Raw genomic sequence first — 985,233 nt, forward strand, 5'->3', positions numbered from 1 at the left:
TCAGTAACCCTTTACATCTTTTACTTATAAAATAATACAGATAAAGAATAGGAGAGGAGAAAAAAGGTTACATTTTAAAAGAAAGTATAAATCTTAAAATGAAAAAGTTATCGGAGGTAACAATGCAAATGACATCAGAAAAGAACAAATCTAGGACTGGCGAGTCACATTACAGACACGCCTCCGCGTCCCGAGCCCACGCAGCGACTCTGAGAAGACTCCACCTTCAGGAACAATTTCATTGGAGCTCACCTGCCCGCTCGACCCCACCCCGTTTCCTCTGCCGCATGCGCACTACAGGCAAACGCCTGTGGCCTCCTCTCGTCACCTTCCCCACCCCCGAATTCCGAACTCGGATTGGCCTATTTCATGGGTCCGCCCCTTAGACCCAACCAATGTAGAAGTCGCCTCGGTGCTCCGCCCTCCCTGCCGGCAGTGTGCGGCCGCGTAGCTCGCAACCCTGGGCTGCAAGTGGGGATGGCGGCGTTTGCGGCGACTGCGGGGAGGCTGTTGGGGCTGCGTGCGGCTGGGACAGAGGGACGGTTGCTTCGGCTACGAGGCGCGGGGCTGCAGTGGGCCTTGTTGCAGCCCGCCTCGGCCACTGGAGATGCGGCACAGAGGCGGCAGGTGGCTCACTTCACTTTCCAGCCCGACCCGGAGCCTCAGGAGTATGGTGAGCTAGGGGCTGCCCTGTCTGCTCCTGGTGCAACCCCAGACTCCCAGGCCTGTGGGCGCCTCGCCAGGAGTGCCATCCTGCTCGTGTCGGCGGCGGCCGGCAGGCTGATCTCCTTGCATCTTGGTGTAATTCCTTCCCTGCTTTCTGGAGCCTCCCTACTATAGGGTTTGATTGTAGTTTCCACCTCGCTCTATTTTTGCGACTGAGCAACCCACGAGAGGCAGCCCCTCAGAACCCTCGAGTTGGGTGAGAGGGCATGCCGCGGTGTGGAGAGGTCGAGGGTGGAGGGATGGTGCCCAGGGATCCCCTCCTTTTCTCGTTTCTCCATCCTCGCTTTCTCAGCCGTGGCCCTAGGTGTTGTCTGTCCGGAGCTGGGCCATTAACTACAGGCAGCGGTATTTAAAAGAGAATTTTTTTTTCTTATTTTTAAAATGTTCTTTTATTACTTTTTTTTTTTTTTTTTTTGCTTTGGCAGAGAAGAGGAAACGGAAGGATTAAGTAATTGAATTGATTTTTCCCAAGGTCTTAAAACAGGTTGTTCTTAGACATGGGAAAGAACCCAGGTTTTCCATTTGAGCCTAGCAATGAGCCTGTGCTGGACTAGGCTGCCGTTTAGCCAAGGAGCAGTTAATTGGTGAAGGTGACTGGAAGAGGAGGCCACTAGCACTCTCATTGGTAGGAAGGGCGCTAGCAAACTCTTCACAGTATGACAATTGCATGACTTTTACCATTTCTTCTGCAAGTTTTATGTGATCTCTGAAAGATCTAGTGTTTATTATCAGAACATTGGGAACATTTACCTTTTCTTTGTCTGATAACCTCTCACATGCTAGAGTGATATTTTTGGAAGGGTGTCTGTACTTGTGAATAATAAGTGTGAACATATATTGAGTGCTTACTGTAGGCAGGTACCATGCTGAAAAATTTACATTTGTTATTTCATTTGATGCTTAGCACAACTTTTAAAAGTGAGTAATGTTAACTGAGGTCTTGACATAGTTTGTCCAAGGTTACACAGATAAGTTAGCGATAGCTTCTGCTTTGGATTTTAATTATTCAGATTCTAGAGCTTCCATTCTAAACAATGGGCTATAATGCATGTAGAAATAATTTACTAAGAGGTGTCACACTTTTGTGAAACAGTAGATACCGTGGTGAGTAGCAAGTTTTTCTCACCAACAAGATGAACCTTGAATTCTGTCTTCAAAGCAAAGAAACTTTAGCCCAATACTTAAGGAATAGAATACAGTTCTTCTTCATCCTCCACCCCCTTCCACAACTGTGAAATTACTAAAGTCCAGGTAGAATGATAATCATGTTTATATGTTTGTTCTTATTATAAAAATAATAAACACATGTTACATTAATTTGGACAATAGAAAAAAGTAAGAAAAAGTAATTTCACCACCCACTACTATTTGTAAATACTGCTAACATTTTGGTGTGTATCCTTCCAGGTATTTCCTTTCAGTTTAGTAGAATTAAATTTTCCTGTAATTGTAGTTGTTTTTTTTTTCAATATATGAAGTTTATTGTCAAATTGGTTTCCATACAACACCCAGTGCTCATCCCAAAATGTGCCCTCCTCAATACCCATCACCCACCCTCCCCTCCCTCCCACCCCCCATCAACCCTCAGTTTGTTCTCAGTTTTTAAGAGTCTCTTATGCTTTGGCTCTCTTCCACTCTAACCTCTTTTTGTAATTGTAGTTTTAATACAGATACAATCTGCATTCTTGAATCAGAGGTATTTTCGTGTATTATTGCATAATTTTCATAACCTTCTTTAGAAGACAGTGTGTTCCGTGGGGTAGAAACACTGTAGTCCAGTGGTTGAAATCTTGGCCCTAGAATCAGATTGTCCTAGGATTGGTTTTGGCCCTGCTACCTATGCCTTTGGACTACTCACTTACCCTCTATAAGCCTCAGTTTCTTTGTAAGTAAGGAGTTACTAATAATACCTACTTCACAGGTTGCTATGAGGAGTAAAGACGATTTTGCGCAATGTACACAAACCCAGTTTTGTCTGCTAAGAAACACTCATTAAGTGGAAACTTTTAATAATTACCATTATGCTTTTGTTTTACACTTTTGCAGTGTTATAAACAATGCGGATAGAAACGTTTGTGGATAGAAAAGTTTCATGTATCTTTTGTGTATCTGAGATTATTTCTTTAGGATAAATTCTAGGGATGAAATTTCTGACTCAAAGATATGAACAGTTTAATGGATTTTTAATGCATAGTTCAAATTATCAGTTTATATTTCCATCTGTGTGTATAGGAGGGTGAATATTGGGTGTCATGATAAAATCATGATTGTGCTGTGATACTGTGATTTATAATAAGAAATACATATTGGTCTTTGTCCCCTTTTCCTGGCACAGAGCTCCTGAAACCTTTGAAATTTCTTTTGATGAGAGTAATAAAGATGTCTTATTATGCTGATGGTAACTTTTTTGGAAGCTCCTTGTTCATCTAAGGGTGGGAGCTGGTCACTAGAGGAGTCAGTTGTGAGATTAGAGGGTTGGGACTTTCAGTTCTGGAGGTTCTGGAGGTTGAATGCATTTGATCAATCATGCCTACGTAATGAGGCATCCTGTGGAAACCAAAAAGGATGGGATTTAGAGAGCTTTTGGGTTGGTGAATAGGTATTGGGTGAATAGAGGATTGGGGATAGTGGCATGCTCAGAGAACGTGGGAGCTCCATACCTTGCCCTATGCATCTCTTACACCAGGCTGTTCCTGAGTTACATCCTTTTATATTAAGCCAGTAATCTAGTAAGTAAAATATTTCTCTGAGTTCTGTGAGCCATTCTAGCAAATTAATTGAACCCAAAGAGAGGGCTGTTGGGACCTCCAGTCAGAAGCACAGGTGACGACCTGGATTTGCAGCTGGCCTCTGAAGTGGGAGGTAGGCACAGTCTTACAAGGACCGAGCCCTTAATGTGTGGGATCCGATGGTAGCTCCAGGTCAATAGTGTCAGAATTGAGGTGAGTTGTAGGAGACTCAGCTGGTGTTGCAGAATTGCTTGGCTGTGTGTTAAAACACACACACACACACACACACACACACACACACACACACACACACAGGAATTGGTATCAGAATTGTGTGTGTGCACACATGCTTGGATATTATGTGCTCACAGCATTTTGTTCTAATATATATTTGTTTTATTTCTATTAAGGAATAGCTACCAGATATTTGTTTGCTATATTTCTTTTTTCTTATGAATTGGATGTTCCTTGTTTTGGCACATTGAAAAATTTGTATGCGTAATAATCTTTTTCTATCAATACTGATCCTATGTACTATTATTGAACAACTGCTATATTCCACATGTGTGGTGGACATCAGTCTATAACCCTCACAGTAACCTTGTGACCTAGAGAGTATTATGCTCATTTTGTAGATGGGAAAATTGAAGCTCAGAGATGTTAGTGGCCTGCCCAAGTCTGAGTAGTGGCAGGGCCAGAATTTGAACCCAAATATGTCTACCTTTAAAGTCTCCCACACTACTTTTGTGTTAATGTTTTGTATATTAAAGATATTAATGAAGATAATAACTCTGTCTTTCGTGGATGTTGCAAATAGATTTATTTTTAAAATTTTGGTTACTTTGACACATGATAAAGACTGCTTAAATAGAGTGATGGGCAAGGTTGACTCTGAGGAGGTGACATTTAAACTTCACTGTGAGGAATGACAAAGGAACTACCTCCACAAAGACCAAGGTAGAACAGTCTTTTCCTGAAAGAAATAAGGACAAAGAATGATGAAATCCCTGAGGTGAGGTAAGCTTGTTCACTGGTGACCAGGGAAAGCCATCACCGTTGGGGAGATAGGCAGCTCTCAGAAAGATAGGCAGTTGTTCAAGGGTAATGAAGAGTCCTCTTTGTGAGAATGAAGGTCTTCTTTCCAGTATTAGAATTTGTAGAGAAGGGAACAACACAAGTAAAGAGAGGCTAGAAAGCCTAGGGTTTTATGAGGAATGAGAAGTAGTGATTTTATCTAGAGGAAAAAGGGGAGGGGTAGAAATAAGTTTGGAAAGCCAGAAAAAAGGTTGGGGGGGGGGGGACGTGGAGAAAAGATTGAACGTGGCTAATGTAGCTGACACTGTGCCGAGTGCATTACACGCAGGTTCAGATTTTATTCTGTGGGCTGTGGAGGGCCGTTGATTGTTTATAGGCAAGAGAGTGACTTGACGTGTGCTTGAATGAGATTCTTGGGAGAGTTTATAGAATTGATTAGGAAAGTAAGGAGGCAGAGATCAGTTAGAGGGATGTTGTACTGTCCATGAGAGAGGATGTAATTGTTTAAACTTGGGGAGTGCCAATGGGAATAGTTGTGTTTTCGAAGGAATTGGCTGCATTTGGTGCTGTTTTGCCCGTGGGGGCTAAGAGAAAGGGGCATCAGAGATGACTTTGCCATTTCTAGCCCGGGAGGCTGAAAGGATGGTAGAGTAGTGGTATCGCTCAAACAAATGAGGGATACTGGGGGAGAGGAGAGTGGTTTTGAAGAGAGGATGACTTAGGTTTGGATATGTTGATGGGATGTCTTAGTCCTTTTGGGCTGCTGTAACAAAATACCATAGGCTGGTGGCTTGTAAACAACAGTAATTTATTTTTCACAGTTCTAGAGGCTGGGAAGTCCAAGGTCAAGGCATTGACAGATTCTATGTCTGGTGAGGCCCCGCTTTCTGGTTCTCAGTCAGCTGTCTCATCACTGTGACATTGTGTATAATGGAAAGAGTGAGGGAGCTCTGTGGGGTCTCTTTCTAAGGGCACAAATCCCTTTCAGCAGGGCTCCACCTTCATGACCTATTCATTACCCAAAGCCCCCCCCCCGCCCCCCCAGTACCATTATATTGGGGATGAGGTTTCAACATATGAATTTGGGAGGGGAACACAAACATTTATTCTATAGCATTGGCAGCGTTGGCAGAATATAGCATCCTGAGGTCGGCTAGTCTGAGTGCTAGTCTGGCACCAAAACAACCATGTCAAAAGTTGGGACCTTTGAGACTAGATAATTCTCTTCATATCTCTTTTCCCAGTCTTACCAGAATTGCCCCCAACTGTGTCCTTCCTTTTTTCTCTTCCTACTGTGTTTCCTTATTCTTTATCATTGCTCATCCAGACTTCTTCATGGCACCCCACCAAATGATAATAATGATGACAGAAGACACTTTTATAAGAGGTCACCTGGTACCAAGCACTATTCTGAGTGCCTTTCATGTAGCAATTCGTTTAATCCTCATATAACAGTGCTGTGGCATATATCCTATTATCAACCATATTTTACAATGAAGAAACTTAGATACAAAGAGGTTAAATTTCTACTTCTTGACACTTGGGTGATGGGTATTAAGAAGGGCACTGGTTGTGATGAGCACTGGGTGTTTTATGGGAGTGATAAATCACGTGAAGCGAATATGACACTGTATGTTAACTCACTGGAATTTATTTAAAAAAAATTTTTTTTTAACATTTATTTATTTTTGAGACAGAGAGAGACAGAGAATGAACGGGGGAGGGGCAGAGAGAGAGGGAGACACAGAATCGGAAGTAGGCTCCAGGCTCTGAACCATCAGCCCAGAGCCCGACCCAGGGCTCGAACTCACAGACCGCGAGATCGTGACCTGAGCCGAAGTTGGATGCTCAACCGACTGAGCCACCCAGGCGCCCCAACTCACTGGAATTTAAATATAAACTTGGAAAAAAAAAACCCAAACTTCCCCAAGTGACACTATCTGTACGAGGTGAAGCCAGGCTTCATTTTTAAGTAGTGTGCTCAGTTTGCTCTAAGAGGCCATTCCCCTGAGCACTCAACCTCACTGTCTTTTGCATTATTCGTACAATTTCTTCACACCACACTTTGCCCGCTCTTAACCCTACCTCAAACCTGGCTTTCCCCAAATTTGTTGCATCTTTTGTGTCTCATTTGAACAGAGACTCCTGTCCTCCTTTATGACTGTTATTTACCCACCTTCAAGTTTCTTTACTTATGGTCCAGGAACTTGCTTATTAGTTTCTCACCTCATCCCCGCACCTTTTTTTCATTTCCAGTGTCCAACACATTGATTCAGTAATTCTATACACTACTCAGTGTTCACCCAGATAAGTAAAGTCACAATCTGTCAGCATACACCATTATTACAGTATTATTGACTGTATTTCCTCTGCTCTATTTTTCATCCCATTCGTACTCCATTTTTGCTATCATTTGGGAAATTGCAACTTTCTGGAGGCACTATTGCACGGAAGCTGAGAGCTGGGGTTCTTGAGTCAAACGTGCCTAAATTTGAGCCCCACTTTACAACTTAGCATTGTAAGATTGGCCGGGTTTATTAGTCTTCGTAAGCTTTCTTTTCTTCATCTGTTCTGCCTCAGAGCATTGCTGGGGGGACCCAGCGAGGTAAGTCATGTAATTATTGGTGCCTGGTACTGGTTGTGCTAGATTCGGTCTCCCGATTCTAGAGTAGATGCTCTTAAATATTTGACCTTTGAAAGTAATCATCTCGCTGAATTCCCACACTGGCCCTAGACATTAGATATTATTCCTGTTTTATGGAGTAGGCAATGGAGTGTCAGTGGTTAAGTAACTTTCCCAGTGGCCTCACAGATTCCAGGCCAGGCCTGCATGATTATGCCAGTGTGTGTGCTGCCTTCATTGCTCTGTGTTGCTCCCCAAGAACACATCTGGGGCTCTCCCTGCCCCTGATTTTAGACATTGTGTGTATGCGTGTAGGTTTCTTTATTCATTATGCATTTTAGTTTTCTTCTGGCTGCCAAACTTTGTGCTAGATGCTTAGCAGAAAACACAAATGTGGATATGGACCTGTCCTCATGGAATTTAAGTCTAGTGGGGGAGATGGAGGAAGAATAGCAAGTAAATGCATACTTAAATCAATCCCAATTGCAATAAATGCCCTGTAAGACATGTTTAGGTGCTGGGAAAGAGAATAATAGAGACCTAACAAGGCCCCTAAGAAGAGGTTAGTATTTGACTAGCCTCTAAGCGATCAGGAAAGAGTATCCAAGGAGGTGTGAAGGAGGTGCCAGGCAGAGGACCCAACATGCGTGAAGGTTCTGACGTAGCAGGGAGCTTGCTGTGGTGGAGCTGAGAGAAGACTCAGGTGGTGAGCCTTGGGGACAGTGGTGCAAAATAGGGCTTTTGAAGTGAACAAGGATGAGATCAAGCAGGGCTTTGTGGATGTGATGAGGAGTAGGGCTTTATTCCAGGTGCAGTCAGAGAACTTGGAAGAATTTTGAGCAGAGGAGTAACATATGACATGCATTGCTTTTTAGGACTTCTTATAGCAGCTCTTTGATGAATGAGGGATGAAGGAGTAGAAGTGAGGAGGTGGTACTCTGGTCTGAATATATCATTTCCCCATTACTATGTTGAAGCCCTAATTCCCAGTGTGATTGTATTTGGAGATGGGGTCCTTGGGAAGTAATTAGGTCATGAGGGTGGAGGCTTCGTTAATGGGATTAGAACCCTTATAAGAAAAGACACAAGAGAGATTATCTCTCTACCTTGTGAGGATACAGCAAGAAGATGGCCTTCTGCAAACTAGAAAGAGGGTTTTCATCAGGAACTCACCTTGATTTTGGATTTGGCAACCCCCCAAACAGTGAGAGATAAGTTTCTGTCGTTTAAGCCACTCAATCTGTGTGGTATTTTGTTACAGAGGCCAGCGCTGACTAAGGCCGTTAGGAGATGTTTTTCAGAAACAGGAAAGACATGGTGAGTTCTGGAATTAGGACATGGTTGGTAGTACTAGACTTTAAGCTATATGTTGGAAGTAGTATATTTGGAAGCTGGATTGGATGGATTGAATATAAGGAATGAATAAAAGGAAGACATTCAAGGATACTTCCTCAATTTCTGGCCTGGATGCTTGGGTGGAGGATAGTGCTGTTTGCTGAGATGCAGAAGACTGGTTTTGGGAGCAGACATCAAGCCTTCGGTTGTGTGCTTACTGAGTTAGAAAAGCCTGACACCCGAGTGGGGAATTGGTGATGGTTGGATATAAATCAGCAATCCAGAGGAGGAGTCTGGATTAGAGATACTCATTTGGGAGTGACCAGCATACAGAAGAGTTTAAAAAGCATTTAGAGACTGAGGAGAGAAGTGTCCAGCTAAAGGGAGGGAAACAACTGTAGTTTGTTATACCATGACATGAGTTACCAGGTGCCCTGAGATGAGGACCCAGGGCTCCTAGCCATAGTTTCTTCAACTTTAAGGCTTTCTTAGGTCCTCCCAATGTTGGCCTTCGGTGGCAGCCCCCTCCCCCTTTACTAGCATCTTAAAAAGGCATTTGTGTTTATAGATCCTTCATTTATATTTTAATATAAAAGGTCCTGTCTCTCATATTTGAATGTTCCATGAAACTTACTTTATGGGTTAGAGTTTGGGAAACCCCATAGTAGGGATTAGAGTGGGTTAGAGGTACATTTCTGGCACATAGAAAGGGATTCCTGAAGAACAGGCATCTGGAGGGGTGGAGGTTCTGTTGGATGAAAATAGGTAGTTTCTTAGGCATCTTTCCATTTTACAGTGTGGTTAATGCCAGATTATGCCACTAAAATCATCCATCATGCTTCAACAAGCGTATACTGATGGTCGTGTTTGTGTTAGGCACTAAATGCTGAGGTTTCTAAGGAATATGACATGAAAATGCTGTAATACACATCAAGGACTAGGCAGCTCCGAGGAGGGCCAGTGCTGAATGTGCTGGCAGAAACTTTGGTTTCTGAAAGTAGACCCTAACTTTCCATATCATAGCTGTGTATTTTTTAAAAATGTTTATTCTGAGAGAGAGAGAGAGAGAGAGAGAGAGAGAGAGAGAGAGAGAGAGAACATGAGTCGGGGGGGGGGAGGGACAGAGAGAGAGAGGGAGAGAGAATCCCAAGCAGGCTCTGTGCTTACAGTGCAGAGCCCAACGGGGGCTCAGTCCCACCAACCACGATGACCTGAGCTGAAATCAAGAGTCAGATGCTTAACCGACTGAGCCACCCAGGTGCCCCCATAGCTGTGTATTTTTATTTGTTCAGGATCTAACTACAAACATACTTACTGTTAAACATGCCCTGCTGTTGACCTGATTTATTTCTAGAGACTGCTCCTCGGGCACTCATTTGCCATTTTTGTCTTACATGCTCTAGCTGTGTGGAAGGCTTCTGTCTTCAATGCTACTGCATACTGAGTAGTTACTCAGAATAACTGAAGATGCCATAGCAGTATCACTTCTGCCTCATTCCCCTGCTCCTGCAGTCTGACTTTGAATTGTAACACTGGTAGATGTTTTATCCTACTGTATTTCTTTCTCTTTAAGCAGTCCATTAGCAATATGCTTTGTAGATTTTATCTTTATTGAACCAGCCTCAGATGTTCATTTGTGTGGTCGTTCCACAAATATTTATTGAGCACCTGCTACATGTCAGACATTGTTATGAGCACTAAGCATATACCTCTGATCAAAAACAGATAGGAATCCCTGACCTCTTACAGCTCATGTTCTATTGTGTTCCTATTGTATTCTGACCCTGCATTACCTGCCACTTTATCTTTGCAGCAGTGGTGGTAACCTATTTTTTCACATACTCTACTTAGGATAATTTCGAGTGAGTAGCTCACTTCTAGCCATAAAGCTGTGTCTTACCAATGGGTGCCCGTTAGCTTGTATCCTTGACTAGGGAAGTTGAACTGCTATGTATATTTTTGTTTTGTTATAACTTTTTATCTGGGAAAGAAGAGATGTCAGTCTGGTTTAGCAGCTTTTTATTAATATTGGTAATTGCATGATTGGGCAGCAGTGTTGAATAATTTTTAAGTGCTCATAGTTACATGTGCTACAGGCACATACTTTGTCATGAGGAACCATAGGCATGTCTTACCATGGTCATTAATGTAACCTGTAGGAGAATAAGTAATTCTAAGGGAAATAAATATTTAAAATGATGTTACCTGTGAATAATTTGTGATTTCTTCCTGACCCATTCACAGACCATACTGCCACTTTAAAAATAATTGGGAGTAGATGTTACTATATTAAAATTATTTAAATCTTTTAAAAGCATCTGGTAGAATAGCAGTTAATCCAACCCCCTAAAATTTTGAATCTATTTGAAAAATATTCAGAAGTAGACGTTTTTGTGCTTACATGGAAATAAAACCTTTAAATACTCTTATACATTGTTTTCATACAAGATGAGTCAATTCTTGGTGGTAATTAAGCAATACTTTCCAGATTTACTTGGTATGTTTTTTTATTGTTAAAGTCTTTGCTTTCTTTGTAACTAAAACTTGTTGAATAGCGATGAAATAAGATGTCTCGGAGGCATTCAGGATTAATTCAGATGGTCAGCATACTTGAAATAAATATCACCTTAGGTGTTTAGGCATTTTTATCCTCCTTAGCTCCTTAGCTATGAAAATCATAATAGACAAAAAAAAATTGCCTTTAGGAAATGTATGAAATGGGAGAAGGAATGGGAATATCATGGCAGTCAGAAAAAAAGTTTGCCCTAAACCATTATCATCTGATGCTGGGTACCAATAAACACTATTAAAGAGTTTTTATAGAATGGAGAAGGATTTAAGGCAAGCATCTATTTAAATGATATAGCCTTAGCCTGAAGAAAAATAAAGTTTGAAGTTATCACAGACATGTGGTTTGCTTATGTATCCTTTGGTGTAGATGGCATAACAATACTGTACTTTCTTGAATGAATTCCCATTATCCCCACCAAAAATAAGAGTAGAAACAGGACTTTATTCTTGGCACAGATGGCAGCAGGGCATTTTTGAGTGGATATTGCCAAGACTTGAAGCCTGGGCATTCAGCAGTGCAGAAGGGGTCAGAGCAGTTAAGAGAAGGTTGAATGTCAGTGGATATTGGGAGATGGAAGATGTCATAGATCAGAGCCTGCTGTGGATCCAGGCTGGGCTTGGGACAAAGATGAGTCTTCAAGAAAAGGGTGAGTGACCAGCATGTGTCATGGCCAGAGCGTTGATGGCAACAGCACTAGCTGTTGTGACTCACATTGTGAATTAGATCTTGGCTTTTGGGACACAGCAAGTTACCAAGGAGTACAGAGGTTAGATGGGACAGTAGTCAGGGTAATTAGTGGTATTCAAGGGATTTGCTAGCAGCATGGCTAGCTATGGGTTAACGTGAAGATGGCCTGTGGATCAGAGAAGATTCAGGCAGAAGCCTCTCTCCATCCTGAAGAGTACTTTTGGAGAGGAGCTGACCTAAAGTTCTGGGATGTCTGTAGGTCCTGGGCAGCACCAAGACTTAAAGCTCTAAAGTATGATGTTTCTGAGTTCCAACATTTGGAACTTTATTAAAGTTTTCTACCATTCAGAATAATGCCAAAGTCAAGATGAAGGGCATGGAAAAAGTCCAGATTCTAGTAATAAATAATTCATATTTGCTCAGCACTTACTGTGTTTGGGCACTGTTCTAACTTTACATGTATTGTTACATTTAACCATCCTATCTGTCTATTTAGGGAACTAGAAGTTGGCTTGCAGAGAGTCTACTTGAGCAGTGAGACAGTAGGAAGGACCAAGTCTGGTGTGTTGAGGCATGGGATTATAGTATTCTCTAAACACCAGCCTTCCTCATTGTTTTATGGCCCATGACCATTTGCTGTTACTGGCATATTTAACACGTGCCTTGAGTCACGTGTATTTGTCAGGGATTTATACACACACACACACACACACACACACACACACACACACACACACTTATGTAATCTTTATATACTTTTGAGAGAGAGAGAGAGAGAGAGAGAGAGAGAGTGTGTGTGTGTGAGTTGGGGAGAGGCAGAGAGAGAAGGAGACACAGAACCCGAAGCAGGCTCCAGGCTTTGAGTGGTCAGCACAGAGCTCAGTGCAGGGTTTGAACCCACAAACCTTGAGATCATGGCCTGAGCTAAAGTCAGACGCTCAACTGACTGAGCTGCCTAGGTACCCCTAGGTTTTATCTTCTTAACACCTGTCCAGAATATAATCTCAGACCACTTTCACTCTGGCTGGTTATCTTTTCTGGCTTTTATTTATGGTCTACACACACTTGGTGACTGGATTATATTCATTTTTCCTTTTTTATACTTGTTTTTTAATTGTTTAATATGTGTCACTTTTGCTTCGTCGTCAAGCTCCGAAGCCTGTATTACTTTTGTAATTTCTACAGAACCAGAATCATTGTGAATAATCCAATAAATTCACATAGTATATTCTATACTTTCTTTTCTACGTTGATTTTAATCATGTTGTAATCAACTGTTAAGAAACTGGTTATTTTTAATATACTTTACAATGTAGGAAATGTTACTTAATTTTTTTTTTTTTTTTTTTTTTTTAATTTTCACAGGGCAAACTCAGAAAATGAATCTTTTCCAGGCGATAACAAGTGCCTTGGATAACTCGTTGGCTAAAGATCCTACTGCAGGTAAAATTCCTTTCTGCTTGACTACGGTAGCTGTGTTAATTCAGAATCAAAAATTTGCTGGAAGTGTTGAGTCCGGAGCTCAGTAGTTAACATTACATTTACCTGATATTTTTTAAAAGATCTGATCAAATGATTAAGGTTATCAGATCATGCTATTAACACATTTTTTAAATTAATTCATGGTGAATTAGTTCTGATGTATATCTAACATCTTCAAGTCAACTTTTTTCCCATAGTATGTGTGCTTTTGATATTATATTAATACTTTCTGGATTAATACCTACTGGGTACTTCTGTTTCTCCAGCATATAAAAAAATGGGAAGTACCACTTCATTCAGATTTATGAATCTGTTTATGAAATGAAGATTTGATTCCATGCTTTCCTTTGAAATACATTGTCATTCAACTTAAGATATTTTGGAAATAACTGTAATAAATAAGTAGCTTATCAAATTTAATCATCGATATAAAAACAGTTGTCCTGCTGTATGTTTTCTAAATTTGATTGGCTTTACTTATATGTATTAGTATGTATAAATATATGTATATTTGGTATACCTTGGGCTTCCACTTGAAAATCCCTAGTTTTTATTATTAAGTTTTTTAAATGTTGTATCATTTGTTTTTGAGAGAAAGACAGAGTATGAGCAGGGGAGGGGCAGAGAGAGAGGGAGACACAGAATCTGAAGCAGGCTCCAGCTCCGAGCTGTCAGCACAGAGCCTGATGTGGGGCTCAAACTCACAAGCTGTGAGATCATGACCTAAGCCAGAGTCAGACACTTAACTGACTGAGCCACCCCGGTGCCCCTGAAAATCCCTAGTTTTAAGGTCAAGTGAAGAACGGGTTATTTTGTTAGGAGGAAGTAAGAACTATAATAGCGGATGATTAGATTTTGCTTTGTTTGAATGCTATCTGAGAATGATCTTGAGTAAATAAGGGTGAATTGTTTCCTTGAGGTTCACAGAGCTGGTCAGGTGCATATATAGGAATAGAATTCACCTCTGTGAACACCCATTTTTATTTTCTTTGCCTTGCTCACTATGTCCCACCATACTTGCCTCCTTTTACTTGATTTAAGTCCTTTTCCTATTTGTAACTGTTCTCTCAGCTTGGGATATTTTTCCTTCAGCCCTTCAGAGTGTTGACTTTTATTATATACCATATACGAAAGAAAACAACCATTGGCCAGACACTCAGGAGGCTGGAGTGTGAGTCATATTTCTGCCTCTTGCTTTCTTTCTGACTTGTCAAGTTACTTTACTACTTCTCTGGCCTCATTTTCTTCATGGGTAAAACAAAATGACATCCTAGATTGGTGGTTCTTAATCAGTTGGGATGATTTTAATCCCCCTTCCTCCTCTCATGTTTAACAAAGTCTCCAGACACTCTTGGCTGTCAGGACTGTGTGTGTGTGGGGGGCAACTGTCATCCATGGGATAGAGGGCAGGGATACTGCTGTATATCTACAATGTATAGAATAGGCTGTTACAAGAAAAGAATTATCCAGGGGAAGGAAAAAGGCATTGAAATCCAAGAGGCACAGAGAACTCCCTTCAGACGTAACTTGAATCGATCTTCTGCACGACATATCATAGTGAAACTGGCAAAATACAAGGATAAAGAGAAAATTCTGAAAGCAGCAAGGAGTAAACGTGCCCTCACATATAAAGGGAGACCTATAAGACTCCTGACTGATCTCTCTTTTGAAACTTGGCAGGCCAGAAAGAATTGGCACGAGATTTTCAGGGTGCTAGACAGAAAAAATATGCAGCCGAGAATCCTTTATCCAGCAAGTCTGTCATTTAGAATAGAAGGAGAGATAAAAGTCTTCCCAAACAAACAAAAACTGAAGGAATTTGTCACCACTAAACCAGCCCTACAAGAGATCCTAAGGGGGACCCTGTGAGACAAAGTCCCAGAGACATCACTACAAGCATAAAACATACAGACATCACAATGACTCTAAACCCATGTCTTTCTATAATAACACTGAATGTAAATGGATTAAATGTGCCAACCAAAAGACATAGGGTATCAGAATGGATAAAAAAACAAGACCCATCTATTTGCTGTCTACAAGAGACTCATTTTAGACCTGAGGACACCTTTAGATTGAGAGTGAGGGGATGGAGAACTATTTATCATGCGACTGGAAGCCAAAAGAAAGCTGGAGTAGCCATACTTATATCAGACAAACTAGACTTTAAATTAAAGGCTGTAACAAGAGATGAAGAAGGACATTATATAATAGTTACAGGGTCTATCCATCAGGAAGAGCTAACAATTATAAATGTCTATGCGCCGATACCGGAGCCCCCAAATATATAAAACAATTACTCATAAACATAAGCAACCTTATTGATAAGAATGTGGTAATTGCAGGGGACTTTAACACCCCACTTACAGAAATGGACAGATCATCTAGACACACGGTCAATAAAGAAACAAGGGCCCTGAATGAGACATTGGATCAGATGGACTTGACAGATATATTTAGAACTCTGCATCCCAAAGCAACAGAATATACTTTCTTCTCGAGTGCACATGGAACATTCTCCAAGATAGATCATATACTGGGTCACAAAACAGCCCTTCATAAGTTTACCAGAATTGAAATTATACCATGCATACTTTCAGACCACAATGCTATGAAGCTTGAAATCAACCACAGAAAAAAGTCTGGAAAACCTCCAAAGGGGCTTGGAGGTTAAAGAACACCCTACTAACGAATGAGTGGGTCAACCAGGCAATTAGAGAAGAAATTAAAAAATATATGGAAACAAACGAAAATGAAAATACAACAATCCAAACGCTTTGGGACGCAGCGAAGGCAGTCCTGAGAGGAAAATACATTGCAATCCAGGCCTATCTCAAGAAACAAGAAAAATCCCAAATACAAAATCTAACAGCACACCTAAAGGAACTAGAAGCAGAACAGCAAAGGCAGCCTAAACCCAGCAGAAGAAGAGAAATAATAAAGATCAGAGCAGAAATAAACAATATAGGATCTAAAAAAACTGTAGAGCAGATCAACGAAACCAAGAGTTGGTTTTTTGAAAAAATAAACAAAATTGACAAACCTCTAGCCAGGCTTCTCAAAAAGAAAAGGGAAATGACCCAAGTAGATAAAATCAGGAATGAAAATGGAATTATTACAACCAATCCCTCAGAGATACAAACAATTATCAGGGAATACTATGAAAAATTATATGCCAACAAATTGGACAACCTGGAAGAAATGGACAAATTCCTGAACACCCACACTCTTCCAAAACTCAATCAGGAGGAAATAGAAAGCTTGAACAGACCCATAACCAGCGAAGAAATTGAATCGGTTATCCAAAATCTCCCAACAAATAAGAGTCCAGGACCAGATGGCTTCCCAGGGGAGTTCTACCAGACGTTTAAAGCAGAGATAATACCTATCCTTCTCAAGCTATTCCAAGAAATAGAAAGGGAAGGAAAACTTCCAGACTCATTCTATGAAGCCAGTATTACTTTGATTCCTAAACCAGACAGAGACCCAGTAAAAAAAGAGAACTACAGGCCAATATCCCTGATGAATATGGATGCAAAAATTCTCAATAAGATACTAGCAAATCGAATTCAACGGCATATAAAAAGAATTATTCACCATGATCAAGTGGGATTCATTCCTGGGATGCAGGGCTGGTTCAACATTCGCAAATCAATCAACGTGATACATCACATTAACAACAAAAAAGAGAAGAACCATATGATCCTGTCAATCGATGCAGAAAAGGCCTTTGACAAAATCTAGCACCCTTTCTTAATAAAAACCCTTGAGAAAGTCGGGATAGAAGGAACATACTTAAAGATCATAAAAGCCATTTATGAAAAGCCCACAGCTAACATCATCCTCAACGGGGAAAAACTGAGAGCTTTTTCCCTGAGATCAGGAACACGACAAGGATGCCCACTCTCACCGCTGCTGTTTAACATAGTGCTGGAAGTTCTAGCATCAGCAATCAGACAACAAAAGGAAATCAAAGGCATCCAAATTGGCAAAGATGAAGTCAAGCTTTCTCTTTTTGCAGATGACATGATATTATACATGGAAAATCCAATAGACTCCACCAAAAGTCTGCTAGAACTGATACAGGAATTCAGCAAAGTTGCAGGATACAAAATCAATGTACAGAAATCAGTTGCATTCTTATACACTAACAATGAAGCAACAGAAAGACAAATAAAGAAACTGATCCCATTCACAATTGCACCAAGAAGCATAAAATACCTAGGAATAAATCTAACCAAAGATGTAAAGGATCTGTATGCTGAAAACTATAGAAAGCTTATGAAGGAAATTGAAGAAGATTTAAAGAAATGGAAAGACAATCCCTACTCATGGATTGGAAAAATAAATATTGTCAAAATGTCAATACTACCCAAAGCTATCTACACATTCAATGCAATCCCAATCAAAATTGCACCAGCATTCTTCTCAAAACTAGAACAAGCAATCCTAAAATTCATATGGAACCACAAAAGGCCCCGAATAGCCAAAGGAATTTTGAAGAAGAAGACCAAAGTGGGAGGCATCACAATCCCAGACTTTAGCCTCTACTACAAAGCTGTCATCATCAAGACAGCATGGTATTGGCACAAAAACAGACACATAGACCAATGGAACAGAATAGAAACCCCAGAACTAGACCCACAAACGTATGGCCAACTCATCTTTGACAAAGCAGGAAAGAACATCCAATGGAAAAAAGACAGCCTCTTTAACAAATGGTGCTGGGAGAACTGGACAGCAACATGCAGAAGGTTGAAACTAGACCACTTTCTCACACCATTCACAAAAATAAACTCAAAATGGATAAAGGACCTAAATGTGAGACAGGAAACCATCAAAACCTTAGAGGAGAAAGCAGGAAAAGACCTCTCTGACCTCAGCCGTAGCAATCTCTTACTCGACACATCCCCAAAGGCAAGGGAATTAAAAGCAAAAGTGAATTACTGGGACCTTATGAAGATAAAAAGCTTCTGCACAGCAAAGGAAACAACCAACAAAACTAAAAGGCAACCAACGGAATGGGAAAAGATCTTCGCAAATGACATATCGGACAAAGGGCTAGTATCCAAAATCTATAAAGAGCTCACCAAACTCCACACCTGAAAAACAAATAACCCAGTGAAGAAATGGGCAGAAAACATGAATAGACACTTCTCTAAAGAAGACATCCGGATGGGCAACAGGCACATGAAAAGTGTTCAGCGTCGCTCCTTATCAGGGAAAAAGAAATCAAAACCACACTCAGGTATCACCTCACGCCAGTCAGAGTGGCCAAAATGAACAAATCAGGAGACTATAGATGCTGGCGAGGATGTGGAGAAACGGGAACCCTCTTGCACTGTTGGTGGGAATGCAAATTGGTGCAGCCGCTCTGGAAAGCAGTGTGGAGGTTCCTCAGAAAATTAAAAATAGACCTACCCTATGACCCAGCAATAGCACTGCTAGGAATTTATCCAAGGGATACAGGAGTACTGATGCATAGGGCCACTTGTACCCCAATGTTCATAGCAGCCCTCTCAACAATAGCCAAATTATGGAAAGAGCCTAAATGTCCATCAACTGGTGAATGGATAAAGAAATTGTGGTTTAGGGGCGCCTGGGTGGCGCAGTCGGTTAAGCGTCCGACTTCAGCCAGGTCACGATCTCGCGGTACGTGAGTTCGAGCCCCGCGTCAGGCTCTGGGCTGATGGCTCAGAGCCCGGAGCCTGTTTCCGATTCTGTGTCTCCCTCTCTCTCTGCCCCTCCCCCGTTCATGCTCTGTCTCTCTCTGTCCCAAAAATAAATAAACGTTGAAAAAAAAATTTAAAAAAAAAAAAAAAAAAAAAAAAAAAAAAAAAAAAAAAAAAAAAAGAAATTGTGGTTTATATACACAATGGAATATTACGTGGCAATGAGAAAAAATGAAATATGGCCTTTTGTAGCAACGTGGATGGAACTGGAGAGTGTGATGCTAAGTGAAATAAGCCATACAGAGAAAGACAGATACCATATGGTTTCACTCTTATGTGGATCCTGAGAAACTTAACAGAAACCCATGGGGGAGGGGAAGGAAAAAAAAAAAAGAGGTTAGAGTGGGAGAGAGCCAAAGCATAAGAGACTGTTAAAAACTGAGAACAAACTGAGGGTTGATGGGGGGTGGGAGGGAGGAGAGGGTGGGTGATGGGTATTGAGGAGGGCACCTTTTGGGATGAGCACTGGGTGTTGTATGGAAACCAATTTGTCAATAAATTTCATATATAAAAAAAAAAAAAAAGAAAAGAATTATCCAGTCCAGAACGTCAGTAATGTTGAAGTTTAGAAACCTTATTTTAAACCTTTGATCTATTTCTGTTTTCTGCTTTAAAATGTAAACATTGAAATTACTTATTTTTCATTGTTAGTATGATTTAGGGATTATCAAATAAAATATGTTCTTTAAACATTGTTTTTCAGTAATATTTGGTGAAGATGTTGCCTTTGGTGGAGTCTTTAGATGTACTGTTGGCTTGCGAGACAAATATGGTAAGTTAACATCTTTATATATGAATAGTATTCCTGTATAACTTTTGTTTAAGTATCTTGAAAATAGAGAATATTCCTGTTGAATTGTTCGCCATATCTTTATTGTATAAATAGTTGTCGATTTTGTTTTTGCATTTGTTTTTTTCCATCCATAGAATCCTTTGGTCTAGAATTCTTCCAATGTGTTCTAACTGTAGCATCCCTGACCTGGTTCATATTACACATATTATGGATGCCAAAATAATCGTAGTTAAATGTATTGTTTATTATGTCATTCAAATCCAGGTAGCTTTCATCTCTTACTACTGCCTACCTTAGCCATTTTCACTTCCATTGCCTCTAGTTCAAGATTGTGCCTGATTGGTCTCTGTTAATAGATTTCATCTTTTATTACCTGTACTAATCACGGTTCTCCAGAGAATTAGAAGCATTAGGATATATCTGCATAACTATATCTATATATGTGTGTGTATATAGGTATTATATATGCATCTATATCTATTTGTATGTATATGTACCTCTGTATATTTATAATCTACGTCTATACCTCTATCTATATGCCTTTACCTATATCTATATTGAGAGAGAGAAATTTATTTTTTAAGGAATTGACTCACACAGTGAGGGGGCTGGCAAGTCTGAAATCTGTAGGGTAAGCCAGCAAGCTGGAAACCCAGGCAGCGTTTCTGTGTTGCAGTCTTCAGTCTGAATTTCTTCTTGTTTGGGAGACCTGCCTCTTCTCCCAAGGCCTTCAAATAATTGGGTGAGGCCCATCCGTATTATGAAGACTCATTCGCTTCACTGAAAGTCTACTGATTTAAATGTTAATCACATCTAAAAAATACTCTCATAGTAATATCTACGCTGGTGTTCGACCAAATAACTGGGCACCATCACTTAGCCAAGTTGACCCATAAATTAACGGTCCCATTATCCTTCCAGATATTTTACCTCGGCTGATCAATGCCTTTTGCTTGGCATGTGATTGATTTCTGTCTATTGCTTTCACTTACTTCATTTGACTCAGACTTCAAACTGTTAGAGTACATTTTGGCCCATCCCAGCACCCCCCACTCCTGCCCTGCCCTGACTTGCTGTGTAAGGAATGTATTTCAACTCCTTATTGTTAGGGGTGACTTTGAGGTGATTTGACTTCATTCATTTCTTCTCTGAGTCTTAACTGATCTGGAAGTCAGCAAAGCGCTTATGTTTAGGGGGAGGAGTTGACTCCTACCTTTCTTCTTACCTTTGCCACTGCCCTCTGAAGCTCATGGGTGCATGCAAGTAAGGAGGGAGGGTCTTTCCGATATTTTTTTCCTAATTGTTGTTCCTTCTTGTTCTACTCTTCTCTGAGGTTATATTATATTTGGATCCAAGATACCATGGCATGGCCCATCTTGTTTACCAGGAAGTCCTTTTCTCTTTATAGCAGGTTGATTTTCTGAGTCCTGTCCCTCTGTTGTCTCCTGTTTCTAACAGCTGTTTAGATTTTGAGATGGTTGGGCCAATCTCAACTACCACACACTATCTCAATTAGTTCCAGCGAATTCAGACTCCGACAAACTTTAGCTCTTAAAAAAAAATTAAAAACCTTTAAACATTTGATTTCAAAAGCAATGCATATGCATTGTAGAAAATATGGAAAATATAGAAAAGCATAAAGGAGAACATAAAAATTGCCCATACTTCTAAAGTATGAAAAAAAACAATGGTACCCATCTTGATGCACACACTTCTAGACCATATTTGAATATATCTGAGTATATTTGCATATAGTAACTAATGTTTAAAACATAGAATTATACTTTTGTTTTCTTCTTAGGATTTTCAGCTCTATTTACATTGCCCATCAGTCTTTACATGCTGTTTACTTTATGCACTGGAGCCCTTAGCGCATTAATTATGGTTGTTCTAAATTCCTGGTCTGGTAATTCCAATCCCTGCCATGTCTGGTTCTGATGCTTACTCTGTCTCTTCGAATTGTGATTTTTGGTTTTTGGTTTGCCTTGTAATTTTCTCTTGATAGCTAGACATGATGCACTGGGTAAAAGGAATTGCTGTACATAGGCCTTTAGGGATGCGGGAGTGAGGTGTATGGGGATGGGAAGCATTATATAGCCTTGTGATAGGTCTAAGTCCTTTATTGAGCCGATGCCTGTAGACTGTGAACTTCACAAGTGTTTTTTCTTCCCTGTCAGGTGGGACAGGATGGATGGAGCTGAGTAGAGTTGGCCATTTTCCTTTTCCCATGTCAATTACACTAATTATACATACCCAGCAGATTAGGCTCTAGTCAACTGGTTTCACTTGAGGTCAGGCCTTTTTAAGAAGGAGGTGCTGTGGGGCACGTGGGTGGCTCAGTAGGTTGAGTGTCCAACTTTGGTTCAGGTCATAAACTTGCAGTTTGTGAGTTCAAGCCCTGCATTGGGCTTGCTACTGTCAGCTCAGAGCCCACTTCGAATCCTCTGTGCCCTCACTCTCTGCCCCTCCCCCGCTCATGCTCATGCTCTCTCTCAAAAATAAGTAAACATTAAAAAAAAAAAAAAAAAGGGAGTGCTGTGGCAAGTTTCAAAATGGCTCCTTGTCCACTTCCCCAGCTGGAAGCAACAGGGGATTTTTCTCCGATGTTTATCAGAGCTCCTGGAGGAGAGCCTCATAGAACTGTGGAGGCCTCTCTGTGACTGGATTCCTTGGAATTTTTAACTCTCAGACTTGTACACACTGAACCTCCATCAATTCCTCAAGTACAGTTCAAGTTTTCCTATCCTGGCACTGGCTCTTGCAGTGGTTTTTGCTCGTCAGTCTCTGCTCTGGTAAGTCAAGATTCCCTATATTCATCTGTCTGTCTCTTTAGTCTTGAGGACAACAGTTTGCTCTGTGTCGTCCCTTGCCTTGTGGGCAAGAGTTGTTGATTTTTTAGTCTGTTCAGCTTTTCGCTTGCTGTTAGGACAGAGTGGCTACTTCCAAGCTCTTTGCATGTGGAACTGGAAACCAGAGGTCAAATTATACTTTTGTTTACTTAGTCTTGTCTACATCTGGTGTAGCTGTGCTTCTGAGAAGATTCTAGCCCTCACTAGTCTGTCTTGCCTTAGCCAATGTGGTAACATGCCGAGCGCTTGTTTAAGCTGGCGAGTCTTCTGTTGGTTGTCTGCCAGGTTCTCTCTCATCCATGGTGCTCTTCTCACTGTACCCATTCTGTCTGGGGCATTTCATCCACGTCCCCCGCTACTCACACACAAGTGACTTCAGATTTTCTAAATCCAGTCTAGACCTCTGGCTTGGGCTTCAGATCTGTGTATTCATTGTTCCACGGTACACCTTCACCTCAGTGTTCCAGCCACTTCAAACTCAGCATTTCCAAACTCCGGTTTTCAAACTCCACCCAGCAAATCCACGGCTCCCACTGCATTTCCTGTCTCAGTGAACATACCACTATCCATTCAGTTACCTGAGCCAGAAACTGGGGGAATTCTAGTCTCTTCCTCCTTTCTCATTCTTCACCCCCAGTCACGTCCTACAAATTCATCTTCACAGCTTGTCTCTGATATGGTCTCTGTATTCTTGCTTCCCTGGTCTGCTTTCAGATCCTTAATCCTCCCTGCTTGGACATTTTTACCCCTTTTCTTAGCAATCACCCTCCCTCCAGTCCCTACTTTGCTGTGATAATTCTAAAAGGCACATTTCTTGGTGGGATGTACAAAAGACTGAGCTCTGCCCTCTACCTACCTACCTAACCTCATTCATTGTATTCTTTTTTTTTTAATTCATTTTGTTCTTTAAAAAAATTATATTTTATGTTTATTCATTTTTGAAAGACAGAGAGAGACAGAGCACAAGCAGGGGTGGGGCAGAGAGAGAGGGGGACACAATCTGAAGCAGGCTTCAGGCTCTGCGCTGTCAGCACAGAGCCCGACGCGGGGCTCGAACTCACAAACGGTGAGATCATGACCTGAGTCGAAGTCGGACGCTCAACCGACTGAGCCACCCAGGCACCCCTAATTCATTTTATTCTTTACCCGTATTGAATTGCTAGATGTTTTCTCTGAGCCTCTGCCTTTTGTTCCATCTCTCTTCCTTTGCACACACCATTTGGATCTTTCTCTCCCATCTGATTACTTGGTAAGCTCCAATTTTGCCTTCAGAAGCTTCCTCTCTGGAGTTCTTCCTGACCCTCTCAAGCAAACCCAAGTGCTAGTTTTCACTGTTCAGATTTCATGTTTTTCACATATTGCAGGTTGCATTGCAGTTGCGTCCCTACCAGATCTCTGCAGCGGACAACTTCAGGAAGGCAACAGATATTTAAGTCATCTGTGCATCCCTAGCTCCTAATATTGTGTCTGGCAGTACTTATTAAGTGAATGTGGTTCACCCTCTCACCAAGACAGTGGCCTATTGCCTGGGAGAGGGGATTTCCTTATCTCCCTTTAATGATGTTGGTTAGTCTGATTATTTTTCTTTTAAAAAGGTTAAAACAAGGCGAAACTCTCACTTGAAAAAGTCCTCTACTCCTAGAGGGCACCTGCAGATTTATGTTTCTACGACAGGGGGTTGAGCTAATTAAGGGCTAGCTTTTAGCTTTATTGCCAGCAGCTGCTGTGAGTTTTTCTAAGTACTCTAGGACTATGACTTGAAGTTTTGAATAATTCCAGGTTGATCAGTGTGAACAATTAAATCACCAGCTCTGTGTAATGAGAAGGAGTGAGCTTCAATTTTTAAGAGTAAAGAATAAAGGGAATGGTGGAGAGAAATATATTAAAATAGAACTTTTTCTGTATTAAAAAAATGGCATGTATCTTTTAAAAATAATTCTCTGCCCTTTTGAGTACAGGCCAGGGTGTTTAGCTATACAGAGGCATGTTTGTATTTTTTGAAGTTAAAAGCATTTGTATTTAAAAGATTATATTGATATAGTTGAATGCATTGCTTTAAATGGCATAGCAAAGAACATCTTGCAAGGAATTGTTTAGCTTTCTGGGGAGGAGCTGAGTGTTGAGAGAATGGATCACAGTCGGTAGGTGGCAGCCTACACTTTGAAATGACACTGTCCTTGTTGGCCTGGTACCAATACCCTGGAACTGCCGAGGAGCCTTTTAAATTCCATCAGAAGGGAGAATTTGAAGAATTGCAGGTTACTGACTTACTACTGTGATGCTGAATGCTACTTAATATTAAAGAGAAGGAGCTGTGTAATTAGGGACCATGCTGTTAAAAAAAGAGAGAGAGAGAGAGCGAGAGAGCTCTTTTGTACTCCAGACAATCCAGATGGGTGAGTTCACACCACTCAACCATTTTTCTCCTTCCTTATCCTTTGATGGAACAAAATAATAGGGGTGGTTTGAAAACTGAAAATAGATAGTTTGACCTCTTTGACACATGGCACACCAAATGCCAGCTTTAGCCTCTTTAAGCAAGGGATCCCTTGCTTGGGAGAACAGTTAGAACTAGGTGTGTTCTAGGGAAACAGTGGGTAGGAGAGGGCAATTCAAAAAGTAGTTGATTTTTTAGGGTATGTATGATTTTATGTTGAATGTCACACATCCTTTCATTTATGTAAGATTCCACGTGTCATACAAAATCTGTCCTCATTATTGTCCTTCTCTATATTGTCTGTGTTTTATTCACGTAACCCTTTGGTATGTCAGGTTTAGTGTACGTTTTTATTTAATACTATTCTATATGAATGTGAACATTGCTGGGCTGTGGTTCGTAAGGCTCTGTTTTGGTTCACTTATTGGGGGAAACTTAGGTGAGAAAAGGAATAGCAGAGGACTTGCCGAAGTAGTCTGTTGGCCCAAACATCTGCCTTTTCATGGGATTTGATGGTTTTCCATTACGATATTCATTCCTGTACACCACAACTGTGGCCTGTCCTAGCAGCTTGGGAAAACGAATATAACCACTTGTTTGTTTTCCTATGTAAATATCATAGAAATTGTATAACCAGACACTTCAATACACTGGATTCAGGAAGGAAAACTAGGGCAGGCATGTGGAGAAGATATGTTCTCCTCTATAATATGCCAGTATTTAGGAGTTGATTTTCAGCCTCTGTGGCCTCATCAGTAAAGGAAAGAGCTAGATGTTCCTTATGAGCTCATATTTTGGTATTCTTTGTGATTGTGTGTCTCTTTCAAAAGAGGAGTACATTTGCTTTATGTTTCAATTTCCTTTATATTTAAGGGTTTTAGGAGTATAGCAATTGTTCTGTCCTTTGAGAATCATGAGCACGTTAGGCCCTTAATTTTCTCATAAGTCTTTTTCCAGTATAAGTTTTAAATTTGGGGGATGAAAGGAAAAATCTTTTGACAAGTCTCTAATACTTTTATGTGAATTATGAAATTAACCTCTTCAACAGCAAAAGTGACCTTCTGCAGAGAAAGGGTTACTTGGGTGATAATCATCCTCGCGGACATAATGTCAGGAATATCAATCTGTGAAAGAACGCTTGGCTTCTAGGCAGTTGAAACTAATTTTACTGAAGCAAAAACTTGGTAAAATAATGGCAATTTCTAGGGAAATGCAGTACGTGATTTATTTTCCCTATGAAGTGTATACATTTATGACTTCATAGCAGATTGAACACCAGACGTAGGTTGTAAGATATTTAAATGTTCCATGAATTTAGAGTAAAACCAGGTATTGAGATGGTGTAAACTTTTTTCCTAATATGCTTATTAAAAAATATTTTAAAAGAATTGTTAGCTTTAAATGTCTTTCTTCCCAAAAGTCAAGCACTTTATATTGCTCTTGGTATTACAAGGCCCTTTGTTTTCTATATAAAAAAAAAAATTTTTTTTTAACGTTCATTCATTTTTGAGAGAGACAGAGTGTGAGCAGGGGAGGGACAGAGAGGGAGAGAGACACAGAATCTGAAGCAGGCTCCAGGCTCTGAGCTGTCAGCACAGAGCCCGATGTGGGGCTCAAACTTACAAACTGTGAGATCATGACCTGAGCTGAAGTTGGACGCTTAACTGACTGAGCCACCCAGGCACCTCACATGGATGAGAGCCTCTAAAAGTACACATTGGATAGACTAGATTAAAAATAAAATAATATAAAATAAAAGGATTTTAAATGTGTCCTTTATCTCTTTTTTCCAGTTGAAGGAGTTACCCTAGAAAATGGGATGAAAATATTATTGAGATATACTTCATTTACATTTGTTTTCCTTATAAATTGTTTTGATGTTCTTTTGTGAATTTTCATCCCCAGAAGACTTTAGAATCTACTAAAATTAGAATTGGTACAAGTTGTTATTGTATTTTAATTTATCTAAAAATCAAAATCATGTCTCACAATTGGCATGTTGACCAGTGTCTTAACAAATAACATTTAAGGGGCGCCTGGGTGGCGCAGTCGGTTAAGTGTTCGACTTCAGCCAGGTCACGATCTCGCGGTCCGTGAGTTCCAGCCCCGCGTCGGGCTCTGGGCTGATGGCTCAGAGTCTGGAGCCTGTTTCCGATTCTGTGTCTCCCTCTCTCTCTGCCCCTCCCCCATTCATGCTCTGTCTCTCTCTGTCCCAAAAATAAATAAACGTTGAAAAAAAAAATTAAAAAAAAAAAACCAAATAACGTTTAAGAAAATAAGATTGAAGGGACACCTGAGTGGCTCAGTTGGTTAGGCAGCCTTCACCTCAGGTCATGATCTCTCGGTCTGTGAGTTTGAGACCCTGGTTGGGCTCTGTGCTGATAGCTGGGAGCCTGGAACCTGCTTCTGATTCTGTGTCTCCCTCTCTCTCTGCCCCCCCCCTGCTTGCTCCTCTGTCTGTCTCTCAAAAATAATAAACATTTAAAAAAAAAAAAAAGAAAATAAGATTGAATATATTTTGTAGACTATCAGAGCTGGAATCAGTCCGGTGATTCTCAACTGGGGGTGATTTTGCACAACTGGAGACAGGAGTCTAGAGACATGTTTGTCACAACAGGGGGTTGCTACTGGCATGTAGTAGGTAGAGGTCAGAGATACAGAGGTGTTACAGTGCACAGGGCAGCCCCTCCGTCCCATAATGTCAATAAAGCTGAGGTTGAGAAACCTGGATCTAGTCCTCCACATAATCTAGAAACTGAAGTTCTGAGAAGTTAGATAGTACCAAACTGTTGAGTGGTGAGTGAGTGAGCCAGATCCCAAGCTCAAGCTTCCCAGAACCCGGTTCTGAGCTTTTTGCATTATGTTGTTTTTCTTTCTACTTGTAAATGAGCGACTCTTATAAAACATGAAGAATGGAAGGAATATATAAGGAATTTTAATGAACAATGCTTAAGGGCTTTGATTTGAGTAGGAATAACCCATCAGTAGCCATCAATAACCCCTATGAAAAAGTTCTTAAAAATTCTTTTTGTGATTCTTTTGTGAACACGTTTTCTGATGAGTGCATTAAGTTGTTCTGGGATGGCAGCTGCTGCTTCAACTAGTTCTTCTGTTTTTCCATAGCTGATCAAACAGTAAATGTTAGAGCTGCCAACAGGTGTTCTCTTTGACATTTTGAACATCCGAGTGTAATGCCCTTAAGCCAGTTTTCCTCAACCTTATTTGACAATGGCAGGCTTTTAAAATTATCAAATATGAGCACCAACAGGGCTTAGGAGATAGGCTTGAATTGAAGGAGACCAGAAAAAATGGGATTATAGGTCATTATTGTCAGAACCTATAAAAATAAGTCATATTTTTGTAAACATCACAAGAATTAGAAAAATGAAACTATATTGAAAACACGTTAAGGAGAGTGAAAGATCCTTGGTTTTACACTTTCACTGTCCAGTATGCCATATATCATATGTCCTTAATATTAAGGATGATGCTGTGAAATTAGCTTCCGATTTAAATCTGGTGTCAAGTCTTATGAATCTCCTCTTCCAGACTGGTACCTTTTTTTTTTTTTTTCTTTTTTTAAGATTTTATTTTTAAGTAATCTCCACACCCAATGTGGGGCTCGAACTCATAACCCCAAGATCAAGAGTCTCATGCTCTACTGACTGAGCCAGCTGGGCGCCCCAGACTGGTACTTTTGACAATGGGAAGTACACACACTTTTCTTCAGTATTTAGTATTTCTTGAATGTGGAGGCAGTAGATATTATTAATTGTTTTATTTTGGACAGCTCACTTTCTAACTTTTACATATTGCAGCCGGTGATTTTTTTTTTTTTAACCTTTCATATATTCAGAATTGCTGCTTATTTGATTCAAATATACTTTTGGAATTATAAGGTTTTTCTTTTTAGATCTCAGAAAGTATCAGGGATGAAAGGGGGTCAGCAGGATAACAATTCTCATATACATTTCAGATTGTAGATCTGGGAGTCCCTCGCCCCCCCAATTCTGTGCTGTTCAGCTCGAGGAAGCCAATCACAAGCCCATTAAATTACAATTGAGAATGCTTTTCCCTCTAGAAGTAGCTTGCCTGATGGGCATGTTAACCCTGTGTTGACACTGCTCTCAGATATTGAGCTGTTATTGTCACTTACCTGAGGTCACATACCTGTCTCAAGAGGTTTGAATCTAAGTGCGTAGGTTGTTACATAGGTCTACAGTCTGTGCTTCATTTCTAACTTGTAATTCCACTGTCTAGTGACTTCAGTGCAATTAGAAATTCATGTAATAATTAAATTCACCAGGAAAAATGATTTTCCAGTCCAATTGGAAGTAGCCAGTACAAACAGCCCCGCATGGAAGATAGCCTTAATGTCATTTGACAGGTATTTGTTGAACGACCGTATGTAAAGTCCTAGAGGATTGGAGCGAGTGCTTTGTTTTCTGTTCCCGTTTAGTGTAGATGAAATTTCTTGGTTGCTTTGATTGGCAGAGTGGATAAGGGATCAGTTAGGTAAAGGTTGGCAAATGTCATGTGCTAAGGAATCACTTGGGAAGCTTGTTGGACAAAAAGTTTTCAGTTTCCTAGTGAGCAGCTACACCCAAAGGCAGCTTTAGCAATGAAGTGCTTGACCTTCTCTGGTGGCGTCCTGCCATCCCTCTCCCCCCGAGGTCCTCTGGCCACCAGCCAGAAATGGTGGCATCTGGCCAACCTTAAATTAGCCAAAAGATTCTTTTTCTGCAGTTTTGGCTCCGGGACACTCAAGCATCATTGGTAATAAGGGATTTCTCCCACTCTCAATTTCTGGGCACGCTGCTCATTTAACCCTCATGTTTTCCTCTTCTGGTCTCTGCCAACGGGGAGTCCAGCAGAAACAAAGACACTAGTTTCTAAGCCAGAAACACAAACATGGTATTACATTCTTAATTAATCAAGACCCTGTAGCTGCTAAATTTGAGCGTTTTGTTCTGGAAGACGTGGGGGCTCCTTAAAATTCGAAAGGAAACTTTTAAATCACTTTGGAAACATGTTAATTCTTAACAGGGAGAAAGGAACATTTAAATGGCATACACCATTTTATATCTATTCAGATCTAAATTGAATACTGATAGGTAGACATTAAAGAGAGAAGTTCTGTAGCATTCTCAACCAACAGTTTCCTAAGTCTGATAGGGCAAATCAGTCATTTGTCTGAAGAAGTCACCTTTTTTTTTTGTCAAAGCTTCTGGAGGTTCCTCCCAAGGACCATGTAGCCGTTGAGCTTTTCATTGTTCTGTTTTTAATTCTATAATATTAATTCTGTAATTAATATTTTAATTATATAAAATAATTACTTTTCTACTTTCAATATTGAAGGTTGCAACTCTGCTCACAGTGTGTTTTAACTCTGTATATAAAAAGAGAAAAGTTAGGGGCACCTGGCTGGCTCAGTCAGAGGAGCTTGCAACTCTCGATCTCGGGTCGATGGTTCATGTCCCACGTTGGGTGTCGAGATTACAAGACAAAGACAGAAAAGGAAAAAAAAAGGAAAGTTAGATACTGTGGCTACAATGACTGCACTTCTGTTCAGAAATGGTGAAGAGCTGTAGGTCCACTCTTCTCACTGCAAGACATGGAGCTAACGTGTCAGGATTTCCTTGTTCAGTTTTGTTTTTTTTAGGTCCCCTTCTGGTATTATTTGTATCTATTTGTGGTTTCTAGCAGAGGCTTTGTTCAATAGCAACAGCCTCTCCTCCCTAATTCTGCTAAAGGATTCGGCCCAGTGGGTAGCATTGGATATATTTTCTCCCTTCCAGATCACACGGCATCTGTCCCCCCCGCCGCCTTCTCGTGGGTCTCCTTTTGGAGGCTTTAGTGGTTTGTCACAGTTTGGCCTTGCCTGTCCTTTTCTTGCCATCACTATGTGTGCAGCCCTAAGTGGCCTGATGTCCAGCCTCTGGAGGACAGCAAAAAAGGCAATGAACAGGCCTCGGTTGATGGTGCAGGATCTGTGGTTCCTGATTTTGCTAATGTTGAGGTCTCAGGGGTGCTTGAGGTGACTTTAATCTTCACAGTTTCCCCAAACCACCTCATGCATACATAAAATCTAAGTTAAAACAGCAGGGTAGCTAGGAAAATGTAAGATTAGGACAAGCTGTCTGGCTCTATTCTCCAACCACAATGCTTCTCCTAAGCCTCTCCTATATAGATATTCTGGAGTCTCTGCTGCCTGGCAACTCCACCAGTTTTCTTTGTTTGGGTCAGTTTTATAGTTTCTGCAGAACTGGAAGGTTGCCACTCAAAACAGCCCTGCGTCCCTTCAAGCATGTGATCTGGATTGCGAGGCCAAGTGCTCACAAGTAACGAAGGGATAATGAAGGCAGCGGTGGGCGGGAGCGTGCTCAGCAGAGAAAGGCCCCCATTGACGCTTACCATTGCTACATTGAGCGGTGGGCGCAGGAAGTAAGTGCTTACTGTTAAAGTGTCCTCCAAACGTTGTCTTGGGCTAAGGCACTTCTTTACTATGTCCTGGGATTACTCAGATTATTTTCCTATGACCAGTTTACGGTGCCTTAAGAGTTTGTCAGAGATGCCATTCCAGGAAGGTAGATGCCTTTCAGTTGTATGTGTACAACACGTGGGATAAGTATTTGAAGTGGGTCTCCAGACAGCAGCAGCACTGTTCACAGGTGCTTCTCTGCCTGGCCCTGTGTTGCAGGACACCCCAGAGATTCGGGTCTCACCCCAGAGATTCTGGGTTACTGCTCTGGGTGCGGCCAGGGTGTTGGAGTTTTAAAAGGTCCCCAGGTGATTCAAATGTGCAGCCAAGTTTGAGAACTACTGCTCTAGAAGGTACTAAAACTTTTAAGATGTGGTCTTTGCCTTTAAGGAAATCCCAGTACACTTACTGGGCCAAAGCATAATTACATGGTGAGTAAAATAACAGTGTAAGAATGAAATAACAATATAAAACTATGTAAGAAGGTGCCTAGTAACTTTGTTTCTTTTATTTAGGCCAGAATTTAAATGCCAGGGGGTGAACTAAGTGGTGCACTGGGAGAGTTTTTATAGAAAATGGCACCTGAAAGTTCTGGAAAAAGAGAGAATTGAACATAAGCATCTATTTTTGTTCCTTCCCTAAACCCCACTAAAATGTTAGGGGATCCTCTTTTGTAGACGCCTAAATCTACAAGGATGGGGAGAGTGGGATTGGAGACCACGTGAACAAAGTGTTGGAATCTGGAAGGTAAAGGGCTTAATAGGCTTGGAAAAACAGAACCTGGAAGGGGCAGTGGAGTGGCCAAGAACCAGCCCAATTTATGTTGCACAATTACCCAAAGGCTCAGGAATTGGCAACACCAAGTTCCTCTGGGAATAGGGATGAAGGGAATGATGCTCTTGAATAAGGAAAATTGGTCGAAAGTGTTTTTCAGAAGCTCTTAGATCTCCACCACCAGGCAGCATCCTAGAGGTTATTCTCCATGGGGAGGGTAGGTATAAATGCACCTAGAGGTAAGGGAGGCTGGGAAATGTAGTCTTTATTCTGTGTGGGCGTGTGCTCAGCTAAAACCATGGGGTTCTGTCACTGTAGAAAGTAGAAAAAAGGGAGAATGTATATTGGGGGTACCTAGCGGTCAGTACCATGCTTACATGTACAGGTATTAGCTACATTAGTATAACATTAGTAATAGTGATGATTAATAGCAGCAAATTCTTTTTTTATTTGTATTTTATTTTTTAACAATTCTTTTTTTTTTTAATGTTTGTTTTTGAGAGAGAGAGAGAGAGAGAGAGAGAGAGACAGAGCACGAGCAGGGGAGGGGCAGAGAGAGAGGGAGACACTGAATCTGAAGCAGGCTCTAGACTCTGAGCTGTCAGCACAGAGCCTGACGCGGGGCTTGAACTCTCAAACTGTGAGATCATGACCTGAGCCAAAATCAAGAGTCAGAGGCTTAACCAACCGAGCCACCCAGGTGCACCAGCAACAAACTCTTAAGATGCTTTCTGTGTGGCCAATGCTGTCCTGGGAACTTTATGTATCTTAACTCATCTAATTCTCACAATCCTATGAAATTCTATTATCCCATTTTGCAGATGTGGAAACTGAGGCACAGAGAGGATAAGTAACTTCCTCAAGGTTTCACAGTTATGACCAGGCCTACCACTTCATCTTTCTGTGATTAAACCTGACATTGTGATTAAGTTTCAGAAAAACCTGATTGCCAGTTAATATTGTTTAATATTCTGGTTTTGTGTTCTCTTTGGAAAAAAAAATGATTATACTGACATATGCTTGATAAATATAAGGAATTAATGCTAGTTTTATAAGACTATATTATGTGTGCACAAATTCAAATAACATTAAAATACAAATTTAATTTAACATTTGAAGTCTTAGTTTTTCCTGTTTAAAATGGGTTCATACAGTTTGAATACTATTGTAGAAAGTGGCGAATGACATAATTAAACTGGTAATTTAGAAGGTGACTCTGGCCACAGCATGGGGAGCTAGCTGTGAGACTAAAGGCAGGGAGCCCAGGTGTTCTTAAACTTGAGCATGCATCAGAATTACCTGGAAGGCTTGCCCAAGCACAGATTACTGGGCCCTACCCCAGAGTTTCTGGCTCAGTAGGTCTCAAGTGGGGCCCAAGAATTTTTACTTCTTTTGTTTTTAAATTTTTTTAACATTTATTTAATTTTGAGAGAGAAAGAGAGTATAAGCAGGGGAAGGGAAGAGAGTTAGGGAGACAGAGGATCCAAAGCAGGGCCTGCACTGACAGCAGAGTCTGATGCAGGGCTTGAACTCATGAACCATGAGATCGTGACCTGAGCTGAAGTGGACGCTTAACCAATTGAGCCACCCAGGTGCTCGCCAAGAAGTTTTACGTGTAACAGGTTTCCAGATGGTGCTGCTACTGCTGGTCTGAAGACCACAGTTTGAGAACTGTGGTATCTGAGTGGTAATGAGAATGTAATGTATGGCAGTGGGGGGAAGATGAAGTCAGGAAGGGGGGCAGTGAAGTCAGGGAAGAACTGATGAGACTTGCCATTCTTTGGAAGCTGGGACAAATGGAAAGGAAAGAACCTAGGGCTGTTGGCAGGGGTTAAACATTGAATGAAAGATAGACTGAGAAGTGTTGATTGGGTATGCAATGAAGAGCCCATTGGTGACTTGCTGACCTAAAGAAAATTTTCGTGGCAAAGGGGGGTCCGAAATAGACTACTGAGGCTTTGAGGAGCTAATGATTATCCTGTTCCAGCATATAGAATTTAGAGTTCTTTAATTTTGGAGCCCTGGACTATGCTGTGTATCATGGCTTATTTTAGCTGGACATCTGGTTTGGACCAAACTAAAGGCTTCCATCATGTTATGCATCATGATACTGTCTGGCTTTCCTCCTGACCTTTTGTTTAGAAATAGATCTGACACTAAAAAGTGTCCAGTTTATTTGAAGTGAAACTCCCCCTTTTGCATATGTGCGTATTAGTTTTAGATCAATGTGGAAACCGTTTTCCTTGCATTTTATTATGTATAGTGACTTTCAAGCTCTATCTGCTTCTTGCATCCTGCTTCTGGATCTTCAAAAGAACTCAGATTTAAGGGGCACCTGGGTGGCTCAGTTGATTAAGCAGCCAACTTTGGCTCAGGTCATGGTCTCACGGCTTGTGGGTTCGAGCCCCATGTTGGGTTCTGTGCTGGCAGCTCAGAGCCTGGAGCCTGCTTCAGATTCTGTGTCTCCCTCTCTCTCTCTGTCCTTCCCCCACTCACTCTTCTCTCTCTCAAAAATAAATAAACATTAAAAAAAAAAAAGAACTCAGATTTAAAACTAGATATTGTCAAGTTCTGTTGGCTTTACCCTGGGTTTTCTCTCACTACTGTCCCTAGCATAGTTCATACGTACTTAGTACCTTTGATCTGAATGATTATAATATTTGTCATAAGAGCCTTTGTTCTCACTCTCCTCCCCACTCTAGTTCATATTGTGTACATCTGTGAGTTTTCCCAGAATGCAGTTCTGATCACACTATATCCTTCCTTGAAACCTTCCCCATGTTTGGTACTAAAGTCCAGTATTCTTAGCTTAGCATTTAAGATCTTAAGTGATTTGGCTTTGACTTTTCTTTCCAACATTAGTTTCCCTCCCCCATATTCTTGGCTGCATCGCCAGTTGTACCCATGGGGAAGTCTTCCCTGGGCTTCAAATCTGATTTATGCTACCAGACCTAGCACATCTTCCTCACAGCCTTCGCGACCTAGAAGTCATTTCTCTTAGTTATTCTCATCGGTTTCCATCTAGTGCTGCATCCATAACTCATCATGTTTATTTTGACCCCTGTTTTACTTGTACATAAAATTCATTTTCATATCTCTTGTGATGCTCGTAATAGTGACACAGAAGTTGTTTGAATGAATGGAAAAAAGGGAAGCCAGTTGTCATGATCTAGTGCGAATAAAGTGGTGATTCGTTTAACTGACACAGTAAGAGTGTTGCATACCAGCAAATGCCTTTTACTGGAATTTTCTAATGCTGCTGCGAGTGAGGCTCTAAGGGGACTTTGTAATGTTTTTTGGTCAGAAGTCTTTTATTTAACTGACTAGTTTTTGGTTGTTCTAGATAGTTTAGTGAGCTGAGTAGCATCCTTATTGTAAGATGTCCCTTTTCCATTATCCTGTTTATGGCAAGCTTGGTAAGCATTACCCAGAAGACACATGCATGTATAAGTACACATGTACATACATAAATTCACACATTTTTACCTGAGATAAATATGCTGACGAACCATGTTTTTCCACACAGTAGATACTAGTTAGACGGACTAATGGATTCACTAGCCTGATTAATGATCTGGACCAGTTATTTTTTGCCTTTTGATAAATTCCATTGTTTTCTGATTCTGCTTTCATTTACTCATTGGAGTGTGAACTAGAAAAGTGCTTTCCATAAGTGAATAGATTATAGAAGTGATGCAGGGTTTGTTGGGTATGATTGATTTTAGAGGAAGAAACATCTAGAACTAGCATAAGAAATTGTAATGCTGTAAATTATAAAAATCATAAAACATTTCATATTTAGAATAGAATGACATAATTGAATTTTCAAAAATAACTGGCTTTAATTTTGACTGAATATCAATCATTTGGGGCTTTTAAATTGTGTTACTTTGGGGACCATATTAAGGATCATAATTACGGTATCTCTGTGTATCTCTGCCTGTGTACGTATATTGAATTAGTTTCTATAGCAGTGAGACTCACAGATATTTTTAAAAGAGCTGATAGTGAATGTTTATTTTCTGGTTAAAACCGGTTCTCGATTCTCTTGAGCTTTATTTTATTAATAGCTCTTCAATTTGGACTTAGAATTGGTTTAATGTCAACTTTCTCCTGTTTACAAAGGGGAAAGCTCATTTATTTTTCATGCTTCTTTGTCATGTTGTTCCCTTTGCTTCTGAGAAAAGGGCACCAACCTATTTAGATAGGGAAGTTTAGGCTATTTATAAAGCTAGGCAGGTTAATTGAAGTTGACAGCTTGGTAATGTCCTCCTTGGTGAATGACGCACATGGGTTTTAGACGATGTTGGCATGCTGTTTTCACTTATAGTCAGGAATCAGCTGCCGGAATTTGTGTGCTTTGAGCTTTAGTGTTGACGTAGGTACTGGGTACAGATATGTTTTAGGAAACATCTCATTTCCATATAAATGAATGAAGACTAAAAAAAAAAAAAAAAAAATTAGATGGCTTGCCCTTAAATTCCAGCTGGTATCACAAGGATGACGAAGATATTTCTTTTGACTTTCTGGAAAAACAGCTTTGGTTGTATTCAAGCAAAGTGAAGTTATTACAGCTTTATTCAGAAATACTTCTTATATTCATTTTTTGGGAGTCATTTTCAACATCAGCTATGTGTACATATATTTGAAAAATTATATTTTTGTGTACATTTCCCTGAACTCCAGCTTTCATCTCTTAAGTTTTAGATAGCTTCACTTAAGAAATTTATAGTCACATCAATAACCATGTCAATTTAATTTTAATAAAAGTTAGAGGAGCCACCGTATTCATCTTTCTTACATGATAAAACTGGGGGTTTTGGTTGTTGTTTTTTAAGACTGTAAATATCAATTTGACTGAAATGGGTTTTTGTGGTTTTTCTTTCCAAGTGTCACTTAAATTTTTTTTTTTTTAATGTTTATTTATTTTTGAGAGAGACAGAGACAGAATGCGAGTGGGTTAGGGGCAGAGAGAGAGGGAGACACAGAAGCAGAAGCAGGCTCCAGGCTCTGAGCTGTCAGCACAAGAGCCCAATGCCGGGCTCGAGCTCACAAGCTGTGAGATCATGACCTGAGCCGAAGTCAGACGCTCAACCGACTAAGCCACCCAGGCACCCCCAACCCCTCCCCCCGCCAACTGTCACTTAAAGGAGAGTTGAACATACTCTTAAATAGTGTGATAGTACATATTTCCTAGAACCCAAACATTCAGATTACATTTATTTAAATTCAATTTCATTTAAGATAAGGTGATTTCATAAGTGAGAATTTTATCTCTTTAAATCACATTGATCATGCTCAGAAACAAAATTTTAGTTTCTGTTCAGGTGTCAAAATGCTAGTGGTTGATTTATTACTGGTTATGATACGTCTTTCCTGGGTCCATAGTCCTCATCAAAGCCAGAGCTGGGCAGTTCCTGAGGATGTGCAGGGCTCTGAGAATGCTAAGTTGGTTCCATGATGCTGTAAGGGTCATACTCAAATGTATAGTGAAAGCACACAACACACCTTTTAGGGACCAGACGTTGCTTTGCTCAGGTACCCTTGAGGGGAGTAATATAGATGCCATTGCTTCCAAGAGGATGGCGTTTATTTACTTTGAGAGAGAGAGACTGTGCATGCACATGAGGGAGGGGTAGATAGTGAGGAAGACAGAGAATACCAAGCAGGCTCCACGATGTCAGCACAGAGCCTGATGCAGGGCTCAGACTCACGAACTGTGAGATCATGACCTGAGCTGAAACCGAGAGTTGGATGCTTAACTGACTGAGCCAGTCAGGCGCCCCTGGGTGCTTATTTAAATAGAACTGTGGTCTATTGGGATCAACGGGGCCCTCATTTCCAAGCAGCACACTGGAATACGTTAGGCTCCCTTGGATCCAGTCCTTGACCTGTGTGGTCTCCAGGCCTCTGCAGATACATGGCAGCAGCAGCATTCATTCATTTCTCAACTCAGGAGTTGCTTTGATCACCAACTCTATATTCTCACCCCTGGGTTATTTCTTGCAGGTTAGCAGAAGCCAGGCCTCCTGTTCACAACCCCCTTCTGCTCAGTGGTAATCCTTGGGATCTTTGGATAAAGATGCATGCATATAGACCTCCTGCTGTACCTGTTTGTGGTCTTGCTAATGGAACAAGATTTGGTTCCTAGTTTAGAATTGCCAGTCACCAAAGCTGACCTTCCTTCCCTAACCCACTCTTCACCCCAGATAAACAGAGAACTGACTGTGGAGGGTCAAAGTGCACTCACCTCTTCGAGCTGTGATGGATTGGGGTTGGACGTTTGCAGGATGCAATGCTGAGTGGGTTCTTCCACCTGATGGTCTGGGGATCTTGAAGACCTCATATGGTCCCAGTACCTCTCAGTGCCAACCCTTAGCCTCCCAACTAACAACCATTAAATCCCAATGATTGTGTGGTGTTCTCAAACCCTTTTTATTTACTATTATCCTGATAATAATACTTTACATTTTTATAATGCTTTCTGATTTGCAAAGAATTTGTACATGGCTTCTCTTATTACACCTCACATCAACCCCAGTTCTAGGCAGGTTCATTATTTTTATTGTCATTTGAGGATATGAATGAACAAACTGAAGCACAGTCTAAACTGACACAACCAGAAAGTGGAGTCCCATCTAAACCCACCCCTTTAACCACTGCTGACTTGCATACACACAGCAAACCTTTCCACCTTCATCTCCCACTAATGCCTCTAATCCCTTTATGCTTCAGCTTCCTTGGTTCATTTCCCAAACTCTGAGCTTTATGCCCTACCTCTGTGCCTTCAGTCACTATCCCCTCTTCCTCAAAAGGGGCCCATTTTTGAGTGGCCAATGGCATGCCTTCTCTTTCATGAAATGTTGCATGATCCCTCTGTTCCCATCTCTCCGAAAGAATTTCACTTCCCCCTCTCTTGTAATAGTATTTTATTTTTATATTATTTCCTGTGTCATAGTTATTTCCAGTTGACTTCTGTCCTTGTTACATAAGTTTTTCAAGTGTTTAAACGTTTGTAGTTGTTTAAATGATATCTTGCTTATCTCAATCATTTGTAGTATCCAACTACAGTGCCTTGTAGATGGTCAGGTACGTATTTTATGTAAATATTGCATTGGATACAACAAATCCTATCAAGTTATGTTTTACTGGGTCAGAATTAAAGCCTCTGATGATGTCAAGAGGATTCAGGAGGCCTTGATATTGTCCCTTCCCACACTTCTCCAACAGGCTTGTTTAGGAGGGTATTCTTGAGATATCTTATTCTTATTCTATCCTCAGTTTGGTCCACCTCTTAAAATCTTTAATGAATCAGTTGTATCCCATCTAAATGATGATGCTGAGCACTTTGTTCATCTTAAAATAATTTCATTCCAATATTCCATATTTATACTCATCTCTCATCTGGTAATTGCTAATTGAATTTCTTGGCAAACAAAAGAAGATCCAATTTCCAAGTATCAAAATCATTTTTATTTTACCCTTTAAGATTTCTTTATTATTCATTAAAAAGTAAAAATCTGTTTAAAGTTGATGCATAACTTTGGGAACATAGCAAGCTGGAAATGTTGAATGCAATGAAAGATTTTTAGAACTAACTCTTATCATAATTAATATCATTTGAACTATGAAACTGATACAGTCAGTTGGGCATGCAGGTGACTCTGAACTGATGTGAGGACTTTCTCTAAAATTTCCTTGGTGTCTATGTAGTTGCTCCCTTTTTCCTGAGAGTGGATGGTGTAAAAACCACTTGATTCTTTACTCAAAATCTTATTTTTATGCACAGTTTTGAGATTTTATACTACTGTTTATAGACAGAAACATGTATACATTTATACCAAGTAACATTGCCATCTCACTCTGCAATTATTGACTCAAAGTTTAAAGCAGCCCTTTTAAAAGTTCTTAAGTTCTCAGTTGTTTTCATGATAATTTTTAAAGTTTACATATTTATTTTGAGAGAGACAGAGAGAGTGGGGGAGGGACAGAGAGAGGGAGACAGAGAAACCTGAAGCAGGCTCCGCACTGTCAGTGCAGAGCCCCATGTGGGGCTCGAATCCACGAACCATGAGATCATGACCTGAGCTGAAATCAAGAGTCAGACACTTAACCGACTAAGCCACCCAGGCACCCCCTTGATAATTTTTAATTACTGTTTTCTTTTAAAGGTGTTTTTTTTCTTTCACTTCACTGTTAGAAACTAAGTCATGTAATTTGAAGGCTTAATCCAGCTGTCTTATTTGCTTAAACTTTTTGGGAAAACATTTGAGGGAATTTTAGCCTGTAAAGACTTAGTACATATACATTAAATGTTCAAAACTATTTTGCATCTGTGGCTGTAGTGCCAGATAATTAAGGTCTACTTTGGTACATTTTTGCATTTGAGTATAGAACCAATTTAGGAAAGAAGTTTCTCTAGCAGAATGGCTCAGGCTTTAATTAGAACACCAAGGCTGCCCATTACTGGCTGTTGTCCTTGGGCAAGTCACATAAAGCTACTAAGTTTCCTCATTTGAAGAATGAGGGGCTGGTGGGCAGGTACTCAGTGGTGCTAGGGTTTTGTGATTCTGTAATTTGTTATTTTGCTTGTTCTTATTCTACCCAACTTTTACATAATCATTACATTTTTCTCATGGATTCTCTACCTAGTTTTTCTTTTTTTATTTAAAAAATATAGTTTTACCCCTTGTGAAATTTCTTATAGGTATAACTTTGAATTTTCCCCTAATAGATACAATATAGTTGTGTCCCTATATTTTCTTTAATTTAGGAATCTTTGTTTAAATTTTTTTTAATGTTTTAGTTTTTGAGAGACAGAGAGAGACAGCACAAGCAAGGGAGGGGCAGAGAGGGAGGCACAGAGTCCAAAGCTGTCAGCTGAGCTGTTAGCAGAGCCTGATGTGGGGCTTGAACCCTGACCTGAGATTATGATCTGAGCTGAAGTCAGATGCTCAAATGACTGAGCCACCCAGGCGCCCCTAGGAATCTTTGTTTAAATGAAAAGTGAACTTACCTCATGTGACTTATTTTTTCCAGTTAACCATGCAAAGGTAAAAAAAAAAAAGCAAAACAACTTTTGGTTATTAATACTACTGTTTTTAAACAGTTGCTACACTCTCCATGTGTAATTTATTTAAAAAATACTTTTTTCAGTTTTATTTCCAAGCAGAATTTTTTTTTCTAAAGTTGAACAGTAAAGTTGATTATTTGCTATTATTCTTTTCCTGGGATACTGTTTCTCTAACTGCTGCTAGCTAACTCTGTAAGTCCATGGATATTCTGGGAGTTTTCATATTGTCAGTGAGATTTTAAAATTTTGGGGGGTTTTAATATCCGTGATAATAGTTAAAAAAACAACAACAACAAAAAACCACATTCTGGGTCATCCAGACACCTGCCATATACTTGGTTAAGTATTACCACATGATAAAATTGGGGTTTGTGTTTATTGCTGTGTTTGTGCCATGTGAAGTCGAACCACTTCACAGTGTCTGAAGTGTATGAAGCTCTCACTGAGCTTCAAATAACACGCAGTGATAGGAGCATTCCTGTATGCCACACCCAAAGGATGTGGATTATCCTGCGTTATCGCAGGAGCATAGTGATAACGTATTCAAGTTAGAGTCAGATGAGTTTCACAGATTCCATTTTTTAATACATACCTTTCAGTAGTTCACTAGCAGTAAGTTTATCAGTAATTATACACTGAAGAACTTTCTTCACCTGATTCCAGCAATAATTGAATAGCTACACATTTAATGCTGATTTTGATATGACTGTGATAACAACTTTCTCCTGAAGCAGCTTTCTTAAAATTATCATTCAAGGAATGCTTGCGGGTGGTTTTATTTAGTAAGTCTGATTATCTTAACCTAGTAAAGAAAGCCATGAGGTCACACATACCATTTTGTAGGGTAACTTTAAGTGAAAGGGCATTGTTTCCCCATTAGAATGATTACAGTAAAAAAAAAAAAAAAGAAAGATCTAAAAGTACATTGGTACTGTGATTTTATCAGGAAACCATGGTCTGTTACACTCTGTCTTTTCTGTTAATCTGAATTTTATTGGTTATGTAGTTGTTTTTGTATTTATAAATTTGTTTTGTCTTTGTTTTATCAGAGCAATAAATACTAAGTTTAATTTTGTATGTATTAAAATAACATAATAAAACTGATTGAACTTGACATTAGGAGTGCAAGCGAATGTTTCTTTTAACCAAGTTGTCCATCTAGTACTGGTTTGAGAAAGCTTGGTCTATGATGTTGACCGTTATTTTATCATAATCATAATGGCTAACCTTCAGCCAGATGTTACCCTGTGAGTCTCGACGAGTTGCTTAAAATTAACTCTTTTGCTTTTCTGTCAATTTCCAAAACTTATTTCTCTAAGATGTGGCCACTAAAATATGGCGATGAAGTAAATAAGCCATTAATTTTGTGTGTGGATAATTGGATTTTCAAGATATTATGATCTAGTCTGATTTTATAATTTCCCCTGACTTGGGCTATCATTTTTATTTTAATATTATTTTGATCACTTTTTCATTCACTCACCTACTTAAATATTTTTTAGTTGTTGCCATGTTTAAGAACTGGTACTTGATAGAGATAATTGAGTGTAATTCTTGTCTTTATGCTTGAGTGGTCCCTCCTTGTGGTCTCATTTTCCTACTCTATATTAAAAGAAAAAATTTCATGTATATGTTACTTAGTACATGTCTATTTCAACGAGATTTCTTTTTGCCTTGATGTCATATCTACGTGTCTTCAGTAATTGGTGGGACATTACTACATTCTGATTGCCACAGACTTAAATGCCTTTTCAACCCAAGCATGATGGGTCTTTTAAGCCTGTTCATTCAAGTAATAATATTCAATGACTAGTAAATTCAAGACATTGTACTAGATACTATTGAATGTCCAAAGATGAAGGAAGCAGTCTGTGTTCTCAGGAAAGGACCTTACAACTTTTAATCTAGTCATTGAATCCTTGGAACTGATTGTCGAATCTGTGGGTATTTTTGGATCTGCTCCCAGAATTGTAGACTTCTCGATGACAAAGGGACTTTTGCATTTCATCCCTCCATCTGTTCACTCAGTAAACATTTACTAAGCATATGTAATTGCTCCTGATTGACTTTCATCTTTTAATTTTCCTCTCACCCATTATAATGACTCAGATCTCTTTGCCAAGAGTATTCTGAGAAAGAGGTAGAATCTATAGGATAAGGCTCACAAACAGCCCTTTCTACCCATTGTTGCCTGAGGCATTTGGAAAACATTGTAAGATCGTTGTAAATACAGGTGAACTTCCTAAATCTGGAAACCTTAGAACCTGGAGTCATCTGGAACCGTAAATATAGTGTTACTTTCAAGTCAAAGCAGGATGAGGCAGAGGGAGATGTCCGGAAGTGATAGAGGTCCTAGGACCACCTTGGCAAACCCTGTGGGATCTCTAGAGTCATAATGACCCTTTCAATTTTTTCTAATTGTGCTGAAATGACCAGGCCTTTATACTGTCACACTTATTAATCATTGGATGGTGGCCACCGAGCATGACCTCGAGCTAGAAAGTTTATTACAGTTGATACAGCCCCTGTAAGGGCTGACCACTGATGTCTGTTTGCCCACAGCATTCTCAGCAAGCAGGGCAACAAGTTCTCCATGCCTGGGGAGCTGGGCTGCAGGCATCACGGTGCTGCCCTGGACAGTAAACTGTGACCACTACCTTGGTGGTAGAATGGCTTATTCAATTCAGTTTTTAATTTTCCAGCTCTGAATCATGAATTTCCTAATTTAGGATGCTAATACATGGTAGATTACTTATGGCTAAGGTGAGCACTTGGCTTTATATTTTCCTTATTTTTATAGGGATGATAATATTACTTAACTCTAAGAATAGTGACTATAAGTCTTGGTTTATTCAGAACAGCTCTGTTTTTCCTGAGACTACTCAGTTTAGGCCTGTTGAGATCAATTAACATCTGATAATTATTTTTAGTATCCATAACACTTCTAGACATTACAGTTTGGACCATGAATTGTATAGTCATTCTACTTAGTATTTCTTTTTTAAAAATTTGTTTGCATGTTTATTCTCTAAATGTTTTTCTGGTGAATGGAATACTCTATTTACTTTTCTACTTATTTTAAGAGGTAGCAGTGATCTTCTAGATTAACTTTTTTATTTTTCTTGACCCTGAAGTAAATGCTTTTCATCTTTATCAAAGTCTTTATCAGCAAACTTTAAAATGTAACATCACAACATACTCCAAAAAGTCTGTGACTGAAATTATTGCGATATGTTATCTACCCTATTTGCCCCCTGCCACCCCCGTCCAAAGTTGTATCTATAATGGCTTTTCCTCTGGTTTATTTTGTAGTTCGTCACGAATGTTTCATGTCCTCATTTACCCTTTTGCTCAGGAAATCTGGGACTCATGTTTCCCTTATGGAGTTGATCTCTTTTCTGGAAGAATACTCTCACCTATTCAGATTTGTGTCCTAAGGAAATCATGTTGCTCAGAGATGGGCAGTTTTAAAGCTGCCTTTTCAGAAGTTTTATGGGAATAAAAATTTTAATTCTACACAAGGTAGATTGAATAACTTGCAGGACCACTATGTTCACAAGGAAAGCTCATTTGAAACTAGTTCTGGGTTCCAAAAAATGGGCACTAAACAGATGGAGGTACTCAGTGACTTCTGTAACCTCCCAGGAGGTCATTGGTTGTCGCCTTAACCCATGGTTGGTGCTGCTTTTTTCTAATCGTTGTTTCTTTGCACTCTTCTCACTGTTTCTGCGCTAGTTGTGGCCTCAATGTTGTGGTAGGGAGCAGGGTTCACTGGTGGACTCAGTTCTGTCTACTTGTGTTTCTTTGGCTAGAAAAGCCATCTGCTGGTTTTCTTTTGATATTCGACATTACGTGGTGGACAGTATCTTTAATGTCTTGGTGTGCTGCCAGTGATGTGAAACTTCTTAATCATGTTCCCTTTACAAAAGAAGAAAACTATTATAAAGTGGTGCTACAACTTTATGCCCTGATTTTTGTCAACATATGAGATATTGATGTGCCAGTTATTTAAATGATCAAACGTCTGGGAATCTACTAGACCCATGTTTGTGTGGACTCGAGGTCATGGAATTATACAAAGAGAGAACCTAAAATTTAAGCATAGGTAGCAAAACTTAAGAAGAAGATGGCATGTTGTATGAATGTCCTTTCTTCTAAGTATCTGTAGTATCTGTAGCTGTAAGTTTATCTGAAATGTTAATTGAACTTTACTCTGTTATTTAAGGTTTAGAAAGAAGTAATTCAGATAGTATTTCCTTTTTTTCTGACCTAGTCAAAGCTTGTTGGGCACTGAAGTAGGGATAGTTATTTCCTTCTTATGAAATCAAAGCCACTGGCTACCTACCAGAACATTTATTCAGCTTGATTGACAGCACTTTGATGAAGCCTCCTCCCTGCAGCTCTGCTTAAGCTTAGAAACTATGGTGTCATTAGATGCAAGCTGCCTTTGAGGGTTAGGAATTGCAACCGGTCTTAGATTTTATTTATCATCTGGATAAAGATTTCAAATTTTCATGTGTTTCAGGGCTATCCATTCTATGTACGACCTGACCTGCAGTAACTGAGGTCCCTCCAAGATCTCAATTTAAAGCATCTCCAACTCAGACTTCCACCTTGACCTCCCCAGCTCACTGCTTCTAGTACCTGTAATTCAATAACCCTTTGACCTTATTTATTCTTAAAAGCCCTGCATTCTACCACCTTGTCACTTTATCTCACTTTCCTGATGACCTTTCTTCCCTTTATACCTAGTTTAAATTCCATGTCATTATTTGCTTGACAAAATCCAATTGTAGCTAACTCCTCAATTATCTATCAGTGTGATATTGGGTTCAGGGGTAGAATTCAGTGATTCATCACTTACATACAACACTCAGTGCTTATCCCATCAAGTGCCTCCTTAATACCCATCATACATCTAGCCCCTCCCCCATCCACCTCCCTCCAACAAGCCATAGTTTGTTCTCTAATTGTTAAGAGTCTCCTGTGGTTTGTTTCCCTCTCTTCTCTTCCCCTCACCTTCCCATATGTTCATCTGCTTTGTTTTTAAATCCCACATATGAGTGAAATCATGTGATATCTGTCTTTCTCTGATTGACTTATTTTCCTTAACATAATACATTCTAGCTCCTTCCATATCATGGCAAATAGCAAGATTTCATTCTATTTGGTGGCTGAGTAATATTCCATTGAATGTATATACCACATTTTTATCCATTCATCAGTTGATGGACACTTGGGCTCTCTCCATAGTTTGGCTGTTGTTGATAATGCTGCTGAAACATTGGGGTGTATGTATCCCTTCAAATCTGTATTTTTGTATCCTTGGGGTAAATACCTTAAAGTGCAATTGCTGGATTTTAGGGTAGCTCTATTTTTTGAGGAACCTCCACACTGTTCTTCAGAGTGGCTGTACCAGTTTGCATTCCCACCAGCAGTGCAAGAGGGTTCCCCTTTGTCCACGTCCTTGCCAACACCTGTTGTTTCTTGTGTTGTTAATTTTAGCCATTCTGACAGGTGTGAGGTGGTATCTCATTGTGGTTGATTTGTCTGTTCCTAATGATGAGTGATGTTGAGCATCTTTTCATGTGTCTGTTAACCATCTGGATGTCTTCTTTGGAAAAGTGTCAGTTCATGTCTTCTGCCCATTTCTTAACTGGGTTGTTTGTTTTTTGGGTGTTGAATTTGATAAGTTCTTTATAGATTTTGGATACTGCAAAGTTACAGGATATAAAATCAATGTGGAGAAATCTGTTGCATCTTTATCCACCAATAATGAAGTGGAAGAAAAAGAATCAAGGAATTGATCCCACTTGCAATAACACCAAAAACCGTAAGATACCTAGGAATAAACCTAACTGAAGAGGTTAAAGGTCTGTATTCTGAAAACTATAGAACACTTATGAAAGAAAATTGAAGAGAATAAAAAGAAATTAAAGAGCATGGATTGGAAGAACAAACATTGTTAAAATATCTATGCTACCCAAAGCAATCTACATATGCAATCTACATAGCAATCCCTATCAAAATACCACTAGGATTTTTCACAGAGCTAGAACAAATAGTCCTAAAATTTGTATGGAACCACAAAGGACCCCAAATAGCTGAAGTAATCCTGAGAAAGAAAAACAAAACTGAAGGCATTACGATTCTAGATTTTAAGCTATATTACAAAGCTGTAGTCATCAAGACAGTGGAATGAAATAGAAAACCCAGAAAAGGACCCACAATTATATGGCCAACTAATCTTTGACAAAGCAGATAAGAATATCCAATGGAAAAAAGACAGTCTCTTCAAACGGTGTTGGGAAAACTGGATGGCAACATGCAGAAGAATGAAACTGGACCACTTTCTTAGACCATACACAAAAATAAATCCAAAATGGATGAAAGACCTGAATATGAGAAAGGAAACCATCAAAATCCTGGAGGAGAACACAGGCAGCAGCTTCTTTGACGTAGGCAAAGCAAGTTCTTACTAAAGATGTCTCCAGAGGCAAGGGAAACAAAAGCAAAAGGAACTATTGGGACCTCATCAAGATAAAAAACTTCTGCACAGGGAAGGAAACAATCAACAAAACTAAAAGGCAACCAACAGAATGGGAGAGAATATTTGCAAATTACATGTCTGATAAAGGGTTAGTATTCCAAAATCTATAAACCCTCAATCTTAAGCAGAAGGTTGCTGGGGGAAAAAGTCCTCTTGTAGCTGATGTCACTTTTAGTTACAGACTAGTACTCTCCAGGGGATACTTACACTACCTCCCATTGTGCTGCATGTTCTTGGTCCATTCATTCCTCCGTTTTCCCAGATGACTATTTCCTACCTTTCTCTCCTCAACACTGCCTCCCCGTCCTTACTCTTTACTAATAATATAGTTTCATATTTTGCCAAGAAGGTAGATGCAATAAAGAGAGAACTTTGACAAGCTCTTACCCCAACACATGTTCATGTACCTATGTCAGTGCCCATATACTTTCCTCTTGCACCCTGACTGAATGCAGGGGTTCCTGTTAACTTCTCTATACTAGACCCCTTCCTTCCCATCAGAGACATAGTTCCAGTTGTTCTTCTGTGTCTCCATTTCATTAATTTTCTCAACTATTTCTTCCTTTCTTATTGATCATTTTTATCTGCCTGCAAATATACTTTTATTTTTTTGTCCTACAAAAAATTCCCTTTATTGATACCATATTTTTGTGCCGCTAGTTATGACTCCTTTTTTTTTCTTTACAGCAAAATTTCTCCAAATAATGATCATTGCTCATTGTCTCCAATCTCTCTTCTCCTGCTCCCTCTGGATGTAGGTTTTTATTTTCTCTGTCCCTCCTACTTTGCACATACTGCTAATGTCAATATCATACAATTCTCAGCCCTCGTTTCACATTGAATTGGTAACAAACAGCACAAGTTGATTACTCTCGCTTCTTAGGAGAGGCTTCTAGCCAGCATATTCTCTTAGTTTTCCTCTACACTGTGGCTATTTTTTCTTTTCAATTTTGATTATATTAGTTCCCACCTCTTGTCTTTTTAACATTGGATCTTTCCTCTATGTACTCATTTAAATTTGCTTGGCAGTCTCATCCAGTCCTGTGTTTTTAGTGCTATCTTTATGCTGAAGACTTTCAACTCCTGTATCCAACAGTCTATTTGATAGCTTTGCCTTAACGTCTAAGGGCATCTTAAATTTAACATCCCCAGAACTGAACTCCTGATATCTCATCCCAACATACTTCATAGTTTGCCCTTTCTTAGTTAAGGGCAACTCTCTCCTTCAGGTTGCTTGACCTGGGCCAAAAGCCTTTAAATCATCCTTGGCATTTTTCTCTGACTCATACTCTACATCCATTTCATCAGCAAATCCTTTTGATTCTATCTTTAGACTATATACAGTCTCATACCTTTTCTGCAATTATGTGTCATCATCTCCCAACTGGAATTATTGCAGTATCCTGTAATCAGACTTGCTGTGTCCCTCTTGCCTTGTTAGAAGCTATTCACCAAATACCAGCTAAAGAGATGGAATGCAGTTGAGAGAATGGCATGATTTTGCTCAGTGGCTTCCTGTCTCCCTCATCTACTTGTTGATTCACTCACTGTCCTAGTAAAAGAGGGCTTACAGTGATCAACAAGGCCCTGTCTGCCCTGTGCCACCTCCCATCCCACCCTCTCTACTCTTCAGCTTCATCTCTTACCAGTATTTCTCTTACTCCAGATCAGGAACTCTGGACTTCTTACCTTTCTGCTGATGTAATAAAAATGTTCATACCCCAGGACCTTTGCATTTGCTAATCTCTCTGCCCAGAACATTTTATTCCCTCAGGTATATGCACAGTACACTTTCTCAATTCCTTCAGCTCTTCCTGTATATGTCACCTCTCAGTGGGGCCTCCCTGATCCTCCTATTTAAAATCACAGTAGTCCTGCCTCCTACTTCTAATTACCTATTCCCTGCTTTACTGTTCTCATCTAATACACTATATATTTTACTCATTTATTTTGTTTTTGTCTGTTTCCTCTGACTAGAATGTAAGTTACACAAGGATAGGGTTGTTCTATTTTGTTTGTTTATTCTCTGCATCTAGAATAGAGTCCCTACAATATTCAATACTTATAAATGTTTCAATAAGTATGTTAATTATTTTAATCTTTTTAGTATCATGATTCTTCCATTACAGAGAAGAAATTGGACCACAGAGAGTTTAGTAATTGGTGGAGATAGAACTGAAAACCAGATCTGTCTTGGCTCATGGTGCAATACCTGTATGTATTAATTTACCCATTGGGATACTGTGTGTATGAACCTTTTATCAGGTTAATTGCATTATCCCATAGAGGAAGTCATCAGTATTGTGCATTTTACGTGTGTTCTGTGCTCTTACCCTCAATCATTACCTTTCTGGGAGAAAATAGGAACAGATTTTAGTTCACGTCATTGTGGCTGTTGTTAAATTAAGCTGTTTCCTCAGACCAAGCATGTTTTTGAGTAATGGTTCTGAGAAACTCAACTTTGCTACCTTCTAGCAGAAAAAAAAAAAAGGCTATATTTGCTGAGATGAAAAATACCTGAATCCAGGGAACTTGAAGCAGCAGGGAATAAATAAGAACACTGCATCTGGTTAAGGTGGCTCAGTTATTCCAGGGATGTGGATTCCACTGGAGGCACCTGGAATCTTTGTTCATTTTCTACTAATGAATTGTTCTTAGTTCAGTGGAATTACAGATTTTCAGAAATGATCAAGCTTTTCTCAGTCAAATAGGGAACTGATGAGCGATAGAGGTCACAATTTCAGAAGATAGTCACAGATTGTGATGAGTATGAATCATGCTTTGAAGTCTCTGCAGCTGCTTTCAGAGTGCAAACTACAGGATGTGTCTGCCTGGCGTTTTCCAACACCTGCCCTCTTCATGGTTCATATTCAGAAGGCATGATTGAGCTGAGAGTGAATTCTGTGCACCAGGAAGAACTGGTATCCCTCGATTACAGAACTGAAATATGAATCCCTCATCTGTCCACAAACTTTGGGTTACCTGGCCAGACTCGTCATTACTTGTGTCCATCCAGCTCCCTGAAATGAGGATTTTTCATGAAATGCTGATATTGGCCAAGAGGTAGTGAAATTTCAAAGGAGAATTGAACACTAGCAACATGTACCTTGTGGTTTCAATGGAAAGCCTGAAGTGTTTATCAGGCTTTTTAATTTGAAGAGTCTCAAACTCCAAACTCTGTGTTCTCCTTAGTGGGTAGAGCAAATCTCTGCTCACCTCTTTGCACTTCCAGCTGTTATCTGCTGGACTCTTGGAGTCTTCTGCAGCCATAGAGGTCAGCCAAAGATTTGAGTGGAGTTTATGTGCAGACTTTGGGGTGCTCCTATGTAGTGTTCTTCTTGTAGGGGCTTAGTCCCTCAATGTTCTACCAGTGGTGGCCCTGGACCCAGTTCTCGGATATCTCGAGATAATAAAGACTGAGTCTGTCTTGTCTGAATCCTGGTAGTCCCCTGTCACAGAGAATGGGGAATCTCCTCAGGGGACAAGCCTTATAAATGTTGTTTGTCCACTGCTCTTCCTTTCTTTCAAAGGTTAAGCCCTCTTTGGTGTAGGCCTGCTTTTTGGCTCTCCAATGCCTTTAAGTAGTTATTTGTTATATGTTGTCCAGAGTTTATAATGTATGTGGGAGGATTAGTCTGAAAAAAGCTACTCTAGGGGCGCCTGGGTGGCTCAGTTGGTTAAGTGTCTGACTCTTGGTTTCAGCTCAGGTCATGATCTCACGGTTCATGGGTTCAAGCCCTGCATTGGGCTCGGCAGTGTGGAACCTGCTCAGGATTCTCTCTTTCCCTGTCTCTCTGTCCCTCCCCCACTTGAGTGCATTTTCTCTCTCTCTCTCTCTCTCTCTCTCTCTCTCTCTCTCTCTCAAAATAAATAAATAAACTTAAAAAAGCTACTCTACCATTATTGAATTCAGAACCTCGATGAGTTGATACATAGTTTTTATCATTCATTTCAAAATACTTTATAATTTCCTTATAATTTCTTCTTTGAGCCACAAATACTTACACATATTTAAACTTTTTTTCTAACATAGGATTTTCTATTTCTTTCTGTTATTGACTTCCAGCTTAATGTCATCATGCTCAGGGAACACACCCTGTATGATTTTCTTCCTTCAAAATTTCTTGAGGCTGGATTTATAGCCCAGTTTATGGTCAATGAATGTCAGTGTTCTGCTCACTCAGAAAGGGTTTGTATTCTTGGCTGTCAGGTGCAGTGTCCTGTTCATGTCAGGTCGTATTTGCTAATTGTATTCAAATCTTACCTAGTCCTGCCTTATATTTTGGTAAGCTTTTTCTGTCCGTTACTGAGATGGATACAGTACTATCTCCAGCCATAGTGGGAATTTATCTATTTTTCCTTTTCATTCTGTTAGTTTTCCCAATTTATTTGGAGCCCATGTTGTTTCATGAGTATAACTTTAGAATTACGTCCTCCTTGTGACTTGACCCCTTTAATAGTATGAATTTTCTGGCTTTATCTCTGGTAATGCCTTTTCCCTTTAAGACTACTTTGTCTGTGATTCCTGTGGTGACACCAACTTGTTTGGTTAGGATATTCATTGTTTGTTTTCTTTCTTCCTTTTTACTTAGGACTTTACTGTTACCTTTATTGTTTCAGTGTTTTCTTTTAAGTACTTGGGTTTTGCTTTCTTTTGTCCCAGAGTGACAACCTTTCTTTCAAGTGAAACACTAAGATTACTTATGGTTAATATAATTATGTTTTCATTTAAACTAGCTATCATGCTAGTTCTTTTCTCTCTTTTTTCTTTTCTTTCTAACTTTTTTTAACATTTATTTATTTTTGAGGGAGACAAAGCATGAGCAGTGGAGGGGCAGAGAGAGACAGAGACATAGAATCTGAAGCAGGCTCCACGCTCCAAACTGTCAGCGCAGGGCCCGATGTGGGGCTTAAACCCACAGACCGCGAGATCATGACCTGAGCCAAAGTCGGATGCTTAACTGACTGATCCACCCAGGCATCTCTCTCCTTCCTTCCTTCCTTCCTTCCTTCCTTCCTTCCTTCCTTCCTTCCTTCCTTCCTTCCTTCCTTCCTCCTTCCCTCCCTCCCTTCCTCCCTCTTTCTTTCTTTCTTTCTTTCTTTCTTTCTTTCTTTCTTTCTTTCTTTCTTTCTTTCTTTCTTTCTTTCTTTCTTAGAAGGTGCAAGTGAGCAAGGGGCAGACAGAGAGAGAGAGAAAAAGAGAGAGAGGGAGAGAGAAGTGGGGTGCACCTGATACAGTGTGGCTAGTGTTTTTACCCTAGGTGGGGCTTGGGCTCATGCAATGGGAGGCTTGAGCTCACAAAGTGTGAGATCATGACCTGAGCCAAAGTCAGAAAGTCAGATGCCTAACGACAGAGTCATCCAGGCACCTGGTAGTTATTTTCTACTTCCTTCACCTATTCTATGCTTTTTTCTCCATCACCATTTACTCCCTGAATTTTCACTTGTATTGTGTATTACATTACTCTCATTTGTCATACTCTTTTTATTAGGAAAAGATAGAGTTTTCAACACCCCATTGTGTGAACAAGGAATCGTTGGATTTGGAATTGGGATTGCAGTCACTGGGGCTACCGCCATTGCGGAAATTCAGTTTGCAGATTACATTTTCCCTGCTTTTGATCAGGTGGGAGGATTTCATTTTACTATAATTGAACATTTCCTAGACAGAGTTCGGGGAAGTATTGAAGTTTTGCCTCCACTTTCCCACCTCTGATCTTGGGAATTTTGTTGTTGTTGTTGTCTTAGAGCTAATGTGTTACAAGTTATTTTGTTATGGGCATATATTTAAAGATCTGATAAAATGGTTAAGGATATGGATGGGAATAAAGGACTCCTCATGACCCATCCTTCCTCTCTTCCCCCCTCAGATTGTTAATGAAGCTGCCAAGTACCGCTATCGCTCTGGAGATCTTTTTAATTGTGGAAGCCTCACCATCCGGGCCCCTTGGGGCTGCGTCGGCCATGGGGCTCTTTATCATTCTCAGAGTCCTGAAGCCTTTTTTGCTCACTGCCCAGGAATCAAGGTATCCTCATTTGTGTGCTACATTTGATCTCTGTTGGATAGTTCCATTTTGGTTCATTCCGTTAACTAATGTGCTTATCTAGAGGAAAGCAAACAGGATTTATGGAATTTATGTGAATTTTTGTTTTATTTTTAGAAAGAGAGTATTTATTTTAGATCAGCTATCCAATTCCCAGGTTTATGGAATATTCTTATTGAAGTAGCACTGGCTTAACCCTGACATTAATTTCACAGACTTCAAAGAATGAGACCATGAACATAGTTGGTGTATCCTCCCCCTCTTTCAAAGCTCTGTTTCTTTCTAATGGGCCTTTCTCACTTAAGTGATTCTGGGTTAATTTTAATAAATCTGTTTAGTGCATGCATATTTGCCTGAAAGTCAGAGGGATAGGACTTTTGCTTCATTCTAAGACAAAACCTTTATTATCCAGATGTGTTTTCCAGTCCAGGTAAAGTAATACTTGATCAAACAAGGTTGAAGCATCTCTCTCTTCTTTTCTTTAAGTTTATTTTTATTTATTTTGAGAGAGATAGAAAGAGCAAGTGGGGGAGGGGCAGAGAGAAAGGGAGATAGAATACCGAGCAGGCTTTATGCGCTGACAGCCCAGAGCCCAATGTGGGGGTCCAACTCACAAATCGTGAATACATGACCTGAGCCACCCAGGTGCCCCAGTATGTCGTAATTTTTTCCATGATCTTTTCGATTTCTGTTTGCAAGAGCTTTCCAGGGAATCAGGATAGAAACTCCTATGTCTGCCTAGGGCTGTGTGTGAGTTTGATAACATGAATTGGTTGTAAACATGTGTCTGTTTTATTTTTATTTTTTCTACCAGAGCAAAGTCATAAAGGTTTTTTTTTTTGTTTTTGTTTTTTCAATTGAGTAGAGGTTGCATAATTTTTCAATGTAAGCTAGAAGTGGTAGGTTGGGACAGAAGCCACATTTGAAGTATTTGAGGTATTTTTGTGCTCGAGCTGAACATTCATTCACATTTATAGTTTAAATGGTTACCCAGCATTTTTTAGAATAGATTTTTGTTTCTCGATCCCTACTTTCTTTGCTTCCCTCTTTTCTCTTTTCTTTTTAATACCAAATGAAAACAGTACAAAATGCTAAAAACACATGAAGAAAGCAGACGAAGAGAAACTAAAGTAGGAACATAAAGACATTGTGTATTATGGTAAGCAATGTGTTCTGTTTTACAGAAAATAGTGAGATTTGTGCTATCTTTTAAAATGTTTATTTATATTTTTGAGAGAGAGAGAGGGAGAGAGACAGAATCCCAAGCAGGCTCCACACTGTCAGCGCAGAGCCCGACATGGGGCTTCATCTCACAAACTGTGAGATCATTGAGCCACCCAGGTGCCCCTGTGCTAGTTTTTCAAATCAGAATCCTTCTATTGAAAATAGTGTGAAATTGATTCTGAAAGCCAAATGTAGTTTGTTTCAAGGAATCTTAATTGAGTCTTTGAGATAAACTCAGATTTCTTTTAATAACTCTTCCTCTGTAACACTGGCATTTATGCAGTTATTGAACAGTCATTAAAAACTAGACTTAAGTTTGTGACTGGGGACAAAGTGGTGTAGTAAGACCTCAGGCTCTGGTTTCAAAACTGTGGGAGGATCCCTGGGGTAGCAAAGAGTGTAACTTTGGGCAGATTATTTGGTCTTTCTTTTAATCCTTTGTCTCTCTCTTTCTAAATTGAGGAAAATAATAGCAGCCTCCTCATGGGTTGCTATGAACAGTAGTATCCACATGGAGTGCTTGGCCCATTTAACACATGTGCCACCTGCTGGTATCATCTTCTTCCTTGTCAAAGTCCTTCTCAAGAAGATCCTGGAGGGGCGCCCGGGTGGCTCAGTCGGTTGAGCGTCCGACTTCAGCTCAGGTCACGATCTCGCGGTCCGTGAGTTCGAGCCCCACGTCGGGCTCTGGGCTGATGGCTCAGAGCCTGAGCCTGTTTCCGATTCTGTGTCTCCCTCTCTCTCTGCCCCTCCCCCGTTCATGCTCTGTCTCTCTCTGTCTCAAAAATAAATAAACGTCAAAAAAAAAAAAAAAAAGATCCTGGAGCCCTTTCCTCTCGACTGGAAGTGGGCAGTATCCACACTTTTCTTTCAGCTTTGCAATGTAACTGGACATTCTATTGCCCAGATCATAAAGTTCAGTGGATTATTTTCCACTTAGGAAATGAAGACCCTATTATTCATGGGAAAGGAGGAGATTTTCATATATTAAAATTAGAGAAGAGTTACACTTGAAAGTATCAGCAGAGTATTAGAAGATACTGACTACTTTGCTTTTGCAGATTCCTTTTATTATGTGTCTGCAAGTTTAGCTTTTTAAAAAAAATTTTTTTTAGTATTTATTTTTGAGAGAGAGAGAGAGAGACAGAGAGAGAGAGAGACAGAGCCTGAGCCAGGGAGGGGCAGAGAGAGAGGGAGATTCAGAATCCAAAGCAGGCTTCAGGCTCTGAGCTGTCAGCACAGAGCCCAGCACGGGGCTCCAGCTCATGAACTGTGAGATCATGACCTGAGCCCAAATTCAGATGCTTAACGGATTGAGCCACCCAGGTGCCCTGCAAGTTTAGATTTTTAAGAGAAGAACAATATCTTAGTTACCAGAATATGGTGAACATCTGATAAATACCTGTTTAACAGGTGGATTTTTTTTGGGGTGGGACAACATGTAAAATTTATAGTAAGTGGGAATTAGGCTAAAAATACAAGATTTCTATAATTAGTAACAATTAGTTGCCGAAATATCAACCCTTTATAAGTGAGTTTACTGGGCTACATTTTGTACTGAAATTGTCTTTAAAAAATCTGTTTTTGCAGGTGGTTGTACCCAGAAGCCCTTTCCAGGCCAAGGGACTTCTTTTGTCATGCATAGAGGATAAAAATCCTTGTATTTTTTTTGAACCTAAAATACTTTACAGGGCAGCAGGTAAAGCTTTCCTTTATTTGATAGTTGTGAATATCTTTATGTATTTTGTTTTACATAGCTTAAAAAAATTATAACTTTTTTATAAGCTTGATTTATATTTTCTTATTTATAGAAGGTTCTGATTGCTCTCTTCTATACTTAGTTTGTCTTTCACTGTATATTTTATTTTAACTTTAGGGAAAATCCATCTAGCTGTTTTATGTTTTGATTGTGGAAACAAAGAAGCAATGTGAAATGTTGGTGAGAATATAAGGACTTATTTAGCTACATAGTAGATGCCTAGTAAACGTAGGTTGAATGGAAAAGTGAATGAGCGCATTGTGCCAAATAATATCTAATGTCTTTCCAGCTAAAGTGTCTTTATAGGTCTTTATCTAAATCAGAATACATTTGGTAGTGAAAGGGGCACTGTTAATGCTGTGACATCAGGTCAACACTGGAATGACTGTCTAAGGCAAACTGAGATGTTCAGTTACATTTCCTTAAGTTCAAAATCATAATCCTGTAACCACTCATCTGTCAGCTATAATGGAAATTACTTATCAGCTATAATGGAAATTTTAAATATCAAACTATTCTGTCTAAAGTATATATTTTAAACCTAACTGTAAGCAAATGACAAAGACCCAGTTACCAGCTTTACTTTTTTAAACCTGATCTTAAGCAAATGACAAAGAGGTATATTTTATTTTGAATTCAAAGGACATTGCTTTGGCAAATATTTCTTTTTCTTGAATAGTTAGGCCTAACATTTTTTATCGTGATATGATTTGCATACAATAAAGTACGCAGATATTAAGTGTTCAGTTTGGTAGATTTTTTGACATTCTTAGAAATCCAGGTAAAGACTGTGAAAACAAAATCTAGAACAGTTTCATTACTCTAGGAAGCTCCTTCTGCCTCTTCCTTGCCAATCTATTCTCCTTGCACCAAACTTAGCCAGTTGCTGATTCTGTCCCCAGGGATAAGTTACACGTTTTGAGGGCTCATGTAAATGAGTCATACTATATATATATATGGTATATATATATATATATATATATATATATATATATATATATATATATATACTATTTTGTTTTTGCCTTCTTTGCTCAACCTAATGTTTTGAGGTTCATTCATGTTATTGCTTGTATCATCAGTTTATGTCTTTTTCCTTGCTGAGTAGCATTTCTGTTGTATATATTTATGAATGTAATCACGATTTATCTATTCTCCTGTTGATGAACAAATGTCCATCACTGTTTTTAGTTTTTGCCTATTTTGTACAAAGCTGCTAGGGACATTCTTACACAGGTGCTTTATGAACATATTGTTTCCTTTCTTTTGGGTAATACACCAGGAATGAAATTGGTGTGTCACAAGGTAGATGTAGATTTAACTTTGTAAGAATCTACTGAAGAGTTTTTCAAAGTGGTCATGTCATTTTATACTTTCACTGGAAATGTTTCAGAGTTCCAGTGCTCTTAAGGTAAACATATTTTAAATGGAATCTTTTCATTTTTTAGGAACTCTGTTGTGATCTATATCTCATTATGGAATTAAAAATAGCATAAGAATTTAAAGTCTTGAGGTGGATAGGAAAACACTGATGGCATCACACTGAATAACTCTTTGATTGCTGATTACTGTAGATACTCTATGGGTATTATACTTGTAAGGCCAACCAACTGTTCAAGCCAATCAACGAATGCAGAATTTTTCAGTACATATTTAATGAATGGAGTGAATAAGAAACTTGGAAAAGTAATATTCATTTTGCTGCAAATTTTGAAACCAAGATTCATAAGGGAAATGTTTAATGTGACAGGATTCCAGCTAAGAGAAAGAGCTTGAGAAATTTTTTTATAGCCTGGGCCCTAGGAGAGATTATGAAAGACCCTGATGAGGAATAGGGTTCAAAAGTTTTTCAGAAGTTTCCCAGTGATTGATTATGTGCCATTTCAAGGGCTTGAACTCTGAATCTTTTCTTGACCTCTAGGGGCTCAGTAAACAGAAAAACACAAGTTCTTTCACAGCTACAGAACTTCTCTGCAGAAGAGAGTAGGCGAGGAAAAAAGCTAGCCATCAAAATCTTTATATGGATGTTCTCTAGAGTTGATCCTTGGGTCAGCAGCATAAGCATCCTGGGAGCTTATTAGAAATGCAAGTTATAAAATTAATGTCTCTGTAAAAATTTCAAGCATCAACAGAAAGTGAAAGTTTCTTTTCCCTACCCCTAACACCTTTTCTCAGACATTTTTGTGTGCATTTTTATTTGCATGCATATATGAATTTATAGAACACATTTACATATAAACAGTTATATAAGATCATACTATAGACATTGTTCTGTAACTTACTTTTTGAGTCTTTTTCCATGTGTTTACATTTATACAAATCTGTGAATGTATAGAGCATATATAAACATATAATAAAAATAACATTATAACTATTCTGTAATTTGCTTTACTTACCAATATGGTAATTTATTTTGGATATATTTCAATGTATACAATTTCAATGATTTAGCTAATTTTTTTTTTTTTTAATTTTTTTTTCCAATGTTTTTTATTTATTTTTGGGACAGAGAGAGACAGAGCATGAACGGGGGAGGGGCAGAGAGAGAGGGAGACACAGAATCCGAAACACAGAAACAGGCTCCAGGCTCCAGGCTCCGAGCCATCAGCCCAGAGCCTGACGCGGGGCTCGAACTCACGGACGGCGAGATCGTGACCTGGCTGAAGTCGGACGCTCAACCGACTGCGCCACCCAGGCACCCCTGATTTAGCTAATTTTTAGTTCGTAAATTATGGCACACTCAGAGGAATTTTATTCTTTCTCCTATTATGGAACTTTGAGTTATTTGTAAATTGTGCTTATTCTAAACAATGTTGAAGTAAACATCTTTGTTTTATTTATATGCATATATGTTTTATACACACACACACACGTGCACATGCATGGAAGGAAGAAATTACAAGCCTATGTTCTTTATTGTTTAAATTATAAAACCTATGTTTCTTAATTCCATTCTTGTTTTTGAAAAGTCTCATATATTCATTGATTAAGCCCTGAGTAATAAATGATTAAAGCCAGACACTGCACGTCTCTAAATGCAGTGGAAAAACTAGAAGAATAAGGTATATTGACACAGGTCCTGTGGGGAGACAAACAGTTTACCTGTTTATGGCCTGAAAGCTAAGAATGAAAGCTGGAAATGTTTGCTAGGACATTTAACTTGAGAATACTAAGAATAAAAGTCTTGCATTTTTATTCTCTTGTATATCAGAATTTTGCTTGTTCTTGTATTTTTTTAAGACATCTTTTTCTGTATTCTGTCAACATGAAAAATGTTAGTCTTCTTTGTTAGAAGTTCATCTTGAAATAACCGATCTCAACAGTTTGTTACCCTCTTGGAAATGTCATCATAGTATCTGTGCCCACAGACCAGATGTCATTGAGAGCAGCGTTTAACCTGTTATTTCTAAATTGTAGTTTTAGTTTTTAGTCTTTTAATTATATTTTTAGTTTTAAAGTCTTTGTTTAAGTAAGCAGAAAACATTAAAACATTCTATTTCTGCTTTTTGCATCTTCAGTGTAATGATTCTTCTTTTCCAAGAGTATGTTATCTCTATTTATTCTAACTTTTGTGTCCCCTGATAAATTGTGTAGATATTTTAATTAGGTTTGACACCTTTGTTGTTAGAGTTATTTTGAGATGCTTAGGGTCTTTTTTGCCTGTATGGTTGGGATATTTTTTTCCATTACATATTTCCAATAGGTTTTTATTACTGGTATATAGAAAAGGTATTGATTTTGTAGGTTAGTACTCCTTTTGGAGACCATTGCCAATTCCCTGGTAATATTTTAGTTAAGTATCTTAGACTTTTTAGGTGGAAAACCTTATCTTCTATAGCTAATGATAGTTATAACTCTTTTTTTTTTTTAATGAGACATGTATTTTTGTTGTTGTTGTCATTGTTATCATTACTATTATTATAAAGATGTCTTTTCCCTTTTTAACAGGGGCCCTGGTCAGTACTCCCTATCAAGTTAAGGAAATATCTCTTTGTTTTTAACTTAAAGTTCCCTTCTTCCCACGTCTCCCAAGGTGTTGAATTTTTTTTAAGGTTATTTATTTATTTTGAGAGAGAGAGAAAGAAAGTGAGTGGGGGAGGGGCAGAGAGGGAGAGAGAGAATCCCAAGCAGGCTCCATGCTGACAGTGCAGAGACCTACATGGGACTCAATCTCCCGAACCCTGAGCGAAAATCAAGAATTGGACGTTCTACCGACAGGGCCATCTAGGTGCCCCTCCAAGGTGTTGAATTTTACCAAATTCTTTCTAGATATCTGATGAGATGATTATCTGGTTTCTTTGATCTCTTGATGAGGGTATATTTCATTAACCTATTTTCTGATGTTTCAATTCTTGTATTCCTGGGATAAATTCTACTTTATCAATGCATTGCTCTTTCAGCATATTGCTGGATTCAATTGAAGATTTTTTAAAAAGAGCTTTATGTTCATATGTAAAATTGGGCCATAGTTTTCTCTATTTACATGTATGAATATAAGCATATATTTATGTGTCAAATTGGTCTATAGTTCATCATTCATTCAGAATCAGAAGTTACCCAAGTCTGGTTTCAGAATCAAAGTTGTTCCAGTCTTACAGGATGAACTGACATGCTTGCTTTTTCTGTGCTCCAGACTGGACTGAATAACTAGGAATGATCTGTTCTATAAGGTTTAATATAATTTGCTTGTAAAACTATCTGGTTCTTGCGAGTTTGGAGATACATCTTTGACTTTCTTTTGAGTATCTTTTATGGTTGTTGGACTACTACTTATTCTTGAGTAAATGTTGGTCATTTATATCTTTGTATAATGTATTTCTTCCTTGGATTTTTAAACTTAGTAGTATAAAACTTTTCTTTCCTAGTATCATTTGATTAAATATATTAATGCATGTAAATTATTTATCATGCTTATCTGATAATTAATACTTGATAAATGTCGTGTACTAAAAGATGTTTCTGTATTATTTAAAAATCTCCAATGATTTATTTTAATATTAACGATCTTAAGCATAAACTTTATGCAGACTGTTGAGCCATGAGCACAACTCAGAGTATTTGAATTCAGGAGAGAGAGAAAGGTAAAGATTTCAGAGAGCTTTAGCAGGAGAGGCCAGCCAACGTTCAGCCAGTTTCAGGAATAGCTGGTCCAAAATGGTTTTGTGAAGAGGGAGAGATTGATCTTGTGGTTTAGGATGTGTTGGTTGGGCAATTCAGTTTTCGCAAGAAGGTGGGGAAGAATAATTTCTGGGTCGGCGGTCATATCATGGCCACTCTAGGACATTTTTAATCCTTCAGGGACTCTTACAGATTATTTAGGATTATTTACGACATATGCTAGCTAGTTGGATGTGCATTGTATCATGTTAAATCAAACCAGTCTTCTACTTTTGATTATAGGCAGTTCTTAATATGTTTCTCAAAATGTGTGCAAAGGCAGATGTCTAAAAGTAAAATATGGACTTATGTGTGACAAACAGTGTTCTTTATGAAGAAAGTTAAAATATAAAATTTCCAGTTAAACCTCACCATGTGCACATAGTTGTCAATGACATAGCATACAGACAGTAATATTAACAAGCCAAAACTGAACTGTTGATTAGCAGATGGGGTGTTTTTAGTTGATATTTTCATAGCTGATCTAAAGAATTTCAAATTAGGAATACAAGGCACACAAAAAGCTCTTTAGGAGTTTTCATGTTTAATGTATGTGAGTGTGCATTGAACAAAAAGTTAAAGATGTATAAATTACTTATACTTACAAGTTAGATAGTAAGCACTAAATTTTTAAGACCACTAGGGTTATATTTAGTAATTTTCACATACTTTTCACAAATAGAAATAAAGTGGTCAGGCTTATAAAAATTGCAGCTGGAAAAAGTTTTTTAATAACTTGAAATATTTATCAATTTTATCTATTTTTTAGCATCCGTCAGTGTTGTATTTGAATTTATGGATTCTACCTAATTTACCTTTTTTATCTCTAGCATTGAATATAACTCGGGATTATGAAGTGACTATTAAGTAAATGATATTTGACTTAAGCCACTAGACTACAAATCATAGTTTCTGGCTGTGTAAGTATGCCTGGAGTCCTTCATAATTAGGTAGTTTTAATCCATAATTTGATATGAGGGGATTTATATGAAAGAAAAAGAAAGATATGAAGGAGTGACACACAGCACAACATGCAGAGACCAACACAGGGTGATATGTATGTGGAGAGTTTAAAGAATATTTGCTTTATTGAATATAAGGCCCATTTAATGTCTAAAAATTTAATTTGAGAAAATGAGGGTGAATTGCTAGAGGTCAATGAGAAATCTAGATTTAAATCTTGATTGGTTTCAGGGAAAATAACATTTATTTATTTATTTATTTATTTATTTATTTATTTATTTAAAGTGTTTATTTATTTATTTTGAGAAAGAGAGCAAGCACGAGTTGGGGAGGGGCAGAGAGAGGAAGAGAGAGAATCCTAAGCAGGTTCTGCCCTGGCAGTGCAGAGCCCAACATGGGGCTCAGACTCACAAACCACGAGATCATGACCTGAGCCAAAATCCAGCGGGATGCTTAAACATCTGAGCCACCCAGGCGCCCCAGCAATAATTTATTAAGATTATGTTTTCAGGGTGCCTGGGCGGCTCAGTTGGTTGAGTGTATGACTCTTGGTTTTGGCTCAGGTCATGATCTCACCATTGTAGGATTGAGCCCCAGAATCTAAAGCAGGCTCTGCACTGTCAGTGCAGCTCTAAACTCACTCGCAGCGCAGATCTAACTATTTGTGACATCACGTGACCTGAGTCAAAGTCAGGTGCTTAAGGGACTGAGCCACCCAGGCATCTCCAGAGTCTCCACTTATTGTTGTCTCCTTAGTCTCCTTTGTTTTGGGATAGACCATTCCTTTGTCTTTTTTGTCAGTTATGACCTTCACATTTGGTAGAATGTCCTTCAATCAGTTTGTCTGATGTTTCTTCATGATTAAGTTCAGGTTATGTAGATATTTGGGCAAGGATACCCCTGAAGTGATGCTGTGCCCTTCTCAGAGCATCACGTTGTGATAACACATGATGGTGTTCTCAGCTTGCTTGTTTTGACTTTTCTGTTATTTGTATATACTACCCTACTGCTTAGAATGCCAACCTTTTGCTTTTGTGCATCTGATTATATTCATTCTTCAGGATCTATCTTTTTTTGTGGTTTTGTCTATTTGCTCTAGTTCATCTGCTTTCTCACTTTTCTGCAATCCTTTTACTCTAGTTCTCCGTAAGACCTTGACATGCTTATGGTGTGAAGACCTATGTTATCATGTGGCTGTGATCTTCAATCACTGTCCCTTCTAAGAGACTTCTCTGGCTTACTCCCTTGATATTGAGACTTACTGTATCAGTCTATGCTGTCCACACATGCTCCCAATAATCACCGCTGGTTAAAATAGTATGAAAAGTCTAGTACTTAATTATTCTTTATTAAAAGTTAATTTTGTCTTTTAATTAGATAGTGATATTATGACAACTATTATAAGGACAGCTCATATTGACAAATAATATTGGTAACAGCATATTGATTTGGTCTTACTCATATAGACTGTTAATCTTTAGATTTTCAGTATTTTGAGGTGAAGAGATGATGGGAAAATTGGGGAATAATTTAAAAGTAATTACTACAATTACTATAATTACTATAGTAATTACTATAATTACAATTATACCAAAAAAATTCACTAAGTTTTCTTGTTCATATATTTTCTTATCTTTAACATCAGTGTTAGGAGGAGTTGTTGGTATGGAAGTGAAAACTGTTAGAAGTGTGATCATAATTAGTAGCCTCACCTGAAAGATTATTTGGAAAAATAATAATTATAATACAGAGATACTGGTTGATGGTTAAATATCAGTTTTATACAGCAAATGATAATAGTAGTAAGAATAACCGTTCTTAGAATGAAAAGTTTATAGTTTTAATGACTACAACAATGACATTGAATTATTTCAAATGTAAAACTGTCTTCTTCCTAAGAACTGAAAGGATGACCACAGTGATTAACTTAATATGTCCTCATTCTGTCCTTATGACACGGTCGACAGACAAATGCTGCTTTCCACAGTTTACAGATGGGATACTGGGGCATGAAAGTACCACAATGCTTTGTAAGAGATCACCAATTTAGTTAGATGCACAGACAGGGTTGGGAATTGGGTTCTTGGTTGGGTGAATTTTCCCACCCTCTCCCATTAGACTGTAAATTCTGACAAATTCGGTAGACTTTCTCAGGTATGAAGATTTCCAATATGTTGTTAGTAATCAGGCAGCATTGAAGTAACATTTTAGAAACATACTCTATTTCTTTTTAAGAAGAACATTTATGTTTTATCACTGCATCATGTATAATGCAACATGAATAAAGCCCTACTGACTTTCACATTTGTGAGGAAACTAGCATTACTGCAGATTAGTGCCAGGGCAGAGAAATGACCCTATTATCTCTGTAATGGTAATATTGTGCCTCACAGGGAAACTTGCATCATTAAGAGTGAGTTATTATTTCTTGCAGACACTTTCTGCATGTGTTATTAATATATGAAGCCAGAAGGAATTGAAAAGGTTTTCCTGGGGACTTTGGTATATAATTTAAAGCTTTCCCCTTTACCTGAAACAGCACATAAATGTGTGTTGACTGGTGTTTGTAGATGCACACACACACACACACACACACACACACACACACACAACTTCACGCCTCCATTTCTTTGTACACATCTTTGCTTTCTACATAGAATTCCCTCTGTATTTTCCCATCATCTCCAAGACCCCTGTCAATTGTGCCCTCCATGGTGCCCTCCGCTTCCTTGATCCTTACAACCAGGTTGTTGCTTCCCTCTGTATTCCTAGAACAATTTATCCCTACCACTGTCTCATGTTTTTGTTTGCTGATTGTGTCTTCCCATCTTTATACCTCCCAGTTGACTATGTGCTTGTCAAAGACAGGGACTGCCTCTTTTAATTTCATATTCCAATATGCTGTGTGATACCTGTATATATTGGCTATACAATAACTATTAAATGAATAAAGATATATAATACATAGTATATACATTTATATACAGCCTTATTTTAAAAATGTGTTTAAGATGACAAAACAAATTACAAGAAAATTAGAAGGAAAAAAGTAGGAGGATGAGGAAAAAAAATTGGGGTGGGCATGAGCTAATTCATGCCATGAGTCTGTAAGTATATATGTAATGTGACTGTAAGTGCATTTGCAATTACAAAGGAAACATATATGGAATTTACAATGTATGTTTTAAAAATCTGATATTTGAGCAAAAAACTGCATTTTTTAATTTTGGTTTTAGAGTTCTTATTTTTCTGGGTCACACATTTTTGTTAATATACATCGGATATTGAAGGGTTTGTCTGGAATATTCATTAGTGCTACGATTTGGATGTAATCAGCATTTGGTGAAATGGAATTGTCTCATTTGGTCCCACTGCTATGAAAACAGGATTCTGTAATATGACTGTTTAGGGGCTCTTCAGTTCTTGAAGTTTTCTGCTGTAACTCCTCTTACCTGTTCTCTTTCAAAAATCACATAGTCTTTGGGTAGGAATGCAAGAATGCTTATTTGTAATAATAGCCTTCTCTTGGAGTAAGTATCTTTTACATTGGGGTAGCTAAGGTACTTGTGAGTTACGGCTTACCCTCTAAGTGACCTGTGTGCCACGTTTAAATAAACAAACATATTAAAATTGTATTCTTATTCTCCTGCTCTCAGGATTAAATTTATGTGACTCTAGTAGATTTTTTGGTTGTTATTAATATGAGACTCTTCTTGAATATAATTCCCTGCACGATTTTGTTGATGGAGAGCAATGCCTTGTTTGCCATCTCATTCTTTAATTAAGTGTTAAAGTAATGAGGTCTTATTATGCTGGGTAATTTATTTAATACAATGAAGCAGTTAGTCACTCACTGGCAATTTCTCAGAGGAAGTGGGCCAAGATGCTAACCCACTTCTTTTAGTGTGCCAGCCATTAGAATTGTGCGTTCCAGGGATTTGCTAATCAGCTGGCAACTGATATAAAAGGCGGGAAAGACGGGACTCTTGATTGACAGCCACTGACTCACTGAAAAGACAGTATGTGTACTGGCTTCAAGCCTTGTCTATTGATGCAGATCTTGCTGCCCTAGGAAAGACTACTTGATGATGACAAAGAGCCTATGGTGCTACCTTTCACAAGTTTGCTAGACTACACACAAAGTTTGCAAACTACCATCACTTTGGTTTAGCAACTGAGAACTGCTGAGTAGAATATACTACTCCAGTTGAATGTTTGTCTTCCTTCTGTGTGTTCCTTTATCCAGCCATATATCTGTTGGTTCATCTGTCCATCAAATACTGGATTTAAGCTGTCAATAAATGGGCTGGAATTAACCTCTGAAAGCACTGTTTAGAATTGAGGTTGGCAAACTTTTTCTATAAAGGAAGAGGTAGTAAGAATTTTAGCCAATAGGCCATGCTATCTTTTGTAACTACTCAATTCTGCTGTTGTAGGTTAAAAACAGCCATAGATAATATATAAATGAATGGATGTAGCTGTATTCCAGTAAAATATTGTTTATAAAAATTGACTTGCCTACTCCTGGTGTGGATGGAAGTATCTGGCTCAACATAATTTCTGTGCTACACAAGAACTTTTAAAGAAATGCTTTTAATTCTTATGAGTTTAAAAAAAAATTTTAACGTTTATTTATTTTTCAAAGAGATGGACAGAGCATGAGCAGGGGAGAGGCAGAGAGAGGGGTAGACACAGAATCTGAAGCAGGCTCCAGGCTCTGAGCTGTCAGCACAGAGCCCCATGCAGGGGCTTGAACTCACGAACTGTGAGCCAAAGTTAGATGCTTAACCAACTGAGCCATCCAGGCGTCCCTGCTTATGAGTTTTCTAACACAGCTTGTGTCTCATGTTTGTTAGTTAGCTTAATTGTCATCTGCTTTGAGTAGTTTTGTGGATTTTAGTGTATAGTTTAAATGTATTGGTGATTTTAAAAATATTCATTTCTTTCTCTGGCATTGATTATAGAAATGTTATTGGATTGGAAATATAAAAAAAAGAAAAGAAAAAACTTTCCACATCACTGAGAATAGTACCATTAAATTTGATAGTATTTATTTATTTATTTATTTATTTATTTATTTATTTATTTATTTTTACATTTATTTATTTTTGATAGACAGCAAGAGACAGAGCACAAGTGGGGGAGGGGCAGAGACAGGAGGAGACACAGAATCTGAAGCAGGATCCAGGCCCTGAGCTGTCAGCACAGAGCCCCTAAATTTGGTAGTTTTTTAAAAATCATTTATAAGTAAAATCTATATTTTTGACATGAAAACATGGCCAAGATATGTTGCCATGTGAGAAAATAGTGAGATGATAGAAGACTTCTGAACAGGGTGTACAATGTGATTCTATATGTGGAAAAAAAGATTCACATGTGTTGATAAATGTGCATACTTGACTATTATAAATATCTGAAAAGACACTGAATCAGTCGTGGTTCTTAACTTTCAAGCCGAGATCAACTCTGGCCAATATAAAAGCAGAAAAGATTTATTGAAGGATAATGGATAGCTGAGATATCTTTGCAGTGCCTAAGAGCCAGGCTTAGAGGCCATATGTCTAAAGCAATACCCAAAATTCCACCACATAACTGGTTTTGCAAAGATGCCCCAGCACCTATTGGTGGATGTGGAACTGCAGTCTTGAATATTGATACCACTGAATCTGAATGCTGGATCTGCCTCCACTGTGACCCGTACTCTAGGATGAGTTCTGGGTACTTGCTGCTCTTCTGTGTCATCAGCTTCCATTTCAGAGTCTGCCTTTGATTGGCAGAGCCCACATGTTGTGCCCTAGCTGCATGGGAAGCTGGGAAAGTGCATATGTGGACCTTACTTCTGTAGTGGATAAAGTGCCTTGCCTCATCAGATGGGGCATTTCCCCAATTTAGGAAGAGGATTAAGAAGCGTGGATGACAGAAAGAATGAAAGCTGTCCCCGCAGACACCCAGGAAGTTGTTGGTGTTGATTACTTCTGGGCCGTGGAGTTGGAAGAACTAACTGGGGCTCAGAGGGAACCTTTTTTTTTTTTTACTCTTCTTTGCTCTTTGAATTTAAAAAAAAAAAAGATTAAAACAACAATGATAAAAGATTATGGGGAAAGTCAACAAAAGGGAACTATTTTTTTTTTTCAACATTTATTTATTTTTGGGACAGAGAGAGACAGAGCATGAACGGGGGAGGGGCAGAGAGAGAGGGAGACACAGAATCGGAAACAGGCTCCAGGCTCCAAGCCGTCAGCCCAGAGCCTGACGCGGGACTCGAACTCCCGGACTGCGAGATCGTGACCTGGCTGAAGTCGGAGGCTTAACCGACTGCGCCACCCAGACGCCCCAAAAGGGAACTATTTTTCCCCACCACTTCTGCTGTTTCACTGCTCTCACATGGAATTCAAGACGGCTTCCTAGCCTAACGGGGCAATTCCATCAACTTCCTACTCAATTTCATTTAAAAATTCACCTCATGATTTCCTCTTGAATTCAGTCAACTCTATATTGCTTGTGTTTGGTTGGGCAGAAATAATCATGAAATAGTTTTCTCTGGGATACCAGTGGCTTATGCTTCCTTTAGCCCGGTAGAGCTGCTTTAGCATATCTCTTCGAGATCTACAGGATTCAGCTCTGAAAATTAGGGTGTTGTCGGCTGCCATAATGGATGAAGTGTTCATAGATGTAAGGCGCAAAAATAAAATATGCTTAAATATTTGGCCCTACTATGTATGTTTCATTTTTCAAACCCCCATAAATTTGCTTCTTGATAGAAAACTTGTCTGAGAACTTATTTCAGTCTGATCAAGTTTTAGCAGACATGTTAACATTTTTTTTAGAGTGGTTTTAGATTTACAGAAAAGGTGTGGAGATAGTACAGGAGAGTTCCCATATACGCCACATGTAGTTTTCTGTATTATTAACGTCTCCTATTAGTATGGCATATTTATTACAGTTGACACATATATTGACACATTGTTGACCAAAGCCCTAACTTTAAGTAAGATTTGATTAGTTTTTATCCAAAGTCCTTCTTCTGTTACAGGATAGCTGATATATTTTATACATTTACATTGTACTTTTTCATATGTGTAGTGATGTCATGGAGCCATATAATAAATGCTATTTCTGTTTTAAATAACTTAGGGAATTTGGGGGAAGAGTAAAATAAAGCTTTGCCACAATGAAATTCTTATATTCTCTTATGCACAAGTGCCCCATGAAAAAAAAATAACTTTTTATTTTTTTCCCCCGTTACATATTCAGTTGAACAGGTTCCTGTAGAACCATACCACATCCCCCTGTCCCAGGCTGAAGTCATACAGGAAGGGAGTGATGTTACTCTAGTTGCCTGGGGCACTCAGGTCAGTAACATTTATAAGAACCAATAATGTCCATATTGTGCTTGGAAGCTCTCATTTTTAATCCTGATACTATAAAAATTTAAAGTGTTTTTCTTCTGTCTCAAATTTTAGTCTTGCTTGTGCTACATCTGTATTTGGTATTGATTTCTGGTTGAAAGTGAGGTGCCTATTCAGTTATATTAAAATATATATGAATGTGGTAAAACCATTAAAATCTGTTGAGTTTATGCAAATGGATTCATTCAAAACTGTTTCTTTTGAGGCACATATTATACATCACTCACTCTGGCTTCTGCACTTGACCTGGTGTCTTTTTCATCACATCTGCTGCCATCTCATGTGATTATGTAGCTGGCCACGTGGGACATCTAGTGATCCAGCGTCCGAGTTCTATACCTTCCTCTGTTCCAGCGAGCCTCAATTCTGATCTGTCTCCATTTTCCCAGTGCTTGTCATGCTGCCCTGCTTCCAGACTTTGAAACTCGGGACTCTTTGCTCCTCTGGCCATAGACTTCTATCTTTGACTTTTCTCTCTCCTTCTTTTAAAGAAATGGTCCATTTTTCTTTCTTCTGTGTAAAGGAAATACTTTTAGAAAATTTGGTGCAACGTTAAATAACGAAAATAATAGAAATCATTTGTAATACCACAACCTCCTACTCTCCTCTCCACTCGATGTTTGGCTTGGAGAGCCGGTCCTCCTGGTTTCTTACCTCCAGTGGGAAAATCTTGTATCTGTATCCCTTTCACGCAGCATGCATCCTTGCCTCTCTTTGTAATAGGGAAGTTAGTGTATTGGATACTATGTCCTATAACTTGCTTTTTCCTCATACCTTCCATGTCTGCTGCCACTCCTTTCTTCTTTCTCTTTGTACTCAAAAGAAGAGGTGTCTGGTTTTTATACCTACCTCTACAAATCTTTCAGATTATATTCTCTTTTACCTTCTCCAGGTCTGTAACTTACCAGCTAGTCCCTTCTCTCTTTTGCATCTTCAGTTTCTTCTTCCCACGTCCCTTTTATTAACAAGGTGTATATTTCTTAGGGGTGCCTGGGTGGCTCAGTCGGTTAAGCGTCCAACTTCGGCTCAGGTCATGATCTCACAGTTCATGAGTTCAAGCCCCTGCATCGGGCTCTGTGCTGACAGCTCGGAGCCTGGAGCCTGCATCGGATTCTGTGTCTCCCTCTCTTTCTGCCCTTCCCCTGCTTGTGCTGTCTCTCTCTGTCTCAAAAATAAGTAAACATTGCAAAAAATTTAAAAAGGTGTATATTTCTTCTCTATCTAAAAAATACCTTTTCTCTACCCTGCTTTTCCCTTAAATACCAGTACATCTCCTCCTTTCTTTTATCACTAAACTTGAACAACCATTTTCTACTACCTATATTTAATCCCTTAACTTCCTTATGTTCTTGTACCTATGAGTTCTGTTCCCACTAATTTACTACAATTATTTCTGCTAACATTCCTAATTTTCTAATGATTAAATCCAACCCTTATCCCATATTGCTATGGTGTATGATACTGGCTGCTGTTTTTATGAAACACTTTCTTCTTTAGTTTCTGGGAGATATTGTCTCCTGAGTTTTCTTCGTGTTTGTTGTTGTTGTTGTTGTTGTTTTTCTTTCTTTCTTTCTTTCTTTCTTTCTTTCTTTCTTTCTTTCTTTCTTTCTTTCTTTCTTTCAAGTGAGCTCCTCCTTCTCCATTTTCCCCTTAAATGTTGGTCACCTACAGGGTTCCACAATCTTCCCTTTGCTTCTCCTTCCTCATGCCCTCTCTAGAAACTCAACCTACTCCTGTGACTTTACCTTCTGTATGCTGGTATCTTTAGAATCAATGTCTCTATCAATGACTGCTCTCCTTTTCTTTGAGAACATCTTTCCAACCGTTTTCTAGATATCTGTGTTTGATTATTTTGGTAGAATATGGGGTTCAACATGTCTAAGACATTTAATTCTTCATGAAAATCAGTTTCTCTGACTTTAAACACTGTTTCTATTAATGATATCAGAATTCAGTTAGTTTTTCAGGTCTCAATGTCTGTAGTTATTCTCTGCTGTTTTTATTTCAGGTTCATGTCATGCGAGAGGTGGCTTCCATGGCTCAAGAAAAGCTTGGAGTGTCTTGTGAAGTCATTGATCTGAAGACCATACTACCTTGGGACATGGATACAGTTTGCAAGGTATGAGTATAGTTTGATAGAGTGTCATTTCCTTAAACTCTTGGGGAATATTTACTGGCAGTTTGCAAAGAATTGTTTTGAAATTTTGAGCTTCATGAGCACTTTCACCCGATTGAAAACTTTAAAAATTTACACCGTGACAGAAGCATGTGGTGTATAATCAGTTTAATGCTCAAGGAAACCAATCACTTGACAGTTTTTCCCTTCCATAGTTCTCTGTTTAAAATATTGCAAAACTGGAGTAGTGCAAATAGGAGCATTTCAGGTATGTTGGAAGTCACCTGTGTTTTTAACTATTTATCACTTGAACTACTTAGGATTTGATAAGCATAGTTTAATATAGTCTGCTAAATGGTTTGGCTAAATTTTCATTGTCTCCTCTCCAAAAGAGATGGAGATGGATTATGTTCAAAACAAAACCAAACCAAAAAAACCCCTCTTTGCACGGTCTTAATACTGTGAATCACAGTTTAAATGTTATGTTGTGGGATTCTGGCTGCTCTTAGTTTTCTGTCTAAGCAACTGCTTGGTAGTCCCTTCTCAAGAATACAGTTCGGTTCCCGTTTACTTGGCTATAACTGATATCTTTCATATTAACGTACAGATAAACATTCCCACTGTGGTATGTAAGGAAAATTAAGCCCTTTTTTTATGTGATGGTAGTATCTACTAAAGTTTAGGTAATGTTGCATATATTACTTTTCCTTGATTTACTGTTATAACAAGTGAGTCATAAGACTGAGGGTATTTTACATTTATTTTTTTAAGGAATATTAAAATTTTTTATTATTAGAAGTATTCTTAGAATATATGTATAAGACAAAGAAGGAGGGAAATGACAATAAAGTATTAAAAGTTAAGCCAGAAATTTAATTCTGCGGAGGCTGGTTTACGTATCTTGATTTTTTTTTTACCAATTTATTTCACAGCATTTATTGAGTACCTACATTAGCGAGTGTTCTAATAGACATATAAAATTAAGTAAGACAAGTTCCTAGAAGATTATTTTCTAGGAAACAAAAAACACTTTTTTTTAATTTTATTTTTTATTTTTTAAAATTTATATTCAAATTAGTTAGCATATAGTGAAACAATGATTTCAGGAGTAGATTCCTTAATGCCCCTTACCTATTTAGCCCATCCCCCCCCACAACCCCTCCAGCAACGCTCAGTTTGTTCTCCATATTTATGTGTCTCTTCTGTTTTGTCTGCCTCCCTCTTTTTACATTATTTTTACTTCCCTTCCCTTAGTTCATCTGTTTTGTATCTTAAAGTCATCATATGAGTGAAGTCATATGATATTTGTCTTTTTCTGACTGACTAATTTCACTTAGCATAATACCCTCCAGTTCCATCCACGTAGTTGCAAATGGCAAGATTTCATTCTTTTTGATTGCCGACTAATACTCCATTGTGTGTGGTGTGTGTGTGTGTGTGTGTGTGTGTGTATATATATATATATATATATATATATATATATATATATATACCACATCTTTATCCATTCATCCATCAATGGACATTCGGGCTCTTTCCATACTTTGGCTATTGTTGATAGTGCTGCTATAAACATGGGTTGCATGGGTCCCTTTGAAACAGCACACCTGTATCCTGTGGATAAATGCCTAGTAGTACAATTGCTGGGTTGTAGGGTAGTTCTATTTTTAGTTTTTTGAGTAACCTCCATACTGTTTTCCAGCGTGGCTGCACCAGTTTGCATTCCCAAACATTTATTATTTTTAAAGAAGTTTAGCCTTCTCCTAGCTTTTATAGGCTGTTTCTTAGGTTAGTCACGTGAAAAAAAATCTGCAACTACTACTGATGTAAAAGTACAGCATAGGTTATATTTAGGTAAAGATTGTTTTATAATTTAATGAAAGATTTAAGATTTGTTATAGTAAATGTTCCGTGGACTCACTTGACATCATCTAAACACTGGACATGGTTACAGATGGTTTCAACAATATTCTAAGTCTTTATATTTGTAGCTTCCATCATTAAGGGCAGTATTTTAGGTTGAATTATTCGTAACTGCATGAAAGTAATGCTTCTTTAGGCTTTTTCAAATCGAGTCAGATGCTGGGTTTTCTTTTAAGTAGCCAGCTGTTCCAAATCATGGAAAGCTGGAACTGATAGCCTTTGCCCCAGAATGGGCTTCTTTTTTTGCAACTGTACCCCACTTATTCTTGGAGTTTATATTTATAAAGTGAAAGGTGCTTTTGTATGGGAATATAATGTTTTGTTATGGTACAGTGGGGGTACTGATATATGGGTAGGACAAGTACTTTTAAACTTTATTTACATTTTTATATGTCCAAACAGAGTTTGTAGCAGCTTATGGTAAAACACAAATGTAACAACACTCCAAGCTGATAATTGGGAAGGTAATGAAGAGAGAGGAAAAAGAAGGGGGAGATTATTTGTTTATATTTCTCTCTACATCATTTGCTTGTGTGGAACTCCCCCTCCTCCTTTTATTAAATCTACTGGTTGCACCTTTGTATGGTCCTGGAATGTAGGTCCTATTTCCTTAGGGCTCTTTACTGTTGGAAAAGATGAAAGAGGAGACTAGAGACCGCTGCTGCAATGAGAAGGTGATGCATCAAACCTCTGAGTCGCCAGCATCCTCACTGTAGTCTTGTGTTCGGGTGCTTTCATCTTGCCATTGTCTGGTTGATGACCCTCCAGTTATGACAGTGAAAGCCAGCTTGTCATATCTTGATTACTTTGGGTTCTTTGACTCTCTTCCCTGCTGGTCATGGTGATCTTGTTTTTTCCTTTCATGTATCAAAGGAAAGTTTTGATACTTGGCATCTTTCTAGGATTTGGAGATAACTTTAACAAGAGGGCCCTGTAGCTAAACCTCATTAAAAGTGAGGCTTTCGTTGTTGTTGTTTAACTAGAGTTAAGTTTTTCTTTATGAATTCCATAGTAATCAAAATTTATGTTTATTATCTCTTTCAGTTAGTGCTGTGTTTTATCTTTTATTTTTTTTTTTTGTCTTATGATAAAATCAGATCCCTCAACTCTGTTCATGACATGTTAAGCTCAGCACCAAAATGCATCTTTTTGGAAAACCTAATCAAGAAAAGCCTATTAAAGGTAAAAAAAAATCCTTATTGAAAATACACATTAGCACACTAAGCATAGTAAATGACTCTGGGACAGTTGAGGAATTGGTTAATGAAGTCTGAATTTAACTGCATTTTTAAAAACATAGTCCTACTTTTTGCTTAAGCCTTGAAGCATTGTTTGGAAGTTATAATTTTGAAAAATTGCTTGGGGACAGAAAGCAGCAGAGTTTTTGAATGTTGCTCAGGGGAGCTACAAAATTGGAGACCTGAGTAGATCTAAGAACCGTAGTTCATTTATTTAATTCTGAACCTGATATTAAAGGGCTAAGCTGGAAACCTCTAAAAAGAAGAATAAAAATTCCTGAGTTTTGAGTTGCCTAGGAGACCAAGACCTACCCCGAGGATTTGGGGTATGAGTGGGGTGGGGGAGAACATCAGTGAGGAGAGTTGAAGGGCCTGAAGTGACAAATGGACTCTTTTTACTTGGGGGCACCTGCCAAGTAAGTTTCAACTAGAAATTGAGAATCCAGGTGTATAGACTCCATATTTGATTGGGTTGCAATGACAGAATGGGAAACTTGGTGGGATTGTGTGTGTATGTGTTAAATACACAGTTAGTCTTCCATTAAAGATATTTGCCAAATTTTAAACCTGTGTATGGTGGGCGCTAAGCAGAAAATAAATACCTAAAAGGCCAAGCCATCACTGGAAACTAAAGTGTCAAAGACCAATCATACTCTCAGTTGAAAGCTGTGGAGTCAGGTCTTAGGATATGAATCAAACCAGAAGTAGATCACAGCTTCCCCAGTCTGCAGCAGTCTCACCCCCTCTCAGTTCCTTTCCTGGATTAATGTAACTTACCTTATGCTCTGTCTGCCCAGCAGAATGAGGAAACAGTCCTCCCATCATCTGGAACCTCTATGAATCTGCATTCAATAAAAAATTACTAAGTATATGAAGAGACAGGACCATTTGATTCAAAACCAAGAAAAAACACAAACAATAGAAAGCAGAAACACAGGTGATCCAGATACTGGAGTTAGCAGACAAGGACTTATTTATGTTTAGGAACATAGAGGAAGAAAAGGAACAAAAGAGGTAAGAGTGTGGAGAATAATCCTAGAGGGTTGGTTGTGTGTGTGTGTGTGTGTGTGTGTGTGTGTGTGTGTGTGACAGAGAGAGAGAGAGAGGGAGAGAGAGAGAGAGAGAGAGAGAGAGAGAGATAGAACATTTTAGAACCAAAGAAATATTTGTCAATAAGAACTCAGTGGATGCGTTTATAAAGTTATTGGACTTAGAACATGATAGTATTAATGAACTAGAAGGCAAGTATATAGAAAATGTTTAAACTCAAGCACAGTTTGATTGATTGGGGGAAAATAAAATAGACTAAAACAGAAGGGAGCATAAAACACATTGGGGATCTGGTCAAAGGATCTGTCCCATATATGATTTGAATTCCAGAAGGAAAAGAGAGAATGAATTGGTCAGAAACAATATAAGAAGTATTTCTCATGAAACTTTCAGGACATCACTATAGTCAAGAGGATGTGTGAACCTCTAATGATGTATTAAAAAAAAAAAAAAAACCCACACTCACGTACACAATGGGATGACATCTTAACTTGCTGAGGATGCCAACCTAACATTCTATACCCAGTGAAAATATACTCTTAAAATTAAAATGAAGTAAAAAATACTTTAGACAAATATAAATTGAGAGAATTAATCACCAGCACATTTTCACTAGAAGAAATACTACAAGGGAGTTCTTTAGGCAGAAGGAAAATGATCCTCGAAGACAGTGAGAATGGGGCTTACATGAAGTTAAAATATTCCATTGTTCTAGGATTATTAAATGTAAAATTTTTATCAGATTACATTAAGTTAGGGATGCATGTTGTAACCTCCGGATTAACAACTGAAATAATATTGAAAGTGTATTTCCAGCAAATTAAAAAGGGAACTATAGATTAATAGAAATATTTGGTTAAACTAAAAGAAAGGAAAATATATATTAAAAAAAACCCCAAAAACCTAAAAAGCAAAAGAGGTGTGTCCATAGAAAACAGAGGATAGATATAAACCCAAGTATGTAAGTAAGTAAACACAAATGGATTAAATCTAATAAAAGCCTTCATTAAAAACCTCATTAAAAAATAACACCAATATAGGGCACCTAGGTGGCTCAGTCAGTTGAACGTCCAACTCTTGATTTTGGTTTGGGTCATGATCCTAGGTTGGTGGGATCAAGTTCCGTGTCAGGCTCTGTGCTGAGCATGGAGCCTGCTTGACATTCTCTCTTTCCCTCTGCCCTTCTCCCCCACTCATTCTCTCTTTAAAAAAAATCAATCAATCAATCAATAACACCAATGTGTAGCTTAAGAGAGATACTTTAAATATAAGGACACAGAAAGTTTGAAAGGGATGGGAAAAAGACCACTGGTATAGCCATACAAATTTCAGATAAAGCTTTTAAGGCAAGATGTGTTACTAGAAATAAAGAACATTTCATAACACTAAAGGAATCAATCTACCTTGAAGATGTCACAATCTTAAATCTATTATGTCCTCAACAGCATAGTTTCAAAATACATAAAGCAAAAGAAAACACAACACTAAAAGGAGATGTAGACATATCCACAATCGTAGTGGGAGACTTTGACACCCTTCTTAAAAAACTGATCAAACAAGCAGATAATATCAGTAAGTATATAGAAGATCTGAAGAGTTAAACTTGTCCTAATTGTGTACTCAACTATATAAGGAATAATTCTTTTTTCTTTTTTTCCACTGAAGAATAATTGACATATAGTATTAGTTTCTGGTGTACAACATAGTGATTCAATATTCATATACCTTACGAAATGATCACCACAATATGCCTAGTTCGATTGAATATGTAACATTTATCAAAACCAACCAAATGCTAGGACATAAACATACAATACTAAACCTCTGAAGTTTGAAGTCATTTAGAGTATGTTTGAACAGTGGAATTCAGTTAGAAATTGAAATAAAAAATACCAGAAAATCCTCAACTTTTTACAAATTAAATAATTTACGTTTAAATCATGGGTTGTAAACTGCAATAGAAATTAGAAAAATACTGAACTGAAGTGTTATGAAGTTATTACATATCAAAAATTTCAAGATTCAGCTAAAGCCATGCTCAGACAGAACAGTATGACTGTGCAAATACATATATTTAGAAAACAGGAATAAGAACAAAAAAATTAATGATATGAATTTCCATTCCAGAAAGAAAATCAAACCTAGAGAAAATGGAATAAGTGTAGTGATAAAAAGTAGAAATCAGTAAAACAGAAAATGTACAATAGAGAAGCTTAATAAAGTAAAATTTAGATCTTTGAATAGATTAATGTACTTGATAAACCTTTAGGAAGACTAATGAAAAAAATAGGACAAAAACAAATGACAAATATCACGTATGAAGAAGCAGAGAATACAGACAATAGAAAGATATTGAGAGGATATCATGAATAATTTTACAAATAAGTTTGGGTGAAATGGACAGACTCCTGCAAAAATATAATGTTTTCAAAATAATAATTAGGTAATCTCAATAGTCATATATCAAAGAAATTTAATCCATTTTTATTAATGCTTATATAAGGAAAACCCTAGACTCATAGGGTTTTACTAGTGAATTCTTTAAAACACAATTCTTATACAAATTCTTACAGAAAATAGAACAAGAAGAAAAACTTCCACATTCTTTTTATAAGGCTGGCTTAATATTCATATCAAACCTGTTTCTGACAGTATATAAAGCAAAATAATAGACAATTTTTTCTTAAGAGTGTAGATGTAAAAATCTGAAACAAAATATTGGAAAGTCAAATCCAGCCATATATCAAGAGACAAAGCTGAGGGTTTATTTCAAGTATTCAAAGGGTGTTTGACATTCATAAACATTCACACAGTGGTTGATGCAATTTCCCACATGAACAGAAAATGGGAAAAACAATCCTGATGATCTTCATAATACAGAAAAACATTTGTTAAAAGTCAATATCCGTTCATAATGAAAATTTCTTAGTAGCCTAGAAATAGAATGGAATTCTATTAATATGATAAAGGATAACTTTATCTTGTAGCTATGAAGAGCTATAAAAAGCCTGCAGCGAAAAGTATATTTCCTAGTGAAATTTTGACCACTTTCCCATTGAGATCCAGGAATGCAACAAGGATGCCCATACATAAATGCAAGAGATACAAAGATCATATGGATTGGGAAGAACAAGTAAAACTTAGTATTCATAGATAATGTGATTTGTATGTAGGAAGATCTACAAGAATTGGTAGGCAAATTATTAAAATTAAGTGTACCAACACCCCTGGAAACAAGGTCAATATACAATAATTGTATTTTTATGTACCAGCAACAAATAGAAAATAAATTGAAAACATTTTGCAAAAATATCAAAGAATCAAACATCTAGGGGGAAATTGAGTGATGCATATGTAACAGCTTTACACAGAAAATCACAAAATATTATTCAGAGAAATTAGAGAAGATGCAAGCAACCGACGCACATACCGTAAGTCAAGATATGTTACAAGGTTATAGTAGTTACCGCATTGTACTGGAGTGAAGATGGACTGCTGTGCTGCCATTGGTTAGCTTTTTATAGACTTAGAGCTTTGGTGTGCTCTGACCAGGAGGAGTTTTTTCCGTTATTCAGCCAGAAACCCATACCCCTAAGTAGAGCTGTTGTTCCCAAGCTCCCCAGGTATAAGAACCATGATTAAGTGTTGAGGGCTTGAGTGGACTTTCCTGCTGAGATACAGACCACATTCAAAGTGAGTTAAAAAGTGAGCTACAAGTTAAAACAAACAAACAAACAATGGCCAGGCATAGAGTTAGGTGTGAGGTGCTGTCCAGCTTGAAATGAAGTTTTTTGTTGTTGTTGTTGTTGCTGTTGTTTTTAATGTGTAGAAATTCAGAGACGCTGCCTATGGATAATAAGCACTTGATGACAGTCTTTGAAAGAAACTCAGGATTCAAGAATAATATTGTCGGGGCGCCTGGGTGGCGCAGTCGGTTAAGCGTCCGACTTCAGCCAGGTCACGATCTCGCTGTCCGGGAGTTCGAGCCCCGCGTCGGGCTCTGGGCTGATGGCTCAGAGCCTGGAGCCTGTTTCCGATTCTGTGTCTCCCTCTCTCTCTGCCCCTCCCCCGTTCATGCTCTGTCTCTCTCTGTCCGAAAAATAAATAAACGTTGAAAAAAAAAAAATTTAAAGAATAATATTGTCATTCAACATAGAATCAACTACATAACAGTGCAAAAAAGAAAAGAAAAACGACAATTCATAAGGTGTGGGTGATTTCCATATGTTTATGGAGAAGAGAAGAGAGCTCTGACACAGAGCTTTGACATGCATTACTTTAGTTGAAGATTAAATTCTGCTAATTATTTAAATAAATAAGGGTTTGCCTTTACTCCTTGGAGCCTTTTTTTTTTATTCCTCTCCCTTTCATGTTTTGCCTGCCTACATTCAATTCCAAAGCAGATCCTGCTGCCTTGTCTACATCATATGTCCAGAAATCTGACCATCACCTCTGATGCTGTTACCCTTGATCCTGGTCCACACTGTGAGCATTTCTCACCTGGGTTTTGGCCATAGCCTCAAACTAGTCATGCTTCTGCACTTTACTTGCCCAAGACAGAACTGATGCTTTCAAATGTGAGTCACATCATTTCCCTTCTAGTCTCAAATGGCCTCAGTAGTTTCCCATTAAACTTAGTGGAAAGGTCAAGTTTCTTAGCAAAGTCTACAGGGTTTTACTTCGTCTCACCACATTCCACACCCCATCATCCATCCCCCCTTCAGGAAATGCTCTTCATGGACTCTCAGCCAAGCCAATGTGTTAGGTCACCACTCAAATACCATTTTCTCATTCAAGCCTTCTTTGACCTGCTTACTTAATATTAGATCCCGTCTCTTTTACCAAGACTCCCTTTTACCCCTTCTTCCTTTTTTTTTTTCCTAGAGAGATTAAATGATCTAACCTATTATGTAATTTTATTATTTATACTATTTTCTTCCCCCATTAGCAGGTAAGTTCTGTGAGGGTAGGGGCTTTTGTCTGCTGGGTCACTGTTGAATTCTCAGTACCTGAAAAAATGCCTGGCATAGGTTTGGTGTTCAGTAGATATTTGCTGTGGAATTAATACGAATATCAGCAAAAGAAAGTTTGATAATATGCTATGAAAACTGTTTACTATTGAAATGTTTTGATTTTGGTACTTTTTCTTATTTTTGTTGCTTATATAAATGCGTAAAAAGTAACTCTAAAATATTGCTTTATGAATAAATCTATGTCAGGGCGCTTCAGTGGCTCAGTCGGTTAAGTGACTGACTCTTGATTTAGGCTCAGGTCATGATCTCACAGTTGGTGAGTTCAAAGCCTGTGTCGGGCTCTGGGCTGACCTGTGCTGAGCCTGCTTGGGATTTTCTTCCTCTCTCTCTGCCCCTCCCCAGCTCATGAGCATGTGCACACTATCTCTCAAAATAAATACATAAACTTAAAAATTTTTATTTTAAGCTGAAGCGTTTATTTTTAAGTTTTAGTTTGACCTTAGTTTTAATTTGTTTTATTTTTCTTGACCGTTGTCCATTTTTCATAATGGTATATACAAATTATCATTTGAATTCTCATTCCAATAGGACCAATTTATTCTAAAATTCAAAGTGAAATTGAGTATACTTAACCTCAGTTATCTGTAATTTCTGAGAAATGTGTTCTTATAATTTTCTGCATAGATGAGAGTCACTATTTCTGTGTAGCAGCTTTCAAAACTACTTAACCTTTTGCATGTCAATATTTTCAAAACCTTTTCGCTTATACTTTCTCAAGGAAAACACAATGTATATAATTTCATCTTTTGAAAATAATTTAGTCCAAACAAACATGAGTTGTTACACTGTGTTAAGTCATTTGCATTCATTAAGGTATATGGTTGTTTACTTCATGGATATATTTCTGTGCTTAATTTCATGGTTTTAAGCCTTTTTAAATTTAAGTGTTCTTTTATCTTTTGCTGTCATATCATCACCAGCTGTGCATGGGATCCAGATGACCAGACTTTATAACTGAGACTTGTACATTGGCCGGGGAAGGCCTGTAATGATTTCTCATGAATCAAGAACACATGCTTTACTCTTCAAACCTTATGATACTAATTTGGGCTTTTCAGAACCTTTCTCCTCTTATTTCCTTGCCTGCTTTGCAGGTGGGTCATTGTTATGGAATTTAGAGCTGGAAGAGTTCAGCCTGGGCCTGTTCCCTTTGGCCTTTCTACTGGTCTCAGGAGTGATCTGTGACTTTTAACATCTGTCACAGCTATTATGCACTGCTTCCTATGAGGGGTTTTGTCGATTCAAACAGACTGGTACAACACACTGTCTCAAAGCCTCACCGCTTTCCCCTCTCCCCCAAAGTAATCTACTTTTTCAGAGGTACTCAGGGGATGGGTCATTACATTTTTAAATTTTGGAAATGGTGTGGACAGGAACTTCCTCCCTACCTGTTTGCTCTTCTCTCTACCTCTCTTGCTTTCCTGCTCTTTTCCCTTTCCACCCCGAAAGATGGTGATGTGCCCATCGATGCAAATGGTTGTTCTTTGGCTTCATGTTGAGGTACCTGTAGTCTTAGTGTTTTGGGGGCATCTTAGGAGCAGGGCAAGGCCTCTGTGATACTATAATGTGGGATAGCAGCTGGAAGTAATTGCACTGTAGCCTGAGGAAGTGACTATAGTCAGGAGGGAGGATTTAACATCCTCTTCTCCTGTCCTTGCACTCCAGCTCTTTCCATTCTTGCTTTAAAAGACCTCCCTGGTGAGGTGCCTGGGTGGCTCAGTTGGTTAAACATCTGACCCTTGATCTCAGCTCAGGTCATGATCTCAGCGTTCGTAAGTTCGAGCCCCATGTGGGACTCTGTGCTGACAGCTCAGGGCCTGCTTGGGATTCTCTCTCCCTCTCTCTCTGCCCCTCCATCACTCCTGCTCTCTCTCTCTCTCTCTCTCTCTCTCTCTCAAATAAATAAATGTTAAAAAAAAAAAAAAAAGAACAAATTGGGACCATGGATAAAGGTAAGGCAGGTTCTGAGATTGGCAGCTGGGGTCACGGCAGGAGGTTCTGGGAGCTGAGTCCTTCAATAAGAAAGGAAAGGTTTATTACAGGAGCAGAACTGGGAAGAAGTTAAACCTTGGTCATTTGGGTGTGTCTAATCATTTATACATAAAGAACCAAGTTTGCTTGCTCTCTATATCTGTACCTGGTGTTAGTGTATTTGTGAATAGTGCAAAACAGTTTCAGCAGACTCATATTACCATTGAAGATCAAGATAAACTCATAAGGGTTATATTTTATGACTTTAATTGTAATTTTGTAGCCTTTGAGTTTATTTTTATTTTCATAAGGTTGATTTTAGATTACCTTAGATTTAATTTTTATTAAGATTGCCAACACTAGCAAGATAATATTTAGGGTGTATACTTTGTACTGAATGGCTCTAAATTGGTTTTATGGGGCAGTTGGAGAATTTGTCTTTAGAGAATCTACAATGGTTTAGTACTACCTGTTATATACATTGTTCTTACTTGATTTCTTGGACTTGATTGAATAATTCACTGATTGAATACTAGCTCTTTGGCTTGAGGATTTTAGTTTGTGAGGTATAGGGGACAGAGGGAATCTGAGAATGAATGAGAACTAGAGCAATACTAGAGTGTGGAGGCTGGGGTGGGAAGAAAAGCTAATGATTACCTATATCCACTAGAGGCCTCTCTTAAGCCAAGTTTCATGGAAACCAGGCTTCCATAGTGGGGCCTGGCTCTGTCATTGTAAATTAAGCATATTTTATGTTGTAGTTCTGAATAAATAGTATGAGAGCATTTTTTTCCCTAGAACACATATTATAATCTAACCCAAATGTTTTCTTTAATGTGTTTATCAGAACTGATGATCTGTTAGGCTGAAAACAAATTAGGAACCTCCCTCTGCTCTTCTTTTTCACTCTCTACATAAGCTTTTTGTAAACACATGTAATCAAAGAATATGTCCAGATGATATGTCTGTTTGACACGGCAAGGATATTTAGGTTTAAAAGTGTTACTGATTTACCATGTTGTGTTTAATTATTGAGAGTGGTATATATTTTTCTGATGTAGACTATAAATAATTTTAACATTTTGTATATTTCTTTCATGACTATAATAAGTTTCTAATATCAAAAATCTATTTAAGAAATGATTCAAAAATCTTTTTTTAGACTTAATATTGTCTGGGGTAAAAATTAAATGCTTTCCTTTAGGAGTAATGAAATTATCATTTTTAGTTTGGAATTATTCTGGATGTGGGTTGACCTTGCCAAGAATGCAGACAGGGAGGGCAAGGTCACCCTGTCTGATAAGAACAGTTGTTCTGTTCCAAAATAGGAAGGCTGACCATTTGGAACTTGGGTCCCCCTTTGCCAGCTCCTCGTTCCTATAGGATTTTCTTTGTCATGACCACAACTAGTTAGTTGTGCTAACTGGAGAGAGTTCTAGGTTCTTGGATGCTATATTTGGGATGTGACTTCTACATCTACTGTCCTGCATGGTGGCTCTTGGAAGATTCCTCTGAGTTCCATGAGGGCAGGGGAATTTTGTGAATTTTATTACTGTATCCTTCAGAATTTTGAAGAGTGTACAGCGTAGAGAAGATACTCAGTAAATATTTGTTGAATGATCTTATTAAATTTCAAAAATAGCACAAAATGTAATAATAATGTAATAATAATTCAGTTTTTCAGTGAAAGAAATTAAAGGAGAAAGTGGTAATTTCTGTAGGAAAAAATACCCTGAAAGTATCACCCCTGCTACGTGGTCTATTTTTGGTAAGACTTATGTTTTAGATATGTTTTGAGAAAGATTAAGATAATAACTGGGGTCTGATCTAACTTTGTATAATATACGTAATAGAACAAGTTTTAACATAGTGCCTGGCGAATGGATGGTAAATAAGAGTTTAAAACAACATATTTTGTGCATACCTCCTTTAGTATTCACAACAGTTCTGCTAATTAGACACCAGTGTCATTATTTATAGGTGAAAAAACTAGGTTTGGAGAAGGTAGAGTAACTTGCTCCATCTGGGTCACAAAGCTGATGAGATCACTGGGCTCTTAGCCTTTGCCTTTGAGAAGCATGCATCTTCTCAAGCAGAGTTTGAGCAGAATTTGTAAATATTTTTCAGATGTGATGAAACAACTGTGATTGATGCTATAATTTGTATGTAACTTGCAAGTATAGACGATATTGGCAATAGAAATGTATTTATGGGGAGGGGTAGTTTCTGTTTATTTTATGCTGGGCTTTCTGTCAGAACTGTTGTGTTCTGATGTAGTCATTTCCATTCTCTAGGCTAAGAATTTCTATTCGCATTTTAGAAATGAGGAAACTGTGTCTCAGAAAGCATAGAAACCTCCGGAAGTCACTTGGCTAATAAGTAGCAGAACTGCAGTTCAATCTTAGTTCTTCAATCCTGGCATGCTGACATTTTCATAGTATAACCATGTCTCATGTTAGGATAGTTATTTTACAATTATCTAACTTCATGCTTTAGAAAGTATCATTTGAGTTTTGCTGATGAAAAGCTTCTAAACTTGAGCTTGCAAATATTTTATAACATTTCAAGAATTTTCTTTCACATTTGCCCACCTGTGTAACATTTTTTAAAGAATATAACATTCCTGAATACTGTATATACCTCGTAAATCACATTACCATATTTCATTTCATTTGGCATTATTATTTTCCTTTCTACATGAACTGGAGAGAGCAAGATTAAATTTTATAATTACATTTTTCCATTTCTAATCCTATTTGATGTGTCCCCTTATACACTTAAATTATTTGAGTTTCACTCAAGATTTTATTTTGTTGAAACTATTTGCTTTCGCTGTTAAGAATAGCAGTGAAAAGAAAGAAATCCATTACCTCATTTCATAGTGAAAAAAGCTCATAGGTACTTTGTGTTCTTAGTTGAACATTTTCGGTGTAATGTAAGAAATCTACATTCGTTGGCTTTTTCTTCTTCTTCTTTTTTTTTTTTTTGGATGGCCATTAACCTGGTACTTACACTTAGGAAATTGTAGCATTTATACTATAATTGGTAAGTTTGCCTTGCCTTTTCTATTATAACACTCTAGTTTTGCAGTGTCTAGCTGTTATCATTTAACTTAAAACTCTATTGAAACTGTGATCTACAAAGTTTCTTAAAAAATAAAATTGGGGAATAATACCATTTGCCTCTATAATTTATCTACTCCAAAATTGAAACTGCTCTTATCTGTCATAGATAGTCAGCCCTTCCAAATACATACATTCTCTGTCACACACTTTTGTTGCTTTTCTTACAGGAATTTGGTTTTCTCTCTGTTTATGTTTTCTTTTAATTTTTTTTTAATGTTTATTTCTTTTTGAGAGACAGAGACAGAGTGTGAGCAGGGGAGGGGCAGAGGGAGAGGAGACACAGAATCTGATGCAGGCTCTAGGCTCTGAGCTGTCAGCACAGAGCCCAGTGTGGGACTCGAACCTACAAGCAGCAAGACCATGACCTGAGCTGAAGTTGGACGCTTAACCGTCTGAGCCACCCCGGCACCCCCTGTTTGTTTTCTTTCCTTCTTTCTTCCTTCCTTCCTAACTTCCTTCTTTCTTTCTTTCTTTCTTTCTTTCTTTCTTTCTTTCTTTCTTTCTTTCTTTCTTTCTTTCTTTCTTTCTTTCTTTCTTTCTTTCTTTCTTTCTTTCTTTCTTTCTTTCATGTTTATTTATTAGAGAGAGAGAGACAGACAGACAGAGCATGAGTGGGGGAAGGACAGAAAGAGAAAGGGAGACACAGAATCTGAAGCAGGCTCCAGGCTCTGAGTGGTCAGCACAGAGCCCCATTCAAGGCTCAAGCCTATGGTTTGGGAGATCATGACCTGAGCCGAAGTATAATGCTTAACCGACTGAGCCACCACTGAGCCACCCAGGCACCCTGCCTGTTTTCTTTTTTTTTTTTTTAATTTTTTTTCAACGTTTTTAATTTATTTTTGGGACAGAGAGAGACAGAGCATGAACGGGGGAGGGGCAGAGAGAGAGGAAGACACAGAATCGGAAACAGGCTCCAGGCTCCGAGCCATCAGCCCAGAGCCTGACGCGGGGCTCGAACTCACGGACCGCGAGATCGTGACCTGGCTGAAGTCGGACGCTTAACCAACTGCGCCACCCAGGCGCCCCATCCTGCCTGTTTTCTTTTATATCTTTAAGTTACATGTTTTTTTATGTAGTTGTTACACATTTTAAGTTTCTTTTTCAGTATTTTTTGCATTTCTGTTGATATTGTGAATAACATCATTGTTATTAGTTTTTCCTGTTTCCCCCCTTTTTCTGTGTGTAATAGAAGAGATTAAAAAAAATTAAAGTCATACATTAACATGTCAATAACACATACAGTTTAACGGAGCATATAATGCAAAGCAACATTTTCCATCCTTGTTTCTAGGTCCACCCCAAACCAGCCACTTTTAACCACTTCTCTATTTTGTTCTGATGGCTACTTCCATATCTCTAAGAAACTGCACTGTACAAGTATTTTGGCTATAATACTTTATTCATTTCTGAAAAGGCCTGAATTGTAAACAAGTATCAAAAATAACAGGGTCTGTGGAAAAAAGAAGGTTAGGCAGATCTCTTAAAACATACACAGCTTTGTTACTAGAGCAAGGAAGGGTTTGTAACTAGAGTCAGGAAGAAGTGAACCTGCTGAGTTATGGAGTTAAGGGCAAAATTCATAAAAGTTGGGAGAACCATGTAATAAACACTTCTAAAACAGAGCAGATGGGCTGGCCTGAGTCAAGAGGCATAGTGTATGGAACTGTTTTTCACTGAGGCTCTCAGCTTTATGGTTATGCTTTGCCTCTTACTGTGTTTCTTAGCAGCATAAAACATTAATGGGCTAGGGCGAATTGCATATATGCCAACATGAGTAGGCCAGCTGCTGGTGTCTTTAACCTAAAAATAGGCTTCGTACCTTTTGCCAGAAAATTGGACTCCCCTTGCCCAGTCCCTCATGTAATTCACTGGTGAATTGGGTTTGCTTGACAGCACCTAGGTTACATCTTTATGTTAGCTGTGATGGAGACCGGACAATAGTTTTTTGCATTCTACCTTGAGAAAGTGGGATTAATAATTAAGGAAACTTTTAGAATGTGGAGAGTATGTTCAAAAGTTTTGGGTTATCCCACAATGAAAGGTCTAATACGTACATATTCACATATGTATATACACATCTATAAGTGTATGTATCAATGTGTGTATACCTTCATTTATCAATTTTAAACATTATTCTTCATTCTGACATACATGTATTTGCATTATCTATTAGCTTCACCTTAACATTTCCCCAGTTTTTAGCTTTTTAATCTCTTCCACTGATTGTCTTTTGATTTTCATTAGTTTTAAATCTCTTGTTCTATTAATTTTTTCTGAGTATCCCTCCACATTTCACTGTATAAGATGACATTAATGCCCTCTACCCCTGTTTTCACCTCTCTCCTCTCTCCCCTCTCCCAAGTACTGTCTTATAGCAACTATTTATTTTTACACATAAAAATAAACTGACAACATTGAATTCTGAGACTGACAACATTGAATTCTGTTCTGTAACCATAATTAAATCTTCCAAACTTTTGATTGTAAAAGTTAAAAACCAGTAAACACTCTTGATGTTATTATGATAACATAAATATTTTTATTTTATGTTGACCGAGGGGTAAGATTTTATTGTCTCTGACCCTGGGTGCCCAAAAGGAGATATTCTTGGCTTCTAGAACAAATGGTTTGGCTTTTTCTTTTATAGTTCATTAATTCCACAAAATCTTGTCACATTTTAGATGCTTTATTTTTGGCCATAGCATTCTTCTGAATCATTCTAGAGTTTTTAGAATTTTGAATTACCTCTTCTTTTTTCCTTGAAAAAGCATAATCAGCCTTTAACATATCTTGAAGATCAATACCATCACTTGGAGTCCACATTCCCTCCAGGAGTCCTCTGACCTCCTCTACCAGCCTTGACTACCATTTTCTAAATCTGCTGCAAATTCATCTTCAGGGATAATTCTCCATTGCACTCTTGAAGACATTGTTTTCTGGGTCCTGTGACTTTCTCTTTCATGGTTTTCTCTGTCATCTTGCTGAGAAACATAAATAATTCATCAAGCAGAAGTTGTGTGGAGGGGGGAGGCTTTCAACACCTGCATTTGGAAAAAATGTGTTTATTTTGCATTCACGCTGAATTGATACTTGGCTGGCTATAGAATTCTAGGTTTATAGTAACTTTCACTTACAAGTTTGAAGATAATACTTTTTTTTATACTTGTGTTGGGATAAAAAATGTGATGCCAGTGTGATTCTCATCCTGCTGTAAGTGATTGTTCTGTGTGTTTGTTTTTCTAGAAACTTTTATGATTTTTTTTTTTTATTTTGTTCCTTTTATACTGAAATGCCATAGGTGTGAGGCTCAATGAGAGTCTCTTTCATTCATCTTGTTTTGCCTCTCATGCATTTCCTCTGGGAACTTATTACTTATTTAAAAATAATTATATCCTTTTTCTTTTCTAGATTTTCTTTTCAAAAACTTATCAATGGGATAATAGACCTTCTGGATTGATGCTCTCTCATCTTTTGTGTCTCAGTTTTTGTCCCATTGTGTTCTTGTAGTGTTTTAAGCATTTTCTCTCTTTTTTCTTTTAATTCTTGTATTGAATATTTTAATTTCAACAATCAGTTTTTTTCTTATGCTCCGTTCTTTTTGTACTTTGTTGTTGTTTTGTTTTATGCCATGTCTACAGTTCTCCTGGGTATATCCATATAATATGCAAGTTACTTATATTACGAAATAATAGGCTTTTAAAACTTCTCTTCTGTAAATTATCTGTTTATTCAATAGTTTGTTTCTTTTGTAATATAAATTTTTTCTTCTTGTTGATTATTTTGGAGTTCTGACTGGCTGTTTTCCTGTAGGTCTCTTTCCTCAGTAGGCATCTCTGTGGGAAGAGCTGAGCAGATCTGTGCACCCGGGTGAGACTTTGCTTTAGGGTGAGTGAATGGGAAGTCTGTCCATAGGCATGAGGGGAGTGGGTGACTCCAGATAAACAAATAGCTAGGCTTGCCTTTTGGCAACCCTCTCAACCCTCTCAACCCTCCCAGAATAGGCCTAGCTTTGTAGGCAGTTTGAACGGTTTTATCACAGACTGTCTTCTTTGCCTGGCTTGTCTCTGGGGTCAGGGTTGGAAAGATGTGTTTTATTTGGGGGAAGTGGGGCAATTGGTACAGCTGCTTTATTTAATTCCCCTGTTTTCACTCCCAATTCTTACACCCACCTTCCACACCTGCTGGTGAGCCCATCTGGGGTCTCAGGGGAGATTGGCTTCCTCTTCCCTCGTACTCCCTCCCTCTCCCATGGGTCTGGGCTTTGGCTTCTCTTCGTCTGTACCTTCATCACATGTCCACAAGACACTTGTTTTAGTCTCTCTTGTGTAGTAATCACTACTCCTCCCTAACGTTGTTTTGACTATTACAGGTTTTTCCCTTTTGTATTCATTTCCTGTCTTGGGAGAGAAAGGCTACAAAAGCATATATTCAGTCTATCAGCTTGAGCTGGAAATCTTCTCTGTTACGTTTTTCATTTTTTCTTTTTTAATAAGAAGCATGGTGATTTCTACAGTTCAGTCTGTGTACTGTCTTTTCACCAAAATCTTATTCATTTCAGTAGTTTCTTAGTTGATTTTCTAGGTTGGTCATCTTATTCTGCAAGTAAGACCAATTCTGTTTCTTGTACTCTCTATATATTTTCTCATTTGACTAAAACCACTGAAAAATATTGAACGATAATGATGATAGCTGACATTGAATGTGATATTTCTAAAGCCTAATATTCAACTGATTGAATTGTGAAGTAGAGAATAGAAAGTATTGACTTCATTATATAGAGTCCTGGCTCACTGAGCAAAACATCAGAAATTTCCTACACAAGTTGTATTTTTGAGTGAATGAATTTAGCACTTTCAGCCTGAGTACCTCTTGTATTTCTTTTACCAGTAACCACAAGTCAGAATTGGAGATGAGAAAGAAAGGAACGTAAGCTTTTTAAAATAATAAATTCTTCCAGTAGAGTTTACCAAACTTCCGATGACAAAGATGCTTTCATTGTTGGGGAGCAAAATTAATATGATTTCTTGCCAGTAAATCAAGGAAAATGAGTTATGTAACTGGCAGCTATAATGGATCTTCTACCCTAACGTCAGTAAAGACTTAGAGAAACAACCATAACTGGACAAATACTGCATGTGATAAATACAGCCTACATGACTGACAACTAAATGACAAGGACAAAAATACCTGGTTATTGATTATCAATAAATCAATTATCAGAAGAAATCAACTGCTTGTTTTATTTTTATGTTTTAAAGGTGCTTTAAGAATTGCTTTGATTCATGCTGTGAAACTCTAGGGCATAGTATTTGGAAATCCTTCGTGGAAGTTGCAGGGAAGTGATTATCTGTCAAAGTAAAAAAGACTGTGTATCAGTTTTATCCTTAAAGGGACTTTAAATTAGTTGGGACTATCAAAAAATGAAATGAACTGCCTTTTTTGGATGTGAGAATCTCATTAATGGGAGAGACTTGATCATCTGGCAGAGATGTCAAGAGAAGGAAGGGGGAGGATGGCGTAACCAGTCTCATCTACGTCAGAGATTGTGTGGAATAAAGGAAAACTATCCTTTAGCATTTGGGAATGTAGTAGGTTTTCTATCTCACTATTAAATGATGTGATAAAATAATACAGATATCAGAAGAAGTTATTCATGATCTTTTACACAGGAAATTCCTTTTTAATATTTCTAGTAAAATACCTGTATTCCTAGACTTTTCTTTTGCCAGCTTTATCTTCTTTTTACCATAATCAAATAGTATGCTATTTCTCCAGTTTTGTAAGTAGAACAGACATCCACTAGCTGAGTTTTATAGTAACTTTTTGTGACCTCTCTGGTGTTTACCTTTTTTACTTTCCATAGCTGCTACTCTCTTTTCTCTCCCTCTGTTTCCCCCACCCTCCACACCCCCGTTTAAACCCACTTTGCTGTAGGCTGGGCCACCTGCTGTACCTCTCGAACCATTTGTTATTTTCCACTCTCATTGCCTTATTCAGACTAGCATCATTTCTCCCCAGGACACAGTGTCCTCTTGCTCCTTTGAAGTCCTTCCTTCTTGCCAGGGTAATTTTTCAATCTGAAAAACTTCTTGGTCTTACCACTCATAGTTCAATTCTGTCAGTGCTTTCGGATTGCTCCTGAGACAAAATGTAAAATCTTATTATGACATATTTGGTCCCCCATTATCAGATCCTGGTGTGCTGTCTCATCATTTTCTGCCATTTTCTCCACACAGACAGGATAGCCCAGCTATACCAAATTGATTGTGGTTCCCAGAAAACCTCCTGTTCTTTGTTACTGCAGTGCCTTGGCGTATGGGGTTTCCTCTGCGCCTCCTTCCCCTGGATGGATCTGAGCTCTGACTAGTCTTCAACACTCAGTTTACAAGTTTTCTCTTCCAGGAAACTTTTCCTGACCTGTTTTGCTGTCGTCTTTTATTTATTTATTTATTTATTTATTTGTTTGTTTGTTTGTTTATTTAATGTTTGTTTATTTTGGGGAGACAGAGCGCAAGCAGGGGAGGGACAGAGAGAGAGGGAGACACAGAATCTGAAGCAGGCTCCAGGCTCCGATCTGTCAGCACAGATCCTGACACGGGGCTTGAATCCATGAAGCATGGGATCATGACCTGGGCCGAGGTTGGACGCTTAGCTGACTGAGCCACCCAGGCGCCCCTCCTGTCATCTTTTAAGTCTGTCTTGTCACCTTCTCAGTGTTCACAGGGCACTACATCCAGTTTTCAGAGCTGCTTTCTTGGGTTGTAGTTTTTAATGTCCTCGCCTATGTCTCTCACCACGCTGCCTTTTATATCTGTTTTCACAACCACAGCAGCATATAGAAGGTGTGAAGTAAAAATGTATTTCTTGTCCCATAATATATGAATGAACTTTCCATATATTCAGAGATTAGGTTCTGTAGAATCTCCGTTTTCCATCATGTGGCTGAGAATCTTGAAGTAGGTAGAAAAAGACTTTTAAGTAGCTTGAAGGAACAGCCATAAACCCAGTGCCTAAAAGCAGACACACACTAATCCTGTAGGAGAGACTATGAGGCCCTTGATCATGTGCCTTTACCTTTTACCCAGAATTTTTACAAATGTGTTTACTTGCTGTCACAGCTCACATTAGATGTGGGGGTGGGCAAAGTTAGGATGTCAGAGGTAGAGATGTTGGCAAGACGAAAGCTGATACAATCATAGCCTGAGAACAAGGCACTCTATGGGAAAAGAAAAACAATAAAAAGCATATAAGAATATTTAAAAATCACAGCAGTTTGTAGTCAGTTAATGTAGAGACAAAATAGATATCTGCCTTGTTCGCATGGTATTACAATTGATATTCCGCATTCTATCCATCATCATGAGGAGATTAATTTCTGTTCTATGCACTGTGTTTGAAATGCAATATTATTGCTTAAAGGTAAGAGCTGGGTGACCTTTCAAATATGTTGAGTGACCCAGCCTCCTACAGTGCTAGATAAATGAGTTCTTGCTGAGTTTCTTTCTGAAAGCTGCAGGGTACTGGTGCTCTGCTTCTGATCATTAATTTCCCTTTGGTTATATTCATATTGCTAACAATGTTATGTAGTGATCTTCTGTTAGGGCATTTTTCTATTAATTTCTGATTTCTCATGTCACATTTGGAAACTAATAAAATGACCCCTTTCTCTTGGCTCTTATTGTTCTTCAGTTCTTATAATTATGGAACTGCTTATGAGTTTTCAGTGGTGGAAACCTCAGTATATCATTAATTCTGATGCTACTTTGTATTAAATCCATTTGACATTTTCCAAACTTTTCTTTCATTTTATTAAATGTTTATTTATTTGAGAGAGAGAGAGAGTGAGAGAGAGTGAGAGAGAGAGAGAGAACGAGCAGAGGAGGGGCAGAGAGAGAGGGAGACACAGAAACTGAAGCAGGCTCCAGGCTCCAAGCTGTCAGCACACAACCCAATGTGGGGTTCAAACTCACAAGCCATGAGATCATGGTCTCAGCTGAAGTCGGACGCGTAACTGATTGAGCCACCCAGGTGCCCTCAGACTTTTCTTTAACTGAATTGGTGAGAAGGAAAAAATATGGGGAGTAGGCTTCCATCTTTGAAGATGGAGATATTGAGGTGTGACAGTTACCATATATAGTAATAGTACTACAAGTCTCTGTGCTGGGGTTTGGAACCATTCGTCTTGGTGTGAATCACTTGAGGCGTGTTTCTTTTGTCTCTCAGTGGGGTTAGACTCCAAGGGAGGTGGGCTGGTGGTGCCAGCGGGTGGAGGGTGGGTTGACTAATCTGTTAAGTAGCCTTTTATCTGAGAGTCTAGTTTCTCATTAGTATTTCTGACCAAAAGCATAGATGGTTAGAAATGGAGATTTTTGTTTTTAATTAGTCTCTCTAGGGATGAGAGGCTTATTTTTGAAGAATGGAATTTTAAGGAAGCCTGACAACCTCCGTTTTCATGTGACTGAAATATTTTGGCAGCTTAAAAAGCTTTCACAACTATGAGTTAGAGCCAGACTTTCCAGTGGCTAAGCTGCTCTTTGGGAGTTAGACTCTCATCTCGTGGGTAACCTGTACCTCTGCTCTCAGATCATAGTGGTGCCTTTTAGGGTGCTCATGGCACTTTCATGTATTTTGCTTCCTGATGGTTCCAAAGGCTTTCGTGGGGTTTATCCTTCCATCATGCGTCTTATAAAGATCTTCACTCTTCCATCCCATATTTATGCATTTTAATCAGGTTAATTTTAAGACACCTACCACAGGCATAGGGCAGTATAATGCTTCATTATCTCTGCAAGACAGATCTTTTCCTCCTCTCTTATACTACCACAAAATTATAATGCTACTGTTTTACCACAGTTTTAAAAGTTGAGAGGTAAATGGATTGTTTTGCCCCAGATCCTGTAAGCACAGAAGTAGGCAAATGTGAGCAGACTTGGGAAGCCACCCACTTCGGTTCCCTGTGCACTGCGTTGTAACAACCTGACAGAGATGGTCAGCGGTTCCTGCCAGACTCTTTCTGTCCAATGAGGCGACCAGTGCTCTTGTATAGTTCTGGCTGTTAGTAAGTTCAGGTGAAATTTGGTTTTCTCTAACCTCTACCTATTGAATCCTGTCCGCTCTTGTAAGATCTTGTTTATACCTACTTTTACTTGACATGTCTTCAAATATTTGGACACCTTTCAAGTTTCCTTGTAGACTTCTCATCTCTGGTCTAAATATTGTATCCATCCCTCTCACCTATCACTTAAATCCTCTGGTTTTCAGATTTCAGATGGCAATTCTTTGGACATACTCTCAAAAGGGTCCAATGACCCTTTAAACTTCAAATGACTTCAAAATGATTCTTGAGATAATGTCTGTCAGCCACATGCCCACTCGGACTTGTTTTCTCCTAAGGTCTGACCTCTGTCATGACCTAGAAGGAGAACAATGCTTTCTATGTTTCTGTGTTGAAATACTTGAAAAGGTAGTGTGTTCCATGTCATTGGATATGTTAAGGAGATACACAGAGTGTCAAGGATGTTAATAGATAAACAGCAAATTAGGAGTGTAGGATCATTACGAAAGTAAATTAAAATGGCTATTTAAAAAGTACTTTTATGAAATACTAACTATAAAATACAGGACGAATTAGAGTACGTAATACTGGGAATAATGCTTGCGTGAATATTCTTCTCTCTGAAGGGCACTTAACATGCTTTTGTCCTTTGACCAATCCCTGAATAAACTTGCAGGGTTATTTTGCATCCGTGAAAGATTGCATCTTTTGTCAAACACTTTTAGCTCACAGAAGTCTCATCAACATTTTCCCTTCATGTCAACATACAGTGCTTTAATCTTCTCTACATTTGCCCACATTGTTTACTCCTTCTTTACAGAGCCAACATTTGGGGCAATACAGTTAGGTTGTAGGTTCTTAGAAAACCCTTAATCAGTATTGTTGTTAGCATTATTTTGACCAGTACCAACTACTCACCCATTTCCCTTAGGATAATGTTCGCTATGCTTTCTTAGGTAATCTGAGCCATTTATCAGTGACATTTTTGTAAATGGAGTATTGTTTACTCTTCATCCTAAAATTAAGTTATTGAAAAATATATTGACCTTGCTATAAATTGGGGGCTGTGTAGGTGATTGATTTTGCCAAATTATGGCAATGAGAACTTTACGGTGTCTATTTTAAGATAAGTGATTCTTTAATGACGTTAACATCATTCCCCTGTATAGAGTCTTACTGTCTTTTTTTCCATGAGGTAATTTTAAAAATGTGTGGCTGTTGTGAGACATTTAGTTCAATAATATATTGCACGTAAAGACACTCAATGAAAGCGTTCTGGTGTTATAAGGAAAGGATGTTAAAAACCCAAAATCTCTCAAGTAAATTGTGGTTTGTAATAGTTTCACTCTCAGGGAAGGGAGGCACGTTGAAACTTCCATGACTATTAATCTTGAGAAAAAGCATGCATGGTCTTGTTGGACTGAAGCCTCTAGCCATTTTATCAAGCCAGGGATACAAACGTAGGCTCAATTTGCATCCCTTTTTGGCCCATTAATAAAAATGAAGATGGTAGGAGTATATGGATGTTAGGTTGAGTCCTTCAGCTAGTGTGGGATATGAGTCGTGAATATTTCCTGTTTGATTTTACTAATTGTCTCCCCTAAGTCACTCACCGGAAATATACGGTAAGAAGTTGAATTCATTTGGCTCACTTAGCTTGTTTTGGAGAATGGGGTAGAAAGCCTTCCAACTGAAGCTGTCAGTTTTTTTCTACAGCAGGCGCCTGCCTTTAGCTTTTTGCGAGAGTAGCCCAATGTTTTTCCTTCTTTTGCTACCATGAAGCATACCATCTCGACTTTTGTAGGCTTCCAGACTGTAAAGCTGACTGCATAGTGTGGTTAGTACACAGAGTTCTAGGGCATGGACAGGGATCTCAAGGCCTGGTTTTCTGCTGGTTGCTGGATGACCTTGGGCAAGTGACTCAACCTCTTCTCTGCTTTCCTTTCTACTTTGTAAAATGGAGACTTTTTTCCCTTGTTTAGTCTTAAAAAAGTTTATAACAATTAAATAAATTGAACGGGTTAACACCTCTCTGAATACTTCAGTTAATACAGATAGGTTGACTCTTCAGATTATAAGAATAAATTAAATGAAATGGCCCAAATGGGTTCAAATATGTTTTCCAGATTGTCTATGTTAAATAAAAGATGTAAGTCTGGTCTAACTTGTATAAATTATTTTGATCTCTTTTGAGGAAAAGCAATGTGGTTGTTTATGTTGCCCATGTAAATGGTATTATAGCATTAAATATGTTCAGGCAACACTGAAGGATTGTTTAGTCACTGAAACCCTTAAAATCCCTCAGTTGGTGTAGTTGATTCTTATGGACCTTTTAAAATCATCTAGTGAATCAAATTTTTTAATTGTATCAGGATTATTTCATCTCTTTAAGGCTCTCACTTTTAAATTTTGCTGGTTTTTTTTTAAGTGGATGAATTCTCATTTTTAAGTGGATGAATTCTCATTCATTAAAATGAATTCATTTTAAGTGGATGAATAGAACCCAAGTATTTGGGTTCTAGTTTGTAAAATTTAATTCCGGTTTTTGTAACCCAGTTTACATAAAATTGACTTCAGTTTTTGTATCCCAGAAATCGATTAGGCCTTTAAAACCTTATTAGCTCATTTACCCTCCATTTCTCATATTTGGGTACGCTATAAATTTGTAGACTTTAAAAACCTGAGTTGTAGTCTTAGGCTAATAGTGCAATCTGATTTTAGGTGTATAACCATAAAATACCTTTAAGGGAGCCCTCTGTTTATGGATCTGAAATATGGGACTTGAGCTCACAGTGAGGCCAAAGTCTGATACGAGCTTTTGAAAAGTATAAAGCACGCTAGTAATGGTTGAACTGTTATCTAATCAGAGTAAGTCTGTGACTCATTGTAGTTCCCTTGCCTTTTATTCCCATGAGCTGTAGAAAGAACCCACTGTAGGGGGTTGGGAATATTCTTTCTTAGGATTGTGGGATGACGGAGTGGATGCTTTTTTCCAACCACCATATGTGGTGATTAGGCTCTTCGGAATGACATTGGGGTACTCTTTGAACAAACAGCAACAGCCTTCCAAATAACTTATAATAAATAAAGTATGTAAGACATTTTCTTCATCCAGATGTAATGTTCAATATTAAAGGAATAAATTTAAAGTGACCTCTTACAGAAAAGTTTGGGAAATGTGTGGATGGATTAAGAAAGCAGTCATGTTATTAGAAATTAACTCCTTTCCAGTTTTTAGGTGAGACTATATGATGGTTTACTTGAACTTCATTTCATGATTTCTTGGAAAATGCATTGATTGGTAAAACCTAAAACCTCCAGTGAACTAGTACTTTATTTGAACTATTATAGTCTTTGTTTTCCATACTCAAAAGCATTTAAGCAGATAGCACGCTCGGGTGTGTGGTTCTTTTTCCTGAATGTCTAATAATGATCTAATTTTGTAAATTAAATTGTATTGTACATGTAGTAGAGTAAAATCCAATTCCTGGTAAACTTTGGAAAAGGTGGTATCTTAAACCTGTGTCTCTGAACTCCCTCTCACCCACCTAAAACAGCAGTTTCAGAATTTCTAAGAGAAGGAAGTTGGGGGATTGAGTGGGGATCAGCTAGAGAACTTGTCTTAAAATGGTGTTTTCTTTACACATGGAGTGCTTTTATCTGGGTTTTGTGTTTATTCCGATGGGCTTGGGGTAGAGAGCTTTATATCTGTCAGAGCCAAGCTTTGGTGTCTCCACTGCTGTTCAAATCAGACCCAAGCCAAAGCAAGCACATGTACAGAGATGAGAGATGTCTTCCTGACTCAGACAGTGACCAGCCTGGGCTCTCCAAAGGCTTCAGAACTTTGTTTACTCTGCAGGATGGGTGGGGGAAAAAAGTAGCAGTGGAGAGACTCATGTGAGGACCTAGATGTTAAAGCTGCCTGGGAGCCTGGGAACTCCTCAGGGACGCCTGGTACCTACCCAGTAGTCCTATGGCAAGGAATCTTCCCTAAAATACTACAGAAGACACTCTGGCAAACTAGGATATGCTAAAGGCTTTCACATTAAAATTATCCTTTCAGCTTATTCCTTGGACAGCTCGTCATGGAGCAACTGCTAGCACTTTCTAGGTGGCCTAGAAATGGAGGACATAGCAAACTGAATACTTGTTTTTTTTTTTTTTTTTTCTCCCCTCTTGGAGTTTAGATTCTATTAGGGGAGACAACCAATAAACAAATATATATATGTTTAAGTCAGGTCATGATAAGTTTTATGGAGAATGATAAAGCTTAAAGGAATAGTGACATGAAAGGGCACAGTTGGTCAGGGATAACCACTTTCAGGTGAGGTCTTCTGAGCAGATACATGATTTAAGGGGGAAGCTACATAAATATTTGGGGAGGAACAATAGGCAGCATTAATAGCACGTGCAAAGGACCGAAGGCAGGAATATGCTTTGCCTGTTAGTGTAACAGCAACTAGGCTGGTGTGGTTGTAGGAGATAAGATTGTAGAAGTAACCAGCAGGCAGATCAAGAACAAAATAGGGATGCCTACTCTCATTATTATTAATCAGCACTATTCTGGAGGATCTAAGTAATGATAGAGACTAGAACATTAAATTGTAACAAATATAGAAAAGCGAAAACTACCTGAACTTGACATGTTTGTACACTTGTGAAGTCTGGGAGACTTTAAACAATTAAGAATAAAAGAATTGAGAAAAGAAGCTTGATCTACAATAAATGTTTTAAAAATACAATAGTTTTTCCCTATTCGATTGATAAATAGCCAGAAATTGAAAATGTCCAAAAGATCCTATATAGAATAAAAACAAACCATAAATTCTTAAGAATACATTTTAAAAAGTTTTTTTTGTAAATGTTTACTTATTTTTGAGAGAGAGACAGAGACAGAGAGAGACAGAGGTGAGCGGGAGAGGGGCAGAGAGAGAGGGAGACACAGAATCTGAAGCAAGCTCCAGGACCTGAGCTGTGAGCACAGAGCCCAAAGCAGGGCTCAAACTCACGAACCGTGAGATCTTGATCTGAGCTGAAGTTGGACGCTTAACTTTCTGAGCCACCCAGGCACCCCAAGAATACATTTTACAAGAGGGACACCTGAGTGGCTCAGTCGGTTAAGCATCCGACTCTTGATTTCAGCTCAGGTCATGATCTCATGGTTCATTAATTTGAGCCCTACATCGGGCTCTGTGCTGACAATGTAGAGTCTGCTTGAAATTCTCTCTCTCTCCCCAACCCCCTCTTTACCCCTTTCCAGCTTGCACGCACATGTAATCTCAAACATAAAAGTAAACATTAAGAAAAAAGAATACATTTTATAAGAAAGATGGTAGATGTATACAGAAAATAATAAAATCTTATGGTAGACCTTAAAACAAGGCTCAAATAGACTGTGTTCTTGGATGGTACAGCAATATCACATAAATTATTTAATGCAACCCCAATTTCAGTCCTAATGGAGTTTTTAGTCTTTTTTTTAACTGCCTAAATATATTTGAAACTCTACATAGAAGAACAAATGCCCCCAAATAGCACCCGCCCCCGAAAAAAAAAGAGAATGAAGGTTTTCTATTAGCTGAAGTTAAATTTACTGTAAAGCCATGTTAACAATCTGTGGCTAGCAATTAACATATAGATTAGGGATTAGCAAACTTTTACTGTAAAATGCCAGATAGTAAATATTTTCAGCTTTGGGGACCAAACTGTCTCTCCCTAGACTACTTAACTCCTTTAACTTTTAGGGTGAAAGCAGCTATGTGGGTGTGATTGGATTTATTTTTCAAACTGCAGTTTGCTAATTCATGATATATCTTAGAACAAAATAGTGCTCAGAAACTGATAGCACAATATGCAACAAAAGTGATATTTCAAGTCACTTGCAAAAGATGGTTTATTTTAAATGGTGCTGACAAAATTTATATTAATCTGGAAAAATGACATTAAATTCCAACTTAACACATAAAAATAAAATTCTTGATACATATTTAAGTATGAAAACTGAACAACAAAATCTAGGACTGGAAGATGTACTTTTTTTTTTTTTTTTTTTTTTAGTGTTTGTTTATTTTTGAGACAGAGAGAGAGTGTGAACGGGGGTGGGGCAGAGAGGGAGGGAGACATAGAATCTGAAGTAGGCTCCTGGCTCTGAGCTGTCAGCACAGAGCCTGACGTGGGGCTTGAACTCACCAACCGTGAGATCATGACCTGGGCTGAAGTTGCACACCTAACCAACTGAGCCACCCAGGTGCCCCTGGAAGATGTACTTTTAAACAAGACAGAAAATACAGAATCTATAAAGAAAAGAGGAAAGGAGTGACTTCTTTCTCTTGGTATTAAGCATTTACAGTTATTCTATGAGTTTTCATAGCTTGATAGCCCATTTCTTAAAAGTGTCAAATAATATTCCATTATCTGGATATACCACCATTTATTTATCCATTGACCTACTGCAGGATATCTTGGTTGCTTACATGTTTTATCAGTTATGAATCAAGTTCTAAACAGCTGTATGCAGAAAGTTTTTATGTGGACATATGCTTTCAGCTCTTTTAGTAAATTCTAAGGAGCATAAATGCTGAATCGCGTGTTAAGAATGTGGGTTTAGTTTTATAAGGAACTGCCCACCTGTCTTCTAAAGTTGTTGTACCATTTTGTTTTCCCACCGGAAATGAATGAGAGTTCCTGTTACTCCATGCCCTCACCAGCTTTTGGTATCATTAGTATTCTGGATGTTGGCTATTTTAACAGGTGTGTAAGTGGTATCTCATTGTTTTAATTTGCATATCCCTGATGACACATGATGTGGAGCATTTTTTCATATGCTTATTTTCCATTTGTGTATCTTCTTTTGAAGTGTCTGTTAATCTCTTTGATACATTTTTAAATTGGATTTTTTGTTTTCTTACTGTTTTAAGAGTTCTTTGTATATTTTGGATAACAGTTTTCTAACAGGCCATTTCTTTTGCAAATATTTTCTCCCAGTCTGTGGCTTGTCTTCTCATTCTCTTGATATACCAGCTTTTGCAGAGCAGAAGTTTTTAATTTCAATGAAGTCCCGCTTATCAATTATTTCTTTCAGGGACAATGCCTTTGGTGTTGAAGCAAAATTGCCACCAATGCCTCCCACCCCACCCCACCCCCAACCCCAAGCAGCCGATTTAGTACTCGTACAGACCAGGAGAGTCCCACAGTTTAATTACAATGAAGAATCCTGAGTGTCTGCACCCTGTACTAACACCATGTGATTTCTCTTCAGTGCTCTGAATGCCAAAGTGCAAAATTCAATGAAGTGTGGGTAAATGCATTTTGTTCCGGTCTTTTTCTTCTCTTTTGCTGTCAGGCTGTCACTTGTCACTTCCCTCTGCTGTGAGTTCTTACTATATTTTTCTTTCTCCCTCGTTTTTAATCTCTGCTTCTAAGTAGTAAAGAGTGAGCTGGTGTTGCTATTGTGTACAAACTGAGATTCCATAGGCCTGGAGGGAGAGGACTTTTGTAAGAACAATGTGAATGAGCTTGGAGAATATGGACATTACAGGGCCACCTGGGTGGCTCAGTTGAGTGTCTGACTCTTAATTTTGGCTCAAGTCATGATCCCAGGGTCATAGTGGGATAGAACCCTGCGCTGTGAAACCTATTCATCTTAATTAGGCTTTCTTAGTTCAAAGGGATTATTTAGAATTTCTTTAGGTAAATGTCATATCTGTTTGTAGTTCTTAATTTCTTCCTTTTATCTACTTTGCTGGTCAAATGCCCAATGAAATGAAATACTACTGCTGGGTCTTAATTTGTTAGGCTACCTCCTCTTTTATGATACTCTAAACGTACAACAGGTTTTATTCAGAAGCCTCTAAAGGAGTTCTGTCTTTCACTTCCTGAAATTCTAAACTTCAAGAAGTCAAACGGAATGGAAATAACAACAGTTGTATAGACGACATAGTGTCTAGTCACATTAATCTTGTGTCTTTTTCTTATTCCATGAAGAAATGAAGAAAACAGTTTAAAAAAAAAACACATCGTGGCTATTTAGGTGGATACTGATAGTTGGGAACTTAACTTTTTGTTGGCTATGATCAGAGATAGAATACTGTGCCTCAGGTGGAGAAGTAGGCATTTATATCTGTAAATTCAGAGCTGGGATAAAGGTTTTGAGTAGGTTAGTAACTTGACAGTAAATGATATATTAAATTTACACTTTTAAAGTTTTCAGAGCAGATTCGAGCAACAGCAATAGTTGATACATCTAGTGTCAGGCATTGACCAAGCACATTACACTTGTTCCTCTTTTAATGCTGACAACTTAAGGAATAGTTGCTGTTATCATTTCCAAACTTGTACAAGTTGAATTAACCTGTGGTTAATCACTGAAAATAAAAAGCCAATTCCTAGAATATATCTTCAGTAAAGTAGAAGAGATTAATTTTGAATTGGCATTAGAGCTGGGATTTAAACCTAGGTTAATCCGATACCAAAGCCTGGGTTCTTGATTTTTAAAGTGTATTTGTTCTCATTTGATTGCCACGTTAATTCTGTCTGAAGGCCAGTGGCAGTTAGTAGGTTCCTTGGAAAGAATTATATGGAATAAAGTTAGGTCCTACCAATTCTCCTTGCAGTTGCTGGTAGAGTAGTGGACAGCATAACTCATATCCTTCTTCTTGGACAGTCTCACTGTGTCATCTTTGAGCTTTTTACAGCATAAGATGGCAACAAGATAATAGTCTGAAACTGTTGAGAATTGAGCTTCTGTGGCACTGGTTAGTCATGGCATGCAGATGGAAATGGCTCTATTTAGCTGCGGAACCTGGGGATTAATGGCCAGTTTGCCAGTAAGATCAGGCTATGCTGTTCAGCCAGGCATTAACTCATGCTGCATGTGAGAGGGCTGGTTCTGCAGCCCTTTGAGTTTGGAGTGAAGTGTAAAACTGATTTTTTAAGACTAGTTTATGCAAAATATTATTCACAACAGTTGTTCTCTAGCTATTTAGATGTTCTGTTGTTTTTTTAAATAAAACAGTAGGCTATGAGTTATTGCCTCAAATCTTTAATGTGGTGTTCCTGTCTTCCCAAAGCACTTTACCCATACAGTGAACGCACTACCCGTGTTATGGTAATTTTTTACATGCATATTCCCAGCTTAGCCAAGGACTGTTTGAAAGAAGGGCTGTCTTACACAATTTTGTGTTCCAATAGGTGACAGACTTTTAGGTGATCAGTTGGTATTGAACTGATTTGAACTCTAAAATTACAGTGCAACATTTCTCTTTTCAGAATGTATATATGACACTTAAATTTAACTCAAACTATAGGTCTCAGTTTAGCTGGAAAAATGAAACTTTCATCTATGAATATAGATGTAATTTTGGGTCTTGTGGTCTTACATATTTCCATATATATAGCCCGAGGCTTTCTATTATTTATGTGGGAAAAGAGCAGAAGCCCTCACCGTATGGCTCTTTCAAGCATTTTACCTGTTTTAACTGATTTATTCCGTACCACATCAGCATGAGGTAGCTGGAGCGAAAATAACGAGGTACGGAGAGGTTAAATAATTGGTCCCAAGTTGCCCACCAATAAAGGCTGAGCCAGGCAGCCCCGCTCCAGAATCTGTACACTTAACCCATCTATGCTGCCTCGTTTATCTGTACATAGCACATGCATGTATATCAGTCTATGTCAAGGGAGAAATTGCAAGTAATGTTCTTTGTATGAAATTTTATAATGGGCCTCATTATCACTTCTTGAAAAATATATAACTTTTTTTCAGAAAAATCTATGTTTTTCTAACATCAGCTTTTTACATGAAGTAAAACAATTACTTTTTTTTTTTCATACAGATATACTTTATGTAGAATTTAGATGAATTGGAATGCGTTTGGAAGAGAGCCACCAGGAGAGAAAGGGAATTTAAGTCATGTTATTTAAGAGAATGTGGATACTTCATTTTGAGAACATTTTATCATGAATTGAAAATGTTTTTCATATACTTGAAGGGAGAAATTAGTGGAGAATTTGGCTTTGTTCTTTATAGCTTGGGCAGATAAATTTAGGACCACTTGGTTGTAGATGCTTTGGAACAACAGGTTTTTGCTCCATGTAACGAGGAGATTTCTTCATGGATGGGCTGCCTTGGAAAATGATGAGCTTTTTCTTAGCAGAATGCTCAAAATAGGCTGGAAGCAAAGCATGTCACTGAGGATAATCAAGCCCTTGGCTGATCGAATAACTGAACGAGGTGACCGGATATAAAGTTCCTTGTAATTCAGTGATTCTAATAACTTGGCACACAAGCAGGTTTGCTTTATTACTTTCCTCTTATTACACACCTCACCACCTAGAAAAGTTATAGGTCAGTGATTTTTAGTGAAATTTCTGCTCATTAATCACAGTGGTTGCAGAAAATAGCATCACAGACTTATTCATGATATCAAGCTCATGGAAATCATTCATAAAACTTGGTAATAATTGTTGCTAACGTTTCCTTCCTGTTTAATATGTGTTAGGCATTTGAGTAAGCACCTTATATTTGTTACCTTACTTACTCTTCACAGTAACCGTGTAGGGTAGGTACTATTACTGTCTTTTCCTATTTTACAGGTGAGACATTAAGGTTAACTTGCCCATGTTTACATTAACCAGTAAGTTGGCATGGCCAGAACTTGAATTCAAGAATTTCAGACTCCAAAACCCATGCACTCAACTGCTGCACAAACTTACAGCTTCCTAATCGAGGTCAGAAATTGAAAGTCAAGATAACCATTAAGTGATGGTTCTCACGATATGTGGCCTTTTGTTGTTTACATCAGGAGAAAAGTGTGAGTCCCCTCCATCAATTGGAGCAGACTGCTATTAAAAAAGCAAGGAATGAAATAGTAGAAAGAATGGGGGAAGAGAAAAGGAGTGAGGAAATTGTTGTGTGTAAACCATTTCCTATCTAGTTGAAATATGTTACAGCACTTGAATGTATTTTTTAAAGTTCTATTTTGGCTGGCATGATTTCATAAAACCAAACTCTTTTCTTTTCCTCTTCCTCCCTCCCTCCTTGCCTCTGTCTTTCCCTCCTTCCGTCCCTCCCTCTTTCCCTTCTTCTTTCATTCATTCGTTCGTTCCTTCGCTTGTTCGTTCGTTCGTTCCTTTCTTCCTTGACATGGCTATTGAGGAGATTATGTTTATTTATTTACTTTTGAGAGGGAGCGAGAGTGTGCATGCACATTCAGGGGAATAGCAGAGGGAGAGAGAGAATCTTAAGCAGGCTCCGTGCCCAGTGCTGAGCTTGATGCAGGGTTCAGTCTCAAAACCGCGAGTATTAACTATAGCCATTGTGCTGTACAATAGATCCCCACAACTTATTCATTTTGTAGTTGAAAGTTTATACCCTTTGGCAATGTTTCCCCATTTCCCCAACATCTTAGTCCCTGGAAAACATCATTCTGTTCTCTGTTTCTGTGAGTTTGACTTTTTAGATTCCACATATAAGTGAGATCATCCAGAATTTGTTTTTCTCTGTCTGACTCATTTCACTTAGTATAATGCCCTCAAGTCTCATCCGTTTTGCTGCAAATGGCAGGATTTCCTTCTTTCTCATGAATGAATACTATTCCTGTGTGTGTGTGTGTGTGTGTGTGTGTGTGTGTGTGTGTGTGTTTCTTTATTTATCTGTTGATGGACACTTAGGTTGTCTTTATGTCTATTGTAAATAATGCTGCAATGAACATGGGACTGCAGATAATGCTTCAAGATAGTGATTTTATTTCCTTTGGATGTGTGATTGCTGGATTATGTAGTAGTTCTGTTTTTAATTTTTTTGAGGAATCTCTATGCTGTTTTTTGTTGTGTTTTTGTTCGTTTGTCTGTTTTTTTAATCAGGATTTTAGCACTACACTGGAGGAGAATGCATTTCCAACACACTGACTTTTTCTTTTCTTTTTCTTTTTCCTTTCCTTTCCTTTCCTTTCCTTTCCTTTCCTTTCCTTTCCTTTCCTTTTCTTTTTTTTAAAGTTTATTTCTTTGAGAGCTAGAGCAAGGTGGGGAGGGGCAGAGAGCAAGGGAGAGAGAGAGAATCCCAAGCAGGTTCTGCACTGTCAGCCTGGAGCCTGATGCAGGGCTTGAACTCATGAACTGTGAGATCATGAGCTGAGCTGAAACCAAGAGTCAGATGCTTAACTGACTGAGCCACCCAGGCATCCCTCTACACTGTTTTTTATAGTGGCTGCACCACTTTGTATTCACACCAACAATGCACAAAGGTTTCCTATGATGTTAGCCATTCTTAACAAGTGCATTTTCCTGATTATTAATGATGTCGACCATCTTTTCATGTACTTGTTGGCCAGTTGTGTCATCTTTGGACAAATGTCTATTCAGTTTTTCTGACAATTTTTTAAATTGAGTTTTTTTTCTGTTGAATTGTGTGAGTTTCTTATGTACTTTTGATGTTAACTGCTTATCATATAGATGATTTATAAATATTTTCTTTCACTCTATTGGTAGCCTTTTCATTTTGTTGATGGTTTCCTTTGCTGTTCAGAAGCTTTTTAGTTTGATATAGTCCCACTTATTTATTTTTGCTTTTATTACCTGTGCTTTTGGAATCGCGTCCAAAAAGTCTTTGCCAACACCAATGTCAAGGAGCTTCTCCTCTATGTTTTCTTCTAGGAGTTTAATCATTTCAGGTCTTATGTTGAAGTCTTTAATTCATTTTGAGTTCATCTTTGTGACTGGTGTAACACAGGTGGCTAATTTTATTTTTCTGCATGTGATTATTCAGTTTTCTCAGCATCATTTATTGAAGAGACTATCCTTTCCCTCCTGAGTATTCTTGGCTACCTTGTCAAATACTAGTTGACTGTATGCATGAGGGTTATTTTCTGGGCTCTTAACCCTGTTCTATTGGTCTCTGTGTCTGTTATGGTAGTACCATACTGTTTTGATTACTATAGTTTTGTATTATAGTTTGAAATCAGGAAGTGTGATGCCTCCAGCTTTGTTGTTCTTTTTAAAAATTGATTTGGCTATTTGGAGTCTTTTGTGGTTCCATGCAAATTTTAGCATTGTTTTTTCTATTTCTGTGTAAAATGCCTTTCAGATTTTGATAGGAATTGCATTGAATCTGTAGGTTGCTTTGGGTAATATGGGCATTTTAGCAATATTCTTCTGATCCATGAACATGGGATATCTTAACATTTATTTGTGTTTTCTGCATTTTTTTTCCTCAATGTCTTTAAGTTTTCAGTGTAGAGTTTTACCTTCTTGGTTAAATTTATTCTTAAGTATTTTATTCTTTTTGATGCTATCATAAATAGAATTGTTTTTTCTTTTTTTTTTTTTCAAATATTCATTGTTAGTGTACTAGATTTCTGTATGTTGCTTTCATGTCCTGCAGCTTTACTGACTTCTTTAACAGTTTTTTGGTGGAGTCTTTAGTAGGATTTTCTCTATATAAGATCATATCAACAAATGGAGACACCTTTACTTATTCCTTCTGATGTGGATGCCTTTTATTTCTTTTTCTTGCCTAATTGCTCCAGCTAGGATTTTCAGTATTATGCTGAATAGGAGTGGTGAGAATGAGCACCCTTGTCTTAATCCTGATCTTAGAGGAAAAGCTTTTAACTTTTCTTCACTGATTATATTAGCTATGAGGTTGTCATATATGGCCTCTATTATGTTGAGTTCATTTCTTCTAGACCCAGTTTGTTGAGAATTTTTATCATGGGAAGATGTTGTATTTTGTCAGATGTTTTTCTGCATCTATTGAGATGACCACAATTTTATCTTTCATATTTTTATATAGTTTTACAGCATATGTATGCATAGCATTGCTTTAGATGTTTTATATTTTAAAATTTTTTACTGTACATGTTTTTCTACAATATGTGGTATTTTTTTACTCTCCATTATATTTTTAAAATTTTTTTTTCCAACGTTTTTATTTATTTTTGGGACAGAGAGAGACAGAGCATGAACGGGGGAGAGGCAGAGAGAGAGGGAGACACAGAATCGGAAACAGGCTCCAGGCTCCAAGCCATCAGCCCAGAGCCTGACGCGGGGCTCGAACTCACGGGCCGCGAGATCGTGACCTGGCTGAAGTCGGACGCTTAACCGACTGCGCCACCCAGGCGCCCCTCCATTATATTTTTTAGAATTTTTCATTCAACAAATATTTATGGGGACTGCTCTGTGCTTGACATTGTTTTAGGTGTTTTGAATACATTAAGCAAATGAAAGAAAGATCATTTTTCTCTTGGCATTGATATTCTAGCTAGAGGAGACCTATAATAGACAATAGACATTCCTAAAAAGTAACTAGGAGAAAACTTAGCTAGAAGGAGACACTATAGGGAAAAGGAAAGTCATCTGGGGTAAGGAGATTAGAAATATTAGGGAGGTAGGGGATGGATGGTTGCAATTTTAAATAAGTTGATAAGGGTTGGCTTCATTGAGCAGTCCATTGACCAGATTTTGAAGTGAGGGGATTACCCCTTCAGTTTTCTGTGGAAGAAGAGTGTTCTAGGCAGAGAGGAAGTCATTGTAGGGGCCATAAGGCAGAATTGTGGTCTCATATACTTAGAAAACACCAAGGAAGTTTGTGTGGCTGAAGCATTGATATTGACAGCAAGTCTCGTCATAGAGGAGGTGGGAGAAGTTAGAGAATGGAGTATTAGTACTTTGGCTTCTACCCTGAGTGAAATGCATGCTATTGTAGAGTGAAATGGTGTATTATATTGCAAAAGGCTTAATCAGGTTTCTGTGTTGGAATACACTGATTAGAGTCAGTGAGACCAATTAGGAGACTATTGTAGAAATTTGGAAGAGAAATGGTGGTGGCTTGGACCAAAGTGGACAATAGTGGAGGTGGTGAGAGAAGTGGTCAGATTCTGTGTGCATGTGTGTTTTAAAGGCAGAGACAATGGGATTTACTGAGCAACTGGGTGTAGAGGGTGGGAAAGAGAAGCAAGGATGACTCATATTGACCAGTGCTGTTGGAAGGGTGGAGTTGCTATTGAACAAAATGGTATGACTGTAAGGATACACTTTATGGAGGGAAGATTGGGAACAGAGTTTTGACTGTGTTGTTTTATACACCTCAGTCTGAAGTTTGGGAAAGAGGTCTGAGCTGGGAATATGCATTTCAAAGTCATCCTGTGTATAGAGGCATAATCCACGAGACTGGATAAGATCACCAAAGAAATGAGTCTAGACAGAGAATAGATCTAGCAAGGCAAACTTGGGACACTCCAGCCTTTAGAGATTAGGGAGGAAGGAAGGCACCAGCGGAGGGGACTGGGGAGTGATCAGTGAGGTAGGATACACAAGGTAGTATGAAATCCTAGGGTTGAGAAAGAAGGGTGGTCACTTGTGCTATATGATACTGATAGGATCTCTGAGATGAGTACTGAGAGCTGAACAGTTGGTTTATCATCACAGAGGTCATTGGTGAACTTAATGATACAAATTCTAGTGAATTTTTAGGGGAAAAGCCTGACTGGGGGATGTTTAAGAGAAATAAAGGAAAGGGGATTGAAAATTGCTAATGGAGAAAATTGTCAAGGAGTTACTGGCGAAGTGGAAGCAGGAGAGATGGTATAGGGTGGTAGAAGTAGGCTCAAGAATGTTGTTTTCTGTATTTTAAAGAGATGGGATTAATATAAATATCCATTTATAAACATTTTTGTTTATATGTAGATATATTATGTACCATTTTGTTCATGTTTCCTTGTGCATTTATTATGTACATTTTTGTTCATGTTTTCTTGTGCAGACATGCACCATTTCTCTCTTGTAAATGTCTGGAAAGAAAATGTCTTGGTTTTTATCTGTATTGCCAACTTTAATCAATATTTTCAAATTGTTCTACAAACAATCTTGCACATACTCACCAACAGTATGTGAGATGTTTTGTGATGGATTGTGTGAAATGTTATCCTGTTGGGTTCAAATTTATATTTCTACAATTACTAATGAGATTGAACATCTTTACATAAGTGTGTAGACAATTCTGGTTTCTCATCTCTAACTTTCCCATTTTTCTGTCAGGGAAAAATAATAATTTCTTACTGATCTGTAGACTTCTTTCCAAATAATTTTTTTTTTTTATTTTTTAAAAAAAAGCTTTATGAGCTACATATATTGCCAATATTTTTCCTCAGTCAGTTGCTTGGCTTTTCAGTTTTTAAATTGTAACTTTTGATACACAACAGTTTTAAATCCTGCTATGGTCAGATTTATTTATCTTTTTATTCATAGTTTGTGATTCTCCTGTCTCACTGAAATCATTCCTTATCACAAGATTATAAAGACATTCTTTTGTATTTCCTTGAATAGTTTTAAAGTTTTATCTTTCAGCCTTAGGTCTTTAATCATATTTGATATTTTTAGTGGGGCTTAAGATAAGAAGCATATTTTATTTTTCACTCTGTACCATTTTGTAAATACTCTGTCCTTTTCCATGGATTTGTGACACATCTTCTGTCAGTATCTGATTTTCATATATGTGTGGGTTTGTTTAGGGCCTCCTGAGTGTTTCTTTGTATCTAAAGACCCTTCTGCTAATACCTCACTATTTTAACAATATAGCTGTAGGATAAACTTAGATAACAGTAGGACACATTTTCCCAACTTGCTCTTGTTCACACTTCTTCTTGGCTATTTTTGGTCCTTGTATTTTCTATAGGAATTTGAAGATTAGCTTGCCAGATCACACACACATACACACACACACACACACACACACACACACACCTCTGTTGGAATTTTGATAGGAATTACATTTGATTTATAGATAATTTGGGGAATGTGACATCTTGACTATTGATTCTTCCTTTCTATGAATATGTTCATATGTTCATATTTTCTATCCCTCCATTTCTTCAGACCTTCCTGTGTTCTTTATTAATCATTTGTAGATTTCCCCATGAACTTCTTGCTTATGTTTGGTTAGATTTATTCCTAGATACCTTACAGATTTAATTGCTGTGATGAATAGGATCTTTCTATTGTTTTTCCTATTACATTTTCTTTTCCTATTACTGGTCCAGAATACTCTTACTGAATACTGAGCTGTATGGAGGTTGAGTGGATTAGTCATGGAAAGGGCAGTTTGGATGCAGAGTCTCCTAAAATGGAGAGACCATAACGAGGGACTGACCCAAATTAGCATCAGTGATATACTATGGAGAAGAAAGCCTGGTTTCAAAGCTGTCTGAGGCAGCCCCCAAAACTTGATGACTAAGGAAAGTGAAGAGGTGAGTGAGGAAAGAGACTTGGGAACATGATAATCAAATTATGATCCTATTAAATGAGATTGGATGCATAAGAGGAAGTATTGAAGAGGGATAGTTGAAGATTCACAGGAGGACTGCATTTTAGTTAACTAACTTTGACTGTAAGAACTAGAATTTATGACCACTAGCTCAGTAGAAATCTGGATAGCATTGTGTGGACTGAAGGGAAATCTAGGGAAGTCCAGTTACAGGAACTGGGAGTCCAGTTATGTCTCCGGGCTCTTTATCAGGTGGGTTTTGATTAACCAGCTCCTTGGTCATCCTGACTTCTTCAGCTCTCATCCAGCCTTTCAACTGTAGTACCTGCAACCAGCTGGCAATATTCCTGTCAATACTATTTTAAATTTCAAACTGTGATATTGGCCCAACCATCTTGTTAAGATGGCCCAACCATCTTGTCACAGGTTCTTGGCCAGCCCACAAATTGGCTGTTTTTGGCTTTTGTTTGTTTTGGTCAAGTGTTCACCATTGGTTCAGTCCTTCATAGGATGACTCCACATCCCAGTTTGCCCAACCCAATTGTTGTCCCAGAACAATTATGTTAATTGTTATATAATATATATTATATAACATATATATAATATATATTAATAATATCCCTTTTTCACTTTGGACAGTACAGTATTGGTTATATTCCTCATCACCAGAGGCTACAGAACATGGCTTCTTATTCGAAAGGAGGGATTATGGGAGAGCAGTATGATTGGTAACTAGGCTAAGGGGTACTGAGTAACATCTCCTGTACTCCTAGTGTATAGTGATGGTACACTTGAAGAATCTGAGAGTCCACTGGTAATGGGATCTTATGATAAGTGGAAAAGAATAGATAGAGTGTACCATTTGTGTAAATTTCCAAATACCCAAGTCAAGCAGAGGTAAAGGTATATCTGAGTATTCAGATTGCGGTCAGAGTAGAGAATGTTTTGGCAGGTGGTAGAGATTGGCATGTCTTCATCAGGAAAAGGGTTCCTTCCGTTGGGGTTAAGGAGAAAGGGTTCAGGCATGGAACATCAGAGCTCTAGGGACACATCCCAGTCGACTAACTAGACAAGATATAGTCACTAAAAGGTTGGACAGCAGAGTACAATTAAGCTAAAAAGAGACAAAAGGGCGCATGACCTCGCACTGAGACCCAACTGGAAATACAGGGATATTAAAATAATACTAAGCCCGCTCATTTCCAGACATACCGTCATGTTTTACTCTTTAGCACTAGCATAATGGCTGAAATGTCAGTGGGCATAATCCCAAAGGTAAGAATTTCCCCATCAGGGGAAGGGTAAGGAGTGGGGAGCCTTGTGGGTCATTACAAACTTTGGTCCATGGTGAGGTGATAATAGCTGAATCAGTACATTTCTGATGTAAGAAGATTGAGGGTAGATAGAACAAACTCAGGTCAGGATAAAACCAGGTTCAGTTAATCATTGTTTGACAGCAGCTAAAAATGAGGATGTAAAATTTTCTAATATCTATATTTTTAAAAATCTTACTTTAAATGGGTCTCAGTGTAAGGGCAGGGACGTAGAATTATGAAGGATATATTTATATTTGCCTATTTTAATAAGTTTACCTAAGGATGAAGAACTTTTTCAGTAAACTACGACAGTGAGAAGTTACATGTTCTAAATGTATTCAAAATGTGTATGAAAAAGTACAGTATTTCATGATGACTGGTTCTATAAATCTGAGCTTATAAAATAACAGAAGCTCCTGGGTTTTTATGTTGAGGAAACTGTAACTGGGAAACACATGTTAAGTATTGATATTTGAGGAAGGCTGAGGTGTTTGACGACAGACCGAAGTGAAGGCTGGAGAGGCGTGGAGAGGGCAGGGCAGAGTTTTGAGATTATTGTGTGTGTAGGTATATGTCTTGAACCATAAAACAGTGTAACTAAAGGCATGTGTTATAGTAGAAGTAATAGCTAGGCAATGAGTGGTTTCAGAAACATGTTAGGAAATTAAGCTTCCTTTTGAGGTATTACCCCATAGAGATTCTAAAATGGGTTGCTCATAAATCAAATCCTGAAGGACTCCCAACATAATTATACAAAAAAAAATAATAACAGTTAAAATTACCATTAAAAGAAATAGTCATAAATCTTTTTTATTTTGTTGTTGTTATCTAAATAGAGAATAAAATTGCCTTTGTTCTGAGGGAAAAATGGATAACAGGCGTTTGTTTGTGTGGTTTGTACTTTATGTATGTGTGTGTCTACTATAATAGTAACAGATAATGTCTTTTAACAGCTCATGGAAAGAATTAGTTTTTTCCCTCCCAAAAAGCTAGGCTTGTGGAAGCTGACAAAAGTCATTATATTATTATGATTTTTGGCTCAAGAAAATAATGATATCTTGGAAAAAGTGAAGGAGTATGGCTGTGGAAGAAAGACATCTGTAATACAACAGACAAATTATTTAAACAAAAGATGCAGTGTTTCTTTAATTGGATTCTCATGGACTATTGGTTTAAAATGTGCTGACCAAAGGCAGTATCTAGAAGGAAGGAACTTCGGATTTCTGAATCCTAGGTTTTCCTGCTTGGGTTCAATTTAACAAACTTTTATTGAACATCTACTCTGGAGCGTGTAGCCTGAGTTTGATCCTCAGTTCTGTTATTCTGCCTCTCTGTGCATCTGTTTCCTCATCTCTGAAGGGGAAATGATAATAGTTGTCCTTATCTTCTGTTATTATTTTGAGGATGAACTGAATTATGTAAATTGTACTTTACAATTTAAAATGTATGTAAAGTACTTAGAACTGTGCCCACCACTTTGGCACAGAAAGTCAACTGAATTAGAGACTGGGGATTTAAAGATGTTTACATTGTCTTCTTGGGAGAGACAGGTAAGCCACCCAACAATTTGGTATTTCCTGATAATGCCAAGAAAATATTATCAGAAGGTTGCTATGGGTACACAGACCTGGAAAAAATAACAACCTTAGGGGGATAGTTTTTTGCAGTAGATTTCAAGAAAGGTTTTCTGTAGGAAAGGGGAAAAAAATTCCCCCACAAGGCCAGGAAACAAAAAGTAGATGAAGCCAGAGGCTGGGACACATTCATTTGTAGCTTTTGGAGCTTCTTTCCTTATTAGGTTCACCTTCTTTCCTTATTAGGTACGATGATGGAGATCATTTTAAGTTTCAGTATGTCTTTCCTTTGTACTATTGGTGACAGAGTCAAGCTGAGTCTAGGAGCCTTGGAATAATTGGAATAGCAAAAGATTATTCCCAAGTGCATTTCTCTGTAGTATTAGACCGAGTATTGACTTCAGGGCTGAGTTAGAAGGAGGCCACAGAGAATGAGCAGCACCCACGTGGCAGCGCCCTTTCCACTCTTTCAGTTCTAACGATTTAGAAGAGAAATAAGTATTATCTTGTTAAAAGAGAAAAAGGAAGACATTTTAAGATCAACATGTGGGAATCATACTTTAAGATAATCTTGCTCTAATAATTTGTGATGCTCTAACCTGTGAAAACTTCGAACTGTTCAGCAATGCCAAATTTATACATTTGTGGGTGTGCAGAAATGTGACTATATTTCTCTGTAACTGAACTCAGCTTAGCTCTGGAAACTCCTTTTCTGCTGGTATGAGCACACATGTAATATTGCTCCTTTAAGTTAATCTCTCCTTAGCACTTGGGAGTAAAAACCTAGTCAAGTGCAAGATGTAATGCAAAACTCATAGTCATTCTTAGAGCTGTTCCCATTCTGTGGTTCTTCCTCCACTCCCACTCCCACCACTCCCCAGCACACTCTAGATAGTCTCAATGTAGGGAAAGCCTTGGAAGAAGGAAGGTGTCCATCTAAATCATTTGTCCCCTGGGCCTACCTGGCCTTTCTCATGTGTCTCATCCTGATAGGGCTTTGCCTTTGTCTTCAGGTTTCCGCATCTATGGTTGTTTTTATTTATTTATTTTTTTAGGTGAGCTAAAGCCATGATGACTGCTTGCTGGATTCATTGGCTGACCCCATAGTTCTCCATGCTCAGTATCCCCACCCTGTCTGCCATTGCTGCAGCAAAAGCTCTGCCAGACCTCCCTTGAAGGGGCCATGGGAATGTTTTTGGATTTCTTTGACATCCAAAGAAATTCTGGCTCCCGGGGACGATAGGGAAACGCAGAGCTCTTAATCCCGTTTTGCCACCACTGCTGCTCTGTAGTATCTACCCAACACTGACTTGGAGGACCCATCAAAATGGTTCTCCCAGAGGTGTTTAGATAGGAAGCTGGGCACAAGCCCCTAATGTTTATGGATACCCTTCTCAGTCTATCTGAAATTTTTTTTTTTTTTTTTTTTTTTACCATCTTACCACTCCCATCTCCTGTTTATCCCCCTACAGGCATTCACTTGCATATACACACCTTCAAGGACCTAGACATTGTCTAAACTCTAGTTAGACACCTTGGTCCTTACCTCTTTCTACCAGCCAATCAGACTTTTGTCTGTTTTCCTAGAGCCAGGAAAACTGCTCTAATACTATGTTGTGCTGTTGTCATACTCTGTGAGTAACTTTTACATGAACTTTCAATCGTAGGTGTTGCAAGTCAAATGCTTTTGGGACATTTCTCTCCCAAGTTCTTGCAATACAGAGTATGGGTTTTAGGACAGTTGCTTCTGCTGATCTTGTTTTAAAAATTCTATTTGGAAAGTTAGAGCTGAACAACAAAGTCTTTGTTTTTGGCTATATCTGCCTGTCCCCCAAAGCTGAAGGTGACTCATCCTTACTGGGTACAGCAACAAAATCAGGAAGAATGAAAAACAAATTAGGTCATATTTCAAAAATACTATCCTGTTAAATCTTATTGCCTAGACCTGAGTTGTTACGTCACGGGAGAGGAGTCCTCAATCATTTATAGCCCTAACTTTGTGATGAGTCAGGCTGATGATACCCATGAATATTTATAAACAGAATTATTAGTTTGTCAAAGATGTGTTATAGGTGAGCTAATGTTAGATGTTGAGGGGAAACTGTTGGTCAGAATTTAAGTTCTGATTCCTCTCTGATTCACATGGATGTCTTTACAATTTATTTAAAGCTTCCAGAATCTTATCTCTCAAACAGACAGAATGACTCACTTATGACAATAAAGCATATTGTCTGTACTTTTGGAAACTCAATGAAGGATGTCAGCAGCCAACCGAATTCTATTATTAGAGATGTAAAATGAATAGAAATGATTCTTGAAGTGACCCTGTTCAGTTCCTGAAATAGCAGCTCCTTGGATGATCACGACTGTGAATTGCTGCTCATGGCTGTTAGTGGAAGTCTGTGTGATGATGAGAACCACTTGACCCTGGCTGTGTCAGGTTGCTGTTGATATTTTCTGCTACTTAACATTCAGAATGATTGAGGGCCTGCTTGTTCAGAGTCTTTCAAAGAATAAAATGAGATAATATATGTGAACATTGCAAGCATCAACTCTATACAAGTGTTAGGTTGTTATTTAAAAAAATTAAAAAAAAAATTTTTTTTTTCAACGTTTATTTATTTTTGGGACAGAGAGAGACAGAGCATGAACGGGGGAGGGGCAGAGAGAGAGGGAGACACAGAATCAGAAACAGGCTCCAGGCTCTGAGCCATCAGCCCAGAGCCCGATGCGGGGCTCGAACTCACGGACCGCGAGATCGTGACCTGGCTGAAGTCGGACGCTTAACCGACTGCGCCACCCAGGCGCCCCTATTTTTAAATTTTGATTAGCTCTCCTGCTGTACTCTCTTTCTCTTTCATATACTTTTCTCTTGTTTCATTGGTTTGAGGTATTCATGCCTGGAAAGCTTGATTTTTTTTTAGAGGAAGTAAGCTTAAAATCAGCACCCTGGATGGTCAGTTTCATTTGTTATCTCAGCATCTTTTCCACTCTTTAAACCATGTCCTGGGACTTCTTTGGTTCTCTTTGGGTCTGTGACTCTTCCTGTTGTTTGAACATGGAAAATGTTTCCAAGTGTGAACTACATTCTCTGCTGCATAGTTTTAATTTTTTTCTCCAGTCTTCTAGAGCTTATCAGTTACACATTGGTTTGAAAAAAGATTGGTTCGAATTCAACATTCAGGTCAAGTGCCAGTTATGTGCAAAGTGTAGTGATGGTACCGGGGAGGGGGATGAGCCCCGGGTGTCCAGGCTTCCTTCCTACTTGAGTTGCGGTCAGTAGTGGTGCCATTCACCAAGGCTGGGAACACAGAGGTGGAGTGGAGGAGGAGGGTGGGCAGAGTCAGGGAGTAGTGAGAGATTGCTCTGAGTTTGGGATACGGGGAAAGCTTGACTAGGAGATGCTTGGACTCCAAGTGGCAGATTGAAGCCAAGGGAGTGAACAAAAGAAAAGGGAGATGAATTCCATGTTGGGCAACTACCAGGCTTGCTGTGGTTATTCTTCTGTAAACAGATATCCTGGTGGGGGGAGACCCCTCAAAATAGCTATCATGATGTTGAGGTATCTATGTGCTGAGTGTCATTGATGGACTTTCTGGAAATTACAGTTTTGACAATCAATGACAGACTTGGACTAGAGCTTCCCCACCTTGCACCACTTGCATTTTGTTTCATATAATTCTTTGCTGTGGGGGACTGTCACGTGCATTGTAGGATGGTTAGCAGCATCCCTAGTCTCTACCCACTAGATGGTAATAGCATTTCATTCCTTGCCCTTCCTGCTTTCAGCTGTGACAACCCAGACTGTCTGCAGACATTGCTAAATGTCCTATGGGCTAGATAAAGCCATCTGAGCAAGTTCTTCTCTTGAGTTTATGTAAAGCATGTTTGGAGGAGCTACATTAGCTTTTCTCTTCCCAAACAACTGAAAAGTACATTTGTTTCTGCAATTATCCTGATCCCCATTTAGGAAGCAGGTTACTTACCTTGGAAGATCTATTAAGTAATTTTATAGTTTGTTTGTTTGTTTGTTTGTTTTTTAATTATGTCCTGCACATAAAAGCACAAATAGCTGCTAGGTTCAAATCAAATCTTGTTTTTCTCTGTGTGAATCATATATAAACGAAGGGGATGCTGCACTCCAGAGAATGATCTCGCTCGTGGTTATGACATAGCCATTTCACAGGAATTGCTGCTAGTTCCTTATGTGCCAAGTGTTTTAAGGCAGACCATACAAAAGAGTTATCTGAGAATACTCTTGGGGTTAGAGGTAGGAGAGTGGTGTTCAAGTGAGGCAAATATGAGCTTGCTATAATAATTTGAATGTAAAAATATTAAAACATGAGAGCTAGTGCTTAATAATTTTTAATGCATACTCTCTTATAGTTCATAAAGAAAAAGGATGTAAGAAAGTAACTTGATAAGTTACCTGCTCTAGTGGCTGAATAAACTTGTAACTTGAAACAGTCCTCTTTGAATTAGTACCCCAGTTAATAGACTATTTATAAGATATGTCAATGGCAAGCACTGGCCTGTATATATGTTGCTCTGAAAGAATGCTATTAATTATTCTATTGGAGTGCAAATTCTGTGAGGACAGGGATTTTGTTCCCTTTGCTCACTTTCTTTTCTTTACCTCCCACACTTCCTCCCTCTTCTAGTTCACAGTGGCCTGGGGAGCAGCCTGTGAGAGTATTTAGCATCTTTTTTGGTTGGCTCTATTTCTTCCCTGACCTCTGGCGCCCTTCCTCACAGCCTAGTGTCCCTGACCTGCAGCTGGGGAGAGCTAAGGCTGGTAGTATCACCTCTTCTCATGGATCTTCCAGCATGTCTTCCTGTCCGTGGCTACTGCACATTCTCTGTGCCTCATAGTACTGTGGCTATTATGACTTCCAACCCCAATCTTAATCTCATTCTCCCAAATGGAGGAAGAAAGATGGATTCAAGCCTTTGTCACATGTATTCAGCCCACACTCAGAGGCATCCATACCTATGTTCTCAAAATCTGATCACAGCCTTGATTAACAGAAATGGGAGGGCTTGCAGAGGAAGGAGAGAATACCAGAGCTTGGAGGTCTTTGTACTGCTTTTCCTCCTGGGGACAAGAAGAGTGGTATCTGGACAGCTGAGGGAGGCGAGGGCCTTTTCTGTGTACTTCTGTCATTTGGTTGGAATGAATAGGCCACTTTGGAACCAGCAACTGTATTTTATCATTTGCGATAGAACTAGATTTGGACTAATTTGGTGTTATACAGTACAGGAAACGTGGAGTAAGTATAGTATGGTAACTATGAGTCTCCTCTCATGAGAGTCTCCATGGTACAGTGGATAGAGTGTTTATCCAAGCTTGCTTACTGGCCCCCTTTGTCTGGGTCAAGTTAATTAACCTCTCCAGTCCTGACTCCTCATCTTTAAGGCCAACTCAAGGTTGTCAGGATTTAATGTGATTGTTGTGTAAAAGTGCATAGTGATTTTTATGGTTTAAATGCTATAGATTGTTTATTTGCTCAGGAATTGTGTGATAACGGCTTCAGAATTGTTGCTAAGTTGTTGAAGATTAGGATTCTTGTTTTGGCTTTACTAAAGAGGTAGAATCCTTGGCTAAGCCATTTAACTTTGTGCACCCTGGATTCCTTATATCCAAAACAATACACAGAAATGATTGATCTTTTCATTTTCTAAGCTCTGAAATTCAATTTTATTTTACTATTTAAAAATCTCAGTCCTCTTGTTAGAAATGTATCTTGTGACTCATTTGAGCTTGACTCATCTCAGTTTGAATAGCCACTGCAATTGTGAAGTACCTCACAAACAGTCCTATCGTTTTTAGGTAAGTATGCACAAGTAGAGCATGTTGCTGAATTGATATTTTACAACTGAATTATGTCTTAAGGAGTCCTGTGCCAGGTGAGAGGACAGTATAAACTTTTTTAAAATGCCTCCAGAACACTCAGTGTGTCACAGGGACCCACGACAAAGGCAAAATTCTCTGAAGACGATATTTGTAACCAAATGCTCCTAGTTTCCCAGCACTCTTGCTCTAGGGGGTGCAAATCATGCATCCTTTCTGTGTTTAGATTTTTCTCCTTCGGCCGTATGTTTATCGTGTGAACCAAGGAGATTATGTACAATTTAGAGAAAACAGCTTTCACCCCTGTCCTCAGACTTCAAGTGTCACTCATACTCTGTATTCTCTTGGAAAACTACGCTTCGTGTCTTAAAGACCATCTTCTTCTTTTACGTATTTCTGTTTGTTTTCGTAGTGTTGGTAGCAACCAACATCAACAGATGGTTGATTCCTGCATATATTATTTTTAACGTAATAACAGGGAGTTAAATTATTAAAACTCCAATCAAACTCACAAAAATACTTTCGTCATAAGCTGTGTACAGGTTTTTGACTGAGCTGTTAATTTAGGGGGTTGTGCTGCTGCTGCATAAAAGTCAGTAGGGACTTTATCATATAAATATTTAAAAACTACTGTAAGTAAAGAGAATAAGAACTGACACAGAACAGAAAGTCACTTTTATGCCCTAACAACAGCTAACAGAATGCTTACTGTGGTGCCAGGCATTATGGTAAGCCCTTTCTGTACATTATTTCATTTAAACATCCCAACGGTGCTCCTAGGTCGACACTAGATAGGCACTCCTGCTCCATCCATTTTATAGATGAAGAAACTGAGGCTTAGGTCGAGACACTTGCCCATGTTCACACAATGCGTGAGCTGCAGGGCTGGGGGTTGATCCAAGCTGCCCAAGTCTAAAGCCGGTGCTGACATTGCATTTTACAGTAAAATTTCCAAAATTTCCTTCAGACAACACTGGGATTTGTTTTTGTGTATATTAAGTGAAGTGACAAATTGAGTGGTTTCTAGAGAAATTCAAATCCAAACAATGTTACTGCTGAGATCATTCAGATTATTTTGTCATTAGCATTTGATGAATAAGACTGTGTCCTGAACTGAACATGGTTATAGAATTAGGAAAGTACCTTAATTCTCCACTCTGTTTTCTGAACAGAAACTGAGGAAAAATTATAAGTTGTTTTCAAAAGCATCAAATAGAGCTTATCTACTTTGCACAAAACTAGGGTGATATATGGCTACCATCACAGATAGCTACTTCTCTCTGAAAATATGTTTAATATTTGCAACAATTTAAATTTAAATTATTCTCAACATTGCAAGTTTTGCAAATGTTAATTTTATTTAACTCTAAGAGATACTAAAAGTAAGACACTACAAGTAACAGATGAATATTAATCATTAAAAATATAGTTGAACGATTAAAATCTGCCATCACACAGTTAAAGCAAAGCCATTTAGACATGCCTCATTGTAAAGTTTCTTACAGTGTAGATTTTCCTTTTCTTTCTTCTTTTTCTTTCCTCACTTCTTCCTCCTATCAGCATCCTGTTCATGATCATCATCACTATCCTCTCCATCAATTTCTTCCAGACTCTACATCAGTGTTTTAATTGCAAGCTAGAGAAACTTACTCAGGCTTAGTTAAGCAAAGGAGTGATCTAGGATAACTTGCAGTTTGCAGTTTGAGTACAGTCAGAAGAATCAAGCCTCTTCGAGCAGTGCCAAAGCACACTGATGTGCTTATAGTGGGTTATAGATATTGATCTATTGGGAATAAATATTGATCCCTTAGTCTAAGGTCAGCTGGGTGGTTCCTGGGGCCATTTCTTCTAGCCTGTTAGCAGTCTAGCCCTCTAAACCTAGTGTGCCATGCAGATGTTAAATTTTAACGAATGCTAAGACTTAAGATGGCTGAGAAGTATCTTAGAAGAACAGGATATGCAGCAGATCTGGAGATGAAAGAAAGTTGCAGCAAGTAGTGGATGGTCTTTTCAGTTGTCACTTTGGCCGGGCCGGGGGGGTGTCAAGGAGATTTTGACCTTTGTGCAAACATGCTATTTATTCATATGTCAGCTTTCAGGAGAGGTTATTAGCCTTACCTTTGGGCTCTGTGTTCATTCCTTGCTCAAGAGAATGTCAGGTGCTTTGGTTGATGGCGCCTTCGATATATCACCTTACAGAAAGGGGATGAAATTCCAAAAGAAAAATCACCTCCAGGAGAGTGCGCATGGGTGGTAGGGAAAATTGTAACGTGTCATGTTATTCCATGTCACTTTATCATGCATCAAAATAATAGATCTTTTTAAATATACTAATAACAGGGGATCTTTGGTCCAAAACTCATGGCTGTATATATAATGTTTTTCTGAATATCATGTAGTTTTCATAATGAACATTGGTGAAAAAAAAATTTTTTTTTGACTGAGAGGGTGCAAGTGAGCAAGGGGTGGGGGGGGGTGGGGAGGGGGTGGAATCCCAGGAAGGACAGAGGGAGAGAGAGAGAGAGAGAGAGAGAGAGAGAGAGAGAGAGAGAGAGAAAGAAGTGGGGCTCACCCAAAGCGGAGCTCATGCTCATCCAGAGCTGGGCTTGTGTTCACCCACAGTGGGGTTCGACCTCACCTGATAAGGGACTCAAACTCACGAACTGTGAAATCATGACCAGAGCCAAAGTCAGATGTTTAACAACGTGAGCCACCCAGGCGCCCAGTGAAAGAAGATTGTAAGCCATAACTTGTTTTTAACCCTAAAGGAGAAGACAGTAAATTTTAGCTTTTATAGATCATTAATTCCTATCAAGGTTTCTAAAATTTAAATATTGTTGAAATAGAAATATGCTTTTAAAATATCTTCAGAAATTGAATTAAGTTATCTTTAGGCAACATTTCATAAGTAGTCATTTCTCTGTTGAAATAATCATGATCCTTCCTTTATTATAAAATAACTAAGGTGTATCAATGTTCATGTTTGTTTGACTTAGGCTTTTATGCAGTGTGCATATAGGATCATAAAGGGTGGGCCACAGAACCTTTTCCCTGTTTATAATTAAATCTAAGAAACTAAAAATTTCTCCTCTGATTTCTTAGTATCTTAATATATTATTGTTACTTTATACCCATAGCTATTTTATCCTAATCCTATCCCTCTGTCTTTTAGTGAACCTATTTTTTTGTTGTTGTTGTTTTTACATGTCATGGTTTTTAATCAGATTCTTTTTGAGAATTTATTTTTTTTCCAAATTCTGTATTATTAGGTCTGATTGTAAACTAATGTGAGTGATCTTTTTAATTGTCCATAAACAAATTTTAAAGTTAATTACAAAACAATTCCAAAGGTGCATTAAGCATTTATGACTAGAAGAGCATATTGGTATATTTAAAATTTTTTTATTTTTTTTAATATAATTTATTGTCAAATTGGCTAACGTACAGTGTGGACAGTGTGCTCTTGGTTTTGGTATTTTGGAGCACTGTGTTCATTATTTGTTTAAAAATGAATCTGTATTGACACTACAGGTTGTATATGTTTTATCTATATATTTTATTATTATTATTATTATTATTATTATTATTTTAATGTTTATTTACTTCTGGGAGAGAGAGAGAGAGAGAGAGAGAGAGAGAGAGAGAGAGAGAGGCATGGTGGGGGAGAGGGCAGAGAGAGAGAGAGAGAGAGACAGAATCCAAGGCAGGATCCAGGCTCGGAGCTGTCAGCACAGAGCCCAACATTGGGCTTGAACTCACAAACCGTGAGATCATGACCTGAGCAGAAGTCAGATGCTTAACCAACTGAACCAGCCAGGTGCCCCTCTATATACTTTAAAATATACCTTCAATGATTTTCTAGATTTTAAGTTCCTTAAGGCAAGCCCAAGTGTTATTTTTATTGATTTTGTACCTTATTAGCTTTCCTGAGTGTACATTGCACCTACATAAACTGAAGTATGGAAAAGAGATGTGTCCTATATAATTCTTTATGAGAATTATAACATCATTACTAATATTTTTTCTCAAAATCTGTTAAAAGTAGCCATCCTTCTAGAGTTTGCCAAAAATGAGTCTTCCATGAAGGGTTTTTCACATTCAATTCTTTCTTTCCATTCATAGTGGCCTCTCTTCTTCTGTTCTTAAAAACTGTTTTGGGGGGGCGCTTGGGTGGCGCAGTCGGTTAAGCGTCCGACTTCAGCCAGGTCACGATCTCGCGGTCCGTGAGTTCGAGCCCCGTGTCAGGCTCTGGGCTGATGGCTCAGAGCCTGGAGCCTGTTTCCGATTCTGTGTCTCCCTCTCTCTCTGCCCCTCCCCCGTTCATGCTCTGTCTCTCTCTGTCCCAAAAATAAATGAAAAAAAAAAATTAAAAAAAAAAAAACTTTTGGTATTAATTTCTCAAATACTTTGATTTACAAAAAATGAAAGGACAAAATTCAGATCACCACAGATAGTTCATCACTAAAGAGCCTGACATTACAGTGTGCAGTAGGGAAAAAACTAAATATGGAGTAAGCAGTAGTTTTCCGTGTTACAGGATGATAAGGTTTTAGATCTCTGTGCAAAGAACTGGGGGCAGAAACCAAATGTATTTTCTATTATCTTACACCCCTAAAGGTTGGAAGTTGTCTTTGAGAAACCATTAATTTCCCTTTGGGTCTTCAGATTGGCAGCTGAATAGTAAGCTTAAGTCAATAAAATTCAAAGTTGGCAAAAATGTTTACATTATTTAATTTCTTTAATGTTGCATTTATATATATGTGTGTGCATGTATATGTAATTAGGTCTATATACCTATATGTATGCATGTGTATATGTATATATGTAAAGTTGTTTACATAAACCTCTATTTAAATTCACAAAATTGCCAATTTTTGTAATGCTTTTTATAGTTTAGCTTTTTATTTAGAAACAAAACAGTCTCATGGTAGTTCTTCCTAGGTTCAACTAAATAGCACTTTTCTCTGTGCTGGAGAAATCAGGTAGCTCTTTTAGACTTAAGTCATACTTTTAAAATTAAAAAACCAATTGACATCTGTTAGCGTTTCAGGCAGGAGATATAATTGTTAATATTGTTTAGCCATGATAAATGCACTGTCTCATAGTATACTTTTTTTTGGCAACAATATTGTTCAAAACAGATTTCTAATTATACAATTATTGGGTAACAGGAGAGGATGTTTTCAAATTTGCATATTATGGTGGGTGATTTTACTTTAAAATCTAGTGGTTTCTTGCACAATTTTATGGTTTCTCCAGTTGCTTAAATGTGAATACCTACATTATTAAAATAAACTTCACACACAGAGAGACAAATACTATATAACCTCACTTGTATGCAGAATCTGAAAAAAACCTCAAACTCATAGAAACAGAGACCAGATTGGTGGTAGCCAGGAGCAGGGTGTAGGAGGTGGGAAAAAAGAGTAAAGGTAGTCAAAGGGTACAAACTTCAAGTTGTAAGATTGGTAAGTTCTGGGGATGTTGTGAGAAGCACAATGATTATAGTTAACAATACTGTATTGTATACTTGAAAGTTTCTTTTTTTTTAATTTTTTTTCAACGTTTATTTATTTTTGGGACAGAGAGAGACAGAGCATGAACGGGGGAGCGGCAGAGAGAGAGGGAGACACAGAATTGGAAACAGGCTCCAGGCTCTGAGCCATCAGCCCAGAGCCTGACACGGGGCTCGAACTCACGGACCGCGAGATCGTGACCTGGCTGAAGTCGGACGCTTAACCGACTGCGCCACCCAGGCGCCCCGTATACTTGAAAGTTTCTAAGAGAGTAGACCTTTAAAACGTTTTCACCACACACACACACACACACACACACACACACACACACACACACTATACCCACGTGAAGTGATGAATGTGTTAGCTAACCTTATTGTGGTAGTCATTTTGGAACATATACGTCACACACCTTAAACTTACATCGTATTATGTCAGTTATACCTCAATGAAGCTGGGGAATAAATAGGAAATTTGGAAAAATAAATTTTCCCGTTAGAGTTGCAGTTTCTTTGTTATATATGAGACTACTTTTAAAAAGGAAAAAAAAAAATGCTTAGCCCTTTGACAACTGAGGCACAAAGGCCCAGTCATAAAAAAAAAAAAAAAAAGAAAGAAAGAAAAGAAAAGAAAAAGTCTGGTGCATCTGGGTGGCTCAGTTGTTGGGGTGTCTGACTTTGGCTCAGGTTATGATTTCATGGCTTGTGAGTTGAGCCCCGTATTGGGCTCTGTGCTGACAGCTCAGAGCCTGAAGCCTGCTTCGGATTCTGTCTTCCTCTCTCTGTGCCCCTCCCTCACTTATGCTCTTTCTCTCTCTCTCAAAAATAAATAAACATAAAAAAAAAAAAAAGCAGAAAAAGCCCTTTCTGTATGAGGCTTATATTCTTACATTTGGCTGATTGACTACTTAAAAAAAAAATTCCTACTTCCTCTTTAATGTCTCTGTCTGCACACCTCCACATACCTTACCCCCAAAATACATATATACATATGCACACACATACATACAATACTATCTACATATATGTATGTATATAAGATATATAAATCCCTTGTGTCAGGCAACTCATACATATTTTTTTTCTTTTTTTATGATATAACTTGTAAATCAGGGAATTATGTTTAACAGTAATGCACATTCTAAGGATTTCAAATCTGTCTTAAATTTTTTTTCAATGTTTATTTATTTTTGAGAGACAGAGAGAGACAGAGCGTGAGTAGGGAAGGGGCAGAGAGAGTGGGAGACACAGAATTCAAAGCAGGCTCCAGGCTCTGAGCAGTCAGCACAGAGCCCGACGCAGGGCTCAAACCCACGAACCATGAGATCATGACCTGGGCCGAAGTTGGATGCCCAACCGACTGAGCCACCCAGGTGCCCCTCAATTCTGCCTTTAAATATTCCCTATTAGGTGTACTAAATTTTCCACTTACTGTTCTGTCTCTATAATACGTCCTCTGCATTAATTTGTTCACAGACTTTTTCCTTTTCTTTGCTTGACTGAAACAAAATTAAATGAAGAGACGAATGAGGCACCATTTCTGCCTGAAAGTTCAAAAGCAGTCAGAGATCAGTGGCAGGTTGTTTTCACTAGCTCCTGGTCAGCTTTTCGTAGTGGAGGTATCTGAGAGAGAAGGTCACCAAACTGAGCAAAGGATTCATATTTTCAGGGGCTTTTGGAGCTTGAAGGGACTTAGGCAGTTGTTCATCTAACTCGTAGAAAACCAGTAGAACACTGATTACAAATAAGGGGCATAGTAATGGATTAAGACACTTCCTTCTTTGTTTAGAAGGATATCAGAGAAAATCTTCAACAAAACTTTCTTTCCTTAAAAAGAGTCAAACTTGGGGTGCCTGGGTGGCTCAGTCTGTTGAGTGTCTGACTTTGGCTCAGGTTGTGCTCCCAGGGTTCATGAGTTTGAGCCCCATATCAGGCTGTCTGCTGTCAGCACAGAGCCTGCTTCAGTCTTCTGTCCTCCCTCTCCCTCCCCCTCCCCCACTTGTGCGCATGTTCTCTCCCTCCCTCCTTCTCTCTCTCTCTCTCTCTTTCTCTCTCTCAAAAATAAACTTAAGAAAAGACTTGTAAACATTTTGTCATCACTAGCCTGTAGTTCTGTGTGGAATAAAAAAATTGTGAAGCAGCAAACAGTGATTACTGACCCTCTCTTTCCCACCTTTCTTGCATGTTGACACTGTTCTACTTTGATCTTCTGATGGGTTGGATGCCTTGGGGGTAGAGATGGCTCTGAGCCACACCCAAGCACCAGGAGCGTGAGGATCTGCCTTTTCTCTGCCCAAGATTCCTGGTTAACTCCTATGCAGTGATCCTGTGAGAACAGGCATTATAGGGGTGGTATCAACATTTATTCCATGACGACAGGGCAACAGTTGAGCAGCACTAGTATATTCTATCCCTGAAACTCAAATTAACACATGAAAGTATAAACCATATTCTTCAACTTCATGTTATAACTCTTTGGTTGTAATTCTCTCTCAAACTCCTCCCTAGAACTTTCTCCCAGGCTGGAGTTAGAGTGGATGTCACTGTGCTTCTAACTATGGTTTGCTTCATTTGATGTCCCCCCTCCCCCTAACATAAGGCTATTGCTATAAGATGTCCTAAGGAATGGCATCCTATGGTCAGGACACTAGGAATGGAGAATACCCCGTGTTAATGGATCATTCTTTAACTTCTCTCAGGTCAGATCCTGTCCTTGTTCTGGGAACCTTTCTCTCTTGACCTCTTGAACATAAAGACTATACTTAATACACTGTGTACATGAAAACAAAGTAGGTAAAGCAATATCAATAATTCTGTCATAACCTCCTCATTTTGACTTTTCTTCAGGGACTGAGATTCAGGAGGTGCTATTAAGTTAATATTATTGGTATACATTTCATTGCTTTTTTTTTTATATGTTCTTCAAAATTTCTTTGGTGTATGGTTGTATAAGAGCTATATACATAAGGAATTTTATTTTATGCACATTTAAGTGTCAGAATAAGTTCATAAATTAGTTTTCAAAATTTTTCTCTTAAACGGTGTTTATCTGAACATTATTCAAGCTGAGACACATGGGACAAGGACCTCTGTACGTGCAGTTTGCAGCGTACTGGCTTAGATCGTGGGTCCTGGGAAAGCACACACTCTGTCTCTCTGAGGTCTACCTCCTGTGTCCCCTCAGGCCCACCACTGTTGTTCATTGCTGACAGTGGATGGTGATTTGGAGCCTGTAGTTATAAACTCTCCACTCAGCGAGGGCTTGCAATCTATTGGAGCCCAGATGCTACCTTAGGTATCACATAATTCAAATGAGGTTCAATTTTGTTTAGGGACCACAATCTACTTAACCCCCCAAATTGGTATTCGTCACATTTGCTAGGGTCATCCATCCTTTTAGGACCAGTTTCCCAGCCTTTAAGTTCATATAGTTCGGTGTTGATGATGATGATGATGATAAAGGCAAGCAGCTATTATCATTCATTTAAGTGAGTACTTTCTAGTGCCAGGCATGTCATGTATGGAATTAGTGGTTCTCACAGCAACCTTGAAAGTAGGCAATACGATCCCCATTTTATGGATGAAAACCTGGGCTCAGAGAAGTTATCTTACTTACCTTAAGCCACATAGCTGGTAATGAGAATCTAGGTTTCATTTTAATCTGAGTCTTTCTACACCCCCCTCACCCCACGTATGTGCATTGCACCGGTTATGTTGTCTCTATTTCAAAACTGAATATGTGTTTTAGAAAAGATGGGAATGTATGCTAGGGACACCTGTTGGCGAATTTGACTTCTCTTTAGAGTTCTTTACATAAAGATGATTATTTGAAGATAGATGCCAGCTCCGTGACCTTGTCTTCTTGTTGAAGACTTAACTCATGATTTAAAAAAGTCACCCAAACAGTTCAGTATTGAAGGCAGATATGTTTATTAGTATTACTGATACCACCACTTAATTTTATTCAAAGAACTGGTCTTTGACATTTCTCAGATTGGTTACTGGCTCTAAGTGGCTGTAGCTTATTGAGAATCTGCAGATTTATGTCTCAAATGGTGTTCCCCAGCAACCCTTCCCTCCCCACTGCCTTGTTCAGTGAGCAGGGTAACTTGCTGGCTCAGGCCAGCTACAATATTATGGTTTCAGTGTCGGTCATGCAGAACCAGCCCTGTTCTGATTTCAGAATTATGGTTGGCTGTCCTGGTGTAAAGTGACTCCCTCCTTTGAAGGAGGGTGGGACTGGGGAGCAATAACATTAAAGGTTATGCTAATATTCCATGCTCATGAAGGTTTCCTGGTTTCATTTGAAGCTGTCGTTTAAAATATATGAACTTCTAATAGTATCGATAAAAAAGTGTGAAAAAAAGGTGTGCATAGAAGCAAGCACACGTATTTTCCAGGTCATGCATTTTTTAAATAATAGATGTGAAAAAAATGGTTATTTTTCTTTAAGACAGAGATTTATGAGTGATTTCTTATAAGTTTTTTTTTTTTTTTAGAACTCAAAAGAATAACAAAACCCTAGTATGTTTCCCTTAATTCACTGGAAATAATTATAACATTAATCACCATTAGAACTAAAGGGGAAATGTATTATAGATTCAATAACATCCATTTTTATGCCTAACAGAAATGAATTTATGATTAGTGAAGGACAAAACCCTTTATTTTTGAGCATTTTGAACCTAAAATGTACCAGATAGGGGGGTTGGTAACTTTTGGGAGGATGGTAGCAGTGGTGGTCAGGTGGTAATTACCCATCGTCCTGAGGCCACATCGTGACCGTTAGGAGAACCTTATGGTCCTATCCTCGTTGGATCTTTGGATTTTCCAGCCCCTTTTCTGTGTGGGTCCTGAAATAAACCTGATTATTTTCATGGAACCACCTTCATTCTCTTCCTCTGCTTGAAAATGTCGGTCATGGCATCTATGCCTCCTTGTTATTACCTGTTCCTTGTAGCTAAGGCAGACACACCAACTTTGGACATTACTCTCGCTGCTGTTGGCTTGGCCCAGGTCCAATATTGATGGCCAAAATTAGCAATTTACACTTGCAAAAACTGGTGGTGGTGGTGGATGGGAGTAATAAAGAGTTTTATAGATTCCCTTTTACGTAAAGAAAATTTTCTAGAAAATTATGTTTTTGATAGGAGAAAAAAGTTATAATCTATGAAGGACTAACAATAATTGACACACTGATTTTCAGCCCTTCCCTAGGGTACAAACACACTGGAGTTCTCGTGGTCAAGCCATGTAGGACACAGTTACTGAGCGCATTGCAGGGAAGAGTTTCAGAGCTGTAGGCTATTTGTTTTTTCCTGCACTCGTAAAATTTCAAGTGCTGTAATTGTCCACTTATGATGTCATTTTGTAGCATACAGCAGGACTACCGAAAACTTAGTTTACACGTTATCTTGGATAGCTTATTGTTTTTCTGGGTTTTAGAAACACGTGGTGAAGAAATGGCTCAAATGTTTTTCTTCTGAAACACTGGGTCTGCTCTGCTAAATGTAACGTTCAACAGAATGGATGTTTATCCTGCTAAATATCCGCAAAATGTTTGGTAAGGCCAGGGTGGAAGGCTGCCTAACTCAGTGTATAATTTTGTGGTAAAGATAACATGGCAGAAAGTGCATCCTGACATTTGGGAAAAAAAAAAAAAAAAAAGAAGTGTTATTTTGCCAGAAAGATGTTTCCTTAAAGTATAGGTTGCAACTCTTAGGCAGATCCGGACTGGAGGCATATTTTGCTTGGCTTTCACAGTATTAAAAACAAAAAGTCTGACCACCTAGGTTGGAGACTCTGTTTGCTGGTTGTCCACACTCCCACCACTTGCTTTTGCCTCGGTTGCTCACATTACTCCCCAGGGTTCTGAGACGTTTCTTTTGTGTCTCTTCCTAAAAGAAAGCTGTTTGTAGGCAATGTCTGATTGCCATGCCCTGAAGTTGCCATTGGACTGTTAGAAGAACCTCCTTCTTGCTCCTGCTCCTTGCTCCTCTTGGCTTCAGCTCAGGTTGGGCAATAGCAGGCCCCTGGTGGACTTTGGGAAAAGGAAAATGGAAGGAGAAGGGGAAGAAGTCCTGTCTGTGCTTCCCCAGCACTGGTCCCCCAATGTCCAAGGAGGTGGAGGGCAGCCAGGGAAAGGCTGCTCAATGCCATGCTCTAGCCAGGGAAGGAAGAGAAAACACCCCTCTCCTTATTCATCTTGTCTTCCTGTGTGCTTGTTTCTTGCCCCTGTTATTTTTTGACACATGGGTGGGGTCCAATGAATCTATTCTCATTTATGCAGCATACAGTTTTGAAGTCCACAGAACGTGGGTCACTGTGCCGGGGTCGTGGAGGGCAGTAGGGGAAGATACCCAGATCTGTCACTGCTGTGAATTTTAGTTCTATTATTGTGGTTTTAGTTCCCACGTGAGAATTTCGAGTGTCAACTATATCCTTCACCAACCATACAATATCCTTAGAATTTTTATTTCTGTCTCTTAGAGACTAGAACTTGTATTCTCTTGACAGTGCACAATAGTTGCTTAACACTTTCTTCTGGCTCTTGAGTAGATCATTTTCAGAGACAGGGTACTTTCCAGCATTTTTTTTTTTTTTAGTAGGCTCTATGGTTTATTCTTTGTTTTGCTTCCTTTACTCATCTTTGAACAGGGCGATATCATTTTGTCCGCACTCATTTGCCAATAGCCAGAGTGTGGGCTTCACTTTGATTCTGCCCTGTTTGTTTGCTGGGGGAATCCCTTTCTTGAATTTCCAGGCCAAAGGGTAGGCCATGCAGCTCCCAGCCTGAACGTCAGGATAGGAGCTCTGCTTCCAGGTAAGAGCTGCTCCTGCCCTGCCAGCTTTTTCTACCTGCTTCTCTGCCACTCTGAACCAGGGGCTGTAAACTCAGGGGCCTGAAGAAGTTAGGCAGATGAAACAAAATTATTATGGAAGCCATTGGTCTTAGACAGTATGCAATGTATGGTGGCTGTGGAAAGCATTTAAGTGCAATATTTCTAAAGTGCTTTGCCCTTTTTTTTAAATGTTTAATTATTTATTTTGAGAGAGAGAGAGGGAGGGGCAGAGAGAGAGAGAGACAGAGACAGAATCCCAAACAGGCTCAGCACAGAGCCCCATGCGGGGCTGGGCTCAATCCCACGAACAGTGATGTCATGAACCATTACATCATGACCTGAGCCAAAATCAAGAGTCAGATGCTTAGCCAACAGAGCCTGTGCTTTACCCTTTAATTTTTTTATTAAAATAATTTTTTTAATGTTTATTCATTTTTGAGAGAGAGAGAAAGTGCGAGTTAGGGAGAAACAGAGAGAGATAGAGACAGGATCTGAAGCAGGCTCCAGGCTCTGAGCTGTCAGCAGAGTCTGACATGGGGCCTGAACCCACGTGTTACGAGATCATGACCTGAGCTGAAGTCTGACGCTTAACTGACTGAGCCACCCAGGTGCCCCTCTGCTTTGCCCTTTAAACAGTTTGCCCATGAGCCAAATATGGTATTGGAGTCTTTTGTGTGAGACCGTGTTTCTAAAACAGTGTTTCTTAAACTTTTTTTGATTTTTTTTTTGACCAAGTATATGCACATGATTTTTTAAATTTATTTATTTATTTATTTATTTATTTATTTATTTATTTAAAGTTTATTTATTTATTTTGAGAGACAGAGACAGCATGAGTGGGAGAGAGGAAGGCAGGGAGGGAGAGATAGACTGCCAAGCAAGCCCTACACTCAGTGCAGAGCCCAATGTAGGGCTTAAATTCATGAACCACGAGGTCATGGCCTGAGCTGAAATCAAGAGTTGAATGTTTAACTGGCTAAGCCACCCAGGTGCCTCTGCACATGATTATTTTTAAAACAGAAGTCCAATATTTTATATTTTGGGGATTCTTTTCTGAGAGTAAATCTCAGAACTGAGATTCCATGCCACTATTTCCATGAGCATGAGTTACTTTTCCCCAGATTACTCTGGTTTTATTTGGTTTGCCACCAGGAGTCACTGTGTTGTTCTTTGCTTTGTACACATAAGCACATCTCTTGCCTAGATAGAATTCAGTTTCATCTCGAGCATAAACACCTTCAATTTTAAGAAGAGCTGTGTGCTCCCTCTGGTTCCGGAGACCCCACTTACACCAGCAAAAATGGCTTTGGACCCCAGCCTTCCAGACATATTTGTCATTTCAGGAGTCCTGTTCTCAGCAGGCCTCCATGGGTTCCAAGATGGCAGAAAGAGACTAAACATTAGTAGCTTTTGATAAATAGATTCCCAAAATGTTTCTCAAAAGATTTATGCTGGTTTACATTGCCTAGGCAATGTGTTTTTACTGTAACCAGAATTCAAATTTAAATTCTTTTGTGATTTTTAATGGATGAGGTATTATTTCATTCTTTTTTAATTTATATTTTAAAATTTATTAGAATAGTGGAACATTTCATTGGTTAGTAATGATATCTTCTCTTATAATAATAATATTAATAAAAGATATAATAAAATGAGCAACTTATGATAAAGTAAATCAACAAGCACAAAATCTTTTTAGATCACCCCTCAAAAAATGACGTTATCATTTATCTGCAATAGGTATGTCTCACTTTTTGTGGTATAATGGCCACAGTTATCTTACTCTATTTTATTAGTCCTTGTCAATAAAAATGTTGCAGAACAGAGAACTGTGCATCAAACAAGAGTGGACTGTTAATATTTTTGTGGTTTATAAGGAAAGAAAATTTCAGGGTGTTTTCCCTGGGGAAAAAAAAAGTTTAAATCTAGATATAATTGATTTTTCAATATTGAGTTTTATTTCTGGAAAACTGTTATACCACATATAACTTCTCACTAGTATTTCATTAGCAATGAATTTTGATACTGTAATTCTTACCTTGAGATATGTGTACCTCTGAGCCCTTTACCTTCTCCATCAAATCAATGAGTGTTTTGCAGACAAATATTACTATTCCTGCTAGATGGATTCTTTTCCTGACTTTACCTGTGATATAAATAGCTTCTCCCCATCATCTTGGTTTTAATGAAAGTACTTTTATTTTTCTGTATGCCATCTTAGTAATATATACTCAAAACTACATGTATAACTTTTGCTGAAATATCTTTTGAGTTTTACTATACTACTCTTTTGAGGCATAAAAAAGACCCAAAAGATTTTAAGCCTTGCCCATGTATTATGAACTACACATGATTTTTGTTTTGTAATGGACTAAAAACCCATTTACTTCAACAGAATTGGACCAGGTTTTAGAAAATAAAAGCATTTATCCATGGTGATGCAGAATTGTAGCAGTGTTTATACTTTTGATCATTCCTTAGAGAAGTATTACCTTGGTAGACAACCAGCTGGCTTCAGGGAAAATTGTACCCTTGATACATACTTAAAACAGCAGTGTAAAACGTAACTGGCTGACCGTGCTGGTTTTGGTTAGGGTCACTTTCTTATTATTCATGGTATGCTGGGAGCACAGGGGATGATATCAGTTTCTACCCTGTAGAACTCTTATGATGGCCAGACATAGTATTTCCCTCTGTTGTCAACACTTGAGAAATATTTGCCAAGTGGAGACTTATGAATAGAAAAGGAGAGAATATTAGTAATTGTGGTTTGTTTTCAGAAGAGAAAAATGCAGTTTTTCAATGTTATTTTAGAAAAGATCTTAGGAGTTAAAGTTTAAAATTCTAAAAAACTTTTGTTTTTAACAAATATGGCATGATTTTTAATCCCAGTATTCTTTAATTTCTTTCCTAAGTATGTTTTGTCCTAGGACATTGTGGCAACCCATATTACAATCCTTTGGGACCTGGGTTAACTCATCTTTGTTTCCCTAGTATTGGCACATGTGAACAGTTCAATAAATTGTTTTTGACATGAACCAGTGACCTTGGAATTTTTACAACATTAAAAATTAATTGAGAAATTAAATGGGAAACATAATAAGATGATGGTGATTTTTCTGGTTGGTACCAATGTTCCAGACTTTCTTAGTTGGCGTTGTTTTATCTCCTAATTACTGGCAGAGTAGGGAGCAAAGACAGGAAGCTCAGAAGGTTCTCTATTATGTAACTAGACCCCATTGTTTTTTTGGGCAGTGGACTACAGATGCTGTTACTACCTGTAAAGTTATCTTCATGATTCTAATTGGCTGATTTACCTTTGAAGTTTTTTCGGGAGAGGAAAGCCATTTCAGACAATCAAGCTGGGAAAGGATCTATGTGGCATTAGTGATCTTAAGAAAAAAATGTCTTTGTGTCTGTTTCAGAACAGAGGATAGTGAGGAAACAGATGCATGGTTTTCCAAGAAAGAGGGCATGCTGAACAATTAAGTTTGATTATATATTTTTATATTTGGGATGTTATATTATGAAGAGATTTTATTTCCAGATCCCAAAGGGACCGATTTGCATCAACAACAAAAATCAAACAGCCTGATTTTAAAAAAAAAAGAAAAAGGGGCGCCTGGGTGGCGCAGTCGGTTAAGCGTCCGACTTCAGCCAGGTCACGATCTCGCGGTCCAGTGAGTTCGAGCCCCGCGTCAGGCTCTGGGCTGATGGCTCAGAGCCTGGAGCCTGTTTCCGATTCCGTGTCTCCCTCTCTCTCTGCCCCTCCCCCATTCATCCCTCTGTCTCTCTCTGTCCCAAAAAATAAATAAACGTTGAAAAAAAAATTTAAATAAAAAAAAGAAAAAGGTTAAAGAATTATTAGTGATGAAACTTCACTAATCATCAGGGAAATAGAAATGAAAACCACAATGAGATACCACCATATACCTATTAGGATGACTGCTATAAACGCACACACACACACACACACACACACACACACACAAATGACAAATGTTTTGAGGATATACATAAATTGGAACCCCTATGCATTGGTGGTGGGAATGTAAAAAAGTGCAAATGCCTTGGAAACTGGTATGATTAGGCCTCAAAAAGTTAAACATAGTATTACCATGTGATCAGCAATTCCACTTCTGGGTATATACCTAAAAGAAGTGAAGGCAGTGACTTGAATAGATATTTCTACACCCATGTTCATAGCAGCATTTTCACAATGGCCAAAGTATGGAAGTAACTCACATGTCTGAGAGATGAATGGTTATAGAAAATGTGGTACCTGCATGCAATGGAATACTATTCAGCCTCAAGGGGGGAAATTCTGACACATGCTACAACATGGATGAACCTTGGAGACATTATGCTAAGTGAAAGAAGCCAATCACAAAAGGACAAATATTGTATGATTCCACTTATATGAGGCTCCTACAACAGTCAAATTTATAGAGTCAGAAAGTAGATGCTGGTTGCCAGGGTTTGGAAGAGGGGACGAATGAGGAGTTGTTGTTTAATGGGCAGAGTTTCCGTTGGGGAAGATGAGAAAGTTCTAAAGATGGATGGTGCTGATAATTGTGCAGCAGTATGAATGTGCTTTATGCCATAGAAGTGTTCAGTTAAATGGTTAAACACTTGGGGGCAGTTAAACAGAATGGTTAAAATGGTGGCACCTGGGTGGCACAGTTTAAGCGTCCGACTTTGGCTCAGGTCATGATCTCACAGTTCGTGGGTTCGAGTCCTGAGTTGGGCTCTGTGCTGTCAGCATAGGGCCTGGAGCCTGCTTCAGACTCTGTCTCCCTCTCTCTCTGCCCTTCCCGCACTCACACTCTGTCTCTCTCTGTCCCTCAAAAATAAATAAACCTTAAATTTTTTTTTTTAAAAAAGAATGATTAAAATAGTGGAACAAACAAAACTATCTGTATGGACTTTTCAGTCAGCCCATAATCATAACCTAGATACTAAACGAGTCATCTGTGAATTATCAACCCCTTCTCCCACACAATATGTCTATATTACCATGGTAACAAAATAATACTACTTCAGTGAAGGTAAACTACTTGAATTAATACATGTAGTGGAATGGTACCACCATTGGTCTTCACTGTTGGATCAGGTTCTAGATTTGCCAAGAAGTGTATAGGAGCTATTGTACTCCAGCTTCTTCACTTATTATGAGAATATAATCATACTGACAGCAGAATTTTAGTTGTGGTATTTCTGAATGCTTCTGTTGCTGTAAACTCCAAAGAAAAAGTCTCCTAGAGCTCAACATGGTTCTAAGGCTAGAAGATGCAGAAGATACAACTCCCTGTGTTTCCAAAAGTACAGCTCGGCTTTGCACTAGTTCTTGTTAACAGTTTTCTCAAATAGTACAACATGGAAGTCAATAATGTCCATATCCAAATGACGTTATAGCTTTTCTTCATGAAAAAAATGCATAGGAGTTGCAGGGCAGATGGGTTATGAGTTTATGGAAATATTCTAAATCCTGCTGAAAAACGATAGGGCCATGATAAAATGGACACAGTAAAAAAGCTTGAGAAGTGGCTGCTTTAGTCATTGAAAAATTGTTTAGGCACAAAAACGTTGATGTTTATGGATGGTTGTGTTTTGCATGATGCTTAAGCTAACGGAGAAAATGAAAAAAGATCTTTTAAGACACATTTATTTATATATTTACTCATGGCTTAACTGCATATTTGATAAATGTCCACCAGTCCAGTATAATGCCTTTATCATCATGGTGACATGACCTTTTATAAATAGAGAAACGAAATTTATGTTCAGTACCAGGGAAAGGAAATGTTCTGTTCATGTTTTTGTTACAAGTATGCATTTAAAAGGACTTCTTTTTTAATGTATTTTATAGCTCTGTGCAGTCTCTCTTAAAAGCTTAAGGGCATCACAGTATTGGATGTTTAATGATTCATTTAAATCACTGTGTTTGTATGCTTCTTCCTTTTTTTTAAGTGAACCTTAAAACATTTCTTGAGTCCTCATCCACAACCATACATTAGGTATTGTAGTTAGGTACATAATACATGATACCTTCTGAATTTTGTGCTTTTGAATGAGTTAGAATCTGCTGGGAGAGAGAGTACAGATACCCCCACCTACCTCTCTAAGAAAAAGAATACCCTTAAAAAAAAGAAATAAAAAGATGCTTAAGTATGTTTTCAAGCTGTTTGTTTTAATAATATATACGTTTGTCTCCAAATAATAACATGAGCATAATTTGCTCAATTTAATGCATATTTGTCATATGGTATGTTCTGCAATAGACATAAGCAGTTTCTGCCTTCAAATTTGTGATTTTGAGTGTGGTTGGAAGGGCTAATATGACAGATGTACGCAGGGTAAATTACTAGTATTCCTAAGAGAGAGAGAGCAATGAGTGTTGCCTTGACCCTAGTACTTGATCCTTGACCTTGTACCCCGGTTTTATATTTCATAGAATATCCTTGCATTGTCGGCTACTTCAAATTCTGTTAGGAAATGGTTGCTAGAATGTATATAATATGAAAAAGGGGACCAACGAGGAGGTATTGTGTGAGATGGGTCTTGAGGGAGGGATAGAATGCCTGCCAATATGGGGAAGGAAGTCAGAGGTGGGAAAGTATGGGTCAGATTCACAGAGTAGTGAATGGTCTTACGTGACCTAAGCCTAGAGGGACTCTAAGGAAACAAGCCAGAAAGGTAAGGTTGATTGGTAGAAACATGTTTATCTGACATGGTTTGAAATTACTCCTGAAAGATGGCCACTTTTAATTTTTGCAAGAGTAGTTTGTCCTTGACTCTTCAATATTTGAGCTCTGATTGTACAAATAATTCAGACAAGAATGAACCAGTGAAGATGTCTGTAATTTTCCCAGACATTTCATGCCTTTTTAGTAGTATTCGTTCATTCTTTTCCTGTTGATTTTCCTCAGTTCTCTGTGCTCTGCTTGCTCCCTTACCTACTTTTTTCCACATGGGTGATAAAGCCCCGAGGATTTAGTTTTTCTCCATTTACTCCACTTTCCTACAACAGCAAAATATTTGTAACCCCACCACTAATATCCTTGCCAAAATGGACTTTTCCGGACTTTCTCTGGAGTTCGTGACTGTTCTTTCTCTTTCAGCATTGGTATTTCTCCAGTGGAATATCAGTACATGGTCTGCGCATGAAGATCATGCAGATTAATAATTGTTATTGGGCATATTACACATTTGCTAGCCTGTGATTAATTGTGATTTTTTTCTGGCTAACATTTCAAATGCATTTGGCTACTAAACAAGAAAACATTAAAAAAAAATTCATTCGCAATGATATTTGAAGCTAGTTTAAATCATGTTCTTAATGATCCTGGATTATTTAAATACTGATGAATACATTCTTGATTAATGAAACACAGGTGTGTGATTTTACTATTACTTCTGCTTATATGTATTTATAAACATTTGATTTCAAAAGGAAATGGTAAGGGCCCGCTATGGTGTTTCTTTTGCTTTTCATTAGCTTTATAGTCAGATAAAAACAATGTATAAAAGGGCTGTAAATTACCTACCCAAAGTATTACTTTCTTACTTTATCTTATGAGCAGTCAGAATAGGCTACTGAACTTTGTGTTGGGTGGGTTGAAATGCTCTGTAGGAGAAAGTCTTGCTATGGAGTTTGAGAAAGAAATATATATATATTTTTTGCTTTTTGAATATCAGTGTTACACATTCAGGCGTATGCAAGCTTAATGCTTCGCTTGTCTGTATCATTTTCTCCTGGAATGACAGCTTAACAGTTTTCCTGGTTGGATTGTGTTAAAATCTTTAAAGGCTACATTCACTAAAACATATGTCCAATGTTTGGGCAGCCAAAATCTGTGCAGTCATTTTAACAGAGTATAACTTAGCAATCCTGCTATTACCACAGATATCTTATTGTCATTTCTACATTAAAATATCCTCAGTTTGGAGTCTACTATTTCATAGTTAAATTGTGGGATGTGCTGAAGTATACTTTTGCCTATCTTAAAAATGGAGCTAGCTGAGAAAGCAATAGCTTCAGTAAATCACCGGAGGACATACTTAATATAATGAAATTATTTTATAATAGGTTTTTATCTAATTAACTTTTCTGGAGCATCTGCCATATTCTGAGTATCGTACTAGGTATCCTGTGTAGAGAACTTGAAGTGATAGCCATTTGTAATGATGTCTGGGTAGAAGAAGTACAACAGGAACACATCATGGAACAGTCAGACCAGGAACAAGGCATCGACAGGGTTCCATCAGAACAGAGGTGTCTTGATCTGTCTGCTGTAGGCAACCTTGCTGAGTGTTCGGTATGGAAATTCTGATAATTCCTCTTATGATAGGCTGCCGCTGGTGCCCTGGGGGAGAGGATGGCTAACTGAAATAGTGAGAAAGTGAGACTCCATGAGAGAAATCCAGGGCCAACCAGTACTAACAGACTTAGCAGCCACAGGCTATTTTACTCCTCCTAGCCTTTCAGAATTGCTTTTAAAGTTTTCTTGACAAATCTTCTGGAGCCATAGGGAACAAAGCCCTTTTGTTGAGAGGTAGGGGATACGGAGAACAGTTATTCACAGCCCTGGTCTTTAATTGGCTTAGCTTTCCCTGGTGCCATTTGTTGCCTCTAACTCACTGGTGCTCCATCTGCCTGAGGCCAGAATCCTGGAGCAGGTCTTAGTGGCAGAAAGTTGAAGAAGCAGATACTGGAAAATCCAGCCTTACGTGATCTTTCCTGGCTCTGATAGGTTTAGCTTTTCATATTGAAAAGTTGTTTAAACTCTCTTAAATTTTTTTCAAGTGGTGAAATAGGTTTATCTCAGAAGAAAACTTGAAACTTTAAACATTTCTTCTAAAGAAAATGAATTTTAAAGTATTATTAGTATTTATATTTATGGTTATTTTAAAAAGGTTAACAGCTGTCCCTGTTGAAAGGCACCATATTATGTTTACTAAATATATCAAAATACTAAATTTGGCTAGCAGTATTACTTGGCAGTTGTGTACCATTGTGCTTAAATGTATGAAAATTAAATGCCTGTTAAAGTTGACAAAAAATATGCAATTTAATCAGAATATCTAATTGAATCACAAAGAATAGCGTAACACTGTCCAATTTTCTAGATTTGTAATGATCTCATCAGAGTATTAGCAAAGTGTTAATAATTTCCAAAAGTATAGAAAAAACCAATCATCATAAATTCTAGTAAATTAAAGCTGCAAATGATAAAAAAGAACATACCAAGTTGAATTCATTTATATCTTACAAAATTATTGAAATGCATTTATAGACTAATCTTGAATAATATATGCTAATTCTTTGATGATAAGACTTTGACAATATCAATGTGACTTCTAAATTTTGGCAATTTTCAGAATTTTGATGTAATTTTATTTTACACATTTTCATGCTTTTCAGATGTCAGAGTTGATTTTAGGAAGCAAAAATGAAACTTAGGTGCTTTCCAAATTAAATTAAGTAGTCAATCTAAAATGGTCAGCTCACAGCCTAGCACACAGCAACTTGCAGGACAACCAGTTGTTTATGATTACCATTATTTCTGTCTCTTCTCTTCCAGCCACACTGTCTCCCTCTGGTTTGTATACCATAATAATTTCCATAAACTCACAGTGTTATTACTTTTTGTTGTGTCTACCCTTTAGCTCTTGGTGTTTTAGAAATTTCTAGAATTTCTTCTGTAACTGTCAGCATAACTCCTGATCTAAGAACATGCATGTACATAACACACATACGGAGGTGCTGAAGAATTCTGTTTCCTCCTATACTAATAGCTGATTTACCGTGCTGTCTAGGATCCAACAGTTTGAGGGTCAGGAGGTGAGCTGGATATAATCCTGACGTGGAGCATATCACACAGAGACTGACAAGGGAAGGCTGAATCCCTGTGTTTTTAGTGTGCCTATTTGCTGCTGGAGTTTGGGACCTTCGGGTTTCCTTGTATGTGAAGCTACTCCAAAGTGCCATTAAAAAAACCCCAAAACACATTTTTACGTTTTTTGAGGAGATTATGACTACAACATAGCAAGTACTTGTTGCCTTCACCATTAATTCAAGGGCTTTACCTTTATTTATGACTTATTGAGAATACTTTCAATAATATAAAAATACTTTTTACATAAAGTGAAATACAAAAGCCTTTTCCCAACAATTCCTTCACTGTCGCTGTTTAGGAGGAACAAGTTTTGGTAGTTCGGAATGAATCCCTCCAGACTGTTTACACAAGTTGACTCAGTACATACAGCTAGTTTTATTGGTGTCCCACTGCTGTGGTAATTGGGTTTTTTTGTTTATTTGTTTTTTTGTCTTTTGTAAAAATGAAATTATATTGCTCTGCAGTTTGCTGATTTTACCAATTAATTTACCATAGGCCTCTTTCCATGTCCTCAGTCTTTTTCATGACTGTATAATACCCAACTGTATTGCTATAGCTTGGTTTATCTAGACTTTCTCCTGCTGAAGGACACTCAGATGGTCTCTGGACTTGGAGATTTTTGTTCTGGCTACATCTGTGCTTAGTTTCCCACTACATTCTGCAGGCTTTAGGAAGCCAGGCTGTCTGCCCTGGTTGGTTATCAGCCTCCAGGGATCATTCTGAAGGCTGTCATTGATCTTGCATGGGACTCAGCTCAAATAAAAAACACCAAATCTGTTGTGTGGAGGTCTAAGGTAACAGTAGCATTTTTATAGAAGTGTCTCATTTCTACCTCCTGGAGATTTGAGATGCATCCTCTAGCTGGGATGGATTTTAACGAGGTCATCTCTGGACACTTAGGCATTGGCAGATTTCTGAGTTTCAGAGCAATGAGAAAGGTTTAATTATCAAATCTGCTTCTTCTCATTGGTAGATCAGCACTCCTTTTAAAGAGTACTTTGAGAACACATTTGTTTTTTCATGATTGTGGACTGTTTTTGTCTCTGTATATTCCTAACCAGGTGCGTTGAAATTTGTGACTTTCATAAATGGCATAATTAATCACGGTCATAAAATCCAAGTAGCAGTATCCCAAGGTTAGCATTTCACTGGGGGTGGGGATGGTATTCATTAAGGTATCCATAAAGTTTTATGTTCTTAAGTCACTATTTACTCAGTATATACAATAACTTATTTTTATCATGGCTACTGGCCATATCTTAGGGTTTAACATCTGCTGACTGAAATGGCTGCATACTTTTAAGACTTTAAACTCTAATTGCTTAGAATGAAGGAAATCTTTTAGTTTATGTACATATTTTTGCTTGGAAAATCTTATTTCATATTCGCAAAATATTAATGTAGAATTTAAGAAAGTTGTTATCAAATTATTAGACGTGTAGAGGAAAATTACCCCTTTGGTAACATGTAATTATTCAACGTATTTTAAGCAGTAACTTGCTGTTGATTTTAATATTTTTTACCTTCCAACACAGCTGGCATCCTGCTATGATATCATAGCTATTCTTTTTGATTTATTATTGTACAGAGTATATCATGCTGTGTGAACAACCACAGTGAGCCGGTATTGAGAATATATCTTTATTGTTTGTGACATTTCCTATGTTAAAATAGAGTTGTGGTCGTTAACCAGGTTTTAATGCACAGGGACAGAAACGGTTATGACGCTTTTACTTCTGCAGGGATTTCTTCCTGCTCAGTTTCCTTAAATATCTAGGAGCTTGAGTTTTTCCTGCAGTGCAGCTTTTACATGCTATTTTTGTGTTTTCCTTTTCCACAAAATAACATTTTCAAAGGCTATTTATTTATATTGCAAATACACCCCAAAATGAACCAAAAAAAAAATCACTTTGATTCCTAAAGCAATATGAAGAAAAAATGATTTTGAGATGACAGTGTGAAATACAGTAATTATGTTTGTAACACAAAAGTATTTTATAATGGAATGCATTTTTGATGACAAGATTACAAATCTCATTTTTCTTTGGTAGTAGGATTAGAAACTATATTGAAAAATTTTATAACAATGCAAGTACCAAATGACTGTCCAGTGTGAGAGAGTTTTAACTTCCTTGGCATAAAATTGTATTATTAATTTTAAATTATTTATTGGACTGAAATCAGTTGTTTTTATTCCTTAATCAAAACTGCCATCGTATACTTGAAAACATGTATTCTCTTCAACATCAGATTTCCCCTTTCTTTTCCAGTCTGTGATCAAAACAGGGCGACTGCTAATCAGTCACGAGGCTCCCTTGACAGGCGGCTTTGCGTCGGAGATCAGCTCTACGGTTCAGGTAGAGTCACTTCTTGGCACTGATTTTAACATTCGTGCAATGGTACTTGCCAATTCCAAGAAAAAAGTTACTTATCACGATATATGCACTTTTTGGAAATGCATGTTTTCCATTTGACTCCACTGTCCTTTAGTTAGTTAGTGGTCTAATTACATCTTCTGGAAAAGAAATCTTGAAGTAATAAAAACTGAAATTTTTATAGGAAGAAGAAAGTTTGAAGTGAGTTTACAAAACAAATGTAAGTTCTGTCTGCTAGGATAACAGGAAATGAAAACTTTTAAATCCGAATGTGGTATTTCTCTTTTGATAAAACTTAAGCTTTTTATGCAATATGTTGATTTTCACAGCATTCACCTTAAAAAAGATGAATCTGTCAAAAGGTAATAATATAAATTCAATAAATAATTTCAAAAATCAATAATTAATTTAATTAGTTTAATTAATAATCATATTATGTTATGCTATTAGCCACGCTTTAGAAATGGTTTAAAGCCTTCTTTTTTAAAAAAAATTCAGTTAAACTGCAGCAAATTTTCCCATATACCGCTTTATGGAGGAGTTTTCTTTAAAATATTTGTTTGCATTTATCTCACAGATAGGAAATTAAGATGATTTAAATAAGTTTCATTTTTCCGAGTTTTTTAAATTAAAAATTGAATAACGATTTTAAATATAAAGTATATGCTTTTTAAATTCAGAATATCTTTACAGTTTGCAAACATTTTACTTCTCTTTACTGGTGTTCAGATGATTCTGTTGTTAAGATACATGTAAGTTGAGAATTCCTTTAAGTGTATGTGGTTTAAAATTTTGATATAAAGTTATGATATATGAATAATGATAAGTTGCTATAGGTTAAGCTTTTAACCAGTAAACAATGATTTCTACCAATAAATTATGTTTAAGTGCAAATTGCCGACATTGTAAGCACTTTAAAATTAAATGAAGCAAATTTAAACAAATGTTTATAAAACTAGATTGACATAATCTGTAATTTATAGTAAAAAATTATACTGCTATTTTTATATGTTATATATTGTCACTAACGGAATTAAGGAAAGCAAATATTTGAGTTTGCAGATTTGTTTTTTTATTTATTATATAAGTTAAAATTTGAGCCATACTGTTGCTTATCATTATATAACATGAATGCCTGGTATTGTACATTTTATTCATTGAGTAACATAATGTACTAACTTTGTAAACAAAATGGGGGTGCAAGAACAAATCACCCTAATACCAATATGCTATTTCAAGTCAGAGGCAAAACTGGAAAAAGAAACTGGAATTTTCAGACTCCTAGTCAATATGTAGTCCACTAAATCATTTGAAATGCTTGTGACTTGCTAATAGAATCTTGATCTCATAGCCTTATTCATTTTGCTCACTGAATTCCATAGTGTTATCTCAAAAATTTCATTTTTAAATATAAAAAGAAAACAAGTACAACGCAGAATTAGAAATTATAACTTCTCTTGTGAAGTTCACTTTCTCTAAGTGTGCTTAAGCTTGATCTCCATAAATTATTAGTAAGCTGCAGTAAGTGTAACATATTTTTCAGACTGGAAAGGAATTAGAAAGATCACCTAATTTAGTGTCTGTCGGTCTTGAATAATGTGTGGACTTGTGTTCCCAGAAAAATGTCAGGTCTCAAGAATACATTTGTGAATTTCAGTTTGAGGACCATCGTATCACGAGTTAAACAAAGTCATTGCAAAAAGCTAACACGAACAAGATCATAACCGCTGTGTTAAGACCAGATCCTGAAATTACTTGATAATAATTGGTGGTAAAAGTTGTGAATGAGATTATCCAAAATATAATTATATTTGTATCATAACATGAAGACAACAAGACACCTTGTAACCCTCTCAGACTCCCAAGAATATGCCCATAGGTGTCTGCAGTCTACAGTCTGAGAAATCATGACCTCATCTGACCCTATCCCTTTCACACACTCGTGTTTGTCATCCAGAGTGCATTTCACTTACCCAGTTTAAAAAGAGAGTGGAAGGTCTGGAGCTAGGACAGGAGTCTGGAGCAAATGTTGAGTGTGTGCATATGCACTGTTTATTCAAGGTTTCCCCGAATCCCAGGAGGAAGATAGAAGTTTTAAATTTATTATAAAATGTTCTGTTTTCCATGTTAAAATCATTCAACCAACCAACCACAAAATGAATTAAGGCAATGATGTAGAGGGGTCTGCATTTGATGTTTTGGGGAATTAGTATTTAGATTTATTAGTATGAGGATGAATTTGAAAATACAGGTGTTTTTGCTTATTCACATTTTATTTGCACAAATGGAAAGTATGGAAAATGAATTTTAATAAAATATATCAACATAGTATCCCCAAATGTTTGCCGATTGTGGCTTTTATGAATTGATAAGAGAGGGGGAATAAAGACACCTTGAGAGGTTTTGTTGTTGGTAATAAGATTTGCATATAATTTGCATGTCTGAATGATAAAATCTACTTTTCCGTAATTGTTTCACGCACATATGCAGCTAAATGCAGTGAACTATATTGAGCATCTTTTTTTATGGGAGGCCTCGTTCCCTGTTACAAGTGAAACCTACATCCTGTTACCAGGGCCTTGGATGATTTAAACTGAAATTACTTAAGTGTGACATGCACTTACTTTCACCACTTGGAATGATTCATATTTCCATATTTCTTTTTGTCGTATAAACTACAATGTAAGGTTAAAAAAAAGACAAAGCAGGGTTAAGATATTGAAAGCCAATTTTCTGGGACAGCAGGGAAAAGGTACACAGAGAACTTTTCATTGTTGTCTTGGAAAACAAGTCTGAAACTATGGATGAGAATGATCTATAAATTTTGAGCACTATTGATTAAAATACTGAGTTATTCTCATTGTTTTATCAACGAATGTAAATTTTATGTAAAAGTGAGCACACACACACACACACACACACACACACACATCTGCTCCACAAGCACTAGTTTGTGGAAGATCTCCGGTACTTCAAAAGGTCATGGTTAATCTTATACAAAATTGCTCTTAATATTATAGTATTTTCAGAGAATGAGGATTAACAATAAAACTACTGTTTTTAAATATGTTCAAATCTGAGAGCACCATTTTGTTTCCCTTAAATTTTGGATTATTACCCATATTAAAAATAAAAAAAATATTGAAGGCAGTACAGCACTTTAGAATATTCTTTTAAGTGTATGGTTGGTATTTTTAGATAGAAAAATTAGATCATACTATATAAAATTGAATATCAACAGAACATTTTTTTCTGCTAGGTATAGGAAGTATATTGCTGGCATTACTATTAAAGGTTTTTTGTTGTTCTACAGATAAAATATGAAAAGAATGAATATGAAATATATTCATACTTTATTTACATAACTTTTCAATTTACGGCAGATGCTCTTCCATCATACAAGGAATTCATTGTCCACATCTTAAGTTTGTTCGTGCCTGTTGCCTCTTTTTCATAAAGAAAATTTTATTTTATTAAAAAAGTATTCATTGTTAACAGCCTTAGTATGAAGTAATGTTAAACTCACAGAAGTGACTAAACATAACATTTTTAGAACATGTTTGTCAATAGCTTCTTCGTGAAATTTATATGAACGCTTACGGAAATCAAAACCAATGCATCGAATCTAAGAACTGCTTTGCATTCCTATTGGATTTAATTTGGATGTTAACTAAGAGGCAGAACAAACTGAGGTCTGGTGTATTTGGCTTCCCCGCTGGGGAAGATTTCTTGGTCCATCATCCAAAGCTTCCCTGTCTCTTCCCATCTAATTTTACATTCCCATCTGTTCTCACTTTGAGGGTGAGGGAACTTTTTCCTTCTTTCATTTGACACATACTGAAACTTGGAGATGTGCTACTTTTAGGGAGGTATGCATTCCATTGTGCACCCTGATTTGTAGAAAAGCACAAAGACAACAGTTTAGGTGGTTCATTGACCTCACAGTGTAGTTTGAGCAAAGATTTCATTGTTTCAGAGAATTATATAAATTAATTATGTGTGATGTTTGTATTCCTCAGCTTCATGTAACCTCAGGTTAAAAAAAAAAATCATTCCTTTGCAAAAAGAAATGTGTTAACCTTATCCACTTTAATATTCCTCTAATTAATTTATATTATATGCTCTAGAATGCAATGTTCAAAATAGGCATTATTTATTTAAATATTAAGGCCAAGTAATTTATGGTATTTGAGTAGCTTTAAATAGTATAATTTCTTTAGCCTTGTAGAAACCAACCTTTATTATTAATTTCTAACACATTCCCATCATGATGAAATAAATCTTGACTCTGATAGGCTTGTGATAATTTTTTTTTCTTCTGGATTCAATGCTTAATATGGGCGCCAAAAATTTTAGGGATTGGGGTTGGCTTAAAGGTTTGAATTTTTTTTTTTTTAACACATGGAAGCAATAAGTCTGCAATAAAGAGTCCAATTGGAGAGGATGGTAAGTTTCCATACCATTGTTCCATCCTTTCTGTGCGGTCTCTTTTCCTAGAATAAGAACTCAGAAATCGTGCATACTGACATATATTTTTAAGGTAATCATATTCTAATAGTTTGAGAGGATTTTTATAGGGTTTACACAAATCACTGTGTAAACGGAAACTTTCATGATTTCAAATAAAGGAATTTTTCTTTTCTTACTGTTTCATGCTAGAAAGGATTATACAGAAGGATTTTTTAAAATAAACTTGTTATTACTACCAAATTTATGAACACTCTGTTTAAAAACATCAATCTGAAGAGGGAAAAACTCCTAAATGGTCTTGAGTTTTTATCATTGTGGAAAATGTTATATTAAAATTATGATGTTACAAAGTAAGAGTTATCAGAGAAAGCTGTCAGAGTAGTAATTTGATGAATAGTTTATTGCAATTTTATAATCCTAATTTTTTAATTTATATTTTTAACCAATGATGCATTTGCCAACAACAACGGATATAACATCCAGGAGAAATGTACTTCTGCATTAAAATCTATTTAGATGGAGCCAGAGCATCAGAAAAGCAGCTTAACATAGAGTATTCAGATATAGGATGGCCTTCTTTAACATGGAACTTTGCCTGGAAGCCTGTTCAGTGTTCAGCAAACAGTTTCTATGGCCATAGATATGAACCAAAGACTAAATCTTTCCAGGGATACATCACGGCCGGGGCCACTGCTTCACTATTTGTAGTTATGTGGTGGTCCTCCTCCTTCACCTGATCATGCCAGTGTCTGTTTCTCCTTTGCTCAGTAGTATAAATGTGGCCAAGGCTCCATCTTTAGCCCTCCGCTCCCTATTCTTTCTTGGGCAGTCCCAACCTTTGGGTGGCTATTCTTGAAATTTTCAAAAATGAAATCCTTCAGGACTTATTCTGCCTTTTGAGTGTTAGACTAAAAATTTCAACTTCATGCTAGTTTTGCTAGTGATAAGAAATTTGTATGATAAAATGGTGTATGTGTAAGGATTTTTAACATGAGACTGACAAAAGGTGGGCATTAGCACATAAATATCCTCCAGTTTCTAGAAATCAGCTTATCTCAAAATGAACTCTTATTTTTCCTCAACTCTTTCGGGACCTTTTAAATTGTCTTGTTATTTATCTCCGTCCCTCAGCCTCTCACATCTTATCAGATTACTATTTACTGTTTCCTTAAAACACATCAAATTTTGTGCATCCTCTGTTTGAACACCTCCAATGGGTCTTCTTGGGCTATAGAAGTAAGATCTTTATGTTGACACTGAAGATCTTCATCTGCCCAAACCAATGTTTTCAGTAATATCTCTCACATCTTTATGTGACTCCAATGTACTGTCCTACTGGCCACTTCCTGAATGATAATTCTTGCAACCACACTTTATTGAGTGCTTTGGGCACAGCCTTAATTTGGCCATTTCATTCAAGAAATGGAGTTCTTGTTTTGTGACACAAATTTAGTAGCAAAAATAGATGCTAAACAGATAGTTATTCAAAGGTACATGATTAGATAGAGAAATATTCTGAGGACTATGGGATTATAAAAAATTTACTCACCCAACCCATATTCAAGCTGAGTCAACTCTTGGAGGATGAGTATGACCCTGTGAGTGAAGGTCAGTGGTGGTTCTAGGCAGAAGGAATACGGAGGCAGGAAAACTATTTGATTTTCTAGCAATTTCAGTGGTTTGGTTATGGTTGAAGAGTAGTATATGAGGCTATAGCACCAGGTAAGGATCAAGAAGTTGGTATGGTTTAGACCCTAAAGAATCTTATATGTAATACTAAGGAATTTGTTTTTGCATGGAGGAAAAAGATGACAGAGTAGAGCCAGCTCCCATAGATAATAAATTTCAGTTCTCCTATATAATTTTTTTAAAACACACCTCACAGGGGCGCCTGGGTGGCTCAGTCGGTTAAGCGGCCGACTTCAGCTCAGGTCACGATCTCGCGGTCAGTGAGTTCGAGCCCCGCGTCGGGCTCTGGGCTGATGGCTCAGAGCCTGGAGCCTGCTTCCGATTCTGTGTCTCCCTCTCTCTCTGCCCCTCGCCCGTTCATGCTCTGTCTCTCTCTGTCTCAAAAATAAATAAATAAATAAAACACACCTCACAAATTTCCTGGCAAGTAGGAAATACAGCTCTTCCTTAACTTTATGGGGTTATGTCCCAATAAACGCACTGTAAGCTGAAAATATTGTAACTGAAAAATGCATTTAATATACCTAACCTGCCGAACATCATAGCTTAGCCTAGCCTAATTTAAATATGCTCAGAACACTTATATTAGTCTGCAGCTGGGCATGATCATCACACACACACACAAGTTGATTTTGTAACAAAGTATTCAATATCTCATATAACTAACTTATTGAGTACTGTGCTGAAAGTGCAAACTAGAATGTTTCTAAGTGTATGGGTTGTTCCCCTTCGTGATTCCTGGCCAACTGGGAGCTGCAGCTCGCAGCCCTGCCCAGCATCAGGAGGAATATTGTACCACTAGCCCAGAAAAATATCACAATCCAAAATTCGAAGTATAGTTTCTATTGAAGGTGTATCACTTTCACACCATTCATAAAGTTGAAAAAGTGCAAATTCAACCATGGTAAGTTGGGGACCATCTGTAGTAGTAAAATGGTGGTCACAATTACTTTCATTATTTAATGTAAAAGGGCATAATAGGATTTTAAGCAGGAATTAACTTAGAAGGATTTGCAATTTATTTTTTTTTTAAATTTTTTTTCAACGTTTATTTATTTTTCGGACAGAGAGAGACAGAGCATGAACGGGCGAGGGGCAGAGAGAGAGGGAGACACAGAATCGGAAACAGGCTCCAGGCTCTGAGCCATCAGCCCAGAGCCCGACGCGGGGCTCAAACTCACGGACCGTGAGATCGTGACCTGGCTGAAGTCGGACGCTTAACCGACTGCGCCACCCAGGCGCCCCAGGATTTGCAATTTAGAAAGGAAAGACTCTTTGGCACTTGTGTTGAGGACGTATGGTGAGGGCTGAGACAGGAAGTCACAGAGATTAACAAAGGAACTATTTGAGTAATTTGAATGAAAGATTTGAGGGTCTTCTAATCAAGGGCATGAGAGTGGTGTTGTAGAGAAAGGTGAATTTTAAAACGGGGAATTTGAAAGAGACTTGTTGACTGATGAGACATGAGCAGTGAAGGAACTGAGGTGAGTGACAGAGGCAGGCAGGAGTTAAGAATAAGGCTTAGCTTGGTTTCTAGGTTGGATCATTTTTGAATGGAGGTGCAGTTTCATTGCAAAACAGGTGTAAGCATATCTTTTGTGGAAGATGATGAATTCATTTTGGACTTGTAGAATCTGAGATGAGGATGAAAAAGTGTGTCTTCAGCCCAGAAGAGAATCTAAGGTGTAGGAAAAGATTAATGATTTATCATCTTATGGTGATGGCTGAGGTCATGGGTATGGTTATGATCACAGGGGAAGTTTCTAAAGAAGTCCCCAGGTACATCAACATTTAAGAGGAAGAGAGGAAAAAGCTGTCAAGGAGTATGAGATGGAGTGGTCAGAGAGAAAGAAGTAGAAAAAAGCCATTACAGAAAACAAGTATGGAGAATTTCACCGTAGTGTATGTAGTCAACATTATTAAATTGGCTAAAGACTGATGGTTGTAACTGGAAGACACTGGTAACTGAAGACCTTGGTGATGTTGATGAATGTAGGGTGGTAGCCAGCATGGTGGCTGTGTTATATTTGGGCTGGTGAGTGAATGAGTGGGGAAGACTTGAAACAAGGAAACGTGACTTTAAGAAACATGACTTTTAATAAATAAAAGGGAGAAGCATAAAGTAGAAATCAATCTCTAAATGCTATTCACTCAACATAGAAAGCCATTTTTCTCCCTTTGAACCCCGCTCCCTCACTGCCTCTTCATCCTCGTCTTCTCCCTTACCTCTCCATCCCATGTAGCGTTGAGTTTTAAACATCTCTCAAACATGCCCTTTGCTTTCTACTTTTCTAATAAACCCTAAATGGACTTAGAAAGTGCGGCACCTAGGTGGCTCGGTTGGATAAACATTCGACTCTTGATTTTGGCTCAGGTCATGAGCTCATGGTTTGTGGAACTGAGCCCTGCATCAGGCTCTGCACTGACAGTGCAGCTCTTTCTCTCTCCCTCTCTCTGCCCCTCTCCCACTCGTGCTTTCTCTCTGTCTCTCAAAATACATAAAATTTAAAAAAATAGAAAAAAAAGAGAAAAACCCCACACAATCTAAAAGGAAAATGTAGGAAATAACTGATATTAAGATGGGTAAGAAGATTTTGAGCAGAAATTTAAGAAGCAACAATTACCCACCATGTTGTCATAGATTAATTTATTTGCATAAAGTAAAGAAAACAAGCACAATTTAAAAAAGAATGACAACTAGGTCAGTGTTGAGGCACATAAAAAATTAATATTATATTAAACATTCTTAAATATCAATAAGGAAGCTAATAGTACCTTCATTTCAAAGGTCAGAGACAGATTTTTTTTTTTTTAGAACTATTAGTGGCCGGCAAAGATGAAAATATATGCCACTTGGGGCGCAGGGGTGGCTCAGTTGGTTAAGCGTCTGACTTCGGCTCTGACAATGATCTCAGAGTCCATGGATTCAAGCCTCGTGTTTGGCTCTGTGATGACAGCTCAGAGCCTAGAGCCTGCTTTGGATTCTGTGTCTCCCTCTCTCTCTGTCCTTCCCTGCTCGCACTCTGTCTCCCTCTCAAAAATAAAATAAAAACATAAAAAAAAGAAAAAAGAAAATATATGCCACTTATGACTAAAAATGTAAATTTCAAAAATGAGATAACTGTCATTTGTTACTAATAAGAATGGTGCTGATTAAAAATAAATTGTATTTAGTGTTGAGATGGTGCAGCACAAGTGTAAAAATGGATTGCTCTTTTAGGAAAGCAGTTTGGGAATTGTCTATTGAGACTCTTCAAAGTGTGCATGTTCTCTGACTGAGTAATTCCAGAAACCCTCACTTTGGAGTTCCATACCAAAGAGTGTAAGGACATTTTTCTCAGTGCCAGCCATATGATAAGAAAATACTGAGAATAATATTAATGAAACAGGAATATAGTTGAACAAGCTATGGTTTATCCATGGGATGAATGTTACAGATTTATTAAAATTATTAAAAGAATAGTTGACAGCATTTCTATGGATAGAACATTAAATGAAAAACTCATTATGCAAGCCTACAGGTGTTTTTACTTGCCCAGCTTTGTGGAAAGAAAAAAAATCAACAACATGTATATCTAGGTATAAGGGAAAAAATGTATAAAATGTGACTTTTTGATTTATATAATTCCTAATAATTTCCTCATTTCCTATGTACAGATATCATTTATAGTAATTAAAAGCTTTATTGTAGTTAGATGTATCTAATACACGTCATAGTAAATCTTCCAATTCTTGCTAAATTGTTTTAAGTAAGAAAGCCCATGTTTGCTCATAAATTTGATTTTTTAAAATATCATAGTACTTTACTTTGACTTGGTTCCTTAATCATGTACATTTGTGTTTGGGGAGCTGCTGTCCTTAGTGATCGTGGCTACCTACTCAGATTTGTAAACTGAGATAGTTTTAAAACCAGGAAACCCTACTTACATAGATTAGGTTATTCTGCAGATTAGTTCCGTCCCTCACATGTATGGCCTGTATGATTTATTGCTCTCATCATAAAAGTGAAAGCAGCATTATATTGAGATATTCAGATTATTTAATCTTCCTATGTTAATTGGTTAGTGATACTGAGACTAACATTGGAAATCCTGCTTATTTTCTCTCCCTCCTTTTGGTATTAGCTTTACAAAAGATTGCTGTCATTCTTTTTGAAATCTTTTTGGATGTGAGCCAGTCAGAAGAAAGATCATCCACATTCCATCTTTCTGGGTAATGATAAAGTACTCCAGTTTTTCTCACACAATCCTTAATATTTTCCCTGACAGAAGTAGTCCCCTTTGAATTCAAAGGCACATTCATTACGTACCTCCCTCCTTTCTCCCTTTCTTTGTAACCTCTGGTTAGCATTTTGTTGTGTCCTTTTGGTGATGTCCCAAGACCACTCCTGTCCATCCTGCTTAAGACAGACTGATCTGCCAGTTGGATGGGAAAAAGTAACTGCTGGAATGTTTGAAAAGAAATGTGAAAAGTGAAGGGTTATGTTATAAATGTGTAGTCCTTAATCATGAGATAGACGTTATTTAAAGGAGTATGTGGATTCCCCAATAGCCTCAATTTTGAACTAGCATCTCCTCAGAAAGGCTCTCCCAGATGTCCCCTCTATAGTGGCTGTCCACCCCAGAGATTTCCCCCATCACATTACTCTGTTTTACTGTCCTCATTGCCCTTGAACTGTCTGTAGGTTGCTTGTTAATTTGTTTTAGTGCCCTTCTTGCCCAGGAGAAGGCAAGCTTCATGAGCTTAAGGACCATGTCTGGCTTGTTCACATCTGCCAGCCTGGTGGCTAGAACCATGCCTGATGCTAAGCAGGCACTCAGATGATTAAATGAATTTTTTGCCCCCCAGCATCACTGCTGTTGGCAATTTCTTCGAAGAAGAATGATATCTTGCTGGTTTGTGTTGTATATAGAAATCGCCAGTCATGAAAACTGCTAGATTGGACTGTTGCCTTTTGTATACCTATACCCCAATTTGTTGACTGCCCCTGCACCCCCAAAAGATTTGTTCTGTTTATGAGTTAACTTCCAAAATGACCACTGATATCATGTACTGGTGTTCTTCACATTTCTACTTTGTGTTCTCATTTCTTTTGAATAATCTGGTGATACTTTTTTTTTTTTAATCCTCATAATTCTCTAGTGAGGCTAAAAAAGACATTTTCTTTTATATAGTTACCGGTGAAGTTTCCTAGAATGAATAGACTCCTTAATGAGTAATATAAATTCTTTATAGAAAAGCATTACTTTCTTTTGAAAGTTACAGTGACTTCCTATAAGTTGAATTGTGCTCCCTTAAAAAATAAAACTAAAAAAAAAAAAAAAGTTAGAGTGATTTCTTTGATTTGGTACCTTTAAGTTATATTTTAACACCTAAAGAGTTGTAGTTTACTTTCAGAGCAATTCTTGAAGATCTGGTTGTAGCCTCAAAGAAAATTATAATTGATTGAAAATATTTCATTTCCTTATTTGGTGTGAAATAGTTTTTCTTTTAAAATATGTATAATCTTAAGATTTTTCAAACTAAAATAAAATTATTTAAAATTTTGTAAGTGAGAGACAGCAGAGAATCTATTCATGACCTGGCCAACTCTCTCGGCCACCTTGTAACATCAGAGGCAAATGTGGAGAAGCATATTAAATTTGTCAAGAAATTTTAGGTATGTTTTGTCAGCATTGTATTCACAAACAATAAGGGGCTGGGTTGGCTCTTGGAGACAGAACAAAATTTCTCAGCTAGTTCGTCATGCTTCTTGGTGGGCAGTAAAGTTGCTGTTGTTGAAAGCTCATTTTATTTCGGTAATTTAGTGTAATTAAATTTACAGCTCAAATTAGTTTATGCTTTGTTACAAGGGCCATCATCTCTCTTCATAAATGAGTTCACAGCTCACCAAAACATGCTTGAGTTTAAAATAGACATTAAAATGAAGATTAACTACTGCTAATGAATTTTCTGCTCAGCTTGAATCCAAACACTTGTGAAAATTAAGACGAGTTAAAATCAACACTTACCTCAAAAACAAGCAGTTGAAAATGAAAGTTATAGGCAGAAATCATCTAGTTTATAATTGTTTTGATTTTTAAATCTATCAAAATTAATGAAAGTGTTAGAGATGTTTTAATTTGCAGAATGTCTGAAAATTTGCATTTGGGGAAATGTTGAATATTTGATTATTTTCTTTCAAGTGACATTAAAGAAGGTACTTTATTTTTTATTCTTGATCTACTTGAAGAGACACACTTTTCTGTTTTAATCCTTTAAAGGACCATATAATGATATTTACTATTTAAGGTAGTTAAAGGTAGTTAAGGTAGTTTTATATTACACGAATTTTCTTTATCAAAATTATTAGGTGAGAAGTAGAATTCATAACTATTCTCGTAAGAAGGTCTAAATATTTATGTTTTAAGAAGTGCCTTGAGATGACTAACATTTCAAAATCCATATCCTTATTTATATCATCCACAATTATAGTTGTATCATTGTTTAAAACAAGTCCTGATTATTTCCTTTCTTTTGGTAGGATTATTTTACCCTCTTAATAATTACATTTCTGCATTTCTTCACTGCACCAATTTTATATTCCTAGCTTAGAATACAGATGTTATAAAATACTCTCCATGCCTGTTTTTTTTTTTTAATTAAGATTTTCTTTTTAAGTAATCTCTACACCCAATGTGGGGCTCGAAATCAACCCTGAGATCAAGAGTTGCATGTTTGACCAACTAAACCAGCCAGGTGCTCCCTACCCCACCCCATGCCTGTGTTTTGAGTACTTTCTGGATCAGAAAGACATAACCTTGGTTTTCCCTGAGATGGCTTATATTTGTAAGTTTTCTAGCACCATTTTTCTTCTTTATTCCTTTAAAAATACCAATGGTTAGCTCTATATGAGCAGTTAAAGAAACTGAAACTTAGCCTTACCTTTACAACTCATTACTGAAGAGTCTCCTTCCTCTGCACCCCAACAATAAATTTATGCTTTATTTTTCTAACCGTGAAATTTCTGGGCATCGATTTCTACCTACGAGTGCATAGCACACAAAATTGAATGTATTTTGTGAATAATATTCCAGCATCACACAGTCCTGTGTTATTAAAACCAGCTTTCCTATGGCAGTTCCAAAAACATAGTTCAGGTACATTAAAATAATGAAGTATTATACAAATACTGATAAAATAGTCTTTTAATGTGAGGGAATGTTTTATTATGTATGCAGCTATCAATTTACCTAATAAATTAAATACAGTATCCATTTTAATAAAACCCATGTATTTTACAAAACTAGGACCTTGACTAACCTATATTTAGAGTCACAAGAGCCACCGTAGTGTGGTTGAAGCTAAAGGTTCCTATTAGTGAGCAGGCCAGATTCCTTTTGTTAGCCCACCAGAGACCAAGAGTATCTTTTTTTTCCCTCCTTTCTTGCCATCTTGCCTCCCTCCCTTTCTTTTCCCCTTGCCTTTCCTGACAGTTTTCTTTATGCTAGCCTCAGCAAACATATGGATCTTTGCAGCAAAACTATAATTCTCTTCTCACCTTGGACAGTCTAGCATTATTCAGGGTAGTTTGTGCTTATGAAAGCCTTCTCCCTCCTAGTAGGCAAAAATTGGAAGTATCCCGTAATATTGGTTGAAGGTAGAGGGATAAGGTAGATGTAGGCAAAGCTTTTCTTTTTCACATGGTTGATCAAAGGTGATCTTTTTAAAATGTATGGAATTAATACCATTTGTGACACATTTTTAAAGGGAATCATTTATCAGTACGAAGTATGTGCGTGTATATTTTTTACTGGTGATTTTTTTAATGGAATAAGGGAATGGGGCGTTATGTGGGATGCTTCTGTCTACGCTGTTAATTTCCTCCAACAGTAGTTTTAATGATGCTGTTAGAGGATAATTTACTGAAGTTGAAACTAGAGGGATCATTAGGGCACATAATTACGAAAGACATTCCTTTCCAAATCTGAAATAAATAAAAGAACAAGCAGAAGTCCCTAAAACGTTTTTTTTTTTTATTTTGCCTAAGAGAAGACCCAATTTTCAATTTTTTTCCTTCACAACAAACATCCTCAAAAAAAAAAAAATTCTCATGTTCATTTAGTGGTTATCCTATTTGAAGAAATTTGCTAAGCCCTTGAAAAGTTCATTTTGAATGACTTTTCTTACTACTTGCCTTGTCACTCAAAATTGGGACAGAATATTATTTGTTCATTCATGAAGATGCATTTAGTTTAATAATAGAAAGCAGAGTTGTCTCTAACATCATTATTGTGTTACCTCTATTAAAAAAATTCTTTTAGAACCAAGGCTTAGTTCACTTGCTTCCAGCTAATGAGTTTGCTTTCCTCAGGGACAAACAATCTTTAAATAATGTTTTCTGAGAGGATAGGATTCCATGTTATACAAATAGAGATGCTTCCCTTGAGTTACAGGGAAGGATGGGTGGGCTTATCAAGTGGATACTAGTTTGTCTGTTGAAAGTCTTTGGCCTCACAACTGCAAAGCCAACAGTCTCTCTACTGTCTAGAACATTTTAAAATTGATAACTATTTCATAGATGAAATCTAAAGTCCTTTGTTTTTAGTGACTTATTTTATTCTTTAGTGTCGTAGAGTTAAAGTATGATCACCTGTAATATTTATCTTTTCATATTCTTTGCAAGTCAAGCATTTTTAAGGTGATTTCCTCTTTGCTTTGGTTTTCATGAAGACTTTGGTCATCTGTATGTCAAATAGAACTGACATCTATATTAGGATACATTTATCTCAAGAATAAACGTTCACAAATTTTATAGTAACTGACCGTAGTCTCAGCTTCCATCTCAGGCTAAAGAGAGGTAAACTGGTAGAAAGTAAAGAAATTGGTTCAGCTATTTAAAAAGTTATTTCCTTTCCCACCTATTCTTATGTCCAGTTGCCTGAATAGGAAGCCTGTCATAGGGACAGTGAGAACTTGACCTAGTAGTGTAACAAAGGTGATCGTATATTTTATCTTCCAAATTTGGACAGTAGGCATAAATTGGGGTCATTCCATGACAACCATGTGTAATTACTGACTTGGGCTACTTTAGGGAATATGTCAACTACCATGTTACGCAATTAATCTTAAAGAGTAGTAACAGTGGAATTAGAACCATGGAGGAAAGATTCTTACTAAATCAAATTTAGATTTCTTAAATGTCCAAGAACTAAAAGAACAAACATGAAATAACTCAAGAGCATAAGTGCCATTTCTTCTTTCAGTTATGTCTTTTAAATGTAAAAGAAGAATTTAAGATGGGTTGTTTTTGCCTAGTGGCTTGCCGCTGCCTGTTCTCATGTGTAATTTATTTTTAGTTATTGGCAAACTACCTGGGAATCATTGAATGACTTGTTTGTTGTGCTGGACCTTAATCCTTAATAGTTTTAAAATGTCAACAAGTTCTAAATGTATTTAAAATAACTTTAAAATCTCCCCTAAAGTGAATGTTTGGTTGTTTGTACTATGTACAAAATGAAGATGAAAATATAATTATATGACAATATGACGCAATATGGCTTTTACTTCTTAGCTGCTCTACCATTCTGTGAATGACAAAGTGACCCTTTTTATTAGTGACAGCTTTTAATTTTTAGAAATTTGACTTTTTGAAATAACTGCTGAAGGGGGAAATTTTATTGTTCCTGAATGGTAAATTAAGAATCTGGGGAGATTCATTAACCGTTTCAGTGACTTTAGTCTTTCAGTAAACTTTATTTTCATTGCATTGAATCAAATTATTGGGACGCCTGAAATGATTCTATAACGATTATTTAATTGTTTGCTGACTTTGGGGTGTATGTTTCTGAAAAATGCCTTGATGAGAAAAACCCACTTGGCAAGATCAAGATCTCATAGATAATAGGGATGTAGGAGCGAATGTGACATTAAAAATACTTTAAATATGTACTTAAAGTAAGGTAAATCAGGATACTATTTCCAAAAGAAAGTGGAAAATGGACTTGCCTCTTGCATAGGCACCCCTTCTCCTGAGTGATCTTTATTTCGCACAATGGTGCAGAACCACATGCACCATCAGGTATATTCTCTCACAGCTTTTGTGTTATACAGACTATACTTCATCTTTTAAACATTAGCTTTTAAACTTCATCTTCTTTTAAGATGTTAAAACTTTTTTTTTTGCATTACAAGCTATTTGTGTGTGTGTGTGTGTGTGTGTGTGTGTGTGTGTGTGTGTGTGTGTGTGTGGTTTTCCTTAAATCTGGGCAAAATACATATGAAACTGCCCAGCCTTTTCACACATTGTCCTGGGGCTTATGGCTGTGGTTTTCGTTGCCTGGTCTTGGTTCCTGTATGCAGTGTCTAATAGGCAGTGTTTAGAAGCCGGAGGTGTAGAAAGCAGGAGTGGTTAAGCGTCCTTTTGTTTAAGGGGACAGAATGTAACTGTGCACATATATAAATAGCTGTCACATTTTAAAACTCTGGTGGACAAACGTGAAGCTGTTTTCAGCAAAAGCGATTGGTAAAACGCTCATTGCTAGATGGTTACTGAAGGGCCAATCTGTGTATTTCTAGAACTTTTAAATATCTTATTTTTGTGTGTGGGAGAAGAGGGGTTTCTTTGAATTATTTTTTTTTTATGTTGCTAGTAAGGTATTTTAGATAATATGGTTGCATTTAAAATTTTACTGCAGAGTGCAAAATTCAAGCGAAATATAGCCACCTTTTTATTGATTCCATAGCTCTTTAAGGGTTGTACACAGTACAAAGTTGGATTTCTCCCTTTGAAAAGGTAGGATTGTCAATTATATAAGGTGGTGAAGTAATTATCAAATTGGACTGATTAACTGCAAAAATATCAAGGAATGAACAAAATGCAATGATAAAAATAAATGTTAAAATAGTGGTCATTTGTAATCTTAAGTGATAAATAACTAACAGATCATTTGTCACTTGGTATAGTTGGCCAGTTCCCATAGCATCTTGATTTGCTGTACTAGAAAATTTAGTTAAATATATTTAGGGTCGAAAGATACTATTCTCACATGCTAGTACTTCTATTTAATAAAGAGTTCTTTTTAGAGTTTTCAGAGAAACCTTTGGATGCTAAAAAGATATGATCAAAGGGGACTTCTGCTTTAAATTATAGTTATATTTCTTTTTTGAGATATTTATATATAGTCACTTTTGGGTAAAATCATTTAGAGAAGGTTACCTTTCAAGTTTATTTAGAAAGATTCAAGAGAATTATTCTAAAACTTTAGTAGATGTTTGTTTTTTCTAGGGAGAGGAATTGCATGTATGAGTGATTTTTAATTCTTTATCGAAGGCCTTGTTGATTCCAAAATTTCCAACTGCTTGCTTCATATCTCCATTTGGCTCTCTGAAAGCTCTTTAGGAAAAAAAAAATGTCCAAACCCACTGTTATTTTCTCAGTGTTCCCTATCTCAGGCCAAAAGCTTGGGAGGCCTCATGAATGCCTGTTTTCCCTGTGTGCTGTGTTCAGTCCACCAGGAGGTGCACTGCTCTAGAAATAGATCTCTAATCTGACCACTTAGCACCTCTACTACCTAAGTCAAAGCCAGCATCTTTCTTCCCTGAACTATCAACTTCTCACAAGTTTTTCCTGCAACGTAGCTGGAATATCCTTTAAAATGTACAAATTAGATCCTGTATTTCCTTGTCCCAGTTCAGTCCCCCACTCTCACCATGAAACCCTAACTCCTTACTATAGCCTGAGCAGCTCTACTTCTTAATCTTATTTTCAAATTCTCTCTGCCCTCTTCACTCTTTTCTAGCCTCAGGGACCTTTTTGCTCCTTCAATGAATGTATTTGTGGTCAAAAAAAAAAAAAAAATTAAACATAAGGCAAGAAGCAGATACTTCTGATGATAGCTTCAGAATATCTTAGTAATTAGACAAAACTAGAAAATTTGATCCAGATAATGCAAAAATGCCCTAGACAAGTAACTTAAGTTTCTTAGGGTGTGGTGTTATTTTTCATCTTTCTCATAATGCCATATTTTGAATAACACAAGTTGCAACATATAGTTAATGCCGATTTAGGTAATTATGAAAGTAGCTCTGAAAAATTCTTTTAGTTTCCTAGATAAATGTTACATTTGGTTGTATGTAGTTCAAAATTTTATGTAATTTTAATCACTAACTCAGTTAACAAAAATTCAATGTAGGACTTTCTTTTTTTAAAAAAAATTGTTCCACATAGACTTTTTATTTATCTCCTTGTAACTTAACTAAATGATGATGAGAATTGTTCTCCATTACACTGTTAATAATGTTATAAAAGTAATTATGTAATTGAAGTTTCAGAAGGGAAGGAGACGGATAGGAAATTCAAAGACATAGATAGAATTTATAGACAGACAGTAGCCAGAGGAAAAAAAGAGGAAAATTACATACATATAGGGAACAGCACTCAAAGTTGTCTTATTTCTCATTAGGAATAATGGAAGTCAGGAGACAATGGAGTGACATCTTTCTAGGGCTGGAAGTAAAAAATATTCCAACCCAGAAATCTACATTCAGTCAAACTAGCCTTCAAAAATGGAGGGAAAAATAAAAAATTTTTCAGATGAGCAAAAATGAGAGAATTCACTGCCATTAGACCTGTGCTACAGGAAATACTAAAGGAAATTCTTCATGCTGAGAGGAAACAACACCAGATGGTAACTTAGATCTATAACTAAAAACTGCAGAACACACATTCTTTTCAAGTGCACAGAGAATGTTGGCCAAGATAGACCATATGTTGTTATACCATAAACAAGTTTTAATAAGATTCAAACGTTTGAAATCTTACATAATGTGTTGTCTAACCACAATGGAATTAAATGAGGTATCAATAAGATACCTAAAAAATATTCAAGTGTTTGGAAATTAAAAGGAAAATTCTAAATAATAATAGGTCAAAGAAGAAATAACATGGAATTTATAAAATCTTATATTTAATTTTTTTAATGTTTAATTATTTTTGAGAGACAGAGACAGCATGAGCAGGAGAGGGAAGAGAGAGAGAGAGAGAGAGCGAGAGAGAGAGAGAGAGAGAGAGAGAGAGAAAGACCCAGAATATGAAGCAGACTCCAGGCTCTGAGCTGTCAGCACAGAGCCGACGCGGGGCTCGAACTCATGAACTGTGAGATCATGACCTGAGCCAAAGTCAGGTGCTCAACCGACTGAGCCACCCAGGCGCCCCTGGAATTTATAAAATCATATGAATTGAATATTAATGACCATGCAGAATAAAATATATGCAGAGAAGCTAAAACAGTATTTAGAGGAATATGCATAACTGTATTTGCTCATTTTAGAAAGAAAAAAAAAAAACCTTAAAACAATGTTTAAAGTTTCCACCTTAAGTAGGGAAAGAAAAATATACTGGTAGTATACCGATAGTATATATACCAAATATACCGATAGTAAGTAGAAGGAAGGAAATAATAAATATGATAATAGAAACAATAAAAAAAAAAAAGAGAGACCCAAGAAAGATCAAAATGATGTTAAGGAATACTATGAATAACTTTATGTGTTAGGCATTCCTTGGTCCCCATTCTCCAGTAATGGTTGAAGGGCAAGGACAGGACGTGGGAGGGGAGCGGAAGGCGGGGCAGCTCTCAAGCACCTACTGTGTGCCGAGTGCTCTGTTGGGAACTTGACACACCTTTTATTTCATCCCTTGCCATCTTAATGAAGTGTCTGTTATATTAATTTTTGTAGATTAGGCAATTGAGGCTCAGGGAAGGTAGTTAATTTGCGTGTCGCTAGATTGCAGGCAAGTACAGGAACCGGAAACTGCCCCACATCTGCCTCCAGGTTCCATATGCTCCCTTGACTCTTTATGTATTTTGAACATTGCAGTAATTAATCCAAGCAAACCAAGGAGAAAACTAACTGAGCATGTGAAACTGGATCGCCTAGGTGGGGTGTTACTCAGAGGTGTCTGATGACCATGTTGTTTCCTCTGTTTCAATTCAAAATGTAATTATTTTTTTAAGTTTCATATTCGCAAAACCCATTTTTTCTATTTGTAAATGAAATCCATTTTTTTTTAAGTTTATTTATTTTGAGAGAGAGGGAGTGCATGTGTGTGCAGGAGGGGCAGAGAGAGAGGGAGAGAGAGAGGGGGAGAGAGAGAGGGGGAGAGAGAGGATCCCAGGCAGGCTCCGCGCTGTCAGTGCAGAACCAACGAACGGTGGGTGAGATCATGACCAAGCAGAAATCAAGAGTCAGACGCTTAACTAAGTCACCCAGGCACCCCTGAAATCCATTGAAATTAAGCAGAAGAGTGTTATAAAATACTTTGAATATTAAGAAAACGTTTTTCCCATGAAGTTGAAAGTACCTTCCACACCAGCATGGATGTTAATAGCATTTCAGTAATTAAATATTCATTCTTATGAAGGAGGAGTGATAACACTCAGAAAAATAGATTTTATTTTGTTTTCTTTCAGGGTACACACACACACACACACACACGTATATGTACATATGCATGCATGTACATACATGCGCATGTATGTACATACATGTGCATGTATGTATATATACACATATATGTATATGTGTATATATACACACATTAGGAAAAGGTTTTTTTTAATTTAATGGTTATTTCCTTATTATATCTGGCAAGTAGAATGTGTCAAGAAAAGATTGTTTCTGTTTGTAGAATGCAAAATATTTTCAAACATATTTAAAAATAATGAAAGATACAATTGAATACACTTTTGTAGGTATTCCTTTGCATTCTGATTCAGCTTTTATAATACTTAAATATTTACATTAGGAGATGAATTCATGCTGGCTCAGTGATTCATCTCAGAAATATGTATGTAAAGCTTATGTTAAAATTCTAGGAAAGAAGTATCTTTGCAGGTACTGAAATATATTTCATATTAAATATATAATTAAAACTGTTATACTAAATTGTTTTTGAGAACAGAGCCTAGATTTTTCCTTTCTTTCATTCTTCTTCCTTTCTTTCTTTCTTTCTTTCTTTCTTTCTTTCTTTCTTTCTTTCTTTCTTCTTTGTTTTTTTTTTTTGATCCTAGATTTTTTCCTACGAGTTTTGTGCTCTCTTGTGAGTGCCAAAAGCTTAAATACATCTTTTTATTTTGCAGAATTTTGAGTTGTATAATCATGATATAATCAACATGAACAGTGTTGGAGGACTGGTTGTTTGAAATGCTGACTTGTCTGGCAAAGCCATATGTTGTCAAGTAGGTGATAGAAGCATTTCTAATACAGCTAGCACAGTATTTGTCATAGGTCATTGTAAACCAAAGGCATTTGCATTTTCTGACTGGTCAGACCTTGACAACAATGAGTTTTATCATTAATTGAGGTTTTATTTTTGTTTAGCTCTAAACTATACTTTAGATTTGTGGTTTTCTTCAGTTACACTGTGAAAGGGAAAATACTCTATGAAGTTGTGCTGAAACAAAATTCTGGGGAAAAAATGAAATATGAGCTATTCTGTAAAACATGGCAATGTGTACATACGGAACAAAGCAGTATTTATTAGAAAACTTCATCTATGAGGTGGCAGCACTACTCTGGTTTGAGATTCACAAACATCAGTGGGAGCTTAAATGGGATGATGGTGCTCTAAAAAAAAAAGACAATTTCCAGTGTTCATGGCAAGAAATACTGATAGGACCTTATTTTATTAAAACTAGGGAAAAAACATACAAGGAAAAGTCTTCACATGATATATTACCTGAACTCAAAGAATAACTCTGTTGTATCTTCTGGCCTTAGTCAGCGGCATTTATATAACCCTGTGTCAGGATCCTCTGGTGCTGATGTGGTGTAAATGTAGCAGACTAGATGGAGAAAAGTAAGTATTTTCAAAACTAGCGACATGTACTTAGGAGTCGTAACTGCATGAGTCTGGCAAAAATAGATGACAGACAAAGAAAACTAAACATTAGGGCAGAACATAGGAAATCCTAAGGAAAAAAAGAATCTTAGAGAATGTCCAACCCAACTTCCCACTTCCTGTGCTCCCTGGGAATGTTTTTGCATGCTCATGAGTGTGCCCACACAAACCCACCCATGGGACAAACACAGGCATCTGCATAAGAACCAGTAAGGGTTTGTAGGCCTAGAGCAAGTTAAGAAAAGACTAGAGTCTACTCTGCTTGTGCCAAAATCTCTTTTTTAAAAAAATTAGTCCACAATAAAATGAGAACAATAAGAGTGTTGTTTCCTTCCCTTATTTAATGGAAATAGAAACTCTTCAAACTTCCACATTCCTCCTTGGGAAGGACAGTTTTTTATTCTGCGATTTTGTCTATCTTCCTTTTACATATGTTTTTCTCTTATCAATGGATTGTGTTAATTGGCTTTTGTGTTAATGTCTTTGCCAACAAGTCAGCCTGGTGTTAATCATCCATTTCTTTCTTTTTTTGTGTGTAGGCGATTGTACCAATTCATAAAATGGTGCTATATATTATACAGCTGAAGGTTCCACTTAGATGGGTCTCCAAGAAAATATTAATAGGAACAGCCTGTACTAAAAGGAGTGTTCCAAGACTGTTCAGCTTTTTCAGTAATTTTTAAAAAAATTTTATGTGGGGGCACCTGGATGGCTCTGTCGGTTGAGCATCTGACTTCAGCTCATGTCATGATCTCGTGGTTCGTGAGTTCAAGCTCCAAGTTGGGCTCTGTGCTGACAGCTTGGAGCCTGGAGTCTGCTTCAGATTCTGTGTCTCCCTCTCTCTCTGCCCCTCCTCCACTTGTGTTCTGTGTCTCTCTCAAAAATAAATAAACATTTAAAAAAACTTTTTTAAGGGGCACCTGGGTGGCTCAGTCAGTTAAGTGTCTGACTTCTACTCAGGTCATAATCTCCCAGTTCGTGGGTTCAAGCCCTACATCGGGCTCTGTACTGACAGCTCAGCTCAGACAGTCTCCCTCTTTCTCTCTGCCCCTCCCCAACTTGTGCTCTGTCTCTTTCTCTCAAAGATAAATAAACATTAAAAAAATTAAATTAAAAAAAATTTTTAATTAAAAACACCTTATACATTTCAAGGTTTTAAATATGTTGGAGCTAAGTAATTAAGGAATTCAATTACAGGTACTATTGGGCCATTGAAGTACAAACTAGGTAATTAATTTCAAAGAGATACATTTTTAAAGTTTTTTTTCCCTCCACTTTAATTCATTTTTTTTACCATTTGCTATGGGTTTTCTGCTACTCTGTGTAAGGAAAATAGGGAATGTGAAAAGTGAAAATAAAGTAAAGGATGTATAGCCAGCATTTATTATGCTAGACACCATTTTAAACTTTTTACCTGGGTTATTTCATTTATAATACTGTTAATACAAAACTGTAACCAAAAAAAAAAAATGATACTATCAAATAGAACCCCCTCTGGGTGCATTTTACAGATGAAAGAACTGAGACACAGAGAAGCTTAGCAACGTGATCAAGATCACACAGCTAGCAGGTAGCCTATTTAAACCTTGGTCATTTGATGATAGACTGTTTAATTTCCCTAAAATTTGTCTGACAGAAAAACAAATAGTATATCTCTAGTAAAAGTTAAAAAATACTTCCATTAAATATTTGTAAGCACACTTATGAAGAATTTGAACCACTGGAATTAGTTTTAGGATGACTTTTCCATCTGTTTTAATACACTTTTATTGATAGAAAAACAAATGCTGCATATAATCCCTAGTTGAACAATCCTTTGTATTTTTAAACAGCAAAATAACGTTGTAAGCATTTTAAATTATGAAATTATGCCACAGTTGATATCACCATAGATTTTGGCCAGGTTGTTTTTTTGTTTTTGTTTTTGTTTTTACATAAGTAGCTATTATTTGTAACATCATCTTTGTGATAATGTTATTTGGGTTTTTTTTTTTCTTCAAGAACTATAAGGTTTCATTCTATACAATTTAAAAGTTTGTAGATAATCCAAGTTTTAAAATATCAATTAATTTCCACATTAATGATAAGAGAAATTTGGCAAGCAAACTTTCTGACTCACTTTACAATTGTTCAAAGACAATAGAAATAAGTAAATTGTTAGATGGTATGTCTGTGTGTTGTGGGTTCTTAGTATGAAGTATTTGATCTTTAATTAGATGTTCAACTTGTAATGTTATTTCCCAGCATTGGTTAATAAGCTTATTCTGTAAGACGACCAGACTCTTGCCTAAGAAATAGAAATTCAAGGAAACTTTTCCATATTTTAATATCCTTTAAAACTTTTATTTTTACTATGCTCTAGAATTTAAAATCAATATTAAATATAAAAGAGGTGAAATATATAATGAGTTAATTGTATACATCTTTTAAAAAATTACATTATCAACAAACATGAACATAAGCTGTAAGTGGGCATGAATCATTGTAATGATATAGATAGTTGGAGAAGGAATATAGGTTTTAGATTTTCATTACCTAGTTGACTCAGTTAAAAAATACTCTTAAAAATAACAATATCAAGAAAGCACAGCTGTTATTCAGCACTTGGTTGTTTTTAGTCACTACCTGATTTCTGTGGACTCGTGTGCCTGGATTTTAGTTTTACTAGTGAATATCTTATTTGAATGAATTGTGAATAGAGTTGAGGTACTCATAAAACCTTTGGGGAAATTGTATCTCATTTTTGGGGGGCACTGGAGCATTTTGGGGTTGGTAATTTGCAGGTCTAGGGACTGGATATTGTTTGCTGGTCTTACAGCTCCAGTCCTCACTCAGGAGAGGAGCTATTCTATGCTTAAGCTGGAAGCTTCCCTCTAGGCACGGGAGAAGGTAGTAAACTTACTTAATATCTTTTTTCCCCTCAGCTTTGTTTTTAACTTCCTATTTCCCTAACTTTGTTATTGTGCCATCGTTATATTTCCTATTAATTGTGCTTATTTCCATGGGGAGAAGAAAGCGGAGAAATAATGGTTCTTAGGTCGTTTGCTCACACTGATATTTCAGGGAAATCAACTAACCCTGTTTTCAACCTACACCGTTATGATGGAGGTTGCAGGAACCTCTAAAATGTCAGAGTGAGAAAATTGTTCATGACCTCTTAACAGCTCAAAAAAAATTGGATGCAGTTTAACACCATCTGTGAATTCTTTTGAGACTCTGTCACATCTTCTTTCTTTACTATTCTTCCTTGCTCCTCCCAGTTAAAGACCCCCCTTTTTTTAAAAAAACAATAATACTTTCCTCTTTTTTTTTTTTTTTTTTAAATAATGCTTTCCTCACTTAGGGCCTCCTAACCATTTGCTGTTTCTTCCATATATCTTTAAAAACTAATGATTTTATGAGCCATTTAAGTATCATCCTGGGGACTTGTTAGTTGACTTTGAAATTCCCTTTAGTTGTGGAGTTTATTATTGAGTTGCTTGGTAGAAGCTTGGGAGCACAGTGTGACTACTGATTAAATTTTTCTTGGTCTTAAAGATGAACAGATGCTACTTCTTTCAAAGACAGCTATTGTCTGAAAATGTTAACTTGAGTACTTTTATAAAAGGCTTTTAGAAAATACAAGTTTTATATTTCAGATCACTTACGGTGTTTTAGAAATCACAGCAAACACTAATTTTTTTCTTCCAAGATTCTAAATGACTCTTTAAGGTAACAGACAGGTTCTCTGCTGTGAAGCTTTAGATGGAGATGCCATGTAAATTTTTAACTCCTGAATTCCTTAGGTCTATTTGCTCTATCCCAGCTCTTTTTACAGAAATTTGAAGGAAGAAATGACATATTGCTGAAGCAGCTCATGCACAAGGTTCTAGGGATTTGTAATCTTATTTCTGATTGATAGATGAAAGCCTAATGCTCAATATCAGTTAAGAGTGAAGTATGACTGAGTGTCATAGTTTTGTCATAGAAGAGTGTCAACATCTTCTTGAAGTTGGGATGCTAATTTCATGGGGGGAAAAAGTAAAAAAATGGAACCAAACTAAAGATTGTTTTATATGAACACAAAGGAATGTTGGAAAGAAATAAAGTTTAGAAAATAGTTTATAATTTGCTGGAGATAAGGAAGGCTATGGTAACAATAACTGATTAATTCAAAAGCAGTTACCATTCTGATGAGATTAAATGCTCTGAATTACACTTGTAAAAATGTCATAAGAGTATAAGAAAGTAGACATGTTAGCAATGCTATGGTATTTTCATTGGTTCTTATTATAAGGGGCTTTTGGCAAATCTGGATTGTCATTGTTATCTTTAGTGGGGTAGACATCTGTTGATATCTTTTACCATTGCTGCATTTTGGATTTTGGATTTCTGGATCTGATTTAGTGGGCTTGCTATAAATTTTTACTTGTTTTCTAATGACCCCTCCAAACTTCTGAATTTAATTTTGTGGATGTCAGTTTAGTGCATAGTTCTGACTTTCCTAGAAAAATAAAAATGAACCAAAATTGACCCAAGAAGAAAAAGAACTCAGATCTTCCTGTAGTTTGGAAGAAATTCAGCCAATAGCTTATCTTCTCTTAAAGACAGCAGGCACATTTGATTGTATAGGTAAGTTCTACCAGAGTTCAATGTTTTATATGCTTATAGACTAGAAATTCGTCTAGAGAATAGAAGAAAGATCCTGGCCCATCTCATTTGATGAAGTTGCTATAACTTGAAAACCAGAAAAGGACAATACAAGAAGAGAAAACTGGAGACCAATCTCACCCATAAACTTAGATGCAAAGTTCTTATAGCAGATTCAATCCAGAAATATTGAAGACCAAGTTGAAGTTATTCCAGGAATGGCAAATTGGGTTAACTCTGGACAGTCCATTAATATAATTCATTATGTTAGCTGACTAAAAGAAGAAAAACTACACAGTCATCTCAGTGAATGTACAAAGAATAGTCAGTAATTTTTAGAACTTGCTTATAACTAAAAGTAGGAAAAAAATTCTTAGCAAATTAGTAATTTCCTTTACTTGATCAAGGCCATCCACCAAAAATATATAGCACACCTTATATTTAATGGTAAATGTTGGAAGCATTACTTTTTAAATCAGAAGCCAGGGTACCTACTGTAACTAATTATTGCTATACTAGATGTCCTAGCCAGCACTGTAAGCCAAGAAAAAGAATTGAAAATTCGTAAGAATAGGAGAAAAGAAGAAAGAAAATTGTCATTTATTGATGGCAAATATGATTTTCTACAAAGAAAACCCACCTTAATTCCCATATTGCTTATTAGAATTAATTGGAGAGTTTAACAATATTTCTATAGATAAACCTGAAATACAAACTGAAAATAAATTAAAAAAAAAACACTTTAGTATCTCCAGCAGGAATTATAGTTGTGTGACAGTAATCTTTAAAAAATTACTGAGACCTAGATGGGAAAATTATAAAATTTACAAAATCATTTAAAAAAACAACTTTTAAATGATTTTTTAAAGACTATGTTTCTAGATAGGGACGTTGATTACAAGAGTAAGTCGTTGTTTAATCTATAGATTCAGTCCAACCTCAAACAAAATCCAGACTTTTTTCTTGAAACTGACAAATTGATGCTAAAATGTTATATAGGAAGAATGAGATGAGGCATAATCTCTTCTTCAAACTAACCCAGAAGGAGAAGTGCATGTGCAGATAATGTTAGCATCGCTTACACAGCGCTGAGAACTGTCTGCCCTGCCACTCACCTGCAGAGCCATGGGACCAGATCAGTGGATTCAACTTGATTTATGCTCCTAGTATGTTCATTCCTCCTGTCTCATGGAACTGCTTTCGAGGATTAAATGAAAAGGAATGTATAAATCACTAATACAGGGAAGGTTTTGACTGACAGTGGTTCAGAGCAGTGACCGCAGAGCTACACGGCTTAGATTGAAATACAAGCTCCAGCCCGTATTTGATGTATGAGCTGATGGGCATTTGATCTTCTTCTGCTTCAGCTTCATTCTGGAAAATGAGGGAAATAACTGTTTGTCTGGGGTGTTTTTGTTTTGTGTTTTTGTTTGTTTTTTGTTTTTTGTTTTTTTTTTGCAAAGTGTTATTGTGAGGAGTAAATGAATGAATTACTTCATGTAAAACTAGCACAACATTATCTGGTACACAGTACTCGGGAAGTATTAGCTGTTACTGGTTTTATTTCTTTACATTGTTATTCTTTTTCTCAAAATACTTTAATCAATGTGCCAGCTTTTGAAAATACCTTGTTTTAGGTTTAATTCAGTGTTAAAATGCTGGTGTTCAAACAGTATATATCTGAAGCGATAAGAACAACAGATAGAATACCAGGTTTATTTAACAAATGAATACTGAGCACCTACTGTAGGCTGGGTTTAAAGAGGAGCTAGCAGGCCAAAGATACAGGTTTAGTGAAGACAGACATTTGTGGGCGAATGTTGTCATTTTCGAGATGCCAGTACAATGGCAATACATACACAATACAATCTGAACATCGAGAAAATTATGCCTGAACGAACCTAAGAAAAGCAGTCAGGAGACTCCTAAAGAATGTAGGATTTTCTCGGAGACTTGAAGAATGAGTAAAGGTATCCTAGACAGTAAGCAGCTAAGCCAGGGCTGATATGACTGGAGTTCCATTCATAGGAAGGAAGTATTTAATAACCTTGTGGCAACAGGATGTGTGTTGGTGGAAAGACACTATCAGACACAGATGAAGAATTTAGTTTCACTAAGAGAAAATGATACAGAAACTTATGAAACAAATACGGTGAGGACACAGCATGCTGTCACATGGAGGTATAGCTTTGCGTTTTCCAGTGCAGTCAGGCAGCTGTGGATTGATACCAGGCCCAAACACTTCCCTTTGCCTTTGTCCTGACCCCAGCTTCCTCCTGGAGATTCTCCTTCTGGAGACTGGCTCCAAGCCCATCTGCTAATCAAGAGCGACTGGCTGGTACAAATAAACCACAGCACATTTCTGAATGGTATTTGCTGTGAGACTGAGGACGTGAAGGTCAGTTTCCAGAAGCATTGCTCATTAGGCCAAGCGCCAGCCCATCTGAGACCTGTTCATGAAATTTCTTCACCCTTGAAGCAGAACTTGGGTTCTCAAGCCTCTCCTGTCATTTATGTTACATAACCAGCAGCTTATTCTGAGATTTGCTCCTCAGTCCTTCAACGGGTCTTCACCACCAACTTTTCTTTTCCAAGGGGAGAAAAAGGCTTTAATTAAATAGCCTGGGCTTAGAATCTGTTACACGATAGCTGTGTTTTCTTGGGAAAGTAATTTTCTTTTATACATCTTAAGTTCCTTATCTGAAAAATGGAGACGATCAATCTAACATGCACTGATCATATGCAATAATGTATGCAAAGTGACTAGTACATTGCCAAATGCATAACAGAAATGCAGTAAGTTATTTGTATTATTTTTTCCACCATCTAAAATTGGACCATATCCAATATTAAATGTCTCTGCTCCCTCCCTGTCAGTGTTCTGTGCTTCACAGCGCTAATGATTTTCTGTTACCTTTTTTTCAGACACATCCCCCATGAAAGAGCATGTTTCTCTTAAAATTTCGGTTGAGTACAATGAAACTTAAAAAGTCTCCAGATGTGTCCATTACTGTCTACAAAAATAACTTCTAGTGAAAAATGTCAGTATCATACAGAAAGGGTAACAAAACTACAAAATACATAGATATTTTAAAAAATTTATAATTTATTTGTGTTCACTTTTAGGCATATTCTGTTTTAATATGGGACATGGTCTAAATGTCCAAGTTGCCATTTGTTCTCTACAATTTTAATATTTTGTTACACTAGTTCCTCATTATAAACCTATTGGATATTTTCTGGTTTACTATTAAAAATATAGACTATTGGCTGTGAATTTGAGGAACAAGAATGCATTTACCTAGGGGCACCTGGGTTGGACCTGGGTAAGTGTCCAACTTCATGCTCAGGTCATGATCTCACGGTTCATGGGTTCAAGCCCCGCGTCAGGCTCACAGCTGACAGCTCAGAGCCTGGAGCCAGCTTCAGATTCTGTGTCTCCCTCTCTCTGCCCCTCCCCCACTCACACTCTGTCTCTCAAAAATAAACATTAAAAAAATTTAAAAAAAAAGAATGCATTTACCTACTATTTTTGTCTCACACTTTCTATAGCCACTTCAATTTTATTAAAATACTTTTCTCTGAAATAGTTACCTGTTGTATAATAGTGAATTTTAGTTCTTTTAGAGAGGAAGTAGTTCTATCAGGTATTTTAGCCTGTTGTTTATTTCATCTATAAAATGTAGCTCATAGTATTTCACTGGGATGATGTGAAAAGGAGTTCTTTGAATATTTATATAGCGCCTACTGCAATATCGGACACGTAGTAGGCACAGAATAAATGACCATTTCCTTCTCTGTCTTCTTTGTTGGCAACATTGAGTTGGGGGCACAAACTGGTCTGCAGGAGAGAATAGAAGGAAAAATGCTTTATCAATTGGAGCCTTTTAAAAAGTAAAAATATCTGTCAGGGATATCATCCCACCAGGCAAGTTGTTGGACTAGAGTGACCTCTCAGGTTTCATTCAGATTCTGTAATTTCAAGTTTCTGAAGCAGTGAAAACAACTGGTAGGCTTCGTTAGGTAGTACAGTCTCAAATTTAGGATAATTTAGTTTGACAGTTAAATCCTAAAACAGATGTTAAAACATTTACAAACCTCAGTGAGCTATTTTTTAATTGAGCGTCCAATCATCTTAAGAACTAAAGTTATACTTGATTATCTTAGATTTTCCTTGAATCATAATGATTTAATTTGTAAATGAAAAGTAATTCTAGTTCTGTATCATTATACGACATAATATTCAGCGAATCTCAAACACAAACAGGCTATTTTTTATTTCACTTTGCATCCGTGTTTTTTTCCATATTACATGGTCATTATTTTAATTCTTTACAAGGATAAAAATATGCTTCTTTCCATCAGAACTTCCCAGCAACTACCAGGTTCGTATTATATGATTATATGATGGGTAACAGCATAAGCAAATGTGTTTATGATGTCCATTCTTCGTTCACTTTATCCTCACTCTTAATTAATGGAGAGAATTATGAAATCAAGATACTTCCCACAGGAGTTCTTAAAATAAAATGCCTCAGACCACTAACATTTGCCTTGTGATTTTTGCTTTCTTTGCCTAGAAGTACTGGCAAAAATGAGAGGAAAGGGATCTTACTTGTTTTGATCTCTCAGTGGTAACAAGCTATTGTTTCCCTGCTTCTTGGGCATGGGGTTTGTTCCAGAAAGCTTTGTGGACTGGCTCCTCGTCTCATGCACAGACTGCTCTGACCTTGGATTGCAATGGAGGGCAGAGACCGTTTAGGAGCACTGAACAGTGTGACTCTTATTCTGTTTGTTTTTAGACATTCTGAGTTGGCTCAAATCAGCCTTCCCAGAAGAGAATCTTGGGGTGGGGTTTAGAATCAGAGCAGCATTCCTCCAAGGATGAAAAAGATTTATGCTATCAGCCTTTTATATTAGGTACTCTCTCTGGGCTTGCTCTGATTCTCGAAAAGGTTTTCCTTCCAATTCCTCTCAGGCTTCATTGAGCCGTCAGGGTCAGATGTGGCCTTCCTCTCTTCCTGGGCTTCTAACACAAACTTGGAGCCTCTGCAATGATTCCCCCAAGGGGCAGACTTGACTGAGAATTTGAAGACCCCTGTATTAGTTTTCTATTGCTGCCACAACAAATCATCACGAATGTAGTGGCTTAAAACAACATAAGTTTATTATTTTACAGTTCTGTACATCTGGATTCAACACATGTCTCACTGGGCTAAAGTGAAGACGTTGGCAGGGCTGCGTTCCTTTCTGGAGGATCCTCTAGGGGATCATCCTTGCCTTTTCCAGCCTCTACAGGCTGGTTACATTCCTTGGCTCATGGCTCCATCTTCCTCCATCTTCAAAGCCAGCACTGTTGTATCTTTCTGTCTTCTTCTGTTGTCTTAGCACCCTCTCTCTGACCACAGCTGGGAAAGTTCTCCAAATTTAAGGATTCATGCAATTAGACTGGCCCTACCTGAATAATCCAGGTATTGGTTTCATCTCAACATCCTCGATCTTAATTAACTTCTGAAAAATGCTTTTTGCTGCGTACGGTAATATTTCCGCAGCGTCTGGGGATTAGGACAGGGGCATTTTTCAGGGCAATCACCCTTCCTGCCACAATCTGCTTCCCTTTGTGTCAGCGGGTCACACTAGTCTGGGGACCTGAGGGAGACCAGCATCCCTATTCTTCCTCATTAGCAGGCCCAGGATATAGTTATTTTAAAAGCACAAAACCCAGTGCATAGATAAAGGCTTCTCAGCCTGTTGCCCTTCTGTTTAACAGACTGGAATTCTGTCTCTCCCTCTAATTCCCTCCAGCAGCTCTACGTCTTGCTTTGACATGTTTTCTCCCCCTGAGTTCTCAAAATTCCAGTTTTCTCTTCTTCCTGTGACTTTCCTCAACTCCTTGCATCAGGACGTACACTGTGCTGCCCAGAAACGGCAGCGAAATCCCAACAACGGTGGGTGTTTGGGCAATAATTCAGAACCCTATTGTCTCCTACTTATTCCCACTGAAGCTTTTCTCTATCAAAGCAGGTTGAGGCTTCTAAAACCAGATGAGAAATTTAATCACTTAATCACTCAAGTGTGCAAAGTATAAGGATAATCAGATAAAAAGTTTAGGGCCCCTCTCCTCAGGAAGCTAACAATCTAATAGGAAGATATGCAGTGTGATCATTGCCATTACAAGATGGATGGATGGATATGTGTGTACATTTATATATGTGCACGTGTGTGTATTATCATGGGAGCTCAGGGAAGGTAAGCCCTCAAGTCTCCCTGGGGGATTCAGACACAGTTGTCCAGAGGCAGCTGGGGTTGGGCAGATGATGGTATGACCAGGCTAACCAGAGAAGTCTTCTGCTTTTACCCTATCTTTGTGGAAAGAGTTATGCTTGTGGAATTTTTGATGTCGAAAAGAATTCTGTGGCACAACTTGCATTTTTTTTTTTGCTTTCTCACCCCTTGCTTTTAAAGAAAACCAATAGGAATCCAAATACTGGCTGACACCTTACTGAGAGTGTAGTCTTGCACAAATTTCTTAACCTATCTTTAGTTTTTCCATTGGGGGCACCCATCTTGCTGAATTGTTGTGAGGTTTGAATGAGTTAATAACGTTAAGCGTTTAGAATGGCATGCAGCGTACAAAAAACATTCAATAATTGTTGTAATATATTACTGTCACCATTTATCATCATGATATCTCTTGAATTACTCATCACTTTTCTGCCATCATAATATGGAACAAATGTCTTGATTCAGACCAGCTTTTCTCTCTTATTTATGGTTTAGGAGTTGCCTCTGGATGCATAAGGAACCTAGATGTCCTCTGATTGTATTCCATAAGTGAAGTCATGTGAATACAACCTACAGACACGGAAATGTAATATAGGAATTGTCAGTTTCCGCAAGATAATTTATAATGCTTAACTTATATTAGGAAGATAGCTCACATTTTTCTTTAAGCATTGTATGTTTATAAATTTGGTGAGATAATATGGAGAATGATAATTTAAAAGAAACTAATTTTTGCTATGCTTAAGCTATATGATTAGTCTTTTTTTTTTAATTTATTTTTTGAGAGAGGGAGAGAGAGAGAGACAGAGCATGAGCAGGGGAGGAGCAGAGAGATAGGGAGACACAGATCTGAAGCAGCCTCCAGGCTCTGCGCTGTCAGCACAGAGCTCAACGCAGGGCTTGAACCCACAGACCGTGAGATGACCTGGGCTGAAGTCGTATGCTTAACCAACTGAGCTACCCAGGCACCCCATAAGCTATATGATTAGTCTTAAATGTGACCTTCAAAGTAGCTTCTTTAAAATATTAATAGGATTGTAGAATCAATTGTTTTTTTGGAGTTGGATTATCAGCCGTATGTTATATTTGCTTATGAATGTTTAATAAAATAGGAAACATTGTATAAGTGTTGCTAAATGAATATATTGCTAAATTTTAAATGTAGCAAATATAAGCACTTTCTCCTTAGTCTCAAATGAGCGAAATGAAATCTGACTCATACCAAAGTGAACATGTGTTTGTTTTTTTAATAGAGAAAGCATGAATTCAACTTTCATGAAAGCATTATAAATAAGACTAACTCCTTTTTTCTACCAAATTTGATAGAGTATGTTTATATTTTAAATTTGCTTTAATTACAGTATCATATTGTAAGTAGTAACCAATATATCCATACATTATTTTCTTTTAGCTTCTTGCTTTATAATATATGTAAATAAATATTTTCTTACATTTATACATTTACAACAACCATACTTTTGAAATGTAAAGGCTTCTCAGAGATTATTTTGGCCACTGAATAAATTAAACCTTTGATAATCTCACAAAAATGAGATGTTTCTGCACTATACCTGTGACATGCTCTCCCCAAAAAGTATGAGATTAATAAAAATCCAATAAAAATACCCAGAGACAGTATACCCCAGGATAGAGTCTATTATGATCTAAGCAAGCTCACATTATAAAAGTTGTGACATCTTACCAGAAAAAGAATTAGACAGTGTAGTTTATCTAAGCTGATATCAGCTACCTAAAGCTGATAGCTTTCATTTCCCATGCCACTCCTGTCATTTTGGGTAGGAGCTACCTCCAGTGTGTGTTGAGAAGGCTTCTGCATTCAGAGAAACATGCCGCCATCTGGTCTGCCACAGGCGGGGAATGACAGCAGTGGGTGAGGAGTGGCACACATTTTCCATCCTTAAATGTCTGGGTGGAAGGGACATAGAGAACAGTAGACCCCTCATCTTCCAACTCATAACTTGGGATCTTTCCCCAATTTTGTTGAATCACCTTTCCTGGAAAACCCTGTTTCTGTAGTCCTGTCCTTTGTCAGGGAGGATTACCTAAGCAGGACACCTGAGGAATGGTCATAGTAATTTTTTTTTTTCCTTTTCACCTTGATAAGTGCAGTCATCATCTGTCACCATACAGTGTTATTAAAATATTATTGGCCATTTTCCCTGTGCTGTACTTTGCATCTCCCTAATTTGTTTTGTAACTGGAAGTTTGTACCTCTTAATGCCCGTCAGCTATTTCATCCATACCCCCACTCAGCTCCCTTCTGGCAAACACCAGTTTGTTCTCTGTGCTTAAGAGTCTGTTTTTTTGGTTTGTTCATTTGTTTTGTTTTTTAGATTTCACATGTAAGTGAAATCACATGGTATTTTTCTTTCTCTGTATCTGACGTATTTCACTTAGCATAATACCCTCCAGGTCCATCGATCTTCTCACAAATGGCAAGATCTCATTCTTTTTTTTATTAAGTAATATTCCATTGTATGTATAATATATAGCCCACATTTTCTTTATCCATTCATCTGTTGATGGACACTTGGGTTGCTTCCATATCTTGGATATTGTAAATAATGCTGCAATTAATATAGAGGTGCATATAATCCTTTTGACTAGTGTTTTTATATTTTTGGTATGGGGTAAATACCCACTACTGGAATTTCTGGATCATATGATATTTCTGTTTTTAATTTTTTGAGGAACTCCATACTGGTTTACAAATTGGCTGCACCAAAAACAGTGCATGAAGTTTTCTTTTTCTACACATCCTTGGCAACACTTGTTGTTTCTTGTGTTTTTTTTTTTTTTTTTATCTTAGCCATTCTGAAAGGTGTGAGGTGATATCTCACTCTAGTTTTGATTTGCATTTCCCTGATGATGAGTGATGTTGAGCATCTTTTCATGTGTCTATTGGCCATCTGCATGTCTTCTTTAGAGAAATGTCTGTTCATGTCTTCTGCCCACATTTTAATCAGATTGCTTGCTTTTTGATATAGAGTTGTATGAGCTCATAGTATATTTTGGATACTAACCCCTTCAATACATAGTATATTTTGGATACTGCCCATTCAATACGTTGCTTTTTTATTTTGTTGATGGCTTCCTTCACTGTGCAAGAGCTTTTTATTTTTGCTTCTGTTTCCACTGCCTGGGGAGACATATTTATAAATATGTTGCTAAGGCTGATGTCTAGGATTATGGCCTATATTTTCTTGTGGCAGTTTTATGGTTTCAAGTTTCACATTCAGGTCTTTAATCCATTTTGAAATTATTTTTATGTATGGTATAAGAAGGTGTTCCAGCTTCACTCTTTTGCATGTAGCTGTCTGATTTTCCCACACCATTTATTGAAAAGATTGTCTTTTCCCCATTGTATATTCTTACCTCCTTTGTCATAGATTAATTCACCATATAAGTGTAGGTTTATTTCTGGGCTCTCTATCCTGTTCCGTTGATCGATGTGTCTGTTTTTGTGCCAGAACCATACTGTTCTGATTACTATAGCTTTGCAGATTGCTTTAGCTATTTGAGGTCTTTTGTGGTTTCATATAAATTTTAGGATTATTTGCTCTAGTTCTGTGACAAATGCTATTGGTATATTAATAGGGATTGCATTGAATCTGTAGATTGGTTTGACTAGTATGGACATTTTAGCAATATTAATTCCTAATCCGTGAGCATGGTATATCCATATGTTTGTGTTGTCCTATAGTTTTGTGTTGTGTTTCTTAATAGTTTTCAGAGTATAGATATTTCATTTCTTTGGTTTATTCCTAGGTATTTTATTCTTTTTGCTGCAGTTGTAAAAGGGAATTGTTTTCTTAATTTCTCTTTCTGCTACTTCATTATTAGTTTATAGAAAATGCAACAGATTTCTATGTATTAACTTTGTATGCTGCAACTTTACTGAATTCATTTATTCTAATACTGTTTTGGTGGAGTCTGTAGAGTTTTTGATATTTAGTATCATGTCATCTGAAAATACTGACAGTTTTACTTCTTCCTTACTAATTTGGATGCCTTTTATTTCTTGTGTGATTGCTACAGTTAGATCTTCTAGTACTAGACTGAATGGTCATGGTAGTTAACTCACATGGACATAGATGAATTGCCATCCATGTGGTCATGAAGATTATGTTGGATTCCTAACGTGGGAGCTTGATAAGTTAGGTCCTTTTGAAACCTAAAAATGTATATTTTTCATTAACATAACTGCAACTTATTGAATCCTCAGAAACTTTCAGAGAACCCAAACTTGCCTAAATTTTAAAAAAGGGATGCTTAAATGCTGGATAATTCTTCACACATCATCATCTTTAATGTATTTCAATTAATATGAAACAGGAAAATAATGTCTCATATTCTTGAGAGCTATAAAATATTCAGGAGTTATCAAAACATAAAATGTTCCTTTACTGATCTTCTGTTTCTATGTACTCCCAGTTACAGTTTGTAAAGTTAAACAACTACATGTGAGATATTCCATAGAAAAATATGATCGGAAATAAAATGTGTTTCCTCATCTAATATGTGTATTGTAGTATTTTGCTGAATATCAAATGTTAAATGAGCTCAGCGGATATTTATATGGAGTCTACCACATGTGTTGGGCAGTAGAGAAACAGTGATGAGTAGAATATGGTACTTGCCTTCAAGGAGCATTCACTTAAGAGGAGAGATGCTCTAATTTGTATCATCACTATATAGAGCATATAATGTGTATATTTTTTAGCAGCTAAAAGGTGAGTACTTTTTCAGAATACTGCCATCATTTCTCCTTTATTTACTATGAAGCTTCATTTTCAAGACCATGGAAGCCAGCTGGTAGTGTCTGTATTCTGAACAGAAATGAATTCATTAGGAACTGGGAGCTGGTTAGCCACCTTTAGTTGGAGACTTTGCCAAAGTGACTTGTGGTTGTGTGGAAATGGAAAGCAGAGCCATTGGGAAATATATTCACAACGGGAAGACTTTAAAGTTGCAGAAATAACATGAATCAAGAATAGTATAAAATTATAATTTGTCCATCACCAATAAACATTCATGGAAAACCCCGAGTGACTGGCTCTGGATTTTACGTTTTAGGTTAAACTTGCTTTTGCCTTTGGTTTTTGCTGTCCTGTAATTGCCCAACACGTTCTCTGTCAATTTGCCTAATGATTTTTTTTTAAAATATAGTCTGGTGTGTCTGGGGGTTAAAAAAATTAATTTTTTAACTCATTTTGGTGGATTCATAACAGTGTATAAAAGAGCATATCAGTTAAAGACTCAGGCTCTGGAAATGGACAGAGGTGGTTTCAAATACTGTTTCTGGCACATGCAAACAGGACTAGTGACCTACCTCTATGCCTCAGTTTCCTCGTCTCTAAAATGAGCATAATGAAGTTTCTTTCCTCTCACAGGGTTCATGAGGATTAATGACATAATGCAAGTCACACTTAATACTGGCACCCTGGTAGATGAAGCTATCTATTTGTGATAGTATTATTAGTGTTATTTCATTTACCAAAAGACACCTTTCTAATTTTTTTCTGCTTTCGAAGTATTATCTCTTGAAGTATTGTGTTACTTGTGAATGCATAACACATATGGCCTTTTTTTAATGATCATTTTTGTCTCTGAAAACACACAGAAAAGAAATTCTGGTATCTCACTTTCTTTTAACACACACACCACCTCCCACCACAAAGAAATGTTAAGGCACTATAACACCTTAAAGGAGTTTTTCTGAATCAGTTTAATAAGTGGGTTTACACATTATAGAGACCCATTTCCAATTGTTCTGTAGCAGAGAGGAATTTGATGACCAATTTGTGTGCACTGATTTCTCCTCTTTTCCCTTTAGTATACTTTCTTAACATATACTTTCTCAAGCAGTATTGTTTCCCTTAAAATTCTGGCACTTTAGCTATCATAAGTTACATATTCCTAGAGCTCTTTTCTGCACATTGATTTTGTTCTTCTCTTTTTCCAACTTCAGGGGACATTTGGTGAAAAAAAGTATTATTTCTCCTCTTTGCTATTTTCTACCAGTCCAGCTTAAGGGAGAAACAGCTGAGAAAAATTCATTGACTCCAGTGATTCAGAGGTCATTTGTAGCAGCTTGCACAGTGGTATAGTGGTTCTCGATCCTACTTGTACAGTAGAGTCTCCTAAGGTTTTTAAAACTCCTAGTGACCTGACTATACCTCAGACAATGAAATCAGAGCCTTTGGGGTTTGGAACTGAGACATCAGTTTTGAAGCCCTTCAAATGATTTGTTTTAATGTTTATTTATTTTTGAGACAGAGAGAGACAGAGCATGAACGGGGGAGGGTCAGAGAGAGAGGGAGACACAGAATCAGAAGCAGGCCCCAGGCTCTGAGCTGTTTGCACAGAGCACAACGCGGGGCTCAAACTCACGGACCATGAGATCATGACCTGAGCCGAAGTCGGACGCTTAACCGACTGAGCCACCCAGGCGCCCCCTTCAAATGATTTTAATATTAGCCCTACACTGGGAGAGTGTTATGTAAGACACAGATTAGAATAATTGCAAGAATGAGTGGCAGGGGAAGAAACCAAGATAGGAAATGTGGACTATCATTTTGTTAAGTTTTCATGGTTCAAGGAAGAAGAGAGATAGGATTGTACCTCAAGGAACCATAGCTTGTACATATCAGTAACAATTTAGTAGCATATTTGGATCAGCATACATAGCAGGGAGGCTCAGCCAGTCCCTTAGGGTGGTGAGTTGACAATTTAGGGGTCAGGGATGAACCTGAAGTTCGTAAAACCTCTAGGTAATTTTGATACACCTCTCCTTTCCCCAGTAACCTCTCTGCTGTCCCCATCCTTCTTTCTTTCAGTTGGTTGAGCGTCTGGTTCTTGATTTCGGTTCAGGTCATGATCTCAGGGTTGTGGGATCAAGCCCCGCATCAGGCTCTGTGCTGAGCATAGAGCCTGCTTGGGAAACTCTCTCTTACTCCCTTTGTCCCTCTTACCTGCTCACCCTCTCTCTCTCTCTCTTTTCAAATAAAAATTAAAAAATAAAAATAAGGGCACCTGGGTGGCTCAGTTGGTTAAACATCCAACTCTGGGTTTTGGCTCAGGTTATGATCTCACTGTTTGTGAGTTTGAGTCCCGGGTCGGACTCTGCACTGACAGTGTGGAGCTTTCTCTCTTCTTCTCTCTCTGCCGCTCCTGCATTCTCTCTCTCTCTTTCTTTCTCTCTCTCCACAAAAATAAGTAAACAGACTTCAACAAAGTAAAAATGAAAAAATAAAATAAATATTTAAAGTCATATTTCCTGAACCAGAGACTAATGTCAGGAGAATGGAATATGCCAATTTGCTAAATCAGTAGAGGCCCACGCTTGAACTGGGGAAAGTATCAGCTTTCCCCCAAATACATGGGGATATCATCATATTTCTGGAGATTATCAAGCAAACAGATTGCTATCCTTTTTTTGGTTGCTATTTTATAGAAAAAATGTGGTTCCTGGGTATATCATTTGAAGATTCTACAAACTCTGCCTAGAGAATGGAACAAATGCTAATGAGAGCTTTTTAAAAAATGTATTTTTAAATTTATTTATTTTGACAGAGAGAGCAGGGGGGTGGGGAAGAGAGAGAGGGAGAGAGAGAATCCCAAGCAGGCCCCATGCTGTAAGCACAGAGCCTGACATGGAGCTCATAGTCAGGAACCATGAGATCATGACCTGAGCCAGGAAATCAAGAGTCAAATGCTCAACCAACTGAGCCACCCAGGAACCCCGCAATGAGAGCTTGGTAAAGGACTGTCAAAGCCTCCTACACAGTTGAAATAAAAGAAGGTTGTTAGAGGTCTGAAGACTGTTTAGGATAAAGCTCATAACCATCAGTCTTAGAACTGTTTTGTGTTTAGTTGTAATTGGCAAATGTTAGGTTGATCTGTTTAATGGTGACAATAATGTTCTTAAGAAATGTTTAGTATCCCAAAGCAGTTTCCTAACAAGAGAATAAACAAAACCACTTGCTAGTTTCTGGAAATTTAAATTGTCCAACTTAATCACTTCTCTTCAATTTGGGATTAAAGTTTGGGACTAAAATTACTTGAGAAAAAAACCCTGTGACTTCACTCCAACCATGAGAAAATCATCAGACAAAGCCCAGTTGAGAGACATACTACAGAATACCCGACCAGTATGCCTTAAAACTGTCAAGGTCATCAAACACAAGGAAGGTCTGAGAAATGTCACAGCCAAGGAGATGCTAATGTAACAAGAAGACAAAATAGGATGTAGGACTCTGGAGTGGAAAAAGGACATCAGCAGGAAACTGAGGAAATAGGAATAATGAGTAGACTTTAGTTAATAATAATGTATCGACATTGTTTTGTTAATTGTGACAAATGTACCATTACTAATGTGAGATGTTAGTAATAGTGGAAGCTGAGCATGCGGTATGTGAGAACTCTGTACTATCTTCACAATTTTTTCTGTAAGTGTAAAGCTATTTTAAAGTTATTTTTTAATTTTGGGGAACATATTTTGCAGAAAAGACTTTCTACCACAAGGTAACGGCAGCCGAGCCTCAAGCTACTGCTTGACTAAGGCCAGAAGTCCTGTGTTCTTTGGAGTCCTCTGTGCTGTCATTGAGGCTGAGGTAGCCCTGAGATTTCACATTTGGACTTCTTCCGGGCCTATGACCTTCTTTCTGTCTGGCTGTCTGTTTCACTATAATGTAGTATAGGTTAAGAAACCAGGAAACTTACATCCACTGTGTGGCAAGCACGTACTGGACTTCACTAAAATTAACACATCCAATTTTTAGAAATAGACCTACTATTTCCACAAATGAGAAAAACTGAGATTCAGAAGACTAATTTTCCCAGAGTCCGATGCTTCATGTTAGACTCCACCCAAGAGCCTGGTTATTACTTCAATTCTAGGCCTTTATACCTCCTTATATGTGTGCCTTCATTGTGTTTTGTTTTTGTTTTTGTTTTTTTAAGTTTATTTATTTATTTTGAGAGAGAGTGAGTATGAGCTGAGGAGGGGCAGAGGGAAGTGGGAGAGAGAATCCTAAGCAGGCTCCACACTGTTAGGACAGAGCCAGATGCAGGGCTTGATCCCACAACGAGATCATGACCTGAGCTGAAATCAACAGTCAGATGCTTAACCCGACTGAGCCACCCAGGTGCCCCAATGCCTTCTTTGTTATGGAGAGATGCACATCAGCAAGATATTCTTTTTAACCTATACCTTTAAAAAATATTTTAAATAAGTGTTTGAATGATTAGAAGCACTCAGGAAGTTGCAAAAAAATAGTACTCACAGCCCTTTGTACCCTTCACCAAGTGTCCCTCCATGGTGACATCTTATATAACTCTAGTATGATATGAAAACCAGGAAACTGACATTGGTACAATGCTATTAACTAGACTACAAAACTTTTCACCATTTATTCAACCTATATTTGTGTGTGTGTACACGCGGTTCTATGTAGTTGTGTCCCCTGTATAGACTTGAATAGACACCACCACAATCAAGATACAGAATTGTTCCATCACGATACCTTTTTATATTTGCACCCTCCCCCATCTCCAGTCCACTGTCAACCACTAATATTTTCTGCATCTCTATAGTTTTGTCATTTCAAGAATGTTTATATGAATGGAATTTTTTGAAATTTGACATTGTTCACTAAGCATAGTGCCTTTGAACTCCATCCAGGTTGTTGTGTATATGAATAGTTAGTTCCTATTTATTACTTATTAGTTTTTCATGGTATGTCTGAACATACCACAATTTTTTAACCATTTCCCCCATTGAAAGACAGTTGAATTGTTTTCAGTTTTTGCTATTACGAAGAAGTTGTTGTGAAATTTGTATGTTTTTGTGTAGATATGTTTTCACTTCTGTGAGATAAATGCCCAAGAGTGCAATTGCTGGGACATATGGTATGAGTGGATGCTTAGTTTTATAAGAAATTGCCACTCTGTTTTCCAAAGTGTCTATACCATTTTACGTTCCTCCTACCCATGTATGGGAGATCTCCACATTCTCACCAGCATTTGGTGTTGTCACTATCTTTATTTTTGGTTCAATAGGTGCGTAGTGATATCTCATTGTGGTTTTAATTTTCATTTCCCCAGTAGCTAATGTGTCGAATATTTTTCTATGTACTTATTTGGCATCTATCTCCTCTTTGATGAAATGTCTGTTCCTGTGTTTTGCCCACTTTCTAATTGGATCATTTCTTTGTACTGATGAGTTTGGAGAGTTGTTTACATATCCTGTGATATAAGACCTCTGCCAGATAAGTGATTTGCAGGTATTTGATTCCAGTCTTTCCTGTGCCTACATTTGCTAAATCAAACATTTTACCATATCTTAGAGGTTCTGATTTTCCCTTGAGGGATGCTACTACCTTTTAACCTCAGGAATTTATGCTTTCGCATTTCATCATCAAAGAAGTTTTTGTCAGACTTCTGGGTTTTTCTTACAAATGAAAGAGTGTTTTCCCTACCCCCTCTGCCCTCCTTATTCACGAGATTCTGACACTTCTCTTTGATGATGTCTTCCCCACCCATTTTATTAATAAGATATTTTTCACCAATATGGCCAACTCTTAAGTACTTTTGATCTCCTTACTATGGAGTTAGACCCTTTCAGTGTTTATTCTTTTTTTAAAATGTTTTATTTTATTTATTTTGAGAGAGAGAGAGCGAGCACACACGAGCAAGCACTTGCATGTGTGAGTGGGGGAGGGGCAGAGAGGAAGGGAAAGAGAAAATCCCAAGTAGGCAGGTTCCATGCTGCCAGCCGCAGAGCCCAACCCTGGGCTTGACCCCAGGAACCACGAGATCATGACCTGAGCCCCAGTGTTTATTCTGAAACAAAAGCATTTTGTGATTTCTTAAGGTCCTTGGGGCTTCTTTTGTTTTCTTCCTTTTATTTTTGTTTGTTTTGTTTTGGCTCTGTGGCCATCTATATTATCATTTTTTTTACCATTTGAGTGTCAAAATGGTCATCTGACAAGTTTGAGTCTAAGCTTTGTCAAGAAATCAGGGCTGAAATTCTTTTTGTTCAGTATCTATTGGCTTCTGTTTTCAGTATTGAAGGGCAAATGACTCTCAAGCCCTTGCCCTTTTCCTTGTCTGAAAAATGTGAAGATAAGTGAAAACTGGAGTTTTCCAAGTAAACCTCTACTGAGTGAGTGCCTGCTGTGTGCCAGACATTGTATGCTAGGATGACTTCTAGTAAAGGGATTCAGGAAGGACATTTACTCTTTCAGTGACTGGAGTTCGATTTCCCTTATTATCATGCTGATCAATGTACCCTGGCAGGCAGTGTGAATGATTAAGAGAAGCTAGAGCCACACTGTCTTGTCACTTACCTAGCTGATAACAGATTCAGGGCAAGGACCCGAGTCTTTTACTTTCTGGTACAGTAATTAGTCCGAGAACCAAAGAAGTTGAGATGTTTTGTCATTCTTTTTCACAAAAAGAACATTTTTCCACAAAACAAAAAGACAGCTAATTGGAATCAAACTTTCTAGGAGATTTCAACTAATAATTCCAAATAACAGAACTTTCAAATAATCAGAATCTTTATAAATCAGAATTAAAATAAATGCTAAGCAAAAACAAATAAACCCTTCTCAACGTTGTATAATTGAGTGCATGGGAAACTTCCTAATTATATTTTTCCTTCATTTTTATATTACCTCACAATCACCCCAGCTTGCTAGGTAGCAACATTATTATGGGACTAGCTCAGAATATGCTATACTGTAATCAGCTTTGATGACAGAAAACCCAGCAGGGATGGGCTCCTGAGTGGCTCAGTCAGTTAAGTATCTGGCTCTTGATTTCAGCTCAGGACATGATCTCACGGTTTGTGAGATCGAGCCCAGCATTGGGCTCTGTGCTGACAGCTGGAGTCTGCCCCTCTCCTGCATGTACACACATGTGCTCTCTTTCTCTCTCCAAATAAATAAATAAATAAACAAAACACAGCAAAACAAAACAAAACCCCAGGAAGCACATGAATGAGAGGAAAGGTTTTTCTCTACTGCCCCTAGATGGAGCATATGAAAATATGTTTCTATCTGCAATGGATTCCTAATCCTTGCCAAAGGAACAATAAATAACACTTACAAAAATATAATCTTCATGCACGTTGCTAGGTTTTTCCGTTTTGAGCCTTTTTCTTTATAATACATAACCATAAAAAAACCACTGAGAGAGATGTGGAGATAAGAAATAGGGAGAGGAAGTCAGTAGTGTAAATGGGAAATTGATATTATCGTTAAGGAATTAGATATGGTAGTAGATCTACTGAATTACTAGAAGAGAAAAGGTATTTGAATATTCACCAGGAAGGGATTCCAGTTAGCCACAAAGTATACTAAAGTACTTCCAATTCTAAAATCCCCTATTTTTATTTTCCTCAGAAGTGGGCATTTCAGTGTTGATCCTCAGGAAGTTTTCTACTGAATGAAGTGATCATTTCCCAAAAATTTATTTGGAGAATAAATTTCCCCCCAAATAGTCTGTTTATGTTGTGTGCTTTGACTTACTACCCTCGTCCCTGTGTTCTTTGGTGTCTCATTATCAGCAAGTCCAGTATCCATCTCTGATGATATTTCTGATTTCCTGAAAATGAACCCTGGGTCTACCTGGAGAATCTTGTAAATCTCTGTAGGTACCCTTGTATGTACTCAGTAAAATATAGATATGTGAAGTGTCAAAAACATATGTTACTGTTTTCCTGCCAGGGCTGGTCTGGTGGCCACCTGGCCATCTGGTTGTCCCGCCCCGTTGTTCCTCCTCCCTTGCAAGCTCTCCCCTCCTCCTGTGCTACAGGCCCACCAGCTTTCTCTCCCTCTCTGGATCACTCCAGGCTCTTTTCTGTCCCTGGGCCTTTGTATTTGTATGACCTGGCAGGAATGCTCCTACCTGTTTCTGGGCAGAGTTAGTTGCTCATGGTTTTCAAATACCACCTCCTCAGAAAGCTCCTTCCTGAGCTCTCGGTATCTCTTGGAGCTCTAGCTCCCTGTTATGATCTGTCACAGACCCCTGCATACTTCCTTTCCAGCACGTCCTCATACTTATTTCCCCCACTAGAATATAAAACTCTATGCAGGTAGGGACATAATAGGCTCTGAAGCATTTGACGAATGATTGAATACATGAATTTTAAAAATCAACATCAAGGTCGTGAGGCTTCCTGGAAAAGGGCATTTGAGCTAATTTTGCAATGTGGACTGTGTGAAGCTAGCAAAGGATAGCAAAAGCAGGGAATTGGTGAAGAGAGGTTTGTGTAAAGGCAGTGTTATAAAATGGTAAGCTTCGGAATGGAGGTGGGCCTGTGCATGTCTGCACGGGGCTGTGAGAGAAATCGGGGTAAATAAAGAATAAGCTTTGGGGAACCAAGGAAAGCTTTTAACTAGCAGAGGGCATGATGACAATAAACAGTGTGGCGTCTGGTAGATGAGTAAGGCAGCACTCAGTAATCGCTAAGGAGCAAAAATGTCCACACCCCAGTTCCTGTCTTGTTGACTTTTTTGCCTCATCAGTGACTAAGCTCATTAATGCCCCAGAGTGAAACAATATAAGGAGAAACTAGATCTGTTCGGTTAGGAGATTCTACTGGGGCCCACTCTGTGTCAGGCATGTACCTCTAAGATGATGGGCTGTGGAGAGCAGTGTGCATGAGACTATGTAGTGTTGGTTTTGCACACCTCGAGTGAGGCACAGCTGGAGAGATGGATACTTGAATCGGTGAAGACAAAGCTGGCAAACGCTCGTCTCCTTAAGTAGGAGGGAGATGTTATTTAATTTAATAAATGTACTCAGCTTATTTACTACCCTGCACAGTAATAATTACGTATCTGGAAATAACTACAGATAAGAAATGCAGCTCTTCAAATGCGTGCTTCTTTTAAGAGACTCCAAGAGCTGGGTGGAAGCATATGTTGTTTTCTTGGAAGTTTTGCTTCCGATATGTCATTTGTTCTCGGGAGACCAGTTTTATTCTTCTGCCTGGACCTCCACACATCACACATTCCAGCTGTGACATCCTTAGATTACTTACGTCACAACTTTTACCTTGTTTTGAAACTGAACTGGGGTACAGTGGCTGATTTCACTAGTTTTACATTTATTTCTAAAGACGAATTCTAGTGAATTCAGTCAGCAAATGTGTTGTTTGTTTTGCACGAAAAGTGGGATATTTCAGTCTGGAAACTAGTTCATATCGTTATGGCCACAGAAAAGGAAATCATTTTTTTTTAAGAATATCAGTGTTCGGAGCTGTTGCTTATTGATAGGGAAAGGGTAGTTGCCATAGCGATCTAACAGCCTCTGGAGGGAATGCAGTCATGGCCTGAAGCATCCGGCAACCCACCCAGTTTGCAGAGCCCCTCTGAAAAGAATTTCCTTCCATGGAGATTATTTGAGTTACTGAAATAAAAATAGTTTAATTTCTGTAAATTCAGATTTGTCCATAGATTTGTTTTGCACACTTACTGACTATAACTAAAAGAAAAGCATTTACAATAAACACAGCATATGTGATTTTCTTCAGGAATGAGGTTAACTATACTGCACGTTAATTATTCCACAAATATGTTCTCAAACACAACAAAGCAACTTTGACTTTTCTTGCGTGAGGAATAGAGCTTGAAAACCAGTTCAACAAGATGTTGATCGAATGCATTTATCACTGTTTGGGGTTTTCAGAGTTTCCGTGAGTATCCGTAGGTGGAAGAAACTCTCATGACATATAGAAATCTGTTCAAGCTGTGCTGGGTGAAAATACCCGTATATAATACTTATTTAACAGTAACATAAACCTGTAATCGGTAGTTCTGAATCCAAAATTGCTCACAGGGCAGATTGATGTGTGAACACTGTATTTACAGGACCAAGACCGCACATTTGCTCTGCAGCTGTGTTTAATGGTTATCAGTTTGGCACGCAGCATGATTGTCTTGGAGGGAGAATAGACACTTCAGATCCCCTTCGGCAATTCTGAAGTAACTGAAGTACCTACTGCTGAAGTGAATCATACACACTTAATTAGATTTGCTACATAATTAGCATTTGAGGAAACCTAAGGAAAATCCTCGTGGGTTGGTGATTTGTTTTGTCAGACATATAAGCATGCTCATTCAGGGGACTGAGAATTGAAAATGATGAAATTTTAATGCATCCTAACTCAGATATATTATATACATATATGATTTTTTAATTGAGCTTTTAAATGTGAGATTTTCTTCGGGATGTCTGGAGTTCTTGTCCCAGACAACTGAGACCTATCTGTTTTCACGCACGGGGATGGACCCGTCCACACACAGATCATGTCCACTTGGTGGCACTTATGTGTGTGCAACTAGCGTTACACCTATAATGAGAGCCCACAGCTATTTAATAAACACCCCAGTGCCAGCTGTGGAGCCTGTGCCACTAACCACTAATTGAAGCCAGTGAGTACAGTCTGAGACAAGGAGACCCCATACTGCACTTAAATTTACACTTTAATTTCAGATTAATTTAATTGCAATGTCTTATTTGTTGATTGTTGTTTTAATTGCAAAAAAAAAAAAAAAGAATTTAATCTTATTCTCAAAAGACATTTCTTTACTCCAGGAATTTTCTTCAGTACTGTTAGAGCTCTACTAAGTGAGTTAACCGTGGAGAATAGCTATAAAATATTTACTGCAAGGAGAGGATTAAATTTCATATTCCAATTTAAGTTAAAGGCTAGGGTAAAACTTGTAAACCTGTGTGTATTTAAACTATTTTTCCAATCTATCAAAAAGCTGTCACATTCTTATCAAATCACTTAGCTACTTAAGTTAAATCTTGATTTTCCCATAGATAAGGAAATGAAAGGAAGCGAGTTTCATTTCCTGATGAAGCACTTAAATTATTGTCTTTACTCTTACAGTAAAAGAAACTTTAAGCTCCCAGCCTAACCACTGGTGGAACATTCAGGTTTTTTCCTCAGAATTCAAAGTCAGTTTCAGAACTCACAGTGGCAGTTTGTGCCCTGCACTCAATCAAACCAATAGTAGAAACAAGATCTATTCATGTCCTCCCTTCCCCTCATTTTCCCGTCTTCTCCCCAAGTATCTAAAAGAAGCCAAACAAATAAATCTGAGCTTAATCTGCTGTACCTCTAGAGACCCATCTCTTCCTAATGACCACCGTGACCCAAGACTCTACACTGCTAATAAGCTTTTTATTAGACTTAATATATATACATACATATATATATGTATGTATGTATATATATATATATATATATATATATATATATATATATATATAGGACTTGGCATAAACCAGTAGACAATTCCACCAGTTTCTCTTTCACAGGTATAATGAGAGCACTAAATACAAATTTTGCCCTATATCCAAGCAGTATTCTCTTGCCTACTCATAAATCTAAAGCCCTGTGCAGGATACCTAAGAGTAAGCAGCAGAGCTGGTTTGAATACCAACAGAACTGTGGGCACCTGCGTGATGTTGGCCACCGCACTTAACCTTTGCCAGTGGCAAGGTTCGCTTTTGACACTCCATAGGGTTGTTGAAAGAATTGAGACTACATAAATAATTGTACTTGTTTATTATTAAACAAGAACATCTCTTTGGTACCTTTGGCATTTTTAATATTATATTTTTGCACTTAACTATGAAATTATCCAGAACCAGGTCCCAGTTACTAACCACCTTTCACTAGTGTGTCTGTTGTTTTATCAGGCTTATTAGAAGTTTGTCCACAGTCAGCATGCAATATGGTCTTTGTGAGAATTGGGTTCATCTTACCTGCATACAATTTACCCAGTTATAGGAGTAAAAAAAGGAAGTATGTGGATTTTCCCCCTCATTCTGAAATATCTCTTATTCTTGAAATTCTGAAAAGGTGTGTATGCAAAAACATAGACATTTAATTTGAAAAGCTTCTTTGTAAGAAATATGAACCAACTTTAAAGGTAGAAATATAGATCTGTAAATACAGTAAAGAGGAAAATATATTTTGGATTCTGCATTTTATTTTAATTGAATGCAGACAACAATTACAAGTGCTAGATTTGTTTTAATGAAAAGGTTAAACTCATCCTATTAGCAAAAGTCATCTGCATGTAAATAATGAGAGCCCTAACAAGCCTCTTCTTACTTAGGTCAGAGACTCCTGCCAAAAACTTGTTTGCTTTGTTAATTTGTTCAGTTATTAAACTTTGGGAGGGCTGCTACTGCAGGGATCCAATTAACACATTTTTGCCTACATCTCCCTAATAATTGATGATAGCCTTAGAACATTCATTTCTGTTGTGCTTTTCTTAGTAAAATTGTAGTTATCTGGTGACCAGAATTAAAGTGCTGAAAAATAACCTGGTCTAATTTATTCATTCAGCAAAACCCAGCTTAAAGGCTATGTCGCTATGACACCCAAGATTAACTTAAAAAAAAAAAAAAAGTGTGTTTAATTTCAGTAAAAACATTGACACATCTCTTTGGGCATTCTGTAGATAAAATAAAATTGATTTTTCCCTTTTCCTTGCCTTTTCTACATTTAGCAAGTTGCTTTAGCATGTTTTAAACATAAACTAAAACATAAACTAGAAATTCGACATATTTAAAGAAAATGAAAAAGCAGTACACACACACACACACACACACACACACACACACATGAAACTTTATATTGTAACAAGAAATCATTCATAGAATAGCCAATATTTTAGCCATCATTTCTTTATCCAGCTTCTCAAGCTTTTTAGAAAGATGGTGCTAAATAGGGGCTAGTAGTTTCGTTTTGTGATCAGCCTCAAAACTTAAAAACAGGTTGCAGAATTGGGACAGTGACAGATCCTAATAGAAGTTTTCCTAGTGCAGGTTCAGTTTCCCAAATTCTAAAAGAATCTACTTTTTGTGTCACGAGACAAAGGAATCATTAAGCTGCTCTTGCCAAGGATTGATTTCTGCCTTCCGAGGACCATTTGGTAGCAGTAGAATTCTATAGGAATAATTTTATGGTAAAGACAATCAGAAAAACGGAATGCTTTATAAAATCATCAAAAGTTGCTTCACAGGAGTATTTGAAGTTTCCTGTTGTCAAACAAAAGCAAGAATCCTACCTGACAGAGAGTGGTTTGTTCGTGAGACGACCCAGTACTGCACGCCGCTTATGTTTATCGTTATGCACCCACATTCTCAGGAAATTCCACTTTCAAACTTTGCTGCTGCCGATGCTTTCTTCTATAGGGAAGAATTGTGAACTATAAAATTTGAGAAGCTTCAGCGTCTGTGGAAATTTGAGAGCATTGCCTTTTTTCCCCCTCTCTATTGAATACGAATTGTTTTAACAAAAGCATTGTTGCCGCGGTACGTTTTGAATGTCTGCACATTTATATATCTGCACATAGGATATCTGAAAAGAATCTTAACTTTAAATTTTGAACTTTTAAAGCCTCAGAACAGAGCAGACTGACTGTTGCAAAGAAGCACGATGCTTCTTTGCAGGAAGACTTAATGAAGAAATGACCTTTTTAGCTGCTGTTTCTCACCGTGCTGGTCAGGTGAAGGTGATGCGGCAGCTCAAGACAGTATCTGGGGCAAAGTTGGGAAGCAGAACCAAACTTTTACTGGTTTTACCTGGAAAACCAAAGTGGTTTGGATGGGGTGCTAGTTTTACCTCTGTGGTTGCTAATTTAGTTTTTATGAACAACAAAATGAGTTAGTGTTTGTAAAGTAGTTAGTTCAGTCCCTGGGCCATAATGAACACTATGTACTTAATTAAAAAGTGGTTTTAGAAAACATCAGAAATTGTAGACATGAGTTATCACTTACTTTCACTTATTTTCTGATTTTAAAACAGTGAAATTTATAAAAGCCATCTTCTGAGAAACAAAAGCAATCCCTTGTATATAACAAATTGTTTTAATGTTATAGTTTGATTTTAAAATGTGTTCTACTTTAGTTTCCACAGTTAATATGTTGAGATTCATAGATAATTTTATAGTAACATGTTTATATCTTAACGACTATAGAATTTGAGGCATGAATCGTTTCTATGCAGATTTTAATATCATACTCCAACTTTGTTTTAGGTAGCTAGACTATATCCAGGGAAACACATTTAGTTCAGAAATAATATTTCTAAGTTCAGAAAATAAGCTTCCATTTTAAAAATGGAATTTGAATTTAAATGAAAATCCTAATTTAGAATTCAGCTCCATTCTTTAGCTAAAGAAATCGTAGAAAACAAAAATTGTACCAGATTGCCAGTAATTTGCATTCAAGAGGAAGAAATGGTTTTTTTTTTAAAGTCCTCAGATACTGAAGACATTTCAGCGAAGTTAAATAATAGAAATCTCAGCTTTTAATTTAGTCAAGATTATGATTCTACAGAGAAGCCTTGCTGAAATACATGTTTTTGGGACAGACTATACATGTTTTTAGGTATTATAGAAAGCTAGATAAAATTATATTACTAATATACTGTTTCAGTTAGTTGCACTGGTTCAGCTGTGTTTTAAACGTGAGAAGCTTCAAATCAACAAGTGTTTGTTGAACGCATCTTGTGTGCATATGGTATTAGAAACATAAAATAAACGTAACTCTAATGTTTGAGGGCAAATTAGGGACTGTGCTATCTGAAGATTTAATTTCATAGGTCTGTGTTATGTGGAAAATTGGTACAGCCTAATATGTCTTCTAAGCTATATTTTAAAAACATGATACATACTACTTAAACCACTATTTAAATGAAAAATAATATGTTACATTAGTAAAAGTTGTATTTATTTAATTCAGTAATGAAATTAATTTGGAGTTGCTGGCATAGTGCCTTCACAGGTTTCTGTGACTCATTTGCTAAGGAAGTGTGATTCAAGACACCAGAATCATTTTTTTCTCATCTGCTAAAGCTCATGTTTTGGCTATGGGCAAGTTTTGATGGCAGATTTAAATCAAATTTAAAACAAATATTCTCTGATAGTATTGGGAGGCTGGGTGATGTCTAGCCTTACATAGATAAGACTAATCAACTTAAGTCTCTAAGTTCATTGACTTTATGGCTATCAAGTTTACATCATCTGGTATATTCAGGTCTTTTTCATATTTTTTAGAGTTTTACTCTTGCACTGTCATTATGACCTCTAGACAACTAATTGAACTTAGAAGCAAAATCTCTTGTTTTATTGTTAATTTAACAGTTTAACTAAATTAGGACTAAATGGTATTGGAATTCAGGTTGGAAAGTAAGCACATCCAAAATCATTTAAAGCTGTGTGTTATTTTTTTTCTCCTAGAGAAGAAATGATAACTCTGTGATCTATGTCTGGCTTGGTGCTTATTACATTTATAGCTTAATTTACTCCCATCCTATCCCCCTCTTGGAAACAAAATATATTCTCATAGTTTAAATGGGTTATTGGTAGCATAATAATGATTATGTGATATATTTGGGACCTTTTTGTTTGCAAAGTAATTTAAAAATCAATTTTCTGAGCTATAACTTTGAAATTAAGTAATGAACTGATGTTTCTCATTATTCCAAGGAGGAACATAAAATCTTGATTTATCAGGTAATCCTATAGGCAATGTATGCCTATTCTGACTTGTGATGCATTTCTCATTACAGTGTCCTGCCTTTCTGACCTTCCATTAAATGTTTAGAAAAATTAGTTTCTCAGGAAAATTTAAGTAATGTAAACAGCCTATATCAGCTATAAGAAATTAGGTACATACATAAAAAACCCTGAAGTTTTCTTATCTCACTTTTAACTTTTTTTCATAACTTTCCAACTCAAGAAGGTATGTGGTCTTACACAATAGGCTGTATCCAACTTTCTGTCGTTAGAAGAACTGAATAAAAATTATCCAGAATTTTTCCTAGAAAGAAATCCAAGCCTAGGGTTGCCTTGAAATAAAAAGCAAAACCAAATGATTACTTTAAAACTAAATTAAATGATACTGCATGGTCTTTATTCTTTACTGTTTTTCAAAGTATATATGCCCTGATTACATTCAATTAGGTTGGGCTCTTTTACTTGTAACCATCCAGTAGCTAACTGACAGCCTACTTTTCTATAGTGGCCCTGCTGGGAAATTATGTTCTTCTGGGGGAGAGGGGGTAGATTTTTTTTAACCATTTCCAGAGCTCTTGACTTTCTTATCTAGCCACACAATCTGTCATTCCAGCCCCAGCAACTGGCAATTTGTGTCCACATTCCCTGACTCCCACCAGGGGGCAGCACCGGACCCTTTCTTTCCTTGAGGCCTGAATGTAGCCTGTTTCTCTCATAACCTCAGTGATTTCCACCCTCCTTCCTCATACAGCACTTAGTTATTTTTGGTATTTTCTTACATTTTTTAAGGCTTAGTAAGTCTCCAGTAACAGGTAGCTGTTCAGGCACAGTGCTATAAGGGATATTACTTCTCGGTGTTGACCGTTCTGTGTACCAGAATCTTCTCTTCATTGATGATTTGATCTATCATTTCAAATACTTTGTGTTTATTATAACTTAGAAAATCTTAAGAGAAAACAAAAACCTAGCAATTACTGAGCACTATGATGTGTCAAGCTTGAAACCTGGTACTCTTCATATGCTACTGCACAATCTGGAGACGCAAATAGGCAAAGTAACAATAGAGTTATGAAACAATAGGATAATATAATATTTTTCAATACCTCTAATTTGCTATTGAGTAAAAAGGGGCTTGGAGAAATGAAATCATAGGAAAACAAAGATTCCCTTTAAATAGACTTCCAAATTCCATGCTGTATCAATTATATTATACAGCTTTGCCATAAAAACAGTGAAAAGATTTGTGGAGAGAGTGATTGAAGCCACAATGTGGAATGCCTGAGACTGATTTCAGTGCCATAACTCCTGTGACATTGTGACAGGAGAATTTATGGTTGATATACTTAAAATTTTAATGGGGAGATGAGGTTACATGTTGAGAGATTTTGTGAGATCCCATGAAAGCCCTAATATATTCATATTTGCATGCACATACTATACAATCTATATTACAGTCACTAAAACACAGGACTGAATATAGTACACTTAATTTTTAGAAATGTATTGCTAATTTTATTTTTCTTAAAACAATAATGGATCCAATTTAATTAATTTTTACTTGTTCTCTCTTACCTGCTAAAAAATATGCAGGATCTCTGTCCTCTGCTATCTTAACAAGGTACTTAAAACTTTGTTTTGTTTTGTTACAAATAGGCAAATAAGGAATATATTTCATTCACATCTATAGTTTTTATGATTTGGAATTGTTATTTCAGATTGTCTGCTTCCTTTTCTGGTTATAATATGCATAGCAACCCAGATGGCTAATATGTAAACAATTTGAGTTATGTTGATTTAAATCACTTAGGATAACTCAGGAGGTTGCTGATACCCGGGACCATCTGTTTATTGCTCTATGTGTGACTTTTAGGCTTACATGTGTGCTTTTCAAGTTCTTTACATGTCTTAGCCTCTGCCTTCCTTATGTATAAGACTGCATTTAACCCATTATGCCTCTTGAGACTCTGTTCTAAAACCTCCATCCCAGCCTGCTTTCTATTTTACCGTTCTTCTTTATTCCTATTTTTATCTATCTATCTATCTATCTATCTATCTATCTATCATCTTTCTTGTTATTACTATCCTCAATAGTCATTTTGCAGAAGAGTGTCTAGGAACACGGGCTTTGCAGTCCAGTTGGAATCTTAATTGGCTATGTATGTAGCTATTTGACCTTGGACAAATTCTTTCACCTTGATTTCCTCATCTGCGAAATGGAATATAATACCTGCCTCATAGATTTGTTAGAGATAAAATATAAAGTATAATTCATTAAGTACCATTCCTGTTACATCGTTAGTACTGGTTACTATTATTAACATTTTATTTTAAAGGTTTTTTTTCTTTGTTTGCTTTTTTGAAAGAGGGAGAGCAGGAGCAGGGGCAGGGCAGGGAGAGAGGGAGAGATAGAATCCCAAGCAGGCTCATGCTCTGTGTGGAGCCTCATGCGGGGCTTGAACTCATGAACCACAAGATCATGACCGGAGCCAAAACCAAGAGTCAGATGCTTAACTGACTGAACCACCCACGCGCCCTATTGTTAACATATTTTAGAAAAAAAAATTCTCATAATGACAGATATTCAGAAGTAAATTTTGAATACCATATACTAGAATGTCACACAATGGTCTTTTGGAAGGAATTTCTGTTTCCTTTTAAGCACCTGATTGATTACTTATGTGAAAGCACACACCACAACAAAATGTATGTAAGTGTAACTAGGCGATTGCTTCAGGGTTCATGTTCACTCCTTCTCACTGGATCCATGGTGATACTTAGGACCATGAATAGCTGGAGAAAAGTTTCTCTTGGCACCTGTCTGGTTCTCTTCTGATGTCCCTGGTTACATATTACACTGTAATCTGCTTTGGAACCTCACAGTTACATCTGTAATTGTCCCATGTGGACTGAGCTGCTCCACATACAGGCTCTCCAAGGAGAGGAGCAGAAACCGATGTTTCCCATGTTAGCCCCTGTGCTGGACATGACCTGTAGTTCTCACAACTCTGTGGGTTAGGTGATTATTTCTTCTTTAATTTTATGTGGGTTACTATTTTTGAATGAAAAATCATCAGAGTTTTTATTTGTTTATTTTTGAGAGAGAGAGAGCATGTGTGTATAAGCAGGAGAGGGCCTGGGGGGATGGTGGTGGGGAGAGAAAGAGAGAGAGAGAGAGAGAGAGAGAGAGAGAGAGAAGAGAAGAGAAGAGAAGAGAAGAGAAGAGAAGAGAAGAGAAGAGAAGAGAAGAGAGAGAAGAGAGAGAATCTTAAGTAGGCTCCACACCCAGCACAGAGAATCTTAAGTAGGCTCCACACCCAGCATGGAGCCCGACGAGGGGCTCCATCCCATGAACTATGAGATCATGATTTGAGCTGAAATCAAGAGGTGGCCACTTAACTAACTGAGCCATCCAGGAACTCCAAAAAAACATCAGTTTTTAAAATGAGTGTACTTATTCAGTCAATGGAAAAGAAAAATACAGTTAATCTGGCCTGTCTTGGAAATTCAGGTACATGGTTACTATAATTATGGTGTCATAATGTGGTATATAATAGAGATATGATTTCTGGAGGATTAATCTGGTACATTGATCTACAAATCTGCTGATGAAATTCAAATATCTTTTTGTAAATGTCTGTGTGAGTATAGTTTCTGTATGAAAAAAACAGGGTGAACAAGGTTGCCCTGTTTTGATGGTTGCAGAAAGAAACATATAGCCACACATAAATCATTTGTGTATGAACCAGTTCAGTAGGAAGTCACTGTGTGTAGCTGCTTGACCCAAACATCTTGTTTCCAATCTCTTTACAAGAAGTTTTAACACAAGTCCGTGGAAGGAATAACTTAAATCTCTAATATTACTTCAGTTAGCAAAGCATTAAAATTTCAAACTGTTTCAGTTGGTTAGGGCCTATCCTTACAAAAATTGAGCCATAGTCCTCTGTTATCTATCCTTATATTATCCTCCATGATTTAAAAAATATACTTTATATATTTACATATAGTACTTTATAATCCTTTAATTCCATTTAATGTACAGTAATTATTTCCAAATTAAGGAAATGCTACATAAGAAGTTACAAAAATAACATAAAATAGTAATTTTTATTCACATAAAGAAGGTGATCCTTTACTCTTTTATGTCAGTGTCATTTAATTACGAAAGTAATACTGTTTCATAAAAACTCAAACAATACATTTAAAGTGTGAAGTAGAGTCCTTTCTTGAAAACCTCTTTGCCTCAGAGGGTGACCACTGCTTATAGTTTAAGTGTGACATTTCAGACCTTTTTCTGTGCCCATGCAAACACACAGAAGTATCTTGTTTTTGTTTTTAAATTTAATTTATTTTTTTAAATTTACATCCAAGTTAGTTAACATACAGTGCAACAATGATTTCAGGAGTAGGTTCCTTAATGCCTCTTACCCACTTAGCCCATCCCCCCTTCCACAATCCCTCCGGTAACTCTCTATTTTGTTCTCCATGTTTAAGAGTCTCTTATGTTTTGTCCCCCTACCTGTTTTTTTTTTTCATTACCTTTGCTTCCCTTATGTTCATCTGTTTTGTACACACAGATGTATCTTGTAAAGAGTGACTTTAACATTCTTGAGGAATTAGGAGCATTGCTATTTAAAAAAAAAGTTTGATGATGTTAGTCATTATGTTAAAAGGAGTCATTTTCACAAATACTGGCAGATCGTTCTGTTGTATCCCAGCTTTCCAACTTTGAAAGAGCAGTATTTTATAGCAGGTGTAAAGTCAAGGGCATTTAGTAAAATGTTTTACCTTTGATTTTCTGTACTTGCAGTTATGAAGAGTAAAATAATCAGGGAAGATGAGGAAAAGCCCATATCAATTAAAGTAATAAAACTGAGTTAATCCCACATCAATAATTTAAATCCCTTTAAAATTACTTGTTGCAGTCAAGAAACAATCCACCTGTCTTTTTTTTTTTTTTTTTTTTTAGCATATTAGTAGTGGAATTTCTTAGGTTACTCTTTAAGCCTTATGTATAGTGTTCTCAAGTTGTTAATGAAGATTTCCTGTTGTGAGGAAAAACTAGCACTTACTTGGTGTTTGATAATATAAACCACAGTGGTTATGGGGGCAGAGTGAGGTCTGTTAATGGCCGCTTGTATCTTGATGCTAATTTGTTCTGTTCCCAGGCTCTTTCTGCCCTAATATGCTTGTCACTTGAAGAAATATCCACAGAGGATAGGTATTGAACATGAGTTGTCATGTTTCCTTCATGTAAAACTTTCTGCTCAAATGAAAATGTCAAAATAATACAATAGCCAACTATGGAAACAGCCCAAATGTCCATTGACTGATGAATGGTTAAAGATGTGGTGTATGTATATGGTGGCATGCATATATATACACACACATATTATAAATATGTAAAATATATTTTTAAATCATATATACACACACACGCACACACACACACACACACACACACACACACACAATGGAATATTGCTCAGCCATAAAAAGGAATGAAATCTTATCATTTGCGACGATGTGGATGGAGCTAGAGAGTATTATGCTAAGTGAAATAAGTTAGAGAAAGACAAATTCCATATGATTTCGGTCATATGTGAAAATTAAGAAACAAAGGAGAGAGGCAAATCAAGAAACAGATTCTTAACTATAGAGGACAAACTGATGGTTACCAGAGGGGTCAGTGGGTGGGGAGGAGGGGTGAAATAGGTGATGGGGATTAAAGAGTGCACTTGTGATGAGCACCGGCTATTGTACAGAAGTGTTGAGTCACTGTATTGTACACCTGAAACTAATATTATACTGTATGTTAACTGGAATTTAAATGAAAACTTTAAAAAAATAAAACATTTGTGTTAAGCAAAAAAAAAATAAAGTGCAGTTAAGTAAAATACGTAAGCAAAAGTGAACCTCAAATCCTTTGTAAAGCAAGGTAATGTAGAATGCAGGTGCATAAAAAAACCTAAGGGTTCTGTTGTTGTTGCTGTTGTTTTGTTTTGTTTTAGTGTAGCAGACACACGGTGCTACATTTGTTTCAGGCATGCAACTTAGTAATTTGACACGTTTATACATCATGCTATGTTCTCCACAAGTGTGGCTGCCTCCCATTACATGGCTATTACAGTATCATTGACTGTGTTCCTTACGCTCTGCTTTTTATTCCCGTGACTTACCTCATTCTCTAACTGGAGGCCTGTACCTCCCTCCCTCTCACTTTGCTCAACACCTCCACTCCCCTTCTTTTTGGCAACATTCGGAAAACACCTAAGATTTAATTTGAGGTTAATAGCTGTGAATGGTAACATTAATATCATTTTCATAGGAATAGTTTAATCATATATCTCTCTTCAGATTTTTTTAACCTCCTAAAAATTTTAAGTATGAATTTGCCACCTGAATAACTTTTTTTTTTCCCCCTGAAGATAATTTCCTACAGGATTCTTCTGTGGTTGGGATTTTACATTTTTGAACCAGAGCTCTAGCTTCATGGAGTTCACTGTCTCTCAGGAGAGACAGATAATTAGGCAACTTGCTGATCTTTCTGAGTTCAGTTCTGCGAGAGCTCAGGGCAGAAGCCCCTCTCTTATCAGTGGTGTAGGGTTGGGGAAGTGCCACCAAGGAAGGCTTCCCAGCAGAGGTGACTCCTAACATGATATCTGAGAGATGTGCACACATCAGTCAGGCAGAGAGTGATGGGCTTGGGCAGTGACTTGGGCAGGGGACCATCAGCATCTACAGAAGCCTAGCCATGAGAGAATGTAGGCACAGCTAAGTAACTGGTAGATGTTCAGTGTGGCTGTGTAGAATAATTACAAACATAGATTATGAACATAATGCATGTCCATTGCATACACAACTTGAAAAACACAGGAAACAAGAAAAAACATATACCATCACTAATTTCAAGCCGCAGAGTTTCCTGTGAACATTTCATTATGATTTTGTCATGACTTACACTTGTATTTGTAGGACAGCATGTTTGGTATAATTCCAATTAGACTTAAGCAGTAGAGGTATGTGTAGGCATAAATTCAAATGCCTGTAGATGAAAACATTTGAAGTAAAATTGGGATTGAGCCCAACATGCTGTTTGTTACTTTATTTTTTAACTTTTTTTTTACATTAAAATATACTTAATTATTTTAATGCCCTTGGATAAAACCGTATTCTAAATGAAAATATTTCATCTCTGTGAATAAAAGAGAATATTCTTGAAGTTAACTATCTGTGTTCTTCTCTGCAGGAAGAATGTTTCCTGAACCTAGAGGCTCCTATATCAAGAGTATGCGGGTATGACACACCATTTCCTCACATTTTTGAGCCATTCTACATCCCAGACAAATGGAAGTGCTATGATGCCCTCCGAAAAATGATCAACTATTAACCATATTGGTAAGTCTGCCCTGCATTTTGAGAAAGCTAGCATGCCACTCTCATGAATGTACCATTTTTACGAAATTTTTTTAAAGTTTATTTATTTTTTGAGAGAAAGAGACAGAACACGAATGGGGGAGGGGCAGAGAGAGAGGGAGATACAGAATCCGAAGCAGGCTCCAGGCTCCGAGCTGTCAGCACAGAGCCCGACACGGGGCTCGAACCCACGAACCCTGAGATCATGACCTGAGCCAAAGTCAGACGCTTAACCACCTGAGCCACCCAAGCGCCCCACCCATGAATGTACTATTAACCAATGGCAATGGTCATCAATGTGTTGGCAATTTCTAAAACAAAATGTGGACTTAAGAAAAAAGTTCACATTCATAGTGGTATATTTACATTGAATAGAAACACATCGATTATTATCTGATGTATTATCGGATATCTATAAAACAGATGTGTACACATATTAACATTGAGGAATCAATAAAGAGGAAGGTGTGTGTGCTCTGTGCCATGGTTGGATTGCAAATATACCTTACTCCACGGTTCCAGTTTTATCCTCATTTCTGTATATTTTTACCAGCTATTTAAACTGTTCATGCAGAGGGTTAATTTCTGTTATTTAAAAATGGGCCTTCAAGCACCATTAATGTGGACTCCAGTGAATTAAACTATATGATGATCCATAACATACAATTTGTATTATCTAAAAACAGGTTTGTTGAGCAGGAAACTTATTTATTGTGTATAGGGAAGTTTTACTTAAAAGAATCCAGAACCACTGCCATTTCCAGATTCCTTTCTGGCATGTGAATGTTTTGGCTTTTTTAAAGTTTATTTATTTATTTTGAGAGAAGGGGGAGGGGTAGAGAGAGAGGGAAAGAGAGAAAATCCCAAGCAGGCTCTGCACTGTCAGCACAGAGCCCAACATAGTGCTGCAACCCACAAACTGTGAGATCAGGACCTGAGCTGAAATCAAGAGTCTGACACTTAACCGACTGAGCCACCCAGGCTCCCCCAAGTGAATGTTTTTATTTCTTTTTTCTTTTAAAGTGAATGTTTTTAAATTGTGGATAATAAACTGATATTTATTCATTATGATTTTTCATGTCATGCTTACCCCTTTGGCAGTATTGTTCTAGCAAAAATGAATACCATTAAAAACCGTTTCGTTTTCAGGGCTTTAATATAGAAGTTACTATCACTGACACACTGCTTTATTTTATCTTGACATTTTTGAAATACATAGATAGGATTAAATTTTAGATTTAACGTTTGAATATTAACATGTGATATTTACATTTTAATATCTAAAAATAGTAATAACAATACATTTTGAAGAACCACCATCTTGCTAAGAAAAAAGGAGAATAGACTCTGTGTAGTAATGTAAGCACATACTTCTTCAAGATAAGAAATTCTGTAATTCTTGAATTCTGTGTTTGAGGAGTAAACCTAGCACACCTAAAAGCAGAGAGATACCTTTAAATTTGTACAGAGAGAGAAAAAAATCCCCCCCATCTGCCACTGTGATCCCCAATTTTTTGCAGTTCTATTTTGACAATGTTGCAGATGTAAATTTGGGGCCCTTAGTCCCAAACACCAGGAACATATCCCTGGTGTTCTTTCAGACAATAGTAGATCTGGTGTCCTCTGAATGTCTATGAAAGCCACTGGCTTCTACAGTAAGTCACACTTATGACTAGTCAGAGGAACGCCATCTTTGTTGTCCATCCTATACCTTCCATGGACTATCTCTAATGGACAGTCAAGGTAATAACAATGTGTGGCCATAGTATGTAGGTGCTGATTTAAATTTGGATACATATTTCTTTTTAAACATAAAAAAATGTGTAAGCCTATCATGAAAACATGACAAAAGTAGAAATAGTTTTCTGTGCTTAAAGCAAAATATGGCATTGAGGAAAATAGTCATGCAGTTAAGAAATCTGTTCGTTCGTGGTGGACAGAATGTCTATAATTGTTATCGAATTTCTTTTACAGAAAAACTGGAAGATTGTGACTAGATACGGAAATATTTTTCTGAACATTTTTCTTTTTATTTCCTCAGACTTCTCTCTTCTTGAAAAGAGTTTTTATGAACTGAACCACCTTGGATATTGGCTGAAAATTTTAAATTAGTTATGGTATTAACACATATGAATCGATGATTTCCAGTAAGAGTGTCTCAGATTAACTTTTTTAAATGTTCCACTTGGTAGTCTTATAAATTCCATTTAATTACATCTGTAAATATTGGATTGGGATAATATTCAATAAAGCAAAATCAGATTGTCCTCAGGTCATGTGTCCTTTTTTTTTTTTCATTAGTTAAAAGAATTTTAGTCAGAGTAGTAGATTATCTTGTCAATTAAATCTGAATGAAAGTGAAATGTTTAGAAATGCTGATTTTCAACTTCATTATATTTATTATAGTTCTTTGTGGTTAAGATGGTTGTATGTATGAAACTTGTGGAATATTTTTCCTCGTCCTTCTCTCTTGTCTCAACAAGATCCACTGATGAACATACTCACTTTTTCTCCAGAAGCTGGCAGGCGTGGCAGGATTATCCTTGCTGCCTCGCTTCCCAATTGTGGGAGCTGGACAGTATGAGCCTTTTTTTGGTTATAAAATTGCCAAGCTTTTGATACAGTTGGAATTTTTTTTTTTTTTTTTGCCATGATGTTGCAAAGCAAATATCTTTTTCCATGCCCTTTCTATTATTATGTAGATGAAAGCAGAACAAGATGAGCAACAACAAATGCTCTGGCAGAGGAAACCTCTGGGCTGGGGACATCGCCAGGGCCCCTCATCTCTCACCCTGCCCTTCATCATAGTTTGAGACAGGCCTGAACAGCCTCAGGAATCCCTTCGCCGAACACCTCATCTCTGCGGGCCCGGCCCTCACAGATGGTGCCATGAGGTCTGTCACCCCTTCCGTAGATTCCAGAAAAGTTTGTTCTCACCAGTTCCAGCAGAAAGATCCACCTCCCTACAAATCAGAGAAATCGGGTCATATAGCATTTTCCTTTCTCTATGAAGATAATGGATATTTTCTTATGATGACAAATGTTTATTTTACTTTAAAACTTTTTAAATTTTTAAAATTTAAAAAGTTGTGTTCTGTTCATTTTTATCAGATATATTTGGAGGATACAGAAATCTACAGTGATATTTGTAGATAGCAAGAAACTTGGAGGTAAACTAAAGGCACTTTATCACAGATTCTATATAGCAATGGGCTGAAATAAAGAACCAGAACACTTGTTAGGGTAAAAATAAAGCCCTGTGCTTGGTTTAAAAATAGAAACACCTGTATATTATAGAATGGGAAAAGATGTATTTGTCAGCAACAAGTTTGGAAGACATTTAGTGAATCCAGTTGGCTTATGATACAAGACATTCTGAGTTTAAGATGCCAAAACTCAACATGGACCTTGACTTTGTTCTCACTGTCCTCCAAAGTCATGAGGCATCCTTGCAGGAAACTCTTAACTCACATGGTCAGCCTAGGAAAACCAGGAAATATGCAGTAGTCAACCATATCTTGGCCTATAATGGGTTCTATTCAAACATATTTGTTTTAGCTGCACGAGGTTTTTTAGTTGATATAATTTATAATTTTAGTTAAAGCTACTTATTTTAAGTTAATTGCCATTGATATCTTTTAAATACTATTTCTTCTATTCATCTGGTCTTGTAAGAATTTTCCCTTAAGCCATTTTAATTTTATTTTCTGTTACTCTGTTTTGAAATAGCAAGCATGAAGACAACTGTGCGGATAATCTACACACTAGGAGCCTGAGTTTCAAGGCATTTCCCCTTCCAGCTAGCCCTTCAGTCCCCACCACTAAACACCCTTTTCCCTCCCAAAATAAATGGCTTACAGTTAATATTAAACTCAGTTTGTAGCAGAGGATATATACATCTAAATAATTGTGATAAGTACATTTTCTTTACATGACACAAATGCTTCACACTATAAAAATGAGAACGGTGGGATGAGACGCCTAGGAGGTGTTACATGAACACTAAATTCCAAGTCCCCAGGACTCTCAGCTCAGCACAGGAAGGCCACACTCTCTGGGACAACATGGATATATAAGTGAAGGTAATCTTCTACACTTCATACTTCCCAATTCCTTTAGGAAAAAAACATGATTAACGTCCACATTCTACACAACGGATAGGTATTACCCAAGTTACATGTACAGACCTGTATCCATTGGAAAAAACACAAGATCAAGATCACAAGCACAAGATCAAGAAAATGACCTCAGTTCAACCCTTTAGGTTTAAGTCACATAATCTAGAAACTCTGAGTAAGAATACTGAGAAGATACCCCATAGAGGGTCCACATTTGGTTGAGTGAAATCCCTTTCCCATCAGCTTGCCTGTGGTGGACATGTGTGGTTTCCAGCTGCCAGGCATCCCTACCCCCCACCTTCTAGTAACAGCACTGATGTTTGTTTGAGAACATTTGTTGGGAACTCCCGCCCCACTGCATGTGGCTCTGGAGGGGCTGCCAACCCCAGTGCCATTCAGCACTAGCCACAGAGATGGCCCTGGCCCAGCCCCATCCGATGCCTCAGAATGGAAAGTCGGGTTACCCGTGCAGAAACAAAACTTGGCCTCAGCCTTGTCAATGATGCTAAATTCTGAAAGACTGGTTCTCACACTTGTACCTATTTCAAGTATACCTGAGGATATATCTGATGGGTGTTAACCAGCTAGGCACACAGTGTTGCCTTTAGCAGAAATGCTTGGCTGAGGAGTGAGAAGCGTGACCCCAAAGCCATCCTGTCAGAATTTCCAGAGAGACGTGAGGTTTGGAGACTCTGATACACTCCCCGAGGCCATCTAGTTTGGAAAGAAATAGAAAATGTTCATACATGGGCAAAGATTTAGAAACCCTGATACCTGATACCTCCCCAAACATCATAATTAAAGATATTTGCCAGAAAAAGGAGAAAATAAGAACAAGAATGAGGAAATCATAGCTGGAAAAGACTGGAAGTAAGAATGAAAACAAGTTAAATAAAAAGATCTATATCTAAAACAATTGTCTTAACTACCCTTTTTATGCAAAACAAATGTTCCCTATTGTAAAAATAAGAAAATGGTCATGATAATAAATGTGACTTAAATTGACAAAGATTAGAGTAGTAGGTTTGCCAAGAGGAATTCAGAAGTGCCAAATTCTTCAGTTTCAGTAAAGAGGAGTAGAACTTTATTATTCTCTTGTTAGTCTTGAAAGTTTAAGATTGGTTTCTAAATGCTCCGAAAATTAGTCACTAATAGGGTTAAAAGCAGCATGCGTATCTTTCATAGCATTGTACAAACCATCTATGCTATACTTACTAATTAATTCCACAAATGTTGTAGTGGATACTTGTCATAGGCCAGGTACTGAGCTAGATTCTAAGATGCAGACTTAATTAAGAAACATCCCTAGCAAAGAAAATGGGGGAAAAAAATTGTTTAAAGAACAAGGAAAGAAAAGTAGGGAAAAGCGAGGCCAAATGTAACAATTATGACTATAAATATAACCGGGTAAATTCCCTAGTTAAAAAAGAAAGAATGTAGAGTGGCTTAACAAACAAAATCCAGTTAAATGATATATACTAAGGAAGGATCTTGAAATAAGTTGACCTAGAGAGGTTAAAGTTTAAAAATGAACAAGTCAAAGTTAGGCAAAAAATAAATATGAAGGACACAAACGTGGCAGAATTCATATCAGACAAAGTAAAAGACAAGGGGAGAGAAGTATGCAGTCAATAGTAACAAAAAATATACTACAAGGAAGATACAACAGTTAAGTTATTCTTTTTTTAATGTTTATTTTTGAGCGACAGAGTGAGCACACAAGCATGAGCAAGGGAGGGGCCGAAAGAGAGGGGGACAGAGGATCTGAAGTTGGGACTGCACTGACAGCACAGAGCCCAATGTGGGGCTCAAACTCATGAACCTTGAGATCATGACCTGAGTCAACGTTGGACCCTTAAATGACTGAGCCACCCAGGTGCCCCAGATTATTTGTTCTAAGGGTGCAATATAAAAATGTAAGCAAAACTTATAAAAAGGAAAATATGGACAGAATAGTTGTAGAAGACAACTTTGTGACCCCACTGTAAATTTGTTAGATGAAGTAGATAGGAATAAATAATAGAATGGAGTCAACAGAAATATATGTTAAACTTTGTCCCTGTAAACAGAGACTGTATCACCTTTTAAAGCGCACATAGTTAAAAAAATTGATCAAATACTAAGGTACACAGAAAAATATTAAAAAGCAAAAAAAAAAAAGTATTAAAAAGCACCATGTTTTTCCTCCATATTCCAAATTAATAACAAACATTTGTAACTACTTAGAATAAAAACATATCCAGCTAAGTAACATGGAACCAAGGAGGAAATGTAAAACAATACAAAATATTGACAACTTAATATCACTGATATGCTTCAGCCAAGATTTTACTCAGAGGTCAAATCGTAGACTTTAAATCTTTTCAAGAGAAAAGTAGAAATCCATGATTGCAAGAATAAAAGAGGAAGAAGCTCAAGAATAATAATTTTAAAAAACAAGAAAATAGAATAAAAGAAAATAAAAAGCAAATAAAAGCAGAAAGTTCCAAATGGGAAAAATAAATTGTAAGATAAAAATTATTTTTTCATCAAAATGGAAGTTTTCTTTCATTTTTTAATGTCTGTACCATGTGAAAGAATATTACATATGTTTTTATGTAATTATGATATAGTTGCAGGATTTTTTTACCTCAATGTCCAGGGTTCTCTCTCTCACCCCTTGGAAGAATGAAGAAGTAGACACAGAATAAAATGAGAAGCAGGCAAAAGTTTATCAGAGTATAAGATTAGAGAGTAAGAATAGTAGGAACGCCTTGGTGGCTCAGTTGGTTAAGCATCTGACTTCAGCTCAGGTCATGATTTCACAGTTAGTGAGTTCAAGCCCCACTTTGGGTTCTGTGCTGACAGCTCAGAGCCTGGAGCCTGCTTCGGATTCTATGTCTCCCGGTCTCTCTGCCCCTCACCTGCTCATGCTCTGTCTCTCTCAAAAATGAAAATAAACATTAAAAAAAAAGTAAGACTTGTACAAAAGCTCTCTACAGAGAAGGAGTATTTGAAAGTGGATGCCCGAAACTATAGGCAAGGGGCCTTGTTTTATAGGATTTTGCTTGGCCCATTTCCTTTCCCCTTCTTTCTTCTCAGGTCCTACCTTATTGGCTAGGTAACTCTAAACGCCTAATCATTTTCGATTGGCTCATTTCCATTGTATGAGAGGTGGTCTATGGCCATACCATTCCTTGTGGGTACGTATTAGGGTCTACTACTTATTTTTAATTAGGTCAAATTCCTGAAGGAAACCTGAGGGGGAGTAAGTGGTGTCTGCTACATTCTGAAGAGGAACCTTACGCCTCAGGGAGTTGGCTTGCGGTCAGAGGCTCCCAGCAGTGTCCCAAAATGTGTGTTTTTCCCCACCCAAGGACCTTCAAGTCCTAGCCTCTCCCTTTCTGCCTACTGAATCTTATCTTTTCCTATCATAATATCAGCAAATAAAGGCCACATAATGGCTGGTCCTACAATGGCTAATCCTGTCAGGTCCTTTGATGGGAGGAAATTATTTAGTATAACCTAATTGTTCACCAATAGTATTGATAAGTAAATGTCTTTGTTTTTAGGATATTTTAGTCCATCACTTTAAGAAAATAATTACTAAGGTCTTGTTTTGCTTAAAGTCCTTCAGTTTCTTGCTGAAGCCTAGTTGGCTACCATAAATATTTTATTATACTATAAAATTTTCAGAAGATACAGTGACTAAAGAGTTAGAATAATTATTTTTGAAATGTTTTCTTGGTCATTTAAAACATCTACCTATGTTTTTTCCTGCTTTCTCCTTGAGGATTTTGATGGCTTCCTGTCTTACATTGAGGTCTTTCATCCATTTTGAGTTTATTTTTGTGTATGGTGTAAGAAAGTGGTCCAGGTTCATTCTTCTGCATGTTGCTATCCAGTTTTTCCAGAAGCACTTACTGAAGAGACTGTCTTTATTCCATTGGATATTCTTTCCTGCTTTGTCTAAGATTAGTTGGCCATTCGTTTGTGGGTCCATTTCTGGGTTCTCTATTCCGTTCGATTGATCTGAGTGTCTGTTCTTGTGCCAGTTCCATACTGTCTTGATGATTACAGCTTTGTAGTATAGCTGGAAGTCTGGGATTGTGATGCCTCCTGCTTTGGTTTTCTAGTTCAAGACTGCTTTGGCTATTCAGGGTCTTTTCTGGTTCCATACAAATTTTAGGATTATTTGTTCTAGCTCTGTGAAGAATGCTGGTGTTACTTTGATAGGAATTGCATTGAATATGCAGATTGGTTTGGATAGTATCAACATTTTAACAATATTTGTTCTTCCTATCCAGGAGCATAGAATATTTTTCCATTTTTTTTGTGTGTCTTCTTCAATTTCTTTCATAAGCTTTCTATAATTTTCAGTGTATAGATTTTTAACTTCTTTGGTTAGATTTATTCCTAGGTATCTTATGGTTTTTTGTGCAACTGTAAATGGGATCAATTCCTTGATTTCTCTTTCTGTCACTTCATTGTTGGTGTATAGGAATGCAACCGATTTCTGTGAGTTGATTTTATATCCTGCAACTTTGCTGAATTCATGAACCAATTCTAGCAGTTTTTTGATGGAATCTTGTGGGTTTTCCATATAGAGTATCATGTCATCTGCGAAGAGTGAAAGTTTGACCTCCTCCTGGCCGATTTGGATATCTTTTATTTCTTTGTGTGGTCTGATTGTAGAGGCTAAGGCTTCCAATACTATGTTGAATAACAGTGGCAAGAGTGGACATCCCTGTCTTGTTCCTGACCTTAGGGGGAAGGCTCTCAGGTTTTCCCCGTTGAGGATAATATTAGCATTGGGTGGTTCATGTATGGCTTTATGATCTTGAGGTATGCTCCTTCTATCCCTACTTTCTTGAGGGTTTTTATCAAGAAAGGATGCTGTATTCTGTCAAATGCTTTCTCTGCATCAGTTGAGAGGATCATATGGTTCTTGTCCTTTCTTTTATTGATATGATGAATCACATTAATTGTTTTGTGGCTATTGAACCAGCCCTGCATGCCAGGTATAAATCCCTTGGTCATAGTGAATAATTTTTTTAATGTATGTTGGAGCTGGTTGGCTAATAATCTTGTTGAGGATTTTTGCATCCATGTTCATCAGGGAAATTGGTCTATAGTTCTCCTTTTTAGTGGGATCTCTGTCTGGTTTTGGAATCAAGGTAATGCTGGCTTCTTAGAAAGAGTTTGGAAGTTTTCCTTCTATTTCTATTTTTTAGAACAGTTTCAAAAGAATAGGTGTTAACTCTTCCTTAAATGTTTGGTAGAATTCCCCTGGAAAGCCATCTGGCCCTGGACTCTTGTTTTTTGGCAGATTTTTGATTACTAATTTGATTTCCTTCCTCCTTATGGGTCTGTTCAAATTTTCTATTTCTTCCTGTTTCAGTTTTGGTAGTGTATGTTTCTAGGAATTTGTCCATTTCTTCCAGATTGCCCATTTTTATTGGTATATAATTGCTTATAATATTCTCTTATTATTGTTTGTATTTCTGCTGTATTGGTTGTGATCTCTCCTCTTTCATTCTTGATTTTATTTATTTGGGTCCTTTCCTTTTTCTTCTTGATCATACTGGCTGGTGGTTTATCAATTTTGTTAATCCTTTCAAAGAACCAGCTTCTGGTTTCATTGATCTGTTCTACTGGTTTTGTTATGTTTGTTTGTTTGTTTGTTTGTTTGGCTCCGATAGTATTAATTTCTGCTCTAATCTATATTATTTCCTGTCTTCTGCTGTTTTGGGGTTTTATTTGCTGTTCTTTTTCCAGCTCCTTAAGGCAGAAGGTTAGGTTGTGTATCTGAGATCTTTCTTCCTTCTTTAGGAAGGCCTGGATTGCTACATACTTTCCTCTTATGACCGCCTTTGCTGCATCCCAGAGGTTTGGGGTTGTGGTGTTATCATTTTCATTGGCTTCCATATACTTTTAAATTTCCTCTTTGGTTGGCCCATTCACTCTTTAGTAGGATGTTCTTCAGTCTCCAAGTATTTGTTACCTTTCCAAATTTTTTCTTGTGGTTGATTTCGAGTTTCATAGCGTTGTGGTCTGAAAATATGCACGGTATGATCTCGATCTTTTTGTACTTAGTTAGGGCTGATTTGTGTCCCAGTATATGGTCTATTCTGGAGAACGTTCCATGTGCACTGGAGGAGAATGTATATTCTGCTGCTTTAGGATGAAATGTTCTGAATATATCTGATAAGTCCATCTTGTCCAGTGTGTCATTCAAAGCCATTGTTTCCTTGTTGATTTTTTGATTAGATGATCTGTCCATTGCTGTGAGTGGGGTGTTGAAGTCTCCTACTATTATGGTATTACTATCGATGAATTTCTTTATGTTTGTGATTAATTGATTGCTATATTTGGGTTCTTCCACATTGGGTGCATAAATGTTTACAATTGTTAGGTCTTCTTGGTGGATAGACCCCTTGATTATGATATAATGCCATTCTGCATCTCTTGATACAGTCTTTATTTTAAAGTCTAGATCGTCTGATATAAGTATGGCTACTCTGGCTTTCTTTTATTGACCATTAGCATGATAGATGGTTCTCCATCCCCTTATTTTAAATCTGAAGTTGTTTTTAAGTCTAAAGTAGGTCTCTTGTAAACAGCATATAGATGGGTGTTGTTTTCTTATCCATTTTGTTACCCTATGTCTTTTGATTGGAGCATTGAGTCCATTGACATTTAGAGTCAGTACTGAAAGATATGAATTTATTGCCATTATGATGCTTGTAGAGTTGGAGTTTCTGGTGGTTTTCTCTGGTCTTTTCTAATCTTTGTTGCTTTTGAGATACATATATATATATATAATTTTTTTTCATCTTTTCTCCACTCAGAGAGTCCCCCTTAAAATTTCTTGCAGGGCTGGTTTAATGATCACCAACTCATTTAATTTTTGTTTGTCTGGGAAACTTTTTATCTCTCCTTCTGTTTTGAATGACGGCCTTGCTGGATAAAGAATTCTTGCCTGCATATTTTTCTGATTCAGCACACTGAATATATCGCGCCACTCCTTTCTGGTCTGCCAAGTTTCTGTGGATAGGTCTGCTGCAAACCTGATCTGTCTTCCCTTGTAGGTTAGGGACTTTTTTTCCCTTGCTGCTTTCAACATTCTCTCCTTGCCTGAGTAATTTGTGAATTTGACTATGATATGCCTTGTTGATGGTCGGTTTTTGTTGAATCTAATGGGGGTCCTCTGTGATTCCTGGATTTTGATGTCTGTGTCTTTCCCCAGGTTAGGAAAATTTTCCATTATGATTTGCTCACATAACCCTTCTACCCCTATTTCTCTCTCTTCCTCTTCTGGGACCCCTATGATTCTGATGCTGTTCCTTTTTAATGAGTCACTGATTTCTCTAATTCTTAAATCATGCTCTTTTGCCTCAATCTCCCTCTTTTTTTCTGCTTCATTATTCTGTATAAGTTTGTCCTCTATATCGTTGATTCTCTGTTCTGCCTCACCCATCCTTGTCGCTGTGGCATCCATCTATGATTGCAGCTCAGTTATAGCATTTTTTATTTCATTCTGAGTATATTTTATTTCTTTTATCCCTGCAAAAAAGGGATTCTAATCTATTTTCGATTCCAACTAGTATTCTTATTATCGTGATTCTAAATTCTGGTTCAGACATCTTGCTTGTATCTGTGTTGGTTAAATCCCTGGCTGTCGTTTCTTTGTGCTCTTTATTTCGGGGTGAATTCCTTAATTTTGTCATTTTTAAGGGAGAAAAGGAATTAATGAAGTATAAAAATTAAAATTAAAAAAATTAAAATTAAAAAAATATTAAAATTAAAAAATTAGCCCCCCCCCCATACACACAAAAATTGAATAAATGATGCTAGATCCTAGGTGTGTTTTGGTCTGGGTGTTGAAAGTGGTTTAACAGATTAGAGAAAAAAAAGGGGGGGAGAGGGAATAGTTTGAGAATTTGAAAAATGAATGCACTGAAGTAGACTAAAATGAAATGATGGGAGTAAAATAGAATTTGAAAAACTTTACACAAAAGTAAAGAATATAGTAGAAATAAATTAAAGAAAAATATTTTTAATAAAAATTAAAAATAAAAATGATTTTTTCTCTTTCTGTATTCAAGAAAAAGAAAGGAAACAAAAAAGAGAAAAAAGATTTAAAAAAAGGAAATCACTTGAAAATTTGAAAAAGTGAATACACTCTAGTAGACTAAAATAAAATGATGGAAGTAAAATAGAATTTGAAAAAATTTACATAAAAGCAAAAAAATAGTAAAATTAAGGAAAAATATTTTTAATAGAAATTGAAATAAAAATGAAGGTTTTCTCTTTCCGCATTCAAGAAAAAGAAAAGAAATGAAAAAGAAAAGGGAAAGAAAAAAAGGAAATCGTTTGCAAATTTGAAAAAGTGAATACACTGAAGTAGACTAAAAAAAATGATGGAAGGAAAATAGAATGTGAAAAAATTTACACAAAAGTAAAAAATATAGTAAAGAAATTAAAGAAAAATATTTTTAATAAGTGAAAATAAAAATGATTTTTTCTCTTTCTGTATTCAAGAAAAAGAAGTTAAAAAGAAAAAAAGAAGAAGGGAAAGGAAATTGAATAGATGGACCTGCTGACAGACTGAAATAGGACAGAAATTACTTCGTTTTTCCCTATAAGTCAGACTATGAAGCGCTTTATAGTCCATAAACTAAGTAGGCAGTGAAACTTGTGTTCTTGAAGAGTGAGGTTGGCCCAGTTGGGCGGGACTCAGTGTAACTGCTCCGCTCTCCACTACATGGCGCTGCTAGCCTACTGGGGTGTAGTGTTGTGGTGCTGTAGGTGTGTATGCACATGTGCAGGAGCGGCGAAAATGGCTCCACCCAGGTACCCAGTCTGTTCTCCGGGATCAGCAATCGCGCACCCGACCTCTGTCTTCAGCTTTCATCCACTCCCGCTTTTCCACTCTCTGTGACCAGGCCCCAGGCAGTACCTCTCTCCCGAGTTTTGTCTCACATACGGCTGTTTTCCCCAGCCCCTTACTTCTGAAGGATTGCAGCTTTCACCTGTTCAGCCCCTCTGTGGGAGGGTCTCACTGAGCAATGGCCGAATGCCGGCTGCACCCAGGAATGCCTGCTGGACCCTGCTGCTGCCGGTGCCCCGAGACTGTGGCTGGGTGCCAGCCTGCCCTGGAAAAAACTCGCGAGATAGTGTAGCAGCAGCGTTTCAGGGATTATGGAAAATCACAACTCACATCTGGGACCAGGCTTCACCCTTAACAACCTTGTTCCAGCATCAGCAAATGTGGCCGTTTTATGGGGTCTGCTGGGATCAGGTGGCTTCAACAGTCTCTACCAAATGTCCTTCCAGCAGTGGAACCGCTTTTCCCCGTGTGGCCTGAGAACCTCCCGGACCCCACCCTGTTCCTGGGGATTCACCTTTCCCACCAGAGCACCGCCAGGTATGGAGCTGTGGAGTTGCAGCCTTTGCTCTCCCCTTGTTTACAGTCTTAATGGAATTTAAACCCTCTCCTTTCTCCTTTCTCCCTTTTTAGTTTAGTCCCTGCGGCTCTTTCCAATTTTCTACTTTCTCTCCAACTGCTTTTGGGGAGGGGTGCTTTTCCTGTATTGTCCCCCCCATCCCCCACCCCCTGTCTCCATCCTCTCTCCACCTGCAAAAGCGGCTCCCTGCCCGCTGCATCTTCTCACTCCCCAAATTCACTTTCCGCACCATGTACCTGCTGAATTCTATGGCTCAGGTTGTGCAGATTGTTGTGTTAATCCTCCAATCAGTTTTCTAGGTGTGCAGGATGGTTTAGTGTTGTTCTGGCTGTATTTCATGGACACAAGATACACAAAAAACTTCCATGCTGTTTCGCCGTCTTGGCTCCTCCCTCTATTTTCTTAATTTCTGTTCTTAGCGTCACAAATGAAAGGTCATCCTGGCTCAGGGTTATCCTCCCAGTGGCCCTATCTGTGCTATAATCCCCTTCTTTGTGGTGAGTAGAGTCTGTAGACTTGAGGCTGCAAGGTAGACTTGAGGTGTGCAATGGTAGGACACCATTTCACAATGGCTAGTTGCAGGATAGAAGGTGACCAAAATTGGGCCAATCAGAGCTCTTCTTCAGGAGTTTTCAAACAAATGGATCTGGAAAGATGTTATTCTGGAGGGACCCATGGCTACCATCTTTATCTGAAAAAGAACAGAATCCTTGTACCGAGGAAGGCTGCAGCACAGGATGGAGTCTGTCCTGGCCAGATTTCAGTCTCTGGAATCAGTCACCCCCAAGGCCAGCTCCTCTTCTGCTGTGTACAGCCTCATGGTTCCATATTTCCTTTCATGAAGAATTACCCCAGGATCTTAACAATAAACTATTTCTTTGTTCTAAGCTGAATTTCGGTTGCTTGCAACCAAACACATTCTAATTCAATCATTCTAAATGCTTTGAAATGCATTCAGTTTGACAAGAGAATGCCCATGTGTTTTTAACAAAATATACTTGAATAAAACTCTCCACCTTTGGGACTCCTATATGTATTGTGCTTGATATTTTTTCTTATCTACAACATGCAAATTAGCTGCAAATACTGGTGTATTAATGTCAAGTGTCTTAGCCATAAAATAAATGAATTCAGACTTTCAGTCTACAAAAGTTGAATGCCTGCAACCTTCCCTTAGGCCAGGAAAATGAGCAGTTCCACAGCATCTGTCTTTTAGAAGATGTACTCTTTGGGGCTTATTCATATAAAATTCTTTACTGCTGTCATGAGACCTTAGAACCGTTGTTAAACTTACCCATATGGCTGAAAAACAGCCCTTGGGAATTTTCTTTTTCAGAGAAATTTAAAATGCCTATTGTCAGTCCAATAGCAATTTTTTTTGAGAACACTTTGTGCAAATTCCTTATATTTACCTTCTGTTAAATCATGTTTGCTTTCATCCTTCATCTTTTATGTGAAATACTTCAGAAGTTAAAGAACAATGTAGTGAATGTCCGCGTACCTTCCATCTAACATAAAAATTGTAAAGTACAATTCACCTTTCCTAGACTACCTTAACCCAGAGGAAATCTTAAAGCCCTACTAATAGTAACAAGAAGTGTTGTTTAAAACAATTTTGTCCCAACTGCTAGACAGCCTCGCAGAGGTTTCTTTATTTAGGGGATTTGCTGGAGGGTTGCTTTACAACAGTCATTTGAACAACCAAGTGGAGTCCATGCTTCTTTGGTTCTGGCTCCAGTTCCCTGCAGAAATATCTGCTGCTAGCTGTTATGGGAGTCTCCTTGGGGTTGCTACTATCTCAGGGGTCACCTGCAGCTGGCACTCACTGCCCTGAATTTCCCTTCAGAGCCTCCCACATAGCATTTGCTATTAATGCTATTCATTGGGTTCCTGGAGTGCTGAGAGTGCTGTGTTCTCCCTGGAAGCAGGAAAGTCTCTCATCTCCCATTGAGATACATGGATCCCAAGATAGTGTGGCCATGTGCCCCCAGTCTCTCATGGATATTTGGTGAAAGAGATCAATTGTCCTTAGAACCTCTGTCCCTTCCTGGGGCTCAAGCCCTGCCATTGGTCTATGTCTGGTTCCCTAGCTCCCTCTTCTCTGAGAATAGGCTTCTGCACAAAGCTGCTCTGTTTCTCAGTACACAGAGACCAGCAGCCAACTTGCCTGCCAGTCTTGCAGACAATTCTAGATCCTGGAGAAAGCATACTTCAGTCCTAAGTTGGTTTACTCTTGTGAGGAAAGACCTCATGTCTCTCAGATTTATTTGATGTTCTGTGCATGGTAACAATTTTCATATAGATTATGGGAAAGTTGCCTAGGAAAAAAAAAGGAGCTATAGTGGTTTGTGATTTATGATACATCTGTATGATTAGATACAATGTAGAATTTGCAAGTAATGATTATGAAAATTATGTAGCAACATGGAAACATGCTCATTATATACTTTTAAGTGGAAAAATCAAGATGCAAAATTTTATGTGTATTATAATTACAACTATTGTTACTTCTGATTTTTTTTTTTACACAGGAATAGAGAACATAACAGCGGTGTTAAAGTGAGGACTGTGAATTATATCATGTTAAAAGGGAATTTCTTTTTTAGCATGCTTACTGCAAAGTAATAAAATACTGAATATATACTTTACTAAGCTTAGCCAAGTATTAAGCATTGCATAACTGTCCTGTTCTTTAAAACATGGTCCCTAAGCATCAGTTTTAAAGAGTCTTTTTGTTCATCTGATTACTGCCAGAACCAGAAATAAAACACATTTTTTTATCATCCCTTTCTCCCTCCCTCTCTCTTTCTCTCTCTCTCTCACACACACATCCACAAATGATTTGTTAGGTAAACTCTGAAGGGAAAGTTAAAAAAGAAATCATCTTCTACAGTACTATACTAATGCCTTTGTAAAGATTTATTTTTTATTTTTTATTTTTTTAGTTTATTTATTCATTTTGAGAGAGAAGAGAGCATGTTCAGAGGAGGGCAGAGACAGAGGGAGAGAGAGAATCCCAAGCAGATTCCACACTACCAGTGCTGAGCCCAAGGTGGGGCTCGAATTCAAAAACTGTGAGATTTTTGACCTGAGCTGAAATCAAGAGTTGGATGCTTAACAGACTGAGCCACCCAGGTGTCCTGCCTTTGTAAAGTTTTGAACTTTGTATTAAGATGTATAAGAGTTTGTTAGGGTCACAGCAGAAAAAAAGATGTCACATTCATAGGTTTTACCTGAATAGAGTTTTATATTAAAGGGACTATTCACAAAGGTCTGAGCAGATGTCAGGAACTGGGAAGGGAGAGTGAAGCATCTAGGAATTGAAAACTCTGAGAAGTCATTACTAAGGGGGAAGGTATGTCCAGGGTCCTGGTGAGAGCTATAGCCATGGAGGAGGGACTCCCTGACTAAAGACAAGAGTTGTGGCCACAGAGAAATGGAATGGCTGCTCACAAAACAGCATGGGGAGAGAGGAGAATACATATCCTGGTCTTTCCTACCTCCTGATGGCCTACCAGTGCTTCCCATCAGCCAAACCCAATTGCAGGCCAATAGGGCAAGGTAGCCTGGCGATGCACTCACTGGAAGCCAGCCTTTCTGGAAACAGAGCAGGACAAAAAAGGATGGAGAATGGATTTAGAGAGGCAAATGGAGAAAACTGGCACAAGGAGCCCACAGCTATGCCACGTCATAGACAGCTGGGTAGATTACCTGTTTAACTACAAGCTTATTTTTTGTTTGTTTGTTTTAAATAATTAATTGTCAAGTTAGCTATCTTGGCTTCAGGAGTAGATTTCCGTGATTTATTACTTACATACAACACCCAGTGCTCATCCCAACAAGTGCCCTCCTTAGTACCATCACCCATCTCCCACCCCGCCCCCCCCCCATTGTCTCCATCAACCCTCAGTTGTTCTCTGTATTTAAGAATCTTTTATGGTTTGCCTCCCTCTCTCTTTGTAACTTATTTTTCCTTCTATTCCCCTATGGTCTTCTGTTAAGTTTTTCGAATTCCACATATGAGTGAAAACATATGATATCTGTATTTCTCTGACTGACGTACTGCACTTAGCATAATACCCTCCAGATTTATCCACATTGTTGCAAATGGCAAGATTTCATTCTTTTTCACAGCAAAGTAGTATTCCATTATATATATAAACCACATCTTCTTTATCCAATTATCAGTTGATGGATATTTGGGCTCTTTCTATAATTTGGCTATTGTTGAGAGTGCTGCTATAAACATTGGGGTACACGTGCCCCTACCAATCAGCACTCCTGTATCCTTTGGATAAATTCCTAGTAGTGCTATTGCTGGGTTGTAGGGTAATTCTACTTTTAATTTTTTGAGGAACCTCCACACTGTTTTCCAGAGCGGCTGCACCAGTTTGCATTCCCACCAACAGGGCAAGAGTGTTCCCATTTCTCCACATCCTTGCCAACATCTGTTGTTTCTTGAGTTCTTAATTATAGCCAATCTGACCAGTTGAGGTATATCTCAATGTGGTTTTGATTTGTATTTCCCTGATGATGAGCAATGTTGAGCATCTTTTCATGGGTCTGTTCGCCATCTGGATGTCTTCTTTGGAAAAGTGTCTGTTCATGTCTAATGCCCATTTCTTCACCGGATTATTTGTTTTTTGGGTATTGGGTTTGGTAAGTTCTTTATAGATTTTTGATACTAACCCTTTATCTGATATGTCTTTTGCAAATATCTTCTCCCATTCTGTTGGTTGCCTTTTAGTTTTGTCGATTGTTTCCTTTGCAGTACAGAAACTTTTTATCTTGATGAGATTCCAATAGTTCAGGTTTGCTTTTGTTTCCTTTGCCTCTGGAGACATGTCTAGTAAGAAGTTGCTGTGGCTGAGGTAAAGACGTTTTTGCCTGTTTTTTCCTCTAGGGTTTGATGGTTTCCTGTCTCACATTTAGGCCTTTCATCCATTTTGGGTTTCTTTTTGTGTATTGTGTAAGAAAGTAGTCCAGTTTCATTCTTCTGCATGTTGCTATCCAGTTCTCCCAGCACCATTTGCTAAAGAGACTGTCTTTTTTCCATTGGATATTCTTTCCTGCTTTATCAAAGATTAGTTGGCCATACAATTATGGGTCCAATTCTGGGTTCTGTATTTCATTCCATTGGTCTATGTGTCCTGTTTTTTGCCAGTACCATACTGTCTTGATGATTACAGCTTTGTAGTAGAGGTTAAAGTCTGGATTGTGATGCCTCCAGCTTTGGTTTTCTTTTTCAACATTACTTTGGCTATTTGGGATCTTTTGTGGTTCCATACAAATACTAGGATTATTTGTTCTAGCTCTGAGAAGAATGCTGGTGTTATTTTGATTGGGATTGCATTGAATGTGTAGATTGCTTTGGGTAGTATCGACATTTTAACAATATTTGTTCTTCCGATCCATGAGCATGGAATGTTTTTCCATTTTTTTGTGTCTTCTTCAATTTCCTTCACAAGTTTTCTATAGTCTTTAGTGTATAGATCTTTTACCTCTTTGATTAGGTTTATTCCTTGGTATTTTATGGTGCTGGGCGCAATTATAAGTGGGATCTATTCCTTCATATCTCTCTGCTGCTTCATTATTGGTGCATAGAAATGCAACTGATTTCTGTATATTGACTTTATATCCTGTGACTTTGTGGAATTCATGTATCAGTTCTAGCAGATTTTTGGTGGAGTCTTTCAGGTTTTCCATGTAGAATATCAGGTCATCTGTGAAAAGTGAAAGTTTGGCTTCTTCTTTGCCAATTTGGATGCCTTTTATTTCATTTTGTTGTCTGATTGCTGAGGCTAAGACTTCCTACACTATGTTAAACAACAGTGGTGAGAGTGGACATCTCTGTCATGTTCCTGATCCCTGTCGTGTTCCTGATATCTGGGGGAAAGCTCTCAGTTTTTCCCCATTGAGGATGATATTAGCTCATATCATGAGCCTTTCATATATGGCTTTATGATGTTAAGGTATGTTCCTTTTATCCCAACTTTCTTAAGAGTTTTTATTAAGAATGGTGCTGTATTTTGTCAAATACTTTTTCTGCATCTATTGATGGGATCATATGGTTCTCATCCCTTCTTCTATTAATGTGATGTATCATGTTGATTGATTTACAGGTATTGAACAGCTGAGGAATGAATCCCACTTGATCATGGTGAATAATTCTTTTAATATACTGTTGAATATCTTGTTGAGAATTTTTGCATCCATGTTCATCAGGGATATTGGACTGTAATTCTTTTTAGTGGGATCTTTATCTGGTTTGGGAATCAAGGTACTGCTGGCTTCATAGAATGAGTCTGGAAGCTTTCCTTCTGTTGCTGTTTCTTGGAACAGCTCAAGAAGAATAGGTATTAACTCTGCTTTAAATGTCTGGTAGAATTTCCCTGGGAAGCCATCTGGCCCAGGACTCTTATTTGTTGGGAGATCTTTGATAACCGATTAAATTTCTTTGCTGGTTATGGGTCTCTTCAAATTTTCTATTTCTTCCCATTTGAGTTTTGGTAGTGTGTGGGTGTTTAGGAATTTGTCCATTTCTTCCAGGTTGTCCAGTTTGTTGGTATATAATTTTTTATAGTATTCTCTAATAACTGTTTGTATTTCTGTGGTGTTGGTTGTGATCTCTCCTCTTTAATTCCTGATTTTTTTTTAAATTTTTTTTTCAACGTTTATTTATTTTTGGGACACAGAGACAGAGCATCAACGGGGGAGGGGCAGAGAGAGAGGGAGACACAGAATTGGAAACAGGCTCCAGGCTCTGAGCCATCAGCCCAGAGCCTGACGCGGGGCTCGAACTCACGGACCGCGAGATCGTGACCTGGCTGAAGTCGGACGCTTAACCGACTGCGCCACCCAGGCGCCCCTTTAATTCCTGATTTTATCTGTTTGGTTTCTTTCTCTTTTCTTTTTGAGAAGTCTGGCTAGGGGCTTATCAATTTTGTTTATTCTTTCAAAAAACCAGCTCTTAAATTCATTTATCTGTTCTACTGTTGTTTTTTTTTATTCTATATTACTTATTTCTGCTCTAATCTTTATTATTTCTCTTCTTCTGCTAGCTTTGGGGTTTCTTTGCCACTCTGCTTCTAGTTCCTGTAGGTGTGAGGTTAGGTTTTATATTTGGGATTTTTCTGGCATCTTGAGATAGGCCTGGATTGCAATATGTTTTCCTCTTAGTACTGCCTTTGTTGCATCCCAAAGAGTTTGGACTATTGTGTTTTCATTTTCATTTGCTTCCATATATTTTTTAATTTCTTCTTCAATTTCATGGTTGACCCATTCATTCTTTAGTAGGGTGTTCTTTAACCTCCATGCATTTGGAGGCTTTCCAAATTTTTTCTTGTGGTTTATTTCCAGTTTCATAGTCTTGTGATCTGAAAATAAGCATGGTATGATTTCAATCCTTTTATATTTGTTGAGGGATGTTTTATAACCCAGTATGTGATCTATTTTGGAGAATGTTCCATGTGCACTCAAGAAGAATGTGTATTCTGCTGCTTTTGGATAAAAACTTCTGAATATATCCATCAAGTCCATCTGGTCCAGTATATCTATCATCTAAGGCCATTGTTTCTTTATTGGTTTTCTGCCTAAATGATCTATCCATTTCCATAAGTGGAGTATTAAAGTCACTTATAATTACAGCATTATTATCAGTAAGTTTGCTTATGCTTGTTGTTATGCTCCAAGTCGGGGGCATAAACATTTACAATTGTTAGCTTTTCTTGATGGATAGACCCCTTAATTATGATATACTGTCCTTCTTCATCTCTTGTTATAGTCTTTGTTTTGAAATCTACTTTGTCTGATATAAATATGGCTACTCTGGCTTTCTTTTGACTTCTAGTAGCATGATAGATGGTTCTCCATCCCATTACTTTCAGTTGGCAGGTGTCCTCAGGTCTAGGCAGCACATAGATGGATCTTGGTTGTTTTTGTTTTTTTGTTTTTTTGTTCTGTTTTGTTTTGTTTTTTTTATCCATTCTCATACCCTATGTCTTTTGATTGGGGCATTTAGTCCATTTACATTCAGAGTGATTATTTAAAGATAAAGATTTAGTGTCATTGTGTTATCTGTAGGTTTCCTGCTTGTGATGTCTCTGGTCCTTTGTAGTCTTTGCTGCTTTTCACTCACAGAGTCCCCCTTAGGGTCTCCTGCAGGACTGGTTTAGTGGCCTTGAACTCCTTTAGTTTTTTGACTTGGGAAAACCTTTATCTCTCCTATTCTGAATGACAGCCTTGCTGGATAAAGTATTCTTGGCTGCATATTTTTCCTATTCAGCACATTGAATATTTCCTGCCACTGCCTTCTGGCCTGCCAAGTTTCAGTGGACAGGTCTGCTTCTACCCTTATGTATCTACCCTTTTAGGTGAAGCCCCATTTGTCCCTAGCTGCTTTCGGAATTCTCTTTATCTTTGTATTTTGCCAGTTTCACTATGATATGTCATGGTGTTGACCTGTTTTTGTTTATTTTGAAGGGAGTTCTCTGTGTCTCCTGGACTTGGATGTCTGTTTCCTTCCCCAGATTAGGAAAGTTCTCAGCTATAATTCATTCAAATAAACCTTCTGCCCCTTTCTCTCTCTTCATCTTCTGGAATTCCTATGATACAGATATTATTTCATTTCGTTGAATCACTTAGGTCTCTAACTTTGCCTTTGTGATCTAGTAATTTCTTTTCCCTCTTGTTTCAGCTTCATGATTTACCATAACTTTATTTTCTGTTTCATCTATTTTCTGCTCTGCTTCTCATCCTTGCTGTCACTGCATCTAGTTTATTTTGCATCTCATTTACAACATTTCTTAATTCATCATGACTATTTCTTAGGTCCTTGATCTCTGCAGCAATAAATTCTCTGCTGTCTTCTCTGCTTTTTTCAAGACTACCTATTAGTTTTATGACTATTATTCTAAATTCTTGTGCAGATATATTGTTTATATCTCTTTTGACCAATTCCCTGGCTGTCATTTTTTTCTGGAATTTCTTTTGAGAAGAATTCTTCCATTTCGTCATTTTGGCTAGGTTTCTTTATAGCTTGTTATATGTCCTGAACTTGCCAGTACTATTATATTTAAAAGGGGTCAGACCCTGTCCAGGGCCTCGTACTCCAGGAAGTGTTTTTGGAGTGTGTTGTGTGCACTCTGTTGTGTCTTTGGCTGCTCTATCCCACTGCTCGTAGTGGTGGAAATTTTGGACCTTCCACCAGGTGTGCTTTGATTTGTTCACTGAAGTAACCCTGGAAAAAGGAAAAGTGTGGGGGATACCTTATCCCATATAAGAGAGAAATAAAATGAAACAGTCGGGTAAAAAGAAAAAAAGAAACAGGCAGAGACTCAAAGAAACTGTAAGGCTTAATCCAGAGAAAGAGAGAAAAACAAAGAAGAAGATAAAGAAAAGATATAAAAAGAATAGAGTAAAAATCCCTGATTAAACAAACAACCAGAAGAGAGAAAGAAAGAAAGAAAGAAAGAAAGAAAGAAAGAAAGAAAGAAAGAAAAAAGAAAGAAAAAAATAAAAAGAGAAAGAAAGAAAAAAGATATATATAAAGGAATTGACCAAAAGTCGAATGAGAAACTGAGTCTGATTCCAAAGGAAAGGAAAAAAAAAAAAAAAAAGAGGAGGGTAAAAAGAAAAAGGGAGAAGAGAACAAAAGGAAAGAAAAGAGAAAAAACTGATAATAAGAAACAAAACAAAACAAAAAATACATATTAACATACAAAACTGCAGGACAGTTGTCTGTTGGTGCCTGGGACCAGTGGCTGTGCTGGTCTGGAGAAGAGGCCATCTGGTTCTGTCAGTGTCAGTCTCAGTCTGGTAGATGAGCAGGTATGCAGTTACCAGGCACAGAGGGGAGAGGTTTGGTGTAAGGGGTCCCGCCCCCACTGGGGGCATCTGTCCTGTTCCAGGAAGCCCCACAGTGTTGATGTTGGGGAGAAAAATGGCAACACCCCAATCTCTCCTCCTGAAACTGGGTGTCTCAAACCAGGTTGTTAGGCAGCCCTCACAGAGTAGCCCAGGCAGGCACCCTGCCCTGCTCCACAGTCTCCCTCATCTCCTAGGTGCTCGGCTGGGATTCAAAACCCAAAGAAACTATAACAGCTTAATCCAGAGAGTAAGAAAATAAAGAAGGAGGTGTAGAACATGTCTCAAGAGAATGGATTAAATATGTTCGCTTAAACAAACCAACAACCAGCGTAACCAGACTAGAGGAGGGAAGAGATAAGAAGAAAAAAAGGAAGGAAGAATATATCTATATAATAAACATTGTCCGAATTAAACCAGGCAATACAACCGTGCTGGTCTGGAGGAGGGGGCTGTCTGGTTCATCAGCATTAATCCTGCTCCAGTAGATACACAGTTACCAGGCACGGAGGGGCGTGGCTTAGTTTAGGGTGGGTCTGCCTCCACTGTAAGCCGAGTTCCCTTCGCTGAAGTCCCACTTATGGCCCGTGGGGTTGTCGCATTGGATCTCTGGAAGCAACTCTGTCTCTTTTCCTCCCGGACTCTTGGGGTTCAAAATCTTTTGGCCTCAACACAGCTTTGTTTGAGAGATGAGGGAACTTCAGATCCCCCTGCTTCTCCGCCATGTTGGCCCCTCCCTCCAGCCACTCATTTCTGAAGTACTTTGACCTGCTCAGATCCTCTGGGGGAGGGTCTTGCTGAGCAATGGCGGGGTGTGGGCCCGCCCCAGGAACATTCACGAGACTGTGCTGCTGCAGGGGCCCGGAGACTGCGGCTGGGTGCTATGCTGCCCCAGAAAACTTTCACATGATCTTGTAGCAGCAACGTTTCAAGGTTTATGGAAAATCACAACATACATCTAGCGCCCGGCTTCCCCCTTAACGTCCTTGTTCCAACACCTCGCTCTCCACTCCTGGGGATTCGTCCTTCCCACCAGAGCATCACCAGGTATCGAGCTGCGGAGTTTCAGATTCTGCACTCTGTTTATAGAGTCTTAATGGAATTTTAACCCTCTCCTTTCTTCTTTCTCCTTTTTTTGTTCAGTCTCTGTGGCTGTTTCCACTTTTCCACTTTCTTTCCAGCTGCTTTTGGGGGGATGCTCTTCCTATACTCTCCCCGTGTCTCTGTCCTCTCTCCACAAGCAAAAACATCTCCCTGCCCTCCCGCGGCTTCTCGCTCCTCCGCGCCGTGTACCTGCTGAATTCTATGGTTCAGGTTGTGCAGATTGTTGTGTTAATCTTCAGATCAGTTTTCTAGGTGTGCAGGATGGTTTAGTGTTGATCTGGCTATATTTCATGGACACAAGATGCAAAAAACTTCCATGCTGTTCTGCCATCTTGGCCCCTCCTGGTATTCAAAACCCAACGTCTTAAAGGATCCTGCTCCGCCTGGAGTTAGCACCACTCCCCCCAGCTGATGAAAGTGGTTAGCACCACTCCTCCCGGCTGACGAAAGACCTCTGGCTGGCACCTGCAGGGTCTTTTGTCCTTGGGGAATCAATAAACCCTCTTCCCACAGTACTTGAGGGAGGGGACTGTTATCTCCCAGTGTGGCCCCAAGATTGCTATCACACCCTGGGCTGGCTCCCTTCCCCACCAGGCATGAACACACAGTAGTGGCTCTGGTCTGGAGAAAGTTGAACACCCCTGAAAACTCCAATCTTTAGCTCCTAAAGCAGTTTGCAAAGTAGAAACTGGTTCTCTCCGTGTTTTGTTTTGTTTTTTTCCCAGTCCGTGGTCCAGGGAGGTTTTCCTCTTGCTCAAATACCACACTTCCACAGCCTCTCTTTGTGTTCCTTTTGTCTCTCCAAAGAAGGGGTCCCCTCTCCTCCATACCTATGCTGCTTGCCACTTTTATCTCTCCCAATTCATAAACGTGCATCTCTGTCCTGCCAAGCTGTTTCTGTACACCTGTAGAGATTTTTCTGTCACTCTACAGCCTGTATTCCTGGGTATTCCAAGTGTTCTGACCTTAAGCTGTGTTTGAGGGATGAGGGAAATTCTGGTCCCCCTAGTTCTCTGCCGTTTTAACTCCTCCTACAAGCTTATTGTTTTTGAAGCTGGTGAAAATGTAGATTCTTTTTAGCCATACCGACTTTTCCTGGGGTGGGGGCTAGGTTTTGATGGCTATGTATTCTGCTGGTGGAAATGTATGGCATTTATATCTATATAGTGTGTTTGTGATGATTTTCTGCAAGTCTTCAGTCTTCCTGCAAAAATCTGGACTGAGCGCAAAGCTGCCACACTGGAGGTGTTCTGTGCTTACATCTGTTTTGGGGGTCCACGATTTTTCTTTTTTCTTTCATTTTGTTGGAGCATATCAGTAGATTCCTTTTTTTTAATCTCAATTTTCTGAGACTTTTCATGTCAGAAAATGGCCTTGCTCTAACCCTTGACTGATAATTTGACCGAGTGTAGAATTTTAGGCCCAGAAATATTTTTGTCTCAGAATAGTTAAGGCATTGCATAATCACCTCACACTTTTCCAAGTCTCTTATTATTTTTCTCAAAGTTTGTGTCTTTGTCAGGCTTCTTGGGATATTTCCTTAACCTTTCCTAACCTTCTTTATGTTATTTTTCTTTTGGCCAATTTTTTTTAAACCTGTGTTCATCTCTCACGGCACCCTCTTATTTTAAGGCTGCCTTTTATGTATTTATGTGCATATATGTGTGTATACACATAAATATACATATACATACACGTGTGTGTGTGTGTGTGTGTGTGTGTGTGTGTGTGTGTGTGTGTGTTGTTTTAATCTCTTGGGATATATATTAGAGCTATGGCTTTTTTGAAAGTTTTATTGTGTTTCCTGAACTATATTGTTTTTCCAGTTCCACTTTTCTGTTTATTCTCTCTCTTGTCTTATGTATGGTGATTTCTAGTCATTTTTATTCAAGACTGAGGCATCAACAGCTGATTTGGATTGTAGTATATACATGCCAAGGAATATTATTCAATCCTAAAAATGAATGAAGTTCTGATATATGCTGCAACATGGACAAATCTCTAGAACATCATGCTAAATGAGAAAAACTAGAATGAAAAGTTACACATGGTACGATTCCATTTAGTGAACTATCCAGACCAGATCAATCCATGGGGATGGGATGCCCATTGGTGGCTTCCAGGGGCTGGAAGAAGGGGATAATGGGGCAAAGAGTGCTTAATGGGTAAGGGGTTTTACTTTAGAGTGATGGAAATGTTTTGGAACCCGATAGAGGTGGTTGCACAACATTGCACATGCACTAAACGCCACTGAATTGTTCATTATAAGATGGTTAATTTTGTGTTCTGTGAATATCACCTCAACAATTTTTTTTTTAAGTTTATTTATTTTGCGAGACAGAGAAAGAGAAAGAGAGCCAGCAGGGGAGAGGCAGAGAGGGAGAGAGAGAGAATCCCAAGCAGGCTCCACACTGTCAACACAGACGGATGTGGGGCTTGAACTCATGAACTGTGAGATCATGACCTGAGCTGAAGTCAAGAGTTGGACGCTTAACCAAATGAGCCGCCCACGAGCCCCAGTAAATTGTGTTTCTGAAGTTGATGTGGGTGTGTGGCAGGACAAGCAGTGGCCTTCATTTCTGGATGATTAGTCAGAGAGCCTACCCTGTTGAAAGGGCTCAACACTGTTGGTATATGAAAAAATTTTCTCTGAGGCTTTTTCTCAAGAAAAATGTTCTAATCTGCCGCCTATAGGGTAGCAGCCCAGTTCATTAAGTGCTGGTTCTGGGGTCCAGATGTAACCTCAAATTCCATGTTTTTCACCTTGTGCATTTTCTATTCTTGCTCTGAAGCAGATTTTCCTGGTCCTAAAGGCTCTCCCTCTCAGTTTTGCCAATGGGCCTCCAATGGGCAGGTAGACATGTTGTTCTCATGGGGTGAGGAAAGGGAACCCCACAGTTTTCTTACTCTTGCTTCAGTCTTGTGGCGTGCCACAGCCTGCCCCTTCCAGGGTCTTGGCACAACGGGTCAGCCTCCTTCCTTGGATGGGCCTGGCCCCCACTGTTCCCTTCCTCCTCTGTCACAGCTCCTCTCACAGATTTTATTCTTCTGACCATGTGCTCATGTCCCCTATCCTGTTTTCTTTGTCATTGGTGTTTATACTTAAAACTTTTTTTTTCTTCATTATCATTTTTTTTTTAATTGTTTTTTTCAACGTTTATTTATTTTTGGGACAGAGAGAGACAGAGCATGAACGGGGGAGGGGCAGAGAGAGAGGGAGACACAGAATCGGAAACAGGCTCCAGGCTCTGAGCCATCAGCCCAGAGCCTGACGCGGGGCTCGAACTCACGGACCGCGAGACCGTGACCTGGCTGAAGTGGGGCGCTTACCGACTGCGCCACCCAGGCGCCCCTTCATTATCATTTTATTTTTATTTTTTTTTCAACGTTTTTTATATTTATTTTGGGACAGAGAGAGACAGAGCATGAACGGGGGAGGGGCAGAGAGAGAGGGAGACACAGAATCGGAAACAGGCTCCAGGCTCTGAGCCATCAGCCCAGAGCCTGACGCGGGGCTCGAACTCACGGACCGCGAGATCATGACCTGGCTGAAGTCAGACGCTTAACCGACTGCGCCACCCAGGCGCCCCTTCATTATCATTTTAATGCCATCCCTGGAAGGAGAGGAGATAAACCTGTTGTTCAACAGTCTAGTTTAACTGGAAGCCTGCATGTTTGTTTATTTTCAACCTGTCAGGGGAAATTTTATCACAGAATGAAAAAAAAAATGCTGCCCAATTGTTAGCTTTAAAGTAAGCTGTGTTTCTGGGGAAGTTGGTACATTGCCTAGTCTTTTCGTGTGCCTGATTTTTAACTGTCAAAATGGTTATTGGAGGTGCTTAGGCGTGGCATGACATGGGGGGGGGGACTACATTTATCGAATGCTGGTTATGTGCCAAGAGAACACTTTGCCTCAGGTTTCAAGTGCAAATTGCTAAAATTGAAATGATGTTTCCCTCTCTGGTGTGACTGTTTTCGCAAAGTATCAATTCTCATAACTATCTTTGAAGGAGGCAAAAATTCAATAAGGTAATGTTTCTGGAGCCTTAGAACAGCAACCTGGACCTCTACTGCAGACTTTTCACATGCTGTTGTCATTGTTTGTTTACACCTTTGACCCTCACTCCACCCCCCACCACGAAGAAATCCTGCCTTATTCATCACCATGCACAAAGTAGCTCAATGAATGATTCTACGATATATGGAGATCCTGATACAGGAATAATAATTTAAATGGAAGAAAATAAGCTGGAAAATGTAAGGTGAGCTTAGAATTCAATATCAGGGATGACTGAAACAGCGAGCCTTATGTTCACAGATCACTACTTAGCAGTCATATTTTTCATTCTAAGAAATCCACTGGTATGTACATTGTCATTACAGAGACCAGAGATTGACTCGTAATAGTTTACCCAAGGTGGAATTTATTCTTATGAATCTAATTTCAGGAAGGATGTAGGACTTATAAGAACTAGAAAGTTATAAAGTTTCTTTTTTTTAATCCCACCTCCTTTTTCTCCATCTCTCCCCTGAGGCCTCTTGGTATCTCTCCTTTCCTGCGTGCCAGTTTTTTTCTTTTCTCTTTGCTGACCTTCTCAACGTGTTTTTTTTTTTTTTTTTTTTTTTTTTTTTTTTGGGACAGAGAGAGACAGAGCATGAACGGGGGAGGGGCAGAGAGAGAGGGAGACACAGAATCGGAAACAGGCTCCTGGCTCCGAGCCATCAGCCCAGAGCCTGATGCGGGGCTCGAACTCATGGACCGCGAGATCGTGACCTGGCTGAAGTCGGACGCTTAACCGACTGCGCCACCCAGGCGCCCCTTTGCTGACCTTCTCAATTCATTCATCACGTTGTGCCTGGCTGCCTTAAAAAGGTAGTCCGTACCTGGCTTTCTAGCTTGGCTTCACATAATTAACAAAGTCAGTATCTGTTAAGTCTAATTCCAGGTTCCCAGGAATAGGCATAATTGGCCCAGCATGGGTCAGGTGTCCTCTCTTCATCCGCAGTTGGGACAGGGCGTTCAGGGGCATATGGAGAGCTGGGGAAAGATTGCATCTCTGCTAGAATACACTCGACAGGTCCCCCTCTCTGAAACAATTGATTATTACTGTTGTTATTGTTATTATTTCCCCATAAATAAGGTATTTTATCCAGAACGTAGCGGATGAACGTCAGATGAAGTGTGAATGAACATGTTGTCCTTGAGAAGACTTTGCGAAGCCAAGGAGCAGATGCACGTGGGGGCAGGGGGCCTTTCAGGCAGTCCTGTCTGGTGCTGCTCTTACTGGGATCAACAGGAGCACTAGCCTCCAAGACATGGTGCATTTTCTCTGCTTCCGCCAAATTTCTTAAGTCATTTAGATGCTGACAGCTTATAAAGGAATTGACAAATAGACTTTGAGAAAATGCACCAGGCTTGGGAACCACACATGGATGGAGGGACTGGCAAGTTTATGTCTCCGTGATTCTCTAAATGCCGTCTTTGCACACCCAGGTCACACATGGCAGACTGAAAAGGAACTAGAGGAGGAGGCAGATTCTGAGAGAAAGTCAGAAAACTGGCATGGCAGAGAGCCAGGAGGCTGCTCCAAGGAGCAAGGGCCACATTTTGTCCTGAGAGTTGCATAAAGTGATCTTTACTTATTGTATCATTTTTTCACATGTATCACCTATGTGCTAGGCTATCTGTAAGAAATGATGATTAATTGCAACAACAGGAATGGATGGGAATTGGAGGCCTGTGTGGGCTCTGAAGCAGCACTAAGAAATCAACTTCCCATTTCTTCTCTCTGATGGCCAGCTCATTCCTGCTTTCATGCTCTCTTTGGTTATTTCCTTCTTAGCTTCAATCCCCCACATCGAGGGAATCTGATCTCATTTTGACTCAGAGTGAACTCTTGAGCTCACAATCCTGGTTCAGTCAGTTTACTAGAGCCAGGCTAGAACTGGTTTTGTAGGAGGTACACTGATGCTTTCCTCTGAAAGGGGCCAAAGAGTCAGGGGGGATAATGGGCATGATGATGCTTAATGACTTCCCACTGTAATTAGAGGTTGATACCCTTGTTTTTTTTTTCAGCTCCTGGCCAGCCAGCAAGACACCCAGAGTGTCTCTGCTTATTCTAGAATAGTGCTGGTTTACTATTGCAGCTTCTCTAGAGTGACCCAGGGAAAAGGGCAAGCAAGGGCTGTCATAGGACCTGCCAAACCTTGTATAGAAGTACATCATCTCTTGGAATGCTCCCTAAGAAGAGAAAGTTTTGAGTAGAATCTGGAACAGAAAATGGGTATTTATACTGTGGAAGAGAGCAGAGAAACCTTTACAGGTGGGGGCACATGTAAGGTTTTATGGGAGAAAAGGAGATCAACTTGGCCTCACAGTTTTAAATAACACTCTTCTTAAACATATGGCCCTAAACCTTTGAAAAATGACAAGCTGCTTGAATTTTAAACTTAATAAATGTTGTTCTGTCAGCTCCCTGACTTGAAATGCAAGTTGCATTAACCAAAGACGTGCCTTTAGATGTAAGTTTAAATAAAGCACCTCTAAAGAAGACTCAAATTCTATGTAATTTTACATAATTAAATGTAGCTATTTTGTCATACTACAATTTTCCGCTTTGCTCCTTGTGTCTACAATTTTGATGTTCGTCATGGATTTGGATGGTTTATTTCGGTGCAAGCTTACCCACATTTGTAGGGTGCAGATGGTAATTACTCTCTACCCAAAACCAGACAAGATGCCCCAAGTTCTCAGTTTGATGACACTTGGAAAATTTTTAGCAAGGAAAATAGTGAACCCTCTTCAATCTGAGCACAAACAGTAAAGGCAAAAGTAGTTTTGTAAGGTCACTTTTATTTCTGCTTCTGTTCTGCCTTTTCTACTTCTCTATCCTTTTCACTGGTGAGAAATGATTGAGCTGATGGACCTGAGCATTTCTAAAAAGCCCGAATCTATCAAAAAATTCCAAGGACTAATAGGCTTTTGATTACAAGAGACTCTTTTTCAAGAGCCTATCTTTAGGAAACATTTTTCTTGTCTCATCAAATAAGAGATCATGCAGAATGTCAAAGTCCTCAGACTACGAGTCTGGTATACAATTTTTCTCCTTCCCTTTCTATCAGACGTAAAAATGAATATTTTGAACTTTCTAACACTTTTTTGTGTAGAAAATTATTCATATACTAAGCTCCTTGAAGTTAGAAAAGTTGACCTCATTCTAGGAGCATGATTGTACGAATTGTTATTATAAGCATAGCACAAGGCTGTGGGCCAAGGAGATTACAAAAGAAATGTAGGATCAAGTCCATGCTCCCAGAACATATGATGCACTTAAGCAGAAAGAGTACAGCTGTATTTTAAAGTTTTCTTTTAAAATAGTTAAACTTGACTCTGAAAATCTAAGGAGATCTACAGAAAATACTAAGAGTACAAAGAATATGTTAATGTGGCAAAAATTGTGTAGGTGGCTTGTAAGTGACTAACATTTGGGCTGTCCTGTGTTTTCTTCTAGTCTTACAGCTTCACAGTGAGCACTGGGCTCCTTCAAAGGACAACAGAATCACTGTTATGTATGCCATTGATGTGCAGACATTTGCGGCAGTGAGGTAGAAGTTTCAGACAATTCACAAGTACTTCCAGCCAACACACTACACCCTTTCTTCCTTACAAAGTTTGGAATGACTCATCATAGTCCTACGGTGATCCTCTGTAGCTTCTTTCTTTTGAAATCCATGTGTGTGTATGAGTCATGTGCGCTAGGATTTAGAGAATGTTTATCACTTACATATTTGTATTTTTACTTGAACTCAAACATGCAATTACCCAAACCTGAAATGAATAGGACCAACTGAGGAAAGAAAGAACAGCTCACTAGCATCCTCAAGCCACACCACAAACGACCAGGGCTCTGACATGAACTGGCAGCTACAAGGCCTGCAGAGATGCACAGATAATTGAATTAGGCGTTGCTGTGGTGTCTGAAAAGGATATTTGATGGATGGGGGAGGGAGGAGATCTGGATCTATTTCTGTCTCCATGTGGGGGGGGGGGTGGCGAGCCATGAAATGGTGGTAAGAGGATGGCCCTGCTCTGCTTTTCCAAAGTGATTTTCAGACAAGTATTATTCTGCAAGTAAAATGTATTCATCAGTCTATTTCAGAGGTAAATAGAGCCTGTTTGCCCTCAGTTTTTTTCTTCAAACACCTTTGTTTATGGCCACTTACACCAAAATGAGGGGACCCAGTCTTTTTGTCAGGAGTCTCAAACTCTGTGGTTCTCAGCTGAGATTAAAACCCAAACTTGTTCACACTGTAAAAACAGACTCATGATAACAGGAAAAAGTGTTGGCAATTCACAGAAAGTTAGATTTGCTCCTACTTTGGCTTTCCCTGTACGATCAGTGAACCTGTTGAAAGCAAAGTTGGGGCCAGGAATTCATTCTGAGCAGGAGGCTATAGTATGACACTGTTGGAAATATTTGAAAAGCACACGATCTCAATACAACTGGTATTAGTCTCTCAGGTACAATCACTCAAAGATGCTGTATGGTGTATGCAGTTTGTGTTTTTATTAGTATGGAGTGTGTTTCATTTCTCTGCAAGCCAGTTTCAGCCTCTAGACCAATGCCATAACCTTGAACCTGGAGTAATCAAAGTAGGAATTTCCCTGTTTGGCATTGAGCTCTACTCATTAGCTGTTAATGAGGCAGATGTTGCAGAGCCAAGCCCCGTGTGGGCCATTTGGCTTCATATTGAGAGAAATACCTTTCAAAGACACAGATTGAATTCCCATCTCTGGGCAACATCAGGCAGATGCCTATCATGGGACACATTTGATCTTGAGGTAAGAGTATGGATAGTTAGTGTACTGCTGCCCATACCAATAACTGGAAAAAAAAAAAACACACCAAATATGTCCCACTGTCTGCAAAAACCTTAGCATCCTGTTCATAAACATAGTCAGCAATATTTCCCTTTAATGGTGAGAGAAAAATCTAAAAAGAAAAAAAAAAGGAAAAAATAAAATTACCTATGTATGAAAGTCCAATTTTGATTTATTATCCAAGTGTCCTGTTGACCTAAAAGTGACATTTTGTTCTGCAGGACATGTTTTACACATTATTTTCAGTGTTGTTCTTGGTTTTCATGTCTTAGTATAAAAATCTCCAGTTGGCCCATTTCATAATACAGTGTCTAACCTCTAAAGAGTAGAAGACAAGGTTGAAAACAAACTACCCCCCAATATTGCTTTCTCAGAGGTTACAAAATTAGCTTCTATTTCATAATGTCTATTCTCAGTCCCCAGCCTGGGTTCAGTAGGGAAGAAGCACAGACTTCAGAGGTGAGCCATCTCCCTGAGCCGTGGCCCCATGCCAGTCAGAGGGTAGGCATGCAGCTGTCTGCCTTCCCCATGCCCAGCAAGAGAACTGTTCCAGATTTGTTATTTGAGCAAATAACCAAAAGTTCTCTTTCCCAAACACTTCTCTTTTGACTTCCATAACTCTGATTATCCTGGTTCCCTTAAACCTAATAATCCTCCCAAAAGATCGGCACCACAATTTGTGGGGTCCAGTGCAAAATGAAAATATGGGCTCCCGTGTTCCAAAAGTAGGAAAAGGCACCACGAGAGATACTCAAATACAAACCTTTTTCCCTTCCCTTGCAGTTTCTGCCATCACTTGTGATGGTGTCTTTTTATTTGCTAATTGATGTCATTCTAGGTAAAGAAGGATTAAAATTTTAAATTACTAGTATGAATTTTGCCATTAAGTTTTATACTGTAACAACATCAATCTAAATGCCAATTTAAGAGCATTTAGCTTATGTGCAGAATCACTGAAATTACACAATTAGTATTTTGTAATACATATACACATGTATTTCATTCTTACCAGAACAGTGGAGTCAACACTGCACAAAACAAACCACTGGTTTTCAATTTCATTTCTTGATATGCACAGATTCTACCAACACACTGTACCATTGGCTCACTGATGAGTAAGGAAGGACTGAAAAGAAAAGGAATTGTGGGTTGCCTTATCTCTCCTTTTCCTTCTATGTCATCATTTTTGGTATATGTGGCTGGCTGATATAGGAAAGTAACACAAAATAAGGGATAAGAGGGTTTCATGATTATTCATGTTTCCAAAATACTATTGATTTCCTTCAAACCAGCAGTTCTGGCTGGAACTCAAATCGTGGCCTCTCGGGGCTTTCAGCCTTCCTCCTACCCCAACTTACTTGGTCGAAGACTACCTGATACTCACTGTGAGTCTTGCGGAGCTTCTACACATTGTGGGTACTGGAATTCTGTGCTCAGGAGACAAGGAATGGTGGGCATGCATGTTGCACACATTTCTGCTCCTTACATCCTCCACTGTCCCATCCAACTTTAGTTACAAAACATAAGTTCAGAGATAACAATTATTAAGAATTTCAAAACTGTAGTCATGGAACATTTCACTATGCTGGAGCCCTGCTGGGGACGGAGCTTTGTGAGACTGAACAGATCACACACCTGTGAAGCTGTTCCTGGGCTCTCTCTGGCTTTCTATTTCATCCAGGCCACCTAATAAGTGTCATGTGTAATTTTGTCATCATCTTCTTCTCTTTCTAGTTTTCATTCACCATTATAGATTCAATTTACACCTCTCTGTCTCTAGCTTCCAGCTTTTCCCCAGACTGAATATCCAAGTGCCTGCTGAACACATCTCAACACATAACAAGTCTAAAGTAAAACCCATCATTTTTCTCCGAAAGCTGACTGAGTTACTGGAACCAAAACTCAGTCATTTGGTCTGCAGTCTGCACAGAGCTGATAACATGGCAGTTGCTCAATATACACTGGTTTATTGCTCATACTGAAAACCTGCTTCCAGTTACACATTTATAATATTCAATTTCTATCATTTAGAAGTTGGTTGTTCTGGTTGTAGATGACCCTTACCCTTATTTTGTTTCTACTTTTAAAATTATTCTTCTATCTTTAAGACATTATACAGAAGCAAGGAATTAATGTAAAGTTTAACCAGGGGTGCCTGGATGGCTTAGTCGGTTGGGTGACAGACTTTGGCTCAGGTCATGATCTCACAGCTCAGAGCCTGGAGCCTGCCTGCTTCAGATTCTGTCTCCCTCTGTCTCTGCCCATTCCCTGCTCATGCTCTGTCTCTCTCTTCTCTAAAAAAAATAAATAAACATTTAAAAATATGTATAAAGTTAAACCATCCATTTCTACTTAACACTAACCAAAACCTTTTAATAGGAAAGGCATTGATATTAACAGTTAAAATGAATGCTGGGATTTGGAGTAGATTTCACTAACATATGCTCACAACTTTGCCTTTCAATCATTTCAAAATAAGTTTCATTTGTTCTTTTCTATTTGTCTCTCTCTCTTTCCTTATAAAAAGACTCTGCCAATGGACCTCAGACTTAGTTCCTTCAAAGCCACATTGGCTACTGTCTTGTTATTTGTGTTCTTTGTTGCAAGAATTGCAATTGAATGGACTTTAATTACAGTGTCTTGATATTTCTAGTGCTTCCCACTTCTGGTTAGGCCATAAATACAATGGCAGTATTTTGTGTTGTTTTCCTGGCACTTTCAGTGCAGACTAGAACCCAGGAAAGGTTCAAGTGTATTAAAAACAGCACCACCAACAAAAAGAAGACAAACAGAACTAAGAAAGAGAGATGGGGGTTTGGATTATTTCAAACCTCATTATGGTATTTGGTTTATATTTAAGTGAAGTTCAAGTTAGTTCTTGTTTTTATGGGACCCTCCAAGCCAATTTCTAGCCATCTTTGCTTTAGGTTTGGCGCGTGGAAAGACTAAACTGCCTTCTTCCTTGACTGGGGCTCATCCAGTCATTAACTGCCTGAAGCACCGAGGTAGAAGTTTTACTTATTTCAGATGGCCCAGGCACTGGAAATAATGTGCTACTTGTGTAATAAATCCAGAGAAATGCCAAAATAACATGTGGCTTCCAAAAGTGGCCCACAGAACTGTTAGGCACAAGAAATAGGAAGCCAACTTAGAATTCAGTATCAACTTCTCTATCCAAATCTGCATTCTGGCAGAAAGTAAAGTGCTCATTATTTGTAAAATTTAAAAGTAAGATTTTAAATAACATTTACTTCTGGGCTCTTCAAAGATATATTTCATTTAAGGTACATTATAGTAATTATCTATTTTGGAGGTACCCAACAGTATTTTAACTATTGCTTTAAACAGTCTTAAAGGTTCTGTGACATTTCATTATGCAACTTCAAAGCCAATAAAGATATCAATCAAAAAAACATTGATTGAACTTCTAATGCATCTGGCAGTGTTATAAAATAGTAAAATGAGCTACTTCCACCCTCAGAAAATAAGTCTTTTTGAGGTAACGATAACATATGCATATGAATAGAGAACGATACAATATAGTATATAGTTTTGTTAAAGAGCTCAGAAGAGGAAGAAACCAGATCCCTATGGAGAAGAGAAAGTGAGGCTTAAACTGCCTTTCTCCCTGGAAATTGATGAGGAACAAAGATGTTAGCCTCATAGGCCTCATGGAAAACAAAATACCTAAAGGGTTTTAGACATTGATAGATACTGTATGGTATTCTTGCATTTCTTTACCTGTAAAAGGACAGGACATGTTGAAAGACTGAGCAGTGTGGCATAGGGAAGAGTTGAGATGTGACCTGGATTATGGAAGAATGTACGAATTTGAAAGAGTAATTTGTCTTGACAGAGTAAGAAATTATTTCTTAATGGGAGCAGGGTGGCAGAGGAAGATGAAAAAGGTCTATTCAGGTCTTTCATCTATTTTCAAGGGGGTTATCTTTTTAATACCGAGTTGAAGGGGTTCTTTATATAGTCTAGATACAAGTCCTTTATTAGCTAAATGATTTGCAAATCATATTTCTCCCATTCTGTGGACTATCTTTTCAGTCTTCACAGTGTACTTTGTAGCACGAAAGTTTTTAATTTTGAAGTCCAATTTATCTATTTTTTTCCTTTGTTGCTTGTGCTTTTGGTGTCATATCTAATAATCATTTGCCAAACCAAGGTCATGAAGATCTCCTCCTATGTTTTCTACTAAGAGTTTGACAATTGTAGTTCTTACAGTTAAGTCTTTGATCCATTTTGAGTTAATTTTTGTGTACTGTGTGAAATAAGAGTCCAATTTCAGTCTTTTGTATATGTTTCTCCATTTGTCCCAGGGCCATTAGTTGAGCAGATTACTGCTTCGCCACTGGATTGTCTTGACACCCTTGTCAAAAACCAGTTGATCATGGGCATACGGTCTTATTTCTGGACACTCAGTTCTATTCCATTGCTCTATGTCTATCTTTATGCCAGTACCACACTGTTACGATTACTTATGCTTTGTAGTAAGTTTTAAAATGGAGAAGTATGATTCCTCCTTTGTTCTTCTTTTTCAGGATTGTTTCGGCTATTCTGAGTCATTTGCAATACATGCTAATTCTAGAATCAGTGTGTCCATTTCTACAAAGAAATCAGCTGGGATCTGATAGGGATTATTAGGTCAGTTTGGGGAGTATTGCCATCAGACCAGCAGAAAGTTTTTAGATCCACAAACATGGAATATTTTCCATTTATTTAGATCTTTAATTTTTTTGACAATATTTTATTTATAGTTTTCAGAGTACACATTTTGCATTTCTTTTGATAAATTTATTGCTAAGTATTTTATTCTTTTTGATGATGTTATTGTGAATAGAATTGTTTCCTTAAATTTCATTTTTGGGGGGAGCCTGGGTGGCTCAGTCAGTTGAGTGTCCAACCTTGGCTCAAGTCATGATCTCACAGTTCATGAGTTTGAACCCCGTGCCAGTCTCTGAGCTGACAGCTTGGAGCCTGGAGCCTGCTTCGGATTCTGTGAGTGTGTGTGTGTGTGTGTGTATGTGTGTGTGTGTGTCCCTCCCCTGTTGTGTTCTCTCTCTCTCTCTCAAAAATAAATAAACATTGAAAAAATTTTTTTCATTTTTGGATTATTCATTGTATAGAAAAATGATTTTTGTAGATTGGTCTTATATCCTCTAACCTTGCAGAATGCATGGTTTAGTTCTAGTAGTTTTTTAGTGGGTTCCTTAAGATTTTCTATACACATGATCATGTCATCTGCTAATAGAGAGGGTTTTACCTCTTCCTTCCCTACCTATATCAGGGGAATATTATTTCTACCTTAGGTTTGGAGGCTAGTTATATAGTCTAGGCATACAAAGTTATCAGATTTTTTTTTCCATCGCTCATAAATGCTTTGTAATCTCCTTTCACTGTATTTGTATGGGCTATTATAGAAATACTTGTGTTCATGACATTCACTGTTATTCTTACATCCCTTTTGAATAAGGTAAAACCTCCTATACCAGATAAGCCCCATCTAATCAAGGTCAATGACACCTCTGAGAATGGAACTATCAAATGCTAATGAATATCTGTAACTGTGAAGCCAGAGTGAGGATCATGCCAAGTGTTCAATGTATTAGGTCCCTTCTTCCTTATGTTTAAATTAAATATATTTTACCTTTCACTTACAATCTATTTAGCCACCAAAGGAAGAGAGTTTTACGCCTGATGTTTTTTCTCACCACCTATTACTTAACAGTTACACAGTGTTTGTTCATCTTTCTCCCAGTTCATCACATTTTAAAAATTAATTCCACTTGATGAGGTCAGCAGGTTTTTGAACAAAAACACTTTCCTTTATCTTCACTGAGATGTGTCTCATGTTTAATTTTTATCAGTTTTTATGTCTAAACACATTTCACTGAAGTATGCATCTATGGTTATTTCTGGTAATTAAAATTTTAAATAAATTATGCATCACTTCTTTGTTAAGGTCATTCCTAACCCCCAGCAGTAAGGTTTATTCTTTATTTCACAAAGAAGCAAAATGGTGATCCCTGTAACTCCCATGGCATCTATTTTATTAACAACTCTGAAAACCAATGGCTCTGTTCTTTAAAAATATGTTTCATATTTTACATATTCAGTGTGATTCTCTGAGCCTTGGAGAAATTCCCAACACCTGATTAAATAAAATAAACATGTTATATGAAGGTTTTCTACATATTTGTTGTTTCTATTAAATGAAATATAACTTGGGGTTAATTGGAACCGATGCAGAAAAGAGCTTATTTAATGGCCAATAGATGTGATGTCAGTGAGGACATATTCCAAGAAGAAGAAACAATTGTTGAAAATGTTTACCATCATCCTCGATGCATTTTTGACAGTCATGGACTCCAGACTAAAAAGTACCTAGTTTTTTATTTCTTTCAACCCTCAAATATATTTAAAAATATTTGGAGGACATAATATTTGTTTATAATACTCTGGGTTCTGGAAACATCAAAACAGAAATTGTGGCTTATTAATTTATGTTGTGACAAAGTTGTAGAAGAAAGAAAATTGTAAGAAAGTTATCAAAATAGCATTGAGATAATAAGTGGCATTTCAAATCACCTTCTCATCCAGAAAGTTCATGATTCTTTCTGCATGGAGCTGGGGGTTATCTTCATTAGATTTGGGACATACTTTCTTTTTATTATCAAAATCTACTCTATGCACACATTTCACTGAAAACCTCTATGTAGATAGGGATGCTACTTTCAAGTAGCCTCAGTGAGCTGTTCATGCCTTGAATGTGCATAGAATCTCTGTAGATGCTCCAGGTCAGAGTGACCTGCGGCCTTGCCCTGTACCTCCTATATCCCCCCAAATGAGAGTGCCCATTTCATAACATTCCTTTATAATCTACACCATCTTTATAATCTACACCACCTGATAGGCAGATCTTTAAAATGTGATTCACTATTCCCCATTAGTTCCTGTTCATTTTTTCTTTAGTGAATTATGTTTTCTTGTCCTTCTCTTCTCCAAGTCTCCTTCACCCAGATGTCCACTCCCCAGGAGATTATATCCTCCCTGATTCTCTCTTCTCTCCACTACTACCTTGGAAGTCTTCCTTGCCTTGAAAACTATTAACACACACATGCACATTTCAATTTGAGATAGCTATTTAAAAATAAGCAAAACACCAAAGGATTGATGTGCCAATCAGTGAAATATAATTAAAAGTTTCTTACTAATCATATTGAATTATTATTACATCTTCTTTGTTTATAAATTTATATTACATAGTTTCCTCTTAGAGCAGTTAACACATTCTTATCTTTACTATTGCAGTTCATTTCAGTCATTTATTATTTTTTGCATTTATGGTCACTATATCAGTCAGCTTTTGCTAAGTAATTCTGTGGATATATACAAGCATTGGAATGGCAGTGGCCTATAATACCAACTTTTATTTCTCTTTCATATGCATGTTTGCAGAGTCAGCTTTGTTCTTTCTATCTATATCTTCTCCATTTGGGGATCAAGCTGAAGGAATAGCTTCTATCTTGGGCTGGTAGTTGGAATGGGGTGAGGAGCAACACAAAAACATGTGTTGGCTCCTACAACTTTCATTGAGAAGGAACATGCACCACTTCAACTCATGTTTTATTGACTAAAGCTGTTCATATGGCCAAACCTGAGCCAAGAGGATGGAGAAGTATAGTCCTGTCCTGTTGTTGTTAAAACTTTGTCAAGATGTACCTCTTTTTAACATTTATTTGTTTTTAAGAGACAGAGAGAGACAGAGTATGAGCAGGGGAGGGGCAGAGAGAGAGGGAGACACAGAATCCAAAGCAGACTCCAGGCTCCAAGTTGCCAGCACAGAGCCTGACGTGGGATTCAAACTCACGAATCATGAGATCATGACCTAGGCCGAAGTTGGACACTCAACCGACTGAGCCACCCAGGTGCTGCAAGATGTGCCTCTTTTTACTGATAATTTCTAAAGTGGAGTGAGCCTTTTAATATATGTACAGAGTTGTTTTCTTCGGCTCAAAATATTTTGTTCTATTAGGGCTCTGTGTTAGTCTATTTAGGCTGCTATAACAAAATACCATGGACTGAGTAGCTTATAAACAACAGGAATTTATTTCTCACAGTTCTGGAGGCTGAGAAGTCCAAGGTTAAGGTGATGGCAGATTTAGTGTCTAATGGGGAAGATTCATACGTAGCCATGTTTCTGGTTCAAAGACAGAACCATAGATGTCTTTCTGGTTCTACACTTTCCGGTTCATAGCCAGCCATCTTTTCAGTGTAACCTCATGTAGTAGAAGGAAGGCAGCTATGCTCACCACCATGCCACCATTGCTACCTCATGTAATAGAAGGGGCCAGAGAGTCCTGAGACTCTTATATAACAGCACAAATCCCATTTATTAGGACTCTGCCCTCATGTCCTAATTACCTTTCAAAGGCCCTCCACCTCCAAATACCATCGCATTGAGGGTTCACTTTCACTATATGAATTTGGGAGGGGAACACAACATGTCACTCCATTGCAGACTCTGATTATCATTTTTATTTTATTTATTTTGAGCTTGCCTTTATCAGCACTTGTGTCTTCTCTAGTAGACCTCTTCTGTAACCTCAATTTTCATGAATCTTTTTCCTTCATCATTTTCATCTCGTCCTTTTTCTTTGTCTTCTTGGATGGCTGCTTAAGTATGTCCTCAATAATATTGTTTTTATTTTCTGCAAAAGTTTTTATATTCTTTACAGTTTCCAATGTCAATTTTTATTCTACTATGTTATTAGCTCTGTTTCAGTCCATCTAACTTTGTGTTGTCTTTTCTAATTTGTTTTTTTTATTTCCTTGTGATTTTGGCTTCGTGTTTATAGAGGTTTTATCCTCTTCACTGAGGATTCTGAGCATTTTCTTGAAAAGTTCTTTTGGATCTTGTACTAGATCATTTTCTTCCTCTATATCACCCAAAGAATATTTTCTCATACACTTACATCCTTTTCTTATTAACATATATTTAATATTCTAGTTAAAATGAGAGATAGCTTATGACAAGCCTACTACAAAGAAAAGCAGTTCTCTGCCTCGTCTTGGGTTAAACTTGACATTTTAATTCCCATTGTCCAATGATAACCCTTGAACTCTTTTGCTTGGTGTCTTCTGGTAACTATCTTCTTGGTCTAAATAACATGCTTATATTGCCATCTCTTGATTTTATTGGTTTGAATTTTTTGTCATACTATGGAATATGAGGATTATCTGTCTCATATTATCTTTTTAAATGTAAACATTAAATATTGATTGATAGAAAAATTATGAAAATATTCTCAAAAGAATTATTCTTTTTAAGTTTACTTATTTTGAGAGACAGAGTGTGTGTGCATACAGAGGAGGGGAAAAGAGAGAGGGAGAGAAAAAATACCAAGAAGGCTCCACATGGTCAGCACAGAGCCCAATGCAGGGCTTGAAGTCATGAACACTCAGATTGTGACCTGAGCCGAAACCAAGACTCCTTGGCGGCCCTTAATGTTTACAAAATTACAATAGGTGTATTTCCCTTATCAGGCATATAATGTAGCATAGATGCAACTGTTTTACTTTCCCTAAATAATTGCCTATTTATTATTTGATTAATTTTGACATATTCATCATTAATTCATTCCTAAACTTTCCCATAGAAGGTTAATCCCTTCTCAATTTACCAGTTTTACTTTTCTCTTGGAGACATCCTTTCTGGAGTTCTTTAAGAGACATCCTTTTATTGGAACCCAGAGCACAGCTCTCATCTTGGAAATTTGCTTCACAACAGCAAACGTGAGAGGGGAAGGGGCAGAGAGTGAGAGAGAATCCCAAGTAAACGCAGGGGGGCTCAACCCCACAAACTGTGAGATCATGGTTTGAGCAAAACTCAGGGGTCAGACACCGAACCCACTGAGTCACCCAGGCACCCCTCTTTCCTTGTTTCAGTACAGCTTATATTCCAGGAGCTTCTTGAGGAAGAGAGTGAAGTAAAATTTTGAGAATTTACATGTTTAAAATTTTTTTTTAATTTTACCCTCATACATTTTTGCTACAAATTTTGCAAAATTTTACAATTCTGCTACAAAATTGTAGCTTATAAATATTTTTCCTTTGTAATTTGCTGTCCCCACTCTTTTTACTTGCACAGTTTAGTGTTACTTTTGAAAACTCCTGTGTGTACTTTGTTTGTACACTGATTTTGTTCCCCCAGTTGGGAGCTTTTAGGATTTTTATTTTTGAGGTTCTTAAATATCACTACTATGTAACTTGAGAAGTGTTTATTCATTTATTGAGTTGTGTGAAATAGACCTTCAATCTGGAACATCATGCTGTCTGGTTCTAGAAATTTACATTTTAATATGATATTTTCTCTCTTACATTTTCTCTAATATTTCTTATCCTGTTATTTGGATATTGGCCACCCTAGTTTGTATCTCTAATATTCTTATGTTTTCTCCACTATTTTCCATCTTTTATCTTTTTTGTTCTACCGACAAATTTTCTTAGCTTTCTTTTGACCTTTTAATTGGATTTTGAATCCTTAGTAGCCAAAGGCATCTTTGTGTTCCCTGAACATATCTTTTTAAAATAGAATCCTGTTTCTTTTTATATTTAGTATTTCTCTCATCTTTTTTGAGGATATTATTTTTTTTTTCATTTCTTTCTTTTTATTAATTTTTTTAATTAAAAAAATTTTGTAATATTTATTTTTGAGACAGAGGGAGACAGAGTGCAAGTGGGGGGAGGGGTAGAGGAGAGGGAGACACAGAATTTGAAACAGGCTCCAGGCTCTGAGCTGTCAGCACAGAGCCCTACTTGGGGCTGGAACTCACGGACTGCGAGATCATGACCTGAGACAAAGTCGGACGCTCAACCGACTGAACCACCCAGGCGCCCCTCCATTTCTTTCTTTTTAAATTTATTTCTGCTCCCTGTGCTGTCTCTCCTGAGTTCCTTTGCTTCTTTTTGTGTGTTTTGGTCTCTTTTGTGTTTGGGATTCTCCTCAACTTCTGATGACCTGAGGCCCCTTAAAGATCATTTGTAAGCTCTGTGTGGTGTGGGAGAGGCTTATCAAGTAGTAGCTTCCCTAAAGTTTGAGTGGACGGAGGCCCCTACATTTTTCTGCCAATACCTGTCAGTCTTGCCTCTTGGGCAGGTGAGTTTGCCTAGTGAGGAGTACTCCAGTCCTTGTCAATAGGGAATAACTGTGGCTTCCTATGCTTTAGAGCCGAGTGGGAGGAAAGGGACCTGAGTGTCACAATCATATGTTGGATCTCTTGGTTTGATCTTCCTATTCTTACAGAAATTATAGAATTCAAACCCGACTCTCAGCTATGCCCAGAATTCCTGATTCCAGCATCTCTTTTGTTCAGCTTGTCCAAAAAGTTTACCTTAGCCATATAGGGGTGAGTCATTGCCAGGATTCACAGAGTTTGGGAGGAGATCTAGGGGTCTATCTCCTCCTTTATATACTTTTAAGTGATACCTCCACTCTTAATTCTAACTTACAAAAGGTACCTGGAGGCCTTCCTGGTGTCTGTAGTGCCAGGTGGCTTGTATACTGTCCCCAACGACCATTACCTTTGTAGGGTCAGGTACTTTTCTTCTATCTGCTTTTTGGTTTTCAAATTTTGTTCATATCTCTTATCTACTCTTAATCTTCTCTTGTTCTCTTTGTCTTGTTAAGTTAATGCTGTGTGTGTGTGCATGTACGTGTGTGTGTGTGTGTGTGTGTGTGTGTGTGTGTGTGTATTTCAAATTCTTTTAAATCCTTTGACTGGACTGCCAAGAGAAAACAGAGGCAAATATGTTTTTTGGGGGGACACCTTGAAGTCCCAAACATTTCTTTACACTTTTTCTTCTGCAATATTTTTTCCTAGGCTCTTTGTTGTTGCTTTCTACTTATTCCTCCTCTTTCCATCTGTGTGACTTGGTGGAAGAAATTGGGTTACACAGCCATCTCACATCTCTTCCCTTTTCTTTCCTTTTCTTCCCTTCTCTTCCCTTCTCCCCTTCTCATCTCTTCTCCAACTTTATATCATGTTCATCTCCACAGCTCCTGAATTTGTCACCAGCTTCCATATTGCTTACTTTGATGGAGTATATCTTGGCTCTGTTCTAAGTTGATTTTCTTTTCTTTCTGGTTTTCTTTTTCCCCTGCCCATAAATTAGTTCATTGTTCATTTGAAGTGAAAAGAGTGTCTGAAAAATTGGTTTTTGGGCATGCACTGCAACCTATTCTTTCTTACCTAAGTACTTTGTCAGAATACTTGCCTCAGAAGATGCATTGAACCCAGAAATTTCCTTTTACTTTGTGCCTGATTGTTTTCCAGTTTGTAGTATCTGGAATTAGGCAATGGATACTTGACAGAGCATCTGTCAATGGATACAGATGGATATTTGCAGTGTCCTAGTTGTTATAGGTCCTGGGATAGATGGTGGCTGAGGCATGAAACCCACTGTTAGGAATTTTGTTCCATGAAATGAAGTGAGAGTGTGTTAGAAACCACAGCTCCACCAACTGTCTTTCAGCTAGTACTAATCCCTCCTAGATTCTGAATGTCTTTCAGTCTTTGTGTTCAGTGTTATTGGGAATTTTCATCTATTTTTGCTTTCAACAGCTATGTAGTGACAAGTTGAAAGAAGGTTGAATGGGAATTGTTACCCAGATTCCCTTTGAGCCAGAGTTCTTATCCTATTTGAAATTATGGTTGTGGTTAACTTTAAAGTTTAGAAGCATCCTTTAAAATAAAATAAAATAAAATAAAATAAAATAAAATAAAATAAAATAAAATAAAAAAACATCATTTTAATCTATTGTTCTCTAACATTCTTTCTGCTCCCCCCAACATTCTTTCTAATGTCAAGACTGAAAATTACATTTAAAAAATATTGCATATTTTTATTCTTGCCCAACCCACCTCTCTTCCCTATAATCACTTCCTAGTTTCTGATAATATGAACCATATTAGCATAACTCCATATCTTATATTATATATTTACTTTTAATAATTATTTTGAGGATGCCTGGGTGGCTCAGGGGGTTGAGCGTCTGACTTCCGCTCAGGTCATTATCTCTTGGTCTGTGGGTTCGGGCCCCGCGTCAGGCTCTGTGCTGACAACTTGCACAGAGCCTGGAGCCTGCTTCATATTCTGTGTCTCCTTCTCTCTATGTCCCTCCCCTGCTCACACTCTGTCTCTCTTGGTCCCTCAAAAATAAACAAATGTTAAAAAAATTTTTTTTTAAATAATTATTTTGGACATTTGTATTTAATTTTATAAACACATGTTTTAAAAAATTTAACCTTTCCGATTCTGTGTCTCCCTCTCTCTCTGCCCCTCCCCCGTTCATGCTCTGTCTCTCTCTGTCCCAAAAATAAATAAACGTTGAAAAAAAAATTAAAAAAAAATTTAACCTATGCTTCATGCATTTTTTTCCTTAAGTTTATTTATTTTTTTGGTAATCTACACTCAACCTGGGGCTCAAAATCAGGATTCCAAGATCAAGAGTTGGATAGTCCTCTGACTGAGCCAGCCAGGGGCCCCTGTTTTGTGAGTATTAATGTTATTGCAATAGTATTTTTTACCCATAAGATTCCCATTCTTGAGGCGTTTAATTTTATTTATTCCCATCTAGAGTATGCTATTCAGTAAAAAAAAAAATTGGTTTATTCTCTATTTCTTTACTTTTTAAAGGATTACTTGAGACAAATATTTCAAAAAATTTTTTTTGATGTTTATTTATTTTTGAGAGAGAGAGAGAGAGACAGAGTGTGAGCAGGAGAAGGACTGAGAGAGAGAGAGAGAGAGAGAGAATCCAAAGCAGGCTCCAAGCTCTGATCTGTCAGCACAGAGCCTGATGCAGGGCTCAAACTCATGAACTGCAAGTTCATGACCTGAGCTAAAGTCAGAGGCTTAACTGACTAATCTACCCTGGTGCCCAGAGTCAAATATTTTTGAATTCTTGCATATTTGAGAATTTCATTCTGTTGTCTTACTATCTGAGTAATACATTGACTCTTCCTGTAAAATTCTTTCATCAAACCTCCTTCCCTCAGAATCAAAAGATGTTGCAACATTATCTCCTGGAATGTCAAGTTGCAGAGGAAAATATTTGGCAATCTGTTTTTGTTGCTTAGCTTATAACCTATTGTTGATTTATTTGCTTGCATGTATGCTTATAGGATATCTTTTTTCTTATCCTTCTAATTCCAAAATTCTTCCACAGTATATTTGGTATGGATATCTTTTCACTGCATTTACCTGGACCATGGTTGTCCATTCATATCTGCATATGTGGGACTCTCTTTTGAAGAAATCTTCTTCAGTTATATCTTTATTCCTATCTATTCTGTGTTCTGGTTTCTTCTTTTGGAGCATCTGTAAGTCTGAGATTAAAATCTATGTTCTCACTTCTCAGCTCTCCATATCTATCATTTGTTTTTTGTAATTTCAGATGTTTTTCCTTTTCTGAGTCCTGAGTAGGCTCCATAAGTTTTTTCATTTCAGTTCTGCTCTTTGCTTCCTGAATGGGATTAATTTCTGTTATTGCTCTTCTATTTCCATATTACCTCCCCCAATCTTCTCTATTCTTCCCAGGTTATTATATGCACATTTCATTCTGTAGGCCTTTTTTAGCCAGGGTACAAGAGACCGACTAGCTGTTCATCTAATCTGATTCACCTTTCTCCTGCACACTCACTGGGCAACAATTTCTCAGCCCCTCTTGCAGTTAGGTATATCCATGCGATCAAATTCTACTGATAGAATATATGAAGGGTTTCTCCAAACCACATCCACATCTGGCCCATAAAAATCTCCCACATTCAATCCTCCATGCTATTTCCCATTCCATGGCAAACTTAAAAGCCATGTGTCAAAGATGGTGGAGCCACATGGTAGGAAGAGTGTGGTTTTGTAAATGACAATTGGTGGAGAGCCACCTGCAAAGCAGAAACATTTTGTATTGTATTATATTATATTATATTATATTATATTATATTATATTATATCATATCATATATCACATTATTTAAATCCAAGTTAGTTAACATAGTATACAATAATGATTTCAGGAACAGAATTTAGTCATTCATCACTTGCATATCACACCCAGTGCTCATCCCAACAAGTGCCCTCCTTAATGCCCATCACCCATTTCGCCCATCTTCCCACCCAACACCCTCCAGCAATCCTCAATTTTTTCTCTGTATTTAAGAGTCTCTTATCATTTGCCTCACTCTCTGTTTTTATCTTCTCGTTCCCTTCTGCTGTGTTCATCCATTGTGTTTCTTAAATTCTACATATGAGTGAAATCATGTGATATTTATCTTTATATGACTTACCTATTTCACTTAGCATAATATACTCTAGTTCCATCCATGTTTTTGCAAATGGCTAGATTTTATTCTTTTTCATCACCAAGTAATATGCCATTGTATGTATATATATATAGATAGATAGATAGATAGATAGATATAGATATAGATATAGATATAGATATACCACAACTTCTTTATCTATTCATTAGTCCATTTGGCAGTGCTGCTATAAACATTGGGGTGCATGTCTCTTTGAATCAGCATTTTTGTATCCTTTGGATAAATTCCCAGTAGTGCAATTGCTGGGTCATAAGGTAACTCTATTTTTAATTTTTTAAGGAACCTCCATGCTGTTCTCTAGAGTGGCTGCACCAGTTTGCATTCCCACCAGCAGTGCAAAAGTCTTCTCCTTCATCCATATCCTTGCCAACATCTTTTGTTTCCTGAGTTGTTAATTTTAGCCATTCTGACAGGTGTGAGGTGGTATCTCATTGTGGTTTTGATTTGTATTTCCCCGATGATAAGTGATGTTGAGCATCTTCTCATGTGTCTGATAGCCATCTGGATGTGTTCTTTGGAAGTGTCTGTTCATGAATTTTGCCCATTTCTTCACTGGATTATTTATGTTTTGGGTGTTGAGTTTGATAAGTTCTTTATAGATTTTGGATGCTAACCCTTTATCAAATATGTCATTGCTAATGTTTTCTCCCATTCTGTCAGTTGCCTTTTAGCTTTGTTGATTGTTTCCTTTCCTGTACAGAAGCTTGTTACCTTGATGGGGTCCCAATAGTTCATATTTGCTTTTGTTTCCCTTGCCTCTGGAGACATGTCTAGTAAGAAGCTGCTGCAGCCAAGGCAAAGAGGTTTTTGCCTGCTTTCTCCTCTAAGATTTTGATGGTTTCCTGCCTTTCATTTAGATCTTTCATAATCTTTCACCCATTTTGAGTTTATTTATTTATTTATTTATTTTTTGTATGGTGTAAGAAAGTGGTCCAGGCTCATTCTTCTGCATGTCATTGTCCAGTTTTCCCAACACCATTTGCTGAAGAGATTGTCTTTTTTTCCACTGGATATTCCTTCCTGCTTTGTCAAAGATTAGTTGGCCATATATTTGTGGGTCCAATTCTGGTTTCTCTATTCTGTTCCATTAATCTATGTGTCTGTTTTTGTGCTAGTATCATACTGTGTTGATGATTACAGTTTTATAATACAGGTTGAACTCGTGAATTGTGCTGCCTCCAGCTTTGGTTTTCGTTTCCAACATTACTTTCACTATTCAGGGTCTTTCTGGTTCCATACAAATTTTAGAATTATTTGTTTAGCTCTGTGAAGAATGCTGGTGTTATTTAGATAGGAATTTCATTGAATGTGTAGATTGCTTTGGGTAGTATTGACATTTTAACAATATTGTTTCCTCCCATCCAAAAGTATAGAATGCTTTTCATTTCTTTGTGTCCTCTTCAATTTCTTTCATAAGCTTTCTACAGTTTTTAGTGTACAGATCTTTTACATCTTTGATTAGGTTTATTCCTAGATATCTTATGGTTTTTGGTTCAATTTTAAATGGGACTGATTCCTTGATTTGCCTTTCTGTTGCTTCATTATTGGTATATAGAAATGCAACAGATTTCTGTACATTGATTTTATATCCTGCGACTTTGCTGAATTTATGTATAAGTTCTAGCAGTTTTTGGTGGGATCTTTCAAGTTTTCCATGTAAAGTATCATATTGTCTGCAAAGAGTAAAAGTTTGACTTCCTCCTTGCCAATTTGGATGACTTTATTTCTTTTTGCAGTCTGATACTGAGGCTAGAACCTCCAGTATTATGTTGAGCAACAGTGGTGAGAGTGGACATCTCTGTCATGTTCCTGACCTTAGGTGGAAAGCTCTCAGTTTTTCCCCAATGAGGATGATAGTAGTTATGGGTTTTTCATATATGTCCTTTATGATGTTGAGGTATGTTCCTTCTATCCCTACTTTGAGTTTTTTTTTTTTTTATCAAGAAAGGTTGCTGTATTTTGTCAAATGCCTTATCTACATCTAGTGAGAAGATCATGTGTTTCTTATCCTTTCTTTTATTAATATTATGTATGAGATTGATTGATTTGCAGATATTGAAACCCCCTGCCCCACACCACAGAAACAAATCCCACTTGATTGTGATGAATAATTCTTTTAATGTACTGTTGGGTTCGATTTGCTAGTATCTTGTTGAGAATTTTTGCATCCATGTTCATCAGGGAAATTGGTCTATAATTCTTTTTAGTGGGGTCTTTGTCTGGTTTTGAAATCAAGGTAATTTTGGTCTCATAGAATGAGTTTGGATGTTTCCCTTCCATTTCTATTTTTTGGAGCAGCTTCAAGAGAATAAGTATTAACTCTTCTTTATATGTTTGGTGGAATTTCCCTAGGAAGCCATCCAGCCCTGGACTCCTGTTTGTTGGGAGATTTTTGATTGCTGATTGAATTTCTTTACTGGTTATGGGTCTGTTCATATTTTCTATTTCTTCCTGTTTTATTTTGGTAGTTTATATGTTTCTAGGAATTTGTCCATTTCTTCCAGATTGCCCAATTTGTTGGCATATAATTGCTCCTAATATTCTCTTATTATTGTTTTTATTTCTGTTGTGTTGGTTGTGATCTCTCCTCTTTCATTCGTGATTTTATTTATTTGGGTCCTTTCCTTGTTCTTTTTGATCCATTCTGGCTAGGGGTTCATCAGTTTTGTTGATTCTTTCAAGGAATCTGTTCCTGGCTTTGTTGAACCGTTCATTTTTTTCTTTCTTTCTTTTTCTTTCTTTCTTTCTTTCTTTCTTTCTTTCTTTCTTTCTTTCTTTCTTTCTTCCTTCTTCTTCTTCTTCTTCTTTTTCTTCTTCTTCTTCGATGTCATTGATATCTGTTCTAATCTTTATTTTCCTTCTGCTGCTGAAGCCTTTATTTGCTGTTCTTTTTCCAGCTACTTTAGGTGTAAGGTTAGGTTGTGTATTTCAGATATTTCTTCCTTCTTTAGGAAGGCCTGGATTGCTATATACTTCCCTCTTATGATTGCCCTCACTGCATCCCAAAGGTTTTGGACTGTCATGTTTTCATTTTCATTGGTTTACATATACTCTTTAATTTCCTTTTAAATTTTTTGGTTAACCCATTCATTCTTTAGTAGGATGTTCTTTAATCTGCAAGTATTTATGGTCTTTCCAAAATATTTCTTGTGGTTGATGTCAAGTTTTGTAGCATTGTGGTTTGCAGATATTCATGATATGATATCAATCATTTTTCTACTTGTTGAGGGCTGATTTGTGACCAAGTATATATCTATTCTGGAGAATGTTCATGTACCCTCAAGAAGAATGTATATTCTGCTGCATTAGGATGAAATGTTTTGAATATATCTGTTAAGTACATCTGGTCCAGTGTGTTATTCAAAGCCATTGTTTCCTTGTTGATTTTCTGCTTAGAAGTCCATTGTTGTAAGTGGGGTGTTAAAGTCCCTTATTACTGTTGCATTATTATCAATGAACTTCTTTATGTCTGTGATTAATTGATTTATCTATTTGGGTGCTTTCAAGTTTGGGGAATAAATATTTACAATTGTTAGATGTTCTTAGTGGATAGACCCTTTAATTCTGATATAATGCCCTTCTTCGTCTCTTGTTATAGTCTTCATTTTCAAATCTAATTTGTCTGATATAAGTATGGCTACTCTGGCTTTCTTTTGACATCTATTAACATGACAGATGTCATGTCAAGATCCCCCTACTTTCTTTTTTATTCCCATCTCCTTACTTTCAGTCCGCAGGTGTCTTTAGGTCTGAAATGAGTATCTTCTAGGCAGAACATAGGTGGGTCTTGGTTTGTTTGTTTGTTTTTTATCAGCATTTAGTCCACGTTTTTTTTTTTTTAATTTTTTTTTTCAACGTTTATTTATTTTTGGGACAGAGAGAGATAGAGCATGAACGGGGGAGGGGCAGAGAGAGAGGGAGACACAGAATCGGAAACAGGCTCCAGGCTCTGAGCCATCAGCCCAGAACCTGACGCGGGGCTCAAACTCACGGACCGTGAGATCGTGACCTGGCTGAAGTCGGACGCTTAACTGACTGCGCCACCCAGGCGTCCCTAGTCCACGTTTTTGTTTTGTTTTGTTTTGTTTTTTAAATGCTCCAATCAAATGATTGACTGTGATTGGTGATGATCAGGTTTTTTTAATCTAATGGGAGTTCTTTGTGCTTCTTGGATTTGGATGTCTGTGTCTTTCTGTAGATTAGGAGCGTTTTCAGTTCTATTGTGCTCACATAAACCTTTTGCTCCTTTTTGTTTATCTTCATATTCTGTGACTCCTGTGAGACAAATGTTATTCTCTTTAATAAGTCGCTCAGTTCTCTAAGTCTTGTATCATAATCTTTTGCCTTTGTTTCCCTCTTCATTTTTTTGCCTCATTATTTTCCATGATTTTATCTTCTATATCACTGATTTGCTGCTCTGCTTCATCCATCCTTGCCATCAGGGCATCCATTTTAGATTGCATCTCAGTTATAGCCTTTTTAATTTCGACCTGTCTAGATTATAGTTCTTTTATCTCTGTGGAAAGGAATTATCTGTGTCTTCTATTCTTTTTTCTTTTTAAAAAAAAATTTTTTTTTTAACGTTTATTTATTTTTTTATTTATTTTTTTTTTTTTAATTTTTTTTTTTCAACGTTTTATTTATTTTTGGGACAGAGAGAGACAGAGCATGAACGGGGGAGGGGCAGAGAGAGAGGGAGACACAGAATCGGAAACAGGCTCCAGGCTCTGAGCCATCAGCCCAGAGCCCGACGCGGGGCTCGAACTCACAGACCGCAAGATTGTGACCTGAGCTGAAGTCGGACGCTCAACCGACTGCGCCACCCAGGCGCCCCTCTATTCTTTTTTCAACCCCCGATATTATTCTTATAATTGTGGTTTTAAATTCTAGTTCAGACATCTTACTTAAATCTGTGTTGATTAAATCCCTGTCCATCATTTCTTTCTGTTCTTTCTTTTGGGGTGAATTCCTCCGTTTTGTCATTTTGCAGGAAGAAAAAAATTAATAAAAGAAAAATTAAAAAATTAAAAACAAAACAAAACAAATCAAATAAAGGAAGCTAGATCCCAGCAGTATTTTGGTCTGCTTGTTGAGAGAAACTTGGTAGAAAAGAGAAAAAAGAGAAAGGGAAAAAAGTTTAAAATTTTTTTTAAATTAAAAATACTGTTCTAATAATAAAATAAATAAATAAATAAATAAATAAATAAATAAATAAATAAATTTTCTCTTTTTGTATCCAAGAAAGAGAAATAAAAGAAAGAAAAAAGAAAACAATGTAAGCAAAAACAGAAGGATGGAAAACAAACAAACAAGCAAACAGAATGAAACCTGAATGAAGTTACATCTAGTTTCTCCTATAACTGAAACTTTGTAGCAGACTATATTCTATAGAGTAATAGGCAGGTGGAAGAGGTTTGTGCTGGTCTTCTAGGGGATGTGCCTAGAAGGTGCAGATGGGTGGGGTTTAGTGTAAAGTCTCCGTTCTCTATTTGGTGGCACTGCTTACCTCACTGAGGTTGATCTGTATATGTGCATGCAGACACTAGAGGTGAAAATGGCTTCACCTTGCTCTCTAGTCTCTGGTGCAGAAATTTCATGCATTCACAGACATGCAATCAAGCACCCTTCCTTTGTCTCAGGCTTCTGTCCACTCCCCACCTTTACCCTGTCTTGTGTCCAAGCTTTCTGCTTGCTAGGTGTTTTATCCAGAGTTTTATCTCAAATGGAACTGTGTTCCAAAACCCCACACTTCAGAGACCCCCACTGCTTTGACCCATGCTGATTCTCTGGGGGAGGGTCTCCTTGAGCAATGGCCAGGTGCTGGCTTGCCCCAGAAAATGTTCCTGTGATTGTGCAGTGGCAGAGGCTCAGAGTTCATAGTAAATCACAACACACAGCCAGTACCAGGTTTTGCTCTACTCTGGCATCTTTTTTCCAATATCAGTAAATGTGGCAGCTCTCCAGGGTCCACTGGGGTTTTTGCCCAAGGGGAGGCTATATGGCCTCTACCAAATGCTCTCCAAGCAGGGGAACTGCTTCTCCCTGTGTGGCACTCAGACCCCTCAGCCCCCACTGTCTGCTCCTGGGGATTCACCCTACTTCCTCACCAGAGCACTGCCAGGCACTGAGCTCTAGAACTTCAGACTCTGTGCTCCACTAAGTTTAATAGATTCCACAGTGTGGAGGTTCCTCAAAAAATTAAAAATAGATCTACCCTAGCAGCACTCCTAGGAATTTGCCCAAACAAATAGCACTAGCAATAGCACTCCTAGGAATTTGCCCAAGGGATACAGAAGTGCTGATGCATAGGGGCACTTGCACCCCAATGTTTATAGCAACACTTTCAACAATAGCCAAATTATGGAAAGAGCTTAAATGTCCATTGACTGACAAATGGATAAAAAACATGTAGTTTATATATACAATGGAATACTACTTGGCAATGAGAAAGAATGAAATCTGGCCATTTGTAGCAACGTGGATGGAACTGGAGAGTATTATGCTAAGTGAAATAAGTCAGGCAGAGAAAGACAGATACCATATGTTTTCACTCTTATGTGGATCCTGAGAAACTTAATAGAAGAGCAGGGGGGAGGGGAAGGGGGGAAAAAAGTTACAGAGAGGAAAGGAGGCAAACCATAAGAGACTCTTAAATACTGAGAACAAACTGAGGGTTGATGGGGGGTGGGGGAGAGGGGAAAGTGGGTGGTGGGCATTGAAGAGGGCACCTGTTAGGATGAGCACTGAGTGTTGTATGGAAACCAATTCTACAATAAATTATAGATAGATAGATAGATACACACACATATACACTAAAAAAAATTGAATAGCAAAAAATTGCTATTGAAATTCTCTCCTTTCTCCCTGTCAATGGTTTTGGGGAAGAGATTGCTTGTCCAGTCCCCTGAGAGTGTTTTCACTCTTTCCCTCTCTCTCCAGCTACTTTTGGGGGAGTGCTTTATGATCCCGATGCGCTGCACTCTCCATCTCTCTCTGCAAAAACAGGTCTCTACCCTTCACGGCTCCATGGCTTTTCTCTCACCTCATTCATCTCTCTGCATTGTGCACCTGCCAAGTTCTATGTCTCAAGCTATGCAGATTGTTTCGTTAATCCTCAGATCAATTTCCTAGGTGTGCAAAATGTTTTGATGCTGATCTAGCGGCATTTCAGGGACAAGACAAGCTCAGGGTCCCCATACTGCTCAGCCATGTTAACTCAACTGCCACATTTTGGATTTTACGCACCAGAAAAATAAACTTTTGTTTTCTTAATCTACTAAAATGTGTGTATGTGGATGGAGGGGGGGAGGAATTTGTCATAGCAGTAAGTATTATCTTAACTAATATTCTTAGTCTGTTCATTATGCTTATTTGCTTGTTTTTTGTAAAACGTGTTTATCCCTGACATAATTTTGAGAATAGCCAGCTTTCTCTAATTTTCTCTGAATATCATCTGAGCCTTGGTATAATGTCCTTTTTCCCTTGTGTTGTCATGTTTATAAGTTTCACGTTAATTTTTATCTCTTTACTCATTCTTTAAAATATAATGATTTTTGCAAAATGGAGATTGTCAACAAGGAAGGCTTTGTGATTTTTATTTGACTGTGTTAACTCTATACTTATTTTTATGGACGAATCTCCTTCTATGCTCCTTACATATTAGAAGGTTTTAAATATCTGATCAGTGTCCACATAGAGCTGCTTTGATGCATCCAGGGTGCAATTCTATCCTACGCCCACAATTTGGTCCCTTAGTACTATGAACCAAAAACAGTGCAGTAAGAACTTCAGTCTCCCAACATGCACTGCTTCTGGGAGTTTCATGTTTCTGCTTCAGCCACAATGCTTTACCCTGAGGCAGGACTAGGCACCCACCAGTTCCCTCCACACATATGTATTTCTTCCTGACTTATTTCACGTTTCAATTTTAACTACAACTGGTCAAGACTATATTGGATGTGGTATAGAGACTGATGCTCAGGTCATCCCACAAGCAATACATTTTTAGGAAGGGGAGAGCTGCACAACTACTTTTTGATAAGAATGTGGGGCTTCAGTCTTATTAAAATACAGATTTATAGGTTTCATATGGAAATTCTGATTTAGTAATTCTAAAGTTATGCCCAAGAATCTGTACTTCTAAAAACTTTCTACATGATTTTGACTTGTAGCTAAATACTCGATTGGGAAGGAAATTTGCACGATAGCAGATAGTTAAAAAATAAATTTCCTATTAACCCATTTCCATTGGCAGATGAATGGATAAACAAGAGGTGGTATTTATAGAAAATGGAATATCATTGAGCCTTAAAAAGGAAGAGATTTCTGAGATATGCTACAACATGGATGACCCTTGAAGATATTATGCTAAGTAAAATAAACCAGTCAAAAAAAAAAAAAAAACAAATACTGTGTGGTTTCACTTACATGAGATATCTGGAGTAGTCACATTCATAGAGACAGAAAGTATAAAGGTGGTTGCATGGGGCTGGGGCCAGGGTGAAATGGAAAATGACCATTTAATGAGTACAGAGTTTTAGTTTTGGAAGATGAAAGAAGTTCTACAGATGGATGTTGGTGATGATTGCACAACAGTGTAGATTTATTTAATATCATTGAAATGTACATTTAAAATGATTAATTTGGCACTTTGTGTATATTTTACCACAATTAAAAAATAAAATGCATAAAAATAAATAAAAGTTCTCCTTACTCTACCACTTAATTTTCATATCACTAGAATCATAAACTTTGAAAGCCAGAAAGATCTCAGAGATGTAAGGCCCTGAGAGATGGAAAGATTTACATAAGGCCAGCAAGTAAGTGAACAGAGGCAGAACTATAAGCTAGAAGTCTTAGTTGTCTTTACCACAATGCCATATTTTATGTAGTGAACGTCTCTTTTTTCCTGGTAGCTGGTATGAAAGGTTTCTTCTGGAAACTACATTTTGATTCTCATTAGTTTCCTTTTTGGGACAGGGAGGTACTTTTGGTTGGAAGTGGTTTGACTAACATTTTTCTTATAAGTCCAATAAAAGTCTTGGGCTGTTGCAAGCACTTAGAGTTTTTATTTTTGTTTTTGTTTTTTTTGTTTTTTTGTTTTTGTTTTGAGGAAGAGAGAGCATGAGCAGGGGACAGAGGCAGAGGGACAAGGAGAGAGAGAGAATCTTAAGCAGGCTCCTCGCTCAGCACAGAGCAAGACATAGGGCTCGATCTCATGAGACTGTGAGGTCATGACCTGAGCCCAAATCACGCCAGATGCTTAACCAACTTCCAGGTGCCCTGGCAATTAGGATTTTTAAGAATGGCTATATTTTGGGGCATGTCTCAGGTTGACAGTAAGGATCAGGAGTCAATGTCATGGTTGGGTCCCTAGTATGGAGCCATGGACTTTGGAGTGGAGAGTAGAAAGAAGTTCAAGGAAAGCTTGTCATCATATTTCTGGCTTTGAAACTTGTGAGTCTTCATGGACCCTCTGTGGTATTTTATGACAAATTAAATTGTACATATGCAAAGAGGAGGAATGGCTAAAATTACAGATGACTGTCTGGAAAAGACTTTTCCCAGACTAAAGAAGTGGAACAACTCACTGATAGAGAATTTAATGAGTTACAGCTTGGAAGAAGCCAAACAAAGATGAGTTTACATTAATTTGCCACACACAAAACACTCTCCAAATATACAGGGGATAATGACTAAGCGCTGTGTAAGGGACTTAACCCATTTGTATGTACACCGCAGAGTTGGAAAAAGAGACTGCTAGCATTCCTCAGGCCACACTGGCATTCAAGACCAAAATACTTAACTCCTGGTTGAATATAAATTGTGCAACCACTGAGCTTCCAGAGTTTCTCCTGGTTATGACTTGTTACAGATGCAACTGCCACATGTCACTGAGAAATCGTAATAGTTTGGTCATGTCATCTGAGGAAATATGGATTCAAAGAATTTGCTCTTGACAGCATTTTTCAGAGTAAACCATGTGTGGTCAGTGAAGGGATTACATCTGGAGTGTCTGAAAATAAAAGTCATTTCAAAAGCAGTATTCAATGGAAGTGCTTAAAATAACATGTGTGGGGATAGGTTACATTATTCTTAAGAAGGTAGGACAGTTTTGGACACTTAGGGTCTTACAACTTACTATCTCAGATGTTCACATACCAGTGAATTTTTCTTTTCTTAATATTCACAATATTGTGCATTGTAAGTGGAAAAAGGGGTAGTGTTGCAACTTGAAACCACTGTCTCTCTGTTTGAAAAACCCAATGAGACAGTAATATCCACTTTGTTTTCAAAGCAAGAGGATTTCTTTTCATACTTAGAGGCTAAGGGGAATGTTTTTTTCAACTTTGTATCTAAGAAAGACAAAGCCTACTTTTTCGTTTCATTTCAGATCTTCCTGGCAAAGACTTACTGCTGACATAGGTCTGGTTCAGACTCATATTTTCCTCTTGGGTTATGCTTTAGTAGAGTAGTATTCTAAGTATTACTCCCACATGCATAATCATCCGACTTTGCAACCAGGCAAAGTAAAGATAGGCTACTTATATCTGTGCCAGATTTTCTGGAAAACAGGAAGAAAAATGTTTTCTAGTAACAAGGAAAAACAGTAAGAATGCTGTCTGCCTGGAAGTAAGGATGTCTCTGTAACTAGTGATAATGTTTATACCAAGATGATTTGGTATTACACCCTTTAATATGTTGAATTCATTTTGCCTCCTTGACTTGGCACAGTCATTTCTAAAAACTAGAGTTTAGCATCTTTTATTTTCTCTATTATATTTCTATTTCCTTCTGACATTACCTTTATTATTGCTTCCTTCTGTTTATTTTTTTTAGCGTTTATTTATTTTTGAGACAGAGAGAGACAGAGCATGAACGGGGGCGGGTCAGAGAGAGGGAGACACAGAATCTGAAACAGGCTCCAGGCTCTGAGCTGTCAGCACAGAGCCCGACGCGGGGCTCGAACTCACAGACCACGAGATCATGACCTGAGCCGAAGTCGGCCGCTTAACCCACTGAGCCACCCAGGTACCCCATGCTTCCTTCTGTTTAATTTGGGTTTGGTTTGCTCTTCTTCTAGTTTAAGGCAAAAGCTTAGTTCATTGATTTGAGAATTTTTCTAATATAGTCATATAATGCTATAAATTTCCCTCTAAGCCCTGCTTTAGCTACCCCCACAGATTTTAATATGTTGTGTGTTGATTTTTAAGTACAAAATATCTTTTAATTTTTTTAATTTATTTAAAATAAAGGCAGTCTGACACATGCAGCATCTCATTTGGATGTGTCTGGAGTCTTGACAGCTTTACTACCCAATGTTCTCCTACAAATAGACTTTGAGAGTTTGTTTGGAGATTCTAGCAGGGGAGCACAGCTAGGGTATACTCTTGACTGAGCAGTCCTCCTCTATCAGAGAAGGTTGTCCTCTACAGTGGGGTGTGCATCTTTGGGAGGGGCGCACATAGAGCTGTGAGGGAGGAAGGGGACAACCAGATCAGCCAAATCAACCCTGGTGATCAACGGGGTGACAGATGTCACAGCCATGTTGCCCTTACATCCAGTATCTTTTAATTTTCCATGTGATGTCATCTTTGACCCTTTGGTTATTTAGAAACAGGTGTTGACCAAGGAAAGAGACAGACTAAAATAAAAAACAAAATACTTATTTGGGGTTATCAGAATTGCAATTCAGGGAACACAGATTTGGGCCCCAACCTAAATAGGGTCCTTCCAGGGAACAAAAGTCAAAGGTTTCGAGAGATAAAAGGGACTGCTTATATGTTATTTACAAATAATTTTGATTGGTGTTGGTGGCAAAAACTAATCTTGACTGAATGTAATTGGTTGTGAAAGCTATTGCTAAACTATTACTAAAGCAAATTGCAGGTGTTATGGCTGAGTCCTTGGAATATTTGTGGTTTGGCCCAGTTCAAATGTTCATGGTTCCACCATAAGGATGTGCAAAGGCACATCTCCTTAATGGCCTTCCAGCTCCCTTTTAAACCTCCTTCCCATAAGTGACCCCATTTTACCTTTCATTTTATCTTTCATTTTACCTTTTCATTTTACCTTTCACATTTTTTTTTAAATTTCCAGAGTTGGGAATTTAAAGAATACCTTTCTGTTATTAACTTTTAGTTTAATTATCTTGTGACTAAAGAACATACTTTATAAGAATTTTATTTTTTTTAATTTATTGAGACGTGTTTTTATGCCTCAGAATATAGTTCATTTTGTAAATGTTCTATGTGCACCTAATTTTTTAAAAAATGTGTATTCTACTATTGTTGGGGAGAGTATTTTATAAATATCAATTAGGTCAATCTGGTTCATGTGTGTTCATGTTCTCTATATGTGGATTTTTATTTTGTCTAGTTGTTCTGTTACTGAGAGAAAATTATTGAAATTTTCAGCAATAATTTCAAATTATCTATTTCTCTTTTCAGTTTAATCAGTACTTGCTTCATGTATATTAAAGTTCAAAATATATTGGTGTATTTATTAGGTGCATTAACATTTAGAATTGTATGTTCCCTAGATAAATTGATTCCTCTGTGATTATGAGATGTCCTTCTTTATTCCTGGTAACATTCTTTTTTCTAAAACCTACTTCCTGTGAAATTAATATAGTCATTCTAGTTATGTTATGCTTAGTGTCTGCAAAGTATATTTTATCCCATTCTATTATTTTTAATTTATTTATGTTTTCATATATATATAAATATTTATATGTATTTAATGTTTATTTATCCCCAAGAGGCAGAGAGAGACAGAGCATGAGTGGGGGAGGGACAGAGAGAGACAAGGAATCTGAAGTGGTGTCAGCACGGAGCCCGACACAGGGCTTGAACCCATGAACCATGAGATCATGACCTGAGCTGAAGCTGGACACTTAACCATCTGATACACCCACGTACCCTTATGTCTTCCTATTTAAAGTGGCTTTCTTGTAGACAGCATAAAGATGGGTTGTTCTTTTAATTCAGCCTGACAGTCTCTGACTTTAAAATTGAGCATTTGGTTATTGACAGAGTTTCAATAAAGCTACCATCTTGTTACTTGTTTTCTATTTGAAACTTCCTTGATATTTTATTCCTATTTTTTGCCTTCATTTAAAGTCAGTACTTTTATGATTTCATTTCATCTTCTTTATGAGCTTCTTTTTTTTTTTTTTTCAACATTTATTTTTGGGACAGAGAGAGACAGAGCATGAACGGGGGAGGGGTAGAGAGAGAGGGAGACACAGAATCAGAAACAGGCTCCAGCCTCTGAGCCATCAGCTCAGAGCCTGACGCGGGGCTCAAACTCACGGACTGCGAGATCGTGACCTGGCTGAAGTCGGACGCTTAACCGACTGCGCCACCCAGGCGCCCCTTTATGAGCTTCTTAAGTCTACCTCTTTGCTTTATTTTTCTTAGTGGTTGCTTTCGGGTTTACAGTACACATCTTCCACTTAGCATAGTCTACTTTCAAATAATAATGTTATACAGCGTCACATATAGTATAAGAATCTTACAGCCGCTTTCATGTTCCATTTCCCAACCTTCTTGCTAACACAGTCTTCCATTTTACTTCTACATCTTATAAACTCCAAAATACATTATTATTTTTGCTTTAAATAATTATCATTTAAAGAGATTTATAAGTGACAAAAACAATATAAAAAGGATTTTGCTTTACCCACATGTTTACTATTTCCAACGCTCTTTATTCTTTTCTGTAGATTTTAGTTTCCATCTGTTATCATTTTCCTTCTGCCTGATCACTTCCTTTAAAATATTTGTTTCTGTGCATGTCGAATGGCAATGAATTCTCTCGGCTTTTTATCTCTTTTCTTTTCGTCTGAAAAACTTTTTAATTATGCCTTTATTTTTGTAAGATTTTTTTGCTAACTATAGAATCCTAGGTTTATAATTTTCTTCCCATTCTTTAAAGATGTTATTATGCTTTTGTGCTTTGGTTTGTGTACTCCTTGACAAAAAGCCTGCTATCATTCATATCTTTGTTCTTTTGTACATAATGTGTCCCCACCCCCATCCCCCAGCCACCATCCCCATGGCTGATTTTAAGATTTTTTTTTTCTTTATCACTGGTTTTCAGTAATTATGTTTGATGCACAGTTTTGTGTGGACTTTTTCCTTTCTTTTGCTTGGATTACTTAAACTTCTTGGATATCTGGGTTGGGTTTTATCAAATGTGACAAAATTTCAGTCTTATTTCTTTAAATATTCTCTCCCTTTCTTCCACCTTTCCATTTCTCAGATTTTAACTGAACGTATACTAGACTACTTGATACTGTTTCTTAGATTATTGATGCTCTTTTGGCGGGGAGGGAGGAGATGATCTTTTTTTGTTTAAGTCTTTTTTTACCTTTCTGTGCTTCATTTTAAGAAGTTTATGTTCTTGGTTTTGGGTTCACTGATCTTTTCTACTAACTCATATAATCTGTTTTTAATTATATCCAATGTATTTTTCAATTTCAAATATTGCTTTTTTTCACCTCATGAACTTCCTTTTGTGTCTTTTTTACACCATTTCTCTCTTCATTTTAATGTTTTTCTCTACTTCTTGAATTCATTCAACATGTGTATAATATTTATAATGACTGTTTTAAAGACTATGATTTCATCACTTCTGTCACATATGAGTTTATTTCTGTTGATTGGTTTTTCTGTTGATTATGGAACAAATATTTTCTGGATCATTGCATGCTGATAAGTTTTCATTGGTTGTTAGATATAGTGATTCTTTTCATTGTTGGATCCTGGGTTTGTTTGTTTTCTTAAACTTTACTTAAAAAGTGTTGGACTTTGTTCTGACATATGGTTAAGGTACTTGAAACCAATTTAAACTTTTGAGGCTTTCTCAGCTCCAGATAAGCCTTTATCTCAAGCTAATTCAGCCCACTACTAAGGCAATGTCCTTCTGGGGACTTTACCCAATTTCCTGTATATTATTAAATCTCTCTACTCTGATCTCTGGGGAGTATGAACTGTTTCCAGCCCTATTTGAGCTCTACAACCTGTTCAGCCTACCACTTTTCAGTAATTCTTTTCCTGGTTTGGGTAATTTCTTCAGCATTCACAGATCTGTATTTAGCCAGAGACTCACAGATATTTTTCTGTAAATCTCTGGTGCTTTCTCTCTGTGCAGTTCTCTCCTCTCCAGTACTTATTTCTATGAATTCTAGTGATCATGGCCCTTTGGAACTCTAATTCCAAACTTAGGAAGACTGCTAGGTTCTACCTGGGCTCCCCCCCTCTGCATTGCAGCCTGGGAACTACTTCTAGGCAGCAAGTCAGAGCGCTTGTATACTTTTCTTCATGTGTTTCTCTTCTCTCAGGGATCACAGTCCTGTGCTGCCTGTTATGCAATGTTTTGCAACTGTTGCTTCATATATAGCTCTCTCGTAGCCAGCAATGGGAGTCTCCAGCTGGGCACAGTCTGACTCTACTAAAATTTGTCATGACATTTCTCAAATTTTATTCCTCATTTGACTTTTTTATATTCAGGAGCCAATGTAGAGTAATGAGGAAGAAAAATGATGTGGAGACAGACAATCCAGGCCTGAATCATAGCTCTATTTAAATATGCATTAATTTAGTTATTCAGTTTATTCAGGAATTCGCTCTTTTACTTTTATAATGTTCATTGAGGGGCGCCTGGGTGGCGCACTCGGTTAAGCGTCCGACTTCAGCCAGGTCACGATCTCGCGGTCCCTGAGTTCGAGTCCCGCGTCAGGCTCTGGGCTGATGGCTCAGAGCCTGGAGCCTGTTTCCGATTCTGTGTCTCCCTCTCTCTCTGCCCCTCCCCCATTCATGCTCTGTCCCTCTCTGTCCCAAATATAAATAAACGTTGAAAAAAAAATTATAATGTTCATTGAATGTCTATTTTGTGTTAGGCACTGGACTATATTCCAGCTTTAGTTTGTCACTGTAAAATAAAAAGAAATGACACCTACTTCACTGTGGTGGATGGCAAGAATGATCACAAATTCTTCCCCCTTTTTTTTCATGATCTTGCAATGTGATCTTACTGCCTCTCCTATGAAGAGTTGAGACTTTTCATTTATCCATTAAATCTGGGCTGGCCTTATGACTCGTTTTGGTCTATATACTGTTGTAGAAATGATGTGTGTGAGTTCTGAGACTGGAACTTCAGACACTGCAGATTTCTATTCTCTTTCTTAAAAACTTGTGCCTACTGGGATGCCTGGGTAGCTCAGTCAGTTAAGTGTCTGACTTTAGCTCAGGTCATGATCTTACGGCTTGTGAGTTCGAGCCCTGCGTCGGGCTCTGTGCTTTGACAGCTCAGAGCCTGAAGCCTGCTTCCAATTCTGTGTCTCTTCTCTCTGACCCTCCCCTGCTCATACTTTGTCTCTCTCTCTCTCTCTCTCAAAATAAACAAACATTAAAAGGAGAAAAAAAGAAAAGAAAGAAACAACAACTTGTATCTACCATATGAATAGGCCTGAGCTGGCATGCCAAAGAATGAGAGACTAAGTGGAAGGAAGCATTGATTCTCCCAGCCTTGCTGTCAAGGTCATTGTAAACTAATCAGCCTCAACCTACCTATCAGTCTATTAATGTATCAGGCTTACTGCGCTATGTTCTAGCCTCAGTTTATTGGTTTAAATGAGCCTAGCTAAGCTTTAGAGCCAGGCTTAGAGCAGAAGAAATGCCTACCTAAGCCCAACTTAAACTGTCAGCATGCAGAATTGAGAGTTAATTAATATCTGTTGTTTTAAGTCACTATGCCACCCCACCGTTTTAGGTTAGTGTGTTATGGAGAAAAAGCCTGATATGGAGAAGCTACTCAAAAAGTGTTTAGAAATGCTATTTTTAACACCACAGTCAATATCAGATATTAGCATGTCAGACTGCTGGATAGAAATTACTTGAGAGCCCTGAATGCTTTTCTAACTCTGAATTCTTTACATGTTTAGCTTCAACTCTAAGAAAGATACACACACGCATGCACACACACACAATCATACACACATACACGTATAAACTCATATCTACATACATATATTAACAACTCTGAAATAAACAAAAAATCTGGTATAATTTAATATACTGTTATACCACCTAGCTAAGAAATAGGGTGGTCTATGGGGTGCCTGTGTGGCTCAATCAGTTGAGCGTCTGACTCTTGATTTCAGCTCAGGACATGATCTCATGGTTGTGGGAATGAGCCCTGTGTTGGGCTCTGTGCTGAGCGTGGAATCTGTTTGAGATTTTCTCTTTCCGCCGTCTGTCCCTCCCACACACACATGCATTCTCTCTAAAAAATAAATTCATAAACATTTAAAAAAAGAAATAGGGTGGTCTAGTAATAATGTAAATATATCGTCCACGTGAATACTTTTTTTTTCAAACATAAAATACACTAAGCATTAAAACTATAGTAGTCAAGTGTTAATCAGTTTTGATGATCCGGGAGGCAGCTCTTTTCTCATCCATAACTATTACTATAAGTATTGAGCATCATTGCATGGTATCTATGAATATACTGGTTAGTTGAGATGTTATTTCTGTTTTTTTGCTGTTGGTTTGTTTTTGTTTTTGTGTTTTTTATAGTTGAGATGTTATTTGATTGACTAAATGAAAGCTAAGTAAGCTGCATAGTCGTGTATAGATACTTTTGAGTAGAGAAGTAGAGTTTTAAATTTCAGCTTAGAAATAATTTTCTTAAGGAAATTTTGCCGAAATTGAAATCTCCAATTATATGCTTTTACTGCATACTATAATTTTTTATCATTAGTCATAGCTATAATCAAGTAATCATTTCTGCAACTGTTTAGTATCAAACTCCCCTATTCTACGATATACTCCACTTCAACCTTTATGCTCACACTTAACGCAGTACCTGGCACTTAGTCGATAGTTGGTAAATATTGTTTGGATGAATAAGAAGTAAAGTAGGTTAAGAAGTGAAAAAATGTCACTTGGATTTAATAACAAAGAAGTCATTAACACACATGTTGACAGCAGTTTCAATGGATTGATGGGAAAAGACAAGACCACAGGTGAGTCAATATGGCAGAAAGCGCTAAGAAAACAGAAAAGAAACTAAAGTCCAAGTTACTGACTTTATTTCAAAATGACAAATTCCTTTTATGCTTGATTATTTTTTTTTAATTTAAAAATTTTAAATCCAAAGTGTCAGGTGAAAAAATTACAAAATTATTTTTATTAATTTGACCATTAACATGTCTCTGAGAATCAGCACACAGAGGACCTTTATTAGTGGCAGGTTCTTTTGTGATATTAACCTCTTTCAGTTTTACTTGCATACTTGTTTTGAGTTCTCCAGAGTTTGACAGTCAAGAGGACATATACATAATAGAATAAGGCAATATGTTCAGTTTGGTTACTATGGACGAATTAAAGAGGCTTCACAGAACCTGTCATTTGGATATTTGAATAAAACTCTCATTAAAATTGGGTAAGATAAGATTTATCTTTCGCAACCCTGTATGTATATTTCCTTTACCTCTCTCATGGTGGAAAGGACACATCTTTGTATATTTACCCTCTGCCTTTGAAAGTGATTTCATTATTTTTAATGTCAGTTTTAATCATCATGCGAAGTTAAAGACAAGAATTGAATGACCTTTAGTTTCAGTGCCATAAATATTTCAAAGGAAACAGACCTTTCGAGTTCAGGAAAGGGTGTGTCAGTGAACAGGTGTCACTGCAGGTTAATGTGTTGCCTTTCACCATCAACCATTTGGACTGTAATTTGGCTTGGATCACACATGTGCATGAGATTGGCCTTCGCAATTCTGACTCTTGGAACTGTCTCCCTGTTAGAAAGCCATCAAACAAATAATCCACTTGGAACCCTATCATCAATCTCCTAAAGGCAGATTGGGGTTGAGATGGCAAGAAAATTAAAGCCAATGGCAGGCAGGTGGCCTGGGCAGAGTTTTCTTTCTATAAACTGCTTCCCATTAAGCACTTGGGCATGGGTGAGTGACATTCAACAGGAAGGAGAAAATTACCCACTAATGAAGGGAAGTCCTAGATTTACATTTTTGGAAAGGGACATATACTAAGCTAAAAACAGGAGTAAATTTTATCTTTAGGTAACAAACATGGGCATGTAGGATATTTATGCACATGGAAGAGATCAATCAGTATAATTTCAGAGGTGCATAAGATTGAGGTGTGAACTCCAGAAAATGAGCAGTTTCTTTAAAACATTAGGGTCTTATAAAATGAACATGCTAAAGAAGCTGTCTGTTCATTCTCTTCCTTTGATTCTTTTTGTATGACTTTCACTCATTATTTATGACTGTGCTTAAAGAAGCCATCTGGTAAAGTTAATGGTAAACTACCTACTCCTCTGTTTTATGTCGAGTACTTAGTTATTGTATCACCTTTTATACAGTCCTTGGCTCATGCATACATTACACAGAATACCTTGATTATGAGGTCAGAATGAAGTAGGTTTCAGACTGAAGTCCTGAATTTACCTTTATTGGTACTTACTGCGGACTCCCTTCTCTAACACTAGCTGCCAGGCTCAGGAGAGTGACAGCACATCAGAAGCTATGGTAACATTTCCAGCAGTAAATCTTGATCACATTTATGCATCTTATATTGCTGTCATTACTATATTTTCAAAGTGCCCTTTTCACATGGCCATTTTATTGCTCCCTTAGAGTTGCCAAAATTCTCTGACTCCATGTCTCACTGCCAAAAAAGGCATTAAACTATTCAGCTGGTCTTATCATCTTCCAGAAAACAATAAAGGCCCTTTTGTATGCCTGTAGTTAAATGTGTTCATTGTGCCAGCAAGACAGGAGTTAGGCATGTCTTCCAGTGCAGGCATAAGTCCAGCTAGAGGGGATTATGGCTTCCTCTATTCTCTATCCCAGGCCCAGCGTTGGAATTGACTTCTTGCTGTAGAGCATACATCTGATGAATTTTATTCCTAGCCACTAAATTCTTTTTAGGCTTATTTGTATGTACTTGCAAAATGTTAAGTAGTTACAAATTTATTTTTGTTTAGACTTTTAAAGAGTGGCCTAGAATTGAACAGTCATGGGATGAAAATGCCACAAATTGAAGAAAAAAGTGTGACAAGTGGGGTGTCCTAGGAACTTTGTTCTAAGCCATTGCAATATATTTGTAGGAAATTTTGGCAGATAAGGAGAAATGGCTAGTTACTTTAGGTGGTCCAAGATGGACCAAACAGTACTAAACACTTTTTAAAAATTGAAGTATAATTAAAGTATGGTGTTATATTAGTTTCATGTGTACAATATAATGATTCATCAATTCTATACATTATTCAGTGCTAATCAAGGTAAGTGTACTTTTAATTCTCTTTATCTCTTTCACCCACCCCCTACTCCCTCCCCTTGGGAAACTATCAGTTTTTATATTTGAGAATCTGTTGTTCTGTTTGTCTCTTTTTTTCTTAGTTCATTTGTTTTGTTTCTTAAATTCCACATATGAGTGAAATAATATGGTATTTTTCTTTCTCTGACTTATTTCACTTAGTATTATATCCACTAGATTCATCCATTTTGTTTCAAAACACAAGATCTCATTCTTTTTTTTTTTTTATGGCTGAGTAAAATTCCATTGTGTAGGTATACCTCACCTTCTTTATCCATTCATCTGTCTATAGACACTTGGGTTGCTTCCATACCTTGGCTATTGTAAATAATGCTGTAACATACATAGCGGTGCATATATCTTTTCAAACCAGTGTTTTTGTTTTCTTTGGTTAAATATCCAGTAGTAGAATTACTAGACTATATGATATTTCTATTTTCAATTTCTTGAGAGATCTCCATACAGTTTTTCACAATGGCTGCACCAATTTGTATTCCCACCTACAGTACCCAAGAGTTCCTTTTTCTCTACATCCTTGCCAATACTTTATATTTCTTGTGTTTTTTATTTTAACTATTCTGACAGGTATAAGCTGATGTCTCATTGTGATTTTGATCTCCATTTTTCTGATGATTAGTGATATTGAGCATCGTTTCATCTGTTGGTCATCTGTATGTTTTCTTTGGAAAAATGTCTGTTCAGGTCCTTTACCCATTTTTAATCAGATTATTTGTTTTTTAGGTGTCAAGTTGTATGAGTTCTTTGTATATTTTGAATATTAACTCCTTATTAAATATATAATTTTCAAATATCTTTTCTTATTCAGTAAATCACCTCCACGGTGAAAGACTAAAAGGTTTTCCTGTAAGATCAGGAACAAGACAATGCTGTCCACTCTTACCACTTTTATTCAAGATAGTATTGGAAGTCTTAGCCATAGCAATCAGATAAGAAAAGGAAATGCATTCAAATTGGTAAGGAAGAAGTAAAACTTTCACCACTTACAGATGACATGATACTGTATACAGAAAACCCAAGAGTCCACTAAAAAAAACTACTAGAACTATAAATGAATTCAGTGAAGTCATCAGATGTAAAATTAACATATAGAAATCTGTTGCATTTCTATACACTAATAATGAAGTAGCAAGAAAGAGAAATTAAGAAAACAATCCCATTTACAGTTGCACCAATAATAAAATAATAAACCATCTATCTAGGAATAAACTTAACCGAGGAGGTGAAATTAATAAGCACTTAAAAATATTATTGGAAGAAAAATTTCTATGCAATTTAAAACACATGTACATAAAAACATAATTTTGAACATAGCAATTCTATCTTCTCCTGGATTTGACCTTAGGAAATGCTATCTCCCTAATTTAGTTCATTTACTTAAGTATTACTATGATATTTGGGGGTTTAGTGAATGTGACACTTTCAAGTTGTCAGATAATTTCACCAAATTCATTCCCCCTTCTTCCATGAAAATAGAGCTGTGGTTGAATCTAACTTCTTAACTAGACCGCATTTCCTAGCCTCCTTTGTGGTTGGATGCCCAAGTTCTTGTTAACAGAAGTGAGCAGAAGTGATGTGTTTGGGTCTAGAAATTAAAATATTGGGCAAAACTCCTCCAGACTTTTCTGGATATGAAAGGATCTAGATTCTTTTGTGTCCCAGGAGCTCTGTGTTAGAGGAGCTCATTCTTTAATATAACTAACTCAATTGTAACTCCATTTAACTGGGAAATGATGTGTTCTGGACTGGTTATGTTAAAATTGATGTGTGGTTTTAAAGTTTAAGAAACAAATAGACTTTGAATGTGATTCTTCTCAGATTGGAGATACAAACAACAATGTACATTTTTTCATAAATTTATTTTTCATACATATATAATATAAAGATTTCTCTTTTATTATCTAGTATTGATGAGAATGTGAGGAATATTGGATTTTTATACAGTGTGGAATGTAATTGTTATGATCTTCTTGTAGTTATTTGGTGATATCTATCAAAAACAAAAATATGTATCACCTTTGGGTTCCATTTCTTAAAATCTGTCTTCAGAAAGATGTGCAAATCATGCATGCGCAAACATGCATGCAAAAAGACAGGCATTTCGAGGATTTTTTTTTGTAATAGGAAAAACTGTAAACAACTTAAGCATTTATGAATATAAGAATGATTACATAAATTATGGAAAAATCCATTCTCTAAGATCCTCATTAAGAAAGATGAAGAATGATCATATATTCTTCTGACATGGAAAGATGACCAGGAAGTAGTAACAAAAAAAATATATCACAGAACAATGTGCATGTTATGACACCACTTAATTAAAAATCCATGTTTGTGTGTATGTGTGTGTGTGCATGTGTGTTTCTTAGTGTGTATGTGATCAGAGGAAGAAATCGAGGCTGAGATAAGAGTGCAATTTGTCTTTGAGCTCCTTCATTTTCTACAGTATCCAACATATAATGGAAGCCAGATGTTGACCCAGAGTTTCATCCTTCCTATCATCCAAAGTGTAAAAAGCTGCATCCACATGAATAAATACATTTGTGAGTTGCACAGGAAAAGCATAGGAAGACAATGCATCAAGGTTACTTCTGGCAAGGCAGAAGGGATTTACAGCATATATTGGAGTGCAATGGGGGACTATCACTTTTCCATTCTATAGACTTCTCTATTCTTTGATTTTTTAAATATGTCCCATGACTCCTTGACTCAAATATAGCATAACATTAAGGACCACAAAGTATTTAAAGTGTTTAGTGAAAATTTATTCACCATAAGAGCTTTTTAAGAGTATCAGATGCTAATACTGTGGTGGGATTTAATATCTCAAAACCAAGGGCTTCGAAGAAATTAGTCTTGATCGAAAAGGAAGGCTCTGGGTCAGAAAGATATTAAAATAAAAATGGAAAATATGACTTATACTGGAACACTTCAAGCAACTTTTGGCGTTTTCTGTGAGAACACTGAAGCTTCCCTGTTGGTAAATTTGGGAATACTGGAGAAAGCCTCGCAGGCAGTGGGCTTCTAGGCTGGATGTATAACTGCAGCTGGGAGACTGTTGTTCCAAAGAAAGTTGAAGACAACACCAGATTAACAAACCGGCAAAATCTATACATGTGGTTTTAAAAAGTAAGACCCTTTGCAAAAAGGAAGCTGGTTACACATCCAATTTAGGATTTCAAAGAATAGATAAATGAGTATTCTTTAAGATGAACAATAATGTTTTGAAGCTTCTTTTACGGAAACAAAATTGAAGTGTAGCAACACCTTGGACCATTGTTTTAACTGCTTAGGGATTCCGCCCCACCAAACTTTGTGGTGGTTTTAAACATTTTATCCAGGGCCAGCTATAATGAGAACACTTGGATAGGTCTCAATCTCCGAGACAGTAGGATTCAGAAGTTTAGAAATTCAAACTTGATTACATCAAATCAAATATTATTTTAAATACTCTTAACCACTAAGTAAAATAAAACAATGCCCAAATCTTCCTTTTTTCATCAAGGAGTATGTTAAAATAATTTAAATCAACTAAAATGAAGCTTACATCCAAAGGTTATTCCACAGACTACTATGGAAAATACCATGGCTTGGCCTGAGTGGTTCTAGACTGTTCTGCCAAAGCATTCAGTAGAGCAGTGACAATCAAACTGCAGTTTGGATTGTCTCGGTACTTAAAAGTAAAATATATTCTTAGGAAAAGCAATCATGGTATCAGGCAGTCATTCAACACATATTTGTGGATCCCTACCTGGATTTAGGAAAAGAAAGTTAAATTAGCTGTAGATTTCCCTCAAAGGGAAAAAGAGTATTAATCATATACATATAATGTGAATGAATTATAAATTATACATCAAAACTCTTTGGATCCCAAATAAGGGCAGAAAACTCCCTTCTAAGTTGTTAATGGTTTTATAGTGGAGGTGACATTTAAGAGTCTTTAAGGATGTCTAGGATTATCTCCAAATATGGAAAGGGACAAGTGAAGTAAAGACAACAGCCTGGGTGAATAGCATGTGTTAAATATACAGCTGTAAGTAAGAACATTAAATTCTAACGGTAGCATTTTGAAAAATGAGATCGTTCCAGAAAGAATCAAATATGTTCATATTCAGCTTTGGACACTCAGAATAAGATTTTGCCAACAGGAAATAGGTTTGAGAGAATAAATATTTTTTTATTCATTTATGTATTTTTTAAAGTTTATTTTGAGAGCGAGAGCGAGAGACAGAGAGAGGGAGAGAGACAGAATCCCAAGCAGGCTCTGTGCTGTAAGCGCAGAGCTTGATGTGGGGCTCCAACTCACACTGCCAGATGCTTAACTTCAAGACTGAGCCACCCAGGTGACCTTGAGAATAAAGACTTTTGAAATTCTTCTAATTCTCATTAACATCAACATTTGGGCCTAATGGATATTAGAGCTTTTTCTCTGTTTGTGAAATCACAATCTTCTTCTTCTAAGAAAGGACTTTGATCATTATTTAACCTTAGCCATGAGAATGGAATTTGGGAGATGAAGGATATAGTATGGAGGGAATAAAAAAGTATCTTCATTTTTTAATTATTTTCCTTTATTACTCGGGTAATAAGAGGAGAGAGAACAGAGGCAAAAGCTGGAAGATACTAGGGTCCTCTAACATACTTCCCAGTACATATGCGCAAGGCTGACCTGGTAGGAAAAGAATCTCCTTGAAATGCTGCAGAAGATATGGAACTTTAAGAACCAGGGAACTTTTGCTCAATTCCAGAAGGAGATAATTGCAGTTGCCTCTAGCTCAATTGAGGGAGATTTCCCTATTACAAATAAACATGATATCAGAATGTGATTGGACATGGAGGAGACTATGATATTCAGCTTTTTAGAACATTCTTGATTCTTGTGTGTTGAGGATAGAGGAAGCTGTTGCAGTAGGAATGAAAAACTCTACAGCAAATACATTGGGTTGTGCCATCTGGGCCAGTAACAAGTAAATAACATAGACCTTAGTGTATGGTTGGGGTTCAAAGACTGGTCAGAGCTAAGTTGAGCTTAAGTCATCCAAGAAAGGTTATGAAGTTAACAGTGGTCAGGTAGACAAGGGATATTACTGAGGACACCATATGAGTCTAAGGATCACTTCCCCCAACTCCTAAAAAACATGGAGAAAGGCACCTACATCCATTGCTAACCCGCTTCTCCCTTTCCATTAGTGAGGTTGCAAAAGCCAGATACTATGTTTTTATATGCCTCTTACAGACCAGAGTGAATATCTGATCAAGATTGGTCAATGAGATATAAGAGAACTTTTCTGCTGGAACTTTCATGTAGTGATTTTCTATCTTCATCAGATAGGGATGTGGTGGGGACCACCCTTGCCCTCTCTTCTTTCTTTATATGTGAACATATACGTGAGGCATCCTTCCTTTGTCCATGAAGCTAGAAATATGAAGACAAAAACCCAAAATGCTAATGATGTACACTAAAACCAGAAAGAGCTTCTTATTCATATTATCACTAGCAGATAAACTAATCATAACACCGGTTTGCCTTTGGATTTTTTAATGTAAAAACAATCTCCAATTTATTTAGGCCACAGTTATGTTTTCTATAATCTTCAGCCTTTATTCATCAAAATTTTTACTGTTTGTCTGTCTGAAAGTCATGTAAGTTTATTGAGAGTATGTCTAACAGATAATTGTGTAAGATCCTACTTAATCCCATATACTTAGATATCTTAAAGATGAATTTGTCTAACAGCGTTATCTCAGCCAAGTTCAATGATCTAAGGATTATGGAACCAACATGCAGATTGAAAACCTTTCCCTCCTACCTAAAGAAATACCATTTTTTACTATTCTTCAGATTGTGATTTGGGTAATTTGATGACCCCATCACAAAATGTTAGGAATTATGAGTGTTAGTGAGCTAGAAAAATAGGTGTTTTGGTGGGAGTGATTGGGATAGAGGAAAATAAGACAGAAAGGTTAAGTGGCAGCCAGATTGTAAAGGAACTTGTATATCATGATTTAAAAATGGATTTTGACTTGTAAGTCATTGGAACCATGGAAGAGTTTAAAATAGGAGATTAATATCAAGTTAGCATTTTAAGAAGGTTGTTCTGGTAACTATGTAGAAGAAAGAATGGAGGGGGAAGAGAATAGGGACAATGAAAATGATAAAGAAGCTAATGCAGTTACACTACTCTGTGCTTGGAATATGATTATTGATACTTGTTAAAAGAATTCAACCTTTAGTTCTGGATTTGCCTAAAATTGTCAACATAGTAAGTATTAGATACAGGTGACAAAAATTGAAGATTTAAGACTTTGTTTAAAATTATTTTAATGTAGTCAGTGTTTGCTAATAGCACTTATTTTTCATAACTAAATACAACCACACAACTGTTAGGTTTTAAAATTGCAATTCATGTGAAATTGCACTTATTGTCCTCTTCCTGGCAGGTATACAATAACTGGTTAATGATGGACAGGCTAAACTGAATTCAACGACTTTTTACTAACTGCCAACTGTACACATTGCATTCACAAATGACTTTTCCTATATCTTGCCTAGAGATATGGCCACCGTAACACCCAGGTTTTCAGAATCAGCTAGCTTCTGATTTTGTGTTCTGTTGCTCTTAGAAGTACGCTTATCCTTGCCAAATCATTTGTCTCAATTTTTGTCTCAGAAATGTTAGTCAGTTTTCTTATAATAACCTAAGAAATATGAAAAATTATCACATTGCTTCCATTTTCCTTTCCTTATTGCTATAGAATTTCTTACACAACATGACCTTAAATTCTCAATGTTATGGCTATATAGAGAAATGAACAGATTAATAGAATCTTCAGAGTCCTTTTAAACTGTAAGATTTTATTTTCAAGCAGTAACCACCTTCAGTGTGAGGCAAGCACTCTCTGGCCTCTTGTTGAGATCTACTTGCCAAGATTAAGCATTTAACTACCTGTAGTTCATCAAAAGTAAATCAAGCCATTGCCTAAACTAGATCTGTGTTTGTTGCTGCTGGTGTTTTTTTCTAAAGTAAAAGATAGGTGAGGAGTCATTCATAAAGATGGTAAGACTGTGGGTGAGTGGAATGAGGCTCATGTGAATGAACAGGGGAGAAAGGCAGGGTCAGAGGAAGCAGCCACAGCTGTAAACATATCTGCATCTATAGTTATTTAAAGGATTTTTCAACACTCCACAGAATGAATGCATGAGCCTCTGTGGCTGATTTTAGGGAGACCACATCTGAAATATTATAAGACCACAGGGACTTGTAGCAGATGCATCTCAAGAACAGACACCTTAGAATCTGGGTCTATGGGTCCCACCCTGCTCTGCAACTTTTCCTTGTAGATGAAGTCCACAAAATGAAACACCTCAACTTTTCACTCTCTTTGACAAAAATATGCTCTTAAAATTCTACATGCATTTATTTTATTGCCTTCCTTGGAAAACCAGCCACATCAAAACTTTAGGTCCAAGGCGGGCATGTAAGTGAATAAAGAAATACCGTGGGGCATCTCTGTGCTGTATTATTCATGGGAGCAAAGGCTTAGAAAAGAGAATGCTCAGGAGAATGTTCAGGAAACAGTGAGTGGTTTCACATGACTGGAGTATAACATGCCTAGAGAGCCAAAGAATGAGACTTGTTTGGAAAGATGGATTATGGAGAATTTCAACGTGTGTGTGTGTGTGTGTGTGAGCGCTCAGTTCCACAGCCTGGCCGCAGGGCATTGTCTGATGTGGTGGGATAATTGGGCTGCTCCACCACAGCCCTTCCTGAGAAGGTAGAGAACACAATGACATGGTTTCCTGTGTTTGCAGAGCAGCTTATTGGCACAGGGACAACAGAGCTGCCCCCTTCAGAATTGTGGTGTGGTAGGCAGGACCCAGCTGGTACTGGAAATTGGGAGCATGACCTCCTTACTAAGAGGCAGCCCACAGTGTCAGCAGCCCCAGCACCTCCCAGCCTCAGAATGGGCGGGTCCGGAGTGGTGAGGAGAGGCGGGGGGCAGGGAGGGGGTGAAGCTTGCAAACTTTGGGAGATGATCTTTGCAGGTGTTCAAAAATAAAAGCCATGTTTTTCTAGGTGTAGTTGGCTGTGTAGTCCAGGTGAAAGTCCAGTCAAGAGTCCTCTCCCTGGCCCGTTTTCCTGTGCTTCAATGTTCTCATCTGCCAAATGGGGACAAGAGTTTCTGTTCCATAATATACTGTTAATGTAAGAATCAGATGCATGATGTATGTGAAAGAGATAGATACCATTTCTTGAACATCTACAGTGCACCAGGAACTAGGTCAACCCTCTTGTTAATTACCTCATTTAACTCTTACAAGAATTAACTCTGTTAATTACCTCATTTAACTCTTGCAAGAACTGTCTAAGGCAGTGCCTCTCCATGTTATGGATGTGGAAACAAGTTTGACAAAGTTAAAGTTACTTGTTTATTTGTGTGTTTAACACATTTATATTGAACACTTAACATGTGCCAAACATGGTCATAGAACCTGGGGGTAGTGTGGTTAATCAGATATATAAGGTCCCTGTACTATTGGAGCTTATATTACACAGGGCATGTGGACAGTAAAAATTAATTAATTAGTTAATTAATTAACACAGAAAAATAAGGGGAACCTGGGTGGCTAGTCAGTTAAGTGTCCGATTTTGGCTCAGATCATGATCTAGAGGCTCATGAGTTTGAGCCCCGTGTCTCACTCTGTGCTGACAGCTCAGAGCCTGGAGCCTGCTTCCAATTCTGTGTCCCCCTTCCTCTGCCCCTCCCCTGCTCATGCTCTCTCTCTCTCAAAGAATAAATAGAATAAATAAGCATTAAAAAAATTAAATAGTAAAAAAATACAGAAAATAAAACCAGGTTATGTCAAATGGAATCTACCTGTCCCCTATTCTCCATATTTTCTATAAACATCAAGTTACATCTAAAGGCTTAATTAGACTCAGGGTTATCTTTTCTGACAAAAATATATCAAGGTGTTATGTGAACTTGATATTACATCACATCGGGGCTCATCATGTCTGGTTGTCCCACTTTTAAAGATGATAATAACGACAGCCTGACCCTTCCAGGGTAAAGTGGTAGTTCCCCTTTATTACTAGAGATCAATCCATAGGGTAACCATTTGGCATCCTGCCAATATCCAGATCCCCATCAACCTTTCACCAAATGGTTTTAAAATCTATTAATAATCAATCTCTGAAATCATTAATTTATTAGGGGTTATGAAATTGTGATTGTATAATGTTATCATTTATTCAGTATTTATTACCTGGAATTTTTCTGTAAAGAGAACTTACCCTCATCAACCAGTATATTTGTTTTACTGAAAACTGCCCATATGGTTCATGTTGAAATATTTAAGCCTTTAACTTTTCCCATTAGTTTCCAATAAGGAGTTGGTGCCAAGGCTATCTCAATGATGACTAATGAGTTTATTTTTGGCTCTCCTTTTTTGAGCATTATATTGAACTCATGAATTTTAATATAAAAATGTATTTCAAACTATTGCAGTTGGTAGCTTTTGAGTCCAAGTTGGTCAACAGGATTCTGAGTGGGATGTGAGGGAAAAATCGCCTCTGATAGAAGGAGTGGCAGAGGAAAAAATGCCATTGGGAGGGTGTTTCATGTTTGCCGAGGTGAAGCAGTTGATAAAATGGCAGGTCCAAAGCCATTGTGCCTGCCATTACACCCAACTCTTTCTAGAGGGAAATGTAAAAGTATTTTAAAGTCAAGCATATAACTCTTTAGTAATATCCTGCTTAGGATGTATATTAATCAGCTTTTGCTATGATTACAAACAATCCTCAAATCTCAGTGGATTGAAACAACAAACATTTATTTCTTACTCACGATATGCATCTTTGCCTATGACTTGGCTATAGCTGCTGGACATCTGCCCAGCTCCACTCCATGTGTCTTCTCCCTGTGGAGCGCAGGCTGCAGGAGTAGTCTCTAAATTTGGTGCAGTCTGGTCGTGGAGCTGAAAGAGTGAGAGAGCTGAAGGAAAATGATGATGTCTCCTACATCTTCCAGTACTGGGTTATAGCACATCTGTTCACGTTCCATTGATGAAAGCATGTCCTATGGCCAAGCTTGGTTTCAACAGAGTAGGGAGAGTTTGCTTCTCCAGCACAAGACACTGCAAACCATACAGCAAAGGCAGGGAATTGACGTTTCCTCACATGGGGAGCACAAGACAAATGCTTTAGAAAAAGAATGCAATCCATCACAGATTGTCATTATCTGGTAACCTTCATAACAGGAATAGACATGGGTATGGGATAATGAAAACATATTTTCTAAACAGTCAAAAGTGATGCAGGGGATCATAAGAGTCAAAAGTGGTCACAAATGTAAAAGTGCCTAATATACCATAAAGGATTATGACATGTTTACTTTTGGATTTCAGAATGTCTAAGTGTGACATCTCAACTTCTTTACTCACAGAGTATCCTTCAGTCCCTCACTCAAAATCTAATTGTTCTTAATTTACTCACAATTCTAGGAAGCAGGTTAGAAGCAGAACGTTCTAGATTGTGGTGGGCACAGAGTACTCTGAAGGCAAACAGTGACAAAAGGAAAGGGGAATGATTGACAGCAAAGGAAGCTGTAAGAATAACTAAATCAAGTACAAATGAAATCTCAGGAACCAGAACTATTTGGGATGACTTAGACATAATTTCCTACAACCTAATACCCTTTAGCATATAACAAACTATTTCTTTTCCTGTCAGTGCCCTTATTTCGTCTCTAAGTGCATTCTCTTCCCCATAAGATGCATACACAGACACACCCAGAAACGTGTACCTATAATTTCTGATACATGAGAATCCCATGCAATTAGCTTCTATTTTCAGGAAAATCACTGTTAACGGTACATACATATATCAGTTTGGACAGACTAAGTTGTGACAAACTTAGTAACAAACAGTAACAAACAACTCCCAAATTTTGATGGATGAAAATATCAAAGGTTTATTTCTTTGTCATGCTTCATCTCCAACATGGTAAGTAAGGAGGGTGGTTTGCTCACCACAGTTACCTGGACTTCAGCTGAACACATGCTTTACTGTGATTGGAGGAGCAAAATGGAAAATGGTGAATCATGCACAAGCTCTTGAAGCATCTGTCTGGAAGTGCTATGTGTCACTTCTCTGCATCCCATGGCCAAAGTAAATCACAGAACCATTTTAAGGGAGGGGGGTAAGATGAGAAAAAAACACAGGACCCTTCAAGGGCATGGAAATGAAGTTGTACCATAAGCCCAAATGGAAGGACTAAAAATATTTTGTGAATGGTGTTAATGATCAACACAATGTACCCCTGGGCCTCTGGGAAATCCAGAACAATTCAATTGGACAGCCTGCCTGACTCTGAGAAAGATTCCAGGCTACGAGGAAATGTGCCCCTGAGTTGGTGAATTTTGATGGGACATGCCAGAAAAAAAAGGAGTTAGCATGGGGTGGTGCAACTGGGGAAGCCCGAGAACATCCTCAGCCTTGGAGAGGGGACAAATCCCCAAAGCGTTAAAGATTTTAGTGTATTAAAATATTTTCTAAATTTCTTCCCATTCTTCCTGCTTTACTTAGAGAGTTAGACACTCTACAAACTCCTCATAGTCTCCTTTCCCACCATTTTCATTTTCCTCTTTCAATACCGTCTGCATCAACTGGCCCCTCACCCTTTGCTCCATACCATTGCCCGTTTTTGTTTTTGTTTTTGTTTTTTCCCACAAGCAGAAGTTTGAGAAATGTTTTCCTTAACATTTCATTTTTCCTTTCTGTTGAGCTCTGTGATGTGAGAATCTGGGGTCCCAGTAGATGGACATGAGGTCACATGACACGGACCCCTAAAGGAATCTGCTCCACATAATGTACCTCACCAGCATCCCTTTAACTTTGGGAAGGGTGGCTTTGAAATCAGTACTGGGTGCAAGGGTATCCTAGAGGTCAATACTCTAATCATAGGAAGGGGAAGAAAGGGTTCTGCAAGCACAGATGAGGATTCAAGAAGCAGAGAGCAGAGCCCCTGGTAATAAGCCCATGATTTTCTTGAAACACAGCACAGTGAGGAGACTAGAAATATGCCCTGTCTCTTGAGAGCAAAACCTCACAATCACCTCTGGTCCTCCTGCACAAGGTGTTTCTGGATCATTGTTCTTTCCAAGTGCAACTAGTCACACTTTTTTTCCTTGGTGGACTGACGGAAAGAAGGATTGGCCACACACTACTGCACACTACTGCAGAGCTGGAAGGCACCACTCTGAACTTGCAGAGCTGGAAGGCACCACTGCTCACAGACACGACCTGCTCCACTCTAGAAGGTCTACACCTTCTGTTTAATGATGCAGTGAGATTGTGGGAATCTCAGCCATGGAACTTTGTGGAATAATGGGCTGAGTGTTGGTAACTCTCTTAAATAATAGAAGTCAGGACTGCAGACCTCATGACCTCTGATCTCACATAGAGACCTGGATGGAGATGAATATTGTTTGCAAGGCACTGGATGCATAAGTCTCTTTCCAGATGGGTCCTCAGGAGATTGAGGCCCAGAAGACCCTTGGAAGTGTGTTTACGGATTTGTCTGCAAGACCACACACAGCGTCAGCAGCCTTGCTCTGCACGTTTAGCCGATCCTGTTTAGCCAGGTCCTCCAAGATTGATGCAGACCTTTCCATGCTTTTCAGAGGCATTTGCAGTCCATTCTTCAGTCTGGTTCTGGTTTCTCTTTCCTCGTTTGTGTCTAAATTGTCCTCCTTAATGACCCTTGATTGGAGCTTGAGTTTTCCTGCCTTCCTTAGACATTATCTCCTAAATTTAAATTGACCATCCTGATCCTACTTGTTTTGGAGAATTGAGTTCAGACCTCACTTTGTCTACGAATCTTCCCTAATCCTTCCTATTGGAAGGGGTCTTGCTTCTTTTTCTGAGTTTTCACATAGACCAGTACTCTCCTTCCCCTTTCCCCTCATTTATCTCATGCACATAAAACCATCTTGCATTTGACACTGTAAAGGTACCTCGTACTCCCAAGAGTAATTTCCTTAAAGACTAGGGCTATAAGTATGGGAAGTAGGAGGGAAGGTGTAGAGATGCAAAGACAACTTACACAATTTTATGTATTTTGGTTGTCGGCTGAGGTTACTCTACATACTGAAACCTAAATAAAATTGCGTCCTATCCTCTGGGAAGTCCAGGGTCTCTCCTAAGATTTCTATAAATTCTGGGAGGTTTTAAGCCTCATTTCATAATGAATTACCCTCTTTTCCATTTTCTATTTGTCTGAATCTCACTCTTGTGACATTTAAAGACTGTACCTTACCAGCTCTGCAGTAACCTGCTCTTGGAAACTGCTCCTTTTCTTTAGTTTCCCTGATAATCTCGCTCATGGAAGGCATTAGTAGTAGTAGAGACTCTACTGACATCGTAGGAGTCTTTTGACTCCTTTGGCACCACATAGTAAAAGTGGTGCCAAGTTGCTTTTCTTCAGTGCCATTTCAGCACCCTTTGACAGGAATTTCTCAGCAGCTAACATTTCTCCCTAAAATCTGCCCTATGCAATGGGATGAGCCCTGCATTCCATTCTTCTCTGCCCATCTCCAGTGGCACAGAAATTCCCACCCATGAAATTATCCTTAATTTTTTATCAAACAAATTTAATTATCTTTTTTCTTACCAGCACATTTCCAACCACATGCTAGGTACCTCATCTGCCACAGCCAGAGCAAAGTAGCCAGTCAAGGTGGCAAGCTAAAAGGAAGGCCATCTACCCTGGACAGCAGGCATGCTGTGTACTCTTTCAGGGGCCAGACCAGCTCAAGTTGTTAGATTAAATAGCAAGTTTTCTATTCATTCTGGTATATTTATATTAAACTTTTGTTTTGTTTTGTTTTGGCATCCTTTTGGAGCACCATGCATGGGGCTTCCCACAGAGCAGAAATTCACATCCATATATTGTGAACAGCCAAAGCAACAATGAAACCCAAGGTACTTCTTGCTCAGGTGAAAGGCTGTGGCATGGGCAAGTTTTCTGGTCTCTCTCACCTGCCGAATCTATCCCCACTCCCTTTCCCAGCCTCCAGATTCCTGTCTGCAGCCTGCTAGCTGCTTGTCATTTTTATCTTTTAAGTTAAAAGATTAAAAGTTTTAATCTCTTGAAAAATTATCTTGTAGTCGCTTAAGACATGTCTGCCAGTCCCTTGTACTTCTCCTTTAGCCACCATAAAACAGAAAAGTCTTCAGGATCTAAAGCAAATCAACTAAGTACCTAAGTACAAGGATACTATTTGGATAGTGCCCCTTACACGCCACTTGCTTTGTGGTCCCATATGTTATCAGACAGCATTTTCCCAAGTGGATTCTCAGATGTGTATCCAAATCACTTTGTGTAACAAATCACTGTATTTGTTAAAAATACAGAATCTTTTTTAAATCTAATCTATGAACGCTCTTGTTGCTTTTTTAATAAGTTTCCTTAGGCTTTTTTTTTTTTTTTTGAGAGAGAGAGGGAGAGAGGGTGCAAGTGAGCAAGGGGCAGAGAGAGAGGGAGAGAGAGAATCCCAGGAGGGGCAGAGAGAGAGAGAGAGAGAGAGAGAGAGAGAGAGAGAGAGAAAAGCAGGGCTCATCCAAAGCAGGGCTCGTGCTCACCTGAAGTGGGGCTTCAGTATACTCACTGTGGGACTTCAACTCACAAACCGTAAGATCATGACCTGAGCTGAAGTCAGATGTTTAATGACTGAGCCACCCAGATGCCCCGTTCCCTGGGGCATTCTTGGGCTTGAAAGTGTGAAAGCTGTTGCACGTATGCATTCTTTTCTCAGCTGTGTGTTGGAGAGAAGAATTCTTCCCTTCTGAGGACAAGTGCATCTTCTATCTGACCCACCTGCATTTTCGTGGGGAGAAAGGATAGGTTCCTTATACTGTGTTGACAGCCATACACTTTCCTATTTCATTTCCACGTTGGCCACAATAAGCTTTTATTTTTCCTTGAGAATAATTCAATTAGACTTATCATAAACAGATCACTGGACATAAACTCTTGTGTTGTAAACTTATCCAACACACTCATATTTCAAATAAGTAGCTAGAGAGCAAACGTGAAGCATATGGATGAATTTGGTGGCATTTTAAACCACAGGTAGAAATGAACCAGGAAGAAGTAACCTCAGCTGGAATGTGTGGCTTGCAAACAGAAGTTTGGAATATGCTATACCTGGTGTGAGCTTGGGACATGTGGGCAGCTACCTCTGCTGGCCTTCAGGTTTATGCCTTCTTTGCAAGCAAGCCTCTGGCCCCTCAGAACCATAGTAAATCATTGCTGGCACCTGTGGGAAAAATCCTACCCTCCCAGTCACCTCTAGCCACTGTCTAACTTTTGAGAACTCACCCCCTATGCAAATGTGGACCCTGCTGAGTGTGTGAGCTCTGGCACAGCATCCAGGCTAAATTGGCACACACTCCCTCCTGTCTGTTCGAGTGACTCACTGAGTGTTCAGAGCACATTTTCCCTTCCCTGGCTGCCAGCTGTAGCTATTGGCTCACTCATTCTCTCTTTGGAAAGACTCAGCACTCCTGTGCTAACGCAGTCGCTTGAACTGATGTGCAATTGTGAAGAGTCCTGAAGGAAAGCCTAAAACTATTTACCATGAGGCTGAAGGCTGCGATCTGTCACATCTTTCAGAACATCAGACATGGGTCTGTCCCACTTTCTACCTGTTGCTACTTACTAATCCTATCTGTGGCCCTCTGATGGCTTCCCAGTGTGCAGAAACTTCACAAACTGCAAAGACACGAAAGTGCCAGTGTTCAGGAAATCAAAGGCAAATGTATCCCCTTTCATCTGTGTTTTAAGATGAAAAATGAAGGGCTTGTAAATCTGGAAATATGGGCAATTTTCCTTCCTTTTCTGCTGTTCTTGGCATTTATGTGTACTTTGGAGTGCATTATCTGAAACTTGTGTGTGGACATAGATCTCATGGAAGTTAATTATCTTCCCAGCTAAGCTCCTATCTTCATTAAGAACAGGGATTTGGTATCTGACTTCTTTTGTCACTTCCCCAGAACCCAGTTTCCTCTAGTTCAATGCAGCCTTAGAAACTAGGCTTGCTGAAAGAATGAATGGGGCAAACTCCCATGGAAAAGCCAAGTATGTTGAAGGAAGGGCTGTTTTGCCAGTCATATTAATTTTTTCCACACACTTTCTACACCATCAAAGGAAAGCTTCTCTTATCCTTGGATAGGAAAAATGCATAATAAATCAGTCTGCAGGAACCTCATGGGTCAAGCAAATGGCCAGAATGAAGTTTTGAAAAAAACACAACACAACACAACAAAACAAAACAAAAAACAAAACAAAGCAAAACAAATGTTTGTAGGCATCTAGGCACACAACAGAGGCTGGGTATTTTTTGTGAATTTGTACATATATATGAATATCTAAATTTTCCAGTTATTGTTTAGTGGATGGAAGAGGCAGCCAGACTTGGTAAATACTAGCAATGTCTATGGTGGTTAGGATCTTGGGCCCTGGAGTCAGAAAGTGAATCCTGGCTAGGCCAGATACCAGCTGAGTGAATATGTGTGGCATAAGTTACTCTCTTTAAACCTTGGGTTCTTCATTTATCAAATGTGTATAGTAGAAATCCCCTCACAGAGCTGTGGTAAGTGTGGCAAGTCCCTAGCCAGGTAACTGATATGGTCAATAAACACCCAATAAATGATAGCTATTATTATTAATGGTGTCTGAATAAATGCAGGCTTTGAGGGATGGAAGAGTTAAAGCTGATACCCATGTTTTGGTTTGTTCCTAATGTTACCCAGAATTCCTAAGTATTTCATTCTTAGAGAAAAGGGAAAAATTACCGCACTCTCCTGAAAGACAAAACTAAGCTAAAGTAAATGAAATAGAAGTGTTTGGTGCACTCTCATTGGCCCATCGTTAATGCTTTACCTCGTGGAAAGCTGGCAGCATGAGGACTTTGTGGAAGACAGAATTGTTCCATCAGTTTTACTCCCAAACATGTAACTAGTATTCTTACTGATTCTTTCAAAGGTTGAATTTCAAGCTTATGTAACTGCATGGAAATACTTGGTGATTTGAGTGATTCCAATTTACTGTGACAACTTGGACCCATAAGCCATTTCCCAAGCCATCCCAAATAGATAAAGATCATCTACTGTCAGTGGAGCTGGGATTTAAGTTAAAAAAAAAGTTGGTGCAGAAGGTGTCTTTTTCACGTGCTCTCACAGTTCTGTTCATTCTGAACTATCAGAGAGTATTGATTTTACCCTAATGGTTTCTGTATTAGAATAGACATGAGACATATACTTGCTGCTTCTACATTTTAAATCTTTAAAATTAGTGAAATGATCAAAGAGATATTTATAGCAAGAAGCTTTGAGTTTTGGGAGAAATTCACATTTTATTTTTCCAACTGAGATATCCAAATAATACTGAGTACATTTTATAAAACTTGAAATTTAAAAAGATAACATATTTTAAAGAATAATAAAATTGTACACAATATCCTTTTAAAGTAAATGTAGAGAGATGTTTTCTTCATTAAAAATGGGTATTTCTGGAACAAAACAAATGCTAATGTAGAAGTACTTGCTTAATTTATATTTCCCATGAACTCTGTTTAACCTTTGCTTCAAGGACACACAGCAGAAAAGCTGTCTGGAATACCCCACCCTAAACAGAGGATGAATTTATTACATCCCAGAGTAAAGGCTGCCCAAGGATTGGCTCACTACTTGATAGAAGAAGAAAAACAAAAATACTCCAAGCCCTTTTTGTTTAGGGAAAGTTCAGTTTTCAGGTTGATCCTCAGTATATTGAAACTGAAGGGACTTGGAGTCTGTGGCTTGGTGGTATATTTCAGCTGTGAATAATAAGAAATATGAAGAATTGGTTGCTATTGTAAAAAGCTGGAGAGCTCTAGGCCAGAGTAAATTGAAACTCTGCTGATACTATTTTTGGACCAACACTCATCTTCTTGGCTTGAAATTACAGAGTCACACGGATACTTTTCAGGCCCTATCTTACTTGACCGTTCTGTGATATTGGTTTGTTCTTTTGGACTCTCCTCCACGAAACACTATTTCTTGGCTTCTGTGATTCTCCCCTCTCAGGGAGATTCTCTGCACTCTACCCTGTGATGGTTCTTCTTTCTCAGCTGATCCCCTAATAGTTGGTCTTCCTGTGATATTTGTTGTGATCTTGTTACATCTTATACCACACACGCAGTGTCTGGTGATGTCATTCATTTATGGCATCACCTACCACACATAGGAATAGAGAATCAAAAAATCTATTGTTTCCTAGGATTGAAACCTATATTCCCACCTCCTTACTAGCATTTCTTTCACTTGAATGTTCTTCTGGTACCCCAAATTTAACATCTCCGAACTAAAATCATTATTTTTTGCCCTGCCCTGCTGCTTCCATTCTTCCTTTCTCAGTGAACGTTATCACCTAGTTGTCTAACTCAAAAACCTAGATGTCATCTTTGACTTCTCTGCCTCCAATATTCCCCACAATCAATCTCCAAGGCCTGCTGTATCTACATTCTATTCATCTCTCAGGTTTATCCGCTTCTGTCCACATTTACGCCAGTATTTCAGTTCAAGTTCCTAGCAGTGGTCCTTGATCACTGCCTCAGACTCCTAACAGTTTTCCCTGGTGCCTTTTTCCATGACATAGACTTCTGTCAAGTATTACAGAGTAGATGTTTGATCACTTCTCTCATCTGATTAAAGTACCTCGAAAATTTGCCATCATCCTTATGATAAAGTTTAAACTTGTAAACATTGGCATAAAATATCATGTATGCTCTGACTTGCTCTTTTTTTTTTTTAAACCTTTATGGTTTCAGCTGTAGGTATTTCTCCTCTGGTATTTACACTATAGCCATATTGAAGTACTCGAATGGGCCATTTTCTGTGTTTCCTCTAGGCTTTTGCATGTTTAACCCTCTGCTTGGAATGATCTCTCTTTGTTTGCCTGGCTTATACCCACTTGTCCCTTCAACTGAGAGGGTATATCACCTGGGAAACCGTCCTTGATCTCTTTGTAATTACAGATCTGAGTTAGATGCTCCTTGTTACCTCCATAACACCTGATACATTTACTTTTCATGGCACTTACAAAAAATATTGCCAATGCCTATTTATTTACCTGTCTCTTCCAAGAGTTATTTGAAGTCAGGAGCAATATAGCTTTTCAACATTGTATCCTTAATGCCTTCCTCAGTACTTGGTACACAGTAGGCACTCAATAGATATAGTTTAGAATTAACTACTTAGTTGTTGAATTGCCACCCAAGATAAAGGACATGATTCAAAAATCTTGCCTTCTTTTGAAATCACTAAGCATCAGATAAGGCTCTCTGGGCAGCTTTCCATAGCTGGTGTACCCTCCATTGACATTCTAGACATGAGAGCAATAGCGAGATAGTTGACAAATGAACTGAGGCTTTAGAAGCCACGAACCGAGTTCTGAGAGTCCATAACCAGAATTCCAGGAGTCTTTTCTGGGTTCCTCTGAGGCAGCAAAAGAGAGATCTTTCATTGTTCTTGAAGGCATTATGTGCCCTATGGTTTCTGAAACCAGGGAAAGATTTAACTCCACATTCATGGCTTTTGGGAACTCATGTGGAATCCAGAATGTTGGACCTGATGCTCCATGAGTTTGTGGGAATCAAATCAAGGTTGTCAGTGGCTAGAGACTGCCAAGAGAACTTGATATTTCCATAAAGTTTTCTTCTTCCAAATGAACCTTGGGGTTATTTGTCTAGAGTGCTGCCAGGGGCCTCTTCAGACAGTGATTCGCTGGGAACAAACCACCATGAACATGTTCTCAGGTCTCCATCTTGCTGCCATTGCATGAGAAATGGAACTTAACAAATATGTAACAGAGCCGGATTTTCTGAATTCTACAGGACTGCTCAGAGGGCTTGGAATGATACACACCCACAATTAAAACAGAAAAGAAGGATGAGTAAGTGAGGAACTGAGAATCACATATTTTCCTAAATTAGATTTATCTGTAAGATTTAAATATATGTGAACATACTTTGAATGATCTGGTATGAATTATGGTTTTCTTATTAAACAACCATTTCGCTTTGTCCTTATGTGTAAAGTAAAAAGAGACTTGCTTTGCTGCATTTCTCTCTTTGGTAAGTATTGAATTTTGAGGGGATACTAGTCTTTTTAGCCAAATAGAAAAATGGCTCTGAATTTAAAGGATACTCCATCTGAATTCAAGCTGTGTTTGGGTTTGGCAGCATATTTCTCTTTGGCAATGGAAAGTATGTTTGATTCTTATGACTTGGTAGACCTCAAATAGGCTCACACACAAGCTACAGTCCCTATGATGTAGATGGGGAAACCAACAGCTGAGAGCAAAGCTTGCCTCAATGTGAAACATACAAATCAAGATTTTAAAAGAGAGAAAGGAATTGTTTTTAATCAAAAGCTTTGAGATTTTGAATTTCTTATATTTTTTCAATATTTTTTTAAATTCTGAAGTTTACTGGATTTTCTCCGCCTTTGCTGTTTGTTTCAAGTTCCTTTCCACAAATAGTAGAAAGAAAGTGGTTTGGCTCTTTTTTTTTTTTTTAATGTTTATTTTTGAGAGAAAGCACCAGTGGGGGAGGGGCAGGAGGACCCAAGACAGGTTCTGCACTAACAACAGCATGCCCAATGTGGGGCTCAAACTCACTAACCAGGAGATCATGACCTGAGCCGAAGTCAGAGACTCCACCAACTGAGCCACCCAAGTGCCCCCGTTTGGCTATTTTTAAGGCTTAAAAGATATACCACTGTCTATAAGCACCTGTTAAAATGCCATAAAATTGAGCACATAGTGTCTTGTTTAATGTTCACACCTTCCCTACACAACAGTACCATTTCTCTCACTTGGCAGTCGGGAACAATGAGGCTTAGATAGATCAAGCGATGTGCCCACTCACATACATGGTTAGTAAGCTCAGGCCCTTTCCAGCTGATGTTCTCTCTGCCTGAAATGTTCTGCCCAGTACTCCTACAGATTCACTCCCTCTCCTAGCAATGTCCTACCTTCCCTACTTTATCTGGACAACTCCTATGTCTTTCAAAGCTCAGCTCTTTCAGGAACTTTCTCTGATTTGCGACCCAGCACCCTGGCCTTAGATAGGTGCCCTCCTGGGGTCTGCCAGTTTTTGAGCCTCCCTCCACAAACATTTGTCACAAGTATATTGAGCCTCTCTCCAGTTTGTCTCATTGTCTGGACTGTCAACCCCAGTTCACAGGTGGCATGATGCCACTTGAATATCTTAGGTGATTCACTTAGCCTTAATAAACAATTTATGTCTGTGGAATCTAAAAATAAATTAGTACATTAGTAACTTCCTTAGGATTTCTATAAATCATCACTCCATTGTCTTATCTTAAAAAATCAGTATCAAATAAGAATTCTTCTCTCAGCCCTGCCCAAGTAGGGGCCATTCACTGACAGAGTGGAAAAAGACTGCTTGTTCCTTGTTCTCCACACTGCTTTCCTACTCTTATAAAACAATCACTAAACTACACTTCAGAGGAAAGGCCACACTCTTTATCATGCTGCCTACCACATTTGCATTATGTCTGGGTTTCCTAGTCTAGGACAGAGAAAGATAGAGCCTCAGATAAGGATTTGGTGCTAGCACTTTAGTTGGAAGTTAAATCCTAGGACAGTGAGAGTCAGAGGAAAGGGAAGCCACACAGGGGAGAATGGGAAGCCAGGAAATGTGAAGCATTATCACTGCAGTTACTTCTTTACAGTGAGCTGAAAAGAGGCACTTCCCATTGCTTGACAGGTGCCCACACTTGGTCACACAGGACATCCTCGGCCAGGTTGGTTGCGGGGAGTAAGAGGGAAGAAATTAATCTGCCCAGTTTCCTCCTGCCTCCCTTTGGCTGGGATGGTGCTATGAGTCAACTTCCTTGCATGCCAAATTGTGTCAGATAAGTTCTTTGGCAGCCTCCTGGGAAGATACGTATACTCTCTAGGGTGGCATTTCCCCAAATGTAGAAGAGATGGGAGAAGACAGAGACTGCAGGGATGAAGTGGTTGCTTTTAAAAGACTGCCTGCCTGAGCCTGCATGCATACATGTGCTGCATTGGTGACAGAAGTGGGTAAACAGCCAAAGCTTCCAGAATGGGTAAGGCTAAGAGACTTAGAAGAACCTCATAAATCTTAGGCAGGTGCATTTCCACCTTGTACATCCAATTCATTTCTCTCGTTATGCTGTTTTTTTCACGAATCCTTCTGCCTTCCCAAATTATGGTGTATACGGTCCAGATGTCCAAATGTCAAGTCAAGCACAGCACATGTATAAAACCAAATTCATGTCATAATTTTCTGTCAAAACAGTTCCCTTTCTAGATCTTCTGCATTTCTCTTCATGGAAATGCTATTACTTATAGTCATTCAGGTTGAAACTCCAGAGTTATCTCTGATTCCATCCCTCCTTACTCATATAGGCAGGGTCCATGATATAAACATATCCGCAATTCCCCTGTGGTGACAACGACGCTCTCTGGCATAAATTACACACTCAGCAAGGCATGAACAGAATGCCTAGATGTCTTTACTTTTCAGTTTGCTGCTGTACTTGTTCAGGAAATGCTGTTTATTGGTGAGAAAGGAGAGGAAATAGAGAACTCAATAAATCAGGTATAGTTTTGCAGCAAACTAGTCACATGCAAACACAGTTATAAGATTTTGCTGGGAGATTGGGATGCTCCAGTCCTTTGGGTCTCTGTTGCTTCCTGCCACTATCATGCCATCACTATCATGCCAGCCACTGTGGTTGGAACTGTAGGCATGTAGGGATATGAACCAAGTGGCCTTCAAAAGAGAGTTCTTTAAAAAGTATACTAGATATATTAATTTGTCGTAATTGCCTGCTTTTGATGAAAGAATCTTGGAGGTACTTAAGTTGATGAACTCCGACCTTCTGTTTGGTGCTGAAGTCTTACAAAAGTTTGTAAGTTCTTGCTAGGTAATTTCTGCCTTCTCTGATAAAGCAGGAGACAAGTTCCAGGAGGAAGCCAAGTAGGTTTCTCACAAAGCTCACCTTCTGTTTCTTCTCTTCACATATGGTATGGATGAAGGCACTTTGGAAGATTATAGGAATAAGACATGTAGGTATTTGGAATTTTATGAAAACTCATGTCAGATTTGGGAATTTGGAAGTTTTAGACATGTCAAAAATGATGTCACATTCAACATAATAAAAAGGGCTCTTCAATCCAATTGTGAAAACCTACTGATAGAGGACCCAGTCTGAGATAGTTCCTTCACATCGCTATTGAATCTCCCCTGTATAGAAAAACTGCCATTAGTGAAAAAAAAATAGACTCCAGACATGATATTTTGCCAGTAACATCTTTAACGGCCTTTTCATCTCCCTGATGAACTCACTCTAGCTATGGAAATTCTAATTTCATATCTTGGGTCAGCTTAAGAAATGTGCTTACTTATGTGCTTCAAATGGACTTATCAACTAATGAATCAAGATACGATTTTAAGGAGACGGCTCTGTTTAAATATGTCTTGCTCAGATTTTAATAAGCAGGGCATTTTAGGGTGAGTTTTGCACCATAATTTTTCTATGTAACATATTTGCCTCCTGTTAAAATCTAATTTTCTTTACCAGGAAGGTGTTAGGCTTCTGATCTCTCATGGAAATTGTACTTTGCATGAGCATTACCTCATCCAAATGTATGTTCCCAGTGAACCTGTCATCAAGTGGACTTGATGCCTTAATTTTTTCCTTTTGTAGCAAGATGCCTAACTGGTTACTTATATGGGACTTATTAGTAAAATTAGGGGGAGTTGAGGGAATAAAAAAAGTGTGGCAATTACAAACATTAGAACTGAGCACAACTGTTACTGTACCATCAGATGTTGAGATTTTAGGGCAAGCCAAGTTGTTTCTTTAGAATAGAAATGAGAGTAATTGGACTCAAGTCATTTATTAGATACTTGGGACAAGTCCATGAACTCAACAGTTACAAAGATAACTGTGCCAATGTTTTGTTTTGTTCTAAAGGATGCTAAGACAGATCTATGGTTTGTCTGTTCATTCAACGAACACTCTGAGCATGTTTTGTCCACTGGAGATATAGTGGTGCATGGTACAAACCCTTGTAAGTGCTGATTATGGAACCTAGTATAAAGTAACGCATGTGGATTGGAATTAGGACTTCATGAAGGAGGCAGTATTTGCTGTGGGTTTTGAAGAATGGGCAGGATTGGAAATGTAGGGATGCTAGGGAATATTGTTCTCAATAGAGGGCATATCATAATGGAGCCCTGCTCAAACACTGATGTTCCATGTTTATATGATTCCAAACTCAGGTGATTTAGAATGGCTCCTCCCCTCAGAACTGTGGCAAGCTGAAGTCAATGATTCCACTGAGGAGTCAGAAGGACCTTAGAAAAGATCAACCCCTAGGAGAGTCAAAGCTATCATATGAATGTGTCATGTTAGACTATATTTTCTTAACAGAATTTTCACACACTCACTCGCTAAATACTCATGGACTTATATATTTTAGGTTCACAGGCTTGAGAAAAACTTTGGAAGCCTTTCACAGAGAACTGGGTAAAATAAAGCTACATTTTACAGCATATACGTTATGTAGAAAGCAAATTACTCTCCATTGTCAGAAGGTTCTGAGAATGAATCTGACACGTGACACCTTACTCAGCTGAAGACAACGATATTTTGGCTTACATTTTCCATGAGCCTTCAATTCTGTTTATTTCAGTTGTCCTAATTTACTATCTAGGTGCTTTAACCAACTAGGATACAAAGTGACCTACAATTGTCGTATTTTAGATGCATCACTCTGCAGAGCTAAATTTGCATCAACATTTCTTCCAGAACCAGAATGTCACCTCCTTAAGGCCAAATGATGTCATCTAATTTTTTTTTTCTTAGTAAAACCATACAGTCCCTATGTAGGTGGGGAGACCACAAATATTTGCTGATATTGAACAGAAGTAGCAGAGATCTGAAGCTTTTTCTCTAAGGGTTCAAATTTCATGTAGTAGGTTCAGAAAGTGAATGTTCCCCCAGGGCTCAGGCAAAAAGAGGAATATATCTCTATCTCTATCTCTATCATCTCTATCTCTATCTCTATCATCTCTATCTCTATCATCTATCTCTATCTATCTATCTATCTATCTATCTATCTATCTATCTATCTATCTAATTTCTCAGTTAGATTTAAAGAAATCTGCCAAGGGGAATTGACAAACTCTGCTTAGCCTTCTCTGAGGTCTTTTTTGAGGATCAGGATGAGTTTGTTTGCCTGAGACTACATGGATGTCAAGGATACATTAATCCTGCAGTGAATAGATACTTTTCCCCTTCTTATCCTTATTCCCCATAGGAAACTACCACCAACTTATTGACTTTTGTAATTTTATTGCTTTATTATTTCTTATTTTAAAGAAATATAAAAGGCATAACATTATACAATTGCAATCTTTATATGCCCTAAAAATATATCTTGGACATTTTCCATATCATTAAATAATCTCCTGCAGAACAATTTGAATAACCATAAGTATTCCATTATATGATCATATTATACATATTTACCCTTGATGTGAATGTATTATAATCATAAAAATGCTTGTAATATACAAATCAATATACTTGGCTTGCTTCACTTACTACCCTCTTGCTGCTGTCTGTAAAGTTAATCATTTTCCATGTTTTGAAGCTCACTGTTTTGGCATTCTAAGTATATTTATATCTGTATGCATTAACAAAGCTTATTCTATAAGAATATAAATGTTTAATGTTTGAATGGATGTAGTTAAGTAGAAAAATATATGTCTAAACTATATATAGGGTATACAAATAACAATATTATGGAAACCTGTGGACCCAACCATCCAGCTTCTGAAATACAACATTTCCGGGGATTTAGAAACCACCCTCTTGTCTTCCCCAACTGCACTCTTCTCCCCAACTCCCAATAGTTATGCTCTGAAAATTTTCTGTAAATCCTTCACAAGCTTAGCTTTATAATTTTAAGACATACATATCCAGCCCTAAAAACGTATTTTAAAGTTTAATATGGTTTCAAACATAGAGATGGAGACATGTTTTCTAAATGTGCTAGATTAGAGACTTGCCCTTCACAAAGCAGCAACACTTTCAGTGGCAAGAATGGCAGGAGTAGCCAGCATAAGCTCTTCCCACATTCTCCTTAGAATTATGATGTAGATGCCATCTTTTTTTCCTTTGGTAGATGTACTGTTCTATTGGGAAGTTGAGATTGATATCACCTGAATGGGTTCCGGCTGCAAAGATTGTGAGGACATTCTCCTTCATCTATAGGACATCAAGTACCTCAGACATTGTGAAACTTTCCCTTTCACTTATGACAGGAACCCAGGACAATGTGGCACGGACCCCTTTCTGGATAGATTGGAAAGGCTCTACTTTTTTGGTGTCTTTCCTTTTTTGCATTTTGGAAGAACCAACTTTTGACTTTGTTGAATCTTTATACTGTACATGTTTGTTAATTCATTAATTTGTCCACATATCTTTATTTTTTCCTTCATTATATTGGGGAGGGGAGTTCTATTTGTTTTCTACATTTTAGACTGAGTGGCTAGCTGAATAAGCATGAGAAAAATGGGCAGACGTAATATAAGGCATTTTTGTCTTGGCTCTTACAATGCCATGAAATTCCTTCTTCTTTCTCATTTCTTTTTGGCCATTAAATGCAGAGGACCCAGTAGACTCCATTGAATTCCAAGGGGCTGTGGAAGGTGAAAATGCCACAAAGCAGATGGACTCATAATCCCCGAATCCTTGGTGACTGTGATAAAAGGAAAAACAAACTTCTATTGTGTTAAATCACTGAGGCTTCAAGTTTTCCTTGATTTGGCACTGTAACTGAGCATGGCCTGATGAATGGTGTTATTCAAGTGCTCTATGTTTGCAATGACATTTTGTCTGTTTAATCAGGGAATTACTGACAAAATATATGAAAATATTCCACTCTGATGGTAGATATTGTAAATTTCTACTTGTATTTCTGTGATTTTCCTTTTTATGTATTATATTTCTATTATCTTTTTGTATTGTTGGTGCATATAAATTTAGAATGGCTTTATTTTCCTGATAAGTTTAGTCTTCTATCATTATAGAGTGACTTTTTATTTCCAATACTGCTCTTTGCCTTAGACTTTATTTTGTTTGATTTAAATATAATTATCGTCCGTTTTTGGTATTTTGGTTAGTATTTGACTATGATATCTTTTTCTATGCTTGAACTTCTTTCCCTCTATACTTGGTATCTTTTAGCTATGTCTCTTCAACATGGAGAGGCATTTAAAAAATCTACTCAACTATTTTTATCTAAATGGTATGTTTATTTATGTTTACTGTGGTTTTAGGTAAATTTTAATTTATTTATAATGCCTTAATATTTCTTTTTGAGTATTCTATTTTTCTGAGATTTAAAAAAATTCTTCACTGCCTTTAAAAATAGATTAAATGTTTCTTCTCACTCAATGTTTTTTTGATTTCTTTGAGTTTGGAAAGAATATTGTTCTTCTTCTACCAGTAATGCATCTTGTAGAATTTTCTTTAAGGAAGCTCTCTTAGAAGTAAATGCTCTTAGGTTTTGCTTGTTTGTTTATAATTCTCTTAATCTTATCATTGTTTTAAAAGTAAAGTTTTATTGGGTACACAATTCTAGACTGAAGCCCCTGCTTGTAAGAATTAGGGATTAGATTGTAACAGACCAGTTTACTCTCTAAGAATAACTAAAAAAGCTGGGTAGATGTGAAGCACTATTTAGAGGCACTGCAAGGGACTGAAGCAGCCATATATGTGCACAGTCAAGATCCTGAAGAGAAGGGAATTAAAAAAAGGTGAGCCAGACATCACTCACTGTTTTTCTTCCCAAAGCATTTGCTGATTCTTTTTTAAAAAAAAAAATTTTTTTTAACGTTTATTTATTTTTGAGACAGAGAGAGAGACAGAGCATGAACAGGGGAGGGTCAGAGAGAGAGGGAGATACAGAATCTGAAACAGGCTCCAGGCTCTGAGCGGTCAGCACAGAGCCTGACGCGGGGCTCGAACTCACGGACCGCGAGATCATGACCTGAGCCGAAGTCGGACGCTCAACCGACTGAGCCACCCAGGCGCCCTGCATTTGCTGATTCTTAATGCTGCATGGGTGAAATGATGAGCAGAACTTTTGATAATCTCTAGGGATACAAAAATTGTATACGTATTCATTAAAAGAATAGTAAATAAACGTGTCACTAAGAACCTACTAGAAGAAGGAAAGTGGAAAATATTTTACTAATCCAAAGAAGGCAAGAAAGAAGTAAATGAGGAATACAAAACAGGTGAAACAAATGAAAAAAAAATAGTAACATGATTGGTTTAAAATAAAATATATCAATGTTTACGTGAAACACTCCCATGATGAGATGGAAGAAATAACAATATTATACTGAAGTAAAAAACAAAACTCACCTCTTTGCTGTTTTATAAAGATATGCCTTCAATGTGAAAACAAAAAGGTTGAGAATGAAAGAGTGGAAAAAATATGTAAACGCCAATGATTTTTTTAAATTTTTAACTTTATTTTTTATTTTTTAAAATTTACATCCAAATTAGTTAGCATATAGTGAAGCAATGATTTCAGGAGTAGATTCCTTAGTGCCCCTTCCCCATTTAGCCCATCCCCCCTCCCATCACCCCTTCAGCAACCCTCAGTTTGTTCTCCATATTTATGAGTCTCTTCTGTTTTGTCCCCCTCCCTGTTTTTATATTATTTTTGTTTCCCTTCCCTTATGTTCATCTGTTTTGTCTCTTAAAGTCATAATATGAGTGAAGTCATATGATTTTTGTCTTTCTCTGACTAATTTCACTTAGCATAATACCCTCCAGTTCCATCCACGTAGTTGCAAATGGTAAGATTTCATTCTTTTTGATTGACGAGTAATACTCCATTGTATATAAATACCACATCTTCTTTATCCATTCATCCATCGATGGACATTTGGGGTCTTTCCATACTTTGGCTATTGTTGATAATGCTGCTATAAACATGGGGGTGCATGTGTCCCTTCGAAACAACACACCTGTATCCTTTGACTAAATGCCTAGTAGTTCAATTGCTGGGTCTAGGGTAGTTCTATTTTTAGTTTTTTGATGAACCTCCATACTGTTTTCCAGAGTGGCTGCACCAGCTTGCATTGCCACCAACAATGCAAAAGAGATCCTCTTTCTCTGCATCCTCACCAACATCTGTTGTTGCTTGAGTAAACACCAGTGATTCTAAGTTGACCTTTAGTTTCTGTCAGCACAATGAACTTACTATTTTTTTTCTCTTCCAACTTCCACTGTTGCTTAGTTGTCAATGTACTTGTCATTCATTTGAAGCTCATCTGTATTCTCTGGCTGAAGGTAAGATTTTGTCTTCGGTGCTACATGGTTTTGCTGTGGTGTGCCTAGATGTGGCTTTCACTTGATTTATCTTATTTGAGATTCATTAGCCTTTCCATAGCTATTAATTAATTATTAGTTGTGTCAATTTCTTACCCATTAACCTTTCAAATGTTTCTTTGGTTTAACTTTCTGCCTCCTTTGCCATCTATATTTAAATGGATATTGGTTGGATCTTCTTACTTATTTTCCATGTCTCTTAGCAACTTTGTCATATTTTCCATTTATCTATTTATATATGCTCCACTCTAGAAAATTTCAGGTAAACACTCCAGTTAATTAATTTCCTTTTTGGCTATGTTTAATGTATTGTACATTACACATTTTATATAAATTATAATAGTTTTTGTTTCTAAAGAAGATTTATGTTTTTATTTTTCAAGATAGGCTTTGCCATTTTAAATAATCTCTCATGCTCTAGTTATATGTTGAACACTACATTTTATTTCCTTGAGCATATTAAGCATATTTATGTTATATTTTTAAATCAATAATTTTAGTACCTAAGGTCTTTGTGGGTCCCTGTAACCTTGTATTAGGTTGAATTGTGCCTCCCTTCCTCCAACCCCCGCTTAAAAATGTGCTTCCTGGAAACTCAGGGTATGATCTTATTTGGAAACAAAGTCTTTGTATATGTAATTATGCAGATGAGGTCAAACTGGAGTAAGGTGGACCCTAAATATAATGTAACTGGTATCTTTATGAGAAGAGAAGAGACAGAGGCACACATGCGAAGAGAGACGTGAAGAGAGACACAGCGGGAGAAAGCCATGTGAAGACCGAGGCAGAGATTGGAGTGATGTATCTACAGACCAAGGAATGCCAAGGACTTCTGGTAACCACCAGAAGTTAGGAGAGAGTTATGGAACAGACCCTCCCCAACAGCCTTCGGAGAGACATGGCCCTGCTGACGCCTTGATTCAGAGTTTTCGCCTCTGGAACTGTCAAAGAACAAATTTCTGTTATTTCAAGCCACCAAATTTGTGGTCTTTGTTATAGCTGCCCTAGAAACTAATACAAATCTCATCCATAAAATACCCACTCAAAGATATAATGTGAGGATTGAATGAGATTATATATATAAAATACTTTGCTTTGTCTGGTCCAGGGTCCAGAATAAGTGCCCAATAAATGTTATCTTTTTGGATTTGATTTTCATCTCTGTGACGGTGTTGGATCATTTTCTTTCAAGTGCATATCTATCTATATCACACACTCAATATCTGTATATATATATATATATATATATATATATATATATATCATATATATCCACATAGAACTGACCCTAATTCTCTTCACTCAGACCTCATTCAGGTCTTTCTATATGAACCCAGCTAGTTTCCCATAGTTGTTAAAACAGAATATATCTAAGACTTTTTCAATTTCAAACCAGATTTCATGTAATGAACACTAAATTTTTCCCATCAGATAAGAGAAGGAACACTCTTTTCATACTAAGGATCCAGAAATAGTGAGTTGTGCCACCGGAAAAAAAAAAAAATTGCATCGATAGTTCGTGGTCTCTTGGTTCTTTTTCATTACTGAGAAAAATCCTGCACAAATCTTTTTTTCAGAATAAAAAAAAGAAGTAATGACAGCTCCAGTGGTTTGCATTGTGGTGCTGCTCACTTAAGACCAGCCCGAAAGCAAGAATCTCATTTCATGTCAGGAGTTTAACCCATAGTTTAGCTTGGCCAGCTGAGCCAAACCTTGAAGCAAAGGGTGGGGTACTATGAGAAAAGTTAAATTTAATCTCTGTAGTTCCAACATGTTAAAGTTTCTGTGAGTTAGAATTAAAGTGTGCTTTGGAATAAATTCTAACATGAATAAAGAGAATGAATGAACATTTGGACCAAATGATGTTATTTTTAGATAGTGGTTTTTTCTTCCTGTTGTCTCCTCGTGGATTTCAGTGGGTAAAGCAATGACAGAAACCTTGCATATTGTCGTGGTACATAATCACTTCTATGTGTCCCACTGCTTATAATATGTTTTGATACCCTGAGGATAATCCTTGATGTAGTGTATGAGTAAAGAGTAAAGTCCTGAGTTGGACAATATTATTTTAATTCAGAGATAGATTGTTTAACTCTATCTAGACTGACATCAAATTGGGAAAGAAATAGAACTGTCTTTTTAGTTATATATTCTATATCAAGAAGACATTTCCCCCCGCCCCGCCTTTCCTTTAAGGGCTCAGTTCATGATATGATCATATAGTATAGTTACGTACCACAGTTTAATTTATAAAAAGATATCACTTTATGTCATGAGGTTAATCAAGAAAGAAATTATTCAGTTATATACTTTAAAGAATCTGATCAACTAATATTCGTGAAGAATACTTTTAAAGACAATGGGATAAAGGAATCTGCTTGTAAGACTCATAAATCCATTCATTCAATCATCCATATGCTTATTCAGAAATATTTCATGCTGACAATGGACCTATACTAGGTGCAAGAATATAGGTTGAGAATAATGAGATTCTTCCGTCTCTAAAAGTAGTACATGTCACTGATTGAATCAGGAGAAGCAAATATGAATTTGAAGAGGAAGATGGAGAGTCAAAGAGCATGTTGCAATTTTTAAAAGGATCATCAGGGAAGGCCTGAGAAGGTGCCAGCTGAGCTAACATCTAGAGGACAGGAGGACATATTCAAGTGAAGTTATTGAAGAGAAATTAAGATTTGTAAATCTGAATTACAGGGGAAAGGCCTGACAGGAGATAGTTCACATAAATAGGTTTGGGGAAACTTACTAGAGTATCCTCTATTTTTAAGAATTTCGTTGTTTTTTTAAATTTTTTTAAAGGTTTATTTGTTTTTGAGAGACAGAAAGACAGAGCATGGGTAGGGGAGGGGCAGAGAGACAGGGAGACACAGAATCTGAAGCAATCTCCGGGCTATGGGGCCCTATGCAGGGCTCAAACTCACAAGCCGTGAGATCATGACCTGAGATGAAGTCAGACGCTTAAATGACTGAGCCTCCCAGACGCCTCTATTTTTTAAGAATTTCATATTTATTTACAGAAGATACTGGAACTCTAGACCAGCAATACAAAAGTTTTAGTTTATTCTGAAGCCCTTTCTTTCTCTACCGGTCTCTATTCATTCTAGAGCTTATTCTGGTAACTTAGCCAAGGGCTTTGATCACAGACCATTTAGATATATTGGGGTAAGTATGCCCTCAGCCAATAAGTGTATAATTGTGTTGTGACTTGAGGCATGGTCTACATTTTGCAGTCTTAGAAACACTGTGTTGTGCTCTGGCCCACTTAAAATGGCAGGAACCTTAAGCAAGGCACGTATTTAATCTGCTACTTCAGACTCTCCATATGCAAAATAAAAGGATTAGACTAAATGGCTTTTATTTATTTATTTATTTATTCATTTTTTTCTAAATGGCTTTTAAAAAGACACTTTGGTTCTCACATTCCATGATTATATGATAGTTACCTTGATTCCTACATGGAGCATTTTAAATTGTGAACATATTGCCCAATTGAACAGATTTTCCATACAGAATTTTCTTTGCCCTTGTTAGTAATTGTTCTTCTTCATGTTCTTTATTCACAGGTGTTCTCTCATTGAGAATAGTTATTTACAAATTTGACTCTGGACTGAGGGAAAAAAGAATGTCATATGAGATAACCTTAGAATAAAGGTTCTTATGGGATTTTCTGTTTTGTTCCCAATGACACTTAAAGCAGAGTTAGTGCAAATCTAACCTGCTTTTGGATCCTAGACAATCATGAAATTTAGAGAGGTTTTAGGCTTTTGAAGTCTTGAAAATAAGTATTGTCTTCTGACTTATTCTAGTTTTTATCATTTTTGATGCATCCATCATTTTGTCAACTCCCAAAAAGACCGTAATCTTTCTTCTCTATTTCCCTAATACCTCATCACGTTTCAAGTTGATTTCTCTGTCATTCAAAAGGAAGGGTTGGTACACTTGTTTAGCTTCAAAAGTGTAGTTTGTTTTATTAGTTCCTGGTTGTTGCTTTTCTTTGAAGTGTTGTCGTAATAAATCAGCTGAATAATGAGATTCTTCTGTCTCTAAAAGTAGTACATGTCACTGATTGAATCAGGAGAAGCAAAGCTTAGGGAAACATAACTGACTCAATTAGTATAATGGTGGCCCGCCACATGATTTAAAGCCACTCAGGAAGATTTACATTCCAGGAAGCGTTGAGAACAAAAACGAAATGCCTCTTAAAACATTATTGAAGGTAGGAAACTCATTTAACAGGTTGGCACATAGTGAGTGCTCAGTGAGGTACTAGTTGAATAAAATAAATAACACCATATATATATATATATATATATATATATATATATATATATATACACACACACACACACACACTTTTTTTTAGTCCACTCTCTGACAAATAATGCCAGGGAAAACTTTTAACAAATTATGTATATGGCTTGTGACTGTATTTTGATAGAAGGGTGTGATTATAATTTACTCCAAACTCTGTGTCTGCATAGCATTTGTGGTGGTGGCTACAGGAACATGTTTCCTCCAGAATAAACTCCTGAGATGTGGAACAAATCAGGTGAACTCTCAAAACCTGGCAGACTGAGATGGCGAGGTGGAGACACTTGAGATTTAAGGCTACGAATCAATCTGGAGTTTGCAACCCAAATAGACTTGAAACAAGAAGACTAAGAACAAGGAGGAGAACATTGCCAAATCACTGTGTTATGAGCAGGAACAGGAGAAAACCTTAAGGAGAGAAAACTCTGAGATGTGAAGGCACCAAGGATGATAATGGTGATAAAGATGACAAAAATGGCAGCTGAGGTGTGTTTTAGTATTTGCTAAAGTGCTTACGATGTACCAAGCACGAAGTGAAGCATTTCTGGTAGGTTATTTCATTTAATCCTCACAACAAATTTGTCAGGAAGGTAAATTCGTTATCCTCTTTTTCTCTCTTTGTTTTATTTTTAGGGAAGTGATTTCTCTGAGGTGGTACTGCCTGCTACCATAGCCTGGTCAGAACAGAGAATCAGGGAGTGGGGGAAGGGAAGGAAGGATAAACCTAGATATGTCTGTTTATCCTTTTTTTTTTCCCAATAAAATTTAGAAACATAAGAAAACTTTTCCTACAGTTACAGAGCAAAGAAGTGGTAGAACGGGGAGAAGAATACATGTAATGTGATTCTAGAACCTACATGCACATCTACAGTGAGGTTTGTGACAGAAGGAAGAGCAGAGCTCTGAGAAACTAAAAAACTAATAAATAACTAAATAAAACAACAAGAGTGGAATTCATTTTTATGAATTAACACTTGCATTGGAGACAATAAAAAATGAACTGATAATGTTAAAAGTTTGAATCAGTGATGTGGAGACCCCCTTGAAACTATCACCACAAAACAAAAAGATAAAATATTAAGGGGACCCAATGAGTACAGAAGGTGGAGATCCAGCCTGAAAATTATAGGTACTTCTGAATAAGAAATCACAAATGTGTCAGGAGACAATGAAAGGTATACTTGAAGCAGACTTTTTTTTTTAAGTGTGAAAACACTTAGAGATGCAAATCAAAAGGACTATGGAATTCCAGGAAAAACAATCAATAAAGACAGACCTCATCCCATTTTTTGCAACATTGTGAAGCCGCCAAGATTAAAAAATTGAAATACAAAGCTCCTACAAGCATCTCGGTACAAAACTCAGGCCGACAACAAAGTTTACCACTCCAGCAGTGCATATCGGAGAGCCGGGAACAATCTCCGTGAAGTCATTCATGTGGGAAGGCGACAGAGAAACACTGTCAGATACTCACAGGCTCAGAAAATATACTAACTGTACCCTCTTGAAAAATTCCTTGAAGATGTATGTTAGGAAACTAGACATCTGCAGATTGTCCAGAGTGAACATAGCCTTGAAACTTGTTCAATCACCCTGTAAAAGTGTAAGTACTATGGGTGTTCCACAGGCCACACGGGTCACATGCCTGAGGGATATGTGGAGCCAAGTTAGCTTTGGCTACTAAGCTTGGAAGAAAATATTCTTCTTTTGAAATATTTGCTATTCCCCCTTCTATGCTCCATTTTTTTTCTTCTTCTTCTAACTGAATTGGAACTTTCACCGTAGTTTCCTTCAACCTTGCAATTTCTTCAAACCATTTGGATGCTAACATCTCAAATAACAGTGAGATTCCCCATAGTTAGCTTCACAGTAACTTTCTCAAAGGTAATTTCTCCAAAGTCATTGGAATTGCTCCACTTTCAGCAGAAATCTTTCCTTTCAGTGATATTTACATAACATAAAAAATTTGCTGTTTTACGCAGAAATATTTTTCAAACGGGCCAGGTTTTATTCCTTTTCTTAAAATACTTATATAAAGAATGTATCATTTTAACAAAGTATGCCAGTGTATCTGCTTTTCCCAGAAGTGCTGAAAAGGATTTGTTAAAAATGATGCACTGTCATACCAATTCTCCTTTATATCCCCTAAGTCTGTAAAACATAATCACTGGGTGGAGGTCAGCAGCAGAGACAGCCAAACGTTTCTTAGACCTTTATGTAGATGTGTGGTGCCTTGAAGCTATATACGACTAAATAGCAAATTCTGGAATAAAAAGCAGCTGTATTTTCTGAATTTTCTTTCAATAGTATCTGTTTCTATTGTTTCTGTGAACTTTCTCGATATTTCTTCCCTCACACTATCTTTGTCATCAATAGCTTTTTCCTGCTTCTTATGTGTCTTGAAGGAAGTGTCTGGTTTTGTGCTTCACTGGTAAATGTTAAATTTCTCCTCTGTGGTATTTCTCTTGACCTCACACTTCTTTCCTTCTCTCCCCAAGTAAGATCCCAAGTACAAAAAGCTAACAGAAACACCACAATAGTTATTTGATGCTTTTAATAAGGCCACCCTCAAACAATCCCAAGGCAATTAATATATGATGCTATGCAATTTGTTTACCCATGTGCCAAAAAGCAAAACTGAAGTAATGTAGGAAGGTCTTTTGGAGAAACTAGAAGCATTTATTTTTAAATACTTGCTTTATTGTCCATCAAAGTAATAAATTGATGCCAGTTGTTTTAGGTTTTTTTTTTCCAGACGAAAACTGAAATATTATTACTAGCTGTAGAAGTCCTATGATTTGTATAGCCCTGGGACTTGAAATCGATATTGAGGTTATTCGCTTTTAAGAGGCAGAATAGTATAGGAGCAAAATTTATGAACTCGGGAGCCAAACCGCCTGGGTTTGAGTCAGTCTCTGCTGTGCCATTTTCTACTTATGTAGACTTTGGTCGATAATTTACTATCTGTGTTGGTTTTCTCAGGTATAAAATGGAGATAATAATAGTATCCATTTCATTGTTAGTGTAACACATTTAGAAGATGTGTTAAATATGTTCAATATTACTAATTTCTAAGTTATTATTTTTAAAACTCAGATTTCTCTCAAAGGCCCCTTCTCTTACATACAGATGTATGGAATGATTTACCTAGTGGATCTTTCTTTCATAAGAATGAAGTCAAAAATTAAACTTTCTACTCAGAACATGTATCTATTTAAGAATTTCTGCTCTATTGAAGTTTCTTTCTCCTTTTCTGATCACACTATCTGGAAACTTAGCAGATATGTGTTTTCTTACTAAAATCTGTTTTTAAATTCTTTTTTTTTTTTCAACGTTTATTTATTTTTGGGACAGAGAGAGACAGAGCACGAACGGGGGAGGGGCAGAGAGAGAGGGAGACACAGCATCAGAAACAGGCTCCAGGCTCCGAGCCATCAGCCCAGAGCCTGACGCAGGGCTCGAACTCCCGGACCGCGAGATTGTGACCTGGCTGAAGTCGGACGCTTAACCGACTGCGCCACCCAGGCGCCCCTCAACCAGTATGTTTTTAAAACACATGAATTATAAACACTGCTTCCTGTCCTCAAGGTATGTGTTGTTGAGTAACAACTCCTTGTGGTAGATGTTACTGTAACATCTAGCTCACTCTTATCAAAATAAGTCTTGCTAAAGACAGAATTAGAGATGGAATTCTGGTTTAGTCTATAGAGAGGAGTTCTTTAGATTGGTACTTTATGAAATCTACAACAGAAGTTGTTGAAAGTAATGAAACCAAAACTCTACATTAAGAATGAAAAATAACATAAAAACAGAGAGGGAGGCAAACCGTAAGACTCTTAAATACAGAGAACAAACGGAGGGTTACTGGAGGTGGGGGCGAGTGAGGGGGCAGGTTAAATGGGCAAAGTGTATTAAGGAGGGCACTTTTCGGGGTGAGCACTGGGTATCATACGTAAGAAATAAATGAGTTCTAATCCTGAAGCCAAGGCTACACTGTATGTTAACTAACTTGGAAAAAAAAAAAGAATAACATAAACTTTGGGGCTCCTGGGTGGCTCAATCGGTTAACTGTCCAATTCTTGATTTTGGCTTGGGTGATGATCTCATCACGGTTTGTGTGATAGAGCACCACATTGGGCTCTGGGCTGACAGCACAGAACCTGCTTGGGATTCTCTCTCTCCCTTTCTCTTTGCCTCTCCTACTGCTTGCACTCTCTCTCTCAAAATAAATTAATAAACATTAAAAAAATGACATAAACTTTAATAATGCCATCATAGTAGCTAATACTTTATCATAATAGCTAAATACTTGCTAAGTATTGTGTGCTAACAATAATCCTATACATTTACTTCATTTACGGATATTTAAATAGAAACTCAGAAAGGAGAAGGAGATTGTCTGGGATCTCTTGGTTGGTCAGGGCCCTCAGAGAGATCTACCTGACCATCATATGTAAAGCACATTCCAATCAGGCCCATTCCTCTATGACACTTTGCTTTGTTCTATATCCTTCAATTGAAAATTTTATTTATTTATTTATTTGCTTATTTACTTTTGCATCCTTACCACTATCCTGTATGTCACAAAAATGCAGTATGGTGCCTGGCCTAATAGGCTAAATTTTATTAAATGAATAAATGTTTAATACTACTTTATATAATCCTTAAAATAATCCTATATCATAACAATTATTTTAATATTATCTTCTTTTTACAAATAGGAAAATAGAAAAGGGGGGGGGGTGAAAGCAGAAGACACAAAGACATAGTAAAAATTTTGGATTCCAAGTTAGATTTATTTTTACCCAGAGCCCAAGCACTTTCCTATATCCACAACAATAAGTGTCTCCCCAAAACACTTTTGAAACTAAGCTGGTAAAATATAATACTAGCAAATAAGGAAGACAAAACCACAAGTTTAAGAATTAATTAAAACATGGAAAGGGCAGAAAGGAATGGATAATTTTTTTTTTCAACGTTTATTTATTTTTGGGACAGAGAGAGACAGAGCATGAACGGGGGAGGGGCAGAGAGAGAGGGAGACACAAAATCGGAAACAGGCTCCAGGCTCTGAGCCATCAGCCCAGAGCCCGACGCAGGGCTCGAACTCCCGGACCGCGAGATCGTGATCTGGCTGAAGTCGGACGCTTAACCGACTGCGCCACCCAGGCGCCCCAGGAATGGATAATTTTTAAAAAGTGTCGTGTTTTGGACATCAGATAACTCTTGTTCCTTTGGATGTGTAGTGATTGATACCATCTTGTGATTTATGCTCCTTGTCTGAAAATGGAGTGTATGGATAGTAAATCTGAGGTGTAGTAAGACCAACAGATTAGGAAACCAATTCCTATTGGAAAGATAGTTGTTTACTAACAGTTCCCAAGAGGGGGGTATGCCATTCCAATGGGGGCCACATGGGAAGTATTGATGTTGGTTGCAAGGCACAGAGTTGGGGAGAGCTGTGGGCAAGAATCTTTTTTTTTTTTTTTTTTTGGTTTCTGTGGGAAGAATGGTAAGGCAGAGTAAGCAGGTGTAGGATTGGACAGGGTAATTTGAGTAATTTTAACACACTCTGGAGTACAGGGCCTCTCTATGGTTGTCTGGTATGTGGCCCTGGTGATTAGGGAAAATGTACAGTGGCACGAGTGTAAGAGCCCAATAAGCAAGAGGGTTTAGCTGTGAGCTCCAGATTGATTTGCATTTGAAAAGTACATTCATGGGCAAGTTGTTTACTATGTCTAGGAATTAGAACCCTGGGAAGGACAGTTCCTCTAGGGTGAACAAGCCCCAGATGTTAAAGCATCAGAATATAGAAAATAAAGAGATGGAGCGCCTGGGTGGCTCAGTCGGTTAAGCATCCAAATCTTGATTTTGGCTCAGGTCATGATCTCACGGTTTGTGAGTTTGAGCCCCGCATTGGGCTCTGTGCTGACAGTGTGGAGCCTGCTTGGGATTCTCTCTCTCTCCTCTTTCTATTCCTCCCCCACTCTCACTCCCTCACTCTCTCCCTCCAAATAAATAAATAAATAAATAAATAAATAAATAAAACTTAGAAAAAAATGAAGTGATACGGTTAACACAATCCTCAACTCTGCTTCTGAGATACTGATTACAGAAAACCCTCTGAAATCACATTTCTCCTCTACCTGGGTTGTGACTTTTCCCTTTAAACAAATGATGGATTTATAGTCAACCAATTGCTCCTTATCCGTTTCATATAATTTGCATTATATCGAATAAAGACAAAAGTATGTAGTATATTTTGTTCTTTTTTAAACTTTTTTTAACTTCTTGATCTTTATCTTCTCGGAGAAGATATAACTTTTTAATATTACAAAATGATTCTCAACTGGGGGCAATTCTGTTCCCCCAGGGGACATTTGGCAATGTCTGGAGACATTTCTGGTTTTCACAACTGAGGACAATGCTAGTGGCATCTAGTGGGTGGAGACCAAGGGTACTGCTAACCATCCTACAATGTGCAGAATAACCCCAGGTACAAAGAATTATCTGGCTCAAAATGTCAGTAGTGCCGAGGCAGAGGAACCCTTTTATAACAGAGTGATTCTGAATTCACCTTCTATTTTCTCATCTTCTTAACTTGCACATGTAGAGATTTGGAATCTCTTTCCATTATACCATTAGAGAAAACAGCATAAACTTGAGAAATGAATACGGGTTCTGATTTCTCCCTTGTTCTTCACATCCTTCCTGCTGCTTGTCTGATTTTGGAGACAGAATTCAACTATATGTAAATTCTGTTCTTATATTACTATTAGTCAAGTCTGTTGTAACAGCTAGATTACATTAGAAAGAACCTTCATAATTGTTTATATACATGTTGAAAAAAATGAGAAAAAAATGGATGGAAAGTGTCATTATTTGGAAATAGTTACCTATTCAACACTTGATGAATAAATATTTGCTGAGTTGAGAACTTAGTCTGATAACCTTGTATCATCAAGAAGTATTTATTTTACTTGAAGCGTTCTTTTCTGTAATATTCGGGCTGAATTAAAAAGTGACATCATTAATGTAGTTGTCTAGTATATTTCTGTAGGACGCTCAAATAGAGGTTAAAAAGTAAAACAGTTGGGGGGGGGGGCGTTTGGGTGGCTCAGTCATTGAACATCTGACTCTTGATTTTGCCTCAGGTCATGATCTCTCAGTTCGGGAAATAGAGCCCCTCATCAGGCTCTGCGCTGACAGCACGGAGCCTGCTTGGGATTCACTCTCTCCCTCTCTCTCTGCTCCTCTCTGTCTCTCAAAATTAATAAGTAAACATTAAAAAAAATAAAAAGTAAAACACAGGGATCACTGAGAACAAGAAAAAAATCATATCTATTGAGGGAAAGTGGGACTCTTGAAAGAGAAAGGACTCTAGAATTCGGAAACTCCAGCAAAACAAACTGCCAACTGTATAGGTGTACATCTTCCAGACGACACCTGTGAGCTAGGGATCATAATGCCAAGCAGGCTATGACACTGAAAGTTTTTCAATCCAAAGCACTGAATAATTTTTTGTTTCTTATAGGCCTGAATCTCTAAATTTACAAAGCAAGCCAGTGAGAAAGTTATATGTGTGCATGTTTGTATGTGTGTGTATAATTTTATAATAGGATGTATTGTAAGAAGTTGTATAAACTTGTATAAAAAGTGTAAATCACTTGACTGTTTCAGTTCTAACATTTATAAAATAGTATAAATCCTCACATATTTTTACATTTTTATAAGTGAATTATGTGGATACATATGCAGATTTGTTCCACACACAGATTCACTGTGACGAAAATAACATGGATCATATTTATAACAAAAAGCAGTGATTTTTTTTACATTTTTTAATGTTTATTTTTGAGAGAGAGGAGCGTGAGAGGGGGAGGAGCAGAGAGAGAGGGAGACGCAGAATCTGAAGCAGGCTCCAGGCTCTGAGCTATCAGCACAGAGCCCGATTTGGGGCTTAAATCCATGAACCGTGAGGTCATGACCTGAGCCAAAATTGGATGCTTAACCCAGGTGCTCCCCAAAACAGTGATTTTATGCCTGGAGGGCTTTTTCAAACACAGGTGGTGGCCCCCACTCCCAGATTTTCTGATTCAATAGGTCGGAGTGGGACCTGAGAATTTGCATTTGTAACAAGGTGTTGCTGAAACTGCTGGTGCAAGACCGAACTTTGCAAACTACTGGTTGGCAAATTTAGTGATTTCCCCTCCATGAGAATATCTAATCTTCGCCACAACCCTGACCAATAGGTGTTATTATTCTCATTTTATACAATGGGCACTGAGGCTCAGGAGGATTATCTAGATTACCCAAGCTCACCTAAATGATGTGACAAGAAAGAACAAAAGGGAATTCTCTTCTGGTACTAGTTTTCTGGTATCCCTTCTTTGATATGTGGGATTATTCTAGTACTCTATTTGATGAGTACTATTCAAATTCAGAAATGAATTTCTGAAGGAGGAGTTTTGCTGTACATATTATTTCCTCCACTATTTACAGTAGATGCTATATTTATGTCTGACCTAGGCGTTTTCATTATTTCTTCATTCATGAATGAGACATTGTCTATAAATTGAATAAAACTCTTAGATATAATAATAGACTGAAGCCAAGTTTCAGAGAGGGCGTGGATGACATTTTTATTACTTATTTTAGGCACAGTGGTATTTGGTCTGGTGTCACATGTTCAATTATTATTTCACTCCCTTTATTACTAGCTAAGGGCTTGAATTTCAGAGGTTGAAGCGAAAGAAATCTGGAGATTAGAAGTGAATTGAGTTTTATTTTATGTTAATTAAGTAACCTAAGCCAGACACTTTATTAAGCTTATTATTTCACTTGCTTTTAATAAGGAGGACACAGAGAAATTAGGCAACTAGAGTAGGGTATGGATATGCAGGAAAGTTAAAGCATTCTTTATGAAGAATGACTACCTTAATAAACTAAGAAGAATTTTAGGATTTTTAGTATGTTAGTATATTATAATTCAAATTAAGTAACAATGGATCCATGGTTTTTGCAATATCACATTGTGAGGCAAAATCATGCCAGTTGACTCCCATTTTCAGAGTTTGGGAGCTCTACATTTTCCAATAATATTTCAATTACATTTTTCAATAAGTCTATCATTTTAAAGTTAAAAAATTACATATATATATTCATATTTATTAATATTTATTTCCAGGCACTCTGCCTACTTTTGTTCTGGTCTTTCCATTTTTTTTTCTTTTTCCCTCCTTCACTGCTCAAGTCCAACACAAACGGTTCCTTTTCAACACACAGTTCTGCTCATTATTTAAGATGGAAATAAGGCTAGAGAGGCATTTTCTCATGCTATTTCTAGGACACCTCAAACTCTGCTTTGCCTGTAGGCCAATTCCTATGGAAAACTCAACCAAAAGCTTCTGGAAAACCTAACCATTGTCTTCAGCAAAAGAAGTTTTAGATTCCATGGCCCATTTACCATCTTCTCCAGTGAATAACAAATTGGTTGGACTGTATTGCCATTACAAGACTATCATAGCAGTAAATTTTATGGAATAACTCAACCATAATTACAAAGAAAAACCAGCATAGCAATAAAGCAATTTTAAAGAGTATTTCTCATTTAGACCAAATTTTCTATTCTCGGAAAATGGTCATCCTAAACCCAAGAAGGGTCAGCATGCAAGAGGCAAACAACAGACTGCTGATGTGTTCCTTAAAAAGCACCTCTCTTCACATGAGAGCTTGAATTTTAGGCTGTAAAAATGCACCCTCAAATTTTATGAGAACAAAGGCTTTCTAGAGTAGTGAGGGTATAGCATGTGTTCTTACAAGAAGGATCTTCCTGGAGTATAAATGAATGATTGTTCTTTATATGCAAGGTCTCTGCTCGCCATACAAAGGCTTGTAGTTTGAATATAGATGCTGAGAGCCCAGGGCTCACCATTAAAGCTGAAAGTTAGTCTCCAAAGGGCTTAACTTGCCCTCCTTTCGATCTGGTGGAGCAGTGAGTGTGTTGGCCTCTTTTTCTTTCATCACTGGCACACCCAAAGTTCAAGACTAACCGTTTAAAAAAATCGCTTTTTAAATATCTTTAACTATTTTTCCTTTTTATTGTTCTGATAACATTTTATGAAACATTTCCTTTGTGTACAGTTCACATTGTAAAAATTTTTTCATCATACCACGGAAGCTTAAAGTTGAAATTTCTTTGCCTCCATTAATTTAAAATAAATTCGCATCGTCTTCTTGATGCAACAGTCACTGGTTGTTTTGACTTGGTACTTCATCATATATTTAAAATTTTTATATCCATTTAAAAAAAGTCTGTATTTTAATAAGTTCTTCCACAGAACTATGGTATGTAGAGGTGCGTACTTTGTCCTAGCAGGATGAAAAACTCAATTAGACTTGAGATTTTCCTATGTGCTCTTCTGGTGCTTTGTGATTATTACCTGGGCTTGGGCAAGGAAAAAGCAAAGGTCAATCGTTAGTGCTCTAGTGTTCAGACCTCTACTCTTTGTCCCCATCTCCAAACTTCTCCTGGCATTGAGGGCCCCAGGATATAAAAGCGGAACAAGCAATGGAGCTTGATGGGTAAGGGCATGGGTTAAAGTGCCAGACAGATAGTTGGCTGAAATCCAGGTTCTTTTACTCCTGTGCTATGTGACCCTTAGATTCTCACTTACCCTCAGTTGCTTTATTTTTAAATTTGGGATTATATAACTTCCTACTTAAAGTATACTTTAAATATTAAACAAGCAGATATGGGTAAAACATCAGACATAATGACTGGCATAGAGCAAGCACTCAATATAGAATAGCTCTCTGTCATGTGTAAGTTACCTGATTCAGTGGCAGTATTGTTTTAATTTATATTACTAACATCTGTTGTGGTCAGAATCATTCTAGAACTACTCTCCTTCTTCCTTTCTATATTTATTTCTCCAGGCTTCTGATGTATTTCTTCCATGACTCAATTTGACAAGTAACTAATTTGATGATGGCTAGGGAGAAAGGCAGTTTCTAAGTCCTCACAGAATACATGGCTCTTCTGCAGAATTGGTTCCTACTTTGTTTTAAAGAGATGCTAAAGGGAAAGCTGGGCTTTGACAACCAAGCATGAGAAGTTTAGGAGATGGATTAGCTTCAGTGCATGCATGTTAGTATGTAAATGACACTATTTATTCCCTTACTGCTTAGGATCCTTCTATACAGAAATCATTGAGCAGTCCTCCCAATTTGTTGAACTAGCTATTCTTTGAGCAGAAGCCTGCACTTCACTCAGTTAGGGGACCATTAGTTTGCGGGCCATAAGAAAATATTAAAGGAACTTTGCCATCCTGAGCCAATGTCCCATCAATTTCTGGACATTGCATGCCAATTCTGGACAAATTGGCAGACTAGTGATTGGAAAAATGGGGAGATGTTTTTCTGGTTCTCCTCAAACCTCTCTAACTCTTAGGGCCTGATCTTTATCAGCCCATTCTTCTCTTTGTGCTTTAAATGCTGTGGTTTACAGGGTTCCTTCTTCACACTAGTGCTCTTCTCACTATATACACTCTCGAGTGACCTCATCTATTCTTGGGGTCTCAAGTACAACTTGTATCTCCCTCTCAGACGTTACTCTGACACTCATATTCTTAGTTTTGACTGCTGGTTGGGTATTTTCTTCTATGAACTTTGTGGACTGCTCAGTTTTAGTGCATGTCTAAGTAAAACCTTGTGCAACCAGCTCAACCAGCTCTCCTCCTGGTCATTGGCAAATTCTCTGTCTTACTGTCCACCTAGTACCCAACTTAGAAATCTGGAACTCATGTGTGAGTCCTTCCTTCCCTTCAGCACCCATACCCAGTAGGATCTGACAGTATCTAAAAAGAGCATAGGTCACACCTCAGAGTTGTCTTGATTGGTGTGAGGGAGAAGGATAAGATACATTTCTCCATCTTTCAGTCATTGTTAAGGGTTCTCCTCCAGGAGAATGTAAATTCTCAAGTATTTTAAGCACGTTGTGTAAACAACCAAGCACGTGGTGGCTGTTGTGAGTAAAAACACACTTTGGGAGGATGTGCATAAAAATGGAAAATGGATCGAGGACTAGAAATGGTCCCACAATACAGTCCTATCCAAAAAATGAGGTTTGTTTGGTTGGTTTTTTGGTTTCTGTTTTCTGTTTTTGTTTGTTTGTTTGTTTTAGCTTGCTGCAGCAATGGGAATACACTGCAGAGGAACTTTGGTACGTCTCAGTAAGAAAAGGTGGGGAGGGCTTTTCACAGGGGTCAGACTTGTATGATTCTCAGGAGGGATCAGAGAAATGGCCATCAACTTTCCACTAATGCTATCGAAGGGTGGGGCAGTTCAGCAATTGGGTGTCTCAGTGATCTTTGTGCCAGTGGCGAGAAGAGTGAAGTAGGGCTGTGGATGTCATTAGAGGAAGCAGCAGTTGACTCAGAAGAAGGTGTTGGTCATTGTGTGGCTACAATATGGCCTTGGAGATGTCATTTTAGAAATATTGTTTTCTGTTGACCTTGTCCATGGGTAATTGGAAACACTGTTGATATTTGGTCAGGAAACATCACAGTTCAATTACTGACAGGGCTGATTTTCACTTTCCTACTAATCATCACCATCATGAGTTAGTCCATAAATCCTACCACATAGGGAAGATTGAACAAGTAGCATATTACTTACTTTCAGGGGTTTATGATTTAAAATACTTTCCCCTAAAACAGATACAGACAAGCTTACAATATATCACAGTTACTTTATTGGGTGTAGATAAAACAATCTGGTTTGTATTAGAGGTTATCATCAAGAGATTTTGCGCAGAGGTTGGGATTGACACTCTTGTTAATGCAACTGCCTGGTACTCACTTAATGGGTAGCTATGCTTTCTTGGAGCCTGGCGAGGGTGTGGGGGTGCAAACCAAATGCTTTTTTCTTTCAAGATGGGTCAGATTTCCAAAGTGACTCTTACTTCCTCAGTGAAACTCAATTATCAGTCAAGGCCCCTGCAAAAAATAGATGGCACACTCAAACTGGGTAATTTCAAGAGTGGGGGGGGGGGTCATTTAAAAAGATGTGGGGAGGGTACAGAGAAACAAACCATATGGGTAATCTAGGACAGAGCAGACTGAGTGGAAAGGGCAAGCTCACAGGAAAGTGGCCTTCATTCAAGGGATTCAGGAAGGTAGGTAGATCCTCCTCTGAAGGAGCCAGGAGAAATTGCCTAGACTTCATTCTCCACTACCTTCCTGGTGTTCCCACTAACCAACACAACAGGGAGCTCTTTGACAAACTCCATTAAAATCAGCCTCCTAGAACACAACAGGGTGGATCAAGGTGGAAAGTGAATCTGAAGGGGCGGATGGGAAGAATCTGGCACAACTCATCAAGAAGTCTGTGAATTTACTATCATATGAGTTGTCATAGTTATGTCAACATGGATGAATATGAACCAGATTAACTCAGGTAAAGGTTTGCAATAGATAGCAATGTTCTGGGACCTGCTGCATTTGATTATAAGCTATTCTTCTGAAGATCACTGGAGTGGTTTTTACCAGATTGCGCTGTCTCCAATTACAGGTAAAATAATAGACTTTGTAAAAAACAGAAACCTGGATTGCAGTCATCTGTGAAAATGATTACAAGTGTACCCAGACATTCCATCGAGTTATCTTAGAAACATTTGTACTTGGATCATTTTACAGTAGTTTATGAATCTGCCAAAAGATTGTTCCACAGGTGATTCACTTGTATCATGACATGTAGGCTTGTGTAAAGTTTTTAAACAAACCATATGGGCACCATGTATGGAATTTAGAGAATGCTCCCTAAATTTTGAATTGGGAGCTATCTGAATGGAAAATCAAATGAATAAGAAAGACTTAGCAGTTTTCTTATGGGAAAGTTCTACTACCAAGATCTCAGAAGCAGTTGAGAATAGAGAGATGTTTGTTGGGAGCAGAATTGAAAATTCTGAACTGCTTTACAGGAAAAGACTAGTGGTGGGTAAATGAGGTGAAAAAATGAGAAAGGACACATCTACCTAAAGTGAAGTCATCCATATTAATATCTACATTGTCTCCTTCTTTATAGAGCAAAAGGGCAAAGATTAGATGTGTTAAAATATGGTGGCATGATCAATATAAAATGGCTCAGGCAAAGGATCTTTCAGGGGAATGGAGGGAATATCTTTGAAGTTTGAGAACATGTATAGCTACTGAATTTTTATGAAATGGATAAGATTAAATTGGCACATGTAAAACAGCACCTTTGGAGAAAATATGTTAGACTGACTGTAGGTATAAAAAAAAGATTGGAATGTTTAGTCCAGAGATGCCAAGAATAAAGAGGAAAAATAAATGTGATCAATGTGAAAAAAAATATGGAAGCTGGTAAATAAACATTACTAAGAATTCAATGGTACACTTGGATCTTCTTTCTAGGAGTATGTGGCACATGAAATATATTTTGCAGGCATGAGCAAAGCATGGAAAACCTTTCAACAACAAGTACCCTCTCAGCCCCTGAATGTCTGTGTGACCCAGGGCAAGTCTCTGATCCCCATTCCCTCCTCTGTCAAAGACAAAGTTGAGGTAGTTTACCTTCAAAGATTTTTCTAATGCTAAATACACATTATACTTAAAAAAACCTGAAACCTATCACGGATGCCAACCCTTACTCATTTATTGAATGAGGTGTAATTCACAAGTAATAAGAGCTCAGTGAATTTTTATATGTGTCTGTAATCACCACCCAAATCAAGACAATTTCCAGCACCTGAGAGGGTTCCCTGAGTCCTTTCCCAGCCAATATACTTTGCCTAAAGGTGGTCATCTAATTTGATATCTACTTCAGTAGGTTAGATTTGCCTGTTTTTGAACTTCATAAACATGGAATCATATGGTATTTGATTTAATTTGATTTAAAAAATCATTATTTAACTTAGCTATTAGTGTTATTCAAAATAAATAACCTTAACTATAATTGAAGGTAATTGTCTCAGCATGGTGCTATACAACTTTATGTGTTCTTTGTGTTTTATGCAACTAAGGTGGTTCATGTGATTTTTTTTAGTGTGCCAAAGCTACTTGGGTAATTTTCTTCCAGGTGGAAATATCCTCCTATCTCAACTCTGACTGTCCAATTCTCATTCAATTTCAGGATCCAGGTCAAGTCCACTGTCTTCATGAAGCCTTTTCATAACTATTCCAGTCCACATTACTGCTCTGCTTTTTGGCATCTGTGTGGTTCTTAGTCTATAATACTTAGGATAGACATTAATCATACAACACTTCATATTATTTAACTGTTCCACATATTTGTAACGTCTGCTTTCTAAAAAACTACATGTGCCAATGAAAAGACAGTTTCATTTGTTATTTTTTTAAATCCCAGAATAATGTAAATACCATTGAATAAAAATGGTTGCCAGTAAGCATGTGTGTGTTGTTCTCTCTCTTATATAACCATATAAGAATGTGGGCTCTGGATTCAGACAGCCTGATCTGGACTGAGGCTACTATTTATAAGCAGTGGGCTCATGGGCAATTTGTATAACTTGCCCATGTAAGCTTTAATTTTACCATCTCTAGACGTCATGGCAGAATTTACGTACGCATACAAGGTGCTCAGAACTTTTCAATTTGCCTAGGATTTTCAATCTTATTATATACTCTATTGCAAAACCATTCTTCATGTGTGGTTTGGTCACATTTCACTAACATTGTTCTGGTCTTAGAACTGAGCTAGTGAATTGTGTTTGAATGCTTGTCCCTCAGAAAACCATTTCAGGGTGATCCATTTAGATGATCAATTAAAGAAATAGCTTTCTTTCCCACTTAAGCCCCTATCTATTGATTTTAATCTATGCTAATAGAAGGAAGTGCCACTACATTCTGATGTAGCATTTACCAGGCTCCTAATAGGAGCCAACGTTATGAGGGGTGCAGGTATGTGCGTGTGTGTGTGTGTGTGTGGTGTGTGTGTGTGTGTGTGCATGTACATGCAGAATTAGGTTTTTAATAGATGACCCAAGTACTGGGTCACAAGTTAATGGGGATGATATAAAATATCACTATCTGGTATCTACAGTAGTTTTTTCCTAAAAGTTTCTTTACAGTAAAATCTTTGAAACTAATAAAATTAGAAGTAAAATATTAGAAAAAATGTCAAACTGTATCTTTTTCCAAGTGACTTTTAGCTATGTGTGAACTCAAGGGAATGAGATATTTATTTGTATCCAAAACTTTAGTAATGAGTACATAATTTGGCTGAAAAGTTTCTAGCGGAAAATTAGGCCAATATATATTACACATTAATGAACAGTTATTCTTTTGAGGATTATGATGGAAATGAATGCTATTCTTGCCTACCTATATTCTAAAAGTATTAAGACCATTTTGAATTAAGCCTTGAAACACAGGGGTTGGAGGAAAGAAGGAGTACATCACCACACAATGATGTGGTCACAATGTGGAGTGCAAACCTGTTTCATGGATCTTTTCCTGAATCAGCCTTATGTTCAAGTGAGTGTATCATAAAAAGAAAAAAAATACCAGCAAGTAAAACATCAAAAACAACAACAAAAGAACTTTTCATGGACTCCCAGATGAATGTGGCTTTCCTTCCATTTTTGAATTAATTTGAATTCTGACATAATACTCCCTTCCTCTCGCTGTCCAATTCTTTGGTATTTATTCAGCAATTTTGGTCATATTTTGGTAATGATGTAGATTTATGGAGGATATGACAGATGATTCATACAAAATCTTTTTTTTTTTAATTTCTGGAATCCTCTTGGCATGACTTCCAAAACTCAGCCACTAATAGAACATAAATATAGAGTGGCTATGTTTCTATTTCTAGAGAAAAGAGTAGTAACTATAAGTACTGAAGACCTGGGGGTGGTTGGATTTTAGTACTTCAAAATCAGCAAAACATACTCATTTGCAACTTTTTAGGGTCATATTCATTCTGTGTTTATCATGGTGCTTTGTAATAACATGGCTGGCCTTTGGCAATTCTGTTTGTGTATACATTCTATATTTTTCTTTCAAATTTTCCTATTTATTTTTGGAGAGATTCATTTGAGTTCTAGGAACATTCTGGGAAACTTAGAAATGAACAGGTGTAGAGCAAATATGTAAAACTTCTAGATGTTGTTTTTGTTAAATGTGCTGACAAAATTTTAACACCTCTTTCTCCAAGACATTTAGTGCTTGCTGTCTGTATGTTCACTTTGCAACTGTACTTCATTTTGATATCTTCGCAATGGAAATCTTTAAGGGAAAGGAGAATCTGTCCTAGTCTGTGAAATAATACAGAAAAAAAAGGCTACATCAACCTGAATATATAAGTTCAAATTTGTAATTTAAAATTGTTTATTTTTGGGGTGCTTGGGTGGCTCGGTCGATTAAGCGTCCTATTTTGGCTCAGGTCATGATCTCTCGGTTTGTGAGTTTGAGCCCCATGTGGGGCTCTGTGCTGACAGCTTGGAGCCTGGAGCCTGCTTCGGATTCTGTGTATCCCTCTCTCTCTGCTCCTCCCCCACTTGTGCTCTTTCTCTCTATCAAAAATAACAAACATAAAACATTTTTTTATTTGTTTCTTTTCAATTGCTTATTTTTTTGTCTAAACTTTAAAACAGTCAATACCCAGCTTCCTTTGTGTTTGGAAAGAGAAATCAATTCACTTTTTTTTTTTAACTAAGATGTAAAATGCTTTCAACATTCACCAAATCATTACTGAGGGTCTGCTATGTGCCAGATCTTTGTTAAGGCCCAGGGATTCCATGGTGAGAGCTGATGCAGATCCTGCTTTGGCCTCCTGGAGCTTACAAAACAGAGTCACACATTTTCTTCATGTCTTCTCTATCTGGCAATGCTATTCATATTTTAATTACATAGGATGAGCTTTTCAATTTAATATGTGTATGTATATGTATATATATATATACACACACTTAAATTGATGCTTAGCTTCTTTTATTAAGGTAAATTGACATATAATGGTATATTAGTTTCAGGTATACAATGTAATGATTTGATAATTGTATATATTGCAAAATGATCACCACAATGTCTAGCTAACATTGATCACCACGTGTAGTTACAAAATTTTTTTTCTTGTTATGAGGACTTTTAGGATTTACTTTCAAATATGAAATACAGTATTATTAACTATAGTCACCATGCTGTACATTACATCACCATGACTTATTTAATTTATAACTGGAACTTTACACCTTTTGATACCACCATGCCCCATTTTGCTCTTCCCCTCCCACCTCTGCCACCCACCAGTCTGTTCTCTGTATCTATGAGTTTGTTTGTTTATTTGTTTCTGTATATGAGTGAGATCATACAGTATTTGTCTTTCCTTTCTCTGGCTGACTTATGTCACTTAGCGTAATGACCTCAAGATCCATCCATGTTGTTGCAAATGGCAAGATTACTTCCTTTTAACATCTGAATAATAATCCACTTTATATATCTCACATGTATATAATCTCACATCTTCATTCACCTATCAATGGACATTTATGTTGTTTCTATATTTTGGCTATTGAAAATAATGCTGCAATGAACATGGGGGTACATATATCTTTTCAAGTTAGCATTTTCATTTTCTTCAGGTAAATACCCAGAAGTGGAATTTCTGGATCATATGATAATTCTATTTTCAAGTTTTTCAGGAATCTCCACACTGTTTTCCATAGTGTGTTCCCACCGGCAGTGCACCAGGGGTCCCTTTTCTCTACATTCTAGATAATTCTTGTTAGTTCTTATCTTTTTGATAGTTGCTCATCTGACAGGTGTAGGTGGTATCTCATTGTGGTTTTGATTTGCACTTCCCTGATGATTAGTGATGTTGAGCACCTTTTCATGTACCTGTTGGCTATCTGTTTGTCTTCTCTGGAAAAATATCTATTCAGATCCGCTTCCCATTTTTTCTTTGGATTGTTTTATGTCTAGCTTTTATGAAATGCTTCTTTTATGGGAAAAAATCTGTATATTGACTCCTAGTGTTCTTGAATGTTTACATTTTATTTCAATCAAATGAAGATACAAATGATTATTAAATAATGCTGTCTATAAATATTCATAAATGAGACAGAATGTTTGTATGTACAAATTGTATTTTAAGCCCATACACTTGATTTATTTCATTTTTTAAGTACATACAACTTAATCAAAGTTAGGTTTTAAAATGATTACACAGGACACTTGTAGAAGGTACATTTATAAAGTTAAGCACATTTATAGCACATATGGATGCTGAATAATTAAAATAAGCTCTGCATGGGAGTTTACTTTAGAAATGGGCACAGGGAGATATTTTAATTTCCATATGCTTTGAGTAATTGTATTTTAATATCTTTTTCTTCTCAGAAGTGGTTATTTCATTTATTTTTAATGAGAATTCAATACATTTAAATTTGTTCTTTTCCCAGATCTATTAGGGAACTGGACCTTAATATACTGTGACCCTGGGCTGATGCTTTATTCCCAGAACAAAAATATTTAATCATTTTGTATAATATTGACTTGGCTTAGGTTAGGTGTTATATTCTCTAATTTCTGTGTCTTTTATTGAAAAGGTAATGAATGTTACATTTTGTGTATATATACTATGGCAGTCTAGCGCCCCCCAGATCTTTCTTCTGGACTGCAGAAATTATTCGCACTGGCAGTGCTGTCAGAAGAAGGGCATCAGCTATCAGCCTTCTTCGGCATCATGTCGAATCCCCTGCCCCGAGCAGCCCACATCCAATGGCTGATCAACATAGAGTACAAAGACCCAGTGGTCTCTGAAGGGCTTTCTAACCCCGTGGCTCCCTGTGGGACAGCTGAGGCTGCTGCTGGTGGTGTTGGGATTGGAGTGCAGCTCAGATTCTCTGCTACCTACTCTTTCTTCCACAGCGGTTGATTCCAAGAGCTTTCCCATGCAAACACTCCCAAATCAGAGGATGCTATCTGGGGAACCCAAGGTGTGAAACATGCCCACCGAATACTCAGAAGTCAAATGTCTTGACGACACTGCAAATTAATGGTCAATTCTGATAGCTATTACTACTCTGAAATGTATTCTAATCAATTAATTGTTGTAAATGTTAATGAAGATAGAGTATCTTGAGTTTACTAATATTTTCTGATTTTTTAAAACAACCAGCTTCTTAATTGCGGTTAGCTAGTAACGAATTACAAGCAGATGAACAGCATGGCAAATAATTGAACACACCAGAAAAAAAAATCCACAGTAATCACATTTTTCTTTTGTCAAAGTCTTAGTACTATTTTGACCTGCAGATTGAGCAGGCTGTGGTCTGATTTGAAACAAAGGAAAAGATGAAACAGACGCTTGTTAATCATCCTGGAACTTCTAAAACAGCTGTTGCTATGGGAGATACTGTCCCAGTATTTCTTTTGAATTTTACATGAGGACATTTACTCCCTCTTTGGCATTGCAAATTACAGGAGTGATTTAGGTAGTTCTAAAACACACAGCTCCTCTTCCCGATTCGAATGCACGGCTTTGCTTTTTGGCATCCATTTGAAGGTAATGCCTTTTCAGCAAAGCCAGGAAAACTCTGTGAACTATAATTGCTCACTGAAAACGTGTTTTATTATTAGTACAATTTCTCAAGAAAGCTGTAAAGAACAGAAACTGTACTTAGGGAGTTAATAAAACAATACCGCTGTTTCCCTAGCCAGTTTTTCCAGGTGCAACGCCTGCTCCTCTCAAAAAAATCTATAGTTTCAGAGTAGAATAACCCCTGCGCATGTATCAGTGGTCAAACCCAGAGAAGTGGGGGCTGATCCAAGAGAAACAAGATTAAAAATTCAACAAAAGACAGGAATCTGGACGTGCACCAAGCAACTTTTCATCAGCATGTCTGTCCGAGAGGAAACATTTTCCAGTGGCCTCCTTCCTTTTTCGTTAGGCATGAGCTCAACTGCAGTGTTCCCAGGCACTACAACGGACTGCTGCAGGCACCGAGACGCATTAATAAATGATGCCTTCCGTTAAAGGTAGTTTGGACGCCCTGCCCCCTCAGGTCAAAGTCAAACCCTAGCGAGAAGCCAATTCTAGCATATTTCTCTGCAGCCCACGTGGGGACTCCCTGTGACTCTCCGAATGGCACAGGATTTGGGTCAGGTGGGGAGGGCCAATGTGGCAGGGAGAAAGAACGATGCTACTTATGCTGACCTCTCCTAGAGCAATGGCAGAATTTCCGGAACTCATTAACTGCTGCCTCTCCTTCATTTATTTTCCACTTAGGCTCCCTCCAACTCCAGCTGTGGGTGCAGAAGCCCCGGAAGCAGGCGGAGCAGGCCAGGTGCCGGCAGAGGGCGCCTCTCCAGCCGGAAGCCAGAGAGGCTTCCACCTGGCCACGGGGAAATTCAGGACTGCGCCTCCGTGGCAAGGTTTTATCTCCCTCGGCTTCAGCTGATAAACAGCGCCTATCAGGCGCGTACATGTGGAAGTCAGAGACATTGAAAACACACAGGGTTCAAGTGTTTTGCACCACGCGGTGTTTACAGGAAAAGGAAAGCCTGGTGAGTCATCCTTCTGTTTTTAAATGGTAACTACTAAAAATTTATATGTGCACATTGCCACTCTGTGCATTTAAATTGACCAAACATTAATGTGTTCAGAGGATGACGTGTGAACAGAATGCTACTTACTAAGGAACTGTAATAGAGTGATTTCAAAAGGCCCATGAGAAGATGGAGAATTAGAAAGATATTTTGCTTTAGCCGTTTCGTTTTTATCCACCTGGAAGAAAGCAGGGATCACGCAGGTCACCATCATCAGTAATCAGGAATTACAGCAAACCCAATCCCAGTGACAGTTTGTCCATAGACCATGATGTGGGCTGTAGCCTAAAATAAGGGAGAGGAAGCAGGGCTTGAGGAGGACAGAAGACAGCCGTGATGCTGGTAGAGAATTTGAGCTGTAGCTTTTCCAGTGCTCTGCTACTCTCCTTCCAGTGGGGGTGCTACACAAATTACTTTAGAGTTGTGTCAAACCACACTTTTGCAGAGTTCCTCAACTTGGCGTCATCAGCAGACCACATGAGCCTGCCTTCTGTGAATTCCTTCAAGTGATGCAAATATTGAACAGAAGGGGACCTACTAGTCTGTGTCAAGGAATGTTCCTCCAGGGTGACACTGTTTCATTAATCAGTATTCTTCCACATAGTAAACAAAATGTGAGTCCTGCTAATTGCTACAGTACAACTCCCATTTCTTGTGTTGTTTATGAGACCCGGACTTGCCAACTGACTGGCTAAATACAGACACACTTGGCTATTTTTTTTTTTTTTCTGAGGTAGAAGGATGCAGCTCTGAGGTAGAGGCTTTCAAGTTAGCTTGCCTGGGTTTGAGTCCTGGCTCAACTATGTACTATTAGCTATATGTCTTTGAGCAAGTTACCTACCTTCTCTGTGCCTTGGTTTCCTCATCAGTAAAATGGGGATAACAACAGTGTGTGGGTTCCTGTGAGGATGGAACGAGTTAGTGACAAGTGTGCATGCCTAGAGCAGCGCTGAGGCCACAGTTGGTGCTGTCCCGGTGTTTGCGATGGCTGTCATTATCACCACTGGGCCCCTTTCCCCAGAGAAATGGTGCGCCTGTTTATTGTTGGTATTCAACCTGTGTTGACACGCAGTGATCACTGTTCACTTTGAAGTGCAGAGAAAAATAAAGATTTAAAAATCGGCTATAGAATTTCCCTGAAAATATCCCTGTTGAAGCATCCTTTCTTTATAGCACAGATTATATGGGCTAGAAAATGCTCAATGGATATAAAATATGTAGTGAATATTAGCTACCTAAACTGTGTTCTCCCAAATATAGCATGAATTCTGCTGAAAGCCTTTTTCTTTCCTACCAGTAGCTAAAGTTATCACCCGTGGGGAAGAACAAGTGGCTTTGCTATATCACTGTACATCCTTGAGTCAGTTATTTAACCTCTCTGAGCCGCAGGTTTTAATTCTTTTCTTACTAAGAAATTGGAATGAGAATGTAAATTTTATAAATTCATTTATTCAAAGGCAGTGTATTGAGTAACTGATAGGTATCTTGCATAATCTAGGTTTTAAAGGTTGAACTCAATATGAATAAAACAAAGTCTTTGCTGTGACAGTAAACAGATATTAAAAAAAATCTAATACATTAAGGGATAAACAAAGCTGTAAGAATACAAAGCAGAATAAAGGGCAAAAGGGTGATAGGGAGCAAGGGGCAGCACGTATGACAGCTTTTCTAAGAGTGGAAGTTCCCATATTTGAAAATTTTTGATGTTGTACATAACACTATGAAATTTTTTACTGGAACTGAAAGGTGAGGAAATCACCTTTTCTCTTAAAAGGCCTTTTCTCTTAAAACTGTCCATAGGCTCCTATGGTCTTCTTTTTGGAGCTCCCATAGCATGGCCTGCGATACGCTGAAGGCCAGGTCAGGGGTTGGGGGTTGGGGGTGTGTGGAGGCTTTTGGAGGATAGATGCTCATCCCCATGTGAGAAGCCCAGATGATCCTAAGGAGAAGGGCATTTGCCCATGTTTTCACTGTTTCAGTATCGCTTCATGGGCAAAGGAGATAATGGCATTTGTCGCTATTTCAGCAATGAATTGCTTGCTCTGAAACCCCTCGAGATAAACCTCACCCCAGATCTACCAGGTCTCCCCATTCTCACCTGGAACTTTCTTAGCTGAAGCATCAGCAAGCAATTCACTGGTTTTTCATTTTTTTACCCTTGACAACTTTCTCCAGAGAAGTCTGAACGCCCTCAGGCCTTTTCACCTCTTGCAGCTTAGAGGGAGGGCAGGGCTATTAGTGACTGTGGCAACTGAAAGTTATTTCTGGGCTATTTGAAATCCTTCATAAAAACTCCAGGAAACTCAGCAACTTCTGCACAGCATATGTGATCTTAATGTGGAAGCTGTTGTTCCTCTGGCAAGGACCCTGTGCAGCACAATTGGATTTGTTCCTCCAGAAGTGTCAGCGAGGCGCCGTAAGGATTCGTAGGCTGAGCTTTGGTCGGAACTTGTATGTTTTTTAGGTTCCCCGGGACTTCAAATTGCCCATGACTGGTACAGAAGACCCCTCGCTGACCGTTCCTCACAGCGTTTTTGTGGCTGTTCCATCTTTTTGCTGAGCCCTTACTCTTTTCCAATTGAAGTGCTCTCAAAGTGTAAATCAAAAGTGAAAGTTGGACAGGGGGATTGGACCTGAATGAAAGTCTGTTTTCTTTCTTTTCCTTCTCAAATGGAGTCGTCTGAATTTCAAATCATGTCAGTTTGCTTACTCTGGCTGAATTTCTTATTTCTCCTGTTGATTAATTCTTGATATGAGACCATAGTTTGTCCTAATATTGTTTTCAGTTATTTCCAAAGAGATCTTTGGAAATAATTTATTTTTTCAGGGAATATTCTGGGTTTCCCCTCCAAACCTATGAGCCTTGTCAGTACTGTCCAGAACTTGGATGTCTCAACAGGCCTCCCATGTCGTACGTTCTCCTGGATTTACCCTTTGAATGTGCTCTACGGAATAGATCCTGGGTTCTTAGATTCTAAGTAACACTAACTCTAAACCCCACCTCGACGTAATAGTTCTCATAAACATTTGAATTCTCAGGTGAATTATATAAATTAATTGTTGTAGACTTTATAAAGCTGAAAGCTCTCTTCTTTTAAAGGAAATGTGTTAAAATACTTTAAGGTTCTCCTTAAATTTGAGCAATATTTGAGTAAGTCATCACCACTGCCAGGCTACTACTTGGGTTTGGTGCCATTTTGTAAGTGCTTTCTATTTGGGCTTTCAGAACTGCTAGTGGGTTGAGGGAGAGTCCACAGTCATCATTTGTTCTTTTCCAGGATTGGATTACATGATAGTTGCTAAGGTGATGTTTTACACAGAATATGTACTTTCGTGTGTCAACACAGGTTTTAAAACCTCCCTAGATATACTCTGGGTCAGACAGGCTAAAAATTTGTGCCGTCGGTTTCTCACAAACAGATACTGGCAAGCTTGTGGGTGATGACAGGAATGTAAACAGTGAAGCAGAACTCCTATCGGTGGTAATCAGGAAAGAAAGGACTTAACTGATGCCTAGCACCCAAGGTACAAAAAGGCAAAGCTAAGTGGAAAATGTCTCAGCAGGCACATTATGTCTACTAGTACATATTGTGACACTGTTTGCTTCTCTCTAGTGAGTTTTCCATTAACTTCATCAAATATTTAAAACTCACCCTTTTCAGAACTGTCAGTTCATCCCCTTCAGTACTTAGTCATTGGGTGCTGAGTACCTGGTACTTGTGTTTGTGTTCTGAGAAAGGTGGAAAGCTCCGATTTCAGTCTCAGCACTGCCTCTCCTGGTAGGCCATTCCTACCTGAGTATTAGCAGTACTGAGAGAGAGAAAAATGGGAGGCAGAGTTCGCAGGCAATTTTTTTCCCTTCTTTTCTGGAGTGGCTATGATGAAGATAAGATAAACCAGCAACTTTTGTGCAAGGCATTGTTAGCTCCTCTCGTGGTAGAAAAGTGCTCTGGAAAGTCAGGGACAGAGAGAAATTGTATGCCTGCATCTGCTCCTGGTTACACTTCCCTAAATTTCTACTGGAGCAGCCTCTGTGCTCTGTCCCTCGTTTGCACTCAGAAAAAAGCTTCTTTCTTACAAATGTTTAACCTGTAAACTTCATAGGTCATGGAAAGTGCTACAGAGACCAACGCAAAGGGCCTCAACTCTGCCAGCACCCACCACCTTCAGCTTCAGGGGCTGCTTGTAGAGGGTTACTTTCAAAGTTCAAACAAATGGGTTGAGAAACAGCTTTTTGGAACCTACCCTCCTCTTAAAAAAGATCGTAACAAGATTATGAGTAAAATCCCCGAGAAGCTATCTTTAAATTACTTGAACCATATGTAATCTCCGAGAAATTTACAAGAGTTAATTCTCCATTTCTCTTTCTCTCCCACCCTTGCCTTCTCAAATTCCCTCACTTAATTTATTCTCATAATTGGAGAAATGAGCAATTTTCCTATTCTGTTAGAATGTCTGTGAGATGATAAAGAGAAAAAAAGTTAATCAAATGGAAGAATTTGCGGAGGGATATTAGGTTCAGAAATAAATTATTTCAACATGTGAGGTTTTTATTGGGCTGCCAAAGAAAATCCATGCAGTAGGTCACAAGAATAGAATCAGTAGCGGGTAGGCTTAAGTTTCTTGGTTTAGAAAAACTTAAGATGGGTGTTCAAATATTAACATTTTCTAAGAAGTTGGGTGGTTTGGAGTAGAGTATGTACTTACGAGTATAAATTCAGAGAACAGATCAAAATGGGTAGGAGGCTATGTACAGATCAAAATCTGAACTTGATTAGAACTGAATTTAACAATTATTAATCATGGTCATTAAGAATGACACACTATATTTGACTGTATTTTGTTTTAATATTTTAAATTATAAGTACTGGGCTAGAAGGAAAGAAATTGAGTCATAGTGCTGATTTTGTCACTAACGAGAAATGCAGTTTGGGGAAAATCATTTAAAATTTAAGGGTCTCAGTTTACCAAAGGTGAAAATTGTGATGCCTAATGAGATACTTTCCAGCCTTCCAGCTCAAAGATTCACTCCAGGCACAGCAGAGGTGTTTTCAGCTTCACTTCATATTTGTCTTCTGCTTTCTAATCAGATTTGGTTAGAAATGGTACTACATTTCTGGATGCTTTGTAGTTTTTATAAACCTGTGCTATCACACAAGTAAACTTTTGCGCCTTAAACACAAGTTTGGGGGCTGCAGGTACTAAAAAGATGCATGAACTAAAATTTGAGTGCTACAAGCTCAGTTGACTTCTTAAGGGTTTTCTGGAAAAAATTATGTTGGTTTCTTTTGTAGGCAATAAATGCTTTCTGTGTAGTTCTGAGTTAAGTGATATTTTTATTCTTGTTCTACATTTCTAAATATTTAACTCTGAAAATACAGTAGGCTTATACAACAATCGGTAAAACAAAATTAGGAAGCTTCATGAAGTTGGCCATGATAATCAAGAGGCAGAATCATAGACCTTAGAGAGTCTGAGGAAAGCTTTGGAAACCCTCTTACAAACTTGCACACCGACAGGCATTCACATGCATGTATGTTTGCATATGATCTCAAGAGGTTCAAAAGGCAAAATAATTACTTTCCCTAGAGGGTTTTCAGAGGCCCAATATGCAGTCTCTAAATTTCAGACTTGGCAGTAATCTTCATCATCTGCACTGCAGCCTTGGAGATAACTAGGGCAGATAGTGGCAACTCTTACCATCCACATAAGGGGAGAGTGTAGTGGTGTAGATAAAACAAAATTGGTAGATAATTCTCAAATCAGTTTTCTTTGATCGTGTAACACCTCTTTTAGTTTCTTTTGCTTTGTGTTAATGTTGAAATCTGTGCTTTTCGAGAGCGCACCAGTTGTTGGTTAGCCATATTTGTGGTAAATTGCTGGGACAAAGTCAGCTTGAATTTAAAATATGCTGCGGATGGCCTACAAAGTGTATGCAATATATATGGATGGTTATGAGCTGTCACAACGTTTCTGTGTATTAGCACCCATTTTACTCCAAAGAGAAATCTGAGCACATTAAAAAAAGTTGCAGTAATTTCCACACAGATAGATACATTTTACCACAGCATGTGAATAAGGGTGGCTTCAGAGGGTGGCTACAATTTCTCCTTCCAGATTTTTTGAATAATAATAATAATAATCTACTATATTTAGAGGTATATTCTGCTCTGAAATAGCATGAGAGAGAACAAAAGAAAATATTTGGCCTCTCTTTCCTCTCTCTTCCCCACCCACCTCTTCTTTTCTCACCATTTCTCTGTGGTCACTTTCTCTTCTCAAATTCCAAAGAGAATTTTAATGTGGACCTAACTCATTGTGTTGTTCCGGAGAATTCTTGGTGATACCCTAAAATGATGCTGAGTCTGATTCTTATTATAGGCAGAGCTGAGCAGAGCTTTTAAATAAATGAAACTGTTTGTGAGGGTTTGTTTTGCTAATGCTTATATCATTCATTTCACCATTAGAACAATATTCTCCAGTAGATATTAACAGTGGTATATATATATATATATTAGGACCATAAGGGGCTGAGTAAATTTTCCCAGGCCCTAAGTTGGTACGTGCCAAAGCCAGGCCCAATTAGCTGCACATCTACATTCCCTTCACATATCTTTAACTTCAACTTCAAGAACCGTTTAAGGATATAGTAGATGTTCAATTAATAGTCATGTTCTCTGAAGAATATGACTAACTTCAAAACTTCACTGGCTTCCTAATGTGGCATCTAGCCAAACATACTACTACTCATCACTTTTTCCCCTGGACTGGATATTGAGTTTCTGTGCTCTTTGAAGCAGGATGGTAGACTAGACACCCCCAGCTGGAAACTTCATGTTCCAGAACCTATGCAATTGAATGACACCCTCATTAATAAACATTCTTTGAAGTTTTATGAATTGAGACATCCACATAAGCCTGTTAGATAATAACATGTATTTTAGTCACATAATAGAAGATGAATGGACAAATACGCCAAAGAGTAGCTGAGTGAGTTTTATCCTGGTGTTACCTAACCCAAAGAATGTTTGATAGAAACATCTTGAAGAATTAGGAAATATTAAATGTTGACATTTTTTGAATACAGTGACTTTTTTCTCTCACGGATAATCTTTCAATCCTGGAAAACATTAAAGTAATTGCAATCAGCTTTTATGTATCAGAGAAAATTCAAAGCAATGTTCTTATGTCTGATATTTAGTTAAGCTTTATAATAGTATCTATCATAGGAAGTTCTAGAATGACTTTCTGTTATGTTTTGAAGGCAAAACACTTACAATACTGCTATAATTTTTTTTATTTCAATAAACTTATTTATAATTGGTCACTTAGCTCAGATCTTAAATCTCTTGAAGTTTTTAATGTTTGTGTAAATAATGGCATCTGCTGAGGAAGCTACCAGGCTTGGGGTTCTTGAACATACTGGATTCTTTATCACATTTTTCCCTGCCCTGGTTTTTGGTTATCTGCCTGGATTAAAAGAGCAAAACCAAACCAAAAACTGCAAGCGAGAGACTTATTCTACTCCTATTGCTGTTTAGCTATGTTTCTTTGTTTAGATCCCCGCTCCTTCATTACTAAATTGGGCAAAATCCTTGCCTGAATGAGGAAAGAAATAATGATAAAAAAATATAATAGAGAACAAAATGTCTGTCTATGGAAATCTGTGGTTGTGATTCATAGTAGTATTCTCCATATCATCACTTATCCCTTGGTTGGTCATTTTAGGAGGTAGAATTAGGGAATGAGTGTCAGAAGTTGAGCTTATTGGTTTCTAAACCAGGAGCTAGAGTGAGATCTGCCCTAAGTTTGCACCTACATCCTATCGTTGACTCTAAAGTTCTGAAAAAAGCCAGGAATCCATTTACATTTGCTTCAGACAGCAGGACACTGGCAGATGTTTATGGCCTCCTTTGCTTGCTCTGGTGCTTAGTTTCTCTAAATACAGTTTCCATCATGCAGAACCTCTCCAGACATTCCAGGCTTTTCTCAAATGCCACTGTTGTTAAGGTTTGTAAAACTTGGGGAGCAGGGAAAAGGGGGCAGCTGCAGGAGTAGCATATGGAAGAAGTGTGCTATGTTGCTCTGCCGTGTTTTGGGGAAAGAGAGACGAAGATGTGAGGACAGGTTGATTAAGGACACCTTCCTGTATATTACACATGGGACTTAGTAAACAACCGTGTTCTGTCATGATGTGCTCTGTTGTGGTATGCTTAAGAAAAACCTGTGCAAACACTGTAAGGAAAGGTGGCTCATAGGAAGGTGATCTGTTGATGTTGAGGGGAAGGCTGTGGGAAGAGTGGATGAACTCTCTCAGGGACAATGCCAAACGTGGAATTCACGTTTGGCCTCTCTCTAGGCCTCGCAGGCCATGTAAGCTCCTGGTGACACCTGGGTCTCAAAGAACCCTCACTTACTCAAGTTCTTTCCTTTTGAGCACTTTTGAGGATATTTGGAGACCTTGGTGATTTGATAATGGTCCTCAAGAGTATTATTCACTGCTTTTGTAAATTCACTTTTGCTTAAAGCTACCTCCCCTGAACAAAGACAGATGTAGGTTTTATGGAGGCCACTACTTACAATTTTTGGAGCCCTATTTTTTTTATTTATTTATTTTTTTTACAGCCACTTTATTTATTTTATTTATTTATTTTATTTTTTTTATTAATATATGAAATTTATTGTCAAATTGGTTTCCATACAACACCCAGTTGGAGCCCTCTTTAAAAAGAATACGAAATTCCAAATACAAAATTAGATACAGAAGTGTTTAGAAAGTGTTTAGAATGAGAAAAGGAAACACATTGAATCAGAAAATTAAAAAAGCTGACAATTGCCACAGACATAATAAAATTCAGAAAAATAATGCAAGGGGAACCTGGTGGCTCAGTCTGTTGAGCATCCGACTCTTGATTTCTGCTCAGGTCATAATCTCCCAGTTCATGAGTTGGAGCCCTGCGTCGGGCTGTGCGTCGTCAGTAGATTGGGGTTCTCTCTGTTCCTCCCCCTCTTGTGCTCTCTCTCAAAATAAATAAATAAACTTAAAAAAAGAAAAAAATAATAATGATATTAATAAACTGCCTGCTACATTTCTATAATGTCTTTTTTTAACCTTTATTATTTTTTAGCTGCATAGTCTCTGCCTTTTTTTTTTAAGCCTTAATTTTTTTTTTTTTGAGCACTTTTAGGTTTACAACAAAATGAAGAAAAAGGAACAGAGATATCTTAGGTAACCCCCTTAGCCTCCTCTATTACTGACTCACCAGAATGGTGCATTTTTTTTTCTTAAATTTTTTCAACATTTATTCATTTTTGAGAGACAGAGAGAGACAGAGTGCAAACAGGAGAGGGACAGAGAGAGAGGAAGACACAGAATATGAAGAAGGCTCCAGGCTCTGAGCTGTCAGCACAGAGCCTGACAGGGGGCTCAAACTAACGAACTGCGAGATCATGACCTGAGCTGAAGTTGGCGCTGAACCTACTGAGCCACCCAGGCGCCCTGCACTTCTTTTTTTTTTAACCAAGGATGAACCTACGTTAACACATCATTATCACCCACAGTCTGTAGTTTGCTTTAAGGTTCATTCTTGGTGTTGGACATTTCACAGGTTTAGACATTTCACAAGTGTAATAACATATATTCATCTATGCTCTGCCTATTCGTCTCTTCCCCCAGCTCCTGGCAACCACCGATCTATTCACTGTCTCTATAGTTTTGCCTTTTACAGAAAATCTTATATTGGAATCCTATGATATGTAGCCTTCTCATTTTGGCTTCTTTCACTTAGTAGTATGCATTTTAGGTTCCTCAATGGTTTTTCATGGCTTAATAGCTTATTTCTTTGTAGCATTGTCTGGATGTGCCACAGTTGATTTATCCATTCAACTACTGAAGAGCATCTAAGTTGTTTCTAGTATTTGGCAATTATGAGTAAAGTTGCTACAAACATTTGTGTGCTGGTTTTTATGTGTGTATAAATTTTCAATTCCTTTGGGAATATACTAAAGAGTACAATTACTGGCATATGGTAATAATATGTTTAGTTTTGTAAGATCTGATTGCCTTTTTACAGGACAACAATTTTCTAAGATCGTTTTCTATGGAGAAGGCAGACAGATAATTCAATCTTACCTCTAACATGGCTGGATGAAATTTGTGTCTTTGTCACTGAGAGTTGGGATGCATGAAACAGAATTTCACATGCAGATGTACTTCCTGTTTATAGTTCTGTTACAGGTTTGTGTGCTACAAACACAGAGTCTGATAAATTCTATTTCTCATGGTTGCTATAAAAAAAAAGTTCAGTGTGGTCAGAATTGTTTACTCTGCTTCATCAAGTTTGCTTCTGCCAGGGGGAAAAAAAAAACTTCTAATTGAGGCATACTAAGGTGCCAATTCATCTGTTTGCAGTGTTACAGGTCTGATGATCAGAAGAGTTTTCTGCAGACTGGCTTCTGAGTCTATACTTTTCAAGTCTTGTTCTCCTTAAATGATCCACATGTTCCCTGGGTTGTGAACTGTAGGCATGTTCATATCCTATAAGCTTGCACCTTCATGTCAGAAGAGAGAAAGAGTCGGCAAAGTATATTGCAGAGTATTTTTGGAAGCCAGTCCTATGCTGTGAAGGAGGGTAATAACTTAACAATATATACAGATGACTGTGAATCACATCAGTGTATTCCACTAAGCCCAACAAATGTACCCCAACTTAATTTCTCCGTAGCTGAACCACAAATACTCATGGCTACTTCCCTCTGTGGGAGGGAAAGTGGGCCAGTGGGGGAAAATGAGTAGAAAAAAACAGAAGCCCTACTAACTGAAGTTAAAATATCCTACTGTTGCAAATTTTGTAAAAAATTATATGACTATGTGAACACATTGGTACACCCCCTCCTAGGGCTTGACAGTGTCTGGTGTAAGTGAGGAGCCCTTAAGCTTAAGTTTCATTAGCTTCATGGTGAATTCATTTCTCTACCATTAGATTCTACTCTTTTCTCCACATGATTTATCACTCACACCTGTCTTACCTTCCTACACTGTCCTGCTTATAATATTTCAGTATGTGACTATACATATACACATTCAGATATGTTAATGAACTTTGTGTATTTACCTCTAATATGGATCTCAGAACTCTTTGAACTGTGAAATGGTTATCTTTGTTCCCTATGTAATATTAGCTTTGTGGATAAAATTTATCTTTGTGGATAAATATTAGCTTTGTGGATACACCTGAGCCGAAGTTGAACACTTAACCGACTGAGCCACCCAGGCGCCCCTACTGAAACATATTTTAATTCTTAAAAAATCACTGAAAGATTAAGAAAATGATGGCATGAGGGGTGCCTGGGTGGCTCAGTCGGTTAAGCGACCGACTTGGGCTCAGGTCATGATCTCATGGTTTGTGAGTTCGAGCCCCGCGACAGACTCTGTGCTGACAGCTCAGAGCCTGGAGCCTGCTTCGGATTCTGTGTCTCCCTCTCTTTCTGCCCCTCCCCTGCTCACACTCTGTCTTTCTCTGTCTCTCAATAACAAATAAACGTTAAAAAAATTAAAAAAAAAAAGAAAATGCGTGAGAACATTGAAATAATGGAATATCTTTCTAAAAATTACACATATATTTTTAGTATGCTTATGTTTATTCCCACCTCTCTTTCTTCCACCTGTTAGTTGTATATATAATATACATATGCTATATATATTTGTTTTACATTGCCAAGATTTATATATGTTACTTGGTAAGGATAATTACTAGAGTCATAGTTTTACTTCTGTATTTAAATTGATTCACTGCTCACCATTGGTCTCATCACAGTTTCTACATCATTTATTGCCCACTTTCTATCATTAAGTACAAGGAGGGTCCATAGTACTCCTATTCCATGAATTCTTTCCTATGGAAAGTTTTCAGTTGATTGTCTGCCTCCAAGATTAGACTGAGTGGGCATTGTTCTTAGGTCTTATTTTACCTCGTTTTTAGAGGTGACGAACTGGTTACCAACCAGCCAGGCCAGCTAACTTTGGCAGAGGTCATCGAGAGGACATGACCGCGGGTCCACCCTTAAGCTGGACGCGGGCAACCAGAGGCTCCTCCCTTGTCTTTGGAATGTACATTCTGCCCACCATTATCACACTGTTTCAAGGACGTACGCTTGAGAGAGTGTGTTGCTGTTGAGGCTATTTGGTCTGAATACGTGACTATAGCCGGTTAAGGCCTCTGTATAAACTTAAGATTCTGACAGCAGGTGCAGAGATGTACACGGCTTCTCTTGCAGTTACTGAAGACAAGTCTTGTAAGTTCCCCTGCTTTTTAAAAACTGCTGCCTACCAATCTGGAGCGGTTTGCCCCTTTCTTCGCTCTTTCCCTGCCCTCGATGTCCTAACCAACACTAACAGACGGACTTTATTTTCCTTAATTGGGAGAATTAAGACAGAAGTTTGGATTTCTGGATTTTCTTGAAAATAGCAAAGATCTGGTAATATGACTTCCTTTTAACTGTTTCTTACTCTATTAAGGCAAAGTTGACTGTAGCTCTCTTGTTTTGGTGATGTGTGTGCTCTTTAATTCAGTGAATCCAATCTGTTTTGACCCTTTATATATGTTCTGCTTCATCCTGTGGGACACCAGACTTAGAATTTTTTTTTTTGACATTTCTCTATTATTTTATGGCACTGAGCATTGAACTAGTCCTTTTACTATGATTTCCCCATTCACTTGTTGGTGGGCTTACTTTATTTGCATTTTTTTCCCTCAGAAAGGTCTTATGTATTGTATTTCCTAAGTTCTTTCATTTTTGGCCTGTCTGCTTGTTGCCCTTATTCCAAAACACATGTGTCTGGTTATAATCTATTTTGATATAGTATAATTTTTTTCGCTCAAGGTATTGTAGATATTGCTGTACTGTTTTCTGGTTTAGTATGTTGCTGTGGAGAAGTCTGCAACCAACCTGACTTCCATCCTTTTAACTGACTTGCTTTTTCTTTCTGGATGCCTGAAAACTTATTTCTTTGTCCTTGAAACTTAATGCCTTAATACTTAATACCTTGCGATGTTGATCTTTCTATATCTTTTCCTCAGTAGAGAAGCTCTGTTCTTTAATCTGAGCTTCTCTCTCATTTCAGGGACTGTTCTTTTTAATATTTCTGAATATTTCTTCTGTTTTATGTGTTGGATCACAATGACAGAGGCATAAAATATCCTTCTGTTGTACTAGCTTTGCCTTCTATCAGCTTCTTTCGAACTTGTTTTCTGATATCGGGACTATCTCAAGCCTTTCCTTTATCCCATTAATATGACTTTAGCTCCTTCTTGCTCTTTCTAATCTATCAACTAGAGGAGTAATGATTCTAATGGTGTCGTCGCAGTCCCAGTTGATCTCTGCAGACTGCCTTTATTACCTACTTCTGTTGTTTTAGGGGCTTTCATTTTTTCCCCCTTCATATTGCCACTAAGTCCTTGCACACAATGAGTCAATGTAAGACAGTCTCTTAAGCTCGTAGAATGTGTTTTCTTTCCAAGTAAGATTTTTCTGTCTCTCTTGTAGGTCATGTCACTTTTCTTCCCTGTATTTCTGTTGTGCTTCTATATAATTGCAATGCCATTTCTTTTCGTCTCGCTCGTGCTTAACATGCTTTGGTTGCTCTGGAAGTGTGTCTGTGAATTTTCCAGGATCCCCTCTCCATGAGACCTCTCCTTCTCATCTTTCTCTCTCAGAGCTGCACTCTGAGATCTGGGTGTTGCTAGCACTTAATTTTTCCCTAGCCTCAGGTCAAGAGAGTAGGGATGATGGAAACTCTGACTCTGCTTTTTCTTCTCTGATTTGGGCAAATTTCCTGTTTCACAGTCTACTCCATCTACCTGGAGTGTGTTCTCTTCCTGAGCCCTTCAGACCAGTCTTCTGGCTTGTGTGTGAGGCCTTGAAGCTTATGCTTCTAGTAGATGGGTTGTTTAAAATCTTCATTTTCCTTGTTTTACTTCCACATTTCTCCCAGTTGTGAGCATTCACCCTTCTTCCCCCTTCAGGATAACACTTACTGTGGGTGTAGCCCCGTTATCATGTCAACTGGGGGACAAAAGGGGTTTTACCTTCTGCTTCATCTCTCAAGTTTTGGCTCTTGTGAACAGTTTTTATATTTTTCTTATTTATCTGACCTTTTGTCTTCATTTCTGCAGTGTATTGCCAGAGGTCTTGAGCACCCTCTATTATTTCCTCTCCAGCTGGGAGGGGGAGAATGGTGGTCCCTGGAAGTTTTCTCTTCCTCTGTGGGTTCCTCTGGTGGAGATGTTTGCCAGAGTGCTCCCTTGACTTTCTCACCAGCAGTCTGCTCTCCCAGCTTCCTCTCTATTTTTAGAAATATTAGTCACATTTTGAGGACTTACTTGCATCATCTACTTTCCCTACCATTTCTTCTGAGAGATGCAGATAAGGTTAAAAGACTTCTTGGAGCAAATGAGCCTCTTTTATTTATTTGTTTGGCCACCTCTTTTCAAAGTTTATGTCATGTATTTTTGTTCCTTTCATCAAGTGTTGGAGTGGGCAGATTCTCTCATTGTCTACTACCCTAACTGGGAGGTCCAAACTATTTTGCCATTTTTTTTCATTCTTTTTCTCCTTTTAAAGAAGGTGGGCTGATAGATGTGTATTTTAAAAATTTCCTATCATGGACTTATGTTTCCCTGACTGTTTTAAAAGTTAAACATATTATGTTCAAACAGATTTTTATATCATTTATTTAAATTTGTTATAACTATGTTTGTGACACATTAGACCACAGTTTCTTTTTTGAGCTGCTTCCATCAGTTTTGATGTGAGAGTTATGCTGGTTTTATATCAGGACATGGGAAGATGAAATATTTTTATGCATTCTGAAAAATTTAAACAGCATGAGAAGTCTTTATTTCTTGAAGATTTTGTTGAATTTATGCATGTATCTATCTGGTCCTAGTCGCCATTTCAGGGGTACATTGTCATAACTATTTCATTGTTTATCATGGTTTTCAGCCTATTTTTGCCTCCTGAATTAATTTTGGCAACTTTCTAGAAAATTACACATTTTATCCAGATTTTTCTTGCTTGACATCTCAAATTTTTATAATTTTTCAATCTGTGTTTATAAAAAGCACTTCTCATTTCTTTCATATATATTTGTATTTCCTCTTTTGAATTATTACATGTTCCAGAATTCTTTTTTCTTACCTTTCCAAATAGCAAGAGCTTGGATTTCTTTAACAAGCTTAGTCTCCCTTTTTCTAATACATTAATTTTCTTCTTTATTTATTGATATGAATTTGTATATATTAGAATGCCTTTCCTCACATTTTAGCTGGAGAGATATTTTGTGGGATTATATATTTATATCCCAGAAAAATTTACAGGTTTTCACCATCATCTTTTAACTTTTGGTATTTTAGAGGGCAAAGCATTTTTGTGCTTTCGTATGTGACATGTATATTTTCTACCTAGATTCTTATTTCTAAAGTGAAAAAAGAGGGAGAAGGATGATGTGTCATTGTTGGTCTCATTCTGATGGTCTTTTTTTCAGTTCAGGGAAGTTTTATTTTGCAATATTTTTGGTTATTATTTTTGTTCATTTGCTTTACACTTGAGTAGCAATTATTTGAATGTTGGCTTCACAGTCTTCTTTCTTCCTTATCATTTCTCTCTTTTCCCCCTAATTTTCTACATACTGGAATTTTTTTTTTTAAGCCCAATTTGGAAATGGCTAACTTGTCCAAAATCACTGAAACGGTTATTCTAGGATTTAAGGCCAGTTTTATATGGTATCAAAATCTGAGTTCTTTTTTTTTTCTTAATGTTTGTTTATTTTTGAGAGAGAGAGAGAGAGAGAGAGAGAGAGAGAGAGAGAGAGAGAGAGCATGAGCAGGAGAGAAGCAGAAAGAAAGAGAAACACAGAATCTGAAGCAGGCTCCAGGCTCTGAGCTGTCAGCACAGACCTGACATGTGGCTTGAACTCAGGGACCATGAGATCTTGACCTGAGCTGAAGTCAGATGCTTAACCAACTGAGCCACTGGGGTACCCCTACTACTTCAAATTTCCAATATATAGTCTACTACTTACTGCTGCCAATGTGCTTTAAATTTTCCTATGGATTATTTGTAAATTTTTTGAAGTTCCACTTGCTTCTTTATTTTTTCTTGCATCCTGAAGTTTTTGCAACTTAGCTTTTGTACTTCTTATAGCTTTCTGTGTCAGAGAGCCCTCCTTCTTTGTATTTTCTAGAGAATTCCATCCAGAAAAACAATGACACCACCAAAACAACAGCAATAAAGTAAAAATTACAACATCTAAGAAAGAAAAAAGGCAAGATGAATTTGGTTTATTTTCTCAGGTATTTTTTTCTGCCTACAGTACATGATTGTCAGAGGTGAGCACTTCTTCCATGTTTTCAGACTCAAGATCCATTTTTTTGCCCCTATAGTATTGCTTTTAGGTCTACAAGAATGTTTTTTGGTCCTGGTGCTCATTCTAATCTCTAGATTGCAGGAATTTTTCACCTAGAGTAATCTGTGTCCTGTAGTTTGCATCTTCTCTTATCTATACAGTCTGATTATTTGCAAGAGCTCTATTTTGTAGGTTCACATTGCCATTAGGATAGCCTCTGCTCTGTGGTTTGCTTGGCTTGGCATGATGGTTCTCATCATTGCCCTCTTGTCTTCTGGAGGTGCTGTTTGAACAAATGTAGATGGATTAGTGGGAACTTGACTGTGGCTGGTGTAAGAAACAGCACACTCATGGCAGAAGATTGGTAGTCCAGCATCATGGCTGTGTGGCTGGCCAGAGAAAGAAGGGCATGAAAGGAACCTGCTAGGCTGAATCAGCTCCATTTAAGGGACCTTTCTGAAGTCTCACAAACACTTTCAATATATGTCATGGACAGAAGTTAGTCCCATCTTCTCTACCCCACCCCAGGTGTCAGGGTAGCTGGGAATGTAGTCTTCTGTTTTGAGTTGTAATATACTGAGTAGAAAAATCAGGGTTCTGAGAAGGATGGGTTGGGGACAGTGTGGGAGGACAGACATTTGTGTAGGTTACTGGCAGTCTTTTGTCACTGCGTGGGTCTTTCTGAGTCTGAGCTGACTGCAGAAGTGATTAAAAAGTGTTCCATTATTAACCGTAAACTGCAGAAAGGGCCAGCATGGTCACACTTATGATTTCTTCTCAGACTTGCTTATACCCCTTACATTGTGTTCAAACTTATTTCTTCCTCCATCTTCAATGATTTCATGGAACCTGCTTTGTGGGAAAGATGACAAAGTGCTAAGGTCTCACAGCGGGTGTCTCATCTTTCCACCCCCTCTCTTTTGCAGGCCAGGTTTATCCTCTTGAGGACAATGACGAGCAGATTAATCATACAGTGGTTAGTCAGGCTTGGTTCCCTGATCTCATGTCCCCCCTGCCCCACAACCACCACTTTTCTCAGAGTCCCGTAGCTCTGCCTTTGTCTTTCCTGCCGCTACCAGGATTAATCTCCCAAGCACATCTTTCTCTTTCTTCCCACTCTGTTTCTACTAATCACATTAATACCATCAACAGGGATGACTAACACTTTTATTGTGCTTTACTTCCTACAAAGTGCTTCCTCATACTTTTATTTCATTTGCACTTCAAAACCCTCCTACAGACTCTTTTCTTAAATCTTCCTCAAGACGCATGTTTTAGAGGTTAGTGATTAAACAAATCTATGTGGTTAGGTGGTAGAACCCTAACTCAACCCAGACCCCCTAACCCCAAATCACATGGTCTTTCTACCACATGGTGATACAAGTTGTAGCTCTTATGCATTGTTCTCAGCAGGGACAGTTCAAGTGATAAAATGTCCTGGATCAGCGGTACATGGAGAAGGTAGCCTGTAAGGTGCGCCTAACTGAAATAAAGATCCTGGGGTCCACATATGTAGAGATAATCTTTGCTACAAAGTAAGAATAAACAGGAACACCTGGGTGGCTCAGTCAGTTAAGCGTCAGACTCTTGATTTTGGCTCAGGTCATGATCTCACATTTTGTGGGATCGAGCCCCATGTTGAGCTCTGTGCTGACAGCATGGAACCTATTTGGGATTCTCTCCCCCTCTCTCTTTTCCTTCCCTGCTTGTGCACACGCGCATTCTCTCTCTCTCTCTCTCTCAAAATAAGTGAACGTTAAAACAAAATGAACAATAATAATTCCCAGATATCTATGCATAAGAACATATGGACTCTAAAACATGTTTTTTCTCTTACCAAATATTCCTCAAACTGGACAATACTAACAGGACAAACATTGCAGAGGTTAACAAATAATGAACAGCTGCAATAGCAAATCCTCTCTTCCTCTGGAGTGTTTTATCAGAGCTTGTATGCTCCTGGCTTAGTGCTAAATGCTTCACCAAGGGAAGCAATCCATGGGTGGAAGCAACCATGCAGATCAGACGATTACGTTTCTTTCCAGTGGATCAGGGTCTCATAGAATGGCCTCAGATAAAAGAGGAAGCTGCAGGCAGAAAACCATGAACTCTGGTGGCTGGCTGAAGCAGAAAGGCAAATAGATGGTAGCAATGTTGTGATAATGTTTCCCAAGGGAAAGTCAAGTTAGAGCGCTTTTTAGTCAATGTGAGAAGCACAGCACACACAAGTTCAGATCAAGTTTTTAACTTCTAAGCTTGGATTCCTCAAGTTATTTCTTGACTTTTAAAGAAAATCTCTGAAATCTATAATGCATCATATTATTCAAGTTTCTATTTCACTTTAGCCACCATGCTGGCCATATTTAGACATAAACATATTTGCCTAACTTAGCTTCAGTCCAATGCATTCAACAGTTCTTCAGGAATTTATGGTTTTACTACCAAGAGCAGGCAGTGGTAAGGTGGATGGTTGCAAAGAAGCGGTCTTGCCTCTCATGGAAATATATAACCTCAAAAGGGTCCCTTGTATTTGATCCCTGTGCTGTCTGCTCTTTTGTACGATGTGGCATTTGATCATTAGTGTGATTTGTACAGGCTAAAGATAATATGAGCTAGGTAACTTTTAAAATAATACAATACTTATTTCTGTTATGCATTAATTTATTTATTCATTCATTAAGTCATTCAAAAGATATTACTGAGGTCATTTACCATGTGCCAAGCACTGTTCTATGAGCTGGGGGTACAACAATGAACAAGACAGCCACAAATGTTGTCTTCAAGAAAATAGTGCCTGTGGGATGCACAGTGCCTCAGGAATAGCCAAGAGGAAAGAAGAAATAGACATCACATCTTTGTTTTCCATAAACTTGAACCAAGTTCAAGAAGTTCAAACAAGAAGCCTGCTATCCATTGGCCCAAATATATGTGTCATTGGCCTCTACAGTTAAAAAAATTTAATATTAATGTCTTTAATATTAATGCCTTTAATATTAATGTATTAATAAATTAAATTTAATTAATTTAATATTAATGTGCACTCCAGTGCACAACACTCTCCGTCACTATTTATCGTGTATACCTGACCTACTTTTTAAGTTTACTTTATTCTTGTGGCCCCTGAAAGTGCTGGAATCTCAGACAGTTGGACTTAAAAATCCTGAAAATTTAGAAAATTGTAAAGAAAGTAAAAAAGAGAAAAGGGTTCTTGGACCCCAGAGACATGTAGGTGGAGACATGGAGACTTCTGGGTTTTGTTGTCAACCACACACTGAAAAGAGATCACTCTCCAACCCAAGGGTGGAGAGAAGTGGGCAGTGGATCCCAGAGCAGTGGATAATTTTGCCTTCTGGGAGGGCGTTGCAAGCATGCAGAGAATTGCCCTGTAGGACTTTTGGTCAGACTGGTTTGTAGAAAGGTTACAGAGATCCTCATGGTAATGGTGTTACAAAGAAGCAGCAGATCCTGGATGTGGAACAAAATCCATGACATCCCAACTATGATCTATGTGGATTGAGGACCAATATTTGATGACCGGTACTAAACTCTGTGCCACGCCTGGGCCTAGGTATGGTCCTTGAACTTTCAGTATCACAACCTTTGGGTCAGGAGGACACCTCACACGTAACTGAGGTCACATTTTTCCCAGCTGGCATAGCTCTTGGATTTGGCAATAAAGTTGAGTACTGGATAGTCAGGAACATGGTAATTTTTGTACACTGCAGTCAGTGGACTGAGATTCATACCTGTTTTGCTTGAGTATATGAGGGAGCTTCCATCACTTCCCCTTAGAGGGGAGGAGAAGAGGACTGGAGGATGATCATATTTATGGTGCAGGATAATTTTCCTTGTAATCAGTCTTTGCTGCTGTCATTTATGAAAGGCTTGGTGTGTGAGCTCTCTTTTTCTCTTGTAAGTTAAAAATTTTTTTAAATTTATATTTTAGGTAATATACAGTACAATATTGATCTCAGAAGCAGAATTCAGTGATTCATCACTGGCATATAACACCCAGTGCTCATTACAAGTGCCCTCAATACTCATCACCAATCTAGCCCACCATCTCCCCACCTCCCTCCATCAACCCTCAGTTTGTTCTCTATTGTTGAGTCTCTTGTGGTTTGTTTTCCTTCTCTTTTCCCTCCCTTCCTATATGTTCATCTGTTTTGTTTCTTAAATTCCACATATGAGTTAAATCACATGATATTTATCTTTTTCTGACTTATTTTGCTTAGCATAATACATTCTAGCTCCATCTATGTTTTTGCAAATGGCAAGATTTTATTAAAAACAAATTTTTTTTGATGTTTATTTATTTTTGAAGGAGAGAGAGACAGAGCGTGAGGGGGGAGGGGCGGAGAGAGAGGGAGACACAGAATCAAAAGCAGGCTCCAGGCTCTGAGCTGTCAGCACAGGGCCTGATGCAGGGCTTGAACCCGTAAACCACGAGATTATGACCTGAGCCGAAGTTGGAGGCCCAACCGACTGAGCCACCCAGGCGCCCCAGATTTTATTTTTTATGGCTAATATTCCATTGTATATACTTATAGCACATCTTATTTATCCATTCATAAAGCGATGGACATTTGGGCTCTGTCCATAGTTTGGCTGTTGTTGATAATGCTGCTACAAACATTGGGGTGCACGTACCCCTTTAAATCTGTATTTTTGTATTCTTTGGGTAAATACCTAATAGTGTAATTGCTGGATCATAGGGTAGTGCTATTTTTACTTTTTGGGGGAACCTCCATACTGTCTTCCAGAGTGGCTACACCAGTTTGCATTCCCACCAAGATTGTAAGAGGGTTTCCCTTTCTCTGCATTCTCAGCAACATCTGTTTGTTCTGTGTTGTTAATTTTAACCATTCTGACAATTGTGAGGTAGTATCTCATTGTGGTTTTGATTTGTCTTTCCATAATAATGAGTGATGTTGAGCATCTTTTAATGTGCCTGTTAGCCATCTGGATGTCTTTGAAAAAGTGTCTATTCATGTCTTCTGCTCGTTTCTTAATTAGGTTGTTTGTTTTTGGGTGCTGAGTTTGGTAAGTTCTTTATAGATTTTGGATACTAACCTTTTATCAGATATGTCATTTACAAATGTCTTCTCCATTCCATAGGCTGCCTTTTAGTTTTGTTGATTGTTTCCTTTGCTGGGCAGAAGCTTCTTATCTTGATGAGGTCCCAACAATTTATTTTTGCTTTTGTTTCCCTTGGATGTTCTTTCCTGTTTTGTTGATGATTAGTTGACCATATAGTTGTGGGTCCATTTCTGGGGTTTCTGTTCTGTTACATTGATCTATGTGTCTGTTTTTGTGCCTATACCATACTGTCTTGATGACTACAGCTTTGTAGTATAGCTTGAAATCCAGAATTGTGATGCCTCCAGTTTTGTTCTGTTTTTCTTTTTCAGGATTGCTTTGGGGTCTTTTGTGGTTCCGTACAAATTTTAAGATTGTTTGTTCTAGATCTGTGAAGAATGTTGGTGGTATTTTGATAAGATTGGCATTAAATGTGGAGATTTCTTTGGGTAGTGTAGACATTTTAAGAATATTCTTCGAATCCATTAGTGTGGAATGTTTTTTTCAATTTCTTTGTGTAATCTTTAGTATCTTTCATAAGCCTTCTATAATTTTCAGAGTGGAGATCTTTTACTTCGTTAATTAAGTTTATGAAGTCAGTATTCCCTTGATTGCAAAACCAAACGAAGACCCCACTAAAAAGGGGAATTACAGGCAAATATCCATGATGAATCTGGATGCAAAAATTCTCAACAAGATTCTAGCAAATTGAATTCAACAGTACATTAAAAGGATCATTCACTATGATCAAATGAGCTTTATTCCTGGGCTGTAGGCCTGGTTCAATGTTCACAAATCAATCAACATGATACACCACATTAATAAAAGAAAGGATAAGAACCATATGATCCTGTCAATAGATGCAGAAATAGCATTTGACAAAACACAACATCCATTCTTGATAAAAACCCTCAACAAAGTAAGGATAGATGGAACACACCTCAACATCATAAAAGCTGTATGTGAAAGACCCACACCTAATATTATCCTCAAAGGGGAAAAACTGACACCCTTCCCCCTATGGTTAGAAACAAGACAAGGATATCCACTCTCACCGTTGATATTTAATATAATACTGGAAGTCTTAACCTCAGCAATCAGACAACAAAAAGAAAGAAAAGGCATATAAATCAGCAAGGAAGAAGTCAAACTTTCACTATTTGCAGACAACATGATACTCTGTAGAAAACCCAAAGGACTCCACCAAAAAAATTGCTAGAACTAGTACCTGAACAGCAAAGTCACAGGATATAAAATAAACATGCGGATATCTGTTGCATTTCTACACACCAGTGCTGAAGCAGCAGAAGAAGAAATCAAGGAATCAGTCCCATTTACAACTGCACCAAAATCAATAAGATAGCTAGGAATAAGCCTCACTAAAGAGGTAAAAGATCTGTACTCCCTTGTAAGTTTTTATTGCAGTTCTTTCCTTTTTCCGTTGTCTCCTTCATCCTCATATCCCTTGGTTCAGTGTGACCACATGGCGTATTTCTGAGACTGTAATTCTCCCTTGCAAAACGACTGCTGGGAAGCCCCTTCTTTCTCAGGCCTTGCAGTCTCAGCTCCGTTCCATGGCGCTCTCTCTGCCAGCTCCTTTACTCACTGCCTCCCCAGAGCTGTCCGGTGAGCTGCTCTAATGTGGGCAGCAACCAGCAGCCTCAGCTGCGCACGGAGACTTCTTAGAAATCCAAATCCTCAGGCTGGACCCCAGACTCAGTGAATCCGAAAGCAGTGGGTGGGCCCCGGAGTCTGCCTTTTAACAAGTCCTCTGGGGGGCTCACTCCAGAGCATACTCAAGTTTGAGAATCTGTCCTGGACAAGGAAGTACTTGAAGAATGTGGTGCCCTGTGGCAGGCAAGGGCAAGGGTGCCTGTGGGTGAGAATGCAGCTGTCCTTTATGAAAAACATACTACACACTCAAGCACATGATTAAATCTTCAAGCTCCGCTGTATCAATTACAGCTAATTTCCTCTGCACTGAAACCAATGTTTTGACCTGTGGGCAACTTTGGGGAGAATCATAAGGTCTAGAGATTTTGCTTTATTTTTAGTTCTCCTTGCCACATTATCTTTTTTTTTTTTTTTTAATCACATCCCAGGTGTTTTCACTGATACATGCTGGAGATTATTTGATCATGTTATTATTGGCCAAAATAGAGACAGAGGGAGGGAGATGGAGAGGGAGGGAAGTAGGAGAGAGAGAGAGAGAGAGAGAGAGAGAGAGAGAGAGAGAGAGACAGACAGAGAGAAATACAAAAAGAAAAAAAGATTTGACTTTGCAGAAAGCATGTGGAAAGTTAGATGGAAATTCTTGTGTGACGTGTTGTAAGAATACTATAGATTTTCTTCTGGTAATTATGCATGCTTTATATGAAACTCTTCATAAAAACAAGTGTAGAAAGATGAGATTTAAAAAACCTGAAAACTGGACAAATTTAATATTTCCAGCAAGCAAGTCAACAATCAGCAAGCCTGTTTTTTTTTTTTTTTTTAGCTTCTGTGTTTCCATTACATGCAAAGATTTGCTGCCTACTTGTTTGCATTTTCACTCAGCAGTCTAACATGAATGGAGTGCCTCACTTTTTCTCAGCCAGTCAAGTACTGATTTTGCATCACAAGGGGAAAATATAAATGTAGGTCTTTCTAAGATGATCTCAACCACAATGTTAGAAAATTGCTAAGTGTTAGAAATCTCAAGTACGGTATTGGCAGGAGCAAAGGTTCACGATTTGTGATGCATAGTGTAAAATCCCTAGATTCTGTTTTTAATAATCAAACCGAATAAAAATGGTGGGGCTGTTTAAATCTCTATTAAAAAAACCAGAACCATCAAACCTCCTGGGTAATAGATTTGAAAGAGTGTCAACTATCAATATAGATGATGAAGCAGGAATCCTGAACATTCCCCACATTTAAAGTAGAATTCCCAGTGGGTCAGTCACTAACTCTGAAAAAATATGCTTCCTGAATTCCCCAAGAATACTGAATCTTATTTAAAAATGCATTTAGGATAGGAGTATCTCTTTATGATTATGAAAACATTTCACTCCTATGTTACAGTTAGTTCATTTCTGAGTATGTACTTTTCCTTTGTGGCAGTAACCACCCACTCAGAGTCATTTCCATACTGACATGAATTGTATTTCACTGATGATGCTGTTATATATTATAGCATTCACTGGCTCTTGTCTTCTCCCTTCATTGCCTGGAGGGAAGGCAGTATTTAGGCATCAAATTATTGTTTTAACACAAAGGATGAGGTTGTTGGTCAGGGGAAGTGAGAAAATTTACTTGATTAGCAGAATTGGTTTGTTCTGAAGCTGTTTGTGCAAAAGAAAGCCAAGTAGAAATGTTCATGTTTCAATCAGGAAGAAAGTAAATGTTGTTTGTGTGTAAATAAAGATACTAAAGGGAAAATGAGGCATTTTAAAACGCAGAGCAGTTGCTTTTGGGTTTATCCTCATGATAGTTGCTGATATGAATAATTATGTATTGGATGTTAAATCAGATTGGATTTCCAATTTGACACTCTCTTCACTCTCCTCTTCCTCCTTCTCCTCCCTGCTATTACCCCTTCCCTCCTACCTCCCACCACTTTGTCATCTGGTATATTTATTTGGAGGATGTGTGCATCATTAAATTCAAAAAATATTTTTCACTTACCTACCCTAGGTGAATAACTGAGGCTGGTATAGAGATATGAAATGCAACAAGAATGGGCCTCTGTGGGGGTGCCTGGGTGGCTCAGATGGTTGGGCGTCCGACTTCGGTGCAGGTCATGATCTCATGGTCCGTGAGTTCGAGCCCCACATCGGGCTCTGTGCTGACAGCTCAGAGCCTGGAGCCTGCTTCAGATTCTGTGTCTCCTCTCTCTGCCCCTCCCCCACTCAAGCTCTGTGTCTCTCAAAAATAAACATTAAAAAAAAATTAAAAAAAAAGAAAAGAATGGGCCCCTGTGGATAAACATAAGTGCAGTGCTCGAGAAGTTAACAATTTAGTGGTGACGCAGACATGGACACAAAGAATTATAACATAAGGCAAAACTTGCTATATAAAGCTATAAACATAGTTTAATTTGTAGCCAGGTGCATCATTGCCCAGTACAAGAGAGAATTCATACTTGTTTTTATAGAAGAGATATATTTGAACTGGACCTCAAAGTATAGATAATATTTGAGAAGTGAAGCTGCTGGAAGTAAATGCTGTTCCACAGGAAGGTAACAGGTGGGAAACATGACTTGGGTGGGATGCATATGTCATGAATTATGGTTATGGAAGAATCATCAATATAAATTTAAAAACTCAGACTATAACAAAGACTTAAATAAAGGGGTGTAAAAAATACTAAGTGCTTATTAGCAGAATGCCTCAAATGTGGAAAGCTGGGACTTGAGATGGTCCGTTACATCCTTCCACCCATCTCCTCCTCCACCTTAATGACAGTGGGGCTACTCTAGTTGAGAAATATATTTTCTAACCTTGAAGCCAGAAAGCAGAGATGATATTGGGTAGTGGGTTCTAGGAGCAATGGGTTCTATGAATCTGTCTATAAATACTTTTTTTTTTTTTTTTTTTTTTTTCAACGTTTATTTATTTTTGGGACAGAGAGAGACAGAGCATGAACAGGGGAGGGGCAGAGAGAGGGAGACACAGATTCGGGAAACAGGCTCCAGGCTCTGAGCCATCAGCCCAGAGCCCGACGCGGGGCTCGAACTCACAGACCGCGAGATCGTGACCTGGCTGAAGTCGGACGCTTAACCGACTGCGCCACCCAGGCGCCCCTATGAATCTGTCTATAGAACACCAAAGTACCCCAAAGTTTCAGGCCAGTTAACCAAATGATTACTCACTGTATATGCTCCCATATATTATTTGTCCAAATTGATTTAGATCAGGTTTAACATTTTATAAGGAAAATGGATTACTGAGTCAAATTTTAGAATTAAATGTACTGGATATTTTGCAATCATGTAGACCCAACCTATATAAAAAGAATCCTGGCCAGTGAGTTGGCTGGAATTATTGTTAAACAAAAGCCATAACACTGTGTCATGAGGTTGAATTTAGTTTTCCTACCACATTTTTTTTTCAAGTGAGTCACTAGAACAACATCCTGACCCTACAATATGTTACCAACGAAAGCAAATCTTTATTTTTCTCTGGTTTCTCTTTGCAGCCAAGCAAGTCTTTGGCTGTATTATATTCATCAGCAAGAAATCCCCAAATACCAAGAAGCATACCAGCATCTGCATGGGCCATGGATTCAGGACAGATTTCAAATCCTGGAAGAGAGAATTAATCTCCTCCTCTTCTTGGGCATGCTCTAAAGCAAAAAATGATTTCACTGACCCATGTCAGACTTAACACTTTGTTTCTCAGGAACAGAAAGGGATCTTCAGCAGGTCTCATTTGTTGAGGATGGCTGCATACAGAGCATGAAACAGGAAATTGGCCTTTGCAGTGTGCAGAAATGAGTCTTTGGCCATGGTGTAGCCTTGTCTAAAACCCTTAAAGCTAGGATTCCTGCTGAGGCTTACCCTGAGTATTTACATGTCAAGATCAGATGAAACCTTTTCTCTTTTCCAAGTCAGCACTGCTATTCCAAGAGGTCAGCAAACAGTATTTACCTTTAGCAGGGGACATTGCAATGACCAAAACATTAGGTATGGATATGGGACAGGTGGAGACCCATTTATCATTAGCTAACAGTCTGTATCTCCCTACACATAGTCATTGGTAGGGAAGTAGGAATTTTCTTTGACTTAGATCCCCAATTGCAGCAACATGGTCTTCTCCACAGTGAGCTCCTGAGCAGCTGCTTAGGACAAGGACAAGACTGACAGGAATGCCAGATGTGTTTGAACTAGGATAGGGTGTGGCTTTGCATGCATATCTACAATCCCTGATGTAGCCAGGAGCTTGCACAAGAACAGATGTGGGCTTTTGTTATATTTGAAACAATAGTTTTGTTCACCTCTGAATATAAAATAAGAAATTCTCTGAGTCCTAACACTGAAGGAAGACATAAATAATGATCATGTTTTCCATACTTAATATCTCCTGAACTGAGAGCCTAATGCCCCAAAATAGCTTATGGTGGGAAAATGGTACACTATTTACATAGTATTTAAATATCTTTCACTACTGTTAAAGTCAGAGTACTATTAAAACTCAGCATCTGGAGACAACATCCAAGAATATCCTAGGGTGTTTGTTTGTTTGTTTCTGGCACTGTTACGTCACTATGTCTTTCAAACTTTCCTCACTGCATAAAGAGATCTGTGATGTTCCAGAGGAGATATTTTTTTGTCATTTTCCTACCTCTACAAAGGAGATATTCTTTTTTTTAAAGTTTTTTAAAATTTTATTTTGAGAGAGAGAGAGTGAGAAGGCAGGGGTGGTGCAGAGAGAGAGGGAGAGAGAGAGAATCCCAAGCAGGCTATGCACTGTCAGTGCAGAGCTAGCTGGGGAGCTCACACTCACAAACCATCAGATCATGACGTGAGCTGAAATCAAGTGTTGGGAGCCCTAATGGGCTGAGCCACCCAGGTGCCCCTAGAAAGAAGATATTTTTAAATTTTTTTTGTTTATTTTTATTTGTAAGAGAGAGACAGAGTATGAGCAGGGAGGGGCAGGGAGAGAGGGAGACAGAATCTGAAGCAGGCTCCAGGCCCCAAGCTGTCAGCACAGAACCCCACATGGGCTCATGAACCATGAGATCATGACCTGAGCCGAAGTTGGATGCTGAACTGACTGAGCCACCCAGGCGCCCCATAGAAAGGAGATATTTTTAACCAACGTTGACAGTTGTAGCTCCTTGGAAGTCTCTTTGGCTCATCCTCTTCTATAATGACTAGATCTAGATTCTCAAGTTCCACAAAAGTCAAGGTGTCCTTCATGTTTTACTTCCTGATACTTTAAGAGCTCTGCTGCTCCAATGAGATGGGCTTAGGTTCAGATCCTGGTTCTATCACTTACTGATTGTGTGAACATGGTCAACTTATTGCTGGCAGATAGTTCTCCATGGTTGTCTTGTGTGTCTTCACATCTTTCAAGCAGAGGCACTGACTGCCTTTGTTTTAGACTTTGTTTCAAGCATGTTTGTATAATGACTAACCTTTGAAGATAAAGATAGTGTTTCCTTCCAGAGCAAAGGGTAGGCATGCTTAGTGTCCATTACAAAAATTCTTATAATACAGACTGTAAAAATTCCTATAACATGTTATAACATTCCTCTAACTCAGTCTATGCATGTGCAAGTGTTGTTACCTGACCCTCTTTGTGTGTTGTGTGGGAATTAAGATTCAGGAAATTGGCAAAAGAAAATGTTAATACTCTGGCTACTGCTAGTGCTGTGAATAAGTCCTTTGTCTCTGACTCAGGGGTTTCATGTCTTCCACAAGCCTCAATGAGACAATTGAAGGATAGTTTGTTAGCTTCCAAGTATGGTAAAATTAATACTTACTTAATAGTATTAATACTCAGTACCTCACCTGTAAACTAGACTTCACAAATAGTACTGACATCCTTCTAGTAAGGACAATGAGCTCAGTACTAATCATATACTAGGCCAACAATCAGTATTTGATAATGTTATTATTTAAGTGATACTTTCACCTCCTACCTTAAATAAACCAATTCTTATGTGTAGACTTATTTTGAAAGAAAACTTCTGTTAAAAGCTTCTGTTAAGAAACATATAATTTCAATTATCCCTTCCTAGAGGTACTTCCTCTGGGAGTCATTTTCTTTTATCTGTGAGAATCACACTTTCTCTTCTCATTTTTTTTTGCAGTACAATTTTATATAAAATCTTGAATGAATCTAATGTATAAGCTTCCATTCAAAAACAAAAACAAAGTTTCCTTTATTTGTTCCCATGGAAAATACAAAGGAAAAGGAAACTTATAGAAAAACTTTCTTAGCTTAGTTTGACTTATGATTAAAAACTTAATTTCTAAAGTATCTTCTCTTTATTCCATAAGAGAACTATGTGAAAGCACAGTAGAAAAGCTGGTTTCAACTGAACATGTCAGCCTGACCATGTGAGAGCCTAAGCCTAATATGTAGGTTTATTGCTGCCCTTGATACATGAAGACAGAGGACATATAAGTTGTAGATATAATTATGTTACTTTTTTTTAGGTTTATTTATTATTTTGAGAAAGAAAGAGATGAAGCACAAGTCGGGGAGGGGCAGAGAGATAGGGAAAGGAGGAGAATCCTAAGCAGTGCAGAGCCTGATGTGGGTCTCAAACCCATGAACTATGAGATCATGACCTGAGCCAAAGTCAGACCCTTAACTAACTGAGCCACCTAGGTTCCCCTATGTTACTGTTTTTTAAAAACACATCTTCCTTAAATCCCTTTTACCTATAGGGAATAGTCATAATTGTTTGGCCTGGTTTTATAGGCCCTTCTGATCTGTCCAGCTTTACCTTCAGTACTTCTGCTTCAGTTCCTTTACTTCTTCATAGGTCCTAGAACACTGTATGCTGTTCCCCTTTTTGTAAATTTTAGACATATCTTTCCGTCTGGTATGTCTTTCCCTTCTTTCCACTTAACACACAATCCCATTCATCCTTTAAGTGTCAGCTCAAATTTTCCTTTTTCTGGGAGTCTTTCTGACTTTATCCAAATAGAATTGGCTTTATCCTTTCTTTTTCTGGCTCATGCTCTTAGTTAATATAACTATTATTTCCTTAAAGAATTGATCTCTCTGTTAATTGAGCTATGATCTGTTTCACCTAACTGATTGCTAGTGGCTTGAGGGTAGAGATCATCTTACTTTTTTTGTGTGTGTCGTCTTTGACATGCACATGGTAGATTCTTTTCTTTTCTTTTTTTAAAAGTTTTTATTTATTTATTTGAGAGAGAGAGAGAGAGCAAGCAAGAGAGCACAAGCGTGGGAGGAGCAGAGAGAGAAGGAAAGAGAGAATCTCAAGCAGGCCCTGCACTGTCAGCATGGAGCTCGATGTGGGGCTTAAACCCATGAACCATGAGATCATGGCCTGAGCTGAAAGCAAGAGTCAGATGCTTAACTGACTGAGACACCCAGGCACCCCTGGTAAATTCTGTTCTTATCAATGGGGCATAGAATGGAACTGGTCCACTTTTCTGAGATTTAAGCCATGGAATTTGTCTTATTGGCACTTGGTTAACCTCAATGGTTCTCAACATTGGTTGCTCAACGGAATCACAGGGAGAGCTTTGAAAAATACCAGTTGTGTGAGCTCAGGTACTCTGATGGTAGCATCCACACTCCATCAATTAAGTTATTTGGTTTTCAGTGGAGTCCAGGGCTTTTTAATAATAATAATAATAATAATAATAATAATAATAATAAGCACTTATATATCTCTTAGTGTATATTGTATTCTTTCAGGTACTGTTTTAAGTACTTTATTTATATAAATTTATAAGCATTTTTTTGAAAGTCAACATTGAGAACCACTACAGTCTGGCTAAATGGCAAGAAAATATGATCACTGAAGTTAAAGTAAGATAATGACACCTAATGACAGAACTAAGCTGGATTCTTTTAGCAGAGCCCATATTTTTTGTTTATTTGTTTGTATTTGTTTTAAATTAAATACAGGAATGAAGAACAAATTTCAGTGGGTACAGTGTGATGAGTTGTGGTTAGACCAGAAAACATTTTCAGTGACTGCAGGAAGAATTCCCATTGCTGAATAAGTTAAACATTAAGAGTCACTTTTCCAGTTTAAGGTCCAGGTCTCATGAGACACTTTATTAACCAATTTGCCATAAAAATTTGTCTTTGCTCACTGAAGCTTTTTGCTTTTAAAATGGTGAAGCTAATTTAATTTGACATCTTTGCCGTTATTTAAAAGAAATGTAACATCTGACTTGAAATCAAGCACAAGAAAAAATTTGGAAAGGTAACAAATACTTGGAGACTGAAGAACATCCTACTAAAGAATTAATGGGCCAACCAAGCAGTTAAAGAGGAAATTAAAAAGTATATGGAAGTCAATGAAAATGATAACACCACAACCCAAAACCTCTGGGATGCAGCAAAGGCGGTCATAAGAGGAAAGTATATAGCAATCCAGGCCTTCCTAAAGAAGGAAGAAAAATCTCAGATATATAACCTAACCTTACTCCTTAAGGAGCTGGGAAAAAACAGCAAATAAAACCCCAAACCAGCAGAAGACAGGAGATATTGAAGATTAGAGTGGAAATTAATGCTATCGAAACAAAAAACAAAAAAACAAAAACAAACAAACAGTAGAACAGATCAATGAGACCAGAAGCTGGTTCTTTGAAAGAATTAACAAAATTGATAAACCACCAGCCAGTTTGATCAAAAAGAAAAAGGAAAGGACCCAAATAAAGAAAATCAAGAATGAAAGAGGAGAGATCACAACCAACACAACAGAAATAAAAACAATAATAAGAGAATATTATGAGCAATTATATGCCAATAAAATGGGTAATCTGGAAGAAATGGACAAATTCCTGGAAACATATACACTACCAAAACTGAAACAGGGAAGAAATAGAAAATTTGAACAGACTCATAACCAGTAAGGAAATCGAATTAGTAATAAAAAATCTGTCAAAAAACAAGAGTCCAGAGCCAGATGGCTTTCCAGGGGAATTCTACCAACATTTAAGGAAGAGTTAACACCTATTCTCTTGAAACTGTTCCAAAAAATAGAAATGGAAGGAAAACTTCCAAACTCTTTCTATGAAGCCAGCATTACCCTGATTCCAAAACCAGACAGAGACCCCACTAAAAAGGAGAACTATAGACCAATTTCCCTGATGAACATGGATGCAAAAATCCTCAAGAAGATATTAGCCAACAGATCCAACAATACATTAAAAAAAATATTCACCATGACCAAGTGGGATTTATACCTGGGATGCAGGGCTGGTTCAATATCCACAAAACAATTAACATGATTTATCATATCAATAAAAGGAGGACAAGAACCATATGATCCTCTCAATAGATGCAGAGAAAGCATTTGACAGAATACAGCATCCTTTCTTGATAAAAACCCTCAGGAAAGTAGGGATAGAAGGAGCATACCTCAAGATCATAAAAGCCATATATGAACAACCCAACCCTAATATCATCCTCAATGGGGAAAAACTGAGAGCTTTCCCCCTAAGGTCAGGGGCAAGACAGGGATGTCCACTCTCGCCACTGTTATTCAACATAGTATTGGAAGTCTTAGCCTCTGCAATCAGACCACACAAAGAAATAAAAGGCATCCAAATCGACCAGGACGAGGTCAAACTTTCACTCTTTGCAGATGACGTGATACTCTATATGGAAAACCCAAAAGATTCCACCAAAAAAACTTCTAGAATTGATTCATGAATTCAGCAAAGTTGCAGGATATAAAATCAACGCACAGAAATCAGTTGCATTCCTATATACCAACAATGAAGTGACAGAAAGAGAAATCAAGGAATTGATCCCATTTACAGTTGCACCAAAAACCATAAAATACCTAGGAATAAATCTAACCAAACAGGTGAAAAATCTATACACTGAAAACTATAGAAAGCTTATGAAAGAAATTGAAGAAGACACAAACACACAAAAAAATGGAAAAAGATTCCATGCTCCTAGATATGAAGTACAAATATTGTTAAAATGTTGATACTACCCAAACCAATCTACATATCCAGTGCATTCCCTATCAAAGTAACACCAGCATTTTTCACAGAGCTAGAACAAATAATCCTAAAATTTGTATGGAACCAGAAAAGACCCTGAATAGCCAAAGCAATCTTGAAAAAGAAAACCAAAGCAGGAGGCATCACAATCCCAGACTTCAAACTATACTACAAAGCTATAATCATGAAGACAGTATGGTACTGGCACAAGAACAGACACTCAGATCAATGGAACAGAATAGAAAACCCAGAAATGGACCCACAAATGTATGGGCAACTAATCTTTGACAAAGCAGGAAAGAATATCCAATGGAATAAAGACAGTCTCTTTAGCAAGTGGTGCTAGGAAAACTGGACAGCAGCATGCAGAAGAATGAACCTGGACCACTTTCTTACACCATACACAAAAATAAATGCAAAATGGATGAAAGACCTCAATGTAAGATAGGAAGCCACCAAAATCCTCGAGGAGAAAGCAGGCAAAAACCTCTTTGATCTTGCCCGCAGCAACTTGTTACTCAACACGTCTCTGGAGGCAAGGGAAACAGAAGCAAAAATGAACTACTGGGACCTCATCAAAATAAAAAGCTTCTGCACAGTGAAGGAAACAATCAGCAAAACTAAAAGGCAACCTACATAATGGGAGAAGATATTTGCAAAAGACATATCAGATAAAGGGTTAGTATTCAAATTCTATAAAGAACTTATCAAAGTCAACACCCAAAAAACAAATAATCCAGTGAAGAAAGGGGCAAAAGACATGAATAGACACTTCTCCAAAGAAGACATCCAGATGGCCAACCGACACATGAGAAAATGCTCAACATCACTCATCACCAGGAAAATACAAATCAAAACCACAATGAGATACCATCTGACACTTGTCAGAATGACTAACATTAGCAACTCAGGCAACAACAGATGTTGGCGAGGATGCGGGGAAAGAGGATCTCTTTTGCATTGTTGGTGGCAATGCAAGCTGGTGCAGCCAGTCTGGAAAACAGTATGGAGGTTCCTCAAAAAACTAAAAATAGAATTGCCCTACCACCCAGCAATTGCACTAGTAGGCATTTATCCAAGGGATATATATTTCGAAGGGACACATGCACCTGCATGTTTATAGCAGCACTATCAACAAGAGCCAAAGTATGGAAAGAGCCCAAATGTCCATCGATGAATGAATGGATAAAGAAGATGTGGTATACACACACACACACACACACACACACACACACACACACACACACACTGGAGTGTTCCTTGGCAACCAAAAAGAATGAAATCTTGCCATTTGCAACTATGTGGATGGAACTGGAGGGTATTATACTAAGTGAAATTAGTCAGTCAGAGAAAGAAAAAAATCATATGACTTAACTCATATGAGGACTTTAAGAGACAAAACAGATGAACGTAAGGGAAGGGAAACAAAAATAATATAAAAACAGGGAGGGGGGACAAAACAGAACAGACTCATAAATATGGGGAACAAGCGGGTTGCTGGAGGGGTTGTGGGAGGGGGGATGGGCTAAATGGGTAAGGAGCACTAAGGAATCTACTCCTGAAATCATTGTTGCACTATATGCTAATTTGGATGTAAATTTAAAAAAATAAAAACAAGTAAGTATTGTTAATGGGGAACAAAAAGGGTAATTATTTCATAATTTTATCAATAAACATTTCTATAAATTAAAAAAAAAACATGAAAAAAACATGAAACAAAAAGGAGAGAGGTACTCAGAGACAGGTGATGAATTGTCAACCTGTGGGAAGGAGCTTTCACCAGAGAGACACGTTTGCTTTGTAAAGAGGCACAGTGTAAAGGAGAAATGGAGAAAATAATTAAAATGCTCTTCCTTCCCTCACCTCTGTTCACTGGAAACCAATATCTTAACATGAGGATAGGAAGCTCAGCTATTTTAACTCCTGAAGAAGGGTTCTCTTGAGCAGCAAGGATGATAGAATTCATCCTCCTGTGCCTAATACAATGGGCTAAAGGCCTGGTGGGGCAATTCATTTGGCAATTCATCAGCTACTATCCTGTGAAAAAGCATCTATAATCACAAAATGCTATTTCAATCTTTTAACAGCAGTTAACCTGATAGTTGCTCTTTTCTCAAGAGCTGGAATCCGAATCTTGAGAGTAAGGGACTGTCTAATGCATCTTTGTTTTCTTTCCCTTCAAAACTTAGCTCGATGTCTTTCCATTAGGACAATCTCAACTAGCTTATATCCTTGTGATTTGCTGGTGGTATCTAGAGTTTGAATAGTGGATTCATGGTGAGATTGAAGAATTTAAGCAGGAAAATTTAAAGGTGAGGATATATCCTCCCTTAAAAGCCTAAAAGCCACCCATCTGGTCTGCCCAATTTTGGGTCCTGAGGAGACAGACACAGCAAGAGGATGGCATGGGAATTGTGGAAGTGAACGTAGAAAGGCACCAACATCAACATCCTCTAGTTTCCCTGAGGTTTGGATTCCCCCTTATTCTGACAATATGTTGTTTCACTCTACTGAATCGGAATGAAATGTGGGTTTTTATCATTAAAAACATTAACGATACTCTTAATTAACTCTTCCCTGCAATAATTTGACCTACGGCATAGGCAGGGTATGTATGCACTTCTTGAATTCTGTCAATAAATCTATATTATCATTTTGAAAAAAAAAATAAAAGACATGTAACATCTGGAAAAAAAGACTGTGATGGTTTAAGTAAAGTGATACTATAACAAGTTTACAAAAAAAATGGTCTTAGGTTAAACTAGTAAGTTTTAGTAAGAATAGTAAGAACAGCAAAAGGGGGATTTTTATGTATCATATTTAATTGTAAAGGAATGTTTTCACACAAAACACATTATGAAAATTGTTTTGCAGTAAAACATTTTTCTAGCTATCATAAAGAACATTACTAATACGGTATTGCTCAGGACTTTCTTATTAGTATTATTGCTGCTTTTCTCTTTTCTCATCCATCCTTCCTGCCTGCCAGTTGTCTGTCATTGCAAACCGCAGGTGTGCATGGAGGGTTAACCTCAGTGAAACCAAACAGACTTGCCAGCAGATCTGGAATAAACCTTCCCAGTTGGGTAGTATATGGAGGAGAAGAGTCTCGTAAAACTCAATGTCTACAGAGCAAAGTAGTATGGAGCCACTTGATGGCTGCCATTGGGTATCAAAGAGAGCCAATCCAGAGTAACTCAGATGGCCCGGAAGCTAAAAGGGCATGACCACATGGAAGCTAGATAAAACAATACTGGAAGATGTACCCAGGCAATAGGTGAGAAGCATGTCTGCCACAGCAGGTTGGATTTGACTATCTGTGGTGGATGAGTGTTCTTTCAGAGATCAGTTTCCACCCCAATGTGTTCTGAGGCGTCAGTAGGGCTATAAATAAAGGAAGAAAATCAGGGATTAACTACTAGAATTGAAAATAAGGTGGACAGGATTTTAAAAATAAGACAACTGGTTATTAGCCCTAGAGCACCAACTAAGAAGCAGATAAGGCATAAAAATGAATTGATCTTAGGTCTCAGAATCAGACATGACTTCCTTAGGTGACCAGATTCCTCCTATAGGTGACAATGGACAGGTTGTTTAGATGTAAGTGGAAGGTGGATGCTATGTTTGAGATACAGAAAAAGCACATCTTAACATTTAACTCTGATCTTTCTGATCCATTTTACTCAATGGCTTCCTATTGATCATAGAATAAGCCAGTCTCATTAATCTGACATGCAAGGCCTTTTATTATCTGGCATCAACTATTTTTTATTCTTATTTATTCTTATCATATCTTTTTCCTCCAACTCCTACACCTACTTGCTTTGCATATAGCCTACAGTTCTATAATCCAGATTAATTAAGTATTCTTTGTCTTAATACACCCTATACTTTACTGGCTTGATACTGTTCTTAAATTTTTTCCTTCATATCTACCCATCATGTAGAAATCATTCCTTAATACCAAATGTTGGCAGTTTTTTTCCACTTTTTAAATTTTTTTTTCCTTTTTTCCCCGCCACCTTTACTATCGCCATGCCTTTTTAAGCAAAGGCTCATGTCGGCCTCATTCATCTTAATATTTTCCATCGAGCCCAATATAATGGGTCAGACAAAAACATAGGTTTTAAATGACCTGATTTATTGACATAATGTTTTAACATCACATATATTTTAAAAATTACATTAATTTATACATATTTTGAATGTGTAATAAGACTGTAAAAAGTATTTGTAGACTTTATTAGATTTGAAGGAAAAACCCATATTTTTTCTTGAATGAAATCCAAAGACATCAGTGATTTAGGAACAATTCAGAAAGATCAGATTTTTAAAGAATTTCAGTATTTAGTTGCATAGTACATGTTAATATGTATATTGTATATTCATTGCATTATGTAATACACAGACTTTTGTGTATGATTGGGTATTCGTGATACTTAGAAAAGCAAAACCATGATGACAATAATTTTTATGAGCTTAGAAGAAAAATGATTAACTTGGATTTAAACAATTCAATAATAGAACTAGACATTACCTTGAATCATTAGTATCAAGTTATAGCAATTACTGAATGATTGTATATAAACGAGAAGGGGTTGATCTGTATTCAAAACTTACTCTCAATATTATAAGACCAGTAGTTGTCAAACAGCCATGATTTTGATTTGTTCCTCATGGATATATAACAATATCTGGAAACATTTGGGTTTTCACAAATGGGGCTCTAGTGGATGGAGGCCAGAGGTAAAAATAATATAGTTCAATGAAAGTGTCAGCTGTAGAGATACATTCATTTCAAAAAGTATCTTAAAGTTGATCAAAGTAGAAATTACATAAAGCACAATTAAGATGTAGAATAATGACCCAGTGAAGAAGTGGGCAGAAAACATGAATAGACACTTCTCTAAAGAAGACATCCGGATGGCCAACAGGCACATGAAAAGATGTTCAGCGTCGCTCCTTATCAGGGAAATACAAATCAAAACCACACTCAGGTATCACCTCACGCCAGTCAGAGTGGCCAAAATGAACAAATCAGGAGACTATAGATGCTGGCGAGGATGTGGAGAAACGGGAACCCTCTTGCACTGTTGGTGGGAATGCAAATTGGTGCAGCCGCTCTGGAAAGCAGTGTGGAGGTTCCTCAGAAAATTAAAAATAGACCTACCCTATGACCCAGCAATAGCACTGCTAGGAATTTATCCAAGGGATACAGGAGTACTGATGCATAGGGCCACTTGTACCCCAATGTTCATAGCAGCACTCTCAACAATAGCCAAATTATGGAAAGAGCCTAAATGTCCATCAACTGATGAATGGATAAAGAAATTGTGGTTTATATACACAATGGAATATTACGTGGCAATGAGAAAAAATGAAATATGGCCTTTTGTAGCAACGTGGATGGAACTGGAGAGTGTGATGCTAAGTGAAATAAGCCATACAGAGAAAGACAGATACCATATGGTTTCACTCTTATGTGGACCCTGAGAAATTAACAGGAACCCATGGGGGAGGGGAAGGAAAAAAAAAAAACAGGTTAGAGTGGGAGAGAGCCAAAGCATAAGAGACTCTTAAAAACTGAGAACAAACTGAGGGTTGATGGGGGGTGGGAGGGAGGAGAGGGTGGGTGATGGGTATTGAGGAGGGCACCTTTTGGGATGAGCACTGGGTGTTGTATGGAAACCAATTTGTCAATAAATCTCATAAAAAAAAAAAAAGATGTAGAATAATGACCTTTCAGAGACTATGGATTCTTACTACACTGAAATATACTGTTTTGACTTCTGCTTGATAGGTGAATCTGATCTTCAGTCTAAGAAGTAATTTAATAATGCAGAGGCTTTTGTGGTGGTCATGTAAATTGTGATTGCTTTTGGTTTGGATTACATGTGGTTAAGCTACATGTTTCTACAGTTTCACTGAATTTCAAATTTTGCTTTAAGGAGTGATACTGGTAGATAGAACCATTGATATAAGATGGCTGGACTGGTATAACTTTGAAACTTTTCTTTCCTTTTAAAAGCTTTGCATCACTTGGGCCTTTATACTTTATATCAAACTGTTTACAACCCAAATGATTTAAATAACGACTCTGCAAGGTGAGGTCAGTGTGCACTTCAAGGCCAGGGCAAAAGACTCTGCCATTTGTTTTCACTGTTTTGTTTGGCCTTGTCCATTAAACCAGATGGATAAGCAGAACACATATGGTGTATGAACTGGCTGGGGCTCCCAGCAGGTCTGTGCTGTGAACTCTGTGGCCTGCTGCTGTGCTTTTATGTTTGAGTTCAAAATTCCCCTACTCATTTGTACAGGGGCAGAGGCCAGGCTCATCTAAACTCACCAGGAAGCAGCCACTCTGAAATCCAGAATGCTCATCTAGGAGGAAAAGGCTTTTAGTGACAAAGGCCTTCTCATCCATGGTCTGCTTCTCTCTTCCTTTGCACCACTCGGTTTCCTCTCTCAAGATTACAGAGTTCTGTGGGGACACAATTCCTGACCTAGGCGTGTGGGCAGTTCCCATTTTGAATCCAGTTCTGGCTCTGAGTTGCCTTTTCTTCTGGCTAGCCATGTGACCCTTCCAGAAAGAGAGAGAGAGAGAGAGAGAGAGAGAGAGAGAGAGAGAGAGAGAGAGAGAGAGAGAGAGACTGCTATGCAGATTTGTAAAGATCAGGAAAACAAAGGGCACCTCTAGTTTTGACATTAGTAGCTCTGGTCCAAATGAGGGGTTTAGCCTGGGACCATTGTCCTGGGGTTGGTGTTGTAGAAATAATGGCCCTTTCTAGGGGTGAACCATCTCAGTGAGATGGTGGGGATCAGGTCACTACTGTAACTTGCTTACTTTTGCTTCTGTTGGATTTGATGGTCCTGGTAACTTTCATTTCATTTTACACAGTGGTCCTGTATTTAGGAGGCTGTAGTGGTTTTAAGAGCATGTAAGTGGTTATGAGCATGGACTTTGGAATCAAAAAGATTAGGCTTGACTCACAGTCTCTATCGTGTGTTAGCAGAGAAAACTTGCAAGTTTTTTAAGCCTGTGAATCTAAATTTCTGAATTTAAAAATTGCTATAATAGTGCTTCTATAAGTAGATCAAATTAGACGTTGTATTGTATTGTGTGGTAAGAGTATGTACTCCATCCAGAGCCAGACTGCTTGTGATTGAATGCTGGCTCTGTCATTTGCTGGCTGGCTGACCTTGAATACAATGCTTTACCTTTCTGTGCTCTGTGGAGATAATAATAGGATCAGTTTAGAGGCTTGTTGTCAGGATTAAGAGACTATATGTGTAGAACACTTAGGACAATGTTAGGCATCTTGTAGTGCTTAATAACCATTAGCTAAATTATTACTGTGAGGGTGAATTTTCTCAGTAGCAGAGACATCCTGTCATAAGTATGTATTTGTTAAATACATGTGTAGCATCTCTAAATGCACAGGCACACTTCGGAGATAATGTGGGTTGGGTTCCAGACCACTGCAATAACACAAATATTGTAACAAAGTAAGTCAAATGGAGTTTCTGTCTCCCGGTGCATATAAAAGTTAGGTTTATACAATACTATAGTCTATGAATTATGCAATAATATTATATCTAAAAAAAACAACGTACATATCTTAGTTTAAAAGTATTTAATCGCTAAAAAATGCTAACCATCATCTGGCCTTTGTCAAGTCATAATCTTTTTGCTGGTGGAGGGTCTTGCCTTGATGTTGGTGGCTGCTGACTGATCAGAGAGGTGGCTGCTAAAGGTGGAGGTGGCTGTGGCAATTTCAGAAAATAAGACAACAGTGAGGTTTGCCACATCAATTGGCTCTTCCTTTCATGAGTGATTTCTCTGTAGCCTGGGATGCTGTTTGATAGCAATTATCCACAGTAGAACTTTCAAAATTGGAGCCAGTCCTCTCAAACCCTGGCACTGATTTATCATCTACATTTATGTAACACACTCTAAATTTTTTGTTGTCATTTCAACAATTTTCACAGCATCTTCACCAGGAGTAGATTTTATCTCAAGAAATCACTTTGTTTATTTATCCATCAGAACCAACTTCTCCTCTGTTCAAGTTTGATCCACTTTTTTTTATTGTTTATTTTTTGAGAGAGAGAGAGAGAGAGAGCGAGAACATGAGCAGGAGAGGGGCAGACACAGAATCCGAAGCAGGCTTCAGGCTCTGACTGAAGATCCCAATGTGGGGCTTGAACCCACGAACCACGAGATGATGACCTGGGCTGAAGTCAGATGCTTAACTGACTGAGCCACCCGGGCGCCCCTTCAAGCTCCACTTCTAATGCTAGTTCTCTTGCTGTTTCTACCACATCTGAGTTACTTCCTCCCCTGAAGTCTTGAACCTTCAATTTGCAAAAAAAAAAACACATCTGCAGAGCACAATAAAGCAAGGCACAGTAAAGAGAAGCATAATCAAATGAAGTATGCCTATCCTACATAAGAACAATTTTGAAAGCCCTAAAATATTGAAGTATTTGGGTAATTTCTCAGTTTTCCACTCAGATATGTAAATGGCCACTCAACCAAGGTGTCTGTTTTTCAAATTGAGTAAAGTTTAAGAAAAGTGCACACACATCCACGTGCACACACACGTGACAGACGTAGATGAGAGATGGGTCTGATGAAATGCAACAATTGAAGAGAGCCTGTCACAACTCAGGAGTGTTAGAAATCCTTGGCTCTAGATGCCCCTGGGAATTGAAGGTCTGTTTGCCACAGTGATTCCAAATCATCTGCTATACAATTGGCAAGTTGTATCTTCCCTTCATTGCCATTGTGCTTATCTACTCCAGGAGGGAAGCCTGTGCATCATCCCTCCCGAACCTCCATCTCCCCTAGAACCAGCTGTTCATTTTTAAGTCTTTTCTTCTGTACTACTCTGTCGGGGAAATCAAGCTCAATTGTACCGTGAATATTTTAAAAAGCATTAAAAGAAGACCTGTTCACTCTTATGCTATGCTCAATCCTGACAAATTTGGGTTTCCAGTCCACAGTAGGCACACTTTTTGGTTAATATTCTGATAGATTACATAAAAGGATCAGCTTGCTCACTTCTGTGCATGTATTTTATGAAATCTATTTGTTGGAAAAGAGGAAAGAAGACATGCAAAATGGATTATGAAAACCAATATATTTCATATCGTGGCTATGATAGCAAAGTTTCATTTTCAGATAAAAACAGCCACATGTGGTTTAATTGATAAAAAATAATTTACTGAGAGGTAGTGTATATATGATCGCTTAATATCTCTTCCTGAGTCTAATTGGGTTTTAGGTCTTAAAAAGATGCTAAAATGAACTATAAAATTTTCAAAGAATCTTTGCCTGAAAATAAGTTTTAGGATGTGTAAGTTAGAAGAATTTCATTTAAAGTTTAGTTGGCATATGTTGTTTGCACTAAGCTCTTCAGTTTATAATTCTTTAAATCAAAATTAATGTGAAAGATGTTTTACTTATTCTACAATACTGGATCAAAATGTTTTTGTTTCTAACTTTGTAGAAGTTTAGAAATTTTTCAAGTAACTTGGGGCATCACAATGAAATTCCAGGAGGGTCTGAGGAAGGGTCTTCAGAGCTTAAGACTTCCTTCAAACCAGAAAAGCATTTTTACATTGTTCGAGTTTTCCATTTCATTTGGCCTGGGCAGCTTCCTGCATGTCTTGTCATCACTACCATGTTAAATTTAGTCTTGTGTTTAGAAAATGGAGAGAAATGTTCACCACTGGCAGGTGAAAACAGGAAATAAAAATATTGACTCGGGATGTTCCCAGGACAATTAAACAGCTAATGAAAGGATTGTAGTTCCTAAGGCCACCATGAATAGGAAAGTGGGCATAGGTACCTCATTTGGCACCCGGTTGATTCCAATTCACGATGCCTATAATTTCTGGCTATGTAAGTAATGTGGCAAAATAGCTTGTATTGCAGTAAAATGAAAAAAAAAATGGTGCCTCCTAAAGCACTTATATTTTTAGGATCACAGCAGAATCATCCCTTCTCCATTTCCCCTTTTTTGGAAACACCAGGGTTTTTTTTTTTGGAAATACCTAGTCTTTCATTTTGATTCAAGTTTTTTTTTTAAAGTTTATTTATTTTGAGAGAGAGAGAGAGAGAGAGAGAGAGAGAGAGAGACAGAGAGACAGAGAGAGACGGGGGGGGGGGGAGGGAGAATGCACAAGCATGGGAGATGGGCAGAAAGAGAAGAGAGAAAATCCCCAACAGGCCCCATTCTATCAGCACAGAACCTAATACGGGGCTTGATTCCTCAAACTATGAGATCATGACCTGAGCTAAAATCAAGAGTCAGATGCTTAACAGATTGAGTCACCCAGACACCCCATTGATTCCAGTTCTAAACAAAATGAATATACATATATCTAATCACCAATAGCATTGTTTACCTGGAGGAGCAAGCTGTTTGGATCTAATATGACCCCAAACTAGAATAGTTATATGTAATGATGACATTGTCAAAAATTGATGTATCATTTGCTCAGGTTCTGAATAGAACACCATTATAAATTATTTGGAAAAAATTTCTTTAAGAGAAAGCTATTTATCTAAGAATCATGTATGGAGGAGTTATTGTATATGAGGCACTGTGTGTGATAAAGAGGAAAATAGCATTCACATTTTTATCCAGAAAGTTAAATTTGATGGAAGTTACTGAGAGGTGATGACTTTCCCTTTCAGATAAATATAAATGCAATTATTATTTTTTGTAGATTTTTAAGATTGATGGCAAAATGCATCAGGTACTTGCTCTGAATGCATTGTGATTCAGGTATAAATCATTCAGACTGTGTCTATTTTGTTTGCACGTATTGTTTGTTGAATCCCTTGCCTACAGATGACATCAGGAAAATAACTTTTATTACAGATCATATCTGATAGATGAGATGGGAGCTCTCATTGTCTGGGGAAGGAGGTGGGAGGAGGTGATTTCAAAGGAAGCGAGAGAGTAAGTCTTAGAAGTTCTTGGAGGCTGGGAATCACATAGGGAGAATAGAATTCTCTAGCACCCACCCCTTCCAGGATCCCACCAGATAAAGAGATATTTGAGAGCACGAGCCTGGAGGACTTCACCTGCCTCTTTCTTGGGGCCTGGGAAAATGACCTTGAATACTGTGCCTGATGATATTGTCAAGTCAAAATAATCACGATAGTAGAATATTTGGCCCTCAAAAGGGCAAGATTTGTTTGGAAGCCAGTGGTCCCTGACGAGTTTTCTTGGTTGTGGTGAGGGGATGCCAGGGAGGAAGTGGGTTGGGCTAGGTGGCTGTAGAGCAGGTGGCCACAGCAGACCCTCAGAAGATGCTGGAGTGGAGGAATGAACATCCAGGAGGCCATCCACCAACCTGACTCCAAGCATCTTTATCCCCTTCTCATGACTGGATACCCTGGGGGAAGAGAAAAAACAATTTAGAATTGACTGAATTTACCCCTCAGTTGACTAAGAAAAACTCTAAAGTGATTGAGAGAAAAACAATCTTGGAGTTGACTTAGTCAAGTAACAGTTATCCAGCAACTAAGCTCACTTATGGAGAGATGTGTTATTTTATACATCTAAATTTTGTCAATTAAAAATATTGTGCTTACAAAGACTGCTATGATTTCAATGAATGTGCCTTATGTGCATATATAAAATGATTTGGGGACATTTATTTGATATTAGGATCAGCTTCATAGGTAGGAGAATAAACTATTTTATAAAGTCCCTTTAATGGATCAATGAAGAGAAATGACCACTTGTCAATATGCTCAGAAATGTTATATAACTTATCAGTTGATTGGAAATATTTAAAGTGATTAATGTTTTGAGTAAGAAATCATCAGGATCAACAGTATCACAAACAACTTCAAGACTTTGCTTGTCAGTTTCTAGAAATGACCAGTCAAGAGGATAGGTTTTGTTCTATGGATGTATTTTACAGTGTTTGGAGTTTTATGATATCCTAATTTTCTTCATAGGTGTAAGATTAGTGAAGGAAATAAAAACTAAATTTTTCAAATTAAATGCTTTTTTTTGAATTTCTAACTTTTTAAAGCAATTAAAGTGAAAAACCAGTGTCCATATAACTTGTAAGAATTTTATTTAATGATACATTCTCTCACAGACTTGGTAATCATTTATCTCCCAGAGTGCTTTGGAGACATCAAAGTTCTGAATGTGTCTAAAACTTGGGTGGTTTTCCCCAACCACAGAATTACAATGATTACTGTAGTGAATATTGTAGATCTTAGAGGTTTATGTCTAGACAAGCTGTGTGCTCTAAGACCTCAGTGACTTAGAGTTCTGGTTTGAATTTATATAACCTGTAGTAACTAATGATTATGTTGTGGAATTTTGGCTGGGAATTTATAATGTGTCTGGTCTTTATCTTTCTAATGTTTGTCTCTTTTTTTATCTAAGTCAGTTTTCAGATAAATTGTTATATTATACCTATTGCTGAAATTCCCAAAGATTACTTCCTATCGTTTTTATATTATTATTAATAAAGTTGCATATAGTATCATAGGAAATCTAGGATAGATGGTGTTGTCAATAGCCTGTAACTGGAACCTGAAAGGATTGGTTATGTAACTTAAAAGAAAAAAACTTTATTTATGTAACTTTGACATATAACAAATACACATATTTCATAAAATTTGATATGTTCTGTACTATGTATACACCTGTGAAGTCATCGCTACCCTGAAGATAGTGAACATATTCATCATACCCCAAATTTTCCTGTGCCTTTTGGTTATACCTCCTTGATGGAATTCCCCATCCTGTCTCTTTATCTCCAGAGATTGCACTGAATCTATAGATCAAGTTGGGAAGAATATCTTACAATCTCTCTCCATTTATTTAGATTTTTAATTTCTTTCATCAGAGTTTTATAGTTGTCCACATATGGATCATGTACATATTTTGCTAGATTTATACCTAAGTGTTTAGCTTTTTTGGGGAGTTAATGTAAATGACATTGTGTTGTTTATTTTATTTTATTTTAAAAATTATTTTTAAATTTTAAATCAAAATCATTTAATATATAGTGTAGTAATAATTTCAGGAATAGAGTTTAGTGATTCACTTACATATAACACCCGGTGCTCATCCCACAAAGTGCCCTTAATGCTCATCACCCATTTAAACCATCCCCCTACCCAGCACCCTTCCAGCAACCCTCAGTTTGTTCTCTGTATTTAAGAGTCTATTCTGGTTTGCCTCCCTCTCTGTGTTGTTTCTTTTTTTTATGTTCACTTATTTTTGAGAGACAGAGAGCATGCAAGCAGGGGAGGGGCAGAGAGAGAGGGAGACAGAATCTGAAGTAGGCTCCAGGCTCTGAGCTGTCAGCACAGAGCCCAATGCAGGGATTGAACTCACAAACTGTGAGATTGTGACCTGAGCTGAGGTCCAATGCTTAACTGACTGAGCCACCCAGGTGCCCCTCCCTCTCTGTTTTTGTTTTATTTTTATTTCCCTTCCTGTATGTTCATCTGTTTTGTTTCTTAAATTCCACATGAGTGAAATCATATGATATTTGTCATTCTCTGACTTATTTTGCTTAGCATAATACATTCTAATTCCATCAACATTGTTGCAAATGGCAAGGTTTCATTCTTTTTGATTGCTGAGTAATAAAAAGAATTATTTATTACTTTTTATTATAAGTAAAAAATAATACACACACACATATATATATATATATATATATATATATATATATATATATATATACCACATCTTCTTTGTGCATTCATTTATCAATGGACATTTTGACTTTTTGCATAATTTGGCTATTATTGATTGTACTGCTATAAAAATTGGGGTGTATGTGCCCCTTTTTTTATTAAATTTTTTTGTTTATTCATTTTTGAGAAGGGGGAGATAGAGTGCAAGCAGAGGAGGGACAGAGAGAGGGAGACACAGAATCCGAAGCAGGCTCCAGGCCATGAGCTGTCAACACAGAGGCTGATATGGGGCTCGAGCCCATGAATTGCGAGATCATGACCTGAGCCAAAATTGGACCCTTAACCGACTGAACCACCCCAGTGCCCCTACATGTGCCCCTTTGAATCACCATTTTTGTATACCTAGTAGTACAATTGCTGGGCCGTAGGGTAGTTCTGGTTTTAATTTTTTGAGGAACCTCCATACTGTTTTCCAGAGTGGCTGCATCAGTTTGCATTCCCACCAGCAGTGCAAAAGGGTTCCCCTTACTCTGCATCCTTGACAAAATCTGTTGTTTCCTAAGTTGTTAATTTTAGCCACTCTGACCAGTGTGAGGTGTTATCTCAGTGTGGTTTTGACTGTATTTCCCTGAGGATGAGTGATATTGTGTATCTTTTCATGTGTCTCTTAGCCATCTGGATATCTTCTTTGGAAAAGTGTCTATTCATGTCTTTTGTCCATTTCTTCACTGGATTATTTGTTTTTTGGGTATTGAGTTTGATAAGTTCTTTATCAATTTGGGATACTAACCCTTTATCTGGTATGCCATATGCAAATATCTTCTCCCACTCCATTGGTTGCCTTTAATTTTGCTGATTGTTCCCTTCACTGTGCAGAAGCTTTTCATCTTGATGAAGTCCCAATACTTCATTTTTGCTTTTGTTTCCCTTGCCTCTGGAGACATGTCAAGTAAGAAGTTGCTGTAGCTGTGGTCACAGAGGTTGTTGCCTGTTTTCTTCTCTAGGATTTTGATGGTTTCCTGTCTTAGGTTGAGGTCTTTCATCTATTTTGAGTTTATTATTGTGTATGGTGTAAGATAGTGGTCCAGGCTCATTCTTCCACATGTTGCTGTCCAGTTTTCCCAACACCATTTGCTGAAGAGACTGTCTTTGAATATCTGCAAATCAATCAATGTGATATATCACATTAATAAAAGAAAGGATGAGGGGCACCTGGGTGGCTCAGTTGGTTAAGCATCCGACTTCAGCTCAGGTCATGATCTCACGGTTCGTGGGTTCAAGCCCCACATGAGATTCTGTGTCCCCCTCTCTCTCTGCCCCACCCCTGCTTGTTCTCTGTCTCTCTCTGTCTTTCAAAAAAAAAAGAATAAACATTAAAAAAATAACATTTAATAAAAGAAAGAATGAAAACCACATGATCTCAACAGATGCCAAAAAAGCTTTTGACAAAATACAGCATCCTTTCTTGGTAAAAACCCTCAAGAAAGTAGGGATAGAAGGACAATACCTCAAGATCATAAAGGCCATATGTGAAAGACCCACAGCTATTATCATCCTCAATGGTGAAAAAGTGAGAGCTTTGCCCCTAAGGTCAGGAGCAGACAGGGATGTCCATTTTCACCACTGTTATTCAATATAGTGTTGGAAGTCCTAGCCTCAGCAATCATACAATAAAAAGAAATAAAAGGCATCCAAATTGGCAAGGAGGAAGTCAAACTTTCACTCTTTGCAGATAACAAGGTGCTCTACGTGGAAAACCCAAAAGACTATCAAAAAACTGCTAGAACTGGTGCATCAATTCGGCAGAGTCGCAGGATATAAAATCAATGTACAGAAATCCGTTGCATTTATTTTTTTTATTAAAATTTTTTTTTACTTCGTTTTGAGAGAGAGAGAGAGAGAGAGAGAGAGAGAGTGGGGGAAGGGCAGAGGGAGAGGGAGACACAGAATCTAAAGTAGGCTCTAGGCTCTGAACTGTCAGCACAGAGCCCGACGTGGGGCTCAAACTCACAAATTGTGAGATCATGACCTGAGCTGAAGTCAGACGCTTAACTGACTGAGCCACCCAGGCACCCCCTGTTGCGTTTCTATACACCAGTAATGAAGCAGCAAAAAGAGAAATCAAGGAATTGATCCTATTTACAATTCCACTGAAAACCATAAAATACCTAGGAATATACCTAACCAATGATGTAAAAGCTATACATTGAAAACTATAGAAAGCTTATGAAAGAAATTGAAGATGACACAATGAAATGAAAAACATTCCATGCTCATAGACTGCAAGAACAAATATTGTTAAAATGTCAATACTACCCAAAGCAATCTACATATTCAATGCAATCCCTATCATCATAACACCAGCATTCTTCATAAATCTAGAACAAACAATTCTAAAATTTGTATGGAACCAGAAAAGACCCTGAATATCCAAAGTAATATTAAAAAAGAAAACCAAAGCTGGAGGCATCACAATTCTGGACTTCAAGCTGTGTCACAAAGCTGTAATCATTAAGACAGTATGGTACTGGCTCAAAAACAGACACGTTGATCAATGGAACAGAATAGAGAACCCAGAAATGGACCCACAAATGTATAGCCAACTAAACTTTGACAATGCAGGAAAGAATATCCAATGGAAAAAATGACATTATGTTTTTAATTTAAAATTCTATTTGTTCATTGCTGATATTTGACAGCACTTTTTATAGTCAGTCTTCTTCATTTTAGCGAGTCTGATAGCAATATCTCATTGTGGTTTTAATTTGCACTTCCTTAATGAATGATAACATTGAACATCTTTTCCTGTACTTACTTGTGATATGTATATCTTCTTTCATGAAGTGTTTACTAAACTCTTTTGCCTATTTAAAAAATTTTACATATATAACTCAGGGGTCCCAAGACCATCAACATGTTTGATGATTCACTAGAAATACAGGACTCAGAGTCAGCAGTTCTCATGATTATATTCTATTGCAGTGATCAGCAATGGAAAAAAGATGTATCAGACAGTGTGGAAGAATCCCAGTGCAGACTTCTAACATTTTCCCCTTTAAGGTCACAACTAACCTGCTCCTGCCTCTGTATATTTGCAGTGTTTTGGCCCAGAGAAGCTTGTTTGAGACTCAGAGTCCAGAGTTTCTATTTGGAGCTAGTCTTTTAAGTAGTCTCTACTGACATGGCTAGCCATAAGACCAAATTCCAGAAGGAAAGTAGGTATTCATCATTAATCACAGTTTTTGTACAACCAGTCTAGGCAAGCTGGGACAGCAGGGTATAGTACCCGATGTGGGCAAACAGCTTTATTAATGTAAGGGATATCCCAAAAGCCAAGTCCCCAGATGCCAGCCAGGGGCCAACCCTGCAAGCAGACCCTTCTAAACATAGCAACCTCAAAAAATACTATGTTAATTCCTCCCTGATACACACACACACACACACACTCACTCTCTCTCTCTTTTATTTTCACCACTCTGATTATTGTGGGACATCAAGGAAGAAGTAAGGATTTGGTAAACTAGGAAGAGGCATTGGATTGGGGGAAGTCACAAATATAAGATATAGGCAGTAAAACTTCTGGGAATTTGGTATTTGCCTTAGAGCCATAAACAGTGGAATTTGAGTCAGACATAAATTTTTATTATGGTAAGAAATCCAATTTTACCTAAAAGTAGAACCTGATTTAATTTTTTAATGTTTATTTATTTTGAGGGACAGACAGAGACAGAGTGTGAGCAGGGGAGGGTCAGAATGAGAGGGAGACACAGAATCTGAAGCAGGCTCCAGGCTCTGAGCTGTCAGCACAGAGCTTGACACGGGGCTTGAACCACGAACTGTGAGATCATGACCTGAGCTGAAGTTGATGCTTAACTGACTAAGCTACCCAGGTGCCCCTGAAGTAGAATCTGATTTAACTGATGAGAAAATGAGGCTGGGAAGAGGGTGGGATTTATAGAAAAATGTCTTCATGATAAAACTTTAGAATGGCTTGAAGCCCAGGGGACAAATTGGAGGCTAGGTAAAGAATGAATCCAATAGAAGGGGGTTACCAATCTGGTAGCACCTTAAGACCAGGGGAGAAATCTGGGATGGACATGCTTTTTTGCACCCAAGAAGGCTAGAGGTGTTGACTTTGGAGGCATGAATCTCTCTATATTGAGCAGTGATACCATCTTGAATTTACTTTGATTATGGTTTATTAAGCAGCTTGCCTCAAATTCTCTGCCCTGCCCCTCTCCCTATGAGGGTTTCTTGTCATGTAATAAACAATGACCTCTCCAACGTTCTAATGGTAAAAAATACTTCTTATAAAGTTGTTTCTTCAAATATCCCTCAATATGAGCCAGTGGGTTAGGAATGAGAATGGTGAATATGTACAAATTACATACAAATCTTAGTGGACAATGTATTATTGGTCTATCTTAATCCAAGGACAGATTTGGATCTGATGGAACTGACTCCTGACATCCTTCAGGAAACATTAATAAATATTGCTTATCTTTGTTTTTGATAGGTATTATAAGACACTATTCAAGATTTGGCTTTCTGAAAAGTAACTGGAGAGTTGATATCAGAGGCATTCATGTTAATATATGGAGGCACTGGCTTTGGATTTACATAATCACGTGAGAATGATGGCAGTTAAGAAAAATAGGTGCCCAAAGTTAGGGACACCTCTTCTTAGCAGAGAGGATGTGAGTTTGCCCATTGAAAATAAGAAGACTATTTTCAGAAGAATATTGGCTGATATGGTGAAATATACCTAACCTTGAGATTATAATCACCACTCAATATATAAAAGTAGTCGGTTAAAAATTGAAAAGGTATAATTCCATAAAATTATCTTTGATGAGGTAGTAGGTATTTAGATTGTGGGCCATTACCTTAGTTTGATTGAACTGATAAATTTTCCTAGGTCATATTATCAAATATGTACTGTCTAACTTGACCTTTATGAGAGATATGTACCTGTATCTTTTGTAGCTGTGTTAAAAATAAAACAATCAAACAAATTAATATTTTTATAAAATCTTTTAGCCCTGCTGCAAATCATTGGCTGACATGGCTTTATTTTTGGAATACTAACTCTCTTAAATATGCCAATTTCTATTGGTGCCATTACCATTGTGGAAGTAAACATGAGTTATTGATATTAAGTTTATTGTCCAAGGGTCATAAACTTAGCAAATTTTCTGTGGTTCTGGGCCCAGTTGCTTGAAGCCTTAAAACAAGTACTTTACATGTTATGGTCTAAATGACTATAAGAGCATATATAAAGGACATTATAGCTAATAATGGAAGCCCAAATATTAGGATATTTAGAAACTTTTGGATGTTCTATAACCCTAAATCATAGTCCTGAAGTATTTTAATATCACAGTCCAGAAAGGGAGAAAGTCATGCATCTACTCAGCATGCTGCCACTTAAGGTATTACTTCCCTCTTTTAATTGGAAATATATATGACTCATTGAATTCATTTAGTTTCATGACACAACTCAACACTTCTTGAAATCAATTATGATAAAAGAAGACACAGGAATGGCATTACCAGCGAGTAGCAACATCAGGACATCTACGTGGGCACTAAGTGAGGTGAGGATCTGGTAATCATATGATTAATTTTCTCAGAGTAAATAACCAGCCCGCATATTGATGATGAATATGGTGACGGTGGTGGTGTGATGGTGACAATGGCCATTTATTGAGTGCTTACCAGAATGAGGCATTGTTCTAAGCATTATTTTTGCATTAAGTCATTTGATCCTCAAGAACTCTAACAAGTATTATTTTTATCCCCATTTTTACACACAAACGAATTGAAGAACAGAGGAGTTAATAACTTGTTTGAGGTCACACGCTAGTAGCGGTAGAGGTGTGATCCAACCCCAGGCTATTTAGTCTAGATACTTTCCTCTAAACCAGTACTTCTTTTATGCAGACTCATCAAATCTGATATTCTTAGCTCTCCAACTAGCTCAAATGATTGTCTTCAGGGACAAGAAGTTAGGTAAATGGGAAACACTTTGAAAACTTGGACTAGAGTAAACAATATAAGGGTGGGCTATTTAACCAAAACCTTTTATTCAAAACTAAAATATATACATATTTACATACACACACACACACACACACACACACACACACACACATATATATGGTGTATATACGGTGTATATACAGCGTATATGGCAGATTTGCTTGGTTTTATCAGTTTGGTGTTTTTTTTTAATGTCTATTTATTTTCGAGAGAGGAGACAGAATGTGAGGCAGGGAGGGTCAGAGAGAGAGGTAAGACACAGTATCTGAAGCAGGCCCCAGGCTCTGAGCTGTCAGCACAGAGCCCAATATGGGGCTCGAATTCACAAACTGTGAGATCGTGACCTGAGCCAAAGTCGGACGCCCAACTGACTGAGCCACCCAGGTGCCCAACCAGTTTGGTTTTATACTGAGAGCTAATGATATTGCCGTCTGCTTTCTCAGGGAAGCCTAATGTGTGAGTCAAGAAGATCATAGCCTACAGAGAATGTGTAAAGGTGCTGAAAAATCTCTCTTGCTTCAAAAGTATCCCTAACACACCTCTCCTGGTGCTGGGAACTCCTTCATTAAGGCAATGTAGTACAGGAAGGACTAACACAGACAACATCAGCACCACTGTGGCTTGGTGTGGTATGGCAATGAAAAGGAGAAAGAGGAGAATGGACTTGGCTTCAGTTCTTTGTAAATAAAGGTCTTTCCCACATCTAAAAACACTTTAGGTGAATGTAATTCCTGTTAAATTGCATGACCTCTTAGGATTGATAATAAAATTAATTGGGAACATCTACTGAGAATTAGTTAGATTCTTCCCAGGTAAACATATTAGATAAGGGCATGTATTAGAATTAGTGGAATTCTAATTGGAATATGGCAAGGAGAACAGAGAACAGTCACTGGGAAGAAGTCCTGTGGTGGGGGAAAAGTGGCAAGTGGGTGCTGTGGGTCTTCAGATGGGTGCTCTAGATCCTCAACAGGGTGTTATAGATCTTCAACAAGAGTCCTATAGTGGAGAATAAGAAAGGAATGACGTGAGGAAGTTATGATAAGAATAGTAATTTCTTATTTCATATCACTGCTTTTGCCTGTCTTTATCATAGTTTCATTCCTGTCCCCCGTGTTGTACCCTGCAGTCTTTTGCTTATCTCAGAAAACTTCTAAGGATCCCCTGACGCCCTCTCCCCTTCATTAGTTCCCTTACCTCCTCATTTCATCATCCCCTGCCCAATCTTGTACTCTATTTCCCACAATTTGTGATCAAATACACAAGTTAATGGGGAGGAACTGAGTGGTAGAAAGAAAGGTATGTCAGAGACTATTGATCTTTTGCTTCATTATTTACTCCTTCCTCAGTGTAGAAGACTATCTTCTGGATCACTGTGTGAAAGTTCAGGAGATGTAGCTTTAGGTTTTGCATAGGGAGTCATGGATTCATATTTTTAGAGTGAAGTGTGACTGTAGTTCAGACCTTTTTCTAAAGGAAAAAGATAATGAAGACCCAAAGATTTGAGACTTTGCCAAGATGTGGCATGTCTTCTGGTTCCTGGTAATATGACATTTTCATTCCACTACATCAAAATATTAAGTGCCTCCCTGTTTCCATATCAACCCTCCCCCACTCCTCCCCCCCCCACCCCAGCATACCCACGTACACTTATGTGCCTGAGCTTTTGGTAATGAAAACAGCTTTCCTATTATTTTCCCTCACAGTGGAGTAGAAGAGATACTTTAATCAGGCCTATGATTTGTGATGGCTTAAAAAGGTGGTTACCATGTTGAATATATCTAGTTTGTCCATGTTTCTAAGCACTAGTCTAAAGAGATTTATTACTCTGCATGACGTCAAGATTCCTAAGTGGCACTACAGGAGATTTCAGACTGGGAAATGGTTACCCTGGTTATATTCCATTATGCACAGTGACAAAAGGAGAGAAGGATTTATGTTTGTATTTTATAAAAATTAGAATTAACATCTCCTTAAGGACAGGGATTTTATCTGTCTTCTTCACTGGTGTATGTTAGCACTGTGGGCTCTGAGTCAATAATTGTTGACTGAAAAACATGAGCCTCACCATATGTCTTGATCTTTGCAGTAGAATTAGGCACTGAAAATATTGTGCCCTGTTTCTATCTTTATGAACTGATTCCCTTCATCCTAATCTCCAGCATATTTTCTACCCTAACATTATTAGAATTCACCAGGGTATAATTAGGGCACTATTATTTCATTGCTTACTTAGTAAAATCTATATAGCTGCTTTTAATACCCAATAAGTTCTGGTGGAAAACAAAGTTAACATTGGCACTGACTGCTTTAAATGATATCTGGACTTGAATCAAAAATGTATATTTTACAGTATCTCTGATCAACATATTGACAGATGCTTTTTGTCAATTTATTTGGCAGATAGGGTGTTATTTCCCAGAAAGCTCTGCTTCTATTTTATAGTTTAGCTAACCAAAGGATAAAAAAGGTTTTCTCTTATTTTTGATTTCTTAAATTTTAGAAAAGGAGATGAATAGAGGAAGTTAGACCCATCTTTGTCCCTCAACGAAGATTATATAAAAAAAAAAAAATCAGACGGCTGGCTGTGAGTTTACAGTCAGAAAGTATGGTATATATTGCTGTCCCCAACAAGATTGGGAAATTGTTTGGAAATTAGAAATTGGCAAAATAATTGGATTTCCTTGGTGTTAAAAGGGAGATTGTTTTAGCTGCTCTTTTAGAGATAAAATAGACCAGTGATCCTATGTTAGATTCGATCAAATATTTCCTAATACATGTTTTCTTGTTTTGAACTAATTTAGACTTGAAGGGAGCAGACTTGTTTCAGTCTGATTTCATTTTAAAGGTTGGGAATATCCTGAAAAGTTGAAACAGCTATCAATTTATATCTTATTATATTTTGGATATCTGATTATTCAATGAGATTTTGACCCATATTGAGTCTGAGTATAAACTTTATAGTTTTTATTTTTGTTCATCGGTATTGTGTATTTATTGTAGGAAGAGAAAAAGCCAAAAGAGAGACAGGTTTCTTTTGTTGAGTCTTTTTTTTTTTTCTTTTTAAAAATAGTTTTATTGAGATATAATTCATATAGCATATAATTAATCTCTCTAAAGTGTATACTTTAAAGGATTTTAGTATATTTACAGAGTTGTCTATCACCATAATTTTAGAACAGTTTCATTACCCCCAAAAGAACCTTCATACCCCCACACTCGTAGTGGTCACCCTCTGTACCCCACAAACCCCTGGCCCTAGGTAACCACTAATCTATTTTCTGTCTTCATAGGCTTGTGTGTTCTGAATATTTCATATAAATGAAACTATACAATATATGGTCCTTTGCTACTGGTTTCTTTCTCTTAGCATTGATTCCAGGGTTCACCCATGTTTCACGTATCAGGACCTCATTTCTTTTTATTACTAAGTAATATTGCAACATGTGTTATGCCACATTTTATTTAGTCGTTTTTCCGTTGATGGGCATTTAAGTTGTTCCCACTTTTTGACTGTTAGGAATAATACTGCTATGAACATTCACATAATGTTTTTGTCTAGGTTTTCATTTCTCATGGTTATGTACCTAAGATTGGAATTGCTGGATCATATGGTAACTTTATGTTTAACCATTGGGAAATTGCCACACTGTTTTCAAAAGTGGCTGCACTGTTTTACATTCCCACTAGCAATGCATGAGGGTTCCAGTTTCTCCAATTTTTGGCAACACGTCATTCTCTTTTTTATTATAGCTATCCTAGTGAGTGCAGTGGTTTTGATGTGCATTTTCCTGATGGCTAATGAACGTTGAGCACTATTTTTCTTGCACATATGGTTATTTGTATATCTTATTTTGAGAAATGACTAAAATGTTCTAATTTTAGCTTTATGTTCATGTAGTGTTGGTGTCAATGTCTATTTTAAGAAATAACTTTGAGCTGATAATATAAGAATTAAGAAAAGAATTCAGTCACAAAGGACTATGTACTGCATAATTCCATTGATATGAGATGCTTAACATAGGCAATTTGATAGACACAGAAAATTGATTACTGGTCACCTAGGGCTGGAGAGAGGAGAAATGGGGGAATTGCTGCCCTGGGTAAGAGGCTTCCTTTTGGGTGATGAAAATGTTCTAAAATTATATTATGGTGATGGTTGCACAATTCTGTATATATACTGAAAACTGTTGAATTGTACATTTCAGACAGAAGAATTTTATCATATGTAAATTATAACTCAATACAGTTGTTAAAAAGAAAGCCAGAGCAAAAAGAAACAAAAACAGAAACAAGAATTAAGCAGATAGTTCTCTTGGGTATCTGTCCATTAAACTCAAAATAGGTTTTTCTCTTTGCAGTTTGTATAGCTCCTAAATCTCATTTAATTAGAATAGAGAACAAATAATATGGCACACACATTTATCATGCCCTTTACTCCAAAACCAGGCGTCCTTGACTTTGTAACAGAATATCTTCTTTTTTCTCACTTATGGGGAGGAATTTAGATAAAATTAACATTTCCAAGAAAAATTAAGGGGTTTTTATAATGCATTTATTTTTGGTGTATCTCATATTTAATAATAACAGAAACTTAAAAGGTAGTAAGTTTATGCTTTTCCAATTTAGCATTTTTTTTCAAATAACATTTATGAAGAATTGCCTTGTAATAAGAATTCTGTATTTGGCTAGATACTTTTACATGTTACCTTAAGATAATGTTAACTCCCACTTTACAGTTGAAAGACTGAAGGTGCCTGTGTTTCTTTTATTTAATAGCATAATTAGAACAGTATACTTTTAGCTGTGCTGTGCTTTGCTATGGAGAGAAATTCCTAATTGATATCATTTCCCTTGGGATATCCTAAGAATACAATAGTTAATAGACATTCTGGGTTGAAAGAGGAGAAGATGGAAGGAAATCAAAAAAACACCACTGGTTCTAAGTAATTTTGAAATCCATACAGGCAATTAGTTTCAAGACCTGGGAATAATCCTCTGTGTCTTGAAGCTCTGAGCTCTGGCCTCTTAGCTATGTCCTATGAGTCATCCTGCCTTTCCCATGACAGGTAGCATATGTTTGCAGCTGAGTGGGTTTATTAGCATATTTGTTGCCTGTAGAATTTTAGGAATCTGGCAGTCTTCTTTCATCTTGTCCTCTTCTGTATTCTTCGGTCCTAGCTGGTAGTGCTTCTGTTGGCATACAGTTCTCAAGAACTTTCTGCTCTCTGTGTCATGGGGATTCACTTCTTTAGACAGGAGGCTCCCCTACAGGTTTTTCCTAGATAATCCAATCTCTGTTTTTGCCTTCAGCTGAAATGGCTGAGGGGTCTGTGGGTCACATGCATAATCCTTTTAAAGAGCTCTTTATGTGACTGACTACTCTGAATTTTTTAATTTTCTGAAATATTAGCAAAAAGTTGCTTAGCCACATCCTTAGTTTTTTCCCCAGCATGCTTTCCTGACATCGAATCTCTTAATTTTTGCACTTTTTGCAATCTGTATAGGCTGAAGATTTGCCAGATCATCATATCCTGGTTCCATTTTGTTTAACGGCTCTTTTCTCAACTTATCTCTTTTCTCTCATGTTTTACTATAAGCAGGAGGAAGAAACCAGACTGTACTGGGGTGCCTGGGTGGCTCAGTCAGTTAAGCATCGGGCTTTTGATTTTGGCTGAGGTCGTGATTTCATGGTCGTGAGCTTGAGCCCTGCATCAGGCTCCGCACTGACAGCATGGAGCCTGCTTGGGATTCTCTCTCCCTCTCTCTCTGTCCCATGTGCTCGTTCTCTCTCAAAATAAATAAATAAACTTTAAAAAGAAAAAAAAAAAGAAAAAGAAACCAGAGTGTACCTCCAACACTTTGCTTGGTAATCTCAGCTAAATAAATTCTGCTTTTTACACAACACACATAGTTGTGTTGAGTTTTCTGCTACTGTATAATAAGTATCCTTATTCTTCGATTTTCCAATAACATGATCCCCACATCCTTCTAGGTCTAAACATCCATATTATATCAAGAGTCTATTTGAGGCACTCTAGGCTTTTAATATTATGGATCTAAAAATTCCTCCAGCCCCTGTCAGTGACCCAATTCCAAGGTCACTTCCATATCCTTGATGTTTGATACAGCAGCATCTTACTCCTAGGTACCATGATCGTATTAGTTTCTTTTGCTGATGTAACAAAGTATGATAGCTGAAAAGAACATGGATTTATTATCTTAGAGTTCTAGACATCACAAACCTGAAACAAAGGTCACAGGGCTAAAGTTAGGGTATTGGTAAGGCTGCATTCCCTTTTGGAGGCTCTGTGAAAGAGTCTTTACTTTCTTTTTTCAGTCTCTAGAAGCCACCTGCATTCTTTGGGTTAGTGTTCCCATTTCTCAGTCTTCAAAGCCAGCAACATTGAGCCATCTCTCTAGTTCTTTTTCTTCTGCCTTCTTCTACTTATAAGGATCCTTGTGATTACATTGAACATGCATAGATAATACAAGATGATTTTTCTATCTCAGAATCGCTTAATCAGCAACATTAATTCCATCTTCCATCTTAATTCCCCTTTGCCATGTAACCTAACATATTCACATGTTCTGGAAGATTAGGACTTCGACATATTTGGACGTTCTTTATTATTCCTACCACAGTACTCTCATGGGAAGTGAAAAGCATGTTTCTTCAGGAGTCTCTATGTATAAATAATTTAGATTCTTGGGGTTAAAAACAAGTTTTCATTAGGAAAAGATTCTGCCTTCACTTTGTCTAAGATTTTGGAAAAACTCATATGGATTCCTAAAGTGTTTGAATAGCAAAAAATATTTTGGAAGTAGGGAAGAAATTTGAAGTGAATTTTCAGTTTGAAAATTGACCAGAAAATTTTATCTAGAGTTTTTTGTTAGTAAAAGGATTTTCTCAGTAAAGTATCTTATTTTAATCCTCATGTATAATAAGCTAGATTTGTGGACTAGAATCTAATTCTTTAGATTTGCATATCCAAGGAAATCATATTTCAAAAAGGACAGAAAAAAATTTGTTTCAGCCAAAATAAAAGTGAAGACCTACACTAAAAGAATGAAGTTCTTCAGGCAGAAGAAAAACTAATATCAGATAAAATTCAGACCTACATGAAACAATAAAGAGTTCTGGAAATAGTAAATGTTGGTAAATGCAAGAGACATTTTTCCTTATTTAAAAAATCTGTAAAAGATAATTCACTATTATAAGTCAAAATAAAAGTGAATTGGGTTTATGATACATGTAGAAGTAAAATGCATGACAATAATAGCATAAAGGGTAGGAGGAAGAAATGCCGGTGTACTGCCATAGGCATTATTACAGTATGCATAATGATAAATTACTTGAGGTTAGCATGTGAGAAGTTAAAAAGGAATGTTGTAATCCCTGGGCAACCTTAAGAAAAATAAAACCGGGGTGGCTGGGTGGCTCAGTTGAATGCCCTACTCTTGGTTTCGGCTCAGGTCATGATCTTGTGGTTTGTGGGTTACAGCCTCACATTTGGCTCTGTACTGACAGTGTGGCGCCTGCTTGGGTTTCTCTCTGCCCCTCCCCCACCTCTCTCTTTCTCTCAAAAATAAGTAAACATTAAAAAAAAGATAAAACAAAGAGGTATGTCTAATAAGCTAATAGTAAAGATAAAATGAAATATAAAAAATACTTAATCCAAAAATAATCAGGAGAATAAGAACAAGGTGCAAAGAACAGATGGGACCTGGAACACTGTTAGAAAGATGGTAAATTTTAAACTAAATCATATTTATATTTATACTTTAATATATAAAAGTATGTATAATTATATCACATGTAGAAAGCAGATTGTCAGACTGAAAAGCAAGATCCAATTATAGACCCTGTTTGCAAAGGGTCCACTTTAAAGTTGCAGATGAGTTAAAATTAAAAGGATGGGAAATTATGCGAATACCAGTCAAAAGAAATCAGGGGACTTTATTTTAGTATCAGACAAAGTAGACTCCAGAACAAGAAATATTACCAGGGATAAAGAGAGAGATTGTATATTGGCAATGGAATTGATTTGCCAAAAAAATGTAATAATCTTAAGTAGTTCCATAAATATATGTGGAACTATATATATTTAGCTATATATATATATTTATATATATATATATATTTATTTTATTTATATATATCTATGTATTTATTGCACTAGCAACTCAGCTTCAAAATACAGCAACAACTGACAGAACTGAACACTTTTTTGTTGTAAGCTTTTAAGCTCCTCAACAGCAATTCTGTATTGGAATTAAAAAAATTTTTTTTTTAAACATTTTTTTTTTCAACGTTTATTTATTTTTCGGACAGAGAGAGACAGAGCATGAACGGGGGAGGGGCAGAGAGAGAGAGGGAGACACAGAATCGGAAACAGGCTCCAGGCTCCGAGCTATAGAGCCTGACGCGGGGCTCGAACTCCTGGACCGCGAGATCGTGACCTGGCTGAAGTCAGACGCTTAACCGACTGCGCCACCCAGGCGCCCCTAAAAAAAATTTTTTTTAATGTTTAATTATTTTTGAGAGAAAGAGAGAGAGAGAGAGAGAGAGCATGAGCATGAGCGGGGAGGGGCAGAGAGTGGGAGATACAGCATCTGAAGCAGGCTCCAGGCTCTGAGCTGGAGTATCTTTTTCTACTTCATTATTACTGTATAGAAATGGAACGGATTTCTGTATATTGATTATGTGTACTGCAACCTTACTGAATTCATTTTACAGTTCTAGTAGTTTTTCGGTGGAGTCTTCAGAATTTTCTATATATATAGTATCATCTTATCTGCCAATAGTGAAAGTTTTACATCTTCCTTACCAATTTGGATGCATTTATGTCTTTTTCTTGTCTGACTGCTGTGGCTAGGGCCTCTAACACTATGCTCAGTAAAAGTGGTGAGAGTGGACATCCTTGTCTTATCTTAGGGGAAAAGCTTATCTTAGGGGATCTTAGGGGAAAAGCTCTCAGTTTTTCATCATTAAGGATGATGTTAGCTATGGGTTTTTCATATATGGCCTTTCTTATGTTGAGGTATGTTCCTTCCAAACCTACTTTGTTGAGCGATTTTATCATGAATGGACATTTTATTTTGTCAGTTTTTTTCTGAAGTTATTGAAGTGATCATGTGGATTTTTTTCTTTCTCTTACTGATGTGATATATCACAATGATTGATTTAGGAATATTGAACCACCCTTGCATACCATTTGAGTAAATCCCACCTTATCATGGTGAATTACTTTGTTAATGTATTGTTGGATTTAGTTTGCTAATATTTTGTTGAGGAATTTTGCATCTATGTTCATCAGAGATATTGGTTGTAGTTGTCTTTTTTTTTTTTTTTTGGTTTCTTTATCTGGTCTTGTAATCAGGGTAATGCTGGCCTCATAGAATGAATGTGGAAGCTTTATATCCTCTTCTATTTTTTTTAAGTAATTTGTGAATAATTACACATGCCTGTACTTGTCTCCTGGATTAGTGGTGGAGAGAAGGAAGTGAGGGAGGGAATAGTTTAGCCAGAATGGTCAGATTTAGAAGATACCTCAGATTATAGCCATTGTTAGGTGTGTGCAATTTTATTTAACAGTGCTTTGTACATAGTGAACAACTAAGTCCTTATATGAAATATCTAGTCTTTCTAGATATTTAGAAATGCTTGATGTATTTATTTATTTTTTTTTCAACGTTTATTTATTTTTGGGACAGAGAGAGACAAAGCATGAACGGGGGAGGGTCAGAGAGAGGGAGACATAGAATCGGAAACAGGCTCCAGGCTCTGAGCCATCAGCCCAGAGCCCGACGCGGGGCTCGAACTCACGGACCGTGAGATCGTGACCTGGCTGAAGTCGGACGCTTAACCAACTGCGCCACCCAGGCGCCCCTGCTTGATGTATTTAAAAGTAGAAGTAGAGTAACGCTTCTTGTAAATAGCTTTTAAAAACTGGTGGGAAATACTATTTTTGGAAATGGAATTGCTAACTCACCTCTCTGAACAGCATGCTTACTTGTTCATTGGTTTGTGGGAGGTTGGAGGGAAGAAATTGCAAAAAATGTTTTGCTAGTGTGTGCTAGGAAATTTCAGCTTATCCATTTCCCTATATGTTATGTGCATTTAACTTGATTGTATATATTGTATATATATTGGACAAAGGGTCCTAATCTTATAATATCTAGTCTCTAGATATTAAAGAGGTTGCCAATGTATGACAAAAGTAGAGTTAGTAAACTAACACATTTTGTACACTTTCTGTTAAAATGCATTGAAAGGCTGTCTTCTGAAAAGAACTTTTAGAGATGACATTGTAGTCACATCTAAGTGACACATGTGCCTATCTGTACCCACCCAGTAGGTTGGTGGTGGAGAGGAGTTGTGAGAAATGAAGGGTTCTAGACTAGAATGTTCCTATGCAAAAGACACTTTCAGATATAACCCATTGTTACATGCGTGTAGTTTATTCAACACTACTGTGTATATAGTGGACAAACTTAAGTCCTTATTTGAAACATCTAGCCTTTCTAAATGTTTAGAAGTATGTTAGAAGCACAAAGTATGTTAAAAGTAGAGGTAGAAAAAAAACACATTTTGTAAATATCCTTATGTTAAAATTCATGTGAAATATTGTCTTTTTGAAAATGGAATGATCAAAATGATCAAACCACCTCTCAGAGCAGTATACATTATATAATAGTTGTGCTGGTCCAGGGAGGAAGAAGAAAGCGCAAAGAGCTTTATACCAGTATGTTTATAGTTAGGCAGGATTAACCATTGTTCCGTATGTCTGCATTCTGTTTTACTTAGCTATGTATATAGTGTATATAAAGGACAAATGAGTCCTAATTTACAACATCTAGTCTTCCTAGATGTTAAAAGAGGTTGCCAGTGTATGACAAAAGTAGTTAGTAAACAAATTCATTGTATACACTTTGTGTTTAAGTTCATAGGAAAAACTGTTCTGAAAACAACTAGAGGAAGTGAAATTGTTAAAATCCCCTCTAAGCATGACAGATGCTTATACTTTCCAGTGGGTTGATAAGAGGTGAAAAGAGGAAAGGTTCTAGGCCAGAACGTTCCTTCAGTGATACTATGTATGTAGTGGGCAAATTTTGAAACATCTAGCCTTCTAGATGTTTGAAAGTGAACGATATGTTAGAAGTAGAGGGTTAAAGTAACAACACCCTTTAAATTTTGTTAGTTTACAGGAATGGTTGTATTTGGGGAATAGAAGTGTTAAACTTGATGTCTTGGAGAGTGTTCACTGCGGGGAGTGGAGGGTGGGGGGAAATGAGAGAAGGGTTCTGTGCCCATGAGTTTTTAAGACAAATTCAGGTTGTCTAACCATTATTCTGTATGTGCATTTTAGTTAATATTGCTGTGTGTTAAAGGATAAAACAAGTCCTAATGCCCAAAGTATATTAAAAGTGGAAGTAGTAAAATAATTCCTTTATAAATGCCCTTTTGTTAGTTTTTAGGAAGGACTGTTCTGGGAGTGTCTGTTAATCTGCCTCTTGGAGCTAGATGTAGTCCTGTATTTAGTCATTGAAATGGTGGAGGGAGCAGAGGAGGGATGAAAGGAAGGGCTTTTTGCTAGTATCTCCACATCTAGAAGACAGTTTTACGTTATAAACATAAGTCTATGTGTACATTTTTATAAAGTACCTGTGTTTGTTGTGGACAAGTTCATTATTTGGTAACATCTAAGCCTTTTGGATGTCCTGAGATGACAGTGTATGATACAATGTACAGCTACTGAATTAGCCAGTTTCTAAGTTTTTGTTGTTATAATTGATAGGAAGGAAGCATTTTGGGCATGGAAGTGTTAGGCTGTCTCTGAGAAATGTATGTCAGGACTTACTCATAAGACTGGCCGCAGAGGGGCAGAAGGAAGTATACTGGGAGAGATGCGTGTGGATGTGTTCATATTTACATTCTAGTGATAACTGTTAATGTGTGTGCATCTCTTTGGCTGTACTATAAGAATACATTAAGTGATTCAGTGATTCATTCACTCCTTGCTAATATTTGAATAGTATAGATTGGATAATGACTTCTTTTAGAAGCATTATACTTTGTGTACTCTGTTACTTTATGTCTCATTTTTAATTAAACATTAAGGGAATGCAGTATTTTAATTGTGGCTCTGCCAATATCTTTATCTAGAGGCCTGTTCCCATTTTTGTCGCCAAGAAAGGCAGGATTACATTTTTTTCTTTCAGATGGTGTTGGTGTAGTGTATTCTTGGTTATCAAAATACTCATAGTTTTGGGACTTTGAAATGCTAAAATTCATGGTGTGTAAAAAAAAAAGCATGATACATAACTATGATCTTAATTACATTAAGATGCTTAGTTGTGTAGATACATGGGACCTAGAAGTCAAACTGTAAACTGCTTGTGATTATGGATGACTTTGTTCTTTGCTTCTTGTGTTATTCAGTTTCCTTTTATGCACATGTTAACTTTAAAAAAATAAAAAAATTTAAAACCTAAAAAAAAAAAAAAGGATAGGTATTAACTCTTTAAATGTTTGGTAGAATTCACTTGTGAAGCTGTCTGTTCTGGACTTCTGTTTGTTGGGAGTTTTTTGATTATTTATTTGATTTCATTGCTGGTAATAAGTCTATTTAAACTTTCTATTTCATCTTGGTTCAGTTTTGAGAGGTTATATGTTTCTAAGAATTTTTCTATTTCTTCTAGATTGTCCAATTTGTTGGCATATAATTTTTCATAATAGTCTCTTGCAATCCTTTGTATTTATGTAGTGTTGGTTGTTATTTATCCTCTTTGATTTCTGATTTTATTTGAGTCCTCCTTCTCTCTCTTTTATTTCTTTTTTGTCTTTTTGATGAATCTGGCTAAAGGTTCATCAATTTTGTTGGTCTTTTCAAAGAACAAGCTCCTGATTTCATTGATCTGTTCTATTGTTGTTTTGTTGTTGTTGTTGTTATTATTATTATTTTAGCTTCTGTTTTTTATTTCTGCCTTAATCTTTATTATTTCATCCTTTCTACTGTTTTTGGGGTTTGTTCTTTTTTTTTAAGCTTTTTTAGGTGTAAGGTAGGTTGTTTATTTGAAGTTTTGTTCTTGCTTCTTGAGGTAGACCTGTATTGCTATGAACTTCTCTCTTCCCTCTTAAATGAACAGCTTTTGTTGCATCCCATAGATTTTGGAGTGTTGTGTTTTTATTTTCATTTATCTTCATGTATTTTTTAAATTTTCTTTTTTATTTCTTGGTTAACCCATTCATTGTTTAGTACCATGTTATTTAGCCTCCATGTATTTGTGTTCTTTCCTTAGTGTCTTGTGGTTGACTTCTAGTTTCCTGGCATTGTGGTCATAAAAAATGGATGGTATGACTTCAATCTTTTTGAATTTGGTGAGACTTGTTTTGTGGCCTAATATGTGATCTATTCTGGAGAATGTTCCATGTGCACTTGAAAAGAATGTGTATTCTACTGTTTTAGGATGGAATTTTTTGAATGTATCTGTTAGATCCATCAGGTTCAATGTCATTCAAAGCCACTGTTTCTTTGTTAACTTTCTGTTTGGATGATCTATCCATTGATGTAAGTGAGGTATTAAAGTCCCCTACTATTATTTCATTATTATTGATTACTTCCTTTATGTTTCTTATTAGCTTCTTTATGAATTTGGGTGCTCCCAAATTAATAACTAATTATTTATTATTAATTGTAAATTATTAATTGTAAATTAATATTTACATTTATCTTCTTGTTGGATTGTTTATGATTATAGGTTTCCTACTTTGTGTCTTCTTAGTCTTTCTTTTAAAGTCTTTCTGTCCCATATGACTATTACTACTACTATTACTATTTTAATGTGCATGTATTTTAGGGGCCAAAATGAGTCTCTTATAGGTGGCATATAGATGGGTCTTGTTTTTTGTTTTTGTTTTTGTTTTTGTTTTTGTTTTTTTATCTATTCCATCACCCTATCTCTTTTGATTGGAATGTATAGTTCATTTACATTCAGTATAATTAATGATAGGTATGTACTTATTGCCATTTTATTACTTGTTTTATGGTTGCTTTTTTGGTTCTTCTCTTTTCCTTTCTATTCTTTTTGTCTTTCATGGTTTGCTGGCTTTCTTTAGTGTTATACTTGCATTCCTTTCTCTTTATTGTATACATATCTATTACCAGTTTTCGATTTGTGGCTACTATTAGGTTTATATATAACATTGTCTGCTTGCAGCAGTCTATATTAAGTTGATGATCGCTTAAGTTTGAACCCATTCTGGGGTGCCTGGGTGGCTCAGTTGGTTAAGTGTCCAACTTCAGCTCAGGGCATGATCTCACAGTTTGTGAGTTCAAGCCCCACATTGGGCTTTGTGCTGACAGCACAGAGCCTGGAGCCCATTTCGAGTTCTGTGTCTCTCCCTCTTTCTCTGCCCCTCCCCTGCCCATGCTCACACTGTCTCTCTCTCTCTCTCTCAAAAATAAATAAACTTAAAAAAAAAGTTTGAGCCCATTCTAAAAGCACTAAATTGTGACTCCTTTTATTTTGTGAATCCCTTGACTGTTCTTTGTAGATATACTTAATTTTATTGCTTTATGCTTCCTGTTTTTCTTACTTATACTTATGGTATTTCCTTTCCGCTCAAGGAGTCCCCTTTAACATTTCTTGTAGGGCTGGTTTAGTGGTGATGAATTCTTTTAACTTTTGTTTTTCTGGGAAACTCTATCTCTTCTTATATTCTGAATGATAGCCTTGCAGGATAGAGTATTCTTAGTTGCAAGTTTTTTTCTTTCAGCACTTTGTATATATCATGCCACTGCCTTCTGGCCTGTAAAGTTATTGCTGAAAAATCAGCTGATAGCCTTATGAGGTTTCCCTTATATGTAACTTTTTTTTGGTAGTATCTTGCTACTTTTAAAATTCCCTGTTTATCACTACTTTTTGACATTTCAATTATTATGTGTCTAGATGTGGATCTCCTTGGGTTGATTTTGTTGGGGCTCTGTGCCTCCTGGATTGGATTTCTGTTTCCTTCCCCAGATTCAGGAAGGTTTCAGCTGTTATTTCTTCAGATGAATTTTCTGACCCCCTTTTTCTCTCTTCTCCTTTTGGGATACCTATAATGTGAATGTTGTTATGCTTGATGGTGTTGCTGAGTTCCCTTAGTCTATTTTCATCTTTGTTATTATTTTTTTCTTTCTCCTGTTTACCTTGATTGCTTTCTGTTACTCTGTCCTCCAAGCTGCTGATCTGTTCTTTTGCTTCCTCTAGTCTAGTATTTATTCCATCTAGTGTATTTTTTTAATAATGCTTTTATTTATTATTGAGAGAGAGACAGAGCGCTAGTAGAGGAGAGGCAGAGAGAGAGAGGGAGACACAGAATCCGAAGCAGGTTCCAGGCTCTGAGCTGTCAGCACAGAGCCTGATGTGGGGCTTGAACCCACGAGCTGCAAGATCATGACCTGAGCTGAAGTCAGACACTTAACCGACTGAGCCACCCAGGTGCCCCACCTAGTGTATTTTTAATTTTTGTTATTGAGTCCTTCATATATGGTTGGTTCTTTTTTATGTTTTCTTTCTCTTTATTGAGGGTCTTACTGATGTCCTCCACTCTCTTTTCAAGTATAGTGACTATCTTTATAACCAATACATTACGCCCTCTATCATGCATATTACTTACTTCCATTTCATTTAGCATTCTTGGTCTCATTTTGTCCTTTTATTTGGGACATACTTTTCCATCTCCTTATTTTCTCTAGTCTCTAGCTCTCTGTTTCTGTGTGCTAGGAAAGTCGGCTACATTCTTGCTCTTGAAAGTAATGGCTTTATACCACTATAACCACAGGTTGTATAGTGCCCTACAGTGCAACGTCCCCTGTTTATCAGAATCTGGTACTTTAGAGGTGTCTCCTATGTGTATTGTGTTTGTCCTACTATTGTGGCTGAGTCACGTTTGCCTTCAGTCCAGTTGTCTGCAATGACTCTCTTTGCCTGTTCTGGGCAGGATTTGGTCCCGTGTTGCTAGTGGGCCAGTCTGGGTCCATCTTGGGCCTGCGTTGAGTCAGTCCAGGCATTTGCCAGAGGTGCAGTAGCGCCAAACAGTAGAACACTTTCCCTGTGTTGTCCCCTGAGAAGCTTTCATTGGTGGATATTACCCGCAGACAGACCCGATGTCTGCTCCCAGCCCACTGTTGGGGCTGCAGTAGGACTGATGTGTGTGTGTGTGGTTATCTTTCCCTCTCTCCAGGGAAGGAGTCACTTTGGAGTGGTTTTGGCTCCTGCCAAGACTTCTTGCACACTACCAGGCTTGTGGCACCACTTTGGATGGGTTCTGGCCAAGAGTATTGGAGGGCGCAGATCTGTAGGAGAATGCAGGAGTGGGGGTATTAGCAAGTTAGGTAATAAGTGTTGTCACTGTGTTGGCTCCTGCAAGTGTCTGTGTATTTGGCTGGGGACAAGGGTAGGAAACAATGCCCACTAGCTCCTCTGTTCCTAGAGAAGTTTCCCTATGATCCTGATTCCTCCAGGACATGCTCTGACTAGTAAACAAGGCTTCCTGTACACTCCAGGTGTATTTCAAATTATTGCTTCTATGCTGTATCTCCATGGGGCTGTTTGTTGTGCTGTCTTTATAAGGGTTTGGGGCTCAGTTTCCTATCATCCTCCCAGCTTTCCCAGCTTTTTAGAATTCAAGGTGGTAAGCCCCGTGATTGTTGATCCCCTCTCATTTTCAAAGTCATATGTTATGGGGATTCCTCTTCCCTGTGTGTGTCCCCCATGCCTGGGGTGCCTGGCTTGGGGAACTACTCTCCCTTCGCTGTACTCATGGCATCCCTCCCTCCCATGGACAGTCCTACTGGTCTGTCTGGCTCCTGACTGCATCTCCATCATTCCTACCCTCTTCAGTGTGGCCTCTTCTCTACATTTAGTTGTGGAGAGTCTGTTCCACTAGTCTTCAGTCGTTTTCTGGGTTATTTACATTGATGTGGGTGTTATCTAGTTGTATGCATGGGATAAGGTGAGCTTAGGTTCCTCCTACTCCACCATCTTTCCCGGAAGTCCGACCCCATTTATTTTTGGTGGGAACCTCATTCTAAAGGAACTATAAATACTAGCATGTCTAAAGATATATAAGAAACCATGGCAAATTTTTAATAATGCCTACTCTGTAATTTCAAAAATCTATATTCTACATTGCTATATTAATATTTTTTGAATAAATTAATGGATGCATAGTATTTCTGGAGTCAAGTGATAGTGCTATGAGATTTTAGTGTAACTAATTCACATGTTTAAAAAGCTTATTGACTAAATTAGTGGGATTTGTAGGAATTGTTGGTTTTTTTTTGAAATTGATTAAATCTTTCTATTGTAATATTTCCATGACCTCATTAATTTACCAAGTCTTAAACACTTGTTTTAGTAAAGTAAGTAGAAATTAATCAAAGAAATAAAGGAAGCACACTGGTTGAAAAAAATAAGGTTGAAATAAAAGAAGTATCTTCTGACTACAATAATTTGAAAACCATTTTGAGGATCATCAAAACATTGAAACCTATGACAGTCGTCTTCATATTCATATATCAGACATGTTCACTCCCTAAATCTTATGGAACAGTTTTGGCAGAATCAATGTGTTGCTAAGGAAACATATCAAACACGAACATAAAAAGCATAACAGATTCAAAGGGTTCTGGGGAATTACTATAAAGCCATAAAACCTGCCAAATAATTGCAACAATAAAAGTGGAAAATTAATTTCAAACAAGACTAAACATTTCAACTGACTGCTGAGAGACTTTTGAAGAATATATACATGCTAGGAAAAAGAGGTGAGGACTTTTAAAGATCCAAGTGGTTAATTAATGAAGACTGAAGCCAAATGTAAGCATTGGGAGTATAGCAGAAAAATTTGGTTTCTGGTTTCACAAAGGGGAATTTGCCTTAATCAAATTTATTAGTAAGAAAGAGGAGGGTGTAGAGAACAGGCTTCTTGAAGCAGTTGAAAAATGGACCCATACTCTAAGCTTTGAGATTTGATGTGTTTCTTAGTCCAAGTAAAATATAACCAGGGTGTTAAAGGAAGTAGAGACAGAAATAGGAGACCCTTTTTATGAATAGTTTTACAAGTGCACTTAGCTCTGGAGAGACCCCCTAGGATTAGCCAATATGATGAAATTATTTTTAAAGGGTCTGGGAATGTACCAAGTGGATTGCATACCAGTTGACATCACTCACAAGAAAAGTACTAAAAGGTGTTTTGAAGGTCAAATGAAGAAACACTTGGAAGCTTACTTGCTCAATGAAAGAATGCCAACTGATTTTTTCAGATAGGAAAGAGATGCTTCATTAACTTGTCAAACTTTCAGAAAGGTATTATTTCTGCAGAAGGAAAGAGGTGTTATAACACATCCTCAGCATTTCTATAGTGGGCAATTTATTGAAATGCTTTACTGAGGTTAAAATGATCCTTTCTCTTAAAAGTGGCATAATGGGAAAATTGGTAGATTGAACTGAGACTTGCTAAATTGTAAGAAACAGAAGTCATCTGGCAATTGAACCATTGCTAGTTCAGAAAATCACCATCTTTAGAGGACTTAATTTTGGCAGCCACAGTGAAAGCCTCCCCTTTTTAGTCAATATCTATACAAAACTCCTTCTTAGGCACTGTCTATACAAATTCATATATACATGATGTGTGACTGTAAGATTCAAAACTTATTTTTTTAATACAATTTCAAAACTAAGGGAAAGTTAGTGCCATCAAAGACATCACCTAGGCAGGCTCCATACTCATTTTAGGGATGCTGCCTTTGGACAAGTCATTCTTAGAATTTCTCTTGTGGAATTATCCCACAGGACCATAGCAAACTTTAAAAATTATATTTAATAGTGAAAAATTTCATACTTTGAGTCAAAATATTATATTTGAGAAAGGTCCAAAGAAATCAGAGTCTCATCTGGTAAAGAAAGTGAGTGATTAAATGCTTACTAATTTAAAAAAAAATGAGGTGTTACTATTAAGTAAAGAAAGTGATATTCTTTTGTGGCTTATTATCTGGTTTTCAAAGTAATTCCCAAAGCATTTTAAGCATATTTCAATCAGTGAGGTATGCTTGTAATAGGGCTAAAGATTCTCAAGCTGACTGCTTAGAAGAATAATTTTAGAATGAGTTCTGGTTTATTGGCTACAAAGCCAGTCTCATGCTGTTTATTGTTTTAACTTCTACAGAGAAAAAAAAATAGAGGGATATTGATGTCTAGTGAAAGCCCATTGATGATTTGAGGATATGGGAGCAATATATATTTACATTTTTATAGAAAAGGGAAGAGTCAAGTTTTTGTTGTGGTATGCTATAAAGAGTTACAGCACCTATCGGAAGGCCAGGGTTGAGGCTCTGTGAACTTGGATCGATTACTTTGACATTTTTTAGTATCTGCTTTTTATCTTAAAGATGAGGTTATGTTCACTTTTGGAAGATGAGCCAAAATATTACTGTGCCATGTGCAAAACATGCATATGTACACATCCTGGAGTGAATGTGAGATTCAGATAAGATACTGTGTGAGAAAGCACCTGAAAACTCTAATGCTCAACAAATATATTGTAATTCTAAAGAAAATACTTTATGAGGAAAAACTGAAAGCATTTATGTAGAATAAAGCATTCAGAATGAAGCATTTAGAAGAATAAAGACACTTGACTTCATCCTGCCCCTTGACTTTCTGGAAGTACATTAAACTGTTCTTTTTTGCATAAACAAAGCATAAACTTTTTCATAATTTTTCTATATGTAAATGAAATAGAAATAATACTGCCTTCCATTTATCACATGGAAATACAAATGGAAATAGTAGAAACGTCTGGAGAGAAAGGCCCCGTATAAAGTATAAACTTATCTTAATGTGAGGTGGCCTGGCAGGTGCCTGGCACACAGTCGATTTAAAATATGTGCTATTTATTATTGATGTGTTTAGCATTCACGTACAATGGTTTGTTATTCAGTCTAGTACTTCCAAATTTATATATTTAGAACTCAGTATTTGAGCATGTTTTCTAGTAAAAATACTGATATTTTATTTCCATAATACATTAATTGTAGTCTAAGAGATCCTAGAGAAGGGAAAAATAACCTGCCTTTATCAATAGAAAATCCATGAAGTAATGCAAATGTGACTTCAATACATGAATTACTTTGAACACAAAAGAGTTTGAACAAAAGGCCCTAGCCCTATTTTTAGATTTCTAAATTACATATTGAAGCTGAGGATATATAGATAGAAACATCATGCAAAATGCCCTGAACTTCAGGGGTACTTTGCATTTGGCATACAGAAATCTTCAGCCTCTGAAAGGCTGAAAATTTGTCATTACCCTTTCTTCTCTATTACTAGACTAGGCTGGTGTGTGTCGTAAATCAGCTCATTATGCTCAGGGAAAGATACTGAATAATCTCTATTCAGTTAGAAAAATGTCAGTAATATATCTTAGAAGAAGTCAGACCTTTTCTGGTTCTCTAATAGTCTTCAATGTGCATCCAGTGATTTTATGCACTGGACTTTGCCACGTGGAAATTCAAGCTCTGAGATGCAGTGGGAAGGACAGTGAGAGGACACTGGGGACACTGGCATACAGGCTGATGCCACATAAAAGCTAAACTCTTTCCTTTTACAAAATGCGGACTCTATTTTTATTGGGGTTTCAGCACATCAGAAGGCAGACATACTCACCACAGGCTAGATCATCACAAAGGAGATGCAGCCCAAGAATGGCTGGATAGAAGGGTTGGAGGAAGCCCACATGAGATATTAACCAGGGTAAGGCAAAACTTTTCTATAGATAAGGGGATTGTAGAATAAAACATGTTCATTGGGCAGTTTCTTTACAGATACTTTTTTGCTTAGCTTACATGGTTAGGGGTTTAGGTGGGATGAAGAAGAGCTTAATAATTTTAAAGGCAAAGTCCCATTTTATTATTCTGTTTAAAATTTGAGGAATGTAGGGAAATTCGTGAGGTTAACTATACATAATCTTGGCAACTGTTTTTGAGTTAATCGTGTAGGTTTTGTGCAATTTTTAAAGAAAGAACATAAAGGACAAATTTGTAATTTATAAGGATAAATGCCTATATTAATGTTGTAGGGTTGAATTTTAAGTTAAGGTTTTAAGTTTCATCTTGACTCTCTAGAATATTTTTATAAAAAAAGGCAACATAAGAACCATAACGGTGATTTTAGGGGTGCCTGGGTGGCTCAGTTGGTTAAGCGTCTGACTCTGGGTTTCTACTCAGGTCATGATCTCATGGTTTGTGAGTTCGAGCCCTGTGTCAGCTCTTTGCTGACCGTGCAAAACCTGCTTGGGATTATCTCTCTTCCTCTCTCTCTACACCACCCCCCCCATCACTTTCTCGTCTGTCTCAAAAATAAATAAACTTAAAAAATTAAAAAAAATTATAACAGTGACTTTAAAAAATGGGATCTAGTGTTTACTTTTGTCCCTAGAAAACTAATGAGAGGGGGTGAAAAGAAGATATTTACCTTCAAAATGCTTATTCAGATATTTATAAATACCTACTGTGGGTCAGATACTACTCAAGGGGATGAAGCCATAAGGAATAAAAAAAAAAAGAGATGGGCCTCATAGACCTTTTATTCTGGTAGGAGAAACAGATAATAAATAGCAAGTAAATTTGTATTTTGTCAGATGGTGTTTGGTGCTTGTGGAGAAAAATTGCTGTTCTGGGTGGGTGGTGGTGATTGTTGCCATTTTGTGTAAGGTGATCATGGAAGCCCTGAGAGGTTAGTGGCCTCACCAGATAAGGGTTCTGAGGGAGCTGAGAAGCTCTATGCACACCTCAGAGAGAAGACATTCCATACACCCCCACACACAGGGAAGTGAGTATGAAGACTTTTTAATAAATTTGGTACCATTTATATATTGTAATATGATTGTCATGGTAGCAATACTTAGCGGTTCTATCATGTTATATAATTAGCATTTCTTTTTAGTGCTAGGAATAATTAAGTTCTAGTCTCTTGGCAAGTTTGATGATTATAACATAATTTTGCTGTCTATCTTCACTGTACTGTGCACTAAATCTCTAGAACTTATTTACATACTTCTCATTTCAAGTTGTATCCTAAAAGAACATTCTATCTATATCCTACCCCTTATACCCAGGTAACCAGATTTTACTTCCCGTTTTTGCCAGTGTGGCTTTTTTAGATTCCACATATAGGTAATATCATAAAGTATTTGTCTTTCTCTGTTTGATTTATCCCGCTTAACATGATGTTAAAGTATGCCTGCCTACAGATCTGTTGTTAAACACTAATCCTTTATTTGGGCACCAGGGAAATGGGCTTTCTTACAGAAATTCTGTCCTAGTTCTGTCTAGGTCTTTTTCTCTATTCATGGAACCAATTCTTTATTAACCACTGGTTCTCTAATTGTAATAGTTACTTACCATTTTGAGGACTTACTATGTGCTGGATATAGTGCTAAACCTTACTTACATATATCTTACTTAATGTTGTTCTCCCTCTTCAAGACTAAGATTCATGAAAGTTAAGTTGTCCAATAACAAAGCCGGTGAGTAGCTGAAACAAAATCAGAACTTTGCTTCTCAAGTGGTGTCACACTCCAAAGTCATTCACTGAAGTTCAGGCTTAACTTGGAATTCTGGGTCTATAGTTGTTAAAAGTTTAGCCTTTAGATAAACTTCATTCATTTCTATAGGTATGTTCCCTAAATTATATTCTCTGGAGAACTATTCCAAAAAATTTTAAATAATTTTTATATTAAAAACTAGTCTCATGACCAAACAATTTTTAGAAACACTAGTTTATATAAAGACAAATAAACTATTTGAAAGCAGGCCTTCCCAGAGTCTTTGAAATGGTAATATGACTTGAACATCTCCATGAAGTGAAAATCTTTAAATTATTTGATCACAGAGCGCTGTTTGCAAAATACCTATTAATATCTCAATGAACTCATTTACATAGAACACAGTGTTCAAAATGATGCTTTAGCTATTTCAGTTGCTACTACCCAGGTCCATTCAATGAAGGGGATTTACTGTGCTTCCATTAGAATGCACTCTGGTTATTGCTTACAGCAAAATGCTTTTTTACCTATGCTGCCTCAATTTGGAGGGACTCCTATAATATGAATTTATTTTTTATTTAAAAAAAATTTTTAATATTTTATTTATTTTTGAGACAGAGAGAGAGAGACAGAGTACGAGTGGGGAAGGAATACAAAGAGAGGGAGACACAGAATCCAAAGCAGGCTCCAGGCTCTGAGCTGTCAGCACAGAGCCTGACATAGGTCTTGAACCCATGAGCCGTGAGATCATGACCTGAGCCAAAGTCAGATGCTTAACTGACTGAGCCACCGAGACACCCCCCTGTAATTTGAATTTAGGTAGTAAAATATAACATCCAGGATGAGTGACATCTAGAAGCTTTCCCTTCAAAATTTGGAAATCCTTTAGTGTTGGTGTGTAGGTTATACTCATAAATATCTATCTCTTTTATTCCTTCTTACTCATTTTTAGTAGCTGGGAATAAAGAAGAAATACCAATCTGTGTTCTTCTTCTTTATTGTTTGCTATTTCTTGTCTATTTTTGTGAAGTTTAGGTCTTCTCAACCTGATCTGATAGTCATTGACAAGCTTCAGGTAGGCTATTATGGTCCCACATGTATCCACACAGCTTACTTTGAGAACAAACACTGTTATATGTTTAGCTTGAAATTGAGCCTTCTGTTCATTGGTGTTACCTGGGGCTTTGGTGTCATTTAAGAATGGAAGAGAGGAAATACAGGAGAAATTTCCAAAATTTACTACATCTTTTTCTTAAGTTCTACTTTCTAGAGGTCCCATTTAGCTTGGGAAGTCTTAATTTCAGAACCATCTTTTCATTCTGCAGTTCCTCTAACCACAAGGTCAGCAGAACATAAGATGGTGCCCTGAATCACCATTCCATTTTGTTTCACATTTTCTGGAGTTAAGAGTGCCTTGAGACTATTATTGTTTGTTGGAGCAAGTTGGCTCATTGTTTCTGGGAAAACTTCTACTTTCCTTTCTCCAGGCTCTTCTTTGGGAAGTGTGACAGCTTCCACCCTTGGTTTTTCTCTTGTGCTACCATGGCATAGTTGTTCCACGGTCCTGCATTGTGAGCTGCCTGAAAAGAAACACCTGGGTGCAGCATACTGGGATCCAAAGTCCTGGGGAGATTGTCACAGATCCATCTGCTTTCCCTTGTACACATCATCTGGGTATAATACCGCAAAGGTTACTGGTAGGGAGCTTCTGTTCATTCCCCTCAAGAAATATATGCAAAAGCTTGCATTCTCTTTTCTCACTCAAATTTTTAGAGTGATTCATACTAAGATGGCAAGGTCTGGGCACCTCAGAATCATAAGGTAACCACAGGCGCACACCCATGTCTACAAATGGTAGCTGTTGGTGGGACCCTGGCACAGGTTCGAGGCAGCTTTTACTGGCTTTCTTCAGTCAGCATAGATGTGGCCCTGGACTTCGGCAGGTGGTCCTGTTGGCCAAAGCTCTCTTTGGCAGCAGTTTTCAGCAGGTCAGCTGATAGCTGAGCCCTCCCAGTGGGAGAGGGCTGCAGTGCTAAAGAACCCACAATTCTTTCAAAAAATTTCCCTCAAGTCCTCTGAAGTTGTATTGGCAAAGCTGATCCATGCCAAACACTACACTCCTGTCTTCCAGTCAATTCCCTTTCATTCATTAAAGCTGTTGAATTTTTGAGCTGGAAAAAAATGTCTCTAAGCTCAACTCCTTATTTTGTAGAGTGAAATATGGGCTTCAGAGAGGTGTTCTAATTGCTCAGTGTTACATAAAGAATCTGGGTTAAACCAAGACTAGTTTTTGTTTTGTTTTGTTTTGTTTTTTACCATCACAACCCTCAACACCTTCCCCACCCAAATCCAAGGCTACTTCTACAAGTTACCTTTGCCTCAAAATCCTCTGAATGTGAGTCCTGGCACATCAGTTCAGGTTCTTTGCTGTAAGCAAAGGAAAGTGATCTAAGCCAAGCAAGGAAAAGGTATATACAAGGGATATTAATGGATTGCTCAGAGAATTAAAAGAAGATTTGAAAAATCAGGATTTAGGAGAGACAAAACTTGGAGAGCTACAGGGACATCAGCCTCAGAACCTTGAGGCCCAAACCTCGGGGTGCTGCTTTCTGCCCCTGTGGGCGTGTCCTCTTTAGAGTTAAAATCTCTGCAGAGCATCTAATTAGCTGAGCTCAGCTCATGTGCCCACCTCTACATAAGTGTTTGTATGTGAGAGAAAGAAAAATCTCATTTTTATTTTGTGAGGGTGATTTACAGCCTCAGCAGAACCACGTGACACAAAGGATGACCAGTTTAGCCAGAAAAGGGATGGGGTGAGGTACTGGCCACTGATGCCTAAAGGTGGCGAAGGAATGCTGGGTACACCAAACCAAAAAATGTATCCTACTGACACTCCTACAGATGGAGCCAGAGGGATAACACTGACCACAAACCACGCACTCTGGCATTGGTGCTTTCTTCTGTTCCCTTCCTTTTCCTTTCTCCCCCATTTCCTTCTCCATTGGGGTCCTTCTCACTCCTCCTCATTCTCTGTTCATACAGAGAAAGGTGCACCTCCCCTTCTTCCATTACCAGCATAACTGCATCAGAGTAGAAGGTGGAGTGAAGAGAAGGGTCAGGAGTGTGTGCTGAGCAAATAGAGATTATTTTGTTTAAAAATAAAAAAACACAGTGATGGACCAGCCTTGTCGATTTCTGAGTAGGCAAGTGCTTGTGTCCCTCCATTATCTCCTGCTTCTCTCTCTGTCTTCTAGCTCTTGAGAAGAGCAGATGAAGAGTCAGAGGCAAGTAAGTACTCTTGTCACTCCGTTGCCACGAGTTGAGGAGCAATTTTGATTTGAAAAGATATAGCAAATACAGACAACATTACTTAGGAGATGGGGACACAATGTATGTCTGGTTTACCAGGGGATCACGTAGGCAGGTTATGCTGCAATATTTGGGATGTCTTGCCTTGTAACAGCCTGATGATCCTGAAGAAGCTGAAGAAATGCTATGGTTGTGCAGATAAAATGGCAACACTGGGTTTCTATTCATTTCGCAAAATGAATTGCTCTAACCATCTATGACTTTCAAAAACACAAACTAGGGTAATGTTTTGGCCATTGTTAATGAATTGTTAAATGATTATTATTATTGTTTCCCTGAAAGTTAAAACTCTTAGTAAAATACTATATCCATTAACCCTAAGATAATGTTTTAATGTTTTAATTCTTTGCCTTAGTAAGATTTAGAAAATCCAACAACAGTCTTTTTTTTTTTGAAAAAAATTTTAAGACAATTTAAAATTTAGGGGAAACAAAGTACTTGTCTAAAGAGGGGGAACTGGAGGGTCCTGCTTAGAAAATACTTAGCTACTCTGAGTTGCCTCCTTTGAAATATGTTGTATAGATGGCACAATAAATATTGACCACCTATATATATTAGTCCTATATATATGAAATTAGACCGTGAGCTTTACCTTTCATTCCTTTGTTTCTAAGACTACGTAGAACATTAGAGAAACAGTTTTCCCTCTGCCGAAAGGAATCTAAGTGGATGGTAGATTATTATCATGTAGATAAAATGTTCTGCATTAAAGTCTTCCACCCTTTAAATCTTTTATAGGGTGGAGTAAAGTAAAATGTATTATCTGGGAATTGAAACTTTATGAAGTATTCTGAAGGATTCTGCTGCTCAGATCAGAGAGTTGAACGTTAATTCCCTTTTTGAATGTATTTAATTATCTGTGGGAGCATTTAAACACAGTGGAGTTGGAAAATGATGGCATGGAGACACTGCACCATAAACTGATTTCTTCTCTTTTTGTTGAAACAAAATTCACACAACATAACATTCACCATTTTGACTATGATAAATTATACACTTCCATGGCTTTTAGTATATTCACAATAGTGTGCAACCATCATAACTAATTCTAGAATGTTTCTTGTCACTTGAAACGTAAGCCCTATACCCAATTCTTCTCTCCTTCATCCTCTGGCAACCATGAATTTATTTTTTGTTTGCATGGGTTTGCCTACTCTGGACCTTCTGTTAGTGGAATCATGCAATATATAGGAATTTTGTATCTGGCTTTTACTTAACAATATTATCAAAGTTTATCCATGTTGTAGCATGTGTCAGTAGTTCATTACTTACTATAGCTGAATAATATTCTGCTGTATGTTCCATATTTTGTCTGTTCATTCATCAACTGATGAACACTTGAATTGTTTACACTTCTTGCCATTATGAAAAGGTCCCTATGAACATTCATGTACAAGTTTTTGTGTGAGCATATGTTTTCAGCTTTCTTGGGCATGTACCTAGGAGTAGAATTTCTGGGTCATAAGGTAACTAATTTTTTGAGGAACTGTCAGATCTCACAGTTACCATACCATTCTTCATTCCCACCAGCAGTGTATGAGGATTCCAATTTTCTCCACAGTCTTCCCAGCACTTGTTCTTTCCCCTTTTCTTTAAAATATAGCCATCCTGGACAGTATTTCATTGTGGTTTTAATCTGTACTTATATAATAACTAGTGATGTTCAGTATATACTAATTTTTAACCTACACCTTTATGCTAAATGAAGCAACAAGTGTAATTGAACAGAAAACTCAAGCAGTATATATGTTAACATTATGATGAAAGCATCATGTCAACATGCTGCAATTTTAAATCTGTAACATATATGTGTATATTTCCTGTAGATCTCCAATTACATATATGCATAGGCACCTATGACAATAGTCTCATGGACGACTAAAGTGGGCCTTACTGTCTGGGATTCTCAGATGACTGTGACACACACCTGAGCTGTTTCTGAGAAGAAATGGATCTTTCAGGAATTGTTAGAAGCCATCTGAATACTAAATGCAAGAAATATCCTAGATGTAAAAAAATAAAATGGTTGATTCTTTCTCTAGTTTTCTTGTAAGTCAACTCTTTTTAAAGAATCTTATTGCTATTATCTATGTGTTAAAGTGAATGTAATCCAATGTGTTATAACCGCAACAAGAACACAAGAATCAGGATTAGCGAAATAGTCTAGTTTGCTACTTGAACTAAGTGGACTCCAACTCCCATGCTTGTATTCTTAGTGTTCTCTTTATGATTCTTCTCTCTTCTATTCCTGACTGACTGTCGACTGTCACCTGACTTTTATTTCTGTTCTGAGTGTAACTGTCCGCTTTCAAATATGGGCCCTGAAGTTCTATTCTAAAAATCTTTTGAAAGGTGTTTAAAATAATAGCAAATAGATGCTGAGTGGTTTATTTTACAAGATTATTTTATGGCTTTAGAAGATGGATTTTGTGATGACCATTTTGACTGTTTAGTCATTTTCCCCTTTCTGTTACTAGGTTATTTCTGGATACATGACACCTGGTATTTGACTGCAAATATTTCAGTGACCTCAGTTTTTAAAATCGTCCCACTAGTGTGAACTTTGATATGTCACACTTTTATGAATCAGACAATTTAGATAATAAGCCAGGAGAGTTTAGCTAAGGAAAATTTCAACCAAGGCTAAGATAGTCTGATGTCCCAGTGAAACATTTACTTGCTGCTACGTGGCTGATCTTATGTCTATTTTGAGTTCATGAGCCTGATGTTAATTACCTCTGTTAGCAGATGTCTGTTGACAGCTAATGTACTCTGCTACCTGGTATTTTCAAAAGCAATTATAGATCTTGGGTTGCACTCTTAAATTAATAGCACACTTGCCAGATCTAATACAAGAGCTTTTCTCACCTTTTAACACCTTCACCCCACAAGATGCATCTAAGTTGTGATAAATGTAACTTTGGGGCTTAGATTAATATGTTTTCCTATCTTTGCACTTACTGATAATTGTCATTGTAAAATAAAGTACGGATGCCTTTTATTCTTCCTTACTGAGATGTAAACCAGTCATTCCTATAAGTACTATGTTTATCTTGGTTGCATTGTTTCACTGCTTCTTTGCTATGTACAGTCAATGATGTCTGTGTAGTCAGATTTGGGAAGCTAATAATTGATTTAAGGAAACTATTTTAAATATTACTATTTATAGTAAAACTATTTGTTTTATCCTACATTAATACTGCCTGGTATTTCGTTCCTATTGTCCACCTTGTCATTCAGGAAACTACCAGATTTTACTTGATGGAAATAAATAATAATGATGATTTCACTCATTAGTTTGTCATCTAATGAACTCGGATAAAAATTATGAGTAGCCTAAATCATGTCTGAACAATTTAGAAACTGTTATCTCCAAGGAAAATAAAGTAAAATCCTTCGACAATAGTTTACAGGTTTAGTGGAGAAGTTGCTGTGAGTAACAGATTGGCACATGAAAACTTTATTTTCCCAAGGGTTATACCTTCTCACATATTTCTACACACGTGTTTCTTTCTCTCCACAAATTCATCTGATTGCATGTGCAGGTTTGAAAGTGTGTATGGTTACTAAGTCATGTTTAATGACTAAAAGTTGCATATTGCCAAGTACAGTGAGGCACTGATGAACGTCTGAAAGTTCGAAGGTCTAAACAAGGAGTGAGTATGACTTGGAGGAGGCTTAGGAAACTGTAAAGTCATGCAAAGAATAATGAGCTTGAAGTGAAAAATAGATAAAAAGGAGATGTGTCAGACTGGAGAAATATTGTTACCAGGCAGAGCGAGAGAGAGAGAGAGAGAGAGAAGTGCAAGGGGTGTAAGATGCTAAGGAATTAAAGTGCATGAGTGGATGTAGGTGAAAGAAAAGGAAAGAAAAAAGAGGTTTTCTTGCCTAAGTTGCAGGTCACTGACCTAAACTGGTCATTGGTGTCATTAACAGTGAAAGATGACTTCTTAAGGGACTTTTTTCCCCTGGATGTTTAGAGTCTGAAATATATATTTTTTCCGTTCTCTTTATTTCTCCTCCATTTGCATGTGAAATTTTATATTCTGGTTATGTTTTCTTCACAAAGCTCTGAAGGATTGGGAACAATATTTCCTTTTAAAAGTACAGATATTAAGAAAAATTAAATAATGAAGCAAACTGTTACTAAGTATTAGGAGGGTAGTTTTTTTTAAATACAAAAATGTAATCTAATATTGTAAAGGTGGTATAAATAGATGTACCAGATATCAGTTAGGATCTTTGCTTTTACTGAAGTGATATCATGTATAATATCATCGTCTAAATTTATACCATTGATTGTAACTGCCAGAGCTAAGGATATCTGTAAGGGTTCATTAAAGTTTTAGGAAGACAGTACATTATAGTGGAAAAAGCATATATTTTGGCATTGGTCAGGCTTCAGTTCAGATTCTGACTCAGTCACTCTTTATTTGTATAACTGTTGGCACATTACTTAATTCCTTTGAACCTTTACTTCCTACTCCATAAGTAAAAATATTTGTAAAGCATACACAGTTCCCTGTATACAGTTACTATTCATTAATGTGTTTATTAAAATGACTATTATCATCCTATTTTTCCTCCTCTGTTAAAAATAATTAGTAATTCTTTTCATCTTTTACTTTTCTCTACTGCTTCTTTTGACCTTCTTTCTTTTCATTCACATACAATTTTGCAGGGCTTTGGTTGAAAGAGATTCATCAATTCTAGAACCATGGGACTGAAAATACCTTAAGTGGCCACCACATTCATCCCTGTATCAAAACAATGAAATGGCTGGATGATTCAATACCAAAAGGGATTTTTCTCTTTGCATAATTTAAAAACAGAATAGTTATGACCTCTTTTGGTAATGTCCTATAAGATATTCTTTATCTATAGCCTACGTTTCTCTTTATTCGATCAATCCATTTAAAAGGAAAAGTGTACGCTTCTATCTATATAATAATGCCCGCCTAAGTTGTAAACCTTTTGCAGTTGACTCAGGCCTGGCTGAATGTCCTTTACATTTCTTACTGTTGGTTCTGCTTTCAGTTAAAATGTAGTGGGTCACAAAATATCACTGTTTATGACATAACAATGAGGAGAAAAATGAACTGGGTAAACTACAAAGAAATGTATTTTCCTTAAAGCCATCAAAAAGCTATGAATCCAATTGAACTTTGAATGATTCTGAGTGTGGGGTCATGGCAGATTGGAGTCCCATGGAGATACAAACACAGAGCTTATCCATCCCACCTTCAAATATTCTTCTATAGGATTTCGGCTGAATATACAGCTATATGGAAGCTTAAGAGCTAGGCTGGAAAACAAGAGATTTCATGGGGTACTTAGATCCCAAATCCCCGTGGAAGGACATACTTAATTCTATCAGTAAGACGCTTGAAACTAGAAGTGAACTAAAACAAGCTGCTGGAGAAAACCAGCCCCAACACTATTCAACTCCTTATTAGGTCAAAGAGATCAGCCTCGCTAGATGTCTGCCAAAGAAAAGGGGAGATTTTTCTGTGGAAAATATCACCTATTTCAGTCTTGACTATTGTTTCTTACACAATGAGTGATGAAAAATAAAAATTAAGAGACATGCAAAAAAGCAAGAAAATATGGTTCATAATAAAAATAAAAAACAAGCACACTCATAGAGATGTTGGAGTTAATAGAAAAATGAATTTGAAATATTTTAAGTATGCTTAAAATTTAGAAAAACGAAGTTGACCAAAATGGATGAAAAGATGAAGGATGTCAATAAAGAAAATGAAACTTAAAAAAAAAGAATCAAATATAGGTATTAGAACTGAAAACTACAGTATCTGAAATGAAAAAATATTCAATGGACTTAAGAGTAGATTGGACAGAACAAAGAATTAGTGAACTAGAAAATCTGTCAGTAAAAATTATTTAAACTCAAGTACAGAAAGAAAAAAGAATTTAGCAAATAACAGAAGAGAGTATCAGAACCCTGGGACAGAATGAAATGAACATTTATGAATTAGAGTTCCAGAAGAAGAGGAAGGAGTGTGACACATGGTTGATAAATAATGGCCAGGAATTTTCAAATTGACTAAAACTGTTACTTCTCGTATTCAAGAAGTTCAGTGAACCACAAACAGGGTAAATACAAAGAAGCTACACAGAGACACTTCATAGTGACCTTGCTGAAAACAAAAGATAAAGGGAAAAATTATAAAGTAACCAGAGTAAAAAAAATACAATACATTTAGATGAACAAGGTAAGAATAAAGATAACTTGTAATCAGAAACAACAGAAGCCAGAACATAATGGAATTACATCTTTAAAGTAGTAAAAAAGATAAAACCTACTGTAACTTAGAATTCTATTCCTAGCAGAAATAGTTTTCAAAAATGAGTTTTAATTTAAGCCTTTTTCAGACATACAAAAGCTGGGAGAAACTCCCACCAGAAGTTTATACTGTACATACAATTGATCCTTGGACAATGTGGGAGTTAAGGGCACTGACCCTTTGCATAGTAAAATATCTGTGTAAAAGATTTGATTCCCTTCAAACTTTAACTACTAATAGCCTACTTTGACTGTAAGCCTTACCAATAACAGTCTATCAAACCATATTTTGTATTTTATATACTGTATTCTTACAATAAAGTAAGCTAGAGAAAAGAAAATGTTATTACAAAAATCATAAGGGAAACAAAATGAATTTATAGTAGTGTACAATATCTGTACATAAGTGGACCTAAGCAGTTCAACCCTGTGTTGTTCAAGGGTCAACTGTAATACTAAAGGAAGTTCTTTAGGCTGAAAAAAAAAAAGGTCCCAGGTGGTAGTCAGATCTGTAATAAGGAAAAAAAATATACTGGAAAAGGTAAATATATGGTAAATAAAGATTATATATAATATTTCTTTAAAAGACTATTGATTATATAAAGCAAATATAGTTTCAAAGAACTGTAAATTTTATAATTTATATAGATGCAAAATGTATGAGAATAATTTCACATAGAATATCACATAGAAGAAGGCAAATGGAATCATACTGTTGTTAGGTTGTTACATTATTTATGAAGTGATATAATATTAATTCAGGTGTCCTATGACAAATTAAGGATGTATATTATAATCATCACAGAAACTATGTAAAGAATAATGCAAAGTGATATAGCTAAAAAGTTAATAGAAAATAGGAGGTGTAATGCAAAACAAAAATACTCAAAACATTTCACTCAAAGTTTGTCAGGAAACAATAAAGAAAATAACCCTGATAAGACAAATAGAAAACAAATAGAAAGATGGTAGATTTAAGCCCAGTTGTATTAGTACTTACATTAAATGTAAATGGACTAAATCCTATGATTAAAAGGCAGAGATGGGGCGCCTGGGTGGCGCAGTTGGTTAAGCGTCCGACTTCAGCCAGGTCACGATCTCGCGGCCCGTGAGTTTGAGCCCCGCGTCAGGCTCTGGGCTGATGGCTCAGAGCCTGGAGCCTGTTTCCGATTCTGTGTCTCCCTCTCTCTCTGCCCCTTCCCCGTTCATGCTCTGTCTCTCTCTGTCCCAAAAATAAATAAACGTTGAAAAAAAATTAAAAAAAAAAAGGCAGAGAAAGTCAGACTACGGAGATAATATATCAAAATAAGATCCAAATACATGTAACTTATAAGAGACACATCTTAAATATAAGGACACAGCTAAATTGAAAGTAAAGGATGGAAAAAAAATACACCATGTTAACATAACATAACATAACATAACATAACATAACATAACAAACATAACATAACTACACATGTTAACAGAAACCTGATGTGACTGTATTACCACCAAACAATATTTATTTCAAAGCAAATACATGAAGACAACTCATAGATAAAACTGAATGTTTTATAGTCATAAAACCATCAATTCATCATGAAGACATCACAAATTGTATCTTGAGTATGCAGCCAATAACAAACCTTCAATATTTCATGTAAGGTTTTACTGTCCCTCCCTTCATAGCCTCCTTCTTCTAGTAGTTCTATAATCTTAGTGGTAATTTAGCCATCACTGTAACCTGGACACATGCCTCTGTGGAGTAAAATACTTTTACTCAGCTAGGAAAAGGATTATATGATGTAACTGCTTATCTTTTGGTTTATTCCTTCATAGAAGGCATCTAGTGCAGTGACATGGAGTCTACAAGGAATTAGAGACCTGGCTTCAGGCCTTGGTACTGCTGGTAAAATCAGGCAAGTCACTCAAATCACTGTGAGCCTCATTTTCCTCATGGGGAAATGGGGATGGAAATGTTTGCTTTGCTTTATATTTAGACTTCTTACGAAGCTTAAAAGAGGAAATGTATGCAGTGCTGGATACATATGAGACATCGTTGTGAACACAATGGTGAGCTTGCTTTTTAGCACCTGTCTAATCCTGGCTCATGTGCAGCTGGTGGCCCCAAGGTGCGTTTTCCTTATTCATCAGTTTAGTCTATTTTCGTCCTGAGTCCTTTACAGACAGAGCCAAAGGAGACTGATAAACCTCTATGAGGAAACTCAGAGACCTCTGCCCTTAATTTTGTACCTCTTATATTCACCAAAGAGGGAAATTTGAAGATTCTAAACAGGATAATTAAACCAGGAGGCTAGTCCTATTCTGGGATCTGGTTAAAGATTTCACAAATAGATAATGGAAAGCATTTAATGTAAAGATTAAAATATTTGACCAAGTTTTTAAAACTGTATTATTATTATATATATATATATATTTTTTTTTTTTACCAAAAAGTGGTTTTCCATTTAGTTTTGTTTTTGGAGAGAAACTGATTTCCATGTGTAAAAGGAATAGAATTGTTTTTGTGTGGATTGTCTTTTATGGAGGTGTATTTTTTAGTGATAGAATTTTGCTGGAATGAGATGAGGTTACCAGAACAGTTTTCCTTGGCATATAAGAAAATTATAGGACTGTGTGAAATTATAGTTCTAAGATTTGGGAAGTTTGAAATTATTTAATGTATCTATATTTTCCATTAAGGGCTTGCTAATTAAGGTGGGCCTTTTAAAAATAATTAATCAATATAAATATTATTTGGAAGTTACTTAGTTATCTAAAACTTGAAAAAATATGACTAAATTATGTCTAAATTTTAATAATAATATTTCCAAATAACAGTAATAGTACTTTAAGACTAAGAAACAGATATTCTTCTCAAGAATAGCACTAGTTGTAATTATATTAATCCAAAACATTAATATTATGTTTCATGAAGTTTTGTACATGAACATATATATACAAGAGTTTTCTTTAGTATTTGAAGCAAAAGATTGCTTCCCCCATACCTGCATGAATCTCGATATGCTTTTATGTTCTGTTAAAAACAAACACAACTATGAAGAAAATTTCACTGTTTAAATCTTGACTGTGAAAAATGACTGTGCAATTGTTCATTTGTTATATTTCTTAATGTCGTATAGGCCAATTTGATGCTTACAAGATAACAGAATAGTTTCCTGTTGTGAATGTATTTCTTTTTTTAAAATTATTTTAATGTTTATTATTTATTTTTGAAAGAGAGAGAGAGAGAGACAGAGCATGAGCAGGGGAGGGGGCAGAGAGAGAGGGAGACAACAGAATCTTAAACAGGCTCCAGGCTCTGAGCTGTCAGCACAGAGCCCAGTGCAGGGCTCCAAGTCACGAACTGTGAGATCATGACCTGAGCTGAAAGTCGGATGCTTAACTGACTGAGCTATCCAGGTGCCCCAAACGTATTTCCTTTTTTATTTCTTCCTTTTTGTTTTTAGAGAGAAAGAGAGAGAAAGAGAGCACAAGTGAGTGCTAGTGAGTGAGGGGGAGGGACATAGGGAGAGAGAGAGAGAGAGAGAGAGAGAGAGAGAGAGAGTCTCAAGCAGGCTCCATGCTCATGCTCAGCACAAAGCTCAACATGGGACTCAATCCCATGACCTTGGGATCATGACCTGAGCTGAAATCAAGAGTTGGACGCTCAACCAACTGAGCCACCCAGGCACCCTGTGAATGGATTTCTTAATCAATAGTAACCTGAAAAAAAATGTAGGAAATGTTGTAGGAAGGTGATAAGGGAAAATAATAAAGGTATTGAAGAAAATGCTCCTGGTGCCAGGAGTCAGAGAGAATGACAGGGTCAGCTTGGGGTGTGGTCACGTAGGATTGGAGGGTTCTATATGTATGATTTCAGGAAGGTCCATCTAACTTGGACCCTTAGTTTCCTCATCTGTAAAACGGGGATAATAATATCTGCCTGTTATGATGGTGACATCAGATTATGTTTGTAAATAATTTGATGCAGTGCTAGGGATAGGTACATAGCAAACATACACTAGATTCAACTAATAAAGTGAAAATTTACCACTGAAATGGGGTTTAAGAATTTCTGTCATTTCCATCTTGATTTACTTAATTTCTCTCTATAAATAATTAGTTCTAGATCAGCAGATTACCTTTGGAAAACCTTTATAGAAAAAGTCATTTCTCTGTTACATCATCCATTAACAAGAGGTTGCAGCTCTGGTTTATTCAATGAGGCATTGTTATGTAAAAATGGAGATATTGATATTATTGACTATTAATGTTTATTCCATATTAGAACTTATTGTTTCCACAAAATATAATCTATTTTAAGAACTGAGGTGAACCACAAATTTTTCAAACAAGAAATGAATTTCTATATTCAATTTTTTAAACTAACCAGGCACTCAGCATATAGCTTTAATTAAGTTATTTGCCTAGAGGCCAATCAATAATTAATTTCCCCATTCAAAAGCTATGACTTGGATGTTTTTCTTAAAGCATGCCAATTAAAAATAGAAAAGCCAGACTATAAAAAATATATATGTTTACTGACAAGTTAGAAGATATTGCCAGGCTTTATATTGCCAGCAATAAGCTCTTTGCTTTATTTGAAAAGAAACTTTAATTATCTTTGATCATGGTGCTTAAATCTTAGCATTATATTCCTACTTTGTAATACTCGGCTCATGGTGATAATCCCTCATAGCTTGTGATGACTAGAGAGAGTCATAATAGACAATTGATAAACTTGTTACGAGTTGACTGTTGGAAAGAACAGCTTTGAATTTTGTTAATTTAACCCAGATATTTTAGAAAACTGGTGATAAGCTGGTTGCTATGAAGTATTTACTAATATAAAATAAGTCTTAGCACACTTTATTAACAAATCTGAAACTGAGTTTTGAGAGGGAGGAAACTGGGACTTGTACTCTCTTCTATTTCTGAAACTGAGTTTATCTAAAATATAATGTAACAATAGTTCTCCCACTTGCTCACTCTGTTCTGGCGTCGCTGGCATCCCTGCTGACCTTACATAAGCCTGAGGCTTTGCATTTGCTATGCCCTCTGCCTGGCATGCTCTTCCCTTGGATATTTGCATCACTTACTTCTTCACTTTACTCAGTGTCATTCTCTCAGAGTTGCTTAATCTGATCCCCACTAAAGTGCTCCCAACTTTCTTTAACCTGCTCTGTTTCTTTCTACTGTGCTAATCATCTTCCAATGCACTATATACTTTAACATATTTGTTTATTGTCTTCCCTCTTCCTATCAGATGTAGACTCCAGGAAGCCAAGAAGTTTTGTTTGCTCTATTCATGCTGTATTTCCAGTGCCTAAGATATTGTCAGACACTTAGTGAATACTGGATAAATATTTGTTGAATGTATGAATAGATGCGCCAATAAATGTAGAAGTAAATAGGTCGATTCAACGTACTAGCTTGAACACCTAGAAATGGTTCTGATTATTTGCCTCATTGCCTCAAATCTGGACTCATCAATGGAATGTGCCAAATGAAGTTAAAATCCCAGAGATTGTATCTCATAGAAAGATAAATCTGAAGAATTTAGGGAGATTTGGTATCTCCCACCTTTGTTCCTCAAGAGGATATAACACAGTAAAGGAAACAATCAGCTCAACTAAACGGCAACCAATGGAATGGGAAAAGATATTTGCAAATGACATATCAGATAAAGGGTTAGTATCTAAAATCTATAAAGAACTTATCAAAATCAACACTCAAAAAAAAATAATCCAGTGAAGAAATGGGGAAAAGACGTGAATAGACACTTTTCCGAAGAAGACATCCAGGTGGCTAAAAGACATATGAAAAGACGCTCAACATCACTCATCATCAGGGAAATACAAATCAAAACCACAATGACATGCCACCTCACACCTGTCAGAGTGGCTAAAATTGACAACTCTGACAACAACAGATGTTGGCGAGAATGTGGAAAAAGAGGAACCCTCTTGCACTGTTGGTGGGAATGCAAACTGGTGAAGCCACTCTGGAAAACAGTATGGAGGTTCTTCAAAAAATTAGAAATAGAACTAGTTATGACCCAGCAATTGCACTACTAGGTATCCATCCATGGGATACAAGAGTGCTGTTTTGAAGGGGCACATGCACCCCAATGTTTATAGTAGCACTATCAACAATAACCAAGGTATGAAAAGAGTCCAAGTGTCCATGAACAGAAGAATGGATAAAGAAGATGTATGTGTGTGTATGTATATATACATGCATACATACCATGGAATATTACTTGGTAATTGAAGAGAATGAAATCTTGGCATTTGCAACAGCGTGAATGGAGCTAGAATGCATTATGTTAAGCGAAGTGAGTCAGAGAAAGACAAATATATTATTTCACTCGTATGTGGAATTTAAGATGCAAAACAAATGAACATAAGGGAAGGGAAGCAAAATAATATAAAAACAGAGAGGGAGACAAACCATAAGAGAACAAACTGAGGGTTGCTGGAGAGGTGTTGGGTGGGGGGATGGGCTAAATGGGCAAGGGGCATTAAGGAGGACACTTGTTGGGATGAGTAAATTCTATTCCTGAAAACATTAATAATAATAATAATAATAATAATAATAATAATAATAATAAAGAAATACATTCTTCATTAGACATTAAGGAATTCACTAGGGAGGGGAGTGCAGCGTTCTTGAAAAAGACTGCAATGACTATCATCTGTATTCTGGGATGATACTACTATGTGCATTGGCATTCCATGTTGACTGAGGCCAAAGAGCAACACTCAACTGAAAGTAAGGTGGTGTGGTTCCCATGATAATCAGCGGGATGAGAGTGATACTGATAGTTTGACACACAGAAAACTTTGGAGGTAGCTCATTGATCCTGGGGATTCTAGAACTGCAATTGTTGATATCTCCCTAAGGTCCTACTTAAAAACCCTCTGGGTTTATCAGTGGCCTGGGTGGCCCACCACATTGGAAATACACAGTCCCTGTCACACTTGCCTAACCTGAATCAGATAATAGCATCAGAGCTCCTCAAGTGAAAGGAAAGATTTGTCTTGGTGAGAAAGGACCCTTCAATAGTCTTAAGTGTATCTTCTTTCTAGTCATTCTCTAGTATTTTTATAGAGAGTATATAATTGGGAATTAACTTTATTGTTTGATCCATTGGTAGCAGCATATCAAAACTGGCTTTGTGACTGAATGGAATAGAGAAAGACTGAATATCCCTCACAGATGGCTATGGTGACTGAATGATTATGGGTATTCACTTTTGAGGAAAGGATGCCTATGTTTTAATTTGGAATATAGATATTTTCTTAATGCCAGTAACGAGAGTGCTGTCGTTGCTATTGCTATTGTTTACAAAATAGTATGTATAGGAAGAAGGTTGTTCTTGGGTGGAAAAGTCAAAGATCATATTATTGATGATAGTACATCTTGCTCCCTCAACAACCACTCCTATCACTTTCTAGCTTGTGTTCTGTATCACTCATTTTTAAGTCTTCATGCAACTCCTATCTCCTATTTTTTGAAATGTTCCCCCTCTCTGAAGTCTACAACATGTAGTCAGTATTATAGAGTTTAGTTTTTAATTACAGTCTACCTTATTTTTAAGTAATTTTACATATGTGTTTTTACCCTCTTTGAGGTCATTTTATATTAATCTGAGGATGTCATATATTCCCTTTTGTACCATGCTTAATAACCTCTGGTCTGTTTAGCTAATGGAACTTCCATTTTCATGGTATCTTTATCTAATATTTCATATCCATTTATAATTTGGAAGATAAAAAACTCAACAACTCAGTCATAACAAACCAAATACACAAGTCTTGACACCCAAATTTTGAAAGTCTGATAAAATGAAAATGCATCAACATTTCTGGAAGGAGATCAAAGCACCCATTCCTCATTTTATGAAACCAACCAGCAGAGGGAGCAAAAGAGATATTTAAGTGTTCCTGTTTCTGCTTGCAACCCTTCTACTGTAGTTGCTGTCAAGAGCTAGGCTATATTTTTAATATATATCCCCCCTAGTCCCTAGGCAGAAATTCTGTTGTATAATCACCACATGCCTGTGAAGTCAGTTCTAAGACATTCTGTTTGCACAAATTCTTCAATCTTGAGTCCTGTGAAAACCTCAAAAGCTACTGGGTGAAAAACCAGGACTAAAATTTTAGGCCTTCAAAAAAGAAAAAAACAAACAAACCCAAAACTCTATCTAGGTAGCTCAGGAACAAAGACAAAGAGAGTTTGAATGAATAAAAAGTTAGATTTTAGCTGTTAGAGAAATGATATTAATGAATTTCTGCGGTGTTTTGTATTATCACAAACATTTCGAGAGATTTTGACACATACTCTAATGGTTTTATTAATTCAAAATAAAATTGTATTTTTTATATGATCAAGAAATAACAAAAAGAAAGTTCCTCTGAAAAGAATCTTTTATATTTTTTTATGTGTGTGTGTGTGTGTGTGTGTGTAGTGCATATATACTATGTATGATATATGCCTATATTCCCAAACAAAATATATTTTAAAACATTATAGATCAAAAGAGTTTCTCATTATCCTGGATGTTTCGGTTTAGATAATTCTGTCAAGTATAATCATGAAGAAGACCAAAGACTTGTGTGTGGTTTACAGTATTCATGACAAAGCTTTAAGAATGTCATTACTTGCATTGTTTGGATAAATTCAATATGAGGACTCTTTGAATGTATAAGATCTTATTTCCCAAATTGTCCCTTGAATTTAATGAAGTTATATTAAAGTACAGCCACAGGGGTGAAAAAGCAAAAAAGAAGAAAAATCTGTGATAATGCAAAGCTAATATGAGTTTAATATGAATCATTTTATTCACCTGTTGAAGAATATCAAAAGGAAAAGGAAGCATTACAGTACATTTCATTTTTTAAGAGAAGATAATTATAAATAATATCATTCATGTAGTTTCTTTTGTGTTGGGAATGTATAAACTCTTACACTAACAAAATGTAACACAAACTTTGGAAATTTCCAGATATAATGTCATGGTGAACATCTTTATCGTTCTTGTAATTCTTGACTGTTGACTGTAGGTAGAATTATATCAGATTGAGTTATTTGAATTGATCTCCAAAGACAAGTCATATGGAGCCCTTTTACCGGGGACCCAACAACATGGGCTGTGTTTGCATCAAAACCTTGAAGAAGGTGGCCCAGGTCATCACTGAGAAGTACTCCACTCTCCTGGGCAACAACTTCCATACCAACAAGCCTCTGTGTGGGTCTATCACCATTATTCCCGGCAAGAAGCTCCACAACCAGATAGCAGGCTGTGTTACAATCTGATGGAGCAGATTCAGAGAGGCCTGGTGAGAGATTATCTGCATCAAGCTGGAGGAGAAGGAGAGACAAAGGAGAGAGAATTATGCTCCTGAGGTCATAGGCCTGGATCAGGAGATCATTCCTGACACTAAGGAATTGTAGAAGCTCTTGGACTTTGACAGAGTCTGTCCAATCTGCAGGTCACTCAGCCTACAGTTGGGATGAATTTTAAAACACCACGTGGAATTGTTTGAATCTTTCTGCTGTGCTGCAATATCTTCAATAAACCTTGGGAAAGAAAAAGTCATGTGGAACTTCCCCTGACTGAGACTAATGAGATTATTTTTACGAGGGGTAGACTGGATATGTTTATGTGTATGTGCCTGTGTGTGTCTGTATTGACTGGTCAACAACAGAAATAACCTTTATGTTTGCCTCGTCAAGGGAGGAACAAACATTCTAACTATTGTGAAAGTCTTTTTTCCCCTTACTGTCTATTTCTATCCTTTGGTGAATTAATTTTTATTACAATGTGGTCATTCCTTGAGCTGGAGGCATAAACTGGCAGGCTAACTGGACCTCTATGGGGGATACCTTGTCTGTCTTCTGGCTGGGTAGTTGGGTTGTGCAACTCGTGGAAAGAACAGCATTACAGCTTGAGAAGAACACACCACTGAATGTTTTGTAAGAGCATTTGGAGAGAAACAAATAAACCGATGTTGGCATTCATTTTGTTAAAGACACTAATAAAGCAAAGTTTGAAAACTCAAAGAAAAACAGCATCTTTGACTTTAAAAGAATGTAAATCCCTAGGGAGATTTCACTGCCTAATGCTTCTTGGTAATACAGCTTAATGAAGCTCATTGTTTTAGATTGTTTTGGTCTAGTGGGTATGAATACATTCGAGCTTGTCGAATTGACTCAAAGATTGGGAGAAGGTGCTGGAGAGGAGGCGGTCTGGTATGGTTCAGTGAGTTGGCTTGGACTAGCAGTCCAGCGATGTTCGTTCTCAACCCAATTTTATCATTCAGTAATTGCTTGTCCTTGGCCAATTCAACAGATTTGTTTCCTTATCTGCCAAATATCTTACCTCTTCTTATAGGATAATGTGATCAAATGGAGGAACTTTGAAATGCTTAGCATGCTACAAAAATAGAGCTGTCTTTATAAAAAATATTTTTTGTTATTAAAAATATTCAAGTATATCCTGATGGCTATGATCATAATGCTTTTTTTTAATAACAGCCTAGAATATGTGGCTTGGAAATGACAAAACTTAACTAGGATGAAGCCAAAGTGTTCTGATCTTTGGGAGTAAGGTAAAAAAATGCAGTATTCATTAGGACATTTGTGGTGGTTAGGGAGATGACCTTAGTAGGTTATCAAATTCACAGCCTCTCACAATGGACCAAACTTAAGCCAATTCAATTAAAGGAGATTTTCCATTGTTTACAAAGACTACCACAGCCAGCCAGGACTCTTCCAATACAAGCAGTTTCAATATTATGCAATTCTTTCTTATGTAATTCTTAATTCTCAGGCTTCACCAGCATGGGGATAAAAATAGAATGTTATGATTGTTGCAAGTTGGTATTTCTCTGACCCAGCTCCAGTTTCACTGTGTGAGAACTCTAGACCACCCTTCCGTGTCTACTAGTTATAGCATTCTTAAACATGTGTGTCATCTACAATCAGTGAGTTTATTCTTTTAACTACCAAATAGCATCCTATGTTCTATTTTCTTTCTCTTCTACCCTGACTCCATATATTCTGTCTACTGCCTTCTGTTAAGAAAAGTAACAGCTTTTCTGCCTGTGCCACTCTGTGGAGATGATTCTAGAAGTAACGGTGTCTGATGCCCAAGCTGCCAGTGCCTGTTGCTGAGTGTGTTGAAGAATCTGTCATGGCATCAGCCATCAATATCTCCTACTGTGGAGGGTAAGACTAGCCCAAATTCTGCAGTTGCCTTGTGTACTCTGTATCTGTCCACGGTGTTCTTGTTTTTACCTGCCCTTTAGTGGATGCTCCCATGTTCTGGTGCTTAGCCCTTAGTCTGCGAGTTCTGAGGCCATGGGAATGAGTGACTGATATTGTGCTATACTTACAGTTTTATCTTCTCTTTGATTCTGGCGCATCATCCTTGAACCAAAGATGTGTGCCTCATTCCTTTCTTTCTTTTTTTTTTTTTTAAGTTTTACCCAAGAGGATTTCGGTCTCCTATGTAATGCTCCCAGTGATGCTCACCTCAGAGCCCTACCAGACACAGTTGAATATTGGATAGGCTTAAACTGATGCACTTACTTTCCCTGAATGTCTGAATATAATCTCCTTATTATACTAACTTTCAGCGTTTTCCTTTGGTTGGGAGGACTCTTTCATTTTTATAGTAGTACTTTGTACTCTTATGGATCGTGGACAATCCTCTCAACCATCAGTTCTGCAAAAAAAAAAAAAAAAATCAGTCTCAACTTCTTTTTAAAGTGAGAGTGTCGTTTTATCGACTTACTCATCTTTGTGGTTGTAGGCTTGAAGTCTTCAACTTATTCACAAAGTAGGACACCTTATTCTAAAATGTAACTTCTCTCTTCCACAAGGTTTCTTTGTTTGTCAAACCTAAGTGACGAGATGAAGCATTATTTATGGGGTCCTAACATAACCCCCGTTCTCAGTATGCCTAGTGTTATTGGAATCACACGAAGCGTACATGCCTTTTAAATGATGCATAAGAATGAAGTGTTATAGCAGGCTCCTGGTTTACCCTGGCTTGTAATTTCCCGAGAGATGCCAGAATTGGCCAAAGAACTTCTTTTTAAAAAGACGGAAAAAATTCCATGGAAGACAAACATAGATCACTTTAAAAATCATTTTTCTCCTATTTCTATTCAGCTCTTCAGTCCTTAAATATCAAAGCCCACTTTCTAAATGTACACATAGCGTATTTGTCCTGGAATATAATAGTAGGGATTTTGAGAATCATCTAGACATTTGACAAATGTCCATTTGAAACAAATGATTTTATTCCTAGCTTAAAAAAATCTCAAGTAGATATCAACTTTGGATGTGTCTCTTAAAGATCATATGTCAGTTTCATTAATGAATATCAGAAAACAGATTAACATGTTTTCTCAATATATTTTTTCCCTTATTTATCTTAGTGTCTTTTACAGTGATCTTATGAGATGTTCTGGGAGAGAAAGATTCCATGGTCAGTGAGTTTGGGAAAAACTTCATACCATATTCAGAGGTCCTGTAGAAAAAAAAAAAAATCTACTTAACTCATTTAACCCATCTAGTCCCAAACAAATTTGACCACAATAACCATTTCTCTTTCTCCCTTTTTAAAAGCAGGGACACATTTAACATCTTATGGAACACATTTTGGTAATTATTGGTCTGTTTTAACCTTTCCAACTAACTTTTTTGACTGCATGGGTCATTTATTTCAGTTTTCCTTCCAATAAATATTTCAGGTACTTTACTGGTTTGATTGAGTCAGCTAGGAGTTTTGATACAGCCTTACATAGCCTAATCTTACTTATATTTTCACATGTATTTTTCAGACACGCTTCTTTGGCAAAATAAGTGTTTGAGTTAGGTTTTCATCACAGGATAAGACAAATGCAGAAAGGAACTAAACTTGTATTCCTTAGGTGAGGCCTAGGCAGTTTCTTAGGACCAGACCGTTGTTGAGCCTGGCTGTCTCCTGCCTGGGAAAATACGAAATTCAGGACCTTGAATGAATGGACAGGCAGCTCAGTGAAACAATGAATTCAACAGCTGCAAGAGACTATAGACATCATCCAGTGTTTGACCCTCATTTTGTGCCAGTAATCAGAGGCCCAGATTACCAAAGCAACTGGGTTAGGTTAGGTCCCAGCTGTAGCTGAGCTGGATTTAGGCCTGGCTTTCTGAGTCTTAGTCCTCTAAAATTTCTCCTAAATTTGGAGCCTCTTAGACCTCTGGTGGAGTAGTTGGATTTGGTCTCAAATTCACCTCTGCTATTTTCACCAAGAACAAAAATTCATAACTGTTGTCCTTGGTTTTCAAAAGCACAGCTGTTGAGTTGACGATGAATACCATGTGATAAAAAGTTCTTTCAAATATTAAACTCCACAAAAATATTTGCAAACAAAAAAGTCTGTGTGTTGTGTTGTGTGTGGTATGTGTGTGTAGGTGGTGGTGGTGGTGGTGGTGGTGGTGGCAGCAACGGGGTAGGTAGGGAAGGGGAATGCACATTCTAATTGACTTAACTAGGCTAGAAATACTCTTGTTCTGGTTTCCAGGAACAAAATAAAACAAGAAAAATTGTCATCCTACTCAAACAATTGTTGAATATTTGTTCTTATTCAGTTTCTCTTTTGGAGAGCTATTAAGTAGGCTGTGAAATGGGTTGGTGGTGAAAGATGAGCCGGTAGCAATTATTTCTCCCTATCCTTACTGACTTGGATAACACTCACTTTTCTTTGCTATGGACAACCTAACTGAAAATGCAGATCCAATGACTAATGTCTTGGGTGTGTCAAAATGGCAGGCAGACAGTCTTTGCAACTCATCTCTCTATTTAGCATTTCCCTCTGTTTTTAGATTAATGTTATTTTTCTCCTAACCCATCAAGCTAAGTCTTTTCACAGGAAAATACAGATTCTATTGCAATTACCTGGAGGAATCTCCACTCGAGTACTTGTTGGAAGTCCTTTGGGTTGAGCAGAGGTTTTAACAGGGAAATAAGCACTGCAGAATTATGTCCAGCTGTGTACAAATATTTATGGGAACAGTCACGGTGCCTGAAATAATTGATGCAAAGAAAACCAATTACCAAACAAGTATGACATTGTTTGGATACAGCAGAATATTCCATGACTTCCCTCTCAATTCCTCTCCACTATGGTTGTATTTATTGAACCTCAAATAATCAGAACAAGTTATTGAAGTTGGAAAGTGGTTACCAAGAACTAGGTATGGATAATTACCATTATTTCTAAGAACAAAGACTATTCTTAAAAAATTTTTTTTCAACGTTTTTATTTATTTTTGGGACAGAGAGAGACAGAGCATGAACGGGGGAGGGGCAGAGAGAGAGGGAGACACAGAATCGGAAACAGGCTCCAGGCTCTGAGCCATCAGCCCAGAGCCCGACGCGGGGCTCGAACTCACGGACCGCGAGATCGTGACCTGGCTGAAGTCGGACGCTTAACCGACTGCGCCACCCAGGCGCCCCCAAAGACTATTCTTAAAGAAAATAAAAAGATAATTATATTTTGGTCCATTTACCAACACATGACATGGTATTTGACAATTAAAACAATGAAAAAAATGACAATAAGTTGCAAGTTACTTTTCAGAAATGTCTGCATGAGAAATTGTAATTTATTAATTGCTACAGCTTTGACACAAATGAGAAAAATAGCAGTAAAATATATGAGGGGAATATTTTATTATTAAATATTTTATTTTATTTAAATATTTTATTTAAAATGGTATTATTTTATTTAAATATTTTATTTAAAATGGTAGTTTGGAGTTCATATGGGTTTACATATCTCTTATGGTAAGTCTAGCTCCCAGGGATTCAGAGCCCAGAGGTTGGGAAAAGTGGATTTTAGCATAAAAACGATACTTCACACAACCTTCATATAATTTTGCTGGCTTTATAACCTCTCCTTCTGGAACTCTGTAGAATGACCTCTTGGTGAAAGCCACTTTAAACTGTCCTTTCTCAGTCACCCTTCCCTGCATTTCACTACCTCACTACTCCTCAACTGCTCACGACGTGTCAGAGAACTATCGATTCTGTCTCCTCAGCGTCTCACAAATCTGTTTGGGAGACCGGATTTGTAACACCCCTCTTGCTATTTCCCCTTCCTTCATTCTGGATTTATTTAATCTCTCTTTACAACAGCTACCAGAGCAATGAGTCTATAATAATAAAGTGCATTGAATGGTTGCTATATGCCAGGCACTTAACGTCCATTAGGCCATTTAATTCTCAGAGTAATATCATTACTCCATTCTGTTAGGTAAGGAAATTATGGCTGAGAAAAGCCTAGTTGCCCTCAGGTCACACAGCAGGGAGAGTCAGGGCCGGGAGTTGAACCCTCAAGGGTCTGAAATGCAGGTTGCCTTCGAACTATTAACACTATGTTGCTCTTTAAGCCAATCAGATCATGTTACCATTTGTGTTAATTCTGATGTTCCTGTCATTAATGAAATTGTCAGTTTTGGAAGGCAATAATTTTTTTAGCATACTCTTATTCTGCAGAGTGGAACAATAAGGAAAAAAACTATGTAATGCAATTTTTAATGGCTGTTTTATGGTATTGACTGTTAATTAAGCCCATCCCTAAATGAAAAAGTGTTTCAGGGGTGCAGGGAGACAATGAATGGATTGATTTGTAGGTTAGAGGTGTGTGAGTGTTAGAGAGGTTTGGGTCTTTAATTAACTGTAGTTGCTTAATTCAGTTGATTAAAAGCACCATATGAATGAAGTCACGTTTGTGGATTCAGTTCCTGTGTGGGCCAGTTTATTTAGTCATCCTCACACCCTTAACCTCAGCCCACCTCCTTGCTAATGTGGACCATTAGCTGAAAGCAAAGGACAGTGTGAGTGGAAAAGTGCAAATGTCTTCTCAGACTTGGAAAAAATTACCCAGCATGCATGTCCTATTGACATTGGCAGAGAAGCAGGGCACATTATTAATTCTCTGATTGTTTTCAGTTCTCCTGAAAAATTCATTATGTGACAAAATGCCATAAATCAAGAAACTATAGAGATATTTCCAGTTTTACAACTGGAAAAAAAAGTTATACATTTACTTATCTAGATAGGAATGGTTAATAGCTACTTGAGCATTTTCACTTGAGGTGTTCTCATGTCTCTTTCTTAAATTCCTTTCACCAAAGGTGAATGGTGGTGATTGATGTTATGATGTTTATTTTCATATACTTGAAGTAGGGCTGTCATAATTGGAGAAAAATAAAGGAAACACAGCTTAATATTTTCAGACCCTTTTTATTCCTTTCCAACTAAAGTAATAAATAGCCCATATAAACAGACCACCCCCACCTTTGAGGTGTGATAACTTAAAGTCTATTTAAGTTCCTTTTTTACAAATTGTATTATCATTCTGCTCAACTATCATGAAAGAACTATTCTTTTCTTTGTGATATTATCTGATAAGGGGGAATGAGGGTACTTCATTTATTTATTTATTTATTTTATTTTTGAATTTCTATAAAATAAGTATATATTTATTGGGCACTAGTGCCTGGAGATACAATTGTAAGCAAAAGGGGATATGGTCCTTTCTTCCTAGAGGCTTAGCATACAGTGGGGATGATGGACATAGGTAAAATCATAGCTTATTACATATATTTTGAGTATGTCTACCAGGTAATTTTGCAAGCACTGAGGATATACAGATAAAAAGACCTGCAAATATCCCTTGCCTCGGTGAGCTTATCTTATTATGAAGAAGTCTATAAACAAAAGTAAGTAAAAACAATTAAAGATGCTATATGATAATAAGTGCTATAGGGAAAGTCAAAGCAGGAGGGTTATATGAAGAGGGGTGGGGTGTATGAGTGCACTTTTAAATAAGGTGGTTGGTAAGGCTCCACTGAAAATGGTATTTGAACAAAGAACAGAAGGAGGTGAGGGCAAGAGTCCTATTTCTAGGATAAGAGAGAAGAACAAGGGCAAGGTCCTGAGGCACGAAGGTGCCTGGTGTGTTCTCCAAACTTCAAGAAGGCTAGAGAGGTTGAAGAAGAGGGATCAAGGCAACAACTAGCATCAGGTGAAGTCACAGATGTAACGGGAGGCCATAGCATGTGGGCCCTTAGTGGGACATGTAGGGAGGGAGACCAGGAACCACTGAGAGTTTTATGATTTGGTTTAGATTTTAATAAGATCATTCTGGCTGCCAGTTAAGGATAGATGACTGAGAGGCAAGAGGAGAAGGGAGGAACATCTGTGATCCAGATAAGAGGTGATGGTGAATTGGACCCAGAAGGACAGTGGTGAGGTGGTAAGAATTGGTTGGTTTCCATATATATATTTTGTTACTCCTAATAACTAGTACAATATTTACATTTTGGGGCAAAAATATATATCACACCAAATAATTTTCTAGCATATTTTTTATAATGTTTGAATGTTAGAAAAAAAAGAATCCATCACTTACCAGCAGACCATTCACATTATACTATCTTATTGAAAACCACCCGGTAGGTTCTCACTCTATTTATACTAAATTGGAAACCTTACAATGACTTAGAAGACCAACTTGATCTAGTGTACTATCCAATATGGTAGCTTCTAGCCACGTGTGACTTTGGAGCACTTGGATTAAGTCTAATCAAAAAGGAAATGTGTTATATATATGAAATCCACAAGAGATTTAAAATCTTAGGAAATAAGAATGTAAAATATGTTATTGATAATTTTCATACAGTGGTTATGGACTAAAAGTTAATGTATTGGAATTATAGTGGAAATATAGTACTAATATGAATTTTATCTGCTTCTTATTACTTTTTAAAAACGCCGATGTCTAAAGGGGCGCCACGGTGGCTCAGCATCCAACTTCGGCTCAGGTCGTGATCTCATGGTTTGTGTGCTTGAACCCCTTGTTGGACTCCACACTGACAGTCTCTCTCTCTGTCTTTATCACTCTCTCTCTCTCTCTCTCAAAAATAAAATACAAAAATGTGATGACTAGGACATTTAAAATTTCAAATGTGGCTGAAATTTTTTGGCTCACATTGTGTTTCTGTTGAACAGTGGTGGTTTAAATTTTCTTTTTCTGACTTTAGCTCAGACTATTTTCCTTGTTCACTATGTTCCAGTTACACTGGGCTTCTTTGAGATCCTTGAACTTGCCAGGCTCATTCCTGCCTCAGGGTCTCCTTATTTCCCTTTCCTGAAATGCAATTCCCTTAGGACTTCCCTTATTTCTCTGTATTATTCATGTTTTAGCTCAAATGTCACTTCTTAGACAAGTATTTGCTGACTATTCCCACTAAATATCTGTTAACTCAATCTCATTTCCTTTGTAATAGTCTATATTATTTATTCCTGGATGAAATTTGTTTTGTTATTTGTTGTCTATCATCCTCTGGAATGTGTGATATGTGGAAGATAAGTTCTTCATTATTTTGTTTACCACTATACCTCCAGAAGAATAGTGTTTGGCATATATTAGTTGCTTGTTAAATGAATGAAAGTTAATCTCTGTGCATAAAAGGAATTCAGTGCTACAAATTAATCGATGAACAGATAGTTGGCCCTTGACTGGGAAAGTCACAGAAGTTTTCCTAAGAAGTGGACATTGAAAGCTAGAGAATGAGTTAGGGATAACTAGGGGATGAAGAGAGGGAGGTGCAACCGCAGGTGGAAGGAATAGAAGGAGGGAAAAACTCAGTGATGGATAAGTGATTTGACAAAAAGTAAAGGGCAAGCATGGGACAAAAGTTAAAAAAAAAAGGTCACTGTGATTAGGGGAGATGAGTACATACATCTAGCAAGGGTAAGGCGAGAGATTCTAACCTTGGACTGTCTGACTGCAAAACTGTTAACTCTATAATATTTTATGTTGCCTCTAATACCCACAAACTTGATATTTATGAAAAAAATACTTGCTAAGTTTTGGAGTTTCGGGTCTTTGGCTTTTCAACAATTCGGGAATTTGGTTGACAGCAGTAAAAGCAGCAGTTTAAATAAGATGGAATTTTGTTGAAAGTAAATTGGGTAGCTCATGAAAGCAATAGGACACTGGAGCACTGGGCTTGGAAAATGGGCAGGCCCCAAGGGAGAACAGTAGGACTCAAGATAATTCCATAGCAATGTTCAGGACATCACCAGTTGTGCTGTTTCACTGAAGAGCAGCTTCCATGACTCAGCTCTGCTATTCCTGGATACTTGCTGCCCTGTGCATATACTTTCAACTCTGCCAAACTCATAATGAGTAATCTATGACATTTCTGAGGCTTCGGGTTATGACCTCCGTATTCCAAGTCCTAGCTGGAAGTAACTGATTGGCTGAGCCTATGTACTGGTTGTCTGGGATCTGAAAAAAGTCTTCCTGGCTTCCATATTGGGAGGTGATGCCTGATTCCCATCAGATAGAAAATCAGATAGATTTTCTACAACATCAGATCAACATCAGATAGAAAATGTGTTGCTCGCTGGGCTTCCAAGATGACAGGTATTCACCACAGCCCACTGCTTTGGCGGTCCCAGTCAAATTACAAATTTTATTTTATTTTTTAATTTTTTTGCTTACAACTTCTTGTACCCCATCCAAAGGCTTTTGCCTAACTTAATACAATTTGGGTTATGTGGTCATATATATCTCATGGCCAAGGCCAGTTAAAATGCATGAGCATTTTCTTAGAATAATATTTGCTGAGTAGTTCACAAAATTGATGGGAACCCTGAAGAACTAGACTTGGAAAGTGACCAGAAACAAAAGGGCACAAAACCCACCAAGAATATGGCCATAGGAGTAGCCTGTGATCCCAATACTGGTGCCACCAACAATGGCCACAGACTGCAACCACCTCTAGATCCTTCTCCCCAGGGAAACTCACCATTATGGCATAGGACTTTTAATTCAGCACCAGGCACTACAAATAATGCAGACTGTGTCATCGCTGTTAGTCACTTGTAGCAGAGTAAAGTCCCAAGTTTGAGTATCTGACTTATCAAGCTAAGGAGCTGAGAAAGGGAATATCTTAAACTTTGGCTTCTTTAGTCAGTTCGGGATTCCCTCAAATATGTGAATATCTGGGCAATCCAAAATGATAAATGTCCACAGTAGCATATTTTTCTGTGTATCAATATTTACAGAATTTTAAAAAGTTTAAATTATTATCTTTTCCTTATATTTTATGCCATTTTGTTGAAAATAAAATATTTCTGAATCTGAATCTATGAATTGAATGTGAATTTTTTATATTTAAATAATATTTGCACTAATATTTGCCTAGTTATTTTCTCAATAGTAAATACTTCTCAAAATAGTAAGTACTTTTCAAAACTTTATATAAAAAGATTGCTTTCAATATTTTGAGAAAAAATTCTTTTTAGAATTGCCATGTTCACTTTCTCCCAGCATTAGGTTAGAGATTTTAAGCTCAAGTACACTTTTCCTAAAACAAACAACTACCAATACATGGTTGCTTAATAATTACATCGATAACTTAAACCAGCTTTTATTTTAAGTGAGAGTAAGTGGCTTATCAAATTTTGGTGTGGCATCTGCATGTTCAAATATAATATAGGGTTGTAATTTAGTTCATAGTCTTGAAAAAGTAAGCAAAATAATAATCTGATCTTTAAAGAAAGCATATTTTACCATAGCTGACATACTTTTCACTCCTTATACCATCAGAAATTGTGGTGAACAAATAAAATATAATTGTTGAATGGTTTTATTGGAACATCTTACGTATTGGATCACTATAAGAATGAAACTGATATTTAATGTGAAAATATATTTAAAAGTTCCAAGTTCTATTTGTCCATTTGTGTTGTAACTGTAGTGCCATATAGTCATCAAAAGGATTTTTAAATGTTTTTATTTATTTTTCTGTTATAAATGTAGTATATATTAGTATAGAAGTTTAGAAAATGCAGGAAAGGAATGAGACAAATTTAAAAATCAGTTATGATCCTGCCTTTCAGAAATAACCACTGTCAACGTTTTGATTTATTACTTTTCAGTTTTTTTTTTCTGTGTCTACATTTACATATGTGTGCATGTATCTGTGTGTTTTATCATGTACGTTTCTTAACCTGCTTTTTTTCCCCACAGGATGTGTATAATGATATGGTTGTGAAGCAAGAAAGGGGCTTTGGATATATTCAAAAATTACATTATAAATGCTGACTTTTTAAATTTTAGAAGCAAATTTTTATGTGGCCTTGCCTGTTGTAAGGATATATGAGTGAAATTCATCACAGAGCCTTCTTGGCAAGACCTATCCCTGGGTCATTCAGAGGCTGTGCTCCTCAGTTACAGCTTGTCTGTTTCCTGGAAGTCCTCAGATCCTTGTCTGTGATACCAAAATATCTGCTTCTTGCAACACCATACCTCATCATTTGCCAACACAATCTGTTGTAATGAACTTGTATTTTTTTTTCCTTGTGTTCTTCACACTTTCTGCAACACCCCCTGCCTCCCCCCCCCCCCCCCCCCCGCCACCAACCCCGAATTAAAGGCATTTGATTTGGGCTTCAAGTTAATTTTCCATATACTTTATCCCAATGATTTCTGACTATATTCAGTGGTGAGAGCACTGGATTGTTTGATTCCATTCTTGATCACACTTTAGAAGGATAGCTCATTTAACTGTTTTGAGCCTCAGGTTCCTCATGATTAAAATGAGGATTTGGGTTATATACTCCTTAAGGTTTTTTTCCATAGCAAACATGGAATGCCTGTGCGTCTATAAAAGCAGTATGAAAGAGTGGAAAGAGCATGGGCTCTGCATCAAAGAAACGTTGGTGCAAATCTTGGAGCTCTGTGACTTTGGCTTTGCTGCTTAGTGTTTCCAAACTTGTGTTTTCTTTTTCATTTGTTTTTCCTTTGTTCCTTTGATTGAATGAATTACACTGCTCTATCTTCGAGTTTGCTGATCCTTTCTCTCCTTCATTTTGTCTGCTGTTGAATCCTTCTCTTGAATTTTTCAGTACAGTTATTCTTCACTGTGTATTTTTATTTGGTATTTTCTTATATTTTCTGTCTCTGTTGAAATTCTTACTTTGTTCATGTATTGTTCTCCTGATCCTGGTGCACATCTTTATGGCCATTATTTTGAAAACTTTATAAGGTAAATTGCTTATCTTCATTTCATTAAGGTCTGTTTCTGAGGTTTTATGTTGTTCTTTTGTTTGGAACGTATTCCTCTATTTATTAATTTTCCTTGACTCCCTGTATTGGTGTCTGAGCATTAGATAAAACAGCCACCCCTCTCAGACTTGATGGTATGGTTTCGTGTAAGAGATGAACTTTATCGTTCAGCTAGACCCTAGCTCTTGGTTGTCCCTCAAACCTTTGTGATTGTCCAAGCTTCCTTCCTTGTTCTTGTGGCTCTCAGTTGAGAGTGTCCTAAGATCTGTCAATGTCCCAAAGGGGAGAATCTCAGTTAGTACCTCTATGTAGGCTGATTGGAAACCAGACCTTTAGGCTGTAGCTTTAAAAGTATGCAAATAGACCTCTTTTAGGAAGGACTGGCAGCTGGATGTTTCTGCCTGTTCCCTCTGTGCTGAAACCCTGGGGGATAGTCACAATAAGTCCTCCAGAGTCTATTAAGAACTGTTTCTTTGTGGATCTTGTGGATACAAGCCCCGTTGGCTTTCAGATCTAGGTGTTTTGGGGACCTGTCCCTCAGGTGGAAGTCTTAAAGGGTAGCTGTACCCTTCACTCCTCGGGGAGAAGCTGGGCGTTTTAAGTTTCCTCCCAATTGCATGCTGCTGTTCTGGGGGTGAGGTTTATGGCAAGAGTGAGCCTCTGTCTTTCCTACCCATTTTAATGTGGATTTTTTTTCTTGTTCACTCATTGTGTAGCAAGTCACTCAGCTAGTTTCTGGATTTCTTTCAGAAGGAATTGTTCCATGTACAGCTGTGGATTCAGTATGTTTATTGGAGGAAGTGAGTTCAGGAGCCTCCTAGGTCATCATCTTGGACCAGAACTCCCCAGGATTGTATTTTCTTATATATCAAAAAAGGATATAGAAATGATTGTGTTGGCTACCTGTGACAGAACTCTGACTATAATGGCTTGAACAAGCAAGGGATTTACTTTCCTCATTTACGCTCCAAGTTGTTGTGTTTGCTCCTTCATCTTAACCATTATCCTGGGTTGCTTCTACTTTTCTGCTCCACTATCCTTAGTGTATGGTTTTCTTTATGAGTGCACCACCAGGCATAATATCCATATTCTAGACAAGAAGAAGCAGAGGATGGGGTTCAAAGGGACATGACAGATTCATTTTCATGAAGAAAACAATCTAACAGGTTTCCACTTCCACATATTTTCTTAGAGCTGTGACACAAAGTTATCCCCAACTACGAGGAACCTAGGACATTGTAGTTTTGCTGAATGTGTTGACATCCTGAATATAATTCAAATTTTTCTATTAAGTAAGAAGACGAGAAGAGATAATTGGTAGGCAACATCGGTGTCTGCAACTGGGAAAACTGAACTTTCTTTCATTGTTGGGAGGCCAAGTGAGATGATACATGTGAACATACAGGATACATATGCTTAAATAATGAATACTTCCTGTTTTGTGGTTATTACTATTTTATGCTGAAGCGACTATTTGCACTGATCATGAGAAAGGTGCTTGTGTAATTTAATTATTATTACACTTAAAAATATAGATGTATTAGAAGTGTCTATTTCTCAGCTCTTTTGCATAAATTCTGTTTTGTTATCCAGTGTAGCTTTAAAATTATTTTAACTGGAACTATTAGCTAATAAAAAATAAAAATAAATAAGTAAATCACAAAAATATGTGTTTAGCTCTTCTGAATGTGAAAAATATAAATGAACGGTAAAACCAGATTAACATGGGGAAATACTTAATACTTTTAGGAGTCTTACTATGGGAGAAAATCCCATCAGGTAGAAAAAGTGACCTCTTATGTAGTGTGGTTCAAAAGGAAATTGGAAAACAAAATTTTCTTTGCAAGTGCATCCTTGCCCCAGTGATTCCCCCTAGTCCTTTTATGAATCTGCCACATGCCTGAAATGCTTGTGGTCAGAATCACTATGAGACTATATTTCCACAAGGGTCTTTCTAAAATGTGTTATCTGGAAGGAAATTTTTGCTGAGACATTAGCAATCTATGAATATTTTAAATCTTACCAGCAATTGTAGCAGGTTGGGAAAAGGATGATTTGAAACTTAGGGGGAAGTCAGCAGTATGAGGAGATTAAGAGGGACCAAAGGAGGGCAGGTTAGGATTGGAAAGGTCAAACACCATAGAAGATGTAGGTCTGTCTCTTCTTTTAGTGCATCAACAGGCAATACTAACACTGAAGAAGTTCATCCCATCACTTAGGGTTCATAGAGTAGAAAGGATGCATGACTTCAGTTGAACTCAAGGACTCTGATATTTGACAGGAGCTGTGCACAACTCCATGAAATTCTCACAGCGACATTTCAGATATGACTAGTAATACCTCAGAACTTCTTAGAGCCTTAACCAATGCCCTCCCTCTACCCTTGTCATTGCAGTAAACACTGCAGAGATGGGAATGTCTCATGGTTCTGTGAATGTCTTTGTGATAATCAGAAGGTATCCTTTAGACTACCTGAATGTTCACACGAAGGAAATTTCTTCAGGTCGGTTGAGATAGAAAGAGGTAGCTTCTTTTAACTAGACTGTTCAATGTTTTACTTGCAATCCACTGTGTTGCAGTAGCATTACTTTGCATGGTCAGGGGAACGGAAGCAATATTGAGGGGGTCATATAATTTATTAGCTTAAATGACACTTTGTTTTATAAATCGTCTGGCTTGATTTAGTTAATCTGTAGTTAGATTATATCTTTCATCCATTTGTGTTTCTTAGTCTTTAAAAATTCTCTCTTGTGTTTATTTAGTATGCACCTATTTAGCAAACACTTATGTGTTATTTATAAAATGCCTTTGTAGCCATTTTATATATTGACAGATTTAACCCTTTTGTAACCCAGTGAGTTAGGTATTATTATACTCACCACTTAACAGCGGAGGAAACTGCCACAGAAAGGATGAGCAACTTCCCCAATATCATACAGCTCGCAAGTGGGAGGGCTGACATTCAGATCCATCAGTCTGGCTTTAGGGCCCAAGCCCTAACCCACATTCTAGGCCTTGAGGAACATGCAGCCAGACTGATTCCAGTCTTTCTTCTTAGTTATCTTTTGTCTTGAAATCCTGCGCATTCTGGAGTTTTAGCATAGACTATTTTGGTAGTACTTTATTTACAGCTCAGCTTTTTTTTTTTTGCGCATATAAATCCACAACTGTGATGTTAAATTGATCAAGTGTTAGTTTTGTTCACTGAAGTGGCAATATTTTCACTTCACTTTCAAAAGGTGAATAAAGGTGCAGAATCTCTACATAGTCCCAGAATTATATCATCTCCTCTTATAACTTCCATAAAAATAATCATCTCCAAACCCATTAAACATTTGGATACAAAAACAACAATATAAAAAAACTGGCAGTGGCAGGCAATAAGCTACTCCATATGGTCAGTGCATCAATGGTTTGTATCCCAGTGCAAGAGTCTTCTTGTGGAAAAAAAAATTTTTTTAACCTTCCTAATACCAGAGGACACCTCAATTTTTATATTCAGTGAGTTGACAATTTCTGTAACCTTTCAAATATTATTTCTAGGGCAAACTAGAGGGACCCAAGAGTGAGTCAGGAATGAGAATTTAAAGAAGTGGCAACTTGAAGAAATTGTATAAATATATAAATATGTGGCCTTCAGCCAAATAGAATTATACTTCAGTTTTTTGGAGACGAGCCCCTGTTTGTGTTCAGAGGGCTGCTGGTGTTGGAGCTGGTACTTACCAGCTCACAAGAGCACTGAATGTTTACATTCCCTCCACCCACCCTCTATATTCAATGACTCATGTTGTAGCTTGAAATTGGCCCTGGCTGAGTATTTACACCATGGAAATCAGGAAACAGTGGAAATCAGGGCCTTTTCTTTCTCCCCAGATACGGTTGCCAAACATTTACAAACATACCACTGGGTGCTTGGATACATAATGAATGCATGGTATTTAAAAATGTCCCTCTAATAAATTTAAAAGAAACAAACAGTTAGACAATAGAGAGAAATATAACCTCTTTGACTTAGCTTTACTTATTTTGTCATGCTATTTTTTTTTGTTATTGAAAGCCTGCCTATCTTAGGAGGAAGATAATCGGTCCTCAGAACACAAAATTCACCACTGAACCTTGTAACAAGACCTCACAAAACACAATCTCTGTCAGCCTTGGAAAGCTTTGTCAGGAACAGAGCCCTCTTTGGGTTTTCATTTCCATTTTTCAGCAGACATTTACAAAGAAAAATTACTTCCTACTGAGTATCCATTAGCCTCCAGCACTGATGCTAATGAGCAAACTGCAAGTGAGCTGGAGAGCAAATGGATGTGAGTCACCAAAGACACTTAGCCAGCGCTTCCTGCTCGACCTCCTGCATCACTGCAAAGACTCTTGTTCCTTACCAGCCTGGGGAAAAAGTCACAGGCTCACAGTTGTGCATCGCTGGGAGAGCTGCTGATCTGCAAGAGCTCCCTTAAAAGGACACACTGATTTGTACTCTTGAAATCATCTGTGCACGTACCTCCCCGTATATGGGGTCTGCATCCAGGTAGAAATGTTCTGAAATGAATATCATTAAGCTAAGAGCACAGAGCCTTCTAAAATGCATTGCTTTATCAAGAACAGAGAGTCAAATAGGATTGAGAGCAAGCCTGCTTTTTTCTGTACAAATATAAAGGCACGGCACTAAGAGGTAATACTCAGAGCTCACCGAGCAGCCACAAGTAGGAAACCAGTAAATGCTTCCCTTCAGGGACAGCTGGGGGGGAGTTTGTCTGTAAGTTTATTTTTGTTTTGTGCCTTGCTAATGGCTGATGAAATGGAAGAGAGGAAGAAGTCTGTGACTCTAGGGTTTCCCTCAGAATGCTTCACGTGTTGAATAGTCAACAAGCAGCAGATGGAAGGAAAAGATTTCTGATTAGCCTCTGGGAAGGCAGTGGCACGCTCTGTGTACAGGAGATACTGATGGGAACAAAGAGTAATTTCAAGTTTGTGTTACTTGAACAAACGACGCTGATGCCTTGATGACTGGCTAAGCGTTCACTGAGAGACATGTTTATTTTTAAGAATGATTTTTGTCATCCAGGAGGAGATGAGCATGATGAAACAAAACTTTGATTCAGTGGGAACTCGTGCAATGCTTGAAGCTAATTTATGTGTTTATATTCTCCTTGGTTTCAAAAAATTATTTAAGCCACTCTGAAAGAATACATGATACAACCAAGTAAGCAAAGTGAGCGAAAGAGAAAACTAAGGTGAAAAAATAGCAAATACGGGTGAGGTTAGTTCACAGTTTGCTTGACTGAGGCTTTCTTTGCTAGAGGTGGGCCAGAGATTTGGTTTAAGTTTTTAGGAAGTCAAGGTAGAGAAGACAATATGATGAGTTATTGATTGAGTGTCTACATGAGGTAAATGAACCAGTTGCTCAGGCAAAGCACTGCTAATCTACACTGACTAATAAGAAAAATTTGATTGGAGAGGTCAGTGAACATTCACCAGTTGGGAGGGGCACTGCATAGTAACTATTCGGGTCTGATAGACATTGCCTTTAATTAATTTCTTGAAGGACATTACATTTAAAATATAATGATTAACATTTTAGCATTGGAAGTACCCAAAATTATACTTAACAATGCCTTCCAAAAAAAGCCCCCAACCCCTAACACCCCTAAATGTTAGGACATCTAAATGAAAACCATTTTAAATAGTTAGCAAAATTAATGGAGAGGAACCTTCTACTTTTATGGTTGTAAAATGACATATCAGTCTAAGCTGAGTAGTAGTAAAAATACTCAATGCTGCAAAGATGGACAGGCTTTAGAGGCAGGTCTTTTATTATTACAGTACCTCCCTGGCAGTTGTAACTGTGGGTGCTCAGAAGAATCAAAGCAAAGCGACCCTGACCTGTAGCTGTTGTCACAGAGCACTTCTTTCTTACCCAACTTCACATTTTAAACTAAAAGCGGCTGCCTGTTTGTGAGGCAGTATTTATCTTTATCTCTGTCCTTTTTCTTTTTCTGTTTTAAGGACCACTGCAGACTGAAACTCATCCAGGGCTCAGCTGTGCATAAAAATGTGGATGTTTAAACATTAGCCTATTTTTCTCTTATTTTAGACTGCATTCAACTTTTATCTTGCCACTTCAGCCCATAATATAAAACAACCTAGAGGGCACCTGGATGGCTCAGATGGTTAAGCATCCGACTTCGATCAGGTCACAACCTCACAGTTGTGGGTTCGAGCCCTGCGTCAGGCTATGTGCTGACAGCACAGAGCCTGGAGCCTGCTTCAGATTCTGTGTCTCCCTCTCTCTCTGCCCCTCCCCTGCTCATGCTCTCTCTCTCTGTCTCAAAAATAAATAAAAACATTAAAAAAATTTTTTTAGGGGCGCCTGGGTGGCGCAGTCGGTTAAGCGTCCGACTTCAGCCAGGTCATGATCTCGCGGTCCGTGAGTTCGAGCCCAGCGTCGGGCTCTGGGCTGATGGCTCAGAGCCTGGAGCCTGTTTCCGATTCTGTGTCTCCCTCTCTCTCTGCCCCTCCCCCGTTCATGCTCTGTCTCTCTCTGTCCCAAAAATAAATAAACATTGAAAAAAATAAAATAAAATTAAAATTAAAAAAATTTTTTTTAAATAAATAAAACAACCTGAAAGATGGACTTAACTGTACCTTCAGCTCCAGAAAAATATGATCCAGTGGTTCTTTATGTCGACTAATAGTGTGGACTAGGAGAGGAGATGGGAGGTATTGATCAGGAACAGGTGGGGCTTAAGAATACCTTGGCAAAGAGTGGGGATATCTTTTCCTTTACACAGGAGAGATGGAAAAGCTTGCACAGACTTTGAGCAAATGGATGTTGCAGCCAGGAGGAAAAACAATCAAGAGATTCTGGCTACATTGTTTCCACATACTCACAAAACTCAGAGCCACTCTATTGATTCTCAGACATTGTGAGGCCAAGCGTACCTGAGAAGCTTGTTAATGTGCTGATTTCTGAACCTGGGAGTCAGAGATTCTGCACCAAAAAATTAGGGAGGGCAAGGACAGTGGTGAGGGGCAGGGAGAGACCTGCAGAAATATAATTTTGGGAGTCATTTCAAGTTGATACAATGCAGGTGATTTCACAGACTCTATTTTATCTTATATCCTTTTCCCTTTTATTTCAGTGCCCTTGTTCTTATTCTTTCACCTGTGTGTGACTACAGAAACTTTTTGCTTTTGATTCAAAACTCTGTACATTCCGAACGAACCTGTGCCATCTGCTCTTTTCAGTGCCCCAAGCACCAATAGTATCTGCTGTCTTCCATCTATTTACCCACATCTGTCTGTATCTCTTTTATTTCCAAAACAGGATACCTATATAATACACTAAACCATTGGTTTTTTTCCCCCCATTTACTAACAAATCTTGAAGTTCTTCCTGCAATAGCCTATACATATGCAGACCCTTGTTCTTAGGCTACATGCATTTACGTAACTGGATGCATAAAACATTTAATCATTGCTTTAGTGACATAAACTGAGCTTGTTTTTATTTTTTTCCTATGACAAGAAACTATACAATGAGCATGCTTGTACTGGGTCTGGATGAACATTGAGAATATCTCTATAGAGTAAAATCTTAGAAATATAACAGATTAAAGACTATGTGCATTTATTTTTTTATTTTTCTATTCTATTTTTAATTATCATTTCTCTTTAATCTGAAACAGTTCCCCAGCTACTTTTGTTATTCATGACATTGACATTTTGTTATTCATGACGGTTTTTAAGGTCCAGACCAGTTGTTTTCCAGAATGTTCTACAATTCAGATTTTTCAAATGTTTAGATTCAGTTTAAACACTCTGAGCACAAGTGCTATGCAGAAGAAATTGTGTCCTTAGTGTATCAACAATTAATGAGAGACTATGTGCATTTAAAAAGCTTTGATTATTGTTCAAAATTTTCCTCCAAAATGTTACTCTAAATCATATTCCCACCAAGTGTCATCAATATTGAATACAATCAAACTTCAACATTCTTGGCTAAAATGAAGAGCTCAGGAAACAACAGATGTTGGCAAGGGTGTGGAGAAAGGGGAACCCTCTTACACTGTTGGTGGGAATGCCAACCAGTGTAGCCATTCTGGAGAACAGTATGAGATTCCTCAAAAAAAATTAAAAATAGAGCTACCTAATGACCCAGAAATCACAGTACTAAGTATTTATACAAAGAATACAAAAATGCTGATTTGAGGGGGCACATGCACCCCAATGTGTAGAGCAGCATAATCAACAATAGCCGAAGTATGGAAAGAGCCCAAATGTCCATTGACTGATGAATGAATAAAGAAGATGTGGTTTATACATACAATGGAGTATTACTTGGTGATCAAAAAGAATGAAATCTTGCCATTTGCAGCAACATGGATGGGACTAGAATGTACTATGCTAAGTGAAATTAGTCAGAGAAAGCCAAATATCATATGATTTTACTCATATGTGAAATTTAAGAAACAAGGCAGATGAACATAGGGGAAGGGAAGGAAAAAAGATAAAAACAGAGAAGGAGGAAAACCATGAGAGATTCTTAAATACAAAGAGCAATCTGAGGGTTGCTGGAGGCTTGTTGGGTGGGGGGATGGGCTAAATGGGCGATGGGCATTAAGGAGGGCACTTGTTGGGATGAGCACTGGGTGTTATATGGAAGTGATGAATCACCAAATTCTATTCCTGAAACCATTTAAAAAATTAATCAATTAAAAACAAAACTTCAACATTCTTGCCAATCATAGAAATTAAAAAAACTCATTTTATTTGCATTTTAAAAATTATGAATAAGGCAGATCTTTTTATTGTTTATAAGCCAACTATATCTTTTTTAAAAGGTAAATCAGAGTTTTATTTTGCAGTCTTAAACTATTGAACACAGACCTATGCCATGTTTCTTTTACATTCCCTTCCTTTTCATTTTGACAGTTTAAACCTACAGAAAACTTTTAAGAGTACTACAGTGAACATCCCTGTATCTTTTACATAGATTTATTACATTTTAACATTTGCCATGTTCTTGTTCTTGGTCTCTTTCTCCATAGACACACACACACACACACACACACACACACACACACACACACTTTTTTTCCCTGAACTATTTGAAAGTAAAGTGAAATCATCATGCTACTTTAGCCATAGAGAACTTTATTTACAACTTAAAGGCAAAGACATTTTTAAAAATAAATATAATACCATTATTACAAAAAAATTAAAATGTTAATCATATCTTTGATCATTTTTCCATTGAGTTATGTAGTTTTTAGCATATTATCATGAAAATGCTTAGAAAGTTAATCAACTAATTCTTTTTTATCATCTATATTGAAAGATTTTTCAGATGCATTTTGGTTTTGCATTTATTTTTTTCCTAAAATATAGAAAAGTTTGTCAAGAAATGTGAAAAGTCTGCAATTTTACTTTGCTTTTTTTTTTTTTAATTTTACCCTGCTTTTAATCTAAGTTCCATAGTTTCATAATTGCTGGTAGAAGACATGCATATCCTGGGTCAGAGATGATAGACAGTATATTACTCACCACAAAAGCAGTAGCAAAAGTGTCAACACATTTGCATGATTACCCTGAGTCCCAATCTCACAAGTGACACAAAAATGGTCAGATGACCCCTGCACAAAGAGTAGGATGTATTTCAAGACAGGAACCTTGAACTCAGGGAACCTAAATATTTTATAATGGGCAGCAACATGTCTGCCCTTTGCTTTAAAGCATGGTTTCTTCATCTCAGCCCTATTGACATTTTGGGCCAGACTATTCTTTGTTGTGGGCACTGTCCTGTACATTGTAGGATATTTAGCAGCTCCCTGGCCTTTGCCCACTAGATGCCAGTAGCACCCTTAGTCATAGCAATCACAAATATCCTTAGACATTGCCAAATGTCTCTTGAGAGTCATAATCACCCTCAGTTGAGAACCATTGCTTTAAAAGGAAACATTGTTACTATCTTCCAAGATTGTTCACCATACAAACATTCTTGAAGTGATAGTTTGGAACAAAGGGTAGTAGTCATGCTTTTCTCATAAGATGTGTAGGTATGTGAGACCCATGGAGAACTCTCTCCAAACACACTCAAATATATGTATGTCATCTTCATATCAAAACCCTGCGTAAATTTCTCTGCATAATAAAAATTTTAGTATGATGGTCTTTAATATATTTTGAGTATATTTTTTAATGTGAAGCTGAGATGATAAGGGACACATCTACTCACAATCTTTCTCATAAAATATGCTCTATAACACAAAGGGTCTCTAATCTCCTTTACAGAATCTTCATTTAATCAATAACCTTGTGATAAGGGGACTGTTGTTTTGGAGAAGATGCAAAGAAGAAAACCAAGGTTTAGCTGATGTGTGTATTACCAGTTTTCAGAAAAGAGATGTACTGCTTTAATTAATAACAACATCTTTCCCTAGAATACTGTATATTATACAGATATTTTTAAAATATTGACTTGAGGAGATCAATTTATTAGGCTGTAAATTACAAGCAATTTACATTTACAATTTACAAATAAAAATACAAAGCAGTTAGAAGAAATTGGTTGATTTGAGTAGTCAGTAGAGAAATAAAGAAAGAAGGTAAAAATTAGGTCTTGGAGGTGTTACAACCAAGGCACAAAGATGTTTCTGCCAATTACAGTCCCATAGTTTATTCTAAACCTGTGTTTCACAGTATTTTTTAAGATCTCAGGAAAATTGTTACATTTAAGATATTTCCAAACTCTGAGGTGCCTGGGTGGCTCAGTTGGTTAAGCATCTGACTTCGGCTCAGGTCATGATCTCGCGGTCCGTGAGTTCGAGCCCCACGCCGGGCTCTGTGCTGAGAGCTCAGAGCCTGGAGCCTGCTTCAGATTCTGTGTCTCCCCCTCTCTCTGCCCCTCCCATGCTCATGCTCTGTCTCTCTCTGTCTCTCAATAATAAATAAGCATTTAAAAAAAGATATTTCCAAACTCTAAAGGGAATATATATTTTGACTAATCAATGTTTTTAAATGTTCATGTAAATATATTCCCATTTTATTTCTGTAAAATAACATATTCAAGCTTAGCTTTTTTTTCCCTGAGAATCTTTGTTAAGAATAGATGCAGGAGATGTTTACTTCTGGATGGCATGTATTAGTTGATGGCAGGCCAATGCCTCCATGAAAGCGAGTGAAGGCCAGAGAAATTGTGAAATCATTTTTTAAAGCCATCAGAGAATGGTGAAAACAACAAGGATTACATGAGCCAAAATGACTGTGGTGAAAGGATTTTCTCAGGTGACCTGATGATGTGCAGTGGATCTCTCCTAGGACTTGCTGGGGGAAAAGAGAAACCAGCAAAACTTTCACTGATTGTGCAGGGCTTGTGTGACAAACCGGAAACACGGGAGGCCGAGGAAGCACATATGCCTTTTCCCACTGGACATGATGTAAGGTCTAGTTCTGTGAGAGGGTTGCCTGAAACTATTACAAGGTAGAGTGAAATCTCTGAAATCTCTGCAGTGTCACAGTGCCTCGGAGGAAACAGGACTTACTGCAGGTGGCATCCAGAATTAGGACGTTGTTAATTTCCTTTTCAAGATGCTTACCAGATTTGGAAGGTAGTTGGAGATTGGAAGGTAGAGTCAAGCTGTGAAATCCTGAAGGGGAGATCTGGATCTTCCTAGAATCTCAGGGCTGAGGAGAAGGACACTCACTCAAAATCCCAGAAGGGTCACATCTTAGGAAATGAGAGAGCTAGATATAGATACAGATTTACTACAACTAAAACTGAACCGTGCCATAACTCAATCTCTGATTTGGATTGGGCTCATCTGTCCTTTATCCTATCTGCCTGAAAGGAATGGGGGAATTCTGCCTGGTAGTAGATAATATCATCCAGAGCCTATAGAGTTTTTATTTTTACGCTATGTCTTACATGTAATAAACAGATGTATGAAAAGATAAGAATTACTAGACGTGTGAAAAGATAAGAATATGTGACAATCAAGAAAAAATAGATGATAAAAACAGATTCAGGAATTATCCAAATATTGAATTTAGAGGAGAATCAAATGTCAGGAGGTGTACGATTCAGGAATGTAGAAAGCTAGAGAGAGTTTAGCTTTTACCTTTGTGATAAAAAAAAAAGACCCACAGATCAGAAGTTTACAACTTTTCTTGGACCCATTAGAGAACTTAAATAGACATTTTATGAAAGAGGGTATCTGGGGCACCTGGGTGGCTCAGTCGGTTAAACGTCTGACTTCGGCTCAGGTCGTGATCTCTCTTGTGAGTTTGAGCCCTGCATTGGGCTCTGTGCTGATAGCACAGGAGCCCAGGGTCTGTTTCGGATTCTGTGTCTCCCTCTCTCTCTCTGCCCGTCACCTGCTCATGTCCCCTCAATCTCTCTCTCTCTCTTTCAAAAAAGAGGATATCCAAATGGCCAATCAAGGGTTGGGTAAATAGATTCTGGCCACTTGTGAAAACTGAAAGTCACAGGTAAAAGTATACATATAGAGATGGGTAAGGAAAGGTGTTACTTATACAATCTACCAAAGTGCTCTTCTCTCTGTGGCCAATTTTCATCCTCTTCTGCTGGAGACTGGCTTCCTCCACAGGATAAACAGTCTCTAGCTCTTGAGCTTTATACCCTTTATGCTCTGCATCAGAATTGGACTGGCCACCATCTTTTTTTTTTTTTTTTTTTTTTTTTTCCTCTTAGGACAATCTCTGAAGGATGATTTAGACGGGACTGATTTGGCCAGCTGCCTATACCTCATCCTTACAACATTTTGGCCAGGGATTTGAGGTGATAGATTAAGTCATGGCTTCTAGCCACCCATGTCAGTGCTTTTGGAGCATTCTTAGTGCAAGGAAAATCATTATAACCAAATCACTCAGCTAATTTTTATTTAAAATATTCTGTGTTTAAAGAATCCAAAATATTTAGCACCTGTATTTGGAACAGTGTCTGACATTTAGGCATTCAACAAATCTTGTTTGATGAGTTTCACTTAACAAATATTTATTGAATGAGCCTTGTTTGCCAAGCACTATATTAGGTTGTGGGGATAAGGTAGAGAATTAAGGCAACAAACTCCTTTTTGTAGTTTATATATGTTGTGGGGGATAAATGGATGAGTATAATGGGTCTTTATAGAGAATGCTGGAAATTGTAAGAAAATTTGATTTGTGAATAATTTAGGTTACATGTTGTGACAGAGCATCCAAACACATAATTGGCCTTTTTCCTAGAGCACATAATGACTCTGATATTACTGAAAATGTAGATCTTCCAGGAGAGGCTTCTGTCATACTGTTTATTTATTCCACAGAGTGATTATTTAGGTGGGGCAAATCTTGTCATGCTAAAAGCATAGACCTCAAATCAGTTGAACTGAAATTGCTTTTCTTTCTGATATAAATATAACTTTTTAATTGAGTGTCCACAACTCAGAGGGAATATAAAATACATTTTTTTTCTCTAATCACTGCTTCCAACTATGCTTCAGTAAATTATTTGTTTCAATCCTGTGATAAAAAATAGATTTTATAATTTCTAATGCAAATTTAATACAAAATTATTGACTGTATTCCCTATGTTGTACTTCTCATCCCTGTTAATTATTTATTCTATAACTAGAATTTTGTGTGGCTTAACCCCTTCACCTGTTTCACCTATTTTTTCATTTATTTTTAAAATCACTTTTCAATCTTAGGAATCCACTCATTGCAATTCAAACACCAAATTCAAATCCCATCAAAGATTTTTCTCCTTTTTGCTATTGACTATATATATGCATAAAAACAGTCTATCAGAACACTCCACAGAGACAAAATGGACCCCAACCCAAAGTTTGTTTAGATATGCTGAGCTATGATGCCACACATGCACCAAGAGGGTACTAAAAGTTAATTACTCATGTGATAGGGCTTTACAGGGAGAGCAGAGAAGCTCCCTAGCATGTCCAAATAGAGTTCAGGAAGTCTAAGAGTCGGGAAAGGAGTTTGAAAGTGGGGAAAGGAGATTGGCTTGGTTTTTTATTGTGGTTAGGGAGTAGAGCTAGGATGAAGGTTCCCTTCAGGACAGAGGTTTAATTGGTTTGAACTTCCTGCTGGCATCAAAGAAAGAAGTACCCGACTTACCCTATCAGTTTGCTAATTGTGGGGCGGAAGGGAGGAGGAGTGGTGGGACTTGACAACCGTCAGTAGTCAAACATCAGAAATGGAGTCAGACTCTTTATTACACAATCTAAGAAAGGTCCTCCTCTCTCTTTTTGTTTCTGGTTCTCCATTTGGGAAGAAGAATAAAGAGAAAAATACTAAATAAAGTAATAGAATCTTTAAAATAATCTGAATTCATTCTGAACATATGGCAGACAATTATTTAAAACCTTTAACACAACTGAATAGCAAAAAAATCAAACAATGTGATTTGAAAAGTAGGCAGAAGACATAAAAAGACATTTCTCTAAAGAAGACATACAAATGACTAGCAGGTACATGAAAAGGTGCTCAACATCACTGATCATCAGGGAAATGCAAATCACAACCACACTGAGATGTCACCATGTACTGGTTAGAATGCCTATTATTAAAAAGATAAGAAATAATGGTGAAGGTGTGGAGAAAAGAGAGCCGTTATGCACTATTGGTAGGAATATAAATTGGTTCAGCCACTATGGAAAACAGTGTGGAGGTTCCTAAAAAAATTAAAAAGGGAACTACTGTATGATCCAGCAATTCCCCTTGTGGGTATGTATTCCAAGGGAATGAAAACAGGATACTAAAATGAACGTGAGACACCACATTGAGAAAAGCAAGAAAAGGGTAAGGACCATATGATCCTCTCAACAGATGCAGAAAAAACATTTGACAAAATACAACATCCTTTATTTAGATAAAAACCCTACAAAAGCATGGATAGAAGGGACTTACCTCAACATTATATGACATTATATGACATTATATGGCATATATGACAGACCTATGGCTAATATCCTCCTCAGTGGGGGAAAACTAAGAGCTTTTCCCCTAAGGTCAGGTACACGATCGAGGTGTCCATTCTCACCACTGCTATTCAACATAGCATTGGAAGTCCTAGCCTCAGCAATCAGACAATAAAAAGAAATAAAAGGGATCCAAATCAACAAGGAAGAAGTCAAACTTTGACTCTCCCTAGACAGCATGATACTCGCATGGAAAACCTGAAAGACTCCACCAAAAAACTGCTAGAACTGCTAACATGAATTCAGCAAAGTTGCAGGGTATAAAATCAATGTCCAGAAATATGTTACATTTCCATACACCAGTAATGAAGCAGCAGAAAGAGAATTCAAGGAATGTGTCCTATTTACAATTGGAGCCAAAATGATAAGATGCCCAGGAATAAACCTAACCAAAGAAGTAAAAGATCTGAACTCTGAAAACTATAGAATATTTATGAGAGAAATTGAAGAAGTCACAAAGAAATGTAAAAAACATTTCACGCTCATGGATTAGAAGAACAAATATTGTTAACATGTTGATACTCCCCAAAGCAATCTACACATTCAATGCAATCCTTATCAAAATAACACCAGCATTCTTCACAGAGCTAGAACAAACAATTCTAAAATTTGTATGAGTCCAGAAAAGACCCTGAATAGCCAAAGTCATGTTGAAAAAGAAAACCAAAGATGGAGACATCACAACCCCATACTTAAAGCTGTATTACAAAGCTGTAATCATCAAGAGAGTATGGCAGTGGCACAAAAATAGACACAAAGATCAATGGAGCAGAATAGAGAACCCAGAAATGGACCCACAGAGGTATAGCTGACTCATCTTCGACAAATCAGGGATGAATATCCAATGTAAAAAAGACAGTCTCTTCAACAAATGGTGTTGAGAAAACTGGACAGCAACATGCAGAAGAATGAAACGGCCACTTTTGTACACCATGCACAAAAATAAGTTCAAAATGGATGAAAGACTTAAATGTGAGACAGGAAGCCATCAAAAATCCTTGAAGAGAAGACAGACAGCAACCTCTCTGCCCTCAGCCATAGCAGCTTCTTACTAGATGTGTCTCTGGAGGCAAGGGAAACAAAAGCAAAAATGAACAATTGGGACTTCATCAAGATAAAAAGCTTCTGCATAGCTAGGGAAACAATGAATAGGCAACCGACAGAATGGGAGAAGATATTTGTAAATGACATATCAGATGAAGGCCTAGTATCCCAAATCAATAAGAACTTAACCAAATTCGACACCCCCAAAAAACAAATAATCCAGTTAGTAAATGGGCAGAAGACGTGAACAGACCATTCTCCGAAGAAGACATACAAATGGCTAACAGACACGTGAAAAAATGCTCCACATCACTCATCATCAGGGAAATACAAATCAAAACCACAACGAGATACCACCTCACACCTGTCAGAATGGCAAAAATGAACAACTCAGGCAACAGCAGGTGTTGGTGAGGATGCAGAGCAAGGGTGACTTTCTTGTCCTGTTGGTGGGAATGAAAACTGGTGCAGCCACTGTGGAAGACAGTATGGAGTTTCCCCAGAAAGTTAAAGAGAATTACCCTACAATCCAGCAACTGCATTACTAGGTATTTATCCAAAGGATACAATAATACTGATTCAAAGGAGCACCTGCACCTCAGTGTGTAGAGCAGCATAATCAACAATAGCCAAAATATGGAAAGAGCCCACATGTCCATTGACTGATGTGGTATATATGTACCATGGAATATTACTCAGTCATCAAAAAGAATGAAATCTTGCCATTTGCAGTGATGTGGATGGAACTACAGTGCATTTTGCAAAGCAAAATAAGTCAGTGAGAGGAAGACAAATACTGTATGATTTCACTAATATGTGGAATTTAAGAAACAGAACAGATGAACATAAGGGAAGGGAAGGATAAGTAAAATAAGAGAGTCAGGCAAACTGTAAGAGACTCATATGCAAACTGAGGGTTGCTGGAGGGGAAGTGGGTGGGGGGGATGGGCTAAATCGGCAATCGGCATTAAGGAGGGATGAGCACTGGGTGTTATATGTAAGTGATCAATCACTAAATTCTACTCCTGAAACCAATACTGCACTATATGTTAACTGTCTTGAATTTAAATACAACTTGGAAGAAAAAAAACCCAGGATATTAACAAGATACCTGCACTCTCATATTCATGAGGCATTATTTCACAATAGCCAAGATACGGAAACATACTTGATACATGGAAGAAGTGGTGGCAGGTGAGAATACTTTGTTGAGATGAGAAACCAGGAAACCAAAATATTATCCCTGCTATGCCCCTGACTAGCTGAGCCACTGCTCATCTTTGGCTCTTTGTTTCCTAGTCAATAAAATCAAGTGATCAGAGTGTATCTTCCATTTTGATAAAAAAAAGTTTTGATAAAAACACTCCACAAGAGTTTTTCCTATGGAGTTTCTTCTAACACCTATTTGGGTTTATCACACTGATCATTTAAACCGATTGACCTGGGGCACCTGAGTGGCTCAGTCAGCTAAAAGTGGGACTTCTGCTCAGGTCATGATCTCACAGTTCATGAGTTGGTGCCCTGTTTCCTGCTCTCTGCTGTCAGCTCAGAGTCCACTTTGGATCCTCTCTCTCTCTCTCTCTCTCAGCCTCTCCCCTGCTCATGTGTGCTATCATTCTTTCTCTCTCTCTCTGAAAAAAAAAATAAATAAAATAATTAAACTAATTGCCCAATCAGTTCGGGCCACTAATTAATTACCAGATAATTAGTATGTTTGTGTTGAGTATATTGACTAGCGTATGAACAGTCTAGTCAGAGGTGTAGGCAGATGGGTTATCTGTGGTAACATGTAGGAGATGTTTCTGAGATATATGACCTTAGTCGTAAATCCAGATTTCTATGGGAGGAATCATTCAAATTACCTGTTTTGCAATAACTTTGGAGTTCTTTGGTTATAGTCAACAAATTAATACCTAATCCAATTAACTGTCACCTTAGGAAATGGGCCCCCTCTTGATTCTCTCACTGAGCTTGGTAGCTACTGACCAACTTCTGAGAAGCCTCAACATTTTGAGCACAAAACACAGGCAGCTAGACGTCAACATTATTGATAGACTAGAAGTACCTACGTCAAGATGCATTTCATCCTTGAAATTGGAATTGCAGTTTTAATACTTAGAGAAGCCAACATTTTCAAGCAAGCCATCTTTCTTTTAAATAAGACAGTAATAGTTTTCACACCAGAGGATTATGCTAACAAATAGCACTAGCATCTCACTTATCAACGCTTACTGGTTTGATGTGTTGTTTAATATTTTATGACTGCTTTGCTGCTTTGTCCTGATCTTGTAGAATTCTTATTCTACACAATAGTGTTAAAATTAGCTAATGTTTATTGAGTGCTTACTACCATTACATGCTAGGCACACAGCTTAGTGCTCTGTGAACACTATCACACTTGATTTTCTCAACAACTCCTTGAGGTCATGCTCTTGTCTCTCACATTAAAGAGTGAAGAGGCTGAGACAGGGAGCAAAGGAGAAGGAGGTAACCGAAGGGGACACACAACTGGATACTGATTTGAACTAAAGAGTTGTAAGTCTGATCTCAGAACTCAGGTTCTTAACCAAGATATTTTACTGCTTTTACCAACATCACCTTATACTAATAACAGAGGCGATATTAAGTTGGAGGAAAAGAAGCATTTATAGCATTCTGCATATTTTGTTCCTGCTTTCTCTTGGGTCAGACATGGCTATTGGCAGAAATTTTCAAATCTCTTTCCAGGTTTTACTTCTCCTAACCAGAAATATGGAATAAGGAGAAATGAAAAATAACTCTTTAAAGTTGGCTAACTATTTCAAAATGGGAAAATGAGTTTATTATTGGTTGGAAGTTGTGGCAAAAGGAAAAAAAGTTTAATGCAAAGCACTTTGTGTTTTCATATAGTGAAGGAATGATGGAGCCTAAAGTGGTCTGATGTTTTATGAAGCTTGAACTGGGCCAGACTGTGCACTCGCTGGTCTGTCTTTCGCAGCATAGAGGATTCCCTTCATCCCACTGTGGACACTTGGCAGCCAAAAGCTGGAAGTAAAAAGGCAACTGGATTGCAATTGTAAAAAGCTACAATCATACAAACCTTGTTTCTAAAATTTCATAGCAATGATACATAAGCAATAACAGGCTGAGCTGTAGTGAAAACTTTTCTTGTCATGAAATTCAACCTTATTTATTTAAAAAAGTGTTTATTTTTTAGAGAGAGAGAGAATGAGAGAGTGAGAGAGTGAGAGAGTGAGAGGAGAGGGGCCGAGAGAGAGGGAGACAGAGAATCCCAAGCAGGCTCTGCATTGTCAGCACAGAGCCTGACATGGGGATCAATCCCACAAACTGTGCGATCATGACCTGAGCTGAAATCAAGGGTTGGACGCCCCTTGACTAAGGTGCCCCTTGAAATTCATACTTTAAAAAGAACAAAGACAAATTTAAACTTGTTCCTGTCCTATTCATTACTTTTTTTTTTCTCTTTGACAAGTAGTATCCTTGGAAACATAATTTGTGGGCCATTAAAATTGATTTTTGACTTCATTGATTTTAGACTCCTCTAATTTTTTTTGTAGTTTCAAGTTTTTATTTAAATTCTATTTAGTTAAGGGGCGCCTGGGTGGCTTAGTCGGTTAAGCATCTGACTTCGGCTCAGGTCATGATCTCACGGTTTGTGAGTTTGAGCCCCGCGTAGGTCTCTGTGCTGACAGCTCGGAGCCTGGCGCCTGCTTCAAAATCTGTGTCTCCCTGTCTCTCTGCCCCTCCCCCACTTGTGCTCTGTCTTTCTCTCTCTTCTCGAAAATAAATAAAATGTAAAAAAAATTTTTTTTAATTCTCTTTATTAGTTTTGATGTAGAATTTAGTTATTTATCACTTAGAACACCCAGTGCTCATCACAAGTGCCCTCTTTAAAACTCATCACCCATTTAACCCATCCCTCTGCCCACCTCCCCTCCAGCAACCCTCAGTTTGTACTTTATAGTTAAGAGTCTGTTTCTTGAGTTTTCTCTCCCTTTTCCCCCCTGTGTTCATGTATTTTGTTTCTTAAATTCCACATATGAGTGAAATCATACGGTATTTGTCTTTCTCTGACTTATTTCACTTAGCATTGTACTCTCTAGCTCCATCCATGCCATTGCAATTGGCATGATTTCATTCTTCTTGATGACTGAGTAATATTCCATTGTATATATATATACCACATCTTCTTTATCCATTCATCGGTCGATGGGCATTTGGGCTCTTTCCATACTTTGGCTATTGTTGATAGTGCTGCTATAAACATTGGGGTGCAGGTGCCCCACTGAACCAGCATTTTTCTGTCCTTTGGATAAATACCTAATAGTGCAATTTCTGGGTCGTAGAGTAGTTCTATTTTTAACTTTCTGGGGAGCCTCCATACTGTCTTCCACAGTGGCTACACCAGTTTTCATTCCCACCAACAGTATAAGAGAGTTCCCCTTTCTCTGCATCCTCACCAACATCTGTTGTTTCCTGTGTTCTTCATTTTAGCCATTCTGGCAGGTGTGAGATGATAACTTCATTGCATAACATGATGATTTGTATTTCCCTGATGATGAGTGATATTGAGCATCTTTTTGTGTGATTGTTAGCCATCTGTGTCTTCTTTGGAAAAATGTCTATTCATGTTTTCTGCCCATTTTTAACTGGATTATTTGGTTTTTTTGGATGTAAACATGACTGGAAAGAAAGAGCTATTTAAAAGTCTTCTTTTTTCCCCAATTGGGAAAAGTACTTTGTTCTTCTATTAATGCTAACCAATGCAAGTAGTAGATAGTATAGGAAAGATAGGCAAAACAGTTGTACTCAATATTAGATGTGTGTGTATCTTGAATTCCATGATAAATTCAACTTGATTTTGCCTGCTTTTGTACTCTTAGAAGTTAATTAAGAAACATTAGGAAAACTGAGCTGTGAGTCTGGGTTAGAGAAACGTGCTGAGATACTCATGGAAAAATAGACTCAAGGTTATGTTTTAGTTTTCACGTTGCCTTACGGAAATGTCGAGAGGAAGTCACTGATTTTCAATCCTTGAAGGAAACTGAGCTACTTCCATGAGATACCATTGAAAGGATTGGATTTAAATACAATCTTAGAAGGAAAGGCAAAAGGGTTACTAACATGAAAGAAGTATTAGTGGAGTGAAGGCATGGATTATTAGTTTTGCTTTCCATTATTCATCCTATCAACCATTTAACAAGCATTCCATGCCTACTATATACTAAACTGTGTTTTCTGTGTTGGAGAACTTTAAAAGTCACAAAAAAGAAAGTTTCTGCCCTCATGGAGCTTACATTCTAGGAGGAGACGGTAGTGAAATCTTTCCTAGTATTTACTATAGTACCTTCTGAAGTTTCAGCAGGTCAGTGGAATTGAATTGGATTAGGCCTAGGTAACTTCACAGTATCTCTACTCTACTATTCTCTATTTGGGGTATCTTTGTGTTTCCGTCAACACTAGAATGTAGTAGAAATATTCTGAGGGAGGTGTATTTTGACTGAGAATATTCATTGTTAGAATTTTTATCATTGTAAAGCCAGTCCATCTTGAGATATAAAACAACATGCAAAGCCAACATCAGTATAAAAGGTTTTTTTTTTTAATTTTTTTAAACGTTTATTTATTTTTTGAGACAGAGAGAGACAGAGCATGAACAGGGGAGGGCCGGAGAGAGAGGGAGACACAGAATCTGAAGCAGGCTCCAGGCTCTGAGCTGTCAGCACAGAGCCTGACACTGGGCTCGAACCCACAGACTGCGAGATCATGACCTGAGCCGAAGTCAGATGCTTAACCGACTGAGCCACCCAGGCGCCCCAGTATAAAAGGTTTAAAACCATGTCCCATGTTCTCCAGCCTTACTGTGCCAGGTATGGCCCGCGAACCAGCAGGATTAACACCACCTGAGAGCTTATTAGAAATGCATATTCTGAGGCCCAACCCCAGACCTACTAAACTGGGATCTGCATTTTTACCATGCTCTCCATAACAAAGCTGTTCTTTAGTCCTGACAGTAGTTGTACATGGAAAGACGTTTCCCGCATTCAGAAATAGCTGTTTGCTTAAGCTCAGCTTTAAAAAAAAACAACCTCTAAATTGGTTCTGAATTCAGAAAAACAACTGGGGTTTTACATTTTATCTCTACTTGCTGCCAAAACATATTTTGACTGAATTTTTTCACTTTTCAAATAATTGTTTTTGTGTCACATAAATGTGGCTAGTACATAACAAGGCATTAATATTTTCTCAGGTGAAAATATCATGTTACTCAAAGGTTTTCTTGTTTTCGTTTTTTGTTTTTTACTCTGTTCAGATACTTAAGACATGATTTTTAGCGAAACATATAAAACAGAGTGTGTGTGTGTGTGTGTGTGTGTGTGTGTGTGTGTGTTGGTTTAAGAGAGAAAGTACTCTGTCTTGATAAAGCAACAAAAGCAAATAGGATTAGATCCACATCTGATTTGAAAAAAGGACATGTTACCTTCTGTGGGGTCCAGGTACATATTTCCAGAGTGGGTTCTGGTTTTGGAGCTGTCCAGTGCTTGTCCATGTGTACGGGGGGGGGGGGGGGGGTTAGGCAACCTTCTAGAAGGCATGGAATCAAGAATTTTCTAAGTGTTTTACCCTCAAAATATTGTTCTAGCTGTTTAGTGTCTGTGTGAGTTGATAAAATGAAGCCAACCAAAAGCCACATTTTTGTTAAGCAAGATAGTATCAAACCCACTAGCTTCTATTTCATTCTTATATGATTTAATTGTTTTCCATCTGTAGTGCTTTCTCCATATATCACTAATTCTCATGCTTCAAAGTTCAGTTCTAGTCTCATCTCCTCCTGAAATCATTCCAATTTGCAGTCTCATCCTGATCTCTTACTTCTCTAAGTCCTTTTGCACCTGGGGCACAACTGACATTAACATTTTATTGTCCACTGTTTTTTCGTCAGTTACTCCCTATGTCTACCTTCTTCTCTAAACTAACTGTTAAAGTCATTTAGGGTAGATCTGAGGTCTTAACACTATTGCCATTCCTAGTGCTTCCTATGGGCTCAGAACATATTAACTGCTTAGGAACAAGATGTTGATTAAACCAGTTTACCCCACTGCTTACAGAATGAAACCCAGGAGAGTTAGCTTTTTCTTGGGCACATAGAAGGTTTATTAAAAGTAGGCAAAGGGTTATGGAAAATAGAAGTAAAAGACGATGATAGAAAAGAGTTGAGAGTGTTTGCAGTCAAGCTTCATGAGCTTCACAGACTTGCCTAAAGCTAACTCTTGGTGCCAACTTCGCTTACCCAAATGTGCCAAGGTGAAGGCCTGTGAAGGGTGGGTGAATGAGGTAACTGAAGATTAAACCAGGATCTGGAACCATTATCTTGGCTTATGTTTCTGGCAATAGCATACTCCCTGCTGTAGAGGTAATCACAGGACAATTATTAGAGACCATGGCAGATCCCTAGTTTCTAGACTAAAGGCTTAATTGATCTTCTGTTGGCCCGGGTACCTCCAAAAGACACCTAGATTAGTTCGCATTATCTGCTTTTGGATTATGAAGAAGAAAGTTGTTGCCAACCAGAAATATCACCACTTTCTTGAACATAGTCTTAATCCCTGAAATCCAGCTGTGTGGATTCATTACATTCAGTTGTTGTGCTATTGGGGTTGGATGAAGCTGTTTCATCTGTGTGTACGCTGGGGGCATTGGTGTAACCTGGAACACCATGGGAAGCCTGCTGAAATCCTGGTTTGTGAACTCAAGTGGTTCTACTTTTTCATGTCTCTTCTCATGTATTATAATACATTTGTTAGGTCCTGGCCCATGAGTATCCATTGGCACTAGGAATATTTGTTTTTTGTTGTTGTTTGTTGTTTGTTTTGTTTTTGCTAGTTATCATGCAGGAGGGATCATTTTTTCCACTTCCCTAATGTATAAAACTCACCCAGAAAAACTTATAGGCTTTAATTACTTCACTTATTTCCTTCATTAGAGACTAGAAAAATGACAAATGTCTGTTCTGAGGGATGGTATTTATAGTTCATTACGTGTCATGGTTCATTTGCTATATCCATGCTGACGTACGTGTGCTGATAGTTACTTTTGCATTCTTGCTATGTCTTGTGTAAAAGGGCACAGATGTCTCCTTACATTTTTAATTGCATTATAAGAAAACATGGATTTTTCCATTATGGTTCATATATAAAATGTCACTAAAATAACAAAAATTGAATGATTACTCTGTTTTTAAGGTTTTAATAGGCTTTGAAATCCATGGTGGCTTAATATGATCTGCAAATACACAAGTATCTTTCAGTTAGAGAATATTTGCTCAGGCAGGAGTCTCTTCCTTTATTGATTCTGTAAATGCCCAAATAATTTTGATTGCCAATACCATTAACCACATCACTTTGCTCGTCACAATCCTGCATTGCCTTCTCTTCCAGATCTCCATCTTTTTACTTTCGATTTCTGTATCCTAATGTAAGTCATCTTGGTCAGTGGAAAAAACATAATTACTCATTCTTAAAGTTAAACTAATCATTTGAAATAAAGGCGTATGTAGTATAGGCATCATGAATATAGGACCATATGGCATATTTTGTCAGTGAATGGCATTTACTTATTTTCAAACTCAGATATGAAGATTGGACATTTTCTGAACATCTTTTATGGGTCAGGTATTGTATTGGGGCCTTACATACATGACCTTGCTTAAAGTTCAACCCGAGGTAAGTGGTCTTATCATCATTCTACAAATGCAAGCAAAATAGGGTTTCAGAGAGAGAGAGAAAAGAGAGTCAATGCTTATTTCAGTTACCTGGCTGATAAGAGTTGAAGCTTGGATTTAACCCCAAATCTGTGTAACGTCATCTTGCCTTCCTAGTGAGAAACAGAAAAAATAGAAAAGTCACCCTCCAACATGACTATGACCCATTAATGCCTTCAGAAAATGGTTCGATGGGAAACTCACTAACCCAGGTCCTGCTTCCATGGTTTTTGTACTCAGATACCTGTGTTGGTGAAGGAGAGGCTGAAATAGCTCTGATCATTCTCCAGTTGAATTTCTGGCTATCACACAATTTAGAAAAGACAAATTGTTCACTCTGACTGCTGTGGTCCATAAATATCTACCATTTGGCTGTCACCTGACTTGAGCAAGTTTTTAATGGGCTAAGGGCTAAGAAAATAAATTTATTGGAAGTAGAACTCTAATAATAATCTGAGGAGACCACATTTAAAAGAGTCACTATGCTGATTGTGTCAATAGACATCGGGAATGAAAGGGTAGGATGTAGAAGTGGCAATGGTAGCCAGAGCTGTGCTAGAAAAAAGGGGGCCCACTAAAGAAGATCTTTGTCTACCACTTTGTGGAAATTAGTCATTTTCACTTACAGAGTGTAAAACACTTAAGATTGGAGGAAAACAGTGTTAGCATGATGGCTGAAGTCACTCAGTGAAAAGAGCAGAGACTTTTTAATCTGTGAAACTCACGTGTTAATTAGCCATTAACATTGGCCATTAACCATTTATAAGACTTTTGGAAAACTCTTCAGTTCCTTTGAAATGGGGACATCCATCTGTTAGGGTTGTGGATTTGTATTCAAATTTTGAGCACCTGTATAGTATGTGTTCAATAAATGTTTGTTCCATTTCCTTAACAGCACATTAGTATGATAACTCCTTGCTTTGTTTCCTAGAGTATGTATTTTTTTATGTTGCTTTTGAGTCACCAAGGTTTTGTGAAATGTCACAATTAAGTTCCAAATTTATTTTCTTCCCTTGGTTTTTATGTGAAATTTTCCTGATGTCCCACTGAGCAAGTCCCAGTGTGATATCTATATTCTTTTAGAAAATCAAGCTGTTTTGCTGCTATATGCATTCTCCTTGGAATTAGGTGTCTTCAGAACGAATTTAGAAGACTTTGCTGTGTACTACAGGCATAGGAAAACAGCTCTCTGATCCATAGGCAAGTCATTCAGTTATTTTGAACAGAATTTTTAAAATCAACATTAGTTACAGACATTAGCATATAGTAAAACATTATTACACATATTTAGGAGCTATTGAACTAGGTATATTTTATTGTAGATTTTTTTGAACAAGGTGTATTTTAAGTAAAGATACACATTTAGAATCAAAACTGATTCTATGGTCAGTAAGAATCTCCCCAGGGGTGCCTGGGTGACTCAGTCAATTAAGTGTTCAACTTTGGCTCAGGTGATGATCTCAGGGTTTGTGAGTTTGAGCCCCACATCAAGGTTCTCTGCTGTCAGCACAGAGCCCGTTTCAGATCCTGTCCCCATCTCTCTCTGTCCCCTCCCCACTCACATTCTCTCTCTTTCTCTTTCTCTTTCTCTTTCTCTGTCTCTCTCAAAAATACATAAACAATAAAAAAAAAGAATCTCTGTGAGTGGGTCATCTTCATCAAGGGAATCTACTATGACAAAGTAAAAGCAGCAGAGGGCTTTGGAAGAAAAAACTTGGGCTTGAGCGGCTTCTTATGAAATAGTTGAGTACCTCTAGTTTAGACACATACCTGCCTTTTTTTTTTAATGTAGATTCAAGTCAGTTAACATATAGTGCAGTATTGTTTTCTGGAGTGGAATTTAGTGATTCATCACTTACATAACACCCAGTGCTACCCTTCTATAAGCCTTGGTTCGTCATCTATAAAATGGTGATGATTAAAATTCCAACTGTGTTACCAACTGTGAGACAAAATAAATAATAAAATATTTACACAGAAAAGTTTAATATTAACATTTGTTATCATTATTACCACCCCCAAACCAAAGTATCATGAATCTTGATGAATCAAGGAAATGGTGACATCAAGGTAGGCTGAAAGGGAAAAGGGAAACGTAATCCAAAATGGATTTTAAAACACAATAAATCAATTCCAGCATTGTGGGTTATCTTATTTCATTCCTAGTGGGAGAACTTGCCTGGGTAATAAAGCTGATTAGCTGATTCACACTGATGGTGACAGGAACCAAGCCTTGGGACTGGGCTGATGGGGAGCTAGATTAAGAGCCTCTTCTCACCTCATCTGTCCCTCCCTTACATCCTTTTAACAAGGGCATCTGCAAGGATGGTTCAGAACCTTTCAGCTGTTAGGCAATGACATTTAGTGCTAACTAACCCCTACCTAATTACTAGGTCATAACTTGCAAGGTGAGTTCTCTTAAGTCCTTACCCTAGTTTGTTTGCTGTTATTCAGAAACTGGTTAGTAGGGTTAAGTGTTGACCCCCTCTTCCTAATGTAAAACAGACCACAGTTTTATGGAAACCCTGCTTGGATAAAAATATAATTCCAATAATGAATTCACTTTTACATACAACTCCTTAAGGTCACTTGGAAGTCTTAACTTCCTTTGCCCACAGAGAACGTGCACTAGGAGGATGAGTTTATAACTATAATGACACAGGAATGTGGTAGAAGGGCTGGCATTCAGAGGCTCAACAGACTTCATCTCATTGTCAGTGAAATTGCTGTACAAGGACAGCTATGAGGAAGATATTTGTCAAAGGTTTTGAAAGGGCAATCACAAATTGCCGATGAAAGTAGATGAAGCTATGAAAGAGATTTATGAAGACTGATTTAAAATTGAATAGTGTTATGAGACACTTTTGGAATTCCACAGCGTGGCTGGTGCCAGGAGAGAAGGGATGAGAGAGGGTAGAACGCTGAATCCTGTTTGCCAGCAGACACATTAGGCCCTGCAGCTCAGATCTCAGCTGTAAAATTCACTGCACTCTGGGCGTAGTGGTTGAGGGAAATGCCTGTGGTTTTCCCAGCCTGCCTCTCTCAGCGGGCTTTGAGTGCAAGTCACCTCAAAGGCTGTAAGAAACCAAAAGGAATGGGAGAAGGAAAAGCTAATAATTGAAACAAAATAGAAATAGCAATGAACTGTTAGTTGAAAAAAGTTTTTAGTATGCTGTGAATCATCTTACCCTGATACCTCCTAAGGAAGGTGGTATGATTTTTTAAAACATAAACGTGATTGGTTTATCTCCTCATAGGAGATTGAATACAAAGTTGTTGGAAGTACATATTTGGCGGCAATCCGTGAATGAATATTTACCATTTTATAAATCATGAGAAATATTTTAATAAGATTTAAGAATGAAGTTAGCAGGAGGAATTGCAACTGGGATATCAATCTCACAATGAGACATGACATTGTTCAACTTTCCATGAATCTGGTTTCTAGGCTATGACCTTTTGCTGGTTCCTTCATTAGTTCATCTCTAAGAATTAGAATGTGAACATCTCATTTTATACTTCCTGAGGCATGCTGTGCAGAATGTTAATGATCAAAACCAGAAACAGAGCAACCTTTAAAACTGATGTTTTCATTGCCACATTTAACATCTAGGGAAGTAGAAGTAAAACAATGGAAAAGAGATTTGGTTGTTGCCATTTCTTGGTGGTTGTAAAAAACAAAGGAAGGGAAATAAAGTCCATGACTTATGGTCATTTTTCTGTTAGGACTTAGGCAAACCAAACTGTGCTTATGTCATAGATTAGTATCGTTGCCTCCCATCCACTGTTGCTCCTGCCCATTTAGGCTTCGTTCTGACCCTTCTCTGTATACTTTTGAGCCTTTAAAGATCTTTCCTTATCTGTCCCGACCACTTCCACATATACTATCCATCTTCATGGAACAGAGTAGCTTAGCTGTTAGAGCCACTTTTGTTCTCTTAAGCACAAAGGAGATCACATTTCTGCTCTCCTATGTTGCTGCACCTATCACTTTGTGGTACCTAAGAGCAGAAGTGATATATCTGGGATACACCATTTTAAATTTCTTATTTATTTTTAAATGATTATTTATTATTTTGAGGGATTGGGGGGCAGAGGGGCAGAGAGAGAGGGAGAAAGAGAATCCTAAGCAGGGATGTTCGACGTGGGGCTCATGTTGGACCAGAGTGGGAATCAAGAGTTGGACGCTTAACCGACTGACCCATCCAGGCACCCCATAAACTCCTTTCTGTTGTTACTCAACTTTTCCATCTTTTATGTTTCCAAGAACAATATGCTCATTTGAATTAATTAAACTTAATAAATAATGTAATGAAGAAGTAAATTGCAACCTCATGATGACCATTTTTTATCTTATTTTTATTTATTTTGAGAGAGAGACAGCACAAGTGAGGGAAGGGCAGAGAGAGAGAGAGAGAGAGAGAGAGAGAGAGAGAGACAGAGAGAGAGAGAATCCCAGGCAGGTTCCGTGTGGTCAGCACAGAGCCTGACACGGGGCTTGAACTTAGGAAACCATGAGATCATGACCTGAGCTAAAACCAAGAGTCAGATGCTCAACCAACTGAGCCACCCAGGTGCCACTCATGATGACTATTTTTAAATTTATAGCTAGATTTTATAAATGTGCATTCATGCTTCAAGCAAATTGTAGTAGTCTTAATATAAATGGAGACAAAGGCTACCAAAAATTCAGAGTTTAAGGAATATTTAAAATTAATGTCCAGCCCCATACTGCTCTTTTTTGTACTAAAGTCATTTTTTAAAGTATAACTTTTTACTCTTGTATTTCTCTGACAGATACAGTTATATCTTCCTAAAAATTATCTAAATGATCTACTATTTTGGTGACCTCTTAAATACTGTGCTTTAAGAATAATGCATACACAAGGGAAAAATTCAAAGTGCAAAATGAAAACAACAAATAGTAAATCTTTCCTATCTCAGGCCACCAGTGCCACAGTCTCCCTCCCCAGATGAATCTAATATGACAAGTTTTTTTTTGTTTTTGTTTTTTTTTTAATTTTTTTTTTTCAACGTTTATTTATTTTTGGGACAGAGAGAGACAGAGCATGAACGGGGGAGGGGCAGAGAGAGAGGGAGACACAGACTCGGAAACAGGCTCCAGGCTCTGAGCCATCAGCCCAGAAGCCTGACGCGGGGCTCGAACTCCCGGACCGCGAGATCGTGACCTGGCTGAAGTCGGACGCTTAACTGACTGCGCCACCCAGGTGCCCCTAATATGACAAGTTTTTATGTATCTCTAGAAAGATACATGTCTACATATCTGTGATAGTCAGAATAATGCCACCCCAAAGATATTCACATTTAATCTCCAAAACCCAAATGGGTTACCTTAAATGGGAAAAGGGACTTAATGGATGTGATTAACTTAAGGATTATGAGGTGAGGATATTATTCTGGATCATACAGTTCTGTGTAATCACAAGGGTCCCTATTTTATAAGAGGGAGATAGGAGAGTCAGAGCAGAGACATATTTGAAGATGTTATGCTGCTGGATTTAAAGATGGGGAGATGGGCCATGAGCCAAGAAAGCAGCCTCTGGAAGCTGGAGAAAGTAAGGAAGGGAGGAAAGTACGGAACTCCCTCTTAAAACATGCAGAAGGATGTAACCCACCCAACACCTTGATTTTAGACTAGTGAAACCCATTTTGGTTTAGTGACCCTTAGAATAAATTCATGCTATTTTAAGCCACTACATTTGGGGCAATTTGTTACAGCAACATTAGAAAACTAGCAAATCTATTTCTCTATTGATATATTTATATATCAGCATTTCTCCCTTTTTCACAAATCAGAATATATTATACTCACTTATGATTTTATTATAGTCCTATCAGCTCAAATAGGTATACTCTTTCTTTTAAGAGTTGTGTACTATTTTGATAATATAAGGTTGTAACATATTTTTTAATAAAAGTTTATTTTGAGAGAGAACCAGAGAGTGAGCGCATGCATGCACAGGCATGAGTGGACGAGGGGCAGAGAGAGAGGGAGAGAAAGAATTCCAAGCAGGCTCCATGCTCTCAGCACAGATGTGGACAGAACCTTGAGCCCAAATTCACAAACTGTGAGAACATAACCTGTGAGCAGAAACCAAGAGCCAGATACTCAACTAGCTGAGCCACCCAGGTGTCCTGTAATATATTTTTTATAACCAGTTCTCTGTTCTGTTGATGGATATTTAGTTTGTCTCCATTCTTTTTCTTTTTTTTTTTTTAAATTTTTTTTTTCAACATTTATTTATTTTTTTGGGAGAGAGAGAGACAGAGCATGAACGGGGGAGGGGCAGAGAGAGAGGGAGACACAGAATCGGAAACAGGCTCCAGGCTCTGAGCCATCAGCCCAGAGCCTGACGCGGGGCTCGAACTCCCGGACCGCGAGATCGTGACCTGGCTGAAGTCGGACGCTTAACCGACTGCGCCACCCAGGCGCCCCTCCATTCTTTTTCTTAAACAAGTAGTGCTACATTTAATATCTACATAATATTTTAAAAATTGTTATATTACATTTTAGATTGAGAGAGTAGTGTAGCACATCACATATACTTATTGTCTCACTTCAACATTTATTAACCCATAGCCAATCTTGTTTCTTCTATAAACCACTCTAACCTTAACCACTGTTTCTGGAGTCCTTAGATGAAACTTTCAGACAGCATATCATTTCATTAGTACATATATTAGAATATAACTTTAAAGCATAAGGAATCTTGCTTATAAGATTTTGTATACTTTTGAGCATATACTTAGTATATATTTTAGATATAAAAATGAACTCTGGAAAGAATACTATTTTAAATTTTCAATTTCATAAATTATTTCAACATGGCATATGCTAAATAATGCCCTACTCACCTTACCCATTGTACCCCAATATACCAAACTTATTTTGATAGCTTTATCACATAATTAACCCTTGGGTTCCCAGAAAGTGAGTTAAAAGGTTTCAAAATAAGGGGCACGTGGGTGGCTTAATCCATTAAGCGTCCAACTTTTCAGGTCATTATCTCACAGTTGGTGAGTTGGAGCCCTGTGTTGGGCTCTGTGTGGACAGCTCAGAGCCTGGAGCCTGCTTTGGATTCTGTGTCTCCATCCCTGTGTGACCTCTGACCTCCCCCACGTGCACTGGGTCTGTCTGTCTCTCTCAAAAATAGATAAACATTAACAAAATTAAAAAAAAATTCAAAATAAATTTTATGATATACTTACCTTGGTATTTAAATCCATATAAAGTTTAGAAAACATTAACTGTTTATTAAGTTAATTATTAATTTTAGGACAGTTTTGTGGATGGGAGGCAAGGTCACTGCATATCTTTTCAATTTTTTTCTTATAAATGGAACTTGGCTTCTCCAAAGATGGTTTCCAATACCAGCAGGCTCAAAATCATTTGAAAATTCAAAAGTTGAGGGGCGCCTGGGTGGCTCAGTCGGGTAGGCAGCCGACTTCGGCTCAAGTCATGATCTCGCGGTCCATGAGTTCGAGCCCCGCGTCGGGCTCTGTGCTGACGGCTCAGAGCCTGGAGCCTGTTTCAGATTCTGTGTCTCCCTCTTTCTGACCCTCCCCCATTCATGCTTTGTCTCTCTCTGTCTCAAAAATAAATGTCAAAAAAAAAAAAAAGAAAAAAAAGAAAATTCAAAAGTTGAACAGCTTCAGTTCATTTGAAACTTGTCAGAATATTTTCCCCAGATTAGAATTGTGATTTTTAAAAAGTCTCATTTGCCTGAATAACAAAGGTTCTTATAAGGCATCTTTCTATGGGAAGGATTTTTCTATCCATCCACTTAAATGAGAATTGAAAGGTAAAGTCTGTAAATGACATTAGAGCCTCAGTGTATAATCTCCTTTCTCCATATCCTTTTTCTCTGTTTCCAGAATTCATGAGTTTCAGGATTTGTCTTTATTTTGCGTGATGGATAACTACATGTGATTGCTCTCAGATCTGAAACATGCTAGTAAAGTTCACTGGGGGGTTCTCCAGAATCTTATAGCATTTGTAGATGTAAGAAATAATTTCAAAGTAAATAATTTTATTAATAATCCTTTTAGCCAGAGAATTTCCGTATATTTCTGGCTTGGACTCAAGCAGAGGCATTAAAACCATTCAGTAATCTATAGGGACTGAGTTATTATTTTTGCTTTTGCATTGACTCCACCCACACATGAATTTTTGTGACACTTTCTGTAAAACACATCCATACAATTCACCTAGAGAAATGTCTCTGGAATATTTACAAACATATGTTCACATTTTACTTAACTCAAAATATGGATCACACTACATTTATTTAACATATAAATATATGTACATAGATGTCTTCTTGGCATGTCATAAACATTGTTTTTAGTCATCTACATGAGCCCAGCCAAGAGTTTGAAGTTTTACTTGCTCTTTAAATCACACATATGCTCACTGGGTATTTTTCCTTATTTCCACATATGTGTGCATTTGGGAAGAGTTGTGTGGTTAAAAATTGCTTTCTTCCATGAGTGTGTGTAGACAAAGGCCACAGTGACTCATATCAGAAACAACTCCTTTTTATTGCTCTCTTTGGTTGCCAGAGTCTGCAAGCTTTACAAATTAACCTGGCCCACAGTTGGGATCTTTTGTGATATGCATCCATGAAGGAGCTGATCAATTCCCAGAACCTTACACCATCCACCAAGCTATGTGGTTACATGGTTAAAAAAATTAATTATACTTATTTGAATTGCTTCGTTGACTAAATTTCTCAGGATGGGTCTAGGATAAATTTTACCCATAGTGGTTCCTGTCACGTATTGCATAGCACTGGAGAGAAGTCCTACACTACATTGAGGCTTCTAGTCACTTAAAACCCAAGCTCCCCTTTTTTCTTGAGAAAGTGGTGAATATTTTTGAAAACCAAATAGAAACAACTTCTGTTAATCCTAAAATAAAATCGTCAGAAATAGGAAAAAATGCTTTAGATGTTAAAAGGCAAACAAATTTGAATGTGTCTTGGCAATAATTAAAGGTGATTAAAGGAAGTGTTGTGTCACATTTACATTTATTGAAAATAAGTTTTAAAAAAAGCTAAAAGAAGAAAATAAGCTGTTTTCCCATGTAATACATGGTACCTCTATTAATTTGTATGGTTAATTAATCAGAATCCGTGTGTCCCTTAGAGATCTATAGCAGTAGGAATGTAAGGTAATTCACTTTGGGTCAAATTCTACGTATAAATCTATTTCTCAAAACGAATCATTTCCTCATTGGTGTATTGATTCAACTAGTATGTATTGAGTGACTGCTGGAGACAGACAACTTACCTCGAAAATATACATAAGTTATTTCTAACCCTCTGTCATTATCTCCATTTTAAAGATGAGGACTTTAAGCTCAGATAGATAAAGTGCTGAGTCAGGATCTCATAGCTAGGTGACAGTAGAACTGTGTGCAAGTGGAGGATTCCTGACTCTGTCCAGTGTGTTATTCACTATTGCCTTGAAACTTCTAATAATCCTGCAGAGTAAAATGAGTGCTATGCTAGAGTTACAGGTCAAGTGCTTTAGAAATGTGGGGAATTAATCATGTCTGAGGGAGTAGGAAAGGCCAGATAGATATTAGGCTGAAAATGTTTGACCCAGTCACTCATATATTTTGCTAAGGAGTTTGCATTTTGTTCATTAGGCTATGGGGAACCATTAACAGATTTTTAAAGAAGCATAAGGCATGATTCAAGAGTGTGTGAAGAGAATAACTTTAGCAGCAATGAGAATTAAAAACTAGAGCAATGTTTATTATCCCAGCTTTTTTGATTGCTCATGAACCCACTACATGTTTATTGTTCATTAATTATATTATTAAAGTATTATAGTACTGAGATTATGTGTCTTATAAAACTACATAAAGCAAAGAAAAATGAAGTAAGATTCCATTCTTTATTCTTTTAAATTTTATTATTAGCAGTAAAATAGTTTTGCTTCCTAATATAAAATTAAGATAGTGATAAAATATTACTACTGTGTATATAATTTATGTATGTTTTTATTGAGAACAATGTGATTGAATATATTTCTTAAAAACACCACAATAACCCTGTAGTCTACACTCTGATATAGAGCTGTCTGAAGTGCTGGCCTAAGTTCAGTTTGTTTTGATGTTTTAATTCCGCTGCTACCATAGTTGCTACAATATTTATTCAATTTTCATGATTTTATTCAACTTTCATAATATTTATTCACTTTTAAATCTTGCCCTCCAATTATTGCAAGTTTTGTATTAAAATTTGGCTGGGAAGTTTATATTTTCCCTGATATCAGGCAGAGTTTGCAGACTAATTGGAAGCTGTAGGATTTTCAATTAAAAACAAATTTTTAATGTTTATTTATTTTTGAGAGAGAGACAGAGTGCGAGTAGGGGAGGGGCAGAGAGAGAGGGAGACACAGAATCTGAAGCAGGCTCCAAGCACTGAGCTGTCAGCACAGAGCCCGATGCAGGGCTCGAACTCACAAACCGTGAGATCATGACCTGAGCTGAAGTCGGACGCCCAACCAACGAGCCACCCAGGCACCCCTAACATTCATTTTTGAGAGACAGAGAGACAGAGTGTGAGTGGGGGAGGGGCAGAGAGGAGACAGAATCAGAAGCAGGATCCAGGCTCTGACCTGTCAGCACAGAGCCCAACCCAGGGCTCAAACTCAAGAGCTGTGAGATCATGACCTGAGCTGAAGTCAGACGCTTGACTGACTGAGCCACCCAGGTGCCTGGATTGTCAATTTTTAATAAATCAACTCTATACCCACTGAAACTGTAAAAATTCTTAGTGAGTGCAAAATGTATTTTTGAGTTTTTAAATGTATGGATAAGAATTTTTATAGTCACCAGTATTACTATTGAGGGAACGTTACATAATCACATTAGATGTGATTAGTTCATCATGTTTCTACCTCAGAATGTGGCTGCTTCAGTGCATCAGTGCAGCAGTTTTCTTCTCGGTGCTTGGGTTTGAATTTGTAGTGTTATTTTCAATTTACTGTTTTATTTCACTTTATTTATTTTTGATGTGGAAATCTTTGTATCACTATTCAGGGATGACCAGTCTGATTAAAACGGAATATCATCAAAACCTGACTTTTACTGGCTTTTTGAGGCAGTATGTTGAAAGGATCATCACTGTCAACTCCCACACATGTAGAATGCCCTCTTCCCTCAGGATAATTGCCATATAAGAGGAAACAGCTGGCATCTTTCAGCAGTGTCTGCTAACACTGACTTACCTATGAGGAATTTTAACTGGTCGATACAGAACTTATTTTTTTCCAGGCACTGTTTTAGGTTAACCAATCCTCACGGCTTTTCTCTAGGAGAAAAGTACTAGTAGGATAAATAGAAAGAGTTAGGGATCTCTGGAAAAAAGAAAAAATGAGGCACAGTTTTCTTGACGTGAGAAGTCATTTTAGGTCTCTGATCACGGTGTGATCTCTACCAGACTGGCACTACTTTGCCCAGGGCACATTCTTGAGCTATCTCTGCAAGATTTCAACCCCTTGGAGCACTCAAATACCTGACTAGTTGGCTTGTGGCCCTGGTGACTTTGATCAACTAAGATCTGGAGTCCATCACCTTAGGATGACTTTGGCCCCAATCACATGCTGAATTCCCCATTGCACAAGCCCCTTCATGAATGTGTATGCATCCTTAGCTTAAAGCTTCCCCAGTTATTTTGTTCCAGGAGACACTACTTTGAGATTTATCCCCTGTGTTCTACTTTACTTGTTGCAGGTAAAATCCTTCCTTTTCTGATTCTTTGGCTTGGTTGTTGTCTTTCGGCTCGACACCCACCAAGAGGCGAACCCAGTTTCAGGTAATATATATTAACTTCCTATTTTACATGAAGAAATGTGTTCTTTCTTATTTTATGTGAATTAAATTTTAAGGATAAAAATAAGTATAAAAAGGAGATCTAATATTTCTTCCAATGCTCTAGGAGATCCACCTCTTAGCCCCAGGGGTGGGAGGGGAGGGGTGTGGGCCTCACTTTGAAGACTTCTAGATTAAAGATGTGAGAGAAGGTGGATCACAAGGTCGTGGCAATAGGCAAGTGCAAAGCAGTGCTTGTGAACAAAGATAAGGGAGGTGGAGTCATACAGAAGTAAGAGTTATAGAATTTATCACTCTTTGACATCAACTTCAGCTAATACAGAAGAAACTATGAGCAGCTTTAGCGCAAAGGCAGATCAACAACTCCAGAATTGGTGAAGTGTAACCTTTCCAGTTCCTTCTAAGCCATGCATGATTCTTTCATTCTTTCCCAGTTCAAGCGATTGGATGTTTCACTTTCCAATTTGTTGCTCAGTTGGTAACTGAATCAATACCTCTCTTGGCCACACCCAGTGGTAGCAGAGGATGGCTGAGAATGGCCACCACTTTGATTTTGGTGAAATGATTTATGTGATCTTTTGAGGCACAGCAGGATAACGAGGAATGTCAGCTGTTCTGATTGTTCTGTTTCATATATGGATCTAATGACATGGTCAGTGGTACTTGGACACATTCTGAACCTGCAGATCAGCTTGTGCCCACAAAATATCAGACAAATAATTTTCAAGTGAAAAACTGAGACACCTATCTAAATATTTATTTGAGTGATACTAAACAGCTGGATTACTTGCTTTAGTTTAATAACTAACTTTCTGACTTTCTTGGTTAAATCAAGAGGACGGGAATCCATGCTTCTCCAGCGTTTACTTTATTGGTGTTGTATTCAATAAGGTTCTCTAGGAAACCAGAACCAGTGTGTGTATATATATATACATATATATACATATATATGTATATATATGTATATATATGTATATATATGTAAGAGTATATACATATATATATGTGTGTATATATGTAAGAGTATATACATATGTATATACATATGTATACATATATGTATGTATATACATACATATGTATATATATATGTGTATATATATATATATACACACACTCTTACATATATATATATATGTAAGAGTAAATATATATGAATAGTCTTACATATATCTGTATATAGATAGGTATAGACTTATTATTAGGAATTGGCTCAAATAATTATGGAGGCTGAGAAGTCCCACAAACCGTGGTCTACAAGCTTGCAGACCCAGGAAAGTTGGTATTCTAGTGGTGTGATTTAGTCTCAGTCTGAAGGTCTGAAAACCAGGGAAGCCAGTGGTGTACATCCCAATCCAAGGTCCCAGCTCAATCAGTGAGGCAGAAAAAAAAAAAAAAAATTCCTCTTTTCTCCACCCTCTATTCTATTCAGACACTCAATGGATTGGATGAGGTCCCCTCACATTGAGGGAGGGCAATCTACTTTAATGAGTCCACTAATTCAAATGCCAGCCTCATCTGGAAACACCCTCACGTCCAGAAATAATGTTGAATCTGGGCATCTCACAGTCAGTCAAGTTTACACTTAAAATTAGCTATTGCAGGTGTCCTCACAATTTCTGTCTCTGGATTAGTTAGTATTTCTGCCTGATTCTAAATGGAAAATATTTTCAATGCAAAATATCTGAAAAACAAAGAATGAAATAAACTATTGATAATTTCATCATCCAGAGACTACCACAATTAACATTTTGTTATAGGTCTTTTCAGCTGTGTATCTATTTAAGGGATTTGTTTTTGACATGCTATTTTGTAACCTGGTTTTTACTCCTCAGTTAGCTTTTTGCCATTTTCCCATGTCAAAAATATGCTTCTACATCAGATTTTTTCCTCTATAGTATTGCCGTATTGTGATTTATAATAAGAAATATATATATTTGGTCTTTGTCCTTGTTTCTGGAACAGAGCTTGTAAAACTCTTGGACTTTTCTAAGTGATGAAAGTCATAAAGTTGTCTTCAGTTATGTTAATGAGATGACTTTGGGAGCACATCTGAGGGTGGGGCTAATTGACAGTGAAGTCAACCATCTGACTAGAGTATTTATTGTAACTTTCAGAACCAACCCCCCTGACCTCTGGGGAGGAGAGAAGCCCTGGAGGCTGAATCATTTTCTAATGGCTAATGATTTAATCAGTTATGCCTATGTAATGAAACCTCTGAAAACCCAAAAGGACAGGGTTCAGAGAGCTTTCAGGTTGGTGAATATGTGGTGATTTGGGGAGATTGGTGCACCTGGCGAGGGCATGGAAGCTCCTTGCTCTTTCCCCATACCTTGTCCCATACATTTCTTCCTGTTAGAAGATTGATAGCTGTTAGATAGATAACTGTTCCTGAGTTACATCCTTTTCTACTACACCAGTAATCTAGTAAGTAAAATATTCCTCTGACTTCTGTGAACTGCTCTAGCAAATTAATTGAATCTAAGGAGGGGTCTTTTGGAATCTCTGATCTACAACTGGTCAGCCAGAAGCACAGGTGATAACCTGGATTTGTGATTGATGTCTGAAGTGGGAGTAGAGGGCAGTCCCTTAACCTGTGGAATCTGAAGCTGTCTTCAGGTAAATAGTGTCAGAATTGAGTTGAATTGTAGGACACCCAGCTGGTGTCCCAGAGGATTATGAGAGTGAAATTTGGTGTTCAGAACCCCTTTTAAGTATATATGAGCCTGGATATGTTTGCCTCTTTTCAGTTTGTATTTTGTTTTATAAATGAGTTTTCAAGGGTTTTAATAAATATGTGTTATGTATACAATTGTCTTTGCCAAACTGAAATATGTACATGTACATCATCCTTGTTTAAATGTGTAGGATTTTGATTATTGATGGGGCAAGATTTTTTTACTTACCTAATGGTCATTTGTGGTTTTTTTTTCTTTTAAAATTACATTTGGCCATTTTTCTTTAAAGGTATTTCTGTTTTTCTAAGCACTTTGTATTTATCAAGAATATCAGCCTCCCCACTTCCAGCTATCTATTTTCTGAATCTTTTGTCCTTAGCTTGTCAGCTTCCTTTTAATGTTTTTATTGTGTTCTTTAAGCATAAAACTTTAAATTTTTATAAAGTGAATCAGCTGATCTTTTTATTTTTATTTTGTTTTTTAAAGTCTTTTCTCTTTCCTAATCATATACCTATTTACCTGTATTTTCTTTATTTTTTGAAACATAGTTTTAATTTTTAAAGTCAGCTTTTTAAACCATTACAGTTTTTTGGCAAGTAATATAGACACTATATTTTTTTCTATATTATAAGCCCTTACTCTAGCACCATTTATTAAAGAGTCTTCCTGATTCCTTAGGATATGTGCTTTTATATATAATTCTATTTTCAACATCTCTTTTATTTCATTGTGCATTTATTAACCATAGTAATTATTTTATTTTTATTTCATGCTATACTTTAAAATCTGAAAGTGCTAACAAACACTCTACTGCTCATTTACACCCCAACATTTCTTTATTTTGTTTATTTATTTTTCTAATAAACTTTAGAATCAACTCAATACATACCAAAAAATTCCATTTTGACATTTATTGGAATTATATTGGATAACCGTAGAAAATCAATATGTAGAGAATCAACATTTTTTACAATATTGAGTGTTACAAATAATGAACATAATTTGGTTCAACACTTATTCAAATATTTTGCACATCTTTCAGTAAAATTTTAGACTTTTACTTTTTTAAGCATTCCTTAAAATTAATATTTTTTTGTTCCCAGCATTTTATATTAATATTTTATATTTTCTTTATATTTAAATTAATGTTTTATTATTTTATTTTCTAAATAGCAATTGCTTACATATGAAAAAATTGTTTATTTTTGCTTATTTTCTGGTAGTCATCCACTTAATGGCTTTTTTTAGCAAGTCTAGTAATTTTTATGTTGATTGTTTGGAATTTTTTTGATAAATAATTCTGTCATATTAATAATATGATGCTTTTATTTCCTAATTTCCAATAGTCAATACTCATTGTACTTCAATGCAGAAATAGTAATGGTTAAATATTCTTGAATTATTTTTTCTCTAGTGACTGTATTATATGCCAAATCCACAATAGAAAATGAGATTAAGCCTTAATTCATAGAAAGGACTGTGTGTTTTAAAAGTGTGTATCCCAAACTAATTTCAGTTATAAATCTAATATCACCTTAAGTGTTATAGATGTACATAAAGCAAGGACTCAAATCCAATGTAATTGTTTTTTAATACTAGGGATAGTCTGGTCCTGCTTATTTTGAATGCACATACTTGAGCACCACTCGCAAATCCTTTTTACTAGTTTGATTTACTTTGGTTATAAAGGTTCTATGTTTCAGAAGATTTTGCTCTCTTATGACTCCTTTTTATGTGAAGGTCCACTAGGAGACCTGTAATGGGACTACTTTTTTTTCCCTTCAGATCATCAACGTAGTGACATAGCTTTAACCCCACACTGGCTATGTATATCAGCCTGTACTGTTAACCTCCTGGTACATACAGTTTTGAAAGTGCCTGTTTTGTAGTCTGAAGATAGAAGGATAAATAGATCTTGTTTTCTGGAATATGTGTGAGCCCCTCAGATGTGGTATTAAATATATTTCTCTAATATTATTCAAATTTCTCATCATTTCTTTGTAAAGTTAGAAATAATTTTCAACTGAAAATACCCATACTTTAGAATGCCATGGAGTTTAAACACACAACTAATGTGATTAAGTGTGAACTTATTGGAGCAAATCGGAAATTGGCTAATGGAGCCCTGGGAGGGAGCATTGTTTATTCTGGCCATGATGTCTGCTTGTATGTAACCCACAGGATTGGTAAACCTAGTCTAGCCTGTCTATGAGAAGTTTGCCCTTGTTTCTCTGAATGATCTGGCTTAGGAACTTAAGCAGGGGAGATTCATTCTGGTGACAACCAGGCAAAATCATGGGGAGCTGATGAAGAGGCCTTCTGGAGAGATGTCAGTCTATATCCTGCCTTGATAATAGCACGAAGATGGTATTAGGAGAAATTGGGGTGGAGGGGACCTATATTATTTCCCCAAATGACATGGGCTTCTTTGTTCTTTCTTCTGAGATGTCCATGATGCCACCACTTTATTCATTATCTTGAGCAATCTGCACTTGCCTCCAAAATGACAATTGTCATATTGCAGTGTAGTTATTTGTTAATGTGCTCTTTCCTCATGATGCCAGCTATTGTCAAAGATGATGTTGGAGTTACAGTAGGGCTGCATTTAGCAATTATTGCATTTAGCAATAACTCTATGATTTCTCAAATATACCCAATGATCAAAATCATCTGGAATGATTATTAAGTATACAGATTATCAGGTCTCTATCCTTGAAGTTTTAGTGAGAAAGCCAGTGTTGGTTGCCCAGAAATTTGTATTTTAAATAGGCATGCTTCTGGTGCCTGCTAATGTTTGAGAACCAATGATATAGGCTATAATAAAGAGAAAATGAATGTTTCTTTTCTTCTTTCAGTATCTATTCTTTGCTTCTTTTTTTGTATCAATAGAACCCACAGTGATAAAGATTGTATGTGTGACTAGATATGGCCAATGTGACATGTGTGGAATTGACATGTACAACTTCCAGTAGTGTCATAAGGAGACAAGCGGTGCTTCTCTTCCAGCCCTGCCTTCCTCTTGCTGCATGGGATAAGGACAGGGGGACATCCCATCACAGACTGCACAGATGAACACCACACTCTAGGCTTGGGGGCATGGCCAGATAGAGGGAGCCCAGGTCCCTGGATCTCGTGGAGCAAAGCCCTTTCGTATGAGATAGAACTATATTTCTGACCAGCTATTTCAGATCTCTGTTATATTAATCACACTTATATCTTAAATAATATAGCATATGATAAAATACTAAAAAAAGTAGCATGATAAAAATATAAGTTAATATAGGAAGAAAACATGAAATTACTTAATTTTAATTAAAAGTAAAAGTAGAAGCCAGAACCTTAAGTCATAAAGTTATTTACATAAACTGGTTATCTCTGAGACATCCGTTTGGTTTTCAGGTTTCTAGGAGGCAGGAGTTAAAAGGTATATATGATTAGGTATGCTTTCTCCAATATCGTGAAGTAAAGCTCTGCTTATCCCTTAACTCTGAAATAGTTTTTCAAGTGTTGCTATATACGGGGAGCACTGAGATACGTGCTGGAAAGAGAGCTTAGTGACTACTCACAGCAACTGTGTTAAAGGTTTCACAGTGTAGTTTCTTGGTGTTCTCCTTAATAACAATCATCAAAGTCATTAATATCTTGGAATCAATATAGTATAGTATAATAACAAAGATTTCTGATGCTCAGGATTGATTTAAATATAAAATGTAGCATTATTACAACACTAGTCTTTACATGTTTTTTTAAGCATCAGAATCCTTCCTTTGTTTTCCAATGAAATCTCTGGTAGAATCCCATTATATAAAACCAAACTCCCTTGGGGCACCTGGGTGGCTCAGTTGGTTAAGCGTCATATGTCGATGATCTCATGGTCCGTGAATTCGAGCTCCACGTCTGGCTCTGAGCTGTCAGCACAGAGCCTGGAGCCTGCTTCAGATTCTGTCTCCCTCTCACTCTGTGCCCCTCCCCCACTCTCACTCTGTGTGTCTTTCTCTATCAAAAATAAATAAACATTAAAAAAACATTTTAAACCATACTCCCTTAATATATGTGGGAGTAAGAGACTCTGAAATCTGCCACTTCAGTCTGTCCTTGTTCCCTTGTTCTTGAAACCCAAATGTAGAATTCTAAAACACAAGGTAGAAATCCTTGATTTACAGGAATGGGTGCCTGTGTATGCTTCTGACCATATGCTGTAAGTATCACTTTCCTTCAGATGGACTTTGATAAGATCTGGACAGCTGACCATCTGAGATTATATTCCTTGGCAAACCCCCTGCATTTATATAGATTATGAAGACTGGCAACAGAAAATTCCAAAAAAATATGAAATATTTAGAGAGCCTCTGGTGTATTTTTCTGATTTTTATAGGGATATGGACTCTGGTTTCTTGGTGATTTAATTTAAAGTGATAATTTGTTGGCCAGAATAGATTGGTTTAATCCTACCCTCTGAATTAACTTAAGAACTTGAATTTACTCATTAAAATTTTTAAACATCTGCCAGGCTGGAAAAAACAGAGGCATATATGAAAAGAAGTGCTGGAACAGTGAAAAGGAAAATGGAAAATTAATTCGGAGGATTTGGAATTGTTCTAAAGTAAAACTCATTTTTTAGATGGAAACACTTAATGAAGCTAACAAGATTTTTAAGGAGTGATTTCTTGATTGATCCCAGATTTTGGAGATCTTCATTCCAAATCTCTGTCTGAGGTAGTTTTTAAAACCATGGAAATAGAGTTGGTAGCTTAGTAACTAATACTGCTTTGGAGATTAACATTTTCAACCAGGGCACCTTTGTATTCAAAGGAATATAGAATCTACAAAAAAATGCAGCTTGAAATTCAAAGCAGACATTTGGCTTGCCATCTTGGGTTAATTAAGGATAACGGGGAATGAAGACATCATTAGAATTTTGTCACTTAAGAGTTTGTTTTGCTACAGTGAAGATAATATTGTTTCACAGGACCATGATAAAGGCTACATGTGCAGAATTTATTTTGAAGATTCCTGAATAATTATTTTGCATACAATCTTCACAGAGTCTAATCACTCAAATTTTGAGTCATAGAGAAGCAGAACTTGAAAACTGATGGCCCACACTTTATTCTAGTATATAGATTTGTGTGTGTGTGTGTGTGTGTGTGTGTGTGTGTGTGTGTGTGCATGTGTGTATATGTTTGTGTGTGTGTGTGTGTGTGTATGCATAGAGTAAGCACAAGTTTTTAAAAAATTGACTTTGGATCCCTTCTTGCGATAGCTTATACCATCTCTTTGGCTCATCACTGGGCGCCACTGTTTCTACTCTCTTTAACACTTACGCCCTGCGTTACAGTAATATTAATTTTCTTGGCTCTGAGGCAATTTTTATTTGCAAAGTTATAACCCCTCAGACTGATTACTGCCTCAGGCATTCGAAGGGAAGTTGAGTTGGCCTACACTTAGTCTTTTGACTCTTCCTAGATGTGAGTAGTCCCTTTATGTAGTGGGTTTGAGGCAGTTGTATGCCATAGCAATTCCTGAAGGCCCCTTATGCACATTTCTTCCCAAACTGTGATCAGTGACCCCTGGGTTGGTAGTTTGAAATCAGTCCTGGTGATATTTACACCATGAAAATCTGCAACTGTTACAAATGGTTGGGGATGAGGAGGTGAGCTAACTGATAAACTTTTACCAGGTTTGGTAAACATTTGATAAACATTTATCACTGGTTTGAGGGTATACCTGGGTGCCACCAAGTATGCTTTTCAAAAGTGGTAAGTGACCCTCTGCTTTCAGAGTAAGCATTTAGTTTGTGCATTTGACTTACCAGCTATAGAAGAATGGTTTTCTTCTGACGATAAATACGAATAGGACTGCACAGAATGCAAGAAATGTAAGGAAAGAAAGAGGATGAAGATGCTAACTGTGGAAATTAAGATTATAGGTTTTGGAGTAAGAGAGAGACTTCAAGGGCTCTGCCATTTTCTAAATGTATATCCATGGATGAGTTATTTAAACCCACTAAGCCTTAGTTTCCTTATAAGTAATGTGAGGATTAAAACAGAATGTTTCCACCTGATTGCCTTGAACACAATGGCTGGCACATAGGAAACCCTCGAATAAATCTTTGTAACTGTATAACCTACCAAATATTTTGCCTGCATTATCTTATTAAATTCTGAGAGAGCACCATGATATAGTAGAATAATTGTCATATTTCAGATGAGGAAACAAAGGCTCAGAGAGGTTAAATAGCATGTCCATAATTGTACAAATGTTATGTGTGTTTTGTTTATTATTATTACTTATTATTATTTTATTATTATTATTACTACTCCTGCCTCTGTTTGCCTAGATTCTACAACATGATACCTCTTCAGAAAGCTTAAAATTTTCTCTCTTCTCGGTTAAGGGGTAATTATCAGAGACAACAATGTAGGTCTAAGATTGGCTATAGTAATAGAGACAAGAAATTACCACTTGTATCAATCAATTGCTCCTGCAAAACAAACTGCCCCAAAACTCAGTGCCATGTAACAGTCAAGCGTTTCTTATCATGCCCACAGGTCAGGCAGAGTGATTCCAACTAATACTGAGGTCTGTGGGTTAGCAGGGGTGGTTCTGCCTCAACTGCACATTTGAAAGTAAGCTTCAAATCTATCTGTACTCATCTAAGAGGCTCTAGCAAAGATGAATTTTGCTGCTGTTGACAGTGACCTCTGTCTGCTTCCTAAACCACCTGCATCTTACTTCTTATCTCAGGCTTTGCTTTCAAGCCCAAACTGAGCCCTATAACTCAGTCTATTATCTCCTCTTTGCAGTGATTGAATAAAAGTGCTTTTCATAGTTTCTGAACCTAAACCATAAAGACAAATGTGTTTCTTTCAAAATAAATATCCATTAGTATCATTTGCAAAGTGGTTCTGAAACTTCAGCACCCATGAGACTCCACTGAAGGATTTGTTAAACCACAGATTGTGGGGCTACATTCCCAGACTTGTGATTCAGCAGGTCTGGTGTAGGGCCTAAGAGCACACATTGCTAACCACTTTCCAGGTGATGCTTATTCTGCTGGTCCCACTCTGGGAACCACTGCATTGGTGTGCTTTAGCTAAGGTTCAGGCAGTACCTTGAATGAGAATGAATGGTGACTTAGTCTTTCGGGGCTGTTATAACAAAATACCACAGGCTAGGTGGCTCATAAATAACATATTACTTACAGTTCTGGAAGCTGGAAGTCCAAGGTCACAGTGTCAGCTTGGTTGGATGAGGGCCCTCTTCTAGTTTGCAGACTTCTTCTTGTATCCTCATATGATAGAAGGAGCTGGACAACTCTGGGGGACCTATTTTATAAGAGTAGTAATACCATTCACAAGGGCTCTATCCACATGACCTAATCATTTCCCAAAGGCCCAGCATTGGGTGTTAGGATTTCAGCATGTGATTTTGGGGAAGACACACTATGCAGAATATCGCAAATTGGAATGAGATAGAATACAAACGACATAGATTGGGACATAGGTCCAGAGGCAACTCTTAGGAGAGAGTAATGTAAAGAGAAAAGGAAAAGGAGTATTGAACACTAAAGTCAGGATGGAGATCTAAAAATCAGAAAATCAGTGTAAGCCTAAGCAGGTGGGTCAATGACCAAATAAGAGTATCTGTGGAAGCACCCATGGAGCCAGACAGCCTCAAGAAGGTCCAGATACAAGGGTCATGTCTCCAAACACAGGAGTTAAGAGAGCTCAGAAGCCAGGATCAGGAAAGCCATTGACACACACACAGAACTAGATGTGCTCTTGTCTGTGTAATTGCTGTGACCCTAAAAGTCAATGAGAGTGATCTGAGGGATCTGGAGCAGTGCTACAATATTCAGATGTGGCTGCAGTTAAATTATGGTAAGGACTTCTCTTAGGTTCCTTCTCTTACTCCTCCTCTCCCTTTATTCCTTCTTTCAAGAACATGTCACATACTTCTTGCTACTTGAGCCTCCTATGGATACTCTGAGAATTAATTTGTCTGAAACCTAATGTGAGTACTTCCTCACTTAGCCCTATAGTTGGCATTCATCCCCTTTTTCATCCATACATGGATATTTGAGTGCCTCCTATGCAACTGCTCTTACTGAATGCTAAAAATTCATAATCCCAGAGTTGAGGTGAGATTGAGTCTCTTGGCGAATTGTGGTACTTTACCAGGTTATAGGGTGTGAAATACAAAAACTCTTCATCATGACAAGTCCTGATTTGTCAGGCATCTCCCAAGACCTCTCCGCCATATTGTTGTCTTATGCCATCTTTTTAAAGTAAAGATGCATTGCATTGAACTAGTCGCTTGTGCATGATTTCCTTTCCAAATTAAGAAATGAGAAGTGAGCCGATTAGTAAGTGTAAATGTATAGTTAAAGTATAAACTGTCCTCTCTGAGACGGTTGTGGTTTTAAACCCAGAGCCCGCCATTTATTATGACATGGGGATGGAAATGTGCCTCCCCGAGGCCCAAGAGGCCCAATTTCCTCTGGAAATGCAGACATCTCCTCACAGGATTGTGTTAATTGTAGAATGAACTGATGCATATAACGTTTCTAGCAGAGCACCTCATACACAGTACAGAACATTCAGATAAATGTCACTGAAACAATGGAGATTTACATTATCTTACTTCAGAAGTCCAGCAATGAGAGGCCTAGGCTTCTTCAGTCCTTGTTCTTTGCCAGGCTCTGTGTGTTGCCTTTCATCCTCGGCATGTTTTCTCAGTTACAAGATGACTGTCACTGCTTGAGGACAGAACCCACAGAAAGACAAAAAGGAAGAAGATGCTGGGTGAGAGAAATGTCCTTGTGGGTCTTGCTCTTTCAATCAGGGAATAAAAATGGTCACCCAAAGCCTCTCTGTGGAATCCCCTTATGTCTCCTCTACTGGAAAGTGAAGCTGGTAACTTGAATAGCTTGCCTCTTCAGATTATCATGAAGAGGTAAGGATGGCCACTAGAGCAAGAGGAGGGAAATGGCTTGTGCTAGGCAACCTTCAATATCTGCCACATATGCTGAAATAAAAATGGATTTTATCTTCCAGATTATCTGAGGAGTAATTTGTAAGCTGTTAAAAGTGCTTCTTTCTCTCTTCCTCATTTGTTTCAGTGCCCCTGCACATGCATTAGCTGACCAGTGGAAAATTCAACTGAGTAGGCTTATGTTGTATGTATGACATTGTAGGAAATTAAGTACAAACACCTTGCTCTCTGATAGAGATACTATTAACATCAAGTATCCTTTGAAAGTTTTGTTTTGCTCCTTTGATAATATTTTATAGTTTCCTTTTCATTAGTGCAAACTTTAGAATTCAAAAAACGTTCACTAAGCACTTATGTACCAAGTGTGGTAGTGGGTAACTTGGTGAGGACCCAAAGGAAAAAGAATCCATCATTATGCCCTCAAGAAGCTTACCATACGATGGAAATAAGGCAAAGAGGAGCAAAGTGGGAAAAGCCAGAGTGTCATGGGCAAAGAAGATGAGAAGTTTACAAGGGAAGGAAAGAAGTCAAGTAAACACTCAAGTCTTGGCTCAAGCATCTTCCTTATTCCTAGAATTCCATGATGGTCAAAGGTCGATAGTGGCATTGACTTATATACTGTTTCCTTGATTTCATTCTCTGCCCCCAACCCAACTCCTGGACAAACTGGGTCATGTTTGAATGGTCATGCCATTGAAACAATTTGTAGACTAAAAAATAGTTAAGTAAACTTTCAAGATCTTTTCCCATTGTGTTGTGTATAACTTGAAGGTGGAGAGGTGTTTTATTTACCTTCCTGTTTTGTTCTGACACATGATAGGTGCTATTATGTTACACGAGCAGTGAAAGAATGGATCCGATTCCATGGTTACTGAATCTGATCTTGTTCTAAAATATCATTCATATTATAAAGGTTACATTTCCAGGAGAACCTTGTAACAACTGGGATTGGAAAAAGAAAAACATGAGAAAAAGAAGACAGAGATGAGGAAGCTAGTAACTTTGGGTTAAAAACAACAGCAACAACAATTCTTGGAACTGAAAGATTCAAAATCATAAATATCATCTCTTGATTTTTTAAGATCTTCAATCCTCATGTCAATCTACCAGGCTTTCTGCATGTAAAATGGTGACTGCTATGCATAGTGCCTCCTTTCACAAACCATATTATTTAAAGCTGTGCAAGTTGTTGACTCATAGTTTGCAGCTGATATAAAGCAAAGTATAATAGAGTACGGGGGGCTGCCATGTGTGTCATGAGTGAATAAAATACCACTAACATGTTTACAATTTATTGGGGGTAGAGAGATGGGCAAAAGTATTTGGTGCCACAACATTTGATTGAATTAGCTTCTAAGAAAAAAAAAAAAAATTAAGATGGCTTCCAATGAAAGTTGAATCATCAATTTAATACACAGTTTTCATGAAAAAGAAATGTCCTTTTTTAAAGCTACTCAACATTTGTTTGCATTTATCCATAAAATTACGTACAACCTTTTCCCTACACTACAATTAAGGGGTAGATCTAAGTCTCTTGTGTTTAGAAGCTTGTGGCAATTAGCAGTTATGCATAGCTTCATGTCTTCAGGCTCTTTTTAATAAAGTGTGCCCATCGTTTTGAACTCTGGCACTTTTAGGATGAAAAGCATTCTTTCAAGGTCTATAGAAAAGACCAGATTTTCATCATCATTTTCTTTTGGCAAGACTCTCAGTTTGGTCCTATGGCATCACCAACACAGTGCCCGGTTCCCACAGTAGTCGAACACCAGTTTGTTTTCCTAAAATCTAGGTTATTTAGTCTTAAGTAAGACCATCTGTGGGACATTGGCTGTCTAGTTCACATGGGGCTACATCAAGCCCAGTCCAGTTCCTAATTAATCTTTTCTCAATCGAAAAAGAAATTTCATAGGGAACAAACTCAGCCAGGACTCCCTTGGTACACATGTGAAGTCCCTGGCATGGAGTGGGTGTTCGGGAAATGGCTGATCTGCTAAGGAAACGAGGCCAAAGGGGGATTAGAAGCCCAGTCCTTAGGATACGTTCAGAATTAGTGCTCCTTTTGATGGAAAAATTCATCTGAAAAATTTAATTGAGTACATTTTCTAGGCATTAACATGCTTTTATAAACAAATCCATCAGTAGGAACCTTCCAAATGAATCAAACCATTCTCATAAATAATCCTTGAAATTCATATGGGCTTAATAAATAATGGAAAAATTCACTTTAAGTTTTGCCAAATTCCAAATATTGGCAAAAAAAAGGTCACACAACTTTTGATCAACACAAAACAATCTAGATATATCCGCATATAACAAGCTAAAAACATGATATAAATGTTTAATGACTGTATTTAGAAATTATCATAATTATTTGTATGGAGTCTACTCATAGCTTTTATTTATGCATCACAGACATTTTTCTGAGAAATATGGTTCATATATTTTGAATTTCTTTTTCTCTCATGTACAGTAGGCATAAAAATATTTGCTTGTGGTATGTCTCATTCCCTTGTACTTTTTAAAACTGTTTTCAGATGTCAATCTGTGTAACGTGATAACTTACCATAAGGATTTCATGAAAAGTTTTTTGTTCTTTCAGAAGACAAATGCAGATTTATAAAATAAATATTTGTTGAAAATACTACCCTCTGTGAAGGGCTAAATGGCTGAGGGTGGGGGAGAGAGAGAGACAGAGAGAGAAATATAGAGCCTTAATCAATGTATTGTCCTTCCTGGATGTTGAAATTCAACAAAAGAATATAGTCCAGGCTTAAAAGTATTTTCAAAGTCAATATGGTCCAACTACTATCTACTATATAAATCTCACACAGTCTCTTGAAAGTAATTTTCTAGGCTTTATATGGATATTTCCAGAGACAAAAAGCAGAATACTTTATCCTATTTCAGACAACTATAATTTCATAAAGTTCTTTCTTCTAGTGTGAGTCAAAAACTGCCCCTGTGAATCTTTTTGCCATTGATCACTTTTCTGTTGTCTAAATTATGTAGAATAAGGTGGTTTTTTCCTTACATAACATTCCTTCAAATGACTTAATAAGCTTTATTTTTCAATGTTTTATCTATCTATCTATCTATCTATCTATCTATCTATCTATCTAGAGACATAGCGTGAGCAGGGGAGGGGCAGAGAAAGAGAGAGACACAGAATCGGAAGCAGGCTCCAGGCTCTGAATGGTCAGCACAGAGCCCAATACAGGGCTTGAAGTCACAAGCTGTGAGATCATGACCTGAGCCGAAGTCAGACACAACCAACAGAGCCACCCAGGTTCCCCTAAACTATTATATTTTTAATGGCTTCTCTTCTTAAATTTTTTTCATTTTTCTTTTTCTCTCTCTTCCTTCCTTCCTTCCTTCCTTCCTTCCTTCCTTCCTTCCTTCCTTCCTTCCTTCCTTCCTTCCTTTCATTTCTACCCTGTTTTCATGGTAGATGTGGGGATGTACTTGATCCTTCTCTCCCAAGGAATCACACTAAGTGCTTTAGAAGTAGTTAAATGGGCTGCAGTGAGAGCCCCTTAATTGAGAAGTTAGGTCAGGCTTTGCAGAGGGAATGCCACCAAGTTAGAGAATGAAGGGAAGGAAACACAGCTATGTGGGAGGTGTGATAGGTGATTGGTGTTCTCAGCAGAGACAACAACATAAACATGGCTCTATTCCTCAAAAGGCTTCATTTATGTTGTCCTTCCCATCCTGGTACTTTCTTTGTCTTTGTTCGAGTCTGGCTACATTTTATGACTTTCGATGCGTAGATTAAAAAATAAAAATAAAAAGGGATCCAGTGAGCACAGAAGTAGTTGAACATCATATCTATGCCTATTTGAGTGTAATAAAAACATTGTACTAGGTTGGATTTTAACAGGGTTGGTTGTTAGGAAGTGAGTTGGGACATTGGACATTAGGGAGGGAGAAAATGTAGTGAAGGGCAAGCAGAAGACGAAGACACTAAAAAGAAAGAGATGGGGTAACAATCATTAAAAAGATGAAAGGCATGGAAGAAGCTGAATAAGGTGCTTCTTATATGGGTGAACTTAAATGGTGTGATAATCATGGCTTTGAATTTTAAACTACAAAGAAAGAAATTCTGTGTTACTGTTGGGAGTTTTGTTATTTACAAGTTATTCTAAACAACTGCATCTATGTAAAGAAAAAGAGAATGCATTTTCCCCATGATTTTTCTTATATTAAAAGTCATTCACATTGGTACATTGCACATCTTCATGGCTTATGTCTTTTATGTTTTTCCTAATAGTCTGTGATTGCCTTACTTAATCTATTTGCCTAGAATGGAATGCATTCATGTGACTGTTTAGTGGAATCTCTACTTAACAACAACAAGCAATCAACCCATTCTTTCCTCTGACAATTTTTATTTTTATAAAACCCTGAATTGTACTGTTGTGAGGCAAAATTCAAAGCAAAAATATATTTCCTGTTAAACAAAAATTTTTCCTCTTTTTTGGAATAGTTTTCTTAAAAAATGTTCAAGTGTGTCCTGTAGTGATAAAAGTACATGAATGAGATACACATTGTATCTTCTTAGTTCTTGAGCACAGCTCTCATCTCACCCAGTTGTGAATGAGTGATGTAGCTCTTGGGCATATGGTTATGGTCCCAATTACTTCCAATGCCCATGATGCCTACAGTCTTCTCTCTGTGCATCCAACCTGCCCTTCAAGGTCCGTCCAGCCTTCGGGATCTTTTGTAAGAACTTTACCCTTCCCTTGCAACAGTTTTCTTTCTTATTTCCCTGGTTCTGATTGTATCTATCCAGATCTTGTTTGTTTTTACATTTGGTTAGTGTCTGTCACATTTAGGATATCCGCTTGCATACAAATGCCACTACATTTGTGTGACTTAGTAAAAGACACCGCTTCTCAGAAACCAGATTGAAATAGGCACCACCCACGGACAGGCAAATTAGGAGTAAGAAGCTCTTTGTCTTGGGGGAAGATTTCACCCCCCAGTTGTACTTTGGCTAGGTACCCACACGCACAACTGCACAGCTATGTATGACAACCCTCATAAAATCTAGCACTTACATAACTAGTAGTAATAGGCACTCAAGCAATAGTTGCATTTGTTTCAATCTTTGTTTGAATTTGCAAGATACTTTTTAATCATAAAGGGAAAAATGCTATTAAGATCTTTCTTTTTTGTCCCCTGCGCCCCAAAAGCACAAGAGCATCCTGATGGGATAGTGTCTGTATCTCTGGCCACTTAAAAGCAGGAAAATGCAGGTGAGAGGAGACAACAATTAGATACTTTAGGCTGTCACTGAACTTACGGTCACAATGGAACCGAATGGTTAGACTGTGTTTTTGGCCTGAGTAGGTTATGGAGTAAGAATTTAATTTTTTCAAAAGCTGTTCTCATGCTTGCACAAGCTTGTTTTTATACATCTCATTTAATTTCATATTGTTTTTGGCTGTGATGTCAAAGTTGTAACATTTCACACGATGGTGTGGTGCCAAGAAGCGATTCTACACATCGGTCATGTGGTGCATGCTGTTTGGAGCAGCTGCATGATCCTGTCACAGACACTGGAGAAAGACTACATCCTTTGGCTGGACTTCCTAAGCTCCTGGAATTTTAAATCTTAGCCAGTAGCCAGGGGCAAGCCATCCATGCTTATTATGTTACTTTTTAATATCTAGATTTTTGCAAACACTGCCTCATTTTTTTAAGTTGGATCAGTTCGCTCATTATGCTTTGTGCAGGTTAGCATCCACAAAAAGCATTGCAGGAAATCAGGTGCTGTTGCTATGCTTCTTTCCATCTGTTGTGTAGTTATTTTTAGTTCCCTCCTTCATTCATCACCGTGACTATGAAGGCAAAGAACATTCAAGTATTGCCCGACTGTGTTTACAGTACCCACTGCTTCTGAATCAGCCTTTCCTTTCCTCATTGGAGACATCACACTGGGTTATGCTGGGAAACTTATTTTAGTGGAGAAATTATTTAATAGATTGATGTTAGATGAACTACTTTATCATGACTCCGGGGAATAGGCATAGACTGATCAGTTTGAGTATAGCTCAAAGACATAAGAATAATTTAATTTACTTGGATTCCCTTCTTTCATTTGCCATTTCTGGGAACATGGCAATTCCCCAGCAATTACTCTCATTTTTGTAAAAATCAATTAGTAAAATAAATAGTATTAGAAAACATATGATAAGTAGTAACTGTGCTGAATAGATAAAAAAATATACAGGTATGTCCTGAGGAAAGAACACATCCTATTCAGAGTTCAAAAGAGTAAACTATTGTATTAACCCTTCATGAGACAAGATGCTTGAGAATTAGCAAGAAGAGGTGTCACTTTGTATGATCAGATCTGTGATGGTCAAATCTTCACAAAGATATAAGCTATGGCCCCATCTAACTTTAATGCCCACAACTGGACAACCGTAGACAGCAGCCTTACTCATAAAATCTAGCACTTATATAACCAGTAGTAAGCGCTCATGCTGTAGTTGCCCTGATTTTATTTTTGACTTGGCAAGATTTTTTTTCACCATAAAGAGAAAAAATGCAATCAACTACTCCCTCCACCCCTACCCCTGGCCAAAGTACAAGATCATCCTGAATTCTAATCTAATTACCTCCTAGTCCAAGAATATCCTTTGTATCCTTTCAATGTTATCGAGATTTGTTTTATGACATGTATTCTACCCTGGAGAATGTTTTATGTGCTCCTAAAAAAAACACACATTTTGCTATTCTTGGGGGGAGTGTGATATAAGCATCAATTATGTCAAGATGGTTGGATGATATCATTCAAGTCTTTTATTTCTGCCAAATTCTTTGTCATCATGTTCCTGGAAGCATAAGTATTGATGTTGCAAATTATATCTAATATTTCTATTCCCCCTTTCAGTTTTCTCAGTTCCTGTTTAATGTGCTTTGAAACCATCTTATTAGCAGTATTTATATTCAGAATTTTTATATCTTCTTATTAATTGATCTCTTATCATTATGAAAATTCATCTTTATCTATAAATCTGCTTTTATATTAATATAACCACACCAGCTTATACTTGATGAACATTTGCATAGTATGTCCTTTCTTATTCTCTTACTTTTATATCTGGGGTGTTTTTGTTGTAGATAGCATATAAGTGATTTTGCTTTTTTATTGTCTTAAAAACTTTTGTCTTTTAATTAGAGTGTTTAGATCACTAATATATTTATTCTCTTTAATACTGTTTTTAAAATGAGCATTTAGTAAATTTATTTATTATTTTTTGGTGTAAAGCTCTATAAATTTTAACACATTTACAATATATATAGTCAACATCAAAATCAGGATACAGAAAGTTCTTTCAATCCCCCTCAAAGCTTTCAAGCAATTCCTTTTGAGTCATAGCCTCCTTTCACCCCTAAATTCTGGCAACTACAAGTCAGTGCTTTGTTACTATAGATTTGTATTTTTGAGAATTCTATACAAATAAATGATGCAAATTTTTTTACAAATTTGTGAATTTGTAACATTTGAAACATTTCCTTGAGATTGATCCAAGTGGTTGAGTACATCAATACTTCAATATTTTTATTACTCAGTAGTAATGTATGGAATTGTGTTGACTTACCACAATTTGTTTATCCATTATCCCTTTGAAGAACATTTGTTTGTAGGTTTTGATGATTATAAGTAGAGTTGCTATAAACATTCATGTACAGGTTTTGGTGTGAATATAAATTTTTATTACTCCAGAGTAAATGTGTAGGAGTAGGATGAGTGGTCACTTGCTTTGTGTATATTAAAATTTTACACTTGATCTTAGCCAAAAGGCCGAGAAGCGATGTGTATATTAAAATTTTAGAAACTTCCAAACTCATTTCCAGAATGGCTGTGTCATTTTGCATCCCCTTGGCTCAGGGTTTGCATCAATTTTTTAGTGTGGAGGATTTGAAGGTTAAGTTTCTCTCTCTCTACTCAACACACAGAGATACATTTTAAATCCTTAATATGTTAAATACTTATTAATAAGTTAAATACTTAATGATACTATCTATTGTTAAGCATTAAGGATGTATCAGACACAATACTAGGCACAGAGCTTTACTTAGTGTATAGGAAAATCAAAAGTCCTGTTCCAATTCTACTCAAGAGTCCTTGGCTACAGTAAATATATATAAAATGAAACAAAGAAATTTTTATATTTCCCTACTTTATCCTCTCTATATTGATACTATGAGTCCAGTTATAATATTAATTATAGGACCTGATATCTAAGCTTTTCTTAATCCTCACAACAACATTAGGAGCATATTATTAGCTCCATTTTATAGATGAGGAAATTGGACATCAGAGCAGTTGAAGGATGTACTCAAGTACTTGTAGTTACATGAAGACAGAACTTGAATCTGTTTTATTCTAATTCTTTTGTATATATTCCCCCTTGATATTGTATAGTTTCATCCCTACTCAATTTTTTTCCATACAAAATATGTGGTCCATTTAGTATTTGGGGCATATTTATACTAAAACATTATTTGTTGTTTGTCTGAAACTCGACTGGGTGGTTTAAATTTTATCTGGCAACCATAATTGTTTTATTTGTTTTCTATATTTATAAGATAATTTTCTTGAAAGTCTATCTATTTAAGTTGTACTTTCAATTTTTAAGTGCCATGCAGTGAAAATCACACGAATCTGACATATTTTAGCAGTTTCCATTTACATTACTGTGAAGGGTCAATGATTACCAAATTAGGGCAAATTGTTCCATGTCCTAATCTATTTCTAAATGATTCAAAATATCTTTACCTTTGATTTTTTCCCCTTAAACATAGATATTATAAATCTTATATGAAAATTATTTGTGGTATTTTCAGGAGATTGAGCAGTGAAATATTTTGGTGAGAAATATTAGACTAAGACTTTTTCATGACTTATTGACTCCAAAGAGGAACATTGTCAAATTGACTTCATATATTTACTCTCAGAATTATTCATTTATATATAAGATGAAGTTTTACTGGAGTTGAACTATACTTGGTGAGCACTCCTGTGTAGTATCTGGAAATATTGATCAAGAGCATTTTGTGGATGACTTATTTTCACCTGGAAACAAAAATAGACTTAAATTTATACAAAGTAACTTAAAAAAATATTTGATGGGTTCTAGCAATTTGATCCAGACTAAAAAAATGATAGCAGCATCAGTGATGTTTCTAGAGAAGTAAAATAGTTCTGTCTGATACAAATGATTCTACAAATTAAATTTCATTTGTAAATGTGATAGTAGGGATAGAAAATTCATATTTTAAAAGTATGAATAATAGATATCACACAGAAGAGATATACCCATGGGTAAATCTTATTTAGCTTTGTCTCAACTGTCCTACACACAATGAACTTCAGTCAATAAAAAAAGTGACACACACACACAAAACATGAAAAACAACAACATTTCAATAGATAAACAATCAACTGAACTAGATACAGAGATAACCTAGATGTATAAACTCAGGGAATTAAAAAAACTGGATAACATGTAACATAATGTAGTAAAAAAGGTGAGAATTCATAAAGAGATGGATAATTTAAACAGAGAAATGGAAACTATATGAAGTCAAATACAAATGATAGAAATTTTTAAAAGACAGGATATCAGAGACGAACAACTCTACTGATAGATTTATTAGCAAACTCAATATAGCAGAAGAAAAAAATCAATGAACTTGAATATAGTCCAACAAATATTACTGAACTGGAAATACAAAGAGAAAACACATTAAAAAAGGAAACAAGACAGAGAGTATTTACAGGGTATGGGGCAATATCAAAAACTATGCTATGAGTCCAAGTCCAATATCAAAAACTATGAGTCCAAGAAAAGGAAAAGAGGAAAGATGAGGAAAAAGAAATATATAAAGACATCATAGCTGAGAAAATTTCCCCTGATATTAAAAGGCATTAAACCACACAGAGAAGGATCTCAGAGAACCCCAAACATGAGGAATAAAAGTTCAGTTTATATGCATCCTATTTTGACTGTTATTCATTGTTAGAATTTATAAAGACAGGCAGAAAGGGATAAAGATCTGAAAGGCAGAGAATGGTACTGATAGTCTCAGCTTGCGAAATAGTCACATGATACTGTTTTAAGTTGAAGAAATAAGAAATGAATTTATTTTATTATCTAAATATTATAAGAATGAGCCAGAGAGGAACTAAAATTTCATAACATCAGAATCATATTAAAAGCTGTGGGCCTACAGAGATCCTCATCAATCACAAGAAGTCCTTAGATAAATAAATCTGTCTTTAGATGTATAAATTTGATAGATTCAGATATAGCACTAGAAAGAATTTTTACATATTTGAGTAGTCATTGGAGGAAACAGTTAAATAATTAAGATTCGTTGTTTTAGAGTGTAATTTTCAAGAAGGTAAAATGATGATTCTCATTAAACTATAAAAAGAAAATGTGTCAAATATTTTTTTCAACTCATTAAAGAGGTTACTAATAAGATGCTGTAACCAGTTTATAGAGCATTTGAGCTACTAAATATTGTCAGACAATTTAAAAAAGAAATGTTACGGTAAGATCGTTGAATAAGATACAAAATTGCTTAATGTCCTATAAACAATAAGTTGTGTCCTTTAGGATTATCCTTTATACTGAATCAAAATTGGTTACATTCTCTATTAGACAAAATTATACAAGTTAACATGTAACTTCACTAATTCTTAGGCTTTTATCATTTGCTTAAAGAATTTCTTTTGGGGAGTTAGCCTAGATATAGGAAAAATGTTTTAAAAATATTTTTAGGAGCACCTGTTTGGCTCAGTCAGTTGAGCATCTGACTCTTGATTTCAGTTTAGGTCATGATCTCATGGTTTGTGAGATTGAACCCTGCATCTGGCACTGTGCTGACAGCGTGGAGCCAGCTTGGGATTCTCTCTCTCTCTCTCTCTCTCTCTCTCTCTCTCTGCCCCTCCCACTCTGCTTGTACTCTCTCTCTCTCTCAAAAATAAATAAATAAACTTAAATGTTGTTTTAGCCATGTGTGTTTATTGCTTTGATAAAAACAAAAATAAAAATATATTTGTCTGGCAATATCAACTAGCATTTATTTGATGCTTGCTATGTGCTAAGCAAAATATTTCCAAAATAATTTGTATGTGTTATGTGGTTTAGTTTTACCACAATCTTATGAGATGAATAATAATATTTTCTGCATGTTACATATGAGAAAACAGTTAGAGGGAAGTTAAGAAAAGAGGCCAAGTCGGGCACCTGGGTGGCTCAGTTGGTTAAGAGTCTGACTTTGGTGCAGTTCATGATCATGGTTCATGAGTTTAAGCCCTGCTTTGGGCTCTGTGCTGACATCTTAGAGCCTGGAGTCTGCTTCAGATTCTGTCTCTCTCTCTCTGTCCCTCCCCCACTCATGCTCTGTCTCTCCCTGTCTCTCATAAATACATAAATGTTAAAAAAAAATTTAAGAAACTAGGCCAAGGTTACATATACACCAAAAGTCATTTGCCTAGTCTGTGATTTGACTGTGTAGTAAGGTGATACAATTCAGAGAACAAGGAGAAGGGAGGTGTTTCAAAATGTGAATAGAACACATTAGGATATGAGAATTGTTCTGGATTTGAATAATTCATTGGGAAAATAAACAAAACTCCTTTCTGATTTAGTATTTGTGTTTAGGAACAGCCAGGAGCAAGAACCAAAGCAGGCAACACTTAAATGCTTCAGTACTCAAACAGTACAAGAGAGACCTTTTATTTGAATATCCTTATTTTTCTCTTGCACAATTTTAGCCTGGTAAGCTCATTTCAGCAGATTAGCTCTTTGAAAGTACATAATTATTAGCATCTTTAGTGAATGTTTTTGTTTATTTAACTATAGTTTTCTCTGCATGATTCCTCAGCTTACCAAACTATTTTGTTGTTTAGAATCCATTTTTCAATTATAATTTACATGATTGTCTTTCGAATATGTAATATCTACTTGTTGCCAGATAGTTTTGTTTCATTTTTTACTGCAATGGCTAGTGTCTTAATGTAGGTATGCTTGAGAATATTTTGTCTGTTTTAAAACAGAGCTATTTTATTTTGTTTTGCTACTTAGAACACTGTGCTAACAAGTGAATTCATGCTATTTTAGTGCTTTTGTGTTTCTTCAAAGTTTATGTTACTATGTTCTACTTAACGGTTCTTGCCTAGAGGACCCAAGTCACATCACTGCTGCATACAGAAAAGGAAACAGTAGGATAGTGCTAAAAGAGGAGGAAAATAGACCTGGTTCAATTTGTGTGTGTGTGTGTGTGTGTGTGTGTGTGTGTGTGTGTGTGTGTGTGTGTGTGAGTGTGTGACCAGCTGTATCACCTACTAACTTTAGCTGAAACCCACCCACCCAATCCCAGAGGACTCAGCTTTCCAGTTGCCTTCTTTGGCAGCTTATTTCTTTTCTTTCACATCTCACAGGACAGTGTCAGACGTGATATCTTTGTTTCCTTTTACTGCTGATCATAAATTTGGCACCTGTCCATCTGATGTCTTGGGACTAGAACATTTTCTCCCCCTCCTTGTTTGTGTTGACCTCTCTCCTGCTGTCCTTCTCCCTCACTCAGTGCAGACAATGCCCCTGGACCTGCTCTTCCTCCCTGATACCTCTATTCTTTCTGCTTCTTAATATCCCTGGGGATAAAAATTCTAACACCCCAAATTATTTATTCCTTGACCTTTCAGTGACAATAATCATTTTCTCCATATGATTTTTCATCCACTCCCATGGTCACATGCTAGATTTTGTTTTCAATGTCTCATGTTGTTTTTTTTTTGGGGGGGGCCTCAATTCCTCCATTGTTACTTTATTTTGTGTTTTACAGGTATTTTCTATTATATCTTTTTAATTTATTTGTCACATCCTTTACTATATTTTTTGATATTGCCATCCTGGTTTCTCTGGGGTTTCTCTAATTCATATTAATATCAAATGAATTTCAGTAGTATACAAAACTTTTGTTTCTATATACCTTGCCTTTTAAGGTTTATGTTGTTATTGCCACAAATTATATCTTATACATTGTATAATTGTATACATCAAATTCAATTTAAAATTGTTGGTTTATATTTTCTATTAAATCAGATAAAAAACCAAGTTAAAACAAAAGATAGGTTTAAACTGTATTTTATCTTTACCTATGTAGTTACATTTTCTAGCAGTTTTTATTCACGGGGAATTGAGTTTCTGTTTTGGTATCCTTTTATTTCAGCATGATAATGCTTGTGATGACTTCTCTTGTTTTTTTTTTTTTTTTTTCATTAAAAAATATAAACAATTTAGGGGTGCCTGGGTGGCTCAGTTGGTTAAGAGTCCAACTTCAGCTCAGGTCATGATCTCGCGGTTTGTGAGTTTGAGCCCCACGTCAGGCTCTGTGCTGACAGCTTGCTCAGAGCCTGGAGCCTGCTCCGGATTCTGTCTCCCTTTCTCTCTGCCCCCACCCCGCTTACACTGTCTCTGTCTCTCTCAAAAATAAATAAACATTAAAAAAATTTAAAAAATATAAACAATTTATTTTTACTCTTTCAGAGTAGCTGTAAAAATAAGCACATGATTTTATCATTTCTTAAATCAACACTTTTTTCCTATTACATTACTTTTAGGACATCATTTTCCAGAGAACAGTCTTTTTATTTTACATATTCTTTTTTTTTAAATAATTTATTGTCAAGTTAGCTAACATGCAGTGTATAAAGTATAGTCTTGGCTTCGGGAATAGATTCCTGTGATTCATCACTTATATAAAACACCCAGTGCTCATCCCAAGAAATGCCCTCCTCAATGCCCATCACCCATTCCCCCCTCAACCCCACCTCCCATAGAACCTCAGTTTGTTCTCTGTATTTAAGAGCTTCTTATGGTTTGCTTCTTTCTCTGTAACTTATTTTTCTTTCCCTTCCCCTATGGTTTTCTGTTAAGTTTCTCAAATTCCACATATGAGTGAAAACATATGATATCTGACTTACTTCACTTAGCATAATACCCTCCCGTTCTATCCATGTTGTTATAAATGGCAAGATTTCATTCTTTTTCATTGCTGATTACTATTCCAGCACACACACACACACACACACACACACACACACACACACACACTACATTTTCCTTATCCATTCATCAGTTGATGGACATTTGGGCTCTTTCCATAATTTGCCTATTGTCGATAGCACTGCTATATAATACCAGTTTTTGTTTATCTGGGAATGTCTTAACTCCTTTCCCATTATTGAAGGATACTTTTGCTTGATATAGAATCCATGTTTAACAAGTGTTTGTTTTCTTTCTTTTTTTTTTTTTCCTTTTAGCACTTTAAGTATGTAACCCCATTGCCTTTTGGTCTCCATGGTTCCTGATGAGAAATCAGATGTTACTCTTATTGGACATCCCCTATATGTGACAAGTTGCTATTTTCTTGTTGTTCTCAAGATTTTCAACAATTTGATTACAATGTGTTTGATGTGGATCTCTTTGAGTTTTTCCTACTTGGAATTTTTTGAGCTTCTTGTACATGTAAAAAAAAAATACTTTTCATCAAATTTTGGAAGTTTTTAGTCATTATTTTTCTAAAGCATTTCTTCTGCCTTTTTCTCTCTCTCCTCTCCTAGGATTCCCATGATATGTATGTTGTTGCACTAATGGTGTCCCACCGTCTTCTAGGCCCTGCTCATTTCTTTTTATTCTTTTTATTTTTTGTTCTTCAGACTGGCTAATCTCAACTGACTTATTATAAAGCTTATTAATACTTTCTTCTGTTGGCTCAAAATTCTGAATTTTTAAATTTCAGTTGTTGTATTTTCAGCCCCTCAATTTTCATTTAGTTTTTTTTTTATAATTTCCATATTTAAATTGCTGTTCTCTATTTGGTAAAACATTATTTTTATACTTTCTTTAGTTCTTTAGATGTAGTTCTCTGCAGCATGCTGAACATACTTAGAATAGCCATTTAAAAGTCTGTTTGGTAGTGTCTGGGTTTCCTCAGGCGCTTTCAGTTGGTGTGTGTGTGTATGTGTAGGGGCCATACTTTCTTGTTTCATTGCATGCTTTGTAACTTTTTGTTGAAAACCAGACATTTTGAGTATTCTAATGTGGCAATTGTGGAAATCAGATTCTCAACCCTCCCCAGATTTATTGTTGTTGCTGTTTGGTGACTTTTGTAAACTAATTTTGTAAATTCTATATTTTTTGTCATAGATGGCCCTGAAAGTCTCTTCTAAAGTCTGCATTCTGTTAGGTACTTGTTTTACAGAGAGTTCCTTAAATGGCTGTAGCCAAAAGCGAATAAATAAGCAAAAAAAATCTCCGTCTTTGCAATTTGAGTCTGTGTTGGGAAATTTCTTCTTACCTTCAGTGCTTAACCACAGTGTTTCAACTCTGCTAGGTCTCACCTCAAGGTCATCAGAAAGTGAGAGCTCAAGACCTTTTTGAAGTATGTCCACAGGTTTGAGCATGTGTGTGGACTTCTTTATTCTCAAGAGGATGCTGGAGCTTTTCAAAGCCCCTATGTACATTTTATTCCCTAGCCCTTCCCCTCAAGATTTTAGGCTGGTCCATGATAGTCCTTGACAGTCCCAAATGTCACTTACTGCCTTGGGCAGCAGTGTCCAGTATATCAACTTGCAAATGTTTTTTGTAATTTCCCCAGAAAGCAACTTTAGCACTGGGTCAGTTTCAAATTCAACAAGGTAAAGATACTTTTTTTCTTTCTCTCTCTCTCTTTTTTTTTTTTTTTTTTTTTTTTTTGAGCTGGTTCTCCAAGGAGTCACCAGAAAAGTTTAAATAATTACAATTCTTTATGCATTTATCTTTAGCATTAGGAATGCAGACTGTTATTTGCATTGCTATCACTGATCAGAGGAGAGGGAGATAAGAGTGGGGCAAGTTAAAATGCCACAAAGTTAACTACTTTTACTGAAAACTTACTTTCCTTGAATGAGTGCTATTAATGTTGCTATAGGTCTTTAGTTAATTTCCACTGTTCCAAATAAGTTGATTCTGTCAATGTTTGCCTTGTTTTCCCCACTGGTTTTATGGAATAGTAGAATTTAGAGCTTCTTACCCTGCCTTTTCACTGGCATCACTCGGTATACTAGGCTTTGACCACCAACTGCCCCATCTCTGAAAATTATGCTGTTGGAAGGGAAGCAGGTGAAATTACTGGAGCCTCAACATACCAATGAACAATTTGAGGAACTCACAAATTTGCCAACTTGTTCAAAATGTTTTTTCAAGAAATCATTTTATTGAAGATGATCAATAAGCTTTCTCAAGAATATATTTGATATACTCTTTCTTAGCATAATTTTAAATGATGTTAAATGTCATTTTGTGTTTTCATTAATATAAATTTTATGAATGTATTCATGGATGCTTATTCTTTAATTTTTTTCAATGACAATGGGATCAAAACATAGTCCATAAAGGAACTTTTTAATTTACATTAACTTCTTTTTAATTTCTTTTGAAGTAATTTTTGGTTTCAGTCATTTCAAAATTTGGAGGATTTGCTGAACATTTTCAGGTTGACCCAATTTGCCAAGTTTACAAATTCATAATTCACCAAAATCTGTTTTAATTGTTTCAAAAGTTTTATAGATACTTATATCAGATAGAATGGTTTTAACAGCTTTTTAATATATTAGCAAAACTTTAATCATTAAGTTTTCACTATGTGTTCAAAACAGCTTTTAAGTATTGTGTAATATGGCCATGTCTATATCCTTGCTCCCACTGCTTCTGAACCTATAGGAATATGCAACATATACAGGGGGTGTTTGCTGCAATAAGTATTTTAAGGGAAATAAGATAAAAGGGTTAGAGATAATATGGGTAAGTTTAATAGAGCAATCAGAGAAGACAGTCACAGGAGATACATGTTAATGGAAGCTTAGAAAATTAAGAAGAGGCAGTCATGCAAAGAGTTTGGGGAACTACCTTCTAGTAAGAAAGAATAGCATATTGTGTTTTCAAAGACCTAAAGCAGGAAAGATCCTGGTGTTTTTTATAAGCTGAGAAGACCAGTGACTGCTACATAATACTTTGCATATGCAAATACTTTGCATACTGCAGATACATCCAATTGCATGTGACTATACATGCAATTACAGTTGATTCTCATTATTTCAGGATCCTGTATTTGCAAATTTTCCTACTCACTGAAATATATTTGTTATGTCAAGTAATACTCATGGCATTTTCATGGTTAGTCACAGACATGCACAGAGTGTAAAAAATTGAGTTGCCTAAGGTGTACATTCCCAGTTGAGGTCAAACAAAGTGATACCCTTCCTTTTAATTTCATCTCTCCTATGGTAAATAAGTGCCCTTTGTGTGATCTATTTAGTGCTGCATTTTTTGATTTTTCATTTTTGTGCTTTTGTTGAGAGATTTTGCTGTTTAAAATGACCCCATCATGTATAGAGTTGAAGTACTGTATAGTGTTCCTAAGTAAAGAAGACTGTGATATATTCTGTGGAGAAAATATGTGTGTTAGATAACTTTCATTCAGGCATGAGGTATAGTACTATCAACTATGAATTCAATGTTAATGGATCAATACATAGTAAATGAGGTGTCTTTAAACAGAAACACACATAAAACAAGGTTATGTCTTGATTAGTTGATCAAAATGTGACCAGAGGCTTGCAGGAACCTAACCTTACATTTCCCCTTGGAGCAATGATTTAGTTTTTGCTAATTTAGTGTTCTTGGCAACTTTATAGAAAACGGCTACTACAGATACAAAGACTTGATTGTACCATATCACATGGTAATGCTTACACAACTGCTCAGGATTATGAGCTTTATTTGTCTGTCTGTTCCCAGTCTCTAACATTGTATCTGCCCCAGAGGTAGTGTCTGGCAAGTATTTATTTTAGTGTACAAAAGACTAAACCATCACTGCACATCATATTCAATCATCTGTGCTATATTTGCTTTGTACAATCCTAATCCAAATCAGTTTTTATCCTAGAACAGTACTTCAGCAAACTGACAACAAGGCATCTCGTTTAGCTTTGTTCCCTGATTGAAAATTACAGCATTTAAAATGAAGAGTAGGGGCACTTGGGTGGCTCAGTTGGTTAAGCATCTGCCATTGGCTCAGATCATGATCTTGTGGTTTGTGAGTTCGAGCCCTGGGTTTTTAAATGAAAACATTAAAAAGTATAAAAAATAAAATCAAGGCTATAACTAAAGTTTTGATGTCTACTGCATAATCCGACATGCTTTTGATTGTTACAAAAGTGATTTCTCTAAATAGAGCAATAGGTTTGAAACTTTACACTGGATACGGGTTGATATGAGGAAAGGGGAAGTGGCATTTCTGCAACTGGTATCATGAGGGACTAAATCATAATCTTGATGCTTTTTTAGCACGATATTTTCTCTCAAATGTTTATCGATCACTCGAAAGATTATGTAGACCTCAGAATATTTTACTGAATTGTAGCAGGAAAATACACCTATGTTTTAGACTAATGATGAGCGGAAGCTAATTAAATGGAGTAGTCAACTGAAATGACCCATTAGCGATTTTGGTTTTGTGGCTTTTGTTTTTGCGTTGGTGAAAATGTGTCATTGGTCATATATCATGAACTGATTTATCATTAACTAAATCTATATCTTTCACATTCTTATTTTTATCTATATCCCAGAGAGTTTTATGTGGAGCTTCCTTTTTCACGCCTGAAATCACAAAGATAGATGAACTTGGGTACAGGATAGTGAGAGGGGCGACAATTTCTCTCAATTACTTGATTACAGGGAAATTGTAAGGCAATTTCTCTATATTTAGGGGGCCTCTAATTTTCTTTTCAAGAAAGTGAGTTTGCCCGTCTCATCCAAATTTACAAGGAAAATGTAATTTTAACATTATCTTCTCACAAGTGATTTACCAATTTGGTCATATTTGAAGTGAAACAATTTGTAATGCTGGTCTCTAAAGTCTGAAGAAAATTTAGTACAAGAAAATCTCTGACCTCTTTTTGAAGAGTAAATTTTTTTTTCACAAAATATCTCAGATAGGCCAATATATATTAATTAGCTTTTCCCTGAGGTTCATGCAAATATTGATAAAACTTAGTATTCACAATGAGTGTAACTATGATTTAAATATTAAAGTTGAAACATGTGAATTGCTAATATTTGAGCATTTTTGATCTCTAAAATGGCAATTTCATAGGATTCAACTTAATATGATACCACTTTGTAAACAATCAGATATTATTGCTTTTGATCTATTTTGGGGGTCAACAACAAATTTGAATTCATCAGTGATATCTCTAGGAGATAGTGCCTATTAATTTGTGGCTTTTTAAAGTGTTGATTATCATTGAAATAATCACAATTGCTAACAAAGAGATTAATGCCTTCCTAAGCATTTTGAGTGCTTACTGTGTGGCAGGCATTATATTAAGTAATTTATAAGCATGATATAATTTATTTCCCACAGTAATTTGTGAGACTGGTATTATTTTTCAGGTAAGAAAACTGAGGCTTATTTAATCCAAGTAACTTTCCCAAAGCCACAGGGCAAACAAGTGGGCTTTAACTCCTCTTTCTTCAGATCTCTTCTTGGGAAACCTTCCCTAAAACTCCCTCATTAGGGGAAGGTCTTTCCCAGATACCCTGTGTTCCCATGGCATCATGCATCTCTACTTGCTTGAGCACTGCTTAATCACTAGATGATCCAGGAGGGATGGTCCTGCAACCTTAACATGATACTGGGCATGTAATAAATAAGTCCTTCTTTATTATTTGTGAAATACGTGAGAAATTGGGGAAGCCATTGTTTAATATCACAAAGTCTGTTTTGGTACTAGTGCTCTTTACCACGGTGTTATACCATGCTTATATTTGAGAATGACAATAAATTAAATGGTTATGTCTTGTTTATATTCATATGAATTATAAGCTTTATTTAGGTTGAATAATTGCTTATGGACTATCTCCTGCATCTTAAGAGAAACCAGACTAAAATTCACCTTCTCAAGTGATAGTCAAATGGGAAAGTCACTTCTCAGTACTCCAAAGTTCTAACAAGCTGAACTACTCATTTTTAAGATAATCTGCTACTTTAAATATCCCTATCATGTTTCTACCTGAGATAATTGTGTTTTCCCTATGTATGTTGTAAAAAATATATTGTAGACATACCTGGCTAAATATGTAGCAGGAGACTAAATTAGTAATGAAGGCTCCTAAAAAGAAAATGCAGAAATGATTTCACAATTTTTTTCTAATTAAATTGATTTGTAAGTTTGGACTTTGGAGTATAATGAACTTGGAGTCCAGCAGACTTCAAATTTAGCCAGTCTAGGAGTTATTGACTCTATTCCACTTTTAATGATAAAACATGGGTTTATTATATATTTTTAAAGACATTTTCTTTTTTTTAAGTTTTTATATTTATTTATTTTTGAGAGACAGAGCACAAGTCGGGGAGGGGCAGACAGAGAATGAGACACAGAATCCAAAGCAGGCTCCAGGCTCTGAGCTGTCAGCACAGAGTCTGACACGGGGCTCGAACCCACAAACAGTGAGATGATGACCTGAGCTGAAGCTGGATGCTCAACCGACTGAGCCACCCAAGCTCCCTTAAAGGCATTTTCAATGACTTGATTAAATTGGCTCATATTTTTATGCATTTACAAATCAAAATAGTTATAATTAACATAATTACCATCTGTTTTATATATAAATGTATTTCTAAATGTTATAAGATAACTGTATTTTATATTTTTGTATCCTACTGCTTTATATTGGAACATTTCATGTTCAAAGTATATTGTGTTATGCATAATAGGAAGTAAAACTACTTCTGTTCACTGATAGGACTTCCTCTGGAAAAGCACTAAAGAAACAGGTATTTTCAGAAAGCTTTCAAGGCATATATATTCATGGTTTGTGTTCAACAAATGGAAAATGATTTACAAATGATAATGTTACTTAATGCCTTGCGGAAGAAATCTTCAAACTCATAGAAAGAAACCATCTGATTTATTTAGCACCCACAGTTCTTTAGCTGCTAAAAAGCAAGACGAGCTATGGCTAAAATATATAATTTTCTATTTTTATCATAATTACTTTACTTTTTAAAATGTTTATTTAGAGAGAGAGAGCGAGAGAGCACATGTGTACAAATGGCAGGAAAGGCAGAGAGAGAGAGGAGAGAGAGAATCCCAAGCAGGCTCTGCGCTGTCAGCATTGAGCCTCATACAGGGTTCAGTCTTCTGCCCCGTGAGATCTTGACCTGAGTGGAAATCGAGAGTTGGACGTTTAACTGATGGAACCTAGCCACCCCTGTAACTATTCTCCTTTTACAAGTTTCTGTCTTCTAGTGTTTTCCGTTTCATCAATATTGTGATAACTAGCTCCTATGCGGAATTCAAGTCTCTAGCAACATCGTTTTCTGGAATCCCACTGAGCATCTAAACATTAACAAACAATACCTCAGGTAGCCCTGTTATCGGCCCTAAACTCCAAATTCGTGTACTTTGTGCAAGCGATATTTCAGGCCTGCACTCATACCTCATTTATGTACATTTTAGTCTCAGGTTTAAGAACTTGGTTATTTATTTTATAAGACAACACAACATTAGAAATAATCTTGGAAGCGGAATCTTATTGAGCCGCTGTGGCCAGACACCCTGAAAGCTGCGGTGGAGGATCCGAGAAATAGCGTAGGGAAATTCCGATCAAAGCGCAAACCATATTCCTCTCACAAACCAAACCAAACAATAGCGACAACAGCAAAAGGAACAATGACAACAAAAAGAACCCCAGGAATGGTATTTAGGATTATGTAGTTCCAGGGAGAACTTCTGGCCTTTAATCAGTTTCTGCAAGTATGACACTATAGTGACTGATGTTTATAATTATGATACAAGATGTTACACATGATTTAAATCCAGTTAAAATGAATTACTATATTCCAAATGTTTTGCCAATTTATTACTAGAGTAATACACCAGGAACTCTGGAATTCTTAATCAACCAGAACCTAATTTATGAGAACTTCCTGTAATCATGAAACCACCTTACAGTGCTCATTAATGTCGTACATGAAGGGTGCCAAAAATAGAAAAAGAACCATCACTTAATGAATGTCTACTCTGGGCCAGTACTCTGCTAGACTTAAATATATTACTTTATTTAATAAAAACATTTTTTCCGGGGCGCCTGGGTGGCTCAGTCGGCTGGGCGACTGACTTCAGCTTGGGTCATGATCTCATGGTTCGTGGGTTCGAGCCCCGCATCGGGCTCTGTGCTGACAGCTCAGAGCCTGGAGCCTGCTCCCGATTCTGTGTCTCCCTCTCTCTGCCCCTCCCCTGCTCGTGCTGTGTCTCTCTCTGACTCTCAAAAAATAAATAAATGTTAGTAAAAAAAAATTAAAAAAAACCCCACAAAAACATTTTTTCCCAATTTGTCCAGGAAATTAGCAAAAGAAAATTAGAAGGTAAGCTGGAGACCCATATCATGAAATATACACTCAAAGGGTCTTGAACAGTTGGACATTCTAGCAACTCTCACCAGGGAGGAGCAGCGAGATGATCATGTGAAGCTCACCAGAATGTCAAATCTGAGTACCATGGCAAGCTCATGTTGGGTCCCTCCTGGGATAGTGTGCCAGGAAAAGCTGTGAAACTGTGAAAGAAGGAACAGGTCTTCAATGTGCATTGTGTAGTTCGTTAACTAAACTGTCACTAAATGCCCAGCAAACTTACAGTCTCAAGTAAAGGGGAATCTTCCAATATAGTTCTGTTGAAGGTTAAGTGTAATGATGATAATAAGTCTTCCCCCCATAACTATATATACATTTTTTATTGTGAGTGTCCAAAATGGAGATGAAAAGGGAATATCAATCATAACTACTTTTGTTTGGCCCTTCCTATGTACCGAGCATTGTGCTAAACACTTTAAATTCATGACTTGATTTTTACCCATAAGGTGAGAGGTGAGATTTTAGTGCCGTTTTTACAAATAAAGAAGCAAAAGAATAGGGATGTTACACAGCTTTTCCAGAGTCATGGAGTCAGATTGGGTAGAATAGGCAGTCTGACCCTGGAGCCTATGCTCCTAAAATAATTCTAAGTTTATTTTATCAGTGGCCTTTTGTTTACATGAAAATCACTAACATTACTAAGAGTAAGTGTGTGTGGAAAGACATTTAAGAACTCTTGGACTATATTGTGAGCAAGTCCAGATGAGAAACTATGTCCTGCTCATCTTTGTGCTTCTAGTGCCTTAAGTAGTATTTACCACTAAATGGTTAACTAAAATCTAGTCAGAATCTGGCTATTAGGAATATGTCTTTTCAACATGCAACATAATGACAGTTGTTGCAAATACAAGATGATTCAGTTCTTGACATTGAACTAGGACTGCTGTTGGAGAAAAGGTACACAAATTTTTTTTAAATGATGAAAAATTGAAACGTTTCAAAGTGGTAATAAAGCTAATAAGAACATGTCCAAGATTTCCAGTGGTTACACATAAGACATGATATTTTTAAAATTTTGAAATATGATTTGTAAAAGCCAAGGGCAACAAGATTGATAAAATATATTGGCCTTGGGTGCCAATGTTCCAGTAGCTATTATCATGTCACTATTAGACTAGGCTAAGCCTATGTTGCAGTGTAAAAGTTTCCTTGGAACTCCAGTGGCTTCGGATCATAAAGATTTATTTCTTATTCTCAGTCCTGACCATTGTGGGGCAGTCAAGGCTCTGCCTCACCTAGCATGAAATTTAATAGAGGTTCTACCATCCTCTTCATTGCCTCATCTGGAACACACACCTTCCTGTCACTGCAGCAGAGAAGAGAGCCTGGATGCTCACACAAGGGCTTCTCATGGTCTCAGCTTAGAAGTGATAGGCATCAGTGTCACTTACATTTTATTGGCCAGAAAGTCACATGCTTCTATATAATTGCAGGAAGCCTGGGAAATGTACGAGAATAATTGGTGGGCATGTTTGGTTAGTGTTACACCTTCTGCTACAAGCATGTACCCATGTATTGATACATTTTTTTCACTCATCTAAAAGATAAATTGAGGTCATATGCTTGGTCATAATTTAGAACCATATCCAAATGTTGTTACAGAATATTAAGTAATAGTTTTTCAGAGCCAAATATAACCAGAGAGTAGATAAGGAATATGTGCCTATCCCAAGTTAAGACAGTCAGTCTTTGAGTATTTGAGCAGGAAATAGCCATCCATTTATCAACTAATGGAATTTTGAAAATACTCTTTAAAAAAATTTTTTTAACATTTATTTATTTTTGAGAGACAGAGAAAGACAGAGCATGAGTGGAGGAGGGGCAAAGAGAGAAGGAGACACAGAATCTGAAGCAGGCTCCAGGTTCTGAGCTGTCAGCACAGAGCCCGACATGGGGCTCGAACTCACGAACCATGAGATCACGACCTGAGTTGAAGTCGGATGCTTAACTGACTGAGCCATCCAGGCGCCCCTGAAAATGCTTTTTAGTAAGACATTGTTCTGTTATTCCTGGGTCCGTGTCTAGCTAATTATGCAAAAAATATCTGACATGTTTTGCTGCTGTCACACAGATATGAAACAGCTATTAACAGTAATTTCAAATTAGATGTTATTTAAATTTTTCTCAATTGTTATGGATTTTTCTGCCTGAGAACCAAAATCCATTAAGTGAATCACGGATGTCAAAATTTTGAGAAACAGTTCTAGAAACAGTGTGGTAAAGCTCCAGAGGGTCTCAAAGCATTTAAATTAATTATATGTGAGATCGTTGTGTGAATAGGCATGCTTTCTGGGAAGAGTCATGAATTTCTGAGAGAACTGAAGAACATCACTGACTTGAATCAATATTTATTTATTAAATTAATACATGAATGAATGCACACAGGTGTTACTTAATTAAGAATTCCATGAAATGTGAATTATACAAGACTGAACAATATTTTGGAGCTCTTCAGGTTGCTAAGGACCACCTAGAGTGTTTCAGTACAGCAGTGTACTTGCATAATATAAGAGGGCTTTTCAAATGAGTTTTTTGTCTTCTAAGACAAAGAAGAAAGCAGGATCCTACTGGATTAGAGAACTATAGAAAGAAAGGAAGCAGGAGAAATTGACAAGGAGCAACATGGTTAAGATATTTAAAAGTTTAAAATATTACAATGTCTCCAAGTGTGTTATTGTATTCAGTATATAAGGAAAAAGTACTAAACAGACATTTGAGACCATGAACAGCAAATTAATGAGAAAGAAAGAAGCCTGCTCTTCTTCCACTTACATTTAGCATGGAGCAGGTCTGGAAAGCATTTTGTTGGCAGTATATTAAAGGAATGATCAGAAGGCACTTAGTGATGAATGGAAAGTTTTAAAGACTTCAGCAAACCTTGGATAAAGGGATTAGCTGGAGCTAGGGAGTAGACCACAGCTTTCCTGTGGAATCATGCACCTGGGCTTAAACTTTGGGACTTGAGTTTGAGGTCTTTTTTGCCCCTTTCACCCCGATTCTCACAGGCTGAAGGAAATGGTCTGGGCTTTCAGGCACCTTATTATCCTGCACGAATTTGGGTCTAAGATTCAGGTTACGTGTTACTAGGTACAATGGTGATTTCAGAACAACAACTCACAAATTAGGCATGTTTACAATAAAAGAATCTTATTTATTATATTTGCATTGCATGCGCATATTGTCCAGGTGGGTCCTGTACATAGTTTAGATGGATTAGTTCATGGGTGCCAAAATACTTTCAAGATGAACTTTAAACTGCTTGCAGTGTTAGTCAATTATTTCTCTCAGTGTGTTGTTTTCCTTAGTAGAGGTTACATAAGAACAATCTTTAAAAAAAATTTTTTTTACATTTATTTATTTTTGAAAAACAGAGTGAGACAAAGCATGAGTGGGGGAGGGGCAGAGAGAGAAGGAGACACAGAATCCAAAGCAGACTCCAGGCTCTGAGCTGTCAGCACAGAGCTGGAGACAGGGCTCGAACTCACAAACTGTGAGATCATGACCTGAGCCGAAGTTGGATGCTCAACCAACTGAGCCACCCAGGCGCCCCAAGAACAATCTTTATAATAAATATTAAACTTGATAAATATTCATTCAATATTCAGTGGGAAGTATTTTAAATGCTATGGTAAAGCATATAGAGGTTTTAGAGAACATGGGGAAGGAAGTGACTTCAGAAAAAGAAAGGCAGAGAACATAAAAGATTTTATAAAGGAAAACTGTAGAGTTTTGAAGGATAAGCAAGAGTTGAAAGGTAAAGATAAATAATGAAAGCAAGGGCATTACAAATAGAATAGCAAAGTGTGAGGAACAAACAGGACATGTTCAATGAATGACAGAGATTTCAGTAGATATGTGTGCAGTGCATACATGGTAGAGAGACTGGAATGAAAACAGAGTCTCATCTACCAGTTTCATCTGGCAGAGCTGGATCATAGAGCCAGTGTCCCCTGAAGGGAATAAGATGATCATATTCAAGCACTAGAGCTATTTCGCTGGGCTAGATGTAAAGGGTGGAAGGGATAGGAGAAAAAGGAGGTAAGATGAAGGCTAAGGGTGGTCCCAGTGGTCCCAGTGGTCCAAGGGAGAAGCTGGTATAGTCCTGAGCAATGAGGGTGGAGAAGAGAGGAGGGGCTTAGAGACGGTAGGGAGGGAAGGGGGCAGGACTTCATGATCTATGTGAAATGGATGATGAGAGAGAGGCAAAAAAAATAGAATAACTTCCAGATTTGTGTCTTAGGTGATTGGGTTTCATTACATAAGAAAGGGAATATAATCTGGCAAAAAACATGTTTCAGAAGCACCTGACAAATTCTCTTTCATTATGAATACAATACAGCATATGCAGACTGTAAATTATACTTAACATATTCTGTAACATGGAAATACTGTTAAGCTTTTTCTGGGTAAAAATATAAAATCTATAACTAAGCATCCATGAACAAATTGTTTCAATATGGGAATCTTGACAGACCCATCCTCTTGAAAGGCTCTTATATAACAGGGCGCTGCTGTGTATTTTGTAAGAGGAATGAAAACCTCTGTTTAGTTAAGGAACTGACAGAAAACAATTTTGAATTTAAAAAAATCTCACTTCAGCTCTTGCTATTTGAGACGTATAGTGCAAAGTGTTTTTCTGCCCCTTCTATCGCTTAGAATTTTCTAGCTATTCTCTGTACCTACGGATCAATAGGAGTCACCACTGGTGAATATATTTTGTCCTGTTAAGGTCACACATTTTTCAAGAGACAATTTCAGTTTGACCTTCTTGCTAATTTGTTTGTTTTTTCATTGTTAGAGGTGGGATAGCTAAGTTTGCTGTTTGGGCCCCCAAGAGATTTTGGGGTGGTCCTTAGATAAAGTGATATGATGATAACGTTATCTCTGTGTTAAATTTTTAGCAAGAGAGTGATGCAGAGCCTGGCGGTGTTGTGGTGGATTCCGTAATGACCTGGCAGACAGTGCATCCTTTGCTGAGAATCTTGTTATGAGTTGATATATCCCTTGGGTCTTCCTCCTTGCTATACTTGGCATTTTCCAGAACTCTTCCTGAATGCCTGCTTCTGGTTCTGCTATAATTTCAAGAATTTGGCACTTGAAGTTAAATATATTAGTGTTGTGAAGTAGCACCAGGCAGTTAACACTAAACACCTAATTTTGTATTCCAACTCTGATTGTGAACCACTGGGATGTAAATTAAAATAGGATTGGGGGAAAAAACTCTACAGAAGTTTGTCTTGATTCTAGCTACCTTTTCTTAGAGAGTCTCTGTTTTTCTTTTATGTTTTTGTAGATATAAACAAGCTATTCAAATTGATAATTTATTCATTACTTAAAATTAGCAGTAGTCTAACATGGCATTTATTTTTCAAATAATTCACAAGTCAGATGAGGAACTAATGTGATAAATGACTATTACCAAGATTTCTTTTCCATTGATATAATTTCATCTGTAACTTTTTTCTTTCAATCTTTATTTATTATTGAGAGAGAGAGAGACAGAGAGAGAGAGAAAGAAAGCAGGGGAGGAACAGAGAGAGAGGGAGACACAGAATCTGAAGCAGGCTCCAGGCTCTGAGCTGTCAGCACAGAGCCCGATATGGGGCTCTAACTCATGAACCATGAGATCATGACCTTAGCTGAAGTTGGATGCTTAGCCGACTGAGCCACCCAGGCACCACTAGGATTTTCTTATTAAAGTAAACAATGGAATTATATGGCCATCGTTCATATTTTTTAATTTAAATTTCCTAAGTGTATAAGAATACAGTTCAATTAAACAGTAAATTTTTTGTTGCCTTTTAATCTTCTTTCTGTAATTTTTATTATGACTAATCCATGCAATTGTAAATTGTTAGAGTGTGCAGTATTTTGGAAATTTTTCAGAAATGTTCCAAGGTCAAGGTAAAGCAACAAAAAGGTTAAATCCAATCAGATCACACAGTGCCTTTACAAAATATTCATTTGCATTTTTACACTCTGTATCCTAATCTTTATTCTACCTATTGTAAACTCCATAGGCTCTTGTTTCTGTTTTGTTAGCTTACACCAAAATTCTATATTTGGAACTAAAGGAGATGATATCTCTATGCTATTGAGGAGGACTGTGGGTCCAAGGCATACCAAGTTAGTGTTTGCTGATAGACATGTATCCCTCATAGGCCATAGTTAGCTTGCAAGGCTTTTGAAGTAGGAATCAGGAGAGGAGTTCTACTCTCAGAACTTTAATTTACATTCTACGTCGCCAAAAAGATCACTTCAGTTCTCAAATATCAGCTGATAGTTAGATCTCATCAGCAACATCCATGACTGATTCTAGTGGCTGTGTACATTTCCTTACTGTGTAGTGAGATCATTGAACCTCTGCCTCTTCAGGCTGTTGATGACGCTTTCACACCTGATGCATCTCCCTGCTAACAAAGAGAGAAACACAGCAGGCTTGATGATCATAGATCTTCAGTGTGCCTCCTGGAGTGGTCTTAGCAAGGCATAGTGATGTCTTTTTTCTTCTTTTCCTCTCTCTTTTTCCTTATTTCTATAGTCCAGGAACCTAGCTATTTCCTTTGTCCTGCCTCCCATACCAGGATGCACCATGAATTTCCAGCTTCTTAGTACAATCTAATAAATGTCTTGTTTCCAGCCCTTTGAAGGCACTTCAATATGCATCATTTGGCAATAAGTCAATGATGGCTAGTGGGTTGGTGATCTACTGGTTCTGGGCAATGTATTTACATGTTGAGTTTTAGGAAATAGTAAATTCAAGGGAATGTTGAGAAAAGTTCTGATGTTTGTCCCTGACAGGTGAGTATTAGTAGTGTACATGACATCTGAAAAAAAGAATGTCCACTGAAAATAATTTAGATGGAGAAACACTGTAGGAGCCTTAAGGACTCTTTCCATTTACCTGACTTCATTTTTCACTGAAATTGTTATCGAGGTAAGTATAGATTCACATGTTACTGGCAAGAAATAATACAGAGAGGTAGGGTACCTGGGTGGCTCAGTCAGTTAAGTGTCTAACTCTTGGTTTCAGCTCCGGTCATGATCTCACAGTTCATGAGATTGAACCCTGTGTTGGGCTCTGAACTGTCATGGTGGAGCCTTCTTGGGATTCTCTCTCTCCCTCTCTCTCTACCCCTCCCCTGATCACAGGCACAGGCACATGCTTTTTCTCTCTCCTTAAAATAAATAAACTTAAAAAAATTGATTGTTAATTTCTTTGTTTTTGTATTAGTACATTGATTCCAACTTTTAGATCTTAAACTCACAGAGGCCTCCTTAGAAACATCCCTCTTAGGCCCTGCACAGTCACAAATGTCACTCTTGGAGAAGTAAAGTGCTGCTGTCTGTGAACCATGCAGGAATGCCTGGAATTTGGGGCTGGATAGGATTGGACTAGCCAATGGCTACAGGCATGAGCAAACTAAAAATAAGATTTGAGATCCTTGTAAGAGACAGAAGTGGCAGTTCAGCATTAGAAAATTTGTTCAAGGGTTCTTGGGTGGCTCAGTCAGTTGTCTCACTTTGGCTCAGGTCATGATCTCACAGCTTGTGAGTTCAAGCCCCATGTTGGGCCCTGTGCTGACAGCTCAGAGCCTGGAGCCTGCTTCAGATTCTGTGTCTCCCTCCCTCTCTGCCCCTCCCCCATTCATTCTCTCTCTCTCTCTCTCTCTCTCTCTCTCTCTCTCTCTCTCTCTTGCCGTCTCTCAAAAATAAATAAACATTAAAAAAAATTGTTCAAAACACTAATTCTAGACCAAGAATTAGATCCATAGTGGAGATTTACCATCAAGGTAAATGAGAAAAAAAATGAAGGAGATAAAATTTGGCCATGTAATACAAAAGAAAGAGAACTTTCTAGTGGAATCCATAGCAAGGAGATGGCTGGTAAAGGCACTGAGCATGGTCAGGGGCTTGCACATTAAGCAGAGACTTATTTTATTTTTACTTTGATTTTCCCATTAAATACAACTTGTGTATTATGAAAGAAATGGGAAATGCAGAAAATAGAAGGAAATTTTAAAATATGATATGAGACTAGAGGAAATAGGTATGAGTCTTGCTATGGGAATGTTAGCATTGACATATTCTAGGTCAGCCTCTGAGCCCACTGTGATTCTCGTGCAGCTGGGAGTTCCTCTAAATGGGAGAAGTCAAGAAAGGAAAAGAAAAATATAGGGTTGGAGAAGTTGCGGATGTGAGAATGGGCAACTACTCTTGTGTGCCTTTGTGTGTGAGCTTGTTATTTTAAAAAATACTGTTTGTGAGTAGAGAACAAGCAGAACTGTCCATTATAGAAGGAGGACTCATTGTCTACAACACTGAGGTTTTCAAAATTTTGAAGAAACAACCTGGGTTAATATGCCAGTCTGTCTCTTTCTATAAAGAATACAACACGCCCTCTTGCAGTTGTTTTTGGACCGAGGTCTACGGAAGCTAGAAGATTTCCATCAGTGCACCATGTGCTTTTTGGGAGAAGGGTGTAGACCAGAGGCCACTTCTGTCAGTTTTAGGTACAGTTTATACTGGGCTTCTTTTTATTTCCTACACAGAGCTTCAGTTCTTTTATAAAACTCCACCCTGGTCTTCCTCTAGCCACAGGACTCTGTTGACCCATTCATTTTTTTTTTTTATTCCCACGAAGTCCCAAATTACTCTTCTTCCATGAGCATTGCTGTAGTTTCCAGTGTCCTCAACATCACCTTTCACACAGACAGTTACAGATATTCAGAAATAGACATTATTTGCAAGTGTGAAATATTTAAAACAAAAATGTAGCAGAGAGAACAAGAAGAGAGAATTTTGGCCAGGAGTGCTGAAGTGTCATGACATTGGAGATATATATATATATATATATATATATATATATATATATATACCCCCTGTGGGTCTGATCACCATTTCCAAGGACAAATGGGACATCTTAGACATTCCATTATTGTGTCCAATGCACTGAAGACCTGCCTTAAGCCATGCTTTCTGTCATCCACCAATTTAATACCTCTGCTCAGTTCTAGAATGCAGTGATGCTCCTATCAGACACACAGTTAGTCCTTGTCCTCATAGGATCTGGTGGGAGTGGGCAATAAGATTTCACGAAATCCATCACACAAATATAAAATTCAAGCCATGCTGAATCATATGAGGAAAAAGTACAGTGAACTAGGATGAAGTTTGTGTTGATGTTGTAAAGCTCTTCCTTCATACATGACACCTAAATCAAGAAGTGAATCAGTTCCACTTATGTTGGCTGGATTTGATTTGAATCATCAAAAAAAAAACTATAGTAATTAATAAATGAAGATCATTGACTTGTGATCCTTCTATCTCTACTCTGTTACCTAACAACTTTATAACTTTCTTTTAGTTTCTATAAAAATCGCTGTCAGCAAAAATAGGTGGAATTTTTATTACTAATCATCTGATATTTACCTGGGTTCTATATACTCTCAATTTACTTGCCTTGGGGAAATCTCACACATCACCTGAAAAATATCATCTGGCATATAAATGAAGACCTTTTATGTTCAAAACCAGGAGACTGAATGTTCAGTCATAACCTCATAATCATGATAGGTACACAGTGTATTTGGTACATAGTAAAAGGAGTCATTGAACATTTCACTTTTGATAAATGTGTTTCTCAGTTCCTATGGTCTGGTCACGCTTGTGGTAGGAGAACCCTGCAGTGTGAGCCAAACCATGCCCTCAAATTACATACTGAAATTCTCTAAAATTCAACTGTAGCTATTTATATGTTGGCTGATCACTATTACTATAGCAAAATATCTTTTTCATTAATGGAGTTTTTTATAGGGCTGAGTTTGTCTGCAAGAAATATTATGTATATGTTATATAGTATATAATGTATCATTCATTATACATTATATGAAAAATTTATATGAAGAACACAAATATTCAAGAAAGCACATTTGGATTATTAATTTTTATTACTTCCTTTCCTGGCTGATATCTAATATATAATTACTAGCTTTTATTACTTATGTAATAGTTAAGTTTTACAGACAGAAAGAAAGCAAGAAGGGGCATTTAAAAGATAAAGAACACACTCAAGGTCATTTTCAGAACTAGAGAAAGTATGGTATTTTTCTGGGCAGCTTTTCTTTGTGTTTTTGTCAATTAATTTCATCTGTATTTCTACATGAGAGCATATATTTTTACTCCCTTGTTATTAGAAAACACCCCTATTTGGAATCTAATACAAATTTTAGTTTTATTGCCACTTTTGGTTTTAAACTGGGCTCTCTATGCTCTTAGAAGGATCTTATTCTCTCTGAAATTCAAACTTTTCATCTAAAAATGAGAATAATGTCTTTATTGAATACTTCAAATGGTTAACCTAAACATCAGATAAAATGATGTTTGTAAAATGACTTCCTGATCTATGCAATCCAAGGCAAATATATTGGTATGTATATTGTATATATATATTTTATTGCATTTTTATAGGATGTCAAGTGCATGCCAGTATATGCTAGGTTCTGTGCTAGGTCTGGGGGAGAATAGAAAGATTAGTCAAAATCATGGCACCTGACAGCCATTTGGACTTCTTATAGGCTACTGGGAAGGGAGAGATAATATACTGCAGTGGCTCAGAGAAAATAATGATTTTATATGAAACAAGGCTAAAGTTATTCAATAGTCATGTAAGTCAGCAAAACCCAAGCCCTTGAAATGTAAATGGTATCAGGAAATGGTACCAAAAATTTTGCTATTACTCTATTTTGCTTGATTTTGATTAAATTTCTGTTTTGTTCTAGGAAAGGTATTTGTGTTCTTTAAAAATAAAAGTGTTAATATACTCTTAATATAAAAGTTGGCAAGTACTGCGTTGCCTAAGAAGTCTCAGGGAGGCTGTTTTGTAAACTTAAAGAATAAACCAAGTTAAAAAAACAAGAGAAATCAAAGAGGATTGGGGATTTCTATGAGAAAAAGAAGAAAGGGCGGGCCAGGTATGTGTCTGATTTTGGCTCAGGGTCATGATCTCACTGTTCATGGGTTTGAGCCCTGCATCAGGCTCTGTCCTGCCAGGTCAGAGCCTGGAGCCTTCTTTGAATTCTGTGTCTCCTGCTCTCTCTGCTCCTCACCCACTTGTGCTCTGTCTCTTTTCTCTTTCTCTCTCTCAAAAATAAGTAAGCATTAAAAAAAGAAAAGAAGAAAGGAAGCTATAATTCAAACTATAATATGGAAGGTAAAGAGAGAGTGGAATAAATACAAGATTCTTGGTTCTGTTTTGAGCTCATATTCATATTCAGCCATTGTGGTAAAAACTTTATGCATACCTTGTTAATTCTCACAAGAATTATGTGATAGAAGAGCTCTTATCCTTAATTATGGATAAAGAACAAGGCACAGGGAAGTTAAGTATCTTGTCCCCAATCCCCTGGCTCTTTAGTGATAGGATGAGATTCTGACCCAGCCTCTAACTTTCAGGAGTTAGCCTTCTCCCAAGACCTGCTCTGCTTGTGTTTACCTTTTCTGACATTTCTGAAGAGAATACCTTAGAACAAAGCTGAGAGAGAAGGTGAGAGAGAGGGAATGAAAAAGTGAGAAAAACAAACCACAAGTGAGAGATGGAAAGAGATAGTCATGATTATACTAGGTTAAGTTGTGTCTGAAGACTAACCTCTTTTGAGTTAGAATGACATTAGAAGTTGTAAGTGAAGGTTAAGACACACGACAGAATCTAATCATAAGCATTAAAAAAAATTTTAAGAGTCATGCATCTCATTGATAAGAATAACATAAATTAATGAAAGATTTCTTCGAATTAAAGGAGTATTGAAGTCCCATGCAATAGCCTTAATATCTTTGTAGATGTCCATATAGGTTCACAATTTCAGGTCAGCTCACATTATGGTCTAGCATGTTCCCTGGAGTTGTGTGTAATGTGGCATCCAGTCTTAGAGCTACAATAAATGACACACAAATGTCTCCAGAGAGCTGAAGAATGCAAAATCAACAGATCGTGTGTACACACACACACACACACACACACACACACACACACAACTTGTTCACTCAGAGAAATAGCAGTTTATCTGAAAAACTTAAATTTCCTGGAATAACGTAGAAGAATTAGGAAATGATAGGATTTAACCCACAATGTAGACAGTGTGGACTTCTAAGCAAAATAAGCAAAATAATAAATTTAAGTGTAGCTCAGTTTTTAGAATCATGACAAAATAACCCTGGATATCAACAATTCCAGATTTCATACCCAAGTCAAAACCATAGTCTTCTAGCCAAATGATCTTTAAACCCATTTCTGCCTGGTAAGATGAGAAGGTGGTTGCCCTCTATGGGGTAAGTGTCTTTAACTCTAAGAAGAATTAAAATTCTAGCTTTGAGAATGGAGTATAAACTGATGAAGCAAACCAAATATACCATACTCTGTGTGTGTGTGTGTGTGTGTGTGTGTGTGTGTGTGTGTGTAGAGAAATGTAAATTGTTCAGATTTCAGTATTTTAAGCTTTTTAAAATCCTATGGGAGATTTTATCCAATTAGATCACAAATAAGATAACGAATGAGTAACTGAGTAACAAATTGACTAATTTCCTTAAACTTGTGATTTTTAGTTGAAATCTTATAGCATTGTAAAATTATATTAAAACATGGAGGAAATCTCAAGATTTAAATGTATAAGTATAGCTTTATGAGAGTTACTGAAATACATAGAAAGGTTTCTTTAATCAAATCTGGGTGCACTGCAACAAGAAATCAAATATATTACATTTGTAACTACAGTTTAAAAATATTTAAAGGAATGAACATAATTATATTATGAAACCTCTATTACAAATTATTATTAAAATAAGCTCAACTGTGAATAGAATAATACAATTTAGAAGTTGAACTAAAAGATTAAAGAATAAATGTTCTGAATTGGTAACTTTCAAAATGGAATATTAATATACTAGGGTTCCCAGTAAATAATTGTGTTGGCTCAAAAAGTCACCCTCTAGTGCATCCAAAAAACTCAACTTGACAATATAGCTATGCTTAAAATTCAAACTGGTCTTGGACATTTTAGTTATATAAACCGATATATTTTCTTTTCCTTTTTTTAAAGTGCAGATTACTGTGAGTTGGTTATCTAAGACTTAGTACTGAAAGTGTTTTGACTAATATGCTCAGATTTGAGAGGATTTGGGAGTGTAGGGGAAAAATAAATTCTTTGGGTGTTTGAGAGTATTTGGGAAAATAGGATTTTAAAGAAGTTATGCTGTATATTTGGATAAAATCCCAACTGAGACCACGCAATATTAAGAATCTGCTTTTTGAGAGTTGTAGAGAAATTTTGGAAAATCCTGACACATCTAAAATAATTCAACTATGATTCCACAGTGTGGAAATAACCAGCGTTTAATATTTTGTTGTCATTTCTTGTAGCCTTTTACTATTTGTATGTGTGTATATTTGTGTTTGTATAAAATATGTAAAAACAACACTATTTCTCACTGTATCTGTTCTATCTCTTTATGTATGTATGGTATATATTACATTAGATAGGCACATACAGTTTTGTATTGTACTCTTTCAGTGAACTTAATGTTATAAAATGTTTTTAAATCTATACATCAAAACTATTTTTGGGGGGCGAGCCTACCTTGGTTTTAAAAATAAAACTGGGGTGCCTGGGTGGCTTAGTCGGTTGAATATCTGATTCTTGATCTCAGTTCAAGTCTTGATCTCAGGATCATGAGTTCAAGCCCCATGTTGGGCTCCATGCCCAGCATGGACCCTACTTAAAAAAATTTTTAAAGAATAAATTAATTTTAAAAAATTGAATTCCTACTATTCCACATTATGCAGATAAAATGATCTAGATTCTTTTTAGGCTTTTGACCTTGGTTTCAAACATTTATCTATATTCTATAGAGTATAACTGCCTAGAGTTTTAGGTTCTATGAGATACTGGCACTTAGAATTCAGGCAGCTGTGAAAATGATCAGCTTGATTTGTGAAACAGGCCATGCGTTAGAGTTGATAAAAGAGACACAGGTAAGACACCTTGAATCCTTGACTCAGGTACTACCACCACTACCCCACTTTATGCCATCCACAACTAGGACCACCAGGTAAAATACAGGATACTCAGTTTAGGTTGAATTTCAGATAAACGATAGATTTTTTTTTAATATAAGTATGTCCCATGCAATATTTGATCTATGGTCAAAAAATTCGTTGTTATTTTTGTGAAATTTAAGCTAAACTGGGTGTCCTGTATTTTTATTTGCTCAATATGGCAACCCTACCCACAACTCGACTAATTGCATCAGGTTTAAGCAGAGATGGGTCTTAGAGTCCTGGTTAACATGCTCCTCTCTAGTCCATTTTGAAGACTTCTTTGTGGGTTGTCAATAATAGTTTAAAAGCCTGCGATTAAAGTGAAAGGCAATGAGCTCTTGACCTAAAGTGGTTGTAAGAGTCCTGGAAAAGAAGAAGCAGGAAAGAAGTGTTTTGAATGTGGAATTGAGAGTATGGATTCAAGGATAAGTGTTTGACTCTTGATTTCGTCTCAGGTCGTGATCTTGCAGTCATGAGATTGAGTCTCACAGTGGGCTCCACGCTGAGCGTGGAGCTGCTTGGGATTCTCTCTCTCCCTCTCTCTCTCTGTCCCCCCCACCAAAAATAAATAAACATTTGAAAAATAATTAAAAATTAAATTAAGAACATAATCAGAACATATACAGAGGTGTTTATATAAAGATGTTCACAGAATCAATGTTTAGGATAAATATTAGAAACATCTTCAGTGTTCATTAACAGCAGATTAGTTAAACACATTATATTTTTCCATATAATAGACTTTTGTCTATCCATTAACATATAGAATAGTAAATGAGTCAGGAAAATGTTCATAGTGAATTATTATGCTAAATAAGAAAGTTATAACATATTATGCCCATTGTATTTTACAATTTTCTTAAAAATAATGCATGCATATTTCCCTTCCTTTAATGATTTCTCAAAGGCTAAAGAGTGGGAGGGATTGTTAAAGGAAGGAAAATACTGAAAAGAGGCGCCAAGATATTGCCCTGCCAATGTTGAGATAAAAGGCCACAGTGGTAGAGAAATTAGTGAGTCTGAGAAGGTGTGATCAGAACAGGTCAGAAGAAAATGGCAATAGGCACTAAATGAAAGGTGTTTTATGAACGGGATGGTAACAAATACTTTTTCACTTCTTCATAATTTTTGAAAGACTAATAAAGGTATTATGAAAGATTTCAGAGAAGATCAAGTAAGATGATGAATAGGTAAGATGATTAACGATGTTTTCGGAAAGTACATTTTAAGTAGAGTGGTAGAGATATACACTTGGTTGAATAATAAACAAGGGAGTAGTTAAGGTTGAGTATCTATAAAATCAAAGAACCAAGTGATATTTAAATCTCTCTACTACACTGTTGTTTTATAATAGGGAGGACTTCAGAATTTAAGATATTTAAAGATATTTATTAAAATATAAGAGTTAAATTTAAAAGCATGCATAAATATTCATAGAAAAACTATGAGGATATTGAAATAAAATGTTAATAGTGATTGTCTGTGTGACAAGATTACAAGTGATTCTTATTTTCTTCCCCCGTGTATATTCTCCAGTTTACTACAAATACCATGTATTACCTTTAAAAAAAAAAAAAGGTGCTATTTAACAAACATGTATTTAAATAAAAGAATAGATTAGTACTACATGCCTTTAAATCTCAACTTTGGTGGTGGAGAGAAAATCCTATTAAAACCATTTGCTTATTGGGGTGCCTGGGTGGCTGGGTTGGTTAAGCGTAGGACTTTGGCTCAGGTCATGATCTCGCGGTCCGTGAGTTCGAGCCCTGCGTCGCGCTCTGTGCTGACTGCTCAGAGCCTGTTTCAGATTCTGTCTCCCTCTCTCTCTGACCCTCCGCCGTTCATGCTCTGTCTCTCTCTGTCTCAAAAATAAATAAACATTAAAAAAAATCATTTGCTTATGACTTAAAAAACTGAGAGTAGGCTAGCAGGAAAGAATTGGTTCTTTAAACACAGGAGCCCACCTAAAATTCTTGCATGTGGAGAGGTGATCTAAGTTTTAGTTCATATAATCTTGCCAAAAGATGATCTCCAGCTTTCAGAACAATATTTTTAACGTGTCTCTAACATGCGGAAAAGATTTTTTTTGGACATAAAAATTGCTCTTTAAATAACATTTGATGACTTATGTGTAAAGGAACTAGCAACATACTTCTGACTTTAAGGCAAAATGCTTTGCAAAATAACTTTTAGGTTATACTCTGACCATTTGAAAACTAACTTTAAAAAGTGAAGCTAACCTAAGACGAAAGTCGCTGTACCTTATAACTTGATGCAAAGTATCTAAAGAAAATTCAACCATTTTATACGATTGACATAGACCAAACAGATTCTCCATAAATCTACTCAGCCCCAAATCAAACGAAAAAAACTTTTAAACCAAACCATAATGATTCTTAAAATAGAAAGTTTCTTGAGGTTATGGGGAACCACAACCTTCCAGCCACCCAAAAAGCATTCTACAAGTAGGAATAAGAGTCTATTTTGGGTGAGATATTTTGAGTCCAATTCTCAGCAACAATGCTGAAGTTATTCCTTCAGGAATTTTAGGGGTGGTACTAGGAAGAACTAATATTGTGTGTGGTCTGCATTTTTGTAGTAATGACAAATGACTGAAAAGATCTCAGAAGACAGGAGGATAATGCACCCAAATCCCATTTGTGTTAGTGTTCTGTACACAATGGAATCTTCAAGGGTTGACACAACAGAATTACTTGGATTTTTGTTGTTAGTTTTAGTGGGTATCAATGTGATATCATGCCCCTGAAGTTTGTTAGAAGTACCAGTTATTCATTTTAGACAACTACTCATCATTTGGTTTGGAAACTTTTTCAAGATGACAGCATAGGGAGATCCTGAACTTACCTCCTCCTATGGACACACCAAATCGACAGATCATATAGATCATTTACCTCTGAAGAATATCTGAAAACTAGATGAACTGCTTCTCCACAACAAAAGATAAAAAGGCCACGTTGACATGGGGTAAGAGAGGCAGAGATATAGTCTCACCAAAACTCCCCCAGCACAGTGACACACAGTAAGGAGGGATCTCACCAGTCTGGTATTTTTGCCGAAAAAGCAAGGGGTTGGTGCTCCACATTTTGCACCCAGCCCCGAGAATCTGCACCAGAGAAATGAGCCTCTGAAACGCCTGGTTTAGAAAACAAACAGGCTGATGTCCAATGGACCCAATGTGCTATAGGAAACTGAGATTCCTTTTTTAAAGGGCTGTGTGCAGTCTCACTTGCTCAATATCCAGTGAAAAAACAGCAATTTGAAAAGCAGCTAGGCTACGTGTGAGAAAGATTCATTTGATAATCTAAAAGCTTCAGCTGAAGGAGCAGGAGACATTTGAAATTCTCCTTGGAGACGGAGACACTGGCAAATGCCACTTTGGCACTTTCAGCTATCATGCTATCACAGGTGGATGAGCTCAGACACAATACCCTCTCGTTGCTAAGACAGGTGGGGGTAAGTGGTCACTGCACTATCTCACTGCCTTGCTGGAACTGGAGAGTATAGGAAGTTGCAGCATTATACTGGTTCCTGGCTGTGGAAGATGAGCATGAATGGTCATGGCATTCTCCTGGTCTTTAGTAAAGTTGGCGAGTGTGGGCAGTTGTGACACTCTCCCGCTCACTGGCTGGGGCTGTTGAGTGTGAGTAGCAGAAACATTTTCTCACTCAAAGCTAGTGCTTGTGCACAAAGTACTCTTCTTCTGCCTTTCTGAAGCCAGTGAGAATGCTGTGTCCCCTACATTCTCCAGCTGCCTAGCTACAGCCAACGGGTGTACAAATTCCACACAGGAATGCCCATATATTGCCTGACCCTGGTGGGCAAGGGAGCTGGCTTTCCCTGGGCTCCATGGGAATGTAACAACTGAAAACCTAGATCTTGGCTGTCCACCACCACTATGGCACTGTATGGATAGTAGATTGAAATACAGTTCCTGTGAAAAAGACCTAATTATAGCTTGGAACTATAGCCTGTTGGACAGGTTTCAGTTTCCCATACATCTACAGGCTAAGGAGGCACTCTTAGGGAATATAAGCAGAGAGATACCGTCGTTGCACACCCTTTTAAGTTCAACTCAACTTCCAAGAAAGGAGCTTATAAACTTGCCTGGAGACTCAATTTTTATAACTGTCACCCAGGGTACACCTCCAGATCTAACCTGGAGGAGAGCAGAGATTATGATGCATTAGACCAGACGGACTTAATAGATATAAATAGAACATCCAGCCGAAAACAGCAGAATACATATTCTTCTCAACTGCACAGGGAACATTCTTCAGGATAGATCACATGTTAGGCCACAAAAAAAAAGCCTCAATAAATTCAAGAAGATTGAAAAAATAATCAAGCATCTCTTTGACCACAATTTTATGCAACTAGAAACCAGTTCCAAGGAGAAAACTGGAAAAACAAAAAGTTACTGAACAACTATGGGGCCATAGAAGAAATAAAGGAGGGGGGCACCTGGATGGCTCAGTCAGTTAAGCACCTGACCCTTTACTCTTGATCTTGGCTCAAGTAATGATCTCACGGGTTCAGGGTCATGAGATGAAGCCCTGCATCAGGTTCCTCACTGACAGCACGGAGCTTATTTGGGATTCTCTGTCTTCCTCTGTCTCTCTCTCTCTGCCCCTCCACCACTCATGCAGGCATGTACTCTCTAGAGTGCACCTAGAGACAAATGAAAAAAGAAATGTAACATACAAAAATCTCTTGGGGTACAACAAAAATGATTCTAAGAAGGAAATTCATAGCAATACAGGCCTACCTCAATAAACAAGAAAGCGCTCAAATAATTTAACTTTACACCCGAAGGAACTAGAAAAGGAAGAACAAATGAAGCCAAAGGTAGTGGAAGGAGAGAAATAATAAAGACCAGAGTGGGGAAAAAATGGAATGGAGGCTAAAGAGACAACAGAAATGATCAATGAAACTAAAAGCTAAAATTAACTAACCTATAGCTGGACTCATTAATAAAAAAGAGAGAAGTCTCAAATATAAAATTAGAAATGACAGGGAAGTCACAACTGATGCCACAGAAACATAAAGGATCATAAGAGACTGCTGTGAACAATTATACACCAACAAATTGGAAAGCCTAAAAAAAATGGATAAATTCCTAGAAACTTAAAATCTTCCTAAGACTAAACCATGAAGAAATAGAAAATCTGAATAGACTGAGTACCAGAAAAGAGATTGAATCACTAATCAAAAACTTCTCAGCAAACAAAAGTCCAGGAGCAGACAACTTCACTGGTGAATTCACCAAATATTCAAAGATGATTTAATACCTAGCCTTCCCAAATATTCCAACAAATAGAAGAAGGAATGCTTCCAAATCATTTTATTTTTATTTATTTATTTTTTAAGTTTATTTACTTATTTTGAGAGAGAGAGAGCAAGCAAGGAGGGGCAGAGAGAGGGAGAGACAATCTCAAGAAGGTTCCTCACCGCCAGCTCATAGCCTGATGTGGCACTTGAACTCACAAACCATGAGATCATGACCTGAGCAAAAATCAAGAATCTGACATTTAACCAACTCAACCACTCAGGCATCCCCCAAATCATTTTAGAAGTCCAGAATTACCCTGATACCAAGACAAGATAAGGACACCATAAAACAAGAAAATTATAAGCCAATATGCCCAATGAACTTTGATGCAAAAATTTTCAGCAAAATATTAGCAAACCAAATTCAACAATACTAAAAAAGTTTTTACACCATGATTGAGTGGGACTTATTCCAAGGATAAGGGATGGTTTAACCTCTGCAACATTATATTAACCAAATGAAAGATAAAATTCTGTGATCATCTCAATAGATTCAAAAAAAGCACTTGACAAAATTCAACATCCATTTATAATAAATTCTCTTGATAAAGTGGGCATAGAGGGAACATACCTCAGTATAATAAAGGCTGTATATGACAAACCCACACCAAATATCATACTCAATGGTGAAAAGCTTAAATATTTTCTTCTAAGATGAAAACTAAGGCAAGGATACCCACTCTCCTCATTTTTATTCAACATGGTCCTAAAAGTCCTGGCCACAGCAATTAGGCAAGAAAAAATAAATAAAAGGCATACAAATTGGAAAGGAAAAAGTAAAACTATCCCTATATTCATGTGACATAATATTATGTATAGAAAACCCTAAAGATGCCACCAAAAACCTGTAGAACTAATAAATAAATTCAGTAAAGTTGCAGGATATAAAATTAATATACAAAAATCTGTTGCATTTCTACACACTAATAAAAAATTATCAGAAAGAAAAATCAAGAAAACAATCCTTTTTACAATCATATTAATAAGAATAAAATACTTATGGATAAATTTAACCAAGGAAATGAAAGACCTATACACTAAAAACTAAAAGGCATTAATGAAAGAAATTGAAGAAGACACAAATAAATGGAAAGATATTCTATGCTCATGGATTGGAAGAATTAGAATTGTGAAAATGTCTGTAGTACCTAAATCAATCTACAGATTCAATGCAATTCCTTTCAAAATCTCAATGCCAGTTTTCATAGAACTAGAACAAATAATTCCAAAATTTATATGGAATCACAAATGACCTCTAATAGGCAAAATAATCTTGAGACAGAATACCAAAGTCAGAGATATCATGCTTCCTGATTTCAAACTATACAACAAAGATATAATAATCAAAACAATATGGTATTGATGTAAAAAGAGAGACGTAGATAAATAGAACAGAATAGAGACCTCAGAAACAGACCCATTCATATGTTTCTGTGGCAAGGAGGCAAGAATATACGGTGGGAAAAGAAAAGTCTCTTCAATAAATAGTGTTGGGAAAACTGGACAGCTACGTGCAAATGAATGAAACTGGATGACTATCTTACCCCACATACAAAAACTAACTCAAAATGTATTAAATACATGATTGGAAGACCTGAAACTACAAAACTAGTACAAAACATATGCAGTAAGCTCCTTGGTAATTGGCTTCAGCAATCTTTTTTTTGATCTGACTCCAAAGGCAAGGGAAACAAAAGCAAAAATAGACAAGTGGGAATGCATCAAAATAGAGCTTCCTCACAGTGAAGAAAACCATCAACAAAATGAAAAGGCAACACACTGAATGAAAGAAAATATTAGCAAATCATATATTTGACAAGGATTTAATATCCAAAATATATAAAGAATTCATATAATTCAGTAACAAAAGAAATCAATTTGTTAAAAAAAAAGTGCAGAGGATTTGCACAGACATTTCTCCAAAGACATACAGATGGCCAACAAGCACCTGAAAAGATGCTCAACGTCACTAATCCCCAGGGAAATGCAAATCAAAACCACAATGAGATATCATTTTACACCTGTCAAAATGGCTATTATCAAAAAGAGAAGAAATAAAAAGTGTTGGCAAGGAAATGGAAAAAGGGACCGCTTGTGCTCTGTTGATTGGAATGTAAATTGGTGCAACCATTATGCAGTATGGAGGTTTCTTGAACATTACAACCGGATATGATCTAACAATTCCACTACTGGGTATCTATCTAAAGAAAATACAATGCTAATTTAAAAAGATATTTGCACCTATATATTTATTGCAGCATAATTTACAAAAGCTAAGATATGGAAATAACCAAATGTCTATGGATAGATGAATGGATAAAGTATAAATGGATAAAGAAGATATGGTGTGTGTGTATGTGTGTCATGTATGTGTATGAGTGTGTGTGTGTGTGTGTGTGTGTGTGTGTGTGTGTGTACAATGGAATACCACTCAGCCTCAAGAATAATGAAATTTTGCCATTTGTGACAACATGAAGGGAACTTGAAGGTATATTAAGTGAAATAAGACAGAGAAAGACAAATGCTGCATAATTTCACTTATGTGTGGAATCTAAAACAAAACAAAAAATAAGCAAAACCCAGATTCATCAGAGAACAGATTGGTGGTTGCCACAGGGTGGGGATCAGGAAGCTGCAAAATGGGAAAAATGGATAAAGTTCAAATTTCCAGTTATAAAATAAATAATTTATGAGGATGTAATATTCAGCATGGAATATGGTTAATAATATTGTATTAATTTTCTATGATTACAGGTAGTAACTAGACTTACTGTGGTGATCATCTTGCAGAATATATGAATGTTGAGTCACCGAATTGTACACCTGAAACTAATGTATTGTATGGCAATTATACCTCAAAAAAATATATAAAAGCAAAACAACCCGAAAACCCAACTGCTTTCCTAAGTAGGTTATTCTTTTCTTTTTAATTATTAAATGTTTATTATTTATTTTTGAGAGAGAAAGAGACAGAGCATGAGCAGGGGTGGGACACAGAGAGAGGGAGACACAGAATCCAAAGTCGGACGCTTATCCCACTGAGCCATCCATGTGCCCCTAAGTAGGTTTTTCCTGAATTTAGTGCATTGATTACTATTTAACAGTGCCTAGTTTTATTATTACATGTGATACTGCTGATTTGGTGTTTCTGAGCTAGTCTTCCTGTTAACAGCAGGGCTTATGCTGGAGCTGTTTCTGGAGGAGATGACTTGACACATGGCTTCAATCTCCTTTCTCCAGCAGCTTGTGAGGCCAGCCAGTTGGCAGATTCCAGATCTATAGTGGAAATATAAGACTGCTACTCTTGCACTGAGCTGGGGTTCTGTTGTTAGAGCAGAAATGAGCTTCTCACAACAGGTGAAGTATTATCTTGTAAGAGAGGAAAGAAATAATGTAGGAGTGGTAGAGGTAGAGAGTTTCATGGAGGCACATATAGATGATGAAATATAGAAAAATAATGCAAAGATGACAACTTCATCACATATGGGTAGCTGTTGTGTAAGAATGAGGAGATCTCATTGTCTCAGTTGCTCATGAGTGTAGTGTCTATTCAGAATCTGGCATTGTTGCAGTAGTTGATTCTCTCAAGTTTTGATAATTTTTTTTCCAAGATAGAGATCATCAAAAAAAATATTCCATTTCCATGTTTCTTTGTATGGATGAAGTATTAATTGAACTAGAAAGAGTGAAAAAATCTGGAGTTCTAATCTAGTTTCACTGTCTGTTAATTATATGATATTAAGCAATTAATTTACTCTCATTGAGCTTCCGTTCTTCTTATCTGCATAATGAAACATTTGGAGTAGATGATCTGTATTGACTCTCAAAACTGAAACCCATCATTCGCAATTTTGGCTTATTCCACCTGGGACACAGTGGGTACTGTTACCTATCCCAATAACCTGAAAGATTGACTTGAAATGTTTGATCTTTTACGTAATTCCCCTTCTTGTAACTCAGGACCTTTATTCTCGGAGTTGTTGGGTTAAGTCTCTTATTTCAAGTATACCTGACATACATGAGTAGAGGCCGAGAATAAAAATGATTTTCATGTCATTAAAGAACCATTGGCTGAGAAATTACAATAGATAAATCACCAGCTGAAGTATTTTATTAAATAATTGAGTGATTCGGGCAAGAGTAATTTTTAAGAAGCAAGTTTGATTCATTGAAAGGGCATAGCATTCCCTACTTCCTCACAGAACTTGGAAATATTGAATGAGAGAATATTTGAGATATGATAATGCTTCAAAAACATATTAATTTTTATATATAAGGTGATGTTCTGTGTTTATTAAAGTAACAAAATAATGACAAATTTTTGAAAACCTTTCATCAAAGCTATTATTTCCTGAAATCAATAAGGTCAGAATTTACTAAAGAAAGAAATTTAGATATTCTGGCAGGATTTGTTTATTAGTTTAGTAAATATTTTTGAGTACCTGTTATGTAACAGGCAATATTCCCAGTGTTTGAATATATGAGTGAAAAAATATAGTGAACTCTGCTCATGGAGTTTATATCCTGTTAGTTTTAATAGCTGCTGAAGGAACACAAGTAATTTAAAAGATTTTGAGATAATTTTTTCAGAAGCAATAATTGATAAAGTGTAATTCTTAGCTACTTCTCCATTTTATTACTTAAAAAATATTATATGTCTTTTCCCAATGATTTGATAACTTGCTAAAGTCACATATGTTCTCAAATAGCCTATGAATGGGTTATATTAAATAATGCGAATGATAGTGGTGTTCTCTTCTGGTTGGATTTTCGGGGGTCTGAATGTCACAAGATGATTGTATTTGGACATTTGGAGGGTAGACCTATAAATATTTCTTTAATACCACAAAATGTCACAACAAAACAAAGATAAAGAAAGAGAATAAAAATATAGGTAAAAAGAAACTTTTTTGTGGAATATTAATTTGGTAATAGTTCTATCTTATCTAGATAGATAATATAAACACAGTGTTAAATTTGCCAATCCTTTGGATGGCATCAAACTATTAAGCACATTTCATGTTATGTTTATTTTATTTGACCAGTTATGATAATTAGGTCATATAAGTTGAGGTCAGTGACATATAATCACCTTAGTTTCACAACACTTTTTAAAATATTTTATTTAATTTTTTTAGCTGATAAAGAGCTAGTAATTCATTTTGCTGAATGTCATGGATAGATTTTTTTTTCCTTCTAAAATTCTGACACACTTTCTCATTTATCAACCTTTTTGCCAAAAGCTAAGCAGCTGTACATATTTGGAAAATAAAAAGTGGAGCAATTTCCTTTTAAAAATTTTTTGGAAGTTGAAATTTCCTTAGCAAGCTCTGTGGTTCGTATTGAAAATAAAATTTGATGGCTCTTTTAAACTCTCTTTTGCTTTGTTGGTGCTTTGGCAATGAGTTGTGTTTATGTATTCCATCCCTGTTTTCTCTAGGGATTATATAAAAACTAGGCAGCAATATTATTCTTGGTGCTAATTGCCTCAGAAGTTAATTTGTTGATGGGTATTTGTTTATGGATTGATGATCCAGAGTTAGCCCTGACATTCAGGATCTAGTACTTCATGAAATATTGTGGAAATATTTGTAAAATCTCAGGCATATTTTTTCTGCCTCAAAAAGATTCCATCATACAGTAACAAAAAGGATGGCTAAACTAGGCTGTGGGAAGGTATCATTTTCTTTCCCTAAAGTAAATTATAGATGAATCTTGCTTGATACATTGGTAATAATAATCTTAAAATTTTGGTTCCAGTGTTCTAATGTAGCTTTTATAAGAAAAAATAACGTAGAGCATGGTAGATTATGCCTTTGCTTTTCTATCAGTTATGAGGGGCAACGAATGTCCATTTATTTTTTCCCCTTTTATACTAAATTTTGATACAAATGATAAAGATACTATAATTTATGATTTTTGTTAGTACTGATTCCTCTTCCCATGGCAGTCATGGGGAGTCAGTCATCGTTGGCCAAATTCTTTTTATTTTATTTTATTTATTTTTTTAACTTGGATCATACAGTTGGAAAACACAAAAAGCCTCACACTGATAAAAGGCTCCATAAAATATTTGAGCATACGAATCCTGTGAACCTAGGAAGATCAATAAGGGTCTAATTTTTAAGATTTCTGTGATTAATTATTTTTCTTCTCTTTGAAAATTTTTATAAATTTGGGAACTATCACTTAGAAATTCTGATAATCAGCTCATTTTGCATTGTATTCCAGCATTTATTATGACATCTAAAGAGTGATATAACTAATTGGAAAAATATCCAACTGACCAATCATCAATCAATTTATTGTTTGTTTTTATATTAAATGCCTAAATGTGTGATTTGACAGATCATTACTTTGGCCCTTTTGCTGTTTGATTCACAAACTAAGACTGCATTTGCCTCTATTAGATATTTATTCTGAAAGGGCCTGTGTTTCTGGTTTTTCGTGATTTCTGTTGACTTTGCCTAAAGGATACATGTAGTTACAGCTGATGTTAACTTTATGGAAGATGAGAAATGCCAGTTCAAAATATATGGGAAAACTGTGATATTTATGTCATCTGTGAACCCAACCTGACCTTATGTTTACCATTTCTGGCCAGAGTCGTTGTTGAGTCCCTGGGCAGATAATGGTGGATGTCAGTAAGCTGTAGATAGCCAGGCTGGGCCTGTTATGGCAGAGCAGCCTTTGACGGGAAGGATTTTTTTAAGCAGTTTTCTGATAAATCTTGTAGGCTCTCTGCAGCTTTGTAAGTGTCACACCCAGAGGTGGAAGTCTTCTATAAGGAAAAGACCTAGGGACCGATTGGCTGATCACAGGTCTGGGATGTAGTGATGGCAGACTGAGGAGTGGCAAGGTTGATCCTTAGAGAAGAAAATCACAAGGAAAAAAAGATTCAGGCAGAGAACAAGGGGAGGAGTTGGAGAACCCATCAAGAGGAAGGAAGTTGGAGGAAAGCATTGGCTTTGAGGTGAGCTGACCAGACAGTGGAAGTACTAGAGTCCTTTGACCAATAGGGCTTAGAAGAAGCAGTTTTCATTTGAAAAGGAACCAGGGACTTGTCTTGAAGTTGCATTTCAAAGCAAATGCATTCAATTAGAGCAGTGTTTTTAAACTTGAGCATGCAGCAAAATCATTTGGAGGGATTCTTAAAACACGGATTGCTGACTGCTACTCCCCATCCCAGCATCTAATTCAGTAGATTCTGATGGAGAGCTGAGCATTTGCATTTCTAACAAGATCTTTAGTAAGGGTTCTCTTGCTGGACTGAGAACCACTAACATATACAGCATGTTCACGGGAGGGGGTTGGAGAGTTCCGTGGAGATTTTGAGGGTAGGGTACTAAATCCTGCCTGGCAAATGGCCACATTTCTCCATGATTCACTTCTCTCATTGACAGAGGGGGAGATGATATCTACCTTAACTCTCTGGAGTGAAGACTAGAGATGATGTCAGAATAGCTAGAATAACAAAAACAAGAAACAACAAATGGTTGGAGAATGTGGAGAAAAAGCAACCTTGTGCACTGTTGGTGGGAATGCACACTGGTACAGCTACTGTGGAAAACAGTATGGAGTTTCCTCCAAAAATTAAAAATAGAATTACTATATGGTCTAGTAATTCCATTACTAGGTATTTACCCAAAGAAAATGAAGACACTAATTCAAAAAATATATATGCACCCCTGTGTTTTTTGCAGTATTATTTACAGTAGCCAGATATGGAAACAACCCAAGTGCCCATTGATAGATGAGTGGATAAAGAAGATGTGATACACATACACACAATGGGATATCACTCAGTTATAAAAGAAAGTGGAGACACCCCTGTGGTTCAGTTGGTTAAGCATCCAACTCTTGATTTTGGCTCAGGTCATGATCTTAAGGTCTTGAGATTGAGCCCTGAGTCAGAGCCCTGCACCGGGTGGGCTCCATGCTAGGCATGGAGACTGCTTAAGATTCTCCCTCTCTCTCTCCCTCTGCCCCACTTGTACTCTCTCTTTCTCTCAAACAAACAAGCAAACAAACCAAACAACAAAAAAAGAAGTCTTGCCACTTGCAGCAACATAGATGGATCTAGAGGGTATAATACTAAGTGAAATAAATCAGAGAAAGACAAATACCATATGATTCCACTCATGTGAAATTTAAGAAACAAAACAAACAAAGAAAAAAGGAGATAAATGAAAAACCAGACTCTTAAATGCAGAGAACAAACTGGTGGTTGCCAGAGGGGAAGGGAGTCGGGGAATGGGTGAAATAGAGAGAATTAGGAGTACATTTATTGTAATGAGCAATAAATAATATATAGAATTATTGAATCATATTGTATACCTGAAACAAATATAACACTGTATGTTACAACTTAAAAAACAGAAAGAAAAAGATGATAGGGATGACAAATGTCAAGTGCCTGACATAGTACCAAGTTCATATTAGGAATTGAAAATATGGCAGCTACAATTATAATTCTAAATATGGTAGATACAATTAAAAGATGCAAACGAGAAGACCTAATTGCAACAGTGAAATTTTAAGCACCTCTGGGAGTTCTGAGGCTTCATCAAACAATATCTTGATGGTCTTTGTTGACTTCATTCCATTTCCAAGAAGCTTTATATTTGAACAAATTTATTTTGCTAAAATACATCTTGTGTAGACTATTTCTTGTGATGTGTAAATCCCCCCACTCCATATGCAGTTATTTAAAAGCAGAATCTAAAGGGAAGAAAATGAATGGCTATTTTTCCTGTGAAACCAGTGTGGAAAAAATGTGTTTTCAGGTAAAGTCAAGGTTAGTGGGAAAATACTAAGTTTTTAACTGTAGTGGTTTTCTTTGTTTTATTGTGAACTGATCTTTTATTAAGTCTATCACTTATGGTCCTAATATTGTGATTGCTACATAACATTCTATTCCAAAATATAAGCACGGAAGGATGATTGCTTTTAATCCAAACACATGTTTTACTTTTTCAAAAAATAAACTATTTATAAAGAATGATTTTTTCCTGCCTTCACACCCCTCCAAGTCTCAAACTTCACTTTCAGATTTTGAGCTTGTTATCAACAACTTGGTTCAAAGAGATTCTTTTCATTGTTGAGAATGACAACTGAAACAATTTAGAGGTTTTGTATGATTAAAGTACATGCGCCCTCCAGCAACAGTACTTACCAAATTAGTCTGTTTTACTTTAAAAAGTGCTTTCAAAGCCAGAGCTTTTGACCGAGTAACATTTTCTGAAATCATAGACCATGGTTGTGTGAAGTTCCAGATGTTTTCTGAGTTTGCTATAATCAGGAAGAAGAGTAAACACGAACACCTGAAAGACACTGGACTTTGAATGAGAGGTTGTGACTCTCAGCCCCAAACTAGAACTTTAAGTCCTAACGTGTTCAGACTTGTTCTTTAGACATCAAGCGTTTAAGTCACAGTTTATCGTGGATGATTTAAGGTACAAAAGCAGGGAGAGAAAGAAGTTATCTATGCATATTCTGTCCATTCACACACATTTACTGAACACTTTCAATAGTCTAGACACTGTTCTAGGGTTGGATTTCTACATTTTGTGGCTATAAAGACACTGATCAAAATGGTACATATATTCATTCATTTATCCCACAAGTATTCATGGACAATTTATCTTATACCAAGCATTCCTCTAGTTTCTGGATTAAAAAGATAAAATAAAGCAAGACACTTGCTTTCAAGGAGTTAATAGCATAACAGGGAGAGAAACCCAAGCAATTAATTAATTAGGCAAAGATTTAAGGAGCATTCATCATGGGTCAGACAGTGAGCTGGGACTCGACGGTATCCTATAACAACATCCATTCATACAAGAGTCTTCCCTCCCAAATCCCTCATGTTCTAGGGAAGATGACAAAGAGTGAACAAGTAAACAAATCAACACATAGTGCTTCCTATCTGTGGAAGAATGAGGTAACGTGATCTAGAGGAATTGAGGAGGGACTACTTTATGTAAGTGATAAGGCGTTCTTCTACAGGTGATATTAAGCAGAGACCTGAGGAATGACAAGGAGAATGCCACATGGGAGCTGGGAGAAGTTAGAAGAACAAGGGCAATTTGGAATGTTTGATGAGCAGAATGATTCTGATGTTGTTGGAGGATGATGAGGTGTTGAGTTTGGGGGTAGTGATCTGAGATAAGGCTGAACAGGCAGGAAGAGCCAGATCATACATGGTCTTCCAGGACATGGAGGGACTTTTGGTTTGATTTCTAAAGCAACAGGAACATATTAAAGGACTTAGGGCAGGGTATTGATCTAATCTGATAACTTTTATTTTATTTTATTTTAGTTTAGTTTAGTTTAGTTTTAAATGTTTATTTTTGAGAGAGAGAGTGAGAGAACATGAGCAGGGGAGGGGCAGAGAGAGAAGGGGACAGAAGATCTGAAGTGGGCTCCATGCTGACAGCAGAGAGCCAGATGTGGGGCTTGAACTCATGAATTGCGAGATCATGAACTGAGCTGAAGTTGGACGCTTAACAGACTGAGGCACCCAGGCACCCCATAATCTGATGATATTTTAAAAAGGTCACTCTGCATGGAGTGTGGGTTGGAAAGGAATGAAAGGTGTTAGGGTAGAAGGTGAGAAATAAATTAGGAGAGTATTGTAATCAACAAGAGCAGAAATTGATGTTGGCACAGATTGAGATGAATGGTAGTAGCAGAGATGAAGAGAAGTGTGGAATTTAAAATATGTTTTAGAAGTAGAACCAGTGGGGCTTTCTGATGGATGGAAGGCAACATGGTATATCCACTCAAGTGTTTATAGGTGTCATGCTAAGTGACCCAAATGAAAGAGTGACAAATCATTCTCAGAGTGTGTGGAGCACCAGGAAAGAATTGAACAAAGATGGTGAAGCTTGAGCTGAGTCCATAATATGGGTTTGTGATCACAAGCAGTCAGAGGATTTGCAGAGAAGGGTAATTCAGACAGATGCACTAGCATGAGTGAAGGCATAGAAAGGACGGGAGGGTGGTGAGTGAGAGCAGACATGGCAACAGCCTGGCAAGGTCAGGCATGCAGGTCACACTGAGGAAGTTAAGTGCCATCTGGTAGGATATGGGGAGACTCACTACCTGGAAGAAGATGGCATAATAATAGTGTGGAGAAAGAGTAGTAAATTTTCCTATCAGTAGGAAATCTTTTAAACTTCTTATTTAGTCCTAGCCCAGTGAGCTTTGAATAGCATTAATTTAAATATTCTTAAATTTTTATAATATGTAAATTTTAAGTTCTTTGAATGGCTAATGTTCTCTAAGCATACTGCCGTTTACTAGTAACATTTACTCTTCATTATTTGTGGCAAGAAAATCAACTTCATTATTTGTGGCAAGTAGTATAGTACAAGGACAGCATAGATCATTTATACATAAATAAAATATCTTTCTTTTACCACTTACTCTCAAATTTCATTATACCAAGCCAGATGCCAATTAAACATTAACATTGATTAACTCAGAATTTCTTTTGTTTTCTTTTCTTTTCTCTTTGTGCTCTTTAGGTGTGATTCTGATCATTGAAATGATCACAGTAGTATGAAATCTTCAAATCTTAGAACTAATATCTGATATCCTTAAGGCTTTTTTTTTTTGGTGGATGTGTTTTTTTCTTATTTTTAAAATACGTGTGAAAGGTAAACTGAAGTCTGTTTTTATTGTATGAAAGTTTCTCAATGGGGAATTTTGAAAGCAATTGTAAGTGAAAATGGGATTATATCATAAATTGTCTGAGACTATAATGAGGTAAAAGTGTTTTGTACCACAAAAGCTACAATCATATTCATTTCAGCATGACCAGTATGTCAGGCACTTTCAAGGTAATGAATGCATTCCAGAAGATTGTCTGTATTTTTTCCACACTTTAAATAGCATGAAGATGGTTGAAACAATTTGCTGTGGCATCAAAGACATCGTGACGGGCGTTGCCCTCACAATTCTGAGGCAGAATTTAGCTTTGGCAAAGAGTGGGTATTTTAATGAATACTAGGTTACATTTTTCTTGGCATTAGGTTTATATAGGGCCATATTTCTCCCCCTTTGGAAAAAGATACAAAAATGCAAAAAATGACTATAATGGTTAACCAAAATGAATGTCCATTGCTGCTAGGTATTTTAAAGAACATCAGGTAGCACTTTGTGAGAGATTTAGTAACTTTGTTACTACCATGTGGGTATTATTTAAGTGAGAAAAGCAATTTTGAAAATGTAAGTTTTTCTCAGGACTTTACTACATGCAACAAGGTAAATTTCAGAAGAATATTATATCTACAAAAGTTAATGGAAGTAGTCAGCAATTGGACTTGCTGGTATTCTGATCTACTACATTTGAGCAAAAAAGAGCTACTATTCCTTTAAATGGTAAATCTGTGAGTTTCCCAAAATTATATCCAGGGAAGCTTTATTAATTCCGTAATCCCACCTGGGATTATTTTTATATGATATATATGCAGTTTAAGGAAATGATTTTAATGTCAACACAAGTAAAGATTTGATCATAAACTTGAGACTTTAGGTTTTCTCTAATTTTAGCCTTATGAGAAAATAGAATCATATATTTTTATTTTTTCAGAGAAGGAAACGTCTCTCAACACATCCCATATGGGGATGAGGGAAAAAATTCTTTCCAAGATTATGTATTTAATTGTACAAAAATTTAACATTTTAGGGAATTCTTACTGCCTTTTGGTGAAGTATCCTACTTCATAGTCTTTGTATATTCAACCCTATTGTATGCTGACATTTGGCATTACTTTTCAAATAAATTTAAGCTGTAATTTTAAACATGGTTTTAGTTGTTCATAATGATTTACTTGAGAAACTTTGTGAACCCAAGTAACACAGGAAAGAAGTCCTAACATAGAACTGAGAATATATGGCTTGCAAGTTTTATATTATGTGGCTCAAAGATCTAAATTAGATGGAAACAGGGAGAAGAAAAAACTTTACGAGGGCTAAAATAATGGTATTTTAGTCTATATTGAGCCCATATAAAGGATGTAAGTATAATCTGGAGCATAAGCATTCACATTTTGTCAGAGTTGTAATGAGGTGCATAGTGTAGTATTATTATGATGTAGCACCTTCCCAGATAGGGTAAATAAACAAACAAGCAAATCAAATAAGCAAATGTTTTTTGGGTCCCTCCATGTGCCTAGATTGTACTCGGTGCTACTGGAGAGGGAATTACCATTAAGAATTCAGTTCCTCTCTCAAGGAGCTTCTAAAATACTGGAGTCATATTTTCTTATATTAACTAACAGTAACACAGGCAGATATGGTATATGGAATCAAAGTAAAAAAGTGCCAAGAGGTTTTAGAGAGGAAAATGATCACACAGATTGAGGGGAGCTAGCTGGGATGCCACTTTTTTTTATTTATTTTTTTTTAATTTTTTTTTTCAACGTTTATTTATTTTTGGGACAGAGAGAGACAGAGCATGAACGGGGGAGGGGCAGACAGAGAGAAGGAGACACAGAATCAGAAACAGGCTCCGGGCTCTGAGCCATCAGCCCAGAGCCCGACGCGGGGCTCGAACTCAGGGACCGCGAGATCGTGACCTGGCTAAAGTCGGACGCTTAACCAACTGCGCCACCCAGGCGCCCCTGGGATGCCACTTTAAGTAGGATTTGAAAGATTGAAAAGATTTTGATTATCAGGAAGAGTATCTTTCAGATAGATAAACAAAGATGGAAATGTCTGGGGCACACTATGAAAGAATGAGTAGATGGGTTTGGCTGAGACAAGTTCTGTAGAGGGTAGGATGAGACTGAGTAGGCGGCTGGGTTTCCTGTGAAAGGCTTTGATTAGGGGACAAATGGATCCTTAATTCTCTAATCAGTAGGGACACTAATGATTTTTGAGTAGGGTAGTGACATTATCAGGGTTTTTTTTTTAGACAGATGAAAATCTCCAATAGTATTCAGGAAAAATTTGCCAAGAAAAACATTGGAGGCCATGTAGGAGGTGTCTGCAACAATCTTGGTGAGTAGCAAGGATCAGATGGCATCAGGGAGATGGGACCCTGGGTATTGATCCAAGCAGTCCTAAGAATTTGACTACGGGAAGTTGGGATTCACAAATGCTGTAACCTCTTTTCCTTTTATGCCCAGAATTTGTCCTTTACTTTAATAAACATAGTTCTAGAAAAACTTCATGCCCAAGTGGAAATAAATACCTTGTGAAATAAACTGAATCCTCCTGTTAGTGCCTGAAACTTGAAAAGGAAAATAGTGAAAAGATGCTATTATTTATTGATTTAATCTGTTCTCATCAAAAAACAATAGAGATACCAGTAGCGTGGATAATTAAATCAATGCATTTATGTACTATTATCCCTATTGGTTTCAATGTAAGTTATGAAAATAATTTCGACTATTTTCTCAATAATTGTAATTTTTCTCATCAAGAAAATTTTGATCCATATGCTATTAATAAAGATTTCAAATATTGATAAGGGTGAGTAGCACATTCAATCTGTATTGAGCACTTGAAAAATTATTAAGAAGAGTAAATAAAGTCTTGTCTTTTTTATTATAGAAGCCTTCCCAACAGAGAAGAAAATCACTGACAAGGAAGTTCAGTTTTCTTTAACCTTTATGAATCAGTAAGATGTAAATGCCATCCATATTAAATCCAAGGTACACATTGTATTTCCGTATAATTTCTTCTGTGAGCCCTGTTTATATATTTTGGCTCACATATATATGCTAGTATTTGCTGTCTAAAATGGCAAGCCTTGATTATTAGCAAATAATATCATTTCTCAAATTACACCTTGACATTTACTCTGAAGTACTTGCCCCCGGTCAATCTATTTCATAATAGAAACTTAGCCAGTATAGCACAAATAGTTGTGAAGTTTTTGAAAAGTGCATTGCAATAAAAAAGATAAGAATTTGTTTTTCCAGCAGTTCTCAGATCTCACATAGACAATAAACTGTGTGTAAATCAGAATACCATTTTTTTTAATTTGCTGAAAGCATAGTAAACGCTCGAATGAATATGTACGATGCAGCTATAAAAGTAGATATTTAGAAAGATATTAACTATGTGGTACATTTTCCATTGCATCAGTTTGCTCTCACTTTAATTTTGGAAATCTCTTCCATGCAGGGGCATATTAGCAAGGTGTTAGCCCACAGGGCCTGTGATTTAGACTTCCTGCCCTGTGTGAATTAGGGGTAGAATTTACCTTTAGAACCAAGATGAGTTAGTTACATAGTATACACAACACCTCTGAAAGCAAGGCTTCTCCTACCACCTGTTTCAGTTGCCTTTCTGCATCTACAGGATCTGCTGCTGCCTTTCTTAGCTGATTTCCCTGAGCTTGCTACTTCATGTACTCAGTGACAGCTGAAAGGTCATTCATGTTTGTTTACCTGGACTCTCATTCTTCTGTTCCTGACAAGCTCCCACTGTTGCTCATATGTCTTGGATGTGACTGAGGAACTTTGTGGACTGAAGTGCAATTACCACATTGTCTATTTTTACAAAATCAATAAAAATAATAGGAAATTTCCTAGACCCCAAGATATTTTTGATTGTAAGATATCTTTACTGTAGGAGCTTTATATTAAATATATGCAACAATTTTATTATAAACCTGCACTAACATACATGTATTCATTCTCAAAAGCCTCTTTGCTAATGCCATAGTCCATGCCTTCTTTCATAATCCATGCCAGATTTCATTATTTCTGAGGATTAATAAATTATGTCGGGGGTATCAAAGTATACTCTTAGCTTAACATATGAAGCATTGATTTGTGGCAGACTACTATGTTGAGACATCTTTTTCAAATGTCTTTTTGATTTTTTAAAAATTTTTATTATTTTTGAAAGAGAGAGGGACAGAGTGTGAGCGGAGGAGGGGCAGAGAGAGAGGGAGACACAGAATCTGAAGCAGGCTCCAGGCTCTGATCTGTCAGCACAGAGCCCGACGCGGGGCTCGAACTCACGAACTGCAAGATCATGACCTGAGCCGAAGTCCAACACTTAACCAACTGAGCCACCCTGGTGCTTCCTATTTTGAGACATCTTACAGTATGTAAGCTTCTTCTGCAACATTTCTTCCCTCAACTCAGAATGGAGACATGAAGTTTTTCTCTGATGGGAGAATCATCTGGAATCTAAATCTGCTGGGTTCTTGACATCTGAGATTAAAAGCTGACTATATGGGTGATGGATGGAGATTTCAAATATTAAAATGAGGCAATCTAATAGGTTGGCTTCATCCCCTCTCTTGTGTGGTCAACAATTCCAGTTTGCCTAGGACCAGGATTTCAGTGTTAAAATTGGGAAAGTCCTGCGCAGACTGGGACAACTGGTCATCCATCCTGTCCCTACATTGCTTCCTGCATTTTGACAGAGGCTGAAGGGTCAGGGAAGGGTAGAGAGACTGAGGTGAAGACAATGAGGGTTTCTGCTACCCAAAGTAATTCAGGTACGGAAAAGAACAGGTAGAAATTCAATTGGGTTTCCTCTTAATTTTTTTATGGGGGAATTAGAAAGTATAGATGTGCCTGACACTCTTTTTTGCCTAGATTTCTAATATATGGAAGCCCAGCAGTTGAGCATCACCCCACGAGGGTTTGGAGAGGGCAACAGAAATACCAAGAATGGCCCAAAGAAAGGGCAGTGGAAGAGAAAGCAAGCAAGCATCCTGCCTTGCATGAAGATTAGAAATGTTGAGATATTTCATTCCTATAGACCTAAGTGGTAGAACACAAAGTATTTGAGGGGTATATTAATCAGGGTTCTCCAGAAAGATATAACAAACAGAAGATTATACACATGGAGACATTTATTTTAAGGAATTGACTCATGTGATTATGGGTTTGGCAAGTCTAAAATCTGCAGTGTAGGCCAGCAGGCTAGAAGTTCAGGTAAGGGTTGATGTAGGCTTAGTTCAAAATCTGCAGGCTGGAAACTCAGCCTAGGTATCTATCTAACTATCTAATTTATAGTCTTGAGGCAGAATTGCTTCTTCTTTGGGAAACCTCAGTCTTTTACTTTTAAGGTCTTCAACTGATTGGATGAGGCCCACCCACATTAACAAAGGTAACCTGCTTTACTCAAAGTCTGATTTAAACGTGAATCCCATCTAAAAAAATATTCACAGCAATATCTAGACTGGTGTTTGACCAAACAACTGTACACCATAACCTAGCCAAGTTGACACAGAAAATTAATCATCACAAGGAGCAAATTCACTGACTCAGTGATGGGAAGATTTACCCTTTGGGAAATCTAAGCTATGGACCCCCAGCTAGGTTCTCTCTGATGCAGAGTGCACTTGGGCTTCAGGAAATTACTCATACCAAGAAGCAGTGCAGAGGCCTGATGGACACCCACACAGTTCCCAGTGTGCCGCCCAATGGAGCCAGCATTACATACCAGTCCCACTGAGGAAACAGATCACAAAAGTTCCAGGAGCTACACCTGCAGTAGACCTGAACAAGCAGAACCACAATAACCCGTGATCTCCTCACAGTGGACACATGCTCACTTTTTAAAGAGGTTCTTCCCCATCCCTTCCTCTGGTTAAGAATGAACAGCAGGTCCAGGAATGGAGGAGGGAGAAAAAGATTATAAGAAGGTTGAGATAATAACCTGAGCTGGCTTTTCAGATCATTGGCTGGAACTGAATTTATCTGAAAGCATCTAGGCATCATCGAATACTTAATTTAGCATTTTTGCTACCAACAAAAACGGAGTCTGAGACTTAATTTCAGATACAGAAAATTTTGAAGGAAAAATGACAAATGTCTAGATTTCTGAGCTTCTCTGATTTTCAGTCATTATAACTGAAATAATCACACTTGTTACACTGAATACTTATTCCTGGACATTAAACAGTTTATCTTGAAATTCATCCACAAGCCTTACCAACCTCTTCTAACTTTCAAAATGATTCTGCCAATTATTTTTCAAACCAGGATGCATATTAGAATCCCTAGGGGGGACTTTTTAAAAGCTTCAAATGCTTAGTCACCTTCCACACTCTTCCACAAATCTGATATAATTGGTCAAAGGCAGAATCTGGAGCATTGGTACTTAAAAAAAAAAAAGTGAACTGATTCTAATATGCAGGAAAGCTTAAGACCACTGACAAAAATATGGTGATTTCTATTGGCTTTCATTGCGTTGGCTAGAAAGTGGCAGGCATCTTGTTACTTCAGTTGAAGGCTGAATCACATTGTGCTTTTTGAAGATCTATTGTACAACAGTTAGGGAATCTGAATTTAAATTAAAATTCAACTGTGTGGTACAGCTACTACAAGTAACTCAAATGTGGCATAAATTGAGTGGCCAGATAACTTTTAATATTCTCATTTAAAAACTTGTATCTTGGGGCGCCTGGGTGGCGCAGTCAGTTAAGCGTCCGACTTCAGCCAGGTCACGATCTCGCGGTCCCTGAGTTCGAGCCCCGCGTCGGGCTCTGGGCTGATGGCTCAGAGCCTGGAGCCTGTTTCCGATTCTGTGTCTCCCTCTCTCTCTGCCCCTCCCCCGTTCATGCTCTGTCTCTCTCTGTCCCAAAAATAAATAAACGTTGAAAAAAAAATTAAAAAAAAAACTTGTATCTTAAACTGTCTTGTTGAAACATTTGCAGAATGCTTTATCTTCTGACTTGTAAATTTGTAATTTTTATAAGGTATAGGTATTATCTCTAAAATATAAACAAAAGAAAAAAATACATAATGTGCCAAGAAACTTCAAAATCCATCTGTAAAATCAAAACTCACTTCTAACTTACTGTTTCCTTTCTTCCTTTTCTCCTTCCTTTTCTTTTCAATACTGAGGATATAAATGGTCCATTATATGAAAACTGCTACTCATGCAAATACTTTCGGTTATAGAACTATTCAGTTCAGAAATAAGCAATGAATAGGGGGATTTCTTGACTTAAATCGATTTTGAATATTTTCTTTTACAATACTTACATTAAATGTAGAAATAAAAGGCAGTACTACAGTGTAATTTCTAGGTATGTTTGGGCCAAGCAGCCTGATATAGCAAGAGTGAAAAATACATCATCTTCAAGACAGGAGCCAATTCTTGATCTGAGTCACTTTAGATGTGGCTGGCAGTATATAAAGTGTTCATATTTTTATTTTTAAGTATTTACCTCTGACCTCTGAGGATTTGATGGGATCAGAAACAGAAATACAGATGTCTCAGATGAAAGTCATTTTGGAAAGATGTTCTGCCTAGCTTTTCAAATTCAAGATGTTTGGACTTTATGTAAGCTAAAGAGAAGCATTTTAATGGAATTAATTCAAGCCTAAATGTCATGGCATAGATGTCTCATCCAACTGAAAAACGAGTATATATATATATATATATATATATATATATATATATATATATATAATTTGAAATGCAGTATACAAAGAGAAAGTGCAGAAGTTGTGAGTGTACGGCTTGGTGAAATGAACATTGATACATCATTAGCACAGAGATTAAGAAACAAAACATATCTGTACCCCATCGTATACACCCTTCTGGTCCTACCCCTGCCCATCCCCCCCACCCCCTGCCAAGGATGACCCCTGTTCTAACATGGTAGACTAGTTTTTCCTGTTTTTTTGGATGTTTTGTTAAAAGAATTATACATAATGTGTTCTTTTGTGCTTGACTTTTTAAATTAGTGGAGATGTTTTAATAGTAATTCTTTTGCTTTTAAATATATACTGCATAGGGTAATATAGTGAACATAAGTGTTTAGGTTGGGCAAACTGGAATACAGATCTTGAGTCTGTCATTTGCTAACTGTATTAGCTTTCAGAAAGGTACTTAATTAACCCAACTGGGCCTTAGTTTCTTCACCTGTAAAATGGAAATTTTAATGCTTTCTTAAATGACTGCTGAGAGGATTAAATGAAATACTGTATGTAAAGTACCTGGGAAATAGTAGAAGCTTAATAATTGCTGGTATCCTCACCACACATTCCTCTGCCCTCCCACCTTTTCTATTTAAATGTACGGGTGAAAAAAAAAACAAAGTTATTATTTCACTTGCAAGCTAAAAAAAGATTTTGTCATGGGAGATCCATACAAAAATCTTTGCTAGAGGTTTTAAAGAAGCACAGTATTTTTTCTCTTTCTTTAAATTCTGGCAAATTAGATATATTGCAGTTCTATGATATAATGTTGGAAAGACATCATGTTTTACCAAGTGTCAAAGGAAATGTCAGGTGACCTTATGAGCTATGCTAATTGCGGGAAGTTATGAAGTAAGGAGATGGAATGTAAAACCCCACCTCCCAGACGTGATTTTGCTTCCCTTGCCTTCTTGACTAGTGAGGGATTCTCAGATATTATTTTTATCTTAAATTTAGTGGAATAAGTGTTTCTCTCTGAGACGTCAGTGTATTAAAAATAGGATATAATTATATGTAATGTGAGCAGCTGTATTCATTATTGTATTCATACTAACAATGCTTGAAAATGATCAAATGAGGTAAACTTAGATAATTCAAAATAGCAATGCATTTATATATGTTCTGAAAAAATATTTCTTTTTTAAAAACAATGAGTTTAGTTATGGAGGGAAAACTGACATAGATAATTTTCAAAAAAACCTAAGAGTAAAATTTTTTTTACAAATTAAAATCATAAGTATCATGTAATTGCTAATAATATTATGGATACTATCATTACAGATAACCCTCAGGGCATCTTAGTGTTTTCGCTGTTTTAATTTAAGCTAGGGATAATTAGAGGTAGTTTTGTTTTCTCACAAAGTAGGAAGTGTATCAATTGGTGTTCTTCCTTACTTATTGTTATCGTGAGGCTCAAAAGATAATGGATGTTAAAGCTCTTTCCTATATAATATGGGATGAAAATATTTAGAAATATTTATATTTTTCTTTTTATGTGGGCATGACTTACTAGTATTTTAGGTAGAGCATGATTATCTATATCAACCTATATTACCTATATATCAACCTATATCAACCTATATTACCTGTATCAACCGATATCCAAAAATTCTATTCTTTACTCATAAAATGTTATTATGGTGTAAGTCCTTTCAATGATTTATCCTATCTGCCCAGTCCAAGTATCCATATCTCTAACCTAAACCACTGGCTTAGAAAATTGAAGTTAAAAAATCAGCCAGGGACTCTGCAGAAGCTTGATGGCGCAGAACCTGAGCAGTAGACTGTAGCTCTGTTTCCCTTGTCTATTACCAAAACAACCAGCTATTTGATTGTGAAAGATCAGTCACAGAGGAACATATGTTATTCTTCTCACACATAGATGGCGCTACTGACTCACTGTCATAGAGACCTTCACTCAGTTTCACTACTGGCTTTGGATTAACATCAATTCATCTATGTCTGGTCCCTAGATAGTTTCTATTTTTGGAGAGCTAACAACTGGGGTTAGGGGTGGCTGAGGTCTTTAACAAAGAGCTGTTATTATTATGTTTAACCAACCGTGTTAATATTTAGAAACAGCAACATATTGGTTGACTAAACTTTTCATGTTTCAACTGATTAATTGGTTGATATTGTGACTGAAAACAAAGGAGCCTGATTTGGACCCTTTTGCTTTAGTTAATTGTGAGATGCCAAGTACTTTATTGCATCTTCTTTGTATCTGCTTTCTCCTTTTGAATGGGAGGGAAGGAACCAACATTTATCCATCATCTAGTACATACTAGTCACTGGGACTACTTCTAAATAGTCTATTTACTCCCCTCATCCCTATGGGTGATTGCTTATCATCTCTATTATCCTTATTTCACACATAAAGACACAGGCTAGAGATACTATATGACCTGAGATCTCCTAACAAATAAGTAAGCATGGTATTGTGGTTCAAACCTAACTTTACATAAATTAAGATCTGACTTCAAATGTTCTTTTTATTTAAACCTGTTCTGGGAATAATAATACTAATCTAATAAAATAAGCTTAATACAAACCTTGTACAAACATTGGCTTACTGCTGCTATGGGAAAAGGTAAATAATAGCCCTTTGGAAGGATAAAATATATCAGAAGCTCTTTCAAAGAACTTCACTGAACTGAATCACCAGATTAACCAGTGTTTTCTTTTCTTCCTTGTAGAATATACTTACTCACTTGTGTAAGTGAAGATTTAGAAATATATAAAATATATGCCTCCATTGCTTTATCTTATCTAGGGCAAACGTCTCAGCTAGGAATGTGGCTTTTAAAATTTATGAATTGACATGCACAATTTATTAGGGATTCCAAGAAGCTGGACATTTCTAAGTTCATAAGAATTGTAATATATATATATACACACACATATATGACATATAATTATATAACATATATATATGTCATATATGTGTGTGTATATATATATAACAATTCTTATGAACTTAGAAATTATATAACATATATACACACACATATATGACATATAATTATATAACATATATATATATGTCATATATGTGTGTATATATGTTATATAATTATATGTCATATATGTGTGTGTATATAATACATATATAAATTCCATTTTTGGGTTAAGAGAAGGCACTGTATCAAAATAGGCTACTTTTAATGATTTGAGAAGATACTTTACCTTATAATTTATGATGACTGCTTCTAAAAATTATCAGCACCACTGTCTTCAGAGACAAGAGATATAATAGATTTGCTACCCATTATTTTGAAATTTGAAAATATCTAGAAATGCCTAACTAGGTTCTCTCTCATATACCCAGTCTAACATAATTATATCAGATATACTTACTTCTCATTTCTAAGACCACGTTAGTAGGATTTCATTAAACATAAAGCTTTTTCTTCCATGTAATTTTTGTGAATAAGAAAAGTTCATTTTGATTGCAGTTTTTAAAGTTTATTTATTTTTTTATTTTGAGAGATAGAAGGAGAGGGCAGGGGAGGGGCAGAGAGTGGGAGAGGGAGAGACTCACAAGCAGACACTCTATGCAGGGCTCAAACTCTTGAACTGTGAGGTCATGACCTGAACCAAAACCAAGAGCTGGCCGTTTAACCGACTGAGCCACCCAGGCGCCCCTTGATTGTATTCTGTAATTTGATTATATTGTTCCTAAATCTCTTATCATTTGCTTCTCAATTCTTTGCATTTAAGCTACTTGTCATAACCATTTAATAAAGAAATCCCAGGACAGAATCTATGGTGATCCTTAGGGAAGGATGCCTGACAAAAACATCAACACAGGAGTAGCATCAGAGGCCAGTGATTCTAAGCACGGAGACATGAAGAATTGGGGGCTAAGGAAAATTTAAAAGTGAGAAATTCTTTAAGAGGTAAACAACAAACAGGGAATGATCGCCAGGAGTCAAAAGTTCAAAGTGAATCAGAAATTTGATGTTCGTTTAAGCAGGTATAGGGCTAGTATTTGGTAGATGGCTCTAGACCAGGACTTTGTGATCTTGACAGCTAGAGAATGTAAAGATAGATAAAATGTAAAGCTTCTGACATGGAGATAGGGTGAGGCAGAAATAGAATGCCCAACTATTTGGGAGAACTAGGTCTTAGAAAACTTGACAATTGGGTAGAATATTGAAAAAGAGCCTCAGAACTTAGATAACATAGTAGGTTTTTTTTCTTTAACCTGGGAAAGAAAAGTTCCATGTACTATCTATTTTATATTATCCTTCTCTTCCAGATTCTACTACATTTCAATGTTTTCCTTAGTAAGTAAACAACAGAAACAACAAAAAACCCAACCTCTCAAGAGGCATTTACATTTACATTTCCAGCCTTAACTTCTCAACTCCTGATTCACTCCCCAGTGGTCTGGTTTCTAGCTCTGTTCCTCTCAAAAATTGTTATTTCATGGAATAGATACTGATGGTTTCCATGTTATCAAATCTAAAGGATACTTCTCTGTCTTCAATTTCTTGTACTTCTTAGTAGTAATCAACATGGGTGACCTGTATTGAGATGACCTCACTTAGTCTGTATTGAAACAAATTTGTTTGTTGGCTTCCAGGACACCATATTCTCTTGGTTATCCATGCAAAGAATAGTTTGACTTTGGAATAAGCAAAAGAGATTTCTGGATATTATTTTACTGCAATTCTGGAACCTCTGGGAATTGTCTAATTCTGTGGGACCTGAGAGCCTTGCCTTTGAGCAATTTTGCAACTGGGAATTACAGCAAGTTGAAAGCAATGGAAATAATTCCTGTCTATAGACATGAAAATAAATTCTATCTGGTGGGGGAAACACCCTTCTCCCTTTCTCCTGAAAAAGTCAGTTTGAGGTCCGTTTGTAAATTTATTTCCCTACCTAAGGTAACCTCTTCTTATTTTCTATTGTTATCTTTCAGTCTTTTCCCTTCACATTTACCACAAACTGCAGTATCTTTCTTCAGTTATTTAAATTTGATTGTATTTGTTTATGCCCAATTCTGCCTTCTCTCCTTAACCCCTTCCTCCACAGAATGTAGATATCTTGCCTGCCCTTTTCTTTCTCATAGTCTCAAAATTCAGGATACACCCCGGATCATAACATAGACCTGAATTTCCTTTTAAAAATGATCCATGGTATGTTAAGCTTATGCTTTTAGTGTAATAATTTGTCAATATCTACCTTGATCTCTGTGCTATAGAAGATGAAAGGTAACTTGTAATTTTTACTCATTATTATGTTCTCATGACTGGTATTATGCCTGGTCCGTAGTAGGCACTCAACAAATATTTTTAAAATAAATGAATAAATTAATAAAGTAATATAATCTCAAAGTTGGAACAGATTCCTAGCTGGTACTATATTGCTATAGGCCAGCTTATAGCTCCAGTATTTGAGGCCAAATGGGTGCCCAATTGTGGGCACTGAGTCTAGAGATGCAGGATGATTAGATGTGGGCCTCTTGGGCAGAGGAGTAGACAGGAAACAGACCATTGTACTACTTTTAGCCCATAGGTCATTTTTTTTAGCGTCTAGTTTTTGACTCAGATCCAATATATTATATGGGATCTCAAATTCTATCCACCTATGAAATTAGAGTTCTTTTATATTCTTCTCAATTAATAAATAGGCTTATCCATTTAGAATGGTATACATCCTAATTTATACAACCAGAAACTTTCCTGATTAGAGGGATAATTTTGTTGACTATCTGATAACCATATACATAAGTTTTATTTGGGTTTATTTTAGTAGTTACAACAGTTGAATTACACTGCCTAAATCATGGTAATTTTTTCTCAATTCCAAACACTGAAAAATACCCAATTAAAAATTCAATATAATCTTACATTTCTGCGAAAGCTTAAGAGAATCTACATTAAAAGTAACAGAGATTTCAAATGCATTTTAAATATTTTGTGGAAATTATGTATAAAATATGAATTATTAGTAGGAAAACTGGACAAGGTTCATTTTTATTGCATTAATGTTGCAAAAACTGAAATGTCCAAAAAAATCTCCAAATGGAGTGCGAATGAGAGGATGTGGCCCACAATTTCTTTGTTTAGAAGAGAAATCTTGAATAGGGAGCTTTTTTAGACAAGTAGAAAATTATTTTTAATGAAACCAACACAACATAAATTTATACAACTCTATTATATAAATAATGTCTATTTCACTTAATTCTGATTATGATATTTTAGGATCCGTCTGGCTGGGTAAAAAACTTTGAATTTGAATAATTTTTAAATATAAATATTGAGATCTTAAAAAGAGTCTATTTTACTTAAAGCAAAACATAATTCAGCTTCATTAGTGAAGGTTCACTACTGTGGAAGTAGAAGAATTATAAACTCAGACAAGACCTAATTCCTCAAAATTATCCATAATTTAGAAATAACCTCTTGGGAGAAATTGACCTAATATAAACATATAAAATAAAAAGATACAAATTAAGTAAGAATTTGAGAAGTTCAATGACTATCAGGTCCAACTAAGATATTTTTTAGGGGTAATTTGGGATAATGGAAAAGATCTTAGACCAAGAATGAGAACTCTGTATTCTAATTTTAGGATTCACCTTAATTTATTTTATTTTAGGACAGGTAGATTTATTCCAGTGAACTAGAAATCTTTATCTACAAAATAAGGGGTTAAGATATCTTAACTCTTTATGCTTATACTTGAAACTCAGGCCATCATTGAACAATAGTCATGATCAAGAGTTAGTGTATCCACTACTGTACTTAAAGCTTATATTCATATAGAGAAAAAAAAATCAAAGCTAGTGTCCAAAGGTCTTTTTACACATCATACTTCTTGAGAATTATCTAAATGATTAATTATGCTTTTCTCCACTTTTGATTTCCAAGTGGGTCTTATGGTTGTTATGTTTGATTTCCAAGTGGGTCTTATGGTTGTTATGGTCTTATCAGTTCTTGGATTCCATATTCTTAAGTATAATAAGGTCAAAGGAAAGAAGAGTTTTGATTTTATGAACTATTTTCACTCATGGTCTTTTTTGGAATTTTTTGTTTAATATACTATTTCATCTACTCTGCTACTTAGCTGGATTCTTTATAAAAATTTTCAATGAATTACATTTTTTCTTGTTTATAAAAATTTTAAAGAATATTGGACCATATTTGGCTATGAATATAGAAAATATAGCTAAATATAGCAAATAGTTATTGGAAATTTAGAAAAATTGTAACCTCATGCTAATATCATTTATTCTTTTTTTGAAAAAAAGCAATATAACTGATTCAATAATCTTGTGAAGCATATAATAAATGTCTTCTACTACCTGCACATATAAAAATAAAATAACAAAAAAGTAAATAATTTACCTAAGACACTTAAATGAGTCAATGGAAAACAGATTAAACTTTATAGGTGGAAGTAATATAAAAATACTAAAACAATGTATTAGATACAGCTAAGCTAGTTTTGAAGCTTGAATTTATTATGCATTGCACAGTATATAAATTGATTTCATAGATATAGATCAAGAAAATATATGTCCTATTATTTAAAATTAATCCAAACCATTAAAGTTGGTTAATAATGAATGTTGGAAAAGAGAAAGATAAATATTATGGTTCAGAGGAGACACATCTTACTGTTAAGTTTTTCTCTTAAGCAGAATGGACCTGAAACATAATGATCCAGTGTGCCTACAGTAAATTTATAATTTTAACGGAGGCATGTAGCTTTCTCTAAATTTCTGTCAGAGAAACCATGCCCACTGCACTGGGAATTTTTTTTCTTTCCAATTTCTTGCTCTATGAATGACAACTGTTGTGGATTGAATATTTGTGTTTCTTGAAAATTTATATTTTGAAAAATTCTAATCCCCAGTGTTATGGTATTAGGTGGTGGGGGCCTTTGAGAGGTAATTAGGGCTTGAGGGTGGAACTCTCATGAAGGGAGTTAGTGCTTTTATAAGAAGAGATAGGAGAGAGCTTTTTCTCTCCCTTCTCTCTCTCTCTCCCTCTCTCTCTGTCTTTCTCTTTCTTCCTACCATATGAGAAGCCAGTCATCTGCAAACTGGAAGAGTATTCTCATGAGACATTTTATCTAGCACCTTAATCTTGGACTTCCCAGCTTTCAGAACTGTGACAAATTAATGTTTGTTGTTTTTTTTTATAGATAATTTTTTTTCAACGTTTATTTATTTTTGGGACAGAGACAGAGCATGAACGGAGGAGGGGCAGAGAGAGAGGGAGACACAGAATCGGAAACAGGCTCCAGGCTCTGAGCCATCAGCCCAGAGCCCAACGCGGGGCTCGAACTCACGGACCACGAGATCGTGACCTGGCTGAAGTCGGACGCTTAACCGACTGCGCCACCCAGGGGCCCCTAATGTTTGTTGTTTAAGACACTCAGTCTTTGGTATTCTGTTATAGCAGCCTGAACTGACTAGGACAACTTATTGAAGTTATCCCATAACTACAGAACTTGCTGAGAAGCACCTACCTGTGCCAAAATCGATTATCTATGCTCAGTTACTAAGTTTTAGAAATGCAGCCCCTTATTTAATCTTGAAACTACTTAAACTCTGTAGTAGTCTTGAAATAGCTTGGTCCTCTCTCTCTCTCTTTCTCTCTCTTTCTCTCTCTTTTTAGAAAGAGGGAGGGAGAGCACGAGCAGAGGTGTTGCAGTGGAGGGAGAGATTGAGAGAGAGAGAGAGAGAGAGAGCTAGAGAGAGAGAGAATCTTAGGCTCCATGCCCAGTGGAGAACCCAATGTGGGGCTTGGAATCCCAACCATGAGATCATGACCTGAGTTGAAATCAAGAGTCAGATGTTTAACCGACTAAGCTACCCAGGCACCCCAATAGCTTTGTTCTCTTGATCGTTGGTCATGTATTCATTTTGACACAATCTGGAGTTTTTCCCAGCTAGTATTTGCATACCAGTTCCTATATCAACTACTTTATACGCCATTATTTTGCCTGTGAACCTGTTAAACTGAGCTTAAATTAAGAGTCGGACACTCAACTGACTGAGCCACCTAGATACCCCAACATGGTCAACTTTTAAAAAGGATAACAACTTTACATTAGGCTATTTTAATATTTCTTCTCTATCATTTGAGAAATGATGGTTTAGCCTAAAAACTAAGTAGACTGATGTGTGAATTTTTAAAACTGAGAATAGGGTTGTTGTATTCCTTACCTCATTAAAATTAGAGTGCTTATGTTTCAGAATTAATATTTGAGAAATTATAAATGTATAACAGAAGAAAGAGGCACATAACTAAATCTCTGTGTATAAAAACTGAAGCAAAAAGTAGGGCAATAGAAATCAAGCACAGTGAGGATAGATCTGTGATATGTTTGTGATAACAGAAAATCTTTGGGATTGGCTAACTGACAAATTTGTGAACATCATTACCATGTTGAAAACGTTCACTGATGCATAACCCTGAAATCTCACTCCACAGTATCCACAGTATGCACATATGTTTTCCAAAAGACAGGTACTGGCCTGTTGATAGCAACACTATACATAATAGCACCAATGTAAGACACTACTTGTTCACCAGTAGAAGTAATGAAAGAAATTATGATATATTTATACAGTGGAATACTGCACAGAAGTGATAATAAATGATTATGACTAAGAGCAACGTTGAGGAATCTCATAAATATAACACTAAGCAAAAGAAAACAGACACAAAAGAATATATATTATATGATACATTTCACATAAAGTTCAAAGACACACAAAACCTATCTATTATCAGGGGAGTGACTATTCTTTCAGAGTAACTAGAAGACAGAACTGAAGAGGCTTCTGGGATACTAGTAATATTCTATTCCTTGATCTGGACATGTTCAGTTTGTGAACATTCATTAAGTTGTACGCTTATAATGTATACATTTTCCTCAATGTATTTTAGACTCTAATAAAAAAAATTTCCAAAACTTTTACTTGAAATGAGTTTAGACATGACCAAAATATTTAAAAATATGCTTCAAATCAAGAATACTGTATAATATAGTTCTAAATACTTGAGATGAAAGAAGGTTTCGAATTTAATTTGTAAGAACTCAGTATCATATAGAAGAAAATGCCATGTACATTAGGTTATGTCCATATAGTCCTAAAGTAAAAGATTAATCCAATCAATTAATCAAAGCAATGAAAAGGAAAAATAAAACCAATTGGTTGACTGAGTTGAAAATATTTGTTCTAAAGATCTCATGTGATTCCATTTCTGCTTATTCATCACTAGTAACCAAGGATCCTCTGCCATAAGCTCAAAACTCCTCTATCCTCAAGCCAATGAGAATAACATTGAGAGAACCAGTTAATAAGTGAGATCTAGAATTAGCTGGAATCCCCACAACTGGATCACTAACCCTGAGCATTTGTTTCTGTTTCCCCACTTCTGTGCAAATTCTTTACATCTGGCCTTTAACCCACTTCTTAGTTTGTGTTCAAATATACTACTGATACTAGCACCCAGAACTCTAGCTCATTTGGCCAGTATTCTTAAAGCCTCCTGGCTGTAGCCAGCTCCTTCTTTGGGAGACGGGTCCTATCACAGTCCCGTTGGCTACTTGTTGAGGTCTTATATCAAACCTCTTGTGTTCTCCTTGCATCCAATTGAGTGCCACCAGCCTGATGATAAGTGTCTAGTTTGCTGCTAAGCACCCACCCACCAGGCAGGGCCTTTTAACAACAAACACCACCACAGATCTCCCGAGATTACATTATGCTCTAACTTTGCTTTCTGACGTCCCTAAGCCAGACCATTCTTCCAGAATGGTTTATTCCCCTTTTCCTGATATATTACCAATGTGTTCCAAGAGCCATAGGCAAAGCCCATGCAAAATATGATATTATGAGTAAAGCTCATGGTCACTGCCTTTTTGGCTACAGATTCAACCAAATAAAAATGTACCAGTTTACATTATTTTGATTTTTAGTAACTCAAAGGCATGGAAAATTCTCTAAATAAAAAGGCATTTAGGCCTGGCAAAACCTGAAAAAAGGCAGACAATGATTGCACTTCTACATTTCAATTCATTTTCCATAAACATGTATAATCATTACAAGGTTAACATTGAAGTTCACTTGTGCCTCAAACTATAGAAATCACTTTATATCAAATGTCAACCAAATCTGTAAGCTATTTTCATGTAGGGAAGAAAAACATACTTTGACATTTCACACCAAAAATATGCTTTCTGGGCGTGTTAAAATCAAAATAAAATTATTCACCTTAACAATTCAATGGAAAGTAAATTAAGATAGTTACATAACATAACTCATAAAGACTATAAAATTTTAATGCAAAAATTCAAAATAGCTAAATGCCTAAACTATTTATCAAAGAGAATACCTGGAACCACAATTACCTTTCAAATGATTCTATTACAATGAAGCCAAGCTTAAACAGTTCAACTAGACTATTTCCATAAAATAATAATTTTTTTCTACTGTTTTTTGACTACCCAATTATTCAGATCTTATACCATGGGTTCATTGGCTCCTATTGGCCTAAGGTCTCTACCCTGGTCTACTTGGCCTACCCACCAAAATGTGGAAGGTAAGCAAATCCACTTATTGTGAGGTGATAAAGGTCATTGCTTATAAGTAAGGCCCTTTTCCGCCCCATGATCTCATTCAGAACACCACATTACATTTAGTCATCATGTCTTCTTAGGCTTCTTTGGCTGTGATAGTTTCTCAGATTTTCCCTGTGTTTCATGCCTTTGAGAATTTTGAGGAGTACTGGTTGGGTGTTTTCCATTGGGATTTTCTGATGTTTTTCTCTTTTCTTAATTACAAAAGTTTTTAACTACTGAGAATAAACTGAGGGTTGATGGAAGGACAGTGAGTAGTGGATGGGCTAAATGGGTGATGGGCATTTGGGAGGCATTTGTTGGGATGAGCACTGGGCATTGCATGTAAATGATCAATCGCTGAATTCTACTCCTGAAACCAATATTACACTGTATGTTCACTAACTAGGATTTAAATAAAAATTTGAAACAAAAAAAATAAAATACTGAAAAACATTTAGATGTTTTAACTGTGCTAAAGAACAAGTAACATAAATATTATGTTAACCCTTTTTTCCCAATGTGAACAGATCCCTTATGTCATATACTTTTTTTTTTGATGATAAAATTTAAGATATACTCTCTTAGCAAGTTTTAAGTATATAATACAGTATTATGAACTATAATCACCATGATGTAATTAGATCCCCAAAACTTATTTATTTTATAACTGAAAGTTTGTGTCCATTTGACCAGCATTCCTATTTCCCCCATCTCCTGATGTCTGGAAGCCACTGTTCTACTCTTTGGTTCTATGAGTTTAACTTTTTTAGATTATATATACAAGTGAGATCATACAGTATTTGTCTTTCTATGTCTACCTTATCATAATACTCTCTAGTTTCATCTATGTTGTCACAAATGGCAAGGTTTCCTTCTTTTTTATGGCTGATTAATATTCTACTCTATACAAAAATTCAATACATATCCATATATATGGATATATACATTCCACTATATACATGTCACATTTTCTTTATCTCTTCACCCATCAACAGACATTTAGGTTATTTCCATGTCTTGGCTATTATGAACAATGCTGCATTGAATATGGGAGTGCAGATATCTTGTTGAGATAGTGATTTCATTTCCTTTGGATATATATTAAGAAGTGGAATTGCTGGATTGTATGGTAGTTTTTTATTTTTTGGCAGAGTCTCCACCTTCATACTGCTTCTATAGTGGCTTCATCAATTTACATTCTCACCAATAGTGCACAAGAGTTCCCTTTTCTCTATACTTTTGCTGAAAATTGTTATCTCTTGTCTTTTTGATACTAATTATCCTAACAGGTGCAAAATGGTATTCCACTGTGATTTTTATTTGTGTTTCTTTAATCATTAGTGACATTGAGCATCATTTCATGTACCTGTTGGCCATTTCTATGTCTTCTTTGAAAAAAAAAATGTCTGTTTAGGTTTTTTGCCCATTTTAGAACTGGATTATATGAGTATTTTGTATACTTTGGATTTAACCACTTATCAGATGTATCTATTTTTTTCCCATTTTGTAAGTTGCCTTTTAATTTCATTGATTGTCTCTTCTGCTGTACAGAAACTTTTTAGTTTGATTTACTTCCACTTGTTTACTGTTGCTTTTGTTACCTGTGCTTTTGGTGTCATCTACAAAAAGAAGATTGTCAAGACTAATGTTAAAGAGCTGTTTCCCTATGTTTTCTTCTGAGAGTTTTATGATTTCAGGTCTTACATTTAAGACTTTAATATATTTTGAGTAAATTTTTGTGTACAGCATGAGGTAAGTGTCCAATTTCATGCTTTTGCATAGTTGCTTTCCCAAAACCATTTATTGAAGGGACAATCCATTCCTCATTGTGTATTCTTGGTATTCTAGTCAAAGATTAAAAATATAAAAAGTTAAACATTTATGTTTGGGTTTATTTCTGGGTTATCTATTGTGTTCCATTGGTCTAAATACCTGTTTTATGCCAATGCAATACTGTTTTGATTACTATAGCTTTATAATATAGTTTGAAATCAGGAAGTGTGATACCTCTAGCTTTGTTCTTTCTCAAGATTGTTTTGGATATTCAGAACCTCTTGTGGTCCCATGCAAATTTGAGGATTTTTTTTCAATTCTATGAAAAATGCCATTTGAATTTTGATAGTTTAGGGGTGCCTAAGTGGCTCAGTCAGCTAAGCATCTGAGTCTTGGGTTTGGCTCAGGTCATGATCTCACAGTTGCGAGATCGAGCCTTGCATTGAGCTCTGTGCTGAAGATGTGGAGACTGCTTGGGATTCTCTCTTTCCCTCTCTCTCTCCTCTTCTCCCGATCGTGCTCTCTCTCTCTTAACATAAATAAATAAACATTAAAAAAAAAGAATTTTGATAGTCTGTATTAAATTTGTATATTGCTTTGGATAATATGAATATGTAATCATACTAATTTTTCCAACTCATGAACATAGGATACCTTTCCATTTATTTGTGTCTTCTTCAATGTCTTTCATCAATATTTTATAGTTTTCATTATTCAGATCTTTCACCTCTTTGGTTAAATTTATTCTTAAGAATTTTATTTTTTTGATGCCATTGTAAATGGGATTTTTTCTAGTTCTTTTTTGGATAATATGTGGTTGATGTATAGAAACATAACTGATCTTGTATTTTGGTTTTGCATCCTGCAACTTTCCTGAATTTATTAGTTCTAACAGTTTTCTAGTGGAGTTTTCAGGGTTTTATATACATAAGATTATGCCATGTACAACATAGAAACAGTGTTCTTCCTTTCCTTCTTGGATGTCTCTTATTTCTGCTTCCTACCTGATTGCCTGGTCAGGACTTATATTACTGTGTTGAATAGAAGTGGTGAGACCAGGGGCACCTGCATGGTTCAGTCAGGTTTAACATCAACACTTGGTTTCAGCTCAGGTCATGATCTCATAGTTCATGAGTTCAAGCTCCTCTCTTTTCCTTGCTTGCTCTCAAAATAAATAAATAATTTTTTTAAAAAAGTGGTGAGACTGAGCACCCTTGTTTTGTTCCTGATTTTGGAGGAAAAACTTTCAGCTATTCACTCTTTAGTATGCTATCAGCTGTGGACTTGTCACATACAGCATTCATTATATTGAGGTACATTCCTTCTATACCTCATTTGTTGAGCATTTTTTCATGAAAGGATATTCAATTCTGTCAAGTGCTTTTCCTGCATCTATTGAGATGATCCTATGGCTGTTAATCTCTCATTCTATTAATGTGGTGTATCATATTGATTGATTTGAATATTTTGAAACATCCTGGCACCCCAAGGATAAATCTAACTTGATCATGGTTCCTTTTAATGTGATATTGAATTTGGCTTGCTAGTATTTTATTTTGAGGATTGTTGCATGTGTGTTCAGCAAATATATTGGTCTGTAGTTTTCTTTTTCTTTTCTTTTTTTTTTTTTCTTTTTTGGTGTCCTTGTCAGGCTTCAGTGTGAGGATATTGCTGGCCTCATAAAGGCCATGAGTTTGGAAGTGTTTTCTCCTTTTCAAAATGGGAGAGTTTGAGAAGAGTTGACATTAATTATTCTTTAAATGTTTGATAAAATTCACCCATGAAGCCATCTTGTCTTGGCCTTTCCTTTGTTGGGAGTTTTTAAATTTTGTTTCAAATTTTTATTTAAATTCTAGTTAACATTGGTTTCAGATGTACAATTTAGTGATTCATCACTTACATATAACATCCAGTGCTCATCTCAACAAGTGCCCTCCTTAATACCCATCACCCATTTAGTCCATCCCCTGTCCACCTCCCCTCTAGCAGCCTTCGGTTTGTTCTCTATAGTTAAGTGTCTCATGGGTGGCCTGGATGGCTCAGTCAGTTAAGCAGTGAACTCTTGATGTTGGCTCAGGTCATGATCTCATGGTGGTTTGTGAGTTTGAGCCCTGCATTGGGCTCTGTGCTCACAGTGTGGAGCCTGCTTCAGATCCTCTGTCTCCTCTCTCTCTTCCCCTCTTCCATTCATTCTTTCTCTCTCTCTCAAAAAATAAATAAATGTAAAAAAAAAGAGTCTCTTATGGTTTGCCTCCCTTTCTCTTTTTTTTCCTTTCTTCTCCCATGTTCATCTGTTTTCTCTTTAATGGCCGAGTAATATACCATTGTGTGTGTGTGTGTGTGTGTGTGTGTGTGTGTATACACACACACACACACACACACACACACATATATAAAGAAGGTGTAGTGTATGTGTGTGTATATGTATGTATATATGCACCCCTATATTTATAGAAGACTTATCAACAATTATACACACACACACACACACACACACACACACACATACATATACACACACATACACTATACCTTCTTTATTCATTTATCAATTGATGGGTATTTGGGCTCTTTCCATACTTTGGAAATTTATTATTGTTGATAAGGCTTCTATAAATATAGGGGTGCATGTGCCCCTCCAAATCAGTATATTTGTATCCTTTGGTTAAATACCTATTAGTGCAATTGCTAGGTCATAGGGTAGTTCTATTTTTAACCTTTTGAGGAAACTCCATGTTCCCCAGAGTGGCTGCACCAGTTTGCATTCCCACCAACAGTGTAAGAGGGTTCCCCTTCCTCCACATCCTTACCAACATGCGTTGTTTCCTGTGTTGTTAATTTTAGCCATTTTGACAGGTGTGAGGTAGTATCTCATTGTGGTTTTGATTTGTCTTTCCCTGATGATGACTGATATTGAGTATCTTTTCATGTGTCTGTTAGCCATCTGAATGTCTTCTTTGGAGAAATATCTATTCATGTTTTCTGCCCATTTCTTAACGGGATTACTTGTTTTTTTGGTGTTGAATTTGATAAGTTCTTTATATGGATTTTGGATACTAACTCTTTATCAGATATGTCACTTGCAAATTTCTTCTCCCATTCTGTATTTGCCTTTTAGTTTTGGTGTTTTTTTTTTCCTTTGCTATGCTGTTTTTAATTTTTTATTACTGCTGAAATCTCTTATGATTAGTCTGTTCAGTTTTCTATTTGTTCATGACTTAGTCTTGATGGGTTGAATGTTTCTAGGAACTTACCATTTCTTCTAGGTTATCCACTTTATTGCATTTAATTGTTGATAGTAGTCTCTTATGATCCTTTGTATTTCTGTGGTGTCAGTTGTATGTCTTCTCTTTCATTTAAAATTTTATTTATTTGAATCTTCTCTTTTTTTTCTTGGTTCACGTAGCTAAGTTTTGTCAATTTTATCTTTTTAAAAAAAAAACCTCTCACTTTTGTTGATCTTTTCTGTTGTCTCTCTAGCTTCTATTTTATTTATTTCTACTCATGTCTTGATATATCATTTCCTCCTGCTTACTTTGGGCTTAGTTGTTATTTTTCCAATTCTATGAAGTATAGTTAGACAATTTATTTGGGAACTTTTTTTTCTTAATGTAGGCAATTATCACTATAAAATTTCTTCCTAGAACTGTTTTGGCTGCATCCCCTAAGTTTTGGTATTTTGTTTTCTATTTTTACCTGTTTCAAGATTTTTTTTTTAAATTTTACTTTTGCCTTTTTCTTTGATTCATTGGTTATTCAGTATGTGTTAATATCTTCATATTTGTGAGTTTTCCAATTTTACTTATGTTATTGATTTCTAGTTTCATATCATTGTGGTTATAAAAAGATACTTGATATGATTTCAGTCTTCTTAAATTATTCGGACTTGTGTTGTGGCCCATGATCTATGTGATCTATTCTGACTAATTTTCATGTGCACCTAAAAACAGTGTACATTCTGCTGCTATTGGGGGGAATTTTCTATATGTCTATTAGGTCCACTTAGTGTTATGAAAGTCTGCTGTTACCATATTGATTTTCTCTCTGAATGAACTGTCCATTCTTAAAAATAGGGTATTGAAGCCCCTATAACTGCATTGCTGTCTTTTTCTCCCTTCAGTTCTGTAAATATTTGCTTTAAATATTTAAGTGCTCCAATGTTGGGTGCATATATATTTAAAACAGTTATTTCCTCTTGATGAATTTATCTTTTTATCATTATATAGTAACCTTTCTCTGTGGCCAATTTTGACTAAACAATTATTTTGTCTGATGTAAGTATAGCCACCTCTGCTCTATTTTGTTTAGTATTTGCATGGAATATCTTTTTCTAACCTTTCACTTTCAGCCTATATAAGTCTTTAAATCTAAAGTGAGCCTCTTATAGGCAGCACACAGTTGAATCTTGTTTTTTACCCATTCAATTCACACTGTGTCTTTTGATTGGGGAATTTATTCCATTTTTATTTAAAGTAATTATTCATAGTGAAGGACTTACTTTTATAATTTCTTAGTGTTTTCTGTTTTGTAGTTCTTCTTTCCTTCTTCTCTTATTTTTTTTTTATTTGTGATTGTTTTTGTAGTGGTATGCTTTGATTTCTTACTCTCTTTTTTATCTGTTAGAGGTTTCTTCTTTGTGGTTCCCATGAGGTTTGCGTATAACATCTTGTAAGAATCTATTTTAAGCTGATTAAAAGTAATTTAGGTACCGCAGTTACAGAATTAGAATATTATGAATTTGGCTATATATTTACCATTAATAATGAGTTTTATACTTTCATGTTTTTATGTTATTTAGTGCCTTTCCATTTCAACATGAAGAACTCTCTCTAGCATTTTCATGTGTATCTACCAGTGATGAATTCCCTCTGCTTTCATTTATATTGAAATATCTTTATCTCTCCCTTATTTCTAGAGTATAATATTCTTGTTTTGCTTTTTCTGTTGTTTGAGCACTTTGAATATATTCCACTCCCTCTGGGCTTGCAAAGATTCTGCTGAGAAGTACACTGATAGTCTTTTGGAGGTTCCTTTGTGTGTGACAAATGTCTTCTCTTGCTATTTTTATAATTTCTTTTTGTCTTTCACTTTTGAGAATTTATCTATAGTATTTCTCAGGGTAATCCTTTGTATTGATCTTGTTTGAAGTCCTTTGAGATTCATGTATCTTGGTGTCCATATCTATCTCATGACTTGGGAAGTTTTGGGCCATTTTTATAAAAATAAGCTTTCTTCTCCTTTCTCTGTCACTTCTTCTTGGACTCCTATAATGCTTCATGGTGTCCTATAGGTCCCATATGATTCTTCACTCTTTTTCATTCATTTTTTTTAAATTTGCTATTCTAAATGGCTAATTTCAAATGACTGGTCTTCAAGTTAGCCGATGATTTCTTCTACATGATTGAGGCTGCTGTTGAACTCTATTAAATTTTTCAGTGCTGTTATTGTATTTTTTGCCTCCAGCATTCCTGTTTGGTCATTATTTATTGGTTTGTTTGTTTGTTTATTAGTTTCTATTTCTTTATTAACCTTCTCGTTTGTTAAATATTACTTTCTTGATTTCATTTTTTTTTTTTTTTGTCTATTTGTGTTCTCTTACGTCTCACTGATCTTCTTGAAGATTATTATTTTGCCTTCTTTGTTAGGCAATATGTAGATCTCCATTTCTTTGGGAACTTTATTGGTTTCTTTGGTGGTGTCATTTTTGTCTGATTCTTTGTGATCTGTGTAGTCTTGTATTGGTGTCTGTGCATTTGAAGGAGCAAACACCTCTTCTAGTCCTTACAGATTTGGTTTCAGTATGTAAACATCTATTGGGTCTCTAGGATGATGGTATTGTCTCCGGGATTACAATTAAATGGGTTAGAGCTATGTCACATGGCTGCTGCTAGGACCAGAGCCAACAAATCTGCTAAGTGGGTACAGGCCTACTTTCTCAAAATGGCCCTTGTTGGTCTTGGGCTCCACCAGTGTTTCAAAATCTCCTACCTGGATCCCAAAGCTCCCCCAAAGACAGTTTTTTTTCCATAGATAGCTGTCCAATTATTGTTGCTGATGGGGAATATGAGTAGGGAGCTCCCTATTCCAACATCTTGTTGATGGCACCTCCCATTTTAAACATTTTGAGTGTATAATTCAGTAGTGTTATCTGTATTCTCATTGTTTTGTAACAGATATCTAGAATTTTTTGATCTTGCAAAATGAAACTATACCCAATTTAACAACAACTCCTTTCCACCCCCATCTCAAGATTCTTTTAGTTACTAAGTTTCTCAAGAGACTTAGAATACAATTCTGATTTTATATGAGACAGGAAAGAGTATTTACTGAAAACTACTATGTGCCAGGCATTTTGTCAGCTACTTTTAAATATGTTTTCTTATTTAGTTCTTATAAAAGTAGAGTGAAGCTGTACTTACTGTCCTCATTTTTCATATTTGGAAACCATGGCTGTATTGAGTAACCTGCTAAAGTCTACATAACAGTTGATGAGGCAATATTGAACCCAAACTGGACCTGTAGAAATGCAAAGTCTGTATTTTATCTTGCATAATATTTTTCCTGTAGTTTCCTAAGATTTTGTTTATTACATAATATAGTGGGACAAATGGATGAATGTCAGCCTATAGAAAAGTACTTGATAAATGAAGTTATATACCTAAATGAGTATAGTGATTAACATCTTTGAGGAAATAAAGAGGGAATCTGATGATTTAATTATGTATTTTATTACTTCAGTGAAATATACAGAGGTTTGTACTTTAAACATTCGGCATTTTGGAGCTGGAAAACGCTCTGCTTCAGGGTCTGCTGCATCCTGGACCATTTCACATTCCATTCTCATGACTGACTGATGTGCATGACTATGACAAACCCTTGGCAGCCTCACTGGGCGGGGCCTGTGAGTGTGAGGACTCAGACTGTCATTAAACTAGGGCCTAGTGCCAAGGACTGAGTGCATGCTGAAGACACTGCTCCAAGCTCCACCACCCTATTGGCCAACGCACAAGTGCAAACTGTGCTTGTGAAATTATTGTAAATTATTTTTTTAATGGAACATTTTAAATCAGACAAAGAAAATGCTTTCCCTCTGGAATGGAATCCCACCCTAATGCAATCTGAGTTTGACTTGATAAATAATGGGGCAGGCTACTGAGGGAGATTACAAATTGTATCTCTCAAAGGCTTTTAAAAAGAGAATAACCATCTGTCCATGGTAAGTCCAAGGTAGAGTTGTGTCTATGAATCTGGAAAAACCACGGTGTTGTAAAAGGAGTATTTTACTGATAGGAACAAGACCTTGGCTTTCATTTTGAGCTTTCCAATAACTCTTCTTGTGACTTAAGTAAGAAGCTTAAATTCTGTCACCATATTTTGATATCTCCAGAGAGTGGGCCTTTATATTTATATGTTTCTGGCACCTAAATATCAAGAAATAACTTTAATTAACTTACAATGAGGGGCTTAACTAAAATGTGTTCTGTGAAAACTAGCCCCATGGAAGGTAAGTAACTACTCAATGATTAGAGGTGTTTTATGGTAAAGTGGGGGACAGTGAATAGAGCAAAATTAAGCTTTTTTAAAAAAATGATAAGGTTTCTCAGAGCCTTTAATGTGCTAAGTAGAGTGATTTTCCAAGAATTAACTGGCATTAAGTGTTTCCCAAATATACTTGACCATGAAACCTGTTTTGTGCAATATAGCATAGATTTAGTGTTCTATGAATCATTTTTAGATAATCACAGGTTTCAAATTCAATACTGTAACTTCCAGCTTTGAAAATATAGCATGTCCATGTTTTCTAAATATCTTTGCTTATTTTAATATCTATCAAGGAAATATAAAAATTTATTCATTAATTTAATCAATAAGGATTTATTAACACTAGTTATGTGCTAGGATAGTGCCAAGTGTTGAGAAAAGGTCAATGAATAAACAACAACATAATTTCTGTCTCATGAAGTCTATATTTTAATGTAGGCTAATGTAGACAATACATTAAACACATTTACATTTAATGTAGGTTTAATGTAGGCAATAAAGAATTAGGTAATAACATGTAAGTATGCTATGGAGAAAACTAAAAAGAATTCTGGGTGAATCTTAGTAACTTATTATAAATAAGTTTAATAATAGAATTTAGTACAAGTGAAACTGCATGATTTCTACAGGTAAGTCAGAAAAGGCCATTCTGCTTTCTTCGTTTCTCTTGGGATGGCCACTCTTGGATGCTTTCTCATAAGAAGATGTTGTTCCTGTGACCACATGGTCTGGAAATCCCAAGCCAAAGGGAGAGGTCACATGCAGGTGCTCTGGTCAACAGTCCCGGTTGCCCCTATTCTTTGAATCATTTTGACCCAAGTGCCCAACATCTCAGTGAAGATTCATCCTATAACTTCAGGGCTCAGGCATGGGATTTATTCTAACCATTTGAGTCTTCCCAACTGAGACTCTAGAAAAAGAAACAAATATTCCTACTGTGCCTTCCCAATTTCTGGCCTGCAGAATCCTTGATCATATGTTTGTTGTTATAGGCCATGAAGAATGGTTTGTAATTAAGCAGCAGTAGAATTTGTAACAAAGACCGTATATGTTTTCTTTAAGGTCACGTTTGATAGAATGGCCATGATTTGCTTCCACAGGCTCTTTTTTTTGTCATTTCTTATTTCACAGTTTAAGTGGTAATTATGAGGTCAAATAACAGCTAAGAAAAGTCTGATTATCTTATGCCTTCATGATGGTAACTGAAAAACTATGCCTTGTTTTTGTGTCAACTATCAATGGCTTGGGGAACCTAAAACTTGATTAAATTAGGGCCATGGATCTGTCTTTAAGGGACTCATCATAAGGAACATCATAAAGACTGATATATTAAGCAGGTTGCCTACTTATTAACTCATAGTGATTTATAACATAGTATGAACAAGATACTCATGTTGGCTGCTCTGCCTATCATCTCTGTTCAGAAATCTCTATTCTGGAAGTCATATTGTTCAGACACCATGAAATTGGAGCAAGAATTGTTTGATTGATTTAAATGGCTAATAAAATTAAGCTGTGATAAACTAATAATCCAATCCCATAAGAGGCATGAATTCACAGTACAAGAAATTGAATTTAATTGACTGGTTTCCTCCTCTACACAGTATTAGGTAAGCACTATAAACTTTGTTTCACTGTATATATTTTTTTCTGTTCTAGGCTGATCCCCAAATTTTGTGATACACAGACATTCTTTACAATACCCTAATATCATTAATTGTATTATCATAACATCTTTCTTTATATCTAAAAATCTTTCGATTTCTTTAAGGTAATTATAATATATATCAATCCCTGGTTTATACCATTGATTCAATATTCAAATTCTCAATACTCTGAATGCCAATTAACTTTACTTTCTTTATTGAGAAGCATGGAATATCTATAATCACATTGGATTTTAAGATAAAGGCACATTTCTTAAAAGTCCCATGAAGGTAACAAGTAGGATAAAGTTTTCCAAAGAAATCTATGAAATGTTATATTTATTTTTATATATTTTTTTGAAATGGGCATAAAAACAGAGGCAATTCATAGGACATAAATGTGTTCTATAATAGCATTAGTCTTTATAATATGACTGATTCTTTATTTTAATGAACACTTTGGAATTATTCTTCATGGCTTTGATGACAGCTTATGGCATATTTCTCTTTCTACTGACCCCTACAACCAGTATAATCAGCTTTTAAAAACTTAAGTTAAGAACTGAGAGGCACCTTGGTGTCTCAGTCATTTAAGCGTCTGACTTTGGTTCAGGTCATGATCTCACTATTTGTGAATTTGAGCCCCGTGTCAGGCTCTGTGCTGACAGCTCAGAGCCTGGGGTCTGCTTCTGATTCTGTGTCTCCCTTTCACTCTGTCCCACTCATGCTCTGTCTCTCTCTCTCAAAAATAAACATAATTTTTTTTTTTTAAAAAAAGAGCTTAAATTTCTCTTTTTCTAGGAATGGAAATTTTCATTCCACTAAAATGCAAATCAACATAGCTATGCAGTTATTTCATGTAAAAGGAAAATTCTTTAGCCTCTTGGTTCTAGTTCTGCCTAGTTGTCACAGTCATTAGTATATGGTCTCTGTAAGACTTCAGAATCAATCAGCCTGCGATTATGACTATGTATATATTTATTTGTGAGCAGAGTCTTCATCTTTGATAAATGAGCTATTGTCTCTTTTGCCTAATGTCCTACAAGAGGGAAAAAATAAATGATATGACAATTAAAGAGAAAAGGAAAACATTTATGCAGCCCATACAATCTCACGCAATCATAAAGGCTGTAAGGACACAAACTTAGCAGATCAACCTGCCCGTCATTCCAAATATATTTCATTATTCTGTATTCAGTGTGCTTAAATCATACAATAATTTTTCTCTTATTCCTTCATTTGGAGGCTCACTCCATAGGATAAGAAACTTTTTTATTAGGAAAAAATAGACGTCATTTTTCAATATGAATTTTATTGTTCTTAAAGTGTGGTATTTTGAATACGATGAAATCGATATAACTGTACAAAATCCAGTTAGCTTTTAGGAAGTACATAAAACCAGATTCTAAGAATTCCATTCTCATCAAACTTTTTTTGTTGCTTTTGTATTTGGTGAGGTTGGAATGATTATAAGTCCAGCTACCTGTATACTGCACCTCTTTTTCACACACATTTTCCAGAGTTTCATTGATTTCATGTGAAATGAGAGTCAGATAGTTAACTTGTATCTGGGTCCATAGTATTGAGGTCTTTTCCAAGGAAGACTGGTTATTTGGCATGTGTGTTCAGATTGGCTCAGAAAGGAATCATAGGAGTAAAAAGAAAATTATAGTCATAAAATAGATGCTGGAGCTCAGGAAGCATGATGGGCATCAGGTACATACTGAGGAAGGACAATCTTCTGGAAGATGATTATTGATGTCAGAAAACAGGACGATCTAGGGGCATATTTGGATTCTAAATTCTAAATAATTTACAGTCAGAGGTTAGGATGGAAACTATAAACATTTGGAGGGCACAAGTGGCTTGTTTTTATGCTATGCTGCCTGTGTGGTACTGGAGTAAAGTCTATAAACTTAGAGGACTTTGTAGGGTCAAACATCCTTAAGATAAAGCTGAAAAATACGTTGGTTCCCAAAGCATTTTATTGTGAAAATTGGCCCAGGTATTTATAGTATTATTCTATGCTTCAAAAATTCCCCAAAAGAATTTCTCATAGGTAGAAATTAAAGTAGGACCATTTTTTTTTTGGTTGTTCTTTGGCTCCAGTTTTTCCTAAGCTGGGAATATACTGTGCACATTTCCGCCTCTTTCAAATGGCTTTGGTGATGCAACCTGCTCTCTTTCCTGCATGGTCACTCTATTATTTCCTTACTTCATTTATTAATTTTCAGCACATGTGCATTGAAAACCTATTTTGGAACAGGTACTGGGGAAATAATGGTTAAAGACAGACATACCTTCTGCCCCTATGGAGTATAAAATTCTAGTAGAAGAGATAAGCATTATATCTGGGGGTTGATGTAACAAAATGTAACATATATGGTTATACATATGGGTACTTGTTGTATTATATTTTGACTATATGAATAATAAAAAGTTAACACTTATAAAGTACCTATTCTGTGCCAGGCATTGTGTAAAATTCTTTACTTGTGTTAACCAATTTAATCCTTACAACATCTTATGATCCTATGAGATAGGTAGCATTATTATGTCCATTTCCAGGTGAAGAAATTAAGACTTAGAGAAATTAAATGCATAACTTGCAATAGTAAAAGTCAAGACTTGAACTTAGAGTAGGTAGAATAACGTTTCTCTGTTCTTTCTACCTTTTTCTAAAGTTTATTATTATTTTTGTGCTCTCTACACCAAACGTGGGGCTCAAACTCACAACTTCGACATCAAGTTTCTCTTTCTATTCTTTTTATCACCTCTCTCTATTCTTTTTATCCCCCCTGCTTCCCAAGGACAAACTAATCAGAATTGGAACAAAATTTAAGCTGTGCCTGGTTAGTACCTTGGATAGCTCCCAGGGCACAGTTCCCAGATGAAGTTCAAGGCCTCATTGGGTCCTTTATTCTCAGCATCTCGGCTATCTGGTGGAGTTTGTCTTCCCCCTTTCCTCCTCTCAGTGGGTCTCTGGACATTAAAGAGGCTCAGCCAGTTTCATTAAATAACTCATTCATCAATGCTTTTTAAAAATTATTTGGAAATTGCTCTACTAGAAAGTTGGAGGGAGTATATATGGAGGCAAATATGCCAGTATATAGAGTCTGTGATGATGATGCTTTCTCTTTCTCCTCCAATATCCTTCTTCTCCCAACACACTCACCATCCATTAGAAAAGAAAGACAGAGCTTTTTAGCTAGGAAGGTATTCTACAGAGATTCAATGACCCCAGGAGCTCTGGCAGAGTTGTAATAACACATTGTGAACAGTTAATCATGATGAGTTTAACCAACAAGGATTAAAACGTAGAAATTTAAGTAATTTCACAACATGGGGTATAATTGGTTTCTTTTGTGCTTTGCTGTGTTCAGCCAAAGATATCATGCAATCATGCATTATCTCTAAAATACATTTTGCTTTTCTTCACAGAAGTGCAGTGAATAATCTAGCTATATATAAAATGCATATATCTTATATATGCATTATATATATATTTAATTTTCTATTTATAAACATACCTGCCTCTGTCCTTATGATTATTTATGGAAAAAAACCCCACCCTCCTTTCATTGCTTTACTCATGAGCAGGAATAATGAGGAAAAATATGCCTGGCCTATCTCCACCCTCTGCCCCCCGCCCAGAGGGAAAAAATGCTGCCACTTCTACTTTTTTCATGTGCACATAGTAGTTATTCTGCCTCAAAATTTCCTCTTAATTGTTTAGGTTTCTGTACTCTGTCCTTTCTAAACCCAGAAATAAGAAGAGTTACCAAAGAATATAACAAGGTAACAATGATGTATGGACTTCAGAAGTTCTATGCTTTAAGGCCACTGCTAAGCCAGATGTGTGCTGTCCATCAGAGGCTTTGCCCTGTTCTACAATACATTGGCAAACTTTTGTATCTGTTTTTTTATCATATTCTGGAAAGAATTCTATGAAGCAACTTTGAAATGGGGGGAAAATGGCAAAAACAGATCAAGAATTTAATGAAACTACATTTTAAGGAAAAAATAAAGTGAAAATCCCACATATTTTGAGTAGTCTAAAATATATTGATTTTAGTTTGGAATTTTTACTACAATTGAGCAACAGTTCTAATAAAACCAGTCTGCTCTACTTCATTTAACCCTTGCAAGAGAGCGAATTATTGACCTGAGGGATTAACTGATGCTCACAAAATACTAAGTGTTTTATGCAAAGCAGGTGAAGTATTCTGGCTTTCTAAGTTACTTCTACTTCACTAATTTGCTTTGTATATAATAAAACTAAATTATCTTTTTTAAACACGAAGTACAGTATTATGAGTTAAATAATGAGGCAAAACAATAACCAAATGAAAAATCAGTGCTAAATATTTGAGTGTCTGTGGTTGATTGAATTAAATGATTATTAAAAATGCTCAGAGTTTTGGGATGCCTGGGTGGCTCAGTTGGTTAAGCGTCTGACTTTGGTTCAGGTCATGATCTCAGTTTGTGGGTTCGAGCCCCACTTTGGGCTCTGTGCTGACAGCTCAGAGCCTGGAGCCTGCTTTGGATTCTGTGTCTCCCTCTCTCCCTGCCCCTCCCCTACTCTCACTCTGTCTCTCTCAAAAATAAATCAATATTAAAAAATTAAAATAAAAAATGCTCAGAGGCTCAAATAATGTGCCACCTACTATAAAGCTTATAAATTCAGGCTAAAGTGGATAGTTCTAAACTGTAGAAAAAAAAGAATAATACATTACATTTATATTAATGTGAGAAAAGTTAAAAGAGTATTATTAATTAAAGGATGATTTTCTATAGTAAATACTATGGATTTATAAATAAATACTAAATAAATACTGTGATTTCATAGTCAGTTGTTATTAAATATATGTACATTTCTAACATTCTTGAGTGCCAGATGTTCCTTTAAATAAGTTGAGTGTTTTATACCATGAATTTGTTTTAGCATACTTATCCATGTAAATAGTACAAAAGTATTTGTATCTGTGACCAAATTATAAAGAAAGCCTAAATTATGTTATAAAAGTCAGCAAAACACATCTACATGTTATTATAGTTTAAGATTTCTGCTGAAAATACTCATTACTACTGGTCAACAATTATTATGTATAAGAAAGGTGGCATTGGCTGTGTCTATTTTATTTCTTTATTTTATTTAAATTTATTTATTTATTCTGAGAAGGAGAGAAAGACAGTGCAAGTGGGGGAGGGGAAGAGAGAGAGCATGAGACAAAGAATCCCAAGCAGTCTCCTCACTGTCAGTTCAGACTCCAGTGTGGGACTTGAACTCAGAAACCATGAGATCATGACCTAAGCCAAAATCAGGAGTCCGATGCTTAACTAACTGAGCCACCCAAGCACTCCAGCCTTGTCTTTTTAAAATTAGCACAAAAGCCATTTTGCTCACTCAATTGGATTCAGCAAGAGCAGTGTTTTTTTGTTAGTCTGATGTAGGAGTTTTCTTCACGACAAAATAATGGTTTTAAAATTTATCTCCTGTCTAATTTCTTATCAGATATTATGAAATATTGTTTATGTTCTGTGATAACTTTGTCAAGCCTCAAAAATACTCATACACTTTAGAAGAATAATCACTTAAAAAAACAATATATTCTCATTTTGAAAGATGTAAGCAATTTATCAAAGTTCAGAAAGGGGAAATATACTCAGAATTTCAGATATAATATATAATCAATAGTACATCATACTACATATTTCTTTATGTGTATAAACTAATAGTTTTACATGGATAGATAGTGTATCAACTAACATTGCTTTCAACTACAAATTACTGAAAACTAAATCAATAGTGGTTTAGGTGAATAAAGGTTACTTTTTTCCCACATAACAAGAAATTAGAAATGATATAGAAACTCAGTGATGAAATAAAAACTCTATATATTTTAACTGTGTTATTATTAGTACTCCCCCCCCCCCCGTTTTATGGTCTCATCGTAGTAAAATGGCTACTTTACATCCATCCATATATATATATATATATATATATATATATATATTTTAAGTTTATTTATTTATTTTGAGAGAGACAGAGACAGCATGAGTGGGAGAGGAACAGAGAGAGAGAGAGAGCGGGAGGGAGAGAGAGAGAGAGAGAGAGAGAGAGAGAGAGAGGGAGAGAATCCCAAGCAGGCTTTGTGCTGCCAGAGCAGAGCCTGACACAGAGCTCAAACCCATGAAAGTGTGAAGTCATGGCCTGAGTTGGATGCATTACCTGAGGTCAAACCAAGAGTTGGATGCTTAATCAACTGAGCCACCCAGGCACCCTTCTAGGCATCTATATTTGAGACATGAACAAAAGGGAAGTACTAGTCAGAGATGTGCTTCTCCTACATTGCAAAGGAAACAAAAAAATTTTTCTAGGTAGTTCTCTCCTACAGTAGATTTCTGCTTATAGCTCATAGGCTATAACTATACTATAATTCCACTTTTCACTGGAAATGGGGCTGAAAAAAGTGAGGAATTAGCTTTTGCAGTCTGTATAAGAAAAAGTGGTAGATATGTATTTTTTTAATGCATAAAATGCAATCATATTTAATTTTTATATTCTAAAATAAAGTATTTTATATTAAAGTTTACAGAAGAAAAACCTGAAATAAAATTTAAGGAAATACTGAACTTCTCATAAATATTTTCCCACTAAAATATACTAATGCTTTAAAGATACTTGTAAGATCAGAAAAAGTCCATGAAAACTTCTAACAATTTTAAATTATGTTTTTAAAAACACCTTATTTATATTTTTACTGAACCAATTAACTCATGATATAAAAGAAAATTGGCATAAGTTTATGTCCTTTGTAGCTTGACTTTTACATTTTTATTGACAGTTTAACATTGTCAAGACACCAAACATTTGCATTCTCATGTAATTCCCGTAATTTTTTATATACATGTTCAAACTGATCAGTGATTTATCTAGTCATTGTGTGACAGCTTTTACCTCACATTTGTCTTTAACTTATAATTAACTTGATCATTTGATAGAAATTTTTTAAAAGATATGTTGTTAGATGATGAATTCTTCAGTTTTGAGAATATCTATTTGTTATGACGAATGGCCATAGTGACCAGTTATAATATCTTTAGTCTTTTGGGTTTATATGGTGTGATGGAGAACCTTAGGCTCACCTGTTTATTATACTTTTCCCTATTCACATGAACTGCTGTTTTTGCTTGGGTTCTTGGAATAAAGTAACTGCCTTTGACATATTAACAGAATATAAGATACAAATTATGTTATTTATATGGTATTTATTTTCAAATCACTTTAATTTCATTTAATATCCCCAACAAATCTGTAAAATAAATATTATCACCATCTTTTGCAAGATAAAACCAAAGTTCAGATAATGTAAGTGATTTTTCCAGGTCTTAGATACAATATTAAACTAAAATTTACCTTAAAAAAACTACCTCTAAATTCAGTGCTCTTTCCATTACATGGCTTTGTAAGATCATTATGAAAAAAATTATCTCCATTTGGCATCCCTTTTACCTTTCTGGTAGACGTAAAACCATTACAGGCACACCTCAGAAATATTGCAGATTTAATTCCAGACCACCGCAATATAGCAAATATCACAATAAAGTGAGTAAAATAATATTTTGGTTTCCCAGTGTATATAAAAGTATGTTTATACTATACTGTAGTTTATTACATGTGTGATAACATTATGTTTAAAAACACAATGCACATACTTTAATTAAAAAATATTTTATCGCTAGAAAATGCCAACCATTATTTGATTATTTGCATAAAAAGATTATTTGCATAATCTTTTGCTGGGGGAAGGTCTTGCCTCAATGATGGTGGTGCTGACTAATCAGGGTGGTAGTTGCTGAAGGTGGGGGTGACTGTGGCAATTTCTTAAGATGAGACAACAATGAAGTGTGCTGTATCAGTTGACTTTTCCTTTCCTTTGACTCTTTTCTATAGCATGTGATGCTGTTTAATAGCATTTTACCCACAGTAGTACTTCTTTCAAAATTGGAACTAGTCTTCTCAAACCCTGTTGCTGATTTATCAACTAAGTTTATATAATATTCTAAATCTTTTGTTATTTCAACATACTTCACAACGTCTTCATCAGGAGTAGATTTAATCTCAAGAAGCCATTGATCAGCATAACAGATATAGTAACAATGAAAAAGTTTGAAGTATTGTGAAAACTACCAAAATGTTAACACAGGGACATAAGTGAGAAAAGGCTGTTGGAGAAACGGTGGTGATAAACTTACTCAACACAGGACTACCAAAAATCTTCAATTTGTAAAAATACAGTCTTTGCAAAGTGCAATAAAGCAAAGCACAATAAAACAAGGTATGTCTGTATATGTTAAAAAATCATTCATCAAACTATATGTATTACACAGATTTATTTATTTAAAAATTTTTTTAATGTTTATTTATTTTTAAGAGAAACAGAGCATGAGAGGGGGAGGGGCAGAGACAAGGAGACACAGAATCCAAAGCAGGCTCCAGGCTCTGAGCTGTCAGCACAGAGCCCAATGTGGGGCTTGAACTCATGACCCACAAGATCATGACCTAAGCCAAAGTCAGACGCTTACCCTACTGAGCCACCCAGGTGCCCCAATATCACATAGATTTAATATGGATCTCCCATGACAAAACCTCTTTCAGACAAATAAAAAATAAAGATAAAATCTTATATTTTAATGTTACTTTGAACAAATGGATCACTCATGACAAATATTTTTCAGCTTGCAAGTAGAATAACTTTGTTTTTTCTTTCTCACTAGTACATTTAAGTAGGAAAAGTAGGAGGGTAAAGGAGGATATAGTTAAGAAACTAACAGTAATTGAGCTTAAAAAAACACCATTTTAATCTTTATAGGGACTGCATTGAATCGATAGGTGACTTTGAGTTGTATGGAGATTTTAATAATATTAATTCTTTCATTCCATGAACACAGGATATCTTTGCATGTATTTGTGTCTTCCTCAGTTTCTTTCATGAGTATCATAGTTTTCAGTGGTCAGATCTTTTACCTCCTTGGTTAAATTTATTCCTAAGTATATTATTGTTTTTGATACTATCGTAAATGGAATTCTATTCTATTCTTTTCTTTCCTCTTTTCTTTTCTTTCTTTTTCCTCTCCTCTCCTCTCCTCTCCTCTCCTCTCCTCTCCTCTCCTCTCCTCTCCTCTCCTCTCCTCTCCTCTCCCTTCCTCTCCCTTCCTCTCCCTTCCTCTCCCTTCCTCTCCCTTCCTCTCCCTTCCTCTCCCTTCCTTTCCCTTCCCTTCCCTTCCTTTCCCTTCCCTTCTCTTCCTTTCCCTTCCCTTCCCTTCCCTTCCCTTCCCTTCCCTTCCCTTCCCTTCCCTTCCCTTCCCTTCCCTTTCCTTCCCTTTCCTTCCTCTCTTTTCCTTTCTTTCTTTCTTTTTTTTTTAAGTAGGCTCCATACGCAACTTGGGACTTAAACTCATGACCCTTAGATCAAGAGTCACCTGCTCTACCAACTGAGTCAGCCAGGCACCCATAGGATTGGTTTCTTTATTTCTTCCTCAGATACTTCTTCATTAGTATGTAGAAAGACAACTGATATTTTTTGTATGATGATTTTGTATCCTGCAGTTTTACTGAATTCATGGATTAGTTCTGTTTTTTGGTACATGAAAAAAAAAAAAAACAGGAGATAGAAGAGAAAGACAGATGCACAAAGGGAAAAGACTTTATGCTGGCTCATTCTCTGTCACCGTACCTTTTCACTTCAGTCAAACAGATGGTGGCTACAGAAGTTGGTGTAACTTTTGAGTCTATCCTTGTATTACCTTTAGTGTTGCCCTGGCTAAATGTAGATCTTACCATTTTAAACCAAAAGAAAAGTTGGTGACTTAAGCTTGCTATTCTTGTATAATATAGTTATTATAACGGGGTGTCTCTACCTAGGAAGCCCTATTCATCTTCCAGATCTATGTCATATACTGGGTTAGGAGTGAAGACTGGTACAACCTTACTAGATGATAATTTTATGATATGATTCTAAAGATTGATATGAGTCTAGATATTTAGATTTTACTACTGGACCTACATACTAGAAAAATCACACTTGTAGATATTTAACATAGAGAAATGATACGCCTCATAACATTTTTAAAATTGATATGTAATTGACATATTATATTAGCTTGAGGTATACAACATAATCATTTGATGTATGTATATATTGCAAACTGTTCACTACAATAATTCTAGTTAATATCGATTACCACACGTAGTTACATTTTTTTTCTTATAAGGAGAACTTTTAAACTCTAGCAACTTTAAAATGTGCAATACAGTATTATTGACTATAGTTACCATGCTGTACAATGTATCCTGAGGACTTATTTATTTTATAACTAGAAGTTTATACTTTTTGACCACTTTCACTCATTTTACCACTTTCACCCCTTGCCTCAGTCACTGATAACCACCACTGTATCTATGAGTTTTTGTTTTGTTTAGATTTCCCCATATGAGATAATACAGTATTTGTCATCCTCTGACTTATTTCACTTAGCATACTGCCCCCAAGGTCCATTCATGTTGTTGCAAATATAACACTTTTTATATAGCAAAATTTAGAAAATAATATAAATATCTGTGAACAAAGGATTGAATATATGGAATATTATATGCTCAATAAATAATTATATAAAAGTCCAATGCACATAAGAGATAAAATTCAAAATAGATAAATTTATTTTAGTGAAAATTACAATGTAAATATGTGTTATAACAGCTCTGTCAAGCTTCAGTACTCTTCTTTCATGAAGCTTGTCTTGAAGCTAAATAACAAAGGAGGAAGATGAGGTAAACGTAGTTGGAATTAGAGCTCAGACAGATGAACATTTGATACTGAAGCCCAGTGCAGTTTGATTCACTGCTTTAAATTGATAGGCACTTGATAAACACAGATAAGTAAAGAAGATTCATTTTACCCATTCTCAGTTCTTCTGTAATACCTTTAATAGATAATATTAGTTTATATTATTTTGCAGCACGAGATAAAAATTAATATGACTTCTACGCCCACCCAATAAAGTAGGTCATATTCTCCCTCAGCGTCTACTTGTTGTTTCTGATTTATTAGGCCTGATAATTTATGGCACCAACGAAGGAACTGATCGATTTGGCGTTACTTTAGTCGTTCTCTGCTTTCCAGTTATTTGCTATCATTTTGTAGCCATGGAATCTGAAGCCGGCCAAGCAATCTGCCTCTTAACCTAGTCACTTTTGTTCCTGGGCTCAATCCAGTCCCACACATGGATGAAAACAAATCTCATTTGAATTATCAACCAGGGGGAAATGCCTTTTTGGTGTGATCCAGAAGAGATCTAAATAGCAAAACTGTGTTATGAGTAAGGTTTGCTAACATCCAAAGAGTTTGGCAGGATTTCACCTCTCGGTACCCCATGAGGGTGCTTGTGAGTGTAAAGTAGGATCTTATGCAAGACTCCAAGGTTTATTAGTCATATTTACTTACCTTACAAAACCAAAATTATATCTCTCAATTGTTTTGAAGACAGCTGCAGCTAACATATCTGTTCCTCTGGGTACTCTCAGACTTGAGTTATATTTTCTCAATTCTTTGGAATTGTTGAGACCCTGGCTACCACATTGCTATACTGTAGCAAACAAATTATTCACAGCATATTATTATTATGATTCACTACAGAAAGGGAGCTTCAGAATTAGGAAATTTCCAGTGTCATATGGAATGGAAAACCTTGAAACACTGGCATAAACATTTCTGATTTTACAGGGAAGGCAACTATTGAGAACGGAGAGTTGGATTTAAGTTACTGATTCATTTTTGACTCAAAAAGCTGATTCTTAGAGAACAGAACAGATGGGATCTAAGACTGTAAAAAGGGGGAGCCTACCCACATCTGGATTCAGAGACTCCAGTTTCCTCATACCCTAGGACTCAAATATCACTTTGATAGTTCATACATATGTCAGGGATGTCCTATACTTATAGTATAAAAATTGCAAATTGTAAAGTAACATGTCCCACTTCCTTTTATGTCATTGTGGTATTTATTTTTTTAAGATTGAATTTGTTAGTTTAGGCCACAGGTCTTCAAACTCTTTTTAGGCTTTATTCCTTTTAGGAGTAAATATTTTAGGCTTTTTGGGACACACGATCCGTGTTGCAACTATTCAACTTTGCTATGACAGCTTGAATGCAACTAAAGACAATATGTAAGATGAATCTTTCTAATTTAATTTTCCCAAATACTCTGAGTACATAGATTAGGATGAATAATCTAAACATAGGACTTGTTTTAGGAAGACTCAATATTGCTAGACTAATTCAGTCAACAATCGCCGAAACCATTTAAACAAGATCTGTTGAATTTCCTCCTAGTAAGAATATAGTATTATCTATATTTATATTTATTTAAATACTGTACTTAGAGTATTTATCACACTATGGGTCACATTTTTCTCTAGCGCTCATCTCCTATTCTTTATCTTATTTTCTTCTATTAATACATTGGAGATGTTTGATACACAGATAACTTGAATTCCTATAATGGAAATTGTGGTTTGTGGTCTGTCAAGTAAATATTATGCAAATTTAGTGAGCAAATTCCATCAAAAGAACATGTTCTCAATAACTTAAGGTTAAATTCTGAATTTATTACTAATTTGTAGTTGTTTTTAGTACTGCAAAAACATATGTCACACTTATAAATGGTGTTCATTACTATGACCAAAACTATGCAAAACTTCAGAAATTCTTGTTAGCATACTACCAAAATAGCTTCAAACTTTCTAGCTTCCTTCCTTCCTTCCTTCCTTCCTTCCTTCCTTCCTTCCTTCCTCCCTTCTCTTAAAGAGTCCATAACTATAGCCATGTGACAGTTGAAAGAGCTAGGGTTAATGTGCCAGTAACCTCTTATGAATTTCTGATGAGATCAGAGCCCTTCGTAAAATTGGCTGGACTGTCTTCCTGAGTTCAGCTTGTAATTCCCGGGTAAGGAGATGAGAGGACATCATTAAGAATAGAGAAATTTCCAGGCATTCTTCCTCCATTTCTGATCTTTGAGGAGTCTTAGCGTGTCTTCCACCCTCTTCCAAGATCAGCTGTTGATTATCTGACTTCTGCTATAAAGAACATGCTCCCCCAGATTTTTTATCTTGTTTTCTGATTTCCATAAGGATTCTTCTAAACTCTCATCTTCAGATTCAGACTACAGCTCAGTAACCTTATTCCTGACTGCACACTTTAATTACTTGATATTTTTCACTATAAACCCAGTATTCCAAATGGATTTTCTGTTTTGATGCTCGTTAAAGAGGGTATTTTCATATATAACACAAACCCATGGTTATATCTAGATTTTTGAAATAATGCCTCAATTTCCTTAAATCTTGTAAGTAGTAAAACAATTAGTACCACCGATCCTTCTTCTGGCATTGCCAGAAACTTTAAGAGAATGGGTAATGAAACTATTGTATAAGAGGTTAAATAGGGATAGATTTGAATTCTTGCTAATTTATTTTAAAATGAAATATAGCAAATTTTGACAACCCAGTTTACTGAGAGTTGGGGCGTATAAGCCAAAGACAAATATTCTAGGAGAGCTCTATATTCTCATAATATGTGGAATGAAGCAAGATCTGATTGAAGTTCTTCCCATGTAAGGTGAAATACTTCTGGCAATGTGCAAACCAGAGCCTTTAAGAAAAATGTAAAAAAGAGATGAGCTAACTATTCTTGTATCATCTGGGTATCATCAGAAAAAAGCAACTTACTCAAAGCAAATGGGGTAGGCAGGTCCCATATAATCACCTAAGGAGAAGGGTCACTTTTCTAGCATTGATCAACTTTGAAACATGGGCTAGATGAGACTAAACCAACTGGAAAGCCAGAAAAAAAAATGCAAAACATTTTGAAGAGGAACACTAAAAAGGAGAAAGTTAGGAAAGGTGTTCATAGTCCTTACCTGAAAGCAAAATTTAAAACCAAAATGCTAATACTTGTAACCATTTTATTTCCCTATTCCAATGGGTGAAAAGAACATGGAATTTTACCTTTTGAGATGTGGTTTTTAAATTCTCTTTGTGATTTCTCTTTATGAACTGTTTTCCCATTTCCCTCTTATTCTGAGTATAATTATTAAGACTATATTATGTTGATTTACTTTGCTGGATTCCAGTGATGATCAAAAAATGCCCAAGGCTTTGCTTTTGTCATTAAGTGATAAACAATAACTTTTAGAAATATCAGTGAACTATCTTCACCATCAGAGTTACAGTTGTCTTAAACTTAGTGTAAAATCTGGAATGAAATCAATACTCTACTATAAAAAGGGTCTTAAATTTTTTCTATATGAATAAATTTCAGAATTCAACCCATTTTTAAAATTCTCATATTATAACTGTAAATTATAACTACCTAAATGTTTTCTGAGCAACAGGGGCACCTGGGTGGCTCAGACAGTTGAGAATTCGACTTCAGCTCAGGTCATGATCTCATGGTTCATAGGTTTGAGCCCCACTGGCTTTGTGCTGATGGTGTGGAGCCTGCTTTGGATTCTGTCTCCCTCTCTCTCGGCCCCTCCCCTGCTTGTGCTCTCTCTCTCTCTCTCTCAAAAATAAATAAACATTAAAAAATTTTTTAATGGTTTCAGAGCAACAGATAGCTGCTAATATTGGCAACTGTATCTTATGAATATCTTCATTTCTATTCATTTATTTCTGTTTTTTAAATAACAGCATGGCTAATTAATGTGAATTTATTGACCAATATGTATTTAGTCCCAAAAAGCACATAAAACAAATATGATGGAAATCATCCCAAGTTTTCATTTTTGCATCTTTATGGGTGACAGATTAAGTTCACTATTTATTTATCTCTTTTATTTTGCTTTTTAATTTGTCTCTTACTAACACAAGTATTCTAAACAAAGTATTCCTAAGTATTTTGAAGAAGTATTCCAAACAAAACAAAACAGAAATGATGTTAGTCTGAATGTATTTGTCTTTATGAACATGTGCAGAATCCTGGTCATTTTTTATGTTAGAAAAAATTTTAGTAGTTTCAGCTTTACAGAAAAATTGAGCTCAAAGCAGAGATCCCTATATATCTCCTCCTGCTTGTCCCCTAATTTCCTCTATTATTAACATCTTGCAATAGTGTGGTACATTTATGAAAATTGGTGAGCTGATTGGCACATTATCATTAACTAAAGTCTATAGTTGACATTAGGATTAACTCTTTGTGTTGTATATTTTATGGGTTTTGATACATGTATAATGACATATATCCACTATTGAAGTGTCATACCGAGTAATTGTACTGCCCTAAAAAATCTCCTATTCATCTCTTCTTTCCTACCTCTGCTCATACCCCCAGTGAGCACTGATCTTTTTACTATCTCCATAGTTTTGCCTTTTCCAGAATATTGTATAATTGGAGTCATACAGCATGTAGGCTTTTTAGATTGGCTTTTTTTTCCTTTAAATATGCATTTAAGATCCCTCCATATTTTTTCATGGTTTGACAACTTATTTATTTTTATATTGAATAATGTTCCATTGCCTAGATGTCCCATAGTTTGTTCCTCCGTTCACTTACTGAAGGGCATCTTGGTTCCTTTCAAGTTTGGGCAATCATGAATAAAGCTGCTATAAAAATTCCTATGCAGATGTTTGTGTGGCAGTTTTCAATTCCTTTGGGTAGGTACCAAAAAACACAACTGATAGATTGCATGGTAAGAGTGCTTAGTTTTGGAAGAAACTGCCAAGCTGTCTTCCAAAGTAGCTGTACCATTTGCATTCCTACCAGCAATGATGGTAGTTCCTATTTTTTCCATAACCTCATCAGCATTTAATGTCATCATTGTGTGGATCTTAGGCATTCTAATAAGTGAGTAGTGGTGTTACATTGTTTTAATTTTCAGTTCCTTAATGTATATGATATTGAACATATTTTCATATACTTTTTTTTTTGCTATCTGTATACCTTTTTTAGTGAGGTGCCTGTACAGCTCTTTTATTCATTTTTAATTTTTTTATTATTGAGCCTTAAGAGCTTTTTGTGTGGTTTGCATACCAGTTACTCATTAGATATCTTTTACAAAGATTTCTCTCAGTCTGTGACTTGCCTTTTCATTCTCTTAACAGTGTTTTTCACACACAGTTTTTTAACTTTAACAAAGTCCAATTTATCAATTCTTTTTTTATAGATCATACTTCTAGTCTTCACTCTTTGAATGCTTCATATCTTTGATGACTTATTATTTTATTTTATTTTATTTTATTTTAATTTTGAGGAGGGTAGGGGTAGAGAGAGAGGGAAAGAGAAAATCCCAGGTAGGCTCCACGCCCAATACAAAGCCCAACATGGGATTCGATCCCATGAACTGTGAGATCATGACCTGAGCTGAAACCAAGCATCCTATGCTTAACCAACTGAGCCATCCCACACACCCCTTGGATGACTTATTTTAAACATTTACCAAGCATTTCAGGTGGTACTGCTTTTTTTTTTCCCCTTGCCTCTTCTGTTGCATGCTTCTGAAATTTCACTGTTTCTAAGAATTTCTTTTAAGTAGAAGGAAGGCAGAAAATTATTCTTTTATTATCTATTACTAAATTGATAAATGTAGGAGAATAAAGTTGAAGCTGGAAGAAGTTTTCTGATATTCTAGAGTGTCAGTTTAGTCTTGGCACTCACCCTTCAATAAAACAGATATGGATGGACTGATTGGATGGTAGATATATTTTATGATCCTATGCGATACAAATCTGATTCTTGATTCCAGGCATATACCCAGCACCTCTAGGTCACTGTTTCTTAATGTGTGTCTTTGAATTCTAGTTAATTCTTTACATGTAGCCATGGAATGTGTTGTCAGCCATGCTGCTGTTGATTCTGGCAGACCAAGTCCACAGGCTCCCTGGGCTACCAGCCTTGATGCTGTTTATCAGCACCTCAGCTCCTTGTGTTCCATCCCTGTGTGAGCCTGCTGCAGCTTTCTGTGGAACACATGAGTCACTTACTCAGGTTGTAAGGCAGTGTTATAAATGTTGTACTTAAAGACTTCTGAAATAGAGTAATGTATTGGCAAGCAAACGGGCTAAACTTCAGAAAAATCTCTTCAGATATTTTTCAGATAAAGGAGTTTTGAGTGGAGTAGAATGTTAATTACTCAACCATTGGAAAGGGTGACTCCAGTCTGGAAGAAAAAAAATCCACCGAGGATGAACTTTTCTGAACTGGCCCAGGGATAACCCAGAGGACCTGGAATATTATTTTATCTCCTTGAATATTGCTTAATTATTATTTTAGAGAAGAGATTTGCTTACTGTATGAATTTTTTATACTTTTCTGAGTGATTGTTAGTTTTGAAGAAATTAAATAATTCTTAAATAGTATGAAGTTAATGAAAAATGTCTGAGTTGTAGCCACTGAGTAAATTCTTAGAGACCCCCAGAGTAATTATAGAAACTGGGAAGTTTGCCTCTATAATTTTAATTCTGGGTTAAATTATCCATGGTACGCAAAGATCTGCTTTTAATAAACCATATTTAAACATGTGGCTTGATAATAATGAAATGAATAAGAGGATAAGTCTAGGACAATGTTGTGTGCACAGTTGTCATTCTTTAAATTATATTTGCTAAGTTTTCACAAATGTAATTGATGCAAAAAAGTAAGTTCACTAAGTATTATTAAGCAGTAGGAAGACATCCTATTGATTTTTCAATCCAACATATAGATTTCTTATTCCTTTCCAGAGATTTTAATGGTAGTGAGATGGTGATGGCATTAATATTCACTGATTATCATTATAAGGTTAAAATATTTCATGCTTTAAAAAGACTTCAAAATCGAATAAAATCTCTGTTTTCCTTAGAATTATTTAGAAAAAGTGTATGCTTTAATAATGTTTTGCAAAAAAGATATTGTACCCTTTCTATCACTTTTTATATGCGGCTCATGATCTTATATGTAGACTTGAAGAAAATATCACATAGGAAACATTTGTTTGTGGGGCTTGACAAAAATATTTTAATCCGCATCATGGAAGTTTCAGTGATTAAAATGCACAGTCCTTTTTTTGGAGTAGATAAAAATTACAGACAAAATTTTTAACTTACCTTCTAGTATAACTTCTCTTTTACAGATTCAGTAAAGGAGTCTCAAAGAGGCCAGGTGACTTGCTCAGCGTCTCATTGTGGCTTCCCTAGGCCAACAATCTGACCTCAGTTTCTTATTCACATCTCAGCATGCTTTAAACAAAGCCACATGCATCACATCTTTAATATAGCACTCACACTTGTTGATTTGGAGTAGGAACATGGGCATTGCCTCTTCTTAGTTTAGTATTTACACATAAACATGGAGTACCAATGGAAAAGAATATGAGTTAGAAAACATTCCTTATAAGCTCTTTTAGTGATTGATTATGATGTTTGGGTACAACAATGTTATAAATAAGGAAATGTTATAAATAACAAAAATGTATGATGAATGTGCTTCTGCTACGACTCCCATTCTCTCTTCTCCGAAGTTTTGGTTGCCACTTTGTAGCAGTGAAGAAACTGCACCCTAGAGTCAAATGACCTTTTCTATTCTTTGTGTTGACTTTGGGGAAATCATTTAACTGCTATGTAGATTATAGTAGTACCTCCTTTGTAAGGTAGTTAGTTGGAATAGTTCACGAAAGACGCCTGTAGGTTTGATTAATGCTGATGGTCATGTTGTTGATGCAGATAGTAATAACAATGACATACACTCTTCTGGTTTCCCACTCATCCCACTGACCACTTGTTTTCAGTTCCTTTCGCTGATATCTAATCAGCCTGATGTCTTAATCTTGTTGCTTCTCAGAGATCACATTCTTTTCCCTCATTCCCTTCTCTGGTGAGCTCATTTAATCCCATGGCTTTTTGTACTATCTTGGCCAAGGTTCTCCAGAGAACAGAACCAATATATTTGAGGAGATTACATATTATATGAAGAGGTTAATTACAGGAATTGGCTCATGCAGATATGGAGGCTGAGAAGTCACATAATCTGTTGTCTACAAACTAGAGAGCCAGGAAAGCTGATGGTGTGATTCAGTTCAAGTCCAAAGGCCTGAGAACCAGGGAAGCTGACAGTGTAACTCCTATTCCAAAGTTAAAGGCCTGAGACATGGAGTGGGGGGGGGGGGTACTGATGTAAATCTTGGAATGATTCTTTTCCCCTAGTTTTCTTTTAATCCCCACATGTAATCCATCAGCAAATCCTTTCAGAATTTATTCAAAATGTATTCAGAAGATGATTGCTTTCACCCCTTCTACTGCTACCACCATTTCTCCCCGGGATCATGGAGGCAGTCTTCTCACTGGCTTTCATTATTGTTTCCCTTCAGTCTTTTCTCCATATATCAGCTGGAGTGATCCTTTAAAAGTTTAACACAAAGGACACATCATGTAATGCCCCTGCTAAAAATTCTCCCCTATTGCCCTGATTCACTCAAAGTAAGCCCGGAATTTTCTCAAGGTCCAAAAGGCTACCTCCAGGTACCTTTTTGCTCTAATATTTGCTACCTCTGCCTCTGCTGACTCTGTTGTAGCCACACTCCTTGCCTTAGAGTTGTTCAAACTCTCCAGACAAACTCCAGTCCCACTGCTCTTGCCATGGTTTGTTTCTCTGCTTGGAGCCATCTCCCCCAAGTGACTCGACCATCTCACTTCTCTGAAGAATCACTTTTTCAGTGAAATTCTCTTTAACAAATGAATGAGTCAATGATGTTCACTTTCATGAGATAGTTACATCTATTAAAAGAGTGTAAAATCATTTTTTCTTGCAGTAGGCAGTCAGAAAGGTTCAGAGTAACTGATACCTCATCAAGCACTTAAAAATTTGCAAAGGTGGATGGGATCAATAGTGGTGATCAGATTGTTCTGCATTTATACCATCACCACATACGTTTTTATTTCTATCAGAAGTGCCATTACTTGAGAAATTAAAACAAAAGCAGATGCTCAACTGTCAATGATCAAACTCTAAGCAAATTAAGTTCTCTATCAGCTGCCTATAAAGCATTTGATTCCATGTTATCAATAGTATTTATTTTATGTTTCAGTTTGAAAGCAATATGCAGGAAGGGCTCTATCATTTTAACTCATGATTGTTATCTCATGTAAATAAAGTTAATAATTTAGGTAAAATACAAGCATCAAACTAAGCATGAGTCACCTAATAGCATTGAAGAGTCTATGTTCCAGGAGAACACATACTCCAAAATGTAGTGGATAAAATGCCCGTTGTTCATATATAATGTAAGTGGTCTCCACATGTTGTTTCACTGTATATAGAATTAAAAAAATAGTGCTATCACTTGGGAACATAGAAGACCTTCAGGATGTTTCACTGAATAAAATAGTAATAAATAATTTTGGTTTTATGTATAATTATATTTTGCATGCTTTCAAGATAAGTCTATTCATGAGGCATTTTCACTGTGAATGACAATATTGGATAAATCTTCAAACTGTCTTTTATAGAAAAGGTTGAAAGAAAAACTTGTAGCAATATTTAGCAGTGTTACTACATATTAATTGACAATTCAAATGTTATTTTTGTTTATATACCTCTAATGATGAACTTTTTGACCTTTATCTTTATAACTCAGCCACATGATTTTAGGAAAACTACAAAGGCAAGGATTATTTTGTCAAAATAAAAAGTATTTAAGAAGATAGTCCATTAGTTTAAAGAAAATAATGGTTTTTCTTTGTAGTCTATTTATTTTATTTTGGGTATAAAGCACCTTGGAGGCCATCATAATCCTAGGTGATGAGGGTAAGGAGTTCTATAAGAATAAAGAACAAGACAGAAGTTTACTTATTCAATAGGGCATGAAGAGATTAGTCCTTACTATAGAGTAGAACCCCAGTTATTCCATCAAGGTGACAGATGACAGGACCTTGGTGTTTGGGACTGGCTCTGTCCAATTAATACCAGGAGCATTTCTAAATTGATCCTAGAAAAATGTACCGGGAGAGGGATAACACTGAAGTCTGGTGAGGATGAGGAGAGTCTGGAGAATATGGTAAGCATCTCCCTCACAAAACAACTTAGAATCTGGAATTACTTAAAAGACACAAAAGGTCAAATTAAGCAATCAACTAATTTGTCTTCTTACCTATAAAATTTATGTATGATTAGCAAGTTTTTATTTTAATTTTTAATAGTCTCAATTATATAAGAATACTTTTTCACTATCAAAAAATTAGCAAATGAAGAGAAAGAAAATATAACTTTCCCTTTTCAATGTTACAATTTTTTGCATATAATCTCAGTTATTTTCTTTGCATGTATATTTATATCCCCAACCTTTTAACAGTAGAGTCCAAGTCTTAGTCTTTGGATCTTTTTTATTTTCTATCTTCAGTTGCTTCCTTGATAGCCTTACTCAATCACAAAAGCTTTCACCTTCCATATGCAAATAGCTTTCAAATGTATATCTTTATCTAGGTCTTTACTATAAACTCCAGGCATGTATATATATATCTATATATCTATAATCCATATTTATCTATGTATGTATGGGTGTATGTATGTATGTATTTATCTATGTATGTATGGGTGTATGTATGTATGTATGTATTTTGTATATCTCTACTGAGCTTCTGTTTCACAGTCTTCCTCATCAAACTTAATATAATTATATTCTTGAAATTTCTCTTCCCCTAAAGTTGGGAGCTATCCTTGACACCTCTTACTCTCTCACACTCTTCATCTAGTCCATCAGCACAACTTCTTGGCTCAAATTTTAAAATATGTCCATAATCTGTTAATTTCTCACTTCCTCCACTGGCACCATCTTGAGTCAACCACAGTCATTTCTCCCCTTGTTTATTATAATTGCCTCCTGACTCGACTGTCTGCTTCCACACTAGTTTCTTTTTCAGGGTGCACCTATATGACCCATGCATATAACTCTTGCCCTCATCATTTTTTACTGTCTTTTGGATTTATCTAATTTAGAAAATCTGTCTCTATTTCTAGATGTAAGGATCCTGAGGACAGGAACCCATGTCTTACTCAGCTGTGTCTCTCTAAAGCTGGCATATAGTAGGTGCTCAGTAAGTGCAAGTAGAATTAAACATAGACATGTGATCAAGAAGAATGAATGTAAAGTGTGGATTTGGACTTGAGAAAGTTGATGAGTTGGCGTTTACAATGATGGCAGAACTGGGGTGTGAAGATATAAATGGTATGAAAGGCTGTTCTGAATGCTGATGACATCAGGGGGTTTTATATGGTAGCTGTTAGATGTAGAATGAAAAGGTATTTATGCTTCAGAGGCTCAAAATATCAGAATTCCCATGAGCCAATTTAAGCTAGTGAGAATTACAAGGGAAGAAAGAAAAATATAAATTATCTTATGAACGTCTAACTCATAGGCATGAAGTTAAATATGTTTATCTCATTAAATCCACCAGTGAGTTTTAAGGTAGGTAAGGTTGAGGAAAATGAGACCCAGAAGGGTAAAATGCCTTGCCCAGTGTCCACAGATAATAAAAGGTAGAACTTAAATGAAAACATCTGTTTATCTGAATTCAAAACCCATGTTATTTCCACTCTGCTCTTACTATGCCCTTAGGGGAGAACTGAAGCAGATGATGAAATATTTTATCAAATGGGAGACTGAGCTAAAGGAAGATTTGGTTGAAAAATTGAGCCATTTAAGTAAAAAGAGCTAATTATGTTGCAGGAACAGAAAACTTAATTCAAACAACTTTAAAAATAATATTGCCTCTCCTAACTGAATAGCCCAGGGACTAACTTTAGAGACATCTTTTTTCAAGTCTTAAATAATGTGAGCAGGGTATGGTTTCTCTTGCTATTTCCTGATTCTGCTTCCTCCTGCATTCTACTGTCAGGGATGTTCTCCTGTTTTCATTACAAGATAGTCACTAGCAGCTCTTGAGGTTGTAGTCATTTTTCTGTAATCATGTGCATTGAAACAGAATGCCTTCTTTGAATAGTTTCTGCAAAAGAAAAGGGCATTCCCTCCCCTCAAAATGCTGCAAACTCTCACCAGCTCAGATTAGATTGCATGCATATCCCTGAAGCAGTTCCTGTGGCTAGAGGTAGAATACACATTGTTTTAACCCTTTCCTTGAAGGAACCGTGGATCATTTTCCACAAATTCACAAGACTGAACATGCGGGAGGGTTTAGTTCTCTGTTGGCATGAGGAGAGTTGCTGTGGGGTAGATGGTGGGGAATAGATGATGGAGAGTCAACCAGAAACAGATACTTCCTCTGGAGTAGATAATTCCTGCATTAATTTACTCATGCAGCAAACATGTATTGACCACAAAATGTGTTAGACACTGTCTTAGGGGTTGATTATATATGGCCCCAAACAGCACTTACCCTCGCAGAGCTCACAACCTACTATAGGAGATTGATGGACTAGCAGCTAAAATGCAGCATAATGGATGTTAGTGTAACAACCACCTGGGAGCAACAAGGAGTCATCTACAAGGAATGACCAGGGTAGAGAGCAGACAAGGAAAGATATCTGGGAAAGATGCTTCTGAGCTGAGAGTTTAAGGCCCAGTAGAATTTAAACAGGTGAATAAGGGTGTTGCAGTTAAAAAAAAGCAGCATGTACAAAGTCACACAGGCAAAATACTAGTGCATGAGCTAATTGCAAGTAGCAATTTTATAAAGAATCTGTTCAAGAGCTTTTTTGTAAAATGTTCTTATGAATGTGAGAGTAAAATTAGATGAGTCAGTAGCTGGTTGTTCAAGTAGTGAATTGTGGTTGGCAATGAATTACATTTTGAATAGTAATTTTTTTTACCCTTTACAGCTTGTGAGTGTGTGACTATTTTCTTAGGCATAGAGCCTAGTTACTTTGCAGGGAGAGTCGGATGGGGAAAAAAGGACAGAATGGGATGGGATCGCTTTTTCCTAATTTCAGTCCAGTTATTTTGGAAGTAAAAATTCCAAATGAACTTTTATGGAGAACAATCATGTTCAGATCCAAACAGGTAATGCTTAGGAAAACATATCCACTGTTGATTCTCATTTCCAGGGTGTTCCCTAATGAAATCATTTACTTTTCAACAAGAGAAACAAGTAGGTGTAAGGTCGTGTAAGAGCTTTTCAGAGAATTGAGGTACCCATTCAGCTCGAAACAATATTTTACTTTTGATTAAAAAACACACACAAAACACAAAAAAACAAGTCAATAGGTTTTCCACTGATAGTATCATACTTGGGCCAAATTACAAATAGGGATAAAAATAAAACTTTGGAAATCTCAAAATGAAAAACAATTTGATAATTCATAATAAAGAATATTTTGTGTTCAAAAATAATTACTTTTCTTCCTATGCTTGACATTGGGACTATTAGTTTAAGAAATCCTCTGGGATAATAGGCCTTGCCAAACCATTTCATGGACAAACACTCTCCTGGTTAAGAAAATAAAGAGAAAAGCAAGGCAAACAATATTTGCAGGGATGATCTCATCCTCATGGATCCTCTGGTAGACTTCTGGAGGAGGGAGTTCTCTTTGTCCATAAGATGCCACTTTGATGTGACTATCTGTCTAGCCATGGTCTGGCCTGATTCTGAGAAGCACAGCTGGGGACATTTGGAAAATGTTTAGGAGGAACCTGCTGAATTCTGCACTGGCAAATCCCTAAGAGTTCTGAAAATGATGATGATTGGGTATTTTTTACTGAATATTATTTTATCACTAAAAAAAGTTTCAGTTTATATTTTTCCTTAAATGGAATTGAAGATGTGAGGAAGGTAAATGACCATGTGGAATTCAGAGAGAAAAAGAAAAAGAAGAAGTCAGAATTTTATGCAGTAAAAGCATCAAGAATTATTATAAGTTTAGTTGAATGCTATTTTTATAATTGGTACTCTCTTGACATTTTTTTCATTTTGAATCCAATGTCAATAGAGGGAAACTGAATCATTCTTGAGGATGGGGAAATTGAGGTATAAAATAGTTAGGTTACTAGTCACATACTAAATTCAAACTTTCACAAAAACAAAATGATAGTTTGAAAGTTTGTAGTCAGATCTCATATCCATGCTCCATGAGTTTTTAACTGTGTGATATTAGGTAGGATTCCTAAACTTTGGATTGTATTTTCCTTATCTATAAAAGGAGAAAATAATAGCCACCTCCAAGAATAGTTAAGGGAATTTTAAAAAAATTGTAAATGTCAATGTATAATCAGTGTTAACCTGGAACTATAGGATTTGTTTTCTTAAAAATCAGATCCACGTATTAATTAAGAGCCCAGATGCAAAATATGTGCTGTTTTTCAGATGCAGATGTATCAATTTGCTTATTATGCTTATTGAAATGTAATATTAATTCCACACATTGGGAACCTAGTCAATCAGAACTGTTTTGTCTCAGAGGATGAGGCCATTAGCAAGCAACATTGACTTTGTATTCAGTTTATTAAGTTTAATTATTTATTTTGAGAGAGAGAGAGAGAGAGAGAGAGAGAGAGAGAGAGAAAAAACAAGTGGGGAAGGGGCAGAGAGAGGGAGGCACAGAGGATCCATAGCGGGCTCTGTGCTGACAGCCAAGAGCCCAATGCGGGGCTCAAACTCAAGAACCATGAGATCATGACCTGAGCCGAGGTTGGACGCTCAACCAACTGAGCCACCCAGGTGCCTCTTGAATTTTTTTTAAAGCTCCAGCTTTGTGAGGCACACTGAACCCCAAGGCACCATAGCCAAAGTCTCCTAACTGCTTTATTGTTATCTAACAAGGATTTCAATCTTTCCTATAGTCACTACTGTTTACCCCACGTGAACTCAGCCAGTTCAGTATTTGTTGTTGTTGTTATTCTGTCTCTTTTAATAAGATGAAAAACTTTCAATCATACTGCTTTCATATAGGTACAAATAAAAAAAAATAACACATCAGCTTTTGCCTCAGACTCTCCATTGTTAAGAACCTAGTAAAGGGCATATAGCTAATTCAAGCAGAAAAATAACTTATTGAAGATATTAGGTAGATCCCAGAATATCTTGCAGAGACAGATTCAGACTTGGATGCAACCCAGCTGGGAACAACACCCATATTATACTACAGGGCTGGCCCCTTAGAGTCTCCATGGCTGGCACCAGGCACACAGTGCAAAAGCATCCCACTGACCCTCTCCCCATCAGTGCTGCTTTGTCAGAAGACACTGGACCATGTGTCTGCTCCCACCATTGCTGGTGCAAAAATCCTGTGTGATGTCACCTTCTGCACTGCATCTGAATTGAAGATTTGCAAGGGTGATTTTGAATGTCAGAGCCAAGTCATATGCCTGTATCTGGCTACAAGGGAAACTGGAAAAATGAGTACCTTGCATGGACTCAGAATATAAGAAATTCTCCAAATGTGAGAAGAATTTTAAGAAGCACTTGAGACCCAAAGCATTAAAAATGTCCATAAAAAATGGTAAGTTTCCTCTTACCATTGAACCTTTAGAAGTGTGCAGTTCGGTAGTGTTAAGTATAATAACATTGTTGTGTAACTAATCTCCAGGACTTTTCATCTGGCAAAACTGGAACTCTTTGCCAACTAAGAAATAACTCACTATTTCCCCCTCTTTCAAGTCGTTAGCAATGACCATTCTACTTCCTGTTTCTTTGAATTTAACTACTTCAAACTAATTTAAATGCTTTGAATTTAATTTAAGAGAGGTGGAATCTTACAATATTTGCCTTTTTGTGACTGGATTATTTCATTTACCATAATGTCGTCAAGGTTCATCCACATTGTACCATGTGCCAGAATTTTTTTTTCCTTTTAAGACTGAATACCATTCTACTTACCACATTTTTAAAACTGTTCACCTGTCAATGGGCATTTAGGCTGCTTCCACCTCTTGGCTATTGCGAATACTGCTGCTATGAACGGGGGTAAACAAATAGCTGTTAATAAATCTGTTTTCAATTCTTTCTGATATACAACCAGGATTGCAATTGCTGGATCATATGGTACTTCCATTTTTAATTTTTTGAGGAACCAGCATACTGTTTTCCACAGGATCTGCACCATTTTATAGTCTCACCAGCAACGTACAAGGGCTCCAGTTTCTCCACATCCACACCAACGCTTTCTCTTTTCTTTTCTAGTAGTCATCCTAAGAGATATGAAGTGAGCAAGTTCATTATTTTTAAATTTATTTCTTTATTTTGAGAGAAAGAGGGAGAGAGAGAGAGAGAGAGAGAGAGAGAGAGAGAGAGAGAGAACGAACATGAGCAGGCAAGGGGCAGAAAGAGAGAGAGGGAGAGAGAATCAGCTGGGTCACAAGTTTACCCCTGTGTGAGGCAGACCCATGCTATGGACAGTCCTGTCATAATTGTTTTTATGTGGTGATTGGAGAGTTATTCCTAAAACAAAAGGCTGCCCTCAGATAGTCAAGACTAGCTCTGCAGCAGTCATCGCATGGGCTTCTTTCACATTCTTACTAAACTGATCCTCACTTCAGAATGGAGGAATATTTTCTCACAACTACATTTAATGTTAGCTTCCCAAGTTTTAATCGTTTTTCTAAGATTGACAACTGGCTGTGGAAACCCCAAGTCCCTTCAGGATGAAACGCTCACTTTTGCCAAGAAGGTTGTATTCTGACCTTTTAGTCAAGACATAATAATCACATCAGAGTCACATTTGAATGTATCCCTAAAGATTAAAGGCAGTTGGTGTTAATAAACACTAGTTTTCCTATTTTAACTTTAGTCTATTTCTTACGTAAAAACTCCTTTGAAAGTTTTTCATCATGGTAAATGTATACATTGGATTGACACTTCCAGTTAAAAATATACAAGAAAATTCAGTAGAATTAGAGGCTAAAAATAGAATAAAATAAGGGCAAAATAAGAACAATCTCACTAGGCAAATAAACATATGCATAGGAAATACACAACACAAAGTAGGAGGCAATGATAAAGCATCAAATAGAAATTCAAAATATGAAAAATAAAATGGTTGATTTAAATAAATCAAACAATGTAATAAAGGGATAAGTCAGCTGAGGAATAAGTTATTCACATAGAAATCAGATTGAGGTATCAAAAAATTAAAAAAGAAAAAGAAAAATCTCATGAAAGAATAAAGTGATAGAAAATAGAATTGTAAATAGAGATGAAAAAGTGAAAGTATCAAAAATCCATATAAAAGCAATTTCAGATGGAGATAAAAAACAAACTGAGGTTCCACATATAGGTAAGATTATATAGCATTTGTCTTTCTATGTTTGGCTTATTTCACTTCATATAATGTTTTTTCAGGTCTATTTATGTTGTTGCAAATGGCAGGGTATCCGTCTTTTATACAGTTGAATAACATTCCATTGTATGTGGCTGCCAGGGCTGGAGGCAAGGGGAAATGGGGAGGTGATGGTAAAAGGGTACAAAGTTCAGTTTTACAAGATAAATATTTTCTGGACATCAACAATATGGCGTAGTGCCTACAGCTAACATCTTTGTATTGTATACTTAAAATTTGCTAAGACGGTAGATCTTATGTTAAATTTCTGCTGCACACACACACGCACACACACATTAATAATAATAATAATAATAATAATAATAATAATAAATGTGTGGGAAGAAACTTTGGAATGTGATGGTATGTTTATGGCCTGCATGGTGGTGACAATTTCACAGGTGTATACTTATCCCCAACCTCACTGGGTTGTATAAATTAAATATGTACAACTTTTTACACATTAGTCATGCCTCAATAAAGTGTTTTAAAAATTAAACTCTAAAGAAATAGTTAAATAGGTAATAATTGAGAATTCCCAAGAATTAAAGAAATATGGGAAGCTTTGGCCTGGCAGTTCTTTGGGAAAGTCAATTCATCAGTTAGCCTTTTCTATGTAACAAACCACCCCGAAACTTAGTGCTTTAAAACAAAAAGATCATTTATTAGTTCAAAATTTGGAGAGCTGGGAATTTGAGTTTGGATCATCTGGGTGATTCCGTTGCTCATCTCTCCTGGGCTCGATCATCGGTCTGTGGCCACCTGTCGGATGGAATGGGTGTGACTTGGATGCCCTTACTCCCGTATTTGGCAGGTTATGAACCAGGAACCCTCAGTTGTCTTCCAAGTGGCCTCTCTCACAGGCCATCTCAGCCACATTCACATTTTCACACGGTGGTCTCAGAATTCTAAGAGCTACAGAAGAGGGAGAGCCCCAGTGTGCAAGTGCTACTCAAGTCTTTGCTTACATCATGCTGGCTAAATATTCTATTACCAAAATAAATCATAAGGCCAAGCCTAGATTTAGGGATGGAAAAGTAGACTGTTCTTTCTTAAAGGAGGAACATTAAAGGCATGTTGCAAAAATAGCAGACAAATGTGAAAACAGAAATTATTACTCATCTTTACAAACAACCTACTACACCAATTAAGTTAGAGATAAAAGAAAAAAAAAATACACCTGGATAGACTATAGTTGAATTCAATGACCAAGGAAGACAAAGAGGAAGGTGTAAAAGTTTCTAGAGGACTTACAAAAGAATAAGAATTGACTGCATATCACATTTCTCAACAGTTAGAGAGCTGTAACACTGAAATAAATGTGTGTGCAGCAAGGATATTCTGATGTCCTTTAAGGGCTTGGAAGTTTAACACACAAAGATCTCTTGAAGAATACTTTTGCATTAAAATGCCTTTCAATGAGAAGAAAATGAGAATCCATGCATATGGGGAATGAGACTGCAAATAATTAAGTAAAAATGTTTGTGGCTTTAGAAGGTAGATACTTCTTCCTATTATCTTCAAAAGAACCTATGGTATTAACAATACCAAGATCTGCTCCTGATTAGGAAGAATGGGTCAAAGAATTTTCCCATTTTTAATGTATTATTGCTTTCTTTCATTAAATCAAAAGGTAAAATGTTACATAAACTTCAATACATTTGTGTGTGTGTGTGTGTTTGTGTGTGTGTGTGCGCGCATGCGTGCATGTGTATATGTGTGTGTACACTTCTAAAAATGAAGTAGAGTTCCAGTCTCACCCCAGAACCACTTTATTGGTCTTTATTGAATGGCCATCATTAAAGCACCTCTATACTTTATCACATGGATTTTAGCTACTCTGTGAAGTTTACAACTGAAGGAACTCAGCACCGTAAAATGTTTTGGATAATAAGTGTTTGCTATCTTTGCCTTGTAAAAGCCAGCAACCCAATAGCTAGAATCCTGACATTAATTGTGCCCTGTGCTAGTTAGTGGTCCAGCTCCCACTAAGAAAACAAGGTACAACAACTCCTGTTTTTATTAAACTGGCCTCATAAATATTCAGACTTATTGAATGTCATATGTGATCCCCGTTTTTATTAATATGTACTTATGTTAATTTTTATATGTTTGACCAGTCCATTGCCAGGAAAAATATTTTTATGTAAGTATAACCATTTATGTTTGAAATCAGTGTATTTTCTTGCTTCATCATAAACTTTTCTCACAGCTGTTTGCTAACTAATATTTCTCCCCAGGCTGAGTTGCTGCAGCTACTAAAAGTGTTCCAAAAGGATCGTAAATTATAGAGCCTATGCAAACAATGTTAGATACACTTTGTATTTCATTCTAGATTCAAGTCAAATAAACTACATTTATTTTAGCAATAAATGTAGAGCTACAAAAAATAGAAAAATGCTATGTATAAGGGAATGTTTAGTTTTATGTGTAAATTTCATATTACATTATTGAATGCATTCATTTAATATTAATATATTAAATTTTAATTTAATATCCCATATTAACTTAATAAACATTAAACCACAAAATCTACTTCACTTTTATTTTTTTTACCTGGAAAGAGCAAATTAAATTTCTTGTTTTTAATTTGGCTGACCATTAACATCGTCATTGAATGTCATTGCAGAGGGATAATGGTGAAACTTAGCTATTGTAAAACATAATTGTCTTAAGCAGAGAAAAATTTAATTTGTAAAACTTCATGCCACTTTTTATAATATCCTGAAAAAACACTTCAACCATTTGTTATAAAAATTTAATGTAAACAAAGGATACTCCTTTGAATTGATAGGAATAGATTATAGACATCATGATGAATAGTGTTGTGTACATATTTGTAGCATCAATGTCATAGTTTGGGTAAGGTTAACCTTTAGTAGGAGCAAACTCTAGTGTTAAAGAGAAAGTGGTGACTAGGTAGTGAGTAGATAGCATTAGCTCTGTTACCTGCTTTCAAACATAATAAATGTTTAAACCCTAAAGCAGAAAGTTTTCCTGTTTTAATTTCCTCTGTTTGTCTCTGAAAAAAAAAAAAAATCTGTGGCCAAGAAGATTCAGTAGTGCACCTGTAATAGCAGTGCACATGTAATCAGGTTCTCTGTTGGAATTTAAAAGCCTAGAAAATTAGTCTCTATTTTAACCATCAGTCATGTTACCTTTTTAGATAACAGAGCTCTGCATGTGACATCTCCTATCATGCAGGACCTTTGATGCACAGGTAAGTACTTGTTTCATTGAATTGAAATCAATTAAACAGTCATTTATTGGGAGACTACTTTTTATCCAGATATATGTCTGATACAATGAGACTCTCATCTATTTACATAAATTGATGTCATATACTTTTATTTAAGATCTTTTTATTTTACAGTTTTAGATTTAGAGAGCCATTATAAATATAATAGATTTCTCATATACTCCACATCCACTTTCCTCTGTTATTAATATTAATATCAGTATAGTACATTTGTCACAACTAAGGAACCAATATCAACATTTTCTTATCAATAAAGTCCACACTTTACTAGATTTCCTTAGTCTTATCTAATTTTCTTTTTCTGTTCCTGGATGACATTCAGGATACCACATTACATTTAGTCATCTGGTCTCCATAGGCTCCTCTTGTCTATGACCGTTTCTTACACTTCCTTTGCTTTGATGACTTTGACAATTTTAAGGAGTCCTGGGTATATATTTTGTAGAATTTTCTTCTATTGGAATTAATCTGATGTTTTCCTCACAATTGCCCTGGATTATGAAATATTGGGAGGAAGAGGTAAAGTGTCATTTTCATCATATCATATCAAGGGTGCATACTATCAACATGAGTTATCACTATTGATGTTAGCCTTGATCACCTAAGGTAGTGTTTGTCAGATTTATCTCTACTTTAAAATGGTTATTTTTCTCTTTAATCATTCTACAATTATATATCATACTTCCCTGAAGGACATCACTATATGCCTCCCCCAGTGACTTAAAATGTGGGGAACAAAGCTTCAGCTCTTTGAGGTGAATTATCTACATAAATTATTTGGAGGATCTCATATATCTTTCAACAGTGTTTTCCAATTTCTCTCTCATCTGTAAAGAAAAAAAAAGAATAAAAAACTATGGATTCCATTTTCTTTTTTTTTCTTTTTTCAATTTTTTTAACATTTATTTTTGAGAGCGAGACAGAGTGTGTGTGTGTGTGTGTGTGTGTGTGTGTGTGTGTGTGTGTGTGTGAGTGGGGGAGGGACAGAGAGAGAGGGGGCCACAGAATCGGAGCTGGTTCCAGGCTCCAAGCTGTCAGCATAGAGCCCGATGGGGGGCTCAGATTCGTGAACCGCAAGATCATGACCTGAGCTGAAGTTGGACACTTAACTCACTGAGCCACCCAGGCACCCCGGATTCCATTTTCATTGAACAGATTTGAAACTAGAAATTGCTGTTATCCTTTGATAAAGGAAGCTGATGTTTAATTGTAGAGGTAAGAAAAAAAATGATAAGCTAGAAATAGCATCCCCAAATGAGATTATGATAAAATTTTTTAAAATTGTCTAAATAAGGGGCACCTGGGTGGTTCAGTCAGTTAAGCATACAACTTCAGGTCAGGTCAAGATTCCTAGTTTGTGAGTTTGAGCCCCACGGCAGCTCACTGCTGTCAGCACAGAGCCTGCTTCAGATCCTCTGTGTCCCTCTCTCTCTACCCTTACCCCCAACTCCTGCATGCTCTCTCTCTCTCTCTCAAAAATAAATAAACATTTGAAAATACAATACAATAAGATCAAATTGTCTAAATAAAATGTGAAATTAAAAAATCAGCTGAATGCTAACTACTAGGTATTGACTCAAGCTGTGTTAGGAAATGTGAGACCACAATAAAAATAAATAAACAATAAATAAAGTAAAAAAAAAAACCAGCACTTGAGGTTTAAAGATGAGAAGGAATAGTTTATGGAAATTTTGCTTTAAAATGGTGTTTATAAGTAACCCTGATGGTGTTTCTTTTAAGTCCGCAGTAAAATACTTTCAAAGAATCAAGACACATGACAGACATTTTATGAGCACAAAATAATAGTTAACTTATTTCCAGTGCCTGCATGTTGATCTTCCTACATGGATATGGATATAGATAGAACTGGCTTGTGAAAACTTTACTAGAGCATTGCTTCATGTGACAGAGGATGCCTGGAAAACTTCAGTAAACCCTTTATACCTTCTAGACATTGTTTAGACTCAGAAACTTAAGGTGTGAGCAGCTATCCTTCTACCCTGATCTTTCCTCATCTTAAGGCAGCTAGAACTTTGTGGCTCACGTTTCTTCTTCATCTTCTTTATGTATCCTTCACAGATAGTAATTTCCAAAAACCAATTGGATATTAAGCACTCCATGTGTGAGGAAGTCTCAGCCCTTGCATGTTGCTGTTTAGTAAGTAAACCATATTGGTGGGGTTTGTAACCTAGAAAAGTCTCTGAAGGAATGCTTAATGAAAATTATAGCTTCCACGGACTGCACTGATTTAGGATATCAGTAACCAGCTTTTGGGTCAGAAAAGCATGTTACTTCAATGGGGTAGAACTGCCAGGAAAAAGGGGAATTTGAGTAGGAGCTATGGACCTTCACTTACCTCCCAACTAACTAATCATATATCAGGGTAGGTAAAAATGTACAGGTACACATTTAGGAGTTATGCAAAAATCTCACAATGTCAGAACACACTCTATATAGTAACAAAGTAAATCTACAGTCAAAATAGTCTGAATTTACCATATTAGAACAGGTGAAAACATAAATACATGAAACCTGGTAGCTTAGTGGTGAAGGCATGGACAAGGATAAAGAATTAGTGAAGGAACATAGACTAAAAACTACATGTTAGGATAAAAAAAAGAAAGTTCAAGAAATTTTTGAAATCCTCAAAGAATTGTAAAGTATTAGGAACCAGGAACAGCTCCAAAAAGAGGGAAAACTTGGATGAAAATAAAAGATAAGGTGAGACACAACAGAGTGAGTTGGAAAGTCCTAGTAAAGGAAATGGACTAAGGGGCCACATAACATGGCCCTAGGAATAGATTGCCTGGGTTTGAAATCTGGCCCTTTGGCTTTTTTACGTTATCCATATTTTACATACCTTTTCTACAAAATGAGGATAACAATAATATTTAATTTACTTGGACTGTTTTAGAATTTGTGTAAGATAATTTACTTATAAATATCTAGTGCAGGGGCGCCTGGGTGGCTCAATCTGTGAAGCATCCAACTTCAGCTCAGGTCATGTTCTCACAGTCTGTGAGTTCCAGCCCTGTGTCGGACTCTCCACTGACAGCTCAGAGCCTAGAGCCTGATTCAGATTCTGTGTCTCCCTCTCTTTCTGCCCCTCCCCCCCCCACGCTCTGTCTCTCTCTGTCTCTAAAAAATGAGTAAACCTTAAAAAAATTTTTAAAAATGCCCAGCACATTAAAAATATTTGATAAAAACTAGGCCTAACAGTTGGAAAGGATTGCAAAAGATCTAAAAATGCAATATAAGGAACACAGGCAGAAAATTAAGTATTTTCTGTGAAAATAAAAGTAACCAAAAATGTGGAAGACAACCTTCATAACCTTGGAGCAGACAATGATTTCTTAAGAAGAAAAAAGTATTAGCTATAGAAGAACAATTTGATTACTCAGATTTCACAAAAACTAAAAATTTATACTCTTTAAAAGATTCTATTAAAGAAAATAAAAAGGCAAACCAAAGGCTGGGAGAAAGTCTGTGCAATCCATATATTTGACACAGAATTTGTGTCTAGAATTTATAAATAACTCTTAAAAGAATAAGGCCAAAACATCCCAATAAAAATGGGCAAAACATTTGAATAGACACTTCATAAAACAATATATGTGAATGGGCAGTAAACATATGAAAAGTTGCTCAATATAACTAATCACCAGGGAATTCAAGTTAAATCATAATGGATACCATGATCTACTTACTTACTAGAATGACTGAAATTTTATTTTTTATTTTATTTTATTTTATTTTATTTTTATTTTATTTTGTCTAAAACATTTTTAATGCTTATTTATTTTTGAGAGAGAGAGAGAGAGAGAGAGGAGGAGGAATAGAGAGAGAGGGATAGAGACAGCAGCTGAAGCAGCTGTGTCAGCACAGAGCCCAATGCAGGGCCGAAACTCACCAACCGCCAGATGATGACCTGAGCCAAAGTTGGACGTTTAACTGACTGAGCCACCCAGGCACCCCTGGAATGACTCAAATTTTAAAAAGTAACACAAAACAAACTATTGTACTGAACAAGTAGAATTCTTTCATGTTGCTGGCAGCAATGTAGGTGGTATGGCTCTTTTGGAAACATTTAGCCAGTTTCTTGTAAAGTCAAACATTCAGTTACCACATAACCAAGTAATTCCACTTTAATGTATTTATGCCAAAGAAATGAAAACGTACATCAACACAAAGGCTTGCACATGAATGTTTAATAGTTTTATTTATAATCACTTCAAAATGGAAACAACCCAAGTGCTTATCATCAAGTTAATTGTTAAACAAATTGTGGTGTGTTCATATAATGGAATGTTACGCGGCTGAAAATAGGAACGAACTTCTAATATATACAACTAGGTGAATCTCAGAAACATGCCGAATGAGAGAAGGCAGGAATAAAGGCATTCATACTACTATGTTATTCCATTTATATGAAATTTTGGAACAGGTGAAACTAATCCGTAGTGACCCAAAGCAGAGGAGTGGTTGACTGGGGCCAGAGGAGGGGCAGGGTTGACTGCAGATCTTTTGGAGTAATATCCTGATCGTGATGGTGGGAATGTTTTGATGGTTGTCAAAACTCATCTACTTAAGACTGGCGCTATTATTTTATATAAATGTTGCTTTCAGAAGAAAGGTTGAAAATGTTTTTAAAATGTCATTTGTGGACAGCACAGTATAAAGTTAAATATTTCATAAGGAGTTTCTCTAATATGCCAGGACTTAACATAAATATAGCACACATTTTATTTTCCTAAAAAATAAGAAGTTTTTGAGGAAAAACTCTTATTACTAAAAAAGAAAGCAAAATTGAAGTCTCGAGGGCTGTGCAAACAGGCATCTGATGAAGAAGCCCAGAAGTCACCGGAGGCTGTGGAAGTTAGCAACCCACACATAATCATTAAGCACGTCTGTTATGATCATAATGAAGAAGTGAGTCCTGATGGTTGTATTTCTGGTGTGAAACGCCCTGACACTCTTTAAAAAAAAAATAGAGATCTCTGACTGTCAAGAGCTGGGCTGTTACCTTTAGACACTCTATGGCCAGACATGTTGCACTTGACTTCTGTTACATACCGGTTAAGTCACTTCCATGTAAAATATCTCTGTACTTTACAAGGTGTTTGAGAGGCAAAAATAAAGTGAAAAACTAGATGAAATGTAGCCTATACCTGGTTTTGCTCGCTAACACCAATCACTTGTACAAAAGTACATACGAATGTCCAAAATGACAATGGCATATTATGTAAAACCAATAATTCAATAATTTATAATTAACCCACATATAATTATAGAGAAGACCAAAAAGTGGATGAGTGCATGGGTAGAAACTATGTGTAGAGTAAAGGTGGATTACATTTTCATCTTAAATAGAAAGGACACTAATTTATCAGATCATGCCTCTAATATGATCTTAGAGGCTTTATAATCTTTAAAACATAACTGGGTGTTAGGTTTTAAATCTGAAATCTAGTAGAATTAGAAATGGCACACATATAATCCAAAACTCTGTAGAAAATAAAAGCTTAAGCAACATAACCCAAATAGAAAAAGGCAGATTAAAAGGAAATACAGAAGCACATAGAACAAAAAGAGCAAAATAAGATGAAATTTTTAAGAACAAATATATTAGATGAAGCAGAAGTTAAATTCTCCAATCATATCTCCATGTAAATGTGTGCAATGTAACCAGACAAGTGCTTTGATTTGAGAAGTAGCTGATTTGTTTATCCTTTGCTATTCCATCTTAGAAAATGCAGATTAATTAAATAGATATTGTATCTGGAAATAAGAGTAAATGGCAAAGAGTGAGAGAGAAGAGAAAAGAAGGGATACAGTTTATCTACAAAGTCTGTAAGGATGTCTGTGATGAGTTGGGTCTAACTTTCTTGAGGAATAGCCCCATTGCTCTAGCAGCCTTCCTTCTGTGTGAGGAAAGATCCAAGTAGAGTGAGTATGCCTGTTCAGTCCTCTTCTTATCCTTCTGTTCATTACCAGAACTTCAGTGTACTTCTGTGTGTAACTTATTATGAGGGGGCATTTTTGTCTATCTGTGGAAGAAGAGGGTATAGCTTCTCCAAACCAAAAAGGGCCATCACTGATCCTGTAGCAGTTTCTAATTATAGGAAACACACCACAGACATCCTCCTATGCACTGAGGAAGGTAATGAAGAATGTATTGGGCATCACCCTGCCCTCTAACAGTTTACAAACTTGGTTGGTGAGATAGCAGTCCACATGTATAAAACAAACACGTGTATGGGGAAAAACATAAATTAATAAAATACTTATTAATACATGTTTGGAAAGGGAGAAATCAGTGTAGGCTGCCATCCTTAGAATTTCTTCATGGAAACAGAACGCTTTGAAAGTGATCATGGAGGATAAATGGACTCCAGGAAGTAGATGAGTGAGAAGCTCAGAGAGGCTGTGAAGGTGTGGCAGAGAAAAGACAGAGTTCAGGGAATGAAATGTGGACAAATCTACAAGAAATACTCTGTTGCAAACCCAGGGAAACCTTAGCATATCTTTACTGCAGTGCCACATGGTTCGTGGTGATGTGGGTAGACTGTATGTGTGAACATATGTAAAATGTAGATCTTGAGATTAGTAGTTTTTAATAAGTTGTATCCACTGGCAACACTATCTCTGTGACCATGGCTGTTAGCTAAGAAAAAGGAGGGTTAAGATTAATATACAATGTGTAACTTTGAGTAACTCTAATCGTTGTTTCACCAATACTAACCAACTTGCATTGCACAAAAAGAACAGAGTTTTGTGGACATAAGCGAAATTCCAAATAAAATGTGCATGCTGTAAGCTGATGATCTAGGAACTATGGAGACATTTTTATGAATTTAATAAATCATAAGTAGAGAGCTACATACAGGTTTGGATCACTCAGAAGTAGATTTTTTAAAATCTGTCTTAGTTGTAACAAGAATTTCTTAGATCTTAATTCCTCGTGTGTGAGTTTTGAAGTCTCCCAGAGGCTCTTTACAATTGGAGGACCCATAAAAATAAATGGATGGAAGCTCTCTCAGATCACAAGAATTCTGCCTTGAAATAAAATGCCATTCTTTCAACACACGTCTGAGGAACAAGTGAACCTGGCCACATTTTTAATGTTCCAATCATCTTAAATTAATTTTCTACTGTGCCAGGCTAAGAAAAATCCAATACATATTTCATATAACTTTGTATATTTTAAGAAAATTTTCATCCATGTGCTTTTAATTCATTTACATTTACATCATCAAATATTAGTTTTATGAGCTTTTTGATGTACCACCAACTTTACCTGCCTTCTCAGTAAGGTATGTTTCAGTACTTTTTCCTTTTATGAACAGGGAGACTTGTTTTGCCAAAGACAAATGAACTCAAGTATACAAAGGTTTAAATTTGATCTGTAACTTGAAGTTCATGTAATTTGCATATCTAGAATTACCCCCCTTCCCTATACCCACTCAACTGAAATAACCAGAATCTCAAGATATTCCTGCCAGATACTAAGCAACCAAAGGGTTTTGGCAATGACCACTGAATAAAAACTCCAGAAAAAAAAATGTGGAGCTTTTCAAAAATACTGACAAAAGCTTGACTGAAAATGGAATTTCCCTCCAGTATTTATAAGTTGTCTGAGTATGATGATGTCTAGGCAAATTATGGAAGCTAGCATCATCCTCTGAATTGTTAAAGAAATTTCATTAAGGAAATTTCATCAGCTAATTCTAGATTTCCTGAGTATATCAGAATGGGATCTTCCTGGGAAGTATCTGATGTATGTACTGATTTAGGGCCATCAGGCTCTATTTCTTTGAAGTGACTTACTTATTCCATTGATTGCCTGTTGAGTAAAGCAGAGTACTTTATTTTTTGAGGATAAAAAATTCATTCTATAGAATTCAAGAAAAAAAATTCCAAATCTGCTTGTGTCTCCTGGGATTTTATCAACAAATCTAAGTTTATCTTCTTCATTATGTTTGTGGTTTCATTCACTTTAATCTTAACCCTTTTGGTCTGTTTCTGTATAGCGAACAAATTCAGAAGTAATTGAGCATGTGAACATACGGAAAGGAAGAGAAACAACTGGGTGTTATTTCAATTTTGAAAAAAAAAAAAAGGATTTTGAACAAGTTTCTGTGCCAAAGTTTTTTGCCAAATGTTGTTTAAAGTGATGTATAAAGAGACTGGGGGAAATCTTTAGTGATGACTGGGGGAAATGTTTTAGTGATAAAAAAAAAAAGTAGAGGTAAAATGTAGCTTTTCTGATGGCAAGCTACATGATGCAATACCTCTATGGAAAGAATGTATTAAGTTCCTTGTTTTTAATCGGGGACAACAAGATCTTATGTTTGAAAAGACATGCATCCCTTCTGTGTAAACAAGAGCAGAGCAGAAGTTTGAGAAGCATATGTAAGTATAAGAGAATTTAGGAATAAATCATTGTGTATTAGTTATCCAGCACGTAATGATCTAGGAATCTATAAGTCATGTGTACTAGACTACTTTCTGAAGGTGCTGGCTATGTACTGAGGGAGCAGCGGATAACCAAAAAACATCAGAAACCAAAGAAAAAAATGTTAACCTTCCTCTCACTCCCTTTCTGCCTTACCCCCATACCAGCAAATTAATGATTTTAATATATATTGAGTGCCTACTATGAAAGGAAGTCTTCTAAGATTTTGTGGATGTCATTTGTTGCAAATTTTTGAGAAAACATGCTATTATTACTATTTCACAAGGAAACTGAGACACAGGGGTGTTAATTAACGTGTTCATGAGGACACAGCCAGTAACTGATAAAGGCAGGGTCTAAACTTGGACAGTCAGACTCTAGAACATGTCTTTTAGACACTTATCAGTATAGCCTCTGAATGGTCCATGCTCATAACAAGGGTTAATATGAGACATTTTCCTCAAAAATTACAGAGATATTAACATAGCTAGATGATGTTCTTGAGAAGAAACATCTGAGAGATAAAATATTTCAAATGGAAACAATTAGGTTCCTCCAAGAAGAATTCCAGAGAACAGAATAAAGTATAGAAGAAGCTAGAGAGGTCAGACTCTGTATTTATAAATTCGGTGGTTCCACCAGAATGTTACCTGTCTTACGAGGCTGGCACATGTTGGGTTGAGTCAAGCTGGGCCCAGGCCAATTCCAACTTGTTTATTTTGTAGGATAGCTACTAATGTATAGGAAGTGAGACATTTATGTGAATATTTGTTAGGGATATTCACTATTGTTTTACCAACTATAACAAGAAGTGTAAAGGATATAAGCAAAGGATAATCTAATCATATTTTTGGGGAATTAGCTCAGTAGTTAAATGAGTAATAAAATATTACTGTTGTGTATGCTTCACATTGTGAAGAAGATTCAGTGAAGGGATGTAAATGTCCCTTTAAAGTTAAATCAATCCATTGTTTGTTGTTTGTTTTTTGTGTCAGTATTCATTCATAACAGCTGGGATAGTTGATGCAGGGTCATTTTGAGACAAAATTTTCAGGTGCGCCTGGGTGGCTCAGTCAGTTAAGTGTCTGTTGATTTCGGCTCAGGTCATGATCTCATAGTTTGTGAAATCGAGCCCCGCATCAGGCTCTGTGCTGACAGTGCAGAGCCTGCTTGGGATTCTCCCTCTCTCTCTCTCTCTCTTTCTCTCTCTTTGCCCCTCCCCTGCTCTCTCTCTCTCTCTCAAAATAAATAAACTTAAACAAAAATTTTCAGGAGAAAACACGTCTTTTATTCTGACTAGTGTGGAGTTTCTAAGATTGTTATTCAGGAATTCTCTCCCCCTTCCCTTTCTCCTATGTATCTTCCAGAATACCCCAAAAGTAAAATTTATTTGACCCCTCACTTATTTTATTATGCCAAAATGTACAATAATCACACACACACACACTGATACCACTCTATTTTTTCATGTCTTTTTTAATCTTCTGAGAGTCCATATATTTTTCCATGAAAATAAAATTATTGTCGGGAAATTTATATATTAAAAATCTCAATTACCTTCTAGTGCTTTAGTAATTTAGAGTTAAGTACTGTTTCAATATCTATTATTAATGTTCTTATTGATACAAGATAATCCTATTTTATGTTGATTAACTGTGTTAAACTCTTAAGCATTATTAACACAGTTCTTATGACACTGTGGTGCCACTGTTTCACAGTATGGACACATGCAGACTCTTTCACATTGCATGTGGTTTTGTTATATATTAGTGACCTTCAGCAGAATGAATTGCTTTGCCCCCCTCCGCTCTACTCCCCATTTGGCTTTCAGTTCCCTTAATTCCCTTTATGGCACTGGGCTATTTTCCTGGTAATCCCCTCAAGAGATATTTAAAATGTCATTTAGCCTATTTTTCTTTCCTTTTTTTTTTTAAGGTTTATTTATTTATTTGGGGTGGGGGGGGCAGAGAGAGAGAGGTGGAGAGAAAGAGAATCCCAATCAAGTTCTGCACCGTGAGCACAGAGCCCTGTGCAGCAGGGCTCAAACCCACGAACAATGAGACCATGACCTGAGCCGAGAGCAAGATCCAGACACTCAACCAACTGAGCCACCCATTCACCCCATATTTGTCTTTTCCTACAGTGTTAAGTTTTTCTCTTTTATTAGAACAGCCAAATTGGGAGGGAGGGGAGGACAGAGTTGTCAAGGACTCTGAAGATGTATGTGTCTGTGTGTGCATTAAATAATATATACATACATGTATATATATTATGTATGTATTAGTATATATATGTATATACTAGTATATACATATATAGCATATATAGTATATACTATATATTAGTATGTGTATGTATATTATTACATATACGTACATATACATATATATATTTACACCCTGGTCGTTGGTACGTTGTTCAAAATGGTATAAATTGGGTTTTTTTTTTGCTTTTGTACACCAATTATATTGTCAGGAACAGCCAAATTAAGCTTCCACACTGAAAACAAGAACACTGAACAATATGCTCTATGTGTGAAATTGAATTGACACTGAGGCTTAAAGGGAATAGCTTAATTCTTCCTGTTTGCACTTCAGGAAACTATAACTAGAGGAGAGAAAGGAATTCCCACCTCCATCTCAAACAAAGCCCCACCTCTCAATGAAAAATAAAGTCCTAGGAGCAGGAGCAGGACCAGGACCAGGTAATGGTTCTATTCTTGTCTTGAGCTTGAGTCAGTTTCAGTTTAAAACATTTGGTGCTTCTGTTGCACTCTGGAGAAAAGCACACATATATTTTGGCTCCAGTCAAAGACCCATATGACCCCAAAAGAAGAAAACTAATATTTAATTGGTACATACCACATGTCAGGTACTGTACTTAGGCAATTTTGCAGCATACCACACCATCTCATGCTCAAGTCAGAGGAGATAGTTGCTTATTTTAGAGTTCTTTAACTAGCAGTGATCAAACGTTAGTTCTTTTAGGGAAGCCTGCGTGGTTCAGTCTGTTAAGCTTCCAACTCTTGCTCGGGTCATGATCCCATGGTTCCTGGGATTGAGCCCCAAGTCTGGCTCTGCACTGGATGTAGAGCAGGTGTGGAGCTTGCTTAAGATTTTCTCTCTCCTCTCCCTCTGCTCTCTCCTTCTCTCTAAAAAATAAAAACAAAACAAAAACAAAATTAAGAAAATGCAATATAAACATGTCATTTAGAAATGGCTAGGGGCACTTAGGTGGCTCAGTCAGCTAAGTGATTGACTCTTGATTTCAGCTCAGATCATGATCTCTAGGTTTGCAAAATTGAGCCCTGCATCAAGCCCTTGGGATTCTCTCATTCTCTCTCATTCTCTCTCTCATTCTCTCTCTCATTCTCTGACTCTCTCTCTCTCTTTCTCAGAATAAATAGTTTTTAAAAGTTAATTCTTTTAGTTTGGGTGCAGTCTTAGACATTTTATCCTAAATTTTGCCAAGTAGAATGCTTTAAGCCAGAATTTGAGAGACCCAAGATGTTCTATGACAAGGCAGAGGAGAGAATGTATTGGAAAACTGAGGTAGGGAGCTAGGTGCGATCAACTGTTAGATAAATGCCATCAATTTATTTAGGGTCTAGAAAGCTTAACAAAATTGTTTATCATGGACTTAAAATGGACCTTTGTGGTCAGATACTTGTCTAACAATTTTACGGGTAAGGAATGTTAGCCCAAAGATGTTAAATAACTTTCTAAACAGCTACATCATGGAAGACACAGGAACCGTTTCGAACTCCAATTTACTATCTCTCATTTCAAGTTTTATCTCTCTTTAGCCTTTTACAATGTGTTTGTGACCACAATGGAGAGGCTCTTTTCTTCACCCATGCTTCAGCCATCTGCCTGATCAGCTTATTTGGGTTATGTGACACAATGCTACCTTTCTTTCTTTCCTATGAATGAATTTTCAGGTTGAAGCTGAAGGACAAAAAGCACTGACTTACTGACTTCCTAAAACACTCAGGATTCAGGTGAAAACAGGTTGTAAAAGAGACTTAATAGTCTGATTGAAAATTATTAGGAAGAGTAGGTGAGCTCTTTTGCCCTGCACTTTGCGCTGCATCCTGAAAGTGAAGAAAGACCTAATGGAATTTCATATTTGAGTTTAGAATCTTAGAGTAGAGAAGACTATGCCTCGTCTTTTTCAAATTGGATTCTCATTATTGACAGGTCTGCAATGGTGGCGGGAGTGTTTGGGGTCAGCAAAAGTGTATCTTTTGAAAAAATTTTTTAAAGTTTTCCTGGAAAAATTCAACATTTTTTATGGATAGCAAAAAGTATTTAGAGCACATCTATGGTATATAAGATCATTAAGTTATGTCTCTACCCTCAAGGTATATAAAGATATCAAATAATAATAAACACATAATTCAGACAGTGCTATACTCAGCAGATGGAGGAGCTATGTCCCATGTATTTACTTCACCTCTCTCTTTCCTGTTACTTCCATGGCTTTGTTCATGATATTTGTCTTCTCCTTCATGCAAAAATTTCAGCTGTTCTAAGGTCAATGCATTAGACTATAACTATCTACTCATCTTGTCATTAAATTCTATAAACTTCCTGATTATTCTTCTAATTTTCAAAGTCTTTGACACCTATTCCCAACTCATTAACACTTCACATGTTAACATTGCCCCAAGCGAAACCAATATCCACAAGATTGATTGTTCCACTTTTCTGGAAACCTTCATCTCCGTATCTCCAGCAACCTTCTTCTCTGCTCCTTTTTTCCCCCCCCATAATCCACATAGTCACATCCTTAAACTTACCTCTGACATTATAATTCAGAGATCCATCTGAGTCCAGTTGAGCTGTGGATTCAATGATAACCCAAACATGTGTTCTATCACCACTTTGAGAGTTGAGAATTCTACCACTGAACCACCAATGCTTTGCTCTTTCACTACTTGGGGACTTTCATTCATCCTACTTCTGTCCACTACATTCCTCTCTACTGAGACTGGGCTGTCACTGACTAGTCTTTATATTCTAAACTCCTTTGCACATTCATAGAAGAATCCTGATAATTGTTTTTTCCTCTCCTGGAGAAAACTCACAAGTAGATATATTTTTATACAATCATGGTTATCAAACAAAGGAGATCTTAATGCTACTTAACAATGCCATACTCTGGTGCTTTTATTTTTAAGTCATATCTCATTAGTAATAATAACTGGTTTTAAAGGTCTGTAATTTTAAAGTTTTGACTCATTCTCTTTTTCTCGCTCTTTTTGGCAAAATATTTTCCCTTTCAGTGGAAAACACTCCCTTTTTAGCAGAGACCATCTTACGATGCAAAAAATTAGAAACCTTTGAAAGAAACTCTATTAGGTTCTGAACCAAAATCACACATTTGTTGGTCTCAACTGATCTTCTGTTTTTCTTCTGACAAAAAGCCAGTTTTACCACCTGTGTTTGAATCCCATTCTTTTCTACCTTAGAGTTAGTGTTTCAGTTATTCCCTCATTTTTCTCAATTTTCAATATTTCTCTCATTTTGTCCCTTCAGTATTTAAAACTTCTTTAATCTTCATGATCATAAAAAGATCTTGCACTCAATTCAATATTCTCATTCATCCACTTCTTACCTTTTTCTTTCCGTTTAATTTTGAGCCTCTAAACTGTGGCTGCTGCCATCTATTCTTTTTTTTTTAATTTTTAAATATTTTTATTTATTTTTGATACAGAAAGAGACAGAACACGAGTCAGGGAGGGACAGAGAAAGAGGGAGACACAGAATCCGAAGCAAACCCCAGATTCTGAGCTTTCAGCACAGAGCCCGATGCGGAGTTCACACTCATGAAAGTGAGTTCATGACCTGAAGCAAAGTCAGACGCTCAACAACTGAGCCACCCAGGCGCCCCTACTGCCATCCATTCTTTGTTGAAACTCCTCTCCATTGCTAAAACCAAAGGATATTGTCCCTGTCCTTACCTCACTTGACCTCTTGGTAGCATTGCACATGGTTGACCATTAAGTCATAAATTTCTGGAGGACAAGACTCAGATTTGAATTACCAGTACCTAGCACAATATCTGACACCAAGGAAGGTCTAGGACCAGATGATTTCATGGGTGAATTTTACAAAGCATTTAAAGAAGACCTAACATCAATACTTTTCAAACTCTTCAAAAATGTGAAAGAGGAGAGAACACTTCCAGACTCATTTTACAAGACCAGTGTTACCTTGATACCAAAACCAGAAGAAAACACCACAAGAAAAGAAGATGACAGGCCAATATATTTGATGAATGTAGATGCCATAATCCTCAATAAACTATTAGCAAACTGAGTTCAACAGTACATTAAAAGGATCATATAGTTTAACAATTTGTTTAAGAAACATGCTTTTTAAAAATATTTATTTATTTCTGGTAGAGTGCAAGAAGGAGAGGGGCAGAGAGAGGGAGACAGAGGGTCCCAAGTGGGTTCTGCATTGACAGGCTGACAGTAGCAAGCCCAACGTGGGCCTTGAACTCATGAACCGTGAGATCATGACCTGAGACAAAGTCAGATGCTCAAGTGACTGAACCACCCAGGTGCCCTTATGAATCATGCTTCTGATGTTGTATGTAAGAAATATTTGCTTAAACCAGTGTCTCAAAGGCTCTCTCCTATGTTTTCTTTGAGAAATTTTATAATTGTAAGTTTTACCTTTAGATCTAAGATCCATTTTGTGTTAGTTTTTGTTTTTGGTGCAAGGTATGGGTTGAAATTTTGTTGTTATTGTTGTTCACATATGGATAAAACAACTTTGTAAAAAGAGAACCAAGCTAGAAAATCACACTAAATGACTAAAAAGCTCCAATAAATAAGACTGTGGTATTTGCATGAAGGTAGAAATGTAGATCAAATGAATAAGATATAGAACCCAGAAATCTCAAAATTATAAATGATATTAAGAAGTATTTCAGGGTAGCAAGAACAGAATGAATATTTTGAAAAAGAGATGTCATTTAGTGTGGATTATTTCTATCTATCTATCTATCTATCTATCTATCTATCTATCTATCTATGCATCTATCATCTATCTATTTGGTGATTTGACAATTTTATATGTTATGCTGTGTTCACCACAAGTGTAAGTACAATCTGTCTTACATCACTATTAAAGTATCATTGACGCTATTCTTTAGGCTCTGCCTTTTATTGCTGTGACTTACTCATTCCATAACTGGAGGCCTGTATCCCCCAAGAGCCTTCACACATTTTTCCCAACCCTCCCTCCCCTTCCCTCTGGCAACCATCAATTTATTCTCTGTATTTATTTAAAAATTTTTTAATGTTTTTATTATTTTTTTATATATTTTTTAAATTTTCTTTTAATGTTTATTTTTGAAGGAGAGAGAGACAGAGTGTGAATGGAGGGGTGGGGCAGAGAGAGGGGGAGACACAGAATCTGAAGCAGGCTCCAGGCTCTGAGCTGTTAGCACAGAGCCCGACGCCAGGCTTGAACCCACAAACCACGAGATCATGACCTGAGCAGAAGTCGGACTCTTAACTGACTGAGCCACCCAGGCACCCCTATTTTCTGTTTTATAGATCTGAATCTGTTTTTTGTTTACTTATTTTTTTTAGATTCCACTTATGAGTGGAATTATATATTTATCTTTTTCAGTCTGACTTGTTTCACTTAGCATAACACCTGCTAGTCCATCCATGTTATCACAAATGGCACTATCTCATCCTTTTTTGTGGCTGAGTAATAATCTATTATACACATGCACACACACACCCCCCCTACACACACACGTTCCTTATCCATTCACCTACTCATGGACACTGAGGTTGCTTCCATGTGTTGGCTATTGTAAATAATGGTGTAATAAGCATAGGGGAGCATATATCTTTTCATATTAGCAAATATCTTTTCTTTGGGTAAATACCCAATATTAGAATTGTTGGGTCATATAATATTTCTATTTTTAAATTTTTTGAGGAACCTCCATGCCCTTCCACAGGGGCTGTACCAATTGACATTTTCACCAACAGTGCATGAGGGTTCCACATCCTCACCAACACTCGTTTCTTGTCTTTTTGATTTTAGTCATTCTAACAGGGATGAGATAGTATCTCATTGTGGTTTTGATTTTTATTTCCCTGATGATTAGAGATGTTGAGTATCTTTTCATGCTGTTGGCCATCTGTATCTTCTTCAGAAAAATGTCTATTCAAGTCCTCTGCCCATTTCTTAATCACATTGTTTTTTGGTGTTGAGTTGTGTAAATTCTTTATATATTTTGGATATTAACCCTTTAACAGATATATCATTTGAAAATATCTTCTCCCATGCAACAAGTTGTCTTTTTGTTTTGTTGGTGGTTTCCTTTGCCTTGCAAAAACTTTTTATTTTGACGTAGTCCCAATAGTTTATTTTTGCTTTTGTTTCCCTTGCCGTATGAGATATATCTAGAAATGGTATATCTAGATGTATCTAGGTATTACTACAGCTGATGTCAGAGAAATTACTCTCCTAGGATTTTTATGGTTTCAGGTCTCACATTTAAGTCATTAATCCATTTGAGTCGATTTTTGTGTATGGTGCTAGAAAGTAGCCCAGTTTCATTCTTTTACATGTAGCTGTCCTGTTATCCCAGCACCATTTATTGAAAAGGTTGTCTTTTTTCCACTGTATATTCTTGCCTCCTTTGTCATAGATTAATTGACCATATAATTGTGGGTTTATTTCCAAGGTCTCTATTTTGTTCCATTGATCTATTTTTCTGTAAGCACTATGCTGTTTTGATTACTATAGCTTTTTCATGTATCTTGAAATCTGGTACTGTGGTGCCTCCAGCTTTGTTCTTTCTCAGGATTGCTTTGGCTATTTGGGGTCTTCTGTGGTTCCATACAAATTTTAGGATTACTTGTTCTAGTTTTGTGAAAAGTGCCATTGGTGTTTTGATAGGAATTGTACTGAATCTGTACATTGCCTTGAGTAATATGAACATTTTAACAATATTAATTTTTCCAATGAGCATGGGTTATCTTTCCATTTATTTGCATCATCTTCAATTTCTCTCACAAGCGTTTTATAGTTTTCAGAGTACAGGTCTTGTATCTCTTTGGTTAAGTTTATTCCTAGGTATTTTTTTTCTTTTTGGTGTAATTGTAAATGGTGTTATTTTTTTAAATTTCTCTTTCTGTGACTTTGTTGTTAGTGTATAGAAATGCAACCAATTTCTCAGTATTCGTTTTGTATACTGCCACTTTACTGAATTTATTATTTCTAGGAGTTTTTTTGGTGTAGATAACTTCTCAAAGCTAACACAGAGCAAACCAGGAGCATTATTTTTATATTAGGCTAGAAAATAGCCATATACATGTTAAATTATCACTCTGTATTTATAAAAAGCCATAATATTAAAGATGAAAATTATTGTGTACTGGTTACTAAGTGCTGATCTCTGTGTTAAAAGTTTAAAATATATCAGTTAATTCTCAAAAGATCTATGTGAGATAGGCATTATTTTCCTGACATGAGGAAACTGACACTTAACAAGGCTTAGCTATTTGCCTTAATTTACACAGGTTATAGGTGATAGAGCCAGGATTCAAACCAAATCATCTGACTCCAGGACTATTTCTTAACCTTGTCTGCATGCAACCTGTTCTAAAGGGTAGAATTTGCTAATAAGATATAAAGTGTATATAATATAATCTAAATATTTGGGTAATGAATGAATAAATGTTTTGGCATTCTCATCTTTAAAGGGCTCACAGTCTCATGAGTGTCATAAGAAACTAAACCAAAAAAACTAATAATTTTGATCACTGCAGCACAGAGTGTTAACTGTAATCATGGGGTTTAGAGTCATAACAAAATTGGCACTCAATACTGGTAGAGGTGTGAGAGTGTTAGGGGTGGCTTCAGAGAAGTGGTGATTTTTATGTGATGATTTAAAGGAGAGGATGAGATATAAAGATCAGAGGATAAATCTGTGCCAAGGAAGAAACACATGATGCACTCAGGAGAGTATAAACATATCTTTATGGCTGGAAATATGGCTGGAAATATGAGAGGTGAGTGAGTAAAGGCATATAGTATCTCAAGATGATATGCCTCCTAGTATATGGTGAGAGGTTGAATTTGATCTTGAGAGTGACAAAGGGTCACTTAAGGATGTTACATTTAAAGGCGATACAGGTGTCCCCTGCTTTTTGAAAGTTTGCATTATGCCACCTTGCTTTTATGAAAGAATTGCATCAGTGCCTGTTTTTGCTAACCAAAAGAAGTCTGGAGAGGATTTTCACTTTTAGGAAAAGAAGTGACAAGCAAAAATAGCATTCAGCATTGGCCTTGCAGCAAGCCTGTATGGGAACAGAGGGTGGCCTGAGTAGCGAGAGTGGCACCACCAAGCTCGTTCTCTGGGAACTACACTCAGGGCGTCAGCATCAAGCCGCTTTGGACTGTGTCTGTGAGCATCTGTTCTTTATCTCGATTTATTTTGTGCATCTGTTAGCAAAAAAGATGTTCTAAGGTATCAGAAAGGCCTAAAAGGGTTATTTTGGAGGGATCTGGGAATACTTAAAAAATTTCCATATAACTTAATGATGATTGCTTCCTCATTTTATACCATCTCAGCTTATAAACGGTTTCATAGGGAGATTCTACTTATGAATAATGGGGAAACTGTTGTAATATTGTATTTTATGATAATTTTACAGACAGTATAGAAAACAAATTAGAAAGAAACAAAATGGAGGGTAGGAAGATGATTGAAGGATATTGGAAAATCACACAGGAAATCAGAGCCTCAACTAAGTCAATAGCAATGGATAATAGCTATATACCTATTGAATACTAAAAAAGATATATAAGTGGTAGGACATATGATTGAGACAGGTTAGGATAAAGAAACTTTAAAGAAAGTCTTGGAAGTTTCTGGCATGGATGGCTAGTTTCTTTTAAAAGTAGGGAATAGATTTGACATAAAGGCATGAGGAGGAGATAAAGAAAGAGGGGTTCTATTTATGAAATATTGGATTCCAGGTATCAGGGAGATTCCAAAATGGGGATTTGTAATAGGCAGCTAATTATTATAGGAGAAAAGTTACATAGGATTATCAGAATAGAAATCAGTGACCTATGGAAGGTTGTCAAGCAATAGGTCTAATAAAGATCATCCAAGGAATGTTACAAAGAAGGGGGAAAAATGGGGCAAGAGTATCTGAGAGTGGATCTGAGAAGGGGGGTGGTCCAGACAAAAAAGAAATTTCAAAATGAAAGGAATGGTCAATGTATCAAAGACGATTCATCAAATAAAGACTGAGTTGTATTTATTGCTTTGTCGAGTAGACTATCGCTGGTGACATTATAGGGAAATTTTTTCAAGTGGTGAACACAGAAGCCAAATTCCAGCAAGTACAGGTGTTAAAGTCTAGATAAACATCCAGATGTCATTAAGGATAAGATAATTTGACCTCATAAACACACCAAAAAAGTCAAAAAAGTACAATAAACAAAGTGAAAAAGCAAGTACATATGGCAAAAATATTAATGTATTTTTAAAAAACAGCCACTTGATAAGAAATTAAACAGTGAATTGCAAAATATACAAAGACCATGAATAGACAATTCTTTGTAGAGAAAGTGCAAATTGCCAGCAAGCACATGGAAAGGTTCTCACCCTAACTAGAGGTAAGGGGAATATAAATTAAATATTGATTAAAAGGCTTTTTAATGAAAACCCAACAGACTGAAAACAATAAAAAGAAGAATGTTGCCTACAGCTTAGAGATCATCAGAGTCCTCTGATATATTGCTGGCAGAAGAATAAATTGCAGTGACATTTTTGGAACAATAAATACACAATATCTCTTAACATTTAAAATGTATGTACTTTTTTTAGTTCAGCCATTCTATTTGGGATTCTACCAATAGAAATCCCAAGTACATACAGTATTATGATCAAGTATATTCAGCATCATTCATTTGGAATGGTATAAGATACAGTCTGCTAATTAATAGAGGGGTGATTGAATGAATTATTGTATGTTCGTATAATAGATTAGCTCTGATCAACAGAACTTTCTTCAATGATGGAAATGTTATATAACTGCACCATCCAATATGGCAGATACTAGATATATATTTGGGTATTTTGAACAACTGAAATGTAGCTAGTGGACTAAGAGACTCCATCTTAATTTTTTTGTGTTTATTTATTTTTGAGAGACAGAGCGTGAGCAGGGGAGGGGAAGAGAGAGAGGGAAACAGAATCTGATGCAGGCTCCAGGCTCTGAGCTGTCAGCACAGAGTCCGACGAGGGGGTCAAGCTGTGAGATCATGACATGACCCAAAGTTGGACACTGAACTGACTGAGTCACCCAGGCGCCCCCAAGAAAGTCCATTTTAAATTTTATTTAATTTTAATTAATAAAAATTTAAATTAATTAAAAATTTAAATAGCTACTTGTTGCTAGTAGTATTTGGGATAGCATAACTATAGAATATCAGTTGGCTTCAAAAAGTGAGTTACATCTACATATTTTTACCTGGAGAATTATCCAGCTTAAAAGTATAGCTCCTGGGGCACCTGGGTGGCTCACTTGGTTGTGTCTGACTCCTGATTTCAGCTCAGGTCATGATGTCACAGTTTGTGAGTCCAAGCCTCGCATCAGGCTCTGCACTGATAACACAGAACCTGCTCGGGTTTATTTTTTTCTTCCCCTCCCTCTGTCCCTCTCCTGCTCATGTGCGCTCGCTCTCTCTCTCTCTCTCTCTCTCTCTCTCTCTCTCTCTCTCTCAGAATAAACATTAAAAAAATAAAAAATAAAAATATAGTTCCTAAAATGTGGTAATTTGATCTCACTTTGTTGTTGTTGTAAAAATCAAATGAAAACTTCCAACTGATATTTGTGTGTATTTATGAGATCTAAGAAGAATGTAAAAAGATGAATTCAAACCTTTGATAAGTTTGGCCTATGAGTTTTGAGCAAAGGTGTCAAGTGTTACCTCTAGGCCACTGCATTTAATTACTAGTTTGAAACTTGCCAAACTGTCCTCTGTGGTGTCAACTCATAGGTTTCAAGATACTGACTTCTCTGTCAGTCTGGAACCCAAGTGAGAAAATGCATGAGGAATTATGATTTTTGTGAGTAATAAAACATTTATCTTAAGCCATTTGGACTGTACATTTGTTTGTTATGGCAGTTACTAAAACTGAGTAATACATGTTAAATTGTGGAGACTTACTATATATGCTCAGAATTGGTTAAAAAAGGCATAACAATTTAGAATTAACAAATGTATAAAAAGTGGCCAATAGAAGAATTAAAACTAACAGAACTTATACAGGAAAGTAGGTAAGACTATCATAAGCAAAGGTTCTCAATTTTCATAGCACAAAGACATATATGTATTTTAGAGCTGATAAATCAACAAATTAAGACAAAACTGAATTATCTGGAATTGGATACAGTAACCATGTCAAGATTTAACTTCAGAAGTTATTGAAAGAGGTTACCTGTTAGAAGTGGGACTGGGTAAGGGAAGGATGAAATCTTGCTTTTTATTTGTTCTTTTCTGAAGTGTGCATGTATTGTTTTCATAAATAAAAAGAATATAGGCATGGCCAGATCCATTTCTCCAGGCTCTCCTTCCTTCTCCAGTCCCTCACGGATTTGCCCACAAGGTTCTCCATCTGTACACTCAAATCCTGATCACTGTCTTACTAGCTAGTGGAGGCGATGAACACGTGACCCACTTAGACTTGTGAGGGATGGCCTGGCATTAAAGCTGCACCTCTGAACATGCTCCCCAGATCATCTTTCTCTAAAGACACCTGTATTTAAGTAATGGGGTGGGGGGAGACAATTCCAGGCTGCCTGGGTTGTCTTTCGCTACCAATAGGTATGTTTCCTGAATGACTGTGTGAGGTCCTAATCTGTGGGACTAAGGCATCACCCTTCTCCAGTTTTGCCTACTGGCGTTTACCGAACATACAGTTATCCTGCCATTCTTCTCGGGATCTCTGCTACTCTGCCCTGGTGTGGCTCTTCTTCCTCCTCTGACTTGAATCCCTATCCCACATCTCAGCCAAGGGCAGGGTATACAACTATGTAGAGATTCATGGGTGGCAGTCTTTCTGACCGTCCCCTAGGTTTTGACTGACACCTACAATTTCCACCATTGCACTCTTTAACTAAACGAGTGCCATCTCAACCTAGTGCTGACTGAATCTAGAATGAAGGTGAAGCTGGGGCATCCTTGGACTCTGTGCCAAGGCTCCTGGCTGGCTCCTAGAGTTTTGTCAACTTTTCCTGTTCCTGATGCATAGGTCTCTCTTGGCTCCAGGTTGCTGTGATGGGCGTGTATATATTCTTACTAAGTACTGAGTTATATATGCCATTATAATGTAAGAATTCTTTGCAAGTTTTTGTGTCAATTTTTAATCACACAAGTGCTATGAGAATGTCTTCTTAGAGTAAAGCAAAAAGGAAGAACAAAATTAACACACTGCATACGAGTCTAAAGTCTGCTGTGATTAAATCCCTTGCTTCTGTCTCTGTTTCACCTCTTAAAGTCAGCTACAGCAATGAGTTTAAAGTGTATGTCTCTAAATGATTTTTCTAGAAATCACTGTGATATTACTAAGTGTGCATGCATGAGTTTATAATGTGTTGATTTCTGTCCTCAGGAGCACTAATTATTCAATTTGTAATATTTGACTGCCTGATAGATGAAAAGGAATATTTTATTCCCATGTTGAGTTTTTTTCCATCTTTGAAAGTGAGGATGAATTTTATTTAGTTAATAACCAGTTTACATCTTTGTCATTTTTCTATTAGTATGTTTGTGCTTTTATTTACTTTTAAAACCTCTTTATTTTAAAATTTTGATTAACTTTTTCTTGTCATACATGGGTAGATAGTTTTTCCAGGACAAACTTCAACTTCTGCTTATATATAATCTTGGTAGTTGAAAATGCAGCCCAGTCAATCACCCTCTCTTTAATAATTTTCCTTCCCAATTTGGAAAGGCTTTTCTTAGTTTCACGAGTAGATACAGGACATTAATTTTGAAACATATTATAGGTAAGTTTATCACACTATTGTATAAAATAAAATAGGCACATGTTAAAGTTGAATTAGAATAAAATTCTCAAGTTCTCTGAAGTGGGATAATAAAGGAACATATTGATTAGAAAAGAAAAGAAAAGTAAAATTTTCTCATGCATTAAATTTTAATAATATATGTAGCTCAACTTTTCTTTCATGTTCAAATATACATTTATAAGGCAAAAAATCTCAAAAGAGTAGGAACAACACAGTTGTCTTTTTAATCTGAGGTCACCGTGCAGCAGGCTCTATAGAAGACCGAGTAAAATGTTATAGTTTCATGTTTTGAATTACTTTTTGGCCAGATGTAGACCTTTCTATTTCGCATAAAAGGACTCAATGATCTTATTACTCTCTCCTTCCTTGAACTGTTGGCTTGTAAAATCCCTGCATCATAGAATCGATACCAGTACTTTCACAGGGCAGGAGCAGAGAGGCCAGCCCCGTGTCTGCAGGCAGGAGCTAGTCACTTAGGGAAGAAGACTCGCCTTTCTTGCTGGGGATTGCCTGCAGTGGATTCTTCCAGAGGAAGTATGTTTTTAGGCAGAGGCGTAGAAGCAGTCTCTTAGAAAAGAAAGAGTGTGGGAGGTGTTACTTGAATTGATCATTCTGAACTCTAAGAAGGGATACAGGCCTGAGGGAATCCGATGAAATGCATTTGTTTACAAATTTTGAACAGCTCTCAAGCAGCTTTTTTCCCCCCGGTAAATATGATTTTAAGAAATATTCTCCCGGAAGTCTCAATTTTGAGAACATTTCCTCTGGGGATACAAACAAGAGAAAGGTATTGCCTCTCTATGTTGCTTCTTTTCTCCCTCCCCTCTTTCCTTCCTTTCTCTGCAGGGTAATGTTATTATGAAGTCTTACGTGTTAAATTCTTCGCTACCGCCACAATTAAGAGGAAAATAATTATGAAATAAAAGAACTCCCAGTTAGTTTAACAACAGTCATCTACTTTTGAGGGCTTACCCCAAATCACCTTTCAGTTTCTGGGGTTAAATGTTTACCAGGTGCTGTGAGGTGTGGCTTTTTAGCTGCATGTTTTTGTGGATTTGGAAAGCCTGCAATTTCTTGTGCTCACTTGACCTTGATAAGACACTGAGGGGATTTACCTTTTAGGGGCAATGGTGAATTCTTTTACTCTTTTACTTAGTTCTAACCACATTACTAGATTTAGGAGATTAGATACCTTGCTTTGTAAACCTAACCGCTGCTAATATTTGATTAGGAAAGGTTTTTTAAGCAATTTTGTTTATTTTGTAATACACATTACAATGTGTCTCTTATAATTTTCTCTCAAATTAAATCCTCTCCATGTTTCGAAGAACCATATTTTTATCTGGCATGTTCTTGGCCTAATGATAGAAGAAATAAGTTTATTGCTTACATAACCATGTGAATCAGACATGGAAAATACATATTAAATTATCTAATTCATCCTTCTGCCAATTCTGGATTATTCCCTGAAGTCCATTGGTCTATTTTTTAGACTCGTTACGTGATTCACTAATATAATTTATGCAACATTCCTTGTTTTCCTTATTTATTTGTGAATTCATACAGATACCTTTTTCTAGTGAGTGCAGCCTTTGTTAATAGTTGCTGACAATATAAAAAATATTAATATTGCCTTGCATTTTTCTAGTTATTCTCTGTGCGTCTACATAATTTTTAAAATCTGTACTATCAGACACATACTGTTATATCTATTATGAAATAAGAAAATTAGGTTCAGAGAAATTACATAACTTCTTCATAATGATGTAGCTAGTAACTTATTCAATGTGGAATACATTCCATGATTTTAAAACTCAAAATGATAAGCACTTGATAGAAAATGTAAATTGAGAAAAGAATGAAAAAGTAAAGGATATTAAACCCTACTCTGATTAGAAATCCATCCAACATACTTTAAGTTTGGAAGAATATAAAACTCCTATCATTTGTTTTCTGCTTATTTATCCTTTTTACTCTTTTTGAGTTTTGACAAATGCATAGAACTATATAACCACAACTACCAGCAAAATACAGAAAAGTTCCATCATTCTCCAAATGTTTCTCAGGCTGTGTCTTATCCCATTCTTAACTGCTGGAAACCACTGATCTGTCCTATGTCACTACACTTTTGTGTTTACTAGAATGTCGTATAAATGGAGCCATCACATATGTAGCCTTTTGAGTCTAGCTTCTTTAACTGGGAGTAATTAATGCATTTGAAATTCATGCTTCTGTGGAGTGTCTGACAGTGTGTTCCTTTTTATTGCCAAGTAGGATTCACTGTGTGGATGGACCACAGCAGGGTCATCCATTTCCCAACTGAAGGACATAGGAGTTGTTCCCAGTGTTTGGTAATTACAAATAAGACTGGTATAATATCCATGTGCGTGTTCTCGTGTGAATCCAGGTTTTTATTTCAATTATGTAACTACCTAAGAATGGGATTGCTGAGTTGGATGGTCAGTATATGTTTAGCTTCATAAAAAACTGCCAAACTGATTTCCAGTAGTGACTTTATTCTTCTGCATTCCCATTAGCAACATATGAAATTTCCAAGTCATTCTGAATCCTTCAGTTTCTTTCTTTCTTTCTTTCTTTCTTTCTTTGTTTCTTTCTTTCTTTCTGCCATATATATATATATATATATATATATATATATATATATATCATTGTGGTTTTAATTTGCATTTTTTTAATGGACAACGATGTTAAGCAACTTTTCATGTACTTATTTTCCATCAGTACAATTTCTTTGGGGATGTGTCTTCCAAATTTTTTGCACATTTCATTTTATTGAGTTATGGCAGTTTGTTTTCTTACTACTGAATTTGAGAGTTCTTTATGAATTCTAGATACAAAAACAAAAACTTGGTCAGATGTGTGATTTGCAAATAGTTTTTCCCAGCTTGTGAGTTGTTTTTTTTCTATTCTCTTAAGTAACTTTTGCAGAACAAAAGTTTTAATTTTTATGAAGTTGAATTTAAAACTTTTCAAAAATTTTGCTGATCATGTTTTTGGTGTCATGTGTAAAATCTCTGCTTAACTCAGGGTCACAAAAGATGTTCTCCTTTGTTTCCTTCTAAAAGTTTAAAAGTTGTATGCTTTACATTTAGGCCTAAGATCCATTTTGAGCATATTTTTCTATAACACATCAGGTATGAACTATTGGTTGAGTTTTTGTTTTTGCATATGGATGTCCAACATTTTCAACACAATTTCTTGAAAAGACTATCTTTTCTTCACTTAATTGCTTTTGCACATTTCTTAACAGCCAATATGTGATATATTGTGTGGTTTGGGGATAAGCATGTGGCAAAATTATAGCCAACATAAGGGAAAAGTTTACTGTGACTTTTCAACAAAAGGTATTCTTCAATGATAGAAAGAAACATATAATTGGAACCTTGTTATTACACGGATGTCTTTTTCTTCACCTGGGGTATCTGGAAACACACCAATCAGAATTTATTCTTATGTTCTTATGTGGCAAGCTAGATAACTTCCATCCATTCTGGAAATTTATATAATTTGCTAAAGGTCAAGTCTGTCTGATTTCTTGAAGCTCTTAAACATTATGCTAAATTGGAAATGAGTAGATTGTTTTCTTATTTTCCTATGCTTCACAATGTGTTGGAACAAAATCCTTGTTTATTTTTTTCATACATTATGCTAAAGATTGTTTCTTGAAGAAAGATCACTAGAAGTGGCAAAGTGAAAACATTTCAAGATTCTGGATACAAATTGCCATTTTTTTCCTAAATAAATTATAGCAATTTACACTGTTTTTAAGGTCTGGGATTTCTCATAACATTATCAAATATTATTGTTAATATAAATTAAATGATATAGTTTTGTAAAATATGATTATAATATTTTAAAATGCAGTCCTTAGATTATTAGTGAGTTTGAATTTTTATATGTATTCATTATTTTTTAGGAAAAAAAACTCATCTTTTCATTTGTCTATTAAACATTTAAAAATTGTTTTTAATCCTTATTTATTTTTGAGAGAGAGACAGAATGTGAGCAGGGGAGGGCAGAGAGAGAGAGGGAGGCACAGAATCTGAGGCAGGTTCCAGGCTGCGAGCTGTCAGCACAGAGTCCAACACGGGGCTCCAACTCTCAGACCCGCAAGATCATGACCTGAAATGAAGTTGGACGCTTAACTGACTGAGCCATCCAGGCACCCTATTAAACATTTTAAATACTAGGTTATATTTATTTACTTGCCCAAGATTTGCATCTATTAAAAACATGAACATTTGGTCTATCTTATATCTATAAATACTTTTCTTAGTTTTTCACTTTCTTTTTTAATTTGTAAATATTTCAAAGTTCATGTAGCCACATATATTAGTATTTCTCTTTCAGATATCTTATATGCTTTATAAGATTGTAGAATACCATCCAGATTTCATTAATGTTCATTTGTTTTTTGGCTTATCTATGGCATATCTATGACTTTTTTATTGATGGCTAACTTAATAGTCCATTTATGATCGGATGCCATGAAGAATCAAAATTATTTTTACAACTGATCAATAGTTTATGAATTACTAGGAAGAATGTAATAAATTTATGTATTTTTTTGTTTATCAAAAACTAGATATTCTATTACAACGTATTAACTAGAATTGACCATCTTGTAATTCTTCCTATGGAAATACTGATAAATTTATTTTTAATTATTTATTTAAATTTGAGTTAGTTAACATGCAGTGTAGTATTGATTTCAGGAGTAGAACCTAATGATTCATCACTTACATATAGCATCCAGTGTTCATCCCAACAAGTGCCCTCCTTAATGCACATCACCCAATATTTTGGTTTCTCTTCAGATCATATAAATCTTTCTCCTTTTACTTAACACCCATCACCCATTTAGTCCATCTTCCCACCTACCTCCCTTCCAGCAACCCTCAGTTTGTTCCTGTATTTAAGAGTCTCTTATGGTTTGCCTCTCTCTCTTTTTTTATCTTAATTTTCCTTCCCTTCCCATATGTTCATCTGTTGTGTTTCTTGAATTCCACATATGAGTGAAATCATATGATATTTATCTTTCTCTGCCTGACTTATTTTGCTTAGCATAATACACTTTAGTTCCATCTATTTTGTTGCAAATGGCAAGATTTCATTCTTTATGTTGATGAGTAGTATTCCATTGTATATATATATACCACATCTTCCTTATACTTTCATCAGTCGATGGACATTGGGCTCTTTCAATAATTTGGCTATTGATGATAACGCTGCTATAAACATTGGGGTGCGTGTGCCTCTGCAAATCAGCATTTTTGCATCCTTTGGATAAATACCTAGTAGTGCAATTGCTGAGTCATAGGATAGTTCTATTTTTAATTTTTTGAGGAACCTCCATATTGTTTTCCAAAGTGGCTGCACAGTTTGCATGCCCACCAACAGTGCAAAAGGGTTCCCCTTCTCTGCATCCTTGCCAACATCTGTTGTTTCCTGAGTTATTAATTTTAGCTACATTGATAAAATTTCAGTATATAAGCTCTATGAAGTCTGAGATTATGTCTTTACTGTTTTCTGATATCAAACATAGTTTTTGAATCAGAGTACTCAAGATCAGTATGTTTACAAATACATAAATCTATGTGTACATGTGTGTGATTACACACTTATATGTGTATACACTTCTATGTGGGCATCTATAAGTACATAGGTGTCTATATATGTATGTATACATACATGCATACATATATATGTGTATGTACACACACATACTCATAGTTTTTAGATTGATAAAAGGAGATAATGTAAAAAATGTGCAAAGTGTTTTTAAAGGATCTCTATGCAGCATATTTCTGAGGTTACAGTTTGATTCCATAATAAAAAAAGGAAAATGAATGAAAATACATTTAATGAGTTTTGCTACCTATCCTCTTCCTCCATCCTTCCTAAATGGAGAAGTCTATTCTACTTTTGTCCCTGCCTTACACATTACATCCTCTCCTATAACTCATCCACGTTGTTAGGAACTGAGGATGATAACCTAAAAACTGGCACTTGTTTCCTGTACATCAAGGGCAGATGCAGACATTCCCGATATATAGAGCCTCCAAGTATCAGGGTGACTTTGGCATGACCACACATCTCTTTGGCTCTTTGAGGACATTTAGAGTCCATTTTAGTTTCTGTTGTTACAGTGCGGTTCCCTTAATTTCTGAGATTCCCTATTGAACTGTTTTGAAAGACAGCTGCAACCCGGTCAGCCTCAGCCCAGGTACACCTCCCTAGATCTTTGCATACGTGTGAGATCATTCTTAAAACCCCCATGCTGGGGCGCCTGGGTGGCGCAGTCGGTTAAGCGTCCGACTTCAGCCAGGTCACGATCTCGCGGTCCGTGAGTTCGAGCCCCGCGTCAGGCTCTGGGCTGATGGCTCAGAGCCTGGAGCCTGTTTCCGATTCTGTGTCTCCCTCTCTCTCTGCCCCTCCCCCGTTCATGCTCTGTCTCTCTCTGTCCCAAAAATAAATAAACGTTGAAAAAAAAAAAAAACTCCCATGCTTTTGCAATGGTGTTCATTCATTTTGATTTTAGTTATATTATTCCCACTTCAGAAAAGGATTTGGGAAGTCTTATCATTGCCGTTACCTACTGAACATCAACGTAGGGCTGCATAAAGAGCTTTCTCGATTTTAATTTCAGAGAGACGTGGGGGGAAAGGACAGGCAGCATGAGAGAAGCAGCAGGTAGAAAAGATCAAGATTTGTGGCACTAACACTGGCCATTAATTGACACTGTGGGCTTAGGAGAATGATTTAGCCTCCCTATGTGACACACTTTTCTCATATGGGAATAGGAATAATGGCACTAAATAAAATTTCATATGGTCACCAGCACATGACCACTTTAGTTATCACAAAAGCTAAAGTTTTGCACAGCATTAATGGTTAACAAGGAGAGAATGATTTAAAATGTGGGCATCATGTTATTGTTGCTGCTAGCTCTGAAGTTTCAATTGCAAGTAGCTTGTCAGGAAGCTGCTCAAAATCATGCAGACCTGTGTCATGTTAGCGGGTACATTTATCAGTTCCTCTATCACTGTCTTCCACCCCTTAGCCAAATGATACAGTCTCTGTATAACCCAATTGTAGACACTCTCTTCCCTTCATTCCATGTGGATATCCATTCTATGGGAGGTAAAGTAGATGAGGCTGGCCTTAGAGCTCTAACTGTCAGGAAATCATAAACTGGTACATCATCATACTGAGTAAACCACGATGACAATGGGGACGGACCAGGCTCATTAGAAGGATTGCTCTCCCTCTCTCAAACTTCCTTTCTTGTTTGACTGAATTGAATGCATCCACGATTGTGTATGAATGAAAAATGAATTTTCCGTGTCTAACTTCTTTTTAATCGTGCATATTTATGGATAGAGGGAAAAAAAGGAGTGGGAGGAAGAATAATTTTAAATCCACTCATATCTTTAATGTACCTGAAAAAATATGTAGTCTACCCATGTAGAGAGGATCTAAAAAGCTTTGTCCAGATTATTGTCTGGAAGGAGAATATGTATTCATAAAGAAGGATTCTAGAGAAGAAAATCTAGGATTTGTACCTGAGGAAACTCTAAGACCTAGAAACATTCATCAAGCAATGATCTTTAAATAACCACTGAGCTCACTGAGATGCCATAGAGTTCTAGGGAGATTGTCAGCATACTTTTATCTCTTCAAGTACCTACATTCAAGTTGTCATAAATTACTGTCTTAATCATTTGCGAAGATGCATATACATTGATATAATGTAGATACATTATAAATATTATCAATCTAAATACTGTCATTGGATTCAACAAAGTAATGCCAGTGTTCTATGAAACCATGAGTATAGGACAGAGGAGTATAGGACTCCTTGTTAAAGAAGGAGTAACCAGCACACCTTGAGACACATATACTGAGGCTATCAATTCACATGACTTGTTGATCATAGCCACGGCCCTGTCCGAAGCCAGAAGCCAGACAGCAGTGGGCTAGAAAGCCTGTCTTAGATTTTAGTCGTATAAGTGTTTCCTCTATCAATGCAGTTTTGAAATTTATAAAGCTTGCTTTTTTTTCCTTTTCTTTTCTCCTCCCCTACCTAACTCCTAGTGCTAGGCTCTGACTGGTCAAAGTCCCACACTCTCTGATACCCCAGTATCTGTGCTATGCCAAAATTCTCCATGCCTTATTCCTCCTGTAGTAAAATTCTTATTTTCAATTATTTGAGGTCATTTGGTATTTATATTAACAAGCCAAATGTAGTGTGCAGTCATTAGGTGTTAGGCAATGAACTAAAAGCTTACATTTCTTATCCCATTTGATCGTCACAGCAACCCTCCAAGGAGGTCTGGCTTTATACCTGTAGATGGGGAAAAGGAGTATTAGAGAGACTGAGTACTTTGCCCAAGACAACAAAGGTAGAGGTAACACTGGCTGAATTCAAACTCAGGTCTGTATGAGTGCAAAGCTAATACTGTTAACCATTTTCTTTAAATATGATATTGTTATTAGACATTTATAGGAATAATATCAACATCTGAATAAGTAAATATGAGAAGATACCTAAAACAGTTACAAAGGTATATTAAAAATACCAATTTCAGCGGATAATCATGGAGGAGACATAGAACATAAGCATTAGGTAGAAAGCCTCTGACGTCAGACTTCTGGTCTCAGTCTTGTCTACACCTTTTTCTGGCTGCGTGATCTTGGAAACATTTACTTCTTTGCTCTCTAATTTCTCTGAAAAAAAAAAAAAGGAAATCTATCTATCTAACCATCCAATCTCCCAAGTGTATTCTGAAGATTGAATTATTTCACGGAAATGAAGCACTAATAGTTTTTGATCTAACCAAATGTATGTTTTCTTAAAAGCAAATCAAAAGTAAAAGGTACATTGGTGTAGATTCCAAAGTCAAGATTGTAAGCTCCATGAAAACAGTAACTTTTTGTGTCTTTTCATATGTAGCTCCTCTGAATTTAGAGCAATGCCTGACACAAAGTAGCACTGAGAAAACACTGGTAAAAAAATAATGAATGATTTTAAACCGAATGTGCAAAAAAAAAAAAAAAAATAGAGAACACAACTCTATACAAATGTAAAAACTAGTAAATCCAAAGTAGTGCTAGTGTAAGTTATAGTTTTAAAATGCAGTTTAGCAAAATATATTCAAAAGTTTTCCAAAAATTTATATTTTTTACACATTAAATAACAGATTTTTTTGTAAAGGAAAGAAACATAAAAAAGGAAAAACTGAATGAAACAGTGTGTTCATTTATGTATTATTTATAATAGAAACAAAATGGAAAGAAGTCAAATTTTCTGCAAAAACAGAATCATGGTATAATTTTCTAGAATTTTACTTGACCACCAGGCATACTACTTAACTGCAACTACTTAACAATGAACATGAAAGGATGTATATTTTTACAAATGTCTAATCTACTGACACATTGTAACTTCTAAAATTATAGGTCAGCTTGAAAATTTTGGTTTAATTTAGGTATGCCAAATGTACATTTTGAGATGTTGCATTTTTATGCATTTATATTCTAATTTCCATGTTGTCAAATCTTTTGAAAAAAATTTTTTTAATGTTTATTTATTTTTGAAAGAGAGAGACAGAGGGTAAGTGGGGGCGGGGCAGAGAGAGAGAGAGAGAGAGAGAGAGAGAGAGAGAGAGAGAGAGACAGATCTGAAGCAGGCTCCAGGCTCTGAGCTGTCAGCACAGAGCCTGATGCAGGGGTCGAACCCACAAACCATAAGATCATGACCTGAGCTGAAGTCAGACACTTAACCAACTGAGCTACCCAGGCAACCCATCTGTGTTGTCAAATCTTAATATTAAGCAGAATGTTAGATTCCATATTAAGTGATATTTTCCCTCAAATTAACAGTGGTTTTGCAACCAATGTTAGGCCAAAGCATAAAGGTTGGGGGTGGGGGGAGGACAAAGACTCTCCAGCAGATTTCAAACATTTTGAGGCATTTTATATCAATTTTAGAGATCCATTTAGCTTATAAAATATTACACTTTCTTCCATTCTTGGTTATATCATTTCTAGGAAATATTTAGTGTCCTGAAGAACAAAATCTTCCCTTAAAGTTTAGAGGGAGGATTGATAGTCTCACTTTTTAAAGCCATGTTCCTTGGTATAAGGTCAGAAATTCTATTGTTTAGCTAAAACCTTTAAGAGAACAAGAGCTAATAAATCACTGGAAATTGGATTTCACTGGGGTGAAATTGGATTTAATTTCCAATAGTCCATTTACATTTCTTCTTTGATTCCACAGAATATTTTTGCAACCAGCATTCATTTTTCAAATTGTGTGAGGACATAATAGGGGCAAGTGCAGAAAGATCACTCAGTTGTAGATACACTCCTGTTGTGGAAAGACTATTATTTATCAGGACCTTGGTAGACCAGATGATGTCTCAAAATGTTTAAAACACTGGCAAAAACATCTGATGGGCTGCCAGTTTCCGAAACCACCTTGTCATCATAATTTTAGTTTCTGATCATCAGCTCAGAGAATTTTAATGGGAAGAAATAAGAAATGGAACCAGTGAGGTTTTCTCTTCTACACTTGTTCTGGCTGTGCTGCTGGAACATGTGCAAACATTTTCTTTCTAATGAAGTGTTGGTGATTGAAGTGGGTATTACACACAGTTTCCTATTGTTCTAAGATTACACACAGGGTCGTTAAAACATGATCTGGGGATCAAATGGAAGCCACAGTGACTCCTGACATACTTCTCACAAGAATAGTTCTTATAATGAAATCAATAAAAACCATTACAATAACCTTGTAAAAATTAAAAAAAAAACACATGTGATTCTTTAAATGGGACTAAAAGAGGGATAACCTAACAAATTAATAACTTCAGTAGTTACAATTTTAGATGATAACTCTCAGATCTACGAACAAAAAAGAATAAAATATGAAATAAATTATATTAAATATACCAATAGTTATTATGAGGATAAACCAATAAATATTTTTCCTATAAATGTGAAGATGTCTCTTATCAATTTCTCAACTTTTTAAGTTTTTTCAAGTGTTTTTGTCAAGTTCAGGGGTCACCACACTATGGTCTATAAGCCACATCTGGCCTACCACTTATTTTGTGAAAGAAGTTTTATTAGAATGCAAATAAAATTCTAAAATGCTAATTCTTGTATATATCATCTATGGTTCTTTTCATGCTATAACATCAGAGTTGAGTAGTTGCAAGACCATAAGCCTGCAAAATTTTAAATATTTACTATCTGTCCCTTTACATAAAGTTTCCATTCCCTGATCTAGTTATTAAGAATACAAGTTTTACACACACATTTCAGTCTTGTCTGAAGTACCAGATTTTAGTACTTAACTACATTAACTTAAGAAAAGGATAAATTTATTCTTTTTGTGTTTACATAAAAACAGAAAAAATATGGTGGAAAATAACACCAGGGGAGGATAGATAAGTTAAAGCACTCTATGGCTGAAATAAAAATATGTGGCCAAAATGTCTTTCCTTGGGAAAGAAAATATCTATTTTTTTTTCCAGAATGAATATTCTCCTGCTTTCTTTTTTCTTTACTCTCCCTTTTATTTTGAAGTAATAGGAATACCTGTCTGTGGGCTGGAAAATTAGAAGGGAGGCTTTACCTCATGAATTGAAGAGAAGGAATCCATTCTCCTGCCTGAAAGTGTCTTAGGGATTCTCTGGAGTCTAAAAAGTTGTAAGTGGAAGAAAAGGTCTTTTAAATACTCAATTCAAGTGAAACAAATTCCAGTTGCATCCAAGAAGGCGTGTTAGATATCAAACTATTTCAAGGGGTAAAATCGATAAAGCCCAGAGGACTGATTTAATATTCCTTTTTTTCATACAGTTTATTTATTGAAATACAATTCATATACTGTAAAATTCACCCTTTTAAAGTACACAATTCAGTGGCTTTTAGTATATTCACTATGTTACATAACCTTCATTACTAATTCCAGAGCATCTTTAGTTCCCCCCAAAAATCTCATTTATCATAATGATCGCTTTCCATTCCTCCCTCCTCTAGCCCCTGCAATCACTAGGATAATTTCTGCTTCTATGGATTTCCCTATTCTGGACAGTTAATATAAGTGGAATCATACAATATATGACTTTTTGTGTCTGTCTTATTTTACATAGCAAAATGTTTATGAAGTTCCTCCCTATTGTAGCATGTATCAACAACATTTTATTCTTTTTAATTTCTAAATCATATTCCATATATATACCATATATATGCCCATATATTATATATAATCATATTTAATCATTATATATAATTATATATATAATCATATATATATATATCATTCCTAGTGTTCATACAGTTCTGAATTTTAAATTTTATTTGGTTGCTAATAATCATTTTAAACTTTTTCTTTTTGGCAAAATTTTGATTTTTTAATATAAAGGTAGTACATACATGTGATTTTTTTTTAACAGTTTAAACAATGCATAAAAGTTAAATATCTCTCAGAGAAAGATGTTTTCCCCATCTTCCCTCCTTGAGAGTCCCTTCAAAAGAAAATAGGGAATGAGAATAAAAATATGATTATATTTTACTGAAATGAAGATGTGTGTGTAATTTGAAAACATTTATATGAGTTAAAAAAGAGGATGGAATTTAATGTTGACTTAAACATTATTGGGAGGGGGCGCCTGGGTGGCGCAGTCGGTTAAGCGCCCGACTTCAGCCAGGTCACGATCTCGCGGTCCGTGAGTTCGAGCCCCGCGTCGGGCTCTGGGCTGATGGCTCAGAGCCTGGAGCCTGTTTCCGATTCTGTGTCTCCCTCTCTCTCTGCCCCTCCCCCGTTCATGCTCTGTCTCTCTCTGTCCCAAAAATAAATAAACGTTGAAAAAAAAAATTAAAAAAAAAAAACATTATTGGGAGGATAGAAAAGTAATATCTACAGACATTAAAACTAAGAAGTAAAAATGTATGTAAATGGAAAGAAATATATTTTATATCATTATTAAATAAACATAAGTATTTACTAATAGAATGTGAGTAGCTATTGGGCACTGACAACTCTCAAAACGTGGAATTAGATTGAACACCGACACCCTCATTTCCTAGGGCACACTGAGTTTCCCAAAATTCTTGATTTTTATCACAGCAGTCTTGTAAAACATGTCAAGGAGGGGCACCTGGTCAGTCCAGTTGGTTGAGCCTCCACCTTCAGCTCAGCTCATGATCTCATGGTTCGTGAATTCAAGCCCCACTTTGAACTCACTGCTGTCAGCATGGAGCCTGCTTCGGATCCTCTGTCCCCTCTCTCTCTACCCCTCCCCCACTCTCTCTCTCTCTCTTTCTGTCTCTCTCTCTCTCTCTCTCAAAAATAAATAAAACATTTAGAAAAAAAAGATGTCAATGAAAGGAATGTAGATATGACATCATCAGAAAAACTATGGCTCCATTTAATATTGAAACTATGATCTAACTTGAGGTAGTATTTTGCTTGGTGGCTGGAAGATGTTGAGTATTGCTGGTTTCCTCAACAGTGTAAAATATCTTGCAGCACCCTTGTGAGTTTGATGTAATACATCAAGATGCGTTGGCACAGTCTGTAAGATGTGAAGTTTGATGTAGTAGTTTAGGGCCATAGGTGTTTATGTAAACAAAGAAACCAACTAAGCAAGTTAAAAAAAAAAGCAATTTTTTATTCTAGGAAAATCAAAACAACACAACAACAAAGAATGTGAAATAATCATCTAACATCTATTTATTTTCCAGTATAAAATATGAAAAATGTACAATCCACACTAGCCTTCGATTCTCTCCTTACCCCCCCCCCAGTTATTGTTAATAATACCACTGTTTCACATGTTTTAAGTGGTTGCCTTTATAACTTTAAAGAATTTAATGCTTTTATTTACTCACCCTTCTGTTCCTATTTTTATTTGGGATGCTCTCTTCTATTCTGTGGTTGTCTAGTGAGCTACAGATCTGAGTTTCTGTTTCCTACCCTAACCCAGCTCACCCCTTAACTAGTTCCATTGTTTCTTGGATTCTATTTTCTACCTTCTTTGATTTATTTTTACTTTTCATTGGAGTATACCTAACTAAATGTAATTATTTCCTAGAAAGAATGTCTAAATTGTAGGCTTTTATTTTTATTTACATATTGGAAAAATGTATTTCCTCACATAATTTAGTATTGAAATGTACATGGATTTTAGATTTAATACATGACTTGCTCTCACAGCTTTGAATGCCTTACTCTATCATCACATCCAGTAATAATGTTAGTTTGATTATTGCTTCCTTTAGATAACCTCTTTCTCTTTGGAGCTTTTATCATTTTTCCTTACCATAGAAAAAAGCATTGAAAAATGTATGCAAGTGTGTTAGGTGCAGGCATGGATATTACTTACTTATCTTTTTCAGCATCCCAGCTAAACTATATTAATGAGAACTTTTAATATGAAAAGCTGTATCTTTCTGTGTCTCAGAAAAAATTTTTTAATTCAAGTTCATTAACATACAGTGTAGTCTTGGCTTCAGGAGTAGAACCCAGTGATTCATCTCTTACATATGTCACCCAGTTGCTCCCCCCAAAAAATGCCCTTCTTAATGCCTATCACCCATTTCCCCCCACTCTGTCTCCCCTTAAGCAACCCTCAGCTTGTTCTCTGTATTTAAGAGTCTCTTATGGTTTGCCTCCCTCTCTTTTTGCCTCCCTCTATGGTTTGCCTCCCTCCATTTGTCCTTTCCTTCCCCTATGTTCATCTGTTGTGTTTCTCAAATTCCACACATGAGTGAAATCATATCTGTCTTTCTCTGACTGACTTAGGAAAATTTTTATCATTTATTATTTTGAACATTTTATCTTCCCGTTTTCTTCTCTTTGATAAAACTCTAGAATCAGATGAAATTCAGACTTTCTGTATGTATCCTTTTTGCCTGTTAGCAATCAAGTAATTTTGCTCAAAATTTTGGGCTACTTCCACAACTCTATTTTGAAATAAGAATTTTGCATTTTAACCACTTCCATTCTGTTTTACAGTCCTCTCAATATTTAGTATGTCACTAGTATTTGTACTTTTTCAGAGCTCTTTGGTTTTTTTTTTTTTTTTACCAACTCTTATGTTTTCTCAAAAATTTGCAACAAATGACATCCATAAAATCTTAGAAGACTGCCTTGCACGTAGTAGGTTTTTTACTTTGTGCTTTTATTGCAGCTTGTTAATATATTATGGATTTGAATATCCTCCTATATATTCTTTAATGACACTGATTTAACTAATCTTTTGTTGGTTTTTTCTGCTTCCTTTTTTTCTCTGTTTATTTGGGGTGAAAATTCTGCTGGTCTTACTCCTTTCCTTTCATATTGTTGATTTTATTCAAATACCTGTGTTTCCTATGTGTGAATAAAAGCTGATCAATATAGTTAGCTGGGTTGGTCTTTTTTTTTTTTTTTTTCGGCAGGCTTCTCATCTTAAAAGGAAACTCACCACAGACCTGCTTAAGTTGGAGGGAGTCTGTAATGTAGGTTCCCCGGGTGAGAAAGAGGTAGATATGGGAAGAAATATGGGGGTGTTCCCTCTTGGGCATAGGTGCCTTTCCTCCCTTTGAACTGCAGACATCTTGATGTTGCTGGGTCTGTGTTGCTTCTCTTTTCCATTCCCATTTGGACCAGTTTCTTCAATAATATGGTTTATTATCAGTACATTTTTAGGATCCTTCCATCCTTCCCAGTTTCCTTGAAATGGTAGTTCATTGTTGGCAGCTGGGTTTTTCACCGTGTTGCTCTGTGCTCCTTTTTTTCTTTGAATTTTTGATACCATTTTCATTATATTTAGGGAGTCAATGGAGATAAATACGTATGCCCTATACAGGGCTGGCTCTTACAAGCTTGGAAGAACCAGTTATGAACATTTCAAGAATTTTTGTGTGCGGGTTGTTAAACATTTCCATTATTAAATAGTACATTATATAACTTGCAATTAAATTATATTGAAAACAAAAGTAATAAAGACTCAAAACTAATTGCTTCCTAATTATTTTACTGTCATCTATCATCTTGAGGTTATTTACACATATTGCATCTGTATGTTGTTAATACTATGTAATAGTGAGCTACTGCATGTATCTTCCTAACTCTACATCCTGTGACATGACATTAGTAGGTTGAAATTGGCCATTATGGGAATATTTACACCACAGAGATCAGCCAATGCTACAAAGCAATGTTTTTACCCCCCCAGATATTTGGTTGTTAAACATTTACAGCCGACACTGCTTTTGTCTCAATCACTGACCTTATGTGACACTGCAAATTTACTGAACATTTTGGAAGAAGATCTCACACACACACACACACACACACACACACACACACTGGATAAAGTCACTCACACTCTCCTTTTATATGTTTTATAAAATATGATGTATAATAACCCATATTAATTGCAATTATTGTGCTGTGTGTCTTAGCATCACACATCATTTTGGAAAGTGCCTGAATTTTATCATATATTATAATGCTGTTTTGATCTCCATTAAATCTTGCTTAAATAGGGTTTCTGGCTGGCTCAGTTGGAAAGGTATGTGACTCTTGATCTTGGGGTCGTGAGTTCAAGCCCCACATTGAGTGTAGAGATTGCTTTAAAAAAATCTTGCTTAAATAATTAAAACAGTTATAAGAGGTTATCTTATTGTGAGATGCTTCTTATATAGATCTAACAAAAAAACCAACTTGTGTCTCTGAGAATGATATCAAAAAGCATACATTATAATAACTATTATTTTATTTACCACAAAATAGAATAATTATATTCACGTATCCCACTGAAAATTGTTAAAATAGCTATTGTGGGTGAATGTTACAAGGTGGGATGTTTAGAGCAAAGTTTAGGAAGTGAGACTGTCATTGTCAGAACTGAGTGTTGTGAGTCTTGCTTACCCCTTTCCAGGTAAGTGGAATCTACATAACTGTGAGGAAAAGAGAATGAACTTTTGCAAGATCTAAAATCTTAGCCTTGTAAACACTTGCTTCATTGTGCTCTTACAAGGAAATGCCTTTTCTGTGTTGTAACAATAAACTTTCCCGAAGTACTCTCTTTTCAGTTTATTATTTATGGAGTCTTTTACTAGTAAGAATCAAAACGCACATTTTCCTAAACTGATCTCTAGGCCTAGCTCCACAAGTCAAGCCCAGGGGCACTTATTACTTCCTGCTTATTCATTTCTGACTAATTTAACAGTGAGTGCTAACTGGGGAAAATAAACTGTAAGAGGCAAATGGGTCACCTCTGTTAGATTGAAAAAATAGCCAGAGATAAATACTAAGCTCCCATGCCTTCTTTTCTAAACATTTTCTCTTCTTCCTCTTCCAATCTTTTCTCTCTCTTTAATGACATCCCAAAACTCTAATCTGAATGTGCTTCTCTCCAGTGTTCTAAAAAGTTGGCAGCAGGATATCAAGAATGAGCGTCTCTGTTCTTTCCTGGTTACCACTGCCAAGTGGAATAGGTGATCTTATGAACTGAGCTAGAAATGCCATATGCTCAGCCCTGTACAAATAAACTGACAGCATGGTACTCAAAAGAAGTCATAAAAGGCTTTCTAGCTGAGGGAGATAATGTTCTCATTGCAGAAGAGGTTAGAGTCACAATACATTGAGGGAGAAGCCAGGATATAGAGCAGCTACAAGAACTATAGCTGGTCCCACCTCCGTTTGTTAATGGAGCTAGATTTAATTAATGGCCAAGGTTGTACAATGACCCTCTTAAATGTCAACCATATCTATGTGAGAAAACCACATACTTTTTCATGCTGAAGTTTTAACCTACATGTATGCAACATCAGGTGATAATAGAATACTCTTATTAATGTATATGTATATGAAAATCGAGACATCTCTCTTGAATTATTTTGACTACTGCCACGTTAGAGATGGGGAGTTTGAGGAGAATGATTGTCTAAAGTAATATCAGTATCCTAAGCAATTGAACTATTTTCTCTAGCTGCCTGTTCACAAATAAAGATATTGACCCTAAACTAGTAAGTGTAAAAGTGAGTTGCATGTATGTCTAGCGTGGTAATGGTAGTAGATATCAGAATGGCAAGGAAGAGGGGATAGACATTTCAAACACATTCTTTTCTTTCTAGTTTCTTTTACTATTCTTTAGAATTTGCCATCAACAGGGGCACCTGGGTGGCTCAGTCGGTTGAGCGTCCGACGTCAGCTCAGGTCATGGTCTCGCAGTTCGTGGGTTCGAGCCCCGCGTCAGGCTCTGCTAACAATCAGTTCAGAGCCTGGAGCCTGCTTCGGATTCTGTGGGTGTATCTCTCTCCCCCTCCCCTGCTTATGCTCTGCCTCTTTCTGTCTATCAAAAATAAATAAATTAAAAAAAAAATTTAGGACTCGCCATCAACAAACTGTATTGGTAAACTAAAGAACGCCCGAATGCCTCCTAAATCCCTCAAAGGTGTTAGAGCAGCAGGAAAAAGGAGCATAAAGTTTCCACTGGAAACTTCTTAGAGCTTTTATTTAGGAAGATGGACCAATGACTCATAATTAGCCATGTATTTATTAAGTATTATACAATTTTGAGTCTTATTTTATTTTTTAAGTTTATTTATTTATTTTGAGAGAAAAAGAAAGAGAGGGAGGGGAAGAGAGAATCCCAAGCAGGATCTGTATTGTCAGTGCAGAGCTTTGACTTAGGACTCAATCCCATGAATCATGAGATCACAACCTGAGCTGAAATCGAGAGTCGACGCTTAACCAACTGAGCCACCCAGGCACCCCTAGTCTTTTTTTTTCTATTAATTTTATTTTTTATTTTTTTTCAATATATGAAATTTATTGTCAAATTGGTTTCCATACAACACCCAGTGCTCATCCCAAAAGGTGCCCTCCTCAATACCCATCAGCCACCCTCCCCACCCTCCCACCCCCCATCAACCCTCAGTTTGTTCTCAGTTTTTAAGAGTCTCTTATGCTTTGGCTCTCTCCCACTCTAACCTCTTTTTTTTTCCCTTCCCCTCCCCCATGGGTTTCTGTTATGTTTCTCAGGATCCACATAAGAGTGAAACCATATGGTATCTGTCTTTCTCTGTATGGCTTATTTCACTTAGCATCACACTCTCCAGTTCCATCCACGTTGCTACAAAGGGCCATATTTCATTTTTTCTCATTGCCATGTAGTACTCCATTGTGTATATAAGCCACAATTTCTTTATCCATTCATCAGTTGATGGACATTTAGGCTCTTTCCATAATTTGGCTATTGTTGAGAGTGCTGCTATGAACATTGGGGTACAAGTGCTCCTATGCATCAGTACTCCTGTATCCCTTGGGTCAATTCCTAGCAGTGCTATTGCTGGGTCATAGGTAGGTCTATTTTTAATTTTCTGAGGAACCTCCACACTGTTTTCCAGAGTGGCTGCACCAATTTGCATTACCACCAACAGTGCAAGAGGGTTCCCGTTTCTCCACATCCTCTCCAGCATCTATAGTCTCCTGATTTGTTCATTTTGGCCACTCTGACTGGCGTGAGGTGATATCTGAGTGTGGTTTTGATTTGTATTTCCCTGATGAGGAGCGATGTTGAGCATCTTTTCATCCAGGCACCCCTAATCTTGTTTTTGATAAGAAATTTAGTTTATGGTCAATCCCTTCATGTACAGTTTGAAATCAAGTGATACTGAGGTTCACCAGGAGTGGGATTTTAGAAGGCCTTATTCATATATGGTGTAGTTGAGTTCAGTTTAACAAACATTGAAGTCTTCCCCTGAACTGGAATGTATTAGTTTTTAATAATAAAAATGACTAATAGAATATAGCTCCATATAAGAGCCAAGTGCATGAATAATATGCAGGAGCAAAAACTTTTTTGTTATTAACAAAGTGCAAATTAACAAGTATTTATTGATTATCTTAAGTATTATCTTGAGGACCTATTAATCATAAAAATGTATTAACAATATAAACACACGGGTAGAAATAAGAGCTTTATGCTTTATTAATTGCTTACTAAGTGAAACACAGAAAACAGAATTACCCTGAAATCATAATACTAGCTGAAGGAATAAGGGCAAACACTACTGGTGTTTTGGCATCTGTATGGCCAGGTATGGCTGAAAATTCAGCCATAATATGACTTTCTATGGGCCTCTGCTGTTTGAGCAAATTTTTCCAGCATTACAGCTTTTCTTTTCTCAATTGGCCACTGCTATTCTAAGAGATGCATACCAGCTTTATGTGTCATTATGTGTAGGCCTTTATAGCAATATTGTAAAGAAACAAACTTTGAATGCACACATATCATATATACACAAAATTACAGAAGTTTTAGATAATGGGCTGTGGAGTCATTCTTTTATCAGATGTGTGAGCTCAGAAAGATTAAATATTATTATTTATCCTAAGTTTACTCATGTCTAAAATAGAAGCTATTATAATTTAGCCTATAGCTAATATAAAGTAGTTAGCATAATTAAATATTTTAAGTTTAAGAATGATTTCTCCTGATCTATTAAACTATTTTCTGGTCATTCTTTCCATTTATTTGATGCTTTAATATAATTTATATTTGTATATATTTTAAGGTATGTAATAACATGTTTTAGCAAATGCATTGGCTTCACAAGGAGAGTAATGAAAAACCTATTAAATATTACTATGTTTCTTTGTTTAATCTAGAAATTTTATTTTGTCCATGTCAGATTCGTATCATGATTTATACAGAGTGCACTTAAAATTAACTTGTTCCTTTTTAGTGTTGTTTCAAAACATATATATAAATGCAATATTAAAAATAAAAACTTTCAAATTCATTGTCAGAATGCAGCTGCTAAAAATATTCCATTTTTTAACTTTTTCTCCCTTAAGGCAACTTGCAATTTATACTCTATCATCAGGTGCAGAGTATAGGTTAATAAACAAAATATTTTATACATACTATCCTTTTTTAAAAAAAATTAAGTTTACTTATTGATTTTGAGAGAGAGAGAGAGCAGGGAAGTGGCAGAGAGAGAATCCCAAGCAGGCTCTGCACCATCAGCACAGAGCCTGATGTGGGGCTCGAACCCATGAACTGTGAGATCATGACCTGAGCCAAAACCAAGAGTTGGTCATTTAATCAGCTGAGACACCCAGGCGCCCCTACACTATTCTTTAATAACCTTTTTTTGTGTGAACACATTTTATTAATAATTTACTGTATAAGTTTAATGCTAAACTCAAGACTTTTTTCAGCTTTTTTTAGTAGTATTTGCCTCCTGGTTACTAGATTGCTTACTGTTATATTGTGTTGTATTGTAAATGGTTGTAATTTTGGCAAAATAATTAGCCAAAGGATAATTCAGCTTATTTCAGTCTGCTAAAAACTGCTCTCATTAGCTTCCTTGTGGAATCATCTTCTTGACCCCCCTATTGTATTCATGAAAGCACTATGTTTCTAAAAGCCTAAGCTTAAAGATTTATAGTCCTTTTGTGAGCCCTCCTACTTATTTTCTCATTCAGCGAGTTCCCATGTTCTTCAATTATTCCTCCGCAATGCCATTTGAATAATTTTTCTACTCCCATCTCCCACTGGTCATTACTTGTAATCAGAAAAACTCTCCCAGCTTTCATTTACTACCAGACTCTCAGTTTTGATCCAGTTTATACACTGCTGTTAGAGTAATTTTCCTACCAGTGGAATGAAACCAAACCAAAAGAAAATTAAGCTGAAAAACAAAGAAATAAACCAACAAAGCTTTTGATTTAAAAGTCTTCCAATTGGCAATCAAATTAAAAATCAACGTCTTAGATTGATGGTCAATATTTTCATTCTCCAGTTCAAATCGTTCCAGTTTTAGGTAATATGATTTCCATGTATGCCACATGCCAGAAATACCCATAATGGCATAGATTGTTGGTTACTTACTAAATAGACCTTGCTCCTTGCTGAAAGAACCTCGGTTTTCTTCAGGAATCACCTTGCACAGTTCCAGGGGATGAATTATAATCATGGTGGGTTCCTTTTCCTTTGGCCAGAGGTTAGTCTGAGGTGGTTATGTGACCAAGGTCTGGCCAATTAAATATAGAGGAATTAAGCTTGGAATATTTTGAGATAGATGTTTCTCTGGGTAAAAGAGGGACATATAGGCAATGGTTCCTCCACCCCCTTCCTTTTTGCTTTGTTGTGGAATGAGAACCTGGTGTCTGAAATTATACTAGCCATCTTGTGACCATGAGACAACAAAGGAAACAAATGTCTATAAGCTCAGGGAAATGGAATATGAAGGATGGGAAAATTGGATACTGAAAGATACTAGCACTGTTAAATCAACCGTGGAATCTTTTACCTGCATACTTTTTAATGTCTTAACAGATAAAATTGTTTCCTTAATGCACAACACTGTCTATTTTCATTCAATAATCCAGTTCCTGCAATGCACTATGTCTTTACATGTAAGGGTTCATTTACTTAGAACTTTGACCTTTCCCTCAGACCTTCATGAAACTAACCATCCTTCAATTTCAGCTTATGTTCTTTTTCCTTGATAAAGTCTACATTGATTACTTTGTTTTAGTGCTGACTGTATCTTCTTTAGAGCAAGATTACATTCTACTATTTCCTTCTTTCAACTTACTCTATGTTACTGAATCTCAGTAACTACACATAGAACTTATTTCCTGCTGCATAGCATCCTCAGAAAATACTTTTCATATAATAGACACTCATTAAATGCATTTTATGCTGACTCATCAGTAATGCTTCGTGAAATCTCATCAGTCTGTGAAAGGTCTGTTCTTCAATCACACTTCAGTTCTCAATCTAGCTACTAGGTAGACATGTGGCCAGAGCAGAGCTTAAGATTCTATTTGGTACAAATCTTTTAATTTCCCAAATATTAAATCTTTTAATCCTTGATACAAAGTCATACATTCCTTTAAGACAGCATTATTGCCTTTCCTTAGAGTAGGAGGAGAATAATTCACAAATTTCTTAAGATAACTGAACTTTACTATATGTACAGATGTACTTCTATAAATACCTCCTTCCATGGGTATGCATGTGCATGTGTGTTAAGTGCATACGTATATTTTATTGTGCCTATCTCAAAGTTATTTGTCTACAATATACTTTCCCCAATTGAAGTCATTTACTTTCAAAAGACATTCAATAACAGCTTAAACCTAGTGTGCCTTCCTTAAACTTGTGAGCATAGATATTCAAAGATACATGTGCTACTTAGACACTTGTTTATCTACATGGATTTCTTTTCTTTCTATAAATAAAACAAAACAACACCCAACTATGAGAAGTCCTGGAATGAATCAAAATAAACATGTGTAATAACAAGTATTATCGGCAGACTATTACATCGGCAGACTATTACATCGTTAGATTAATCAAATCTATGAAGTATACATCTGACCATAATTTTGAAATATTTTGTTTGGTTAAAAATACATCTTTAATAGTGCAGATGATATTCATGCTCAGAAATATTGGGGTAAGTGGTTGAATTTTCCAAAAGTGTGTGTTAGGATAACATAGTAGCTAAGTAGGTCTACATGACTGATGAGGCTGCATGCCATGGCTGAGTGTATCTGCTCCACCTGCCTGAATATATAAAATGGCTCATGATGCATGACTAATCGTCTATGAGCATGGGCTGTCTGATGAAACCATTCCACCTGCAAGGGCTCATTATGTAGTTTATAATTCCATTTTCAAAAGAAAAAGGAAGGAAGGAAGGAAGGAAGGAAGGAAGGAAGGAAGGAAGGAAGGAAGGAAGGAAGGAAGGAAAGTTCCTTATTCAAGTCAATAGAATCTCCATATTTCGGTTCCAGTCGATTTTCACTAATTGACTTTACAACCACGGGGAAGGAGTGAACAGATGGATTAACATGGAGAGTGCTGACACAGGAATCCGGCAGTAACCATATGAACAGCACTGCTCTAACTCACCATCACAGGTGGATGAAGAGTGTGCTTTCTGCCATAGAGGGCAAGTGTGAATTGCTGACTTGACAGCAGAGATTAAAGCATTCACCTTTGTTCAAGTTTTGACTGCGTTAGTATTTTTAGGAAAAGGGAGGGAAGAAAATGGTTTGAAATATTTTTTAGTGGTAATGGAATGTGACATCAACAAGAACAGACAAATAGGAGGGCAGGCTGGAATGGAGTGAGCTTCTGACAATGTTCTATGGTGAAGATGACTAGGCAAAGGATGGAATGCTTATATTTTCACACCAAGGTACAGAATCTGTTTCCTATCAGATTAAACATCTGTTAGGTCTCATTAACTCTATGAACAACAAAAATTGGCCAGACAATCTTCATTTGATGTGGAGGAAGCAATAATCTAGTCATTCTTTTTACTTTTGATTCTTTAATATAATTCTCCAAGGGCTTCCCACTTCAAGAAGGAAAATTCCTAAGGTAAACTCCATGACCTTATCTTGAAAAATATCACTTCTGAATCCTAATAAAATTACAGCTAGGATCTATCCTTAGTTGGAAACAGATTAATGAAACACCAGAAACAGCTTTAAAATTTATGAGTTTATAAGTTTGAAATAATACCAGAAACTTTTTGCAAAAAGGGGAGAATTTCAATTTTAATGTCAGTTAGTAATGATGTAACCTCTCATGTTTAATCAATAAATCATTGGTGAAGGATTGGGGAGTTTATATAGAGAGTTTATACTTACTTCTTTTATCCAGTTTTAATATAAGAATCTAAGGTGGGGCACCCGGTGGCTCAGTTGGTTAAGCATTCAACTTTGGCCTAGGTCATGATATTGCCGTTCCCAAGTTTGAGCCCCGAGCTGGGCTCTGTGCTGACAGCTCAGAGCCTGGAGCCTGTCTCCCTCTCTCTCTTTGCCCCTCCCCAACTCATGCTCGCTCTCGCTCTCTCTCTCTCTCAAAAATAAACATTAAAATTTTTAAAAATATATAAGAATCTAAGGCTTACTTGGAATTCAATGCTGAAAACTCGAGCCAGTATTTCAGATTAAAGGTATTGTCTTTGAAGGTAAAATGAATTAACCAAAATCGCTGGAGTGTTTTAGTGTTTCCATTCAATGTTTAACCCAGGAAAAAAAAGCCTACTGAGTTTATATTTTTCAAGAGGATGTTTATGTGTAGGTGTGTTTAACATGTGTATAAATAAGATTCCATGAATATATATAGATATTGTCATTACTTTATACAATGTTCAAACACAGACATAATATATTTCTTCCATTTCTCACAGTTTTAAGATCACTGCTTTATGAAGGATTTACTGTCATTTCAAATTGACCTCCATATAATCATCAGTTATAAAGGTTGTAAAAGGTTTTCTTTTGTGAAAAAATCATTACAAGATTATTGTTTTGTTTTGTCTTTTAGTTCAGAGATGTTTTGGGAGAATTTTTAGATTTTATAATTAAAAATATCATCTACATCAATTTCACTCAAATTGAATGAAAAGTGAAATATGGAAGAATATTAAATATTTAGAAAAGGAGAAGATTCAAAACAGCATGAAATGATTAACACTTAGTTGATTGCATTTATTAACATGCACTTTATAATAATAATGACATGTTATAGGATTTTTAGGTTGGCATTACTATAATATTTTTGTTTGCATAATTCAGTGACTAGCCTCTAATATCAAAATGTGTGAAGTTGTCATGATGATTTCTTTTGTTTTATTTTTAGAATCTCTTAATGTCCAACTTTCAATCACTCTCTTCTTTCCTCATCCACTCTATGGATGTATTGATTAAAATATCTCTCTATTAGGGATAGTAGGTAGTTGGGTATATGAATATGAAATTTGGGATAAAAGTTTCAACTGGAACTATATATATTTTAAAGTCATCCACAAAAAGATTCTTTTTGAAGCCATAAGGCTATATGAAATCACTAAGGCACTGAGTGATGAAGAAGGACCAAGACCTCGGCCTTGCAGCATTACAAAATTGGAGTTCTGGAATAAGAAGAGGAATGAACACAGGAGACTGAGAAGGAGTGAACAGTGAGAAAGGAAGTAAAGAATATGGTGTCCTGGAGGCTCAGATGTAGAGAACAATCCGCTTTGTCGAAAAATGCTGACAGATCAGAAATGTGCTATAGACTAAGAATTAATCATTTTGTGATAGAGAAATCATTTTTAATCTCGACGAAAAACAAATTTGGTGAAGAGTTGGAGCAAAATCAACAATGGAGTAAGCCTGAGGTAGAATTGGGCAGGGGGAATTAGAAAAGGAAGTATAGACAACATTTTTGAAGAGTTTTGCTGCCAAGTGGATGAAGGAAATGGGACAATAAATACTGGAAAACTGGTGCAGTCATCAAAAGGTATTTTAAATTGATAGACATATTAGCATAATGTTATATTGATGAGAGAGAAAGAGGGGAGGGAAAAGGGCAGAGGTGAGGGGGAGAGAGAGGGAAGGTGAGAGAAAGAGCGAGACAGAAAGAGACACACACACACAATGGTATATGGTATAATAGAGAAGAGTAAAAAACTGCCACAGGAAAGTAAGTAAAGGTAGGATCTGGAGAACAAATAGAACAAATAGGGGATGGAGTTTGGGGAGATGAAAGGATAGTTTATATCTGTGATGCCGGTAGGGAGGCAGATTATGTGAGTGCAGATAGATGGTAGGGGAGGTAGGTGAGTGTAGCTGGTGTTGGAGGTCTATGGAGGTTCTCTTCTGATGCTTAAATTTTGTCAAAGAAATGTGAAGGAGCATGATTGGCTCAGAGTGAATTTTGGGGTGAGACTGTTAGAGATTTAAGAACAGAATAAAAAAGGTATGATATAGTCATCTGGGGAGAGGAAGAGTAAATAGGCTAATGAAGTAGAAAGTGATCACATAGGTTGATTAAGGACATATTGTGAATGTGCAGCATTAAATGTGCACTTGAGATTCACAGTCATGAAATTAAAATGAGAAGAGTCAGCACAATTGAGAGATTTTCCTCTTAACTGTGGATGTAGGACCAGAATAAGTATAGAACTGAATTTAACAAGGGTTATGCTTTTGCCAAGAAAGTACAATAAAGTGTGAAGGGTGGGGGGATTCAAGGGTATAAGCAAGGTGCTGATTATGTTAAACCATGGAATTCAAGCTAAATAAAAAGGAGAGAGAAGGTATGAAGATATGGGGATGGTGAAAAGTTACAGAATCGATGGATTAGAGATCCCAGTGTGTTCTAAGTATTTTGGAATCTGTATTATTACAGGAAATGAGATAGAATGATAGAAAGTGGGGGTCAGTGAATGTGAATTATAAACTGAGATGACAAAGAAATTGATGTTATTGGCATTGACGAGAACTGGGGTGTGACCATGGCAGGTGGTAATTGTGGAAGTGTAGAAGACAAGATCGTTGTAAGAGAGGAATTGATGGAAATGAGAGACTAAGGTGGAAAAGAGGCAACAGCATAAACCTTGAACCCACAAGAATATACAAGGAGCAATGTTGGAGATTGATAATGAGCTACAAGCTAAGTCATGGAAAAATATAAGGGAGAGACATAAAAATGTGAGGGAAACACATGCAGCAAAAATGATAGATTGTGGATGATGTAAATGAATGCTATGAGATTTAAAGCAGGCTTTTTTTTAGGAAGTAGGGAGGAAGAATAGCCTGAGAGCAACAATGAACAGTGAAGATGTATACTTCACTTTTGTAGCAACAACAAACACCACTGGTGAAAGATGTAGGGGAGTTAGGAGCCTCAAGGAGGAATGAGGTCTTCTGGAGACAAGTGTGGAGAGAACATTCTGAAAAGAGGTGGAGGGTAACAGGGATTTCTCTAATGTGTTTCAGAGGGCCCAGTAGAAGGGATTTGGGGGTAGCCAAGGGGTGGGAGAAGTGGATGAAGAGGCTAGCATACAGTGAGTAAGACTTGTCCCCTGCATCTGGGACTTCTTGGGGGTGAATAAATGTATAAAAAGACCTAAAAATTTGAAGGGATTAGTGCTACGGCTGGCCAGGTTGCGATTTGGGTGGGGTTGGGCAGGAAGAAACCTTAAGTGATGCCCTAGTCCTGGTGATGCAGTTGAAGAGGTTGGGAAAGATGGATTTGGAGTTCTAGTGGGGGCAGACCCACTCCTGACTGCAGGCTCATAGTCATGAACATGCAGGTGTTGTAAATGGTATATCTAGAGAGGACTTCCCAGCTTCAATTTGGGCCTCCACTGGGTAGGGGACAAGTTTACTGACAGTGTTCCCCTTCCTACTCGAACCCCAGGGTGCAGTTGTGAAACTCTGGGGAAAATCCGTTGTTACTCAGAACATGTGGGCCTCTGAAAATGAGTCTGGAAAGCCAAGGAAGCTTGATCTTAGACCCATGTGCATGCATCTTCCCAGCCTGTTATCGTTGAATAAGTGAGCTATGGAATGACTTCCTTCCTTCCTTCCTTCCTTCCTTCCTTCCTTCCTTCCTTCCTTCCTTCCTCTTTCTCTTTTTCTTTCTCTCTTTTTCTCTTTCTCTCTTTCTTTCTTTTGAGAGACAGAGACAGAGGGTGCAAGTGAGCAAGGGGCAGAGAGAGATCATAACCTGAACTGAAGTCAGATGCTTAATGACTGAGCCACCCAGGCACCCTATGGAATGGCTTTTTTGAAATTTGTGGGGCACGTGGGTGGCTCAGTTGGTTAAGCTACTGACTTCAGCTCAGATCATGATCTCACGGCTCGTGAGTTCGAGCCCGTGTTGGGCTCTGTGCTGACAGCTCAGAGTCTGGAGCCTGCTTCAGATTCTGTCTCTCTCTCTCTGCCCCTCCCCTGCTCATGCTCACTCTCCCTCTCTCTCTTTCTCTTTCTCTCTCTCAAAAATAAATAAACATTAATTTTTTTTTAATTGTTAAGTCTCTTGGTATCCACAATTAAAAACAAACAAACAAACCCAAAATTACTATTGTATTTAAGATGCATGGAGAACGCCACTTTGGGGACCCTTGCCCCCTGGTGCTGCTTCTTTCTTCCTGGGCTAGGGCCATGTGGAGATCAGCAGCATCCATGCTCAGCAGCATGGGTATGCAGCCTGGAGATGCTCAGCAGCATGGATAAACTCAGCTCCATGTTCATGAACTTTTTTTGAAATGGAGGCAGGAGAGGTGGCATGTACATATTTTCCTGCGTATTGAAAGAGTGTTTCTCTGCTAAAAAGATGGGTAGTGAAATAGAAATGTGATTTCCTGGCTTCTTTCTCTACTTTAACAGTACCCAGCCTAACCAAAGAAAAACTCTTAGGAAGTTACATTTGCTCCTGCTCTGTGTTCCCAGCTCTATTCTGGTGTGTGTGTGTTTTAAACTCCTTTCCCAAATCACATATAGTTTATTTCAACTGTGTGTATTGTCTCAACCCCATCCTGTAACTATCGAAAATGCTGAACAATGCAGAGTTGTTTTTAATTGTTGATTTAATTGTTTCTTATAATGTATTTAATAAAGCTTTTATTCTGTGTGCATGTTACTACATCTGATATAAGCCATGCAAAATATTCCAGCTATCAGCTATAAAGTATTAACATTCTTTTTTTAAAAAAGTTATCTCTCCACCCAATGTTGGGCTCAAACTCACGACCCTGAGATCAAGAGTCGCATGCTTTACTGACTAAGCCAGCCAGGCGCCACTTACCATCCTTTTTATACTTGATATTTAAGCGTTTCTTGAAGCATATAGTAATTTTCCATAATATTTCTAAATACTGGTGTTTTGAGTCTGGCTTCACATATTATCAAATGCTAGATCTTAGTTATCTTGGGAATGGCTACAACATAATGATCAAATACATATTTTTGCACTTAGGTTTAAAAACACTTTTCTAATGATGTATATACACTATCCCTTTTGACTTTTGGAAAAAGTAATGTTGTGATAAAAGGACCTTTCATGGTTTTTCACATTTATTTCTCACATTCCTCTAAGTTGGGCTATGTTTTTCAACCTCAGCTGACATCGTTTCTCGGCCTTTTGGCCAAGATCAAGTGTAGTATCTGTTCTTATCAGCTGACAGAGGGAGAAACTGAAGAATTCAGCAATTAAATAATTCGCCCACGTTCACTCAATTATTTACCCAATGTTGAAGAAGTAGGAAAACAGATTTGAGCTCAAAAGACAAACCCAAAAGCCTCAGCGACTCACCGGTGCAACACGCCTGCTCATCCTCAAACTAATACAAGTAGTTTGTTATTTGCATTTTAATTTAATTCTGTTCATGTAATACTAATGAAAGGTGTTGTGTAATACTAATTAAAAGGCACGGTGTACACTTTATTTGTCAGGCCCTGCGGTATATGGATTATCATATGTAAGACTCCTTTAAGCCTCGCTGCACTATAATGTGGGGATAATTGCCATTGTATAAGAGCAAAAACAATTTATCTGTCCAAAGACACATTCTTGTTAAGTGGGATAGCTGGGCGTCAAATACAGTCAGACTCCAGATCCCGCAATATTAGTTGAGAGTTCAAATATTTCAGCGAAAATCCAGGTTGTAACAAATGTATTTTTTCCAGGTATAATGTCTGAAATTTTATAGTCTCTATGGACAGTTATATAACTTAGGCACAATAGCTTTAGAGCAATCCAGTCGGTCAACTGTCAGTTTCTTAAATTCAAAAGAAGTTTTTGGTGCTTTTGCGCAAAATTCTAAAGTTAAAATAAAATGCCTAATTTGCACAAAGGCACCAGAACATTCCCTGTTTTCTCCATTAGTTTTATCCCAGTGAACATTGTACTATTCCTAAATATTTGATGAAGGCGATGAAGTGAATTAGTCCTCCAGATTGTGAAGGCTTGTGGAGTTATGCCCTTTTGGAAGCATTTTTTTGTCCTAGGAATGTCAAAGCTGGCAACTTTTTGATGGCAGTTTGTTTCTCCATCTGTCCCATACATTTAGAACAGTTGTGAAGTGAAGAATGGATTTCATACCATGCAAGTAGGTATGAAATCCTTTTACATGTTGCCAATCTGATTTCTCTAGGGAGAAGTCACCTGCGTGTTGGGCTTCTCTGACTGCCCAGGTGGAATGGTTACATTTTTTTGACAAATCTTAAGAAAGCTTAAAAGTGACAGAGAAATAAATTCTAAATATTGGTGTTTGTGTTATTAGTTCGGGTAGATTAGACTATGCTCTGGTGACAAATATACTTAGTGGCTTGACATACAAAGTCTGTTGCAGGTGCCACAGCAGGACAACTTCCTTTCAGACTGCACCTTGCGCATCCAGAATGACAGAGCACAAAACTCCCAGGGCATGTGAGTGCCAGAGGGTTAAGCAGAAGCTATTATGCCTTACACCGGAAGTGATATAGGTCACCTCTCACAGTCCCCTGTGAGGTCACAAGTTCCCATCTAATATATGAAAGCAGGAAGCAGCAAGTAAGAGAGGATAACTGGATGTGGGTGAGCAATCTCACTATAGTAATCTCTACTATAGCTCACAGCCCTCTTTGTTCAAAACATTTACCTTTCAATATTCTAGCCTTTTTGATGATGCAGATTATACAATCTGATATATCATCCAGATAAGTAATGTAGCTTTGAGTTGTTTAATAATTTATTTTGAAAGAGAAATCAAATTTACCACTTTTGGGGAATTCATTTATCCAAATTTTTGCCTTTTATGTTTGAAAAGATTATTTATGTAATATGAAAAATTAATGTTGCATAATTTTCACAAGCAAGAGGTAACTAGAAGATGTATACATTCCTAGTTTTCTCTAAAATATTGTCATCTCTAACATGGGAAGCATTTTAGGAGTTTTTTTTTTTTTTTTTTTTTTTTTTTTTTTTTTTTAAATTTTTTTTTCAACGTTTATTTATTTTTGGGACAGAGAGAGACAGAGCATGAACGGGGGTGGGGCAGAGAGAGAGGGAGACACAGAATCGGAAGCAGGCTCCAGGCTCTGAGCCATTAGCCCAGAGCCTGACGCGGGGCTCGAACTCCCGGACCGCGAGATCGTGACCTGGCTGAAGTCGGACGCTTAACCGACTGTGCCACCCAGGCGCCCCAGCATTTTAGGAGTTTTAAGGGCCTCTGAACAAGCTATGTGTTTCTGGCTGAGTGACTTAACCTCCCAAAGACATATGTCCTTAAATGGATGCAGGGAAAGTGGCAATATCTATTAGAAAGTTGTAGTTATCGAGAAAATTTGTGTAAAACCCTAAATGTGAGACAGGAAAACCATCAAAATCCTAGGGGAGAATATAGACAGTAACCTCTGTGATATCAGCTGCAGCAACTTCTTACTAGACATGTCTCTGGAGGAAAGGGAAACAAAAGCAAAAATACACTGTTGGGACTTCAAGATAAAAAGCTTCTGCACAGCAAATGAAACAATCAACAAAACTAAACAGCAATATTTAGAAAGGGAGAAGATATTTTCAAATGACAGATCTATGATAAAGGGTTAGTATCCAAAATCCATAAGGAACTTATCAAACTCAACACCTAAAAACCCAAATAATCCAGTTAAGGAATGGGCAGAAGACATGAATGGACATTTTTCCAAAGAAGATATCCAGATGGCTACCAGAACATGGTAAAATAGAACAAAAATAGAACATGAAAATATGCTCAACATAACTCATCATCAGGGAAATACAAACCAAAACTACAATGAGCTATCACCTCATACCTGTCAGAGTGGCTAAAATTAACAACACAGGAAAAACCAAATATTGGCAAGGATGTGCAGAAAGTGGAACCCTCTTCCACTGTTGGTGGGAATGCAAACTGGTACAGCCACTCTGGAAAACAGTATGGGGTTTCTCAAAAAGTTAAAAATAAAACTACCCTGTGATCCAGCAATTGTACTACTAGGCATTTACTCAAAAGATACAAAAATACTGATTCAAAGGGATACATGCACCTTGATGTTTATAGCAGTATATCAACAATAGCCAAATTATGGATGAATAAATGGAAAAGGAAGGTGTGGATCAGCTGATGAATGAAGAAGGTATTATATATATATATGAATATATATATTTATAGGAATATTATATACAGAAATATTTATATTATTATAATATATATTATTATAATATACTAGTATATTATATTATACTATATTAATAGTACATTATAATATACTAGTATAATATTATCATCAGAAAGAATAAAATCTTGGGACGCCTGGGTGGCTCAGTCGGTTGAGCATCTGACTTCATCTCAGGTCATGATCTCGAGGATCGTGAGTTCGAACCCCACATTGGGCTCTGGGCTGACAGCTTGGAGCCTGGAGCCTGCTTCGGATTCTGTGTCTCCCTCTCTTCCTGCCTCTTCCCTGTTCATGCTGTCTTTCTGTCTCTCAAAAATAAACGTAATTTTTTTTTAAAAAAAAGAATAAAACTTTCCATTTGCAATGATGTGGACGGAGCTAGAGTGTGTTATGTTAAGCCAAATAAGTCAGAAAGACAAATACCACGTGATTTCACTCATATATGGAATTTAAGAAATGAAACAGATGAACATAAGGGGGGGGAAAGTGAGGCAAACCATAAAACAGACTCTTAACTATAGAGAACAGGGTTGCTGGAGGTGAGGTGAGCAGGGGGATGGGATAAAGGGGTGACGGGTATTAAGAAGGGCATTTGTGATGAGCACTGAGAGTTACATGTAAGTGATGAATCACCAAATTCTACTCCTGAAACTAATATTACACTATATGCTAACTAACTAACTGGAATCTAAATAAAACTTAAATGAAAGAAAGAAAAAGAAAGAAAGAAAGAAAGAAAGAAAGAAAGAAAGAAAGAAAGAAAGAAAGAAAGAAAGAAAGAAAGAAAAAGAAAGACAGAAAAGGCATAATACTTTTAAAAACTACAATAGCTTGTGGCATTTACTGAACCTCAGTGAAGTTAACTAGTACTATACAGAGCTGAAAAAGTGATAATTGTGTCTATCAATCTTGACCCAAAACCAGGTTTATACATCCATTTGTTATCTACAGATTTCCCAAATGCTAAAAATGCTACTAAAGATTTTCCATAAATAATTGTTAACATACTTTGGGAGCCAAAATGAAAACTTACTCTAGCACATCTTATTCTGATAGTTTGTTTTTAATGTCTTTGATGATTTCTCCTGCTCTTGTTCTCTGGTTTTTAACATTAAAGCTCTTTTTGTGTACTTAATTTCCACAGAGAAAGTATAAATCCAGGAATGTATAAATTAAGTATGATTGTTGTAGACCTATAAAATTAAAAAATAAATGTTATGTAGTTTTCAGAACTCTTTTTTTAATGTTTATTTATTTTGAGAGAGAGAGAGAGAGAGAGAGAGAGAGAGAGAGAGAGAGACGGCGCATGTGTGCAAGTGAGGGGAAGGGCAGAGAGAGGGAGAAAAGAATCCCAAGCAGGCTCCACTCTCAGCACAGAGCGCAACGCAGGGCTCCATCCCATGAACCATGAGATCATGACCTGAAAGGAAATCAAGAGTGAGACTCTTAACAGACTGAGCTACCCAGGCACCCCTTCAGTACTCTTAACTTCATGGTTAGGGTTGTATTATGGGTTGAGTTGTGCCCTTCTCAAAACTGATATTTGGAGTTTCTATCCCCAATACCTTAGAATGTGATTTTATTTGGAAATAGTCATTGCAGATGTAATTAGATGTGTTAGGAAGAGATCATACTAGAGTAGGGTGGGTTCCTAATACAATATGACTGATGTCCTTATAAAAAGAGGAAATTTTGACACAAGGACATGTACAGATTGGAGATGATGTAAAGACTCAGGAGAATACTATCTACACGCCAAGAGATGACTTATGTCACCACCCTCAGAAGGAACCGATCCTACCAACAGCTCAGTCTTAGACTTCTGGGCTCCAGAACTGTGAAAGAATAAATTTCTGTTATTTAAGCCATCCAATTTGTGGTACTTTGTTATGGTAGCCCTAGAAAACATACATAGGTTGTCATACATTTCAATCTTACATATATTTTAAACTCCATTAGAAATTTTTAATATTGATATACATTTCCAGGACCTTATGAGAAAATCTTGCAGTACCAGGTATAATCTGAGATATCCTTCCTCAGCTGCATAACTTGCCCAGATAATATTAAATTATAAAACTCTTTTTTTATTTTAGAGAGAGAGAGAGAGAGCACGAATGAGATAGAGGAGCAGTGGGAGAGAGAGAGAGAGAGAGAGAGGGACAGAAAGAGAGGGAGGGAGGGAGAGAAGGAAGGAGGGAAGGAGGGAGGGGGAGTCTTAAGCAGGCTCCATGCTGAATGTGGAGCCTGTTGCAAGGCTTGATCCCACCACCCTGGGATCATGCCCTGAGCCCAAATCAAGAGTAGTACATCCAACCGACTGAGCCACCCTCATGCCTCTAAATAAAACTCTTAAACTATATGACTGGCTTAGTAAAAATGTATTTTTTAATGTTTATTTATTTTTGGGAAAGAGAGAGACAGTGTGCAAGTCGGGGAGAAGAGGGAGACACAGAATCCGAAGCAGGCTCCAGGCTCTGAGCTGAGCTGGGCACAGAGCCCAATGCGAGGCTCAAACCCACAAACCATGAGATCATGACCTGAACCAAAGTCGGATGCTTAATCAACTGAGCCACCCAGGTGCCCCATAAATGTATTTTTTTTAATAGAGGGAGTTTCTTGTCTCCAGCTGTCCTAGGGCATTATGTTTTGCAAACTAATCTGTGCTCTTAAAGTTCACTTGTGTGGAAGATGTGTACATCTTTGCACTCTGCTGCATGGGTGGTCAGCAAAGAGTAATTGCTCATCCACAAACTAGCTGGAGATATAAATGTCTTTTGTTGGCGGTGGGAGGTTTTGTAATGTCAAAGGATCTTTCAATGGATTTAATTTATGTAAACTAAATTTAGATATATCTCTAGCTATGGACATCAGAGGGCAGAAGGACATGTGGTACAATAAATAGATGTCTCTTTTGGGCTATATAACAATATCTTAACTCTTTAGAATTTAGTGTCTATGTGCATTTTCTATAGCAACACTTCCTTGGGTCTTTATTGCAACGATTCCTGATTTTTTCAAATGATATTTTTCGTGTGCATGTAGACTGTTGAAGCTCGAGATAAATAATACATGAAGTCCTTCAGCCATGCCTTTAATGTGAGCACTGAAGATTTGTTTTCAGAGCTAAAACTGTTGATACTGTGGCTCTAAACCTGAACTTTAAACACAAATGAAATTTCTCTTTTTAGTTTGCTCCTGTCCTCCTCTCTTCCACTTTTCTCCCATTTATATTGTGGCAATGAACACTTGATGTCATAAAATATCCCCCTAGGAGCAATTGAATGTGTGTCTAACTGGGAAGAGAATGTGTAGACTCTAAATCAAGATTCTTTATTTTACCCAGGAGGAGCTACTGTAATGTTTGTGAGGCCAGAGTACACAAGGCAGAGATCAAACTTGGGAGCAAACCTCTCATCATTACCTTTGTGATTGCCAATTTGAATCTTTCCTCTTTTTTTTTTTTTTAATGTGTGACTTTAATCTTCTCAATTTTGTGTCCTCAGGTGGAATCCTACAAGTATAATTTTTTTTTATATAAAATGACCGGTTGAAAAAGAAAAATCGTAATGGTACTCATTGGTCCTGATGAGCAGAATTTGATAACCTCCTTCACCTGCCAACCCTAGCTTAATGTCACAAGTGCTATGTCATCAAATTGTTATATATTCACTTTGACCTTATACGTACCAACTGTGTCTTATTTATTTTGGATATTGTTTTTCATCTCCAAGAATGGAAATAATTCTATCATGCACTTGAATGTGCTTGTGTGTTGATGATAAAATTTCCATTGTTTGTGTTGAATAACATCATGTCTTCTCTTTGAGTTCAAACACTGTAAGGAGGAAGCACTTACACATGAACATTATTACTTATTTCTGGGCTAGCTGCTGTACTGGTCTATATAACATGATTTACCTGTGGTTCATTGTTTTCAAACTTTAAGACAAGATTCGTTTTTGAATTCCATTATGTAAAGTTACTCAATGTCATGATCATAAAAATTATATATATTATAGACACTTTCTATCATAATTATCTTATTTTTTATAAGAATAGATTGAAAATCAGAGAACTGTTCATGGTTGTCAGTTATAAGTAGTGGAGAGTGACCTTGAACTCTGATCTACCTTTCAATACACATTTTACACACATCACCCTATCACTCTGCTTAAAAACTCTACTGTTTCAATCCACTGTTTTCAATTCACCTAACAACTTGGATGAAATATCTGTTGACTATAGTAGTTGGGTTTTGAAATTTTTTCAATGGTAATGAAAAATTGGCTCTCCTAACTTGAGCCAATTTCCCCATTAGTATCCCTTATGAGTCATTTATAAGATGGTTCAGTTGCCCCTGGGGTTATTCTTGGAAGAAACATTCTCTAATTAATATTCAGTTCTCTAGTTCTGTCACACAAGGCCCAGCACATATATCAGCACATAATAGGCCCTCAGTAAATATTATTTTCTTCTCTGCTTTCTCTTCAGTAATTTAATTTGCCTTTGTCCCTTTGGTTTAAAACTTTGATTCCTAATATCGTGAAGACAAAGAATACAATTCCTATCCTCTCCATCTTCGTTTTGAAAGTCTATCTTCTTAGGTTTTTCTTAAATGTATATATATATATATATATCATGCTATGGCCATTTCTCTGGCCTTTTCTTCTCTGTATTCTTAGTATCCTTCTTATGTATAAAATATGTTAGTCCAAGCCTCTTATTGTTTCTTTCCATTATTCTTTGAAAACATCTTCTTTTGGTAAATGTCAAATCTATTAACCTGATCCTGGGCTCCAATTCTATATTTTTCTAACTCTTTGCTTGGCTAATTCTTGTTATCTTGAAATCACCTCAAATTCTCTATGTTAAGACACTTCTTTCCTAACTGTATTTACTTTCAGGTAACTGTCCTACTTCTATTTTTGATATATCTATTCTTTCAGGCCATCAGATCCAACATTTCCTTTGCAGACTCAGTCCCCATCAACTAGAGTTGACTATGATTTGTCTATTTTATTCATTTCTTCTTCTTTCTCACTGCTGCCATTATTTCAGTTTCCAAGCTTTAAATTGCCACTTGGACTATTTTCACCTTCAGTCTCCTTCCCTATTTGAATTCTTCTGATGTACCACTGGTATTTCTAACCCAAAACTTCCAATGAATACCTTCTTTAGTCAGATATACTTAGTGGTTTTCCATCGTCAAACTGTAAAATACAAATTCTTTAGACTTTCAATAAAGACTCTTGCAATCTGTCCTTAAAATCTATTTGAAACATCAACTTCTACTGTTTCTTTTTACAAATTCCTCAAGCTGATCAAGATCTTATGATCTGAGCGTTGAAAATTTGATTCTATGTGCATACGGAGAGTTAGAATAAATATATATCATACGTCTATTTACCATAGTAAGACATTCCCTAATATATATTCATTGAGATTTGATGTTGAGGAAATTCAAACTGCCTCAACTTATACTAATATAAGTGATAAATGGCAATAAATTTGGTTGTATTATATTTTCTCTTAATAAAGCTGAACTTATTTGCTAATGTACTGTCTGAAAACTTGTTCTATGCTTTTCTATGATCTTTGTGATCAAACTGGAATACCCCTTAGGTAATTATGGCAACATTAAAAATGTATGATTATTTTTAAGTTCTCAATGTAATAAGATGCTTGTCTTAATTGCTAAAAGTAATTGTTTTGAAGGTAGCTAAAAACCCTCATTAACCTCGTTAATAGGCTATAAAATCATAATCATGGTGATAAAGAAGCAGCCTTATATAGAGCATGCAAATTCTTACTGTAACTTATAGCACTGAATTCCATGTTTCCCTTGTAATAAAACACTAAGATAAATAGGACAGTTGAGAAAAACAAGTTTATGTTATTTGTTTGAAATTATATAAGTAATGTTAAAGTCAAGATCTGATTCTCTTGAATCAGCTTAAGACCTAGGTGTTTAAGCAATCTCAGCCCCAGACACACAATGCTTGAAAACATTCCATAGCAGGAACATATGGACTGTAGCATCAGATAATTGAGTTGGAAGCCCACACATGATATTTACTAGCTGTATGTCTTGGGACAAATTAGTCAATGTCTCCAAGCCTCAGCTTTTTCATCTCTAAATGAGAAATATAATAACTCTGTAACATTGATTTCAGGGGGGAGGATGAATGGAATAACAAAAATTAAGTATCTATTACCATGTCTAACTCATAGTAGGTACTCAACAAATAACCTATTATTAGGTAAGGATGGTAATAATAGTCAACAATAAAAATATTTTTGTTCACCCTCTTTTCTTACTTGGAGACAATTTTTTAAAAATCAAGTGACAAAGCAAGGAGAATACTTTATACCTAATTTGAGGTTTTTAAGACCACCTCTTTTTAATGCTTTAATCCTTCAGATTTCTGGAGTGGAAAGGAGAGAGTTTGGTCTGATATTCCCATGCACACAGGCATCATGAGACTATGAGTGTCTACAATCTTGGCTCAGAGGGGTACATTTGAAAAAAAAAACTTATGTAGGCCCCCAGAACTTCTTTTCCTTCTGCAACTTTTCATTTATTTCCAGATGGCCTCCCTCCCATCAATATAGCAACTCATATTTCAAATCTTCATCCAAGATGGAAGAAGGAGTAAACTTTATGTCCAACTTCCCCTCAGTGGGTTTATGACATCTTCTGTGAGGCATCAGAGACCAATGACACACAGGACATCTATAGACTTTGGAGAGTTTTAGATGGACCCAGCATATACACAGCAACTGGATACTAACAGAAACAGCAAGAATACATGTGAACGCATTTCAGATCCTGTGTTAATTACATTTCCTTTTAATCTATAGAACAATCTTATTAGGTGTACAATGATATATAATCCAAATGTTACAAAAGAGGAAACTGAAACACAGAGAGACAAAAGAACTTGCTCAGAGTCACAGAGCTGAAGTAGTAGTCAAATTGGGTATGTCTGACTATAAAGCTCTTTCATTAAAAGTCTGCTATTATTCTGCTAAGTAGGGCACAGCTTTGGTGTTTAGCTTGGGTTCTCCAATGTGTTTGGCTTTATTCAATCTTAAAAATAAATAATAAAAATACATAAATCTTGGGGTGCCTGGGTGGCTCAGTTAGTTAAACGTTGGACTCTTGATTTCAGCTCAGATCAAGTCCCACATCAGGCTCTGCACTGATAGCGTGGAGGGATCCTGCTCGGGATTTTCTCTCTCCCTCTCCTTCTGCCCCTCCCCCTCCTTGCCCCTGTGCATGTGTTTACTGTCTCCTCTCTCTCTTTCTCTCTCAAAATAAATAAACATACAAAAATAGATAAATCTTACATAAAGACTAAGAGAAAGGTGAAGCTAAACTATACTAAACAACAAAGATGTACAGTTTATCATCAGGTGACTCTATTTAACAGAAAAATATATGAGCTTTTACTGGGCAAGCATTGTTAGCAGTTTCTGATCCTGGATAATAAAAGGGAAGATGTATTAACATAGTTGTTCTCAGATCTCTATTGAGCAGAGTAAGTGAAAAAGTACAAGATTTCTTTTTAATTTTGGTTGAGGAACCCACTCAATGTGTTCATCGAGTCTTGTATTTTTAGGAAATTTATACCAGAATTATGAAATTAAACCAAGCACCCAATTAGCCTGACTCTTAAAAAAATAACCAGATTCTGTTCACACTTTTGAGCATATCTTTGTAAATAGGTGCTATAGAAGTAGTTTTAATTTTTTTAAATATTTATTTATTTTTGAGAGTGAGAGAGGAGAGTGCAAGCGGGGGAGGGGCAGAGTGAGAGGGAGACACAGATTCTGAAGTAGGCTCCAGGCTCTGAGCTGTCAGCACAGAGCCTTACACGGGACTGGAACCCATGAACCATGAGGTCATGACCTGAGACGAAGTAGGATGCTTAACGGACTGAGCCACGCAGGTGCCCCAGAAGTAGTTTTATCTAATACTTAATTCTAACAAAAATAATAATAGCAAGAAGATTTATATTCATGAAGAAATGATGGATGACACTTCCTCAAACAGTTTAAACTTCGTAAACTCTAAAGACAGTTTTAGCATCAAATGCCCTGGCTAAAAAAACCAGAAAAATAAAATTGCAATGTAATTTACACAGTAACTGCAATAGACATAAAGCTGTTTTTTTGAATATAAGTGGCAGAAAAATTTTGGTTACCTTTCTTGCAAAAAGTTCTTCAAGTCTTGGGGTGCCTGGGTGACTCAGTCGGTTAAGTGGCCTACTCTTGGTTTCAACTCGGGTCATGATCTCACGGTTCATGAGTTTGAGCCCTGCATCGGGCTCTGCACTGACAGTGGGATCCTGCTTGGGATTCTCTCTCTCTTCCTCTCTCTCTACCCGTCCTGTACTCTCTCTCTCTCTCTCTCTCTCAAAATAAATAAATAAAACTTAGGGAAAAAAGTCATTCACATCTCTACTTCTGTTGTTAATACACCTTCCAAACCATACTACAGTCAAAATAATTTTTACAATGACTCATTTGACCACATTTGGTTTGGGCTCTCTGTTGGTTCTCCAGTGCACATAGACAACTTAGTCTGGCATTCAAGATCCTACATAATATCTTAGTAATCCACTTACTCAGCTTTTCTCTTACCTAAGCAAACATCAGCCAGCATTGTTTTTTTTTTCTTTAAATATTACATATAGTCTAATTTCTGCATCTTCATTCATCTTTATTTCCTTCCAGATTTCTTTAACTGTTGTCTGTATATCTAAACCCTATTATTTACGCAAGGACCAGCCCACATCTCATCTTTTTAAAATTTCTTTTGTGCTCAACACAAATTTTTCTCTTCCTGCTCAGAATTAGCCAACTTTGTTTTTTATATTACTTAATGTTTATCAGTCTCATGCTATTTTGTAACTTATAATATATTCAATTCTTCTCTGTTTATATTGCCAGTTCAAGAGCATGGTGACTATGTATGGTTAATTATAACTAAAAAACAATAAATGATAGAATAATTTATTTTCAGTCTCTGAACAAGGCTTTTTGAGGGGTTTTTAATTTTGATGCAATCTGAATAACTAATTTTTTTAGTGAATTACATTTTTAGTGTCTTATCTAAAAAATTTGTACCTCACCAAAGCCACAAATATTTTGCCAATGTTTCTGAGAAGTTTGGCTTTTACTTTTATGTTTTATGATCTGTTTTAAGATAATTTTTGTATTAATATTGAAACCCATTTTTTTTCATGTGAATATCTAGTTGTTCTAATATAATTTGTTGATAAGATTATCCTTTCTTCACTAAACTGCTTTGCATCTTTTTCAAAATCAGTTGGAGAACTGACTTTTGGGTAAATCTGTTTTTGGACTTTATATTCTGTTTCATTACTCTATTTGTCCATCTTGTTGAATACCACACTACACACTAGCTAGGTTACAGTTGCTTAAATAACTATTGAAATCAGCTAGTTTTAATTGTTTAACTTTGTTCTTCCTTTTCAGGGTTGTTTTGATTCTTTCTTTGTGTTTCCAAATGGATTTTGAAAAATTTATCCATTTATATTAAAAAACTGACTGGGATTTTGATTGAGATTATATTAAATCTGTAGATGAATTTGGAAAGAATTGACATTTTAATAATACTGAGTCTTCTGAACCATGATCCTAGTACATTTCTCTATTTATGACCTGATTAATTTCTGTCAGCAATATTTTATAATTTTCACTGCATAAATTTTTCATGACTTCTGTCAAAATCATCCCTACTTTCAGGGGTGCCTGGGTGGCTCAGTACGTTAAGCGTCCAACTTCGGCACCAGTTATGATCTTGCAGTTCGCAAGTTTGAGCCCCGTGTCAGGCTCTGTGATGACAGCTCAGAGCCTGGAGCCTGCTTTGGATTCTCTGTCTCCCTCTCTCTATGCCCCTTCCCCACTCATTCTTTGTCTCCCTCTCTCTCTCTCTCTCTTTCTCAAAAATAAATAAAAAATGTAAAAAATCATCCCTGCTTTCATACTTTGGCTGCTACTGTAAATGGTATTAGTTATTAATTTTAATTTATGATTATTTATTGATATTATAGAAAGACAATTGACTTTTGCCTATAGATCTTGTGCCTCATTTAATAAAACTTTGTAAATTCACCTATTAGTTCCAGTAGCACTTTTGTAGATTGCTTTGGATGTTCTATATACACATTCAGGTCATGTATGAGTAGTAACAGTTGTACTTCCTTTCCAATCTGGCTGATAATTTTTCTTGCTTCCTTTCACTTGTTAGACACTTCAGTCCAACGTTAAATAGGAGAGACTGAAAAAATTAAATAAATAAATAAATAAATAAATAAATAAATAAATAAATAAATAAATAAGAGAGAATGGATATCCCTGTCTTGTTCCTGAACTTAGGAGCAAAGCATTTGTGTTTTACCATTAAGTATAATGAATCTATAAAATTTCCTCATAGTTGCCCTTTTTAAGTTAAAAAGTTTCTTCCTGTTTCTACTTTTATGAATTTTGTATCTGGAATAGATACTGGATTTTGCCAAATACTTTTTCTGTACTCATTGAGATGATTCTATTTCAGATTTATTTTAGTTTTGTTTTCTTGTCAATATGGTAAATTGTACTGACTGATTTCCAATCTTTTTTTTTTAATTTACATCCAAATTACTTAGCATATAGTGCAATAATGATTTCGGGAGTAGATTCCTTGGTGCCCCTTCCATGTTTAGCCCATCGCCCCTCCACAACCCTTCCCATAACCCTCAGTTTGTTCTCCATATTTATGAGTCTCTTCTGTTTTGTCCCCCTCCCTGTTTTTATATAATTTTTGTTTCCCTTCCCTTATGTTCATCTGTTTTGTCTCTTAAAGTCTTCATATGAGTGAAGTCATGTAATTTTTGTCTTTGACTAATTTCATAGCATAATACGCTCCAGTTCCATCCACGTAGTTGCAAATGGCAAGATTTCATTATTTTTGATTGCCGAGTACTACTCCATTGTGTATGTATGTGTGTGTGTGTGTGTGTATATATATATATATATATATATATACACACACACACACACATACACACCACATTTTCTTTATCCATTCATCCATCAATGGACATTCGGGCTCTTTCCATACTTTGGCTATTGTTGATAGTGCTGCTATAAACATAGGGGTGCATGTGCCCCTTCGAAACACACACCTGTATCCCTTGGATAAATGCCTAGTAGTGCAATTGCTGGGTTGTGGGCTAGTTCTATTTTTAGTTTTTTGAGAAACCTCCATACTGTTTTTCAGAGTGGCTGCACCAGCTTGCATTCCCACTAACAATGCAGCAGAGATCCTCTTTCTCTGCATCCTCGCCAACATCTGTTGTTGCCTGAGTTGTTAATGTTAGCCATTGTGACGGTGTAAGGTGGTATCTCATTGTGGTTTTGATTTGTATTTCCCTGATGATGAGTGATGAGCATTTTTTCATGTGTCATTTGACCATCTGGATGTCCTCTTTGGAGAAGTGTTTATTCAGGTCTTTTGCCCATTTCTTCACTGGATTATTTGTTTTTTGGGTGTTGAGTTTGATAAGCTCTTTATAGATTTTTGATACTAACCCTTTATCTGATATGTCGTTTGCAAATATCTTCTCCCATTCCATTGGTTGCCTTTTAGTTTTGCTGATTATTTCCTTCACTGTGCAGAAGCTTTTTATTTTGATGAGGTCCCAGTAGTTCATTTTTGCTTTTGTTACCCTTGCCTCTGGAGACGTGTTGAGTAAGAAGTTGCTGTGGGCAGGATCAAAGAGGTTTTTGCCTGTTTTCTCCTCGAGGATTTTGATGGCTTCCTGTCTTACATTGAGGTCTTTCATCCATTTTGAGTTTATTTTTGTGCATGGTATAAGAAAGTGGTCCAGGTTCATTCTTCTGCATGCCGCTGTCCAGTTTTCCCAGCACCACTTGCTGAAGAGACTGTCTTTATTCCATTGGATGTTCTTTTCTGCTTTGTCAAAGATTAGTTGCCCATTCGTTTGTGGGTCCATTTCTGGGTTCTCTATTCTATTCCATTGATCTGAGTGTCTGTTCTTGTGCTGGTACCATAGTGTCTGGATGATTACAGCTTTGTAGTATAGCCTGAAGTCTGGCATTGTGATGCCTTCTGCTTTGGTTTTCTTTTTCAAGATTGCTTTGGCTATTCAGGGTCTTTTCTGGTTCTATACACATTTTAGGATTATTTGTTCTAGCTCTGTGAAGAATGCTGGTGTTACTTTGATAGGGATTGCATTGAATATGTAGATTGCTTTGGGTAGTATCGACATTTTAACAATATTACTTCTTCCTATCCAGGAGCATAGAATCTTTTTCCATTTCTTCGTGTCTTCTTAAATTTCTTGCATCAGCTTTCTATAGTTTTCAGTGTACAGATTTTTCACCTGTTTGGTTAGACTTATTCCTAGGTATTTTATGGTTTTTGGTGCAACTGTAAGTGGGATCGATTCCTTGATTTCTCTTTCTGTCACTTCATTGTTGGTGTATACGAATGCAACTGATTTCTGTGTGTTGATTTTATATCCTGCAACTTTGCTGAATTCATGAATCAAGTCTAGCAGTGTTTTGGTGGAATCTTTTGGGTTTTCCATATAGAGTATCATGTCATCTGCGAAGAGTGAAAGTTTGACCTCCTCCTGGCCAATTTGGATGCCTTTTATTTCTTTGTGTTATCTGATTGCAGAGGCTAAGGCTTCCAATACTATGTTGAATAACAGTGGTGAGAGTGGACATCCCTGTCTTGTTCCTGACCTTAGGGGGAAATTTGTCAGTTTTTCCCCATTGAGGATGATATTAGCGTTGGGTGGTTCATATATGGCTTTTATGATCTTGAGGTATGCTCCTTCTATCCCTACTTTCTTGAGGGTTTTTATCAAGAAAGGATGCTGTATTCTGTTAAATGCTTTCTCTGCATCTATTGAGAGGATCATATGGTTCTTGTCCTTTCTTTTATTGATGTGATGAATCACGTTAATTGTTTTGCAGATATTGAACCAGCCCTGCATCCCAGGTATAAATCCCACTTGATCGTGGGGAATAATTTTTTTAATTTATTTTTTATTTTTATTATTTTTTTATTTTATTTATTTTTATTATTTTTTTCAACATATGAAATTTATTGTCAAATTGGCTTCCATACAACACCCAATGCTCATCCCAAAAGGTGCCCTCCTCAATACCCATCACCCACCCTCCCCTCCCTCCACCCCCCATCAACTCTCAGTTTGTTCTCAGTTTTTAAGAGTCTTTCATGCTTTGGCTCTCTCCCACTCTAACCTGTTTTTTTTTTCCTTCCCCTCCCCCATGGGTTTCTGTTAAGTTTCTCAGGATCCACATAAGAGTGAAACCATATGGTATCTTTTTTTCTCTGTATGGCTTATTTCACTTAGCATCACACTCTCCAGTTCCATCCACGTTGCTACCAAGGGCCATATTTCGTTCTTTCTCATTGCCCTGTAGTACTCCATTGTGTATATAAACCACAATTTCTTTATCCATTCATCAGTTGATGGACATTTAGGCTCTTTCCATAATTTGGCTATTGTTGAGAGTGCTGCTATAAACATTGGGGTACAAGTGCCCCTATGCATCAGTACTCCTGTATCCCTTGGGTAAATTCCTAGCAGTGCTATTGCTGGGTCATAGGGTAGGTCTATTTTTAATATTCTGAGGAACCTCCACACTGTTTTCCAGAGTGGCTGCACCAATTTGCATTCCCACCAACAGTTCAAGAGGGTTCCCGTTTCTCCACATCCTTTCCAGCATCTATAGTCTCCTGATTTGTTCATTTTGGCCACTCTGACTGGCGTGAGGTGATATCTGAGTGTCGTTTTGATTTGTATTTCCCTGATAAGGAGCGACGTTGAGCATCTTTTCATGTGCCTGTTGGCCATCTGGATGTCTTCTTTAGAGAAGTGTCTATTCATGTTTTCTGCCCATTTCTTCACTGGGTTATTTGTTTTTCGGGTGTGGAGTTTGGTGAGCTCTTTATAGATTTTGGATACTAGCCCTTTGTCCAATATGTCATTTGCAAATATCTTTTCCCATTCCGTTGGTTGCCTTTTAGTTTTGTTGGTTGTTTCCTTTGCTGTGCAGAAGGTTTTTATCTTCATAAGGTCCCAGTAATTCATTTTTGCTTTTAATTCTCTTGCCTTTGGGGATGTGTCGAGTAAGAGATTGCTACGGCTGAGGGCAGAGAGGTCTTTTCCTGCTTTCTCCTCTAAGGTTTTGATGGTTTCCTGTCTCACATTCAGGTCCTTTATTCATTTTGAGTTTATTTTTGTGAATGGTGTGAGAAAGTGGTCTAGTTTCAACCTTCTGCATGTTGCTGTCCAGTTCTCCCAGCACCATTTGTTAAAGAGACTGTCTTTTTTCCATTGGATTTTCTTTCCTGCTTTGTCAAAGATTAGTTGGCCATATGTTTGTGGGTCTAGTTCTGGGGTTTCTATTCTATTCCATTGGTCTATGTGTCTGCTTTTGTGCCAAATAATTTTTTTAATGTATTGTTGGTTCCGGTTGGCTAATATCTTGTTGAGGATCTTTGCATCCATGTTCATCAGGGAAATTGGTCTATAGTTCTCCTTTTTAGTGGGGTTTTTGTCTGGCTTTGGAATCAAGGTAATGCTGGCTTCATAGAAGGAGTTTGAAAGTTTTTCTTCCATTTCTATTTTTTGGAACACCTTCAAGAGAATAGGTTTTAACTCTTCCTTAATTGTTTGGTAGAATAACCCTGGAAAGCCATCTGACCCTGGAGTCTTGTTTTTTGACAGATGTATTTTTTTTTATTTTTTTTAAATGTTCATTTATTTTTGGCAGAGAGAGAGACAGAGCATGAGCAGGGTAGGGGGAGAGAGAGAGGGAGACACAGAATTTGAAGCAGGTTCCAGGCTCTGAGCTGTGAGCACAGAGCCCAATGCAGGGCTCAAACTCACAGACCGCGAGATCATGACCTGAGCTGAAGTCGGACGTTCAACTGCCCGAGCCACCCAGGCACCCCTCAGATTTTTGATTACTAATTTGATTTTCTTACTGGTTATGGGTCTGTTCAAATTTTCTATTTCTTCCTGTTTCAGTTTTGGTAGTATATATGTTTCTAGGAATTTGTCCATTTATTCCAAATTGCACATTTATTGTCATATAATTGCTCATAATATTCTCCTATTGTTGTTTTTATTTCTGCTGTGTTGGTTGTGATCTCTCCTCTTTCATTCTTGATTTTATTTATTTGGGTCCTTTCCTTTCTCTTTTGTGATCAAACTGGCTAGTGGTTTATCCATTTTGTTAATTCTTTCAAAAAACCAGCTTCTGGTTTCATTGATCTGTTCTACTGGTTTCTTTGGTTTCGATAGTGTTAATTTCTGCTCTTATCTTTATTATTTCCTGTCTTCTGCTGTTTTTGGGTTTTATTTGCTGTTCTTTTTCCAGCTCCTTAAGGTGTAAGGTTAGGTTGTGTATCTGAGATCCTTCTTCCTTCTTTAGGAAGGAAGATTGCTATATACTTTCCTCTTATGACCGCCTTTGCTGCACCCCAGAGGTTTTGGGTTGTGGTGTTATCATTTTCATTGACTTCCATATACTTTTTAATTTCTTCTTTAACTGCTTGGTTAGCCCATTCATTCTTTAGTAGGATGTTCTTCAGTCTCCAAGTATTTGTTACCTTTCTAAATTTTTTCTTGTGGTTGATTTCGAGTTTCATAGCATTGTGGTCTGAAAATATGCACGGTATGATCTTGATCTTTTTGTACTTACTTAGGGCTGATTTGTGTCCCAGTATATGGTCTATTGTGGAGAATGTTCCATGTGCACTGGAGAAGAATGTATATTCTGCTGCTTTAGGATGAAATGTTCTGAATATATCTGTTAAGTCCATCTGGTCCAGTGTGTCATTCAAAGCCATTGTTTCCTTGTTGATTTTTTGATTAGATGATCTGTCCATTTTTGTGAGTGGGGTGTTGAAGTCTGTCACTATTATGGTATTACTATCAATGAGTTTCTTTATGTCTGTGATTAATTGATTTATATATTTGGGTTCTTTCACATTTGGTGCATAAATGTTTACAATTGTTAGGTCTTCTTGGTGGATAGACCCCTTGATTATGATATAATGTCCTTCTGCCTCTCTTGATGCAGTCTTTATTTTAAAGTCTAGATTGTCTGATATAAGTATGGCTACTCCGGCTTTCTTTTGTTGACCATTAGCATGATAGATGGTTCTCCATCCCCTTATTTTCAATCTGAAGGTGTCTTCATGCTTAAAGTGGGTTTTCATCTCTAGAAGTATACTTTTTTTATGTCTTTCATATCCCTATTTAACTTTTGAATATATGTAATATATTCATAATACATACTTACTATTCCTATCTGCAGTTTAACATCTGTGTCAGTTCTGGCTTGGTTTTGATTAATTAGCCTTCATTCTGGGTCATATTTTACTGCTTTGTTGTTACCTGGTAATTCTTTATCGGATGCTAAACATTGTGAATCTTACTCAGTTTGGTAGTGAATATTTTTTATTACCACAAATGTTGTTGAGCTTTATTTTAGAATGAAGTTGTTACATGAAAAAAAGTTGATTTTTTGTTTTGCTTTTAATATTTATTAGGCAAGACTAGAACAGTTATTAGTCTATGGCTAACTATTCCCCACTATTGAGGCAAGACCATTTTGTGTATTCTACCTACTGACCCATGAATTTTGAGGTTTTCCAATTTGGTTAGTGAGAACAGATATGTTCCCTTCTCCTGTATGAGTGCTGAGGAATGTTATCTCTATCTTTTTTGGTAATTTTTCCTCTTGTCTTGGGTAGTTTCCTCACATGGCTTTGTTGATCACTACTCAACTGGATACTCAAGATAGACCCTCTTCAAAACTAGATCTCTCTCTGTGACTCTCTTTCCTCTCTGGTACCTCTTCCTGGGAACTCTGGCTGCCTTGTTCTCCCCATAATTTCAGCTCTTTTTTCTCATTTTACATAGTTTGCCAGTCTGTATCTGGATTCCTGTATTGTGACCTGAAAAGTCTCCTAAATAACATGCTGGGGCAATGGTAGGTCTCATTTGTTTGTTGTCCCTTTTTTCACAGATCAGTGTTTTTCACTGCCTGATGTGTAGTATCGTGTAAACCCTTTTTCATATGGCTTGTCCATTTTGGATTGTTTCAGGCAACAGAGTAAATTTAGACTCTTTTACTTCATCTTGTTCAGACGTGGAAGTCCAAGATAGCTTTTAGTCCAAATATCCCTTAAGAAAATGAAAATATACATTGTTATCATTTTGTGTGAAATTTATTCACACCTAAAAACTGCCAGGGTTCTTGCTTATTATAGTAATGATAGTAAACCATTTTTTTCTTAGAAACCTTGAAAGTAATTGCAGTCTCATACCCTTGGCCTAAAAGAAATAAGGGTGGAGCAAATGAGAATCAGGCAACAGGCTAATGATGAAATTCTCAATATATTTAGTCTGTCTTTTCTTTTTGTCTGGTTTTCATGCTAATCTGAATTTGTGCAAGATTCCAAATATACTTGGGATACAGAGATTCCTCTGTTCTTTTTAACTCTTTCTTTTTTAAAGTTTTATTTATTTAAGCAATCTCTACACCCCACCTGGGGCTAGAACCCACAACCCTGAGGTCAAGAGCTGCACAGTCCTCCAACTGAGCCAGCCAGGTGCCCCTGTTCCTTTTAACTCTTAATATGGATAGGTAGGGAAACATAGTAAAAATTAACTGAAATGATAAATGATATGGGTTAAATAGACTATTGGAGGCCATAATCAGTTTTTGAGAATTGTGAGCTTGCATTCAAATAATTTCATACTACAGAAAGTAGTAGTAAGAATAGCCTATCCCAGCCCTCTAGAAATGTCAATTCTTTCACTCTGTCTTGGTAGAAGTGCAAGTGGTATGGCTGACATTTGAGAGCCGAAGGCCATGAAAAGGCCAGTAGTGGTGCTACAGATAAGATGCACTGTGGATATGAGGAAAAACCCAAAATGGTAACACATTCTGAACCTCAGTTCATCTTTTTAAGTATGAACCCTTGTGCTGTGGCCATAAAATAAACGTGATTGAAGGTGTGGTGGAGTATTAATAGTAATATTTTATTTTGTAGAGTGTGTTTTGCCATCTAGTTTCTGTTCTGATAATCTATTCTTGTTCTGCTCTGAGACATTATCATTGTGGATAAATATTTACATTTTTCTTTGTCCAATTCATTACTTACATCTCATCTTTCCTGGTTACATTTACCTGTTCAAGTCACAAGGGTTGAACTTGGGATATGAAAATGTCAGCCTCCAATTTTGTCAGAACAATAGAAGAGTGTTGCCCTTTCAGGGATGAGGGGGAGGAAGGGGAATGAGTGCACTGAAATGTCAACCCAGGCTTTGGACTGTGTGAGGGTAGCCTGCCACATGTGCTGCTTTCCAAGTTTGTCCCTCCTACTGAATCTGTGTTTTGAATTATTTTTCCTCTAGATGTGTTAGTTCTTTTTTCCAACTTGAACCTTATTTTATTTTCCTTGCTAGGGCCCATTTTATTATTCCAACATTTCCCATTTTAGTATCGTCTGCAGAATTCATTTAGACCCTGTTTACTTACTTGCTGAGGTCTCTGAGACACAGAGTGGGACCAGCCCTGAGTCAGGCCATGCATTCCCTCTCTTCCATGCAGCCCTCATCACCCACGCTGGCCTGCATAAAGAAGGATTTAATCTCCTACAAGATTTCCCTATGGAAGGTGATTTTTTAAGCTTCCTTATAACATAAAACTGAAGTGGAAAGTGGGAAGAATAATAACAACAATATGCTTGACTTTGCTGCTTGGGAATAGAACAATAAACATTTATATTAACCATCATTCAAGGCATGTCCAGACCTTGGCTAAGTAGTATGGGTGATATAAAAGGAGGAAAACCTTTGACCCCTTCTTTGAAAAGGATGTAGTCTAACTTAGTGAAAAAAAGCATACACACATACAAATGATATGCATATACTTCTGGAACAATGAGAAGACACCACGTATGGATACCCTGACTTGAGAGATGCAAATGAATTGCCCAGAGGCTAGAAAGCATCCACAGGGATCATAAAGTTCAGGAAAGATTTGACAGAGGTTAAAGAGCTTATATGCCAAGTATTTATCCATAAATTCATACTGTCCTATTCCAGGTATTTATTGAGCATCTGCTGTGTGATTGGAATTCTCCTAGGGGAGAATAACAGACAGAGCCTATGCCATCACTAAGCTTTCAGCTGACAAGAAAAAATGTAGTGTGATCTGAGCTACCAAGACTTTTAATTCTGGGATGATTTTCCTGATACCAAAAGCCAAGAAGGCAAGATATGATCTGCATGGGTTGTCAGGTATATGGCTTTTTGACTCATTTATTCACTTAGTCACCTTGAGTGTTTACCCTGTGTAAAAAATTAGACAAGACGTTATATAAACATGAAGAAGAATTGGACTTCAACCCTCACTTCAAGATTTCAGTCTGATATAGACAAGTACACTGAAAATATATAGTGCAAAGTAGAAGACAATTGCTCTGTTTTTACTTGGCTTACATTTCAGTAGGCAACATAAGTCTAAGAGAACAATTCAAAAACATTTGTGTTATATGGGAAGGAGGTTTGAATCAAATGTGCTGGCAGGAGAAGTAGCCATACTGGGGACTTGGGTAGAAATCTGGCCTCACCCTGTGGGGAGGAATATGCAAAGAGCCACCAACCATGGCCATCTCTCCACTTGAAATTTTTGAATCGCACGGTTAGTAATCAGAGAAGTATGAGAGTAGCGGCAGTAGCTGGAGTAACAGTATATATTTCAGACATATTCTATGCTAAGCCCTTAGTTAATAATTTTAAATTGCAGGATCTCATTTAGTCTTCCCCACAATCCCATGAGATAGCTGATATTATTTTCTATAATTCACATAAAGTAATCTCAACATTAGAAACTAACAAGGCCCCTCCCAGCTAGTGGGTGCTGAGAATGAACTCAAACTTAGGCATTTCTACGTCTAAGATCAAAATTCAAGAAGTAGTCACTGTCATGGGACCAAAGAGGTCTGGCTTTGCACAGTGGCCAAAAACAATGATTCTTAACCTCAGATGCACATTAGAAACACCCAGAAAGCTTAAAAATACCATTGTTCTAATCCAATAGACTCAGATCTCTGGAGGTAGATTTCAGGCATCAGAATTTCTAAAAGCTTCCCCAGGTGATCCAATAGCAGCCAGGCTTGAGAACAAATGACTTTAGATTTTCTCCAGAGCAAAGGAGAAAAATCAATATCCTATATTAATATATGATATAATATAATATATTGTATATTGTATTGTGCTATATATTGTATTATATATTATTATATTGTATTGTATATATATTGCATTGTATTATATATTGTATTATATATTGTATTGTATTATATGTTATATATGTTATATATTATATTATATGTATTATATATTATATATTATATTATATGTATTATATATTATATATTATATTATATATTACATATTATATATTATATATAATACAATATAAATAAATGTATTGTATTAATTTTATTATATTATATATAATCTCCATAGTTGTGATAAGAATTCATATGTACATCCATAAGTAAATTCTGAGAGCTGAAACCTACCCTAGGAAATAGCAAATTCCCTGCTGCTATGAATTGTCCTACAATAGGCAAAACCTACACCATTTAAAGAGATTTTGACCTGGGGTGCCTCTGTGGCTCAGTCGGTACCAACTCTTGATTTCAACTCAGGTCAGGATCTTGCAGTTCAGTTCATTAGATCAAGCCCTGCGTTGGGCTTTGCACTGACAGCACGGAGCCTGCTTGGGATTCATACTCTCTCTTTCTCTCTCTCTCCTTCCCTCTCTATCTCTCTGCCCCTCCCCTGCTCAGTTTCTCTCAGAATGGATGAATAAACATTAAAAGAGAGAGATTATGACCTTCCACTAAGTGCTCCAAGAAATCAAAATGTCTATGTCTTCCTTACCCCAGTGGGTCTGACAGAATTTTTTACATCAGGACTCCGTGGTTTATTTATAAATTATTGAAAATACTTTTTATTAAGTAGAAGGAATGACCACTTCATTCAGAATATAAGGATTTTGGAAGACCTAACATCAGGTGAGGGTCCTTTAAATGAATACTGAGCTCATTACCACAACCATCCTATGGTTTTCCCTTGCCTTTCCTTGGCACATACCTCAAGGACACATATTATAGAAGCTTAAGAGAAATGTTCAAACACATATATAAGAGATCATGTATGAAAAAAATCTGTCCTGGACATTACTAATGATCCATAGAAAAAATAATATTCTCCTATATATGATAGCTCTCTTAATTTAGAATTTTAAAGAAAATCCTGATCTCTTCATTTGACAGTTAAATTTGGAGAGTTATAACTATACATAATCCTGGAATATACTGGAAGTGAAGAAGCAGGTAGGAACATCTCTACATTGGTGTTATAAAATATTAAATTTTCAACAACATCCTTTGTGAAAATTTTGGTTGGTATATTGAAAATTAAAATCTCATTCCTTGCTGAAGGTAAAGGATAAGAGATAATTACTGATAAATATATCAAATTTATGGGGCGCCTGGGTGGCATCCGACTCCTGATTTTGGCTCAGGTCATAATCTCATGGTTTGTGAGCTGGAGCCCCACATGGCGCTCTGTACTATCTGTGGAGCCTGCTTGGGATTCTCTCCTCTCTCCATCTCTCTGCCCTTCCCCTGCTCATGCTCGCTCTCTCTCTCTCTCTCTCTCTCTCTCTCTCTCTGTCTCTCACTCTCTCAAAATAAATAAATAAAACTTAATTTTTTTAAATATCAAATTTATCAAATTATACAAAATATAAAATGTCTTTTAAAATTCAGCGTTGGGCTTAAACTAATACTTTTCTCTTAAGACACAGCCCTAATTCACAGAGGCTACACATTTTCTTAAATGCTGCAAATAAATTTTGCATTTCAAAGATGTCAATTAATTCATTCCAGTAAATTACAGGATTTTAGATCTCAAGCCAACACTTTTACTTGACAATTGAAATTGGTTCCTGGAGTATTATTATTTTAGGCCAGCTAAATCTAATGACCTTTCTGCTCTCCAAGTTTCAAGCCACAGATTTCAGGAAGAGAGACCAATGAAATGTGTATCCTACATTCCAGCAGGCAAAAGTAGCAAGGAGCTTTTCCTGTGGCTAGTAAAAAGCATGTTTCTTAATAGGAAAATGACTGAGCACTGTAAGACATCGAGTCATTTCCTGGCCTGTGTTTTACATGTGGCTTTCTATTATTATCTGATACACTGACTTTGCACCCTTGATACGTCTGGCCTTCATCTCCATCCGCATTAGAAATCTGCTCTTAAACCTCTTTCCTCTACCGGTGAATTCAGTTCCTTGCTTCCCATCTCTGACCAAGTATTGAAAAGGAATGGAGGATGTAAGAAATGGGCACACTAATCAAAAAGGTAGTCTCTTCAAAGGAGACTGGAAGACATTGTTAATACTTTAGTTTTATGCAGGGTTCTGATATCGGTCTCTGTGCCATCAAGTTGTCAATTGCCAATGCTTTTTGTGTACAGTCTGTAGCACCCCACAAAGAGACCACTCCTCCCTTCCCTGCCCTTAGTCCTTTATAGTTCAGCACTTCTCCATATAATCTCCAGAAGTATTTTTCTGTGAAATAAAGGGACTCAGAAACAGAATAAAAGAGAGGCTAATGGGTGAGGCAGAGATGATAACGTGCATATATACCTTCTCTCCCCCGCTCCTTTCTTAGCGAGCTGTATTTTTAGTATTTGACTTCTCTCTTCCTAAACACTTTGGCTTCATTCCTCCTAAAAGATCACTAGTTTATATCTATTTACAGTTTATAAAACAGGAAAAATAGACATCAAGGGCCATTTATAATTGAAAGGATAACTTACATTGAAATGGATGGACCCAGATTATTCTTCATATCCTTTAATTCATCATCAACTTACTGGGTGTTATGTATGGTAGTGGCTGTGAGATGTAAATATAAATAAAACCATCTTTTTTTTGAAAAACACATTTAAGTTCTACTCTTAGCAAAATTCAATTACACAATACAGTGTTATCAACTACAGTCATCATGTTATACGTTAGATCCTAAGACCTTGTTCATCTTATAGCTGAAAATGTGTATCCTTTTACCAACCTCTTCCTAATTCCTCCCACCCCTTAGTCCCCCACGACTGGTTTTCTACTCTCTGTTTCTATGAGAATGACTTTTCCTTTTCTTAGATTCAACATGTAAGTGAAACCAACCAATATTTATCTTTCTTTGTCTGGCTTATTTTTCTTAGCATAATGCTTCAAGATCCATGTGTGTTGTCACAAATATTAGAATTTCTTACTTTCTCATGGCTGAATAATATAATAATATCTCATTGTATATATACACCACATCTTCTTTATCCATTCATCTATAAATGGGCACTTACATTGTTTCCATATCTTGGCTATTGAAAATAATGGGAGTGTAGATATCTCTTTCGTATCCTGTTTTCATATATACCCAAAAGTGATTGCTGGATCTTATGGTAGTCCCATTTTTAATTTTTTAAGGAACCTCCATCCTACTTTCCACAGTGGTGGCACCAATTTGCATTCCCACCAGTGGTGCACAAGAGCTCCCCTTTCATCACATCCTCACCAACGCTTAATTCTTCTTGTTGATAGTAGCCATTCTAACAGTTGTGAGGTGATATTTCATTGTGATTTTGCATTGTCCTGATGATTAGTGATGTGGAGTACCTTTTCATGTGCTTTTGGCCATTATATGTCTGTTTTGGAAAGACGTCTGTCCAGTTCCTCTGCCCATTTTTAAATTGGATTGTTTTGTTTTTTGCTATTGAGTGGATGAATTCTTTATATGTTTTGGAAAATAACTTATCAGATATAAGATTTTGTCTTTAGGCTGAGTCTTAGATCTGTGTATTTTCTTCCTTGTTATCTCTATTTTTTAAACTTCCTGAAACTGAAAATGTTCAAAAGTAAACCAAACTTATGTTAATTTGTTTAGTGTCTTCTATTTCCTTGGAACTACCATCTACTCAGTTTTCTAAACTGGAGGTGATCTCTGATTCCTTTATCCACCTCACTCCCCGTAAGCAACCAGTAACAAAGTTTTGTGGATTTTCTTTAAAACATATGTTTTGAAACTGTAGGATCTTCCCTAGGATCATCATGGTAAGTACTAGTAAGTACATGAGCACTATCATGCTCATGGTAGGTCCATCATATGATGGACTGTCATGGACCCCCATATGGTCTTCTTGTATCCAATCTTAGTCTTAACGTTTATTTATTTTCAAGAGACAGAGTGCGAGTGGAGGAGGGGCAGAGAGAGAGAGGGAGAGGGAGACACAGAATCCGAAGCAGGCTCCAGGCTCCGAGCTGTCAGCACAGAGCCCGACGCGGGGCCCAAACCCACAAACAGCAAGATCATAATCCGAGCTGAAGTCAGTCACCCAACTGACTGAGCCACCCAGTCACCCCAAGATCCAGTCTTAGTCGTAAGTCCATTCTTCACATCAGAGCAAGTTCTGACACTACTTTCAGGCAGACAAAAATCTTCAATATCTTCTCACTGCTTTCAGGACAAAGATTAAATTTATTGATACGCCTTTAAAAAGTATAGTTCCTGCTCAGCTATATAGTTTTTGGGGGTTTTTTATTTGTTTTTGGTTTTTTGGGTGTTTTGTTTTGTTTTGGGTTTTTTTTTTTTTTTTTTTTGCACACCTGCTTTGCCCCCATGCACTCTATGTGCCAGCACAATTCTATTCTTTCAAGTCCTAGTGCCTGTCGATTCTTATATACCTCTACTTTCACATGGGCTTTTTCTTTTGTCTGGAGTACCTTTTCCTCCTTATTCTGAATAATTCCTCTTCAAACTTCAGGACTAACTGAGACCATATCTATTTTATGAACTGCCTCCTGCCTCAGTTCTTGGTCAAGTGCCTCTGCTATATCACTTCATAGCACTTAACACCTTTCACCAGTTATTTTAATCACTTGCCTTCGGTAGTAGCTCACCATAATATTGCCACTATTTGATATCATACATGATTATTCTGAATAGTAAATATGAACCAAATGAACAAATGAATGAAACTCACTGAATCTATAAACTAGAAATTGTAGTGATGGTCCGCCTTGTCTCATGGAAATCTCTTCTAAAGACAAATGATATGAAACATGCAAAAAGACTGAGAAAACATCATGAAAAACAAATAAATACTAAATAAAATAAAAAGTAAATAAACGTGGCCTTCAGCTAAACATAGTAAGGAAATTTTATCTATTTTAGATTGTAGTTAATGGCTGAAATGATTCTGGATTATCCTAAATTTTAAAATCCATAAAGCTCTCAGCATCTGAGAAAATCCTATTTAGATTATTTCTAAATGGGCATACAAATCTTTGTATGAGCAGATATGCATAACGTGTTTTATTTGTGTGTATTATGTGATATTCACAGTGACATAAGAATTGAAAATTGTAAAATGTTAGTGATTTGGAAATTTCAACCCATAAATCTATAGTTATGTTGGGAAAACTAAAATTGGAATTTTACTTTCTTTTCAAATAGCTTTTATTTTTCAAGCTTCAGTGCTTTTCTTGCAAAATTCATTTTGTTCCATTGATTCTTGCATTCCTGAAAAATCTTTCCAGAGACATGATTTCCAGATTCTACTCTAACATTATCCTTTGCAAATTTTACTAGATATTTTTATATTATTTTGATATTCCTGTATTCCTAACCTTTTCTCCACATAGGCTTTACTCATTTAATAGGATAATGAATTGTATTTGGAAAAGCTTGTGGGGGTTATCTTACAGCAACCCCATCTCCAGTTACATGGTTTTCCAGCCTTAGCTTGAGCACTTTCAGGAACTTGGCATTCTTTATTTCTAAGGGAATTCTTTTTAGAGTTGAAAAGGTTTTACTGTTATTACTCTGTGTTATTAACATCTATCTGTTGGTCCTAGAATTTCTTCCTATGGCAAAACTGGTTGTCCATAAGGCAACACTTCCCATTATCTAATTAATTCAAACAATTCAAAATGGACTTGAAATGTTTGTTGCTACATTTTTTTCTAATTTATGCCACTTTTTCTAAATATTCAGTTAACAAAGTTAACTCTGTTATTCCTTATCTATGTTCCCCCCCACACAAGCCCTTTTAATGTCAATATAATATTGCTTTGTATAGATGACATTCCCTACCTAGTTAGATAAAACTCCTTCGTTCTCAAATGGGTACCATTACTTAGGTTTTGGATTCTGCTATGTTCTGGCTATTGTTCTCAGGATACTTTCTTGTTTGCCAATGTCTTTCCTGAAGTGAATCTTCTAGAACCAGATACAGTGTTGTAAGGCTGGAATTGTAATAATAGATCACAATTCTGAAATTCTTTTGAATTGATACCATGCACAGAACAAGAAAGTGACAGACTTACACAACTGAGTGGCTTCCTCCACATCTCTCAGCTCTTGAGTCATAATGCTAGGACCAAAACCTATGGCACAGTGATTTAGCTAAAGTCTAACTTTTATGACAATTATTGGGTTCCAGTGTCAAAGATAGGTTCAAATTATGCTGCTGCTAATTCAGGGCTCCCAGTTTGTAACTAGCTTTCTGAATCCAAGTGAGAATTTATCAATTGCACTTATTCTTATAGTTTGGCTTACCTAGCTTAGATAATTTTGAATCATAATTCTGTTGTTCAAAAGACCTACATTATTTCTTTCAGCCAAGTCTAACTAAAATGTATAACAGGATCAAATCTTATGGCCCACCAGTGGTGAACATTTTCCTGATCTACAAGACACTATTAATCATTAATGCAATGCAAAATTATAATTTGGCCATATAATCACCCAATAACTGTATAAATCTAGCCTATTTAAAAAATTCTACAAAGGTATTATAACTAACTGTCAAAATGCCTTGCCTATATAAATTCCACTGTATGTAATTTATTACCCTAATCAAACAGTGAGGGAATTTGGATTTGTTTTAGTGAAAATAACACATTATTTTCCTTATTAAACGACTTTCTTTCAGTCTTAGTATTACAGCCTCTTTCCCTTCATTGCTCATCTTCTTGCTTAAGGAGTACCTATAAATCCCTTTATAGTGTTCCTATTATTTTTCACAAGTCTCAGTTTGTTCTGAGCTTTATTGTCATGGGTGCTATTTTTAGAGGTGGATACCACTCTTGTATGTTTACCCTTCCATGATTTTCCATCCATCTGTGGTACATATTCTTTGAAAGGATCGCCTTTGATAAATCCAATACATTTCTAATATCTGCATTTGTTTATATTACCCTGAAAGTAAACATCAAGGCTCTGGATTAGGGACAGGGTATTATCTCTTGTAGCAATAACATTAATTCTCCATGCCCTATTCTTCCCCCTTTGGGGTGATGCAGTCAGGGTCACATGGGCATATATGTGCAAGGGAATTTTTTTGCCTTACAAGATAAGAAGCCCCAAATTATGAATGTGGGAATTTATATAGGCTACACAGTTCCCCCTCCCTCCTGAAAAAGGCAGAGAAATCTTTACTCTCTAATGATTTAAAATTCTTTGAAATGTAAAAAAAAAAAAAAAAAAAAAAAAAAAAAGACTCTGGGTTTCATCCTTTGAAATGTAAACAAACGCCAAGGAGGTAAATCCTTTAAATCTCTCTGGAGATCTCTCACTATTCACTCACCTTTAAAAAAAAAAAATGTTTATGTATGTATGTATGTATGTATGTATGTATTTTGAGAGAGAGAAAACTCACAAACATGGGGAGGGGACAGAAAGAGAGAGGGAGAGAGAAAATCCCAAACTGTCAGCACAGGGCCCCATATGGGGCTCCATCTCATGAACTGTGAGATCATGGTCTGAGCCAAAATCTAGTCAGATGCTTAACCAAGTGCGCCACTCAGGTGCCCCCACTCACCTTTTAACTAGCAAGCCTTTTCCTTTAATCCACCTTCCAGTTTTCTTTTCTGTGAAAAGCCTAACTGTACAGAAACACAAAAATATTCATTTCTCTACACTGTCCATGAGATCTCTAATCCTTGTGTAAGGAAGTTCCGATTAAGAAAAATATGCTATAGGGGCGCCTGGGTGGCTCAGTAGGTTAAGCGTCGGTCTTTGGCTCAGGTCATGAATTCGCTGTTTGTGAGTTTGAGCCCGCATCAGGCTCTGTGCTGACAGCTTGGAGCCTGGAGCCTGCTTTAGATTCTGTGTCTCCCTCTCTCTCTGCCCCTCCCCTGCTCACACTCTGCCTCTCTCTGTCTCTCAAAAATAAATAAATGTTAAAAAAAAAAAAGGAAAAAGAAAAATATGCTATTACTTTCCATCATAAAATGTTTAAATAATTTAGCAAGCAGATTTTTAATATGAAGAAATAAAGGTTAATAAAAGGGGAAAAATATATTGGGTACATGTAGAAAGAGGAGAAGAACACATATATTCTTTGTCCAAATGAGATCCTTGCCTTCAAGTTTTCATTTAGGTTGGTAAGCATCTTGTGTTTTTAGACAGCAGTTTCTTATGTCTCACAAAGAATGACCATCCAAGCGATCCATGTAGACCTAATTAATGGCTTAATGATATATATAAGGTGAGATTTTTCTCCACTTTTCTTCTGCACATTCTTTACTGTCTTATCAAGATTAGTATGATTGTCTCATTCTTCTGACCATTATATCTACCACCATTCTCCATACAGCAAACAGGAATTTTTTAAAACTCCAATATGGTCTTTAAAATGTCTAATAATTTCTTTTTTTACTTAAAATATATTCTAAACTATTACATTTAAAATTAAATTCAAATCTGTTAATTCTCCCTGCTTGATCTGTCCTGAGCTTATCTCTCAGTATCACCTTTCCCTATTTCCACTATTCACTCTGCATTAGTCACAGTGGCCCTCTCTGAGATGTTTAAAACAACAAAAAGCCAGGATCTTTCCACTTCAAGCCTTCCTGTATCAATCTGTCTGACGGAAGTGTCTCTTCAAATGCTAGCCAACCCTACCCAACCACCCCCAAATGTCTTCCCCTTCTTCTCATCTACTACCAAGTCAACAAGTTGTAGCAGATTTGGCTAATTGTCCATCAACAACAACAAAAATGTGGTTCCCCTTCTGAAACATACAGTCATTAAAGGGAAGTAGTGCATTTCTCATCTTTCTTGCAGTTAGGTGGAGCCATGTAAGTAGTTCTGGCCAAGGAACTATGAGCAGACATGTCGTGTGACACTTCAAGGTTTAGCTGCTAAAATCTTTGCCTATGCCTCTTTATCCCTTCTATACTTTCTCTCTGGCTAGAATTAGGGTAATCCCCAGGTGCCCTTGAAAACAACATGTTGAAAATGTCAATGGCTCCATGAGAATGGGTTCTTGAATATTTGTGTGTACAAGGATGATCCCACTAAACTGTTCAACTACCTAATACCTCCACATGAATAGAAATAATCTTCTATTATGCTTACAACAGTGTACTTTTTGGGTTCCATGTTTTATGTCAGTTAGTCTAACTGTATTATTAAAGAGAAGTATAGCCTTCAACTATTTAGAAGGCAGAGTAAGTGCCTACAAAGTTTGTAACTCTAGAAGAGGTTGGACAGCAGAACGTTAGTAACATGGGTTGTTTGTTATTTACTACATTTGGGAAGATATTCTACACAAACACTATAGAATTTAAGCAAGATTGACTAATTCATGAACAGAAGCAAAAGGGTAAAGAGTCTAAACTTAAACAGTAGGAAACAAGATCTAAAAAGGGCATAAGTAACAAAGGGTCATCCAGGGTTCTCATTAACTGAGGAACTCAGCTTTGAAAGATTTAAATTCAAAATTCTTCCTTTCCACTCAAGTGTGTCACTTCATGTGGCCTCAAGGTGGCTGCCATGAAGGGAGACATAGAGGCATGGAAGCAAAGAAATAAATCAGTCTTGAGAATTATGTCTAGGAGAAAATATAAGTTATAGTTACTGGCACCTGGTGCTGACTGGAGGCAAGTAAATCAGAACCCTACTGTTTTTGAAAGACTTATGTTTCCAAAGAAATGTTGGATGGCTCAAACCTTATAGCAACTCCTTAGCTATCAAATTTGTATTGTAACAAGAAGGGAGTTGTGAAATCTGTGCATCCTTCAAGGAGGACATACTCTTCAACACCACTGTTGAGATATGGCTCTGAAGGGCAATAGATGAAAACAGCTTCTTCCAGATAATAGTCTCTGGGTAAATAAAGGACTTTTCATCACTGCTAGGCTAGAGACCTCCATAATAACTGCCAATTAGGATGCCTTATTGCTATGAATGAGTGATTGCTATCTTGTATTCTTCAACATTTTGAATGGTAGTTCTTATTTCCATCCTTGCTCCACCTTATAAAATAGGCACGTCAGGTTGGAGGATGCAAATAATTGACCTTTTAGTTCATAGGTCATTAAATTATGAGAAGTCACATCTAGAATGGATGGAAAAGATAGTGCATCTCCTATATAGAGAAGGACTTTGTAGTGAACACAGCAACTGGATTGGATTTTGAATTGTCTCCTTGGGGATGGGGTACAGAATAATATTTGGTGGTAAGAGAGATAGATTATAGAAGAAATGGCTATCTACCAAAAAACACGTTTTCCTCTTCCATGTTATGAAGCGCTGATGGGAAGCAAAAGACAAAATTTCCCACACCCTCCTGCATCCAGCTGACCTGCTTCCAAGCCTAGACCATTAAATGTCCCTGGCTTTCTTCTTGACCATCCACCACTAATTTTTCTCCATTTCAGCAAGCTAGAATGGAGACAACTTCCAGAGTGATCTTAGAAGCCATATATTAAAGATGGCAGAGCCTCTTTTAATTTCATTCTGAAAGATGGCATGGAAGAGGGTTGTTTTGATGACAAACCTACCTGCTCAATGTGTCTTAAGAGCAAGAAATAGGTTTCTGTTGTGTTGGAGTGATGATACATACATGAAGCTATTTGTTGAATGTTAGTTCCACAGGGAACATTCCTACTCATATATTACCTATAATAAGGCCTGGGGACATAGAAGATGGTCTGGTCAGTAAATATTTTTTGAATGAGCTAATTAATGTGTGTGTGTGTGTGTGTGTGTGTGTGTGTGTGTGTGTGTGTGTGTATATATATATATATATATATATATATTCGTTCTTACTCACCCAAACTCACCCATTTTCTGTTTGTTATATATACTCGATGAGGTTTCTGTTTTTCTCTCAACTCTTAATATAGTAAGTGCATTGTAACATTTTTCTAATTTTATCACCTCTGGACAGTTTCTCAGAACTGTTACACACACACACACACACACACACACACACCATAGAGAAATGGAATTCCTGGAATTAGCATGGGGGATAAAAACCGCTGGAACTACCAATTCATTCTTCTACCCTCTGAAGAAATTTAATGTAGTCTTAAGCTACTGATGATGTGATGGTCTTTCTTCTAATATGATAAACATTGAAGGTTGTTGACATTTGACTGAGAATTTATTTGGTTCTTTACAAAAATATCTAAGCTCTTTCTCATTTCCCTCTTTTGGCTCAAGCTAACAATGAATTGGCCACAGATTTTGGAAAAGGGTTTTCCTTTTTGTCCCTAGTTCTATGTTTGGTTCAATGCATTTCTAGAATCTAACTCCTTCACCATATGGCCTCAGAACTCTCCTAAGAACTAAAAATATAGGAAATGAACAATACAATATTATTAAATAAAGTACTGACTCATTTTAACTTGGAAACTTATGAGATTTATTTTTCATTACAGCAGAAAGACTGTTTTCAACAGACCTGCTATTTCAAGCTACATAGAAATTATCATGTCCTTATCATCAGAGTTTAAACGATCAAAGTTGACCTTGTGGCCACATTATTGTAATTCATGTTTTTGAAAGAAGCAAATCTCAGGTCTTTGATTTTCTTAGTATCTGAAACAATGCTAAGGTTGGGGATGAGGAGGTGGAATGTGTAGCAATAAATTAAAACCCTTTGTAGGGGATTTTTATTGCTCAGCAAAAGCATCATGGAACACAGATTCATTCTTTAAATGCTTTATGTGTGTGTGTGTGTGTGTGTGTGTGTGTTTGTGATTTGTTTAAAGATGTTTTTACTGAATAAGAAACCTTTGTTTTAGTAAAACCCAACGAAATTTCCAAAAATAAGTGTTTCTAAGAACTATTTCATGGAAACAAAAATAATTTTTGTATTTTGAGATAGATATCCTCCAAGAAAAAAAGCAGTCATATTCTTGGTAGGCCTGCAAAGCTAATCAAGTCATAGATTTATGTGAGAATTTGCTAAATGTGAATATCTCAAATTTTAGCTATAGAGAATTTTTAGTGAAGTTCTATGCAACACCTAACATCCAGTAGGTGACAATTCTCCCAGTTTGCTTGGGACTGAGTGTGATGGTCTTTTTTTAATTTTTAATTTTTTAATGTTTATTTATTTTTGAGAGAGAGACAGAGACAGAGAGAGAGAGAGAGCAGGGGAGGGGCAGAAAAAGAAGGAGACACAGAATCTGAAGCAGGCTTCAGGCTCTGAGCTGTTAGCACAGAGCCTGACGCAGGGCTCAAACTCACAAGCTGTGAGATCATGACATGAGCCAAAGTTGGATACTTAACCAGCTGAGCCACCCAGGTGCCCCGGGACTGAGCATGATAGCCTTAACATTCTCCTCAGTTTGACTAAACTTTAGATATGCTTTTTTTTTTACTCTAGGCCCAAATCTCCCTTTCTTAGAGCATTCACTTTAGAAAACTTTCCACTGAAAATTTTCTCTGCCTCTTTGAAATTGTAAATCTTTTTACAGCCACTTGACAGTTTCACAACCCAGGAATATCTTTCTGGGGGACCTGAGAATCATCTCTTTGACAAGTGACCATCAAGAAAGATAGCATGCTATTTCTTAGTTTTTGTGGGAATGTAGGAGCCTAATTTCAAAAAACAATAATTAGCAAACATAAATGGCCTAATCCCATTGACCAATTTCCCTCCTAATGTCCTCCAATACTTTCCCACTGGCTTGCTCCAAAGCTTAAAAACTCTTTCTTTTTTGTAAAATTTTTAAACAGCTTATTTATTTTGAGAGAGAGAGAGAGAGAGCAAGTGAGCAAGGGAGGGGCAGAGAGAGAGAGGGAGAGAGAGAGAGAGAGAGAGAGAGAGAGAGAGAGAGAATCTCAAGAAGGCTCTACACTGTCAGTGCAGAGCCCAATGCAGGGCTCCAACCCATGAACCATGAGATCATGACCTGAGCCAAAAGCAAGAGTCAGACACTTAACCAACTGAGCCACCCAGGTGCCCCAGCTTAAAATCCCTTTCTCCCAGGGGTGCCTGGGTGGCTCTGTCAGTTAAGCAGCCAACTTTGGCTCAGGCATGATCTTGTGGTTTGTGAGTTCAAGCCCTGTGTGGGGTTCTGTGCTGGCAGCTCAGAACCTGGAGCCTGCTTCAGATTCTGTGTCTCCTTCTCTCTTTGCCCCTCCTCCACTCATGCTCTGTCTCTCTCTCAAGAATAAATAAACATTAAAAACAATGTAAAAAATCCCTTTCTTTGAGCCCTGCATCAGGGTCTGTGCTGACAGCTCAGAGCCTGGATCCTATTTTGGATTCTGTGTCTCCCTCTCTCCAACCTTCCCCTGCTTGCACTGTCTCAAAAATAAATAAACATTAAAAATTTAAAAAGAAAATCCCTTTCACCTTTGTTTCAGTAGAGATGAATTCATCCTCTCTTATTGCAGGAGTCTTGAATAAGTTCTTCCTTGCCTTAACTGCATCTGATGCATTTTTCCTTTGACAGGATTTTCCCAGAGATAGTGTTAAAAATCCAAGTCCCAGGAAGCCTCTCACTCCCTGGGACAGTTAAGCTTGTTTCTTAGCATAACCCTTTAGTCCACTTCCAGATAGTTCTGAAGCCTGCTGTTCTCTTAGAAGAGCAAGAGTTGTCAAAGACCATGCTGCTCTATGTGCTGGTCTGAACATCATTATTCTGCTGGCTATTATTTTTAGGTGTTCAATATTTTTACAGTAAATATAGATCACTTAACAAGAATATAGACACACTAATGTCATTGCAGCATTTGCCTTCATTGTTAGATTCATGCAGAATAGAGGATGATACTATTCACTTATTTATTCATTAATTTATTCATCTATACATTCAACAAATATACATTGAGAGCCTCCCATTTATCAGCCTAATAGACTTTGTCCTTGACCTTTAGTAGTTTACCAACTAGAAGGAGCTATAGCAATGATTCAAAAACAACAAAAGCAACAACAATCCCCTGTGTGTGTGTGTGTGTGTGTGTGTGTGTGTGTGTGTGTCTTTGTCTCTCTGTTTCTCTCTTACACACACACACCACAATTTGAAATGTGAAACCTCTGGATAAACTTAGAACGTGATATGAGAGAATGCAAAGTAGGCATTGATTATAATTTTCTATTTTCATCCTTTACAATCATGTAAAAGTTCTAAAACTCTTTAGAAGATTTGAGATTAGCTTTTTAGCATGATTATTCAACTATTGTCCTGAATGTCATGAGTTGGTCCAATATATTTTTGTCAATATACCAAATTGTTAAGAAGGAAAGAACACATGTATCTACTGAGGCTCTTACTCTAGCTACTATAAAAATAATTTGGCATATGTTTAGAAACCATTTTGGTATCTTGAATTTCAAAGATTTATTTACAATATTAAATAATGAATTTCAAATTCATGTTTTAGAATATGAAGATGAGTCCTTTGGGAGGGGTTATCTTGTGGGCTAACAGACCTCACATGTCCAAACACATGGAATTTTGCTACAAACATCCGTTTTTCCTATTATTCCAGGAAATAAAAAGTGATTACTATTCCAAGTAATACAGGATAAATAATGATATGGCCATGTATGACTAAGATTTGTGGTTGAAAATTGGAATATAGGCCACTTCTATGCCTTTCTTTTGGTACAGTAGGATAATAGTTCAATGTGTGTGTGTGTGTGTGTGTGTGTGTGTGTGTGTGTGTGTGTGTGTTTGACCTGTGGAGTGATACCTCTAAATGAGTAGATAAAGCCAGATTTACTATGTGCTTGCTATGACTATTAGGTTATAACTTAGGATGCTGACAAATGACTGGAAAAAAATGTTTTGCAGCAATGTTTTCCAGTTCTTCTTTCCTCGTGTTGGTTACTCTAGCACGCTTTATTTAACCTCTCAGAGATTCTTATGGACTCATCAGATAGAATTAGATTAAAAATTTGTGACATTTTTCAGCAGAGGGGTCAGCTAACAGGATGTGTGTCTCATAATAAACAAAATTACTATATGCCTGAACACTTGTTAGTCAAGTGCAAGCCTAGGATATGGATGTGAAATTACTATTTGTGTTAGCTGGACTATTTTAATTGCAAATAACAGAAAACTCAACATAAACTGGTATAATCAAAAATCACAAATGAATTTATTGACTTCATAAACTCAGTAGTCTCAAAAAAGGATGTTTATGTACTTGGCACAGTGAATAAGTCACTAACCATCTCATTTTTTCCTTTCTCTCCTTGCTCCATCTTCCATGGCACTAGTGTTCTTTTCACAGTTCTACATGGTGGCCCCTTTACCTTCTTTAATGATGACTGAAGTCCTGCACCTTACATTATCTGATCAATTCATGCAGTTGAAGAAAAACAGTACTTCCATGTGATCTCCCTGGCTTGAAATGGGTTATGGTTCATTCTTAAATACCAAACCTTGGTGATGAGATGATTTGACTGGATTAAGTCTGCCAGGCCCACCTCAATAACATTGCTACTACACTGTGGGCAGAGGTAAACTCCTTCTCCAAGGAAAATCAGGCTACTTTTGATAGAAGGAGGAAATAGATCCTTTGCATTCTAATATTTAGAAGCAAACACTAATAATTTATACAAAGTCCCTTTATAATCTATACAATGACTGTATCATAAACCATAATTATCTTTTCTAATCTTTTCCTCTTGGAAAGGAGGGAATTTGTTTTTATCCAGTCCCAGAAAAATATTCCTTTTTTACAAAAATGAGCAGAATTATTTCTTAAGATGCTAAGAGAAAGGTAAAATTAATTTGAGTTTAACATTTCTACCCTGTTACAATATTACCAACTTATATCTTTGATAAGAAGAGATGCAAAGAGAAAAGAAGGCTGTGAGTTACAAACTCATACTAACTCTACTCAATTTTCCTACTTTCAGAGAAATTAATTAAAAGATTAGATGATAGTAGTAATAGCAAACATACATATAACATCTATTATGTGTCAGACAATGTTCAAACACATAATAATTTATTTAATTCTCACAATAGCTCTATGAGGTAAGTAATATTATTATCCATATTTTACTTTTTTAAGTTTATTTATTTGTTTTGAGAAAGAGAGAGACTGTGTGTGTGAGCTGGGGAGGGACAGAGAGAAAGGGAGAAAGAGAATCTCAAGCAGGCCCCCTGCTGTCAACACGGAGCCCAACGCAGGGCTTGAGCTCATGAACTATGAGAACGTGGTCTAAGACAAAATCAAGAGTTGGGCACTTAACCAAATGAGAACCCAGGTGACCCAGTATTATCCATATTTTAAATAGAACTATATCACAGAGTTGATATAGTCAAGCAACCTGCCCAAGGAGCATAACTAACAAGTGGCAGAATTGAGGTGGGAACCTGGACAGTTTAACTTCAGAATCTATGTTTCTACTTTGAACATATATTACTACAGATGATTAATTTTTCTGAGTTGGTGGTAAGCCACAAGTGACTTAGATGAAATGATAGAATATATGGTCAGAAAGATGTTTTTATTTAGTTTGCTCTTTTTATATAGATTAGGATCTTGAATGAGCCTATTCAGGGAGAATCTGAGACTTTTGTCAACTTTTATAATAATTCCAGGGAATACCAACTACTTATGTGTCCCACCTGGTGTGTAAAAGCTAAGAGGGGATCATTGAATTTGAGGATATGATGGACTTTCAGATCCTGTAGCCCAATATCTTATCATTTTGTATCATTTCTGTGAGTCTCCCCTAGAGATTCTCTTTGTTGTATTGTGATAGAGATCTAAGTTTTGGTTAAGTATCTTCGGACACAGAGAGAAAATAAACAGAATTGGTCTTTTAATAATTATTAGAACTCAACTGACATATAGACTCCATAGAAAGAAAAAAAGTAGAAACAATTTAGCCTACATTATATGCTATTTAGGTTTTTCTATTCTCCATCTCTCTCTCTCTCTCTGCTTTTTCTCTTTCTTCTTTTCTCTCTCTCTAACTTACTGCTATGAAAAATTTGAATAACTTGGATAAGTGTATTTGGGTTTAAAAGAATGAATGCACAAAAGAAAGCATCAGGCTTCATGATTTTATGAAAAACAGCCATTTTTTTAAACATAGGAAATAATTAAGGGATCTATGAAAAATCTGCTGTCTGTATTTTGTCAATAATTCAGAAGCTTATTTTTAGCATATGATAAAATAAGCTGTGTATTAGTATTTTATCTTTTAATTTAACTTTATTTTTTATTTTTTAAAATTTACATCCAAATTAGTTAGTATAGAGTGAAGCAATGATTTCAGGAGTAGATTCCTTAATTCCCCTTACCCATTTAGCCCATTCCCCCTCCCACATCCCCTCCAGCAACCCTCAGCTTGTTCCCCATATTTATGAATCTCTTCTGTTTTGTCCCCCTCCCTGTTTTTATATTATTTTCGTTTCCCTTCCCTTATGTTCCTCTGTTTTGTCTCTTAAAGTCGTCATATGAGTGAAGTCATATGATTTTTGTTTTCTCTGACTGACTAATTTCACTCAGCATAATACCCTCTAGTTCCAGCCACATAGTTGCAAATGGCAAGATTTCATTCTATTTGGTTGCCAAGTAATACTCCATTGTATATATATACCATATCTTCTTTACCTACTCATACATCGATGGACATTTGGGCTTTACCCATACTTTGACTATTGTTGATAGTGCTGCTATAAACATGGGGGTGCATGTGTCCCTTTGAAACAGCACACCTGTATCCCTTGGCTAAATGCCTAGTAGTGCAATTGCTGGGTCGTAGGATAGTTGTATTTTTAGTTTTTTGAGGAACCTCCATCCCGTTTTCCAGAGTGGCTGCACCAGCTTGCATTCCCACTCACAATGCAGCAGAGATCCTCTTTCTCTGCATCCTCACCAACATCTGTTGTTGCCTGAGTTAATGTTAGCCATTTTGACAGGTGTAAGGTAGTATCTCATTGTGCTTTTGATTTATATTTCCCTGATGATGAGTGATGAGCATTTTTTCATGTGTCAGTTGGCCATCTGGATGTCTTCTTTGGAGAAGTGTCTATTCGTGTCTTTTGCCCATTTCTTCACTGGATTCTTTGTTTTTTGGGTGTTGACTTTGATAAGTTCTTTGTAGATTTTGGATACTAACCCTTTATCTGATATATCATTTGCAAATATCTTCTGCCATTCTGTCAGTTGTATTTTAGTTTTGCTGATTGTTTCCTTCACTGTGCAGAAGCTTTTTATTTTGATGAGGTCCCAGTAGCTCATTTTTGCTTTTGTTTCCTTTGCTTCCGGAGACATGTTGAGTAAGAAGTTGCTGCGGGCAAGATCAAATAGATTTTTGCCTGCTTTCTTCTCAAGGATTTTGATGGCTTCCTGTCTTACGTTGAGGTCTTTCATCCACTTTGAGTTTATTTTTGTGTATGGTGTAAGAAGGTGGTCCAGGTTCATTCTTCTGCATGCCGCTGTCCAGTTTTCCCAGCACCACTTGCTGAAGAGACTGTCTTTATTCATTGGATATTCTTTCCTGCTTTGTCAAAGATTAGTTGGCCATTCGTTTGTGGGTCCATTTCTGGGTTTTCTATTCTGTCCCATTGATCTGAGTGTCTGTTCTTGTGCCAGTACCATACTGTCTTCATAGGTACAGCTTTGTAGTATAGCTTGAAGTCTGGGATTGTGATGCCTCCTGCTTTGGTTTTCTTTTTCAAGACTGCTTTGGCTATTCAGGGTCTTTCTGGTTCCATACAAATTTTAGGATTTTTTGTTCTAGCTCTGTGAAGAATGCTGGTGTTACTTTGATAGGGATTGCATTGAATATGTAGATTGCTTTGGGTAGTATTAACATTTTAACAACATTTCTTCTTCCTATCCAGGAGCATGGAATCTTTTTCCATTTCTTTGTGTCTTCTTAAATTTCTCTCATCAGCTTTCTATAGTTTTCAGTGTATAGATTTTTCACCTGTTTGGTTAGATTTATTCCTAGGTATTTTATGGGTTTTGGTGCAACTGTAAATGGGATCGATTCCTTGATTTCTCTGTCACTTCATTGTTGGTGTATAGGAATACAACCGATTTCTGTGTGTTGATTTTATATCCTGCAACTTTGCTGAATTCATGAATCAAGTCTAGCAGTTCTTTGGTGGAATCTTTTGGGTTTTCCATATAGAGTATCATGTCATCTGTGAAGAGTGAAAGTTTGACCTCCTCCTGGCCGATTTGGATGCCTTTTATTTCTTTGTGTGGTCTGATTGCAGAGGCTAAGACTTCCAATACTATGTTGAATAACAGTGGCAAGAGTGGACATCCCTGTCTTGCTCCTGACCTTAGGGTGAAAGCTCTCAGTTTTTCCCCATTGAGGATGATATTAGTGTTGGGTCATTCATATATGGCTGTTATGCTCTTGAGGTATGCTCCTTCTATCCCTACTTTCTTGAGGGTTTTTATCAAGAAAGGATGCTGTATTTTGTCAAATGTTGTCTCTGCGTCTATTGAGAGGATCATATGAGAGGATTAATTGTTCTGCGGACATTGAATCAGCCTTGCGTCCCAGGTATAAATCCCTCTTAGTCATGGTGAATAATTTTTTAATGTATTGTTGGTTCAGGTTGGCTAATATCTTGTTGAGGATCTTTGCATCCATGTTCATCAGGGAAATTGGTCTATAGTTCTCCTTTTAGTGGGGTCCCTGTCTGGTTTTGGAATCAGGGTAATGCTGGCTTCATAGAAAGAGTTTGGAAGTTTTCTTTCCATTTCTATTTTTTGGAACAGCTTCAAGAGAATAGGTGTTAACTCTTCCTTGAATGTTTGGTAGAATTTCCCTGGAAAGCCATCTGGCCCTGGACTCTTGTTTATTGGCAGATTCTTTATTACTAATTCAATTTCCTTACTGGTTATGGGTCTGTTCAAATTTTCTATTTCTTCCTGTTTCAGTTTTGGTAGTATATATGTTTCTAGGAATTTGTCCATTTCTTCCGGATTTCCCATTTTATTGGCATATAATTGCTCATAATATTCTCTTATTATTGTTTTTATTTCTGTTATGTTGGTTGTGATTTCTCCTCTTCCATTCTTGATTTTACTTATTTGGGTCCTTTCCTTTTTCTTCTTGATCAAACTGGCTGGTGGTTTTTCAATTTTGTTAATTCTTTCAAAGAACCAGCTTCTCGTTTCATTGATCTGTTCTACTGGGTTTTTTTTTTTTTTGGTTTTGATAGCATTAATTTCTGCTCTGATCTTTATTTTTTCCTGTCTTCTCCTTTTGGGTTTTATTTGCTGTTCTTTTTCCAGCTCCTTAAGGTGTAAGGTTAGGTTGTGTATCTGAGATCCTTCTTCCTTCTTTAGGAAGGAAGATTGCTTTAGGAAGGAAGATTCCTCTTATGACTGCCTTTGCTGCACCCCAGAGGTTTTGGGTTGTGGTGTTATCATTTTCATTGACTTCCATATACTTTTTAATTTCTTCTTTAACTGCTTGGTTAGCCCATTCATTCTTTAGTAGGATGTTCTTCAGTCTCCAAGTATTTGTTACCTTTCTAAATTTTTTCTTGTGGTTGATTTCGAGTTTCATAGCATTGTGGTCTGAAAATATGCACGGTATGATCTTGATCTTTTTGTACTTACTTAGGGCTGATTTGTGTCCCAGTATATGGTCTATTCTGGAGAACGTTCCATGTGCACTGGAGAAGAATTTATATTTTGCTGCTTCAGGATAAAATGTTCTGAATATATCTGTTAAGTCCATCTGGTCCAGTGTGTCATTCAAAGCCATTGTTTCCTTGTTGATTTTTTGATTAGATGATCTGTCCATTGTTGTGAGTGTGGTGTTGAAGTCTACTATTATGGTATTACTATCAATGAGTTTCTTTATGTTTGTGATTAATTTATGTATTTGGGTTCTTTCACATTTGGTGCATAAATGTTTACAATTGTTAGGTTTTCTTGGTGGATAGACCCCTTGATTATGATATGATGTCCTTCTGCCTCTCTTGATACAGTCTTTATTTTAAAGTCTAGATTGTCTGATATAAGTATGGCTTCTCCGGCTTTCTTTTGTTGACCATTAGCATGATAGCTGGTTCTCCATCCCCTTATTTTCAATCTGAAGGTGTCTTTATGCTTAAAGTGGGTCTCTTGTAAACAGCATATAGGTGGATATTGTTTCCTTATCCATTCTGTTACCCTGTGTCTTTTGATTGGAGCATTGAGTCCATTGATGTTTGGAGTGAGTACTGAAAGATATGAATTTATTGTGATGATGATGCTTGTAGAGTTGGAGTTTCTGGTGGTGTTCTCTGGTCCTTTCTAATCTTTGTTGCTTTTGGTATTTATATATATATATATATATATATATATATATATATATATATATTATATATTATATATTATATATTTTCATCTTTTCTCCGCTCAGAGGGTCCCCCTTAAAATTTCTTGCAGGGCTGGTTTAGTGGTCACCAACTCCTTTAATTTTTGTTTGTCTGGGAAACTTTTTATCTCTCACACTGAATATAGCCTGCCACTCCTTTCTGGCCTGCCAAGTTTCTGTAGATAGGTCTGTTGTAAACCTGATCTGTCTTCCCTTGTAGGTTAGGGACTTTTTTCCCTTGCTGCTTTGATGAGTCTCTCCTTGCCTGAGTATTTTGTGAATTTGACTCTGATATGCCTTGTTGATGGTCGGTTTTTGTTGAATCTAATGGGAGTCCTCTGTGCTTCCTGGATTTTGATGTCTGTGTCTTTCCCCAGGTTAGGAAAAGTTTTCCACTATGATTTACTCACATAACCCTTCTACCCCTATTTCTCTCTCTTCCTCCTCTGGGACCCCTATGCTCTTGATGTTCCTTTTTAATGAGTCACTGATTTCTCTAATTCTTAAATCGTGCTCTTTTGCCTTAATCTCCCTCTTTTTTTCTGCTTCATTATTCTCTATAAGTTTGTCCTCTATATCGCTGATTCTCTGTTCTGCCTCATCCATCCTTGCCGCCGCTGCATCCATCCGTGATTGCAGCTCAATTATAACATTTTTAATTTCATTCTGACTAGTTTTTACTTCGTTTATCTCTGCAGAAAGGGATTCTAATCTATTTTTGACTCCAGCTAGTATTCTTACTATCGTGATTCTAAATTCTGGTTCAGACATCTTGCTTGTATCTGTGTTGGTTAAATCCCTGGCTGTCGTCTCTTTGTGCTCTTTCTTTTGGGGTGAATTCCTTCATTTTGTCATTTTTAAGGGAGAAAAGGAATTAATGAGGTAGAAAAATTGAAATTAAAAAAATTAAAATTAATACAATATTAAAATTAAAAACTAAAAACACACACACACAAAAATCTAATAGATGATGCTAGCTCCTAGATGTGTTTTGTTCTGGGTGTAGAAAGTCGCTTGACAGATTAGAGAAACAAAAAACAAAGAAACAAAAAACAACAACAACAACAAAAAGCGGGGGAGAGAAAAAAAGGAAATTGTTTGAGAATTTGAAAAAATGAGTAGACTAAAGTAGACTAAAATACACAAAAGTAGAGAATATAGTAGTAAAAATTATAGAAAAATATTTTTAATAAAAATTAAAAAGAAAAAATATGAATTTTTTCACTTTCTGTATTTAAGAAAAAAGAAAAGAAATGAAAAAGAAAACATCAAAAAAAGAAAAAAGAAAAGACAAAAAAGAGAAATCGCGTAGTAGATTGAAATAAAATGATGGGAGTAAGATAGAATTTGAAAAAATTTACATAAAAGCATAAAATATAGTAATAAAAATTAAATAAAAATATTTTTAAAATAAATTGAAAGTAAAAATGAAGTTTTTCTCTTTTCTGCAGTCAAGGAAAAGAAATGAAAAAGAGAAAAAAAGAAAAAGAAAAAAAGGAAATTGTTTGAAAATTTGAAAAGGTGAGAACCGTGAAGTAGACTAAAATAAAATGATGGAAGTAAAGTAGAATTTGAAAAAATTTACACAAAAGTAAATATAGTAATAAAAATTAAAGAGATATTTTTAATAAAAATTGAAAATAAAAATGAGTTTTTTCTCTCTCTGTATTCAAGAAAAAGAAAATAATTGTAAAAGAGAAAAAGGAAAAAGAGAGAGAAAAAAATTGAATAGATGAACCTGCTAACAGATTGAAGTAGGACCAAAATTGCTTCTTTTTCCCCTAGAGGTCAGTCCATGTAGCTCTTTATAGTCGATTAATTAAGCCGGTGGTGAGGTTTGTGTTCTTAAAGAGCGAAGTTGGCCGGGTTGGGCAGGGCTTGGTGTAACAGCTCTGCTCTCCCCTAGATGGCACTGCTAGCCTACTGGGGTGGATTGTTGCGGTGCTCTCAGTGCACATGAGCAGCAGTGGGGAAAAATGGCGCCACCCAGCCATCCAGTCTGTTCTCCTGGATCAGCAATTCCACACCAGACCTCCGTCTTCAGCTCTCGTCCACTCCCCGCTTTTCCCCTCTCCGTGACCAGGCCCCAGGCAGACCTCTCTCCCAAGTTTTGTCTCAGATGCAGCTGTTTTCCCTGGCCCTTTACTTCCGAAGGACTACAGCTTTGACCCTCTCAGCTCCTCTGCGGGAGGGTCTCACCGAGCAATGGCCGAATGAGCAATGGCCGAATGTTGGCTGCACCCAGGAATGCCCACTGGACCCTGCTGTTGCCGGTGCCCCAAGACTGTGGCCAGGTGCCAGCCCGCCCCCCCAAAAAATTGTGAGACAGTGTAGCCTCAGCGTTTCAGGGACCATGGAAAATCGCAACACACATCTGGCACCAGGCTTCACCCTCAACAACCTTGCCCCAGCACCAGCAAATGTGGCTGCCTTCCAGGGTCTGCTGGGACCGGGTGGCTTCAACAGTCTCTACCAAATGTCCTTCCAGCAGTGGAACCACTTTTCCCCATGTGGCCCAAGAACCTCCTGGACCCCACTCTGTTCCTGGGGATTCACCTTTCCCACCAGAGCACCGCCAGGTATCGATCTGCAGAGTTGCAGCCTTTGCGCTCCCCTTGTTACAGTCTTAATGGAATTTAAACCCTCTCCTTTCTCCTTTCTCCCTTTTTAGTTTAGTCCCTGCAGCTGTTTCCAATTTTCCACTTTCTTTCCAGCTGCTTTTGGGGAGGGGTACTTTTCCCGTATGCTCCCCCCCTCCCCAGTCTCTGTCCTCTCTCTGCCCGCAAAAGGAGTTCCCTACCTTTCAGCGCTTCTTGCCCCCCAAGTTCAGCTCTTCGTGTGGCGTACATGCTGAATTCTGTGGTTCAAGTTGTGCAGATTGTTGTGTTAATCTTCCAGTTGGTTTTCTAGGTGTGTAGGATGGTTTAGTGTTGGTCTGGCTGTATTTCATGGACCCGAGACACACAAAAAGCTTCCATGCTGTTCTGCCATCTTGGCTCCTCTCAAAAATGGAGGGTTTTTTGGAAGATTTTTCTGTTGGGGATTCAGATAGGGTTTACATTTCAGAAAGATGACCCTAGAAGCAGAAGGAAGAAAATAAACTAGAGGTTGAGGGGAACAAACCTGGAGTCAGGAGGATGTTTAATATGTTGGAGCAGTGAAGCTCACAAGAGGTCTAAGCTGTGTATTTTTAAATGTACTTGTTTAAATGATGATTTCTGTCTTTCAGTTGTAAATGTCTACCTTATTTAATGGGCATACATCCTAAAGTTTGGAAATTTCATGTTTATATATGGAAATAAATCTTTAAGTTGTATGTTGACGATGAAAAATTTAAATTGCATCACTAATGTTGCCAGATGGTTAGATTTATTCCATACTTAATAACTTCTAAAACCCATGAAGTTAAAAGTTTCTGTCATATTTATATTAATTTTAAATTTATGAGAGTCCTAGAACTATCCATGGCACCAAATCAACTGAAACTCCTCCTCATTTATATAAGTCAAAGAATGCATTTAGTCTAATTTATTGATAGCATATATATATCCACAAATGTAAAATAAACTCATTTGTCTCTTGAGCTCACCTGCCACTCCTTAGAAATATTTCTCTGCTCTGCAACTATTGTAACATTGGTAAATAAACACTTTTTCATTTGAGGATTCGAAGTAATCTTCAAGGATTGTTTATATGTTGGCCCCTTCTTACTAGTGCGCATACTATTAAGCCAGCACTTCACAGAGCTGACCCAAGCTAAAATTGTGATGTAAATGAAGTTGGTCTTTGGTCCTCCTCCTTTATTTTCATTTTGGGCCCTCTTGCTCTAGTGCCTAATTATCACACCCAATGTGTTGACATTACCAAAGTTTTCTCTTGATCACCTCAACTGGACCTACTCACCATCCCAGAAGCAGTACTGCCCCTTCTGCCTTGATCTTGTATCCAGCAGATCCACTGGTGTTTCTCCCATTGCTTGTTTAGGTATAGACGGCTCTCATTGACAAGGAGGGATTGAGTGTCCAGATATTGTTTAGGAAAATAGTGTGAATGATTTGAAAATGGATAGATGATAAAAGGAGATGGTAGAAAAAGAGTGTGCTGTACATAGATATTTTACAATAATGGATATAGTTGGTTCTTGCTTATCTCAAGGAAAAAAGTTTGTATAGAGAATTTTTCCTGCAATGAGGTTTTAAATCTAGTTTATCTTCCCACAATCATTGATAGATTCTATTAAATATGAATAATCAAAATCGATTCAAAGGTTGTAAATGAGATAATCAATTAGTTTATTTAAAACATTTTGATTATAAAGGTAATAACTTTTTGAAGTGTATTATGAAAGTTGAGAAAATAAAAAAGAAATTTAAGGAATATATTCTCCTCCATCTCTGACTGTTAGGACACCACTTTTAAATGTTTGACACATTTTCTTTTAGTATGATTTCCATATTAGTTTCTACATAGCTAAAATAATGCCGAATATATAACATACATCCTTCTGTTTATGTAACATTTTATTGTGATTAGAAAATCTTTTACTGAGCTGTATTATACATCCACTGGCTTTTGATGTATAATTTACTTACCTAATCTATTTTTATGTTGTCTTCATTTTTTTCTTATGAATAATGCTACTTAAAAAACACCTGAGAATGCATGCAAATAGAACATTTTTAACCATAAGTCACTTTTTTTGTTTATATAGAACTTATGGCCAGATAAGTCTCCTGAATCTCTTTTCTTCAATTGTTGTCAGGCCAGGTCTACCCCATGTCATCCTTACACAATTGGTTTCTTTTGCTCCCAGATCAAGACTTTACCTTGTTCTTATTCAGTTGTTTGAACCCATCATTGATCAGAGTACTCCTACATCTCAGTTTTGTCATTTGATATTTTAGTTATTTCCTTCACCTTTAAACTTTATACAGTTTTAATCTCCATGGCTTCTATGTTGTCATACAAAATTCTTCATAGTAAAGAATGAAGAACCAAGCCCTATGTGGAATACCCATAAACACTCTGTTATAGGTAGACTTCTATCCATTTTCAATATCATTTTTGTATTTGGAATATCAGCCTGTTGAATATAGACTCATATTACTTATGCTACTCCAAAGTAATATAACAACTGACTTACAGAATTTAAATCCCACTGTATGGACAGTATTTCCTGAATTGCCAGCTTATATAACATTACAATCCCTGCTAGAAGCAGATACTCATCTTTCTCCTCACTCTAGAGCACAAGGCTTTACCTTTAATAAGTGCTCAGAGAATGTTTATTAAATGGGTGAAATTGGGTATTAGTTTGAATATCATGAGTTATTCTTAATGATACTTTTTTAAAGGCTTCATGTAGCATCTATATTTGCAGGTTTTCAGAATTCCAGGGTCCTCTGAAAATCTTTATAGTTTTTGAAAATTACAATTTACAATCACATTCCCAATATTTTTTTTGAGGATGTAATTGATCTAGGCCTAAACAACTGGACTGATTAACGTGGCTGTTAGTCTTTTTAATTTCAAATTCCCCTTCATTCTTTTAGACTTTCTCTTGTCAAGGATGACAGAAGCTAACTAGAAGTTGAAGAACATGTTCCTTTGTGAAGATTACAATGAACTCTTCAAACATTGACAATGGTTCTTGTGTGTCTTTCTATACTATACATTTTTTTAGGTTTATTTATTTTTTTGAGAGAGAGAGAGGGAAGGGGAGCAGCAGAAAGAGAGGGAGAGAGAGAATCCCAAGTAGGCTCCTCGCTGTCAACACAGAGCTTGATGCGGGGCTCCAACTCATGAACTATCAGATCATGACCTGAACCCAAATCAAGAGCCAGATGCTTACCTGACTGAGTCACCCAGGGGCCCTTATGCTATATGAAGCTTTATGAGGCTTTTTGGACATCCTGATTTGCTATTTAAATTCAGCATATCCTGAGCCTAACTTCCTCAACACTTTTCCTATGGAATTTTTGTGTGTGCATCATTCTTGATGACCGTGTTATACCTCATCTTATTTTAAGATGTACCATATGCAGGGCTGATATGAAACTGCTACGTAATGTTAAGTGGGACTGGTTGGTTGTTACTACTGTTCCAATTTATATGTGTCCATGCCATGCTGATTATTTAATATTTTGAATCTAATCTTGTCTCTTTAAATGCCAGAGCTGGTAAAACAAGTCCCTCAGCAGCCATGTTATTTTTTATAGTTGGTGCATCTTTTTATTGCTTCCAATTCCGTAGCCAGAATTTTATTTCTTAGAAGCTCAAATTTCTCTAAGGCCACCTGACATAATATGGAAAGCTCCTTATGTACAAAACTTTGTGCTAGGAATTAAGGAAGAACACCATAAAATCACTTTTTTTTCTTACAGTCCTTTTCTTACAGTCCTAAACTGATGGTTTAGGTCAGATTTATAGTTATATCTCAATGTTCAAAAATTAAAATGTAAATATAAATTTACAGATTCTAGACTTTATGTTTGATATGCCAGCTTTTTATTCAATAGTATGAAAGGTAACATAACAGGATGGGTTTCTTTGTATATTTATTTTTTTGGTACTCTTCACTAAAAAGGCTTTCATGTTGGCTATGTATAAAGTAGCAACTGTAACTTTTCCTTCTCCAAATTTCTGAGACACTCCTTTTACTGAAGTCAAATACTTTCTACTATAATTAATTGATTCATCAAGTACTGACAGAATACCTTTTCCAAATATCAGACATAATACTAAGATATTTGGTTTAAACAATAAATGTGGTAACTGCATTATATTTTTAATCCCACCATTTATTTATTTTGTGGCCTTTCCAATCAGATGAACATAATTTTTCTTTTCCTTCCTTTTACTTACATATTCCTTTTGAACTAAGAAAGCACCATTTGTAAACCCTGTATCACAACTTATGATGGAATATAAAAATATGTCCCACATGTAATTAAGATTGTATGATCATTTTGTTTGTTGTGGTTCTTAACTACTGAATACCCATAACAATCTTCTGAGGAGGCTTGTTTGTTTGCTTGGCTGTTTATTTTTAATTATAGACTCAAGAGTTCTACTTCAGGTCCACTCATTGAATCAGAGTATCAGTGAGATTGATGTGCAGCAATAGGTGGTCTTTTAAAAGCTCTGCAATGAAATCTTATAAGGATCCAGTGTTGAGAACCATTGCATATACCTACTGTGAAACATTTCAAACTTTATGCATTAATTTTGCATGATTTCACAAATCGTGAAATCATGACCTGAGCTGAAGTGGGATGCCCAACCAACTGAGCCACCCAGGTTCCCCCACACAGAAGATACTGATGATAATAAATACTTTCTCTTTCTTAAATTCAGTTTCTTATTTATTTACTTACTTATTTGTTTGTTTATTTATTTTTTTCAGATTTGAAATCTAAGGGTTTTAAAATAATGCCTTATCCTCAGTGTCAGAGATGTTGACCTAAAGAATGGAATTTGAAACTTGGTTCTTTTAATTTGTTGCATGAATTGAATCCTCAAAGCTTTGTCTCTATCAATAGTAAGGCAATAATAATAATATTTATCTCACTATTAGTTTTAGGAGTTTCAGTGGGATAGTATAAGTTAAATTATCATGGTTATTGCTTGGCAAATTACAGGGAACTTTTTGAATATCTACTTCACAACTTAGTATTGTACTTATCATTATAGCTATTAGTTTGAATGAATAAATTCTCATAACCTCATTAGGAGACTAGGGTAAGTGGTCTATTAACTTTATGAACAAGGGGGAGAAGGCTTACAAAATATGCTTTGTTACTATTTCAGTATAGGTGACTCACAATCTTCAAACATTGCACTGTTACACAAAATGACCTTCACAGGTCATTTTGTAAATAGTACTTGAGGTATGCTTGGGTTGCAAGGAGTAAAATGGGGGACATTAGTCTGACACAACATATCCTGTGGAATCAGAGTGTAACTTTTATTTTCTCATTTAGCTTTCATTGAGTGAAGAATACAATTTCAATTGAGCACTGAATTGGAGATTCAGAGACCTGGGGTTTTATTACCAGCTCCATCACTGACATACAGTGGGCCATTAGGAAAAAATTACTTTTCTGCTTTGAACATCAGAATTCACTTCTTTAAAATAGAAATAAATTTAGTGGCTTGGAAAATAATGTTAGATTTAACAAATATAGATACATTCCATATTCTAGGGCATTTGATTTAATGAAATTCATGCTGTGTTCATAATGCACACATTATGCACACACACACACATATATATGCACATATATATATGGTTACTTGCTATATATAATATATAAATATTTGCTATGTATAATATATATGTGATATATAGCAAGTAACCATATATACACACACACACACACACACACACACATATATATAGTGATGATGATAAATAAACAAACTACATAGGAAAGTATATTAGCCACTGTAGCCATATTTTTGAAATATGCTATGTGCTATTATGAATATGGAAGAACAAATTTATCTATCCCCTTCAAGAGCATGGCCAGCCATCCAAATTAACCCTTTCCAGTGTGATCCAACCTGGCACCAGTACCCAAAGAAGCTGACCTGAATGCTCATGTTTGATCTTGGTGCTTGAAGGCAGCGGTATCATTCAGTATTTGTATGATTGAGTATGCACAGGTGTATGTTAGTGTATTTGTAGGTCCCCAAACTGGGGGTCAATAGGGTGTATATAAAACAAGACATAAATGGGTTTAGCTACAGAAAGAGTGGGATGAAACAAGGCAGGGAGAGGAACAATGTCCTTCAACAACGAGTGATTCTAAACCAGTCTTTAAACCCATCAGGAGATTTTTGTAAGAACAGAGGCCAGGAAAACGTATAGAAACCTAGGGAGATGGATAGCCAGACACAATAGGGAGCTGATTAATTGTTCCCTGATACTTCTGTGGACGTGCGATGGTGAGAAGGCTATGCATGTGAAGACAAGTATAATAGTAAACTGGGAGGAGGCTTTTTCCAAGTCCTTAACCAAAGAGGAAGGAGATTTTAATCAGTTCCAAACTGACTCAGTTGTGTGGCACTAATCAGGGTGAGGCTGTAACTTACTATCCTGAGCAGAAGAGAGTAAGGCATTGGTCACCAGAAAAGGTCAGTGAATAACAAATATAGTGATATTTCTGGTTGTTAATGTCTCTGAGTTATTTATGCATCCTATAAACATGGATTTACATGGTTTTAAACACTAGATAAAGTTACGTTTAAAAACACATGTTTACTGGGGTGTGTGGGTATCTCAGGCGGTTAAGTGTCCGACTTCAGCTCAGGTCAGGATCTCATAGTTCATGAGTTCGAGCCTCGCATTGGGCTCTGTGCTGACAACTCAGAGCCTGGAGCCTGCTTCAGATTCTGTGTCTCCCTCTCTTTCTGCCCTTCCCCATGTCTGTCTCTCTGTGTCTCTCAAAAATAAATAAACAAAAAAACACATATTTATTATTAAATAAGTCTGGAAGACTAAAGTGGCAAAAATACTGAAGAGCAATCTAAAGAGAAGAAGCAATGAGATATCACTAATTTAATACAATAAATCACAACTCCAGAAAGAGATTTAAAAACTGTGGGGCATCTGGGTGGTTCAGTAGGTTAAGCATCCGACTCTTGATCTTAGCTCAGGTCATAATCTCACAGTTCATGAGTTCAAGCCCCATACTGAGTTCTGTAACAATGATGTGGAGCATGCTTAGAATTTTGTCTCTCCTCTCTGCCTTTCCCTGCTAATGTGCATGCTCAATATCTCTCTCCCATTCTCTCTCTCTCTCTCAAAATAAATAAACTTGAGAAAAAGGCAGAAAAAGTGCTAAAAGATCTGTTTTCCATAGAAAGGAAATTCTATTTGTCTTTTAAATAATGGCAGATGTAACTGGATAGACTTTTTTGTTGTTGTTGATAGGGACGATTCGTCTGCAGCATAGCTCAGAAAATATAACAAAATTCAGACATGTTAAATTGAACATGAAAATAAAAATCCTTCATTTTACATTTATTTGCTGAGTGCCTACTGTGTACCTGTCATCAGTCTAAGCTTCAGGGTAACAAATAGAACATAGATATTGGCCCAATCCTCATGAGCTTTACATTATAGTGGGAGAAAGATAGCAGTAAATAAAATTAATTAAAAATCAATAAAACAATAAATAAACAGAGAGTCTATAAACCTAGATTACACTTGTGAAGGACAATAACAAAGTTCTATGTGAAAATTATTTTAAAAATTAGCCTTCTAAGAAAAGATTAATGGATTGATTTATTTGTATTTTTACCAACTAACTTCTGGGAAGTTGGCAGTATGTTCACTCATCCCTGAATCTCTCTCCCTCCCAACCTCTCTGTATTATGGAATAATATAACAGAGTGAGACATAAAAACCACCCTCAAGTGAAATCCATCAAACTGTCCCTGAATGTTCCAGGGGAGAAAGCAGGTATCAAATTATATTATCCTTAGTGCTCAGGGAGATCCAAGTAACCAGAGATTCCTACGTAATATTGGCTTTTTTTTACTTGCAAATGCCAATCAGTGAAAAATATAATCACCACCAGTACATTTTGGTGCCACTACTTTGATTTATGCTAAGGTATCACCAATTTTGCCCATCATTGCTTTTGTACCATGATTGCAAAAGTAAACACAGCTCTTCCACAAGGTCCAAAAACATTATGAAATTCAAAAACATTACTCAACACTTTGAATATTTCAGTGCCACTTGTGCTTGAATGCCAAACATTCATATAAAACAAGATCTTCCTGGCTGCTTAGTTGGTGCCCATACCAACTAAATACAAACAAATGAGCAAGTCCAGCCATATCTGTAGATTCATTGATTTGTAAAAGTATAGTTCTGAAGATACTATCTCATCTCCATGCATGCAAGCAAAATTCTCATTTGACAAGATGCTGTAACATTGAAAATTGGCACTGATGTGTGTGCTTTTACTGAATTTTTGTCAGTAGGCTTTATACAATGTCAATGGTCCAAAGCTTTATTAAACTCCAGCTACCATGTGGTCTTCTCCAGCCAGTGAAATATGATAATATAACCTGTGATATATTTCAGTGTCTTCTGAAACTCTAGTTTGAAAAGCTATTACAAATAGTTTTCACTGTTAAAGACTTCAACCGCACTATATTTTAGACATTTAAATATTCTTTTCTTTAACTTCTAAATGTTTGGTCTCAAAATGACATTGCAACTTAACTGTCACTATAAAACCATTTTTAAATATTCTGTTTCAAAAGATACAATAAAGTGGGCCCCTGGGTGACTCAGTCAGTTGAGCTTCTGACTCTTGATTTCAGCTCAGGTCATGATCCCAGGGTTATGGGAAGGAGCCCTGCATCAGACTATGCGCTAAGTGTGAAGCCTGCTTAAGTCTCCGCCATTCTCTCTCTCTCCTTCTTCCCCTCTCCCAAGCTCATGCTCTGCTCTCTCTCTAAAAGAAAAAAAATGTGCATATATATATATACACACACACACATATACATATATGTATATATACACGCACTATATATATACACACATGCACATATAATAAAGACTATATACAATAAAGAAATAAATATAAAGAAATGCATATGTACAGTTATTAGCATATATAGAGATGAGGGAAATAGCATTTTGTCATAGTTTTATTTCTGGGTTATAGTTTTAACCAGGTTCTTTGGAATAGATTTTTCTCATTCATGAGTCAAATAATATGAAAGTTTTATTTTCCTCAGCATCTTTACATATAGAAGGTGCATCTGTGGGCTGAGAAATGAATGTTCTTATATCTTTTTAGTGAATAATCATTCCTTAAATATAAAATATCTTTCCTTAATTTCAAAATATTAAATATTTAATATTAAATTAAATTAATATTAAAAATTTCAAAATATTAAATATTCTAAAATAACAAGCTTTAGATAATAATTAAAAGTTTAGAATGTTTTTCAAAAATTTTAAAATATTATGCAAATCCAGACAACTTGAACTTCTTTTTGTATTTCTATATAGGTACAAGGAGAATTTCAGGGTATCAACATAAGATTTATTGGATCATAATGATTTTACAAATATAAAAAATATAAACAGCGAGACTAATAGAAGTCTAAGTACTAGTTAAAAGTTTACTTAAAAGATGAAAATGAACATATTTATATGATAACATTAATTTTAGGAAACAAGAATACACAAGCACGTGTTCCATTAGCAGTAAGAGCAAATGACATCCTACATGGCCTGTGGTTTCTGAAAAAGTTGACCATATACTTGTACATGAATAAAAGTAAAAGGTCAAATAATGTGTTCATATTTTTATGGAGATAGTTTTGGCCTTGAAGAACTCCTGAAATGGTCTTGGAAACTTCCAAAGCTCTTGCCTGCCCTTCTGGAAAAGAGGGAGTGACCAGTGAGTATATTAAGCTGAATTATAGAACAGTACTAACAATTACAATTTGCACATTTTCTCTTTGACAAAAACTTTTCAATTCAAACTACATTCATATTAATAAAGTCACAAAAATATTTTCCAAGGAAAACATTGATCCACATATATATATTTATAAATACATGTGTGTATCTGTGTGTGTTTGATTTATAAGAAGAAATTTCTGCTTTTTCATATCACAATTGACTTTAACTGTAATGAGAACATGAACTTAGTTAAATTTTTTTGGCAAATAAGAATAAATACTAACTTTATGAAAGTGTTTTTTCCTATGACATCCATGTATGCTATTGACAGGGCTTCTAAAATAGTGTCTTGGGCAGCACCAAAAAACTCTGCAAGCACAACATGCTAAGAATACCAGTCCCACAGTTGTAAAAATCATCTCTTCAGAACAAATGCCCAAATGTGTAATCAAGATGATAGAGTCAGAACAAAAGAATGACACTTTTAGAAACAGCGTGATAGTCAATGAATTGTTAAATCGTGTTCTCTGGCATGGAGGGAACTTTAACTCTAGTTCAGTTACCCATCAAATCCTTAAATATATTCTACAGCCTCCTGACAAGTTCAGTCTCTGCTTAAGTGCCTCTGAATTAATGGAGAATGTATAATTCTTTAGTTTGTCATTTTTATATGGCACTTTTGCTAAAGGTCTTTCCTTCTATAGAGCTGATATTGACCTTTTCCTTCCCATGTATGCCCTTTCATACTAGTTTGATCTTTAAGACACAGTAAGACAATAACTAGTTACACAAGCTTTGAAAGTCACCTAAGTGATCTAGCTTCACTCTTCCATAATAAATACTTGGATTTAATTATCCTTAAGGTTTCTTTAGGTTGTTCCTGCTCTAAAAATTGGCAGTTTTCTCTCTGCACATATGCACATGGGGGCACAGACACACACACACACACACACACACACACACACACACACACACACAAATGAATACATACCAAGTGTGTGATCTTACATTATCTTCTAATCTTTGGGATTATAATTTCCTTTTCTCTAAACTGTTAAAAATTCTATCTACCTGTTTTTTTCATGGGGTTATTTTAAAACAGTAAACATGGTATAAGTGAAAATACTTGATAAGTTGTGAGTACTCTACGTAATAGCAATGAAAACAGTAACTCATTTAAAATAAAAATTAACATTATGGAAAATGAGGAAATTGAAGTAATAAGTAGCATTTGCAACAGTCTAGTTAGTCAAAAGTACAATGTATTGATATATAAAATAATAGAATTTGGGGTATTTCTGCCTTTACTATGATAGAATAAGATTATAAGAGATTGACTCATCAGCAGATAACAACTATATACTCTGGAGAAAACGCACACATACAATTCTACTTGATAACTCGGGAGAGTGAATGAAAGCAGATATATATTGGAGGTGACTTGGAATTCTGAAGAAAAGTCTTTCATGGATTAAGCTTCCTATTTGTATGACCTGAGCCTGAAACTAGCCACAGTCACAGGTGCAAGGTGGTAAACAGCAGCTAAAGAACTGGAAGACAGAGCCCAGGGTGTCAATATCCTCTATAGATTGGAAAGGAAGTCCTGAAGAGGAAGAAGCCAAAGAAAGGAGCCCTAAAGTGTAGACTCTACCCAAATTTCCTAATTGACCCTGGGACCATGCATACATGGAGCAAAATCAAAGTAGCTTCCCTTAAAGTAAAAGGACTGAACTGAGATCTACAATACAACCCACTGCAGGTGAAACAGAATTTACAGTTTAGGTCTAATCAATTTAACTGTCTGCAAAAATAAACATATCAAGAATAATGGTCAAAAACATACCAAATTGGTGACTTAATTTTACAACTTCAAGAAGTTTGGTGAATCACTCGTAGAGTAAATACAAACATACTGCCTGGTCACATCAAAACAAATTTGCTTGAAAACCAAAGAGAAAGAGGATCCTGAAAGCAGTTAGAAAAAAAGATGATTTAAAAGACTATAGTTTTCACATCATATACAATTAAGACCAGAAAACCATGGATCAAATCTTTGAAGTACAGAAAGGAGGGGTACCTGGGTGGCTCAGTTAGTTAAGTGTCCAACTCTTGGTTTCCACTCAGGTCATGGTCTTGGGGTCAAGGGATCAAGTCCCATGTCAGGCTCTGCCGAGTATGGAGCCTGCTTGGGATTCTCTCTCTTCCTCTCTCTCTGACCCTCCCCGGCCCACATGCACACATGCCCTCTCTCTCTCTCTAAAAAAAAAAAAGAAAGAAAGAAAGAAAGAAAGAAAGAAAGAAAGAAAGAAAGAAAGAAAGAAAGAAAGAAAGAAAAAAAAAGAATTTGAAGTAAAGAAAAAAACAAAAAAACCTGTTAAACCAAAATTCTAGTCCAGCAAAATATATGCTTCAAGAAAGAAGGTGAAATAAAAATACTTTTGGTTAACACAAAACAAACAAAAATAAAAAACAATAAGAAAAAATCACCAGCAGGTCTGCACTTCAATAGGGTGGTTCTTAAAACTGAAAGGAAGTGTGATACCAGAGGGAAACACAAATCTTGAGAAATAAATGAAAAGTATCAGAAATGGAAAATATTCAGGTAGGTATAAAGGATGCTTTTCTCTTCATTTAAAATGAGTATAATGGTTTAAAGCAAAAATTAAATTTTCTTGTGAGGTATAGAATGCATGTATTGCAATGTATTTGGCAACTATAAAATAAAGATTGTCAGGAGGTGGTAAATAGACATGTGTTCTATTGGAATCACAAATATACAAACACAGCTAGACAGACAAATAAATATAAATTTCTGTGTTAGTATACATACATATATCTTCTGGTTCTGTCCACTGAGAAGGTACAGAAGCAGTGACATTCCTCATTCATATCCAATTAGCATGTATAACACCCAGATCGTGGTTCTAAATGTCATTCTCGATAAATGGAACCAAGGAGACGTAGTTGATTCCAAATCTGGGACAGAAAAAAATACAAGATGAGCAAAAAGCACATTTTAGTGCCATAAAGTATGAGAGTGCTCAGAAAAAGATGGAACCATGTTAAAAGGACACAAGAAGCAACCTAAAAGAGTTTCCAATGGCCAAATCCCAAATAGTCTGGCAAAAAAAAAAGGATTGATAGTATTATTGTGTAATCTATACAACAAAAATATTCCACTAATACACATAAATATAAATAAATAATACTTAAGGGATAAGGTAAAGTTCTTTCTTAGAGAACAATTCCAGTTAATAAATGTATAATAAATGAAAGAAATAGACAATCTTCATTAGAATTTTTGCAGGAAAGATCACTGATGTGTGCTGAAATTACTGGATCAAAGTCTGAGGAGAAACTCAGGATATTTGCATAGTCACAAGGTATCTGCTCCAAGATACTTATTACCAACAAAAGGAAAGATTGTAACTTTACAGTGGAGAAATTCAACAGACATCACCTTAACCAAATGATCATAGTTAACATTACAAATAATAAGACTTGTCGACATTATGTACCCCTTGAGAAGGGAATTTTGCTTTTCAGTGTTATTCTTGCCAAGAATACATAACTTCAATCTAATCATGAAATAACATTAGGCAGACACAAATAACCAAGAAGCTGTCTTCAAAATGGCCAAGGTCATAAAGCATAAGGAAGAGGGGGAAACTATCACTCCTTTGGAGGAGACAAAAATGAGAGACTCAACATACAAATGGACAATGGCCAAACCATGTATAAAAGTAGAACTCTGACCAACAATCTGCAGCCACTGGTCTAAGAAGTCAGTCCATTATGTGTAATAACCAGTCTAAGAAATCAAAGTACTATTAGTAACAATCACTCCAGAAAGCCAAACAGCACCCCCATAGCAACTGGCCCCCAAAAGCCAGCCAGATGACTATCTGACAGCCTCCATTATTCTTGCCCCAGCTTCTAAATTAGAACCTGGAAAAGCCAATTATCACCCCCTAAGGAATCACATCTGATACCTAACTTCTGGTATCCCACCTACCGCTTCCCTATGCCAACAGCCTCAAATCCGAGCATACCCAAGTCTATCCTTTTTTTCCTCTGTAAGCTTTCTCATTCTTCTGCCCATCTTTGAATCTCTGCCAAGTACAAGTGATGGTGGCTGACCGCCTGTTATAGCAAGTGCTATATATAGCTTTTGCTTGTTCTTTTTTTAAAATTCTTTTTATGTTTACTTATTTTTGAGAGAGAGAGAGAGCAGGGAAGGGCAAAGAGAGAGGGAGCACAGAATCAGAAGCAGGCTCCAGGTTCTGAGCTGTCAGCACGGAGCCCGACATAGGGCTTGAATTCACAAACCATGAGATCATGACCTGAGCTGAAGTCAGACACTTAACCGACTGAGCCACCCAAGTGGCCCTAGCTTTTGCTTGTTCTTATTTGGATGGTCTTCATTTATTTCCACAAAGGAAATGTAACAACCGAATACAATGTGGGATCTCGGGATAGAAAAACGGCATTAGTGTAAAAACTGGTGAAATCCAAATAAAATCTCCAGGTTAGCTAATAGTATTTGGCCAATCTTATTGTCTTAGTTTTGATTATTGTAATATGATTACAAAAGATGCTAAAATTAAGGAAAGCCCTGTGAGGGATCCTTGGGAACACTCAGTATTTTGGACTTGGGAGAATTTTCTATGTGCCCAAGTATTCTCTCAAAATAAAAAGTTAAATCATAAATTTCTAGAAAAACACCAAAAAGAGAAAATCTTTGTAATTTTGAGAAACAATAAATAAATAAATAAGCCATAAAAATACATACTTGGCTTTATCAGCAAATTTTGTTTTTATCTTCCAAAGACACAGTTAAGAAAACAAAGCATGGGGTGCCTGGGTGGCTCAGTTTGTTAAGCGTCTGATTTCAGCTCAGGTCATGATCTCATGGTTCATGGGTTTGAGCCCCACACGGGGCTCTGTGCTGACTGCTCAGAGCCTGGAGCCTCTTTCAGATTCCATGTCTCCCTCTTTCTCTGCCCCTCCCCCACTCATGCTTGCTTATGTGCGCACTCTCTCTCTCTCAGAAATAAACATTAAAACAAAACAAAACAAAACCAAAATCATGCCAAAGATTGAGAATGGATATTTGCAATATGTATATTTGACAAAAGACTTTTAACCAACATATATGAGCAGCTTTTATGACTCAACAATATAAACAAAGACAATGATCGCTTCTCAGCCTTTTGGCTAAGATCAAGTGTAAAAACAAACACAATGAAAATGATAAAAAAAAAAAAAACCTTTACTGACACTTCACAAAGTAATATAAAGTAATGGCCATAAGTGCATGAGAAAATGATTAACATAGTCATCAAGAAAATGTAGATAGAAATGAGAGCTACACATATATATTAGAATGGATGAAATAGAAAAAAAATAGTAATACCAAGCGTTGGTGAAGATTTGTAAGAATTCTTGCATAATGATGGTGGGAACGTAAAATTTGATGACTACCTTGGAAAACAATTTTACACTCTCTTAAAAATTTAAATATACAACTAACATATGACCCAGTCATTCCACTCTTATGTATTTACCTGGGAGAAACAAAGACTTGTATGTGCATGTTATAGCAGCTTTATTCAGAATAGCTCCAAACTAGAAATAGCCCAAATGTTCATCAGCGGATGCGTGGTTAGAAAAACAAAACAAAAGAAAACAATTGGAATAAAGAAATTACTGATGCATGCAGTCACATGGATGAATCTCACAATCATTTAGCTGAGTGAACAAAGCCAGACATGAAAGAGTACGTGCTATATAATTTCATTTACATAATTACAAAACCTTTATATTTACAGAAAACAGAACAGTGTTTGGCTGGGTTGGAGATAGAGGAATGGATTAACTACAAATGGGCACCAGAAACTGTTTGGGGGTCATGGAAATAGTTTGTCTTTTGATCGTGTTGGTGGTTTCATGGGTGTGTACATCTGTCAAAATTCATTTCATTGCATACCTGAGATGCATGCAGTTTGTTGTACCTAAAATATACTTCAATAAAGTTGATAAAAATAAAATGAAATAACAATATTATTTAGAATTTAAAGGAGTTTCGGAAGTCATTTAGTAACCTTCCTTGAGGAGAGAAGCTTGGTTCAAATCCACATCTTTTGCTTCCCAGTCGATAATGTATTATCAACATAAATACACATATGTGTACATCTATGCATGACAATTCAGGATAGTATAGGATAGTATATAAAACTTTATCTCCTCTCGTTTCAATTCTGAAAGCAGCTTATTCTCAAGTATGCGCTGCCTGGACTGGCTACTATATCTTTCTTGCTAAAAGGGGAGGGGAAGGCGCTGCATTCTCAGAACATATTGGTTTGTCTGGATTTTCCAGAAATGATAGGAATTCCTATTAGGATATATTTCCAAGACATGGAAATGTTTTCAGTAAGTCATGAGAAGTTTTGGCTCAACCTTCTGTTCAGTTCATGCCTTTTGGGCTTCACAGAACACTCGATCTACAACATGTGCTAGAAACCTGGATGAGGCTATGATTGAAAACTTCTGCTATCTATCATCTGCCACTTTGCTTTTTCCTTCATTCAGTGGTCCACGTCCACCTGCTTGGGAAAAATAAACCTCAGAGCAGCAGCAGAAATGAGAGGCATAGGTTAACCCTTCCCTGGTGTTCAGGCTGGCCTTCATGGCCTCTCTTGTGTCCGGCATATCTGATCTACTCTCGGAAACCCCATCTTGTCATTTGCAGCATTCTGCTCAAAAGGAGAAGCGTTTGAATGTTATTTTACATGACACACTCTAACAGTTATCTGGAACAAAAAAGTTCAGTTCAGCTCAAACATGTGACAAGAGCTGTCTGTGGACCATGCAAAGGGTTACTAAGCCCTTGGGGGGCTTAGAGCCCTGTAAGGGAGACAAATGCAACCACTTTTATGGATGGAGACATACGTTGGATAATATGTGCAGGATGCTCTTTCTCCCTGTCAGACTGAATAAAGTGTAACAGAGGGATTTTGACAAAGAAAGGTGTAAACTTTATCTTGAAAAGTTAGAAAAGGGCAATGTACAACTGGGCACTTTTTGGGTTGTGAGTTTCCTCAGTTGTGAAGTGAATGCTTGGATAACCATATAACCAATGCTACCACCCTGTCCTTTGATGATGAGAGCAGTCTGTCCTGTTCAATAGGATTATGGGATGGGTCACCTCTACAGTCCAACTCTTGGAAATGACTCTGTGTTTATAAGTCTTAGATACTGCCGGCTTTCTTTCAGGTCTCTGGGACTCTAACAAGGAGAGTTGTTTCCTCTAATAATTCTATCTTCCTGCATGTGGCTGTATCTGTTCTCAAACTTTTGGCTCATCCTGCTAGGTCTTTACAAAGATGCAGATGTTTCTTAAAAGTGGCAAAAAGATCAAAGAGACTTTTTGTGCCTGATGTGCTGGAATGGGTCTGAGTTCTGTTAAATCTAATTTGGACATATTAAATAAAACCAGAAACTGGTGGTTTGCAAAGGTTGTTGGTGAAAGTATGGAGATTCAAAGGTCAAAATTACAAAATTCATAGGTTGAAAATGCCTATGAACTGTATTTTTCTTTTTAATTGTATCTAGAGATAGAAAACCAACAAAATGGATGCTGTTCCACATTATAGCTGATGTATTTTAGAATATTAGTGCTTCTGTGATTAATTAGCCCAAGTCCATGGACTATTGCTTGCTCTTCTTTTATTCTACATGTGACCAAAGAGTGTATTTGCCAAATGTAATGATGACTCAAAGCAAAATTTAATATACAAACATAAAATAAACATTTTCTTCATGCAAAGCACTTAATAGGAACTGAGGAAACAAATAGAAGCATTATACAGTTCCTACCCAAACGGAGGACACATGCTGGAGGGAATAATAAAATACTCATGTAACTGCAATACACGTAAGTCCCATAAAATTGTACAAAAGGTTTATTGAGTCTGAAGAGAAAGAGCTCAAATCCAGTTCATTTAGATAGATTTGACCTTTGATGTACTTAAACTACTTCTAATGCTGTTTTCTCCCTCCATCCTTTAGGTACCTGCTTTGAGCCTCAGGATTGATGTCAAGTGTTTAGTAACCCCTATAAGGTTTTGAATGCTCTTTAAGGTGTTTGCAGATATGACCTGTCTCAAGTGTGTTTGTGCTTTGAAGCTATAAAAATCCATAGGAATGAAACTATTGATATAATAGGTATAGGGGTTGATGAGTAGGTCCTTGACTCTCATCCTAACATCTTTTAATTCAACCATTATAAAAATAGTGATAGTGTGGCCTTGGAGTAGGTGAGCACTCTGAATGCATCCTATAGTTCTCTATTTTAAAAGCTGTAGAGGGGCGCTTGGGTGACTCCGTTGGTTAAGCATCAGACCGGCTCAGGTCATGATTTCCCAGTCCGTGAGTTTGAGCCCCACTTTGGGCTCTGTGCTGTTGTAACAGTTCAGAGCCTGGAGCCTACTTGGGATTCTGTCTCCCTCTGTCTTTGTCCCTCCCCCACTTGTGCTCTCTCTCTCTCTCTCAAAATAAATAAACATTTTAAAAAAAGCTCTAGAGTATTAGTTGCTACCTTTGGTTTAAACATTTCTCTCTGAAATTTGCATTGTTTTATTGCAACTGAGCCATAATTTTCTTATAGTTGAGACACACTAAAATTTTAACCTAAGTGGAAAGGAAGGAACATCTGATAAATAGATGACACTTAACACACAGAGTTTTGACAAGGGCTAGTATAAGGGCATCTGGTAAGCAGACTGGACAGAGTTATTCCAATATGAGTGGAAAGGAAATTTTGGATTTTAAAAGATCAGGAAAAAATGCACACAACTGGGGAAAAAACAGCAACTTGAGAACTGGGTTCGGAATCTCTTGATGTGTACTTTACTCCTACTATCTAAAATGGTCCTAGGCACCAAGAGAGAAACCTCATGAGTTTTTTTCACTTCTTAAATTCTATGATCCTATGATCTGTTTCTATTTGGGTAAAATTTACATACTTTATCACTATATTCAAGTGAAGCTCTGTATTTGAGGGAAAAAGATACTATAATTCATTTAACTTAATATTTACTGAACACCTGGTGCTTCAGGCTTTGTGCGCTATGCTGAAGACAGAAGAGCAAGTGGTCAGGCTCTCAGTTGGACAACGCCCTAATGAAGATCTAAATAGTCGTTAAACATGTAAACCTACAAAAAAAAACCCACAAAACCCAAAAATTATTGCAGGTCATAGATAGAAAGGTAGGCATTCATGGGGTGCCTGGGTGGCTCAGTTGTTTGAGCATCTGACTTCGGCTCAGGTCATGATCTCGCGATCTGTGAGTTCGAGCCCCGTGTCGGGCTCTGTGCTGACAGCTCAGAGCCTGGAGCCTGCTTCGGATTCTGTGTCTCCCTCTCTCTCTGACCCTTCCCTGCTCATGCTCTGTCTCTCTCTGTCTCTCAAAAATGAATAAACGTTAAAAAAATTAAAAAAAAAGAAAGGTAGGCATTCCATTTTCATGTTAAATATTCTTTTTCATCTTTTTCTCAACACTTTCATGGCTTTTCAATATTTGGAGTGAAAATGTTTCTCGTATTAAGAAATTGATCCTTGGGGAACCTGGGTGGTTCAGTCAGTTGGGCATCTGAATCTTGATTTCAGCTCAGGTCATGATCTTATGATTTGTGAGATGGAACCCCTCATTGAGCTCTCCATTGACAGTGTAGAACCTGCTTGGGATTCTCTCTCTGCTCCTCCCTGCTCACACACACTCTCTCTCTCAAAATAAACTTTAAAGAAAAAAATCAATCCTTTTAAGAGAAAAAAAATAACTTTTAAAAACTGTAAGAAATGACCCAGGTACTATCACAATACTTCTTTAAAAATTTGTTATTCATGGGGGTGCGTGGGTGGCTCAGTCTGTTAAGCATTTGACTTCGGCTCAGGTCATGATCTTACAGTCTGTGAGTCAAGCCCCTGATCGGGCTTTGTGCTGACAGCTCAGAGCATGGACCCTGCTTCAGATTCTGTGTCTCCCTCTCTTTCTGCCCTTCCCCTGCTCATGTTCTCTCTCTCTTTCTCTCTCTGTCTCTCAACAATAAATAAATATTAAAAAAGTTTTTAATAAAAATATTGTTATTTGTAAATGATGGGCAAGAATGAGATAGAAGGAATGTTTTCAGCATAGTTAAACAGGTAACATGTGATGAGATGGCCAAGAGAGTTTACTTATTGGGGTAACAAATGAACACCATTTCATTAGAAAATAAAGACTGACATAGATTCTGGAAATGAATTAATCAAGAATAAGAGAAAAGGCTCAAGAATAGGAATATCCATATGTTTTATAAGGGACAGTAGAGAGAGGCTGGCCAGCTGAGAGAAAGGTTTGTATTAGATGATATTTAAGATAAAATTCCACCTCTGCTGGACTCCTGCCATTAATCACCACACATCCCTTTTAAGAAGTTTCCTATTTACTGAAAGTTGACACCCACCCTCCTATTGCTGTCCCCACCCTCTTGTTTCTGTCTTGTCCCCCAAATGTCCCTTTATTCCAGCTGCTAAGTAGGTGGCCTGTAGGCATAGCCCAGTTTGCTGAGCCATTGCCCAGATGGGGTTGTTAAGTCTAATTTGTGATATGGTAACAAGTATGACTTGAAAACCTGGACACTCCTTAACTGCTCATCTCCCTTTGTCTTCAGACAATAAGAAATCTACTATGTACCTGGATTTGAATTTAAAAACCTGTAAAATCTAAAAATTGAAAATTTTTTTCTATATGTATAGTATTGAATTTTATAAGCCCTATCTAGAGTAAGGACAGGATGTCTGAGTCAAATCCTGGTCTGAATGCTCACTGGCTATATGTCCTCAGGCAACTTAACCACCTTAGGTGCATCATCCATAAGATAATCACTGTACCTCACTCATGTGGGGATTCCTATATTAAATGAGAAAAAAAAACACCTTACAATATCATATGTTTAATATACTATCATACATGTTCACCTATTATCATGATTAAAACTTCCCACAATGCCCAAACTTTGTCTTTGATCGAGAGAAGACAGGCCAAGTACTTCTTCAGTTCTTTCATCTTTTCTTTCTTAGTTTTTCCTATTCAATATCATAACTGGTATAATGCTTTGACCTTGAGTAAACTGGTCACATTTTATTCGTTGGCATAAGTTACGCAGCCTCATTTGCAGGATCATGAAGTTCTCCAGAAAATTCTGTTGTTTGTCCCCATAAATTTTAACAAGTAGGTGAGCAAGAAAAACAATGATATTTAGAGAAAAGAACTTTAGGGGAAGTCCTTTGACCTTTGGAACAAATTTACCTTATTCTTTTTGGTTGTTTAAATCACATAAGCTGCACTTACATTTCACACATGTTTTCCAGGAAACTGTATTCCTCATACATTTTAATTTTAATCAATATGTCAACTGAGACAAACGTGTTGAGCATATCAGAGTCAGTCTGAATAATATACATATATGTGTGTGTGTGTATATATATATATATATATATATATATATATATATAACCTATGATGATAATGGATTTTAGTGAAAAACCAAGTTTTGTTTTGCTAAATAACTACTTGGAGTAGTTATGCCTTGATATTGGATTAGAGAGTTTACACGGCCAGAAGCAAACTCAGACCTAAAGAGAATAAGCATCCTTCCCTGCCTCAGGAATGAAAACAAAACAGAACAACAAAAACATCCCAAAGGTAGCACAGGGGTCAATGCTCCAGATGAAAACAGAAATGTTTCTTCGGAACATGTACATTTTAGGTAATTTGATTTAGGTAAATGCCAGAAGAGGCAACAAACTTCAATATGAAAATGGCAGTTACCTTTGTAATGAGAAAAGATATAGCTTATTTTTTACTTCTTATAACAATGAGAAAGTTAAGTAAATTTTATGGGTCTCTCACTTTCATCTGTATACTTACTTATTAAGTATTCATAAGGTAATTATTAATAATATATATTGGAAACAATTAACAAAGCTTTTTAAGAAAAATGAGGCTGTTGGATCCTTCAGTTATTTTTACTGTCTGAATTTACCTATTTAAATCAAGCAATTTATTACTGTCCATTGAGGGGACTAAGTATATGAATATTATTATATAGTAATCTTGTGTTGATATTTGTAATATCAAAGAATGCTAAAACAGAAAGTAGTTTAGAACCACTCTGAGCTTTGCCACCTTCCTGAGTTTAGATTTTATAGATTGCATCTCAAAATTGGGAAGGTGTACGTAGATGAGGCAGCAAAACAAACTTTTAAATTTTTCTACCTTTTCTTTCATGATATCATTAGTGATGTCTTATAGAAATCTGAGATTGCTGGGCACCTGGATGGCTCAGTTGGTTAAGCATCTGACTTTAGCTCAGGTCATGATTTCGCAGTTTGTGAGTTTGAGCCCCGCTTCTGGCTCTGTGCTGACAGCTCAGAACCTGGAGCCTGCTTCTGATTCTGTGTTCCCTCTCTTTCTGCCCCTCCCCCGCTCACACTCTGTGTGTGTGTGTGTGTGTGTGTGTGTGTGTGTGTGTGTGTCTCAAAAATAAATAAATATTTAAAAAAAGAAATCTGAGATTGCTCACAAAGTGGTATATCAGAATATTATGATACTATGATTTGCTTTTTCACTGCGAATTAAAGAACTCTAATTAACCGGTGTATTTACAAGATTCCCTAGAGAAACAGAACTAACAGAAACTAACTAACTGACTAATATATATATATGAAAGAGAGAGAGAGTGAGAGAGGGAAAGACTGATGTATTTTAAGGAATTGGTTCATATGATTATGATAGAATCTGGCAGGTAAAATCTTTGCAGGGCAGGCCAGTAGACTGGACACCCAGGGAAGAGTTGCTGTTGCAGCTTGAGTCTGAAGGCAGGCTGGAGAAGGAATTCTCTCTTTCTCAGGGAATCTGTCTTTTTCTAATTAAGGGTTCAACTGATTGGATGTGTCCCACCCCATGGAAGGTAATCTGCTTTACTCGGAGTCTATTAATCTAAATGTTAATCTCATCTAAAAATACCAATAAAAAATATTGACGTTTGACCAATATCTGGGTACTGTAGCCTAGCCAAATTGACACATAAAATTAACCATCATCACCTCCAATGGTGAAACTGAGTGGCCTATTCAGAAGAATAACCAAATGAAGGATACCTGATAAAGAGATGAATAATGTACTAAAAAAAAAAGCTAGATATTAATGCATGTGTGTGTGTGTGCACGTGTGTTTATTCACACACACTTAACATATGCCTGACATTATACTTTGGCCCAAACTCAGAACGATAAACTACAAAGTTGAGATAACTGCTTAATTGATATCCTCCCATTTTACCATTATATATAAAGAATACTATTTCAAAACAGTAAGACTTAGAACTGCATTTTTATTTCTTCTCACATGTTTCCTGAGTATTGTCCCATTTAGGGTACTGTGGAGTAATTGATTGTAATTACTAATGGTAATTATTAATTACTAATTATTGATTACTCATAGAATGCTTGATTACATATTAATTGGCTACTCTTTTCTCAGACTTCCTTTGAATTGGGGCAGTCCTTTGACATTTGGGACAAACTTACCTTATTCTTTTTTGGTTGTTGAAATCACATAAGCAACACTTACATTTCACACATGTTTTCCAGGAAACTATTGCTCATATATTTAAATTTTAGTCAGTATATTAACTGAAACAATCATGTGTTGAGCATATCATGCTGACAGTGTGCAATGACAGTTTGAGCAATGTGCACTGACAGTGTAAGCTGATATTCATATTAAGACTAGCTGACAGTTTGTAGTCGTTATTATAAGTGGCATATGTTAGAGTTATCTCTAAGAATGTTAGGTGATATTAAGAGAAGAATATAAACATAAAGATCAATAGTCAGTTTCATTTGTTGTCTGTCATCATGTTTAAATTATAGTGAAATGTACCTTAATATTTTTAGTCTAACTAGAATTTAAACAGATTGCTGTTGAGTGGGGGTTTTTACATGAAGATTCCAGATAATCAGCATTCACTTAGTATATGGAAAACCCACTTCTCCCGTGTGTCTCCTTTACTCTCACACTACTACCGTACTCACAATACTCCTGACACTGAATGTGGGGATCCACCCCCCAATCAAGGAATTCTAGGATATCAGCTGGATGTCCTAAAATTTAACTCAATTCTGACACTGTGTACTTGGAGATAACATCAGATCCTGAAAGAGGACTTAAACTATCTCCATTCTGACCTCAGCCTGTACTTTCTAATTGATTATGTTTTTTTCCAATTCATCTCTTAACTCAACACAAGAGACCCAGTGGGCAAAGCATACTGTGATAGGAACTGAAACTACCTTCTTACGCATTGGAGACTGCCCTGACGCTAGCCAGGTCCCATGTGGCTGACCCCCAAAGTAAAGATCAACCTGACCTTTACTGCCCACCTGCATGTACCCACCAACCTTTGTTTTCCTTATGTGAACACAGAAGTATTTTCAGCACTTTGGAGACAGTCTTTGAGATACTAGTCTGCTGTCTTACTGGTGTCTGCCTCACTGAAATGAACTCCTTTCTTGTTTCACCACCCCTTCTCTCTCTGCCTTTGGATTTTGTCAGCAACAAGTGGCTGGCTCTGGTCTATTTGGGACCCCTGGAGCCAGGTGCTCTTGCACTTCTGTGTTTCAGTTACAACCCATAGGTTAGGGACTCAGTTCTATAAGACTCCCTCCACTTCAGATGCTAATTACAAGTAGTAGATCCCCAGGTTACCCGTAACTTCTGTCTAACTTGACTACAAATTAGAGGTTCCCATGACCTTCTCTCCTTAGATTCAACAATTTGCTACGTCAGCGCACAGAACTCAGGGAAACACATTCATCAGTTTATTAAAGAATATGATAGAGAATACAGATGAATGGCCAGATGAAAAGATGTTTAGGATAAGATATGTGGGAGCACTCTCCCCAAGCATGGCACTCTCCCTGAATCTCTCTGTGTTTGCCCACCTGGAAAGTCTCTGAACACTGTCCTTTTGGGTTTTTATGGAAACTTATTACATAGGCATGATTGATTAAATCATTGGCCATTGGTGATTGAACTCAGTCTTAAGTCTCTCTCCCCCCCTTGTGGGTCAGAGGTCAGGGATGGGGCTGAAAGTTCCAACCCTAATTACAAGGTTAGCTCTACTGGCACTCAGCCCTTATCCTTATTTTACCTACAGGCTTTCTTAAAAGTCACCTCATTACCATACAAAAAATACCATGATTCCCTCCTGTCAACATTTAGGAAATTCCAATGTTTTTAGGAGCTGTGTGCCAGGAATGTGTGCCACACATCCCAGGAATGGGATGAAAACCAAATATATGTTTCTTATTATAAATCACAATATCACACTTAGTAAACCTAGGAAATATACATAACACTCAAAGTAATAATTCCTGTCCTTGTAAATGTTCCTGTATCATATTTAAAGTTTTAAACATTAGACTGATTGGTTTTAGAACTGGTTACTTTGTAGCCAAAGAAGTAATGACCAGGAAATGAAAAATGGGTGAGTTTGATTTCCTTTGTGGACTTCCAAGCTGGAGTCTGAATATTTATGGTATGTTCCAAGTTACCCCTTTCTCTCACCTCATCCTTCCTTCCCACATGTGGGGCTAGCTGCTTTTTATGCTGAGAAAGTTTCCCTGAAGATGTGACAACTTTCGGTTCTTTTTAATGGCCTCCTTACCACTACCTCCAACAAAGCCACCATTTTAATAAAGCAGGAAGGGGTGCGAGAATAGAAGGGGAAAAAGGAGAAAAGGCATAGAGTAAAATGGGACAACATAATTAATGACTGAAGGTCACAGGAGTGATACAGAATGCACCTGGAGACCTCTGTGGCATGATCAAGAAAGCCGAGATCTTTGCCACCTCTAATTGTACTTTCCTCACTTTTTTTAATGTATGTGAAAACTAAGGAACAATCCGCCTTCCTGGCTCACAAGTGTTTATAATTTATGGAATTTCTCTAATTATCTGTGGACAGAGTAAATGACCTACCATACCATCTTGCTTTGAAACATTTCTTTTGACTTTCTTGAGAGATCTCGTGCCTATTGCCCCACTGGTCTTCACAGTCATTTGTTGAAGGTTGTGTTAATTTCCTATTGCTGCTGTGAAAATCACTAAATACCTAGTGGCCTAAAACAACATAATTTTATTTCCTCACAGTTCTGGAGATCAAAAGTCTAAAATCAAGATGTCAGTAGGTCTGTGTTTCATGAGGAAACTATAGGGGAGAATCCATTTACTACCTTTTTTCAATTTCCTTGGCTATGATCCCTTCTTCACATCACTCCAACATCTTGCTTCCATGTTCACATCTGCTGCTCATTCTGATCCTCCTGCCTACTGCTTATAAGAATCTTTGTGACCACATTGGCCCAATTTGGATAACCCATGATAATCTTCCCATCCCAAATTCCTTAACTTAATCACATTTGCAACATCCCTTTTAACATATAAAGCAACATATTCACAGGTTTTGTGGATCTAAGACACAGACATCTTCAGGGGGTCATTAGTCAGCCTATCACAGGGATTAAGAGGGCATGGGTCATTATCCAGTTTAACAGAGAGAAAAACTGAAATAACAGGTGTCACAGAGAGTTTTATGAAGTTCCACTTGGAGTTCGTGGAAGAGAAAGAGCTAGGATCCAGAGCTTTAGGCTTTTAGATCATAGGAGTTCTCTTTGATCCAATTGGAATTCCTTGGACTGTCACCCTGCCAAGCAGACACTTTCATTCTTATTACATTTCTATGAAGGATAAGCCAGAAAGTCCGTGACAAAAAACTAAAACTCATTATTTCATAGTTAGTTGCCCCTCAGAGTCATGAGATTTGGACTGGGCACTCTTATCCCTGAGACAAGTACAGTACTATTAATAATTTGCACCTCTTAGATCAGAATTGTGAGGGTCAGGGCACCTGGGTGGCTCAGTCGGTTAAGCATGTGACTTCAGCTCAGGTCGTGATCTGGCAACTTGTAAGTTCGAGTCCCGCGTCGGGCTCTGTGTCTCCCTCTCTCTCTGCCCCTCCCCCCCCCCACACTCTATCTCTCTCTCAAAATAAATACACATAAAAAAAATTGTGAGGGTCACTAAATGGCATGACAATTTCTCGCTGCTGGCTTACTACCTTAATAAGTATTTGAGCAATCAAGTAATTTTTGATTTTGTGAGGTTATTTGTGGACGTTTCCTTAGATTGATCATGAGCAAAATGTTGGGCTGACAATTACTAAGTACAATGAAAAGATAATGCAAGAGTCAACATGACACAATTATCTGTATCCTACCAATTAGAAAAGTTATAATTGATGAGGTAAATGACATTATAATAGGAACATATTTACAAATGAATTGACCATTTATAAAGTTAATTCTCCATTTGAGAATTACTCACATGAGTACTACTCTGCCCTACTTATTATCTTACTGATTTTTGGATATTATAATTACTAAATAATACAATGCAAATACAGTGAAAGTCAGTTATAAATGACAAAGCTGATTTTGCAATACTGTATTGGAGAGTTGATCAATCCATAGGCAAAATCACTGACAAATTAGAAATGGCATAGTGAAACTGCTTAATTCTGATTAAAAGAAAATAATAAAGATAATCACAAGATAGAGGCTTCTAAAGAGAAAGATTGGTTATCAAATGATTAACAAAAGCCCTGGGGAAATTGATGAATATCTCAAATATTTTTGTACTCTTTATGATCTTGTGGTAAAGACCAAATAGAAAATGAAGGGGGCACCTGGGTGGCTCAGTCAGTTAAGCATCTAGTGTCCAACTTCAGCTCAGCTCATGATCTCACAGTTCATGAGTTCAAGCCCCATGTCAGGCTCTGTGCTGACAGTTTGGAGCCTGGAGCCTACTTCGGATTCTGTGTCTCCCTCTCTCTCTTCCCCTCACTCTCTCTCTCTCTCTCTCTCTCTCTGTCTCTCAAAAATAAATACACATTTAAAAAGAAAATGAAGAACACTGACATTCATGCCTTTCATATATGATGTGATTGAATTCTTTTTTATTTTTGTCCATTCTAAGAATTAGGTAGAATTTCAATTATATTTTGAATGTTATTGAATATAAAAACACACATCATCTTAATTTAGTTTCATTTTAAAATAATATATCATTTAATGTTTTTTAATTTATTAATTTCATTTTTATCTTAAATAATTTACTTTACATAGTTTTTCCCACTACGAATGACCCAACATAATAAAGACTTTCTATTTTTCAAAGTCTGTAGCCCACCTTTAATGGGCAGGAAAGCATTTGAAGATTTCTAATTTCAACAATCAGCATATGGTTGCAATGCACAACTTAAGGGTATGAGTTTTGGGTAGGGTATAGAAAGTTTTAAAGAGATCAATGTGACGAGTGACAGTTAATTGAGCTTCTGGTGAAGACAGTTTTCTAACAGACCTTCTTGGGTCTTCCTGGAAAAAAAAAGTGGCTTTAGAGAATAGACAAGACCTCTTAGAGGATTTACAGGAGCCAGAGAAACCCTTTAGAGGTCCCTGAAGTGAGGTAGAGTGTGTGGTCACTTCTGACCAGCTGCCATGAAGCCAGTATCATCAGCATGATTCAAAAGAAGGTGAGCCAAAGTCCTTCAATCATGGTGAGGCCTCCTAGTGGCCCAGATAATCAGAAGGGTTTGATTAGACAAAATCGATTAGGGATGCTGAAAAGACAGTTAACAAGAACATCTTTTGTTGTACAAAACATTGGCTAGTAAATTGTTAATGTACCTATGTGAATTGCTTAGTAAGTCTGTGTGTACTTAACAAAGAATATTTTTGGATTCTTTTCAACTATGTTCTTTCATTCAGTTCACTGAATTTCCTAGTAAGAATAATTTTAGATTTTGTAAAACAGAAACAGTTGATTTTGGGTGAACACCGTTGACTATTTGGAAGTTTCTATAGTAATGTTCTATTAAGAGATGTTTCTTTGTTTTGTTTTATTTTGTTTTAAATAGTATACTAATAAGCTGGTTTGAAAAAGTGATGGCTGAACAGGAATTTGTTCCATCTTGAGTGTTTTCATAAAATTTTGCAAACCATTCTGTTATTCATCCCCCCATCATTTGCTTTCAATCTCTGTTTCTGTCTTTCACTCTTTCTCTCCCTTGCTCCCTCTATCTCGCTCTCTTTCTCTCTCACACACACATGTAACACACATATAGTCAATTTGTTTGTTTGTTTAGCCTTCTGGTTCCCCTGCTAAATCATGACTTCCCTAAAGGCAGGAGCTGTGACCTATTAATAATTCCAATTCTCTTAGTTTAAAAGTGGATTAAACGAATCCATGAATTTAAATAATTGTGTCACAGTTTCACAGGTGGCCTTACTTTTTCTTTCTCAATATCTGGACTCATTTACCTTCTCTAAAATTATAAAGCAACAATTTGTACATAGGAAGCTAAATCTAATTCCAATTATTTAGCAATGTATACCTCCTAGAGAGAAGGAAATAAAATAAGATGGTGTTCTATTATCATTTTCAGATTTATGATTTGTTCTAATTGATTATATACAGATTATATGAAAGGAAGACCAAATAATAGTTGAGAGCCTAGGGTCCCATGTTGAATTAAAATTCTGAGTGATAAAAGCTGCTGTAATTTACTACAATTTCCTGAGTATCTATAGTGTATTAGTTTTTTTGCTAGATATTTTACATGTGATTTTTATACCAAATATGTGAGATGTTTGTAGCCCCTTTTTACAGAAGAATTTAAACTTAGTAATTTTTCCTGTATCACAGAGAATAAAGCTCATAAATGGCAGAAACTCAGAAGTTACACTCAGGGCAGTCAGACTCTGAAGTATTCTGGTATGTCCTGGCTCTTTCATATTCTCGCAAAAGTTACATACTCTCGCTATGGGAGAGTTGGTCGAAAGCGACCATTCATTAGCTGCTAGTACCTCCTTTGGGGTTAATACATAGAGTCCTCTCTCAACAAACACTTCACCTTTGTGAATTCTGAGTGAGGTAGCATCTGTAGTCACTGGTGACCACAATATCTTACTGACTCATCTTGTAGTGATGTAGTAGGTTTGCACTCTCATTAAGTACAGAAAGTCTTTAGGCATAGCTAAGTCATCCCTCCCCTCAATTAGGCCTTTTACATGTGGTGCTCTGGCAGTCTGTCTGCCTCTCTGTTCAAAGTAGAGAGGAGGTTACCCACGTATTGTGTTTAGCTTGGATCTGGCAGAATAAAACAAGCCAAATAATCCTGGCAAATACAGAGACTGCTAGGTTTGCATTAGATCCAACTATTGTGTGAATATATATAAATAGACTTTTCTTTGTTGGAAATAGTTTGAGTTTATATGCTACAGTGTTCTGTTCTTACCTGTAACTCATGTAATTGCCACTGCGGATCCTTTGCAGCTATGGTATCTGTTTCTGAGTCTTGTGGGCTTGATACAGATCCTGCTGTCTCCCTGATTTTTTTAATGAATGCTTTGGGCTGACAACTCAAAAGACTGTTGAAGCATTGCTGCCTCATATATGTAGTGTGTATATCTCCATAACACCTCTTCCAAAAACATGAGCTCATAAATGGAGATTATTTATCAACATTTATATCAATCCCATCAAGTGGGTGAAAGCTAACTGTCATTCTTAAATTTAACACCCGTGTGTCAGCATCCTGGTGTTGCATTTACCAGGACTTTCTCCATTGTCATCACCCTTCCAGACACTGCTTCTGTCCCCCTCTTCCCAGCCCCCTTGTTAAATCCACAGATGCAGAGTGAAGCAGGCACCCAATTGGCAAGAGACTCATACTTCCATTACAGAGTTGGCAATAATTAGCTGTGTGAACTTGAATGAGTTACTCAGTATCTCTGGGTCTTAGTGTTCTCGTTTAAAAATGAGAGACTCAGCTAATTGACACCGAAGACTCCTTTCAGCTCTGACATTCACTAGTTTTACTGAAAAATGACAAGGAAACATCAATGATTTCTCATTAAACCTTAGAGGCTTAACAGGTCTTTAGGCTTTCATTTGGTCTTGAAAGCAGAGTTAAGGGAGCAAATAACTCAGTCTCCTGAGACTGGGCTCTAAGGAATAGGGTGAACAAGGCATTCCTTTGGGCCCCATACCTGTCTTGCGGTCTCTGTCATTGCTGTATTTTTCCTTCCCTTGCCTTGACAGAGCATCTGGTCTGCTGCCCAGAATTGCCCTTACTAACCCCTCTTCCTTCCCAACTGCCTCTGCTGTTTCCTTAATCCCTCGCCCAGACTGTAGCAGTAACCAGCCAACTAGTCTCCAACTTTCTGGCTCTCACAACTCTACTGAATTTTATACTTTGTTCCAGGTGAAGATGCTTGAAATGAAATCTGTTCATGTCACTGTCCTACAACAAAAATCAAACTAAATAAAAACGCTGAGAGTGAATTCCCACTGACAACAGAGTTGAAGCAAACTCCATTTACCTTTATAATTTGGCTCAAATATTATTTTCCAAAAATAATTCTCAGTACTCTTCACACAATATATGTTCCAGCAAACTGCCTTCACAGAGATCCCTACCGATGTACCCTGATGTGATGGACATTTCTGTTCTTTCCAAGAAAATTTCTAGAACTTTTCAACTACATTATTCTAAATCTTGGTACACCCAATCATATCCATTTTTCAAGATTCAACTCAAATATCACCACAACCTCAAAGTTCTTTATAATATTCCATTTCAAAATACTATCTTCAGGGTCGCCTGGGTGGCTCAGTCGGTTAAGCATCCAACTTTGGCTCGGGTCATGATCTCACAGCTTGTGAGTTTGAGCCCAGCGCCAGGCTCTGTGATGACAGCTCAGAGCCTGGAGCCTGCTTCGGATTCTGTGTCTTCCTCCCTCTCTGCCCCTCCCCCGCTTGCACTCTGTCTCTGTCCCTGTCTCAAAAATAAACATTGAAAAATGTTTTTTGAAAATACTATCTTCATTTAATGTCCCATAGTATACTTATACTCATCCTGTTAATATCTATTTCTCTTTTGCACTCATACTGCCTTACAAATAATAATATATCAATAAACATTTGATGGGCAGGTAAATAGTCTATCCATAAGAGTCACAGACAATTCATCACCAGCACCTCTACCGTATTAAAATTCTAAGTGGGAAATTGGAAGGGGTGTGTTAGAATCCTTGGAGAAGGGGGTTTGTAAATGCATATTTGTTTTGATTTCCTTTGTGGACATAATATTCAACTAATTTTGAAATTGCAACTAACTCTAAAAGAAGATTTTGATATTTAGTTTTTAATAAAATAACTTATAGCTTCAAAAATTAAGCACTGCTATATTTATTTATTATTCGTGAATTTTGCTATTAATTCTGGATTCAAATTTTCATTGGTTTCAGGTTACATTTCTGTGTAGTAATATCACCAGGCTTATGCTGACCACAAATGCTACTTTTCAATAAGAAGCTTCTCCTGACTCCAAGCAAGGTATGTTCTTACTCTGCCTTGGAATCCTTTGTTTTCCTTTAGTTATACTAGCACATTTGGCTGCAGACAGGAAGAGGTTATGTTCTTGTCTTCCCCATTATGTATTTGTTCCTTATTCATCATTTTTTTCCACCCACAAACTAAAAGTATTCTTTGCACAGAGTAAGGAACAATGACAACAATAATAATAACAAATGATGAATTGAATTGTATTTCTTAAAAGGAAGCTTGTTTTCCTGTTTTTATAAAGTTTTAAGATCCCAAATAGTTGCCAAAATTTGAGAACTTGTCTTTGTTGCTCATCGTATCATTTCATCATTGTTTACTTTATTTCTTAGCTGAATGATCCTTTCCTTCATCTTCAAATAGCTTCTCTGTTTCATAGCACATGGAATATGTATTAAGCTGTCTACTTTTGTTTGTGTTTGACGTGGCACACTGATTTGATTTTCCAGTTCATATCGCTAATATAGAAATTATCCCATACAGGCTCATCCAATATATGTGTGGTCTATTTTGATGTTGCTTTGGAAATAAACAATGCATTTACCCTATTTCTGGTGAGAGTTTCAAGAAAAAAAAGTAGATAATATGCAGATTTTAAAATAGTTAGTTTGTGTTTTCAGAATTTAGGATGATGTTTTTTTTCTTTATAAAACATTTTAAAAATCAGCCTTTGGTGGGAAAGATTACAAATTATGTGGGTTGAGACAAAGAGAGTATATATCAGATGGAGTTTGTGTGAGCACACCAGTGACTACATTTCCTCAAAGGGTGATTCATTTTTTCCTAAGACAATTTATTTTACTTCTCTGCAATTAAAATTTTCTTTTCATGAGAACAATGGAAATATGTACCAGGAAAAAATTAAAACTACTAGTTTTATAAGTACTGTTTGGGGAGTAAACTTGGAATTTAAACGTTTATAATATAACTCCATCTTAATTGAGTAAAATCTATGAGCACTTGCATGCCCTTCTCATAAGAAAGAGCTTTCTCTTTAAATTGAGGAATTAAGGTGATATTTTGTCTGTTTTTCCTATGAGGGAAGAAATGGGTCATAAATAAAAATGAGATTGAAAAATTACCTACAAGATATTAACTTCTTTAATGATGCTTGTCAGAACAAAAGAATATACAGTCTCATCAATAATATTACAAAATAGGCTAAAACAATATGCCTAAAATAACTGTTTCTGTGCTCACACCTTCTGCAGCAGAAGGCTAACATTCTTACTTCATTCTCCAGTTAAATGGTGGCTTTCCTAAAGGCTGCTCACACAACAGTTTCTAAACTATTGTCACTACGCAAAATCTGGCCTCTTTGGGTCCTAATGCCTGAAGACTGCTGCCTATAAATCAACTTGGACGTAAATCTGCCTGCTGTCATTGCTGATGATGCCTATCATGAGAACAACAATGTCCCAGCTAACGTTGCATTCCCCATACTTGCTTTCAAAACCATAGACCTTTTGGAATCTAGACAAGGAAGGAAGAATGACCTCACTTGTTGCCTAGTCTGTAAAGCAGTTATCGATTTATGCCCAGATGTTCATAAAATCTCCAGAGTACAGTTGTATCTTTTCCTGTCTTTCAACCCTCTTGCGGAACTTCAAAGTCTCTTGTGGAAACATTTGTTTCAGTTTTTGTGTTTGTCAATATTTAATTGTCCCTTTTGTGCATGGGAGTGTGCAGGCAGGTGCTTCACTGTGGTGGTGGTAGATTATGCTTCAACTTGTCTGTCTATTCATGACCTTCACTGTGTGACTTTACACTTACTGACTATATGGTCAATAGAAATTTATTCATTTGTATCAATCAGCTATTTCTGCATAATAAACACCAACAAAGTATCTTAGCAGCATGGAACGATTAACATATATTTTTATAGAGGCGTTAGTCACTGAGGGTCCGATGAGTGTTTAAATAGGCTCGACTTGGTGGCTCTGCTTCTTGTTGCGGATTTATGAGTTAACTGAGGAAAGGGCTCTGTTTCTTATTTCTTTACCCTTTTTGGACCACTGAACTCACCTAAGTATATATTTCTCATGACAATGGTAAAAATACAAGAGTCAGGCGAAGATGTGCAAGACTTCTACCCAATTCCATTGCCAAAGTAAATCATATGGCCAGGCCCATAGTCTAAGGAAGGAAATACATGCTTTGCCAACTGGATTCCGTCTTTTGCAAAACAGCTCATCAAATTTTCCCCCAGCTTTCTACTGGACTTTATGTTTCCTTTTCTGCCTGAATTTTAGGGAAATTTGTATTTTTGCTCAGAGTCCATTCTTACTCTTTCACCAACATTTAACTCTCAGACAATAATTTTTTGTTTCCATCTAAACCAAAGCTATCTTTTATTTGAATTAAGGTGCTTTTACCCATCCCCCAAAACAAAATAGTCATAGTTGTCCTCTTTACTAGTTTTCTATCTCCAAATTATATCATTCTCCTCATTTTTTTCATATTGCTGGATTTATTCTGCTGTGAAATGAGGAATTCCTTGGTCAAATCAGTGATGTTTGGATTATAGTGATGGTCTATAAGTCATTCTGTTAGTCCACTAATGATGAATTTAGCAGATTCCAATCCATAAGGAAGACAAATACATATCCAGTACCAGTGTGAATACTGGTAAATACAAGTTACTGCCCTCTACTTTATGGAAATAAGTCCATGTAAGCAACCTATCCCCAGGTTGTTAGCTGATTCCCATGGTGACTGAAGCCATATCAGGTGTTCACATTGACCTCTTTATTAATCTGGTTGGGCATTCAGTAGTGACAATATCTAGATCAGTCTGATGAGAAGATATCCATTATTTTGAGCTGTTCATCAACTCCATTCCAACTACTATTACTAATTTGTATATGGACCCATTAAATAACTATTGTAGCTGAAGATTAAAAAAAAGACTGATAACCATAGGACAAGTCATATTTTCCACCATATTTTTTTATGCAGTTCAATAGGTGTTCACATTGGACTTTCAATTCTGTACCCATTCACCCATTCTGAGAGCTCCATTAACATAGATGAAGCATTATCTTCAAATTCCATATCCACTCTGAAAGATCCATCTCCCCATATCTTGACTAGTCTTCCCATTTTGTTCTTTCCACATACCAGACCTACCTGACAACCCACTGGCATTGCCTATGAATTGGTATATAATTCCAAATTATGTTATCTATTTTTCTATTAAGAGTGGGAATCTACATGTATTGCCTGAAATATGCCCACTGCAATGATTTTCCTTTACCACCCTGTTTCAAGTTACCCCTGAATGGGCTGTAATGCAGCAGTATTTCCCTAGTTCCCATGCTACCATATGATGCAGACCCACTGTAGAGCAAGTTTGATATTTTCTTCCTTTCTCCTCTGATTGTAGGTAACTTCACATGAAGTCATAAGAGGGGCTGGGGAAGGGTCTGCAATACAACAGGAGAAGATATAGTGAAAATCTGATCTATCTGCTCAGACAACATACTTGTATCTTCTGACCTGTTGAAACATGATATTTCACGGGTCATTCCACTTAATCATGCTGATGCTGCATTCACTTATTCCCATGGCTTATTGGATTAGCTAACATGGTTTGCTATAGTAGTCATCTTCTTTTCTTTAGTCAGGCTTTCAGACTCTACCAGGGTTAGGTATCAATCAAATAACTGCTTCTCCAAAGAGAATAGTTATCCACACAGGAAAAAATAGCTTTTCCCCAAAACTTTTGGGGAGGAACCGATTCTTCTATTTGGGCCAATTAGAGATGCAGTTTAAACATCTTTATTTGTTACAGATACTTTGATTAGCATTGGTTCTACTGACTTACAAGACTTAAGTCAAAAAACTAATTGCATCACAACTTGAGTCTGCTGCAGAGCAGTCTCATGCTCTGGGTTTCACTCCCAGCTAGTTGATATATGTGTTAAGTTACATGTAAAAACACCACACCCAAATGTGGTTTATGTTACTTTCTAAATCTAAACAGTGGGGAGCTCCTGGGTTGCTCAGTCAGATAAGCATCCCACTCCTGATTTCGGCTCAGGTCATGATCTCACAGTTCTTGAGTTCAAGCCCTGCATTGGGCTCTGTGCTGACAGCTCAGAGCCCGTTTGGGATTTTTTCTCTGTCTGTCCCTCTGCCCTTCTCCCACTTTCTCTCTCTCAAAATAAATAAATAAACATTAAAAAAGAAGTAAAACTGTTAAAAAATAAATCTAAAAAGGTCCATTATATGTTGCATTTTTCAACAACTGGTAGATATTAACAGGTACAGTAACCTGCCTTTTTCCTAGAATAGATATCCATACGTATCACAGACCACTGAATCTCTAGAAATTTTACTGATAAATTTAATTTATTATTTTTCAGGGAGTTTACTGCCCACCCTCTGACATTCTTGATATAAGGCATCTAGAGTAGCTAGTACTTCCTACTCACAGGTGCAATCATAATGTCATCAGTGTCATGGATCAACATGATGTTCTTTGAGACATTATGTAGTTGATGTCCCTGTGTCCTATATTATGACACAAAACAGAAGAATTAACTTAGCCCTGAGGTAAGACAATAAGGTTGTCCCTGCCAGGTAAAAATCAAATGACTTCAGATATGCCTTGCTAATGGCAAAAAGCTTATTTGCCAGATCAATAGCTCCATACCACATGCCACTGGCTATGTTGATTTGCTCCAGTAAAGACACGCATCTGGAGGAAAGCTGCAATTAGAATCAAACTTTGATTACATTAATAATAACCTACAGTCATAGATCCATCCAACTTTTGCATTGACCAAACTGGCCAATTTAAACAAAGATGAGCTATAGATCATCACCTCTACATCTTTCAAGTCATTGATGATTAAAGTAATCTCTATAATTCATTCATAAATGCAGGACTGGATTTGATTTAGTATTTTGGTAGGGAGGACTAAATTTAGAAGGGTCCATTTGGTATTTCTACCATATTAGCCCTTAGTCCATGAGTCAGGAAGCCAGTTTGTGCATTTTTTCCCATTTGCTGAGTCCAGCTATTTCAACTATCAATATAGGAATTGACATGTGGGAACACCACAGGATGTGTTCATTGATTAAGTGGGCCCCATGTAAGAGATTCAGACTAAAGCTCCTTTTATCAATTGCCTAACTTCCATATGGACTACAGAACTATCTTGTTTCCCCAAATTAGCATTAATTCAGAGCCAGTATCCCTAAAGTCTGTTACTCTTTTCCAAGTTCACAATCATCATATGTAAATAGCTTCAGAAACCTTTGGCAACATCTTGGAGAAATATTTATAGTATATATTAGTTTTCTCTTGTTGATGTAACAAATTACCACAAATTTAGGGACTTAAAATAACACAAATATATTATCTTACATTTCTGTAGGTGAGAAGTCATATATAGGTCTCACTAGGCTGAAAATAAGGTAGAACTATGTTCCTTTCTAGCAGCTTTAGGGGAAAATCTCTCCTTGCCTTTTCCAGCTATAGAGGCTATCCTCATTCTTTGTTTCCTGGCTCTCTGCCTCCAAAGCCAGCAGCATTGCGTCTCTCTGGCCATTCTTGCTAGCCACGTCTCCCTCTGCCTCCCTCCTCTGCCTCCTTCTTCCACTTTAAGGACTCTTGTAACTACATTGAATTTGTCTAGATAAAGCAGAAAAAATGTCCATTTTGAGGTTAGCTGATTAATAGTCTTAACTCCACTTTGTCGTATAATCTAACAGGCTTCATGGATTAGGACAAGGACATCTTTGTCCTTTATTTGTCCATTATTCTGCCTACCACAATACTATGGCCTTATTGCAGAGTACTTTCCCAAGAAGATCAGACTCCTCTTCTATACAGGACTGCTAACTGGTAAGAAAACCAGGACTTTCTATGTTGATAGTTCAAATAAAGTATCTTTTCACTGTGCCTAGGGACTTTTTGGTTATATGGATGAAGTAATACTTTAGTAGACTGTGTTATCCCTTGGCTCACCATAAGCAATAAACCACTCTGATTGATTTCATTATGTCAAAACACTCTAGTTTCCTATTATTATTATTATTATTATTTCCTATTATTACAATGTTGGTGCCCGCATTGACTCTGATGGTTAGTCACTATTTGCTGGACTCCTTTGCTACAGAATTCCATCATCTCTATTAAACTCAGGAACAAATTTCAATGGCAGTATCTGTCATCATAATTCCTAGCCTATCAAGGACAGCCATCATGGAGATATCATGGATGCTATTTCTCTTATTATTTAATTTCTTAATGCCTTAAGAATTGAGTGTTTCCTGGGTCCTCTGATGGATGAAAGGGAAGTCTATTGATACAAAATAACTTCAGTCCACAATTCCCATCCCTATAACCCTTGATTCCTACCAATTATGCCAGGGAAATTCTGTCATAAAAATTTCACTGAATGAAAGCCACCGTTAAAATCAGGATTCTGGCAACCAAAATAATAATCTATTGAAGTCACTTCAAGCTGATCACAGTAACACACTAAGTCATCATCAAAGGCACCCATATTAATAAATTTATTCTTCCTCTGTGATGTAACACTCTTAGAATCTCATCCTAGACTTGTTCCTTAGGTTACAGCTGAAATGAATTAGCAAAATATTGCCAAACTTTAGTTCATAAATCTCTTCATAGAGAAGATTCTGCACTTGTCCTGCTGGAACATATTGATATTTAACTACTTATAGATTTGAGATTAATGGATGGTGTTTGGATGGATTATGAAGAGAATAGGATGCTCTTTGTGAAGCAATCCTGTCAGATGAAACCATCACAGGGGTTTTAATGGAAGGGCTAATCTATTTAGATAGGAAAAGAGAGCTCACCTCTGCTGGTAAAAAGAGCTCAGGAATATCAGACTCTACATAAGACACTCCAATCACATTTTACACACTCCAAATAATGTCCTAAATTAAATTAAGAAAAAATAGAACTTTTTTGAGGCTGTGTTTTCAGCTTGAGTTTTGAGATTTAATTTTTGAATCTAATTCTAAACTATGTATTCTCCGAAGCTACTAAAACAGGGGTCTGAAAACTGAAAACTGAAAACTATAGCCCATGGCCCAGGCAGAGAAAGGCTTAGATGTTTTTAAAGAGTTAAAAAAAATAAAAAGGATACAGACTGTATGCAGCCCCACAGATCCTGAAACATTTACTATCTAAACATTTACTATCTATTACAGAAAAAAATTGCTGAACCCCAACCTAGAAAAAAAATTATCTTAAGGTTATAGAGAATTCAAAATGAATTAAAGACTTAAACATAGGACCTGAAGCTATAAAACTAGAAGAAAGCATAACAAAAATTCTGTATACTGTAAAGTATTTTTCACCTCTTGAATTACTTCATTTACATCTTTGATAATCATTGCTATTGCAGTTGATCTTTTTTAAATCATTCTTTTTAAACTCTCCATTCTCTGTTCTCTAAATTATTACATCCCTCATTGATTACATATTTTTTGCTTATTGTGTAAAAAGCCATACAAAATGTGAATTTCTCCTTTGCATTGCTCATTATATTTGTTATATTTAAACAAGCCTTCAGATGAAGTTTGAAAATCGGTATATCATTTTTTTCACAATCTTCCTTTTCCTCCTTTTCTAATTCATCTCATATTCTTGCCTTTTTATTTAATCTTATTTTTTCTTTATAAAACTTGATTTCTGTTTTGTATAAGCTATGTCATACTTTTTCCCATTGAGCATGCAAAGTAATTTTCTTAACTATTAATTTGTGTTCTGTTATTGAAGTACTTTAAAGATGTTATATTTCCCCGAGTCTTCCAAAAATGTTGTCTTTTATTCTAAAGAATTTTTTATACCTATTACACTGGGTTTTTAATATTTATAAATTCTTGATCTAAGGAAATATGACCAAATGTCTTGCCAGTGATTTGAGTATATGTATAATCCTTGTTCAAATTCTTTGTCAACCTCAGTGCTGGTGGAATTCTCTTATCATTTTATAATTGCTGGATACCTTGCTGTAGACAGTTTATACCTCCATCCTCAGTATCTGACAGGGTTTATTTAATACAATGCTGCTGTAATAACTTAATCTTCTGGTATCAAACTGAAAATCTTAGCATATCAAGTAACTAAGAACTTTTATATACAAGTATATATTTATATCAGAATACTAATGTCTCTTCTCACATCCATGGCATGTTTCATGTGAGAAAAACATCCTTAGTAACATCAGCAGTAGTGTTTAGCTCTTTAATTATGTGTAAGTGGTAAATTGAGAGAAACCTAACATACTTGTTTAAAACTATTAGACAACAAACTGGTTTTTTATTAATAAAAAATATATACATACCCACACATGTACACTATAAACTATTTCAATAGTATAGAAAAAATGCTCACAAAAGATAGTTATCCATTTTTATTTCCAGAACTTTCCTTCAATCCTGTTTACACATCATCCTGTTCAACTATAGTATGAGAGAGGATATAAAAAATATGTAGCAACAATAAAAATATTATTTAACTTACAGAGAACTATCCAACTTTATTCCACAAATTTACAATTTTATTTCTTAATTTTACCCTCATTTTAGTCATGAGTTCCTTGGAGAAGGTTATAAACTAAAGACGTCTCCAGCACCATCTGGTGTAGATTATTGCAGATGTTACTTGTAGAGAGACAAAGGTCTGCGGTACTGATCCTCTGTAGATCATCTAATCCTGTACTACAGAATCCAAAGTGTATCTGTGTTCTGTATAAAACACAAGAATGCTGAAAGCCTGCCAGAGCAGCACAAAGCTTTAATCAATTCACTGTTTCTTGTTGAGGATGGTTTTGCTTCAGTGGGCAGAAATCCGATTATCCTTAAAAGGCTAATAGTAAAGTTGTCTATACCCTCTGATAAGGGTTTACTGACTGCATGGCTTTTCCAATTTCAGTTTCCTTACTGAAATATGACCTCCTCCCCTCTTCCACTGAAAGGGAAAAAAAAAGGGCTCATTTAACTGGAAATGAGTGTCAGGACGAAATGAACATGAAATCCAGTATTTATTCATTCTTTCAGCAAAAACTATGATTGCATAAATGTGTCAGACACTGTAATAGGCATTGAAGGATCCAAGGATGTATACATACCACTTTAACCTCAGGATGCTGCCAGTCCAATAGTGAAGGAAAACCAAGATAAGACAGTTCATTAGCACTGTTGCAGGGACATAAACTACATTTCTTTTATTTTCTTACCAGTGAGATGAAAAAAATGAAAGTTCTAGAAAAGTGGCTTAAAATTACAACATGTTTTCCAAGTTTGAAACTGTGCATATGTATATATATATATATATATACCCACATACATTCTCCCTCTCCCTGTTTTTTTTCTGCTCTCTCCTTTACTTTACTTTTCCTCTATTCTTATTAAAGTTTCAAAAATAGAAGAAACACTGATTAATTATATTTTATACACCTTGATAAGGCAACCCTTTCACATAATATAAGGCACTGATATAATTATCCAAAACACTTTGAGGTTCTATCATACTTCATAAAGTAAAGAGGAATTACACTTTATAATGTAGTGACTTTTTTATTAGGGATCAAATCTTGCCAGAGGACAATAAAATATTGGAAACGTCAAACAGAAAAAGAGAAAATTGTATTTAATCTAAATCATACTGGTAAAATACAAGAAATTAGGAAATGTGGGGTGTTTCATATTTCTTTTCCCTAATCTTTCATGCCTGTTTTAAACTGAATTTCCAGTATTCTTCAAAGCATGATGAATTTCTTCAAGAATTATTTTGAAATCATGGAACAGAAAGATGTGTTTTACCCAGTGAACCATGAAATGAGTCTTGGAAGTATAAACTTCCTCTGAACACTTTGGACTTCCACTAGAACCTTTACAGAATCACATCTGTTTTAGTTCAATAAATTTATCTCACTTATGAAAAGTCACCGTTAGAGAGAAGGTTTTGATTATACAGGCACTAGTTTTAAAGATTCACCTTTATTGATAAGCATTCATTATATAAGGCTTTTTTTTAAATAAGAATTTAAATTTAGATAATTCATATGCTTTTGAGTTTGAACTTACCAACTGCAGTATCTCCTCTCAAACATATTAGTGAATGGGTTTACAATGTACTTAAACACAAAATACTTCTAATTAAAAATATACGTGGGGCACCTGGGTGGCTGTCAGTTGGGTGTCCGACTTTGGCTCAGGTCATGATCTCGCGGTCCCAGAGTTCGAGCCCCACGTCGGGCTCTGTGCTGACAGCTCAGAGCCTGGAGCCTGTTTCAGATTCTGTGTCTCCCTCTCTCTCTGACCTTCCCCCATTCATGCTCTGTCTCTCTCTGTCTCAAAAATGAATAAACGTTAAAAAAAATTAAAAAAAAAAATATATATATATATGTAGCAAGACCTTCCAATAATGACTATGTGAAGAAGCCAGTGATTCCAACCATAGATAACAATTTCACATTTTAAAAGCTAGAACAAAATATTTTAAAACTGTGTGTAGGCATTTGAAAATGAAAGAGTCAGTCAGAAACTTGTAGTTTTTACTCCTGAGCAACTGCTACATTGGATAAGAATGACAAATATATGGCTCTCTTGTTTGAGGGGCTCTGTGACCCTTTTTCCTCCCAGTTCAGGAAATGGCAGTATGCAGTATCTCTGGCTCAAGGTGCATGTGACAGTCCTGAACAGCAGATAAGCTGCCTAACATTGCAAACACACGGAGGCCCGAGGGCATCTGCTGCAAAAGTGGACAGAAATTAGAGAGTACCTAACTTAAACAGAGAGAATTGCTCCTGGTGAGATTTGCGTGTTTGCTGTTCTTTTAGCATGTTGCCAAACCCATGTACGGTTTGGGAGGCTTATGAGCAGAACTGAGGCTCATGGTAAGATTGGGAGCAAACTCTGAAGGCAAAGAAACGTCTGAGACAGTAAGTTTCAACATCTGAATATAAATTCTGCCTGGTCTTTGAATCAATACTAAGCTACACAGATTCAGGGGAAACTCTCAGGAGTCCAAGCTGAGAAAGGAACATCTGGCAGAAGGAAAAACTGAGCAAGATTATCAACAGTTGCCCACCATGCCAGAGAAAGATTTCTCAGTTTGAGTCTTGGCAAGTTAAACAGCTCCTATAACAAAATACAGGCAACAATTTTCACCAGGAAAAGAACAAAAAAAAAACCAAAAACCAACAACAACCAGATCCCCAAATCTTCAAAACATAGTATTCACAATGACCGATGGAACATGAATATGGTAATCACACTCAAGAAAGAAAGCAGACATTAGAAATTGACTCCAAATGGACCCAATTGTGGGGTATAGCAGATAAAGGCTTTAGAGCAACTATTTCAAATTTGTTCAAAGTGCTAAAATATGCTATGATTAAGATTTAAAGACTAATTTGATACTAATGACAAAAAGGTAAAAAATCACAATAGGGAACTGGAAATTATACAAATGAAATAAATATTTTCCAATGTAAACAACAGAGAGAAGAAAAGATGTAAAAAAAAAAAAAAGATGAATAATGCGGCAGAGACCTGTGGGGCCATATTCAATCAATGGACACTATACTTCGTGGAGACCCAGAAGGAAAGGAGGAAAGTAAGAAGGAGGCAGGCCATTTTTTTTTTTAAAGAAACAATGGCTAAAAAACTTCCCAGATTCAATGACAAACATTAATATAAAAACAAAACAATATAAATGCAAAGAAAATTTCACATAGCCACATTGTATAAAAGCCAAGCATAAGAAGAAAATACTAAAAGCAACAAGAAAAAATGACATAATATATATAGCAAACAATAACAATTAATTACTGACTTCTCTTCAGAAATAATGAAGGCCAGAAGACATTGAAATGTTGTATTCAAAGTACTGAAAAGAAACTGTTAATACGTCTATAACTTACCAAACTAATCTTCAAATCTGAATGCCAAATAAATATTGAAACCAGAGAGAATTTATTGCTTGCAGAATTTCACTTCATGAAATACTACAAGAAATCATGCTGAAGGGAAATGGCACCCATGAGTAAAATGGATTATGCAAGAAAAAAATGAAGATCATCAGAATTGAGATATTGGTAAATGTAATACATACATATGTAATACATACATACAGACATACATACATATATGCTTATACTCACACATGTACATGCATATATATGTACAATTTTTCTCTAAATTTCTCATATCACTGATTAAAACAAAAAGTCTCACACTTTAGGTAAGAAGCATTACTAGAGACCCAGTGAGATGTGATAGTGATAAGATTAATGCAGCAAAAAATATTTAACAATTATAAATGTACACTTGGTTATAAACAAAGCTCCAAAATACATGAAGCAAAATTAACAGACTGAAAGAAGAAATAGCGTGCCAGTCATAGTTGAAGATTATAATACTCCTTTGTCACTGACAGAGTAGACAAAAAAAATCAGTAAGTATACATATAAAACTTGAGCAAATCTATAAACCAAATTACCCTAATACATATAAAACAGTCCACCAACTAGAGCAGAATATACATTCTTTTCAAATATACATAGAGCTTACATAATTCTATGTTAGAGGTTCCATGTTCTATAAAACATGTCTCAGTAAGTATAAAAATTCAAACCACATAGATTGGGCAACAACAAAATTAAATTAGAAACTAATAACAAAATTATACCCAGTAAATAAAAACAATTTGGAATTCAAGTGACACACATTTAAATAATCCATGGGTCTAAGACAAATTGGAAAAGATATTAGAAAACCTTTTGAACTGAAAATGAAAACACAACATGGAAACATTTTGAGAAGCAAGAAGTAAAATTAATGTGTGTAAATATGAGAAAATAAGAAAGATCTAAAGATCAATGATCTAAGCTTCCACCTCTAGCTAGAGAACAAAATAACTTAAATTCCAAGGAGGCAAAGGAATAAAACAATGAGAAAAGTAGAAACCAGTAAAATAAACAGCCAAACTAAAGAGAAAATTCAGTGAAATCAAAAGATGATTCTTTGAAAAGATCAATAAAATTGGAAAAAATCTCTTAGCTGGTCAAGAAATAAAGAAAAAAAGTCACAAAAAATAACATTACTAATATTAGTAATAAAATTGCTCACTAAAATTAGTAATAAGGGACATCAGTACAAATCTCATAGCCAGCAAAAAGATGCTAAATATTATGTACAAATTTATGCCAGTCCATTAACAACTTAGATAAAATAGAATACTTAAAATTCCTTAAAAGCATTAAGTTACTAAAAGTGACTTACTAAGAAAGAGAAAACATAAACATTCCTATATTTATTAAAGAAATTGAATTTATTTTTATTTTTTTTAAATATGAAATTTATTGTCAAATTGGTTTCCATACAACACTCAGTGCTCATCCCAACAGGTGCCCTCCTCAGTGCCCATCACCCACTTACCCTCCCTCCCACCCTCCATCAACCTTCAGTTTATTCTCAGTTTTTAAGAGTCTCTTATGGTTTGCCTCCTTCCCTCTCTGTAACTTTTTTTCCCCCCTTCCACTCCCCCATGGGCTTCTGTTAAGTTTCTCAGGATCCACATAAGAGTGAAAGTATATGGTATCTGTCTTTCTCTGTATGACTTATTTCACTTAGCATAACACTGTCCAGTTCCATCCACGTTGCTACAAAAGGCCATATTTCATTCTTTCTCATTGCCAAGTAGTATTCCATTGTATATATAAACCACAACTTCTTTATCCATTCATCAGTTGATGGACATTTAGGCTCTTTCCATAATTTAGCTATTGTTGACAGTGCTGCTATATAAAGAATTTGAATTTACAATTAAAATCCATTCATAAACAGAACTTCAGACCCAGATGTTATATATGGTGAACTTTATTCATGCCTTCAATGAATAAATAATTATAAACCAACTCTCAGATAATAGAGGAAGAAATATTTTCCTACTTACTCAATGAGGATAGTATTATCCTGATACAAAATCAGAGAACTATCTCAAGTAAAGATTACTAAACACAAATATATCCTATGAATATAGGTTCAGGTATCTTAACAAAACATTAGAAAATCATATCCATCAACATAAAACAATGATTAGTAGGCAGCTAGAAATACTATTATCTTTTTTTTAAGTAAATCAACACATTCTTTTCAATTGTTTTTCTCATACACTTTACATTTTTTTTCTTCCATACTCTACTGCAGTTCTGTAAAGGCTCTGCATTATGCCCCTAGCAGCAACCTTTCACTACACCTTCCTTCCTATCCATCTTACTTACATGCTGCTGGTGACTTTATCTTCCTTTTACAGAATGTGCAGCATATCACTCTTCTCTTCAAACACTCTAACTCCCCATTGTCTCCCTAAAAAAATCCGCACTTTTTAGTCTTTTCAATAATTTGGTGTTAGTATTTATTGACTTGATAATCCCCGATTCCATAATTGCACTTTTTTGTCACTAAACTTTGATTGAGAGTGTTTCCTTTATCCAATAATACTCTTCCTGATTTTAAGCTGTTATGTTTTATGTACCAAGATTGACGTAAGCAGCGTCTGTCTGGCTCAGTTGGTAGAGCATGTGATTCTTGATCCCAGGTTCATAAGTTAGAGCCCTACACTGGGGGTAGAGTTTACATTAAAAAAGATTGTGGGGAGCCTGGATGGCTCAGTCAGTTAAGCATCTAACTTTTGGTTTCAGCTCAGGTCATGATCTCATGGTTCGTGTGTTCCAGCCTCCATCGGACTCTGAGCTGATAGTGTGGAACCTGTTTGGGATTCTTTCTCCTTCTCTCTCTGCCCCTCCCCTGCTCATGCTCTATCTTTCTCTCTCAAAAATAAATAAATAAATTGGGGTGCCTGGGTGGCTCAGTTGGTTAAGCGTCCAACTTCGGCTCAGGTCATGATCTCATGGTTCATGGGTTTGAGCCTCATGTCAGGCTCTTTGCTGACAGCTTGGAGCCTGGAGCCTGCCTCAGATTCTGTGTCTATCTCTCTCTGCTCCTTACCCACTTGTGCTCTGTCTCTCTCTCTGTCTCTCTCAAAAATAAATAAACATTTAAATAAGTAAGTAAATAAATAAATAAATAAATATATTTTTTAAAATCTCTGAAAAGAAAAAGATCAAGTTAAAATTCAGCCACTTCAATGACTTCTCTTTTATGATTCTCAGATCATGAACACTTTCCTTTAAAATTCTATAGGTCTTATCCTTTAAACCTTTGAGAGGAGCAAAGTAAGGAGCAAAGCATAGGAGTTTGAGTCATAGATTGATTTTCTGAGTTTTTTAAAAGACCTACCTATGAAATCATAGGGAAATCATTTGATGTTTTTGAGGATCAGGTATTAGAATGTATGTAGTAATCCACAGAACAATGTGTAATTATTAATTATAATTATTACTCATAGATGGCTTTTTTAAAACTCTCATGTACTACAGTTTTTTGATACTGAAATTCTACCATTGAATCAGGATATCTCTTATTATTATACTTATTATTCACTTATTACTGTACTTATACTCCATCACTTATTACTATACTGCAGCTAGAATGCAAAAAACAGCATTCAACAAATATGCAGTCAATTAACTCTTTGAAAACCATTCATAGAAAAAGTGTTTGATATAAATACAGTGTTTATATAGACACACATGTACATGTATACATATAAGAAACATGGATATATATTATATACACAAGTTAGAAATGGAAGAAGCAATAATACTTTTCATTATAAAATTAATGTGCAACATGTAGATGAAAAATTAATTTTTTTCAGTCCACCTTAGACTAGTAAATTCCACTGATGCTAATTATAACATTTTCCAGAATGTGACTATTTGGATTTCTTTGGTGGCCTCTATAAACCTTTTAAACAATTGTTGAATAATATTTGGCTTCTTTTAAAAATATTAACTTCCCTGGGTTCCTGGGTGTCTCAGTCAGTGGAGCATTCATCTCTCGATTTCATCTCAGGTCATGATCCCAGGGTTATGGGACTGAGCCCAGCATCGAGCTCCTTACTGAGCTTGGAGCATGCTTAAGATTCTGTCTCCCTTTGCCCCTTTCCCCAGCTCATGCACTCACTCTCACTCTCTCTCTCTCTCTCTCTCTCTCTCTCTCTCTCAAATAAATAAATGAATTAATTAAATTAAAATGTTAACTTCAAAATTTCAATTATGTTTTTCATCTGCTGCTGAGTTAAGGATAAATCATAGGTGTTGCCACATGACTCCTACTATATTTCAACTTCTTCCATTTTGTCCTTAGCGTAGCATGGCCATAGAATCAAATTCCCTTCTGCATGTGATAACCATGTTTGTCATCACTGATTAAAAAATGCAACTCACATGCAAGTCCATTTAATAACAGCGACAGCATAATAAGAATAAAAATAATTATCCTTTAGTAATGTGCTAGGTACTATTGCATACATTTTACAAGTGTGATTTATTTTAATCCTCACATAAAAATTATGAAATAATTATTGTTTCCATCTGTAAGTGAGGAAGTCATGGTACAGAGAGCTTAAATTACTTCCCAAGGTCACACATCTAGTATATGGAGGACCCAATTCTTGAGGCCAGGCAGTTTGAATCTAGACCCCAAAGTCTGATTAAAATCTTGAGGAAAACCAACTCCTTTTGTAAGGTTTAATACATCACATATGTGTGGCAGATAGTAAACCAAAGAATCTTTTTTGGCCAGTGATGTGATAAAGACGAAGTGGTAATTCAGAAATAATCAGTATGATTAGGAGGGTAATTTGCTTGTGGTAGGCTGAAAAATTATCCCCAAAGGTATCCAGGTACTAATTCCTAGAATCTGGCAATGTTTAAAGTGATGTTGGATGTGATTTAGTTAAGGATCTTGAGATGGGGAGATTATTCTGGATTATCTGAGTGATCTCAGATCTATTCTAGATTCTCTAAATCTCAGAGATCTCAGTGATCCCTTTTAGAAAGCTACCAACAGTACATGTATGGAAGAGAAGCAGAGCAAGATTCCACACCGAAGAGGAGAGGGTCCTGTGACCATAGAGACAGAAATTGGAGTGACACAGCCACAAATAAAGAATGCAGATTTTTTATCACACTGCGGGATTGGAAGGGCAAGGAATGGACTCTCAGCTAGAGCTTCCAGAGAAACGCAGCCCCGCTGACATCTTAGGTTCAGCCTCGTGAATCTGACTTTGGGTTTCTGACCTCCTTAACAGAATAAATGATGTAATCCAATGAATTTATGGTAATTGTTATAGCAGACACAGGAAACTAACACAATACCAAATGAAACTTCAGACAATTAGTGTGCAGTCTCTATTCCCCCTCAGTTGCTACACAAGGTATAAAATAGTATGAGCTATATTCCTCTTTCTTCAGTGTTGAAAATTAAAGAAAGATCTATTCCCCAGGTTGCAGGGGAGAATAATATGAACTAATTTATATTCAGCTTGTATTTTGTGCCTGGGTCTGTGCTAAACACTGCATAGTTTGTCTTATTTAACCCACCCACCAACTCTATGGGGATTATTTCCATTGCAAATGATACAAACAAAGCATTCAGAGAGATGAAACAAATTGCTTAGAAATTGCTTAGGTTTACCCAGCTGAGCTGGAACTCACTTCTGTCTTTAGACCATGTTTAGTTTAATCATTACATTAAAATGACTTTTAATCAGATGCATTGTTTCCTCACAACCCATCCATGGGAAAAAATTGTTCTAGGAAAAATCTGGGTATAATCAGAAAAACAGTGATGAAATGTTGTTTAAAAGCCCCTGACCACTTGCCTTGTTTGTACTTTGACATTTAAATAAAAGATTTCTAATGAGAGATATGGGAAAAGAGAAAATGGAATATTCTTGCTTACTATCCCTTCCCACCTAGCTAAACACTCAAAAGAAGATACAGAAATGAGTCTCTGAAATTACTCACCCAGTAAGTCCCATAAAAGATAATACTTTCAGAAATTTAGATAGATAAAACTACAGATGATAATTGGTAGTGATAAAAAGCTAACTTGCTAGCTAGATTCCTTAATTAGATAAGTAGGTATGACTCCTTATTTACATTCCACATTTTTTTTGACTTCCAATAAAAACATACTTCTCTTTCCTTGTGGAGATGAATTCAATACATTGGGGGATAGTCGGTCCAACATTCTTTAGTCTATGTTCAAAAGTATACTTTTAAACTCTGCTGATGTCCTCTTTCTTCCACAGGATTTGGCCTAGCACAATGACACCACACATAAAATGGTTGTGAAATACAAGCAAGAATGACATATTAAACCATGGGTTTTTAGATATTCTAAATTGCAAGCAAAATAAAAATGTTATGCTCTCTTCAGAAAGGAGCACTAGAAGGAGGGTTCTGCTTTATTTAATCTATGTGGGTTAGACTACAGATTACAAGCATTTGCAGTATCCTAGAATGTTCTAATAAATTGGTAGAAATACAAACCAATTTTTAAATACATTTTAATATATACATATGTTATATCCTTATAAATTAAAAGTATTGCTTCTGAGTAAAAAAAATAACTCAATTTTGTTTAATAAAAGTAAAAATCTCTCATGCTGGAGGGTAGAAATTCCTGTTATATTTGTGTACCAGTAATGTATTAGAATCACTAAGTGGCATGCTACATTAAAAAAAAAACTCATGCTGAGAACACTTAATTAGTTAATTAATTAATTTCAGCTTTAATTGACATAAAATTGTAAGAAAAATAAAGTGTATATCATGATGATTCATATATGCATCCCTTGTGAAAGGAGTCTTACCATCTCGTTCATTAACACATCATCACCTCACGTATTTTTCTTTTTTGTGTGTAAGAATATTAAGTTCTACTCTGCTAGCAAATTTCAATGATAGAATACAGTGTTATTAACTATAGCCACCGTGCTATATTAGATACTCAAAACTTATTCCCCTTACAACTGAAAGTTTGTGCCCTTTTACCAACCTCTCCTATTCCCACCACTGCTTTACCCCTGACAACTACTTTTCTGCTGTGTTACTACAGGTTTGACTTTTTTAAAAACCATGAGCTCAGTATCGGGAAGATTTCTTTACTATGTTTTATGGTCTCATTATTTGTAACAGTTTTCTTAAACATGTGTACCTTAAAAGTCTTACCTACTTCTACTTTATTTTAGTTTTCATTTTGACTGTTATGTTATATGTTATATGTTATATTCAAAAAAGGATAAAGATTAATGTAAACACCCATTTAAAAATTAAAAATCATCATACAGGGGTGCCTGGGTGGTTACATATCAGTTGGTTACGCGTCTGACTCTTGGTTTGGCAGGGTCATGATCTCACAGTCTGTGAGTTTGAGCCCATCAAGCTCTGCACTGACAGTGCGGGCCCTCCTTGGGATTCTCTCTCTCTCTCTCTCTCTCTCTCTCTCTCTCTGACTGCCCCTACCTCACTGGTGCTGTCTCTGTCTCTCTTGGAATAAATAAGTAAACTTTAAAAAAATAAAATAAATTAAAAAATGCAAATCATCATACAAATGAAATAAAATACTTACACTCCTTTCCCAAGATTATTCTCACTCAATAATATCATACCAGAGGCAACTATTATCAGCATTTACTTGCATAATTGTCATTCACTTTTTATTCTTTTCATATATGTATCTATATGTATAGATATATAGATATATAGATTTATATAGATATTGTCAGCATACAATGTTTTTTTGTAACTTTTGTACTTTTGTAATATGCTACAAAATGATTACCGCAGTAAGTTTAGTTAACATCTATCTCCTTTTGTAATTATAACTTTTGTTTTCATGTGGTGAGTACTTCTAAGATCTATCCTCTTAGCAACTTTCTTATTTGTTTATTTTTAAAATGTTTATTTATTTATTTTGAGAGAGAGAGAGAGAGAGAGAGAGAGAGAGAGAGATTGTACACAAGTGGGGGAGGAGCAGAGAGAAACAGAGAGAAAGAGAGAATCCCAGAATCCCAAGCAGGCTCCACACTGTCAGTGCCCAACATAGGGCTCAATCTCACGAACCATGAGATCATAACCTGAGCTGAAATCAAGAGTTGGACACTTAACCATCAGAGACACCTAGGCGGCCCAGCTTTCAAAAATACAATACGGTACTATTAACTATAGTCACCACACTATACATTACATACCTAAAACTTAATTGTCTTATAACTGGAAGTTTGTACTTTTGACAATTTTCACCCATTTCCCCCATCTCCACCTCCTGCCTCTAGCTACTGCCAACCCATTCTCTGTGTTTATGAGTTCAGTTTTTTCAGATTTCCCACATGAGATTATACAGTACTTGTCTTTCTGTGTCTAACTTACCTCACTTAGAAATATTTCAAGAATATTTTTTAAATAATCTCAAAAATATACCAAGCTGTTTTTTTAATACCAAACTCTTAAACAAATAGTTCATTTTAAGGGATGAGATTGTAAATAATTTTAATGATCTTATATAGTTTTTTTATGCATCCAATTTTTCTATAATAAGCACCTATGTTTACTTTTTTCTAGCGAGTATAAAGATATTTATTAATTGTTAATAATTAAAATTTAGTCTTAATGGCTACTGGAACATGTAGCTTTGGTTCACCCTTTCTAATTGATGAATCGTAAGCCATTGAATAAGTGTATCACAATTGTTTCTTCTGTTAGGCAAATTCATATGTTTTCAGAGTTTCTATTGCAGTCAATGGTGCTATGAACATCATTGTACATTTTTCCAGAAACCTATGCACAGAACTTTCTCTAAAGTTTATAGTCTGTAATGAAAGGTTATGGTCAATTTTATTAGATAAAATTAAATTGGTGTACTTTCCAAAATGGTTGTGTGAATTTATAAGCTCTCCACAATGTAGACAAATTCTCATTGTTCTATAACCTCATTTACCATGCCATTGTAAGTCTTAATATTTTTTCCAGCTATGGTTGGAGAGGTGCTCTTACTCCTATTGTCTCTGGCTTTTCTTTATTTTTATCATCCTAATGATGCAATATTTGCTGATTCTTGTTTGATTTCTGGTGGTCTATATCTAGTACCCAAGTCACTGAAATGACTGTTTCTTTTACACCCAGGCTTTCATACTGCTCACAAGTGGTGAGGTGGAGGGAAAGGAAAGCATCTGTCTCAGTGCCTACTATGTGCCAATTCCAGTCACTTTACACATATTAGGTCCTTTAATCTTCACACAGCTCCATGAAGTATGTTTTATTATCCAACTCTTACCTACAAAAAACAGAAGCCTTTAGAATTTGTGTACAACATCACAAATTTCACAAGTGAAATGGAGCCAAGGTTTATGGCCAGGTATAGCTGTTATTAAAGAGCAGGCTTCCTCCAGGAAAACCAAGTCAGGTTGTTGTGATCTTCCTCTGCTCTGTTTTTACTGGTACCACTTCTATAGTTCTTAATTTGCTACTGAACTGAATCTTGCAATGTTAGTGCTGAGGCAGATTCATTGTCCTCAGTTTGTTTACCTCCTTGGGGGCAACTGCCATCTCTCTGGGGATGGCATCTCTCACTCTGTAGTATGGTAATGGAAGAGATGATATGAACTGTGGTAGCTTTTGGTAAGTGTCACCAAATTAAGCAACACATTTCTCCTACCTGAGTGTATCTCTTTTGCAACTTAGAATTCATGAATGCATATTACTTCTGGGACTGGGACAGACAAGGTAATGTTTAATTATTTTATCTCCATTATGTTTGGACCATACTAGCAACTTGACCCAAATGAAAAGTGTTGAAAGATACACCTTTACTCCCTTTCCATGAATTTGATGAAGTCTCTTCATTCTAATGCTTTGTAAAGTAACTGTAAATAATAAAGCAGTGAAGGTTTGCAGGCTAGTTTGACAATTTCCTATTAGTGACCTTGCAGCTTTGTATATAAGCATGCATATTTAATTTGTATACATTATTTATTTTTTAAGAAGATACCTATTTCACTTTTTTTAAAGTAGGCTCCATGCCCAAAGAGGAGCCTGAACTCATGACCCTGAGATCAAGACCTGAGTTGAGATCAAGAGTTGGATGCTCAGCCGACTGAGCCACCCAGGTGCCCTGATACCTATTATATTTCATACAACCTTATAATACTGGTCATAAAATTGTTAATTATAGTGCTTTTTATTAGCATCAATAATTAAATTTATTAATTAATTATAAATCTATTAAGTTAATTAATAATTATTATATAATATAATAGTAATTATTATAAATATAAATTAGTGTTTTAATTAATAATTCAATAAAATCCATTGGCTATAAAAATCATTAATTGATCCTCTAAATGTATATCAATATGCAGCACAAAAGATCCCAGGTGAATATTTAACTCCAATCTGCAAGTTGCTTAAATTTGTGAAATTAAATTAATCCATTCTATTGTATAGAGATTTGGTTTGAGTAGGCAAAATTTGGGGTTAAAATACTTTTGCTTACTTTTATAGCCACATTTACAGTTTATCTTGATTTAGATGAGCATAAATAGTTTGAAGCCATTTTAAAAAGTATAAGCACTTGCCGAACTTACTATAGGCTACATTTCTAAAAGGTACAGAAAATTGAAATGATGACTTTGCTTTTCCCTAAAAAGTTAATGTTATAATTGGACATTATATTTCTGTCCAAGGACCCTTAGGCATACTTTTAAAGATCACAAATACCATATTCAATCAACTCTGAATAAATACTACCCAATATATAACATTTCCCAAAATATATATAACTATGACACATCCATCTTATCAAGTGTCATATAACCTTTCAAATAACATTTCTCAAGAATATTTAAAAAGATAAGTTTTGTTTTGTTTTTCATAAAACAGAACAGACTAGAAATATAGAAAAAACAGCCTTTAAAATTAGATTGTCTGAGTTTCAGTTTTAAGTACTTACTAAAATTTATCTCTAAGCACTTACTAGCTGGGTAAATTGAATGAGTTGCCTAATCTCTTTGTACCTTATCCATATTTTTATAATGGGGGAAATTATAAATCATATCTCAAAGGACTACTGTGATTATTGACTGAGATAGTATGTGTAAATACGTACTGAGCTCCTGGCACATAACCGGTATAGAATGCTAACAATTATAAGTTTCTTTCAAAAATATTTCTTTTAAATAATCTCAAAAATATACTAAGGTGTTTTTTTTAATACCAAACTCTTAAAAAAATAGTTCATTTTAGGAGATGGGATCATCAATAATTTTAATGATCTTAGATAGTTTTTTAATGCATCCAATTTTTCTACAATAAGCACCTATGTTTACTTCTTCTAGCAACTATAAAGAAATTTACTAATTATTAATCATTTAGTTCATTAGCAAGTCGGCAAGAATCAGTTCATTCAACCTAGGGATTAAGTTCTGTGAAGTCCTAGCTGAGTCTGTTTAAGTGTTCCAAAGTCAGTGCTCTTTCCATTTGACAACCAATGATTACACAGAGGACACTCAGGGATCAATTAGTGAGTATAAGCTAAAGACCTCTCTAGTTTCTTAAACTATATTCAGGCAAAAATGGAGAGTGTCATCTAGTAAAAATTAACAGCTGGCTCTGCAAAAAATAAAAGTTCTGATTTTTAGCATTTGTTCATTTCTGTGGTATAGATATACCCACCATGGCTGACCTCAAGCTATCCACATGATGTCACTGAACATGAAATTGGGAAAATATGTGGAGTAATACACGACTATATAGTATTTCCACTAAATAGTTATAATAGATGTAAATCATCTCAAAAGCATAAGTAATAATAAAGTGCATAAAATAACTAAGAATTGATGAGGTTTGAGTATGTATTACCTTTGTTTTTAATATAATATATTTAAGTTCAAATTTATATAATTTAGTTTTTAATCATGGCTGTGTTTAATAACTGACTCTCAAAATTCCTGAAAATTTAACAATCTTTCTTATAAGCTGGTATGAGTCGACTCCAGCAAACCACTGAGTATCTTTGAAATATGTTAGCCCATCCACATACTTTTATTTTTAAAAATGAATACTTTTCTAAAAACGTATTCTATTAGCTAAGAAACTATTTTCATACATACAGAAATGAGACTCATTGTGCTGTTTAACAGTATGAGATTTGCTGATTGACATACTGATTGAAGAAGTACTTATCATTTCCTCTGAATTATGGTTCTTTTATATAATATGCTAGCTAACCATTCTGAACTGTGCATCTTTAAAAAAATTGACTCAAAAATACTTCTTGAGATGACTCAAGAAGAAGTTTATGGCTATTTTAAATTAAAATTTGTATTTCAAGATAATTATAGATTTATATACCATTGTAAGAAAAAAGAATACAGAGAAATCATATAGCCTTTACCTACATACACATCCACGTCACACCATCCCTCCCCCCAACCCCTAGCGACTACTGGTCTGTCCTCCAATTCTATAATTTTGTCATTTCTATAATGTTATATGAATGGAATAATACAGTGTGTAACTTTTTATGTTGCTTTTCTTTTTCACTTAGCATCATTCTCTGGAAGTCTATCTAATTTTCTGTATGCATCAATAGTTCATTCTTTCTTGCAGCTGAGTAGTATTCGATGGTGTGCACGTACCACAGTTTATTTGCACATTCGTCCTTTGAAGGATGCCTGAGTTGTTACCAGTTCTTAGCTATTATGAATAAAAGGGCTATGAACATTCATGTGCAGGTTTTTTTTTGTGAACACAAGTTTTTATTTTTCTGGGAAACAAGTCCAGGAGTGCAATTGCTGGGCCATATGGCTGTGCATGCATAGTTTTTTGTTTTTTGTTTTTTGTTTTCTGTGTTTTTTTTTAACAACAGGCAAAAGCTTATTAGATTATAAGATTAGAAAGAAAGAATAGTAGCAAAGCTCTCTTTATAGAGAGGGGACATTTGAAAGTGAAGGCCCCTCATAGATTTTAAAGAAATTGCCAAACTGTTTCCAAAGTGACTATACTATTTTACATTCTCACCAGCAATTATAAGCACTCCAGTTTCTTCACATCCTTGCCACCATTTGTTCTCACTACATTTTATTTTGGACCCTTTGATTTTGATTTGTAATTTCCTAATAGCTAATGATGTTGAACCTCTTTTTCTATATTCATTTGCTATCTGTATATCTTCTTTGGTGAAATGTCTTTTCATGCCTTGAGTACCATTTTCTAACTGGATTGTTTGCATTTTTTCAGTATCTGTATTTTGAAAGTTCTATTTTATATTAGAGGTACTAGTTCTTTGTCAGGTATATTGTTTGAAAATATTTTATTCAAGACTCTCTTTTTTTTTAATATTCTTAACAGGGATTTTCACAGAGCAAACATTTTTAATTTTGATCAAGTCTAATTTCTTAACTTTTCCTCTTATGGATCATGCTTTTGGAGGAAAGTTTGAGATTGGTTTATATATAGATCAGAGGTTTTTTCTCTTATGTTCTTTTTCTAAGAGGTTTATAATTTTTAATTTGCTTTTAAGTCTAAAATCAATTTTGAGTTAAATTTTGTAAAAGGTGGGGCACCTGGGTGGCTCAGTTGGTTAAGCATCTGACTTTGGCTCAGGTCATGATCTCATGGTTTGTGGGTTCAAGTCCTGCATAGGGTTCTGTGCTGACAGCTCAGAGCCTGGACCCTGCTTTGGATTCTGTGTCTCCCTCTCGCTCTGCTCCTCCCCCACTCATGCTCTGTCTCTCTCTCTCTCTCTCTCTCTCTCAAAAATAAACATTAAAAATTTTTTTTAAAAAATTTGTAAATGTGTGCAACTTAGGTCAATATATACCTCCTTGGCTAAGTTTATTCCTAAGTATTTTATTCTTTTCAATGCTACTAGAAATTAGATTATTTTTTGTTTATTCATTTTGTCTTTATTTATATGTTTATCCATTTATTCAATTTTGTTTTAAATTTTTATTTAAATTCATTAATTAACATACAGGGTAATATTAGTTTCAGATGTAGAATTTAATGATTCATCACTTGCCAGTGCTCATCACAAGTGCCCTCCTTAATACCCACCACCTAGTTAACCCAATCCCTGACCACCTCCCCTCTGGTACCCTCAGTTTGTTCTCAATAGTTAAGAGTCCATTTTATGGTTCATCTCTCTTTCTCCCCCCTATGTTAACTTGTTTTGTTTCTTAATTTCCACATATGAGTGAAATCATATGGTATTTGTCTCTTTCTGAGTTATTTCGCTTAGCATAGTAGTCTCTAGCTCCATCCACATCTTTGCAAATGGCAAGATTTCATTCTTTTTTGATGGCTGAGTAGCATTCCATTTGTATATACCACTTCTTTTTTATCATTCATCAGTCTATGGACATTTAAGCTCTTTCCATAACTTGACTATTGTTGATAATGCTGCTATAAAATCGGGGTGCATATATCTCTTCAAATCGGTGTTTTTGTATGCTTTGAGTAAATACCTAATAGTGCAATTGTGGGTCGTAGGGAAGTTCTATTTTTAACTTTCTGAGGAACCTCCGTATTGTTTTCCAGAGTGGCTACACCTTTTTGCATTCCCACCAACAGTGTATGAGGGTTCCCCTTTCTCTGCATCCTCGCCAACATCTGCTGTTTGCTGTGTTGTTAATTTTACCATTCTGACAGGTGTGAGGTGATATCTCCTTGAAGTTTTGATTAATAATTTCCTTTTTAGATAGTTCATTGTTAGTGTATAAAAACACAATTAATTTTTGTATTTTCATTTTGTATTCTACAACTTAACTGAACTGGGGTAGCATTTCTAACTTTTTGTGTATATGGAGCGTTTAGGGTTTGCTATGTATAAGATCATGTACTCTTCAAGCAGAGACAATTTTGCTTGTTACTTTTTTATTTGGATGCCCTTTATTTCTCTTTCTTGCCTCATTGCTCTGGCTAGTATGTCCAGGACTATGTTCAGTAGAAGTGGTGAGAGGCTGGGCAGATTTGTGTTATTCCTCATCTTAGAGGAAAAGCTTTCAGGTTTTTACCATGGAGTATGATGTTAACTCTGAGTTTGTTATATATGGCTTTTATTATATTGAGGTACATTCTTTCTATACCTAATTTGTTGAGAATTCTTAATATGAAAAACTGCTGAATCTTGTCAAATGCTCTTTCTGCATCTATTGAGATGATCATATGATTTTCTCATTCATTCTATTAAAGCAGTGTATCATGTTTATTTACTTGTGTATTTCGAGCTATCTTTGCATTCCAGGAATAAATTCCATATAATCATGGTGTATAATCCTTTTAATATGCTGTTGAATTCAATTTGCTAATACTTTGTTGAGGATTTTCACATCTATGTTCATAAGAGGTGTTGGGCTGTAACTTTCTTTTATTGTGTCCTTGTCTGGCTTTGGTATTTGACACTGTAAGATAATGCTTGTAAAAAGAGTTTGGGAGTATTTCTTCCTATTCAATTTTTTGGAAGAATTTGAGAAGGATTGGTGTTAATTCTCCTTTAAATAGTTGCTAAAACTCACCAGTGAAGTTATCATGTTGTAGGCTGTCCTTTGTTAGGAGGTTTTGGATTACCAACTCAACCTCTTCACTTGTTATTGGCCTGTTCAAGTTTTCTATTTCTTTATTATTCAGTCCTGATAGAGTGTATGTTTCTAGAAATTTCTACATTTCTTGTAGATTATCCAATTTATAGGTATATAACTATTTGTACCATTCTCTTACATTTTTTTCTACATCAGTTGTAATGTCTCCCCTTTATTTTCTGTTTTTATTTATTTGAGTCTACTCTTTCAATATTAGTCTGACTAAGGGTTTGTCAATTTTGATTTTCTTTCCAGAAAGTCCACTCTTGTTCTCATTGATTTTTTCTTTCCTTTTTTTTTTTTCAGCCTGTAGTTTGTTTATTTCTGCCTTAAGATTTATTATTTTCTTTTTTTCTGCTAACTTTGGAATTAATTTGTTCTTCCCTTTCTAGTTTCTTGACATGTAATATTAGGCTGTTTATTTGAGATCTGTTTTTCTTCTTCAATATAAGCAGTTATCACTTTCCTCTTAATATTGCTTTTGCTACATCCCATAAGTTGGTGTTATACTGTGTTATCATTTCCATTTGTCTCAAGATGTTTTCTGATTTTTCTCGAGATTTCATCTTTGACCCATTGGTCATTCAGGAGCATATCATTTAATTTTCACATATTTTTGAATTTTCCAAGTTTCCTTATGTTATTAATTTCTAGTTCCATATCTTTGTGGTTAGAAAAGATTTGAGGGGTTCCTGGGTGGCTCGGTCGGTTAAGGGTCCAACTCTTGATTTTGGCTCAGGTCATGATCTCACAGTACTTGAGTTTGAGTCCCATATCAGGTTCCGTGCTGACAGTGCAGAGTCTGCTTGTGATTCACTGTCTCCCTCTCTCTCTGACCCTTCCTTGCTCGCAATCTCTCTCAAAATAAATAAATAAACATTAAAGAAAAAAAAAACAGACTTGATATGACTGAATCTTCTAAATTTATTATTTAGAACTTGTTTTGTGGCCTAACATGTGATCTATCCTAGAAAATGTTCCATGTGCACTTGAGAAGAACCTTCATTATGCTGCCATTTTTATGGAAAGTTCTATATGTGCCTGTTAGATCCATTTGATCTATAATTTGCTATTTCCTTATTGAATTTCTCTCTGAATGTTCTATTCATTGTTGGAAGTGACATAGGAAGTATTCTATTATTGTATTCCTATTTATTTTTCCCTTAGTTCTATTAATACTTGCTTTATATATTTAGCTACTCTGTTGTGGGGTACATATATATATATATATATATATATATTCATAAGTTTTATATCTTCCTGATTATTTGACCATTTTATCATTATGTATAGTACTTCTAAGACCCTTGTGACCATTTTTTATTTAAAGTTTTTTTTCTCTAATATCATATGACTTCACTCATATGAGGACTTTAAGACACAGAACAGATGAACACAAGGGAAGGGAAGCAAAAATAATATAAAGACAGAGATAGGGACAAGATATAAGAGACTCTTAAAAATAGAGAACAAACAGAGGGTTACTGGAGGGGTTGTGGGAGGAGGGGTGGGCTAAATGGGTAAGAGGCATTAAGGAATCTACACCTGAAATCATTGTTGCACTGTATGCTAATTAACTTGGATGTAAATTAAAATAAAATTAAATTAAATTAAATTAAATAATTAAACTAAATTTAAAAATGGAAAAAAAAGTTTGTTTTGTCTGATGTAAGTATCATCAACCCTGGTCTCTTTTGTTTACTCTTTGCATGGAATACATTTCTCCCTCCCTTCACTTTCTGACTTAATCTAAAACAAATCTCTCTTGTAGACAGCATATAGTTGGGTCTTTTTATCTATTCAGCCACTATTTGTTTAAAGTAATTAATGATAAGGGAAGTATGCATTGCCATTTTGTTAATTATTGTGTCTTTTTTGTTTTCTCTGTTGCTGTTTTTTCTATCTTCTTTTGTGTTTTATTATTTTTTGTTGTGATATTCTGTGATTCTTCTCTATTTCTCATATGTATCATATACATGATATATATCAAATACATATATATCAAATATCATATATATCATACATATCTCTGTATATGTATTTGCTGTTACCATGAGGTTTACATTAAACATCTTGAATTTTTTATTTTGAATTTTTCTTTCAGCACTTTGAATATATCATCCTATTTTCTTCTGAACTACAAGTTTTATGTTGAAAATTTGCTAATAGTTTATGGAAGGTCCTTTATATGTGATAAGCCTCTTTTCTTCTGCTCTTTTCAAAATTTTTTGTCTTTAACCTTGAAAATTTTATTATGTGTCTTGGTGTAAACTGCTTTAAATTTCTCATATTTGGAGTTTCTTGGGCTTTTTAAATCTGGATGGTGTTTCCTTCCCCAGATTTGAGAAGCTTTTGGCCACTCTTTCCTTAAATGAGCTTTCTGCCCCTTAATCTCTCTCTACTTCTGAGATTCCTATACTACCTGTATTCTTAGTTCATTTGATGGTTCCCCACAAGTCATTTAGGTTTTAGCACTCTTATTTTTTCCTCTTTGTTCTCTGACTGGATAATTTCAATGGCCTACCTTCAAGTTTGCTGATTCCTTTGCTTTAGCAAATCTTCTATGAAACTCCATTGAATGAAAAATTCTAGAATAGTTATTGTATTCTTCAGCTTCATATTTTCTCTTTTATTGCTTTGTATGGTTTCTATCTTTTTGTTGATATTCTCATTTTGTTCATATTTTCTTTTCCTTACCTTGTATAGTTGTCTGCCTGTTTATTTTTGCAGCTCACTGAGCTCCTTTAAGACAATTATTTTTAATTCTTTGTCACATACTTCATAAATCTCCTTTCCTTTTGTGTTTGTTCCTGGGGATTTATTGTTTTCATTTGTTAATGTTGTATTTCCTTGATTCTCTCTGTTTCTTATAACTTTGTGTTCATGTTTGCACATTTGAGGAAGCAGCCACCTCTTCCAATTTTAAGGACTGGCTTCAGCAATAAAAAACCTTAACCAGTCAGCCTGGCTAGATTCTGGGAACCTCACAAGGCTTATTATGGATGTGAACATTCTATTCCTCTCCCTGCTTCCTGGGAGATAAGTCTCAGGATTGTACATCTTCTTCTAGTCCTGCTGAACCAGGATACTGAGAGCCATCCTTCTTTTTCCCCTTGGGCAGTAAACTGAGATGCCGGGATACTGGACACAAGTTCCACTTCCATCCCCCTCTCCTGAAGAAGTCTCATGGTTATGCTCCTCATTCCAGTTCCTACAGATTTCATCCAGCAGCCGAGAACTGTAATGTCTTCTGAGATCCATGCCTTCTGTTGAGAAATGCGTCATCTGCTGAGATTTACAGGGACTGCTGAGATCTGCACTGTCTGTTGATTTCGTTGCCAGCTTCCAGGGATTGCGTTGGCTGCTGGGTGCTGAGCTGGCTGCTGGGGGCCACACCAGCTGCTGAGAGCCACCCATGCTTCTTCTTTGTTCTTAGCTGTTCTGAGGCATTCCAGCTATGCCAAATTCCTCACCACTCTGGGTGAAGCAAGACAGGAGAAAATTTCTCAGGCAGCATTCCAAAAGGCTATGTTGGATGCACCCTTCACTGTCTCTTTCGCTTTCAGGAGAAGTCATTGGCAAATGGGATTTTTCTTGATGTTTAACTTTGCCAACTTGGAGGAGAGGGAACCACAGGTAAAGGTCAATTGCTCTTCTTATTTATTTCAGTGCAGCTGTTCTCAGTCCTGTGCTCTTCTAGGGTACTGCAACTTCTTAACTGGATTCTAGGATTTTTGTAAAGGTATTCTGGTCCATATATGGCTGTTATATCATTGTTTCTTTAGTGGGGGGCAAGGGCCAGGATTTCCTTTTCCGCCATCTTGCTGACATCAGTCCCTCTCCCCAAAATTTCTCGAGATATATTCTTGTCAGGACCCCTCTCCCACTTGTATCTGAAATGTCATCCTTCTTCACCTCAGAGTTCCTGGTCAAATAAATGTAAATTCTGTTCTCAGCAGTATTTCCTCATAGTGCTGTTTCCAGTCACTGAGTATTTTGGGGGACCCTCTGGGCCTGGGATATCCAGCATGTTCTCATTGTCTCATTTGCTTACAAGGTGGAGCCTTTGGAGCCCCTCCCGAATTTGTCAGTTGACTCACTCAGAGTGAGGAAGCCTTCTTATAGAAATGAGGGCTTGTTGGGAATTTCTGGTTCCTAGATTTTAAATCTGTTAGAAGCCCTCTTTGTCTTTCTTCTGCTTTCCCCACACAGCTTCTCTTCCTATGCAGGTTTTCATACTACACTGGGTTGGCCTTGCTTGCTCACTCTGAGGCTCATAGAAATATCTTGTCAGCAACTTTTGTGATAGATGTTATTTCTTTGCTCCTAGTTGGCCTATCTCTTTTTAAGAAGAAATTGGGAAGGTTCACTGTCAGCAGTACTGCACCATCATTCCTGCCTTTCACACATTACTTTTAAAAATAACAACATTAAGTATTTAAAAGCAGCATAAAACATATATGACACAATTAAATAGCACAATACAAAAGTTCAATTTGTTCCATCAAAAAATTTCTCTGGAAAAGAGCTGCACAGATCCAACTAGAAGTTGTGAAACTTTAAGCAAAAAAGTGAAGCAATATCATGATTTGGAAGATGGATGGTGTCAGAGGCCAGAAACTTATTAATTCCAAAGGAAAGACTGGGAGATTCTACCTAACACAGAAGATTTATAATTGAATTTTGTGTCAGAAGCAATAAGTGTCAGAAGTAATCTGATAGGAATTTGATGGATTAAGGACAGCCAGAAATAATATGGACACAATAGGTAGGGCCCTAAAATAGTAGATCCTTGTAAACTGAAATTCAGAATACTGAAAATAATCTATGAGTGTCAAAATACTCTACCTGAATGACCTTGCCTAAGCTACTCACCCATGTGTTAATTCTCTTTTGTCCTAAATACTTTCCTACATCATTCAGATTATTGTACCACCCCACTGAATGTTCACACGGACTGGCAGTCTCCCTATTTTATAACCTTTTACATCCTGTAGTATTACGTTGAAATGGTTTAGTCCAAAAGACAAAGACTACTTAATTTTATAAGAAGGTAAAATAGATAGTAACCAAATATTAGGATGTGTCAACACAAAAATAGGGAAGAAAAATATGTGTAGTAACCTAAGGAAGTTAAAAAGATGTGCTTCACACCAACCTCGCAGGTGGAAATTACCAGTTGTTTAATTTACTTGTTTTACTGGGGAGGGAAGTGAATAATCCATTATGTAACAACATCATAGCAGACTAGTAGGTAATCTATATTTAAAAATCATAACATCTAGAATCACAAAGATAAATTTGGAGGATTGTAGATAGACAATACAAGAAGATCCCATTAAGTAAGCAGTATTCCAGTGTATAATAGTTCTGTCTAAAATTTCAGAAAAATCAGATAGGATAGTAATGTCTGGTATTGAAGTTTAAAGTCATTGTAACCATTGTGATTTGGAGTTTCAAAATCAGTTTGGACCTGGCTTTACTTCAATTTTAAAAAGAGTTGTATAAATGACTTATATTTATTTTATTTAGCAAAATTGCTCACATAAAATTTTGACTCTGATAACTTCTCTCAATATTAAGAGGGCTCCATATGAATGTTAAAATTGGTTCACTAATCTTATCATTACATATATTTCTAAAATGCAAGCACCCACATGGAGTTAGCATTAAAACTGATTATAAAAAATGTTTGATTCATTGTGCCAAATGAGGTATTGATTCTTTATTCTTCATTGTTTCCTTATTCTTCAGTAATTTATATCAAAATTGGAAAAGCCCATGAGATTATGATTAGTATGTGTATGTGGAGGAAATACTATATACTATATCTCTTCCCAACTTTATGTTCAGTGATATCACATTGGTAACTTGAAGTCAGCCATAGTGGTATTATTTACACCCCCCAAACCAGCAAATGCCACAGACAGGTTCCTTCCTTTCTTTCTCCCATAACCTTCCTTCCTTCCTCCCTTCCTTCCTTCCTTCCTTCCTTCCTTCCTTCCTTCCTTCCTTTCCTTCTTGTGCTAGCAATGTAGTTGTTAAATATTTACTGACAAACCACTAGTGGTTGTTAGTGAAGACCAAGAATATGATAGCAAATGACAACAATTAATTGCCAAAGATAAGGTTAACATATTTACCATAAAGAACCAAAAGGATATATCAGTAATAAGAATTTCTTGGTTTTCAAGGATTTCTGACAGTGGCAAATTGTTCCTGGTGTCCTTGGAAACAACATAAATGGTCATTCAACTAGAGCATTGTATGATCTGTATAATAGAAAAAAAAATTAAAAAAACACTCTGTATCAGGTAGCCAAGAATGTGACTTGAGCTTAACAATGGAGACTCACAGCCATATAAATTTTTGGACCCAGAGCTTTTTGAATGAAGAGGAAATTGAGTTCCTTTGAGGAAAAACCCTGCACTATCATTGCAAGTACATATAGTAAACATTCCAGGCCTTCTCCAAAGGGACCTGAGGCCACAATAGAGTGACAGTGAACTAAGAAAAAAGAAATACCCAGATCTTTTAGGTCGTACCACACACTAGCTCTGAATCTTTGACAGTCCACAAAATTTTACATTAGGCCTTTTTATTAACTTCATTATGTTGGTTGGATCCTATGAATAAGAAGCGCAAGTACTTTAAATGCCGTAATAAAACATATCCAAACTAAACAGTGGGAAACAAACTGCACCAAAGTTTAGGGGCTCTCCAGCTCAATAATATTTCTAGTGTTGGGGGGGGAGGGTATATGTCTTGAATATGTTGAAATATCCCTCCAAAGTGAAAAACAAATTGGTGAACTTCACACAATCTACCTTGAAAAAAAGTGTTATGGTCCTTGATATGCTTTTCTGGATTTGGGAGGAAACATATATTTACCACATTCAACACTGCTACTTCGATGAATCAAGACTCCTCTGTAAGACTACCAGTTTCCACAGAGGAGTAGAACAAAAGAAAGCTTTGCAGGAAGTTAAGGCTTTAGTAAAGGTTGCTCTAATACTTGGATTTTTGATCTTGCGAATCCAATAATACTCAGAATGTTCATAGCAATGGGTATGCTGAATGAAATTTCTGTCATCACCAAAAGGAGAATCACAGCACAAACCTCTAGAATTGGAGCAATTCAGTGCATTTCACTGCAGTTAACTAACCTCATTTTGGGGAACAGTTTCTGGCTTGCTATTGGGACTTGGAAAAGACTCAGCTCAGCATGGGATCTGAGATTACTGTTACTAACTGTCATCTGCCCCACTTAGCTATAGTTTGGGTGTATGTAGTAGCAATCCATCATCAAGTGGAAATGGTATATTGGAGACTGAGCTCAATCAGGTCCAAAAAGTATAAGTTGTATCAGAAGACTCAGATTCTTTTGACACTGATTCATCTTAGATCACCTTCTGTCTTTCAGACTGTACCTATGATCCATTGCTGTGTTCCTTACAACTGTTTAACTGAAGAAAACAAAAACAATATCTTGAGTCCAGTGAACAACTAAGTCTGTGCAATATGCTATTATAACCTAAAAAGGGAAAGTCATAGCAGTACAGCTCCACTCAAAGCTAACCCCAAGAGACAGTGGTAAAAGAAAATCTTACCAAATGGGCATAACCTCAAGCAGAACATTTGGTTGTCCACTTTATCTGGAGTGAGAGATGATCAGAAATATGGATCTACAGAGATCTATCACCAGTTGTTAATGGCTTGGATGGATGGGTGGTGACTCAGAAGGAATAGGATTGGAAGACTGGTTTCAAAGAACTCTGGGTAAGAGGTATGTGGATGGACTTTGAAAAATGAGTACAGATTATGAATATAGTTGTGTCTAATGTGAATATCATTCAAAAGGATCCACAACAGAGGCGAATCTTAATTCTAACCGACAGACTCAATTCTAACAAACTAACAGACTCTGTCGATGTGTCACTTTCTTTCCAGTTCTTGGCTAACGAGTCCATGGAAGGAAAAATAACCATGGAGATAGGAGTAAAGGCTAAGAGTAGGTTCAACAATGTGCGATTCTCCTTATCAAGTCTGACCTGACTAATATTGCTGCTCAATGCCTAACCTATTAATAGCAGGGACCCACATGGAACCTCTCTTATGGCACCATTCCTCAGAGTGGCCATCTAGCTACCTAGTTAATTACATTATGGATAGGATTTACCTTCCTTGCCTATAATACTTGTGTAAGCGCAGGCATCTATAGACTCACAGAGCACCTTAATCACTCTTATGGAAGTCTCCATAGCACTGTTCCTGATCGAGAAAATTGCATACCAAAAAAAGCCCAGCAATGGGTTCATGCTTATGAAACTGACTGGTCTTATCACACACCTCATCACCCAGAAGTTGCTGGAGTTACTGAAAGGTGGAATAGTTCTACCTCTTTGCTGCCTTACCCAGTATCCCCTCCAGCTCTAATAATTTTTAAATTTTCATGAATAAAGGATAGCAAGTAGAGCTGAATTTTGTTATGTCACTTGGAGTCAAGTAATTATTACTTCCAATATAAGTTTTGTATCCTCTTCCTCAGTATATTTTAAATTTTATTTGTAGATTCCTGTCCTCCTTTGCTCCCAAACACTCAAAACTGTTTTTAATCTTTTTGCATGTGTTTTAGCTTCATTCTTTTGGCTATCTCTCCTGAAATCTGTAGCAATACAATGGTGCCACAGATCAGTTGACAGTTTTATGTAGAAATTTCATGTTTGGCAGGCTTTCACCTAGAAAAGCCTAGAGGACGTTTGTCATCTGCCAAGTGAGGTCCTCATAGCTTCTCTTCTCCCACATTCAGAAATGACATACTATGAACTTGCACCCTCCTACACTCTATGATTTCAAGAAGATGCTCACCCTACTTCCCCAAGGGTTGTTGCTAATCTTAAAACTGTATTAACATTTTTCACGTTTAATTTTTTCTGTCTGTTACTCAAGTTATTTTTAAATATTTGTTTATACCCTGTGTTCACATCTCTAAGGACTTGCCATGGGAACATCTGTGATTCATGTACTTGAATGGATTTGGGGGAAAACTGAGCCAGGCAAAGGGAATCATATTTATCTGTCATGTTAAGAATGAAGGTACTTATGTGTTATTATTTTTACTCATTTTTGTATTTTTTAAGTGGAGCTTACTGGGTATCACATATTAAAACAAAACAAAACAAAGCACTTTATTGAGAAATGCTTTATTTCTTGAAAAAGTCTTATGATCTTTTGATATAAAAATTTTAACAGTCAAGACGTTTTTCCATTTAAATGTGTTAAAATATTTTTTCATTACATCCAAATCCAGTGGCCTAGTATTAGTTTCATATGAAAATAAAACGCAGCCATGATAACTTTTTATGGTAAAGGCAATACATTTCCTATATTGAATATTTTAAACATTCATTTTGTTTTTGTTAAATTTTTAAAGGGCATATATAGCTAGTAGCTGTGCTTATGGGAAGAGCATAAATAAGTGCCACAGATTTATCGCTATGTTACTTTTATTTTAGTTTTACATATAAATTAAACCTGTACTCTGGGCTTTTATCTAGTTTCAAGTGATAGAAATTGTAGGAAATATTAGTGTTAAATTGGCCCTCATTGCCAAATCTTGGTGACTGATTAGATATATTCATTATTTGAACTGGAACACTTAGAGTAAAGGGAAGCTTTAACCTGAGGATGACGGGATAATAGGTGTACACTGGGAAAATTGCCAGACCAGCTGGGCCATAGGTTTACTGCAGAAGCGAGGGATAAACTACCCATACATTTTGAGGATGAAGTCTGGAATTAGTTACGCTAATAGACCTGTGTATCTATCCCAACACTTCTCTGATTTTGTTGGAGATAGAGAAAATTCCTTTCTTTTGGGATACGCTTGAGTATCTATAATGTTCCTGTCACTGAATTGATAAACAATAAGGAAAGTGAAGCAACCATTTGATTTCCAGGGGTCATTTGAACTATTTTCCACGGGGCCTTGACAGGGTAATTTAGAGCCTGTGGCAAGGAAAGCACTTCTGTGAGAGACCTCATTTGCACCAGGATTGGTTTAGACCTACTCTGGAAGCACTGATGCTTCATCTAGGAGTTTTCTTTTTAAAGTGGTCTAGATCAAGTCAGGAAGAGTCCAAGCAGACTTTTGCACCGTCTCTGCTTCCCCCTTACCCAACTTAACGTCCATAATCAATCATTACAATCATTTCATAAGTTCTCACCTTCCTCGCCCCTTCCTTGCTTCATATACTTGATGAGTAAACACACGACCAACTGAATTTCTCTTTTCACCTGTTCCCCACCCACAAAGTGAACAGGACTACAGAAAATGACACAACCCATGCTGCTTTTCACTTCATGGCCACAAACCTCAAATGAGCTCATAGAGCTGCCCAGAAATTATTATTATCTTAGTCTATTCTTCTCCAGCTCTTTTCAATATCACAGACTTTTCTCATTACAATTTCATCATGTTCTCCCCCTCATTCAGTATTTGCTTATGATCTTGCTTCCTAAACTACTGTGCAATCCGAAACAATCAGAAAAGGGCTTCCATAAACTTCTACCAGCACATCCACCCATCTAATATTCTGTACCCCCCAATTTTGCCTTCCTTCTTCAAAGTGTAGTTAATGTGTCCATGTTTTGCCCTTGGATACCTGATCCTCTCTGCTATTACATATTCGAGATACTTTTGTTGAAAACCAAGCTCTGTGCTCTGGAGCCGAAATATGTAATGCAAAGACAGAGTCTGGATATAAAGAAGGAAGATAATTTATTACTTTGCTTGGCAAAAGAGGCTGCAGTCAATAAGGCTTCATTCAAAACACCGCAAGCCCACCCTGAGAAAGAGGCTGGGGGTTTTATAGGGAAATACAGGATCTAACCAGTTTTGATAGGAATTGCTTGGCAAAGAAGGCTGCAGTGAATAAGGCTTCAAAAAACTGCAAGCCCACCCTGAGAAAGGGGCTGGGGGGTTTACAGAGAAATACGGGATCTAACCAGTTTTGACAGGAATTGTGTATGTGCTGCCGGCTTCCTTCCTCATGTGATAGGGTGGTATCCGGTTCCTGAAACAAAAGGTAGGGGAGGTTTATGGAAGGAGGAAAAAGGTTACTTTAAAACTGAGTTTCGCTGAAATATTAGGGCAGCCATTTGGGTTTTTGTTCAACTTTGTGCTTTGAAGCCATTTCAGTATCTCTCTAGCAATTCTTATCAACATTGTCCATTTTTTTCTGCACGGAGCTATTCCACCAACTGTGCTATTATTTATTCAATCTCAAAAACCTTCTCTTGACTTCACTTACTCCTCCAGCAACTGTCATAATCTATATATAATTTTATTGTAGTACATACTTAGAAAAAACTATGGAAAATTATATGACCAAACTTTTAAAAGGACCATCTAAAGTAATGGAATTATTTGGGGTGCCTGGGTGGCTCAGTTGGTTAAGCATCCAACTTCAGCTCAGGTCATGATCTCAAGGTTCATGAGTTTGAGCCCCGCATCGGGCTCTGTGCTGACAGCTCAGAGCCTGGGGCCCGCTTTGGTTCTGTGTCTCCGTCTCTATCTGCCCTTACCCTACTCACACTCTGTCTCTGTCTCTCAAAACGTAAATAAGCGTTAAAATATATATATATATATATATATATATATATATATATATATATATATATATTAAAGTAATGGAATTATCAGATAATTCAAGATAATTCGTTTCTTAATCATATGTGACTATAAGTTTTAGTGTCTTTAGTGTCACACATGTTTTCATGTGTGTACACATGATAGTTATGTAACCATGAAATTGAAAATATATGTTCCATTATGCTTTGAAATATAAATAAATTTAAGGAACATCATTTACAAATGCTGAGATGAGAGTTCTTTCAATTTAACAGTTTCATAAATGTAGTACCTAAATGGGGTGTATCTGGATCAGATGGGGACCACCAAATGTGGGGCGATGATCCAGTGGAAGTTGGTAGCATGGGTGGTGAAAGAATTCACCTGGGGCAGAACAAAGGAGATAGAGGTTTACGGAATACACACCAAGGGAGCAGCAGACAGGACAGCAGAGGAGGGGCTGTCTGTAAGAAGGCGATTAGAAGGGGCTGCTTTTAAGGAGGGAAGATGAAGAAGTATGGTGACCTATGGAATTTTCCCTTTTTTGGTAACTGTGCCTGGTTGTAAGTACCCCATTGGTCATTTAGGGCCAATGGATATGCTGAGGTGGGTCGCCTGGTGGACCTGTCTGTATTCAGCCAGATGGTCACCATGGCCCTGTCTACATTCCATTGCTCAACCCTGTTTGCCTGAAAGTGACTTCCACCATAAATTTATACTCTGTCAGGTTATTATTTACTAAATGACATAGGCAGGAAGGATCATTTTAATGTAATTAAGATGCCTTAAAATAATGAAGAATGAAAGCCCTTCTTAAGGAAAACAATTTGTCATCCCAAAGTAGGCCTCTTTGACATAAGGATTGTTTTAGGCAAATTATTTTTAAGAAAGAGCAGACATAGGGAGAAGCTCTGAAAACTAAGCAGAAGTTACCTGTGGTGTCTAAATAGAGGATCTGTCCAATTGGATGGGGATCCCTAAATGTGGGGTGATGGTCTTGTGGGAGCTGGTGCTGCAGGTAGTGAAAGGATTCCCCTGAGGCAGAACTAAGGAGAAGGACTAAGGAGAACTAAGGAGAAGTTTATTGAATACATCACAACGGAGGAGCACGCAGGACTGCAAAGGAAAGGCTGTCTGCAAGGAGGTAGTGGATGGGGGCTTCATTTAAAGGGGAAAGATGAGGAGGTAGCCACCTCTAGAATGTTCCCTTTTTTGGTAACTGTGCCTAGTTATAAGTAGCCCATTGGTTATTTAAGGCCTATGGATATTTTGAGGTGGGTCACCTGTTGGGCCTGTCTGTATTCAGCCAGGTGGTCCCTGTGGGCCCTTTCCACATTCCATCACTCAAGCCAGTTTGCCTCAAAGTGGCCTCTGCATTACCCTTTTGTAAGAGACATTTACATTTAGAAGGGAAATCTCCATTTCTGAGAGTGTCTCCCTGTACCAGGAAGAAGAGGATGACTAAATCTCCAGAAAATGTTATCATTGGAGAAGGTAGAAACTAAATCTTCTTAACAGTCATACGCTGGTTTACTGTGCTTTGCCTGAAAATGTCCCAAAACTGGCTTCCCATCCCCCAAAATCTTATTTTTGGCTTTAGCTAGAGATAGTATTTAAGGTGGTGGCTCGGTACATTTTGAAGAGTTACTCAGCTTCTCTGGGTATCTCCCATATATACAGCAATAAAGGGATGCAGGAGAAGACACCCCAAAAATGTGCCACTTTAGCATAAAGATTATTTCAAATTTAGAGTAATGAAAACCAGGGCTCTTGGGGGGTCTCAGTCAGTTAAGCATCTGACTCCTGACTTTTGGCTCAGGTCAAGAGCTGAAAGTTTGTGAGATGGAGCCCCATGTCAGGCTCTGCACTGACAATGCAGACTGCTTGGGATTCTCTCTCTCTCTCTCTCTCTCTCTCTCTCAATCTCTGTCTCTCCCTTTCCCACTGCTCCTCCCCCATGCTCTCAGTCTTCTCTCTCTCAAAATAAATAAACTTAAAAAAAAAAAAAGATTCTGTCTCTGCTCCTCCCCCAACTCTCTCTTTAAAAAAAAAAAAAGTAATAAAAACTCAGCAGATGCAGGAAAGGTGCTCTGCCACCCCCATAACTGCCTAAATTTACATTGGAAAGGAGAGCCTGCAACAGGAAGAGAAATATTAACAGGCCCCCTGTACTGAAGGAACTCATCTGAATAATAGAGCAATCTTGTCCCCCCCCCCCAACATCTCCTTTCACTTTCTTGCTAATGAGTTTTCTCCCTTTTGTGTCCTTAGGCCCCTATCCCTTTCCTTGGATCATATAAGGTTCATGCTGCCTCACTTAATTTCATGTCTGTGTGGATTCCAGGTATGTATACCTATTAAATTTGATTTTCTCCTATTAACCTGTCTTATGTCAATTTGATTCTAAGTCCAGCTAGAAGGACCAAAGGGCAGAGGAAGGTCTTCCTCCCTGACAGGAAGTATACATGTTACTAAATTTCCGTTTGTTTTTTTCCAGTTAATCCGTCTTTTATTACATGGAGGTTTCAGCCAAAAACCTAGAAGGGTAGAGGAAAAATTATTTTTCTGTCTTTATAATTCTGTGAAATAATAAGACAGGTTTTCTTTGAAGAGTTAACATGGAAATTTTGTCTTTATTATTACAATATTATCATCAAAAGGAAATGGCTTGTTTGTTTTGCCCTGAAGGTCAATTATTTGTGATACCCTCCAGTACCATTTAATTTAAACTAGGCTTATAGTATAAGAAACTAACATTGTTCCAGATTTTACTAGCACTTGTTGCAATTAAAAATCTGTAACTACTATTTATTTTCAAATGATGAAAAAGGTTAAGAATTACATTATCTTCTTAAATTGCATTGTTTTTGAAGGTTTTTATCAATCCTTAATTGTTACTTCAAGTTCAAATCATGAATGAAGGCTGAATAGGCTTTATTAAACACACATTTGAGACTTCCCTTGACCAAACACATCAGGAACACTTGTATTATGACTTTGAATAGTAATCTTGGATTTATGTTACCTTAACACTTAAGTGTTTACTTGATTTTTTATGACAGCTGTCTACACATAATTCAAGTAACCAAAACATAAAAACAATTAGCTTTATTCACAGCAAAATAGAAATCTTTGTGGAGCCCTGTCCTGAGAAAAATTTGATGACTGAAACCTACACAATCATGACCTGCATATTCTGAGCAGAGAAACTCATGAGAACAGGGAAAATAAGTTTTCATGCTCTCCTGTTCTCACGACTGCATGTAAATTTACCTGAAAAATAAACTGAAATATATTAGGAAGATATATGGTATTGTACTGTTAGGGACTATTTAGATTATTATTTCACATAAAAAATGAGAACATAATTTTTTAACTATTTTTATGCTCCAAATATGATCTACTAATAAAATGATGTGTACATGTGAGTATTACTACTAAATAATTGCTGTACAGTATGATCTTAAAAAATCTCATTTGAAAGATGTTTAAGGAAGCAACTGTATTCCTGTGTGATCAGTTTATTTCTTCTGAGTAATTCCATGCTATTAAGAAGCATTATTATAAATGCAAACATAATTAGCATCTTGAACATGTGTGCTACAATTAACCAATGATACTGGATCTGAACACTTGTGATTTCACTAAAAACAAGTGGAAAATGATTTATATAGCAAGTCTCTAAGTGCTGTAGTAAGGCTTTATTCCAAATTCCAATTCTATATTTTTGTCATTGTTGCTGTTTTTTTTTTTTAATTTATTGCTTTCATAATGTAAATAGAGCATCCCAAACCATACAACATTGGGTGACAGTTTACTAGGGAACATTTTAATACATTTTCTTCAGGAGAATTCTATAACCTTTATCAGACTGACCAATGATAATTAAAATTTAGAAGTAAATGCTCAGAGCTAGACATAAATATGAACAGGAAGGAAATAGAAAAAGAACCATTCAATGCCTCTGTGGAAGAATATTCTTGCTTTACCTAATATTAGTGGACCCCATGCTCCTTTGATAGTACACATTTTACATATGTTGTAGAGCAAACATGAATGAGTGAAATAACCCATTCAACTCTCATTATTATGTTCCTTTCCACTTTAATCTTGAACAGACTTCATCCCAGAGTAGTCCTCAATCATGGCAGTGCATCTGAGTCACTTGCAAAATTTTGCCAAGATTGACTAGTCCTTAGTCAGTCCTGAAGTTTCTAATGTGGGCACCTGGATCATATCCTTATTTAGAAAATTACTTTTACCTCTACTCAACTTTATCCATGTGTGACGCTTTGTGAAAAAAAAACTTCCAACATTTTTACCAAGTTGGAAACAGAGGCCCAATGTTTGCTTCCACTTTGGGTAGGATCAAAATATGACCCCAGTAAGTCCTCACTCATCACTCTCAAACAGTATTTATGTAATGACCGCAAGAGTAAGCCATCACATCAGGAAATTATTATGCAATCAAATTAATCCACCTACACAAAAATCTTTCTAAGATCTAGTTTGTATTTTGCACCATTCCAGAAGGCATTAAGAAGAAAGGAGCAAACACATTTTAAGAGAACTAATTCTTCAGTGGGTCTTGATAACTTTCAATCTAATGAGAATAGTTTCAGTGTTACTTTTCACCTTTTGGCAATGGCCATTTAAATAAATATCTAAACCAACTCTGCTGTTATGTAGTATCCACGAAGGCATCTTTTGAGCTTTAATTTGATATTTACTTTGGAGCTTAGCAGGTGAAGACATTTCTATTTTTGCAGACAGATTCACTAAACAATGTACCATGTGGGGAGAAAAACACTAAGTTTTATAAATACATCAGTAAATGCAATCAAAATATATTTCAGGCGGTCTTACAAATGTCTTACATGCTTTTCCATGCTCTAGGCTATTGGTCCACCTCTCCCTCTCTGACGTTTGAAGAACCTGTTTTGAGAATACCATTACATGGGGGAGTAATGCATGGGGGGTATTGAACAAAGTCCAGACCATTCAACCTTTGCAAGACATAAGCTGTATCTGCCCACTTGGGTATATTCTTTACCTCTATTCACTACTCCATTATTTCTCTCTAGTCATACAGGGAGGTTTAAGGATGTCCTAGCCTGTATTACAGCTCAAATAAAGCATATTCTCTGGAAGAACTGCTGCACTTGATGTGAAAAATGTTGGGGTTCAGAGCCAATGTTTAAGAAATAATTCTTGAGGCATCTTCTATGGAAAAAGGGTGATTTTATTAAAGCATAGGGACAGGACCCATAGGCACAGAGAGCTGCCCTGGGGTTGTGTGAGGAGTGGCCTATTATATACTTTCAAGTTGGGAGGGAGTTAGGGATAGCATAAGTCACTATGGAATTTGGAAGCAAGGTTTCTGGGACCTTGAGGGGTTAGCTGTAAAACTTAAGTCATGAGACCCTTCAGATATATATCAGTGGACCATATGTTTGGAAGATGATGGCTAACATAGCTTGGGGAGTAGAGATAAAGGAAGTTTCCGAGGGAACTTTTATATGTTAAAGGAGACTTACAGGATTCTGGAGGCTGGGCTAATGTTGAAATTGCCTTTGCCTTTAGCAAACTATTAACATAGAGGCAGTTGAGTTCCTAGAGGAAGGACTAGCACTTACCAATGTCTCAAGGACTTACCAATGGGCAATAGGTTGTAAGGAAATACATATATATTTTTCTCTTGCCTTTGTTCTCCACATCACACTCAACTGAGTTGTGAATTCCAGTGATTCATAATTGTGCACGTGTAACAACAGAGTAAATTAAATAAAACATAATTTAAAAATAAAAGTAAACATGCCAATGAATTTTTGAGGTGCTGCTGATGATCAGTGATGATCAATTTTATATTGAAGTGGCTGGGAGGAGATATTTGAGATGGGCTGGGTTGACATTGACATTGCAATTTTTTGTTAAGTGGTTTAAGAATTCATGATCTTGGTCCAGGGCTGGTAATATCGTGCCATTTGCTTCTCCCTCACAAATAAATGGTTCTTGATAATGTTCAAAGCAGTCAGGGTAACCTGAGGGTTCTCATGAAGTTGCAAAGACTCAACTTTCTTAACTACAAGTATGTGAAAAATAGATCAAAACTCTTTGATGGATGAGGGCAAAATATTTAAAGTTATATTTTTTTCAAGATTATTATCCAAATTAGTTGTGTGGGAATCTATGTTGTTTGCAAACTTACATGTCATCACCTATGCAATAGAAATCATTTCTTTACCTATTTTTCAGTGATGTTCAAAAAATGAGAGGAAATAAATATAAATCATCCATATTTAAAAGAACGTAAAATAAAATGAAGCATCATTTGGGTTATGCTATAGAATGAGGTGTTCATCTAGGTGAATAATATAATCAATCAACTTTCGTCCTTTTTGTATTTTAATAGAAGCATTTAAAAACTGCATATAGGGGCTCCTGGGTGGCGCAGTCGGTTAAGTGTCCGACTTCAGCCAGGTCACCATCTCGCGGTCCGTGAGTTCGAGCCCCGCGTCGGGCTCTGGGCTGATGGCTCAGAGCCTGGAGCCTGTTTCCGATTCTGTGTCTCCCTCTCTCCCTGCCCCTCCCCCGTTCATGCTCTGTCTCTCTCTGTCCCAAAAAATAAATAAATGTTGAAAAAAAATTTAAAAAAAACTGCATACATTACATGCTCTCTACAACAAATGGATTGTGGAACACTTTGTACACTTTAAAGTATCAATGTCATCATTAAAAATATGTTCTTATTGTTTGTACTTCAATGGAAAGATGTCCAAAGGGACTATTAGACTTCTAAGACATTTTGCCTCTATGATTCTTAAATCTGTTTTGTATAATTTTCTTTTTCTTTTCTCTCACATTTATGCAATGAACAGTTTTTTTTTTTTCACTGCATGTGTACCTGGTAACTACTTTTAAAATCTCTCATCCATTAGCACGTTTGTACTATGCTGCTCCAAATCTACTGTGAGCTGGAAAAAGAGAGTTAATTTTGCTAAATATGTGGCCAAATAAGAGAGAACATATGTTAATTAAAAACAAAAGAGCTGGGGCACCCGATTGGCTCAATCAGTGGAGCCTGTGACTCTTGATCTCAGGGTTGTGATTTTGAGCCCCACTTTGGTGTAGAGATTACTTAAAAACAAAAAAATCTTTAAACAAACAAACAAAAAGACCTGCCTATGAAATAAGAAGGTGAGGTTTAGAACTTTATATGCATGCTATTTTTGTTGACCCTTTTGTTGTCTCATTTTCTAGTTTATGTTTCTCAACACACTTTTCTACAGGTGAAAATGTTCTATATATTAAGTTCTATTTTATTCAACAATCTCTGAGGTCACATTCTTTTTAGCAAAACATGATGTTAAGCCCTCTGAATGATGGAAATATGGCAAAAGCAATTACACAAAGGGTTTATAATAAGGACAGAGATAAGCTTTCTTAATAATAGAATATTTATTGAGTTATTATAATATATAATGCCTTCTTTCAGGAGGTTACAATCTGTAGACAGAAATGTCTCTTAACCACAATAGAGAAATATTAAAATAGACATATAAAATAGTAGTCTGAGGAGGATATATAAGAATGAAGATAAGCAAGTAGAATTTTAAATTCAAAATGAAAAATGAGGATATTTTAGTCTTAAGGATTAATTCAGAAATTCATAGAAACAGCCTAATGAATGTACAATTAAGTGATCTCTCTTTCTAGCTGTGCATATCCCATCTATAAAGACTACAATTTGGCCACCTTTCTTTTACAACCGTAGGTAGATATTTTGAAGTATTTGCTTTTTGTTAAGAAAATGAACTCATTCATATTCATTATAACTTTCCCATTAGCTCAATATCTTCTACTACAAATTTTTAATTAGATTTTTAAAAAAATATATTTGATTGAGCAAGTTTCTTTTTAATTACATCCTCACTAATTTATAAGTTCCATCATGTACCTCTATTTGACTACTATTTATCATTCTATCTTTAAAGGAATATTAAGTCTGTATTTTTCTACCATTAAATGTAAAGAATATCCTTCTTTATGAGGCTGATTTACTTACTTTCTTCTCTTTTCACCATTGAGATGAAACTTTTATATGGCTTTGATTTTCCCAATGATGTTTAATTGCAAAAACTTTAGGACTTTTAGTCTAAGTTAGTGTTTCTTCCCTTACTTTAGTGTGTGTGTGTGTGTGTGTGCGCGCGCGCGCGTGCGCATGTGTGAGATCTTTATTTAACATATGTTAAATAAAACATATTTGTAAAATATGTTTTACATATTTTACAAATCCTCAGTTGTACTATTATGCTTACATTCATATACATCAATCTATCATTTTTTCTAGATTTATTGTTCATCATTATTTAGTATGATCTTTGTCTTTTCTATATTGGAAATTTTTCCTGATTTAGTTTAATTAGAATAGTTTCCTAATGATTTTCCTCATGTAGGGGACAGAGGTGACATCCATTCTGAGTCCTTCTATGTTAACAAAATCTTTCTTCAGCTCCAAAATGGGACTACTCTGGGTGTAGACTGCTTGCACTATTGCACTGTTTTTCTTCACTGAGGTCTATAACTTTTGCTCATTTAGATTCTAGCATTGTAGGTAGTAAATTAAAACATGGGTTTAATTTTCTTAAGTCAAATACTCTTTCTGCCCATAAGCAGTATGTATTATTTACAGTCAGGCTTAGCTTCAAGGAATATAGTACAGAAAAATATTAGCTTAAAACAGTAGATGTTCGTTTTTCTCCCATGTAAAAGAAATGGGAGATGAAAAGTCCAGTGATCTGTCTAGATGTGTATATCTCATCTAGATATACATGACTCATGTATACCTATCATGAGTACGTATCATTTCAGAGACTGGAAGTCTTTCATGCATTTCTCTAGTTATCCCCTAGGAGACAGATCTTGTCCTTGTCCAGTGTAGCTGCTAAAGCTCCAGTTATCAGATTATCATTCCAAGAAACAAGTTGAAAAAGGAGATGAAAATGTAACTTTTTTCTTTTATGAAATCAACCTTATTAAGGTATAAATTTCATAAAATAAAATGCACCTATTTTAAGTTTTCAGGTCAATGAATTTATCTGTATGAGCACTACTACAAAATTTCAAACATTTCCATCACTCCAAAGAGTTCTCTCATGCCACACCACTTAGCTACTTGAAGCCCAGTTCAAAACAAATGCTGATCTGATTTTTATTCATATAGGATAGTATTGACTATTCTAGAATTTCATACAAATGAAATCATACAGTATGTATTATTTTGTATCTGATTTCTTTTTCATGTAATGGTTTTTAGATTTATCAATTTTCTTATGTATTGGAAGTCTGCAGCTTTCAATTGCTAAATAGCCTTTTATTTCTAAGTTGTTCCCTTTACAATCCCCAGTAATTGTTTTTTGCCTGGTGTTGTGGTGTATCACCCTATGAAATTTAATATTCAGCCAATGACTCAAAGAAAACTCCATGCAGGTTTCTGAAGTTATTTTTTTTTATATTTCACTCCTCTCTAGAATTATGCTCTACAAATTTCAGATACCAACAATTTCTATTTTCTCAGCTCAGTAAGATAGCTGATCTCTGAATTTTTCCTTTCCATACTAATATCTAGATAGTACTCTCAGATAGAAAGCTGGGACGATTGTTGGATTTTCCTTCTTTTCATTCTTTCTGGGGTTATAATTCTATGGTGCCTCTTATCTAATATCTACAAACAGATGCTTAGTTATTTAATTCAATTTTCTAGTTGTCTATGTTTGGAAAGCTAGTCTGTTACTAGTTATTGCATATTGACTAGAAACTAAGAGAAAACCCCTTACTGTTTAAGTAAACATTCTGCAAGTTCCATTTGACATGTCAGCTTATATTTCATTGATCAGAACTCATGGCTACATTCAGTTTATAAAGGAGACTTAGACAGAAATATAAGGTTCTGTTACTAAAGAAGTAGGGAACAGTGGGATTTTAAAGGCAATTAGAAGGCACAATCACATGAAGCCTATATGATTTTCTGTTTATTTTAGGTTACATACACAGGAATATTGTCAGGGAAAATATATATAAACCTTTGGGAAGATGGAGAGACAAATAAGAAGCAATAAAAATTATGACACACAAGCAAAGCTCAACTATCTAATCTAGTAATCAAAAAACGAAAATTAAAACCACAGCCATATAGGGGCAAACATTGAAAAGTCTGGCAATAAAATAGCAGAAAGGATATGAAACAACGTAAACTCTCACAAACTGCTAGTTGAAGTTAAAATTGGTACCACGACTTTGAAATACAATTTATAAATATCTAGTATAGATGAATATATGCATAATATATATTCCAGCCATTCCATTTCTAAGAATTTGCCTGAAAGAAACTCTTTCACAGAAACACAAGGAGACCTATATGAGGACATTTATAGCAGCATTCTTTGTAATAGCCAAAAAACAAAACAAAACAAAACAAAAAAAACCAAAAAACTAAGTGCACACACAAAAAGGATAAATTGTGGTACACGATTATATTTCATTCAGTGAAATACTTCATAGCAGGACAAATGAACTAAGAACTTCCATGGACCATAAATTTCTCTGCAAACTCATGTTAGTATGTTTGAAACCTCTCAACATGGAGGTAAACTTACTGTTGTCTTGTGGCTAGCATTGAATGGAGAAATGGTAGAAACTAGAATGAGAGTTTCTTCTTCAGAGATTTAAGGTCATTAGTTTAGGAAGTTGTGTTGAGGCTACTCTACTCTCAGGTACAAATGTATAGGTTATTCTCAGCCGACAAATATAATTCTCCTCCAATGTTTCCATTTCTACTAAGAGCTAGTCACCACAAATCCACAAGAGTAGCACCTCATCCATGCTCCAAATACATTGTCACACAGATCAAATCACTCCCTTCCTCCCACATAATATTAGTATAATGCTTCTATTCATGAACTTTGTTTCAGATTCCATTGGCAGTATAAGACTTTTAAAGTACTTGGGGCTTTTCTTTTTTTTTTTTTTTTTTTTTAATTTTTTTTTTCAACGTTTATTTATTTTTGGGACAGAGAGAGACAGAGCATGAACGGGGGAGGGGCAGAGAGAGAGGGAGACACAGAATCGGAAACAGGCTCCAGGCTCTGAGTCATCAGCCCAGAGCCTGACGCGGGGCTCTAACTCCCGGACCGCGAGATCGTGACCTGAGCTGAAGTCGGACGCTTAACCGACTGCGCCACCCAGGCGCCCCACTTGGGGCTTTTCTATGTGCTATCTACCAAGATTTATTTTAAAGGTCTCAGCTATCTGCAGCGAATCTCATATATGATATTTCCTTCAGGCTCTAATAATCAGCCATGATTAGGTGAGCAGTGGGGAGTGGTAAGGGACAAGGTACCAGGCTCTTACAGAGGCTGCCATCTTCCTTCAGTTTATAAATTTATAACTCTTACTCTGTTTTCTAGTCTATAGACCATACCAAAAATAAATCATTACAGCCTCCTAAGACATCAGAGATGCATTTAGGTTCTTACTAATATTAGGAAAAAATTGTTATTTTCAAAGTATCAATGGTATTAAAGATCCACACCCTCCTTAGTGTCTGTTTTACTGATGACATGCCTGTGCTTTTTTGATATGTATTCTCAGCCATGCCCACTGCCAAGTGACACTGAAGTGTCTCTTTGCCCAAGCAATTTTACAGGCAATCTTCAATGATTATCTAATGATCGCTGCTTTCCCAATTTCATCCACCCTCCTTAATCACTGGAAAGATTTAGTTTTAATGTCAATAATAGAGATCTAATTTCACCAAGAGGAATGTAGTTCACACAAATAACTACATTTTTTTGCATGCCCAATATAGATTCTCCTAAACAAAATAATCAAAACATAAAATAAAACCTCCCAAAGTGCAGATAATCTTCCAAAACAATTCCAAAAATACATAGCAAGACTTTATGCTATCTACCTATTGAAAATTACCAACGGAGAGGACCAATGAAAAGAATCTGTTTTGTCCATTACTGAATAGCATTGGAATTGTTAAAAAAAAATAAGCCAACACATTTTTTGAAAAGGAACATCCATTGGCATTAGCTAATCTGAATCTATCCTTAAAATTTCAAATCAAGCAAGTGAAAATAATAATCCAGATGAATTGGCAATAAAAATTAGGCAGTATGTCTGTTTTTAACATTGACAGCTCCCAATATTTCCAATTTTATGAATAATTTACATCACAAATGTGTTGAAAAGGTAAAACACACACACACACACACAAAACACAATGCCATATATATTGAAAAAATAGATTTATGGAGAAATGGTATTTTGTGCACCATATCTGAAGCAATACTTGAGTCTCCTAAACCTGGAATACTCCATTCTGAATATCTTCTATTTCTGCTTCTTTTCAGAGATCTCTGAGTAGTTCTGTTTTATTTTTATTTTTTAATATTTATTTAATGTTTATTCATTTTTGAGAGAGCACAAGAAGGGGAGGGGCAGAGAGAGGGAGACAGAGGATCCCAAGTGGACTCTGCACTGACAGCAGCGAGCCTATGTGGGGCTCAAACTCGTGAACAGTGAGATCATGACCTAAGCTGAAGTCAGACACTCAACCGACTGAGCCACCAAGATGCCCATCTGAATAGTTTATGTTTTATACTTTCACACTTTTAATATGTAATTATTATAAAATAGCAAAACATATTGATATAAAAAAAAGCATTCTCTCAATGCGGTGGTTTCTGGACTTTGTTTCACAGGAGTATTAAATGGTTTTAAAAACCCAGTGCCAATGCTGAACCTCAAACTTATTAAATCAGAATATGTGGGAAGCAATGCAGGTATCAACAGTTTCTAAAGATTTCCCAGATGATTCTAATCCATGGTGTATGGTTTGGGAATGACTGCTTTAATGTCTCCATCATGTAGTAGTTCAAATAAATGGCATTTTTATTTTACATATACATTGTTATCCCTAACGTAATGTTTCAAGAATTTCTGGGGACCACTGGGTGGCTCAGTCAGTTGAACATCTCATTCTTATAAATTTTTTTTTTTAATTTATTATTGAGAGACAGAGCAGGAGCAGGGGAGGGGCAGAGAGAGGGAAACACAGAATCTGAAGCAGGCTCAAGGCTCTGAGCTGTCAGCACAGAGCGCACCACAGGGCTCGAACCCACAAACCGGGAGATTATGACCTGAGCCGAAATCAGACGTTCAACCAAATGAGCCACCCAGGTGTCCGCAAACATCTCATTCTTGATTTTGGCTCAGATCTTGATCCCAGAGTCATGGGATCAAACCCCGTTTGGAGTCTGCTTAAGATTCTTTCTTTCTCTACCTCTTCCCCTCTCCTCTGTGCTCTCTCACTTTCTCTCAAACAGAAAAAAGAAAAAAAAAAGGAAGATGGGGTGCCTGGATGGCTCAATCGGTTGAGTGTCAGACTTCGGCTCAGGGCATGATCTCACGGTCTGTGGGTTCAAGCCCCAGGTGGGACTGTACTGACAGCTCAGAGACTGGAGGCTGCCTCCAATCCTGTGTCTCCCTCACTCTCTGCCCCTCCCCCACTCTCACTTTGTCTCCCTGTGTCTCTCAAAAATAAATAAATATTAAAAAATTTTAATTTAAAAAAAAGAAGAAATTCTTAGCCAAGTGTTATGAAGTAGAGCCCAGCTATTGGTATTTTTTTCAAGGTTCTCCAAATTAGTCTAGTTTTCAAAATTGAGTTTGAGAACTCTGCCCCAAAGTGCTCAGTAACACCTTTCTAGCCTACACAAATGACCAGATGCAAACAAATGATCAGGTAAAACTTAAGTAATTTGTAGGATTATTTTCATGTAATTACTTTAGTATTAATTAATTAATTAGTTAATTAATTAATTAGTATGTAATTATTTTCATGTATTAATTTAGTATAATATACTAAATTATTTTCAAATATATATATATATATATATATATATATATATATATATACTTAGATGATTATATTTTCAGTGGTGGGAAAAACTTCAAATCAACACAAGGTAAATGATCAAATGAAAAATGAAGTTAAAATTCTATTGAGAGAAATGAAGAGAAATTCTTTACAACTGCTCAGTGTGTCTTGGATTATTCCACTGCCTTTTACTGTCTGGTAGAACAGAAACGTTAATAGCTAAACAGCAAGGAAAAGGTAAGGCTTATAATCTCCAGTGAGCACAGGATTTGCTGAATATGAGCTTGAAGTCAATTGAAGTCTTGAGATTTCAGCACATGACTAAACTAGCATTAAAAATGAATGTTTCTTTTTTCATAATGGAACAAAGTCTGTACATCACATCTAGAAATATCTGCCTTTATTTCAAACATATTTTCAATCAAAGAATTAAAGTCACTTGAATATTTACAGATAGGTAATTTGAAATCCTAGGTTTTGCAAGAAAGGAAACAGAGGTCCAAAAGACATGATTAATCTTGAGAATGCAATGTTTGTTAGTAGCTAAGCTGGGTCTGGGACCCTGATTTTCTGACTCTTTTTTTTAAATTTACATCCAAAGTAGTTAGTATATAGTGCAACAATGATTTCAGGAGTAGATTCCTTAGTGCCCCTTACCCATTTAGCCCATCCCCCCTCCCACAACCCCTCCAGCAACCCTCAGTTTGTTCTCCATGTTTATGAGTCTCTTATGTCTTGTCCCCTTCCCTGTTTTTATACTATTTTTGTTTCCCTTCCCTTATGTTTGTCTGTTTTTTCTCTTAAAGTCCTCATATGAGTGAAGTCATATGATTTTTGTCTTTCTCTGACTAATTTCACTTAGCATAATACCCTCCAGTTCCATCCACATAGTCTGAGTCATCATATGACAGTACTTTCATAGGCCAGACAATGGAAGACTATAAACAGGGCACAAGCTGATGGAAAATGGAAAATGATGTCTTCCAGATTATACATGCTATCTTTATAATGCAGTTGAGCCTGAAAATCCATCTGAATTAATAAATGAATGAGAAGTAGACAATAAATCACCAAGTGATTCCTTTACACTTTGGTTCCAAAAAAAAAAAAAAAAAGTTTATATTCTTTGAGAGACATTAGGGGACTTATCCTATTGTCATTCTGTTTCTAGACACCAAATACAAATAGAGCATCCACTTCAGAACATGGGTGATACAGATGATATGCAACCAGAACATACCTGGTCAACTATATTGGCTTTTAATGGCAATGATTGGAATGGCTATGGCTTCTGGGGACTAGTTAATGAATACAGAGTGACTGGTTAAGGCTCTTACCTTATCACTTATTAAAGGTTTTGTATGTTACTGTTAAAAAAGTTATTAAAAAGCACACAATTACAAAAATGCTCTATAAAACAAAAAATGTAATGAATAGGACAATAAAAGCAATAAGACAAAAGGTTGACACCACTGAAAGTTTAATTGTTAAATTGCAAGAATATGCTAGGCCTTGTTGAAACAAGTATGTGCTAGTAGTTAAGAATTAAAAAGGTAAGCTTTGAAATATGAAATATTTTAAGCAAAAAGGGGAAAGGAGATTGCAAGGCATTTGCATTATTTTTACAGTGTGGTTAAATAGTAATCACACTTAAATATACACAATGCTAGAATGCATTCAAGCTTTTGCTTGTCAACACTCATACCATTCATGGTTTCTGAAGATTTGTAAACCATAATAAACTGCTTTGACCCTAATAAATGACACAAATGTACTACATAAATAGAACAATCATGTGTTAGAAGGCATTTTTGTTTGTTACAAATCTAGCTCACTCTGTACATCATTTGGAAATTTATTTATACTTTATAGCCCTAAACACCTGATTGATTATTCTACAAAATGAATGGTTGTTAAACCACTCATAAAGTCAACAGAATTTATAATAATAATTTGGTATTAGTAAACCAAGTCCAAAGCTAACCAGGAATAAATGAGAAACCTCTAACTTATATCTTTAATACTACAGTATCCTATGTCATGATATAATTATGTGGCCATTAGTGTGGCACTTAGAACAGTGTAAAATACCAACTGATACTGATGAGTATTTTCAAGTGTTGAAGACGAAAGAAGCATCAGTAGTGACCCAACTGGTAAGAACTTTTGGGCTGCTGTAGTGTTATGTTTTTCCCGCTTAAACTTTCACCATGTATCTTTTGTTTTTAGACCATCAATCAGTGTGATATGAGCACTAAGTAAAACCAGACAAAATTTGTCGCTTTCAATACTCAATGGACTTTACAGTAACATGTGGTAAATATGTGCCCCATGAAATGCATCTTGATTCCAATACTCTGGTGACTTAAGGGCCTCCAGGCATCTGGTCTTCTATTCAGTTCATTAGATGGCTCATTTTTAATGCACACTTTATTTGTAAAGTTCAATTTGTTGAATTAAAATTAAATTGTAAAGTTCATTTTAATTTCATTAAAATGAAAATGAAATGATATCCATGGTAAAAATGTTGTTCATAAATATGAAATTGATGATGATGAGTGGCAACATTAAAGAAGGATTGTCTCCACGTTCCAGTGGGAATTGTAAATACTTGCTGAAACTACTCACAGAACTGGATTTTCCAGAAGGAAAGTGGAATGTTTCAACAAATTTGTGATTTCACCTGCTAATCAATCCAGCAAAGTATTAAAGATGGGATGATGTGAGAGTGACAAATTATACTTAAAATAAAACAATATTTCCCCATTATTTTCCACTTCTATTGAGCCCTTCTTTCAGATGAAACTGTGTCATTTTTAAAATGAAAAAAAATTCAGTCTAAACTATCTTGTTGGCAAGTTAGGAAATGCACCCTTGTTGCCAGCCGGCAATACAAGTCAAAAACTCAGACTTTCTCCAAGTGACATATTTCCCAAATTCTCAAACATCAACACACACTTCAAGATCCATGGTAGCATTCCAAGCAAGGTCAAGGTAGGATATTGACTGGAAGAGAAGAGGGAGGGAATTCCATCCCTCATAGAAGGAATGACACAAACAAAGGCTCAAAGATAGCAAAGTGGAAAGTATGTTTGGAAAATGGAGCGCGATTCAGTGTGCCCAATGAATAGGGCTCTTGTGGTTGGAAATAAAAATGAGAAAGCAGTTTCTGTACTGATAGTCAAAACTTCACATGTGAGACTAAGGAATTCTGAGTTTGTTTTGTGGGATACGTGAATCATTGAAGAGTTTTGAATAAAGTGAGGAAATAACTCTGAACAAAGTCAGAGCTCACATTGGCTTGAACATGTATGAAAGATCAAAGGAAAAATCTTGTGTTTTAATCTTGTCAAATGTTTGCTAAAGGTTCGAAGTACTCAATGAAGATGTAGCAAAAGCATCATCACTGGTGGGAGGATATGGCCCATCTTGACCTTTCACATTTGGAATCACAAGGTAGAAAGGGGTTTTGCAAAAGTGATGAAATTAAAAAACTATATGATTACTAGAGAACATTTTTGATTTCCAGCCTAGTATTAGTGCAAGGTTAATCCTAATATTGAACACAATTGTGTCTTTTCAGACTTGATTCTAATAGCAGACCTAATAGATGAGTTCTCAAGGCAACTTGAATATAAAACAAAGGATACACAGAGACACTTCTAAATATATTCTCTTCCTCTTCTCATATAGGAAAGTGGCATTTATGGCAGAGATAGGAGAAAGAAAAAATACCAAACATCTTTGGCTTTTGATAGTTGGGAATAAAAAGTACACATTTTAAAACAAAACAAATAAACTTCACTTTCATACAGTTTTGCATCCAAATACATTTCTTATTCAGAGACCTTAATTTTTTTTCTAAAAAAATGATATCTAATGATATATCTAATAGGTATGCTCTAAAAGCTTTAGGAAGGTAATATCCTGTGATCTCAGATTAACTGATGAACTGAGAAGAAATTCTAAAAGGAAATATGGTGACCCTATGGCATGCAAATTTGGTGATGTTGGTTTTATTTCAAATAAACTGACCACTCAAGAGAAGTAAAGCCTTTGTAGTTAATGGCCCTTCTGGGGAGGCAATGTGGTTTGGAGGTCTAAGACTTGAAATCAGTAGCCTCACATTTATTAACAAAAATTTCTTTCTTGGTCAAAGACAATGTCCTTCCTATCTTTCCAACAATGTGTTAAAAGGATCAAATATTTTATTGAATATGAAAGTGATATTTCAATTATTATATTCTTTTTTAAAAGCATTTATTCATTTTGAAAGAGAGAGAGTGTGTGTGCGCGTATGTGCACACAAACGGGGGTGGGGAGGGGAAGCAGAGAGAGAGAGAGAAAGAGAGAATCCCAAGCAGGGTCCACTCTGTTAGAGCAAAGCCCAGTGGGGGGCTGGAATCCACTAACTGTGAGATCATGATCTGAGCCAAAATCAAGAGTGGGAGACTCAACTGACTGAGACACCCAGGCACCCCTCAATTATATACTTGAGTGAAAGTTAATATTCAACAAGAATATTTTTAAAAGAAATAAAAATTTTTAGTATTATTAATAGTTTATAATAGACATATATATGTACACATAAAAGCTATTATGACTGAGTGCCTGTCATAATACATTTGTCTAAACCCATAGGATATACAACATTAAGAATGAAGCCAATGAGGGGCGCCTGGGTGGTTCAGTCAGTTAAGTGTCTGACTTCAGCTAAGGTCATGATCTCATGGTTCATGGTTTCCAGCCCCACTTTGGGCTCTGTGCTGACAGCTCAGAGCCTGGAGCCTGCTTCAGATTCTGTGTATCCCTCTCTCTGCCTCTCCCCTACTCATGCTCTCTCTCTCTCTCTTTCTCAAAAATAAATTTAAAAAGACATTAAAGAACAAAAAAAAGATGAACCCCGTGTAAACTATGAGCTTTGGATGATTATGATGTGTCAGTGTAGGCTCATCAGTTGTAACAAATGTACTCTGCTGGGGGATGTTGATAATGGGGGAGACTGTGCATGTATGTGGGTGGGCATATGAGAAATCTCTGTACCTTCCTCTCAATTTTACCATGAACCTAAAACTGCTCTAAAAAATAAAATCTTAAAGAAGAAAAAAATGAGAGGAGCTCTGCCTTATCTGATTAGTTCATATTATTAGTTCATATTTTGTGTCACTCTACTTTTTAGAAATAATTGGTAATGTTCAAACTATATTTCTTGTCCCTTAGTGCCTAGTAAACATGCCACTGCAGCCTACACTAATGTTTGTTTTACATAACGAAATGTTTTTCATAAAAAAAAGGATGATCTTATTCTTGTCAGGTCAGGTCATACCTGCAGTTTGGGGTAACATATTGTAACACGAAAGTTGATATGATAATTTTTTCCAGAAACAGCTGGAAGATCGAGGGACTCAAAAAAGTACCACATGAAATGTGTTGAAAGAAATTGAAAATTGTTAGGCTGGAAGAAAATGTAGAAACTGAATGATTTAGCTTATTCCATTTAATTTGCAGAGTGCTAGACAATGAATCACAATTTCAGGAAGGCAAAGATAAAGAATGATATTCTAAATTAGATAATGTCCCAGCTTGGAAGGCTTATGCAGTAAAGAGTTTTATAGCCACAGGTGATTTTAGCGCATGTTGAAATATTGTCGAGGAAATGTTTGTATTTAGCAGATATTTGGAGGAAAGTGAATAAGTGAATAATATAGATTTTTCAGACTTTTTAGGAATATGTTGCCGTACAGCTATGTTGCAAACTTTCAAAGTCTTTCTTTTCTCAAAATGCTCAAATTCGGCCTTCAAAGTTTTAAACACTATCAACACCAATATCTGACCCATTAGAATCTTGGCATCAGACGTTCCATCTTCATAGTCTTGAAGTTCACTTTAAAAACTTTCTATGATCTGGGGCGCCTGGGTGGCGCAGTCGGTTAAGCGTCCAACTTCGGCTCAGGTCACGATCTTGCGGTCCGTGAGTTCGAGCCCCGCGTCAGGCTCTGGGCTGACGGCTCAGAGCCTGGAGCCTGTTTCCGATTCTGTGTCTCCCTCTCTCTGCCCCTCCCCCGTTCATGCTCTGTCTCTCTCTGTCCCAAAAATAAATAAACGTTGAAAAAAAAATTAAAAAAAAAACTTTCTATGATTTGCTTTCTGCCCACGGATGCTGAAGAGTAAGCATTGTTAAAGTGTCTCCTCCCGCTGCTGTCATGGCTAAGTCATAGTCTCCTAATGAGCCTGAACAGTTACAGAAGTTCTTCATTGGAGGTTTGAACTTTGAAACAATGAATGAGAGTCTGGGGGGGCCATTTTGAGCAATGGGGAAGTCTTATGGATGATGTGGTAAAATGAGAGATCCAAACAGCAAGCGGCTCAGAGACTTTGGGTTTGTGATGCCTGTCACTGCGGAGGAGATGGATGCAGCCATGAATGCAAGGCCACAGAAGGTGGGTGGAAGAGTTGTAGAACCAAAGAGGGCTGTCTCGAGAGAAGATTCTCAAAGACCTGGTGCCCACTTAACTGTGAAAAAGACTTTTGTTGGTGGCATTAGAGAAGACACTGAAGAACATCTAAGAGATGATTTTAAAAAATATGAGAAAATTGAAGTGATTGAAATCATGACTGACTGAGGCAGTGTCAAAAAGAGAGGCTTTGCTTTTGTAACATTTGATGACCGTGACTCCATAGACAAGGCTGTCATTCAAAAATACCATACTGTGAATGGCTGCAACAGTGAAGTAAGGAGAGCTCTAGCTAAGCAAGATATGGCCAGTGCTTCATCCAGCTGAAGAGGTCAAAGCGGTTCTAGAAACTTTGATGATGGGTCATGGAGGTGTTTTTGATGTGAATGACAACTTTGGTCATGGAGGAAACTTCAGTTTTGGTGGACAAGGTGGCTTTGGTGGCAGTAGGGATGACCATAATGGATTTGGTAATGATGGAAGTAACTTTGGAGGTGGCAGAAGCCATAATAATTTTGGTAATCACAACAATCAAACTTCGAATTTTGGACCTATTGAAAGGAGGAATTTTGGAGGGATAAGCTCTGGTCCCTGTGGTGGTGGAGGCCAATATTTTGCCAAACCACGTAACCAAGGTGGCTATGGCAGTTCCAGCAGCAGCAGTAGCTATGGCAGTAGCAGAATGTTTTAATTACTGCCAGGAAACAAAGCTTAGCAGGAAAGAAGTGCCAGAGAAGTGACAGGGAAGCTACAGGTTACAACAGATCTGTGAACTCAGCCAAGCACAGTGCTGCCAGGGCCTAGCTGTTACAAAGAAGACATGTTTTAGACAATGTGTATGGGCAAAAAACTCGAGGAGTGTCACTGTGATTCATTGTATAAAAGGTTATTTCATTTTCTATTCTGTGGGAAGTGTAGAACATTCCAACAAAGGTTTTAATGTAGAATTTTTTTTTGCACCCACCCATGCTGTTGATTGCTAAGTGTGTGTGTGTGTGTGTATACACTTTTTTTTTAATGTGCTGTGTAAAGTTACTCTACTCTGAAGCCATCTTGGTAAACTATCACAACAGTGTAAGGTTAGAATTCCTTCAGGGTCATGCCAGGTTTCATTTGAAATTTATTTGCAACCTGCTTGGGCACAGAAGCCACTGTCTCCACAAACCTTGGTGTAGTTGAAGTGTCAGTTAATGTGTTGTGACTTTTACCATCAAAAAGGTCACCCAAGGAAGTCCTGGAGATTATTTGTTTATCAACATGATTGTTGGTACATCCTATGTACCAATTCGGAATTGAATTATGGTATCAGATAAAATTATAGACTGGGAAAAAATGAAAACTTTCTATGATTCATTGAATATATCATAAATTATTATCTTTACCAATTTGTACCAGCTAATTGTATCTATTTATTTACTCATGATCATGCATTTTTAAATTTTTAGCTTTTTAAATAAAGACTCCACGATTGCAGGCTGAACATAAAGAAACTTCAGAGATTCAAAACAGAGAAAAGCGTTTCTTCTACCCTTTCCACACAATAAATGAAGTGGACAATATTTCAAGCTTTGAAAATTTTGTGAATTAAATAACAAATAGTGATACTTTTTTATTAAAATTGCTTTTTAAGCTTTTACAGGCTGCTAAAATGGCTAACAATTGAAAGTAGATTCAGTTAGTTTAAATCAGTAAATTAACATTTCAACATATTATATTTGTGAATACTAGTACATTTTAATTCATGCATATAATTACTTTAATTATCATACTGAAGCTCTTAAAATCCTTACCCATACTTTTTAAAAAAGACATTATTCAGCAAAGTGCTATTACATGTTATCTCTAAGTGTTTGATTTCTAGATGTGTTTAAAGAGATTTAGTAAGAGATTTATTAAAGGTTTATAAAGTTAGGTTTGACAAATATTTTCTTTTATTTGGGGGGGGATTGCACTTAACAGAGGGAATTTTAATTTAAACTATGAAAAATGTCAATCACTGATGTTTTCTTGGGCCTAAATACCATCTCAGTACTAATAGAGAAAAAGCACACATAGTAAGTTCTTAAAAATAATAACTGTATTTGATTAGCTTCCATAATATAAAAGTAAAAATATTTATAAATATACCTAAATTAGTATATAATGCATATTAAAATTTTTTTATTAAAATAGCTTTTGGCAGCATATGTAAAATATTTTATACCATTAGGTGTTATAAAATATTTTACACTATTAGATGAATAGCTTTGATGTAGAATGTAAGATACTAATTTAATTTATATACTTTATATATATATATATATATATATAGACTACATTATTATGGATTAAATGACTAAATCATTTAATGACATGAAGCTTAATTTATTTTAAAATGGGTTGAAATACATCATATGTAGAATTTTAAAAATAACTTCTTCCTAGTCTCCATTTGATTTGTAAAAAAGGGATAAACTAAGTAATTTTAAAATGACTTATGAGAATTTTGAATTAATATTTACTGAGCTCAAACCCACACTTGAGTCAGTTTATCATTGATATTTAAGGAAAATTCAATTCCTCTAGGAAATAATCTGGCTGTAACTGCACACGGAAGAGGGGCCAGACCAGTCACCATTGTTTTGATCCCCTCATGGAAATTCTTGCCGTTTTATCTGCCTTCCTTAGTTTCTGAATCCTTGGAGAAATAAATTAGAGGTAGAAGTGGTATGAGGAATAAAAATGAGCCTAATTATTGCAGTGACAGTAGTAAAGATTTTTAAATATTAAGGATAATAGAGTACTTTATTCCTAAACCTTTTCCTCCTCAAATTTCCTCTAATAGTTCAGATTAGAAGAATTGTGGAACTTTACCAGTTTTCTTTCTTCTTTCCTACCCCTATCACAACTTTGTCATCAAATACTCTTACTCTTTTTATTATTTTGCTTTATTTCCAGTTTAGAGAAGAAGAAATACTTTGGATAAGAATCACAGTTACACTGTCATGCTTAGTAAAACCTAAATGAAATCACATCTCAAGTGCCTTATTAATCATCTGAGTTAGAAAATTTTGGACAAGTGATAATCGCAGTTCTCAGAACACGAAATCCATGTGTGTACACATACATAAGCTGTTAAATGAGAAACAGAAAGATTTGATTGTGTTTGTAATTATTCACAAGATAGACAAAAGAAATGTTTTATCAAGGAAGTTTATAGTATAAAGAAAAGTAATGTGGATTTAGGATGTCCATTCAGATCGGTAGCGATTAATGGTCACTTTAAGGCTAAAAAACAAGCATTTAAAACGAATCCCCCCTGATCACTCACATCCTGATAAACCATAGTGGAATTAGGCATTTCTATAATTTCTGGACTGCCACATTAAGTTATGTGCATGCAAAACCAGGTTGTTTAGACCTCATGTACCAACAGCCTCAGGGGACTGAAAGTAATTGCTCTATTTAGAAGGTGGAATGCAGTTTTGGGTCTTCTATTCCTACTGCATTAGGACCAGGACAGTACCAACTTTCTATAATTTAAAGCCATTATTGAAATCCTCATAGCATGAGATAATTCCTTTCACATCTTTGAAAGCCTTGATACAAAGCGGCTTATATCCCAGGATTTTCTCCACAATGACATAGTTGTTCACATAATGTGTAGCCCAGAAAATATGTTCCATTATTATCGAATGCTTATTGAGTAGCTATAATGGCCAATTTTTGGCATATATTCAATATGAGCACAGCTGAGGAGGACCATCAAATTTGATGAAAAGACAAAATCAACCTAATCTGGTGGTAGTGTAAAATGCATCATAACAGCTTCTCTCTTTAATGAAAGAGAACTTGATTATATCACACAAAGAATTTTACCAAAAAGACCTCCACTCTAATGTTATGGACTTGGGTAGAGCAGACAGACCACAGAATAGTTCTGTTAATACTATGTTATCAGATTTGAATCACATTTCAGTCAGGACTCCAATGAGAACCAGATGATATACTCAAAGAGATAATTTGAGGCGCACTCACATGGGATTCAATTGCAAATATATCAAGTTTGTAGAACAGAAGAAGCCCAGTAATACAACATAATAGCATCTAAGTTTTTACCACTCCTAGGACAAGGGAACAAGGGAAGCACAGAGTTCTTGGGTCTCTGAAGCAGATAGTTTTGTAGACTCCTCTGTGGTCTTCAGTGGAAGGACACGTTCAGCTAACTGCAAATGCTTAGTGGGAGAAGCCCAGAGCAAAAAATACCCTGACCTTCTCCCTTCCTTTAATCTCCTGCTGGCCTTTCTAAACCCAACAGAAGCCAGGGGACGTGGGTGATTTTTTTTTCTTTTTTCAACGTTTTTATTTATTTTTGGGACAGAGAGAGACAGAGCATGAACGGGGGACGGGCAGAGAGAGAGGGAGACACAGAATGGGAAACAGGCTCCAGGCTCTGAGCCATCAGCCCAGAGCCTGACGCGGGGCTCGAACTCACGGACCGCGAGATCGTGACCTGGCTGAAGTCGGACGCTTAACCGACTGCGCCACCCAGGCGCCCCTGAATTTTTTTTTTAAGTTTATTTATTTATTTTGAGAGAGATAGTGTGCAGGAGGGGCAGAGAGACAGAGGAAGAATCCCAAGCAGGATCTGCACTGTCAGTGCAGAGCCCCATACAGTGCTCAAACTCATTAACCGTGAGATCATTACCTGAGCCGAAATCAAGAGTCAGATGCTTAACTGACTGAGCCACCCAGGCACCACCCAGGTACACCTAATATGTTCCACAAAGGTGAGTCTTCTAGGGCAGCAAACAAGATGAGGCAAAGTAGAGAGAGGACATAGGAGAACACACAATAAGGAAAGTATTAAAATAAAACAGAACCCAAAAAAACCACTTTTTTTTTCAGAATGCAAAATGAAACACATTGCCTTCTAAAATTTGGAAAATAAGTAAAGTACATATTGGTGCAGACATCCCTTTTTAGCAGTTACTCCTCTCCCTGTTGAAAGTAGGAAAACAATAGCAAAAACAATAATAAGAGCAAAAGCAAAAAAAAAAAAAAGCAAATGAAAGTCTTTAAGCACACTTTAAAAGTGTAGAAATTAGGACGGTCTTTGGAGTTGGTTTGATTTTGTGACTCAAATGATGACACTTAAAGACACAATTTCTCTTTGTTTCTCTGCTTGCCCCATAGTGTCAATGTTAGCATAAAGTTGACACTTCATGGTGGTAAAATGGCTGCAACACTTCCAGGTTTCACACTTGTGTACCCCAACATGTGGAAGAAAAATGCAAAGAGAAATCTGTCCACTGCCATTTTTTTTCCACCCACAGCTTCCAGAAAATTTCCACCTATATCTATGTGGTCTGAATTGAATCACTTGAACCAATCTGTAGTTAAAGGAAGGAGACCCATATGCAGATTAGTTTGGGAAGAGGTTGTTGAAAGCCATAATACTGACAGAGAAACAAGATTTCCGTTCCTCAAACTGATGGCCAACTCAGCATCACTTCCAAGGGCATATGGCAGGACACCTAGGAATAGGCAGAATTAATGTTGTGGAGACAGTATCAATATGTAGTATTGCTCCCTTTATTCTCCACAACCCCTTTAACACATGAAGAAATAGGCCTAAACAGATTAAACAGTAACATTTCCTGATGGCATTTAGTTATTAAATAATGGGGCTGGATTTATGTTTTTAATTCTCCAGTTCAAAAGCGTACATTTTCCAACCATTAAAAATTGCTGTAAGAAGTAATTATTTGGTATATAAAGTATCCCATAGTCTTCTGAGTAAGGGTTTGTAAAATATAAAGTATGGGGATCAAAAGCATAGATAGAATGGATAATTGCAGTAAACCCACTTTAAGAAAGCATTTTTTAAATATAAGCTCTAATTAATCAATTTTATAATAGATTAAGGACTAAGGTTCACTGACATATTTTTGGAAACAAAATTTGGAACCATCAGAGCAACTCAGAGCAAGAACTACTACTGTTCAGGGGCACCTGAATGTCTCAGTCAGTTGGGTGTCCACCTCTTAATTTTGGCTCAGGTCATGATCCCAAGGCTATGGGATCAAGCCCCATGATGGGCTCCACGCTGAGCATGGAGCCTGCTTAAGATTCCGTCTCTTCCTCCCTTTGCTCCTCTCCCCTACTCGGGATCTTTCTCTCTGTAAAAAAAACAAAAAGCAAAAAACTACTACTATTCAGTTAGTAGAACATATATAAATTACAGAGAGGAAGGAGTACTTATGATGCAACTATCATTTGTATGGGTGAAATACTAAGTTTTAATATATACCTAAATATACATATATATTTTTGATCTCCTGAACTATATTGCCTAATTTATCATTATCCTAATTTTTCTCTATGTTTTTGTTTGTGCCTTTGAATGTTTATTCCTGGTAGATAGTTGTTTTATATTTAATCAAATCTACAAAATATGTAACTCTGAAGATGTTTAAATGTATCTTTTTTCTATTTATGTCCTGATATCCTGTTAGGCCAAATTAGGAATCTAAGTGCTCCTTCTTACCATCTCCTCTAAGCCTTCTGAACTAGGTAAGTATACAGTGCTAAGCAAAACACACACACACACACACACACACACACGCACACACACACCAAACAGACCAAAAAACCCCAACTCTCATTCCTTAAGGACAGTGTTACTTCTGCAAAAAGCAAAGAGATCAAAGAAAAAGTTAGAAGTAAAATGTCAGATCTTATAGTTTCAGAGACAGTTTCTCTCACACCAAGACAAATTTTATCCTTTGTAATACACTGCATGCCTCTAAATAGAGTTCAAAAAACATCATGTAGATGAAATGTTTGATTCAATATCATGTCCCCTGGGAATTAATAAGGGTTTACAACCTACTTCTAATCCCTAGACATTGGACACAATTGGGCTTACTGCTGAAGTATAAATGAATAAAATATTTGGGAAACAAGAAGCACAATGTACTAGTACAATGTTAGATCTCATTGTAGGTGCCAATTAGACTTTTTCTTTGATTTTAATTTATTTTTATATAAATTGGTACAAAGTTTTATAACATAGCAGTGTAATTCCTGTCCTTTCCAGGAGTAGAGAAAAGCAATTGGTGTTTAGATTTGAAAGTTGTGGTATTGTGGGATAAAATATAGGGAAGAAGCGTGTTGTGATGCTCCCCCAAACGCTGCTTATTATGGCCATGTTGTAGAGACAAAACACTTCTTTTATTAATATTTCACTTCCAGGAGATCCCTAATAACTATCAGAGAGGCATTTTAGCTGTCTGTTGATATACTGACACTAAATCTGGTATTATATATAGCTGGACACTACCAAGGAATCTATAAAATCATGCGATATATGGAGAATACAATTTAAACATCAGATTAATCATATATTCATATTTACTAAATGTAGAATATACACTACCTTTTGATAATTCCTTCCTGGTTAAGCAAAATATAGTATGTTCACACACATGTTCAGTTATGTGACACTACATGGGCTGGATTTATTCCCTCTTGGGATGAAAGTCTTTTTGGGCTGTTGAGATGGTTCACAGCTTCTGCCTCCTCACGAGCTCTTCATTTAGGCCAATAGTGAAGAATCTGTGGAGAACCAATGCACTCTGTGAGACAGGGATGTGGGAAGCAATGGCAGAGTCAATATCATGGCTAAATTTCTTTTAAAGCCTTTGATTTGGTTGGCAGTGCATCCCCTATGAAGTTGACATTTGTGTTGCCTTCAGAGCATGCTGAAGTTGACTTTCTTTATAAAGGCCATATTTCTGCCAAGGAACAGAGAGGGCCCCAAAGCTGTGTTGTACAGACAGCTGTGGGGAAAACACAAAGGCATTAATTAAGAATGTAAGTAAGTATGGTCTGGCTCAGAGCTTTAAAAGTAGGTGGAAATAGCTCTCTGGGGTAGCAAAATGCCAGATATATTTTGTCCTCAGGTCACTTTAGGACTCCCAGTGCCTTCTCAGAAATCTGCTGTCCTTTATTTCAGTGGGAGTATCTTTTAGCAACACACTTTTTTGTTGATGTTAAAACAAGGAACCAAAATTCCCTGACCTAAACTGGGAAGCGCGATTAGTTTAAGCCTTTTGTATTTATTTGCATAGCTAAACTGAGTTGGAGAGGCAGTAAATTAACATTTGTTAAACAACTATTGTCCCAAGTTGACAAAAGGTTAAGTATTTAATTCAGAGGAAGTGCTTGAGGAAAAGATCAGAAAATTAATAATAACTCACCCTTATTTATCCCTAGGAGATAGAACAGAAAATAATCGACAGCGGTAAATAGATGAGCTAATGAAAATTATATAAAACAATATTTATAATTTAAATAATAATTGTCTTGCCAGAATATAGTAAATTGTAATTTAGGTTTCCCCTCATTTGCCCTGGCATATATCTGTTTTTCTAAAGCCCCTCAATATATACGTATGTATCTTCATTTCCATTTGCTTTCAGAAAAGATTAACATACACAAGTTTACAGGTGTTTTATTGATTGTAATTTAGTTCAACTCCATCCTCAGGCTATAAAAGGAGGTATGATATGCTCACCAGTAAGCTGTCTTTCAATGATTTTCAGGATGGATTATTGTTAGGATTGTTTATCATAGACAAATCCACTTCAGACTTATAGCTAGGTGTTAAAGTGTATCTCAGAGGGTCAATTTTCTAAGCTTCTTTCCCAAACCAAATGTTTTAAATTCCTTCTTGCTTTAAATCTTAGCCTTTGTTTTACTTTTGTACTTGTAAACTAGGTTTCTCTCAATTGATTATAACTATTATTTAATAATTTATTTTAATTAAAAAACAACTGTAAGAAGATAAATGATCTAAACGTAAGAAAATGAAACTCCTATTTAACCTGGTCTCGTATATTTAACAGCTGTCTTTAGCAAATTAATATTGGTGAAATCATAGCAAATATATTTAACATAAATTTGAGAGACCCTGCTCTGCATGGTAAATTGTTTTGCTTGAAAATAACGTGGTATGGAAGACATTTTTTTCAATGATTTTTTTAGGAGCTTGAAACAAAAGTCAAGTTATGAGTTTGTTTATATAACATTTGGGACAGTTTTTTCAGTACATACAGAAAGATTTTCAGAGTTGAAATATTTAGGTAACGTGTTCATTCATATTCTTGTCTTTTTCTTTTGATAGCTCATTTTAATAAAGTTCACTATTTCTCAGGAAATGTTACATTTGATATGAGTTGGAGTTCTTTGTACATTACTACATTTTAAATGTTTATTTTATTTGTTTTGAGAGAAAGAGACAGAATATGAGCATGGGAAGGGGCAGAAAGAGAAGGAGAGAGAGAATCTCAAGCAGGTTCTGTGCTGTCAGCATAGAGCCTAATGCGCGGGGCTGGATCTCACCAATGATGAGATCATGACCTGAGCTGAAATCAAGAGCTGGACACTCATTCAACTGAGCCACCCAGGCACCCCTACATTACTATATTTTTAAACACTGCAATACTATAGGGGGTGCCCTGGTGTCATTTCTCATTCCAGTCCCCAGTATATCTCAAATTCTCACATATCTTCGATTGTCAAATATACATGGATGACTCACAAAGTCCTATTTTCTGCTCAGCTCTCTCTCCTAAGTTCCAGACTATAGCTTCCTAGTGGAAATGTTCACATGAATGTCTTCTAGATACATTAAATTTGTCCAGAACTAAATTGCCCTCATTCCCCCTCCTCTGTATTCCTCACTTCAGTGAATGGTATCATGTTTCACTCAGTTCTAAGACCAGGAACCTGAGAGCTATTGTTGACTTCTTCTTCTACTTTCTTGCCCTATTCTTAATTGATCATGGAGTCCTGTTGATTGTACCTCGTAGACCATCATGATTAAAATAGTCTCTTACTAGATTCCCTGGCTGCCATTTTGGCTTTCTCTAATTCACTCATTGAATGGTGCCAGTATGATCTTCTTGAAATTAAACTATGGTCATGACACTTTGTTGTCTCAATTCCCCCAGACTGCCTAAAATTACATGTATACTCACGGGATATTATGAGACCTTTCATCACTTAACCAGTGGTTTTGTCTTTACACTGTTCTCTGGGCATTACCCTTCCTTTTGTCAAACTGTAGCCATAGGGAATTCATTCAGCTCTTCAGCTGTGTCAGCTCTGTCTCACTGCAGTGTCTTTCAACAGGCAATCCCCATGTATGCCCAGAATATTTTTCACCCTCCTCTCCCTTCCTTCCCATTCACCGGCCTATGTTAAATATCTGTCTCAGTCTGTGTGTCAATTCTTCTGGAAGACTTACTATGGCCCCTCCTAACGTCTTCAGATTGAGGTAGAGCTCCCTTTAATGTGCTCCCACTGCACATTGCATTCTTCTCAATACCCATCATATTTTACTTAAACTATTTCTTCAGTTGCTTATAAATTTAATTATTATAGGTTTCTCTCACTAGATTATAATCTTCATTCAAAACTTTGTCAATCTCTTTTTAAATATTATGTCTCCTTTGCTTAGGACAATGATCACGTAGACGTGCTTAGTGAATATTTATTGACTATATGAATGGTTGAATATTGGAATAGTGAATCTTGCTGAATATAATTGATAAACAGTTTTGCTAGAAACTATTTATGTATCCTGATACTTGCTTCCTTCTCATTTCTAAACAAAGTCTAATGAATAAAATCATTCAGAAACATTACATTTAAATATAATATTTAAATAGCATCATTTTGATATTATGTTTAGAAATATATGTAGGACCTAGCTGCAAACTTATTACACAAATACTAATAGATATCTTGTTAAATTGACCAAATAACATTATTTAAGTTCATTTATAATTGAAAATCAGCTAAGTATAGTGACATATTCTTTTCTTTTTTAAAATTAGAGCATATGGTTCAGTGTCTTACATTTATCCCAAACATGATCATTTTTTTCATATCAAGTTTTATTTGGGTGGGACAGTATTACCACTTACAACATCCAAAGCAAAGAAAGAAATTAGCCAATTGGCTATTTTTCACAAACCTCCAATTATTACTCTGTTTTGCTTTTGTTAAAAACATTTTCTCTCTGATGAATTTGTTCAGCATAACAATTTTATATGGGATAATACAAGCGTATCACCTATGTTACCTATTTTCCTTTTACAGATAAAAGAACAACTTTTATTTGGGGGAGATATCCAATTCTAACTTTGAAAAGGACTAATCTCTGTTCATAAAATTAGTTCCAAGAAGACAGTGACAGCTTGAAAAATTGCTGTGGGAATTGTCTGAAAGGAATTAGTTTTGGGGAGTATAGGCATGTGTGTGTTAGAAAATTATAGACAAGTTTTCACAATTTAACATTTTGCACATGTATAACGATATTTTCACCAAAGAACTTTTTCATCTTCCCCAAGGAACTAACGCATTAATTATCAAGACCCTTATAGAATGGAACCATAAACAACCAGTATAAAATGTAACTGGCGGTATGATGATATTTATTTTTATCATGATGCTAATAAGAAAGTACATACAAAGAATAATGCAGGGTACTGTAATAATCTTGGCATTACGAAATCCCAAACTCCAATTAAACCTTCATATTTACTCTGTACTTTTATTTAAGTCATGATTTTTCTCAGAATTCTTCCTGAACACTGACCATTGGCAACACGCTGTCATAAATTTTCTAAACAACTAATTATCTTATTTATATCTATTGTATATGCCATTTATAAAGTTTATTTTTTGAAGATGATATGATCATTTAAATTGAAACCCAGGAAAATAAACAAACTATTGAAGTGAATAATGTACTTGGCTAAGTTAACAAGACACAATCAACATTTATAAAAAAAAAAAGTAAGGAATTTTTCTTTACACTAATAATAATCAACTATAAAAATAATAATAAAAATAAAAATAATAGAAAGTAAGATAACTATTACAACAATCTTTAAAGAATATAATAAAAGACATTAACATATGAGGAACTTTATCATGGTCATGAACATAAAAACATTAATTTCCTTTTGAGGGATTATGAAATAAAAAAGGGCAGACATATTTTATGAATATTAAGATATATTATAAAGCCATAGTTATTAAAAGTGTGTTATTGATCCCAAGACACTATAACAAATAGAAGAGAATAGTGAGTCTTACTTGGTATATAGCAGAAGTAACACCACAAATCTATATTAAAAAGTAGCTTTAGATTATTGCATTGAGAAAGTTGATTCACCATATGGGAAAAATTTCAGAATTTCTATATCACATATGCATACATTAACATTAAAATCTCCAACTTATTTAATATCTAACTATAAAAGGTTAAAACCAAAAAAATCTAATGGAACAAAACAGAGGGGAATATCATCATGGTTTTTAAATCCTCCAAAAGGCCATTCGGTAGGAACAAAAGGAAAGTAAATTGTCAGGTTGGCAGGGGGTATTTACAACATCAACAATTGCAAAAGATTAATAGCTGAAACATAGGAAAAAACTGCTAATCTGTTAAAAATGAAAAAAAATCAAATTAATGTAAATCCTAGCAAAGAATATGAACATCAATTTACAAGAGGGGAAACCTAAATGATAAATATGCACATGGGAAAGATATATGTCTTTTTGTTTTTTGAAAGATACACATCTTAACTAGTAGTCACAAGAGCACAAGGTAATTCAGTGAAATACCACTTTATATCCTTAATGTTGACAAGAGTTAGAAAACCAGATAACATTGAGAGTTGTAAGGATATGGGAATATATACCTATGTGAAAAATATATATAAAATGTATGATATATGTATATATATGTAAACTGTATGCAAAATACAAAATATATAAATATGAAATATATATAATATGTATATGCACATATGTAATTTAGGATATATTAGTATACATTTAGTATATATTACAGTATGTATAATATGTGTACCATCCAGCAATTCTCTTTTGGATACACAGCCCAGAAAAGTATTCACACTGGTCTCCAAAGAGACAAGAATGAGATTATTCTAAACTCAGTGGGTTTTGAAAGCAAAGAATTAGAGATAGCTTAAGTGCCACTAAGGATAATTATAGTAAATATATTGTAAATTTACAATATGCACTAATACAAAGCAGTCAAAAGAATCATGTAAATAAGAGCAACATGACTAAACATAAAGAAGAATGTTAAGGAAAAATGTGAAAGAGAATGTTATTTGTAGCGCTATACCAGTTATGAGAATTCCATTGACACAAAACATACATTATTTGTTCCAGAATAACAACTATGAAAATAAATGACAGGCAGATAAATTGTAAGAAGTGTATTAAATTTACTAAAGTTGGTGCCTTTGGGGATAAAGACAAGAAATTAGAATCAAGAGATACAAGTGAACATACAGGTTTATGTAGGAATCACTGATAAGGACATAGCAATGGGCTGAAGAACATGATGGGTGTGTCGTGTGTACTTAGGATCTTAATTAAATGAATATTAAATAGAAAACCTTTCTTTTTTTTAATTTTAGGCTATATACTGGGAATTTATTTTCTGAATGTTTCCAGTAGGAAATAAAGCAAATGACTACATTTGGGGAAAACTAAATGTAAAGATTCAATACAACCAAACCGAATAAAAACTATACCCAGCCAAATACTAATGCTTCCATGTAACAATGGTTAGTCAAGTTTCATTGACTAATACAGCTCTGATGTCAATATTAACTGACTCTTGCGAAATAACTTCTAATATTAATTACAATCATTATCAAGAATGGAAACTTTCAGTTTACAGAAAGATAACTAGAATGCACTAAATAATAAAGCTTCAAAATGTAAAAGGCAAAAGTTTACATAAATTCTAGGGAGGAACTTGCAAATATCCATGGAAGTGGGAGATGATAACACACACATCTTACAATTTTTGATAGTTCAATTAAAATTAGAGAACTTTTTAAAAGATTTGAAATATGTAAAACGCTTGATTTATTGGAGGTTATATTCTTATAAAAATATCACTTACCAAAACCAATTTAAAAAGAAATAATATGACACCTAAGCATAAGCACAGCAAAGCATGTATATATGAAAAAGTGTAACATTTTATTAAAAGACATTATAGATAATGTTTTCATAAGAAAGAAAATTCCATATCATAAAGATGTCATTTTCTCCAATGATCAATAGATTTAATCTACTTCCAATGGGATTTTTGAGGACTAATAATAATACAGCTACTCCTGAAAAAAGAAAAGTAAGAATATGTTATAAAGCTCATTGAGGCCATGTGGCATTGGCACAGGAACAGACTACCGACAGAATGAAAAAGATGTATCAGACTTAAGTTGGACATATAAGAGAGGTGACTTTGAAGGGCACTTGGGAATAAATAGATCTGTAAATAAATGAAGCTTATTTATGGTATATTATTTTAAAAATAAATGAAATGGGCTTTCTACCTCATGCCATACATCAAAATTATTTTTTAATGGACCAAAATCTTTAATGCTTATGTTAAAATGGAAAAAAATTTTAAAGGGAACAAATTATATGAAGCAGTATTTCATAGAAGAGTCAATAGAAATGATCCAGACACATAATATATTAAATTTCATTAGAAATCATGTTTTAACATTGTAACATTATTTAGCACAGACTAGTTGGGTAAAACTTAAGAAGCATGGTAATTTCCAACATAGGATCAATGGAGACTCTTATGAAATTCTGATGGGAGTTTAATTTGGTATATATATTGATAGCATCTTGAAAACATAGATCTTCCTATTATCATCCCTAGCAATTTCACTACAGAGTGTGTACAAGAGATTCTAAAGCCTGAATTAAAGAACATATACAAGAATGTCTATTGCATTATTGTTCATAATAGCAAAATTTGAAAATAAACCAAAGTTTCCTTAATTGTAGATACATAAATAAAATTGTATCTTTTTAAAGAATAAAATATTACAGAACAGTGAAAGTAGATATATGCACCCATATTAAAACTCTTAAAAGGAGGAGAAAAAACGGTAAAGGTCAGGAGAAAAGAAAGGGAATGAAAACAACAAGTTCAAGTGGTAGTTACCTCTTGAACGGAAGCAGAGGGAATGGAATTTGGAACAACCCTGTAGATTTTTGTAATTCTGATGGTATTCTGGTTCTTGGGTTGGATGCTAGGTTCAGAGGTTTTCCTTTTGTTGTGAACATTATAGTTTAGACATATATACTGCGCACACTTTCCTTGGTATAAATTGAGCATTATTATGCAATGTAAACAATCTAAAACTAATGCCAAATGTAATTCACCTTCGTATTTCTAACTCATAAACAGTACCAGCACATAATAGATCCTTCATACATATTTGATAAACCAAAGCATGAACCATTAAAAACACATTTTAAATATTTACAGTGGAAGGAGAAAGCCTTCAAAATACATATGAAAAGAAGGAGGGCAACAGAGTGTAGAACAATGAAGCATTTTGATAGAGAACAAAGCCCAAGTTAGGACATAAAAGAAAGTCTATGACTGAGAGGCATTTCTTAAAACATTGAATCCACTTAACCAGATGTCATTTCACTTACAGTAAAAAGAGCTGTGGAGCTCTTTGTATTTATAATCTTAAAATCTTCTTCTTAGGGCAAGAAGACTAAGGCCAAACAGTAATAAGCATCATCAAAATCTAAGACCCAGAATTTATTTGTAAAACATGTTACAGGAAATTCAGTTCATAAAACAACGTTTTCAGGCACAGGTCATCAGAATTTTAAGATTCTTGACAATTATCAAATACCCTTTCATGTAAAGTGCTGAACTTGCTGTTAGGTAGAATGAAATTCTCAGTACCAAGATATCAATTACTCCACTTTTATTTTAGGTGGACAAAGGGAAATTAAAACTAATTACTGTTTGTGTAAGTGGTACGATTTGTTGAAGGTCTGTAAATGAATAATGTTCAACTGATAATTCGGAGAAAAAGTCTTTATCAAATGGATATATTTCTCTGGAGTGGTTTACCAAATATGTGATTGTTTTACATAAAACTTTTGGCTAACCCACAGAAAGAGCTATATTACAGTCTAAAAAGATACTTCTAACACAAATCATATAATATTGCAAGGTTTTCCTTTCTCATCATACCCAGCAAGACTGCTGCATAATTTAGTGGTTAAGAGCCCTTCTTCAGAGCCAGGGTACCATGGTCCAAATGTTGTCTGTAGAACTATCTGTATGATTTTGGGCAAATTTCTTAATTCCTCTGTGCATTAGTATCCTCATCTGAAAGTGGGAAATGATAATAACACTTAATTCATAGTTACTGTGAGAATTGACATCTAACATATGGTAGAAAAATCAACAAAAAATTATTCCTTAAATGATTTCATGGTGTTATTGTAAACAAGAGCTAATTTGTCAAATAGCATCAAATATTATCCTTGAGTCTTTATTCATATTGCCAGACACAGTGCTTGGTATATAGTGGGCACTTAGTAAAGAATTATAGAATAAAAATATTTGGGGATGCTTTTTATCACTTTCTCAATGAAAGTCTTTCTCAACAAGCTACGAGGATTGACTGTAAAGAAAAAACAGCACTGGGAAATGGCTGGTGCTGGGAGTAGGGCAAAAGTCTGAGTTGAGGTATACAACGTAAATGTTGCAAATATTCCCCCCTCTCCATGATATTGTGATCTCTACATTTCACACTGATAAAAGCTAACAAGCTATTCTGAAATCCAGTAAAGTCTTGGTTCATTCAAATAACATGTATCAGGAAGGTTCTAGACAGCAGTCGTTATACTGTGGTCAGTAAACATACTGTTCCAGTTCAGCTGTTGCAGACACAGGTGGGAAAATATGTAATCACAAGAGTGTCATTTGTTAATAGTTCTGGAAAAATAAAAAAAAATTTAATCCACTGAAAGTAGGAAAGGAGCTGTTTATTTTTTCTTCTGTTACTTGATATCTGGGCAGAGAAGCAAATTACCTTATCTCAAAATTTATTTGTGGTATAGTGGTGTGTGGTGGTGAGTCAAAGGGAAAATCCTTTCCTGTAAGAGCTCCTACTGCAAACATTTAGAATTTTCCTGGGAAAAGATGTAATTTCTTTTTATCTTTTCTCTTTTCTTTAATTAGAAGTTATTCTCGGGGCACCTGGGTGGCTCAGTCGGTTGAGCATCCGACTTTGGCTCAGGTCATGATCTCATGGTTCATGAGTTTGAGCCCTGCGTCGGGCTCTGTGCTGACCGCTCAGAGCCTGGAGCCTGCTTCGGATTCTGTGCCTCCCTCTCTCTCTCTGCCCTCCCCCCCCCGCCCCCCGCACAACCTCTCTCTCTCTCTCTCAAAAATAAACATTAAAAAATTTTTTAAAAAGAAGTTATTCTCAATTATTAGGACCAAGGACACTAGTTTATAGATCCTTAGAATGTTTCTAGAAAAATGGCATCTTTTATGCCACCATCAAGATTAATTTATTGAAGGAATCTTGGTGAGAATTGGAAGTCACATAAACTTACTTTCTCTTCCACTTAGCATGCACTATATAGAATGTGTATAAAATTAAACCTATGTGGTATTAAAAATTAGTATGTGTATACATTTCCACACTGTATGGCTATTCATGGTATTGACTTTACTGGTGCACTTGGATGGATTAAATTTTAGTACAAAGTGAATTTAATAGCTATGATTGCTTATGCTATTTCCTGAGGTTAAGCTAGTTTCTTTTGAAAGGATCTGGCTATTGCAGATATTGAATTCAATGTTTGTTCACTTAATCAAGGTTTTATTACTCAGTCTTTAAAAAGCTATTCCACATGAAAATATCATTCCCTTCTCCCTTCCTTCTCAGCAGCCACCAACCCAGGAAAAGGGGGATTTAAAGCTGTTTCCAGAAAACAGACAAAATATTATGATACAGCATGGTCTGGCTTTCACATCTTAAAAGCTGAAACGTGCCTTTGCTAACTTGCAGTAGGCCATGAAATAATTATGTTGTGTGCTAAATGGCACTTTTCACTTTTCATTTGTGCTTCAACACTCAGTTTTCAGTAGATCTTTTAGAGAGGATCAGCATTCTTTGGAAACTAAAAACACACCACAGGTCAGCGCTGCACGGCCTGATGGGAAAAGAATGCGGTCCACAAAGGTGGTCTTTGTGAGACGTGACGACACGCCGGTATCTGTTACAGAATTGGCAGGTTCAGCGCTTCCCCTAGTGTCTGCTTCTGAAATACTAAACTCATCTGGGTTGCAAGGCACGACTCAAGGAAACAAGTAGGCTTTTAAGGCACCCAACCTATTGCTCCAGAACAAGGATTAATTTCACACATTAAGGTGAAATCCTTCAGCAAAGGAGCTTGATGTTGTGCAGTGGGTTTTGGTAAAGGACCATTCAGTTTATCGATTTTTTTTTTTAATGGAACTCAACTCTTAAGGTTCAAAGTGATCATTGGAATAGTGGGAATACTGACAATTTCTAAAATGCATTGAGTGCTCTCATTGCCTTATTCTTTTCACTGAGTCTTGAGCTGTTTAATCGACAGAAACGGCAATAGTTACTAATATTTTATGCTTGATGTTGGTTTCTTCAGGACTTTTTCCAAAATGAGGCACTTGGACGTTCTATAAGCTTTATACATTAAAAGTGACTTTATTAGTATATGAAAATATTTTGTTTGAAAAAACTCTTTGGTATTTATACTTTATGTACCAAATTGAATTCTTTTCCACCTCTACTTCACACCAGAATTATTCTGCCAACTTTAGCACTGAAGTTGATTGATCTAAACTGTCACATTTGGTCTTAAATAAGAGTCCAATTCCAATGGCTAGATAACCTGTCTTTTTAGTTCTTTTTTTTAATTCTTTCTTTAAAGTTTATTTATTTATTTATTTATTTATTTATTTAGAGACAGAAAGAGAGAGTGGGGGAGGGGCAGAGAGAGGGGGAGAGAATCACAAGCAGGTTCCACACTGTCAGTACTAAACCCAATACAGGGCTCAAACTCACAAACCATAAGATCATGACCTGAGCTGAAATCAAGAGTCAGACACTTAACTGAGCCACTCAGGCGCCCCTAGTTCTTTTTGGATTCAGTGCTTATCGTGCTATTTGATTCTTTTTGTCACTTGAACATATTTTTTCTCTCAATTTATAGTTAACCGCAATTTCAAACATGGTGGAATCTCAGAAATTTTTTGGGTTAGATTTATGAGGTAGCAAATATCTTTAGCACTTTATTTTTGAGGAAATTCAAAATAGTTTAAAAGTATTGACTTATTATGCATTACTGTGAAAAAAAAGGATATCATTTTTATTCACAGAGAAAGAATGACTTAAAATTTTCTATAATCTATTATTTGGAACCAGTGTACATCACTTTACTCTATAATTCCAAAGAAAACTTTGGTATGTTCTGAAATAATCCCAGTTACTTCCCTTTTCCTCTTTCTGTTATCATTGCATGTAGTTCTTGTTTTGTTTCATTTTAGTTTTTATTTAAATACATGTCAATACTATTACATCCATCTTACTCTATACTCAATTTTTTCAATGTTTCTGTAATAATGATGTGCACGATATCAACATGTGTAAACTTTACACTTTACAAATGCTTTCTGATGTATTATCACATTTGTTCCTCATTACCCCTCTAAGTTGTGAAGGACTTACCTAAGGTAACACTACTCATGTAACAATGGAGACCCAGTGTCAGGACTGCTGATTTTAAAGTCTCCCTTTCCTTTCCACAACTTTCTTTTGTATATAAAAAAAAGTATTACTTTTCATGTATATATTTTCCATCTTTAAAAAGGTCATGCATATTACTATTATATGTCAGCTGGAAAGATATCCAAAATATCCTACCCAGAGGCATGTTTTCCCACAAAGAACAAACTTTTCTGTTCTTCTTAGTCATGAAGCCATTGATTATCAAAATTAATTGTAAATAGATACATATCAACCCATGTAAAGGGAATATATTTTCAGGTAGGATGAGGTAAATGGAAATCCCAAAAATGAGAAAAAACAATGTGAATCTTAACCAATAACTGATAGTATAAAAACTTTAATGGTGGTTAAAATAAAAAAGATTGTCACCTTATAACTGACTGGAAGTTGTTCTCCAATACTGTCGTAACTTTATCTCTATGTAGATAGATTATATTCTATTTTTTTCTGTACTTTTCTTCTCTTGTTTTCCCAATGACTAATGCAATAGAATTATAGAAGATTATAAAGGAATATTATGTAAACCTCTAATTCTACTGCATTAATACTATTTCTCTTTTTCTGAACTATATTCCACAGTTTTATTTGTGTTTAAATTTTTGAAAATATTATGTATGTTCTATTTGTCATCCTTCCTTATCACTTATTATGTATGAAAGATTATTCTGGTTAATAGCAAGTGGTTATATTTTAATAATTTAATTTAACCTAATTTGTTGATATCATGTCCAGTTATTTTCCTCATACATTTTTTAAAAATTTGTTGTTTACTATATAAGTAGATCAAGAGCAAAACCTGATGTTTTTGTAGCTGGCAGCCCACAGTTGCTTTTGCAAAGAGCTGCGTCTCTGGTTACATTTCTCTTTTATCTGGTTTGAGGATGAAATGGATGCTACTCTGGAAGGCCAGGGGTTTCAGATGGTGGAACCATATAATTTATCTCCCACATAGGAATATTTTTGACACTGAAAGAAGACACTAGAAGTAAATCACTCTGAACAATAAATCAAAACTGTTACTTCCTTGGGAGAACTGAGATATATGGTCCTTCTAGTTTTAAGTAAGTTCATAATATTCTTAATATTATTTTATAAACTGTTTTCTTAGTCAAGTTAAAGCACCAGAAATACCCTTGTTGATAATTTTATGTTTCATAGCGCCACACAGTCTGCACCATTAGGGAGGAGACACTGACCACTCGGTGAGGAGTGTGCCAGGCTCGGCCTTATTAAGCAGACATCAGTTTAGAGAAATGCAAACTACAAACTCCTGTGTAAGGTTTTTCAATTCTCTTTTTAAGGTAAAAGTTAAAGCAATGATATAAGAGGTGTACACTTTCATCCATTCTTTGGTCTTGATAATAGAAATCTTAAGCGCTGTCAGTATTCTTCACCAGGTGTCAAGATCAGAGAGAATCTCATAGGATTCATTCACTTCTTCGAATGTGGTTTAAAGGACAAGTGAATCCTGCAACAGCTGATCTTTAAGGAAGACTTGTCTTTTTCAAATGGTAAGATACATTCATAAGATGCAGCACATGCACCTAAAGATTCTAGGGGTACATGGGATGCTCAGTCGGTTGAGCACCCAATTCGGCTCAGGTCATGATCTCAGGTTGAGTACAAGACTAGCATTAGGCTCTTAGCTGTCAGCATGGAGCCTGCTTCAGATCCTCTGTCCCCACCCTACATCTGCCCCTTCCCCATTCAACACTCTTTCTCTCTCAAAAATAAACATTAAAATAAATAAATAAATTAAATAAATAAATATCCTAGAAATGATAGTGCTAAGGCTTTTCACATTACATTCCATCATCACAATTATAAAGTATTTATTGCATTTCCTCCACAATCCCCCATGCTGTGGTGATTTTGCAAGGAACAGACTCTCACAGGACAGAGGCTAGAGACTAGTAGTATCTTTACTTACAACCATGGTGCATATATTGGAAATGACTTCTGCATTTAAATTAGAAAAATAAGTGGAAATGTGACACAAATTCAGGCAGGCACAGAGTGACTGGTAGCAGGAAACTAGGAGAGAATGGAGATAGAGGGTCACAAAGTATAGAAAAGCAAGGTGAGCCCTAAAAGGTTGAGATCAGATGTTTGGAATTGATTTGAAACAACATAAAAGTCTAAACATATATGAGCGTAAAGTATCTGTTCTCAGGACCTGCCTAGAACATTTATTGAAGCTAGGATTTATGAACATGGCAAAAGAGTTAAAAGAAATGAGCCCATGATATGATTAATACATTTTGTTTATATGAATAATTTAGGTATAAATATATTCATGAATTTTTAATTACTATAAAGTGGAATTTGGATATTACATGACAGTTCTCTCTCTTTAAAGAATTGGTGGTTGCCCTTGGTCATTCTGGTAGCGAAAATTGGAAGCCTCCTTTTAAGTGCCTATTTTCACTCACAGTTATTCTCAGCCTAATTTAGTTTTTCAAAATGATTTTTAGGAATAACCAGTGGAAATCAGTGTCATCATTGCTTTGCTTCCATCAATGATCACTGCAGATTTCTATCTACTGTTACCTAGGCTGTAGCTATAGTTGATAGATAGTCATCATAAACAGTAGAGTCCAAAGGCAAAGTCAGACCCAGGGCTCTTGAACTCCTTAAATTAATTTCCTGCCTTTCTGGACTAATGCACATGCTACTATTCAGGAGCTCTGTATTATCCAAAAGCCCCTTCTTAATTTGTGATAGTTAGGAGGTTCCTCCACTCTTAGGTTCCTTTGTCTTTCCAATGTCATCTTGTCTGTATCACAAGAAAGTTCTCAAAAATTCAAACTGTTGATAGCACCACTACTTTCTCTCCTTAATGCTATTATTGATTTTGTTTTTTGACGTTCAAATATGGTCTGTCCTTTCGAATAACTTTCAGTGCAAGGTGATACCAAGTTGTGGACTTTATTGGCCAGCATGATATAGAAGTTCTAAAATTTGTACACTGTGAAACGTTCTGGCCTTTGGTAGCTTGGAAGAAATTTCCTGCAAAGCCATGTAGCTGTGGCATATTTTTGGAAGGGAGTTTAGCAATTTGTTTTAATAATTAATATTTCAGTTGGTTTATTTCAATTTTCCAATTCTGAAGACAATCAATAATTTATATTCTTAATTTATATTCTTCTAAAATATACACATTTATAAAGAAATTGACAGAGTTGAATATAGTATTCTTTTACAATTTTTAGTCTTTCTATTTACAGGCATACTTGCTGTTATTTTTACTTTTTATTTTGGAAAATGTTAAACTTACACAAAAGTGGAGAGATAAGCTAATGAGCTCTCCTGTCACCCAGCATCAGCAGTTATTAACTTATGTCAATCTTAATTAATCTGTACCCTCATCTGTTTCCTTTCTCCATTGATTTATGCTGAAGAAAATCCAAGACATTATATCAGTTTATATGTAAATATTTCAACACATAAAACTTCAAACAGGAGAACTGTAAAAAGCCACTATCCATTAGCATTATCACTTCTGAAAACATTAACTATTATCATCAAATATCTAGTAAGTGTTCACATTTGCGAAAATAGCTTTTTTTAGTTGCATATGTGGATTTATTTTTAATCAGTAGACTTCCCTTCACTCTTTGTTTCAAATTTTCTGATTATATACCCATGAGGTAAACATGTTGCTTTGCATCTTGTTGAGGACTGTATTGTGCACTCCCCAAAATCATATTTTGGAGCTCTAACTCCCAATATGACTATATTTGGGGATAGGGCCTATAAAGAAATCATAAAGATTAAATAGGGCGATGAAAGTAGGGCCTTAATCTGATAGAACTGCTGTCCTTATAAGAAGAGGAAGAGACCTCATAGATATCTTTCTCTCTCTCTCTCTCTTTCTCCATCTACACACAGAAGAAAAGTCACATAAGGACACAGGGAGAAGTCAGCTGTCTGCAAGCCAGGAAGAGCTTCACTAGACACTAACCCTGATGGCACCTTGATCTTGAACTTCCAGCCCCCAGAACTGTGAGAAAATAGTTACCTGTTGTTTAAGCTACCTTATCTGCAGTATTTTGCTATCGCTAAGTTAACTAAAACACCCCTTTGGGGGAACCTAGTGGCTCAATCAGTTAAGTGTCCAATGCTTGGTTTCAGCTCAGGTCATGATCTCAGGATTGTGAGATTGAGCCCTGTGTCTGGCTCCAGCCTGGGTATGGAGCCTGCTTGGGATTCTTTCTCTCTCCCTCTCTCTCTGCCCCTCCCCTGCTCACTTTCTTTCTCTCTCTCTCAAAAAAAAAAAAAAAAAAAAAAACTAATAAAAAAAGTTTTCCAGTTATCAATCTATATTGCTCCTCAGTTCCAAATCCACCTGTCATTACCTTGCTTATGATATTGGAAAATATTTTCTCTTACAAGTGGGCATGATATTCAGCTCTATCAGTAGGGATTCTAGAGGAGGAAAGGAATTCTGCCTCCTGGCTCTGGTATGCTCTTTTGGCTCTTGTGTAGCGCGAGGTGGCCAGCATCACAAGGCACCTTCTGTGGATAACTTCCCTGGCACCCCTTTGGGTACTTTTGCAGGAAGTTCCAGGATAAGCACCTTCTTGTGGGAGGAATTTCTCAACTACCTCGAAGAATGTTTTTCCAGTGAGCTCCTCCAGTGTGAGTCTCCTCTTGGGCAATTTCTTCTGGGATTCTCAGCAAATCCCTCCATGTGGCACTTCAGTGAATCTGCTATTCAGTGTTTCTTGACCACACCCTCTTCCATGAGATTTAGATCTCATTACTGGTTGGTAGTCTTTCCCTGATTTCAAGATTCTTGAGTGTTTTGTTTCAGCCCTTGGGCCAGTGGCAGCTCCCTACTGCCACTCCTATATTATTTAGAATTCTCTTTACTCCACACTATGGAATCCCTTATTGTACCAATCCTGAAGTAGTTAATGTTTCTTTATATTAAACTTTTCCTGAGGTACCTGGATGGTTCAGTCAGTTAAGTTGATTTTGGCTCAGGTCCCCCATCCAGCTCATCGCTGATAGCATGGAGGGTGCTTAATGTTCTCTCTCCATCTCTCTCTGCCCCTCCCCCACTTGTGTGCATGTTCTCTCCCTCTCAAAATAAATAAACATTAAAAAAAAAACACTTTTCCTGTCCAAATTACTATATGGTTTCTGTATCTTGTTTAGACTCAGACTGATATAAAAAGGCCTGATCAGACCCAAATTCAGTTTTGTTTTTGTTAAACTTTTGCAAGGCTACTTTATAGGTATGTGTATATTCATCAGATGTATGATGTCTGGATTTCTGTCTGTGATATCAGGAGTCATTGACGATTATGCATTTCATTAATTCATTAGGGTTTGCAAAGGTTTGAAAATTGATATTTTTTCAGGGGCGCCTGGGTGGCGCAGTCGGTTAAGCGTCCGACTTCAGCCAGGTCACGATCTCGCGGTCCGTGAGTTCGAGCCCCGCGTCAGGCTCTGGGCTGATGGCTCGGAGCCTGGAGCCTGTTTCCGATTCTGTGTCTCCCTCTCTCTCTGCCCCTCCCCCGTTCATGCTCTGTCTCTCTCTGTCCCAAAATAAATAAACGTTGAAAAAAAAATTTATAAAAGAAAATTGATATTTTTTCTTTCTTTATTGAGATATCATTGAAAAAATAAAATTGTAAGATATTAAAAGTGTACAACATAATGATTTAATATATGTATACATTATGAAAGAATTCCCATTATTGAATTAATTGACATCCATCACTTCACATATTTGCCTTTTTTGTGTTGTGTGTGAGAACATTGAAGTTCTTACTCTTTACTCTCAGCAAATTTTAATTATACAATACAGTGTCATCAACATATTCTAATTTTATCATTCCTTTTTCTAGTGAGTAACTGGAAAACTTCTATAAAATAGAAGCATCCCTTCATCACTATTTGGTTACTCTGAGATACAGATGATAAATAAAAGATACAATAAATGCATAACTATGTCTGATGTTTTCTTTCCCCTTGATCAACTTTTCAAATCATGCTTTCTGTCATTTTCAAAATAATTTTCACTTGCTACTACCCATCAAAATGTCTTTTGGGGGGACATCCCTGTGAACTCATGGAAATAAATATAGTTGATATGTTCACTGTGTTTCATTTATCCTTATTAGTGATCTAATTGTCCCAACTTCAGTTACTTTGGGTCTTATCATCGTGGTATCTGAGTCCTTATTTTCTACTCTGATGAGATATTCCATGTTTAACCTTCTGTATTTCCTCCATTAAGTCTAGAATCCACCATTTCTGAAAAGAACATTTTATCTTTATTAGAGGATGATTTTGAGATCCCCAAATATAGGTTCTTGGGTTGCTTATTGCTTTAAGATTAGTCTAGATATGTTCAGTGTTCAGAAATAATAAGTAGGTATTTTTTAAGGGAAAACATATCAAATTTATACTGATATTTCCAATTCAAAATGAGGATTAGAACTTTTATGTTTTTGATGTTATATGTATATTTCTCTTCTTTTACACTGAAGTCTTAGATCCTAAAGACATGCAAGTTTATTCTGTTTTCTAGGTACTCTCCCCATTCATCTCTCATTTTTTGATGGTTGTGCTTTATCTATCTTTCCAGGACATTTAACAATTTTTATTTACTGGAGTGTTTTTATTAGGAATGGGTGTTGAATTTGGGCCAAGTTTTTTTCAGCATCCATGGGGATATATATATAATTTGTCTTTGTAGATTTATTATTATTATGTATTAATGAATTTCCTAATATTGAACCAGTTGTACATCCTTGAAATGTCTGATTTATTATTTTGTTAATATGCTATTGGATTCTGTTCATAATTATTTCATTTAGTACTTTTTCATTGATATTCATAAGTGGCATTTGTTTTTAATTTAATTTTTATACTGTCTCTATCAGAATTATATATCAATGTTTCACTTGCTCTAAAAAGAATTTGAAAGTTTTCCTTTGTTTTCATACTTTGGAAAATTTTATGCAATATTGGACCTTTGATGTTTTGTTAGAATTCTACTGTGAGACCATCTGGATCTACCTCTTTTTGGAGGGTCAGTTACAGTGGTATGCTAGAGCTTGCTCAAACTAGTGTCAAAAGTAGATTGCTAAACGTTCAGGAATTATATAAGCCCATTGTTGAATATAGTAACTATTAAATAATATAGAATCAAACAACATTTCAATCTCTGCAACTATACAAAAAGGTAAAAGAAGAGTTAGTAAGAGTGTAGTGAATAGTGAATACATCCATTAATCCCAAAAGGTTGTGTCTGTTATCCCTCCTGCCAATCCTTCCTTATTCCCATATCTAGACAACCATGGCAGCATCCTTTTTTTCCAGCATAATTATTTTGAGATTTATCTTCATGGTTGCATGCACCAATAGTTTATTGCTATTTATTGTTATATATTATCCATTGTATGGCGATGCCCCAGTATGTTTATCCATTTATCTCTCAGTAGGCATTGGGGTTGTTTCTGGTTTTTGGCTGTTGCTGAATATCTTTTCATGAACTTATTTGCCATCTGTGTATCTTATTTGTTGAAGTATCTATTCAAATATTTATCCATTTTTGATTGGATTGTTTGGTTTTTTCCCATTACAGTTTGAGAGTTGCCAAATATTCTGGATACATATCCTTTAGCAGATACATGATTCACAAAATTGTTCTTGTATTCTATGGTTCATATTTTCATTTTTGTAACATGACAGTGCAATTTAAATAGGAACATTTTTTATTATGTTGATGAAGTTAACTTATCAAAGTATTTTATGGATTGCATTTTTATTATAATTAAGACATTTTTCCTAACCCAGGATCATGAAGATTTTATCTTCTGTTTTTTTCTAGAACTTTTATATTTTTAGTTTTTTTTTAAATATTTTTTAATGCTTATTTATTTTTGAGAAAGAGAGAGAGAGAAAGAGAGAGAGAGAGCGAGCATGAGCAGGGGAGGAGCAGAGAGTGAGGGAGAGAGAATCTGAAGCAAGCTCCGCACTGTCAGTGCAAAGCCCAATGTGGGGCTTGAACCCACAAACCATGAGATCCTGACAGAAGCCAAAGTCAGATGCTCGGCTGAGTGTCAGGTATCTCAGTGTTTTTAGTTTTATATTTAGATCTATGATTATTTTGATTAAGTTTCTGTACATGGTACAAAGTATGTGTCAAAGTTCATTATTCTGCATGGATTTCCAGTTTTTCCAGCATCATTTGTTGAAAATGCTATAATTTTTTCAATGAATTGCCTTTGCACCATTGTCAAAAGTCAGTTGTCCATTATCTCACGATATATTTCTATGTCCTTTATTCTGTTAATCTATTTATGCCGATACATTAGCCTTCCAGTTTTGTTCTTTTTCAAAGTTAGTTTAGCTACTCTAGGCCCTTTGCATTTCCAAATGATTTTTAGACACAGTTTCAATGTCTATAAGAAAATCTATTTAAATTTTATCACAATTGTGTTGAATCTATAGACCAATTTAAGAAAAATTGACATTTTTAACAATATTTGAGCTTTCCAACTTATAAATATGAGAATGTCTCCATGTATTTAGCTCTTTATTTTTTTTCAGTGTTTTATAGTTTTCAATGCAAATGTCCTGTACTTTTGCCAGATTTATCCCTAAGTACTTCATATTTTGAGGCAACTGAAAATGACACTGTTTTATTTATTTCATTTCCCAGTTGTTAGTTGTTATATAGAAATACACTTGATATTTGTGTGTGTGTGTGTGTATGTGTATATGTATGTACATATACATAATGTATATACTTTACAATCCAGATAAACTTTCTAAGTAGTTCTAGTAGCTTTTTTTAGTAGATTGCATCACTTGTCTTACATAGATAAGCCTATTTTCTGTGAATATAAGCAATTTACCTCTTTTTCTAACAGAAACACCTCTTACTTCTCTCTCTTTTTTTTTTAACTTCTTTAACATATATATATATATATATATATATATATATATATATATATATAATATATAAATGGTCACAGCAGGCACACTTGCCTTATTGATCTTAGGAGGAAACAGTATTTATTTTCTCATCATTAAGTGCCACTGGGTTTTTTATATGCCCTTTATCAGGTTTATCAGGTTGAGGACACTCCCTTTTACCCATAGTTTGCTGAGAATTTTATCAAGAATGTATATTAGGTTTGTCAAATGCTTCTTCTGCATCTACTGAAATTTTTATATGGTTTTCTTTCTTAATTTATGAATATGGTGAGTTATACTGATTGATTTTTAAGTGTTAAAACACTTTGCATGCCTGGAATAAACCCCTGTCCTTTTCATGTACTGTTGGATTCAGTTTGGCTAACATTTTGTTTAGAATTTTTGTGTCTTTGTTCATGAGGAATGTTGAGCTGTAGTTTTCTTTTCTTGTAATGTCTTTGTATGGTTTTGGCTTTAGGGTAATCTTGACCTCAGTGAATAAGTTAAGAAGTATTCTCTCCTTTTGAAATTTTTGAAAGATTTCCTATGGAATTGGTAATATTTATTCCTTAAATGTTTGTTACAATTCATTGAGTTTTCTTGTGAGAAGATTTTTAACCACAAGTTCAATGTCTTTAATAGGTGGAGAGCCATGGACATCTATTTCTTCTTGAGTTTCCTTTTGTAATTGACATAGCAAGGAATTCGTGCATTTCAGGTCATTCATTTTTTTTTTAATATGAAATTTTGTATTTGTTCTTAACATTACATTTTCTCTTTGGGAATTGCTATTTTGTGAGAATATGTTTTTTCAAAAAAAATTTTTAATGTTTATTTTTGAGAGAGACAGACAGAGCACAAAGTGGAGGGGGAAGGGCAGAGAGAGAGGGAGACACAGAATCTGAGGCAGGCTCCAGACTCTGAGCTGTCAGCACAGATCCCGATGCAGGGCTCAAACTCACGGACCCGGAGATCATGACCTGCGCTGAAGCCAGATGCTTAACCATCTGAGCCACGCAGGCGCCCCTTTGTTTGCTTGTTTTAAAGAATATTCATCCTTCTCCTATAATATTATTCATGGTATGTTTTTACTCTTACATTTCCTCTAATTTGGTTTTCATTTCTGACAGAATATTTTTCTTTTTTAAAAAAATTGTCTCCTAAGGTTTGTGAGCTCCTTTTTCAAATCCACTTTTAGTATAGTTGTCTCATTCCTAAATTTTTCTGCTTCTGATTTATGCTTTTACTTTATCTCTTATATAACTGTCTTAATTTATTTTAGCCTTTCTTAATTATCTCTTATTTTTTCTTAAAATACAAGATTATAGGCTTTTTTCCCTTTTGTGGGCATATCTTTCTATCTTTGTTTTCTGTAGAGACAGTTTTTTAAAATTATAATAGCACTTTTCATTATAATAGCTTCATATATGATTTGTTACCATCTTGTGTTGCTTATATTTAACATGTGTTTTCCTGTGATCTTAAAAAAAGATAATGGGGGGGGGGGGGCTGGATGGCTCAGTTGGTTAAGTGTCCGACTTTAGCTCAGGTCATGATCTCACTGTTCATGAGTTTGAGCCCCGTGTTTGGCTCTGTGCTGATAGCTCAGAGCCTGGAGCCTGCTTCAGATTCTGTCTCTCCCTCTCTCTCTCAGCCCCTCCCCCTGCTTGCACTCTGTTTCTCTCTCTCTCTCTCTCTCTCTCTCTCTCTCTCTCTCTCAAAAATAAATACACATTATAAACATTGGGGTACATGTGCTCTTATGAATCAGCACTCCTGTATCCTTTAGATAAATTCCTAGTAGTGCTATTGCTGGGTTTTAGGGTAGTTCTATTTTTAATTTTTTGAGGAATCTCCACACTGTTTTCCAGAGCAGCTGCACTAGTTTGCATTCCCACCAACAGTGCAAGGGGGTTCTCGTTTCTCCACATCCATGCCAGCATCTGTTGTTTACTGAGTTGTTAATTTTAGCCACTCTGACCGGTGTGAGGTGGTATCTCAGTGTGGTTTTGATTTGTATTTCCCTGATGATGAGTGACCTTGAGCATTGTTTCATGTGTCTGTTGGCCATCTGGATGTCTTCTTTGGAAAAGTGTCTATCCATGCTTTCTGCCCATTTCTTCACTGGATTATTTGGTTTTTGGGTGTTGAGTTTGATACGTTCTTTATAGATTTTGGATACTAACCCTTTATCTGATATGTCATATGCAAATATCTTTTCCCATTCCGTCGGTTGCCTTTTAGTTTTGTGGATTGTTTCCTTTGCAGTGCAGAAGCTTTTTATCTTGATGAGGTCCCAAGACCTCATTTTTGCTTTTAATTCCCTTGCCTTTGGAGATGTGTTGAGCAAGAAATTACTGCAGCTGAAGTCAAAGAGGTTGTTGCCGGCTTTCTCTTCTAGGATTTTGATGGTTTCCTGCCTCACATTTAGTTCTTTCATCCATTTTGAGCTATTTTTGTGTATGGTGTAAGAAAGTGGTCTAGTTTAATTCTTCTGCATGTTGCTGTCCAGTTCTCCCAGCACCATTTGCTAAAGAGACTGTCATTTTTCCATTGGATACTCTTTCCTGCTTTGTCAAAGACTAGTTGGCCATACAGTTGTTGGTCCAATTCTGGGTTCTCTATTCTATTCCATTGGTCTAAGTATTTTTGTGCCAATACCATACTGTCTTGAGGGTTACAGCTTTGTAGTAGAGACTAAAGTCTGGAATTGTGATGCCTCCTGCTTTGGTTTTCTTTTTCAACATTACTTTGGCTATTCAGGGTCTTTTGTGGTTCCATACAAATTTTAGGATTGTTTGTTCTAGCTTTGAGAAGAATGCTGGTGCAATTTTGATTGATTTGCATTGAATGTGTAGATTGCTTTGTGTAGTATTGACATTTTAGCAATATTTGTTCTTCCAATCCATGAGCATGGAATGTTTTTCCATTTCTTTGTGTGTTTTTCAATTTCCTTCATAAGTTTTCTATAGTTTTCAGCATACAGATCTTTTACATCTTTGATTAAATTTATTCCTAGGTATTTTATGGTTTTTGGTGCAATTGTAAATGGGATTGATTTCTTGATTTCTCTTTCTGTTTCTTCATTATTGGTGTATAGAAATGCAGCCAATTTCTGTACATTGGTTTTGTACCCTGCCACTTTGCTGAATTCATGTATCAGTTCTAGCAGCTTTTTGGTGGAGTCCTTCTGGTTTTCCATGTTCATAGCAGCGCTTTCAACACTAGCCAAATTATGGAAAGAGCCTAAATGTCCATCAACCGATGAATGGGTAAAGAAGATGTGGTTTATATATAATGGAATACTACTTGGCAATGAGAAAGAATGAAATCCTGACATTTGCAGCAACATGGATGGAACTAGAGGATATTATGCTAAGTGAAATAAGTCAGAGAAAGACAGATATCATATATTTTCACTCATATGTAGAACTTGAGAAACTTAACAGAGGACCATGGGGAAAGGGAAAGGGAAAAAATAGTTACAAACAGACAGGGAGGGAGGCAAACTATAAGAGCCTCTTAAATACAGAGAACAAACTGAGGGCTGATGGGGGGAGGGGCAAGGGAGAGGGGAACATAGTTGATGGGCATTGAGGAGGGCACTTGTTGGGATGAGCACTGGGTATTGTATGTAAGTGATGAATCATGGGAATCTACCCCCCACACCAAGAGTACACCGTATGCATTGTATGTGAGCCAACTTGACAATAAATTATATTTTAAAAAAAAGATACCATTGCCTAATGCAAAAATAAATAAGTAAATAAACACTAAAAAAAAAAAGATAACAGACCAAAATATCTTTTGTAGCTATAGGGTTCTAGGGTTGGTTTTCAGTTGTTACATTTGTGTCTTTGAACTTATCTTTATAATTTCCCCTCTTATAGCAATTCCATGTGGAGCTTCTTTTTCTCTTGTCTCTAGAATGTCTTCGGTCTCAATTTAAATTTTATTCTTCAGTTAGACTCTGTTCTGAAGAGGATTATATTTGTCAGAATTCTCTAGAAAAACAGAACTAATAGGAGATTTGTGTTATCTATCATCTATCTATCATCTAGCTAAAGAGAGATATTGTAAGGAATTGGTTTACATTATTATGGAGGCTGACAAGTCCCAAGAACTTCAGGATGAAGTGCAAACTGGAAACCCAGGAGAACTGATGGTGTAGTTCCCCGTCTGCAGCTGGTAAACTGGAGATCCAGGAAGACCCACTGTTTCCCTTCAGACCCACTGTTTGAAGGCAGTCAGGCAGGAGGAATATTCTCTTTTTCAGGCCCTCAAATATTTGGATGAGGCCCACTCACCTTAGGGAGGGCAGTGTGGTTTATTCAGTCTACTGATTTAAATGTTAATTGCATCCGAAAACACCGTCACAGAAACACTCAGAATAATATCTGACCAAATATTTGAACACTTCATGGCCTAGTCAGATTAACACATAAATTTAGCCAGCATAAATTCTTTGATTATTTTCTAGTGTTCTTTTAGCTTAGAACAATCTAGCTTTCCAGAGGTCTCCTTGTACCCTTACATCGGAGCCTCCAGTATCCCCTCCCAGTTTGGGGTTCTATTGGCTTACTGGACTTTGCACACAGAGTCAATAAATAATGAACAGGTATCTGTTGGCAGTTTCTAGGTTCTCCAGCTTTGAGGACTGCAGAAGTCCCTTTGCCTTCCCTTGGTTTCTTTCAATAGCTGCTCATATCACGTAGGATTTGTGCCTGCATATGACTACTCATATTTTGAAATTTGTGGTAAGGTCACTTTTTAACTTACATATGCTGTGTGTGAGCTTATGTTTTGCTATCTTAGTTACTGCATTGTTTTTATGGACAGAAACAGGGAAAAATCAAAGGTTATGCCTAGTTTCTCTTCCTGCCTGTAAATATATGGAGCCTCAGCTTTCTGTTTTTCTTAGTGTTGGGGCAGGCAGGGGAAAAAGACAAAAGTGTCCTTATGAGATGTATATCCTAATGGGAAGGGAGGTTAATTTGGTAGAAAATCTAAATAAGTAATAATATTTCTCGTACGACTAAGTGCTATGTAGAAAAGTAAAGTAAGTTAGAAGAACAAAGAATCCAGGGAGAGGTTATGCTGGATAGGGTAGTCAGATGGCATTTCTTTGCCATCTGTGGCAGTAATGTTTCAATTGAGACCAAACGAAACAGAGATATGAAGATTGAGAATTTCAGACATAGGGAAGATATAGTTAAAAAGCTGTGAGGTGGGATTATATTTGGCAGGACAAAGTCCAGAGTGCCTAGAGCACAGAGAAGGAGACTAAATATAACTCCTAAGTCTCTTATGAATTGGATTCACATGAACCAGTCCAAGAGAGACTGATTATCTCAGAATGTACTTACCAAATTGAGTTTCTAAATGTCTTAAGTGGAAGACTAGACCTTAGTTGGTGTTATTCAATTAAAGTATTACCCCTAGAAGACCCCGACTAAGCAGCCAGCCAAACATCTGTAATCACATTCTTTTCCTTAAGTCCATTTCAGGGACCCTGACTTAAAAGCAACATTTTCATGGATTTTAAACTGTACATATAGACATGTAGCCACGTTATAAAACATTAGGCCTGTTGTATCCTAGAAGTCCCTTGGAAGGAAATGTTGGCTCTCTTTAGTGAAGAAAACCTGGAGCCAAAACTAAATAAGACTATTTTCTTTATAGATTATAACTTGGCTCTGATTTCTTATGATAAAATTCTTGATCCTCAGAATGAGAGATTATTAGAAATCTTGAACTTACTATCCCACCCCCCAAGAATTCGTACTAATTGAAACCAACTTTAAATCTATTTTTCAAATTCATAACAGGGTAAAAAATTTCTTTTATGTACTTGGATAAAATTACATTTGAAAGGTAATTTGTCTATATTGTCTACATTTTTTTTCTTGATAACACACACTCACTTCCTTTCACACATGTCTTTGTGGTTGCTACATGTGGTCTTTCTCAGAAAAAGATATTATCAGGTTTCAAAAAAATAAGTCACACAAGTATACAATTCTTTTCCTAGTTCTTCTATGAAAGAAGAAAAATACATTGTCAGAATTGGCAAATCTCTTTGGCTTATCATTCATGAACTTTTTCCCTTGAAATATGCTGACAGAGAGAATTAAAAACATTGACTCAATGGAAATCTCACTTTACATGCCAATTTGAGATTGTTCATAAGAATAATCAAGATACTTTCATGTGTAAGGTTCAATTTATGCATAGAGTGTCAAGTTAATGCATTATATTATATATGTTTTTGAAAATGTGACTCCTGAATTAAGTGCTTAAAAAAACCAAACATAACTTTATATTAATTCTGCCAAGACAACTGTATTTTATGAAGGCCAAAGAGATTAAAATGGGAATAGAAAGTAATTTAAGAACTTGAGAAGTGAAAGAGAATTTTGATTGCCTGACATAAAAATCAAGATAATCTTTTCCTCGCCTAAAAGAGAATAATAAATAAACTTGATTTACAGTATTTCAAGTATACTATGGTTATTGGGAACTTTGGAGATATATATATGTATGTATATATTTCTTTTTCTTTTTCTTTCTTTCTTTCTTCATTACCTTCTCCCTTTTCTGACTGTAGATTGTAACATGCAACCCACAGAGGGCTTAGAGAATGGAGGAAGTTCAGAGCTACTTGTTTCAAGAACCCTGCTGAAGGAATTTACATTTTAATTAAGTTATTTATGAATTCCACCACTACTTTTGTAAAAATGAGTCAGAATGAACACAGAACACCTTTATCCATCCCTTAATAATATAACACTTGATCTTGGAACAGAGTTAGTTTTGAAAATTGATTAAGAGAAAGCTGTTAAAGAAAAAAAAATTCAATTGATCTTTGGCATAATCCAGGGCAATAAATATCTTCACACATAAGTGGGAGTGCTGATGTTCTGCTCAGAATATTTTAGTTACACATCAGAATTATATCTGTGGTCTTTAGACCTAGGAAGATTGTACAAATCCAACCCCATGCCTATTTGTACTTTTAGAGGAACTTCTTGTTCTCATCAAATGAGTCAGACCAGATGGGAACATTAATTTATTTTTAATGAATGTGTGTCAATCCAAAAATGAAGGGGTTCTGCCATTCTGGAGAGCATATATCCTAACAGGCTTAGTGTTTTGGCAGGAACCTCTGTCTTCAGACACTTCTACTACCTAGTTTCTGATTTATTAAATTATTTTATTAAGGAATAATGTCTTTCAATCCACCATTGGAAATAATATCTAAAATCCAAATCTCCCTGGAACTATCAACATGCTAAGTTTAAATAATAAACATAAGTAACCAAGATAAACAAAGCTGATGCTTTCCTTCAGCTCAGATTTCAAAAGAGTAGGATAAAGGCACTCAAAATTTAACAGATACCTTCAGGATGCTAAAAAAACACAATGCTTCCCTCTTAGAGGTAGTTTGAGATTTGTTCAAATCTAGTTGTTTGGGCAAGAAAGAAGTAAATTTTCACTTCTCGTATACTCTAAATAAAGGCAATCCATAGGGTCCCATCCAAGGTCCATGTTGATGAAGTTCCATGAAAAAAAACATTAGACAGGGAACCACAAATTCTGTATTGCAGACTCGGTGTCCCCCTCTCCTTACCCTAATACCCTTAATAGTCACTTAAGATTTTAATGTTCTTCACCTATAAAAAGAGTCTCAATTCTAACCGTTAGGCATGCAAACAGTGGAACAAAACAGGGTCAACTTGCAGTTAACATTTGAAATTGCAAATAATTTGCAGTCTGTTAAATCTGTAGGATAATCCTAGTGAACTACTTTATAGATGTAGCATGTCACATAGATCAGATGCCCTATCTCTAGGTATGAAGCAGAAAAAGGATGAAATCTACTCACTTTGCTTAGAATTGAAAAAAAAAAATAGTACCAAGATTTTGTACCATAATTGATAAAAGTAAATCATGAGAAAATAATTCTTTGTTCAGTTTTCCCCCAAATGCCTCCATGTGTTTCTTACATAAAATATATTCTTCTAATTGACTTTTCTTTCATTTTAACTAAGCATGAGTTGAATCCATGGAGAATTCTGCCTCTGTGTGTGCTATGTTCATGTCCACTAGATACAGATATGAAGCTAGGAGGAAGTTTGGATGAAGCAATTATTTTTTTAAATACAATTATTTAGACATTTTAAATGCACAAAAGTGGTTGGAAAAATTTTTCCTTGGAAATATTCTGTAACATTGAGAGGTTAAACTTGGATTCATCTTGAAAACCCGAATCCAAACAGTGCTGAGGACAGGATATAAAAAAGTCCATCTGGCCACATTGAGGAAGAAAAAGCAACTAAACAGTCTGGAAGGGAGTGAAGGAAAAGCCGGACTTCAGGCTCCATCATACTCTGGAAAGATGGGGCCATGACCTGACCTTGGGGCCTTCAACCTGCCAAGCAGTAACAATGAGGGGAGAGAGCCAGACTTATTTAGACATGGTTCAGTTGGAGACTGCTTGACCTATCGTTTGTGTTAAAACAAAGAAAAGCTGATGGCCATTCTAAACTGCTTCAGTCTGAATAAAGTTTTCAAAGATTATTTAAATATATATTATTGATCTTAAATATCTGAGGACTGATTGGGATAAAACTTCAATGTAGGGAAACCCCATTTTGGGAAGAAGAAAATGAAAGGGAAATGTGTAAGTCATCTTTAAAATACACGACGTTTGTGAAGAGATAAATCATAATTGAATCTATGGCCTAGCAGATTGTCAAGGGTCCTTTATTTCATGTGTTTTTAATGGGGTCATTTGAATACGTGCCCCATTGATTCATAGAGAAGGGGGAAAAAGGAATCAAAGTAATATGACTACCTCTGGAGAAATGTGGTTTGAGACCTTGAGAAATGAGGATATATTTTTCTCCAACTATAAAAAGAGCTTAAAAAAAAAAGAGTAACCATCTCTAATGCCTGCTACTTTCAATGCTCCCCTTCATACCTGCTTATGCTTCATAGGCAATCAGATGTTGTACTAGTAAACAGGAATGGCACCAGTCCGAGAGGCAATGCACCTATAGGCTGGATAGGGAATATGGAATGGCCTGCTATGAGAACTCTACCCAAAGAGTGTGCTCTACCTCAAGTATGATCAATTAGGGGTGCCTGGGTGGTTCAGTCAGTTTAGCGGCTGACTTCAGCTCAGGTCATGATCTCAGGGTTTGTGAGTTCGAGCCCCGCATCGGCCTCTGTGCTGACAGCTCAGAGTCTGGAGCCTGCTTCGGATTCTGTCTCCCTCTCTCTCTGCCCCTCCCCCACTCATGCTCTCTCTCTCTGTCTCAGAAATAAATAACCATTAAAAAAAAATTTTTTAAAAGTATGATCAAGTATGCCAAAAATCATTTATTGCAAGATATGTCATTAATAAACAGAGACAAATGATTTTCTGTCCCATGAGCTACAAGACACAGAGAAATCAATAAGCAGAAGTTACAACAAATGAGAAGTTGGAAGACAATCAAAATAATAAACAAGGAGAAAGCATGAAGCAAAGAGGAGAAAGCAGAAAGCTGCTAGCAGTAGCAGTGGTATTCTGCCAAAATATATGAAATATCTGCTTTTATGGGTTTAATACAGTAAAATATCAACAGTTTAATATGATTTAATCATGAAAAATGACTTTTAATTAGGAAGTAGTTGGATCAGTGTAGTGGTTGAAAGTACTGGCAAGATTGCTTCTAGAGTTGCCAAGGTACCACCAGAATTCCCGATACTGGGTCATATCTGGTATTTTTATCCAACACAGAGTAAAAGATGGCACTCTAACTCTCCATTTGAGAGTCTTCATTCCATAACATCTAAAAGAATCTGACATAGCCATCTGATATAAATATGAAATATGTTAATATTTTCATGTGTCCCCTTCCCCCAGTCAACAGGAAATAGTCACCTAAAGCAAAGAATATGCCACTCTTTGAAGATATCCCATAGCCTTATAATACCTTCAGTGTGGTATAGGTAGTATCCTAGACATAACAAGATTTCAAGAATCCAAGAAGAATCAGAAGAGAGTCCTGATAACTCAGTATTTTTCTTCCAGCAAGAGAAGAGAAGTAAATTATATGAGGTGGTTTGCAATTCTCACAGGCAAAATTTATTTGCCTGGAAAAGGCCCAAATTCTGTAGCTAGGGATCTCATGAGGACAACATACTTTAACCAAAGGCATCACCACAATAATAACCTATAAAGCCACTGGAAGCAGTGTTCCTGAGAGGAAAACCCTCTGGGGGTGGAAATGTGAGTCCCGGTGTAGGTGTACGGGGAATGTAAAGAATGTTAATGCGATCTTGATAAAGAAGGATGCTTGTCTGCAAGGGTCCTTTAGTTTTACGTATCAATTAGGGATAAAAGTACATTTTTGACTTGAGTTATGTATATGTGCACCTGGGGAAGTATCATGCTTACAGATGGATGTAAAAAATAGATGTCCTATCATTTGTCACTGTTGAAATTGTAACTCAGTGACATATTCTTAGTCTTCTTTATAGCACTTGACACTTGTTCAATCGTAATTGAAATGTTCTTATCCCTTTAGTTATATAAAATCATGCTCTCCTGGATCTGCATCTATTGCTTTGTTTCTCCTTTTGTTTTCAGTGCAAGGTGTACACAAGTCTCTTTCCTTGAAGCAAGGCATTATTAATTAGTAGGAGGAAAATCATAAACTTGATATCACAAGCATTGCTTCAAGTTCTGGCTCTGCCTCTTTTCACTTGTGGAACCTTGGGTAATTCAGTTTTATAAGTCTTTCATGTGTAATCGCTGTCCCATAAGATTGCCACCCAAGCTTTTAAAGAATATATAACTACTTCAATACCACCTGTTTTCAAGGCCACTTTGTTCTGTCAAAGGCACGTGGGGCATAGCCTACCAGCTTAGGTCTAGCTCATAAGTTGCCCTTCTGAAATCACTGCTGTTGTTCTGATGTCTCTGTTCTACTAGTTATGTTACATATGGATGCTCTGCCTGGTTCATAATGGCATGTCTGTTCCTGCATGCTTTCATAGATTCTCTGTTGGTTTGTAATCTCCTCTAGAACTTCCCAAGTGTAACTGGCCCCCATATGGGCAGGGAGAGACCAAAGGAAGAGGCAGGCCACTCAAGAATTTTAAGTGGAAGTTTGGATAAACAAAGGAAACTTACAGATGAGACTTGTCTTGGGTAGTAGTAAGAGGAATAGATACCTGCACCTGCTTGCCAAATCTTAAAAATTTATAAAGAAGCCTTAACTGGATTCAATCACTTTACTATGCATGTGTTCTCAATATCACATCACTATCTCCAGGCTATGTCTTTCAAGCAGCCTCTAAGAAAGGCAAGTGGAATTCACAGTCCAAGGACAGGGGATGGCATGAGGAGCCTCTCAGTGCCTGGGTCCAGCTCACAGGTCAGTAGGCAATCATGCTTATTTGATGACACTCCCCAGCACACTCAATGGCCCATGGACTAATCCCATCTCATTGTATACCTAGGTCTTCTGGAATCTGGCTTGGGTTCAGGTCCCTGGATTCCCTGGTGACTGAGAAGAGCTCAAATGGTTGTGTGAGACTGAAGTTACTAAAGTCATTAATTTCTTTTACAAATATATATTGAACTCTTAAAATATACCAGGCACTGTTCAAGTTACAGGATAAGCATGAAATAATCTGTCCTGTGCTCTCATGATATATCAGGAAAAATAAAAAGAGAGTAATATAATTGAATATAGATTCAATGATAGAATCTGTCTATATTGCAATGGGATCACCTTATAGAGAGTGATGAATTCCAGCTCAGAAATTAGAAAGACTGCATAGAAAAACCTCTGAAATGGGAGTTTTGAAATATGTGCAGTTATTCACCAGAGATAACGAGAAGAAGGCAAGAGAAGAGGGTGACCGAGGCATGGAGATATTGTTGTTGAGAGAACAGTAATAGGAGGCTAGAGTGAGACTCAAAAGAAATAATGCTGGAGAGGTAAGCCATACCAGATAATGGAGACCTTTTAATTCCATATGAAGAATTTTAAAGGAGGCTCATACTTGATGGTCTTAATTTTCTGAGTGAGTTAAGAAACGAACTCATTTGCTGAATAGGGAGCAAGTTCCTTGAGGAGAATGCTGAGTTCTTGGATGACTATTATAGGAATGGTAAAAAGATTCATACTGGAAAAAGGTGGAGGGTGCTGTGGATTGCAGCACACCTACGGCTCAGTTTTCATCTAACTTGTTATGTACCCCTTTCCAGGGGGATCGGCGGCCTTTCTCTGATTAAACAGTATCCTGGGAAGTGAGACCATTTCCATTGTTTCAATTAATATATTCTTACAGATTTGTCTTCAGTTTCTTGGATTATATTTGCTTCAACTGTTAATATTTTTATTGTTTTTTCCTCTTATCAACTTTATTGAGGAGTAATAAACTGCATCTATTTAAAATCTATAAGTCATAATTTTGAGTCATATACACCCGTGAGACCAACACTAAAATCATAATACAGAATATTTCCATCTCCCTGAAAATATTCTATTCACTCCATTTGCGATCCTTTCCTCCTTTCATCCTGACTCAATAGAGCTGATCTGCCTTTTGTTGATATAAATTTTCATTTTTTAAAAGTGAAATCATACAGAATGTGCTGTTTTGTGTCTGGCTTCTCTTACTCAGCACATTTATTTTAAGATTTATCTATGTTATCTATGTTATTGGATTTACTTCATTCCTTTTTATTGCTGAACAGGATTCCCTTATATGGGTATGCCAAATTGTGTTTATACATTCATCTATTGATAGACATTTGGGTTGTTTCCAAGGTTAGCCTATAATAAATAAAGATACTGTGTATGTTTCTGCAAACCTTCATAGATAACATGTTTTCATTTTTCTCGGATGAATACCTAGAAGTGGAATGGATGGGTCAAACAGTCATATGTTTAACTTTTCTAAGGAACTGATAACTTGATATCCAGCCAGAGTATAAAAGATTTCCAGTTACTCCACATCTTCACAAACACTTGTTTTGTCAGTCTTTCTAAATTTAGCCATATCATGGGGATTGTCCAATGATGTTGAACATTTTTAAAACATCTTTACTGTCTATTCTTACACCTTCTCTTTGTGGGATGTCTTTGAGATATTTTACCTATTTTTTGATAAGATGATTTGTCTTAATGTTGCATTACAAGTTTTGCTTATATGTTTTGGATACAAATCTTTTGTCAGATATAATTTACAAATATTTTCTCTCCTTCTAGGAAACACTTTATTGTTTCCTTATTGGTGGCTGTAAGAAAAAAAACCTTGACATTTTGATAAGGTTCAATTTTACCTTTTTTTCAGACTTTAATATTTTTTAGGGTTTACACTGAAATTTTTGACCCATTTCAAGTATTGTGTTTGTGTGCGGTACAATTAAAAGTCTATGGGTATCCAGGTATTCCTGCGATTTTTTGAAGGCTCCTTTTGCCATTGAAGTGCCTGGGCCCCTGTGTGAAAAATCAATTGACCATATGTGTCAGTATATTTTTTTATACTCTATTCTCTATTTATACTCTATTCTATTCCACTGATCTATCATTTCACCTATATCACTGTATACATTGCTGAAGTTTCATAGGAGATGTCAATTCAAGTAGTGTAAGAATTCTACTGTGTTTTAAAATTGCTTTGTCTATTTTAAGCCATTTGCATTTAAGCCATTTCCATATAAACTTTAGGTCCATTTGTCAATTTATATAAAATGCTAGAATTTTTATGGAATTAATTTAATTTTAAAATACATTTGGAGGGGCGCCTGGGTGGCTCAGTTGAGCGGCCGACTTCGGCTCAGGTCATGATCTTGCGGTCCGTGAGTTCGAGCCCTGCGTTGGGCTCTGGGCTGACAGCTGGGAGCCTGGAGCCTGTTTCAGATTCTGTGTCTCCCTCTCTGTGCCCCTCCCCCATTCATGCTCTGTCTCTCTCTGTCTCAAAAATAAATAAACGTTAAAAAAAAATTAAAATACATTTGGAAAAAGTGAAATTCTAAAAATATTGTTTCCCCCTCAAAAAAGAAAGTGATAGAAAGAGAGGTAAATGAAGAAACAGATTCTTACCTACAGAGAACAAACTGATAGTTACCAGAGGGGAGGTGGACAGGAGGATGGTGATGGGGACTAAGGTGATGGGGACTAAGGAAGGTATTTGTTGTGATGAGCACTGGGTGTTGTACGGAAGTGTTGAATCACATCTATTGCACACCTGAAACTAAATATTACACTATATGTTACCTAACTGGAATTTAACTAAAAAACCCCTGGAATTCAAATAAAAACTTAATATTATTCTCCAGTATATAACATTGTATATTTCTCTATGTGTTTGCATCTTTAGTTTTTCCCAGCAATATTTTCAGTGTGAAAGTTTTGCATGTATTTTAGACACTTGCCCAATATATTTTTAAGTATTTTGGTTTTGGCTCTATTACACATGGGACGTTTAATTTCTAAATATTTACTGCTAGTATATAAAAAATTAAATTGCCCTTTTGAAATTTAAATTTATTTCTCATGACCTCACTAAGTTCAGTTTTACCACTTCTTTCCTGATCAGTATGTCAGTTATGTTTTTTCTTGTCTTATTATAATGTCTAGAAACCACTAGAATGATGTATAATAGCAAAGAAGCGAGTGTGTAGACACCCTTGCCTTCTTCCCAACCTTAGGAAGGAAGGGTACATCATTTCACATTTATGTATGCTATTCGTCATACTTTTTTTCATACAGGTCCACTTTTTAGGTTGAAAAAGTTCACTTCTATTCCTGGTTTGTTGAGACATTTATTATAAATGGATGTTGGGTTTTGTCAGATGCTTTTTCTACATCTATTTAGATGGTCATACAGTTTTTCTTCCTTTATTCTGTTAATTCAGTGAATTATATCAGTGAGTTTAAAAAACTTTTTTAATGGTTATTTACTTTTGAGAGGGGAGGGGCAGAGAGAGAGGGAGACACAGAATTTGAAGCTGGCTCCAAGCTCTGAGCTGTCAGCACAGAGCCCAGTTAGGGTCTTGAACTCAACGGATGGTGGGATCGCGACCTGAGCTGAAGTCAGATACTTAACTGACTGAGCCACTCAGGCACCCCAATGTATCAATTAGTTTTAAATGACAAACTAATCTTGCATTCCTGGAATAATTCTTGTTTGTCATTATGAATTACTGTTTTTGTATACTGAATTTAATCTGCTAATGTTTTTGAAGGATTTTCGTTTCTATGTTTATGAAATATATTGGTCTGTAATTTTATTTTCTTATTAATACCTCGGTATGGTTAAGGTATCAGAATAATGGCCTCATAGAATGAGTTGAGAGGATTTTTACTTCTCTTGTTTTCTTTCTTTTTTAAAGATTTTAAAGTAATCTCTATACCCAGTGTGGAGCTCAAACTCACAACCCCAAGATGAAGAGTCACACACTCCACCAACTGTGTCAGTCAAGCCCCCCTACTTCTCCTGTTTTATAGAAGAAAGTGTGCAATACCTTCATGTCTTCCTTAAATATTTGGTAGAGTTTACCAGTAAAGTCATTTTAGCCCAGAGCTTTATTTGCGGGAAGATTCTTAATATATATAATATACAGTTCTTAAGGTTATATATTTCTTCTTTTTCTTTATTTCTTAAAGAGAAAAATATTTACTAAGTACAGAATTTGTACATAATAAGCTATTAAAAAGAATGGTTGCTTGGATCACATGACTTCATCATAAGAAAGTCCAGGTTAGTAATTGTTTCTGGGCTTAACCAGATGCCAGAAATGCTCACCTTTGTGAAGAAACCTGTGTTTCCTCTAAAGTTTGGATACATTTCACACACTGCAGGGTGTGAGCTCTGGATCAGACAGCCCTCTCAACTGACCCCAACACCAGCTACATTGGACTTTGCAAGTTTATAATTCTTTGAGCCTTTTTTTCCTCTTTAGAAATTGAAAATAATGAAATATACCCCTTACTGGCTTTTTATAAGGAATAGACAATAAATGATGTTCCTGGCACAATACTTGGGTACATGATATAAACTCTAGAAACAGTCATTTCTCTTGCAATTTAAGTCATTTTGCTATATGGGAAGAGGTCTGGTATTGAACTCTTAGTGTTTCTTATATATTAAAATGTAGAACTAAGAGAGATGACACTGTTTTATGTGGGATTCATTGAGCATCAATTGTCCCAGCACTGCTACAGTATACAATATTCTATGGTCCTACTTTTTGCTACTTTCTCCTTGGAAAATAGACAATTCCCTAACAGGTGAAACACTGTCTTCTACATTTTTGGGTGCTGGACACCCAACACACCTTAGTGAATCACCTAAGGACCTGTCAAGATACTTTCCCCCGAGAGGGCAGCTCAGAGAGGATGCCTTGGAACCTGTCTCTGCAGAACAGACTTTCCCACACTGTATCCAGCAATCCAGTCTGGATGTTGCCAACACCCCAACCAGGACTTCACAGCTCCTGGTACTTACCTTCTGAACCCTTGACAGCTTCATACAAACCCTTCACAGGATCAGCCCTTTGCATTCTCGCTCACTGCAGGAGAATGTCACTGAACATATATTTCTTCTTCTCGAGTGTGCTTTAGCATTGCATGTCACTTCAGGAATTCCATGTATTGTATGCTGTTGAATTTGTTGGCATAAGGTTGTTAATAACATTCTCTTACTTCCTTTTCTCTCTGTAGGATCTATAGTGATAAACTCTTTGATTTGTGGTAATGTGATTTATGCCCTCCCTTCTTTATCTTGATCTGTCCTAGGGGGAGATTTACTGAGTTTGTTGATCTTTCCAACGAATTCAATTTTGGTTTATTTTCTCTATTATCTGTCTGTGTTTTTATTTTGTTGATTTGGGCTCTTGACTTAATGTTCTTTCTTCTTGCCTTTCATTTGTTCTTTTTCTTTTCTAGCTTCTTGTGAAGGACTCATGATCATTGGTTTTAGATTTCTACTATTTTCTATAAAAACACTTAAAGCTATAGGTTTTCCTCTGCATGCAGCTTAGCAGCCTCTCACAAATGGTGATGTGTTGTGCTGTAATTTTCATTCACTAACAATATTTTCTAACTTCCTCCTCCTACACGTGCATTATTTAGGTATGTGTGTTTTTATTTTTAATTTGCAAATCTGTGTAGTTCTAAATATCTTATTGTTATTAACTTCTAAATCAATTTTAATTTCTAATTTTTGTAGTTATTGAACATGTTCTGTATGAATGTAATCCTTCTAAATTTATCAAGACTGTTTTTTTTTTTAATTGCCCTGTGTATGGTATATCGTGTTAAATGTACTATGTGCATTTGAATGGATATCTATTTTGCAGTTGCTAGGAGTATGTTTTATAAATATCTCACGGTTAGTAGAAAATGATATTCAATTCTTCTGTCTTATTACTCTGGTTCTAGCTTTATAAATTGGTGAGTGAAAAGTATCAATATCTACCCTCATGATTATGGAATTACCTGTTTTCTCTTTTAATTCTTCAAATATTGTTTCAAGCATTTCAATGCTCTATAATCAGATGTGTACTTATTTATGATCTTTATGTCTTACTTATAAAGTTTTCCCTTTAGCATTGTGAAATGTCTCATTATCTTTGGTAATACTCCTCATAATCAAGTCTTTTTTATGTGATTCATATACCATCTCTGGCTTTCATATGCTTATTGCTTAAATGGAATATGTTTTCCCATTCTTTTACTTTTATCTATCTGTGTGTTTATATTTAAAATACTTCCTTGTAGGTGAAATATAGTTGGGTATGCTTATTTTATCTATTGTGATTATCTCTGACTTTTAATTGGAGCATACTGCCTCAATATTGAATGCAATTTGTTATCTTCTAGTTCTGTAGTTAGAAGTCCTTCATGGATCTCACTGGCTAAAATTGTTGGTAGGGTTGTGTTCCCATGGGGAGTCTTTAAAGGAGAATCCATTTAACTTGCCTTTTCTAGTGTCTAGAGGCTGTCTATATTTCTTAATTCTTAATGCTTTTCTATCTTCAAAACCAGCAACATAGCATCTCTCTGACCTGGCTTCCACAGTCACATATCTTTCTCTGATTCTCTTCTTCCTCCTTCTTTCAATCTGAAGGAACCGGGTAATTACATTGGGCCTACTCTGATAATCCTGGATCACTCCTTATCATAAGGTCAGCTAGTTAGCAACCTTAATCTCATTTGCAATTTAATTTCCTCTTTCCCATGTAGCCTATAATAACCACAAATTCGAGAGATTTGGACTTGGACATCTTTGGAAGGGGGCCATTGAATAATTGCCTACTACAGATCCTAAGGGGCAGTTTGGTTGGGACTTAGGTCAGTGGGGGTTAATAGTCCCATAATCTACCCAATTTTTTTTACTATTAGTAAATGTCCTGTAATAGAGTTAATTCCATGTCAACATAATTATATCTTATTACAGTGGAGGGAAACTTGGCTTCAGATTATTCCACTAATTCAAAGAGGATGTCTTCACTGCTAAGAGAAACAATGAGCTATGTTATTCACATTCCCAAATTTATTGGACTTTTCTCTGGCATCCATCTCTACATCACTCACGGCTAACAGAGGGAGCGATGAGGTAACACTAGCACCTTTTATCCATATTTACTGGTTCATAGAGAACCTACTGGTGTCTCTCCCTCAGAAAATTTTATTTTTTCATATTTTGCTCTAACCATCTATGTCTCTGAAGAAAGAAAAAGACATTGGGAAAAAAGCTATAGTGTGGAAAATTTCTTTTAGAAACCACACATGTCAAAATATGATTATCTTTAGATTGGCATATGTGTATTAAAGAAAGTTTTTTAAGGTTTTAACCTTTTGCTTTTCATTGGTTTGTTTGGAATTTTGAGGGATTTGGGTCAGCAACTGCATAAAACCCAGCTGAGATAGAATGGTTCTCAAAAATGATTAAATTATACTACGTCCTTTCTTAGTTTTAATCATTTCTATTAATCATTGATTCATTTAGTTCATTTTGTTATTATTGAATTGGGATTTCAAGTATAGAGCTTTTCATCTTTAACTTTATTCTTCCTTCTGAGGTTGAAAAACATATGCATTTGTGTGTATATACTTACATACATGTAGAGATTAAATAGAATATGCATATAACAATTTTCCACTTAGAGTCAGTTATTCTAATATACTTAATAGATAGGATTTTTTATTTGTGTTCTTGAAAATTTGGTATGTTTATTTTGTATATATATATATTTTTAATTTATAGAAATTAGGTCATGTTTTCTATCTCATTCTTCATTTTCTTTTATTGACATTACATTTAAAAATGATACATCCATATTTTTTATTTTTATGATTACATTTAGTTCATTGACATGAACTTCTTCATAATTCTCCACATTGTATCCATGATACCTTACTTATACAGCCTTCTGATGATGGGGAGAAGATTGGTTGCCTCCAAATCCTTGACATCAAATATGATGTGGCAGTGAACATTCCACCATGTGTCTACTTAGGTACCTATTTGAGAATTTGTTTGAGTCTGTACCCAGGAGCAGAATTTCTGAGTTAAGTGGTATATACATATTCAATTAAGTTCCCAAAGAGTGCTCTCTAGAATGGTCACACAAGCCTTTATTCCCAACAGTAGTGCATCACAGCTCCTATCTTCTACAGTTCTGCCAACAAGTCATTATTCTAAGAAATTCCTAAACAAAAGGCAACTGTTTAAACAAAATGAGAGTATATGTATCAGAAATACAGATGTTTAATTCACAATCCTTTTTTAATTTGAAGCAATAAATACCTGAAAATACCTTATAAAAGATAAACTCACTAACTGCAACATGAGAATTTCTATCAATTCAAATTATGCTATTTATTCTAGATATTGAGGGGCAGACTTAATCATTTATGTTTACATAGGTGTAGAGGAGTGGGAAAATGTAAACAAGATGACACAGAGAAGATCCTAGAGTTATAATACAGCAATAAGAAATATTTTGATGTAATGATTATTCAAAGTCATATTGTTAAACTGTGTCACACCCAAAACCAACAGCACACTGTATACACTGTATGTTAGCCAACTTTACAGTAAATTATATTAAAAAAAAATAGAATACTTTAAGAAATGAAAAAAAAATTAATAAAATTAATTTTAAGTGACCAAACATCGTTTTCTGTGACACAAATTGTCTTATCTTTGTCTTTAAAAATGTTGGTTTAGGGGCACCGGGATGGCTCAGTTCATTGGGTGGCTGACTACACCTTAGGTCATGATCTTGCTACAAGTTCGAGCCCTGCATTGGGCTCGGTCCTGAGTGCTCAGAGCCTGGAGCCTGCTTCCAATTCTGTGTCTCCCTCTCTCTCTGCCCCTTCCCTGCTTGCTCTTTATCTCTGTCTCTCTGTCTCTCAAAAATAATAAACAATAAAAAAATTTTAATGTTATTTTATAACATAAAATATTATACTTATTACCATATTTGATAGTTATTTTCTTTGCCTGTCCACTTTGACAAATTTAGGTTTGTATCAGTCCATAATTTATTCTTAGAAATTGTCTAAAAAGATATGAGGGATTTTTTTAAAAATTGGGATTATAGTTCAAAAAGTGTTATGATAAATAAAAAAGTAACTAGAAAAATATTTATATGCTAAGTGAATTTGGGGAAAACTGCACACTAACTGATTGAAAACATTGAATTATAAAACAAGTAGGCTTTGGCTGGATAACATTGGTTTAAGTTTATTAACTGTGATTCTAAGAAAAATCAGAAAAACTGTCTATATGATACAAATATTTTCACTTTTCTTCTTGTTTAATTAGAAGTTTCTTGGGTTAATGTAAAATGGGGAAATCAGATAATATGACTATGAATGGCTAAGTAGAAATGTGGATATGGTGCTCTTTTAAATTATTAAATCTCTAGAGAAGCACATCAATATGAAATATATGCTAATGATGAAGAAAACAACATGCCATAAATATACCAGTGAATATTTTAGGGAAATGGCATACTGTGGAATATAGAACTACACTGCCATAGCTCCTTTATCAGGGCATTTGAGAATCAAAGGGACAGGAGGTGATGCCTCTAATCTGTATAAGATCTCAAAGAGAAATGTCTCAAGATTCTTCTGTTTTATTTTCCTTAATCACTCACCACAGAATATTATTCCATATACTTGGCAACATTAATAAGTCTTCTCTTCTGACCAGCATAATTATCCCCACTGATTCTGCTCTTTGAAAGGGCTCAAGAAGTGGATGCTGGATAGTGACCAAAGAAGGCTGTCTTTGGGAAGTAACCAACTCTACCAACTAGTGCTTAATGAAGCTGAAGGGCTTAGCATGGATGCCGTTTACATAGCTTCATGCTTTCAACAAGGCCAAACCAATATTTTGCTTCATGAACAAACTTCTGAAGTTGTATACAATATTTTTGGAACCTTCTTTTTCTCCACTGAAGAACTCTGTAAGGTTCATTTTTAATACTTCTCCCCTGTCCTCCCCCCTACACACAAAAAAGTAAAACTACAGGAAGAAAAGATTCTTAATGCACTCACTGTAAGTTCTGAGTCCTCCCCTCTCACACACACTTTCACATGTGTATAGTTATCCCCCAAGATGCTTCAACAATTGAGATCATTTTAGCATGTTCTTCAATTTTTCTGAACTCTTCACAAAAATGTTTCTTGATTATTCTCAGTCTTTAGTAACATAGTAGTCTATAAAGTATTATGCATCACAGTATTGTATAGAATAGCAATATAACAATAAAAGGAGAATGTAATATGGAATCAAAGAATTGTTTATAAATTGTGACATTTCCTCACAAAGAATGCTATGTAGCCATTAAATATTTTTAAATGCTCAATTGCCATTCCTTATCTATCATTTCTAACATGGGATTTCACAGTATGCTGAAAGTTATAAACAGTATAAATACATATGGTCATTTACTGTGATTGTATATAAATATATTTCTATGCATAGATAAAGCCTTGGTAAATATGTAACAAAAGTATTTACAGTGGTTATTTCTGGACTGACTACTAGATAAATTTTTTTTCTTTCCCTATTAGACTTTCCAATATGCCTGAATTTTGTGCAATAATATTACTTTTATAATACAAAGAAAACTACTTTTTAAATGTTAACATTAAAATATTTTATTTTTTTATTTTACTTCGAAATATAATTTATTGTCAAGTTAGCTAACATACAGTGTATACAGTGTGCTCTTGGCTTCGAGGGTAGTTTCCCATGATTCATTGCTTACGTACAATGCTCAATGCTCATCCCAACAAGTGCCCTCCTCAGTGCCCATCACCCATTTTGCCCTCTCCCTCAGCCCCTCATCAATCCTCAGTTTGTACTCTGTATTTAAGAGTCTCTTATGGTTTGCCTCCCTCTCTGTTTTTAAATGAAATGTGACATATAACTCCACAATGAGACCTGCATAAGCAAAATATAGGACAAAATATATTCCAGCTCTTAGGACACTGAAAGCCTTATTGTTGACTCACCAACATACATTTCTGAAACAGAATATTTTATTTATTTATATTTATTTATTAGACAGTTTGAAGCATATCATGTGAAAAAAATTTTCTTAAAACACAATTTTTTAAAAGTTTATTTATTTTTGAGAGAGAGAGAGAGAGTGTGCAAGCAGGGGAGGGGCAGAGAGAGAGAGGGAGACACAGAAACCAAGGCAGGCTCCAGGCTCTGAACCATCAGCACAGAGCCCAACACAGGGCTTGAACCCACGCACTGTGAGATCATGACCTGAGCCGAAGTTGGACACTTAACCAACTGAGCCACGCAGGCACCCCATATGTGAAAAAAATTTAATAGGTGGTGACAATACACTGTAAATAAGACAAATTAGTCTCTCTTTTTTGTTGTATGTATGTATATATGTATGTATGGATGGATTTTATTTATTGTCAAGTTAGCTAACATATTGTGTAATCTTGGCTTCAGGAGTAGATTTCTGTGATTCATCACTTACGTACAACACCCAGTGCTCATCCCAACAAGTACCCTCCTCAATGCCCATCACCCACCTCCCCTACCCCCTCAACCTCCCACCCCCATCCACCCTGTTTGTTCTCTGTATTTAAGAGTCTCTTATGGTTTCCCTCCCTTTCTGTTTGTAACTTGTTTTTCCTTCCCTTCCCCTATGGTCTTTTATTAGGTTTCTCAAATTCTGCATATGAGTGATCATCTGTCTTTGTCTGACTTATTTCACTTAACGTAATACTCTCCAGTTCCATCCATGTTGTTGCAAATGGCATGATTTCATTCTTTTTCTTTGCCAAGTAGCATTCCATTGTACATATAAACCACATTTTCTTTATCCATTCATCAGTTGATGGACATTTGGGCTGTTACCATAATTTAGCTACTGTTGATAGCACTGCTATAAACATTGGGGTACATGTACCCCTATGAATCAACACTCCTGTATCCTTTGGATAAATTCCCAGTAGTGCAATTGCTAGGTCGTAGGATAGCTCTGTTTTTGATTTTTTGAGGAACCACCATACTGTTTTCCAGAGTGGCTGCACCAGTTTGCATTCCCACCAACAATGCAAGAGAGTCCTCCTTTCTCCACATCCTTGCCAACATCTGTTGTTTCCTGAGTTGTTAATTTTAGCCACTCTGACCAGTATGAATTGTTATCTCAATATGGTCTTGATATGTTGTATGTTTTCTAAAGAGATTGGTAATAAAACAGTGGACAGGGAAAGTTGTCTCTATGTTCATCTTGTTGAATTTTATAACTATTACCCTTAAAGTATATCTCAAAATAATTGTGCCATAACCTTTTTTGTTTTGTTCTGTTTCTTGAACTATATAATTTGAAGTGTCCATGATGACCTGTCATTGCTTTTGTTGAATCTATTAATATTTTCTTTTTTTTTTTAATTTTTTTTTCAACGTTTGTTTATTTTTGGGACAGAGAGAGACAGAGCATGAATGGGGGAGGGGCAGAGAGAGAGGGAGACACAGAATCAGAAACAGGCTCCAGGCTCTGAGCCATCAGCCCAGAGCCCGACGCGGGGCTCGAACTCACGGACCGCGAGATCGTGACCTGGCTGAAGTCGGACGCTTAACCGACTGCGCCACCCAGGCGCCCCTAATAATATTTTCTTAATACAAAGATTTGTTGAATGAATAATTTTCAACAAATTTTCTCCTAAGTATTTCATAAGTTCAAAATGTCTGACCTATTCCACTTCTAATATACACATACTCCTTGTCAAAGTTTCCAGAATTTGGGTAAAATTATATACAGTGAAATGCACACATTTTAAAGTATGATTCAAGTTATGATAAATACATAAAATCATGTAACCACAACCCCAAACAAGATATACAACATTTTTATCATCCCAGAAAGCTTCCTTGTTGATCTTTCCAGTCACTCACATGGGCAATCCCTCTTCTGATTTCTATTATCTGACTAGATATCTATGTATGTGTATATATATATATATATATATATATATACATAAATATATAATAAATGGAATAATATATATTCCATATATTATAAATGGTATCATTTTGTACTCTTTTGTGTCTTGACATAATATATATGACATAATGTGTGTATGACATAATACTTTGAAATTTACCCATTTAACTCTTGTTGAACTACTATTCATTCTTTTTTATTGCTAAATAATATTTTATTATGTGACCATACTTTGTTTACCTGTTCATTTTTTTAAATGTTTTTATTTATTTTTGAGAGACAGACAGAGAGAGAGAGAGCACACAAGTTGGGGAGGGGCATAGGGAGAGAGGGAGACCCAGAATCTGAAGCAGGCTCCAGGCTCTGAGCTGTCAGCACAGAGGCTCAAACTCGTGAATCGCAAGATCGTGACCTGAACCAATGTCAGACGTTCAACCATCTGAGCTACCCAGGCACCCCTGTTTATCTGTTCTTTTGCTGATGAACATTTGAGTTGTTTCAAGTAGTAGGCATTTACAAATAAAGCTGATATGAACATTCATGAACAAGTTTTTCTTTTTTAATATATATTTTCATTTTTTCTTGGGTAACTATATTGTCAAGGGTTTTCTGGGGAGGTATATGTTTAATTTTTTAAGAAAATGACAAACTTCTTTCAAAAGTGGTTGTACATTTTTATTCTGGTATCTGTAATGTGCAAGAGTTCTAGTTTCTCTGCATTCTTGACAATACTTGTCAGTGTCAGTCTTCTTAATTTTAGTCATTTTGTTGGTATGAAATAGTATTATATGTTGTGTTAATTTCCTTGATGAATAAAGGTCAACTTTGTCTTATTGGTCTTTGCATCTGTTATTTTAATAAATGTCTGTTCAAGTTCTTTGCCCAGTGAAAAAACTGTGGTTGTACTAATTCAAAAAGATACATGCACCCCTATGTTTATTACAGCATTATTTACAATAGTCAAGATATGGAAGTGTCCATCAGTAGATGAATGGATAAAGAAGATGTGGCATATATATAAAGGGATATTACTCAGCCATAAAAAAGCATGAAATCTTGCCATTTGCAACAATGTGGATGGGTCTAGAGGGTATAATGAAATAAGCCAGAGAAAGACACATATCACATGATTTCACTCATGTGGAATTTAAAAAACAAAACAAAGAAAAAAGAGACAAATTAAGAAATTTAGACGCAAATATAGGGAACAAGATGGTGGTTACCAGAGGGGTGGTAGGTGGGAACATGAGTGAAATAGGTGAATGGGATTAAGTATCACGACGCACCTGGGTGGTTCAGTCCATTAAGTGTCCAACTCTTGATTTTGGCTCAGGCCGTGATACCACAGTTCATGGGATCAAGCCCTGCTTCAGGCTCTGTGCTGACAAAGAATTCCTGTTTGGTATTCTCTCCCTGTCTCTCTTTCTCTGCCTGCCCCCTAACCCCTCACTGGTGTAAGGTCTCTCTCTCAAAATAAATAAACTTAAAAAAACAGAGTACATTATCATGATAAGCACTAAGTAATGTATAGAGTTGTTGAATCATTGTATTTTACACTTGAAACTAAAGATAAAAAATAAAATAATGAAAATAAATTTAATTTTTTTGATGTTTATTTTTGAGTCAGAGAGAGACAGAGTGTGAACGGGGGAGGGGCAGAGAGAGAGGGACACACAGAATCTGAAGCAGGCTCCAGGTTCTGAGCTGTCAGCACAGAGTCTGATGTAGGGCTCAAACTCACAAAACATGAGGAGGTCCTGACCTGAACCGAATTCAGACACTTAACCTACTGGGCCCAACAGGCGCCCCTGAATATAAATTTTAAAATGTAGTTGTTTTTCTTTTTTGATATTGATTTGTTGGAGTTTTTCTATATTTCAGATCAAAGTTTTTTGTTAGATATATGTATTGTAAATATTTTCTCCTAGACTGTGATTTGCCTTTTCATCTTCTTAATGGTGACTTCTGATTAGCAGAAGTTTAACACTTTTGTTGTTTCAAGATTTTACTTAAATTATAGTTAGTTAACATGTAGTGTAATATAGTTTCAGGAGTAGAATTTAGTGGTCCATCACTTATATACAACATTCAGTGCTCATCACAAGTGCCCTCCTTAGTTCCCATCCCCCATTTAGCCCATCCTCTGACATGTTGATGAAGTCTAATTCATCTACATTTACATTCAATTGCTGCTGTAACAAACTTAGCAGTTTCAACAACACAAATATACAATTTTAAAGTTCTATAAATCTAACATGGGTCTCAAAGAGCTAAAACCAAGAGGTCAGCAGGCTACATTCCTTGCTGGGGGCTCCAGGGGAGAGATCTGATCCTTGTTCATTAGCATTGTTGGCAGGATTCAGTTCCTTGCAATTGTAAGGACTGGGATCCTATTTTCTTGTTGGCTGCTCACCAAAGGTGGTTCCCAGATTCCAAAGATTTCCTGCATTCTTTGGCTCATGACTCCTTCCTCCATCTTCAGAGCCAGAAATGATGGATTGAGTCCCTGTAACACTGTGAATGTCTCTTTCCTCCTTCTGTCTCACTCTTTTCTGACCCAGTTGCTTTTAAGCACTCTTGTTGTTAGATTGGGCCTACCAGATAATTTCCCTACTCAAGGTCTCTATTCTTTATCACATCTGCAAAGTACCTTTTCACATGTAAGGTAATATCCACAGATTCTGGAGCTTAAGGCATGGACATATTTGGAAACCATTATTATGCCTACCAAATGATCAATTTTGTTCACGACTAATGCCTTTTATGTTTCAAGAATTGTTTGCTTTTTCTATTAGGACAAATTTTTTAATGATGCATTCAATAAGTTTTATAGGTTTAACTTTTATGTTTAAGTCTATGATCTATTTCAACTTAATTTCTGTGTGTAGCGAGAAGTTTGAAGTTGAGGTTAATTTTCCATTCATTTATCAACTTTTCACAATGCTGTTTGTTGATAAGACTTTCCTCATTCAATAGATTTTGGGTCTTTGTCAGTAAAATTCATTGATGGCATACATGTAGATATATTTCTGGACTGGATATTCTAGATATTTTCGAATCACAGTAAATTTGGAGTCATTGGTCCTCACTTTACAGATAATTCTAACTCCCAGAACTTTTTTTCTCTATTTACACCTAAAATGTCTACTTTGTCCTGTATTGTTATTATCTGTCTAAAAAAAAACTTTAGGGGCGCCTGGGTGGCTGAGTCGGTTAAGTGTCTGACTTCGGCTTAGGTCATGATCTCATGGTTCATGGGTTCGAGCCCTGTGTCAGGCTCTGTGCTGACAGCTCAGAGCCTGGAGCCTGCTTCAGATTCTGTGTATCCCTCTCTATCTGCCCCTTCCCAACTAGCACTCTGTCTCTATCTCTCAAAAAATAAAACAAAAAAAAAGATAAAAAAATTTTTTTAAAGATTAAAAAAAAACTTTAAACTTCTTCATGTTAATTAGCATTTTTCTCTGAATATTTGAGGGATTTTTTTCCCCTAAATATAAAATATGTAGATGACCATAGTGCCATGTCATTTACTTAATGTCAAATGTTTAAAAATTGTTTTAAATTGTTTAAAAAGCTGTGATATATATCTCTCTCTCTATATATATAGATATATACACACACACATATATATATACGTATAAGTATATATATATACACATATATATACACATACATACCAAGGTATTTTCCCTAACTCCCTAACAGGAAGAAAGATTAGACCTTGTAGTCTTGAGTTGTGAGGCTACATTTACTTAGATGTACTGATAGCACTTCTTTCTAAATGTGTGTTCTGGCCAAGTAGGGGAAGATTGTTCTAGAGACAACCTTCTGCACACACATGCAGATAGACCCAGAGCATGGCTTTGTTCTGAAAGCTTTTTGTCCACCAAAGGATTTGGTCAGATTTCCTCAAAGAAGAGGTGATTTGATGCTATTGTTTTAAGAGGGCAGAGGAATTGGCACATCGCTGGAGAATCACTTCCCCAGTATTGGGAGAGATAGACTAGAGTTTCTGGTTTCTTGGAAAGGTAGAGACTCTGCCCTACTCACACAGAGTAGCATGGACAGATCTGCTATATTGTATCATTCCAGGAGTTTCTATATACATAGCACAGAGAGTGAAAATATCCCCTATAGTTTTGTATCTCAGTGTCTCTACAACATAGAGCTAGCAAGACCTTGTAAGAAGATGGTTACATAAATGCCTGTACAAATTTGCTACTAAGGCTATGGACTTAACAGAAATGGTGAGGGTTGAAAGGTTAACCTGTGGTCAGATGAGAGAAAATCATCTACACAGCCTGTCTAGACCACGTTGTCAGATACAGTAATTGACAGTATCATTATTTAATAAGAATGCTGATAATGGTCATTATGTTTTGATTGCAAGTAACTCTTCTTATTTTCCCACAAGTTTTAAGGTGATTGGCATTGGAATCTGAACCAAGGAAGGAGGAAGGAGCCATGCAAAACAGGAGATCTAGAATTTATTGCTGTCACAGGAAGTGAGGATTAGAATTAGATTGATTTAATTAATAAAAAATAAAAATAATAAGAGTAAATGTAAAACTGTCAAATTCATATATATTTATGTCATACAATTCATATTGTAGGTGTCTTTTATTTTTTATTTTATTTACTTATTTTTTTGTAGGTTTTTTTTTTAATTTCTCTTTGTCCTTAATTCTATACTGTTAGTTTTTGCTATTCGTTAAATTTACTTAAAGTCATGATCTGAATTCTAAAGCATATTTCATAATATGGATGTACCATATTTATTTAATCATTGCTGATTAATTTTTAATAGTTGTCAAATTATCTTTAAGAAATAGTATATAACTTATTCTCCCATTCATCAGTGCTTGGCTACGGTGCCAATTACATCTCTCAGACCTGAGTTCATCTTGTTTCAGCTTGAAAGGTGAAAATGGCAATGATTGCTTTTCCCTTTATTTCTTTTTTTGAAAAATGTTTATTTATTTTGAGAGAGAGAGAGAGAGAACGAGTTGGGGAGAGGGGCCAAGTGAAAGAGAGAGAATCCCGAGCAGGCTCCACACTATCAGCACAGAGCCCACTGCGGAGCTCAATCCTCCGAACCGTGAGATTATGACCTGAGCTGAAATCAAGAGTGGGATGCTTAACTGACTGAGTTACCCAGGCACACCTTCCCTTTATTTCTTTTAAGAAAACTTTTAGAAAACTTTCTCCCTAGAAAACTGTTTCTATTTGTCAAAATCATTGGGATCATTTTGCATAATTTGTCCAAATACTTATTAAATATCTCAGTTCAAATGAGAGATAATTATGATACTTACAGAGTATCAACTGGTATGCTTTCTTCATTAGCAGCAACCCACTTACAAATACTTTACAAATATTGTTTTGACTTAAAGACCTAAGAATCCATCAGATTTATTCTCATTTTAGATTATTTCATTAAAAATTTGAAAGGGCGGGCCTACGCCTGCCGATTCCATCTTGTTCTGTGTCCTTCACCTAGACCACGCCTCCTCCCCTTGAGTAACCTCCCCGCTCACCCGTTCAAACTTCCTGATCAGAACACGCCCAGCGACCTTCGTAACAGGACTCCGACCCTTCCCCAGCCAATCAGCTGAGGCCACAGCCATTACCTCACCAACTGCCCCTAGGCCCCAATAAAACCTTTGTGCTTTTGAAACTCGCTCTCTCTCCGGTATCTCACCACTGCGTCGGTGCAGGTAGGGGATTGAGCTGGAGCTAGCTCGAATAAAGGCTCTTTTGCTTTTGCATCGGACTCGGCTCCGGCGGTCTTTGGGGATCACGAATTCTGGGCATAACATATTCTATGAGTAATTTAGAGTTCTATTATTCCAATTCATTAAGCACAAATAGATTTTTCTAATGTGCATTCTCATATCATTCTGCTTCTCTTTCTGGAGTAATCTATAACAGGATTTGAAGCCAATAGATGATGATGATATGCCTAGTTTCTAGGTATTCCAAGTATCTTGACTATAGCCTTAGCCTGGACTGAAGTTTCCTGAATATTTTTCTTGTTACATAAACTTGTATGAAATATAACCCATAAGTTTTGGTCTGCTTCTTGTAATGGTGAGGCCAGGCTCAGTGTAAGTTATATTCAATACAATTCAAATAGGACAATCAAAATTAACTGGAAAGAAATGTAAAATTTAATTAAAGTCTTAATGCTCAAGGGTATTTCATTTAAAACACACATCAAATTTTTTTGAAAATCACTTTCTTTTGCCTGTTCTCTCTCTAATAACAGCTAGCCCAAAATCTTTCCCCAACTCTGGTCTATCTCCCCTTAAATTGTCTTAAATTTAGATGCTCTAGCTGTGTATCAGATATCTATTGTTATGATAATGTTGCAAAGCAACACAGCAAACCCCAGGCATATAAACAATAAACCCTTTTTAGCTCACAAAACTGAAGGCTTCATTGATTTGTGCTGGGTTCACCTATGCATCTGTTGTCCCTTATAAGTCAATGAGGCAGCTCTGCTGAGCTTGGCCAGGCTTATTCACATGCTGGAATTAGCTGGCTATTGATTGATCTAGAATGATCTGGATTCGTATGGCTGAGGGCATTTGGGTTTGTTACATGTGTCCCATCCTTTAACAGTTTCACTCAGACATGTTCTTTGCATGGTGATGAGAGAAGGCAAGAAATATTAAGCTAATTGCACTTTTCAAGTCTCTGTTTTCATTACATATGGTAACATCTTTTTGGCCAGAACATGTCACCTGGAAGAATGAAAATTCAGAGCGGAAGAGTTAAATGCAATGAGCCTACTTGTAATGTAGATAGTAGAGAAGAATCAAGGCCATTAATGCAAACAATAGGCCCAAGGCAGTTTTATTTCGCGCGCGCGCGCGCGCGTGTGTTTGTGTGTTTGTGTGTTTGTGTGTTTGTGTGTGTTTGCGTCTACCCTGCTGCAATCTCTCCTCTCCCAATAGAACTACCTCCATTTGCCCTCTAAATTTACTTTGGTTTGTATAATTAAAATATAGTAGTTAAGGTAGAACTAACATCGGTGTGGGCATGTGAATTAAGAGTAAGTGGAGGGGAAATAAATAAAATGCGTAATGTTTGGGAAAAGGGAAAGAGGCTGTGAATTTTTCACATGTTAATGTTTTTATCTTGTCACCAAAAAAGTAATGTTGGAAAGAACAGATCCTAAGAGCTTGTTCTTCCACTGAAGAAGCTACCCCAGAGAACAGCTCAGACTTTGCTCCTAGCTATTAGGGAGTCATTACTCCTTGGCCTGCTCATCTGAATGCAATATTATTCAAAATCAGTGATCCCACTGGAGCAATACAATGGCCCAGATGGTTGAATTATAACATCTCCTCTTCCATTTTTTCCAGCTCGAATAATTTCTCTCAAGATTAATGGTGAATAACTGTGGGGTGAAAACTAGTATTTTATCAGTGCTTGAATAGATCCAAAGTTTTCCTCAGAGGTACGTTAGCAGTCCACAACATTGTAAAACTGGCATATGGGGAATAAGACAAGTCAAATCCTTGATTTTTACAAGAAAATATAATTTTCCCCCAGGATTGCCTGATATTCAAAGTATGAATCATGAACTATGGGTTATAGAAACAGAGAAATGCCTCTGCTTATTTTATATTCTTTGGAGTTTCAATTAATAGCATTATGTTTTAATTACCTTCTCAATATAATGGAGGCAGTAAGATTTTTTAAAATAAATATACTAAAATGAACACTTTCAATGCAATACCTTGTAACAGGCGTATCAGTACTCTTGACTTTGGTTCTTCTCAAAAGTCCAGCCAATGTATACTCTGGACAAACTGACTAAAAGGAATGATATCCATTTTTTTCCACTATGACAGTGGTTCTTGGCCTTGGCTGCGTATTAAAATCGCCGGAGGAGTTCGTGTAAAACTGTATGTCTGAGATCTACTACAGACCAATGAAGTCAGAATCTCTAAAGAGTTTCTTTCAGCTTAGGTATCCACGTTTTTTGGCAAAATTCCCTGGGTGACTGTGATGTACAGCGAAGGTTCAGAACTATTGCTCTCAGCCAGTGGTTCTCAGTGTGGCTCCTAGAGAAGCAGCAGCAGCAGTTGCAGCACCTGGAACCTGTCCAAAATGCACATTTGCAGCCCCTTTCCCAGAGCTGCTTAATTAGAAATGATGGGGTTGGGGAGAGTGCCTGGGTGGCTTAGTCAGTTAAGCGTCTGGCTCAATTTTGGCTCAGGTCGTGATCTCATGGTTCATGGGTTTGAGCCCTGCATAGAGCTCTACACTGACAGTGCAGAGTCTGCTCGGGATTCTCTCTCTCTGTCTCTCAAAGTAAATAACCTTAAAAAAGTAATGGGGGTGGACAACAGCAGGGTTGTGTCTTTTTTTTTTAAATGTTTATTTATTTATTTATTTTGAGAGACAGAGAGGGCGAGTGGTGGGCGAGTAAGAGGGAGAAAATCCCAAGAAGGCTCCTGCAGCTGTCAGTCTACAAACCGAGAGATCATGACCTGAGCTGAAACCAAGAGTCAGACCCTTAACCAACTGAGCCACCCAGGCATCCCAGGGTTGTGTATTAATAAGCCTCCCTGTGATTCCGATGCACAGTGAAGTTTGAGAACCAATGATGGAATCAATGGTGATCAAATTTAATGGATAAAAGAATCACCTGAAGTACTTGCTCAATACGTGGATTTTATTTGTCAATACTCCCGGAACTTTCCACTAAAAAAGTTAATTTTACTGTTGTAAAATATAATTTAATCTAAAAATGACCCCAAAATGTCAAGTGGAGGGTTCTGTCCTCAGAGATTCTAAATCAAAATGTAGCAAACTACATTTTTAAAGCATCCAGGAGACCCTATTCCAGAGGACCAATCTCTGAGTAGTATGATCTATAGTCCTCTATCACTGTAGAACACAGAGTCTGTATATATGTGTATGTGTATTTGTATGTATATGTATATGTATATGTGTATATGTCAGTACCCTAACCAATGACCTGTCTGCTCTTTTCCCATATCTTCACAGAAATGCCTTCATGAAAATATACCTTCAGGCTATTTTTGGCATAATATTCTTAAGGGTTAAAATAATAGTTCAGTTACAATAATAATTGTTCAGTTCTATTTATAAAACCAATATAATGTATTATAATATATTTCACTTTATATATACAAATATATATTTATACATATATAGAGAGTTGTAACTATAGAAACTATACTTTATAAGGATAAAATTCATTTCTAAGTAAATTATCTTCTATACTGATTACTGAAACAAATTTGCTTATTCAAACAACTAAATTTAAAATATTTCACTTTAGCTCTAACTGCCAGAGAACTCAGAGACACACTTAGTATCAATTGCAATAACTATATTGACCTAAGTGTTTGATATTTTCCCCCTCATAGTATTTTTATATTGGCAATTTTATTGAATGTATCCTTTATTATATCACCTTAAACTCTTAATGAATATAACAAGATGACAACTGTAACAAATATTAACCTTCAAAGTAATTGAAATCCCATTTAAGACATTCGATTATCCTGAGGTAATGAATGTAATACACTGGTTTAAGAAATTCTAAGAACAGGAATATCAAGTACTGGCCAGTTTTTAAGAAGACAGCTGGAAATAATTTTTCAGACACAAATGTGGATGTGTTCTTTGTGTTTAGTTAAAATCTGTAGTCAGCACATTGTGTCAATTGTCTGAATACATTTGACAATATAGATGACAAGACTTATGAGAACTCAATTTCTGGGTTTCTGTGAGAAAAAAAACGTAATCTCCAGATTGTGGAAAACTGTGTGGCCTGTTGACCTGAATGCTCCTGAGCCTGGAACTATAGCTCTGAGAAACTCTTGTTGTGTGGCTCACACCCACAGACTGGGCAAGTGTCTGGTTGTTTCTATCTGAGTAGAATTGTTCTTAGCACATCCCTGTGGGCTAACAGTCAAATTTTTAGTCTCCATACAAGAAGACTTTAGAACTTCCGACGTAAGTATCAGAATACCCACAGTTTGTTTTCAATAGGCCTCTTAATAAGTGAATTAGGCTCACAGCCATGATGTGCCTAAAAAAAGAAGTAAAAAGTTAAGTGGGAATATATCAAACTATAGACTTATAGAAGGATTTCATTTTGTTTTTAAAGGCAGTCAAGTTTATGAATACTTCCTTAGAAATTCTCTAAGAGATAGTAAATCAACATATTTTACATATTTTCCACACTTCGCTAAGCTTTTATTAAACCAAGGATTCCAACAATGCATGTAAAAATTCATTTCTTTATCCATAGAACTCCATGGAATAGTCTCTTCATGTATTAGCGTGAAAAAAATACCACTGAAAAGACAGATGTTTATGATTATCTGTTTCTAGAGAACATGTGCCTCTGAGTATGCCACGTGCAAGGGAGAGTCTCAGCATACAAAGTGGCCTGATTTCTATGTCTATACAAGGAGTTTTATTTTCAAAATATTAGAAATATTTTTAAATTTAAGAAAATTACAATTTTTTAAAAAATAAAAAAATTATTTTTAAAAAATAAAAAATATTTTTAACCATGTCTTATCAGACAGAGAGAGCTTTTGCAATGCTAACCACTGTCAAAAGTTGCTGACTTTTCAGCTGAGCTAACCCATTTTTAAGTAGTTGTGTATATGTTTTATATTTTTGGACCTTCAAGTGTAACACATAAATTCAAGAACAGGACACCTAAACATATACCTTAATGAATCAGCTGTACTGCCATTTTTTTAAATAAAAAGCATGAAGTGAATAAATGATTAGGTTGTTAAAGGGCCTGAGGGTTCAGCAACACTCTGTGAATAAATTTCAATAACCTCAGGAAGAAGTCTAGAAGGTGGCTAGGTTTGGCGTTGATGAAGAGAAGTCTCTGGTCTGTAGGCTTGTATTAAAGAATCCGACTCCATTTTTGATGTCTGACTGCTAACAGCTTTCAAGTATCGCCATATTGCCCCACACCTGAGCAAGTTAAGGAAGTCCAGGTGCTCCCTGCTTTGGCACACATGAGAAATTCAAACTTTGAAATGTTGGTCCACAAGGGAATTGTCATTCTAGCCCCACCCTGTAACTACCATAAAACCCCAAACAAGTTTCTCCTTTCTCCCCTCTCAGCCATTTTCAAGCCTATTTGAGAGACAAGCACACTGTCCCCAGAAATGCCCACTTTGTAATAAACTTTTCAGTACCCTCTTGGCTCAAGAGTGGCTTCATCAGGCTGAAAAGCTGAACCAAGTTTGGGAATGAGGGTCCATTCCTCCTCTGTGGGGTGATTAAAACAATATTGAATTATACATTATGTCCCTGATTTGGAAACTAAATTTTATAGCTTAAATGAATTTCCTCTTTTTATTTAAAAGAAAAATTGATGTTCAGGCATCGATGTTCAGGCAAAATGTATAGCTTGGCTAACAGTACACTTTGATTTACAGAAGGGTTTGGTTGAGACCTAGGTTCTACCATGCTGATATTTTTCTAGCTCACCTCCCTTACTTGAACAGAACACTTAAAAGTAAATGCACAAATGTTAATGGTATAGAAAGAGTATGAACACTTTATAAAAGGAATTTATTGTACATGCATATTTTAAAAGCACTGTCCTCACCTTTATGTAGTTTCTACTGTTGTGAACCTCAAACTTCCATCATGCTATGAATCAGTTTATTAAAATTTGTTGGCTATTTTCTTTAGTTCATCCTCCTTGCTTAAATTGTTACATTTTTAGTTATTATAGCTTTTTCTGCAATCTTCTCTTTATTATTTAAGATGCAAAATTTATATTAAGTCAGGAGTCATTAGGTTAATAGGTCCATGAGGGCAGCAATTCTGTCTTCTTTGATCATTGTTCTCTCCAGTGCCAAGAAAAATAAAAGGGATTATCATGATAAATATTCAATAAAGATTTTTGAATGTATGGATGAATGCATCAAAAATCTCTGAAAAAGTATAACACAGCCTCTATAAACTTGGAGACTCTCACATTTTGCAGTAGAAACTTAAAAAAAAAGTCATTCAAGTCAAATTGTTTGCTGCTTTTATTAATAACACTAATTGCTTATTAGGTACTTATCTTCCCCAGCATTGGGCTAATTACTTTAATTGTATTATTTAACATACTATCCTACTGATTTTATTTCCATTTTATAACTAAAAAATATCTCTTACAGAGGACAATTAGTGTGCCAAATATTTCTTTCATTTCTTCTTTTTTGTATAGCTTGGTGAACAAGACTAGTAGAGATTTAGATTCTGCCCCTTCCTGAATAGTGGAACAAAAATAACAGTAAAATTGGAGCATTTCTTGTAATCCCAAGTTTTAGTTGAGTCTGGGGAATAACTAGAACATAGCAGCTGACCCAGAGTCTAAGTCCTGGTCAAAATTGACTTGATGAAGTAATGAATTTTCATCTACAGTCCTTCCCTGTATGATTCAGTTCTATATATTATTTCATCCATGTGTTATTAACACATATTTATTAGGTGCCTGCTCCATGCCGGATACCATGGTAATCAATGGTGACCAGTTATGATCCCTCTCTTTGCGGGACCTTCAGCCTAGTGGAGAGGAGGGGAGAAACAGACAAGAATCAGGTTAAAAAGAGTAAATATCTTATTCTAAATAAAAGTTTATATTATATGAACAAAAAGTTATTCTACAAAAAAAAAAAAACCCACACATACACAATAAGTTGTCATAAAGAGTGAATGTATTATATGCTACCTGATAAGAAAACTTGATCAGAGACTAAACTCTTTCCCAGAACATCCTGCCTCAGAGGATTATACTCATCTGAGATTCTTCAAAGCGAAGCTATGTTATGAAGAACAGTGATACTTTCAAACCCCCACCCTAAGGTGGTCACAGGAGCATCCATGCACCATGCACCTTAAAGTACAGGTCAGCTCAGTTGAATGCTAGTTGTAGTACTCAATGTCCCATATCCCAATTACTCCTTTAGTTCCAGGCAAAACCCTGGTTGGATCATTTTAGTTGGATTATTAGTGTCTTTCATTGTTAGTAAGTTTACTAAATTGCAGATACAAGTAGTGCTTTCTTTTATCTTTAATGAAGCTAATATAACGGCTCCTCATCTGTTTGCTTGTTTGTGTTAGCCTTCAGTTGGCTTTGAAGTCAGGAAGAGAAGGGTGATATTTATTGGGTTCCCCTAGATTTCCAATTATCACATTTACCATCAAAGTTTTAAACCCAGCTGTCTGCTTTTTATCCCAAGCATTCCTTTTTTTTTTTAATTCTCCCTCTCATTCTTTTAAACCTGTGCTTGTTTTTCTTTCATAACACGTAACCCATAGACAAAAGAATCTTTCAATGATCTAGAGATTTTGGGTCCTACAATCTGAGACAAATTATGGCAGGGAACCTAGCTATTTCATTTACTATTGTATTCCTAGGAATTAGAACTTTACATAGATATCACTAAACAATAAAAATATTTCTTGAATGTTAAATTCTCTTCTCTTGAGCTAATACTCTTTTTTAAGATGCCTCATAGTTATCTTCTTTCAATTTGTTTTTATAATTATGTGTATGATTTCTTAGATTTGTACACGAACTGGATTATATCACAGACAGGTGTGACTTCAACTCAAATCCTAGGAGCTGAGATGACAGAGGTCTGCTTGTACACATTCCTGTTTACTTTCTGCTCAAATTGTTCCCATCATAAGGATGTTCGTGTATTTTTCTTCATGATGTTTATTTATTTTTTCAATTTTAGAGAGATAGAGCATAAGCAGTGGAGAGTGGCAGAGGGAGAGACAAAATCTTAACACTAGGTGTGGAGCCCGATGTGGGGCTCAATATATGGTTATGGGATCTCATAACCCTGAGATCATCACTTACTTGTTCTGAAATCAAGAATCAGACACAACCAACTGAGTCACCCAGGAATCCCTTCGTTGTATTTTAAAATCTATATAAACAATATATATATAACTGAGAATTATTTATTTGTCTAAATATGTGAATCATTCTTACTCTCACAGTGATATATTCTTATTTGGGCCAGTTGCAAGGCACAGAGATGTCTAACATAATGCTGCTTATGCTATTGTCATTTGCCTTTTTATATGTGTATCATTGAGTAAGATTAACAGTATAAAAACTACTAGGAGATCCAAAAGGTTGTTATCTTTATGTGCCCACCACTGAAAACACCCCTCTTGAACAAATTCTTAGAAATACCATGAAAAAAAAATATAGAGTTCAACTATAGTTTTATATTAACTAACTTAAAAAAAAAAAGATTTAATTTCATAAAATTGGCATATATGCAGTTGAATAGGTATTTTGCTTTACTACTTTTAACAAATGTGAAATATGACTCTTTTGTATTGTCTTTCGTGAAATTTTACATATTGCCTTTTGTGAAATTTTAACTTCTGTGCTATATGAATCACTAACTTAACAAACTAGTATTTATTAAGGTCTTCTTATGTGCCAGAAATTACACAGTCTCTTCAGATGTTTATACAATGCAACACTTCTGATCTCCAGGCACGTGTGTTGTCGAGCAGAGAAGACCAACATATAAACAAGTATTGATACAATGGAGGTATGCAGGGAGGGAAGAGAAATATCTGGTATTTCTTAGCTACTGTAGGAAATTTTATTAAATATCAGTTCATTAAATCAGAGCCATTTTCTCTTTTAACAGATAAGAAGCCTAAGTATCAAAGAAGTCATTGCACTTGACCAAGGTCAAAGTCATTCAAGAACACATACTCACATTGGTTCAGCTCTTGCCAGTGTATTTTCATTTTTATTCAGTTTCTTAAGAGGGAGTATCTATAAGAAAAATAAGCCAACATTTTATTCTTTTCCTCTTATTTTTTATACTTATAAGTGATTTTTTTTTGTAATTTAACTTTATTTTTTATTTTTTAAAATTTACATCCAAATTAGTTACTATATAGTGAAGCAATGATTTCAGGAGTAGATTCCTTAAATGCCCCTTACCCATTTAGCCCTTCCCCCCTCCCACAACCCCTCCAGCAACCCTCAGTTTGTTCTCCATATTTATGAGTCTCTTTTGTTTTGTCCTCTTCCTTGTTTTTATATTATTTTTGTTTCCCTTCCCTTATGTTCATCTGTTTTGTCTCTAAAGTCTTCATATGAGTGAAGTCATATGATTTTTGTTTTTCTCTGACTGACTAATTTCACTTAGCATAATACCCTCCAGTTCCATCCATGTAGTTGCAAATGGCAAGATTTCATTCTTTTTGATTGCTGAGTAATACTCCACTGTATATATATACCACATCTTCTTTATCCATTCATCCATCGATGGACATTTGGGCTTTTTACATACTTTGGCTATTGTTGATAGTGCTGCTATAAACATGGGGGTGCATGTGTCCCTTTGAAACAGCACACCTGTATCCCTTGGATAAATGCCTAGTAGTGCAATTGCTGGGTCATAAGGTAGTTCTATTTTTAGTTTTTTAAGGAACTTCCATACTGTTTTCAGAGTGGCTGCACCAGCTTGCATTCCCACCAACAATGCAAAAGAGATCCTCTTTCTCCGCATCCTCACCAACATCTGTTGTTGCCTGAGTTGTTAATGTTACCCATTCTGACAGGTTTCAGGTGGTATCTCATTGTGGTTTTGATTTGTATTTCCCTGATGATGAGTGATGTGGAGCATTTTTTCATGTGTCAGTTGGCCATCTGGATGTCTTCTTTGAAGAAGTGTCTATTCATGTCTTTTGCCCATTTCTTCACTGGATTATTTGTTTTTTGGGTGTTGAGTTTGATAAGTTCTTTGTAGATTTTGGATACTAATCCTTTATCTGATATGTCATTTGCCAATCTCTTCTTCCATTCTGTAGGTTGCCTTTTAGATTTGCTGATTATTTCCTTTGCTGTGCAGAAGCTTTTTATTTTGGTGAGGTCCCAGTAGCTCATTTTTGCTTTTGTTTCCCTTGCCTCCAGAGACATGTTGAGTAAGAAATTGCTGCGGGCAAGATCAAAGAAGTTTTTGCCTGCTTTCTTCTAGAGAATTTTGATGGCTTCCTGTCTTGCATTGAGGTCTTTCATCCATTTTGAGTTTATTTTTGTGTATGGTGTAAGAAAGTGGTCGAGAAACCAGAAGCTGGTTCTTTGAAAGAATTAACAAAATTGATAAACAACTAGCCAGTTTGATCAAGAGGAAAAAGGAAAGGACCCAAATAAGTAAAATCAAGAATGAAAGAGGAGAAATCACAACCAACACAACAGATATAAAAACAATAATAAGAGAATATTATGAGCAATTATAGGCCAATTAAATGGGAAATCTGGAAGAAATGAACAAATCCTAGAAACATATACACTACCAAAATTGAAACAGGAAGAAATAGAAAATTTGAACAGACCCATAACCAGTAAGGAAATCGAATTGGTTATAAAAAATCTGCAAAAAACAAGAGTCCAGGGCCAGGTGGCTTTCCAGGGAAATTCTACCAAACATTCAAGGAAGAGTTAACACCTATTCTCTTGAAGCTGTTCCAAAAAATAGAAATGGAAGGAAAACTTCCAAACTCTTTCTATGAAGCCAGCATTACCTTTGATTCCAAAACCAGAGACCGCACTAAAAAGCAGAACCATAGACCAATTTCCCTGATGAACATGGATGTAAAGATCCTCAACAAGATATTAGCCAACCAGATCCAACAATACATTAAAAAAATTATTCACCACGCCCAAGTGGGATTTATACCTGGGATGCAGGGCTGGTTCAATATCCGCAAAACAATTAACGTGACTCATCACATCAATAAAAGAAAGGACAAGAACCATATGATCCTCTCAATAGATGCAGAGAAAGCATTTGACAAAATACAGCATCCTTTCTTGATAAAAACCCTCAAGAGAGTAGGGATAGAAGGAGTATACCTCGAGATCATAAAAGCCATATATGAACGACCCAATGCTAATATCATCCTCAATGGGGAAAAACTGAGAGCTTTCACCCTAAGGTCAGGAGCAAGACAGGGATGTCCGTTCTCACCACTGTTATTCAACATAGTATTGGAAGTCTTAGCCTCTGCAATCAGACCACACAAAGAAATAAAAGGTATCCAAATTGGCCAGGAGGAGGTAAAACTTTCACTCTTTGCAGATGACATGATACTCTATATGGAAAACCCAAAAGATTCCACCAAAAAACTGATTCATGAATTCAGCAAAGTTGCAGGATATAAAATCAACACACAGAAATCGGTTGCGTTCGTATACACCAACAATGAAGTGACAGAAAGAGAAATCAAGGATTTGATCCCATTTACAGTTGCACCAAAAACCATAAAATACCTAGGAATAAATCTAACCAAAGAGGTGAAAAATCTATACACTGAAAACTATAGAAAGCTGATGCAAGAAATTTAAGAAGACACGAAGAAATGGATAAAGATTCCATGCTCCTGGATAGGAAGAAGAAATATTGTTAAAATGTCCATACTACCCAAAGCAATCTACATATTCAATGCAATCCCTATCAAAGTAACACCAGCATTCTTCACAGAGCTAGAACAAATAATCCAAAAATTGGATGGAACCAGTAAAGACCCTGAATAGCCAAAGCAATCTTCAAAAAGAAAACCAAAGCAGGAGGCATCACAATCCCAGACTTCAAGGTATACTACAAAGCTGTAATCATCAAGACAGTATGGTACTGGCACAAGAACAGACACTCAGATCAATGGGACAGAATAGAGAACCCAGAAATGGACCCACAAACGTATGGGCAACTCATCTTTGAGAAAGCAAGAAAGAATATCCAATGGAATAAAGACAGTCTCTTCAGCAAGTGGTGCTGGGAAAACTGGACAGAGACATGCAGAAGAATGAACCTGGACCACTTTCTTACATAAGTGATTTTTTTTAAGTTATGCCTTTCTTTGGAGATGGAGTCACTTTGCAAGTGAAAATATATGTCTTTCAAACTAAATCCAAAGCCCTAACTGTGGGCTTGCAATACCAGAGAATCTCCCATTATAACTTAGCTCAAAGTTGTTGCAGCATTTGGTTAAGTCACTTACTTGTAAAAGTGGCTAGTTACCCTGTTTCTTGATTTTATATACACCATTCCACTTCCCTCACTTGAGAGTAACCTACTTTAGAACAGTGATTGGATATTTCTTTGGTGTAGTCTGTCCATTTGGGATATGAGTCAAATGTTAATATGTTAATATATTATGTACATTAGAAAGAAAATGTTATTTCAATTATATATATTTACCAAAAATTCTATCACACTCCCAACCTTTTGGAAGAGAGTAGTAGCTAGTTTATCCTTCCTTTCCACACCCATGCCTACCATGACTCTTTCTAGTATTTGTATAAAGAAAACTAAATTAGAAAATTAGCAATATTTCTCCTATTTAAGAATGCTAAACTTACCATTAAGATGACATTATAAGTTTTGGGGCATCTGGGTGGCTCAGTCGGTTAAGCAGTTGACTTTGGCTCAGGCATGATCTTGTGGTTTGTGAGTTCAAGCCCTGTGTGAGGTTCTGTGCTCAGCTCAGAACCTGGAGCCTGCTTCAGATTCTGTGTCTCCCTCTCTCTCTGCCCCTCCCCTACTCACGCTCTTCCTCTCTTTCTCTCTCTCAAAAATAAATAAACATTAAAACAATTTTTTTAAAGAATGACATAAGTTTCATAAAAGGATAACTCTAATGTTTAATATTTTAATATTTTTATAATTTATATATAATTTAATATACATATAATTTTAATATTTTAATAATTTAACATTTTTCACGTACAGATTTGTCAGCTTGTCATGTGTTAAGGCAGGCTGTTATGACTATCATTTAGGGCTGATGCACTAATGCATAATTATCCCATATTATAGCATAACAAACTATCCAAAGAATTATTTATCTATAATTATGGCAAGTTAATTTGTTTCCCGTTGAATTTATAGGACATGAAATATTTCCAAATGTTTGTGTGTGTTTTCAACACAGTGCCAGAAACATCAACATGTGTCTCTTGAGAAAATTTGCATTAGAAAACAATATACAAATATGTATATTGAACCCCAATAATGAGTATCCTCAAGTAAATCCTAAGCAGTCATTTTCCAACATGTTAAGGTATGGGAGGGTAGAAGGTGGAGGTAAGATTAATTTGCCCTGGCCAGGGCACTGTCAAATGGTTACTATCCTTGTTTAAGTTTCCTGTGATCAGAAGTACAATGAAAGTTCCTATTTGAAACATCATGGGGCAGCAAAGGGCATGGCATGAGGCAATTCAAATCAGGGTCTTTGGGAAAGTCCAGAAGCTCAATAGTTTGATGTTATGGCTGAGAACTGGGGATGGGAACAGAACTGATCAGGAACAAACATGAAAGATTTTGAGCAATCCTTCTTAATAACAACTTTGCAATTTTGGTTCGTGGCTGCAAGGCTGTTTATTGGTTTGGAATGGCTTGAAGTGTAAATACATACAAGTTGTATTGTAATAGTGTAGCTTTGGGATAGGGCTACTGAAATCCAGATGTGTCTCTGCTACAAAGGGCATTTGGGCCCTTTTTATGTTGCCAAGAGACCACCTGAGTTTCCCCTTCCCCTCCCATCACCTATCTATTGAAATGCAAGGCTCCAGAGATTAAGACAGCATCTTATGAATGGTGTTCTACTATTGCTAAACCTTAGGATGACACACACTGCTTTCATCCTTTAAGTATGTATAATATCTAATCTATTCATAATGTCTGTTTGTATTATTTGATTACTGACCTGTTTTCTTTCACATAACTCTCATTACAGAATTCATATACAAAGCTGTCAATAGTAGGAAATGCTGTTCATATGGCTGAATTTCATCCCTTCTTGTGCATTTCAGTATTTAAATCCATTCCTGTTTTTTGTTTTCTCTTTCTTGCTAGACACCTCACATTCGCCTCCAGAATATTCTAAAAGTTTAGTGACATCAACTTCACATTTAAATCATAATATGGTTATGAAATTGGTCCATAATACTTCAGTGTAGAAATGGACTAAGATTAGAAAAATTTGTTCTGTTTAAATTTGTATAAGTTATCTAATAAAGACAACACATAAAATTTTAAGTAGTTTTTCTTAATCAAGTAAAATAAAATGAGAATGGTTGAATATATTCTTATTAAAATCTGTCAAAGTCAAATTTTCGTGATTCAAAAATGACTGAATAACTACTTCTGATGTTTTTGTTACTCTGAAGTTTTTCCTAAGATACATGAAATATTATTACTAAATAATTTATAGCAGTTTATATAGAAGAAAAAACATAAATCATATGACGCAAATATAAAGTTGGAGAAACTACCTTTGGGTATCATAGAAGTCCTGAAAATATGGAAGGACTAGTTTGGATATATTTGTTATAAAGTGCCAGAGCCCTTATATGGCAGGCCTGAAGGGAACTTAAGCAGAATGCTGCTCAGAAGAAATCCAGGAAACAGACCAAACAGTGCCTCCCATAATGATATCTCTACCTAGATCACATTTCTTCACAATCTTCTGGGATGTTTCATCACTAAGTTCCTAAGATATGATGAGAACAGCAAAACCAGTCTTGGTGCATTTATTAAGCAAGAAAAAGTTGCTTGTATTCTTCCACTTGATCTTGGAAATCCAAGTGAAATTTCATGATTTCAGTTTCTCACTACCTGGAGTTTGAAGGCCATTCTGTAGATCATTCTGTTAATGTTATTTCTCGGTGACAGTCATCTGATATCAGACACATTGTGGAAAGTGGTCTAAATCTGACATCAAAAGGTCTTGATTTTGGTCCTATTTTTCTTAGAATATTCAGAGTCTATCTACATAACATCAGGGTATAAGCTAAGACTGGAGATGAGAACAACAGGCAACAGGTATCCAAACCTGAACAGAGGTGATTGATTACTCATGCATCACTTGCTAAGAGAAAAGAACACCAGTTCTGCTACCCTTAGTCTCCTACCCAGCTTCTGACCAAATAAGCCTAGAAATTAATGAATTTCTAGAAATTGATGAAGATGAAAGTGTGTGCTTTCTTTGTTGGGTATTCAGTCAAAAAAAGAGTGCTAAATATAACTAGTTGCTTCCTCATCAGAGAGGAAATAGCAGGAGTCTCCCCACTCCTTCAAGCCATCATATGGGCATCCATGGGTTCATCATGGACCTGCAGACAGTGTCTCTTGGAATTTGAGCCTCACAAAGATTGGTGCTTGACTCTACTGGAAGATTCTATGAGGTAGAATGAATGGAACTGTGACTGATAAAAAGTGTTGGGAGTGTTTTTGTTTTCTTTATATGGAAGTTTCTGGTTTTTTTCTCTTCATTAAATCCTTTTTAAATTTTATTTAAATCCAAGTTAGTTAACATATAGTGTAATAATGGTTTCAGGAGTAGAATTTAGTAATTCATCACTTACATATAATACCCAGTTCTCATCCCAACAAATGCCCTCCTTAATGCCCATCCCCCATTTAGCCCATTTCCCCACCCAAAACCCCACCAGCAACCCTCAGATTGTTCTCTGTTTTTAAGAATCTCTTATGGTTTGTCTCCCTCTCTGGTTTTATTTTTTCTTTCCTTCTCCCTATGCCCATCTGTTTTGTTTCTTAAATTCCACATGTGAGTGAAATCATATGGGATTTATTGTTCTCTGACTATTTCACTTAGTATAATACATTCTAGTATCATCCACATCATTGCAAATGGTAAGATTTCATTAGTTTTTATTGCTGAATAATAGTCCATTATTCAGTCCACATCTTCTTTATCCATTTATCAGTTGATGGACATTTGGGCTCTTTCCATAATTTGGGTATTATTGATAGTACTGTTATTAACATTGGGGTGCATGTATCCCTTCAAGTCAGCATTTTTGTGTCTCTTGGATAATTACCTAGTAGTGTAATTGCTGGATTATAGACTAGTTCTATTTTTAATTTTTTGAGGAAAATCCATCCTGTTTTCTAGAGTGGCTGTGCCAGTTAGCATTCCCACCAGCAGTGCAAAAGTGTTCTACTTTCTCCATATCCTTGCCAACATCTACTATTTCCTGTGTTGTTAATTTTACCATCAAACAGGTCTGAGGTGATATGTCATTATGGTTTTGCTTTTTATTTACCTGATGATGGGTGATGTTGAGAATTTTTTCATGTCTGTTAACCATCTGGATGTCTTCTCTGGAAAAGTGTCTATTCATGTCTTCTGCCCATTTTTTCACTAGATTATTTGTTTTATTGGGTGTTGAGTTTGATGAGTTCCTTACAGATTTTGTATACTAACCCTTTATCTGATATGTCATTTGCAAATATCTTCTCCCCTTCCATCAGTTGCCTTTTAGTTTAGCTGATTGTTTCCTTAACTATGTAGAAGCTTTTGATCTTGATGAGGTCCCAATAGTTCATTTTGGCTTTTGTTTCCCTTGCCTCCAGAGACATGTCAAGTAAGAAGTTGTTGCGGCCAAGGTCAAAGAGGTTGTTGCCTGTTTTCTCCTCTAGGATTTTTATGGTTTCCTGTCTTACATGTAGGTCTTTCATCCATTTTGAGTTTGTGGTGTAAGAAAGTGTTTATTTTTCTGCATGTGGCTGTCAAGTTTTCCCAATACCATTTACTGAAGAGACTATCTTTTTCCCATCGGATATTCTTTCTTGCTGTTGAAGATTAATTGGCCATACATTTGTGGGTCCACTTCTGCATTCTATGTTTCCTTGGAAGAGCCTGAATTTTAGAATTGACAAGATAATGGTGTCAAGTTTGCCTTGGAATTAAATGGGTACCACAGAAGGCAGAGAACTCTACAAATAGAACTTCCTGCTAGAGTATCTCTTAAGGTTAATCTCACCTTTCACTAAGAGAAAACTCAAGATAACAGTAGCTTAAACAATGTAGCCTGACTGTATTTATTTGCAACTAAGTTGCCCAGGGCAGAAATAGCACTCTATAGTGTCAACAAGCCAGGCTCCATCTTTTTGTTCCACTATGCATGGTCTCAAGGCAACTTGTCCAAGACAGCTGCTTTTAATCCTTATAGGTCTATGTAAAGATAATAGGGGTCATACAGCAGAAGAAGAAAAACAGAAAAAAGATTTTTTAAGGATACTTAAATATAGCAAATATAAATTAAATATAGAAATTAATTAGAATTTATTAGAAATTATTAGAAATTAAATATAGCAAATATGTACACAATTAGCCAGAGTCAAATCATAGTCACACAAAATTACAAGGTAGCTAGATGATCATTTGGAATATTTCAATTATAAATGAAGGAATCAGCCTGAATCTGATATCTCATACATGAAACCTCAGCTTAATTATGAGATGACTAAAATTATAATATGCCTCATATACAAGTTAGATTTAATTTCACATAGTTTCATCTGAGTATTTGCTACTGTCTTGTTATTTGACCATGACCTGTCCTCCCTCTGTAGGTCACCACACCTAGTTTCCATGCTCCTGTATTCTGAACAATGGACGCAGAACAGCTTTTATTCTGTCCTAGGGGAGAAAAAACCATATTGTGGGGTAAATACTGTAGTCAGGAACAGACTATTTAACTTACTAGACCACATGCTCCTTCTACAGAGTTGAACCTCAGATTAAGGCATCTGGCCTTGTTTTTGTTTTTGTTTTCTCTAAGAATGTAAGATTCTGCCCTAAATTAAAGTTTTCAGGTTGCCAAACACAAAGCCTTTGGAAACTGATCTCAAAGGAACTGTTTTGTTCTAAGATAAAAGCCAGCTGCGTTGTGTGATAAATGGATTCTATCCACTCCACAGTTAGACTCTGGCTGAAGTGCCTATCCCCTCCCCACTTAAGGTTTATTAACAAAAGTTCCAACCTGGACCTGGTTGATATAGGATCTGGATCTGATAACATAATGCATCTTAATTTCTTTTTGAGACAGACCTTTTTCTAAAACTAGGGAATGAAAATAAGAGCAATGAAATTACAAGCTATCCACTATTTGGTCAATTTATTTATAGGGTTCATACTCAGACTACTTCCAGAAGATTTTGAGGAAGCTCAGTATTCAGAACTCTATTCTTCCTCTGCTGAGGGTGGTTTCTGGGTTTTGTCTGTGATCTTCTCATCCTCAATAACTTTCATTCCTGTGCCATGTTAGCCACCCACTCCTGATGGTCCCGAAATGCTCCATCTATTATATAATTAATTCCCAAACACCATTGAAATAACTCCAATCTTTATTAACTAATTATTTCCACTCTATATTTTGAGTAGACTTCCAAGACATGTATGGTAACCTCTCCATTATCACCTGACTGCATTCCTCTTTTAAAAAAAAATTTTTTTTCAACGTTTTTTATTTATTTTTGGGACAGAGAGAGACAGAGCATGAACGAGGGAGGGGCAGAGAGAGAGGGAGACACAGAATCGGAAACAGGCACCAGGCTCTGAGGCATCAGCCCAGAGCCTGACGCGGGGCTCGAACTCACGGACCGCAAGATCGTGACCTGGCTGAAGTCAGACGCTTAACCGACTGTGCCACCCAGGCGCCCCCTGCATTCCTCTTTTAATTCCTTTTCACTCAGCTTGTATTTCCCATCTAGCATCTCACTGATTCTCATTCTGCAATTCTGAGTCAGGCTTTAATCCTTACTTTTTGTCACCTTCCGTATCCATACACACAGCAGGTCTGCTGGCTCAACAACAAACTATATCTTGAATCTATGTAGCACTCTTCATTTCTACTGTTATCACCCATAGTCATGTTGCCATCATCTCCTTCCTGAATTACTATACTTACCTTCTGATAGAACTGCCTTCTTGTATTGTTGTCTCCCCCTCCCATCCTGCAGTCATTTCTCTATGCAGCAGTCTGAATTCTTTTTAACTTAATTTTTAAATTAAATCTTTTATCTTGAGATAATTGTATATTCACATACAGTTGTAAGAAATACTACAGAAAGATCCTGGGTATCTTTACCCAGTTTTCTCCACTGATCACATTTCAAAAATCTATAGCACAATATCACAATCAGGATATTGACATTGATATGGGGAAGATACAACACATTTCAATAACCACTAGGATTCCTCTTGTTCTCCTTTATAATCACACATACCTTCCCCTGGTGACCACAAACCTGGTATCCATTTCTATAATTTTGTCACTGAAAAAATGATTTGTAAATGGAGAAGGACCTTTGGGTTTGGCTTTTTCACTCTGCATAATTATCTAGAGATTCATCCAGGTTGTACATATGTCAATAATTCTTTCTTTTTTTTTATTGCTGATTAGTATTCAATGGTATGTATGAACTACATTTTGTGTAATCATTCACTATTTGAAAACATGTGTTTACAGCTTTGGGCTATTACAAATGTTAATAAAGCTGCTATAAACATTTGTGTACAGGTTTTTATGTGAACATAACTCAGCAATGTAATTTCTGGGTTTAAGGTCATGCATGTTTAGTTTTCTGAGTAACTGTGAAGTGGTTTTCCAGAGTGTCTGTACCATTTTACCTTCCCATTAGCAGTATATGAATGATCCAATTTTTCTGCATCCTTGCCAGCATTTGGTGTTGTCTTTATTTTTATTTTAGATATTCTGATAGACATCTAGTGATATATCATTGTGGTTTACCTTACATTTTCCCAAAGACTAATGATATTAAACATATTTTAATGTGTTCATTTTCCATCTGTATATCTTCTTTGGTGAAGTCTTGTCATGTATTTTCCCATTTTCTATTTGGAATGTTTGTTTGTTTTACTTACTATGGAGTCTTGAAAGTTCTTTTGCTTTTGTTCTAGATAGTTCTCTTGACATTTTTTACTATAGTGAGTCTTCTAATTCATGTACATGGTAGATCTCTCCATTAATTTAAATCTTTGATTTTTTTCATCAGTATTGTATTGTCAGCATACAAGTCTTGTATATGGTTTACTACATTCACAGTCGGGTGTTTTTATTTTTGAGCAATTGTAAATGGTATTGCACATTTGATTTTAGTATCTGTGTGCTCTATTGTTAGTCTATTGAAATACAACTCTTTTTTAAAAATGTTTATTTATTTTTGAGAGAGAGAGAGAACAGAGCAAATGGAGGAGGGGCAGAGAGAGAGGAAGACATAGAATCTGTAGCAGGATCGAGGCCCTGAGCTGTCAGCACAGATCCCCATGTGAGGCTCAAACTCGTGAACTGAGAGATCATGACCTAAACCAAAATTGGACACTTAACTGGCTGAACCACCCAGGTACTCCATAGAAATACAACTTTTTATGTCTGTCATGTATCCTGTGACTTTGATGTACTCATTTATTAGTTCTAAGAATTTTTCTTAATAGATTCTTTGGGTTTATCTACGTAGACAATCATGAAATCTGCATATAGGGACAGTTTTATTTCTTCCCTTCAGATATGTATGCTTTCAATTTTCTTTTATTATGTTATTACACTGACTGGTGCTTCTATAATTATGTTGTATAAGGGTGGTGAGGGAAGATATTTCTTATTGTATTTCTACCTCAGGTAATACGTAGTCTTTCACTATTAAGTGTAATGTAAATTGTAGATTTTTTTATAGTGCTGATTATCAAATTAAAGAAATCGTTCTGTCCTTATTTTTCCAAAAGTTTTGTCATAAATAAGTTTTGAGGATTCCTAGTTTCAGTTCTGGCATGTAAAGAGCTTGGAAGTCATTACTTCCATGTTACAACAAGAAAAAATGCTGAACAAACTGAAAGTCCATTCCTTTTTTGGACCCATTAGAAGATTGACGTTCTTAGATCAAACTACCACTCCAAATCTGAAGATGAATATAGAAAATCATAGTCGAGATCAGTCTATCAGAAACAGAAGCTGCTGGAACCATTGCTGTTAGATAAACTTAAGTGACTATTTTGTCAAATTGCTAGAAGCAGAATGTACACTAGTATAAGAGTGGGAAACTCTTGGGGCTTCAGTCTTAAAGCGTCCTAAGATTTTCATGAGTTGTGCCTGTGGAAACCTCACCCACTTTTCATAGTGAAGAAATAAGAAAAAAATTCCTTGTGTTTCTGTCAGAGGGAGGAGAAAACTAACCTTTCTGAGATATTCCCAAAGAATTCACCATAAGAAAAAACAATATTCTAAGAGAAGTAGCTTTACAATAGCCTTATTTATTATGGGGGAAAGGAAGTTTCCCATCTCTAACTCCCTCCAGACTTCTTGTCTCACCTGGGGGCAGGCAAGGATAACAGAAGCTAAGAAACAATTCTGATGATCGCAGCCCAGGGACATAGGTCCACTAAAGACTGAGACTTAATCACAGAAATACAGAATACTTCCCACTCACTCACACAACTTCCCCCCACATGAACAGGGCTTAATATGATAACAGTGGATTATAGCTGAAAGAATTGCCAGGATCAATCTTTACTTAAGGAGGGATTAATAGGAAAACCCAAAGGCAACAAATGAGACAAAATCAAGAACACTAGCATTTGAGCCTCTGGCAACTATAGCCACAACAAACATTAAACACAGCTGGACTCCTAGTCACAATCACATAAAACCTTACACTAAAAGCCTATTTAACTCTAGACCTATTTTTCAATATATTGTGTATGGCTTTCAATATAAGCCATAATAAAAGACAAGAAAAACACAGGCTGAAAAGACAAAACAAGTATTATAATCAGATTCAAATATGGCAGAGATGTTGCAATTATCAAACTAGGAATTTAAAATAGCTGCGATTAATATGTTAAGGGCTCCAATGGAAAAATATAGAAAACTAAGAAAGAATCAAAGGAAATGCTAGTAATCACAAAGACTGTAACATAAATTAAAACATGCCTTTGATGGATTCATCAATAGACTGGACACTGGTGAAGAAAGAATCAATGAGCTTGAAGATATGTCAGTATAAACTTCCAAAACTGAAATGCAAAGAGAAAAAAAAGAATGAAAACACACACACAAAAAAATTGCATGGACAATTTCAAAACATGTAACATATGCTTTATTAGAATAACAGAGGGAAAATGTAGATATAAGGCAGCAAAAGTAATATTTTGCTTAAGGTCATTAATTATTAGGAAAATGCAAATCAAATGCCACAGTGAGGTATCATTCCATACCTCCTATTACGGGTATAATAATAAGAAGAAAATAACTGTTGGGAGAAATTGAACCCATGTATATTGCTGCTGGGAATATAACATGGTTCAGACACTGTGGAAAATAATTTTTCAGTTCTTCAAAAAAGTTAAACACAGAGTTACCATATGGCCTAAAATTCCACTTCTAGATGTATATCCCCAATATTAAACCAGATACTCAACAAATACATGCACAAGTATGTTCATAGCAGCACTATTCACAGTAGCCAAATGTGGAAACAGTTTAAATGTCCATCATTAGATGAACGGATACATAAACTGGTATATACAGCTATAAAGAGGAATGAAGAGCTGATACTTGCTACAATATACATGCACATTTTGCTAAGTGAAAGACACTAGGTCACTTAAGGTATAATTTCATTTACATGAAAGGTCCAGAATAGGTAAATCCATAGAGATAAAATGCAGATTGGTGATTGGTAGGCACTGAGGGAGGGAGGAAAGGGAGAATAACTGGTTAATTGGTATAGAGTTTCCTTCTGGGGTGATGACAGTTTTGGAACTAGATGAAGGTGATGGGTGCACAGATTGTACTAAATGCCACTGAACTGTTCACTTCAAAATGTCTAATTTTTTATTAGAATTTTACCTGAAGAAAAGAAAAAGTATTATAAAAGTCAGTGGCTAAAAACCAAACATAAAAACAAAGTTTAAAAAGCAGCTAGGGATAGGGGCGCCTGGGTGGCACAGTCAGCTAAGCGACTCTTGATCTCAGGTCACAATCTCAGGGTTCGTGAGTTCAAGCACCGCATTAGGCTCTGCACTGATGGCGCTGAGTCTGCTTGGTATTCTGTCTCTCCTTCTTCTCTGCCCTTCCCCCACTTGTGTTCTCTCTCTCTCTCTCTCTCTCTCTCTCGCTCTCTCAAGGTAAATAAAAAAAAAAAACTTAATTTAAAAAATTTAAAAAGCAGCTAAGGATACAAAGTTATGTAGGGAACAAAAACACTAATTATGGTAAATTTTTCAATAAAAATAGTGGAGTCCAAATGAAAATAGAAACATATTTTTAAGTGCCAAATACAAATAAATAACCAAACTAACCTGTCAACTAGAATTCTATATCCAGCAAACAAGATCTTCCAAAACTAAGAGTGAAATAAAGGTATATTTAGAAAAATAAAAGATGAGAGAATCACTCACCAGCACACACCTTCATAATAAGTAATGCTAAAGGAAGTTCTTTGGGCTGAAGGGAACGGTCACTAGATGACAATTGAAATCAATGGAAAGACATAAATAGCCCAGCGAGTGGCAAATACATTAATAAATATAAAAGGTTATAACTTTTCTTATATTATTTTTTATTAAATAAGTAAAATTGTCTCCTTAAGCAAAAAAATTAAAAATAAAATTGTATTATCAAGATCATAATATATGTTCATATACAATATAGGCAAATATAACCCAACTGATGGGGACAGGACAATTGAATTATACGGTTATGTGTTCATTTATATTACCCGAAGTAATATAATAATAAACATAGGCAGGCATATCAAAGGAATCAATAGAGAAATTAAAATGGAAAACTAAGAAGTAGTCCATTAAATAATTAAAAATATGAAAAGAAAAATAACAACAAACATTTTAACTATCAAGATCGAGCAAGCGCTGAGCCACTGGGGAAGGGGCAGAGAAAAAAGGAGACAGAGGATCTGAAGAGGGCTCTGGCCTGACAGCAGAGAGCCCCCATACAGGGCTGGAACTCATGAACCATGAGATCACGATCTAGGCCAAAGTCAGATGCGTAACCAACTGTGCCACCCAGGTGCTCCAAGAATGGAAAAATTTTAAGATATGCTTAGGGAACAGTGAATAAAATAGACTCAGTGAATCTCCCCAAGATAAGCCGTTATATCTAAACATGAAAATGATTACAATTTCTTTTTCCTCCATATCCATAGACATCACTTTCTAGTTCGCTGCCTCAGAGGAGCATAAAACTTAAAATTAAAACTGAAGTTTTAAAGAAATGACACCTAGTGTTGACATTCTAAATTTTTAGTTAATCTTGGGAGAAGAGAAAGAGCAGTTAATTTGTGAAAAAAGTACTTTTTCTTTAAATGGTTTTCTTTAAATGAATTATAAGGTGGTGAAGAGAAATCTTGCATAAATGAGTGATGGTGAATGAATGAAAGGTGGATAAACATTGTCACTTGACAGATTCAAAGAGATATATGACATTAGCTATCATGGAGAATTAAAGCATGAAAGCAGGAATTGGAAAAAGATGAATAAGAAGTTACAGTAATGCAGAAAAATATGATGTTATCAAAGGATGGATGAGAGAGTTGGCAATAGAGCAAACAACATGGATTCAGAGGATGTAAATTGACTTACAAATGTGATCTCAACAAGCCATTTCCTTCATTCTTCTCTGCTGTCTTCATCTCTTAGACCTCCATAGCTTTTTCACAGTCTGTATGGTGAACTAACTTAGTAATGAAAGCAAAATTCCATAACAGTTTTTTGTTGGATTTAGGTAGGACTCAGATCACAGAGATTGAGATTAAATAATTCATGAATGGTATAAAGATGATTGTGGAATTTTGCTGAAGAATTTAAATTTGGAAGGAAAGCAAAGCACAGGATTTGGTTAAGAAAATAGGATCAAGTGAAGTATTTTAGGGTTTGTTTATCTGGGGTCGGTTTTTAAAATTTGTCTCCTATAAACTGGAGTCCAAGAGCACATCTGAAGATTTGTGACTGATAGTTTTGTGAGAGAAAAAAAGGCTTAGAGAGTGATTTTGGGAGAACATTTCCTGAATTGATGATCATAATCGTTGCCAATTAGCAGTAAAGTTCATTTCATTGTGGATTTTAAAATTATATAAGTGTAAATAATGCACAGTTTTGTGTGTATGTGTGTGTTAGACTGTTTTGAGAATTGGATAAAAATATCAGAGGTCTTTACTAGATATTATATACATGTAACACATATGTACACACACATATATGAAATTACACAATTTTAGTTGTTGACAAACCCCTCAAAGTGCATTTAATGAGGAGTACAGTTACCCCTGGTTAAGAGTCCCTGCTCTATAGTTACTGGTGACTGTGTATCTTTCTATGAACACAAAAGTAATTATAACATTATTTAGTGCAACAAAAATATTAAAAATTTACATCAGTATTTTTGAAGTGAAGATGTATCATACCATATTTCTCTACAATATAATGAAAAAAAGTTATGTTAAATATGCTTAAAAAGCTGTTCTATTTTAGCCTTCAGTGGATTAGAAAGGCAGTTCAGTAGTTTTGAAAGTGAATAATTACAGAGTAGAGCAAGACAGACCTAGAGAGCTCAACTTAGAACTTGAGAACAATGATGTATGTGGTTTACAGAAGTAGGCACATGTGAAGAATGAGGGAATGCATGAGTGAATGAGTGAGTGAATTAATGAAATGAAAAGGCTTTCAGAGCCAGGTAAGAAAAATGGCAACGCCACAATGATACTGAGGTGCCAAGGGGGTTACTGAGTTTTTTATGTCCAGGCAGCTTTAAGTCCAAAGACCAGCTGTGACTACAGAGTAATCCATCTTTTAGCCTCTGATATAAACTCAAAATATCTGTGCCTTTATGCCTTTCTGCAGCTGAAGACTTTCTTCTTTTTTTTTTAATAAAACATACCTTCTCCTCAACAAATGAACTCCCACACCCCATTCCACCTTCCCCCATGTTACCTTCCTAATCAGACTCAACCACTGAAGGATTTAAAACTTGGCCAGTTGTAAGCGGAAAAAGTCTCTCTTCTATGAAACTGTGTCTGCAAAGACTGGCTTTTGCCCAAGCCACAGGAACTTTAAACAGTCTGCTAGCTCAGTCAGCATAGACAGGTTCAAGCAGAGTGGGATAAAAAGCTGCTACCAGGCTTTTAATCTTGCAGGTTGCAGGAGCCCTTGATGTTTTAGGTCTTATTCTCTTGAAGATGGTTTATAAATGTACAACAGCAGAGTCAAAAACTGCTAAAATCTATTGGTATGTATATCAAAATAGGGGAAAGTGGAAAGAAAACCAGATAATGAAGATGAGTGTTTATTCAGATCCAGATGACTATTCAGATGACCAGACTGCTTAATAGTTAAAATTATAATTTGGCATTTAATTCAACTCCAAAATTTTTCAAAAACCACTCTAATTTTCACTTCATGAAATAGAAGAATGAGACTAGCTCTGACCCTGTCTTTGACAGTCAGTGCCTATGTGACTTCTGATATCTTAGCATCTCTGAGCATCCATATCTTTATCTGCAAAACAGGATAACTGTTCTATCTGTTGAATGTGCGAATGAAGCATCAGAGACACACAGAGAAGCTGTTCCGTAATTAATCCTCTTTCTTACTGTTAATAGTTATGTCACTTTAGTTGGCTTTTTACACATGCTGACATTTGGGACACCTTACCTTTTAAAATATTTAATTAGATATGTAAAATATAATATGACTTCCATTAGAACTCACACTTGACACACAATTTTAGGAAGCATTGATCTACATTTGTCATGCTGGTGAGATTTGTAGCTTAAACATTAAAGTCACTAACTACATCTAAAATATTCTGATCATTTATAAGGTTAGTCTTTATAGCACAGGTGTTGAGTGTGTAAGTGTTGCATTTTAAGAGGGAGTAAAGATTTTCCTTTCTCTAGAAGCTAAAAATAAGATGCAGAAAAGAAACACAATGTGGCGTTTGGGAACCTGATTCATTCTGATCAACAAAGTATATCCTCCATCAAGAAGGCCTTCTTCATTGTTTCAAAACACTTCTTTTTCACGATTAGATTATTTCATTTCTTTTAGACATATACTGTCTACAAACCGTTTTTCTCTCATCCCATTATTGACACAAAGAATAGGAAACAAACCACTTCTAAAATGTAATGATGTACATTATACTCTTGTTATTCATTTAGCCCCAGCAGGTTGACCTATCAGGTATTGTGAAGGACTCATCCCACATTATCCATCATGTATCATCTATCTATCATCTGTCTATCGTCTAGTAGGCTTCATGCCCATCACAGAGCCCAATGCAGGACTTGAATGCATGATCCTGATATCAAGACCTGAGTTGAGATCAAGAGTCACATGCTTCATCTATTGAACCACCCAGTGCCCCCCCCCACTTAATTTTTCAAATCTAAAAAATGAAACAAATCTCAGAAGTTATATTTGAGTGTAGATGAAATTTTATAAAAGTAAAGTCTTTTTTTGGAATGATATAATAAATCATCTAGAGTTTTTTTAAAAAATGAGGTTACCTTATCTAGATGTAATATTCGAACATAAATAGACCAAGTTGCTTCAAATATATGTCTGGGAAAAACTTATCAGGAAGAAGTATACAAAAATAGAAGTAGGTAAGAAAATTTAGAAGGTGATTTGTGAATTGTCCTCTGAGAAGATGAAGATCTTTACAATAATCTGCAGAGAGTTATAACAATATAATTACTTTATAGTCTATGCATCTATTCTTTATTGTGCTCAGTTTCTGCTCTTTTCCGCTTTCAGATCCCTTTCTAGCTCAATATCTTTATTTTTTAAAATATTTTATTTAGGGTGCCTGAGTGGCTGTCAATCAGTTAAGCATCCAACATCGGCTCAGGTCATGATCTCATGGATCATGAGTTTGAGCCCCATGTCAGGCTCTCTGGCCGCAACACAGAGCCTGCTTCAAATCCTCTGTCTCCCACTCTCTGGCCTTCACCCACTCATGCTCTCTCTCTCTCTAAAAAATAAGTAAACATTAAAAAAATATTTTATTTATTTAAGTAATATCCGCACCCAACATAGGGCTTGAGCTTACAACCCTGAAATCAAGTGCTCTTCTGACTGAGCCAGCCTGACTCCCCTCTAGCTAACTATCTTTAAAGACTGTATTCACATTTCTTTTTTGTGTAGTAACTCTGAATATACTGATCACAAAGTAAAATGACATTTATTGCCTTAGGTTGCTCCAGCTACGGTGGGTGTAGTTAAAAATGTACTGAAATATTGTTTCAGCAGGGCCTGTGAATATTGTACGCAAATATTCTTTGCAGATACAGAGGTCTGAGAATTTTTATTATCCACTTAGAGTACCTCAGATTGAATCACACTAAGTTCATGTGTCAGAAGTTGGAAAAGATGATCTGTTTAAAACAATTATGCAACCAGCAGGTGTCTACATTAATGGCAAAGAGCTTTGCCGTTTTCTCATTGAGTTACATTTAATTCAGCTGGCTCATGGGACAGCTGACAGGATGTGATGGGAACTAGCCATAGTCTGTCCCTAAAAAAGCCCAACTGTGTTTCATTTTATAATGGTTTGTCTCATTTTCCCCTACAACATCCTAGTAATAGTAACGAATCATATGAACTTCATTGAAACAAGCATCATCTTATCACCTTCTCACATATGTCCTTGTCACACAGTTGTCCTTTTTCTTCTTTGCAGGCTGCCCTTTTTCTGATTGTGTTTTTGCCCTGGCAGGCTGCAGCAGTTTGTAGCAAGAGTGACTAAAACCTTTAGAAGTGGAGATGAAGACTTGGGAACCACAGTGTTTACCAAAAGAAAAAGAAAGAGAAAGTTGGCCACCGCACACACTTATCCAATTGTTTTTATGATTTCTTTAGAACAAGGAAAATGATGCTCACAGCTGCATTCCAGCGTGTGTGTGTGTGGTGGGTGGGAAAGCTGTGGAGAGGAAAGAAGGCAGGCAGGGTGCTCCAGTGACCTGGATAAAGTTACTCGATTACAACAATTCATTTTTCTCTAAATCACTCTCAAGCGAAAAAATAATCCAAAATCAGGACAAGGGAGTGGAAAAGCTTCATAGTTTGGGACTCTATGACATAGTGTGAAACACATTCATAATGAATCAGAGGCATTATTAGTTCTAAAAGGATCCTTAACATCATTATTTATTTTATTTTGTTTGAAATGTTGAGAGGAAAGTGTAAGTGGGATTTGAAACACGTCTTATTTGACTACTCTTTGAGAGAGGGAGAGGGGCGGAGGGAGAGAGAGAATCTTAAACAGGCTCTATGCCCAGCACAGAGCCCGATGCGGGGTTCAGTCTCATGACCATGAGATCATGACCTGCGCCGAAATCAACAGTCAGTCGCTCAACCTACTGAGCCACCCAGGCGCCCCTGATTTGAATATTTTTTAACAATTCTTATGGCACAGACCCTATCGAGCTGTGCAAAATGACTGTGATGAAATTTGAAGCTATGTAGAGATTGAGATGATTCACTTTCTGCACACAGAGCAAACACTGACATCCAGCACAAAGGTAGTAAGTCACAGTAATAATCCAAGATTACCCAGAGGGGAGAAAAAAACTAAAATAATATTTTTGTTTTTCAAAATGTGGATTTTCTTTCCTTCTCTGAGTCTGCCCTCTCATCACTGAACAGGGTGGAGGGGGGGAACATCAGCGTCTACAAGAACACCACAAGAGTAATTAATGAATTTTATAAAGGGTTTGTATAAACACTTGCAGGTTTTTATAAGGGAAATAATATTGACCTGTGTTGTATCCTATGCCCAATAATGTGGGATGATTTCTCCTGGGTTACAGTGTTAAAGGAATTGGAAAACCCAAAACCTTTCATTGAAAATAAGGCTGCTTTCTGAAGCAAAGGTTGGCTTTGTCTTAAAACATGTTTCCTTTAAATGGACTTTGGTGGATGAGCTAATGCAATGATAATAAGGCAAAGAAGTTTAAAAAAGTAGGAATGGGTTTGAATTTAGAAACTGTGACACAGGCTTTAGGTATTCATCAATTTGCAGTATGCTTGCTAGCCTGTCTTTTTGTAGGCAGAAGTAGTTACATACATCATAAAACCTGGATTAGAGGTTGGATGTCAATGTATTTAATTAGCTGAATAACAATTCCTATAAATTACTCAATATTTCAAATGTGTCCATAACGATTTAAAAAAAAATTACCTTAGCTCCTTGTCTCTTAAGATCTCAAAGTTTTGATATTAGCTTGACTTTTAAAAGCTAAAGGATCACAAATTAATGCAAAATTTCCCTGAAATCAAAGCAGGTATTTGAAAGAAGTTAACTGGGTATGATCTTCCTCTGGGGTTGAGGCACACAAACAGGAGAGTCTACTTTTTTTTTCCCAAAATGAACTTTTTCCTAATTTATCTTTTGCCTTCCTTTCTAATTATTTGTCTTATATCTGTGGGTTAGAGTTAAAAGAACAGTAATTAATTTGTCCCTCTCACTTACTAGTGTAATAAAATAACCTAAAAAGTATTCTGTGCTCATACTGCTGTTTGACTCCGTTAAAATAGCACCAGTTCTTAGATGTTTTTATAGCCAGTCCCTAAGACCTTCCAAACCAAGTGAATAAATCCTCAATAAATTGTCTGACATTTTCAAGTGCTAAAATTGTTCAAATAGTTTCCTATATCCTGTGCCCCTCCTCATTTTATTTCACATCTGTGTTTGCCACTAATTAATACCATCTCGTTTTTTATTATTCTTTAAATAGAGAGGCTTTAGAAAATATTTCCCTCTAAGAAATAGCTGTTATACAATTTTTTTTTATTGCTATGCAGGTTAATTTGACAGCCTTGGTTCTGCCCCCGCCCCTTGAGCAAGAAAATTTTGAGTTCCTCCCTTCAGAAACTAGTGTGGAGTAAAGTTGTGTTTATATTTAGAGCAAAGTAACAGATATTTGTCTAATTTACTTATATATAAATATGATTTTTAAATAAAGTTTGATTATGCTTCCTTTTGAATTTTGTGTACATTGGACCCAAAATGCTAAATTAAAAATCAAGCAATAAAGTTTAATTTAAAAATTGTCTTTTATTTTTGACTTTTTATGAGTCTTATAATACCACACCAAGCCTTTCACCCCCCCCCCTTTTTTTTTTCCAGTAAAGTCCTTCAGTAGGTACTGCAAAGAAACAGTTACTCAGGTTACTGACCTCTTTTTTATTGGGACGTGTGTGTGTTAAAGGATTTCACACTTATTTTCAGTAATGTTAAAAAAGAATTATATTGTGAATATGTATCATGCCATTTATTCTGTTTTTCCTCATATTCAACTTATTTTCATATGCATAATAAAGCTTGCTTATAACAGGAGCTCCTATAAAGATTTCCTCATCACTCTTCTGTAATCTATTCCACATATATATCATACACACAGGCAGTCTACATCTTAAAAATTAAAACCAGATTCAATAATAACTGTACAATCCTAAACTGTAAATCCTGTGGATGCCTTACACAAAGGTATTGAGGATAGAGACACATGCTAAAAGATTCAGCATTATGAATCAAGACACCAGAACTATACAAGAAAAGATGAAGACAAAAACAAAATGAAAGAACGAGAAAATATGAATAGTTTTCTTTTATATTTACATGGTGTCTGCTTTTCAAATGGGTATGGGACAGAACAGGGGGCAAATGCAATAACTCTTCCTTTTGTTTTCTTTCTACTCTCAAACATTTTGCAAGTCCTAGTGAGCCAACAATTGGACATGAAAGTCATACAAGAATTGTAATAGTAATAGGAAAAAGAGTATGTATTTTTGCAAAACATCACTTTTCATTCCAGCAGGAGAAAGTATGCGCGGCTGTTTATCTTGGTTTTGCTGCTGCTTTGCACTGTCCAATATGGGCTGGCTGTCTGGAGAGCTTTCCACAGTCGCTTACAAGAGCTTCACTATTCGTCAGGGCAATAAGGAGATGCTTTTGAGTGTGTTGAGTTAAAAGCTCCATTTAGTCTTTCTTTCACTCAATCTGCTTATGTAACTTAAATATTTTTAGTGCCCAGGAGTTCAAAGCAACTAATGTGTTGTGTTTCAGGATGACAAATAGAACACACTAAAAACAGCATTAGAATGTTTTCCTAAGCAAGTTTCAGGGAAATGTGCGGTGCTCTGAATGGGACTCCACATAGCATTTTGGCCCTAGAGCGTTTCCTTCCTTGTGCTCAGGCCTGAATGACTCATTGTGCCTGGCCTTCCCTGCTCTCCAATAGGCCTGAGCCTGACCACGAACAAGCAAGAAGCATAAGCTGAATTCATATGTGGCTCCCAAGTGACAGAAAGGAAATATTCCTTCTGGTAATTTATTGATGAGCTAAGTCCAGATGTAGATGCTTGTTTCACTGAACAGGGCGTCTTCGCAGCTTGGCTCTCCTTTTGAATGGCAGCCAAGGAATTCCTACCAGGAGTTACCAAGAAAACACACTCTTTCTTACTGAGGTTTGAGATATGAATAGCCTTGGAGAATTAATCCAATCTAGGGAACATAGGAAGAGGCTTTCTGCTGTAGACTGACTGTTAGCAGAAAGCTATTTGAGATATCGTAATAACTCAATAGCATTGTAGCCTTATTTCATCTCCAGAGGCATTTGATTTATGAAAATCTTATTAGTGGAAATATCACAGTCTTCACTCACTGGCTGATGCGATCAGTTGTGACACGAGAGGTCCTCTTTGGAGAAATAGAGAAATTTTTGTTAGTTCACTGCATTCAGTAGACGCTGCCTTAAAAGTAAGGATTTTTTCATGTTTATTTATTTGTTTTGAGAGAGAGAGAGAGAGAGAGAGAGAGAGAGAGAACAAGTGGGGGAGGGACAGAGAGAGAGGGAAAGAGAGAATCCCAAGCAGATAGTGCTCTATACTATCAGCCCATCAGCTATCAGCACATCGACATGGGGCTCAATCTCACGAACCTCAAGATCATGACCTGAGTTGAAATCAAGAGTCAGATGTTTAACCAACAGAGCTACCCAGGTGCCCCAGTAGGGAATTAAAGAAAAAAAAAATATTGAATTTCATTCAGAATATTTTAATGTCTTCATGAGAACAAAAGAATTGCAAAATGCAATTGCAAAGCTGTTTTTATCACTGGAAATGCAAATACCTGTCATTCAGTAGATCTTCACATCATTTGGACCACATGGAAGGTCCATTGAATAAGGCTGTCAGTGAAAGAGTACTGAAAGACCTTGGTGGTCATGCTTGATGCTATTTTTCTTACAATAGTACCCTAAAATATAGTTGTATGTAAAGATCCTTTTCCAATACTTGAATAATTCTCCATGGATTTTAATGTATAAAGTCCCCGACTGTAACCATGAGTTTAGTTTGATTTAGTAAAATGATACATATTGAGAAAATGTCAATTTATCCCACAAGAACATATGTAACTGTAAAAAATACAGCTAACCAATTTTTTAGGACCTGTTTTGAAAACATATTCTCCTTCTCAAGAAATATGCGTCCTCTGTGTTTTAATTATTCAATACATCCACCTTTATTTTTCTTACTCCACTTTTCACTGTCTTCCTCCATCTGTGGCTCCTATGACTTCCTGCATCAGACCTCTCTGCACTCCAACACAAGGGTGTGACTCATGTTTACAATTCATTTTTCTCTTTCTGTATTTTCCTCCACATTCAGGTACAAATTAGCAAAGATAGGGGAGATTTGATTACTAATTACACAATGAGATTGTTTAATATACTTTTCATCATCTACTTTTCTTTATTTTATCTTCTCCTAGTAATGCATTGTGAAAATACTTTTGAGTTAGCTTGTACAGCACTGATTTACTTTTTTTTTTAATAAATGCAAAATGTTCCATGGAATAGCTGTGCCTTAATTTACTATTCCTTTCTATACTGAATTGCATTCACTTTTTCCTAACATATCTTCACCCATTACAAGGTAAGTATGTTTGTACAAAGGTTTGTTGTTGTTGTTTACTAACTGATGTTTTTGCTTCCATGTGACTGAATTCCTAGGAATGGATACTGTGTTTCAAGACCTTATTTTTAATATTAAGAGATATTGTCACATTGCTTTCCAAAAAAGACCATAACACTTTACATTTCCATCAGCCATATGTGAAACTTCCCTTTCCCCCAAACTTCTCACCCCAAATTATGACATAGATATTATAATTCTTCCTAAAGGCTACTAATTTGATGACTATGAAATAATAGAATTTCATAATTTTATTATCAATTGGCAAAATGCAAATTTAAAATATCATGGTTTTTTTCATGCTTGCATCAACTTTTTTAACTTTCTTTTCTTTAGTTTTTGAGCTTACGCTTCCATAAATTATAATTATATAATTGATGCCAGTTTTATCTGGGTTGATTTTGTTTTTCAATTCCTAAGAACTTTTTGCATATTCTAGATATAAAATCTTTCTTTCATTTGGGTTTACAAGTGTTTTTTCCAAACCTATTTTATTATGTTGAAATTATTTATCATATTTTACCATACAAAGCTTTAATTTATAATAAATAATTAAATTCTAGTCGCTGTTCTTTAAGTTTATTTTTCTTGAGAGAGAGTGAGAGACAGAGAGAGAGAGAGAAAGAGAGCACTAGTTGGGGAGTGGCAGAGAGAGGGGAGAGAGAGAATCCCAAGTAGGCTCCACACCTTCATGGCAGAGCCCGATGCGGGGCTCCAACCCATGAACCGTGAGATCATGACCTGAACCAAAACCGAGTCCAGTGCTCAACTGTCTGAGCCACCCACGTGCCCCTCTGGTTGTTTTTTTTTTTTTTTTTTTTTTTAAGCTTTTAGATTTCCAGTCTTGTTTAAGAATTCTTCTGCATCCTCAAATTTTACACAGGATCTCCTTGATTTACTTGTAGCACTTTCCTGTTTAATGTTTACAGGTAAATTCTTTATCCATTTGAAATAGATTTTTGAAATAGGTGTTAATGTGGCAGGCTCACTTCATAAGATTTCACAGGGTTTGTATTGTGCAACACTAGGGGTTACTATTCACAAAATAGATATATGAATTTTATATATTTAGCTTGACAATTTCCAGTAGCTGGTAACAAGGTTGTGAGAGGCAATTAGCAGCTAATAATAGTTTACTGTTGTAATAAATTACTTTAAACATTTTGATTCAATGATCATAAATGAAATTTCTCCATAGTTTTCTTTATTTATATTACTTTAATTGGGTTTTAGTATGAAAGTTATTGTGACATTATACACTAAACTGGAGACTTTTTCATTATTTCCCATGGCATGAAATTCTTCAAATAGTATTGAATTTTTTATAATGTTAAAGTTTAGCTGTGACCTTCATCTAATCTGTGCCCTTTTAGATTACAGAATTTTAATCAGTTTTCTAATGTCTTCTATAATTATTAAACTGTTCAAATTTAAATTTAATGGGAAATACTTAGTAATTATATTTCCTAGAACAATCTTATGTTTCTCAAAGGTTTTATAATGTGTTCCTATGGACTAGTATCTAATAATCATCTCAAAAATCCTATGAGGTTTCTTATGGCTATAGCTGTATATCCCTCCTTAATACTAATTTTATATAGTTTACTTAGTTTTGTATTATCCATTTTCCATCATCAGGATTATAGGGTGTTAATTTTATTGGTCTTCTCAAAGAACTAGCTTTTGGACTTATTCAACTTGGTAAGTGTGTGTGTATGTGTGTGTGTGTGTGTGTGTGTGTGTGTGTGTAGTTACCAGTTCATTAATTTTGGATTATAACACTAATTAATCTTCTGGTATATATTTTTTTATTTTAAATATTTTAGTTACTACTTTGTGCCTTTACAATTGTTTCCTTCTATAATAATTAAGGATTTTAAGCCATACATTTTTTTCCTCCTGAATATAGAGTTGTCTAGTCCTTAGGTTTTAATGTAAATTGTTCCTATGTTGTGCACGATTTTCTCTCTTGATTTCCTAATTGATTCAAGGTTTGTTTAGTGGTGTGTTTCTTAATTTCTACACGTGATATATTTTGGTCAACACTATTTATTTCCAATTGTATTAGATCATAACCAGAAAATGCTGGCTGTAAGACTATATTGTTAATGTTTTCTTTGTGGCCATGCAGCTAATTAAATTTGCGCAAATGTTCCAGAGTCTGAGAAGACTGTATATACTTTCTTTTTGAAAGAGGCAATGTTTTACACACCTATATGTGTTTGTTGAATGAGTATTCACTTTCTTATATCCTCACTTGTATCTTGGCTGCTAGATGTATCTAATTGGAACAATTGAAGTCCTTCTATATATCTATATATTTTGCTTGTTCTCTATGCATTTGTAACAGTTTTTCCTTTATATATTTAGCTGTAATTTCTATGTTACAGATTTTTACTGTGATGCCTTTCACATAGAATCATATCATTACATAATGATATGCTGTTTCAATTCTACCTTGTTTGGTATTAATCAGACTGCTGCCACTTCCACTTTACAAGCACTTCCTCATTTCTCTTTGCTCATTCTTTTATTTTCATCTATTTAATTACATTATCCCTAGTGTTTCTGTAAATAGCACAAATAAGTGTTTTTTTCAATCCAATTTTGCCATACTATCTTCTAATGATAAATGATCTATTTACTTTCAGTATGAGGACTATTTACTTGATTTTAGTTTTTTTTTCCTTTATCATATTTATATGTCTTTACATTATTACTTATTTGATCATTCTACTTTTGCAATTGTGAATTTAGGAGTTTGTTTCCCCTTCCTTAGAATTTATAACAAAACATGTCTTACTTGATTTTATTTTATTTATTATATTTTTTCTAATGTTTTTTTTTTATGTTTATATTTGAGAGAGAGAGAGAGATAGAGAACAGAGGAAGAGCAGAGAGACAGAGGCAGAATCTGAAGCAGGCTCCAGGCTCCAAGCTGTCAGCACGGAGCCCCATGCAGGGCTTGAGCTCATAGAGCTTGAACTCATGAGCCATGAGATCATGACCTGAGCCAAAGTAAGAGGCTTAACTGACTGAGCCACCCGGACACCCCTATTTTACTCTATTTTATATCAAAACAAGATACCACCTTTTGGTTTCACCTGATACTAAGCCTTCTTACTGCTTTCCCTTACATCTCAATAAGAAGAAACTTTTTGAATAATCTTCATTTCACACCTTCTTCCCTCTTTTCACCTCTTAGAATTTTTTCAAGTTTATTTTTATTTCATTTTGAGAGACAGATAGAGAGCAAGTGGGGGAAGGACAGAGAGGCAAAGAGGGACAGAATCCTAAACAGTCTGATGTGGGGCTGAAACTCAGGAACCATGATATCATGACCTGAGCCAAAATCAAGAGTCGAATGCTTAACCAACTGAGCCATCCAGCTCCCACCCACCCCCCGCTTTAGCTAGAATTTAAGAATACATTTATTACTACTTTATCCAACTCTAAGGCATAAGGTTTTCTTATATTTTGTCTGTTCTATAGTAGTGATTTTTCACATTACACATCACATTAGCAGAAAATCTAGCATTCTCCATTTATATTCAATTAAATGTTACATAGACTAAATGACATACCCCATACATAATCAGGGATCTATTTATCTATCAAATAATTATGGAATGCTCACTGTAAATGACTGTTCTAGGTGCTGGACTGCAGCCATGAACACAACAAATATGTGTGTCCTCATGGAGTCTGCATTCTAATGAGCTTTCTCTCATTTCTTTCTACACCTTGTCTTTCTCCATATTGAATTCTCTGTTCTGGCTGATTACTATTACACTATAAAATTTTCTAAAATATTTTTTTCAACGGGATAAATGAAAAATAATTTTCTTGAATTCTTTTAATCAGTTTGTTAAATGATACCTCAGGGAACAGGTTTTTTGTCAGAATTCTATTGATGTTATTTGACTATATTCAAATAAATACTTGAAGAAACTCAAGTCAATATGGGAGTATAGCAAATGGAAAACTTATATTCAAGACATAGAGATACTTGAACAAGATAGACAGTAATTTAAAATAAGTATGACTATTTGTAGAGAGATAAAACACTTTTTCAATTGATCAAGAATATTTGGTTACAGAAAATATCATTACTGAAAATACAGAATATTATTGAAACAAATATTATTATGGAAACCTTAATATATAAGATAGTGTCAAAATGGCACACTACCAATGAAAATATTATTAAGCTGATCATTTAAGCCAAGTGTTCTATTTCCCTCAGATTGCTGACCGAAAGGATAAGGAGATGAAGAATGTAAAAGAAACGTGAAAAGATGTGGAGAATAGAACTAGAAATTCCTGAACTCATCAATAGTAGTGGCAAGAAGTAAGAAATGGATAACCTGGAAAAAAGGAACTATATACAAATAATCATCTAAAATATTTCAGGTCTGAGGAAAGATGATTCTTCAGATTGAAATGATGCACAAATATTTCTGAATTAAAGAAAGCCCAAACTTGACTACCTTGTTAAAAATTTTCAACACAGAGATAAAGAAGTCTAAAAGCTACCAGAGAGATTATACACAAAGGAATGACCTCCAGATTGCTGGTATACTTTTATTAAGAATTTTGAACATAAGAAAGCAATAGAACAATGTATTTGAAATACTGAGAAAAAAATTAACACAATGATTCTGACTCATTCCGATTATCACTTCAAGATCAAGAGTAAAGATATTTTCAACCTATAAGTATTTAAAAAGTTTACCCCATGCAGTATTTGTTCAAAATATCACTAGAAAATACACTGTAGCAGGAAGAAAAAATAAAGCTAAGATAAAAAATAAACAAATAATAAAATAATAAAAATAAAATAATAATTAAAAAATAAAAATAATAAAAAAGAGTTCAGAAGGATTATATGACATGTGTTATCATTTTTAACTGAAATGTAGGTTTTCATACAGTATCATTCATATAGATATAGACAGAGATACAACCTAAGAGTGAAAGTTCACTCTTAAAATGTCAAAACACATCTTTAATTTTATCAAGAAAATGAAATGTTTGCAGTGGAGAAAACTCTTAATGGCCATTGTCAATTAATATTCATTGTTAATGAAACACATATCCAATTGATAGAATAAAGAATTCTATGTCTTAATTGAGGTATCCTATAAAAATTCATGTTAAGACAAATGCAAACTTTTTCACATATGTGAAAGTAAATCAAGTATTAAATGTCCAGTGTTATGGGAGTCATACAGAATTCCTTTAAAGTTAGTATATTATCATAGAGACACTAAATAAATGAAATAAAAAATCAAGTTGAATAAAAAATAACAATGCCAATGATGTCTCAAAGCAATATCAAGGTTAAACGCCAAACACATGAGAGCTAGGACTACTTGTCTCTTTGAAAGATAACTATATGTAAAATTTTGGTACACCTCTTATGCAATAAAAAATAATAAACTATTTACAATGTACTGTTAAACATAACATCTAAAAGGAAAGTAAATATTGTCTGGGCAGAGCCACAAACTAGTCATTTGTTGTTAAATTTCCATGTTATGCATAGCTATCCCATTAGTGTCCTTGGTGGGTAGATGAAATTTCTTTTTTTTTTTTAAGTTTATTTATTTATTTTGAGAGAGAGAGAGAGATAGAGAGAGTGCGCACATGCGCCTTGGCAGGGGAGGGGCAGAGAGAGAGGGGGAGAGAATCCTCAAGCAGGCTCTGCATTACTAATGCAGAGCCAACACGAGGCTGAAACTCAGGATCTGTGAGATCATGACCTGAGCTACAATCAAGAGTGAGATGCTTAAACTACTGAACCACCCAGTTGTCCCGGTATGTGAGATTTCTGATGTTTCCTCACTGTATATCTAGCAGCCACCGCTTCTCCATTTCCACCAAAGCTTTCCAAATCCATCCTTCTCAGTTACTTTAAATACACCCTAAATACACTATTGCTGGATTTTTCTTCATGAATCATACCACTGAGCATCCTATACAAAACCCCTCAAAAGCTATTTGTTCTTTATAACTTTAGGTCTAAATTCCTTAGTGAGGATTTCAATACCCTAAACACTGCCCTCTAATTATTGTCTCAACTGCTAATTATGTTCTTTACAAATTGAAATGTAAGTGTACTCCTTATATACCTTTTACTTCCAAGACATTAAATTTGCTCCTTTGTTCATGGCACTTCCTTTTTTGGGAGCTTCATTCCCTACCTATTCACAAGTCCAACTTGTACTTAACGCTCCAAGCTTCAGAGCAAGTGACACCTTCTCCATCAACCATGCATTGATTCCTGAGATGGAAGTTCTTTCTGTCTTCTCTGGAATACCATTTTTTTTCATGGAGAGCAAAAAAAAAGTCTTTCATATTTGTTCAGTCCCTAATATGTGTTATAACTATATTAGGGACTTCACGTATAGTGTCTCATTAACAAAAAAAAAAATACATATTTTATAGCTGAAGAAAATGAGTCTGATATGGGTTAAGTACCCCATCCAAATCTATCTCATAAATTGAGGAAGTGACCAAAGTTGTCAAAGGGAGGGATCTTACATTCTTGTATATTAAGCTCCAGAGATGTGTATCTGTGCATGATTTGTTAAGCATAGATGAAGTTTAGGAATGAAGGTGGTAGGTGTAGAGAAAACATTAATGTAGTTAAATTCACAAAAAGAATTGTATACAAGATCAAGAGAAATTCTGTGCTGAGTAATAAGGAGGATCAACAAAAAGTGATTACAGGAAGAGGATGGGCAGACCTATTCCATTCTTGTCTCTAGAAGAGTGAGTTTCCCCCCAGGTACTGATGATTTTAACAATCAAACTTCAGGCTTGGTTGATTTGCATTCCACTGATATCCTGAATCTGGCATTCAAGCTAATGTCTGCCCAAATGATTTTCATTACATTACTTCTAACTTTCTGAAAATGTGCAACTACCTATCTATAAGGTATCTTTAAAGCAGTATCCTTACCTGACATTAATCCTTCATCTCCTAGTAGGAGCTTCAAAAATGTTTGAGTAGCTTAAACATTTTTGGATCTTTATCTAGGCTTGGAAACAGTGATAATAACCTCCAAGTGACTGTGACCCAAACCTGATGGTAACATAAGGTTCTGGAGAACAGGCAGATACTGATCATTTTATCATTCCATCAACGTTAGTCAAGAAGGAAGACAGGCAGAAAGCCAATTTTTCATTTGTGCTCAGAATAACACTTAGATTAGTGGTGGACAATCTAACTAAATCCCTTAAAACAATTTTGAATGGATTTCAGATAAAGTCCTCAAAAGCCACATTATCTTACTTCCCTATAATACCTATATAGTTACAAAAGTAAAAATGTGTTCTTTCATTTAATATACCTAGTTATCTTAGAGTAAGTATTTTATATATTAAAATATTTTGCAGTTAATTTATAATCAGCAGATAAAAACATATTACACAGATATTTCTATAAAACAAGTCAGCGATATATGGAATTATGGTGGATCACACTGTGTTTTCAACTTTATCCTGCGAAATTATAGTCATGAACCAAAATCAGAGCTCTCTGCATTTGATTTGCATGGCCCTAAGCCTAGCAAGGTTAGCAGGATATAGAAAGGGAGAAATGATTGCCTCATTTTCAGGTTAGGCTTCATGGCAACAGATACCACAAGTGAAAGGCCATCATGCAAGACTTAGAAAAAGAGATGGAGGACAGCTAGTTATGTGACATTTTGCTGGCCACTCCCAGCCTATACAATAGGATTGAAGAAAATAAGGACAGAATTGGAGGTTAGGAGAAGGTTCTGGAGAGAGTTGGTGGGTTTTTAAGTCCCACCACTCACCACCTTCACTCTAAGAGGTAATATAGGAAATGGTTTCCTCTAATCAGCCTGTGAAAAGGGTTTCAGTGGGGCTTAGTGCAACCAATTGGAGAGCTTAATATATGGCCTCACAATTTTACAGACACAGTGAACAGTCTGACTCACCTGGCAAGTTGAAAGGGCCAAAGACTGACTGGATCTTTTGATGATGAACACAGAAGAGATGCTACATTGGAGACTTCTGGAATTTGTTGGAGCAAATTTGAGTATTTCCCAATGTCTATACATGGGCTACATACAAAGCGTACTTGTATGTTGTTCTTAGAAACTATAGGGAAATACTGACACTAATGTCGAGGGAAAAGCTCTAGATTATCAGAACCTAAGAACCAAGCTATAAATACCCAGCTAAAGAAGATCCACTTGTCTACATCCAAAGAAGGATCTACAGGTAAAAGGTGCTGAGTTAAGAGAAAATTTTTTCAAGAGACCTTGAAGACACTCGTGAAAAGAAGTAGTTTAAACAGCTCCAAGTGCTAGGTGGGTAAGCCAGTGCCACCTTGGATGTTGCTGGTCAAACAAGACCTTTCCTGATATCATTCCTTCCCCTGCAGTTGATAAGATGAAGAACAAAGAGAAACCTATGCAAGGAAAATGAGAAGATGCCAAATATGCCCTTTTGCCATTTCAGTTATCTATAAAATTGAGAGAAAAAAAGTATTTTTAAGTGAATTTTCAAGAGTTGATTATTAATAAAACTGAGTATCTGAATTTTTTGAACCAATACTATATTTTACTTAAGGGACAGCAAAGACTTCATGGACTTTGCCTGGATTTTCATTCAGAGGATAAACTAGTGCCTTGGATTAAATTAAATTTAAATTTAAATTAAAGCTGATTTCTATTATACCATTGGATACCTCTGGTACATTATTAGTTTCAAAGGCACATTAGAAGAAAATAATTTTTAAATGCTTTCCATAAACAGTTTGTCTGTACTTAACAATGGATTCTCAACCAATATGTGAGGACTTTTTTACAATGGTGATGCCCCTTTTCCATTGTAATTATTGGGAGGCTCATTACTTGCATTCATTTTGGAAAATTTCTAGAAATATAATAACATGCTTTCTGAAGTCCATTGTTATTTTCAGAGTTGATATAAACTTCCTTTCTAATGAGCACTGACAAGGTAAACCCTAATATGCCAGAAACAATAGAACATATCTTCAATGCTGAAACTCATCTGAAATTCATTTTGCTCCAAATTAACACTAAATGTCACTTTGGTCATATTGAAGTGATACTATCTAATAAATAGGACTATTTTTAGTTAATTTTAAAGTAGTCATCATTGTCCCAGTATAAATGAACTTAAAAAAAGAGAGCTTAATTTCTATTGTTATTTCTTTTTGTTAATAAAATCCAACCTCTGTCAAGAGTTTTCTTTATTGTTTTTGCAGTGTAGCAAAAGTGCACATTGCATATCTCTGCAGTATTTAACATGCTTTGGTAATACCCTGGAACCTTATTGTAGTACACTGAACAATGGATCAGGATTTGGCATAAGGAGGCTATTTCCTTGGTATCACCTAAGGAAATCTATTTACTGGAGGACCAAAGGATCTTGTTAATAAGACCTATAAGGCAGACAACCTGGACTCAGAGGATAGAGGTATTGGAAGTCTTTACTATAAGTATACGATGGTTTCTCAGTTTCTCCTTTACTTCTAAATCAGGAACCCTGTTTAAATCTTTTTATAAGGTGCACCTGGGTGGTTAAATTGGTTAAATGTCCTACTTCAGCTCAGGTCATGATATCATGGTTCATGAGTCTGAGCCCTGTATTGGGGCTCTGTGCTGACACCTCAGAGCCTGGAGCCTGCTTCAGGTTCTGTGTCTCCCTCTCTCTCCGCCCCTCCTCCACTTACACTCTGTCTCTCTCTCTCTCAAAAATAAATAAACCCTAAGAAATATAAAAATAAAAATAAAATTTTTTATAAGTTTATTTTTTTTTTTTGAGAGAGAGGGAAAGAACGTGAGTGGGGGAAGGGCAGAGAGAGGGGGAGAGAGAGAATCCCAAGCAGGCTCTGTGCTGTCAAAGCAGAGCCCAATGCTGGGCTTGATCTCATGAACCACAAAATCATGGCCTGAGCTGAAATCAAGAGTAGGATGCTTAACTGACTGAGCCACCCAGGCACCCCCAGAGACCCAATTTAAAGTTAACAATTGACGTTCCTCTACTCAGTTTATCTTTTTTCCAAAATACATGTTCTTAAATTATTTTTTTCTACTGAATTTGGAAAATTCTATTGAAGATAGTAATATTCTATATTTACTCACTTGAAAATAGCACATAGTTGAATGTAAAATAGCAAAAATAAGACTAGAGGAGAGAGACAATTTTTCTGTTAACTTTGGTTTATCTGTTATGTAAGTATAGCACTGCCATTACACTGAATCAACAATATGACACAGATTCATCATTAAGCCTCATTAAGAGGTTAGAACTAGTGGGAATTTTTTCAAATGAATGACATGTTTTACAAGGAAGGAGAGATAATTTTGAGAAGGTTGTACCCTTGATATGCTTTAATAAGGGTATCTAAAATAGAATTTAGTGGGGAAAAAAGGGAGCTGGAACAGATAAGAGGGAAAAACAGCAAGGTTTACTTGCTTGATGACTTTAGCAGATAAAAAAAGAATTTTGAGGAGTCAAAAATTCTGAAGTTCAGAGACAAGGATAATTTTATGTACTGCTAAGAATAATCAACTTGGGAATAATATATACATGGAAGGTGTGATGAGACATTCATATATAGACTTCGCAAAAGAAGTAGGGATTATTCTAAAGAAGAGAGCATGATAGTCTAAGGTCATCTAAGATTATGTATGTGAAGATACTAATTAGAACCTGGAGTTGTAATCATGGTCCATGGAAAGTGATGAAAGTACTCATGCTTTATGGAGAATGATTAACTTCCTCATGTTCATTTTATTCTCACTAGAAACGGAAGGTGGGCATTCTGCACTCTTACCAGAGTCCATGCACTGGTAGCCAGTTAAATAATCTTTGTCACTTCAGGAAAAAACATGTTCCATTCCTCTACTTCCCCTTCCATGGCGCTGACATTTAAGTGACTAGAACAGGAAAAAGGTTGTTTATATCCAATTTCTCTCATTCTTCACTTTCTATCACTGCAAATTATTTTTTGAAAAATTTTGACCTGTTTTTGCCAGTATGATCGGTTGTGATACAATAGTTTTCACAGCATTTTATATTTTAAGGTGATTTAATTTTGAATAGCAATATGAGACCATAGTTAACAACCCCAAAATATAGGTGAAAATCTCTCTTCCATCCCAGTTCCCCATCAACCAGCCCTGTTCTTCAATACTGCCAATGGTAAACATTGTCTAGTTCCTACCCTCCCTTTTATTTACTTCCAGAGTGTCTTTATGAATATACATACAAATATAAATACAGATTATGTCCCACCATTTTACCAAAAACTCATGTCTATTATACACATCATTTTGTATCTTGCTTTTTATTACTTAACAATATTCCTATATGTAGAAAATGTCATAATCCTTTTGTATATCTTTCTTTTTGGTGTAATTTGTTTAACTAATCCTCAAATGACAGACATTCAGTTTATTTCCCAGTGTTGCCACTACAAATAATGATACAGTGAATAAACTTATACAGTACCATTTCCTATTTCTGCAAATAAATATGTAGATTAAACTCCAATAATAGAGATGGTTTTTCTTGTTTTTCACTTCTACAGACCAAAAACAGAGTCAATCTAAAATGTTTTATATGCCCTTAAAATGTTTATATATGCCCTTATATGAATTATATTAATATACCACTCCAATAATATAAGTTTTAAAAATATCCCAGACTGCGTCCAACAAATAATAACTGTGACCTTGGGAAATTTTTAAAAAAATCTTTGTAATTCAGTTTCATCACATTTTAAAATTCTCATATAACTAAGTTCTAGTTTTTTTGTTAGATTCCTCACAACTAAATCATATAATGTTATTTGACACAGAAAGTCATGATAGCTTGAACTTTCAAAGATATATTCTTCTATTGTAAAATTCTATTGAAATATTCAACAAATAAGGGATATGATTGTTTCTATTATGTTTCTCTCTATGTAATGCCTCAATAAATATGCTATAAAAGTAAAAAATTCAATTAACAAATTATTTGGCCTTCAAAATGTGATATAATTAATCTAATTAAGTTTCTTTAAAAAATGAAATTCATTGGATATTTTTGTGGTGATATCACATAGAAAACTAAGTATAAATGTTGGACATGTTTACTTGCAGAGAAAAAGTAATAATTTCATACCATTCATTTTGTAAAAGTGAGACTCATGTTCCCTCAAAAGTTAAATGGTAAAAATAGGCTGTTATGATTCATAGCAATAAAGAAAGGTTTACATCAACATCATTGTATGTTCCTGGAGACTAATTTGGACACCCCTACTCAGGAGAGATGGGATGGAAGGAATAAAATAGAGAATCTTTACATTTCTTATAAAAAACAAAAACAAAATCTATGTGTCAGACAAAAGAACAAGAGCAGAATCTTACTAAAATTACTAAATAGTTTTCTCCTCAGAGGTACAAGATAAACTTCTTGAATTGGTGGCTAACCACAGAATCCCTCAATGTTATTCAAAAAACAAAGAGCTTGCAGAAGATGTGGTTTTTTAAGCCAGATATAATTGTAACAAACATTTATTGCTGTATTACTCACAAAGTGTGTGTACAAATCAGATTTCTATAGGCATAATTCTTTTTTTTTAAGTTAATTTATTTTGACAGAGAGAGAGAGAGAGAGAGAGAGAGAGAGAGAGAGGGTGCAAGTGGGTGAGGGGCAGAGAGAGAGAGAGACAGAGAGACAGAGACAGAGAGAGAATCGAAAGCAGGCTCCTCACTGTAAGCACAGAGCCAAATGTGAGGCTCTAACTGTGAGATTAGGACCTGAGCTGAAGCTGGATACTCAACTGACTGAGCCACCCAGGCGTTCCAAATTATGTAAAATTCTTAAATGAGAAATCATGATTAATATAAGTGGCATTAATTAAAAATTTGCTTTTAGGGTCACCTGGGTGGCTCAGTCAGTTAAGCATTGTACTCTTGATTTTGGCTTAAGTCATTATCACACATTCATGGGTTTGAGCTCTGCTTAGGGCTCTGCACTGGCAGTGAGGAGCCTGCTTGAGATTCTCTCTCTCTCTGCCCCTCCCCTGCTCATGCTCACTCTCTCTCTCTCTCTCAAGAAAAAGAAATTTTTAAAAAATGAAAAAAAATAAAATTTTGCATTTGGTTATGGAGATAAATGTTAATACCATTATACTTACATGTATTATGCACTTGTGAAATATACAGTATTATTCATTGTATGGCCACCTTTTTTATAAAATCATCATGACAATCCCATGAAGAAAGTGCTATTAAAATTATGCTAAGTGAAATGAATCAAACAGCGAAAGACAAACACAATATGATTTCACATATATGATACATAATCTAAAAAATGAAACAAATGAAGAACCAAAAGTAGGAACAGACCCATAAATATAGATGATAACTGATAGTTACCAGAGGGGATGGAGGCAAGTGGGAGTGGCAAAATAGATGTAGAGGAGTGGGAGGTACAGGACTCCAGTTATGGAATAAGTCTTGAGATGAAAGGCACAGCATAGGAAATATAGCCAATGATACTGTGATAGCCTTGTACGCTGATGGATGGTGGCTACACTTGTGGTGAACATAGTATGTTGTACAGAAACTAATGCAACTAACCAGTATGTTGTACAGAAACGAATGCAACCTTCTGTGTCAAACATACTTTAATAAAAAAAATCTCAAAAAAAAAATAAAAATAATCATTTCACATCGAAGGAAACAGGCTTTGAAAAGTTAAATAACTTGCCGAAATGTACAGCTAGCCAGTAGCAGAACCAAAACGCAAATCTGAATCTGTAAGTATGCAAACCACCTATCACCATCCTCTTTCCTTGGATTAATCACGTTTTATACTAATTAGAGACTAATTTATCACTTTCTACTTTGAAACAGAGAATGAAGAAATAATACTATTAAGACATTGACTATAACTGTTTTGCTTATCACCAGCAACTACTTAGATTCTTGGTACAAAACTTTAGTATAGTAACAGCTAATGGTTATGGAGATGTTTTCACATGTGAGGGAAGGTGCCATACAGTACGTGACTTGATCTTAATCAAACCCTGCATGGAAGAAATTATTATTATCTTTGTTTTAAAAATGAGGAAACCAATGTTTACAATGTTTAAATGTTTTTCACTAGCCAGTATAAGTGCAGCCAAGATAGGAGTACAACTCAATCTGTGCTTTTGGCTAAATTTTGTAGTGAGTACTAAGTAAAATACTTAACTAATTTTAAGTGTTTTATTTGATCACTAAGAGAAATACTGCTTATAATATTTAAATAAATAAGGAAATATGATAAATACATTTTATTTAATAAACACAATATAATAATTCAGTGATGATATGTTGACAACTACAATATCCAGACAAGAAACAGAGATGAAGGTAAATCCTACTGATAAGTAACCCAAATTCATCTAAGGAACTCAGAAGAAATAAGCAACAAAAATCTCTGAGGAAAACAACTGTTATATAGCCTACTGTTTTATTTAACTACATTAGAGACACGAGCCCTTAGTGCCAGAGAAACAAACTTCAACTGTTAGTAAAATAAATGTCTTGACTACAAATTTGTTATTTGATTTTTTTAGTTGATAAACTCTGGTAGACAGAAGGTATTTAAAAAGGAGCAAAATGGGTGAAAATAAGAGTTATGGCTGTAACAGTAGACAGCAAGGTAAGAGAAAAAATATCAACGTAATGGTGATCTGTGAGTATATTCATAACAAACTTCACTACATATCTCAACTGCACCTGAAATGTTACTCTTCCTATTGATTAAATCAACTAGTTTTCATTAAATAAAGATTAGCAACAATAGCCGAAAGAATATTTAGTATACAGAGTCTGTTTAAGATAGAAAGCAAATGAGTGCTGCATTTAGGAAGATTTCTACCAAAAATTAATGAAGCAATTTTCAATAATTTGAAAAGTAACTTTGGTTTTCTAAAATTGTTAATTTTTCAAAATAGCTTATTGCTTGGTCTTACCAGATTAATGATTGCTGTCACACATATTAATAAGCATACTGTTTATATTTCAAAGGCTCAAGTTTGGAGCTAATTTATTGCTTAAAATAAAGATAATAGGAGGGGCACCTGGGTGGCTCAGTTGGTTGAGCATCCGTCTCTTGATGTTGGCTCAGGTCAGGATCCCAGTGGTGTAGAATCAAGCCCCACATTGGGCTCCATGCTGAATGTGGAGCCTGCTTAAGATCCTTTTTCTCTCCCTCTTACCCTCTCCTCTGATTTCTCTCTCTCTCTCTTCCTCTAAAATAAAATTAAAAAAAATAAAGGTAGAGGGGAAAGCAGAAAAATAACTACCAAATTAACAGGAGATATAAAAATAACGACATAACTGAATATCCTATAATAGTTGTGTTAATGAAGTAAATTTAAAAACTAGTTGAATAAACTTGCAATTAAATGTGGCAGGTTAAAAGCACACATGTATGTCTTCTCCCTTATTAAGGTCGTTTAGATGAGAAAAGTTATAATTATACAAGGACAAAGAGAAAAAGGGGACAAATAATAAAGGAAAAGATACATCATTAATATGGAGGCAATAAGAAGCTGGTGAGGTTTTTAACCCAACTGAACAAACAGAATTCCAAATGACCATGGAAAGGGATATTAACAAGCAGCAAAGCCTGTTTATGCTGTAGAACCAAACAGATTTAAAAATTGGAGATGCTTATTTCTTCAGAAAAGGGTGATATATGAGATGAAAAGGTGAAAAGGTGACATTCGATAGGAGAGAAATTAGCAGATCACGCCATACAAAATATCCAAAGAGTCAGAAAAATGGGTGAACAAAACAAATCCTATACAGGAGATCAGACACCAAAATGGTATTACCCATTACAATTGAAGATGCCCTCAGAATTTAGAGTAAACTTAGTTTCTAACCTAGATTCTATTATCAGCCAAACAATCAAGAATAAAAAGACTATTTCACATGTGCACAGTGTACAAAATTTTTCCTCTTATGCACCTTTTCCTGATAGCATGTTCCACCAAAGTAATGGAACAAACTGAGGAAAAGGAAAATACATAACTCAACATACAGGCACTGGAAACAAAAAAGATGAGTACTTTTTAGGGTAATAGTGAAAATTCCATGATCTCATAGCTATGAAGCAAATCAAATATGAGCAAGAGGATAGAGAACTATCTGAAATGAAACTGATTATCTGAGAAATTACACTATTGAGCAATTATATGGGAAGTCATCAAAGTAAATAGTATGGTTCTAATTAAAAATATATCCAAGCAAATTAAAATAAGTAGGTATCAAACCCTTGAAGAACACACAAAATGAAAAATAATGAAAACGTCATAAGACAGCAGATTTTCAACACAGGACACAATATTTACATAATACAAAATCAATAATGTTTAAATTAGTGGACCAAAAATACTATTATATACATTTTATGGATAGAAATTCTAGAATGAGCAGCTAGAAGATTTGAAACTGTTTACTTCTAAGGAACTGGTCTTTAGGAATAAAGAAAGTGACACCGAACAGCTGTTTTTCATTATGAATCTGAAGTACACTTTCACTTTTAAATTACTTACATGGGCTACTTTGATAATCTCTCAAGCATTTGAAAAGATAATTAAATCAGAGAGAAACTTTTATAGATATGAAAAGTTGAATTTTTAGCTTATATAAACATGATTTTTAGGGCACCTGGGTGGCTTAGTCAGTTGAGTGTCTGACTTCGGTTCCGGTCATGATCTCACAGTTCATGAGTTCGAGACCCACATCAGGCTCACTGCCATCAGCACAGAGCCTGCTTCTGATCCTCTGCCCCTCTCTCTCTGTCCCCGCCTCACAATTCTCTCTCTCTCAAAAATAAACATTGAAAAAAAAACACTTGATTTTCATATATTGCGGCTTACAATTTTTCACTACTTGATCAAGTCCACACTTAACTGCAGGTAGGAAAGTGTACATAAATTATACCAATTTTCTAAAAGTGGTAGAATATTATATTACTGAAGTAACTATCATTTATTAAATCACTATTATCTTTTTGCACATAATTTAAATCCAAGAACAAGTAACTTAACTATTGTTTTTTTTTCTTAACTGAAAATATGAGTATATGCAAAGTATCTGAATTGTCTTTGTAATTTATAGCTAAGATATATAATGTGTAAAATTAAAATATTGTGAAATTTAGTTCTGACATTTCTCATTAAATGTTCTTAATAAACGTTTCACAATCAAATCAATACTTTTAAGTTAAGGAAATTGTGATTAGTTTAAAATACAATCAACATTAATTTTAGGGCTTTTTTTTTTTTTACTATCTTGACACTTTTGAGAAGTAATCATTATAAATTCTTTAGAATTTCCCTCAGTAGTCTCATCATTATATTGAAGTTATAGGATTTTAGGAGGAAGACCACAGAGTTAAAGTTCCTCTCTTACCACATTACCTCAAGAGCACACACTATTGACATGACTTATCACTGTTGATATTGACCTTGCTCACCTGGCTGAGGTAGTTACTGTTTGTTAGGTTTCCTTATGATACAGTTACTCTTTTACTCCCCTTTCCATACTGTACTTTTTGAAAATGAGTCACTATGTCTAGGCACTTTTCAGGTGTGTGGTTGCTTGGATTTCCTTGCTGCTACTGAGGTATCATTTCTTCTAGGCCCTCTTCAGCTGACAGAACAAGGAGGTATATGCATTTATACTGACCTCTGTATATACATATATGTATAAACATTTCTTTATGTTGCCATCCATATCCGTTTTAAGACAAAACATGATTTTATACTGATGTGTCCAACTTTACTCCATTACCAAATGGATCATTCTAGCCTTCTCTCTTTGCTTGTCTAAAATCTCCCAATGTCAGTGGGAAAACCTATCTCCCATCATCCCTTATTCATTTACTTAAAAATTCAATTCATATATATATATATATATATATATATATATATATAAGTTTAAATAAATATTCACAGTGATTTCAGAAATTGCAAACATGTTCCTCCAAGGGGAGCAACTTTATCAACTAGAGTAAAATGTTTATATAGAGATATTTCATCTTTAGTCTCCATTCATTGTCATAGTTTCTTAGGTCAATGCTTTTTTCCCCCACATCCACTTCAATAGGTTATTTCATTCATCGACCTAGTTGCCTTTTTTTTTTTAATTTTGCATATGTTCGGGTCCACTTCATGCTGTAAAGTTCTATGGGTTTTGACAAATGCCTAATGTTATGAAGTACTACAGTACCATGCAGAATAATCTCATAGTTTTTTTTTTTTTTAAAGAGCCCTTCTGGTTTACTTATTCAACACTACTCCTTCCACAGAACCCCTTAGCAACCACTGATTTATTTACCGTCTATAGTTTTACCTTTCCCAAAATGTCATGTAAAGTGATTCATATTAGTACCTAGCCTTTTGTGACTGGCTTCTTTCATTTGGCAATATGCATAAGACTCATCCATATTGTTGCTTGGTTTGATAAGCTCACTCTTTTTATCACTGAATAGTATTTTATCATATGACTGTATCACAGGTTATCTATATATTCACCAAATGAAGGGCAACTTCATTGTTTCCAGTTTTGGGCAATTCTGAATAAAGCTGCTATAAACTTTTATGTGCAAATTTTGTGTGGAGATAAATTTTTCTATCAGTTGAGTAAATACTTAGAGGCATGAATGCTGGATCATAACATAAGATTATGCCGAGCTTTGTACGAAACTTCCAACTGTCTTCCAAAGTGGCTATATCATTTTGCATTCTCACTAATATTAAATGAGAGGTGTTGCTCCTCAACATTATCAGCAATCAGTACTATCAGGTTTTGGATTTGAGACATTCTAATAGGTGGTAGTCATATCTTGTTTTAACTTCCATTCTCTACTGGTAAATTATGATGAAAATTGTGCTATATGATTATTTGTCATGTGTATATTTTTCTAGATGAAGTGTCTGTTCAGATTCCTTGCCTATGTTCTAATTTGTTCACTTTGTTTTCTTATTGTTTTAAGAAATTTTTTTGTATATTTTGAGTGCCAAGTCCTTTCAGATATGTATTTTGAAAATATTTTTCCCTGTCTGTGGCTTGACTATTCATTCTCTAATAGTATCTTTCACAGAGCAGAAGTTTTGAATTTAAGTTCAACATCACCAAAAACTAGGCAATACAGAGTTTTGTCCATGTTTTCTTCTAAAGGTCTTATAGTATTGCATTTTAGATCTACAATCAATTTCAGTTAATTTTTGTGTAAGGTGGATGACCTTTGTTTAGATTAAAGGTTCACATATGAATTTTCAACATTCTAGCACCATTTGTTGAAAAGATGATCCTTGCTCCATTGAATTGTGTCTGTGCTTTTGTTAAAAACAAACAAAAACCCAACAGTTGACTACATCTGTGTGGGTCTATTCCTGGGCTCCCAATTCCGCCCATAGATCTGTGCATCTATGTTTTATCAATACCACACCATCTCGCTTACTGTAGATATTCCAGTTGTCTATTTATCCTTGTGAGGACTTTAATAGTTTATGTCTTTCAAAGAATTGGTTCATTTTCATGTCATTTATCAAATTTGTAGGCATAAAGTTGTTGATAGTATTCCTTTATTATTATTTTAATGTTCATGCACTCAGCAGTAATGACCCCGCTATCATTTCTGATATGGGTAATTTGTGTCCTTTCTCTTTTTTTCTGACTTAGCTTGGTTAGGGATTTATCAATGTTACTGATGTTTTCAAGAACTAACTTTTAGTTTTGTTTATTTTTATTCTTTGAATTGTGTTTTTGGTTTATTGGTTTTTGGCTCTAATTTTTATCATTTCTTTCTCTCTTGGTTTAGTCTTAATTTTCTTTTCATCCTCTATCTTCCTAAGATGGAAATTTCAGTTATTGATTTTAGAACTTCCTTATTTTCTCTATATATATGCACTAAATACTATAAATTTCCTTCTAAGAACTGATGTCACAGCATTCCAACATTTCATTTTCATTTAATTGAAAATATTTGTCAAATTTCTCTTATAATTTCTTCTTTGACCTATGCATTATTTGGTAATATATTTTTTAATGTCCAAATATTTGGAGATTTTCCAGTTATCTTTCCATTATAGATTTCTAATTCAATTCTCTTGAGTACTGACAAGATACTTTGATTTCTATTTTAAAAGCTTAAGGTTTATTTTAAGTCCATGAATGTGGTCTTTCTTAGTGACTATTCCATGACAACCTGATAAGGATTTGTATTCTACTGTTGTTGGACAGAGCATTATAGGAATGTCAACGAGATCAGGTTGATTGATGGTTCAGGTCACTGATTTTCACTGTACTGTAGCTGCCCATTACTAATGGACACGTTTTGGAGGCTTCAACTATAATAATGGATTTGTCTATTTCTCCTTGCAATTCTATCAGATTTTGCCTCACATGGGTTAATTATGTAAAATACTTAAAAATCATCAAAATATTAAAACATAGCAAAATATTTTTAAAAACACCTTAATCTATGAACATCTCATAAACAGTGTATAAGTGCTCTGCAACTATGGCTGGAAATAACATATTTAATTCATGTTTTTGTTACTTTAAAAACCATAATAGGAGGATATAATTTCTTAAAGTTACCTTGTAGATAAAAATATCTGAAATGTAGTTTATATATTTTCTCTATTATAAAATCTTTGCATCCTTAAATATATTCAAAATTCAGAATTTTCTGTTAGAAATGGTGTATTCCAAATCAAAAGGAAACATGATAATAGGTCTTTCAAGCAGGAGTTCTGAGATGCCACACAGCTATTTACAAACGAGTTGCTTTCAGAAGGAAAATGAACCCATACAGATATCCTGGAGAACAGATTCATATCTTTTGTGTTGAGGTTAATGATGGGAAATGTAAAATGACAGGCTGGAGAGAAGTAAAGGATAATTAAAGTATTCAAAATTAAGATGTAAATGCCAATCTGACATTTTCTTTTCCATTCCTTTATCTTTCTTAGGTTTGTGAAGATGTTTTTATCAAGCTTCTGTCTTTTTATCATCTGCATAGGCAATAGTTCACCAGTCCAAATGCAAATTTATCCCATGATCTGCTCCGTGGCCTGAAAAGGTGACCTTCAAATATCACTAATCTTCTAAAGAATGAGATAATAGGAAAATAGAATATCACCAGAAAGGATATTTTGAGAAAAATATCATTTGCAAGTTAGTATTTTAAAATGAAATGTCATCAGTAGTAAAATGAGCCCCAACTTTCAAGGATGACTGATTTATAGTTGAAAAAAGTACAAACCTTTAGTAAAACTCCTAGTAAATTGGTTGCTTGCACATTTGCAAAATAAAAGTCTGAGCTATCTGATAAAATTATCAAAAATATGCTTTTTCTCTCCTAATTGAACTGAATAGATCTGCAACTAGAATGCAATTCTTTATATTAGACTTTCTCCAATGTTGGTCCTGTTTTGCATCTTAATTCCTTATACCTAATGAAGTAGGATTGGATTTTTTATGAGACAGAATTAGTAACAAAAAAGCTTTAAAGATATCTCACATTGAAAATTATTTTAATAATAGTCACATTATAGATATATAGTTATAATAATATTAAATCAACTGTACCCTGAGAGTTACAACTCTTCTGAAAAGCTCTCATTGAACAAAAGCATAATCACTTAAGAGTATTTTCCTAAACTAAAATAAGAGTTGGTTCTAAATTGGTTTTTTTTCCCTTATAGTTTAAAGCTTTTATTTACATTTCAGTTAGTTAACATAAGTGTTATATTAGTTTTAGGAGTAAAATTTAGTGATTCATCACTTACTTATAACACCCAGTGCTCCTTACAAGTGCCCTCCATAATATACATCACCCATTTATCCCATTTCCCTGCCCACCTCCCCTCAGCAACCCTCAGTTTGTTCTCTATAGCATAGTTTTGCAAATTTTAGTTAGTTTGTTTTGATGGTCTAAATGTCCTATAGTACATTTGTTTGCCTGTGAAATAAGCCAGACAAATATTGTAGGATCTCACTTATATTTGGAATCTAAAAGGAAGCCAAAGTCAGAAACAGTAGGATGGCAGTTGCTAAGGGCCATGGTGATGGAGGAAAGAGGAAATGGGGAGATTCTGTTCAAAGGTTATAAACTTTCAGTTATAAGATGATATCTTCAAGGTATCTAATATTCAACATGATGACTATAGTTAACAATACTCTATTATATACCTGAAAGTTGCTAAGGCAGTATATCTTAAATGTTCTTACCATTCACACACAAAAAGGTATTTGTGTGGAGTGATGGATGTGTTAACTAACTTTATTGTGGTGGTCATTATACTGTGTGTGTGTGTGAGTGTGTGTGCGTGTGTGTTTTGAATCCTTACATTGTATTCCTTAAACTTTTACAATATTATATGTCAGTAATATCTCAATAAAGCAATAAAAAATCTATTTTACTTTGAGGTACAAAGTTGGAACTGTTTATATTTAACTGCTTGTCCCTGGACTTGCTTATGCTGATGGCTATAAGGCTGGCAACTTCTAAGAATAACTCTCTAGGTCATTACACTCTCTTTTAACATGATTAGTCATTTTAAATTTGCTGCATTTTATTTCAATTAATTTAGTAAATTCTACAGGAAACTGTTTTTTCATTTCTTCTCTGTAGTTTGTTGGTAGCTAAGTAAAAATATCTGCTCAAAACCAAAAAATTCATTAAAACGCCAAATGATTGCTGCTCATAATGTCATCTCTCTTTGAAAACTGCAGCAACCATGAATGAGACTCATGATTTTTCAACATTCACAGGTGGAACCTTGTACAGTCTCTCTAGGAGAAATCAAAGCAAAACTCCAGGTAGTCCACAGCCCCTTTGCGACACAGAAGTAAAACCCTGACTTGCAAGACATCATGGCAAATTCCTTCAGTATTCCACCTAAAGCTCAGATTGCACCTGCTAACCAAAGCACCTCCCCAGAGGAACAGGTCAAAGGTGGAGAACACATATGTTAAAATTTGTGTAGGGTTGTGTTAGTGGCCAATGGCCTGCCATCTTTTGTAGTTTTTATTCTTTAATAAGCATATTTAGATATAAAATATCCATTAGTGTTTATGAGTTTTCAAGGTTTGAAAAAGGCATAAAAAAGTATTATTAGTCCCCCAAAATCTCCCACTTCTCATAGTAATCAACCCCTCCCCTAACCCCCAGCCAAGAACAAACACTAATATGTTTTCTGTACCTACACATTTTGCTTTTCCAGAATGTCATATAAAAAGAATCAAATAGTATATAGGATACAAAAATGTACCCGATATGTAGTTTGAAGACATTTCTCCCACTTTATAGCATGTCTTTTCATCCTCTTAACAATATCCTTTGAAGAGAAAAATTCTTCATTTTGATGAGGTCTGTTGGATCAATTTTTCTTTATGAATCATTCTTTGATGTTGTATCTAAGAAATATTTGTTTAACCCGTGATCATAATATTTTCCTCTTGAAGTTTTATAGTTTGAGATTTTATATTAGCTCCATAATCAATTTTCAGTTTTTATACATGATACAAATTATAGTCAAGGTTTGTTTTTTTGCAAATGGATGACCAGTTGTTCCAACACCATTTGTTGAAAACACTATCCTTTCTCCATTGACTTGCCTTTAGAAACTTTGTCAAAAATCAAAGGACCATACATATGTGGGTCTATTACTGGACTCTTAATTCTGTTTCTTTGATTTTTGTGTCTCTTCTTTCACCAATACTGTACAATCTTGATTACTGTAGATTTATAATAAGTCTTAAAATCAGGGAGTGTGAGGCCTCCAAGTTTGTTCTATTTTTCCAAAATGTATTAGTATTTCTTGTTCCTTTGTCTTCTTATATAAATATCAGAGTAATTTTTTCAATTTACATTAAAATTTTTTCAGATTATGGTTGAGATTACACTGTATCAATAGTTCAGTTTGGGGATAATTGGCATCCTAACAATATTGAGTCTTTCAATCCTTGAACATGATATATCTAATTCTGATTAGCTCTTTCATCTTTTATCAGTGTTTTGCAATTTTCAGCATATAGATCTCACACATATTTTGTTACATTTGTATCTAAGTATTTTATGTTCATTGCTGATTTATAAATTGTACTGTTTTTATTTTAATGTCCAATTATTTATTATTATATGAAAAAATACAGCTGATATTTGCATATTAGTCTTGTGTCCTGTGACCCTAACAAAAAAGTGGAATTCTTAGACCTGAGAAAAAAATGCTGCATTAGAGAATCCTGAGAATATTCCACCCACAGGATTCCCTTAACCAAGAAAGGCAGCTCTGACTCCTTTCTAGAGAAGTTCTGGCTTGCCTGAAAACTCTGCAAAGAACTTACCTAAGGAATAATGCTTTCTCTCCTCTACATCAGGTCAGGTCATATCTCAGCCCAGCCCAAGTACTAGAAATACAGTTCTGTTTCCATGAATAAATAGATTACATAATTAAAGGTTTTCATAACTAATATGTCCAATCTCATAGTGAGTTCAGTGATAATTCATTTTCATCATGCCAAGTGCATATATTTTGTAACTAATAGAAAACTCATGTTTGTTCTTTTACCTGTATTCAAATCCAGCCTTCAGTTAAAATAAAATAAAATTGCAAGAGGAATCATAAAAAATCTTAAAGAATGCACAGGGTTCCTGCATGGCTCAGTCAAGCATCTGACTTCAGCTCAGGCCATGATCTCATGGTTTAGTGAGCTGGACCCCTGCGTTGGGCTCTGTGCTGGCAGCTCAGAGCCTGGAGCCTGCTTTAGATTCTGTGTCTCCCTCCCTCTCTCCCTGTCCATTTCCTGCTTCTTCCTTATCTCTCTCAAAAATAAATGAACTTTAAAAAATATTTTTAAAAATCTTAAAGAATTCAGAGAGGATGATCCCTGCCGTTTCTCGGTTAAATCCACCAACATGTCTTCTGCAAAAACCACACTGATCAAAGTGAATGATGCTAGACTATCATGAACCTATAATGTTAGCCCTAATTTAGTTGCCATACTAGATAAGGTGTCTTTACTGGGATGACCCACACAGTTTGTGATACTTTGCAGTTTTTAATCTGGGAAATGAGGTCCCAGAATACATCAATAAAAAAAAAGTCAAAAACAATTCACTTTTACATGGGAATGACAGAAACATACATTTATCACTTTAACACAGGACCATATAAAATCTGCTTTTTGTCAAAATATAGCGTACAGAAATTTTAAAGGATTTTGACATTCTTCAGAATGTTGTAATAGTTCACTCTATGGATGGGACTGTGCGTGATGAAGGTATAGTGAATAAACAGAGAAATAGATACACTATTAAGTATAATATCTTTCTCCCATGACAACACATTTCAGAATAAATTCAGATATTTAAATGCAAAGTAAGAATGATACAAGTTCAGCTTAGTTGGAATCTAGACATTTTTTAAATCTTTAGAAATTCTTTATTTTACCTTAAGGTAGAAATCAAATACATTAGAAGTTTCAAAAGGAAATCATTAATATGTAATGTCTTCACGAGTAAAAAGTACATTTGACTTTTACACATACAAACCAAATTTCCTTTTTTTTTTCTTTTTTACTGGAAAGTAAAAATACACTAACAAATAATATAAAATATTTGTTTTTGCCAAAAGCGCAAGGATTTGCATTTTAAAGTCCAGTATACTTAAAAATTTGAAAAAGAATGAGAAAGACTACTTCACATATTAATCTATACTTTTGCATGAATAAATATTTATCATTGATTACAATGACCCTTCCATTTGCAAACTTTGAATTTCATATAATTGTAAGGTTTACATCCCAAATATGACCTTTCTGTCATCTGGCAGAAGAAACCAGATTATTTTTAGCAGTTTCAAATATCAAGAGCTTCATGGTTTTCTTTTCAAATCCAAATAATAATAACATACCTTTAAAAGGAAGAAAAAAAAAACAAACAACTAACTCATGTATATGTTTGACCAATGGCAAAAAGAGATGCTCCACTGTATCTTTCAGTGTGTTAAAGCTTTTTAAGAAGTCTATCTTAAACAAGGGCAAACAGGTTATTGGAACATGGAGTTGACACTCTGCCAGGCAGAGCAAGGGGTCTATTTTAAGTTCCCTCCTTTCAATTTCATGCCATCTCAGTGAAAATTCTTTGTCTTACATCATTGAAAGATCTGAAAGCAAAGGACTTTTAAGCACGAACTTAAAGTAATGAGCTTTATTGGTGGCTCCTTGTCCTCTGTCTACTTTCTCCAGTAGAGTACTCATAATTGGGACATGTCCTAAGGTGCATGCATGTCTTCTTCATTGATTACAGGTTTGTTTCCAGTAAGTTCTCCTTCAGATAGATTTCTTCACGTAGTAAACCCATCGTGTCAGTTGGATCTGGCCTTAATCACGTTTTTAGTTATGTTTATTTTTTAAATCAAAAAGGATTATTGATTGAATAACTTGTGCTAAAAATGTCCTCATAGAAAAAATAGTCTAAAGTTCATTATTTTCTATTGGTTCTATTATTTTATTGCTTGTACTTGTTTGTTTTCTCCTGTATGTGTTTTGGGGGAAGTTCACAGTGTTGAGGCGCAGAGGCCTGGTTTAGAATCCTGTTCCACCCACTATTTACTCTGGGACTTTAGATAAATTGTGCTTAAACAATTTATACCTTAATCCACTCATTTATAGAGACTTCAATAATACTTCTTTTATGCAGTTATTGTGCAATATAAAACAAAAAATCTCAGTGGTTGTGCCATGATAATGACTAGTATACTAGATCCTCAAAGAGTACTAATTTCTATGGTAATAGTAATTATATTGGGGCGCCTGGGTGGCGCAGTCGGTTGAGCGTCCGACTTCAGCCAGGTCACGATCTCGCGGTCCGGGAGTTCGAGCCCCGCGTCCGGCTCTGGGCTGATGGCTCAGAGCCTGGAGCCTGTTTCCGATTCTGTGTCTCCCTCTCTCTCTGCCCCTCCCCCGTTCATGCTCTGTCTCTCTCTGTTCCCAAAATAAATAAACGTTGAAAAAAAATTTAAAAAAAAAAAGAAAAAAAAAGTAATTATAATTATTGTAAACATTAGCAAAATCTTTTCAGTTACAAAGGTTCTCAGACCTCATTTGGTGGAACATTAAGCAATCTGAGGAGGACCTAGTGATTCAAGGTGAATCATGGAGGCACTGGTCCCTTTCTGGAGACACTGTAAATCACTGGGATCACTGACATTTGCCATTGTATGGTAATAGGGGTGGCGGGAGGGGGGTGGGGGGAGCATAAGATCAAGGTTTTACAGATTGGAACCTACCAGCCAGATTTCTCAGAATTAATATCTGAATGAGAATATGCCATGTATTATATAGATTGTTTTTAATTTTAAAAAATGAATTCCAAAGAAGATGCATATGCTGTACTTCATCTACTTTAAAATGCATCATTATTTTATGTAACACCAAGAAGGAAAGAAGAAATATCACCAAATAAATTATGACACAATATTAAGGCACCATGTATTGTTTGGCTCGTTTTGACTTCAAAGATCTTAAAATGAGTAAAACAATGTACCTCTCAAATGACGATTTGTCATTGCCTATAAAAATGAGAAAGATCAGGCAATATATGTATTGAAGAATAATTGTATTAAAATGTTTCTCTTTAGATTTTTGAGATATTTGAGTATATGAATTAAGCCTTGTGTTAAAAACCTCTAAAAACAAGAAGTACCTGTAATTTGTGGACTTAATTAATTAACTGATAGATAAACAACAAATAATAAAGAGTATATTGGACCAACACCAGCTTGAAACCATTAATCTCTGAACCAGTCATCTTTCTTAGACAACTTTATACTATTGCTGTTTTAAGAGTCAAGCCAGGGGCGCCTGGGTGGCGCAGTCGGTTAAGCGTCTGACTTCAGCCAGGTCACTATCTCGCGGTCCATGAGTTCGAGCCCTGCGTCAGGCTCTGGGCTGATGGCTCGGAGCCTGGAGCCTGTTTCTGATTCTGTGTCTCTCTCTCTCTGCCCCTCCCCTGTTCATGCTCTGTCTCTCTCTGTCCCAAAAATAAATAAAAACGTTGAAAAAAACTTAAAAAAAAAAAGTCAAACCAGTTCACATCAGAAGCCTACTTTTCTAAAATAAATTGTCAATAACTTTTCATCACATCCATGAGGGGTCTTTTTACTCTTTCACCCAGTTGAGTGAAGCATTATTAGACCTTTGGATCACTCCTCGCTTTGTTTCACCTTTTACTTAAAGGCTGTCAATACTCAAAACCTAAGGTGAAGAAAGTTCCTGGGACAATTTATTTTTGCCTAAACTTTTCTTCTCTTTTTTCATATACAATTTTTAAAATTAATTTATTTAAATTCAAGTTAGTTAACATAGAGTGTAGTATTTGTTTCAGGAGTAGAACCCAGTGATTCATCATTTACATATAACACCCAGTGCCCATCCCAACAAATGCCCTCCTTAATGCCCATGACTCATTTAGCTCATCCTCCTACCCATCTCCCCTCCAGAAAGCCTCAGTTTGTCCTCTGTATTTAAGAGTCACTTATGATTTGCCTCCCTCTCTGTTTTTATCTTATTTTTAATTCCCTTCCCCTATGTTCATCTGTTTTCTTTCTTTAAAATCTACATATGAGAGAAATCATGATATTTGTCTTTCTCTGACTGACTTATTTTGCTTAGCATAATGCACTCTAGTTCCATCCACATTGTTTCAAATGACAAGATCTCATTATTTTTGATCACCAAGTAATTAATATTCCACTGTTGATAGTGCTGCTATAAACATTGGGGTGCATGTGCCCCTTCGAATCAGCATGTCTGTATCGTTTGGATAAATACCTAATAGTGCAATTGTTGGGTTGTAGGGTAGTTCTATTTTTAATTTTTTGAGGAACCTCCATTCTGTTTTCTGGAGTGGTTAAATCAGTTTGCATTCCCTCCAACAGTGCAAGAGGGTTCCCGTGTCTCCATATCCCCGCCAACATCTGTTGTTTCCTGTGTTGCTAAATTTTAGCCATGGGCTGGTATCTCATTGTGGTTTTGATTTATATTTCCCCAATGATGAGTGCTGTTGAGCATCTTTTCATGCGTCTGTTAGCCATCTGGATGTCTTCTTTGGAAAAGTTTTTATTCATGTCTTCCCATTTCTTCACTGGATTATATGTTTCTTGGGTGTTGAGTTTGATAAGTTCACTATAGATTCTGTATACTAACCCTTTATCCAATATGTTATTTGCAATATCTTCTCCCATTCCATCAGTTATCTTTTAGTTTTGCTGATTCTTTTCTTTGCTGTGCAGAAGCTTTTTATCTCGATGAGGTGCCAATAGTTCATTTTTACTTTTGTTTCTCTTGCCCCCAGAGACATGGTTAGTAAGAAGTTGCTGCCGCTGAGGTCAAAGAGGCTGCTGCCTGTATGCCTAATCTCTTCTGTTTCTTGCACTTATAAAATTATAGAGCTAAGTAGGTTTTAGTTGTCTTGTATTCTAATTTCTTCCTCTTACTAAAACAAAACATAACAAAAAAAGCTCAAATCCTGGGGTCCCTGGGTGGCTCAGTAGGTTAAGCATCCAACTTTGGCTCAAGTCACGATCTTGTGGTTTGTGAGTTCGAGCCCTGCGTTGGGCTCTGTGCTGACACCTCAAAGACTAGAGCCTGCTTCAGATTCTGTGTCCTCTTCTCTCTCTGCCCCTCCCCTGTTCACACTCTGTCTCTCTCTGTCTCTCTCTGTCTCAAAAATTAATAAAAAGCTCAAATTTAATCAAAAAAAGCTCAAATCCTGAAAGATGTTAAAATTTGCCATGTGAATAATTTACCAGTTAATAACAGAACTAGAAATGGAACACAAATCCCCCCAGATCTGACCATAATAATCATTCTTCTGGGCTATACATATTTTCAGTGACAGTTCAGTTCTCTATCTTCTCATAAGATATTGATCTTGTGTCTATAGATTATGATCTTCTCATCAACATTGATAGCATCAAAAGAGCACTTACACATACATGGTTTAGCCACCACCTTCATCTTCATCCATCTGTTTATATGAACAGCTGAAGTTTCATCAATCTTATGTAAACTATGACAAATGATATCTTTAGATAATGGCTACTTTGTATTTACCAACTCTACCTCCCACTTGGACCTCTGCACTCATACATGAATATCCATTGTGGCATATCTTAGGGACCCTTCTTTCTGGTGATTTAGAGCTCTGACAACAGTTGCCAGTCCCCTCATAAAGAGAAAATTAAATTGCAGGGCTAAGGTTCCAGACAGAATATGGAAGTCTCACAACAAATTTTTCACCTGGGAGTTAATCTCACTTCAACAGATGATAAAATAGGAGTCTTTTTTGAGTGCAATGGTGAAGATTCTTATTTAGATATTTGCTTTTGACTGCAAGAAGCATGATAACTAATTAGTGAAGGAACTCCTTGCATTTCCTATCAATTATTTATGGTCTTACCCCTAAACTCATGTTTATATGCATTATGTGATTCTTAATGGAGACAGATCTTACATGGAAACTTGCCTATAGAATTTTGTGAACATTGAAAAATTATGCTTCTTGAAAAACATTTTTATTGGCAACAGGCTTGCCAAAATATGAGTCAAATATGAGAGAAACATTTTATTTGTGAAGGGTGAGAAAATCCCTAATGTGACAATAAACCAAAACAACTACTTATAGTCAGCGTTTCAGTAAATTAATCCAAACCAATTGATATCACTAGCCTGTTAGCCAACAACTTCATGTGTGTTAACCCTTTTCATCCCTTCTTACATTTGGAAAACTGGCCTATTTGCTGATTGGAAACTCTTTCAGTACTCTATCTTCAATTAGATGGGTCCGTTATCGTCACTGATGTAAGTTTATTTAAAATATATATATAGATAGTAGCTCTAGTAAAGGCAAGGTATCTAGTTTCAGATGATACTAATAACAGTTGTAAAAATGAAAAATATATATAATCATCTAGATATCACTAAATACATCTAGATATCACTTACATCTAGATATCACTAAAAATAGAATCTATGGATAAGACAAACACGGTGAGTGAAGTCCACATGAAAACTGCTTTGACCTGAAGAAAGTTATTTTGTTTACTCCATAGAGAATAAAGCTCTAGCAGAAATCAGAAGACTTGTTTGGTTGAGGAGTTAGAAGTCAAATTTCCAGGCTGCCACCAAAGTAGCTGGAGATTAGGCAGGAAATGCAGGGAAAGTAGAGAGCTAAGAGAGAGCCCCAAATTTTGCATACAAACATCCTATCAAATCCTATACTGATTCCTGAATTCATATGGATGTAGCAAGTCTCCAAGGCACCCAATCAAAAGTAAGAGCTAGATGCTAAAATAACTAATCAGGTGTTATGGCAACTGACTAGTGCTGAGGAGAGAGTTTGGAATTCACTTCCAAATTATAGAGTCTTGGTAAATACCTGAAGCTTTCTATTGAAACGCAAGGACCATATTTGGACCCTTGCAGGAAATGAAAGAATGTGGCAGATACAACATCTGGAGAAATATTGGATAATAAATTTTTGAACATTCTTATATTAACACTATACTGTCTCCATTACTGTAATTTTATTTTTTAATTTTTTTAATGTTTATTTATTTTTGAGACAGAGACAGAGCATGAGCGGGGGAAGGTCAGAGAGAGAGGGAGGGTCAGAGAGAGAGGGAGACACAGAATCTGAAACAGGCTCCAGGCTCTGAGCTGTCAGCACAGAGCCCCACGCGGGTCTCAAACTCACGGACGGTGAGATCATGCCCTGAGCGGAAGTCGGACACTTAACCGACTGAGCCACCCAGGCACCCCTCCATTACTGTAATTTTAAAATAAATGTTAAAATCAAGGAGTATAAATTACTGCAACACTGTTCTTTCTTCAGGTTTTAATTTTTTTGGTTATTTAGGTTCTTTATGTTTCTGTATAAATTTTAGAATCAGTTTGTCAGTTTCTACAAAAAAAAAGCCTACCAGTTTTTAAAAATTTTTATTAAATTCCAGTTAGTTAACATACAATGCAATATTATTTTCAGGTGTACGACATAGTGATTCAACACTTCCATACAACACCTGGTGCTCATTACAACAAGAGTACTCTCCTTAGTCTCTATCACCTATTTCACCCATCTCCTACCCACCTCCTTTCTAGTAACCATCTGTTTGTACTCTATAGTTAAGTCTCTTTCTTGGTTTGCCGCTCTCTATTTTTTTCCCTTTGCTCTTTTTTTTTTCCTTACATTCCACATATGAGTGAAATCCTATGGTATTTGTCTTCATCTGATTAATTTATTTCACTTATTATACTCTCTAGCTCCATCCATGTCATTGTAAATGACAAACTTTTGTTCTTTTTTATGGTTAATATTCCAGTGTGTGTGTTTGTGTGTGTGTGTACCACATCTTCTTTACCCATTCATCAGTTGATGGACGTTTGGGCTCTTTCCATAATTTGGCTATTGTAGATAATGCTGCTTTAAACATCGAGGTGCATATAAACCACAATTTCTTTATCCATTCATCAGTTGATGGACGTTTAGGCTCTTTCCATAATTTGGCTATTGTTGAGAGTGCTGCTATACACATTGGGGTACAAGTGCCCCTATGCATCAGTACTCCTGTATCCCTTGGGTAAATTCCTAGCAGTGCTACTGCTGGGTCATAGGATAGGTCTATTTTTAATTTTTTGAGGAACCTCCACACTGTTTTCCAGAGTGGCTGCATGAAATAAGCCATACAGAGAAAGACAGATACCGTATGTTTTCACTCTTATGTGGATCCTGAGAAAGTTAACAGGAACCCATGGGGGAGGGGAAGGAAAAAAAAAAAAGAGGTTAGAGTGGGAGAGAGCCAAAGCATAAGAGACTCTTAAAAAATGAGAACAAACTGAGGGCTGATGGGGGTTGGGAGGGTGGGGAGGGTGGGTGATGGGTATTGAAGAGCGCATATTTTGGGATGAGCACTGGGTGTTGTATGGAAACCAATTTGACAATAAATTTCATATATTAAAAAAAAATCGAGGTGCATGTACTTCTTTGAATTAGTATTTTTTGTATTCTTTGGGTAAATACCTAGTAGTGCTATGCTGGATTGTAGGGTAGTTTTATTTGTTTATTTTTAATTTATTTTTAATGTTTTTAATTTTACTTTTGAGAGAGAGAGAGAGAGAGAGAGAACAAGTGGGGGAAAGCAGAGAGAGAGGGAGACACAGGATCTGAAGCAGGCTCCGGCACAGAGCCTGATGTGGGACTCAAGCTCACAGACCAAGAGATCATGAGCTGAGCCGAAGTTGGACACTTAACCAACTGAGTCACCCAGGTGCCTCTATTTTTAACTTTTTCAGGAACCTCTATACCATTTTCCAGAGTGGCTGCACCAGTTTGTGTTCTCACCATCAGTGCAAAAGGGTTCCTCTTTCTCCACATTCTCACCAACACCTATTGTTTCTTGTGTTGTTGATTTTAGCCATTCTGACAGGTATGGGGTGATTATCTCATTGTAGTTTTGATTTTATTTCCCTGATGCTCAGTGATACTGAGCATCTTTTCATGTATCTGGTGGCCATCTGTATGTCTTCTTTGGACAAATGTCTGTTCATGCCTTCTGCCCATTTTAATTGGATTATTTGGGTTTTAGGATTCAGTTTCATTAGTTCTTTATAAATTTTGGATACTAACCATGTATTAGATACATCATTTGCAAATATCTTCTCCCATTCCATAGACTGCCTTTTAGTTTTCTTGATTGTTTCCTTCACTGTGCAGAAGTTTTTTATCTTGATGAAGTCTCAATAGTTTATTTTTCTTTTTATTTACCTTCCCTCAGGAGATATATCTAGAAAGAAGTTGCTATGACCTATGTCGAAGAGGTTACTGTCTGTGCTGTCCTCTAGGATTCTTATAGTTTTACTTACAAGTTTTTATTTCCAAATGCTTGTTTTTAACATAAAGACTATGATTAACTTTTGTATATTGACTCCATACTTTGTAACGTTGCTAAATTAATTGATGCCAGTGATTTTTTGAAAATACCTTTAAATTTTCTATATACATGATTATATAGTCTGTGAATACATACATACTGTTGAACAACATATTGTTGAAGAGAAGTGGTTGAAGGTTAGGATATCCTTGCCTTGTTCCCAATGTTAGAGGGAAAGCAGTTTGTCTTTCATTATTACTTATGATGTTAGCTGTAGGTTTTTCATAGATATTGCTTAATAGTTTGAGAAAATAAATTTGTCTTTCTAGCTTGCTGAGAGTTTTTTTTCCTTGCATTGCTCTGATAATTCCCACTTGGTCAGTTATGATGTGAGATACATACTTGTGTGTGTGTGTGTGTGTGTGTGTGTGTGTGTGTGTGTGTGTATCCTATCAAGATTTTTTTTTCATGATGTAGTTTTATTTTCTTATAACATCTTTTTTGGTTTTGGTAAAAGGGTAACCCTATTCTTATATATATTTATAGAAATAATTTATTCCAAGAATGTTTCTGTATTTTTTGTCCTTGTAATCAAACTTTTAATATATTAGTTCTAAACTGTTTTGATAATAACTAAAGCTTTATGCTATATTTTCACATATTATGAAACAAGTTAAGTGTGCATACAATGCAGATCTAAGAGCTGGAAATTATTTTCTCTGGCTATATATTCTATACCTTACAATTATTAAATGCTATTTCATCTCCAGTATAGACAATTCACTTTTGTAAAATATGTGAAGGTCTCTAAATGTTTCAGTCTTAAAGTGCAGCTTGTCTAAATTCTACAAAATGCACATAGAATTTGATGCACTTTGGTGATTGACATAGCTTCTCTTTGTAAATGTCATTGTTATAATCAGTTTGCAAAAGGAAAATGGACAATAATGAGTTGCCATCAGTCAATTGAACTGCTGAATAGGTATCACCAAGAGTAAATGCTATAAATGCCAAGATTTTCTTCCCCATAATTTTGGGGAAAATAAAGATAGATAAGATATCTGGCACTACTAAAATATGATCAGATTGAAAACATTCTACATACTTCCTTTTCCATTGATGGTAATAGCAAGATCCTAAAAAGCAATAATATGCCTACAGAGCTTCTCTGAGAATGACATTTTAAAAATCAAGTGTTTTCACTTTCAGAGGAAATTCCATTATGAAAATGTATGGGAATAGTCAAGTACTAAAGTCAAGTGAATGAAGTTTTAGGCAAATTCAAATATTCTATATCAAGCAACTACTTTCAAGAATTTGTTCCTGATTTCTCTACATTTTAGCAATGGAAAAGCTGGATTAAAAAGTAAATGAAGTCATGGTGATTTAAACATGTAATAAATACATCCCTTTACATTGTCAGCAAATATCCCAAATCTAGCTCTATCCTTTTTGCTTTTTTAAGGTTATTTATTTATTTTGAGAGAGAGAGTGAGAGAGAAAGCAGGGGAGGGACAGAGAGAGAAGGAGACAGAAAATTCCAAGCAGGCTCTGTGTTGTCAGTACAGAGTGTGACACGGGGATCAAACTCACAAACCCCAAGATCATGACCTGAGCCAAAACCAAGAGTCAGATGCTTAACCGGCTGTGCCAAGAGGCCCCTCTATCCTTTTTAGAGACAACTTTGCATTTTTTCCTGTAAAAACAAGAAAATAAGGCAAGATTTGGGCCAACCTTGCACTGAGTGACAAAAGCATGAACAGTATGAGGTAGCAAATCTTAAAAATGTGGTCTGGAGACCCCTGGGGGTGCACAAAATCCCCTCAGGGTTCCAGAGTTCTTCATTATAATAATGACATGGTGTTTATCATTTTCACTTTCATTCCTTTCACACAAGGATAGAGTTTTTCAACACTTCATGGTAAGCAATATCTCAGTGAATTGAATGCTGAAACAGGTTTGAGAATCTAGCTTTCTTCAATTAAATCCGACATTAAATAGATATGCAAAAATGTAAAGCAAGGAGGCCAGAATGATGCATGTAATAGTGGATTAGTTGGAGACATCAATACAAAGAAATTTTGAGGTTAATATATCAATATGGATGGTTACATATAGAAACATTTATGGATATGTGTATATACATGGATTAGTATACACACATATAATTCTTTGCTAGGCCTAGAAGCAATGAAGGCAACAAGTTCTGTTAACACCCAGATCTTAATTTCTAATACCAACTCTTGGTTTTCATTAGGAATGAAAGAGCCTTCAATAGTCAAAGTTGAAACATTTGCGCAATATCAAAAAATTAAGTAGTATTGGATTATAATCAATGCATAAATATCTATGAATCCATATTGATATAAATAAATTATGAAATAATCAATCAATAGAAGACACAAATCTCCAATGTAAAAAATTCAAATAATATATATAATATATACACTACATATAGTATATATGTAGTATATATGTAATATATACTATATAGTGTATTGTAATATATATGTATATTCTATTGTATACATATACTATACATACTATATGTATATATACACTGTATGTGTATAGTATATATATACATATAGTATGTATAGTATATATATATACTATATATACTATATATATAGTATGTATAGATATAGTATATCTATAGATATACTATATCTATACATACTATAGATATACTATATCTATACATACTATAGATATACTATATCTATACATACTATATATATAGTATATATAGTATGTATATATACTATACATACTATATACTATACTATACTATACTATATCTATACATACTATATATATAGTATATATAGTATATATATACATATAGTATATAGTGTATATATATACATATAGTATATAGTGTATATATATATACATATAGTATATATAGTATATACTGTATACAGTGTATATATATATATACACTATATATAAATATAGTGTATATATATATATTGTATACTATATATAGTATATAGTGTATATATATATATATATATATAAATATATACACACATATATATAAAACAACCCACCCCTGTAGACTGTTTGTGTCCACTTCAAATCAATGTATTTGGAGGGATGATTATCTTTGGGGTGTGATTATGAAGGTGGAGCCCTCATTAATGGGATTAGAGTCCTTATAAAAGAGACTTCAGAGATAGATCCACTCAACCTTCTGCCATGTGAAGTTACAATGAGAAGACAGCCATCTATGAATCAGGAAACAGGTCTTCATTAGATACTGGATCTGCCAGTGTCGTGATTTTGTACTTCCCAACCTCTGGATCTGTGAGAAATAAACATTTGTTGTTTGAGCCACACAGACTATGGTATTGGTTTTTTTTAATTATTATTTATTTATTTTGAGAGATACAGAGAGAGAGCATGAGTGAGCTGTGAAGGGTCAGAGAGGGGAGGGGAGATAGAATCCCATGCAGACTCTGCATTGTCAACACAGAGTGCAACATGGGGCTCACCCTCATGACCATGAGATCATGACCTGAACGAAAACCAAGAGTTAGATGCTTAACCGACTGGCCACCCAGGCTCTCCCATGATAGATAGATATATATATATATATATATATATATATATATATATATATAGCAGTCCGAATGAACTGAGATGAAAATTAGTACTGACAAGTGGTATTTGTCACTGAGAAGTGGCACTGAGTATTAGTACTGAGAAGTATTTGTCACTGCTGTAACAAATATTTAAAAATGTGGAAGCAGCTATGGAATTGGGTAATGGAACTGGGAGCTGGAAGAGCTTTGAGGTGCATGTTGGAAAAGCTTAGATTGCCAAGAACAGAATCTTAAAAGTGATTCTGGTTAGGGCTCAGATTAAAAAAGAACTGTAGAGATGAACAAGAAGAGGAGAGAGCCTCAGACTGCTAGAATGTCAGAAATATGGACAGTAAATGCCATAATGATGAGGTCTCAGACTGAAATGAGGGACATGCTACTGGAAACTGGAAGAAAGTAGCAAAGAGCTTGGTTGATTTGTGTTCATGTTCCAGTGTTGTATAGAAGGTAGAACTTACAAGTGATGAAATGGAATCTTTAGATAGAGTTACTTCTAAGCAAAATATTGAAGATATGGAGTGGCTTCTCCTGATTGCTTATAATAAAATGCAAGAAAAGGAAAATGATTTAAAGATAGAGTTGTTAAGCAAAAGGGAATTGGAACTTAAAGATTTAGAAAATCCTCAGTCTATCCATATTACTAAAAATGAGAATACTAACAATGTAGCCAAGTGACTATTTGATAAGGAGATTAGTATGGCAAAGCCACCTAAACAGAAGCCGGGAGCTATTCTTTGTGCAGGGCCATCTCCTCAGGTGTACAGAGTACAAGGACCCAGGGCACAGAACAATCTCAAAGGGTGGTGTTACCTCTCCAGTTCAGGTGGGACCCATGCCTCCTCGTAGTTCCTCAGGGATGAGGCTGTCTCAAAGAACTTCAGTGTGGGCCGTGACCAATAAAGCCACCTTTGGGACAGGACCCAGGCCAAGAGCCAATACGAGGAAGCCCCCTGAACCTTTGAGGTGATGTTGCTACCCCAGTGGCCTGGAAGACAGAGCACGGAGCCAAAGAGGCTTATTTTCAAGCTTTAAGTTTTAAAGGAATTTTCCCTGTTAAGTTTTAGACTTAGCTGGGACCTGTGACTCTTTTCTTATTTTCTATTTTTAGAATGGAGATGTCTATGCCGGCTTTGTCCTATCACTGTATTTTGGAAGCATGTAACTTGTTTGGTTTTATAGGCTCACAACAGATGAAGAATTTGCCTCATGATGAATCATCCTGCAAGTCTCACCTGTATCTAATTTAGATGATAGATGAGATTTTGGACTTAGACTTTCAAATTGATGCTGGAATAAGTTAAGACTTTGGAGGCAGCTGGGATGGAATGAATGCCTTTGCACACGAGAAGTACATGAATTTGGGGGCCAGGACCATAATTCTATAGAATAACTTTTTGTGTCTCCCCCAAAATTCATATGCTGAAACCAAATCCCCAGTGTGATAGTATTAGGAGGTGGGCCTCTGGGAGGTAATTAGGTCATGAGGACACAGCCCTCATAAATGGAATTAGAACCCTTATAAAAGAGACCCCAGAGAGATTTCCTCCTTTCACATCATGTGTGGGCACAGTAAGAAGATTACATTCTATGAACTAGGAAAAAGATTCCTATCAGACACCAAATCTGCCAGCACCTTGACCTTGGACTTCCATCATCCAGAACTTTGAGAAATAAAATTTTGTTGTTCATAAGATACCCAATCTATGGTATTCTGTTATATTTTTTTTGTTTGGCAAAACAGTTATTTTTCATAAACTACATTACTTATATTAACATGTAATGAGCTTTTACTGAATTTATAAATAAATTTTAATAAAAATTTTTAAAAGTATAATGTATGCTTTCCCTTCCTACGTCAGCAGATTATGATTCATACCTAATACACTTTGTTTTATTTGCCTGTTTATCTCTAGGACTTAAAACAAAATGCTTAACATATAGTAAAACCTCAAGATACATTTTCTGATAGAGTTATTGAAAGCATAGTAACCCTGATAAGCCCAATCTAGTTTTGTGTTATACAGAAAAACTTACTTCTGAGAAGCAATAAAGTTTTAGGCAGTGATTATAAGGTAGAGGAAGAAATCAGTCCAATCTAAACCACAGGTGTTCAGCCAAGAGAGTTGATGCTTTGATCTAGAGAAGAATAGCCCAATTTGAATCTTGAACTTGAATATGATTTTAGTCTACATGAAGATTGATAAATCATGGAAATAGACCTGAAAAAAATAAAACAAATTTGAGTCACATAAAAGTGTCATGATAAAAAAGAAAAAAAGAAACCTTGTAGTGTTGGTTTTAAGATCAAGAGATTCGTGGAAGCTGGGAGGACTTTGAAGAGATGCTAAGAGAAGCCTACAAGTCTTTTAGGAGGGTGTCACTGGAGGCCTAAGAAGACTTGAGGAGGCTGGGGGTGACCTAGGAAAGGAAAGCAAGGGAAATGTTATTAGTGCCAGCAGGAAAGGGCACCTAACTCTATGTAGGTAGAAAGTTTGGCAACACCGTTTCTGCAGTAAAGTGGAAAGAAGAAAACTAACTCCATGATCTAGCTAGGAGAATTCCCAGCAGAAGACTGAAAATGACATGTGGCTTCATTTTGCTATCTACCATTAAAGTACAAGAGAAATGAAATAAATAATAAACCGTTAATATAAAGAGACTGTAGGGGTGACTGGGTGGCTCAATTGGTTAAGCATTCAACTCTTAATTTCATCTCAGGCCATGATTTCACAGTTTCATGAGTTTGAGCCCCACATTGGACTCTGCACTGACCTGGCAGAGCCTGTTTGGGATTCTCTCTCTCTCTCTCTCTCTGTCTGTCCTTCCCCTGCTCATACTCTCTCTGTCTCCTTCAAAATAAATAAATAAACTTAAAAAACAAGATAGAGACTGGAAGCTTCTGAGTTCAAAAATGAAACTGTTTCTCATTCGCAGCCACTCTATATGAGAATCATCCTCAAATTAAGAAGTATTTTCAGAGCACATATCAAATACAGGGACTATAAAATTCTCTATTAGAATATCAGAAATTGCAAAGGAAATACCTCATAGAAACTTCCATACATTTAAAAGCCCCACTAAGAAGTCTCAGTGTCTTATAGATTCTATTTAATAATGAGATTTTTAAAGAATTCTAAGCATATTGTTATACAGCAATTTCCCAGGGAGACAGATATAGAAGAGATCTGTGGGTGTGACTTTCTTCTAGTGTAATGAATTATAAGTTGATACAAAAGAAACAGATTTTAAAATAAATATTCCAATTTGCACTGAATGGTACAGAGAGAATACAAAATTACACAAAGATTCTGAACCTCAAATTTCCATTGGAATGAAGCATTGTGAAAAACTTAGCTACAGAGAAGACCTACTTTGCATGGAGAAGGAAGGATTGCTCAGGATGGCAACAAGAACCAAGTGTAGAGCTGAAGACCATGGAGAACTCTCCTCAGGAAAAGTAGGACTGAGCCATATTTAAGAAGGTGGTGGGGCCCCTGGGTGGGTCAGTGGATGAAGGGTCCGACTTCAGCTCAGGTCATGAACTCACAGTAGTTCATGGGTTCAACCCCAGCATCAGGCTCTGCACTGACAGTTCAGAGCCTGGAGCCTGTTTTAGATTCTGTGTATCCCCTTGTCTCTCTGCCCCTCCCCCTGCTTATTCTTTCTCTGTCTCTCTCTCTTTCTCTCTCTGTCTCTCTTTCTCTCTCTCTCTCTCTCTCTCTCTCTCTCTCTCTCTCTCTCCCTCTCTCTCTCTCTCTCTCTCTCTCTCTCTCTCTCTCACACACACACACACACACACACACACACACACAAATAAACATTAAAAAAAGGGAGGTGGCAACATGTTACCAGCTGGATTTCAGAATTGTTATGACCAATGTCTTCTGTTTGCATATCATTTTTTCTCTTTTTAGAATGGACCTGACTATAGCAGTTATTCAATCCTTTTGCACCATTGTATAAAAGGTGTTTATGGGCAAATAACTTGTTTCATTGGATTGTAGATTTTAGATTAAGAATACTATCCAAGGAGTTGTACCTGAGAATTATCATCTGTAACTAATCCTGATTTATATGATGAGATGTTGGACTTTTAGTTGATGCAATAATGGAATGAGACTTTGAGATTCTTGAGAGAGAGAGATAACTGTATTTTGCATATGAGAGGGGTACACAATGTGTGGACAACATTTTCCATCCCACATGTTCTTACAATTTAACATTGACATTGCTTTCATCAAATGATGGGATCCATGCTACCACTTAGGTTGGACTAACCAGGAGATACTTTTTTGTATGTTCGTGTATTTTAGGATATCTCTTTTAAAAATCTATAGCAATTATTGTGGTCAGAGAATTACCAAAATCTCCATTTTGTGGTGCTAATGAGTTCTTAAAAGGTGTAACTGAAAAAACAATTATCATTGACTTTACATTGATTTTACATTGTCCAAATTACAGTAGATTAGTTGATCTACATGACTTTAGGAGAAATGGAATTTATATGAACTTGGGTCCTTGTAAGAAGGGCCAAGTCCATGAGGTCATACATAGAATAAGCATAATGACAGAGCACCTGGGAAGGAGCAGCAGCTAGGGAACATGAATTTTGGAGTTGGAATTAGATAGAATCATTGGAATCAATTCTACTTGTCTGAATCATATAAATATTTAGCACTTCCAGCTATTATTTCCAGCTTCTGAGAGGTTTAAAGATAAGTGACACATCTTTGAAAATAAATCATGCATAGTTTGTTTCTACAAGCAAAAAGAAAAAATGGTATGATTATTTGAGTCTAGTCATTCATAAATTCTCATTTGGATTCATTCTAGCAAGTAGAAAATCATGTATTTTAAGTAACATACAACTTGTTGTAGTGGTTTGACATCTTATTAAATATTTTTCAAAGTAAATGAAAAGACACTGGAGAAAATAAAATGTCTTCTTCACTAGAGAACCACAGCACTGAAAGGTTATCATTTTCCCATTTCATATAAATCTAGATCTCAATCATATGTATTCAGTATCACAATTTTTTTTAGAAAAGTTATAAGTTTTTGCATTCTATATCATTACAATACAGGAAATGGCAAGGTGGAATAGAGCTTTAAAGAAAATGACATTTGTTTTCCTTTTACTTATTCTTTTTGTTTCAAATTTTTATTTGAATTCTAGAAGTTAACATATGGTGTAATATTGGTTTCAGGAGTAGAATTTAGTGATTCATCACCTACATACCCAGTGATCATCCCAACAGGTGCCTTCCTTAATACCATCACCCATTTAGCCCATCCCCTACCCACCTCCCTCCATCAATCCTCAGTTTGTTCTCTATAGTTAAGAGTCTCTTATGATTTGCTTTCCTCTCTTGTTTCCTTACCATATGTTTATCTGTTTTGTTTCTTAACTTCCACATATGAGTTAAATCATATGGTATTTGTCTCTGACTGACTTATTTCACTTAGTATAACATACTAGCTCCATCCACGTAATTGCAAATGGCAAGATTTCATTCCTTTTTCATCACTGAGTAATATTCCATTACACACACACACACACACACACACACACGCACACACTACATCTTTTTTATTAGTAGATGGACATTTGGGTTCTTACCAGAGTTTGACTATTATTGATAATGCTGATATAAACATTGGGGTGCATGTGCCCCTTCGAATCTATATTTTTGTATCCTTTTGGTAAATACCTAGTACTGCAATTTCTGAGTCATAGGGTAGTTCTATTTTTAACTTTTTGAGGAACTTCCATACTGTTTACCAGGGTGGATACACCAGTTTTCATTCCCACTAACATTGTAAGAGGGTTCCCCTCTCTCCACATCCTTGCCAACATCTGTTTTTTTAGCCATTCTTACAGGTGTGAGGTAATATTTCGTTATAATTTTGATTTGTACTTCCCTGATGATAAGCGATGTTGAACATCTTTTCATGTCTGTTAGCCATCTGGATGTCTTCTTTGGAAAAATGACTATTCATGTTTTCTGCCTTTTTTAAATGTTTATCTTTTGAGAGAGAGAGAAAGAGAGAACACAAGTGGGGAAGGGGCAGAGAGGGGGAGAGAGAAAGAATCCCAAGCAGGCCCCATGCTCAGTACAGAGCCCACGCAGGGCTTGAAACCAAAAACCATGAGATCATGACCTGAGCTGAAACCAAGAGTTGGACACTTAACTGAGTGAGTCACCCAGGTGCCCATCTTCTGCCCATTTCTTAATTGGATTATTTGTTTTGGGGTGCTGAGTTTGATATGTTCTTTATAGATTTTGGATACTAACCTTTTATCAGATATGACATTTGCAAATATCTTCTCCCATTCTGAATGTTGCCTTTTAGTTTTGTTGATTATTTCCTTCCTTGTGCAGAAGCTTTTTATCATGATGAAGTCCAATAGTTCATTTTTGCTTTCGTTTCCCTTGCCTCTGGAGGTGTGTCTAGTATGAAGCTGCTATGGCCGATGTCAAAGAGGTTGTTGCCCGTGTTCTCCTCGAGAATTATGTTGGTTTCTTGTCTCATGTTTAGTTCTTTCAACCATTTTGACTTTTTTTGTGTGTATGGTGTTAAGAAAGTGGTCCAGTTTCATTCTCTGCATGTTGCTGTCCAGTTTTCTCAACTTGTTTTTTTTCCATTGGATATTCTTTCCTGCTTTGTCGAATAATTCAACAAACAGTATAAGAAGCACTATGCTTGCAAAGTTAACAAGAAAAGTAGTCCCTATCCTTATTAGATCTTACATTCTAATAGTTAGATATTGATAAAATAATCACAAGAAACAGATTTAAATTATAATAAGAGCTTAGAAGAAAGGTACATAGCGACTCTTGGTGGGAAGTGGTCAAGGAAGACTTTCCTGAGGAAAAGAAATAACCTGAGATATACAAAATGAGCAGGCATTAGAGTTATGCGAGATTTAGCAGACAGGGTAAACAGAGATGGGTAAAGAAAATCTGGAGAGCACCACCTGGCAAAGTCCAGTGGCAAGGGGTGGTATCAGATACCTGAGAGGAACCCGATGTAGCTAATGTGAAGACAGCAAGAGGAGAATGTTGTAAGCTGGAGGGGGTCGGGCCAAGGGAATTTTTAACTGTGATAAAGAATTTGGTCTCAATACAAAGGGCAAAGGGAAGTCACAGAAGGGTGTAGGTATGATTTCAGCTTTTTAAGCTCATGTTGGCTACCTAGTAAAGAAATGATGAAATATGGCTGGAGAGGATACAAGAACACTAAGAAAGATATTGCACTAGTCTTTATAACAGGTCATAAGAGAAGTTGATAAGAAAGGTTGCGAAAATGGAGAAAATGATACTTGGGGAAAATTTAGCAAGTATAAGGCCTTAGTGATACAAGAGGTATGTGCAGAGTAGGTGTTAAGAGTGAGCTCTGCTGTCTAGCTGGGACATTTGAGTGATTTCTGAGATAGAGAATCATGGAGGAAAGAACTAAGTTGCATCAGTTAAGCTTCAACAACAGGCAAGAGATACTGATGATGAGTTTAACTGGAAGGAATATTTTCTTGGGTACCAATTTAATATTCATCTACTCGTAATCAAATATGTTTTTAAAATAATGAATTGTGTTTCACAGTCCTGTAATTGCATAATTGCATGCACTCAGCTAATTCATTTCCACATGCAAACCTGTGTATACTATTCTATGATTACTTACTGTGCATATGCCCTGTTTTTCCAATTAAATTGAAAACTTCTGGTTGCTAAAGTAAAGACCATGCTTTACTTTATTTTCATATATTTGTCTTGTTTACTAACATATTCTCAAATCCTCATTAAATATTTGTTGAATGAATAAATGAATGAATGAATATGGTGCTTTCTCAGTAACTACTTCACAACTGAATAATGCATATTTATATCCTTGTATGTGCTTGTGTGAATTGAACCTGAAAATGTGTTTTTAAATCAACCTAGTGAGGGGCGCCTGGGTGGCTCAGTCGGTTAAGCGTCCGACTTCGGCTCAGGTCATGATCTCGCGGTTCGTGAGTTCAAGCCCCGCGTCGGGCTCTGTGCTGACAGCTCAGAGCCTGGAGCCTGTTTCAGATTCTGTGTCTCCCTCTCTCTCTCTCTGACCCTCCCCCGTTCATACTCTGTCTCTCTGTGTCTCAAAAATAAATAAATGTTAAAAAAAATTAAAAAAAAATCAACCTAGTGAACATATTTTAAGCATGTCAAAAAAATATTTCCACCCTCCTCTCTCAATCACCAATGACAATTCTTCAAAAACAGAAGTTAGGGAAAGAGAAATATGAACAGCAGAAATGTCAAGGATGGATCCTTGCCAAGTCAAGGATGACTTGGGTGCACAGATTATACTCACATGTCTGCCCTCTATTTTGGAATCTGATAATTCCTCCATATTAGATATAAAAAGAAGACTTATGACAATAAAAATTACCATGGACAATATATTGTGATATTCTTCATTCATCAAAGTCTTCCTGAATCTTTCTAGCTGGAAGTATGTTTCATTCTCTTTTGAATTGCAATTGCCCATATTTCTCCAAATGCCCTCTTGGCAAAATTTCTACTTTTTAAAATTATGTCTCTTTATGATTATGCAACAAACACTCAATTATAAATGAGTGGATGGTGAATTGGTTTTTCCCAGCAAATAAAGCATTGACTTACTTATTTGTAAGACGTATTTTTTTAGAAAGGAATTTGGCAAAGAATGACTCATTACAGTGAGTTTTGTTTTAAAATAGGTCTTTTCTCCAATGATTTTATTCTTTCCTGTATATTTTCAAGTTCGTTTGCTTTCATAGATAATAACTACCAGAAGACTAAAAATGTGAAAACAATTTATGGTTTTCAAAAATTTCTTGGTGTTCACACTAACATGCACCATTATACTTTGCAGAGGAGTTAATATCCCTCAATAAATAGCAAATCAACAAATTTTGTCCTTAATGTTACAGCTGTCCTCAAGCAACTCTGTAACCTCACTGCTTTTTTTTGTGTATGAAAATGAAAAAAGATAATCCTACAGAATTATTTTTACAGTTTGAACAAATATAATTGTAATGTGTAATAAGTCTCACTCCTACAGACTGTTGACAGTTTTGTCAGCTCAGTACTCTTGCTTCCCATGGCAACAGCATCTCCTTCTGTTTGGAAATGATTTCTCCCTGTCAGTTCCAGTTTTCTGACCCAATGTGTGGATAGTTATGAGCTAACTTCGGCTTATCAATGCCCTTCTTGGGATATTTCTAAATGAAACTAAGGGATAGTTTTTTCCTACCCGTGGACCATATCCCAGTCACATGGAGGTGCCAGACTGAATGACAAAGCTGAAACTCAAAGGAAAATAGAAATGACAGACCCAGGAAGAGTCCTGATGGCATTCAAATTCCTGGTTTCTACTTCCCCAAGACCAGCTATTCTTTGTTCTTAAAATGGTTTGGTGAATAAATTTCCTTATTATTTGTGTTACTTTGAATTGTATTTCTGTCATTACAATCAAAGTAGAGTTAAATAAAATGCTAGAGGATATTCATCTGGGTCATTTTGGCTCTAGCAATAGCAAATATAACCAAAGCTATGAATAGAACATTGGCTGAATATGCTTACTGAGAATGCGTTTCTCCAGCCAAGTATGAATAGCCACTATACATGACTGCAAAGTGAGAATTTGGGCATTTTCTCTTTTATGTCTACCTGTCATTAAAAAAAAATCATAAAAACCAAAACGAGGTAAATTTTCATGGGACCAAAGTGGATTAAAGAACAAAAATTAGTACTTTTCTGGAAATATTAAATAGGCATATTTTAATCATAGTATCTAAAAAATAGTAATGCAAGTTAGGAGAAGTGTTAGCTTGTCCTCATAAATCATATACATGTATTTCTCACTTGGTTTAAATGTCAGAGTGTTTCAGATGATTTCCTCCTGTGGTATTTTGAGTGCGGAAGATAGCAAAGGTCATGACCATTTGTGGTCAATAAACAGTTTTGTTCTACCCTCTCCCAGAGCAAGAAGATTTAGGCTGGTTATTAATTCAGGTGGCCTGGCTAAAATCCATCTTCAATAATTACGTTTCTGTCTACGTAAAATTGATAATGTAGTTTCAGCGAGAGAACTTATTCATGGTTGTCATCAGTTTAAAAAAAAAAGAACAAAAACGCAATATCAACAAACACTCTATTATGCTCTAAAAAGAACAAAGGTTTCATTTTGCTTCAATGTGAACGCTCTTGAAGACTAAAATAACTAAGCAGATAACATTTACTATATGTCACCAGCTAGCGCACTTTAAGCAACAAGAAATCTCTCAGACTTGTAAACATTCTGTTAAGTAATTTATATGAAAGTATCTTAGAAAGTCTACTCTAATCTCTCTCTTTTATCCATTTACCTTTCTGCTCCCAATCCCTGCTCAACTTTCACTTGTTCTCTGAAGACTTTGGTGCCCCCACCTCTCATCTGCTAGGTTAAATTAAGTACCCTTTTCCACTGACCTGGAACACTTCAATTATAGCACATACTGTGCTATCCCTTCTCCTTCTTGGACTGCTAGGTCATTCTATTCTATTCCATTCCATTCCATTCTATTCCATTCCACTTCACTCTACTCTATTCTATTCTATTCTATTCTTTCTTTGCATTCCCCAACTTAGTATCATGCCTTATATATGCTATATTTAAGTATGCAATAAAGGTTTATTGAACACATGAATATGAAATCAACATTTTTTGCACATTTAAATGGAAACTGAAATAATCCTCTTGAAGAACAAATCTAGTACTATTCACTATATGTAAAGGGATTAAGACTTTGCGTCCAGAAAGAAAAAAAAAAAGGAGTATTTGGAGATTAATGGTGCCCAGTGTCCTAAAAAGACACCATAGTCCTATTTGTCAAGTGATGAGCCTGGGGTGTGTTGCAGCTTGGAAAACCATTTTGAGTTGGTGTGCATGCTTTTGTCACATCCATGGAGATGGCTTTACCTTAGGAGAGCATGTATCTTCTGAGGAAAAGAAATGGGCAGAATATCAAGGCCTGGTCAAGTGAACTAGAGTTACAGATGGGACTCTTACCCCAAGAGAGGCAGGAAATCAGGTGATTAATGAGGAGAAAACAGAATGAGGTCAAGTCAGTACCCAGCCTTAGTGTCCCAAGCAACACCAGGAATAGGGATACTAACAGTTACAAAGTATTAGATATACCATCCCATTGTATGCCTTTAGAGCAATTCACCCAAACCAGTTCCACATTGATAGACATTTATGCTGTGCACAGTATTTTCTATTGCTGCAATGAGAAATGGAGGTACAAATATATATATGTTCACTATAAATTCCTAGAGGAGAATATATGGGTCAAAGTGTTCATGAATTTGTAATTTTGATAGTTATTGCCAGATTATGTCCCATATGGTTTTACCTATTCATATTCTTCCCAACAATATATGAATGCCTTTTTCATACACCTTTGTCAATCCACTTTATTATTCCTTTTTGATCTTTGCCAGTCTGTTAGGTGAGAAAAATTTTTTACATAGTTTTAATTTGCATTTCTTGTACTAAGAGTGATATTTGCATTATTTCATATATTTAAGAGCTAATTGTGTTTCTTTTTTATGTGCTGTCCATTTATATCTATTCTTATTTTCCATTAGATGTGTGATATTTCTCTTATTGACTTACAAATATTCTATATATTAGCAAAATAAACACTTCATTGTGAGCTGCAAACATTTGTTACAATATATTGTTTTTTTTTTAACTTTACTTTGTTTTTTATTATGCCAACTGTTTTTTAGTCTTAGGTAAACAAAGGTACAATCTTCTCTTTTCTAGCATTAAGTTTTTATGTACTACTTGGAAAAGTTTTCTCAATCATAAATTCTAAAAGCTTGCTTGTGTTCAAATCCTAGTTTTCCTCTAACTAGCTGCGTGACCTGGACAAATCATTTAATTTCTCTGGGCCTATTTTTTCTCTATGAAATGGAGTAACAATACCACATAATTCATAGAGTTGTTGTGAGGAATAAATAAGCTATAATGTAATTAACATAAAGTTTGTCTTATATTAACAAGATAATAACAAGAGTAATAATAATAAATAGTTGTTTTGTTGTTGAATGAAATGAGTGCTGGACCAATTACCTTTTTTTCCCCAAAGGATCAATTTCTCACGCCCCCCTCCATTTCTTAGATTGGTAAATGGAGAAAATATTGAGCCAGCCAGTCCTTCTACTTGCAGATTAACTTCATCAGTCCTCTCTTTAAAATCCTTATTGAACACGAACAAAGTCAAATCTAAAATGATGCTTTAGGAGTTGACATAGGAAGTGAATGTTACTAAATAACTTACTCTGTTATTGTAAACAAGCCTGCCTAGAACCAAACTACTGATGCATTCTGAAACTCTCCAGATTTTGTTGAACATATGTGTTTGTATGGGCAGCTGCTCTGTTGATTTCAGAGTAGTTAGATTTATTTATGATTGCCATAGAAACGACATGAAGATGCATTTTCCACCAAACACACCTAGCAACTCTGTGGATGTCTGTATATTCAATTTATCCATGGTTACCCTGGGGATTGCTCAGAATATGAATGTCCCTACCATTTCTTCAAGCTCACAATTATAAACTAGCATCTTGGTGATTTTGTTGCCCTGCCAACAAGAGAAGGTGCTTCCCATGGTTACATAGCTCTACTACCAGCATAGACTAAAAAGCAAATGTCTATCTAAAATAAATGCAATAATTTAGACCCCCTTGTATTGTTATATTGTATGTGGAAAAATAGTGTGTTCCAAATTAAGTTCTAATATTTACTAAGGATTTCAGTATTTCACATACATTACATATAAAAACTTTAGTATTCAATTTTTTTGCTTCTAAATGTGTTAATTAAATTTTACTCCAAATCCCACAAAATCACAAGCTCATTACAATCAGTAAGCCAGTTCAAATCATCATCACCAGCATCATCTTCTAATATACTAACCCCATCCCACAAAGATTGAATTACAGTGGGAAAAGAGTTTGTGAAATTAATATCTGGTTAAATTATAATAGATTCATTTTACTGCAACATTTGTTTGATGAACAATTCCTCTTCCTCCATCAGAGCTCTACAAAGAGAAAACGTTAAATTGTAAAGCAGGGAAGGTCATATTGTAGAGAACTGAAATAATAGCATTTTAGACTTTGGAACTTAGAAAGACTTTAAAATGAATTGATCTTGGGGCGCCTGGGTGGCGCAGTCGGTTAAGCGCCCGACTTCAGCCAGGTCACGATCTCGCAGTCCATGAGTTCGAGCCCCGCGTCAGGCTCTGGGCTGATGGCTCAGAGCCTGGAGCCTGTTTCCGATTCTGTGTCTCCCTCTCTCTCTGCCCCTCCCCCGTTCATGCTCTGTCTCTCTCTGTCCCAAAAATAAATAAACGTTGAAAAAAAAATTAAAAAAAAATAAATAAAATAAAATGAATTGATCTTCCTTTCATTTGAAATATAACTTGACGAGGGTCACCCAACAGAAACTAGTCTAAATTCAAGGACATTAAACCGATAGTCATTCAACAGACATTTATTTAACAACTAATATAAGCTTGACAATCGTTGGGTCTTAAGAATATGAAATATATAAGACATAGCTTTTTCCTCAAGAAATTCACAATATTGTAAAGAAAACCTCAATTTTTAGATTTTCTGGTCCCTCTTCTCTTCTTTAGATTGATCCAGGTCCTTTATTTTCTAATCATCTAAATCGGGGGTATAACATGGATATGGGTAAATTGGCAAGTACAACTTGGATGTAGGTAAAATTAACAAAAACATAAAATGTAACCAGAAGAAAGAGTCTGAATGAACTAATGAATATAGTTTAAAAAGGAAGATCCCAGAAAGGAGGAGAGTGGATATATTTGATTACACAGATTTTGACATGACAAGGTATATATCTTTTCTTTTTAACATAAGGAAGGAAAAGCCCATGAGCCACCTGACAGAGTTTGAATTAGCTAAGGAAAAATATGTCTGTAACCTGAAATGAGATTATTTCAGTCGCAGTTGGTCTAGAAAAAGAACTTTCAATAAGCACCCAGTTAATAATCATTTATTTAATACCTAATATGTGTATTTAAACTCAGAAATATGGTGTTATAGAAAGAACCAGGCAGGTTGGATTCCATTTTACAAGTGTAGGTTGAGTGGCCAGCTATATGACAGAAATTCTGGTAGGTGCTAGGGATATGGAGTTAAACAAGCTTTGCCTGGCTTTTGTCCCAGGACCTTTATCAGAAGGCACAGGCAAGAAAAGAGGTAATTCTACAATGCAATATGTGCTTTCAGAGGAGAAGGCTAGTTTTCTGTGGGTCACTGAGGAAAACTTATTCCACACTGAAGAATAGTTTATAAAGCTTCAGAGGTAAAGGGATACATTACACACCTTAGAAATGAAAAATTAAAAGTTTATTATAGACTATAAAGAGAAGGTAATGTGAGAGGAAGCTGCCTGAATCACATCATTCAGGACTTTGTAAACTCTGAAAATGAGTTAGGATTATATCAGAGGTCAGTGTGGAGACAGAGGTTTCAGATGGGGGAGTGATGGGAGTAGTTGCACTCTTTGGAAGGATTACTCTGGCTTCAGTATGAATATCTGAAGAATGGCAATACTAGATGCATAAAAGCCAGTCAGGGGTTTTATCTATAATTCTGGAAGGAAATTACAATAACTTGTACTAGTGAATGGCTGTAGAGATGAAGAGCAATTTCTTGCCTGGAAAATTGGTTAGAGGGTGATACCATTCTCTGAGGATAAAGAATGAAAACTCAGCGTTGCTTGTGCAGATATTAAATTAAGTTATGGACAGACTGAACTGAAGTGTTCTTGGTCTTCCAGATAGAGAAGATGTACAGATTTTATTTAGGTTGAGGATTTGGGCATAATCTCTACTTAAATGCTTGTTAAAGCCCTGAAAAAAGAGATCACATTAGCAAAGAGTATGGAGTGGAGAGAAAGAAAGGAACCAAAATAGCATCCCAAGAATGTGTATGGTTAGGATGTGGAGAGAGGAAGAAAAGGATGAATAGAATACCAAAGAATGGTGATAAAGGTGAGAGCTGGGGAATCAAAGAATGTAGTAATATGACTCTCAGTGAACGACCAAGTTGGCATTAGCTGGAGGAGGAATATGAGAATGAAAGTTAAGAGCTACTTTTAAAAGACGATTATCCTTAAATATTCAGAGTCCAGAGTGCTCACCATTACACAATGGAACCTATCCTTAAATATTCAAGAGAAGGATCCATTAAAACAAAGAATCTGGATATACAAGAAGGAGGAGTGGCAGTCATAGAGTTGGTGATTGATTGGATTAACTTGCCCAAATAGATGAAGAGGCTGGGGGCCAGAGCACAGTGAAGTTCAATTTGTACAAGAGAAATCATGCTACTTTCCTTGCAAAATGCTCAAAGAGAAGTAAAGAAGGTAGATAGGTAGAGGTAATTTATAGCTTTAATGGCAAGAAGTTGAGAGACTTCTAATCTGATGTCTTCTACAGTCTCTGTCTATTAAGGGATGAGGTCGTCTGCTCTGAGTAAAATGGATGTGATGGGCTCAGAGGTGCGAGGAGAAGGGGAGATCTGAAATTGTCACCGTGGAAAACTGAAAAAGACCTCACTAGGAAAACATAAATTATTACTGAGCAGCACTGAGGGCCCAGAGTTGGAGACCAGCTATTTTCAATGGTTCAAATATGCCTGGTTGAATGAATTTCTCAGCAGAGTTCAGAATCACAGGAGAATCGGATGGATATAGATTTGTAATTTTGCAAGGCAAATATCATAGATATTCTATAGGGTAAGTTAATGAAGCAAATATCTTGACTTGAGTGTGTTTCATGTGATGGGCTATAAATTCTAAGTTCTTTACAGAGGGAAGTGAACCCAAGAAGATATTGATAACTTTATGGTGAAAAGTAGGAGCTAGAAACCCTGTGAGGAGAAAGAACAGGTATAGAGAAAGATATGTAGTGAACAGGCAGGAAAGCTATGGAGCCTGGTGATAAACACACACACACACACACACACACACACACACACGCACGCACACACACACACAAACACCCAGTCATATCTGTGTAAATGGTGACATATTACACTGCTAAGAATACATGTGTTTATATCCTATGATGTTATAGAAATTGTCATTTATAGGAGAGACATGAATAGATCAGAAGTATAAATGTTTTTACATAGAAAAATTTACTTAATAATGGTTTTCTTTGTAATTTACTTTATGTTTGGGGTTTCCTGCTGAAAAATTGCATTAAAAACTGTCCATAATGCTTTAAGATTTTTTCCAAGTTTTTAAATTGTCTTTATTTTTTACTTAAAAGTCAACCTTACAAGGAGCTGTTATGGCAAGGGGTAGGAGGAGAATTGGTGATTGTGATGAGAAAGAAGATGTCATTGACTCTCATTTCTCAACATGTGAATCCTTTCATGAATGTGCAAAGAGAATCAGAACACTAACAAGCATTTTGGCACCTTATCAGCATTTGAAAAGTGCTAGGTGGTAACACCTAAACAATTGCTTGTACTTTTTAAATATATATTTCGCAAAACCAATTTGTAATGATTTTCTGTATGGTGGAAGACTGCTATTGTTACTGACATCTATCAATCAATATCTGCTTATTTGACACTAATAAAAAAAAGGAACAGCACATTAAATAGAGGACAATTTATTTACCCATTTTACCACTGGTGGATATTTGGTGTGTTTCAAGTGGGGGGCTGTTAAACTACAATGTGGCTATGGACATTATTTTATATGTCTCCATTATGCATATAAGTAAGATTTTCCTTGAGTTGAATATTTAAGAGGGATCATACTCCATTGTGGGATATAAACATGACCAGCTTTTAGTTAATGTTAGTTTTCTTAAATGTATGCATGAATTTATACTCTTCTCAACAGGGCATGAAAGCTCCTATTGCTCCACACTTTTGGGAACTCTGGGTCTTAATTCAAGACATGAACCTGAACTTCCATCCTCCTAGAGCTGAAGACTTTGTATCCTGTCACTTCTTTGTAGTTGACAATTTACAACATAGATTCTAGCCTCTAGGGTTGGCTGGTGCCTCAAGCAAAAGCAGATTATAACACTGGTTTACACCTAGGGGATCATGCTTTCTTATAATTTCTGGCCTCCTTTGTTTCCATTACCTTACTGAGAGCCAAGACGGGCTTTATACAAGTTTTTAGTGTTGCTTGTTTGTTTTTAATACAGAGTTTTAGGTGTTCTGGGTGAGAAAAATAAATGAATAACATCATGATCAACAGACAAAGGATCATGAGATACTACTATGAACAACTCTATACCTATAGACTGGACAACCTAGAAGAAATGAAAATACTCCTAGAAAAATACAACTTCCCCAAACCGAATCATCAAGAAATAGAAAATTTAAACAGAACTGAGTAAGAAGATTGAATCAGTAATCAAAATTCTCCTAACAAAGAAAAGCCCAGGACCAGATGGTTTCACGGATGAATCTTATTAAGCATTTGCAGAAGAATTCATGCCAATCCTTCTCAGACTTTTCAAAAAAAATTGGAGAGGAAGGAACGCTCCCAAACTCATTTTATGAAGCCAATATTTTTCTGGTGCCAAAGCCAGATAAGGACACTACAAGAAAAGAAAAGAAAAGAAAAGAAAAGAAAAGAAAAGAAAAGAAAAGAAAACTATAGGCCAATATCCATGATTAATATAGATGCAAAAATTCTCAACCAAATACTAGCAAGCCAAATTCAACAGCATATTAAAAGTATCATGGACCATGATCAAGTAGTATTCATAATGGGAATGCAAGGATGGCTCAACATATGGAAATCAATAAATGTGATTCATAATATTAACAGAATAAAAAATAAAAATTATATGATCTTCTCAATAGATGCAGAAAAGGCATTTGACAAAATTCAACATTCATTCATAATAAAATCTCTCAACAAATTAAGTATAGAATGAACATACCTCAACATAATAAAGGCTATAAATGACAAGCCCACACAACTAATATCATACTCAATGGTGAAAGGCTGAAAACTTTTCCTCTAAGATCAAGAACAAAACAAGGGTGCCCACTCTCATGCTAAATGTGACTAGATTACAATAAATGAACCAGGGAAATCTAATTTATTTAACACATCTTAAGAAAAAAAATACATTTAATAGAGAAGCTTTACATTATTATATAATATGATATTATTAGATGAACAACATTGATGATACTTTTCTAGGAGCTGTGTTGCTTCATTTCATAGCAAATGTAGGACCTATAGAACCTTGGGTGATAGAGCCATGCGGTAATAGCAGCATGTGACTTGTAAAAACCTAATGACTGTGAGAATCGCTTCTCGGCCTTTTGGCTAAGATCAAGTCTAATGACTGTGAGAAAATCACTCAATCTTAATCTATTCCAGTCTCCTGAGTAGTTTGTCTCATGGGATTTTTGAAGAATAACATAAATTAATGCATTTGTGATATGCTTGCAACTGCTAAAGTGCTGTGTTTAAAGTATTAATGAAACTAAAATAAAATAAAGATGTCTTTTATATCCTCAAATATATGTTGATGATTTTTTTTGATGGGGCCTTATTTCAAGAATATTTATAGTTTATTATAATGTTAATATATAAAATAAATTCATGCTATACATGGTACCAAACAAGAATCAGGTCATGTACAATTTTATTATTTCAATCCTGTGATGCAGTTAATATTATAGTTATTATAATTATGGATCACGTTTTATAGAAGATGAAACTGAAGTTTAGAAAACTGTAATGGCTTAACTAAAGTCATTCTGTTGGGATTGGATTCTGGATCTTCCTAGTAACTCTGGAGTGGCACAGGCAAAACCCAAAGGAGGGCTTGCTTAGGAGTGAAATTTTAAAACAGAGCTCACTAGTGTTTGTTGGTTTCCATAAGAACATTTTCTTTTTTTTTTAATTTAATTTTTTTAATGTTTATTTATTTTTGAGAGAGAGAAAGAGCATGAGTGGGGAGGGGCAGAGAGAGAGGGAGACACAGTATCTGAAGCAGACTCCAGGCTCTGAGCTGTCAGCACAGAGCTTGATGCAGGGGCTCAAACCCACAACCTGTAAGATCATGATCTAAGCTGAAGTCGGATGCTCAATTGACTGAGTCACCCAGGTGCCCCAGAACACTTTCAATTAATATATGCTTTGCAAAAATACTTCAAGTAACAATAATAAACTAGAATTCATCATAAATATTATTATAAGTCTCTAAAACTACAGCTTAAACTCAGTAATCAAGAATAATTTGTTTATGCATTGTGAGTCATCATAGGTATTCTATTCTATTAGATATATTTATACAAATTATGTTCTGTACTGTCCTGTACAGGATTATCATGGCAAAAACCAAACTCAGACAATTCTGATTCATTAAGGGTCCCCTGATTTGCTCTCACTCCTGTGTACAGTCTGTGCCCTTGAAGAGGGCCTAGTGAGTTTAGGAGTCTCCTTCTGGGGGCGTCTTCCAGGTATGGTGACCTATGATGACTATTCCTTTAAAAGCAGCTCGATTATTTATCCACTGAAGACTCTGTCAGGTCAAGTAATGTCTAATGCTACTTCACATTCATGTCTGTAGAAGTGGTCTTCCTAAACCTCAGTATTCCATTTATTTGGTAAATTACTTTTAATTTGGGTGAGTAACCACAAGGAAAATATTGATGGGTTAATTACAGCCTTGTGTTCCATAAAATCAGACAACATGGGGCATGTTTTCTATTTTATCATAATAAAATATTTTTCTATAATATTAAAATACTCAAATATTTCTATTTTTCTATAATAAAAATGTTCTCACTTAAGGAACCAATGTTATATGAAATAAATAAAAACTTAAAGCACAAATAAATTTATAATAATATTATAATACATGTAACCTAATCTTGGAAATATACTAGAGTTAGCGTTGAGTTAGTAGAGTGTAAATCTTTTGAGTGAGAAACCTCCCGTAAGCCACTGCTGTTCTAGGACCCCAATCAATTTTGTTCCCTAGAAACTCAAGGACAGCTTTAATCTGTCCTTATTAGCCACATGGCTTTGTGTAAACTGGTATCAAATGATGAGAAATAACATATTCTCCATTCAGTACAAACATCACAGTGGTGTACCTAACATCTCTTCAATATGGACATCACCTTTCTTTCCTTTTCTAGTCCCATTAAGAGCTGCCAGTGACTATCTGGAGGTTATGTAGAGAGACCCTGTTTGAAAATGCAGCCCTTCAATGGAAAGCAGAATCCAAATATATAGAAGGAGATCAGATAAATTATTTTTTTTTTATTTTGCAAATGTGAACTCTGTTTCTACCACTGTTTAAGGGAAGAAGTCTAATAAGTACACATTCCTAACACTCTTCATCAGCTCTAAATTTCTCTTTGGATCCTTTTAATAGCATTCTCTCTCTTAAGGCAAAACAGAAAGAGAAGCAATTGTAGAGTTGAATGATGGTGCTGCTGTGCAAGTAAGCCTCCTCTAGTCTGTTTTCTACTGCTAAAGTTTCCTGTTACCTAATCTAGTTTGTCAGAAAGATAGATGAGCCAAAGATGTGTTATAGATGGGCCGAGATATTGCTCCTTCCAGCCTGGGTGCAACAGGTTGGAGCCTGGATCTCCGGAGGTGCCCCAGCCCTTCTTCCAAATGTGCCGTATTAATATAACTCTCTGTGTGAGCTATGACGTGAAAAAAAGGTTGTGCACATTGAGCTAGACCTTATGTCATCCCTAACTTACTTAGAAGGCTTAACAAATTTTACAAATTAAACACAGGTTCCTGGGGATATTGATTCAGTAGGTCTGAGGTTGGATAATATGTATTTTAAAAGAGTTCCCCAGATGATTCTGATTATCTCTCAGGTCTAAGAAGCATTAGACTAAATAACCCTTCCAAATTATGAAATTAAATTATTCTAAGACTGTTTCAATTCGTTTATGGGGTTACATCACACGGGAACATTATGTTTTAGAAATACTTTATTAGAAGCTGACAAGGTTGTTAAGAAGCTGTGGTTGTGGTGATTCTTCCTTAATTAACACCCACAGAAGAACATCCCTGGTAGCCATGCAGAAATGTGACTATTGGGGATGGCATTGTATTTGCCAATGATACATGTATGCATTACAAGAAGCATGCAGCAGTGAGTGGGTTCCCCATATGGCCTTACTTAATGCCCTTCCTTCAATGAGGTATATTAGCAAATAGGATGATGGAAGAAAACAGTAATAATAATAATCATAATAACAATTGCAGTAAATAAAAATTACTGGCAACCTTTACTTAGAAACAACAGGCAAAAACACTTCTATTATGGTAGTTTCATTTTTTTGGTCACAGTATAAAGACAGAATTTATCATATTTTACTAACAAATGAGTCCTTTTTAGAGTTCCAGACTTTACTGGACAAAGAGAAAAAAATTACTCTGAAAAAAGTATTAATTTCTTATCCTATTTGAAAATGTTGATCAATCTCTGAGATCAAGAAAAATGTGTCAGTTTTGAAGAGTGGATTCAATCTGACACATGAAATGTACAATGGCAAGCAGCCTGAATGAAAGATAGCCATCTTGGCAAAGGAATTAGTGTGATGCAAGATTAAACACCCAAGCTGTTAGGGATGCCTTTCTTTCTTTCTTTATTTTTTTGGAATAACTTCCTTTGGTACAAATGGTGCCGGGTACTCCTAATGAAACACTGCCAAACAAGGTTATTTAAGGCAACATGGTATTGAAAGGAGATTGCAAGTAATCTTAAAGAGCTATCTTTTATCAAAACTTCAAGTTATCAGATTCAAGTAAACATAATTCAGTTAGACTAAGTACAAGTCAAAATATAACACCAACGAGAGATAATTAATTCCCCATGGCAATACTTCAGAAGATGTCAAAGTGCTTGTATTTGTACTCTATGAAAAGAAGGCAATACTTCTTGGTGTTTTCAATGCCTATGCTTATTGTTAATCAGAAACTTACACTTTCACATAATGTTATTAATGAATTTCTCAATGTTTAATGCAACATTAACAGAACACAACTTACTTCATTATGAATATTCTGCATATTATACTTATGAAAACATATTATTAGTGGGTTGAGAATCCTAATATGTCATGACTGCAACAATGGTCAAGATATTAGCCCTTTAGTGATACTTAATTTTATTGGGTTAGCAGAAATGGTAATGCAAAGAAATGACCTTGAAAGACATGCTTTCCACCACAATAGCAAGTGAAAGCATATAAGAAATACTGAAAAATCTCTTGTTAGGAAGCGGAATCATACAAATAATGAATTGCAAACCTCAGAATATATTAATCTGTGGTATGAAGGAAGTGAAGATTCAAAAAATTTAGTCTTGAGGATACAATATAAGATACTAAAAATGGGATATTTCACTATGTAACCAGTGTTTTAAATTTTTAATATATACAGAGTATAAAACTGAAACATGTAGACAATCTGATAGGTGCTGTACAACAACCTTAGAATCTAGATAATATTTAACTGCTTAACAGACTTTTGTCAATTACACATCACCTTACCTAGGTGAACCAGTGATGAACTTCTTGAACTAATGCACTGAGAACGATGCAATACCATTTTGGTGATGTTCCTGCCAAAAAAGCTTTAACCTGATGCTAATCATGAGGAAAAAAATCAGACAAATCCAAACAGCAAAACAAGTGGCTTAGAGTCTTCAAAAATGTCAATGTCATGAAGGACTTTTAGGAAAAAAAAAATTTAGAATTCTACTAGATGCAAAAGGACTAAAGAGAAATGATAACTAAAGCAATGTTGATCCTTGATTGGATACTGAATTGGAAGGAAAAAGAAATAGATATAAAATACATTACTAGAATAAAAACAATATTTGAATATAGATGGTAAATAGATAATAATATTGTATCAGTTTATATTTTATAAGTGTAATAACTGTATTATTGTAAAGTAAGAGAATTTGGGAAGAGGGGGGAGGAGGAAAAACATAATAAAGTACCTAGAGGTGAATTTTCATGATGTCTGAAACATTTGTCAGTGTTAGAGAAAATATATGTATATAAACTTTTGAATATATATGTGCATATATACATGTGTATATGTATAAATGTATGTATATGTCTCATATATGTGCATATATGTATGTAGAGATGGAGAGAGAAAGGGAGAGCAAAAGGGAGAGAAAGAAAGAAAGAAAGAAAGAAAGAAAGAAAGAAAGAAAGAAAGAAAGAAAGAAAATATTGAGAATTGATGACCCTAGGTAAAAGGTATGTGTATGTTTATTTTATACTTGTTACATTTTTACCGGAAGTTAAAATTTTTCAAAAAAATTTCTTGGGCAGAATGAGCTATTTTCTGGTTTACTTAATTCATACCCTCAACAACAATGTCTTTTTTTTTTAAAGTGTCTTTATTTTTAGAAAGAGAGAGAGAGAGAAAGAAGGTGTGAGCAGGGAGGGGGCAAAGAGAGGGAGAGAGAGAATCCCAAGCAGGTTGTGCGCTGTCAGCAAAGAGCCAGACGCAGGGCTTGATCTTGCCAACCATAAGATCATGATCTGAGCCAAAATCAAGAGTTGGTCGCTTAGTCAAATGAGCCACCCAGGTGTCTCCAAACCTTTTTTAAATTTTAAAAGAATGTTTAATTAAAAAATAAGTGACATACAACAGTGTGTTGTTTCAGTGTCAGGTATACAACATAGTGATTTGATATTTATATGCATTATGAAGTGGTCACCATAATAAGTCTAGTTGCCATCTGTCACCATACAATTTTGTTACAATATTATTGATTGTAGTCCCTATGTTGTATACATCCCTGTGTTTTATTTATTTTATAATTGGAAGACTGTACTTATTAATTCCTTTCACCTATTTTGTCCATCCTCCTCACCCCTTCCCCTCTGGCAACCATCAGTTCTCTGTTTCTATGAGTCTGTTTCTATTTGTTTGGTTTGTTTGTTATTTTTTTTTAGATTCCACCTTATAAGTGAAGTCAGATGGTATTTGTCTTTCTCTGTCTGACTTATTTCACTTAGCATAATACCCTCTAGGTCCACCCATGTTGTCTCAAACAGCAAGATTTCATTATTTTATATGGCTGGGTAATACTCATTGTGTATATATGTATATATGTATCTGTGTGTATATGTGTTGTGTGTGTGTGTGTGTGTGTGTGTGTGTGTGTGTACCACATACAATCCAGCACTTCTAGGTCTTTAACTGAAGGAAATGAAAACACTAACTTGAAAACACATATGCACTCCTATGTTCATTGTAGCATTTACACTAAAATATGGAAACAACATCAAACCTTTATGGCCGGGGTGCCTCGGTGGCTCAGCTGGTTAAGTGTTAGACTTGATATCGGCTCAGGTCATGATCTCATGGTTCCTGAGATCCAGCCCTGCATCAGGCTCTGCACTGACAGCACAGAGCCTGCTTGGGATTATCTCACTCTCTCTCTGTCCCTCCCCCCACTCTCTCTCAAAATAATAAACATTAAAAAAAAAAAGAGTACATCTCATTTAAAAAAAAAAAAACTTTTATGGCATAAAAGATTTGATGGTGAGAACATGACCCAAACTGCAAGAAGAGCAGGTGGTTGGAAGAGAATTGTAACATAGTGTAACTTGAGAACCCAGGTTCAAGTTCCAGGTGAGCACTGACCAACTAGGAGGTTACGGTTATTTGTTTCATCTTTCTTACCATCAGACTGCTTATGTCTAACATGATGGAGTTGAACCAGGATGAGTTCAGAAGTCACATATATTTCAGATTTAATGATTCTAAGGCAGACTGACAGGAAAAAGACAATTCTATAAAGGACTTGAAAGCAATCAGCAAGCTATGTTAGATACCAGAAAATTCTATAACCCAGGAAATGGGCAGGAGTGTTTGGCACTTAATCAGCTGGAAAACTATGACATTTCTATTCTCCATTATTATTTTTTAAAGAAAAGCAAAAAAGGAGTTGGAGCGTCACCAATCGCATTAAACTATTGCTACTAGCATGTGATAGAGTACCTGAGGCTGATGGGGTTTCTACAGAAATCTGAAAACAGAAAAACTAAAAAGTTGTTCAACCATCCATATATGGCTTGGAAAAGCAAGTAATGTATCAGTTGTACATTTGCACAAACAAAAGATGAACTGTGCTACTGTGAAAGGCATTGAGGCAGGTTTTTATTTCTTTAGTTCATTGTGAGAAAGATTTTTAACATAGAATGAACTATGTTCAACAGATCACATATATGAATCAATGGCTGAGGATTCTTAATTGAATAGTATGACAATTTCTTTGTCCATTTCTTTCTGTTTATCAAAGTGATTTTTGAAAAATTTGAAAAGACTAATTGTTTCAAGACATTCTGAAATGCTGTGATTACCGTAAAGAAATGTGGATATGAGATCTAGAAAAGGGGAGATACTGACTTACTTAAAGTCCATCAAAAAGGTAATTCTAATACTGCTCCGTCCATATGAAAGGAGTCTCAATGTACCTAGTAAAGTCCAAGCTTCTTTCCTGGTACTTTAGGTTCTGCCAGTCTAGTCTTATTCTTTACTCTGTATGCAAAGCATGTGTTATACTTCTTGCCCAAAGTCTTGCACATGACACTCTGAGCTTATTATACTGTTAGCATTTTCTGGACAAACACTGTTCTGTCTCATACTCTTGACTTTGGAGAACACCCTTATCCTCATCTTTACCTCATGTGAGGTTATATTTACACTATCTCCATGAAACGTTCCCCTAGGAGGCAGTATAGTGCAGTGTTTAAGAGGACCTTCTAAAGTCAGAAAAATCTGAGTGTGTGAGCGTTCCAGTTGGAGAAGTGTTTTAAGAAGTTACTTAACCCCACTGAGCCTCATTTTAAAAGGTTTTTCATTAACAAAAAGACATAATAGTGCTTATAGCATAAAATTATTAATAAGATTCAATGAAATAATGTGTATAAAATGTTTAGCACAGAACCTGACCCAAAGCAAAAGAATTCCTCTCTGCTCTCTTTCCACAATTCCTCTCCTACCACTACTTTAACTACTGTTTGTGATCCCGTAACATTTGATTTGCCCTCTTAACGACACAATCACATTCTGCCTATCACTCAATAAAATGAGCATTCTGTCTTCATCATTAGATTGAGAAAACAAAGACTACACAAAGAGAATAAACACAAAGTTTCCCATCTTTGTTTATCTACAAAATAAAAAAAAAAACCCAGTGGTTTGTATAACATAGGTGTTTAATAAATATTAATTTGAATGGGTTGAAGTGTTGAATTTTTAAACATGAACACTTTATCTTTTCTTTTGATGTTAATGTTGAATCTATTAAATCTATTATACTAACACTGACTATTTAAAAGAGAATATTCAAATTACAATAAATTGACATAATAGCAATCATTTTTTGAGATTATTTAAAAATATGTCCTCAATATTGTATGCTTATTTCAAGTAACAAAAAATTACAACTTTGTTAATTCTATGTCCCAATAACTGGAGCCATCTTATGTCTGTAGAACTATTTTTAAAATTCCTTTGAGACCTCCATTCTTTCATCCATTTACCACACATTCTATCAAGTGGTTGACAAAAAAAATTGCCTATTAGGAAAGCCCCACCTACCCATCATTTACTGATTTAATGGTTCATCCTAGAGATTCTGATGAGTTGGATTAATTTTGTAAAGCATCTGGTGTGATCACTGAAAATAAAATTTCAGTGTTCCAGTACTGACCTAGCCCACACAGTCAGAGTTCAGCTTAGCCATCAAAAGTTGTTTGCTCAGAGAAGATACAATTTTAATTTATTTTCCAACAAGATCACTCCTAAATATTAGTTTTCATAAATAGAAACTTTTAAAATAGTAAGTATGATAAAGATATGAATTGCTTTTTTGTGTGTGAAAAAGTTTGTGAAATACACAATGCAGACCTTGTACATATTTTCAATCATAGAATGTAGTATCTCTCTTTCTTTCCCTCGATGGGCCCTCTACAATTAGCCAAGATTACTCATTTTATTTTCCCCATATTCTTTTTCTCTCTCTCTACTTTTGCCCAAGCTAAACTCCCTCATCTAAAAATTATTTCCTTTATTCCGGGCTTCTCTTCCCACCAATATATGTCCTTTAAGACCTAGCTGAGGTCCAAGTGGTCTCTCAGTATTCCCAAGTTCTATTACACTTCTCTCTACATTTTGCATCTCATGTATTACTTGGTAGTAATATTTACTTGTTCATTTGAATCAATTCTGTTTCTGCTGTAAGTGTAAGCATGTTCAACTCAGCACTGTCTTTTCTTCACAGCTCTTAACTGAGCACTATGGGCAGATTCAGTGTGATATATTTCTAGTGCAAACACACAGGGAGAAGGTAGAGTGAGTAAACATTGGGCTGCAAGAGTACTCTGTGGATTCTGGTCTAACTCAGAATAGAATTGCAGGGATAAGTTAAGAGTCTTATAGAAAGAGAACAATGTAGAAAACTGAGTATGTATTTGTAGAGTTTACCTTATGTTGCCATGTTCCTGATGATGATTATTGTTTTTTAAATGTAGGAGCATGAGATGACAAGACACAATATAAATATCATCAAAGTTATGACTTCGTAGCCTCATGTGGAGGGAAATAAAGAATACCTGCATTTACAAACCAAGGGAAATAAGTTTGAGACCAAAGGTAATGTTAGGTGGCAAACAAGTTCTGCATTTATTGGATGAAGATTCCTCAAGAGTTTAGATATTTTTGGCAAAAATACTTTTTCATCATGGCTAAATATTTAACAATCAGACTAAACGGGAAACACATTCAAAGCTTATTTTGTACAACTGTTTGATTCTTCCTAATAATTTATATTACATCTTTTGAATTTGTTGGAATTCTGTTTTAGTTGCCAGAATTAATTTAACAATTTGCTTTCTACAAGAAAAAGTTCTATTTTTTAAAATTTCCACTCCAAAATGCTCATTTTGCTAATGAATGGGGTAAATGGATATAATAATACAATGTATTTATTTTATTTGAATTTATTATATTTATATTATATTTATTTGAATACTTTACATTCGTGTCACAATAAAATACTTCCAGTAGTAGGCAGAAACTTAAGATGATTATACTTTTCAAAGAAGAGAACTGGGTAAATTCCACATTTACAGAGCTTTTCTCCTGAGTACAGTCCACAGTCCATGTGCTACAGTTTGGCTAGAACTCAAAAAGGATGCCATGGTTTTCTGGTTCAAGCTTTCAAGAATGGATTTTAGAGCTTCCAATAAAACCTGAAATAGAGGAGGAATAACCAGGAGAGAAGACAGCCATAGAGTGGAAGACCTCAATATTGCATGTTAACTCCCATGAAAGTCTTGACTGAAATGAAACGAGTTTGTGGGGATGGAAGGAACTCTGAGGGACCTATTAAAAGCAAAAATTAAAGGCTAACAAGGAAGAATAAAGACTAGAGTTTGGAGATTTAGTCCTACATTGTTAGCCTTGGTAAATAATTGTGAATTCGTATTAAAGTCCAGAATGACTACCTTGTAGGAAAAAAACATATTAGAACTAAAGGATTCATCCTAAGAGTAAGAAAAAAAAATCTATCCTTCATAGTTTAAGGTAATCAGGCTGTAATTTCGCGGTTTGCTAGAACACGAATCAATACTCTTCATAAGAAGAAAAGCTGGAGGCATCACGATTCCAGACTTCAGGCTATATTACAAAGCTGTAGTCATTAAGACAGTATGATACTGGCACAAAACAGACACACAGATCAATGGAACACAATAAAAAACCCAGAAACGGACCATAAATATATATTCAACTAATCTTAGTCAAAGCAGGAAAGAATATCCAATGGAGAAAAAATAGTCTCTTCAACAAATGGTATTGGGAAAACTGGACAGCAAAATGCAGAACAATGAAACTGAACCACTTTTTTACACCATACACAAAAATAAATTCAAAATGGATAAAAAACCTAAATGTGACATAGGGTGCCATCAAAATCCTAAAGGAGAATACAGGCAGCAATCTCTTTGACATTGGCCATAGCAACTTCCTACTAGACACACCTCCAGAGGCAAGGGAAACAAAAGCAAAAATGAACTATTGAGACTTCATCAAGATAAAAAGCTTTTGCACAGGGAAAGAAACAATCAACAAAACTAAAAGGTACCATTCAGAATGGGAAAAGATATTTGCAAATGACATATCTGATAAAGGGTTAGTATCCAAAATCTATAAAGAACCTATCAAACTCAACACACACACACACACACACACACACACACACACACCCCAAAAACCAAAACCAAAGCAAAACAAAAAAACAAATAATCCAGTTAAGAAATGGGCAGAATACACAAATAGTCATTTTCTAAAGAAGACATATAGATGGTTAACAGACATATGAAAAGATGCTCAACATTACTCATCATCAGGGAAATACAAATCAAAATTACAATGAAATACCACCTCATACCTGTCAGAATGTCTAAAATTAACAACACAGGAAACAATAGATGTTGTCAAGGATATGGAGAAAGAAGAACATTTGTGTACTGCTGGTGGGAATGCAAACTGGTACAGCCACTCTGGAAAACAGTATGGAGTTTCCTCAAAAAGCATTATCAACAATATGGAAAATTATGGAAAGAGACCAAATGTCCATCGACTGATGAATGGATAAAGAAGTTGTAGTATGTATATAAAATGGAATATTACTTGGCCATAAAAAAGAATGAAATCTTGCCATTTGCAATGTTGTGGATGGAGCTAGGTTATATGATGCTAAGAAAAATACTTCAGAAGAGAGAAATACCATATGATTTCACTCATATGTGGAATTTAAGAAACAGAACGGATGAACATAGGGGAAAGAACATAAAACAGAAAGGGTGGCAAACAATAACTTAACAATAGAGAAGCAACCCAGGGTACTAGAGGGGAGGTAGGTGGGGTATGGGCTAAATGGGTGGTGGGGATTAAGAAAAGCACTTGTGGTCAGCACTAGGTGTTGCACGGAAGTGACGAATCACTAAATTCTACACCTGATGCTAATATTATATGTTAACTAACGAATGTAAATAAAAACTGGAAACATTAAAAAAAAGAAGATAACAAATTCTAACTACTCTAAAACATATTAAAAATATCAAGCATACAATAAAAAATAATTAAATGGTGAAGATAAAGGGAGAGGCTTAAACTATTATATCAAAATCTCGCTGCTGCTATTAAAGATATTACAAGTATAGTAAAAGATATTATAAACAACTACATAAAAATAAATTTACCAACTTGGAAAAAATAGATAAAATCCTTTAAAAAACAGAACCTTACTAAAATTAACACAAAAGATATAGAAAATCTGTGCATAAACTCCTTAAAAATTTTTTACCAAAATGGATTCAAGAAGATACAGAAAATCTGAAGTGCCCAATATCTATCCAGTAAAGAAACTGAATTGATTTTCAAAACTGTGCCACAAAGAAAAAAAAAAAAACATAAAGATTACTTCAGCAGTAGATTCTACCAAGGACTTCTTTATTAGGAAATAAATAATAGTTACGCAACCATTTCATAAAATGGAAGAAGAGAGAACATATCACAAATCCTTCATGAATACAGAATTACCCTAATACAAAATCTGACAAAGATATTATAAGAAATGAAAAGTACCATCAAAAATCCTTCATGAACAGGGGCGCCCGGGGGGCTCAGTCAACTAAGCATCTTCCTTTGGCTCAGGTCACAATCTCACGGCCTGTGGGTGTGAGTACAGCATAAGGCCCTGTGCTGGCCACTCAGAGCCAGGAGCTGATTTGGATTCGGTGTCTCCTATCTCTCTGGCCCTACCCCGCTCATGCTCTTTCTCTCACTCTCTCAAAAATAAATGTGTTGAAAAGATTTTTTAAAATCCCTCATGAACAAAAATTCTTATTAAAATATTAGCCAAATAAAGTCAGCAATGGATAAAAATTATAATGTATCATGATCTAGTGAGATTTATCTACTCCTCATCGGAAGGTTTTTAAAATATTAGTAATTTATAAAAGATAAAGGGGAAAACTATATGATCATCCAAACAGATACATAAAAAGCATTCAATAAAATTAAACTTTCATTTACAATTAAAAATAAAGTTCTTTGCAAACTAGGGTAGAAAGAAATTTTCTCAATATGAAATTACCCATGAAAAGCTGCAGCCAACATTTAATTTAAAAAAGAACTATAAGAAAAAAACAAAAATTTCTTTTCTGTCTACTTCCAGTCAACATTTAGTACTAAATCAAATAAACTAAGAAAAAGAGAATGGCATAAATATTGGAAGGAAATAAATAAAATTGTATTTATTTATAGATGATGTAATTGTTCATACAAAATCTGAATATACGAAAATAACCTCTAGAATCAACCAATTTGGCAGTTACTAGATAAAGGTAAATGTAAAAAAATATATATATTTGTAGGTGTTAGTAGCAAACAGTTGGAAAATCAAAATGAAAATTCATTTAAAATTTTCATTCACAATAGCATCAGAAACCTAAAATATTTAGGAATAAATTTAACAAAGATGCGCAAATTCTCTATTCTACGAACTTAAGAAAAACAGAGAAAAATTAAGGAAGACTTAAATTGAGAAATATTTCATGTTAGTGATGCAGAAGAGGCCTTTTGATTATGGTATCAATTCTCTCCAAATTGATCTTAAGACCAATACAATCCAATCTAAATCCCAAACATTTTTTAAAAATAAATTGACAAGGTGATTTCAAAATGTGTGTGTAAATACAAAAGATCTATAATAGTTAAAGCAATATTGAAGAAGGAGTAGAGAGAACGCACATTACCTCATTTAAAGATTTATTATGCTATAGTAATTATGGTATTTTTATAAATATAGACAAACATTCCTGTGACTGATTCATTCCATAAGTGGAAGTCTATTAGCTCCCTACCCCTTCACCCACTTTGCCCAACCTCTTCCTCTGGCAACTATTAGTTTCTTCTCTGTGTTTATAGGTTTGATCCTGCTTTTGTTTGTTTATTCATTTGTCTTATTTTTTAGATTTCATGTGTGAGTGAAATTATATGGTATTTATCTTTCTGAGTATGACTCATTTCACTTAGTTTCACACCCTCTAGGTCAATTCATGATGTTGCAAATAGTAAGATCTCAGCCTAGGAAATCTAGTCAGTGATATTGTAATAGTATTGAATGGTAACAGGTGGTAGGTACAATTGTTGTGAGCATAGCATAACATATAGAGAAGTTGAATCACCATGTTGTGCACTTGAAACTAAGGTAACGTTGTGTGTCAACCATACTCAAAATTTTTTAAAAAAACCTATAGACAGGGGCGTCTGGGTGGCTCAGTGGGTTAAGTATTCTACTTCGGCTCAGGTCATGATCTCACAGTTTGTGAGTTTGAGTCCCACATAGGGTTCTGTGCTATGTCAGCATGGAGCCTGCCTAGAATTCTCTCTCCCTCTCTTTCTGCCCCTACCCCACTCATGTTCTCTCTCTCTCTCAAAATAAATAAATGTTACAAATTTATTTTAAAAATCTTTAAAAAATATGTTTGATAAAAAAAGAAATATGTAGACAGATGAATAGAACCACTTAAACTGCTCAAATAATTCAAAACATATATGAATAGTTAATGTTTGACAGAGGCTCCAAAGCTATTCAATGAGGAAAAGAAGTCTTTTGAACAAATAGTGCTGAAACAACTGAAGAAACATGAAAAAATATGAACTTTTAACCCTACTTCTCTCTATATTCAAAAAACTAATTTGGGGTGGGTGATAGGCCTAAATGTAAAAGCCGGAAACAAAGTTTCTAGAATAAAATGCAGGGTAGCATCTTCACAGCTTCAGTGTAAACAAAGAATTCTTGAACAAGATAGAACAGAATAAAACATAAAAGACAAAATGTTGATTAATAATCATAATAATTAAAAACTTTTGTTCACCATAGGACACTAATAAGAAAATAAGAATTAATCCATAGACTTAAAAATATATTCACCAAACAAGAAATTATATACAGAATAGATACAGAATAGATAATGAATGTCTACTAATAAAAAATATATTTAATTACTAATCAAAATAATTGATTTTTTGATCAATTTTTAAAAGTGTATCTCATCATTTTTACTTCTTATCTAAAATGTCCATCATTATTAATCATAGGAATATAAATATTAAAACTTCCCTTAACATTCCATTAAAATGACTAAAATTAAATTGCCTGAAAACATCAAACATTGGCAAAGATTTAGAGAATCCAAAATATTCATTCATCGCCGATATGAATGTAAGACAGTTACCAGATAGTTACTAGCACTTTAGAAAGCTGGGAATTTCTTATGAAATTAAATGTGCACCCATCACATGACTCAAGAATTCTGCTTCTAGTTTGTTCCCAAGAGAAATAAAAAGATATGTCTGTGAATGCTATAGCAGCTTTTTTAATAATAAGTCAAAGACTAAAAACAGGTATGTAAGTGTTGAATCATAAATTGTATATCTGAAACTAATATTACATTGTATGCTAATTAACTGACATTTAAATAAAAAATTTTTTAAAAAGCGAAAAGACAGTCTTATTTCACTCAAAAAATATAAATAAAATAAAAATAACTCATATGTTTATTACTCAGGAAATGGCTAAACAAGTTGTGACATAATCATACAACAAAATTCTACTCAACAGTGAAAAAAAAATAAACTTTTAATTGTAGGCAAATGTATGACAGAATATCAGAACTTTATGTTGAGCAGAGGAAGCCAGACTCCAAGTATCCACTATATAATGCATTTAATGAGGTTCAAGAACAGGTGACACTAATGTATAGGGAATTTCATCTTAATCATGGTTGTCCATTGAGACAAAGTTGGTATTTACTGGAAAGGGTTATAAGAGAACTTTCTGAGGTGATGGAAATGTTCTGTGTTTTACTGCACTAGTGCTTACACAGACATATTCACTTTTAAAAACTTACCTACTCAAAACACTTATGATCTACATTATTTGAAAAGTTTATCAACCTCATAAAGTTGCTATCATAAAAGGACACATGGCTGGTTAATATACTAATTCAACAAGTTTTTATGTGCTAGACATTTAAATTGGCTTTGGGGAAATACCCTCTTAAACTCCATCCCTCACATTTATAAGGTTTATGGTTTAATAAACACAAAAAAAGTGTCAAATCTAGTAGAAGAAAAAAATATGAAAATCATTTAAATTTACAACGTACTTGCTATAATAGCCAAGTTTTGGCACAGAGGAAGGGATAATCAACTTTCATGGCTGCGTCAGTAAGGCTTTCCTAGAGAGAAGGATTCTCAAATTGGGATCTGAAGTTTATGTAGCAGGATTTTGTTTGTTTTTTTGTTTTCATTTTTTTATGAGTAAAAAATAAAGTGGAATGTACGCACACATACATCTTTGCTTTGTCAGCTGAAAGAGCCTAGAAGCAAGGACATCCCAGTAGCAATAAGCACACTTAGTTTCAAGATCTTGGTTCCTAATACAATTCTCAAAAAAAAAGGAATCAGGCCTCCTTGGGAAATGTCTGATTCTAGGATTGGAGGAGGAAATAGACAAGATGAACCTGGAGTATCCTGTGCGAAGTGCTAAAACAAACAAACAAACAAACAAACAGAACACCAACAATAACATAAAACACAATGATGGGGAAATGTCAAAAAGACAGAGGGACCAACTGAGAGCTCAGGTAATGAAAATGGCACTTTACTTCTCTGGACTTCTTCCCTAAACCATATAATACCAGCCTCATAAATTAAAAAAAAAAAAATCAGAAAAATCCTAATGGAGGGACACTTTACAAAATACCTCACCAGTACTCCTCAAAACTGTCAAGGCCATCAGAAACCAGGGAAGTCTGAGAAACTGTAATTATCAAAAAGACTGTAAGGAAACATGACAACTAAATGTAGTGTGGTATCTTGGATGAGGTCCTAGAGTAAAAAGAGAACACTAAGTAAAAACTAAGAAAATCTGAATGAAAGACGGATTTCAGTTAATAATGTATCTACAGCAGTTCATTAATTGTAACAAAGGTATCATACTTATGTTATTTATTAATAATAGGTGAAATCAGGCATGGAGTATATAGAAACTGTACTATTTACTCGATTTTTCTGTAAATCTAAATCTGTTCTAAAAATAAATTCTTAAAAAAATGAATGCATAAAGACACAGATATAGGAAATTTTAAGTAGTTCCATATGTCTGGAAGGTGTAGTGTATCAAAGAGTGACAGGAAATGAAGTTAGAAGAGTAACCACGGTGTTTTTTCATCCCTTGTTGATTATCTATGCTATGCTAAGGAATCTGGACTTGATTCCCTATAAGAATTTAATTGGACAATCACATCACAGAAACAGAAGTAAGTTAGTTTGTAATATTTAACCTCAAGTTAACCTTCATAAGAAATTTGAGCCCTGGTGCTTCCTGTCTACTAAATGATAATTTTGTAAAATTATTTAGCACAACTAGAAGCATATGAAGGCCAGTGAATTAGGTCCCAGCTGTAACGATAAAAGAATCAGGATCCATTCGGTACTCAATGCACAGTGATTATTATTGTTTTATTTTGTTTTGTTATGTTTTATATTTGTTGCTAACTACATTCCAGCAAACTGTTAAACTTTTAAGATATGGCAACAAACTTAGAGTTCCTGTTCTAGGTGTTACTTCTTTTCAGTAAAAGATAAAAGAGTTGGACTCATAACCCTTGTCTAATAATTATCATTAAATATTTGGCATTTAGTTAGATATCTGTTATGTGCTAGGCCTTCATACATATTTTTTCTACTTATTTTAAAAATCTCTTGAAGATTATTTCTATTTTTTAGGCAGTGAGACTCAGACTTGAAGAAGTTGACTTGTTCAAATTCAAAATGTTAGTCAGAAGGACTCTGAAAAGAGAATCAAGAAATCAGTAAAGAAAATTTCTCTGCAAACACACCCTCATGTGTTCCCAGCTTTAATTGGGTAGATAAAAGATGTCCTTGTACTTCAGCCAACTCTGTGTACATTCCCCGTTAAGACTGAACCAAAGACTGGCTGTGAATTTTGTCTAGGCTTTAACACTATACAATAAAACTGTGAAGCAATTTTTAGTTTTGAGATTCTCACCTGGGAGAGCCCTTTAGTTTAATATCTTCTTTTAAAATAGTGTCTCCTTGACCCAATCTGGCTTCTAGTGATCAAAATGATGGCTGGACCAACATTACAAGCAAGGTAGGTCATTTTAAATGGAAGACACTTGGTTGTGTTTATAATCATGTTGTTGGCCTTATCGATGCAGGTTTAGAAGCAGAGGCTCTGTATCATGCAACTGAGAAAACCCAGCCCAGTGTGGGAGAACTATTTATAATTAAGGTAAAAAAAAACAAAAAAAACAAAAAAAACAAACTTTCACTGACATTGGCCACACTACCAGGAAAGCATTTCCTAGAACTGACAGAACCTTGGGGTTGTTTATATACTTTGCTAAGGGATATACAGTATTAAGGTCATCCCTTGTCTCCCATGCGAAATCTTCAGTAAAGCATACATTGCATGGAATTGATAGCATGTGACCAGATTCTTAGAGGAGTTTGACAGGTGCTGAGCTCTGATGCATTTACACAGAAATTGCACAGTAGGGCAGCCGTAATTCCTGATGAAAATCTAAAGTAATTTTATGCTGAGATTTATCTTGGGCAGAAATAGAAATATCATGGACTAGTTCACAGAACTGGTACTTCTAATATAAAATATTCTGTAACACAAGTCAGCTGGCTTTCATGGTTTCCCAGAATAATATTTTCTCCATGCACACCAAAAAACAGACATTTACAGTAATATTTCCAGATTTCACATTTTATTTTAAAATATGGATCTTGTGGAGCACTCACATCTTAATTTCCTGTGATATTTTTTTCTTGACACTTGAAAATGGGGGGGTGCCTGAGTGGCTCAGTTGGTTGAGCGTCTGACTTCAGCTCAGGTCATGATCTCACAGTCTGAGTTCGAGCCCCAAGTCGGGCTCTGTGCTGACAGCTTGGAGCCTGGAGCCTGTTTCAGATTCTGTGTCTCCCTCTCTCTCTGACCCTCCCCTGCTCATGCTCTGTCTCTCTCTGTCTCAAAAATAAGTAAACATTAAAAAAAATTTTTTAAATAAAAAAAGAAAATGGAAGTAGTTTAGACTTACTTTATGTACTTTTTTCTGAATATGAAATCAACTTTGAGAATAAATTAAATATGCACATGATTTGGGCCACACTAAATTTTTATCATGCTTCAGTAGTTTTCTTCTACAGATGCTCTGGAATATTATAGTTCTAGGTGAATTTATTAAATGCTTTTATAACATCTTTTGTTATTATTTATGGATTTTTTTCTTTAGTTCTTTGATTTAATAAGTTATGCTCATTGATTTCTAATAATGAGTTACCCTTGAACTATTGAAATGAGCACTTTTTAAAATACTATTTTGCTACAATATGTAGTAATATTTTATTTGAAAAATTGCCTTTTTTTTTACAATGGGGCTGATATGCAATTTTATTTTTTTACATTTGCTAGATATAACATTTTTATATTAAACTTTTTCTGACTTTATAAGGCAAATGGAGAGTCTATAAGTCAGTATAGATGAGTTTATTTTGCAAAAAAACCACAAAATTTTGGTGGATCAAAGCAACAAATCTGTGAACCTGAAAACATTCACCCCATATTTTACTATATTTTAGTATTATCTATGTTCTTGAGGTGTGTGTGTGTGTGTGTGTGTGTGTGAGCGCGTGTGACTCAAATTAAATTCTTAATTTGGTCTTTGGGCTTTCTGTTGCATGGCCTCTGGGATAGTTCGCCTCATTTTATAAAGGAATATTTGTTATTTTTCTAAAATACAACCAAGGTCTTCCATGCATAGGAAGCTTGGATTATCCATCTAAGCAAAAATTAGGTTACCACATGAAATTTTCTGTCAAAAATGTCAGTTTTACTACTTATATACCTGATATCTTCAGCACATGGATCTCCTTTCAGTTGGCAAAGATAATGTGGCTACTTGATCTAGGAAGCTCTTGAAAACATCTACCAGATAATTTCTGATGTGAGAGTAGCTGGGTGCAAGTCAGACATCACCTCTTTACTATATGTCTTTGAGCAAGTTTTAATGAGAGGGGACTTGATTAAGTCAATAAATTAGGAGAATAGTAAAAATGTCCCACTTTATGCTTTAGGTCTCACAAGCCAGGAGCATATCTTTTTCATAAAATCTTTACGTCTATAACACATAGAAGATAATAAACATTAACGAAAAAATCATGCTTCTGTTTTTTAAGCTCAATCAGAGAAATATCTTCAATATATTAAAGAAATTACACTTTAGGTTTACATCAAAGATATCAAGGGAAAAAATCAATTTAGCTGTAGTCTGCTGATAAATTTACTGAATCAAAGAACCTATATTTGGAGCCTATATACTGGGTTTTAATCTAGTGCCCCTAAAGGTTTACAACATTAAAAACATTTAATTTAATATCCATTTCATAATGACCCATAAAATGCATCACTCCTTGAATTCAGTTGCAAGAAAAATAAAAGTCTCTTTAGATAAAAAGCACAATATAATTAATTGAGTTCCATTTTTATTTTGCTTCTAGAAAATTTGAAACCAAATCAGCACTTACCAGAATTAATCTGTTCAGGTTACAAAGTGACCACCATAACTTTGTTTCTAATAATCAGCCTTATTTTAATTATATTTTTAATTTTCTTATCTTATATTGTCTTAAATTTTATATTCTAGCATAAAGGATGTTAGTAAAATAAGTCAATCACAGAATTCAGCTAAAAGGTGGAGTGGTATCAAAATGAATATACAAAAATAACATTATACAACTGATAAAATTGCTGATAAATATTCAATGTCTTCCCTTTTCCTTACTTATCTGTGTTTAGCGTTTTTTTTAATAAAGTTATTTTACAGTCTTATAAATAGTGGTGTGAGGGCAAATGCACAACAACCAGCTTTTGGGGGGCCAAAGAGCCCTGCTTTGTAGCATTTATTGGTTTCAAGCTAAAAACATAAAATCATTAAACACAGTCTTGGAAAGAAATGCTCAGTAGCTCACTAGTTTATAGTATCTCCACCTTAACGAGGTAATAGATGTAAATAATCTCAAGAGCATTGATAACATTAAAATGCAGCAAAATAGGAGCATCTGGGTGGCTCAGTCGGTTGAGTGTTTGACTTCGGTTCAGGTCATGATCTCATGGTTCATGGGTTCAAGCCCTGCATCAGGCTCTGCACTGACAGCTCAGAGTCTGGAGCCTGCTTCAGAGTCTGGGTCTGCCCCTCCCCCATTCATGCTCTGTCTCTCTATCTCTCTCAAAAGTAAATAAACATTAAAAAAATAATATATCTTAAAAATGTAGCAAAATAATTAAGAGATGATGAATTTTTAGAATATATTATCTTTGTTTCAATACAATTTGTTAGTTTATAGAATTTAATATTTAATCACTGGTATCTATAACTGACTCACAAGATTTCTGACAATTTAACACTCTGCAGTGTAAGCCAGTCCTAGCACATAATAACCCATATATATCAAGATAAGTATTTTAAAAACCTTCCAAATAACCATTTACAGTTAGGCAAATGTTGACCCAGATTTCCAAAATTGCCTTTTAGTTCACTTTCAGAGTGACTACCTCAGTTGTTAATTAGAATTAAATGTAATGACTTATCACTCTCTAGGTATGAACCCTAAAGTTTTTCTCTGCTCTCTCAAGTAGTTTAGAGAAGGTAAATCAGCTATGGATAATTATCAGCTTGTCATCTTCTATCCATTCTGAATGAAATGCACTAATGAGTCTCTGCTTTCCACACAGACCAGTGAAAACACATTGCTAACAATAAAAGAAAATCCACCTCGAAAGGATGATAAACATAATTTTAGAGTTTCCTAGCTTTCTTTCATGGAACATTACAGATGGAAAAAAGGAAGAAGGCAAGATAATTTTCAGTGCGAAGGGCAACACTTCATTGCTAGTGTCTAAACACGGAGAAGGAGTGGGAAGAAGGGGTTCATATTGGCGAAGTTCTGCCACTTTTCCACTTTTCCCTCAGATTGGCTTCCTACAATTCAAATACACAGAAAGGCGGGAGGTCTGCTGGAGATGGGTGCCAGGTAAGGAAGCTGGTGGAATCATGTTAAGAAAAGAAAGCTTCTAGTTCACCATTATTTGAGACCTCCTTTGAAGCTTGACTAGATTAATAGCTTTTTAAAGATGTGGTGAAAAGTGTTATCATGTGAAACTTTGCAAAACCAGACTTACAGTGTTAGGAAATATGCTGTAGGGAACTGTTCAAATTTAGCAAGGGAAATACTAGATGACCTAATAAGCCATTTCCTCCTTCAGATTCAATGGTGCTATAATTTATGTATTTGGCTCAATTAGAGCAGAAGGTCACATAAGGTTTTTAAATCCTGTATTTTTTTTCTAGATTCACATAATGTCTGCTTCTAAACGCTAAATATTTTTAAGGCTAAAGCTTTCAGCACTACAAAATGTCTACTATTTACTATAGGGGTTGAAGCATTCTTATAGCTTACCATTAATTTTAAATGAAGAGTCCAGCTATAAGATTTACAGTTTCTAATGACAGTGCTTTAAATTGTTGCTAAGAAATTATATAGGAAAGGTATCCAGTTTTTGTTTGTTTTATTTTTAAAGCAAGTTGCTTTTTATAAGAATGGTTACATATGAATGTCAAGTCCACAAAAGCAAAGTAAAACGTAAAAGTATGACAATAATAAGATCATTACAAAATGTAATAGTTACATGGTTTAAACATATGGCTATATAAAACTTTGTGCTTTTATATTTCTACCTTAATTTATCTGGATAATAGCTGTAATCATATACTTTATTTAGAATGGATAGCATTAGAAGGAATTTTGAAATTTGAGAGGAGGGAAAGAAGGAAGAAAGGTAGGGAAGGAAGGAAGGAAGGAAGGAAGGAAGGAAGGAAGGAAGGAAGGAGGAAGTCCTAAGCAATCATTGTATTTTGTTTTTATTCTCTCAATATTGGACAGATGATGTCTACTGGTATAACCTTTAAAATGAATAACTAGAAAATCACAACTTTCAAGTCCTTAGTTTCTTCATCTATAAAATGTAAAAAGTAGATTAAAAAGTGGGTTGAGTGATCTCTGAGGTGTTTTTCATGTCTAAATTATCTTTTCTAATATGAATAAACCAAATAATGTATTTAAAAATGCAATCAATTTTAATTACAATTTCCCTTTGAAACAACAATATGACAATGATAACATCCAACCCATCTGGGCCCTAAAGCCCCTCTATCAGTGTTGTGTTTTCCTCCTTTCCTTTCTACTAGGAACATGGGAAAGTCACATACACTTCTTCATTTTTATAAACCTAAAACTAAATTATTTTTCAGTTTACTACAATATTTCCATCTCTGCCATTCACTAAAACTGCTCATGCTAAAATCACCCATCACTTTCTAATTCCCAAATCCAAAGAACACTATTAAGTTTGATTTTGATTTCTTTGTGGTCTTTAATAATGGTGGTCCCATCTCTCCTAATGGAAACCTGTTCTTCCCCACTTTCTTTTCATCTTTGTATTCCTGAAACATACCTTGTATTAGCAAAGAATAGGCTCTATGTGGATGTTCTTTGAATAAGTGAACTGCTCAGAGTAACTTTCCTTCCTCCAACTTAGTTTCGGTCACATCATCAAAGATATGCTTTTCCTAAGCATTACTTTAATATTCCACAATTATATCCATAAGCTAAAGAGTAAAAGGTACCTAACTGACCTTTCTGGTTTTGCTTTTTATAACTCGGGATTTGGATATTTTTTTCCTACCGGCTCGGGCTCCACCTCGGCTTCCTCTCTCTCCAGACTGTCCCAGACCTGGCATTGAGTGTGGCTGCTCAGCTTTCATCATCTGTCCTGGCCAGCGGAATGTTCCCTCTGATGCTCCTCCCTTGGCTGGCTGTAGCTCCCTACTTTCATTTTCACTAGGGGCACAGCCATTCACCAGCTTCCACTGGAAACACTTTTCCAGACATTCCTTCAGGGTAAGTGCCATTTCCATAACTGGCCACTGGATTCCGTCATTATTTTTTTTACACTTTACTATCCTCAAATTTGTCTTTTTCAACTTCACAATCACAGTAAAAGAGGTTTCATTTTCATTGCTTTGTTTTTCTCCTTATATGAAGCAACAATTTGTATTTTATTTACTTTATGGAAGAAACCATGCATATTTTTTCTCAATTACCTCCTCTTTCTCCTATTTGCCTTCTCTTTATACTTCTTTTCCCTGTGATTCTTCATAGAGATGTGTCTTAATCTGACAAAGTCTTAATTTGGATTTTAAGTTTAAAAAATAAATTTATTTACTTCACAACCCCAATGATAGAAACTTCCCTTTTCCAGTTGAGATATTTAATTTAAAAAAAGTTTAGCTCTAAGATTGTTGTGAAATATCTTCACAATGGCTGATGATCTCCTTTGAGAGAAATCTGAGGTCAGTGTTTTCCCTTGATAAACTTTCTTACCTTTTACCACAATTTTATTACCATTCAGAATAAAATCAGATGGAGTGTGAGGTTGGCGTAACCCATTGGCCCCATTTCATTTGAAGTGTCTGTAACTCTATCTCTGATTTGGAAACAAATCCATATTTCTTTGAATAAATTGCCTACTGAAGAATCATTCAGCAAACCAAAAGAGTTAATTTGTATAAACCAAAGAGAATTATAGAAATGGTTAGAAGATACTTAAGATGTGCTTTTATCTGTGTGTCGAGTGTTCTTGATGCAATGAACTGTCTGGCTCCAGCTGACTTTTTCCCTCACTCTTTCTCCTGCAAGAAACAAGAGAGAGCTTGAGGCTCTCTCATAATGTATTCATAGGAACATAGAGTTTCTGTTAAATATTTAATTTCCCTGGTGATATTCTGAAAGAAGTTTTCAATAGCATGACGTTTTACAGTCAGCCATTTTAGGTGTATAAAAACTCGTGCTCAGTTGTGAAGATGTAACATATCTTAAACTTCAGAGAAAGTAATCACGTGCTCAAATCAAAGTGTTGTAGAATCACACTTTTGAACTTCACTGTCATCTATTCCTATGAAAAATACTGCTGCAGAAAGTCTGAATATTTTCTGAATGTAAAAATTCCTTCTTGTTCTGTTTCCATAATGTTGGTTGGAGTAGTGCTTTATTTATGGATATTGGATTATGTTCTGACTGAAATCTGTTCCTTTCATTTATTCTGCCCTTCAAAAGCGAATTTCAGCCTTAAAACTCAGTCCGTTTCAATAATGCAGTTGTTTTGGTATGACTTTCTTCAAAATGGTAATGTCTCAAACAACTTCGATGAAGAATTTAAATAGTCCTGTGAAAATGAGGTCAAATCATTTGCTGAAAATTCCACTTTGCTGCTTTTTTTTTTTTTTTTTCTAAAAAGGTGTTACTTTATGGAGTTCTTTCTTGGCATCAGTAGAAGACCGTGACTCATAATGAGTAGACGTCTGTGTGTCATAGGGATGTGAAGAGGTCACGCTCTGTCAAAGTATGTAGGCGGAAAGGAGAGCTGTCCTCTTGTGGCCAAAGTAAAATAAGGCTCATATATTTTTTTAAGAGCCACTCTCTCTATGTGAAACTTGGCTATAGTTGTGGTCTCTCTGTGAGAAGAAACTTCTTTATACAGATCTTCCTTGACTTAGGGTGGGATTGCCTCCTGATAAATCCATCGTAAGTTGAAAATATTATAAGTTGAAAATGCATTTAATATACCTATTCTACTAAGCATAGCTCAGCCTACTCTTTAAATGTGCCCAGAGCACTCACATGTGTCTATAGTTGGGCAAAATTATCTAACACAAAACTTATTTTGTAATAAATAAATTGGTTGAATACTCCTATGACTGATAGGATACTGTACTGAAACCGAATGGCTGGAAGTATGTCAGTTGTTTACCCTCATGGTTGAGGGGCTGACCGGTATTGAGAAAAGATGAAAATTTAAAATTCAAAGTTCAGTTTACTGAATGTGAATCACTTTTGCATTATCATAAAGTTGAAAAATCATAAGCTGAACCATTGTAAGCTGGGGACCACCTGTATTCAAAATGTTTACATATTGGGGCTCCTGGGTGGCGCAATCGGTTAAGCGTCTGACTTCAGCCAGGTCACGATCTCGCGGTCCGTGAGTTCGAGCCCCACGTCAGGCTCTGGGCTGACGGCTCAGAGCCTGGAGCCTGTTTCCTATTCTGTGTCTCCCTCTCTCTCTGCCCCTCCCCCGTTCATGCTCTGTCTCTCTCTGTCCCAAAAATAAATAAACGTTGAAAAAAAAAAATTACAAAATGTTTACATAGAAGTTTGGTTAACCCACCACATTTTTGTATTTGTGCATATGGGAATTGCTGCAGCCATAGCTAAATGGTAGATGGCGGTGGCAAAACTGGTAGTGAAAGCAAAACTGAAAATGAATAGTGAGCATCAGTCTCTGGAAGGTTTTCTGTCTCAGCGCTCAGGCAAATTGGGGTTCCCAGACACTGCAGTGAGTCCAGAACCTACATGTAGGCTGAAGTTTTTGCAAAAAACTACAACCGGAAGTAAAGGGTAAATGATGCATCAGAGATTGGCAGACCTAAACTTGAGGCAATGCTGCCCCACCTGTGGCAAATTTATGAGTAAGGTAGTTTAACTAATTTCAAATACGGGTAGATTCTGAAGATAAAGCTAACAGTTTTGTATAATTCATAGCATAAAACGCTGGGAACTTACCAGCGCTTGGAAAATAATGGCTATGTGACCATACCAAAAGCTGTGAAATTTTGTGGAGGTGAACAAGGAGACTGAAATTAGTATTGTATGTGTTCTTATGAAGTCAGCACAATCCTCGTGTTCATATGTGAGAACTTTACAAAATAACAACTAAGGTTGATATTCCCCTCGTAAAAATATCAGACTAATGTTTTACTACCATTTTCGCAAGGCTATTATTATTTTCCACATTTACTAATGAGGAAAACAAGGCCATGCACGATAAAAGGATTTGCCCAAGATCTTATGGGCAAAAAGTGGCAAACATTTTTACTGAAATCAGGATATTTTGGTTCCAGGCTTCTGTTCTTTCCACCATGCACACTGCCTCCAGGTGAGGCACACTGGATGACTTTCAAAATGCTGAGGGTACCTGGAATATCTCTTCTTAATTTAATTAAAATAAAAGACACACATAGTATATGTTTTCCTTACTTGGAAATAGCTGAAGTAATTTTGGTTTTCCTCCCTCACTTGCCCTGAAGACCGTTTACACTTGGTCAGACCACACAAGAAACATTTCAAGAAAAACAAGCATTTTTAAAGAAGTTGAAGTAACTGAAAGCAGGGATAAGAATGGAAACTCCTTTTAAATATAAGTACATCATTTGCCCTTTGGTAAGCTAGATTATATATACCCATATCAATTGCATTTTACAGCTTTCAGTCTTAACAGAATTGTAAGCAATGCTGAGATTCAAAAGCAAGTTGGCACATACACGTATATGATAATGTGTAAGTCCTATTTTCATCTTTTCATTTTATTACTGCCCTGTAAAATGTTGGCCCTGGAATCCAACTTATAAAATAATGAAAAGTGCCATTTATTTTGTCTTGTGGTTTTCTTAGAGAACTGTGCAGCTCTTTACAAATCACTGTTGACTGAAAGCGCATTTCTAAACAAGTATATACCACAGGCAGATATGGGCTAAAAAATGAAGGGAAATATAAAGCATATTACATAGAGAGTATATATTTTCAACCACTTTCACATACTTTTTATCCCCTCTTGTTAAATGAGTAAAACTCTTTTGTTGAGTCATTTCTTGGTCATGGATATTTATTAAGAACTGATTATGTGCAAGCACTATTTATAGGCACCACAGGCCCATTTATGAATGATGTAGGTAAGATCTTTGCATTCTTAAGGTTCACATAGTAGATGAGGAAAAGGTCTTGTGAATCAAAGCTCACTATACATATATTAACCACAGTTGAAGCTCTTTCAACCGACCCCTGAATTATCCACACTCTTGATCCTCTCTGTAAAACTATAATGGTGGCTGCCTCTGGTGCCCAGAACATGCTAGTAGTATATTCCTCAATGTACTCACTCCCTCTGTTTCTGAAAGGTGGGCTCTTTATTAATTAGTGTTAATAACTAACTTTAAAATAATTAGTTATGTTTTGGGGTACTAGGTGGCTCAGTCAGGTAAGCTTCTGACTCTTGATGACTCTGACCTCAGGTCATAATTTCACTGTGTGGGGAATTAAGACTCCATGCTTGGTGCGGAGGTTGCTTCGGATTCTCTCTCTCTCTCTCTCTCTCTCCCCTTCCTCCTCACATGCATGCTCTCTTTCTCTCTCTCTCAAAATAAATTAAAAAAAAAAAAACTTAAAAAGAATTAGTTGTGTTTCTTCTCCAAGCTACTATTGGTCTCATCTCTATAAATAAGTGTGTTAACATATATATTAATATATAATTACATATTCTAATTAAATTCTACAAAAATGAATAAGATAAAAGTTCAAAAAGAGGATGTTGCTTGTATTAAAAATTAACTGCAATGCTTTTATATGCTTGCTTCCAATTTTTTAGTCAAGTTATGTGTGGACAAAGCAATTGTGAAAGGTTGGTGGAAAGAAAATATTGAAAATGATCTACCAAATTGCCTCCCAAGTTTCTCTATTTTTTTCCCATTGTTTTACAAAACACAAACTACCAGTTGATAGTGATACATCATGGGGTTTTTTTTCATTTCTCTTTATTGTGGTAGAATACACATCATATAAAATTTACCAATTTAACCATTCTAAAATATGCAACTCAGTGGCATTAAGTGTGTTCACAATGTTATGCAATCTTTACTAGTTTTAGAATTTTTCATCACCCGACAATGGAAATTTTATACCCATTGAGTTGTGACTCCCCATTACCTTCTCTCAGACCCTAACAACCACTAATCTGTTTTTTGTCACTGTGCATTTGCTTATTCTTGATATTTCATATATATAGAATCATACAATATGTGGTCTATTATGTGTTGACTTCTTTCATTTAGCATAATGTTTTCAAGATTCTTCCACGTGTAACATATATCAGTACTTTATTCTTTTTTTATAGCTGAATAATATTTTACAGTATGGATATATCACATTTGTTTATGCATTCACTTGCTGATGTACATTTGGATTATTTCCACCTTTTAGCTATTGTGAATAATGCTACTATGAACACTTGTGTACAAATTCTTTGTTTTAGTACCTGTTTCCAATTCTTTTGAGTTTTTTTCTAGGACAGGAGTTACTGGGTCATACAGTAATTCTATGTTTAACATGTTGAGAAACCATTGCTCATGTTTTGGTGTCATATTTAAGGAAAAATTTTCAGTGCAAGGTCATGAACATTTGCTTCTTGGTATCAGAATACTACTGGCCTCATGGAATATGTTAAATATTCCTTATTTCTCTATTTTTTGGAAGAACTTGAGAATGATTTGTGTTAATTCTTGTCTAAATGCTTGGTAGAATTCACCAGCAAAGCCCTCTGGTTCCGGACTTTTCTTTTTTGGGAGTTTTCTTTTTATTTAAATTATTATTATTATTATTATTATTATTATTACTATTATGGCTTCAGTCTCTTCACTTGTTATAAGTATTTTCATGTTCTTTTAAAAGAAATATTCTTTTATTTCTTTTTGAGTCAGTTATGGTAGTTTATGTGTTTCTAGGAATTTGTCCATTTCATCTAAGTTACAAATTTTTGATGTACAATTGTTCATAGTATTTTATAATTCCTTTTATTTCTGTAAGGTTTGTAGTAATGTCCCAACCTTCATTTTTTATTAGTTAACAGCGCCTTCATTCTTTTTGTCTTAGTTGATCCAGCTAAAGATTGTCAATTTTCTTGATCTTTCAGAGAACCAAATATTGGTTTCTTCAATATTCTCTATAATTTTTCTACTATTTTATATATCTCCTCACCAATCTTCCTTTTTTAAAAATTTCATTTTTTTTTAATTTACATCCAAATTAGTTAGCATATAGTGCAACAATGATTTCAGGAGTAGATTCCCTAATGCCACCTACCCATTTAGCTGATCCCTACTCCCACAACCCCTCCAGTAACCCTCTGTTCATTCTCCATATTTAAGAGTCTCTTATGTTTTGTCCTCCTCCCTGTTTTTATATTATTTTTGCTTCCTTTCCCTTATGTTCATCTGTTCTGTGTCTTAAAGTCCTTATATGAGTGAAGTCATTATATATTTGTCTTTCTCTGACTAATTTCGCTTAGCATAATACCCTCTAGTTCCATCCATGTTGTTGCAAATGGCAAGATTTCATTTTGATTGCCGAGTAATACACCAATCTTTCTTATTTCCTTCCTGCTGCTAGTTTTAGGTATAATTTGCTCCTCTTTTTCTAGTTCCTAACAGTATAAAATTACTTTATTGATTTGAGATCTTTTATTCTTCTTTCTGCAGGCATTTACAGCTATAAATTTTACTCTGAGCAATGCTTTCCCTGCATTCCATTAAGTTTTGGTATGTTGTATTGTTTTTTTGTTCCTCTCAAGGTACCTTCCTTGTGATTTCCTCTTGACCCCAATGGTTTTGTTAGAGTGTATTTTATTTCCACATATTTGTGAATTTTCCAGTTTTTCTTCTGTTATTGATTTAATTCTATGTAGTAGGAGAAGATGCTGTGTATAACTTAATCTTTTTAAAATTTATTGAATTTTGTTTTCTGGCTTAAGATATTGTCTATCCTTGAAAATGTTCCATATACACATGAGGAGAATGTATATTCTACTGTTGTTGGGTGGAGGATTCTGTATATGCATTGTTCAAATCCTCTTATTTTGTCATTCGTCTTCTGTCTAGTTGTTCTATCCATTATTTAGATTAGGGTTTTGAGGCATGCAACTGTTACTATAGAATTGACTGTTTATCCTTCCAATTCTGTCAATTTTTGCTTCATATATTTTGGGTTTTTTTAATTTGATGCATATATATTTATAATTATTACATTTTCTTCATAAAGTTACTTTTTATCAATACGTAATGTCCCTCTTAATCTCTTGCAACAATTTTCTCTTAAAGTCTATTTTATCTGAAATTTATATAGATGGGTGGCTCTCTATTGGTTACTATTTGCATGGAATTTTGCAATTTTCTATTGGCATGGAATTTATTTTGTGATCCTTTTTACTTTCAGCCTTTTCATGTCTTTGGATCTAAAGTGAGTCACGTGTAGACAGCATATAGATGGATCATGGTTTTTTTTGGTTTATTTTGTTAATTGGAGATGTTAATCCATACACAATTAAAGTAATTAATACCAGGGAAGAACTTGTCATTTTGTTATTTGTTTTCTGTATGCTGTATCTTTTTTTATTGTTTCTTATTTCCCCCATACTTCCTTCTCTTGTGTTTAATTGTGACTTTTTTGTACAGTCTCATTCTGATTTCCTTATTTCCTTTTTTGTTTATTATTAATTTTCTTAGTGGTTACTTTGGGAATTACAATTAGCATCTTAAACTTGTTTTTTTTTAATTTCTTTTATTTTTATTAAAAAAATTTTTTTTAACATGTATTCATTTTTGAGAGACAGAGAGAGGCAGAGCATGAGCAGAGAAGGGGCAGAGAGAGGGAGACACAGAATCTGAAACAGGCTCCAGGCTCTGAGCTGTCAGCACAGAGCCTGACACGGGGCTTGAACTCACAAATTGCGAGATCCTGACCTGAGCCGAAGTCGGATGCTCAACCAACTGAGCCACCCAGGTGCCCCAACATCTTAAACTTGTTAACAATCCAGTTTGAGACTAATTTGGCTTTAATGATATACAAAAACTCTGTTATGACACATACATTCACATCCTTCCCACTTATATTGATATTGCCCCAGATTATATCTTTATACATTATGTATCCACTAATACAGATTTATAATTATTGTTTTATGCATAGACATTTTATAGAACATAGGAAAAGAAAGAGCTACAAATCAAAATACCATAATACTTAGTTTCATATTTACCTACATATTTACCTTTAGCAGTGTTCTTGATTTCTTTGCATTGCTTTGAATTACTGCCTAGCATCCCTTTCACTTCAGCCTGAAGGACTCTCTTTTGCATTTCTATTAAGGTTTGCCTGATAGTAATTAACTCTTTCAGTTTTTGTTTATATGGGAATATTTTAATTTCTCCTTCATTCTTGAAGGATAGTTCTGCTGGGTATAGAATTCTTGGCTGACAGTTCCTCCCCCCTTCAGTACTCTAAATAGGTCATCCAATTATTTTCTGTTCTCCATGGGTTCTTCCAAGAATTTATCTGTTGATCTTATTGAAGATACCTTGTACATTATAAGTTATTTCTCATTTGCTGCTTTGAAGATTCTCTTCCTCTCTGGCTTTCAACAGTTTGAGTATAACGTATCTCTATGCAGATAACTTTGAGCTTATCCTACTTGATATCCATGGAGCTCCATAGATGTATTTTCCATCAAATGTGAGAAGTTTTTGACCATAATTTCTCTAAGTATTCTTTATGATCCTATATCTCTCATGTCTCTTTTTGTGTATGTTCTAATGGTTGGTAGTGTCATACAAGTCTCTGAGACTCTATTCGCTTTTTATCCTATTTTCTTTCTGCTCCTCAAACTGAATAATTTCTTTTGGCCTACCATAAACTTTTCCAATTCTTTCATTTGCCTGCTCAAATCTGCTGTTGAACCCCTTTAGTGATTTTTCATTTCAGCATTGTAGTTTTCTTCTCCATAATCTATTACATTCCATTTCATAATTTCCCTTTGTTGATTATTCTTTGTTTACTGAGCCATTGTTTTCCCATCCCTTTAGTTATTTTTGCATTTAGCATATTTAAGAGAGTTGATGTAAAGTCTTTGTCTTTACATCTAAACCCAATATATGGGTTTACTTAAGACCGTTTTTGTTCAATTATTTTTTTTCTGTGTATGGCCCATATTTGCTCCTTTGCATGCTTCAGAATCTTTTATTGAAAAGTGAACATTTATTATGTGCAAACAAAAAAGAAAAAAAAAAGAAATTTAAAAATCACACTCTAAGTCTTTTCATATTGACTCTGTGTTGTGGCATTCCCTAAATACTTCTCCAGGCCATTTACAACTTTGTCTTAGTCTACACTTCCAGCTTGCACTGATACTAAAGGTTAGATACAGTTGAAAGCTTTTGGGCTCCTCACATCTTTTCTGAGTATGTGTCCTATTCTGAGCATGTATGTAGGACTGTAGGTTCCTCTGTATATGTGGCAATTTTTCAAACCTCCTATTCTCCCTCAAAACCTCACTACTCAGCTTTTCCTTCCAGGCTTTTGGTACATCTATTGTTTATTCCTACTATTATTTTTCACACTAGATAGCAGTGGCTTGTTCATTTGGCTTTTATTGTTTTTGAGCGCTTTATTACTGTTCAGTGTTGTAGAGTTCTGAGTTAAGCAAAACAAAGGGAGACTCCTGGTTAGGCAAAACCAGATAAGCACAATTCCTTGGGAACAAAACTCACTCTGTTACCTCTGGAACCAGGTGCTTACAGTAGGGATAGGCTGTCATTTTCAAGATTGCTGGTGCACCAAGGTAGGGGGTAGATCTAGGTTAGTTAAAACATCTTATCTTGTTTCAGTGACCTTTCTCCTGGTGAAGTATCCTCTCAGTTGCTCCAAACTTTTGACTATCTTCCTGCATTCCAGTAAGGATAGTTTTACAGTTTTTGACAAGTGCTTAGGTGTTTCTGGGGAGGGATAGTCCCTAGATGTCCCTACTCCAACATTATCACTGACCTCACCCTATAGGTATTTTCTACACAACAAAGTCTGGATTCCAAAGTAGACCCTTAGACAAAGGAAAAGTCCTGACCTGAAATTAAACACTGAAAAATAAATACAGATTTAAATTTACACTAAATAAAATATGCACAGTTGATATATAATTTTTAATTCCTCCCTGGATGTAGCTGTTTCTATTTCCCAAATGTGAATCTTTATTGCATGAAGTAAGAGAATTTTTTTTTTACTACATTATCAGTTAATCTTCATGTGAGTTATATGGAATTGGCAGAAGAGATAGAATTATGGCTTCTTTAAAAAAAATAAAGAATTAAAGTCTCTAAATCTTTAAGTAATATGCCTAAGGGTATATTTCAGGAAGCAAAAGAATGTAGAAGCAATAAGAACAAAAAATTCTGAGACCATGTTATACTTCAGGCTTTTTGGGTACATTAACTCATTTAATTCTCACAAGAACTTGAAAGTTAAGTTGTATCAGGTACAGGGGAGATGATCAAGACTGGGGATGGAGGGTTGCAGAAAAGGGATTTGAATCCAGACTTGCCAGACTCGAAAGTTCAAATTCTATCTATGTGTCATGCTTCAACTCAAGGAGAGGAGTGTAGGAATGGTGGCTGGGGGAGAGGAGTGAACAAGAAGTGAGGGGCACCTGGATGGCTCCACCAGTTAAGTGTCTGACTCTTGATTTTGGCTCAGGTCATAGTCCCATCATTTGTGAGTCTGAGCCCCACATCAGCCTCTGCATTGATGTGTGGAGCTTGCTTAGGATTCTCTCTCCCCCTCTCTATCCACCCTCCCCCCACCTCCCATGCTCTCTCTCTCTCTCAAAATAAATAAATAAACTTAAAAAAAAAACAAGACATGAAAGTATCAGATCAAGATATGGCATTTGTGAGCTACATGAATTTTAACATGTCACTTTTTCCCTGGGTCCTCTCCAACTAATTAATATAAGAGGTTCAATCTATATGAGTTCTTAAGAACACTTAAATGGGATAACACTGATTCACATGGTCTTTTTTCCTAATAAACATGCAGCATCCACTAAAACCACTGTTTGCCATTGTTTACTAAGACTACACACCCATGTCTACCTATGACATAACTGTATGTGTTCTACAAAAGACATGTCCAGGAATGTCTGCATCATTACATTTTTTTTATTCCATTTAAAAAATTTTTTATAATATCTCCACCCAAAAACGTGAATGAACCTCACAAACAGTATGACAAAGTGAGACACAAATCAAGTGTATATGACATACTACATGATTTCATTTATATGAAGTTCAAGAAAAGGAAAAATTAATCCATGGTGAAAGAAATCAGAATAATGGTTATCTTTATCTTAGTGGTGCTGCAGATGGGTATCCACTAGGAATGGGCCCTAAGAAAGCTTGTAGGGTGCTGGAAATGTTCTATGTATTGATCTCATTGGTGGTTCTCAGGTGCATCCATATTTAAGAACTCACTAAGGTGTATTCTTAAGCTTTGTGTATGTTACATCTCAATTTAAAAATTTTTGCAGTACCTGGGAGGCTCAGTTGACTGAGTGTCTGACTTCAGCTCAGGTTATAATCTTATGGTTCATGAGTTTGAACCCTGCATTGAGCTTGCTGCTATCAGCATGGAGCCTGCTTGGGATCCTCTGTCCCCTCTCTCTCTGCCTCTCCCCAGCTCACACTCTCTCTCCATCTCTCAAAAATGAATAAATGTTAAAAATTGTTTTGAAAAAACAATAATTTCTTCCATAAGTTATGATAGGAAAAATCTAATATCTTTTACTATCTCTTCCTATAATCTGAACATTTTATCTAAAATTTTTGATATTTTTAAATATTATTCTTGTTTGGATATTTACTACTAGACAAAATGGTGGAACTTCAAAGAGATAACATTTGTGACTTCTTGAACTGGCAATTGATTCATTTCTACCTCTTTTGCTATAGTAGAATAATTCAATTCACAATCACAGTAATTTATGTTAGTTTACATAAAATAATGTTGTTGTGGGGCGCCTGGGTGGCTCAGTTGGTTAAGCATCCGACTTTGGCTCAGGTCATGATCTCATAGTCCATGAGTTCGAGCCCCGTGTCAGGCTCTGTGCTGACAGCTCGGAACCTGAAGCCTGCTTCAGATTCTGTGTCTCCCTCTCTCTGACCTTCACCTGTTCATGCTCTGACTCTGTCTGTCTCAAAAATAAATAAACATTAAAAAAAAATAATAATGCTGTTGCTCACTACATATGCAAGAAAAAAGCTTGATTAAAATAACACACAATTAGACTCATAGCTAAATGCATTTAATATTTTTAAGTTCAGAAGACCAATCAGTAGTTTGTGAAACCACTAATTAGTGGAATTTTCTTATCTGAAGACTTCAGTTGATTTTTCCTTATTAAGGAACGCATATCATTCTTATGGCAACTAAGTATTTTTCCTGTCTGTAAATGGATTCCATTTCTATTATTAAAAAGACATGACATGAAAAGAAACTCACAATTATTTGTCCGGTCTATAGTCCTGTATAGTGTATTCTGCATTAAGTCATGTTTAACCAATACTGGAAGCTTCTGTGTCAGTATGTCAGTCAGTATTTGGCATAGATGCTGTAGCAAGAACCCAAGACGTCTATGTCAGAAAATAAGTGAATGTAAAGCTCACTAATGTTCTGGATGATTTCACCAAGTATTGGCTACAGAGACAGTGGAAAATAAAGTATCTTCTTTCTGCCTCACTTCTATTTCCCTATGGCAGCATGTTTCCATAAATGAGTAACAGATACGCTAAAATGAAGTTCTGTCATCTAATAAGACCGGGGAACTCTGGGTTGAACAAAATATAAAAGACTTACCAGTGTCTTTAATCAGTTAATGTACACTGCAAATCTCAAGGAGATTTACAGCATTTTCTAAATTTATTTGATCATGAAAACATTTTATGGAATAAAATTTAGAAAAAGTTTATTTTAAAGGACTCATTCTTCATTTATATTGAAATGGTTTTTTACTGCCTGCCTTCACTTGTTCTACCTTCACAAAGTTTATGTCCATCACACATCAACATTGTATGCTAATTAATAAAGATAGATGTAAACTAAATTTAAAGTTTAAAGAGAATTGTGGTTTGTAAGCAGTTTTAATGGGGGAATTTTTTTTTCCAAAAAAAAAATCATAACTGAAGTCCAAAAATAAAAAGATAAAGTGGAGCTGCCTTTTTGACATGGGGATTGAATCCACTATTCAACCTGCCACTCCTCCCATACCCCACTATTCACCATTCTGGGACTCTTAACGTGGAAACCTAAATTTCCAAATACTAACCCAAGAAAACAATGCCTTAATCCAACCTGTTCAGTTTCAGTGTAAGGAGCTGATGTGTTGAGAGTGACCTGCAACCTGAAGGATGCAGAGGAGAGTGATGGCAGCAAGGGGAGGAGAATCTAAGAGCCCTACTTTTAACTTCATTGCTCATTTCATCATATCTTCCTAGTACATCACCTTATATAAAGCGCCATGGTGTGTTAAACAAAATACAAAGTATATTCTTCTTTGGAAAAGAGTGAATTATTTCAGTATGTGATTTCACATTCTTAAAGCAATTCCATAGAAGTCGTTTTTCTTAAGATGACTTTGTGGGGAGCAATTCAGAACTGCTTCAGTCCTTGTGATTACTAGAAGTTATTTTCTATTTTTTTTAATGTTTTATTTATTTTTGAGACAGAGAGAGAGACAGAGCATGAGCAGGGAGGGGCAGAGAGAGAGGGAGACACAGAATTGGAAGCAGGCTCCAGGCTCTGAGCTGTCAGCACAGAGACCGACCCGGGGCCCCAACTTGAGAATCATGAGATCATGACCTGAGCCGAAGTCGGATGCTCAACCAACTGAGGCACCCAGGCACCCCTATTTTCTATTTCTTAACGTCTATGTATTTCAGGGAAAGGCTACATTTAAACACAAGGTGAAGATAACCTTCTAGTCAATTTGATGGTTTCAATATTACCAATTAGAATATTTTAAAGCCATATTAAAATATCTAAAGTAATGGCTGTAAATTCTCATAGCTATTTTTTCTCTACCCAAAAGGGACTGCAAATTATTTTTTGTGTAATCACTATGGCATTTAATAAGACATGTAGTTGAATACATTTTTCTTCTCATCCTGGTGTGGAGTCCTTTTCTATATCCCTTCTAAAGTCCCAGCCTGTGCAATGCTAAAATAATAGAACTGAATCTGTTTACTACAATGGAGAAAAGGAAGGATGACTTAATTAGCATAATTATACATTGTAATTATGCCATGATAGCTAGTCAATATTAATAAGGAAGACATATGCTTGTTTTGTAAATATTTCACTCTCATGCAGAAGGATATGAAATATTACCAGGTCCATCCAAGCCCCATTCTCCTCATGGACCTCCAGTTCCAAATTGAAATTATTGACCCTGAGACTCAAGACCCCAGGGAGAGGAGAAGGGTTAAAACCCTGAAGGCTCTGGGGGACGAGGACAAGGGAAAAAGACAAGAGAGAATTTGTAGATAATGGGAAACTATATGGGAAAAATAAATAATTGCTGTATAGCATTACTCAGAACTGTCTTAATAGACTAGTAATAGACTAAACAATGGTTGATTACCTATTCTATACTATCATATTCAGTTATGCTTCTTTCTCTCAGCCTTCACAATAACCACATCCAAGTGAAAGTGGTGTTTCTACTTCTAAGTGTGTTAATGTTGAATGAAATGTTAGAGAACAAATATCTCTCAGTTGAAATGTTAGGCAGCTAATGCATCCAAAATAGTTTAAACCATCTATTCATAAAAATACTAAAATTCTAACAGTATCTTGCTGTATTTGGCTGAAAGTTTTCAGTTTGGTGGAAGTAGATATTGCTGCCTGTAAGAACTCTCTCATTATCTTGATACTATATTTGCTCTTTCCCTCTGACAATTTGACTTTTTATAACCTTGTTCTTTTGTGGTATTTTTCTTGTTAGTTGAATTGTGCACTTTATTCCTCACCAGAAACAAACTTTCTTTCACTTTGGATGTCATTTAGCTACCATCTCTCAGTATGTTAAATACCTAATGGTCTTGTGTTTTCTAAGCACTCAACTTCTATTGAAATAACTGCATAATACTTGTTTCTCAGCAATGGTATTATACAAGTTTATGGTGTCTAAGGCAAATTATCTTTAAAGGAATAAACACAATAACATGATTCATATACTCTTTGGAACAATGAAACACATTCCCACATAGTTAGTTAACAAAATCTCAATGCATATGGACTGGACTAAGAGGTAGCCTAGAAAGAATGAACATTTATACATTTATTTTTTAAGTAGTAGGGAATTATTAAAGGTTGGAGAAGAGGGGAGATGATCAGAGCTGTGCTTTAGGAAGATGACTCTGCCTGCTGATGTCATACATAAATAAAATCCTATCAACCCTCTGATTTGAACCCTCCAGTGGCCTCCCCTCTCCTACCACTCTCTTTCACATAAACTTCAGCCATACTGGAATCCATGCCAAACCATCAACACAGCTGTCACACTTCCAGCTTCACAGCTTTTACTCTGGCCGTTCCCTCAGCCTCGAATTCTCTTCCTTCATATAGCCACATGGCACACTCCATCTATTCATAACTTTTGGCCCCATCACTTCCTCAATGAGCTAATTTGACCACTTTATTAACACTATAACACTGTTCTCCACAGGATACTTATCTTGGAATCACTACTGTAGAAAGCCCCACATATCACAAACACACAGAAAATAAATTTATTGAGATGCCCATGGGTTCTCTGTCACTTAGGATCCAGCACCGGTACTAATATACTATGACCCACAACCCTAAATGTCTCGTCTTATGACTAGCACCATTCAGACAAGTACCTGTGTCTGAATGAGCTGGAAGTTTGTGGGCTGAGTCACTGAAAACCTCAGATGCCGACGCTGCTTCAGGGCAGAAGATGAGCAGAGCGCACAAGTAAGAGAAAAGACAAATTCATTAACTGGTCAAATCCCTTCTTTTCAACTGCATGAATGTGGTTTCTTGCATGAAGAAGTGTATCTTCCTAGTAGTGGCAAACATCCATTTCTTGCTTTATTTTCTAATCTGTTGCTCCAGAGATACTCACAAATTGGCATAATTTTACAAATGGCAATTAAGAAACAATCTGTGATATCAAATACTTCATGTTACTCTAAAATTTTATGTATGCAGTTGTACATGTATTTTTATATATTTATGTATACATTAAACCTTGAAAACATATGTGAAGTGTAA

The 985,233-nt window shown here is 36.4% G+C and overlaps 1 protein-coding gene, 2 long non-coding RNA genes, 1 other non-coding gene and 2 pseudogenes across 13 annotated transcripts; 5 read left to right on the plus strand and 1 right to left on the minus strand.

Moving 5' to 3' along the window:
• The first annotated feature begins 415 nt into the window (after nt 1–415).
• BCKDHB (branched chain keto acid dehydrogenase E1 subunit beta) lies at nt 416–209,793 on the plus strand. Of its 4 annotated transcripts, none has more exons than XM_003986336.5 (11): nt 418–673; nt 13,073–13,150; nt 19,625–19,693; nt 53,371–53,504; nt 53,749–53,904; nt 56,737–56,845; nt 70,280–70,377; nt 72,443–72,553; nt 146,470–146,556; nt 207,356–207,504; nt 209,497–209,793. In XM_003986336.5, exons 1-10 carry the CDS (start codon nt 478–480, stop codon nt 207,494–207,496), a joined length of 1,179 nt encoding a protein of 392 aa, XP_003986385.1. In that variant the 5' UTR covers nt 418–477; the 3' UTR covers nt 207,497–207,504; nt 209,497–209,793. The 4 variants fall into 4 exon arrangements, 2 of the variants coding, with proteins under 2 accessions (XP_003986385.1, XP_006931926.1); XM_006931864.4 differs by having other exon boundaries at nt 419–673; nt 209,564–209,793; XR_002157239.2 differs by lacking the exons at nt 146,470–146,556; nt 207,356–207,504; nt 209,497–209,793 and adding exons at nt 75,571–75,655; nt 76,509–76,588 and having other exon boundaries at nt 416–673.
• Nucleotides 209,794–331,778: 121,985 nt separating this feature from the next.
• Nucleotides 331,779–847,105, plus strand: LOC111560488. Of its 7 annotated transcripts, none has more exons than XR_006597958.1 (10): nt 331,779–332,110; nt 476,009–476,090; nt 603,192–603,245; nt 736,540–736,627; nt 778,087–778,159; nt 802,716–802,773; nt 817,334–817,447; nt 819,828–819,941; nt 836,204–836,305; nt 836,391–837,752. It is a non-coding gene; the product is annotated as an uncharacterized LOC111560488 (long non-coding RNA). The 7 variants fall into 7 exon arrangements; XR_006597956.1 differs by lacking the exon at nt 331,779–332,110 and adding an exon at nt 343,920–344,446 and having other exon boundaries at nt 819,831–819,941; XR_006597952.1 differs by lacking the exon at nt 331,779–332,110 and adding an exon at nt 343,926–344,446.
• LOC109499756 lies at nt 423,840–430,721 on the plus strand (annotated as a pseudogene).
• Nucleotides 576,158–576,240, plus strand: TRNAQ-UUG. Its single transcript has one exon. It is a non-coding gene; the product is annotated as a tRNA-Gln (tRNA).
• LOC111560722 lies at nt 656,787–656,910 on the plus strand (annotated as a pseudogene).
• Nucleotides 847,106–861,431: 14,326 nt separating the features above from the next.
• On the minus strand, nt 861,432–864,220 carry LOC123385445. Its single transcript, XR_006597960.1, has 2 exons — nt 864,162–864,220; nt 861,432–861,969 (listed from the first exon to the last, which is right to left on the minus strand). It is a non-coding gene; the product is annotated as an uncharacterized LOC123385445 (long non-coding RNA).
• Nucleotides 864,221–985,233: the final 121,013 nt, after the last annotated feature.

This window comes from Felis catus, chromosome B2 (assembly GCF_018350175.1).
Source record: "Felis catus isolate Fca126 chromosome B2, F.catus_Fca126_mat1.0, whole genome shotgun sequence".
NCBI lineage: Eukaryota > Metazoa > Chordata > Mammalia > Carnivora > Felidae > Felis > Felis catus.

Coding starts and splice junctions, on each gene's coding strand:
- BCKDHB (XM_003986336.5), top strand. CDS start 478: ATGGCGGCGTTTGCGGCGACTGCGGGGAGGCTGTTGGGGCTGCGTGCG. Junction 19,694..53,370: donor TGGCTTGCGAGACAAATATG/GTAAGTTAACAT, acceptor TCTTTTTATTAG/GAAAAGATAGAGTTTTCAAC. Junction 70,378..72,442: donor TAGTTGCCTGGGGCACTCAG/GTCAGTAACATT, acceptor TTTTTATTTCAG/GTTCATGTCATGCGAGAGGT.